Source organism: Bos indicus, chromosome 2 (assembly GCF_029378745.1).
Source record: "Bos indicus isolate NIAB-ARS_2022 breed Sahiwal x Tharparkar chromosome 2, NIAB-ARS_B.indTharparkar_mat_pri_1.0, whole genome shotgun sequence".
Lineage (NCBI taxonomy): Eukaryota > Metazoa > Chordata > Mammalia > Artiodactyla > Bovidae > Bos > Bos indicus.
Window position 1 is genome coordinate 41,622,636 of NC_091761.1, and position 1,153,433 is coordinate 42,776,068.

Sequence of the window (1,153,433 nt, forward strand, 5' to 3'; positions counted from 1 at the left end):
ACAGATTTCTGTGTATTAATTTTGTAATCTGCAACTTTACCAAATTCATTGAGGTCTAGTAGTTTGCTGGTAGCAACTTTAGGATTTTCTATGTATAGCACCATCTCATCTGCAAACAGTGACACTAAGGTATTTTCCAACTTGGATTCCTTACTTTTTTCTTCTCTGATTGGCAAGGCTAGGTCTTCCAAAACTATGTTGAACAGAAGATGTGAGAGTGGATATCCTTGTCTTGTTCTGATCTTAGAGGCAATGTTTTCAGCTTCTCACCATTGAGTACAATGTTAGCTGTAGTTTGTCATATATTACCTTCATTATGTTGAGGAATGTTTCCACTATGCCTACTTTATGGAAAGTTTTTTTGAAAGTCATAAATGGGTGCTGAATTTTGTTGAAAGTTTTTTCTGCATCTTGAGATTATCATACCGTTTTTATTCAATTTGTTGATTTGGTGTTTCACACTGATTGATCTGCAGATATTGAAAAATCCTTGTATCCCTGGGATAAATACCAATCGATTATGGTGTATGATCCTTTTTATGTATTGTTGGATTCAGATTACTAGTATTTTGTTGAGAATTTCTGTGTCTGTATTTGTCAGTGTTATTGGCCTAACAATAATGGAGTCCTTAAAGAATGAGTTCAGGAGTATTCCTTCCTCTACACTTTCTTGGAGGTGTTTCAGAAGGATAAATGTTATATCTTTTCAAAATATTTGATAGAATTTTCCTGTGAAGCCGTCTGGTCCTGGACTTTAATTTTTGGGAGTTTTTCTTTTTCTAAATAGAAGTTTCAATTTTAGTACTTGTGGTTGTTCTGTTCATATATCCTATTTCTTCCTGGTTAGGTTGAGGGAGCTTGTACGTTTCTAAGAATTTTTTCCTTTCTTCCAAGTTGTCCATTGTTGGTATACAGTTGGTTGTAGTAGTCTCTTATGATCCTTTGTAATTCTTTGGTGTCCTGTTGTAACTTTTCCTTTTTCTAATTTTACTCACTTGTGTTCTTGTCCCCTTTTTTTTATTTTTGAGTCTGACTAAAGGCTTATCAATTTTATCATCTTAGAGAATCAACTTTTACTTTCATTGATCTTTGCTACTGTTTTCTTTGTCTCTATTTCCTTTATTTTAGCACTGATCTTTATGATTCCTCTCCTTCTATAAACTTAGGATTTTGCTTGTTCTTCTTTCTCTGGTTGCTTTATGTGTAAGGTTAGGTTGTTTATTTGGAATTTTTCTTGTTTTCTGAGGTAAAATTGTATTGATCTAAATTTCCCTTTTAGAACTTTTTTTGCTGCATCACATATGTTTTGTATTATTGTGCTTTTGTTTTCATTTGCCTCTAGGTAGTTTTGATTTTGATTTTGTTCACGATTTCCTCCTTGTTTAATAGCATACGTTTAGCCTCCACCTGTTTGTGTGTGTGTGTGTTTTCTTTTAACAGTTTTTTTTTTTTTTCTTATTGATTTCTAACCACATAGTACTGTGTTCAGCAAAGATGCTTGATATGAGTTCAGTTTACTTAAATTTACTGAGGCTTGCTTCATGGCCCAAGATGTGGTCAATCCTTGAGAATATGTCATATGTACTGACAAGGTATATTTTGCTGCTTTTAGATGGAATACTCCATAAATATCTGTTAAGCCCATCTCATCTGCTGTATTATTTAAGACTTGTGTTTCCTTATTAATTTTCTTTCTGAATGATCTATTGATATAAGTGGGGTGTCACAGTCCTCTAATATTGTTGTGTTACTGTTGATTTCTTGCTTTATGGCTTTTAGTATTTGCCTTATATATTGAGGTGCTCCTGTGTTAGGTGTGTTGTTCATTGTTGCTGTTCAGTCACTAAGTTGTGTCTGTCTCTTTGTAACCCCATGGACTGCAGAACGATAGGCTTCCATGTCATTCACTATCTCCTGGAGTTTGCTCAAACTTATGTCCATTGAGTCATTAATGCCATCCAGCCATCTCATCCTCTGTCATCCCCTTCTCCTCCTGCCCTCAATCTTTCCCAGAATCACGGTCTTTTCCAACGAGTCATCTCTTTGCATCAGGTGGCCAGAGTATTGGAGCTTCAGCTTCCGCATCAGTCCTTCCAATGAATATTCAGACAGATTTTCTTTAATATTGACTAGTTTGATCTCCTTGCTGTTCCATGGACTCTCAAGGGTCTTTCCAGTACCACAGTTTGAAAGAATCAATTCTTTAGTGCTCAGCATTCTTTATGGTCCAACTGTCATATCCAAATATTACTGGAAAAACAATAGCTTTGGCTGTACAAACCTTTGTCGGTAAAATGATGTCTCTGCTTTTTAATACACTATCTAGGTTTGTCATAGCTTTTCTTCCAAGTAGCAAGCATCTTTTAATTTCAAGGCTGCAGTCACCGTCTGCACTGATTTTGGAACCCAAGAAAATAGTCTGTCACTATTTCCATTTTTTTCCCCATCTATTTGCCATGATGGGACATGATGCCATGATCTTTGTTTTTTGAACATTGAGTTGTAAGCCAGCTTTTCACTGTCCTCTTCCACTTTCATCAAGAGGCTCTTTAGTTCCTCTTTGTTTTCTACCTTTAGGCAGTATCATCTACATAGCTGAGGTTACTGATATTTCTCCCAGCAATCTTAATTCTAGCTTGTGATTCATCCAGCCTTGTATTTCACATGATGTACTCTGCATAGAAGCTAAATAAGCAAAGTAACAATATACAGCCTTGATGTACTCCTCTCCCAATTTTGAACCCATCCATTGTTTGTGTTCAGTTCTAAATATTGGTTTTTGACTGGCATACAAGTTTCTCAGGAGGAATGTAAGGTTGTCTGGTATTCCCATCTCTTCAAGAATTTTCCACAGTTTGTTGTAATCTGCACAGTAGTAATCTTCAAGGTTTTGTTGTGTGCTTAGTTGCTCAGTCATGTCTGACTCTTTGTGACTCCGTGGACTGCATAGCCTGCCAGATCCCTCTCTCCATGGGGATTCTCCAGGCAAGAATGCTGAAGTGGGCTGCCATGCTTTAGTCAAAGGCTTTAGAAGTAGAGATTTTTCTGGAATTCTCTTGCTTTCTCTGTCATCCAGTGGATGTTGGCAACTTGATCTCTGGTTCCTCTACCTTTTCTAAATCCAGCTTGTACAACTGGAAGTTGTTAGTTCACATACTGTTGAAGCCTAGCTTGAAGGATTTTGAGCTTTAACTTGCTAGCATGTGAAATGTCGCAATTGTGCAGTAGTTTGAACATTCTTTGGCATTGCCCTTCTTTCGGATTGGAATGAAAACTGACCTTTCCCAGTCTTGTGGCCACTGTTGAATTTTCCAAATTTGCTGGCATATTACTGCAGCACTTTAATAGCATTGTCTTTTAGGATTTGAAATAGCTGCAGCTGGAATTTCATCACCTCCACTAGCTTAGTTCCTAGTAATGCTTCCTAAGGCCCACTTGACTTCACCCTCCAAGATGTCTGGCTCTAGGTGAGTGATCACACCATCGTGGTTTTCCAGGTCATTGAGTCCTTTTTTGTATAGTGCTTCTGTGTATTCTTGTCACCTCTTCTTAATATCTTCTGTAGGGTCCTTGCAATTTCTGTCCTTTATTGTGCCCACCTTTGCATGAAATGTTTCCTTGGTGTCTCCAATTTTCTTGAAGTGACCTATAAAGTCATTCAAGAAATGACCTTTTTTCCATTCTATTGTTTTCCGGTATTTCTTTGTATTGTTCACTTAGCAAGGCTTTCTTAAGTCTCCTTGCTATTCTTTGAAACTCCACATTCAGTTGGATCTATCTTTCCCTTTTTGCTTTTTATATTTACAATTGTTACATCTTCTTGGATTTATCCTTTGATCATTATTTGGTGTCCTTCTTTGAGTATTACAGCATTATTTTAAAGTTTATTTTGTCTAATATGAGCATTGCTATTCCATATTTCTTTTGATTTTCCTTTCCATGGAATACCTTTTCCCAGCCTCTCATTTTCAGTCTGCATATGTCCGTAGATCGGAAGGTGATTTGTAGGCATCGTATGTATGGTCTGGTTTTTGTATCCATTCAGCTAGTCTGTGTCTTTTGGTTTAAGCATTTTATCTGTTTATGTTTAAGTAATTATTGATTTGTATGTTCTAACTATTGCCATTTTCTTAATTGCCTTGGATTTGTTTTTGTAGGCCCTTTTTTCTTCCCTTCCTCTTTTGGTTCTCATCTGTGACACTAATTTTAGTGTTATTTGGTTTCCTTTTTCATTGTTGTGTGTATAGACTTTTAGTTTGTGGTTACTATGAGGTTTTGATACAGCAGTCTGTGTATAAACATGATTATTTTCACTTGCTGGTCTTTTAATTTCAAATGCATTTTCAATATCCTGTATTTGTTCTCTCCTCACAAATTCTAGTTTTGATAAAATATCTGTATGTGGATAATTTTGTACCCCTACTGTATCTTAGCCTTTACTGCTTAGCTTTTCCATTCATAATTTTTTGTTTCTAGTTGTAGTCTTTTCTTTTCCTCTTAGAGAATTTGCTTTAGCTTGTTGCAAAGCTGATCTGGTGGTGCTGAATTCTCTTCGCTTTTGCTTGTCTGTAAAGCTTTCAATTTCTTTCTTAAATTTGAATGAGAGCCTTATTGGGTAGAGTATTCTTGGTTATTCTCTTTCATTACTTTAACTGTATCATGCCACTCCCTTCTGGTCTGCATAATTTCTGCTGAGAAATCAACTGATAAGCTTTAGGAGTTCCCTTGTATGTTTGTCACTTTTCCCTCATTGCCTTTATTCATGTTTTTGTCTTTAATTTTTGTCCATTTAATTACTGTGTGTCTTGTTGCATTCCTCCTTGGGTTTATCTGGCCTGGTACTCTGTGTGCTTTCCAAACTTGTGTCACTGTTTCCTTTTCCATGTTAGGCGAGTTTTCAGCTATTACCTCTTCAAATATTATCTAAGAGCTTTCCGCTTTTCCCTCTCCTTTTTGTTGTTGTTGTTCAATTGCTCAATTCTGTCAGACTCTTTGTGATCTCATGGACTGCAGTATGCCAGGCTTCCCTGTTTGTCACCTTCTCCCAGAGTTTTCTCAAACTCATGTCCTTTGAGTCGGTGATACCTTCCAACCATCTTGTCCTCTGTTGCCCCCTTCTCCTACCTTCAGTCTTTCCCAGCATCAGGGTCTTTTCTAATGAGTTGGCTCTTTGCATCAGGTGGCCAAACTTTGGAGCTTCAGTTTCAGTCCTCTCCTTTTGGGACCTCTGTACTGTGAATTTTGGTATGTTTCATGTTGTACCAGAGGTCTCTTAGATTGTCTTTGTTTACTTTATTATTTTTTCTTTCTTCTGTTCCATGAAAATGATTTCCAGTATTTTGTTATCCAGGTCACTTATCCATTCTTTCATTCCTTGAAATCAATATTCTGCTCTTGATTTCTTCTAATGTATTTTCCATTTCAGTTGTATTCCTCTGCCACCTTAGTTTCTTCAGCTTTCTGCGATTGTAGTTTCCTTTTAGCAGATTGCAGGATTGTAGCTCTTCTTGCTTTTACTGTCTGCTTTCTGGTGGTTGAGGATGTCTATGAGGTTTGTTCAGGCTTCTTGATGAGAGTGGCTGGTGCCTGCTCACTGATGTGTGGAGGTGGGTCTGTCCTCACTCTGCTAGGTAGGGCCACGGTAAGGGAGACCTTGAACCACTTGTCTGCTGATGGCTTGGGCTGTTGGTTGCTTGGCCCTAAGCATCCCAGTGGTGGAGCCTATAGACTATTGTGTGAGACTTGGTCTTAAGAAGGAAATAGTGGCCTCTTGGAGGCTCACACTAAGGAGTACTACCCAAGACTGCTGTTGCCAGTGTCTTTGTCCTCACAGTGAGCCACAGCTGCCTGTGCCCCCACAGGAGACCCTCCAATACTAGCAGATAGGTCTGGCCCAGTATCTTACGGAGTCGCTGCTTTTTAACCCCTGGGTCATGGTGCACACAAAACTTTTGTACCCTCCAAAATGGGAATTTCTGTTTCCCTTGGTCCATTGGAAGTCTTGTGATTAAATCCCACTGGTATTCAAAGCCAGTTTCTCTGGGGACTCCTCCTCTTCCTGTGGGCATCCCAGCTGGGAAGTCTAATGCGGAACTCGGAACCTTTACTCCTATGAGGTAACTTCTGTGTTATAATTGTTTTCCAGTTATTATTATAAGTATTACATATGCATATTAATATATTACAATATATGTAATTGTGGGTTGCCCACCTGGCAGGCTTGGATTTCATTTTATTTCCATTGCACCCCTCCTGTCATATTGTTTAGCTTCTTCTTTGTCTTTGGATGTAGGGTATGGATCCAGCGTTTTTACTAGGATCGAGCGTTTTTTGATCAGTTGTTGTTTAGCAGTTAGTTGCTGCTCTGGTTATTTTGCAGAGAAGAAGGTAAGCTCACATCCTTCTATTTTGCCATCTTAAGCTAATCTCTCCATAAAAAAAAAAGATTGTTTTAGTTCTATGAAAAATGCCATAATTTGAAAGTGATTGCAATGAATCTGTAGATTGCCTTGGGTCCTGTCATCATTTTGACTATATTAATTCTTCCAGTTCAAGAACATGGTATATATTTTTCCATCTCTTTGTGTCATCTTCAATTTCTTTTGTCAGCATCTTACAGGTTTTGGGCTACAGATGTTTTGTCCCCTTAGGTTTATTCCTAGGTGTTTTATTCTCTTTTGATGCAATATGCAATGGCATTTTTTATTTACTTTTTCTTTCTGATCTTTCATTGCTAGTGTATAGAAATACAAGAGATTTCTATGTACTAATTTCTTAGATTTATTTATTGATTATTGAAGGATAACTGCTTTACAGAATTTTGCTGTTTTCTGTCAAACCTCAATATGAATCATCCATAGGGATACATATATTGCCTCCCTTTTGAACCATCCTCCCATCTCCCCCCCACCATCCCACCCTTCTCGGTTGATACAGAGCCCCTGTTTGAGTTTCCTGAGCCATACAGCAAATTCCCGTTGGCTATCTATTTTATGTATGGTAGTGTAAGTTTCCATGTTACTCTTTCCATATATCTCACCCTGTCCTCCCCTCTCCCAATGTCTGTAAGTCTATTTTCTATGTCTGTTTCTCCATTGTTGCCCTGTAAATAAAATTCTTCAGTACCATTTTTCTAGATTCCGTATATATGCATTAGAATATGGTATTTATCTTTCTCTTTTTGAGTCACTTCACTCTGTATAACAGGTTGTATGTTCATCCACCTCATTAGAAATGACTCACATGCATTCCTTTTTATGGCTGAGTAATATTCCATTGTGTATATGTACCACAATTCTTTATCCATTCATCTGTTGATGGACATCTAGGTTGCTTCCATGTTCTAGCTATTGTAAATAGTGTTGCAATGAACAATGGGAAACATGTGTCTCTTTCAATTTTGACTTCCTCAGGGTATATGCCTAGGAGTGAGATTGCTGGGTCATATGTTGGTTTTATTCCTATATTTTGAAGGAATCGCCATACTGTCTTCCATAGTGACTGTATCAGTTTACATTCCTACCAACAGTGCAGGAGTGTTCCCTTTTCTCCACACCCTCTCCAATATTTAATGTTTGTAGACTTTTGATAATGGACATTCTGACAGGAGTGAGGTGATATCTCATTGTAGTTTTAATTTGCATTTCTCTAATAATGAGCTATGTTGAGCATCTTTTCATACGTTTGTTAGCCATCTGTATGTCTTCTTTGGAGAAATGTCTGTTTATGTCTTTTTCCTACTTTTTGATTGGGTTGTTTGTTTTTCTGGTATTGAGTTATATGAGCTGCTTCTATGTTTTGGAAATTAATCCTTTGTCAGTTGTTTCATTTGCTGCTATTTTCTCCCATTCTGAGGGTTATCTTTTCACCTTGCTTATACTTTCCTTTGCTATGCCAAAGCTTTTGAGTTTAATCAGGTCCCTCTTGTTTACTTTTGTTTTTATTTCCACTACTTTAAGAGGTGGGTCATAAAGGATCTTGATTTGATTTATGTCATCGAGTGTTCTGCCTATGTTTTACTCTAAGAGTTTTATAGTTCCTGGTCTTACATTTAGGTCTTTAATCAATTTTGAGTTTATCTTTGTGTACGGTGCTGGGAAGTGTTCTAATTTCATTCTTTTACATGTAGCTGTCCAGTTTTCCCAGAACCATTTATTGAAGAGTCTGTCTTTGCCCCATTGTATATTCTTGCCTCCTTTGTCAAAAATAAGGTACCCATAGGTGTATGGGTTTATTTCTGGGCTTTCGATCTTGTTCCATTGGTTTATATTTCTATTTTTGTGCCAGTACCATACTGTCTGATGACTGTAGCTTTGAAGTAAAATCTGAAGTCAGTAAGGTTGATTTCTCAGCTCTATTCTTCTTTCTCAAGACTGCTTTGGCTATTGGGGTCTTTTGTGTTTCCATATGAATTGTGAAATTTTTTGTTCTAGTTCTATGAAAAGTGCCATTGGTAATTTGATAGGGATTTCATTGAATCTGTAGATTGTGTTTGGTAGTATTGTCATTTTCACAGTCTTGATTCTCCAGGAACATGGAATATCTCTCCATCTGTTTATGTCATCTTTGATTTCTTTCATCACTGTCTTATAATTTTCTGTGCACAGTTCTTTTGTCTCCTTAGGTAAGTTTATTCCTAGATATTTAATTCTTTTTGTTGCAGTGGTGAATGGGATTGATTCCCTAATTTCTTTTTCTGATTTTTCATTGTTAGTATATAGAAATGCAAGTGATTTCTGTGTATTGATTTTGTATCTTACAACCTTGCTAAATTCACTGATTAGCTCTAGTAATTTTCTGATACTGTCTTTAGGGTTTTCTGTGTACACGATCATGTCATCTGCAATCAGTGAGAGCTTTACTTCTTTTCCGATCTGGATTTCTTTTATTTCTTTTTCTTCTCAGATTGCTGTAGCCAGGACTTCCAGAACTATGTGGAATAATAGTGGCGAAATTGGACACCTTTGTCTTGTTCCTGATCTTAGGAGGAATGCTTTCAGTGTTTCACCATTGAGAATAATGTTTGCTGTATGCTTATCATATATGGCCTTTACTAGGTTGGATAGGTCCCTTCTATGCCCATTTTTTGAAGAGTTTTCATCATAAATGGGTGCTGAATTTTGTCAAAGGCTTTTCCTGCATCTATTGAGATTATAATTTTTATCTTTCAGTTTGTTAATATGGTGTATCACATTGATTTGCATATATTGAAGAACCTTGCATTCCTAGAATAAACCCAACTTGATCATGGTGTATGATCTTTTTGATGTGTTGCAGAATTCTGTTTGCTAAAATTTTGTTGAGGGTTTTTGCATCTATGTTCATCAGTGATATTGGCCTGTAGTTTTCTTTTTTTGTGTTGTCTTTGTCTGGTTTTGGTATCAGGGTGATGATGGCCTTGTAGAATGAGTTTGGAAGTGTTCCTACCTCCGGAATTTTTTGAAAGAGTTTTAGAAGGGTAGTCATTAGTTTTTCTCTAAATGTTTGACAGAATTCTCCTGTGAAGCCATCTGGTCCTGGGATTTTGTTTTTTGGGAGATTTTTTGATCATAGCTTTAATTTCAGTGCTTGCAATTGGGTTGTTCATAATTTCTGTTTCTTCCTGGTTCAGTCTTAGAGGATTGAGCTTTTATAAGAATCTGTCTGTTTCTTCCAGGTTATCCATTTTATTGCAATATAGTTGTTCAATATAGTCTTTTATAATCCTTTGTATTTCTGCATTGTCTGTTGTAATCTCTCCTTTTTAATTTCTAATTTTGTTGATATGATTCTTCCCTCTTTTTCCTGATGAGTCTGGCTAAAGGTTGGTCAATTTTATCTTCTCAAAGAACCATCTTTTAGTTTTATGAATCTTTAGTATTGTTTCTTTCATTTCTTTTTCATATATTTCTGCTCAGATCTTTATGATTTCTTTCCTCCTCCTAATTTTGGAGTTTTTTGGTTCTTTTTCAAATTGTTTTATTTGTAAAGTTAGGTTGTCTATTTGATGCTTTTCTTGTTTCTTGAGGTAGGGTTGTATTGCTATAAACTTCCCTCTTAGAACTGCTTTTGCTGAATCCCATGGGTTTTGAGTTGTTATGTTTTGTCATTTATTTCTAGAAATTATTTGATTTCCCTTTTGATTTCTTCAGTAACCTGTTGGTTACTTATAAACATGTTGTTTAATCTCCATGTGTTTGTGTTTCTTACAGTTTTTTTCTTGTAATTGATATCTAGTCTCATGGCATTGTGGTTGGAGAAGATGCTTGATACGATTTTAATTCTCTTAAATTTACTGGGGTTTGATGTGTGACCCAAGATGTGGTCTATCCTAGAGAATGTTCCATGTGCACTTGAGAAGAAGGTGTATTCTTCTGCATTTGGATGGAATGTCCTAAAGATATCAATAAGATCCATCTCATCTAATGTATATTTAAGACTTGTGCTTCCTTATTACTTTTCTGTTTTGATGATCCGTCCACTGGTGTGAGTGGGGTGTTAAAGTCTCCTACTGTTATTGTGTTACTGTCAATTTCTCCTTTTATGACTGTTAGTGTTTGTCTTATGTATAGAGGTGCTTCTATGTTGGGTGCATCAGTTCAGTTCAATTCAGTCACTCAGTCGTGTCCGACTCTTTGCAGCCCCATGAATCGCAGCACACCAGGCCTCCCTGTCCATCACCAACTCCCAGAGTTCACTAAGCCTCACGTCCATTGAGTCGGTGATGCCATCGAGCTATCTCATCCTCTGTCGTCCCCTTCTCCTCCTGCCCCCAGTCCCTCCCAGCATCAGTCTTTTCCAGTGAGTCAACCCGTTGCATGAGGTGGCCAAAGTACTGGAGTTTCAGCTTTAGCATCATTCCTTCCAAAGAAATCCCAGGGCTGATGTCCTTCAGAATGGACTGGTTGGATCTCCGTGCAGTCCAAGGGACTCTCAAGAGTCTTCTCCAACACCACAGTTCAAAAGCATCAATTCTTCGGTGCTCAGCCTTCTTCACAGTCCAACTCTCGCATCCATACATGACCACAGGAAAAACCATAGCCTTGACGAGATGGACCTTTGTTGGCAAAGTAATGTCTCTGCTTTTGAATATGCTATCTAGGTTGGTCATAACTTTCCTTCCAAGGAGTAAGCGTCTTTTAATTTCATGGCTGCAGTCACCATCTGCAGTGATTTTGGAGCACCCCCAAAAAAGTCTGACACTGTTCCCACTGTTTCTCCATAGATGCTTACAATTGTTATGTCTTCCTCTTGGATTGTCTCCTTGATCATTGTTTAGTGTCCTTCCTTATTTCTTGTAATCTTCTTTATTTTAAGGCCTATTTTTTTCTCATATGAGGATGGCTACTCCAACTTTCTTTTCCTTCCCATTTGCATGGAATATATTTTTCCACCCTCTCACTTTCAGTCTATATGTGTCTTGAGGTTTGAGGTAGGTTTCTTGTAGACAGCATATTTATGGGTCTCGTTATTATATTCATTTAGCCAGTCTGTCTTTTGGTTGGAGCATTTAATCCATTTATATTTAAAGTTATTATTGATATGTATGTTCCTATTGCCATTTTCTTAATTGTTTGGGGTTGATTTTGTAGATTTTTTTCTTCTCTTGTATTTCTTGACTATATAAATCCCTTTAACATTTGTTGTAAAGCTTGTTTGTTGGTATTGAATTCTTTTAACTTTTGCTTGTCTGAAAAGCTTTTTATTCCTCCATCAATTTTGAATGACTTCCTTTCCAGGTACAGTAAACTTGTAGATTTTTCCCTTTCAGTACTTTAAATATATCCTGCATTTCCCTTCTGGCCTGCAGAGTTTCTGCTGAAAGAACAGCTGTTCAGTGTATGGGGTTACCCTTGTATATTACTTGTTGCTTCTCCCTTGCTGATTTAATATTCTTTCTTTGTGTTTAGTCTTTGTTAGTTTGATTAGTATATGTCTTGGTGTGTTTCTCCTTGGGTTTATCTTGTATGGAACTCTTGTGCCTCTTAGACTTGGTTGTGTATTTCTTTTTCCACGTTGGGGAAATTTTGAACTATAATCTCTTAAAAATTTTTCTCATGCTTTTTTTTTTCTCTTCTTTTACTGGGACCCCAATAATTTGAATGTTGGTGTGTTTGATATGGTCCCAGACGTCTTAGAGACTTTTCTCAGTTCTTTTCATTCTTTTTACTTTATTCTGCTCTTCAGAAATCATTTCCACCATTTTAACTTCCAGATCACTGATTCATTCCTCTGCTTCAGATATTCTGCTATTGATTCCTTCTGGAGTATTTTTAATTTCAGTAATTGTGTTGTTTGTCTCTGTATGTTCATTCTTTAATCTTTCTAGATCTTTGTTAATTGATTCTTGCATTTTCTTCATTTTGTCTTCAAGGATTTTGGTCATCTTTACTGTCATTACTCTGAATTCTTTTTCAGGTAGTTTGTCTATTTCCTCTTCATTTATTTGGACTTCTATGTTTCTAGTTTATTTCTTCATTTGCACAGTATTTCTCTGCCTTTTCATTATTATTTTTAAACTTACTGTGTTTGAAGTCTCCTTTTCCTAGGCTTCAAGGAAAGTTGAATTCTTTCCTTGAAAAAGGTTGAATTCTTTCTTCCTTTTGATTTCCACCCTCCTAAGGTTGGTCCAGTCCTTTGTGTGACCTTTGTATAGGGTGAGATTTGTGCTGAGTTTTTGTTTGTTTTTCCTCTGATGGGCAAGGCTGAGTGAGGTGGTAATCCTGTCTGCTGATGATTGAGTTTGTATTTTTGTTTTGTTTGTTTAGATGAGGCATTCTGCATAGAGTGCTACTGGAGGTTGGGTGATGCTGGGTTTTGTATTCAAGTGGTTTCCTTTGTGTGAGTTCTCACTATTTGATACTCCCTAGGGTTAGTTCTCTGATAGTCTAGGGTCTTGGAGTCAGTGCTCCCACTCCAAAGGCTCTGGGCTTGATCTTTGAGTCAGGTGTTATATTCAACTGAAGATGTGAAGTGTTGGGGTCTCCTGAGGACCACTGCCCTTGAACCTGGAGTAGAAGCTCCATCAGTCATCAGGACATTGATCCTCAGAACCTGTCTCCAGACACCTGACATGAGCAAGGCCACTGTCGTGAGGGCTGCGAGACGACGGGGCACTGAGACTCAAAGCAGCAAAGTGGCAACTTGAGTGTGGATCCCTTTGTCTCCCCACACCCCAGGGCAGACCAGCACCCACTGCAGGAACTCACTCTCCCAACTCAGTTCCAAACACCTAAAGGTGAAACCTGATCTCTTCTATGTATTAATTTGGTACCTGCAACTTTTACTGAATTTTTTGAGCTCTAGTAGTTTTCTGGTAGCATCATTAGAATTTTCTATGTATAGTATCGTGTCACCTATAAACAGTGACAGGTTTACTTCTTCTTCGATTTGTATTCCTTTTATTTTTTTCTTCTTCTCTGATTGCTATGGCTAGGACTTCCAAAACTATGTTGAATAACAATGACAAGAATGGACATCCTTTTCTTGTTTCTAGTCTTATAGTTAATGCTTTCAGATTATCACAGTTTGATAACAGAATGATGTTACAGAATGATACAGATGTTACAGAATGATGTTAGCTGTAGGTTTATCATGTGTGTGTGCTAAGTTGTTTCAGTTGTGTTTGACTCTGCGATGCTATGGACTGTAGCCTGCCAGGCTCCTCTGTCCTTGAGACTTTCCATGCAAGAATACTGGACTGGATATTCATGCCCCTTCCAGGGATCTTCCCAACCTAGAGATTGAACCTGCATCTCTTATGTCTGCTATGTTGGCAGACAGGTTCTTTATCTCTAGTGCCACCTTCATGGCCTTTATTTTGTTGGGGTAGATTCCCTTTGGGCTTCTCTGGTGTCTCAGTTGGTAAAGAATCTGCCCTTAATGCAAGGGATCAGGATTCAAGTGGTGGGTGCTTGATGGGACTGGAGGGTGGAGAGGAGGAGGCAATAAGGACATGAATATTACAGGCAATAAATAAGTAAATTTTACTTATTCTTTTTAAAGAATAAGTAAATTTTATATTTTTCTAAAAAAATTCATTGGAGTACAGTAGATTTATAATGTTGTGTTCGTTTCCAGTACACAGCAAAGTAAATCAGTTATTATATGTGTGTGTGTATATATATATGAGAAGGCAATGGCACCCCACTCCAGTACTCTTGCCTGGCAAATCCCATGGACGGAGGAGCTTGGTGGGCTGCAGTCCATGGGGTCTCTGAGGGTCAGACACAACTGATCGACTTCACTCTCACTTTTCACTTCCATGCATTGGAGAAGGAAATGGCAACCCACTCCAGTGTTCTTGCCTGGGGAATCCCAGGGACGGGGGAGCCTGGTGGGCTGCCGTCTATGGGGTTGCACAGAGTCGGACACGACTGAAGCGACTTAGCAGTAGTGGCAGCAGTGTGTGTATATATATATATATATATATATTTTTTTTTAACACTATTTTGTAGATTCTTTTCCTGTGTGTGTGTGTGCTTAATTGCTTCAGTCGTGTCTGTTTTTTTTTTTTTTTCGTGACCCTATGAATCATAGCCTCCCAGGCTATCTGCCCATGGGATTCTGCAGGCAAGAATACTGGAGTGGGTTGCCATTCCTCCTCCAGGGGATCTTCTGAACCCAGGGATCGAACTCATGTCTCTTACATCTCCTGCTTTACCACTAGTGCCACCTGGGGATCCCATATAGGACTTTTAAAGAGTATTGAGTAGCGTTCCCTTTGCTATACAGTAGATTCTTACTAATTATCTCTTTTATATATGGTAGTGTGTATATCTCAATCTTCCAATTTATCCCTACCCTCCCTAACCCTCTGGTAACCGTAAATTTGTTTTCTGCATCTGTAGCTCTGTTTCTGTTTTGTAGATAAGTTCATTTGTTCTCTCCCCCCATTTTTTAGAGTTCACATATAAGCACTATCATATGATATTTTTCCATCTGCCTTCACTTAGTATGATGATCTCTAGGTCCATCTGTTTTCCTGCAAATGGCATTATTCTATTCTTATTTATGGCTGAGTAATATTCACTGTGTGTGTGTGTGTATGTTTCTGTGTGTGTGCGTGCATGCATGTTCAGTCATGTCTGACTCTTTGCGACCCTGTGGAATGTAGCCCTCCAGGTTTCTCTCTCCAAGGAATTTTCCAGGCAAGAATACTTGAGTGGGTTGCCATTTCCTCCTTCAAGGGGGGATTTTGTGTATGTGTGTGTGTGTGTGTTGCCATTTCCTCCTCCAAAGGGTGTGTGTGTGCATGTGTGCTATATCTCTTTATCCATTCCTCTATTGATAGACATTTTTGTTGCTTCCGTGTCTTGGCTATTGTGAGTGGTGCTTCAGTGAACATTGGGGTGCATGTATCTTTTCAAAGTATGGTTTTCTACAGATACACACACGGGAGTGGGATTGCTAGATCGTATGGTAGTTGTGTTTTTAGTTTTTAAATGAACTTTCATATTGTTCTCTATAGTGGCTGTACCTGTTTACATTCCCACCAACACTTCAAGAGGGTTCCCTTTCCTTCACATCTTCTTCACATTTATTGTTTGCAGAGTTTTTGATTATGGCCATTCTGATTGATGTGAGGTGATAACCCACTGTAGTTTTAGTATTCATTTCTCTAATAATTAGTGATGAGCATCTTTTCATGTGCTTTTTGGCTATTTGCATATTTTCATTGGAGAAATGTCTGTTAGAATCTTCTGCCCATTTTTTGATTGGGTTGATTTTTTAAATTGAGTTGCATGAGCTGTTTGTGTATTTTGGTGATGAATATGTTGGTTGCTTTGTTTGCAACTGACAACATTTTCTCCCTTTCTGAGAGTTGTCTTTTAATTTTTCTTATGGTTTTCTTTTGATGCATAGTGTTTTTAAGTTTAATTAGGTCACAAATCTCTTGTATTCCTATACACTAACAATAAAAGATCAGAATGAGAAATCAAGGAAACAGTCTCATTTACCATCATATCAAAAATTATAAAACACCTTGGAATAAACCTTCCTAAGGAGGCAAAATACCTGTACTCAGAAAACTCTAAAATAGGAAAGAAATTAAAGATGATACAGATGGAGAGATATATCGTGTTCTTGGATTGGAAGAATCAATATAATCAAGATAACTGTACTACTCAATGCAGTCTACAGATTCAATGCAAGCTCTATCAGATTACCAATGGCATTTTTTTTTCACAGAATTAGAACAAAAATTTTACAATGTGTGTGGGAACACAAAAGACCACAGATAGCCAAAGCAATCTTGAAAAATAAAAATGGAGCTGGAGGAATCAGGCTCCTTGCCTTCAGGCTTGACTACAAAGCTACAGTCATCCAAACTGTATGGGACTGCCACAAAAACAGAAATATAGATGAATAGAACAGGGTAAAAGTCCAGAAATAATGACACTACTTTTGGTCATCTCATGTATGACAAAATATTCAAGAATATATGTTGGAGGAAAGATAGTTTGTTTAACAAGTGGTGCTGGGAAAACTACACAGCTACATGTAAAAGAATGAATTAGAGTACTCCCTTACACCATGCACAAAAATAAGCTCAAAAATGGTTTGGAGACCTAAATTTAAGGCTAGATATTATAAAACTCTTGGAGGAAAATAAAGGCAGAACACTCTGACATAAATTGCAGCAAGATTTTTTTAAGTCCTCCTCCTGGAGTAATGAAAATAAAAACAAAAATAAACAAACGGGACCTGATTAAACTTAAATGCATTTGCACAGTAAAGGAAACCATAAATAAATAAATTTTATAATACATTAACAGGTGATAAAGGCTATGGGATGAAGAAACTGAAGCAGGGTTATGGATTGGCATATCTTGACAAGAGATGAAAGGTAGGCTGTCGTGTTTAAAATGGTGCCTGGGAAATCCAATTGAGAATATAAGCTATGGCTCAGCTGATAAAAAATCTGCCTGCAGTGCGGGAGACCTGGGTTCAATCCCTGGTTGGGAGTCTCCCCTATAGAAAGGGAATGGCTACCCACTCCAGTATTCTGGCCTGGAGAATTCCTTTGACTGTATAGTCTATGGAGTCACGAAGAGTTGGACACAACTGAGTGACTTTCACTTCACTTCAAGGTGAGGGAGTTGGCATGTGGATATCTAGAAACAAGTATTCCAGGCAGAGATTTTAAATCAAGAGCACACCTAACTTGTTCAAAGAAATGGCAAGGAGAGTGATTAAGATGAACTGAACAAGGGGAAATGTTATATGAAAGGAGGTTAGGGATTTAACAGAGAGTAGATCATGCAGGGAGAAGGCAATGGCACCCCACTCCAGTACTCTTGCCTGGAAAATCTCATGGACAGAGGAGCCTGGTAGGCTGCAGTCCCTGGGGTCGCTAAAAGTCGGACATGACTGAGCGACTTCACTTTCACGCATCAGAGAAGGAAATGGCAACCCACTCCAGTATTCTTGCCTGGAGAATCCCAGGGACGGGGGAGCCTGGTGGGCTTCCATCTATGGGGTCACACAGAGTCGGACACGACTGAAGCGACTTAGCAGCAGCAGCAGATCATGCAGATCCTTTTAGGCTTCTACTCTGTACAAAATAAGAAGCCACTGGAGGGTTTTGAGCAGAGGACAGACATATCTAGGTTATATTTTATATCCTTATTATGGTTCCTTGAGAGAATAGATGTGGAAGAGGCAAGGTTGTAACCAATTAGAAGACTACTGCAATAATTCAGGTGATGACTTGTACCAGGGTGGTAGCAGTGGGGGTGTTAAGAAGTGATTGGACTCAGGAAATATTGTGAAGTTAGAATCAACATGATTTTCTAATAAAGAAAGGATTCGAGGACACCAAGATTTTTAGATATTGAGCAACTGGAAGAATAGAGTTGTCATCCATTGAGACGGGAAAATCTCTTTGGATTGAACAAATTTGTAGGATGAAGTTAGGAGATCAGACTTGGATATCCTAAGTTTGAGATATCTGTTAGTCATCCAGTTGGAGATGCTGAAGCAGGTTATCACCTGGGAAGAGACACTTCATTGTGAGTAGCATAAAAGTGAAGTGAAGTCATTCAGTCCTGTCTGACTCTTTGTGACCCCATGGAATATACAGTCCTTGGAATTCTCCAGGCCAAAAAACTGGAGTGGGTAGCCTTTCCCTTATCCAGGGGATCTTCCCAACCCAGGGATCAAACCCAGGTCTCCCCTATTGCAAGCGGATTCTTTACCAGCTGAGCCACAAGAGAAGCCCAAGCAGCATAAAGGAGGTATCCAAATTCATGTTTCTGCATGAGATCACCAAGGGAGTTAAGGTAAATAGAGATGACCAAGATTGCACCTTGAAGCATTCCAGGATTAAGATATGGGAGAAAGGAGCAAGTCTAGAAGGGACACTGAAATCAGTTGACCAGTGAGTAGGAGTAAAACCAAGAAATGAAGAAAATATATATTTAAAGGGAGAGATGGTGATGTGCTGAGTCAAATGTTTCCAGTTCTGCTAATGGAAACCAGAGTTTTCAAAAGCTCAGTGCGTGAGAAAAATGGATTCACCCACCATTCAGTTTGGTTCATATAGTTAGAGGGAAGAACTTTGAAGTGTTTTTACATATGTTGTATAACTCCATGTCATCCTTTGAAGGCCTCAAGTATACACAAAGAAATCAAGCTGAGAGCTCAGGAGCTAAAAAGCACAGGTGTCATTCATCTTTGTGAGGGCTATTTTCAGTTCTGACCTCAGTCATCTAGGCAGTGTTGGTACCTGCTGCTGCTGCTGCTAAGTCACTTCAGTTGTGTCCAACTCTGTGCAACCCCATAGACGGCAGCCCACCAGGCTCCCCTGTCCCTGGGATTCTCCAGGCAAGAACACTGGAGTGGGTTGCCATTTCCTTCTCCAGTGCATGAAAGTGAAAAGTGAAGTCACTCAGTCGCTCAGTCGTTCAGTCGTGTCCGACTCTTAGCAACCACATGAACTGCAGCCTACCAGGCTCCCCCGTCCCTGGGATTCTCCAGGCAAGAACACTGGAGTGGGTTGCCATTTCCTTCTCCAGTGTATAAAAGTGAAAAGTGAAAGTGAAGTCACTCAGCTGTGTCCGACTCTTAGCGACCCCAGGGACTGCAGCCCGCAGGCTCCTCCGTCCATGGGATTTTCCAGGCAAGAGTACTGGAATTGTATTGCCATTGCCTTCTCCGTTGATACCTGAGATTCTATTTATGTAAGTTATGACATGGTAGATGAGTATGGCTTGCTGCACTAAGTTCATGTGTCTTAGTGACAGAAAACTGTGAAACAGATTCTTGCATGTTTATCAAGGTTTTCACTGCTGTTGAGATTTGTCAGCAGAAATTCAGTCAACTATCTGCCAACTGCTGACTTTCTGAGAGTCGAAACTGAGATTGGTAATTAATATCCTCTGACATGTAGAAAAAAATCACCATTGTGTTAGAAAGCATGAAATATTAGAGATATGAATAGTGTCTGAGGAGTAGTTACTGAGGAGGAGGCAGGAGAGTGCCATTGTTGAGCTTGCAGTTTCATTCTGTTTCTGCCAGGTGCTAAAGAAAAGCAAAACATGGTGAGTTATACAACTACTGAAACCTAAGGTTAACATGGTTTGTACTTGAAAGACGAGGTTTTTCTCTTAGACAAGAGTAGCAGCAAGTAATGTAGCAGATAGAACATAGATATAACGTGGAATACCATCAGATTACAGAAAGCCAAGAAGGGCCTTTTTGGATTTAATATATAAAATCTAGGCTATATTTACACTTATTGACAGTTGTAGAAAAAGTACTGAACTTTGGAATTCATGGAAATACAGTATTTTAGGTGGGTTTTTTTTTTTTCAGAATAAAGTTATAAAAATAGATAATATTAGAGTCCTTCCTCTCTCCTTTCCTCGCTTCTTTCTTTTACCTTAGCAAATGGTACTTTGTTATTTCTCCCTTGATTCTGTGTATGGCTAGGAATATAGGGTTGGTCCTGGGAAATCACATTTCACTGTAGTGTGGGTAGCCTCAATCTTCCCCTATAAACTCTGACAGACTGTCTTTCAGGACTCCAGCACAGGAGTCAAGGAATTGGGTATGATGTATCAGTTCAGTTCAGTTGCTGAGTCATGTCCAATTCTTTGCGACCCCATGAACTGCAGCACTCCAGGCCTCCCTGTCCACCACCAACTCCCGGAACCTACCCGAATTCATGTCCATTGAGTTGGTGATGCCATCCAACCATCTATCCTCTGTTGTCCCCTTCTCCTACCCTCAATCTTTCCCAGCATCAGGGTCTTTTCAAATGAGTCAGTTCTTTGCCTCAGGTGGCCAAAGTATTGGAGTTTCAGCTTCAGCATCATTCCTTCCAATGAACAACCAGGACTGATCTCCTTTAGGATGGACTAGTTGGATCTCCTTGCAGTCCAAGGGACTCTTAAGAGTCTTCTCCAACACCACAGTTCAAAAGCATCAATTCTGTGCTCAGCTTTCTTTATAGTCCAACTCTCAAATCCATACATGACTACTGGAAAAACCATAGCCTTGACTAGATGGACCTCTGTTGGTAAAATAATGTCTCTACTTTTTAATATGCTGTCTAGATTGGTCATAACTTTCCTTCCAAGGAGTAAGTGTCTTTTAATTTCCTGGCTGTAATCACCATCTGCAGTGATTTTGGAGCAAAAAAAAAAAAAAAGTCAGCCACTGTTTCCACTGTTTCCCCATCTATTTGTCATGAAGTGATGGGACCAGATGCTATGATCTTCATTTTCTGAATGTTGAGCTTTAAGCCAACTTTTTCACTCTCCTCTTTCACTTTCATCAAGAGGCTCTTTAGTTCTTCTTCACTTTCTGCCATAAAGGTGGTGTCATCTGCATATCTGAGGTTATTGATATTTCTCTTGGCAGTCTTGATTCCAGCTTGTGCTTCCTCCAGCCCAGCATTTTTCATGATGTACACTGCATATAAGTTAAATAAGCAGGGTGACAATATACAGCCTTGATATACTCATTTTCCTATTTGGAACCAGTCTGTTGTTCCATGTCCAGTTCTGACTGTTTCTTCCTGACCTTCATACAGCTTTCTCAAGAGGCAGGTCATGTGGTCTGGTATTCCCGTCTCTTTCAGAATTTTCCACAGTTTATTGTGATCCACACAGTCAAAGGCTTTGGCATAGTCAGTAAAGCAGAAATAGATGTTTTTCTGGAACTCATACTGAAAAAATAATTTTCATAATAGCAAACATTTTAACTTTTCTGCTTCAAATCATTTTTATAAAACAGAAAGAGAACTAGTTTTAAATAAAATTATAAATTAAAAAATCATGCATATTTTACTGTTTCTATTTTATATATTTTTGGTATCAGAATTGTTTCAGGACCACAATATTTTCTTACTGCCAAGAGATATCCATATTAAGCATGTGCTATTTATTTAAATAATCTACAAAATGGAACATAAGCTTAAAATACTGAGATTATTTGTCTAGTTTAAATGCTAACAAAAGTTTTTTTAAAAAAGACAATATATAGCAAAGGAAAACTAAATTGGTATATTTTAATTCTACAAAAATATATGAACGTTGAAAGTTATAGAAAAGGAACAAGTATACCTTTTATTAATGGTTACAGTATTTGAAATGTGTATTTCTTTTGTGTATTATTGAAATTTACAATTCTTGATGCACAGCCTACTTTTATAAATGTTAAAGAACTGTGTGGTAACCATATATCTAAAACAGTTTTGAAATTATTTCTCCTTAGCTCTGGCTACACCTACTGAAAAAGCAAAAGCTCCAAAAAAATCATCAAGTCCTTTTTTCCCACTTGTGCTATTTTTAGCTGAAAGTACAACTGAAACAAAGCTTACATTCATTTTTACCCCAAATTAAAAGCATGAGGAACATCTCATTTTTTAACCATTATAGATATAGCCTTAGTCATCTAATTTCCCATCCTTTTTCATACTCATTAAAAACCTAATATTAAGTGATTCATTCTACCTAGCCAAAAACAAAAGCAAAATGGTAACTTTATATAATGATGAAATAAATATCGTGGAAGTTGTCTTTATCTTAAAAGATAGTTAACAGAGAAGCTGTCCTGCATAACTAGTATTTCAGAAGGATTTTTTATAAACAAATACAATTAAAATTGCCTTTAGAATTTATTGAATAATATAAAGGAAAAGTTGGACGCAAATTTAGACAAACTATTTAAAACACATTGCTGGTGTTCATTCAGTAGCTTAAATTCATACCTTATACCTAGTAGTAGCTTGAACATAGTGTGTGTCACACCAGATGTGTTTGTGTGCTTTACAGAATCAGTTCAGTTCAGTCAGTTCAGTCGCTCAGTCGTGTCCGACTCTTTGCAGTCCCATGAATCGTAGCACGCCAGGCCTCCCTGTCCATCACCAACTACCGGAGTTCACTCACGTCCATCGAGTCAGTGATGCCATCCAGCCATCTCATCCTCTGCCGTCCCCTTAGCAGCTGACTTTATCGATTCCATATTTTGACATATTGAGGCAAAATGGGAAAAAATGGTGGGGAGTGGCTGAATCCTGAAACATAGTTTTAACTGAATTTCTGCTGACCAACTGATTGGAAATTTATTCAAGATTTGTAGATATCAGCTATGCATAATGATAGATTGCGGATGATGATCCATCCATTAAGATCTTGAATTTCCTGAATTCCTCATATTTATTAAGTCAGTATGCTTTATATCTTAGGAATGCATACAAATTTTGCCTCCTTTGAGACTAGATTTAGCATTTGTAAATAAGTTGCAAATAAAATGGTTGTGATCAGATCATCATTTCACAAGTCATGAAAACAGTGTAGGGGATAGCCAAAATTTTTAGTTTTTTGGAACCAATCTGTACTATGTTCTTAGCCTCCCACCTAAAGATTAAAAAAAAAAAAGGTGAAAAAAGGTGTTGTTTTTTTGTTGTATTCTTTTCTCTCTTACTTTTCCCCTTTATTTAGTATTAGGTTATTTCTAAGCATCATGGCAAAATTGAAATTGTGGGTTGTGTTTACTACAGTCCATAGAGCTCCTACTGGGATGCTTACAAGTTTCTGGTGATTACACTGCAGTCTTTCAAGCTGTGTAACCTACAACTTACTCCAGTGGTCCCTCTAATAGATGAAAGCTGTAGGCCAGTCTTACTTTCTACTTCTTACAATTCTGTATAAGCTGTAGGCCAATCTTACTTTCACCTTGAATATAATTATAAGGAAAATAGAAGTGAGGGGGGAGGATTCTTTTTTGAGGTGTTATTGTCCAATAATACTAGAATGTTCTGTAATAATGCTGTTTCCTGTTAATCTCTTTATTTTTCCTGCAGGCCTATATGTGGCCTTTATTTATTTTTTGCAGTAGTATTTTATAGAACTAATCTTATTTATGTATGAAAGGTAGTATTTATATATCTAAAGAATAAGTGTACTTATCACAAAATGTTTAAGAAAGACATTTTTCTCATTATTGTGCCTTCTTTTTTTGAGTGCTTTTAAATTGAAGACAGTATTCTAGGTTATGTTAACAATGATGAGGCCTGCAACGCTGCTTATAGCTATATAATCTTCAGACAAACCACATTTCACATCTGTGTTTCAGGCTTATTATCTGTCAACGGTAAACTAAGAATAGGTAATCTATAGAGTCCTTTCAAAGTTTCTGTAACTGTGTTTTGTTCATAGACTTGCCCATAGAAAATAACTGCTCCTGTGAAACCATGAAAATACATATTTCTTAAGAGAATTATGAGAATTATGAGCGGTACTTATGAGAATTATGTCTTCCCTCTTCCCTCTATAAATAAAAGCCTATGCTTTCAAATGTCCATTGAACACAATTAAAAAATAAAAATTATTTTATCTTAATAGAGCAACTTATAGCAGTATGTTTATAAAATGTGATATTTCATTTACATAAGGCAGGGCATTTGTTCATAGAGAACAGAATATAGTCCATACATGAATATGAAGAATGTTAGGATGAAAATTATATTTAGATACAGTTATAGAAATCCTGTCTAAATATATTACTAGACTTTAATGCTTAAAATCATATGCAAAATATATGATACAGTAGCACTTAGCAACCTTAACACACATTCTTCAATTCATTAATTCAGTAAATGTTTAAAGAATATTTACTATGTACCAAGAACTCTACCCAGGATATCACAGTGAAGAGGGATATCATCCATGAAGGACCCTAAGGGCCACTGTAAGAAGTTTGGTTGAAGAAACATGAAGTCATAGTGGGGTTGTGAGCAGAGAAGTGAAACAATCAAATTTATGTTTAACAGAATGACTATGGCTGTCGTGGACTTCCCTGGTGGCTCAGCTGGTAAAGAATCCACCTGCAGTGCAGTTCAATCCCTGAGTTCTATCCCTGGGATCTCTGGGTTGTGAAGATCCCCTCAAGGAGGGAAGGACTACCCAGTCCAGTATTCTGGCCTGGAGAATTCCATGAACTGTATAGTCCATGGGGTCGGAAAGAGTCAGGCACGACTGAGCGACTTTCACTTCACTATGACTGTTGTATTGAAAAAAGACTATTGGGACAAGGACTGGGAAATTCAGGAACAAAATTATATGCATACTGCAATTTTGAAGGTTAGAGTTAGTGATACAGTGGATATGGTAGCAATTCATTGGTTATGTTTCAAGTACAAAATCAAGGAAATTTGCTGAATCAAAGTTGAGAGAGAAATAGAGGAGTCAAAAGTGACTCTAGGTTTTTAATCTGAATATCTGGAAGCCTGAAAAGTGAAGTGAAAATATTAGTTGTTTAGTCGTGACTGACTCTGTACGACTCCATGGACAGTAGCCTGCCAGGCTTCTCTGTCCACTGGAATCCTGGAGTTGACATTATCTTCAATGCACAAGACCTCAGATGAGGAAAATTAAAATAATTAAAATAAAATTATTAAAATAATTTTCTCAGATGAGGAAAATAATATATTAAAATATATATTAGTCTAGTTCCATAACCCCACTCCAGTGCTCTTGCTTGGAAAATCCCATGGATGGAGGAGTCTGGTAGGCTGCAGTCCAGGGGGTCGCTAGGAGTTGGGCACAACTGAGCGACTTCTTTCACTTTTCACTTTCATGCATTGGAGAAGGAAATGGCAACCCACTCCAGTATTCTTGCCTGGAGAATCCCAGGGACGGGGGAGCCTGGTGGGCTGCCGTCTCTGGGGTCGCACAGAGTCGGACACGACTGAAGCGACTTAGCAGCAGCAGCAGCAGCATAGACAAAGAGTATATTAGATTAATGCACTGTGAATCCACTCCTGATTTTTCTGTATTTAATACAATAAATATTTTTGAAAAGAAAATTTAATTAGTCATTGGTTTTTGGTGGTTTGTGATATTTTGTATTATTTTTTTGTTTGTTTGTTGGATACTCCAGTAGCATGTGCTGAAACCATCTGAGAATTCTCTGAAATTTCTTCTTTGGCATTCAAGCTCAGGCAGTTTTCGTATTTCCTGTATTTTTGCTAAGACCATAAGAACTTTCAAATACTTCAAATGCTTCTGAAGTATGTCAAATTCAGTTTCAGTGACATAGCTGTATTTTTGAAAACTTGTCATTGACTCTTTGATAGATAACATATGCTTTTTGATTGACAAATCCATAATAAGGGAAACAAATTGTATAAGAGTCCTTGAGTGTTTAAGCTTTTTAGGTTTAAGTAGGAATGCTGTGCAGGGACATTTTATCATATTTTAGTCAGGGCAAGAGGAAAACAAGAGAAGTTAAAATGGAAAATGTGATTGTTAAGTCAAATCTCAGTTGACTTGTGAGGTCACTATCATATCAATTTAATTCAGTGTTTAGCTAGCTCTTAGGAGTCCCAACTTCCTTAGAAGTTTGCTGTAAGCAGTCGATTCACTCACCAGAAAAAAATGCCCCAACATTAAAATTTTACTTATAATTTATAATTAAATAAATTTAAAGTTTGGTAGAACCAATACTGTAAAGCAATTGTCCTTCAATTAAAAATAAATAAATTTAAAAAATAAATGGAAAACTTAGCACAAATTTCATGGATTTTTCTTCCTTTTAGTATATTCTTCTTATGTATTTTGAACACAAAGGGTCTTAAAGATGGGAAAAAAATTTAGATATTCCCAGAAACTTCCAGATAAGAGGGTGTCTCTAAAAAGTAAACCTGAAGTGCTCTTGGTAAAATTCTTAGAATTTTAGCAGTTTAAAGTCAAAAGATTAGAAATGTTGGCTAAGAAAATCATACATGATTTTACTAGCCTTTAGAAACTGTACTCCTTGTCATTATAAAGCAGTGCTTGTTTGTGTGTTTGTGTGTTTGTGTGTGGGGCGGTGGGCGGGGGGAGTCAACCTGTAGTCAACCTGATCAAACTGATTAATATTTTCTATTAGAGCCTTTTAAGAAGTGATGAGAGTCAAAGACGTGACATCCTCTACTCTGGAGGTCACTTCTTCCATTTCCCCTACAAACCCCTACCCCAAATTTCTCTTAGCTGCTGAGTACATTTACAGTAGATAAAATACATATGTAGAGCAACTTTATAGGTGTTTCAAATTGTATCAAATGGTGTCACAGATTTTTCTACTTTTTCTTATCTTCTACTTATGTATTTTGAACACAAAGTGTTTTAAGATGGAAAAATAACATGTGAAGGTAGCTTAATTATGATTGTGTTCCTTGAGACATAATTTATGGCATTTCAATTAAAAGTTTAATTGGTATATATTGAGTTCATTCTCCCAGTGATTAAAACTTTAGATATTCTGGCACAGCAATGAAATTCTGATATTAATGCATTATTTTTTAATATAAAATAAATTGATTTTAGTAACTTAACCAAAATCCTAAATGCCTAAGAATCAAATATTAAGGCTAATATTCTACCCTTCACCTGCAATTCTGTGTAGCCTAGGTGACAAGTCACAGTGTCTGAAGAGAAGAAGAACTATACAGTTTATGAAATAGAGTGGTTAAAGATTGAGTTTCCCACATCAGTTCTGGGACCAAGCTGATTATTACACTTAGCCTGCCTTAGAAATGATTGCAACCCAACAGAGTATCTTTTCAAATGTTTCAGCTATTGCCTTTTAACTTCATTTTGCTCCCCTCAATGCCTAGCTGGTTTCTTCTGATTTCATGTAGTTTAAATTGAATTTTCATATTCTCCTTCTCTTTTTTGTTTAAATGTGATGTTGTAATAAGACCTTATGAGATGTCAATATCTAATTTTTTTTCCTGGTACAAAATTTAGAACTGATTTTTGTACAGTGAATTTTCATTGCTCAGAAATAATTCAGTGTATGTACTTGATGTTGACAGAAATTCAGCATGTTTTCGTGAAGGTCCAGTAGAAACAGAGTTTATAAAATTTCATAATGAATTTACCTTATAAGGCATTTACATTGTCTCTCTTGCCACATTATGACAAGAAAAGTAACCCCACCCCCAAACTAATTCTGTGACATCATGGCAATTTTTTTTAAAGCAAACACAATTTGTTTTTCACATTGTTCTGATGTTTAATAACAGTTTGCTGTTATTTATTCTTTTTATGTGCTTTTTAATCAGATACAAATTTTAGTAGGGAAGTAAGCAAACATTCCTAAAAATGAATTATAAACAACTGTTTTAGAATACTAAAAGGATTTTAAAACTTTCAATTCAACAAAGTTAATATTTTTCCCTAATTGAAATAATGGAAAAACATAAGTGTAGACACTTTGATGGCTTAGGGGAGATGGTCTTCAGGCCCCCAGAGTCATGTTCCTTAGCAGCCATTGTTGAGATCTGGTTCCACTACAGTCCTGCATGGTAGGCACCATTTTGTCTTCTTCAGAAGGTTCATCTAGACATTGATTACTGTTAACATGTCTCAAGGTGAGTCTCTGTAAAAGATAACCAATAATCAGTGCAACATGTTTTATGTTAAACTGCACTAGCTCATCAGATTAAATCTACTCTCTAAAATATCTTTTATGATCTTTTGGTATAAGCATTGTGCTGATGTTTGTAAAAGGAGCTGTGCACAGGTGGCTCTGAGTTAATTATTATACAACTTTCATTGTTACGATTTCATCATTGTCTAATACACCTTTATTTGCAGATGGTTAAAGAAATTGGCTGATATTTATCCTGCACTGCCAAGAATTCAGACTCGTTTGCAAAGAACCTATTTGTGAGTTCAGAGTCCAGTTGAAGAGTGCAAATATTAACAGTCTTTTACAGAATCTTAGTTTTCTTAGGCATGTGTTATTTAGTAACCATTTGGCAAACATGCAAAGAGATGTCACTGCTGGGACTCAAAACTTCAAGAAATGTTCCCATTTCAAAATACTGTATAAGCCATAGAGTGTCTGATTGTGAGACATTCATTATAGGTGAGTAATTATCATGGCAACAAAGATCTGTCTTACTTGATAGTGTGATCATCATATTTAGTTTGCCTTTTTAGGGATCTTAAATACCAACATCAAATAAAAATGTGATGGACATATATTTTAAAATATTATATCTATATATTTTCATAATAATATCTATTAATAAGCATCTTCTCAGTATCCAAATGCTAAAATGTAATTCCAATAATTTCATCATGTTAACCAGTCATTACATCTCTTTTGAGTTCATATTTACATTTTTACGTCATAGTTTTGAACTTTTAAGATAAACATTTTAAGTACACAAGGCTTTACATACATAATAATTTATGCACTAATTATATACAATATCATATACTGTTCTGCTCAGTTGGTCTAGAACCATACTATATGAAAAATTCCCCAGCCAGAAGAGGTATGTTGAATGTGGAAGGTGATTTGCAAATGTATCTTGAAAAAAACATGCCAAATACTTTTGTTGCAAATTACCGAAATTAAAGGCAGACAAACACTTTTTTTTGGGGGGGTGGACTCTTGATGGGCTTCCCAGTGGTGCTAGTGGTAAACTGGTAAAGTGTCAATGCAGGAGACATGAGAGCTGTGGGTTCAATCCCTGGGTCAGGAAGATCCCCTTTCTTTTCGTGAAGAGGGCATGGCAGCCCACTCCAGTATTCTTGCACCGAGAATCCCATGGACAGAGGAGCCTGGTAGGCTATAGTCCATAGGGTCACATAGTCAGACATGACTGAAGCAACTTAGTACGGGCTCTTGATATTATATTGAAAGTTGGAAGATAAAAAATGCAGGGGGCATGTGCACACACACACACACACACACACACAAAAGTGGGAGAGAAACACTGCCCAGACATTTACTGTTTGTTTTGGATTAGGACTACAAACACCCTGGACTGCACTGTCCTGAGAAGATAGAATGGAAAATAAGCTTGTGGTAAAGGATGCTATAGACAACAAGCAGGAAATTAAAAGAGCAAGGCTATTAGATGTGAAGAAGATTTGAAAACTTTGGCCTTTGTTGTTGCTCTTTTCAATACATGAAGGCCATTTATACTGAAAAACAGACAAAAGAAGAAATGGCCAAAGATAGGCAAGAAGATAGCTGATTTATGCTTATAATGCCAGAAATTATGTTGTTGGTTTATGAACCAATAGCCAGATTGAAAAAAGATACAAAACAAAAGCATTGTTTTTAGAAAATTCCAGTTAAAAATCAACAAAATACTTTTCATTTTTGTTACATACCTGAGGTCCTTTGTGTATGTATGTCCTTTTCCAAAAAAGCCACTTACCCTTGTATGCTTCTATTAGATCTTTTAAAAAACATGTATATGACTTTAAGGATTAGATTGAATATGTATTGTCAACTACACATATAATGATAATTTTTAAAACAGTATTCTTTAAAAAAAATTTTTGAAGGAATTCGTTAGTAGTCAAAAGCCACTGCTGTTAAGATAACAACCAACCAAGGAAAGTATTCTCCTTTTCGGTGTAGTGGGGTAGAAAGATCAGTCATTTTAGGGGTAGATAGCCATAAATGTGAATTTCTGCTCCCCAAGTTACTAGCTATGAAGATTTGGGCAAGCTACTAAATCATTCTGAAGACTTAGATTCCTTCAGATGCTTAGTTATACTTACTATATATATATATATGTAATTATACTTACTATATATATATATATAAAATTATACTTACTATATATATATATATATAAATGCTGTTTTCCCTACTGCTTAAAAAATCTGACCTTTAGTCAACTATCTGTGATCTCCTGCCAACCCGATAAGGGTAAAATTGTTAACTATAATATGTTTAAAGGCATAGTTATGGTAAACATGACCTTTGATTGATTTACTGCATCTTCATCTGATAAACTGCATTATAATACCTGACAGGAAGCCAAGCAGTGGGCTTTTCTAAGTGCAAAGTGTACTTTTGCATATTCCCTCGCGTTTTGGGCAGCTGTTAGAGAGATTGTCTCTTTTGAGGCATAGGCTATTCCACCAGGGTAGTTTTCCACAGCTGCTTGATGTCACTCCCATGCCCTTGCTCAGGACTATCACCTGTGGAGAAGCTTGCTCTCATAGGAGTATATAAACTGCTATAGAACAGTCTTATGGACTCTGTGGGAGAGGGAGAGGGTGGGAAGATTTGGGAGAGTGACATTGAAACATGTAGAATATCATGTAAGAAACGAGTCGCCAGTCCAGGGTCGATGCACGATACTGGATGCTTGGGGCTGGTGCACTGGGACGACCCAGAGGGATGGTGTGGGGAGGGAGGAGGGAGGAGGGTTCAGGATGGGGAACACATGTATGCCTGTGGCGGATTCATTTTGATATTTGGCAAAACTAATACAATTATGTAAAGTTTAAAAAAAAAAAAAAAAACTGCTATGGAACTTTTGCAGAGTCTGAGAACCAATGTGTGGTTTCTGCCCTTGCATTCTGTAAGTTGACTTGTGAGACTAAATAGTTAAATCTGAGAAGACCACTTGATGGGCATTATTGCACTTTCCATTGTTCCTTTGAAAACAAATGAAGATAATCAATGCAAATTGCCTTGTATAAAAGTTCTCTTTGTGCAAAAAGTCCAGACTTCTCCAGCTTTCCAATATATGTTTGGAATGCCCTTGTCTCAAGTGTAAGCCTAATCTAAACAACACCCCTTCTTTCTTCTCCTTTCCTCTCCATGCTTCATTTCCAATCTTGTCACAAATATTCCAAGCTCAATTGTGTCTTCTACTATCAACCTTTTATTATTAATCTGAACCAGACCAGTTCCCTGACTTCCTATATGTTCTCATAGGGAAGAATTGGACATTATGATAGGTTTTTTTTTTTACAGTACAGTAATCCCCTTAAAATCAAGAACCAGGACAGGTACATATTTGTACTCTTTACAAGAATGCCATACCAGTTTTTTGACTTAAACTGAATAATGGTTTATATTATTGCCTACTGTGAAGATATTCACAATCACACAAGTCAGAAATGGAAGTACAGTTCTTAAAAGCTTTTATTATTATATCACTTAAGTAACCACAGAAAGTGCTTAGAAATAATTTACTTCATAAAGGTTTTGAAAATTAGTCTTCAACAATGCATTTAAGTTTCCAGTTAAAATAGTAAACTTTAGAAAGGATATGTTATATTTTCACACAATGTATCTGAATACAGATTAACAAAATTTAATAATTGCAGCCTTCTAAAAACAATGTTTGGCTATGTTTTTTTATTGTTTTTTTTTCCCCCAGCTGTAATACAAAATCTCTTGTCATATAGACATGGGTATAGTTAGCCTAAAAAGAGCTTATATGCTACAATGTAATTCCATCACTTATGCTTATATATATTTGAAATATGGAAAAAACTGGAAAATACCTATTGATAATAAGCAAATACCACTTAATATATGCAGCCACCAAAGTAATGAGCACCTAAAGATGAAGAATAGCTCCATGGAGAAATACCACATAAAAATTTTTAAAACACATTTTAAAGAAGTAAGTTTAGATTCAATACAGAGCATAACACAAACACTAAAATTTTATAAAGTCTGCAATACAAACCTCCAAAATTATTTGAGAAAGTAATCAGTAGAATTCTTAAAAATATTTCTAAAAATTTCCATTCTTGTATAGTTTCTTAGAAGCCATTTTTGCAAAGGGCTATCATTACATATTTCCACAGCAGGCTGTTGGGAGCCATCAGCTACTTTGCTTACTGAGAGACAGGACTGGGTGATTATGTGAAGAAGAGTGTGGGTCTGTTTGACAAAGAAAATAATGAATAATGACAAAAATCAAGTACAAAGGCAGTAATAAATCAGTCATTCTCAGCAATATATAATTTCTACTGGGTAAACACGGAAAGCACACATCACACTAATTGCATTCATGGAACTTTGAGCTACATCCCTTCAGTAGGAGTAACTGAAGATAAGACTGAGAATATGGAGAAAAGCCTGAGATCAAATGGTGAAACATTTGAGAAAAAAGTTTATTTTGGATAGAAAATATTATATGCTTAGCGTTCATCCCAGCAATAAAATGCTCTTAGCATTAAGTGAATTATTTTTCTCTAGGTACTTCAGACAAAACGTTAACCAGAGGAAATTTGAAATCTGAAATAATCCCTTTGAGATAAGTTATTTTTCATTAAAAAAAAAATACATAAAACATTTAGTGCCTTCATTTGTTTGGAAAAACAAGTATTTTTTTCCTTAGTATTCTGTATAGAAGAGGTACCAATTGTTAATATTTTTTTCTAGTAATTTTAATCACTTTTATGTAATTGAGCTCATCTAGTTAAATAGGCCTGACTTTATATTCTGGGCATCATTTTTAAAATTAAATATTCTAAAAACCTAAAAAATAATTTCTACAAAGGATCTTGCCAAAAATCATTTAACTGTCCACTGGGGATATGCACTTTGGAGTTACTAGGAGGAATGCCGGGACAGACATCTCTGAACATCTCTCTCCACGTGTATCTCAGTTCTTGAAATCCCAAGATCAAAAGATATGAACATTTTAATATGTATTAGCAAAATAAAAATTCTATTAAACATCTATAATAATTATTTTGTAATAATAGCAGCAGCTTTATTGTGCACTATATGTCAGAATACTGTATTTGTATTGGTTTAACTGCATCTGCATCAGTACTGTGTTGCCACTATAAACATTTCTTGACATATGGCCAGGATAAAGAATGATATGGGTAAAAGAACACATATGAAATGACTTTATATAGTTATTTAATGGTTTTTCATATTTATTTAAAATAACTTCTTTTTCATTTTCATTGGTTAATTTTTATTTTGCCTATGCTCTTTATACAGGACTGTGGATATTTTTATATTGGGTGTACATATTTTCTTTTAAATACTCCTTTTAAGCGTACCAGCCCTTGTCATATTTATTACAAATGCCTCTGACAACTTTAGGAAACTGTCATATTAACTCAGTTTTGAAGGCAATATGACATACAGGCTGACAAGCAGCATACTGCCAAATATCATTTTGCATGGCATTATTTAAAATATTCACTAGAACAGGGAAATATGAACCCTAAGAATATTGTTTTTTGTTTATAATATAGTATTACTTATTCTTTACTGAAGCATGGAAAATTATTTCCTAAAATTTACAAAATTTCAGTCATACTATTTTAAGATACATAAGAAAAGTATTAATTCCTGTCTTTAAACATTGTTTTGCTATTTACTACAAGCTGTGTCATGGAGTATTTTCAACTTTACCCCTTTAAAGATTGTAAAGATACAATTAGAGCTGAAAGTCAACTGGACTCAGGCAAGGGAAACAATTTTGGTGACAAAATATGAATCATAAAATTAGGTAATACCTTTGTACCTTTGGATTAAAAAGCACCTAGTAAAAAATTTGATATTTTAATGCACAAATAGAAGTGACTGCATGGGTGATTGAAAACCAGCCATACAGGTGTCAGTTTAAAAGATGCCATACTAAAAGTTTGAAATGAAAATAATTATTGCTATATATAATGATAAAGTAAGAATAAACTTGGACTATTAGAGATATTTAATTTAATAGCAAAAGCAATAGGATTTCCCCTATTGATCAAGTACAGAATAAAGATTATTTAAATACTAATATAGTAAAGTTCTTATTCAGAATATTAAGTATGATCTCCCAATAAGGTGATCTGTGCACTTGTTAGAATAGAATATGAGTATTAAACAAGTCTGTAAGAGTATTTAACAAGCAAGAACTAAATACTAAACTACTGAAATTCCTATTCACTAATTGTTTCTAATAATACGTAAATCACAGCTATGGGTCAGTAGAACTATGGAAATATAATACATGGCTGATACACACAGCTTTCAAAAAGTAAATCAAGCCACTATTTTTATTAGGAATGCTACTCAGGGAATTGGCTGGGTTGGCAACTATAGATGACTTACCTTGAAATTATATTCCCATTTACCTGCTTTCTGATAAAGGTAAATAAAAGAGGAGTGTTAAAAATCTAAATATAAGCTTCTGTAATTTCAGTAATTATAATCCCACATATTTAACCTACTAAAGAAAATTCCTGATATTGTGACTCTGAGAAACATTTGATACAGATGGATATCAAATTCATAACAAATATTTTCTCAGTCAATTTGCTCAGTCACATGAGACACGAGACTTATTTTTAGCTTCATATTTTGTTTCCTTTTTTTCTTTGTTGCACAGTGTTTGTGGAACATAAGTGTTCTGTTCTAAAATTAGATTCTCACACTGTATGTAGCAGCCTGGATGTTCAAAAAGAAATGTTACTATGTGCACTTATTGCAGTAAAATGTAAATTTCAAATGGATTGGAACACAGTTGCAACAAAATAGGATAATATAAGAAAACCTGAATAAGAGAATGGATGGATGACAGACCTTTATAACTAATCTTTAAAATATTTCAAGGAGATGAAATTTAGTCTTTTTTCTTTTAACTTTGTGGCAGTGGGCTTTTGTTACACCAAAGTGTTCAAGTAATTTATTCAAGAGTTCTGGACCAGGTGGGGATCTTTCAGTTGTGCTGATGATGCTTTGGTTGCCCCCAAAATGAACACATCTGGCCAGGTATAAAGTGGTACTGAATTAATTTCATGGTTGTGCTGTTTAAGAAATATTTAATTAAGAAAGTGGGAAACTCTGTATTTCAAATCAAAGTTGGCCAAAGATATGTATTTATTACCAACATGTGCTTTAGTTTAACTCAAATAAAAGGTGAAACAATTAGATATTATATTATGAGTATGTATGGCTAAAATTTGTAAACAGTCAGACCACATTGACAAAATAGTCTTACGACTTACCATTTATCTAAACAGACCATATTTAACTGCAGTACATCTTTCTCATTATTTAGGAAATAAGGAATTCTGTGTGAATACAATTTGGTACCAAAATAATTGATAATATTTAACCATTTCTTTCATTTGTAGTACTGTACAGTTAGCTTATCAGATCCAGACATGCTGGGACCTGGGACCCCTTGCTGTAGTGCTTGCACCTGGACAGACATTTCCTTGAGCTACAGATTGCTTCTGCTCCTGCTAAGTCATGTCAGTCATGCCCAACTCTGTGCGACCCCATAGACGGCAGCCCACCAGGCTCCGCCATCCCTGGGATTCTCCAGGCAAGAACACTGGAGTGGGTTGCCATTTCCTTCTCCAATGCATGCAAAGGAAAAGTGAAAGTGAAGTCGCTCAGTCGTGTCTGACTCAGCGACCCCGTGGACTGAAGCCTACCAGGCTCCTCCGTCCATGGGATTTTCCAGAGCTACAGATTAAGGAACTAAAAATAGAACTGCATACAGGCACAGTTGGGGTAAATAATGAACAAAAAGATACAAAAAGACCAAAAAACAGGGAGCAAAAGCAGGGTACTACCAATGCCCCCTGCATAATACCACCAAAGGGATGGGCAAAACACCTAAGCCACCCCTCTAGCCTGACCCTTGGACACATCCCTATCTTCATCTCATACAAAGATCCTCCCACCAGAGAGCAAGAAAGGAAAACAGTTACTTGTTTTCACTCTCTTCTGTGACCTCCTGGGGGATAGGGGTGAGATTTTTCCTTACATGGGATAAGGGTAAGGGTGTGCTTTTGTTCCAGGCTGTTCAGAGGTGGCCGTTGCGTTTGTGGTCCATAATTTGCCCCAGCTATGAATGCGTGCAGTTGTTTCTAGTCCCTTACAGTTTCTTTGTAATTTGTAGCTGGAGGAGACATTTGTCTAGGTGCAATCATTATTACACCACTGCAGCAAAGGGTCTCGGGTCCCGGCCTGTGTCAAGAACATCAGTCAGGAAGCAGTGGAGTGTAGTGGAAAGATGGCTAAATTTAGTGCCAGAAACTTGTGCTGTACACATTTAGGTAAGGAATTTAAACCACATTAAGCTTTGTTTTATTGATGTGAAAAATACAAATAATAATAATATTATCTTTTACGACTATTGTAAGAATTGCATGAGACAATAGATAAAATTCAGTTCAGTTCGGTTCAGTCACTCAAACGTGTCTGACTCTTTGAGACCCCATGAATCGCAGCACAGGCCTCCCTGTCCATCACCAACTCCTGGAGTTCACTCAAACTCACGTCCATCAAGTCGGTGATGCAATCCAGCCATCTCATCCTCTGTCGTCCCCTTCTCCTCCTGCCCCCAATCCCTCCCAGCATCAGAGTCTTTTCCAGTGAGTCAACTCTTCGCATGAGGTGGCCAAAGTGCTGGAGTTTCAGCTTTAGCATCATTCCTTCAAAGAACACCCAGGGCTGATCTCCTTTAGCATGGACTGGTTGGATCTCCTTGCAGTCCAAGGGACTCTCAAGAGTCTTCTCCAACACCACAAGCATCAATTCTTCGGCGCTTAGCTTTCTTCACAGTCCAACTCTCGCATCCATACATGACCACTGGAAAAACCATAGCCTTGACTAGACGGACCTTTGTTGGCAAAGTAATGTCTCTGCTTTTGAATATGCTATCTAGATTGGTCATAACTTTTCTTCCAAGGAGTAAGCGTCTTTTGATTTCATGGCTGCAGTCACCATCTTCAGTGATTTTGGAGACCAGAAAAATAAAGTCTGACACTGTTTCCACTGTTTCCCCATCTATTTGCCATGAAGTGATGGGACAAGATGCCATGATCTTCATTTTCTGAATGTTGAGCTTTAAGCCAACTTTTTCACTTTCCTCTTTCACCTTCATCAAGAGGCTTTTGAGTTCCTCTTCACTTTCTGCCATAAGGGTGGTGTCATCTGCATATCTGAGGGTATTGATATTTCTCCCGGCAATCTTGATTCCAGCTTGGGCTTCTTCCAGCCCAGCATTTCTCATGATGTACTCTGCATAGAAGTTAAATAAGCAGGGTGACAATATACAGCCTTGACATACTCCTTTTCCTATTTAAAAACAATCTGTTGTTCCATGTCCAGTTCTAACTGTTGCTTCCTGCCCTGCATACAGGTTTCTCAAGAGGCAGGTCCAGTGGTCTAGTATTCCTATCTCTTTCAGAATTTTCCACAGTTTATTGTGATCCACACAGTGAAAGGCTTTGGCATAGTCAATAAAGCAGATGTTTTTCTGGAACTCTCATGCTTTTTTGATGATCCAGCGGATGTTGGCAATTTGATCTCTGGTTCCTTTGCCTTTTCTAAAACCAGCTTGAACATCTGGAATTCATGGTTCACATATTGCTCAAGCCTGGCTTGGAGAATTTTGAGCATTACTTTACTAGCATGTGAGATGAGTTCAATTGTGCAGTAGTTTGAGCATTTTTTGGCATTGCCTTTCTTTGGGATTGGAATGAAAACTGACCTTTTCCAGTCCTATGGCCACTGCTGAGTTTTCCAAATTTGCTGGCATATTGAGTGCAGCATTTTCACAGCATTATCTTTCAGGATTTGAAATAGCTCAATTGTATTTCCATCACCGCCACCAGCTTTGTTTGTAGTGATGCTTTTTAAGGCCCACTTGACTTCACATTCCAGGATGTCTGGCCCTAGGTGAGTGTGAGTGATCACACCATCGTGATTTTCTGGGTCATGAAGATCTTTTTTGTACAGTTCTTCTGTGTATTCTTGCCACCTCTTCTTAATATCTTCTGCTTCTGTTAGGTCCATACCATTTCTGTCCTTTATTGAGCCCATCTTTGTATGAAATGTTCCCTTGTTCTAGTCTTTCCCATTCTATTGTTTTCCTCTATTTCTTTGCATTGATAGCTGAGGAAGGCTTTCTTATCTCTCCTTGCTATTCTTTGGACCTCTGGTTTCAAATGGGTATATCTTTCCTTTTTTCCTTTGCTTTTTGCTTTTCTTCTTTTCACAGCTATTTGTAAGGCCTCCTCAGACAGCCATTTTGCTTTTTTTGCATTTCTTTTTCTTGGGGATGATCTTTATTCCTGTCTCCTGTACAATGTCACGAACCTCCGTCAATAGTTCATCAGGCACTCTATCAGATCTAGTCCCTTAAATCTATTTCTCACTTCCACTGTATAATCATAGGGGATTTGATTTATGTCATACCTGAATGGTCTAGTGGTTTTCCTCACTTTCTTCAATTTAAGTCTGAATTTGGCAATAAGGAGTTCATGATCTGAGCCACAGTCAACTCCCAGTCTTGTTTTTGCTGACTGTATAGAGCATCTCCATCTTTTGCTGCAAAGAATATAATCATTCTGATTTTGGTGTTGACCATCTGGTGATGTCCATGTGTAGAGTCTTCTCTTGTGTTGTTGGAAGAGGGTATTTGGTATGACCAGTGCATTCTCTTGGCAGAAGTCTATTAGCCTTTGCCCTGCTTCATTCCATACTCCAAGGCCAAATTTGCCTGTTACTCCAGGTGTTTCTTAACTTCCTACTTTTGCACTCCAGTCCCCTATAATGAAATGGATATCTCTTTGGGGTGTTAGTTCTAGAAGGTCTTGGGGGTCTTCATAGAACCATTCAACTTCAGCTTCTTCAGCATTACTGGTTGAGGCATAGGCTTGGATTACTGTGATATTGAATGGTTTGCCTTGGAAACAAAGAGAGATCATTCTGTCGTTCTTGAGATTGCATCCAAGTACTGCATTTTGGACTCTCTTGTTGACCATGTTGGCTATTCCATTTCTTCTAAGGGATTCCTGCCCACAGTAGTAGATATAATGGTCATCTGATTTAAATTCACCCATTCCAGTCCATTTTGGTTCCCTGATACCTAGAATGTCTATGTTCACTCTTGCCATCTCCTGTTTGACCACTTCCAATTTGCCTTGACTCATGGACCTGCCATTCCAGGTTCCTATGCAATATTGGTCTTTATAGCATCGGACCTTGCTTCTTTCACCAGTCCCATTCACAGCTGGGTGTTGTTTGTGCTTTGGCTCCATCCCTTCATTCTTTCTGGAGTTATTTCTCCACTGATTTCCAGTAGCATATTGGGCACTGACCGACCTGGGGTATTCATCTTTCAGTGTCCTATCTTTCTGCCTTTTCATACTGTTCATGGGGTTCTCTAGGCAATAATACTGAAGTGGTTTGCCATTCCCTTCTCCAGTGGACCACATTGTTTGTATAATTATTCTATTTTCATGTGTCTCCTCTACATTATGTTTTCTACATTTTTTAATTTGGCAAAAGAATTTGTATTATTTAAAATTTTACAGTTAGAGAAGTTGAACATCATAATTTTGAAAACTAACAGTAAATTAAGCTATGAATATAATTATTAAGATGAGTGAATTACATTTCACAATACTTATGGCATATTATAAGCTTTATCATGTGTCTTTCATATTACAGTGCTCTAAAAATACTACAGTAGAATAACTACTAGGTATTCAAAATAGTAAATTTCTAAGAAAACTATATCTTAGCTGAAGCTACCTAATTTTTTTTAACCTTTCCTTCAAAATCCCTAAATGCCTCAATAATCTTGCTACTGGCTGGTAAATATATAAACAAGTATGCTGCTGCTGCTGCTGCTAAGTTGCTTCAGTCGTGTCTGACTCTGTGCAACCCCATAGACGGCAGCCCACCAGGCCCTGCCGTCCCTGGGATTCTCCAGGCAAGAACACTGGAGTGGGTTGCCATTTCCTCCTCCAATGCATGAAAGTGGAAAGTGAAAGTGAAGTCGCTCAGTCATGTCTGACTCTTAGCGACCCATGGACTGCAGCCCACCAGGCTCCTCCGCCCATGGGATTTTCCAGGCAAGAGTACTGGAGTGGGGTGCCATTGCCTTCTCCGATAAACAAGTATACACAATTGTAAACAATAGTTATTTTAAATATGAAGGAATTTGAATTATGACTTTAGAAGCCTTGTTACTCAAAAATTACAGAAAGTTTAAAGATTTAATGTGGTATTGTGAAATTCTATACTCATTCATCTCACAAAAAAATATATATTCATTTCCCCCTTAATATATGCTAGAAGTTGGTTTTTTAGCACAAACCCCATAAAATCCTAGTTTCCTAGTAAAAACTAAGGAACAACAAAAGCTTTTATTTTAAAACTTGCAGCGTCTCTCCTTTATTTGTACTTTTAATCTGTATTTTTTCTTGTTGAAGAGGTTAGAGGCTCAGGGTCCAGAATTATCCACGTCCATTATTGGAGTACATACCATCAATCCCCACCCAATCTTGAAGGTTGGTGATGGATGGTAACAGTTGAAGAGAAAAACTTGGTGGTCAGACAGAGAAGATGAATAACATATTAGGAAGACAAAAGAATCCAAGTGGAACACACTGGTGAAATATAAGAAGGATTCAAGGTGTCTGTCTTTAATAATGTTCCAGAAGAAAAATATTTGATGTGTAAGGAGCTTGATAATTTTGTATAAATTTTAGAGCCTAATATCAAATCTACATAACTAGTTTCAAATCACATCAGAATTCATTGTTTTCCTGATATTCCACTTAAGAAACTACAACATCTTACAAATTAAATTGTCATTCAAAAAGTGTTTAAAAAGAAGACCTTGTTAAAATATCAACAATACCAACAATCTGTAGTTTGCTTTTTAAAATGTTACTCCTGCAGAGCAGTACAGGCTTGCATAGAACACTGCATTTGTGAAATTCATTCACCTCTCTTGTATTATTTATCTTGTAAGAATAAAATTTACTTATCTTTAAATAAGTCACCAACCATTTAATGATGTGGGAAATGTAGCAGAGGTAACCAGTTAATTTTGCTAAGCAAAGAGAACTGAAGGAAATGCAGCTGTTGCCATTCCAGCTTCCTTATGCAGAGGAAAATATTTCTTTTTTATTAGCTCCATCTGATGGTTGATCTGGTTTTTACACACTGCCTGGCTATAAATTCCCAACAGTAATTTTATTGTTTTCTGTCCCTCTCTTCTATTATGAAAATGTGCTATCTTGTAAATTGCTCCTTAGCTGAGAATGTACATAATTTATTGAATTCTGCAAATATTTACTAATATAAAGAATATTCATGCTAATCTTGTAGCTTTTTTCTTTTTCCTTTAAGTTGAGAAGCATAAATATCACAGATTACATTAGTGTAAAAGCTAACATTTGAAAATATTATTGATATTGTCCTGTATGCACATCTTCGTAGAGGACACGCAAACCTCTTAGAGGGGCATGGCCCATCCATTACCTAATTTATGTTGAGCATGTTTGTGGTGATAACAAATTTTAAGCACATAAAAATGGCTATTTTCCTCATTCATATTTTATACTAATGGCGTAGTTCTGTAAAAACCTGTTTGTGTGATATACCATCCTAATGTTTTCAGCTGTGAACATGAGTGCTTGAAAGTGCAGTTCTTTCAATGCCGAGAAAGTTAGCTTGAAGGATCACTATTTGAAATACATGACTGAGTCTAGCATTAAATAAGAAGTTAAGAAAATACTGTACCTCAGCATCATACTCCCATAACTGATTTCCTCTCATATGGTGGCATTTTAACATGATTACAGGTCCATTGAGTCTAGAAACATCTAAGCACAAGTCATCGGTTCGGATTTCTTTGTCAGCAGTATAAGAAAATACCTGCAAATATAAAAGGCAGCTAATAAAATAATACCTCTTTTAAAAAATGTTGCAGTATAGCAAGATTTATCTGTGGAAGCTTTCATATCATATAAACTTGTGTTTTCAAATGATCTCTGCTATGTGATCTTGAGAAAGCTAGTTCATCTCTCTGTGTTCTTTTCCTCAAATACAAAATAGGTACCATGTCATGTGTTTTTTAAGGTTTTTATGAACTCTCAGTTTAACAAACTGAATTATTGTTATTTTTGTAATTCTGACTTGTTTTATTTTTTCCCTTTTATTTTTGTAAAATTGAATAGTTGATTTACAATGTTGTGTTAGTTTCAGGTGTACAGCACAGTGGTGTGTGTATGTGTATTCTTTCCCATTATAGGTTATGACATATTGAGTATCTCTGTCTTGATTATCTTTTGTATATAGTAGTGTATATGTTAACCCAGACTCCTAATTTATCCCTCTTTCCCACCCCATCTCTTTCGTCTTTGTTAGCAGAAGTTTGTTTTCTATGTCTGTGAGTCTGTTTTTGTTTTGGTCATTTGTATCATGTTTTAGATTCCACGTTATAAGTGATGTATGTTAATTGTTTGTCTGGCTTCCTTTGTGGCTCAGCTGGTAAGAATCTGCCTGCAATGCAGGAGACCTGGATTCGATTCCTGTGTTGGGAAGATCCCCTGGAGGAAGGAAAGGCTACCCACTCCTGTATTCTGGCCTGGAGAATCCCATGGACTGTGTATAGTCCATGGGGTCACAAAGAGTCAGACACGACCGAGCGACTTTCATTTTTGTCTGACTTACTTCACTTAGTATGATGATCTCTGGGTCCATCCATGTTGCTGCAGATGACATTATTTCATTCTTTTTTATGACCGAGTAATATTCCTCTGTATATATTCATATACTGCATCCTCTTCATCCATTCCTCTGTCAGTGGACATTTAGGCTGCTTCCAAGTCTTGGCTGTTGTAAATAGTGCTGCAGTGAACATTGGGGTGCATGTATCTTTTCCAGTAGAGTTTTCATCTTTTCTGGGTATTGTCCAGGAGTGGGACTGCTGGATCATGTGATAGTTCTACTATTAGGTTTTAAAGGAGCCTCCATACTGTTCTCCATAGTGGTAGTATCCATTTACATTCCCATCAACAGTGTATAAGGGTTCCTTTTTCTTCACCCTCTGTCTAGCACACACTTTTCAAAAACTTTTCAAGTTTTTGATGATGGCCATTCTGATTAGTGTAAGGTGATATACCTCTGTAGTTTTGATTTGCATTTGTCTCATGATTATGCATCTTTTCATGTGCCCTTTCAGAGAAGGCAGTGACACCCCACTCTGGTACTCTTGCCTGGAAAATCCCATGGGTGGAGGAGCCTGGTAGGCTGCAGTCCCTGGGGTCGCTAAGAGTCAGACACGACTGAGCGACTTCTTTCACTTTTCACTTTCATGCATTGGAGAAGGAAATGGCAACCCACTCCAGTGTTCTTGCCTGGAGAATCCCAGGGATGGGGGAGCCTGGTGGGCTGCCGTCTATGGGGTGGCACAGAGGCAGACACGACTGAAGCGACTTAGCAGTAGCAGCATGTGCCCTTTGGCCATGTGAACGTCTTCTTTGGAGAAATATCTATTTAGATCTTCTACCCATTTTTTGATTAGACTGTTTCTTTTTTTGATATTGAGCTATAAGAACTATTTACATATTTTAGGAATTAATCTCTTGTTGGTCTCATCATATGCAAATATTTTCTCCCATCCTGTAGGTTGTCTTTTTGTTTTATGATTTCCTTTGATGTGCAAAAGTTTTTTAAGTTTAACTAGGTCCCATTTGTTTATGGATTCAAAAAGGTATTGCTGTGATTTATGTGCTCTGCCTACGTTTTCCTCTAAAGTTTTATAGTACCCAGTTTTACATTTTGGTGTTTAATCCATTTTGAGTTTAATTTTGTGTGTGGTGTTAGATAATGTTAACTATACCTTATTATTTGTTTGCATTTGTTTTCCTGCACTGTATTTGCCTTATAAAGCTTATACAACAGGCTCAATAAAGTTTGTAAACTACATGGAGCTCCATAAAGGGCAGTCCTTGTTCCCACTACCATATGACCAATTCCCGAAGTCTAGAGACAATGATGTTTTTTCATCAATTTCCTTTCCATAACGCAAGTACATCACATATATGTATGTGTTTAGTCACCAAGTCGTGTCCAACTCTACGTGACCCCATGGACTTCATGTCACATACATTTCCCTGTATATCACATACATTTTATTAAGTATTGTCAGTGGATTTCTGAAGGTTGTAGAATTAGCTCTAGAGATTTCTGTAAAGGCAGGGTCTGTGTTTATGTTTTTAATGTGGTTTTGGCTGGGCTTGACTATAATTCTTCTCAAAATATCTAAGAAATGTCAAGGCAGATGGTAGACTCATTGTTAACTAATTGAAAATGATATTATAATAATGTATATTATTCCTAGTGTTAACTATTATAACATTGATTATTAAAGTTTCATGAGGGTTATTAAGTACATAATTATAAAAGTTTTCTTCTGTTATGATAAGCATGCTTCAGTATTCTGTGGGTATTTATTTATTTATTTATTTTGCAAAGAGGGAGTATGAGGAGAAAGTTCATTTCAAGGTCTTTTCATTTCCCAAAGCAATGTGATGAAATCTAAGGAAGTCAACTCTACAGATCACTTATAAACTGAGTCCTAGTCTGTAAATTGACTAAGTTAGTCTTGAAATGGTTACCTCTACAGAACTGCTACTCAGGGCTTCTAGGAAAGTCGCAAGTACTGATAAGAGAAAGATGTAAAGTCAGTGATGGAATCCAAGTACCCTATTAAATAAGCCAACATCTTAAAAGGAAAATTTTCACAAAGGTTATACATTCTGTTTAACAATATAAAAACTTGGGCCATATATACAGTTCATTTACTTGAACAGTATAAGTTATATTATAGATTTTGTGTGTTAAATTCAGAAAAAAATTTCCTGTCTTTGAAATGTCATGTATATGTGTATACTTTTTAAAGTTTATCCTTTTCATGGGAAAATAAGCAACTAAAAGAACAAATGAAACACACATGGGAGAAGTATTTTCCCAAATATGATTAGTATTTTTACTATAGTTACAAACATATTAAATAAATGAGTCTGGTAGTAGACATTTCTAGAGGGTAATTTCTAGAGAAATATCTTTTGCCCACTATAGGATTATTTCAATGCAAAGGGTAATTTTCCACTTTGAAGCTGCTTTATTTTAGTTGTATACAGATGGTAATGTAAATGGAAACACCAAAGCATCCATATTCACCATGAATTTTACATAATGAGCATAATCACAGCCTGAGGAACAATTCTCCTTGGGTCTCTCATGATAGTTTGGAAATTTTATTGAAAGTTCTAGAGAGAAATCTGCAAAACTCTCTTTGTTCCTCAATTCTAATTTTGATTCATTTCGGTCAATTAATAGATATGTAATTTACATTGCAATTAAGAAATATATCTATAGAATACTATCTGACCCTGTATAATAAATTTATCTTTCTTTGGATTTGCAATTGAAAAAAAATAATTAACTGATGCATGTACAAGCCACTCCAATTGCTGGGAAACACTGCAAGTTAGAAACAGCAAGCAGTGATTCTCCCTTGAAGGTTTCTGAAAGAATATGCCCCTTCTGACACCTTGATTTCAGATTCCCAGCCTCGAACACTGTGAGTCAATGAATTTTTGTTGTTTAAGCCATCTAAGTTTGTGATGGTTTGCTATAGCAGTTTGAGGAAACTGATACACTTCCTAATTCCTAATGCTGGTGGAAGTCTTTAAAAGTAATGTGATTAGTTTTCCAAATTGTCATTGCAAATTCTGGGTATGAAAGTTAGACTTTAGGTTTCACATCTATTGTATCTTGATTTCTAGGCTTAAAATTGTAATATCCAGTTATACTTTCAAAAAGCATGAGCGTATTTTCATAATCATTTTTCTACTTAAATATTATCTTTGTAAAATGGTTCTTTACTGTGACTAGATGATTTTCTTGCCTTTATGTATACTTTATTGAGATTAGATTAATTTCTGTCTTTGAATTGATGCACTCAAATGAGTTTAGAAATAACTCCCAACGTATAAAAGATGATAGCAAAGTCCATTCTCAGTTCCTTTTAATCTTAATATTTTTCCAGAAAAGGTAAACCTTTTCATTATATCACACATGCAGTTTGTTTTGGATTGTTCTTTTTGGAAAGTATGATCAAAGGCATTTTATGATTCATCAAATATCTAAAATTATAACAACATGTAAACATTTTTTTAAGGATTGTGTAATAATTGCCTAAAATAGTCTACAGTAAATTAGTTTTAGTTCAAACAATGGAAAGAATGTCTATATATATATATATATTTTTTTAATTATATCTTGCCTAAAACCCTAATATTGTATAGCTACTTCCTACAAACAACTCATTTTTTTATCCCTTTGAAAGACTGTAAATAGTATAAGTAGCCTTTCACAAAACGTTGTGGAACAGTCCAAGTTGCAAACCAAGGACACTGTGTTCTGTGTTACTGGGACCTGGACCACTTCTTTGGCAAGAGATTTGGGGACTAAACGCCCTCTGCTGGCTTTATCTTGGCATAGGGTTTCTTTCCCTTAATCCTTAAAGAAACATTTGGCCAAAAAATATGTGTTTATCAAAAGGCTCACATGTGTATTTGATTCAGATTTATTAAATATATTGGTTGTTATTTTCCTAGATTTAGTTTTGAATTTATAAAATACTTTTCCAGATGAGTTCCTCAGGACAACATTTACTGTAAAAGTTCACAGTTTAAAGACACTCTGTCACAATATGGTAACTGCTTCACTTTCTATATGAAGAAACTGAGGTCCAATAAGGAGCTTCCCTGGTAGCTCAGCTGATAAAGAATCCATCTGCAATGCAGGAGATCATGGCTCGATTCCTGGGTCGAGAAGATCACCTGGAGAAAGCATAGGCTACCGATTCCTGTATTCTTGGACTTCCCTGGTGGCTCAGTCAGTAAAGAATCTGCCTGCAGTGCAGGAGACCTAAGTTTGATCCCTGGGTTTGGAAGATCCCCTGGAGGAGGGCATGGCAACCGACTCCAGTATTCTTGCCTGGAGAATCCCCATGGACAGAGGAGCCTGGCAGGCTACAGTTCATGGGGTCGCAAAGAGTTGAACACAACTGAGTGACTGAACACACACACACACACACACACGAAGTCAATAAAGTTACAGGGTTTGCACAATTTGCCAAAGCTTCTTAGTGACAGAGGTCTCTCTGGACCCCAGGCTTATTGCTGCTATTCTTTTACTTGACTATACTGCCCTTTACATACCAATTTTAGAGCTTTGGGGTCTCTGGGAATCTATTTAGGTATTTGAAATACAGACAATTCAAGGAATCTGTTAACAGCCATCCAGAAGGGCAAATTATAAGAAAGTAAACATAGTTTTTTCCCTGCCTCATTCTGTAAAAATGTAGCTCGGGAAATAACAAAAGGAAATTGTTTAGCAATAAAAATTCGACATTTAACAATGTGTGTGTGTTTTTTGATGTGATCAATTTTAAAGTCTTTATTGAATTTGCTGCATTATTGGTTCTGTTGTTTTATGTTTTTTTTTTTTTTTTGGCTGTGAGGCATGTGGGATCTTAGCTTGCCAACCAGGATCGAATCACATCCCCTGCAGTGTAAGGCAAAGCGCTGGACTACCTGGGAAGTCCCTAGCAGTGTGGTTTATTTTTTAACATGTTCTCTTTTACTTGATGTCACATCTTCCTGATCCTAGCATGGAGAATGCATGGGTGGAATTGAATTTATCAATGGAGATGCCAAGCAAAGAGGCTTTTGCTTTCAGATGAAAGATTTTTTCTGTCTTAATTTCAGACTCTATTTATAGCCTGTTAGCTCAGTGATTTGTGCAGAGGAGGTTAAGGAGATGTAGGTAGCTTCTAGCTGTGTACTCCTGTCTTACATGCCTACATGGTATCTATGGTCTTTTACAGTTTTAATGCTCTAAAAGACTGCTGTTAAAAACATGAGCTGGGTGTGTATCTCAAGTTCGGTATTACCAGTCTCTCCTCAATATCACTTCTGAAGGCTTAACTCTTTCCTCTTTGACTTCAATATAACTGTATATAACAATTTGGTAGTTGCTTATTTGTGCTCAGCAAGTCACCTCATTCTTGCATTCCTGACCTGGTATATGCTGATTGTATTATTAGACTATCCATTCCACTTTTCCAGGAAAAGACCACCCCCTTAAAATCTTAGTACATTCTTCACTTTCTTAATATAGCAGGACAGCATAACACCGTGGTCTTTAGAAAATGACAAAGACCTGAGTCTGACCTTCCTCCATATTCTTCAAGAAAATTAGACATACCAAGGGAATATTTCATGCAAAGATGGACACAATAAAGGACAGAGACAGTATGAACTGAACAGAGGCAGATGATACTAAGAAGAGGTGGCAAGGATGGACAGAAGAATTATACAAAAAATATCTTAATGACCCAGATAACTAAAATGGTGTGGTCACTCATGTAGAGCTAGACATCCAGGAGTGCAAAGTCAAGTGGGTTTAGAAAGCATTACTACAGACAAAGCTAGTGGAGGTGAGGGAATTCCAGCTGAGCTATTTCAGACCCTAAAAGATGGTGCTATTAAAGTGCTGCACTCAGTGTACCAGCAAATTTGCAAAACTCAGCAGTGGCCACAGGACTAGAAAAGGTCAGTTTTCATTCCAGTGCAAAGAAGGGCAATGCCAAAGAATGTTCAAACTACCGCACAGTTGTACTCATTTCACATGCCAGAAAAATAATGCTCAAAATCCTTCAAGCTACATATCAACAGTATGTGAACCAAAAACTTTCAGATTTATAAGATGGATTTAGATAAGGCAGAGGAACCAGAGATCAAATTGCCAGCATCCGTTGGGTCATAGAAAAAGCAAGAGAATTACAGAAAAATACCTACATCTGTTTCACTGACTACTCTATTGACTTTGAGTGGATCACAACAAACTGTGGAAAATTCTTAAAGAGATGGGAATACCAGACCACCTTAGCTGCCTCCTGAGAAACCTGTATGCTGGCCAAGAAGCAACAGTTAGAACCGGACATGGAACAACAGACTGGTTCCAAATTGAGAAAGGAGTACATCAAGGCTGTATATTGTCAACTGGCTTATTTAACTTACATGCAGTGTACATCATGCAAAATGCTGAGCTGGATGAATCACAAACTGGATTCCAGATTGCTGGGAGAAGTACCAATAACCTCAGATATGCAGATGACACCACCCTTATGGCAGAAAGTGAAGAGGAACTTTTCACATCAAGTGAAAGAGTCTCTTGATGAAGGTGAAAGAGGAGAGTGATAAATCTGGCTCAGAACTCAACATTCAAAAAACTTAGATCATGGCATCTGGTCCCATCACTTTATGGCAAATAGATGAGGAAAATATGGAAACAGTGACAGACTTTATTTTCTTGGGCTTCAAAATCACTGTGGATGGTGACTGCAGCCATGAAATTAAAAAAATGCTTACTCCTTGGAAGAAGAGCTATGACAAAACTAGATAGCATATTAAAAAGCAGAAACATTGTTGCTTTGCTGACAAAGGCCCATAGAGGCAAAGCCATGGTCTTTCCAGTAGTCACAAATGTGAGTTGGACCATTAAGAAACCTGAGCACTGAAGAATTGATGCTTTTGAATTGTGGTGTTGGAGAAGACTCTTGAGAATCCCTTGGACTGCAAGATCAAATCAGTCAGTCCTAGAGAAATCAACCCTGAATATTTATTGGAAGGACCAATGCTGAAGCTGAAGCTCCAACACTTTGGCCACCTGATGCGAAGAACTGACTCATCAGCAAAGACCCTGATGCTGGGAAAGATTGAAGGCAAGAGGAGAAGGGGACGACAGAGTACAAGATGGTTGGATGGCACCATCAACTAAATGGACATGATTTTGAGCAAACTCCAGGATATGGTGAACAGCAGGGAGGCTTGGTGTTCTGGAGACCATGGGGTAGCAAAGAATTGGACAGGACTGAGCAGCTGAACAACAACAACAAAGAATTACTGTGAAACTTTGACAAAATCTTAGCTTCCTTATCTGGAAAAAGGGATAAAAAAGGGATATTTCTTGGGCTTTTTCAAAGGTTGAGTGCAGTAATTCATCTAAACTCTAAATACAGTACTAAATCCAGGTGATATCTCAGTATTAGTTATTATCTGTGCAAAATCCAGGCATATTATTTACATTTGATTACATTTGTCTCATCTTTATTTTTTAAACCTTGCTTTCCCAATAGTAATACTAGAGATATATTTTGAATACCTGTGGAAACAATTCTAAGAGAAGAGTTGTGTCCAGTAATTACTTGCTGAGTAAATGAAAGCAGTTTGTCTTTAGAGTTCTCTAGTCCACTCTGTGGAAAACAGAGCAAGAGATTAAGGTAATATAATAAGCAGAATGCACTAATACAATAAGAAAATGTGACTGATGTTTCTGTTTTCTTTCCACTTCATAGTTTCCTGGTGTTAAAGTTTATGTATGTTTAATACTTTACTCTGCCTTGAAGGCTTTTAAAGGACATCTACAATCAGGATTCTATACTCAAATATTATCCAAATATATACTCATATTCTATTATTGTAATATTGAATATAAATTGCAAATTTAAGCCTAAGAGGAATCCTTCCAAAAGATACAATAGATAATACTTGAAGTGCAGAGACTGTGTTCTATGTGATTATGGTAGATTCTTGTCCCACGGTATACATGCCCTGTATAACACCCTTTATATATTTACCTTTATAACACTGACTTAAATGTCAGTGAGACTGTGTTTATGATAAGAAAGTCACTTCATAATTACATTAGACTTTGTCTTTGCAGTCTGACAAAGATGAGATCTCAGACCTCTAACTTCAAGGAACTGAAATCTGCCAGTTATCAGGAATCTTGGAAGAGGAACTGGAGCCTTCAGTAAGATCACTGCTCTGGCCAACATCTTTAGTTCAGTCCTATGAGACTCTCAGCAGAGAACCCAGCCATGCTGCACCTGAATTTCTGTCCTGTGGCACTGTGAGGTAATACTTTTGTGTTGTTGTAATCCACTTAATTTGTAGTAATTTGTTATGCAACAATAAAATATGAAGAGAGTGACCATCAAGGTAAAGGAGATGCATGAAAAAACTAAATTCCTATCACCATGAGGAACACTTTTCTCCTGTGCTATGTCTGTATTATTTATTCATTCAGTAATTAATCCATCTATTTATTCAACTAATACTTTTGAGAATGTTAAAGGTTTCAGGCTTTATCCGAATTATACAGGCCCTTCATGAAACTTTGAATTTGATACACAGACATACAAGTGAGAGCCAAGATTTCTTTAAGAGTTTCCTTCACTCTTCCTACCTACTTGAACTCTGTTCTTGGTTTTTTCATTGTATTTTCTGTAACAAATTAGCTGTGTGAATTCTTGGATGGGATTATCTTCAGTTATGGGCTGCTGCTGCTGCTAAGTCGCTTCAGTCGTGTCTGACTCTGTGCGACCCCATAGACATCTGGCAGCCCACCAGGCTCCCCTGTCCCTGGGATTCTCCAGGCAAGAACACTGGAGTGGGTTGCCATTTCCTTCTCCAGTGCATGAAAGTGAAAAGTGAAAGTGAAGTCGCTCAGTCGTGTCCGACTCTCAGCGACCCCATGGACTGCAGCCTACCAGGCTCCTCCATCCATGGGATTTTCCAGGCAAGAGTACTGGAGTGGCTTAATACATACTTTGCCTTTGTGAGGGCTTCCCTGATAGCTCAGATGGTGAAAGAATCCACCCGCAATGCAGGAGACCCCAGTTTGATTCCTGGGTTGGGAAGATCTGCTGGAGAAGGGATAGGCTACCCAGTCCAGTATTCTTGGGCTTCCCTTGTGGCTCAGCTGGTAAAGAATCTGCCTGCAATATGGGAGACCTGGGTTTGATCCATGGTTGGAAAGATCCTCTGGAGAAGGGAAAGGCTACCCACTCCAGTACTCTGGCCTAGAGAATTCCATGGACTGTTTAGTCCATGGGGTCACAAAGAGTCAGACACAACTGAGCAACTTTCACTTCACTTTGCCTTTATGACTGTATCACTAGTTGGAATGGTGAAGCATCAAGATAACTAGTCTTTAAGGTTCTTACTCATTTATGCCTGTGAATGTAAATAAACATAGCAGCAATAATGTCATTCACATGACACACACACATATGTATATATAGATTATATATTCATTTTAGTATTTGTTTTATTAGCCCCAAATTAATGATAAGGGATTTTGTGATATCATCTATGAATACATTTTTACTGATATTTAATATAATTTCAAGGCCTTTTCACATACATTGTGTTACTTAGATACTTGCTGTAACTCTGGTATGTGGCACATAATTAGAGAAAAATTATTAAGTATATTAAAATGTCTCAAAAGGCAAATTATAATATCCTTAAGATAGCACAAAGATAGTTTTATTGGGTATCTGCTATAACTGCTTCTTAAAACTACCTTTAGTTTAAATTAGACATAATTTAAAAAAAATTCACCTTCATATTATTACCAAAATATTTGCACTGAATCAAATAATACTGAATTTTTCTAGGTGATTTTAAGCTTAAAGAAATCCTACTTATGACAGTTCATCATTGCTACCAACTAAGATCAGTTTGGCTAAATTAAGATGTAGTTTGGCTTCCTCCAGAAGCTGATGTTGAACAAGGATTCAAGTGCAAGTAATTTACTACGTAGATGATCCCAAGAAATATGGGTTGGAATGCAGGGAAGGCATAGCAGCCAATAAAGGGTACATTACAAATTATTTACACTATAGGTAGCTGGAACTTAATCCTGTTGGGAAACTCTGGCAACCAGATAAAACAAGCCTCAGATTCAGTTCCCTGGAAGAGTGAAGAAGCTGAGATAATTATACCACCTGCCCTCCACTTTTGCCTGAGGTGTACTTCCAGGGAGTAGAGTTGATTAATTCCCCAGGTGTGACAAGGTGGGCAGAGCAGCCTCTGGCAGAGAAAACTATCAGGCAAGGGGACAGAATCTGGCCTTTTGCATGTCAGCCTAGAAGCAGGTGGAAGGAGAGAAAGCAGACATTTCAGGATAACCTGCCATGTATGTGGCAAGATAGCAGTCATATTAAATATTAGGATATTAAGTATGATATGGGCTTCTACCTGGCGCACTGGTAAAGAATCTTCCTTCCAGTGCGGAAGACGCAGACTCGATCACTGGACAGGAAGATCCTGTGGAGTAGGAAATGGCAACCCACTCCAGTATTTTTGCCTGGAAAATTCCATGAACAGAGGAGCCTGGTGGGCTACAGTCCATGGGATAGCAAAGAGTCTGACATGACTGAGCGACTAAGCATAAAGACACATAAATATGATACAGCACATATTATAAATTATATGTTTCTTTAATAACTTTTCAGGGTTAGTATTATAATTTTACTTTTTCAAATAAGGAATATGAGGTTTGAAAAGGTTAGGTAAATTCCAAGTCATTCATTTTGCAAGTGGGAGAATGTGTCTTTGAACTGTGGTCTGTCAGACCTCATATATCCCATGTTCTTTCCACATAGTTAATATTTTGCTTCTGGGATATTTTAAAAATTAAACTCCAATCTTTATTCAGCTTTCACAGGGTTTTCCTTAAAGTTCCCATATGATCCGATGCTCGCTTTTTCAGCACCCAATCCAGGATACCACATTACACGTTGCCATCATATCTCCTTAGCCAGCTCTGACGGCTGCTGAGACTTTAACGTATTTGATGACTGACAGTTATGAGGAGCACTAGTTAGCTATTTTGTGGAGTGCACCTCAGTTTGAGTTTGTCTAATGTTCACCTCATGATTTGAGTGGGGTTATAGGTTTTTTGGGGAAGATCACAAAAGTGAAATGCCATTCTCCTCAGATTTTATCAAGGGTTCTTGGTATTAACATGACTCACAGCATAGAACCTTGAATACTAACCCAAGATAGCATTTGGCAGGTTTCTCCACTGGAAAGTCAGTACCAAGCCCTTCTGTATTCTACTCTTTAAAAGCAAGTCATTAAGCACAATGCACACACAACTGGGGAGGAGAGATAAATCCCATATTCTAGAGCAGGGATTGTCTCCATAAACTATTTGGAACTCTTTATAGGAGACCTTAGAGATCAATATTAACATGTCTCTAAAAACCTCAGTCTAAAACCAGGGCCATGTCTTTAAATTAGATTTATATGTAATGCATTAAGATTCTTATAGTAAAAAATATATCCAGCTTATAGGCTCCTTGTTTCACTCACTGAATGAACAGAAGATCTCTGTAGTGGTAAATTGTAATATGATAATTTCCACCACTTAGAAATGGCACTTGGTGTCATCAGCATGTAAGATGTGAATTGAACATTGGTCCTTGTGACCTCCAGATACCACTTTAATCTTTCTTTGGTGTTACAACAGCCAGGCAATGCACCTCTGAATTGGCAGGCTGCTCTGTTTTTGGAGGAGGCAGAGGGAAGTGTCTTTCAAACAATTTCTGCATAGCTCAGCCAGATAATGGAGAAGGCAATGGCATCCCACTCCAGTACTCTTGCCTGGAAAATCCCATGGACCGAGGAGCCTGGTGGGCTGCAGTCCATGGGGTCGCTAAGAGTCGGACACGACTGCGAAACTTCACTTTCACTTTTCACTTTCATGCATTGGAGAAGGAAATGGCAACCCACTCCAGTGTTCTTGCCTGGAGAATCCTAAGGACAGGGGAGCCTGGTGGGCTGCCATCTATGGGGTCGCACAGAGTCGGACATGACTGAAGTGACTTAGCAGCAGCAGCAGCAGCAGCCAGATAAACACATTTTACTTCTTTTAAATAGTAATTAAAAAAAACAACTCAAAATATATTTAGAAAGTTAGCAACTAGAGAGAGAGTAGAAATACATCTGGTAGGTTTTCATTAGAAGACTAGGATTCTTTACTAGAAATTGGAGTAGACTCTAGGTTGTTTCCATGGTAACCTACCAAAGCCTTTTATCCTTTAATGAAAAGGTATCATTTCTCTGCATACCACATGTAGCTTCCTGCTCAGTATTGGATCAAGTCCTTTTACAACAGAATAAAATAAATGAACTGACAAAAAGTTCTACAGTGTGGCTCTGCTTGTGGTGAAATTATTCTTGGTACTAAATAACAAGAAAAAAAGCCCTTTTCATTTTGGCCACATTCACCATGCCATTTTTAATAACAAAAGTACATGTGCAAGTATTTCATGAGGTTGTATTAGAAATAGGTTACAAGCTATCCTTTGGCAACCTTTGCAGTCTGAAAGATTATTGCTCTTTTTGTCCCCTAGAGGCAAAATTTCCTTGCTTGACATTTACATTCTCTTAGGAGCTTAGCTCTACTACTTATAAAGCTGAATTTTCCACTCTGCCTTGTCCAGGCCTTCGACTCCATTAAGGCCAGTATCCTTGCTGTCCTTGCACACACTCCATTTTCTGTGCTCCCTGACAGCTTTGTGAAGCCTTTTAGACTCACCCCTGTCTTTATCAGATCTTTTTTTCTCTGAATGCCTTCTGTATAACAGTACAAATCTTCTTTGTTTCAAGAATCGTTTTTTGTATTCCCATTGGTATTGAGGGTTGGGATTCTGTGCCTATTTACTTATTTATATTTAATCTCATTCAAAAGTGGAAGTAGATTTAAACAATTTTACATACACATATATACACACACATATTAATATATAGAGAGAGATAAGAGACAACAGTCCACCTACATAAAAATATAAATATAATTTAAAAGGGGATGACAGAGGATGAGATGGCTGGATGGCATCACCGACTCGATGGACGTGAGTTTGAGTGAACTCTGGGAGTTGGTGATGGACAGGGAGGCCTGGCGTGCTGCGATTCATGGGGTCGCAAGGAGACATGACTGAGTGACTGAACTGAACTGAATGACTTACATAAATTCAAACAGCTAGTAAGTGTCAGAACTCAAATTTATCTCATTCCAGAGCTCATGTTCTTATCACAATCCAAATAAAGCTGAAATAGCTAAAATAACAAAAAAAAAATAAAAATAAAAATACAGATACCACATTTTTTCTAAAAAAGTTTAAAGTCCAGCTTCTGCTTTGAAAGTACAGGTGGCACTGCCAAACAGAGGACAATTATTACCTAGTTATATATTGAATAGCTATTGTTATGAAGCCTTGATGTAGTCACATTATTTTCCATTGATTCTCGAACATTTTCTTGTAAATCAGATTAAACAAAGAAACCAAATACAGTATAACTACATAGTATTTTAATTGGTGTAATTGTTACCTCTTTAACAGTTTATTTTTCTCTCTTTTATTAGACTGCATTCCTCAGATTTTACTACTATGAAAAAGCACAAATTTCAGATGCTTTTAACAATGAAAGTTCTTGCTCAAGTTCCATCTTGCATGCGTGCATGCTAAATTGCTTCAGTCATGTCTGACTCTGTGCGACCCTAGGGACTGTAGCCTGCCAGTCTCCTCTGTCCATGGAATTCTCCAGGCAAGAATACTGGAGTGGGTTGCCATGTTCTCCTCCTGGGGATATTCCCAACCCAAGGATTGAACCCAAGTCTCAAATCTCCTGCATTGGCAGGCAAGTTCTTTACCACTAGCACCACCTGGGAATCCTCATGAAGAGCTTAAATAATACTAATAACTAAACCAACTTGTACTGATTTTAGTGTAGGATGCAGTTCATCCTAGAAAAATAAAGAAAATTATTTCATGCAAAGGTATACTTCCATAGATGTAAAACCAATAGTTTCTAAAGATGAGATTAGATTGTTAACTAGGAGAAATACCTATTAAAAATTAGAAATATTTGTTCTTCATAATTTATACAGAAAAGTGATGACAATGCCATGATACCTCAGATGTAACTGCTTTTTATTTAAACAAAGAATATATATTGGGACCATTATATTATTTAGGCCAATAATTAGTGCCATTAAAATGTGGAAGATATTTTGTTGCTATCCTGTCACTATTGTTATATCTGCATTTCTAACAACAAGGCAAAATATATATGGGATATATAGTTAATCATGAACAAATGAAATATTTAAAACATTTTCTTTTCAGCCCTATAAGTTTATAAGCTTGCATTTGATTAGCCTCTTTGAGTTGTATGCAATAAAATCTTATATATGATGACTTCCTTTAAAAATTCATGAATATTCAGCAAAAAATGCCTTTAAATATTGGTGAGTATTAAGCAAAGAATGCCTTAAAAATCTTGGTGCTATTATACTTGATAATATATTACTGGATATTTTATTTGACTTGCACATTTGTCTACTTTTTTCCCTTTTCCTGAACTTTCTCTTCCTTGCATTGATTAGTCAGATATTTGAACATAAATTTCTCATCCAGTTTTATGTTATCTAAGCTTACTTGTGTTATCTTTTCTTTCCCCAAAAAACAAGTTTTCATATTTGAAAGAAAAAAAATAACCCTGGGAATACCCTTACCCATTACTTTGTTCAAATACTATAAGATTTTATTAACTAGGATATAATTGGGAAATACAGTAAGATAAAGAATGTCTTAGGTATAAGAAAGCAAATAATCTTGAGTATAGATTCTTCTGGTGAGTATGAAACTGGCCAACACTGTTAATTTAGAAACTACAGACATTATTTACCTTACTTAGAAACTAATAAAGTGGCCTTTTCTACTAGAGTAAGCCAAGATAAAATTATTTTAGCTATTACAGATTGCTTCAAGTGGTAATTTAAAATAATTACTTTTATCTTCAGTAAAATTTATGCATGTACACTCTTTGAGGGAGAAGAGGGGATCATTCAAAGAACCTTAATATTCTTCATATATAGTAGATTCGTGCATTTAATCCATTACATTTTTTAATAAACAAACTAAAATTTTGGCAGGAAAATGACTTGAACAAGAAAATTCAGGTTAGTGATTAAGACAAGGGTGCTAAATCAAGAATTAGGCATAAGACAGGATAAAAAAACACTTGAAGACAAAATAGAGAAAGGGGTGATGTTCAGAAGATTGGAAAAAAGTACAGAGGAGAAATGTTCTGCTGGAACTAAATTGTTTAACGCAGACAGACCTAGCAGAAAGTTAGCAGAAAGTCTGTAGTCTTGTGAAGTTAGCAGAAAGTCTGTAGTCCATCTCTAAGTAACAGGAGCTTCAGAAGAAATGCATAGTGGACTGAGGAAGCAGACTGATACTGCTAGTAGCAAAATATTTTTCTTTCAGTAGGTATTTCAACTAACAGTATACCCTTGTCAGTAAGAAAAGCCTATTGGTGATATGCAGTAAGAGAAGTATATAGGCGTGTGTGTGTGTGTGTGTATTTTTTTTGTATGTGTGCATTTTGTAAGATTATAGTAGTATTAAATTTTTTACTTTATGAAAATGTGTGATAGTTCACATTTTGAAGGACACTTTTCAAAATATTCTGTAAATGTCATTAATAAAATAGATACAAATTTATGTGAATTCTCCCAAAGATCTTAAAGCACTTTAATATTTAAATTTTATAGAAATTTAATTTTAAGCACCTTAAAGCATGAGCTGATATTGATACACTTGTCCTTCTGTGTGCACAGACATACTTTGACATCCATCGTCATTTGCTTATATGCCTTCCTAAAGATCGTTGTCTCCTCCAAGTTTAGTCCACTTTCTCTGCAGAATCAGGGTAGACAGTTTTATCGTCTCAACACCAGAAATAATTGAATCTTTTGGATGCTGATTTGTTTTTATATTATTGACCCAATGACTCATATAACCAGTGTTGTACTTACAGCTAGAAAGCTTGGAGCCAAAGTTGTTGCTTATTTAAAGGAATGAAAGATTTCAGGTATTAATTTTAAGCACATTACAGTAAGACAGTAAAAATGCTTTCTACATTGACTTGCATTGCCAATTTTTAGATAGCTTTTAAAAAAGTGTCATATGTGATAGATGTTATTATCTACCATTAAGTAGAAATACATAAAATTACACTGTACAACACTTAGAGGAAAAGCTTTATCTAAGAAATAGATAATATTAGTGCTCATTTTTTTGAAAATATTAAGAAAACAGTCTCACAATCTTTGAGTAACTCCTACTGGGGAAGAAAAGGATTGAACACAACAGATTTGACATTTATTTCTATGCCAGGAAACACTCTGGATAGGCAGAACTAGGTAAAATAAGATGATAAGTTTAAGTTCCTCTAAGTTTTAATTAACTCCAAGCTTACTAGATGTTTCTTTAATATTAATACAAAAATTAAATAAATTTTTTTTTTGGATTAAGAAAATGTTACTTTTTGATTGCTCAGTTCTTGAATTAAGATTTGGAAAAAAAAAAACAGTTTTAAGACTTATGCATAATTTATTAACTGTTAATGGAAAAGGATATAATTCAATATGTATTCACTTTTTTATATTTGAAAAACTTTATTAATATAGAGCTATTGACAATTTTATTTATTACTACAATTGCACTAAAATAGAACAGATACAAACTCAGGTTAAAATGGAATATCCAAAACCAAATTTTGTATATTTAAAATATTCCAAAAGTGTAATTTAGAGCCATTCTTTGTACCTACTACTTGATTTCTTGAAGCAGCAATATAGAGTAGTATATGTCTATAACTTTGAGGAAGGTTTCTTATCTTAAATCTCTTCTCTGAAGGAATGGATTGCTTAAGAACACTGAGCTTGAGAGTTCTTGAAGTTTTGTTTGTGAGGACCCACGTTATTTCCCCAGGTCAGTAGGGGCCCAATATGCTACTGGAGATCGGTGGAGAAACAACTCCAGAAAAAATGAAGAGATGGAGCCAAAGCAAAAACAATACCCAGTTGTGGATGTGACTGGTGATAGAAGCAAGATCCAATGCTGTAAAGAGCAATACTGCATAGGAACCTGGAATATTAGGTCCACAAATCAAGGCAAATTGGAAGTGGTCAAACAGGAGATGGCAAGAGTGAACGTTGACATTCTAGGAATCAGTGAACTAAAATAGACTGGAATGGGTGAATTTAACACAGATGACCATTATATCTACTACTGTGGGCAAGAATCCCTTAGAAGAAATGGAGCAGCCATCATAGTCAAAAAAGAGTAAGAAATGCAGTACTTGGATGCAATCTCAAAAACAACAGAATGATCTCTGTTCGTTTCCAAGGCAAATTCAATATCACAGTAATCCAAGCCTATGCCCCAACCAGTAACACTGAAGAAGCTGAAGTTGAATGATTCTATGAAGGCCTACAAGACCTTTTAGAACTAACAGCCAAAAAAGGTGTCATTTTTGTTATAGGAGACTGGAATGCAAAAGTAGGAATTCAAGAAACACCTGGAATAACAGGCAAATTTGGCCTTGGAGTATGGAATGAAGCAGGGCAAAGGCTAATAGAATTTTGCCAAGAGAATGTACTGGTCATAGCAAACACCCTCTTCCAAAACACAAGAGAAGACTACACATGGACATCACCAGATGGTCAACACCAAAATCAGATTGATAATATTCTTTGCAGCCAAAGATGGAGAAGCTCTATACGGTTAGCAAAAACAAGACTGGGAGCTGACTGTGGCTCAGACCATGAACTCCTTATTGCCAAATTCAGACCAAAATTGAAGAAAGTGGTGAAAACCACTAGACCATTCAGCTATGACCTAAATCAAATTCCTTATGATTATACAGTGGAAGTGACAAATAGATTTAAGGGACTAGATCTGATAGACAGAGTGCCTGATGAACTATGGATGGAGGTTCATGACATTGTACAGGAGACAGGGATCAAGATCATCCCCATGGAAAATAAGTGCAAAAAAGCAAAATGGTTGTCTGAGGAGGCCTTACAAATAGCTGTGAAAAGAAGAGAAGCAAAAAGCGAAGGAGAAAAGGAAAGATATTCCCATTTGAAGGCAGAGTTCTAAAGAATAGCAAGGAGAGATAAGAAAGCCTTCCTCAGTGATCTATGCAAAGAAACAGAGGAAAAGAACAGAATGGGAAAGACTAGAGGTCTCTTCAAGAAAATTAGAGATACCAAGGGAACATTTCATGCAAAGACGGGCTCGATAAAGGACAGAAATGGACCTAACAGCAGCAGAAGGTATTAAGAAGAGGTGGCAAGAACACACAGAAGAACTATACAAAAAAGATCTTCATGACCCAGATAATCACGATGGTGTGATTACTCACCTAGAGCCAGACATCCTGGAATGTGAAGTCAAGTGGGCCTTAGAAAGCATCACTGTTAACAAAGCTAGTGGAGGTGATGGAATTCCAGGTGAGCTCTTTTAAATCCTAAAGAATGATGCTGTCAAAGTGCTGCACTCAATATGACAGCAAATTTGGAAAACTCAGCAGTGGCCACAGGACTGGAAAAGGTCAGTTTTCATTCCAATCCCAAAGAAAGGCAATGCCAAAGAATGTTCAAACTACCACACAATTGCACTCATCTCACAGCATAGTAAAGTGATGCTCAAAATTCTCCAAGCCAGGCTTCAGCAATACATGAACTGTGAACTTCCAGATGTTCGAGCTGGTTTTAGAAAAGGCAGAGGAACCAGAGATCAAATTGCCAACATCCACTGGATCATCGAAAAAGCGAGAATTCCAGAAAAACATCTATTTCTGCTTTATTGACTATGCCAAAGCCTTTCACTGTGTGGATCACAATAAACTGGGGAAAATTCTGAAAGAGATGGGAATACCAGACCACCTGACCTGCCTCTTGAGAAACCTATATGCAGGTCAAGAAGCAACAGTTAGAACTGGACATGGAACAACAGACTGGTTCCAAATAGGAAAAGGAGTACGTCAAGGCTGTATATTGTCACCCTGCTTATTTAACTTATATGCAGAGTACATCTATAAGAAACGCTGGGCTGGAAGAAGCCCAAGCTGGAATCAAGATAGTTGGGAGAAATATCAATAACCTCAGATATGCAGATGACACCACCCTTAGGGCAGAAAGTGAAGAGGAACTCAAAAGCCTCTTGATGAAAGTGAAAGAGGAGAGTGAAAAAGTTGGCTTAAAGCTCAACATTCAGAAAACAAAGATCCTGGCATCTGGTCCCATCACTTCATGGCAAATAGATGGGGAAACAGTGGAAACAGTGTCAGACTTTATTTTTTTCAGCTCCAAAATCACTCCAGATGGTGACTGCAGGCATGAAATTAAAAGAAGCTTACTCCTTGGAAGGAAAGTTGTGACCAACCTAGATAGCATATGAAAAAGCAGAGATGTTATTTTATCAACAAAGGTCTGTCTGGTCAAGGCTGTGTTTTTTCCAGTGGTCATGTATGGATGTGAGAGTTGGACTGTGAAGAAAGGTGAGCACTGAAGAATGATGCTTTTGAACTGTGGTGTTGGAGAAGACTCTTGAGAGTCCCTTGGACTGCAAGGAGATCCAACCAGTCCATTCTGAAGGAGATCAGTCCTGGGTGTTCACTGGAAGGACTGATATTAAAGCTGAAACTCCAATACTTGGGCCACCTCATGCGAAGAGTTGACTCATTGGAAAAGATCCTAATGCTGCGAGATATTGGGGGCAGGAGGAGAAGGTGACAACAGAGGATGAGATGGTTGGATGGCACCACTGACTCAATGGACATGAGTTTGAGTCAACTCTGGGAGTTGGTGATGGACAGGGAGGCCTGGCGTGCTGCGATTCATGGGGTCACAAAGAATCGGACACGACTGAGCAACTGAACTGAACGTTATTTTCCTGTGGCTACTGAAACAAATTACCACAAACATGATGACTTAAAACAATGGTAATTTATTCCCTCACAATTCTGGAGGTCAGGCATTTGAAATCAATTTCACTACGTTGTGTTATGGTACCAGCAAGGCAGTGCTTTCTCTGGTGGCACTAGGGGAGCGTCTGTACTTTGCCTCTTGTAGTTTCTGGCAACAGCCTAGCTTTTCTTTGCTTGTAGCTATATCACTCCTATCTCTGCCTCTTTGGTCACATTTCCTTCCCTCCTCTGTGTGTCAGATTCCCCTCTGCTTCCTCTCATATGCATACATGTGGTTGCACTGAGTGCCAACCACATAATTGAGACAATCTCCCTATATCATGATGCTTAACTTAATCACATCTGCAGGGTCTTCTGCCATATAACATTCACAGGCCAAGGCTTAGGATGTGGATCCCTTTGGAAGTCATTTTTCAGCCTACTATAGCCTCAGATCTAGGCATTTTAATAAGAGCAGTTTCATTTGCCAGGAAGACTTTCCTTTATGTGGTTCTTCCAAGTTTTGAAGTTATTTCTATGTTAATAGCAGGTCTTTGAGTAACTTTTAAATTTTTGCATGAATTTGTTTACCCATTCATTCTTTCAGTTAGCACTTATTACTATAGAAGGATTAAGAAAAGGAAATCAACTAATACTTGCTTCAAGAAGAATTTACCATTTGCTTTTGAAGGTAAGAACAAACATACATAATTGAATGAAAATATAAGAGCGCAAAGTAAGAGAAACATTGAGATATGATATATGAATAATTAAAACGGAGAAAAAGTTTAAAATATTGTGAGTTCAGAGAAAGGAAATACCGGTGTGTATTGAAAATCAGAAAAAAATGAATTACTACATGGAGGATGGTGAAGTGGAACTAGATGAATGATATAAACTAGGAAATTATGTAAACTAGAATTTAGTTAGAAAAAATGGAGAAAGGTGATGTCAGGTGGGTAAAAGAAAAGGCAAAGATATGATTTTAAAAAATGGATAATGGTAACAGTTTTTAAAATGTTCTGGCTATACTCAATAGAGATGATAAAGTTAAGAGTCTATATGGGTGAGCAACAGGAGATAAAAATTTCAAAGGTAAGAAGGGATCAGACTATAGAGCTTTGACTGGTAAAGAATGTTAATTTTATCTTGTAATAACTGGTGATATTAAAGATTTTTGTTTTTCCATTTGGCAATGATATTTTTGAAGTAGTCTCACTTCATTAGTGAATGAGATCGAGTAAATATGAGAAAAATCTGGAGCTTTGCTAAAACTATTGTAATAAATCAAATATGAGGCAATAAAGGCCCAGATTTGGAAAGTAGAATTATTAATAAAAGAATAGGTAAGAAGGACAAGTAGAGAGCATTCATAAGGTTTAGTGCTTAGTTTGAGAAGAGCAGGATATGAAAAGAAAAAAGAAAATGTAAAAGACAGATGAATACAAAGACTGAAGAAAAAGGGCTTTGGAGGAAAGGTGAGTTAATCACAGACATACTGAGTTTGAGGTTACAGTTGGTCATTTAAGTAGAAATGTGCATCAATCAGTTTTAAGCAGTTGGTGTAAGCTTTTAGGAATTGGTATGACTTTGGAGCTTCCATAAAGGTAAGTCTAAGAAGATTAATTTCCTGGGAAAATAGAATGAAAAGACTCAAGAATAACCAGAGTAGCATAGAAATAATGGTCTCACTGACTTGTATATGTATCCCAAAGTTTTGTTTTTTTTTTTGATACCAGACTGATCCCATGACAGAAGGCCCTGCTGAGTCTTACTTGGAAGGAAACTAACTCTTGTATTGATGGACTTGATGAACAGTATAGATACTGCATGACCCACTGAAAAATGAGGTCAGTGTGAGATGTTTGTATATATTTTCTCCTACTACCATCATATACTAACCTCATCTAGAGTATCTGTACAGACTGGCACAACCACCTTTGTTGGCTGTTTGTCAATGAGTGAGTGAGCCAATTTGCCAGTCCATCCTCAGTATCTTTTAGTCCCCCGATAGGAGACTGAGCCTACCAGACACAAGACAAGTTCTCCCAGCCAAGCATTAATGAGATTGAAAGGCTCTTGGAATAATCCCTAGTTCTACAGAAATTATAATAACTCTGCCCTCTTCTGGCTCACATGTGTCCAACTCACTTTAACATTGAATGGCCATTGTGGGATTTTACTTTGTGAAATCCCTGGCGAGTTTTAATTCTAGTATTCAGGTTATTAAAAGGTGACCAAATTATTATAGAAATGGCTTATAAGTAATTATAAGATGTAAACTTTACTTATAGAAATCTAATATTTAAAATGAATACGTATCTCTTGAATGACTATATCTATTACAATCCATGAGTACATTAGAAAGCATTACTAAAATAATTAAGTTTCTCTAGGAGAGGGTCTGTAATAAGAGAATGATGTATTTGTTTACTATCAAAATTTGTAATGCACCTGTCATAATGTTGGATTCTTCTTAAGTATAAATAACAGAATTTTAGAGGAAGAGGAGACATTTGTATGAAAGTATGGATAATACCTAATGATCTCTTTATCTCGGCAGACAATATGGTTTTAATAAATGGCTAGCATAAGCTTCTCTAGACTTGCTACCTTGAAAAATGACTGAATCAAGTACTGCAATAAATTACACAGACTGTTTCCATGTGCTTTCTAGCTTTCTCCAAATGAGTGGCTCTAGGGAGAAAGAGAAACATTATATATGCATTTGCTAAAATGTGAGTGTTTTTCCATCACTTTATGTTCTTTGTCTTTAAAAGGAATAAGTACAGTGTTTACAAAGGCTGCTTTTCTCCCTATCTTTGATTAAAGATATATTTTCAAAATTTTTATATTGATATTTTAACAAAGTAAAATGGCTGTTTTATAAATATTATATTAATCTACTTTGACGCACTTATATAAGTTTATATAAATTTTACTTAAAATTGTCACTAAAAATTAGTGTCAATCTTTGAGTAAATATCTAGTATACTAGATACATATCCAGTGAGGCTAAGACCTATTTACTGTTGGCTCCTGTAAGATGATCTTAAATGTCATGTAAAAGCACCTCAGTAAAAAAGCATGGTATTTTGACATCAAAAAGAGAAAACATAAAGGCAAATATTGATTGGGATAAACTATATAAAAGTCTGTATATGAAAACGCAATGTAAACAAACTGTCAAGTCAGAAATATATATTTAATGTGTATAACAGAAGATAATAAAGTGTTTTTATAAGTCGTGAAACAAAGAGCCATCTCAAACTCCAATGAAAACATAAGCAAAAGCATGGTTATGAAATTCATAAAGTACTAATGCTAACTTTAAAAATGCTTACATGCATTGATTTTGTTAGATATACGATTTAAAATAAGATAAAATGTTTCTCCCAAACTATATTGGCAAATGTGAAAAACAAGAAAAATACAACACCCATTAGAGTTGGCCACTGTAATCACAGTGCTGGGAGAGTGTGGTTGGGAATCAGTGCAGATGCAGTGAATATAAAACTGGTGTGGAGTCGGCCAGATTTTGGTTCAAACTGGCTTTACCACCTCAATCACATTATTAATCTCAAGGTTTCCATTAAACTCGTGAGGAGTTTAAAAATTAGAATAACACTAGGTACTTCATAGATTATTGTAAAAATCAAAAAGAATAATGTATGTTAAGTATCTATCACAGTGCCTCTTCCTATTTTAGCTGTTTGTCCTATTAAATTTGTGAAATATTAAAGAGGGCAATTTGTCACTATATATTAAAAGCCTTATAATGATGTATAACTTTCGATCTAGCAAACTTAACTTCTAGACATTTCTAAAGAAATAAATATGGATGGAAGCTCACCAGGTTTTAGCTACAAGAGTACCAATGAGCCTGGACTGTAACAGTGAAAAGTTATAAATAACATTGTGTCTTAAACAGTAAAGGTTTGATTGAATCTAAATTATAGTTTATCCATTAAAATATGTCCTGAAGGAAATGGCAACCCACTCCAGTGTTCTTGCTTGGAGAATCCCAGGGATGGGGAGCCTGGTGGGCTGCCATCTATGGGGTCGCACAGAGTCGGACACGACTAAAGCGACTTAGCAGCAGCAGAAAAGAAGCTAAATTATTTGGCTTTTAAACAGTGAGTATGTCTTAAGCTTATGAGTGGAGCCATATTTGGCCAATAGGGCAATTAGAACAGTGCAGAGACATAAGAATACACAGTATGCAGGGAATAAAGACATACCAAACACGTCTAGAGTACAAGGACCTATTAGAACATCAAGGGACACTGCTGAAAAGCCATATGGGGATGAAATTATGAGGTGCTTTGAATGTCATAACTAGGGAATTTTTACTTTATTTTTGGACAGTGAAGAACTGCTGGAGTGTTTAATCTGATTTAATTCTAATGTAACATATATGGGATGTATTTATGGAATTCCCTATGATATATGGAAATAATGAGTTGTTTTTTGACCACACAGGTGAAAGAAGATGTAGGCCAGGACAAAGATAGAAATCCTGGTTTTAAAAGGACTTACAGGTAGGAGTCAAGGGGTATTATTTTCATAGAAATAGGGGCTTTGGGGACCGATGAAATTTCAGGAGTGTCTATGTCAGATTTTGATTTTGTATGATTGTATGAAGGGGAAGGGAGAAGGCAGTGGCACCCCACTCCAGTACTCTTGTTTGGAAAATCCCATCAACAGAGGAGCCTGGTAGGCTGCAGTCCATGGGGTCGCTAAGAGTTGGACACGACTGAGCAACTTCACTTTCACTTTTCACTTCCATGCATTGGAGAAGGAAATGGCAACCCACTCCAGTGTTCTTGCCTGGAGAATCCCAGGGACGGGGGATCCTGGTGGGCTGCTGTCTGTGGGGTCGCACAGAGTCGGACACGACTGAAGTGACTTAGCATAGCATAGCATGAAGGGGAAGAGAATGAGTACAGTTTGGAAAGTTTCAATTTTGAGATGCCTGTAAAGAATTCCAGTTATTAATTAGCAACAGATTCCAGAGTTCAGGAGAGAGTCTGAGGGTGAAGATATAAATCTGAGTCATCAGTAACATGAAACTACTTCTAGGAATCCACGTCATCTTTTCAAAAGCACAAAGAAGATAATTTCGTAATTTCTAGTAACATATTTTCTACCAGTAAATTGTAAGTTCTTTCTTTCACTTGTAAAATGTTATATTCAAGTTTTAATCATATTCTTATTTATTTTCACTCTTTTGAAGTAATGATCATTTTGATATGGTTTGCTAATGTAAAGAAAGCATTTCAAGAACAGAAAGGAATTAGTAGAGTATCAAATTTTGTTATTAGAGCTAGAAGACTTGGATTACTAAATTTTTAAAGAGAACACCTCAAGATGATCAACTGTTGATTTTAATAATAATTCTTCACTTGCTACCCTGTTTCACAGTATTCCTGATACAAAAACATCCATGCATTATTTCATCTATTTATTTGACTAATTTTTATTAGGTGCCTACAATATCCCAAGCACTGTGCCCAGTGCTAGGAATGATGAGAGAAAGAGTATGCTGGATACTTCCAAGAACTACTGAAAAGTAAGTTTCTTTGTGATATCTCCAAAATTTAACAAAAACCGAACTACCAAAACATCCATGCAAGGAGAAATGGTGAAAGGTATAACTGTCCTGAAATATAAAGTCCCTTGATTTAGAAAAGTAAATGAGCAAAAAAAAAAAAAAAAACAAACCTAAAAAAAGAAAAAAACAACATTTGTTTTGACTTTTATGTAAAAAGCAGGAGAAATAAATTTGAATATTTTTAGGGGTTGGGGCTACTTTTAAAAATTCAAAGCTAAATAACTATAAAAATAAATGCGGTTTCCATGGTAACACAAAAGAATAGCAGTAAAAACAGGGAGGTAGCTCTGAGAATAAAATCCTGAGATCTGTTCTTTTAAAAGTCAGTCAAAATTTTAAATCATGCTAGTATTAATACTGCTAGAAACAGTGAATTCCATAAAAAAGGATACCAGAATAGCATTTATCTGATGCTTTAATATTTTTCATAATACTTGTTAGAATAACAGGAGAGGCAGTTCTTTTTATTGACTTGAACAATACCATAAAGTGTCTTGTGCTTTTAACTTACCTCTGGCATTAGGCACTGAATAAATATTTTTACTTTTAGAAGTAAAGACTGAGATAATGGAGAACACAAATGGAAAAAATAAGGAGAATAATTAATAGCAGTGGAGCAAAATGTGCTGTCCAGTATATGCTATGCTAGTTATTTGTTTTATAAAGTTTACTAATCTTTAGAGAAATTGAGGGAAAATTTGTATGCATTTTATAGGTAAAACACTGAAGCTCCAAAACATTAAGTAATGTACAAGGTATGCAATTTATCAGATCAGAATAGTGTTATAAAATGATGTTCCTTTATTTCAGCAGTTCAATTTCTCCATTTTTATTTGTTTAATTATGATATACACACACACACACACACACGTATATACACACACAGGAAAATGTGGGATAAAAAGAAAAATTTCCTATTCCAGCTTATTCTCTCCTATTCCTCTCCTATTCCTCTCTCCAGTGGTAATTTATATTCCAAATAGATATCTATATATTTCTAATAAGTTGCATAGCATTTATATATGGCTATTACAGATACTGTTAATAGAGAAGAATGTTCACAGACATTTTCCACAAATGAGGTCATTCAAATTCAAAGTAAGTTGTACTCTGTTATTTTTCCCTCTTTTCAGTTTTTGATGACAATACATTTAGACCTCTCAGTCATTTTGGTGGCTAAGTAGTAATCTCTACTGTGGATACACTATGATTTATTTAAACATTCTCCTCTTGGTAAATATTTGTTTCCATTATTTGCGTTATGACAAAATGGGCTCCAGTAAGCATTTTCATATTTGTAGACAGGAATAACTTTATATAGATGAAAAATATTGGTTTTAAAGTTTATCTTGTAATTAACCAGATAATGTAGAGACATTAGAAAATGTGTAGGTATGGGTTTTTTTTTTACTTTTTAATTGTCCCCTTTATTTCTGAATCTCTGAGATTAGTATCTTTCTATAATTTTGGTTACTATGACAATAAGAACATTTTTGGCAGTGTCTATATAGTACTAGGGTATAAATCCATTATTCTGACCATGAATTCTTTCATCTATTTACTTGACTAGTATTTATTAAGTGCAGTAAGTGCCTACCATATCCTAAGTACCAGGTACTGGGGATGAAGAGTGGAGTAGATATCAGTTCAGTTCAGTTCAGTCGCTCAGTCATGTTCGACTCTTTGAGACCCCATGAATTGCAGCACGCCACACGTCCCTGTCCATCACCAACTCCCGGAGTTCACTCAAACTCATGTCCATCTAGTCGGTGATGCCATCCAGCCATCTCATCCTCTGTCGTCCCCTTCTCCTCCTGCCCCTAATCCCTCCCAGCATCAGAGTCTTTTCCAATGAGTCAACTCTTCACATGAGGTGGCCAAAGTATTGGAGTTTCAGCTTTAGCATCAGTACTTCCAAAGAATACCCAGGACTGATCTCCTTTAGAATGGACTGGCCCTGCCAATAGGAAGTCTACAGTAGAGTGGCATAGTTTACTTCTGGACGTATGAAAACATTTAAATATTTTTTAAAATATTTTAAGCATTTATGATCTAGTGTTTTGTGTCATTTAGACAAATTTAAGCATATGACTGGATATCCTTTTGAACAGTAACCATAGCAACAGTTAGAACTGGACAAGGAACAGCAGACTGGTTCCAATTAGGAAAAGGAGTATGTCAAGGCTGTATATTGTCACCCAGCTTATTCAACTTATATGCAGAGTACATCATGAGAAATGCTGGGCTGGAGGAAGCACAAGCTGGAATCAAGATTGCCGGGAGAAATATCAATAACCTCAGATATGCAGATGACACCACCCTTAGGGCAGAAGAAGAACTAAAGAGCCCCTTGATGAAAGTGAAAGAGGAGAGTGAAGAAGTTGGCTTAAAGCTCAACATTTAGAAAACTAAGATCATGGCATCTGGTCCCATCACTTCATGTCAAATAGATGAGGAAACAATGGAAACAGTGGCTGACTTTATTTTGGGGGCTCCAAAATCACTGCAGATGTTGATTGCAGCCATGAAATTAAAAGACGCTTACTCCTTGGAAGGAAAGTTATGACCAACCTAGACAGCATATTAAAAAGCAGAGACATTACTTTGTCAACAAAGGTCTGTCTAGTCAAGGCTATGGTTTTTCCAGTGGTCATGTATGATGTGAGAGTTGGGCCATAAAGAAAGCTGAGCGCTGAAGAATCGATGCTTTTGAACTGTGGTGTTGGAGAAGACTCTTGAGAGTCCCTTGGATTGCAAGGAGATCCAACTAGTCCATCCTAAAGGAGATGAGTCCTGGGTGTTCATTGGAAGGAAAGTGCTGAAGCTGAAACTCCAGTACTTTGGCCACTCATGCGAAGAGTCGACTCATTGGAAAAGACTCTGATGCTGGGAAAGATTGAAGGCACGAGGAGAAGGGGATGGCAGAGCATGAGATGGTTGGATGGCATCATCGACTCAGTGGACATGAGTTTGGGTAAACTCTGGGAGTTGGTGATGGACAGGGAGGGCTGGCATGCTGCAGTCATGGGGTTGCAAAGAGTTGGACGTGACTGAGCGACTGAAGCCATGAAATTAAAAGACCCTTATTCCTTGGAAGAAAAGTTATGACCAACCTAGATAGCATATTGAAAAGCAGAGACATTGCTTGGCCAACAGAGGTCCGTCTAGTCAAGGCTATGGTTTTTCCTGTGGTCATGTATGGATGCGAGAGTTGGACTGTGAAGAAAGCTGAGCACTGAAGAATTGATGGTTTTGAACTGTGGTGTTGGAGAAGATTCTTGAGAGTCCCTTGGACTGCAAGGAGATCCAACCAGTCTGTTCTAAAGGAGATCAGCCCTGGGTATTCTTTGGAAGGAATGATGCTAAAGCTGAAACTCCAGTACTTTGGCCACCTCATGCGAAGAGTTGACTCATTGGAAAAGACTCTGATGCTGGGAGGGATTGGGGGCAGGAGGAGAAGGGGACGACAGAGGATGAGATGGCTGGATGGCATCACTGACTCGATGGACGTGAGTCTGAGTGAACTCCGGGAGTTGGTGATGGACAGGGAGGCCTGGCGTGCTGCGATTCATGGGGTCTCAAAGAGTCAGACACGACTGAGTGATCTGATCTGATCTGATCTGATCTGATGGCATCTTAATGAATCCATGAGGTTAATTCACCTGACGGGTCTTACTCCCTCATTTTCATCTATATTTGAATCAGAGTGATCTCGTAAATAATGTTTTCTTTTAGAATTCTGCATGTCATCATGGTGCAAATGATGAGTAGCTTTTTTCATAAGCTGTTGAAACTCATTATGGGAGACACTTCTAAATGTCTACTCAATACCATGGTAAATAAACTACGAGGAAAAGCTATGTGTGAGTGTGAGATGATGTATTTAGTGTATTTGTGCCATTAGGTGTCAAAATCACACACTTGTGGCCAAAGAGTCATACACAGAGGTGTTTTGAGTCTCTAGAAAGGCATCTGCTTTGCTTAATAGAAGGACAGGTATGGCTGTTTCAACTCTTTTCTATTCCCACTTCTTCCTGCTTTGAATGTAGACATGATGTCTGGAGTTTTAGCAGACCTCTTGTGACCAGCTAATGCTAAGACTTAACTATAAGAATGGAAAGATAGAAAGTATCTGGTTTCTTGGTGGAATTATTGAGGACCTGAACAAATTAACAACTGACTGCTTGGCAGATTTCATACTATGTGAAAAAAGTATACCCTTGTGTATTTAGTCCCATGATAGCTTTTGCCACTTGGGGCTGAATTCATCGTGACTTTGGTAATAGAAACCTCTGACACTCACCGTGAATCAGTATAATAAGATGGACCCTTTTTGAATGCTCTGTTGTTGTTCTGACTATGTCATTGTTTCCATCATCTTTCATATAGTCATTTCCCCATGCTGTAATTTAGAAAGTTTGACTCGTATACTTTCTTGTTTAAATTTAAACTGTGAGGTACTAATTAGGATTTTAATAATTAAGTTGTCTTTAGTTGTAGGGAGAAGCATTATTTTAGTGTCTTCCATTGAATTGTACAAAAGTCTGATTTGAAGTATGGTGCCAGAACTCAACAGGGCCATTTCATTCTGGCTTTTTCTCTATGGACCCTTTTTTTCCTTTAAATCTTACATTATAGTTGAGTTACATGTTGTGTTAGTTTCAGGTATACATCAGTGATTTACTTATACATATATTTATTCTTTTTCAGATTCTTCTCCCATATAGGTTATTGTGGAATATTGCGTAGAGTACTCTGTGCTATACAGTATGTCTCTGTTGATTATTTGTTTTATGTATAGTAGTGTGTTTATGTTAGTCCCAAACTCCTAATTTATCCCTCTACCCCACATTTTCCCTTTGGTAACTAGAAGTTTGTTATGAGTCTGTTTCTGTATTATATATAAGGTCATTTGTATCATCTTTTATATTCCACATTAAGCAATAGTATATGATATTTGTCTTTCTCTGACTTTCTTCATCTATGATAATCTCTAGGTCCATCCACATTGCTGGAAATGACATTAGTTCATTCTCTTTTATGGCTTCATTGTATATGTGTACAAATTCTTCTTTATCCACTCCTCTATCGATGGACATTCTGGTTGCTTCCATGTTTGGGCTTCTGTAAATAGTGCTGCAGTGAACACGGGGTGCATGCATCGTTTGAATAAGATTTTCTCCAGATACATGCCCAAGAGTGGGATTGCTGGATCATGTAAGTGGGTACAGTCACTATGGTGAACAATATGGGGTTTTCTTAACTAAAATAGAACTATTTTTAGTTTTTAAAGAAACCCCCATATTGTTTGCCATAGTGGCTGTAGCCAATTACATTCCTACCAACAGTGTAGGAGGGTTCCCTTTTCTCCACACCTTCTCCAGCATTTAGTGATTATAGACTTTGATGATGGGTGTTCTGCCAGTTGCCCAGTATGAGGTTAAACCTCTTTGTAGTTCTGATTTGCATTTCTCTCTTAATTTGTGATGTTGATCATCTTCCAAAACTATGTTGAATAAGAGTGGACACCCTTGTCTTGTTCCTGATCTTAGGGGAAATGCTTTCAGTTTTTCACAGTTGAGAGTGATGGTAGCTCTGGGTTTGTCATATACAGCCTTTATTATGCTGAGGAAGCATCCCTCTATGATGACTTTGTGGGGAATTTTCATCATAAATTGGTGTTGATTTTTGTTAAAACCTCTTTCTGTGTCTATTGAGATGGTCATTTAGTTTTTATTCTTCAGTTTGTTGATGTGGTATATCATACTGTTTGATTGGCAGATATTGAAGAATGCTCGCACCTGCTCCTGGGTTTCCTAGCAGCAGTGGCAGCCAGAGCACTCCCAAGGGCAGCAGGGGAGTCACTGGTGACTGCTTGTGGGTGGCCTAGTGGCAATGGTCGCTTGTGCCCATCACGGGAGCTCTTATAGGTGGTGTCTTGTTACCTACGAGTGTGCACAGGGAAAGAAGCTCCTATGGCGGTCCCACCCCTCTCCTCCTGTATTTCCCAAACATTGGCATCTTGCCTCTCTTGCACCCCCAGGCTTCCTCCAAGTACGTCCTTGGTTGCCACTCTGGCAGGGTGTCTCTGCACAGCCATTCCTGTCTCTACCTGAGTCTGACCTCTGTAGCCCAAGCTTCAGCACCCAGCCCCTGTCCATACTGACAGACAAGCATCTCAGGCTGGGGAGTACAAGGCAGTCTTACTGATATGTCTGTGCAGGTTACTCTTCATCTTGCCTTACTCAGGCTGGTTGCTGCCCTCTCCTCCCTGGCTCCAAAGCTTCCTCTCCACCCCAGCTGATCTTCCTACTGTAGAAGGGACTTTCCTGGGTACAGAAGTTTTCCTCCTTCATAGCTTCCTCCCTGGGGTGCAGTTCCCATTTTGACTACTTTATTTTTCCTTTATTCTTTTGTCCTATCCAGTTATGGGAGGGGTTCTTGCCCTTTCAGAAGTCTGAGGTCTTTTGACAGTGTTCAGTAGATATTCTGTGTGAATTGTTACAGTTATAGATGTATTTCTGATGTATTTGTGGGAATAGGTGAGCAGACATCTTGATCCTGAAGATCTTTCTATGGATTCTTGAAACATTCAGCTATTACAAATAATCACCATCATGTTGTGCTGAACAGAATCATTTTTGCTTCCTCAGTTCACTCTAAAACACTAGATAAACAGCTCACTCATATGCTTCACCTTGACCCTTTTAGACAACTTGTCTACCAAGGAGCAGCTGTCTCTTAACTGTGCTTTGTTATAAGTTCCCATGAACTTCAAATTAAACCTCTGAAAGTGTCTGTGGCACCAAGACTCAAACCAATCAGCCTTTACTTTTTCTACCTTGCAGTGCTGCTTTTCATTGCTTACAGAAAACACAAGAATCCTTGTTATAGTCTGGTAAGTTTCTGATAATTAATTGGACCATCACAAAACAGGTGTCCTAAAATTTTAATTAAGTATAAATCTTGTTTAAATAATACATTTTTACCTGATCTGAAGGGCATCTTCAGATAACCAAAGCAAAGTTGTTAACAAACATGCTTATCTGTGTGCTTAAAATTTTATTAAACCACCAAAAGTCATAGAAAACATGATAGACAAGAAACATTTGAAGAAGAAATTCAGGGTAAGCACCATTAGGAACCATAATTGCTGAGTGATTATTTTATATGATTGAATTAACAATAAAATGCAGTCCTCATTTTCTCATACATGGTAATAGGAAGTAGGTCTGAAACATCTGGCTGCCCTCATTCACTCTAGGCTAATTAAAGATGTTGCCCTACTTATTAAATTCTTCAGTGTTTTCTTATAATACTTAGAATAATAACATAGTTATTATATGTTAAAGACATAAATTAAGTCTTTATTAGAATGCCTGTCAATTTACTAAGACATTGTTATTGGCAGTGAGCCATAATCTACCTGGATAGTTTACACAATATCTTCCCCCCCAAATATGAAGCTGATAAAAAACGGAGTTTACCTGATTTCCTCCCATACCATGACAGTTGAATATACCCACTTTTTCATTTTCCTTGCGGCCCATGTTGTCTAAACATTGATTTGTTTCAACATTTCTTATCTAAAGGAAACACAAAAATGTAAGTCAGAAAATCTTTGGTATTTTCAAATTCCTTGTTGATAGCAAAATAATATTTTTGTAAGGAAATTTCTCCAAGGAAAAGACAAAGCTTTAAATATTTATTTTTCTATGTCTATTCTGATATCTGTATAACAGTCTAAACTCCCATTCAAGTAAACTTGCATAGCACTGGCGTTGTCATTAGCATCCAGTCAAGAGGCACTCTTTGTTTATAGTGTAGTATCAGAGAAGAAGAAAACAACCACGTATTACAAATTAGGAGTTCTTCCCCAAATCTTCTGAAAATTAGGACAGTCTCGAAATTGCACCTAAATAATCATAGTGTATTTGTGAAGTCCTTAAGTCCTACAGTGCCCTATGCAAAGTAATAGAAACAAATTGGTCAGATATGCAAATTTATGTATTTTTCGTTGCTTCATTACTAGATGCTCCATTCTGAACATTTATAAAGATTAATTACACTGATAATTTTTTAACTAAAACATGCATCTTTTTGCATTCCTAATACCAAACAGTGGAAAGCAGTTGACCCTAAGAAAAACTATTACAAGGCTAAATGGTGATTTCACAGGAAAAAATTTTCAAAACCAAGATTAAATTGCCAACTGCAAACATCAGATTCATGGTTTATACTCAGACACTGCATTAATCCCATAATTAACATGTTAATATACATTTGTGCCAAATGTAATTTTATGAAAGCCATTTATTGAGTTTAAAGATGCCCAAATTACTAAGTCAAGCACAAGTGAACGTAAAAAAGAAGAAAACCTTTTCTAATAGATGAAATGTTTTAGATTTTTTTTCCTTTAGTCTCAACCCAAAGTAGTAATGTTTTACACTTGTCCACTCTGCTTCCAAAAAGTTCTTTTCTCTCTTGTTAGGACACATATTTTACTGTTTACTCACTCATTACTTGGATATATTTAGTTATCTATGCTTCAGGTGCCTGTTTCTCCCTCTTGGCAAATGAGTATGATTAGAAACTTCTGCAGAGGCTGGATTAGGTTTCTACAAATCAACTTTTTTGTATGGTACAGAACCCCATGGTCAGGTAATGGTTGCCTGAGTTGGGAAAAATGGTGTGATTTTCAGTAAAGCCCCAGTCAGCAATTGAAATTCACACTTGGTAAGGGGTTGGGCAGAGCTGGGCAGTGAGATCAAGCCCTGTCCCAGTGATTAGAGGGAGGCAAGGGTGGAAACAGAAATAAATAAGGGGACTGTTGAGTCATGCCAATTAGATATGGTTATTTGGCATAAAAGGACAACAGTGGATGTGGGGCGGTCAAGTTTAGGATGTTTTTAAGATAGAGCCAGTAGGACTTACAATTGAAGTGGAAATGAGCCAGGAGAGGAAAACAAAGGCATCAAGAAGCATTACAAGATTTTGGTTTGAGCAGATCAGTAGATGATGTTTCCATTTACTGCGAGCAATATTCTGAGTTCTTACATGTTGATAACTGTATCTGTGGCTTTTATACTTCAAAATCAATTTGCTGCATCTGAAATCCTTGACTAACAATGTATTTCCTTGAGTATATTTAAGATGTTACTCGGTTCACTTCTAGTATAAATAGTTGCTTTTGAAAAGGCTGAAGAAAATCTGTTTTCTTTCCCTTATTCTTACAAATATATTTTTGCCTGAATGCCAAAATAAGTCCAGTAGATTGCCCAGATAGGTGGTGGTCTGTTTCAATATGTAGTTCCAAATTTATTTTCAAGGAGTAAATATTGAATAATATTGAATTATAGATAATTGAATTATTAGTGTTCATTTTTTGTTACTTCGTTTTCTATCAGGAAAGTCTATTCTGTATTTTGTATCTTTTATATATCTCTTATATATGTCATTTTCTATTCGATAGAAAAAAAACTATCTTTAAAAAATTTCCTCCTTCCCTCACTTTAAAACTCTTACGGCATTTTCTTCAGAATCCTCTGCTTTTTCAAATTTATCCATTTCTGAAATGATTCATTCCTTAATTTCTAATTCTTTCCTCCAGTTCAGGCCCTCATTTCAGATATATTTTTTTAATTTATGTTTTTATTTTACTTATTTTATAATAAAATTTATCTGTTTTCCTGTCTTATGAGCCTAAGGTTTTGATTTAGTTTCATTTTTCATAGAGATATCACTTTACTCTTGATTATCTTTATTCTTATGGTAGTGATCCTTTTCCTTTCTTTTCAGAAAAAAATTCTCTTGATTTGTTAAGAGGAAGAATTTGATCAGGAAATAATTTTTCTCCCTCCGTCCCTCTCTCTTCCTTTCATTTTTTCTTTTCATTGCTTCCTGATGGGGGTAATGATTTGTCATCTTTAAACTATTCTGATGCCCAGACTATTCTTGTTTAATTGGATTAGGGGACACAGTGTCCATCGGGTTCTTTAAAATCTCCCCAGATGATTCTAATATGCAAAGTTTGGCAACCACCATTCTGTGTGGATCACAATAAACTGTGGAAAATTCTGAAAGAGATGGGAATACCAGACCACCTGACCGGCCTCTTGAGAAACCAATATGCAGGTCACAAAGCAACAGTTAGAACTGGACATGGAGCAATAGACTGGTTCCAAATAGGAAGAGGAGTACATCAAGGCTGTATATTGTCACCCTGCTTATTTAACTTATATGCAGAGTACATCATGAGAAACGCTGGGCTGGAAGAAGCCCAAGCTGGAATCAAGATTGCCAGGAGAAATATCAATAACCTCAGATACGCAGATGACACCACCCTTATGGCAGAAAGTGAAGAGGAACTGAAGAGCTTCTTGATGAAAGTGAAAGAGAAGAGTGAAAAAGTGGGCTTAAAGCTCAAATTCAGAAAATGAAGATCATGGCATCTGGTCCCATCACTTCATGGGAAATAGATGGGGAAACAGTGTCAGACTTTATTTTTTTGGGCTCCAAAATCACTGCAGATGGTGATTGCAGCCATGAAATTAAAAGAAGCTTACTCCTTGGAAGAAGAATTATGACCAACCTCGATAGCATATTGAAAAGCAGAGACATTACTTTACCAACAAAGGTCCGTCTAGTCAAGGCTATGATTTTTCCAGTGGTCATGTATGGATTTGAGAGTTGGACTGTGAAGAAAGCTGAGTGCCGAAGAATTGATGCTTTTGAACTGTGATGTTGGAGAAGACTCTTGAGAGTCTCTTGGACTGCAAGGATATCCAACCAGTCCATTCTAAAGGAGATCGGTCCTGGGTGTTCTTTGGAAGGAATGATGCTAAAGCTGAAACTCCAATACTTTGGCCACCTCATGCAAAGAGTTGACTCATGGGAAAAGACTCTGATGCTGGGAGGGATTGGGGGCAGGAGGAGAAGGGGATGACAGAGGATGAGATGGCTGGATGGCATCACCGACTTGATGGATGTGAGTTTGAGTGAACTCCGGGAGTTGGTGATGGACAGGGAGGCCTGGCATGCTGTGATTCACGAGGTTGCTAAGAGTCGGACATGACTGAGCGACTGAACTTAACTGAACTGAACTGATACTCGAGGAAGGTATGACATATTTTGATATTTGATGGTGACAGTACAGTTACTCTTCCTTTTTTGAGTAACTTCTTTTTCAGTGGTTTCCACCTGGACATAGACTCACCTGGAAAGCTTTTAGAATATACTTCTATTTTGCTTCTGCTTCACAGATTCTGATTCAAATGGTCTGGAGTAGGACCAGAATACGGTTAAAAGATCCCCCAGATAATTCAATATAATCAGGACTGAAACTCCTTGTATCAGGAGAACACAATGAAGTAGTTCCTAGCTGGAAGCCTGATTATTTTGTGAATCATTTTGAGAACTCTGGGTGCTGGTGGAAAGTAAAGGACATTTTCATAGCAAAGCTGATTTTGCCACTACCAAGTGAAATGTTTAAGAATAAATATTTCCAGCTGTACCTGACAGGACGTGTTTACACTGGAGACCATTTCTAACTTCACAAGGATAGATCTGTTCCTGTAAGTTTTTGGACAGTTGGAAAAAAATCCTTTGGTTTTTTTTGAGAATTCCTGGTTCTGTTTAGCTCTCCACATTTTTTTTTTCTTCCAATTTTTTATTGGTGTAGAGTTGATTTACAATGTTGTGGTTAAAGTATGCAGAAGAATAATACAGAATTTTTCAGATTATTTTCCCATATAAGATATTACAGAGAATTGACTGTGTAGGTCTTTGTTGATTATCTATTTTATATATAGCAGTGTATATGTTTGAGCAAACTCATAATTTATGCCCCCCACTTTTCCACTTTGGTAACCATAAGCTTGTTTTCAAAGCCTGAGATACTGTTGCTGTTTTGTAAGTTTGTTTATATAATTAGATTCTACATGTAAGTGATATCATACAATATTTATCTTTGAAAGTATGAAAATATTTTTCTTTTTATGGATGAGTAATATTCCACTGGGTGTATGTGTGTGTATATATATGTCACATCTTTTTATTCTGTGGGAGAACCTCTGCGATATAATCATTTTCCAGTTTGTGGGTCACCCACCAAATTGGTATGGGATTTGATTGTTTCATGAACGCACTCCTCCTCCTGCCTCGTTGTGGCTTTGTCTTTGGATGTAGAATCTGTTTTGGTACATTCCAGTCTTGTCAAGTATTGTTCAGCACTTAGTTGTGATTTTGGTGATTTGTGAGAGGAGGTCAGTTCAAGTCCCTGTACTCTGCCTTTTGTCTCCACCTTGCCCCGTAACCCGTCCCTCCTATTTCCCTCTCCTGCTTTTATCTGGACTTTGTTTCCGTTGTTGTTGTACCTGCCTGCTTAAGTAGGGCTTCATTCCTTGAATTTTCTCCTGAAAAAGAGCCTCAGCTATTGAGCTATAAAAGTTCACAGGTTGTAGAATTCTCAGATCCTTCAGACATTAAAAGAGGAGACTCCACTGACTTGCAAACTGGATTTTATGAAAACACTTTTCCCAGTTTCAACTACTAAGTTAGCATGAAACAATTTCTCATGAGTATCTATTAGTAACTGAGGTGTTAGTGTGGCCTCATTTCCATCAGACACCCCGTTTCTTCCCTTTTTTTCTACTGTAATGATTGTATTATCATATGGTCATGAAGTTTACAAGTCATATTTTAGGATTGGTGAGAATACCTTGTCTAATTTTATTGTTAAATTTGTCCATCAGTTTTTGTTTTTGCTAACTTGGATGCTTTTTCTGCTTCAATTGAGGAATTCAGAAAGATTGAAACTATGTCACTGCTGCTGCTATTTTTTCAGAATTACAGAATACATTCATTTTGGGGAGTGCATGGAAAGGAGTTTGTTCTATTCATGACATGTTCTAACCTTCCTGAAAATTGGTTTGACAGTTTCTAGACATGTAATATTAATTGTCCCTTAGAAGACGATATAGTATAGGAACTCAAGTCAAATCTGGTGAGGCTAACTGGACATAAGTTCTGGGAGACTGGAAACAGATAGGAGTCAGTGGCTTAGGAAAGCTGTCAGAATGAGACAGGGAAGACAACCACCACAATAAAATTGAAGTTGTATGTTCCAAGCAGTTATGTGTAATAACTAATTTAAAACCAACCTATTACCCTAATTTTATATATGAAAACATTAAGATACAAAGAGGCTAAGTAGTTTGCTCAAATAAGTAGTTGAAAGTTACAGTGACGTTGGAAATTGCCTAGTCTTGACATCTAGACAGGTAGGCAGTATTTTTCAGAAAGGGGGTGAAAAGAGCAAGGGAGGATTAAGTTCCAGTTGAATAAAGGCGAAGGTAAATGACAGGTCATCCAGACAATGGCAAAGACACATGGAACATGGAAGTGGTCTAGGATCAGACCTGAGAACCAGGTCAAAAAGTCTAGAAGCAAAGTGGTTTCCATGCTGAGTGCCAAACTGTTGGGTCCAGGTCATGAAAATTATTTCTGGCTATTGTCAAGATGACACTGGATACAAATATGATAGAGGATGAAGTATCAGGGAACAGGGCTCTCAATATCCACTTTAAAAAAATGAGAAGAGCATACCATCTGGATAGAGACAATGTCTGAGAGGTTTTTGCAATAGTCCTATGATATCTAGATTTTTTTTTTTTTAATGTATGAACACCTAGAAGGCAGCATGGTGTGCATCAGGGTATTCTCAAGTAAATGAATCTAACATTGGAAATCTAATATTTTCTTCAAACATAAAAATGGTTACTAGTGTCTTCTGACAGTCCTCAACGATCTAATCTTAATGTATAATAGAAGATACTGGCATACAGGAAAAAATATATATGTTCCCAAAGAATGCTATGTAAGCAACAAAATGAAATATCAGGAAAGATCCTGAGCTTGTCACTGGTATTATATTACCTGACAACACCAATTGCTTGATCATGCCATTCATTAATCCTAAGAAAAATCTAGGCAGGCAAACATGGAGGAACTTCATCTACAGAAACTCCTTACAGAATCCAACCTGAATCAACATAAGTAGAGCATATGGGTAGTTCTGCATTCTGGGAAAGTCTTGTGACTCATCCCTTATGTTATTTTATAGCTTTGAGTATGTGGTGTAGGACCAACAGAGTTTTAACTTTGTTGTCTATTTTGACATTTCTTTGTTTACACATAATCTTTTATTGCCTGAGGAACAATGACATAAACTTGGAAGTATTTTTCCCACTTGTGTCTTGATATTAGAAATCAGCAAGTTTTTTCCTAAAAGTTTGTACTCCTTGGCAGGATCATGGGTAATGTTACCACTTACTCGGTTTATTCATTAGCTTTTGCTCCCTCTGCTGGATTGTAACAGCAAGCAAAAGCGGGAACTCCAATTCTAAAAAAGAGGCATAAACTCTCACCCCCACCACCTTTGAATTTCAAAACTAATACGTAAAATGAATTCTAAAATTAGACTAAACTTAGCTTTTTTTTGTTTTTGGCTTTAGTTACTCCAATAATGCTTATCCTTCAACTGTATATTATGTTACTCATTATCATTGTTTTAAATATGTCAACCTCATTTGGTTTCTCTTTACTTTGTAAAGGAAATAACATTTGCAGTGAATTCAAGATTAATGTTAATATTTCCATATTATAATTGCTGTGGTGAATATGCATTTCTCTTTACCAAATTGTGAATAAATCAGAAGGATGGTTTTATATAGATTTGCAAAGTCTATATAATTAACAAATCCAAGCTGACTTCTCTTATGTAAACCTGGGTTTCCAATGACCTGACTGTGAGATTTAACAACACTGAGTATGTGATATCTTAACCTCCTTCAACAAAACAGTAAATACAGAATACTGGACAATTTCACATATTTTGGTGGATAACAAAATCAATCCTAGGAGAATTCATAAATGCTCTAACTGGAATATAGTTTGTTGTAGTTGCTTATGCCAATACATATTTAAATAATAAAATCAGAATTTGTTCTAATGTATTTATCAGTAGGGTAAAGCCAGAAGAAAAAAAAAAAAAACTTTCCAGTAGTAAACTCACTCATTTCGTCCATAGGTGGGATACCCAGGTCAACATTCTTTAGGGTTAACATGTGATGGAGACTAATATATTTTGCCTGTGTATTAGTTACACTGGGATAAAAATCAGTTACTGGGTCCCAAAGAGTTTTGCGAATATGATCATGGACAGAGAGAATGCCCCATTTGTGTATGTTTTAAAATATGAGGCTTTACTGGTTATCCTATTAAAAGATCAAGAAGATGGTGAATTTATAAATAGATCTGATTACCAGCAGACATGTAACACTCTGAGGGTTTTAGCCTCTGGATTTGGCAGTAACTGATTTTATCCTTAATCCCTGCAGCCTAGCAGCTTCAATAGATGTCTATTTTTAGTTACTGAAATTTGTTCTTTAACAGTGTTTAAGGAATACAGTGTCAATGTGTGCAAGGATCTTAACTAGTTGATAAGGTTAAAGAATACAAGAGAAAAAGGAAGTGCTAAGGAGTCAAGTAGGCAGTAAAAAATTCAGAGACTACTGTCAAAATGTCTTCCAAGTAGCATGCAAATGCAGATATTAAGCCCTTAGAGTTAAGTCAATTGGCTCCAGAATTCCTCTTCTCTTCCCTCTTGCCCTCTGTTTTCTTGTGTTCCACATTAACAAAACATTTTTTCCCCAAGATGCTGGCCTGTCCAAGGCCAAAAATTTAGGGCAAAGCATTACTACTTTAGAAAGCCAATTTTCAATCTTATAGTTGAATTAGCTTTTATATTTAGAAGATCAGGAGCTGACAAGCTAAATATACATAAGCTAGTGTTAGTTAAGAGAGAATTTCATGCTGCAGGAAGCTCCTCTTCCTTATTCCATTATGATCTGCTTACTAAGTCTAAAAGGCATATGCTTCATTAAGCTACTTAAAGGTTTTAGTTCAAAGCAATTCAGCTTTTAACTTCCCATTGGAAATTGCATGTAATTCATGAGCTGGGTGAAGTAATATTTCAATTATCTGCATAAAATTCAAATGTAAGAAATTACAACAGTTGTCTGATATCAATACTGAGGATTATTTTGGTGACAATATATAATGATAGAAACTGAATATCATGTTTACTTCTATCTTATAATATAATAAGGAAAGCTATAAAGAGAAACTGATGTGAAGATATTTATATTCACCAGTGCACTGCAATATTAAATATCTGGGCTTTGAAAAACATTGAAACTTACAAACCTTGTAAACTGTTAGATCCTAACAATTTCATTTGAAATTGAGTACATATGAATTACTTCAAAGAAATAACTTTGTGCCCTAGATAAGTAGCTTTGGACACCTGGTTCCACTTTGAGACTATCTGAGAGATAGTGCCTTCATACATAATGACAGTAAGAAAGAAAAAAATTTAAATGACTGTCATCCAATATAGTCCATTAATAGTTTATCTCAAACTCATATCAAAGTGTCTCTGACTACACATGACTATGCAAAATTGAATTGGAATGCAGTGCTTGGTGAATTTGTCCTTGTTTTCAAGGAAACTGTTGCAGGACTGCATCTCTTGAAGGGTGGTTTTAAAATGGAAAACTGTAGTACATTACTATCCCAGAAAGTTCAAAACGAGATATAGCTCATAGATTTTTAAATTTATTTAGTTTTTTAAATACCTCATAGGACAGTTTTAATTCAACTGAATTTCTTAGCTGTTTGATTATCTCTTGCCTTTTCCCTCACCCCCATTTCAGTAGAATGGCTCAAGAGTACAGGTCTTTCTTGTTGACTTTTCATCCTTAGCATATAGCACAGGTTACAGCTTAAGCTCTTAATTAATAAAAGTATTGTGAATGAATAACATATAGTGATATCCATTTTCTCCTTCTAGTTATAAGGAAAAGTGAACATTATTGTCAGACTAAAATATATTTGAATCCTGACTTCAGTATTTAACTAGCTCTATGACCATTAGGTCAATTGTGTGAATTTTCTGCATATAGGTTTCCATATTTAATTGGGGATAATAACAAAACCTGCCAAGAAATTTTGATTTTTTTAAAAAAGTACAATAAAAAAATTAAAAAGTACAATTTTTAAGCATCTAGCATAATGTTTGACATAGGAAGAAAACAATAGTAGCTCTAATAATTACAATAACTGTAACTAATGGTGCTGCTGCTACTCTGCTAGGTGGTATCAATGCTCTGTATCCTCAGTCATCACTGTAACCTGTGATTACCTTCCTTCTACTGCTAGGTACCAGAGACAGACCCAGTGCTACTTGAGTCCTAAAATGGGAGGTCAGGATTTAAACCCTCCTCTGCTTGATTCCAAAGTCTGGGGTTCTTTCAGTACACCACGTTGCCTCTCCCGGATATGTTTCAAAAACCCTAAAGGTATATTTCTGTCTTCAAAAGTTTTTCAAATTATTTCTATAAATTAAAATATAGCCATCTGATCCATTAAAGAAGATAGCTCCTTTAAAATCAGTAGGTTGTATAAAGGAATTTTCTCACACTTAATTTTCATTTTTTCAGAAAGTCAGTTAATTAGATTTCTCAATGTGTAGTGCAGGAGAGTATGCAACTGAATTTTTAAAATGGAAGTAGACATCTAGGTTCTATCTCAGAGTCCTGAGTCTCTCTCAGGAGTCACCCTGATGGCCTTAGATAATTTCCAAAAACTCTGCTTGACTCATATCTGTCTTGTTAACAGGTCTTGGTCATACCTTCTTTTAGAAAAAGTGATCAGCATTTACTTACTACCTGGGTCCATTGACTACCATGGGAGGAATACCCTACTACAAGAATAGGAAAACTCCCTCTTCTAAAGGTACGAATTCACAATTGGCCCAACAAAATTTTCCATAAAGGAAATGAGTGTTAGATACTTAATTGGAGATCTTTAGTAGAACTAGATTATAATAACTAGCATGCACATAGAGCTCTAGTTTAAAAAACACTCTATTTTATGTATTAAATATAAATAAATCGTGTGACTTAGTGCTAACATGGGAATACTGAATATTTAAAAACAATAGCAATGACACTCCCATCCCAATGAAAACAAATAATTAAAAAAAAAAAAAAAAAAGCCAGAGGTACAGGACTAAAGTTATACCTAGAAAGTGGTAATATTCAGTGTTATTACACATGAACCTTTGCACTACAGAATTCAGATTAGTGTTCAATAGATATAAACTGAAAATTCTATAGAGAGATATTTACCTGGCTGATGAGTGAGTGGAAATTTGACAGTGTATGGATAAGACACACACACAAAAAAACAGTCTTTAAAAACAATTCAGCTGGAAATGAATAGTATGTTTTTCTTTATTTTTTAGTGAATCACAAGGAATGTTTATAGTTATGGAGTGGATAAATTCATAGATTTCTTGGCAAATGAACCAAAAAATACTAGACTGAATTTTCAGATATTCTGCTGTTATGACCTATAAAAATAGCAGATTCAAATAATAATTTCCAAATGCATTGTATTATTGCTGTTAAAATGTTTTAAATATAAAATACTAAATCAGTTTTCTCAAATGTAATTCCTAGTAAGTGGGAAATTACCAATATGAAGCATATAATTCATAAAGGGATATCTCTTATTTTGATCAGTTAAAAATGTATTATGACCATATGCTTGTACAGTTATGATGAAGCCAACTTTTTAATCTCTAAATATATGGTACCCAAAGCAATCTACAGATTCAAGCAATTGCTATGAAATTACCAATGGTAATTTTTAACAGAGCAAATACTTTGGAAACACAAAAGCCCCTGAATAGCTGAAGCAATCTTGAGAAAGCAAAAATGGAGCTGGATGAATCAAACTTCCTGATTTCAGACTAGAGTAGAAAGCTACAGTCATCAAGACAGTACGGTATTGGTACAAAAACAGAAATATAGACCAATGGAACAAGATAGAAATCCCTGAGACAAACCCACACACCTGTGGTCCCCTAATCTACAACAAAGGAGGCAGGAATATACAATAGATAAAACGGAATAAGTGGTGCTGGGAAACCTGGACAGCTAAGTGTGAAAAACAACAACAACAACATGAAAGTAGAACACTCCCTAACAAGATACACAAAAATAAACTCCACTTCCTAGAGTAATGAAAATTAAAACAAAACACCAAATGGGGTCTAATTAAATTTAAAAGCTTTTGCACAGCAAAGGAAACCATAAACAAAATGAAAAGACAACCCAGAGCATGGGAGAAAATATTTACAAATGAAGTGACTGAAATCTCTAAAATATACAGTTTATGCAGCTCAATATCCAAAAACCAAACAACACAATCAAAAAATGGGCAGATCTAAATGTACGTTTCTCTAAAGAAGACATACAAATGGCCAAAAAGCACATGAAAAGATGCTCAACATCACTAATTATTGGAGAAATGCAAATCAAACGTATAATGAGACACATCTTATACTGGTCAGAATGGTCATCATAAAAAAATCTACAAGCAATAAATGCTGGAGAAAAGGGAATCCTCCTACACAGTTGGTGGGAATATAAATTGGTGCAGCCACTATGGACAACAGTATGGAGATTCCCTAAGAAAAACTACAAATAGAGCTTTCATATCATCCAGCAATCCTATGGAGAAGGCAATGGCACCCCACTCCAGTACTCTTGCCTGGAAAATCCCATGAAAGGAGGAGCCTGGAGGGCTGCAGTCCATGGGGTCGCTAAGAGTCGGACACAACTGAGCGACTTCACTTTCACTTTTCACTTTCATGCATTGGAGGAGGAAAGGGCAACCCACTCCAGTGTTCTTGCCTGGAGAATCCCAGGGATGGGGAGCCTGGTGGGCTGCCGTCTATGGGGTTGCACAGAGTCGGACACAACTGAAGTGACTTAGCAGCAGCAATCCTACTCCTGGGCATGTTATCTAGAGAAAACTCTTGATATAAAAAGATACATGCACCCCAGTGCTTAACGAAGCAATCCTTACAGTAGCCAGGACATGGAAGCAACTTAAATGTTCATCTACAGAGTAATGGATAAAGAAGATGTGGTACATATGTATAATGAAATATGACTCAGCCATAAAAGAGAATGAAATAATTCCATTTGCAGCAACATGAATGGACCTAGAAATTGTGTTGAGTGAAGCAAGAAAGAAAAATAGTGCTTTTATGTGGAATCCAAAAAATAAAGTACAAATGAACTTATTTACAAAACAGAAGTATATTTGATGTAAAAACAAACTTGTGGTTACCAGGGTGGTGGGAAGGGGAGTATAAATTGGCAGATTGTGATTGATATATACACAATATAAAATAGATAACTAAAAAGGACCTGCTGTATATAGCACAGGGAACTCTACTCAATGCTCTGTAGTAGCCTATATGGGAAAAGAATCTAAGAAATAGAGATATGTATATGTATAAATGAATCACTTTGTAGTACATCTGACACTAACATATTATAAATGAGCTATACTCCAATAAAAATTTAAAAACTCACAGAGGAGAAAATAAAAACAAAAATGCATTGTTTTCTGAATACAATAAAGTTAGGGCAGGTTTGTCCTCTGAGTTGTATATGGTTATTAGAAAAAGTAGATTTCTGGATGAGTGAGAGTGAAAACTTTCTTAGAAGTGAAAATATTTATTAAAAAAATAAAGATTATATTTTGAAAAGGTATGGAACAGATCAGGGGTTCTCCATGTGTGTACAAAGTCAGTATGATTTTGATAATAGTACTATGATAATATCTTTCACCCTTCTCATGAATGTATAGGGAATCTTCAATTGGTTACCTGGTGTGCTGTATTATAATTGAATAAATATCAAAGCAGATACAAGAATCCAGCTACCTCTTTTTGGCCAGTTCTTAATGCAATTTATAAAAAAATGTAGATAACCTAATCTTCATACTATTTTGCTTTATAAAGTTTACTTTTCCAAAAATATGTTACTTATATTAGTAAATTAATAAAGTTTCCAGTTTCTTTTCCCACAGTAAATATTAACACTTATAACCCACATAAAGAAAAACTCAAAATTTGCTGTAAACTTCAAAGACTTTAAATTCCATATGATTAAAAAGTTTTAGAGCTATTTATAAAGAAACAAGAAAATACTATTTATTCCACCTTAAACTGTGTTTTTATTTTTTATAAATCCCAGTGATATAGACCTTTATGGTCCTTGTAATTTACGAGAAGTCTTTTATAATAGGTCTGTTTAAAAACCCTTAAAGCATTGTATTCATAATATAAAAAATATTGATCTCCTTAGAAATTGCTCTTTTTGCAAAATATATTTAAAACTTAACCAAAATAAATAATTCATACCTCTCCAAGTGAGTAATAACGTCTTGGGATCTGGGAGTCCGGATAGATGTTTTCAAGGTACCAAGAAAAGGGCTTACACTTCAGATTTTCTCTTAGTGTTTTTCTGACTGACACATCTCCGTAATCCACTTTGACAACACCTGGAATTTTTCAGAGAAACATTGAAATCTGTTTATGCTATTTTCATTTTAGCACTGTTTCACTCTGCTTTGCTATCAGTTTTTTTCTCTATAATTAAAATTTCATCAAATTGAATTGCATGTGCAGCTGCTACTACACTGAATTCTTGCTAACATCCAATTAGTACATTAAATGGATATAAAAAGTTTTTCCATTGGTTATGACTTAAAATGTAAATATTTATCACCAAGTACATGTACTTCTTAAATTGAATAATTAATCAAGTCAGTATAAGTTGGTATTAATTTAGCATCTCATAATGAAAGCCTAATTGAGCTGTGTGATAATGTGGTTTCTTTTTAATGAAAGTTTCAGTGGCTTCACTATTTTTATTCCTCATATTTTTCCTTTAGTGTCATTAATTCACTACTTGTGCATTTCATGAGAAATATACATAAATATGACCCTCACAATGGATGACACATTTGTGTTCTAAGTTTTCCTTCTTGAATTTTTATTTATCTAGGTTTAGGACCTAACTTTTTATTTACTAATTTTTCCCTGTTTTATAAGTTAGTGTAAACCACTTCAAATCCTTGAGTAAGTTAGTAAATAAATAAGCATAAAGAAACCACAAGCAAATGAAATATACTCACATGTGTATTATTAAAATTGCTTAACTGTATTTAATAGCAGAATAGATGAATTTAAAATGAATTTTCCATTGAGGATCATAATAGAATGATTTTTAGTTGAGAAATAAAAATAACACCACTAATTTTAGTGACATGAATTGCTCATTACTAATATTAAAATAACATTTAATTGAAGTGGCTAAATAACTGTTATAAGATGACAATTAATTCTTAGATTTTGAAAAGATCTCTGTTTAACGTGTTTAAGAGCAGTAAGCAACCACACTTTGGCACAGGAAAAAAGTGGCCCAGTCTTGATATGCTATCCCAACCAAGCAGCAAAGTCTATTAGTCATGTGTAATAAAGGAACAATTGTTTAGACAGTCTAAATGTCTATAACTAATACCATTATTTAGGTTACTATTTTCAAATGAGGCCGCACTCTTGAGGCTTATCACCTGCCAGTCCTTCCCACTCCTCACCACCCGTTTGGTTTTTTTTTCAGAATTTTGTTTTTTCCCCAAATGCTTAAGCAGCCAAACCATTTCCTTCTACAATAAAATATTGATTTTTCTAGCTAGTGTTTGGATGAAAATAAAAAGATATTTGGGCTTTGTAGACAAATACTTCCTTTCAAAGTAATTGTATCCAGAACCTCCAATCTGGATGTAGCCTTCAAAAGAGATTCAATAACACTTAAAAAATAGATTACTAAAAGAATTTCTTTTTGTTTAGTGGTACACAAATAGGTGGCTTTGAAAATTTTTTAATTCTGTTGGACCCGGAAAAAAAGGCAATGCGGCTTCAAAGGATTTAATTCAGCAGTTCTGCATCTTAAATTTGACATTCCAAAAAGGTCCTCTTGATTTTCCACATGACCCATCTTCAAGATTCTCCAGTAACTAGCAATAGTGTCCACCCATTTTCTCAAGGCAAAAACATAGGAGTATTTCTTTTATCTCACACACATATTCAATTCATTAACAATCCACAATATGGGTCTTTCTACATACAGAGGGGTTACATCCTGAGAAACCCATCTTAAGTTAAAAAAAAATGCATTCAATAGAGCTAACCTACCAAACATTGCAGCTGAACCAAGCCTACATCAAATGTGCTCAGCACACTTGCATTAGCCTACAACTAGGAAAAATCATCTAATGTTAATCCAATTTTATAAAAATTGAATATCTCACATACTTTATTGAATAGTATACTGAAAGTGGAAAACAGGGTGACCGAATGTATAGAGAATGGTTTTAAGTGTATCTGTTGTTTTCACCCTCCTGATCACATGGCTGACTGGGTGCTGGGGCAGCCCATCTTCTAAAGAGAGTATTATGCTGTATGTTGCTAGCCTGGAAAAATATCAAATTCTAAAGTTTCACAAGTACAGTTTTTATTGAATACATATTGCTTTCACACCATAATAAAGTTGAAAACTTTAGTCAAATCATCATGAGTCAAGGCCTGTCTATAGATTCCGAGCTCCTGTATCATCCCCATTACCATCCTGGTCTCTCTCATCTCTTGCCTAAGACTAAGCATGCCATCACCTCCTAACTAGTCTCCCTGACATCTTGTATTTCTCCATTTATCCTTTATTTACTATTTCCTGCTCTCTAGACAGTATATTTGAAATATAAAATCATGTGTTCGCTTGCTGCAAAGCTTCCAACAATTTCCCATTGTTCTAGAAATAATTGACAATATCAATAATCATTGCCAGAGTTTCTTTATGAAATGACCCTTGGTTATCTCTCTGAATTAATCACCTGTATTCACTTCATTGTAGCAAAACTGGCTTCCCCACCCTTTCTTGCTTTCTTTCTCTTTCTCCAAATCTCTAATCAAAATTTATTTCCTCATGCTCACCCTGACTTTCCTCTCTAAAATGATCGCCCTTCCCATCATCTTGGTAATGCTCTATCCCTCCATTATTCTTCATTCTCCAGCATACTTGTTAGTACTTGATATCCTATACAGGTTAATTTCTCTTTGCCTCCCCAGGAAAAGCTTTAGACAAATAATTTAATCTCTTGATTCCTAAGGTATCTTGTGTGTGGTATATAATAATTCAGTTCAGTTCAGTTGCTCAGTCGTGTCTGACTCTTTGCGACCCCATGAATCGCAGCACACCATGCCTCCCTGTCCATCACCAACTCCCAGAGTTTACCCAAACTCATGTCCATCGAGTTGATGATGCCATCCAACCATCTCATCCTCTGTAGTCCCCTTCTCCTCCTGCCCCCAATCCCTCCCAGCATCAGAGTCTTTTCCAATGAGTCAACTCTTCTCATGATGTGGCCAAAGTATTGGAGTTTCAGCTTCAGCATCAGTCCTTCCAACGAACACCCAGGACTGATCTCTTTTAGGATGGACTGCTGAATACATATTGCATATTGTAATGGATACCTGCTGCTTTTGACTGCCTGGCATCCATTTTGCATATTGGTAACAGCGTTCAAGTTTTCCTCGGGCAACCGTCACACCTTCACTTTGTGTGACTTGCTGATCTCATACCCCTTCCTGTCTTTCCAGCTCCAACTAGCATCACAAAATAAAGGCATTTCACTAGTGAATCCTGTTAAAAATTCACATTCTGATTCAGGTGGTCTATACTGAGGCCTGAGAGTCTACATACTTACCAAGCTCCCAGGGGATGCTGCTGTTCCTCAGGTCAAATTCTGAGTAACCCCCAAGACAATCAAAGCAACCCATTTCTCATTGTTACTTACAACCTATCATAATGACTGGCTTAGGAATGGGCATGTGATAAAAGTATAAATAAATAAAAGCATACTCAGACAACTTTCTAGGACTGTTAGAAAGTAGAAATTCTCTTTCCTTTGGAATTGCTAGCTGTAAAGATGACTAAAGCCTGGAGCTTCTGAGGCTACCATATAGAGAATGCCTTCTAAGATAGTGAAGCAAACACAGGAATTAGATAAACAAATGGAAAGGGAAAGAGACAAAGATAGCATAAGCCAAGCCAACATTTAAATCAGCAGATATTTATCGTGTTCCAGCCTTTACACAAAGCATGTTTTCTAAGCACTTGGGATATGTCAATGAACAAAAAAATGTATCTTTCTCAAAGGGGAGGGAGAGGTAAGTAAACAGTAATACATTAGAAGGTGATACATGCTATGACAAAAATAGAGTGAGGGAAGAAGTTTGCAATAGAAGGAATCTTAATGCATTATGGTTTTTTTTCCAAAAGCAGCTTACAGGAGTTACAGGTTTTTAATGTAAATCTTTCAATGGAAGTTGAACAAATGCTAGAGAAGCTCTGACATTTAGAGTTTCATGATGAATTAGAATAAAAAAGTACTCTAACTCTAAATTTGCAGGATTGATTAATAGGTAAATTATAACATTTATGGGCAGTTACTTTATTTAATAACCTTTTATTCATGTTAAAATCTATTTCATGGTAGTATTAATCTAGATAATCTAGATATGTAGAAGAATTGTGTTTTAATTCTTTAAATAGAAGATCATCATAATCTCAAATAAATTTTTTCCAAGTAAATACCTAATAAGCCTAACAGTTTTGATTATCTATAATCAAGGTACCTGATGAGAGAATACCTGCTTTTAGACTAAAGCTCCTGAGTTTTGTGCATAAAAATACATATTGTAGCATAGCTTAAAGTGGTAAAAAGAGGAAATAATTTCCTTCAATAAGGGAATTTTTAAGTAAATCAATGGTATACCTAATTGACAAAATATGATTGCTGTATTGAAATGTCTATAAAATATGGGAAACGGAAATAAAATACAAATAATTTTTTACACTATCATTGTAAATGAGTAAATGTGTGGAACAAAAATAACTGAACTATAAAAGCAGTGTATTCCCTTTGCTACTAAAAGAAGAGAAAGAAAAAAAAAAAAACCTTTAAAAATCTATTTTATCCTTAAGTATAAAAATTAAAACTGTGAAACTAATCAGTTTTCCATATACAATTATATATTAACAATATGCTTGCATATTAAATGAATATAGTTTTAGCTAAACATTTTTTATATTTTCAAAATTCCTCTTAAAGAGAAAATTATCTTTGTTGTTTACTTTAAAAATTGTCATCAAGGGTTATTTGAATAAGAATCTGCATTTCTTCTCAAGTATAATAAAAAGATCATTTTTAGGCTAACCAGGGGTTACTGCATTCTAGAGTATCTAAGTACTATATGTGTAAGAAGTTTAACAGATTAGTTGGAATTTTTTTTAATTTAAAACTACTCTTATCCTGCCATTTTAATTTTTAGTCATTCTTAATATGCACAGAAATTACCCAGGCTCATAACTGCTCATTAGGAAGTCAATGGTTAGAACTATATTAAGTGGCTGATGACCCATGCCAGCTAATAATACACAGTGATTATCTGTTGAACTTATCATTTACTATTATCACTTCAGTTTTATTTTAATGGAATAAAAATGATATAATGAATTGTACAAAGATCATAGCTTCTGTTGAGAACAGTATCGCATAGAAGAAGTGAATATCAGAAAACTTCTCTATTTATATCAATCTGATCTTTATCATCAAAAATCTGGGCAGGTCAGAAGGTGACATAGATGGTGGAGTAAGAGGACCCTAAACTCACCTCCCAGAGACAAACCAAAATTACAACTATTTGCATAACAACTCCATGGGAAGGACCAGAAGACTAGCAAAAAATATTTATTCCAACTAAAGACATAAAGAAGGAACTAAATACTATGACTCACAGACTTAGAGGAAAAAAATTATAGTTAACTGAGTGGGGAAGAGGAATAGGTTGGGAGTTTGGGGTTAACATGTACACACAGTTATATTAATAATTAAAATGGATAAGCAACAAGGACCTACTGTATAGCACAGGGAACTCTCTACTCAATATCCTGTAATAACCTAGATAGGAAAATAATTTGAAAAAGAATAGATACAGCTGGAGAGGGTGTGGAAAAAAGGGAACCCTCTTACACTGTTGGTAGGAATGCAAACTAGTACAGCCACTATGGAGAACAGTGTGGAGATTCCTTAAAAAACTGGAAATAGAACTGCCTTATGATCCAGCAATCCCACTGCTGGGCATACACACTGAGGAAACCAGAATTGAAAGAGACACGTGTACCCCAATGTTCATCGCAGCACTGTTTATAATAGCCAGGACATGGAAGCAACCTAGATGTCCATCAGCAGATGAATGGATAAGAAAGCCGTGGTACATATACACAATGGAGTATTTACTCGGCCATTAAAAAGAATACATTTGAATCAGTTCTAATGAGGTGGATGAAACTGGAGCCTATTATACAGAGTGAAGTAAGCCAAAAGGAAAAACACCAATACAGTATACTAACGCATATATATGGAATTTAGAAAGATGGTAACAATAACCCTGTGTACGAGACAGCAAAAGAGACATTGATGTATAGAACAGTCTTATGGACTCTGTGGGAGAGGGAGAGGGTGGGAAGATTTGGGAGAATGGCATTGAAACATGTAAAATATCATGTATGAAATGAGATGCCAGTCCAGGTTCAATGCACGATACTGGATGCTTGGGGCTAGTGCACTGGGACGACCCAGAGGGATGGTATGGGGAGGGAGGAGGGAGGAGGGTTCAGGATGGGGAACACATGTATACCTGTGGTGGATTCATTTTGATATTTGGCAAAACTAATACAATTATGTAAAATTTAAAAATAAAAAAAAAAAATAGATACATGTATATGTATACCTCATCACTTTACTGTACACCGGAAGCACAATATTGTTAATCAGCTGTGCTCCAATATACAATAAAAATTTAAAAATAAGAAACCACAATAAGATTAGTAGGAATGGTGGAGACAGTATAGTTAGGACCCAAATTTTCAGGGTTGGTAACCCACAAGTGGGAGAGATATCACAATGATAGAAGTTTTCTGCAAGGAGTGAGGGGTCTGAGCCTCATGTTGAGCTACCTTGCCCAGGGATCTTGCACCAGGAACATGAGCCCCTAGAATGTCTGGCTTTGAAAACCAGCAGGGTTTATGTTCAGGAAGTGGGAGGTCTATAGGAAACAGACTTTTCTGTTAAAGGGTTTGTGCAATATCTCACACAATCTGAATCAGCATAGAAGCAGTAGTTTGAAAGGAGCCTGGGTCAGACCCATTTGCTAATCCTGGAGAGCTTTCTGGGGATGAAGGAGGACACAGCCACTGGAGGCAGCTATTTTGGAGAGCTCATTTTACTGCTGTATTACTATTGCTGGCAAGTGACATTTTGAAATCCTACCTCCACCCTTAAAGTGCCAGGGACTTACCTGCCCACTAGTGGACCAGCACCAGCCCTGATTTCCCATGGCATGCAGATATCTGAGCGGGGACTGGGCCATGCAAACCAGCAGGCCAGCACTAGTCCCAGGACCCCCCAGGCCCCACAGTCAGCCATGTTAGCACCTGGCCTGAACCATCACTGGGCTAGCTCCAAACCTGGCATCCTTGGGCATCAGCCAGTCACTTCAACACCTGGCACTGCCCACCAGCAGGCAGGAACCAGCCCTGCACCCCACTGGGCTCTGTAGCTTTCCACACCCCATCCACTAGTGGGCCAATAGCCACCACACCAAGCAAGGCCTGGCAGTTAACATGGCCAGGGACCAGCCCTGCCTAAGAGCAAGCAAACAGCCATTGGCTGTCAAAACAGAAGGAAACATGCTAGGGCATAAAGAGCACAAAGCTCTAGTGAACAGAGGAGTGTGTGCTCTGGGCCCCAGGGGAATTCACCTAAATGAGGCCACATTTCAAAGACTGTAAGACATAACCTCTTTAATACCTAGAAATAAACACAGAAAATTAAGTCAGATGAGGCAAGAGAGGAATATGGTCCAAATGAAGGAATGAGACAAAATCATAGAAAAGTGAAGATAAGTAACCTCCCTGACAGAGATGTCAAGGTAATAATCATAAAGATGTTCAACAAACTTGGGAAAATAATGATTGAATATAGTGCAAATTTTAATAAAGAGTTAGAAAATATAAAGATTCAAAATGAGCTGAGATTGCACTCACTGAAATAAAATATATACTTGAAGGAATCAAGGGTAGATCAGATGATACAGAGGATAATATCAGTGGACAGAGTAGTAGAAATCAATGAAGCTGAACAGAAAAAAGAAAATATGCTGATGGTTTGTGACACTTTTGTGAAAACAGCAAGCATACTAATATTTGCATACTAGGAGTCCTAAGAGGAGAAAAGGTAAGGGAACTTACCTGAAGAAATAATAGATGAAAACTTCCCAAACCTGGGAAACACACATCTAGTTGTAGTAAGCACAGAGTGTGCCAAACAAGATGAACTCAAAAAGGTCCACACCAAAACAATTTATAATTAAAATGGCAAAAAATAAAAGAGCAGACCTTAACAGCAAGAGAAAAACAGGTATTTACATTTTTAAAGGAAACTCCCATAAAGGCTATCAGCTGACTTTAGCAGAAACATTGCAGGGCAGAAGGGTCTGGCATGCTGTACCCAAAGTGATGAAAGGAAAACAACTATAATAAAGAATATTCTACTTAGAAAGGCTACCATTCAGACTTGAAGGAGAGAGAAAGAGTTTTACAGAGAAAAAAAAGCTAAAATAGTTCAGCACCATTATAGTGGCTTTGTAAGAAATGGTGAAGAGTCTTCTATAAGCAGAAAAGACCAGAACCAGAAACATAAAAATTACAAAAGGGAAAATCTCATTGGTGAAGGCAACCACAGAGTAAATCAACCACTTCTAAATGTAGTAAGGTAAGGTAAGGTAAGTCACTTCAGTCGTGTCCGACTCTGTGCGACCCCATAGACGGCAGCCCACCAGGCTCCCCCGTCCCTGGGATTCTCCAGGCAAGAACACTGGAATGGGTTGCCATTTCCTTCTCCAATGCATGAAAGTGAAAAGTGAAAGTGAAATCGCTCAGTCATGTCTGACTCTTCGCGACCCCATGGACTGCAGCCCACCAGGCTCCTCCGTCCATGGGATTTTCCAGGCAAGAGTATTGGAGTGGGGTGCCATTGCCTTCTCCGTCTAAATGTAGTAGGAAGGTTAAAGTAGTAAAGATAAATGTAGTAAAACACCTATGTATACAATAAGTAAGGGATATTTAAAACAAAAAAGTGTAAAATATGTTACTAACATTAAACAGGAAGGGGGAGTAAAAATATAGCACTGTTAAAATGCATTAAAACTTAAGAGATCATTAACTTAAAATATTTATATATATATATATATAGCCTATTGTATATGAACTTCATACTAGCCACAAACCAAAAACCTAGAATACATGCACACTCAAAACAAAGGAATTCAAACATTACACTAGACATAGTCATCAAATCACAAAAGAAGAAAGGAAGCAAAAAGAACTACAAAAACAACTACCAGAAATCAATGAACAAAATGTCAGTATGTACATACCTATCAGTAATTACTTTAAATGTTAAATGGACTAAATATTCCAATGAAAAGACTGTAGCAGAGGACTAAAAACAAAAACCAAAAAAGATCTATATATGCTGCCTATAAGAGACTAACTTCAAATTTAGAGACACGTAGTAAAAATCTTTTCCTTTATATTTTCTACCCTTCATATTATGCTTAGAGATACCAAGATATCCATAAGTCCAGGTGTATTTTATTTCATGCTTAAATATATTCACTTCATGTTTTTCTTTTAAAATTATACTATGCATGCGTGTATGCTAAGTCATGTCTAACTCTTTGTGACCCTTATGGACTGCAGCCTGTCAGGCTCCTCTATCTGTGGATTCTTCAGGCAAGAATACTGGAATGGGTTGCCATGCCCTCTTCCAGGGGATCTTCCCAACCCATGGATCGAACCCATGTATTCTGCAGCTCCTGCATTGCAGGGCAGATTCTCTACTGCTGAGCCACCAGGGAAGCCCAAACTCGACTATAGACACTCATACACATTTTCTCATTAAATCTCTGTCATACCCCTATCTATTATTGTTTTTGTTTGTTTGTTTAAGGATGAAAGAATTGGAGCTTTAAAAGATTAAATATGCTCAAGCTTGCTTAGAAAATATCAGGAGAGGATTAGAAGTCATTCACATCCATCTAATATCATAGTCCAAGCCCTTGCCCATTCTACTAGATTAAAAAAAAAAAAAAAGAAGAAGAAAACTGGAGAAATTTTGAAACCTGTATAGAGATATCTTTCCGTGGATGGTGGAACACAACATGGTAATTATCATTCCTTGAAGTGTAGATTCCACTTGGCAAACTTTTCCAGTCCTAACAGATCAACATGATCCAAGATGCAGGATGAACTTGAATTCATAGAAATAAATGATCCATAATGACATAATTGAGAGTTATTTTATTGACTTGACAATTAAATACAAGCCAGAAGGTTTCAGTGTGCAATTGAATGATCAACTAAAATATTTCCATAAAATGCTACCCAAATTTTATACTATCAGTCCCTCATTCTGCAGGATGCTGGATATAATTATTTCTTCAGCTTTGTGACACATATAATATTAGTATTATACCTTCTCTGAAGTAGTGAGTTTTTTTTTATATATATATAGTAAATGGGATCTTAAACAATTGCTTGAGGGGAGAAGCCATTGTATCAGTGTCAGTGCAGCTGACACTACTTAAACATGTACACACTTGTTTTTCTCATTGTAGCCAATTACAGATGTAGTAATTAATGTAAATTTTAAATCAATAAGCATTTAAATACATCCTGATTATTGTCTAAAAACTTTAATACTTCTGGTAAGATCAAGAAAGTACTAAGATGAAAATTTAGTGAATGATTTTAGGGACTTCAAGGAAAATCCCAGGAATAATAATGTTTTAAGAAACTCACATTATCAGTCATCTTCATGGTACTGAGAATGATAGTGGATGGCAAGCATTGGAAAGTGATTCTAAAGAGTCAGATTCCAAATGTGAGAAACTTGCTTGACCAATTTTGCTTATTTGAAACAAATTCTGTGTAGTACAAGAATGACATGATCAAAAAGCTATCTGAACAGTTTATGTCTGAAAGAATTCCTGTAATAGGGACAAAATAATTTTAAGTGAAAAGGAAGTGATACATTATAAAGTGGAGACTTTATCTTAGTGGCATGTAAGAAAATGATCTTTAAATGATGAGAGCTTAAATTAGATGAAGTATATTAAACATTTGGAGGAGAAAGGCCTGGCATGCTGCGATTCATGGGGTCGCAAAGAATCGGACATGACTGAGCGAATGATCTGATCCAGTATTCTTGCCTGGAGAATCCCATGGACAGAGGAGCCTGGAGGGCTACAGTGCATAGGGTTGCACAGAGTTGGACACGACTGAAGTGACGTAGCACATATTAAACATTTGTTAGCTTGTCATGTTTTAATAGAAACAATGAGTTAAAAGTCAAACAAGTATCTACTACAAGACTTCTCATAACCTTTACTGTGTTACAGTGCATTTTGGAAATCTGAAGTGATATTTCCCAAATTTAACTGTCCTTTCCCTCAGATTTTGTGATAAGAATACTCCGTGGAGAACATTTTGAGAAATATGACTATATTGTATTTACTATAAACAAAAATACTAGTCATTCACAGGACATAGATTGATCCTCTTAGAAAAAAACTTTCATGGAGGGAAATACTATATGCTTTTCAATTTTTTTCATTAGCAAGTTTCCATTGCAGTCAGTACAATACATATATTTGTTGATGGGTGTCTTTATGTTCAGTTCCTAGAGCAGTACCTAGTGCCAATAGTCAATCTTTAAATATCAAGTATACTGATCTCTGACATATGCTGTCTCTTCCCTCATGTTCATTCCCTATTATTCTCTCTCACTTTCTCCTGTGTAGGAAGTGCATCTTGGGAACTCTCCTACACTGCTGGTGGGAATGTAAATTGATACAGACATTATGGAGAACAGTACGGAGTTTCCTTAAACTAAAAATAGAAGCCCCGCATGACCCAGCAATCCCACTTCTGCGCATATTACCAGAGAAAACCATGATTTGAAAAGATACAGGCATCCTAATGTTCATTGAGCACTATTTACAATAGCCAGGACATGAAAGCAACCTAAATGTCCATTAACAGAGGAATGGACAAAGAAGATGTGGTACATATGTACAATGGAATATTACTCAGCCATAAAAAGAACAAAATATTGTCATTTGCAGTAACATGGATGGACCTAGAGGTTGTCATAGTGACCTAAGTCCAACAGCAAAAGACAAAGCTACAAATGAACTTATTTACAGAAAAGAAGTCGAGTCATGGATGTAGAAAACAAACTTACGGTTACCAGGGGGTAAGGGGTGGAGGGATAAATTGGGAGATTCAGACTGACATATACACACTACTATATATAAAACAGATAACTAATAGGAACCTGCTTTATAATACTAGAAACTCTGCTGCTAAGTCACTTCAGTCGTGTCCGACTCTGTACGACCCCACAGATGGCAGCCCACCAGGCTCCACCGTCCCTGGGACTCTCCAGGCAATAACACTAGAGTGGGTTGCCATTTCCCTCTCCAATGCATGAAAGTGGAAAGTGAAAGTGAAGTCGCTCAGTCAGGTCCGACCCTCAGCAACCCCATGGGCTGCAGCCTTCCAGGCTCCTCTGGTCATGGGATTTTCCAGGCAGGAGTACTGGAGTGGGGTGCCATTGACTTTTTAATGGCCTGTTGGGAAAATAACCAAAAAAAAAAAAAAACAAACCAGAGTGGATACATGTATATCTTTAACTGATTCACTTTGCTATACACCTGAAACTAACACAACATTGTAAATTAACTATACCCCAATAAAAATTTTAAAAAGAAGTACTTCTCTATTTAAGAAGTAAATAGTAAGTAGTACATCTCTATTTACTTTCATGACTTAAAATTACTGCTTTACAGAGGCTTCCCTGATGGCTCAGTGGTAAAGAATCTGCCTGACAATGCCGGAGACACAGGTTCCATCTCTGGTCCGGGAAGATCCCACATGCTGTGGAGCAGCTAAGCCCGTGCACCACAACTGTTGAGCCAATGCTCTAGATCACGAGAGGTATTTAAGAAATAGAAACTTAAAGCGGTCCATTTTCAAGGACAACTAGCCTAGAGTGATGGCCTGCTGATGTTACAACTCTTAAGATACTTGTGCCAGAAAATCCAGACAAAGGGAGAGTAATAAATCCAGGTGACTTCTCTGGAAGATTGTTAACCTCATAGTACTCAGCCAGTGAGGAACTGGGAGGGACTTGCATGCCGATAGGCTAAGAACCCCATTGCAACAACTCTGGTGTGCCTTCCCACCAGACACCCAATTTTGCAAAACTGTCATTAAAGCCTTGCTTCTTGATGCACCTCGTGTCTCCAAGTCCACTCCTTGAGTTTGGGCTGGTGAGCTTTATCTCCCACAGCTGCAACTCCTGAGCCTATGTACCACAACTCCTGAAGCCTGCATGCCCTAGAGCCTATGCTCTGCAGCAAGAGAAGCCTCCAAAGCCACTGCAATGAGAAGCCCATGCACCACTAGGAACAGTAGCCCCTGCTCACTGCAACTAGAAAAAAGCCTGTGAAGCACCAAAGACCTAGCACAGCCAAAAATAAATAAATAAAAGTTTTTAAAAATTACTACTTAACACTTACTAAAAGAATTGAGACAGAAAAAGAAATAATTGTATGTAATATTTGGCTCCAGAATGTTTCATTAACAAAGAATATCATTAACAATTTAAAATATTTAGGTGCATTTTCCTAGTCTGTATTTTTGTCAGCCTTGTCTGCAAAGCCAACTGGAAATGTAATTATGTTTTTGGATTGTGAGTTATTGGGGGAAAAACAGCAAAATTTTACTAACATGGCTCAGGAGGACTAGTGTGAATTGCTTAGTACATTTTACAAACTAAAGCAATACCTGAGATTACATTGTTAAGCACATTTCAAACAAATATTAAGTATTCATAGTCAATTCTTGATTATTTAGCCAAACAAAATGTAACCCTACTATGTATATATATTTGTATATATACGGCAGTCAGTCAGTTCAGTTGCTCAGTCATGTCCGACTCTTCACGACCCATGAATCACAGCATGCCAGGCCTCCCTGTCCATCACCAACTCCCGGAGTTCACTCAGACTCACGTCTATCGAGTCAGTGATGCCATCCAGCCATCTCATCCTCTGTCGTTCCCTTCTCCTCCTGCCCCCAATCCCTCCCAGCATCAGAGTCTTTTCCAATGAGTCAACTCTTCGCATGAGGTGGCCAAAGTACTGGATTTTCAGCTTTAGCATCATACCTTCCAAAGAAATCCCAGGGCTGATCTCCTTCAGAATCAACTGGTTGGATCTCCTTGCAGTCCAAGGGACTCTCAAGAGTCTTCTCCAACACCGCAGTTCAAAAGCATCAATTCTTCTGCGCTCAGCTTTCTTCACAGTCCAACTCTCACATCCATACTTGACCACAGGAAAAACCATAGCCTTGACTAGATGGACCTTTGTTGACAAAGTAATGTCTCTGCTTTTGAATATGCTATCTAGGTTGGTCATAACTTTCCTTCCAAGGAGTAAGCGTCTTTTAATTTCACGGCTGCAGTCACAATCTGCAGTGATTTTGGAGCCCAGAAAAATAAAGTCTGACACTGTTTCCACTGTTTCCCCATCTATTTCCCATGAAGTGATGGGACCAGATGCCATGATCTTCGTTTTCTGAACGTTGAGCTTTAAGGCAATTCTCTCTCTCTCCTCTTTCACTTTCATCAAGAGGCTTTTGAGTTCCTCTTCACTTTCTGCCATAAGGGTGGGTATATATTTGTATGTGTGTGTGTATATATATGTATATATATGTATATATATATATATATATGACTTCTATACCTTTTAAATATTTATTCAGCAAAGGAATATAATTCTGACTATATAGAAATATGATTAAAGGAGATTAAGAGCACAGTGGTTTACTTAGAGACTGATTCTCACTTCCTGGGTTTGAATTCTGTTCTGCAGTATACTAGATATGTGATATTGACCTATATATGTAACCTCTTAGGCCTAGTTTTTTCCTTTATTCCATGGGCATTATGCCCATCTTCCTCAGAGTGTTAATGTGATTATTAAATGAGCTAACATGTAAAACACTTAAACAGTTCATGATACATAGTGTTTCACAAGTGTTACCTATTATGTTTGCGGTTGTTTTACTGTGGATCTGACCTCAAGTGGTACATCACCCCCACATAGAAGACCAGGCTAGTTATTTTCTGAGCCTGTGCACTTCTATTGTATATTAGATGAATGGTGTGGGAAATCAACAACTTAACTATGACCCTCATGGTGGAGAGATCTGACAAAATGTGGTCCACTGGAAAAGGGAATGGCAAACCCCTTCAGTATTCTTGCCTTGAGAACCCCACGAACAGTATGAAAAGGCAAAATAATAGGATACTGAAAGACAAACTCCCCAGGTCAGTAGGTGCCTAATATGCTACTGGAGATCAGTGGAGAAATAACTCCAGAAAGAATGAAGGGATGGAGCCAAAGCAAAAAGAATACCAGCTGTGGATGTGACTGGTGATAGAAGCAAGGTCCGATGCTGTAAAGAGCAATATTGCATAAGAACCTGGAATGTCAGGTCCATGAATCAAGGCAAATTAGAACTGGTCAAACAAGAGATGGCAAGAGTGAATGTCGACATTCTAGGAATCAGCGAACTAAAATGGACTGGAGTGGGTGAATTTAACTCAGATGACCATTATATCTACTGCTGCGGGCAGGAATCTCTCAGAAGAAATGGAGGAGCCATCATGGTCAACAAGAGAGTCCGAAATGCAGTACTTGGATGCGATCTCAAAAATGACAGAATGATCTCTGTTCGTTTCCAAGGTGAACCATTCAATATCACAGTAATCCAAGTCAATGCCCCAACCAGTAATGCTGAAGAAGCTGAAGTTGAACGGTTCTATGAAGACCTACAAGACCTTTTAGAGCTAACACCCAAAAAAGATGTCCTTTTCCTTATAGGGGACTGGAATGCAAAAATAGGAAGTCAAGAAACACCTGGAGTAACAGGCAAATTTGGCCTTGGAATATGGAATGAAGCAGGGCAAAGACTAATAGTTTTGCCAAGAAAATGCACTGGTCATAACAAACACCCTCTTCCAACAACACAAGAGAAGACTCTATACATGGACATCACCAGATGGTCAACACCGAAATCACATTGATTATATTCTTTGCAGCCAAAGATGGAGAAGCTCTATACAGTCAGCAAAAACAAGGCCAGGAGCTGACTGTGGCTCAGACCATGAACTCCTTATTGCCAAATTCAGAATTAAATTGAAGAAAGTAGGGAAAACCACTAGACTATTCAGGTATGACCTAAATGAAATCCCTTATGATTATACAGTGAAAGTGAGAAATAGATTTAAGGGCCTAGATCTGATAGGTAGAGTACCTGATGAACTGTGGAATGAGGTTCGTGACGTTGTACAGGAGACAGGGATAAAGACCATCCCCATGGAAAAGAAATGTAAAAAAGCAAAATGGCTGTCTGAGGAGGCCTTACAAATAGCTGTGAAAGGAAGAGAAGCAAAAAGCAAAGGAGAAAAGGAAAGATATAAACATCTGAATGCAGAGTTCCAAAGAATAGCAAAAAGAGATAAGAAAGCCTTCTTCAACGATCAATGCAAAGAAATAGAGGAAAACAACAGAATGGGAAAGACTAGAGATCTCTTCAAGAAAATCAGGGATACCAAAGGAACATTTCATGCAAAGATGGGCTCGATAAAGGACAGAAATGGTATGGACCTAACAGAAGCATAAGATATTAAGAAGAGATGGCAAGAATACACAGAAGAACTGTACAAAAAAAGATCTTCACGACCCAGATAATCACGATGGTGTGATCACTCACCTAGAGCCAGACATCCTGGAACGTGAAGTCAAGTGGGCCTTAGAAAGCATCACTACGAACAAAGCTAGTGGAGGTGATGGCATTCCAATTGAGCTATTCCAAATCCTGAAAGATGATGCTGTGAAAGTGCTGCACTCAATATGCCAGCAAATTTGGAAAATTCAGCAGTGGCCACAGGACTGGAAAAGGTCAGTTTTCATTCCAATCCCAAAGAAAGGCAATGCCAAGGAATGCTCAAACTACCGCACAATTGCACTCATCTCACATGCTAGTAAAGTAATGCTCAAAATTCTCCAAGCCAGGCTTCAGCAATATGTGAACCGTGAACTTCCTGATGTTCAAGGTGGTTTTAGAAAAGGCAGAGGAACCAGAGATCAAGTTGCCAACATCCGCTGGATCATGGAAAAAGCAAGAGAGTTCCAGAAAAACATCTATTTCTGCTTTATTGACAATGCCAAAGCCTTTGACTGTGTGGATCACAATAAATTGTGAAAATTCTGAAAGACATGGGCATACCAGACCACCTGACCTGCCTCTTGAGAAACCTGTATGCAGGTCAGGAAGCAACAGTTAGAACTGGCCATGGAACAACAGACTGGTTCCAAATAGGAAAAGGAGTACGTCAAGGCTGTATATTGTCACCCTGTTTATTTAACTTATATGCAGAGCATATCATGATAAATGCTGGACTGGAAGAAGCCCAAGCTGGAATCAAGATTGCTGGGAGAAATATCAATAACCTCAGATATGCAGATGACACCACCCTTAGGGCAGAAAGTGAAGAGGAACTAAAAAGCCTCTTGATGAAAGTGAAAGAGGAGAGTGAAAAAGTTGGCTTAAAGCTCAACATTCAGAAAATGAAGATCATGGCATCTGGTCCCATCACTTCATGGCAAATAGATGGGGAAACAGTGGAAACAGTGTCAGACTTTATTTTTCTGGGCTCCAAAATCACTACAGATGGTGACTGCAGCCATGAAATTAAAAGACGCTTACTCCTTGGAAGGAAAGTTATGACCAACCTAGATAGCATATTCAAAAGCAGAGACATTACTTTGCCAACAAAGGTTCGTCTAGTCAAGGCTATGGTTTTTCCTGTGGTCAAGTATGGATGTGAGAGTTGGACTGTGAAGAAAGCTGAGCACCGAAGAATTGATGGTTTTGAACTGTGGTGTTGGAGAAGACTCTTGAGAGTCCCTTGGACTGCAAGGAGATCCAACCAGTCCATTCTGAAGGAGAATAGCCCTGGGATTTTTTTGGAAGGAATGATGCTAAAGCTGAAAATCCAGTACTTTGGCCACCTCATGCGAAGAGTTGACTCATTGGAAAAGACTCTGATGCTGGGAGGGATTGGGGACAGGAGGAGAAGGGGACGACAGAGGATGAGATGGCTGGATGGCATCACTGAGTTGATTGACGTGAGTCTGAGTGAACTCTGGGAGTTGGTGATGGACAGGGAGGCCTGGCGTGCTGGGATTCATGACATCGCAATGAGTCAAACACGACTGAGTGACTGATCTGATCTGATGCCCTCTCAGTGAGAAGCATAGCATACATCACTTCTAAGTCTTCTCAGAATAGTACTCCTGCAGGTATCATTTAAGACCTCTATCCAACATTTTTCTAACCCCAAATTACTAGGAAAATGAAGTTGAAGCTCCACACATCTCTGCACTTTACATTTTCCTCTCAGGTTTGTGCATTATGGTGATTTTGATACATGTCACACAAGAAAAACCACAAATTCCATAATTACGGTTTTTCACTTAAGAAGATACAGTAATAATAACAGTAGAAATTCAGATTAAAAGAAGAAAAATTGTTCTAAAAGAAGATGTCTATTTTTGTTTTGAAATTAAAATTATAAAAATATTCTCAACTTCCACTGTCAACAAATTTCCCTCTTCTGTTTTGAACTACTATAAATGAGTGAGCTGAAAAGGCTACAGGAGAATCATTAGTTACCTCTGGGACACTGTGCACTCTTACTGTGGAGCAACCCAAGACAAAAATTTCAATAAACATGAGTTTGACTTATGATTCGGGTGAAAGGTAGAGTAACATATTGCTCTTGGATTTCCTACGCAGTATTTATCTTCTTCTAGCACCAGCCGTGTCAAAGACTTGACAGTGAAAGCAAACCAAAGTTTATTGCATACATAGGATACAGTTCACAAACCAGACAACACTGCTTAATAGGAGAATTTCTCAGCAGTTACTGAGGAAGGGCAACATTCAGTAATGATGAAAACAGGCCGAGTGTGTCAGCTGTACTATTGTGATTTTAAAATATTCTTCTACATTATAGTCTAGTACTCTATAACACAGAGAATTCTAACATGCCTCTCTTTTTCAGAGTTTTGTATTTTTCTTAGGATGTCATCGATCTGAGTCTATACTACCATTTAATTCAACAAACCCTCTGGGACCATAATGGGACCAAATGGGCAGCTCCAGGAGAAGGAAGAATGCCAACATTTGGAAAGGAATAGCATGTGTTTAATGTAGTTATTTCCTGGTGAGGGTTTGATTTTTCTAGGGGAAAGAAAAGCATTTTGAATCATATCATAGCTATGGTATTCAAATATACAAACTGAAGAATATCAGGAGTGTTTCTTAAGTTATAAATAAACTTGCAAATGTTGATTTAAGTATCTCACATTATTTCTCCTGTCTTCTGCCTTTGATTGTTGCGAAAAGGTTAAAACATCAAAAATCATTGATCAAAAAATAAAAGTGGTAGTTCCTGAAAACTCTGGGGAGAAAAAAATGCAGCAAAAACTTACTGATTTACGATTGTATAAAACCACAAACCATGACTGAAAGTCGCTCAGTCGTGTCCAGCTCTTTGCAACCCCATGGTCTATACAATCCATGGAATTCTCCAGGCCAGAATCCTGGACTGGGTAGCCTTTTCCTTCTCCAGGGGATCTTCCCAACCCAGGGATCGAACCTAGGTCTCCCGCATTGCAGGCAGATTCTTTGCCAGCTGAGCCAGAAGGGAAGCCCATAAAACCACAAGTTTGCATCAAAATTATAACTGAGGTAGAACTGACCTTCCATTGACCTTTCCAGAAAGCTAACTGGACTCACATGAAGTAGCACAGCTGATAAATGAAAGAGCTCTCATTGGAACCTATGTCTCTTCCACTTCAGTGTTTTTTTTTTTTTTTTTTTCTTCATCCAGTGTGTTTTCATTGTTTCTCTCTCTATGTTATATACTGTGCTCTGTGATAGAAATAAAGTGTTGAACAAAAACTATATCACAGTTTCTTCCTTCATAACTTAGTCAGTAGTTAATCAGGTAACCTACACAAATGAAAATTACCAAATGTAAACTACAAATTGTTTCTCAGAGATGGTCAAGGTATAAAAACACAGAATAGGCAGCTGATCCACTGGCGTAAAGAAGAGAGGAGAGGTAAGGAGGCTTCTCCAAGGAAGAAAGCATTGAGCTAAAATGTTAATGAATTATGGATGAGATGAGACAGTGAATTGGGTTGGTGTTACACAAAATGCCATCTGGTTTTATTTTTTAGGAACACTTAGGGGGGGGAAATTGTTTTTCTTTGGCTACTACCAAGGGTGAGTCATTTCTTTATTTCATAATTATTTTCTGGGACAAACATCCTCTGAGATGGCCCTGACTGTCCATACTTCCTGTAATTCAGGCCACTGTGTGGTCCCTCTTCCTTGAGCATGGGAAGAATCTGTGACTTGCTTCTAACCAAGAGAATAGACAAAGGTGAAGGGATTTCACTAAGGTGACAGTGTTGCATTAAGACTGTAACTTAATATCTTGCTAGCATATTTCCCATTGTCTCTCTCCCTATTGGCTTTGGTAAATTAAGCTGCCTTGTAAGCTACAACATGCACTCTCTAGATGGAGAAGACCACATGGCATGAAACTGCTGGCAAAACCAGCAAGGAACTGCACCTCTCTCTCTGACCATCTGCCAGGAATTAAATTCTGACAATCGTGTGAACTTGGAGGCAGATCCTTCCCTGCTTGGGCCTTGAGATGAGACAGAACCCTGATTTGTTGACTGTAGCCATGAGTAGGGCACCCCATTAGGCCTTACCCAGACTGTTGACCCACAGGACATGTGAGATAATAAAATATGTATGGTTTTAAGCCACTAGGTTTGTGGTAATTTTTTACACATCAATAGATAACTAGTCTATTGCCCTTTTGAGTCGTTTCAGACTGTTTGAAGTATCTTCTTTTTGACATGGCATTAAGTCCTCTAACATTTTATAAAAATTTCCTAGAAGATTAAATATTTTGAAATTATTTAGATCATCATTTACTTCTTAATATATACTGTCAAAAAGTCTTTTAAAGTTGAAAATTTGGAAGTATCAATACATGATCCATTTAGGAAATATATAAAGGAAGATATTCTATCATTTTTCTGTAATGTCATACTGTAGTCTAAAAAGTATTAGGTTGAAAACTAGACCAAGAGAGATTTAAATTACTAATTTCAGTATTGAATGTGTTAATGATCCACCTGAGTATGAATTCCAGTCCATCACATACTAGCCATATGAACTTGAATAAACTACTTTACTTGTGTAAGGTTCAGTGGAAATAATAATTGTAACTTCACCAAATTATTGTGAAAAAAATGAGGTATTGTATGCAAAGTACACTGGCACAAAGTGAGAGTTCAGATATTTTAACTATTGTCAAAAAATTATAAATGCCTTTTGTTCATTTATATAAACTATGCAGTCAAGTATTTTATAATCTAATAACACATTACAGTCTCATTTCACTTTTTGAAATTTTAGATAAGAGTGAGAAATATTTTAAAATATAATTACATCTTTCTGCTGGCTCGAAAAAAATTTAGAGCAATTTTTAGTGATTTGAGTCATGGATTAAGATTTTTGCTACTTCAGATAACAGTCATTAGGACTGTTTTATTAATAGTTTCACAGGGCTCACCAGTCTTAATCCATTTAATCTTTTTTATGTAGTCCTCAATCTTGTATTTTTCCTTCTTACCTAGTGTTTTTACTGAGTTAAGAAGTACTCTGCAAGGCCGTATTACCAAATTCACAAATTTTTAAGAATATTAAAATTGTATGGTTATTAAATGGTATAATTATAGACTTCTGTTTGACAATAAACCAAGCTGTTTCCAACATTTACAGAATAAAGACACTACAGGACTTGAGTAATAGTAGGTAATTAAATACTATTTAGTAGTTATTAACACATCAGTATGCTTTTACATTTAATATCTATTTCAAGTTTCTTTCAGAAATATGAGAATCCAACAGTCTTCTAAGAAACTGAAAAGTGGGAGAATATTGGCAATGTTAATAGACCAAAGATGAATTACTTTAAAATTATTTGCACTAAAGCAATGTTTTAACTTCACTCATAGCTTCATAACTCATGTTTCTACCCTTAAAGATGGTTAATAGTAACATCAACAAAAAATTAAGAACATGTTCTCAAACCTTGTTAATAAAAATCCAATTTAAAGCTTTTTTAAAAAGGAGGAAAAGCTACATGGAATTTTAGATGGTGGGTTTATTTTATTAGGACATTCTGTTAGTCCTTAGCCAATACAACATATGTTTTATTATCATGCATAAATACAGATTTTTTTCAACTGTCCTACTGAGATGGGCAAATGACTGAAATTTAGGTGGTTTTCAAAAGAAAAATGTTACTGATTTAGTTTTGTTTTCTGCTTTAAAAGAGCTAGGTATCATCTATTAAATATACATTATATATTTCCAGCCACATATTACATGCTCTGTGAAATTACTGCTGCTATTATAGTCCCATAGCATAATAAATCTTCATAAAACTGGGCATTTATCATTCTTTTAAAAATCAAAATTTATCAAATTTTAAGTGCAGAGAGAAGATTCTTAATTATGTAAGACAATGTAAAGATATGAAAGAATGGTACATATCAATGGTTAATCAGAGAAAAATTCTGATTTTGTAATACAGAACTTTAAATAATACTTTTCTAATACAAGAAATCATTGCAACCAACCTGCCCCTTGCACTGTTTAACATAAAAAAGGAAATACAATTTTCATGCATGTGTAAACTATATTAGATTAGGAATCTACAAAAGAGAAGCTGAATGATAGTTTTGAAGTACTGAATATGTTAATGGTCCACCTGAGTATGAATTCCAGTCCTTCACATACTAGCCATATGAGCTTGAATAAACTACTTGTGTAAGTTTTAGTGCAAATAATAATTGTAATTAATTCATAGAATTATTGTGAAAAAATAAGATATTGTCTACAAAGTAGAGGTTTGAGTTAGTGTCAGGCTCTCTTATTAGAAGGAAGTTCATGAAGAAGCCATTCTCTGTAACATAAAATATTAGTTATATACACACTTCTGGATTATCTCAAGAGAATACATATCTCAGATCATTCATAATATAGCCCCAGAAGAGTACAGTATCATTTGGAACAAATAATTTTACTCTGAACATTGATCAGGTTAGCAGAGAAACCTGTTTTGATCTCTGTCAGCCTTTTGGATAACAAAGAATAGGATTCTCTTACAGAGAATTGGTACTCCCTGTCAGTTCCCTGGACGGGAAACTGGAGGTGAGATGGTCCTTGGATCTGAAATTTGAGTAGTCTACTTGGCTTCAAGGGTACTCCCAGATTATGGGGTTCATGTGCACCTGGTCACAAGGAGGTAGGTCAGCTAAAAAGGGATGTTGAAAGGCTGACGTGTCCTCAGAGACCCCTGAGCTTTGTTCCAGCAAGAGGCCACTGTGCCAGGATGCTCATATCACTACAGTTTCTCTGTGAGGCCTGTCTTGACTACCCTATCTAAAATAGCATGACCATTCCACCTAGTTCCCTTTCATTATCTACTGATACCTTTAGCTGCTATCATAATCACACATACTACTTATGTATCTCATTTATTGTTTGTCTTCAGGCTACAAGGTAAGCTCATAAAAATAAGATTTTTGTCTGTTTCATGTGCATCGACATCCCCAGGACCTAGAAGAAAGCCTGGTGTATATTAAATAATGAATGTTATGTGAATGCGTGAATGAACTATTACTTTTAAGTCAGATGAACTACTTCTATATGACTTTTTATTTTCTTTATAAGATTTCCTTTAAATAATTTAAGGTTAATGTACAGACTAAGGTTGTAAAGTGATTCTTCCTTTATTGTTAAATTTAGAGGGTCTGGACTTGATTTTTTAGTGGACTAACTGCAAAGAAATGACCTCTCAATCAAATGCCAAGAAATCTTCTACTTTAAAAAATAAAAAATTCCCAAAATCAATCAACATTTGAGTGACAGATATATGAAAAGGTTGGTCACAGAAAGATAATGAACAGAACCCAGAAAACTCAAAATGAGGAAAATACACAAAGGTAAAACAGATCCTTACTAAAGAGAAACTATTATCACATCATTTTATAATTTAATATCTGTTACATATACTTAAGCTAACATGTATGTAAACATAAACTGTTTACATCACCTGTTATTCCCAGCAAATCATTGCACTGTCATCAAAAGTCCTACTTTAGGAAATCTTGCAGGTACACTTAACAACTTCATATCTTGATTGGTTAGGTCCTCACATTCTAGTATAGTCCAGATTGTGGCGCTAAGAGTTTTCAAAATGAAGTCTATCACAACCCTAACAGAATTCTACTTTACCAAAATATATTCTTTTCTAGGTGTGAAATTATATTCACTAATTTAGACAGGAAGGAGTTAGTTAAAACCATAGAGAATCCATCTGGGAATTCTTAGACATTTGTTGTAGCTTAGGAGACACAACTTAAGATTTTTCTGCTTTATTTCTTCAATCTAGCCTCATGCAATCATAAAAAACCCACAGATCTGTCTTAGATATCTATGAGTTTGAAGTAAAAAAATTATCATGATTTTAAAATTTTATTTTACATGTAATGGCCATAGTTATATACAGATATTCACCTGCTGACTCTTGCTCACTTTCATTCATTGTAAAAGATCTTCAGTATGATTGTGACATAAGACCAGACACCCCAAAGTTATGCTGCACCCACATCTGCATTCTATTAATTTGTTTTAAATAAAAGCTTTAAACACTTACATTCTTTTTAAGAATCCAACTCTACTGAGGAAAAAAATGACCTCTTTGTACTGACTCAGTGAAAGACTACAGAAAAGAAGTAGTACATAAATTATCTTAAACTGTATATATATCCTCTAGTGTGCTTCAAAATAGGTCCCCAAAAGAACCCTGCCATTGTCTAACTGGGTAATGCAACGTATGAGCAAGATGATGTCATTAAGTAGCATTAACTGAACTCAGAGTGAAAGTGAAGTCAATCAGTCATGTCTGACTCTTTGCGACCCCGTGGACTGTAGCCTACCAAGCTCCTCTGTCCATGGGGTTCTTCAGGCAAGAATACTGGAGTGGGTTGCCATTTCCTTTTCAGAGTAGGGGCACTTTAATGAAGATGAGATTTGCTCATGAAAAGATGATTTTTAGAAATGAAAAAAAGTGAAGTGACCATCTGTATAAAAACACACCTCATTTTTTATAATCATCTTGACATTGCAGGAAAAGTTATTTTATAATGTATTTTCTCAGTAAATAAAACTTTGTTGAATATACTACTTCTCTATATCACTTTTTCCAAATGAAAAGCAAGGCAAGTTATATATTCCTTTTGATTGCTTTGTGGGACATAAAAGTGGGGTTTATGTTTTGTAAATCTGAATGTGTTCATTAACCAATCGATTCTTGAAATAAAATGCCATTTAAAAGAATTATGAAGCCTCTAAGTAGACATGTCAGGTTATGCATTACCAACAACAAAAGAAAATCTACTGTGAACTCTCAAACTATTACTCAAAGAATCCAGTAGATGGAAGCCTTTCCCTTTTAAAACTCAAACTGCTTCCAGAGCATGCAGTTTGGATTTGCCATTCCTGCTGAAAGAGTAGCTGGAAATAGCTGGGGAAAAAAACACTTGCTCTCCTGAGAGCATATCAGAAAGACTACAATTTACCTGTTTTGTAAGTGGTTTGAAAATTGCATTATCAAAGTCAAGTTGTTTTGACCCCTATGAGGTGAACGAGAAAGGAAAGAATAAATAAATTGTTGACCCCTGAAGCCAGGCTCTCGGTGGTTGCAATTTTGTCTGTCTTCCTGCATTACTGTCCACATTCTTGTTGCCCTTTCTCAGTGACACATTCCTTAGGCTAGTGGTTACATCTGTTTCCTTACATTAGAGTTCTTTGGAGCAATCTTCAGATAAGCAGAAAAAGACATTCTGAATTAGGCTTTGAGGAATGAGCAAAGGATTCTCCTGAAGGGTGAGGCTCACATGCATGGCTGCCTTCTTTATGGCCTCTTTCTTTCCCTTGTGTTTCAGATGGTAAAGAATCTGCCTGCTGTGCAGGAGATCTGGGTTCAATTCCTGGGTTGGGAAGATCCCATGAAGAGAATGGCTACCCACTCCAGTATTCCTGCCTGGAAAATCCCATGGACAGAGGAACCTGGTGGGCTACAGTTCCTGGGGTCACAAAGAATCGGACATGACTGAGTGACTAACACTTTCACTTTTCTGCCTGTTAAACGGTCACCTCTGCCTTCTTTCCAGATTCCTGAGCATTATCTCTGAGAACATCCATAGATTATCCTTACACTTGACTGTCCAGGGAATGAATGATTGTATTCTAAAGAACTGATCAGATTTAATCATTAAGTGAATTAAATCAAGATTAGTCTATTAGATTGGTTATTTAGTTCTCTGTCTCTTTGAAAGATGGGCTTCCCAGGTGACTTAGTGGTAAAAGAATCTGCCTGCCTCTACAGGAGCCACAGGAGATGGGGGTTTGATCCCTGGGTAGGTAAGTCCCCTGGAGGAGGAAATGGCAACCCACTCCAGTATTCTTGCCAATAATCCCATGGACAGGAGACCCTGGCAGGCTACAGTCCATGGGGTTTCAAAGACTCAGATGTGACTGAGCATGCACATCTGCTCTTTGAAAGAGAATAAAAGCTAGGGCAGTTTAAAAAATATGGGTTTAGGGCATTCCCATTTATAGTCTGAGTATTTTTTTACAGTTCAAATCTCAATATGGAATTTGGCATAAAAGAACACAATTTTCTTTAATTCTAAAAGATGCAATGGGATGGTGTTCTCATTTTTATAAATTGAAGCAATGAAACTGTGGCAATCTGTGTAAGGGCAGGGCAGCCAGGATATTGACATCAACAGCACCCTCTGTTCACTGAATTGCATTACAATTAAGTACTGGGTCCTCCACTTGTGTTTGTTAACTCAGTTTTGACATTTACAGTTAAGCTTTAATTTAGTGCCTTATCTTTGGTAATGGCTTCTAACAGCTTTAACTGCTCATCACTTTTCCTTGTACTAATAAGCAAGAGTCATCAGTTCATGTCTCACTGAAAACTGATTTAACCATCTCCTATATACATTTAAGGACAGAAAGGCAATAAATATACTGAATTAAGACTTGAAAAGCAACAACTATAACAACTTCCCTGTGTTAATAGTATGTAAGTGTTCTTTCTTTAGCAGGAAGACATCTGGGTAAACCATTTGGTTGTTGTTTGCCCAATACTGGGGCTTCACCATGTATCTAGATGGTTCATGACAATACAGTTAAATAATACTCCAGTTTGCAAAATGGAGGATTTCATCTAGCAGAGCCTAAATTTCTGTCCTGCACAAGTACTAAGGAAGAAGCAAAGAGGAAAAGTGGGGAGGAGGCCAGAAATGAAGATAATACTCTGATATAATTGGTGAACTGTCTCAGCCGACAAGTTGGGAGGAGCAACTCACAAAAAGTTTTGAGGAGCTGGAAATGGCAACCCACTCCAGTGTTCTTGCCTGGAGAATCCCAGGGATGGCAGAGCCTGGTGAGCTGCCGTCTCTGGGGTCGCACAGAGTCGGACATGACTGAAGTGACTTAGCAGCAGGAGCAGCAGCAGCAGCTTAAGTGGACACTGCTATAACCCCACTACTAAGAGACCAAAAATGGCACTCGGGTGTATGAAATCTGACTTAAACAAAACAACTGATACATAAATCACACAGGGCTCTGAATATCTTTGTTCTTACTCACATTCCATTTATAAATCCTTAAAAGTCATCAAAGCAATGCTCCTACCACACTTGTAAACCACTACTACAAGGCCAAAGTGAGATTTATACTGAAGATGGAAAAGCATTTGATGTTACCACTCTTGTGTTCAAAACTAATTTTGTGTCTTTGACTCAGCTATTTTGTAAGAAAAAGCAAGCTTTAAAAAATTAAATTGAAAAATTTAAACACAGGATGCTTGTTTATTTTAAAAGCAGGTATTTCTTGTCTTTTTGATGGCAGTCTTTCCGACAGGTGTGAGACATTATCTCATTGTGATTTTGATTTGTATTTCCCTGATGATTAGTTGAATCTTTTCATGTGCCTGTTGGCCATATCTGGTATGCTTCTCTGGGGAAATGTCTATCTAGGTTTTCTGCTCATATTTTGATAGGGTTATTTACTTTTTGATATTAAGCTGTATGAGCTACTTGTATGTTTTAGAAGTTAAGCTTTTGTTGGTCACACTATTTGTAAATATTTTCTCCCAGTCTGTAGACTGTATTTTTGTGTACCGTTTCCATTGCTGTGCAAAAACTTCTAAGTTTAATTAGGTCCTGTTTATTTATTTTTCCTTTTGCTGCCCCTCCTTGAGGATACAGACTATAAAATTATTGCTAAGACAGATGTCAAAAAGCATACTGCTTATGTTTTCTTCTAGGTGTTTTACGGTTTCTTACACTTAAGTCTTTAATCCATTTTGATTTTATGCATGTATACAGTATAAGAAAATGTTCTAGTTTCATTCTTTTACAGGTAGCTGTCCAGTTTCCGCAACACTAATCATTGAAGAGACTGTCTTTCCCCCAGTATGTATTATTGAATCCTTTGTCATAGACTAATCAACCACATATGTAGGGTTATTTCTGGACTCCCTGTTTTGTTCTATCGATCTAGGTGTCTGCTTTCATCCCTATATAACACTTTTTTGGTTACTGTAACTTGAACCGTAGTACACTGTTGCTGGGAATGTAAATTGTGCAGACACTATGGAAATCAGTATGAAGGACCCTCAAAAAATTAAAACTAGAACTATCACATGATCCAGGAATTCTACCTCTGGGTATTTATCTGAAGAAAATGAAAACACTTATACGAAAAAATATGGACCCCCGTGTTCACTGCAACATTATTTACAACAGCCATAATATGGAAGAAACCTAAGTGCCCACTGACAGATGAATATATAAAGAAGATGTGGTGTGTGTATACACACACACACACACACATATATATACAACAGAATACTACTCAGCCATAAAAAAGAATGAAATCTTGCCATTTGTGACAACATGGAAAGAACTGAAGGATATCATGCCTAGTGAAATAAGTCAGACATAGAAAGGAAAATACCATGTATTTTCACTTACATATGGAAAATAAAAAACAAAACAATATAATAAAACATAAAGAGACTCAGATACAGAGAACAAACTAATAGTTATCAGAGGAAAAAGAGGTGGGAAGAAGCACAAAATAAATGAAAAGGATTAAGAGGTACAGAATACCAGTTATAAATAAGCAATAGGATGTAATATACCATACAGGGGATACAGTCAATATTTTATAATAACTTTGTATGGTATGTTTTCTATAAAAATATCAAATCACTACATTGTATACCTGAAACTAACATAATATTGTAAGTCAACTGTACTTCAATAAATAAAATACAAAATAGGTATTGTTTTTATATAAGATTTTGAAGAAAAATAAATCTAATGAGGAAGCTCTGTTCTATCTCTTATTATCTTTGTGATCTTCAACAAGGAATATGACTTTTGGGACATTATTTTTTAGTAAATTGGGAGGAAGTAACTGGATTAAATGATTTTTATAATACCATTTAGGCTTTGAATTATACAGATGTAGATAGAATCAAAGAAAGGGGCAGAAATATTCTGGTGTTATTCAGATTCAAGTCTCAATTTAAATTGTGAGGACTTACATATAATACAACTTCAATTTTGTCATGTCATTCCTGGGTTTAGTTTGACTACTAAAATAGCTAATTCAATGATTTTTTCCCTTTTTAATTAGTATGTTTTCTCATGTATTATGCCAGATGTCTTAGTCTCAGCACTAGCATCTGGTAATAAATTATAATTGGTGAAGCTCTATCATAAACTGAGGAATTCTTTTTGCACAGTATTCATTTTTCATAATGTTTTCATGACGCTAATTGATTTTGGCATTAAAATACTTTTTAAAACTAAATGTTTTGACTTTTTAAAACTAAAATTCAATTTTAGTTTATCTTAGTTCCTAGAAATAGTATTCTTTAAAAAAGCTCTAAGATATTTTTAGACATATATTAATGTTTATATGAACGATAGACTCTTTTAACATTGAAAAGGAATAAAACGTGTGACTCTTTATAACGTTTTTATGATTTGATTCATAATATTTTTATGATTTGATTCCACTTATAAAAGTCATTACCTTTTTTTAACATGGAGACATGTATATTCATTGTGCCAAGTTTTAGTGGAATCTATGGAAAGAAAGGATATAAAGAAAATATACAGAAAAGAAAGAATGAAGTCATAATAATCAAGAATCCCACTACCCAAAGTGAACAAAATGAGAAATATTTTATCATATTTCTTTTTAGTATTTATCATCTATATGCTTTTCATCTAGCTGAAAATCTATGGTATTTTGCATTTTTGGTTTTATTTTATTTTGTTTCCAAGGAAATTTCCTAATAAAATACACTGTAAATATTTCAATGTCTGCATGATAATCTATCAAATATAACATCATTTAGATACTCAGATCCCTACTGTTGTCAGATCTTATCTTGAACATTATTACAAATGACACTGTGAAAAATACATTTGTGAATAGATATTTGCATAAATTTTGCAATAACCTCTTCTTAATAGGGCTTCAGAGGAGATGGTGAATTCTTCCATACCCTAAGATCTTGAGATGAAATTTCAAGATTATTAGTTTGAGCAAATTCTATTCTCCTCCCTAAACAAACCAAGTTATTGTGACAATAAAGCCTCACTCAATTTGATGACTCTTGGAAATTTTGAATCAAACCATCCAGTTTATATAAATCCAAGTAATTTTTTTATAAACTGAAAAAAGGCTTATTTGTTTTTTATAAAGCCATTAATCTTCAGAATCTTTACAAAGATGTCTGGACCAAAAAGTAGCCTATTGTATCTGCCAATTTTGATGAAAGCACCTCTTCTTTCCTAATTTATCAAATTTGATTTTAGCAAATGGATTTTCATTCTTGTTTTATGTGTTTGTCTGGGTGAAGTAGAAGCTCAAGCATATGCTCTTAAACTCTGAAAAACTTTGTACTGAATAAATTGTTCAGTCCTTTTTAACTAAGTATGGGATAGATGAATGTTTATGTTTTATACCCAGGCTCTTGATCATAAAGACCCCAAAAGATTAATGTTTCTATGGTAAATTAATATTTATCCAAAGAACTAATATGTATGAAAGCTATCTTTTAAAATTATTTTTTAAAAGATATTAAAATTTCAGACAGCTTTTAAAATTGCTTTTGAGAAAGCATTTTGTTTTTTAAATTAAGGACTTGTTTCATGCCTTTTCCCCACTCAGGATCAGACTAGAGCTACAAATCGGGTAAATGTATTCCTCCAGTGATAGGAATGAAAATATCTACTCCTGCTAAGAGAAGATAAGATACTTGAAATTATACAATTCCTGTCCCCTCTGGCCTCCTCAAGGACTTTGCTCTTGCTATTATTTATCTTTACCCTGAATCATCAATTTGTCCCTCTTTACTAGATCTTCTCATGAATACTTAAATATCCTCCAGTATTTCTGATTAAAAAAATAGTCAAAACTAAAATAATAACAAAAACAAATACTTTCTTGCCACACTGTCAACTTTCTGCTCTCTCACACACACAAAAGAACAACTCCAAAAACATTTTTTGATAAAGGTAATTCACAGTGCTGGCAGCATATTAGAATTATCTGGGAATTCTTTAAAAATACTCACAGCTCCTAAAAATACTTCCAAGGTCCTCCATCTCCCTCCCAGAGGCTCTTTTATGATTGATTTGAGATTAGTCTGGTCTGAGATCAGGTACTGGAAATTTCTGGAGTTCAACAGGTGATTCTAAGGTGACTCGGTTTGAAAAATGGGTCTAGATTCTGTTTGCAATCCCACACTTCCCATTCCATCTTCAGTCTTCTCAGAAGATTTCCTACAATAGCACTGCACTGAAAGTAAGCAAGGTTAGTTGCCCACTAGCCCACTACCAAATATAATAGTCACTATTTGCCCTCACTTTATCTTCTCAGCAGCATTCCAGGCAAGTGATTATTCTCTTTCTGCCAGCTAATCTTTTCTTAGAGTCTACAAACCACACTTTTCTGGCCTTGTTTCTATCTTAACAACAGCCCTAGATTCTCTTTGGTGCCTCCTCTTAGGCTTGCCTTCAATGCATTGCTATGTCCTGAGATTAAATTCTGAGACTCTGTTTTAATCTAAACTTTCTCATAAGTAATCTCATTGAGTGCAATGGATTTAAATGCTATACATATGCAGGTGACACTCCAAGTGTTAACATTAATCTTAATAATGCAAGAATTGAGTCCAACTGTCTATTTGACACTTACACTTGAATACCTAGGAGGGACCTCAACATATCCAAGACAAAACTCCAGATTCAGCCCTCCCGAACCTGAAACTGATCTTCGTCCAATCTCTCCTTCTTAGCAAATGGCACCTCCAACCACCCAGTAGATCATAACTAAATTAATATAGAAAACTTTACTTTTGTTTTTCCTACTGCTTCTCTCCATCCAGTTACCAAACCCTGTTGACTACCCCTGTGACATATATTAATTCAGATCACTTACACCCTCCTTCTTCTTACTGTGCCAGTTGAAGCTACCATCAGTTCTTTATGAAAGTAGCCTTCACACTGATTTTCTCGGTTATTCTCTTTCCTCTGTACTTTCAATATTCTACAGAGCCACCACAGTAATTTTTCAAAAATGTCAGTCAGACTTTAATATGCTTAACAAATCCTCCAATGAGTTCCCATCACTTAGGATAAAAGCAAACTTCTTAGAATAATCTAGAAGGCCCTACATGACCAAGTCCCTTTCTACCTCTCCACCTATGTTATATCAATCCCTCCCTCACTAATTATGCCTCACTAGCTGCTACAGGCTGATGACTCCCCCAATTCATAAGTTCACACTCTAACCTCAAATATGACTATCCTAAAGATGTCTGTGTTAGTCACTCAGTCATATCTGACTCATTGCGACCTCATGGACTGTAGCTTGCCAGGTTACTCTGTCCATGGGATTCTCCAGGCCAGAGTACTGGAGTGGGCTGCCATTCCCTTCTCCAGGGGATATTTCTGACCCAGGGATCAAACCTGGGTCTTTTGCATTGCAAGCAGATTCTTTACCGACTGAGGTACCAGGGAAGCCTGTTCTGAAGATACAGCCTTTAGAATATCATTAATGTTAGGCAGGTCATTAATGTGGAGTCCTAATCCAATAGGGATTATAATATTACAGATTTTATAAGAAGAGGAAGAGAGAGACAGAGGGGGAGAGCTCACCACGCACCCACAAAGAGGTTTAGAGCACACGGCAAGATGGCCGCTGCCACCAGCCGAGAGAAAAGGCCTCAGCATGGAAGCTATCTTGCTGACACCTTTATCTTAGAGCACTCAGCCTCTCGAACTGTGAGAAAATAAATTTCTGGTGTTTAAGCCACCCAGTCTATAGTTTTCTTTTATGGCAGACTGAGAAAACTAAGACAAATTCTATTATTTTTCCTCAGAAGTATCAAACTCATCCTTATCTAAGGGTTTTGCACTTTGTCTCCTGCCATAAACATTCTCTCCCAGATTGCTGTATGGTGGCACCTATTCATTAGTTAAACACCACTTTCACTGAGAAGTCTTCTTGAACCATTCAACCAAAAGCAGCTATCTCCTCTAATTGCTCTTAACATTATTTTCTCAACAGCACTTTGTCTTTGAAACTGTCCTATTTATTTTCTTACTTGTAAATTATTCATCTACTCCAGTAAATTTGAACTCTATGAAAGCTGAAACTGTGTCTAGCCTGTTCACTAAATGCATCACTGGCATTTAAAACAATGTCTAGTATATAGTAGTAGCTTAATAGATAATTGTTGGATGAGTAAATATCTGGAGCACAAACCAAAAATTAATAAAGCCAAAAGGCCTTATTAAAAAGGAGACAAATTCCATGATCTGGAAAATATTCAAGTGATCTGAAAGAGCTATCTGAGGTATTGATACAGTGTTGGCAAAGGTGTAATAATTACACAGAGGTCATTGACTTTCTTTCCTGAGAGCTGGCACTGACTGGATACAAATTTTGTATAGTCCTTATATACTTGCTTTTTAAATAGTTTTCACAAATTGCAGGCATATATGTATTACGAATTCCTTTCACTTAAGGAAACTGAAACTCTTATCAGTGAACCTTAACCTAAGTTACTAGTAAGGAAGCAGGATTTAGCGTGGTCTGTTTAATAAGTGTGTGCTCTCTGAACAGTGCCAGGTCACCTCTCTCAAAGTCCCTTTTCGATACAACTAGACACAATATTATCTGAAAGAAACTCAGTCTCAAGCATTTAGGGTTCCCCAAGGAAACATTGGCCTTGGATAAATTAAATAAACTCTCAAGAAGGTAAACTTGGCGGCCTTTTAAAGTCTTCACCAGATATTCTACAATTCTAGAACACAATCGAACATTCACCTGATCAATTGAGTACTGATTCCAAACAGCAAGATCTGCCCTTAAATGGAAGTGAAAGAAAATGGTAGCCCTGTAGCATCTTGTTGTCCTCATCTTTTACTAGCTTCCAGAAAGTTGTGGGGAATTTACTGGATGTTACACTGAAGTTACAATGAAAATAGGCAACATTTATTGAGCATTTCTTCTGTCCCAAGTCCTGTTCCTATAATTGCATAATGTGTTACCTCTATTTTAGAAATGAGAAAACTGAGGTTCAGAGAAATCAACTAACTGTGAACCATCCAACAACAAAGGAATGAGGGAAACAGGAGTCAAGATGACAAATCTGACTTCAGGGTTCTGGCTTCTGTAGCCTCCACTTTAGGCCAACTCAATCCATCTCCTTGACTCTGATTAGCAAAATACTGCAAAGTTAAAACTCAGTAAGTTTTTACTCCACAATGAAAACATGAAGTATTGTAATGTCAGGGAAATATCTGACTGAATGTCCTTCACAGAAGAATTTTTTTCACTCCACATGAGCAGGACCCATGATTCCTTAAGAAAAAGAGAGTCTGCACTGGTTAACCACTCACCCAGGGAGGGCTGTGCTAGTTTCTCAGTATTGGCAGGGATTTCTATGTTGTGACCAGCTTTTCTGAGCAAACTGGCTTTTTTTATCATCTAATCTCCTATGGAAACAAGCTCTTATTAAAAATATCAGACAAAAAATTCATGTAGGCTTCTTATCAAGAAGTAATAATATGCTGTGGTAGCAAATGTGTGAGATTTTTCATCAGAGCCAGAAATATTTTGTCACATGTGTTATACAACTTATTACCCATTGAATTTTCTTATAATCAAAGTGAATTCATAAGAGACAGACACAAATAGTTCATTCTAGGAGGAAAAAAAACCCAAACATCCACATTTCAAAATTCATTCTTTCCCCAAACTCAGTCTTCCCTATCTGTATTACTGGCCTTTTGACTACTACAAGCTACTATTTCTCATTTTTTTATTCAACCACATTTCAGAAAATATTATAAGAAACTCTATTATCATACATTTTCATGCTTTACTATTGAACTTTCTTTTTATCCCCCAGTATTTCCATTTCCCATGACAGATGTTTTCATCCTTAAATGCTTTTGTTCCATAAGTATTCTACTTTGAGAAATTTTTTATCCACACTTGTCATTTAAAAATGTTTCCGGATCATCTCTACCCTTTCTGCTCTTGCTTTATCAATAGAGAAAATGACAAGGTCCTAAAAACTCAGCCTTATTTTTTCATTAAAGTAGAAGTTATAGCCTCTAGATTGTTTTGCAGTCAGGACTGGCATTATTCATATTTGCAATAGAAATCAGAAAACTTTATTTTTCAAACTATGCAGGTTGGAAAAACAGTTAATTTCGTTGTTATTTTTTACTCTTAAAATTATAAATAATGGAATTGCATATCAGGTTAAAAAAAAACAATGCTGACCTTTGGGTTCAAAGAGTAAACCTTCACAATCTGCTGGTAACCAGCTAGTGTTATCAGGAAAGCTTACTAACTACTTGGTTGAGGACACAAGGAACCAGCTGTGTGTAACTAGTGGCTAATAGATTCAGGCTTTCTGTTGTATGACTCATTTCTGGACCTTTTGTCTACATTATCCATTCCTTTCCTTAACTTTCTTTTAACTTCTTAAGATTCTCTTTCTTTTTGTGTGTGTGTGTGTGTGCAGCTTGTGGGATATTAGTTCCTCAGCCAGATATTGAACCTCAGTCTTTAGCAGTGAGCAGAGTCCTAACTACTGGACCACCAGGGAATTTCTGCTATTTTTCTGTTTCTCTATTTCCAGGAACCACATTCAGATTCTGGGTGGAGAGGTCTGATATGGTTAATTTCCATTTCTTTGCATCTATGAAGGTTCTTAAAGTCTTGAACTCCTTTGTTGCCTGCCAGTAAGCAGAATGCTCTTGCTTAGATTTGCATCATTGGTGTTTTATCTCTTTATTCATTTAAATGTCCCTTGTTTCAAAACCAGGAACTTTCCAAACTATATAAAGCAAATTCTATTTCTACCCCACTGTGGAAATTTCAGTTAAAAAACAAAGTTCATTTCTTCATTTTAATTGCCTTCAAACACTTTATTTAATTGATTGATATGTTTCTCTTTGAATTGCAACATGTTGCCTTCCATTCTTTTAGGATTCTTTCTGTCTTTAATTTTCTTAATGTGTATTTTTAATGGTAACCTCTAAAACTAGAGGTTACACCACTAATAAATAACAACAACAGCAATCGTTTATTAAGATTTCACTATGTTCCAACCTTTGTGGTGAAATCACCTTACTGGTTCATTTAATCTTTTCAAATCTTTGTGATAAAATTTTCTTAATTTTATATATAAAAAAGCTGAATATGAAAAGGCAATATTTCCTTCTGAAAGTAATATAACTAATAACTGATTGGAGTCTGATTCTAAAGGTGGATGTTCCAACCTGTACTCTTCACTACTTTATTATGAGTCCTCCAAAAATATAGTCATAAATTCTATTTGCAGACCAAATCAACTTTGGATTCTATTATGTAATTTGGTTATGGATACCCAGGATTTAAGAAAGATACCACAGTACCTGTGGTACCTCGATAATTGAAGCTAAAAGATAGCGGCAATGAAATTCATTCTTCTCAGTTTCCAACAAGACATCAGGGAAAGAGTACTCCACACAATTTCTTTATTTACATCACCCATAATCCAAACTAATCAGTCCCCACATGCTTGCTTTCAATATTTGACCCAGTTTAGGGTTCCTGCACCTTTAGTGACATCTAGGAAGTGACTCACGTATGACTGTTTGACCTCAGTTTGGCCTTCCTTTTCTTGTGTAACTATTCTCTCCTCCTTTCCTCCCTGGTAACTTCCTTTCACACGTTGGTCACTGTTCACCGCAGTCTCTTTCCATCTGCCCTTGTTTGCTGTGTCCTATGTTTCCATCTCCCTATGTCCTTTACAAATCACCGTGATTTGCCCCTGATAATTTTCACTTGATTAACCCTGCTCAGAAGTCTTGATATTATATAACAAATTTTGAAAATTAGTATTGATTTGGAGCAGATTTGAATTTGCTTTAACAGCTTAATTCATTGTACTTGTCATCCTATTAGCCAAAAAGAAGAGATGTCAGTTGGTTTACCAAGTCTTCCTACAAGGTTCTGGTAGTCAGAATCATATTCCTGTTTTTAGTATATGAACCTAGTATGACTTTTGTCTGAAGCTATGCATGTATGACAGGCATGGGGTTCATGATTGAATTCTGTTATATATATATATATATAATTTGTATACATATTTATATAGAGAGAGACAGGCACACACACATATATACAAATTATTATGCAGTACTTTCTAAACTATGTATTTAGACAAAGACACAATTTTTGAAATCTTTTTTTTTTTGAAGAAGAAGGCAGGAGCCATACTTTCAAAAAATAAGTATCATTAGTTCATTCTTGGTAACTGGGACACTTTTTGATGGGTAGGGAAGAAAAAAAAAATAAAAGACTAACCTTGGCTGTGATATGCTGCAAAATTCTTCCTAATGGCTTTGGCATAAATTAATGTTAAATGATGTGTGTGCACACAATCAGGAAATATTTCATGTATTATTAATTAAGATTAATCACAGGAACACATCAACAGACTTTAGTTCTTATTGATGTTATTTCTTAAGTACTCTAGTAGAAAGGATAAAAGCATTTGATGACTGTCTGTAGCACTGACTTTACAGTAATGGACAGGGGTCTAGATCTCTTCACCAAGACTATACTAGATCAGTTTTCTCTAGAGAAAAATACTCATTCTTTCCATTGAAGACTTCCTTCAGAAGATTTGGGTACAAAAGGGGTTCCTTTTTATAGCGATAGTTCCCTCAGTGTAGTAAATAAGACTGTTTTGCCAGCCGATCAATCTAATTACACATATTGACTATCTAACAGGAAAGAACATGGGAGATGGAATCCTAGGTCTATGGCTATTCCTACCTGTTCTGAGTAAAACCAGTGAGAATGTCAAGTCTTGGTCCATTTACAGGATGATCTTGTCACAGTAGTCCACATCACTTTATGAAACTGATTTTTGTACCCTCAACCTTAACGTTATTAGGAAAACTTATCCTTTCAAGTTATTTGGTATGAGAGTCTTTATAGAGCACAAATGAGCCTGAAGGGACTTGGTGTGATACACATAGTGCTTTCTAACATAAGTTCAACATTTTTTGTTCTCTTTTCTAAATATTTTAAGCTTATACAGAGAACAATTTTTTTTTCTATTTTTAAATAATGTATAGTTGTGTTTTGGGGTTTGTTTAAATTGAAGGTTATAGAGGAACTGATTATATGAAAACTATTTGTTTATATCCAACAATTGATCGGATTATGTAAAGAACATGCCCATTCTTGTATTTCCAGAACCTAATATAATAACAAACTTGACAAAGGCATTTAGTGAATGGAGTAAATAGATAAATAGAGCTTCGATTAATTTACTGATTTTACCCACTCAAGAAGAAAAAAGCAGTAGACTAGGAAAATCACCCCAGCTGAATGGGATTCTATTTCTTATATGTAAAATAAGGGGCATTGAATTAAATAATCTAGGAGCTACAAAATTTCCACTTATATTTTTGCAGAAAATATAAAAATGAAAATGTACATAAAAAAGGTAAGATAATAATCCTTAATAGTCAGAAGAAAATGGATTAAAAGTTAATTTCTAAAACACATCATGAGAAAACATTTTAGGTGAGATCTGATTTCATTGGGCCCAAGGTAGTCTTTTCTAGGATATTACTTTGCTGTACTTTGTAATTGCTATCACACTATTCACATAGCCTTAGTGGAATTACTGGAAATGTTATGTTATCCCTTGAACCTTTAAGGCCACTCCTCCATAATCATCACATTTTGCTGATTTCCCACAGGAGAAGTGATATTGAAAAATATGTTAATGAATTATACAGTCAGGTTAAATGTCTTCTTGCTAACAAAGAGATTGTATTATTAATGCTCTCAGAACTGAGGTTAATTGAAAATTTATATTTTACTCAATGAGATAAAAAATTTAAATTACCTTTCTATAATTATGAGTTACAAATTATTTCTTTGTCTCTCAATGGAATATTGCTTGCTTACAAATAAGTATTCTGTTATCATTTGAATTCTGTAAAGATAGGAAACAGTTTCACACCTCTATTTGCTCAATGTACTTTTCATTGTACTCCATTCAATACATAACCTGTGTGATTTTTAGCTTATGCTATTTGCAGCTCAAGGATAGTGAATTTTAAACGCTTTTCACATCAAAAAATAATTATTGAAAGGTAAATGATTGAGAGTATTTCACTTTTTAGACCCCCAGTTAGTTTTCTCTGATGGTTATAAAGGGATTGAAACTTTTATAGCAACCCACTGAGCAGTGCTCAAATGTGAATCCTTTGTAGATGGGATAAAGCATCTGGGTGATATTTTCAGATGAATAAAGACATTGACTTAAAAACACAATTGCATAAACATGATGTGTAAGGCACAGGTCTGCAGAGTCAATTCAACACTTCTATTTAACTGTAGTCTTTATCTTTTATATTTATTCTATAAGAGTTTCACATAAAAACTCCCTACAGACAAAGAATTTGCCCAGCATTTAAATTTCAGGCTATGGACATAATCATTTCATTTCATCATGCTGCTCTTAGGGTTTTTTTTTTCATATTTCAGAGTGCAGCTTAATTTTCTTTCATTATTATAATGGGTCAGAGTGTGCAGAACAGTGATGGCAGTGAAATTGCATTTTTAAGAAAAGGTTGTACAATTAGCTGATGGATGGATAGAGAGAACTATGGCTGGCAGAATCCTCACTAGGTCCATCACAGAAATCCATAAAATAAATGATCATTTACCCCCCACAAAAGATAAAACAAATGCCATAGGCATAATTCAGAGTGCCGCTCCAAAAAAGCTGGAGGCAAGGCAACGTTTGAGAACATCTAAAGCATAACAGGAAGACAGGGATGAGGAAATAGTAATGATTCAAAATGGGCTGAACAGGTTGGACAAGCACACATCTGGCTTAGTAAGACTACTGGGTTTTTGACACAAAAGGATGACACAGCTAGAGAGTGTCAGAAAAAGAAAAACTGGATTCAGAAAACAGATCCATAATACTTGGCGAGAAAGCAAACAAATACAACAGAGAAACAAGCTTTGAATTCAGTTAAGCCTAAAAAATAGGGTTAAAGTGAAGTCAGACATCAAAATGAATACTGGACAATGACACTTTAAAAGCTGCATAATGGAATTTGGTACCCCATAAAACACACACAAATTTTGTGATTTACATATGTTACTGTGCTTCTACCACCCAACCCCACAGTACAAGGTGGTACAAGGAAGGACAATAAAGTTCTTATTTAGAGGTTGGAGATGGAATACAACAGGGGTGGAGGGAGGAGACCGTCAGGAAAATAGCACAAAACCCACAGCGGGCAGTGGAGTTAAATCCTGCTAGCTCAGTGATCTCCCAGCTCGATATTCCCAAACTGGGCCAAAACACAACTGTTGCCATCTAGCCAGCAATCTCCTATGGGGAAAAATCTGTTATAGGGAAACCTCAATTAATGCATTTAACATTTTTTAAGGACTTTAAAGGTTGACCAAAGCTAATTATTGAGACAATAAAGTCTCCTCAGTCTTGAAAGTGAATATGCGGACAGGAATGGAATCTCTTTTTGAATGCAAAAGCTAGTTGGCTGCTGGTGGAGGATGTCCGAGAGGTGATTCATGCATTGCTAAGTGCAGCAGTTTTTGCTCCAGCACAAATCATCCTGGAATTAGTGCCTAAACCAGTAACCGATTGCTTGGCTCACAACTGTGAGACAGTAAGTAATCTCTCTGGGTTTAGCTGGACTTTTCCCCTTCCTTTCTTTTCAGGTTCAAGTTCCCTCTTGTATTTGTGAGGAGCTGCTAGGTTGGTGGGGGCTGCTGGCTGCTGATGATTTTGACTGTGGAGGCAGGGGGATAATAAGGCATCTCTCCATGTATCTTTCAGAGAATCCAGTGGGCTAGAACTGGCTCCTCCTTGCATGGCAAGCCATCTCTTTTTCTGGAGGGAGAGAGGAAGTATTCAGTTCTCCTTAATTCTAAGTTCACAACTTACTCTATGTCACTTATGCCACAAAGGCAAAGTTATAAGACCAGTCTAGATTCAAGAGGTGGAAAATTAGATTGACTTTTGATGGGAAGGGAAGAATTTATGGTCATTTTTTTTTTCATCTCTCACAATGTATGTCAGAGTTCAAACTTCTAAGGACCACGCCAATCTTTTGTTTCTGTGAAAATCATGTGTCAGGTTTCTCTGTGGTCCCCCAGTTGTTTACCCATCCTCACTGCCTACTTTACTGCTTCTTTCCCGTTTCTGAAGTGATAGCCTAGTCAGTGTCAATTCCACGTGACTGGGCTTTTACCTTGAACCGCAAATAACTACATAGAATTTGGCAGTTAAGGAAATGTAACCATAAGAAATGGATCTAATTAGTTTTCCAAAAATAAATGGAGCCTTAGGGGGAGTACCAAAAGCTAAACTGTGAAGTCTTAGGAAAGTGAGAACTAAACTCAGGCCTGAGGTGTCACTACCCAAGGCTGAGGTGAGTAATGTTGATAGTCAGGTTTCAGGCTAAGAAATTAAGTGGATGTTGTTATTCTACTAATCAATACAGTATCATAATAATAATAAAGTGCATTTGTTAAGCAGTCACTCTGTGGCAGAAAGTAATCCAATCACTTTATATTCATTCTGAAGGCAATCTTGTAAGGAGGCACTTTAAAAAAAATTTTTTTTTAATTAGTCAATTTTTTTTATTTTATTTATTTTTTTGGCATTTTATTTTATTTTATTTTATTTATTTATTTTTTAAAATTTTATTTTATTTTTAAACTTTACATAATTGTATTAGTTTTGCCAAATATCAAAATGAATCCACCACAGGTATACATGTGTTCCCCATCCTGAACCCTCCTCCCTCCTCCCTCCCCATACCATCCCTCTGGGTCGTCCGAGTGCACTAGCCCCAAGCATCCAGCATCGTGCATCGAACCTGGACTGGCAACTCGTTTCATACATGATATTTTACATGTTTCAATGCCATTCTCCCAAATCTTCCCACCCTCCCCCTCTCCCTCTCCCACAGAGTCCATAAGTCTGTTCTATACATCAGTGTCTCTTTTGCTGTCTCGTACACCGGGTTATTGTTACAATCTTTCTAAATTCCATATATATGCGTTAGTATACTGTATTGGTGTTTTTCTTTCTGGCTTACTTCACTCTGTATAATAGGCTCCAGTTTCATCCACCTCATTAGAACTGATGCAAATGTATTCTTTTTAATGGCTGAGTAATACTCCATTGTGTATATGTACCAAGCTTTCTTATCCATTCATCTGCTGATGGACATCTAGGTTGCTTCCATGTCCTGGCTATTATAAACAGTGCTGTGATGAACATTGGGGTACACGTGTCTCTTTCCCTTCTGGTTTCCTCAGTGTGTATGCCCAGCAGGGGGATTGCTGGATCATAAGGCAGTTCTATTTCCAGTTTTTTAAGGAATCTCCACACTGTTCTCCATAGTGGCTGTACTAGTTTGCATTCCCACCAACAGTTTAAGAGGGTTCCCTTTTCTCCACACCCTCTCCAGCATTTATTATTTGTAGACTTTTGGATCACAGCCATTCTGACTGGTGTGAAATGGTACCTCATAGTGGTTTTGATTTGCATTTCTCTGATAATGAGTGATGTTGAGCATCTTTTCATGTGTTTGTTATAATTTCTTTACAATATTGTGGTGGTTTTTGCCATACATCTACATGAATCACCCTCAGGTGCACATATGTCTCCCCATACTGAACCCCCCTCCCACCTCCCTTCCCATTCCCTCCCCCTAGTTGTTCCAGAGGACCAGCTTTGAGTGCCCTGCTTCATGCATCAAACTTGCACTGGGTGACCTATTTTACATATGGTAATATACATGTTCCAATGCTATTCTCTCAAACCATCCCACCCTCCCCTCTCCCACATAGTCCAAAAGGCTTCTCTTTACATCTGTGTCTCTTTTGCTGCCTTGCATTTAGGATCATGGTTACCATTTTTCTAAATTCAACATGTAGGCACTTTTCAAATCCTATTTTATACAAGAGAAATTTGAGAATTAGAGTGCCTGATACTGTAGCAAAATAAAAACATTAACATAGCTGGTAAGCATCAGAGCTAGGATTTGAACCCAAGACAGTCTGACTTCAAGTATTCTGTTCTGAGCCAAATTTTCAAAATAAATATTAGAGACCATCTAATTACATTGCAACTGGACAACTCACAAGCTGGAATCAAGATTGCTGGGATAAATATCAATAACCTCAGATATGCAGATGACACCACCCTTATGGCAGAGCAAAGAGGAACTAAAGAGCTTATTGATGAAGGTGAAAGAGGAGAGTGAAAAAGCTGACTTAAAAGACAGCATTCAAAAACGAAGATCATGGCATCTGGACCCATCGCTTCATGGCAGATAGATGGGGAAACAATGGAAACAGTGTCAGACTTTATTTTTCTGGGCTCCAAAATCACTGCAGATGGTGACTGCAGCCATGAAATTAAAAGACGCTTGCTCCTTGAAAGAAAAGCTATGATGAATCTAGCCAAGTAAGCCTAGTGGCTTAGTGGTAAAGAATCCACATATAATGCAGGAGACAATGGTTTGATCCCAAGGAGAAAGAAATGGGTACCCACTTCAGTATTCTTGCCTGGGAAATCCCACGGACAGAGGAGTCTGGAGGGCTGCAGTCCATGGTGTCACAGACAGTTGGACTCAACTGAGTGAGTATGCAGTACCATGCTCCTTGGAAGAAAGGCTATGACAAAACTAGACAGTGAATTAAAAAGCAGAGATATTACTTTGCCAACAAAGGTCCATATAGTCAAAGCTATGGTTTTTCCAATAGTTGTGTACAGATGTGAGAATTGGACCATAAAAAAAGCTGAGCACTGAAGAATTTATGCTTTCAAACTGTGGTGCTAGAGAAAACTCTTGAGAGTCCCCTGGACAACAAGGAGATCAAGCCAGTCAATCCTAAAGGAAATCAACCCTGAATATTCATTGGAAGGACTGGTATGGAAGCTGAAGCTCCAATACTTTGGCCACCTGATACGAAGACCTGATCACTGGAAAAGACCCTGATGCTGGGAAAGATTGAAGGCAGGACGAGAAGAGGGCAACAGAGGATGAGATGGTTGGACAGCATCATCGCCTCAATGGACATGAGTTTGAGCAAACTCCAGGAGATAGGAAAGGACAGGGAAGCCTGGCAAGCTGCAGTCCGTGGGGTTGCAAAGAGTCAAACATGACTGAACAACTGAACAACAACAGTTACATTTCAAAGGGGTAAACAACTTAAGCAAAAATTACTTACTTGACCAGTGTCAGATATGGAAGTATAATCTAATTAAGCTTATACACACATCAACCTGGGAAGGAACATTTATACCATAAATATATGTAAACTGTATATAAATATATTAAGTCTATGGATCTACAAATATGCTTACTCTTTGTCATACCTGGAAGTGTTGATCATATTCTGCTCAATAAAATATTCCTCAAAATTAACTAATCAGAGATATATAAATAACTTTAAGTCTGAAAAATACACAGGGAAACAGGTTATCTATTCAGGAATCCTCTAGCCTTCTTTTCCCATGAATCATTCCACATTCTAATTACTTATATAACCCACCCTTCCAAATTTTGCATTATATACTTTTTGAATTCCCTAGCTTTTCACCAATCTCATCTTCACCCTGCTATACCAGTCCTCCAAAGTATGATTCATCTTTATGACCCAACTTAAATGCTGTGACCCTCCTTGGCTGGATTAGTATCACACCTTCTCTGAGTTCTTGGGAAATTGTATTCATACATCTTACAAAGAGTTTATATGGCCTAATCGTTATGACCCCACACTAAAGTGTGGGTTCCTTGAAAGCAGGAGCTCTGCTTATTGTTTCTTTAAATCCTGGATGTGCAGCACACTACATGTCTTTTTTAAGTATATATTTTGTACCAAGTAGTGTGTTTTATTGAGCATACAAACTATATACTTATTGAGTAGTCTCATTTATGAAAATGGACTTTGGCAGGAGACATCTTTCCACACATAGGTACACTGTCCCAAATCATTTTCAAATGGACATGGGCTCATAAGCACAGCTCATCTGATGAGCACATCAGAAAACCAAAAGCTCACAATCATTTTAGAATGTATTTCGCTTTTGTGTCAAAGCAGTTCACTATACTGGGCTATAAACCCTGTTACTGCATACCATTTAACACCTTCCTCCCCTGCATATCTTTTCCAAACCTCCAAATCAAATCCCTTATGATTATACAGTGGAAGTGAGAAATAGATTTAAGGGCCCGGATCTGATAGATAGAGTGCCTGATGAACTATGGAGTGAGGTTCATGACATTGTACAGGAGACAGGGATCAAGACCATCCCCATGGAAAAGAAATGCAAAAAAGCAAAATGGCTGTCTGGGGAGGCCTTACAAATAGCTGTGAAAAGAAGAGAAGCGAAAAGCAAAGGAGAAAAGGAAAGATATCAGCATCTGAATGTAGAGTTCCAAAGAATAGCAAGAAGAGATAAGAAAGCCTTCTTCAGCAATCAATGCAAATAAATAGGGAAAACAACAGAATGGGAAAGACTAGAGATCTCTTCAAGAAAATTAGAGATACCAAGGGAACATTTCATGCAAACATGGGCTCGATAAAGGACAGAAATGGTATGGACCTAACAAAAGCATAAGATATTAAGAAGAGATGGCAAGAATACACTGAAGAAGTGTACAAAAAAGATCTTCACGACTCAGATAACCACGATGGTGTGATCACTGACCTAGAGCCAGACATCCTGGAATGTGAAGTCAAGTGGGCCTTAGAAAGCATCACTATGAACAAAGCTAGTGGAGGTGATGGAATTCCAGGTGAGCTATTTCAAATCCTGAAAGATGATGCTGTGAAAGTGCTGCACTCAATATGCCAGCAAATTTGGAAAACTCAGCAGTGGCCACAGGACTGTAAAAGGTCAGTTTTCATTCCAATCCCAAAGAAAGGCAATGCCAAAGAATGCTCAAACTACCGCACAATTGCATTCATCTCACATGCTAGTAAAGTAATGCTCAAAATTCTCCAAGCCAGGCTTCAGCAATATGTGCAGCATGAACTTCCTGATGTTCAAGCTGGTTTTAGAAAAAGCAGAGGAACCAGAGATCAAATTGCCAACATCTGCTGGATCATGGAAAAAGCAAGAGAGTTCCAGAAAAACATCTATTTCTGCTTTATTGTCTATGCCAAAGCCTTTGACTGTGTGGATCTCAAAAACTGTGGAAAATTCTGAAAGAGATGGGAATACCAGACCACCTGACCTGCCTCTTGAGAAACCTGTATGCAGGTCAGGAAGTAACAGTTAGAACTGGACATGCAACAACAGACTGGTTCCAAATAGGAAAAGGAGTACGTCAAGGCTGTATATTGTCACCCTACTTATTTAACTTATATGCAGGGTACATAATGAGAAATGCTGGACTGGAAGAAGCCCAAGCTGGAATCAAGATTGCTGGGAGAAATACCAATAACCTCAAATATGCAGATGACACCACCCTTATGGCAGAAAGTGAAGAGGAACTCAAAAGCCTCTTGATTGAAAGAGGAGAGTGAAAAAGTTGGCTTACAGCTCAACATTCAGAAAACGAAGATCATGGCATCCGGTCCCATCACTTCATGGGAAATAGATGGGGAAACAGTGGAAACAGTGTCAGACTTTATTTTTTGGGGCTCCAAAATCACCTCAGATGGTTACTGCAGCCATGAAATTAAAAGATGCTTACTCCTTGGAAGGAAAGCTATGACCAACCTAGATAGCGTATTCAAAAGCAGAGACATTACTTTGCCAACAAAGGTTCGTCTAGTCAAGGCTTTGGTTTTTCCTGTGGTCATGTATGGATGTGAGAGTTGGACTGTGAAGAAGGCTGAGCACCGAAGAATTGATGCTTTTGAACTGTGGTGTTGGAGAAGACTCTTGAGAGTCCCTTGGACTGCAAGGAGATCCAACCAGTCCATTCTGAAGGAGACCAGCCCTGGGATTTCTTTGGAAGGAATGATGCTAAAACTGAAACTCCAGTACTTTGGCCACCTCATGCGAAGAGTTGACTCATGGGAAAAGACTCTGATGCTGGGAGGGATTGGGGGCAAGAGGCGAAGGGGACGACAGATGATGAGATAGCTGGATGGCATCACTGACTCTATGGACGTGAGTCTGAGTGAACTCCGGTAGTTGGTGATGGACAGGGAGGCCTGGCGTGCTGCAATTCATGGGTTCGCAAAGAGTCGAACACGACTGAGTGACTGAACTGAACTGAAGATTTATTTCGAAAAATACTTGGACAAAGAATAGTCTATTCCCTTAATATCAATAGCTAGACCTTTTTCATGTGATAGCAAAGAAGTCGCCTGAATAGGGAGCCAATGGACTGTACACGGATTATTATTTTCTTTACATTGTAAGCAATAGTAGTAAACAAGGATATAAACATTAATGGTGTTCCTTAACTAAAGCCATCCAGTCAGCACTTCTGCATTCAGAACAGTACAATGATTAAACTACTGTAACATATGTATATGTGAATATTTGCAAATACCCAATCTAGGAAGAAAACAGTTGATATAATACCATACAATATAATAAAATATGATCATCTTTCTTTTGTACAAGATTTATTGCCAAGCATTTTTTTTTTCCTGAGATCTGCTGAAATTCATTAACTACACTTTCAGAGACACAATATGGTCCTTTCATCAGATATGTATATCTCTGCTCATTAAATCACATGTTTCTTCTGCAATGCTGACTCTTAAGATCAAGGGCTACATTTTGAGTCAGTCCACCTTAACAGATTGCCTTAGACAGCATTCTATCACATTATGTTTAAGAAAATAGCCATCCTAATTTATAATCTATTTTACTGGGGAGCAGCAATCTAATTCACATTGATTTTGAGTAAACCTTTACATACCCACCTGCTCTATTTTAAGTTGGGCTTGTACAAATCAATTCATCTGTGCCATCAACATGCACTCAGTAATCAATGGGTAGGGAAAATCATTATTCACTGCTCAGTAATTGTGTTTACATTCAAATAAAATATAATAAAATGTGCAAGGCCAATTTGGAGAAAGAACAAGTGACCCATGAATCACAAGCAGATTGTCTTCCTTTAGTCTGTCAAATGAAGCAGAATAGCTGAAGAATTTTATCAGAAAAGTCAGGGGAAAGTCCTGTCTCACTTTCACCTAGTTTTAGTCCTCAAGTACTGAGGCAGTTGTCAACAGTTTCATGACAACATGATCTTTTAATCCTAGGAACCCTCCAGTTGGAAAATAGTAGTTCTAGCTACCATGGATCCAGGCAGCAATCCTCTTTGCTGCATTATGACCAGCTTCGGGGCTGATCTGGTCTCTGCCCACCTGCTCACTCTTGGCTCTCAACCCTCATTTGGAGTATATAGTTGGTTTCTCTAGTGTTTGAATCTCAATTGTCCCTAGTGGATTAGAGTTGGATCCATCCCACTAATGATCTTTGGTCAGGACCATCTTGAACAGGATACCTAGTTTAGTTCCACTCCATTTGAACTCTCATCTCCAGTATCACCAGCAACCTGCCTTAGTGCTGCTGTGAAGGGAGGGGAAGGGGAGTCAACCAACAGCGATAGGAGTGGAAATAAGTGAACTATGTTGTTGTTCTGATTCTCTGCACTTTAGTAAGGCAGTCCTACAAGCAGCAGAACAGATAAGCCCAGGTTTCTGCCTCACAGCATAACCGAACAGATGGGCTGAGATGAAATTGCCCATCAAAATTTGTTTTGTCCTATTTTGTTACAGTTATTCAGGCAAGGAATGCAGATTGAAATAAGGAATGGCTAAAAATAGGTTCTGTTTTTAGTGAATTTCATTGAGCTAAAAAAAAAAATTCATAGTACCATGAATGCAGCCCATGAATTTTTTTCATTGTAGCTTCTCATAGACTTAAAAATGCTGAAGACTGCACTTGGCAAGTATCTAAGTACTATAGTTAGATGTATAAAAATTGGAACAATGTAAAGAAAATGAGCAGGTCCTTTGTGAAAAGATCATACACATTTGTGAATCAAATCAGCAAATGAGGAACTATTTTGAAAAACGGTAAGATTCATTTTTTTTAATTCTAAAAAGAAATAAAAAGGAAATAAGTAACAAATAAAATCAAAACAGCACCAATTAAGGTTCTTACTCTTTTAGTTTTGTGTAACCTTTTCCCAATTTTTACAATAAGTTCTTATATTGCATGGAAATACCAAATTAAGTGATTTTGAACCTAGACATTTTTAATGTAAAATTTTACATAATAATGAAGATAGTCCTATGGATGCTTACAGAAACATCTTAGTATTGTAAGTGATCTCTCAGTTTGCTGATCTGTAACTGAGGCATTTTGTAAAAGAAACAATTCTCAGTGGTAGGAGAGGGAGGGATGATTTGAAAAGATAGCATTGAAATGTACATTACCATATGTAAAATAGATATCCAGTGGGAATTTGCTGTATGACACAGAGAACCCAAAGCCAGTGCTCTGCAACAACCTGGAGGGAGGGGTGGAGTGGGGAAGGAGGTGGAGGGGGGTTTGGGAATGAGGGGGCACATGTTTGCATATGGCTGATTCATGGTGATGTATGACAAAAACCATCACATTATCGTAAATATGCTCCAATTAAAATTAATTAATTAATTAAGGAGAGGGTGGGGTGTACGGAGAGAGAAACATGGAAACTCACATTACCATATGTAAAGTAGACAGCCAATGGGAATTTGCTGTATGCCTCAGGGAACTCAAACCAGGAATCTATAACAACCTGGGGTGAGGATGGGGAGGAGGGTGGGAGGGAGAGTCAAGAGGTAGGGGATATATGTATACCTATGGCTGATTGATGTTGGTGTTTGACAGAAATCAACAGAATTCTGTAAAGAATTATCCTTCAATTTAAAAAAAATTAAAATTAATTTAAAAAAGAAACAGGTCTGAGTTCATATAATGAAAAGTAGAAAAAACAACTTTTTTGAAATACCACAATTCACCTGTAATGAAAACAATGACAGATTTTTCTGAAATATTTTTCAAATAAATAAGAGGGAAGAAAAATAATATCAAAGATAACTGGATCACTCTTCTATGGTAACAAAACTTGCTGTTTGGAAAAGCAGCATTCTTGCTTTTAATATGTATATTTAGAGCACCATGTAACTTGTGTCAAGGCAAAGCAAATCAGAGGATGATTTTCAAAAGTCAGGTATTCCTTAAGCAATATGTAAAAATATTCACACTCTACAGAAATGTTTACAGTTTGCAAGGGCATAGTCTACTTAAAACTCAGATATACTAAAAATTTACTGATGTGACTAAGCTGGAACCTTACTACAGAGGGCCAAAGAAAAATGAGTAAATTTAAATAAAAAGAGAAGTTAAAATATAAAATATTTTTAACTTATCTTAGTCATTTAATTAGCAATCTCCTTTATAAGGCCCATTTGAACACAACAGAGGTGCACATTGTCATTCTTTGTCATTTATATGGCACACACCTAAAGACCAATGATGTCTACCTACCACAGCCATCACTCCACTTGAACGTCAAATATAAGTGACATTGTGGTGTTAAGAGAGTGTCCTGATCACCCCTACTGAACCGCTATTCCTTGACTGACACTCTCATGGCAGTTTTAATAAATGAAGCTTTGTTACATGTGAGAATATGGAAGACTGGAGTACTTGAGTAGCGTACCCAATGTTACAAAGAATATCTAAGTCAAGTCTTTCTCCAACTGTTTTCTGCCAAAGCACAGTGCCTCATCAATGCCTCCTGGAGTGACTCAAATCAGCTAACTAAAGAGTTTGCATTCTTTAAATATCAGAAGCACCCTATGATCTACACCAAACATGTAGCCAAATGAGAAACCAAGAATAGACTTGTGATCCCAAGGTAGACAGTGAACTCTAATGAGGTTATAAGAACTCAGATGGATTATTAAAGAGTACTACTTTTTTTTGTAGTACTCTTATCAGTACTATAAAAAATAGTAATAGTAATGCAACTTAAAAAATGCATTGCCAAAAAAAAAAGCACTCATTTTTCAAGAGTGCCATAAAGCATTTTTGACTCTCCTAGAAGGTTAAAAGCTAGAAAGGATCTTAAAGAGTCTCTTAGTTAATCTCTACTTTTAATGTGGAGATGCAACAACTGATCTGGCCTCAGAAAAAATATGTACTCAAAATCATATTACAAAAAAGAGATACAGAGGCAATTAGAAGGTAGATCTAATTTATCTAATTTCCAATATAATATTATGTTCAACATACTGCCTGAGTATCCACATCTTTATTTTCAATCAATCATCAGATTAATACAACCACGTACTGTCAAATATATGAATTTATATAGAGCACATAAGGCAACTATAAGCTCTTCTTAAATAGAGATACCTGCACCACTAGTGGAAAAAAGGATGACTTTTAGGTAGTATATGGATATCATTTTATATCCTGATAGTTAAGTATTTACTTAATATGTATCAACCTACATTTTCATAGTTTAAGGCTCAGTTAAATGGTGAGGATATTTAAAATCAATTTGTGTTAAAAGCAAATATATATTAGGATATGTCAAACATTCTTAAAGAGATGGGGAATACCACACCACCTTACCTGTCTCTTGAGAAAACTGTATGTGTGTCAAGAAGTACGTGTATACCTGTGGCGGATTCATTTTGATATTTGGCAAAACCAATACAATATTGTAAAGTTTAAAAATAAAATAAAATTAAAAAAAAAAAAGCTTAATGATTAAAATTAAAAAAAAAAACAAAAAACATCACATGGAACAGCTGACTGGTTCAAAATTGGGAAAGGAGTACAATGAGGCTATATGTTGTCACCCTGCTTATTTAACTGATATGCAGGGTATATCATGCGAAATGCCAGGCTGGATGAATCACAAGATGGAATCAAGACTGCCAGGAGAAATAGCAACAATCTCAGATATGCAGATGATACCACTCCAATGGCAGAAAGAGAAGAGGAACTAAAGAGCATCTTGATAAGGGTGAAAGAGGAGAATGAAAAAGCTGGCTTAAAACTTAACATTCAGAAAACTAAGATCATGGCATCCTTGAAGTCCCAACACTTCAAGGCAAATAGAGGGGGAGAAAGTAGAAACAGTGACAGATTTTATTTTCTTGGCCTCCAAAATCACTGCAGATGGTGACTGCAGCCATGAAATTAAAAGATGCTTGCTCCTTGAAAGAAAGCTATGGCAAACCTAGACAGCATATTAAAAAGCAAAGACATCACTTTACTAACAAAGCTAGTTAACTAGCTTTACTAGTCAAAGCTATGGTTTTTCCAGTGAAAGTGAAAGTGAAGTTGCTCAGTCGTGTCCAACTCTTTGCGACCCCATGGACACCAGGCTCCTCCGTCCATGGGATTTTCTAGGCAAGAGTACTGGAGTGGGTTGCCATTTCTTTCTCCAGGGATTCTTCCCGACACAGGGATTGAACCCACGTCTCCTGCATTGCAGACAGACGCTTTACCATCTGAGCCACCAGGGAACTCCATGGTTTTTCCAGTAGTAATGTACAAACGTGAGAACTGAACCATAAAGAAGACTGAGCACTAAAAAATTGATGGTTTCAAATTATTGTGCTGGAGAAGACTGAGAATTCCTTGGATTGCAAAGAGATCAAGCTAGTCAATCCTAAAGGAAATTGGCACAGAATATTTATTGGAAGGACTGATGCTGAAGCTCCAATAATTTGGCCCCCTGATGTGAAGAGCTGACTAATTGGAAAAGACCCAGATGATGGGAAAGATTGAAGGCAAAAAGAGAAGAGGGCGGTAGAGGATAAGATGGTTAGATAGCATCACTGGCTCAGTGGGCATAAATCTGAGCAAACTGTGGGAGAAAGTAAAGAACAGGGAAGCTAGGCATGCTGCAGCCCATAGGGTCGCAAAGAGTTGGACACGACTTCCTGAATGAACAGTAAGTGGTAAAAGTAATGACATAAAGACATAATTTGAGGGAATACTGATCTAAAATAGAATATATTGGGCATATATAATTGAGAAGAGTATTTAGCAGAAGTTGTACTGGTGATCAGTTTCCTAAATAAAATAATTTAGCATAAGTAACAAAATAACTTACTTAAATATGAAATGAGCTAGGATACTGCATGATATCTACCCTATATATTTTCTTCAAAATGGTTTATATCTCATATATTGCTTTTTCCTTGGGTCTAGATTTCTTACAACTAAAATCTAATCTGAACACACTGAAAACTGGCAATTCGCAGGCTCTTAAATGAAAACAGGATTTTAGGATCTGAGTTTAGAAAATCAGAATAATACGCCAGAGTCACACTTCTTCAAATTTTTTTTTTCAGGGAGTGTTAAGAAAAATCTACTTAATAGCAGTTAGATTTAAATTTACTCGCTTAACAGCAGAAAGCTAGTAGGAAAATCTGTATATAACTTTGTCAAAAATAAAGCAAACTGGTTTTAAACCAACACTCAGAGACTTCGCTCAAAAATAATAATAGAGTGGTGATCAAAGAGAAATCATTAGAAATTGTGTTTAGTAGAGATTTAGTGAACAATATCAGGCCTAAGTGAAGTCCAATAGAGATGCTTGGAACCATTTTATTTATTTATTTATTTTTTCATGGTTTACAGTTTTATGTGAACAAAGACAATTCTCTAGGGCCAACATTGTAAAAAATGTAGTTTCCTATAACAAGAATTTATATTCTCAACATTTTACAAATCAACAATCCTTGAAATTATTAAAAACAAACTTTTGAATATTATAGGAAAACTGTCTTATTTAAACTGTCTTATGTAAACTTAGGCAGAAATTCCTTAATTTCAAGGGGAATGTGGTGACAAACAAGAAATTCTGTTCAACTGGAGACTAAACAAACTGGCCAGCAGAAAGGCAGAATGCTGAGACTATAACCAGCAAAATTTTAAATCCTCTCCTTGATCTGCTGGTAGCAAAAAGAAAATGTGACCTCACAGCCCATTATCAAAAACAATTTAGCCTCAGAACATAGTGTCTAACATACTAGAACATTATGAAGTAGATAATTTTGCTTGAGGAAGGTACTCTTTTCATGCAGTCTCTCAAAATAAAGCTGTCCTGTGGATGCTGTGAAATTTTATCATTATATTTATAAATAAACTCTGGGATTATCAGAGTTTATTTATCATGAAGCATATCAGCAATTATGAAAATGAACAACTTATGTTTCACTGTTCTATAATAAACTTTTATGATATTGTACATATGTTTTATGTTTATGTTTCATATACATGATTTCAGAGATGATTTTTAAAGGCAGACTGCACTGTAATATGTAACATGTATTCTGAGCTTTCATCCATCAAAATCTGAAATATATTTTCTAAAGACAAATTTAAAACAGTGCCAACCAGAGTTGCAATTTATCTCACATGCCTTAAGGAAAACTACACTTGCCTCAAGAGACAATAACCACATTATCTAAAATAGTGAGAAATCAATCTGGAAATATCTGCAGTAGTGATGAAGGTTCAAGGAATTTGATGCTTTCATCAGTAGTACCTTGAACACATCCCAAATACCTGTTAGGTTCCTAGAAAGAATATGTCTCCTGCAAAACTTTGGGTTTTCCCATCAATTTCATTAAGAAGACATGGCATCTTCTTTTAGACTCAATAGTGAAAATAATCGATAAGGCCAATAAATTAGGTCCATGAACAACTGCTAGTTATCTTAGGAGTTGCAGTAGTACAGAGATGAATAAGAAATAGCCGAAATACATGAACATTTCAAGAACTGACATTATATTTACATAATCAGAAGTCTCTTGTATTCATTCCTATACCAAAAATCATGTTACTTTTCAAACTTGGAGAAGCTTTTCATGTTTTATTACTTTAAATTGTGTTTAAAAAATTGAACAGTATCTTATTAGAGGCTTTAAAAAAATCCCTACTTTCTAGGGAAATATTTGAAACATTACATTTTTCTAAGATGACTAATCCATTAATGCTGCTGCTGCTGCTAAGTCACTTCAGTCGTGTCCGACTCTGTGTGACCCCATAGACGGCAGCCCATCAGGCTCCCCCATCCCTGGGATTCTCCGGGCAAGAACACTGGAGTGGGTTGCCATTTCCTTCTCCAATGCTTAAAAGTGAAAACTGAAAGTTGCTCAGTTGTGTCCAACTCTTGCGACCCCTTGGACTGCAGCCTACCAGGCTCCTCCGTCCATGGGATTTTCCAGTCAAGAGTATTGGTGTGGGGTGCCATCGCCTTCTCTGAATCCATTCATGAGAAAACTCTAAATTTTTAGATATATGTGCATGGGTGCTAAGTTGCTTCAGTAGTGTCCAACTTATTGAGACCCCATGGACTGTAGCCCGACAGGCTCCTCAGTCCATGGGATTCTCCAGGCAAGAATACTGGAGTGGGCTGCCATTGCCCTCCTCCAGGGGATCTTCCCAACCCAGGGACAAAACTGAGTCTGTCTCCTGCATTGGCAGGAGGGTTCTTTACCATTAGTGCCACCTGGGAAGCCCTTTAGATATACAGACACTTAAAAACAAAAATCAAAAAGTATTCATATAAAGTGAATATTCTTTGTCAGTACCTGCTATACCTCCAAACAGTGTAAAAGGCTAATTATTATTTTTGTGCATGCTAAGTCACTTCAGTCATGTTCAACTCTTTGTGACCCCATGGACTATAGCCCATCAGACACTTGTGTCCATGGGATTCTCCAGGCAAGAATACTGGAGTGGGTTGCCATTTCCTTCTCCAAATTATTATTTTTAAATGGACTATTAAAATGACAGGACATACTCTACCCAACATAATCTTAAAAAAGAAGCAGTTTTGAAGATTTTTAACTACCTGATTTAAGGCTTGTAAAGCTATAGTAATCAAAGTAGTGTGGTATAAGCAAAATCAAAGACACACAGGTGTGTGAAACACTGAGGAGTCTAGAAATAGTCATGTATTTAAACAGCTGTTCAGTTTTCAACAAACGTGCCAAACCAACAAGGTGAAAACATAAATTTTCAAAAATGGTGCTTAAATAACTAACTGTACAGACAAAATGAAGCAAAATACTCAAATATTACCTTACACTACAGTTTAAAAAAATAAGATTGGTTACAAATTTAAATATAAAAGCTAGGCCCAAACAGTTTTTAGAAGCATTGGAAAATAACTTTGTGACATGGTTATAGGGAAAAAGTTTCTTACATATCACCAGATAACTTTGATAAATTAGGTTTTGCCAACATTTAAAAAACTCTGCTCATCAAAAGACACTTAAAAAATAGGTTAAAAAACCCAAACAGAAAATACTTCTGAAACATATCTGATTAAGGATTGATATACAAGATAAGGCCCACATATAAATCAGTAATATAAAAAGACAGCTCTATTAAAACTAGAAAATATCTAAACAGATATTTCAAATAAAGGCACTCAAATGGCCAATAAATACACAAGTACTCAACATCATTAGGTACCAGGCAATTAAAATTAAAATCACAAAGAGATACCACCATACATACCCCAGAATGGTTAAACAGAAATAACTTAAGTGTCATCAGCTACCTGATTGCTGCCTTGGCACTGCTTGTTCATAAATATTCATAGCATTTTGATTCATAATGGCAAAACAAAACAAAACAGAATGGGAAACTGCTCAGACATTCATTAAAAAGAGAATGGATAAACAAACTCTAGTAATGGCATTTGACTTAGCAATAGAAAGAGATCACTGAGACATGCAGTATCATAGATATGTCTAAAAAAATGCACAATAAAAGAGGCTTTCAGGGACTTCCCTGGCTGTCCAGTGATTAAGACTCTGTGCTTGCAATGCAGGGGTTATGAGTTCAATTTCTGATCGGGGAACTATGATCCCACATGCCTTATGGCATGGCCAAAATTTTTCTTAAAGAGGCTTTACTATATGATTTCATTTATATGACATTCTAGACCAGGTAAAACTAATCCATGGCACAAAAACATCAGAGTCGTGGCTGACTGGGAAGATGGACTAAAAAGTAAAGGGTCCAGGAGAATTTTCTGCGTGATGTTAATGTACTATAATATGAATAGAGTTTTGGTTTTTACAATTGTATATTTTCAAGACTCAGATATATGCACTTAAGATATTTATATTAACTGTATATAAATTTCACCTCAAAAAAACCTCTAGACAAATATTGACTTTAGTAGATGCTATTTAAGTATTTAGTGATTTTAAAGTAATTAAATATTTAATCTTAAATATTTAGTATCTACATAAAGTATTAAATTTAAGTATTTAGGGCAGTGTATTGATGTCTTCAGTTTACTTTTAAGTTGATTAAAAACAGTAGAGATTATTAAAGAAACCTAGGTAGATGGCTGGAGAAGGCAATGGCAACCCACTCCAGTACTCTTGCCTGGAAAATCCCATGAACGGAGGGGTCTGGTGGGCTGTAGTCCATGGGGTCGCTAGGAGTCAGACATGACTGAGCGACTTCACTTTATTTTTTCACTTTCACGCACTGGAGAAGGAAATGGCAACACACTCCAGGGTTCTTCCCTGGAGAATCCCAGGGATGGGGGAGCCTGGTGGGCTGCCGTCTAAGCGGTCGCACAGAGTCAGACATGACTGAAGTGACTTAGCAGCAGTAGCAGGTAGATGGCTATGTGATAAAGGAAGTAATCAGTAAAATGTTAATAGCAGATTATCACTGGTTGAATTTACCACTGTTCTCTGCAAAGCTCTGTCAACTTAGCTATGTGTTTGAAAATTTTCAAAAAATTTTGAGGAAAAAATATACTATTTTATCTACAATAGAATAGTAAACAGGTAAAAGCACTGCTAGGCCACTTAAAAATATACTGGATAACATATGACCACAAAACACAATTTATGGTGCTCTACTTCAATATGGTGACTGCAGCCATGAAATTAAAAGATGCTTACTCCTTGGATGGAAAGTTATGACCAACCTAGGTAGCATATTGAAAAGCAGAGGCATTACTTTGCTAACAAAGGTTCATCTAGTCAAGGCTATGGTTTTTCCAGTAGTCATGTATGGATGTGAGAGTTGGACTATGAAGAAAGCTGAGCGCCAAAGAATTGATGCTTTTGAACTGTGGTGTTGGAGAAGACTCTTGAGAGTCCCTTGGACTGCAAGGAGATCCAACCAGTCCATTCTAAAGGAGATCAGCCCTGGGTGTTCTTTGGAAGCAATGATGCTAAAACTGAAACTCCAGTACTTTGGCCACCTCATGCGAAGAGTTGACTCATTGGAAAAGACTCTGATGCTGGGAGGGATTGGGGGCAGGAAGAGAAGGGGACGACAGAGGATGAGATGGCTGGATGGTATCACCGACTTGATGGACGTGAGTTTGAGTGAACCCCGGGAGTTGGTGATGGACAGGGAGGCCTGGTGTGCTGCAATTCATGGGGTCGTAAAGAGTCGGACACGACTGAGTGACTGAACTGAACTAAACTTCAATATGGAGAATATACGGACAGTGATAATATTCATTAAATTTGGCTTGATAATAACATACTGAAAACTTCTCTTTTCCTCATTAAACATCACACTCACCAATAAGATTTTACTTCTTTTTCTTTCTTTCTTTTTTAAATTATAGAAATCATTTAAATTCTGTAATAACATCCTCAAGGGAAGGTAGGAGGCACTCAGTTTCATTTATAAACTAAAGCATGAACAGTATTTTTTTATTACTTGTCTATGCATCTTTCATCACAACTTCAGTGAAAGGGTGTTCATATGAAAACTACCTTTGCTTTTGATTTTAAATGCAAGCTTTGAATTTAATTAGAATATAATCATAATTATTGATTTAGGTCATACCTGGATGGTCTAGTGGTTTTCCCTACTTTCTTCAATTTAAGTCTGAATTTGACAATAAGGAGTTCATGGTCTGAGCCACAGTCAGCCCCCGGACTTGTTTCTGTTTTTGCTGACTGTATAGAGCTTCTCCATCTTTGGCTGCAAAGAATGTAATCAATATGATTTCAATGTTGACCATCTGGTGATATCCATTAGTAGAGCTGTCTCGTGTTGTTGGAAGAGGGTGTTTGCTATGACCAGTGCGTTCTCTTAGCAAAACTCTATTAGCCTTTGCCCTGCTTCATTCCATATTCCAAGGCCAAATTTGCCTGTTACTCCACGTGTTTCTTGACTTCCTACTTTTGCATTCCAGTCCCCTATAATGAAAGGGATATCTTTTGGGGGTGTTAGTTCTAAAAGGTCTTGTAGGTCTTCATAGAACTGTTCAACTTCAGCTTCTACAGCATTACTGGTTGGGGCATAGACTTGGATTACTGCGATATTGAATGGTTTGCCTTGGAAACAAACAGAGATCATTCTGTCATTTTTGAGATTGCATCCAAGTACTGCATTTTGGACTCTTTTGTTGACCATGATGGCAAGATAATCACGATGGTGTCATCACTCAACTAGAGCCAGACATCCTGGAATGTGAAGTCAAGTGAGCCTTAGAAAGCATCACTACGAATAAAGCTAGTGGAGGTGATGGAATTCCAGTTGAGCTATTTCAAATCCTGAAAGATAATGCTGTGAAAGTGCTGCACTCAATATGCCAGCAAGTTTGGAAAACTCAGCAGTGGCCACAGGACTGGAAAAGGTCAGTTTTCATTCCAATCCCAAAGAAAGGCAATGCCAAAGAATGCTCAAACTACGGCACAATTGCACTCATCTCACACGCTAGTAAAGTAATGCTCAAAATTCTCCAAGCCAGGCTTGAGCAATACGTGAACCATGAACTTCCAGATGTTCAAGCTGGTTTTAGAAAAGTCAGAGGAACCAGAGATCAAATTGCCAACATCTGTTGGATCATCAACAAAGCAAGAGAGTTCCAGAAAAACATCTATTTCTGCTGTATTGACTATGCCAAAGCCTTTGACTGTGTGGATCACAAGAAACTGTGGAAAATTCTGAAAGAGATGTGAATACCAGATCACCTGATCTGCCTCTTGAGAAACCTGTATACAGGTCAGGAAGCAACAGTTAGAATTGGACATGGAACAACAGACTGGTTCCAAATAGGAAAAGGAGTACGTCAAGGCTGTATATTGTCACCCTGCTTATTTAAGTTATATGCAGAGCACATCATGAGAAATGCTGGGCTGGAAGAAGCCCAAGCTAGAATCAAGATAGTTGGGAGAAATATCAATAACCTCAGATATGCAGATGACACCACCCTTATGGCAGAAAGTGAAGAGGAACTCAAAAGCCTCTTGATGAAAGTGAAAGGGGAGAGTGAAAAAGTTGGCTTAAAGCTCAACGTTCAGAAAACGAAGATCATGGCATCCGATCCCATCACTTCATGGGAATAGATGGGGAAACAGTGGAAACAGTGCCAGACTTTATTTTTCTGGGCTCCACAATCACTACAGATGGTGACTGCAGCCATGAAATTAAAAGACGCTTACTCCTTGGAAGGAAAGTTATGACCAACCTAGACAGCATACTCAAAAGCAGAGACATTACTTTGCCAACAAAGGTTCGTCTAGTCAAGGCTTTGGTTTTTCCAGTGGTCATGTATGGATATAAGAGTTGGACTGTGAAGAAAGCTGAGCACCAAAAATTGATGGTTTTGAACTGTGGCGTTGGAGAAGACTCTTGGGAGTCCCTTGGACTGCAAGGAGATCCAACCAGTCCATTCTAAAGGAGATCAGTCCTGGGTGTTCTTTGGAAGGTATGATGCTAAAACTGAAACTCCAGTACCTTGGCCACCTCATGAGAAGAGTTGACTCACTGGAAAAGACTCTGATGCTGGAAGGGATTGGGAGCATGAGGTGAAGAGGATGACAGAGGTTGAGATGGCTGGATGGCATCACCGACTCCATGGACATGAGTTTGAGTGAACTCTGGGAGTTGGTGATGGACAGGGAATCCTGGCATGCTCCAATTCATGGGGTCGCAAAGAGTCAGACATTACTGAGCGACTGAAGTGAACTAAACTGAATCATAATTATTTTTGCATTTAGAAAAAAAACCTATGAGACCCTCAAGAATATTGTTCAGTAGTGCTAAGAAGTACTTATAAAATAAATAAATAAAAACACAAATGCTTTTAAATAAAGTGCTTAAGGCACAGTGTTGAATTGATGTATGTTATCATCATACATACATGATGTATGTTTCTCTACCTTGAGAAAATTAATGTTTTGGTAACATGATTTAGCTAATATATATAAGAGGATATCTCAGAACAAATATATTTCAGAAATCATTTACTTTGAAGTTCTATTTTTAACCACAGAATAGATATGAAACTATTTTACATAATAAAAATTTAATGTACTTACAGTACTCATTAAGTTTACCTGATTAAGTTATTTTATGTAATCTGGAACCATTAAAAGATATAAGTCTAGTAAAGAACATCTAGACAACCTTCGAAGTATGACCAGGAATTTAGCTTCCTGAATTCTACAAGAGAAGTGATAAGCTGAAGAGGGTTTCATATTATGCCAATGGAAGACATTAACATGGTTCTGTCCCTTGGAATCTCATGTTTTGTGCCAAAGAAAATTAATGATGGCTTCTCTCATTTCAGTGTGGCAAATACCGTAAGAATGGAGTGTGACATTTACAGGTACCTATGCTGATGCACTTCCGCATCTAGAAAAAGAACTCACATTCTGCATGTTTAGGAAGGTATTAGACTGAAACATCCCCTTCACGGATCACAATCTTCTCATGGGAAAGGGACTTGCATAACTCAATGATGCTATGAGCCAGGCTGTGCAGAGCCACCCAAGATGGAAGGGTCATAGTGAAGAGTTCTGACAAAATGTGGTCTACTGGAGGAGGAAACGGCAACCCACTCCAGCATTCTTGCCTCAAGAATCCCATGAACAGTATGAAAAGGCAAAATGATATGACACCAGAAGATGAGCACTTCCCCTTACAGTTGGAAGGTGTCCAATATCCTACTGGGAAAGAGTAGAGGGCAATTACTAATAACTTGAGAAAGAATGAAGCAGTTGGACCAAAGCAGAAATGATGCTCAGTTGTGGATGTGTCTGGTGGGGAAAGTAAAGTCTCATGCTGTGAAGAACAATATTGCATAGGAATATGGAATATTAGGCCCACGAGTCAAGGTAAACAGGACATGGTCAATCAGGAGATGGCAAGAGTGAACACTGACATCTGAGGAATCAGTGAAATAAGATGGATGGGAATGGACAAATTTAATTCAGATGACCATTATATCTACTACTGTGAGCAAGAATCCCTTCAAAGAAATGGAGTAGCCCTCATAGTCAACAAGAGTTGAAAATGCAGTACTTGGGTGCAGTCTCAAAAATGACAGAATTACCTCAGTTTGTTTCTAAGGCAAACGATTCAACATCATAGTAATCCAAGTCTATGCCCCAATCACTGATGCCAAAGAAGCTGAAGCTGACTGGTTCAGTGAAGATCTATAACACCTTGTAGAACTAATGCCAAAAAAAAAAAAAAGCCTTTTTCATCATAGGAGATTGGAAAGTAAAAGTAGTTAAGTCATGAGATATCTGGAATAACAGGCAAGTTTGGCCAGGGAGTACAAAATGAAGCAGGGCAAAGGTGACCAGAATTTTGTCAAGAGAACACACTGGTTATAGCAAACACACTTTTCTGAAAACACAAAAGATGACTCTACATATAGACATCACCATATGGTCAATACAAAATTCAGATTGTTTATGTTCTTTGCAGCCAAAAATGGAGAAGCTGTATATGGTCAGTAAAAATAAGACCTGGAGCTGACTGTGGCTCAGATCATGAGTTCCTTACTGCAAAATTTAGGCTTGAATTGAAGACAGTAGGGAAAACCACTAGGCCATTCAGATATGACCTAATCAAATCCTATACAAAAAGGGAAAGTGGTTGTCTGAGGAGGCTTTACAAATGGCTGAGGAAAGAAGTGAAGTGAAACGCAAAGGAAAAAGGGAAAGGGAAAGATAAACCCAACTCAATTAAAGTTTCAGAGAATAGCCAGGAGAGATAAGAAGGCCTCGTTAAATGAACAATGCAAAGAAATAAAAGAAAACAATAAAAAGCTTAAGACTAGAGATCTCATCAAGAAAATTAGAGGTATCAAGGGAATATTTCATGAAAGGGTGGGCATAATAAAGGACAGAATCAGTAAGGATCTAATAGAAGAGATTAAGAAGAGGTGGCAGAGAACAAGACGGCAGAGGAGTAGATAGATGTTGAGAACATCTCTCTCCATGGATATATCAGGAATACATCTTCAGACACACAAGTGCATGCAGAACACCAGCTGAGAGCAGACAGGAGTACCTGACCAGTGGGAAAGAATATATAGAACCATGCAAAACTCAGTAGGACAAAGGAACTAGGGGGAAAAACAGGACTCTTAGTAGGACTGGACCTGCCCTCAGCCGGTGGGGGAACTGAGGCAGGGGTCTGATCCCTGTGGAGCACTTGTCTGAGTCAGAGGAGAAACATTTAAGGCTGAGAGTGAAATAGCTGATCTGTGGCAGCCTAAATGGAATGAGAATCAGACAGTCCTTGCCGCAGCCATACATACCTCAGACAGGGATGCAGGTCCCCTGGAAGGCACAGTGGCTGGGAGCTGGAGTTTAGGGATTGTGGAGCAATCCCAGGGCAAGAGCTGCTGTTGACTGTGGAGAGACGGATGGAGGGGATGTGAGGGAGGAGATTGTGGTGGGAAATGCCTGTGGAGGAAAGCTGGGCAGCCATGGAAACAAGGCGATACTGCTGAGTCATGCATAGCGGGTAGAGCCATCACCATAGCCTCTCTTTCCCCACACGCCAGCATCAGCAGCTGAACGACAGAGAGGCTGGCTCACTGAACTACAGAGTTGGGCCACACTCAGGGTGCCCCTTTAAGTACCTGATGCACAGATCTACAGAATAGGACACCAGCCAGGGGAGCCCCTCTATGTACCTGACACATGGAGCAGAGAAGGACCCTGGGCAAGGGAGCCCTCTAAGCACCTGAATGGGGATGGAACTACAGAGAAAGACTGGTCAAAGAAGCCTTCTGATCACCAGCTAAAAGAGGCTTGAAAAAAGACTCTGATAGGGCCATAACTCCTGCAGCAGAGAGGGTCTGTGTCCCTATACACTTGGCATTGCCAGGGTCCCTGCAAGCCAAGCAGCTGCGCCACCTTCATGTTCAACTCTCACTGGGGCAGAGCTGCCACAGGCAAAAAAAAAAAAAGTCTTGTGTCTATGTATGCAGGGTCACTTAAGTCGTGTCCAACTCTTTGCGACTCTGTAGACTGTGGCCTGTCAGGTTTCTCTGTCAGGGAGGGGGGTTCTCCAGGCAAGAATACTGGAGTGTATTGCCCAATACTGATTGCCATACCCTTCTGCTGCTGCTAAGTCACGTCAGTCGTGTCCAACTCTGTGTGACCCCATAGACGGCAGGCTCCCCCGTCCCTGGGATTCTCCAGGCAAGAACACTGGAGTGGGTTGCCATTTCCTTCTCCAATGCATGAAAGTGAAGAGAGAAAGTGAAGTCGCTCAGTCATGTCCGACTCAGCGACCCCATGGACTAAAGCCTACCAGGCTCCTCCATTCATGGGATTTTCCAGGCAAGAGTACTGGAGTGGGGTGCCATTGCCTTCTCCTTCTAGAGCACTATATTTCCTGCTGCCCTATCCGCCAGCCCCACTGAGTACCTGGTGCTGCCAGAACCTCTGTGACCCAATCAGCTATACTACCTCCACACCTGGCCCTCACAGGGCAAACCCAAGCCCTCTAGGGCAGCCTCAGGAGCAAACCCCAGTGGATGACCTATATACAGAGGTGGAAATAAAACCACAATTGAAACCCAGGGGCAGTGTGGCTAAGGAAGAAGAACCAAAACCTTCCCACCAGCTGTACAAGCTGCAGATTAAATCTACATGATCAACTAGGCAGACTCTGTGTTTATAGAATATATAAAAGGTCATTGAGAGCTCCCACAAAAGAAAACTCAATAGTTCTGATAGCTGTGGAATTGGAGGCAAGAACATACAGGAGTAGGACCAGATTAGAATCTGAGCTGCCCCCACACCAGGTCCAGAGATCAGACAAGTGTTGGAGGGCATCCTAGGGAGGTGAGGTGGACTGTGTCTCCCAGCAAGGGAAAGGACAGCAATGACTCAAGAAAAACATTTATTATTCTTATGTTTTGACTTGTTCTGTAGATACTTCTGGATTTTTTTTTCCTTTTATCCCCCCACCATTGTAGTTGTCAACTTTATTGGCACTATGAAATCTAATTAAGCTTTTGAGCTTTTTTTTCCCTCAGTCACATTTTTTATTGTTGTTATAAACCTCTGCCTCTACATTTGGCTTTTGCAGTTCTGTGGAGCTTTCCTTTTAATTATTTTTTCTCTTTTTATAATTTTTAATTTTTTAAATCTATTATTTTTTCTACATTTATTCCTTGGTTTGCTTTTCCTACTATTCTTTTCCACTTGCAATTAATCTTTAATGTATATAAATCTTCATCTACCTCTATTTAACTTTGCATATCTATTATTTCTTTCTTTCTTTTCTTCTCAACATATTTGTTAGTTTTATTTTCATTGTTTTATTCACCAATTGGCACCTTTGTTTTCCAGTTTGTGCTTTAGTTAGTTTTGTTTTGGTAGGTATAATTTTGGGGTTCCTTTGTTAGCTGGGTCAATTTATTGTTTTTTGTTGTTGTTGTTGGACTGTTTTGATTTTGTTTATGGGTGTATATGTATATGTGTATATTCAGTCACACTTTTTGTTGTTATTATAAACCTCTGCCTCTACATTGGGCTTTTACAGTCTATGGAGTTTTCTTTTTTTTCTTTCTTCTTTCGTTTCTTTTTTCTTCTTTTCTCTTTTTTATAATTTTAATTTTTTAAACCTATTATATTTTATCTACATTTATTCCTTTGTTTGCCTTTCCTACTGTTCTTTTGCCCTTGCAGTTAATCTTTAATGTATATAAATCTTCTTCATCTACCTCTGTTTAACTTTGCATGTCTATTCTTTCTCTCTTTTCTTTCTTTCCTTTCCTCTCAACATATTTCTTAGTTTTGTTTTCATTGCTTTATTTCTCATTTGGCACCTTGTTTTGTTTTTTAATTTAAATTTATTTATTTTAATTGGAGGCTAAGTACTTTACAATATTGTATTGGTTTTGCCATACATCAACATGAATCTGCCACGGGTGTACACGTGTTCCCCATCCTGAACCCCCCTCCCTCCTCCCTCCCCATACCATCCCTCTGGGTCATCCCAGGGCACCAGCCCCAAGCATCCTGTATCCTGCATCGAATCTGGACTGGTGATTAGTTTCTTATATGATATTATACATGTTTCAGTGCCATTCTCCCAAATCATCCCACCCTCTCCCTCTCCCACAGAGTCCAAAAGACTGTTCTATACATCTGTGTCTCTTTTGCTGTCTCGCATACAGGATTATCATTACCATCCTTCTAAATTCCATATATATGCATTAGTATACTGTATTGGTGTTTTTCTTTCTGGCTTACTTCACTCTGTATAATCGGCTCCAGTTTCATCCACCTCATTAGAACTGATTCAAATGTATTCTTTTTAATGGCTAAGTAATCCTCCATTGTGTGTATGTACCACAGCTTTCTTATCCATTCATCTGATGATGGATGTCTAGGTTGCTTCCATGTCTTGGCTATTATAAACAGTGATGCGATGAACTTTGGGGTACACGTGTCTCTTTCAATTCTGATTTCCTCGGTGTGTATTTTTGTTTTCCAGTTTGTGCTTTAGTTAGTTTTGTTCTTGACTGGTAAATATAATTTTTTATTTCCTTTGTTCACTGGGTCAGTCTACTGTACCTTATTTTTGTTGGATTGTTTTCAGTTTGCACGTGGGTATTGTGTATATTCCATTATTTTAATTATTACTTGCCTGATTTTGTTACTGCCATTTGTCTGGTGTTCATCTTTGGTTTCTCATTTTTGGATATTTGTTTTAATTTCCCTTAATGCCATAATAAACCATTGTAGAATCTTCGTTCCTGACTAGAGATCAAGCCCTGAGCCTTTGGAGTGTGAGCACTGACTCCAAGACCATAGACTACCAGAGAACTAACACTCAGTTCAGTTCAGTGAGAACTCACACAAAGGAAACCACTTGAATACAAGACCTGGCATCACCCAACCACCAGTAGCACCCTGTGCAGGATGCCTCATCTAAACAGAGGCAGGATGCCTCATCTAAACAGAGGCAGGATGCCTCATCTAAACAAACAAAACATAAATCATCAGCAGATAGGATTACCAACTCACTCAACATTGCCCATCAGAGGAAAAACAAACAAAAACTCACACAAATCTCACCCTATATGAAGCTTATACAAATGGATGGACAAACCTTAGGAGGGCAGAAACCAAAAGGAAGAAAGAATTAGACCTTGAAACCTGGGCAAAGATGACTTCAAACACAGTAAGTTAAAAAAAAAAAAATAATGCAATGGCAGGGAAATACTACATAAATGAAGGAAAGAATAGAAACACAGAAGTCCAAATAAATGAAGAGGAAAGAGACACACTATCTGAAAAATAATTCAGAATAATGATAGTGAAGATGATCAAAAACCTTGAAAACAAAATGGAGACAATGCAAGAATTAATTAACAAAGACCTAGAAGAATAAAAGAATAAACATACAGAGAAAAACAACACAATTACTGAAATTAAAAATACTCTTGAAGGAATCAATAGCAGAATATCTGAAGCAGAACGAATCAGTGAGTGCAACACAAAATGGTGAAACTAAGTTCTGAAGAGCAGAATAAAGTAAAAAAGAATGAAAAGAGCTGAGGATACTCTCAGAGACCTCTGGAACCATATCAAACGCACCAACATTTAAGTTATTGGGATTTCCCTGGTGGCTCAGAAGGTAAAGTATCTGTCTGCAGTGTAGGAGACCCAGGTTGGATCCCTGGGTTTGGAAGATCCCCTGGAGAAAGAAATGACAGCTCATTCCAGTATTCTTGCCTTGAAAATCCCATGGATGGAGGAGCCATGGTGTTGCAAAGAGTCGGACATGACTGTTTGACTTCACTTTCACTTTCAGAAGAAGAAGAGAAAAAGAAAGGGTATGAGAAAATATTTGAAGACATTATAGTTGAAAATTCCCCGAACATGGAAAAGGAAATAGTCAATCAAGTCCAAGAGGCACAAAGAGTCCCATACAAGAAAAACTCAAGGTGAAACAAGCCAAGACACACACTAATCAAACTAACAAAGACTAAATAAAAAGAAAGAATATGAAAAGCAGCAAGGGAGAAGCAACAAGGAAGTAACATACAAGGGAAACTCCATATGCTTAACAGCTGATCTTTCAGCAGGAACTCTGCAGGCGAGAAGGGAATGACAGGATATATTTAAAGTATGTAAAGAGACAAATCTACAACCAAGATTGCCGTACTCTGCAAGGATCTTATTCAAAATTGATGGAGAAATAAAAAGCTTTTCAGATAAGCAAAAGTTAAGAGGATTCAGTACCACCAAACCAGCTTTACAACAAATGTTAAAGGGACTTATATAGTCAAGAAATACAAGAGAAGAAAAAAAAATCTACAAAATCAACCCCAAACAATTAAGAAAATGGAAATAGGAACATATATATTGATAATTACTTTAAATGTTAATGTATTAAATGCTCCAACCAAAAGACAGAGACTGGCTGAATGGATACAAAAATAAAACCCATACATATGCTGTCTACAAGAAACCCACTTCAGACCTCAAGACACATATAGTCTGAAAGTGAGAGGATAGAAAAATATATTCCATGCAAATAGGAAGCAAAAGAAAGATGGAGTAGCAATCCTCATATCAGACAAAATAGACCTTAAAGAAGATTATAGGAGATAAGGAAGGACACTACATAATGATCAAGGAATCAATCCAAGAGGAAGAGATAACAGTTTTATCTATGCACTCAACATGGGAGCACCTCAATAATAGGACAAACACTAACAGATAAAAGGAGAAATTGACAGTAACAAAATAATAGTAGGAGACTTTAACATCCCACTCACACCAATGGATAGATCATCAAAACAGAAAATTAATAAGGAAACACAAGCCTTAAATGATACATTAGATGAGATGGATCTCATTGATATCTTCAGGACATTCCATCCAAATGCAGGAGAATATACCTTCTTCTCAACTGCACATGGAATATTCTCAAGGACAGACCACATCTTGGGTCAAATCAAATCAAACCTCAGTAAATTTAAGAAAATTGAAATTGTATTAAGCATCTTCTCTGAGCACAATGGTATGAGACTAGATATCAATTACAAGAAAAAAACTGTAAGAAACACAAACACATGGAGCTTAAACAACACATTTCTAAATAACCAACAGATTATTGAAGAAATCAAGAGGGAAATCAAAAGATTTCTAGACACAAATGTCAAAACACAACAACTCAAAACCTATGGGATGCAGCAAAAGCAGTTGTAAGAGGGAAGTTTATAGAAATACAATCTTACCTAAAGAAGCATGAGAAACATCGAATAGACTACCTAACTTCACACCTAAAACAACTGGAAAAACAAAAAAACCCCAAAATTAGAAGAAGGAAAGAAGTCCAAAAGGTCTGAGCAAAAATAAGTGAAAAAGAAATGAAAGAAACAATAGTAAAGATTAATGAAACTAAAGCTGTTTCTTTGAAAAGATAAACAAAATTGACAAACCTTTAGTGAGACTCATAAATAAAAAAGAGAAGAATCAAATTAACAAAACTAGAACTGAAAAAGGACAGGTTACAAAAGACAATGCAGAAATACAAATAATTATAAGATACTATTATGAACAACTATATGGCAATAAAATAGGTAATCTGGAAGAAATGGACAAATGAACTTGTCTTAGAAAAGTTTAATCTTCCAAAACTGAACCAGGAAGAAATAGAAATTATGACCATCCCAATTACAAGCACTGAAATTGAAGCTGTGATCAAAAATCTCCCAAAAAACAAAAGCCCAGGACCACATGGCTTCACAGAAGAATTCTATCAAACATTTAGAGGCGAGCTAATACCTATCCTTCTAAAACTCTTTCAAAAAACTGCAGAAGAAGTAATACTTTCAAACTCATTCTATGAGGCCACCATCACCCTGAAGATAACACACAAAAAGAAAACGATAGGCCATTATCACTGATGAACATAGATGCAAAAATCCTCAATAAAATTTTAGCAAACAGAATTCAGCAATATATCAAAAAGCTCACACACCATGATCAAGTTGGGTTTATTCTAGGAATGCAAGGATTCCTCAACATATGCAAATCAATCAATGTGATCAGATCAGATCACTCAGTCGTGTCCGACTCTTTGTGACCCCCATGAATCGCAGAACACCAGGCCTCCCTATCCATCACCAACTTCCAGAGTTCACTGAGACTCACATCCATCGAGTCAGTGATGCCATCCAGCCATCTCATCCTCTGTCATCCCCTTCTCCTCCTGCCCCCAATCCCTCCCAGCATCAGAGTCTTTTCCAATGAGTCAACTCTTCGCATGAGGTGGCCAAAGTACTGGAGTTTCAGCTTTAGCATCATTCCTTCCAAAGAAATCGCAGGGCTGATCTCCTTCAGAATGGACTGGTTGGATCTCCTTGCAGTCCAAGGGACTCTCAAGAGTCTTCTCCAACACCACAGTTCAAAAGCATCAATTCTTCAGTGCTCAGCCTTCTTCACAGTCCAACTATCACATCCAAACATGACCACAGGAAAAGCCATAGCCTTGACTAGCCGGACCTTTGTTGGCAAAGTAATGTCTCTGCTTTTGAATATGCTATCTAGGTTGGTCATAACTTTCCATCCAAGGAGTAAGCGTCTTTTAATTTCATGGCTGCAGTCACCATCTGTAGTGATTTTGGAGCCCAGAAAAATAAAGTCTGACACTGTTTCCACTGTTTCCCCATCTATTTCCCATGAAGTGGTTAACAAATTGAAAAATAAAAACCATATGATAATAATAGATGCAGAAAAGGCCCACTTATGATGAAAACCCTTCAAAAACTGGGCACAGAATAACCTATATCAACATAGTAAAGGCCGTATATGATAAGCTTACAGTAAACTTTACTTTTAATGGTGAAAAACTGAAAGCACTCCCCCTAAGATGAGGAACAAGAAAAAGGTGTCCTCTTTCACCACTGCTAATCAACATAATTTTGGAAGTCCCAGCTATAGCCATCAGAGAAGAAAAAGTAATAAAGGGAATCTGGATCAGAAAAGAAGAAGCAAAGCTCTCACTTTTTGCAGATTACATGATAGTGTACATAGAAAACCCTAAAGATAGTATCAGAAAATTACTAGAGCTAAGCAGTGAATTTAGCAAAGTTGCAGGATACAAAATCAATACACACAAATTACTTGCATTTCTATATACTAACAATGAAAAATCAGAAAGAGAAAAGAAGGAATCAATCCCATTCACCATTGCAACAAAAAGAATTAAATATCTTGGAATCAACTTACCTAAGGAGACAAAAGAACTGTACACAGAAAATTATAAGACACTAATGAAAGAAATCAAAGATGACATAAACAGATGGAGAGATATTCCACATTCCTGGATAGGAAGAATCAATATTGTGAAAATGACTATACCATTAAAAGCAATCTACAGATTCAGTGCAATCCTTATCAAATTACCAATGACATTTTTCACAGAATTAGAACAAAAAATTTCACAATTCATATGGAAACACAAAGGACCCTGAATAGCAAAAGCAGTCTTAAGAAAGAAGAATGGGGCTAGAGGAATCAACCTTCCTGACTTTAGATTATACTACAAAGCTACAGTCATCAAGACAGTATGGTACAGGCACAAAAACAGAAATATAGACCAATGAGATAAGATAAAAAGCCCAGGAAAAAGCCCATGCACCTATGGGTACATTATTTTTGACAAATAAGGCAAGAACATACAATAGGGCAAAGATAGCTTCTTTCAATAAATGGTGCCAGGGAAAATGGACAGCTACATTTAAAAGGATGAAATTAGAGCACTTCCCAACACCGTACACAAAGATAAACTCAAAATGGATTAAATACCTAAATATAAGACCAGAAACTATAAAACTCTTAGAGGAAAACATAGGCAGAACACTTGATAGCATAAATCAAAACAAGATCCTCTATGACCCACCTCCTAGAGTAATCCAAATAAAAACAAAAGTAAACAAGTAGGATCTGATTAAACTTAAAAGCCTTGGCACAGCAAAGGAAACTATAAGCAAGTGGAAAGGACAGCCCTCAGAATGGTAGACAATAATAACAAATGAACAACTGACAAAGGATTAATTTCCAAAACACAGAAGGAGCTCATACAACTCAATACAAGAAAAACAACAGACAAACAAAACAATCAAAAAGTAAAAAAAGACCTAAACAGACTTTTCTCCAAAGAAGACATACAGATGGCTAGCAAACACTGAAAAGATGCACAACATCACTCATTATTAGAGAAATGCAAATGAAAACTACCATGAGATGTCACCTCACAGTGGTCAGAATGGCCATCATCAAAATCTACAAACAATAAATGCTGGAGAGGGTGTGGAGAAAAGGGAACACTCTTGCAGTATTGCTGAGAATGTAAATTGATACAGCCACTACAGAAGATGGTATGCAGATTCCTTAAAAATAGGAATAAAACCACCATATGACGCAGCAATCCCTCTCCTAGACATACACCCTGAGAAAACCAAAATTGAAAAATATACACATACCCCATTGTGATCATTGCAAAGAAATAGAGGAAAGCAATAGAATGGGAAAAACTAGAGATTGCTTTAAGAAAATTAGAGATACCAAGGGAACATTTCATGTCAAGATGGGCTCAATAAAGGACAGAAATGGTATGGACCTAATAGAAGCATAATATATTAATTAAATGTGGCAAGAATATACAGAAGAATTATACAAAAAAGATCTTAGTGACCCAGATAACAACAATGGTGTGGCCATTCATCTAGAGCCAGACATCCTGGAATGTGAAGTCAAGTGGGCCTTAGGAAGCATCACTACGAACAAAGCTAATGGAGGTGATGGAACGCCAGTTGAGCTATTTCAAATCCTAAAAGATGATGCTGTGAAACTGCTGCACTCAATATGCCAGCAAATTTGAAAACTCAGCAGTGGCCACAGGACTGGAAAAGGTCAGTGTTCATTCTAAACCCAAAGAAACGCAATGCCAGAGTGTTCAAACTACCACACAATTACACTTATCTCACATACTAGTAAAGTAATGCTCAAAATTCTCCAAGCCAGGCTTCAGCAATATGTGAACTGTGAACTTCCAGATGTTCAAACTGGTTTTAGAAAAGGCAGAGGAAATCAAATTGCCAATGTCTGCTGGATCATCAAAAAAGCAAGAGAGTTCCAGAAAAACATCTACTTCTGCTTTATTGAAGATTCCATAGCCTTTGACTGTGTAGATCACAATAAACTGAGGAAAATTCTTCCAAGAGATGGGAATACTAGGCCACCTGACCTGCCTCTTGTGAAATCTGTATGCAGGTCAGGAAGCAACAGTTAGAACTGGACATGGAACAACAGACTGGTTCCAAATAGGAAAAGGAGTACGTCAAGGCTGTATATTGTCACCCTGCTTATTTAACTTCTATGCAGAGTACATCATGAGAAACGCTGGGCTGGATGAAGCACAAGCTGGAATCAAGATTGCTGGGAGAAATATCAATAACCTCAGATATGCAGATGACACCACCCTTATGGTAGAAAGTGAAGAAGAACTAAAGAGCCTCTTGATGAAAGTGAAAGAGGAGAGTAAAAAAGTTGGCTTAAAGCTCAACATTCAGAAAACAAAGATCATGGCATCCGGTCCCATCACTTCATGCAAATAGATGGGGAAACAGTGGAAACACTGGCTGACTTTATTTCTGGGGGCTCCAAAATCACCTCAGATGGTGATTGCTTTCATGAAATTAAAAGATGCTTATTGTTTGGAAGGAAAGTTACAACCAACCTAGGCAGCATATTAAAAAGCAGAAATATTACATTGCCAACAAAAGTCCATCTAGTCAAAACTATGATTTTTCCAGTAATCATGTATGGAGGTGAGAGTTGGACTATAAAGAAAGCTGAGTGCTGAAGAGTTGATTCTTTTAACTGTGGTGTTAGAGAAGACTCTTGAGAGTCCCTTGGACAGCAAGGATATCCAACCAGTCCATCCTAATGTAGATGAGTCCTGATTGTTCATTGGAAGGACTTATGTTGAAGCTGAAACTCCAGTACTTTGGCCACCTATGCGAAGAGCTGACTTATTTGAAAAGACTGTGATGCTGGGAAAGATTGGAGGTAGGAGGAGAAGGGGATGACAGAGGATGAGATAGTTGGATGGCATCACTGACTCAGTGGATATGAATTTGGCTGAACTCTGGGAGTTGGTGATGGACAGGGAGGCCTAGCATGCTGTGGTCCATGGAGTCGCAAAGAGTCGGACATGACTGAGCAACTGAATTGAACTGATCCCACTGTTCATTGCAAAACTATTTACAATTGCTAGAACATGGAAGCAACCTATATGTCCATCAACAGATGATTGGGTAAAGAAGTAGTGTACATATACACAATGGAATATTACTGAGCCATAAAAAGTGAATGAATCTAGAACCTATTGTATACAGTGAAGTGAGTCAGAAAGAGAAAGAGAAATATCATATTCTAACGCATATATATGGAATCTAGAAGAAATGTAATGAAGAACCTATTTACAGGACAGCACTGGAGAAACAGAAATAGAGAATGAACTTCTGGACATAGGGAGTGGGCAGGAGAGGTTGTGATGTATGGAAACAGTAACATGGAAACTTATATTACCATATGTAAAATAGATAGTCAACGGGAATTTGATGAATGGCTCAGGAAACTCAAACAGGGGCTCTGTATCAGCCTAGAGGGGTGGGATGGGGAGCGAGATGGGAGGGAGTTTCAAAAGGGAGGGGATATATGTATCCCTGTGGCTGATTCACGTTGAGGTTTTATAGAAAACAACAAAATTCTGCAAAGCAATTATCCTTCAATAAAAAAATTAAAAGATAAAAAAATAAGAAGAGGTGGCAAAAATACACAGAACTATACACAAAAGGTCTTATTGACCTGAATAATCACATTGGCATGGTCACTCACCTAGAGCCAGACATACAGGGATGTGAAGTCAAGTGGGCCTTAGGAAGCATTATTATGAACAAAGCTAGTGGAGTTGACAGAATTCTAGTGGAGCTACTTAAAATCCTAAAAGAGGCTGCTGCTAAAGTGCTGCCCTCATTACATCAGCAAATTTGGAAACCTCAGCAATGGCTACAGGATTGGAAAAGTCAGATTTCATTTCAATCCCAAAGAAGGGCAATGTTCAAATTACTGTACCATTGTGCTCATTTTACATGCTAGCAAGGTTATGCTCAACATCCTTCAGCTAGGCTTCAGCAGTATGTGAACCAAGAACTTCCAGATGTAAAAATTGGGTTGTGAAGACACACAGAAACCAGAGATCAAAATGCCAACATTTGTTGGATCATGGACAAAGCAGGGAGATCCATTAAAACATCTACTTCTGCTTCATTGACTATAAGAAAGTCTTTGACTGTGGATCACAACAAAGTGCAGAAAATTCTTCAAGTTATGGGAATACCAGACCCCCTTACCTGTCTTCTGAGAAAGCTGTATGTGAGTCAAGAAGCCACAATTAGAACTGGACATGGACAAATGACTGGCTCAAAATTAGGAAAGGAGTATGTCAAGTATTGTCACTCTGCTTATTTAACTTATATTAAGAGTTACTGTTGTTGTTCAGTTGCTCAGTTGTGTCTGACTCTTTGTGACCCCATCGACTGCAGCACAACAGGTATCACTGTCATTCACCATCTCCTGAAGTTGGCTCAAACTCATGTCCATTGAGTCAGTGATGTCATCCAACCATCTCATCCTCTGTTGTCCCCTTCTTCTCCTACCTTCAATCTTTCCCAGCATCAGGGTCTTTTCTAATGAATCAGTGCTGTGCATCAGGTGACCAAAGTATTAGAGCTTCAGCTTCAGCGTCAGTCCTCCCAATAAATATTTACAGTTGATTTCTTTTAGGATTGACAAATTGGATCTCCTTACTGACCAAGGGACTCTCAAGACTCTTCTCCAACACCACATTTTAAAAACATCAGTTATTCAGTGCTCAGCCTTCTTTATGGTCCAAGTCTCACATCCACACATGACAACTGCAAAAACCATAGCTTTGACTATATGGATCTCTGTCAGCAAAATATTGTCTCTGCTTTTTGTATACAGAGTAGATCACGTGAAATGCAGACTGGATAAATCACAAGCTGGAATTAAGTTTGCTGGGAGAAATATCAACAACCTCAGATATGCAAATGATACCACCTTAATGGCAGAAAGTGAAGAATATCTAAAGAGTCTCTTGACCCTTGCTGCTTGGAAGGAAAGCTATGACAAACCTAGACAGTGTATTAAAAAGTATAGACATTACTTTGCTGAGAAACATCTGTCTAGACAAAGCTATTGTTTTAGCAGTAGTCATGTATAGATATGAGATTTGGACCTTACAGAAGACTGATAGGTGAATAATTGATTCTTCCTAAATTGTGGTTCTGGAGAAGACTCTTGAGAGTCCCTTGGACTGCATGAAGATCAAACCAGTCAATCCTAAAGGAAATCAACCTTGAATATTAATTGTAAGGACTTATGCTAAAGCTCCAGAACTTTGACCATTTGATGTAAAGAGCAGATTCACTGGAAAAGACCCTGATGCTAGAAAAGATTTGATGGCAAAAGGATAAGGGGTTTGCAGAGGATGAGATGGTTAGATAGCATCACCAACTCAATGGACATGAATGTGAGCAAACTCCCGGAGATATTGAAGGACAGAGGAGCTTGGCATGCTCCAGTCCATGGGGTCGCAAAGAGTTGGACACGACTTAGCAACTGAGAAACAAGATTGAGTCATACGAAATTGTTTGTGTAGGTCAAAAATGTCCACATATCAGCAATTTCATATGGTTTTATGAAATATTGTTTTAAAAATGCAAGTCTCTATTTCTTCCTTTGACCCACTACACATCCTCAAGTGACTTACTGAAAGAATCAAATGACATGGTGAATCCAAAAGGACTCAGTACAGTATAAATGTATCTATAGGCAATATAGCCTCAGCTTGGAAGAGGCAAGACATGGGGCTCAGTATGGGTGCAAGCCTGGGGTACATTATTTTATTGGCAGGTGAGTAGGGACTAAAGATTAAAAGTTGTTTGTAAATTCAAATCAGTTCCCAGACATTAGGAATTATATGATTATTATTAGATTCCAACTATAATTTTAGTCTGGGAAGGATTATAGCAGAGATCCAAACAGATTATAGCAGAGATCCAATTGGTAACACAGAAACAAAGGGAATGTCCCAGGCATAGAAACACTATTATTCAAGCAGAGGAACCCAGGCATGACAGAGCTGAAGTAGAAAGGAGAGAACTGGTAAGGATCTAGGGTTAAGAAATTTGATAACAAGAAGGGCTTATTGAAGGCTAACTATATAGGAGGGACTTTGCTAATGTCATTTATATCCATTATTTAATTTGAATTGACAGTAAGCCTGATATCATATGTATTACAATATCTATTATACAGCTGGTAAAATTAAGCTCAGGAGTTTAAATTCTTGATGAAAGTTGCACAACTACTAAAAGGCTGAGTTGATGTTTGAAACTGGGTCTTTGTAATTCAAAACTCATGGTCTTTCCATAATACAAGAAATTTACCTGTTCACCAGAGATAAAGGCCAGCACTCACTCCTAAGTAGCTGTCATTGAAAGTTAGTATCTAGTTGCTAGAAAACCACAGCAACAGATAAGTAAAGATACCACCAGTAAGACTAACTGGGTGCCACCCAGGAATGATGTACCCAGTTAGATTCTGTACTGCACTTTTAAGTCCTCAAAGTGCCTGAGGAGGCTAAATAAATAGCTTATATCCTAACCTAGATAGCATATTGAAAAGCAGAGACATTACTTTGCCAACAAAGGTCCGTCTAGTCAAGGCTATGGTTTTTCCAGTGGTCATGTATGGAAGTGAGAGTTGGACTGAAGAAAGCTGAATGCCGAAGAATTGATGCTTTTGAACTGTGGTGTTGGAAAAGACTCTTGAGAGTCCCTTGGACTGCAAGGAGATACAACCAGTCCATTCTGAAGAAGATCAGCCCTGCGATTTCTTTGGAAGGAATGATGCTAAAGCTGAAACTCCAGTACTTTGGCCACCTCATGTGAAGAGTTGACTCATTGGAAAAGACTCTGATGCTGGGAGGGATTGGGGGCAGGAGGAGAAGGGGACGACAGAGGAAAAGATGGCCGGATGGCATCACTGACTCGATAGACATGAGTCTGAGTGAACTCTGGGAGTTGGTGATGGACAGGGAGGCCTGGCGTGCTGGGATTCACTGGGTCACAAAGAGTCGGACACAACTGAACGACTGAACTGAACTGATCCTAAATGTACAGACAGTGATAACAGGTGGCCATTCAGGCCCAAAATGCAACATAAAATGGATCCAGCATTAAGTTAACTTTGAGTTGTACACATGATTGCAGAGAACAGTGAGGCTGCATGAAAAGTAGAAGGAGGATTGTGTCAGTTGAAGAGACTGTAGAAGAGCAAATGGAGACATTGAGAAGGAGGGATACTGAAGATTACTACACTAGCGGCTGCAAGAAGGCAGGGGGCTAAGGAGGGGGGCTGAGGATTATTTCTTGTATTGGTGGCCATGTACAAGAACCTGGGAGTCAGACTGATTTGGGGGGCTTCCCTTGTGGCTCAGATGGTAAAGCGTCTGCCTACAATTCAATCTCAGGGTCGGGAAGTTCCCCTGGAGAAGGAAATGGCAACCCACTCCAGTATTCTTGCCTGGAAAATCCCATGGATGGAGGAGCCTTGTAGGCTACAGTCCATGGGGTCGCAAAAAGTCAGACACGACTGAGCGACTTCACTTCACTTCACTTGACTTCACTTCAGGCTTTGCACTACAAAGTCCTAAGTGGCAGATGGCTAGAAGTCTTCCACCTCTTTTGATACTCCAATTTCTCATTTGTAAAGTGAGAAAAATAAGAAGGTCTACCTCATGATTTATCAGCCTTAAATAAAATAACACATGGACAGTGCTTAGAACTATGTCCAACAGTGTTAACAAGCACTTAATAAATAGCAGCATTTGTTGATTAAAGGTGCCAGTTTACTTTTCAGTGTGCAAAGGTAAACACCTGCTTCATTTACCTGACAATCAGAGCCAAGTTTTAGGGAAACCAAAGTTAGCAATGAGTTAGATAGCTAGTGGCCCAAAAGAGGAGCAGGTTGGGTAAAGCTGCAGCTGGGCAGTTACAATGATACATCCACGGTTCACATTATTGGCTATTAGAGCACAGGGGGTGTCAACTGAGTTGAGATGGGCATAGCAAGTGATAGAGTGAGTCTCTGTTCCTGCAGCAGCCTCAGTTCACTCCTTTATCAAAACAGGTAGTGATATTTATTTCATAGCATAAGACTTAAAACCAAATAAAATTGTATAAATGTACTTAAAAATGTGATCTAGCTTTGTTTATTATTGCCAGACACCACAGAAAAAAGTATTAAATTATCCTCATGGAACTAGAATGTAGAAAAATTTCACATGAAATAGACTTCTTGAAAGAGGGTACACTTAGTTTGTTTCAAGGAAAAATAAACATGATAGTTTTTATGGTTTCTATGGTTGACTAATACATGTATTTTATTTTCCTTTTTATATGCTTATATAAAACTACTTGTTTTATTGATCAAAGTGTTTAGAATCTATATTTTCCTTGTGATAGAGATGCATGGATCAATACGATCTTATAAGAGATTTATTTGTATACTAAGGACTGAGTGATCTCATAAGGTAGAACTCTGGTCTTTATTGGATTTGGATTTTTTTTCCAACTCAGCTCTAAAGCTCATAATTGCCAACTTCTACAAGATGCAAAAAATATTACAATGCTAACTCATGTTTCCAAGTGAAATTTTTTCAGCTTTATTAAATCTGAGATCTTTCCAAAAAAATAATGTCATGTTTACATCATTTCCAAAAGATATCACATGATTTTGCCTTTAATGCTTAGACTGAATCAGGATGAAAACTGTGCTAAGGCATTCCTGCACTTAAAAGTCCTTCAGTGCCTCCCTATGTTCTTCATGATAGAAACCAGAGCTCTCCACGTGGCATACATGGATCTTCACAAAACTGTAAGCTTCCTTTCTCTTCAGCTTCAAATTTTGCATCCCCAACTGCAGTCTGAACCCCATTTCACATACACACATCTTAATCTTTAGTAATAGCAAAGTATTTACTATAAAGCAAGCTTCCCTGGTGGCTCAGACAGTAAAGATTCTACCTGCAATGTGGTAGACCCAGGTTCAATCCCCGGGTCAGGAAGATTCCCTGAAGATGGGAATGGCAACCCACTCCAGTATTCTTGCCTTGGAAATTCCATGGACAGAGGAGCCTCATGGGCTATAGTCCATGAGATCCCAAAGAGTCAGACATGACTGAGAGACTAACACTTTTTACTTTTATTTCAAGCTTTTACACACACACACACACACACACACACAGACACTTCCTCTTTCTTGAAACATGATGCAAGTGTGACATTCTCTGTGATGCTATTGCCTCAATCCCACATGCTCTGTGCTGCCTGCCACACAATGCTCCTTCTGGCCTGTTTGCCCATATGCCTCCTAATTAGAATATGAGCATATAAGAACTAGTGAGCTTTTTATTTCTACATTCCTGAAACCAGTATTTTCATTTGTCCATAGTAGGGAATTCATGAATATTGTTGAATGAACAAATGAATAAATAAATCTCATCTTTCAGTTCAGTTCAGTTCAGTCGCTCAGTCGTGTCTGACTCTTTGCGACCCCATGAATCGCAGCACGCCAGGCCTCCCTGTCCATCACCATCTCCCGGAGTTCACTCAGACTCACGTCCATTGAGTCGGTGATGCCATCCAGCCGTCTCATCCTCTGTCGTCCCCTTTTCCTCCTGCCCCCAATCCCTCCCAGCATCAGTCTTTTCCAGTGAGTCAACTCTTCACATGAGGTGGCCAAAGTACTGGAGTTTCAGCTTTAGCATCATTGCTTCCAAAGAACACCCAGGGCTGATCTCCTTTAGAATGGATTGGTTGGATCCCCTTGCAGTCCAAGGGACTCTCAAGAGTCTTCTCCTTACTGCTATTCTAACTTTGAATTAATTATCTATTTTTAATAGAGTTGTTTTTGTTCTTTTGTCATTGAATCTCCTATGCTTGAGGTTATTGAGTAGAGACTCAATAACCCTTGCTCTTAGTAACAACAAAGAGTATTGTCATTTCTTTCTGAAATGCACACAGTCTAATGAGCAGAGCTCTGATGCTTCAAGCAGACTCGAGTGGCATGATCCTCCTTCTACTTTTCATCCAGCCTCATTATGTTCTGCAATCATGTGGAAGACTTAAAGTTGACTTAACACTGGATCCATTTTATGTTGCCTTTGGGCCTGGATGGCCACCTATTGGGGTTTCCCAGGCAGCTCAGTGGTAAAGAATATGCCTGCTAATGCAGGATACTCAGGAGATGTACCTTCATTCTCTCAGTTGGGAACATCCCCCAAAGGAGGAAATGGCAACCCACTCCAGTATTATTGCCTAGATAGTCCCATGGACAGAGGAGTCTGATGGGCTATAGTCCATGGGGTTGAAGGAAGTTGGACATAACTTTATGACTGAGCATGCACGCATGCATGGCCACTTATTATTAGTGTCCACAGATTTAGGACATGAAATCTGTTTGCTAGATTGGACACCTCGAGCATTAGTTTCTGGGTATGTCCATCTCCTTCCCTCCTGGCTTCTTTTTCTGCACCTGTGTCATCCTAGGGTTTGGACTGATATCAGTTCTCAGGTCCTTACCAATCTGAATGATTTCACAGTAAATTGAGCCATGATCAGCTACACCCTAAAATGTGACTTGTAACAGTTTTAATGTTGGATCTAACACAGTGTTGTGAATAATTCTACTTTATGCAAAGACCATTTTGATTTCTTCCATCTTTTAAGGGAAATATTTACAGTTAAAAACTTTTTATCATGTTCATCTGTGTTTTGTCCAAGGAGGAGAAAAACCTAGAAGTGAGTCCCTTTTGTTAAAAGTGCTTTAAATTATTTTACATGGTACTTTACATGATCCTTGCAATATTTCTGTAAGCAAGAGAAGATGTTTTTATTTTGTCCACATTTTATAGATAGGAAATTACAACAGTATAAACCAGTGACATGTTCCCTCATTTATGTGTTTAATTTTGATGATAATTAAGTGGAGATACTTTGATTCCTGCTTTATGGCTCTTTCCTTGGATTATACAAATCATTTTATTGATAATTGTTCACATGAACATTCTTTGGGACATTCTTGGTATTTTCCAGAATGGCATTTAATAGAGCAAGTTTAATTTGTTATGATATTTTAAAATATTATGATACTTTTAAATAATTTGGTATCTAAAGTATTTTAGTGAATGCCCAACAGTGGTCAACTTTGAAATTGCAGTATTTATTTCTAGAAATTTAGTGGAAGATAGAGAAAAGCAGAATTATTAGAATGAATCCACTAGTCTTTTCATTTCCATGACCCCTTAAAAAGTTCTAGAAAGGCTCTGTTTGATTCCGACTATGCTCTTTCATTCTTAATGCTCACCTCTGAATAACGTGCAGACTCCCGAGAGCCAGATATTTAAGTACATTTCCAAGACCTTGCAGAATAAAGGTGTCAGGGATTGTTTTGTGAACGTTTTGCTACTGTCTAGTATAAAATAGTATTGGGACTTCCTCAAATAGATTCCCCTACAGAGACACACAGTTGGGGGGCAACTCATAGCACATCAGAGACAGGCCAGGACCAAACATGAAACAGATGCCACGGCTTTGTTATGAATATGACAGGCTTCAGGGTCAGCACCCCTGTGAGGAGGGAATGCATACTGGTTTTCAAAGGAGCTCCAGGACATGCTAGGAAACCTAACACTTGTGTGGGTGTTTTTCCCTTCTGACTGACAATTCCACTGGTAAAAAATGCTTTAAAAAAAAAAAAAAGCAAAGAAAGCACATTTTAACACTGTGAAACTATTAAGCACTACTTACACAATTAATCTGGCAGTGAATATATATATTCAGAGTGCCTAATCAAACAAATGTGCTAAAAAAATTATTTGGGCAACTGTTCATAAGAGTAGGTATTTCTACTCTCAAAGTTATTTAAAGTATGAGATAAGAATCAAGTACAGAATTGGTACAAAGCAAGAATGTTCAATGGTTAAGGGCCAGAAGTTAGGAACAAGACCATGATAATAAGCCTCTAATATTTCATAACTCTATAACCTTCAGTATCCATTTCCTAATTTTAAAAATAAACATATAATAGCACTCTATATTACTGTGGTGAATATCAAATAAGATAAAGCATGCCAAAGCTGGAGCAGAGTACCTGCTTCCAAGGAAGGTCAATAATTATTAGCTACTTCTTAATCATTATTATTAACATGCAGGTATTAGATAAAGAGAAAGTCCTGGCAAAGTAAGAGTTACCTTAGAAACAAATGCCAGCGTGGTGAAGATAATACTGACTTTGGGCCAACTGGATCTGGATTAGGGAACCAGGTCCACTGATTTCTGGCTCTATGATTTCACCACTATGCTTGGCCTCTCATAGCCTCAGTTGTTTCCTCTGTAAAAAATAATAATACCTACTTTTGAGAGCTGTGGTGAATATGAAATGAGGTCACACATGCCAAGCACATGGTACCTGGCTGGTCCCTTTTGCCTTCATTGAAAATCTATTGCTATAATCTTTGTCCTTCATTTCAGTTGGGCAGAACTGATAAGACTGGGTATTCTTCCGTGACTCCTGTCTGACAGTAACAGCTCTTAATTCTACTAGCTTTAATATTAGTGGCAAAAACAAAGTTAAGAACAAACAAAATATGTGGTGACTGATTTGGAGAGACTAGGATTTAATAATAAATGGTTAAACCACTGAAGGATGAATGATTTATAAAATTGAGAAGAACAAAAAAAAAATACAGAGAAGAATAATTACAGGTTTGAGTACATACAAATTTTAAAAATCAGGTGTTCAAAATATCTGTTACCAAAGTAAGAACAAAAAAGGCATTTTGAGTAAAAAAAAAAGAAAATTTACAACAAACATGATAGATCAAAGAGATCTTTTATATATTATGTGCTCATATGAATGATAATACACTAAGACCCTGATAAATAGGCAAAAGGAGAGATTACAAAAGAGGAAATATAACTATTTAAAACATAAAGCAAAATATTCAAAATTTTTATTAATCAAAGGATATAAACTAAAATATTGAGATAGGATTAATCACCTGTTATTTAAAATTTAATAATGACTACTGGTGATGTTATTTAAAATTTAATAATGACTACTGGTGATGATGCCTAATAAAACTTTCTAACACTGAATTTCCCCTTTCAAATTTTCTGAATGAGGTTATACTATTCTTAACTTTAACTTTTATAATAAGTAATTGGATAATAGATAAACAGATTTGGAAAAGTGGACAATTACCATGCCAAAATAAGACCATGGAATGCACAGCTGGGTGCTGTGTACAGTGATTACGTATCATTTTGAGAATATTTCTGAAAACTACATTGCACAGATATTTGATCAGAGTCTAAGAGAGAATCTATGCATTAAGAAGTAAATGCATGGTATTATATTTTAAAATACATTAAAAAATAACATGTGCTGTGAATATAAGATATAAGGGATCCAAAGAAGGGGGAAGTCTGTGAGAAAGTAGATTACTGACAAAGTAATTGTAATGTTTGAGATTTTCCTAGTATTCTGTTTATTTTTTGGAAAACACTACCATATATATTTCTCTCATTTAATCTCTTTACTGTTTCTCTCTCTCTCTCTCTCTCTCACACACACACAGTTTCAGTGATACAGACAAGGGTTTTGAGTATGAAAGAGGTTAAATAATTCCCTACCCCAAGCTCAGAAGTTGTAGGCCTACAGCTAGCTAGGGCTTCCACCTAAGTCTCCCAGCTGAAGGTCTTCTGCTTCACACTCTGTTGACTTGGATATAAAAAGTATTGATATATGAATTTCAGTGATAAAGAACAAAGTGTTACTACAGACTACCATAGAGATTTTGGAAAGAGGATGGTGATAAATCAAGGGAAAGTGAACATCTATAAATTAAGTTTTCTTAAGCTTTTGCTGTTTTGACAACATTAGAAGTGCTATGCTTGGAGCCCATAAAATATCCCCTCATGGTCCTAAAGTCCATCACTGATCCAAGTGAACCTTCCCAAACTTAAAACTTATCCTGCCTCTTCTATGCCTCCACTGGCCAACAAAATATATTTTTCTAGATTTCTGTTCTCTCCAGCTAATTGCATTAACTACTTCTTGTCTGTATTCAGTTCATTTTAGGTCAGTCGCTCAGTCGTGTCTGACTCTTTGCGACCCCATGAACCACAGCACGCCAGGCCACCCTGTCCATCTCCAACTGCCGAAGTCCATCCAAACCTATGTCCATTGTGTCGGTGATGCCATCCAACCATCTCATCCTCTGTCATCCCCTTCTTCTCCTGCCTTCAATCCTTTCCCAGCATTAGGGTCTTTTCAAATGAGTCAGCTCTTCGCATCAGGTGGCCAAAGTATTGGAGTTTCAGCTTCAACATCAGTCCCTCCAATGAACACTCAGGACTGATTTCCTTTAGGATGGACTGGTTGGATCTCCTTGCAGTCCAAGGGACTCTCAAGAGTCTTCTCCAACACCACAGTTCAAAAGCATCAATTCTTCAGCATTCAGCTTTCTTTATAGTCCAATCCCAAAGAAAGGCAATGCCAAAGAATGCTCAAACTACCGCACAATTGCACTCATCTCACACACTGGTAAAGCAATGCTCAAAATTCTCCAAGCCAGGCTTCAGCAATATGTGAAACGTGAACTTCCTGATGTTCAAGCTGGTTTTAGAAAAGGCACAGGAACCAGAGATCAAATTGCCAACATCCGCTGGATCATGGAAAAAGCAAGAGAGTTCCAGAAAAACATCTATTTCTGCTTTATTGACTATGCCAAAGCCTTTGACTGTGTGGATCACAATAAACTGTGGAAAATTCTGAAAGAGATGGGAATACCAGACCACCTGATCTGCCTCTTGAGAAATTTGTATGCAGGTCAGGAAGCAACAGTTAGAACTGGACATGGAACAACAGACTGGTTCCAAATAGGAAAAGGAGTTCGTCAAGGCTGTATATTGTCACCCTGTTTATTTAACTTATATGCAGAGTACATCATGAGAAATGCTGGACTGGAAGAAACACAAACTGGAATCAAGATTGCCAGGAAATATCAATAACCTCAGATATGCAGATGACACCACCCTTATGGCAGAAAGTGAAGAGGAACTCAAAAGCCTCTTGATGAAAGTGAAAGTGGAGAGTGAAAAAGTTGGCTTAAAGCTCAACATTCAGAAAACGAAGATCATGGCATCCGGTCCCATCACTTCATGGGAAATAGATGGGGAAACAGTGGAAACAGTGTCAGACTTTATTTTTCTGGGCTCCAAAATCACTACAGATGGTGACTGCAGCCGTGAAATTAAAAGACGCTTACTCCTTGGAAGGAAAGTTATGACCAACCTAGATAGCATATTCAAAAGCAGAGTCATTACTTTGCCAACAAAGGTTCGTCTAGTCAAGGCTATGGTTTTTCCTGTGGTCAAGTATGGATGTGAGAGTTGGGCTGTGAAGAAGGCTGAGCGCCAAAGAATTGATGCTTTTGAACGGTGTTGTTGGATAAGACTCTTGAGAGTCCCTTGGACTGCAAGGAGATCCAACCAGTCCATTCTGAAGGAGATCAGCCCTGCGATTTCTTTGGAAGGAATGATGCTAAAGCTGAAACTCCAGTACTTTGGCCACCTCATGTGAAGAGTTGACTCATTGGAAAAGACTCTGATGCTGGGAGGGATTGTGGGCAGGAGGAGAAGGAGACGACAGAGGATGAGATGGCTGGATGGCATCACTGACTCGATGGATGTGAGTCTGAGTGAACTCTGGGAGTTGGTGATGGACAGGGAGGCCTGGCGTACTGTGATTCATGGGGTTGCAAAGAGTTGGACACGACTCAGTGACTGATCTGATCTGATCTGACTTAAAGATTAATGGCAATGGGATAATGATAACATTCTAGAAACAAAAGTACTTGGATTTTCTGGTGTGGGGAGTAGTATTCCAAGACTCTATAATTTTTCTTTTTAGTTTTCCAAGCAGGGATCAAATTTGGGCCCCCTTTGGTGAAAGCATGACGCCTTAGACTGCCAAGAAATTCCCCAAGACTATACTATGGCAAAAAAGGAGTAAGAAAATCTGAGTTTGGTTGTCCCTCCACGATCTTTTAATTACAGAGCCACAGGCATAGTTAACTATCTTGAGTTGCATTCTTCGTGTGAAAAATGGAAATGATAATACTATAAGACATGGTTTTTGTGAAGATTAAATGGGATAATGGACTTGGATATAATCCATTCTAACAATCTTTCCCCATGATGTCAAGCTAATATCTTTGCCAGTTTTTCTTTTATGCTTTTGTGAAAGCATTGATGTCAGCTCAGGGTTGTTTTTTGCAGAAAAATTCAGATGTCCTTTAACACTGTCTGAATACTATTTGTTAGCTTGAAGATGAAAGGATGACAACAACAGCAACATAATGGCATGTTAAAAGTGTTTGTCAGGCCAGTCAACAAGCAAGAACCTCTTCTATTTGCAGCTGTGTAGTATGAGCTAATTTATTTTAAATTATATATATTAACACCATGTAATTACACAGTTCAGAAACAAAGTCTTTGTATCTTAAAAGCAGACAATTTTAGATGTGAGGTTAATGTCACTGCCTAGTAAAGAATTTGTAAAGATCATAGAGACAGGATGCATAAAACCTCTTCTTTAGAAACATATTCTATCACATAAAGGGTCATCAGGCTCTCAAAAGGAAGATGAAATAGTGGATATTTGGAGCAGTATTCATATTTCCAAGCCACCAAGGTGCCACTCAAAATGCTGAAATGTATTCTTCCTATAAACAGACAAGTGGCAGAATCACATGTCTTCTCAAAATGAAAAATGTTCTTCTCAGGGGTTCAATTAGGTGCAGTAACATCAGTAAGTACAGCCACCTTCCTGAGCTTCAATAGCTCATAAAATATTTTTTTTTAATATTTTCATAATCTACTATCTCATTTCAACCGGAGAAGGCAATGAAAACCTGTAGGAGGACTCCTGTCTCTTTCTAATTATACCAATAATAATAAGTGCATTTCTACTGAGCATGATGTTGTAGCCACAATTTAGAATAGCACATTCAAAATTACCTGGGACTTCAGGACACTATCATATTTAAGGTTCATTCAAGACAGAATGCCATTTCATAGATGCCACAAAAGGCATGCTGGAAAGGGTACAGCTATAGTTTGTTGATTGAATTCTTGTACATTTCAAGGGTTAGGGATGAATATCTAAATATACTTAAAAAAACCTGAAATGTCTCACATTTTAATGCATCAGGCCTATGAGATCACTAATTATTTGTTCCTTATTCATAATAAAGTTGCTTGCTTCTCAGTTCACTGGTTTGAAAATTTCTTGGAGTCAAGGAACATATCACTTACCTTTTTATCTTTAGATTCCAGGAAACTGACTAGTACAATATATTAAAACCCCTTTCTTAAAATGAATGAACTTTGTCATTGTTGTTCAGCCGCTCAGTCATGTCCAACTCTTTGTGACCACTTGGACTGAAGCACGTCAGGATTCCCTGTTCTTCTCTATCTCCCAGAGTTTGCTCAAACTCATGTTCATTGAGTCAATGATGCCATTCAACTGTCTTATCTTCTGTGGCCCCTTTCTCCTCCTGCCCTCAATCTTTCCCAGCATCAGGGTCTTTTCCAGTGAGTCAACTATGCATAAGGTGGCCAAAGTACTGGAGGTTCAGCTTCAGCAACAGTTCTTCCAATGAGTATTCAGGGTTGATTTCCTTTAGGATTAACTGGTTTGATCTCGTTGCTGCCCATGGGAATCTCAAGTCTTCTCCAACACCACAATTTGAAAGCATCAATTCTTTGGCTCTCAGCCTTCTTTATGGTCCAGCTCTCACATCCATACATGACTACATGGCTTTGACTAGACAGACATTTGTCAGCAAAGTGATGTCTCTGCTTTTTAATACGTTGTCTAGGAATGAACTTAAGAATGAGTAAATGTATGTATTTACTATATCACTCAAAACACATAGTTCTCAATCATCTTCTGAGTCAGGTAACAACTTGTTAATATCGACATGTTAAAAACATGTCTCTCACTTTTCTCCAAGTTTCTGAATATTCTCCAAATCTCTGGATTTCCTTTGCGAGGACCTGGACCTGCATACAGTATATCAGGTGCTGACACCCCATGTACTTAGCTCCACATGGCAGTGGAGCTTTCCCCGTGGCTCAGAGGTGAAGAATCTGCTTGCAGTGTAGGAGATACAGGAGACCTGGGTTTGATCCCTGGGTCAGGAAGAGCCCCTGGAGGAGGGCATGGCAACACACTCCAGTATTCTCATGTGGAGAATCTCATGTATAAAGAACCCTGGTGGGCTACAGTCCATGGGGTCTCAAAGAGTCAGACATGACTGAAGCAACTTAGCAGGCCACATGGCAGGGTTGTGGTAGGGCAAAAGAGATCCTAGCCTTAAAGCCCATATAAGCCTGGATTTGTATTCTGATAACTTATTCAACCTCTCCAATCCTCAACTTTCTTGTCTGTGAAATATATAGTAAATTCATGCTAAAGGAGATAATTTAAAGGAGTACTTGGCATATACCAGATGCTCAAGACATGACCATAAGGGCAGATAGCTTCTGAATTACATGTATATTCATCATAAAGAAAAAATATTTTAATGTCTTTAAAAACATTGAAGACATATTTTGCATATAATATATAAGTATATAATTTTAATTATATAATGAATTTTACTGAACATACATACTTACAAATGTATAGAATTGTATAAGTCAGGTCTTATTCTGTAAAGAGTCAAAAGCAAATATTTCAGATTTTGTGAGACATATAGTCTCTGTTGCAGCTATTCAGCTCTGCTCTTGAGGTATTAAAGCAGGCCTAAATAATGCATAAAAATGAGCATAGCTGTACTATGACAAAATGCTATTTATGGACACTGAAATATGAATTGTATAGAATTTTCATGTGTCATAAAATTTTATTTTGATTTTTCCCATTTAGAAATGTAAAAAACATTCTTCAGTTCAGCCACTCAGTCATGTCCGACTCTTTGCTTTCATTAAAAAAAGAAAAAAGACTGAGTGTGTCCCATGGCCATAGTTTGCCAATCTCTGGCATAAACCAAGCCATGTATACTGAAATTGGTGGGTGATAAAGGGAATTTTTAAGATTAATGTTTACTATACACTTTTTCTTCCTTATATGATGACTTAATAACTCAATCACCTTTTGAGACATGAATTAACTCTTTTATAGTTAGTGTCTTTGAATTGCCTTAGTACTCACCTCTTACTAGATATTATTTTCTCTACACCTACTCTTGGTGAACTCATCCAGGGTTCTAACCTGAAAATCATCTACAAGTTGATGGTGCCCTAATTTATATATACCTGAACTTTTCTTTCTAAAACCTATACTCATAGTTTGAAAACCCTACTTAACATCTCCAAAGAGAAATCTTAAGTTCATCTCAAACTTAACATGGCCAAGGCTAACCTCATCATCTTTCCCCTAAACTTGTTTCTCTCACAGTTGTATTATGCCAATTTTTGGCAAGCCTTCTATTTCTTCAGGCCAAAACCTGAGTCTATCCTTGATTCTTTAATTTTATTGTTTTATGGCACACATCCTTCCACCTGCAAATACTCTTGGTTATAACTTCAAAGTATATCTGGAATATAATCATTTCATGTCATCTCTACTGTTACTATTATCACCATTTCCAACTTGAATTATTGCAATAGGCTCCTAATTGGAGCCACTATATCCCCACCCCCACCCCCACCCCTCAGCCAGCTACAATCTATTCTCAATATAAGATTCAGAATGATCTGTTATAATCTAAGCTAGATTGTGTCACTCATGTATTCAAAATGTCCCAATGGATGTATTTCATTCAGGAAAATGCCAGAGTCCTTGCTGTGTCCTATATAATTTACCTACAATCCTCATGACCTCTGCTCCCCCTCCTCCAACCTGTCTGACTTCATCTTCCTCAGTTCCTGCTGCTGCTCACTGTGCTACAGCATGACAGCCACACATTTATCTGGAATACTGTATCTAATGTTTGGAAACAGGTTTCTGCTCAAATGCTAATTTATCAATGAGGCATTTCTTGATTAGTGATTGATTTCACACAACACACTGTATCTCCAATGCCAACACCTTCCTGCTTTCCTATTTATCTCCACGACATTCTCATCATTTGAAAAGTACTCCATCTTTTACCTACTTAAATCACCCTACTAGCATGTAACCTTCCTGACAGCACAAATCTTTATCTGCTTCTTTTACTGTAGTTCTCCCTAGTAGAGCAGAACAGTGCCTAGCATAGTAAGAATTCAAAATGTATTTGCTGAATAATTGAGCATTTTTTTCATGATGGGATTGTGGGCAATCTTGGTATCTTTTCTTTCTGCATACCTATATATCTTACTAAAAAGAAAAAAAGTAGGGTGGATTTTTAGATCAAGAGACACATGTATTGGGCTCTAGTCTTGAATATGTCACTTTACATCTGTGTGCATTTCAGTAAGTTCAAAAGTCTATAGCTTAAGGTTTTATTTGTATGACTAAAAGTTATCTGTTATAATTACAGATATATACTTATATATACACACATATGTATACATACATACACATATATACATTTATACAATAAAATTAAAAGATATTCTTTAACTGCCTAACATATTACTTTCATGATAAAATACAATTTCACCATCAACATCACAGTACATCAGGTGACACAGGGCACAGGTGTATGAAATAAATCAATATTTAAAAAAACAAACAACCCAATCAAAAATGGGTAGAAGACCTAAATAGACATCCTCCAAAGAAGATATACAAATGATTGGAAAGCACATAAAAAGATGCTCAACGTCAATAATTATTTTGCAAATCAAAACTACAATAAGATATCACCTCACGCTACTCAGAATGGCCACCATCAAAAAATCTAGAAACAATAAATGCTGAAGTGGGTGTGAAGAAAAGGGAACCCTTATGTACTGTTGGTGGGAATGTAAACTGGTACAGCCACTATAGAGAACAGGAAGAAAGTAGGGAAAACCACTAGACCATTCAGGTATGACCTAAATCAAATCCCTTATGATTATACAGTGGAAGTGAGAAATAGATTTAAGGGCCTAGATCTGATAGAGTGCCTGATGAACTATGGAATGAGGTTTGTGACATTGTACAGGAGACAGGGATCAAGACCATTCCCATAGAAAAGAAATGCAAAAAAGCAAAATGGCTGTCTGGGGAGGCCTTACAAATAGCTGTGAAAAGAAGAAAAGCGAAAAGCAAAGGAGAAAAGGAAAGATATAAGCATCTGAATGCAGAGTTCCAAAGAATAGCAAGAAGAGATAAGAAAGCCTTCTTCAGCGATCAATGCAAAGAAATAGAGGAAAACAATAGAATGGGAAAGATTAGGGATCTCTTCAAGAAAATCAGAGATACCAAAGGAACATTTCATGCAAAGATGAGCTCGATAAAGGACAGAAATGGTATGGACCTAACAGAAGCATAAGATATTAAGAAGAAATGGCAAGAATACACAGAAGAACTGGACAAAAAAGATCTTCACGACCCAGATAATCACGATGGTGTGATCACTGACCTAGGGCCAGACATCCTGGAACGTGAAGTCAAGTGGGCCTTAGAAAGCATCACTACGAACAAAGCTAGTGGACGTGATGGAATTCCAGTTGAGCTATTTCAAATCCTGAAAGATGATGCTGTGAAAGTGCTGCACTCAATATGCCAGCAAATTTGGAAAACTCAGCAGTGGCCACACGACTGGAAAAGGTCAGTTTCATTCCAATCCTAAAGAAAGGCAATGCCAAAGAATGCTCAAACTACTGCACAATTGCACTCATCTCACACACTAGTAAAGTAATGCTCAAAATTCTCCAAGCCAGGCTTCAGCAATATGTGAACCATGAACTTCCTGATGTTCAAGCTGGTTTTAGAAAAGGCAGAGGAACCAGAGATCAAATTGCCAACATCCGCTGGATCATGGAAAAAGCAAGAGAGTTCCAGAAAAACATCTATTTCTGCTTTATTGACTATGCCAAAGCCTTTGACTGTGTGGATCACAATAAACTGTGGAAAATTCTGAAAGAGATGGGAATACCAGACCACCTGATCTGCCTCTTGAGAAATTTGTATGCAGGTCAGGAAGCAACAGTTAGAACTGGACATGGAACAACAGACTGGTTCCAAATAGGAAAAGGAGTTCGTCAAGGCTGTGTATTGTCACCCTGTTTCTTTAACTTATACGCAGAGTACATCATGAGAAACGCTGGACTGGAAGAAACACAAGCTGGAATCAAGATTGCCAGGAGAAATATCAATAACCTCAGATATGCAGATGACACCCCCCTTATGGCAGAAAGTGAAGAGGAACTAAAAAGCCTCTTGATGAAAGTGAAAGTGGAGAGTGAAAAAGTTGGCTTAAAGCTCAACATTCAGAAAACGAAGATCATGGCATCTGGTCCCACCACCTCATGGGAAATAAATGGAGAAACAGTGGAAACAGTGTCAGACTTTATTTTTCTGGGCTCCAAAATCACTACAGATGGTGACTGCAGCCATGAAATTAAAAGACGCTTACTCCTTGGAAGGAAAGTTATGACCAACCTAGATAGCATATTCAAAAGCAGAGACATTACTTTGCCAACAAAGGTTCATCTAGTCAAGGCTATGGTTTTCCCTGTGGTCATGTATGGATGTGAGAGTTGGTCCGTGAAGAAGGCTGAGCACCGAAGAATTGATGCTTTTGAACTGTGGTGTTGGATAAGACTCTTGAGAGTCCCTTGGACTGCAAGGAGATCCAACCAGTCCATTCTGAAGGAGATCAGCCCTGGGATTTCTTTGGAAGGAATGATGCTAAAGCTGAAACTCCAGTACTTTGGCCACCTCATGCGAAGAGTTGACTCAATGGAAAAGACTGATGCTGGGAGGGATTGGGGGCAGGAGGAGAAGGGGACGACAGAGGATGAGATGGCTGGATGGCATCACTGACTCGATGGATGTGAGTCTGAGTGAACTCCGGGAGTTGGTGATGGACAGGGAGGCCTGGCGTGCTGGGATTCATGGGGTCGCAAAGAGTCGGACACGACTGATCGACTGATCTGATCTGATCTGATCTGATAGAGGTTTCTTAAAAAACTAAAAGTAGAGCTGCCTTATGATCCAGTAACCCCACTTCTGGACATACATTAAGAGAAAATGATAATTCAAAAAATACATGCACCGCATTGTTCACTGAAGTACTATTTACAATAACCGGGACATGGAAACAGTTTAAACGCCCATCAACAAAGGAATGGATGATGAAGATGTGGCATATATATACAATGGATATTACTTAGCCATTAAAAAAAGAACAAAATAACATTGTTGTAGCAACACAAATGGATTAGAGATTGTCATACTGAGTGAAGTTAGTCAGAGAAAGACAAGTATCCTATGATATTGATTATATATGGAATCTTAAAAAAAGTACAAGTGAACTTATCTACAAGACAGAAATAGAATTACAGATGTAGAAAACAAACTCATGACTGCCAAGGGTTAAGGGTGGGGATCGGGATAAATTGGAAGACTGAGATTGACATACATACACCATTATATATAAAGTAGAAAACTCATAAAGACTTGCTGTAGAGCACAGGGAACTCAACTCAATATTCTGTAATGGCCTATCTGGGAAAAGAGTCTAAAAAGAAGAGTGGCTATATATGTATATGTATAACCGATTCACTCTGCTGTTCACCTGAAACTAACATGACATTTTAAACCAACTATACTCCAATAAAATTAATAAAAAAGTAAATGAAATCATTAAGCAAACAGTTGAGAAAAGAAGAGAAGCAAAAGGCAAAGGAGAAAAAGAAAAATATACTCATCTAAATGCAGAGTTTCAAAGAAAAGCAAGGAGAAATAAGAAAGCCTTTCTAAGAGAACAATGCAAAGAAATAGAGGGAAATAATAGAATGGGGAAAACTAGAGATCTCTTCAAGAAAATTAGAGATACCAAGGGACCATTTCATGCAAAGATGGGCACAGTAAAGGACAGAAATGGTATGGACCTAACAGAAGCAGAAGATACTAAGAAGAAGTGGCAAGAATACACAGAAGAACTATCCACAAAAGGTCTTTATGACCCAGATAACCACGATGGTGATGGTGTGATCACTCACCTATAACCAGATATCTTGGAGTGCAAAATCAAGTGGTCCTCACTATGAACAAAGCTAGTGGAGGTGAAGGAATTCCAGCTGAGCTATTTCAAATCCTAAAAGATGATGGTATTAAAGTGCTGCACTCAATATGCCAGCAAATATGGAAAACTCAGCAGTGGCCACAGGACTGGAAAAGGTCTGTTTTCATTCCAATCCCAAAGAAAGGCAATGCCAAAGAATGTTCAAACTACCATACAATTTGCCCTCATTTTACATGTTAGCAAAGTAATGCTCAAAATTCTCCAAGCTAGGCTTCAACTGTATGTGAACTGAGAACTTCCATATATACAAGCTGGATTTAGAAAAGGCAGAGGAACCAGAGATCAACTTGCCAACATCCATTACAATATTAAAAAAAAAAAAAAAAGGCAAGAGAATTCCAGAAAAACATCTACGTTTGCTTTATTGACTATGTTAAAATTTTGACTGTGTGAATTACATAATTTGTGGAAAATTCTTAAAGAGATGGGAATAACAGACCACCTTACCTGCTCCTGAGAAAACTGTATGTAGGTCAAGAAGCAATGGTTAGAACCGGACATGGAACAACAGACTGGTTCCAAATGGGAAAGGAGTATGTCAAGGCTGTATATGATCATGGCTTCTGGTTCCATCACTTCATGGCAAATAGATGAGGAAACAATGGAAACAGTGACAGACTTCATTTTATTGAGCTCCAAAATCACTGCAGATGATGACTGCAGCCACACATTAAAAGACATTTGCTCCTTGGAAGAAAAGCCATGACTAACCTAGACAATATATTAAAAAGCAGAGACATTACTTTGCCAACAAAGGTCCATCTAGTCAAAGCTATGGTTTTTCCAGTAGTCATGTATGGATGTGAGAGTTGGACTATAAAGAAAGCCGAGTGCCCAAGAGTTGATGCTTTTAACTGTGGTGTTGGAGAAGACTGTTGAGAGTCCCTTGGACTGCAAGGAGATCCAACCAGTCCATCCTAAAGGAGATCAGTCCTGGGTGTTCATTGGAAGGACTGATGTTGAAGCTGAAATTCCAATACTTTGGCCACCTGATGCAAAGAACTGACTCATTTGAAAAGACCCTGATGCTGGGAAAGATTGAGGGCAGGAGAAGGGGATAACAGAGGATGAGATGGTTGGATGGCATCACAAACTCAATGGACATGAATTTAAGCAAGCTCAGGGAGAATGTGAAGGACAGGGAATCCTGGTGCACTGTAGTTCATGGGTTTGCAGAGAGTTGGACGTGACTGAGTGACTAAACAACAACAAAGAAAATGGTGTCCAGTGGCATTAAGTCAAATTCTTTTCATGTACTGCATTGAAGAATATATGTGTACTATTCAGATGGGGCAGGATGAGATGGGATGAAACGGTTCAAGGACATTAGGTTCAAGGACAATGGGTCAAGGACATTAGGAGGCCATGGTTCCTTCATTCCCCACCTTCTTCTTAGAAGGAACCATGGCCTCCTAATCAAGTTAGAAAGTTGGGGCAATAGAGATCTGCTATTAGCCAGGCAATGGGAATAACACAATTCTATGCTGGCTGGCTTGGATAGTGTCAACATGTTCTACTATTTTCAAAGTCACATATAACATTCAATTCTTTTACTGTCTATTATTTAAAAACAGAAATAGTATTACTCAGCCATTAAAAAGAATACATTTGAATCAGTTCTAATGAGGTAGATGAAACTGGAGCCTATTACACAGGGTGAAGTAAGACAGAAAGAAAAACACCAATACAGTATACTAACGCATATATATGGAATTTAGAAAGATGGTAACAATAACCCTGTATGAGAGACAGCAAAAGAGACACAGATGTATAGAACAGTCTTTTGGACTCTGTGGGAGAGGGTGAGGGTGGGATGATTTGGGAGAATGGCATTGAAACATGTATAATAACATATGTGAAATGAATCGCCAGTCCAGGCTGATGCATGATACAGGATGCTCAGGGCTGGTGCCCTGGGATGACCCAGAGGGGTGGTACGGGGAGGGAGGTGGGAGAGGGGGTTCAGGATGGGGAACACGTGTACAACCGTGGAGGATTCATGTTGATGTATGGCAAAACCAATACAATATTGTAAAGTAATTAGCCGCCAATTAAAATAAATAAATTTATATTAAAAATAAAATAAATTTAATTAATTTAAAAAAAGGAATAGGGCTGCTTTTAAAGTCAGTTCATATAATATCACCTAATTTACATGCAAAATATTCCTGTGGTAAACAAACATGAAATATGTTTATAAAACACATATTATAACTGAAAGTGTATTTTATCTAACAATAAACTTCTAGTAGATTAAACATAAAAATCCCTTCTAGTAATTGGGAAATAAGCCATCAATCCAAAAAACTGTTGTATACACAGAGAGAGAAGGCTTGGGTAAGAAAACTAATGATCAAAATAGAATTTTCACTACCAAATAGGGTTCAAATCATTCCTAGGGAAATAGAATTTAAATCAGTAATTGGCAAAACCTAATCATTTAATACCCAACATCATTAAAATGGATATCAATTTCTGCATGTGAATTGAATACAATTCAAAACTAAAACTCTCCCTAAAAGCGCAAAGCACATGTTAACCCTTATGTTCATTATTTCCAGTCAAATATGTCTGTATAACATCTATATTAGGAGGAAAATATCTATAGTTTCATTCCAAGTATAATGGAATACTAGCCTAAAATATATTTAGTAGTGTATGGAGTCACTGCAAAATAAGCTTGAAATTATCAACAATTCCTCCAAATTTTAATCAATAGATTATAAACAGCATTATCTCCATTAAAGAGTAAGCAAACCTGAAAAAAACTGTCATATACAGAGAATATAGAAGACAACAGTAGATGTACTAACTGCATGTTACTTACTCTTGGTTTTGAAACATCCTCTATTAGTATAATCTGTGAAAAAACTACTCCAGTACAATGTATTTGAAAATGAAGTTTAGAGTATAAGTTGAATGAAAGGAGAGCCTGCTTCTGGTTTTGCCCATGACTGAATGCTCAATATGTAAAATAACTGCTTAATACATGAATAAATATTTTTCACAACCATCTTATCTCTGGTCTTGTTCTTTTATTTCCCAATGCATTATGCATGACTGCTCATTCTTTAAAAGCACTGCATTTAATACTAATTTGTATTAACCATGCTTTCTTATTTTCTGTATTTGATACATTGACATCTGAGACTTTGCTGATCCTAGATGGACTGCCCTTTCCAGGTTTAGTCAATTTCTATAGATACACAACCTAGCAGGCTCAGGCAGTGTGTCTGTCCAATGCAAACCAACCAGTACAGAATCCACACCCCAACCGCCGCCTCTACAGGGCTCTCACACTCCAGGGTCACCATCGCTTGCTTCAGTCATTCCACAGCCAGGTACCAGACAACAAGGGGAAGTCCATATATATTGATTTTCTTGTCATGTTGTTTAGTCACTAAGTTGTGTCCAACTCTTTTGGGACCCCATAAACTGTAGCCTACCAGGCTTCTCTGTCCATGTGTTTCCCAGGCAAGGATACTGGAGTGGGTTGCTGTTTCCTTATTCAGGGCATCTTCCAACCCAGAGATTGAATCAGTATATTTCTGCATTACAGGTGGATTCTTAACCCTTCAGTCACCAGGGAAGCCCTTATAATATTAGAGCCTAATGAGAACATTCATTCAGTTCAGTTCAGTTCAGTTGCTCAGTCATGTCCGACTCTTTGCTACTGCTAAGTCACCTCAGTCGTGTCCGACTCTGTGCAACCCCATGAATCGCAGCACGCCAGGCCTCCTGTCCATCACCAACTGCTGGAGTTTACCCAAACTCATGTCCATTGAGTTTGTGATGCCATCCAACCATCTCATCCTCTGTTATCCCCTTCTCCTGCCCTCAATCTTTCCCAGCATCAGGGTCTTTTCAAATGAGTCAGTTCTTTGCATCAGGTGGCCAAAGTATTGGAATTTCAGCTTCAACATCAGTCCTTCCAATGAACACCCAGGACTGATCTCCTTTAGGATGGACTGGTTGGATCTCCTTACAGTCCAAGGGACTCTCAACAGTCTTCTCCAACACCACAGTTCAAAACCATCAACTCTTGGGCACTCGGCTTTCTTTCTAGTCCAGCTGTCACATCCATACATGACCACTGGAAAAACCATAGCCTTGATTAGATGGACCTTTGTTGGCAAAGTAATGTCTCTGCTTTTTAATATGCTGTCTAGGTTGGTCATAACTTTCCTTCCAAGGAGTAAGCATCTTTTAATTTCATGGTTGCAATCACCATCTGCAATGATTTTGGAGCCCAAAAAAATAAAGTCTGACACTGTTTCCCCATCTATTTGCCATCAAGTGACAGGACCGGATGCCATGATCTTAGTTTTCTGAATGTTGAGCTTTAAGCCAACTTTTTCACTCTCCTCTTTCACTTTCATCAAGAGGCTTTTGAGTTCCTCTTCAGTTTCTGCCATAAGGGTGGTGTCATCTGCATATCTGAGGTTATTGATATTTCTCCCAGCAATCTTGATTCAAGCTTGTGCTTCTTCCAGCCCAGTGTTTCTCATAATGTACTTTGCATATAAGTTAAATAAACAGGGTGACAGTATACAGCCTTGACGAACTCCTCTTCCTATTTGGAACTAGTCTGTTGTTCCATGTCCAGTTCTAACTGTTGCTTCCTGACCTGCATATAGGTTTCTCAAGAAGCAGGTCAGGTGGTCTGGTATTCCCATCTCTTTCAGAATATTCATTAGCCAATCCTAAACCAGCTCACCCTGCCTTCCTGTGGAAATCACAGGTGAGGGTCCTGTCCACGTTTTTCTCACTTCCTCTGCCTCTTGAGTAATTCTGACTGATTCTGTCATTTTTCCAAGTTGCTCCTTGTATGGCATGCCAGGTCTCCTGTTTCTAGGGATCTGTGAGTATAACAGACTTCTCTCATGAGTCGTTTCCATGTCCACATGTTTTATCATACCTGATTGAAATAAACACTGGTACCCTTAAAATAGAGTTTCTGTGGGACAATATTTTCATTGAAACTTTGGGCAAATGAAGCAAACTCCACATTTGGGGAAAAAATTGATTTCATATGAAAGCAATGAGAGATTTTTCACATATGAAATTGGCAAAAGTTTTTTAACTTATCATTCTGAGTATTGTTGTTGTTGAGTTGTTCAGTCGTGTCTGACTCTTTTGCGACCCCATGGACTGTAGCCCGCCAGTCTTCTCTGTCCATGAGATTTTCCAGGCAAGAATACTAGAGTGGGTTGCCATTTCCTCCTCCAGGGGATCTTCCGTACCCAGGGATCAAACCTGCGTTTGCTACATTGGCAAGCTGATTCTTTACCACTGAGCCACAAGGGAAGCTCCATTCTGAGGACAGTTTTGTGCAAATGTCCTAAGACCCAGGGATTGAACCCAGGTATCTAGCATTATAGGTGGATTCTTTACTATCTGAGCCATCAGCGAAGCCCAAAAGACATTTTGGAAGTACTTAAATCAATACTGCAACAATTAACTCAATTTGTGATAGGAAAAAAAAAAAACACCTAAAATGCCTAATGGAATAAAGTGATATAAATTTTATCTATTTAGATATATGTCCATATATGATATGTAATATCTTACATAGAAGCATTAATATAATACAATGTTCAAACAAAGATATTAAAAACTACAGTCCACATTTACGACAAAATGTGTATTTGGTTATTGTTACATCAAAGGCTGGAAGGCTAAACACTAAAACACTGAGTGAATATCACTATGTGGTGAGTTTATGGGTGTTTTAAAATGTCATCTTTTAGGTTTTTAATTTTAATATTAAAAATAGATAAACTATTTACCCACAATCTAGGCTCACCATGTTAGCTTCAGATATCTTTTTAAAAAATAAAACATTGCAAATACAGCTAAAAGCCCCCTTGTTCCTTTTCTTTCCTTCCTATAATTTACCTATAATGCCATTATCATCCATTTATATTAAAAAATGTCTGGTGTATATTACTTTGTAATTAAGAAAACCATATTGAATATACCTGGTGTGGCATTTTAATGAATTGATGTTCATCATACTGAATTGATGCTAATTTGCCTCATTACTTTATATTTTAAATGGTAGCATTTCCACTTAAACCTTAGCCCTAATGTGGAATGCTTAACATATGGGACGTGAAATTCCACCAGAGGCTACCAGGCATATCAAGGATTCTTTGATGGAAATGTGTACATAAGCCATTATAATGAAATATTTAACCATTTAAGATTTATGTTCATTTATTAATAATTAGAGATAGTATATTTGCAAAGTTACTGATTACAACTATTTTTGGTTACATAATGTTTAGAGCATGAAAGCAGAAAAGAACATTGATTTATTTATTTACCAAAATATAGTGGACATACAATATTATGTTAGTCTCAGGTGTACTATATAATGATTTGACATTTGCACATATTGTGAAATGAGCACAAGTCTAATAACCATATGTTCGCATACAAAGTTATTATAATATAGATCATATTCATAATGCTGTATATTATATCCCAGTGACTTATTTAGAATATAATTGGAATTTTAAATTCTTAATCCTCTTCATCCATTTCATCCACCTCTCCACCTGCTCCATTCTGGCAATCACTCTTTTGTTTTCTATATCAATGAGTCTGCTTTCACTTTGTTTTACTTTTTTAGATTCCACATGTAAATGAGATAATGTGGTATTCCAATTATCTCTAATTTATTTTAATTACCATAATATTCTCTGGATCTATCCAAAGAATATTATGGCAATGACAAGATTGTAACAAATGACAAGAGTTCATTTTCAACAGCTGACTAATATTCTATTGTTTATATACCACATTATCTGTATCCATTTATGTATTGATAAACTCTCCAGTTGTTTCAGTAACTTTGGAGAGAACCTTAGAAATTGTGATTATCCTCTTATTTGTGGGTCATCTACCTGGGGGTGTGAGTCTTAGCCATCTTATAACTCTGCCCCTCCTACCTTTTATCTTTAGATGTGGAAAATCTTCTCTTTTAGTCTCTAGATTGTTCTTATAAATTGTTGTCTATAAATAGTTGTAATTTGGGTGTGCCCTTGGGAGGAGGTGAGCTCAGGGTCTTCCTACTCTGCCATTGTGGTCATATTCCCATAAAAGAACTTTAATATCCTGAATTAATTAGAACTCTTGCACCAGGGATTTACACAGTAAGGTAGATCAAAAGTTTCTTGTAGTAGGAAATCCCACTGCAGAGAAATAATTAATTTCACCATAGCATTCCTTATTAATAAATATTGGGACATTAAAATTCTAAACTAGATGCCAAGTTATAATTAAAACCAAGGGCTTTTAATCAGAAAAAGAATCTGACCATTTTCAAACTAATGTTATAATTATATTTAAAAGATTGTGGTTTTATTAGTTTGCTTAGACAAAAGAAATTGTCCATGATTTCTGCATTCTAAATTGAATTCTAAAAGCACCATTTAAATATAATCATACTTCAAATCAAATGTTCTGGCTAAAGAATGACTTTGTAGTCCTTTAGTGCTTAACAGGAAAGGTTCTACAAATGAAACAACCTCAACTGAAGATCTGAAATTTAAATTGACCCCTGTGGTCTCACAAATGAGCTGGGAGCCAAGAATATCCTTGATTAGAGTGCAGGAGTTATCCATGTGCACACTGTCTAATTGCCTAGGTTGGCAAAGTTTTCTGGTATCCCTGATGGTCTTTGGAAGGTGAAGGCCACTTTCGAAAGAAAATCAAAAGTCTATGACTATTGACTATGCAAACTGTACCTCTAATTTAAAATAATCCTACCACTAACCATCCCAGTTGTGCCTCACAGTCTGTTCTTTTAATCCTAAACATAGCAGGAGCTCACTGAATCAGAATTCTAGGTGTGCTTTTTCACTTTGGTAGTTCTATATGCAGGTGGCACTCAATTCTTTCTCTGACCCACTATTCACGCTATTCTGCCCTTTGGTTTTATTGAGTGTTTGCCATTCATCCTGATAGACATTTGCTTCTTTATAACCATTGTTGTTGTTGTTCAGTGGCTAAGTTGTGTCCAACTCTTTGTGACCTCATGGACTACAGCATACCAGGCTTCCTTGCCTTATAGCCGTTATCTATACATTACTCATCTTAGAATTCCTAAGGTTTCCTATCAAAGTATCAAGTGGATACTTAATGAATAGATACAAAAAGACATAAATATAGACTTACAGCAGATGAGACAGATAAAGCTATCAGATCATGAGGAAATTTGAATATTTTACTAATTATCCCAAAATTTTAATTTCTAATAATTTATACTAAGGTTAGGTAAAGATTTAAATCTAAAAAATGTTGACTGCTATACAGTTTATAACTTATTTTAAATGACCAAGAGTCCTGGTAATTAGGGTTTGAGTGAATAATTTTGATTAAGCCATATAATTTAAAATAATACAGTCATGATGAAGTGTAAATATAATTTCTGAATGGGAAGATGTTCAAGATATGTAAATTACTTGATTTTGTTTCTTGTTTTCTGTCTGGATATTACAAGAATGTATACAAAAATTTTCACAGTGACTATCACTGGTATTAGATTTATAGTTATCATTGCCTTTAAACAATATATTTTTATTTCTACTTTTCTTGTACAGACATATTCTTTTTGTAACAGAAATATGAATTCTTAAAAATGATTAAATTAAATGGTTTGATGATTAAAGTGATTCTTTAGTTGCTCCAGTAATACATTAAAGAAAAGGTTTTATCTAAAATGCTTTATTCTTTGAATTAAGAAATACAATTGTATTATTGGGTTCAAAATAATAATGTTTAGCATTTGCTATTTGTTGAATAAAGTCATTGAAAGAAGCAAATAATTTTGCAAATCTTTAATTGTGCAGACAATTATTTCCTGTAACACTGCCTTATTTTCCTCTAATATTTCATATTATAATATTAATTTTGAATTCATTTAAAATAGCAATGAATTCTTTATATCTCTGATTTACAAAAGCAATGCAAAAAAATGTTTCAAAATATCAGTGTTGAACAATGACTAACTTATAAATGAATAGTTCTTGCTATTGCAAAGGCAATTAGCAGCTTATCCCTTCTCGACAAATTAAAATGATGAACATTTCTTCCTGTTAAAGGAAAAAGTGGTTCTCCAACTGAATCTAAAAATGGCAGCTGATGCTTTGTTTGAAACTAGGCTTTTGTTTTAACAAATGAAACTCATCTAGTGTATTTGCTTGGATACTAATCATGGAGGATAATATCATAAAGCCTTTATCTACAATTGTAGTAACTTACAAAGCTTCACAGACAGCTGAGTTCATTATGTTGGAGCTGCCAATCACATAGCCAGTCATTTATACAGCTTTTGAACTCTCTCATTGTCATGTTTCCTCATGGACATTTCTTTTTTCATCTCTTTCATAAGATGTTTAAACATTCCATTCTGTCTCCTTACAAATGACACTCTAGAAGATCCCCATCAGATTTTCTTTGCCAAGAAAACTAAGACATTTATTTATTCCAATACTGTTCAAGATATGATTCTTCAAGCTAATCTCAAATTAAATAATAAAATTCCCTATTGAGATTTTTTTTTCTGCCTGCACTTTGAAACACTATAGGATATCATAGCATCCAATACACTCTAAGTTCAATATGGATTCCTTTAACTTCTGCCAAGATAACTCATTGATGTCTAAGAAATCAATAATCAATATTTAAACTGAATCAGAACTAGAAGTATTCTAAGCACTTGAGAAATTAGAACTGTAAATATGACATAATAAAAAAAATGTTGAGTCACTGATGTGGATTGTCAGTCCTTGTCATCCAAACCCTATAGCCACTACCACAGAACTTTATCCTGGGGTCCCCATTCAAACCAAGGCAGTAACTATCCATCTGGTTATCTACTTCAGAAAACCTGCCACCATCTTTGACTTCTCTCTCTCTTAAAAATTTCAAGCATTCACTACATTTTGTTTCTTCTATTTCACAGTATTTTTGAACTTTCTGTACAACTCTCCATTCTCACTACTATACAAATTTAGGCTGTCAACATTTTACACTTGGTTTAGAATACATCCTTCAACCTTCAGTCTTATCCCACTCCAATTCCTTTGCCATATAACAGTCAAGAGTGATCTCTCAAAATAATTCATTTTCCACTTACGTGTTTCAATGACACCCTTGTCCCTCTGAAATAAATTTCATGCTGTTACTTAACTCTTTCAATCGTATTAAATTTCTCATTTTTAGTTCCTGGAAAGCATCATGCTCTCTTAATTCTCTGAAGTGATAAATTCTGATTCTTTTGTCAGGAGAAGTCCATTTTTCCCACTGTGTCCTGTCCCTGGCTAACTTCTGCATATCATTTATGCTTTGGCTTAGAAATGGCTTCACTCAGAAAGACTGCTCTGGCCTCCTAAAGCTATTTTTAGAAGACTTTCTAAACATTCTGTTGTGCATTTCTCCATCTCCCATCCTACTTTAAAAACTGCATCCTCACTCCTTATTTACTTGTCTTCATTCACCTTCATGTGGTAACACTAATAAGAATGGGGATTTTTAATTCGACGTTTCTTCAAGAAAAAAAAAAAAATGGACTCAAGATGTCAAAGCAAAAATTATTCATATATGTTTCATTACAACTCAAATTTGTTGCCAAATAAATAGAACTACCTAATTTTCTTCCAGCTTAGGGCTTGGAATTCCTTAGCTCTGTCCTAAGCGTCTAAAATAATATCATTCCAAAGGCATTATTCTTCTTTTATACTTTTCCAAAGTTTTTTTTTTTTTCTTTCCCCTCTCTCCTTTCAAAGGCTGGGGACTTTTCTGCTTTCTGTAGAAATAAAATCCATTTTTCTCATTGGCTTGTTTCCTGTTTGTTCTACAGCTGAATCCCTATAGTGCCAGAACAACAAGGATATTAAGCTTAATAACAGACTCCTAGGAGCTTTCTCTGTAATCGTCTTTGTTGGAGTGGCTCTTTCTTTCCTATGCCCCTTCCGTAAGTGCATCCATGTGAATAGAGAGCATAGCTTCAACAAGTGAAAAACCTTCTTTTCTCTGACTAATTTGAAGCAGCTACACAGTCTTCTCTTATTATCAAGGTTTTTGGAAAATAAAGTCATGTGATTCTTCTTTCCCAAACCTCTCCATTTTCTACCATGCATTCAAGCTCTCTTCTATCATTGCCTTTTTTAGAACATGCTTAATACTAAAGGGCCTGCAGGAAAAGATTAAAAATGTCCATTATTTTTCAAGAGTCAGTGTTTCTCGAGGCCTTCCTGATTCCCAGGTGCAGAGCTAGGTGGGATCTGGTCTTACAAAAAGAAAAAGACAGACCTTCTAAACAACTTCCCTGTTGGTGGAAAAGGCAGACTCATAAACAGATCATTTCAAACCACTGTGATGTCTCAAATCTAAGGTTTGAGCATTTCTACAGAAGCACTGGAAATTAAGTGACTAATTCTGCTTGGAAAGAATTAGGAAAAGGAGATATGAGATTCAGAAAAGCTTTCAAGAGGAGGAAGCACACACCTCTGTGTTTTCTGTTTTTTAAATTTTCCTACAACAAAATATGTCAATATCAGGAAACATATATGAATAAATAGATTTATATTCCATTCATTTTCTTTTACAGTCATATAAGAAAAGAAATGAATTTTCTTCATTTGACTTTAGGCTTGAATCTAATTTCATAAATTTGCTGGATCTCCATTAGAATCTTCCCAGTCATCTGGCTCTGGGAGGAGAGAAGCATAGGTTGCAGCTACTTCAAGCCTGAGCACAGGGAGCCCCCGCCCACTCTGCCACAGGAAGACCTATTCACCTTCTGGTGATACTTATATGACTGGGCGAGCAACCAGGAGAGGTAGGTGTGTTACTGTAAAGAGACTCCTCCACTTGTTTGTCTGAACTCTCAGCATCCAGAATATTGGGCCCAGCAAAGAATCTTACTTAAGAAAAGAGAGAGACAGATAGAGATATTTCCCTTGCAAACCATGAAACAGAGCTTTATAGGCCACTTACCATTTCCTTTAAAAATCTCCCTTGGTTAGATACTCAGAGTTTCTTTGTGAGGTAGCTAGGACAGAATGTATTATTCCCACTGTCGAGATGAGTTGCTGAGACCCATTAAGATTCAAGGATTTATTGTAACTAGACAAGTCTTGTAAAACCAAGCCTTGAATCATCTGGCTACAAAGTCAGAGTTTATGTTCCTTATTTCTAGGTTTGGCTGATGTAGGCTTCCCTGGTGGCTCAGACAGTAAAGAATTCTCCTGCAATGCGGGAGACCTGGGTTCCATCCCTAGGTTAGGAAGATCCCCTAGAGAAGGAAATGGCAACCCACTCCAATATTCTTGCCTGGAGAGTCCCCATGGACAGAGAAGAGCCTGGTAGGCTACAGTTCATAGGATTGCAAAGAGTTGGACACGACTGAGTAACTAAGCACAGCACACAGAAAACAGTATCTCTTTCTCTTACACAACATTCATATCCATATACATATACAACATTCATATTCTCACACAATGACAGCCTCAATTCTTCTGTCTTTAATACCAGCAAACCCTTCTATAGTTCATAATGTTTGAAACAACTTGCATACTGGACAATATTGGGTAATTAGACAAATTATAAATACATCATGTTCAAATATGTTTGAAAACATAAATACAACTGTTGTTCATTTGTTCATTTACCACTTGCTCATTCTCCTATGTATTCTTCTATAGGGGAGAATTTGCTCCAGATACTAGGCAGAGACACATGAATAAATCAAAGTCCATACCCTTGAGGAGCTGCCATTTGAATTAAAGATATAAATAAAAATATTATGTTTTTATAAATGCAATTTTAGGAATCCAGATAAAGTGCCATAGGTTAAGACTAAGCAAAAAGACAAGCAGTAAATAGGATCTTAAGGGCATTTTTCAGATGAATAAAGGATAAGGGCATTCTGGAATGAAACAAGAGGGTGTCTAAAGATACAGAGGTTAAGTGTGTGGATTGCTCACCAGGTGGGGAAAGCATGGTATTTTGAATGCTGATTCCAAGAGGTTGTAACATCAAATATTTTCCATAAGATAAAATAAATTATATAACCCACAACTGCATTGAAGCCTAAAACAGATAACATTAATGACAGCAGGTATCGTCTGTTTAAATTGTTCAAACTAGTCAAATGAATTTCTTTCTTAATGAAGATTGCCTTGGGCATTTGCCTCCAGAACTTTTGTCTCTTTCACCACTCTGAGACAGAAGCCCATATATTAAGATTTCCTGGTTGTTGATAAAGCCTGACATCTTTCAGAGTATATAAAACAGTACATATACGTTACTTTGTCAAAATTAGATTCAATTGTCACTTTTCTCTGAATAACTTCCTAGAAATGTATTTTCACTAAAATTCTAGAGGAATTTTTATTTGTATGAAAAGAGTATTTCTCAGTAGACACACAGGGAAATTTATAAGCAAGAAAATGTGGTTACTTAATAGATTTTTTAATGATAGTTTAAGAGACAATCTTATCAAACTGTTGCCACATACATTTCTCCCCAGTTTCAAAAGCTTGCATTATTTTTTTTCATGTATAGCCAATGCCTTGATTAAAGTTTTATTGTATATTACATTTTAATAAGGAAAAGAAATAGTGTTATAAAGAGAATATTTATGATGACCTTTAAGTTTTTCTTTAAGTTTTCATAATGCTTATAATGATGAAATACCAAGTGTCTAGGCATACGAATTACCCTAACTCAGCTCTTGTCATGTGATCTTTCGTCCTTGTCACACTTCTGGCTGAGACAAGGGAAAAAATAGTGAGAAAAAAGTATTTGTAGTGTAATCCCTTTAAATATACATTATTACAAAAGGACTGGGGTTTAAAAGTACTCAATAGGAACTAACTAATGGGAAGGACAAGATTATATTGTTTAAATTTAGGTCATATTTTATTTTGTTACTTGAACCCATACCTTTTCATGTGAATATACTGGCCAACACAACTGAATCTAATGTAAAATAGGAGTTAGAATAAGATGTGAATTTTTGATCCATGGTATGCTGTGGTTAGAGTAAAAACTGATGTCTTATTGAGATCCATTTTTATGGAGATTTTACAAAAAATCTCCATTTTAGAGAGATTTCTGGAACGAAGACATAAATACCCAAAACCGTTGATTCCTGGATGCAAGAGCAGCAGCATTATGAAGCTGGGAATCAGATTAGCTTCTCTCTCAATTGACCAGAGTTCAATGGCTTAGTAAAGATAAAAGAAGACAGAGGTATATATATTAGGGGAATGAGGTGATTACTGTCTCCCGCATTTCACCACAGTAGCTTTGTCCAACAAGTGATGATTTTATATTCATTCAATTGCCCTTGTTGCCCGCCAGGGAACAACTGTAGCCTGCCAGGCTCTTCTGTCCATGAGATTTCCCAGGCAAGAATACTGGAGTGGGTTGCCATTTCCTTCTCCAGGGCATCTGCCTGATCCAGGGATCAAACCCGGGTCTCTTTTATTGCAGACAGATTTTTTACTGACTGAGCTACCAGATAGGCATTGCTAATTTGATTGGGCTCAGCTATATACAAACATTCACTGAACATATATACTAATGGATAGGTTTCTTAGAGCCCAGAGCAGAGATAGGAGCTCTAGTCTCCGAGAAGTTCTTGTTTGCTTGTGGTCAGTGAACGCGTGCTGGTCAATCTCTCTATATTTAAAGTGTGTGTATGTGTTAATTTCCTGTAACTGGGTCCTAGTAAGACTGTGTTTGCTCTGGAATCTCAGTTTGAGTATGGATGCATATCATCTGTCTGGCTATGATGTAATATTGGTTTCCCATCTGGCTATTTTTTTCCCTCTCTGTACAATTTTACCACCTGGAACTCACTAGTTATGACATAAAGGGGGTGAATTAGGGTATGGGAACTTCACTATGTCTTATCTTTTCAAAAATGTAAAGAATTAGATACCCAGAGGAACTAAACTGGCAAAGCACAGAAGCACAGACACAAGCCTGCATGTACACATGGATAAACACCCTGACTACCATTATAAAAATTGATCATTAAAAATAAGAACTTATTTTTCTTATTTAAAAATAAGAACTTCAGTTAATTATCAACCTCACAAAGAAATTAAAATCACAAGGCCCAAACTGGGTGAAAATACTTTCAACATTTATTAAGCAACAAAAGAACAGTGTACAGAATACATAAGAATACCATAATATCAATAAGGGAATGGTAACATGAATAAATGAACAAAATTATGAACAAGCTTTTAAGAGAAGAAATATTGATGGCCAAGAAATAATTAAAGTTCAACCTCATTAACAAAATGACTGCATAGAAGATTGATATGTAAACATCAATTGCTATTAGTTCAGTTCAGTTGCTCAGTCTAGTCCGACTCTTTGTGACCCCTTGGACTGCAGCATGCCAGGCTTCCATGTCCAACTCCAACCCAGAACCTGCTCATTCCTCAAGTCGGTGATGCCATCCAACCATCTCATCCTCTGTCATCCCCTTCTCCTCCTGCCTTCAATCTTTCCCAGCATGAGGGTCTTTTCAAATGAGTCAGTTCTTTGCATCAGGTGGCCAAAGTATTGGAGTTTCAGCTTCAGCATCAGTCCTTCCAATGAATATTTGGGACTGATTTCCTTTAGGATGGACTGGTTGGATCTCCTTGCTGTCCAAGGGACTCTCAAGAATCTTATGCAACACCACAGTTCGAAAGCAACAATTCTTCGGTGCTCAGTTTTCTTTATGGTCCAACTCTCACACCCAGGATTTGTGTACAAAGATGTTTACTTTGATAGTATTCTTTCAACTTTACTTTATCACATGAATGCCCATTTTCATCATAAAAACACACAAAATCTTCTACACAATGTCCCTAAAATAAAGATGATATAAATTAACGTAGGGCTTCCCTGGTGGCTCAGTCAGTAAAGAATCTGACTGCAATGTGGGAGACCTGGGTTCTGTCCCTGGGTTGGGAAGATCCGCTGGAGGAGGACATGGCAACCCACTCCAGTATTCTTGCCTGGAGAATCCCTATGGACAAAGTAGCCTGGCAGGTTACAGTCCATGGGGTTGCAAAGAGTTGGACATGACTGAGCAACTAAGCACACACACATAAATTAATGAAAATATTATGTAAATGTAATAGAAAGAGGGGAAATGAGGTTAACAAGAAGCTAAAAAGTGAAAATTTCAAAATACGTGGGACTGGACTACTCTGGTAGCTTAGTGATAAAGAATCTGCCTGCCAATGCAGGAGACACAGGTTCGATCCCTGATCTGGGAAGATCTCACATGCCAGTATCGAGCAACTAAGCCTGTATGGCACAACTACTGAGCCTGTGTTCTAGAGCTCAGGAGCTGGAACTGCTGAACCCTGCGTGCCTAGAGGCTGTGCTCTGCAACAAGAGAAAGCCATGGCAATGGGCAATGAGAAGCCCATGCACCAGAGCTAGAGAGTAGCCCCTGCTTGCTGCAACCAGAGAAAAATCCTCACAGCAACGAAGACAAGACCTAGCACAGTCAAAAATAAATAAATAAAATTAAAAACTAAATGCACAGGACTATATCTGAAACAACAGTTGATAAAATTTGAAGGCAAAACCTAAAAAGAGAAATCAGAAGAGGTCATTCTGTCAGTGATATGATTACATTTACAGCACTCTCATGTTCTAATTTGATCCATAAATAGACCTTAAACATACAGAGAAGTGCATTGTTAGCAGCATATTCCTTAAATTATCTTCTATGAGACTTGGGTAGAAACTACAAATTATAGAGTTTAAATTGCAGTAATAATATTGCTGATTAAGGTCATTTATCTAAGTTCTGGAAATCTGGCGAGCAGGGACAGACTTTGCATTATTGAAATTAAAGAGTGCTCTCATCCGGTACTCTCATGGAAATAAAAGCGCACTTTATGTTCGCATAGAGTTTGGCCCAACCAAGGTCAGCCCGTAAAAGATTTCCTCAAAAAAGCATCTTAGTTACCAGCCCCCAGGACCAGTCCTGTATTCAACTGCAAATTCTCAGCACAGATTATAGCAGAGGCAATTTTGACCTAAACAAAAACCTACTCAAAGCAGGTGTTACCAGCTATCCTCCAAGACTAGAGGAAACTTTAGCAGTTATCCAGCAGAGAGAGTATCACATTTAAAGCAAGAAGCATTCCTGACAGGCAACCCAGAATGACTCAGTTGTATAATGTACTCTTGGCACTTGATTTAATCTACTACAGAGTTAGTTAATATTGATACTTTATGTTAGGGAATATTTTCAAAACAGATTTTTTCTTTTCTTTCCACAATTAATTTTGAGTGCTTTCTTCTGACAAGTGTTAGAAAGTAGAGTGTTTTGTATCTCAGAGCCAGTTCCTGTTTAAGATAATATATCTCTGTTCAATGACATCTTCTGTAGGTATACAAAAACATATCGATGCTGGCTTGGTAGAGGGCAGAGACTAGGATTTCAACTTCTGTCTCTTCAAAAAGGAAGTGAAAACCTTATATAAAAAGATATAGCTGCTTTATCAAATATTCATATTGATGCTGGCAGAAATTACTAGCTATACAAGGGGTAATTTTGTTACTGTAGATAGAGTTTCCAGATGTAGAAAATAAAAATACAGGTTGTCCAGTTAAATTTGCATTTCATATTATCAACAATTAATTACTTGGCATAAATATGATCCAAGAATCAAGTATTTCTCAGGACATTAAAATATTATTTGTTGTTGGACTGACATTCAAATTTAACATGGAGTCTTATGTTGGGGGATAGGGGACTGGAATCCCTTCATAAATGGACAAATCATATAAAAAGCTTAGTTATTTGGTCTTAGCTTTAAGAGGCTCAATGCTGCCAAATACTTGTGCATCTATTCGAGGGGCCAGGGGAGAACAAGAGAGCCAACCAGAGGAGATAAAAATGAGACCAAATGCTTCTCTCAAACTTTAACATGAACAAGAATCACTGAAGATCTTTCAAATATCTAATAAAGTGCTGTTTTGAATAACTGCATCTCACACTGGGGGCAGGAGCAAAGCTTTCTGTTCTGAGAAGGCCAGGAGTTCCGAGGTGGTAGTGGTAACCCTGCTCTCCTGAGAAGTTGGCATGGATCATTTTTCAGGTTCAGGGATGAGGATGTTCCTATTCAAACTGGCCAGGCTCTCTAGTGGGAAGTACCTTTGATTTCCTCACCCAACCATTTCTATGAGGCGCTAAGATACCCCAGGGTTTAGCCTTGTAGAGATGAGGTGGTGGAAATTCCAACCACAGTGGGCCAGTACCAGCAGGTTCAAGACCTCAGGGAGGAATGCTTCCTGAGTCTCCCATAAAGAGACAGAAAGGAAAGTGAGGAAACACTTTCACCAGGGTGAAACATCTCACAAATAATGCAGAGTCTCTTCATTGGAAATCACCTACTGCTTCTGGAGGCCATGTCCAGGGCATTGTGGCTGGGCTGAATAATCCCACCTACTATTCCCATTTGCCAGTCCCAGATGATCACACAACTGCTGAGGGCACCAGCCCCAGGAGCTCTCAGTTACAGCGAGTGGCCTCATCTCTATTTTGTGCACCAGAGCCATTGTGCCCTCTCCCACATTTTCTGATTCACAGTTAGGGAAGCCCACTGGTCCTCCCTACTTTCTCTGCAATTTACTTTTGTTCTTGTGGCCACCCTAGTTTAACCCCTTAAATGTGGAACTTGAAAAAGGATTGGTTCCTGCCCTTTATGAAAACCATGGGCCCCTCAGGCAAATCAGTCTGCCTTATCTCTACAGCCCAGAGCTACAAAAACAGATGCTGATGTAGCATTTGCCAAGTTATCTGCAAATGTGTCATTTAAATACAGCACAATATAAAAATAAAAATCTTTATGCATTGTGCTGCTCAATAACCTCCAGAGGACAAAGATCAGATTCAATGGATGAAAAAATTAGTAAAGTAAAATTGTGCCCTTTGCACATAATTTTAAAGTTAGTAAGATCAAGACATAATTGGGATTATATAAGATAAAATATCTCATATTAATAAGATGATAAAGAAGGAAATGTTAAAGAAAAGAATTTTCAAAAATACAAGAAAATGTTTTCTAAAAATGTTCAAGAGCATAAGCCAAAAGGCAGGAAGCAAACACAATAAATTTAGGTTACATCAAAATCAAGGATCTCTCATTGTAATGATGCAAAAGTAATTAAGATAAAGCATGAAAGAGGAATGGGATGGGTGGAAGTGGGTTGGATCAAGATTTTCTCCACATTAACTTGCTTTATATTATTTTCATTTTTGAACTATGTGAATTTATTACATATTCAAAATACAATAAACATTTAAAAATTGAAAAAAAATCTAGCTTAATGAAAAAAGCATGGACAAAGTTAATGGAAACCTGCAATGAGATACATGCTAGAATTATGAAAAACATCTGACAAAATTCTATGACTCACAGATTTTACTCCTAGGCATAAATCCCCTTCCCCATTCTTATATAAATTCATAAAACATGTATGTTGTTAGTACTTAGACATGTCTGTCACACAGTTAATATTATTTGACATTATTTGGTAAAGAAACTAAAATTAATGGTGGCAGGGAACTGGAACTACTTTGATTAACCATCATTTTGTTGTTCTTCTTTAGTCACTAAGTCATGTCTGACTCTGTGACCCCTTGGACTGCAGCCTGCCAGGCTCCTCTGTCCCTGGGATTTTCCAGGCAAAAATACTGGAGTAGGTTGCTATTTCCTTCTCCAGGGAATCTTCCTGACCCAGGGATTGAACCCATGTCTCCTGCATTGGCAGGTACATTCTTTACTGTGGAACCACCAGGGAAGATTCCAACCATCATTAAGAGGACAAATAGTTAAAATGCAGTGGATTTCCATGACTGAGTGCTTTGTAGCATATAGATGTGTGCTTAAAAACCTAGAGTGGGTGTTAAAATGATAATATTTGTGGTATAAAGAAAAGAAAAATAATGAAATATAATTAAATGCCATTTATACTAATTACAAATAAATTAACCACAAACAATACAGTTTTTGAGAAAATATTCATATAAAAACTCTCAAAAGTATAATTATAAAGAAAAATATATACATATTAAACAAAATGTAATGTTATCTATAATGAGGGCGAAAGAAAAAAAAAAGGAAGAAAAAAGAGGAAGAGGAGGGGGAAAGGGAGCGAGGAACAAGAACAAAGGAAGGGAGGAAAGAAAAGAAAGAAAAAAGAAAGCAAATCATAGCCATTGAATCAAAAAGTATGATTAACTGAATCCTCTTTATTCAAAGTTTAGGGGGAAAATCTGATAGATGAAAGATGGTCACAGATACTTGGCTATTCCTTTGTTTGAGATAGATACAAAGTCTAAACTCTTTCTCCTTGATTCTGTTTGCTTTAATGACTTCCTAAACTAACAGAATGTAGCTGAAGGGACATTCTGGGATTCTCAAGCCTCTCATCAGAATCCTTGCACCTCTGCCCAGGCCCCTTGAAACATTTACTCAAAGGGAAGTCAACTTCTTTGAAGGTTATCTGAGTACCTTTAGACCATTATACTGCAAAGGCCACTGATAAGCACTTCAGCTGAAGCTCTTAATATTTTGGCCACTTGATGTGAAGAGAGACTCATTGGAAAAGACCCTGATGCTGGAAAAGACTGAGGGAAGGATAAAAGGGGGGAAACAGAGGATGAGATGGTTGGATGGCATCATTGGCTCAATAGACACAAGTTTGAGCAAATTCTAGAAGATGGTTAAGGACAGGGTGCATGCAGTCCATGGGGTTTCAAAAATGTTGGGCATGATTGAGCGACTGAACAACAACAAGCACCTCAGTTGACCATCCAACTCAGACCAGCCTTTTAGCCATCATAGCAAGGTGCCAGATATGCAAGAAAAGCCATCGTGGACTCAGCAGACCAACCTGCGTTACGGTTGAATACTACTGAGTAACTTCAGTCAATGCCACATGGAGCAGAGGAGTCACCCTTTTGAGCTCTGCCTGAACTTCTGATCCACAGAATCATGAGATATAATAAAATATTGTTTTAAGCTATCAAGTTTTTGGGTAATTTGCAATGCAGTAACAGAAAGCAAGAATCAGCACAAACTGATAATAAAAACTGACTACCAGTTTTGGCTACCCAAGTAGTGCAGTGGTAAAGAATCTGCCTGCCAATGCAGGAGACACAGGAGATGTGAGTTCAATCCCTGGGTTGGGAAGACATCCTGGAGTAGAAAATGGCAACTCAGTATTCTTGGCTGGAAAATCCTATGGACAGAAGAGCCTGGTGGGCTACATTCCATGGAGTCGCAAAAGGTTGGACATGGCTAAGTACACATGCACACCACCAATTAAAGTCTAGGTCTCAAGAATAAAATTATGAAGGCTGAAAGACAAAGATAAACAAAATACTATTAAAAATTCTGAAACTGCTTCCTACCCTGAGTCAGAGCTCTTTCAGACTAAGGCTGCCACAATATCCAGTGACATGCCTACTTAATTTTTTCCTGGTCTGAGAGCAAAGTTCTGATCCTCTTTATTTTTGGCTCTTGCCCCCGATTCTTACCCTAAGTTAAAAGACCTGAGTCAGTGGAATGTATCCCTCCTTAGTGAGTGCTTCTGAATCATCCTGTTTATATCAACATAATCAGGGAGCAGAAAATGGTCTCATATTTCAAAAGAAGTAGGAAAGCTCGTTGTTTCAGAAGAATATAGAGAGATAGAATGGAACTTAGAGATGATCATTTTCAGCTACTAATTTAAATAAAAATATTCAATACCTGAGAAACTGTCACTTTCCCAACATTATTAAACAAATCTACATGTTTAAATATTAAATTCAAATTCAAGGTTTCTAATTTGCCTTTAAAGCCAGAGTCCTAGACCTGAGGTCCTAGAATCCTACATGCCCTTGAAATCCATAAGTAGGAATCAAAGCTTCCATGAATTCCAAACCCTTATGAACAAAGTTGTATATTTATGTATCCAACTGGGAAAAGTTTTATAGACTTCACAAATTCTCAAAGTAGTCTGTGATCTCTGCCCAGAAATGTATCTTATATAAAAGAAAGTGTCATTTTATTTTATAAATATTTTGTCACATGTATGTTATTTATCAACAATATTTTAAGTAATAACCTTTCATAAATAATAGAATACACACATATTTATATATAAAATCCTTGGCCAGTGCATCCTTTTATTATTTTCTTCAGATATTTATTATTTATAATTTGTTAAGTCCTTAGTATGCTTCAGATACAGTTCAATATCTATATATAATTTATCTCATTATTGCTCACAAAAATGGAATATGTGAGATAAATGACATGTCAAAATGAGATTCTGTGTGGTAAATATAATAAAATTCCCACTTTATAGATGCAGAAGCTGAGGGATAAAGAGATTATATGACTAGTAAAGTTATAAATTGTGTAATCTTACATAGCTACTTCTGGAATATGATTTACTTCTGTATACCTGTTTGCATTGTTTGATCAAAAATATTGAAATGTTTTCTCTATTAATGTTTTAATTTATAAAGAAATTGAAAGAATGAGAAGAAATAGAATTTAATGGTTATATTTAACTAAAAAAAATTAAAAGATGGTAGAACAAAAGAAGCTTGAAGCAAGTATGGGAAAATAGGTGTCACTTGGCAAGGATCATGGATTACAAGAAAGGAAGAAAGGCTGACAATGGAAAACATCACCTAAGTTCCACCAGTGGGAAACAGCTACTTTTGTTTCAAGTCTGTCTTATCCAGATTTGGTGCCCGTCATCATGATGTAGCCAGGCTGGCTCCTGAGTTACAACCCTAGGGTATCTTTTTTCTCTTCCGTTTCCACTCCTCCCTGGGCTAAAATCACCTATTTTAGACCCCAGCATTCCCTCTCATCTTACATTACCTGGCCAAATCTTAAGCAAAATACATTTATGACGCTAGTGGCTAATACCTTTTCCCTAAGATGGTTCTCTTCACTGTCTTTCCCATCTACATAATAAGGATTTTCCTAAGAGAGATCAATAAATACCAGAAGAAAATGGGAAACCAAAACATCAAGTGACTCTTACTGGAAAATATTCTACAGGTAAAAACCATCCTTTCAATGTTAATGCCCCGAGGAGTCTGATTTGAGATGAAGCTAGCAATCAAATTTAGAATCTTGGATGACACAGGATTGTGCAGAGAAATATCTGGGTTTTAGTACCAGAGTGAGATGGCATCTGGAAGTATAAGTAAAGAAAAAGCCTTCTTCAACCTCTCTGGTCTATGCCTAGGACAGTCTAGACTGGCTGCTGAAAGAAAAGAAAGCTGTGGAGATAGAGTGAAGAAGGTTTACCATTGGGAACACTAGTATTTTTACAAATAAAATATAGTTTTTATGGTATGACTTGTATTAGACCAAGCATTTTTAGTTTTTCCCACATACCCACCAACCTTCTCTATTGCTCTTTACTGACATCCATGATGAAAAAGACTTCTGTGAGCACATTATGGCATCTGACACAAATATTTATGGACAACGTCCCTATGGTACAAGCCGTTGAAAGCCCGCCAAGAAGCCCATCCCTCACTGATTTCCTTCTTGTTCACTGCTTTGTTAATAAAATACAGTGATTCTAAACATGAGAAAGTCAAAAGAAAGAAAACAGAGCCAAGTAGATGCTAGTGTAGAGCTTTCCATGAAGTGATTCTGAACCAGTCAGTTATCAATATGGCAACCACTTTCTCTTAGGCATTGACAATCCACATCAACTGTGACTACACCACATAAGGGCTTTCCTGGTGGCTTGGAGGTACAAAATATGCCTGCCAATGCAGGAGACACGGGTTCAATTCTTGGGTCAGGAAGATGCCCTGGAGAAGGAAATGGCAACCTATTCCAGGAATACTCCAGAATTCTTGCCTGGGAAATCCCATGAACAGAGGAGCCTGGTGAGCTAAGGTCCATGGGGTCGCAAAATAATTGGACATGACTTAGTGGCTAAATAACTACTACTACTGCTCCATAGTAATTCTACTTCTGAAATAAATTATGCAAAAAGCCTATTTGTTAAATGGGTATCCTGCCTTTTCAGAAATTGTTTCCCCTTTCCTTTCGAAAGCCCTCCCCATGTCTCCTTTTCATCCTGGTCGGTATCCATTGTTCAGCGTTCACTCCTTTCAACAAATTGATGCAAAGCTCTCTTCACTCATAACCACAATTCAGTTCAGTTCAGTCACTCAGTCATGTATGACTCTTTGTGACCCCATGGAGCACAGCATGCCAGGCTTTCCTGTCTAACACCAACTCCCAGGGTTTACTCAAAATCATGTCTATTGACTCAGTGATGCCATCCAATCATCTCATCTTCTGTCTTCCCCTTCTCCTCCTGCCTTTAATCTTTCCCAGCATCAGGGTCTTTCCAAATGAGTCAGTTCTTTGCATCAGGTGGTCAAAGTACTGGAGTTTCAGCTTCAGTCCTTCCAATGAATATTCAGGACTGATTTCCTTTAGGATGAACTGGTTGGATCTCCTTGCCATCGAAGGGACTCTCAAGAGTCTTCTCCAAAACCACAGTTCAAAAGCACCAATTCTGGAAAGTTTTTATCATAAATGGATATTGGATTTTGTCAAAGGCTTTCTTTGTATCTATTGAGATAATCATATGGTTTTTATTTTTCAATTTGTTAATATGGTGTATTACATTGATTGATTTGTGGATATTGAAGAATCCTTGCATCCTTGGGATAAAGCCCACTTGGTAATGGGGTATGATCTTTTTAATGTGTTGTTGGATTCTGATTGCTAGAATTTTGTTAAGGATTTTTGCATCTATGTTCATCAGTGATATTGGCCTGTAGCTTTCTTTTTTTGTGGCATCTTGTCAGGTTTTGGTATTAGGGTGATGGTGACCTCATAGAATGAGTTTGGAAGTTTACCTTCCTCTGCAATTTTCTGGAAGAGTTTGAGTAGGATAGGTGTTAGCTCTTCTCTAAATTTTTGGTAGAATTCAGCTGTGAAGCCATCTGGACCTGGGCTTTTGTTTGCTGGAAGATTTTTGATTACAGTTTCAATTTCCGTGTTTGTGATGGGTCTGTTAAGATTTTCTATTTCTTCCTTGTCCAGTTTTGGAAAGTTGTACTTTTCTAAGAATTTGTCCATTTCTTCCACGTTGTCCATTTTATTGGCATATAATTGCTGACAGTAGTCTCTTATGATCCTTTGTATTTCTGTGTTGTCTGTTGTGATCTCTCCATTTTCATTTCTAATTTTATTGATTTGATTTTTCTCCCTTTGTTTCTTGATGAGTCTGGCTAATGGTTTGTCAATTTTATTTATCCTTTCAAAGAACCAGCTTTTGGCTTTGTTGATTTTTACTATGGTCTCTTTTGTTTCTTTTGCATTTATTTCTGCCCTAATTTTTAAGATTTCTTTCCTTCTACTAACCCTGGGGTTCTTCATTTCTTCCTTTTCTAGTTGCTTTGGGTGTAGAGTTAGGTTATTTATTTGACTTTTTTCTTGTTTCTTGAGGTATGCCTGTATTGCTATGAACTTTCCCCTTAGCACTGCTTTTACTGTGTCCCACAGTTTTGGGGTTGTTGTGTTTTCATTTTCATTCATTTCTATGCAAATTTTGATTTCTTTTTTGATTTCTTCTTGATTTGTTGGTTATTCAGCAGCGTGTTGTTCAGCCTCCATATACTGGAATTTTTAATAGTTTTTCTCCTGTAATTGAGATCTAATCTACTGCATTGTGGTCAGAAAAGATGCTTGGAATGATTTCAATTTTTTTGAATTTACCAAGGCTAGATTTATGGCCCAGGATGTGATCTATCCTGGAGAAGGTTCCGTGTGCGCTTGAGAAAAAGGTGAAATTCATTGTTTTGGGATGAAATGTCCTATAGATATCAATTAGGTCTAACTGGTCTATTGTATCATTTAAAGTTTGTGTTTCCTTGTTAATTTTCTGTTTAGTTGATCTATCCATAGGTGTGAGTGGGGTATTAAAGTCTCCCACTATTATTGTGTTATTGTTAATTTCTCCATTCATACTTGTTAGCATTTGGAAGTTTACCTTCCTCTGCAATTTTCTGGAAGAGTTTGAGTAGCATAGGTGTTAGCTCTTCTCTAAATTTTTGGTAGAATTCAGCTGTGAAGCCGTCTGGACCTGGGCTTTTGTTTGCTGGAAGATTTCTGATTACAATTTCAATTTCCGTGCTTGTGATGGGTCTGTTAAGATTTTTTATTTCTTCCTTGTCCAGTTTTGGAAAGTTGTACTTTTCTAAGAATTTGTCCATTTCTTTCCTCCAGAAAGCAGGAATAGAAGGAACATACCTCAACATAATAAAAGCTATATATGACAAACCCACAGCAAACATTATCCTCAATGGTGAAAAATTGAAAGCATTTCCTCTAAAGTCAGGAACAAGACAAGGGTGCCCACTTTCACCATTACTATTCAACATAGTTTTGGAAGTTTTGGCCACAGCAATCAGAGCAGAAAAAGAAATAAAATGAATCCAAATTGGAAAAGAAGAAGTAAAACTCTCACAGTTTGCAGATGACATGATCCTCTACATAGAAAACCCTAAAGATTCCACCAGAAAATTACTAGAACTAATCAATGACTATAGTAAAGTTGCAGGATATAAAACCAACACACAGAAGTCCCTTGCATTCCTATACACTAATAATGAGAAAATAGAAAGAGAAATTAAGGAAACAATTCCATTCACCATTGCAATGAAAAGAATAAAATACTTAGGAATATATATACCTAAAGAAACTAAAGACCTATATATAGAAAACTATAAAACACTGGTGAAAGAAATCAAAGAGGACACTAATAGATGGAGAAATATACCATGTTCATGGATTGGAAGAATCAATATAGTGAAAATGAGTATACTACCCAAAGCAATTTATAGATTCAATGCAATCCCTATCAAGCTACCAACGGTATTCTTCACAGAGCTAGAACAAATAATTTCACAATTTGTATGGAAATACAAAAAACCTCGAATAGCCAAAGCAATCTTGAGAAAGAAGAATGGAACTGGAGGAATCAACCTGCCTGACTTCAGGCTCTACTACAAAGCCACAGTCATCAAGACAGTATGGAACTGGCACAAAGACAGAAATATAGATCAATGGAACAAAATAGAAAGCCCAGAGATAAATCCACACACATATGGACACCTTATCTTTGACAAAGGAGGCAAGAATATACAGTGGAGAAAAGACAATCTCTTTAACAAGTGGTGCTGGGAAAACTGGTCAACCACTTGTAAAAGAATGAAATTAGAACACTTTCTAACACCATACACAAAAATAAACTCAAAATGGATTAAAGTTCTAAATGTAAGACTAGAAACTAAAATTCCTAGAGGAGAACATAGGCAAACCACTCTCTGACATACATCACAGCAGGATCCTCTATGACCCACCTCCCAGAATATTGGAAATAAAAGCAAAAATAAACAAATGGGACCTAATTAAACTTAAAAGCTTCTGCACAACAAAGGAAACAATAAGCAAGGTGAAAAGACAGCCTTCAGAATGGGAGAAAATAATAGCAAATGAAGCAACTGACAAACAACTAATCTCAAAAATATACAAGCAACTCCTACAGCTCAATTCCAGAAAAATAAATGACCCAATAAAAAAATGGGCCAAAAAACTAAATAGACATTTCTCCAAAGAAGACATATAGATGGCTAACAAACACATGAAAAGATGCTCAACATCACTCATTATCAGAGAAATGCAAATCAAAGCTACTATGAGGTATCATTTCACGCCAGTCTGAATGGCTGCGATCCAAAAGTCTACAAGCAATAAATGCTGGAGAGGGTGTGGAGAAAAGGGAACCCTCTTACACTGTTGGTGGGAATGCAAACTAGTACAGCCACTATGGAGAACAGTGTGGAGATTCCTTAAAAAACTGGAAATAGAACTGCCTTATGATCCAGCAATCCCACTGCTGGGCATACACACTGAGGAAACCAGAAGGGAAAGAGACACGTGTACCCCAATGTTCATCGCAGCACTGTTTATAATAGCCAGGACATGGAAGCAACCTAGATGTCCATCAGCAGATGAATGGATAAGAAAGCTGTGGTGCATATACACAATGGAGTATTACTCAGCCATTAAAAAGAATACATTTGAATCAGTTCTAATGAGGTGGATGAAACTGGAGCCTATTATACAGAGTGAAGTAAGCCAGAAAGAAAAACACCAATACAGTATACTAACGCATATATATGGAATTTAGAAAGATGGTAACAATAACCCTGTATACAAGACAGCAAAAGAGACACTGATGTATAGAACAGTCTTTTGGACTCTGTGGGAGAGGGAGAGGGTGGGATGATTTGGGAGAATGGCATTGAAACATGTATAATATCATATATGAAAGGAGTCGCCAGTCCAGGTTCAATGCACGATACTGGATGCTTGGGGCTGGTGCACTGGGATGACCCAGAGGGATGGTATGGGGAGGGAGGAGGGAGGAGGGTTCAGGATGGGGAACACATGTATACCTGTGGTGGATTCATTTTGATAAATGGCAAAACCAATACAATATTGTAAAGTTAAAAAATAAAATTAAATTAAAAAAAAAAAGAAAAAAAAAAAAAAAAAAACAAAAGCACCAATTCTTTGGCACTCAGCTTTCGTTATAGTCCAACTCTCACATCCATGCATGACCACTGGAAAAACCATAGCTTTGACTAGACAGACCTTTCTTGGCAACATAATGTCTCTGCTTTTTAATATGCTATCTAGTTGGTCATAGCTTTCCTTCCAAGGAGCAAATATCTTTAAATTTCATGGCAGCAGCCACCATACCCAGTGATTCTAGAGCCCAAAAAAACAGTCTGTCATTATTTCCACTGTTTCCCCATCTATTTGCCATGAAGTGATGGGAACAGATGCCATGATATTAATTTTCTGATAGTTGAATTTTAAGACAACTTTTTCACTTTCCTTTTTCACCTTCATCAAGAGGCTCTTTAGTTTTCCTCACTTTCTGCCATAAATATGGTGTCATCTGCCTATCTGAGGTTATTGATATTCCTCCCAGCAATCTTGATTCCAGCTTGTGCTTCATCCAGCCTGGCATTTCACATGATGAATTCTGCATGTAAGTTAAATAAACAGGGTGACAATACACAGCCTTGACGTACTCCTTTTCCTATTTGGAACCAGTCTGTTGTTCCATGTCCAGTTCTAACTGTTGCTTTTTGACCTGCATTTCTCAGATTTCTCAGGAGGCAGATCAGGTGGTCTGGTATTCCCATCTCTTTAAGAATTTTCCACAATTTGTTGTGATCCACGCAGTCAAAGGCTTTGGCATAGTCAATAAAGCAGAAGTAAATGTTTTTGTGGAACTCTCGTGCTTTTTTGATGATCCAACAGTTGTTGGCAAATTTGGTCTCTGGTTCCTCTGCCTTTTCTAAAACAAGCTTGAACATCTGGAAGTTCACAGTTCACATACTGTTGAAGCCTGGCTTGGAGAATTTTGAGCATTACTTTACTAGTGTGTGAGATAAGAGCAATTGTGTGGTAGTTTGAGCATTTTTTGGCATTGCCTTTCTTTGGAATTTGAATGAAAACTGACTTTTTCCAGTCCTGTGGCCACTGCTGAGTTTTCTGAATTTGCTGGCCTATTGAGTGCAGCACTTTCACAGCATCATCTTTAAGGATTTGAAATAGCTCAACTGGAATTCCATCAGCACCACTAGCTTTGTTCATAGTGATGCTCACTAAGACCCACTTGACTTCACATTCCAGGATGTCTGGCTCTAGGTGAGTGACCACACCATTGTGGTTTTTAGGGTCATGAAGATCTTCTTTGTACAGTTCTTCTGTGTATTCTTGCCACTTATTCTTAGTATCTTCTGCTTCTGTTAGGTCCATTCCATTTCTGTCCTTTAATGAGTCCATCTTTGCATGAAATGTTCCCTTGGTATCTCTCATTTTCTTGAAGAGATCTCTAGTCTTTCCCATTCTGTTGTTTTCCTCTATTTCTTTGCATTGATCACTGAGGAAGCCTTTCTTATCTCTCCTTGCTATTCTTTAGAACTCTGCATTCAAATGGGTATATCTTTTCTTTTCTCCTTTGCCTTTCGCTTCTCTTCTTTTCACAGCTATTTGTAAGGCCTCCTCAGACAACCATTTTGCCTTTTTGCATTTCCTTTACTTGGGGATGGTCTTGATACCGCCTCCTGTACAATGTCAAGAACCTCTGTCCATAGTTCTTCATTCTTCAGGAACTCTATCAGATCTAATCCCTTGAATCTATTTGTGACTTCCACTGTATAATCATGAGGGATTTGCTTTAGGTCATACCTGAAAAGTCTAGTGGCTTCCTCTTTCTTAATTTACGTCTGAATTTGGCAATAATTGGCAATAATAATTGTCAGTAATAATAATGAATTGGCAATAATAATAATGATCTGAGCCACAGTCCCAGTCTTGTTTCTGCTGACTGTATAGAGTGTCTCTATCTTTGGCTGCAAAGAATATAATCAGTCTGACTTCAGTATCGACCATCTGGTGATGTCCATGTGTAGAGTCTTTTCTTGTGTTGTTGGAAGAGAGTGTTTGCTATGACCAGTATGTTCTCTTGACAAAACTCTACCAGACTTTGTCCTGCTTAATTCTGTACTCCCAGGCCAAATTTGCCTGTTGCTCCAGGTATTTCTTGACTTTCTACTTTTACATTTCACTCCCCTATAATGAAAAGGACATTTTTTTTTTGGAGTGTTAGTTCTAGAAGGTCTTGTAGGTCTTCATAGAACTGTTCAACAAGCTTCTTCAGCATTGCTGGTAGGAGCATATTCTTGGATACTGTGATATTGAATGGTTTGCCTTGAAAATGAAGCACACTGGATAAAAACAATTGCTAAAAGTAATACTCTAATTTTCTAGAGAATTTGTGTTGCTATGGTAAAGAAGATCTACTTTCAAGGGTATTGGATTGTAAATTATTAGGATGCTAAGGTAATCTGACATTAGAGTTGAATATTTGATAGGCAAGTATGTGGCTATGATTTTACTTTGTTGCTTTTGGTTTTATTTTTGCAAGGAACTATTCAAAGACCCCCAATTGAGCACATCTGGAAAGTTTAAACTACATGATAGATCATTATTGGATCTAGGAAAGACTGTGTTTCCTTTCTAATTCTCTAAAAATTATCCTTGACTTCTTACTTTCAACATGTGTAGACCTGTGGTGGATTCATTTTGATATATGGCAAAACCAATACAATATTGTAAAGTTAAAAAATAAAATAAAATAATAAAAAAAGAAAAAAAAAGATTATATTTAACTAGGCAACTCCAGAATTAAACTCATATTTTATGTAAAATAGCAAAAGATGATGATAACATAGGAATTAGGCAAAGATGACCCTACAGAACACTTAATCCAGGGGCCTTAGCCTGAGAGTATTAGAAATAAGAAATCTGCAATATGTAACCACGGGACAACCAATCTGTTTATGACATGACTATTGCTGACTGTCAGAGTGATTCCCTCAATTCAATTAAGAATTGGAATTGAGACATAAATGACTATAAAAATTTTAAGGTGTTCAGTTTTAAGTACTTTAAAGTTAAATAATGAAGTTAGGGAACTCTGAAGATGACAAGATGAAAGTAGCTATGATAAAACCCCTGTATGCACCTGAATCATGTTTGATTCACATTTAATGTTTTTACATCAAACAAAAACTCTTAGCCAACTCCTAACAGTAAAAACACACACATCTTACACAAGGGTTCTTGACCATTTGTACCAATTTAAAAACACTGAATTTTTTTACTTTGACTGTTGGAACAAGTCATAAGGATATAAATATTAATCATGATCCATCCAATCCAGCTGGGGTTGAATTTTCTAATTGGAAACTTCAGAATAATGAATGGGTTGCATACAAACACACACCCATTAGACAAAGGCTATATGACACTTAGTTGGAGCAGGGAGCAAAAACTAATGCCTGAATAATTTTGGTATCTAAACCCTAGAAGGTAGTGATTATTCTGCGAACAGATCTTCACTAGAACTTGCTACATTTATTCACTCTAGAAATACTTTGAACTTGCCCAGATTTGATAATAATAAAATTATTTAAGGGGTTAGTTATCTGAAATAGTTGTGAATTGCTAATCAAAGATTCTGAAATACAGTGATCCACCCTTACTGTTCAAATTCAATATTTTGGAAAGATTCAATAAACATTATTTATATCACCTGTTTATTAATTTTATGAACCATGAATACAATTCAAGACACTTGGCGAGAATTACTATATTGGGAACTGATATAATCATATTAATAGCTTTAAAATCAGAAATTTTATGGTTGATGCTTTTATTTATACCCCCATGGATAAAGATGATAATATTTTACATAATGAGAGTTATCTCATCTGGCATTTCTGCTCATGTTTATTGCCCAGAGAGATCACTGACAACTTAAGAAAAACCATGCATTTTACTCAACTCAAACCTAAATCATTCAACAAATATTAATGGGGCACCTAAAATGTATTAGGCTTGGGAGAGACTGTTTTTACACACACACACACACACACACACACACACACACACAAAACCATAAATGCCATAAAGACTAAGATAAACAGAATTTACATAAACAAATTCTTAAAAAAAATTTGTTAAATATCTTTTTGTATATCAATTGAATTATAGCATATGTAGTAGTTTGGGAGAAAACCCTTGCTATGTATACAACAGACAGAAGATCAATTACCAGAATACATATAAAAAGAACCATAGATATCCCCAAAAGTCAAATGAACAAGAGGTATGAAATCCAAATAACAAAAAATGGCAATAGACTTTCATTCCTTGTAAAAGTGTGGGAAGAGAAATTGCATACACATGAAAATATATATCCAAATGTAAATAAATGTAGGTATATATGTAGACACAGATAAATATACATGAAAAAAAGAAGGACTGAGGATCTGGAATGTTGATAGTATAGTATAAGTGCTCAAGCACTGTTGGTGAAAGCGATAATGGCTTCAGTCTTTTTGGATGGAAGTTTTTGAAAATATCTACCAAAATATGATTTGGGTCAAATCCATTGACCCAATAAATCTACTTCTATGAATATATCTAGTCAATAATAACAGAAATATCTAACACTAAATGATATCTAACACTAGTTGCCAGCCACTGTTCTAAGTGATTTATATATCTTTTTTCATTTAGTTTCAAAAATCTCTGAGGATGGCCATATTATTATAAATCCCATTTGACAGTTAGGAAAGTAAGTACAAAGAGCTTAAGTAAATACAGTGGGGTTACATGGAACCAAGATTTGAACTAACCCAAGCAGTCTGCTTCCAGGATTCTCTTTCTTAATGCTGCTACATTTTTCAGAATTAACCTCCCAAGTTCATCAAAATGTTATTTCAATAATGTTTTTGGAATTTTTTATAATAGCAAACAACTGGTAATGCTGTATATTGCTATGATTAGATAAGCTTTGATACGTCTATATATTATAATACAATTTAGCTACAGAGTCAAATGATACAATCTTTTGTGAATTAAACATAAAATACTGAAGAACATATTCAGTTAAAAAAAATGAAAATAGTACTCATTATATGTTCTTATTTACTTCTATATGTGTGTATATGTATGTATATTCATGCAAATGCATAGGAAGAGGATTTGAAGGAAGGCTGACAGGGGTGGTGATGAAAGCATTTTATTTGCATCTGATATATATACTACAATTTTTAAAAATATGAGCTCAATGAGCGCTACATAAAAATGGAACCAAACAAACACATTAAAAAAATAACAGATACAGTTCCTTTATAGCTTAGTGGAGGGAAAAAAAAGTACTTTAAAAATAGGTAAATGCTACAACTGGGGAAGTACATGGAACCATTGGAGCTCCTGGGGGGAAATCATATCAAACTTGATTCATGGATGATGATGGTATTTTAGGAGGAGGTGGCAGCATTCACTCATTCATTAAATACTGTTTTAGACATATGCAAAAACCTAAAAGTGTCAGGAAGCGTGTTGAGCTTTGGGTCTGAATATGGTTCTACATGGTTGGTATGTGGACTGCTAGGGTTGAAAGTATAGGGTGAAAAGTTAACTAAATCACATAGGGCCTTGTTGGCCATGTTCTAAACTTTTGACTTTGCGTTAAGGTGAGTGAGAGATCAAAGTTTATGAAGGTTCTCTAGTAGCACTGTAAGAGTGAGTGCAATGTGGGCAAGCTTTGAGGCAGGGAGAACCATCAGGACAATCAAGAAGTTATCAGGATGCAGGATTCGTGTGAAAATGAAGATAACTGATGAACTAGAGAAGGCAATGGCACCCCACTCCAGTACTCTTGCCTGGAAAATCCCATGAACAGAGGAGCCTGGTGGGCTGCAGTCCATGGGGTCGCTAAGAGTCGGACACGACTGAGCGATTTCACTTTCACTTTTCACTTCCATGCATTGGAGAAGGAAATGGCAACCCACTCCAGTGTTCTTGCCTGGAGAATCCCAGGGACGGGGGATCCTGGTGGGCTGCCATTTGTGGGGTTGCACAGAGTCGGACACGACTGAAGTGACTTAGCAGCTTAGCAGCAGAGAGAACTCAGTAAGTAGAATAGAAAGAACTTGAAGACTCATTTGACTTTGAAGTTTCTGAGTGAGGAATAGGAAACTAGGAAAATGTAAACAGTTTTTATAAGTATCCCCTTCAATTCTCATCTGTATGTTCCTCACGCACTAAGTACTTAATAATATTTTCCATTTAAACTAATTAACTGTGATGATCTAGGCAGTTCACTGTTTAAAGGCAAAGGCAATATTTTTTTCATGCTGTGTCCCTTTTCCTGGCACAGTGCAAATCAAGAACTTAATAATTCTCATCAGATGAAGACAGAAGCAAAGCAGGTTCATTATTATAAAAATACAAATAAATACATATGAAATACTAGTAACAAAACCAACAATAAAAACTGACCAGTGACTGACCACAGTGAGGAAAAGCAGTTGTCTGTCCACTACACCAACAATATTGAATACAAGTGTCATCATTTACTTCAACATTTAGCATTTCAAGGGATCACAGAGGCATATAAATTATGTGTTGTTACAATAAAGCATGTCAAAATGATTGAGAATTTCCTCCTCATAATATCATATTCACTCAGTGATATCATGTTTGATACTGATGAAAAAACACTTATTAAGTAACAAAAATTCAAAATTCATAGGTACATATGTGTTTTCAGACGTGCCATACTCTCTTCAGATGTATTCGTGTTAACTCAACCCAAAACTGATATACACGGATTATTAAAAAACCTGCATGCTGCACATTTTGCTGGAAACATCAAAACCTGTGCTTATGATATCAGCCAGAAACTACATTTTTATGACTTATGAAAGAAATTAGGCCCTACACTCAAAGGGCTGGTTATTAAATATTGTTATCTTTTAAACAAATCAGCATGCTGAAAACATTTGTATTTTCAGATACAAATTTCAATAGAAATTAACGTGGACCTTAAACATTAATAAAAGATCCAAAAATGCTATTAATAAAGATTACCTTTGCTGAGCTAATTTTCCTAAAGTATTTTTAAAAGGTTAGCACTAGAGAGTTAACTTTCAAAATAAGTTCAACAAACCTTCTTTAAATATGTGGTTTATGTTTACATGAGATACAGATGAAAATATGATAATAACGTCAAGGAAAATAAGTTGTTTTCCCAGTTACATATAAATACCTTTGTTTGGGAGTCTTTACCATTTTATTTTCAATTTGTGCTCAAAACAAGAGCACAGCGGCCTATTAAGAAAAGGAAGAAGAACAACTGGAGGTTATATAAGGACAGCTGCTTCTAATCATCATGTCAACTGATACACAGTTAGAAATCTACCTCTCCAAAGAAAGAAAATCAATATTTATAGAACAGCCAGCATGTCAAATATACAGTCAGTGCTGTGACTCCACTCTATTAAAGTTCTTAAGCTTTCTACCTGTGACCAATAGGAAAAAAAAAAAAAAATGTTGCCATTTATAATGGGATGTTCTGTGTAGAGTGGTTTCTGCTTACATCACATCACTTCAAAGGATTTGCTAGGACAATCAGATTGGCTCAAGCTGAAACAGCCCAATTACTAGTAAGAACCGCCTCAGGCTTTAAAAGCCTACAGGGCTTTAAAAATCGATGATGCTATAGTATTTGCATCCTTAAAAAGACAGCCGAAAAGCAAACTAAACAAATGCTGAAAATGCATGCCTCAGCACTATTTCAAAGTATTGCTTCTCTTCATTCATATATCCATTTAGGGGACATAATTAGACATTGCAACTCTATCAATATTGCCAAAGGGTAATGGGCATACGGAAGACAGGACATATAGTAAATATTTTGAAAAAAGCAAGTAAAAGTAATTCACACATGTATCTATTTATATGTCTCCTTTTAACGTTAAATTATTGGGGGTCATGAGAAAACATAAATCGACATGTGTAAAAGTAATCATTTTAAGTTTATGAGCTCTTAAGCTGCTTTATTAGAAAATGTTATTGTCCTCCTAAATTGTGCCTATTAGATGTTTATATTAGTCCTGGAAGATACAAACATATGACTGTATGTGCCAATAATTATGGTAGAATCATATAACATAAAGCACACAGGTAAGCCAATGGAACCTTTTCTGGTGGCAGAGTCAGAGGAATGAGAATGCAGGTATATGAAAAGTATGTTTCACCACTCTTTTGTCAGTGGATCTGCTATCAAGGGTTGGAATAGAGAGCTGGGACAAAGTGTTCCGATTTGCTGCGATTATTATGAAGGGATTCCTTGATACAGAGCAGACATCCATAGAGAATTCCATAGAAAAGAAGAAACAAAACAGACCCCCCTTTAAAATTTCAGTCATTCATTCAGAACTTATTGTTCTAATTATTCAACACATATTTTTCAAGGACTATAAAGTGACAGGAAGGTTTCTAAGCACTGTAACACTGGTCTCTGAACTACTTTGGCTATAGAGATAGGTAATAAATATAAAACAATATAGCACACAGTAAGAATTGATTGGCCATTGTATCAAAACTGCAAGAAATACACTTTTGGCAGAGAAAGAGTACCCATTTAGTTCAAGACAGAACTGAAGCATCCTTAAACCAATCAATAAAGTAGAAAGGTAGTATTTTATAGAGCATATTGGAAGGAAGCAAAATTGTCAACATTCAATCACAAAGACTCAGTACTTAAAGATCACATTTGAACAACTACATAAGTGGAGAATAAGATTTTATACTAGAAGCCCTGGTATAAAAAATGGGAGTCTCCTTATAAAATATTTTGGAAAAATGAACAGATACACAGAGGTAATTCTAGAAAGAACTGTAACATTTTCCTTAACCAGATTTTTATGGAGTTTCTGGAGAGTTAAAATTTACTATAAACTTTTTAGATTTTTCATAAACCTGTATTTGTGTGTGTGTGTGTGTTTATGTACACTATAGAAAAGGATGTAATTCTAAGTGTAAATGCACATGCATGTATCCCTCCGATCTACCCCCACACCAATTTCTCTTCATACAAACTTAAGTGAAAAACAGAAACCCCATGATTTTAGATGATAGCAAAGAAATTTATGATTTGAAGAGTCACAGAAACTGTCAGTAATGACAAAAATAGTTACCCACTCAAAGAAGGCTTTCCATCATACAAATGACAGATTCCTGACTTCCTCAATACAACCTATTTTATCTGTTTTTGCATGATCTGAAACCTGCCTAGGGCTAGAATTGTTTATAGGCATCCAACTCTAGTTTCCAGCTTACTTCCCATCTTCCTTTTCCACTGAGAAGCAATTTTTGTTTCAGATTTGTGATTTTCTCTCTTTGCCCATATGGAGCAGGCAGGTTCCACACTCAGCAATGCTGTCTCTGAGACATACAAAAGCATAAATGCCCCTAAGGAAATTCCCAGATATTTTTCAGCGTATAACTCAGAAGTCCTTTTATCGCTTTCCAAAGTACCTTTCTGGGCTTAAATGACCCAATTTTATAAGAATAAACCTTCCAAATGATATTTATTGTAATGAAAAAACTACATTTTCCAGAATATACAAACAGTCCCTGTTGAGCAGCAAGTCATTAGTTCCAGATAGCAGGCATTCTTTTTCACCTTTAAACTCTGAAGCTTGTCATTTCACTACATTATGAGAAATGGTTCTACCATTTATCTGCCTTTTTCATTCAATGTGAAATTATACAAAAGACTAACACCTGGCTTCACAAATAATATTCATGAGTAAATATAATACACATAGTTACAATTATTCGCAATTACTTATATTCCTGAATGTATACTGTATATAATCACACATAACACATTTCTTTCTTCCATTACTTCTTTTTTCATGTTTGAGCTTATGTATCTCTCAAGTAATGATTTGAATTCAAAAAGTATCATCAAAAGAAAATGAAAGGTTATATAAATGTCACTGCTTTGCTGCAAATTTGCATGCTCTCTCTTTGTGAGAGAGCTCAACTTTGTGAACATCTGGACTGGGTTTCTATTATTAACAAGACATACATCTATATGAGAAACAGTGTTCCTGGCAATAGCTTCTTGACACAGGGGAGGATTAAAAACGTGTGAAGAAAGTCCTTCTCCTAATCACACATTTACACATGCACTGCACCAATTTTTCTTTTCTACAGAGTAATACTGATCTTAACAAGAAAGCTCATACTGCTCATTCTCTTCTTCATCTATAAAAGAAGGATTTTCACAGTTTCATATCTACTTTCAGAACCTGAGCATGTCAATTAGAACCCACACTGACTTTTCTAAACTTGTGATGGATGATAATGTAGAAAAGAGGTTGTGGGCATAGGTTTTTGTTGCTGTTCTTGCAGGCTACATAATAATGGCATTGATGACATAAGTCCTATCATAAACTATCAAAAATAGAACACAACAAATTATTTTACCAATACAGCTGAATTCCTATTATATAATTTATGATTTGCTTTCTTTGTCTAGATTGGAGATCGTAAAGGCAACCCTGTCTTCCTCTTATTTGTATCTTGTCATAATGTTTCATTTTTTTACTTAAAAACAATGTGATATCTCAGTTTTTTTTTATGAAATATGGCTGTTGGAGATATTCTATAAAATTTTAAAGAATGAAATCACTCATAATAACATCATCCAGTAATGGAATTTTCTCACAATGATTTATTTTTTTCTCTTTTAACAGGTTTAAAATTTTTCTCTCTTAATATTTTATTTGTTTTCTTTTAAAATTTGTTTTCAATCAATTTTGAAAAATAAATATTATGCATTATAAAGAAAATTTATAATATATAGAAATTGATAAATAATGTTATAATATAATAATAATAAAAGAACTAATGAAATTACTCATAACCTCACCACCCAGTGATATCCTACATTTACTTCTATTTCCATATCTATCCTACTCTGTAACTAAAGTAGGATGCTATATTATTGTCATATATTATTGCTTTTTCACATATATAGATGAGTAATTTACTGTTTTAAATATTATTTAAAGTAGTTTTTATATCTGCATAATTTTCCATCTTGTTCCTGTGGGAAATCACTCACTCTCTCCCTACTCAGGTATTTAAGAAAATAATGCAGAAAAAAAATCTCTGTAACAACATTAAAAACATTTCTTACCAACCCAGTCAGCATTATGTGTGAAACATAGAAATAAAGACTTCTTTTAAAATTTTTTTCTTAAATTGAACTGATACATGTTAATTAAATTTGGATCTCCTGTATATTGCTTGTTTCATTTTTTTATTTTTTAGCATAATACTTGTACTCATAAAGAAACAAACGAGAAAAGAATGTTCAGGCATTTGCGACAAGAATAGTCTTTTTCATTTTAGGTCAAGATTCACCTCACAGGACAACTTTTCAAACACAATCTTCTACAATATTACAGTGATAAACAATACCTTATTTAAAGGAGTGGAATAACAGCAATAATGTAACATATAATCAGCATTCTTAAAACTTGGTTTTCCCATGCAGATGAAAAAAGATGTCAGAATGGCTTACCTGGGGATATGATATAGAAGAAATCTTTAAATTCATCCATCCAAACTTCTGCCAGTCTCCTGTTGTTCTTGTTGATGACATGACCAGTGCCACCAGGGAATGTGTAGGGAGTTGCCTTCCGAAAAACGTGACCAACGTGGGAACAAGTCACAATCTCCAATGAGCCTCCACACTGCCAAATCTAGAAGAGAGAGCAATTGCATAATAATCATTGTAGATAATGCAGTAATACTATCTGAGAAGCAACTGAGACTAACTCAGTTAAGGCCAAATCTTCAGATCTTATGTGGTTCAAACAAACATCACATGGACGTAAGATGCAGAACTAGTACACTTGGGTTTGGCAAAGGCTTCTAATCTGGAAGATTTGATATATTTAAATATTGTAGTATTGGAATTGGGGAAGTAAGATGGAATTATTTTTACATGCCTTTATTAGACTACCAAAGTTTTAGTTTGGTATTAGAGTTAACCTAATTTCTATTTAATACATATTTGTTACTCAAAATTTTCTAATAACTGAATTTGTACATGATGAATGCCATGCTCAGTAACTGAATTTGATTTGGAGAAAATCAATTTATTGTACCCAACCACCTGGATTTCTAAATAACTATTTATTTTCAGCTGTCCATATCCCCTGTATCTTAGGCCTTTGACTATGTTTTTGTTAAAACATGATAAGTATCCTTTATATCTGTTCAACATCTATGAAACCTTTAAAGCCCACTCCTAAGATCATTTCTTTTAGGAAGCTCTGTGGGGATACTTAGTATCATGTGACTTTTGTAATTTAAACACACTTGTATTAAGAATGTATTATAATGTATTTTAAACAACTGTTTACTTCACTGTTGCTTCATTAAAACTATAAACTCTTGAAAGACATATGCCCTATATTTCTTGGTATCCTAGATTTACTCTTCAGTTGGGGCTAGGTATTAAGTATACATAAAACCGTTCTTTCTTTGTTATTAAAGTGTCTAATGGTTTATGATGTTTATCTTTTTTGTAAATTGTACCTTTTATCATTAAAAAATTCATATTTAATTTAAAATTTAAAAACATTTATTCCTACAAAATTATATAGCCATAGGTTACAATAGTGTGTGTTCATTACATATGTTCATATAAATATATAGATATATATGCACATATACTCATTTATTCATCCCAATAAATAAAACTCATAATTATTGCTATTTTTAATTGGAAAGACTTGATTTTATGCTGTAAATAATATTATTCTTATTTTGAAAGAAAAAGTTTTCTCCTATAGATCTCTCAAGTAATATTCATCTTAGAAGAGGGCAGCGATTGTTCTTGGGTATCAGTAGGAGACATTTAATTTTTCTAGAAAAAATATGATAATTAAATTATACTCATCAATAGTTGTACATTACATGCACAATCTATTCTTTTTCATTTTTTAATTATTTAAGCAATGTCTTGCTAATAGAAAATATGTTCCAACCCAACACTGAAATGATGGACAATAAAAAAGAGGAATGGAGTTCACCATTCTCTTAGAAAGACAGGATAGTTCTTTCTTAAATAATCAAATTACTTAACTGATCAGAAATCTTCTCATCTTTCTAACAAAAAGTCCATATACTTTCTTTTAATTACACACACCTCTTTATATTCTTCCTTTCTACTCAAATGGAAAAAGTTGATTCCTCTCCCATCAAAGACAAATCAATACTTGTATGTCAGTCTAGGGCATATCCTTTAAGTCTATCTTAACTACTGGTTTAGTCCTCCCTTTGATTTTCTCCTGAAACATCAATTACTTTCCTCATTATTAGATTATGCCTATCTTTGTGTAGTATCTTCTAACACCTATCTTTCAAGCATATTTAAAAGAGATAAACAAACTAAAAATTATAAAACACAACAAAAATCCACCCCTTTATATTCCCATCCAATATTTTTTGTTTCCCTTCACTGTAATTAATATAAAAATTTTATAGATATATATTATATCCTTTCCTCGATTTTCATCCATTTTCCTACTCATTTGTGAAATGCTGTCTATCTCTATAGTTCCACAAAATTGCCATAATGACAATCACAATTTTTTCCTTTGATGAATACTTAGCAGACTCCTTTCTTGGATTCTCTTGCTTTCCATCCTACTACGTCACTATTTATACATTTTCACTCTGAATTTCTATTTAAATGTTGGTATTACTCTTTACTTGCTATCTCAGTGGTCTTACTTGTTATTACTTTATGTATGTTCTGAATACTCAAAACCCGAACAGTAACATCTCAGCCCAAACTTCTCTTGTGGGATCCAGACTTGTGTATCCAAACATCTACTTGTTACCTCCTCTTGCAAGACTCGGAGGCATCCAGTTAAATTTATCTGAAGTAGAATTGTTGATATATCTCCACTTGTCAACCAGGTCTTATTTTCTTTCAGTTTTTTTGTTTCTTTAAATCATCAATAAATGGAGCCACTATTCACCAGGTATTCAATTGAAAAACAAATAAAAAAAAAGACAACATAACTCCCCTTCTCTTCTCTCCCCACCCCCCAAAATATCCCTAGAAGTCATCACTGATTTCTTTTTTTCTTTCATCACTTATGTTTCATCCATTAACAAATCCTGGTGGTGTTATCTATAAAATAATTCTCAACATATTCATCTCTGTCACTACTGCCATCATGCTTGTCCTAATCATCAACAAGTCTTGTCAGTCAACTGTAATAGACTCTTGTCTTTCCACTTTCACTATTGCTGTTCCATAATTTGCTTTGTGCTGAGAAATCAGAGTGATCTTTAAAAATTTTAATCTTGTCATTTTATTCCCCTGCTTTAATCCTTCAATGGTTTCTCATTGCACTGTGAATTAAAGCTTTAAGCTGAACATTACTAGTATTTTTAATAACTGAAAGAGACCAGAAATACATAGAATCTGTTCTAAATGATGTCAGATTAGACAGGAATATTCTTCAGAGCATGATACAACAATTGGAGAAAAAATAACATTTTAAGTTTGTATACTCACTAAAATTCAGACTATGCAATAAACTCTGTTGCAAACAAACCAGTGATTTACAGCTGTCTTCAGGGTTCCCAATTTCTCTTTTTGCAAATATTGGATTAGCATTGTGGTTGTGTGAGGGCACTTATTTTTACTCTGCCACTTCTTGGTCTTACCCTGGTTCTGTAGGATTATGGTTTCTATGCCCTGAGCATGCACACAGAAAGGGAAAATATCCAGTCTGAAATCCTTTAAAAGTAGATTTCCAGTGTTCTCATTCGTAACATGAAAGAGCTGATCTTAGGTGGTCCTCTAACTTGCAATAAGACTTTGTGTGTCCATGTATAGGCATAATGCAGTAATGCTGAAGCTGAAACTCCAATCCTTTGGCCACCTGATGCGAAGAGCTGACTCACTGGAAAAGACCCTGATGCTGGGAAAGGTTGAAGGCGGGAGGAAAAGGGGAAGACAGAGAATGAGATGGTTGGATGGCATCATCGACTCAATGGTTTGAGTAACATGAGTTTGAATAAACTCCGGGAGAGGGAGGCCTGGCACGCTGCAGTCCACGGGGTCACAAAGAGTCAGACACGACTGAGCCACTGAACTGAACTAAATGCAGTAATGACTGTTGATTTACAAGACAGAAGGAAAACCTGTCCCTGCTGTGGATTCTCACAGATGGAGGCAGCTTTCTGTAGTATATTTAAGAGAGACAAGAGAAGTAGAAGTAACTGTTCCATACTCAGTGAATACTGGCCTGTTTTGCTTGTGGGTCATATACTACTGACTCCTGGAATAAAGTGTATACTTTTCCCATTGCCATCTGTGCTCAAACAATGTGTAAATAAATATTAATATTGCAATTCCTAAGTAAAGCATCTCCCCCATACTTGCATGGAAATAAAAAGATCAAGGTAGAAAAGCATAACATTATGCATTAGTTAAGCTGATATCTGACCATGATAATCCCTGGTTAGTTTACATAAAAACAAAATATTTAACTGACCAGACAGTTACCAAGTACTTAGTAGACATTTGGGGAATGTGAAATGATTAAAAAATAAATAGTTTCCAGAAAACTATATGATTAAATATTAAAATGGAGAAAATTCCAACTGAGTGGAGTCCTTAATGACTATGATAATTTCCCTTAGAGCATCTTCAATAAATATTTGGGAAGGATGGAAGAAAGAAAAGAAAGAAGAAAAAATAAAAAAAGAGTGTGACACGATCATTAAGAACTTGGGCTTAGAAATAAGCAAAAATAATTTTCTAGCAGCTCTCTTACTATCTAGTACACTTTTGAAAATTATTTATGTCTTCAAGACTTTAATGTTTCCATTAGAAAATAGGGATAATAATAACTACTTCCTAAGACTTCAATGAAATTGTGCTTATTAAGCACTATGCCTGACACTTCATATGGAAAGAAATAAAATGTCATTTGCATACTACTTAACTTTCATTGGAGAAGGCAATGGCACCCCACTCCAGTACTCTTGCCCGGAAAATCCCATGGATGGAGAAGCCTGGTGGGCTGCAGTCCATGGGATCGCTAAGAGTCGGACACGACTGGGCAACTTCACTTTGACTTTTCATTTTCATGCATTGGAGAAGGAAATGGCAACCCACTCCAGTGTTCTTGCCTGGAGAATCCCAGGGACGGGGGAGCCTGGTGGGCTGCCGTCTGTGGGGTCGCACAGAGTTGGACACAACTGAAGTGACTTAGCAGTAGCAGCAGTAACTTTCATTGTTTTTGCTATCAAGGAAAACCAAAATCTGTAGATTATTAGCTGATTCTTTCTTCTTAAAAAAATTAAACTTTCGTGAATTTTGCCTCTTTTTAGAACTGTACTATCAATGTTTAGGGGTTTAGGTGAGGAGTTTAAAAGAATAGCCAATTAGTTTCCAATTAGAATACTGAATTTTGTTCTCTGAAATTATTTACAACGTCTAAACAAACAATTTAAACTAAATAAAACATGATGTATCATCCACATGAATATGTGATGCATGAATTGTTTTGTACCACTGAACATATCTGATTGTTATTTCCTTGGCTTCCAAAAGATGAATATTTGTATATTACCTATCTCAAAGAAATTTTGACCATGTGTAAAACACAAACTGTCCATTTATGCACAGAGGATTGAAGCTAGCTGGTTACTTACCTTTGTTTCCAAATATTTTTATGAGATTCTGATGATGGAGAAGGTTATTAATCAAAACGTAAAATACCCATTGCTCATTTGATAATGTGCTTGATTTTCTTCCCCTAGATAGAAGACAATTAACTAACATACATTACTCTTTTCATGTTTTTTGGCACCTACATCAGTGACATTTTAATTAAGGTTCATAAACTTCATAAACTCCAATTTAGCAATCTCAGTTCTAGTGCTACTATTGTTTCTAATTTTACAGGCTGTTGTGCCAAATTCATGCAGCTGCTTGTTTTTATACAATCTTTATCCTCCCTACCCCTCAACCCACACACATACTATCACTGGTACAAAGTCATTGTTTAATATGGACTTAATAACAACCACCACAACATACATGAAGGACACACAGCACAATGGCTATGAGTGTGTAGGCTCTAGTTCCCAATATTGTATCTTAGCTCTGACATCCACTAGCTGGGTGAAGTCATCTTTTTGTGCTTTGATTTCAGGTAACAAGATGAGACTAGAAGAATCTACCCCAGAGGATGTTGTGAGGAGCAAGGGAAGCAGCACACATAACAATACTAAACTTTTATGTGAAAATGAATTTGAGTAAAGCAAACAGGGGAGATTTGTAAAGGGATTATTATAATCATCTAGAAAAGAGATGAGAATGACTTGGACCAGAGTGATGATGGCAAGAGAAACAGAGAAATTCAATAATCTGACATAATTTGGGGGATTAAAATTAAAAGATTAAAATTAAAAAAAAATTAATGTATGTGCTTTCCCTTATGTATCATTTCCTCTCTAATAAACTTATATCATATACATTTTCTTCCAGTAAACAGTACTTAACTATGCTATCTTGCATTGATCTCCATTTTCACTGAGTCATAACATTTACTACTTATATCATCCTACCTGCCTCATTTAGCTCTTCTGTATACTTTTCCATCTTGATAAATATTTGTGTATGTGTGCGTATGTATATTTAGGTGTATGTATATTGATATAAATACATTATATATATGTATACACACACACACACACATATATACACGGTGGCTCAGCTGGTAAAGATCTGCCCGCAATGCAGGAGAGGCCAGTTCGATTCCTGGGTTGGGATTGGGAAGATCTGCTAGAGAAAGGATAGGCTACTCACTCCAGTTTTCTTGGGCTTCCCTGGTGACTCAGCTGGTAAAGAATCCACCTGCAATGTGGGAGACCTAGGTTCGATCCCTGGCTTGGTAAGATCCCCTGGAGAAGGGAATGGCTACCCACACCAGTATTCTGGCCTGGAGAATTCCATGGAAGGTATTATAGTCCATGGGGTCGCAAAAGGTCAGATACAACTGAGAAACTTTCACTTTCATATATATATATATATATATATAGCTTTCCTTGTGGCTCAGATGGGAAAGAATCTGCCTGTAATACAGGAGACCTAGGTTCGATCTCTGGATTGGGAAGATCCCCTGGAGGAGGGCATGGCAACCCACTCCAGTATTCCTGCCTGTAGAATCCCCATGGACAGAGGAGCCTGGTGGGTTATAGCCCATGGGGTCACAAAGAGTTGAATATGACTGAGAGACTAAGCACGGCATATATATAAACACACACCCATATACATATATATAAATATATTATATATATATGTTAATCTTATCTCCCAACCATATAATTATCTCTTTGAGAAAAAAAAAATCACACATTTCATTTTATGAAACTGAACTTCAGCATCACATGAAAGCCCTTTATGAAATAGTGAAGTAAGCCAGAAAGAAAAACACCAATACAGTATACTAACGCATATATATGGAATTTAGAAAGATGGTAATGATAACCCTGTATGCGAGACAGCAAAAGAGACACAGATGTATAGAACAGTCTTTTGGACTCTGTGAGAGAGGGAGAGGGTGGGATGATTTGGGGGGGAATGTCATGGAAACATGTATAATATCATATAAGAAATGAATTGCCAGTCCAGGTTCAATACAGGATCCTTGAGGCTGGTGCACTGGGATGACCCGGAGGGAGGGTACGGGGAGGGAGGTGGGAGGGGCTTCAGAATGGGGAACATGTGTGTGCCAGTGGCGGATTCATGTTGATGTGTGGCAGAACCAATACAATATTGTAAAGTAATTAGCTTCCAATTAAAATAAATAAATTTAAATTAAAAAAAAAAGAAACTGAGTATCATCACATGTTTCACTTTATGTAAATGGTATAATTCACATGGTGAAAAAAAAATCACAACTTACATATACTGCTATATCAGTGTTTTGCAGAGCTTAAAATGCTTAAAATATTGGTTCTCAATATATATATTCACTGATAGCTCAGATGGGAAAGAATCGGCCTGCAATGCTGGAGACCTAGGTTCGATCCCTGGATTGGGGAGATCCTATGGAGAAGGGCATGGCAACCCACTCTAGTATTCCTGCCTGGAGAATCCCCATGGACAGAGGAGCCTGGCGGTGGGCTACAGTCCATGGGGTCACAAAGAGTCAGACACGACTGAGCGACTAAGCAAAATATATATATTTACATGTATATATACAAAATATATATATTAATCTTATCTCCCCAACCACATAATTATCTCTTTGAGAAAAAAATCACACATTTCACTTAATGAAACTGAACTTCAGCATCACATGAAAGTTATTTTATGAAATTGAGTATCATCATCACATACTTCACTTTATGTAAATGGTATAATTCACACAGTGAAAATAATCACAACTTATATACTGCTATATCGGTGTTTTACAAAGTTTAAAAATGCTTAAAATATTGGTTCTAGATATATTTTAACTGATCTATTAATATTGTATAGGGAAATCTGGAAAAGTACACAGTATACGCAAATGTGTGTCTATCATAAAGTGGATTTAGGAACACAAGTTCTTATTTTCTTACTTCTGGCAAAAGGACAACTGAAACAAGATACTATGACTCAGTTTTCACCTATTACTTATAGTCATTGTTTGTATCAAATAATCCCTGTCAGCACTTCAACTCTCTACTTTGTTTATACATATTCAAGTAGACTGATGACAAATCCTTTCATTTTTATAATTGAAGCAAAGTCTAAAAGAGCTTGCAGTGAGATCCTGAAGGCACTGTGACCCTTGATAAGTTGGCATAAACACAAGAGGTATGGAAGTCATTATTCAAAAGGGGCAGACAGAAGGGGCTCTGTAGGCATTTTCTATTTCATTCGTGACAAGAAACTTGTAAGCTCTTCTTCATAATCATTTTGATTTGGATAAATGTCTCATTTAATTGGTTGGTTTGTCTCTTAACCTAGTTTTTAATTCACAGTGTATGGTCTGGAAGAGGTTTCCAGAGCTCAAGTCACATCCTGATATTATCATCATATCTCAAGATGAAGACTCTTGCATATCAAGCTGCTGTGGCCTTTAAAGTACTCACTTGAATTGCCAGAAATCAGATTCAACATATCTAATGCATCTATCCAGTAATAGATAATTTAAATTTTAATAGAATCATTTTTATGAAAAAAGCATCAGATTTAGAACTGTAAGCCAGATTCTGAACTTGAAATAAACAATAACTGATTGTAGAATGTGAAACAAGTCAATCTGGATAGTCCTTGGAAAATTCACATGTAAAAGAAGAGGAAGAGAGGTTAATAATGACTAAGTTTTCCTTTGGAGTTCTAGGATTCAGACCAATCTCCTTCTATGAAGCAAATGACACTTTTAGAGACCAGATTTTTAGATGGGAATGATAAAACTCTCAACATTTTCCTCTTTAGGGTCAGCTTACTTTACCTTAGCTGTCTTAGGAGTATATAGTAAAGACACTTTTCTCTAGATAGCAGAAAGTCTGAGTTTATAAAACTTATTATGAGGCAATCGATGTGTTTTCTCCTCTCAAATTTGATAGTTCTATTTTAGAAATGTCACAGATGTTACAAAGACAAGGAAAACCACCAAATCACTTTCAATCTCCAGAGGTTTTCAAGAAATATCCAAATATTAGAGCAATTTGTTTGAAGATTTTATTTTCACCTTGGTATGAGATGTAGAAAATTTTAATCTGAATCTATACTATTTCATGGAGAAGGCAATAGCACCCCACTCCAGTACTCTTGCCTGGAAAATTCCATGGACGGAGGAGCCTGGTACGCTGCAGTCCATGGGGTCGCTAAGAGTCAGACACAACTGAGCGACTTCACTTTCACTTTTCACTTTCATAAATTGGAGAAGGAAATGGCAATCCACTCCAGTATTCTTGCCTGGAGAATCCCAGGGATGGGGGAGCCTGGTGGGCTGCCATCTATGGGGTTGCACAGAGTTGGACATGACTGAAGTGACTTAGCAGCAGCAGCAGCATACTATTTCATATTGGTTCTAAAACAATCTATTTATCAACTACTTTCCTTTATAAAATACTCTGTATCTTAAATTAGAACTGAACTTCCTGAAAGTCCCAAATTCAAAATGGACCTCTTATACCTACTCACTTCATACAGGACATAACACATTAATCCTGATTTCCTAAAGGGAAATCTCCCAAACTAGTTTATCTTTTTCCTTTGCCAAAGACTTAGCAAGTGACTCTTGGGGGCTAAGGGGCAGGGGATGAGCCACAAGGAAGGGAGAGAAGAAAAATAGAGCAGAAGCTTGAAAAGGTGTGCTTATCCTGGGTGTGACTAGAAGTGGAAGAACTGTTCTGAAAAGGAACTAGGCAGTCTATGTATGAACCACTGTGTATCACAAGTATAATGAGGTAGCTGTGGTCATAGATGGAGTCCTTTTAACCTTGTCTCCCATTCTTCACAAACACAAGCACCCATTCGCAGCAGTTAACATGAAGAGTGACATACCTTTAAAGCACACGTGCCAACATTTTATAACATAAATTCTACTATTACTTTTTGCCTCTCAACAACTTTCTTCACCTCAGAGCATTCTGACCTTCAGAATTACACATCATGGCCGCTGAAATTTCTGGCATGAGGAGAACTGTTACTTGTCATTATTCCACATCTTATTGGGATTGCTGATAATACAGAAATTCTCAATTCTCCTTTAGATCAACAGAGCAACACACTGTCTTGATTATGTTATAGCAAGTCTTCCAATTGATGCTCAAATGACTTGTGAATATAGCAGGCAAGAAATGAAGAATATCAAGCAGCCTACCAGATATTGAAAATCCTATGTAATATAAGGTGGTTTTGCTTAAGAAAATTAGTACCAAACTTTTCATATTTACAAAAAAAGTATTGCTTTTCTATTAGCATAGATGGTTGCAAGCAGATAATTCATGAAAAAAAAAGAGCACAAGAGATATGTGATACAGTGATACTTTTTCATCTATCAAATAATAATCTTAAAGTTTGATAATACTGGAGGTTTTCTAATATTTAGTGCTTTGAAGGAGACTACTAAGAAAAATCTAGAATTATTGGAATTTATGCTTTTCTCATGGTATAATTAATCCTACAAATAAATTTCAACTGTGAAAAACTGCATATAGATGAGATTTTTGAGAACTAGATGGATTCTAACTAAAGGTCTGTGATTATTAAATGAGGTTTGGGTCATATATTCTACATTTTACATTGCTGTCCTCCCATATCTGATGATCTGACTGCCTGTCAGTTATCGGTAACATCTGCTGCTAGCAGTCACAGAGCAGCTCATGACAGCTGTGTGATCCTGCCCTAGAATTCAAGCCAGAACAGTCACCTCTGAATATCAGTAGACCACCTGGGCATCCAGCTACAGTGTGTAACCACATCTCCTGCTCTTTCATTAATGCCAAAGATACAGAAAAAGAACTTGGATGCGGAAGGCAAAGAAAACCTGGTACCTCCAAAAAGAGTCATCCCTCAGTTACTGAATTTCTCCATCGTAAACCATCCACCTCCCCTGACTGCAGTTTAGTTTAAATGAACCTCCTATGTAACTTGCAAAGTGGTCAAGCCTTTTCAAATGGAAGGCCTGTGATCAGTATGAGGCAAGGGAATGACCTCTCAATTCTCAAGCAGTTTCCCTCGGGACTTGGCTGGCATCTACCGAGCAAATATTTACTAGCCATTGACTTTGTGTCAAGCACCATGCTGGACTCTGGGGCATGGAGAAAGAATAATAAAACATGGTTCTCCATCTTCAAGTAGTTCACAAGCCAGTCTAATTTTGTGAGTGTAAGAACCAGGCATATTAAGGTCCAGTCATCAGCTTGCATTTGACAGTTGAGAGCAGTCTCCCATGCCAACAAGAAAAGGACTGTCTTAAGAGGGACTCACTCTAACCATAATCCCTTCATGGACAGCATTTTCTTTTCCTGGTCTTCAATCATCTGGAGACATTCTGTTTAATATTAAGGACCTGAGACATTTTCAAACAAAATTATAAGTTCTACTTCAGATAAAGAAGCAGAATGTGTCCCTTTTCCTAGGGAACACCTATAAAACTCTAATGCCATGAATGGAAAACTATGATTCTCTTACATAAATCACCTTACATATATCTTCTTATATGTTGTAAAACTTTTAGTCAGATAAATGTGAAACATATAAAATATCCATATTGATATGAAGCACTCATTACAAATACTCACAAAACCCACTGTGATGGGAAGTCATACTCTACTTTGACAGTTTTTGATTTTTTAAAAATAAATTGGTAGTGGTCAACATAGGTTACATTACACTTTAGAAGATGAATTAAGAAGGAAACATGAAATAGCAACCCTTAGACTATTACTTGGCTTACTGGACTTACTGGCTTGTGGACTTACTTGGCTGGTGACTAATAAGTCACAAACCAGAAGAAGATGGCACATGGTTTATTTCTCCAGATCTGATGCTAAAAGCACAGTGAAGATAATTTCCTCATTAAAATTGCAACATGTCATTCTTGTGACATTTAAAGGTCGTTTCATAGAGAACATCAATGCTCATTCAGGTGCTTGCTGAAGAAGCTGTATTTAATCCAAAATTTTCTCCTCTTACCAAGCTTCCAATATCAACCCCATCCTCTCTGTAGATAATCTTCTGCTTTCTACTCTTCTTAAGCTCAAAGAAGCTGACCCAAATTTCTATTTATTTCTACCTTGAAATTTCTCATATAGGCTTAGTTGTTTCTTTCTATTTTAGGAGGGAGAGTCAACTCTCCAAAGCTAAATTCTGCCCTTAAGACTGCCCTTGAACTCAAATAGAGGAACACTAGACTGGGAGCAAAAGGTGTGGGTTTGATGCTCAGCCCTGACAACTTCTAGCTGCATGACTTAGTTTCTTTGCAACTCAAAACCTTTAATTATAGAAAAAGACAACAATACTCATTCACAGTGCTTTGGTAAGAACACAGTGAAACAATAAGCATAAAACTGTGTTGCAAACTAAAAAGTGGTACTTTTCCATATCTTTAGAATATTCTTCCAATATCTGTAGGCATTAATCTGATCAGTTGTTCCTTCCTCTTTCTTCTTCACTATATCCTAGATTTTTAAATCCTTTCTATCAGCTTGCATCTTACTTTATCTATGATAAAATAAGAATAGCAAATATAAACTAATTACTTTGATCATATTTACCCTTTAAGTTACTATGCATTTTCTTCCCTAATTACTGTGAATCTTCTTTAAAAAGTTTTTCTTTTCTCTATGTATCTTTACAATTCGATTTTCTTGACATCTTATATTCTAGTATTTTTCTTGATCCTATCATCTAAATTTGTACATGAAGCTTTTTATGAGCTTTCATAATTCTTTATCACTTCTCTGCAGCATTTGACACTGCTGACAATCACCATTACATTCTAAGTTCTTCTGATATATTTTTCTTCTTTCCTGACAGCTCTGATTTTGCATTCACTTTCTCTTTTTTTCCCCCACCCTTAAATGTATGTGCTACCTAAGGACATGCTTTGCTATTCTGCCCTCTGTATTCTCTTTCTTGGCAAATATCCATGCTCAAATACTTATTTAATTATAAGTTCTGTAAACCTAACTTTCAAATATGTCACCTTTCTTACACAATAATTTGCCCCCACTCTGCAGCACATTTTCAATTTCCTCAGATATACTTTTAACTTTCTATGACCTTAAAGAGTCAAGAGTTTCCATTCTGTTCCTCAAAACTGAAAGGAAAGCTTGTAGGTCCTGGAGCCTTCTCTTGCAAAGTCAGAGAAATGCTCAAGGAGCACTAGATTTTCATCAGGTCTAATTATCACTCATCATTCCAGTGTTAGAGTGGGACATTTTACCCTTAAACAGTTAATTTCTATATTCCTATCTAATTCAGAAATTACAAAAGTTAAGATAATTTCTCAAACCCAAATAAAAAAAAAATAGAATATAAAGTTGTTTTACCAATTAAGGTGCAGAATGTAAAATCATAAGTAAAACTATAAGGTCCTACAATCCAGCATAGGGAACTATATTCAATATCCTATAATAAACCATGATGGAAAAACATATAAAAAATGAATGTCTAATATGTATAACTGAGTCACTATGCTGTACAACAGAGATTGATATAACATTGGAAATCAACTATACTTCAATAAAAAATAAAATTAAAAAACAAATAAAATGTTGGTTGACCAAATGGAGAAAATATATAAGACCAAGACTGCATATTGCTGAACTATGAAAAAACAAAACGAGTAGAAAAGTGTAATCAAATTTTTGACAGTGGAGGAACTCATGTAGAAACATGTTTTAGTATCCAGGTACAACATGGTGGCAACAGAGAAATGCTACACTATAATATTTATTTCAATTTTTGCATATTTCTAGTATAAATCAGTGGCTAGTTTGATAATAAAATATTTTAAGAATTTGTAATCAATCAAGTTTGAATTCCTGCAGATATAATGAAATCTATTAAGATGAATATATTTTTACAGGTAATTTAAAAATCTATTAAAAATCTCCAACTACCTTTTCAATGGCACTTAAAACTCAATCTTACTGATAATTAATATTCAAATTCTGAACAGTTGTATCAATCTTCCCTCAATATTATTTCACATCCTCAAAAGAATCATTGCTGGTATCTAGAACCAGTTATTGCTGAAATCATTCAGCCTTATTTAAATAAATCTCCTAATTGGTTTCCTTTTTAAACTACATTTCTGGTTGACTAGAACAACAGTGAAATGATTGGTAGTCATGCACTTAAGACAGACATCACCAACAGTGACAGTATAATCATAGCTTAAGATGTTGCACATTTACTGCAGTAGTTACCATAGAGACTTAAATTTGGCTCTTTAATACAAAGTACATGAATTTCATTTTGAATGCATTCATTTTGGTTAGCAAGGTGCACCAGCTTTCCTAGTTGAATGCAGATATATAGGCACAACAATTTTGGAATTTTGTCCCAGAAATCTTTAAGGGATCAAACATAGGTATATTTAAAAAAAATAATATATTCAGTTCCTGGAGTTTTTAATGGGTACTTCATTACTTCATCATGTGAAGCCTAGTTTGGCAAATATATATATATATATATATATATATATTTTTTTTTTTAATGGTTTCAGTTCAGTTCAGTTCAGTCTCTCAATCATGTCTGACTCTTTGTGACCCCATGAATTGCAGCACGCCAGGCCTCCCTGTCCATCACCAACTCCCGGAGTTCACTCCAACTCACGTCCATTGAGTCGGTGATGCCATCCAGCCATCTCATCCTCTGTCGTTTCCTTTTCCTCCTGCCCCCAATCCCTCGTTTAGTGATATTTTATTAAAGTAATTCTCAAGAGGAAAAACAAAAGGTAGGGGAACCAGATATTCTAGCCTAAACTTAGGTGTGGTTCAAAGCACAAAGAAGGAATGAACACAGTAGCCAGGTTCTGAGATTTCACTGATTTCAGGTCCCTGCTCCTCTCCTGCCCTCCTGTCTACAAGACTTGAAATTTTAATTTATAAATTCTTCCCTGGTTATCTTAGATCATAGAAATTTTTCCTTTGAACTTAATGAGCTTTATATTTGTACCCTGAAATGATCCTAAACTATATTATACTCTCCAAGCCTTCAATAAATTTAGGGGTGATCTATCTACAGATACACCATGCACAGTGTCTAGTGCAGGTCTAGGTATATAATTATCTATATTGATTGATAGGTAAAATGAGAGTAGACTGATACATAAGCATATAAAGGTAATCTAAAGTATAATGCAAACATTATTGATGCATTAAAATTAAAAGCAAACACATGGGAGAAAGAACCTTCTGAGATCCATTACGATAATACATGTAAAAGAATTCTATAAGGCACTATTCAAATGTAAAGCCTCACCAAAAAATAAACTCCTAGAGGAGTTTTGTTCATTTGAGGACCTATTGTTCTGAGAGAATAAGCTGTTCCTAACTTTAAAATAGGAAAGCTTTCCTTTACCCAAAGCATTAGGATATTTATGCTCTTACAGACTTGGCATGAGAGATGTGATACTCTTGCATTATGTTCCACAGTGAATGTTCTCTTTGCAAATCCTTGCAAAGCTGGATCCTTCCTGTCAGTTTGGTCTCAGCTAAAATGTTTCCTTAGAATGGGCTTCCTTGACCACTCCAAAATAATGCAATGCTCCACCTCTCACTGGATTTTCTTCAAAGCACTCACCTTTATTTGAAATTAACAGACTACTTTTTTTTTTTTTTTCTGTTTATTCATTTATCATATATCTCCCTCTGGCACAAGTTCTATGAGACTATGGACTGATCTTCTACAGGTCTGTATGTCCAATTACTAAGAAATATTTATAAATTAAATTAAAAAATTCTCCGAAGTAAATTTACTTATAAACTTCACTTGAATTTAATGGCAGGTTTATTTCATTTCCTCAAACCCAGGATATATAATTTAAATGATCCTTAAAATTTCAAAACTCGAAATAGTTTTGGAAGTTATTTAACTCTCCCTGTCCATTAAGGGAAAAAAAAAATGGGACCTTAATTTATAAAATAAATAGTTCAAAGTCAATTCACTGAGCACATATTTAGATACAAAAAGGATGTTAAACATTTCATTATCAAAATATCTTAGGTGCACTTTAAATGTAAATCAGCAGCATAATTGACTTAATTATCAGTGCCATTTCATATGATTAAGTACACTTAATGGGAAGCTTTAGTAAAATATGGCCATGACAGGAAGTGTCAAACTCTTCCATGCAATAATTCTGAGCACATTAAACTCTTCAGAAAGTTCTTTTTATTGCCATAAATTCAAATAGTTAAATTGAGGTTCTTCATATTTAGAATCATAAGGATTCTTATAGTTAATGTGAATACACATTATAGTTAATGTGAATATGGTTAATATTTCTTCCCTACACATTAGCAGAGAAGAGTCCAAAAAACAGTCAGAATTAGTGTGTTTTACAAAAGAAACATTTCAGATATTTGTCCCTAATAAAGGTTGTTGGTTTCTTAATATGCTAAAATTCATTAAAAAGCTAAGTGAATCTGGTTTATTGCTATTGCCTCCTACAAGGAAATTCTGCATAGTATCTTTGAAAGATACCTGCATTTGTTAAAGAAAAACATTGTCCAAAATGTTTTTATCAAGTTTTAGAAATCATAGATTTTCTTTTCTGTATTTTTGCTTCCATTTAATGGTTTAATTCAAGAAAACAGTGCCAAAATTTAATCTTAAAATTTATCCCAGTGAGTATTTCTGAATAAATCCCATAAAGAATTATTCAACTCTGGTTTATATATTAATGGAAATAAAATGCAGATTTTACAGATTACTATTTTCATATAATCTTAACCCCATTTCCCCCATTTTATGCATTTCATACATATCCATCTTCAAACTTTCATAATTCCTGAATTTTCTTAATTATCTAACACCTTCTGGATGTCTGGTGAGTCTTCTGCACTGTAGGCAGATTCTTTACCATCTGAGCCACCTGATAAGCATACCTCTCAACGACTCATTTGCAATAGATATTATATTGTAAACTTTAAAAAATAAATATTTTTATTATTACACTATATATTAACTACAATTAACTTATATCTGGGTCTTCGTGAATATTTAACTATTTGCACTCAGACTCAAACACACATAAATTTATACAGGTAGATAGATGATTGATTGATAGATGGATAAAATAAAATAAACAGAGCAAACAGAATAAGTTGAATTTCAGATGCTTATATATGCAGGCTGACAAATATAGTGTACATTTACATTATCAGAGAAACACTTTCATGATAAGAATTCAGGTCACAAAAAAGCAGCAGTGAATGTCATCAGTTCAAGAAGGCACTAAACTGTGAGCTATACTATTACCTCCAAAAAATATTTTTTATAAAAAAATCACTTTTAGAAATAACTGCTGCTGCTGCTAAGTCGCTTCAGTCATGTCCGACTCTGTGCGACCCCAGATTCTCCAGGCAAGAACACTGGAGTGGGTTGCCATTTCCTTCTCCAATGCATGAAAGTGAAAAGTGAAAGTGAAGTTGCTCAGTCATGTCTGACTCTTCGCGACCCCATGGACTGCAGCCTACCAGGCTCCTCCATCCATGGGATTTTCCAGGCAAGAGTACTGGAATGGGGTGCCATTGAATAACTGACCATAAAAGGAAAAGTCAATCAAAGTCACTCAGTCGTGTCCGACTCTTTGCGACCCCATGGACTATACAGTTCATGGAATTCTCCAGACCAGGATACTGGAGTGGGTAGCCTTTCCTTTCTCCAGGGGATCTTCCCAATCCATGGATCAAACCAAAGTCTCCTGCATTGCAGGTAGGTTCTTTACCAGCTGAGCCACAAGGGAAGCCCTATAAAAAAGAACCAGAGATTAATATCAAGTTCTAGTGTACCTAAGTCCCCTACAATGATTTATATTTCTAAAACAAAGTACATCTCAGTGTAGCATATGTTTATGAGGTTAAACATTACATGGATGACTATCCAACATAATATCTATTCTCATATTTTGCTTTTGTGAACTAGAAAGTTCAAATGAAGAAGTATAGTTATCAAAATGACTAAACCTTAGGGTATTATAACGTTAAAAACAAAACAAGTTCTGCTAACATTTTCTAACATTATCCTAAAGTTTGGTTAATATCTAATTTTCCTGTTGTTCACTTGTGTTTTCTAAAGGAGCAAGGAAATCAAGTATGCATTATGGTTAACATTCAAAATAAAATTCTAAAACATTTGTTTTAGAAAATAGAGTTTTCTGTATATATCTAAATTAAATATTATATGATCGTTATTCTATAATTTCAATTAAACGAAGAATAGAGAGACTGAAGAGATATGTTTAAACAACTGTTTAAGTTAGAGTGGTGGCCCAAATCCCAGAAAATCTCATTGTAAGCACAGAAGTAAAAATTTTAAGCCATCTGCAGCATGTTTAAGGTTTATCCTGCACCTGGACTAAATAATTGCTAGTGGTTTATATTTTTTATGGAGGTATACATGAACAAAATCTTTTAGACTTTTAGGTCTGTTTATGACCTTTTAGACTTTAAAAGAGGCTAATAAGATACAAACTTTCAGTTATAAGTTCTAACATCTAATGTACAGTTTGGTGACTATAGTTAATAATTCTGTGTTACATACCTGAAATTTGTTAAAAGTAGATCTTAACTATGTGAGGTGAAGAATATGTTAATTATCTTGATTGTGGTAATCATTTCCCACATCACATATGTATAGCATCATGATGTAAAACTCAAATAGATACAATTTTTGCCAATATATCTGGAGTAGGGAAAGAGGCTAAGAAGTTTCTATGTTAATATTGTCAGTACTTTATAATATTTAAATAAAAGTATTCTACAAAACCATCTTCACCAAAACTGGGGATAACACATGAACTTAGATTAAGTTAATTTAGTTAAAAGATTTCTATTATAGTCTAGTTTCTATGACTAGCCAAATAAAACAAATACAGTCAAGTTTTACATACTGACAGACAATCCAATATGCTCAAATTTACATGAATTAAATTTAAATAAAGCAAACAGTTCTAACAGATATAACTCAACTAGACTTTTGTCAAAATTTATTTCTATTTAATAAATTATTATGATTGACATTTTCAGTTGTAAAAATTATAATTGCATGGATTTTTTTAGAAAATTCATTACTTTCAATAATTTCACAAACCTTAGTAATACAATCCCCCAAAAGTCTACAAACTTTTCACCTCATTTACCATGCTATTCTGTTCAATAAGAACCTCTGCCTTTCATTTTTCCATTATATATTATGTCAACTCAAATTTCTTTTCTACTTCATTGCTTGTGAAATTTTGATATAAATGGACTTCACATCATGAAACATGTTCTTCAGATAAATATATTGCTACTTTTATAGTGATCTAGAAGGACAGAAAATTGGGGCATTTGAAGTAAATCCCATCCTGTTAAACTACTGATTGTTGTCAAAAGAGCTTATTTTTTAAGGGTAGTGATAATAATAAAATGAAAATTTCCATAGTATGGTACAGTTCATAAAAAATTCAATAAGTATTGTCTTATTTAACCTACATAGTTGTCCTGAGAGGTAGATGGTTAGAATTATACTGAGGGTATTTAAAAAGAAACTAGGCTAAGATACAATGAGAATCTCAGCTAGACTGTAGAAGTCTATAGCTGACTGTATATCATCAGTTATATTTTTTCTTCATTTGTTTCTCTTTGGAAGATGTTTCTTTTTTTCTGTGTGTGTGTGTGTGTGTGTGTGCGCACACATGTGTGCATGTGCACACACGTATGCTTTAATACTTATCAACTTTACTGAAGTATAATTAACATACACTGGACTTGTCAACTACAAATTGGAACTTGCCATGGGTACCCGCTTGTCAATGCAGGAAACATAAGAGATGCAGGTTCAATCCCTAGGTCGGGAAGATCCCTTGGAGTAGGAAATGGCAACCCACTCCAGTATTCTTACTGGGAGAATCCCATTGACAGAGGAGCCTAGTGAGCTACAGTGCCATGTGGCTATAAGAGTTGGACATGACTGAAGCAACTTAGCACACATATGGGCACTTCCAGACCATACTTGTAACCTTCCCTTGTAGCTCAGTTGGTAAAGAATCTGTCTGCAATGCAGGAGACCTGGGTTCAATTCCTAGCTTGAGAAGATCCCCTGGAGAAGGAAATGGCAACCCACTCCACTATTCTTGCCTAGAAAAATCCCATGGACAGAGAAGCCTGGGAGGCTACAGTCCATGGGGTCATAAGAGTCAGACACGACATAGTGACTAAACCACAACCACCACATTTCAGGGCAGGGGGACACTCTTCTGAGTCCTTTTCTGCCTTCTGACTTTTTATGACTCAGTTGGTTCTACAATGCAGATTATCTCATATATTGTGTGGTTTTAGAAATACTGCCCTTGTGCTATTGGCTCATGCAAGGCAAGGACTTTTGGTGGTGATGCTTTTTGGATGGTACTGATGCTGCCATCAGGGATATTATTTAAAAATACATGACACCTTTGATGATAAAGTCATAGGTTAATTTTGTCATAAACTATTTTATATGGATATTCATTTCTGAGTTCCTCCTATCTAGAATTTCAACCACTAAGAATTTCCAACATCTGCTGCTTTATATTCCTCTTCCCTTCCTTAGTTTTTTTCTCTTAAACACTATCACTAACATAGTAACATATTTTATTTCTCTTATTCACTGTCTGTATCCTTCACTAAAATATAAGTTCCATAGGACACACAGTTTTGTCTATTTTGTTCACAACTCTATGCCCTGCACCTATTGAGCAGGAAATAAATATCAGTTAAAAATTAACATTTATATCTGAGGACTTATGTTATTTCAATGATTGTTGTGTAATGAAGTAGAAAACAGTATCTGAGACTAATTTTTCAAGAGCACTTGGATCTACTTGTACGTATTTTCACTGGACATGCATTACGCATAGGAGGCTACAGTCTATTAGAAAAAGATTAAAGAACTAGATAAGACCACATTCTCAGTATTCTGGAAGAAGATTGCATTTATATATTAACTTCTCTTTCTCCTGATAATACCACTATTTTGGGGGCTGTCATGTTATGGAGGGATGAATCTAATTAGGGGCAGTAGTGGTATAGAAATCAGCAGCACAGTCACTGGTCTCAGAATACTGGGGTTCAATTTTCAACTGTTCTGCTTACTAGTTCTATACATATTAGAAGTCACTATTATTTTATGCCAAGAACTTTTATCCAGAGACTTCAAGTGTTTTTTCAGTGCTTTGAAACTGTATTTAAACCTATGGTGTATAGGAGACTAGATGCTTCTTTCTTGGAAGGTCTATCATTTGGATCAGATGTTCAAAGTCTGTCAGTATTTACAATACTTTGGGCATCAAAGATCAAGTGATACTGTTATAAATAAATCCCCTAAAGTATATACCTTTGGATTGACTTAAATATCTATAAACCAGCCATAATAATAATATTTTGCAGGCATTTAATATTTCTCAGTTTTTCATCCTCAAGTCTACATAGACCAGAGCTACAAGACAACTCTATCTTTCAGTTCAGTTCAGTCGCTCAGTCATGTCGGACTCTTTGTGACCCCATGAACCACAGCACACCAGGACTCCCTGTCCATCACCAACTCCCAGAGTTTACCCAGACTCATGTCCATTGAGTCAGTGATGCCATCCAACCATCTCATCCTCTGTTGTCCTCTTCTCCTCCTGCCCTCAATCTTTCTCAGCAGCAGAGTCTTTTCAAATGAGTCAGCACTTCACATCAGGTGGTCAAAGTATTGGAGTTTCACCTTCAACATCAGTCCTTCCAATGAACATCCAAGACCGATCTCCTTTAGGATGGATTGGATGGATCTCCTTGCAATCCAAGGGACTCTCAAGAGTCTTCTCCAACACCACAGTTCAGAAGCATCAATTCTTCAGCACTCAGCTTTCTTTATAGTCCAATTCTCACATCCATACATGACTACCGGAAAAACCATAGCCTTGACTAGATGGACCTTTGTTGACAAAGTAATGTCTCTGCTTTTTAATAGGCTGTCTAGGCTGGTTATAACTTCCCTTCCAAGGAGTAAGCGTTGTTTAATTTCATGGCTGCAATCACCATCTGTAGTGATTTTAGAGCCCCCCAAAATAGAGTCAGCCAGTTTCCCCATCTATTTGCCATGAAGTGATGGGACCGGGTGCCATGATCTTAGTTTTCTGAATGTTGAGCTTTAAGCCAACTTTTTCACTCTCCTCTTTCAATTTCATCAAGATGCTCTTTGGTTCTTCTTCACTTTCTGCCATCTTTACTATTAAATCACTGTCTCACAGTTAAGGTTAAGTAATTTGCCTATATATGGCCTCCACAGGTGGTTCAATGGTAAAGAACCTGCCTGCAATGCAGGAGAAAGGAGTTTGATCCCTGGGTCAGGAAGATCCCCTGGAGAAGGAAATGACAACTCCAGTATTCCTGTCTGGGAAATCCCATGGACAGAGGAGTCTGGCGGACTCCAGTCCATGGGGTTGCAAAGATTTAGACATGACTAAGTGACTACACAATAAAAATTTTCCTATACTAACATGTCAGTGACAAGAAAACCTCATGTATAAAAAAAATACTATTGAATTTTACTGACAATAATGCCTATGTATTGCTTCTTTGAGAGTAAAAGTGTGTTAGGTTGCTTCAGTCGAGTCTGACTCTTTGCAGCCCCATGGACTATAGCCTGCCAGGTTCCTCTGTCTATGGAATTCTCCAGGTGAGAATACTGGAGTGGGTGTCCATGACCTTCTCCAGGGGATCTTCCTGACACAGGGACAGAACCTGAGTCTCATGCCTCCTGCACTGAGGTGGGCTCTTTACCACCACCGCCATCTGGAAAGGCCTATAAGAGTAAAAGCACCAGGCCCTATTCATTTTTGCAGCCTCAGTATCTGTAAAGTGCGGCAAATATACTACATGTTCCACATACGTTTGCTGTATAATAATTAAGCTGGATATTAGACACAGATCTTCTGATTATGAATCCCTAACATATTCTCATTTCATTAAGTCATATATCTTTTTATGAAATTAATCTAAAGGAGAGTGTCATCCCTTTGCTAATATATTGTTCTAATATTTTCTCTTATTCAACATCTTCCTCAGCCAGGGTACCAACTATTAAATAAACACATATCCATGTCACACAAAGAAAAGTAAAACACTAATCAAGAGACTAATAAAGAGAAAAATACACACTTTGTTTCTACTGATAATATATGGAAACTAAAGACAATCAATGTTTTAAACATTCAAAGACTATTTGCTTATGAGTACTTCATTTCTTACAAAGAAGATGCATCATATTATTCCACTATATTCTTTCCTAACTAAATTCTTCCCTAACACATCTTTCAGTCAGTTAGGTGAAGATCACCCGTCCAATCTGAGAGCTCTGTGATGAAGATAAGGGGAGTCTATTGACAGAGAATCAAGCTTAACAGGCGAGCAGAAAGAAGGTGAATAAGACTGTTAGAAAAGAAGGGGAAAAAAAGATGAGCAACAGGATCACTAGATATTACTAATGTTGCTACATTGTTTTTTTTTTTTTTCCTTATGAATTTCAACCACAGCATTCAAGGAATATTGGTTAATTAATGTATAAATACTCTTTTCATTAAGTCTAAGCATATGAGAAAACTGTTTTTAATCTTTTGAGTATACTTTCTTTCCTTCCTAACTCCCTTCCTTCCATCTTTGTTCTTCCTTTTTTAACTGTTAGCTTTTCTATTCTGTACTTTGAGAACCACACTGAGTAAAAAATTGGGGTCTCCAAATGTTCCAAACATTGTGCAAAGATGAATCACGTACTTGACAGGAAGAAGACATTCCTCAGTATGCTACTAAGCCTTGTGGGGCAAGTTCCACTGGACTATAAGTATATAAACAAATATAGAAAGAATAAAATTCCATTAACTAATGATCTCAGACACTGGACTGTAAGGATGATTTATAGGCAAAAGTTGTATAACAAAGACATCCTAGTGCTTCTAAAATAATCCATGTTATCCAAGATCCATTAAATTTCACATTATATAAACTCAAAGTAATTCTTATTCTCAGATTTTGACATTTGCTTACACAACATCAAATATATTTATATTTGTGAACAATAAAGCTTACTTTCTAAATGAGAAATTAAAAGGCATAACTCTTAAACTTCATAGATAAATATATCTAATCTGTAATAATTTTGTTGTACAAATAATGCAGCAAAACAATAGGGTTTCAAATAACATGTCAAATTATAGAAAGAAAAAACAACAGTATTACTAACAACTAATTTTTAAATGATATTGAATGTGGTTTGAAGAAAAAAACAGTATGTTATTCCTCATGATTTCTTAGTTAGAAGGAACATTTATGTGTTCATATTTAAAATTTTCAAATGCAACATTAAAATTATTAATATACTTTCTAGTATCAGATATATGATGGATTAATTCTTAATTTTTGTTTACTTGCAAGGCCATTTAAAAAGTGCATTTGCATTATTACAACTCATTCATCAAACAATAATGTCTATGATTGTGAAAACAGTCATGCTACTTGAATTATCCAGAATGCCTTTGAACACAGGTTATTCTTAAATGTATTTGAGAATAACCTCAAGCAGCACTTTTAAATATAGATATCATAACACTTTCAAGTTTCAGTTCAAAAACACCAAGGGTAATGCTTTATTTCAAAAATAAAACCCTTCTTTATTTAAAAAACTAAAAGCCCTAATACCTTTGAACTATGTACACAAGAATTATTTTGAAAATTTTAAAAATGCCTCTAATTTCCCATTTAATGGTAAATATTGCATGCAAAAAGACTCTAGCTTCTAAACAAGTATTACAATGACCAACTGATCAGTAATTTGTATCACTTCACAAAAAAGATCTGACAGTAAATTACTGAGTCTACACATGCATGCTACAGCATAGTATCTTCAGAGTCAAAAAATAAAGTAAAATGAAATTACCCTAAAAGACATTTCAAGATTCTCTCCACCCCAGATATCCATTCCTGCATCGTAAGTTCCTATCTCTTCAAAGTAGTTTCTGTCAATTGAAAATAGGCCACCAGCCATAGTTGGGGTCCTAGTTGAAAAAAAAAACAAAAACAAAAGAATATCTTTTGAAAACAATGTGTGGAGTTTAATGAGACTATAGCAAATATTTCTGAAACATTTTAAATAAAAAGCAGTATACTTAAAAATTTCAAACTGAAAACATAAAGCCAAATTATAAGAGGTTTTAAAATTAATAAATAGCATTTTATTTCACATTTTCTGTAAAACTAAACTTAGATTAGTCTATAGTTTTTCTTATGGGTGATCAAATAGATATAAGGAACACTGGCCATTTAAGACAGGGGCATATACATCCTGTGTGAAAGGTGTAGTGAAGAGAAATCTGTGTTCTTATCACTGTCCTTAAAGAGCTGAACTAGTCATGGAACTTCTACTTGTGATCCTGTCACCTAATTATAAATTATTTTAATATGAACTCTAGAAACCTATGGAAATGGTTTCTCTATGAAAAGATCTACAATCTATTTGAATAGGAAAAACTAAGTGCTGTGAAATATTTATAGGCAATAAGTATCTAATAATAGTTACATAAGTATCATAATAGCTTTACATCTAATTGTCTACAGCTAATTGTTTTACCTAATTACAATGATAAAATGAATCATATAACCCTATAGACAAACATAAATCCTGTATACTATTCACAGGTTTAGGACATTTGGCACAGATCCAAAACTTTTTACTAGGAATAAATGATTTTGGTTCTCACATTCAAACTTTCTCTGTAGAAACTAAGAAATCAGGTGCTAACTTTCACAAGGAATAATTATTGATCTTAAAAGATTAATTAAATCAGTAGTTAATATGTGACCTATACAAAGTCTTTCTGTAAAAGCAGTATACAGTGAAACTGAAAAAGAAAATTCTAGTTCACAAATGAATCTATCTATACAACCAATGATTATTTCTGAATAGAGATTTTCAAGCTTCATAGCACATTAGCAGCCCCTGACACACCCTGAAAAAACTACACTTCCATGTTTGGGTAATTCTCTCAGGTTTAGATTTAATTGGCCGGGAATGGGGCCAGATCTTTGATACTGTGTAAAGGTCCTAAGTGATTCTACTGTGCTGCTAAATTTACTAGATCGGAAACACTGATCTAGTAACTTAGATTTAGGATGTTCATTCAGGTACACTTGACCCTTGAACAACATGTGTTTGAACTGCTTGGGTCCATTTATATGCAAATATTTTAAATAGTAAATGCCACAGAACTACACAATCCAGTGTTGGGTGAGTCATCTGATGTGGAGGAACCTTGGATACCAAGGGCCTGGTATAAAGTATACTCAGATTAACCTCTGTGTTATTCAATGGTAGTTTGAGATTGTTAGAAAACTCAATGTTTTTTCTCAAAATTATGTCCTCTTCTGCCATAGGATGTGCTCGTGTCCTCTAACTGAACAGTGTATTTCATTGAAAACCGCAATATAATATTGTATTTGGACACCTACCATATCACAGAGTTCTCTATTTCTCCCAGTGCTATCACTGTTTTACACTCAGGCAATTAACTGTCCATCAGTTGGAGCAGCAGAGCCTCACTTGGTCTGAGCTGTTTTATTACTTCTAGTCTTGCTGGGTTCCTATCATGGACAGTATCATTGACCTACTGAGTTGTAATGAGAAACAGTAATAAAGCTAAGCAGATGCTAATTATGACGTAGCCATGACCCTCACATGACTGGGGTTTTGGAAGTCCATGGAAATAACTATGTAAGGTACCACACTGCTGAATACTCTATTTAATGAAATGAGGAACAGAAATTGCTACAATTATCCTATTATAATGTAACTAAGTGCTTAAGAATGTTAAATGATGCATTTTTAATGATCAGTTCAGAGTGCCCATTCACTTGTATATTTACTAGTAAAGAACAAATGCATTTAACTTAAATACGTGTATTGAGTTTCATCTTATAGTTGGTGATGATTCCTACAAATATGTGAGAAATATATAATAAATGGCAACAATAAATTACATGTTAACTGTAAGAATGACTCAAATAAGTTTCACTTTTACTTGAAAAGTAACAAAATCTTGCAAAAATTTGCAATTGCTCAAAAAAAAAAAAAAATCCTGTATTTTCTGAAGATGGATGCTACTAGGACTTTTTTTTTTTTTTGTATTTGAAATGGCAGTTAGCTCTCTCAAACAGTTCAGAGATATTATTCTGCCTTAAATAATATCTACAGCTGTAGCCAGTGCTATGTGGCATGTTCTGTTCTAAGTTAACTGCTCTGTAGTGTCACACATGAACTATTTACATACACCTGTGCAGACCTTAAGTGTTCAGGGTATTTAGAAAGTATAAAACCTTCATTATAGTTGAGTTAGCTAAGATGATCTTTTTAAGCATCTCTACAATGTCACACCAACCAATTCAATCAATTACATGGGGGGCGGGGGGAAGTAATCACCCAAATGGCTTGGTAATAAATCTTTATAGTTGCTAATGTTAATCATTCAAACAAAAGTCTTAAGTGTCCTTCAATTAATTTTGGCTCCCTATAATGCTCTCATTTTGGATTGCAAAATCATCTAAAAACACTTCAGATCTAAGATGCTGAACTTTGAAATCTGCTTCACTGAATAAAAGCTTCAATTTTTTAACCCTTCCTATTTAAATCCTTTGGAAGTCCTTTTGATGATGTTTCTTTAGCTACTCCATATTCTCACAGATGATCTCCCTTTAAAAATCATTTACTTCCCTCCTCCCACCCACTCTCCAAGACCCTACTATGTCAGTAAACACCTGGCTGAGCACACTAGGTTCTCTGTCCTTGCCTGACTACATTCTTTTTATCAATATTAATATTATACAGACAAAGGTCTGTATAGTCAAAGCTATGGTTTTTCCAGTAGTCATCTATGGATGTGAGAGTTGGACCATAAAGAAGGCTGAGCACCGAAGAATTGATGTTTTTGAATTGTGGTGCTGGTGAAGACTCTTGAGAGTCCCTTGGACTGCAAGGAGATCAAAGCAGTCAATCCTAAAGGAAAGCAGTCCTGAATATTCATTGGAAGGACTGATGCTGAAGCTGAAGCTATAATACTTTGGCCACCTGATGAGAAGAGCTGACTGATTGGAAAAAACTCTGATGCTGGGAAAGATAGAAGGCAGGAGGAGAAGGGGATGACAGAGGACGAGATGGTTGGATGGCATCACCGAATCAATGGACATGAGTTTAAGCAAACTCCGGGAGATGTTGAAGGACAGGGAAATCTGGCCTGCTGCAGTTCATGGGGTCAGAAAGAGTATTCAGGACCAAGCGCCTGAACAACAACAAGAAATATTAGTTCTTGGGTAAACTTACCATTCCTCATCCACTTCTGTTCCTAAAACCTTGAGAATCATTGAAATAGCAACAGGCTGAGGTCATCTGGTCATGATAAAAGTCCATGTTATTGACTCTCTGCTCAGGCCATGAACAGCTATCAATCCTTTTCTCTGTTTACTTGTTTACCTTGTCTCATCTTATATGAATCTTCCCCAAAAGTTTCAGACTCTTCTCAAAAAACTGAAGAGTAAATCAATGCATAAAACCTAAATTCTCTCAGTCCTGAAGTCTAACCTCTCTCAATTTCTATGTTAATATTGTGTGTTTCTCAGGGCCTCTTCCTTCTTCTTGTCTTGGTGGGGGGTGGGGGATGTCTCCTCTCCTCTAAATGTGGAATAGTATTCATTCTTTTGCCTCAGTCAGCTCTTTTCTGACTATAAGCACACTTTTTCTTTCTGTTTTAAAATCACACATTGATTGACTGAGCTTCAACAATATTGTGTATTTTACAAATGGAAGGCTTATGGCAACTCTGAGCCAAGTCTGTGCTTAGTTGCTTAGTTGTGTCTGACACTTTGTGACCCAATGAACTATAGCCCACCAGGCTCTTCTGTCAATGGGGATTCTCCAGGAAAGAATACTGGAGTGGGCTTCCATGCCCTCCTCCAGGGGATCTTCCCAACCAGGTCAATATATTACAGTGGGATTCTTTACTGATTGAGCCATAAGGAAAGCCCTTACTGGTGTCATTTTTCCAAGAGCATTTGCCTACACTATGTCTCTGTGTCAATTTTGGTAAATTCATAGTATTTCAAACTTTTAAATTATTATATTTGCTACGCTGATCTGTAATCAGTTATCTTTGACATTACTATTGTAGTTTGGGCACCATGAACCACGCCCTTATAAAACTGGCAACTTCATCAATCAATGAAGACCTACAAGACCTTCTAGAACTAACACGAAAAAAAGATGTCCTTTTCATCATAGAGGACTGAAATGCAAAAGTAAGAAGTCAAGAAACACCCAGAGTAACAGGCAAATTTGGCCTTGGAGTATGGAATGAAGCAGGGCAAAGTTTAACAGACTTTTGCCAAGAGAACACACTGGTCATACCAAACACCCTCTTCCAACAACACAAGAGACAACTCTACACATGGACATCACCAGATGGTCAACACTGAAATCAGATTGATTATAATCTTTGAAGCCGAAGATGGAGAAGCTCTATACAGTCAGCAAAAAACAAGACTGGCAGCTGACTGTGGCTCGGGTCATGAACTCCTTATTGCCAAATTTCAGACTTAAATTGAAGAAAGTAGGGAAAACCACTAGACCATTCAGGTATGACCTAAATCAAATCCCTTACAATTATACAGTGGAAGTGACAAATAGATTCAAGGGATTAGATCTGATAGACAGAGCGCCTGAAGAACTATGGACAGAGGTTCTGACATTGTACAGGAGGTAGTGATCAAAACCATCCCCAAGAAAAAGAAATGCAAAATGGCAAAAGGTTGTCTGAGGAGGCCTTACAAATAGCAGTGAAAAGAAGAGAAACGAAAGGCAAAGGAGAAAAGGAAAGATATACCCATCTGAATGCAGAGTTCCAAAGAATAGAAAGAAGAGATAAGAAAGACTTCCTCAGCGAACAATGCAAACAAATAGAGGAAAACAATAGAATGGAAAGACTTAGAGATCTCCTAAGAAAATTAGAGATCTCTTCAAAGCAACATTTCATGCAAAGATGGACACAATAAAGGACAGAAACGTTATGGACCTAACAGAAGCAGACGATATTAAGAAGAGGTGGCAAGAATACATAGAACTATACAAAAAAGATCTTAATGACCCAGATAACCATGATGGGGTGATCACTCACCTAGAGCCTGACATCCTGAAGTGTTACGTCAAGGCTTAGGAAGCACCACTATGAATAAATCTAGTAGAGATGATGGAATTCCAGCTGAGCTATTTCAAATCCTGAAAGATGATGTACTCAATACGCCAGCAAATTTGGAAAATTCAGCAGTGGCCACAGGAATGGAAAAAGTGTTTTCATTCCAATCTCAAAGAAAAGCAATGCCAAAGAATGTTCAAACTACCACACAATTGCACTCATTTCACACACTAGCAAGGTAATGCTCAAAATTCTCCAAGCTAGGCTTCAAAAGTTCATGAACCAAAAACTTCCAGTGAATTCAAGCCGGATTTAGAAAAGGCAGAGGAACCACAGATCAAATTGCCAACACCCTTTGTATCATAGAAAAAACAAAAGAATTCCAGAAAAACATCTACTTTTGAGTCATTAACTATACCAAAGCTTTTGACTGTGTGGATCAAAACAAACTGGAAAATTCTTAAAGAGATGGGAATACCAGAACACCTTACATGCCTCCTGAGAAACCTGTGTGCAGGTCAAGAAGCAACAGCTAGAACAGGACATGCAACAATGGACTGGTTCCAAATTGGGAAAGGAATACATCAAGGCTGTGCATTGCACCCTGCTTATTTAACTTCTATGCAGAGTACATCATGTGAAATGCTGGGCTGGATGAAGTACAAGCTGGAATCAACAAAGCCAGGGAAAACACCAATAACCTCAGATATGCAGATGACACCACCACAAGTACCACGTAGTCAAAGCTATGGTGTTTCCAGTATTCATGTAGACTATAGTCCACTATTCATGGATATAAAGAAGGCTGAGCACTGAAGAATTGATACTTTTGAACTGTGGTGTTGGAGAAAACTCTTGAAATTCCCTTGGACTGAAAGGAGATCAAATCAATCAATCCTAAAGGAATTCAACCCTGAATATTCATTGGAAGAACTGATACTGAAGCTCCAAATACTTTTGCCACCTGATGTGAAGAGCCAACTCATAAGAAAAGGCCTTAATGCTGGGAAAGATTGAAGGTAGTAGAAGGGGATGACAGAGGACGAGATGGATGGATAGCATCACCAACTCAATGGGCATGAGTTTGAGTAAACTCTGACAGATGGTGACGGACAGGGAAGCCTGGCATGCTGCAGTTGTGGGAGATGGTGAAGAACAGGGAAGACTGGCGTGCTGCAGTCCATGGGGTTGCAAGGAGTTGGACATGACTGAGCAACTAAACAAGAATCAATCAATGCTGTTAGTGTCCTGACTTCAATACCATCCAACTTTTCCCCTATTTCTCTTCTTCTCCTTGGGCCTCTCTGTTCCCTGAGACCAACTGGTATCCCTACAATGATTTCTAAGTGTTCAAGTGAAAGAAAAAGTCACACATATCTCACTTCAAATAAACAACTAGAAATGAGTCAGCTTAGTGAGGAAGGTGTGATAAAAGTCAAGACAGTCCTAAAGATAGGTCTCTTGTACCAAATAAATACGTTGTGAATGCAATGAAAAACTTCTTGAAGAAAATTAAAAGTGCTACTCCAGTAAACCATGAATAATAAGAAAGCAAGACAGTCTTATTGCTGATATGGAGAAGATTTGAGTGGTCTGCATAGAAAATCAAATCAGCTACATTTCCTAATCAAAACTTAATCTGGAGCAAGGCCCTAACTCTCTTCACTTTTATCAAGCCAGAAAGAAGAAAGTTTGGAAGCTAGAAGAGGTTGCTTTATAAAGTTTAAGGAAAGGAGCTGTCTCTATAACATAAAAATCAAAGGGAAGAGGCAAGTGCTGATGTAGAAGCTTCAAATTATGTGGAACTCTAGCTGAGATAATTAAGGAAGGTCACTATAGTAACAGCATATTTTCCATGTAGATTAAACAGCCTTATATTGGCTGAAAATGCCATCTTAGCATCTACAGCTAGAGAGGAGAAGTCAATGCTTGGGTTTCAAAGCTTCAGTGGATAGTCAGTCTTATCAGGGGCTAGTGAAACTGGTGACTTTAAGTTGAAGCCAATGCTACTTTATCATTCTGAAAACCCTAAAGTCCTTGAGAATTGTGCTGTATCTACTCTACCTGTTACCTCTAAAGGGAGCAACAAAGCCTGGATGACAGCACATCTGTTTACAACACGGTTTATTGAATATTTTAAGCTCATTATTGAGACCTACTGCTCAGAAAAAAAGATTTCTTTCAAAATATTATTGTTCATTGACAATTCATCTGGTCACTGTAGAGCGCTAATGGAGATGTACAACAACATTAATATTGTTCTCATGCTTGCTAACACAACATCCATTCTGCAGCCCATGGATCAAGCAGTACTTTTGATTTTCACGTCTTAATCCTTAAGAAATACACTTCATTAGGTTGTAGTTGTCATTGGTAGTGATTCCTCTGATGGATCTGGGAAAAATCAATCGAAAACTTTCTGGAAAAGATTCACCCATCTAGATGCCATTAAGAACATTCACACTTCATGGGAAGAGGTCATAATATCAATATTACTAGGAATTTGGAACAAGTTAATTGCAATCCTCAAGAACAACTTTGAGGGGTTCAAAACTTCAGTGCAGGATACAACTGCAGATGTGGTAGAAATATCAAGAGAACTAGAATTAGAGATGGAGCCTAAAGATGTGCCTGAACTGCTGCAAACTCATAAGAAAACTTTATGATGTGGAATTGCTTCTTATTAATGAGCAGAGAAAGTTTATGGAGATGGAATCTATTCCTGGTGAAGAGTCTGTGAAAACTGGGGAATGACAACAAAAGATTTAGAAACTATATAAACTTAGTTGATAAAGCAGTGACAGGATTTGAGAGGACTGACTCCAGTTTTGAAAGGATTTCTGTAAATAAAATGTTATCTAATAACATTACACGCTACAGAGAAATAGTTTGTGAAAGGAAGAGTCAATCGATGTGGTAAGCTTTACTGTCTTAAGAAATTTCTACAATCACACCAACTTTCTAGTAAGCCCACCCTGATTTGTCAGTAGGCATAAACAGCAATATCCAGGCAAGACCCTTCACCCCTGTAGGCTCAGATAATGGTTAGAATTTTTTAGCAAGTATTTTTTAGCTAAGGTATATACATTGCTTTAGATGCAGTGCTCTTGCATACTTAATAGACTACAGCATGATATAAACATAACTTTTAAGTGCACCAGGATACCAGAAAATGTCTTTCTCACTTTAACCCAATATTCACTTTATTGCAGCAGCCTGGAGCCAAACCCACAACCTCTAAGGTATACCTGCAACCTTTCAGCTACCTGTTCATTGACTATTGAAAGTGAGTTGCTCAGTCACGTCTGACACTTTGTGACCCCATGAACTGTAGCCCGCCAGCTTCTTCTATCCATGAGATTCTCTGTCCATAGGATTCTCTAAGCAAGAATATTGGAGTAGTTTGTCATTTCCTTCCCCAAGGGGTCTTCCCAACCCAGGGATCAAACTCAGGTCTTCTGCATTGCAGGCAGATTCTTCACTGGCTGAGCCATCAGGGAAGTCTCTGTTCATTGACTATTACATCTGTATGTCATGCCTTTGATTTTTAGATTGTCCCTTTGAGCTTACAAAACTGCTCAATTAAGTTCTGCCCTAAACTACATCTTCACTCCATTCTATTGCTCATTTAAACCAGGGACATTTATTTTCTGTATCTTTCACTGGTGACCTTATTGAAAGGATGCTTTTTACATACTCCCTCAACTCCTCTTGACCTTCTAACTAGAATCTGGATCTTTCTCCCATCCCTGCAATAACTTCTTTCTGGAAGAGACTATTGATTATGAACTTCAATAGCCTTTCCTCTGAAAGCATTTAACACAATCTATCAGCCTCCTTGCTTGAAATTCTTTTCACCTCTGACTCCCACTGCATTGTTCTAGAGAGTTTTCTCCTTCTACCAATTTGAATATTGTATGATACTTATTGATGCCCCTTCCTTTCCATTGCTGGATGTCAGATCTCAAAATGTAGTCTTCTCAAGGGTCTCTCAGAGGACCTTTTCTCTTTCTAAACTCTTTACTTGGTCTTATGCCTTTAGCGTCACCTCTATGAGGTTGACTCTTAATTTAGGTAGTCTCTTCTCTGCATTGGTTGTGCTCTTTCAATAACTAATTAGATGCTTTCTTTAAAAAACTCCTCCTGACTCTGCTCAGTGTATATAACAGAGAAAGTGCTACCATGTCTGCTTCTCTTTCAAAGACCTCTATTTCCTTCTAAAGTCCTAAGACTTTATTCATCAGATTTTATTTCATCAAACCACTATTCAGCACCTTTATCATTTTGCCTCATTCAGTCATTTCCCACATACTTCCTCCTTTTTAAGTATTTTTTGACACATCTCTTTTACCCAATTTTCATCCTTATTTCTAACTATTTGTTATGGAATGTTCTTGCTTCTGCAGTCTGCAACTTCCAAAATGTATTCTACAAACCATAGCCTGATTAATTTCTCTAAATAAAAATTCCTCTTAAAACATTAACCAGATGTTCGAAAATCTGTATTTAAAAAATTTCAGATTTTATATTATTTTGCCATCAGTGACCTAGAGCTACCCAATGAGCTCCTTCATTTAACTATCTTTATGTATTTAAAGTGCTTAGTGGGCTTCTCAGGTGGCGCTAGTAGTAAAGAACCTGCCTGCCAAAGCAAGAGGTACAGAAGACATGGGTTCAATTGATCCCTGGATCAGGAAGATCCCCTGGAGGAGGGCATGCATCCCATTCCAGTATCCTTGCCTGGAAAATCCCATGGACAAGGGAACCTGGGGGCATACAGTCCATGAGGTCACAAAGAGTCAGACATGACTGAAGCAATTAAGCATGTACACATGCAAAAAGTTTAGTTGTTTGCAGTAAATGCTTCACACTTTCAAACCTTAGTACATCTATTCATCCATTTGCCACTTAAATCTTCCTTTGTAAACTCCCCTTAAATGTTTAAACCTGCTCCAGGTTGATGTAATATTTATGTAGTCCATACAGGCTGGCTTTGGTACAAACCTCTTCCCTCCAATCTGGTTGTCATCTTTCCCTTCTTGCTTGTACTATAGCACTGTTTCTCTTGAGGCAACTGTCACTTCTTATTGAGTATTATATTTATTACTATAAACATCTTACCACTTTTATAAGTACAGTTAATATATTGGTTTAATAGTAATAGACATTTATTGAATAAGTGAAATAAAAAAGAAAGAATATGTATCCCCGTGTCCATATCGTCAAAGTTACCTGCAACTGTATTTCTGAAACTGTGAAAAAAAAAATTATTTGCTTACATCTGCTAAATTGATAATAAAGATGGCTTCATGAATTCCAGGATATTTAAAGACCTTATCATCTAGTAAGAATTTTGGGAATTGAGTTTGATAGTATTTTAAGAAATAAAGATATAAAGCTTTACAACAACACAGAGTAGTGAAGAACTTGAAAAGTAAGGATTTGACAAGGAAAAATACTGACAATTTTCATCAAAACTTCATAAGGCAAAAGAAATTGTGATAGAATACATTTTATTATTCAGTAATGCTAAAGTGGAATGATGCATTTTCACCAATAAGACGATATATCCTGTATTTTACACTGGGCTGGTATAAGCACCGTGTGTATGAAAAGAAGGTACACAGTAAAGAGACTCCAAGATGAAGCTAGTTAGTTTTAGGAGTATGGACTTTGTATCTGGACTGACTAGGTGTGAAGCTCAATTCCACAATGTGACCTTCAGCAAGTCCCTTTTCCGTTCTTTAATTTGATCATCTATAAGTTGGGGATATGCGTTAATGTATGTGATACTCTTAGAATAGTATCAGCACTAAGCAAGTACTGCACGCTTAAATTTTAGTTTTAGTGAAGAAGAGAAAAACATCTGTTTGTCAAGATGATAATCAGCTTTATCTTATTTTCAGACTCTAATCAATTTTTATTAGAAGTGTAATATTTTAGTGCTTTAAAATCCCTACAGATTTGATCAACCAAATATAACTGCAGTGTATTTGAATATTTTGTTCAGGGACCCCTAAGTAGTTGATGGTCCAGTTGAGAAAAAAATTCCTTCTATATATCAATCATCTATCTCTCCATCTAACCAGCTTCCAGTTATCCATATAACTCACACAACAAAATATTTGATATAGCTAATTTGAAAGTCTTTTCCTGATTTCAAGCTCCAAATTTATGTACCATGTTTTTCTGTGAATGTTAGTACTGCTCTTCAAAGCAATTTCTTTTAAAGTTATTGAAACATCACTTCTTCTCACTAATCCTTTGATATACTAGGATTCTATTTAATCTTACTTGGCAAATAACCAGGGTCTCTGGAGAAAAGTCTGAAGAAGATTTGTGAGACTATAGCTCAGCTTTCGGCTGTTATTTGCAGTGGTCAAATTCCACAGTATCTAGACAATCAGTTTTAGCTCTGCATTAATAATATTTCTCACATATTATAAACCATGATAAAGAGAAATGAAAAGCATAAACATTTTATTATTTATACAAATGTGAGGCAAATAGCTGAAATAGTTCCATAAGTTTGATTTTGTTCAAGTCATAAAAAAAAAATAATGACTTCAATTGGTTAACCACTGTGAATGTTTAGAAACTAAAGGAAATTTAGACACTGAGTTTCTCTCCTTCCTTCTGTATTCTGTCAACTATACTTAATATAAAAAAAGAAGAAAAGAAAGAAAGGAAGCAGAGGCATAAACTATTCTTTTACTAGAGTAAATAATGAATAATTGCATATTGAATGTAATTAAAGGTTTTTGGATAGAAAAAAGCAGGAAGTTTAGTGGAATATTGCACATCACAACACTGATTTGAACATATGTTTGAGTAAGAAGATGCAGCTTTTGGTACAGAAGAAACTGTTACTTTAAGAGTTATGCCAACTTAGGCTCTGAGCAGGAAGCTTGTTCAGATCCTGCAGAGTCTATGGAACACAAATAATTTCAAAGCTATATTTAAAGGATAAGAAAAAAATTAAAGTTCTGCCCAATAGGGACAAATGGCTTGTTTTTCTGCCAAAGAATCCATTTATCAAGAAGTACTAGAATCAAATACATTAACTTGTGCTTAAGGACCTATAGTCCCAAAGAAGGAACAGTTTTTTTTCTTTTTCCTAAATCCTTTTTCATAATCCTCAGCACTTGATAAAACTCTAAACTTCCAAAGAGGATATACAGTAAATGGTGCAAATTCCCTTATTTTTTTTCATTTAATGCTTTAGATGGGTCAAAATAAAAAATGGGGCCAGATGTTTAAAAATGTTTTTGTTAATTAATTATTCCATATATAAATATGATAGTTTATTTATCACCATGTAAACTTTCTGTACTAGTCTTGTTTCCATCTCATTTCAACAGATTGCTAGGAAACTCTTGCAAATTATCCCCTAAACCATTAGGAAGTAATATACTATAAAGGTGCTATTTTCTCCAAAGAATATAAAGATTCCACCTGGGGTAGAATATTTTTTTCTCAAAATCAACATATATTAGATTTCAATACAAGTAGGTATGAATGTTGAACTGTTGAACATTCTTAAGTTCAACTCTTTTGAAATCTACTCTATGCACAAACTTCACTTTCTCTGTGCTGTTTCTTTAGCATCTCTTATTTTAAAGAGGTGTCTCACAGGCATTATCTCTGCTTCTTTTATCCAATTTAAAAGTGCAATTTTCACTGGACTGAGGAAAATAAAGTCGATAGCTAAAAACTAAGAAATATATCACAAGTTACTAGTATATAATAACAAATATTGTCTCAGACTTTACAGAATAAGTGTATTTCACTTATTATACTTCCTAATAAATTGGAGTCAGTGATTATTTGGGGGGAGTGGGAAATCAAACTGGCAAAAGGTATCAGGATATTAAAACAAATTTCATATTGCTTGAATGCATAATTCTAAAGAGACTATATTATATGCAAAAACTGTAGATCACAGATGCAAATGGCAAAAAAATAAAGTGTAAAACTCTCAGGTTGACTTTGATTATTGAAAATTGAAAAAGAGCTTGGTAAATAATTTAGATATTACCAACCATTAAAATTTTTATCTGTGAAAATGTTTAATGGCATAGAAAGATACTTAGTTAATATACCAACTTTTAAAGTGTGGAGAAATGTATTTGGAAAGAAATGCGCTGGAAGTAAATATAACAAAATACTAAAGAACTGGCTCACTGGTGTTCTGTTTAAAAATACAGATATTTTTCACATTTATTTTTCAATCCATGTATCTTATATTATCAGAAATAAAGTTAAAATTACCTTTAAAATAGTCTCAAATTTCATGTAATGTTTTATAGCACTTCACCAGTTAAAAGCAAGGCAAGGAGGATAATTTTCCATTTCAGTGTTAAGAAGAATTGGTAAATTCTCAATAGGAGGAGCTTGAAATATAACTCAGAGCCTCCAAAGCCAACTTCAATGCCCCTTCTGTCATATCATATTAGAAGGACACAGGAAATAATATACATGAACACTATGAGTAATTAATAATAATTGTAACCCAAGTTGTTATTAATACTATTGTTTAATTTATTTGATTTTCTTTATAAATTCCTAATTTCAATTGAGAGAAAAATACATGTATGAGATTATACAAGTGTTAACAAAAATGGACAAAGTAAAATGTGTCAGAAATAAAAAACTGATCATGGCATTTATGCTTCATTCATTCAGTATTATGCTAGCATGGATTAGAAGACAATCTAGAACTCTTGTTTTGCTTGAGAAAAATATTGAACATGGTACTCAAAGTAAGAATGGAGTTTTACTAAGAATATTAATAATGACAAAATGTGAAAAAAGAAGTCCATTAAGTAAGACACAAAGGGGAAAGATAAATAGACTTGATAAATAACCCTGCAGACTTTTAATTAAGTAATCTATTTTAATCAGTGAGAAATTAAAGTAGAAACTAATATCTTTATAACTATTTATTTAGGGTTACTTGCAGGGCATACTTAAGAGATAAACACAATCAGTAAGATTTAAGAGTCAGGTTCTTTTTCAGAAGCACACACCTCTCTATCAGCTGACTTTGTTTAAATCCTGTACCTCCACTCTCTCCACTTGTGCTGGCCTTTTCCTTATCCAGTAGACTTATGGCTGATGCCAGACACTGAGCAGGGCTTGTGTGTTCGATGACTTTCAAACTCAGCCATTTTTCAGGCAGTAGCCTCTCAATCAAAGATTATAAATGATTTAAAAGATTGTGCTGCTCTTAGTTGCTCAGTCATGTCCGACTCTGCGACTCCATGGACTGTAGTCTTCCAGGCTCCTCTGTCCATGGGGATTCTCCAGGCTAAAATACTGGAGTGGTTGCCATGCCCTCCTCCAGGGGATCTTCCCAACCTAGGGATCGATCCCACATTGTAGGCGAATTCTTTACTGTCTGAGCCATCAAGGAAGCCCTTTAAAAGATGACAGCCATGCAAATAAAAATATGTGAAGCCAATTAGTTGCAATAAGCATACTTCTCTCACCTGTGATTGGGACACAGATCCAGAGAAACATTTCTCCAAGTGCAAGAATGAAAAATGACAGTTGATCCTCAGCCTCAGAATCAGGGAGACACACATTAAAAAAGGAACTGGGGGATTGGGCTAAAGTTTCATGCTATTTCTACATGGGCATCTTTTACTCAATTCCTCCTGATTATGCCAAGTAGGAATATTGGACCATTGTAGCAAAATCTTCTTATTTCTAAAGAATAGCTTGAAATTTAGATTTTTATTTTAAATATCTCATTTTAAAAACACTGGTAATTTTAATAAATGCCGAACATTATATAGGCCAAAGAAAACACATCTATAGAGCATATTTGACACACAAGCTCTGGTTAATGACCTCTGGTTTAATAATTTGATTACTATATTGTTGTACATATAGTTGAGATATTTCTGAAAAGTCATATAATCTGATGACTAAAATGTCAAGGACAGTTTACTGATTACAGAAAACTAAATAGAAAGAACAACGCTGGATTATGTATGCTATTATTCCACACTCATAACTTCACAAATGCCAAGCATTTCATCAACTCCATTTATTATCAAAAAGAAAATATCAAAGACCAGAGGTTGACAATAGAATAATAAATATAACCATCATAAACTTTACTTTAAATGCAGCATAACTAAGGTTAGGTTACAAGTTCAAGTTGTTTCTCTGTGTATGCAGATGTGTGATTGTATTTCTAAATGATGACTAACTAGCCAATTATAGTCCCTAGAAAGTTCTGTCATAACTGACATTTTAAATGAAGCATTCTGCTACGAAAACCAAAATTTCAACCTCATTTTAATCACTTTAGCTATGCAGAATTCTGTTAATCAAGTAGAAAAAAAAGTGTCTTTAACACTTACAATGATTTATCTGTTTGTATGAATGTGAGAAAAATGATCACACCTTCAAGTAATAGATTACAAGTACAGAGAAAGTTCACATTACAGCTATGCTGATGAAAATTACCTGCAGGCTGTTACAACACAGCCTGTGAATTAATTAACCTTTTGCCATAGAAATCTAGAAACTTCAGCAAAGACTGAGTTCTCTGTTTCTCTGGGTTTAGCTTCCTCAGCACTGAAGTACGTTCCCTTCGCAGTGAAAATACTGTGCAATTTACTGAGGCAAACAAATAAACATACTCAGATTCCATCATTGCTCCATGTTATTATAATAAAATCACATAAGTTGAGATTAAAACATAGCAATTTAGATGTTTCCTCTTTTCAGTTAAAGATGAGAAATAATGTTTGATTTTGCCATAGATCTTTAATTTTATGAATAAGACTGGCAGTTTCTTAGTATGAATAATGGCTACCTCTTAATTATGTATGTTCTGAATTTGGGAGAAAATAATTAAATAAAGCAGAACTTTTGCCAACATGTTAAAAAATAAGTACTCACATGCATTCTTCTAAACTTCATTTTCAAATAAATAAACACACTATCTCTATTGGAGTGTACTGGTCAAGTACTTTGATAATTTCCACTTGGGATCTGAAGCTGAGAAAGCATCTAACAATAAATAAAGCTATGATCTAGGGAAATAGTATTTCTAAATAAACAATGGTAATATGAGCCATTGTATTCCTTGAAGTTGTTAAAGCCAAGGATCAATAAGACATGGTGAATGTGAAGATGACAGCAAGCCTTAAGGACTACTAAATTATACTCTACATATTGACATAATAATTTCACATCCTTATGCAACTGTTTAGAAATACTTTTTTCTTTGATGTAATTAATATCTCAAGAGGGTTAACAGTCCCAATACTTAATTGTTCAATAAGAAGCAGTTAGAGTTCGTCTATTAACTTTTTTTTTTTTTTTGAGCTAGCTTCAATCAATTCATTATATAATTAGTCTTAACAATGGATAAGCCATTCTCTCAGTAGGTTAGGAGACATTGTTGTTTAGATAATGGGTTTTATATATACTGTTTTAAAACATTAGGGTATTTCTCTATTCTCTCTCTCTTTGGTCATCTGTATGTATGTGCTCAGTTGTGTCCGACTCTTTGCAACCCTCTGCTGTAGTCCTCCAGGATCCTCTACCATGGAATTTTCCAGACAAGAATACTGGAGTGGGTTGCCATTTCCTCCTCCAGAGAATGTTCCCCACCCAGGGATTGAACCCATGTCTCTTATATCTCCTGCACTGTAGGCAAATTCTTTACCACTGAACCACTGGAAAAGCCTATCTTTCCAATCAAATGATGATTTTCCAAATTCATCTTAAAGAGCTGAACTAGTAAACTTCCTCCCCAAGTATTGTTCAGAGAATCATTTTTTAGTTGCAGGTAAGAGGTATACAACAATATGTTAAAATAAGAAGGTGATAATGCTTGTCTAGAAAACTGAAGATGTATATGATAGGTATACATGTATACCTATAGATGTATATGTGTATATTCTCAGTTAAGGGCATACATATTTTAAGTGTAATTATTTCAAGTTAAGCAGATTCTTAAAATAATTTGGAAAAATGTCTCACAATTGTTAATATATTAAAATTCTCCAAATGAATCATTCATTGTATCTATAGGGAAAGTAGCTCTTTAAGGTTGGAAAATTTAAAACAGTTACCAAAACATTTTTTGGTTAGTTCAATTTTGAGCATACCCCAGTTATAAGCTACATTTAGGTAGGTATATATCTACACCTGAAGTATCAAAGCTAATACATGTTTGTCACATAGAAAATTAACAATACATATACTTTGAATATAAGAATACACAAAGTTTCAAAAAAGAATTGGTACTCTGCAAATACTTAAATTTGTCTGTGCTGACTTAAACTAGAATTAATATTTCCATTGATTCTAGGATGATCATGCTCATGATAATACATATATGTATTTGAATAAAAAGTAGATGTCTTTGAAAGCCTAAAGAATGAATACATAGGTATATAATATTCTTTAATTGTTATAGGAATACACATGCTATGCTTTGGAAGATATGCTCCACATACCTGACAGGTAAAGTTCTGTCTCCTTTCCTTCTATCCATTTCTCTCTGGGGAACAGGATACCAACGGAAATTCAGTTTCCAGTTAAAACCCCCATAAGTCATGTCTGACCCAGCCATGTATTCAAAGGTGTCATCACTAATCACATCAATGATGGGGCATACAACTGTCTTCCTGCAGAAAAATTAAAATCAGCTGATGTAAAAATTATAGTTTAAATGTTTCATTAGCTTTTTTAAACATCATATAGCTGATACATTGAAACTTAATTATTTTGTGACTTTAATTCGCCTTTATTGTCATGTTACCCTTTTTCTCCACGGAATTACTTCCTTTTACTACATCTGACTTCAGTCTACTTTTATTCTATCATGTATAATCTAATCAAATATACAAATTGATCCTCAAGCTAATTTCCAAATGCATTCTAAGTACTAACTCAGCAGGATGAACATGGCCTATTTTTCATTAAACCTCTCCCCACAGCATGACTAGTAGACTGCTTTGATATTATGCAGCATTTCAGCTATAGCCCACTGAAAAGCAACAGTGTGCAGGGAGTGAAGGATGAATAATAGCAAATTCAATCTGGTAGCTTGACTCTCAAAGGCGATAGTTTAAAGAGATGGCTCAGAGAAAATGTTCATGGAAAAACAAACAAATGAAAACCCACAAAGAGAAGCAACAATAAAAATCATGATCATCAGTATAAGTAAATATTTCCTATGAAAGATATTAGGTTCATGACAATTTCTGAGTGAATCATCTTAGACAGCAGTTTACACAAACAATCTACATGTTTTAAAATAGGAAAAGATAAGCAACTTTAGTCTCTGGAGTTTTATGACCCATTGTTTTCTTAAAGTAAGAGGAAGAGCCAGGAGATTTGGTATTCTTTTCTTTTTTAATTTATTTTATTGAAGTAAAGTTGCTTTACGGTGTTGCTAATTTATACTATATATATCACCTTGTATAGCAAAGTGATTAAGTTATACACACATAGATTTGACATTCTTGATGGTTAGCTTTTTAGGATAAGGAACTTTGCACCATGGGAGGTCACTAGGGGTTCTTTTAATCCATGTTGCACTTTCTCTAGTCTACCTCTATTGCAAGCCTGTATGGTTTATTATGGTGTCAACCATCTGTCATCTCCAAAGTACATGTTTAAACAACTGGGCCTTGTTTATAGCTAATTCCAAAAAGTAGAGCTTGTTTTTCACATAAGATAGAAAGTAAATACACAAATATGCTCTAGAATCACCCACAGATATGGATAACAAGGAAATGCTGCCCATTATTTATTCTGGTTTTGCAACACCTATACCGCCAACGCTCAATTTCTAATAGGTCTTATATGCCACACCATTGACCAATGTCTAGAGTCCTCTGAAATTAAAAGGTTTCAGACTTTCCTGGTGACTCAGGGTGAAGAATTCACCTGCCAATGCCACGGACATAGGTTTGATTCCAGGTCTGGGAGGATCCCAGATGCTGTGGGCCAACTAAGCCTGTGCACCACAGCTACTGAGTCAGCACTCTAGAGCCCTGGAGCCACAACTATTGAGCCCACACACTGTGACTACTGAACCCCCTTGCCTAGAGCCTGTGCTCCGCGACAAGAGAAACCACTGAAATGAGAGGCCTACACACAGCAACCAGAGAGTAGCCTCTGCTTGCCACAACTAGAGAAAGCCCACGCACAGCAGCAAAGATCCAGCACAGCTGTAAAAATAAGCAAATGAATCTTAAAAAAAAAAAAAAAAGAACTTAAAAGGTTTCACGTAGCCTTGGAAAAGCTTCTTGGTAACTCTGGTCCTTATAAAAACAATATCTTTCTTTCTTCATTAAATGTAATCATTTAAATTATAGGGAGATGACATTAGATCTAATAACCTTCAATAGAACTTTATTATCTAGTTATGGCAACTTTAGAACATATAAGCAAGATAAGACATTAGAGTTCATTATATGCCTATACAATCTAAATATGTTGTTAGATTAAAAAATAAATGATCTATTCATGACCATAGTGAAGCAATATTATAATCTCACTAAGTTGAATATGAAACACGTGTTTTAAAAAGCAGCATAATGTATGAAAAGCTGCCAGGAAATGCATTTAAGATGTTCCAAGTTCATTTTACTTTGCCAGCCTTACCCTCCTGTACAATACACAGAATGGAAAAATGTTATTACCCATATATTACACTCAGTAGACTAAAAGGTTCCCACTGCTTTCTTCAACTGCTATGGTTCATTTTACTGACAACCTCCATCCATCTTCCTGGCAAATACCAAATCATGCCGTTTATGTGATAGAGCTGCACTAGCTCACACAAAGCAGCCCCTGTCTTGGAGCCTTAATTAAAAACTTCAATTCTAAGTAGACCTTTCTACTGTAGGTGAAATGACTATGCAAGCAAGGTGCTATGCAATGTTTTGCTATTATTTCAGACAGCAATTGGCATAATTGTCTTCATTAGGAATGATACTCATTTATCATCAATAGTTATGAATAACTGCAAGAAATCCATTTATACTTCATAATATCACATGGGAAAAAATTGTAGGTATCTATGAGGGTTTCTAATTTCTATAAAGTATTCCTGAACTTTTCAGATTTCATGATATGTGTGTACAGAATGGCAATACTATTTAAATAAGCATTCTTACAGCTGCGCTTTTCTTTAAATCATGATTTCATTTTAGTGGGGTGCATGAGTGTATATGAGTTTTTAAAGATCTTTAAGGTGGCTTTGTACTCGACTTTGATTAAGAACAGTGACTAGGTAGAGAGAAGATTGTTCTGGAAGTGGGGAGAACTAAATTGTTGTCCTCATCATTTACAATTTCTAGGACAAGCTATTTAACTCATCTGTTCCTATCATCAGATACAGAGAAGAGTATCTTTATTATCTACCTCACAGAGTGGTTGTGAAGACAAAGCTGCTTTGAAAATATATTTTGTAAAATATACTACTATTTCTGATTGGACTGATTTCCTTCACCTATAAAATGAATATTCAGCATCTTTACTGTTTGAATTTCTTAATCAAATATTCAGGTGGGCATAAACAAACCAAGATCTTAATTAAATAAGGAGTAAGGGGACTTCTTTTTTAAAAGCTAGGAAATAAACATTCTGAAAATAGCAGCTTGGGAAGAAAAGTTTTGAGGGATAGCCATAACAGTCCTAACAAGTTCAGTCAAAATCCAGACAGACAGAGCATATGCATTCTTACCTGTCCTCCTTTATTCTTGCCAGCAAGGGCTCCAGCCATCCTAATGTGCATTCGCAGTGTGCATCCAGGAAAGTTATGACTTGTCCTTTTGAAGCAGCTGCTCCTCGAAGGCGGGCTCGTATTAACCCAGAGCGCTCTTCCATTCTAATAATTTTTACTGGCACTTCTAAATTTTTCACATAATTCTCTAATGTTAACTTGAGAAAATCTGTAATGTGCAATTAAGAATTTATAAGGTTTTGAAACTCTTTTAAGACAGAGAAGGGAAACTACTATCTAGATGGAAATTCAACACACAGAAGCGATGGTCAACTCCTATCAACATGCTTTGCATTAGGTTAAAAAAAAAAAAAAGATACAGAGATTTCATCACTATCAGTGTATAGTTCATTATGACTCTATCACTTGGCTGACAAGGATAAGCTACACTAGGAAGTTAATATACCAGACTGTAATTCATAAACTGGGCCACACTGGCAACTGCAGTCTTCTTAAATATGTTATTTTTCTTTTACCTACAATAAAAAAAGAGCCAAATACCCACTGTGTCATATAAATGTTCAGTCATATGATCAATTGAGTTGGGAAAAAAGAGAAATACTTTGGAAAGTCATTTTGGCTGATTTCTTAGGTTAGTAAGAACCAAATGGAATCATGAGGTAAACTGAAAGAATTAGTTACTTGTTTCTGGAGTGGCACTGACTAGATATACTAAAAAAAAATTGATAGGTAGTTTCAGGGTTAGTATAATTACAAGGAAAATATGGATCATTACCCTGTTATCTTTTTGAACACAATAAAGCCCTATAATTAAAAAATATATATACAAGAAAAATAATTGTACCTCTTTCACTGGCATCATCTACCAAGATGACCTCAGAGAGCAGATAGTGTGGGGACCGATTTATAACACTGTAAACAGTTCTGAGGAGAGTGCTCCAAGCTTCGTTATGAAATACAATGACTACACTTGTGTTTGGGAGTTCATCAGGGTAGACCCTTGTCTTGCATCTGGAAGAAAGGAAAGAAGAAGGACAAGCTATTAAGTTCATTTTTCCTTCTGATCATTGTAATAAAAATATCCATTTTGACACAAAATTAGACTCAAAAGTCCCTTATTACAACAACATTTTATGGTTATTTAAAATTATTTTCCTTTTTATATATGTTGTGGGTATTCACTTGGCACTTTGAAAATTAAATATGAATACTTACTAGTATTATTTGAACTGACTTTTTTTTTTTAATTTTACATTAACTCTAGGGAACAAAAGGGCATGATTTGGACACAAGTCTAAGAAAGCTAAAACAACATTATGAGACTATCAATAGAAGACCAGGTACTAAAGGAATTCATTTAGTAGATATAATTGTCTTTGTTTAGAAAAAAGAACTATTGTATAACTCAAAAATTCCTGAGAACATAAATAGACATATGTGCACAGGGCTTTGAAGCTTGTAAAACTGAGATTACTTTTCTTCTAAAATCTAGTCATGTACATTTTTCATTCTGTTGAAGAATGCCATAATTCATATCTACTTTGAGGGAAAGATGTTGGGGTCAAGATACATTTCAAAGATTCTCAAAACAAAACAAAATCAGAGCTGACAAAAGGGTATAGGCTTCCAGAACATCTCTTGAATGTACAGAGGAATCACCTGGGGATTGGGTAACATGCAGTTTCTGGTTTAGCAGATCTAGGGTGCAGCCTGAGAATATACAGGTTTTAAAATGTTTCCAGGTGATTCAGATGCTGTTGATCCCTGGAACACACGATTAAGTAAAAGGCTGCATCATAATTGTTATTAATTTTAGAACTTGATATTTTGGGGAAAAAAAAAACTTAATTTTGCTGATAAATTAAAAGAAGTCCAGATTTTGCTTTTCAAGCCATCAAACCTGTAAGGTACATTTTGATAAATAATATGCAGATATTTGGAGAAGGAAATGGCAACCCACTCCAGAGTTCCTGAATGGAGAATCCCGTGGACAGAGGAGCCTGGCGGTCTACACAGTCCATGGGGTCACAGAGAATTGCATACAACTTGGCGACTAAACCATCATCATGCAGATGTTCTCGGTGGTCACTGCAATTTTAATGTGCAAGTGGCTCTCAGCCATATCCACTTGTCAACTTTTAGACATTTTTGTCACATATTGTTAAATCATTGTGATTATAGAGTATTTTGCAAAAATGTCACTGGGTATCCAGACAGGAATAGAAGTTTATTCACCTTATGGTATTTTTCTTGGTAAAATATGCTGAAGAGCAAGAAAATTAAAATCTTTCCATAAAGTGAAATGAACCAGATACACCCTGCCACCAATAAATGACCTAATCCTTGACACAAAATTAGCATGGTTAAAATTAGTCCCCTTCACAGGTGAGTGAAAAAAATCCAATAAAGTGTGGGCATCAAAGGCATGTAATAAACTAAATATCAACTATATGCCTGCAGAGACTCAAATCATTTTTTACAGCAGTCTAAAATAACACCTCTTCAGTGAAGTTCTCTGTAATATAGCCAGGAAAGAATGTACATATGTCTAACCATTTTTTCAGTATATATTTATTTGAATAACATTCATTAAGCATCCACACTATATAAAACATTGTGTATATAAAAAAAGTTCAAATGTAAGGTAGAAGTGGTAGGTTGATTCATAGTCATCTTTTCCCATTCTGGTAGCAAGATTAAAGTGGTTTCTACTAATATATGTCTCATCATCATTTGACTTGGTCTTCCAGGCAGTTTATCATTAAAAAAACTTAGAAAGCTGTCTTGGTAAGTCAGAATGGTCCTCGCCGAGATTCTCCTCAAACCTCCGTTCTTCTGCCTCATCAAAACACCCCCTCACTTTCAGCATGCTGAACAAAATGAGTCATAAAGATGATTGTCATCTTCAATAAAGAAGCAAAACTGAAAAAGCAGGCTGAAATCAGTCCAACAGTCAGCAACTACTGGTTTAATCCAAGGATAATAGTCTATGGAGGCTACTTATTATCATTTGTATATAAAACATTGCTTTTAAATTAAACCTCTTGCATGTTATGCTAAATGCTAATAAAGAAAAGTGAACAAGATATTTAGTCAAATAAATAATTTATAATATAAAATAAAAGCAGATACTTAGATCCAACTTCTCAACTTATTTCCATCATGCCTTATTTTTGTGGTTAAAAAAATCTACTAACAAATGTTAATTTTATATTCATTATATGTGACATTATAATGAACTAATTTACTAATAATACAGCTATAATATTTTGCTTAGAGAAAATTTCCACTATGTCATTATTTAATGTAGCATAAAATAAAATGTGGTTAATATTTTATTAATTCATCCTCTTTCTCCTATATAAACAGTTATTTTGCAAAAGAAACTTTGTATAATAAAATAGTTTATAGGATAGTTCTTATTATACAAATGAATCATTTTCTATGTCTGTTGATCCAGTTACTGAAGCATACAAATATATATGAACAAGAGTTCTTTTTTTATTTTTATAATCTTTAACAGATTTATGATACATTGAACTAGAATTATTGCCTATAATTCTTAAAACCTCTTGTCACCTAGGGTAACATACATCATTATTTTGTGCACCACTAGGAAAGAAAAATGTTGTCAAACCATAATAAAATGCTTTGTTATCTTGAATAGGATCTATCCAATACCTAAAGCCTATAGAAAAAGCTCTCCAATTTATTTGGACATAGATTCCCATCAATATTTTAAGCTTGCTTATACACCAGTCACACTAGTTTCTTGTTGCTTTGAAATTTCTTTCATCTATTCTAAAGGGATTTCTCTAGTTTGGGGTTGTATTGCTTAACAAATGAGAGACATACATTTAGCATATATCTCGGTAACAAAATATTAATACAAAACAATTTCATCTTGTGAGTATCCTCCTTGGTACTATAAAACTGTGCTTGCAAACTTTTAGTGGCAAAGGAAATCTTGACAAAATTCAGATTCTGATTCTGTAGATCTGGTATGGGAATAAGGCTGTGAATTTCTAGTAAGACTCCTGGCAATGTGGACGCTGCTAGCCCTGAGTTGACATAATAAATAATTGATAATAAGGCTATCAGTCAGCTGTTGATAAGCAAGAGAAACTGTAGTCATTGCTCCAATGCTAAACATTGGCTTCATCTTATAAAATTCAATTTTTGCCACTATTTCCTTCCTTTCTTTTCATACTATAACATTTTGTTTCAACAAAGAATCATATTGCAATCTTTCTAAAGAAATATTGAATGACAAACTTCACACACAGAATATAAATAGTGCACATAACTTAGTTGAGGCTTGATTATACGAATAGCATTACCACATTCACACAGGCTTCGGGAACACTGCCTACATGACAACTGTAACTAACCATCAACTATGAAACTCATCTGGAGTGAGACACATGAAAGGTAGAAAGTGTATACTTAAAACAGGTAAATACAGTAATTTTTTCTTTAGCCATAGAAAAGTACTTAAAGTATTGTTCGATTTTTTTAGTTTTTTTAAAAATGCTTTTAGTATCAAAGCTGGAAGAGTTTTTAAGTCAGTGATTTTTTCATAAAAAAAATTAAAAACAAGGAAAATACAACAAGGAACCTATATAATGGGATTGGGGGAAGGTACTGAAAATAATTCTGTAGTTTTGACTTCTTTGAAAGTGAAAGTGAAGTCGCTCAGTCATGTCCAACTCTTTGCGACCCCATGGACTGTAGCCTACCAGGCTCGTCTGTCCATGGGATTTTCCAGGCAATAGTACTGGAGTGGATTGCCATTTCCTTCTCCAGGGGATCTTCCCGAACCAGGGATCGAACCCAGGTCTCCCACATTGTAGACAGATGCTTTACCATCCGAGCCACAGGGAAGTCCTATATAATGGGATTGGGGGGAGGTACTGAAAATAATTCTGTAGTTTTGACTTCTCTAATCATCTTTTAACTGTATGCTTTTTACCTTTCATGTGTCTTACTCAGGATGAGTTTCATAGTTGATGGTTAGTTACAGTTGTCATGTAGGCAATATTCCTTAAGCTCCTGATGCTGGGGAAGATTGAAGGCAGGAGGAGAAGAGGACGCCAGAGGGTGAGATGCTTGGATGGCATCACTGACTCATTGGACACAAATTTGAGCAAGCTACTGGAGGTGGTGAAGGACAGGGAAGTCTGATGTGCTGCAGTCCATGGGGTCGCAAAGAGTCAGACACAACTGAGTGAATAAACAACAGGAAGAATTTTACCACTTCAGCTTTTATCTCTCTCACATAATCATATTAAAATGTTGTGTTGCAGTCCATGTGGTCACAAATAGTAGGATGTGACTGGGCAACTGAATGATGTACTCTGAAATGTGTGGTAGACATTGCTTGATCTACACAGCAGAGTGGGCTTCCCAGGAAGTGCCAGTGGTAAAGAATCTGCCTGCCAATGCAGGAGCCACAGGAAGCACCGGTTCAGTTCCCAGGTAGGGAAGACACCCTGCAGGAGGAAATGGCAACCCACTTCAGTACTCTTGCCTGGAGAATTCCAAGGACAGAGGAACCTGGTGTGCTACAGTCCTTGGGATTGCAAAGAGTCAGACATGACTTAGCATGCATGCCTCACAACAGAGTAAAGCTCAGAATCTCCAAAAGGTGGAATTGGAAAGGACTTTCAAAGTTGGCTGGACTGAGAAGCCTGGCAGGCTACAGTCCATGGGGTCACAAACAGTCAGACATACCAGAGCAACTAACACTTTCACTTTCACTTTTCAAAGTTGACTAATCCAAATATTTATTTCACAGGATACAAATCTCAAGTCACAGAGCTACTTCAATACCCTGCATAATAAAGTAATAAATGATATGCTAATAAAGTAATTTATGATTTAATAATATTAGTAATGGTAATGATTTCTGCTCCATAATATATACTAGATCAAATGTCTTAAATGATATTGTAGGTGTCCGAAAATTTGAAAAAAATTTCTATGTACTTTAAAAAATAAGTTATATATTTATAAATATATATATTTATAAAAAGAGAAGTAGATTCCCTAGGATCATTTAATTAAAACTAAGTATAGAAAGTCAGCTATCACTGAAATTATTTATATATGGATCAAATACTCAGCTATCTGTCTTTTGAAGACATTATTTATCTTTTATGTAAACATCTAAATAGAATTGAAAAATTTTGACATAATTGTGAGAGCACAATGTATATGTAATTAACTTTGAGAGTAAATGTGTCAGACTGCAATAGCAATTTTAATCAATTTGAAAGATATCTGATACCCAATACTCAAATTGAGCTCTTGGAATCTGGTATTCCAATAAGATCATAAGCTTTATCCTAGCAGAATTTCATATTTGCATTATATTTTGACATTCTAAATCTATAATACTTGAAAGAAAATCAAAGTTTATTTCCTTTTAATTCTGTAATTATCTGTCACTCTAAATCTTGGCTGCACATCAGAATCATCCCATAAGAATGAAAAAAAAAAAAAAACTGGTATGTGGGTTTTATCCTCAGAGATTCTGATTTAGGTGTCTGGATGTGCCTATGGATAATAAGATTAAAAAGAAATCTCTCCTGGGCATTCAAATGTGCAGCCAAAACAGATCAGTTACCCAAATTTATTTAACAGAACCACTGATATGACACATATATATACATCAATATACAATTTTGCTTACATCAACATTTTAAAATAGGATATATAATGTTAGTATCTTTTTCTATGTTTATGAACTAAAATAAGTCATTATTTCCTTTCAGTATAAATACTGGAGTCAGAAAGTCTTCTCTACTTAATTTACAATCTCCTCTGTCATCTGGATATATACTAATGCTTATCCAGTTTTCTGTGCATCAGCTGCTGACTTATAAATGTAGGAGAAATAAATGCAACTGCTCTTCTTTGGAGAGAATATGGTGATAGAATCACATTTCCTCCCTGTGGAACATGGAAATACAGTGAGATAGTGTTCCTATTTACCATCTTTCCCCTTGGCTATGTCCACATTAGAGAAACACAGATTGTTACAATTTGATTTTATCCTTTTCAAAGCTATATTGATGTTTTCATATAAGCTACTGAACACAACACACCACATCAAAGAAAGAAAAATTGACTATAAGATGAGAATGTGAAATCACAAAGGATCCATAATTACACAGTGGTTTAGTTAGACACAATCCATTTAGGACTCCAAACAAAGGCTGTCAACATTGTAGTTTGCATGACTTGTTGAAATGCGGCTCAGTGAGTCAGTGGCTACTTTTAACTGGCTCAAACAAAGATTAATAACAGTAATTTAAAATGAAGACTTACAATATAAGTCCTCTCTATACTTCTTATTTTTAAGAGCTGTAGGAATTGTATTGAACCTTTCAGAATTATGGGTGGTTTCAATGTTTCCCAATTCCTTAACATTTATATTCACAGAAAGAAATTTCATCATTTTCTAATGCATCCAGGCAACAAAAGCCTGGGCAACAGGAAAGTGATTCTTTCATAACTGAAAGCTTGGAGCCTCAAGTAAAATGAAGCACTTAATTTTGCAAGGTATCCTATATGTTTCTTTGTATACACATTGTGTTAAACCTTCCAAAAGTTAAGTTCCTATAATCATAATTACTTGACTAATTAAAAAAAATTTTTTTTACAAAGTGTTAGTTACTCAAGTGTATCTGGCTCATTATCCTGTCGAATGTAGCCAGCTAGACTCCTCTGTCCATGGAATTCTCCAGGCAGAATATTGGAGTGGGTAGCCATTCCCTTCTCCAGGGGATCTTCCCAATCTAGGGATCAAACTCAGGTCTCCTGCATTGCAGGCAGATTCTTTACCATATGAACCACCAAGGAAGTTGATAAACACTTGCCACAAACACCTTTGTTTTAAATTCAGGTGGACTTGGGCTCCCCAGGTAGTGCTAGTGGTAAAGAACCTGCCTGCTGATGCAAGAGGCATAAGAGACACGGGTTTGACCCCAGGGTTCAGAAGGTCCCTTGAAGGAGGGCATGGCAAACCACTTCAGTGTTCTTGCCTGGAGAATGCCCTGGACAGAGGTGCCTGGAGGGCTACAGTTCATAGGGTGGCAAAGAATCGGACAGGACTGAAGTGACTTAGCACACAGCATGAACTGACCTTGTATTCATCCTTGGCCTATTTGCTGTCATATCCATTCCTTGATCTTTTTTTTTTTTAATTTTATTTTATTTTTAAACTTTACAATATTGTATTAGTTTTGCCAAATATCGAAATGAATCTGCCACAGGTATACCCACATTCCCCATCGTGAACCCTCCTCCCACCTCCCTCCCCTACCCTCCCTCTGGGTCGTCCCAGTGCACCATCCCCAAGCATCCAGTACCATGCATCGAACCTGGACTGGTGACTCGTTTCATACATGATATTATACATGTTTCAATGCTATTCTCCCAAATCTCCCCACCCTCTCCCTCTCCCACAGTTGATCTTGTTCTCTTTGATGTATTGGGGTGGGCATAACAGGAGGGTTACTGAGCAGGACTTTTTCCCAGGACTCTTCTGCTTGTCGGTTTCTGTATGAAACATGCCATGAGGACCCCGGGTAGGGTGTGCTATGCAGGAAAAAGGAGGAACAGGGAGCTTCTTTCTCTCTACTTCCCTAATGCCAGAGAAGACTACTCAGCCCCCTTCTGCAATCCTGCACTTCATGTATGACTCAATCATTTTCCTCATTATACACTTTCACAATAAATACAACTAATACAATAGACTAGGAGATTTTTTAACAAGAGGAGGTTAATCTTATTTGTCTCTCTCTTTGGAAGGTAGTATTCTGCAAGTCACAAAGTATATTTTATAAGATGTTGATGAATGAAAACTTGACAAGGCAGGCTATTGTATTAATCAGTAGATTGATGTCCCAATCATAATTCTATACTATTATAATCTGTACTAGAGGTGTAGAAATGCCAAGTTTTCTACATCTTTTTTATATTTTCAGTTGGTTTTGGTTTTTAAGCTTGTAGAGCCAGGACAAATAAATGAGTAAGGGTTAGGGAAGGGAAAGAATGTAAGAAAATTGGTCTACAAGTCATTCTATTATAACACATTCCTCTTGAACATAAGTGGCATCATTCTATTTTGATATATTTGAGAAGGCTCTGTATCTGGAAACTCTATGTTTACATCTTCATTTTGCCATTCAGGATCTGTGAGCAAACTCCTGAAGTTTCAGTTTTGTCATCAAATTGGAGTAAAACTGCTTGCTATATCTATATTCTGGGGTTTTTGAAGAAATGAATAAAATCATTAAGGAATTATATGAATGTAATTTTTATTATATTCTTATATTATAAAGCACTATATATGAGATGGGCTTCCCTGGTGCCTCAGATGGTAAAAAATCTGCCTGCAGTGCAGGAGACCCAGGTTTGATCCCTGGGTCAGGAAGATCCCTTGGAGAATGTAATGGCAACCCACTCCAGTATTCTTGCCTGGAGAATTCCAAGGACAGAGGAGCCTTGCAGGCTACAGTCCATGGAATCACAAAGAATTGGATATGACTGAGTGACTAACACACACATATATAAGATATTATAGGTAAGGTCTTATAATTACTTGGCTCAGCCTTACTGCTGATAGGATTCTGATCACAGCCATGTTAACTCGCCTTTTATTCTTAGTTTCTGTGCCAAGCATCTGTTTTATTCTTCATTTTCAATGCAGCTTCAATAGGTTTGGTGCCTAGACCATCCTGGCTTGAAAACTGCTTTACTTCTTTGTCCAGTGTAGCAGTGTGGAGTCAAGGTCCTGCCACTTTCCCTTTTAGTTCTTTAAAGTCATTTATTGTTGTAATCAGGAATTTCTATGGCTGGCTGTGGCTGTCTGCTATTAAATCTTCCTGCTCCCTTATCTTAATCTCTGCTTATTATTTTCTGCTAGAAGATCTCTAAAGGTGAATTTCTGCTGAGATCTCTGCTTGTTGCCTGCTCTTCAATACCCATTAGTTAAGTCTGTTAACTTGTGTTCTGTCCTATTACCAAAGCTGGAATAGCTCCCCACAACTTCCTTCACCCTATAGTGAATCTGATTATCAAAACTTGCATTCCTCATCTAGGGTTAGGCCATCTCCTCCTGTAGTCAAACCCTGATTTAAGAAAAAAAAAAGCATCATAAGAAAGAAGTACTAAGCATTAAACATTTATTGAACACTTAATTACATAGCAGACATTGTGCTACATGTTTTCTATGGATCATCTCATTTGACCTTGACAACGAACTGAAATCTGCAATGACACAGGTTAAATATCAGAACTAAGAGAAGGCTATGAACTTATAAATGGTTTCATGCTTCAAAAAAATTCCAGAAAATAAAACTATTCAAACAATTAATTGGTCAAAAAAATTCACTTATTAGGGAGACTAGGTTATTTGGTTGTCTTCTCAGAACAATATATAGAGAGACTGCTTGCTTATCAGTTGACCTCAAAACTTTCCCCTCAATATACCCACCAGTATTAAACTACTACATCACACACTGATGTCAACTACAAATTGGCACTTACCAAGAGCATTGCCAATGACTGAACAACAATGGCGTTTGCCATCTGCCTCTGTGGAGATTGAACCCCTTGCTGCTACAGCTACTGACCTTCAACAACCCCTGAGGGATCAGGGTGGAGTGAGGCACTCTGTGCTCCAGGGAATCTGATGGGACAGGTCTTTAGAGTGTTGGATGTTTTTAGGAACAGATTTTATGATCTCAATCCTTGCATCTCCTCATATCTAGAGAAGCACTAAATCGCTTCATGGTGACATCAGATCCTCATGACTAACAAAAAACCTTTTGCAAAATAAGTGCTTAATGGTATTGAACTCCCCCTTCACTAAAACTTTATATATTGACCTTCCCTTCTCGGAGCTATCTGAGATGCTGTCTCCCAGGCTTCCGTCATCATTTTGTCCCAAATAAAATTTAACTCTCAACTTGTGCATCTTTTTAGTTGCCACTAACCAGTCTCAATAAGATTCCTGCATTAAAAGACCTGTCTTAATCCACTTAAACCCAGACTCCCAATCTCTATAAATATCTATATTTGCTTCCCTTTCCTCAACTTCTAGAACTGTTTGTTAAGGTGGTGGATATTCTGGTGATCTTCTATGGACTCTTCATAATACTCTTATAAAAATAATTAAGAATTATATGTTATATAATCATATAATTATTCTTAAAATAATTATAACTACAATCCTTATAAGATTCCAAATTACTCCCATTTGATAATGACAATCTGAACATCAGTCAAGTAACTTGCTTTAAGTGACAGACATGGGTTTCAAACCCTGGAAATCTGATATTAAGTTACATAATTTAAGTTACATTAAGTTAGAGAAAAAAAATACCATATATTAATGCATATACATGGATCCTAGAAAAATGGTACTGATGAACATAGAGAACAGAATAATGGACACGGAGGAGGAAGAAGATGCCGGGAAGAAGACAGGGGAAGAATTGAGGAGTAGTGTTGTTATATGTACACACTACTGCTCTGGGTCTCTTGAGTTTGGATGCCTTTTTGTTCACCATCTCATAGGCAAGACTTCAGTCTCCATGACCTTCAGTGACTTCCAAAGGGCAGAACAGTTACTAGTCAAAGGAAGAGCAACTACAAAACCACCTGAGGCTAGATTAAGTGGATCAGAGAGGCTCATCACGATTAGAAGACCTAACCCCTAAAACCCTGCATAGAACCTCAGTTTGGAAAATTTCCAGAAGAAAAAAAGCATGAGAGAATGTTACTCCCTTGAACCTTATCACATATCCCTGCCTGACTATATAACCTCACCTTACTCACCTAGGAAGGGACACAGTTCTTGAGGCACGAGCATACTGTGCCTTCACCTAGCAAAGTAATAAAGCCACTCTTTCCTTCTCCTCCAAGACTCTATTTCCATATTTCTATTTGGCACAAATGCAAATAGAGCCAAGATTTTGGCAACACTGATGTTGGCTACATGTTAGCAAGGTAATAATGCTCAAAATCCTTCAAGTTAGGATTCACAGTACCTGAACTGAGAAATTCCGTATCTACAATCTAGATTTAGAAAAGTTAGAGGAACCAGAGATCAAATTGCTGTTGATCCACTGGATCATAGAAAAAGCAAGAGAAATACAGAAAAATATCTACTTCTGCTTCACTGACTACGCTAAAGCCTCTGATTGTGTAGATCACAACAAACTGGGGAAAATTCTTCAAGAGATGGGAATTCCAAACCACCTGACCTGCCTCCTGAGGAAAGTATATGCAGGTCAAGAAACAACAGTGAGAACAGGACACGGAACAACAGACTGCTTCCAAATTAGGAAAGGAGTACATCAAGGCTGTATATTGTCACCCTGCTTATTTAACTTCTATGCAGAGTACATCATGAGAAATGCTAGGCTGGATCAAGCACAAGCTGGAATCAAGATTGCCGGGAGATATATCAATAACCTCAGATATGCAGATGACACCACCCTTATGGCAGAAAGTAGAGAGGAACTAAAGAGCTTCTTGATGAAAGTGAAAGAGGAGAATGAAAAGGCTGGCTTAAAACTCAACATTCAAAAAACTAAGATCATAGCATCTGGTTCTATCACTTCATGGCAAATAGGTATAGAAACAATGGTAACAGTGACAGACTAATTTTGGGGCTCCAAAATCACTACATATGGTGACTGCAGCCATGAAATTAAAAGATGCTTGCTCCTTGGAAGAAAAGCTATGACAAAACTAGAGAGCATATTAAAAAACAGAGACATCCCTTTACCGACAATGGTCTGTATAGTCAAAGCTATGGTTTTTCCATTAGTCATGTATGGATGTGAGAGATGGACCATAAAGAAGGCTGAGTGCCGAAGACTTGATGCTTTTGAACTGTGGTGTTGGAGAAGACTCTTGAGGGTCCCTTGGACTGAAAGAAGATCAAACCAGTCAATTCTAAAGGAAATCAATCCTGAATATTCTTTGGAGGCACTGATGCTGAAGCTAAAGTTCCAATACTTTGGCCACCTGATGCAAAGAGCTGACTCATTTGAAAAGACACTGATGCTGGGAAAGGTTGAAGGCAGAAGGAGCAATGGCATCACTGACTCAATGGTTTTGAGTTTGAGCAAGCTCCAGGGGATGGTGAATGACAGGGAAGCCTGGCATGCTGCAGTTCACAGGGTTGTAAAGAGTTGTACATGACTGAGCAACTGAATGACAACAATTCTCAGCTAAAAACATGCACAACCTGAGAGCTGCAAGTTAAGTTTTATTGGGGCAAAAGGAGGACGGAAGCCTGGGAGACAGCACCCCAGATAGCTCTGAGAGGCTGCTCCATAGAGGTAGTGAAGGAAGGTCAATATGTAAGATATTGTGAAGGAGGAGTTCAGTGAAATCAAGCACTTATTTTACAAAAGGTTTTCTGCTCTTCATGAGGATCTGATGTCACCATGAAGGCAATTAATGCTTTTTTAGATGTGAGAAGATACAAGGATTGGGATCATGAAACCAGGTACTGAAAATACCTAACTATCTAAAGACCTGTTTCAATAGTTTTCTGGAACACTGAGTGCCTCACTTTCCATTCTAAATTCCCCTCAAGGAGTGTCAAAAACCAGCAACTGCAGCAGCATAGGTAGATGGCAAATGCCTTTGTTGTTGTTACTTTGTTTTTTCAGTCCTTAAGTTGTGTCTGACTCTTTGCAGCCCCACGGACTGCAACAAGAGAATTCAAAAAACTATCTATTCCTGCTTCATTGACTATGCTAAAGCCTTGACTCTGTGGATCACAAGAATGTGTGGAAAATTTTTAGAGAGATGGGAATACCAGACCACATTACCCATCTCCTGAGAAATCTGTATGTAGGACAAGAGGCAGCAGCTAGAACCAGAACAGACTGGTTCAAAACTGGGAAAGGAATACCTCAAGGCTGTATAAGGTCACCCTGCTTATTTAACATACATTCAGAGTGCATGTGTGCGTGCTAAATTGCTTCAGTCGTGTTCTATTCTTCATGACCCTACGGACCATGACCTGCCAAGCTTCTCTGTTCATGGGCTTCTTCAGGCAAGAATTCCAGAGCCATTTGTAGTGCCCTCTGCCAGGGGATATGGAGAGTTAAATACAAGATTGTAAAGAGATTATATTCCCCCAAAATCTGCTAATGTACCTCTTTCTTGATAAGATAAGGCCCTTTCTCATTTAGGGAAGAAACTGCCTTCAGTTAGGTAGAATTCTTAGATAAGGTACTTGTAGAAGCAGACAAGGAGCCTGAAGGTGTGCCTTCCAGGAAAACAGTAACTGCTTTGAATGAGACAAGGGGAAACTTTACTTTGCTCCAGAAAGGTGGGCACTTGAAGTGGGAAAGATTAAAGCTAAGAGGAAACAGGAACTGGGGAGAGGAAATGAGCAAGTAAAATGATGAGAGGCAAAAGTGACCTGTGGACTTTCCTCAGGATGTAATAACTGTAAGAGATTTTAAAGATGAGGCTCAGATGGTAATCTGCCTACAATGCGGGAGACCCAGGTTCAATCTCTGGGACAGGAAGATCTCCTAGAGAAGGAAATGGCAACCCACTCCATTATTCTTGCCTGGAAAATCCCATGGACGGAGAAATCTGGTAGGCTACAGTCCATAGGGTCGCAAAGAATTGGACACGACTGAGCGACTTCACTTTCACTTTTCACTTTATGTCTAAAGTAGGGTTTTCCTAGGGACTCAGGTGGTAAAGAATCCACCTGCAATGCAGGAGACCTGAGTTTGATCCTTGGGTCAGGAGGATCCCCTGGAGAAGAAAACAGCTTACCCACTCCAGTATTCTTGACTGGAAAATCCCATGGACAGAGGATCCTGGTGGGTTGCAGTCCATGGAGTTGCAAAGAATTATACTTGACTGAGCAACTAACACTATGTCTACATTTGACTACAGTGTTATAATGCATTATAACTTCACCCTCTATCATCCATTAAATCTGTCCTACTAATAAATGCACTGTGTTGGTGATTACATAAGTTTATCTCTCATTTAAGAAAGAAGACAGGTATAGTATCTGGATTGGATTTTGAGAAAGAAAAAGCAGTCACAAAAGAGTAAGTCCCCCAGGGAACTGAATCAATCTTGGAAAGACTGTTCTTTAGGGTTGAAGCTAACTTATCTTGACTTTAACAGATTGGGTACACTAAGTTGATATCTGATTTATATTAAAAAATAAAACTTATTTTAGATCTCTTTCTACCAAATAAGTGGCAACCATATACTCCTACCAGTGTTACTTGAATGTTAATAGTTGCTAAACAATCTCTTTTTTTCCAGTACATAAAAATAAGTATTGTACAATAAAGTTTTATATTCTTTCTATTGTGTAGAACTCTAATTTTGGAAATGAACTATAATTCAACTCTGTATCTAAAAGCAAAAGAATACCATTCAAGTAGGTCTTATGGCCTTTGTTGTTTTGAAACATGAATTTAGAAGCTTGTTCTCTTTCTGTGAGCTCTGAATATAATTCTTTCATGTTATTGAAAGTACTTAACAATGAGTTGTCTAAAATGTGTTTCTTGAATGCGGTAACTATAATTAAAGTGACTTTGCAACAAAATCACTCAGTTTTGTCTTTTATAAGCTTAAACTTTCACATTTGCTAGTAAAATAACACTGACTTTAATGTGCATGGAATTAGGAACAAGCTTTACCTCCACCCTCATTTACGGCCTCATTCAAGTCAACGGACCACTCTGAGCCTTGTGGTTTTCACTTCTCTGAGATAATAAAACTACCACACAGGTTGGCAGACAGGACTCTGATTTTGACATGATGATGATGATGTTGACATCATGAGTCATCAATCCCGATGAGTCCTCCTTCAGCATCTTTCTTATTCTTCGCTGCTACTATGTCTACATAGATGATCATCACCCTTTCTCTCAGTTATTGCATGGAACCAATACGGTGCATTTAGGGGACATTTTGACTCTTAAAGTGTATCCCTCTCATAGCAGACCAGAATGCAAATCTAAGCATTTATTTATTCAAATATTTTGATGGCTCTTAATTGTCTAATGTTAAATTCTATAAAAATTCTTCCTGGCTTAGTGTCACATATATTACCTTCTCTTCTCATGATGGCCTTTAACTCCTCAGCAATATCGAACATCTTAAAGTTCCTTCAGGAAACATAGCTCTCCCATGCCTTCATCTTTTTCAGTCTCTAGAATTCCTTGTACTTGGATTGCTGTCGTCCCTGAAGTGTTCACACACATTGTTCACCATGGGGCTCAAGTCACACTTCCTCAATGAAACCATATTTCCTCCCAGGACATCCAACTGCTCACTCACCTAAACTCCCAGAACATTTTATACATTTATCTCCCTTCCCTCCTCTATAACATTTTTTTCATATCAAGAATGGAGTCATTCTGAAGTGTGTGGAAAACTCTCTATGGTACTGTAGCTACTATTTTAAGAAAAGGTTTGAAATGTTCCCAGAAAAGATTCCTTTCTTCTCAGTATTCTTCTAAAGAGACTTTCTAGCTAAACAATTCTCTGAATCTAAAATATTCACTTGCTTATCAAATACACACACACAGACACATATTATAAAACATTCTTGAGGAAAGATAGAGTTATAGATAATAAAAGAAAGTTCAGTTGGTGAAGTGGGGCTCTATATGCAGAATGAATCATGATGGATAGTGTTTTCAGGCAAAACTCTGTGTCAAGAGGTGAAGTGCTGGCAAGGGGAGAAAGCATTGCCATGGGGCACCCAGCAACAGGCAGAAGACAGATACTAACAGAAAAGTGGTAATATTTATGGGACCTAGTATCAAGGAACAAGGATCAAATCTAGGGGATGAATTCAGATTTGGAAGAACTCAATATCTGAAAGCTTAGAGAAAGTAAAGAACTCACTCGTAAAAAAAAAAAAAAAAGTTTTCTGCTTTATTGCGCCAAACATATTAATACACAAGTACAGGAAATGTGCTCAGTTTATGGATTAGAGGATAATATACGAATTAGATCTTAGGATCAAAATGGTAATTGAAAGTGATACACAGGATCAGGCAAAATGTAAAACAGAGTTTTCAACTAGAATTAGGGCCACAACTAGTTCATGCTTTGTGTGGTTAGAAGAATGTGTGAGTCCTGGACAGTGGAATCGTGCCACCACAAACTTAAAAGCAAATTAGGCTTTTGTGCCCAGAAAGAGGCCCTCTTTCTTCCAGTGAGACACAGCCTTCACCAAGGTGGAAAACATGGTTAGAAGACCACACCACTCACTCCTTCAGGTGGGTGACTGTGCCGTGCGCACAGCGGACCACCCTACAGGCGTGCCCTAAGCCTTGAAACATTTCACATACCCAGATTTACAGAGATGATTAGTTCTATTTTCAGAAGCACAGTTGTATCTTTAGAACTGGGGATAGAATGAATAGTGGGGCAGAAAATCAAACAGGTAATTGTACTTTATTTGAATGGGGTCAATGTGGAGAGCCTATCTATATGAAGTAAAGTATGGGGGCTTTGTGAGAATTCATTTTTTTTCACTTTGGCTTAGACAGTGTCTTCATTTATTTTTAGCTTTCTTTACTATTAGGCACTTTATATCTATATATCCATCTATATTTACTTATAAAATACATGTTATAGTCAATAATACTCTAAGAAATTAAATAGCATAGATTTCTAACACTAAAGAAATGCTTCAGGGAATAATTATAAGTTGTTCCCTATCACAGAACTTAAACACCATGTTATATATTTTTACAAAAATATTTTAAATCCATGAATGAGAACAAAATTAAGATCAAAGTCTCACATGTGAAACAAGTGAAGAAATCAAACAGAAACCAAGCTTCATTATCTATTAAGATAAAATTTAAAAAAATATCAAATAGCAATGGCAAGGCTTAATCATTACCAAATTAAGTATCAATTAAAAGACTACACACATCATGAATTTCTTCTCTTTTATATTTCTCCCACCCATTTTAAAATGAGAAATACTTCCTTTTCTCTCTGTATTATTTCTCATTAAGTACATCCATTTCTATCGATGGCAACAATATGCACATCATTTTGGGAGAAGAGAGTTTTGTCTGATTTTTCCACATCTTTAGACTCAGGTCAACATTTGGGGGCAAGAGTACAACTGAAGAAATGCTTTGTAATTCATAGTGCATCATAACAGGAGGCTCATGATGCTGATTTATGTTACTACTAATATAATGTTGACCACTTGAATAGAGTGGAGTCTGCCAGGCTTCCCTAATGTACGGTGCTTTCCTATTGTAACAATAAGTACCTTGTGAGGAGACTACTTGAGATTTTGTAAAATGTTTTGTCTTTATCAAAATTTAACTCCTAATTATATCAGCCAAGCCTATAATATACATGCATAGTGGTCTCAGTAAATTTCTAGGCGTAACATAGCTGATTTAAAGGTAAATGCAGACACAATTTTATAACATATTGACAAATCTCTGTACTATAAAAGCTGTACCAATTTGCTTTCTCATCTCAGTGCTTGACAGTTTTGTTTTCCTGTAGTTTTGCAAACAGAATGTGCTACCAAACTTAAAAATTTTTACCAGTCTGATGGGTGGGTAAAAATATCTCAGTCACTTTAACATGCATTTCTCTAACTAGGAATGAAGTCAAACATTCTTCAATGTGTTTAGTATGTTTAAAAGTCAACTTTCTGTGTGTGTGTATGAATGAATATCTGTTCTAGTTTTTTGCCCATTTTTGCTTTGAAGGTGTTTTGTTTCTTTGCTTCTTTGTTTTCTTTTGTGTCCCTGGAATTTTCAGAAATTTTTAATTATAGAAATAATGATTCTTTTATCTATGATATACCTGCTGATATTTTCTATCAGTTTGATACTTGTATTTTTATTCTACTTATATTTTTCCATGTGAAAGGCTTTTTATTATATGTGTTCAAATGTATTGCTATATTCTTTCATGCATATGAATTATAATGAAAAATATATCATTTCTCTCTGCCAAGGTTATAGAGGAATTCAGGTTGTTTTTTTTTTTTTTTTAATTTAGATTGCTGATTGACATGGTACTTATGCTTTAGTATGGAGTGAGGAATGGATCCAATTATATATTTTTCCAAATGACTAAACAATTATTATTATTACGACCAGGACAGTGATTTTAAGATGTCACATTGTTATCTCAAACATCCATTTATTCTTGTTATTTATCTCTATGCATCCTATTTCATTTCCTTTTATGCATGACCCACTATTGCACTCTTTTATTTACAGAGCTTTATACTATGTTTCATTGAATAGTAAGCCTAGTTCTCTCTTACAGCTTTATTTTTGGCATTGTTATCCTGGTATGTTTATTCTCTGTGTGAGTCTCTCTATCCATCTTATGTTAATGAATTTCAAAGTATCAGTATACTTCCCATTAAATTTTGAAGTATAATTATTAACTAGAGTTTGATTTTTAATTGTTTTTCTTAGTTTTTTCTTTTAGTGAAAAATTTAAATACTATGAAGTATATATATTGCATGTGTTCTTCTGTATAACACATTATATTCTCTCTCAATCTCTCTCTTCACACACATGCTCACACAGTAAAAAAAAAAAAAAATTAAACTTCTTGTTTTATCTAAAATATCTGAAGAACAACCTTATTACCAAGCATCTTCTGAATTGCAAAGAATACCTAAAGTCAAAGCAATTTCCATATATCAGTTCCTCCCTTCTCATCATTAACATCTCATAAATGCCCAGAGTCTCAATTGTTATTGCTAAATGTAACATAAAATATCATGCTTCAGTGACTGCAAGCAATATCAAAATGTCACATATATCTATTCTAAATTTCAATATAATGTTAGTTGAGAGCAGCTATTACTATTAAAGAATGAGAATCCTGGATGATAAATACTTTACCTGTAATAAGATAATTTCCAAATGATTTATTAAAAATGAAGTAATCAATCCAAGCAAAGTAGATCACTATTCATCTACAATTACTTAGTGAAGAGAAATAGTGACTATAATTACTATCAAATAGGTTCAGTATCTGTCCAGTAGCCATTACATGTTGTTGATATCTATTTTATTAAGGTATCTAAAACATGGTACATGTTCATTACTTTCTTTATTAAAAGAATTCAGATCTGTAATATATTAAGAAAGGACTAAAAAACAAATTGAATATAAGTATAATGTGTTTTTCTTTTAAATCATATGCAAGATTTAATATCACCTAATTCAATACTTTATGGTGAAAACATTTATACTTTTATATGCTAAAGAAATTATAGATATTATCCTCAATAAACTAACAAGGAGCTAACGATTTTATATTTTAAAAAAGCATTTTTAAAAATAAGCATTTCTCCTCTGCCACACACAATCTCTGGATTAGACCCATAAATTTTTCATAATTTAGACTTCTTTATGATTTATGGCCACAGCCGAGATGAGCTACCACACGCCCGAGGTCAGGGGAGGCTGCTAAGAGGAGCTACCCCACGTCCAAAGAGTGGTGGCTGCACTGGAGGAGGGCTGAGAGGAGCTACTCCACGTTCAAGGTCAGGAGGGGCAGCCATGAGGAGATACCCCTCATCTAAGGTAAGGAGCAGGGGCTGTGCTTTGCTGGAGCAGCCGTGAAGAGATATCTCCTGCCCAAGGTAAGAAAAACCCAAATAAAACAGTAGGTGTTGCGAGAGGGCATCAGAAGGCAGACACACTGAAACCATAATCACAGAAAACTAGCAAATCTGATCACACAGACCACAGCCTTGTCTAACTCAATGAAACTAAGCCATGCCCTGTGGGGCCACCCAGGATGGGCAGGTCATGGTGGAGAGGTCTGACAGAATGTGGTCCACTGGAGAAGGGAATGGCAAACCGCTTCAGTATTCTTGCCTTGAGAACCCCATGAACAGTATACAAAGGCAAAATGATAGGATACTGAAAGAGGAACTCCCCAGGTCAGTAGGTGCCCAATATGCTACTGGAGATCAGTGGAGAAATAACTGCAGAAAGAATGAAGGGATGAAGCCAAAGCAAAAACAATACCCAGTTGTGGATGTGACGTGATAGAAGCAAGTTCCAACGCTATAAAGAGCAATATTGCACAGGAACCTGGAATGTCAGGTCCATGAATCAAGGCAAATTGGAAGTGGTCAAACAGGAGATGGCAAGAGTGATGTCAACATTCTAGAAATCAGCAAACTAAGATGGACTGGAATGGGTGAATTTAACTCAGATGACCATTATATCTACTACTGTGGGCAGGAATCCCTTAGAAGAAATGGAGTAGCCATCATGGTCAACAAAAGAGTCCAAAATGCACTACTTGGATGTAATCTCAAAAACAACAGAATGATCTCTGTTCATTTCCAAGGCAAACCATTCACTATCACACACCATTCACTATGCCCCAACCAGTAACGTTGAAGAAGCTGAAGTTGAATAGTTCTATAAAGACCTGCTACTGCTAAGTCACTTCAGTCATGTCCGACTCTGTGCGACCCCATAGACGGCAGCCCACCAGGCTCCCCCATCCCTGGGACTCTCCAGGCAAGAACACTGGAGTGGGTTGCCATTTCCTTCTCCAATGCATGAAAGTGAAAAGTGAAAGTGAAGTTGCTCAGTCGTGTCCGACCCTCAGCGACCCCATGGACTGCCCTTCCAGGCTCCTCCATCCATGGGATTTTCCAGGAAAGAGTACTGGAGTGGGGTGCCATTGCCTTCCCTGCTATAAAGACCTACAAGACCTTTTAGAACTAACACCCAAGAAAGATATCATTTTCATTATAGGGGACTGGAATGCAAAAGTAGGAAGTCAAGAAACACTTGGAGTAACAGGCAAATTTGGCCTTGGAGTACTGAATGAAGCAGGGCAAAGGTTAATCAAGATTTGCCAAGAGAACACACTGGTCATAGCAAACACCCTCTTCCAACAACACAAGAGAAGACTCTACACATGGACAACACCAGATGGCCAACACCAAAATCAGATTGATTATGTTCTTTGCAGCCAAATATGGAGAAACTCTATACAGTCAGCAAAACAAGATCAGGAGCTGACCATGGCTCAGATCATGAACTGCTTATTTCCAAATTCAGAATGAAATTGAAGAAAGTAGGGAAAACCACTAAACCATTCAGGTATGACCTAAATCAAATTCCTTATGATTATACAGTGGAAGTGAGAAATAGATTTAAGGGACTAAATCTGATAAAGTGCCTGATGAACTATGGACAGAGGTTTGTGACACTGTACAGGAGACAGGAATCAAGACCATCCCCATGGAAAAGAAATGCAAAAAAGCAAAATGGCTGTCTGGGGAGGTCTTACAAATAGCTGTGAAAAGAAGAGAAGTAAAAAGCAAAGAAAAGCAAAGATATAAGCATCTGAATGCAGAGTTCCAAAGACTAGGAAGGAAACATAAGAAAGCCTTCCTCAGCGATCAATGCAAACAAATAGAGGAAAACACAGAATGTGAAAGACTAGAGATCACTTCAAGAAAATTAGAGACACCAAAGGAACACTTCATGCAAAGATGGACTTGATAAAGGACAGAAATGGTATGGACCTAACAAAAGCAGAAGATATTAAGAAGAGGTGGTAAGAATACACAGAAGACTGTACAAAAAAGAGCTTCACAACCCAGATAATTATGATGGTGCGATCCCTCACCTAGAGCCAGACATCCTGGAATGTGAAGTCAAGTGGGCCTTAGAAAGCATCACTATGAACAAAGCTAGTAGAGGTGATGGAATTCCAGTTGAGCTATTCCAAATCCTGAAAGATGATGTTATGAAAATGCTGCACTCAATATGCCAGCAAATTTGGAAAACTCAGCAGCGGCCACAGGACTGTAAAAGGTAAGTTTTCATTCCAATCCCAAAGAAAGGCAATGCCAAAGAATGATCAAACTACCGCACAATTGCACTCATCTCACACGCTAGTAAAGTAATGCTGAAAATTCTCCAAGCCAGGCTTTAGCAATATGTGAACCGTGAACTTCCTGATGTTCAAGCTGGTTTTAGAAAAGGCAGAGGAACCAGAGATCGAATTGCCAACATCCGCTGGATCATCGAAAAAGCAAGAGAGTTCCAGAAAAACATCTATTTCTGCTTTATTGACTATGCCAAAGCCTTTGACTGTGTGGATCACAATCAACTGTGGAAAATTCTGAAAGGGATGGGAATACCAGACCACTTGATCTGCCTCTTGAGAAATTTGTATGCAGGTCAGGAAGCAACAGTCAGAACTGGACATGGAACAACAGACTGGTTCCAAATAGGAAAAGGAGTTCGTCAAGGCTGTATATTGTCACCCTGTTTATTTAACTTATATGCAGAGTACATCATGAGAAACGCTGGACTGGAAGAAACACAAACTGGAATCAAGATTGCTGGGAGAAATATCAATAACCTCAGATATGCAGATGACACCACCCTTATGGTATAAAGTGAAGAGGAACTCAAAAGCCTCCTGATGAAAATGAAAGAGGAGAGTGAAAAAGTTGGCTTAAAGCTCAACATTCAGAAAACGAAGATCATGGCATCCAGTCCCACCACTACATGGGAAATAGATGGGGAAACAGTGGAAACAGTGTCAGACTTTATTTTTGGGGGCTCCAAAATCACTACAGATGGTAACTGCAGCCATGAAATTAAAAGACACTTACTCCTTGGAAGGAAAGTTATGACCAACCTAGATAGCATATTCAAAAGCAGTGACATTACTTTGCCAACAAAGGTTTGTCTAGTCAAGGCTATGGTTTTTCCTGTGGTCATGTATGGATGTGAGAGTTGGACTGTGAAGAAGGCTGAGTGCCGAAGAATTGATGCTTTTGAACTGTGGTGTTGGAGAAGACTCTCGAGAGTCTCTTGGACTGCAAGGAGATCCAACCAGTCCATTCTGAAGGAGATCAGCCCTGGGATATCTTTGGAAGGACTGATGCTAAAGCTGAAACTCCAGTACTTTGGCCACCTCATGCGAAGAGTTGACTCATTGGAAAAGACTCTGATGCTGGGAGGGATTGGGGGCAGGAGGAGAAGGGGATGACAGAAGATGAGATGGCTGGATGGCATCACTGACTCAATGGAGGTGAGTCTGAGTGAACTCTGGGAGTTGGTGATGGACAGGGAGGCCTGGCGTGCTGCGATTCATGGGGTTGCAAAGAGTGGGACATGACTGAGCCACTTATCTGATCTGATCTGAACCTCAGATATGCAGATGACACCACCCTTAGGGCAGAAAGTGAAAAGGAACTAAAAGCCTCTTGATGAAAGTGAAAGAGGAGAGTGAAAAAGTTGGCTTAAAGCTCAACATTCAGAAAGCTAAGTCATAGTATCTGGTCCCATCACTTCATAGCAAATAGATGGGGAAACAGTGGCAGACTTTATATTTTAGGGCTCCAAAATCACTGCAGATGGTGACTGCAGCCATGAAATTAAAAGATGCTTACTGCTTGGAAAGAAAGTTATGACCAACCTAGACAGCATATTCAAAAGCAGAGACATTACTTTGCCAACAAAGGTCCATCTATTCAAGGCTATGGTTTTTCCATTGGTCATGTATGCATGTGAGAGTTGGACTGTGAAGAAAGCTGAGCACTAAAGAATTCATGCTTTTGAACTGTGGTGTTGGAGAAGACTCTTGAGAGTCCCTTGGACTACGAGGACATCCAACCAGTTCATTTTAAATGAGATCAGTCCTGGGTGTTCATTGGAAGGACTGATGCTGGAGGTGATGCTCCAATGTTTTGGCCACCTCATGCGAAGAGTTGACTCATTGGAAAAGACTCTGATGCTGGGAGGGATTAGGGGCAGGAGGAGAAGGGATGACAGAGGATGAGATGGCTGGATGTCATCACTGACTCGATGGACATGAGTTTGAGTGAACTCCGGGAGATGGTGATGGACAGGGAGGCCTGGCGTGCTGCGATTCATGGGTTCACAAAGAGTCAGACACGAGTGAGCAACTGAACTGAACTGAACTGATGATTCATTCAAGGGCTTTCTAGGTGACACAGTGGTAAAGAATCTGTTGACCAATGCTGGTGATACAGGAGATGCCAGTTCAATCCCTGGGTCAGGAATATGCCCTGGGTAAGGAAATGGCACCCCAACCAGTATTCTTGCCTGGAAAATCCCATGGACAGAGGAGCCTGGCAGGCTATAGTCCATAGGGTGGCAAAGAGCCGGTCACGAATGAAGTGTCGAGCACAGCACATGATCAGTAAACCAATGTGCTCCTTTGCTTTGTTCTTAAATGCTTTCTGAACAAAGTAGAGGTGGGGAAAAGGAAAAACTGTTTGCCTCTCTTTGGTTCACATCTGTAGCTCCTACCCTGCCAATTTTGCTCTCTTCATAAACCTACTCCATGCACTCACACTTGCTCAATCAGTCCCTACTTGAAGGGACAACATATGTGCACTGACTCTTTTTTTTTTTTCCCCTAATTTCTCTTCCTGAAGATAATCACATTGGGAGATTTAGCTTTTATTGCAACCCCTGTTTCATTTAGTTTCCAGATGGCTTAGACTCCTGGAACCAGAATTGGAATTTACTCCTTGGGACAGTTAACCCAATTTCCTTTCTGGAGAATTACATCCATGGAGACATTCAGCCCCATGATGTAGGGAGCCAAGGTGAAAGCTAGCAAAAGAGGAGGAGAAATGACTGATATCAAGACTGGGTCTTGCTAAGTAACCAAAACCCTTAAGAAATCATGCTTCTTGCTACATGAGCAGAGTTATTCATGAGTGTATATTTCCTGTTCCCTTGTTTTACATTGGAAAAGGCAATGGCACCCTACTCCAGTACTCTTGCCTGGAAAATCCCATGGATGAAGGAGCCTGGTGGGCTGCAGTCCATGGGGCCGCTGAGGGTCGGACACGACTGAGAGACTTCACTTTCACTTATATTTGCAATAGTATCCGCAGAACCACAGACAAGGAAGGTGCCTTATAGAGTATCTAATAACTTTAATGTTAGGGAGGGGAAACTGCATCACAGACAAATAAAACAGCCTGACAAAATCTATCAGATACTTGGTTGGTGGCTGTGCTGTGACCAGAATTTAGGTCTTTGAACTCCCTGAACAGTGACCTTGCTTCTTCAGTGTGTTTAGTAGCTACTGGGGGAAATCCCCCATGAAATGTCAGTACCAAGGGCTTTGCATGTTACACCTCCTTTGAAATATATAACAGATTAAAAACAGGTGAAAGTTCATTCAGTGGTTTACCAAAAATAATTCTAGGGATTACTATAATATACTTTTATTTCATTTTTGTATATTCTGTCCTTATCTGGTTTTCTTACTATTAAACTTTATCTCTCATAATATTGGCTGTTTAAGATATATGTTCTCATTTAAATGACATAGTAGTGATTAGGAAAAGCAGTGAAACTTTTCAAGATTTCCTCATTGATTTTTTTTTTATAATTCATTGAAAAATTTATTATAGAATCCTTTGGGAATTTAATTTTCATCTAGATTAAATACTTGAGTGCAATAAGATTTCCTATGTAGGACATATAGACTGAATACTCAGGGCTTTCTTCTCCATGGAGAGTGAGATCAACCTGTGAATTGTACAAAGGGAGCAGGCAGGGATAGAATAATCTTATATAGAGAATAAATGATGAGAAGATAAAAAGAGCAGGCAAGAATAACACAAATGTATATAGAAAACAAATGGTGAAGAGCAAGGATAAAAATGTTCCTGAAATGTTAGTAAAAAGGCACTTACATCTTGCATTTAAATTTTTTCCCACTATAACAAACAAGGCTTGAACTGAGACAACTATGGAGGAACTACAAGCTATTTCAGAGAAATGTTGGGGTGATTCCATTTCTTGGAGGACTACAGTACTGTAGCCTCTTTGAAAAACTGAAAGGCCACTTTGTGCTCCACTTCAAACTCATAAAAAGTAAAACACATGGCTTGCTATAGCAAGAGAAACAGGACATGTTTTTAGCCAGGACAAGAACAAAATTGTGTTAATATCAATCTCTGCATTTCAAAACAGAATGTCTCCATATCATAAGAAAGGCTTCAAGAGTAGAGTTAGTATCTAAAATCTAAAGTATCTAAGATCTTTCATTTATGGTTCAAGGATAAAATTTATCCCTGGGAACATATGGAACATTTGCTCATGGAGAAAACTGCTGAGTCAATAAGATTCTGGTACTTAATGAAGTGCATTGAGGCAGACATACCATAAAGCTAAAGATCAAGCATCAGAATCCACTACACAGCCTATTCAACACACTATCAAATTCTATAATTTCATTTTTTACTATTTTTCTCTTAAAGAAGACCTCAAAATAGTTTTTTTTTTCAATCCCCAAGTTTTTATTCAAACATATATCTGCTCTGGAAGCTGAGTATGAAGAATATGAGATGTTCTATCATCCCTCACTTATTGAAAATTAGTTTACTGCTTGCTGAGCACGATTTTGTCTTAGTGTATCAGGAATCTAGAGGTCATATGTGCCCACACACTGAAATTTAAGCACTAAATATTTCAGGAAAATACAAACTCTGCTAAAAACCATCACTTCTCAGGTAGAGAGTGGCATTCTTCCATGTCAGCATGGAATAGGGTATGACTATGGCACATTCTGGGCCAGAGACTATAAAGGAGAGTTAAAACTTTGTTAGTTTTAACTAGCTCTTTGGGAGTCCCAAAGAGCTCCCAAGGCCAAGGCCACCTCCAAACAGCTCAACTGGGAGCAGGATTGGGTTGGTGAGATGTGGCTTTATTGTAAGTAGAAGCTGAAGTGGTTTATTTATTAGAGTCTTTTGAAAAGATGAAACCAAACTTGGGGCATGCTGCTGCTGCTGCTGCTGCTAAGTTGCTTCAGTCGTGTCCGACTCTGTGCGAACCCATAGATAGCAGCCTTCCAGGCTCCTCCGTCCTTGGGATTCTCCAGGCAAAAATGCTGGAGTGGGTTGCCATTTCCTTTTCCAATGCATGAAAGTGAAAAGTGAAAGTGAAGTTGCTCAGTCATGTCTGACTCTTCGCGACCCCATGGACTGCAGCCTACCAGGCTCCTCTGACCATGGGAGTTTCCAGGCAAGAATACTGGAGTGGGTTGCCATTGCCTTGGTGCAAAACACACTATTAATGTGGATCTCCAACTGGTATTGCCTTAAAATATGCATAGCAAAATTTAAATATGAATTTAGATTAAAGTTTGGGAAGTGGTAATGTTGGAAAGATACAGACAGGTAAGGAGATTAGGAGGTATGCTTTGGAATCAGAATGCCTAGACTCAAACTTTGACCTAAAGACTTACTTGTTGATCCAATGGTTAAGAATCCATCTGCCAGTGCAGGGTACATGGGTTCGATCCCTGGTCTGGGGAGATTCTACATGCCCCAGACATAAGCCCTCACACCACAACTGCTAAGCCCACAATCTAGAGCCCACGTTCTGCTACAAGAGATGCCACGGCAATGAGAAGCCTACACACTGCAATGAAGAGTAGCCCTGCTCACTGCAATTAGAGAAAGCTCACACACAGCAATGAAGACCCAGCACAGCCATAAATAAATTCATTAAAAAAGAAAAACAACTGGACTCAAACCTTGACCGCATCATTTACTTGGGAGAGCAAATTGGTACAGTGACCATATCATCTTTCATCTTTTTTTCATTTTAAAAATGGAATTACAACATTCATCTCATAAAGATGTTGGCTCAAGTGAACTGAAATATCTAAAGCACTTGGCATAGTGACTGAATCATTGTGAGAACTCAGTAAATGTTTGCTATGATGATGATGATGATGATGATGATGATTAAAATAGGCTAGAAAGCAGATAAAAATTGAAGATATGCTTAATAGACACTTGGGTCTTAGAGATTAATTTTGATGTGTTACCACATCAAAATTAATGGAGGAGTTTGAGATTACTTCAGATTTTCAAGTATCACAAATGGACATAAGCAATACCCTAAGAGGTATGGAGGTATGAGTTTGAGATAATTTGATGTGTTACCACATCAAAATTAATGGAGGAGTTTGAGATGACTTCAGATTTTCAAGTATCACAAATGGACATAAGCAATACCCTAAGAGGTATGGAGGTATGGGAGAGGCAAAGGGAGAGATCATGTACCATTTTAGGTCATATGTTGACTTTGAAGGAAGCAAGGAAATATGAAAAGCAAAGAATTAAATATTTGACTTTGAAGCTCTGGAGTTAGTCAAATGTTGAGCCAGATAATGGGAAATTATCAACAGACTATGTATGAAAAAATGTGTCAAGAATGAATTCTAATGCTTATGATGTGAGAGACAAAATAAATCATGGAGGAACCTTGGAAAGAACTCAGAGAATTTAGATAAGATTCAAGAGGAAGAGATTTCATAGAAGGCATAGTCAGTAGCACATTGTAAGAGAAAGACTGAGAAGTCCCTGCTGGATGTCCCAACCCCCAGACCCTTTTTAACCCTCATAAGATGAATTTCAGGACAAGGCAATGGCACCCCACTCCAGTACTCTTGCCTGGAAAAATCCCATGGACGGAGGGGCCTGGAAGGCTGCAGTCCATGGGGTCGCTGAGAATCAGACATGACTGAGCGACTGCACTTTCCCTTTGCACTTTCATGCACTGGAGAAGGAAATGGCAACCCACTCCAGTGTTCTTGCCTGGAGAATCCCAGGGACGGGGGAGCCTGCTGGGCTGCCGTCTATGGGATCGCACAGAGTCGGACATGACTGAAGCGACTTAGCAGTAGCAGTAAGATAAATTTCAATACAGTATCCTGGGTGACAGAAAGATTACACTGGCTAGAGTAATAATCTGAAGGTAAGTAAGTAGGCACAGTCAATGAAGACTACTTTATCTACAATTTTTACTGTTGAGAAAAAGTGAGAACTAGTGCAACATATGGAAGATTGGGGTTAAGTGAAGACATATTTCTTCTGTGTGAGCTTACTTACCTGGTTGTTTATATGACAGACGTGAGGTCAGAGTGGTTGTAGGCTGAGGAAAGAGTCAGTAGGAAAGAGCTTCAAAGAATGAGGAAAGAAATGTGTTTACTTACATGTTTCTATCTATGGCTGATACAAGAATGTATAGTATTATCTCTTCACAGTTTCTGAGTAACTTGAGTAAATATAATTCTGCTGAATGCCAGTGTCCCAGGATGACTACTGAAACTCCATGGTCAGAGCATTCTCTTTCTGGGTTCACTGATCTATATATTAGACCTGCTATGGACTAGCTGCTTCACCAAATTTCTATTATTTTTATTTCCCAGAATCTAGTATTTGAACCAAATTCAGAAATAAATTGAAGAAGGTAGGAAAAACACTAAGCCATGCAAGTATGACCTAAATTAAATCTCTTATGATTATAGAGTGGAAGTGACAAACAGATTCTTGGGATAAGATCTGATATACAGAGTGCCTGAAGAACTATGGGCAAAGGTTTGTAACACTGTACAGGAGACAGTGATTAAAACAATCCAAAGAAAAAGAAACGCAACAAGGCAAAATGATTGTCTGAGAAGACCTTAAAAATAGCTGAAAAAAGAAGAGAAGCAAAAGGCAAAGTAAAAGGGAAAGATACACCCAACTGAATGCTGAGTTCAAAAGAATAGCAAGGAGAAATAGAAAAAGCTTTCTTAAATGAACAATGCAAAGAAATAGAGAAAAACAAAAGAAAGGGAAAGACAAGAGATCTCTTCAAGAAAATTAGAGATAACAAGGGAACACTTCATGCAAAGATGGGCACAATAAAGGACAGAAATGGTATGGACCTACAAGAAGCAGAAGACATTCAGAAGAGGTGGAAGCATACAAAGAACTGTACAAGAAAGGTCTTAATGATTTGGATAACCATGATGGTGTGATAACTCACCTAGAGTCAGACTTCTAGAGTGTGAAGTCAAGTGGGCCTTAGGAAACATTACTATGAACAAAGTTAGAGGAGGTGATGGATTTCCAGCTCAGCTACTTAAAATACTAAAAGATAATGCTGTTAGAGTGCTGCAATCAATATGCCAGCAAATTTGGAAAACTCAGCAGTGGCCACAGGACTGGAAAAGGTCAGTTTTCATTCCAACCCCAAAGAAGGGCAATGCCAAAGCATGTTCAAACTACAACACGGTTATGCTCATTTCACATGCTAGTAAGGTAAGAGTTCTCAAACTCCTTCAAGCTAGCCTTCAACAGTACGTGAACTGAGACATTTCAGATGTATAAGCTGCATTTAGAAAAGGCAGAGAAACCAGCAATCAAATTGAAAACATCAGTTGAATCATGGAAAAAGCAAGAGAATTCCAGAAAAACATCAACTTTGCTTCATTAACTATGCTAAAGTCTTTGACTGTGTAAATCAAAACAAACTGTGGAAAATTCTTAAAGAGATGGGAATACCAGACCATCTGACCTGCCTTGTGAGAAAACTGTATGCAGGTAAAGAAGCACCACTTAGAACCAGATAACTGGTTCAAAATTGAAAACGGAATATCTCAAGGCTGTATATTTTCACTCTGCTTATTTAACTTCTATTCAGACCACATAATGTGAAATGCCAGGCTGGATGAGCTCAGCTCAGTTTAGTCCCTCAGTTCAGTTCAGTTCAGTTCAGTCGTGTCCAAATCTTTGTGACCCCATGAATCGCAGCACGCCAGGCCTCCCTGTCCATCACCAACTCCCAGAGTTCACCCATCGAGTCGGTGATGCCATCCAGCTATCTCATCCTCTGTCGTCCCGTTCTCCTCCTGACCCCAATCCCTCCCAGCATCAGAGACTTTTCCAATGAGTCAACTCTTTGCATCAGGTGGCCAAAGTACTGGAGTTTCAGCTTTAGCATCATTCCTTCCAATGAACACCAGGACTGATCTCCTTCCGAATGGATGGTTGGATCTCCTTGCAGTCCAAGGGACTCTCAAGAGTCTTCTCCAACACCACAGTTCAAAAGCATCAATTCTTCGGTGCTCAGCTTTCTTCACAGTCCAACTCTCACATCCATACATGACCACTAGAAAAACCATAGCCTTGACTAGACGGACCTTTGCTGGCAAAGTAATGTCTCTGCTTTTCAATATGCTATCTAGGTTGGTCATAACTTTCCTTCCAAGGAGTAAGCGTCTTTTATTTTCATGGCTGCAATCACCACCTGCAGTGATTTTGGAGCCCAAAAAAATAAAGTCTGACACTGTTTCCCCATCTATTTGCCATCAAGTGATGGGACCAGATGCCATGATCTTCGTTTTCTGAATGTTGAGCTTTAAGCCAACTTTTTCACTCTCCACTTTCACTTTCATCAAGAGGCTTTTGAGTTCCTCTTCACTTTCTGCCATAAGGGTGGTGTCATCTGCATATCTGAGGTTATTGATATTTCTCCCAGCAATCTTGATTCCAGCTTGTGCTTCTTCCAGCCCATCATTTCTCATGATGTACTCTGCATAGAAGTTAAATAAGCAGGGTGACAATATACAGCTTTGACGTACTCCTTTTCCCATTTGGAACCAGTCTGTTGTTCCATGTCCAGTTCTAACTGTTGCTTCCTGATCTGCATATAGGTTGCTCAAGAGGCAGGTCAGGTGGTCTGGTATTCCCATCTCTTCCAGAATTTTCCATAGGTATGATTTGTTAAATTATTTACCAGTGGTGACTGAGCTCAATTTCTAGCCCCTCTAAATCCATGGAGGTCAGAGGATGGGGCTAAAAGTTGCAGCCTTCTCTCTCCTCCTTCTGGGTTCAATTTTTCTCTTTGATTCCTCTCTCTACATGTGGCTGCAGAATTAGCCACCAGAAACTTTTGACATATATACAGTACTCAGCTCAGCAATACTTCCAAAAGTCATTTCTAATACTGCCTCTACTTGCCTTCAGTATGTTAACTATATTTCCTAAATATGTCTTGAGTCTATATACTCTTATCATCACCATACCTTCTTAGTTCAAATCACCATAATTCACTTAACAGTACTAGAAAAATAGCCTCCTAAACACTTTCCCTGTGTCAGCTAAAAACTGGCACTTGCCAGGTGCATTTGCCATCTGCCTCTGTGGAGACTGAACCCTGTGCTGCTGCATCTGTTGATCTTCAACACACCCTGAAGGCAGATCAGGGAGGAGAGTGAGGTGCTCATGCTCCAGGGAAACTGGCAGAGCAGATCTTTAGATAGTTTGGTATTTTTCAGAAACTGATTTCATGCTCCCAATCCTTGTATCTCCTCCTATCTAGAAAAGCACTAAATCCCTTCATGGTGATATCAGCTCCTCATGACTAGCAGAAAACCTTCTGTAAATTAAGTGCTTGATTGCATAACTCTTCACAAAAATCTACATATTGACCTTCCCACTGCCTCTTTGGAGCAGTCTCTTAGTGCTATCTGAGGTACTATCTCCTGGGCTGCAGTCCTCAGTCAGTTCAGTCGCTCAGTTGTGTCCAACTCTTTGCGACCCCATAAATAGCAGCACGCCAGGCCTCCCTGTCCATCACCATCTCCCGGAATTCACTCAGACTCACGTCCATCGAGTCGGTGATGCCATCCAGCCATCTCATCCTCTGTCGTCCCCTTTTCCTCACTTTGCCTCAAATAAAACTTAACTCACAATTCTCATGTTGTGCATTGTTTTAGTCAACACCTGCCACCGTATTTGCCCAATTCCAACCCACTTTTCATAAACCATTCACCCAATGTTTTTTAAACAGAATAATGATCATATAATTCACCAACGTGAAACCATTAAATGGCCCTCATTACACATAATGAAATACAAATTTTTTAACATGGCCCTCAAGACCTTGTGTAATACAGATCAGGCCTATATCTCAAATCACACTGTCTGACATTCTCCCAATAATTTATATATATATATGCATATTAGCCTTCATTTACTTCCTTAAATGTGCCAAGATTGTTCCAGCTTCAAGTCAGGTTTTTCTCTTTAATGCAAATTTTATTCTCCATTTTTCACCTGGCCAGAAGCTAGTCATTCTACTATCCTCAGCTTAAATATATAAATTCCCCCAATGTTATAAATATATATTACCCCCAAAATATGCTTGTGAAATAAGTCCCTTCATATATTATCTTACCTCATAATACTCTGTCATTCTTTCATTTTCATTTATTATAAATAACTATATAATTACAGGTCCCTTTAGTGGCTTAATGATTTACAAGCTATCTTCTTCTAAATTATAGACCTCACTGGGACACAGTCTATTTTGGATCAATCATACTGTATTCCAAGTATCTGGCAAATTCCTGGGCACATATATTCTGTAAGCTTATAAATTAGTAAAATGTTACTAGTTAAAATGTACTTATCATCAAATGTTGTAAGCATTTTCCAGTAACTAAATATTTATAAAGTATGAGAAAAATACCAAAAACAGGAAAAAAAAAAACTATAAACACTATTGTTAAGATATACGGTCCATATATTCAAGGAATTCAATGATGTATAATTTTTATACAAACATGTCAGAAAGTTAAAATACAGAAAGACTGTATATCACTCTAATGTAAAAACTAGGATAGAAAGTTGACATAATATCCTTCAACAAGTTTAAATTTACTGATTTTGTCATGAGTGATATACAGAAATACATCTGGTATTGAAGAAACTTGCAATGATTACTCAGAAAATTTATAAATACTGTCCTGGGCATGCAGGACAATATTTGAAAGGTTGGATATTTTTTGTAACTTTTCCCTAGAAATAAACTTTCTAGCAGAGCTGGAGAGATTAGCATCAGCATTATATATTAATAAATGATGGGAGGAGATGAGTGCTAAATCAGTAAACAAAAATAAAAAAAGGTTATGGCTTACGAGGAAAAAATCATTAGCAGGAAAGAGTGGATGCTGAGTGCACTGCTGTAAAGTGAATCCTAATTTATAGATTTAGCCAGAAGTTATTAACCTAAGGTCCATCCTTCCGGTCCTATCCCCAGAAATTATATGAAAAAAATTGTATTTACTTGCAAACATACATTTTGCCTGGAAGAAAAGAATATGAGCTTTCATTAAATCCTCCTTTGAGGTTTGTGACCAAAAAATAGGTCAACAAAAACCATAACAGTAGAGCTCCCATGTATCCTGAGATTTAATTAAATTGCCTTTTATGAAGGATTTGGGTATTCTCATTTTATCTAGAAACCCCATTTATTACCATTTATTAATTTTTCCCTGAACTTTCATAAAAGTTTTCTTTTTTTTTTCCTTCAGAAAATCATAATTCTTCCTGTCTTTGTTTTAACACCTCAACTCCCCAAGATTCTGACACTTTGATCTGGGATTAGGACAGGTTAGAATGGACTTAACCAGCATTTTTAAAGTCATACAAAAAATATAAAGGGGATATATGGCTGTACTCATCAAATTCTTAAGTACTATCATTATGGGTACCCTTTGTACCACAACAAAGGCCAAGTTAAATGAAATAAAAATAATTTCTACTTTGTATTTCAATGCATAGAGCATATATGGCTCTTATTATAAACAGTATTTAGATGGGATATAAAAATATACATAGATTCAAAGGGATCATGAGACAAATTATGGTAAGTGATTATGAAGTGGACACGAGGGGATTTGACATAATAAAAATACATGATGTTCATCTAAAGTATGACTAGCACTCTTCTAGACATGAATATTCAATAAGCTACATATACATACATGCACACACATAAGTGACTAAGACAGAGTGAAGTGCTTCAAATATCAGACTCCAGGGTCAAACAGATCTAAGTTGAACCTTGTGTTTCTATGACTTCATGTCTCCAGGTAACATACTTAATCTTAGGCCCATATTATTGCAAATATTAAATATGAAAACATAATAAATGATCAGTAAAATTATCTACTATTATTAGATTTCACACACTCTTTTAAACATTGTTGTTGTTGCTAAGTCACTTCAGTCGTGTCCGACTCTGTGTGACCCCATAGACAGCAGCCCACCAGGCTCTCCCGTCCCTGGGATCCTCCAGGCAAGAACACTGGAGTGGGTTGCCGTTTCCTTCTCCAATGCATGAAAGCGAAAAGTGAAAGTGAAGTCTCTCAGTCGTGTCCGACTTAGCAACCCCATGGGCTGCAGCCTACCAGGCTCCTCCATCCATGGGATTTTCCAAGCAAGAGTACTTTACATTTATAATAATATATATTCAATACTGCTATCTTTATTTTTACGTAAAAGAAATATACAGATTGGGCTTCTCTGTTGGCTCAGTGGTAAAAAATCTGCCTGTCAATGGAGGAGACAAAAGTTTGATCCCTGGGATGGGAACATCCCCTGGAGGAGGAACTAGCAAACCATTTCAGTATTCTTGCCTGGGAAATCCCATGGACAGAGGATTCTAGCAGGCTATACAGTCCATGGCTTCTCAAGACTCAGATATGATTTAGCGATTAAACAACAGCAATAAATACACAGACTAATTTTTCAGACTAAGTTCTATTTTTCTTATAGTAGTAGTGTTACTCAGTTGTGTCTGACTCTTTTGACCCCATGGACTTCCTCTGTCCATGGGATTCTCCAGGCAAGAATACTGGAGTGGATTGCCATTCCTTTCTCCAGAGGATCTTCCTGACCCAGGGATTGAACCCTGGTCTCCTGCACTGCAAGCAGATTCTTTACCATCTGAGCAACAGGGAAGATACTAATACATACTCAAAAGCCCAGGAACTAGGTCCATCCTATAAGTCATGCTTATGGAATAATATCATGAGTGCCAGGTACAAAGAACTAGTTATTAATTAATATGGAATAATTCATTTTGGGCTTCCCAAGTGGCTCAAATGGTAAAGAATCTGCCTGCTGAGGCAGAAGATGAAGGATTCAATTCCTGGGTGGGGAATATTTTTTGGAGAAGGGCATAATAACCCACTCCAGTGTTCTTGCCTGGGAAATTCCATGGACAGAGGAGCCTGGCAGGCTGCAGTCCACGGGGTCACAAAGAGTTGGACAGGATCGAGCACATACAGCAGGCTTCCCAGATGATGCTAGTGGTAAAGAACCCACCTGCCAATGCAGGAGATACAAGAGATGTGGGTTCAATACCTAGGTCAGGAGGATCCCCTGGTAGACAGCACGGCAATCCACTCCAGTATTCTTGCCTGGAGAACTCCGTGGACACAGGAACCTGGCAGGCAACAGTCCACAGGGTTGCAAAGAGTAGGACATGACTGAGGTGACTTAGCATGCACACATGTATGAGCACACACAGCACTCATTTTTTGTTTTACAACTTTTTATGAAATTATCTTTTGGTTATTAATGCTGTTTTTAGAAACAACATAACATAGACTATGGCAGAAAGCAAAGAAGAACTAAAGAGCCTCTTGATGAAAAAGAAAGAGGAGAGAGAAAAAGTTGGCTTAAAGCTCAACATTCAGAAAACTAAGATCATGGTATCTGGTCCCATCACTTCACGGCAAATAGATGGGGAAACAATGGAAACAGTGAAAGACTTTATTTTGGGGGGCTGCAAAATCACTGCAGATGGCGGCTGCAGCCATGAAATTAAAAGACGCTTGCTCCTTGGCAGAAAAGTTATGACCAACCTAGGCAGCATATTAAAAGCAGAGACGTTACTTTGCCAACAAAGGTCTGTCTAGTCAAGGCTTTGGTTTTTCCAGTAGTCATGTATAGATGTGAGAGTTGGACTATAAAGAAAGCTGAGTGCTGAATAACTGATGCTTTTGAACTGTGATGTTGGAGAAGACTCTTGAGAGTCCCTTGGACTGCAAGGAGATCAAATAAGTCCATCCTAAAAGAAATCAGTCCGGAATATTCATTGGAAGGACTGATGCTGATGCTGAAACTCCAATACTTTGGTCACCTCATGTGAAGAACTGACTCATTTGAAAAGACCCTGATGCTGGGAAAGATTGAGGGCAGGAGGAGAAGGGGACAACAGAGGATGATATGGTTGGATGGCATCACCAACCCAATGGACATGGGTTTGAGTAAACTCTGGGAGTTGGTGATGGACAGGGAGGCCTGGCGTGCTGAGATCCATGGGGTCACAAAGAGTCAGACACAACTGAGCGACTGAACGGAACTGAACTAATAATATAGACTCTCTTTCATCTAATTGAAAATTTAGTAAAAATTGCCAACACCTTTATTGGTTGTTTTAAAAATTACCTTACTTACCTTATTTATTGTTTAAGTAGGATAGGGACTTCCCTGATAGCTCAGTTGGTAAAGAATCCACCTGCAATGCAGGAGACCTTGGTTTGATTCCTGAGTTGGGAAAATCCCCTGGAGAAGGGATAGGCTACCCACTCCAGTATTCTTGGGCTTCTTTTGTGGCTCAGCTGGTAAAAAATCTGCCCACAATGTGGGAGACCTGGGTTTGATTCCTGGGTTGGGAAGACCCCCTGGCGAAGGGAACAACTACCCTCTCCAGTATTCTGGCCTGGAGAATTCCATGGACTGTATAGTGTTGGACATGCAAAAAGGCAGACATGGCTGAGTGACTTTCACTTTCACTTTTCAAGCAGAAGAGAGTCAAATTAGTAGTACTGAACTGTAAGAAGTAAATCAGGATATTCCTATAGAGGGTACATTGAAAAGTCTCATTTCAGCACTACATATGTTCCTTTAGTCCTATCCAGCATCACCTAATACTTACTATGGTCTCTGAGGGAACTTATAATGACTATGTGAAAAATTACTCCTTAGGGGACAGTCAAATTGAATGATTGAGGTTCAGACAAGGATGCAGGCATGACTAGTTTCAGCTGAAGTTTTCTGGCCTCAATCTTTCCTTATACCATTCTGTCTTTCTTAATTCAATCAGTTCTCCTCCTGTCCTTTATTCCTGCGTTCCTCAATCAAGTTGATTACCTGATTTTATTCAGTCTATACACTTTACTGAGTGCCTAATGTGTGACAATGATGTGACAATAACAAACTACCACTGTTATTGATAATTATAATGATGACAATAAAAAGCTCAACATAACTAACGCAGTGAACATTGACTATCCACCAGGTACATACATTAACTCATTCAGTCCTCCTACAAAGTAATGTGTCATCCTTATTTTTCTTTTTCTGGGGGAGGGGTGCCATACCATGTGTCATGGGGAATCTTAGTTTGACGACCAGGGGTTGAATCCATGCCCCCTTCATGGTAGCACAGGGTCTTAATCACTGGACCACCAGGGAAGTCCCTTTGTTTTTCTGATGAGGAAACTTAGCCATAAAAAATAAGGCAAGATCTCAGCCCTAGAACACTCAAGTTGGGTGATTTATAATAAACAGATTCATAATAAAATTGGTTTGAAAATGATAAGTAAAGTAACACATTATTGAGGAGAGAACTACCAAAGAATTGAGCAATGGCAAACAGAGGCCCTGAGTATGGAGATGAGAAAGAGGAAGACGCAATTGACGCCACTAGAAAATATGCCAGGAAGTAGAGAGTGAGCTTCCCCTGTGGCTCAGTGGTAAAGCATTCACCTGCGTCGCAGGAGCCACAGGAGATGTGGGTTCCATCCCTAGGTCAGGAATATCCCCTGGAGGAAGGCATGGCAACCCACTCCAGTATTCTTGCCTGGAGAGTCCCATGGACAGAGGAGGCTGGAGGTTATGGTCCATGGGATCGCAGAGTTGGACGTGACTGAAGCGACTTAGCACAGCACAAAAAGTAGCCAGCAAGACACAAGGTTGGAGAAGCAGCCACAAATGCAACCACACGGAAGCCACGAGTGTCCTATCAAAGGGTTTAGACTTCGTCTCTGTACTTAATGAGCTCATTGTTAAAGATTAACAGGGGCTCTTACTTATAAAAGTGGTATTTTAAGATTATAAATATTTAATCACCTCTATTATACTGTGTGGAATTAGAAAATTTGATGGAGGAAGTATTGGAGGAAAGGATAGTGGTTAGATTTTTTTGTCATCCAAGTAGATACAAGAAAGTCCTAAGATAAGACATGGTATCAGAGGTGAGGAAGATGAACAAATTGATACATACAACCCAGTGACTGATTCTACCTGACGATGTAGTCTCTTTCCTCTTGACCTATGCTTACTCCTTAACACCAAAGCCCACCTCCTGTCACATGTCAAGATAAATGTGACCCTAATATTAGGATGTTTTATAGGTATATGTTTGTGCCTGAATAAGCAGACCTATTTAGAAATATAAATTTCATCCAGCTGAATAAAAAAAAAACATAAAAATGTTGCCTTTCTATAAACAAACAGTAAACATAAAAATCATAAATGTCTTAAACTGTGTAAGGCTGATCTTATACATAGAACATAATGCAAAGTCAAATATTTACAAATAAAGCTGAATGAAATTTAAATAAAAAAACTAAAGCTATATTTTTTCTGATACTAATGTGGAGCATAATCCAAAATTTTGGAAATAAATAATCTCTAGATTTTTCAGGAGGTGGAGGTAAAAATGAAACTGAATCACTTAATTATTATGACTTGGGAGAGTTAATGATAAATAGAGACACTCATCTGATTTAATTATTTAATACTGACAAAAGAAAATATGATGAAAGGAGGAACTCCCAGAAACAGAGGAGCATCATGGGGATAAACATTGTGTGAGTCAGAAATGACAGCTGTTAACAAATAATAGACATTTTGGAAAAAAGAACTACAGTTATAATAAAATACAAATCACACATGTAATTCTAAATTTTCTAGTTGCCAAATCAAAGAAAAAAACAGATGAACTGATTTTAATTATATACCTTATGCAACTCAATATGTCCAAATTATTAACATTTCAATGTGTAATTACAGTTCAATTACTGTTACCTTTGCAAAGGATATCAATTCAATACTGTGCAGTAAAAAGGTTACATAAATCCAGTATCAAATGATAGCATATGGGATAAATCTAAAGCAGAGCATCATGTGCTTGTAAAACTGATTGACATCATAAAAGGCAATCCAGCTTAGACTATTCTTAAGAAACCTAAAAGAGTTTTCTCATTTAATATTATTAAGTTAATAACCTAGAAGCAAATACTCTCAGTTTTGTTGTTTCATTTCTAGAACAAAGTAAAAGGTTTTCCAGTTTTGCAGTGTTTATTATGATATGTGACATCTGAACTAAGGAAATAGTTCTTCTGATTAATCCCTCTTATCAAACGGTGCTGTGTGCTGTGCTCAGTCGCTTCAGTTGTGTCCGACTCTTTGCAGCCTATAGACTGTAGCCCACCAGCCTCCTCTTTCCGTGGGATTCTCTCGGCTATACTCTGGAGTGGTTTGCCTTGCCCTCCTCCAGGGGATCTTCTCAACCCAGGAACTGAACCCGTATCTCCAGTGTCTCCCGCACTGTAGATGGGTTCTTTACCCACTGAGCCACCTGGGAGTACCATCAACTAACACAAAGTTTGATAAATAGTGTTAAGCCCTTAGCACAAAAAGAGCTTGGCACAAAGGGCTGTGTCAGGGCAAAATTCAGATGATTTTAAAAAGAATTCTGTCCACATGATGCTTTTGGGTTAGTGGGAAGCTATCTTCCTTCCAATCATCCATCCATCCATCAATCCATCCATCTATCCATCCCTCACTCAATTTCCACATTTGGAATATATGCTGATATATGTTACTTTCCAGAACTAGAACAGCACATAAAGAGTTAATTACCATATGGCACAATAAATGTTAAGATAGAGACTTGTACAATTACTAACTGCCCATGAAGAGGGGAGAACTGACATGAGGTGAACCTTCATAGAAATAATATACTCACATGGGCAAAATCATGGGTAGAAAAATACTATGGAATATCTGAGACTATACATAGTTTTATGAGATTGGATAGTAGAGTTCACAAGGAGGAAGTAGTTAAAAATGAAGGTAGAAATATATAAAATGCTTTTAGATCCTGATCAGGACTTTCGACTTTATCCTATGGATTTAGGATATTAGGATTTAGGATATTTCAGTATTAAATAGTTAAATCAGATGAGTGCTGCTGCTGCTAAGTTGCTTCAGTTGTGTCCGACTCTGTGTGACCCCTGGGGGGCAGCCCACCAGGCTCCCCCGTCCCTGGGATTCACTAGGCAAGAATACTGGAGTGGGTTGCTATTTCCTTCTCCAATGCATGAAAGTGAAAAGTCAAAGTTAAGTCGCTCAGTCGTGTCCAACTCTTAGCGACCCCATGGACTGCATGCAGCCTACCAGGCTCCTCCGTCCATAAGATTTTCCAGGCAAGAGTACTGGAGTGGGGTGCCATTGCCTTCTCTGATCCTATGGATTTGGGGAACTGTAAAAGTTTATCATCTTACTGGTTTAGAAATTTAACTTGGCAATTTCGTGTAAGATGAATTGCAGAGTAATCAAAATGGGCCTTTGACTATGTACGTGCATGTGTGCTAAGTTGCTTTAGTCATGTCTGACTCTTTGCAAGCCCATGGACTTTAGCCCGCTGGGCTCCTCTGTCCATGGGATTCTCCAGGCAAGAATACTGGAGTGGGTTGCCGTTCCCTTCTCCACTTTGACTATGTGGATCACAACCAATTGTGGAAAACTCTTAAAGATATGGGACTACCAGACCACCTTACCTGCCTCCTGAGAAACCTGTATGCATGCCAAGAAGCAACAGTTAGAACTGGACATGGAACAATAAATGGTTCAGAACTGGGAAATAAGTACATCAAGGCTATATATTGTCACCCTGCTTATTTAACTTACATGCAGAGTGCATAATGAGAAATGCCGAGCTACATTAAGCACAAGCTGGAATCAAGATTGCCAGGAGAAGCATCAGTAACATCAGATATGCAGATGATACCATGGCAGAAAGCAAAGAAGAACTAAAGAGCCTCGTGATGAGGATGAAAGAGGAGACTGAAAAAGCTTGCTTAAAACTCAACATTCAAAAAATGAAGATCATGGCAGGTGGTTCCACTACTCCATGGCAAATAGATGGGGAAACAATGGAAACAGTGACAGATTTTTTTCTTGGGCTCCAAAATCACTGTGGACAGTGACTGCTGCCATGAAATTAAGACGCTTGCTCCTTGGAAGACAAGCTATGACCAACCTAGATAGCATATTAAAAAGCAGAGACATTACTTTGCCAACAAGTTCTGTCTAGGCAAAGCTATGGCTTTTCCAGTAGTCATTTGTGAGAGTTGGACCATAAAGAAGGCTGAGTGCTGAAGAATTGATGCTTTTGAACTGTGTTGCTGGAGAAGACTCTTGAGAGTCCCTTGTAATGCAAGGAGATCAAACCAGTCAATCCTAAATGAAATTAATCCTGAATATTCATTGGAAGGACTGATACTGAAGCCCCAATACTTTAGCCACCAGATGTGAAAAACCAACTCATTGGAAAAGACCAAGATGCTGGGAAAGATTGAATGCAGGAGGAAAAGCGGGCAACAGAGGATAAGATGATTAGATGGCATCACTGACTCAGTGGACATTAGTTTGAGCAAACTCCAGGAGATGTTGAAGGACAGGGAAGCCAGATGTGCTGCAGTTCACGGGGTCCAAAGACTTGGCCGTGGCTGAGCAACTGAACAACAACAACAAAACTGGGGAAAGGAGAATTGTAGAATATTAATAACTGGATGCTTAAAAAAGAAAATATACCAAAGTCCTCTTATAATTCAGGAGATTATAGAATGGGGAAAAAAGTCTAGGATTAAAGTTATCATTCATTGAAATGTATTTATTCATGTATTCAAAAAATATTTATTATGTATTTACAACATATATGACACTTTTCCAGGGTGAGAGATATGGTAATAATGGGACAGACAAAGTCTTACATTTCCCTGGGAAAGAATTTTGATTAAATATACAATAAAATATAAGTTCCATGAATCAATTAGATGGGATAAAGTATTGAGACAGAATGTATTAGTTAGGCTGATTAGTGAAGCTATCTGACTGTGGCGGTTGCTCTGTGAACTTAGACTTGATTAACAAGGAGTCAGTCAGGAGTTAAGTACCTCAGAGGATAAAAGGTCAGTGGTCCAGAGGGTATGAACTTCAGTGTCCAAGAACAGTATTATGACCTGTATGCCTGATCTTAGTGAGCTTGTGGGAATGTGGTACATATGGTAAAAGAGGTGGGCAGAAGTCATACTGTTGATTACCTACTAGGTAATGATTTTTTGTTTCAATTAATGCAATTAGAATCTACTGGGAAATTGTTACTGAGTAGTGCCATTAGTATACATATTTTTTATGAAGTCCCTCTTGCTACTCTGTGGATAGAGGGATGGAGATAATGCATCAATGTCAATAGCAGTGATGTAAGTTGACTGCCTAGGAGTCAGAGACAAGAGGATTGACTCAGGATGAATTTCAGAGTCGGATGAATAAGGGTTTCAGAGAGCTGAAAATGAGGGTGGGCTAGTACTGAAAGGGAAATCTCCAGAACAACTCCTGGAGTTTTTCCCAAAGCACTGGGTTGAAGGTGTTGTCACTCACTCACATAGGGAAGACTGGAGGATAAAAAATGAAGTGGGTGCTCTAGGATTTAGGAATTAGGGTGAGCCTCAGTTTTCTAGTGTAAATGAGTTTGAAAGAAATTACGTGACTTGGAGGTAGTTCTGAAGCAAAAGAAAACTGATATTAAAAATATAGAAATGTGACATGAGACATATCACAGAAAAGACAGTTCAGTTACAACTGGGGATGCCAATCCTGATAGTTTGATAGCAAGGTGTTATCAAACTATAGGTGTTGCTATAGTTTGATAGCAAGCTCGATAAATTAAGAACTTCCTATGGCAGAATATTAATAAGGTATTAATCATCCAGATGTTAAGAGGAAAATAGAATTGGAAGTGAACAAGGAGGAATACAAAACATTCACATTTACTCCTCCATCAACTTCTGCCAGGGCTGCTCAAGGCAAAAATGGCTGACTGGTTCTGAGTACTCATGAAGAATTTCATTATAAAGGATCTCCTCACCCCTAACTGGGATGCAGTAAGTTTTTTAAGTTCTGAGATATTTTTGTTTGGGAGCTAATCACAGCCCCTGAAAACAAAAGCACAGACTAGAAAATGTAAGAAAGGAATATTTCACCCACTAGTATACAAAATCTAAATCAATGGTTTCCAGGCTGCCAACCTGAATATGAAATTTAGGTGATTCAAACACCTTGCTTAATTTTTCTTCCCCAGATCTACTACAGCAAAATATTCAATGTTAGGCTCAAGGTTCTGAATAAAAAAAAAAAAAAATTCTGTGGATAAACCTGATGCCTGGTGAGGCTGAAATCACTCACAGTGGTCAACTGGGATTATTAATATATATTCTGAAGTATTAAAGAATATGGTTTTAGCCTATTTGGAATATCAAGAGTCTAGACTCTAAACAGAAAGAAACTCTTTATTTATAATGTCATGGTGGGGAAAGATGGATACAAATATGAGATTAGTAAATATTTCAGTGACGGAGGCTTGGACCTTGTTATTGGGTATCAGAAAGCCAATAAAACTCCTAAATTCTCTCAGGTGAATAATCTATTACTTTATCATATGGTTTTAAGTTACTCTGGGTTTCCTAGACCCTGGTTAAAGAGAGATGATCCTGTTAGCCCTCATCCTAGTCTGTGAAGAGTTCACCTGTAGTATCTGTATTTAAAAATCGCTGCTTCCATTCACTATGTTAATCCAAAAACAGACTTGTACTTTCAAGGACATTCAGAGATGTCATGTTCCCTGGAAATAAAGATCTTTAATCAGGCAACATGCAATACTCACTATATACAGGTAAAATACATGCATGTTTCAAAGTCTAGTTCAAATATTACCTTACTAGGGTTTCTTTGACTACCCTAATTGAGCCTCTTCCACTGAAAGAGTCAAGTTTTCATTTTTTCCACTATAGATACTCCATTAAAACTTTATACATTTCTGCTTTTTTTTTCTGTCATGTAGTTATCAATCTGTCTTCCCTGCTAGACACAAAACAGCTTTTCTTGCAGCCAGATGTATAGTAGGTGTTTCATAAAAGCATTCTAGATTGAATTAAATCTCAGGGAAAGAAGTCAGCAGTATAAATGCTGGAAGGTTATTTTCCTCAATGCAGCTTAGTTGTGAAAATATGATTGTCAAGAGATAAACTGCAAACAGCAATAATAAAGTTAGATGAATCCTTCAGAGTCTTGGAGATGTTAAGGGCAAATCACGGACAGCACCAGTATCCATCTTTATGAGTTAATCCAACTGAACAACAACTCAGGTAAAGGGAAAACACTGCCAGACAAATCAATCTTTTTGCATATATCTGCTCAACTAGAAGCCAGTTCTGTAAGTGAAAAGCAAAGAATTCTCAAGTACACATGCTTATGGCAAAAAGCCATGTAGTATTGACTCTTACTGTTATCAGAACAGAAACAAAGATAAAAGAAATCTATAAAAGGAGCAGGTAATGAAGGATGCTTAAAAAAATGTGATCTAAAGAGCAACATTTTATGACTTATGGTTTTGATTATCTCTATGTTTGAGTGGAAAAATTATCTAAGCTCATTTGGGACAGTTATTTGAGGGGATCAATCCCATGTCACTCCAAATGAAGTCAGAGGCTGATGATATACATGTATGCTATCATCGGGAATGTCTTCTCATCATGATGGCTAATAGGTATGAGAGTTTTCAATGCCATGCTTCACAAAGCAGGTAACAGATGCATTGGTCTTAGAACTTCCTTCCTAAATTGAATTTCTGTCATGGAAGCAATATTAACAAAGCAGACAAAGCTTATATGACATGCCAGGGTTTCAAAGTGCACTAGAGAGAATTATTCTCCCACACTGCCATCAATATACATTTATGCAAGACTTTCTATTGTCTTTATTAATTACTGTTATTATAATTTCATCACTGAACAGTCAATCAGCTTAAATTATTAATACCTATGACAACTCCTCATAAGCTGACCATGTTTCCTTCAGTTAGGCAGCTGAACTTGATAATAGCTCTCAAGAACTAATACAACACATATTATTTACACATATACCACGCAATATGGCCTGGGTTTGATTCCTGGTCAGGGAACTATATGTCACATATCACTAAGAATTTGCAGGCTGCAACCAAATATCCTGCATGTTGCAACTATAATCCAGCATAGCGGGGAAAAAAAAAATTTTTTTTAAAGAAGTAAAGGAGGTAAGAAAAAATCTTTTTCATGCATAAGTTTAATAATATCTAGAGAAATGACTTCAGTATGCAAGGTCATATTAATTCGATGCTCACTGATAGCATACTGATTTCTAAAAGAAAAGTTTTAAGGATAATGATTTATAGAAATTTTAATGCCTAAATATTTAAGTTTTTTGGAGCTGATCCCTCTACCACCTTTGGCCAAAATTGTCTTGCTAGTAGGAAAAATTTTACATATATTGAAGATACGATTTCTGAGGAGTCTATGTGGAATACAGCAATTCTGCACTTCTCTAGGATTCTTGCTCTTCAATTACAAGATTAAGGACATAATGCATATCTGAATAATGTTTTATGCTTTCAGTCCAAGTCTTGATTATGACAAATCTTAGAAAATTCAAGACAGAGCTCAGATGAAAGATTTCTTACCTAGGGTCAAAATATCTTGTTTGGAATCCAAAAGAGACACATTCCAAAATGTGATTTAAAAAAAAAAAATTGCAGTCTCCAAATTCAAACAATATTACAATCTCGGTTTTATGTTCCTTATCAAATTTTATGGCAAAATTATAAGGCTGATTATTTTATTATTTTTACACTAATAAATAAATAAGCAAAACTTACTTCACTCAGACATACCTTGTTTAACTTCTACTGTTAAACAATTGTAAAACTATCTAACTACTTTGTCTTAAATTACATAAAACTTAAAAATCAAATTAAGTAAACCGTTGTGATATTAGAAAAAGTGTTAAGAAAAATGACTAAATCTGAAGCTTCCTGAAGTTTAACATACACATTCTGTGCCTGTGTTTGATTATGAAGGAAGCATGCTGCTGCTGCTGCTGCTAAGTCGCTTCAGTCGTGTCTGACTCTGTGTGACCCCAGAACCCACCAGGATCCCCCGTCCCTGGGATTCTCCAGGCAAGAGTACTGGAGTGGGGTGCCATTGCCTTCTCCATTCCTAAATGCTAGGTGGAATCTATTTCAAATATACTAAACCTAAAAACATTTTTTATAATGTATTTTATCCTACTTCTTAGAGTGAAAACACTCCCCCTTTTCCCTTATATTCCATACAATAATCCTATAATAGGTACATTGTTCCATTAATAAAAATATTAAAATTTAGATAAACACATATTTAAGAGAGTCATAAGTGGCAGAACAAAGTCACTGTTCTAAACTTAATAAAATGATTTTATTAATAAAATTAATATATGAAAATGGTTAAAGAAATTATAGAGGAACTTATAATTAAAAGTTGCAATTTCCTGATTAGACTTCCAACTCTATGTCAACCTCCTCAGATGTGTACACTTGGAGGCCCTTTCTATTGTTATCACTCCATAACTGTAAACAATAAACTATTATTTTTTAAAATGAATATATATGCTCAATTTTATTGGATTATTTAACATTAACTATTGAAATTCAGCTATAATAGGTTAATATTTGGTTCATTTATATCATGCTCCTCTTAACAATACAGTTTTAATTACTCTTAGTGGTACTTGTATATTTATAAATACCATATCTAAATTTCTATTTCTTGCTCTATCAACCAAAAAGGGTGTATGTTGATTTTTCAGTTTTTAAGATGAGCATATTAACTCCTCAACCCTTGAACTCTACCCCACTCTGTCTTCCCATTGCTGTCATTTTTACTGTTTATTTTGTTGAGGTTAATAACATTTTTATTCTTTTCTGTAATCCCAATGAGAAAGGCTCCATGACCAGAAGTATCCCTTAAACCTGTAAATCTCATTCCATAAAAGAGGAGGAAGTTAAAATCACTTTCAGGTACCTTCTCCATCCCAATTTCCTGTTCCAAGATGGTAGTCAAATGATTGTGAGAAAACACCTTGTTATACTTATAACACATTGAAAATCAAAAAAAAAACAAAACAAAAAAATAAAAAACTGGAGGATGTTGAGGGAATTTATCTTGAAGAAGATGTTAGAAATTTGGGGAAAAGACAGTTAGGAAAGATATCTTTAAATTGCTAAAAGGCTTTCATGTGTAAATAGAATTTCTATTGGGCAACAAGGGAATGGGATAGCAATGTAATAATTCATGTTTTGATGTAGAAAGCAGGAGAAAAACAGAAGTAATCAAAATTAGAACTCATGGGACTTAAACATAGCATGATGACCCCCTTGCAATTACATTGCCAAAGGTATTCAATATAAAGCTCGTGAAATGATAGTTTTAAGAGAATTTAATTATTTTAAATCAGAAGTCAAAAACCATCAAAAAACAATAACCTTATTTTTAGGAAGTCCACATTTAAAATGAGAATGTGACTATTCAAACATGGTTTTATTTGTAATTATCACAAAGCTGATATTAAAAGTAAAATTACCAAAAATGACCAGCAGCAGTTTCCTCTGAGTTTCATCACTGTTTTCATATACACACTGATCATTATGCTAATTTAATCAAAGCCCTTAAACTAAACAGGAATTGAGTTATATTATACATTTAGAGGAAAACAACAGAATGGGAAAGACTAGAGATCTCTTCAAAAAATTAGAGACACCAAGGGAACACTTCATGCAAAGATGGGCTTGATAAAGGACAGAAATGGTAGGGACCTAACAGAAGCAGAAGATATTAAGAAGAGGTGGCAAGAATACACAGAAGACCTGTATAAAAAAGATCTTCATGACCAAGATAATCACGATGGTGTGATCACTCACCTAGAGCCAGACATCCTGGAATGTGAAGTCAAGTGGGCCTTAGAAAGCATCACTATGAACAAAGCTAGTGGAGGTGATGGAATTCCAGTTGAGCTATTTCAAATCCTGAAAGATGATGCTGTGAAAGTGCTGTACTCAATATGCCAGCAAATTTGGAAAACTCAGCAGTGTCCACAGGACTGGAAAAGGTCGGTTTTCATTTCAATCCCAAAGAAAGGCAATGCCAAAGAATGCTCAAACTACCACACAATTGCACTCATCTCACACGCTAGTAAAGTAATGCTCAAAATTCTCCAAGCCAGGCTTCAGCAATATGTGAAACGTGAACTTCCAGATGTTCAAGCTGGTTTTAGAAAAGACAGAGGAACCAGAGGTCAAATTGCCAACATCTGCTGGATCATGGAAAAAGCAAGAGAATTCCAGAAAAACATCTATTTCTGCTGTATTGACTAGGCCAAAGCCTTTGACTGTGTGGATCACAATAAACTGTGGAAAATTCTGAAAGAGATGGGCATACCAGACCACCTGACTTGCCTCTTGAGAAACCTGTATGCAGGTCAGGAAGCAACAGTTTGAACTGGACATGGAACAACAGACTGGTTCCAAATAGGAAAAGGTATATGTCAAGGCCGTATATTGTCACCCAGCTTATTTAACTTCTATGCAGAGAACATCATGAGAAACGCTGGGCTGGAAGAAGCACAAGCTGGAATCAAGATTGCTGGGAGAAATATCAATAACCTCAGATATGCAGATGACACCACCCTTACGGCAGAAAGTGAAGAGGAACTAAAAAGCCTCTTGATGAAAGTGAAAGAAAAGAGTGAAAAAGTTGACTTAAAGCTCCTCTTTCAGAAAACTAAGATCATGGCATCCGGTCCCATCACTTCATGGGAAATAGATGGGTAATCAGTGGAGACAGTGTCAGACTTTATCTTTTGGGGCTCCAAAATCACTGCAGATGGTGACTGCAGCCATGAAATTAAAAGACGCTTACTCCTTGGAAAAAAAGTTATGACCAACCTAGATAGCATATTGAAAAGCAGAGACTTTACTTAGCCAACAAAGGTCCATTTAGTCAAGGCTATGGTTTTTCCAGTGGTCATGTATGGATGCGAGAGTTGGACTGTGAAGAAAGCTGAGCGCCAAAGAATTGATGCTTTTGAACTGTGGTGTTGGAGAAGACTCTTGAGAGTCCCTTGGACTGCAAGGAGATCCAACCAGTCCATTCTGAAGGAGATCAGCCCTGGGATATCTTTGGAAGGACTGATGCTAAAGCTGAAACTCCAGTACTTTGGCCACGTCATGCGAAGAGTTGACTCATTGGAAGAGACTCTGATGCTGGGATGGATTGGGGGCAGGAGGAAAAGGGGACGACAGCAGATGAGATGGCTGGATGGCATCACCGACTTGATGGATGTGAGTTTGAGTGAACTCCGGGAGATGGTGATGGACAGGGAGGCCTGGCGTGCTGGGATTCATGGGGTCACAGAGTTGGATATGACTGAGTGACTGAACTGAACTGACTCATACATTTCTGTCTTGATGTTACCTCTGACTCTATGATAGGATAAGAAATTCACTGCCCTTTGTCTTTTGTTAGACTAACACTAAAGGGAAAGGGAAGTCGCTCAGTTGTGTCCGACTCTTTGCGACCCCATGGACTGCAGCCTACCAGGCTCCTCCGTCATGGGATTTTCCAGGCAAGAGTACTGGAATGGGTTGCCATTTCCTTCTCCAGGGGATCTTCATGAGCCTAGAGACTGAACCCAGGTCTCCAGCATTGTAGGCATACGCTTTACCATCTGAGCCACCAACACTAGTAGATTGAAAAAATAAATAAATAAAAACAAAAGAACTACTGTAAAGACTATAATTCAAGAATGAACTCTTCTTAATTGAATTATTATTAGGACTTTTTATGTTGTAACCCAAATCCCAGACAACACACCTGTACGAATGAGCAGTTCAGAATTCTCTGACTTCCCATATGTTTGATCTGAAATCTTGCAGTGCCTTTAGAGATATTTTTTTTGTTTTCCATGAATATCATATTCTTTCTAAGAATGACTTTACTCTTTCTATAGCAAATAGCTGCAAAAGTCCCAGGTTTTAAAATCTTATATCCTAATATCCAAAAGAAAAGAATCCATATTTCCCCATAGCTGTCAGAGGAAAGAGTAAGCTTCGTACTTAGTGCACATGAAGTCGCTTCAGTCATGTTCAACACTGTGCAACCGCATGGACTGGAGCCTGCCAGGCTCCTCTGTCCATGGGATTCTCCAGGCAAGAATACTGGAGTGGGTTGCCATGCCCTCCTCCAAGGGATCTTAACCCAAGGATGGAATCCACATCTAATACACTGGCAAGTGGCTTCTTTACCACTAGCGCCACCTGGGTGGACACCAGCAGATATTTGTGACGTCCTATTGGTTCAAATTGACTCATTCACAGGCCCAGGTCTGATAAAATGAACGTGAGTAGGAGAACAGACTTTACAAATTCAGCTCCTAGACTGATTGGGTCAGTATTACCTAAAACACAGACCTGTGAATAGAAGTAGGACAGTCCTTCAGAGTGAAATAGGGGTTCTAGTACCATGAAGTGGATGGGCAGCAAGAAGAATGCTTGCCAGAAGCAAAATCATTTCCCTGTAAGAGCTCAGTTGTGCAGGGTTTGTTTGCACATATAATTATCCACTAGACTAAAAGTTGAAAAGAATAATTCATTTAAGTCCAATAGCTGTGGCTTTTTCAAAATTTGAAGAAGTTCATGTTTAATTATGGGTAAGCAGCAGCTATGTACTATATTCCCCATCTGTTGGAATGCCTTGAGCGCTAAACAAAGAAACATATATAAAACATGCTTTGTCAGACCAAAGTGCTGAAATCTGAGAAGTGTTAAGGGCAGAGAATATTAGAAAGATATGATCAAAGTTGAATTTAAGGTGAAGTATTTTATCTGAACAAATTGAAGTGAGAAGCAGCCTTAAAACTTTTGAGAATTATGGTGTCTTAGGAATTCTCTGTTTCACCTGGCTCAGTACATTTATTGATATAGATTATTTAATCATGTCTAGAGGAAAGAACCCTGAAGGGAAAATGGCTGTCTTTTTCCCACGGTAAGCTTTTGGAAGAAAATGGAACACAGTTCTCAGTAATATTTTAACTTGAAATGCTAAGCATGACAATCTCAGCTTAAGGAGGTTTCAGTTCAGTTCATTCGCTCAGTCGTGTCCAACTCTTTGCGACCCCATAAACCACAGCACGCCAGGCCTCCCTGTCCATCACCAACTTCCGGAGTCCAACCTAAACCCATGTCCATCGAGTCAATGATGCCATCCAACCATCTCATCCTCTGTCGTCCCCTTCTTTTCCTGCCCTCCATCTTTCCCAGCATCAGGGTCTTTTCAAATGAGTCATCTCTTCGCATCAGGTGGCCAAAGTATTGGAGATTCAGCTTCAGCATCAGTCCTTCCAATGAACACCCAGGACTGATCTCCATTAGGATGGACTAGTTGGATCTCCTTGCAGTCCAAAGGACTCTCAAGAGTCTTCTCCAACACCACAGTTCAAAAGCATCAATTCTTCAACACTCAGCTTTCTTTATAGTCCGACTCTGACACCCATACATGACCACTGGAAAAACCATAGCCTTGACTAGATGGATCTTTGTTGGCAAAGTAGTGTCTCTGCTTTTTAATATGCTGTCTAGGTTGGTCATAACTTTCCTTCCAAGGAGTAGATGTCTTTTAATTTCATGGCTGCAATCACCATCTGCAGTGATTTTGGAGCCCAGAAAATGTCAGCCACTATTTCCCCATCTATCTGCCATGAAGTGATGGGACCAGATGTCATGATCTTAGTTTTCTGAATGTTGAGCTTTAAACCAACTTTGTCACTCTCCTCTTTTACTTTCATCAAGAGGCTCTTTAGTTTTTCTTCACTTTCGCCATAAGGGTGGTGTCATCTGCATATCTGAGGTTATTGATATTTCTCCCAGCAGTCTTGATTCCAGCTTGTGCTTCTTCCAGCCCAGCATTTCTCATGATGTACTCTGCATAAAGTTAAATAAGCAGGGTGACAATATACAGCCTTGACGTACTCCCTTTCCTATTTGGAACCAGTCTGTTGTTCCATGTCCAGTTCTAACTGTTGCTTCCTTATTTTTTTTTTAAATTTTATTTTATTTTTAAACTTTACAATATTGTATTGGTTTTGCAAAATATCAAAATGAATCCACCACAGGTATAAATGTGTTCCCCATCCTGAACTCTCCTCCCTCTTCCCTCCCCATATCATCCCTCTGGGTTGTCCCAGTGCACCAGCCCCAAGCATCCAGGATGATTTGGGAGAATGGCATTGAAATACATAAAATATCATATATGGAACGAGTCGCCAGTCCAGGTTCGATGCACGATAACTGTTGCGTCCTGACCTGCATACAGGTTTCTCAAGAGGCAGGTCAGGTGGTCTGGTATGCCCATGTCTTTCAGAATTTTCCAAAGTTTATTGTGATCCACACAGTCAAAGGCTTGGTAGTATCTAAATCTAGGAGCTGAAGACATAAGTCAGAAGAGAGAAAGAAATTTTTAGGTAAGAATATTTTTATTTCTTGAAACAGTTGTTTATATAAAAGGATGTATTTATTTCAAAGGATCTTGCTGAAGAGGTGAAGTTGAGGGAGCAATAGCACACAGCAGTGGTTATAAATGTGTCTCTCGGGTTGACTCTTTAAGGTTAAAATGTTTAATATCCTGGCTGTATCACTTATAAATTGTGTGCCTTTGGGTAAGCTGCTTATCTCTTTGATCACAGGTCCCTTATAGGTAAAAGGGTGATATTAGCAGTTCCCAGTTCATTGCACTGTTGTGATAAAATCATACAAAGCCCACAGGACAATGTTTGACTCCCAATAGTGTTTGAGAGATATATCAATAACCTCACATATGCAGATGACACCACCCTTATGACACAAAGCAAAGAGAAACTAAAGAGTCTCTTGATGAGAATGAAAGAGGAGACTGAAGAAGCTGGCTTAAAATTCAACATTCAGAAAACGAATATCATGGCATCTGGTCCCATCACTTCATGGTAAATAGATGGGGAAACAGTGGAAACATGGACAGACTTTATTTTCTTGGGCTCCAAAATCACTGCAGATGGTGACTGCAGCCATGAAATTAAAAGATGCTTGCTCCTTGAAAGAAACGCTATGAAAGACATAGACAGCATATTAAAAACCAGAGACATTACTTAGCCAACAAAGGTCCATATTGTCAAAGCTACGGTTTTTCCAGTGGTCATGTATAGATGTGAGAGTTGGACCATAAAGAAGGCTGAGCTCCGGAAAATTCATGCTTTTGAACTGTGGTGTTGGAGAAGACTCTTTTTTTTTTTTTCTTCTTCTAATTTTATTTTATTTTTAAACTTTACATAATTGTATTAGTTTTGCCAAATATCAAAATGAATCCGCCACAGGTATACATGTGTTCCCCATCCTGAACCCTCCTCCCTCCTCCCTCCCCATACCATCCCTCTGGGTCGTCCCAGTGCACTAGCCCCAAGCATCCAGTATCGTGCATCGAACCTGGACTGGCAACTCGTTTCTTACATGATATTTTACATGTTTCAATGCCATTCTCCCAAATCTTCCCACCCTCTCCCTCTCCCACAGAGTCCATAAGACTGTTCTATACATCAGTGTCTCTTTTGCTGTCTCGTACACCGGGTTATTGTTACCATCTTTCTAAATTCCATATATATGCGTTAGTATACTGTATTTATGTTTTTCCTTCTGGCTTACTTCACTCTGTATAATAGGCTCCAGTTTCATCCATCTCATTAGAACGGATTCAAATGTATTCTTTTTAATGGCTGAGTAATACTCCATTGTGTATATGTACCACGGCTTTCTTATCCATTCATCTGCTGATGGACATCTAGGTTGCTTCCATGTCCTGGCTATTATAAACAGTGTTGCGATGAACACTGGGGTACACGTGTCTCTTTCCCTTCTGGTTTCCTCAGTGTGTATGCCCAGCAGTGGGATTGCTGGATCATAAGGCAGTTCTATTTCCAGTTTTTGAAGGAATCTCCACACTGTTCTGCATAGTGGCTGTACTAGTTTGCATTCCCACCAACAGTGTAAGAGGGTTCCCTTTTCTCCACACCCTCTCCAGCATTTATTATTTGTAGACTTTTGGATCGCAGCCATTCTGACTGGTGTGAAATGGTACCTCATAGTGGTTTTGATTTGCATTTCTCTGATAATGAATGATGTTGAGCATCTTTTCATGTGTTTGTTAGCCATCTGTATGTCTTCTTTGGAGAAATGTCTATTTAGTTCTTTGGCCCATTTTTTGATTGGGTCGTTTATTTTTCTGGAGTTGAGCTGTAGGAGTTGCTTGTATATTTTTGAGATTAGTTGTTTGTCGGATGCTTCATTTGCTATTATTTTCTCCCATTCTGAAGGCTGTCTTTTCACCTTGCTAATAGTTTCCTTTGATGTGCAGAAGCTTTTAAGGTTAATTAGGTCCCATTTGTTTATTTTTGCTTTTATTTCCAATATTCTGGGAGGTGGGTCATAGAGAATCCTGCTGTGATGTATGTCGGAGAGTGTTTTGCCTATGTTCTCCTCTAGGAGTTTTATAGTTTCTGGTCTTACGTTTAGATCTTTAATCCATTTTGAGTTTATTTTTGTGTATGGTGTTAGAAAGTGGTCTAGTTTCATTCTTTTACAAGTGGTTGACCAGATTTAGAGAAGAGCTAACACCTATCCTGCTCAAACTCTTCCAGAAAATTGCAGAGGAAGGTAAACTTCCAAACTCATTCTATGAGGCCACCATCACCCTAATACCAAAACCTGACAAAGATGCCACAAAAAAAGAGAACTACAGGCCAATATCACTGATGAACATAGATGCAAAAATCCTTAACAAAATTCTAGCAATCAGAATCCAACAACACATTAAAAAGATCATACACCATGATCAAGTGGGCTTTATCCCAGGGATGCAAGGATTCTTCAATATCCGCAAATCAATCAATGTAATACACCACATTAACAAATTGAAAAATAAAAACCATATGATTATCTCAATAGATGCAGAGAAAGCCTTTGACAAAATTCAACATCCATTTATGATAAAAACTCTCCAGAAAGCAGGAATAGAAGGAACATACCTCAACATAATAAAAGCTATATATGACAAACCCACAGCAAACATTATCCTCAATGGTGAAAAATTGAAAGCATTTCCTCTAAAGTCAGGAACAAGACAAGGGTGTCCACTTTCACCATTACTATTCAACATAGTTTTGGAAGTTTTGGCCACAGCAATCAGAGCAGAAAAAGAAATAAAAGGAATCCAAATTGGAAAATAAGAAGTAAAACTCTCACTATTTGCAGATGACATGATCCTCTACATAGAAAACCCTAAAGACTCCACTAGAAAATTACTAGAACTAATCAATGACTATAGTAAAGTTGCAGGATATAAAATCAACACACAGAAATCCCTTGCATTCCTATACACTAATAATGAGAAAACAGAAAGAGAAATTAAGGAAACAATTCCATTCACCATTGCAACGGAAAGAATAAAATACTTAGGAATATATCTACCTAAAGAAACTAAAGACCTATATATAGAAAACTATAAAACACTGGTGAAAGAAATCAAAGAGGACACTAATAGATGGAGAAATATACCATGTTCATGGATTGGAAGAATCAATATAGTGAAAATGAGTATACTACCCAAAGCAATTTATAGATTCAATGCAATCCCTATCAAGCTACCAACAGTATTCTTCACAGAGCTAGAACAAATAATTTCACAATTTGTATGGAAATACAAAAAACCTCGAATAGCCAAAGCGATCTTGAGAAAGAAAAATGGAACTGGAGGAATCAACCTACCTGACTTCAGGCTCTACTACAAAGCCACAGTTATCAAGACAGTATGGTACTGGCACAAAGACAGAAATATAGATCAATGGAACAAAATAGAAAGCCCAGAGATAAATCCACGCACATATGGACACCTTATCTTTGACAAAGGAGGCAAGAATATACAATGGATTAAAGACAATCTCTTTAACAAGTGGTGCTGGAGAAGACTCTTGAGTCCCTTGGACTGCAAGAAGATCAAACCAGTCAATACTCAAAGAAATCAATCCTGAATATTCATTAGAAGGACTGATGCTGAAGCTGAAGCTCCAATACTTTGGCCACCTGATGTGAAGAGCTGACTCATTAGAAAAGATCCTGATGCTGGGAAAGATTGAATGTAGGAGGAGAAAGGGACAACAGAGGACAAGATGATTGGATGGCATTACTGACTCAATGGTCATGAGTTTGAGGAAGCTCCAGGAGATGGTGAGGACAAGGAAGCCTGGCATGCTGCAGTCCATGGGGTTGCAAAGCATAAGACATGACTGAGCGGCTAAATAGCAACAACAAAAATAGTGCTTGACTGCCTTTAGTAAATCTTACGTAATAGTAATAATGGAGGTAACTTGAGACGTTTATCCTGAATAGAATGCAATTGTGATCTGGAAGGGACTATGGGACATCTTGGAGAAAACAAAGATAGTTTCAGATGCACCATCTGGTTCAAATAGACCCAATCAGTTTACCACCAATCCCCCAGGAAATAATGGTTTATTCCAAGGAGCTTAACAGAAATCTGGATTTCTCTGTCTACATTTTCTTTTATGGATAAACACTGACTGACCCCTTCTGTTCCTTTTTCCAATCCCACTGTTTTCATGGCACGTGTATGGCATAGATAACATTCATCTCACCCTCTCACATGAGCTCTCCACAACAGAACACAGCACGGTCACTGTTAGTACATGACTGGCTTATAACTATTCAAACCTGAACACTCATTAGAATGATAATGTTTCCATAAAGTAGTCAGTTACATAGTTCCATATCAGAAACACTTGTGGATTTTTAAATTATTTTATTTTATTTTTAAACTTTACAATATTGTATTAGTTTTGCCAAATATCGAAATGAATCCGCCACAGGTATACATGTGTTTCCCATCCTGAACCCTCCTCCCTCCTCCCTCCCCATACCATCCCTCTGGGTCGTCGCAGTGCACCAGCCCCAAGCATCCAGTATCGTGCATCGAACCTGGACTGGCAACTCGTTTCATACATGATATTATACATGTTTCAATGCCATTCTCCCAAATCTTCCAATCCTCTCCCTCTCCAACAGAGTCCATAAGACTGTTCTATACATCAGTGTCTCTATTGCTGTCTCGTACACAGGGTTATTGTTACCATCTTTCTAAATTCCATATATATGCATTAGTATACTGTATTGGTGTTTTTCTTTCTGGCTTACTTCACTCTGTATAATAGGCTCCAGTTTCATCCACCTCAGTAGAACTGATTCAAATGTATTCTTTTTACTGGCTGAATAATACTCCATTGTGTATATGTACCATAGCTTTCTTATCCATTCATCTGCTGATGGACATCTAGGTTGGATTTTTTAAAAGAAAACATGGAGGGGGGTTACTTCTCAAGATGTTAATTCAGTAAGTCTAGATTGAGGCTAAAATACTGTGAATTTTTTTTTTTAATTGAGTAGTTCTGATGTGCAATCTAAAGTCACTGCTCTGAGAACATATCACTATCCTACAATGATAGTCATGACCTACTGGCCATTTATTAAGTGCCAGGCACTATTCAGTGTAGTTTATGTGAATTAACACACCCTCAACTAATCTTATCCTCACAATTATCCTAAAAGGCCAGTTGCTATTATTATTCCATTTCATAATGAGGAGACTGAGGCAAAGAAAGGTTACTAGCAGCATGGTTAATAAGAAGTGGAGCTGAGACTGAAAATCATGAAGTCTGACTCCAGAGGCCACTTATTTCCTGGAAATATTAGAACGCAAAGCAAACTTCTGGCATTCACCCTCAAGGAATTAGTGGAGGTAAATTAGGTGAGGAAAATTATCATTAGTTATTATCTTTCTGTCAAAGGGGAATTTTATACAGCACTACAGTGGGGGCTTCTTGGCATAGAGCAACAGGTTTCTGTCAGACCTTATCAAGATCAGGATTGTGACTGATTAAGAAACAGATATCTGGAGGAAATCACGTCCCCTGAGGAAAGGTGTAGAAGGAAGAACACTTCCAACATTCAAGTGATATTTAGTCATGGCCATGGTTCCTCAGGAACTGTCTAGATCACAGTGGTCAGCCCCGAGGAAGGCCAGCAACTCTCCCAGGAAGATGGCTGCCCTAACTCTGGAGATAACAGTCGAACAACACAAACTTGGATGCCTCCCAGCCTGAGTCCATGAGTTCTACTTACTGATAAAGGGAAAACAACCAGTTAGAGATATCAGTACCATCTAAGTTGTTGGAGAGAAGATGGGGTGAATCATATATACACATACCTATGCTCATTTAATTCTGTGAGTAAGGATTATAGATTCTTTATAGGTATTTTCAAATAAAATTATCTGTCAACATTGTTCAGAAATAGAGATATGATTTATTATTGTGAGCTGAAGCAAAACACTTGCATGCTTATTTTTTTGTTGTTGTTCAGAAACACATACATGCACACAAAAATATTTTGTCAAAATGTTTTAGTACATGTGTGATATTTACTCTATTTTAATTAATGTTTGTCAATAGCTCTTCTATTCAAGAAATGGAACTTAGAGCCAATTTAAAGAACTTGACAAATTTCAACTTTTGCATTTCAACTCTTGTGAATGTGAGTTATTAATCAGAATTATTAATGCAACTTTTAAGTACTTTGTTTCTAAAATACTGAAATTAACCCTTGACAACAAAAATATTTTAACATTTTATTCAAGCTATACATAAGTCTAAAGTAAATCACAAAACAACAAACTTACAACTTAATAGAATTTACTTAAAAATTTCTAGGCTTCCAAGTACGGTCTTTAAAAACTTTAAAAAGTATTTGTGAAAATTTCATATATTTGACATAAACAAATGAAAACTGTTTATTAGAAAACCCTATGAAAAACAGCCTAATTTCTGGCTAAGAAAGATAACGAAAAAGCAAATTTTATAAAGAGAAATGTAAAATGCTGTGTCAAGTTCATTCACAATGACAAAAAGGTGAAACACATAATTTTAATTCATATTGCTGTCAAGTATAAACAGTTTAGGGCTTCCCTGGTGATTCAGAGTTAAAGAATCTGCTTGCAATGCAGGAGACATGGGTTCGAGACATGGTTTCAATCCCGGGTCAGGAAGATCCCCTAGGGAAGGAAATGGCAACCCACTCCAATATTCTTTCCTGGAAAATCCTGACAGAGAAGCCTGGTGGGCTACAGTCCATGAGATTGTAAGAGTCAGACATGGTTTAATAATTATACTATTCTATAAAGTTTATACACTACTTAACTGGTGATAAGCAGACTAAACATTTTAAAAATAAACTTATTCCATTGGTCACTTAACCCCTCCTGGGTGGCTCAGGAGTCGCAGGAGATGTGGGTTTGATCCCTTGGTTGGGAAGATACCCTGGAGGAGGGCATGGAAACCCATACCACTATTCTTGCTTGGAGAATCCCATGGACAGAACAGCCTGGTGGGCTACAGTCCATAGAGTCACACAGAGTTGGACACGACTGAAGCCACTTAGCATGCACACAAACCACTGGTCACTTAACCTCTGTGAGTACAAATGTAACTCAAATAAACCTAGCCAGCTTCATAGTCTACCTGGGTATCAAGTCACATTCTAAAACCATTAATTCAACATCTCATGAAATTGAAAAATGATTTAAATCTTTACCAGAGGCAATGGAATGAATAACCCAGAGGGATTGCATTCTACTTCACAAGGAAATTCTCTCTTCCTTCAACATCTCTGATCCATCTTGCTAAACCTCATCCAACAATGACACTTTTCTTGCTTCCCACTGTAGCCTTTCCATCTGTCTTTTATTCTGAAACAATAGTTTTCTAACCTTTAAACTCTAAATAAAGCTTCTTAATCCATACCTTGCTAAAGACAAGAAAAGCCAATGAGTCACGGAAATAAGTGCTCTGTGTATATGTGTATGTATGTGTGTGTGTGCCTATGAATGCTTGCTATTGTTTCCATGGCACGTGCAAGGAAACTTCCTTTACCAGTTTGATTCAGTCACTCAGTCACATCTGAATCTTTGCAACCCCATGAGCTGCAGCATGCCAGGCCTCCCTGTCCATCACCAACTCCTGTAGTCCACCCAACCCATATCCATTGAATCAGTGATGCCATCCAACCATCTCATCCTCTGCGTCCCCTTCTTTTCCTGCCCTCAATCTTTCCCAGCATCAGGGTCTTTTCAAGTGAGTCAGCTCTTCACATCAGGTGGCCAAAGTATTGGAGTTTCAGCTTCAACATCAGTCCTTACAATGAACACCCAACACTGATATCATTTAGAATGGACTGGTTGCATCTCCTTGCAGTCCAAGGGACTCTCAAGAGTATTCTCCAACACCACAGTTCAAAAGCATCAATTCTTCGGCACTCAGCTTTCCTTATAGTCCAACTCTCACATCCATACATGACCACTGGAAAAACGATAGCCTTGACTAGATGGCCCTTTGTTGACAAAGTAATGTCTCTGCTTTTTAATATGCTATCTAAGTTGGTCATAACCTTCCTTCCAAGGAGTGCCTTTTAATTTCATGGCTGCAATCACCATCTGCAGTGATTTTGGAGCCCACAAAAATAAAGTCTGACACTGTTTCCACATCTATTTCCCATGAAGTGATGGGACAAGATGCCATGATCATAGTTTTCTGAAAGAGGAGCTTTAAGCCAACTTTTTCACTCCCCTCTTTCACTTTCATCAAGAGGCTTTTTAGTTCCTCTTCACGTTCTGCCATAAGGATTGTGTCATCTGCATAGCTGATGTTATTGATATTTCTCCCGGCAATCTTGATTCAAGCTTGTGCTTCTTCCAGTCCAGTGTTTCTCATGATGTACTCTGCATATAAGTTAAATAAGTAGGGTGACAATATACAGCCTTGACATACTCCTTTTCCTATTTGGAACCAGTCTGTTGTTCCATGTCCAGTTCAAACTGTTGCTTCCTGACCTGCATACAGGTTTCTCAAGAGGCAGGTCAGGTGGTCTGGTATTCCCATCTCTTGAAGAATTTTCCACAGTTGATTGTGATCCACACAGTCAAAGGCTTTGGCATAGTCAATAAAGCAGAAATAGATGTTTTTCTGGAATTCTCTTGCTTTTTGATGATCCAGCGGATGTTGGCAATTCGATCTCTGGTTCCTCTGCCTTTTCTAAAACCAGTTTGAACATCTGGAAGTTCACAGTTCACATATTGCTGAAGCCTGGCTTGGAGAATTTTGAGCATCACTTTACTAGCGTGTGAGATGAGTGCAATTGTGTGGTAGTTTGAGCATTCTTTGGCATTGCCTTTCTTTGGGATTGGAATGAAAACTGATCTTTCCTAATCCTGTGGCCACTGCTGAGTTTTCCAAATTTGCTGGCATATTGAGTGCAGCACTTTCACAGCATCATCTTCCAGGATTTGGAATAGCTCAACTGGAATTCCATCATCTCCATTAACTTTGTTCATAGTCATGCTTCCTAAGGCCCACTTGACTTCATATTCCAGGATGTCTGGCTCTAGGTGAGAGATCACACCATTGTGATTTTCTGGGTTGTGAAGATCATTTTTGTATAGTTCTTCTGTGTATTCTTGCCACCTCTTCTTAATATCTTCTGCTTCTGTTAGGTCCCTACCATTTCTGTCCTTTAATGAGCCTATCTTCGTAGGAAATGTTCCCTTGGTATCTCTAATTTTCTTGAAGAGATCTCTTGTCTTTTGTATTCTTTTTTTTCCTCTATTTCTTTGCACTGATCATTGAGGAAGGCTTTCTTATCTCTCCTTGCTATTCTTTGGAACTCTGCATTCAAATGGGTATATATTTCCTTTTCTCCTTTGCTTTGTACTTCTCTTCATTTCAGAGCTATTTGTAAGGCCTCCTCAGACAGCCATTTTGCTTTTTTTGCATTTCTTTTTCTAGGGGATGGTCTTGATCCCTGTCTCCTGTGCAATGTCAGGAACCTCATTCCATAGTTCATCAGGCACTCTGTCTATCAGATCTAGTTCCTTAAATCTGTTTCTCACTTCCAGTGTATAATTTTAAGGGATTTGATTTAGGTCATACCTGAATGGTCTAATGGTTTTCCCTACTTTCTTCAATTTCAGTCTGAATTTGGCAATAAGGAGTTCATGATCTGAACCATAGTCAGCTCCCTGTCTTCTTTTTGCTGACTGTATAGAGCTTCTCCATCTTTGGCTGCCAAGAATATAATCAATCTATTTTCGGTGTTGGCCATCTGGTGATATCCAAGTGTAGAGTTTTCTCTTGTGTTGTTGGAAGAGGGTGTTTGCTATGACCAGTGCATTTTCTTGGCAAAACTCTATTAGTGTTTGCCCTGCTTCATTCTGTATTCTAAGACCAAATCTGCCTGTTACTTCAGGTGTTTCTTGATTTCCTACTTTTGCATTCCAGTCCCCTATAATGAAAAGGACATCTCTTTTGGGTGTTACTTTTAAAAGGTCTTGTAGGTCTTCACAGAACCATTTAACTTCAGCTTCTTCAGCATTACTTGGGGCACAGACTTAGATTACTGTGATATTGAATGGTTTGCCTTGGAAATGAATAGAGAGCATTCTGTCATTTTTGAGATTGCGTCCAAATACTGCATTTCAGACTCTTGTTGACCATGATGGCTACTCCATTTCTTCTAAGGGATTCCTGCCCACAGTAGTAGATATAATGGTCATCTGAGTAAAATTAACCCATTCCAGTCCATTTTAGTTCACTGATTCCTAAAATGTGGACGTTCACTCTTGCCATCCGCTGTTTGACCACTTCTAATTTGCCTTGATTCATGGACCTGACATTCCAGGTTCCTATGCAATATTGCTTTTTACAGCATCAGACCTTGCTTCTATCACCAGTCATATCCACAACTGGGTATTGTTTTTGCTTTTGCTCCATCCCTTCATTCTTTCTGCAGCTATTTCTCCACTGATCTCCAGCCTTACCTGGTGGCTTAGATGGTAAAGTGTCTACCTACAATGCGGGAGAGCCAGGTTCGATACCTGGGTCGAAAAGATCCCCAGGAGAAAGAAGTGGCAACCCACTCCAGTATTCTTGCCTGGAAAATCCCATGGATGGAGGAGATTGGTTGGCTACTGTCCTTGGGGTTGCAAAGAGTCGGACACAACTGAGTGACTTCACTATCGACTTCTCTATTGGGCACCTATTGACATGGCGAGTTCATCTTTCTGTGTCCTATCTTTTTGCCTTTTCATACTGTTCATGGGGTTCTCAAGGCAAGAATACTGAAGTGGTTTGCCATTCCCTTCTCCAGTGGACCACATTCTGTCAGACCTCTACACCATGACCCAGCAGTCTTGGGTGGCCCCACGCTGCGTGGCTTAGTTTCATCCATGGCACAGGAGCAGCAGCTATGTGGTGTAGCCATGGCCAAGAGGAGGTACCCCACATCCAAGGTAAGGAGTAGTGGCTCCGCTTTGATGGAGCAGTGAAAAGATACCCCATGTCCAAGGTAATAGAAATCGAAGTAAGATGGTAGGTGCTAAGAGAGGGCATCAGAGGGCAGACAGACTGAAACCACAATCACAGAAAACTAGCCAATCTGAGCACATGGACCACAGCCTTGTCCTACTCAATGAAACATCCTTTATAGCCTTATCATATTGAAAAAGCCCCAACTATAATTATCATTGTCAATCCTCTCAACCACTCCACATCTCCAGTTCTGCCACTTACTGCAGTGTTCCAATTACCCTTGAGTCCAGATTGCTTCAGAATTTTAAGGACGATGGACCTACACCACCCAATAACAGAATTATGAAGTTACTGAGTATTTGAAATATGGCTACTCCACATCGAGATGTGCAATAGGTATAAACTATAACCAGACTTGGTACATAAAAAAAATCTAAAATCTCTCATTAAATGTTGTTAGTGATTGCACTGAAATGTTCATATACTTGATATATTGGATAAATTGAAATATATACTATTGAAATTAGTTTCACTTGTTTCTTTTCACTTTTAAAAAGTGACTGCCTAGAAAAATAAAAGTGCATATACATCTCACATTTGTGGTTAAAGTTAGATTAGTACTAAACAGCTCTGTACACTATTACCATGTTTAGACTTCAGAGGCCTCAGTAGGGGGAAAAAAAATAGCACTTAGGGTGTTCGATTAAGTTAATGAGGAAAAAACAAATTGATAGTTTACTGAATAGCAGATGGTCAGAGATAAAGCTGAGCCAGACTCTGCCTCCTTCATAATTTTTAAACCTGTTAGAATTTTTATTAAAGGAATGTGTATATCTCATGAAAGCATTTTCTAGTCAATTTAAAAAATACAACAGTTTCCATCCATGCTATAATCAAATCTGGTTCTTTTTAACCCAACATTTTAATCACATAGTGCTTAGATTCTAATAAAAGCCCCATATCTATTTTCACCTTTTAACTGCCTGAAGAGGCATATTTTCTTCAGTACAGTATACAGAAAAGCTTAACTCTGATTTCAGCAACAATTGGTTGGGTCAACAGCTGTAATCACAGTAGACATCAAGTTTTTGAGCCTTGACTTGTCAGGCAAAGGGGATTGCTCTACATGAAGGAGGTAATTTCATGCTTGAATAGCCCTGCACTATTAAATCAGAAAATTGAGTTACAGTCCTCTCGCATCATGAAACCTGCTGCAAGCACGCTGCCTCTAAGGAACATTTGAGAGAATTTCACTGAGAACAAGACACTGAAAGGAAAAACACACAAGAAGAACAGCCAATATGGTTTCTTTTATGATTGGACACTTTGGCTTATTTGACTTTTATTTTTATAGTTTTGATAACCACTTGCATTTTTCAAGTTAAAAATAATGATAGAAAAATTTAAGCAGAACGGATGCAGTTATAAACATAGTATCTTTCTCTTTTTTTTCCCTCCAAGATGAGGAAATATATATATATTGTTTTGCTAATGTTGGTAAAAATATTAAAAATAAATGTATTTTTGCTAATGTTGGTAAAACAGCTTTACTTACCACCAAGCATTCTCCCTACACTCCACCTCAGTAAGAGTAGGTGATGTGGGTGATAAGATGTAAGTTTGCATCACTCTTATCATATGCATTTCAACTCAATATTTTTCTAAATCAACTAGTTCTTATCACACTTTTTAGTTTTATACATCTTATTTATGACTGAGAATGTTCCCATTTTCTCTATATATAGGTCCAGGAAAAATGTTAGGAAAAAAAAGAGGTCAGAAGATTTATGTATGGAAAAAAACATTGTAATTATCCCAGTTCAAAATATTTCCTTTACATCATCTGATTAAAAAAAAAAACTTTTATGATATAGGATTGCATGCTCAGTTGCTTCAGTCATGTCCGACTGCTTGCAACTCCATGGACCACAGTCCACTAGGCTCCCCAGTCCATGGGATTTTTCAGGGAAGCACACTGGAGTGGGGTGGCATGCCCTCCTCCAAGGGATCTTCCCAACCCAGGGATTGAACCTGCTTCTCTTATGTCTCCTGCACTGGCAGGTGAGATTCTTTACCGCTGAGCTACCTCCTGGGGAAGCCCTATGATATAGGATTATTAGATCTGTTTTTTATATCAGCAAACTGAGGCATACTACATGCAAATCATGTAAATAATTGCTTCAAGACAATTATAGTTAGTAAGTAGAGAAAGAGACTTAAAATAATTTTAATTTGGAACAACATTCAGAAAAATGAAAAGCCATATCTTGTGTGTGAGATAACACTTTGTACTTTTAAGAATGAAATTTTTTTTCCCTATGATGATTTTTTGTTTCCAACACAAAAGTAAACAAAAATAATAATACTTACATCTTACTCCATTTGTTATATGTAAGTACAAATGAAACATTTACCAACCTAATTTAGAAATAGCCTGCTGTTTATCAAATGTTCTTTGCTGTTAGGAGATTAATATGCTTATCCTTCCTGCTTTAACATTAATAAGTACTAATTAACTTACATGGAAAGCTTCAGCTGGGCTAATAATCACATTTTTTTTTTTTGGTTGCTTTTTGTTTTCCCCAGCTGGTAATCAGCCTAGTAGTGGATTTTATTTTTATTCAAATTGCTATATTTTATACTTTAATTTATAATAACTTTTAATAGACTGGGCTTCCCTGGTGGCTCAGATGGTAAAGAATCCACCTGCAATGTGGGAGATCTGGGTTACATCCTTGGGTTTGGAAGATCCCCTGGAGGAGGGCATGGCAACCTACTCCAGTATTCTTGCCTGGAGAATCCTCATGGACAGAGGAGCCTGGCAGTCCATGAGGTCACAAAGAGTCGGACACTATTGAGTGACTAGGTACATACAGACAAACTTAAAAAACCTTGTTACAATGAATCTCTGCAGTGCACACCTTTATTTTTTCTGCCTAGTACTTACTCAGTTCTCCAGGGACAATACTATCATTTAACTGGGGACTGTCATCATCCTATACTCCATTTATTTATGATATCTAGAGTATTCCTCAGACAAAAAGTGGTCCAATGAGTCCCTTCCCTGTTCATTTTTGGGCATCTGTCCAGAGGAGTCAAGTGACTTTAAGGTGGATTTTGGAAAGCCATATTTTCCACCATTTGGCGACCTTTCACAACAGTGTGAACATATGAAGTTAATGCAGAGAAAAGAGCAGAAATGAGAAACAGAGAAAGATGTCTGATTCTCAACTGTATCACTGCTCTTTCTTTGGCTTAATTATTCTGTAAAATAAAGACATTCTTCTCATTAACACGAATAGAGAACAACATTGTACATTATTTACCTCATTGTGCTGAAATAGTATGTTTCTGTTACTTAAAAGAAGTTAAAAAAATGAAATAGGAAAAGATTTTTACTACTTTTAATTGTAATATAAACAAAATTCCATATTGATATATTGAATTCATACTTCAAATTACTGGCACTTCTTTCCCCACTCTAAGGTTTTAATTTCTAACTGTCATCTCAGGCTGCTGTTCAAGTCTTCAACCAGTTTTGAACTCATATAACTAATCTCTAGAGACAACTGGAATTTTTAGTATGATTACTAAGCTATGCAACTAAGTTTTTGTATGATTATTGAGTTATGTACTATGGTAATTATAAAGGATACACTTATACATTTATGAATGCTCCACTGGGCTTACTAGCCTAAATCTGCATTTTCAAAAAGAGGGAGATATCCAAAATCACCAAGAAGTGAGCACTGACATACTACATGTTTGGTCTGGCTCAGGGCCCTCAAATTTGATTCCTTCAGAGAGTTACACATGTTTCAAGATTTTTTTTTTCTTCTATCTCATCCTTATTCATTTACTCATCTATTTAAGAAGTTTCTAAGAATGATTAAACAAAAAAGTTATTAAAATTATGTTTAAATAATTGAAACCAGGTATATGTTCAGTTCAGTCACTCAGTCATGTCTGACAATTTGAGACCCCATGGACTTCAGCAGGCCAGGCTTCCCTGTCCTTCACCAACTCCCAGAGCTTCCTCAAACTCATGTCCATTGTGTCAGTGTTGCCATCCAACCATCTCATCCTCTGCCATCCCCTTCTCCTCCTGACTTCAATCTTCCCCAGCATCAGGGTCTTTTCAAATGAGTCAGTTATTTGCATCAGGTGGCCAAAATATTGATGGTTCAGCTTCAGCATCAGTCCTTCCAATGAATATTCAGGACTGATTTCCCTTAGGATGCACTGGTTGGATCTCCTGGCAGTCCAAGGGACTCCCAAGAGTCTTCTCCAACACCACAGTTCAAAAGCATCAATTCTTCAGCACTCAGCTTTCTTTATATTCCAACTCTCACATCCATACATGACTACTGGAAAAACCATAGCATTGACTAGACACACATTTGTTGGCAGTAATGTCTCTGCTTTTTAATGTACTGTCTAGGTTGGCCATAGCTTTTCTTCCAAGAACCAAGTGTCTTTTAATTTCATGGCTGTAGTCACTATCTGCAGTGACTTTGGAGCCCAAGAAAATAAAGTCTCTCACTGTTTCCATTGCTTCCCCATCTATTTGACATGAAATGATGGGACTAGATGCCATGACCTTAGTTTTCTGAATGTTGAACTTTAAGCCAGCTTTTTAACTTTCCTCTTTCACTTTCATCAAGAGGCTCTTTAGTTCTTCGCTTTCTGCCATAAGGGTGGTGTCATCTTCATATCTGAAGTTATTGATATTTCTCCCGGCAATCTTGATTCCAGCTTGTGCTTCATCCAGCCTGGCATTTTGCATGATGTACTCTGCATATAAGGTAAATAAGCAGGGTGACCACATTCAGCCTTGATGTACTCCTTTACCAATTTGGAACCGGTCTGGTGTTCCATGTCCAGTTCTAACTGTTGCTTCTTGACCTGAATACAGATTTCCCAGGAGAAATATTTGACACAAAGCATCAAGAAAGGATCAGTTTCATTTCAATCCAAAAGAAGAATGTCCAAATACCATACATTTGCACTCATTTCACATGCTAGCAAAGTAATGCTCAAAATCCTTCAAGCAAGGGATCAACATTATGTGAATTGAAAACTTCAAGATGTATAAGTTGGCTTTAGAAAAGACAGAGGAACCAGAAATCAAATTGTCAGCATCTGTTACAATAGAAAAAGCAATATAATTCCAGAAAAACATCTGCTTCATTGACTACACTAAAGCCTTTGACTGTGTGGATCACAACAAACTGTGGAAAATTCTTATAGAGATGAGAATACCTGACCAACTTACATGTCTCCTGAGAAACCTATATGTAGGTCAAGAAGCAACAGTTAGAACAGGACATGGAACAATGGACTGGTTCAAAATTGGGAAAGGAGTACACCAAGGTTGTATTTGTCACCGTGCTTAATTAACATATGCAGATTACACCATGTGAAATGATGGGCTAGATGAATCACTAGTTGAAATGAACAATCTCTGATATGCAGATGATACCACTCTAACAGCAGAAAGTGAAAAGGAACTAAAGAGCCTCTTGATAAAGTTGAAAGAGGAGAGTGAAAAAGCTGGCTTAAAACTCCACAATCAAAAAAATTAGATCATGATATTTGGCTCCATCACTTCATGGCATATGCCTAGGGAATAAACGGAAACTGTGGCAGATTTTATTTTATTGAATTCCAAAATCACTGTGGATGTTGACTGCAGCCATGAAATTAAGACACTTGCTCCTTGGAAGGAAAGCTATGATAAACCTAGACAGCATATTAAAAAGTAGAGACATCACTTTGCTGACCAAGGTCCAAATAGTCAAAGCTATGGTATTTCCAGTAGTCATGTATGGCTGTGAGATTCGGACCATAAAGAAGGCTAAGTGCTGAAGAATTGATGCTTTTGAATTGTAGTGCTAGAGAAGACTCTTGAGAGTCCCTTGGATAGCAAGGAGGTCAAACCATTCAATCCTAAAGAAATCAACCCTGAATGAATATTGGAAGGACTGTTGCTGATGCTGAAGCTCAAATACTTTGGCCACTGGATGCAAAATGCCGAGTCATTGGAAAAGACTTTGACACTTGCAGGAGGAGAAGCAGGTGACAGAGGATGAGATGGTTGGATGGCATCACCAACTCAACTGATGTGAGTTTGAACAAACTCCAGGAGATAGTGAAGCCTGATGTGCTGCATTCCCATGAGGTTGCAAAGTTGGAACATGACTTAATGAGTAAAAAATAACAACAAATGTCTCGAGCAAGCAACACAGACCGGTAGTCCAGAATTTGCTCTTCTTCATAAAACATGACAGTTTTCTGTTACACAGTAAATTCACTAATTTAGATTGTTGTTTAAAATGTGAAGTGAAAGTGTTAGTCACCTAATCCTGTCTGACTCTTTGTGAGCCCCTGGACTGTAGCCCACCAGGCTCCTCTGACCACGGAATTCTCTAGGCAAGAATAGTGGTATGGGCTAACAATGAAAAAGCAGACAGAGAAATTAAGTAAACAATCCCATTCAACATTGCAATGAAAAGAATAAAATACTTAGGAATAAATTTACCTAAATAAACAAATGACATATATATATATATATATATAAAACTATAAAACACTGATGAAAGAAATCAAAGATGACACATATAGATGGAAAATATAACATGTTCATGGATTGGAAAAATCAATATAGTGAAAATTAGTATACTAACCAAAGCAATCTATAGACTCAATGTAATCCCAACCATCCTGACTTCAGAATATACTACAAAGCTACAGTCATCAAGACTGGCACAAAGACAGAAACATAGATCAATGGAACAAAATAGAAAGTCCAGAGATGAGTCCACACATATGGACACCTCATCTTTGACAAAAAGGCAAAATATATAATGGAGTAAAGATAATCTCTTTAACAAGTAGTGCTGGGAAAACTGGTTAACCATGTGTAAAAGAATGAAACTAGAATACTTACTAACACCATACACAAAAATAAACTCAAAATGGATTAAAGATCTGAATAAAAGACCAGAAACAATAAAACTCTTAGAGGGAAACATAGGCAGAATCTGACATAAATGATAGCAAGATCCTCTATGACCCACCTCCCAGAGTAATGGAAATAAAAACAAAAATTAAAAAATGGGACCTAATTAAACTTAAAAGCTTTTGCACAATGAAGAAAACTATAAGCAAGATGAAAAGGCAGCCTTCAGAATGGCAGAAAAAAATATCAAATGAAATGACTGACAAAGCATCTCCAAAATGTACAAACAGCTCATACAGCTCAATACCAGAAAAATGAACAACCCGATCAAAAAGTGGGCCAAAGAATTAAACAGACATTTCTACAAAGAAGACATACAGATGGCTAATAAACACATGAAATGATGCTCAACATTACTCATTATTAGAGAAATGCAAATCAAAATCACAGTGAGGTACCAACTCATGCAGATCAGAATGGCTGCCATGAAAATGTCTACAAACAATAAATGCTGGAGAGGGTGTGGAGAAAAGAGAACCCACTTACCCTTGGTGGGAATGCAAACTGGTACAGCAACTATGGAGAAGAGTGTGGAGATTCCCTAAAAAACTAGAAATAGAACTGCCACAAGACCCAGAAATACTATGGCTGGGCATAAACACCAAGGAAACTAGAATCAAAAGAGACACATGTACCCCAATGTTCACTGCAGCACTGTTTACAACAGCTGGGACATGGAAGGAACCTAGATGTTCATCAGCAGTCAAATGGATAAGGAAGTTGTGGAATGTATACACAATAGAATATTACTCAGCCATAAAGAGGAATGCATTTGAGTCAGTTCTAATGAGGTAGATGAAACAGGAGCCTATTATACAGAGTGAAGTAAGTCAGAAAGGGAAACACCAATACAATATATTAACACATTTATATGAAACTTAGAAAGACAGTAACGATGATCTTATATGCAAGGCAGCAAAAGAGACATAGATGTAAAGAACAGACTTTTGAACTATGTGTGAGAGGACAAGGGTGGGATGATTTGACAGACAATCATTGAAACATGAATATTACCATATGTAAAACAGATAATCAGTGCAATTTCAATGTATGAAGCAGGGCACACAAAGCTGGTGCTCTGGGACAACCCAGAAGGATGGGGTGGGGAGGGGTGAGGGAGGGGGGTTCAGGATGGGGGAACACATGTGAACCTGTGACTCATTCATGTCATTGTGTGGCAAAAAAACACCACAATATTGTAAAGTAAGTATCCTCAAATTAAAATAAATTAATTACTTAAAAAAAAAAAGAATACTGCTGTGAGTTTCCATTTCCTCCTCCAAGGGATCTTCCTGACCCAGGGCTCAAACCTGTGTCTCCTGCATTGCAGATTCTTTACCAAGTAAGCCCCCAGGGAAGTCCTGGTATTATAAAATGTATAAAGCTAGAAATATTGCAATACTACTTAGGTGCAATTTCATTTTCATAATAGACTAAGTGTCTTTTGGTCCTGTTATTTTATCATGCATCTTACATCTACTCAGGATAATACAGTGGTTAGTGAGGAAAGCACTTTCCTAAAAAATAGTTCATTATACATAAACTGTGAAGAGATCTTGGAACACTTTCTTGACATCTGTCTTCCTATATGGTTTAGGTTAAGTTAAAAGAAAAAAAGAGGGACCACAAATAATGAAATCCATTATTCTAAATTAGTTGTCCTGTGCATTCAGGATCAAAGTCATAGGTTTAAACTGCAAATCTTCTTAAAATGGAAAAACAATTTTACATTTTTAGCTCACCAATATCCATAGCTAATTTCAAGGAGAATCAATAAAGGTGGATGGATTGTTGCAGTGCCTCTCAAATAATTTTATAACAAAACTAAGATATTATTTGCCTTTATTTCAGAGCTGACATTTGCACTGATTGTGTAAAATCAACTACTGGCTCCTTCAGCACCAAACTGTACAAGAATCATTAAATTCTTCAATACACTTGCCAGTGAAAAGCACAAAAACACACCTCCCAGCAAACAAGCAACACCAACAGTGACAAATACCTTTTAAATATTCCATGTGATGAAATGGAAAGTATGCCTATGATGGTTAATTTCATGTATCAGTTTGACTGGGTGAAGGGATATCCAGATAGCTGGTATAATGCTATTTCTGGGTTTATAAGAATGCTTCCTGGAGTGATTAGCATTTTAATTGGTGAACTGAGTAAAGCAGATGGCCCTACCTAACATGGGTGAGCATCATCTAATCTCCTGAGGGCCTGAGTAGAACAACAACAACAAAAAACAGAAGAAGGAATAATTTGCTCTCTCTCTGTGCTAAGCGTGGTGGCTGCGACAGCGCACAAGTGCGGCCAAGAGGAGCTACCCCACATCCAAGGTAAGGAGCAGTGGCTGTGCTTTCCTGGAGCAGCAATGAAGAGATACCCCACGTCCAAGGTAAGAGAAATCCAAGTAAGATGGTAGGCAGCAACAGAGGGCAGACAGACTGAAACCGCAATCACAGACAACTAGCCAAAGTGATCACACGGACCACAGCTTTGTCTAACTCAATGAAACAAAGCTATGCTGTGTGGAGCCACCCAAGATGAATGGGCCATGGTGGAGAGGTCTGACAGAATGGTCCACTGGAGAAGGGAATGGCAAACCACTTCAGTATTCTTGCCTTTAGAACCCCATGAACAGTATGAAAAGGCAAAAAGATAGGACACTGAAAGATGAACTCCCCAGGTTGGTAGGTGCCCAATATGCTACTGGAGATCAGTAGAGAAATAACTACAAAAAGAATGAAGGGATGGAGCCAAAGTAAAAACAACACCCAGTTGTGGATAAGACTGGTGACAGAAGCAAGTTTCGATCCTGTAAAGAGCAATATTGCATAGGAACCTGGAATGTTAAGTCCATGAATCAAGGCAAATTGGAAGTGGTCAAACAAGAGATGGCAAGAGTGAACGTCGACATTCTAGGAATCAGGGAACTAAGATGGACTGGAATGGGTGAATTTAACTCAGATGACCATTATATCTACCACTGTGGGCAGGAATCCATTAGAAGAAATGGAGTAGCATCATGGTCAACAAAAGGGTTTGAAATGCAGTACTTGGATGCAATCTCAAAAACAAAAGAATGATCTCTGTTCATTTCTAAGGCAAACCATTCAATATCACAGTATTCCAAGTCTATGCCCCGACCAGTAACGCTGAAGAAGCTGAAGTTGAACAGTTCTATGAAGACCAATAAGACCTTCTAGAACTAACACACACAAAAAAGATGTCCTTTTCACTATAGGGAACTGGAATGCAAAAGTAGGAAGTCAAGAAACACCTGGAGTAACAGGCAAATTTGACCTTGGAGTATAGAATGAAGCAGGGCAAAGGCTAATAGAGTTCTGCCAAGAGAACACACTGGTCACAGCAAACACCTTCTTCCAACAACACAAGAGAAGACTCTACACATGGACATCCCCAGAGAGTCGACACTGAAATCAGATTGATTATGTTCTTTGCATCCAAAGATGGAGAAGCCCTATACAGTCAGCAAAAACAAGACCAAGAGATGACTGAGGCTCAGATCATGAATTCCTTATTGCCAAATTCAGACTGAAATTGAAGAAACTGGTGAAAATTACTAGACGATTCAGGTATGACCTAAATCAAATCCTTTATGACTATACAATGGAAGTGAGAAACAGATTTAAGGGACTAGATCTGATAGACAGAGTGCCTGATGAACTAGGGATGGAGGTTCATGACATTGTACAGGAGGCAGGAATGAAGATTATCCCCAAGAAAAAGAAAAGCAAAAAAGCAAAATGGCTGTCTGAGGAGGCCTTACAAATAGCTGTGAAAAGAAGGGAAGCAAAAAACAAAGGAAAAAAGGAAATATGTACCCATTTGAATTCAGAGTTCCAAAGAATAGCATGGAGAGATAAGAAAGCCTTCCTCAGTGATCAGTGCAAAGAAACAGATGAAAACAACAGAATGGGAAAGACTAGAGATCTCTTCAAGAAAATTAGAGATACCAAGGGAACATTTCATGCAAAGATAGGCTCAATAAAGGACAGAAATGGTATGGACCTAACAGAAGCAGAAGATATCAAAAAGAGGTGGCAAGAATACACAAAAGAACTATACAGAAAAGATCTTCATGACCCAGATAATCATGATGGGGCGATCATTCACCTAGAGCCAGACATCCTGGAATGTGAAGTCAAATGGGCCTTAGAAAGCATCACTACAAAGCTAATGGAGGTGACAGAATTCCAGTAGAGCTATTTCAAATCCTGAAAGATCATGCTGTGAAAGTGCTGCACTCAATATGCCAGCAAATTTGGAAAACTCAGCAGTGGCCACACGACTGGAAAAGGTCAGTTTTCATTTCAATCCCAAAGAAAGGCAATGCCAAAGAATGCTCAAACTACCACACAATTGCACTCATCTCACATGCTAGTATGGAGAAGGCAATGGCACCCCACTCCAGTACTCTTGCCTGGAAAATCTCATGGATGGAGGAGCCTGGAAGGCTGCAGTCCATGGGGTTGCTGAGGGCCGGACATGACTGAGCGACTTCACTTCCACTTTTCACTTTCATGCATTGGAGAAGGAAATGGCAACCCACTCCAGTGTTCTTGCCTGGAGAATCCCAGGGATGGGGAAGTCTAGTGTGCTGCCACCTATGGGGTTGCACAGAGTCAGACACGACTGAAGTGACTTAGCATAGCATGGGATAGCACATGCTAGTAAAGTAATGCTCAAAATTCTTCAAGCCAGGCTTCAGCAGTACATGGACTGTGAATTCCAGATATTCAAGCTGGTTTAGAAAAGGCAGAGGAACCAGAGATTAAATTGCCAACATCTGCTGGATCATGGAAAAAGCAAGAGAGTTCCAGAAAAACATCTATTTCTGCTTTATTGACTATGCCAAAGCCTTTGACTGTGTGGACCACAATAAACTGTGGAAAATTCTGAAAGAGATGGGAATTCCAGACCACCTGATCTGCCTCTTGAGAAACCTATATGCGGTTCAAGAAGCCACAGTTAGTACTGGCCATGGAACAACAGACTGGTTCCAAATAGGAAAAGGAGTACGTCAAGGCTGTATATTGTCACCCTGCTTATTTAACGTATATGCAGAGTACATCATGAGAAATGCTGGGCTGGAGGAAGCACAACCTGGAATCAAGATTGCCAGGAGAAATATCAATAACCTCAGATATGCAGATGACACCACCCTTATGGCAGAAAGTGAAGAACTAAAGAGCCTCTTGATGGAAGTGAAAGAGGAGAGTGAAAATGTTTGCTTAAAGCTCAACATTCAGAAAATGAAAATCATGGCATCTGGTCCCATTACTTCATGGCAAATAGATGGATAACAGTGGAAATAGTGGCTGACTTTATTTTTCTGGGCTCCAAAATCACTGCATATGTTGACTGCAGATGAAATTAAAAGACGCTTACTCCTTGGAAGGAAAGTTATGACCCCTAGACAGCATATTAAAAAGCAGAGACATTACTTTGTCAACAAAGGTCCATCTAGTCCAGGCTATGGTTTTTCCAGTGGTCATGTATGGATGTGAGAGTTGGACTATAAAGAAAGCTGAGTGCCAAAGAATTGATGCTTTTGAACTGTGGTGTTGGAGAAGACTCTTGAGAGTCCCTTGGACTGCAAGGAGATCCAACCAGTCCATCCTAAAGGAGATCAGTCCTGGGTGTTCATTGTAAGGACTGATGTTGAAGCTGAAACTTCAGTACTTTGGCCACCTGATGCGAAGAGCTGACTCATTTAAAAAGACCCTAATGCTGGGAAATATTGAGGGCAGGAGGAGACAGGGATGACAGAGGATGAGATGGTCAGATGGCATCACTGACTCAATGGATAGGGATTTGGGTGGACTCTGGGAGTTAGTGATGGACAGGGAGGTCTGGAGTGCTGCAATTCACGGGGTCGCAACGAGTCAGACATGACTGAGCGAATGAACTGAACTGAACTGAACTGTGCTAAGATATCCTGCCCTTGGGCAAGAGACTCTTGGGTCTTTTTGCGCTTTTGGACTCAGATAGGAATTTACACCATATGCCTCCATTACTCACTATCCATCCCCCCACCTCTCTGCCCAACACCCATTCTCAAATTTTAGTCAGAGTTAATTATGCCACCCACATTCCTATTCCTGGTTCTCTAGCTTGCGCACAGCAGACAGTGGGACTTCTCAGCTTCTATATTTGATTAGGTCAGTTCCTATAATAAATATTTCCCTCCCTCTCTCTCTCTCTGTACACACACACACACACACACACACACACACACACACACACACGCCTTCTCTGGGTCCCTTCTCTGGAGAACCAGGACTGAATGCCTAAAGGCCTCAAACCAGGACTATAATGCCTAAAGCACTCCTGCAACATCCCAACATTTAATGGTTGTCTAAAGAAAAGCAATTTTGAGATCATCTGAATTGCAAATTAACTAGCTGCTTGGTTCTTGGAATACTATTGTTATCTGAAGAAACAACTAAGAACCTACCATTTTGAGGTTTTGCATGATGTTTTCTTGAAAATTAACAAAAATGATTTTGTTTTTATTAAGGAAGACAATTGACAGTAGTAGATTTTTGTCTGTGATAAAAAGTCAAGAGATGGCAAAAATTACAATTTTAGAGAACTTAGATCCTTCACTTGGAACTTGAGAATTTCATAAAGAACTTAACAGCTATGTAAGTTATCTGATACGGCCAGCTGTGATATTAACCAATTAAATTTTTTTGCTATTGTAAAACTGTCTAACTGTATAATAGGCAAGGGGTTCAATTTGGAAAACAAACATAATTCAGTGAACAGATATTTCCCCAATAAACAATAAATAATGTTACCAGGTGTTGCATGAGTAACAGACTTAAATATAGCAGAGTATAGAAAGTTCACTGATACTGTTTCAGATGCTGTACTGCAAGTGATCTTTCAGAAACAATTTTTCTTAAAGTTTTGGTACAGTATCTTTGAGTTTGGGTAAAGTATCAAATTTCAAATAGCCATACTTTTTATCTTCAAGGACAATTAAAATATATCTTCCCTTCCAACTATACATCTCTGTGAGCTCTAATATTCGTCATATGCCTAAACCAAACTAACATTTCTAACAGACTGAATGCACAAGCAGATATAAGACTTCCACAGTTTTCTAAGACAGACATTAAAGAGATTAGTACTACTCAGTTTCTAAATTTGCAAAATAAAAAACTTTTCATAAAAATATTTGTTCAACAAATAATGGGGTTTATTGTTATTTTAAATGAATCAAATATATATTTAAAATTTTCTGCTTTATATTACAATAAATATTGTTTGTAATACTCTCTCTATATAAACAATTTGAGGATTCCATAACAATTTTTAAGATTAAAGTTTGGGATTCATTTATTCCTCACATTGATATTGGGAAAGAAGGATCCTTTAATGACTCTAGAATAGACCCAACATCATTGTAGACAAGAGCAACCCTTGACGCTCAGACTAGTTCTGATCATGGTATGTAGAGTAGGCTGAAAGATTTTAAACATCTACAAATTCTGCCACCATACTCATAAAACAATTGCAGTACTCTGTGCTTTTCCCATTTACGTAAATAGATATGCATGGAGGAAATAAAACACTGTCACAGAATGAGTTGGTAGTCAAATGACTGGCACAACTTTGGAAGTCAGACAGCTTGAGTTTCAAACGATTTCTCAATTTACTAGCTCTGTCAGTCTGGTCCACTTATTTAACCTCTACATAATATGTCTGCTTCTTTATAAGCAAAGAGTACCAACCTCAATAGCTCTAAGAAGATATAATAGACAATGCATATACAATATTAAGCATAACACCTCACAGTAAGAATCCTCTAAATTGTATTTGTTATGTTATCACTATTACTGCTACTCTTATTAGGTTTCCAGATTTAAAGGCTTTCTGGGAGAGGAGAGATACTAATATACATAAGAGTAAAAAAAGACATCTGAAAATGTTCTTAAAGAACACACTAATTAGTGGACTTTGAGATTCAAAATATTAGCTTAGATATTAAAGGGATGACCAAAATGGTGAAATACTGTTAATGTTAAGCATTTCCCTGTAAAGGCTTTTTAAAAGTGACAAAAGTCATTGACAATCTCCAAGAGATATGTAAATTTAACTTGCAGCAATCCTGGATCATAGGGAAATAAATGATTTATATTTTACTTATGAAATCCAGTAACTGTTAATAGTGACCTGAAAAAGTGTTTTGTAGCTAAAACTTTGAAGGCTATATCACATGTTGTAAAAGTTATCAAAATTACTGGCTTTAAAAAAGCAAAATGACACTGCTTCATTTTCAAGTTTTAATTATCTTTTTTGGGAAAAGCACATATTAAATTTAAATAAAGTAATAAAACCTAAAATTATTTCACTAAAGTACCTACCAGAAAGGAAAATGTTAATGTAAACAGAAGAAATGCTATAAATATTAGCATCAAACAAATGCTTTACTGGTAGTTAAGTCCAAAAATGTTTTTTCATCAAAGGAAAGATAATTTTTAAAGACTAAACTCTCATTTTGTTAATATGCTCCTGCTTTCTGATCTTAGTTCTAAAATCTATTCTGCTATTAAATCCTTTATTGTCAATATGGTCTATAAAAACATAAAATTTCTCAATATACAACAGTATAAGATTAAATAGTGTGTCTGTTGAATACTTGTTTTATTATTATCATACTTACAAAGATTTACAGTGGATATTGAAAGATAGCCAGGAAATTAAATGTACAGAGCAAATTTTAAAATATACTCATAAAATCTGCTTAAGTAATACATAGATAAATTGCCTAATCATATATACATATAGAGATAGTTATATAGGGATATTAGTTTAGAGAAAGAAGATTGGAATCATGAATAGCAAATGTTTATGCTTATTTTGGGTGGTAATGTTTAGATTTTTTAATATGTGGTTATAATTTTCTGGAAAAATGCCTTATTATAATTATAAGCAGAAATCAATTAAATCCATTTGCTTCAAAAAATACATAGTAATAGAAATGTGTACCTTTCATTAAGAAATTATAGCTGTAGATATTTAAAAGCAATATTTACACTGATTTTTTTAAGACAACTGGTTTGCTGAGCTGATGAAAAATAAAACCACACACAAATACACACACACACACACAAAACAAAGAAAGAAAATGAACCAGCAAAGCACGTTTTATACAGTAGTTAAAGTAATAGAAGATTAAAGAACAATAATGATATAGAGTTTTCTTTTTTTAATTTTTAATGCTCAGGAAAACAATTTCCATGTTGCTATGAGTGTCTATGTATCTGAGATAGCTTAAAATAGTCACTGAACAAAAAGCACAAAAACCTGAAATGACTGTGAGAAAGCTACAGATGTCACAAATTATTTTTCAGGCACTGATGCCTTCAGTGCCATCTGTATTATGTGTGTTTGGGTTGGTTTAAACAGCTTGATGACACCTTCATAAATTGAGTATTCATGCTGAGTATGTGAATTGCACTACAAACTAAGCAGCGTATTTCTGTAAATTTTGCTGTGAAATTTGTTTTCAAATCAAGCACATAATAAAATTCACTCTAAGTCAGCTATAGAGAAATGTGTGTCCAAAAACATCTGCCTCCCAAAGTATCTAATTGGATACGCAGTCAAGTAACAAATAGAATTATGTCTGAGTTAGCTGAAACACTCTTCAAAATTTTCATCATGAAAGAGCTGCAAACCCAACAACATTGACAGTTAAATGTTTTTCTTGAAAAGCTGCTTTGCCTGGATATGAAAGTATTGCTGAAGCCTCTTTAAGTTATAAATGTCAGATGAAAGGAACAACCCTTAAAAATTAACATTGAGTATGCCTTCATGGCTTATTTCAGGGAATAAAAAAAAAAAAAAAACAAGTGTGTTAGTAAAGTCATTTGACACTCAAACTTGCAATCCTGGAAAAATCACTCTGTTTCAAAGGATTATCTTCCACATTTTATATAATTTCTCCTTATCCTCTCTCACTTTGGAAAACCTTACACACACTTCTGGTTTTAAAATGACTATGAGAAAATCTACAAGAAGTTAAATCATATGTGCAATCTGCCACAAAATTTCCCTTTTTGTAAATTAATTGTAATGAAATCAGGCTAAAAAAATAATATTACGTATTTCACACACAGATTAATTCATCCATGTATTCATGTATCTGTTGGCTGAACAGTTAATAAATATTTACTGCTGCTGCTAACTCACTTTAGTTGTGTCCAACTCTGTGTGACTCCATAGATGGCAGCCCACCAGGCTCCCCCATCCCTGGGATTCTCCAGGCAAGAACACTGGAGTGGGTTGCCATTTCCTTCTCCAATGCATGAAAGTGAAAAGTGAAAGTGAAGTCGCTCAGTCGTGTCCGACTCTTAGCGACCCCATGCACTGCAGCCTACAAGGCTCCTATGCCCATGGGATTTTCCAAGCAAGAGTACTGGAGTGGGGTGCCATCGCCTTCTTCGAAATATTTACTACAGTTACATCTTTTTAATAGCACTTATTACGCTATTAAATCATAGTTCGTTATTATGTAATATAGCAACAGTTCATTATGATTTTTTTACATGTCTGTTTTCCCACACTGAGATTTGAACTGCAGTGTGGGAAAACAGACATGTAAAAAAATCATAATGAACTGTTGCTATATTACATAATAACGAACTATGATTTAATAGCGTAATAAGTGCTATTAAAAAGATGTAAGTGGTGAATTAGGGGGTAGAAGGAATTAGAAAAAGTTTCAGAGGGAGATGACTGTTGGGTGGTAAAGGATGAGTGAGTGGTTATCAGGCAGATTTGGTGAGAAAGGACATTCTAGAAAAGAGAACAACATAGTGAAAGGGTTATGTTAGCAAGAGGAAACCTGAGTTGTTTAAAAACTCCAAGTGTGTCCTGTATGTCTGGATCATAAGGCATCTTTGGCGCAGTGGCTGCAGATGAACTTAGAAAGGCTGTCTGAAGGAGTTTTAAATTATGCCAAGGCATTTCATCTAGGATGTCACTAGAAGATGTTAGGTAGGGAGCCATATGACCATATTTGCATTTAGAAGATAATTCTACCAGATTTGTGAAAGAAATTGGAGCTGGCTGAATGGGGAAGAGAGTTGACCACAAAGCTGACAACAGGGAGATAAATTAAGGAGCTACTGCAAACCCTCAGGCAGCAAATGATGAGGGCAGTGCAACTGGAAAAGTAGAGAGAAACTTGAGGACCATGTCATTGATAGAATTAAGGATATCTGAGCATCGCCTGTGGAGGTACAGGTCAGCAGTGGCCTGCCACAGGGGCAGGGGCACTGGGGGCAGCAGACCTGGGTAAGGTATAAGCCCTCTTGGAGGAGGTCACCATTAACCCCACCAGAGAGCCGCCAGAACTTACACAGGACTGGGAAATAGACTTTCGGAAGGCACAAACTGAACCAGGAGAAGGAGCAGTGACCCCATAAGAGATTGACCCAGATTTGCCTGTGAGTGTCCAGGAGTTTCCAGCAGAGGCGTGGGTCCGTGGTGGCCTGCTGCAGGGTTGGGGGCATTGAGTGTAGCAGTACAAGCATGGGATATTTTGAAGGAGGTCACCATTATCTTCATTACCTCCACCATAGTTTGGCCCCAGGGAAATGGAGGGAACACAGCTCCACCCATCAACAGAAAATTGGATTAAAATTTTACTGAACATGGAGCTGCCCATCAGAACAAGACCCAGTTTTCCCCTCAGTCTATCCCATCAGGAAGCGTCCATAAGCCTCTTATCCTTTGCCATCAGAGGGCAGACAGACTGAAAACCACAATCACAGAAAACAAACCAATCTAACCACATGGACCACAGCCTTGTCTAACTCAATGAAATTATAAGCCATGCTGTGTAGGGCCACCCAAGACAGACCGGTCATGGTAGAGAGTTCTGACAAAAGGTAGTCCACTGGAGAAGGGAATGGCAAACCATTTCAGTATTCTTGCCTTGAGAACCCCATGAACAGTATGAAAAGGGAAAAAGATAGGACACTGAAAGATGAACCCCCCCAGGTCGGTAGGTGCCCAATATGCTACTGGAGATCAGTGGAGAAGTAACTCCAGAAAGAATGAAGGGATGGAGCCAAAGCAAAAACAACACCCAGTTGTGGATGGGACTGGTGACAGAAGCAAGGTTCGATGCTGTAAAGACCAATACTGCATAGGAACCTGGAATGTTAGGTCCATGAATCAAGGCAAATTGGAAGTGGTCAAACAAGAGACAGCAAGAGTAAACATTGACATTTTAGGAATCAGCTAACTAAGATGGACTGGAATGGGGGAATTTAACTCAAAGGACGATTATATCTACTATTGTGGGCAAGAATCCCTTAGAAGAAATGGAATAGCCATCACAGTCAACAAAAGAGTCCGAAATGCAGTACTTGGATGCAATCTCGAAAATGACAGAAGGATCTCTGTTCTTATCCAAGGCAAACCATTCAATATCACGGTAATCCAAGTCTATGCCCCAACCAGTAATGCTGAAGAAGCTGAAGTTGAACGGTTCTATTAAGACATACAAGACCTTTGAGAACTAAAAAACAAGAGAGATGTCCTTTTCATTATAAGGGACTGGAATACAAAAGTAGGAAGTCAAGAAACACCTGAAGTAACAGGCAAATTTGGCCTTAGAGTACAGAATGAAGCAGGATGAAGGCTAACAGAGTTTTGCCAAGAGAACACACGAATCATACCAAAAACCTTCTTCCAACAACACAAGAGAAGACTCGACACATGGACATCACCAGAAGCCCAGCACTGAAAATAGACTGATTATATTCTTTGCAGCCAAAGATGGAGAAGCTCTATACTGTTAGCAAAAACAAGACCAGGCGATGACTGTGGCTCAGATCATGAACTCCTTATTGCCAAATTAAGACTGAAATTGAAGAAAGTAGGGAAAACCACTAGACCATTCAGGTATGACCTAAATCAAATCCCTTATGATTATACAGTGGAAGTGAGAAACAGATTTAAGGGACTAGATCTGATAGACAGAGTGCCTGATGAACTATGGAATGAGGTTCCTGACATTGCACAGGAGACAGGGATCAAGACCATCACCTAGAAAAAGAAATGCAAAAAAGGCAAAATGGTTGTCTGAGGAGGCCTTACAAATAGCTGTGAAATGAAGAGAAGTGAAAAGCAAAGGAGAAAAGGAAAGATATACCCATTTGAATGCAGAGTTCCAAAGAATAATAGCAAGAAGAGATAAGAAAGCCTTCCTAAGTGATCAGTGCAAAGAAATAGAGGAAAACAAAGGAATGGGAAAGACTAGATATCTGTTCAAGAAAATTAGAGATATCAAAGGAACATTTCATGCAAAGATGGGCTCAATAAAGGACAGAAATGGTTTGGACCTAACAGAAGCAGAAGATATTAAGAAGAGGTGGCAAGAATACACAGAAGACCTGTACGGAAAAAGATCTTCATGACCCAGATAATCACGATGGTGTGATCACTCACCTAGAGCCAGACATCCTGGAATGTGAAGTCAAGTGGGCCTTAGGAATGATCACCACGAACAAAGCTAGTGGAGGTGATTAAATTCCAGTTGAGCTATTTCAAATCCTTAAAGGTGATGCTGTGAAAGTGTTGCACTCAATATGCCAGTAAATTTGGAAAACTCATCAGTGGCCACAAGACTGGAAAAGGTCAGTTTTCATTCCAATCCCAAAGAAAGGCAATGCCAAAGAATGCTCAATTTACCACACAATTGCACTCATCTCACATGCTAGTAAAGTAATGCTTAAATTCTCCAAGCCAGGCTTCAACAATACATGAACTGTGAGCTTTCAGATGTTCAAGCTGGTTTTAGAAAAGGTAGAGGAAACAGATCAAATTGTCAACATCTGCTGGTTCATGGAAAAAGCAAGAGAGTTCCAGAAAAACATCTATTTCTGCTTTATTGACTATGCCAAAGCCTTTGACTGTGTGGATCACAATAAACTGTAGGAAATTTCCTGTACAAGAGATGGGAATACCAGACCACCTGACCTGTCTCTGAGAAATCTGTATGCAGGTCAGAAAGCAACAGTTAGGACTAGACATGGAACAACAGACTGTTTCCAAATAGGAAAAGGAGTACATCAAGTCTGTATATTGTCACCCTGCTTATTTAACTTATATGGAGAATACATCATGGGAAATCTGGCCTGGATGAAGCACAAGCTGATATCAATATTGCCAGGAAAAATATCAGTAACCTCAGATATGCAGATGACACCACCCTATGGCAGAAAGTGAAGAGGAACTAAAGAGCCTTTTGATGAAAGTGAAAGAGGAGAGTGAAAAAGTTGGCTTAAAGCTCAACATTCAGAACACTAAGATCATAGCATCCGGTCCCATCACTTATGGGAAATAGATGGGTAAATAGTGGCAGACTTTATTTTGGGGGGCTCCAAAATCACCGCAGATAGTGACTGTAGCCATGGAGTTTAAGACGTTTACTCCTTGGAAGAGAAGTTAAGACCAATATAGACAGCATATTAAAAGCAGAGACATTACTTTGCCAACAAAGGTCCATCTAGTCAAGGCTATGGTTTTTTCAGTAGTCATGTATGGATGTGTCAGTTGGACTATAAAGAAAGTCGGGTGCTGAAGAATTGATGCTTTTGAACTATGGTGTTGGAGAAGACGCTTGAGAGTCCCTTAGACTGCAAGGAGATCCAACCAGTCCATCCTAAAGGAAATCAGTCCTGAATATCCATTGTAAGGACTGATGTTGAAGCTGAAACTCCAATACTTTGACCGCCTGATGCTAAGAGGTGACTCATTTGAAAAGACCCTGATACTGGGAAAGACTGAAGGTGGGAGAACGGAACAACAGAGGATGCGTGGTTGGATGGCATCACCCACTCAATGACCATGAGTTTAAGTAAACTCTGGGAGTTGGTGATTGATAGCAAGGCCTGGCGTGCTGCAGTCCATGGGGTAGGAAAGATTCAGACACGACTGAGCAACTGAACGGACTGACTGATCTGACTATCAATATTCAGGGTGACTGATAGGGAAGACATTAAAAATTCTGAGTTATTTCTCACTTAGCAGTTCCCATGTTTTAGACATTATTTCCTCATTTTGTAGTCTACTTCCTATTTGAAAAAATCCTTGTCAACCCTGTCAAATCCAGAAATTGTCAGGGACATTTTGGTCAAGGCTGGTGATACTGAGCACTGGCTTTGTCTATTGGTAGGGAGGTAGACAGCTGCTACTACCACTTCCTTTTAGTGCTCCTAGGACCTCAAGGAATTCAGTTTCGTCTTTTAGCACCTAACTCATAGAGGTTAACCCAAGAGTAGTAAACAACCTTGAACAAGCAAGGCATTTTCCTGGTCCATCCAAGGAATGACCAACCATATCTAGCTGGAGGAGTAACAGATATGGTGGCAAGTCATTTAACTGAGATTTCTCAAGAGCACTGGGTGTCAATTACGGAATGACCTTAATGAACATTATACTCTTAAAGATTGCTTTTGAATTACATGAATGATTATGATATGAGGGCTGGGAATATACACAAATTCCTAAAATGGCAAGTTGGGCACTGAGGCAAACTGATGTCTCTGGACTCTTCAGAAGAGAATGGATATTACTGAGATACAGGGTATGATGATATCAACATAAAAATCTAGCCCAGCATTGCCAGATCATTTTTTGGTCTAGTGTCTACATATATATTTAGCAAACTTTACTTTTTAAATTAGATTTAAGCTTGCAGAAAAAAAAATGAGCAGAAGATAGAGTGTTCCCTCTACAGTCCCAACACTCTCCACACACTCACTCATGGTGTCTATCATTAACCCCTTGTATCAGTTCAGTTCAGTCACTCAGTCATGTCCGACTCTGCGACTCCATGGACTACACACGCCAGGCCTCCCTGTCCAACACGAATTTCCGGAGTTCACTCAAACTCATGTCCATTGAGTCTGTGATGCCATCCAACCATCTCATCCTCTGTCGTCCCCTTCTCCTCCTGCCTTCAATCTTTCCCAGCATCAGGGTATTTTCAAATGAGTCAGCTGTTCACATCAGATGGCCAAAGTATCAGTGTGGTACATTTGCTATAACTGCTGAACCAATTTATAGACATCATTATTAACAAATGTACAGTGAAATGTATCCACCATTACAGAATCATGTAGAAGAGTTTCATGGCCCTAAAGCCTGATGTTACATCTATTCATCCCTTCATCCCTATCCCCTAATCCCAGGCTACCACTGAATATTTACTGTCTCCATAGTTCTGCCTTTTCCAGAATGTCAAGTACTTGGAATAATATAATACATATCCTTTTCAGATTGCTGTCTTCAATTTAACATTATGCATTTAAGATTCTTCCATGTTCTTTTGTAGCTTGAGGGCTCATTCTTTTTATCACTGAATAATACTCTGTTGCCTGGATGTAACACAGAAAATTGGTTTTTTCAAAAGACGAAAATTCTATATAATTATAATGTGAAGATTTTTTTATTGGTTAAATACTGTTAACTAATTGCTGTTACTGTTGTTTGCCATTCTCTGCATCTATTAAAACACTGATTCCTTGGTCGTACTCCCCCAAATTATGACTCAATAGATCATAAGGAAGCTCACAAACGTACCTATCTGACACTCGTCCAGTCAGTGCACATGCTGCTGGTCCCTGGCCCACAATTTGACTAACATTGGTCTACATTATCCAAACCATAAACACAGCCTATGAAAAATTTTTAGATAACATTAACTCACTGACAGTATTTTCATGAAGGATTTTTCCTTAGCTTTAGTTGATATGTTAAATGAGACATAATGGACACTACTTTACAACATCCACTTTTTTTTAGGGGACTATGAATACAACAGTAACTGTAATAGAAGCACTACAGAATAAAGAAACATCACTAGAATCATTTCCCCTATTCCATTTTATACAAAACCATTCACACAATTTCCCTTCATGGCTCACAGCCTTGGTGTAGCAAAGGCTCTTGCCGAGAAGGCCAAGTGGTTTCAAAAGAGATTTTAAAAACAGCAGGAAAGAAAGGAAGTGAAAATCAAGGGAGAAAGGGAAAGATATACCCAACTGAATGCAGAGTTCCAGAGAACAGCAAGAGAGATGAGAAGGCCTTTTTAATGAAGAATGCAGAGAAATAGAGAAAAATAATAGAACTAGAAAAACTAGAAGACGCTTTGAGAAAACTGCAGATATTAAGGGAAAATTTCACACAAGGATGGTATGACAAAGGACAGAAACGGTAAGGATCTAATAGAAATAGAAGAGATTAAGAAGAGGTGGCAAGAATACACAGAAGAATTATATAAAAATGTCCTAATGACCAAGATAACTACAATGCTGCAGTAACTCACCTAGAGCCAGACATCCTAGAGTGTGAAGTCAAGTGGGACTTAGGAAGAATTACTAGGAACAAAGCTACCAGAGGTCATGGAATTCCAGGTAAGCTATTTCACATCCTGAAAGGTGATGATGTTAAAGTGCTGCACTCCATCTGTCAGCAAATTTGGAAACTTCAGCTGGAAAAGGTCAGTTTTCGTTTTAATCCCCCAAAATGGCAATGTTCACATGCTGGCATTTCACATGCTGGCAAAGTTATGCTCAAAATCCTTCAAGCTAGGCTTCATCAGTAAGTGAACCAAGAACTTCCAGATGCAGAAGCTGGTTTTAGAAAAGGTAGAGGAACTAGAGATCAACTTGGATCATGGAGAGAGCAAGGGAGTTTCAGAAAAACTTCTTCATTGACTACACTAAAGCCTTTTACTGTGTAGATCACAACAAACTTCTTTGTTTGGAAAATTCTTTGGAATTTTCTTAAAGAGATAATTTGGAAAATATCTCTTTGGAAAATTCTTAAAGAGGTAGGACTATCAGACCACCTTACCTGTCTCCCAAGAAACTGTATGCAGGTCAAGAAGCAACACTTAGAATTGGACATAGAACAATGGGCAGGTTCAAAATTGGGAAAGGAGTACATCAAGGCTGTATGTCACCCTGCTTATTTACCTTATATGGACAGTACATCATAAGAAACGCTGGGCTGGATGAACCACAAGGTGGAATCAAGATTGCCAGGAGAAATATCAATAACCTTAGATAATGCAGATGACATAATCCTTATGATAGAAAGCAAAGAGAAACTAAAGAGCCTCTTGATGAGGATATAAGGGGAGAGTGAAAGGCTGGCTTAAAACTCCACATTCAAAAAACTAAGACTGTGGCATCCAGTCCCATCACTTCATGGCAAATAGACGGGGAATAGGGGGAAACAGTGACAGACTTTATTTTCTTGGGCTCCAAAATCACTGCAGATGGTGACTGCAGGCATGAAATTAAAAGACAGTTGCTCTTTGGACGAAAAGCTATGACAAACACAGACAGCGTATTAAAAAGCAGAGACATCACTTTGCTGACAAAGGTCCATCTAGTCAAAGCTATGGTTTTTCCAGTAGTCATATACAGATGTGAGAGCTGGACCATAAAGAAGGTTGAGCGCCTAAGAACTGATGCTTTTGAAATGTGCTGGAGAAGACTATTGAGAGTCCCTTGGACTGCAAGGAGATCAAACCAGTCAATCCTAAAGGAAATCAACCCTGAATATTCATTGAAAGGACTGATGCTGAAGCTGAAGCTCCAGTACTTTGTCTACCTGATGTGAAGAACTGATTCATTGGAAAAGACCTTGATGCTGGAAAGATTGAAGACAGGAGGAAAAGGGGATGGCAGAAGATAAGATGGTTGGATAGCATCACCAATTCAATGGATATGAGTTACAGCAAAATCTAGGAGAGAGTGGAGGACAGGGAAGCCTAGTATGCTACAGTCCATGGGGCTAGAAAGAGTCAGACATGACTGAGTGACTGAACCACCTCTCAGAGGAATAACTTACACAAAGTTTCCTATTGTGGGTTTCTATTACTCCAAAAGGAGTCTATGGATATAAATCAGAGGTTCATAAACTTGGATATGCACATTTCCAAATGAGACCCAGCATTTACTAATCATAAATATAAGTAACAAACTATGAACATATTATAGTACCTGTGACTTTGACACTAATAGTACTCACAAATACTTTCATAAGCCTATCATAATTGCAGGTATCTGGGATTATCTATACTTAGCACTATTTTGAAATTGTGGTAGTTTTATTAAAAGTATCTTAAGACAGTAGTAATATGGCAGCACATATTATCCTATTACAAAATTTATTTTAAAATAGTTTGGTGAGTATTTTTCTATCTGACTTCTTTTTCCTCTTCATATTTTGTACATTCTGAGAAAGGACCCATGTGTTTAACCAGATATCCAAAGGAATCCTTGATACCTCAAGTTTAAGAAAGCCTAAGAACTTGGCAAAAATATTTTTCCTGTTCCAAGTTAGCCCAAAGGATCCACTGTCTTGAAATATTCCATCTAGAATAGTTCTCATTCCTGCTGTTTGATTACTTTTATATTTGGTGTGTACTTTAGACATATGACTATTCAGACAATAGACCCAGGTCTTTCTGAATGAACCTCCATATGTCAAGGTGTCATGCCCATATCAACAATGTGAGTCCCTTTATAGGGATTGATTTGACCAGAGTACTGATCAGGAGAATAACTAATATTAACAGGTTAGCTATTCCACACCCAGATATATTTACTGCATAAAACAAATTTCCTCAAAAAGTGAGAAGTTAAAAGTAAAAAGTTTCAAATTATTAAATTCCTAATGATGTCAGAGATTTTTTTGGTATGAATATGCAGAAGTTTGGCTCACGAGTTCTTTTCAAATACTGAATTTACAACTTCTCTAGTCAAACTAACAAAATGATAGGAAATATTAACACTATTTGCTTAGGAAAAAGGTAATCATTATTACAACCAAATTAAAATCAAATAATATCAGCTCAAGTTTTCATAAGAACTCATGATAAATATCTTTTTAATAAGGAGAGACTTTTTATTCAAGTGTATCGGAAGTAATATGACAAGAAGAATCTTATTTCCCCAAGACTAAAAACATTTCCTTATGATAATAGATATGCAGCCAGAAAAGTATGGTGATGATATATTATAGTCAATAATAAAAAATGAGAGATACAAAGAACAAAATAAAATCTCATTTTCACAATTGCTTAGAATTTCCCAAAAGTTTCAGCTTTATTCTCAATCTCAAATCTAAAACGTTTGTACTGGAAAAGTCACCTTACATAGAGGATAAAATATGTAAGTTATGCCATCAAGGAAATCTAATAAAAGCCAAACATTTTTTACTGGTTTTGGTTAAAAACATCCTTTGACTGGAAAGGATTATTTTAGACAAGTTTTCAAGTTTTATGTGTGCTACTCCATTAAATCCTTTCCAACATGCCCACAGAACTGTATGAAAGCTTAGACAATCCTAAGATTTATTTCTCTGAATTTCTTACTTAATAGTACTCCCTACATCCCATATTTCCCTTATTTCTCAGCCTTCTTCACACTACAGATTGGTATCTGCTTTCTGTGTGGCCCCACAGATGTGCTCTAGGCTTGGGCTGTGCATCCTAGCTCAGACATTGATTGTAACTGCCCCACTCCACATCCCCTTAACATGGACACTAGTATGTGATAAAAGTTTTGCAGATACTGATGTATCATCTAGCTACCCTTCAATCATTCAATCTATCAGTGAAGATACTGAGTCTGCACAGTTTCAAGGTATCTTAAATTCCCTTCCTGAATATGACAAGCTAAGAAAATCATACACTGTGAACTTGTACCAGTTAGGCCTATCTAATTTAAGTTCAAAGAAGATTTTCATTGGGAATGGTCATTTGCAACTGACCCAAACAATTCTTTTAAGTTATATAAAATACAGCTTTTAGGAATCCAGATTCATAGTTGATACTCAAACTGGAGGTTAAGTAAAGTAAAAACTCATTTGCTTAACATTGTATGTATATGTAGGCATTTGTGTATTTCACGGTGTATTAAACACAAATATAATGTCTACTAAAACAATGAAGTATCAGATGGAAAGTGAGGGCAACTAATTAATAAGAAACTTCTAGCAAAGTTATCATCACCCACAATTTACTATCATTTCCACAAATGGATTATATAATTAGTGATTCATAGCAGGCCAGAAGTAAACTGTCAAGTGGAATAATCTCAAAATAGCTGATAAAACAAGCTGTGAAGCTGAGAAACAGTTTAGCACTTACGTGTTCCTACTTCACTGGTGCTTGCCTTAATAAGACATAAGCTTCTATTTCAAAGTCAAGGACCTCAGAGTGTTCAAAATAGACAGACACTTTGGAGTCAAGAAAATAGCTTCATAGCCTGCCCATATCTTCCAGTTATACACTATATTATCTGTCAAGTCAATTAACCTCTTTGAATTTTGGTTCTCCCATCTGTGAAAGGGGATTGCTATCTGACTTGGGATCTGGTGTGCTGTTTTGAAATTCCTTTGAAATATAGCTTGTGGAACCATTTTATAGACTGAAAGCATGAAAATGACAAAGTAGATATTATACATTAGTATGTTTCAAGTTATAGAGAAATGGTAGGAGGCAAGTGGGATTGAGGACAAGTTCCTAGAATAGCAGGTATAGGATTAACTCTTCTCATCCTACTCTGTGATTGAGAATTTTTTAAGGAGTGGTTGGAGTTCCTCTGCATGGGAAGGAAAGTTTAGAAGACTCCTTCCAAGCCCTCTATATAGTTGTTCATTGTGCAAAGAATTTCTAACCTTAGTAGTCACTTATTTCAGCCAGGAAAAGGAAATTAACATAGCTGAGTGTCTAAGAAGGCCAACCAGATACTATATGATTTAAAGTATTATTTTTGATCAACAACTGAACAATTGAGAAAAGAGAGGCTAAGAAAGTTGAAGTAAAATACCCAAGGTGCAACTACTGCTTGTTCCATTTTGGAGTTGAAAAAATCCTCTGAATCCAAAGATTTTTCCAACAAAACTACACAAATTGTTCTGCAACTGTCATCTGTTAAATCAAATTTTTCTTCCTTTTAACCTTCTGTGCTGGATATTTTTATGTCGGAATTTATTACAAGGTCATTTTATTATTTAATCATTTAGGGGTAATATAGAATGACATCACAAGGAAAATGTAATAATCAGTTCAGTTCAGTCCCTCAGCTGTGTCTGACACTTTGCTACCCCATGGACTGCAGCATGCCAGGCTTCCCTGTACATCACCAACTCCTGGAGCTTGCTCAAACTTATGTCCATCAAGTCGATGGTGCCATCAAACCATCTCATCCTCTGTTGTCCCCTTCTCCTCCTGCCTTCAATCTTTCCCAGCATTAGGGTCTTTTCAAATGAGTCAGCTCTTCACATCAGGTGGCCAAAGTATTGGAGTTTCAGCTTCAACATCAGTCCTTCCAATGAATATTCAGGACTGATTTCCTTTAGGATGAACTGGTTGGATCTCCTTGCAGTCCAAGGGACTCTCAAGAGTCTTCTCCAACACCACAGTTCAAAAGTATCAAGTCTTCCGCGTTCAGCTTTATTTATGGTCCGACTCTGACATCCATACGTGAGTACTGGAAAAACCATAGTTTTGACTAGATGGTCCTTTGTCAACAAAGTAAGTCTCTGCTTTTTAATATGCTATCTAGATTTGTCATAGCTTTTCTTTCAAGGAGCAAGCATCTTTTAATTTCATGGCTGCAGTCACCATCTGCAGTGATTTTGGAGCCCAAGAAAATAAAGTCTGTCACTGTTTCCGTTGTTTCCTGACCTATTTGCCATGAACTGATAGGACTGGATGCCATGATATAGTTTTTTGAATGTTGAGTTTTAAGCCAGCTTTTTCACTCTCCTCTTTCACTTTCATCAAGAGGCTCTTCAGTTCCTCTTCACTTTCGTCTATAAGTGTGGTGTCATCTGCATATCTGAGGTTATTGATATTTCTCGCGGCAATCTTGATTCCAGTTTGTGCTTCATTCAACCCTGCATTTCTCATTATGTAATCTGCATATGAGTTACATAAGCAGGGTGACAATATACAGCCTTGACATATTACTTTCCCAGTGGAACCATTCTGTTGTTCCATGTCCATGTTACGTCCAAGCAACAGAAGTAACTGTTGCTTCTTGACCTGCATACAGATTTCTCAAGAGGCAGGTAAGGTGTTCTTGTATTCCCATCTCATTAAGAATTTTGCACAGTTTGTTGTGATCTACACAGTCAAAGGCTTTGGTGCAATCAATAAAGCAAAAAGTGAAGTGAAAGTGAAGTCGCTCAGTCATGTCCAATTCTTTACGATACCATGGACTGTAGCCTACCAGGCCTCTCCATCCGTGGGATTTTCCAGGCAAGAATACTGGATTGGGTTGCCATTTCCTTCTCCATGTTTTTATAAAATATAAAATGACATCACAAGGAAAATGTAATAATACCCAGATATTGTTCCAGTACTTTAGCATATCTATTTTTGCATATTTAGCTCATTCAAATCTCCTCACAATCTCAAAATATAGGCATTATTATTATTTTCATATTACAGATGAGAGAAAAAATCTGTGTCATTAGCCACTATGCTATGCTGCCTCTCTGGCAGGAGTGGTAGAGTTATAATAACTATGAGATTTATTGTCCATACTGGGCTGTTAATAATTATTCCAGGCAGTAGGTATAGACTTGAGTCAATCAAATATTTGGCCACCATTAACCAAGTGGATAGCTATCCAGAATATCGTATACATTCTCATTGATCATATTCTTGGGGACCTATCAGTTAAAAATACATCTTTTTCCTTCTGACTTACTTCCCTCTGTATGACACTCTCTATGTTAATCCACATCTCTATAAATGACCCAATTTTGTTCTTCTTTATGGCTGAGTAATATTCCATTGTGTACATACCACATCTTCTTTACCTATTCCTCTGTGATAGACATCTATGTTGCTTCCATGTCTTGGCTATATACACTATTCATAATATGTATAAAATAGGTAGCTAATTGAAACATACTGTATAGCACAGGGGACTCTACTTAATGAACTGTCGCAACTTGAATGGGAAGGAAGTCCAAAAGAGGGGGGGATATATGTACTTATGTGGCTGATTCATTTTCTGTACAGTAGAAAGTAACACAACACTGTAAAGCAACTATACTCCAATAAAAGTTAATTAAAAAAATAAGCAAATAAAACTACAGCTTTTCTGTGACTCAAGTCAGACAATACAAAAAACGGTTTTTGGAATCTGAATCTTGGATTGCCCAAGAGTTAGGTGACTTCATTCATTCTAGAAGTTTTGCTTCTGCTCCCCAGATCTCTAGATACACCTGGGTTCCTACACATTCAGACATTCACTTCTTCCTCTTCCCATGGAGTGTGTTACCTCATATACTATAAATATATTTACCATTTGTTTCAGTTATAAATGGCTTCTCATCCTTGAAACCAAAGAAAACTTGTTGGTACAAAGGTCAACCTGGAGAACTGATTCTATACCATGAAAGTTATGTATCAGCTACAATCAGCATCTCAAGTCCTTGTAAACCTTAAACAGATTTTGCAAACCTAGAAGAACACCTTTGGGACTCATGGCATCACCGACTCGATGGACGTGAGTTTGAGTGAACTCTGGGAGTTGGTGATAGACAGGGAGGCATGTGCTGCAATTCATGGGGTCGCAAAGAGTTGGACACGACTGAGCGACTGAACTGAACTGAACTAGGGTAGGTTGGTATTTTCATTGTCTTTTGGCTACTGTAACAAATCACACGAATATAGTGGCTTAAAACAGCACAAATGTATCCTTTTAGAGTTCTGGAAGCTGGAAATCTGAAATTAAGTTTTATTAGGCTGAAGTCAAGGTGTCAGCAGTGCTGGCTTCTTCTGCAGACACTGCGGAGAGAACCCACCTTCTTGCCTTTTCTAGCCTGGAAAGGCTCTTGCAGTCTTTGACTTGTAAACCTCCCTCCACTGTCAAACTTCATCCCTCTAGTCTCTGCTTCCATTATCGCATGGCCTTCTCTCTCATGCTGACTCTTCCTGCACCCTCTTACCCTGGGACCACACACATAATCCAAGATAATCTCCCCATCTCAATATATACTTAATTATATCCACAAAGTACCATCCACCATCTTGCTATACAAGATGATATTCACAGGTTCTGGGGATTTGGATGTAGACATACATACAGACAGACAGGGGAATATCACCATTCCGCCTACTAAAGGTGGTAACTTAATGAAACACTATGGACATAAAGATCATTGGAAAAAGCTATGTCCAAACAGAAACAAAATTGTTTTTTCTATAAATTCCAGATTATCCATTATATTTATAAAGATTTATCAGAAGTTAACACTTATCTTTCATAATTGTTTTGTTTTAAACTTCATTTAATGACTAGTTAAGAGTTTTAAATAAAATTTATTGGAAGGCCTGATATGGTGTGAGCAGATACAGAGTTGAGAATGAGATTTTTAAAGATACACACACACACGTGTGTGTGTGTGCTCAGTTGTCTCTGTCTCTTTATGACCCCATGGACTGCCAGACTTCTCTGTCCATGGAGTTTTCCAGGCAAGAATACTGGAGTGGGTTGCCATTTCCTATTCTAGGAGATTGAATGGAAGCTGCATCTCCTATGTTTCCTGCATTGGCAGGTGGATTCTTTACCACTGCCCCACCTGGGAAGCAATTTCTTATGAATTTGGTTAAGAACCAAATATGAGGTTGGTTGAATTTGGTTAAAAACCAGGTATGAGGATTCATCACTGAACATAATGGGTGCTATGATGTGCTCCCTAGATTCTTCAACCAGGGGAGGAAGCAAATAAACAAACATTTAAACCACTTGAGTGTGGCCAGAAAACACCTCAATTGCCAGGCTGGCTTTCAAGACAATGTTGAGGGAAGAGAGATAATTTTCTCAGTGGCGTGCCTTCTTCCTAAGGTACCTGTATCCAGTGGTGGGTCAATCCATGGGTCAGTGATCTGGCCCACTTGTGCCAATCTGGGACCATTTTAAACGTGCATTCTATCTTCAAACTCTCCCCCATAGGATTGCCTGAAGCTTCTATTCAGACATCACAGCTCAACTCAATGATGTGCTGGAGCTGGTTGGTACCAGCACATTAGAGCTGATCTGTGCATCACAGTCAGTGATGCCAAGTATGTACCTTAAAATCTGCCACAATAAGAGTATTTTCACTATGGGAAAGAACAAACAATATAAATCAGGACTTTTAAAATATCATTATTATTTCAGAGAACCATATATTAAACATTTATCAGCAAACTTCTGGGATTTTCCATCTGCACAATCCTGCTTATTTCTCTTCCTGCCCAAAGATACAAATCCCAAGAATACTCACTAATAAACCTGCTGTAAAAACAACCCATCTTCAATTCAGACTTTAAAAAATTACTTTCTCAAAAACTCTATAAGTAACCAATGAGAACCTACTGAATAATACTCAATGCTCTATGGTGGCCTGAATGGAAAAGAAATGCAAATGGCGAGGGGCAGATATATGTATACTTATAGCTGGTCCACTTTGCTGTACAGCAGAAACTAACATTGTAAAGCAACTGTACTCCAATAAAATGTAATTAAAAATAACACAATAGCACAAAAGAAATTCAGTTACTAACATAATGAGCCATCAACCTCAATACTTAAGAACTTTCTGGAAATAAGGATATGTAGTTTATAAAACTACAATATAACAATTAAAATTAATAAATTAGAATTGATCCATTCCTACCATTTAATCCTCAGACTAGTCAGATTTCACCAATTGTTCTAGTAATGCCTTTACAGCAAAAGGCTCAAGTTCAAATGCATGAGTTGCATGTGACTGTCATGTCTCATTAGGCTCTTCAAACTCTGCCAGTCCTCAGCTTCCATGACCTTGACATTTGCAAGTTTACCGACCAGTTTTTGTTGTTGATGTTGTTGCTGAATGTCCTTCAGTGCAGATATGTTTAATGTCTCTCATGATTAGATTCAAATTATGCATTTCTGGCAGGAATATCGAATAAGATGCTACACAGTATCAGGTAGGGCAGGATTTTGACTCATTGTATTGCTGACAGTGTTCACTTTTATCACTTAAAACAGTGTCCTCTATTTTAGCTTTGTAATTAACTATCTTTGTTCAGAAGACTATTAAAGCTGTTTAGATGTCCCATTGCTCACCAAAATGTTTCTCATTCATTTATTCATAGCAATATAGACTAATGGAATCTTATTTTTCATTAGTCTGTAATTCATCCACATCATTATTTATTTTGATGCTCAATTTGTCCCAAATTTGGTTTGTTGGAGCCCCTGTACCTTGGCTTCTATATCCTCCATCATTCATTATGCTCTCAGGTACAAGATGTTCTAAAGTCACTCATATGTCCACTGACCCAAGATAGCAATCAGGCATTTCTCTAAGGATCTGATTCCAGTAGATTTATTAAGAAATTCAAGATATAGGTGCAGGAGTGCTCACTGTTATTGGGATGTCATTGTTTCCAAGCCCTCTCAGTGGACAGAAGTATAGGAATATCTGTGTGTGTGGTATGTGTGTGTACACATACTCAAACATATATAATGCGTGGAAACACTATTTTAAAAATGTTTTAATCTGTTATTCTTTCTATAATAGAACCTAGAAGTCAATATTGATATTCCCAGCTCCATTTTAATTCCACAGGGTTCATTCTAAAATTTCCTTTCCATGTTTTATCTTCCTTTTTGACAGCAAGTATCCTGATTTGCTCAATCAATCCCACTGTATGAAACCAATCTTCCATCCCCTCTGCCATCTTCTCCCCACTACACATGATTTCTGAAACTCAGCATAGGGTGCCTCCCCAACCCTATGTGGCCAGCTTCCTGTCATTCTATCCTGCTCTGGCCTGCAGTTCTGGACTACCTTGCCACCCAGCAGCCCCCCATCACCTTCAGTTCAGTTCAGTCACTCAGTCGTGTCTGACTCTTTGCTACCCCGTGGACTGCAGCATACCAGGCCTCCTTGTCCATCACCAACTCCCAGAGTTTACTCGCACTCATGTCATTGAGCCGGTGATGCCATCCAACTATCTCATCCTCTGTTGTCCCCTTCTCCTCCTGCCTTCAATCTTTCCCAGCATCAGGGTCTTTTCAAATTAGTCAGTTCTTCACATCAGGTGGCCAAAGTATTAGAATTTCAGCTTCAGCATCAGTCCTACCAGTGAATATTCAGGATTGATTTCCATTATGATGGACTGATTGGATCTCCTTGCAGTCCAAGGGATACTCAAGAGTCTTCTCCACCACCACAGTTCAAAAGCATCAATTCTTCAGCACTCAGCCTTCTTTATAGTCCAACTCTCACAACCATACATGACTACTGGAAAAAACATAGCTTTGACTAGATGGACCTTTGTTGGCAAAGCAATGTCTCTGCTTTTAATATGCTGTCTAGGTTGGTCACAACTTTTCTTCCAAGGAGCAAGCATCTTTTAATTTCATGGCTGCAGTGATTTTGGAGCCCCCCAAAATAAAGTCTGTCACTGTTTCCCCTGTTTTCCCATCTATTTGCTATGAAGTGATGGGACCAGATGCCGTGATCTTAGTTTCTGAATGTTCAGGGGTTTTTTTCTTTTTTTAACCATTAGGTTATGGTGATTAGTACTTGCATTTCCATAAGCATTTGTAGGGGGCACATAATAAATATATGAGAATAAACATCTTTGGAAGAATGTGTCTGTGATATATCTGGATTAGCTAGGTGGTCAAGATTGCATGTGATTTTGTTATTGTGTGCTTTTCTCTTTGTGTGTGACAATATGTGTAACCATGTGAGAGAAGGTGTCTGTGCAGAATCTACTAGGAAGGAGGAGGTGCAAGCCCCTTCTCACAAGTGGCTGCCAGAGCCACTCTCAGGAAGCTGGGGTAGACCAGAAAGGAACTGAAGCCTGTGGTTGCGTATGCATTGAGCAGAGGTGAGGGAAATGACCCCACAATCCCAGAAAGGCCAGGACAAAACAGGCTGGTGGGTGAGGGGTGCCGTCTCACCCAGGCAGAGAGTGAGCCTGGGACAGGAGCACCAGGGTGCAGTGTCCCAGTGATTTTAAGGGCTGAGCTTGCCAAATGCTTGTCCTGGAAACCAGCCGAGTGCCTCTCTGCCTCCAAAAGGAAACCTCAGCCAGCCCTGTCGGGCCAGGCTGGGGCTGAAGTTCCACCCCTTCATCTACCAGCAAATCAGGAGTTCCCTTCCTCCTGTCCATCTGATGTGAGGTCCTAAAGCCCCAAGCTGGTGGTTGGGGGACGAGTATGTGGAACAAGTGATGAGCTCCTAAGGGCACAGTCTGGAGCAGATGACAGTGCCCCCTGTCCATTGGGGAAGAGCTGTGTGAGGCTGGCAGTCAGAGCAGACCTCAGGAGGGTGGCAGAGATGAAGTGGGGCCAGGATGTCCCCTAGGCCCAGTCCCAGGCCAGGGCTGGTGGTCCTAGGCCAGGGACTGGATTAGGGGTGGCCCTGAGGCTACAGGGAGGTACTCTGGCTCCACTAGGCATAGAACTCCTCTTGCTTGTTAGGCTTCTGGTATGTGATGCTTGCCTGATTGGGCTCCTCCAATGTGTAGGTGCCCTTGTTCTTCTTCTTCATGCCACAGATGAACAGTGTGACCAGGAAGGTGGCAAAGAGGGCACTTAAAACCCCACCCATGATCACAGCTACAAGCACCTTCTTCCACTCCAGGATGCTCTTCTGGGAAAGCTGAGCCCCTGAGCTGCCTGAGTCAACAACACTGTCCAGGAGGCCAGGGCCTGGGTGGGCACCCTTGGGCAGCATCCCAGGTAGAGGTGATAGCTTGGCTGTGGCCCACCCACAGCCACCACCTCATTGGCTGTGTCTGGCTGTGTGGTCTCTTCTTCTGACAGCTCAAAGTCCCCACTGGGTCCCCCGCTCGCTGGCATTTCTGGCTTATCCCGGATGGTGGTCGGGAAGGACTCTGGAGTTGGGGTCTGAGCCACCTCCATGGGTCCATGGGCAGTGGTCCCCAGGGGCAGGGTGCTCTTCTCAGAGATGTCAGGCTTCTGGGTGGCAGCTGGTCTAGGAAGGGCCCTTAGCCTGGAGGTAGCTGTGCTGACCAGCCTGGGAGCTGGGGGCCTCTGTGTCCAAGACAGCCACTATGGTGGGAGGTGAGGGCACTGCTGGGGTGGTGGCCTGTAGGCTGTGGCCACTGTGGTCAGTGGAAGAGGCAGAAGCCTACTTATGCCGGTGGTCCTTATGACAGTTTGTAGTGATCCACACAGTCAAAGGCTTTGGCATTGTCAATAAAGCAGAAGTAGATGTTTTTCTGGAACTCTCTTGCTTTCTCAATGATCCAACAGATGTTGGACATTTGATCTCTGGTTCCTCTGCCTTTTCTAAATCCAGCTTGAACATGTAGAAGTTCACAGTACACATACTATTGAAGCCTGGCTTGGAGAATTTTGTGCATTAGTTTGCTGGCATGTGAGATGAGTGCAATTGGTAGTTTGAGCATTCTTTGGCATTGCCTTTCTTTGGGATTTCTTTGGAAACCTGACCTTTTCTAGTCCTGTGGCCCCCTCAACTTACTGAGGATCCAACATCCTGCCCTAAGCCAGCTCCTGCATAGAAACCTACTCATCCCACTTGGACTCTCCTCATACACTGATATCCTGAAGATCTGACTTGGCTATGAAACCTTAAACAGGCTGGCCCCCATGTGAAGGACCCTTCCCTTCACTCAGACGTTATCCATTCTTGATAGCTCTCCTATGGGGATGATGTTTTCTTAGTGCTGTTCATATTCTGAGATGCTATTCCAGGCCACCTTCCCTGGGATTGCCATCTAGACTTACACAGCTCTTGATATCCTATACAAGTGCTCTTTGCTATGATGCCTTTCTTCTCACCCTGTTTGGGCTCTGATCCTCATGTGGTTGCTTGTCCTGTACCCTACAGGTTCTGATACCCAGTGCTGACTAGGACCCCCTTCTCATCTTGCATGGCTTCTGACTGACTGACTGACTGAAAACAGTTCTCCTCCTATGTTCAGCTGCACCTAATGGCTTTTGGACCAAATGTTCAAGAAGAGAAAGGAATGAACAGGAAAGGAGAAAGGGGGAAAAAAAAAAAAGCCTTTGCTTTACATTGAATGCTGTCATTTTGACCACTCCCAAAAATCTCATTCAAAAGTTGCCTCTTCTTTTGAAACTTTCAGACATTTAAACTAATTCTTTAAAGCTGCTTAATCATCAAAAGCTCCCTTAGTACTAGAATTCCTCTATCAGCCCTTGAAAAATACAGCCTTTAAAAATGTGTGCATTAAAGAAGCAGATCCACTGATCATGCTACATTTTCTAATATACAAGGTGTTTCTTGAGTATGATTCTGCTTTCCTCAACTAGAAGGTAAAATCCAATGGCAGGGAATATGTCTAACTCATTTGCAATCATAGGATCTGGCGCTGGTTCCTGGCATGTGGTCGGCTCTAATATGTATTTAGTGAACGAGTTAACTGAATTAGTTTGGTGTGTTCTGTCCCAAACAATGCACAGCCACTCCAGGTACTCAATGTCCAAAGGAAAACTGCCCCAGTGATCACATGGTTGCCGCAGTCTGGGTGTCAAATGGACAACAGCAGTGAGATGAAAAGTGGAACACTTGCTTTATTCAAAGACTGTGGTTGTGACACAGTATGGACCTTTTTCATCAACAGCCTTGGGAAACTCAGATAGCCACTAAAAGTGATGAACTAAGTCATCTGACGTTTTGTATACGGAGTATAATAAAACACGTGAGTGGGAAATATAAGTCACAATAATGATCACAATAATTGTCCAAAAGGGTGACTATAAATACAATATGGGCAGTGTGAAGTCTATTCACATGTTTAAGGTGGCACCAAACTAAAACTTTCATCATTATAATTTCATAAAGGGAAAAAGAATCATCTACCAGTAGTTTAGGTTGCCATTTTTAAGCATAGTGATATAGGTACCTTGTGTTACTTAACTTTCTTTCTCTAATAGTGTTCTTTATAAGACACAAATATTTCTTGCATATATAAAAATGAATATGCTTTACTAGGTAGACCCTATCTATGTCTATCACCCCTATTGTCAAGAATAAATATGAAAATATGGTAGATTGGTACCCCAGTCAGGTTCTCCCAAAAAGTATGTGCTACGGCCAGGCTACGGCTGTAACATACACATCTCACGTTTACCTCCTGTCTCCCAGCCTCCTGTTTTTGGGCTGCAGTTTTGTGACACAGTCTATTAAACACACAGTTGAAACAATTTACTTGTTAAAATCACTCACAGCTGAACTGACTCTCAGATGACTGAAACTGTTTATGAAAGGCACTAAATGTCTTTTCTTTTTAAAGTTAGTATGTTATTTTGGAATTGTACATGACAAAAATTTCTCTGTAAAATGAACATTTCCCCACATATCCAAATTGGTAATTCTTCTACCAATAAAATTTTATTTATTACTTAAATTCCAGGTATATGACAGCTTCTCATTCAAATTCAGCTTTTTTTGTTTATTGTTTCTGATTGAGTATTTATGTTAGGATGGAAAAACAATTTTTTCTAAAAAAAAATACTTGATTCTGATATGTTGTCAGTCTTATCTTTTCTTATCTGATCTTCTTGACTATAATGAGAGGGTATAACAAAAACACTAAAAAAGTGTTTTTCCAAGTGTTATTTGATCTTGCACAATTTTTTTATTTTCAAAGGGAGTAAACATTTAAAGGTCTTATTTCATCCTACACCTCCCAAATTCTTGGGATGGGGTTGTCCAATTTTTCCTTACTCCCCAGTGCTGCTCTCATCATTATTTATCCACCACCCTGCGGGTTTATTTGAAGTCCACACCATCTGTCTCAGACACCCACTTAATCATTCCTTTCTTCACTTGTCCCCCCTCCCACCACAATGCATATCAATTTTGGGTTCCTTAAAATCATACCACTGTAGGACTGACATTCATTTTCCTTTCTAGTCCAGAGTCCACTTAAATCATCTGGTCTTGAGATGCATTTGGCATGAACTTCTAGGTGCCTTAAATGCAGACATACCCATTCTAGCTGACTACTCATCAATAGCACAGAACACATTAATTGGTCCTCAAGTTTACATTCATTGAACAAGGTACACTGCAGCCTTGCATATGCATGCTTGTCCTTAGAATCTCAATCTTCTCACCATTGCCCCCTCACTTCTCTACACATATTTCCTTGTCCTCTGCCGTCTCAAGGAACACAAGTAATGAATATCAGGAAGGACACCATATGGTGTCAGAGATCCTTGTACAGATTCTGACTTTGCAATGTATACACTACTGGTAACAGATAAATGATAATAGGATAGGAAAAATAACTTCGGGAATTGCAGCAAGTCTCTAAAGCCAGCAAGTGATAGGTGATTCAAAAAAAAAAAAAAAAAAAGCTGCTGGAAAGATATCAGAGCTGATACTGTGACTCTAAATCTCTATCATCTACCTCCTGCCTCTATTAGAGGAAATTAGAAAGTTGAATAAGAGTCAATGAAGTAAGGGAATTCAAAGTCACTAGGTATGTGATGGGATTTCCTACTTCTCGGTTAAGGGAGAAAGATATTTTGCACTTATCAAGCCAAATTACAGGGATACCAAGAGATTTCTTTTCAGAGGTTGTGACTGCTTTTTAGAGATCAGTACCTCACTTTTATATAGATATTTATTGACTGTGAATCTGTAACCTGAAATAATGCATGCTGAGGTTTGACAGAAAACAGCAAAATTCTGTAAAGCAATTATCCTTCAATAAAAAATAAGTTAATTTAAAAATATGAAAGTTACTTGGGGAACTGTGACTTGATTTCCTTGATGATTAGAGATATATGAGGTAGGAAGTATCCCAGAAGAGTCTGTAAAGGACTGGGTGGAAAGAAGTATCAGTGGGTGAAGAAGTTCCTTCTTGTGGCAAGGAGCCTCAGTTTCCAAGTGGACAGAGTAAAAGGTAGCTGGGTTCAAGTCCTCTCGATTAGGTTCTACTCTGTGGGGCTGTCTGCTGAGGTAGGAAGCCCCAGAAGCAAGTCTTTGGGTGTTTTATTGTCTGAAGCAGAATCCTACACTGGGGAGGGAGACAGAAAGATGTCAGCTAGGAGTCCTTGGTCCATGCTGGCAACTGTTCAGTGACAAAGTTTCCAAAATGCCCCTCACTAAAAATGGAAATGTGGATGTCTACCACACTGGCAAATGTGATGACCACCTACTTTTACCCCAAAACCAGGTTACACCATTACTGCTTGGAAATGTGACCTTTGTACTAGTTGAAAATACCCAGAAGATGCAGATAAAGCAATCATCCAAAACTGGGAAGAGAAATCTGGCAGCAAGGTTAGAGGAAATTATGGAAGAAAGCCATTTCCAGTAGTTTAGTCCAAACAAATGTATCTTCTCCCCTGAGTTTCCGTAATTCTAAAATGGGAATAGTGCCACTTACTTACTTTTACAGCCTAATTGGAGAACTGGAAAGGAGGACTAAAAGCTGAGAGCTTATACGCACCGAGTATAGTCAAATGTACCCAATAGTTTCTCAATAAATTGAAGCTAAAAATAGAGGAGGACACTTCAAATTTAAATTTAACAATGTCAGCTCTCTCTTAGCTACCACTAAATTCCAGCTACTTCAGTTTTTTCTGATCTTTTTTATAGAGCACATTATAGTATTCTGAGCATGGAACTATTTCTAATTTTCATTTTTTTTTCTTATTCTGCTCTAGGTAACTGTTCTGCTGGAAGAAAAGATGACAAAAATACCAGCTTAGCTCACTGCAGATCCATACCTCTGTCATCATGTCAGTTTCCCTCTGAAAACCTGTAACAGCTCTCTTCATGATTACAAAATCAAGGTCAAGCTTTTCCCCCACCACATCCTCTATATACCACCAGAATACATATCATTTAATTTATTAAACAGTTTGTTAGCATGCTAGGAATAACCCAAGAGAGAAAAATGGATTGATAATTGAAGGGGTGAACAGTTGTTGGAACAATGCTCTTGAGTAAGTAAGGGGGGAGGGCATCTAGAGTGCAGTGGATGGGCTGACTGACATTAACTCACAATTTAAATTTATATTTTAAATTTATAAATTTAATTAATTTATTTATAAATACTTGCTCAACAAGTATTTATTGACTACCCACCATACAGCAAAATCTCTTCTCAGAACTGGGGATAAAGCTGTGAATAAAATATAAAAAGATCTCTGCACTCAATGAACTTATCCTCCAGTGTTTGAAGCAAATAATAAAGAAACATGCTCTATATTAAGTAGCCAGTAGTATATAAAAAAAATAAAGCAGAGAAAGACGATAGATGGTGTCATAGGTGTATAATTTTATATAATGTGGCCAGGGAAGATTCCAGAGAGAAAGTGACATTTGAGTAAAGACCTGAAGGTAAGGAAACAAACCATAAGCATATTCAGGGAACAAACATTTCAGACAGAGGGAATACAAAGTTCTAAAGCCCTGCAGTCGGAGTATTAGTCATGTGTTCCAGTGTTCACGGTACCTGCAACTGAGAAGGTACATAAATACTAACACAGGATGTGGGAGAAGTAATGGGAGCTTGATAGGACATTGAAAGGATTTTGTTTTTTTCACTGAAGGAGATGCAAGGCATTGAAGAGATTTAAACAAAGTAGCAGCAAAAAGTAGCTTAAATTTTAATAGGATCATTTTGAGCATTATATTTAATTAGAGACTATAGGGTAAACCAAAGGAAATGCAAAAAGCAAAACAAACAAAAAACACTTAGTAGATTATTACAATAATTCAGGTGAAAATATTGGTAACTTTGACTAAGATGGCAGTAATGTATATGATGAGAAGAGCTAATGCTTGGAAACTGCTGATGTGTCAGACATGGGTTGCAAGAAAGGGAGCTCAAACGAGACTCCAAGGTTTAACATCATTTCCTAAGATGATAGACTTCATGAAAGGAGGCGGCTTTTTGGCAATTATCAGGTGCTGAGTTTGGGACATGTTTGGTTTTAGATGAGTGTTACATATTCGACTGAAGATATCACTATTAGACGTTCAGTTCTGGATGTCAGAGGAGAAGTCTAGATTGGAGGGTGAGAGGATATTTAATATGAAGACACTAAGGAAACTGCCAGGGGAGTGAGTGAGAGAAAATAGGCCATCTCCAAGGACATGTCTTCAGGACATTCCTACGTGTAGAGTTTAGGGAGGAAAAAACAAGCACTAGTAAATAACATAGAGAAAGACTAACCACAGAGGTAAGAGAAAATTAGGACAGCATAATGTCTTAAAAGGGCTTCGCTGGTGGCTCAGATGGTAAAGAATCTGCCTGTAATGTGGGAGACCTGGGTTCGACTCTGGCAAGAACAGTAGTGCTGCTATTATGAAGAATAAAGTTAACTCAAGTGGGTTTAGGACAAAATGGAGATGGGGAGAGGTTTAAGACAGTGAGCATAGACAATTCTTTCAAGACATAGACAATCCCTTCAACAAGAAGGGAAGTGGACATATCTACAAGGAGAAGTGTTGTCTCAAGAAGTATTTTGTTTATATGTTTTGTTTTTAAGGAAGAATAAACAGTTTGTTCGCATGCTAGGAATAACCCAAGAGAGAAAAAAGGATTGATGACTGAAGGGGTGAACAGAGTTGTTGGAACAATGCACTTGAGTAAGTAAGAGGGGAGGGCACCTAGAGTGCAGTGGATGGGCTGACTGTCATTAACTCACAATAACAGGAGAGAAGACAGAGAACAGGCCTGCGAATGCAAGTAAGGGAGTGGATGCTATGGGGGCACTAGAGGAGACTTTCTTCTATTTCCTTCTGTTTTCTCAATTAAAAAGACAGTGATATCATAAGTTGATAGTGAGGATTGAAGAAGAGTTACTGAAGGTGTGAAAGAAGTGCTGAAATAATGAAATAATAAATCACAAAGTGGAAGAGAAAATAGACATGGGAAGTTTTATATAATTGAGGGACATCATTAGGGGCCTCCTTAAGTGTAGTCAGCATGATTATCTGTGTAATCCTTAGAGGATCTCACTATTGTATTAGATCATTTGCTTCAGCACATATTATAGTCATTCTATTTTGTCCATCTCCTCTTCCTCCCTTGGAGTTTTTCTGTTTTTCTTCATTATCTGTATGAAATTATCTGTACATATCTGTACATAATTATTCAAGGGCTAACCCATGGCTCATGTTTTCTGTGAAGCTTTTTGTCAGGTACCTATCATGTCTTTTCCGTGTGACATTCACGGATGTTCTCTGGTGATTGAGAACACATAATAGTAGTTCTACTGCCTCAATTCAGATGTCAGCTGCATGACCTTGGAGAAGTTCCTTCACCTCTTGGGTATGTTTCTAAATCCAGAAGACAAACACGATAAAACATACAATATATTTCATGGAACTTTTACTGAGAATTCTATGAGAGAATGCAGTTAAACTACTTAATATAATGTTTGCAAGGTAATAAAAATTAAACAAATATTGACTACTAACTACATTCACTATTATTACAGAATTTATTAATTCATGTATATTAATTAATTCGTGGATGAAAATATCTTTCCCTAACCAATATGTTAATAAGCTCATAAGGGTAGAGATGGAGAGCTATATTTGCTTATATAATTTCTCACAAAATAATGATCAGAAAGGAGGTTCTGGATAGGTGTTTATGAAGCTGAATTTTACTTACTAACTTATATTGCAAATTTTAACTTTATCTTACTTAGTACAATGATAAAATAATTACTTTATACTGGATTCTTCCATTTGAATTTCTTAGAATACAATCTTAGAAAGTAATCTCATTAAGCAGAATCAAATAACTTCCTATGACATTTTAGTGACAATGACTCTGTTTATACTTTTTTACTACCAAGAAAGAAAAAGACCAAAAAGGAAAAATGCCTTTCCTCAAGGGAAAAATAGAGCAAGAGGCATTAAATGCAATAAATAAAGGTATATGGGAAATGTATTTGTACACATATCTTTCCTTATCTTAAAATTATAATCATTACATATGTTCCATATAGTTCAACTTGAACTTGGAGTGTACATAAATCTATTTTTGAGACTGTTTTCAATATGTTTTAATACAACAAAGTTATATAGAAATTAGGATATTAAGCATTTAAATTCAAAGACCAAACACAAACTGTCTTATTTGTATGGCAACTGTCATGCAGAAAATGGATTTATTTCTATAGGAGACTTTTCAAGGTCATGAAAATATCAATTACAATTTATTATGTGGATTTTAGACCTGTTAACATCTCCATGTCAATGAAACTCTCTCACTTTCATGGTTAAATTATATTAACTATGAAATCAAATTCTTCCTCAGCAAAATCACATTGTAAGTTGGCATTAGAACAATTTAGCCTCCTTTCAAGGCACTAATATATGTACAGAAAATATCTGTCCATGGAAAAATAGGAATATTTTAAAATATAAGTCATTATTCATTTTGCATAGGATTTTTCTAGCAATAGCAGAACTAAACTACATACTTTCTTTTTTTTTTTTGTACTTCCTTAAGTTGAATCAATATGCAAGTGTTTCTTAAGAAACTATCTTTTCTTTTTAAATCACATTCTTTTCATGTAGTAAGAAAAAACTACACATTTTAATGAGAAATGCTAAGTCACTTCAGTCATGTCCGACTCCGTGCAACCCCACAGACAGTAGCCCACCAGGCTCCCCCATCCCTGGGATTCTCCAGGCAAGAACACTGGAGAGGGTTGCCATTTCCTTCTCCAATGCATGAAAGTGAAAAATGAAAGTGAAGTCGCTCAGTCGTGTCCGACTCTTAGCGATCCCATGGACTGCACACCTAAACAGGCTCCTCCGTCCATGGGATTCTCCAGGCAAGAGTACTGGAGTGGGGTGCCATCGCCCTCTATTGACTTGCAATTTTAGAAATATTAGAATCTAAAAATTTTCTTAATTTATATTTTACTCAATTTTGCTAACATTGTACAGATAAAATGTAGCAATGATTTCACAAAGAATATAATATAAATATAATATAAATATTATAAATATATTATGAATATAAATATATATAATATAAATATAAAGTGAGAATACTAATTGGACTTCTAATCTTAGTTACATATCTTTTCCTTTTAATTTAAGAATTAGTACAGATTTCAGATGCTGGCAGAAACTGCCTCTAAAGGTAAGTTTCTGCAACACCTGGTTTTATATAATATGTACGTGTTAATTTCACTACCTATATTAAAAGTGTTATGTATGCCTCCATATGTGTGAAAGAGTGTATGTGTGTATGGGATTATGTGTGTGTATGAAATCAGCTATACCATCCATCTCCTGGTCACTAAGATTTGAAACAATAGAGTCATCCTTGGCTTCTGTTTTCTTTTGCTTTATATTCAGTCAGTCACCAGTTTGGAAATATCACTTCAGAATATACCTGGGATCATCTCTACTTATAGTTTCTGTCCCTCCTCCTTATCTACTTCAGGTTTAAAATACATCCACACACATAGACTAAAACTTTAATTACATGTTCATGTCTCCTGAAGCTATCCTGAATTTGGTCTTCATCATTAATATTTCTAAGATAACTGCTATCATCAATGTCCTATCTCATCATATCTATGTGAATATAATAGCCAACAAGGAATTCTTTGCTAAATTCAAGCTTCTCCTATCTATAAAGTCTGCTATATAAAACTTCAGATATGCCTCTTCCTAAAGTATTGTTTTATTCATGGCATATTTCTTTTCCAACACCTCCAAATTGCCTACTATGACATGTCTAAAAAGCAGAGGTTATATTTTTAAGATTCTTTGTCATCTCCTCTAGGCCTATAATGCAGAATGGCTGGTTACAACTTCCATTCTAGTTTTACAAAGCCTAACAAAGCCTCGTACAGTTTCAGTCTAGACTATATCACCTTCTTCCATTTAATTATCCAAAATTTCTGCATTTAAAAAATTTCTTTCCTCATTTCCTTTTAAAATTTTAGTTTTTTCAAAACAAAAACTATCTCATTTTATTGATATGAGCTTTAATTTATAATGAAGTTTAAAATACACATTCTGCCCCAAATCATGGAAAATCCATATGTAGAAAATTATATAAATATATGTATGTGTGTATATATACACACACATAAGAAAACATCAACAGCCATGAAATAGGTAAGTATAAAAACCCTTTTAGTACTAAATTACATGAAAAATATGTAAATAAAAATACAATTACTATGCTAGATTTATAATATAATAATTAATTTCTCTGCTTTCTCAGTCAGAATTTATAAAACAAAAGGAAAAACTGTATTTGGCCAGATTAAATATATAAACTCTTAAGAGTAAAAATGACATAATATCCAGATATAAAGCTAAGCTTGCTTATAATCTTTATTTTTAATAAGTAGTTTCACATCTTTGTTCTTATCAGAACTGGCTTTATCCTCAATATGCTTTTCTTCCTTCCCAGAAAGTTATCTACTTTCTATCTAATGCAGTTCCACACACACCTACCCTGTACAGCCTGACTCCAAATACACCCTTTTACAAAGCTTTCCTTTACCTCACCTCCACACAATGGTTCTTTAAAACTCACAATTCCATGAATTGGGTTGGCTAAAAAGTTCATTTGGGTATTTTATGGAAAATCCAAATGAAATTTTTGGCCAACCCAATACTGCCCTTTTAGCACATTTTCTAGCATGTATGTATAACATTATCTAATGGAGAACTGTATCATTTCATTTTCACGGTCACACAATTAGATCTTTATAAGTGCAAATATATAAAATAATTTTATTAATTTGATGTATACAAAGATGAGGCTGTGAATGAAAGCTGAAAATTCTAACTGCAAATTCTGGGAAGAAAGCATCTATCTTTAAAAAAAATGTTCAAGAGTTGGAAGTCTTACACTTCTGGATTTCAAAACTTATTGCAAAGCTACTAATCAAAAAAATCTAGCACTGGCATAACAACGGACACATAGCCCAAGAGAATATAAAAAGAGGGCCCAGAAGTAACCCCTTACAGATAGAGTCAAATGGTTTTTGATAAGAGTGCCAAAACTACACAATGGGGACAGAACTCTTCAAGAACTCTCAGTAAAACTGTATATATACATGCTGAAAAAATGAAGTTGGACCCTTACCTTATATCACATACAAAAACTTAACTCAAGTAGATCAAAGACCTAATCATAGGATCTAAAATTCTTTGAACAAAGCATAGTGGAAAAGATTCATGACATTAGATTTGGCAATATTTTTTATATATGACCTCAAAGGTACAGACAAAATATAAAAATAAACTGGACTATTTAAAAATAACTTCTGTTTTTAATCAGATGATAAAATCAACAGAGTGAAGAACTATAGATGGGGAAAATATGAACAAATTATATATCTGATAAAGGGTTAATACCCAAAATATATAAAGAATTCATAGAACTCAAGGACAACAACAACAAAATCTCAATTAAAACATGGAGAAAGAACTTGAATAGACATGTCTCTAAAGAAGATACACAATGGGCCAAAGAACTAAATAGACATTTCTCCAAAGAAGACATACAGATGGCTAACAAACACATGAAAAGATGCTCAACATCACTCATTATCAGAGAAATGCAAATCAAAACCACAATGAGGTACCATTTCACGCCAGTCAGAATGGCTGCGATCCAAAAGTCTACAAGCAATAAATGCTGGAGAGGGCGTGGAGAAAAGGGAACCCTCTTACACTGTTGGTGGGAATGCAAACTAGTACAGCCACTATGGAGAACAGTGTGGAGATTCCTTAAAAAACTGGAAATAGAACTGCCTTATGATCCAGCAATCCCACTGCTGGGCATACACACTGAGGAAACCAGAAGGGAAAGAGACACGTGTACCCCAATGTTCATCGCAGCACTGTTTATAATAGCCAGGACATGGAAGCAACCTAGATGCCCATCAGCAGATGAATGGATAAGAAAGCTGTGGTACATACACACAATGGAGTATTACTCAGCCATTAAAAAGAATATATTTGAATCAGTTCTAATGAGATGGATGAAACTGGAGCCTATTATACAGAGTGAAGTAAGCCAGAAAGAAAAACACCAATACAGTATACTAACGCAGATATATGGAATTTAGAAAGATGGTAACAACTGTGTACAAGACAGCAAAAGCGACACTGATGTATAGATCAGTCTTATGGACTCTGTGGGAGAGGGAGAGGGTGGGAGATTTGGGAGAATGGTATTGAAACATGTATAATATCATGTATGAAACGAGTCGCCAGTCCAGGTTCGATGCACGATACTGGATGCTTGGGGCTGGTGCACTGGGATGACCCAGAGGGATGGTATGGGGAGGGAGGAGGGAGGAGGGTTCAGGACGGGGAACACAGGTATACCTGTGGTGGATTCATTTCGATATTTGGCAAAACTAATACAATATTATAAAGTTTAAAAATAAAATAAAATTAAAAAAAAAAGAAGATACACAAATGGCCAAAAACCACATAAGAAGTTAAACATTGCTAATCACACGAATCAAATCTACAACAAGATACCATTTCACACCTATTAGCATAGTTACTATATATATATACACACACACATATATATACATATATACATATATATATATATATTTAATGTTGGCAAATATGTGGAGAAAGTGGAACCCTTGTGCACTGGGATGTCACATGTTACAGTCCCAAGGTTCTGATCAAGATAATGGAGTAAGATGACATGAAGTTCATCTCCCACTTTGAATATATCAAAAATACATTTACATGTGGAACAGTTTTCACTGAAAACTAACTGAAGACTGCCAGATGAACTCCTGTACAATGAAGGTTTTAAGAAAGATGAAGGGAATAAAAGCAATCAGTTTGGGAACTGTGCCCCTGGGACAGGATTCAGAGGAAAACAGAGATTACAAGAGAGTGGGGACAGCCACCCTGAGGAGCGAGCAGTTCAAACCACATCCTGGACACCCCAGTCCTGGGGTCCAATGTGGAAGAGACAAGCCTCCTTGGCTGATTGGAGGACTTGGGACTAACAGAAGGACTGTGGGGATCCCAGACCCTACTCATAGGGAGTACACACATTGATTTACCCCTGAGGCAGGGAGGAGAGAGGTCTTCTCTAAAAGCTGTTGAGTTTCTTGAGACTTCCCCACAGCACACTTCAGCCCAAGCTGGACAAAAGTTTTGGCCCCACTCCACATCACAGAGCAGGACTGGATCTGGGGCAGCCATGAAGAGGGAGAAGATTTGACTGTGGGACACAGATGTGACTCGGTCCCAGGGCTTAGCATTAATGGGGAGGTGTACCATTGCTGTTGAAGATTACTCAAACAGTGCAATAAAAGCAGCCCAGATCTCTGATGGCAGCCACTAAACTGCAGATCGCCCCATGCACATTGAGAGTCCACAAGGCCCCACTCACCCTGCAGAACAGTTCTATAAAAGGGTGGCAGCAGTGGAGGCTGAAAGCAGGTGTAAAGGACAAGAGGAACTTGGGTCCAAGGCTGCATCTGAGCAGAGCCATGGTCACCTGTACAAGTAGTGAAGCAGAACTTTATCTGCAGCCAAACCAAGCTCAGTGTCTACATGAGTTCTACTTGTTTATGTACCCTTACTCTCTGAGGCAAGGAACCAGTACAGGGAAAGGGGAAAATACATACTTAAAGGAGACTCATCCCTCAGGGGTTCTGCTCTAGCAACTTGAGATCAGACCTCACCCTTTATAGAGTGGTGATGGCCACTGAGCAAAGAAGTCCCAGCTCACACCCAGTGCCAGCTCTAGCCCACCTATCTCCAGGCCCACATCAAATCCAGCTCTCATATCAGAGGCATTTGGCATATGCAGATTGCATAGGGATGCTCTCACACAAGAGCTCACCATCAAGATCACAATTACTAAATGTTTAACCTAAGTTTAAAGAGGCAGGGAAAGTTAAGCAAAATGAAAAGGTAAAGGAACTACTGTCAATTGAAAAAATAAGAGAAAACCTTTGAAAAAATAATTAAACATAAATAATTTACCAGATGAAAATTCAAAACATTGCTAATAAAAATGTTATAAGATTAGGAGGAAAATGATGCATACAGTGAGCACTTTTACAAGGAACTAGAAGGAATGAATAGCAGACTAAGTGATACAGAAGAGCACATAAGTGATATTGGAGTCAAAAATATAGAATTCACTTAATCAGAACAGCCAAAAGAAAAATAGATTTATAAAAATTGAAAACAACTTAAGACATCTCTAAGAAGTTGAAAACAATTTCAGATCAGATCAGTCGCTCAGTCGTGTCCGACTCTTTGCGACCCCATGAATCACAGCATGCCAGGCCTCCCTGTCCATCACCAACTCCCGGAGTTCACTGAGACTCGCATCCATCGAGTCAGTGATGCCATCCAGCCATCTCATTCTCTGTTGTCCCCTTCTCCTCCTGCCCCCAATCCCTCCCAGCATCAGTCTTTTCCAATGAGTCAACTCTTCGCATGAGGTGGCCAAAGAACTGGAGTTTCAGCTTTAGCATCATTCCTTCCAAAGAAATCCCAGGGCTGATCTCCTTCAGAATGGACTAGTTGGATCTCCTCGTGAAAACAATTTAGAAGATCTCAAATATTAAGTGTAGCAACATTCACATTACAAGGGTTCCAGAAGAGAGACAAAGAAATGGATCAAAAATGTACTTGAGGAAACTATGGCTGAAAATGTCAAACCTGAAGAAAAAAAGGGGAAAGAAAAAAGAAAAAAACATATCCAGATACAGAAAACACAGAGGGCTCCAAACAAGATGAACCCAAACACACACCAAGATACACCATAATTAAAATGGCAAAAGTTAGAGAGAGAATTTTAAAGGCAGCAAGAAAAAAGCAAAGGATTATATACATGGGAACCTCCCTAAGGCTGTTGCCTGATTTCTCTGCAAAATCTTTGCAGGACAGATGGCAGTAGCCTAATATACTCAAAATGCTGAAAGGGAAAAACCTGTGGCATAGAATATTCTACCAAGCAAGATTAAATGACTACCAGTTTGAAACAAGTAGATATAGTTATGAGTCAACAAATATGAACCCCATGGTAATCATAAATTGAAAATCTATAATAGACACACAGAAACTGAAAAGAAAGGAACACAAGCATGCTATCAAAGAAAATCAAACCACAAAAGAAGAATAAATGAACAGAAAAGTACATAAACAACTGGAAAAATTTATAAAATGGCAATAAGTACATACCTATCAATTAATATTTTGAATGCCAATGGGCTAAATTCTTCAATCAAAAGACATAGGGTAAAGGTAGTTGACTGGATAAAAGAAAATATGATCTTTTTATATGCTGCCTACAAAAGATTGACTTTGGAGCTAAAGACAGACTGAAAGTGAGAGGATGGAAAAATATCTGATGCAAATGGAAACAACAGGAAAGCAAGGGTGGCAATCCTCATTTTCAGACAAAATATTAGTAGACTTTAAAACAAAGACTATAAGAAAAGACAGAGAAGGGTATTTTATAATGATACAGGAATCAATACAAGAAGAGGCTATTACATTGGTTAATACATAATATTGGAGCACTAAATATATAAAGCAAATAGTGGGAATAAAAGGAAAAAATGAAAATACTAAAATAATAGTAGGGGACTTTAACACTCCATGTACATCAATGAACAGATCATTCAGACAGAAAATCAATAAGGCAACAATAGCTTTAAGTGACACAATAAAATTTTTGGATTTAATAGATATCCACAGAAATTACATTCAAAAACAGAATATACATTCTTTTTAAGTACATGTGGAACATTCTCCACAATATATCATATGTTAGCCACAAAACAAGTCCCAACAAATTTAAGAGAAAAGAAACTATATGAAGCATTTTTCTAATTACAATAATATGAAACTAAAAACCAATTACAAAAATAAAAATGGTCAAGAACAAACATGCAGGGATTAACAACATAATGAAGTCTATTTATGACAAATTCTACTAATACCATACTCAAAGAATAAAAGTTGAAAACTCTTAGACTTAATAAATGAATTCAGCAAAGTTTTATGATACAAGATTAATATATAGAATTTCTGTTGTTTTTCTGTGTATTTATAATAAACTATCATAGAGAGAAAGCAAAAAGATATATAAAATCACATTTAAAAATATATGTATACCTGTGGCGGATTCATTTCGATATTTGGCAAAACCAATACAATATTGTAAAGTTTAAAAATAAAATAAAATTAAAAAAAATACTTATGAATAAACTTAACCAAGGAGGTGAAAGACCTATATTCTGAAAACACATACAATTTTGAAATTGAATATAAAAATACAGAAAAATGGGAAGATGTCTTGTGCTACTTTTAAAAATGGCCATAGTACACAAAGTAATCTATAACAATCCTTATCAAAATATCCATGAAATTTTTCACAGAACTGGAACAAATAATCCTAAAAGTCATATGTAATTGTAAAAGATTCCAAACTGCTAAAACAATCTTGAGAAAAAAGAACAAAGCTGGAGATATCATACTCCGTGACTTCAGTCTATACAAAAGCTACAGGATTCAAAATGGCACAGTACTGGCATAAAAACAGACATATAGATCAATGGAACCAAAAAGAGATCCCAGAAATAGACTCCCACACATATGGGCAATTAATCTGACAAAGGAGTCCAGAATACATTGATACAATGAAGAAAAGTTTCTTCAATAAATAGTGCTGGGAAAACTAGACAGCTACATATAAAACAATGAGATCAGAACATTTACTCATACCATATACAAAAATAAGCTAAAAATAGATTAAAGACCTAAATATGAGACCTGAAACCATAAAACTCCTAGAAGATAATGCAGAACATCTTTCGAAATAAATCACACCATTTTCTCCTAAGCAAAGGAGACAAAACAAAAATAAACAAATGGGACCAAACTAAACGTCAAAACTTTTGCACAGCATAGAGAACTGTTAACAAAATGAACAGAAACCTACTGAATGGGAGAAAATACATGAAATGCTAATATCCAAAAGATAGAAACAGCTCATAGGACTCAAAATCAAGAAATAAACAACCCAATCAAAAATGGGCAGAAGACCTGAACAGATGGTTTTCCAAAGAAGACATACAGATGACTAACAGCACATGAAAAATATGTTCAACATCACTAACCATTAGTGAAATGCTAATTGAAACAAGAATAAGGTATTGTCTCACACCTGTCAGAGTGACCATCATCAAAAAATCTACAAATAACAAATGCTGAAGAGGATGCGGAGTAAAGGAAACCCTTTAACCTTTTTGGTGGAAATATAAATTTGTGCAGCTACTATGAAAAACAATATGGAGGTTCCTCAGAAAATGAAAAATAGAACTATCAAAATTCTACTCTTGGATATATAGCTTGAAAAAGGAAAAACATAAATTTGAAAAGATATATGTATCCCAATGTTCATAGCAGTACTATTCATGACAGACAGAATATAGGAAAAAATAATATATTCTATATATATGTATATAAATATACACATGAAATTCTTCCATTTACAGCAACATGAATGGACCTAGAGAATATTATGCTTAGTGAAAAATTCACAGAAACACAAATACTGTATGATATCACTTACAGTGAAAGTGAAAGTCGCTCAGTAGTGTCCGACTCTTTGCGACCCCATGGACTATATAGTCCATGGAATTCTCTAGGCCAGAATACTGGAATGGGTAGCCTTTCCCTTCTCCAGGGGATCTTCCCAACCCAGGGATCGAATCCAGGTCTCCCGCACTGCAGGTGGATTCCTTACCAGCTGAGCCACAAGGGAAGCCCTGCTAATAATAGAAATGAATGTATATAGAAAATAGAAATAGACTAGAAACCCAAACTAGTTGTTACTAGTGAGGAGAAGGGAGAGAGAAGTGGCCCATTAGAGGTATGAGATAGAGAGAACTACTGTGTATAAAACACATAAGCAGCAAGGCTATACTATATAGCATGGGGAATTATGGTCATTATCTTGTAATAATTTTCAATGGAACATAACCTATAAAAACACTGAATCACTATGCTGTGTAACAGAAACTAATATGATATTGTATACTATGTTTCAATAAAAAACAAATAAATAAAAATAATAAAACAACTACCAAACCCTGGGAGCAAACCAGGGATCTTTAGGTCTTTGGACTAAGGCTTTCACAACCAAGCTAGCTCAGCTACTTCTGGAGAACTTTTTCCACATACCTATAATGAGATATTTGCTTCACTGTAACAAAAAATTCAGTATATAGGTCCAAATGGAGGTAGGAGTTAAATAAATATTACAGAGGTGATGAGACAAGGTTGGCCTCTGTTTCTAAGCTAGAAGTGATCAATAATTTTACTTTCCTCACTTGTCTTTTGATTTTTAACTGCCTTGCAATTTGTTTTTCTCATTTAAAAATAAGTCATGGACTTTTTTCATGTCAACAAAATTTAATAAAAACAAGACAAAATAGTACAACTTCTATAGGAAACAGTGTGGTGCATCCTCAAAACACAGAATTGGAATATGAACCAGCATTTCTATTCAGAGTATATTCAAAAGAACTGAAAACAGTATTTGAAAGAGATATTTGCACAGCTGGCTATCCTCATAGTAGGATAATTCACAGTAGCCAAAAGGCAGAAGCAAACCAAGTGTCCTCGACAGATTATCGGATAAACAAAGGTGGTATATACATATAGTGGAATATTATTTACCTTAAAAAAAGTGAGGAATTTCTGACATATGCTGCTATATGGTGGAGAAGGCAATGGCACCCCACTCCAGTACTCTTGCCTGGAAACTCCCGTGGATGGAGGAGCCTGGTAGGCTGCAGTCCATGGGGTCGCTAAGAGTCGGACACGGACACGACTGAGCAACTTCACTTTCACTTTTCACTTTCATGCATTGGAGAAGGAAATGGCAACCCACTCCAGTGTTCTTGCCTGGAGAATCCCAGGGATGGGGGAGCCTGGTGGGCGGCCGTCTATGGGGTCGCACAGGGTTGGACACGATTGAAGTGACTTAGCAGTAGCAGCAGCAGCTGCTATATGGATGAACCTTGAGGACATTATGCTAAGTCAGTCAGTCAAAGGACAAATGATGTATGATTTCAACTATATATAAAGCGTACCCAAATTCAGAGAGACAAAGATTAGAATGGCAATTGTCAGTGTCCAGGGATAGTGGAGAATATGGAGCTGTTTAATGCGTACAGAGCTTCAATTCTGCATGACAAAAAGAGTTCTGGAGATTGGCCTCACAACAGTGTGAATATATTTGTAGGCTAGTGAAAAATTTTGGATCATTCCTCTTGGGTTAATAAACCAGGACTGCAAATTAAACTGACAAAAGAATAACTTGGGAAAAGGCATCTAAGTTTTATTTTGACGTTAATGTTTTAGTTTTTATGTATATGGAGGTCTTTTAGAAATAAAAGAAGACCACTGAAAAGAAGTGGTTAGATTCAAAGACTTAAGATGTCATTTTAACAAAGGGAAAAAAGACAAAGGAAAAAGTATTTGAGCTTGAAGGGATGATAAAAGGTGGGAAGACAAATATATGGGGGGAGCTAATGGAAGATGAGGGTTATTTAATAAGGTTGAGTTTAGGCAGAGTCATCTCAGTGCCATCTCCATCATGAGTGATAAAAGCTGGTGTTCCCTTTCTTGCTCAAGAGACAGGGCACCACAGGGTCAAAAGGGAAACCTGCCTTTCTTTGGGGCAGATGAGGGAGAGAAGAGAGCTTTTCCTGTGTCTCTTTTCCCTCAATAGCCTTTAGCTCAAAATAATCTTCATGCCAAAGTGGTATATTTAAATATGGCACATCTGACTGCCTTCATAATTAATACTATTGAACTATACATTTAAAAACAGTTAAGATGGTCAACTTTATGTTTTATATATTTTACTATAATTTTTAAAGATTCAGAGTGTGTTAGAAAATTAAATAAGGAAACTGTTAAGGGGTAGTTCAGGTGTAAATGGAATTATGCAGCATGCTTTTTGCCTACAGTAGTATACAAATGTGTCCCTGAAAACATACCTAGATATGTTTTACTCAATTTTCTTACTTGAAAGAAAAGTTATTTCTTACTGGAAAGGAAAGTAACAGTACTGGTTATCTCTAACTTCTTCTAATATACAAATATATGTATACATATTTACATGCATATACAAACACACAGACAGAGTACTTACACACTACTTCTAATTGGGGAAGTGAAATTAATTCTACACATGAACACATTACATAAATCAAAGTATTAGAGAAATTATTATTATTATCTTCACAGGCAAAAATTTTGCCAGCATATGAAAGCTGTAGCAATTCTCAAATTGAAAAGATATGGAACAGAGATCAGAAATCCAATTAATATTCTCATTTCTATGTCTACTTGTGCAATCAATGCTACATTTATTGTATTTTAATTCATGGGAAAGGCAATCGATATAAATGGACAGGTACACTTATGAGATTGACCACATTAAAAATATATATACTATGGTTTACTTCTGTGTGATAAAGTAAATAAAGTCTTTGTCCTTTGAGAGCATCTTATTCAAAATTTGTATGCTACAGCATCTTTGCACTAATAATGCAAGTGTGCTAGATTCTTTTTCTGTTTATCAGCTTGCAAGTACGCATGCATAAGAAGCAGCTATTCGGTCTGAGCTATAAATAGCTGAAATAAATTTCCTATTTTCTCATTTTTCCCCTGATGAAATATATTTAAATGCCAGCTGCATTATAACCTTCAAATAACTCAATATCAGAACTTAAAGTGCTATTAAATGTCTGAATACAAGTAAATGCTAAAGAACCTTAACATTTTGTTTTAATTGCCTACAGCTATTTTATAAATATTCACCCAATAATTACTGTTAATTTCTTATTCAAAAAGAGTGGCAGAGTAAAGAGAGAAGCCAGGAGCTTGAAAAGTTTCCTTGCTTAGTCAAAAAAAAAAAAAAGGTTAGGGTATGAAAGAATTCTACAGAATGATAATGAACATAAAAATTACACTAGGAACTCAGCACGATTTTATCCTTCATCATTTTTGATGTGTCCATACAATATTATAATTTATTGTTTATGTAAATATATTCTTTTTACTTCTTACAGTTAGTGATATTATATCCATTTTCTTGTTCTCAAGGCTAAGCCTATATTAGCTAAATGACAGGGATTGGTGGGTTAATTACTTGATTACTTGAGCCTATTGAAAAAGGTGAAAGACGACAGTGAAAAAGTTGGCTGGATTAAAATTCAACATTCAAGAAACGAAGATCATGGTATGTGGGCCCATTCAGTTCAGTTCAGTTGCTCAGTCGTGTCCGACTCTTTGCAACCCCATGAATTGAAGCACGCCAGGCCTCCATGTCCATCACCAACTCCTGGACTTCACTCAAACTGATGTCCATCGAGTTGGTGATGCCATCCAGCCATCTCATCCTCTGCTGTCCCCTTCTCCTCCTGCTCCCTCCCAGCATCAGGGTCTTTTCCAATGAGTCAACTCTTCACATGAGGTGGCCACAGTATTGCAGTTTCAGCTTTAGCATCAGTCCTTCTAATGAACACCCAGGATTGATCTCCTTTAGGATAGACTGGTTGAACCTCCTTGCACCAAGGGACTCTCAAGATTCTTCTCCAACACCACAGTGCAAAAGCATCAATTCTTCAGCACTCAACTTTCTTCACAGTCCAACTCTCACGTCCATACATGACCATTGGAAAAACCATAGCCTTGACTAGATGGAGCTTTGTTGGCAAAGTAATATCTCTGCTTTTGAATATGCTATCTAGGTTGGTCATAACATTCCTTCCAAGGAGTAAGTGTCTTAATTTCATGGCTGCAATCACCATCTGCAGTGACTTTGGAGCCCCCAAAAATAAAGTCTGATACTGTTTCCACGGTTTCCCCAACTATTTCCCATAAAGTGATGGGACCAGATGACATGATCTTAGTTTTCTGAATGTTGAGCTTTAAGCCAAATTTTTCACTCTCCTCTTTCACTTTCATCAAGGGGCTTTTTAGTTCCTCTTCACTTTCTGCCCTAAGGGTGGTGTCATCTGCATATCTGAGGTTATTGATATTTCTCCCAGCAATCTTGATTCCAGCTTGTGCTTCTTCCAGCCCAGCGTTTCTCATGATGTACTCTGCATATAAGTTAAATAAGCAGGATGACAATATACAGCCTTGACGTCCTCCTTTTCCTATTTGGAACCAGTCTGTTGTTCCATGTCTAGTTCTAACTGTTGCTTCCTGGCCTGCATATAGGTTTCTCAAGAAGCAGGTCAGGTGGTCTGGTATTCCCATCTCTTTCAGAATTTCCCACGGTTTTTTGTGATCCACACAGTCAAAGGCTTTGGCATAGTCAATAAAGCAGAGATAGATGTTTTTCTGGAACTCTCTTGCTTTTTCCATGATCCAGCGGATGTTGGCAATTTGATCTCTGGTTTTTCTGCCTTTTCTAAAAGCAGCTTGAACATTTGGAAGTTCACAGTTCATGTACTGCTGAAGCCTGGCTTGGAGAATTTTGAGCATCACTTTACTAGCATGTGAAATGAGGCAATTGTGTGGTAGTTTGAGCATTCTTTGGCATTGCCTTTCTTTGGGATTGGAATGAAAACTGACCTTTCCCAGTCCTGTGGCCACTGCTGAGTTTTCCAAATTTGCTGGCATATTGAGTGCAGCACTTTCACAGCATCATCTTGCAGGATTTGAAATAGCTCAACTAGAATTCCATCACCTCCATTACTACACGGCAAATAGATGGGGAAAAAAATGGAAACTGTGACAGACTTTATTTTCTTGGGCTCCAAAATCACTGACCATGGTCACTTCAGCTATGAAATTAAAAGACACTTGTTCCTTGGAAGAAAAGCTATGACATACCTAGACAGATATTAAAACGCAGAGACATCACTTTGCTGACAAAGGTCCATATAGTCAAAGATATAGTTTTTCCAGTAGTCATGCATTGATGTGAGAGTTGGACCATAAAGAAGGCTGAGGACTTAGCAATTGATGCTTTTTAACTGTGGTGCTGAAGAAGGACTCTTAAAGAGTTCCTTGGACAGCAAGGAGATGAAACCAGTCAATCCTAAAGGAAATCAAACCTGCATATTCATTGGAAGGACTGTTACTGAAGTTGAACCTCCAATACTTTGGCCACCTGATGCCAAGAGCCTGAGGCTGGAAAAGATTGAGGGCAGGAGGAGAAGGGGGCGACAGAAGTTGGGATAGTTGGATGGCATCATTGACTGAACAGACATGAGTTTGAGCAAACTCTGGAAATAGTGAAGGACTGTTAAGCCTGGCATGCTGCAGTCCATGGAGGTGCAAAGAGTCAGACGTGACTGAACGACAGAAAAACCACAACCTGAGTTCATCAGTGAATGGAAATTGAGGCTTAGAAAATTAATCGCTTAAACCCAAGATCCAATAAGAAGCCACAGAGTCAGATCTTAAACCTATGTTCTTTGGCTCCATACCTAGAGATTTTCCCCCTTATTACTTGAAAAATGTCCCCAAAGTTGGGTTTTTGTTCCTCCTATTTGTTTTACATATAATGGAATAGAGTCAGTACCTGATTAATCATGATCATATTGTGTTCTCTATTTCAGGAAAGCCTAGCGCTAGAGGATAGCATTGACTACTGATGACTTTTGCAAACCAGGTTGTGATTTTTGCTGCATTTCACGGAAATACAGTTTGAACACTTTTCAAACAATGATACAATTACACACACATGCACACAGGCACAGGCAAACATACATCTACACGTTTGCTTTTGTATCTTCATGGAGTTTTATACAACCATATGTCTGCTATATTTCTGGCATGGTCTGTTTCAAGATTCTAGAAAATATGTTACAGCTCTGTGTATTAGGAAAATGAAATTATAACATTTAGGTGCTTAAGGTCCACTTAAGTCACTCAAATACAAGTGTCTTAAAAAGGATTTCTCTTATTAATCTTTCTTTATTCCTTACCATTCTTCATTCTTTTATTTGTTCTAAGTTTCATGAAGCAGAGGCTTAGTTTGGTTTACTGCTATATCCTCAGCACACAGAACAGTATTTGGCATACATCAGTATATTAATTGCTAAAATAATGTGTTTAATATCACTTAATGGGTTTCCTTAGTTTGGTTATAAAGACTCTCTGTCCCTCTCCCTTTCTCTCTTAGTTAAATATTATTTTTAAACCTTTAGATAGAAAACCAAACAAAATGACACCTATTTGCTTGCTTTCTGAAGCAGAAATATGTAGGCCTCATTTCTTCAATTCAAACTATATCAATTTACAAAGTATTAGACCCATAACAGTTGAGAAACATGCTAACAAATCCCTAATGCTGATCCATCAACACAAGTTGCTAGTCATTTTTCACAAAGTTCTGAATATAATTTTATGACACTGTACTATTTTTTAATTTATGGAGGATGGGCAAAGAAGAGAAAGGGCTGGTTACAGCTGTCTGGAATTTTATTTATACTTATATCAATTCAAACATAAGAATCGCAGAACCTGAGAGCCTTAAAAAAAAAAAAGTAATAAATTTGGTTACTGCTTGTGGCTCAGTTAGTAAAGAACCACTTGCAATGTGGGAGACTTGGGTTCAATCCCTGGGTTGGGAAGATCCCCTGGAGAAGTGAAAGGCTACCCACTCCAGTATTCTGGCCTGGAGAATTCCATGGAGTTGCAAAGAGTCGGACACAACTGAGTGACTTTCACTATTATTGCTTCATTCAGCCTTGATTGTACTTAAAATATCAAATACCATAATCATTTGTGATTCTATTATTTATGGCCATAAATGAACATAATATATAAATGTATTATACAATTTAATAAGTTAAATATATTAAGTAAATAAACAAATTGATATAAAAATTTCAACATCTCCAAAGATGGACATTCTCAAACTTAATTCCAAATTGTCCTGATGTTTCATCACAATTGCCTTCAATAAAACACATTTTATATTTAGTTTCTTCTCTTTGGAAACATGAGATATTTAGATTTATTCCTCTTGTAAAAAAATTAATAAAAAGAAACCTCGATTAAGCAGAGTCAGACAGCAGAAGGGAGAGCTCTCACACCCTACACTGACAGCAGGGACCAACAGGAAGATGAAAGATTCCCATTCTGGAGAATGGATACATGTCTGTGTATGACTGAGTCTCTTTGTTATCCACCTGAAACTATCACAGCATTGTTAACCGGCTAAACTCCACAATAAAATTAAGTTTTGCTTTTTTTTTTTTTGACTCTCTTTCATGGCAACAACTCAGCCAATGAAAAGCCATGGACTTTTTGTCCTTGCCTTCCCAGCTTCCTTTTTCTCTATAAAAGTGTACCCCTTCCTTGCTGTGCAGGGACTTGCCTGTGGCTGGTCATGGTTGTAGACTGAATTGCAATTCTCTGTTAATCCTGAATAAACCCATCTGTTAGAGAAATAACTGCCAGTCTATTTCTTTCAGGTCAAAATTCTGGTGGTTCTTTCAGAAACCAGAGGAGACTCCCTATGGCTCCAGGGCTGGTGAACAAATAAGCGTGGTACCCACAATTAAGCCCATTGCCATTCACTGCATTTCTCGCCAACCCTGGAGTTTGAATGTATATCTTTTCCCTGGATTCGAGCTCACATCCTTTAGCGTCTGACGCCCTGCAAGCTTTCTCCAGGATCTATTTAAAGGTTTTGTCTTTCTGGTTAATGTTTTGTTCTGTATGTGACTACTCCTTTGACACTTTGGTCTGATTTTGAGATCAGACTATTTCAACTGAAGCTGGCTGAAAATGGCCTTTGGATCAGTTCTTTCAGGACGGGACTGCTTCAGATGAAACTTCTGGTTTTTCAACTTTTGGCCTATTCCTTTGGGGGCTGTCCTCTGAAGACTGGCTAAAAAACCAAAGCCTTCAGTCTAGCTCCGTCAGGACCAAGCTATCTTTTAAGGCCTGATTTGTAAGCTTTTTGAATTAAACCAATTGTGTTTCAAACTGTTTAAACTGTTTGAAAATTTTCTTTGCTCTAGAGGAAAATCCTCAGGAAATGGGATCCCAGTCACTTAACTATTAATATTTTGAGAGTGCTTTATCTACAGGGTCTCTGGTTGATTTTATGTTTAAAAACAAGGGTCCTTCCTCATGTACATTTCTAAATAAATAGACAGAGCTGACCAAAGGCAATTTAAATAGAATCTCAATGGCAAGGATGGGGAACTTTTGAAATCCCCAAACTTCATTTCCTTAAAATTGAACTGGTTTAAAAATTTCCAGAAGTGATGGAATACTTATTTTGATTGGTATTATGAGGCTTTCCAATGTTATAAGAAGCCTAAAATTGCCTTTCTGCAAAATATGATTTTAAGATTAAGACCAGTAAATGATTATGGAAAAGGCATGAGGCGTATGAAATGACGCTCAACATCAGTAATTATTAGAGAATATTAGACAAACGCAATTCAAAACTAAAATGAGATATCACCTCACACCAGTGAAAATGGTCACCGTAAAAAAATCTACAAACAATAAACACTGGAAAGGGTGTAGAGAAAATGGAACCCTCTAGCACTGTCAGTGGGAATGTAAATTGATACAGTCACTATGCAAAACAGTATGGAGCTTCCTTAGAATACTAAAGATAGATTTACTACATGATCCAGTAATCCCTCTACTGGGCAGGTGACCTGAAAAAAGATAAACAAAAACAAACACATGGACCTAATGTTCATTGCAGCACTATTTATAATAGCCAGGTCATGGAAGCAACCTAAATGTCCATCACAGATGAATGGATAAAGAAGATGTGGTACTTACAATGGAATATTACTTGGCCATAAAAAAGGAATGAAACTGGGTCATTTGTAGAGATGTGGATGGGCCTAGAGTCTTGTCATACAGAGTAACGTAAGTCAGAAAGAGAAAAATATCATATGTTAATACACACATGTGGAATCTATAAAACGGTACAAATGAACCTGTTTGCAAGGCAGAAATAGAGACACAGACATACAGAACAAATGGATGAACACTAATGGGGAAAAGGGACGCTGGGATGAATTGGGAGATTGGTATTGTCATACATATACTGACATATATACACTATGTATAAAACAGATAACTAATGAGAACCTGATGTAGAGCACAGGGAACTCTACTTAATGCTCTGTGGTGACCTAAATGGGAAGGAAATCCATAAAAGAGAGAACATATGTATACACAGGGTTGATTCATTTTGCTGTATAGCAGAAACTGACACAACATTGTAAAGCAACTATACACAATAAAAAAATAAATAAAATAATCCCAACTCAATTTAATCCAATTTAGGGGATGGACTGGAAGACACAGTTTTCAGGTCCTAAAGGAGAGTTGGATGAAGTCACCAACCCTTGGGCATCAGAACGGTCAGATTTAGTTTTCCTTTTTGCAAATAAAAAGGAAGGGAACACCTTTGGATTACTCACCCAAAACACAGACCCCAATCACCAACTTATAAAGTATTAAAGCTAGCAACAAGACCATGGACACTAGGATACTGCCTTGCCTTAATGCCGTACAGACTACTGTCCATTCGGTTAAGGCCACCAAGAAAATGTTTGTGTGATCCGTTTAAACATTTTTGTATCTGATACAGTAGAAGCTCTCCTGAATCCTCTCCTGAATGCATTCATCTTACCTTCTATGAAGCCCTTTTCTTAACTGCCCTTCACAGAACTCTTTTCTGTTATGATAACCTTAACCTGGCTATTCTTTTCCCCCTCCATCACCCACAAGGCTCCTCATGACTGCTTAACACTGGTGCACCACCTCTTGTCCCCTCATAATGATCTACAGTAAATTCCATTGGATAATGTTGACTTTTCAAGGTTCACCAATGGTTTTTATTTTAAAGATGACAATGGCAAATAGTGTGCTGAGTATGCTGTCATAATTTGTTTTGATGTTGCTGAGGCAGCATCTTTAATTTGTGGCTACTTCAGCTCAACAGGATGAACTACATGCTCTTAACATGAGCTTGAACCTAAGCCAAGGACAAAACTGCCAATACTTATACTAACAGTAGAAACTCTTTTGAAGTGGCTCACAACTTTGGAAGGTTGTGGAAGCAACATGGCCTCCTTATTTCCAGTGGAAATAAAATTTATAATGGATCTGATGGTCAGGAATTATTGCATGTAAACATCTTACCTGCCACTTTAGCGATTATTAACAGTTTGGTATATTCTAAACTTAAATTTCTTGAAGCTAAGAGGAATGATCTTGCTGATACTTCTGCAAGGAATGTTGTCCTTAAAAGGACCAACAGTAGCCAAGCATCTGTCATGGTTCAAAAGGTATTTCCAAATTATCCAAATTATAATTTAGTAAAACTGGTTAGAGAGTCCAGCAACTGGCCTCCGAAAAGCAAAAAATAAGTTTGGAAATGCACCAACTATTGGTTTGATAAAAAGAGAAAGCTCTAGTTTGGACCAATAAGAACCCAGTCCTACCTGAGACTCTAACATACCCACTCCTCACCACTGTACGTGCATTAAACCATTGGTCTACTGACCAAAAAAGTTTCATGAATCAATATGGTAGGGAAACATTAACAAGACCACAAGCAGTGCCTACCTCACTGTCCCACTTGTCCAAGTACAAGCCAGGGAAGTCTATTTCTACTACTCTCAGGTATTCAAATACCTACTGCTCTCTGGTATTTTGCAAATGGTCTATATGAGGTTTGGCAACTGGATTTCATACAATTTCCTCTAATAGATATAAATGTTCCAGTCACAGTCTATATGTTTCCACACTGGACTGAAATGTTCTCCTGTAGACTGGTTACTGTCTTTTCTGTGCCTAAAGTTAGGAAAGATGATTCCTTCCTAGTAGAACTCCTCTTGAACTTCATGGTATTTGAGTAATCTATTTTATTGGCTAGGTACTTTGACAAGTCTTTGCTGTTTGGCTGGTTTTATGACATTCACACTGGTGTGGATTGTTGCACCAATTTTCTGGTTAAGATGAGTAATCTAATTCCATCATTAAGACTCAACTGACAAAATTTGTAGAGGCCCTCCAAATATCTTGTCCAAAAGCACTGTGTTGGTTCTTCTATATCCCAAATTCACCACTTTTCATTTGCAAAAGGAAAACTAAATCCCGTTGAGCTGAAGTAGCCACAGATTAAAGATGCTGCCTCAGCACCATCAAAACAAATGATGGTAGCATACTCAGCACAGTATTTGCCATCGTCACCTTTTGAGATAGTGAAAGGATGCTCAATGCACTTGACTTCTGCTTCTTTAGAGTCACAACTGCTAAAAGCAGAGATACTCCAATATTTCAAAGGTCTATTTGTTTCTCTTAAAAATCATTATTAAAAAACTAAAAATAGAACTACACTATGACCCAGAAATCCAACTACTGGGCATACACCCTGAGAAAATCATAATTTAAAAAGACACATGAACCCCAGTGTTCATTGCAGCACCATTTATAATAGCCAGTACAAGGAAGCAACCTAAATGTCCATCAAAGGGGGAATGAATAAATAAGATGTGGTACATATACACAATGGGCTATAACTCAGCCATAAAAAGAACAACATTATACATCATTTATAGAGATGTGCATGAACCTAGAATCTGTCACACTGTGTGAAGTCAGGAAAACAAACATTGTACATTAATGCACATGTGTACAATCAAGAAAAACTACAGATGAACTTAATTTGCAGGGCAGCAATAGGGATGCCTTTTCATACTGTTCATGAGGTTCTCAAGGCAAGAATACTGAAGTGGTTTGCCATTCCGTTCTCCAATGGACCACGTTTTGTCACATTTTGATGCTTTTGAACTGTGGTGTTGGAGAAGACTCTTGAGAGTCCCTTGGACTGCAAGGAGATCAAACCAGTCAGTCCTAAAGGAAATCAGTCTTGAATGTTCATTGGAAGGACTGAGGCTGAAGCTGAAGCTCCAATACTTTGGCCACCTGATGCAAAGAGTCTGGCTTTCTGACTCACTGGAAAAGACCCTGATGCTGGGAAAGATTGAAGGCAGGAGGAGAAGGGGACAACAGAGGATGAAATGGTTGGATGGCATCACTGACTCGATGGACATGAGTTTGAGCAAGCTCCAGGAGTTGGTGATGGACAGGGAAGCTGGTGTGCTGCAGTCCATTGGGTCACAAAAAAGTCGGACACAACTGAGCAACTGAATTGAATAGAGATGCAGACATAGAGAATGGATGTGTGAATGTACGTGGGAAGATGAAGTGGGAGACCAGGATTGAAGTTAGGATTGACTCCTGACTTCCTCTTTCAGTCTATAAAAGTGTTCTTCTCTTGCTATGTGGGGACTTGCCTGTGGCTTGCCAGGGTAGCTGACACTGAATTGCAATTCTCTGTTGATCCTAAATAAACCCATCTTTGCTGGAGAAATATCTGGCAGTCTATTTGTTTCAGGCCAACACTGAATATATCTTCAAATATTTGTAGACAGATATTAAGGTCAAACACAACATTAAACTTTTTGGACAATTTTCTGAATTCAGTCAAGCTAGTTTAAAGATATATTCTAGTAAAATAGTCTGAGATATTTCAATGAATCCACTGTTTGGCAGTTCAAACCCTTTCTAAATAAATATCAACTCAATTTTTCACTAAAATAAAGATCTTTGTAAATTATAAATTGCATTTTTAATATCTTGGTATATCAATCATCACTGAAACTAGCTTAATGTGTCATATGTCTTGAGATATAACTGTTCAAAAACTGAACTGTAATACCAAAACTGGAAAATGGTTTTCTACATCAAATGAGTATTAACAGCTTTTTACATTTTTAAAAATGTTTGGATAGCTGACTCATAGTGTGTTTCTAAAAAGTAGTTATTCCCAGGCAGTCACAAAATTGAGTCATTCAAAATGACTTGCAAATGTCCCCAGTGAACTTCATATACACTTTATGATTTGCCTAGGAATTGTGGATAGTATTTATTTTTACTTTACTAATTGCATACACTGTGATGTCACAAAAATAAAACATAAAATGATTTACTTCACTACTATTATTTGCAAAATTTGAAAATTCAAGCAAAAATATCTATAGTAGGTATGGCATCTTTTACAGGTTTTATACTGAGCAATTTGAATCAAACAGTTGTTTTAAATGAAGAATTGTTCCACAGACTGTATATAAGTTTAAGATTTAATTCTTCTAGTACTTATTATGCTAAGTGAAAGTGAAAGTGAAGTCACTCAGTTGTGTCTGACTCTTAGCGACCCCATGAACTGCAGCCTACCAGGCTCTTCCATCCATGGGATTTTCCAGGCAAGAGTACTGGAGTGGGGTGCCTTTGCCTTCACTAAGTAATTCTTAAAAGAAGTAAAAACCACTGGCCACAAATATTTTAAATGGATGCTCAGTAATGATTTTTTAAGTGAGAGTTCTGTATTAAAATAGTTCTTACCATAATCATTCCAGATCTGATATGTAATTTACACTTATATATTATATTAAATCTTTAAATTGATTTAAAAAAATTTGAAATAGTGTGTACATGGTTTTACTGAATACATGGTTTTAAGTATCACATTTACCAATTTTATCAAAATAAAACAAGGTAATAAATGCAAAATTAAAACATGAACTCAGCATATAAAATACTCAAAATTATTTAAAAGTATATGCTCATTGTATATCTTTAAAAATTCAAATATATCTACACATATACAAATACATTACAAATATGGACAGAACTACCTGTAAAAATCCTCTGGAATGCACAAATGTTAAATTTGACATTTTAGCAATTTGCTAGGAATCCAAAACATCCATAATAAGTAGTTATTTGTGGTTTGCTGAGAGAGACATTTCAAAAGCATACAAGGGTATACAAAACCAGTTACTAATACTTGGCTATCAAATGAATCTTCTGAAAACCTAGGCTAGTGTATCAGTAAGACTTGAGTTACTTTATTTTGATCTTACTTGAAATAATTCAGAAAGGGAAAAAAAATTCATACTTAGTAAATATATTAATGTCACCATAGCCCTAATGTAACATAACTCATTAAATGTAGCAAAATATGCATTAATTATGATTTTATTTTATATAGACAAAGTCATTACATGCCTAAAGAACAACTTCTTTATAAAAAGAAGTGTGTTCTGGAGGATATTTGTAAACTTGGAGATTTTCTTTTCTAAGTGCCAATAGCTTACTTTGTTAGGACTATATATAAGGATGACAATACTGTCACTAAATATGATTTTTACTACATCCATTTAAAATATGTTCAACTACATAAAGCATGGCTTACAGTTAATCACATAAGTGTTGGAATCTTCAACATAATTTTTCATACAGTATTATTTCTAAATGAGTATATATCCTCCATGGCTGATAACTGAGCATTCTAATTATAAATAACATCATAAAGTGCTAAAGAATCCTCAATAAATCATTTTAAAGTGTCAATAATCACACAGGCAATAGGTTATTTTTATGCTGAAATAGCAAAACATATATTTTTTAAAAGCAAATGTAAGAGCTTTCTACATAGACAAGAAAACAATTTATCACAGATCACATTTGCTCTGTTTTTGGCAAGATAAAGCAAAACAAAATAAAAAGATATTTAATGAAGGCAAAAAAGTCCTGTTCGGTTGTATATTCTGCAATGCCATTGCAAGTAAGATATTTTGCTCTCCCAGAGAAGGACACAGTTCATATCTCTTACCATATGCACACACAGTTAATTCCTGCGGTGGCATAGGTATTCAGAACCATATAGCTCTAGATTCAAATAATCTGAGTTAACTGAACTTTCAAGATATTCTAAACTTTGGAGATTGCTAGTATATTAGATTATACAACAAATGTAAACTCACCCTTCTAATCTTACATCCGGCAGACTTCTGTTAAGGGCAATCAAATCACTGGCCATAAGGTTAAACTGATTGATTTTAAACAATTCTTTCATTTTCTCCTGGTCATCTTTAGGAATCAGCACAGCCTTTCCCATTTCTCCTGGCCCTTCTTGGTTTCTTGAAATAACAGCTGTAAGACACACACAGGTACATATATACATACAAACATACAGATAATGAACTGAATATACAAACTTGTGTTGGATCAGATTCTAAAGTGTATTATTTATAAACTGGCCTAATAATACAATTGTCAAGTCTCTATTGCTACTTACAAGCCATACTCTAAAGAAACAACTTATTTTAATTCATTAACTCAATGCTGCATGTTGTCCTTCAAATCTATCACATATTATATAATCTAACTAATCATTAAGATTTAATAAATAAGCAACACAAAATACCAAGACTTCATACTTCTCTTTCATGTTTTTTTAATACATTTATTAGAGAGGATGAAGTTGAACTCTGGGCATACTACGTTGTGCAAAATAATGAAAGAGAAATTTTGAATATATACCAAGATTAGTTTATTTTCACATTCACTTAAAATTTTTGTTATTTCAAATATCTATTGCCATTATATCTTTATGAAAGCAAGTAAGGTTGAGAATGTTTTATCCCCATCAGCCTTTTATTCCTTTGTCAAATCATTTTCAAATAAGTAGAAAGAACTTTCATAGCAGTGACATATAATTTTAAATGTCAAGTTGGATTTGGAGGCTACATGTTTCATAACTGGAATTTCACAGAAGTATTCTGGGCTGGAGTGTTTTTATTAAGACCTTAAGGATCTACACACAGGCTAATGTTCTTGCATTTCCTCCAAGTTATCACCACACTAATGTCCCTTCTAGGTATAAAATACATGACTCAGTGTGTGTATGTATAGGCCTGTGCATACATATATCTGTATGTATGTTAACATATAATAAGATGACGAGGTTCTAGTTAACCTAATCTACCCTTGATTTACTTTTCACAATGATATTAAACCAGGTACTGTGAAGAAATGTAGCTGTGGTTCTGACTCTTCCATCCTTTTGCTATATTATAGCAAATATATTATATATACATAATATATAACATTTTCTATATTATTTTATATTAGTGTAATTAAATTTTATATAAAATTAAAATATTTTAAAATGTTAATTTTATATAATAATTTAAATTTGCATTTTTATCTATAAAATATTATAATATTTTGCTATATTACAATATAATCTTACTGAGTTTAATTTCCATATATTTTAAAAGGCAAAGATTTGGTCCCAGATTACTTTAAAATATATTTTAAATTGAAATACCATGTGATCCAACAGTTCCACTCCTGGCTATTTATCCTGAAAAAACTAAAATACCAATTTGAAATGACTCATGCACCCCTATGTTCTAGCAGTGCTATTTATATGAGCCAAAGGACAGAAGCAACCCAAGTACTCATCTATACATGACTGGATTAAGAAGATGTGCATACATATATATAGCTAAACCATAAAAAGAATGAAATATTGCCTTTGCTAAATTACAGATACACCTAGAAAATACTATGCTTAATGAAATAAGACAGACAAAGATGAATACCATATGATATTAATCACATCTTGGATCTAAAAAATAATACAATTGTTCAGTTCAGTTGCTCAATCGTGTCCAACTCTTTGCAACCCCATGAATCGCAGCATGCCAGGCCTCCCTGTCCATCACCAACTCCCGGACTTCACCCAGACTCACGGCCATCGAATCAGTGATGCCATCCAGCCATCTTATCCTCTGTCGTCCCCTTCTCCTCCTGCCCCCAATCCCTCCCAGCATCAGAGTCTTTTCCAATGAGTCAACTCTTCGCATGAGGTGGCCAAAGTACTGGAGTTTCAGCTTTAGCATCATTCCCTCCAAAGAAATCCCAGGGCTGATCTCCTTCAGAATGGACTGGTTGGATGTCCTTGCAGTCCAAGGGACTCTCAAGAGTCTTCTCCAACACCACAGTTCAAAACCATCAATTCTTCGGTGCTCAGCTTTCTTCACAGTCCAACTCTCACATCCATACATGACCACTGGAAAAACCATAGCCTTGACTAGATGGACCTTTGTTGGCAAAGTAATGTCTCTGCTTTTCAATATGCTATCTAGGTTGGTCATAACTTGTACATGCAAAACAGAAACATATTCATAGACATAGAAAATAAATTTAGGGTTACTAAAAAGGTAACAGGGGAGGAGAGGAACAAGTTAGGATTATGGGATTAACAAACTACTATGCAGTTGACTCATTGGAAAAGACCCTGATGCTGGTAGGGATTGGGAGCAGGAGGAGAAGGGGATAACAGAGGATGAGATGGCTGGATGGCATCACCGGCTCGATGGACATGAATTTGAATAAACTCCGGGAGTTGGTGATGGACAGGGAGGCCTGGTGTGCTGCGATTCATGGGGTCGCAAAGAGTCAGACACGACTGAGAGACTGAACTGAACTGATGCATAAAACAGGTAAGCAACAATGACTACTGTAGAGTATAGGACATTATACCCAATGTTATAATAACCTAAGATGGAATATAATCTGCAAAAAAAAAAAAACCAAAAACTGAATCCCTATGCTGGACAGCTAAAATTAACACAATATTGTAAATCAATTATATTTTAATAAAAAAAAATTAAAGAATACAAAGTATGTGGAAATAATCCATAAATTATAGCATTTTATAAAATGTTATAAAATAATGAAATACAGTGAAAACTAGGGTAGAACACAACAAGGAGAATTTTTTCTGATTTGACCGTAGTTATAAAACATCAAGACTAATATTACTGGTGCTAATATACAATACATTTTCAAGTCAATTACTTTCTGTGAAAGGTTACTCTGACTTTGTAATGCCATGAGCCAAACTATAAAAGAGATTAGGCACTCTGGGGAACTTCAGGTATCGGTATCAGGAAGGTGATTAGCCTGTAAATCCTCTTATATGTAGAAAAATGGTAAGCCTGGGAAATTTTAAAGTGAAAAAGATATCTGTATGCAACTTCAAACTATTAAACAAATTACCTTATAGCTAACGAAGACTCCATTCACTTTAACAAGCAAAAGTAGATATGAAGACAGGAATTTTATGAAAAAGTATATCACGTTCAATTAAAATTGTAACTGCAATATGTTTCCTCGGGAGTTAGTAAGTTTATTGTCACTAAAATCATATGGAGTTGTTGGAGCTGGCTTTGGGTGAAGTTGTGTTGCTGATTAGACTGTGGACTTAGATAGGTCTCCAAGTACTTTTCATTTCTCTGATTTATTTTTTTAAGTTTTGATTGCATAGAAATTATTAGGAATTTCTATAGTTTCCTTAGGAATCTAATTCTGAAGCAAAGGATTTAATCAGGCTATATGATACCACCCATTGATAACAGATATTTTATGTATGTGTCTGTATCTGTATCTATAACTATATGTATCTATAAGAAGATAGATTCTCAATCTAGTTTGGTAGAGATAGATAAATAGATATTTTACATATTCTGGTCTATAACTTTAAATGTCAGAAAATATAGGGTCAATGTTTTTTTTCTGGAAAAAAGGATGTTTGATTTTTATTACATTAAAGAGTTTAAAGAATTTGAGATTTAAAAAATTATACTTTTTAGAAGTTAAGGAAGTAATTCATTTACCATTCATAGGTCTTTAAAATGTCCTCTATAAATTCCAACAAAAATATATTACATTGTAGAAAATAGCATCAATGCAATGCTACCAAGACTATGAAACAGATAGGATTGACTTCTAGTCTATGTAGAAAATCATGGAGCTCAACTACATCATTGTGGAGCATGAAGATCAAGTTACAGCACATAGAAGTACTTGTTTTTTGTAATATATTCAAAGCTGTAACCATGTCCTTGCTGAGTATTAGGAAAATTATAGTTTTGTCAGTGACAGAGTAAGTGTATAATCTTGCAGTGCTATCAATAAAAATAAAATCATCACAAACAGGATCCTTATTCCTATAACTAGTTTGCAAGCACATATTAACATTCTCCTTAATTACTCTCAGCTTCTTAGTGAAATGTAGATGACAACTTAATGTGTATCAGGTTAAGTGTCTCCTCCCCAAAGTTAAATATATTTTTCTATAATAGCCTCTAATGAATGCATATTTGACATTTTACAATTTTTTTTTAATGCATGAGCAGACTTATTGGTGTTTTTCACCTTGCTCAAGAAAAAAATGCTAAGTGATTATACTGTGGAAGAAGCCTTTTTCTTTTCCTGCTCTTACCTGGCAGAATACATCTTTCTAGAATAAACAGGTTTTTTTTTTCTTCAAATAATATAAACAAAAAATAGAAAAGACTGTGCAATTTAGTATGAGGTATCTCCAGTACCTTTAAATACCAACCTCAATTTTTTTTCTCACCTGTTTATTTTTCTCCTCTACATAGTTTAAAGAAAAAAAAAAAATATTCACCCACACACTCACCAAATACCATGCTCCTCCACAGTCAAAACGAAAAACAAAAAGAACTGTCACTGAAGTATTGGTGTTACTTTTCAAGTCTTGGTAGGCAAATATAATAGAGAAGGCAACTAAATCTACATTATATCTTGACTTCACTTAAATATGATTTGAAATAGCCCAATTCCAAACCTGGTTTGGACTGTATAAACAGATTAATATACTATGTTGTCATGTCCTAGCTATTGTAAATAGTGCTGCTATGAAAACTGGGGTACATGTGTCTTTTTCAATTATTATTTTCACAGAGTAAATGCCCAGTAGTGAGACTGGTGGGTGATATGGTAGTTTTTGTCCTAGTTTTTTAAGTAACCTCCATACTGTTCTCCATAGTAGCTGTTACCAATTTACATTCCCACCAACAGTGCAAGAGGGATGGGGTCGAGGCGGGAGGTTCAGGAAGGAAGGGACATATATGTACTTAAGGCTGATTCATCTTGTTGAATAGCAGAAGTCAACACAATATTGTAAAGCAATTATCCTCCAATTAAATTTTTTTAAGTACTATGCTAGAAGTTATATCCTTTCTAATTATAAGATTAAATCACTTAAATGATAACTTGACCCAAAATGACACTACAAAACTGGTTGAAATATAAAAGCAGAATCATTATATATGCACACATATATATAACATATTTTTCATTTTCTTTAACATAGTGCATACTGTATAGATTAAATTTGATTTATTTTATCATAGAATTTGCATTGATAAAAATGATAAACCCCAAAATATAAATCAACCAACTGATCAGTCTACCAAAAGGAACATATTAACTGCAATATTTGCTTATGTACATTGCATTATGAACACTTTTTCAGTTGAAGAAATTTCCAATTAACAACAAGCACTGTCTATTTGAAAAGAATAAAAAGAGATTCTTGTATTTAGGGGGAAAAGAAAAAACTTGAGTAAAAAAATTTAGGTCATTTTTAAACTTATTATGTTAAAGAACATAGTAATATATGATGCATACTGGTAAAAGCATGACATTGGACCAAAATCTAAATGTCATCCTGAATAGCATACTTTCCAACAAATTTTTTCAAATTGTATTTCCATCTGCAGATCTACTCAGTTGTTAATTTCTGTATACACTCCAGCTCTTCTCTAGTTTTTATCAGTTTGAAATAGTCAACTGAAATAAATGTAGTATCTTGACTTTTAATTTCTCTCATCTTTGAATATTCATACTTCATTGCTAATAAATCATTTCCTTAAGACAATACTTTTCATCTTGTCAATCATAAATGTGTTTGTAGCAGAGTCAGAAGATGAGGAATCACGCTAGCACTGGGGACACTGTCTCACTATCCAAACCATTTCACCTTCCATTCAGTGTTATCTGGCCCATGCTCTTTTGTCAAGCCACAGATACTGAGTTTATCAAGGATAATTCTTGTTAAAATAAAGGAACTCAGTGTATCTTTGCTTTGGCCCATTTCTCTTGTGTGTTAGTTGCTCAGTCATGTCCGACTTTTTGTGATCCCATGGATTGTAGCCGGCCAGGTTTCTATGCCCATGGAGTTCTCTAGGCAGGAATACTGGAATGGTTTTCAATTTCCTCCTCCAGGGGATCTTCCTGACCCAGGGATCAAACCCAATTCTGAATTGCAGGAGGATTCTTTACAGTCTGAACTACCAGGAAAGCCATAATAGACTTCAAATATCAATATAATAGTATCAATATTATAATACATAGCTTAATATATATATATTTTTTTTTATTTAATGTGGAAATAGTAATTCATTTATTACACCTTTGGAAAAATCCATGCATTTCTAAAAATCTGATTCATCTGCCAATATTTTTTTTTTTAATTTTTACCTTGGCCATATGTGGTGTTCTGGTTTTTTCCAATTAAATTTCAGTAACTAGATTTTTATGCAGTAAAAATGTTGCAAATAGCAAGCTTAAATGGGGTCAAGTCCAGCAGATATTAGCTACTATCCAACAGGATAGTGCCTCTTGTTAGATATTAATAAGATAGCATTTTCCACCAGCTAAGTGAGAGATCAGGCTTCCCTGGTGGCTCAGTGGTAAAAGAATCTGCCTGCTAATGCAGGAGACATGGATTCTATCCTGGGGTTAAGATTTACTGGAGAAGGAAATGGCAACTCACTCCAGTATTCTTGCCTGGGGAATACCACGGACAGAGAACTCTGGTGTATAAAATTATCCATGTGGTACTGAAAAATGTAAAATCTCTACTTCATATCTACTTTTGTATTAAAAATTAGTCCTCACTACCATTTAATATTTAGGTTGAGAATATTATATTTATGCATTATAAATAAATTTAGATACATTAACACAAGTTCAGAAATTCCTACTGATAGTGGTACACAATTAAAATGTGCAAAGAATATGGCCTGAAGAGTGTTTCATTAGATCACAAATTAGATCCTAAGCAGACTGTTAAGGAAACCATTTAAATAAAGCAGAGTATGCAACTAATCTATTTCAAATCCCAATTGTAACTTTTAATAAAAAGAGCAGTTTGTTTAACTATTACAAATGGTTCTAGATAGTAACTTAATACAAAGCATGGCTGCTTAAATATATGCAGCTATTAGTCTTATAATCATGCATCTGTCTTTCTTATCCATAATTCTTCTTCTATTAAATATTTGAATGTTGACATTCAAACAACTAAGATCATGGCATCCAGTCCCATCGCTTCATGGCAAATAGATGTGAAAAAAAGTGGAAGCACTGACAGATTTTATTTTCTTGGGCTCCAAAATCACTGAGGACAGTGATTGTAGCCACGAAATTAAAAGACGCTTGATCCTTTGAAGAAAATCTATGACAAACCTACACAGTGTGTATTAAAAAGCAGAGATACCACTTTGCTGACAAAGATATGTATAATCAAAGTTATGGTTTTTACGGTAGTCATGTACAGATGTGAGAACTGCACCATAAAGAAGGCTCAGTGGCAAAGAATTGATGGTTTTGAACTGTGGTGTTGGAGAAGACTCTTGAGAGTCCCTTGGACAGCAAGGAGATCCAACCAGTCAATCCTAAAGGAAATCAGTCCTGAATATTCATTGGAAGGATTGATGCTGAAGTCTCAATACTTTGACCACTTGATGTGAAGAACTGACTCAGTGGATAAGACCCTGATGCTGAGAAAGATTGAAGACAGGAGGAGAAGGGAGTGACAGAGGATAAGATGATTAGATAGCATTGCCAACTCAGTGGACATGATTTGAGCAAGCTCCAGGAGATAGTTAAAGACAGGAAATTCTGGGGTGCTGCAGTCCATGAGATTGAAAAGAATCAGATATAACTGAGCAACTACAAATAAAATATTTAAATAACTTTAGTGTTGTATAAATGGAATTTATATGCCAATGCTTATATGTACTATAGTAGATACCCATATCATTCATTTGTGTAATATCCTGTAAAAGACAATCAAACATAGCTTATAAACTATTTCTCTGAATTCTTGTATAAGAATACATTCTAAGGAAATAAAGATATGTACAAAGTTTTACTGGCATAGATGATTAAAGTAATATCTTGTGTTTTTACATGCTGGAGAAAATGTACAAATTCTCTCTCTCCATATAGATAGACTGTGTTAAATACTGTGTGTACTACATATAGACTATGCTAAATAATATATATATTTAAATACAAAATACACTGTTATAGTCACATTCAGAAAACAAAAGGTAATTAAAATTATGCTATAGAACACTTAATAATGTAAAAGATATTCATATTATACTTAAGAAAGGGGTCATGAAATAATGTTACAAAATAAGCCAATTTCTATATAAAAAAAACTATGTGACATATAAACATATGTCAAGGGAGACTAACAGTAGTTCATTAGAAGACCTTTTACATTTTTTCTTTAGTATCATCTTTATTTTTAAATCAGTTCAACTGTACTTAATAAGGTGATTGCAGCCATGCATTAACCAAAACTCTGGTTTCAGTGATGATTGATATAACATGGCTTTTACAGTGACAGATACTGAAATTGTTAGTAGATATTAGGGGCATGAAAAAGAAGGGATCAGTGTTGAGTGGAGTTTCTGAAGGGAGGAAAGCTACTTAATATACATAAGATGACAAGCAGGTAGAAGAGTATCAAAGAATGATGGTTGTTTTAGCAGAAAAACTCCTCATAGGAGCTTCACTACAATTTACAGTTAAGGAATTAAGGGAAACACTGAGCAGCTGAGCAGGAACAAAAAATAAAATTAAAAGGCTTCCCAAATGTCTCAGTGGCAAAAAATCTACCTACCAATTCAGGAGACACTGGGTTAGATTCCTGGGCCAGGAAGACCTCTGGAGAAGGAAATAGCAACCCACTCCAGTATTTTTGCCTGGAAAATTCCACGGACAGATGATACTGGCAGGCTACAGTTGCCAGTTACAGGGGGTTGCAAACAGTCAGACACAACAGAGCATACCCACATACACATAGGGACAAATAGCAAAATTCTTGGTTCCTTTTTAGGAAGAAGCAAATTTTTATATTAGTATCAATATTTTCCTCTTTCTTTTCACAGTCATCCTTAAAAAACACTCGACATGTCTATTCTTATGTACAGCTAAGAGGTTGTTAGGCATATGTTAGTCAAAAATGTTTCCTGGAAGCAATGGATCCAACTTTTAAAATGTTCACTAAAGTGATAAAATAATGTTGAAACATGAAACTATTTCCTCCTGCATTAAAAATGAGCTTCCTCATTCACAGTATTTAAATTGTCTTCAGCTTCCAATAGCTCTAGTAATAGCCTAACTTTCAGCTTTAAATAGGAAATTTCCCCATCCTCCCACCTCTCTCTACATGGCAAAAAAAATAAATAAATAAAAATCTTTGGAAACAAAAGCACCAATTTTGGCTTTAAACCCCCCTTTGTAAGGTGAAACTGCAGTGGACCAATGACCATTTTAAAGAAGCCCCCTGGGTTACCGAACATTACAATTATTCCTAAGATACACAATAATAAACTTTCAGCATGCGATATATCATCACATGTGTGATTCATTAAGTGCACAAAAATATACCCACTTTAGCCAAAAAATGAAAGAGCACTGCATTCATTGACTGTGCATCTAATTGAGGCAGTAAAGACATATCTTTAAAATAATTTCTGAATGTAACATTTTAATTATTATGAAGCTGTATAAGATGTCCAATAATGCTCAAAATTTATTAGCTACTATTAGTCACAGAAAATGTGAGGCAAATATTACTTGGTAGGTTCTTATGATTGCATATGTTAGAAGCAAAAAAAATCCTTCATAGAGGTCTGCAATTAAAAATTATAAAATACTGTGAGCAGAAAAATGGATTATCTCAAATACCCTAAAGTATTTTAAGTCATAAAATTACATCACCTGCTGGATTGTGGGGTTTTTTATTGCAATTTTGTTGAGTGTCTTTATTTGGCCCACGAGGCCTCCCTCTGTGCTTCCCAGGTGTGCTGGTGGTAAAGAACCCACTTGCCAATTCAGGAGATGCAAGAGACGCAGGTTTGATCTTTTGGTTGGGAACATCTCCTGGACTAGGAAATGGCAACCCACCCCAGTACTGTTGCCTAGAATTTTCCTGGAAAAGTCAATGCCTTGAAATTCTTACAAGGGAAGTTCCGTGACAGAGGAGCAGGGCGGGCTAAAGTCCATGGGGCTCAAAGAGTCAGACACAACTGAGCACATATATACATACCGGCCTTCCTCTACACCAACTCCAGCCTGATGTGCCAAGGGTGGCTGACCTCTCACATCATCCAAGTTCCCTTGTCCTTTGATTTCTGGTAGGGAAGGCACTGAAGGATATTATGGAATAGGAAATGGATAGACATTAGGGAATAGGAGATGGAGGGATATTAGGGATTAGGAGATGGATGAGTCGGGGGTATTTGTTTCCCTGGTTTCCTTTCTGTGGGATTGCTGATAGTTGGTTCTCTCATTTCTCAACAATAATTTACTTCATGGGGAGTGCCCTATGACCAGTTAATAAAGGAAAAATTGGTACAAGCCTAGATTAACTAAGAATCTACTGGTACTTGCTAAAAGCTGTTACCTCACATCTACTCAGGGTCAGTTCTGTGGGAGACCTGGGTTTGATCCCTGGGTTGGGAAGAATGGAAAGGATACCCACTCCAGTATTCTAGACTGGAGAATTCCATGGACTCTATAGCCCAGGGGGTCACAAAGAGAAGGCCATGACTGAGCGACCTTCACTTAAAGGAAAACCCCTATCAGGCAAAAAGTCAGAGAGGAAATTTGGCTGAATACTGTGTGACAGAGAGATGGTTTGAGTTAGGAATCTACATTCATTTATGAATTGTGGCTAACAAGTTGGACAATTTGTAGGGGACTAAAAACACCAAGACTGGAAAATCAATGGCAAAGAGGTTTGATGGAGGAGTATATGAGTGGTTCCCTTGAAATGTGCAAATGAGATGAAGATTCAGGTCCCATGGAATCCTCCAGAGAATCCTCCATGGCAGAGGAGCCTCTCAATAATCACATGGACAGAATTATCCTTCCTATAGCTGTCACTTTTTTTTTTTTTCCCCCCAGTTAATCCAGTGCTTGCTCAATGGGAGAGGTACTAACAGGTCATGATGACACTTATGAAGACTGCACACTGGTTTGATAACACGAACTTCTCAACACTGTTGATATGATATGACCACCCAACTTGCCAATAATATAAGCCATTTATATGGCACCATTGTTGACCAACTTGTATGCACGTATGCTAAGTCGCTTCAGTCGTGTCAGACTGTGCAACTCTATGGACTGTAGCCCGCCAGCCTCCTCTGTCCAAGGGACTCTCCAGGCAAGAATACTGGAGTGGGTTGCCATGTCCTCCTCCAGGGGATCTTCCCAACCCAGAGATCAAATCCATCTCTTAGGTCTCTTCCACTGGCAGGAGAATTCTTTACCACTAGCACCACCTGGGAAGACCCCACTTATATGAGGTAGATTCTATCAGATCGCTTTCATCACTGCAGGAAAAAAAAAATGTCTTCTCAAAGGGAGAAACAGATATCTGGGATCTGCCTTCTCCAGTCATGATATTGTCAGTGCCACCATTTGTAGACTTTCAAAATCTTTATTTTCCTTGGGTTTTGACATAATCTTACCATAGACTGGGGAAAATAATTTATGGGGGGAAAATAAAACATGACTATGGGTCCAGCAAAAAAAAAAAAAAAAAAAACAACTGACTGCTCCCAAGCTCTCAATGGACTTGATAGAATGGAATAATCTGCTAAAGACTATGACAGCAACATTGGTGAGACAAAATCTTGTGGATTAGGGATGGCATCCTTCAGGATGTCATGTGCCTTAAAGCACTATTCAATGCATGATGTCGTATCTCCTAAAACAGAATGCACAGGTCCAGGAACCAAAAGAGGATGTAAAAATGGCCTCTTTTAGCAAAGTCGCTGATGCAATATTTCTATCACTACAATCCAGCTTTTATGGGGAGAAGGATACTAGTTTCCACGGGGGGGAAAATGCTTCCACTAGAGAACATAATCAAGGCTCTGCAAAATTTGAAATTGAGTCTGCCCTCTTTATGAGCTCCTTAAGCTGTTGAACCTTCTCTGCAGAGAAAGGAAACACATCACGATTGAAGTGATTGATGTTATTCACCAATAGAAAATGAGATTGCCGCCACATAAGGGGTGGGTAAGAGAACAATTTCTGAACCTAGAGGTTACTCTGGAGTGTCTCATTTCTGTGATAGGCTGGGTAATAGAATAAAGGAGCAACACAATAAAGGTAGAGGCTTCCCATGTGGAGCTAATGGTAAAGAATCCGCCTGCTAATTCAGGAGACACAAGAGACGTGGGTTTGGTTCCTGGGTCAGGAAGATACCCTAGAATAGGAAACGGTGATGCCCTCCACTATTATTGCCTGGAAAATTTCATGGACAAAGGAGTCTGGCGGGCTACAGTCCATGGGGCTGCAAAGAGTCAGGACATGACTGAGCAACTGAGTACACAATAAAGGCAGATCAACAAGGCTTATCACACAGGATCATACCATCAGGTATAGAATACTGTACAGACTAGTTATTGACACAGCTTAGGATACATATAGAATAATTGTAGCTAAAAGGATATATAATTATCATCTAAGACTTCATGAGCAGCTCTATATCATAAGACTATAACAACTGTATTTTATGTTAATTCATTTCCCTACACTTTTTTTCTAGATTACCTTTTACAAGGAGCACTGAGGTTTACTAACATATTAGATTTTGTTTGGGAAAATGATAGAACATCAATTCATAAGAATATGGTAGTTGATGGTATTTACATATCCCTTATACTTGGGACATATATTTTTCATCTAAAAAAGCTCATATGCTGGGGGAAAAAAAAAAAAGAAATGGAATGCAGTAACTTTGCCATTTGTTCTTCCAGATTCACACTCAACTCTTAACCTTTCTCCAACTCTGCCCCAGGAGGGTGATTTGAATGGACTAGGTCTGTGGAATTCTCTGGCCTCAGATTGAATTTGGCCAATGAAAGTAAGCAATAAGAAGATGAACAGTTAGACAAAAATAAAATTAAGTCATTTACTCCTTCACTTCTCCCTTGTGTCACAGGTACAAATGACTCTGTACTCAAACTAAAGATGTACTTTTTAATCAGTTCATATAATCGCTTCCTCCCCTCCACTTAAAGTCCAAAGTGGTAGCGACTTAACCCCTGATAAGAGCCACCATATACAACCATCTTTTGTTGTGTTCTCCAAACTCTGTTGATTCTTTTGAAAACAACTCTTGTATTATACTCTCCTTGGTGGCTTGCTTGAAAGTGTCATCTGTTTCCTGCTGATTAAAGTTTAAAAAGGTATGTGGGAGATGTAGTGAATTCCCCACTTACATGACAAAGTTTATGGTTCAACCTATCATTTTCTCTGGATTGAATTTCACTTTAACTCTATAATATACTTTCTTAACAGTCTTCAACATTTTTTCAATCATGTTCTCCAATCAATTTAAAAAATGCATGAGTATATATTTGCAATAAATTATATTTTTTGTTGATGATTGACACAGATATTATAGTAAACCAAATTAAAACATTAGCGGTAACACAAAAAATAAAGAAAAATTCTAGTATTTTCTTCTCTCACTCCAATGAAGTAACATAGGGTATGTACAACACATTTTGGAAATTACTGTAGATGCAGTGGTGGTAACAGGCATTTCTTCTGGTCTCAAGACACTTTGATGTCAAAAAAGTTTGTCTGTTGTGATCACTGTATGGTTGTTATGCAAGTTCTACTTCATTTTTGGTACTCACATCTTGACACTAGGCATGGGGTTGACCTTCTTACTGATTAGCCTTAATAGTATAATATCAAGAAAAATATAAAATTACTGGATAGGGTTTCTTAGGGCAAATATATGGATTAAGTTCAAATGACAGACATGCTCTGCTGCCTTTGCTGAAAACCACAGTCACATTTATTGGAATAAGGTGTGTTAACATAGTGTATATATGTGTGCATTCTGATGTGGAATGGTAAGTGGGCTTGAGTAGGGGGAGGAGAAAAACCAAGAAAGGAAGATTAGAATGGTGGGGCACATACAGTCAAATCATGAAAGTAAAATTTCTTGTTTCATTTATTTAAAGTATTAATCAAAATGTATTCCTTGAAGTAGGAAATAGTGCCAATTTCTATGACACTAAAAACATCATGGGGATAAATTGAAGGCTTGTAAGGTTTGCATGTAAGAATGATCAGATGTTACCCTGAGAGGAAGCTCACATTTTTATCAGTAAATTCAGAAAAATGAAATTATGTCAGTTCTTTAATTTAGCTGTTAAGTAATGAACTCAAATTTCCTATTACCTAAATGGTTACTTGATTTTTAAAGCAGATCTTTTTTTTCAGAAGCTCCAGCAATAATTTCAGGCCATCAAAATAAACTGATGTAAATTTGCTGCAAGAGGCACCATGATGTGAAATGTAATATTTTGATAATTATTTTTATGGAGACAATTTCTGGTAGAAGAAAAAAGAAGTCCAATATTCTACCCAAACTAAAAGCTAACTGATCACACAGCTAATCACTACCTGTCTCATGCCTCCACTGCTTATGTTTTGGGCATTATAGCATTTTATTGGCCATCTGTATAAACCAGCTGCTGATCTTTGCATTTATTTGCAGATATTATAAATCTTATTGCTTAGCATTAATTTTCTAAGTTGTGAGTTTTTCATTGTCTCCAGGCATTTTCTGTTAGTTAATAATAATAAAAAACAATCAAAACACTAACAATATACTTTAATAAAGGGTGACTTATTTAATAGTCAATATAATTAAATTGAATATATTATTTCATATATTTAATAATGCAATATGGTTTAATAATGCAAATATGTTATCAACATTTCCCTGATAGATCAGTTGGTGAAGAATCTGCCTGCAATGCGGGAGACCCCAGTATGATTCCTGGCTCAGGAAGATCCGCTGGAGAAGGGATAGGCTACCTTCTCCAGTATTCCTGGGCTTCTCTTGTGGCTCAGCTGGTAAAGAATCTGTCTGCAATGTGGGAGACCTGCATTCAATTGCCGGGTTGGGAAGATCCCCTGGAGGAGGGCATGGCAACCCACTCCAGTATCATTGCCTGGAGAATTCCATGGACTGTATAGTCCTTGGGGTTGCAAAGAGCCAGACATGACTGAGCGACTTTCACTTCATTTCACATGAAAGTTTCAGAAATCTATCATACACTGCAAATATTTTCAAGTATCCACATATTACAGGAACTCACCATTCAAAATACACAAGGACTAAATCAACACTCATTTAATAAGCATTTACTGTATGTGCCAAAGATATACGGTAACTTTAAAATTAAAGGCTATTATAAAAATCAACCTAATGTTCAACCACCAGTAAGGTACATGTTTAAATGAACACTTTCTTTCTTAAAACTCATCAGATCTATATGAAATATTGCCAAATATACCCTGGCTTTTATTATCTAAACTTTTAGTTAAAGAAAATTTTGGTCACATCATAATGTCCAGGGCAAATTGTGGATGTTTAGTCCCCTGGATGAGCTACAGATTAAAAGAGTGAACCAATAAAAAAATGACAGTGATCTGAGCCTGAGAAACAATAATGACCCCCTTCCTTCTTATTTCTTTATAGTTTACTCTTAAAATCCTTAACATTCTACCTGACTGTATATAATATATAGTATATATATGTATGCATATACACACATATACGTATATATTTGTGCAAACATATGCATACCCAATGGAGAAATGGCAACCCACTCCAGTACTCTTGCCTGGAAAATCCCACGGACACTCCATGGGGCCGCTAAGAGTCAGCGTAACTGAGCGACTTCACTTTCACTTTTCACTTTCATGCACTGGAGAAGGAAATGGCAACCCACTCCAGTGTTCTTGCCTGGAGAGGCCCAGGGATGGAGGAGCCTGGTGGGCTGCCATTTATGGGGTAGCACAGAGTTGGACACGACTGAAGTGACTTAGCAGCATGCATACCCATAAACATATATACAGATTTGGGGGAATGGTCATTTTAAAAATATATTTACCGATAACACTTTTTTCTTTCATATTTAATTTCATTATCTCCTTTTCATGACTACCTATCAAAGAGTTTAATTTTCATTACATACACATTTCTAGTTTAATCCTCTACTATTTACAAATCTGAAGTTAGAATTTATTTATGGAGATTTTGCACTAAGACTTGAGTTTTGAGGTAACTATGAATCTTGAGTAATTTTTCCCATGAAATTATTTTAACCTGAAGGAAAAGAAGTTTACTCTGGCATTGCTGCCTTCAACATTTGTAATAGATCCAGTTTTCTACAGGAATAATAGCAGTCATTTTAGGAAAAAACTTTAAAATTTGTTTATTTTAAGTTAATGTCATCCAATAGGCAATTTCATTGTGATTTTTGGTTAATAGGTTTTTATTCCTTCTACTGGGAAGGGGCAATTATTTTCATATGTATCATTATATTGTTTTATTTTCAGTCATTTTATATTTATTCCTCTGCATGAATGAACTGATTTGAATTATTACCGTTCTTATTTTATAGTTCAAAGAAGTAAATTACCCTAGTGATTTTGAAATGAAGTGGGGTTTTTTGCTTCCTTTTTTTAAGTGAAGCTATGAGTTTTTTAATAAGTGGACTTTGAGATTGCTTATTGATCAAATTTTAGTTCATCTTCCATAGCAGCACAGCAAAAATCATTTCACTATCCTTTAGATATTGTTCCTTCCAGCTCTGTTTCTTCATTCTGGCCTCTGTTTTATTTTATTTTTTTTTTCCCCCTATATTGCACTAATTCAAACAGTCTCAAATGGGAGACCAATTGGGTGAAAAAAGTTAATCTGGATAGCTTATATGTATCATCTGTTTTGCTATATTGACTTGCATTCATTCCAGACACTTATATATATTATAAAATTAAGACTCACAATAGCTCAAGGTTAGAAATTTGAATGCACAAGAGTGTTTTCAACAGAGAATTCTTTAGAGCCAGAGTATTTTCTTTACCTCACTTATTCAAGTTTCAAAACAGAGTTTAGCTTGCAAATGTGTTGCAAGTTCACCTTTATGATCTTATTGATATTTTATGATACTATGATAAAAAGTGTCTCAAGAAAAAGAAAAATAGATTGATGAGAAAATAGAGCAGGTAGAGTAATGCAATAAAGTTCCTTCACATATTTAATATCACATCCAACAAAGCAGAATCATGTGATAGCAGCAACTTATCATTGCCTTACATTAACTGACAGAATTTATTCAGTCATTGAAGACTACTTAGGTAGGGTCCACAGCTTGAGATGGTGAAGATGGTACATTATCTTCCTTATAAGAAAGAATATAGCATCATTAGGTGAAAGCATTCTGATCTTATTAAAAGATATTTCCATGAATTTAAAGCAAGCTTAAGTAGAAGTGCAAGGCAGAGCTATACTTATTAACTAATTATTTAATTAATAGAGATTACTATTAACTAATCTCTATTTAACTAATAAAGATTACTATTTAATTATTTAGTTAAATAATTAATTATTAACTAAATTAATTATTAATTAATTATTAACTAAATTAATTATTAATTAATAATTAACTAAATGTTAACTAATTATTAGTTAAATAATTAACTAGATAATTAGTTAATAGTAATCTCTATTCATATTGATCATTTTAAACTATGCAGATTAGAAATAAAAAGGAAGCAGGGTATATGGAACCAAATTTTGTCAAGTTTAACTGTGCAAGGTTCAGGATATATTTCCCATAGAGTACACTGGGAACTTCATAGATCAATAAAAATTTTCTCCCTAGAGTTTTTTCCTTTCCCCCCATTTTTTCTCATGTAATGTGAATTACCATTAATTTCTCTTTGTCTTGTGAGATTCCCAAAGACTTATCAAGACATTTTGTAGTCTTCCTTTCTACCTACAAATTATAAGGTTCATACAGATTTCCTTTTTTAAATGTGGGATGGTATTTTATTAAACAATTTCTATTTTGTGTGTCTTGCATGTTGAGTTATAATTGTTCTGATACAGTTAAATGTTTAAATCTTTTAAGTGCAAAATATGACAAACCCATCTCCTCATATTCATTTCAATTTAATTCAACAAACATTTACTGACTTTAATATGCCAGGTTCTATTTGAGATGCCTGGCATATGTCAATGAAGAATAGAGAAAAAAAATTCTACCCTAGTGTTTCTTTAATCTTATATATTCCACAGTTATGCTTCTCCAACCAAGAGTTTTCATTTTTCTCTATTATATCTTTCTTACCAGTACCACTAGAACATTTTCTTCAGAAAGTTGTGTTACTGTTTAATATAAACAAGAACAAAACAGGCCTTGCAATGGTGAAGATGGTACATTTTCTTCCTTATAAGTAAGAATGTGGTATCACTAAGTGAAAGCATTCTGTGCTTTCACCTAACATAAGCTGTGTTCATGTGCTAGGCACTGTTCTTAGCATATTATATACATTAACTCACTTAATCTGCATAACAAGTTAATAAAATGTACACTAGTTATCACCATTCCAATTTCATGGAAGAAGTAATACAGAAAGCTTAAATAATGTCAAAGTTTGACCAGTTCATAAGTCCTGATCCAAACCAGGCAGCTTAACCTCAGAGACTGTGCTATTTATACATACACATACACACACACACACGCATAGCTAATTAGCCCAAAATCTTCCAGAAAAGTTTACATGACATTCTTTTTAATGTGGTTACTTTAATTATTTGTTTGAAACCAGAGCAATCCAAAATTTAATCAGAATCTCACATTTGGCTGAAATTACCTGTATGTTGGGCTTCCTTGGTGGCTCACATGGTAGTAAAGAATCTACCTGCAGTGTGGGAGTTCTGAGTTCAAGCCCTGGGTTGGGAAGATCCCCTGGAGGACAGCATGGCAACCCACTCCAGTATTCCTTGCCTAGAGAATCCCCATGGATAGAGGAGCACGGAGATCTACAGTCCATGGGGTCGCAAAGAGCTGGACATGACTGAGCGACTAAACACAGCACACATGCTGTATATTTAAAATCAATCTAAAGGCATCAAATTCTACTGAATAATTCTGAGAGCACAGTATTTCTCCCTTTCTTAATCAGTTTAATCTCATGGTCACTGATTTAAAATGTTCCTCTTTCATACTGAACTGATCATTCTTCATGTTAAATCAGAAAATTCATATCTGTAGAAAAATAAATTTTCTCTACAAGTGAGAGATATATTGTATTAACAGAATAGTGTATATATTTGACTACTTCCAAATGCCATGACTTTTCTGGCTTGTGACAAAGCACAGGCAGTTAATACGTCCAAATATTTCATCCTTACAAATGATTCTAATAATTATGTAATGACTTCTGCAGGAAACATAAAGTCCCTTTACACAGCGGCTTAATTTGCATATTGCTAATTGGGCACAGACCTATAACAAAATATAAAAAAGCAAACCTTATTGCATCAGAGTAGGTAAATCAGTTTAGTACATAATGACACATGTACCTGAATTTTATGCTCAATCTTTTGATCCAATCCCGTGAGCATATTCCTCCTGACTAGAAACCTGGAATGTTGTATCTCTTTTTTTAAAATCATATCCATATACTTATTATATACAAATATAGCTAGCTTCCCTATCACCTGTATAAAAGAGATTGCCCTCCTTTAGATGATAAATATCTCTTAAGATAATGAATTAGATTCTAATTATGCCGATACTTAGGTTAAAAGGGGGGAAAAAAGAAAATCCAGAAATGCCACTAGTTTTAAGGTTAATTCTTGCTCCCCCCCATAGTTAAGATATATTTTTCAAAACTAATCTTATTGAAATATTACTTAAATAAATAAAATACACTCATTGTGTGTACGGTTCATTGAATTATAACAAATGTATATACCTATTTAACCATTCTTCCAGTCAAAACACAGAATACCCATCATTCTCAAAGTTGCCATGTGCCCCTTCCAGTCACAGATGCTCAGACTTATATGTCTTCTGTCACTAGAGTTCAGATTTGTTTTTGTAGCATCTGTACAAATAAAATGATACAGTATGTAGCCTTTTTGTGTCTGACCCCTCTTCTCAGCAGATCTTTAAGATACATCTGTATTGTTGAGTGTATCAGTAGTCATCTCTCTCTAGTAAATACTTAGGAAGAAAACTGCTGGATTGTATGCTAAGAGTATTTTCAAATTGATAAGAAATTGCAAACCTTTCCTCAAATCATATCCCTACCAGCAGAGTATGAGAGTTCCAGTTGTCCCACATCTTCACCACTACTAGATGTTTTATCCTTTTTGATTTGGCCCTAAAAATGGGTATTATGTATCTCATTGTACTGTTTATTCTGCTGCTGTTGCTGCTGCCAAGTCGCTTCAGTTGTGTCCGACTCTGTGCTACCCCAGAGACAGCAGCCCACCAGACCCCACGGTCCCTGGGATTCTCCAGGCAAGAACACTGGAGTGGGTTGCCACTTCCTCCTCCAATGCGTGAAAGTGAAAAGTGAAAGTGAAGTTGCTCAGTCGGGTCCAACTCTTAGCGACCCCATGGACTGCAGCCTACCAGGCTCCTCCGTCCATGGGATTTTCCAGGCAAGAGTACTGGAGTGGGGTGCCATTGCCTTCTCCCACTGTTTATTCTAAGTAGTAGTAATAATAGTGTTAGTTGCACAGGTATATCCGATTCTTTGTGACTCCATGGACTATAGCCCACCAGTCTCCTCAGTCCATTGGATTCTCCAAGCAAGAATACTAGAGCGGATTGCCATTCCCTTCTCCAGAGGATCTTGCCAACCCAGGGATAGAACCCGGGTCTCCTGCAATGCAGATTCTTTACAATCTGAGATACAAGGAAGTTCTAAGGGGAAAATATATTTCATTTGAGAATTCAATATTGATTTATAAACTACAAATATTTAGTCAAATACTATGAATGTTATATTTGTTATTTTGAGTTCTATCTGGCAAAGAGCTGAGCTTACACTGAGGTTTTGTAGGGGCACCAAAAAGGAAACAATTACCTTCAGTCCCCTACACAGTTCAATAGAGGACATTATGGAAATACATTTTATATTCACATGACAAAAATTGCTTTCTATAAGTTGACATCATCCAAGCTGACCTATGCATCTCCATGTGTCACTTAATCATGGTCCCATTTTCAACTGATTTTTTTCTTGAAATCTCAAATGTTCCTATAGATACCACCTCTATCTCTCATGGTCTTCATTTATAAAAATAGATTTTTTGCTTGTAGAACACTATCAATATACTGATATTCATTTATTTCTTTTCTGACACATTTCCTTTATGTAGAAGCAACTTTCTGACATGTTATTTTACTTCCTTAGAAGAACTTTTTTCAAAATTTCTTACATTACAAGTCTGTAAGCAATCAATTTCCAATGTTTTTGAGAAAATGTTTATTTCACTTTCACTACTGGAAGATAATTCATTAGATACAGAAGTCTACTTTGTTTTTTCTACTTTTTTCCAACACTAATGATTTCACTGCACTCTAATGTGGTTCCTGATGAGCAGTTTGCTGCAAGTCTTAATCCTTTATTATGTATTTCCCCCTCTATTGCTGCCTTCAAAATTTTGTTTCTCTTTGGTTTTCTGCAATTTTAATATAAAACGCCTAGGTATGTATTTTTTGTTATTTATCCTGTTTGTGTTCTCTAAGTTTGTGGTATCTGTGGTTTATGGAAAAATATTTAAATATTTTAACTGTTTGTCTTCCTTTTCTTTGCCTTCTGTTATTCCAATTACACAAGTATTGCATTTTTTACTTGGTCTTACAGTCTTGGCCATCACAGTTTCTCTTTTTTTGTTTAAGATTATCCTAACTTTTTTCTTTTGCATTTCAGTTTGAGTAATTTTTAGTGTCCTATTTTCAAGGTTATTCTTTGTTTCTTTGGTTAAGTCTACTAGGAGCACATTAAATGCACTCTTCTTTTACTGTGTTTTTAATTTATAATATCTCCTTTTAAATTTTTGTCACAGTTTTTATATGCTGACATTATCGAAGAGATATTGCATGCTATCTACTTTTTTCCACTAAGGTGTATGATACAATATCATAAATATCTCAGTCTGATTCTAATGATGACACTGGTTCAGACTGTGTTTTATCTTGCCTTTTGACATGCTTTACAAATTTTTGCTGAAAGGCACACTTGTTGTTGTTCACTAGCTAAGTTGGGTCCGACTCTTTGAAACCCCAAGGACTGCAACACACCAGGTTTCCCTGTCTTTCCTTCACCATCTCCCAGAGTGTGTTCACTCTCATGTCCAAGTCAGTGATGTCATCCAACATCTCATCCTGTGTCGCCCCCTTCTCTGCCTGCCCTTAACCTTTTCAAGCATCAGGGTCTTTTCCAATGAGTCAGCTCTTCACATCAGATGGCCAAACTATTGGAGCTTCAGCATCAGTCCATCTAGTAAATATGAAGGACTGATTTCCTTTAGGATTGACTGGTTTGATCTTCTCACTGTCCAATGAGCCCTCAAGGATCTTCTTCAGCACTACAGTTCAAAAGCATCAATTCTTTGGCACTCAGTCTTCTTTATGGTCCAACTCTCACATCCATACATGACTACTGGAAAAACCATAGTTTTGACCATTCAGAACTTTGTCAGCAAAGTGATGTCTATGTCTATGTTTGTCATCAATTTTCTTCCAAGGAGCAAGTAGTCACCATCCACGGTGATGTTTTGGAGCCCAAGAAAATAAAATCTGTCACTGTTTCCACTTTTTCCCCTTCTATTTGCTATGAAGTGATGGGACTGCATGCCATGATTGTAGATTTTAGATTGCTGAGTTTTAAGCTGTCACCTACAGGCTCTTTAGTTTGTCTTTGTTTTCTGCCATTAAGGTGGTATCATCTGCATATCTGAGATTGTTGATATTTCTCTTGCAAACCTTGTAGAGGGTAATAAATACTGAACTAAATAGGGCTTTACTATGAGAAGTTATGATAATTTGGTCAAGAATTGGATTGTTTGATGCTTATTCCGTTTATCCTATTAAAGATTTTTAAATCAGATATATTAATATAATTTACATGTGATAAAGTTCATCCTTATTAAGATTAGTTTTGACAAATGTATGCAGATATTCCAGAAAAAAAAACATCTAATTCTGTTTCATTGACCACGCTAAATCCTTTGATTGTGTGGATCACAACAAACTGTGAAAAATTCTTAGAGATAGGAATACCAGACCACCTGACCTGCCTCCTGAGAAACCTGTATGCAGATCAAGAAGCAGCAGTTAGAACCGAACATGAAACAACAGACTGGTTCCTAATTGGGAAAGGAGTACATCAAGGCTGCATATTGTCATCTTGCTTATTTAAGTATATGCAGAATACAACATGCAAAATGCCAGGCTGGATGAAGCACAAGCTGGAATCAAGATTGCCAGGAGATATATCAATAACCTCAGATATATAGATGAAACCATCCTTATGGCAGAAAATGAAGAGGAACTAAAGAGCCTCTTGATGGTAGTGAAAGAGGAGAGTGAAAAAGCTGGCTTAAAACTCAACATACAAAAAATGAACATCATGGCATCTGGTCCCATCACTTCATGGCAAATAGATGGGGAAACAGTGGAAAGAGTGACAGACTTTATATTCTGGGGCTCCAAATCACTGCAGATGGTGACTTCAGCCATGAAATTAAAAGACATTAGCTCCTTGGAAGAAAAGCATTGACAAAGCTAGACAGCATATTCAAAAGCAGAGACATTACTTTGCTGACAAAGGTCCATATATCAAAGCTATCGTTTTTCCAGTAGTCACGTATGAATTTGAGAGTTGGACAATAAAGAAGGCTGAGTGCTAAATAATTGATGCTTTTAAACTGTGGTGTTGGAGAAGACTGTTGAAAGTATCTTGGACTGCAAGGAGATCAACCCAGTCAATCCTAAAGGAAATCAACCTTGAATATTCACTGGAAGGAATGATGCTGAATCTGAAGCTCCAAAGGTCTGACCACCTAATGCGAAGAACAAACTCATTGGAAAAGACCAAGATGCTGGGAAATATTAAAGGCAGGAGCAGAAGGGAACAACAGAAAATGACATGGTTGGATGGCACAACCAACTCAATGGACATGAGTTTGAGCAAGCTCTGTGAGATGGTGAAGGACAGGGAAGCCTGTTGTGCTGCAGGCCATGAGATTTCAAAGAATCAGCCAAGACTGAGCGAGTGAACAACCACAAAAACATACAGATATAATCACCACCAAAATCAAAATATAGACTACTCTGAAGTCTGGATTTCAATTAGTTTCATAAGTGCTCATTTGCAGAAAATCTGCTTCTCACTTCCAGCCCAACAACCACTATAATTGTCTTGTGTTCCTATATTTTTACTATTCTAGAATTTCATATAAAATAGAATTGCACACTATTCAGTTTTCTATTTTTGTGTGTCTGCCTTTATCTTACATGATGTTTTTGATATTTATCCATGTTTCTTTGTGTATTTATTTATTAAGTAGTATTTCTAAGTACATATCAAAATTTAATTCATTCACCAGTTAGTGGGCATTTGATCATTTTCAGTTGTTAGGTGTTAAAAATAAAGCAGATATAGACATCTGCATATGGGTATTTGTGTGGACACAACCTCCTGATAAAATATTAGAGAACCGGATTGGTAGAAAATATGGTAAGTATACGGTTAAATTTACAAGAAGTTCCAAAATGAGTCTTTTTTCCATCTTCACCAGCAAATAATGAAATATCTATTTGCCCTGCATTCTAGTCAGAACTTGGTATTTTTAGTCTTTTGACTTCTGCCACTTTAGTACATGTATGTTTTTATTTTGAATAAAACTTGAACCTCCCTAATGGTATTATGTTGAGCATCTGTTTATGTGCTTATCTGTTTATGTGCCATTAAATGATCTTCTCTTGTGAAGTGCTGGTCAAAATTTTTGCCATTTGTTTCACTTGGGTATTCTGTCATCTCATAAAATTATAGGGGCTCTTTACGTACTCTGGATAAAGCCCATTATTAGATACTGTTTTGCAAATATTTTCTGCCACTTTGTGATATTTTCTTCCTTAACAGTATCTTTTGAAAAACAGAATTCAAAATTTTTATCAAGTCCAATTTATCAATGTCTTTTTCCTTTATTGTTTGCTTATATGTGTTCTGCTAGAAATGTTTTAGCAACCTTAAGTCACTGGATTTTCTCCTACAAATTTTATAGTTATATCTATTAAATATAGCTCTATACTCTTCGCATCAGGTGGCCAAAGGATTGGAGTTTCAGCTTCAACATCAGTCCTTCCAGTGAACACTCAGAATTGATCTCCTTCAGAATGGACTGGTTGGATCTCCTTGCAGTCCGAGGGACTCTCAAGAGTCTTCTCCAACACCACAGTTCAAAAGCATCAATTCTTCGGCCCTCAGCTTTCTTCACAGTCCAACTCTCACATCCATACATGACCACTAGAAAAACCATAGCCTTGACTAGACAGACCTTTGTTGGCAAAGTAATGTCTCTGCTTTTCAATATGCTATCTAGGTTGGTCATAACTTTCCTTCCAAGGAGTAAGCATCTTTTAATTTCATGGCTGCAATCAACATCTGCAGTGATTTTGGAGCCCCCAAAAATAAAGTCTGACACTGTTTCCACATCTATTTCCCATGAAGTGATGGGACCAGATGCCATGACCTTCGTTTTCTGAATGTTGAGCTTTAAGCCAACTTTTTAACTCTCCTCTTTCACTTTCATCAAGAGGCTTTTTAGTTCCTCTTCACTTTCTGCCATAAGGGGGGGTGTCATCTGCATATCTGAGGTTATTGATATTTCTCCTAGCAATCTTGATTCCAGCTTGTGCTTCTTCCAGCCCAGCCATTTCTCATGATGTACTCTGCATATAAGTTAAATAAGCAGGGTGACAATACACAGCCTTGACATACTCCTTTTCCTATTTGGAACCAGTCTGTTGTTCCATGTCCAGTTCTAACTGTTGCTTCCTGACCTGCATACAGATTTCTCAAGAGGCAGGTCAGGTGGTCTGGTACTCCTATCTCTTTCAGAATTTCCCACAGTTTATTGTGATCCACACAGTCAAAGGCTTTGGCATAGTCAATAAAGCAGAAATAGATGTTTTTTTGGAACTCTCTTGCTTTTTCCATGATCCAGCGGATGTTGGCAATTTGATCTCTGGTTCCTCTGCCTTTTCTAAAACCAGCTTGAACATCTGCAAGTTCACGGTTCACGTATTGCTGAAGCCTGGCTTGGAGAATTTTGAGCATTACTTTACTAGCATGTGAGATGAGTGCAATTGTGCGGTAGTTTGAGCATTCTTTGGCATTGCCTTTCTTTGGGATTGGAAGGAAAACTGACCTTTTCCAGTCGTGTGGCTACTACTTAGTTTTCCAAATTTGCTGGCATATTGAGTGGAACACTTTCACAGCATCATCTTTCAGGATTTGAAATAGCTCCACTGGAATTCCATCACCTCCACTAGCTTTGTTCACATAAAAACCCATGTGTGAATGTTTACAGATTTATTTGTAGTCACCAAAGTTCATGAGCAACATTTTTGTAATTACATTACACTATTTATTTTTATAGTAGTAATTCATATTATTTTATCATTTTACTGATTCTAGTTATTTTGCCAAAGACAAATTCAGCTAGAGAAACAGACTTTAGTTTCCTCATCCTTTTGTGTATTTGTTTCTACCCATACATTTTTCATTTCTCATAGTACTTCTACTGCAATATAAACAGCTTGAACTTATTATGTGAAGTGCTAAATGATTCAATTCTGAACACTGCCTTGACCCAGAGTTTATCCCTTGGTAACAATGAAATAAACAACATAACCTCTGACCAAAGCACCATCACAAGCCTCGATTTGATTCAATCAAAATTTCACAGAAACTTAACAGAAATAAATATATATAACATTCTCTCAAACATCCTTTTCAAGTCTACTTCAATATATCTATTATTCCCACTGAGCCAAAATGAGATTGCTAACAATGCAAAATCATTTTACGAAGCTTAAGATATATTACTAAAGATAGCTTAACATGCATTATTTTACATATTATTTCCATGAAAAGTTGTCATCCTTTTTTTTGAAGGTAAGCAAAATATGGCACCCCCAAAGTTACCACTTTAGCGTATGAATTATTATTTTTTTTTAGCATATGAATTATTTTGAATTAAAGTTGTTTGAGAAACAGCCAGTGCAAGAAGGACACTCTGAACTTTCTCTCTTCCCCCAAAAGGAGAAAATAAATTTCCCACGTAAAAGATATCCTCCTGTAACAGAAAGAAGAGAGACATCCTTCTCACAAGAGATAGGGAATTTAGGGGGAAGGAGGCTACATAAATAAACCCCGCTACATCCTCACTAATTTATTACCCCACACCCAAACTACTTTGTCTTGTAAGTTCTTCACAAATGTATTGTTTCTTTGTTTAAAACATATAAAGGGTGCATACCTCAGTCACTTCTTTAAGTCTCATATTTTCTATGAGGCTTCCATACATACAAAATTAAATTTTTCTTGTTAATCTGTTTTATGCCAATATAATCATTAAATCAGCCAAAGAGCCATGAAGAAGGGAAAACATTTACACTCCTACATTCTCTATAAATAAATGAAATATATGGTGTCAGATATAAAAAAAAAAGATATTGAGAGGTTCCTATATACAGGCTGAGTGTATAATTAATATATATATATAAATATATATATATACACATACATATATATGCACATATACATAAACACACATATATATTTGGGAAGAGTTCTTGAATGCTCTATCAGCCCATTAATGTACATAATTGATTTCTGATGATTCCTTTAAACAATAAAAGTTCTCATTTTAATGTTTAAGGTATTATCAGGTTTCTCTGATGAATCAGATGGTAAAGAATCTGTCTGCAATGTGGGAAACATGAGTTAGATCCCTGGGTCAGGAAGATCCCCTGGAGAAGGAAATGGCAACTAACTCCAGTATTCTTGCCTGGAGATTCCCATGGACAGAGGAAGCTGTTGGGCTAGAATCCATGTGGTCACAAAGAGTTGGAAACAACTGAGCCACGAATACTTTCATTTCCACTATTGTTCTGCCTATGAAAACTAATGTATTTATTTCACCTTGTGTACCTCATAATTGTTAAATAAAACACAACAATGGTAATCCTAAAGGCTACAAATTTGACCTTGGAGTACAAAATGAAGCAGGTCAAAGACTAACAGAATTTTGCTAAGAGAATGCACTGGTCATAACAAACAACCTCTTCCAACAGCACAAGAGAAGATTCTACACAGGGGCGCCACTAGATGGTCAATGTGTAAATCAGATTGATTATATTCATTGTAGCCAAAATGGAGGAGCACTATACAGTCAGCAAAAACAAGACCAGGAGCTGACTGTGGCTCAGACCATGAACTCCTTATTGCCAAATTCAGACTTAAATTGAAGAAAGTAGGGAAAACCACTAGACCATTCAGGTATGACCTAAATCAAGCCCCTTACGATTATACAGTGGAAGTGACAAATAGATTCAAGGGATTAGATCTTATAGACAAGAGTGTCTGAAAACTATGAACGGACGTTCATGATATTGTACAGGGGGCAGTAATCAAGACCATCCCCAAGAAAAAGATATGCAAAAAGGCAAAATGGTGTCTAAAGAGGCCTTACAAATAGCTGAGAAAAGAAGAGACGCTAAAGGCAAAGGAGAAAAGGGAAGATATACTCATTTGAAGGCAGACTTCCAATGAAGTCTTCCAAGAGCAGCAGGGAGAGACAAGAAAGCCTTCCTCAGTGATTAGTGCAAAGAAATAGAGGAAAATAATAGAATGGGAAAGACTAGAGATCGCTTCAAGAAAAACAGAGATGTCAAGGGAACATTTCATGCAAAGATGGGCTCAATAAAGGACAGAAATGGTATGGACTTAACAGAAGCAGAAGATATTAAGAAGAGGTGGCAAGAATACACAGAAGAACTATAGAAAATATATTTTCATGACCCAGATAATGATGACTGTGTGATCACACACCTTCATCCTGGAAGGTGAAGTCAAGGGGGCCTTAGGAAGCATCACTACAAACAAAGCTAGTGGAGGTGATGGAATTCTAGTTGAGCCACTTCAAATCCAAAAAGATGGTGCTGTGAAAGTGTTGCACTCAATATGCCAGCAAATTTGGAAAACTCAGAAGTGGTAACAGGACTGGAAAAAGTAAGTTTTCATTCCAATTCCAAAGAAAGGTAATGCCAAAGAATACTCAAACTACCACACAATTGCACTCATTTCACATGCTAACAAAGTAATGCTCAAAATTCTCCAAGTCAAGCTTCAACAGTACATGATCCAATAACATTCAGATGTCCAAGCTGGATTTAGAAAAGACAGAGGAACAAGAGATCAAATTGCCAACATCTGTTGGATCATCAAAAAGGCGAGAGAGTTCCAAAAAAACAACTACTACTGCTTTATTGACTACATTAAAGACTTTGACTATGTGGATCACAACAAATTGTGGAAAATTCTTTAAAAAAATGGGAATACCATACCACCTGACCTGCCTCCTGAGAAATCTGCATGCAGGTCAAGAAGCAACAGTTAGAACTGGACATGGAACAACAGACTGGTTCCAAATAGGAAAAGGAGTATGTCAAGGCTGTATATTGTCACCCTGCTTATTTAACTTATATGCAGAGTACATCATGAGAAATGCTGGGCTGGAAGAAGCACAAGCTGGAATCAAGATTGCTAGGAGAAATATCAATAACCTCAGATATGCAGATGACACAACCCTTATGGCAGAAAGTAAAGAGGAACTAAAAAGCCTCTTGATGAAAGTGAAAGAGGAGAGTGAAAAAGTTGGCTTAAATCTCAACATTCAGAAAACGAAGGTCATGGCATCTGGTCCCATTACTTCATGGGAAATAGATGGGGAAACAGTGTAAACAATGTCAGACTTTATTTTTTGGGGCTCCAAAATCACTGCAGATGGTGACTGCAGCCATGAAATTAAAAGACACTTACTCCTTGGAAGGAAAGTTATGTCCAACCTAGAGAGCATATTCAAAAGCAAAGACATTACTTTGCCAACAAAGGTCCATCTAGTCAAGGCTATGGTTTTTCCTGTGGTCATGTATGGATGTGAGAGTTGGACTGTAAAAAAGGCTGAGCACTGAAGAATTGAACTGTGGTGTTGGAGAAGACTCTTGAGAGTCCCTTGGACTGCAAGGAGATCCAACCAGTCCATTCTGAAGGAGATCAGCCCTGGGATTTCTTTGGAAGGAATGATGCTAAAGCTGAAACTCCATACTTCGGCCACCTCATGCGAAGAGTTGACTCATTGGAAAAGACTCTGATGCTGGGAGGGATTGGGTCAGGAGGAGAAGGGGACGACAGAGGATGAGATGGCTGGATGGCATCAATGACTCGATGGACATGAGTCTGAGTGAACTCCGGGAGTTGGTGATGGACAGGGAGGCCTGGCGTGCTGCAATTCATGGGGTCACAAAGAATTGGACACGACTGAGCGACTGAACTGAACTGAGCAACTGAACTGAACTGACTGACTGAAACATTACCAAAGTAGACCAACATAATTATGCCCTTCAAGTAAATTCCAAGACTACAATGGTATCATCTTGTTCTTTAAGCAAATTTCTTTCCCTAGGTATTCTGTAAATGGCACCCAATTTTCCTCTGTGGTCAATTTTGAACCAATCTCTGCAAAGCTGCTTCATTTAATTAATTGCCAAATGCTATTCATTCTACTTGCAATCTTTCTCATTTATTTACCCCTTTATGGGCTTCCCTTGTGGGTCAGAAGATAAAGAGTCTGCCTACAATGCAGCAGACCCAGGTTTAATATCTGGATCAGGAAGATCCCCTGGAGAAGGAAATGGAAACCCACTCCAGTTCTCTTGCCTGGAAAATCCCATGGATGGTTGAGGAACCTGGCAGGCTACACTCCATGGGGTTGCAGAGTCGGACACAACTGAGTGACTTCACCTTCACTGTATGAGTATAGAGTTAATTCACTTTGCTTAATGATCTACTCAGCAAAGAATGGAGTGTTTCCTATTGGACATGTACATAGGTAAGAAAACTATGAAATTCATTAGCTGTAGATTTCCTGGTGCAAGTGGCTTCACTTTGCCACCTATTAGATTCATGATTTTTCATGCTTCCAATTTTCTGAATCACTTGTCCCTTTACTTATTCTTCATATCAAGTGGCGGTTAAGGCAATGGCAACCCACTCCAGTACTCTTGCCTGGAAAATCCACAGACAGAGGAGCCTGGTAGGCTGCAGTCCATGGGGTCGCAAAGAGTCGTGTATGACTGAGTGACTTCACTTTCACTTTTCACTTTCCTGCATTGGAGAAGGAAATGGCAACCCACTCCAGTGTTCTTGCCTGGAGAATGCCATGGATGGAGGAGTCTGGTGGGCTGCCATCTCTGGGGTCGCACAGTGTCGGACGCGACTGAAGCAACTTAGCAGCAGCAGCATATCAAGTGGGAGGCCTACTATATGAGTTTTGCACTGAAAGAGGAGAGTGAGGACTGAATGGGCTTCAGAGACTAGGTAAACTTCACTGGTTTTTACCTTGGTTTGTCATTATGGCTTCCTTTCCTCATCAATTACTCACGAGCACACCAGATAGTTTTCATAAATACACTCTAAAGCTGTTCTGAATAGCCATGTGTGGCTACTTTAATTTAAATTAATTGAAATAAAATAAAAATTCAGTCATTCAGTTGCAGCAATCACATATCAAGTACTCAAGATTCCATGGGGCTAGGAGGTGCTTAGTGGACAGTGAGAATGTTAAAATATATCTATTTTTGTCACTGCAGAGAGTTCTATGGGATAGTACTGTCTAGATTCTCTAGACTGTCCAATGAAACTTAAAATCCTGTCCAAGTTCTTCATAAATAAATATATATATATAATAAGATTTTCTTAAGCTTCTTACATTTTTTTTTCTAAGCAAAATCTACCTTTGAAGGACTTTTCACAACCTAACAGTTAATATAATAGGCATATTTAACAAATACTATATATTAGTCTACAGTATTTGATGAAGGGTCATAATGGTATAGTTACCATAGTTTCAAATTTCCAAATATTTCTGGAGATGCTCCAAAAAGTTGATTATTGTAATGAATACGGTGTATTATCTTCCATGGTAAGTTTATCAAGATAAATATAGAATCAAGCCTTTTCTTAATTCAGATTTATTTAGAACATTTTTTCTTTTAAGGATCTGTTGGTGAACAGAAATTTAACTTTTTTCCTTCCTATTGTCATAGCACATCACTCACATATTATAGGATTTCCTATATTTGCTGTCATCCCAGAGGTTTTGTGTTATTGTTTTTATTTATTCATCCACCTTGCTCACTAGTTTAAGAACTATGGGAGGACAGAGACTTTCCTAGTCTCTTTTTCCCAATTAAACCTAGTATAATGCTTTCAACAGAGTAAGCACTTAGTAAAATTTTAATGAAGTAATCTAATACTCATTTGATAGAATAAAAATGTGTAAATGTATGGCAAAATTTCCTGTTAAAATACTGACAATCATAAGAAACTCAGGATGTGACTTGCTATGTGTTTTAAGGCTTTAAAAAAGATTTGTTTTCTTGTTCATTTATTTAATTTAATGGCATAAAATAGGTACTCCCAAAGTACCCTGGGTCATATTGCAAAGGTCTGTTTGATTCTCTGATTCATTTAATAGAACCATTTAGCTCTCATGCTAAGTGATGTCTTGCAATTTAATCTTTATCATTAATAGAAGTCCTGTTTTAACAAGCCTGCAACTATTAACATTTTTTAAATATTTTTTTCAATTTTTTAGAATCCATGCAGGAGAAGAGGGTCACTATTTATTGGTCTCCCCACAGGCACTGCCCACAAGAACTTGATAACTATGCTACTAATTTTGGATTTATCCTAGAGGCAGTAAGAAGTTATTAACAGTATTTGAACTACATGATGTAAATGTATTTTATACCTTATCAGGGTTACTAAAAGGAATGGTAGTTTATGATATAAATGAGAAGCAAGAATATCATTTGAGAAAATATTGTAAGCAGTGATAATCATCTCTGCATATTCAAGTCTGAGTCACTGCATATATGAGAAGTGGAGGCTTGAGAAACATTTCAGTGTTGAGACATATTTGTTATTTTTAGATCAGTTTGAGATTACTATAGCCATTTCAATGTCACTGCCCACAGCCATTTGGAAAGATGGCATGTCTCTTATGAATTCATGATTCATAACAAAATTATTTGTCTCTTTTCTCCATTCTATGTTCTAAAGACAGAAGAAAAGTGGGTATATACCTGATGCCAAGAGTGGTATAAGGAATGGGGATGAAAAACACTATTTTGTGATTTTATTTTCTTTTAATACACAACATAAATTCTGTTGAAAAACTTTAAATTCTGTTTCAATTTGCTTGTCTAAAATTATGCATTTTAATAAAAATGTTAATAAAATGATATCTTAAGGATAAATATACTTTTTCCTTCAGTTCAGTTCAGTTCAGTCCCTCAGTCGTGTCCAACTCTTTGCAACCCCATGAATCACAGCACGCCAGGCCTCCCTGTCCATTACCAACTCCTGGAGTTCACTCAGACTCACGTCCATCGAGTCAGTGATGCCATCCAGCCATCTCATCCTCTGTCATCCCCTTCTCCTCCTGCCCCCAATCCCTCCCAGCATCAGAGTCTTTTCCCATGAGTCAACTCTTCGCATGAAGTGGCCAAAGTACTGGAGTTTCAGCTTTAGCATCATTCCTTCCAAAGAAATCCCAGGGCTGATCTCCTTCATAATGGACTGATTGGATCTCCTTGCAGTCCAAGGGACTAATTTTTCCTTACTATACATTAACTAATAGTATGGGCTTCCCTGGTATCTCAGATGGTAAAGAATCTGCCAGCAATGCAGGAGACCTGGTTTGATTCCTGGGTCAGGAAGATCCCCTGGAGAAGGGGAATGGCTACCCACTCCAGTATTCCTAGGCTTCCCTTGTGGCTCAGCTGGCAAAGAATCTGCCTGCAATGTGGGAGACCTGGGTTGGGAAGATCCGCAGGAGAAGGGAAAGGCTACCCACTTCAGTATTCTGGCCAGGAGATTTCCATGGATGGAGAGACTGGTAGCCTACAGTTCATGGGGTTCCAAAGAGTTGGTCATGACTGAATGACTAACACTTTCACTTTTTTTTTTTTCATACAGAATAAAATACCTGTTCTCATATCTGAGAGAAACTTCAAATCATTCCCATGTCTAGCACCTCACTACCAAGAAGATAAACACTATCATCCATGTTTTATAGATGTGGTATCTGGAGAGAATAAATTAATTATTGAATCTACATATTTTATGATTTGTAGGAGTTGATAGGCATACTTTGAAAAAGACAATGTTTGACTTTTAGGGATTCATGATTAATACTGAAACATTTCATAATTTACAAAATCAAAACTATTACATTCAATATTATAAATTTTAAAACCAGTACCCTTTAAAATATATTTATTTTTCTAAAATTTAAATAAAAATATGCAAATTCTAAATAATCTCATAAGTAATCCTTGCTATTCAATTCTAAGTTTAATAAATAGAACATTTTTTGATATGGCCCATGAAAAATAGAACTAAATAAATAGAAATACTTCCTATTCAGCTATTAAGAAAAGGCTATTATTTTCCTTCTCTCTTGTTATAGAGAGACCATATGCATTATGAATAAAGAAAGAAATTTGAAGACAGAATGAGTTGGAAGTGGAGTGCAAAAAATTAGTCTGTTTTTTCAATGATTTGAAAGTAAATATTACATTAAACCTTTAAAAATAGGGGTAATCATCCTTCATTTGTTCCATATAGCAATTTGGCATTCCAGTGAAGTTCTTATAGTTCTTTGCAGATTAATGTTTTAAATATATAAAATAAAATATAAGGGTATAATAAAACAATAGTAAAATATTAAAAAAGCAAACTTGTGATATAGCAAACATAAATTCTTCTCTGATAACTCATCATATATCATGACCAAGTAGCAAATCTACTGTCTTCAATAATTCTGAAGTAGCTGCTGCTGCTGCTAAGGTGCTTCAGTCATGTCCGACTCTGTGCAACCCCATAGATAGCAGCCTGCCCACCAGGCTCCGCCGTCCCTGGGATTCTCCAGGCAAGAACCCTGGAGTGGGTTGCCATTTCCTTCCCCAAGGCATGCATGCATGCTAAGTTGCTGCAGTTGTGTCCGACTCTTCACGGCCCCATGAACTGCAGCCTATCAGGCTTATCCGTCCATGGGATTTTCCAGGCAGGAGTACTGGAGTGGGGTGCCATTGCCTTCTCCTATTCTGAAGTAGAGATGAGACTAAATGATACCTAAAGATATCAGAACATCTGGATAAGAAGCAAAGAGCTGAAAGAACTGCAAAAATGTTCTAACCACTAAAACTGTTGCTATGACATTACATTAGCTATATATGAACAATACATGGTAGATTTATTAAGTATTAGACATGTGCAATAGGAATTCTCACTTCAAAAAACATTACTCACAGACAATTGTGCATCAGGTAGTGCTGATAGACATTCATCTTCCATAAATATTTCTTTTCTATTGACCAAAAGAATGTCCAGCTTTTAAAAAAAAAAACTGAAAATATGTGATTTACAATGTTGTGTCAGTTTCTGGTGATTTCAAAGTTATATATATATATATATATATATATATAAAACTGAGTCACACACACACATTACATACATATATATACACACACACATATATATATATGTTCTTTCTCATATTCTTCAAAAATGTTCAGCTTTTTAAAATGGACCAAGATTCAATGAAATTGGTATAGGTATTGGGAAATTAACTGATAGAAAGCATTGAATGGTGACAAAAAATAATAATATTCATTGTATTATTTTAAACATAAAATTATTTTATTCAACTTTCTCCTTAATACAACAAATAAATTAGTTTTATGGATATAGGTTATGTAAGACTGAAAGCTCTGAAAACAGAAATATTGAAGATGAAGGCAAGCAAGATAATTAACTGGCAGAGAAATAGTTAACAAGTAAACCAAAAGAATATGTTAAATGAGTAATATTTTCCTTCAAAAGTGACGCCCGTCTGACAATTAACTACTGTACGTAACTACTCAGTTCCAAGTTAAATACTGGAATGTATTTGGGGATAAAGAAAGAGAGAAAAAGGGAAAGACGGAGAAAAGGGAGGAGAGACAGAGAAAGAAAAATTGATTACAAGATTATATGTAAAAATTAAAATCAATTATCTTAATTTTTATTTGAAAAGATACATTTTTGCTTCAACAAAATATGTCTTCAGAGTTTAAGTGGCAATTTTAAGACAAGGATTGCTGCTGCTGCTAAGTCACTTCAGTCGTGTCCGACTCTGTGTGACCCCATAGACGGCAGCCACCAGGCTCCCCTATCCCTGGGATTCTCCAGGCAAGAACACTGGAGTGGGTTGCCATTTCCTTCTCCAGTGCACGAAAGTGAAAAGTGAAAGTGAAGTCACTCAGTCGTGTCCAACCCTCAGCGATTCCATGGACTGTAGCCTACCAGGCTCCTCTGTCCATCAGATTTTCCAGGCAGGAGTACTGGAGTGGGATGCCATTGCCTTCTCCGATTACTGCTGGCAAATAATTTGTATACTTTGTTATCCTATTGTGCCTTAAAATCAATGCCTTATTAATCATAGGCATCTAAGTCTTCCCTTGTAGCTCAGTTGGTAAAGAAGCCGCCTGCAATGCAGGAGACCCCATTTAGATTCCTGGGTTGGTAAGATCCCCCGGGGAAGGGATAGACTACCTACTCCAGTATTCTTGGCCTTCCCTGGTGGCTCAGCTGGTAAAGAATCCACCCACAATGCAGAAGACCTGGGTTCGACCCCTGGGTTGGGAAGATCCCTTGGAGAAGGGAAAGGCTACCCACTCCAGTATTCTGGCCTGGAGATTTCCACGGACTATACACTCCATGGAGTTACAAAGAGTCGGACACAACTGAATGACTTTCACTTTTCAGGGTAATAAAGGATGATCAGAATATACAATCCTGAAGGTGTACAGCATTACATCAAGGCTTTGAGCCCAGCCAACAAACTCACAGAAGGGAACCTCATTGCCTAAATATTTCTTTCCGTGACTAGACATTTTGCTCTTCTCATTGGGAAGCCACTACACTTTTCAACCCTGGAAACTGTGGCCTAGTTTTATAGGAACCTGTCCAGCTGGCTTTAAGTGGATGCTCAATAGCATTGAATTTTATACAGAAGAGACAAGCTTGAGAAAAACAATAATAATAACTTCTCTACCTCGGACATGAGCCCAGTTTTAAAGACACGTTACATTTATGAACCATGAGATAACTCTGTATGCCAGGCTCCTCTGTCCATGGGATTTTCCAGGCAATAGTACTGGAGTGGATTGCCATTTCCTTCTCCAGTGGATCTTCCCGACCCAGGGATGGAACCCAGGTCTCCCGCATTGTAGACAGATGCTTTACCGTCTGAGCAACCAGGGAAGTCCATATGCCACATCTTGGGAAAATTGAATGCCAAACTCTAAACAGTGACAGATTCTACATGTAGTGAATGTCTACAAAATCATCACATCAAGGGACCTTGCTTTTAAAACATGTCAACAGGCAGTTCTGCTTATTTCCTCATGTAGCTGTATAGATATACTATTTTTATTCAGTATAACAAACAGCTTCATGTAGTTTGGAGCAGAGGTCGATGAAGTATGTAGAACAAGATTTCCTGGGCTGGAGTTAATCTTTCTGATATACTAATAGTATATGGAAGTATATGAATATTGGGCAAGGATATTCATCCTATTACAAGAAATTTTCTCATTTGCAAAATGAGTCAAATAACTAACCTGTGAAATGTCTGGAATCTCCATGAGATTCAAGCAATGTGGAAACATTATTTAAATATTTCATAAATGGTTTTCTGTATTCATTTTTATTTAATTATTTTACCTTTACTGTGGCAACTCTTCCAACAAGTCTCCCCAGTTTCGATGTTCTTTTTGTAGCTAGTGCAAATGAGTAACTAATTCATCTTCCTCACTAAACACACAGCAACTGTGTACTATTCATTTTTGTACTGGCACAGCATAGTATATCAGAGATGCTAAACAAATACTGATGAATTGCATTAAACTAAAATTAATTTTTTTAATGCTTAAGGGTATTCTTCTTCAGATAGCATTAACTATATTTTCGGTCTCTCTTAATCTCCATAATCACTAATATTTTGGTTATAAATATCACTTTTAAAAGGCACCAAGAAAAAAAGAATTATCTACCTGTGAATAGTTTATAAAAATACAGTTTAAAAGAAATATTCAGCATTTACAAGCTATTTCACATCTCATTTTCTTTATTCATACTATTTTATTTCTTCTGCAATTTAGATTCTACTGAGATGTAAGTGGGATTATTTTCATTTAATGAGACATGAAATCTTTTGAGCCTTTAAGTATTTGAATTTATATTTAAAATTTTTCTGCTTAGTGCTATAAAAGTAGATGTGTTGAATATTCTATATTTTTTGAACAAGCAGTGGAACACAATCCAGATATTTGCTTGGGTACAGCACAGAAATTAATCATTTTTCTCTACAAGGAGTTCTTTAAACCTAAGACGTACCTTTAGCTGCCTACATCCTACAATGTTCCCTGTACTCTTATTTCATGCTTGTGATTTATCAAATACACACAATTTATTTTTCTCATTGAAAATCAAGTGCTAACCTAACCACATTCAGTTACCATTGTTAGCACTGATTATGGAATAAACGATGTTTCTGTACAACCATAAATTTCTTAGTCTTGATACTAAGTACATTCCTAGGTCCTCTTAAAGCAACTTCTGATTTAGCAAGAATAACTGTACATTTTAAGTACTCGACTATGCCAGTGCAGTTCCAACAGTGACAGTTTTCGGTTATTTTCAGTTAATTAAGTTAATTAGAGAAGATATTTTCAGCATTCCAGAAGATATAGCCTACATGGAGCCTGCATTTCAAATTGGGTTGTTGCTTTTAAACTCCAAAATATGCATATTATAGGAGACATTTTGCATATCTCATTTAGCTAGCAAAACACCTTCACGGAAAAGACAGGGCCTTCTAATGCATACAAAACGTCAAATGTTGCCTCAATTTTCTTCGTAATAATTTTAATTGTCTCTCATTTTAGAAACAAATTAGTTTTAAAGAGAGCAGTGTAGAGTAATCCCTACTAATATAAATGAAATCTATCAAAAATTACTGCAGTTAATTTGGCTGAGAGTTTATAATTTTTCACAGGAGGACTCACAGGCCTAAGCAGCTGGAACTTAGACAGTCAAAGCACCAACTTGAAACCATCAGAACAACCATACACAACTGAATTACAGCATTTTTTAGAGACATGAAGCATGAAATGCATCCACTGGCAGCAAGACCCTCTATACTTAGCTTGTGATAACAGCTTTGCCAGGCATGACTTCTGCCTATCTAAATTTTGATAATAAACTCTCAGAATACCATTAAATATTTGATTAGTTCAAAGCAGTTCTGTAATCTAACTGATTCATTTAGTTATTGACTATAGAAACTTCACTGGTCACTCGGTCTCATTAAGCCATTAATTAATATCTCAATAAATATGCATAATCACTTCAACAGAGTGAAAAATAAAACTTTTCAGTTTAGCATTATATGTCATTGTCTGACAGAAATGCTTGTAATTCTGAGGAAAGGATTTATGAATATTTTTCTATATAAATTAGATTATTTCAAATGGTTTAATATAATAATTCCCTATTACAAATGATGCTGAAAATACAGATTTTGATTAATAATCTTCAATTCTTCATTTAAAACTGTTGAAAGCAAGTCTAATGTTAACATATAATCAGAAAATATGATATATGCTATAAAAATGGTAAAAGGTAAGATCATCCCTTTTACTTAATTTTAATGTTTAACACAAACTGTATGTGTACATAGATATGACCATTTTCTTTAGCTTGTGAAGATTATTTTGAGTCTTGAGTTTTGGGCCATTATAACCAACTCTTCCCCAAGTTGACCGTCTTATATACATGTGATAAACATTCCCTTTTATCGTCATTCTAATCAGTGATAAGAGTAGAAGAATAAAAACTGAATACAAATAAAATTTACTTATACATCTATAAACGTATACAAAATTATATAAATATTAAAAATAAAATTATCACAGGTAAACAAGTTAAACCTATGTAAGCGTAGGTAAATAAACCTACATAAACATGTCATTCAGGATATATTGCATTGTCTCTATTCTAAAGTGAAGAACTTCTCAGCAAGAATATTGAGAGGCTTCATGAAATATTTTGAGCACTAGACTTCAAATATAACCTTAGCTATAAAAGAGGAAAAGGATTATTGCATATCATTACAATGTTATAGTGTATTTATGTAGTTAAATCATTTTAAGCAAGTTTTATGACAACAGTTGGTTCTTACTGAATTATCCCTTTCATCCCTGATAATAATATTGATAACTGTATATTTAATATTTAGTCTGGCTCATCAAATTAAGAACCCAAATCATTATGCAAAAGATTATAAGGAGAATATTTGTTGTTTTCTTCCTACAGCAAAGAGATCTTATCCTATAAGGTACATTACATTCTTTAATGTTGCATTTAAACTTTTTAAAACTTTAAATAGTGCTGATATAGATATTTCTTTTGGATAACTATAATATAAATGTTTATGCAAAATGAGGAAAGAAATAGAGGCATATAAGTGAGTAGAATAAATATAAAGCTTTCTAATTGAGAAAACTTATTCTTATAACAGTAAAGGGAATTTGAGTTTCATATCCAGAGCAACTTCCTGGCTATGAACAATAAATGCATTATGGAACAGCTTCCTGAGACTGTGGAATAAGCTCAACCACAGAGGTTATTTTTAAATAGACTGGGAAAAGTGCTGAAGGTACACTTTGTAGAATAGGAAATCTGGATTTTCAAAAAGGATAGAATGGTTAAATCGAGTTTGCTATTTTTAATGAGCTTGTATTTGGGGCTTGCATTGATGAAATAAATTTTAAACTGCAGACAAACAACATTCTTATCTCCCCACCCCCAGGTCTGTGCTGCAGCAGCTCTATTCCAGACAACAAGGGCTGAGAGGCCTGGTCATGTCATACCCAGGTATGGCAAGGAGAAAAAAACACCTGAGTGACCAAGAATACTGGGGTTCTGATCACATTTGCCTCACCACACACTCATAGGCCAAAAGATCTATGCTAAGATCAAAAGCTACCATCTCCATCATTATCTTTCTAGTGAAGGAGGAGTGTCATCTCTAAGAAAAGTAGACCTCTGTCCCTCCCTCAGCTTTGGAGCCCAGAGGCACAGAGATTCTGGCCAGGTCTGGCTTACACAGAAAGAGAGAGCTCAAAGTTCTTTCCAAAGGAAGCAATTTTGTTTGGGACAAGTACAAAGAAAATCAAGCCTAAAGGCATTCTCTAACAATGGGGTGTGTGGAAGTGAGAACTGGAGGGGGCTGGTATCCAGAAAAAGAAACTGACAAGAGCTCTCCTGGGCTCAGAACACACCTCGGAGACTAGTCTCTGACATTACCTCTGCGAAGAGTGTAATTGGACAGTCTCTGGAGCAATTTATACTCCCATGTATTTTAGAAAACAATAGAGCAATCAGTTGGCAATTGATGTTGAAGAGCATAAAGAGCATTGGTATTTCTGTGTAAAAATGCTTCCCCAAATTGTCCTGATATTTATTTTAAAACAAATATTGTTACTTCTACCCTCTACTTGTAAACTGAATACAGAAATAACTGTATATAGAGCATTTTTCTAGGAAATGTGTATCAATTTTTAACATATATAGAATATGGAAGATTAAAATCGGATTAACGGGCAAAATAAAATACGGTCTGAATCTAGTTCAGTTAAACTATAGAATAGTTTCTTCTTCATATCTACCAAAGATGAAACAAGAAAAAAGAATATATAGGTTATAACATAAAAGATGAAAGCCATGGTTACTTCTACAAAATTAGAGACTCCAGGCCATTGTAAAAAGTTATAGTATATGGGGCAAAATCTGTGACCGCTTCTGTAAATACATTTTCATCAAATGGTAAAACTTTTCACACTGTATTATAATTATATGTCTACAATTATTTACTTATAATCTACTTCATTCAAAAAGGATACAAGGCAATTTACAGAAAAACTTTGAATATGCTCTGAAACAAAAGCATTAACGGAAAGCGAAAATCAGTAGCATAAAGCCATGAATAATTCTTTAAAAATAAGTTTCAAATAATATATTCAAAATATCTTGACTGTGAAGTCAAGATACAGATTGAGCTCTGACTCTTTTTTGACAGAAAAGAGAAAAACATGAATAGCTTTAGTTACACAGTTTAGCCCCCCAAAATTATACTGCTGCTCTGAAGGTCAGTCTTTTCCAGCACTGAGGTCTGAAAGTAACATCTCCAAGTCCTTGTTCTGCGGATGTTGTATAATCATGACGGGAAAATGCTCCGTAAGTAAAGTGGCATCCTAAATTGAATTGATGAAGCTGAAAATATTATCAAATTTACAAAATTTTTCAGTTATTTTTTGGGGCACATGAATAAATATATTTGAAGATTACTAGTCAAATATAATCACATTTTAGAAGAATAAAGATTCAAGAAGTGGTGGCGACAAAATGACAGCAGGATCCAGGCAAGTAAACTTGCAATAGATTATGAGAGCAAATCAATTCAGTCTCATTAAAATAAAAAGAACTTGAAGAAACTCCAAGGTAGACTTATAAATGTCAAAGAAAAAAGAACCAGGTTTTAAAAAACAAAGTCTCTTTACAATCAGAATATAAGTGCTATGAATTCCACATACAATGTGCCTTCAGTTAATATGCAGTGTATTTTGACTTGCATGATTCAAAGAGTTTTTTTTTTTAATCATGCATCATAGTGTTTAAGACTCCACTAATTTGTACAATTTCTGAAAAATTAGCCAATTGAGCCAAAGGTATAGGTAATACTGTTAGAAGAGCATTTATGTGGATGAAGAGTTAAGGTTTCTATATAAATAACTAAATTCCTCATGAAAAACAAATGATGATGATAGAGTATATATGGTTAACTAATGCCACCTATTTCATCACAAACTAGATTTGTTATTTTCCATCTAGAAAGCTGTTTCAATTATGTTTAATAGTATACCTATAAATTACTTCCATCTTCTTTAAGAAATATTGTTACTTTCTTGAGGTTATAAATCTGTTGGGTTCCACTATATTATGTTGATAAAATTTAGAAATATACATGGGTACTGCAGATGGTGATTGCAGCCATGAAAGTAAAAGATGCTTACTCCTTGGAAGGAAAGTTATGACTAACCTAGATAGTATATTAAAAAGCAGAGATATTACTTTGCCAACAAAGGTCCGTTTAGTCAAGGCTATGGTTTTTCCTGTGGTCATGTATGGATGTGAGAGTTGGACTGTGAAGAAAGCTGAAGCCGAAGAATTGATGCTTTTGAACTGTGGTGTTGGAGAAGACTCTTGCGAGTCCCTTGGACTGCAAGGAGATCCAACCAGTACATCCTAAAGGAGACCAGTCCTGGGTGTTCATTGGAAGGAATGATGCTAAAGCTGAAACTCCAATACTTTGGCCACCTCATGCAAAGAGCTGACTCATTGGAAAAGACCCTGATGCTGATAGGGATTGAGGGCATGAGGAGAAGGGGACGACAGAGGATGAGATGGCTGGATGGCATCACCGACTTGATGCACATGAGTTTGGGTGAACTCCGGGAGTTGGTGATGGACAGGGAGGCCTGGCGTGCTGCGATTCATGGGATCGCAAAGAGTCGGACACGACTGAGCAACTGAATTGAACTGATACCTTTACCTTTAGGAAATAATTTCCAAGTTTAAGGTATCACCAAAACCAAATTCAAAGATAAATCCTCTGTGGACAGTTATATTTATTTGACAGAAAAATAAAATCAGTGTTTTGAATAAAAATTCATACAATCAAAAGTTTATGTAGTTGAGTGTGTAGAATACTGATTACATTTATAAATCCATAAGTACTCATATCTTTAGTTGAAATAAACTCATAACAGTAAATATAAAAAGATTTTTCTGTGCAAAGAAAAACATATTTCATGAAAAAAAGGGAAGAAGGGTCAGTTCCACACTACAGCTTGCTGAAAGTCTGTCTACTGAAAACAAGTAACAACCACAGTATAATAACTTTCAATGTAGACTAATCATGGCACTATAAAATTAAACTAACGAAATTACAAAGGACTTGATAAAATTTTCATGAATGAATCTTCATTGAATAAAATCAGAAGGTGGGAGATGCACCTTATTTATGCCTAAAGCTTGAAATATATTACATGTAATCCTCATAGAAACTCTGTTATATGATCAACGAGAAAGTGAGGTTCACAATTTAGGTAATTTGTCTGATGTTTACTTCAATTAAATGATGGAAGCAGAAATCAAACCCAAGACACTGGAACTGTCCAGGCTTTAGTGCCTCCTTTGCACTCAGTTAGGGCAGACTTTCATACTACCCTGTCTCTCATAAAGTCAGTGAATTCTGAATGAAGCCTCTAAGTGCATTTTCCCCAATTCGTTCATCTGGATCTAGTTATTTCTGCAACTAGCTTTTGTGAGGCTATGCTGCTCCTGAAAACAACAAAGGTTTACAGAAACAAAGAAAGTCATTCACATACTAGGCATTCAGCTTATATTTAAATCATGACTGTTCACTATCTTAACAATTAGTACCAATCCAGTTTTCAGTTGCCACTATTCCAAACCTAAGCAAGGGAATAAGGAATGTTATTTTTATTCAAACAAATTATCTAAATTGGTATCTTTCTTCCATTAGAGTGTCTTTATCTTCTGAGAATTAGTCCTGCCAAATATTTCTATTTCCTGAGCAAGTGGAGGGGTGGGTGAAGGGAGACTAACAGAGCTCAGCAGGAATATAAATACAAATCAATTGTGTGGAACTGGGTTCTCTGGCATTTTCATTATAGAAAATCTTCTGTAGGAACAGGCACAGGATCAATAATTAAGCATGACCTTGAAATTACTTGAAAGCAATTAAACTGCATTAGTGAGCAAAAGAAAAAAAAAAAAAAACAGTGACAGAGAATATAGGAATTACTTTTTAACCTCAAAATTTGATGTGAATGTTCAAAATTGATGCTTGTGGTAAATTACTCAAAGTATAAAAGATTTCTAAACAATTTTAAATACAAAGAGACTAATAATTGATCTATGTCAAGGAGTAAAAAAATTAACAGCATTCTTTTATGAAATGAATGAAGAAGGAATTCTTTGTAATACATGAAGTTATCTTCATACTGGCAGTATATGAAGTCTTCTCTGAACATTAAGAGCAAGGTTTGTTATTATTTTAGGTAAAATAAACACCTTAGTTATAGTTGGCATAAAAGATGAATTTGTTTTAATATATGGATTTTCAGCATTTATGATAGAGGCAATTGAAAGCATTAGTATTATCATAGATTTAAACATAATGTGACCTAAGAATATTCAAATGATTTAGGGATGCCATATTTAATTTCATGAAACAGTGAGATTACCTTAGAGTTACTACTGTAACTATTTTATGCATTGAACTTAGTTTTAAACAGTCTTTTTCCCACTCAAATATATCACCCAATCTTTTTTTAATAAAATCCAAGTATTATTTGTATAGTAGGAACTACATAAACCAAAAATTTTGTTAACCAGTTCAGCAACAAATTTCCCACAATAAATTCATAATTAGATTATATAATGAATTCCTAAGCACACAGATATAAGGAACTTAATAAAAATGATTTTGTATTATGCTTTAATCTATTATAATAAAAAGTGACATTTACAATTTCAGTATTACTTTCGAACCATTACTGATTGGGACTCTAAAAATAGCCACCAGCAGATAGCATTTAAATCTCTTCAATTAAAAAAACAGAAAGATATATATTTATAGTATTCCAGAGGCAGTCTATTTACATATAGAGTAATTCTCTCCAACCAAAAGGATCACATGGATCGTAGCCTTATGTAACTTAAAGAAGCCATGAGCCATGCCATGCAGGGCCACGCAAGATGGACAGATCATGGTGCAGAGTTCTGACAAAATGTGGTCCACTGGAGAAGAGAATGGCAAAACACTTCCGTATTCTTGCCTCGAGAACCCCATGAACAGAATGAAAAGGCAAAAAAAATATATATATATGACATAGGAACATGAGCCTCCTAGGTCAGTAGGTGTCTAATATGCTTTAGGGGTAGAGCAGAGAAATAGCTCCAGAAAGAAGAGGCTGAGCCAAAGCAGAAATGCTCACCTATGTATGTGTCTGGTGGTAAAAGTCAAGTCCCATGTTGTAAAGAACAATACTGCATAGAAACTTGGAAGGTTAGATCCATGAATCAAGATAGTTAGATGTAGTCAAGCAGGAGATGGCAAGAGTAAATATCAACATTTTTGGAATTAGTGAATTCCTGGCTGGAATTGGTGAACTTAATTCAGACGACCATTATATCTACTACTGTGCACAAGAATCCCTTAGAAGAAATGAAATAGCCCTCATAGTCAATGGAAATCCAAAATGCAGTTCAGTTCAGTTTAGTTGCTCAGTCATGTCTGACTCTTTGTGACCCCATGAATAGCAGCACGCCAGGCCTCCCTGTCCATCACCAACTCCCGGAGTTCACTCAGACTCACGTCCATCGAGTCAGTGATGCCATCCAGCCATCTCATCCTCTGTCATCCCCTTCTCCTCCTGCCCCCAATCCCTCCCAGCATCAGAGTCTTTTCCAATGAGTCAACTCTTCGCATGAGGTGGCCAAAGTACTGGAGTTTCAGCTTTAGCATCATTCCTTCAAAAGAAATCCCAGGGCTGATCTCCTTCAGAATGGATTGGTTGGATCTCCTTGTAGTCCAAGGGACTCTCAAGAGTCTTCTCCAACACCACAGTTCAAAAGCATCAATTCTTCAGTGCTCAGCTTACTTCACAGTCCAACTCTCACATCCATAACATGACCACTGGAAAACCATAGCCTTGACTAGATGGACCTTTGTTGGCAAAGTAATGTCTCTGCTTTTCAATATGCTATCTAGGTTGGTCATAACTTTCCTTCCAAGGAGTAAGTGTCTTTTAATTTCATGGCTGCAGTCACCATCTGCAGTGATTTTGGAGCCCCAAAAAATAAAGTCAGACACTGTTTCCACTGTTTCCCCATCTATTTCCCATGAAGTGATGGGACCAGATGCCATGATCTTCATCTTCTGAATGTTGAGCTTTAAGCCAACTTTTTCACTCTCCACTTTCACTTTCATCAAGAAGCTTTTTAGTTCTCTTCATTTTATGCCATAAGGGTGGTGTCATCTGCATATCTGAAGTTATTGATATTTCTCCCGGCAATCTTGATTTCAGCTTGTGCTTCTTCCAGTCCAGCATTTCTCATGATGTACTCTGCATATAAGTTAAATAAGCAGGGTGACACTATACAGCCTTGACATACTCCTTTTCCTATTTGGAACCAGTCTGTTGTTCCATGTCCAAATGCAGTACTTGGGTGCAATCTCAAAAACAACAAAATGATCTCAGTTTGTTTACAAGGTAAACCATTCAATATCACAGTAACATAATATGCCCCAACCACTCATGCCAAAGAAGTTTAAGTCAAACAGCTCCAGGAAGATCTACAAGACCTTCTAGAAACAACACCCAAAACAGATGTCCTTTTCATCATATGGGACTGGTATGCAAAAGTAGGAAGTCAAGAGATACATGTAATACTCTTTACAGATGGAGATGGAGAAGCTCTATATCGTATGCAAAAACAAGACTGGGAATTGACTGGCTCATATCATCAGCTCCTTATTGCAAAACTCAGGCCTAAATTGAGAAAAGTAGGGAAATCCACTAGGTCATTCAGGTATGACCTAAATCAAATCTCTAATGATTACAGAGTGGAGGTGATGAATAGATTCAGGGGATTAGATCTGGTAGTCAGAGCGCCTGAAGAACTATGGACGGAGGTTCATAACATTGTACTAGAAGTGGTGACCAAAACTATCCCCAAGAAAAAGAAATGCTAGAAAGCAAAGTGGTTGTCCGAAGAAGTCTTACAAATAGGTTAGAAAAGAAGAGAAGTGAAAGGCAAAGGAGAAAGGGAAAGATACACTCAACTGAATACAGAGTTCCAGAGAACAGCAAGGAGAGAAAAGAAAGCCTTCTTAAGTGATCAATGCAAAGAAATAGAAGGGAAAAAATAGAATGGGAAAGAATAGAGATCTCTTCAAGAAAATTACAGATACCAAGGGAACATTTCATGCAAAGATGGGCACAATAAAAGACAAAAATAGCAAGGACCTAATGGAAGCAGAAGACATTGGGAAGAAGTGGCAATAATATACAGAACTATAAAATAGAACATCTTAATGACCCAGATAACCATGATAGTGTTGTTGTCACTCATCTATAGCCAGATATCCCGGAATGTGAAATCAAGTGGGCCTTAGGAAGCATTACTAACGAACAAAGCTAGTGAAGGTGATAGAATTCTAGCTAAGCTATTTCAAATACTAAAAGATGATGCTGTTAAAGTGTTGCACTCAATATGCCAGCATATTTGGAAAACTCAATAGTGATCAAAGTATTGGAAAAGATTTGTTGTCAATCCAATCCCCACAAAAAAGGTAATGCTAAAAATGTTCAAACTACCGTACAGTTGTTAGCATTTCACATGTTAGGAGGATTATCCTCAAAATCCTTCAAGCTAGGCTTCAACAGTATGTGACTAAGAACTTTCTGATGTACAAGTTGGATTTAGAAAATGCAGAGTAATTGGAGTTCAAATTGCCAATATATGTTGAATCACAGAAAAAGCAAAGGAATTAAAAAAAAAAAAAAAAAAAAAACTACTCCTGCTTCACTGACTTTGCTAAAGCTTTTGACTGGGTGGATGACAACAAACTGGAAAATTCTTAAAGAAAGGGGAAAATCAGACCACCTTACCTGTCTCCTGAGAAACCTGCATGCAGGTCAAGAAGCAATAGTTAAAAGCAGACATGGACAAATGAACTGGTTCAAAACTGGGAAAGGAGTACATCAAGGCAGTATACTGTCATCCTGTTTATTTAATGTACACACAGAGTACATCATGGAAAATGCCAGGCTGGATGATTCACAAGCTTGAATCAAAATTTCTGGGAAAGAGGTCAATAACCTCAGATGTATGGATGACACCACCCTTATGGCAGAAAGCAAAGAGGAACTAAAAAGCCTCTTGATGAAGGTGAAAGAGGAGAGAGAAAAAGCTGGATTGAAACTCAACATACAAGAAACAAAGATCATGGCATCCAGTTCCATCACTTCATGGCAAATAGATGGGGAATAAAATGGAAAAAGTGACAGACTTTACACTCCTGGGCTCCAAAATCACTGTAAACGGTGACTACAGTCATGAAATTAAAAGATGCTTGCTCCTAGGAAGAAAAGCCATGACAAACGTAGACAGCATATTAAAATACAGAGACATCACTTTGCCAACAAAGGTCCATCTAGTCAAAGCTATGGTTTTTCCAGTAGTCATGTACAGATATGAAAGTAGGACCATAAAGAAGGCGGAGCACTGAAGAATTGATGCTTTTGAACTGTAGTACTTGATAAGACCCTTGAGAGTCCCTTGGACTGCAAGGGGATCAAACCAGTTAATCCTAAAAGAAATCAACCCTGAAAACTCATTAGAAGGACTGGTGCCAAAGCTCCAATACTTTGGCCTCCTGATGCGAAGAGCTGACTCATTTGAAAAGACCCTGATGCTGGGAAAGATTGAGGGCAGGAGGAGAAGGGGACGACAGAGGATGAGATAATTGGATGTCATCATCGACTCAGTAGACACACTGTTGTTGTTGTTCAGTTGCTCAGTCATATCTGACCCTTTGCGAGCCCATGGACTGCAGCACACCAGGCTTCCATGCTCTTCACCATCTCCTGGAGCTTGCTCAAACTCATGTCCATTGAGTCAGTGATGCCATCTAACCATCTCATCCTCTGTCATCCCCTTCTCTTCCTGGAGAGGAATGGACAATGAGGTTGAGAAAACTCCAGGAGATAGTGAAGGACAAGGAAATCTGGAATGTTGCTATTCATGGGGTCACAAAGAGTCAGACATAACTGAGTGGTTAAACAACAACAGATCAATATAAGGTGTATTCGACACACAAACTTCCCTGCTAATGCAGAAAGTGAGAGCATTAAAGATCTTTAGACACCACTGTGTTCAACAACCTTAAATAAGAAGTGAGGAAACAAAGATAAAGGGCATTAATATAATCAATAGTCAAATTAATCTTCAAAGTTCATGAAATAAATACAAATATTTTTAATGCCATATAGAAACTTCAACTGCTCTGTAACCTAAAGTAGAGGAAACTTCTAGCTTTGAAGACACAATACTTGAACAAATGTCACTCGTAAAACCATGATTGTGTTCTTTTCTTTACATTCATGGATATAAGAGACTCCTAGTGATTAACAGTCCTATACCCAGGGAATCTATTTGAACAGGGAATAGTAAACTGGTTTCTGGATTTTACTCAGGAACGAGGTACTAATTACCTATGTTATTTTAGAAGCAATCTGTCACATGCACAAAATATTTAAAGAATCTTTTTAGTTGTATAGACAGGAAATTGCTTGAATTACAGTCCAGAGACTAAGAGAACCCAAGACTCAAGCACACTGCTTTATTGTGGTTCAACCACAAGTGTCCATTTAAGTTTGAGGCTACTTAATATTGTTAAACACCAGACATATTATCCAAGCATGAATAAGATAAATCAATGGTCACTTGACAATGGTCTACCTTCAGAGCGAACTGCATTTGGTTTCTGATAGCATTCATATTCATGGGAAGTTGCTCAGTAGTAATAGAAAAATCATTGCAGTGTGGGCTTAAGGGGTATAATTTGGGGTAGAATAGCAGTAGCAAGTATTTCAGAGTGTGTTCATGTGTCTATGACCTCAGTTTTGGGTAGGAATGTGCTTGGTCCATCAGAGTGCATTTTTGTATGATTTTTCACTCACAGCAAGGACTAAAACAGACTTGCTGGTACTGCCACATAAAAGGAACTCAGGGGCAGTGATGTGGATTTCTGGTAAGATGACACAAGGACACTGCTTAATTAAAACTGACGCGAGTCAATAGAAGAAGGTGAGTCCTGAACAGAGGCAGCCATGGAACAGAGAGCAGACAAAGAAGCCTAAAATAATGCCTGTTTCTGTTTCAAAAAGAGGTCTGCATGCTCATATTGAGATGGTATAAAATATGAAAAGACTGTAGAAGGAAATTAAAAATGAAAAAGTCAAGAGAAAGATGCTGGGGTAGAGATCAATATCCAGAAGTGAAAGAGATTTAGATAGAGGAGGAGTCTGCAAGCTTTATAACTTCTTTGTGGAGTTTATATTAAAAATCAACTGGATTACAGGGGTTCCCCAGGTACATCCAGGCAGCAAGAGCATAAAACTCAATATGTATGAGAAATATTAGGGAATCCTATATGCACAGCAACATAAAATATACTACCAAATGCTTCAAAGTGATTACATAACATGGTGATATATTAGACACCATGAGAAGCATTAAAAAATAAACTTCAAACTTCAACATTTTTGATCTTCTTTCTCAGAGAATAAATATAATGTTCTGCTTAGAGATCATAATCTCTGACTTTACCCGAGGAACTGCAAAATTTCTAAAAATTAGTGTGATGACAGATATACTTTTGCTAACCAAGGGTCCCAACTCACAAAGAGCTGAAATCATCATACTTTGATAACACCATTAGAATACTCAAAGGATTATGGAGAAAGCAAATATAGAGGCGCCTCTAAAGTATGGAAAGGTGCTTTGAACTCTGGATATGCAGGAATTTGCCAATGTAATATGTCAGGAGATGCTAAAGAGGGTGCCAAGTTAGAAATCAAGTAAATACTCCTCCCCTTTCCACCTCCTTAAAAGAAAATCATGTTTTTAAAGAACCCTAAAAAATAAATCTTAAAATTTCCTTCTATTGATCGTTGGTTCTAGAATTTCATTATATTTACAGATTGACATCCTAACCCAGATGGAATTTTAACTTTTCCTTATTGCTATTTAACTCTCTGTTCTCTTAATTAAGTTCTAAAGCAAGCTTTCCAATACCTTGGTCATCAAGATCATCCCTAATTCTTTTTTTTCCCCCACTTAGCTTCATTCAGTTATGACTGGATGAGAGTTGCCTGTATTCTAATCCATTTGTTGTTGCTGTTTAGTAGCTCAGTTGTGTCTGCCTCTTTGAGACCCCATGAATTGTAGTCTGCCAGACTCCTCTGTCCATGGGATTTCCCAGGCAAGAATGCTGGTGTGGGTTGCCATTTCCATCTCCAGGGAACAACCCAGGGATTGAACCTGTGTCTCCTGTGTTGGCAGGCAGATTTTTGCCACTGAACCACCTAGAAATCCATTCTAGTTCATATCCAGTGAATTTTTATGGAATAAATGAATAATGCCAAGTAAAGTAGCCAAGATGTCTAGTTAAAGATTTCCAAAGTATAATTCTTCCTAGCACCCTTTGTTGAAATGATGCTTGCAGAGATCATCAATTCTATTAACTAAAGGTTGTTAAGAAAACAGAAGTATAGAAGGGTCCAAAGTATTTTGGGGACACATTATATTTAAATATTCTCATGTCCATAATACTGATTACCTAAAAAAAAACCATAAACAAAAGAGTATTATGTAATGTTCATTCAGCTCAATATTTCTTCTCAGTATTTTGTGTTGTTAAAGAGGGATCAAAGTTATTTAATTTTGCTTTCATTTTTTATATTTTATAATGATAGTTATTAATAAGTTGTAACATCTTACATTTGTAAATGACTTAAAAGGTTATTTTCTGTATTTCAAAGTATTCTTTTTTTAATTATCTAAGTTTAAAAAAAGAAAATTTCAATTAAGGAAAACTATTTGCATGTCTATCAATATTGTTTTTATCCTGATTCACCAATACTTATCAACATGCTGTAAGATTTTCCTCCTTTAAAATCTCTTTAATAACATCCCATAACATTCATAATTTTTATATAATTATAAATTAATCAATAAACATTCAGGTTATCACACATTTCTCTATATCCAAAAATCTCTTGATGACCAGCCTACATGTTGACTATCTTCAATATCCCTACATAAAACAGTAGAGCTCCCAACAAATTATTCCAAGATTTGAATACATTTATGTTTGTACTGCAATCACTGTAGTCATTGAGAAAGGAAATTATAATAACTAAGCACACTATGTGCCAGGCAATATTCTTAGTGTTTGTAAGCATTAACTCATGCAGTTCTCTCAATTCTGAAGAAGGCTAGCATTGTTTTCCCCATATCAGTGTACTCAAGATAACTGAGGCAGAGAAGTTAAGTACTTTTCCTTAGGTCACATAGTAATATATGCTGGGATTCAAACACAAAAGAGCTGGATCCAGAGTCTGCTCTTTAAACCGCTACATATTGCCTGGCTGCACGAATGCAAACACTTGTTAGTAATTTATTCTCGATCATTTATCTCACACATGCAATGTATTTGGTAGTTGGAAAAGACACAAAAAGGGAGGGGAAAAGATGGAGGAGCCGGACACTGTGCTCACCTCCCCTCATGAGCAAGTAAAAAATACATCTACATATAGAGCATGTAGATGCTCTGTCTCTGAAAACAGACTAGAGACCGGTAAATGGCTCTTCCACAACGAAGACTGTAAAGAAAAGTTCACACACAGTCAGGTAGGAAGGGAGCAAAGCAGTCAGTAAGAACTTGCCCTCCTGGGAGGAGTCACAGAAGAGGAGAAGGATATCACCAGCTTGCAGATCCTTCCTGGGGAGTGAGGGGTGTTAACCACATAGTGAAGACCCAAGTCCAAGGAAGACACCAGGAAGATGAGTTCCCTTAGCTGCTTTGGGAATCACTGGGACTTATAAGAGGGCTATAAGAAACCGAGGCTCAGCTTGTGACGAGCACAGACATGCTTGTTTACTCCTACAAACATCGTGGAGGAAGCAGTTGACACTGCCCAGGGTTCTGGCCCTCTGACTCCAGCATAGCTCCCACTAGGTTAAAAGTTGCTTTTCCCAGGACAGTGCACACTTGGGAGGGACGGGGCCAGCTTGGATTTAGCAGTGCTTTTTGAACAGGGTAAGGGTGGCGATTACAGTACTCAGGGAGGCAGTGGATCTGGAGCTGTCTAGAACTCTGGCTGGTATGCAGGGACTGACCCAGTGCATGACCTAGCCTGCGTCAGGAGTTCCTTCAAGCCCCTTCTGCTTCATCTCTGCTTCCCTCTGGGGTAAAGGTGCCATTGCTGGGAGAGGAAGAGTGCACACTTAGAGGAACAGTGGCGCCAGCTGAGATCCCACCTTCGTGGTTTCTGCTTCAGCGCTATGGGACACAACCACACCTCTGATAGGGTGGTGATGTCCACTGGATATAAAAGAAGCCTCAGCTAACACCTGACCCTGACTCTAGCCCCTTCATGTCCAGCCCCACATCCCACCAAGGTACTAACTGCCAGCACACCATTGGGGAAGACCCAACCAGTGCTCACTTCATATCTAACTCTCCCACCAAATCCACTGGACACACACAGACTGCATAGGGATGCTCCCATACCAGGACACCCCTTCCAGACCAGGATAGGTAACTTTTTCATAGAATTTCACAGAGACAGAGAAATTTAAACAAAATGAGAAGACAAGGAGATGTGTTTCAAGTGAAAAATAAGAAAAAACTGAAGAAAAAAAAAACTAATGAAACAGAGATAAATAATTAACCAGATAAAGGGTTCAAAGCATCAGTAATAAAACTGTTAACTGAGTATTTTAACAAGGAACTAGGTAATAAAAAAAAGATCCAATCAGAGCTGCTAAATACAATAAGTGGGATGAAAAACACACTGGAAGAAATGGAGAGCAGCTTAGGTGACACAGAAGGCAGAGGAGACCTGGAAGACAAAATGATGGAAGCCATTCAATCAGAACAGCAAAGAGGAAAACTAATTTTAAAATGAGAATAGCTTAAGGAACCACTGGAACAACAAACATACTGATTTTTGCATTGGGGTGCAGGGGGCAAGGCCCCAGAAGGAGAAGACAGACAGAATAGGATCAAAAGTATATTTGATAAAATTATGACTGAAACTTCCTAAAACCATGATTTGCTTTACCTTCCATTACTATTTCCAGATTTTTAATATTATAAATAATGGTGGTAAATATGTTTTTAAATTTATGAGTATGTGCAAAGGATAAATTCCTTGCTGTCAATGTCCAGAAATATTTATAAAAGCTTGCTCTACTAGTATTTCAGACTTTTTTTCCACAAAGGTGTGTCAATTTAAACTCTCAATGGCAGTATATGAGAATGATCATGTGACCACAGCCTCACCAACACTGAACGTTATATTTTTTAATCTTTGCCCACTTGGTAGATGAAAATAGTGTCTTCATTTTAACTTAAAGGAGTATTCATAAATAATGCACAAGTGATATAAAACATATTTGTTTGTTTACTATTTCTTCTAGGAGTAATCTGCTTACTTCAGGTACTAAGATCAGTTCTCTATGTGGGATTTATATTTTACTTTAAAATTTTCAAATCTCAAATGTTATATATGTCAACAGGAATCTTATAAATAAAAGTTATACCAGTACAATTAATGAGTCTGGTTAGCTTATAAAAGCTTGCAAAGCAAAACTCCTCTAAAGGTTTCTAGTACATGAATAAGCAATGTTAAAATTAATAAGCTTTTGCAGTTTGTATACTCAGCTACATTTATAAATCCCTTCACCAAGCACACAAAGTAATACGCACAGAATCTCAGGTCCTTTTCACTGTTACACTAATCAATTCTTAGCTTAAGTTTTATTATTCATTCTACTCTAGCTATTAAAACTTTAGAACTATTATTTGGCATCCTTTAGGGATATTTATTACTTCAGAGAGTAGTTAAAATGAGCTAAAATAGAACCAATTTTAGTGCCTATATTAGAAAAGATTAGTGCCTACAAAGATTAGTAAGTTTCACTCACAGTGTACATCAAAGAAGCAAAGCCAACCTAGACATTTACTATGCCTTGAATGCTATTACTTCATGTATTTCACAATCTCTGTTGTTTACAGGATTAGTGTTCCTTATCTAATGTGCCAAAGCCCTTAATTACTGCCAAATAGTATTACAATGTTTTATAAAAATTGTTTCCAGTATAACCACTCATCTTTTTTCCCTTGGGACAGCTTTAGGTTAAAACTGGTATATGCATACCATTCAGCTAAGCATTTATCAATAACGTGCCCAGGTTTGAACAATAAATTACAGATTGCCATATTTATAAAATACTATGAGGTGCTAGGTAATTTTTACTGGATGTAATTTATTGTGTACTATTGGACCCAGAGCATAGTCTCTAAAGTCAGAGTGCTTCAGCTTGCACCCTAGATCCATCATTCACTAAATCTCTGAGTAAGGACAAGTTACTTAAACATGCTGTTTTTCAATATTAGAATAATTAGAACTGTTTTTCTCATCCATAAAAATGTGGAAAATCATGGTATCTAATGTGACAGATCATATTTTTGTTCCCAAATATTTGCCACCCCTCCTTATGAAAAAGGTAATATTTTTCCTTCCCCATTGAAAGCTGTTTCCCCACTGGGCTTTCCTTGTGGCTCAGCTGAAGAATCCACCTGTAAACACGGGAGACCTGGGTTCAATCCCTGGATGGAAGATCCACTGGAGAAGGGAAAGGCTACCCACTCCAGTATTCTGGCTTAGAGAATTCCATGCACTGTATAGTCCATAGGGTTGCAAAGAGTCAGACACAACTGAGCAACTTTCAGTCAGTCAGTCAGTCATTGACAGTATGACTGTGATTGTGTTGCCCTCCTTATGAAAGGATTATACATCTCACTGCTGCTGCTGCTGCTAAGTCACATCAGTCGCGTCCCGCTCTGTGCGACCCCTTTTTTGAAGTCTACTGCTGCTGATTGTGTTATTTACAATAAAAATAAATTAGTTTTGCTAGGTTTGGAGAACAAAGATGGCCAACTGACACTACCTCCACACACATCTTCCAAACAAATCATAAAAATAACATTAATGGCAAGTAAATCCAAAACTAACCCAGGACTTCAACATCACTAAGAGACAAAACACAACAATCTTAAAAGAGAGAGAGAGAGAAAAGAAAATTCCAGCAGAGTTTTCACCAGTCACCTGATGCTATGCCTGTGGGTATGAAGAGTAAGATGGAAAAGGCATGAGACCCCCAAGAAAAAATGTGAAGGAAACAGAGGACATAGATGAAACAGACCAAATCATTCCCCAAAGCTAAACTGCAGCTGCTGCTAAGTTGTTTCAGTCGTGTCCGGCTCTGTGCAACCCCATAGACGACAGCCCACCAGGCTCCCCCTTGTCCCCGGGATTCTTCAGGCAAGAACACTGGAGTGGGTTGCCATTTCCTTCTCCAGTGCATGAAAGTGAAAAATGAAAGCGAAGTCGCTCAGTTGTGTCAGACTCTCAGCGACCCCATGGACTGCAGCCTACCAGGCTCCACCATCCATGGGATTTTCCAGGCAAGAGTACTGGAGTGGGGTGCCATTGCCTTCTCTGATACATCTCACTATGATAGCTTTAACTATTTGATTCATTTAGTCATATGTATGTGTGTGTATATATATATATCTCTGTGTGTGTATCTGTGTGTATATATGAAAAATTATATATAGAGAGAGATATCTCCAATACAAAGTGTAGCAGCTCTTAAATATTTTGCTTTTAGTACTCCTTTACTTTGAGAAATGATTAAAGACTCAAAGAGCATATTTTTGTGTCATAGCTATCAACACTGACTGTATAACAAATTAAGACTACCCATTTGAAAAATTATTTTTGAGTGTAAAAATAATAAATCTGGTAAACATGTTAACACATAATATTATAATGTAAAATCATTATATTTTCCAGAAACTATGAGTGATATGTCATGTATTAAAAAAAAATCTATAACGTCTATCTTTTAAAAAAGCCAGCTGAAGCCTCATATCGTCTCTGAAGGCAATTTGTTGCAATATATTGTTTTGGTTATATGTTTTTTGCTTCACATGTATATTCAGAAAATGCAAGTATTTTTATAGCTTTTCTGCAATAATTGTGGATACCCTGCTTGGATACTACATCAAAACTCAACAAGTAATAGTTTCTTTTTTTTTTTTTTTATTACTCAGCGTATCTGTTTATTAAAAGCATTTTTGCAACCACATTCTTTTTTTTTAAACTTTACATAATTGTATTAGTTTTGCCAAATATCAAAATGAATCCACCACAGGTATACATGTGTTCCCCATCCTGAACCCTCCTCCCTCCTCCCTCCCCATACCATCCCTCTGGGTTGTCCCAGTGCACTAGCCCCAAGCATCCAGTATCGTGCATCAAACCTGGACTGGAATCTCGTTTCATACATGATATTTTACATGTTTCAATGCCATTCTCCCAAATCTTCCCACCCTCTCCCTCTCCCACAGAGTCCATAAGACTGTTCTATACATCACTGTCTCTTTTGCTGTCTCGTACACAGGGTTATTGTTACCATCTTTCTAAATTCCATATATATGCGTTAGTATACTGTATTGGTGTTTTTCCTTCTGGCTTACTTCACTCTGTATAATAGGCTCCAGTTTCATCCACCTCATTAGAATTGATTCAAATGTATTCTTTTTAATGGCTGAGTAATACTCCATTGTGTATGTGTACCACGGCTTTCTTATCCATTCATCTGCTGATGGACATCTAGGTTGCTTCCATGTCCTGGCTATTATAAACAGTGCTGCGATGAACATTGGGGTACACGTGTCTCTTTCCCTTCTGGTTTCCTCAGTGTGTATGCCCAGCAGTGGGATTAAGAAATAAAAGGAATTCAAATTGGAAAAGAAGAAGTAAAACTCTCACTATTTGCAGATGACATGATCCCCTACACAGAAAACCCTAAAGACTCCACCAGAAAATTACTAGAGCTAATCAATGACTATAGTAAAGTTGCAGGATATAAAATCAACACACAGAAATCCCTTGCATTCCTATACACTAATAATGAGAAAATAGAAAGAGAAATGAAGGAAACAATTCCATTCACCATTGCAACGGAAAGAATAAAATACTTAGGAATATATCTACCTAAAGAAACTAAAGACCTATATATAGAAAACTATAAAACACTGGTGAAAGAAATCAAAGAGGACACTAATAGATGGAGAAATATACCATGTTCATGGATTGGAAGAATCAATATAGTGAAAATGAGTATACTACCCAAAGCAATTTATAGATTCAATGCAATCCCTATCAAGCTACCAACAGTATTCTTCATAGAGCTAGAACAAATAATTTCAAAATTTGTATGGAAATACAAAAAACCTCGAATAGCCAAAGCGATCTTGAGAAAGAAGAATGGAACTGGAGGAATCAACCTACCTGACTTCAGGCTCTACTACAAAGCCACAGTTATCAAGACAGTATGGTACTGGCACAAAGACAGAAATACAGATCAATGGAACAAAATAGAAAGCCCAGAGATAAATCCACGCACATATGGACACCTTATCTTTGACAAAGGAGGCAAGAATATACAATGGAGAAAAAACAATCTCTTTAACAAGTGGTGCTGGGAAATCTGGTCAACCACTTGTAAAAGAATGAAACTAGAACACTTTCTAACACCATACACAAAAATAAACTCAAAATGGATTAAAGATCTAAATGTAAGACCAGAAACTATAAAACTCCTAGAGGAGAACATAGGCAAAACACTCTCTGACATACATCACAGCAGGATCCTCTATGACCCACCTCCCAGAATATTGGAAATAAAAGCAAAAATAAACAAATGGGACCTAATTAACCTTAAAAGCTTCTGCACATCAAAGGAAACTATTAGCAAGGTGAAAAGACAGCCTTCAGAATGGGAGAAAATAATAGCAAATGAAGGAACCGACAAACAACTAATATCAAAAATATACAAGCAACTCCTACAGCTCAACTCCAGAAAAATAAATGACCCAATCAAAAAATGGGCCAAAGATCTAAATAGACATTTCTCCAAAGAAGACATACAGATGGCTAACAAACACATGAAAAGATGCTCAACATTACTCATTATCAGAGAAATGCAAATCAAAACCACTATGAGGTACCATTTCACACCAGTCAGAATGGCTGTGATCCAAAAGTCTATAAATAATAAATGCTGGAGAGGATGTGGAGAAAAGGGAACCCTCTTACACTGTTGGTGGGAATGCAAACTAGTACAGCCACTATGGAGAACAGTGTGGAGATTCCTTAAAAAACTGGAAGTAATAGTTTCTTAAAGATTACTTGCAATGAAGAAATTGAAGCCATAATAATGAATATTTCACACTAGAGTAGAATAAATTTATTGGTCTACTTTGAACTTTGAATTGTTTTTTATCTATGAATAATTTAATAACATTATGCACTGTAACATTATGCACGGGGAATATTGGTTTATTGATTTATTCATATCTTCCAAATGTGGGATATTTCATATACATATCACATTTGCTTATATCATCACTGATCTCCTCTGAAAAGCCTTTAAATATTAGAGAACTATCAAGTACACAGTGAAGAAATACAAGTTTTCCAAAATTCTAATTTTCACTTGAAATCTCAAATTTTATCACTGGCAATAAATACTGCTATTTGTATTCCCTGAGGTAAATGGTTCACTTTATCTTTCAAGGAAAATATCTTCCCATTACCTAACTTGGAATACTCATAGCTTCTCTGTCATCCTTCCGTTTAAAAATGATGCTATGAAAAGAATAGTTAATTCAGCTTACTATTCAAGCAACTGCACAGAGATTTTACTCTAGATAGCCACTATATAGACAGTATGAGTTATAAAAAAATGTTTTATGTTTACTTTCCATTTTATCATTAATTTATATAGACACTGAACTCATGCTTGTGAATGTATCACCACTTTTACTCACCATGTGTTATCTCCATAAAAACAAATTCAACAAAATGAAAAGAGCAAAGAATATCTTAATATTATTATTTAAAAAAAATGCTGACCTCATGGATCCTCTGAAAGGATCTCAGGGATCTCCAGAGGTCCACAGACCACAAGTTGAAAATCACCAACATAGAACATAGTCTAGTCCTAGAGTCATGCAAATTTTAACATATTCTTACTGTTTCAGGTTTGAATGGAATTTGTTACACTTTGCTTTAATCTTCTAAAATAAATTTCTCTTGTATTCATTTAACTCTTTGTTTTCCTAATGGCCAGTAAATAATTTTCCAATAAAAAATGTGTTAGCACATTGCAATCTCACCACATCAACTTTACATTCTGAAGCTGCACACCCACCTCCACCTGCTGTAAGGATTACAGGGGTAGACAGATGTGTAGCTCAGTCTTTTGTACTTATGAAAAGGCAACAATGCTCAACTGAGTCTGTTAAGGCATTACATAATCCCTTGGGTGAAACACTGTAGATGAGGAAACATTAAACATGGAAGTATAGAAGTGGGCTCTGATAAACTACTAACAGTTATGAACTATTAGGGCTAGATTGTAATTTTTGTCATCCTGAAAACACAGAAAAAGTTGCAACTAGCTTCAGTCTCTTTGAAAGTGAATAACAGACTGTAAGCTATATGCCAAATTTTTCCACCCTCAATATGAATAGCAGACGCTTGATGCTCATACAGAAGCCTGATGCTCATACAGAAGTCTCATGCTCAAACATGATGACTTCACACATATGTGGATGAAGTACAGTTGTTCCCCGTTATTTGCAGTAGTTATGTTCTACAGAGTTTCTGTGAATATTAAATTAATACCAAAGTATTCCTCTCAGAGGAAATAGAGTTGGGTTCCTGCAAGCCTGTGATCACAACATTTTTGACATTCAAAACACTATCTGGTCATATAGACTTGTTTGCTAAATTCCTTATAAATAAGGTAGACACATCTGCCTTGAAAATTCACTCTTCTATATAAGCCTTATCCTGTATAATATTCATCAGGTTTTTAAAAATTGTTCTCCAGCCTACTATCTGCAGAACCTGCCACACTTGGACCTTTAACAACATCTTTCTGTATCACCATTTGAAATGAGCAAACTCACCAGCAGTAGCCAAGAAGTGTTTAGCATTTTCCTGACACTGGGTAACATGATTGTAAGTTTTTTTGGCGATCAGCCTCACAATAATGTTCTTCAATATGCTTTCTATTGGCCATCACCTCATGAACACACAGGTATAGCACTCTCCAGTCTTTCCCATAGCTTCACCATGTACTACCCATTAGTTTACCACTTTGTAAAGTGGCTGAGACCATGCAGAAATCAGTGAATTTTCTCTTTTTCTGGATGGACTATATTGTTGATTCACTAACATTAAACTCAGAGCCAACGGTACTATAACTCATGGGAACAAAGCTTATTTAGCATATATGTTTTCTCCCTAAGGCATATCACACCTCTTTGCACATAGGAACACTGGCATTTCAGCACTATGTTTGAGGGCTATTTTCAACAGAAAACCCCCCATGGAGGGAGGGGAACAGCAAAAAATATGACTAGAAAGACTGCTAAAAGGATGAATTTTTAAAGCGTAAGAACTAAAAAAAGAAGGCAGGCCATTACCTTCTCAGCTAGGAATGTGTATATTGGGCAACTAAAATTTTTGCTGCTCTGAATATGTGCAAGAATAAATATAAAATTTCCATCAGTTCTAATTTTTGTGGTTACAAGTACATTTTAGCAAGTAGGCAAATTCACAAATATAAAATCCACAAATAATGAGAGCTGACTGTACTTATACAGCATGTAAAGTTCAAGGGTATTTGTAATTATGAAAATGATATAATTAAGAATAGAAAGATGAAACTGCAAGTATATTGTTTTTCCTTTAAGAAATGAGTGTTCACCTATAAATTTCTAATGTTTAGAGATATTTCACACTGTATTACAATTAACAATATTAAAATATCTTGTTACTTATGATGGAACATTAAAAACCAAGAAATTCCGGACAGTTTTAATGACAGGCTCTCATCCAAATGTATCAATGCCTGATATAAGTCCAATAAAAAAATAAATTGCAGTTATTAGCATCAGTGCAGTTTTTAGTGGGTTTCCCTAGTAGCTCAGATGGTGAAGAATCCGTCTACAAAGAGAGGAGACCCAGGTTCAGTCTTTGAGTTGGCAAGAACCCTTGGAGAAGGAAATGGCAACCCACTCCAGTATCCTTGCATGGAGAATCCCATGGACAGAGGAGCCTGATAAACTACAGTCCATGGGGTCACAAAGAGTTGGACACAACTGAGCAACTAACGCTTTCACACTTTCATTTTTCAGTTTTTAGTATAGAATAAAATATTGGTATAAAAGCTATGATGCTTGAATTAATAAAGAAAAATGGCAAATTGAATAAAAAAGTCATAAATCAGAAAATGTTTCTACTTTGAAAATTCATTTTTGGAAAATTAGCATTTACCTGACCATGATTAATTCCAGAAGTTTTAGAAAAGGCAATCAAATGTAGAAATACCATTTATAGAAAAACTTCATTTTATCCATTTTAAATCATCCATAGTATTTAAATATCCCTTAATAATATCTAAATGCCACAGCTTCTCTTATCTCACACTTGAATCTTGCTTTATCAAAATAAAGAGGAAAAATAACTTTTTGGGGGGAGACTTTTAAGTTTTTCTTTATTTCTAAGTCTTCTCTTTAAGTTCAGTTGCTCAGTCATGTCCAAATCTTTGTACCCCATGGACTGCAGCAAGCCAGGCTTTCCTGTCCATCACCAACTCCCAGAGATCCTCAAACTCATGTCCATCGAGTCAATGATGCCATCCAACCATCTCATCCTCTGTTGTCCTGTTCTCTTCCTGCCTTCAATCTTTCCCAGCATCAGTGTCTTTTGCAATGAGTTGGCTTTTCCTATCAGGTGGCCAAAGTACTGGAGTTTCAGCTTCAGCATCAGTCCTTTCAAAGAATATTCAGGGCTGATTTCCTTTAGGATGGACTGGTTTGATCTTCTCACTGTCCAAGGGACTCTCAAGAGTCTTCTCCAACACCACAGATCAAAAGGATCAATTCTTCAGCGCTCAGCTTTCTTTATAGACCAACTCTTACATCCAAACATGACTACTGGAAAAACCATCGCTTTGACTAAATGGACATTTGTCAGCAATGTAATGTCTCTGCTTTTTAATATGCTGTCTAAGTTTATCATAGCTCTTCTTCCAAGGACCAAGCATCTTTTAATTTCATGGCTGCAGTAATCATCTGCAGTGATTTTGGAGCCAAAGAAAATAGTCTGTCACTGTTTCCATTGTTTCCCCATCTATTTGCCATGAAGTGATGGAACCGAATGCCATAATCTTCATTGCTTGAATGTTGTTTTAAGCCAGCTTTTTCACTGTGCTCTTTCACATTCATCAAGAGCTTCTTTAGTTCCTCTTTGTTTTCTGCCATAAGGATGGTGTCATCTGCATATCTGAGGTTGTTGGTATTTCTCCTGGAAATCTTGATTCCAGCTTTTGCTTCTTCCAGCCCAGCATTTCACATGATGTACTCTGTATATAAGTTAAATAAGCAGAGTGACAATACACAACCTTGACATACTCCTTTCCCAATTCAGAACCAATTCAGCTGGAGAAAGGAATGGCAAACCACTTCAGTAGTCTTGCCTTGAGAGCACCATGAACAGTACGTAAAGTCCTCTCATACCTTTCATTAAAAGATACCAGTCCCAAGTTATTTCATCCATATTAATTTTCCTTATCTGGTTTCACGCTAATTTAGATTAAATCTTCTGCAGTCAAATGGAGAAGGCAATGGCACCTCACTCCAGTACTCTTGCCTGGAAAATCCCATGGACGGATGAGCCTGGTGGGCCGCCGTCTATGGGGTCACACAGAGTTGGACATGACTGAAGCAACGCAGCAGCAGCAGCAGTCAAATAATTTGTATGGAGTTATCAGTATGTGTAACTGTATGATAATATCATGTGAAGTCTCACAACTCTAAGAAATAATCTTATATGAAGAAGTTTCTCTTATTGAGTGACAGAAGCAATGCCAAAGACCATCTTCCATTTTTCCTTTGCTCTACTTCAACAGCAAGTAAGAACTCTGCTTAGTGATAGGTTCACTTAATGCAAAACTATAAATCCTTGGATGACAGTTCAGTTATGAATCACTTTAAGTTAAACTTGAGGTCATACATCAAACACCTGAAGGAACAGCCCTCATTTTTATTCCTCCAACCCTCAATAAGGAAGGTTCCAGGATCCTAAACCCTAGGTCAGTCAGATTGCTGATCCTAAGACTTCTAATAAAATTTAATGATGTTTATGTTGTGCTACTAATTTATCAACTATTTATTCAATATCGATATGTATCTTGAACTGTGTGAGTTACCTGGGATAGAATATGAATGATACTTATATTTCAGTCAATTGCTATTCTCATTAATTTTATGTAAGAAAGAACCACAATTTTCATTAAGAGATTATCCTTTCCCAAATGCATATGTGTTAGTCTATTTCTATACTCCAGGCTATCCTACTGGTTAACCTGTTGAACCCTGCAGTAATCCTTTACTCTATTAACTTCTCAAACTTTATGATGAGTTATGAAATCTCATAGCATGTATTATTCTTAAACATCATTCAAGCTATGCTTCAAACTTGAATTTCCACACCAACATTAAAGTTATCTAGTTAATACCCACCAAAATGAAAAACTAAACCTAGATATATAGTAATAAGTCTATGGATGAATTATATTCTCATTTAACTCTTCATTAAATATTGTTAAGACTTTCAATATAGAGGTCTCACACATCTATGAAGTTCACTCCTGGGTATTTTGTGCTTTTATTATTATAATGTCACTGATAGCATTCTTAAAATTTCATTTTTGCAATTATTTTTTACTAGTATATAAAAGTAGAAGGGAGTTTTATATGTTGACCTGTACCTATAATTGACCACTCCAGAGCTGTTTTACTATTTCTGTAGTTGTGTGCTTCCATTTGGAGTTATTTTCCTTCAAGTCAAAGAAATTTCCTTATCATTTCTTATAGTAAAAGTTACTATAGACACATTGTTTTGTTTAAAAAGAATTTATTTTGCATACATTTTTGAGGAATATTTCAGTTGAGTATATAACCCTTAACTTTTCCCCTTCTTTTAGAAGTTTAAAATATCATGTTTTCCCATTGTAAAATGAAAAAGTCAGCTTTCAGTCTTATTGCTGCTCTTAAAAGAAAAAATTTTAACTCTATTTTCAAGATTTTCTTTCAACTTTTGGTACCAAATATTTGGCTCTGCTATGCCATGGCAGTGTTTTCTTTCTATCTGAACCATTTAGGGATTGTTAAATTTCCAGTAGTCATGCATGGATGAGACAATTGGAATATAAAGAAGGCTGAGCACCAAAGAATTAATGCTTTTTTTTTTTTTTTCTCTAATTTTATTTTATTTTTAAACTTTACATAATTGTATTAGTTTTGCCAAATATCAAAATGAATCCGCCACAGGTATACATGTGTTCCCCATCCCGAACCCTCCTCCCTCCTCCCTCCCCATACCATCCCTCGAACTAGTGTGTTGGAGAAGACTCTTGGGAGACCTTGGACAGCAAGGAGATCAAATCAGTCAATCCTAAAGGAAATCAACCCTGAACATTCATTGGAAGGACTGATGCTGAAGCTCTAATACTTTGGCTACCTGATGTGAAGAGCTGACTCATTGGAAAAGATCCTGATGCTAGGAAAGATTGAGGGCAAGAGAAGGAGTGACAGAGGATGAGATGGTTTGATAGCACCACCAAATCAATGATATGAATTTGAGAAAATTCCAGGAGACAGTGAAGGACAGGTAAGTCTGATGTTCTGCAGTCCACGGGGTCACTCAAAGAGTCAGAAATGATTTAGCAACTGAACAACAACAAATTTCTTAAAGCTGTAGATTCAGAAGTATCCCGGGTATTATGTTCCAATATTGCTTTGTCCCATTGTGACTCTCTTTTCTATGAGATTTTAGCCATTTGTATTTTTTCCCTTTTTATGGCACAATAAATCTCTCCAACTGTATATTTCCTTTTTCTTCAGTTTTCCACTTTGGCTTCAGTTTGCATATTTTCCATTGGCCTGACTTGAGTTCAAAATTCTATCAAGATTGCACTTAATCCTCATTCAATAAATCTTTAATTTCATATATTGTATTTTTCAGTTCTAAAACATCTACTTTATATATATATATATATACACACACACACACACACACATACACACACACACACATACACACACAAACATCCTCTTCCAATGACACAGGAGATGACTCTACACATGGACATCACCAAATGGTTAATACTGAAATCAGATTGATTATATTCCCTATAGCCAAAGATGGAGAAGCTCTATACTGTCAGTGAAAACAAGACTGAGAGCTGACTATGGCTCAGATCATGAACTTCTCATTGCAAAATTCAGACTTAAATTGAAGAAAGTAGGGAAAACCACTAGACCATTCAGGTATGACCTAAATCAAATGCCTTATAATTATACAGTGGAAGTGACAAACATTTTCAAGGGACTGGATCTGGTAGTCAGAGTGCCTGAAGAACTATGGACAGAGCTTTGTAACATTGTATAGGAGATGGTGATCAAAACCATCCCCAAGAGAAAGAAAAGCAAAAGACAAAATGGTTGTCTGAGGAGGTCTTACAAACAGCTGAGAAAAGAAGAGAAGCAAAAGGCAAAGGAGAAAAGCAAAGTTATATCCATCTGGATGCAGAGTTCCAAGGAATAGCAAGCATAGATAAGCCTTCCTAAGTGAAAAATATAAAGACATGGAAAACAATAGAATGGTAAAGACTAGAGATCTCTTCAAGAAAATAAGAGATACCAAGGGAACATTTTATGCAAAGATGGGTACATTAAAGGACAGAAACATTATGGACCTAACAAAACAGAAGATATTAAGAAGAGGTGGCAAGAACGCACATGCACAGAAGAAATATACATAAAAGATCTTAATGACCCAGATAACCATGATGGTGTGATCACTCACCTAGAGCCAGACATCTTGGACGAAGAAGTCAAGTTGGCCTTAGGAAACATCACTACAAACAAAGCTAATGGAGGTGATGGAATTCCAGCTGAACTGTTTCAAATCCTAAAAGATTACGCTGTGAAAGTGCTGCACTCAATATGCCAGCAAATTTGGAAAACTCAGCAGTGGCTACAGGACTAGAAAAGGTCAGTTTTCATTTCAATTCCAAAGAAGGGCAATGCCAAAGAATGTTCAAAGTACCCTATAACTGCATTCATATCACACGCTAGCAAAGTAATGATCAAAATCTTCCTAGCGAGGCTTCCACAGTACGTGAACCAGTAACTTCCAGATGTTCAAGCTGGATTTAGAAAAGGCAGAGGAACTAGAGATCAAATTGCCAACATCCATTGGATTACAGAAAAAGCAAGTGAATTTCAGAAAGACTTTTGCTTCCTTGACTACACTAAAGCCTTTTACTGTGTGGATCACAACAAACTGGAAAATTCTTAAAGAGATATGAATACTAGACCACCTTACCTGCCTCCTGAGAAATCTGTATTCAGGTTAAGAAGCAACAGTTAGAACTGGACATGGAACAATGGACTGGGTCCAAATCAGGAAAGGAATGTGTCAAGGCTACACATTTTCACCCTGCTTATTTAACTTATATGCAGAGTACATCATGCGAAATGCTTGCCTGGATGAAGCACAAGCTAGAAAAAGATTGCTGGGTAAAATATCAAACCCTCAGATATGCAGATGACACCACCCTTATGGCAGATAGGGAAAAGGAATTAAAAAGCCTCTTGATGAAAGTGAAAGAGGAGATTGAAAAAGCTGGCTTAAAACTCAACATTCAAAAACTAAGAGCATGGCATCAGGTCCCATCACTTCATGGCAAATAGGTGTGGAAACAATGGGAACAGACAGACTTTATTTTCTTGTGCTCCAGAATCATTGCAGATGGTGACTACTGCCATGAAATTAAAAGACACTTGCTTCTTAGAAGAAAAGCTATGCCCAAGCTAGACAGTGGATTAAAATGCAGAGACAGTGCTTTACTGACAGAGGTCCATGTGGTTTTTTCCAGTAGTCATGTATGGATGTGAGAGTAGACATAGAAAAGGCTGAACATTGAGGAACTGAGGCTTTCAAATTGTGGTGTCGGAGAGGACTCTTGAGAGTCCCTTGAACTGCAAGGAAATCAAATCAGTCCTTCCTAAAGGAAATCAATCCTGAATATTCACTGGAAGGACTTATGCCAAAGCTAAAATACTTTGGCTACCTGATGAGAAGATCCAACTCATTGGAAAAGACCCTGATGCTGGGAAAGCACAAGGAGGATTGAAGGCACAAGGAGAAGGAGATGACAGAGGACAAGATGATTGGATGGTATCACCCACTCAATGGACATAAGTTTGAGCAAGCTCCAGGAGTTGGTGATGGACATGGAAGCCCGGTGTACTGCAGTCCATGGGGTCACAAAGAGTGGGACAAGCGTGAGCGACTGGACAACAACAAAAACAAAGTTTGAGAGAAAATTCCTGCAATAATTCCCTAAGTGGGTTGTATTTGTTCTGTTAAGCAGGTAGCTTAGAAGCTGAGTGGAAGCTGGGTTAGAACTTTACTTACACTTAGCCCACTCTATTTTCAATCATCTGAAAGATAAAATGTGTATTGCGGTTATTTCAGGCTCCTCTTTCTAGTGGGACTTTGTTTCCCAAGCACCATTATAACAAGGGAAGTCGTGCTGACTTTCCTAACCAAGAACCTACTCTTCTTTATGTTACCAGAACTCAGCACATGCTCATGAGGGAGGGACGAGGTAGAGTTGCCATTTGGCTATCCTCTACTTTTCAACATGTGACATAACAAAACAGGAACAACTCCTCTGATATTTCATTTTCTCCACTAGACTTACTCTGTCTAACCTAAACTCACCCTGTATCCAGCATGGGCAGGAGGAAGAGAGAGAGAGAGAAAGTGAATGAGAAGAAAAGCCAACAACAGTAGTTTCAAGACACCTGAGAAAAACTCTTTGAAACTTTAACCCAACTACTGTTTGCTTTCATAGCTTTCTGCTGACCTTTAAAAGGAGGAATCTGTAATATAACTGTCATTTTTCTCCCAACTTTTCTCAGTAACAACAATGGCATGCTATCATCAAATTCATTCTACCAAACGGGAAATTTATTTAAAAGTTATCTCATTTTTTTTCAAGGTGGGAACAATCTACCTAAATTGATATTCAGTTTTTGACAGTCATTAAAGTTAGATCGTACTGACTTCTAAATATTCTATGTTATAATAATGTTATTCAAAGTGGCTAATTACATTAAAATGTCTATCAAACTGGTAGAAAGACTAAATGCCCTGTCAATGTAGTCAAAACAGTAAATATGTCAACTGTTTTAGAAAAAAATAAGAGATAAATTAGAATACTTAACATTTTTTCAGGAACTTTGCAAATAAGTTCTAGATACTGAACATCTATCCTTAATGTTATTCATGATTAAGTATATCACAACTAAGCAGATTAGCTTTGTGTCACATATATTTAAATGTCATTAGAATAAAATTCTAAAGAAGGATGCCTTTGGTCACTTGTCAGTGCTGAAGGGAGATTTTTATACTGCTTTTTTATAGAATACATATATCTGCCCCCCAAAAAAAATCCCTTGCTTTTGAAACCAGAGAGTCCCTTGGACTGCAAGGAGATCCAACCAGTCCATTCTAAAGGAGATCAGTCCTGGGTGTTCTTTGGAAGGAATGATGCTAAAGCTGAAACTCCAGTACTTTGGCCACCTCGTGCGAAGAGTTGACTCATTGGAAAAGACTCTGATGCTGGGAGGGATTGGGGGCAGGAGGAGAAGAGGATGACAGAGGATGAGATGGCTGGATGGCATCACCGACTCAACGGACATGAGTTTGAGTAAACTCTGGGAGTTGGTGATGGACAGGGAGGCCTGGCGTGCTGCAGTTCACAGGGCCACAAAGAGTCAGACATGACTGAGTGACTGAACTGAACTGAACTGTCTCATTTCAAAATCAGCAATTTAATAGTAATACTTTACATGATTATTTAAAAAAAATAACCAAAAATTTTTGAAGTCTACTGCTGCTGATTGTGTTATTTACAATAAAAATAAATTAGAATTGCTAGATTTGGAGAACAAAGATGGCCAACTGACACTCTACCTCCACACACATCTTCCAAACAAATCATAAAAATAACAATGGCAAGTAAATCCAAAACTAACCCAGGACTTCAACATCACTAAGAGACAAAACACAACAATCTTAAAAAAGAGAGAGAGTGCAAAGAAAATTCCAGCAGAGTTTTCACCAGTCACCTGATGCTATGCCTGTGGGTATGAAAAGTAAGATGGAAAAGGCATGAGACCCCCAAGAAAAACTGTGAAGGAAACAGAGGACATAGATGAAACAGACCAAATCATTCCCTAAAACAAAACTGCAGCTGCTGCTGCTGCTAAGTTGCTTCAGTCGTGTCTGACTCTGTGCAACCCCATAGACGGCAGCCCACCAGGCTCCCCCTCGTCCCTAGGATTCTTCAGACAAGAGCAGTGGAGTGGGTTGCCATTTCCTTCTCCAATGCATGAGAATGAAAGGTGAAAGTGAAGTCACTCAGTTGTGTTGGACTCTTAGCGACCCCATGGACTGCAGCCTGCCAGGCTCCTCCATCCATGGGATTTTCCAGGCAAAAGAGTACTGGAGTGGGGTGCCACTGCCTTCTCCAAACTGCAGCATTGTATTTCAAAATAATAAATTCAAGTAAACTGTGGTTGAATATAGCATTAGCTATAGAGGACTTGGCAATAAGCTGGATTGTCAGTGGCAGCCTGAAGAAGTACTGCTTATTGAGGAGAAACAGAGAGGGGCTAGAATGAGGCATGAAGGAAAATGAGAAAATAACAGGGAAAATCATATTTATTGCAGGAAAAGATGTGACAAAACACCAACTCTTCCTCTCTCCCTCACCATCAACAACACTATTCTTTTAAAAACAGAGCAGAAAAGAGCAAAAAATTACAAACTCTACTTTTAAGTTAGGAATCCTATTCAAAGAATAATAGAAAAAACAGATAATATCAATATGAAATGGTTGTTAAAGTTTTAAATTGTGACTAAAACAATTCTACTGGTGAAAACTATGTCCTAAAAAACAAACATGAAGCTAAGAGAAATAACAAAAGCATTCCAAATTGAACCAAATATCCTAAAACATGTATTTGGGGTCATGGAAAAAAAACAAAACACCTTGAATTATATGTACAAAAACTAATACCAGAAATGGACAAACAAGAAGAAAAGGCAAGAGAACTGAATGAACTCACTAAAGAAACAGAAGAAAAAGAATAACATATCAGAAATAAGCACTGAAGGAAAAGATTTTGATAGGAAAAGAAGTTCAAATGAAAATTTAATAAAGGCCATTGTATACAAGAAGCAAAATCACCAGGAGAATAAAAATGATATTTAAAAATAAGTAAAAACAGTCAGAGAGCAAGTGTTTGAATTGGAAGATAATCAACAACAGTCCAAAGCACATACAATTACAGTCCATGGAAAGGAAAATCACAAGAATGAAAGGAAATTGACATTTCAATATTTACCATGATGATCAGAAAATAAGAATACCTGAACTCCACATACTGAAATAGCAAACAGTTTCAGTCGATTGGCACACTAAACTCTGGTACGTATCTATCAAAGCTATTAAAGTTTAAAGACAAAGTCCTCAGAACCTTTCAGCAAAGAAATGCAAATTCAATAGAATTAGATCCTTAACAGACTTCTCAAAAACAAACATAAAGCAAGTAGTATTTTCAAGAAAATTAAAGAAGTGTGACCAAATATATTTAGTCTAAACCTTAAACTATCAAGAATACTGAAAAACAAATTTAAATGTGCAAGGACTCAGGGAGTACTGTACACATGTATACTTCCTGAAGAGTCTACTTGGGCATGAGCTTCATCCAACCAAAAGAGAAATGAAAAAACTTGCACAGGGACTGATGGTGAGCATTCCATACATTTATGTTTAGAATTATGACTAAAACAAAGGTGGACTCACAGGTAGAAAAGTAACATTCGTGAAATTATAATTTGTGACAAAGTATTGAAGAGTCTGGCCAAATTCTGGTGTGTGATCTTTCAGGACCTCGTGGCAGAAGGCTGCCCACATCAGACTTGGTACATGTCAGTGCACAGCAGTCTTTGGGGAAGCTGTAAGTCAAGGACACAGGTCTTACTGGCTGTCCACATTCTTAGGATAGAATAACAAAATTTATTAGAGAAAGAGGAACAGAGCATATGGTAAAACAAAAGTAGTAAGATGCTTACAAAGAAGAAATTTAGTTAAAGGATATACAGATCTTCTTTGTAATACTCTTATTTTTGCAACTTTTCTGTAAGTTTGAAGACATTTTCTAAGAAAAATTCAAAAATATGTATAAACTAAGAAAGCAGTATTATTTGCAAAAGGTATTTATTGGGGAGCATGATGCGGATCATGATATTTGATATTTTTGTGGCTCTCAATATAAACCAATTCCTCCCTTACAAAACATAATTTCATGTTGAATAAATTTCTCTGTTCCTCCAAATCTAGTCTCTGGCTCTCCACAGTCACTATGTTTCTCTGGAGACTGACCTTTATGATTGTACAAATGGTCTCCCTTTTCTTTAAGTATTCTCTTGTGTTTAGCCAATGAGAATGCAAGGAGGATCATCATGTGTGAAATTTCAGGTCAAACTTGCTTTGTTCCAGGCTTTGTTCCTCTACTAAAGTCTACTGTCTGTGGCTCGAGTGGTAAAGAACTTGCCTGCCAATGCAGGAGCTGTAAGAGATGCAGATTCGATCCTTGGATTGGGAAGATCCGCTGGAGGTGGGCATAACAACCCACTCCAGTATTCTTGCCTGAGAAATTCTGTGGACAGAAGAGCTTGGCGGGCTACAGTCCATAGGGTCGCAAAGAGTCAGACATGGCTGAAGTGACTTAGCACACACGGATGCTAAGTCTACTATTTCTTTAAAGTGGTGTCCTTGAACAGATTAGGGGTTTCCCTGGTGGCTCACCAATAAAAAATCCAACTGCAATTCAAGAGACACAGGTTCAATCCCTGGGTCAGGAAGATCCTCTGGAGGTGGAAATGGCAACTTATTCCAATATTTTTGCCTGAAAAATCCCATGGACAGAGGAGACTGGTGGGCTACAGTCCCTGGGGTCGCAAAGAGTCAGACATGACTTACCATATATGCACACCTGAACGGATATGACTGTACTTAAAGCTACAACTCAATCTTCAGGAACCTGCAAAAATGTTCCTGTCCCTTGCTTCAGGTAGGTAACAGCAACCTTAGTCTTGTGAGCCTACTGCCCAAGCTTCACTATCCCAGCTGGTTTCCTCTAACCGTGCATCAGTTCAGTTCAGTCACTCAGTCGTGTCCGACTCTTTACGACCCCATGAATCGCACCACGTCAGGCCTCCCTGTCCATCACCAACTCCTGGACTTCACCCAGACTCACGGCCATCGAGTCAGTGATGCCATCCAGCCATCTCATCCTCTGTCGTCCCCTTCTCCTCCTGCCCACAATCCCTCCCAGCATCAGAGTCTTTTCCAATGAGTCAACTCTTTGCATGAGGTGGCCAAAGTACTGGAGTTTCAGCTTTAGCATCATTCCTTCCAAAGAAATCCCAGGGCTGATCTCCTTCAGGATGGACTGGTTGGATCTCCTTGCAGTCCAAGGGACTCTCAAGAGTCTTCTCCAACACCACAGTTCAAAAGCATCAATTCTTCGGCACTCAGCCTTCTTCACAGTCCAACTCTCACATCCATACATGACCACAGGAAAAACCATGGCCTTGACTAGACGAACCTTTGTTGGCAAAGTAATGTCTCTGCTTTTGAATATGCTCTCTAGGTTGGTCATAACTTTCCTTCCAAGGAGTAAGTGTCTTTTAATTTCATGGCTGCAGTCACTATCTGCAGTGATTTGGGAGCCCAAAAAATAACCTTGCATACACGTTTATAAACAGTCCCTTTTTTAAGCTTTCCCTAGTCATTCTTTTTTTTTGAGTGTGTTATATCTTTCTTTCAGGGATCCTGTCTGGTACATAATGCTCACATAAAACAAAAAACCTACAAAAAATGGAATATACTTATATACTGAAAATATTTTGAAAAATGTATATTACAAAAACAATTATTAACAGAAGCAGTGAAGTAGTATGGAACATTAATCATTTTAAAATATCTACATGGACTGTTTCACAGATGAAAAATGGATGAAACTAATTTATGTTAAGAAAGCATCGTTGTTCAGTTGCCAAGTCGTGTCCAGCTCTTTGCAACTCCACTGACTGCGGCACACCAGGCCTTCTGTCCCTTACCATCCGCAGAGTTTGCCCAAGTTCATGTTCATTGCATCAGTGATGCTGTCCAGCCAACTCATCCTCTGACATCCTCTTCTCCTTCTGCCCTCAATCTTGCCCAGCATCAGGGACTTTTCCAATGAGTCTTCTGTTTGCATCAGTTGACCGAAATACTGGAGCTATTGCTTCAGCATCAGTCCTTCCAGGGAATAGTCAGGGTTGATCTCCCTTAAGATTGACTGTTTTGCTCTCCTTGCTGTCCAAGGGACTTTCAGGAGTCTTCTCCAGTATAACAGTTAAAAGGCATCAAATCTTTAGCATTCTGCTTTTTTTTTTTTTACAGTCCAGCTCTCACAGGTCTCTCATATTGAAGGCAGATTCTTTACCATCTGAGCCACCAGGGAAGTCTGAGGGAATACCATAGCCTTGATTATACAGACGTTTGGCAGCAGAGTAATGTCTGCTTTTCAACACACTGTCTAGGTTTGTCATTGCTTTCCTGCCAAGGAGCAACTGTCTTCTGATTTCATGGCTGTGGTCACCATTCACAGTGATTTTAGAGCACAAGAAGAGGAAATCTGTCATACTTCCACATTTCCCCCCTCTATTTGCCATGCAGTAATGGGGCTGGATGCCATGATCTTAGTTTTTTTTAATATTTAGTCTTAAGGCAGCTCTTTTACTCTCGTCCTTCACTCTCATCAAGAGGCTCTTTAGTTATTCTTTGCTTTCTGCCATTAGAGTGGTATCATTTGCATATCTGAGGTTGTTGATATTTCTCCAACTTGTCTTGAATCCAGCTTGTAACTCATCCAGCTCGGCATTTTTCATGATGTGCTCAGCTTACAGGTTAAACAAACAGGGTGGTGCACACAACCCTGTCATACTCCTTTCTTGGTCTTGAACCAATCTGTTGTTCCATACAGAGTTCTAACTGTTGCTTCTTGACCTGCATACAGGTTTCTCAGGAGACAGGTAAGATGTTCTGGTATTCACATCTCTCCAAGAGCTTCCCACAGTTTGTCATGATCCACACAGTCAAAGGTTTTAGCATAGTCAATGAAACAGAGGTAGATGTTTTTTCCTTAAGTTCCCTTGCTGTCTCTATAGTCCAGCAAATGTTGGAAATTTGATCTCTAGTTCCTCTTCCTTCTCTATACCCAGCTTTGACATCTGCAAGTTCTTGGTTCCCATCATGTTGAAGTCTAGCATGCAAGATTTTAAGTATGACCTTACTAGCATGGGAGATGAGTACAATTGTCCGACAGTTAGCACATTCTTGGTATTACCCTTCTTGGGAACTGGGATGAGGACTGACCTTTCCACTCCTGTGGCCACTGCCGGATCTTCCAGATTTGCTGACATAATGAATGCAAAACCTTGATGGCATCCTCCTTTAGTGATCTGAATAGTTCTGCTGGAATTTCATCCCATCCACTAGCTTTATTAACAGCAGTGCTTCTTATGATCCACTTGACTTCTCACTCCAGAATATCTGGCTCTGGGTGACTAACCACACCATCATAGTAATCCAGTTCATTAAGAACTTTGTTATATAGTTCTTCCATGAATTCTTTCCATCCTGATCTCTTTAGTGTCTTCTAGTCTCTACCATTTTTATCCTCTATTGTGCCCGTCTTTGGGCGGAATGCTCCTTTGATGTTTCCAGTTGTCCTGAAGAGCTCTCTAGCCTCTCAACTTTTTTTGTTTTCTTCTTTTATTAAGCATTGTTCATTGAAGAAGGCCTTCTTGTCTCTTCCAGCTATTTTTGGAATTCTGCATTTAATTGGATGTACCTTTCCCTCTCTGCCTTGCTTTTCACTTCTCTGTATTCTTCCACTATTTGTAAAGGCCTCCTCAGATAAAGGTCTCCTCCTTCCTTTTGTTTTTCTTTGGGATGGTTTTATTTGCCATCTCCTAGATGGCTGGATGGCATCACTGACTCAATGGACATGAGTCTGAGTGAACTCCGGGAGTTGGTGATGGACAGGGAGACCTGGCGTGCTGCGATTCATGGGGTCGCAAAGAATCGGACACGACTGAGCAACTGATCTGATCTGACCTGATACAATATTATGACCTCTGTCCATAGTTCTTTAGGCCCACTGTTCACTAGATCTAGTCCCTTGAATCTATTGTTTACCTCCACTGAAAATTCATATGGGATTTAAGTCATACCTGGCTGGCCTATTGTTTTTCCCAATTTTCTTTAGTTTAAGCCTGAATTTTGCTATGAGAAGCTGATGATCTGAGCCAAAAGTCAGCTACAGTCAGTTTCAAGCAGTATGAAACATTAATCATTTTGAAATATCTACATGGGCAGTTTCACAGACAAAAAAAAATGAATGAAACTAATTTTACTGTGTGAAGATAGCATCATATGTCTTCTCGAAAGATTTCTCTAGGGTAGCATGATGTATCAGTGCATCTATAGTTAGGTAGGGATTAAATATTTATATATAGATGTCAGAAGCAATACCTTAAGACCAAAACAAAGCCTACGCTATTTCTGATCATATGTATTTTAAAGCATATCACTCAAACTTTATCACTCTCCTTTCAGCCATGGTTAATATACTAAAGATCATGCAAGGGAAAGAAAGGGTCAAAGTATCTAAAAGCAATTTAAATACAAAACATTGCTATTTTCCCTAATTTTTATCTTACCTCCATTTTCCTCAAATTATTTTGTTTATATTCTTTAACAAAATCTACCTGAATTCAACCACTGAATATTAATATCAGTGGATTAGGCAAAAGGGGACATTTTCTTTAATTTGGTTTATTTTAACTCCATCTTCTAGTTCAGTTCTGTTCAGTTGCTCAGTCATGTCCAACTCTTTGCGAGTCTCAAAATCTCGGAGTCATCCTAAAGTCTATCCCTGTCTCACACCTCAAACCCTATTTATCAGCAAAAAATTATTGCTTCTGACTTCAAATGTATCTGACTACTCGTCACCTCCTCCACTGCTCCATCTTCATCTGAACTACCTTCTCTCACCTAGATTACTATAATAGCCTTCCAAATGGCACTGTTGGTTCTGTCTGGTCACTCAATACCTCTTAACACACTAGCCAGAGCAATCCCTTTAAAAGTAAGGCAGACTATGTTACACTTCTCAAAACTCTGCAATATGTTTTACTTTGAGTGAAACCAAAGTCTACACTTGCTTAAAAGGCCCTATGTGACTTTTTTCCCCATTATCTCTCAAAACTCACTGCCTATCATTTTTCAACATGTTTTCTCTCCTCTAGCCAAACTGGTTTCCTTGCCACCCCACAAATGCAGCAGGCATGATGCCACTTTTACACTGCCTATGCTCACTGCCTGGAATTCTCAACTTTAAAAGACTGCAAAACAAACTTTATATATATTTTCTTAATTGTTACCATTTCAAGGAGTCTACCCAGACCTCTACTTAGCATTTGTAAGATGTCCCTCATCCAACCATTCCCTATCACCCACTCTTTTTTTCTTTGTGCCACAAGAATTACTGTCTTAAAACTTTACATATCATTTATGTATTCCATATATTATTTATGGCCTCCTATAAATCAAATGAAATGACTGAATTAAGCAAATATTTAATAAATATTTGGTGAATGAATTGATGCATTAGTACATGCAAAAGAAATATATTGAGTGTTTGTTTCCAAAACTGTTAGATACCTTAAAAGTATTTTTTTCTAATAAACACTTATTCTGTAGGTTATTGATATTGAATATCCACATGGTATTGAAATCATAATATACTAACATTTTACCATAAAAAAGATTTTCTAATTTGAGTAATTCTACTCAAATATTTCTATACATTTGCTTCAAACAAACAAGAATATATAGATTTATCTCATCATATTTGCTCACTAATCCCATCTTGGCTCCAAAGCTGAATTACATGGTTCTATTTCTCTTTATTCCAGCATGACATTTAATATATTTGATTGAGGTTATCTCTTAACATTTCTATATTCCACAGTCAATTATGAAGTTTTCCAGGGCTATGTCTATTGCATTCACCTGAGTCTCCCTAACACTTAAAGGCACTACTGTATAAATGTATAATAAATAAAAAGAAAAAGAAAAGAGTAAGAAAGTACACAGACCTCCCTGCACATTTTTGTGCAACCTGTCAATATATAATTGTTTTAAATTTGAGAAAAATAAGTTTACTTCTTGCCTTTTTCATAAAGTTTTCTTCAGTTGTAAGTAGTCAAAGACTTAGTATATAAAATCCTGAAAAAAAAGAATGAAAACTCAACCTAAGACTAAAATGAATTAATTTTTCTAATGCTTTAGCTTTACTACACATAGGTAATTAACTATTTTCAAAACATTACATAAATATGCTAACACTTTTATTATTTTGACACTCTATAATCCCTGCTACTGCTGCTAAGTCACTTCAGTCGTGTCCGACTCTGTGTGACCCCATAGACGGCAGCCCACCAGGCTCCCCCGTCCCTGGGATTCTCCAGGCAAGAACACTGGAGTGGGTTGCCATGTCCTTCCCCAGTGCATGAAAGTGAAAAGTGAAAGTGAAGTCACTCAGTCGTGTCCGACTCTTAGTGACCCCATGGACTGCAGCCTACCAGGCTCCTCCATCCATGGGATTTTCCAGGCAAGAGTACTTGGAGTGGGGTGCCATCGCCTTCTCCGATAATCCCTAGAGTACCATAAAAAAAAAAATACGAGTTTATAACAAATTCAGGGAACCTGGGTCATGGAGCTCTAAGCAAAGGCATGTTAAGAGCTTAACTAAAATTTGAGCAATTCTTATCATCGGTGTCAGCTGTGGGCTTGATTTCAAATTCCCATTTAATGATGGCTCTACCAACAATAACTTTAAGTACTGTAAGAAGAAAGGCTGAAAATTAATCTGAGCATAAATATCAAGAATTCAAGGTTTTCTAAGTACTATAAAAAGCACTTGATCTATGAATCTGAAGCTATCAAGACAGTTAAATTGATCAGCTAATGTATTAACTACATCCTAGGATAGGCTGATCAATATTTTGCCTTAGATTAAAAAATGTAAGGATGCTACTAAGATATTGCTGTGATGAATACAATAAACCTGAGTCTCTAGTAACACTTAAATCATTATAGGCAAATACAGTGTACCATCAACCTAGGATTTTTTTTTTTTTTTTTTTACTGGAGGGCATTTTTGGAGAACAAACTAAGGGTTGTATTGACTTTTAGCCAACATGTTTTTCAATTATTTTATCCAGAAAAATAGCTGTGTTTTTTTTTTTTTCTTTTCAACTAGAAAAAGATGCACAGTTATAAAAAAAATAGTGAGAAAATCAGTTTAACACATTTTTCTTACCTAAGCTTTTATCTTTATGGGGAATCAGTAATTCTATCATGAAGAAAAGTCTATCACAGAATTGTATAATAACTAAAAAGATAAAACCTATTCGTTTATTTAACAACCAAATTTATATTTCAGTTAATTTCCTTTGTCTGAGGGAATAGAGAATGCTTGATCCAGTAGAAAGATATATTATCCGTTAAATTTGGAGAATGACCATTAGATCATACCCTATTGCTTTTGTTCTGGTGAGGTTACAAGCCTCTAAAAGCCTATTTGAAAGGCAATATTCTTAAGGAGAATGAATCTGAAACTGTGGAAATTTAACAAGCATATGTTTATGAAGACAGACACTCTTGTATCTTTGTAGTTGCCTTTGTGCTGTCTTTGTAGTTAGCTCCTTTTCTTGTTTGTTTTTATATTTGGCATCTCTGCAGCGTATGAGATCTTAGTTCTCAGACTAGAGATTGAAGCCACGTCCCCTGCTTAGAAGCAGAGAGTCTTAACCACTGGACCACTGGGAAGGCCCTACCTTCTTATTTTTCAAAGCAAACCACCTCTACTCAGGCTGTCTTAATTCTACAGAACAGAATTCTTCCTCCTATCCAGAGCACTTTCTTCTGTAAAATTGCATGTAGGATACTTCCTCCAAATAGTCACTCCCCTTCTTATAGCCAAAACTCAGTGCAATCTTGAATTATGTGCTTATCCCCATTTTAATAATTAAACATTTGTTTTATCCCTGAAAATGTACAAGTTGCAGAGGAAGGAATATGTTTAAACTACTGTGAATGCTGTGGTCAGAAAATAAATACTAGATGACTAAGGGACTGATCACACTCACTCCCATAAAAAAGGCATTATATTTATTTCAGCTTGTATTTCCATGAACAACACTGGCTTAAACAAAAAAAGGAAACAAAGAGCTACAGGCTAGAAAATGTGGCTCAAGAAGGACTCCTGCTGTGGATAAACTTATCACAGATACTATCTTGCCTTCTTATATGGAGAACTACTACTTCAGAGAAATAGCTGTATTTACATAAGCAGCAAAAGAAAATGTTATATGGCAAAAATTCCTACTTATAAGAGAAACCATGTAATTAGATGAAGATTTATGTGGGATTTAGTGACCCAGAGTCTAGATCCTTGATCAAGCCTCCACTTAACTTTGCCTAAGCACAGTAATTTGGCATACATCTGCAAAGAGTTAGAATAGAAATTCTTTTGCTTTTAACAAAATTTGTTTCACATGACATTTTACCAATATAATTAGACACTGAATATGTCATACAGCCCACTGAAATATACAGGACACTTTAAGACCATTTTAAGATGATCCCATAATTTCTAATTATTTATTTTATTATGGATATAGTTTTCAGTTCATAAAGCTTCCTGTAAAGAAAATTATACCAAAAAATTCTTGTGAATTTGATCAGCCTGACTGGTTTTTCCTCTTACAAAGATGTTGCTCTCTTGGGTACCAACATACATTCCTCAAAGGATGTTATAAAAGGAAGAATGAGGCATTTATTCAAATGGTAAAGAATCTGCCTGCAATGCAGGAGATAAGGGTTTGATCCCTGGGTTAGGAAGATCCTCTGGAGAAGGGAATGGCAATCCACTCCAGTGTTCTTGCCTGGAGAATCCCATGGACAGAGAAGTCTGGTGGGCTATAGTCTGTGGGTCACAAAGAGTATGACATGAGTGACTAACACACACAAAGCATTTAGGTTCCTGTCTGCAAAGAAGGGAGTCAAAGAAAGGGGAAATCATTCTTGTGAATATTTGTACACAAACACAATTTAAGAAATTATGCATATGCCTGCACACAATTTATACCTTAAAATTTAAAATGAATATATGCATTTTTCCAATATAACATGGGTTTCTGAAGTGAAATACAAAATATTTCATGAATAAATCTCAAACACTAGATAAGTAATCAACTGGCAGTAACTTTGATAGTGGAGTTTATTTTATTACTCTTCATCTTATTTTTTTTTTCTCATATGGACAATAGTGGAGACATAGAATATCACCTCAGAGCATAAAAGTATATTACTTAAAATTCATGACATGCTTTTTCAGAAAGCATTCTGGAAAAAAAGTACGGAAAAAAGCACAGAAAATATTCACAGGGAAAGGGGGAGAACCAAACAGAAAACCAAGAAAAAAAATGTTGAATACCCAAAACAACATTGAGAAATAACTAAGCTGAATGTATCATGCTCCATAATTTCAAGCTATACTACAAATCTACCATAACCAAAACAGTATGGCACTGGAACAAAAGAGAGACACACAGAACAATGAAACAGAACTCAGAGCTCAGAAATAAACCCACATATATATGGACAATAAATTTACAACAAGGGTAAGAGAACATACAATGAAAAAAGGATAGTCTCTTCAATAAGCAGTGCTAGGAAAACTGAATAACCACATACTAAAGAATGAAACTGGACCACTATCCCATATTATACAAAAAAATTAACTCAAAATGGATTAAAGACTCCAGTGTAGTACCTGAAACCAAAAAATTCCTAGAAGAAAACACAGGCAGTAACTTTATTGATATTTGAATTACCAATGATTCTATGGATCTGAATGTAAAGGCAAGGGAAAACAAACACAAACAAAGGGGACTACGTGAAACCAGAAAGCTTCTGCAGAGAAGGATGAAAACGAAAAGGCAAATTACTGAATGGGGGAAGATATTTGGAAACCATATCAGATAAGGGGCTAAAAATGAAAATATATAAACATCTCATACAATTCAATGACAAAAACAATTAAGTCAAAAATGGTCAGAGGATTTGAATAAACATTTTTCCAAAGAAGACATACAGATGGCCAACACACGCGTGAAAAACTTTTCAACATTACTACTTATTAAGAAAATGAAAATAAAAACCACAATTAGATCTCCTCACACCTGTTAGAAAGGTTATTATAAAAAATAAACAAGCATTAGAGGATGTGGAGGAAAAAAAACCCTCATGCACAATTGGTGAGGGCTGTAAAATGATGCAGCCAATATTGAAAACACTATGGATAGTCTTCAAAAAAACTATGGAATAGATCTACCATCAGATCAGATCAGATCAGTCACTCAGTCTTGTCCGACTCTTTGCAACCCCATGAATCGCAGCACCAGGCCTCCCTGTCCATCACCAACTCCCAGAGTTCACTGAGACTCATGTCCATTGAGTCAGTGATGCCATCCAGCCATATGATCCAGCTATTCAAGTTTTCAGTATTTATCTAATGAACACAAAAACACTAATTTGAAAAGACATATGTAACTCTATATTCAGTATTTATTGCAACATTATTTACAATAAAGATTTGGAAGCAACCTAAGTGCCCATGGACCGATGAATGGATAAAGAATGTCTGAATATTTATATTACTTAGCCATCAAACAGAATGAAATTCTGTCACTTGCAACAACCTGATGGACCCTAAAGTATATAACAAGTCAAATAACTTCAGTTCAGTTCAGTCCCTCAGTCGTGTCCGACTCTTTGCTACCCCATGAATCGCAGCACGCCAGGCCTCCCTGTCCATCACCAACTCCCGGAGTTCACTCAGACTCACAACCATTGAGTCAGCGATGCCATCTAGACATCTCATCCTCTGTCGTCCCCTTCTCCTCCTGCCCCCAATCCCTCCCAGCATCAGAGTCTTTTCCAATGAGTCAACTCTTTGCATGAGGTGGCCAAAGTACTGGAGTTTCAACTTTAGCATCATTCCTTCCAAAGAAATCCCAGGGCTGATCTTCAGAATGGACTGGTTGGATATCCTTGCAGTCCAAGGGAATCTCAAGAGTCTTCTCCAACACCACAGTTCAAAAGCATCAATTCTTTGGCACTCAGCCTTCTTCACAGTCCAACTCTCACATCCATACTTGACCACTGGAAAAACCATAGCCTTGACTAGACAGACCTTTGTTGGCAAAGTAATGTCTCTGCTTTTCAATATGCTATCTAGGTTGGACATAACTTTCCTTCCAAGGAGTAAGCATCTTTTAATTTCATGGCTGCAGTCACCATCTGCAGTGATTTTGGAGCCCCAAAAAATAAAGTCTGACACTGTTTTCATTGTTTCCACATCTATTTCCCATGAAGTGATGGGACCGAATGCCATGATCTTTGTTTTCTGAATGTTGAGCTTTAAGCCAACTGCTTCACTCTCCTCTTTCACTTTCATCAAGAGGCTTTTGAGTTCCTCTTCACTTTCTGCCATAAGGGTGGTGTCATCTGTGTATCTGAGGTTATTGATATTTCTCCTGGCAATCTTGATTCCAGCTTGTGCTTCTTCCAGCCCAGCATTTCTTATGATGTACTCTGCATATAAGTTACATAAGCAGGGTGACAATATACAGCCTTGACGTACTCCTTTTCCTATTTGGAACCAGTCTATTGTTCCATGTCCGCTTCCTGACCTGCATACAGATTTCTCAAGAGGCAGGTCAGGTGGTCTGGTATTCCCATCTCTTTCAGAATTTCCCACAGTTTCTTGTGATCCACACAGTCAAAGGCTTTGGCATAGTCAATAAAGCAGAAATAGATGTTTTTCTGGAACTCTCTTGCCTTTTCCATGATCCAGCTGATGTCGGCAATTTGATCTCTGGTTCCTCTGCCTTTTCTAAAACCAGCTTGAACATCAGGAAATTCACGGTTCACATATTACTGAAGCCTGGCTTGGAGAATTTTGAGCATTACTTTACTAGCATGTGAGATGAGTGCAATTGTGCAGTAGTTTGTGCATTCTTTGGCATTGCCTTTCTTTGGGATTGGAATGAAAACTGACCTTTTCCAGTCCTGTGGCCACTGCTGAGTTTTCCAAATTTGCTGGCATATTGAGTGCAGCATTTTCACAGCATCATCTTTAAGGATTTGAAATAGCTCAACTGGAATTCCATCACCTTCACTAGCTTTGTAGAGAAAGACAAATACCATAGGATTTCACTCATATGTGTAATTAAAAAAAAAACAAAACCAAAAAACTCATAGATACAGAGAACAGATTTGTGGTTTCCAGAGGGGAAAGGGGTTGGAGGGTGTGAAAAATGGGTGACGGAGGTCAGATTTATGATGATGAATGGTAACTACATTTGTGCTTATCACTTTGCAGTGCATCGAGATGCCAAATTATACTATTATGCTGTATACCTGAAACTCATATAAATATGAATATAAATGTAATATATATAGACACTGAACCTGCACTATAAAAAGGAAATAATCATACATAGAAAATTTCCCATCAGTGTAATAGAAATTCAAATGACAAAATATTAAAAGTGAATATTAAAAATGTTCCATGCAAAAATGATGCACTATGTTCATGCCAAGAGAATAAGAGCAAAGAAAAATACTGTGATTATGAAAGAAAGTGATAAAAGGAGAAAGTGAAGTGTCAAGAACCTGGTGTTTCCCTGTAGGTACACTAATAGGAAAATCTATCCATTCTGTTAAATGTTATCATCACCTAAAACATAGAACACATATACTCTCAGATTTTATAAGAAAAGTCAGAAAAAGAAAACAAAAAAGAGCATTTACTTCAAAGTGACTCCCAATGTTGGTTTGATCCATTCTCAGCCCAGATTCAAACTACAAGTTTCTTCTCTTTAAATCCTATTTATTTAGAATCAAAACCACAAATTTTCTAAAGGACTAAACCAATACTCTAATATCTAAAAACATCTATTCCCTTGACACTCCAAGAGATGCTTGGAATAATAGGCAAGTTTGGCCTTGAAGTACAAAATGAAGTAGGGCAGAGGCTAACAGAGTTTTGCCAAGAGAATGCACTGGTCATAGCAAATACCCTCTTCCAACAACACAAGAGAAGACTCTATACATGGACATCACCAGATGGTCAATACTGAAATCAGATTGATTATATTCTTTGCAGCCAAAGATGGAAAAGCTCTATAGAGTCAGTGAAAGCAAGACCTGGAGCTGACTGTGGCTCAGATCATGAACATCTTATTGCAAAATTCAGACTTAAATTGAAGAAAGTAGGAAAAACCACTAGACCATTCAGGTATGACCTAAATCAAATGCCTTACAATTATACAGTGGAAAAGACAAATAGATTCAAGGGATTAGATTTGATAGATGCCTGAAGAACTACGGATGGAGTTTCATGACATTCTATAGGAGGTGGTGATCAAAACCATCTCAAAGAAAAAGAAAGGCAAAATGGTTGTCTGAGAAGGCCTTACAAATAGCTGTGAAAAGAAGAGAAGCAAAAGGCAAAGGAGAAAAGGAAAGATATACCCACCTGAATGCAGAATTCCAAAGACTAGTAAGGAGAAGTAAGAAAGCCTTCCTCAGTGATCAATGCAAAGCAGCAGAGGAAAATAATAGAATGGGAAAGACTTTAGAGATCTCTTCAAAAAAATTAGAGATACCAAAGGAACTTTTCATGCAAAGATGGGCACAATAAAGGACAGAAATGGTAGGGACCTAACAGAAGCAGAAGTTATTAAGAAGAAGTGATAAGAATACACAGAAGAACTATACAAAAAAGAGCTTTATGACCCAGATAAGCATGATGGTGTGATCACTCACCTAGAGCCAGACATCCTGGAGTGTGAAGTCATGGGCCTTAGGAAGCATTACTATAGAGACAGTGGAGGTGATGGAATTCCAGCTGAACTATTTCAAATCCTAAAAGACGATGTTATGAAAGTGCTGCACTCAATATGTCAGAAAATTTGGAAAGCACAGCAGTGGTCACAGGACTGGAAAGGGTCAGTTTTCATTCCAGTCCCAAAGAGGGCAATGCCAAAGAATGTTCAAACTACTGTACAATTGTGCTCATTTCACATGCTAGCAAGGCGATGCTCAAAGTCCTTCAAGCTAGGCTTCAATAGCATGTGACCCAAGAACTTGCAGATGTACAAGCTGGTTTTAGAAAAGGCAGAGGAATCAGACATCAAATTACCAACACTGTTGCACCACAGAAAAAGCAAAAGAATTTCAGGAAAACATCTACTTCTGCATCATTGATTAAAGCCTTTGATTGTGTGGATCACAACAAACTGGAAAATTCTTAAAGAGATGGGAATACCAGAGCACCTTATCTGCCTCCTGAGAAATCTGTATGCAGTTCAAGAAGCAACATTTAGAACTAACATGGAACAACGGACTGGTTCCAAATTGGGAAAGGAGTGCATTAAAGCTGCATATTGTCACTCTGCTTATTTAACTTATATGCAGAGTACATCATGCAAAATGCCCAGCTGAATGCAGCACAAGAGGAGCTACCCCGCATCCGAGGTCAGGGGCGGTGGCTGGGAGGAGCTACCCTATGCCCAAGGCCAGGGGTGGGGGCCAGAAGGACCAACCCCATGCCCGAGGCCAGGGGCAGCGGCTGGGAGGACCAACCTCAGGTCCAAGGAGCAGTGGCTGCATGGGCGCAGAAGGGCCTAGAGGAGCTATCCCACGTTGAAGGTCAGGAAGGGCGGCAGTGAGGAAATACCCTTCGTCCAGTGGCTACACTTTGCTGGAGCAGCCGTGAAGAGATACCCCACGCCCAGAGAAACCCAAGTAAGATGGTAGGTGTTGCAAGAGGGCATCAGAGGGCAGACACACTGAAACCATACTCACAGAAAACTAGTCAATCTAATCACACTAGGACCACAGCCTTGTCTAACTCAATGAAACGAAGCCATGCCCATGGGGCAACCCAACACGGGCGGGTCATAGTGGAAGATCTGATAGAATGTGGTCCACTGGAGAAGGGAATGGCAAACCACTTCAGTATTCTTGCCTTTAGAACCCCATGAATAGTATGAAAAGGCAAAAATGATAGAATACTGAAAGAGGAACTCCCCAGGTCAGTAGGGGCCCAATATGCTACTGGAGATCAGTGGAGAAATAACTGCAGAAAGAATGAAGGGATGAAGCCAAAGCAAAAACAATACCCAGCTGTGGATGTGACTGCTGATAGAAGCAAGGTCTGATGCTGTAAAGAGCAACATTGCATAGGAACCTGGAATGTCAGGTCCATGAATCAAGGCAAATAGGAAGTGGTCAAACAAGAGATGGCAAGAGTGAATGTAGACATTCAAATAATATTTGGCAAAACTAATACAATTATGTAAAGTTTAAAAATAAAATAAAATTAAAAAAAATAAAAAATAAAATAAAATGGACTGGAATGGGTGAATTTAATGCAGATGACCATTATATCTACTACTGCGGGCAGGAATCCCTCAGAAGAAATGGAATAACCATCATGGTCAACAAAAGGGTCCGAAATGCAGTACTTCGATGCAATCTCAAAAACGACAGAATGATTTCTGTTTGTTTCCAAGGCAAACCATTCAATATCACAGTAATCCAAGTCTATGCCCCAACCAGTAACGCTGAAGAAGCTGAAGTTGAACGGTTCTATGAAGACCTACAAGACCTTTTAGAACTAACACTCCAAAAAGATGTCCTTTTCATTGTAGGGGACTGGAATGCAAAAGTAGGAAGTCAAGAAACACCTGGAGTAACAGGCAAATTTGGCCTTGGAATATGGAATGAAGCAGGGCAAAGACTAATAGAGTTTTGCCAAGAAAATGCACTGGTCATAGCAAACACCCTCTTCCAACAACACAAGAGAAGACTCTACACATGGACATCACCAGATGGTCAACACCGAAATCAGATTGATTATATTCTTTGCAGCCAAAGATAGAGAAGCTCTATACAGTCAACAAAAACAAGACCAGGAGCTGACTGTGGCTCAGATCATGAACTCCTTATTGCCAAATTCAGACTTAAATTGAAGAAAGTAGGGAAAACCACTAGACCATTCAGGCATGACCTAAATCAAATCCCTTATGATTATACAGCAGAAGTGAGAAATAGATTTAAGGGCCTAGATCTGATAGATAGAAAGCCTGATGAACTATGGAATGAGGTTCGTGACATTGTACAGGAGACAGGGATCAAGATCATCCCCATGGAAAGAAATGCAAAAAAGCAAAATGGCTGTCTGGGGAGGCCTTACAAATAGCTGTGAAAAGAAGAGAAGTGAAAAGCAAAGGAAAAAAGGAAAGATATAAGCATCTGAATGCAGAGTTCCAAAGAATAGCAAGGGATAAGACAGCCTTCCTCAGTGATCAATGCAAAGAAATAGAGGAAAACAACAGAATGGGAAAGACTAGAGATCCCTTCAAGAAAATTAGAGATACCAAGGGGACATTTCATGCAAAGATGGGCTCGATAAAGGACAGAAATGGTATGGATCTAACAGAAGCAAAAGATATTAAGAAGAGGTGACAAGAATACACAGAAGAACTGTACAAAAAAGATCTTCATGACTCAGATAATCACGATGGTGTGATCACTCACCTAGAGCCTGACATCCTGGAATGTGAAGTCAAGTGGGCCTTAGAAAGCATCACTATGAACAAAGTTAGTGGAGGTGATAGAATTCCAGTTGAGCTATTTCAAATCCTGAAAGATGATGCTGTGAAAGTGCTGCACTCAATATGCCAGCAAATTTGGAAAACTCAGCAGTGGCCACAGGACTGGAAAAGGTCAGTTTTCATTCCAATCCCAAAGAAAGGCAGTGCCAAAGAATGCACAAACTACCGCACAATTGCACTCATCTCACACACTAGTAAAGTAATGCTCAAAATTCTCCAAGCCAGGCTTCAGCAATACGTGAACTGTGAACTTCCTGATGTTCAAGCTGGTTTTAGAAAAGGCAGAGGAACCAGAGATCAAATTGCCAACATCCGCTGGATCATGGAAAAGGCAAGAGAGTTCCAGAAAAACATCTATTTCTGCTTTATTGACTATGACAAAGCCTTTGACTGTGTGGATCACAATAAACTGTGGGAAATTCTGAAAGAGATGGGAATACCAGACCACCTGACCTGCCTCTTGAGAAACCTGTATGCAGGTCAGGAAGCAACAGTTAGAACTGGACATGGAACAACAGACTGGTTCCAAATAGGAAAAGGAGTTCGTCAAGGCTGTATGTTATCACCCTGCTTATGTAACTTCTATGCAGAGTACATCATGAGAAACGCTGGGCTGGAATAAACACAAGCTGGAATCAAGAGTGCTGGGAGAAATATCAATAACCTCAGATATGCAGATGACACCACCCTTATGGCAGAAAGTGAAGAGGAACTAAAAAGCCTCTTGATGAAAGTGAAAGAGGAGAGTGAAGCATTTGGCTTAAAGCTCAACATTCAGAAAACAAAGATCATGGCATCCGGTCCCATGACTTCATGGGAAATAGATGGGGAAACAGTGGAAACAGTGTCTGACTTTATTTTTTTGGGCTCCAAAATCACTGCAGATGGTGACTGCAGCCATGAAATTAAAAGATGCTTACTCCTTGGAAGGAAAGTTATGACCAACCTAGACAGCGTATTGAAAAGCAGAGACGTTACTTTGCCAACAAAGGTCTGTCTAGTCAAGGCTATGGTTTTCCAGTGGTCATGTATGGATGTGAGAGTTGGACTGTGAAGAAAGCTGAGCGCCGAAGAATTGATGCTTTTGAACTGTGGTGTTGGAGAAGACTCTTGAGATTCCCTTGGACTGCAAGGAGGTCTAACTAGTCCATTCTGAAGGAGATCAGCCCTGGGATTTCTTTGGAAGGATGATGCTGAAGCTGAAACTCCAGTACTTTGGCCACGTCATGCGAAGAGTTGACTCATGGGAAAAGACTCTGATGCTGGGAGGGATTGGGGGCAGGAGGAGAAGGGGACAACAGAGGATGAGATGGCTGGATGGCATCACTGAATCGTTGGCCGTGAGTCTGGGTGAACTCCGGGAGTTGGTGATGGACAGGGAGGCCTGGCATGCTGTGATTCATGGGGTCATGAAGAGTTGGACACGACTGAGTGATTGAACGAACTGAGAATCAAGACTACCCAGAGAAATATCAATAACCTCAGACAGGCAGATGACACAACCCTTAAGGCAGAAAGTGAAGAGCAACTAAAGAGCCTCTTCACAAAGGTGAAAGAAGAGAGTCAAAAAACTGGCTTAAAACTCAACATTCAAAAAACAAAGATCATGGTATCCAGTCCCATCATTTTATGGCAAATAGATTAGGAAACAATGGAAACAGTGACAGACTTTATTCTCTTGTGCTCCAAGATCACTGCTGATGGTGACTGCAGCTACGAAATTACAAGACACTTGCTCCTTGGAAGAAAAGCTATGAAAAATATACACAGCATATTAAAAAGCAGAGACAACACTTTGCCAACAAAGGTCTATATAGTTAAACCTATGGTTTTTCCAGTAGTCATGTACAGATATAAGAGTTGGACCATAAAGAAGACTGAGCATGAAAGAACTGATGCTTTTTAACTGTGGTGTTGGAGAAGACTCTTGAGTGTTTCTTGGTCTGCAAGGAGATAAAACCAGTCAATCCTAAAGGAAATAAGCCCTGAATATTCTTTAGAAGGACTGATGCTGAAGCTCCAGTACTTTGGCTACCTGATGCAAAGAGCTGCTTAATTGAAAAGACTTTGATGATGAGGAAGATTGAAGGCAGGAGGAGAAGGGGACAACAGAAGATGAGATGGTTGGATGGCATCACCTATTCAAAGGACATGAGTTTGAGCAAACTCTGGGAAATGGTGAAGGACAGGGAAGCCTGGTGTGCTGCAGTCCATGGAATAGTAAAGAGTCGGACATGACTGAGCAACTGAACCACCATAACTGTTTGACATAAGATCTAAGTACTCTAATAGAAAAAGAACTCGATGTTAGATATGCTAGCTGTCTCGGGCAGGGATGCAAGATAGTCCTGTATAAAGAAAACTTTTTTAATGAAAAAGAAGAAATCTTATTTAATAATTTGTCGACACTATTATTTACAAGCATTATTTCATAATGATTCTAAGAGGTAAGAGCATCTGTTATAATTATTTCAAGAAACTGTGGTACAAAAAAGTTAAGTAATCTGCCCAAGGTATTTAAGTCCTATAGGTTGGAGGAGGTAAGAAGAATGTAAAACTGATGTGGGAAAACTCATAAGGCTGAGTTTTACTCTTGAATCATCCTATGTTAAAGGGCTGACCTGGCAACTAATTAGCAATGTGACCACAGGTAACTATTCAGCCTTTCTGCTATGCCTCAATTTCCCTTTATTTTAAAAATTACTTTAAATTTTTCACAATAGCTAAATTATCTCGTTTTCAAACAAAATCAACTTGAATTAAGTAGCACCACTGAGTGAGTCATCCTATGAAGCAATATGATGATACAAGAGATCTTTTCTCTTAAAAAATATGCTTTCTTTTTTCTACTTCATGTTTATTCACATGTACTTGTCTCTGAGGATAGAACATTTCTCTTCTTGAATTCACAAATATAAAAAGGAAGCCATGCAAGACTTGACTCTGTCCATTCACTAAGGAACCCGCATAGCGAGAAAGTTTCATTTTGATCGGCCAAGGCCAGCATACCTCCTGCAAGCTCTTCCAGTCAGTATTCTTTGCCTACTCAATCTTTGCATCAAATAAAAACACCCACCACCACCAATAACTCTTAACCTCTTGGATATCTTAGCAGAGGTAGAAATATCCAAAATAAGGCCCAGAAATGGCATCAGTTAAGCCAACACTGGTCCCTGCCCTCTAATGATTTATTTAAACCAGAATTCACCTAGCATTGACTAATGTAATTTGGGTCCCAAGGTATGCAAAAGTGAATTTTCTCCCAATGATTAAGAAAGAATTTTGTATTTAACTGAAGCATAATTTACATTCAGCAAAACCTACCATTTTTTTATGTATAGTTCTATGAGTTACAGCCATGTAATCACCACCAAAACAGATATATAAAATAGTAGTTCCACCAGCCCCAAATTCACCCTTTTTGGTATATAGTTCTATCTGTTCTGGTAAACAAACACAGTTTGTTTCCAAACTGTGTTTCTTACCATCACAAGACATAAAACAGTTTCATTACCCCACAAGACTCTCTCGTGCCCTTGTGTAGAAAATTTCACTCTCTACTCCCTTCCACTGGCAATGAAAGATCTGTTTCCTGTCTCTATATTTTTTTTTCCCAGAATATCATATAAAAATAATCATAGAGTTTAGAGTCTTTTGATTCCGGTTTTCCCACTCAGCATAATGAATGTGAAAGCTTTTTGTTTCATTTATCAGTGGTGGTGGTTTAGTGACTACCTCATTTCTGACTCTAGCAACCCCATGGACTGTAACCAGCCAGGCTCTTCTGTCCATGGTAAGTCCCAGGCAAGAATACTAAAGTGGATTGACTTTTCCTTCCCCAAGGGATCTTCCTGACCAGTGGCTGAGAAGTATAGTACTATATGGATGTACTACAGTTAATTTATCCAGTCACTAGTTGAAGGACACTTGGGTGTTTGGCAAGTGATTGGGAACAGAGTTGCTCTATCTGCATACGGGCTTCCCAGTCAGCTCAGTTCAGTTCAGTCACTCAGCTGTGTCCAACTCTTTGCGACCCCATGGGCTGTAGCACACCAGGCTTCCCTGCCATCACCAATCTCCAGAGCTTGCTCAAACTCATATCCATCCAGTCAGTGATGTTATCCAACCATTCATTCTCTGTCATCCCCTTCTCCTCCTACCTTCTATATTTCCTAGCATCAGGGTCTTTGCCAATGAGTCAATTCTTCATATTAGGTGACCAAAGTATTGGAACTACAGTTTCAGCATCAGTGCTTCCAATGAGTGTTCAGGACCAATTTCCTTTAGGATTGAGTGGTTGGATCTCCTTACAGTCCAAGGGACTCTCGAGAGTCTTCTCCAACACCACATTCAAAAGCATCAATTATTTGGTGCTCAGCTTTCTTCACAGTCCAACTCTTACATTCATACATGACCACAGGAAAAACCATAGCCTTGACTAGATGGACCTTTGTTGGCAAAGTAATGTCTCTGCTTTTTAATATGCTATCTAGGTTGGTCATAGCTTTTCTTCCAAGGAGCAAGCATCTTTTAATTTCATGGCTGCAATCACCATCTGCAGTGATTTTGGAGCCCCTCCCCAAATAAAGTCTATCACTGTTTCCATTGTTTCCCCATCTACTTGCCATAAAGGGATGGGACCAAATGCCATGGGCTCAGTGGTAAAGAATCTGCCTGCCAGTGCAGAAGATGCAAGAGACATGGGTTCGATCCCCTGGGTTGGGAAGAGCCACTGGAGGAGGAAGTGGCAACCCACTCCAGTAATCTTGCCTGGAGAATCCCATGGACAGAGGAGTTTGGCAGGCTTACAGTACATGGGGTTGCAAAGAGTCAGACATGACTGAGCACACACACACAAAGAGACACACACACACACACACACACACACACCATACACACACATTTGCATACAGGCATTCAGGTAAAACTAAGATTTTACTTCCTTGGGTAAATTGCCTCTGCACCTTTTTTGAAAATCAATTGACCATATATATGTGAGTCTACATCTGACCTCTCTATTTAAACAAACTCATTCTGAAGGAGACTTAGAGGATAGATGCTAGTAATATATCTAGATATTGCCCACAAATAATGTCTTTTTAAAATAGCTGTATTCAAATACTTCATCCTAGGAGTACTATAGTCTCATTAGTCTTCTGCATTATACAATAAATACATAGCAAATAGATTTTTTTTTCCAGTTTTTACATACGGGAAATCAAAGGCACTAATGAATTGATATAAAACCCAGGTAATAAAAGTTTTCAAACAGAAGTTTAAAAGGGTTAAACTTTAAGAGAATTACTATTTTTAAATATGATGACAGAAGAAAATAGGAAAGTGAAGGAAAAGAATAATAGAATATGAAAAAAATGAACATTTATTGACCACCTATTATTACATATTATTATTAAATATACTTTAGGTGTTTTTGCATGTGATATTAGTTATTTTTAATCATTGATTCTGATACCAGTTTATACAATCAGTTTATAGAGAAGCCAATCACAGAAGTCAAGATTCTTCCTCCCAGTTCAATGTTCAATCCTGTCATGCATCTCAAGTCAAAAGTTATTCAGCTATTTCTAAGAGCCAAGTTCTATTGAATTCCTAATTAATCACATGATCTGTGGGAAGTTTTTAAGATATCTAGGGAAAAAGCAACAACTAAAAGATTAATCAGTTTTGTAGTGAAGTATGGAGAAGGAAGCCATGTGTCCATTCAATCAACAACCATTCACTGAGCATCAGCACATCGAAGGGTCTATGCTGGGTACCACTGAAGAAAAAGGAGTTAAGACATACTCTTATATCTTACACTCAAGTACTTCAGGGAGGAAAGAAAAGATATATCCAATAACTGTGATTTGAAAGGGAAAAGAAAAATAATAAAAGAAATGCAAGCAATATACTAAAGAAGTTTTAAGAACACAAAAATAATCTAGATAAGATCAGAGAAACCATAGGAACAGACTACACCTGAGCTGGTTGCTCTTAGAACAAGAAGCAGATATGATAACATGCCATGTTAAGGAGAAGAAGCACTTAAAATACATGGAGAAAGTGGTGTATATTCAGGGAACAGGGAAAATAAACTCACTGAGTTAAAACATAGAATATGTGGAGATAAGTGATGGAAGATAAGCTTGGAAAAGTAGACTGAGAACAAATAATGCAGTGCCTTGCTATGACTTCCCTTGGGCTTCTCTCATGGCTCAGCTTGTAAGGAATCTGCCTGCAATTCGATCCCTGGGTTGGGAAGATCCCCTGGAGAAGCGAACAGCTACCCACTCCAGAATTCTGGCCTGGAGAATTCCACGAACTGTATAGTCTATGGGCTCGCAAAGAGTTGGACACGACTATGCTCAAAATTCTCCAAGCCAGGCTTCAGCAATACATGAACTGTGAATTTCCAGATGTTCAAGCTGGTTTTAGAAAAGGCAGAGGAACCAGAGAGCAAATTGCCAACATCTGCTGGATCACTGAAAAAGCAAGAGAGTTCCAGAAAAACATCTGTTTCTGCTTTATTGACTATGCTAAAGCCTTTGACTGTGTGGTTCACAATAAACTGTGGAAAATTCTGAAAGAGATGGGAATATCAGACCACCTGACCTGCCTCTTGAGAAATCTGTATGCAGGTCAGGAAGCAACAGTTAGAACTGGACATGGAACAACAGACTGGTTCCAAATAGGAAAAGGAGTACGTCAAGGCCGTATATTGTCACCCTGCTTATTTAACTTCTATGCAGAGTACATCATGAGAAACTCTGGGCTGGAAGAAACACAAGCTGGAATCAAGAGTGCTGGGAGAAATATCAATAACCTCAGATATGCAGATGACACCACCCTTATGGCAGAAAGTGAAGAGGAACTCAAAAGCCTCTTGATGAAAGTGAAAGAGGAGAGTGAGAGAGTTGGCTTAAAACTCAGCATTCAGAAAACAAAAATCATGGCATCTGGTCCCATCACATCATGGCTAATAGATGGAGAAACAGTGTCAGACTTTATTTTTTGGGGCTCCAAAATCACTGCAGATGGTGACTGCAGCCATGAAATTAAAAGACGCTTACTCCTTGGAAGGAAAGTTATGTCCAACCTAGATAGCGTATTCAAAAGCGGAGACATTACTTTGCCAACAAAGGTCTGTCTAGTCAAGGCTATGGTTTTTCCAGTGGTCAAGTATGGATGAGAGAGTTGGACTGTGAAGAAAGCTGAGTGCTGAAGAATTGATGCTTTTGAACTGTGGTGTTGGAGAAGACTCTTGAGAGTCCCTTGGACTGCAAGGAGATCCAACCAGTCCATTCTGAAGGAAATCAACCGTGGGATTTCTTTGGAAGGAATGATGCTAAAGCTGAAACTCCAGTACTTTGACCGCCTCATGCGAAGAGTTGACTCATTGGAAAAGACTCTGATGCTGGGAGGGATTAGGGGCAGGAGGAGAAGGGGACAACAGAGGATGAGATGGCTGGATGGCATCACCGACTCGATAGACGTGTGTCTGAGTGAACTTTGGGAACTGGTGATGGACAGGGAGGCCTGGCGTGCTGCGATTCATGGGGTCGCAAAGAGTCAGACACGACTGAGCAACTGAACTGAACTGAACTGAACTGAGCAACTTTCACTTCACTTTCACACCATAAAGCAGGATAGATTTCAGGAATTTGTTTAGGATACAGGAATTACAGGGAGGAGTGATGTTCCAGTGCAGCTTTGGTGTCATTCAATGCCTTACTCCTGGTACCTAGACACTCTCCTCAGATTTCGGGATGGGGCCTTTAAGTTTGGTCACTTATAGGACAGAGAACAAGTTATTTAGGGCAGTAATGATTGCAACTTAGCAACTTACACTCACTTCACTTTCTATGACATTAATTCTTGCTATGACAAATATTTCCTGAGTACCTATGAAAAGACAAGTGTGACAGCAAGTACTGACAATATTAGCCCCAAATAAGACACACAAAGTGACTGCCCTCATGGAGGTAGAGTACAGAGGCTTAGGAATTGGACTTTACTCAAAAAGCAATGGTTGTTTTTGAAGATTTTCAAGCAGTCAGGCTAGTTTGGGGAGGTGGGATGGTAGAGGAATATAACGAGGAATACAAGTAAAAAAAAAAAATCAAACTATTTTGTCTTGCATCCTTTGATTTGGCTAAAAAGTGTGAACAATGAGAAACATATAATGTTTTGTAAATGAAATTCATTTCTAAATAGACTTTTGAAGTTTAGTATTTGGATGTGACAGTATACTGAATCAAATGTTTTGCTAAATAGGAGAAGCACATGGTTTACACGTAGATCATAAAGTTCATTTGGTGGAGTAGAATTTAAACTATATTTATCTAAAAAAGGAGAGTATCCTGTATCTGTACATCTTACTGATATCCATTCATCTAAAAATACTTCTCCTAGAAGGCAATGGCACCCCACTCCAGTACTCTTGCCTGGAAAATCCCATGGATGGAGGAGCCTGGTAGGCTGTAGTCCATGGGGTCTCTAAGAGTCGGACACGACTGAGCGACTTCCCTTTCAGTTTTCACTTTCCACTTTCATGCATTGGAGACGGAAATGGCAACCCACTCCAGTGTTCTTGCCTGGAGAATCCCAGGGACGGGGGAGCCTGGTGGGCTTACACAGAGTTGGACACGACTGAAGCGACTTAGCAGCAGCAGCAGCAGTGAATATGTACTATTTAAAGAAACCAAATTAGATTCTTTTAACTAAATTCAAACCCCAGCTAATAAGTAATTGTTAAGAGCTTCAACTTCAAGAAGGAATGAGATGTTTTTCCCCCACCTGCTTTTTTCAGTAATTGAAATATAAACAGGAGTGAAATTTAACAAGTTGCACTACACAGAACAGAACATTCTGCACATTTGATGTCTCCTTGGCAATATCTTCTGATTTCCACTCAGACAATGTCCGATTCATGAGACGATAGGACAGATATTGTTACTAACAGTTAGACCTACTGCTGGCTCTTATCTGAGCACCTCCCCTCAGTCTGACACAATGCTCCCAAAGTTTCCGACAGACGTTCTGTTCTGGAGGTTATAATGTCCTCTGTCCTCACAGTGGGGGTCAAATATTGTGTCTGTGCTACCAGACAGACAGAAAATATTCAGCTTTGGTTACTGAAACAAATGACATGTGATTTCATTTAAACTTTAAGACATATTCAGAGATTTTCCAGTATACTACAATATAAGGGCACAGTATTTCTGAAATGATGATTGATTGATTTTGAAGATGATGAGTATGTAGGACAATGCAATGACAAAAATATTAAGCATTAAAACATTTCACTATAGTAGATCCCATGAAGTAAAACACCTCACTTTTCTGTCTACTATATGTGGAATATAAAGTATATATATCTATATATCATATAAGACTCTTGAGAGTCCCTTGGACTGCAAGGAGATCCAACCAGTCCATCCTAAAGGAGATCAGTCCTGAACACATTATATCATATATATATATCAGAAATGTGTATATATACACAGTATATCATATATACATATCAGAAATGTGTATATATACACATTATATCATATATCATATCAGATGACATAATGTGTTCAGTTTAGTTCAGTTGCTCAGTCATGTCCGACCCCATTGACAACAGCACGCCAGGCCTCCCTGTCCATCACCAACTCCCAGAGTTTACCCAAACCTGTGTCCATCGAGTCAGTGATGCCATCCAACCATCTCATCCTCTGTTGTCCCCTTCTCCTCCTGCTCTCAATCTTTCCCAGCATCAGGGTCTTTTCAAATGAGTCAGTTCTTCGCATCAGGTGGCCAAAGTATTGGAGTTTCAGCTTTAACATCAGTCCTTCCAATGAACACTCAGGACTGATCTCCTTTAGGATGGACTGGTTGGATATGGAGAAGGCAATGGCACCCCACTCCAGTACTCTTGCCTGGAAAATCCCATGGATGGAGGAGCCTGGTAGGCTGCAGTCCATGGGGTCACTAAGAGTCGGACACGACTGAGCGACTTCACTTTCACTTTTCACCTTCATGCATTGGAGAAGGAAATGGCAACCCACTCCAGTGTTCTTGCCAGGAGAATCCCAGGGACGGGGGAGCCTGGTGGGCTGCCGTCTATAGGGTTGCACAGAGTTGGACACGACTGAAGTGACTTAGCAGCAGCATATATATATATACACATATATATATAATTTTTTTTACACGTATATTTCCTAATGCTCTTAAACCTTGAAAAGAAAGCAGTAATCTACTGCTGCTGCTTTGAGCATGCCATCATATCTGATATTTAACTGTTAAAATGCATATTTTATATTTCAATATTATTTCCCTTGTAAACTGGCTGCTGTGTCTTTCAGCAAAGGAGAGATCCTAAAGGCTTTGTAAAGTGAAATTAAAAGGGAGATGCGGAATAGTACTTCATCATTCTCCAAGTTTGTGGCTCTCTTTATTGGTCTTTCAAAGGCTCTACCAAGAGGAATTACACATTACAATAAGGAATTCGAGTTTATTTTCTCAGCAACAAGTGTGAGAGAAGTTTATCCAGCAAACCCTGTGATGGAACAAAAGAGCACTGGCTACTGTGTCAGAGTAATCAACTTCTGCCTCTTACTGCTTACACCTGCTAAGCCTTGTTCCATCCACAGGCTCAAGTTTTTCCACCACAAATAATTACATCTGCATCACTGCACTACTATGAAAAATTTTTTTTAATTTTGCCATGTATGGCAAAATTATACAAACTGTTATTACATTTAAAATCTTTAATTTTTCCATTATTGATTGCAACATTGACTTTGTAAGACAAAAGGAAGAAAAGAGAAAAGACATAGGATTGAAAAACTTTGCATCTAATTTTTTGGTGGCACAATTAGAATAACACACTGAGGAAAAAACCAGTAATAAACATTTAAGATAACCGAGGAATGAAGATATGTTTAGACTGAGCTATAGTCTTATTTTGGAAAGACTTCCTGAAGTTGATCCAAAAGAAAAGATACCCAAGAAAATGAAAATGAAGAAGTAAATATAAAATTCTGATAATGATAAAAACTATAGGATACTTGTATTTATAATATATAATATGTGGAATATACTATTCTATGGAACAGTATATCAGTAATGATACATCCCATCTTGCAAGGAGCAAAGGAGTAAGGAATGGTAATTGACAGGTGTTAATCATTTGATTGATCCCAAATAAATGTCAGATAAGATTTGATACATTTATTATACAGACAGATTTATACAAATGCACTGAACTTAAAAAAAAAAAAGCTTTCCATTGTTTTATGGGTTCTACTGTTTAAAACACAAGAACATCACACTAATACTGTAATGTGGTAGGGTGGTAATTATTCATATCCATATAACCACCATGTATTTTATGTCTCTAACACAATAATACATCTATACTTTTTAAAATTCCCCACATACTTCATCTTTCTACACTTTTGACCATGAAACATGGTAGCACACTTTGATAAATATTTAAATTTCTCTCTCCTACACTCAATGCTACTTTAGTCAAAGTGTTCTACAGTACATGAGAAACATCAGACAGTAGTTACTTCCATTATTGATAATATTTGAGCTTACTCTGATAATAAGTAGGTATAATTTGCTTTATCTGAATAGAGGTCTTCATGACAATGTATGTGATCAATTTTTAAGTCCATTATACTTTTCCATTACTATACATTATTTTAGAAAAAAGACATAACAAGATATTTTAACCTTATGCCACAATAAAAGAAATTGTGTTACATTTCAGCTAGCATAGTTTAATTGTATTTTAAAAGAAAAATTATCTTACAAAATCCTAACACTTTAGAATAAACCAAGCATCATATTAGCTTACTTAAACAACAGGCAATAGGTATAATATTTTCCAAATCAAGTTTTTTTTTCTTAGTCAAATATTTCCCAGTGATTCTCAACAGGAGACAATTTTGTCCCAAGAACATCTGACCGTGTCAAGGCAATGTTTTTAGTTGTCAGAACTAGGGACCATTGACTGATGGAATCTAATAGAGCCCATGAATGCTACTAAACAATCTGCATGCACAGGATAGCCCTCACAGTAAAGAATTATCCAGGTTTAAATGTCAACAGAACCAAGGATAAGAAACTCTGCCTGAAATTAATATCATAATAAGGTTCTAATAAGAACAAAATTAATACAAGATGATTTTTCAGACCAGCAAGCAATAAGATTCAGGAAAATAATAGCTCAGATGTAGGGCGTATTAGCCATGAACCAGGTGCTGTTTTATTAATTCACTTATCTGTGCTGACCACAGTCCTATGCGTTAAGCATCACTATTTATCAACTTTATTCTACAGATGACAAAATGAGACTTTAACGTAATTTTATTGCTGAGTGTTACCTATCTTCCAAGAGGTTGAGATAAGATTTCAACCATAGCCTGTTAACTCTAAATCATATACTCTTGACTACATCACTATACAATTGACTCTTGAACAACTTTGGCTTGAAATGCACAGGTCCACTTACACATGGATTTTGTTTTTCCTAAATATATACTAGAAACTACAGTCTGAAGTTGTTGAATCTGAAGTTGCAGAATTGTGGATATAGAGGACCCACTGTAAAGTTGAACTCAGATTTTTTACTTCACAGAGGGTTAGTGCCTCTGTTCCTCATTGTTCAAGGGTCAACCCTACTGTCTTTGTGTTGAGAACATGCTTTCTGATATAGGTTTTTTAAAATGTATCACATTTAATAAAATCTATAGAAACCTCTGATGTATTATTCTGTATTAGAAAACCTCATGTTTGAAGATCGATAAAAGTTTAAGACACTGCAGATGTCAGTAAATCATTATTTATTCATTTATCGAAATTCTCATTTCAGCTTTAGTAAACGTATTCAAAATGTCAAGAAGAATGAAAAATGCAATTAAGTGAAACACATCACACTAACAAGAAAATGAGAACAGAAACTACTTAGCTCTGGAATAATATTACAAGTGTAAAAGCAAGTTAAAATAAGAGAAAGGCTCATCAAATCATCAGGAGGTCTCACATTTTCAGTATAGCAGAGAGAATTACAGCTACCAAAAATCCTCTCAGGAATAATACAAACTTACTAATTGGAAAGTATGGTGTATTCATTTTCTAGGAGTGCCAGAACAAAATACTTGGTGGATTAAACAACACGTTTATTTCTCACAGTTCTAGAGGCTAGAAGTCCAAGTTAAGGTGTTGGCAGGTTTGTTTTCTCCTAAGGCTTCTTGCCTTAATTTGCAGATGGCAGTCTTCTTGCTGTGCCTTCCCATGGCCTTTCCTTTGTGTTCACAACCTTTGTTTCACTTTCTCTTCTTAAAAGGACACCAATCAGATTGGATTAGGGCCCCAAACTAACAGCCTCATTTTTACCTATTTAAAGACCTTATTCCAAATAAGGTACATTCTAAGGTACTGGAGGTTAGGACCTCAACACTAGATTTTACTGGTACATAATTATGCTAAATATATGCCAAGAACAATTACTAAAAAGACATGGGGCCTGCCTAGAATTCTCATGGAGGACTAAACAAACAGTTTGTCAGATATTAGGGAAAATCTATAGAAGACTTATAAAAATAGATGGCACTGTGTCAGTTCAAGGTGCTAGAACCTAAAGGGGATGGCCAAGATTCAACTTTTCCCAGACCCATATTGAAATCTGCTTGTGTATATACATGGTAGTCATGGTCTCATCAGTAGCCCTGTAACATTTTCTCTACATTTACTACACAGAAGAATAAATAAATGAAAGGTTGCAATAGCCAAAATGCATTGATAGTCAAAGTGTACTGGATCTTAGTATAGGTGAGGAAGAGTTAAGTGCAATCTGGAGTCCCTCTGCTTTTAGTTAGGTTTCTTTTTTGCTTGTTTCTTCCTGCATTTTTTCCCCCTGTAAACCCACAGGAACATCAGAAGTGCTGCCTTGAGTCTAAGGCAGTGTTTCTCACTAGAATTTAAAGCCTGTTTCTCTGTGCCTGCCAAGAAAGCAAGATCATGACTGCAGGACATGTTTTTCTCCCTCGTACTTGAAGCAACACAACTTGCCTCCAGAGCTGTCTGTCTACTCAGCAGGACAGTAAAAACAAAGAAGAAAATATGAGAGTCAAGCAGGATAGAAGATAAAGACCAAATGGAGAGATGACTGAAGCAAGCATCACAGAGGAGTGTTCTCTGAGAAAAAGGGCTAATTGGAACAAGATAAGAAGCATGATAACTAAAGAATATTTGTTAAGAATAAGCAAATCAGTAATACAATTATCAATCTACTGTCATTCTAATGTAATTTGCCATTTCATTCCTGTTCTTAGTCTCCTATATCACATCTAAAATGGTCTTCTGCCATCTCGTCTAACCGCAGGAACCCAAACTCACATGGGTTTGACTGTAATAAATTCTCCCCGTTCAACCTCAACTTGATTACTTATGCTTAAACAGCACTTTCACCATGTGATTTCATTCCCCTTTTCTAAGTCTCTTCAATTAAAAAGGACATAAACTCTTAATTACTGTTACTTTTCTCCACAATTTGGCCTCACCCTGCGGATTCGTGATCCACCCTTATTATTCATTACTTCAGCACACACCGAGTTAAGTAATGCCAGTCTCATTATTCCAAGATCCTGTCACTAGTCAGCCTAAAATATCTTCCCTTTCCCCTTGCACTGACCATAGACACATTATCTTCTGATTTAGTTTTTTTCTTCTCTTTTTTTTTGGGAGGGGGTGGGGGCACTGCATCATGTAGGATCTTACCTCCTTGCTGCTGCTGCTGCTGCTAAGTCACTTCAGTCGTGTCCGACTCTGTGCGACCCCACAGACGGCAGCCCACCAGGCTCTGCCATCCCTGGGATTCTCCAGACTAGAACACTGGAGTGGGTTGCCATTTCCTTCTCCAATGCATGAAAGTGAAAAGTGAAAGTGAAGTTGCTCAGTCGTGTCCGACTCTTCACGACCCCATGGACTGCAGCCCACCAGGCTCCTCCACCCATGGGATTTTCCAGGCAAGAGTACTAGAGTGGGTTGCCATTGTCTTCTCCTTGACCTGGGATCAAACCCACATCTCCTGCAGTGGAAGCACAGAATCTTAACCACTAGGCCCTTAGGGAAGTGCCAACACCTCATCTGCTGAAACCTAGCTAGTAGCCAGTCCATAGTCCATTTCCAACTTATGCTTCCGAGAGGATAACATCAGAGCTGAAGCTAACAATCCATATACCTTCTGAATATCTTACCTTGTATCTCTCAAAATTATCTCAGATTAAACATAACATTTAATTCATTTTTGCCTCCAAAAATAATTGTTCCTGCCCCCAGAGTTTCTTTTATATACTCAGCCAAGAGAGACCTAAGAATCAACCTTCACTGTCCCTCCCCTCTACTCTCCCCTGCATCCAGTCATTCATTAAACCTGACTGAAATATCTCTTTAAAATTCTTTCATATCTAGTACTGTCTCTCTGTGTTCTTTATCACATTATTCACCATCTCTCACCTAGCCCAGGGTGTTAGTTTCCTAACCCTCTTCAGTGTCACTTCATCCTATTTTAATTCACCAAACTATAGCTCTGTAGCATGGGAACCAAAGCCCATCTCGATCTAGACTCTGGAGTAGTGGTCAGCTTCCACCACTATGACATCCCCAAGCCAGCAATATCTTCCTGGCCCATGACTAATGGTGAATGTCTCTAAGTTTTCGTACAGGGAGGGCCACAATCTAAAATGCCTTTCTTTCATTATCTTTCACATAAATTCTTAAACATGTTTCAAGCAGTTTAAAGCTTGAAGAAGTCTTCCCTGACTTCATGGGCAGACCTGGTCATGTCATCTCCAAAATTCTATTTTGTACAAACTCTGTTTTGACATTGGTAATCTTTTCATATATTCCTTGTACATTATTCTAGCAAGTGGCTAGTGGGCAAGGTTGGGAGTAATGCAGTTTTTTCATGTATATATTCCCGGAATATATCAGGAAATTATTCCACAGAAGATATCAAACAGATGCCTGATAACTATTAGTCACCTAATAAATTTATGGTGGTGGTGGTTTAGTCACCAAATTGTGTCTGCTTCTTGTGATCCCATGGTCTGTAGCCCATCAGGATCCTCTGTCCATGGGATTTTCTAGGCAAGAATACTGTAGTGGTTTTCTTGCCTTCTCCAGGGGATCTTCCCTGACCCAGGGATCGAACCCAGGTCTCCTGCACTGCAGGCAGATTATTTACCAATTGAGCTACCAGGGAAGGCTAAAAGAGGCTGAGAAGGTAAGCAAAGCCACAGAGAAAATCTAAAACAGAAATAAACACTTCTCACCTCAGGATGTTCAGCTGCGCTAAGAACGGAGACTCACTATTACCATCAGGATTCAAAACTATACACCTGATTCATAGAGAAAGGTCAATTACAAATTCTAATTATCTGCTCTGAAAATTCCTTCATCAACAAATGTGCTAGTCTTTAGACAATTGTTTAATTACTACTATTATCAAATATTAAATGTAATAGACTCTTATGTGGGAAGTAACCTCTTGAAATATTAAATAAGAAGATAAAGCAATAAAATAAAACAAAGCCTATACACAGCCAGCACCATTTTCTTGATATCAGAGGAGTTCTCTTAAGTGAATTTTCTAGAAAACTGAAATTTATTAACAAAGCTTTGAAAACATTTACTCTTAAATTTGATGCTTTTGAACTGTGGTCCTGAAGAAGACTCTTGAGAGTCCCTTGGACAGCAAGGAGATCAAACCAGTAAGGAAATAAACCCTGAATAGTCATTGGAAGGACGGATGCTAAAGCTGAAGCTACAATATCTTGGCCACTTGATGCAAAGAGCTGACTTGTTGGAAAAGATCTTGATGCTAGTAAAGACTGAGGGCAAGAGGAGAAGTGGATGACAGAGGATGATACAGTTGGACGGTACCACTGACTCAATGGACATGAGTTTGAGCAAACTCAGGGAGACAGTGAAGGACAGGGAAGCCTGGAGTGCTTCATGGTGTTGCAAAGTGTTGGACATGACTTAGCGACTAAACAATTCATAAAAATCTTCTAAAAAGATATCAATTTCTTAATTCAATTCCTAAAACACAGTACACAGAGTAAAATTTATTCCTGATTAACATCATCACTGTGACAGACCAGTGCTATCCCGATCTACAACACTGTGATTCCCTCAGAAGTTAATAATTATAGGACTGTACGTCTCCATGTAATGACACTGCCTTTTAAAGTTTCACATACTTAATAGAGCTTCTTCAATAGCCTTGAAATAAGATGACACTTAAGTTGTCAGTGTGCCTAACTCTAATGGCCGATCTTGCAATCTTGTAATCTGTGGGCTAAAAAAAAAATAAAATTACATAAACAACTCTACTGGGGTTGAAAAATGTGTTTTATTCCAGTAAGTAGTTCCTGAATAAAACTCACAGGCTTAGTGTACATGATTACAATTATTCTGAGCCTCAGAGCTCTGCTGTTTCAAATGGATGAAATCACTATCACTTAAAAAATGTTTAATTACTGACTGTAACATACGTACTCTGGAGTTCCAAAATAATACTAATTGAATAGTTTGACAGTATCCTCAGGGAAAGTTACTCAACTCAATTCTCTCTGACTATAAAAAAATTACCTACGTGAGAAATAACAGATGGAAAGAAAAAGCAAAAATGTGAGAAAGGCAAGTTCAAATGAAACAGCAGAATCCATACTGCATGGTTTTAGAAGTCAAGACTTGACACCTTTAGAAATATTTATTCATATTGTTTTTTAATGTAAAATTACAATGGTTATCAGAGTAGTAATAACAGAAATTTGTACAACAGTGTATATCACATATAATTTAAGAATCAGAAGACTCAGATTCCTTTGAGGTCCAGTGGTTAGGACCTCATTCTTTCACTTCCAAGGGCACAGCACAGCCAAAAAATAAATAAATAATTTTTAAAAAAATCAAAAGACTTGTACTTAAATTGACATTGAATTTTCATATGAAGTGATAGATTTTTTAAGAAGTCCTACAACATAGTTTCATTGATATTTCTGATCAAGTAATTTCCTATAAACTGTCTTGGACACTGGTTCAGGAAAAGATGAAATAAAATGTATATTCTTCATATAATTAATATGTAACATAGGTAATACATTGTATAGTTTACAAAATTACAGGTCTATGGAAATTAGCATTGTGTCATGTCTAAAGAAAAAAATCCAAGTGAGGACATTATGACTTTTGCTAACATCCTCTGATCACTGAAGCTCATTAGCTTTCATAGATCACTTCTATGACAATAATAAATGATAAGAAAAAGAAAATAAAGTTTATTGGTTTTCTAAGTTTTACTCAAGCAAAACTCAAATCATATAAGATGTATTTCTCCTTGAATTTTCTCAGTATATTTCTACCCAGTACATGGGTATTTTAGGGTCTGTAGAAATCTAGTAATTTCTAAGATCTGCTACCAAACACAGTTTATAAAACAAAGTTGTTAAGAATAAGCAACAAATACTATTGCAATGATTGGATACACCAAAAGCCCAATTCCCAAGCAAAATTGTGTGAACACTTTGCAAAGGTCAGTATAAAACTGTCACCTTTGAATCCATAGTCATTTTCACAAGCTCCAATCTCTAAAAAGAATGTACTCAACAAAAGTTTAATGAAAGACAGGCTTTACCTAAGTTAAAATTCACAGAGTTTCAAATAAACATCAACTTCAGTTAACATTTTTTCTGGGGATGGGGGTAGAGACAAGTGACATCCAACAATTTGGGGGATGGCCTTAAACATGTTTAGAAAAATTAAGAGGGAAAAAAATTGCCTCACATACTGACTCCAAATTCTGGTCAACTCAAGCCCCACTCCCACCATCATGAGCCGCCTATTTTGGGAACATGGCTGTCAACCTTCTACCATCCTTCCTTTTTTTTTGCAACTTCTCCAGTTTCAGTATCAACCTATACACACTCCTACATCTCCTTTTCCTCTTTCCCACATCACAGCTCTCAACACTCACTTTTATTCCCCTACATTACTGCTTGAACTATTATAAGAGGAAACCATACTGATTGGAAGAATTTTTTTTTAAAAATCCACAAACTACTTGTATGCTGCTGCTGCTAAGTCACTTCAGTCGTGTCCGACTCTGTGCGACCCCCTAGACGGCCACCCATCAGGCTCCCCCATCCCTGGGATTCTCCAGGCAAGAACACTGGAGTGGGTTGCCATTTCCTTCTCCAATGCATGAAAGGGAAAAGTGAAAGTGAAGTCGCTCAGTCGTGTCTGACTCTTAGTGACCCCATGGACTGCAGCCTACCAGGCTCCTCCATCCATGGGATTTTCCAGGCAAGAGTACTGGAGTGGGGTGCCATTGCCTTCTCCAAAACTACTTGTATAGGTGAAAGTAATCCTGATTTTTTACTCAAAAACCTAAAGCATTACTTAATTTCTAAGCCTTAAGAAAAGGGTAAGACTTGGTATCTTATGATTTATGTTAAAAAGTATAGGAGTATACTACTCTAACAATATTTTAAACAAAAACTATGAGTTACTACATGTGACATGATGTCTTACGAAATATCCCATGGAAATCCTAGAAGAAAATATCTTACCTTTTAGTTCAGTTCAGTCGCTTAGTCATGTCTGACTTTTGCGACCCTGTGGACTTCAGCACACCAGGCTTCCCTGTCCATCTCCAACCCCTGGGGCCTACTCAAGCTCATGTCCAGTATGTCAGTGATGCCATCCAACCATCTCATCCTCTGTTGTCCCCTTCTCCTCCCACCTTCAATCTTTCCCAGTATTAGGGTCTTTTCCAATGAGTTGGTTCTTCACATCAGGTGGCCAGAGTATTGGAGTTTCAGCTGCAGCATCAGCCCTTCCAATGAATATTCCTTTAGGATTCATTAACAGGTTGGATCTCCTTGCAGCACAAGCAACTCTCAAGAGTCTTCTCCAATACCACAGTTCAAAAGTATCAATTCTTTGGCACTCAGCTTTCTTTATAGTCCAGCTCGCACATCCATACATAACCACTGGAAAAAACATTGCCTTGACTAGATGGATCTTTGTTGGCAAAGTAATGTCTCTGCTTTTTAATATGCTGTCTAGGTTGGTCAAAGCTTTTCATCCAAGGAGCAAGGGTCTTTTAATTTCATAGCTGAAGCCACCATCTGCAGTGATTTTGGAGCCCCCCAAAATAAAGTCTCCCACTGTTTCCATTGTTTCCCCATCTATTTGCCATGAAGTGATAGGACCAGATGCCATGATCTTAGTTACATGAGATATAAAATTAGTAGCAAACCAATACCCACTACATCAGTGAATAACTAGCTTGTAACAAATTCAAAACAAAAGCAATATTTTGTTGTTTTAAAAGCCTTATGATGAAACCTGTGTTTTAGAAAAAATTATGCTCAATAATTTTGAAAATAAAAATTTAGGGTGTTAAGTAAGAAGCAATTCCATGAAAAAAGAAAGGTGTTTATCTCAAAACAGGAAAATTATTTTGAAGGCAATATTTTTAAGGGACATCAATTTATATTACACATAAAGATAACTCATAGTTGTAATTAATACATAAATGATAATATTATGCTTTAGAAAGCCTTTTAAGCAACTTTTTCTAGAATTTTACTAATGCTGAATTATTTTCTCTTGGTAATTCATAGTGCAAAATCTACTTCATTACAATATTTTGGCAAGATAGGTTTTTATTAAGGTTTTGGTTTTTATACTCCTGAACTTAGTTTTTTCGTTAAATATTCATTTTTCATAATAGAAATTAAAAGAAAATGTCAAAAATAGATACTTCAAGGATTTTCAATATAAACATTACTTTGAAAACAAGATAAGGGAATCAGGAATCCTCAGAATGTTGGGCCAAATTACAACTTAGGTTGTTTTCTTTTTTTATATATAACCATGTGCATATAATACTTTTTAAAAGAAAAATAAAATTAACTTTTTTGTCTATTTCATAAAAAAAAAATCAATCTATGTGTAAACTTTACATATCCTGCTAATTCTTATTTTTATGAATTGGATCTTGTGCCTTTGTTATTAACATTTTCCCCATTCTCCCCACTTATTCATTAATATACATTTTCTTCCAAATTGAATCCAAATCTAATCCCCTGCAAAGCTTTAAATACTTAACTACCAGATCTCACTCATCTCCTCCCTTTTAAATTATGCATTAGCCTTGTGTTTGTTAAGATACTTTTCACTTATTTAAGTTTTAACTCTTGGTGGATTTTTTGAAAGTAGAACTAGGTGTTTTATCTCTTCTATGAAAAGTAGGGTTTCCCTGGTGGCTCAGATGGTAAAGAATCTGCCTGCAATGTGAGAGACATGGGTGTGATCCCTTGGGTTTGGAAGATCCCTGAAAGAGGGCACGGCAACCTACTCCAGTATTCTTGCCTGGAGAAACCTCATGGACAGAGGAACCCGGCAGGTTACAGTCCATGGGGCTGTGAGAGTCGGACATGACTGACTAAGCACATAGCACACATTCCAAGTAGATATCAATATATATTTGGACTTATTTATAAATTCATAATGTTGTCCACTGGAGAAGGGAATGGCAAACCACTTCAGTATTCTTGCCTTGAGAACCCCATGAACAGTATTAAAAGGCAAAAATACAGGACACTGAAAGATGAACTCCCAGGTCGGTAGGTGCTCAATATGCTACTGGAGATCAGTGGAGAAATAACTACAGAAAGAATGAAGGGATTGAGCCAAAGCAAAAACAATACCCAGTTGTGGATGGGACTGGTGATGGAAGCAAGGTCTGATGCTGTAAAGAGCAATATCGCATAGGAACCTGGGATGTTAGATCCATGAATCAAGGCATTGAAAGTGGTCAAACAGGAGACGGCAAGAGTGAACATCGACATTCTAGGAATCAGCGAACTAAAATGGACTGGAATGGGTGAATTTTACTCAGATGACCATTATATCTACCACTGTGGGCAGGGATCCCTTACAAGAAATGGAGTAGCCATCACAGTCAATGAAAGAGTCCAAAATGCAGTACTTGGATGCAATCTCAAAAACGAAGGAATGATCTCTGTTCATTTCCAAGGCAAACCATTCAATATCATGGAAATCCAAGTCTATGACCCAACCAGTAACTCTGAAGAAGCTGAAGTTGAAAGATTCTATGAAGACCTACAAGACCTTTTAGAACAAACACCCCCCCCCCCCCCGCCAAAAAAAAATATCCTTTTCATTATAGGGGACTGGAATGCAAAGTGGGAACTCAAGAAATACCTGGAGTAATAGGCAAATTTGGCCTTGGAGTACAGAATGAAGCAGGACAAAGGCTAATAGAGTTTTCCCAAGGGAACGCACTGGTCCTAGCAAACACCCTCTTCCAACAGCACAAGAGAAGACTCTACACATGGACATCACCATATGGTCAACATCAAATACAGACAGATCATTTTCTTTTTGCAGCCGAAGATGGAGAAGCTCTGTACAGTCAGCAAAAACAAGACCAGGAGCTGACTGTGGCTCAGATCATGAACTCCTTATGGCCAAATTTAGACTGAAATTGAAGAAAGTAGGGAAAACCACTAGACCATTCAGGTATGACCTAAATGAAATCCCTTATGATTATACAGTGGAAGTGAGAAATAGATTTAAGGGACTAGATCTGATAGACTGCCTGATGAACTATGGATGGAGGTTTGTGACATTGTAAATGAGACAGGGATCAAGATCATCCCCAAGAAAAAGAAATGCAAAGAAGTAAAATGGATGTCTGAGGAGGCCTTAGAAATAGCTGTGAAAAGAAGAGAAGAGAAAAGGAAAGATATACCATTGAATGCAGAATTCCAAAGAATAGCAAGGAGAGATAAGAAAGCCTTCCTCAGTGATCAATGCACAGAAATAGAGGAAAACAACAGAATGGGAAAAACTAGAGATCTCTTCAAGAAAATTAGAGACACCAAGGGAACATTTCATGCAAAGATGGGCTCAATAAAGGACAGAAATGGTATGAACCTAACAGAAGCAGAAGATATTAAGAATAGGTGGCAAGAATACATAGAAGAACTATACAAAAAAGATCTTCACAGCCCAGATAATCATGATGGTGTGATCACTCACCTAGAGCCAGACATCCTGGAATGTGAAGTCAAGTGGGCTTTAGGAAGTATCACTACGAACAAAGTTAGTGGAGGTGATGGAATTCCAGTTGAGCTATTTCAAATCCTGAAAGATGATGCTGTGAAAGTGCTGCACTCAATATGTCATCAAATTTGGAAAACTCAGCAGTGGCCACATGACTAGAAAAGGTCAGTTTTCATTCCAATCCCAAACAAAAGCAATGCCAAAGAATGCTCAAACTACCACACAATTGCACTCATCTCACACAATAGTAAAGTAATGCTCAAAATTCTCCAAGCCAGGCTTCAGCAATATATGAACTGTGAACTTCCAGATGTTCAAGCTGATTTTAGAAAAGGCAGAGGAACCAGAGATCAAATTGCCACCATTCACTGGATCATTGAAAAAGCAAGAGAGTTCCAGGAAAACATCTATTTCTGCTGTATTGACTATGCCAATGCCTTTGACTGTGTGGATCACAAGAAACTGTGGGAAATTCTGAAAGAGATGGGAATACCAGACTACCTGACCCGCCTCTTGAGAAACCTATATGCAGGTCAGGAAGCAACAGTTAGAACTGGACATGGAACAACAGACTGGTTCCAAATAGGAAAAGGAGTATTGTCAAGATTGCAATTGTCACCCTGCTTATTTAACTTCTATGCAGAGTACATCATGAGAAACGCTGGGCTGGAAGAAGCACAAGCTGGAATCAGGATTGCCAGGAGAAATATCAATAACCTCAGATATGCAGATGACACCACCCTTATGGCAGAAAGTGAAGAAGAACTAAAAAGCCTCTTAATGAAGGTGAAAGAGGAGAGTGAAAAAGTTGGCTTAAAGCTCAATGTTCAGAAAACTAAGATCATGGCATTCGGTCCCATCACTTCATGGGAAATAGATGGGGAAACAGTGGAAACAGTGTCCAACTTTATTTTTCTGGGCTCCAAAATCACTGCAGATGGTGATTGCAACCATGAAATTAAAAGATGCTTACTCCTTGGAAGGAAAGTTATGACCAACCTAGACAGCATATTAAAAAGCAGAGACATTACTTTGTCCACAAAGGTCTGTCTAGTCAAGGCTATGTTTTTTCCAGTGGTCATGTATGGATGTGAGAGTTAGACTATAAAGAAAGTTGAGCATGGAAGAATGGATGCTTTTTTTTTTGAATTGATGCTTTTGAACTGTGGTGTTGGAGAAGACTCTTGAGAGTCCGTTGACTATAAGGATATCCAACCAGCCCATTCTAAACGAGATCAGTCCTCTGTGTTCATTGGAAGGATTGATGTTGAAGATGAAACTCCAATACTTCGGCCACCTGATGTGAAGTGCTGACTCATTTGAAAAGACCCTGATGTTGGGAATGATTGAGGGCAGGAGGAGAAGGGGACGAAAGGGGATGAGATAGTTAGATGGCATCACCAACTCAATGGACATGAGTCTGGGTAAATTCCGAGGGTTGGTGATGTACAGGGAGGCCTGGTGTGCTGCGATTCATGGGGTTGCTAAGAGTCAGACACTATTGACCAACTGAAGTGATATTGATAAATTCATTTTCAATTTTCTATTCTTTTTTATTATAGACATATTTTACAGTTCACTTTACTTCAGTTGGACAGATAGCTTTTTAAAGATTTATCCATTTCAAAACAAGTGACTAGCAAAAAAATGCTGACAACTGTTTCATAGATTTCTTATTTCTATGTGCAATGGGTATACTTGTAACAATTTTAAAATGCTTACAATAAAGTAGAAGAGATTTTTGAAAATGTTGATTTTCAAAGTAATCCTCTTACAGCTCAGAATGAGGCCTCTATGTATTGCTCTTTGTGTGTTTTCCTTTTCTTATGTTCTTTCCGCCATATACGTTTTGCTTTTTGATATTAACTATTAATATGGAACTAAATGCTTTACACATTCTGGGTTCAGCATCTTAGTCACACCACTCCTACTGTACCATGTACTGTGAAGCATTCATCCATAACTCTTCCACTTTCTTAAAACACCTCACTTGTCACCACCACAGTGCCTTTGCATATGAAAGCCTTACCACCCTTGCATGGTGGTACAAACAAATCATTCAAGTTTTAGCCCAAATGAAACTTTCTCAAAAGGCTCTGATCTCTCAGGTTAGGTATTTTGTTATACGGTTGTATGCCACTCTGGACTATTTTCCAGGCAATAATACCGGAGTGGGTTGCCATTTCCTTCTCCAAGAGACCTTCTGGACCCAGGGTTCAAACCCACATTCTGCACTGCAGATGGTCTCCTGCACTGCAGGCAGATTCTTTATTGACTGATCTACCGGGGTAACCCTGAGACATAGCCAACGCATAATAAATTTTCATCAAATGAATAAAGTTGCCTTATGTGTCTTCATCTATTTGCAAATATACTTGAAATAAATGAGGCCCAGCAGAGCTCAAGCTGAGAAAAAGGCAGGCAGACTCAGTAGTTTTGTAGAGCAAAGCCAGTACCCCTGTTCATCCAGAAATTTGGAGTGCAGGTCAGTTTGAGTTAAGACAACAAAGTGCTTTGCTGGTTTTAGAGCTCTGGTTTTAGAGCTGCTTCTCTTACTGTATCCAGGCAGAATATTGTATCTGTATCTCTTACTGTATCCATATCCTTACTCATTGCTAAATACAGTTTATAATGTGTCTGTTGAGGGAATGTTAACAGATCACATGGGAAGTTGCAAAGCCCGTTCAACAGCCCTACATACAGTGACTTGAACAGAGAGAACGGCAGGTAGCTCGACTCATCTGCAGAATAAAATTGATAGCCTTACCTGATCAGGGAATTCAGTATACACTCAGGCCTGACTCAGGTTCCCAAACAATGAGCTGTACAGGTCCTAAGTCCTGGCCTGCTGCCCTGCCAGAGCAGAGAAGTTACTCACAATCCCATCTACTACTGAATATAGCATCTAGTCCTGACCATCTAGTCAGTCGAACTAGAGAATCCAGGCAACCACAGAACATATCCTGCAGTCTCACTTGGTAGGGAACCAGGACAGTAGTCCTATCTAACATTCTTAGTCAAGGCTACACCTTCCATCTCTAGCTGCAGAATTCAAAAGGTTCCCTTGTCCCAAAATAGACCATACTAGCAAAGCTCACCTATCCTTAGGCAGACAAACCCGGAAACCTAAATTGAGCTGATGTGGTGAAGAACGGTCTCTCCTAAAGCAAACTGGTCAAGTTTGGAAAAGGAGCCCCATTACTCAAATGGGCAGATATCAAGATAAGAAATCAAGGATCATGAAAAGTCATATAAATATGACATGAACAGAAACTAAGAAAGCTCCAAAAATGGCCCTAAAGAAATGGGTATCTATGAACTATTAGGCAAAGGAGGTTTAGTGAATTACAAGAATAGACAACTAAACAAAATTAGGAAAACAATGCATGAGTTCAACAGTCAAATATGAAACAAAAACAAAGACCTTATAGTTGAAAAATACAATAACTGAACTGAAGAATTCAATAGAGTATCAAAAAAGTAGATTTAATCAGAAGAAAGAATTAGTGACCTAGAATATATGACATTAGAAACTACCCAGTCAGAGGAGCAAAAAGAATCAAAAAGAATGATGAAATCCTATGGAAATTATGAAACACAATGAAAAAAATCACATTATGGAATGTCTAGAAGGAGAAGAGAAAGAGACAGGGACAGAAAGTATATTTAAAGCAATATGGCAAAAAATTATCAATCCTGAGGAGAAAAATGGACACTCAGATCCATAAATACTTCATGTAGGCAGAACCTAAATAGAGCTACACCAAGATCCATTATAATTATCAAGTGTCTAAGAAAAAAATTAAGAGCATCAGGAGAAAAGAGAAACGCTACATACAAGGGAAACTCCATAAGATTGGTGGCAGATTTTTCAACAGAAACTCTTCAGACCAGAAAATGGGATGACAATATTCAAAATATTGAAACAAAATAAATGTCAACCAAAAATTCTATATTCAGTGCAGCTGTCATTCAGAAACAATGGAGGGATAAAGACATTCCCAAACAATCAAAAACTGAGGGAGTTCATTAACACCAGACTTACCTTACAGGAAATGCCAAAGTGATGCTAAAAGCAATGGATAAGTCAAAACTCTAGTTTAAAAGGTTTCTAAGTAGTAAAAGTGACCACAATTCCAATAATTTGTTATTAGCTACATAATATAAAAAATGTAACAGCAATACCTAAAATGTGAAGGGAAGCAGAAGGAAAAGTGTAACATTGTAATGAAGTTAATTTGTTATCAATTTAAAATCTTCATTTGTTTAAGATATTTATGTAAGCTTAATGGTAACCGTGGAAAAAATCCTGTACTGATTATATAAAGAACATGATAAGGAGTCAAAACATACTGATACCAAAAGATATCAAAACACACAAAAAAAGAGCTGGATAAGAAACAAGGAATAGCAGATGTACAAAACAACCAGGAACATTTGACAGAAGGGCAACGGTAAGTCTTCATCTATTAAGAATTGCTTTAATTTTTAATGAATGAAAATATTCAAGCAAAATACACAGAATGGCTTAAATTGTTGAAAAAACAAGATCCAGCAACATGCTGCCTATAAGAGATTCAGGTGCGTGATTCAGACTGAGACTGAAGTTATGGGAAAAGACATTTCAAACAAATGATAAACCAAAAAAAAAAAAAAAAAATAGCTATCCTTATATCAGACAAAATATACTTTAAATTATAACTGGTAAAAAGAGACAAAGAAAGTCACCATACAATTATCAATGTGAAACATTACATTAATAGAATGAAAGAAAAGAATCAAGTGATCATCTCAATAGATGCAGAAAAAGATTGACAAAACAATCTCCAATCATGATAAAAACTCTCAACAAAGTAGGCCTGAAGGAACATATCTCAACATAATAAAGGCCCAAGCTAACATCATACTTCGTGGTTAAAGGTTGAAAGCTTTTCTTCTAAGATCAGGAATAAGACAACAGTGCCACCTCTCACCAGTCCTATTCAACAAAGTACTGGATGTCCTAGCTAGAACAATCAGGTCAGGCAAGGAAAGTAAAAGTAATCAGAACCAGAAAGGAAGAAGTAAAATTGTCTCTTTGCAAGTGACATGATTTTATATATAGAAAATTTTAAAGACTAAACCAAAAAGCTGCCAGATCTGATCAATAAATTCTATAAGGTTGCAGATAAAAAATTAACTTGCAAAAATCAGTAGTATTTCTATACACTTAACAATAGTTATCTGAAATCATTTACAATAGCATCAAAAGCAACAAAATACTTAGGAATAAATTTAAGGACAAAAGATCTCTATGCTAAAAACTACATATTGATGAAGGAAAATAAAGACACATAGAAACGAAAAAGTATTCCATGTTCATGGATTGGAAGAATATTTTTAAAATGTAAATATTAATGAAAGTCATCTATTGATTCAGTGAAATCTCTATCACGATTCCAATGGCATTTTTTTTTTTTTACAGAGTAGGAAAAACACTCTTAAAATTTATATAGAATCACAGAAAAGCCAAAGAAACCCTGAAAAACAAGAACAAAGCAGGAAGAACTCTCCTGATTTCACGCTATACTATAGAAGAGTAGCCATAAAACATAGTGGTACCGGCGTTAAAATAGTCAGATAAACCCACACAACAGAACTGAAGGCCTGGAGATAAACCCAAGCATATACAGTTCATTAATATTTCACTAGCAAGTCAAGAGTACTCAATGGAGCAAGTCCCCTCAATAAGTGATGGCAGAAGAATTGCATGTCCACATTTAAAGAATGAAATTGAACTTACGTATTTTGCATCACTCACAAAAATTAACTTGCAATGGATTAAAGACTTAAGTGTAAGATCCAAAACAATGAACATAGATAAAATGAATCGTAGAAGAAAATACAAAAATAATCTTCTTGATATGGGCCTTGGTAATGATTTTTTGGATATGACATGTAAAACATAAGCAACAAAATAGAAAATGAACAAGTGGGACTACATGCAACTAAAAAGCTTCTGCACAGCAAAAGAACCCATTAGCAAAGTGAAAGACAGCCTATGGAATAGAAAAATATTTGCAAACTATGTATCTGATAAGGGGCTAATACCCACAATATATAAAGAACTCAAACAACTTGATAGCAAAAAATAACCCAACTTAAAAAAGTGCAAAGGACATGAATAGACATTTCTCTAAAAAGATATGCAAAAAGTCAACAGGTACATGAAAAGATGCTCAACATCACGAGTCATTAGGGAAATGCAAATTAAAACCACAATGAAATATCAACTCAAATCTGTTAAAAAAAAAAAAGCCATCATCAAAAAGACAAGAGATAAAAACACTGGTATGGATGTGGAAAAAAGGGAATCGTTGTGCACTGCTGATGGGCTTGTAAATTGGTAGAGTCACTATGCAACACAGTATGAAAGTTCCCCCAAAAATTAAAAATAGAACCACCACATAATTAAACAATTACATTTCTGGGATTATATCCAAAGGAAAGAAAAATGCTAACTGGAAAAAATATCTGCACTCCCACAGTCATAGCAGCATTATTTACAATAAGTGAGATACCGAAACAACCTAGGTTTCCATCAATGTATAAATGGATAAAGAAGTTGTTGTATAAATATTCATGGGAATATTATGCCATTAAAAATAAGAAAATACTACCATTTGTGACAAACATGAGTGGACCTTGAAGACATTATGCTAAGTGAAATAAGTCAAATAAAGACTAATACTGTATGATTTCACTTAAAATAAAAACCAAACTCAGAGAAAAAGGAATTAGGCTTGTGGTTACCAGAAGGGAAGGATGAGGGAGGGAACAATACAGGAAAGATGTCAAAAGATACAAATTTGCAATTATAAGATAAATAAGTACTAGAATATAAAGTACAACCTGATAACTGTAGCAAACACTGGTGTATGACACATAGAAAAGTTATGAGAGTAAATACTAAGTTTTCTCATCATTATAAGAAGAGTTTTCCATTTTTCTTTTTATTGTACCTATTAATAGATGAGAATATTGGAAATAAAAGCAAAAATAAACAAATGGGACCTAATTAACCTTAAAAGCTTCTGCACATCAAAGGAAACTATTAGCAAAGTGAAAAGACAGCCTTCAGAATGGGAGAAAATAATAGCAAATGAAGCAACTGACAGACAACTAATCTCAAAAATATACAAGCAACTCCTACAGCTCAACTCCAGAAAAATAAATGACCCAATCAAAAAATGGGCCAAAGAACTAAATAGACATTTCTCCAAAGAAGACATACAGATGGCTAACAAACACATGAAAAGATGCTCAACATCACTCATTATCAGAGAAATGCAAATCAAAACCACTATGAGGTACCATTTCACACCAGTCAGAATGGCTGCAATCCAAAAGTCTACAAATAATAAATGCTGGAGAGGGTGTGGAGAAAAGGGAACCCTCTTACACTGTTGGTGGGAATGCAAACTAGTACAGCCATTATGGAGAACAGTGTGGAGATTCCTTAAAAAACTGGAAATAGAACTGCCTTATGATCCAGCAATCCCACTGCTGGGCATACACACTGAGGAAACCAGAAGGGAAAGAGACACGTGTACCCCAATGTTCATTGCAGCACTGTTTATAATAGCCAGGACATGGAAGCAACCTAGATGTCCATCAGCAGATGAATGGATAAGAAAGCAGTGGTACATATACACAATGGAGTATTACTCAGCCACTAAAAAGAATACATTTGAATCAGTTCTAATGAGGTGGATGAAACTGGAGCCTATTATACAGAGTGAAGTAAGCCAGAAGGAAAAACATAAATACAGTATACTAACGCATATATATAGAATTTAGAAAGATGGTAACAATAACCCGGTGTACGAGACAGCAAAAGAGACACTGATGTATAGAACAGTCTTACAGACTCTGTGGGAGAGGGAGAGGGTGGGAAGATTTGGGAGAATGGCATTGAAACATGTAAAATATCATGTAAGAAACGAGTTGCCAGTCCAGGTTCGATGCACGATACTGGATGCTTGGGGCTAGTGCACTGGGACGACCCAGAGGGATGGTATGGGGAGGGAGGAGGGAGGAGGGTTCAGGATGGGGAACACATGTATACCTGTGGCGGATTCATTTTGATATTTGGCAAAACTAATACAATTATGTAAAGTTTAAAAATAAAATTAGAAAAAAAAAAAAAAAGAAGGAAGAAAAGAGGAAATGAAGAAAGACAGATGGGCTCCACTATTCAGTATACAGTAATCTTCCATATAAAATAAAATTTGTGCTTATAGTCCTTTTAACTATGACTAAATAAAAAATTTAGCCTTTAGCTTGGTTAGACGTGCTCTATGTTTTACACAATGGGAATAAAATTATATTCTTTTGACTGTCTCTGAACAAAGCCAAAACATAATAAGGTCTTTATTAAATTAAATTTCACATTACAATACGTCCTTTGTATACCATCACAGTTGAAAGCCAATTATTTTTAGTAGGAAACAAACAGAATCCCTTGACTATTGCATGTTATTTGGTCACTGAATTTACTGAGAAAAAATAAGGTATGGAATATATATTTTATATGATTTTTATATTTTAATATGATTTCACTCATTTGCAATAAATGTATAAATAAGTTTTCTCAAAAAAAAATAGATGAGAAGATGGATGTCAGCTGAACCTATTATGGTAAGCATTTCACAATGTATGTTAATCAAACCATTATGCTGTACAGCTCAAACTTATGCACTGATGTAGTCAATTATTCTTCACTAAAACTGGGAGAGGGGAAGTGAATAAAATGGCATCTGTTGTCACAGGATTGACATTTCATTTGGGAGAAACAAAATAGACTGTTTGGAAAGAAGATTTAGAGAGTGTTGTTCACTTTAAAGATGATCATGATACTGTTGGGGATAAACATTAGACAGGGTGGGTAAGTCAGGTATCTCCTCTTTGAAGATGTGCCATTTAAGCTGTCACCAAACAATAAGACTCAAATAATAATGTTGTAACATGTAAATGTTAGTTGTGCAGTCATATACGACTCTTTGTGACTCCATGGACTGTAGCCTGCCAGGCTCCTCTGTCCATGGGATTCTCCAGGCAAGAAGACTGGAGTGGGTTGCCATGTTCTTCTCCAGGGGATCTTCCCAACAAAGGGATCTAACACGAGTCTCCTGAATTGAAGGCAAATTCTTTACCATCTGAGCCACTAGAGAAGCCCTGTAACATGTAACCCTGTAGTAAAAGAGTCTGCTAGTTTGTCTACCCCACTGAGTGTAAGATCATTCTTTGAAAGTAGGGATTAAATCCACAGTACTTAGAATCATGGGAAGCATATAATAGTGCTCAGTATGTATTTCTAAAGTGATTGAGGAAAAAAAAAACAACTATGTGATTAATGGTGCAAATGTGATCATTTTCAACTTAAGTGCAAGGTAAGAGATCCAGAGAAGTTAAATCATAATGGATATTCTGAGCAGAACCCAAGTTCTACTTGAGTTCCTTCTCCAGTCTTTCACCCATCAAAATCTTGATCTTGCTCCTTCTTTTAAGAGCTATGATATATAGCCAACAAGTCTTCTATATCAAGTCACATAGTTATTTTGCTTATTATAGATGAAGATAGTTATTATATAGAAAGAGTATCACTTGCATTGTAATTTGTTTAAATCAATTACAAAACATTCCAGGTTTAAATGTTAGGTTTAAATCTATTCAGTGCATTTACCAAACACCTACTTGATACAATGCCATGGAAAGAAATATTTTATTGTCATGAGGTTTACAAACTAGTCTGAAAGACAAATATGAGAAAAACTAGTCTAGGAGACAAATATGAGAAAAACTAACTATAAACAACAATCTAAGGAATGAAGTTTGATGAACACAGGAGAAGCAGCATTCAAAAGTTCAAAGGGCTGTTCAAGTACAGAACAAAATAACACACACAAGCTTTAGCCTGAAAAGGCTTATTGAAGCTTATAATGCAAGGGAAAAGAACCAATATACTGTTTAATTGAGTAAGCTAGGTGTTTCCTGTCAAATTGATAAAGTTGTTTCACCTATTCTGATTTTTTTTCTCTGTCTTTATTTGTAAAATTCAGGAAAAAAAAGTAAAATCAATAGCTGATCTGTGGCTGTACACAAAATTATGGTGATTATAGCAACCGACTCCAGTATTCTTGCCTGGAGAATTCCATGGACAGAGGAGCCTGGCGGGCTACAGTCCATGGGGTCGCAAGAGTCGGATACGACTGAGCAACTAAACCACCACCACCAATAGTAAGTCTTAGACATAGCCTTGCAATCAGGAAAAAAATCCAACCTTAGTTCAGTTCTATCTTTGATCAGTATATCACATTGTTTAGAAACAAAGGAAAAAAGCAATAAAATCTATATCCGAATTAGGTATGTTATAAAGCCTCATCTCCAACATCATGATGATTTGGGGAAGATGTTAGAAGCTTCCTATATCAGCAGTAACAGTATACAAAGCGTATTTTATACTGTAACAGAAGGGCTTCCCTCTGGACCCTGTATATAAATTCTTATGTCTGTTTAAAAATATATGTTCTCTTAACAGGATAAGCCAGGCTGCAGGAATTCTGAACTTCTCATTTGTGAATAGGTTTTATGGCTATCTTGATGATATATATAAATCAATCATCAATTTACATACTTTTTTATATACTTCAATTTATATATTGGTGTACTTCTTTTCTCATAAAGTTAATATTGTGTTTACATTGGTTTTGACCCATTCTGTCATAATATCAACCCAGAAAGAAAACCATAGCATTTTCTAAGATAAAAATAATACTTAATAGGCAATGAAAAATTTGTATTATCTGAATCCAGAGACTCCCTCTTAAATATATGTATATATACACACATATATATATGAATATAAATATATCCATTACATATATGCAAACATAACTATATATAGATATACACATGTATATAGATATATATGTGTATATATATAAAAGAAGCAAAGCAAAGGTTTAATGCCTAAAAGTCACAGTGTACTTATTGGGAAAAACAAGCAAAGTATCTCAGACTAAAAAATATCCAGAGAGTTCCCCATTTAAGTTAGCTGGAGTAATTTCTATGACACAATACAGCCATGGAAGAAGCCACATTTCATAAGACCATTCACAAACCCTAAAATCTATAGATTTTTATCAAAGAACAAAATAACCACTGAATTTACAATACCAACTCATCTGAAATGTATGGTTAGTTTATAATTGTGTCCTACACATAATAGAAGACAAAGTAAATCAATATAATCCCATGCCTTAGCAGCAGTCCTCAACTTTTTATATTAGGTTTACTACTTTTTCTACTGATGTAGTTTCATAGCAGACTTTCTACAAAAACAGATGTTCTCTTTAAAATTACTACAAGGCATAATAAAGGATATGAATGTCTGATGAATAATAGGCTTAAGCCATAAAGCAGAAAAAGAAAATATTGATATGTTGACTTAACATAAAATATTTCATGTTTGCCAACTTTTTTTCCTTTTTCTGGCTAATGAAATCACATTTTCTCTAGTTCTGTAATGCCTAGCACATACCTTAAGTACAATATAGTTCCACTTAAACATTTTGATGTGTAAAAAAACAAAAAGGATATTCTCCCTGACTAAGCAATATCAAAGCGATTTTACAATAAATTGTGAATAATGCCCATTCCCCATGTGCCACACATCAAAGGTGCTATCTCATTGATTTTCACAATTCCTAGAGGTAAGCACTGCTATCTTATTTTGCAGATGAGGACAGTGAAACACAGAATTTAAAAATCTGCCCGAGGTTGTGCAGCTGACTTTCAGTAAAGCAAAGATTTAAACCAAGACAATATGATTTCAGAGCTAACCTTTATCCATTAATAATTTATACTACCTCCCAATAAACACATTTTTAAATCACAATGTATTCCACTCAATGCACCAAAATGTCAATGCCCAAGAGGTATTAGAAAAATGTCTTATACATGAATGCATTTTGTTTGGACTTTAAAAAATTATAAAATGACCTTGATGTGGCATTTATGTTTTACTGAAGCATATCCTGGAATTCTAGATTCCTCTCATCAAAAATACAAATGTGTGTGTGCATTTCTTCTGTATTAGTGATTCATTTGAAAGACAGGAACTAGGTGTGGCTCTGTATCTACTAGCAAGTGTCCGAAAAACATAGTAGGCATTTGAATAAAGGATTACTTAATGAAAACATGTGAATGAGTTAATAGTAAATATGTTATTCAGTAAAATGATCTCAAAAACATACACTGTATACAAAAAGGCTAGAAACAATTACATTCAAAATCTGCACTGTGTTTATTAAGAATTTCCTTCACATACTCCACTGAATTTGCAAAACACCATATGGAATAAAATACTGTCTGCACTTGATACATAAGGAAGTTTCGTAAGAAGTCCAGTCAAGGCAGTATACTTAGGAAGCAATAGAATCACCACTTAAATCCATGTTTTCTGACTTTTAATGAGGGTAATTCTATACACTCCACAAAAAGAACACACCCCTTCTTGAAGATTGATATAGTACATCAAATCACTTTAAGTCTCAATAAAAATAACCTCAGCACACTTTTATGATTTTTAAAATCATAAAAGGTTAATAAAATGGTTACTTAATTTACACATGAATCTTTGCTTATTAGGTACTTATATAAACGTACTTATATAAACTACGTTTTCTAGAGCAGTGGTTTTCAAACTTTATTGCGTATAAGGCACATCTGGGGAGCTGATTTTTTTTTAAATCCTAATATCCCATTTACACACCATAAATTTTAAATTAGAATCTCCGGGGCTGTAACCAAGACATCAATATTTCTTTAGAAATCCACAAGTGTTTTCAACAAGCAGCCAATTTTGTGGACTATCCTTCTGAATTTTTGTAGACTCTTGCAGTGTTTTCTTTCTTCCCTTATTGAATTAGAGGGCAGACTCAGGTTGTAAAGTTTAAAGCAACAACACATGATGATGTAAAGGAAAATGAAAAAGTTAGTTAAAAGAAAGTATATGAAAATAAGTACATACATATATACATACATGCACACTCACAGACATACCTACACACACATACATACACCCAGGCCATGAAGGGTAGAATATATCTTAATACTGTATATTATCTTGCCATTACTTGTATGCATCAAATGAGTCAATAGATAAGTCAAGGCTGATTTCCACTTTAGGAATGGAGTCTAAGATGTTTCACCTTGTGGGGAAACAATTATTCTCTCAGAAGCTTTTGTTTTGTCATCATTCTATAAATTTTGCATAAGTTAAACAGCATTTACCATGATGGTACCTGCAATGCAGAATTTGCGGTCACATTCTAGGCAATTAGTATATATCAAGGGATCAATTCTGCTATTTTCAGTATTGATAAATTTAAACAAAGGAACTATAATGTTAACTATTCTCACTTTAAGATTGAAGATCTCTAGAGAAGTCACTGCTGCTGTAACAGTTTTTAAGATGAACACTGCTGCTGCTGCTAAGTCACTTCAGTCGTGTCCGACTCTGTGCGACCCCACAGACAGCAGCCCACCAGGCTTCCCCGTCCCTGGGATTCTCCAGGCAAGAACACTGGAGTGGGTTGCCATTTCCTTCTCCAATGCATGAAAGTGAAAAGTGAAAGTGAAGTCGCTCAGTCGTGTCCGACTCTTCACAACCCCATGGACTGCAACCTACCAGGCTCCTCCATCCATGGGATTTTCCAGGCAAGAGTACTGGAGTAGGGTGCCATTGCCTTCTCCAAAGATGAACACTAAGATGTGGCAAAGTGCATCAATAAATGGGAAAAATTTGTCTTAATAATTCTTCTAATATATATGTGTATGTGTGCGCGCATAGATTTTAAGGAGAAATAACCATTCAACTCTTATTAAGGGCAAATTAGAAATATCAGAAAAAAGAAAAATGAAATCAGTACATAATAGAAAGCCAAGTTTTTAAGTCTATCAACAGCAAAAATTATTGGGCATGGAAGGTCTTTGTCTCAAAGCAAATTTTTCACTCCTCATTCCAACTTTTTAATATTCAATTAACATTTGTAACACAATAATGCTAAAATCCTAAAACATGTTCTAGGTATGTGCGTGTTTTATAGATAGATAGATTCTAGATTTTCCTAAAGCATGCTTTAGAAAAATGGTTTTGTTATATTTAGTTATGATGTGTTCTCATTATAGATTACCCACTCCAGTGTTCTTGCCTGAAGAATCCTAGGGACGGGAAAGCCTGGTGGGCTACCGTCTGTGGGATCTCAAAGAGTCGGACATGACTGAAGCGACTTAGCAGCAGCAACAGCATTATAGATTAATTTATTCAACAATTTTTTTGACAAATAAACATCAGATATCTACTATATTCCAATCACTGGTGCAGGTATTAATAAATAATAGTGATCAAAATATCTGCCTTCATGGATCAAAATACTGTTTAAAAAAATCAATTAGTAGTTTAAACCATTCCCCTTTGAAATAGTTTTCCTACTTTAAGATTTGTTTGATCACAACATGCTAGACAACTGCTAATGTTCTTACTATATACAGTTCAGTGATAGAGAAACAAGTCGCATGACATTAACCAGTGTAGGTGAAATAACCTAGTTCTGGGGCAATTTAAAGTTGTAGACTATACTAAATACTGGTGTTTGACTTTCAACTCTTTTGTCTTCTGGATTATTTCTGATGAGAAGTCAGCTGTGTATAATATGCATTTTTTCCTGGATGTCTTCAATACTTTCTATTTGTCTTAATTTATCTTTTGATTGTAATTTGTTCTTTACGCTTCTTCAATCCATGCTTTGGTGTTTCCCATTGATTTTTCTCATTAAATTCTCAATGTTTTCCTTACTAATTTTAAAAAATACTTGCCATCATTTCTTCAAATTTTATTTGGTTGCATTCTGTCTTTTCCATATTGGATTATAATTACACATATGTAAAATTACTTCTGGTATTTCAATTACACTAGTTGATACTGTAACATAACTCTTGTTTTTTTTTCTGATTTTTCTATGTTTTAAACTTGTCTTGGTTTTTCATTGTGAGTAATTTCTGTGGACCTACATTCAAGTACAGTAATTCTTTGCTCAGCTGTACCATGCATATTGAAGAGCCCATTAAAGGCATTCGTCAACTCCATTACCGTGGTTTTCATCGGTAACACTTCTGTTTGATTCTTTCTTATGGTTTCCAGCTCTGCTAAAATTACCTATGTGATATGCATAGTATCCACCTTTTACATTAGGGTCTATAAAATATTAATAATAGTTATTTAAAATGTGTCTGATAGTTCTATTATCTGGGTCATATGTCTAGTCGGTTGAATTTTCTTGGCAGTCTGTCCGTTTTACTGTGCCATTTTGTAGGCCTCATAAATTTTGCTTAAAGCTGGACACTAGAGACTGAGCAAATGGTTCTTATGCTTTTAAATGAGAGTGACTATCCTTCTGTTAGTGCCAGGGTTTGAATCAATTTACTCAGGATTTGAGCTAGGTTTGAGATTTGCTATTACCAAAGTTATTGTCTGTATTTCAGGAATCATATTCTTCTTGTATTATCTTATGTTTAGGGTAGGGACTAGTTGGATTGAGGGATTTTTCTCAAGCTTCTCTACCCTCAACTTTAGTCTTTCCTTTGCTCTGTGCTTCTGAAAAGGCTCTCTGCATGTTATTCTACTCACCTAGTAGTGCTCCACTGTTATTTTATTTGAAGCTTGTTAGCCTGGCTGGTGGCAGACCAGGATGATGGATATTCATTCTCTTTTGTTTTGATTGACTCTCAGTCTTAACTAGATTCTGTAGCTCTGGGTCCTTTTAGCACGTCAATCTTCGTCCAGCTACAGATCTGAGATGAGGAGATATTCGCATTGCCTTTTAAATGAAAGAGGGGGTGTTTTCTGCTGTCTTTCCCTTGCTTCAGTGGGTTTTCAGATAGGACCCTAAGAGTCACAGTTCATCCTTCCCCTAGCAGTTTAAAACTTTTCAGGAGGAATGGAAAAATCCAGATGGCATCTCCTGCCTTTCCCAGAGTGGCTCCAGTACTCTATACTAAGTCTGTGCTAGAAGAGCTGCTTTCTGAAGACTCTAGCCAATCTTTATTTTTCTCCATGAGCATCCCATGAGATCCATATAGAAAAGTACACAAGTGAACAAAAATGCCTGTTTTATATCCGCAGCCTCTAGACACTAAATTCTCTTTCTAACCTGCACTGCCTTTATTAATAAAGTTTAAATTCATTTTTAAATTTATTATTGAGATATATTTGACATAACTGCAAATGTAAGGTGTATAGCATTAATGTGAGGCATTTATATTTGCAATTTAATTGCTATTACAGCAATAATTAGCACCTCTATCACAAATAATGACTGTCTCTTCTTAGTGCTTAGAATCATTAAGTTTAGGCTCTTAGAATGTCTGATGATTACACTACAACTGTCTCTATTCACTAGACTGAGCACTAGATCTCCAGGACTTACTTTCTACATGATGCAAATTCATACACTTAAACATCTCTCCCTTTCCTCTAAGCCTGCAGCCTCTGGTAAGCACCATTGTACTCTCTTATTTTGAGTTAAATTCCACATACAAGTGGTATCTTACATTACTGATGGCTGATGGGATCTGCCCCAGCCAAAAAAGTGATCCTGCCCTGTGTTAAAAGTTGAGTTAGTTGGTTGCCCTATCACCTCAGCTCCCTGATGTGTTTAAGAAAAATTTTGAATTTGCAGATGCTCCAGTTTTTTGTTACTGCTGTTTTAAAGGTGACAGTAATGCCCCTTCCAGAGCGTTACATCCCAAGCAGAAACTATAGGTTTCTTATTTACTTATTAACCCATACACTGTATTATATGTCTTTATAAAGGCATAATCATCATGTCCCTTAAAATGCATCAGAATTAAAAGCAATGACTAAAGTATAAGAAAATTCTCATAAAGACATGTCAGGTTAAAGTATAAATGAATTTTATGTACTCTGGGCAAAGCTCTAATTACCTGAAAGAAGTGGTAAATACAATCACAGAACAGTTAACCTATTATTTATTAGAATGCATGGAATATCATTAAGATGTTAGAAGATTGGAAATGGGCAATGTTACATTTCTTAAAGCCATCTGTTTATGTAGAAAGAAGTAAATCAAAGCATAATACCCCAGTTGATAGGGATCTTAATGTAAAGTTTCATGCTTGAAAATATACTGGTTTTTTACAGTATACTGGTAAAATATACTGGTTTTTTACTGTATAATACTGTATAATACATACAGTTGCTGCTGTTGCTAAGTTGTTTCAGTTGTGTCCAACTCTGTGCGACCCCATAGACGGCAGGCTCCCCCGTCCCTGGGATTCTCCAGGCAAGAACACTGGAGTGGGTTGCCATTTCCTTCTCCAATGCATGAAAGTGAAAAGTGAAAGTGAAGTCGCTCAGTCATGTCGGACCCTCAGCAACCCCATGGACTGCAGCCTACCTGGCTCCTCTGTCCATGGATTTTCCAGGCAAGAGTACTGCAGTGGGGTGCCACTGCCTTCTCCATTTGTATATTTATGAAAATATACTGTATACTAAACAAAAAATCAGTTTGCAAGCTATTAATAAAATTACAGGCTACTGAATTAAAAAAATCATCATGCCCTTGGGAAGAATAAATTAAACTAATCAAATTTATTTCCCCAGCAAACTAGCACAGACAATATAATAAGTTGCAGTATATTGTGACTTTATATAGCTTCTGATTTTCCCTCAGCATTCTTAAAAATCCAGAAAATAATATATAGGACAAAGTCAGTATTCCTTTCAGTTCATACCACTGTTAGCACCCCAGATGCCCTCACAGGCTAGAGGTTCAGCGTTACCTAAAAGTTTGTCATACTTGGGACACAATGCTCTAGAGATATGGTTATTAACATGTGATGACCAAGGCTCATGTTTGATGGCAAAAACCAAAATTTTATAGGCAAAGATTACAAAAAAAGAAGATTCATGTCATTTACATAAAATTTTGATATATCATACCTAATAACATGAGATGCAATTTTGCAAAAACTACTGTTTAATTTCTTATTTTTTTAATTCAAAATAATGTTCAATTTAAGTTTATGGAAATGCTGTTGTCAAACTGTTCTGTGGAATATCTGGGACAGATTCCCATTTCCTACATATATATTCCCTCATTATATTTCTAATATTATACAGAATTTCTTTTATAAATCTTTTCCTAAAATTTTTTCTTAATACTAAAAACGTTAAGCTGTCAACATTCTCAATATATTTCCTTCTGAAAACAGCAATTCTTTTTTAAAATATTTACTTCTTTCTGGAAAGTTCATGCTGAACAGTTCTCAGCTCATGAGTTATAGATCTCATGTATCATTTGAATGACTACAAATAGAGAACCATCATGGTTTAGTATCTGCAGGGGGACTTATCTGTGATAGATTTTCTTCACTTAGATATAAGTCTGTCTACTTAATAATCAGCCTCTACTAATCCCATGCAAATTTTAATCAAGGATCTTTTTTTAAAGATCTAACATTACATTTGTTATATACTGATTATGGAAGAGTAGACATCAACAACATTCTACAAAGTGGGCAAGTTTAATGCTGTGCTGATAACATTGTTCATTACAGACAATGTAACAAAATCATAGAAAGCAAGATTCATGAATCTTTGAGTTCTTGATCCATTTCCTTTCTTATTCTGAATGCCCAATCTGGGCAGACTCATCTATTCTCATGCTGCTGCTGCTGCTGCGTCGTTTCAGTCATGTCCGACTCTGTGCGACCCCATAGATGGCAGCCCACCAGGCTCCCCCATCCCTGGGATTCTCCAGGCAAGAACATTGGAGTGGGTTGCCATTTCCTTCTCCAATGCATGAAAGTGAAAAAATAAAGTGAAGTCACTCAGTCGTGTACGACTCCTAGTGACCCCATAGACTGCAGCCCACCAGGCCCCTCCATCCATGGGATTTTCCAGGCAAGAGTACTGGAGTGGGTTGCCATTGCCTTCTCTGATCTATTCTCATAAGGCAAACTCAACTATCTCTCCACTTACAAAAAGTTAAATTTCAGGTTTATTTCTAGCATCTAAGCACTACATTGTGTCACACCCAAATTAATATGCTAAAGCCGTAAGCCCCAAGATGACAGTATCTGGAGATAGGATCTTTAGGAGATAAATTATGGTAAAATGAGGTAATAAAGGCTGGGCTCTAATCAGAGAGGACTGTGGCCTTAGATGAAGAGGGAGTGAAAGAGTTTGCCTTCTCTCTCTCCACCATGTGAGGACAGAAAGGGACCATTGCAGGCCAGGAGGAGAGCTGTCACCAGAACCTGACCATGATGGCATCATGATCTTGGACTTTCAGCCCCTAGAACTATGAGAAATACATTTCTATTGTTTAAACCACAAACCTATGGTATGTTTCATAGTCAGCCTGAACTGACTAGCGCAGTAGCTGAGTACTGATGATCTCTACTTAGATGTCCAATAGGAAATTCAAGACAAATATATCTAAATTAATACTCATAATCTTTTGCTAACCTGCCCCTTCTCTTGTATTCTATGTAACAAATAATCATAGCAAGCCAGAAGACAGAATAATCTGGGATTCTCCTCACTCTTCACTTTTTGACAGCCCACCAGTCATCAAATACCATAAACTATCTTTTCAATATATCTATAACTTAATCTCTCTCCATTCCTAATATAGTGATATTGGATCTCATTTTCTACATAGATTATTTCAGTAGATTTCTCACTTCCAGTAGCTTCCTCACATCAAGTTTTACACCTGAGCAATCCATCTTCTGCTGCCATATAATCAATTGAAAATGCAAATCTCCCAAGCTACCCCTCCTCCTTGAAACTATCAGTTTTATCCATTTCTTATATAATGGGAAGTAAGTCTCCCTTCACCATGATCTGTGCCCTGCTTGCTTTTCTAATTTAACTCTTGCTGCTTCACATGTACCCTTTTCTCTAGATATTTATTCATATGTCAATATTCAGTCCAAAATCCAATTTCCCACTAACAAGCACTTAACCTCTTTTCCCTCAAAGAACTGACTGATCTAAATTTGATGAATATATTGCTCTTTTACATTAAGGCTCTAATTTCCTTAAGGTAAGGAAACATATCTTATGAGCTAATTGTATCAAAGATATTTGATATATGGTGGACACTTAATATAGATTTGCTGAATAAGAAAAAAAATCAAAGAACCAAAGAAACTACAATTAATATTTTTTAATTAAAAAACAGAATGATCATAAACAGGAAATGGTTCATTAAATGGTGTTACAGTAAATAAAAACCACCCCCAAATATCATTTTGTTAAATAAAAATAGCAAACCAAAACTATGCTTGCTGTTGATTATGATTCAGTGTGTATATGTGTGCGTGCTCAAGTACATGCTGGCATATACAGATTACAATGAAATATATCAAACATTACCAGAAGCTACTTCCAGATGTTGGGGTTACAAGCAATTTTCTTATTAAAAATGTATTTTAAAATATGAAAATAAATTTATTTCTACAGCAAAGTAAAATATTAAACAAGATTAAAATATTTAAAAGTCTATTTGCTTTTTAAAATATGAGACTGGTAAATCTTTATGTCTTAGTCAAGGTTCTTCAAAGATTTACCAGTCTCATATTTTAAAAAGCAAATAGACTTAAATATTTTTAAAAAATTTTTTAAAAGACAAAATCTTAATCTTTACATCTTTTTCTTAAATTTAAATTTATTTATTTTAATTGGAGGCTAATTACTTTAAAATATTATATTGGTTTTGCCATACATCAACATGAATCCGCCATGGGTGTACACGTGTTCCCCATCCTAAACCCCCCTCCCACCTCCCTCCTCGTACCATCCCTCTGGGTCATCCCAGGGCACCAGCCCCGAGCATCCTGTATCCTGCATCGAACCTGGACTGGCAATTCATTTCACATATGATATTATACATGTTTCAATGCCATTCTCCCAAATCATCCCACCCTCTCCCTCTCCCACAGAGTCCAAAAGACTGTTCTACACATCTGTGTCTCTTTCACTGTCTCACATACAGGGTTATCATTACCATCTTTTTAAATTCCATATATATGCATTAGTATACTGTATTGGTGTTTTTCTTTCTGGCTTACTTCACTCTGTATAATAGGCTCCAGTTTCATCCACCTCATTAGAACTGATTCAAATGTATTCTTTTTAATGGCTGAGTAATACTCCATTGTGTATATGTACCACAGCTTTCTTATCCATTCATCTGCTGATGGGCATCTAGGTTGCTTCCATGTCCTGACTATTATAAACAGTGCTGTGATGAACATTGGGATACACATGTCTCTTTCAATTCTGGTTTCCTCAGTGTGTATGCCCAGCAGTGGGATTGCTGGGTCATAAGGCACAAAATCTTTGATTTATGTCTTAGTCAAAGTTCTTGAGGTCTAAACAGTAACCTGTAGCCTATTTTGTAGCCTAAATGGTAAAGAATCTGCCTGCAATGCCAGAGACCAGGGTTTGATTCCTGGTCGGGAAGATCCTCTGGAGAAAGGAACAGCAATCCACTCCAGTATTCTTGCCTGGAGAATCCCATGGACAGAGAAGCCTGTGGGGTCACAAAGAGTTGGACATGACTGAGACACTAACACACACACACAAGGTTCTTAGTGTTGTAAGAATGAAGCAAAATAAATGAACAGACAATATAGGTGCAACACAGGGAAGGCAAGAGCAAAAGTTCAGCCAAGATCCTGGAAACTAGAGTCGGGGGGGGGGGGTGGGGGGAAGATGTTTGCAACCTGGACATTTATTTTTCTGAGGATATTTAATCTCTTAATCATGCTATTCTCCATATATCTGTTTTGGGTTTTTTTCGTTTGTTTGTTTGGTTTTGTCCTGGAATTTCCCCCTCTCCTCACTCCCTCTATGGGTTGAATTTCTCTGCTTTTTTATACACATAGGCCAAGCAAAGCTGAACCTTTGCATTATGAGTTTATATTACTTTAGTTTGAGTGACTATAGAGATTAACATCAGAGAATTGCAATTCTAAATTTCTGAAAGAAATCTGACTGGCCCAGCTTGTAATGTGTGGCAAATCAGCTATGGCTAGGTTGCTGGGGAAGGGCTAACACATTTTACAAATCCATTTTTTTCCCCTTATAGTTGTGAGCAGGTTTATAGGAGAGAATAAATTCTAAACAATAAATGCAAAACAAATGAAAATGTAAAAAAAACTTTCACTCATATATTTCCCAGGATTATGAATTTATAACTGGAACTGTACCAGAGATCTCCAAAAGGACAGTGCTCAGGTTGTTATCACCTTTGGATACTTATATATAAAAATAGAAAAAGATAACTTACAGAATGGGAGGAAATTTTTGCCAACAATGTGATAAATAGAGTGCAAGTTCCAAAACATAAAAAACAGCTCAAACATCTCAATAACAAGAAAAAAACAACCCAATCAAAAAACAGGCAGAAGACCTAAGTAGATATTTCTCTGAAGAAAAATCCAGATCTTCAACAGGCATGTGAAAAGATGCTCAGCATCACGAACTATTAGAGGAATGCAAGTCAAAACTCAATGAGGCACTACTTCACAGCAGTCAGGATGACAATCCTCAAAAATTATACAAATAAGAGGCTTCCCTGGCAGTCCAGGAAGGAGGAAGTCCAGTGAAGAGGAACCAAAGAGCCTCTTGATGAACATGAAAGAGGAGAGTAAAACAAAACAGCTGGCTTAAAACTCAACATTCAAAAAACGAACATCATGGCATCTGGTCCTATCAGTTCAGTTCAGCTCAGTTGCTCAGTCGTGTCCGACTCTTTGTGACCCCATGAATCGCAGCACGCCAGGCCTCCCTGTCCATCACCAACTCCCAGAGTTCACCCAGACTCACGGCCATCGAGTCGGTGATGCCATCCAGCCATCTCATCCTCTGTCGTCCCCTTCTCCTTCTACCCCCAATCCCTCCCAGCATCAGAGTCTTTTCCAATGAGTCAACTCTTCGCATGAGGTGGCCAAAGTACTGGAGTTTCAGCTTTAGCATCCTTCCTTCCAAAGAAATCCCAGGGCTGATCTCCTTCAGAATGGACTGGTTGGATCTCCTTGCAGTCCAAGGGACTCTCAAGAGTCTTCTCCAACACCACACTTCAAAAGCATCAATTCTTCAGCGCTCAGCCTTCTTCACAGTCCAACTCTCACATCCATACATGACCACAGGAAAAACCATAGCCTTGACTAGACGAACCTTTGTTGGCAGTGTAATGTCTCTGCTTTTCAATACGCTGTCTAGGTTGGTCATAACTTTCCTTCCAAGGAGTAAGCGTCTTTTAATTTCATGGCTGCAGTCACCATCTGCAGTGATTTTGGAGCCCAAAAAGATAAAGTCTGACACCATTTCCACTGTTTCCCCATCTATTTCCCATGAAGTGATGGGACCAGATGCCATGATCTTCGTTTTCTGAATGTTGAGCTTTAAGCCAACTTTTTCACTGTCCACTTTCATCAAGAGGCTTTTGAGTTCCTCTTCACTTTCTGCCATAAGGGTGGTGTCATCTGCATATCTGAGGTTATTGATATTTCTCCCAGCAATCTTGATTCCAGCTTGTGTTTCTTGCAGTCCAGCATTTCTCATGATGTACTCTGCATATAGGTTAAATAAGCAGGGTGACAATATACAGCCTTGACGTCCTCCTTTTCCTATTTGGGACCAGTCTGTTGTTCCATGTCCAGTTCTAACTGTTGCTTCCTGACCTGCATACAAATTTCCCAAGAAGCAGATCAGGTGGTCTGGTATGCCCATCTCTTTCAGAATTTTCCAGTTTATTTTGATCCACACAGTCAAAGGCTTTGGCATAATCAATAAAGCAGAAATAGATGTTTTTCTGAAACTCTCTTGCTTTTCCCATGATCCAGCAGATGTTGGCAATTTGATCTATGGTTCCTCTGCCTTTTCTAAAACCAGCTTGAACATCTGGATTTCACAGTTCACATATTGCTGAAGCCTGGCTTGGAGAATTTTGAGCATTACTTTACTAGCGTGTGAGATGAGTGCAATTGTGTGGTAGTTTGAGCATTCTTTGGCATTGCCTTTCTTTGGGATTGGAATGAAAACTGACCTTTTCCAGTCCTGTGGCCACTGCTGAGTTTTCCAAATTTGCTGGCATATTGAGTGCAGCACTTTCACAGCATCATCTTTCAGGATTTGAAATAGCTCAACTGGAATTCCATCACCTCCACTAGCTTATCACTTCATGGCAAATAGATGGGGAGAAAATGGCAGCAGTGACAGCCTCTATTATTCTCGGGCTACAAATCACTACAGATGGTGACTGCTGCCATGAAATTAGAAGACACTTGAAGAGGGTGAGGAGAAAAGGGAACTCTCCTACATTATTCATAGGAATATAACAGCAACCACTATGGAGAACAGTATGGAAGTTCCTTTAAAAACTAAAAATAGAGTTACCATATGACCCAGCAATCCATCTCCTGGGCACATGTCCAGAAAAGATGAAAACTCCATATACATGCACCCCAATGTTCACAGAAGCACTATTTACAATGGCCAAGACATGGAAGTAACTGAAGCATACATCAACAGATGAATTAAAAGATTTGTTGTCAGTTGTGGATGTGTCTGGTGATGAAAGCAAAATCTCATGTTGCAAAGAACAGTATTGCATAGGAACCTGGACTATTAGGTCCATCAGTCAAGGTAAATTGGAATTGGTCAAGCAGGAGATGGTAAGAATAAACATCAGTTCAGTCACTCAGTCGTCTCCGACTCTTTGAGACCCCACGGACTACAGCACACCAGGCCTCCCTGTCCATCACCAACTCCCAAAGCTTGCTCAAACTCATGTCCATTGAGTCGGTGATGCCATCCAACCATCTCATCCTCTGTCATCCCCTTCTCCTCTTGCCCTTGATTGTTCCCAGCATCAGGGTCTTTTCCTGTGAGTCAGTTCTTCACATCAGGTGGCCAAAATATTGGAACTTCAGCTTCAACATAAGTCCTTCCAATGAATATTCAGGACTGATTTCCTTTAGGATGGACTGGTTGGATCTCCTTTCTGTCCAAGGAACTCTCAAGAGTACATCAACATCTTAGAAATCAGTGAAGTAAAATGGATGGAATGGCAAATTAATTCAGATGACCATTATATCTATTACTGTGGGCAAGAATCCCATACAAGTAATGGAGTAGCCCTCATAATCAACAAGAGTCTGAAATGTAGTACTTGAGTGCAACATCAAAAATGACAGAATGATCTTGGTTTGTTTCCAAGGCAAGCCGTTCAACATCAGAGTAATCCAAGTCTATGCCCCTGCCACCTATGCCAAAGAAGCTAAAGTTGATCAGTTCTATGAATACCTAGAAGACCTCCTAGAACGAATACCAAAAAAAAAAAAAAAAAAAAGATGTTCTATTCATCACTGGGGATTGGAATGCAAAAGTAGGAAGTCGAGATACCTGGAGTAACAGGCAAGTTTGGCCTTGGAGAATAAAATGACGCAGGACAAAGGCTAACTGAATTCTGCCAAAAGAATGCATTAGTCATAGCAAATACCCTTTTTTCAACAACACAAGAGATGACTTTACACATGGACATCACCAAATGGCCAATACCAAAATCAAACTGATTACATTCTTTTTAGCCAAAGATGGAGAAGCTGTCTACAGTCAGCAAACACAAGACCTGGAGCTTATTGTGGCTCAGATCAGCAGCTTCTCATAGCAAAATTCAGGCTTAAACTAAACAAAGTACAGGAAACCACTAGGCAAGGCAGGCACAACTTAGAGCCCCTATGAATATGCAGTGGAGGTAACAAATAGATTCAAGGGATTAGAACTTGTAAACAGTGCGCCTAAAGAACTATGGACAGAGGTCAATAATATTGTATGGAAGGCAGTGAACAAAACCATCCCAAAGAAAAGGAAAAGCAAGAAGACAAAGTGGTTATCTGATGAGGCCTTACAAATAGCTAAAGAAAGAAGTAAAAAGCAAGTGAGAAAGCAAAAGATATGTCCAACTAAACACAGATTTCCAAATAACAGCACAGAAAGACAGGAAGGCCTTCTTCAATAAACAGTATATAAAACTAAGGGGAAACAAAAGAAAGGGAAAGACTAGAGATCTCTTCAGGAAAACTGGAGATATCAAGGGAACATTCTGCCAAAAGATGGGCACAATAAAGGACATAAACAGTAGAGATCTAGTAGATGCTGAAGAGATCAAGATGGAAAGATTACAAGGAAGAACTGTACAAAAAGATCCAAATGAACCGGATTACTATGATGGTGGGGTCAACCTCTCAGAGCCAGACATTCTGGAGAGTGAAGTCAAGTGCCTTAGGAAACATTGCTATTAATAAAGCCAGTGGATGCGATGGAATTTCAGCAAAACTATTCAAAACCCTAAAGGATGGTGCCATCAAGGTGTTGTATTCAATAAGTCAGAAAATCTGGAACCCAGCAGTGGCCATAGGACTGGAAAAGGTCAATCCTCATCCCAATTCCCAAAAAGGGTAGTACCAAAGAATGTGATAACCATCAGACACTTGCATAAATCTGCCAGGATAGTATGGTCATGCTTAAAATCTTGCACACTAGGCTTCAGCATTATGTGAACCAAGAACTTCCAGATGTCCAAGCTGGGTTTAGAAAAGGAAGAGGAGCCAGAGATCAAATTGCCAACATTTGCTGGATCAAAGGGAAAGCTATGGAATTCCTGAAAAAAATCTACCTCTGTTTCATCAAGTGTGCCAAAACCTTTGACTGTGTATAAACTGTAGAAAGCTCTTAAAGAGCTGGGGATACCAGACCATCTTATCTGTCTCCTGAGAAACCTGTATGCGGGTCAAAAAGCAACAGTTAGAACATGTATGGAACAACTGATTGGTTCAAGATTGAGAAAGGAGTATGACAGGGCTGTCTGCTGTCACCCCGTTTGTTTAATCTATACACTGAGTACATCAAGAGAAATGCCGAGTTGGATGAGTTACAAGCTGGAATCAAGATAGCTGGTAGAAACATTGACAACCCCAGATATGCAGATTTTACTACTCTAGTGACAGAAAGCAAAGAGGAACTGAAAAGCCACTTGATGAGGCTGAAGCAAGACAATGAAAGAGCTGGCTTGAAACTAAATATTAAAAAACTAAGATCATGACATCCGGCCCCATTACTTCATGGCAAATAGAAGGGGAAAAGGTGGAAGTAGTGACAGATTTCCTCTTCTTGGCCTCTAAAATTACTGTGGATAGTGACTGCAGCCATGAAATCAGAAGACATTTGCTTTATGGCAGAAAGCTATGACAAACCTAGGCAGTAGGTTGAAAAGCAGACACATTACTCTGCCAACAAAGGTGACAACAAAAGTCAAGGCTCTGGTCTTCCCAGTGGTCACGTATGGTTACAGCTGGACTGTAATGACGGCGTAGCGCTGAAGAATTTATGCCTTTGAACTCTGGTGCTGGAGAAGACTCCCGAGAGCCCCTCAGACAGCAAGAAGATCAAAGCAGTCAATCTTAAGAGAAATCAACCCTGAATACTCATTGGAAGGACTGATGCTGAAGCTGAAACTCCAGTATTTTTGTCAAGAGATGCGAACAATTGACTCACTGGAAAAGTGTCTGATGCTGGGAAAGATTGAGGCCAGAAAGAGAAGAGGACAACAGAGGATGAGATGGCTGGATGGCATCACCAATGCAAGGGACATGAACTTGGGCAAACTTCAGGAGATATGAAGGACAGAGAGGCCTGACATGTTGCAGTCCATGGGGTTGCAAAGAGTTGGATATGACTGGGCCATTGAATAACAACAATACATGTATACATATGTAAGTTTCTGGCACAATGAGAATCTGCCCAATACATATTTACATGTATACACAAACACACAAACACATACACACACACGCAACAGATTAGTATTTGACCATAAATGAAAAAAAAATAATGACATTTGCAGCAATATAGATAGACTTAGAGATTATCACACTAAGTGAATTAAGTCAGAAAAGGAAAAATGTCATATCACTTGTGTGTGAAAACTAAAAAAAATGTTACAAATGAACTTATTCACAATGGACTCCTTAGACAGAAAATAAACTAATGTTACCAGAGGGAAAGGATGGGCAAATAATATATTGGGAAATGGGACTTACAGACACACACTACTATATAATATAGATAAACAACAAGGTCCTACTATATAGCACAGGGAACTACATTTAATATCTTGTAATAACCCTCAGTGGAAAAGCATATATGTGTGTGTATATATATATATGTATATATAATCACTTTGCAGTACACCAGAAACTAACAATGTAAATCAATTATACTTCACTTTAAAAAATGCAGAAACAATAGAACAAATATTGCAAACGTAAAGTGGTTTATCAGTATACATTATTTGGTCTTCCACTTGACTACACAGTTATCTAATTCTCTAAAATCTTCCAATTTCATTATATTAATAACAAATTAGAGAGATACATAGTAAAAACCACCAGGCATGACATCAGAACCTGAGTCTAATTTCAGTTTTCCCATTTAAAATATATGTGGCAATTATAAAACCCAATAATTTCTCTAACCAGCAGTTTCCTCAATTGCAAGAGGGAAAGAATGAAATATGGCATGATTATATCTTTGTATTGCTATTAAAACTAAAGTGGGATAAAGGTACACTGATAAAAAAAAAAAAAAAAAAAACTTCAGGGCCATAAATGTGAGCCATACACAATGCCAAGTGTCAACAAATAGCCTCATTTTCACTTGTAGGTACTAAAAATACAAGTTAGCATATGAAGGCAGTATGTAACCTAAGTAAAGCTCATTTCGGCACTTCAGAAGGCAGTTATAATCCTCCATATGAAGAATCGAAGTCCACATTGTACATGTCAATTCGCAGTGGCAAGATACAAACAGAGTAAGATTCAAAAATATTAAAAATGGTTATTTAGAGAAAAAAGTTAATCCTATTATTTCAGAAAAGTGCTGGTTTTGCTCCTGCTTGGCAGGAAATTCTAAATACTTTTGTCATATATATCATGTTGAGTTTTGTGCATCTGGGGAGTAAAATACTACTCATTATATCCTTGCCAAATTACTTTTAAACTATGTAGATTTCTGAATGCTACTATCACAAATAACACCTTGGTATTTATAAATAACAAAGCTTTGAATAAGAATTAGAGTAGTATGTTTGTTATTTCCTCAGATAGTGTTCTTCAGTTTACACAGTATCATCATAGCAATAAATGATTTATTTAAGAAGAGAATAGCTTTTGATGGTTTTTTAAAAAGCACAGTAAGATTCCAAACTAGTACTTCCACATTTCTCATTTCTACTTATAAAGGTAAGTTAAAAGTACACATGGATATAATTTCAGCTTACAGTCAATACACGTTTAATAACTATTATGTGCATGCTTAACCGTGTCTGACTCTCTGCAACACCATGGATTGTAGCCTACCAGGCTCCTCTGTCCATGGGATTCTCCCGGCAAGAATACTGGAGGGGGTTGCCATGCCCTCCCCTCCAGTGGGTCTTCCCCACCCAGGGATCGAACCCAGATCTCCCACATTGCAGGTGGATTCTTTACCATCTGAGCCACCAGGGAAGCAACAATAATAATTATAACATTCATATAACTTACAATTTTAAAAGTGCACTCACAACATTTTATTAAACAGAATCAACAATTCCCACTTTATGAATAAAAAAGGAGGCCTCTGAATCCCTAGTAGTGCTTTTTATGGGATACCACGCTGCCTATGTATACACCGTTCTTTGTTCTTCCCAAGACCATGGGTTCCCCATCAGTCTTCTATTATGTGTGTGATAATCCTGCCAGATATGAGTACATTATACAATTCCTTCAAGTCTCTGTCTGTACTTTCCTACACTCTCAGAAAATTCTTAGTAACTACATTTTCTTCATCCTTTAAACTCTAGCACGTTAAGAAAAACCTCCCCTTCACTTACGACTTTTTCCTTTCAATAATGATCATTTACATCACACCCTTTAGCATTCATGACTTCCCTGGTGGCTCAAATGATAAAGTGTCTGCCTACAATATGGGAGACCAGGGTTCAATCCCTGGGTCAGGAAGTTCTCCTGCAGAAGGAAATGGCAACCCACTCCAGCATTCTTGCCTGGAAAATCCCATGGACAGAGGAGCCTGGTAGGCTACAGTCCATCGGGTCGTCAAGAGTTGGACACGACTGAGCAACTTCACTTTCATTTCCTTTCTTTAGCATTCAGTTATTGATTTATCATCTCATTTAAAAGTAGAAATTATTACTGTTACTCAATTTTCTCATTGTCTCATATAAGTCATTCAAATTATCTGGTTGTCTTGATTGTTGATTTAAGGATCTGGCAGAATGATAATCTGCCCAATCTCTTCTGAGGAGGCTAACACTAAAAACTTAAATTTCAAAAACTAAATCTGTAAATATTGTCTCTCTGTTTATGAATGAATAATCCAATATTACGTTATTGTATACCCAATACTATAATACTATATACAACTGAATTTCTGTTTCATTCACTTTGTCCCAGCTTCCAATCTTGGCAACTAAGAACAATTATTCATGGAAAATTGAGAGCGAGCCATCTACAATTATTTAGAATGTAGTAAGCTAATTTATAGTTATAATATTCAAATTTCTACTTCAAAGGCATATGTTTCTCAAGGGCTTCATGTCTGTCTGTCAGGTATTTCTCTAGAGTGCGACCATATAATTTTGAACTCTGGTTACTATAGCCCTCTCGATTTCCTTTTTCTTTTCTCTATAAAAGGATTCTCCCTCCCTTATACTGAGGGGACTTGCTCATGACTTCTTAGTTGCAGACTCTGAACTACAATTCTCTGCTTATCCCAAATAAACTCATCTATGCTGGAGAAATACCTGACAGTAAATTTTCTATTTACTTGAGGCCAACAATGTATACTAAGCCAAAGAATAATCTAATTTGCTACATCTGCCAATGGTAACTGCCAAAACAAATAGATACCGATTAGTTTCATTTTGGTTGGCACTTCGGGCTGTATCTAAAATTTTCACATTTTTCACATCAGAATTTACATAGTAACAGGTACTTGCTTTTTGTTATGTGAGTTGTTGGGGAGACTACAAAGATCTAAAAGTTTAAATAAACAACATTGGATTTATTTCTCAGGGAGTAGAGTACAAAAGCATGACACTAACTAGCTAAACCTGGAGGAAAAAAGCCTGATTGTAATGAGTAAAATTCAGAATATCTGAGTAAAATCCTCCCTGTAGACATTATCTTTTTAAAATTTAAGCTTTTATTCATTTCCTTTAAGCCTCAGAGTGACTAGTGTAGTGAGCAACATGTTTCCAAGTAGAAATGTTTAAAAAATTAGTTTTTAAAATCCAGAATAAGGAAAGCTGTTCACTGAGAGTTGTGCTTTCTTTTAGAGGAATATTGAGAAACCACTGAGATATTGTTAAAAGGGGAGATAGTAATGTCAACAGCCACAGTTTACAGATACCTAGTACTTTTATAAATAGCTGAATCCCATTTATTAACTGCAAACCCCTACTTCAGCAAAGGAATTTCTTAAAAAATTAATCAGTGATGACATGCCTTGGGTCTTATCTAGTATCAGGAAGTAAGTAATCTTATTATTTTTTTCCCTCATTCTCCACTCATAACTTGAAAATAAAATGCTTAAATCTACTAAGTTAGATTTCTTTTGATGGCATAATTTATATTTTAAGTTAGTACAGCAAATCTTAAAGTACTGTAAAAATTGAAGCACTCAAACCCTGGTGTTAGAAAAGCAGTACCTATTATCTTCCTTTTTAAATTTTCTGTGCTGACATACATGAACACTTGTTTCCTGGTATAAATAAAGATTGGATAAACATTTTTCTGTACATAGTATGTGCATGTTGTTTTTCTATTTCATACATGTGCCAATAGAGGGAAATTACATATTTTTTAATAGGTATATTTAGTCAGGTAGATAACAGGTAACTGTTAGATAAAAAGTTTCAGAAAAAAACAACTAGAAAATTGACCCCAAATAGGGATAAATTTTCAGCACAAGTAATAATATACTAAGGTCGGATAGAAAAATAATATGGCATTTCTTTTGCAAGATAATGAGTAAACCTAATTTCCCTAAAGGGGGATAAAATGAGTAGACTTCATTCTCTCTTGAGAGAAAGATTCTGGATTATACTCTACCAAATATAAAATTCTAATAAAGAATAATGAAGTAAATTATAAGCTGAGGTTGGACATCAGGAGACCAAAATTTGATGAAACTGATTTGAATCTGGAAGCACTGAAGAAGTGCATATGGAGGAAGAGGTAACATGAAGGTTCTTTCTTTTCACTGAACACAGAATGAATTCCCCACCATCATTAAGTCTAGGTGAGGCTATAGTTAGTAATGGATTTCCTCAGGACTGCATATGGAAGTAATTTTTGGCTCTAATGTGAGTATCAGATATCAGGGTGCAAGAAACTGAAGAGTAAACAAGCCTGAAACAAAAAAAAGTATAAAAGAGCATAAAGAAAATGCTAGGGTTTTCTTTGCTTTTTCCCATCCATCCAGCACTTTCTAATCCTACACCTAATATAGGCACTATAGCATCAAATGTTAAGAATTTGGCAAATTTTTTTTCATAGAGCTTTTCCTAGGTAAACAAAATCCTTTTCAAAGAAACAAAGTACAAATCTCTTCAGGCAGAGTCCATTCAAAAAACCTCAATTCAGGATATAACATTAACACAATTGGGGAATACAACGTTTAGAAATGAAAAGCTCTAATATAAATTACTTAAACAAAACCTTTCATCTTACCTTTGAAGATTCTCACAGTCTCCAGCGGCTCAGTGGTCCAGGGAAAAGTAGAACTATGCCAACTGCTCAGGGCCTCAAAAGGCTGAAATTAAGTTTGCTAGTCAGGCCATGTTCCTTTCTGGAATTTAAGATCCTTCTCTAAGCTCACACGATGGTAGACAAAACTGAGTGTTTTGCAGTTATAAGAATAAAGTCCCCGCTTTCTTGCCTGTGGTTCTTAATTTCTAGAGGCCAAGGAGCCCTCAAAACATGGCTGCTTTGAACTTCAAGGCCTGTAGAAGAATGTCTCTGACTAGGAAGGGCCTAAAGTTTCCACGTGATTAACTCAAAATCAGCTGCAAATTCTCTTCACCTTTTTCTAATTAATCACAGGTAAATCTAATCACCGGGTGATAGCTCATATTCGGAGTTCCTCTAACCCTCAAGACAAGGGGGTTGATCCAAGGATGTGCACCATTCAGGCTACCTTAGAATTTTGCCGAGTCATGGAGCCTTCTTAAAACTCTGCCTAGCACACCCCCTATATTCAATGTGGGCCCTTCAATGCTTCAAGTGGAAACTTTGGGTATTTATCACCGCTCCTCCTTGGGATGCTTGGTACATACCATAGCCCTGGAAGATCAGAAGCTCTGCTTTTGTTTTCTAGTCTAGTAACTATCACTTACAAATTAGCAATTACCTGGAAAATAACTCTGAATGCTGGACTCCCATCTCAGCTTCCCTTCTTTGCAGGATTCTGGGCCCCTTGAGTGCTCCCTGTTTGGCTTGATTTTCAAACGCATGTTAACTAAATGTATTTATTAAAGTAGCATCCATGTTTTCTGCTCCTTCTTGTTAATGCTGACAACCTGCAACAAGACGGCTCACCATCACTGGAACCCAAAATTGATTATTCAAGTATCTTGTAAGATTTTATTTGCAAATGGAATTTATAAGATGAAGCACACCAATAATAAGCTAGCAAGTGGTAAAGTTTGACATAAAGCTAACCTCTTTTTTATCAGTAACATCTGTGATAAATTAATTAGAAAATAATTTTTAAAATCATCTCTTAATGTTAAACATTTACTTAAATGTAAATTTTATTGATAATACTTCACACCACCAAGGACATTAACCAAAATTTTCAATGTATGCATCAAAAATAATTTTTAAAAATATTTTAAAAATAATCAATAACTTGCATGTTATTATTTTTCTTTGATAAGTGATCAAAGAAGCAGCTTTCATTTTGATGCTTAAACTAATCCAGTGAGCTTTGGGAATTAAGACTCTCACAGGATTATTTTAATGTAAAATTTTTATGAAACAAAATAGACATTCAGCATAATTACCACCAAATTTGAACACTTTAAGTTCTGCTAATTATTATCATTCAAACATGTGGAAGATGCTTCTGTGTGCCTAATTAATAAATGTAATTTATTTTCCTCAAAGTTTTATACATTTGGTTGATATCTCTGCTTGGTTAACATTATCCACATCAGTGCTACTCAAAGCGGTCTATGAACAGGCAACATCAGCAATCCCTTTGAGCTTAAGAAACTTAACCCTACACCTACTGAATTAGAATCTCTGGGGGTTAGAGCTAAATTATCTGTGTCTTACCCGTCTCTCCATGTGATACTGAGGCATGCTAAAGTTTGAGACGCATATATCTAGCTCATCTTGATAGATGGAATTTTTAACAACCACAAAACAAAGAGATCAAAGCACGTGTGTGGAATTTCCCCCTTAGGTGTGTGCCCATCTTTGTATTAGTCTATAAGCTGTCCCATCAAGAAGGAAGAGGATAATAAATCCACCCCAGGCTTGGATAAACCTCTGGGACACAAGGCAAAGGGCCCCAGACTGAATGTAGATTCAGATGTTATTTCTCACTTTCACATGATGGTTTGGGGCTGTAAATTCTGTCATAGTGCAAACAAGTGAACAATAATTCAGAGATAGCACTTCAGCCCTGGAGATTATGTAGTGAGGAGTTTAAAGTAGATTTTTAAAAAAAATATAACAGTGGGCACCAGGTTCTAACACACCAAGACTCTCAGAGAATAAAAGCATAACCCTGAACATAAAATTTGCAACCAATAAAAAAAAAATAAGTAATCAAGATTCCAAACTATGATATAGTAGTATCTTTCTTAAAATTCCTCTAAAAGGTAAGAAAATTACTGCTTGTATATCAATATCAACATGAATTAGCCATTTCATCAAACAACAATTTAAATCATTTTATCTAAAACCATGATATAAATTTAAGATTTATATTTTTAATGACCTAAAATGACAAAATTCAAAAATACATAGTATTCACCAAAATTAAAACAGTAAAGTTCAAAAATGAAATATGCACAGATTATGATCATCTTCCCTCATAGTGACTAAATTCTAAAGCTACATATTATGTAAATTCTGTATTTAAAATTACTAAATTTGCCATTCCATTTTTTTCTAACTTGAAATATAATTCTTAACTCCTGCATTTAAAATTACTAAATTTGTCATTCCATTCTCCTCTAACCTGAAATATAACTCTTCAGTGATTAAATGTTTTCCTGAAACTACAAGCAATAAAATAATACAGAAAACCCAGAGCCACTATCCACCTGGTATATTTATTTGCTAATTAGCATTTGTAAAGATTTATTATCTTCACAATCAAGAATATACATTTGAAAGATTATTATGCTAGAAGTATGCTCCACATCAATGAAACAGTTGTAATACCTGCTCACCTTATACCATCTATGAGCTAATTGAGCAAAAGCAGATCAATTTTTGTTGCATGGGTACCACTAAAGATAACTACTAATCTACAGACCCACTGAGACAGTAGCAGCAAATAAAAACACTTTGGAAAGATCAATTTACACTATATCATAAGAAAAGTTGACCCATTACATATTAACACTGAGAAAAGCTGACCCATATTTATTTTAAGGGCCATGTTCTGTCAGAAACTAATCTCATTTTCAAAGTACTATATTTAACTCCATTATATCAAGTTATGTCCATAGTGAATTGTTTAGAATTTCAGGAAAACTGAATAAAGTATCTGGAGACTCTATAGTAAACTAGCAGCAATTACAAATAAAACTAGTAACAATTAGCAATAATAATTTTCCTGTGGAAAAACAAATCAAAGGTAGATAACAAGACTTTGTGTTCAACATGATTAAAATAAAATTAAAATGTTAGTTATGGAATGACTGAAAATATGTCTAAGTTGATTGTAAGTCAGTTTAAAGGAACAGTAATGGCTTATTAATTTATTGAAAAACCCTCATTGATTCCAACATTAGTATGCAGTTGTTTATTTACATAGCTGACACAGAAGTAAGTTTGGAAGAGTAAAGTAAAATGAAATGTATTTTAGTTAAAATGAGGTGAAAGTTCTTTAAAGTTTTTTTTTAACCACATAAGCAATTCATGAGTTGATTTGTATATTTTACATAAGTTATCAATGTATGTGTCTTAAAATTGTAAAATATATAAATGAACTTTAAAAAATGAAAAGATTCAAACAGATAAGCAAGTGTTTATAACTAATCTATTTCAAAGTTGATATATAATTTTTGTATGCACAATAATTCAAAAGCATCATCCTAACCTAAGAGGTATCCTTGACAATACTCTTTATCTTAGATATATATGGGTTCATTCCATAAGACCTCAACATTTTTAAATGATTTGATATTTTATAATACTAGTAAATGTTTTTTTGAAAAAACATGAGTTAAATAATAAGAAATTATATTCTTTTATTCTAAGTAATTAAAATATGATAATGGATACACAATGGGCTTACACACATTTTTTGAAAATCAAAAGCACAAAAATCATTACCACAAAATGTTTGCATTTTTGCAGCATTTCTTCTAAAGTGCTAATAAAATATAACCATATTAATTATATTGGCTTCTACTGTGAATATTGGAATAAACTCATTTGTTTTTTTTCTAGTATAGCTATTATCAAATTCAGTATATTAAATATATCAATATTTTAATCTGTTCTATTTAGTGAATTTATAGCCATTTAAAAATTTTGTCCATCTATTTAGCATGAACTAGATATTTAATTTATTGCAAAAATCTATAGTTGCTAAATATAGCAAATTAAAATATTTAATTGTTTCAACACTCTGGTGTTTGAATTGTCTAAACTTCTTGGTGAGTGTCTAAAACTTGACTTTTTGCCCTTGGTAAGACTATAGAATATATTAGTCCTAAGATAGCACCTTCTGGTTTTCTCAAAATTACTCTGTAAAGAGAAGCTTGGACTGACATTTCCTAATCAAGTAAATACTTGCCCAGACTATATATCATGTCTGATTTCACAGTATATTTTTTTTATAAAGTAGAAATTTGTAAGGCTTTAAAGTTTTAATGAAATGAGAAAATTGAGAAGTAGGAAAATATATAAAATGTGCAAGAAACACAATCATGAAAATTAGTTTACTTCTATGGGCCACAAGGAGAAAAATTAACTTGCCTAATAGGGATGAGTGATGAAGCAGCAGTTACAGCACATTGGTTTGCTCTTAGTGCTGCCAGGAGTTTTCTGTGTTTTTATTCCATCTTTATTTTCTAAAATGTTTAGAAAACAATTATGAGTACTATTATGTTTTCCCAAACTCAAATGATAATCCAGGACAACATATTACGAATGCATTTTGATTTTTAGGAGAGTTACGAGAAACAGATACACTTATTCCAGAATTACCCTTATTACTAGGAAACCTGTTCTGTGACCCTAGGAACCCAAAACCAAGTTGTACAGTCAAGTCATTCAGTGTTCAGGTTGAATCCAACTTTGCCCATGCATGTATTTTTCAATGAATTATATATGAAATGAATAATTTAGTATTAAATTACTGGGTCCTACTCTATTTTAATTCCATTTGTTTTTACAGACTGAGGTGGGTTGTAATATGCATTCTGAGTAGCTTTAAATATTACTGACATTCACTGTTATTTTCATCAAAGCATGGTTTGTGCTGGAACTTTTCCTTTAGAAATCAGTCAAATGAACAAGTACATGTTATCTTAGCACACTAAATGCAAGCATACATATTAGATATTAAAATTAATTATCAGTATTAATCATTACTTCATTTTTGAGTTCTTTTACCTCATGATACTCAAATATTTAAATAAACAAAAGGGTTGATACTTCCTGTCATCATTTATTTATTTATTTATTTATTTTAAAAATGTCATCATTTAGAAGAACTCATGGATTGAAAGCACAGCATAAAAATTTAGCAATGATGATTAATTCACTCATCAAATTTTAGGAAAAAATAATCAGACATTATCATTTCTCCAAAAGATTTCGTTTTCCAAAGGAGAGTAACAATTATCAAATTAATGTTTCAATAGTGTAATTTCACTCTCACATTATTTCAAACATTATTGATGCCATCAGTCTTCCACAGTATTTACTTTTACCTTTAGCATTGTCTAATCTTTTTCCTAGTGAATTAGAAGAGTTTGATAATCTTCAACATACTGATCCACAACAACAGCCCAACAACATCAGTAATGCTATTAACCCCTTTTAAAGACGTAGAAATAGAAGTTTAAAAAATAAATAATCCCTCAAGATTAACTTGGCCAGGAGTGGCAGAAATAAGAATCAAACGAAAGGTCAAAACTATTTCCTTGCCACTATATCATAATGTCTCTGTTTAACGCATTATATGGTAATTCTATGTTTATAGATCTATATTCACCACTGGCTTCAACAGCATGAACTACACCAGATCCGTTCTTTTCTTATAGCTTAACCCAACAGTTCTTGAATTATAGCTTATTCTCTGAAGAGTGAAAAGCAGCCTCTGAGGGAGAAATGCTCTTTACACCAGAGGTCCCCAACCTTTTTGGCACAGGGATGAGTTTTGGGGATGACAATTTTTCCATGTCCTGGGGCGCAGGAGATGGTTTTGGGATGACTTGAACACATTACATTTACTGTGACCTTTATTTCTATTACTATTATCACAGTTGCACCTCAGATCATCAAGCATTAGATCCTTGAGGTTGGGGACCTCGGCTTTACACTCCCCTGCCCATAGATTCCTCCCTGACTTGGACCTTGGGACAAAGTTCACCTTTTGTCTTCTGAATATTGCCCACGTGCTCCAGCGGGTCTCAGGTCTCATAACGTATCTGATTTGGATTGATCCTCTGTACTCTTGGTCTCTCTCTACTAACCTATTCAGGCTCACCCTCAGTCCTCTCCACTCCCAGCCTTTCCATTCAGCCTGGAATCAGCTCCTTCTCACAATCTTTGTCACCACAATCCAGACCCAGCTGATGGCTTATTGGAATGAGTTGCACACCATTCCCAACATTATGGAAGAATGCTTCTGTCCTTCTCCGAGTTAGGCTTCAATTTCTATGAAATGTATGTGATGATTTGTTCTGGTTGACTATCCTGGAGAAAGTTTTGCTGAGTAAAACTCTGACGGTGGTTTTATACAAATCTGTCCTGCCTCTCTTTTCTCCATTTTCTAAAGGTCAGTTGAACATATGTCTCAAAGTTACCACAAAGGAGTTTAATCAGAACCCAGGGCACCCATCTCAAATGGAAAGCAATTGGCTAGTTTCAGTTAGTTTTCCCCTTCCTAAAAATTATTTAAGCTTTAGGCTAATAGCCGATTTTATGTTTCTGTCTGTTCATCAAATATTGAGACAATAGCTATCGCCATTTGTACACCAATTTTCTAAAATGTTAGTCTGAACCACCTCAAAGTTTCAGAAGAAAGCTCTAAGTTCTGCTTTGTAAGCTGTATGGCTAGAAAAGTACACATCAGATTATTCATTTAAACTGCTTTTTAGCACAGCTCTGGGACATTTTTCATTCCATATTCTCAAGCCCACTCTATTGTTATTACTTTCCAAAGTAACAGAGCACCACTCTATGTAATGAATGTCATACTAGACTCTGAAACATATTTTTAAAATATGACTAACTGAACCTAATTCCCTTGTAACAAAGATCTCTAAAATTTATCATCCTCCAGTGACTCATTTTCATTTCTACATTAAATGTGGAAAAACTTTGTTATCAGAAACCGAAAGTACATATTAGTTACTCATTTATTTATTCTGAGTATGCCATATAACACAGAGATTTAGGATTCTAACACTGGAGAGAGAGAGAATGTTGGTCACTCATTCATGTCCAACTCTATGTGACCCCATGGATTGTAGCCCGCCAAGCTCTTCTGTCTGTGGAATTCTCCAGGCAAGAATACTGGAGTGGATTCTCATTCCCTTTTCCAGGGGACCTTCCTGACCCAGGGATCAAACCCAGGTCTCCTGCATTGCAGGCAGATTATTTACCATCTGAGCCACAACAGCACATTGGCAATCCATATAATTAAGTGTGGAAAGTCTAAGTACAAATTATGATATGAAGAACAATTGTTAAATAGATCTTCTCTCCTGTTCTTGTGATAGCTTGCCACATTTTTATATCTTTTTCCTGTTAATCTTTTCTTAAATGATAGCTGACTCCTTGAGAATGCCAGCTCTACTACTAATTGTATGATCTGTACAAGTTTAACTTCTGTGTGACTTAATTTTTTTATATATCTAAAAAATAGGGAAGAAGTGAAGCACCAACCTATAGCTAGAGAAAATAATGCTCATGCTATATAGAACTGTCCATTAGAAGCCTTAAATAATGCCACTTATTTTGCTAACAATAGTATACTTCCTCTAGATCAAGAAAGATTAAACTCTCATGTGTTGCTCCATTTCAATGAGCATTTTTTGATACACTGTTGATCTTTTTTGTTTAATTTTCTTTCTACAGATATCATGCTTCTCATAATGGAACTAATTCCATTGTCTTCTGACAAGTTTATTTACCTCTAGACTTTTCCTAAGGCATATAAGAGCAGGAAAAAGGATGTGCATCATTTCACTGCTACAGTATTTTATAGTATTAACAGATATGTAAAATGATCAAAAAAGAGTTCTCTGTGATATTCACTCTCTCCCAGAAACTGTCCTGGACTTTCCACATTCGTACACATTTCCTCACACAATCTACCTTGCAAAGATCTTCTAAAACTTTACAGCTATCCAAAATTTACCCATCAGTTTGCTTCAAAGAGAAGAGTGTCCTCACCACTTTATATCCATGCTTCCTTGCACACCACACCACAGGAGAAAAATTAATGAGTTGACTTCTATCATCATAATTGGGCCACATATATTTAATAACTGATGGCTCAGAGGAAGGCATATAAATAATCAGCAAAGACTAAGCACTCTCCACTTTATGCTTCTTAACTTCTAGCCCTAAAGGATGTGGCCTTTTCAAGCAATAGAGAAGTATGATTTGAAACTTAGGTTTATACTTAGAGCTTAAAATACACACTGCAGACCTATCATTGTACTCTGAGTATAGAATATTGAGGCCATAAATAAGATTATAGAGTTTTCAACAGAACCAAACCTATCTTCATAAAGCATTGCTTTGCCTTGGTTTGAATTATTATGCATTAATTCCTAACAAAATTTCTGGGAAACTGATTTAGAGAAGATTCAAGAATTTCAGATACACTGGTAAAGCTATTTTACCAATAACATCAAATAATTACTCCATAACTGTACCTCTATCTATCATTGCAAGCATATACCATGGCCAGAATTAATCAAATTTAATGTAAATTATCCCATCTTCCATGGTTCAGTTTAAATCCAACACGATAACTTTCTCAGGGAGAGAGGATCATTCTATTATCACTATCATTTCTAGCATTTACTCTTTTATAGATTCAATATGTTTCCTGGTTTTTGCATAAACCACATTACCCACTTCAACTAGTCACCTGGATTCAGTAAAAAAATAAAAAAAGGTAATAAATAAGTAATTCAATGATTTAAAAGTATGTGTGTGTGTGTGTGTGTGTGTGTGTGTGTGTGTGTGTGTACATACATATAGCTTTCACTACATATTAAGGCTTTAGGTCCTCAGCCTGAATTCGTCCTCTCAAATTTTACAACTTTTCTCAGGGGTAAGGGTAGACACATACTACTCAGAGCACCACCAATGTCCACGCTGCTCACAACCATGTGATGTCAGTGACTCAGTCATCACTGCTAATGCTTCTTCCCAACATTGCCCATGTATTTAATTCCTGCTTCATAATGCTCCTTCTTATAATGTTTTTAAGGAGCTTGCTGCTGCTGCTGCTGCTAAGTTGCTTCAGTCGTGTCTGACTCTTTGTGACCCCATAGACAGCAGCCCACCAGGCTCCTCTGTCCCTGGGATTCTCCAGGCAAGAATACTGGAGTGGGTCGCCATTTCCTTCTCCAATGCATGCATGCATGCTAAATCGCTTCAGTCGTGTCCAACTCTGTGCGACCCCATGGACAGCAGCCCACCAGGCTTCTCTGTCCACAGGATTCTCTAGGCAAGACTATTGGAGTGTGTTGCCATGTCCTTCTCCTTTAAAGAGCTTAGTCATACTTTATGGATTGCCAAAGAGCCGTTAGTATTACAAAACTTTTATTTGACAAAATCTTTTCCATTTAATTCTATTGCAGAAGGGTGATAGAGTTGGTCAGAAAAACAAGTGAATGATTCCATAACTATCTTTTCTGAAAAAAAAATCTCCATTGGCTTAAAGTCATTATCCCCAAACTCAAGGTGAGTTCCATTCCAACTGGTATGCCCAGGAAATTAAGGGATAAATCCTATTTCTATGATTTTCTATGCAGCCAAGTCTTGGAGCTTATCTTTCAGCAGCTGTTTTTTTTTTTTTAAATTAATTTATTTATTTTAATTGGAGGCTAATTACTTTACAGCCTTGTAGTGGTTTTTGCCATACATTGACATGAATCAGCCATGGGTGTACATGTGTCCCTCATCCTGAACCGCCCTCCCGCCTCCCTCCCCATCCCATCCCTCAGGGTAATCCCAGTGCACCAGCCCTGAGTGCCCTGTCTCATGAATCGAACCTGGACTGGTGATTTATTTCACATATGGCAATATACATGTTTCAATGCTATTCTCTCAAATCATCTCACCCTCGCCTTCTCTCACAGAATCCAAAAGTCTGTTCTTTATCTCTGTGTCTCTTTTGCTGTCTCTCATATAGGGTCATCATTACCATCTTTCTAAATTCCATATATATGTGTTAATATACTGCATTGGTGTTTTCTTTCTAACTTACTTCACTCTGTATAATAGGCTCCAGTTTCATACACCTCATTAGAACTGATTCAAATGAATTGCTTTTAGTAGCTGAGTAATCTTCTATTGTGTATATGTACCACAGCTTTCTTATCCATTCATCTGCCAATGAACATATAGGTTGCTTCCATGTCCTAGTTATTGTAAATGGTGCTGTGATGAACATTGGGGTACACATGTCTCTTTAAATTCTGGTTTTCGGTGTGTATGCCCAGCAATGGGGTTGCTGTTCTATTGTATGGCAGCTCTATTTCCAGTTTTGTAAGGAATCTCCACACTGTTCTCCATAGTGACTGTACTAGTTTGCATTCCCATCAACAGTGTAAGAGGGTTCTGTTTTCTCCGCACCCTCTCCAGCATTTATTGTTTGTACACTTTGATAGCAGCCATTCTGACCAACACGAGATGGTATCTCAGTGTGGTTTTCATTGCATGTCTCTGATAATGAGTGATGTTGAGCATCTTTTCATGCATTTGTTAGCCATCTGTAAGTCTTTGGAGAAATGTCTGTTTAGTTCTTTGGCCCATTTTTTGATTGGGTCATTTATTTTTCTGGTATTGAGCTCATGAGCCACTTATATATTTTGAGATTAATTCTTTGTCAGTTGCATTTTTGCTATTATTTTCTCCCATTCTGAAGGCTGTCTTTTCACCTTCAGCACCTGGTTTTGTAGCGTGATTTCTTCAAAGAAATTTTACACTTATATAATCCCTATGTCTTGCCCTGGCATGAGCTAAAATGCCCAAATTCCTCACAATAAGCACAAGAATAGGCTCTATCCTGGGACTATTTAAACATATATGTATATTGGATCTCTCCAATTAAAATATAAGATCTTTAAATACAAAGACTGTCTAATAATATTTATCCCCTTTCATGTCTGGATAGGTCATTTCATTCTTGTGAAGTATTTGTTTCCTAAGTAGCAGCAGCAAAGTATCCTTACTGAATCCCAGACTAATTTTTCTACCACTTACCTAACAACTCCACTTGGATGGATTATGAAACTTTCAAATCCAATAGCCAACACCAAACCGGGCTTTCACAACACCCTCACTCCTTGTACTCTCAATCAATTTTTCTTCCCACAAATAAAACTGTCCAATTTATATTCCAATGACTTCAGCATTTATATATTGTTTATGCCAGAGATGTGAACCTCATCCTCATTCTTCCCACTCATTCATCTTTCAGATCCAATATATTATCAACACACATTTGTATATAAATGAATCTCAATTTCACCGATTTCTCTCCATCTCCATTTCCTCCTCCGAAGTTCAAACCATCTTTTCTTCCCTTGGATTGCTGTAATGGTCTAGTTATTGGTCCTCATGTTTCTACTCTTGCTTCCCTCCATGAGTGTGTGCTCAGTTGCTCAGACGTGTCTGACTCTGTTACCCTTTGCACTGTAGCCCTCCAGGCTCCTCTGTCCATGGAATTCTCCAGGCCAAAATACTGGAGTGGGTAGCCTTTCCCTTCTCCAGGGGATATTCCCAACCTAGGAATTGAACCGGGTCTCCTGCATTGCAGGCAGATTCTTTACCAACTGAGCCACCAGGGAACCCCTTTAATGATATACAATTTTATTATTTAAATTACATAAATTCCAACTTTTAATTTCCATGAGTTGTATCTGTCTTTTTTTAAGCCAAATGATGTTTTTACCTTCTTCTGTATTTTTTTTCTTTAATCAGTTTACTGACATATACTTTATAAACAAATATATTCATCAGTTTTAAGGGTGCACCATTATGGGTTTCAACAAGCATATACAGTTATACAGAATACTGGAATGGACCGCCATTCTCTTCTCCAGGGGATCTTCCCAACCCAGATATCCAACCCAGGTCTCACAGATTGCAGGTAGATTATTTACCATCTGGGCCACCAGGGAAGCCCAATCCTTACATTTACATGGTTGATGTTTGTTTTATGATCAAATATATTATTGTAATCTGCTGCTCCTGCTGCTAAGTCGCTTCAGTCGTGTCCGACTCTGCGTGACCCCATAGACGGCAGCCCACCAGGCTCCTCTGTCCATGGGATTCTCCAGGCAAGATTACTGGAGTGGGCTGCCATTTCCTCCTCCAATGCATGAAAGTGAAAAGTCAAAGTGAAGTCGCTCAGTCGTGTCCAACTCCTAGCGACCCCATGGACTGCAGCCTACCAGGCTCCTCCGTCCATGGGATTTTCCAGGCAAGAGTACTGGAGTGGGGTGCCATTGCCTTCTCCTATTGTAATCTAGTACTCATGAATTATCACTAATTAAAACTGGCCACCTGATGTGAAGAACCAGCTCATTGGAAAAGACCCTGATGTTGGGAAAGACTGAGGCAAAAGGAGCAGGGGTCAGCAGAGTATAAGATAACTAGACAGCATCACTGACTCAATGGATATGAATTTGAGCAAACTCCAGGAGACAGTGAAGGAGAGGGAAGGCTGGTGTGCTACAGTCCATGGGGTCACAGAAAGTTGGAAACTAATAAGAGACTGAACACAATTAAAGCTAAAATATATAATTTGGAACAGTAACAATATTCTTTTGTTTTAATATGATATATACATATCTTATTAAATATGTATAAACAAATAGAGAAAATTAGACAGTTTATAGATAAAATAGATCTATATCTGCTTAAACATAAAACTGCTTTTTATGTTTCTGAAAAATTAACTCTAGAAAATGTATCTTATTTTTTACCTAAATTATTTCCAGATAGAAATAGATCTCCTGTCAATAAATTAAGTAAATTTAGTTTTGTTTTTCCTCTGATTTAAAAGCTGAAAGTCAAAAAGAAAATATCATAATCTCTAAGTGACACTCTTCCAGAATAAACCACCCTCCATACCAATGCTTGTGGCATTTGATATTTGGAAGCCAACTATTTACTATAAAAAGCAAATGTAAGTTAATGATTTGGAAAAGAGGCAAAGTCACAGATACTTTGTTGTTTTTTCATTGCCAGAATCAAAGAGTAGGAGAAAGCTAGCTCCCAGGTGCACCTGCTCAGTGTATCAATACATCATCATTGGAAATGCTACCCAGCAACTTCATATTACTTGCTGATAATGCTTAATAAGCTGGCTGAGGGCCAATTTCACAACTAACACAGTAGCTGCTGCTGCTGCTAAGTCGCTTCAGTCGTGTCCGACTCTGTGCGACCCCATAGATGGCAGCCCACCAGGCTCCCCCCTCCCTGGGATTCTCCAGGCAAGAACACTGGAGTGGGTTGCCATTTCCTTCTCCAATGCATGAAAGTGAAAAGTGAAAGTGAAGTCGCTCAGTCCTGTCCAACTCTTCGCGACTCCATGGACTGAAGCCTACCAGGCTCAGGCAAGAGTACTGGAGTGGGGTGCCATTGCCTAGAGAAGTGGTCTAATCTGTGCTGAGATCACATAACAACTTACACCAAAGAAATTACATAAAACCAAAGATTTCCAATAAATACAGCATTGCAAACTATCGCCAAATTTGGCCTCTTGAATAGCTTTTTAATAAGTAAAGAAACAGTATCCCATTGGAAGTACTGATGCTAAAGCTGAAGCTCCAACACTGTGGCCACCTGATGTGAAGAGAGGACTCATTGGAAAAGGCCCTGATGCTGGGAAATATTGAAGGCAGGAGAAGAGGGCAACAGATGATGAGATGGTAGGATGGCAACACTGACTTGATGGACTTGAGTTTGAGCAAACTCCAGGAGATAGAGAAGCACTGCATGCTGCTGCAGTCCATGGGGTCACAGAGTCGGACATGACTGAGCAACTGAAATGAATGAGAGGACTTAGAAATGAAGAAAAACTGTTAAAAGTCTCCAAAAGAAAAAGTTGTTTTTCCTCATCATTTTGATAAAGAGAAATGCATTGGACAAACAGGCCTGGAATGCTTCCTGAGACATCTGGTGAGGACATGCTTTCAAGTATTATCAAGGAGCTACTAGGGGAAATTTTTCATATTCTACAATTTTTCATAATAGGTAAGAAGGAAGGCCATTGACATGTGAAGTTGATATAGTCCAACAAAACTACCTAAATGAAAATGACACAAGTTAAAATTAATTTTTTCCAGAATTTTCTTATTATTTTATATATTTCCCTTCATTATTATATAACTATTATGCTTGATATTATGTTTTATACTGAAAATACAAGTAAAGTGAAAACCAACTTCTCCAGGAGTTCCCAGTCCAAAGGAGAGGAATTCATAAAAAATCCACATTTAGTATAAAAAGTGATATAAAAAAGAATACCAAGTGAAAACGAATGGAATTCTTCACAAAACTCAAGCACCAGTTAGTCAGTGAGTCAGTTCAGTTGCTCAGTCGTGCCCTACTCTTTGTGACCCCATGAACTGCAGCATGCCAGGCTTTCCTGTCCATCACCAACTCTCGGAGCTTACTCAAACTCATGTCCGTTGGGTCAGTGATGCCATCCATCCATCTCATTCTCTGTTGTCCCCTTCTCCCACCTTCAATCTTTCCCTGCATCAGGGTCTGTTCCAATGAGTCAGTTCTTTACATCAGGTGGCCAAAGTATTGGAGTTTCAGCCTCAGCATCAGTCCTTCCAATGAATATTCAGGACTGATTTGCTTTAGGATTGACGGGTTGAATCTCCTTGCAGTCCAAGGGACTCTCAAGAAGCTTCTCCAACACCACAGTTCAAAAACATCAATTCTTCAGCAGTCGGCTTTCTTTATAGAAACTGAGCCTCCAAACATGACTCACACATCCAAACATGACTACTGGAAAAACCGAAGCTTTGACTAGATAGACCTCTGTTGGCAAAGTAATGAGAGATCCAGAAAAATATCTACTTTTGCTTAATTGACTATGCCAAAGCCTTTGACTGTGTGGATCACAACAAAATGGAAAATTCTTCAAGAGATGGGAAGACCACCTGACCTGCTTCCTGAGAAATCTATATGCAGATCAAGAAGCAACAATTAGAACTAGAAGTCGCTCAGTCATGTCCAACTTATAGTGACCCCATGAACTACAGCCTACCAGGCTACTCCATCCATGGGATTTTCCAGGCAAGAGTACTGGAGTGGGTCGCCAGTGCCTTCTCTGCAAATACACAGATGACACCACCCTTATGGCAGAAAACGAAGAACTAAAGAGCCTCTTGATGAAAGTGAAAGAGGAGAGTGAAAAGTTGGCTTAAAGCTCAACATTCAGAAAACTAAGATCATGGGATATGGTCCCATCACTTCATGGCAAATAGATGGGGAAACAATGGAAACAGTTGGAGACTTTATTTTGGGGGGCTCCAAAATCACTGCAGAGGGTGACTGCAGCCATGAAATTAAAAGACACTTGCTTCTTGGAAAAAAAGCTATGAGCAACCTAGACAGCATATTAAAAAGCAGAGACATTACTTTGCCACCAAGCACCAGCAGGGAAGGTATATTGTATGTATGTGAGGAGAGTAGTCTGTGCAAAATGCTGTCAAGAAATTAACTTTTGAACTTCAACAGAAATTAACTTTTCAAAGAAATTAACATTTGAACTTTGGAAAGAAGAGTTAACTAGGAAGCAAGGGGCCTTTTCTTAGAAAGTGATGTTCTTAGCTCTCAACTAGAAATAACTAGAAACATATTTAGTTATCTAAGAATTGCTATTTAGTAAGTCATGAATCTGTGCTAAGTTGCTTCAGTCATGTCCGACTCTGTATGACCCCATAGACGGCAGCCCACCAGGCTCCCCCGTCCCTGGGATTCTCCAGGCAAGAACACAGGAGTGGGTTACCATTTCCTTCTCCAAGTAGTATTAGTCATGAATACTAAATATTGGTAAAAATAACATGGAGAATACCCCTGGAAAGTTTCCTATTTACTGTTCAGAGCTATACATATGTAATTGCATTTATTATGAAGCATATATATATATATATTTTTTTTTTTTTTCATTTTACAAATGAAAGACCCCAGGCTTCCCTGGTGGTCTAGTCGTTAAAAATCTGCCTTGCAATGCAAGGAACACCAGTTTGATCCCTGTCCAGGAAGATCTCAATTCTGCTGATCAATGAAGCCCTCAAGCCACAACTACTAAGCCCTCATGCCTAGAGCCTGTGCTCTGCAACAAGAGAAGCCACCACAATGAGAAGCCTGAAAAGGGCAACACAGAGCAGCCCCTGCTCACCACAACTAGAGAAAGCCTGCAAGCAGCAATGAAGACCCACCACAGTCAAAAAACACAATAAATAAATCTTAAAAAAAAAAAAAAGAAATATCCTAAGGTCAAACATCAGAGATAGCGTTTGATGCCACATAGTTGTTTGAAAAAAATATGCATATTTTATTCCTGAAGTCCTTATTGAGTTGGAAAATACAATAATACAAATAATAAACTGGGTAGAATCAAGAAGAGTTTCAATATTACAGAAGACAACAGTGAAACTGATAGTGATTCAAATTGTCCAAAATGAAACAAATAGAGAAAAAGAAAACACCTTAAGAAGAAAACAGAAGCAGCAGTGATATGTTAGACAATAAACTGTAGTTAACAAAACCAGGTCAGTGATTTCCAGGGGGCAGGGTGAGGGGAAAGACAGTGTTGGTGACTGTCTGTATATGTTTGTTGAAACTCACCATGCTGCACCCTTAAAGCTGATGAATATATCTGCTTATAAAGTATACTTTAGTAAGCTGATTAAAGAAAAAAAAAACAACAGAAGAAGTTAACTCACCATTTGACTTAAAAAAAGACTGTGACACAACTCATGGAAATTAAAAGTTGAAATTTATGTAATTTACATACTGAGTTCTATATTATTAAAGGTGGGCTTCCTGGTGGTTCAGACAGTAAAGAATCCACCTGCAATGCAACAGACCTGAGTTTGATACCTCAGTTGGGAAGATCCCCTGGAGAAGGTAATGGCTACCCACACCAGTATTCTGGCCTGGAGAATTCCATGGACAGAGGAGCCTGGCAGGCTATAGTCCATGAGATCGCAAAGAGCTGGATATGACTGAGTGACTTTCACTACACTTCACTTCATTATTAATTTAATAGTAATATTAACTAATATTACTACAACATGACTAGTATTAATGTTAATATTTATAATATTACTAGCAATATTTAGGTTATATTAAAGGTAATTGTTGCTTAAATTTCTCTTTAAGTATATATCTAGGTGAATGTAACCTCTAGGTGCAGCCAGTATATCAAAGGCTTCTGGAACTAGTATATTACCTTTTATTATACAAGCCTCCAAATACACATTCAAGTATCTGGGATGAAACACACTGATTGTGTTCTATATCAGAACTATTGCTGGTGATCTAAGTATTCAATTACACAAATAATATAAGGTTTCCATAAATCTGGCCTTGATTTTTTAAAATTTCAAATTCCACAAAAATCCTAAGGCATAAGGACACAAATAAAGCAGTATGTTATTAGAAATCACCTCTGACCACATTATAGTTTACAATTTAGGCATATCATTAAACTTTTAAATGTAGTTCCTATAAATAAAAAATTAGCATTCAATGAATTTCCTTTAAGAAGCATTTTACTATAAAAACTAAAACTAAAATTAAAGATAACAGATATAATCAAATATGATAGAGCTTTTCTTAAGCTAAACTGCAATATTGCAATTCTGTGACATGATTAAAGAGTTACCTATTTCTCAGTTCAGTCACTCAGTTGTGTCCGACTCTTTACGACCCCATGAATCACAGCACACCAGGCCTCCCTGTCCATCACAAACTCCTGGAGTTCACTCAAACTAATGTCCATTGAGTCCCTATTTCTAGTCTCATGTTATCTTTCCTTTCCTTTCAGCTCAGTTCAGTTCAGTTCAGTAGCTCAGTCGTGTCTGACTCTTTGAGACCCCGTGGACTGCAGAATGCCAGGCCTCCCTGTCCATCACCAACTCCCGGAGTTTACTCAAACTCATGTCCATTGAGTTGGTGATGCCATCCAACCATCTCATCCTCTGTTGTTCCATTCTCCTCCCTCCTTCAATTCGCCAGCATCAGCATCTTTTCAAATGAGTCAGTTATTCTCATCAGATGGCTAAAGTATTGGAGTTTCAGCTTCAGCATCAGTCCTTCCAATGAATATTCAGGATTGATTTCTTTTAGGATGGACTGGATGGATCTCCTTGCAGTCCGAAGCACTCTCAAGAGTCTTCTCCAATACCACACTTCAAAAGCATCAATTCTTTGGTGCTCAGCTTTCTTTTCTTAAGCTCTTAGTCCAACTCTCACATCCATACATGACTACTGGAAAAACCATAGCTTTGACTAGATGGACCTTTGTTGGCAAAGTGATGTCTCTACTTTTTAATATGCTGTCTAGGTTGGTCATAACTTTCCTTCCAAGGAGTAAGCGTTTTTAATTTCATGACAGCAGTCACCATCTGCAGTGATTTTGGAGACCAAAAAAATAAAGTCAGTCACTGTTTCCACTGTTTCCCCATCTATTTGCCATAAAGTGGTGGGACCTGATGCCATGATGTTAGTTTTATGAATATTAAGCTTTAAGCCAACTTTTTAACTCTCCTCTTTGACTTTCATCAAGAGACTCTTCAGTTCTTCTTCGTTATCTGCATATCTGAGGTTATTGATATTTCTCCCAGCAATCTTGATTCCAGCTTGTGTTTCATCCAGTCCAGAATTTCTCATGATGTACTCTGCATATAAGTTAAATAATCAGGGTGACAATATGCAGCCTTGACGTACTCCTTTCCTGATTTGGAACCAGTCTGTTATTCCATGTCCAATTCCAAACGTTGCTTCTTGACCTGCATGCAGTTTTCTCAGGAGGCAGGTCGGGTGGTCTGGTATTCCCAACTGCTTGAGAATTTTCCACAGTATGTTCTGATCCACACACTCAAAGTCTTTGGCATAGTCAATAAAGCAGAAGTAGATGTTTTTCTGGAACTCTCTGGCTTTTTCGATGGTCCAACAGATGCTGGCAATTTGATCTCTGGTTCCTCTGCCTTTTGTAAATCCAGCTTGAACATCTAAAAGTTCACAGTTCACATACTATTGAAGCCTGGCTTGTAGAATTTTGAGCATTACTTTACTAGCATGTGAGATGAGTGCAATTGTGTGGTAGTTTGAGCATTCTTTGGCAATGCCTTTCTTTGGGATTGGAATGAAAACTGACCTTTTCCAGTCCTGTGGCCACTGCTGAGTTTTTCAAATTTGCTGGCATATTGAATGTAGCACTTTCAAAGCATCATCTTTTAGGATTTGAAATAGCTCAACTGGAATTCCATGACTTCCACTGTCTTTGTTTATAGTGATGCTTCCTAAGGCCCACTTGACTTCATATTCCAGAATGTCTGGCTCTAGGTGAGTGATCACACCATCGTGATTATCTGGGTCATGAAGATCTTTTTTATAGTTCTTCTGTGTATTCTTGCCACCTCTTCTTAATATCTTCTGCTTCTGTTAGGTCCATACCATTTCTGTCCTTATGAATATCCTTTCCTTTAGGAGGTAACAATATTTTCTCTAAAGGAAACAAGGTACGTGACACCACCTTTCTTTAAATGGCCAGTATATCAGGCTACAAATGTGTTTATTTCCTTGAGACCATCCATAATGGCACATGTTAAATGGGCATTAAAAGTTAAAACAGACTGTCAAGGACATCAAGGGTTGCAATGAAATAACTCTCAATCAAAACCTTTCTTATTATTTCCTTATGTAAATGATACTTCATTTTATTTTGTCGTATTTGGAAATCAGTTTGGGACAATATTTAAAGCCTAAATCTTTCATTACTGTCAACTTAAACCATCCGATGGACACTTCAGTAAATTATCACAGACCAACTTTATCATATAATCTAACACAACACAAAACTTAAATGAAGAAAAGAGGGTGAAGGGAACTAAATTACATTATGTAATTAATTTAGGACAGCCAGCAGCAGCAGACAGGCCAGGAATCCTCTACTTCTGAGCATCCTCCAACATTGATCAGCCCCAAAAACTCCACCAGGGCCCCTGCCGAAGCCCCAGGCAGCACGTGGATCAACACCCAGTGACTGATGCAGGTTTACACACCCAAGTGGGACAACCAGGGCACCAGGAATGACCTCTGGCTACATGCAGCAGCTGAAAGGCATGAAGGACATGTCCCTGATAGGCAGGGTCTGACAAAACATGGTCCACTGGAGAAGGGAATGGCAAAGCACATCAGTATTTTTGCCTTGAGGACCCCACGAACAGTGAGAAAATGCAAAAAGATATGGCACTGAAAGATGATCCCCCAAGTCAGTAGGTGTTCAGTATGCTACTGGGGAAGAACAGAGAAGAAGCTCCAGAAAGAATGAAGAGGCTGAGCCAAAGCAGTAATGACGCCCTGTTGTGGATATGTCTGGGAGTGAAAGTAAAGTCCGATACTGTAAAGAACAATCCTGCATAAGAACCTGCCATGTTAGATGCATGAATCAAGGTAAATTGGACATGGTCAAACAGGAGATGGCAAGAATGACCTCAACATTTTAGGAATCAGTGAACTAAAATGGATAGGAATGGGCAAATTTAATTCAAATGACCATTATATTGACTACAGTAGGCAAGAATCCCTTAGAAGGAACAGAATAGCCCTGATCATCAACAGAAGAGTCCAAAATGCAGTATTTGGGTGCAGTCTCAAAAATGACAGAATGATCTTGGTTCATTTCCAAGGCAAACCATTCAATATCACAGTAATCAAAGTATATGCCCAACCACTAATGCTAAGAAGCTGAAGTTGAAAGATTCTATGTAGACCTGAAGACCTTCTAGAAATAACATCAAAAAAGATGTCCTTTTCATCATAGGGGACTGGAATGCAAAAGTAGGAAGTCAGGAGACACCAGGAATAACAGGCAAGTTTGACTTTGGAGTACAAAATGAAAGAGGGCAAAGGCTAACAGAGTTTTGCCAAGAGAATGCACTGGTCATATCATAGCAAACACCCTCTTCCAACAACACAAGGGACAACTCTACACATGAACATCACCAGATGGTCAATAGCAAAATCAGACTAATTATATTCTTTGCAGCCAAATATAGAAAAGCTCTATACAGTCAGCAAACACAAGGCCTGGATCTGACTGTAGCTCAGATCATTAGCTCCCTATTGCAAAACTGAGGTTCAAATTGAAGAAAGTAGGGAAAACCACTAGGCCATTCAGGTATGACCTAAATCAAATCCCTTATGACTAAACAGTGGAGGTGATGAATAGATGCAAGGGATTAGATGTAGACAGAATGCCTGAAGAACTATGGATGAAGGTTGGTAACACTGTGCAGTAAGTGGTGACCAAAACCATCCCCAAGGAAAAAGAAATGGGTGAAGGCATTGTGGTTGTCTGAGGAGGGCTTACAAATAGCTGTGAAAAGAAAAGAAGCAAAAGGCAAACAAGAAAGGGAAAGACTTACCCAAGTGAATGCAGAGTTCCAGAAAATAGCAAGGAGAGATAAGAAGCCTTTTAAGTTAACAACGCAAAGAAATAGAGAAAACAAATAGAATGGGAAAGACTAGAGATCTCTTCAAGAAATTTAGAGATAACAAGGGAACATTTCATGCAAAGATGGGCCCAATCACAATAAAGGACAGAAATGGCAAGGACCTAACAGAAGCAGAAGAGATTAAGAAGAGGAGACAAGAATACATAGAAGAACTGTAGAAAAAAGGTCTTAAGACCTGGATAACCATGATAGTGTGATCACTCACCTAGAGCCAGACATTCTGGAATGTGAAGTCAAGTGGGTCTTAGGAAGTATTTTCTACAAACAAAGCTAGTGGAGTTGATGGAATTCCAGTTGAAGTATTTCAAATCCGAAAGGACTATGCTGTTAAAGTGCTGCACTCAATATGCAACCAAAACTGGAACACTCAGCAGTGGACACAGGACTGGAAGAGATCAGCTTTTATTCCAATCCCAAAGAAAGACAATGCCAAAGAATGTTCAAGTCACCATACAATTGCACTTATTTCACATGCTAATAAGATTATGCTCAAAATCCTTCAAGCTAGGAATAAGCAGTATGTGGAACTGAGAATTTCCAGTTGGACAAGCTACATTTAGAAAAGGCAGAGGAACAAGATAAAATTGCCAGTGTCCACTGGATCATCGAAAAAGCAAAAGAGTTCATGAAAAACATCTACTTCTGCTTTATTGACTATGCCAAAGCCTTTGACTGTGTGAATCACAACAAACTGTGGAAAATTCTTAAAGAGATGAGAATACCTGACCAACTTACCTGCCTTCTGAGAAACCTGTATGCAGGTCAAGAAGCAACAGTTAGTAGTGGGCATGTAAAAACATACTGGTTCAAAATTGGGAAAGGAGAGTGTCAAAACTGTATTTTGTCACCCTGCTTATTTAACTTATATGCAGAGTACATAATGCAAAATGCCAGGCTGGATGAAGCAAAAGCCAGAATCAAAATTGCCAGGAGAAATATCAACCACCTCAGATATGCAGATGATACTACTTTAATGGCAGAAAGCAAAGAAGAACTAAAGAGCCTCTTGATAAAGGTGAAAGAGGAGAGTGAAAAAGCTGGCTTATCCCAACATTCAAAAAACTAAGACCATGGCATCTGATCCCATCACTTCATGCAAATAGATGGGAAAAAGTGGAAACAGTGAGAGATATTTTCTTGGGCTCCAAAATCACTGTGGACAGTGACTACAGCCATGAAATTAAAAGACATTTGCTCCTTGGAAGAAAAGCTGTGACAAACCTAGACAGCATATTAAAAAACAAAGACATCACTTTACCCACAAAAGTCTGTCTAGTCAAAGCTATGGTTTTTCCAGTGGTCATGTATGGATGTGAGAGGTGGAGTATAAAGAAAGCTGAGCGCTAGAAAACTGATGCTTTTGAACTATGGTGCTGGAGAAGACTTTTGAAAGTCCCTTGGACAGCTGGAAATCAAATGAGTCAATCCTAGAGAAAATCAACCCTGAATTCTCATTGGAAGGCCTGATGTTGAAGCTGAAGCTCCAATACTTTGGCCACCTGATGCAAAGAGCCAATTCATTGGAAAAGGTCCTGATGCTGGGAAAGATTTAGGGCAAGAGGAGAAGGAGGCAACAGAGGATAAGATGGTTGGATTACATCATTGACTCAAATGAATTTTCTGAGTTTGCTCAGAGAGAAAGTGAAGGACAGAGAAGCCTGGTGTACTGTAGTTCATGGAGTTGCAGACAGTCAGACTCGACACGGAGACTGAAAAATAACAACAACAAAATTTATAATCTAAGTTGTAGTTTCTCATATTTACAAAGTTTGTAAATAAATATCTACAGTAGCCTGATTAACATATCTTATTTTTTAGGTATAAATAAGATATATATTTGATAGGAAATCCTTTTTTCACTTAAAATTATATAATTTGGAGATAGTATTTCAAAGCTCAGAATTGGTAAAGATTAAAGTAACGTGTATTTGCTTTAAAAACAGTAAAAATGCAGAAAACTGTAGTAAATTTCACTAAATCAAACTTGATACCAAATTTCATTCTGCACATAACTGAGAAAATTAGACAGTTTATAGATTAAAATAGACATATCAAAAAATTAACTCTAGAAAATGTATCTTATTATTGCCTAAATCATTTCTACATAGAAATAACTCTCTTTTTAATAAATTAAGTAAATTTAATCTTGTTTCCTTTCTTTCTAAGTGCTAACAAAAATTCTCAGCATCTTAAATATACCTAGTACCTTAAATACACTCAACACCCTAATACAGAAAAAACTAAAACTGTTTATTTTTTCCTCTAGGCAGATTAAAAACTACTTTTATCTGTTTTGGGGCTTTTGTTGTAGCTATTGTTGTCTGTGTGGTGTTTGTTTTATTCTTTTGTATAAAGTTACACTAGTTCAGTCACTCAGTCATGTCCGACTCTTTGCAACCCCATTGATTGCAGCACGCCAAGCATCCCTGTTCATCACCAACTCCCAGAGCCTACTCAAAATCATGTCCATGGCGTCGGTGATGACATCCAACCATCTCATCCTCTGTTGTCCCCTTCTCCTCTGGCCTTCAATCTTTCCCAGCATCGGGGTCTTTTTCAATGAGTCAGTTCAAATCAGGTGGCCAAAGTATTGGAGTTTCAGCCTCAGCATCAGTCCTTCCAATGAATATTCAGGACTGATCTCCTTTAGGATGGACTGGTTGGATCTCCTTGCAGTCCAAGGGACTCTCAGGAGTCTTCTCCAATACCACAGTTCAAAGCACCAATTCTTCAGTGCCTAGCTTTCTTTATAGTTCAACTTTCACATCTACACGTGACTACTGGAAAAACCCTACAAACTGTCCTGAAAAATGAAACATAAGGTTTGGTTAAGATAATTCAACATATCTCTGAAAGTCAAGTTAGAAGTTATAGCTTTATCATGCAACTTGTTAAAGGAAATAGAGAGTGAATCTTAGAGTCAGTCCTATATTACCTGCTAAAGATAGTTAAGCTTTTCACCTATAAAATGAGTTAGCTATCTACACTGACAGATGCTATGAAGAAACTAATCTGTCCGTCACCCTTTTTTCTTAGAAACACTGACTTTAACATGGACACTTGGTAATAGATGATGGTTGTAACTCACAACAGAATTTGCAGTTATCAGCAATCTATTTACAGACTTGTAAAGGGAAACAGCACAGAATTTGTATCACAGTCGAAAATGTTTTGCATATATTTATAACCTCCCCATTTTGAAATTCATTTAATCCATCCACTGAAAACAGATCAATATTTAAATAAATTTCACAGTATTTACTTACTAAAATGAGCCACATACATTTCATCCATGCAAATGGATCATAAAGTTTAATTCCACAACATAATTTCTCTCTGAGCCTGTCACTTCGATTTCTAACATTTCAGTGACCTAAAATGATCAGTTGTTGAAACTCTGTTTGTTCTTGCAGGTTGTAGTGAAATATGAGAGAAAAAGAAATGCTAATTTCTGCCAGCATAGATTTGTTAGAGTTGAGTGTCAGTTTGAAAGGACATCAGAAAGCTGACATTACACCATTACAGTTCCTATAGTAAAGGGGCATTCTTTGCATGTTAAGTGTCCTTTGTAGCCAGAAAATGGGCATGACTACCCACTAACCCTGCAAATGACATTACAGTAATAGACATGATAAAATGTATATTAAATTAATAATAAGAGTATAGAAAAAATAACTGTACAAAACAAGATATATCTCAGGCCATTCCATCTCATTAAGAGGAACACTGGATTGGACCACCAGTCTATAAACCATGCAACTAGAAAAAAATCTGCCAGATGAAAGGAGATAGTCTGGTTCACCCAATTGTTGATCTCAGGTGATAAGGTAAAACTCACAATATGAAACTGAAAATTGATGCAACTCTCACCTTATTGTTTCTGGAAATAATCTTTTATAAATATCAGAAATATGAAAAGAAGTTTGAATGAGGCTAAAAGAACAGTCTTTCCAATCTAATATTTAGTCTCCAAAAAAATAATTTGGGAGATAAGTATGAGTAGTTGTCCTTCAAGACTTCATCCTCATGTGTTAGGATTGTGAACTGGGAGTCCTCACTCATCTTTAATAACATATCAGAGCATTTCCAATCCGGAATGTAAGTATTTTTTTAAGTTAAAAAATGAGTCCTTTTAAAAGTATAGTATTATTTGAAATTGCAACTCACATTTTAAATAAGAGCAAAACTCACTGCCTTGAAAAGGAGCTCAAGGGTCTAGTTTTCTATGCCTAGATACCACCTTAGTACACAAGATGCTCTGAGGCTCCTGCATAGTACATTATGGTTCTGAGGGGGAAAAGAAAAAAACTTGCAAACCATTACATGCATCTGAATCCTTTGGAAACCTACTCCTATTTCCTACTCACATTTCAAGAAAAGTAAAATGATAGGCTTCCTACATTTATATGATGAGTATAGAGGTATTTCTTTTATTTGCCTTAAAATGATAATTTTCAAATTTTAAAGTTGCCTCTTAGTTCTTTAAGCCTCAGAAACATATATCCAACTGCCTGCTCAACACTTCCGATGAATCCTTCAAGGGCATCTCAAGTGCAACAAATCCAAGACTAAACTCACTTTCTTAGCAAAGATCACAATCACTCAGGTACTAGCTCAGGAAGGAAACCTGGTTATCATTCTCATCACTCTCCCTCTTGCTCATCCTCATTTCTAATTATCTCAAAGCTAGGCACATTTCTATTCTTAAATCCTTCTCTCTCAAGTCTATCTATTTCTCTCACTCTCCATCTCTAGTGCCACTAAAATGATTCAAACTACCATTATGTCTCCTTCAGTACTTCCCAATAGGTCTTCCTTCCCAGCCATTTCTCAAGCTCTTTAATCTATCTTTTTACATAGCAGTTAATTATGACCTTAGGTCTTCCCTGTTTAAAATCCTTCAGAGGTGTCCTACTGCTTTTAAAATTAAAAGCAAACATCTTAATATAACCTAGAATGACTTGGTCACACTACGAGCTTCCTTGGGTTCTGTCCTCCAGCAATATTAGCTAGCATCTTCACAGTCTTGTAAATCTGTCAGTTCCTCCTTGCCGCTGGGCCTTTATACAGATAAGACCTGGTCATTTATTTAAATGCTGTCATATCACTTTGGATTAGAAGCATTCATCACGACTACAAATCAACATACAGTTCTGTTTTTAAAGTTTATGTTCCACATTGACTGGACTATCTGGCTTACACTTATATCCCAGCACGTGGCATTATTGTCTTGCACAGAGTAGAGCTTCATGAGTCTCTATCAGTTGAATTAGTAAGTGATAATCTGAGATCTGGAAAAGAGTACAACTGATCTTTAATTTTATTTTTATAGACTTTTGATAAGAGTTAAAGTTTTAAATCCTCTTAGGCTCTTTTAAAAAAAAAGCCTCATTTTAGAGTCTGAAATTGCTCTTTTCTATGTCCACTATCTTATATATTCAATGAAGTTGAAGAATCTCTAGAATCATACAGTGTGTCCAACTCTTTGAGACCCCATGGACTATACAGTTCATGGAATTATCCAGGCCAGAATACTGGCATGGGTAGCCTTTCCCTTCTCCAGGGGATCTTCCCAACCCAGAGACTGAACCCAGGTCTACCGCATTGCAAGCAGATTCTTTACCAGCTGAGCTAAAAGGGAAGCCCAGAATCATACATACAGATGTTTTATTTGTGCGTATGATTGTAGGTACAAAGATTCTACTACAGAATGATTGTGATTTGCATTTGTATTATCAAAGCTATTGCTGATTAAGGAACTTGACTCTTTAATATAATTTTAAGCATCCAAGCATATCAACAGTATTGAAATTAATAAGAATTACAGAAAGGGAGATGGTAGCAGAGAAATATGTATTCAGGCCACTAAGATTTGGCAGAGACCATAATCTTGGATCCCTAGCTCCATTCAATAACAGTGAATCTATTTTTAATTCATTCCTGGATATTTAGTTGTAAGTGCCTCTAGTTCACTTACAGATATTGATCTGTTCAAAAGCAAAGAAGCCTTTATTACTACATTAATTTTTCATCCTCTGCCCCTCAGCAACCTGGCAATTATTTAAATGTGTGGCTAGCTGAATTACTGATAAGGTTCATGAAATCATCCATATTTAAAGTTCAAAACCATTGATTTTGAGTAATTTTATTAAAGGTGAATATAAATTAATTTTAAGAGTTTTCCCTAGATAGCTACACTAAAGTAACCTGGATTTAAAATAATAAAATACTACCACTACTACTAAAATAACAATAGTTATTTCAAAATGTTCTAAGGACTATGCAAATTTTTTGCAGATATTACATAAATTAATCTTGATAATAACTCTATGAAGTACCTTATGAAGTAGTATATTACTGTACTGTTATTAAGTCTATATAATAGATGAGGAAGCTAAGACTCATAAAACTAATACACTTGCCAAAAATCACACAGAGGAAAAATTCACACCCAGGGTACCTCATTGCAAGTAGAGATAATCATCTAAGCATAACTATAGAGTCTCAGCCATAATGAAAATACAGGGAGCTTCTTCAGCGTTGCTTTCCTCCATTACCATCTTAGTCAAGGAGGGAAAAGATGAAAAGTTTCCCACTCAGAACCAGCAATGTCAGTGATTAATCAACAGCTTATGGAGTTTATTGGTAATGCTCTGTCTTCTTACCTCAGAGAAATTTATTTTGCACTAAATTCAGTAGTCCATTTGCAATGCTCTGGGAAGCATAGATATTACTGACAGAACACTTTTAGGAAATCTATGAAACCCCTTTTGCTAGGGAATGATTTAGGCATGAATATCATCCTCAAGAAAGAAATCTCTATACAAATAATAGGAGTTAAAGGCTTAAAAAATATAATATTTTTAAAAAATTATAATAATTCCTAAGTTAGAGATATTACATTGCTCTAGAGGATTCAGGAAAGACTTCAATAGGTACAGGTGTGAATGTGATCTTGAACAACACTTACAATTTTAAAAATTGGACTTTACTTCTAAAATTTTAACATTCATATAAGTACCATATCACTTTCAATCAGGCATTGAAGACTGCAAATTCATCTATTTCCATGTCATTTATTTTTACCAAAACTATCTAATATGCAAATATCAAATGCTCTGCCACAATTAATTAATTAACAGTATGAAATTAAATATATTTACTAAGTTATTGTAAATAGCCCAGCATAGAAGACTGACAGAAAAACTTGTTTCTGAAATAAAAGCTAAAATGAATTCTTATTTTCCAAAGCAAGCTATTACCTCAAACATTTATTTCTGGTTCCAAATCTTTATTCACTCACCGCATATGATACAAACACAGTCTGTTCTTTAAAGGAGAATTATTTTACTTTTGTAATTAAGGTAATACAAATATTGCTCTAATAAATTAATACCTGATTAGTTTGGAAGAATATTAAGTTGAGATGTAAGTGACATCAAGGTTTACAAGGCTTGAAACAAATTGATTTTGGAGGAACCCTTTATAAAGAATATAAAATTGAAAATGGTTCCTGGTCATATGGACCCTAAAGCTTATGCTTAAATAGCTTCATGGTCAGTAAGATGCGTAGAACTGACTCATTGGAAAAGACCCTGAGGCTGGGAAAGATTGAAGGCTGGAGGAGAAGAGGATGACCGAGGATGAGAGACACAATAGTATGTGAATAGGTAAGACAAACCTGGAACTCATAAGATAAGAGCCATAAATTTAAAAGGGTGAGAAACATAGAATAATTCAGAACTGGCTAGGGAAGGTGTATCAGGATCTGATATTTAAATTGAATTATTCAATAATGAGAAAGAGGCAGACAAGCTAGGAGGGATTCTTTTTCAGTTTTATCCACAGGAGGAAGAGAAAGTGATCAATAAATATTTGTTGAAATGTTAAATGAACACATCTGTGGGAAAGCATTTTCAGTAAAGTAGAAAATACAAAGACCCTGAGATGAGTGTAACTTGCAGTTTGGGGAGATGGAAAAAAAGGCCTCTGTCCAGAGAAAGGTAAATTATGGAGAGAATAGTAGGATAGTAGGAGATGAGGTTGAAGAGAGGCAGAACCTAGATCAGTTTAATGAGCTGTTCTCAGGTCAGACTGCACATGAAGTCATTTGAGGAACTGTACAAAGCACCAGTGTCTATGCCCCACTAGAAGCCTCAGCAGCAGAGGGTGGGAGAAGTGGTATACAAAAAGCGTTTGTTTTCAAGCCCTCCAGATTAAGAACCGATGATCCACATACTTGAAGGCACAATAAGAGTTTTGGTTTTAGTCTATCACCAAGAAATGCCATGATGGAGTTATTAGAGGGAAATCAATAATAACATGAAGATGTATATAGTCTTGAATTAAGATTCAGAATAAATACTTTGCCCAGATTCACCATGTGTTTTTCATTCTACCTAATTTGTATATTTATACTCAAACACAGAAAAAATAAAGATGGTCATATGCCAAGCAGAGAATGTTATAAAATATTTTCTACTCTTTCTAATAGTGATGCCCATATTAACATATTAGTCAAGAATTCTGAAAGTTTCTCACCACATAAGAAAAAAATCACTTTTTCTTCATCTAGACTATTTTATGTTACAAAGTCCCCAGAAGATTAAACTGTCAAAACCAACTTCTTTTCCTGACACATAACTCCAATTTCCTTGGACCTTCTGGCAAAACAAGTAATAGGAAGCTTGAATCAGTTTTATCTCCAAAATCTGAATTCTTCTGGTAGCTCCATGATTTCTGAAGAGTAAGACGGGAAAAATACCTCAGTACTTCCACAACTGATTTCAATCCTTTCTCTTCATTGTCACCTCTTCTCAATTCTTAAAATTCCTTACCAACATTTTTTCAAAGCTGAAATACCTCTGAAATAAGGTTTCTTATGTTTAATTTAAGCTATGTATTCATTTATTCTATTCCTTGACTATCCTCCCCATTAGCATGTAAGCTCCATAATATTTTTAGTCTAATTTTTTACTGATTTATCCCAACATTTGGAGAAGTGCCTAGCACATAGTTGGAACTTTACTAAATGAATACTTATGGAAGAATGGAATGAAAGTAGGTGTAGTCATTATTCCTGTTTTTCAGATGAAGAAACTAAGGCTCAAAATGGTAAATGAAGTGTACAAGGACATATCTTTAGGTAATAATAAGTTTAGGACTAAAATGCTTATTTTTTCACCCTAAAGTCTGTGTGTGCTAAACACTACACACTAATTTTCAGTATAGCATTTGAAGCTGAGACTAGATGTTTGTGCTGTGATCAGACTGTAGACAGCCTCTAGTGCCAGAGCAAGGAGTTATGACTTTGAGCTGCCATTAGTTGGAAGTTATTGAAGGACACTGAGCAGGCAAGTAACAGCATCAAAGTAGTGTTTCAAAAAGATTTATCTGCTATCATTGTAGAGAACAGATAGGAAGGAGAAGAATATCAAGGCAGCAAGATAGTTCAAAGAAAAAAGTACAGCGTCCAGATAATTTCAGGAACTAGTCAAAATAAAGTCTATACATCACTGGTAACAGCAAATTATTCTTCACCTTCGAAATGCAGACCAGTTATAAATGCTCATTCAACAAATATTTATTGAGGGCACACAATAGTCATCAACATGGTCTATCAAACATTTTATGTCAAGTAAGAAGACAAGATCATCTATACATGGGCATGCCCATTTCATTCCACTTGGTGGGCATGTGAATAGCACAGGTAAACTGAAAGATCTTCAAAGAACCACAGTAAAAATAAAAGTGAAAGCAGAAAAGGGTATCCAGACTAGATCAAAGCTTATTCATTATCAAATATTGATTCCGTACTTGACTTATGAAAAACACATTGGTGGATTATTAACTGAGTCACAAATGCATCTTAACTTTGAATACAAAGTGCCCTTAGTAAGAACAACAATAACAAAAACAAAATGCACATAAAGAGTCTGAAAACAAAGAGACTATAATGAAAGACACTTAGATAAAGTACCATGTGAATTAAGAGGACCAAAGGATTTCCTTATATTTGGGACTGTAGAAATCTTCTGTGAATTGCTAGTAACTGAGGATAAAATATACTACACCAAAGTGCATCCAGAATAACGGATTAATGGATTTTGTGTTTGATTCTTGGTAAACAAAATTAAATTTTAATGGTACTAGGTACAGCAGGTATAACAATAGTGATGCATTTCTGGAAGGAACATTATAAAACCCAAGAGGCCGACAGCAAGGTTTAAAATTCTACAGGCCCTTTCATGGTCACTCTAATTTTTAAACATGGCTCTAGGTTAAAATCATCAGGTTCTCAGTAGGTTTATATTGGCCTCTACTATTCTTTTAAGTTTGATAATTAATATAATCTCCCTGGATATTCATTTCTTGTTTGCGAAAAAAAGCCTATTGACCAGTAACCCTATCTCACATGCTTTTTGTCATATGGGTATCAATTCTAAAATGTTATATTGATATAAATTCTATCAACAAGGTCATTGTGTGGACTACAGTGAGTAATCCATACTAGAAAGTTTTACTCTGTGTAGCTAAAAGGTTGCATGCACATATCATGACATAGCTTCCAACTCATTTCCAACTCTCTCTGTCATGAGAAATGAGAACTTCAAACTATGAAATAAAACAATCACTCCAGTAGCCTGCTTATATAAGCTGGTAAATGTGTATATAGTCTTAATTTTTCTTAACTCTTTTCTAACAGAGGTGACTTTCTGAAATATGTATTCCCACAGTACCCTAAAATATTTCTAATCTTGATATTAAAGTTAGAAAGATGGAGAAGTGCATTTGAGATAGAACCTTGAATTACTGATAGAGACTTCTTAATATCACCAACAGAATCCCGACTGAGCTACTATGTGATTTGGGACAAGTCATGCTTCACTCTTTCCATGCTTTCATGACTAGGGGACATTTTAAGAATGGTTCTTAGTGGTTGTATTCATTTCCTAGCATTGCCATAACAAATTACCACACACTTGGTGGCTTGAAACCAACAGAGATGTATTCTCTTACAGTTCTAGAAGATAGAAGTTCAAAATCAAGTTGTCAGCAGGGCCACAATCCTTTCGAAAGTTCTAGAGTCCTTCTTTGCCTCTTCCAGCTTCTGGAATGCATGCCTTGTCTTTGGCAGCATAAGTCCAGTCTCTGCCTCCATTTTCACTTGGTTTTCTCCTTCCTCTGTTTCTCTATCTACTCTTTCTTTTTGAAGGACATCATTCATGGCCTTTAGGGTCCACCCTAAGGCAATATGATCTCATCTTAAATAATTATATCTACAAAGATCTTATTTCTAAAAAAGGTGACATTCTAAGGTTCCCGGAGAACCGGAATTTTTTTCAGACATTATTCAGCCTATTAAAGTGGTCGTGAAATATTCTACCGATTCATATAAAATTAGCATATATATATATCAATGTGCAAATTTTTATTAATATTATAAAGTTATATGAAAAGAAAAAATAATCTTGCTTCCAGCTGAGTGAGTGACAGCCAGTGATGTGGCTTAAGCAGAGGAAAGCCATGATCTGACATAAGTTTTAAAGAATCACTCTGGCTGAACTATTGAGAACAGATTATAGGTGAGCAAGGGTAGAAACAGGGAGGTCAATGAATTGGTAAGAAATGCTGGAATTCTGAATATATTTAAAGGAAGAAAAATGGTATCTGCTAGTATAAAATGGAAGAGAAGGAGAAAATTTAAGAATGACTAAGATTTTTGGTTTAAGCAACTGCAATGCCAGAGCTGCTAAAACTGAGGCAGAGAAGACTGCAAGTTGAGAAGTCTTTGGTGGAAGATTTGAAGTTCAGTTTTGAAAACAGTGTCTGAGCTGTCTAAGAATCTAAAAGAACATATACAGTAAGCCTCGATTGCACATGTCCAAAATTTAAGATATAAGTGTAAGATGGATACATAAAATTTGCAAGTTTTAAAACTATGAGATGGCATATAAAGCAATGAAATCAGATCAGATGAGATCACTAAGATAGTGAGCATAGATAAAAATGGGCTTGCTAGGTAGCAATAGTGGTAGAGAACTTGGCTGCCAATGCAGGAGACATAAGAGATTTGGGTTCGATCCCTGGGTCGGGAAGATCCCCTGGAGTAGGAAATGGCAACCCATTCCAGTATTCTTGCCTGGAGAATCCCATGGACAGAGGAGCCTGGTGGGTTACAGTCAATAGGGTCACAAAGAGTTGGACAGGACTGAAGTGACTCAGTGTGCACATATGCATAGATAAAGAACAGATAAATCCAATCCCATTTCCTGAGCTTCCTCAATATTAAAAGGTGACATGAAGAAAGGAAACCTGAAGAGATGATTGAGAAGGAGTAGTCAATGAGGTAGAAATTCAGGACAGTGTGTTACCCTCTAAGACAAGTCACTAATGTATTGCAGGGTGATACGAATGATTAAGGCATTTCAGATGTTATTCATAGTCAGTAATATAAAAGCTGAGAATTGGCTATTGGATTTACTATAAGGGAGGATGTAAGCAGTCTTCATAAAAAGTCTTTTTGGTAAAGTCATAGTGGAAGGAAACTGATTGGAGTAGTTTAATTGAAAACTGAGTTCAGAAAACTCTATCAGGATGATTTCCTCTTAACTTCTTCATAGAGATTTCTGAAGACTGAATGATATAGTACATGGTAGAGTGGAGGCTTAGCATACATTAGACAATTAGTAGTAGCTCTAATGATGATAAAGATGTCGTTAACAATACACACAAACCTTGTAATTCTATAGGAGTGTCAATCTCCTCAACAACCATTTCTCACATCCAGGAATCTATCTTTTGAGATCCAGTCTATCTCCTGTGTAATAAACAATAAGCAGAATGAGACATACCAGAAATAGGTACATTAATAATGAAATAAATTATAACTTATCAGTTACTCTAAAGAAAAAGAGAAAACTACAATAGAGACATACTGCTGCTGCTGCTGCTAAGTCACTTCAGTCATGTCCGACTCTGTGCGACCCCATAGACGGCAGCCCACCAGGCTCCCCCATCCCTGGGATTCTCCAGGCAAGAACACTGGAGTGGGTTGCCATTTCCTTCTCTAGTGCATAAAAGTGAAAAGTGAAAGTGAAGTTGCTCTGTCATGTCTGACTCTTCGAGACCCCATGGACTGCAGCCCACCAGGCTCCTCCGTCCATGGGATTTTCCAGGCAAGAGTACTGGAGTGGGGTGCCATACAGTGGCAAATAATAAAGACAGTTATGAAGATTTTTTTATACTCCTTTATCCTCATTTTAAAAGTTAGAGGGAAAAAATTATGATGTATTACATAGAATAATGTACAGCCAGTAAAACTGTCTTAAGGAATATTTGATGCAAGAAAATATCCAAAGTATAAATTCAAAGACTAAGCATAATATAAAAATGAAATAAAATAGGATCCCTATTAGAGATATAAAGAAATAAACCAAAACTTTAATTATAATAACTTATATATGGTTGCCTTCTAGGTTCTTTTATACCCTTTCTTATATTTTTCTACACTGAAAGAATATTTTTTAAATAAAGACTGTGTGTTACCATAACTTGAAAGAAAGAATTAATCTTCCAAAGAAGGAAGCATGTATTATATTTAAGAGATTTTTAATAATAACTGTATTTTTAAAGTGTTTTTATTTAAAGGAATAAGATTTTGAGAACCATTAACTTCAGGTATATCGGGGGGAGGCTGTATTAATTTCTTTTTGTAGAGTTTTGTTGTGATACCTATTTTTCTACTACATCTACTTAACCCTCAAAAGGCGGAGAAAGTGAGATTCTGTTTAGATCAGATGTCTAGTTAAGGTCAGAGTCATGATAAAGTCCAGATCTTCCAAATATAGCACTGGTGTTCTTGCCACTATACTATTTTATATCCAATATTCCCACTTCCCACTCATTATACCAACTCATAGAAGCAGGGTGACAGATCTATAAGAAAACTCATTTGAAAGTACTTCCAATAAGCAAGAAAGAAAAAAGATAAAGAATAATGGTTCTAGTAATGCCAAATATAGTTTTAAGATGAATATTCTGGCACATTCCACATCCTGATTCTATTTAGAAATATGGCAAGATTCAATGATAACAGTACTTTACATTCATTTATCATGAAAAAAATCATGAAATTTAGATACAGAAGAGTAGGTCTACTCCAAGCCTCTCGTTTTATAGAATAAGGCAGAGGAGACACACTAAAAAAATACAAGGATACATACTAAAAGTAGCAAAGCCAAGATTAGAACTATAATGTACTCATTTTCCAGACTAGAGCAGTTTGCAACTTGTCAAGTTATTTGTCAGTTAATATAGTTAAATAATTAAAATAACTCAAATACTATTGAAAATCATAACATTTTTAATCATATGGAAAGGAACCAAAAGAATCAAATAAATAGACCATATGAAGACCCTGGTAGATATAAAGATTTTCTATATGTTAATTTTAACACTGGGCTTCCCTGGTGTATCAGTGGTGAAGAATTTGCCTGACAATGCAAGAGACATCAGAGATGTGGGTTCAATCCCTGGGTCAGGAAGTTCCCCTGGAGAAGGAAATGGCAACAGCTTCCAGTATTCTTGCCTCGAAAGTTCCCATGGACAGAGGAACCTGGCTTGCTACAGTCCATGGAGGTACAAACAGTTGGACAGACACAACTGAGGAACAAAAACAGCAATTTTTTTAAAATTTAAATTTATTTATTTTAATTGGAGGCTAATTACTTTACAATAGTGTATTGGTTTTGCCATACATCAACATGAATCCGCCACAGGTGTACACGTGTTCCCCATCCTGAACACCCCACCCTTCTCCCTCCCCGTACCATCCCTCTGGGTCATCCCAGTATACCAGCCCCAAGCATCCTGTATCCTGCATCAAACCTAGACTGGCGATTTCAATATTATAAATCAGCAATGACAGGAAAGATGTGTCACAAGTAATTACTGAAAATATACATCTTCATTATTACAAAAAATAAGCTACATATAGATCAAATAATTTAATGTGAAAAAAATTAACAACAGAAAACCTCAAAGAATTTGTGAAGACATGTACCTCTCAGTTCAGTCCTGAAGGTTTTTCCCCTAAATTACAGCCAAAAGTTTCATATTTATCTTCCTGTTCCTACAGAGTTTACTGGTACCAATAAATGTGATATACTTAGAATTTTACCAACACCCAAATTCTGTAATTGCTTAATATATTATACAATGTTTAATACATCACATCCTTTAAGCCATCATCCATTTATCTTTATATTCAAAACTCTGAACATGAAGCCAGTATGTATTTATGCTCCGTATTTAATAGTAAAATTTTAATGTAAGAATAATAAAACATAAAAATGCTTTAAAATATGTGATTAGAAAGTACTCTAATTATCAAATGTGTTTTAAATGAAATTATAAATGACATGGTAAGATAAGTATCCTCATATATCAGTGATGAAATATAAGGACTAACGAGCTTTCCAGAAAGTCATTAGAAACGTCTATCAAGAGCCTTTTAAAAATATGCACACCTTTAAAAACTAAATTCCATAACCAAGAATCTAGCCTAAGCATATAATCAGCAACATGTTTAAAAATAACTTCCTAAAAATGTTCATAACATTATTATGTGGTAAAAAAAAACTTAGCAGTAATATACATGAAAACTAATGAAAAGTAGCTAATTATGGAAATTATGATAAATACACATAATAAAATATTACTCAGGCTTTAAAACTATGTTTTGAAAGAATATCTCATGCAGGAAAAAGTGCTCATTATGTACTGGTCATAACAGTTTAAATAGTAAATTTTATTTAAGTATATGGAAATTTCTGGGTGGCATCTCAAGTTATTTTTCTTCTTTATTTTTATTTGTATTTTATATGTTACTACAATAGGTATTTATTATTATCAGAAAAAAAGTTTTTCATGTTAATGCTCTAAATTAGATTTTCATTTGCCTTTTAAGTCAAAATATCTAAAGAAGATTTGCTTAGTAACATTTGGATACTTTTCAAGCTACATAACAAATTTTATACCAATTAAATATAATGTGCAATGAATTTTAGAAAGTAAACTCAAATATTTATAACTAAATCATACATGTAAGCAATAGAAAAACTTACAGATTCATACTAAGAAATATTATATTAAAGCATTGCTCTTATTTCTAAAACCCTCTCCTTTTTTACCATCAAGGAACAAATGTTTCTGGAATGGTGGGATTTTTATTTTGGAAAATGTAACCTTGACTCTCTTCACCTCATACACAGAAATCAACTCAACTCTTATAAACTGCAACCATAAATCTTCTAGAGAAAATATAGAGTGGCCTTGGCATAGGCAGAGATTTCTTAAGTAGGATACCAAAAGAACAATAGAAGAAGAAAAGATACACTGGACTTCATCAAAATAAAAAATCTCTGTTCTTTGAAGGATACCATTTAAAACTGTAAAGCAAATACATTCCAATGAAATTAAAAATAAATAACTAGATAATGCTGTATTAACTAAACAAATATAAAGCCATATCAATCTTGGAGGGGGGAATTAACACTTAATTTCTTTCCAGGACACATGTGTGTGTTCCATTGCAGCCAATTATTTGCAACCCCTAGACTGTAGTCCATCAGGCTCCTCTGTCCATGGGACTTTCCAGGCAAGAATATTGGAGAGGGCTGCCATTTCCTCCTTTAGGGGATCTTCTCGATCCAGGGATCAAACCCATGTCTCCTGCATATCCTGCACTAGCAGGCAGGTTGTTTACCACTGAGCCACCTGGGAAGCCCATGCATATGTATGTGTAAATATCTTTGATAAGCAATTAGCCACATCTATTAAACAACATGGCACATTAAAAAACTGAAAATAGGAAGTGCTAAAAATAAAAGTAGCAACTGGAACTATAATACATTGTTAGTGCAAGCAAAAAATGGTACAGTTACTTATGAAGATGGTTTAGTAGTCTCTTGTTAAAAATATACCTACCATCCAACCCAGCATTTTAATTCTGTGGTATTTCCCAGAATAGAATTTAAAACTTATGTTTATACAAAAAAATAAATAAATAGATAAAAGGCAAGCCATAAACAACCCAATTACAAAATAGCCAAAAGAATATGACTAATACTTTATAAAAGAAGGATGGCCAAAAAAAAAAAAACTATGAAAAAATACTCACTATCATTGGTTACTATGACATGCAAATTAAAACCATCATCAGAAACATTACAAACTTATGAAAACAGCTAAAATTACACTGACTAGGAAGTGTGGGCCAGGATGTGAGTAACTAAATCTCTCCTGTGTTACTGATGGGAATACCAAATAGTCTAGCAACTTGGGAAAACAGATTGGCAGGATCTTACAAAATTAAAACACACTTAGCAATGACTGAGCACTACCACTTCTTGATGTTTGCCCAAGAGTTGTAAAAACATATGTCCACATATGTAAACAAATACTTATGTACAAATGTAGCAATGTTATTCACAACCACCCTGGAAAGAATGCAAATATCCATCAACAGGTGAAAAGATAAACTGTAGTAAATACATACAACAGAGTACTGCTCAGCAATAAAACTTCTGATACAGTCAAGAGCATGGATTAATCTCAATACCCATATGCTGAGCAAAAGTAACCAGACACACAAGAACGCATAGTCATCCATCACATTTTCTGCAATAGGCAAAACCAACAGTCACAAAAAATCAATCAGTAGTTGTCTGGGGCTAGATTAGAGGGATTGGACTGCCTGGGGGTATACGGGATATTTTAGAGGGGATCATCCTTGTGACGTTGAACCCTGAGATTCATTTGTCAAACTAATCAAACTGCACAGTTAAAAGGGAGCATTAATGTTACAACTCAACAAAATTTATTGAGAAATGACATTCATTAAATTATCTAACTAATATCCTCAGTCATTCCCAAAGATATATTTATATAGAGCCTAACTTACTGACTAACCATGGGTCCTCTTCTACAACTCCATCACTTTATTCTTGGTAATTTTCTTTTTTTATTGGATTATTTCACTTTTAAAACTGTTCAGCATGACTTTCTTTTATTAATTTTCCATCATTTTCATCTTCCTTATCTTCTTTCATAGACAAATAAAATCTACCACACACGTGCATCTTTTTCAATATTCTTCAGTCTAACTTCATAAATGTTCCTTTGGGTCCTCCTTGTATTGGTTCATATCCTAATGATCTGTCTGCTCCGTAAGAGCTCAATTAAATGACAGCATTACTACGTGTCAACAGGCAGTGTCCTAACATGCCCTGCATTGCAGAGACAGTGTGTAACAGTGCAATGGAAGACAGATTCCGAAGGGAAAAAGAGTCCTTTGGTTATGTATTTGCCAATTTGAATTGTAAATAAAATTTTCAGATCAATCGTTCAGTCATGTCCAACTCTACAACCCCATGGACTGCAGCAGCCCAAACTTCTCTGTCCATCACCAACTCCCGGAGTTTACTCAAACTCTGTCCATTGAGTCAGTGATGCCATCCAACCATCTCATCCTCTGTTGGGCTTTTCTCTTCCCACCTTAAATCTTTCCCAGCATCAGGGTCTTTTCAAATGAGTCAGCTCTTCACATCAGATGGCCAAAATATTGGAGTTGCAGCTTCAGCATCAGTCCTCCAATGAATATTCAGGACTCATTTCCTTTAGGTTGGATCTCCTTGCAGTCCAAGGGACTCTCAAAAGTCTTCCCCAACACCACTGTTCAAAAGCATCAATTCTTTGGTGCTCAGCTTTCTGTAAAGTCCAAATCTCACATCCATACATGACTACTGAAAAAACCATAGCTTTGATTAGATGGACCTTTGTTGGCAAAGTAATGTCTCTGCTTTTTAATGTGCTGTCTAGGTTGGTTATAACTTTCCTTCCAAGGAGTAAGCATCTTTTAGTTTCATGGCTGCAGTCACCATCTGCAGTGATTTTTGGCCCAAGAAAATAAAGTCTGACACTGTTTCCATTGTTTCCCCACCTATTTGCCATGAAGTGATGGGATGAGATGCCATGATGTTAGTTTTCTGAATGTTGAGTTTTAAGCAAACTTTTCATTCTCCTCTTTCACTTTCATCAAGAGACTCTTTAGTTCTTCTTTGCTTTCTGCCAAAAGTGTGGTATTATATGCATATCTTAAATTTCTCCTGGCAATCTTGATTCTAGTTTGTGCTTCATCCAGCCCAGCATTTCTCATGATGTACTGTGCATATAAGTTAAATAAGCAGGGTGACAATATACAGCCTTGACGTACTCATTTCCCAATTTGGAAGCAGTCTGTTATTCCATGTTCAGTTCTAACCATTGCTTCTTGACCTACATACAGATTTCACAGGAGGTAGGTCAGGTGGTCTGGTATTCCCATCATTTGAAGAATTTTCCACAGTTTGTGGTGATCCACACAGTCAAACAATATTTCATACAAAGATGGGCTCAGTAAAGGACAGAAATGGTAAGGACCTAACAGAAAAAGAAGATATTAAGAAGAGGTGGCAAGAATACACAGAAGAACAATACAAAAAAGATCTTCATGACCAATATAATCATGATGGTGTGATCACTCACCTAGAGCCAGACATCCTGGAATGTGAAGTCAAGTGGGCCTTAGGAAGCATCACTATGAACAAAGCTAGTGGAGGTGATGGAATTCTAGTTGAGCTATTTCAAATCCTGAAAGATGATGCTGTGAAAGTGCGGCACTCAATATGCCAGCAAATTTGGAAAACTCAGCAGTGGGACAAAACTGGAAAAAGTCAGTTTTCATTCAAATCCCAAAGAAAAGCAATGCCAAAGAATGCTCAAACTACCACACAGTTGCACTCATCTCACACGCTAGTAAAGTAATGCCCAAAATTCTCCAAGCCAGGCTTCAGCAATACATGAACCGTGAAATCCAGATGTTCAAGCTGGTTTTAGAAAAGGCAGAGGAACCAGAGATCAAATTCCCAACATCTGCTGGATCATGGAAAAAGCAAGAGAGTTTCAGAAAAACATCTATTTCTGCTTTATTGACTATGCCAAAGCCTTTGACTGTGTGGATCAAAATAAACTGTGGAAAATTCTGAGAGATGGGAACACCAGACCACCTGACCTGCCTCTTGAGAAACCTATATGCAGGTCAGGAAGCAACAATTAGAACTGGACATGGAACAACAGACTGGTTCCAAATAGGAAAAGGAGTACATCAAGGCTGTATATTGTCACCCTGCTTATTTAACTTCTATGCAGAGTACATTATGAGAAACACTGGGCTGGAAGAAGCACAAGCTGGAATCAAGATTGCTGGGAGAAATATCAATAACCTCAGATAGGCAGATGACACCACCGTTATGGCAGAAAGTGAAAAGGAACTAAAAAGCCTCTTGATGAAAGTGAAAGTGGAGAGTGAAAAAGTTGGCTTAAAGCTCAACATTCAGAAAACGAAGATCATGGCATCTGGTCCCATCACTTCATGGGAACTAGATGGGGAAACAGTGGAAACAATGTCAGACTTTATTTTGGGGGGCTCCAAAATAACTGCAGATGGTGACTGCAGCCATGAAATTAAAAAACGCGTACTGCTTGGAAGGAAAGTTATGACCAACCTAGATAGCATATTAAAAAGCAGAGACCTTATTTTGTCAACAAAGGTCCATGTAGTAAAGGTTATGGTTTTTCCAGTAGTCATGTATGGATGTGAGAGTTGGACTATAAAGAAAGCTGAGTGCAGAATTGATCTTTTGAAGTGTAGTGTTCGAGAAGACTCTTGAGAGTCCCTTGGACTGCAAGGAGATCCAACCAGTCCATTCTAAAGGAGATCAGTCCTGGGTGTTCATTGGAAGGACTGATGTTGAAGCTGAAACTCCAATATTTTGGCCACCTGATGCGAAGAACTGACTCATGTGAAAAGACCCTGATGTTGGGAAAGTTTGAAGGCAGGAGAAGGGGACGATGGAGGATGAGATGGTTGGATGGCATCACCGACTCAATGGACATGGGTTTGTCTAAAGTCCGGGAGTTGGTGTTGAACAGGGAGGCCTGGCATGCTGTGGTTCATGGGGTCGCAAAAAGTCAGACACGACTGAGCGACTGAACTGAACTGAACACAGTCAACAGCTTTGGCATAGTCAATAAAGCAGACGTAGATGTTTTTCTGGAACTCTCTTGCTTTTTTGATGATCTAACAGATGTTGTCAATCTGATCTCTGGTTCCTCTGCCTTTTGTAAAGCCAGCTTAAGCATTTAAAAGTTCACGGTTCATGTACTGTTGAAGCCTGACTTGGAGAATTTTGAGCATTACTTTGCTAGTGTGTGAGATCAAATTTTATGAGAAAATGAAAGATAAAAGACAAAGTTTGGACTCTAGGTGGAAAGAGTAACAATAAAAATATGTTTGCCATGATAATACAGTTGTTTCAAGATTCTTAATCATCTACCTATACTGGATAGTCTATTATGAAAACAGAATCTGCCACACTGATCATGCCTTAATTGTTTTATTCATTCAACAATTATTAATTGAGCATATACGATGTGCAGCTGTCTCTGCCTCAACACAGCCCTTTAGTGCCCATGATTTCCAATGGGTAGAGATAAAAATGTGTCCATTTCCATTTTATTGATGGACTATTTGGTAATAAGCTTTGTCCTTCATTCTCTATTCAATCAACTCTAATCTTTATGAAATTGAAAATTAGAGCTTGCCCTCAAAAGATAAGTATTGTCTTAATGATGTATTTCTCTTTATTTTGTATATTTCATCTCCTCCTGATAGCACAGTATTTATATGCTGACATTTCATTCTAAAATAAGAGTGATTCTTACCTTCCTATCTCCAGCTCTGACACAAATCAAGCCTTCAAATTGTGTGTTGAGTGAATTGGCTCATCTTATTTCATACTAATAAGTAAAGATATGAGTATTTACTTCTTCAAACTGTTTTTAAACTTGACTTTACAAAACAGAAAACTTTATTGTTTTTACCAATTAATTTTCAGAATAAAGAATTTAAATGACTTAATATTCAATTGGTTTTAATTGCCATCTAATTTAAATGGTTTTAATTAATGAATAAAATTTTGGTGGCCAAAAACATCTTAGTGTTATCTTGCACATGTACTAAACAACACTGCATTCTCCTTCTGAACTCCATCTCATGCTAAACACATCTTTCCTTCTCCAGAAACCTTCAACAATTTCCCATTTCCTAGAGAAGAGAATTAAAATTCATTTCCCCAGCACTTAAAGTCCTTTAAAATCTCTCTTTATCTTAACTTTCAACCTAAAATCTGTAAATCCTCTTTATGTCTGATTCTTCCTCAATCAACCAACTCACTGATTTCTTATATCCTCATTTTAAGGAAGCCAATAGCCTTCTCCTGATAATTTATTTTCCGGATACCTACTCCCTCCCAATTTACACATGTCCACATAATTAATATACTTTGGGGCCTCTCACAGCAATTTACTTGGTATCTCTCTTATAGCAGTTACCATTTCCTATTTTGTAATGTAGTTATTTATGTACATGCCATGTCTCCGGTAGACTGTGTGATTCTTCAAGACAGATGTTCTATTTAATTAAGCTTTGTATATTTCATAGTTCCTACACCAGTACTTTTAACAAATAAATGGATGAAAGATTATCTCAATCATTCTTGTTAAAATTTTGAGAAAAAATAGTGCTTCACTACTGTTCACAACTTTTAATCATTCTTTGTAAGATTTAAGAGGCTTGGCTCCAAAGGAAACTGCTAAGGAAAATTGCAACCTAAATTAATCAGTATACTGTAACAACTCAACAAATACAAAATTGCTAAAGTCTGAAAGCCTACCTTTCAGACAGGTAAGTTTGCCAGACTACTATTCTCCTAAGTTATAATTAAATAAGACATATTATTACCCAAGGTCAGTGGCCACCTCCTTCTCTTTCCTCCAGAAATATTCCAATATTTGTAATTACTTTATAAATAGTATGTAAATGATATGATTATTTTGCCTTAAAGAGGTCTAGGCACTTGAGTCAGGGACACAGCATAACATTGTGGTTTAAAGTCTGAGCTCAAAAGTCTGACAAAGCAGGCTGAGAGCCCTTTCTTCCTACTTGTCAGTTTTGTGACCTTGGGGAAATTAATTAACTCTTTCATATCTCAGGCTCTTATATATAAATGAGAGTAACAATCATATTTACACTCAGTGCACCTGTGAGAACTAAATGAACCAGTATATGCAAAGTAGCTGCCACAGTAAACCTCACAATTGTTCATTATTACAATGTATTTTTCTTCCTGACACTGATGTGTCTGTCTGGATTACAGAAGGGATCAGAATGAATTGTGAACAAAACCATGGAAGGCAAAAGTGAACATCAAAGGTCAAAATTTTATAAAGTCTATTAATTTTTGAATACTATTTATAAACTCGATTGAAAATTACCTGGGACATATATATGTCCTATTCCAAGTTGACTGAGCCTGTATGTCCTACCTTTTGTATGACTATAAATATTGTCACCTGAAAGTCCCAGTAGTCATCAAAATTTATTCAGGACAATTCCAATACATTGTAATCACTTACGCTCTTCTACCCTCCCCCATTAAAGGTGAAGCCATGTTTTTAAAAAAACAAGAAAAAAGTGATGTGAGTTTTAACACTTTAATTTACTACTTTTCAGTTTCCTCTCACACCTACACAGAGAATTCTCCCTTAAAGCACTAAAGATTAATCAAACAAGGTCAACAAGCATTTTCTATTTAGTAAATGAGTACAAGGCAAGATGTTAGTGTTATGAAGAGATCACTTAGAAAGAAACAAAAGAGGGAATTCCCTGGTGGTCCAGTGATTAGAATTAGGTGCTTTCATTGCCAGGGCTGGGGTTCCATTCCTGGTCAAACAACTAAGATCCTGCAAGGCTACCTGTATCCCCAGATTTATGAGAAGAGACCAGGGAGTCTCCCAGGTAGAGCTAAAGGGAAACATGGAGGGACGGAATTAAGATTGCAGTCAACAATTCCATTAATTTTCTTGATTCTCCCCAATTCAGAGCAGCATCAAGGAGGTCTTGGGGGACACAAGGGCATGAAAGTAACTTTGCAAAACCTTAAAATGCCAGATATGGCAATATTGCTTCATAAATGATCTGAAACAAGAAGGGTACCTAGGAAATATTTTCCTGACCGTGATTTATATATATATATGTACTAGCCAGGGAGATTTGGTCAAGTCTAGGATGCCTCTGAGAGCGAAGACAAAACCCTCAAGTCAAATTTTCAGACTCTGTGCTCCATATTGGTATCTGAGTGAAAGCATGGCACTTGAATTCCAATGAAAACTGGCATTAAGTGATAACAAAGTCCTTTACTGAACTTACACTACAATAACCAAATTCTGTTCTATTGGTTGTTAAAATTCCGTCACTTCCTCTTGACCACACTGTGAAACAATAGAAGATACAGGCATTGGTCTCTGCCACCAATTCCTGGCTCAGAGTTACTCTAACCCTTATAATTTCCTAAGTTATACACTAGAAGCATCTGATGTTTGGTCTTGGATCCTGGTTCCTGATATGAAGCCCCTAGATCCCTTGGAATTTCCTGGGTAATAGGAGCATCTTTTTTTCAAATGAGATGATTCAGTTTGGGCTCCTGGATAGCTCTGAGATGGGGCTTGTCATCAGAAAGGCCAAGGCATGATTAGACACTTGAAACATTCAGTTCCAGCTCCCATTTTCCAGGAAGGAGGGACAGGCTGGAGACTGAGCTGATACTGAACATATCTATATGATGGAACTTCCATAAAAATCTGAGAAGTATGGGGTTCAGAGAGTTTCTACAATGTTCAACACATCTTCATGACAGGAAGGTCACATATCCCAATTCCAAGGACACAGAAGCTCCTGCACTTGGTGCCTTTCTGGACCTCAACCTGCAAAAGTCTTCATCTGGCTTTATTATAACTTTTATAAGCTGGTGAATGTAAATAAGTGTTTCCATAAGTTCTGGGAGGCATTCTAGCAAATTATCAAACTCAGTGGATGTGCCAATTTATAGCTGGTTGGTCAGAAGTACTAAGGATGAGATGGGATCTTAAATTGGTGTCTGAAGTGGTGGCAGCTTTGTGGGACTGAGTCCTTAACTTGTGGGGTCTGATGCTCAGTCCAGGTAGACAGTGTCAGACTTGTAGAACACCAAGTTGGTGTTGCAGAGAATTGTTTGGGGAAAAGTCAACACGTCTGGTGTTAGAAATATTGTGCACATGAGTAGAAGAAAAACATGGAAGTGATTTCCTCATACACTCACTCTGCCTCATAAAAGAAGAAAAATGTCGCCACATTTTTTTGTGTGATAATTAAACTAAAACGTATACATAATTTAGAATAATCATAGTTTAGACTTATTTTTATTATTGTTGGCTAATATACTTATCTTTGTTTATATACCAGCAACAAGTCTTTCTTAAATATTCTTTCATCTCCCTTTTTTTGAAGGTAAGTTTTATTTCATTTCCTAAGTATGTGTAATATGTTCAATATTCAGGATCAGGTAAAGAATGGGAGGTTCCTTCCTTCCTTGAATATCATAATTTTATATCCCTTTGTCCTCTGTGATGAGAAGGCTCTCCTGGGGTTGCCAAGCAGCTCTCTCCCCATGTCACTTCCACATCATCACTTCTTCTAGCAGACAATACATTTTCCACGGACTGAACAAAATAGTTCCTTTTCCATACTTTTATTGAGAAAAAATGGCTAGAAACATAATCTTTCATTTGGAAATGAGCATGTAAACCAGGGCTTCCCCGGTGGCTCAGATGGTAAAGAATCTGCCTGCAAAGCAGGAGACCCGGGTTCAGTCTCTGGGTCGGGAAGATCCTCTGGAGAAGGAAATGGCAACCCACTCCAGTATTCTTGCCTGGAGAAACCCATGGACAGAGGAGCCTGGCAGGCTCCACGGGGTCACAAAGAGTCAGATACAACTGAAGAACATGTTTTCATGAATGAAAACCATGATTCATATTCATTTCATTTTACACCTGGTGACTGAGGCCCAGAGAGACAAATTAACTTGCCTAAGGACATGGGCTCTTAGTGAAGGAGCTAGAGGACAGAGATGATGCAGACTGGTCACGTAACCTCAAATTTTCCCAAAGCATTTGTAGGTGCACTGCAGCAACATTGGTCTTTTAAATATCTACTCTCTCAAATAGCTATTCTAACTCCTCCAACTCTGGAGCAGCATCACTTAGTATTCCACACCAGTTAGGAGTCAGAAATATCCTTCAGTGCATTTTAGCTCTAGGTGGCCCCAGAGTGGCATAAAAGAGTTATACTTCCCTAACAAGAACTTATGTCACCCAAAGGTACTCCTTTAGAAAATAGCAAAAGGATTCATGGCTCTGTATCTAATATTAGAACAAGTCTTTGTGCTCCCAGGAAGTCCCTCAAAATAATAAATTTTATAGCATCACTCAATAATTGATATATAAAATGACAGTGCTGACTCAGAAGCAAAGATTCAATTCTATTCCATATACTCCATTTAATAAGGAAGAAAAAGAATGTAATCCACCTTAGGAAAAAAAATGATGGTTTTAAGTCTGGTATTTAAGAGTTTATTAATGTAGTCAACTTCCTACTGAACAATTCCATTCAGTTGCCTGACACATGTCTCAACCTCAACACATACAAAACAGACTCAGTAGCTACCTCAACTCCTCCTACATCTCACCTATCAAGAAACTGGATCAAATAATGTCCTGCAAGAAACTTGAAACGTGTCCTTGACATTTCCATCTCCTCCACCCCCCAGAGTCTGTCAAGCACCCAGGTCTCTTAATCCTGTATCTCAAATACCTCTTTATTTCACCCACTTCTGTCACATCTCACTGGCACTACTATGCTCTAAGCAGGCCTTACTTCCCACACAGAACTCACGAAAGGCCACCACCACCACCTACCCTACCTCCCTGTACAGTTGTCTATTCCCCGGTCTAGTCCACACATGAACTTTCCACAACACAGAGCTAATCATGTCTGCTGTATTCTAAACTCATTCAGTGGCTTCCCCTTTTTTTCAAATCCATTCAGTGGTTCTTATTCACTCACTTTAGTTGTCTATATTACAGACACATCAAACCCTCATCCAAAACACACCTAGGACCCTAGGAATGCCCCATAGTCAGTCAAAATACTCCCACCCCATGCACCTGTTGCCCCGACACATGTCAATCAATGTCTGACAATCTTATGATCACAGTTAGCTTTACTTGCTTTATATGAAGTCTTGATGCATCTCTATACAGTTCTAAAGTATGCATTTGAAAAACTAAGTTGATTTTAACTTATCAAACTGTACCATGCTGTATATCATCTCTGAAAGATATAACTTCTATACTTAATTTACTATTGTATTATCATGATTAATTCATATTGGTGCAAATTGCTATAGTTCATTCATTTTGACTAAAATATATTATTCTCTTATATTCCATACATCTATTCATTCATCAGATTTTGCATTAATTGGCCTATGGATTATTTTCAACTTTTATTTTTATGAACAGTAGCACTGTAAAATATTTGCTTATGTGGAAAGATTTTTATAAGTATATGACTATGGATTCTGGTTCATTCATGAATTTTTAGATATCGGCAGCAATGTCAAACCATTATCTGAAGTTACTATTAAAAGATGTGAAGATACATCACCTCTAACAATTGGTATTAGCAGCCTTTTTAATTTTTGCCAATTGAATGTATATATCATTGTAGTCTTGATCTGCATTTCCCTCTCACAATCAATGTTCAGTATTTTATCATAACTTTCTTTTTTGTTATATGTGTTTCTTTTTTTCCTAGAAATGTGTATTTATGTTTATTTCCTGCCCATTTTTTTCCTGTTGGACTATGTGGGTTTTCCTTACTATTAATAGGAGTTATTTATATATATTTGACACTAATCTTTCAGCTACATGTTCTTTGAACATCTTCTACAGTTTTTAATCTCTTTTTACTTTCTTTAAGGTATATGCAAGTGAACCAACTTCCTGAATTTTAATATAGTCAAATTTATCAATAGTATCTTTTATGGTCAATGATGTTGTATAGTATTTCAGAATTGTCCCTTAATTCAGAGTCCTAAAAATGGCTATTTTATTTTCTGCTAAAAGTAAAGTTTTCTTGTGACACTAATACTTCCAAAGTGTATCTTGGTTTATGACATGAGTGAAGCATCCAGTTTCATCTATTTTCCATGCATATTACCACGATTTTCACTGTATTTATTTATTTTTTATGGTATTTTTTTAAATTTTATTTTATTTTTAAACTTTACATAATTGTATTAGTTTTGCTAAATATCAAAATGAATCCGCCACAGGTATACATGTGTTCCCCATCCTGAACCCTCCTCCCTCCTCCCTCCCCATACCATCCCTCTGGGTCATCCCAGTGCACCAGCCCCAAGCATCCAGTATCGTGTATTGAACCTGGACTGGCAACTCGTTTCTTACATGATATTTTACATGTTTCAATGTCATTCTCTCAAATCTTCCCACCCTCTCCCTCTCCCACAGAGTCCATAAGACTGTTCTATACATCAGTGTCTCTACTGAAGAGCTCTTCTCTCCCCTACTGATTTGCAGTGCTTCCTCTGTCATATATTGAATGTTCCAAACATGTGAGTGTACTTCTAGGGTCTCTATTCTGTTCCTCTGGGGACTTGGGCCACCCTTTGTGCAAATATTACAGTCCTGATTACTCAAATTTTGTAAGATCTCTGTATTTTTTCCCTTCAGAAGTATCTTGGGTATTCCATTATCTTTATAATTCCATAAAAATTAGTGTTTTCTTCTTTAACTATTTACTTTCTACTTTTATCTTTTAGACCTCAGTTTAAGAGCCACAGTCTTTTAAGAAGTTTTAGCTAGTACCCGAGATCCATTTCTAATACCTTAGATGCTCTACTCAGAGCATTGTTCTTCCTCATCCTAATACTCTCTGTGCTTTGTAATCATTTCTAAATTACATTTTTACTGAAAGAGAGAGAGAAAGAAATTTTTAGTATTAACTCTGAGCTGGAGAAGACTCTTGAGGGTCCATGGAGGGCAAGGAAATCAAGGCAGTCGATCCTAAAGGAAATCAACCCTGAACACTCACTGGAAGGACCGATGCTGAAGTTCTAATACTTTGGCCACCTGATGCAAAGAGCCAACTTGTTGGAAAAGACCCTGATGCTGGGAAAGACTGAAGGCAAAGAAGATGAGGGCAGCAAAGGAGGAGATGGTTAGATAGCATCACTGACTCAATGGACATAAATTTGAGCAAACTCTGGGGGATAGAGGAGGACCGAGGAGTCTGGCATGCTACAGTCCATGAGGTCACAAAGAGTCAGACATGACTTAGTGACGGAACTACAGCAACAACAAATAAGCTGCATGATAACAGAGACCTTGTTTCCCTTGGATCTCCAGGTCTTAGCTCATAGTCCATAATTTTTCTTGAAGAGTTACTTCCTTTTGGGGGGCTATACCCAGAATAACCGCCCCGTGCTGTGGACCTGACTCAGCCTGGACAGCAGAGTCTGGTGGAGTCTCATTCAGACCTTTAATGACTTTCACAATGTTTAGCAGACACTGATAAAGGGTCAGCAATGAGCTACCACTCCACTGAGAGGCTTAGCACATCATCATGTTTAATTCTCAAGGCAGCTCTGTGAAATAAAATTTATTGACTTTACGGTTCTCATCTTAAATGGAACACCAAGATCTTGTTAAGGAATTTGCTAAAAGTCACACAGCTATTAATAATTCACAGGGGAGGACTTGAGGACCAGATTAGTCAATAAAGCTGGGTTTTTAACCATGGGGTGATCTATCTTGTTATGCCCCCTGTGAAGTCTGAGGTGCTGATATTCGGGATTGCTTCTTGTTTTTTGCCCATTACCAGACTATGTTCTTCTTTTTTATAACTAAGATATAATTGACACACAACTTTGTGTAAGTTTAAGATATACAACATGTTAACTTGAGAAGCACTTAAGTAATTAATGATTTGGTAAATGAATGAACGTATCTCAAAAATTAATTCAGAGTGTTTGCTAATATTGGGTATTTACAAGTGGTTTAAAATTTAGAACTAGAAGACATCTTAGAAACTACCTAGTCCAAAGCTTTATTTTAATAATGCGACAAAAACGTCCAGAAATATCGACATTTTTGATCAAAAAATCCTGTTTTTAACGTATCTAGAACCTGAGAATTCCAGCCACGTGCACTTTGTACAATATCATCTACATGTAAATAAAATATTTTAAATACACAGTATGAGTTCCTAAATAAAGTAATATTCTGAAATAATGAGTAACAATAGAAGATGAAATTAAAACTATAAAGCCTAATTTTCACATTTTCAAGACAAATATTAATGTATAACATTAAAGAAGTATTAAAAGTAAAGAGAATATAGTTTAATTTTACATTTTAAGTACAAGGAAAAATTACTATTTTTGCCTTGCATCATCAAATTTTACGTTTTGAGATTTGAAACTGAACATTAAGAACTTAAATCAGCAAAACTGCTCTTTAGGTACTTCCAGAAAAGGCTGTCATAATTTTGCTGAATCAGATCATAAAATTTTTTGTGACCAATCTAGATGTCTCCATTCAACAAATGACCAAGTGATCATACTAAACTGACGTGATCCATCAAATCACATTTCCACTTTCAGCCAAGCAGCAGCTCAACCAATTCTAACGAAGAAGCAGAGAAGGCTGATTTATTCTGTGATTTTAACCAAAGATCAGCAAATCAATCCCCATGCTCATTTATCAAAAACTGATGGACTCATAAAGTTTTCCTCTTTGAATAATTCTAATAAAAGAGCATAAAAAATGTATATAAACTAAATGGGTCTAGGCTCAGTCACTTTCATATTACTTTCTCTCAATTTTTTGTGCTAGTCAGAAACTCTACTGAAAGAATTAGACTCATTTTGAAAAGAAGATCATCATAATTTCTCCAGCTGGACCAGAGTATAATTACAAAGTAAACTAAAGATGTCCAACAAAATCACACAACAAAAAATTAATTTTTAGAAATGCTTTTCTGAATTTTCCTACTCATACAATGAGATAGTATCAATGAAATTCTCTTTCTTAGAATATTTTGATTAATAAATAACCTCAAAAATATCTATATATTAGAAGCAGAATACATTCATTAAATGAATGGAAACCTCAAGTCAGTAAATTAGATTCACTTTTCCAAAAGGTACAAATGTATCAACTGGGCTTCAAAGTTTACCTTTTGTCATGCTTATAAAGAAAACTTTTGCTAAGTAAGGAATTAATATAAACTAGATTTTAAGAAAAAAGTATTAAAAAATGTTAAGAAAAAAATTCAAGGAGAATAAAATTATCTACTTCTGCTTCATTGACTACACTAAAGGCTTTGACTATGTGCATAACAAACTGTGGAAAATTAAGGAGGTGGGAAAACCAGACCACCTTATCTGTCTCCTGAGAAGCCTATATGCAGGTCAGGAGGGAGGAGGGTTCGGGATGGGGAGCGCATGTATACCTGTGGCGGATTCATTTTGATATTTGGCAAAACTAATACAATTATGTAAAGTTTAAAAATAAAATAAAATTGGAAGAAAAAAAAAAAAAAAAAAACTGGACATGCAACAATGGAGTGGTTCAAAACTGGGAAAGGAGTACATCAAGGCTGTATATTTTTACCCTGACAATTTAACCTAAATACAGAGTACATCATGTGAAGGGGTTTCCCAGGTGGCTCAGTGGTAAAAAAACCCACCTGCCAATGCAGGAGTTGTGGGTCCAATCACCAGTGTGGGAAGATCCCCTGGAGAAGGAAACAGCAACCCATTCCAGTCTTCTTGCAACTTTTTTTCTTATAGTACTCTTACTTCCCTGATGGTTCAGATGGTAAAGAACCTGCCCGCAATGCAGGAGGTCTGGACTTGATCCCTGGATTGGGAAGATCCTCTGAAGAAGGGAAAGGCAATCCACTCCATTATTCTTGCCTGGAGAATCCCATGGATAAAGGAGCCTGGCAGGCTATAGTCCATGGGATCGCAAAGTGCTGGACACGACTAAATGACTAACAATTTCATTTTCACAATTTTCACATCATGTAATATGCCAGCACAGATGACTCACAAGCTAGAATCAAGATGGAAGAATATCTACAATCTCAGATATGCAGATGACACCATCTTAATGGCAGAAAGTGAAGAGGAACTAAAAAGCCTCTTAATGAAGGTGAAATAGAGTGACAAAGCTGGCTTAAAACTCAATATTCAAAAAATGAAGATCATGGCAACCAGTCCTATTACTTCATGGCTAAAAGATGGGAAAAAATTGGAAACAGTGGCAGATTTTATTTTTGTGGGCTCCAAAATCACTGTAGACGGTGACTACAGCCAGGAAATGAAAAGATGCTTGCTCCTTGGAAGAAATTCTATGACAAACCTAGACAGTGTATTAAAAAGCAGAGACATCACTTTGCCAATAAAGGTCTGTAGAGCCAAAGCTATGGTTTTTCTAGTAGTCATATATGGGTGTAAGAGTTGAACCATAAAGAAGGCTGAGTATCCAAGAATTGATGCTTTTGAACTGTGGTACTGGAGGAAATTCTTAAGAGTCCCTTGGACAGCAAGGAGATCAAAGGTGTCAGTCCTAAAGAAAATCAACCCTGAATATTCATTGGAAGAACTGATGTTGAAGCTGAGGCTCCAAAACTTTGGCCACATGATAGGAAGAGCCAACTCATTGGAAAAGAGCCTGATGTTGCAAAAGACTTAGGGCAAGAGGAGAAAAGGGCAGCAGAGGATGAGATGGTTGGATGGCTTCACTTACTCAATGAACATGAGTTTGAGCAAACTCAGGGAGATAGTGAAGGACAGGGAAGCTTGGTATGCTGCAGTTCATGGGGTTGTAAAGAGTCAAACACGACTTAGCAACTGAATAAAACAATAACTAAAACTAATTTCAAGCATGCTCAAGTACTTTAGAAGCACTCATTCACTAGGAATGTTTCAGAAATAAATTAATGACATTTAAGCCAAAAGAAAACATAGAAAAATTACATGAAATAACTTTAGGAAATGAATCACTATATTTAATAAATCACCATTTATATAAATTATTATGTTTCTTCAGCATTCATGCTTATCTAGTCACTGACACTGGTTCCTTAAGAGGGAATATTGAGTGAAAATGAGTTTGTAATACACTTAAAATTATCTTTTGCCTTTAAGATAGGGTGGCAAGCTGATAGCCTACAAGTTAAATCTAGCCACCAACATGTTTTGCTTTTTAAAAAGTGTCCTTCTTTTATTGCTTTTGGAAGTTTTGAGGGCTGTAATGTAGTCTCATTTTGCTACTTTCCTCACCATCTCACTTCAGTAGTTTTCCTTTTTTACATTATGTTCTCGATCTCTAAAGGCTTATGCTTCTGAAAGCCTAAATTTAAAATTCTGTCCAATTTACATGCTCAGTACAGTCACAAAATGTTGGAATTATTAGAATTGGAAGTACTTTAGAGGTGAGGTAATTCCTCATTTCTTCCAACAAAACACTTGAGGCCAAGAAAAGTAAAGTAGCTTTCCCATGGTAGCTTTCCCATGGCTAAATGTACCTCAACAGTTCTGCCAAATAAGTCAATAAACTGAACTCTTATTTTGAAATGTCATGTTTTATCATGAGTCACCACCATTCTTATCTGCATAAAAGAAATGTCTGCTTCATAAGGACTTACCCCTGAGTGCAGGTAGCAGGGACCTCTCCTTCTTGTCATCACATTTGTTACATTCACTGAAGTACAGGAGTAAGAAGACATCAACGAGAACCCACATCAGTGAAGTGGCTAGAACCACCTTGCAGTAAACAAACCTCCTCATATCTTCCCTTGATTTCTAGTTAACACAGAGATCAAAGACAGACACGGCTGTGACAAATCCAAGCCACAGAGGTGAACTCCCGGATAAAAGCAGGATGCATCCCACTGTATTTGGGGGAAAAAAAGGAAGAAGAAAAAATAATTGTCTCACAGTTTATTTTGCATAAATGTGATATAACATGAAACATATGACCATTTAATGCTTTCATACATATCAGCATTTGGCCTTCAAGTTCAGAATTAAAAGTCCAAATAAATGAGAGTTGTAAGCAAGCCAAGGGGCTTAAATTGAAACAATTAATCCTAGATCTGCCACTTTTGCTGGGCCCCTGGGAACCACTTGCTTTCTTCATGTTGTATTGCCTTTGGCTTAAAGTTCTATCACCATATTCTGTAAAGCACTAGGTTATAAAAAGTGCAGTTCTGAATTTACCATGAATCAGCACTTCTAAGGAGCCAGTGTTGCTGAACTAGAGTCATCCTGAGTTATTATATATTGCAATGGCTAAGAGCTGGTCTTTACACAGATAGGCCTGGACTTATTCACTTCCTACATAGGGGAGACTTTGTAAACCTCAGTTTTCTCATCTATAAAATGAAACTAACAGTGCCAAAAATAAAGATTTGCTATGAGGACCAAAAATTATAATGCTTGTAAACCTTATTGCAGAATACAGTCATTAATATTAAGACATTTTAAAAAATATTTGACAAAAAGGCAATTAATTGAAATAAGTCATCAGTTATTTATCCTTAAAAACCCATCTGAACTGCATAGAAAATAACCACTACAGATATGCATTTGAGAAAGGTTAGCACACATTCATAAAATTATCAGTGAATAATACATTAAATGTAAAGTGATTTAAAAGAAAATAACCAGAGCAAGAATTCTAAAGGCATAACAAAGACATGTGTGCAATTATTAAGAGATACTTAAAATAAATGTGGAATTAATAACATATACTTGTTTTATTTATACTATATAGAACAATAATAACTACCTTCTTATTTCTATCTATAGAATAATTATATCAACACAAAATAGTCTCATATCATTGGCCACATTAAAATAATAGAAACTGAAATATAAATTTATTTATGTGAATAAGATAAGTAACAATTTTGACAGATATTTGAGGAGAACAGCTATTAAATACAAAGATACTTGGACCATCTCAGAAATGCTTGTCTCAAAATAAAAACATCAAAGTACAATTTGCTGAGGCAGAAGTTGTTTAAATTAACGGCAGCTGACCTTGCTTCATAAAGCAACACAAATGCTATTGTCCATCACAATCTGATCAGAGTAGGAACAATTCAAAGCTTACATAAGGTTACAATTTAAAAATTATTATAACAGAGCCTACTTTCAACATCTACATAAAATTTACATTTATTCAACAAATATTTTTAAAAAATAGAACATATACAAACCTAAGGAATGCATAATATTTGACACTGGTTGTTTTTCTTGAAAAAAAGCATGCTAATTATTTTGTTTCATTTTAACTTCATTTTTCTGTAAAAATTACAAGTAAACATTGGAACTCAGCCTTGAAACCTGACAACAAGGGAAGGATTCCCACATATATATTTCCTGTTACTTTATGTGTATGTCACTGAATATGAGATTTGAAACAATTCAACCTATTTAATTTTCTGTCTTTCTTTGGACATAAGATGGAGCAGGTTCCTTTAGTTTATTGTAGGAAAAGAGCCCTGTGTAAAAGTATATATTACACTGATGGTAGCTAAATGCCCATTCCCAGATTTAGAAGGAAAACCTTAAAATAAAACATCCCATAATACAAAAATCTATACGTTATATAAGATCTATGTATTATAGGATCTTTTATCATAAAGATCTATAATAAAAGACATAAAAAGAACCATGACTAGCTGTCATAAAATGGAATTATGAATTTAAGTAAGCATTTTGCCTCTCTGTGCTTCATTTTCTTTACTTATATTTCCTTCCCCATCTACCTCACAAAATTGTGATACTTAAGCAAGATAATGTATGAGAACATTTTTTAAAAAGAAATATAAAGAATATTATAATACAAAATCTGAAATCACTTAATATTAAACATTAAAATGTCTAAGATAAGTCATTTCCTAATAAGAGCCTAATAGTTGAGGTTATTGAGAATTTAACTTAAACTTTAACTATAATAGAAAGTGAAAATCACATCTTATTACCACTTCAAGCATTATTCAAATTATTGTAATTTCATACCCTGCTAGATCTATATATCAAGATATTAACACTGAGAAAACTCTAACTTTACTATATTATGTGATAAAACTAAGTTGCTCTTTAAATATTTTAATTTATGAAACAATCTTTCCTTATATATATCAAGTTTTTAATTCTATTTACTGTGAAAATACCTCTACCTTGAAAACATACTAAATTTTATCATTTGTTATCTGCTAGTACTTGTAAAATAGTAATCACATACACTGTTTCAATACTCTTCTTAAGAACAAAACAGATTGAGCAGAAGGATGGCACAATATACAAAGTAACACTAACCAGTTCAGTTCAGTTCAGTCCAGTCGCTCAGAGGTGTCCGACTCTGCAACCCCATGAATCGCAGCACACCAGGCCTCCCTGTCCATCACCAACTCCCGGAGTTCACTCAGACTCACGTCCATCGAGTCAGTGATGCCATCCAGCCATCTCATCCTCTGTCATCCCCTTCTCCTCCTGCCCCTAATCCCTCCCAGCATCAGAGTCTTTTCCAATGAGTCAACTCTTCGCATGAGGTGGCCAAAGTACTGGAGTTTCAGCTTTAGCATCATTCCTTCCAAAGACATCCCAGGGCTGATCTCCTTCAGAATGGACTGGTTGGATCTCCTTGCAGTCCAAGGGACTCTCAAGAGCCTTCTCCAACCCCACAGTTCAAAAGCATCAATTCTTTGGTGCTCAGCTTTCTTTACAGTCCAACTCTCACATCCATACATGACCACTGGAAAAACCATACCCTTGACTAGACAGACCTTTGTTAGCAAAGTAATGTCTCTGCTTTTCAATACGCTGTCTAGGTTGGTCATAACTTTTCTTCCAAGGACGAAGAGTCTTTTAATTTCATGGCTGCAGTCACCATCTGCAGTGATTTTGGAGCCCAAAAAAATAAAGTCTGACACTGTTTCCACTGTTTCCCCATCTAGTTCCCATGAAGTGATGGGACCAGATGCCATGATCTTCGTTTTCTGAATGTTGAGTTTTAAGCCAATTTTTTCACTGTTTTTCACTTTCATCAAGAGGCTTTTTAGTTCCACTTCACTTTCTGCCATAAGGGTGGTGTCATCTGCATATCTGAGGTTATTCATATTTCTCCCGGCAACCTTGATTCCAGCTTGTGCTAACACTAACCAACATAAGCACAATTGGTGTTCCAAGTTTATCTAAGAGAATCAGCATCTGTATTACAGTTCTATTCCAGTAAGACCCTATTTATTTACAAACACTACTCTGTTTCTCAAGCCAAATCCAAGTTCTGGCTTGCCAAATCAATGTGGAACATGGCTAACATTGCATCAACTACAGGCTCTCTATTCTTTTCTAATTGTTTCAAAGTTTGAACACAGTATTCCCCTCTTTAAAATATTTCTCTAGATAGGAAAAAAATCAGGAGTTAGAGAGCTATCAAGTATCATCTTGCTAATCATATTGTTTTTCCTTGTTTTTCTTCTTGTCCACTAAATAATGGTATTAGCCATAGACTTTGAGATATTACAGAATTTTTGTTTGAAAACATGCACCAATTTTACTATTCTATAAAAAAGGATTTCAAATAAAAAAAAATAAGATCTAAGTAATGCTTAGAAGTTTGGTAAGTATGTTTTTAAAATAAGAAAGACTTTTTTTTTTTTTTAATTATAAGGTTATCACTTACCTGGGTTGGGGGGGGTGTCTACTTTAGTTGCTGTTAGATACATTTTTATCTCTAGTCAAATGTTTTCTTTTGTAGAAAACTACATAATTGCTGCAAATATATTCAATCTATTTTATGAGGCTCCCAAAGGATGAATGAAGCTCATGGAAAACTTTTGGCAGTGCTTCCAGAACATTCTGGCTACCAACACACTTTAAATGTTTTAAGTAGTTAGGCAGGAACTTCTGGGAGCTGATGACTGGACAATTATGCATTTTGATTTAATGACTAAAAATTATAGTGAGTAAGCTTTGAAAAAGTTACCCCGAATTAATTACAGTTCTTATTGACAGAAAGACTGGTCTTCACATAAATGAAAATCTAAAATTCAGGTGGACTAGGGGAATCTACCCATAGCCTAAATCAAACAGTGCACTGTAAAAAAATACTGTAAACCATAAAAACCATGCCACAAGGAAAGATACAGTAAGAGACAAAGGAACAGCCAATGATAATGTTAAATGAATGCCTTATGTGGAAAGATAGTGGAAAAAAATGAGAAAAATGCCCTCACTTGCCTTTAAGGAAACTTCACATATTCATAACATAAACTTTGACTATTAGTAGGAAACCAAGCATAAGACCTGCCGAGTTATGATGCCATAATCTGAATCTGAGTTCCACACTCACTTACTGTATAACTTAATTCAAGATACCTAAATGTTCTATGCCTTTTTATATTTACAAAATATGAACGGTAGTTGTTTACTCAGTCATATCTTACTTTTCATAGACCCCCATGGACTGCATTCCAGACTCTTCTGTCCATGAGATTTCCCAGGCAAGAGTGCTGGAGGGGGTTGCCGTTTCCTTCTACAGGGATCTTCCCAACCTAGGGATCAAACCCACATTTCTTGCAATGCAGGCAGATTCTTTACCACTGAGCCACTGGGGAAGCCCCAAAATATAGCTGAGAAATGTATTATGGTCATCTGAATAACCAAATGTATATTTCTTATAGCTACCTCATAAGGCTCTGAGTATCTAATTAGTTACTACATACAAAGTTCTTATAATGGTACCTGACACATAGGAGGAGTTCAATATATAGTAGTAATAGCAATTGTTAATAGTAATAACAGTACTTGAGGCACAGTAGTGCCTCTTGAGAAACGTGTATGCAGGCCAGGAAGCAACAGTTAGAACTGTACATGGAATAACAGACTGGTTCCAAATAGGAAAAGGAGTACATCAAGGCCGTACATTGTTACCCTGCTTATTTAACTTATATGCAGAGTACATCATGAGAAACACTGGGCTGGAAGAAGCACAAGCTGGAATCAAGATTGATGGGAGAAATATCAGTAACCTCAGATATGCAGATGACACCACTCATGGCAGAAAGTGAAAAAGAACTAAAGAGCCTCTTGATGAAAGGGAAAGTGGAGAGTGATAAAGTTGACTTAAAGCTCAACATTCAGAAAATGAAGATCATGGCATCTGGTCCCATCACTTCATGGGAACTAGATGGGGAAACAGTGGAAACAGTGTCAGACTTTATTTTGGGGGCCTCCAAAATCACTGCAGATGGTGATTGCAGCCATGAAATTAAAAGACGTTTACTCCTTGGAAGGAAAGTTATGACCAACCTAGATATCATATTGAAAAGCAGAGACATTACTTTGCTAACAAAGATCCATCTAGTCAAGGCTATGGTTTTTCCAGTGGTCATGTATGGATGTGAGAGTTGGACTGTAAAGAAAGCTGAGCACCAAAGAATTGATGCTTTTGAACTGTGGGGTTGGAGAAGACTTTTGAGAGTCCCTTGGACTGCAAGGAGATCCAACCAGTCCATCCTAAAGGAGATCAGTCCTGGGTGTTCACTGAAAGGACTGATGTTGAAGCTGAAACTCTAATCCTTCAGCCACCTGATGCGAAGAGCTGACTCATTTGAAAAGACCCTGATGCTGGGAAATATTGAGGGCAGGAGGAGACGGGGACCATGGAGGATGAGATGGTTGGATGGCATCACGGACTCAATGGACATGAGTTTGGGTGAACTCTGGGAGTTGGTGATGGACAGGGAGGCCTGGCGTGCTGTGGTTCATGGGGTTGCGATGAGTCGGACATGACTGAGTGACTGAAGTGAACTGAACAGTAATAGTTACTGTCATCATGAATAGCATTGAAAGAACAAGAAAAAATGAATGAGAATTCTCTTCCCTAATCCTTAGAGAAGCAGTGCACATTCAGTATGTGTGTGTTCAGGAGGTCAGGAGTCAGGATGAGAAGCACAGATATGTTCAGTATTTACAAATATATTAATATTTATATTATATTGAAATATATTTAAGAACTGAGTGCCGAAAAATTGATGCTTTTGAACTGTGGTGTTGGAGAATACTCTTGAGAGTCCTTTGGACTGCAAAGAGATCCAACTAGTCCATTCTGAAGATCAGCCCTGGGATTTCTTTGTAAGGAATGATACTAAACCTGAAACTCCAGTACTTTGGCTACCTCATGCGAAGAGTTGACTCATTGGAAAAGACTCTGATGCTGGGAGGGATTAGGGGCAGGAGGAGAAGGGGATGACAGAGGATGAGATGGCTGGATGGCATCACTGACTCGATGGACGTGAGTCTGAGTGAACTCCGGGAGTTGGTGATGGACAGGGAGGCCTGCCGTGCTGCGATTCATGGGGTCGCAAAGGGTCGGACGTGACTGAGCGACTGAACTGAACTGAAATATATTTTATATTTACTTATTAGACATATATTTAACAGATGTAGTTGCTGATGGAATATGAGTTACACAGGATTTTACAGTTGTTAAAACTCATTGAACTGTACAGTTAGGATCTGTGCATCTCTCTATGTAAATTATATTTCATTTTTTAAAGGTGAAACCAAAATGTTTATGTCCCTATTGCATGATTCATTGATTTACTCAAAATTTTATCAACTAAAGAAATTATAGTCCAACTGCATCAGATACTACCTTCTGATCTCATTTCGTACCATTGTTCTCCATACCAGTCACTTGGGTCTCCTGGCTTTTCCTCACACATACCAATGACTATCTTGCCCCAGGGCTGTGCATATGCTGTGTTCTCTGCCCACTGATACAGTCATGGCTTCCTGCTCTAACTTCCTTCAAATCTTACTTTCTAGTCAAATCCGGAGAGCTTTCCTATCAACCTATAAATAGCACACAATTTAATCACTCTGTATTTCCTTAGCTCACTTTATTTTACTCTTGGTACCTATTAATACTCTCCTAACATATTTTTTAAATGTACTTTTGAAAATGTTTGTTTATCATTTGTCTCTTTTTCTTAAATAATTAACTCCTTGAAAACCAGATTGCACATTTTACATATGCCCTCTCTCACCTCAAAAATATATTTAAATTTTAAAACTCCAGCATTGTTGTTATGTGTGGAATTGTGTGCCTCCCTCCTCAAGAAGATTCATATGTGAAGTCTTAACCCCCAGTATTTTAGAATGTGACTATATTGGAGGATAGATCCTTTCAAAAGGTAATTAAGTTAAAATAAGGTCATACAAAGGAGCCCTCATCCAATATGACTGGTATCCATATGAGAAGACGTTATTAGGACACAAACACAGAAAAAGGCCACGTGAAGACAGAGAAGGCAATCATCTGCACACCACAGAAAGAGGCTTCATAATGAAACTAACTCTACTGACACACTGATTTGGACTTCTGAAATCTGTTGGAAAATAAATTTCTGTTGTTTAAGTCACCCAGTCTGTCATACTTTGTTATGGCAGCCTTAGCATACCAATATACTGGTTAAATTTAACTTTCCCCTACACCACTCCTACATGCAAACAGATGAACATGACTAGAAAGAAACCCCAAAAATATGCTGCCTGTTCTCATTTTAAATCTATGAACTCATACTGGACTTGCAGTGCCTCAGAGCCATCCTACAAAAGCTCTAGTCAAATCAATTTCCATTCCTCAGATAACTTTGCACCTTGATTGCCTTTAGACTGTCATCTCCACACTGTTTTCTCTCAGCTCATCACTACATGTGTACATTTAGCAGGAAGATATAAACAATCAGAAGAGGATTTTGCTTAATGCCATGTTGAGTGTATTAACTTGCTAGTTCCTATGACTGCCACGCCTAAATCTGCAAGTCTGAGTGTGATGATGTATGAACTATCTTTTAAGGAGTATAACATCCTCTGATCCCACACATTCATGGGCTTTACTGATACACTTGTCTCTTCTGCCTCAGTTTTTCCTCCTTGAATAAGTCATTTCTATCAGTACAAAGATGCTATGTGAATAATCATCTTAAACTAATTTGACTCCACATCTCTTTTCATCTATGCTTCCAGTTCTCTGCTCATCTTGAATGCAAAACTCCTGGAAAGAACTATGTATAATCATTGCCTATACATCCCATATCCTTGTCCTTCCATTCTATTTTAAACCCAACAGTCTTTAGCTCCCACCATTATCTGAGACAGTCATGGCCATCCAATGGTCAGTTCTCAGTCATTATCTTACATAAGCCCTAAGCAGGTTTTGACATAACTTAGCCAAAATACTTTGTACTATTTTCTGACAGCTCTTTTTTTCACACCCCTATTTGACCTTGCAGCAAATTCTGTTGGCTCCATCTACACTCCAGTATTCTTACCTGAAGAATTCCATAGACAGGGGTTGCAAAGAGTTGGACACATGACTGAGCCACTAACACTTTCACTTTCTACCTATAGATTTAACCTACACAATCACCAACTTGATATACTGCTTTAACTTAAAAAAAAAAAAAAAAAACTGCTTTATTGGGATAGAATTCACATACTATTCAGTCCAATCCACACATTTAAAATGTACAGTGCAATGGCTTGTAGTATAGTCACAGAGTTGTGCATCCATTGCCACAATCAACTTTAGAACACTTCCATTTCCTCGAGAGAAAACAACTCCTTTTTACTGTAACCCTCCAATCCTCCCATTGCCCCTAGGTCTAGGTTACCACTAACTGAGTATCTATCTCTATAGGTTTGCCTATTATGAACACTCCACATAAATAAAGTCATACAATATGCTGTCCTCTGTTACTGTCTTCTTCAGTTAGTATAATGTTTTCAAGATTTTATCCATGCTATGGTACATCCCAGTATTTCACTTCTTTGTCTTGACAAATAATATCCATTGCATGAATATATCAGGTTTTATTTATCAGTTGATCCACATTTGGGTTAATTCCACTTTTTGGCTACCATGAATAATTTGGTGATGAACATTCATGTACAAGTTTTGATATATGGACAAATACATATGGACATATGTGTTTATGGACATATGTGTTTCTTGAGTATATATGTAAGAGTGGGATCAATTTTCTTAAATACATTCCCATAAAACCTATTCTCCACACAGAAGGAAATTTGGTCATGTTAAAATTAAATTTTAATCAGATCTTTTCTAAGTTCTGATCATTATTGACCAATGGCTTTTTATTACATATATCAATAAAATAAATTCCAACTCCCTAACTTTGCCTATAAAACAACCAAATATGGACCTTGACTGCCTTTCAGATTTCATCTTCTAACTCTTTCCTTTACTTAATGCACTCCAGAATCTTCATGCCTGAAGTACTCTCTAGAACACTGTTCTCCTAAGTAATCAAACAATCTCTCACCCTTTCTCTATTCAGATCACTGCTCAAGTATCCCCAGGGAGTTCTTTTCTGGACCAACTTATCTAAGATAATGCCCTTACACCATCTATGCAATATACTTATGTGGTTGATTCAGAATATGTATCACTAGGACTTGTTTATTTATTTACTGCCTGATTCTCACCATGGAATTGCATCTATTATTCTCTGTGATATCCTTAAGATACCAAAAACATTTTTTGGCACAAAATCGGTGCTCGATCAACATCTGTTGAATGAATCAATGCAAGAAGGACTGAGAAGTAAAAGGTCTGGTAAAAACGCAGAGAAAATTATACAAACCCTGGTAATAATAATAATGAAAACTGAAAACACTGTATTAAACATTCATTTGTTCGAGCTGTGGGTGAATGGTCCTCTAAACTGAAAATAATTGTTCACTACATAAAGCTGTTCTCTTGTTCCATGCCCTCTGATACTTCTGGTCTCCTCTACCCAAACCTCAACTGCTTTAAGACAAAAACATAATTAAGGGTGAAGCTGAAGTAGCCTGTTAACAGAGCAGACTGAAGTTCGTATATATCCTACAGCTCTGTGTGAGTACAGCTCTGTTTGGTACAGGCACTCAAGTCATCATACTACCCAGTCTTAGGTTACACTGTTGCTGTTCTAGTCCAATAAACTACCTCCAATATGTGATCCATGGAACTAACCTGAGTCATGTTTTCTGATTTCCAGACCACCTACAGTCTGACAATTGTGTGTCTTTTGTCACAAAGGCCATTCAACAATGGAATGACAATCAAGGTATTAGATTTTCCATGGTTGGATATAGTTTCCTTGGAGATGGTTGGAGAGCATCACAGATTCAATGGACATGAACTTGGGCAAACTCCAGGAGATAGTGAAGGACAGGGAGGCCAGGTGTACTGCGGTCTATGGGTCACAAAGAGTCAGACATAACTCAGAGACTGAACAATAACAATTAGATTTCCCATACTTTCTACTGTTCAAAGTTTTTGTTGAATATTGGAATGATCTCTTTAAAAACTGAAAAAGATATATGACCAAACTTCTAATCACCTCCTGGTACACCCATCTAAGCAAGAGAATTGGTTTATTGAATTTGGCCTTCCCAAAAGAAAGTTCATCTTCTCTTGGCTACCTGCTGACTAATGATCAGGATAAAATTGGTAGGGAATTTTATAAAATTAATTTTGAAAACACAGATTCCACCCTGTCCATTCCTGAACATGGTGGACTTTTCTTTCCCCAACAACAATCTCGAGCCAGCCCAGATGGCATGCCTCTAGCTGACAGTGAAGCCAAAAGGAGGCCTAGAGTATTAAAAGTTAATTCTGACCCCACCACCTGGACTCTTCTATTGAATTGACATGGTCCTAGACCATGAGGATAAGAAGTGCTTGGTTGCGTACATTGTTAACCAAATCCCACTACAATATTCCACGTGGGTCAACCTAGAAGATATTTGTAATGTTTTGTAAAAATGCCCTTGTCCCACTCATATTTAACTCTCCTCTATGAAAGATCTGGGTCTGAGTAAAAGATGATTGAAAAAAGAGGTGATGTTATATTTATTAGACTGGGACACACAAACGTCATGGCTATGGAGGGAACTTGGCAACCTTGATATCTGAGGAGGAAGCAAATCGTGTCTGAAGAGGTGTAAGGAAGGAGTGGGAGACTAATTCATGTTGTCCTCTTGGTCACCCCGACATTAGAGCCTGGCAGGATAATCACATGGCCTACCTCAGTGAAGCAGCTTCTGCAGCTGGCAATCTGACCTACTGTTTCTTTCCCACCTTATCCATGTGCTATAAAACAGAAAAGTTATATAGACCAGTCCTTAACTACTCTGCTGTGCCTGATTTTCAATGGAAGTTTCCAAAAAGGGATCCCTTCTCTACTTCTCTGAGAAGCTTTGGGTTATGCTCCATATGGCAATCCAGGCTAGAAATCTTCAGTGATATGGCACATGCTTAGCCACATCAGTGTAGTGGTGATCCAAATCAAGTTTAACCAAAAACATTGAACTGGAGTGAACCATGCCCCTTTAGACTTTGTTTGTAGCTGGAGCAGGATGGCCCATGGACTATCTTGCAATTGGTACTGAGGTACTTGATTGTCTTTTGCAATGAAAACCAAGGATCAGCACATCAGGCTAAATTCCCTGGCACTAGTCACATGGATAATAAGGTGGCCTAGACTACATCTGGCCTGTATAAAAATAAGACATACTGAAATCCTCTGAGACTTATTTACAATGATTGAGTCCATGATCTGGGAGACCTGATTAAAGGCAATACTGCAGGTTCACCTAATCCTGCTGCTTTATGCCCTATTTATAATAACCTCAAGTAAATATGGTATGAGAAAAATTGAAGAAAATTATCCTCAGCCTCTGTCAGATTAATCAAGTCATTGAATGGAATGGCATACTCATGTGAAATTTCACCAGAAGCCAAAATGACGGGAGGCCCAGGGTAGCTATCACTGGAAGACCTTCCTCCTTAGGATGGCTCGCACTCGCCTAGATTCAGGTCCCCGTCACTCTTCACCCAGGCCATTTCTCAGGGCTGTGTTTACGGTGAGCAATGTAAAGAATGAGATGAGATTTTTCTCTAGGACCAAGAGCAGCCTTTTACTGCTTTATATAAAATGGTGGATTCGCTATGGTTTTTGTTCTTTTCCTGAAATTCAACCTCATCATATTGTCAGTATGCAGTGGGGCAGTCCATATTACCTCCAGGGGATCTGGTAGGTAAGGGGAGCTGGTACAAACATGTTGAAACTTAAGAACCTGCCGTGCCATGACTAAAAATGCCCTTTTCTCTGACATAGGAGTCTATTCTGCCAACCTCTGTGAACCAGTAACAAGCTAATTTATTAGCAGATTCTTTACCATCTGAGCCACCAGGGAAGCACAGTTTTTCATTAAGTACAATCAAATTGAGGCCCTTCATAGACCTGAAATCATTGCACAAAGAAAAAATCAAGTCCGTATGTGTGCATTTTCATACATACGGAAATTTTTCTAAAAGGATACACTGGCTAAATTTTATAATCTCTGAGGAGTAGAACTGATTTATAGTCTTCTGTAGTACTGAATTTTTAATAACAGCATGTATTACTTCCAGAATAAAACTATCACTTTAATTATAAAAAAGTAATGTACACCCTTCATTTATCCTACAGATAAAATTGATTATCGATACAGATGCCAACACCTATGCTAGGTACTAAAGATAAAACAGATAAAAAGATACAATCTCTTCCTTCTTATTTAGGATCCAGGAGGGGAGACAGACAAGAGCATCAGAGTAGGGATAAGAAAAGATGTAAGTGAAATATTTGGAGTGATTCCAAGATGTGGAACTCTTTTCAACATATAATTATAATCTGTAACTATTAATGTTAAGAGAATACAGCAATAGAATAATTGTGCATAGAGGTTGAAAGAAAGATGAAGCTTTACAGAGAATGTGTATAAGATAGACGTTATTTTTCAAGGCAGTTTGTTACATATTGGTCTTCTAAGTCACTCTTGGGTATATGAATAACCATTCTATGATGATATTGTGAATATTAAAGTCTGAAATATATGTTAATGAGACTCTACAAGCAATGTGTGTTAAGTCACTCAGGCACTCAGTCATGTCTGACTCTTTTGCGACCCCATGGACTGTAGCCCACCAGGCTCCTCTGTCCACAAGATTTCCCAGGCAAGAATACTGGAGTGGGTTGCCTTTTCCTCCTACAGGGGACATTCTCCATCCAGGGACTGAACCTGAGTCTGCTGCACTGGCAGATGGATTCTTTACCACTAGTGCCACCTTGTCACTGTTCAGTTGATTAGTCGTGTCCAACTCTGCAACCCCATGGACTGCAGCACACCAGGCTTCCCTGTCCTTCACCATCTCCTGGACTTTGCTCAAATTCATGTCCATTGAGTTGGTGTTTCAACCAACCATCTCGTCCTCTGTCATCCCCTTCTTTTCCTGCCTTCCGTCTTTCCCAGCATTAGAGTTTTTCCAATGAGTCAGCTCTTTGCATCAGGTGACCGAAGTATTGGAGCTTCAGCTTCAGCGTCAGTCCTTCCAATGAATATTCAGGATTGATTCACTTTAGGATTGACTGGTTTGATCTCCTTGAAATTAAGTCCTCCAGAAAAATCTCACAAAAAGCAATATATGACCCTCAAAAAGTAATGAAATTAAGTTTTTTTTATTTTATTTTATTTTTAAACTTTACAATATTGTATTAGTTTTGCCAAATATCGAAATGAATCCACCACAGGTATACCTGTGTTCCCCATCCTGAACCCTCCTCCCTCCTCCCTCCCCATACCCTCCCTCTGGGTCGTCCCAGTGCACCACCAGCCCCAAGCATCCAGTATCGTGCATGGAACCTGGACTGGCGACTCGTTTCATACATGATATTATACATGTTTCAATACCATTCTCCCAAATCTCCCACCCTCTCCCTCTCCCACAGAGTCCATAAGACTGATCTATACATCAGTGTCGCTTTTGCTGTCTTGTACACAGTTGTTACCATCTTTCTAAATTCCATATATATGCATTAGTATACTGTATTAAGTTTTAAAAACTATATTCATCCACCTAAAAAATGCTCATCTTTTCTTTGTTTTAGGTATTTAATACCTGCTCAGTATTCATTCTGGGCATCTCAGGTTGCTCAGTAGGTAAAGAATCTATCTGTAGTACAGTAGACACATGAGATGCAGGTTCGATCCCTGGGTCAGACAGACCCCTTGGAGGAGGGCATGGCAACCCACTCCAATATTCTTGCCAGGAGAATCCCACGGACAGTGGAGCCTGGTGAGCTACAGTCCATAAGGTCGCAAAGAGGCAGTCACACTGAAGCGACTGAGCACTCACAGTATTCATTTTATAACATGATATACCAGTGAATTAAGCTTGTTCATTAATAGTTGATGAGACAGGAAAACAGGAATCCAAAATGTTCATCTGGATGTAAAACCCAGAGATTTAAGAGAGCAGTAGGGGATTTAGACAGTTCCCAGTTGACATTTACCAGCAAGCTAGCCATCTTCTGCCATAAATAACATGATTACAAAGAAAATAAATAATGCCACTGAGACAGTAAACCATTAGAAAATCTTAACCTCAGCTTCCTACTTCTTAGCTGGTCTTAAGGATTCTGATTTATTCACGACAAAAGATTAAGGAATGAATTACAAGTGTTCCTCCTTTGAAATATGCATGGTAGTATGGCTATTTCTTGTCTAGACATTCTTCCAAATGTTTATTTGTAGAAAATAAAGAAGAATAATATCATATTAGCTTATAAAAGTACATCAGAGTCAGTCTGCTCCAGCAGGCAATTAGTGGGAGATGGAAAGAAAGTGAAGTATAATGAAGCAAAACCCCAGAACTCTAGGGCACAAAAGGACTCCAACAGCACACAGGAGAGGGTACAGAAGGACTTGGTTACAGAAAGTTCCAAAAGTAAAACCAACTAAAGCTGCTTTCTAAAATTCTATCCTAAAATTACACAAATATAAATAAAATTTTATTTGTCATCTCCGTTTAGTAAAAGTTTTACCATAGTTAATACATGAGAGAAAGACATACCTTTCTTAAGATTTTAAAAATATTAACAAGTGAAATATTCAACTTCTTCCACTCAAAAAAAAAAAAAAAACACTTTATTAAAACTACAGTATCCCTACATAATAGTTTGATTTGCAGCTTCAGTTTTGGGGTGTTTCTTTTTTTTTTTTTTTCCTGCACCCTTCCTGGTGAAGTTTTTAATCATATATTAAGTGCCTCAAAAGGTAGACAATCAGAAGGAAGAAGTAAAGAATTAAAAATCAGAATACTGAATAACTAGCCCCCAATTAATTTAAAGTGAAATTATTAAATCCCTAAAGCATCAAAATTCATCTTCTTATTAGCAAAGTAACCTTGTTATCTGAAATTGTTAAAAACTGTAACTTGTTAATCAATATAAAACAATCTAATATAATGAACTATATAATCTGATAATAGAAAACATGGAAATATTGTAAAGTTATTTGCCAAAAACACATGAGAAAGAGAAAAACATGCCTCTTTACAAGATTCTAAAGTTGAGCAGAGATTACCATTATATCTAAGAAGCACATATTAAGGCAAGTGGAAAACAAGGCTACATTTTCCCTATTATCTGGGGAAAATATGAAAATTCCTTTAATTAGGGATTGTACCACTTAAAGAACTATAAATTAAAATTAAATACTGTTTTTGATAAAACTATTTTAAAAATGGGATAAAATGGGTCCTTACAGGTAGAAATGTAAATCGGCAAAATTTTTTTTAGAAAGAAATGTGATTTATTAAAAATGACCTTTGACCTGCTTTCTTAAAAAATCCTGTACTTTGAACTAGTGATTTCTCCACTGCAAAACTCCTTTGTTAAAAAACCCCATACTAAAGAAAACGTTTGTGCACAATTATGGCAGCATAATTTATAAATAGGGTATACAGGAATGCATAGTTATGATAAAATACAACAAATAGACCCAAAGGATTGTCAAAAGTTATTCACAAAATGGAATAAAGAAGAAAAGGAGGGCAGAACCTTTCATTAAAAATAAAGCTTGACTTAAGGATTCTGTTTCAGAATTTTTCTCTTCAGCTAGTCTACAGTATTACAGAATTATGTGCAAGATAAAAGTTCACCCTACATGCCATATTCTATTAAAACTCCACATTCCTTTTTTAAAAGTGGCTAACTTTTCAAACCTGGGGTCTCACCCAAGATTCAGGAACTATTTTTGCTTGTTTCTTTGTATTTGTAGACCTTCTTCCAAATAAATACACTCAAAATCATCAGGACCAATATTTAAAAGCAATTCAATGGTAAAGAATCCGCCTGCAGTGCAGGAGATGCAGGAGACCTGGGTTCAATCCCTGGGTCTGAAAGATCCCTGGAGAAGGACAGGACCACCCACTCCAGTATTCTTGCCTGGAAAATCCCATGGACAGAGGAGCCTGGTGGACTACAGTCCATGGGGTCACAAAGAGTCAGACAGACTGAAGTGACTGAGCACGCACTCATGCACACAAAGTGGGGAAGACTATTCACTTCTAATCACTCTCATTGTCGCAGCCTGTATTTCATCAAATCCAACTATATTTTTACAAAAGAGACGACACAAATGGATTTTCTATTTCACTTATGTAAAGAAATTGTAATATTTTGAAGACATACCTACTCAGATCCTAAAATGCTCTTCCCTTATACATGATTTAGATTAAAATGGCATGCTAATTGAAGTACCTGAGAAGTGCAGTGATTACTGCTATAGAAAAGCAGTTTCGTATCAATATTAAAAGTATATTTTAATTTTTAAAAAATCATTATTAAGATAATAATCTAACCAAAAATGGTTAGATTGAAAATCAAATTACCATGAGCAAGAAAACCTCCTTGTTAAAAGCAAGCACCCCAGCATATTTCTTTTTTCAGAGACCACAAGAAAAATAACAGATGTAGTATACAACTAATATAATCTATACTACAGTTTTTAAATGTCCAATCCAAAAATACTATCATAAGTTACCCTAATTATCATTTTAAGGCAATAATTATATAACAGTATGTCTCTGGGACACCAAAATAATATATATTCACGTATCACATTGTTCCTGTTGTTGGCAATTAAATCAACTTCTGGAAACAATTTTTCTTTCCATGTTATTCACCAGATATTAGCAATGGGAATATGGTAGGGGACTGGGGAGTAGAAAGGGGCAGGAGAAAAGTGATTATCACCCTATTCAAATTAACCTCAATGGTTAGATTCCTTTCTATAAATGGTATTTTTATAGTTTATATCATAGCAGCGAGAAACAATGTTGTAAATAGACAGTTTTTCTTATTATAGCTTATTTTTAAGTTTCAAATTCTGAAAGCAAACTACTCATAAATTTTTTGCAAAGGCTTTATAGTTTCATAGCTCAAACAGCAAAAATATAAAGCATCAAGATCAATAACATCTGTTAGTCCAAGGAAAAGCTCCACTGTTTATGTAGCTGAATAGCTATAATATTTTCTTTTGATTTTGATAAGCAGAATAAATAATTCCAACAAGTGATTGACATCTGAACAAATCAGTAGGTGTCCTCTGCTCCAAAATCTCTTATCTGTTAATTTCTGTGGAATGAAACAGTGTTCAACCTGAGAAAGAAAATATTGGTATGATTCTTCTCTTGCAAAAAACCATAATCAGTATGAAAATTCTCAGATTTCCTACATCTATTCAGCACCACCCCAGCAGAACAGCAATCAATGCTTTATTTTTCTTTTTGCTTTACATTTCTAGCAGATAGGTATAAAGGCAGCAATCTGAATCAATGAAACCCATTAACTAAAGCATGGAATTTTTTTTCTTTATGTCAATTTTAATTCCTGGTTATTCACACTCTCTCACTTTATTAAATTATATCTCTTTGATCAGATTTAATCATAGTACTCTTAATCATATTTCTTATATTCCTTTTTCATTCATCTCATTTTCTCCCCATAGTCTCCTCCTTTTCTAATTAGAAAAGTCATCTAACCAGGATTTTTCATTTCAATTTACAATTGGCTTTGTAGGATATATTTGTCAGTCATTTTTTCCACATGTCAATTATTTTTCCCATTTTTTTCCAGCTTTCCTGTAGTTTCTTCCTCTTCTATGCAGAAAACACCATCACTCTCTCTTGACCATCCCAAAATTTCTCCATAATCTCTACTTGCCATTTTACAGAAGTTCCATTTCTTACTCAGCATCTGAATACATATTCTAAGTTCTTTCTTTATTTCAATCAAAACCAAAATTACAATTGATGATACGTAAGAAAGACAGTACTTGTAATCATGTGCCACTACTAAGACACTGAAGATGCCAAATAACAGCAAAAATATCAGAACAATGAACATTTGTGTGAAAGAGCCAGAAATATATAAGCTGTTGCTTTTTCTTAAAATTAAGCATTAGTAGCATGGTTGGGGTATTAGATAGACTTTAATTCAAGTCCCATCTCTGCCATACTTTAATTTGGAGATACTAAGGTCCATCTAGTTAAGGTTATGGTTTTTCCAGTGGTCATGTATGGATGTGAGAGTTGGACTGTGAAGAAAGCTGAGCGCCAAAGAATTGATGCTTTTGAACTGTGGTATTGGAGAAGACTCTTGAGAGTCCCTTGGACTGCAAGGAGATCCAACCAGTTCATTCTGAAGGAGATCAGCCCTGGGATTTCTTTGGAAGGAATGATGCTAAAGCTGAAACTCCAGTACTTTGGCCACCTCATGTGAAGAGTTGGCTCATTGGAAAAGACTCTGATGCTGGAAGGGATTGGGGGCAGGAGGAGAAGGGGATGACAGCAGATGAGATGGCTGGATGGCATCACTGACTCGATGGCCGTGAGTCTGGGTGAACTCCGGGAGTCAGTGATGGACAGGGAGGCCTGGCGTGCTGCAACTCATGGGGTCGCAAAGAGTTGGACACGACTGAGCGACTGAACTGACTGACTGACTGGAAAGGTTAATTTGCCAGTTAAGCCCGGTTGCTCTCAGGTTTACAAAATAACAATAAGAGCTCTCCCTACTTGAAAAGTCATGGTAAAGAGTATGCCCATAAAATGAGAATCAGAGGAATTGGCACATACAACTAACCAGTACATTTTAGCCATTGCTACTATCATGATCAGTATTACAATGAGCAAAATTGTTCATACAACTCAGAAAGAGAAAAGTGTTTAAGATTCATTCAAATATAAGCTATTTACTTCATTTATCTGGCAAATTTAAGTACCTAAAGGCTTTCAACCCTCTGCTAGATGCTTGGGGCATTTTACCTCCCAGAGCTTTTAATATAATATTGGTTGGCCAAAACATTGCTTGGGTTTTTCTGTATCCACAAAAATGTTGGATATTTCCAGATAAAATCAAAGACCTGTTAAGAGCAGATCTACTGATAAGAGTATCAATTTTATTATTTTTATTTTGTTCTTTATGCATTCTATCTTTTTATATATCTTAAATAAGTCTTTTATAGAAAAATTAGGAGCATTCATAAATTTGTCAGTAGACTTTGATGATTTTGAGGCACCTATTAGACATAAAGAGCTTCCCAAGTGTCACTAGTGGTAAAGAACCCACCTACCAATACAGGTTAGATTAAGAGACACAGGTTCGATCCCTGGGTTGGGAAGACCCCCTGGAGGAGGGCACGGCAGCCCACTTCAGTATGGTTGCCTGGAGAATCCTATGGACAGCAGAGCCTGGCAGGCACCCGTCCATAGGGTTGCAAAGAGTCGGACACAATTAAGTGACTTGGCATGCATACACTCATGGGACATAAACTGGGACTCCCAGAGGCAGGTGAATATAGAAGTTGAATTTTAGGAGAGGTAAAAGATGAGGGGGTTTGCAAACCAATGTTAATTAAAGCCATGGAAATTTCCACAAAGAATCCTATAGAGTCCAATTTAAAGAAAGATAAGCCCACAAGTTCAATTGGGCAAGGGCTATCAAGAGAAGAGAAAATAATGAGAGTATAGTGTTATAATTCCAATAAAAATAATACTGAAAAATAGAGAGCATGATTAATGGTACAAAATCATGCTAAGAGATCAAAGAATTGTAGACTATACATAGTTCCAGGACTAATTTCAGTGACCTAAGAAAGAACAGTTTCAGACAAGCTGAGAAAGCAAGGCTCAGTGTGTTGAGGTGTGAATGGAGGACTCAGGTTTAAAACAAAGAATATAGACAATTCTTAGAAACATTTAACTCTGAGTAGAGATAAGAGGTAATGTGCAGCTAAAGGTGGACTTGGAATGAAGGGAGGATTTGTGAATAGATACTCTTTTGCTTTTAAGCAGAAAAATATTTTGACATCTTTAATGCCAATGAAGGAAATTTGGAGGCAGGGAGAAAACTGAAGATACAGAAGAGGAAGAAAATATTCATTTGAGTCAGGACTCTTAGGACACATACAGGTATAAGGTCAGGAGCATGTGTGATGGCACTGTCTAATGGAGGAAGACGCACTGGGAGGGAAAAATGAAAGAATTTATGGACAGAGGTAAATTAGCAGGAACCTTGTAATCCACAGATGCTATTTTCTCTGCATGTCATCTTTTAAGAAGGAAGGAAGGAGAGTAATGTGGGGTTAGAGCACAGGACAGCAGCAAAGGTTTTATACCGAATTATGGAGGATGGAAGATATACATAGAAAAATACATAAAAGTTGTATCTCAAAGTAGAGGCCTCAGCTAAAGTTGTCATCTCAGATTCTCACCCTGTGTGCCTGGTGTATATCATTTCTGATGTCCCCCTAGAGGGACTGAGGCATGTCTCCCTCCCTATCCATGAAAGGGGTTTACTCTAGGTGGAAGGTATTTTATTTTATTGTTGCTGTTGCTCAATTGTTAAGTTGTGTCCATTTCTTTGCGACCCCATGGACTGCAGCTTCCAGGCTTCCCTGTCCTTCTCCATCACCAAATCTCCTGGAGTTTGCTCAAATTCATGTCCACTGAGTTGGTGATGCTATCTAACCATCTCATTTTCTGCCACCCTCATCTTATTTTGCCTTCAATCTTTCCCAGCATCAGAGTCTTTTCCAATGAGTCTGCTCTTCACATCATGGGGCCAAAGTATTGGAGCTTTAGCACCAGTCTTTCCAATGAATATTCAGGGTTGATTTCCTTTAGAACTGACTGGTTTGATCTCCTTTACTTTTCATTTTTTAGCAAAAGTATATTAATTTAAAAACCAGATTAAGTATGACTGAAGCAAACAGAATACTGCATATGATGCAAATCTCAGTGAACTCTTAGTTAACATGGTTTGAATGTGCTGAAAATGACTATTAACATTCTTCCCTCCTAAAAAATTAATAATGATATATCTTGCCAAACCTTTGCACTCATACCGGCAGACACAGCAGAGGAGGAAAGCTCAGTAAAGGAAGAAGAAACCCAAAGGATTTTGCTCTAAGCTAGTTGCATGTTACTAGAGAGAAAAGGAAAAAAAAAAAAAAAAACAACAACTGTTCATGGTCATGACTAACATGGATCAATGGTCAAGTTACTCCTTTTTTATTCCTCTCTCTATCATCCTCTCTCCCTCTTTTTCAGCTGGACCCTACTGTTTCCAAGATACCTTCCAGTTTGACTCTCTGCTGCTCAATTGGGTGTCTCTCATACTAGCTGAGGTTGCCAGGCAACATGACTGATGGAACACTCACCAGGCTGCGTGGTGGCTCTATTTTTTGGTTAGCAGGTGGGAGATTTGGGTAGAATATCATGAGGTTTCCACATTGCAATTCTGTTTCCAGTGAGTATATAGTTGATTGCCTTCAATATTATTAATATACTTCATTGCACTATTCATCATTGTTCAGAGGTTTTTCTTTTTTGAAACAATTATCAATATTTCCCAAATTTTTCAAGAGATTGGATTGCCCTTCAGAAAACTTCCTACCTTTTCAGATGCTCATTATCATAAAGCCAAAATTTTAAAGAATATGATAAACCAAAAGGTTATTGATGGGGAGAAGATATAAAGGGGAACTTGTTGGGGATTGGAAATGCTCTGTATCTTGATCCGGGTAGTAAAAACACAGTGCATAGCTATGTAAAAATCCATCAATCTGTATACTTATATTAGGGCACAATTTAACATAAACGTGGCATGCTTCTAGTTTTAAAAGGTGCTGACAAGGTAAATAAACATATAGAAATAGGGGCTATATAACCTTGATGTATGTTTGAAAGCCAAAATGATCTCTAGCTTGTCATTAAAGAACATAACATCTTCTTAAAGACCAGGCATTGTAGTTACATTTAATTAGTTTAACAATAGAGATGATTTTGTCATATGGCAACCATGCTTTTACTAATAACTTGCTTTTTATAGAGAAGAAGGCTTAACTGTCAATTCAGCTGAGCACATTGAGGAGAGCAGACAGCCCTAATAGCCACGCATTGCAGATGATTTGCTATTTGTTCCAGCCTTACCGGATTGCAAGCAGAATGCTTTGGATGCAGAGAAAGATCACATCTGGAAATTCACCTCAAGGACAGACTTCATATACAGAGTCATGAAGTATACACTGTTCTGGCCTCTGTGGGCTACACTAGACCCAGCACTTCCTACAACATAACATGGACAGAAAAATTGACTGGGAAATCTAACACAAACTTTAAAGCAATGGTCTTTAGTAGCTTTATTTTTACTGCATTTTATTTATAAAATATATTTTATTTTATTGTACTTTATCTGATGTACTTTATCTGATGTACTTTATTGTACTTTATTTGATGTACTTTATTGTACTTTATTTTATTTTACTTATTTACTTTATTTTATTGTATTTTATTTTACTGTATTTTATTTATAAAACCATACAATCTCCATGCCAAAGAATGAGGTTACTTTCTATACTTTATCTGCTGGACCTTCTAAAGAGCTTAGCATTAAACTTGTACAGTTTTTAAAAGTACTTTTATATTTTCTTATTTCATTTGCTGCTCATCATGGCTTTAAAATATATTGTCCAATCTAAGGCTCAGAGAGTTTAAGTGACTTGCCCCAAATGACACACTCGTCTAAGCCAGAAATCTTCCCAACCAGAATGTGAAGCCAGTTTTCTAACACACAACACCATGTGGTTTAATGAATCCTATTGTTTCATTTCAGGACTTGGCAAAGCCTCTACACAAAGGCAGTTCCTATAAAAATTCAACTTTGTTTAAAATAAATAAACATTTATCACATATTTGCTAGACTTTGGGATATTTCTTTTGACAAGAAGAACTATTTGTCTAGGGCAAATAAAACTGCATAGAATTGTGGTGGTTTAAGACACAATAGGTGGCTAAGGTTGGACCACCTATTTATCAGCTGACAACACTGAGATCCAGTAGGTTCTGATGACTTTCCCAAGTTTCATAACTTCCAGTGGTAAAATTCAAACTGGAACTCCTTTTATCTGTTTCTTGCTTTGATATTATATAAAGTGTTATCCTAAGCCTAAATTTTGAGCAATATTTCAGTATAGTTCAAAGGATAAAATTGATCTATTTAAGGATAGAAATTGAGACTGTCCATCCCCTCTAAGAGAAAAAGCTTTACACAGGAGAAATAACACAAACTGCCTTTCTACCCTCTCGATCAGTACTAGGCATGAATAGACCCTTCCCTCCCTTAAATAACTGAATTTATATTAATATAGGTGGGTGAAATAAAACATCATTTATTAATCTTCTCCTATGTAATAGACCCTTTGCATATATCTTTCACAAAAAATATTTCAAGAAGTCACTATTAATATCATGTCCTTTTACTGCTGAGAAAGTAGGACCAGTTAGGATAAGGACCTTGCTCAAGGTCACGTAGCTAGTAATTTGCACAGCTGAGATCAAACCCCAGCTCTGTTTCATGATAGATCCTGTGTATTTTAACCCACACCATCCTGCCTTAGAAATCTGATTACTTAAATGTAGTCCCCATCCTCTAATTGTGACTGAGACTGCTAAGAGCCTATTGTTGCTCAGTCTCTCAGCTGTGTCCAACTCTTTGTGACCCCATGGACTGCAGTGCTCCAGGCTTCCTTGTCCTTCACCATCTCCTGGAGCTTGCTCAAACTCATGTCCATTAAGTCAGTGATGCTATCCAACTATCTCATCCTCTGTTGTCCCCTTCTCCTGCCTTCAGTCTTTCCCATTAGGGTCTTTTCTATTGAGTCAGCTAAGAACCTACCCAATACTAACCTTCCCCTTCCCTACTAGAGAGACATTCCGAGGATTTATGTGTGCAACAGAAACACTATGCATAACAGCTTCGTTTGCAACAAACAAACAAATGGTACTCAGGAAGAAAATATTGGGTAGTTTCTGAAGAACATTTTTGAGGGGGGTTAAACCAGCTAGTTTATGCAGGTCAAGAAGTAACAGAACTGGACATGGAACAAATGACTGGACAAAATTTGGAAAGAAGTATGTCAAGGCTGTATATTGTCACCCTGCTTATTTAACTTATATGCAGAGTACATCATGCAAAATGTCAGGCTAGATGAAGCACAAGCTGGAATCAAGATTGCCAGGAAAAATATCAACAGCCTCAGATATGCAGATGATACCACTCTAATGGTAGAAAGCGAAGAAAATTAAAGCAACTCTTGAGGACAGTAAAAAAGCTGGATTGAAACTCAACATTCAAAAAACTAAGATCATGGCACGTGGTCCCATCACTTCATGGCAAATAGATGGGGAAAAAGCAGAAACAGTGACAGATTTTATAGTCTTGGGCTCCAAAATTACTGCAGATGGTGACTGCAGCCATGAAATTAAAAGACACTTGCTCTTTGGAAGGAAAGCTATAGCAAACCTAGACAACATATTAAAAACCAGAGACATTACTTTGCTGACAAAGGTCTGTAGAGTCAAAGCTATGTTTTTTCCAGTAGTCATGTATGGATGTGAGAGCTGGACCATAAAGAAGGCTGAGCACTGAATCAATGCTTTCAAATTGTGGTGTTGGAGAAGACTTGAGAGTCCCTTGGACTGCAAGGAGGTCAAACCAGTCAATCCTAAAGGAAATCAACCCTGAATATTCACTGGAAGGACTGTTGCTGAAGCTGAAGCTCCAATCCTTTGGCCACCTGATGCAAAGAGCCAACTCATTTAAAAAGACCCTAATGCTGAGAAAACCTGAAGGCAAAAGGAGAAGAGGGCAACAGAGAATAAGATGGATAGATAGCATCACCAACTCAATGGACATGAATTTGAGCAAACTCCAGGAGATAGTGGAAGACAGGGAAGCTTGGTATGCTGCAGTCCATGGGGTCACAAAGAGTCAAACATAACTTAGCGACTGAACAGCAACAACAAACCTGCTGGTAGCATGACCTCTGCCATTGCATTTTGTTTGTTCGCTATTGCTGCACAGAACACAAATAAGATGGCTGGGCTCCAGGCATCAGCTTAGCTGTTGGAAAATCCTTGAGGATGAAGTCATACTGCTAAAGTGTTGGAACAGAACTAAAGAAACAATTCCCTGATGATCAAAGTACAATTCCAGCCCCATATGCCAGTTACCAGACTTCTTCATGCAGAAGAAAACTTGAACTCTACCTTGTTGAAAGCAATGAAATTATGTTATATAAAATCCATTGAGCCTCAGTTGCTCACAAAAATGTTAGAGCAACAATTAATTTTGTTTGTAAAGACTACTAAAAATAATACTGACTCAAGTGTTCTAGCTCTGACAAGTACAGACTAGGTAATGCATGAAGAGAGAGAGAAAAAAAAATCAACTGATCTTTCTTTGGGAAACTTAAAAAGCTGGGACAAATATATGTGTGTGTGTGTGTGTGTGTGTATTTTTTAAAATTTGCAGTTTTGCTACCACTTAGGTCAAAGGCCAGAAGAGAATATCACACTTATCCTAACAATGAGAAAAGGTCAGATAAGCTATAAAATAATAACTTTTCCTGAGCTTATCAGAGACCTGGGGTCACAAGGCAAAGAAATTAACTAAATCTCAAATGGTAACAGCCATTCTGAGGAGAGATAGGACATAGGGACCATTTCACTTCTGACAGTTCATGAGAGGGACATGTGCTCATTTTGGAAGTGGGTAAGAAGAAAACAGCTAAAATGGTAACAAATTCTTCTGTCAGCCAGAAGGGGCTGACAGAACAGTACAGACACCCAGGGATCCCCCAGACACAAAGGGATATACACTCATTCAGAAGCTCTTTTTTCTTTTTAAGGCATTTCCTGGCAGCTCATCAGAAAGATTAAGGTGAGGGCAGGAAGCCAGAGAGAGCACGTTGGTATCACAAAGGCACAAAACCAGTTCTGCTTCCCCACTCTGTTGTCTAACACAACACCTTTTAAGACAGAAAACCCTCGTACTCCTGAGGGCCCTGGAAAAGATGCACAGTATCTGGGAGAGAGGTAGGAGCAAAAGTCCTAGGGGCCACGGGGAGGGATGGTCACTCTCTCGGGCCCAGAATCTCACACTGACACAAAGCAGAGATCTGCTCCCACTAGGGAAAAAGCAGGACACGTGTCCCCACCAAAGAACTCCAGAGTCAAGTAAGAGTTTGAACATCATGAGAGGAATGGGGAGGGATACTGAAAAAGCTACATGGCTAAGGCCCAGATGCACAGAACACTGTAACCTTAACACTGGAATAAAGTATCCTTGAACCTTCCCATCCCTACCAGGAGTATGGCACCAAGTAACAAGCCAGCAGTCTACCCCTGGGGGAGGGACAAGATGGGACAAGAGGCTTCCTACCTAAACAGTGTATTAAAAATCAGAAACATCACTTTGCCGACAAAGGGCTGTATAGTCAAAGCTATGGTTTTTCCGGTAGTCATGTATGACTGTGAGAGCTGGACAATGATGCTTTTTTGAACTGTGGTTTTGGAGAAAGACTCTTGAGAGTCCCTTGGACTGCAAGGAGATCAAACCAGTGAATCTTAAAGAAAGTCAATCCTGAATATTCACTGGAAGGACTGATGCTAAAGCTGAGGCTTTGACCATGTGATGAGAATAGCCGACTTGTTGGAAAAGACCCTGATGCTAGGAAAGATAGAAAGCAGGAGAAGTGGACGACAGAGGACAAGATGGTTGGATGGCATCACCGACTCAATGGACACGAGTTTGAGCAAGCTTTTCAGTTCAGTCAGTTCAGTTCAGTCACTCAGTCATGTCCGACTCTTTGCGACTCCATGAATTGCAGCACGCCAGGCCTCCCTGTCCATCACCAACTCCCGGAGTTCACTCAGACTCACGTCCATCGAGTCAATGATGCCATCCAGCCATCTCATTCTCTGTCGTCCCCTTCTCCTCCTGCCCCCAATCCCTCCCAGCATCAGAGTCTTTTCCAATGAGTCAACTCTTCACATGAGGTGGCCAAAATACTGGAGTTTCAGCTTTAGCATCATTCCTTCCAAAGAAATCCCAGGGCTGATCTCCTTCAGAATGGACTGGTTGGATCTCCTTGCAGTCCAAGGAACTCTCAAGAGTCTTCTCCAATACCACAGTTCAAAAGCATCAATTCTTCGGCGCTCAGCTGCGTTCAGCTTTCTTCACAGTCCAACTCTCACAGCCATACATGACCACTGGAAAAACCATAGCCTTAACTAGACGAACCTTTGTTGGCAAAGAATGTGTCTGCTTTTCAATATGCTGTCTAGGTTGGTCATAACTTTCCTTCCAAGGAGTAAGTGCCTTTTAATTTCATGGCTGCAGTCACCATCTGCAGTGATTCTGGAGCCTCAAAAAATAAAGTCTGACACTGTTTCCCCATCTATTTGCCATGAAATGATGGGACCAGATGCCATGATCTTTGTTTTCTGAATGTTGAGCTTTAAGCCAACTTTTTCACTCTCCACTTTCACTTTCATCAAGAGGCTTAAGCTTTGGGAGATGGTAAAGGACAGGGAAGCCTGGCGTGCTGCAGTCCATGGGGTTGCAAAGAGTCGGACATTACTGAGTGATTGGATGAAAACAACTGCTTTGCAAGGGTTAGGAGGGCAGAGAACAAATGCTGAGAAAAATTTTCTGGCCCTCTAGGCCCACACGAAGCACAAGGAAACAACAGTACTACTGCTGGAATTGGAAGTCTTAAAAAAAATCCTTCATTGTAAGCAGTTAGATGAACAAACAAAACAAGAAAAATCATTTGATAATCTCAGCAGATACAGAGGAAGCATCTGATGAAATGAAAAACTCAGTTGTTGCTTATAATCCCAGCAAATTCAGAATTAAAATAAATTTTTTAACCTGCTGTATGATATTTACAAAAGACACTATAATAAGGATCATTCTTAATAGTAAAATGGTGAAAGTTTTCCCTTTGATTTGAGAATAACAACAATTTTTTCTTTCCATTCTCATTCAGCATTGTTCTAAACATTCTATTCAATTCAATAAGATGTGAAAAAAGTATAAAACTTGACAACTATTAAATACTGTTATCTTTGACCACGGTGTAATTCTTTATGTAGAAAATCCAAAAGAATCTGTTAAAAAAATATTGGAATTAATAACTGAGTTTACTATTTGTTGTATGCAAGGTCAGTACAAAAATTACATTTCTTTATATAAAAAGCAGAAAGAAAATTAAGTTTTAAAAAATATGTAATACATAATAATATTAAGCTGTATAAAACTTCTAGGAACAAATTAACCACAATGAGTAAGACTTCTATGCAGAAAGCCAGAAAATATGATCAAGGAAAACCAAAAAGATCTAAATAAATAAAGGATGTACTCTATATCGGAGAGGGCAATGGCACCCCACTCCAGTATTCTTGCCTGGAAACTCCCATGGACAGAGGAGCCTGGTAGGCTGCAGTCCATGGGGTCGCGAAGAGTCAGACACGACTGAGTGACTTCACTATCACTTTTCCCTTTCATGCATTGGAGAAGGAAATGGCAACCCACTCCAGTGTTCTTGCCTGGAGAATCCCAGCGACAGGGGAGCCTGGTGGGCTGCCGTCTGTGGGGTCGCACAGAGTCGGACATGATTGAAGCGACTTAGCAGCAACTTAGCAGCAGTACTTTATATATATATTCATAGATTAAAGGAGTCAAGTCATATTGTAATCATGCTGAATCTTCAGGAATTCATTTAATAATAGACTGAATACAATCCCAACCAAAACCCTAACTTTTTGGTCATATTTTACATAATAATTCTAAAATTCATATGAAATATGGCAAAGTCAAGATTCCTTGAATAAAAATATGATGGGATGATATTTTTAATTGATATGTAAAATTGTGTTTCGTGTGTACAATACTGTATTTTGACTTCTGTACACACTGTACACACAAGTGTGCTCACCACCTAAAAAGTCTAGTCCCACAAGCGACCACACTCCTGAGCCCCTTTACACATGTCCCCTTCCCCTAAGGCCTCCCTTCCCCTCTGGTAGCCACTACTCCATTCTCTATATCTATGTGTTTGGTTTTGATTTGGTTTGTTCATGTATTCATTTTTCTTATATTCCACATATATTTCAACAACATCAATGAACCTTTAGGGTTTTAGGCCAAGTAAATCAGCCAGGGAATGTGTTTTATAGATAACAGGAATAATTAAAAAGTAGCCATAGTTAAAATGCTGTCATAAGTAGTAGGATGAGACTAATAGAGCAATTAAAAAGAATAATTTCCCTAAAACACAGATATGTGGATATTTAATCTATGATATTGGCAATGAAGAGTAGTAGGCAAAGGAGAGAATTTTCAGTATGATTCTGTAACAACTAGATATCTGTTTGGAAGGAAAACAGGATTTCACTTCTACCTTAAACCATTCATGAAAATCAACTGAACTGGAAAAATATAAATGTAAAGAGGTAAAAATATAATCAATATTAAAATTTAAAACTTTTCCTCATCAAAAACTCCATTAAGAAATTGAAAAAGCAAGTCACAGAGAAGGAAAAGTTATTTAATTTATACAGTGTTCTTAATTCAAATATAACTAATTTCTGCATAATAACTATTTTTTAAAAAATGAAACCAGTAGAAAAATAAGCAAAAGCATCTGGACAGACAATTTATAGGCAATTATAACCATATGGCAATTAAATCATATAACATGACTGCCTTTTTCAAGAAGGAAATATAAACTATACTTTCATCAGAATGGCTAAAATTAAAAGGACTGATTAAATCAAGTATTGGTAAGGATGAAACAGAATTCTCATATACTACTGACTGGAGTATAGCTAGTATAACTACTTGGGAAAACTAGCAATATCTACTAAAATTAAAAATTAGGGGAGGGAGGTGGGAGGGGGGTTCAGGATGGGGAACACGTGTACACGCCCGTGGCGGATTCATGTTGATGTATGGCAAAACCAATACAATATTGTAAAGTAATTAGCCTCCAATTAAAATAAATAAATTTAAATTTTAAAAAATTTGCATAAAATATAATAGCAATTTCACTGGAGAATATATATCCAATATAAATGCATGTAAATATGCAGCAATAAACATTTAAAAGAATGTTTGCAGCAGCATTATTCATAATTTCCCAAACCTAGAAACAGCTCAAATGTGCATCAACAGCACATTCTGAATATTTTTATATTCTGAATATTTTTATACAATGGAATACCATGTAGCAATGAGAACTGATGAACCACAAAAGATATTAATAAAACTTAGAAATACATGTTCAGGAAAGGAAACCAAACACAAAGGACTACATATTGTATGTAGGTACATAAATCATGCTAAATTAAAATTCTATATTTAGGGACCATAATGAAAGGTTGGCTTCACTGGCTCAGTGGTAAAGAATCCACCTGCCAATGAAAGAAACAGATTTGATGCCTGGGTTGGGAAGATCACTTGGAGAAGGAAATGGCAACTCCCTCCAGTAGTCTTGCCTGGAGAATCCCATAGACAAAGGAGTCTGGGAGGTTATAATCCGTGGAGTTGCAAAAGAGGTGGACGTGACTTAGTGACTGAACAACAATAACAACAATGAAAGGTTAAAACTATCATGCAAAGCAAGGAAATAATTACTGCAAAAATTACAAAACTGTTATTTGTCAGGCAATTGATGGAAAACAGGTTAATGTTCAGGAGCAGAAAAAGCAGTTTCTGGAATGCAGAAAATGTCTTATCTCTTGATCTGTATGATGGAAGCATGGGTCTTTGCTTATAAAAGCTATTGTTTTCTATGCTTAATATATAAAAATTCACAGCAAAAAAATTTTAAAGTAGCAATAATTCTGTAATTAAAGTTTATAAATTGAAAATATACAATTGAGCCTTTGATCAACATAGGTTTGAACTATATATAAATTACATAGACTTTTTAAAATAAATATAGTACTTGTATTTTCATTTCATAGATTTTTAAATTAACTAAGTATGGAAAACAGTTTGTATTCCATCAGAAATCATAGTACATAAAATTAAAAGAACCAGTATTTGAGTCCTGATTGTTAATACAAACTGTTTGAAGTTCCTGCCTTTGGTTGAATCATTTATCAAGTCCTTTATTTTTAAGGCAGATTTGCAACTCCATGGGAATGGACACATCTAACTTCCCTTTCATGATGTTCAAGGGTCAACTGTATATGAGATAAAGTTCAATGAATATAACTAATGTCTACTGAGAATTTACTTTGGTAGGAGCCACTGTAAGTACCTTATCTTAGTTAATCTTTACATATTCCAAAGGCATTAGTGTCACATTTCAGGGGTGCAAAGACTGAGGCAGAGAGAGCTTATGTAGTTTACACAAGTCACACAGTTCAAGGCCTCATTTTAAGATCTGAACCTGTGCACTAGTATGGTTCTGGAGTCCATAGGCTCTTAAGTAGTGCATTATGCCACTTCTCCAATATAGAAAAAGAGAGATACTCCCTATGCTGGGTGTTAGTTTTTTCTCTTGTCAAAATTATTGTTTAGCATGATTGGTAAACTAAGTCTGAAATACTGATCTGATGGGCTCAAGATACTAAATCTTTAATTCAGCACTTCATCCTTGTTTCATTTCAAGCTCTGTTAAGGAAGGAAGACAAATCACATTAAGATGACATATTTACTATTCTAATTTATAATTGAACAATATCATAAATTACACTGTTCTTGTTGCCCAGCATAGAAGTGAAAATGTACATAAGATTCATCACTCTCCATAGGGAAATTTCTTCCCCAAAGGTCAGAATATTTTTCTCCCTACCAAAGACTTAACTAAACAAAAGGTAAACTCTTAAAAAAAAAAAATCTGTTTCTTTGACTGTTGGTAATGTCACTTTCCAATTCAATCTGGAAATCTCGGTTATTTTTTAGAGAAATGATGTACAGTGGTTAACTGCAGATCCTCTGATGTTTAACTCGGTAGGCTTAAGTGCCAGCCTTGCTATTTTCTAATTATCTGACCTGGGACAATTTACTTAAGATTCTGCCTTGGTTTCTATTGTGCAAATGGGGAAGACATTAGTGTCTCTCATTCACGGTTGTTTGAAGTTTAAGTTAAATAATAAATACAAGTCATTCAAAACAGAGCCTGCCTACGTACATGCTCAGTTGCTGTAGTCATGGCTGATTTTTTTCAACTCTATGGACTATAGCTCACTAGGCTCCTCTGTCCATGGGGTTTCCCAGGCAAGAATATTGGATTGGGTTGCCATTTCCTTCTCCAGGGGATGGTCCCGACTCAAGGATTAAACCATGTCTCCCGCATTTTACCACTGAGTCATTGGGGAAGCCCAAAATAGAGACTGCTGCTGCTGCTGCTGCTAAGTCGCTTCAGTCGTGTCCGACCCCATAGATGGCAGCCCACCAGGCTTCCCCACAGCAAACGCTATACAAGTGTTAACTACTATTATTACTCCCTGACCCTATGTCCTTTAAAACCTCACCCACATCTATTCTTTTCTCTCCATTCCCACTGCAACAACCTTGGTATCACCCTCATCTCGTTCTTCTTATAGTGCTACATATTTCTGCAAATTGTTCTTCCGACTACAACTGGAATCCATTGTGAAGAGAACACCAGATTAATATTCAAGTAAGAAACTTTTATTCACATGATTGGCCTTACGAAATATTCTCTTTGTTTTGTCAATTGTCTACTAATTAGACTCAACTTTCTAATTCCAATGATCAGTATCTCCTACCAATGTGCTTCAGCCTCTTTTTCTAGTGTTATCTGTTTTCAGTTCAAGACAAAAAAATTATTCTGTTGCCAAACTAGTTAATTAGCCATTCAATGAATGTGAAGCATGCCTTTTCACAGCCAATCCTGGATATACTACTGCCTTGACTTCTCTGTTAGTATTGTCCACCTGCATAAATATCTATAACAATCTCCAGGGTGAAATCTTGAACCAGTGCAGTTTAGAATTGTATCTCCTTTCTTAAATCTCCTTAATGTTTATATAACCTTTCTGATTATTCCTTAAATTATTTGAAATGACTTTATTAATTTGACTAATTTAGACTACTTTGATGATATCATATCTTAATACCACATCCTTTGCTTTCTTTATGCCTGGGTATATCTTATTTCCTCAAATTACAAACAGAATTTTCTTGAAAGTCATTTTTTGTCTCCTCCTGAAGCCATGAAATTAAAAGACGCTTGCTCCTTGGAAGAAAAGCTATGACCAACCTAGATAGCATATTAAAAAGCAGAGACATTACTTTGCCAACAAAGGTCTGTCTACTCAAAGCTATGGTTTTTCCATTAGTCATGTATGGATGTGAGAGTTGGACCATAAAGAAAACTGAGCACTAAAGAATTGATGCTTTTGAACTGTCGAGTTGGAGAAGACTCTTGAGAGTCCCTTGGACTGCAAGGAGATCAAACCACTCAATCTAAAAGGAAATCAGTCCTGAATATTCTTTGGAAGGACTGATACTAAAACTCCAATACTTTGGCCACCTGATGTGAAGAACTGACTCATTTGAAAAGACTCTGATGATGGGAAAGATTGAAGGCAGGAGGAGAAGGGGACGACTAAAGGATGAGATTGTTGGATGGCATCATCAACTTGATGGGCATGAGTTTAAGCAAGCTCCAGGAGTTGGTGATGGACAGGGAAGCCTGCCTGCTGCAGTCCATGGGGTCACAAAGAGTCAGATACGACTGAATGACTAAACTGATACTCAACAAGCACCTACTCTTGTAACCAACACAGTGCCTTTCATATTATAGTAGCATGTGACAAGTATTTATTGAATTAAATTAAATAAAAATACTAAATTTGAACACTAGCTTTGTCTTTCAGAGACCAATTCTGGAAAACAAAAGTAGACATATTCTCTAAATCCTTTGCTCAAAACCAAGATGAGTATGAGAACAACCAAAGACCTGACTCAATCATTTTTAGAGTACAAATATTTTGTATACTAAGAAGCTTGAGAATATCCCTCAGGTAAAATACTGCTAATGGTTCATTTCAAGAGGTGATGTGTAAAGGCACTGGGATTGGTAGATGACTAAAATGGCAAAAGATGAAGATCACTAATGAGTGAAAGGGAATCAGTGTGGCTGGTGTGCTGTAAAGGATGTGCCTGAGCTCAGACACACCTGAAAATGATGAATAGCGAGGAAGATTAAGTCAAGATGGACTCTCCAATTTGAACCTCTCTGTATTGTATGAAGTGGCTGAAGAACTGCAAGAAAAGGGTGTGGCCAGTAACTTCAAATTCTAAGAAGTAAAATTAACAGAAGCATAAAATAGGTCTATAGCCTTAGGGAAGAAACTTTTTTCCCCCCCAGGATTTCTTTACTCAAACAGCATTTTTTCAAGGCAGCTTTGGGTTGCTGAGTGGTCCTACCAACATTTAGTATAAGGCAATTGTTATTTGTTTGGTTGAAATTCAATCATAAACTACTTATTTACTAAAGAATTAATATCTATGATCTGAGGTTGAAGAGTAAGGTTTTTATGCAAATAAAGAAAGACCAGTCACTGAATTTTAGTGCTTAATATTGGATTAAGAGGATAAAGAAAAAATGCTATAGCATTAAATCAACCTCTTAAAAAAAAAAAACAGAAGATTCAAATAGACATTTTTTCAAAGAAGACATAGAGATGGTAAAGAAACACATGAATGGATGCTCAACATCACTAATCATCAGGAAAATACTAGTCAAAACAACAATGAGGTATCATCTCAAACATATTAGAATGGCTACTATCAAAAAGACAAGAAATAATAAATGCTGGCAAGAATTTGGAAAAAAGGAAACCCATGTGCACTGTTGGTGAAAATGTAGATTTGAACAGCCACTGTGGAAAATAGCATGGAAGATTATCAAAAAATTACAAATAGTAATACCACACGCTCCAGCAATTCCATTTCAGGGTATTTATCAATAAAACTGCTAACTTAAAAAGATATATGCAGGCCCACAATCACTGCAGCTTTATTTACAATGGTCAAGATATGAAAACAACACAAGTATCCACTAATGAGTGAATGGATAGAGAAGATGTGGTGTATATGTGATGCTTATGTGTATATGTATATATACATGCCATATATGTGGCATACTATTTGGCCATGAAAAAGAATGAAATATATGCAATAGCATGAACAGACCTTGAGGGTATTATGCTAAGTGAATTAAGTCAGGCAGAGAAAGATAAATACCATAACATCTCATTTACATGTGTGATTTAAAAACAAACAACCCAAGTTCATAGATACTGAGAACAGATTGGTGATTGCCAGAAGAGAAGATGAGGGGTGGGAGAAACAGGTGATAAGGATCAAAAGTATAAACATCCAGCTCTAAAATAAAAAAGTCATGGGAATGTGATGTACAGCATGGTTACTGTAATTAACAAAATTATAGCATATTTGAAACTTGCTAAGAGAATAAATCTTAAAAGTCCTTATCACAGGAAAAAAAATTTATAAGGATATATAGTGATAGAAGTTAACTAAACTTACTGTGGTGATCATTTTGCAATATATACAAATATTTGAATCATATTGTACACCTGAAACAGATACAATGTTTATGCCAATTATGCTTCAATAAAACAAACTAGATCAGGGCTACCCTGGTGGATCAGTAGTAAAGAAGCCACCTGTCAATGCAAGAGACATGCATTCAATATCTGGTCTGGGAAGATCCTACATGTCACAGGGCCACAACTACTGACCCTGTGCTCTAGAGCCTGGGAGCTACAACCACTGAGCCTGTGGGTCACAACTACTGAAGTCTATGCGTCTTAGAGTCCCCACTCTGCAGCAAGAGAAGCCACTGCAGAGAGAAGCCTGTGCACTGCAACTAAAGAGTAGCCCTTGCTACCGCAACCAGAGAAAAGCCCTTGCTTTTTGTTGACCCAACACAGCCAATATGAATAAATAAATAAATTTATATTACAAAATTAGATCAACCTCAAGCTTTGCTCCCATGAAAGATAGATTAAACTTTCTGTGCTGCATTTCCCTTGTATGAAGAATAGAGGTAATAACATACCTACCTCATTATATCATTGCTTAGATTAACTGAGATATTGAATGTAAGGTACAAGGGTTAGAATTGACACTTAATATGGATTTTTTTTCTTGCCCATAGCTCTTCAATTTCCATGAATTTTTAAAAAAAAACATTGGATGAAAATTTTCCCAATTATTTGACAATTGTTTTAACAATTTTCTTTATCTGTATCTATAAGTTTGCCTGGGCTCCTTCAAAACAAGCATTTAAGATTCAATAAACACAAAACTCCCCACCTCTCATATTCAAAGAGCGCACAAACATGCTTTGGGCCTAGATTTGCAACCATCACAGAATAGGCCATACATTCTGTTTGACTAAATAGTTTGCTTCTTCACTAAAAGTTCAAAGGAGGAAAAGTAGCTACTAAAAGCATCTTGATTTGTGTATGAAGAAGGCTAAAGTTTAGTTTCCTTCTGAGCACGTCAACTGACAGTATTCACTGAGAAACTTTGTTGTGTATTTTATATGACATAATCATGAAGTTAAGACACTTATTAACATACATACTTGAAATATCCAAATGAATCAGTCCCAATATAATAACCATGTACATTTATTGATCATTAACTAGGCAATAAGAACTGTGCTATAGTTTACATGTATAAACTCAACATAAATTAGGTAGTTCCTAATTTTTACCAGAGATCAAATTACCAACATCTGCTGGATCATCAAAAAAGCAAGAGAGTTCCAGAAAAACATCTATTTCTGCTTTATTGACTATGCCAAAGCCTTTGACTATGTGGATAACAATAAACTGTGGAAAATTCTAAAAGAGATGGGCATACCAGACCACCTGACCTGCCTCTCGAGAAACCTGAATGCAGGTCAGGAAGCAACAGTTAGAACTGGACATGGAACAACAGACTGGTTCCAAATAGGAAACGGAGTACGTCAAGGCTGTATATTGTCACCCTGCTTATTTAACTTATATGCAAAGCATATCATGTATATCATGAGAAACACTGGGCTGGAGGAAGCACAAGCTGGAATCAAGATTGCCGGGAGAAATATCAATAACCTCAGATATGCAGATGACACCACTTTTATGGCAGAAAGTGAAGAGGAACTAAAAAGCCTCTTGATGAAAGTGAAAGAGGAGTGTGAAAAAGTTGGCTTAAAGCTCAACATTCAGAAAACTAAGATTATGGCATCTGATCCCATCACTTCATGGGAAATAGATGGGGAAACAGTGGAAATAGATGGGGAAACAGTGGAAACAGTGTCAGACTTTATTTTGGGGGGCTCCAAAATCACTGCAGATGGTGACTGCACTAATGAAATTAACAGACGCTTACTCCTTGGAAGGAAAGTTATGACCAACCTAGATAGCATATTCAAAAGCAGAGACATTACTTTGCCAACAAAGGTCTGTCTAGTCAAGGCTATGGTTTTTCCAGTGGTCATGTATGGATGTGAGAGTTGGACTGTGAAGAAAGCTGAGTGCCAAAGAATTGATGCTTTTGAACTGTGGTGTTGGAGAAGACTCTTGAGAGTCCCTTGGACTGCAAGGAGATCCAACCAGTCTATCCTAAAGGAGATCAGCCCTGGGTGTTCATTGGAAGGACTGATGCTAAAGCTGAAACTCCAATACTTTGGCCACTTCATGCGAAGAGTTGACTCATTGGAAAAGACCCTGATGCTGGGAGAGATTGAGGGGACAAGGAGAAGGGGACGACAGAGGATGAGACGGCTGGATGCCATCACTGACTCGATGCACATGAGTCTGAGTGAACTCCAGGAGCTGGTGATGGACAGAGAGGCCTGGCGTGCTGTGATTCATGGGGTCACAGAGTCGGACACGACTGAGTGACTGAACTAAACTGAACTGAACTGAATTTTTACCCATTTTAGAGATACATTAAGTAATTTATTCAAAGTTACACAGCTGAAACACTGAATAAATGATAAACCCAGAATTTAAATCCAGGTGGTCTGAATCCAGAGTCAAAATTCTTAAAACACTACACTATGCCACCTTCTTGAAAAAAGTAGTTATACTGCAAAACAACTTACATATATCAATGTGGCCATTATTGTCTCTCCATTTTTCGGAAATTTTATTTTGAATCATACACCAGATTATCCCAGTTCATCAAACAAGGAATTTGAGCTCACAGAGGCTAGGACTCTATGATCTTATGCTTCTTTTCAACTCTAAAATAATAATATAAGAGCACGTGTGTTTTCTTCTCAGTATATGAAATAGGACTTTCAGAGAGCTTCAGAAGTCTAATTCTGAACACTTTTCATCAAAGAATTATTTAGATGATTTATAAACTTCCTTTCAGAATCAAGTTTTTTCACTTATTTCCTACTAGTTAAAGCAATCTAAGTCAGGAATTGGAAGCATTACTTGAAATGGAAGTAATGACATGATAGATAATACAGAAAAAAAAAATCTGTAACACTTCTGTGATATTGCTTACACAAAACAAAAATCCAAAGAAATAATTACAAAATATTTGTATTCTTAAATATTCAGACTCTTAACTAAAATTAATTTTACTTTTTCTAAGTTATTGGTGAAGGTAATATTTTTTGAAAAGCCTGTGTTTTCATCAAAGCCAATGACTTCACTTTGAATAGATACTGGGCAGGTATTAAAACATCTTGGATCTCAATTTTCTCATTTATAAAATGGGAATAAGAATAGTGATCTTTAATTGGGGAAGAATTAAGACAAAATACATAAACTGCCTGATACATAGCCAATCTTAATCCTTAGAAAATCCAAATATTTAATTCAATACTCCTCTTTAAAATTTCCATAGCAACACTGGCTAATAACACTATTTTTTTTCTACATGCTTCTCAAGCTATGATTAAAAGGGAAAAGAATCACTTAAATAATAAGTGATAAAAATTATGTACCAGTTATGTACATAGAATAAAAGTAAAATCAATCATCAGAAATCATGAAATTATGCAACTTAATTGAGACTAGCAAATAGCTCAAATTTTTCTCCTTTACATACAGTTTTCCTCAGTATTCACAAATATCAAGAACTGTAAATAGAAATGTATTCTTTTATGACTGTGTGCCAAATTTATTCAGCATGACTGCAATTGAGTGGAAAAATAAAAATACATATTACTTACTGTATGTGGCACTTGGCAATTTCAGAATGATTTGCAAACATTCATCCTCAGAATACTCCTACAAAATGCATCTGTGAAAAGAAAGAAATACAGAAGAGTAAGCAATTTGCCAAGGTCACAGAAACTCTAATCCAGACCAACACTCATTCAGACATCACATATTTTAACATACTGAAATAAGGTTTTGCAAAATATAGATTATACATCTAGCATATTATAGTAGGCTTAAAAACAGAAATGTTCCCAACTATATGCAAATCTTCCTACACATCAGTCAAGGAGGACATTCTTGAGATGAGTCTGCATGTGGACTTTCAAAATCTGTGTAAGAAACACAGGCCCCCAGAATGAGCCAGAATAACGTAAGAGCAATTCAAAAATATGAGGTATTTGTAAGTGAATTTAGTTGGAGTTTTTAGGTGGTTGTTACATAATTCAAGTTTTGAAAATGTACTTCTGTCTAATACATGAAAATCCCTGAATCAGAGGAGAATTCTGCTTGATTTATTCAGAGAATTACACTGATTCACTTTGTAAATGTGCTTCAATTCTAATTGAAAACTAGGTACTGAGAAAAGCACAGACATGCCACTTGCACACCTCACAAAAATAAACAAACATTTATTTCTTTTTTTTTTTTCAGAAAGCCAATTATAAGGAGAAAGTTATTTAATCAGATTTCATTAATTAACGTGTTTGTTTAAAGGAAAGATGTATGGGAAAGGACAGTAATTTCGAAGTACAAAATATTTCAAAACTTAAGTGAATTTTATGCTTCTGGGTATGCTGTTTTGTTTTATAAAAGAACTGTTCAAATGAAATAAAACAAAACACAACTTAATGATAATTAAAGTAACCCTTCAAAGTACAATGTGTTGTTTCCGACAGTTCAAACACATTATAGACCCATACAAATAAAAATTAAGTAGCAAACATCTTTAGAGAGACATTCGTTCTTAGCAGCTAGTAGAATTTCTGCCCAGAGATTTGGTGCTTTGTAGGATGAAGCAGAAACACTGGCTTAACAAATCAACAGTTCAACAAGCAGAACAGGCATTATGAGTAGAACACCTAATTAATCGATCTTCTAGTGTGTGAAAGACAAGAGGATGGCACTGGCCTCTGCCTTGCACAGGAACGAATGATTGTACTAATGCTCAACAGGGAGCTTCTCAAATAAGATGAAACTAGAGATAGTTCAAAAGATGCTTTTGAACTGTGGTGTTGGAGAAGACTCTTGAGAGTCCCTTGGACTGCAAGGAGATCCAACCAGTCTATTCTGAAGGAGATCAGCTCTGGGATTTCTTTGGAAGGAATGATGCTGGGGCTGAAACTCCAGTACTTTGGCCACCTCATGCGAAGAGTTGACTCATTGGAAAAGACTCTGATGCTGGGAGGGATTGGGGGCAGGAGGAGAAAGGGACGACAGAGGATGAGATGGCTGGATGGCATCACCGACTCGATGGACGTGAGTCTGAGTGAACTCTGGGAGTTGGTGATGGACAGGGAGGCCTGGCATGCTGCGATTCATGGGGTTGCAAAGGGTCGGACACCACTGAGCAACTGGACTGAACTGAACTGAACTGAACTGAGAGATAGTTACTGAGTTCATAGGTAAATGTCAAAAGTAAATCAAGAAATTTTATGAAACCCTATATTTTTATAAATTTCATTTTTCTAAGTTTAAAACTCAGAGTTTAAATAGAATAGACTGATACAAACTCACATTCACATATTGTTTCAATAGAATTACGAAGTTATAACAACTGGCAGATTTGTGTATTCCTTCATGCTGTAGCATAGTCATCCTCCTAGGCAAGAGAATTCAAACTAACCTTAATCCCATGACTTGCCCAATTTGACACAGCTAAGAAGCAGTGATCCTGGGCGTAGAGCCAGCCACTTTCAACCTCAATTTCTTCTCACTACAACACCTACTAGTCCCTACACCTCATGCAGAGCAGAAGCTGCAAACTGGAGCATAACAACCAAAACTGGTGTACGGTAATTTTTTAAAAAATTCTACACCATGATTTTAAAATATTAAAAAATGTTCAAAAGCAAGAAATTTCTCATAAGAGTCCTAATTTCTATCTTTTTTTTGGAAGAGCAAATATATCTTAAGTCTGGGTTCACAGCTTCCAGAAAGCAGAAAAATGATTGCTGCTCTCGCATGAGACATGCCTCCTGCACTCATCTAATTCCTAATTTGCAAACTCTGTCCTACTCTGTAATTTTCAAACATCAGAATGTTTTGCTCCTGATCCAAACCCCCCTTACCTACCAACCATGATCAGACCTCTTTGCAGTGAAACTGAAAGAATGATATTAAATATGTTCCAAGAGCATATTTCATTAGTTTAAGTGACTGCTTCTAACTACATTTCACAATATTATCATAATCAGATGTTATTGATTAGATACCTCATTTCTACATACATATACATTTTTAAAAGTCAGGGGGTTGAATTTCCAGGTATTTAAATACATAGCTGATAAATCTTAAATCTAAAGGAGAAATTTTTAAAATACAATTGGCTGGTACATAATCGTAAGTTTCAATCATCTCAAATCATAATTTTTTTGTTTACAGTGGACACATTTTTCAGAGAGACAACTCCTGGGTTGAGAGGTGTGCTATTCAATAAAATAATTATAAGAATAAAGAAAAAAGCCTTCAATTTAAATAATCTAGGTTAAGAGAACGATGACCGTTAAAGGTAAGGCAATGCAGCCACAAAGTCTGGTTACATCATGGCATATGGCAAATAACTTAAAATACCAATATGTTTTGTGGAATGCTTAAAAAATATGAGCCTGGAATTTGAGGTAGTTGTGGTAATAATAGCCACCTAAATCTGAAACTTTCCACACATACTGTAAAATATACAGCCAACAAAAACAAGTAAAAACACACAAATTCTAGGCCTTCAGCATAACTAGAAGTTGGAGGACAATAAAAATGTCAGATTACCAGTAAACAGAAAATTAAACACCAATTTCTAACAGAAGTATCTTTCAAGCTGTACGACAGTGATCTAAAGGGTCTAGAAACTGAGGGAGAGAAGCAAAGAAAACAAAGATCCTAAGAGTGACATAAAATTCACCAGCTGAAAGTCCACTGAAACTCTGATAGTGTTGAAAAACTATCCTGACAGATTAGAACACAAAGATAGGGAGAATATTTAAAAAGATATAGAATTCAAGGTGATGCCTTCTTTTGTTTGTTTTTTCCTCAGGGAGGAGTAAGGCATTTTGAAATGGTGGGGCTGGGACTTTTCTGGCAGTCCAGTCACTAATACACCATGCTTCCATTGTAGGGGGCATGCATTTGATCACTGGTAAGGGAACTAAAATCCCACATGCCATGTGCAGAGCAGCCAAAAAAATAGGAAAAAAATAAATGATACGGCTATTTCAAAAGGACCCTGGCCTCAGCTTAAAGAAATTCTCACAAATCAAATCTGGGAAGTTGGAAAACCAGAATAAATAATTATCATAAAGAATTAAACTTCATTACAGAATATAAATTATAAATAAAATACATGAATAAAGTATATAAGGAAGAATTGGAAAATTCTTTCCTTGCACAGAATACACCTTAGAGTTAGAAAATCAACATTAAACACATATTATTAATATTATTATAATTAACTGATTAAGTCAGGAAAATATCTCTGGATTAGCACTTGTAGGTGAAAGGGTGTTGACAAACAGGATATTTCCATAGTCTTAAAGTATCTTCCCCCAAATCACTTATTAATTACAATCAAGAAAACAGTAACCTTCAATGGAGAAACAAGACCACCTTAAATAAATAATCAAGGAAAAATCATCAAAATGGAACAAACCCGCAAAACAAGCCTCCAAGTATGATGCACTTGAGAAGGACACAACGTGATTTCTGTGGTATGTCTGCCAAAAATGTGCAAACTGAATCAATCATTAGGAAATATCAGGCCAATGCAAACTGACGAAAGTCCAAAAATATCTGACCTGAACTCATCAAAGTCATTAAAAACTGAAGTTCAAAAAAGACATAACAACCAAATACACGTGTGATCCTAGAGGTTCTGTGAGTTATTAATACATGATAGCATTTTGCTAAAATGATATTCTTAATGGTTAAAATTGTACTATAGTTATATAGGAAAATGTACTTATTCTTAGGAAATACACACTAAAGTACTTCAAGTAAAGAAGCATGCAAAGCAGGCACTCTGGGACAACCCAGAGAGACAGGGTGGAGAGGGAGGTGGGTGGGGATCAGGATACAGAGGACACATGTATACCTGGATCTGATTCATGTTGCTTTATGGCAAAACCATCACAACAGTGTAAAGTAATTATCCTCCAATTAAATTAATTTTAAAAATAAATGAATAAAAATAAAAAAGAAGCATGATGTCTATAACTTATTCCCAAAAGATTCAGGGCAATATTATCTATATGTACACATACATATGCATATATAATTATGCAGTTATAGAATGCCTATACAGGGGTGTGTGTGTGTGTGTGTGTGTATATATATATATATATATATATATATATATATATATATATAAATATATGGAGAGAGAAAGAACAGGCAGAAATAATAATGCACAGGGGTAAAATGTAAATACAAATCTGGACAGAGAGTAATCAGGATTCTTAAGTATAATAATTACAAATTCTCTGTATGTTTGAAGCTATACCAAAATTGTAAATTAGGGAAAATAGGTAGAAATAAATAAATGTCTTGCTTTCATTGAGATATTTTGGAATCACAGAAAAATAGCCAAAGAGATAATCGGTGAAGTGTTTCAAATCAAGAAAAACATTAAGAAGTTAAAAAACAAATCAGCATCATTGTTCAATGTTCTTGGACAACTAAAATAACAAAACTCCATATATATATGAGATGAGATGGTTGGATGGTATCACTGATGCGATGGACATGTGTTTGAGCAAGCTCAGGGAGTTGGTGATGGACAGGGAAGCCTGGCGTGCAGTCCATGGGGTTGCAAAGAGTCAGACATGACTAAGCACCTGAACTGAAGTGAACTGATATATACAGTATATAAATACAGTCTTCTCTATTTTATATATGTGTATGTATAATTTATACATTAATATGCATATATTTAAATCAAAGATATTATATTTTAATAACATATTTATATAAGCATATTAAATCCATAAAATAAAGGAGAATGAAAGTAAATATGGAATCTAGCTTTGGACTTTTAAATAAGCCATACAATAATACTATAGTCCATGAATACAGCAATGTAAAGTTAAATAATGAAGTGACATTCACAAATAAAATTTATCAGCAATTAAAAAAGAAAAGATTATCAAACAGTCCTTAAAGGTCATCAGTGGTTTTTTTCTTTATATAGCTATTTTTCCTTAATCAGAATTATCAACTTCCATTTTTCAAATTCCAAAAAAAAATGAAACATAAATAAAAATCTCCCTTAATTCTTAAAACAACATATTTAATTTCAAACAATATATTTACTATTTTTATTTCCAAACCATTATTTAAAGAATTGTACAATATAAATTCTTTCATAATTAGGTTATTTTTTCCTTCATTTCTTCAATATTATGTTTATCGTTACAATGCAAAATAATTTTACTGATTGGCATCCCATACATGCCATCATTTAAAGATCTATAACTTGTTATCAAATATCAGCTACCAAAAAATAAAAACCACTGTAAAGTTCCTTCTGAGTATATCTTCTGCCACAGCAAGATTGTTTCCTCAGGATAAAATATCCAGAAGCAAACTCCTGGATCAAATAGCATGAGGTTTTTAAAATTTGCTAAACTGTATCTTATTAACACAGATGTACACAATTTCCGTATTTGAGCAACCCCACAACCAGTTTATATTTTTACAGTCACTGCATCCATTTGCAGCCATGACATAGTGTTTGCTGCCTGATTTGGCCCTTAGGTCTTCATATTGTCATGTTCTGAATTGAGTTTTATGCATTCTTGTTGTTACAAATGTTGAGTTTACCTTTTAAAATATGTTCAAAGAGGTTATCCAAAAATATGACACTGAACTAAAACTGTTTAAATGGAAAAGCATGGAAACAAAGCAACTTTAGTAAAAGAGATTTTTTTTTTTTGAGAAATTAACACTTCCTATTTTCTTGCAGAGTCAAATGTTTTACAGGACCTAAAGAAGATAGATGAAAATGTGTTACAGTCTTGTAACTGAAAACAGACCAGAGGATTGATTACTACGTGACAAGTGATGCAAGCAAAGACAGGAAATGCTACAGACCGCTCTGGATAATCCAAGCCCTCTACCAAGTCTTATTTTTAATTTATAGCAACAGTGTGTCAGTATGCCTAGATATTACCATTTACATTTTTACTATATTAGACATTAGCATGTTAAGTGCGACTTTAATTGGAGGTTTTCGTCAAACTTCAAGATACTTCAGCCACTTTTCTTCCTATCTATACTTTGTATTCTTTCAAATTCATAGATTTAGCTTTAAATTTAACTTTCCTAGTCCATAGACTTCATATCTTGTATTATTAAGTTCTGGAGATTAATACAAATAATATTCATTATAAACATCCAATCAACCCCTTCGAGAGTTTCAACTGGTCTGCCCTGGCAGGTCACTGATTCAATGACACAAAACAAACCATGCCTTCCTTTATTCAAGACTGCATTTTCTTAACTGGCTGATGAGAACATCATACAAGATAAAAATTAAACCTTGCTGAAGTGAAGATATATGAATTCTTTTGTTTCCCTTCATATTTAAGTCCTGTCATGATGTCAGAGAATAAAATTAGATGAACTCAGTGATTTAATACTTTCAAAGCAATGTTGGTTGTTACCCACATTTGTTCTCCTCTTTGAGGTGTATGAAAAATCAAATGTCTCTTTGATTTATTCCCCTATTTTCCTAGATATCAAAGCAAGCTGATTGATCTATAACTTCTAAAGTCTTCTCTAATGTGTTCTCTCTGTCTCCCCATTTTCATTGGCCCTTAAGAGCCCTAAGCCAATGCCTTGTACACTTTCTATTGTAAATATGGCTTGTTTCTCTGTCATGGGTTTAATGATTATTTGACCAGGATAAATTATTAATAGCAGATATTAGGGTTCATATGTCAAGCAAAAATTAAAATGAAGAAAAATTCAAAGGAATTCAGAGGAGAGGAATAGAAAGAATTAACATTCAGGAAATTAAAAATATTTAAAATGGCTCAAATAGAAAAATCTATATTTCATAAAAGGAAATATCTAGTAGTTTAGTTTTATTTAATTGTATGAAGGATTATTTTTAGAGTTAGCTTCCAAGTAACAAATTTGTTTTAACAGTAGCAGAAGAGATTATATTATACACCAGAGATGAATTTCCAGAAACTAAGATTAAGTAATCTAGTTATCTCATACTAGTTATTTCTTTTTTTTTTAAGTGAAGATTCTTTTGAGCCTAAATTTAGAACTGAGATCTTTCAAATCATGAGATTCAATTAGAAATGTGGTGTAAATATGTGATGAATTTCAGGTAGAAGATGTGAGTTAGCTTTCTATTGTTTTATGGTCAATTTTGGTGCTTTCTTCATGTTTTACACCATTGTTTAAATGTACCACATTTGTATTTACCTCTTCTGACAAGAAAAACTGATTGAAAGTGCATCTTTATGGCTAACAAACACATGAAAAGATGCTCAACATCACTCATTATCAGAGAAATGCAAATCAAAACCACTATGAGGTACCATTTCACGCCAGTCAGAATGGCTGCGATCCAAAAGTCTACAAGCAATAAATGCTGGAGAGGGTGTGGAGAAAAGGGAACTCTCTTACACTGTTGGTGGGAATGCAAACTAGTACAGCCACTATGGAGAACAGTGTGGAGATTCCTTAAAAAACTGGAAATAGAACTGCCTTATGATCCAGCAATCCCACTGCTGGGCATACACACTGAAGAATCCAGAAGGGAAAGAGACACATGTACCCCAATGTTCATCGCAGCACTGTTTATAATAGCCAGGACATGGAAGCAACCTAGATGCCCATCAGCAGATGAATGGATAAGAAAGCAGTGGTACATATACACAATGGAGTATTACTCGGCCATTAAAAAGAATACATTTGAATCAGTTCTAATGAGATGGATGAAACTGGAACCTATTATACAGAGTGAAGTAAGCCAGAAAGAAAAACACCAATACAGTATACTAATGCATATATATGGAATTTAGAAAGATGGTAACAATAACCCTGTGTACAAGACAGCAGAAGAGACACTGATGTATAGATCAGTCTTATGGACTCTGTGGGAGAGGGAGAGGGTGGGGCGATTTGGGAGAATGGCATTGAAACATGTAAAATATCATGTATGAAACGAGTTGCCAGTCCAGGTTCGATGCACGATACTGGATGCTTGGGGCTGGTGCACTGGGACGACCCAGAGGGAGGGTATGGGGAGGGAGGAGGGAGGAAGGAGGAGGGTTCAGGATGGGGAACACAGGTATACCTGTGGTGGATTCATTTTGATATTTGGCAAAACTGATACAATATTGTAAAGTTTAAAAATAAAATAAAATTAAAATTAAAAAAAAAAAGAAAGTGCATCTTTAACTTTACTATATCTTCCAAACATAGGGTGTGGCAGGTTGGATCTTCCAAAGATGACCATCCTGCATGGACTTCTGCAACGTGACCTTGACATTTACCCATCAAAAGATGAAGTTATTTCTTTCCCTCCTGGAATCTGAGCAGAGGCTAGGACTTCTTTGACCAAGAGGCTAGGTTGGAAGCAACAGGGTACCAGTCCAGGAGTAACTCTTAACTGGCCTAGCCTCTTCTGTCTTCTGCCTCCTGGCACGCTCAGTTGCCATGGAAAAATTTCAGGTCACTCTGTTGGAGAGGCCAGCCATGCTGTGGAGCACAAGGCATAGGACATGCGAGTAAAGGATACTCACATGTGGACATCCCATTCATTCAGCTTTTAGTGACTCCAGTCCCGGACACCACTTGATGGCAGCTACAGGAGAGCTCCCAAGTGAGGATCTCCCAGCTGAGCCCCCTTAACCCACAGAACTATGAGAGATTACGATGGCTTTATTTAAGCCACTAAATTTATGGATAATTTCTTGCATGGCAATAAAATAACCAAAAAATATGATTATCTTGGAATTCAAAATCTAGAAGTATAATGTAATATCTAGCACCTTTTATCTATGTAAAATCTAAAATTATATATATATAAATCACATTGACCAGAATGTGAATTGTTTATATGGTAATCTACTTTTCTGTCTCTATCTCTACATGTGTCTATGCAAGTTATCTTATATCCAGTTAAAATGATTTTCAACTGTTTTCTGACTGGTTGTGCACTAACACAGGAGTTAATTACATATATGAAACATGTGTATATATGTATATGTATTTATATGCACATACACACACACAGTGTGGTTTAGGGCCACTCAACCTGTAAAACTGAACATACAGCATAAATCTGAATGCTGTTCCTATGTGAAGAACTGACAGTGTGGAAAACAGTTTAAATTTGCTGTCTGTGCTCCCCCAAAGGAGAAGGAAGACCAGTAAGACCAATGAGAAAAATCACAAGAAATCAAATTTAAGCTCAGAATAAGGAAAATGACTTACTGCAAAGAATGACAAAACAGAATGGGCTTCCCAAAAAAGGGCCAAATGAAGAGTGAAAGAAGAAGTTGAAGGTTCATTCTCCAGAAATGCTGAAAGGGACTTCAAGTTCTACTGGTTGCTGGAATGAAAAGTTTTTTAAATACCCTTTTAAACCCACACTTTTGATAAATTTGCAGTGATTAACTTTGGACTATATTATATATATATATATATATATATATATATATATATATATATATATTTGGACTAGCTAATATTTTATATCCTTATCATATTCTAGAAACAGAGACATGAGAAGTGTCACAAAAATTCATTCAATAGAGTATCATTAAATTCACAGCCCTTTCTCCTACTGAATCAATATTTAACAATTTTTCAAGACATTTATTGAATAACTAGCTATATTATGGACTTTGGTAGGCCTCCAGGGAACAATGAGGAATGTGATGCCTCCACTGTGAAAAAGATTATAATTTAAAGTGGGAGACAGAGGAGGATACAACTAAGATAACATGGTGTAAGTCAGCAACAACAATAGAAACAGAGTACTATGGAAACTGGAAAAAGGAATATAAAGCTTCTGCCTTGAAAATTTGGGAAAATCTTTTAAAAAGAGGTAGAATTTAAGCTGATCTTTGAAATGAAAAGATAAGTATTTCAAGGCTACAAAACAGTACAAGCAAAGAAATAGTCATAGATATCTATACCATGCCTAGGTAACAAATTAATACAGTGAATTCTTAAAATAGATCAGGAGAGGGTAATAAATGAGAAGTGAGCTCACTGGGGTAGATTTCTATAAAGGGTCTTGAATGACATGCTGAAAATTTTGAAATTTAACCAGTAGGGCTTTCAAAGGTTTTTATACCCAGGAGTTACATGCCCAGAACTATTTTTAGTGAGATCCCTCTACCAACAATGTGGAGTAGGTAATGGACTATACAATGTGGAGTAAATTTATTTTAAAGAAACATGTCAGCTTTGGGTTTAGATTAGGCATAGCCTAGACTGAGGGAGGGTGGGCTGACAGGATCACCCCTCAAGATCCCTTTCCATCTTAAACTCTGTGACTTATGCCTCTTGCAAAGGGAACACATTGCAGATAATTTTTTTTTTTTTTTTAAATGACAGATGTGGAAGAACTCTTGGGCCACTCTGGTGAATATCACAAAGACGTTGCCATTTCAAATACCCAATGAGCTTGATAAGAAGTACAGGAAATCCACAATCTCTGATGAGCTGACAATGGAATGTGAGAAGGAAAAAAATCACAAGGAAGAGATTAATAGAGCACAGCAGAAAGGCATTTTCAACTATCCTTCTGGGAGAGCCAGATAAAAATTTGACTGACCTAAATCCTTTTTGGCCTGCATCATTTTCCAAAGTAGCGTCTCTGGCTTTGGAAGGCCTAGGGGATCTATCTGTACATGTGCAATCTAATTAATGTGTGTAGGAAAGACATAATTGTGTAGGACATTTTGCTACGTACAGCATAAAAAAAAACCATGTTGGACTGCCTTCGTGGATTTTATAATCTTTTAAAGACAGATGGATGTAGATATACATCTACAATTTGGGAAGATAAAAGAAAGGATTTATTAACTGCAGAAACCGACAAAAATGTAGGTACTTATATTAAATGCTTCATGAGTATCAATAATGAGCGGGACAACTCCTTGATCAGTTCCATTTCAAGGGGAAATGGAGCCGAATGTCAGAGGATAAATTTCAGTGACATGATCTCACACCTGAAACTGGCTGGGAGGAAAACGGAAATTTTTACCCTGTTCAGACTGGACATCACTGTAAGCCAAGGTCACACAAGAAGTCTAAGGTACAACAAGCCACAGGACTGCAGCTGCTTGAAGGGAGGAAGAGGTCAACCACAACACTGCACCAGTCTAGAGAACAAGTTCCTTTTCTTTCCTTCCTTCCCTTGTGCTGCTGTTGGTGTTGGTTCTGGGCCACATGGTCCTGACTAGAGAGATCTATATGTGCATGGACCTATATGTGGATCTACCTTTCAAAAAGGTAGGCATTCATGAAATTTCTAATGACTTGAAGGTGTGAACCTGTACTGAGAGAGTAACACGTGAAGAAGTTTCAATTTTATCCCTGAGACTGACGCACGCTGTGTGAAATCTGAATTCTTAAGTCCTCTGAACGGCTTGCTTGATGGCAATCAGCCAAGTATATCATCAGATAAGAGCTTTAGACACTGAAGAAACCCACTGTCCTTGAAGCCCCTGCACAGTGGTAAAGGCACACATCTTCCTGTAAAATACAGCCACAGATAACACAGTGTGGGTGAATTTGCTGAAAGACACAGAGAATAAAAAGTAAAAACTCTACAGGATAACATGTAGAAATGTGCTTCTTATTCATAAATTTGTAATATTGTTCATACAGAAAGATGACATTTATATTTTTCATGGCATAAGAGGCCCTTTTTTTTGACAGAATGGCTTAGCCTTATGAAAATATGTAGCTCTAGTTTGCAGATGTTGTTCATTTTGAATGAGGTATAATCCCCAGAAGCAGAAATGAGAAAAATCCTCTCTTTAACAGCATGAGACTTCAGTAAGGAAGAGACATGACAGAAAGAAAGCAGTAGGGCAGACAAAAAGAAAAATGGCTCTCACCACATGGACCCCCAGGGTTTCACAAGAACCCACTGCTAAAAACTCATTTGTAGGTATGTGTCTGTTAATGAGACTTTGGAAGCACTTGATCTTGTATTTATTTATTTTGGGGTTTTTTTTGTCTTATTTTTTATTTTATACTAAAATATAGCTAATTAACAGTATTATGATAGTTTCAGGTTCACAACAAAGCAATGCAACCATACATATACATGTATCAATTCTCCCCCAAACTCCCCTTCCATCCAGGTTGCTACATAACATTGAGCAGACTTTCCTGTGTTATACAGTAGGTCCCTGTTGGTTTTCCATTTTAAATACACCAACGTGTACATGTCGCTGACCTTGCATTTACATACTGCCCTAAACCAAGTAGATCCCCAAACCACTAGCCCTATTTATTAACTGATTATATATATTGACTACTTAAGTAGGAATCACTTCACACACCAAGGAAGTATGCTTCTGTATTAAAATATGGTAATATTTTGCTGGCCCACAACTTTATACATCAAGTTATTGTGAGATGTAGTCCTTTGGCAAATTAAAAGTACATGGCTATTTAGAAGGGCTTCCCTGGTAGTTCAGCTGGTAAAGAATCTGCCTGCAATGCAGGAGACACTGGTTCAATTGCTTAGTTGGGAAGATCCGGTATAGAAGAGATAGGCTACTTGCTCCAGTATCCTTGGGCTTCCCTGCTGGCTCAACTGGTAGAGAATTTGTTTTCAATGCAGGAGACCTGGGTTCAATCCCTGAGTTGGGAAGATCCCCTGGAGAGGGAATGGCTACCCACTCAAGTATTCTGGCCTGGAGAATTCCATGGACTATATAGTCCATGGGCTTGCAAAGAGTTGGACACGACTTAGGGACTTTCATCTTCACTTAAATAAAACACAGATGTGTAAAATGACTAAAATCACATAATATTTTTTTCTTTGGCAAGCATCAAATACTTATACTATTAAAATAGAGGACAAAAAATAAATCAGCTAAAAATGACTAAATGATGGAGTTTTAGGGGTATTACTGTGAAGAGGAGCGAGAACAGTGAAAGGGAAGAGTTGATGGTGTTGGTGTCAGGCCATGTTGATAAACTTACTTGGCTCTGCAAAGGGAGCTCTATCTATGGGTATCAGCAAAAAGATAGGAATTCATAAAATTTCTAAATTGAAGGTTGGCTAAAAACTCAAAACCATTAAATTAAGATTGAAAAGAAAGTTATACTGAAGATAAGATTTTAGATAGGGACATCAAAAAAAGCTGAACCAAAACTTAATATGGTCCAACAAATGGTCAAAATGACTCGAAAGTTAATAAAACAACTCAAAGTCAAGAATAAATCTGCATTATCATAAAAGAAGTAATCTGAGCAATACCCAAGAGATTGTGAAGATTCACACTTTTATTGTAAAGTTAAAAAATAAAATAAAATTAAAAAAAAAAGAATGTTATATATATAAAAAAAAAATACCCTGAAGAAAACTGGACAGCAACATGTAAATCATGTGTAAATCAATTTAAATCATGTAAATCAATGAAGTTAGAGCACTCCCTCACACAATATGCAAAAATAAACTCGAAATGGCTTGAAGACTTAAATATAATATGTGATAACATACACATCCTAGATAGAACATAGGCAAGCTATTCTCCGACATAAATCACAACAATATTTTCTTAGATCATTCTACCAAGGCAAAAGAAATAAAAACAAAAATAAACAAATGGAACCTAATCAAACTTATAACCTTTTGTATAGCAAAGGAAATCATAAACAAAGTGAAAAGACAACCTATGGGATTGGAGAAAATATTTGCAAATGGTGCTACTGATGATAGCTTAATTTACAAAATAAATAAACTATTCATATAGCTCAATAGCAAACAAAAAAACCATTCAAAAAATGGGCAGGAGATTAAATTAGTCATTTCTCCAAAGAAAACATACAGATGGCCAAGAGGCACATGAAAAGATGTTCAACATCACTAGGTGTTAGAGAAATGCAAATCAAAACTACAGTGAGGTACCACTTCACACTTGTCAGGATGGCCATCATCAAAGAGTCTACAAATGATAAATGCTGGAGAAGGTGTAGAGAAAAGGGAATCCCCCAATACTGTTGATGGGAATGTTAACTGGTGCAGTCACTGTGGAAAACAGTATGGAGTTTCCTTAAAAAAACAAAAACAGAGTTACCATATGATCCAGCATTCCCACTCTAGGGTATATATCCAGAAAATATGAAAACTTTAATTGGAAAAGATATAGATAGCCCAGTGTGCATAGCAGCACTGTTTACAAAATAGCCAAGACATGCAAGCAACCTAAATGTCCATTAGGAAAGGAATAAATAAAGATAACATGGTAGATATACACATTGGAATATTACTCAGGCATAAAAAAGGAATGGAATATTGCCATTTGCAGCAGCATAGATGGATCCAGAGATTATCATACTAAGTAAAGTCAGTCTTACAGAGAAAAACAAGTATTATATGATATCACTTATATTTATGTGGAATATAAAAAAGTGATACAAATGAACTTATTTACAAAACAAACAGAACCTCAGACATAGAAAGCAAACTTATCATTACCAGAGGGGAAGGGTGTGAGTGAAAGTTGCTCAGTCGTGTCCGACTCTTTGCAACCCCATGGACGATACAGTCTATAGAATTCTCCAGGCTAGAATACTGGAAGGGGTAGCCTTTCTCTTCTCCAGGGGAACTTCCCAACCCAGGGATCAAACCCAGGTCTCCCACACTGCAGGAGGATCCTTTATCAGCTGAGCCACCAGAGAAGCCCAGGGAAGAGTGGAGAGGGATGAATTAGGAGTTTGGGATTAACAGATATACACTACTATATAACAAATACACACTACTGCATAGTAAGCAATGACTTACTGTATAGCACAAGAAATTATATTCAATATCGTATAATAACCTCCAATGGAAAAGAACCTGAAAAATAATATGTATGTGTAGACATATATATGGAAGTATAGCTAAACCACTTTGCTGTAACACTTGAAACTAACACAATGCTATAAATCAACCATGGTAGTACTCCAGTGCTTAGTCATGAGTAGGACATGCTTGCCCAGTCATGTCTTACTCTGTGTGACCCACAGGACTGTAGCCCACCAGGCTCCTCTGACCATGAGGATTCTCCATGCAACAATACTGGAGTGGGCTGCTGTACATATCTGTATGTCTGCACTCCTCCAGGGGATCTTCCAGACCCAGGGATTGAACCTCCGTCTCTTACATCTACCTGTGTTGGCAATCAGGTTCTTTACCACTAGCGCCACCTGGGAAGCCAGGAAATCAACCATCAGTTCAGTCCCTCAGCCATGTCCGACTCTTTGTGACCCCATGGACTGTAGCAAGCCAAGCTTCTCTGTCCATCACCAACTCCTGGAGCCTACTCAAACTCATGTCCATTGCATCAGTGATGCCATCCATCTCATCCTCTGTTGGCCCCTTCTCCTCCCACCTTCGATCTTTCCCAGCATCAGGTCTTTTCTAATGAGTCAGTTTTTTGCATCAGGTAACCAAAGTATTGGAGTTTCAGCTTCAGCATCAGTCCTTCCAATGAATATTCAGGACTGATTTCCTTTAGGATTGACAGGTTGGATCTCCTTGCAGTCCAAGGGATGGACTCTCAAGAGTCTTCTCCCATTAAAAAATAGATAAATACCTAAGAAACACATAAAAATAAAAACTCAGCTTTCAGTAGAAACCCTTTGGGGAACACGTGCATGCATACACACATGTATACACATATTTGGTGGGCATCAATCCTGTCCTCTGAAAGGAAACAGTGTATCTTTGATTTAGTATTAGTCAGTGGGGAGGGAGGTGGGAGGAGGGTTCAAGAGGGAGGGGACATATGTATACTTAATACCAATTCATGTTGATATATGGCAAAAACAATCACAATATTGTAAAGTAATCATACTCTAATTAAAAAAAGAACTACAAAAAATGTACTGCAAAATCAATCATATTTTTAAATATTTCTGTATCTTGTTTTTATATTTATAACTACAGTGAATATTTTCTGTGAGTACTAACTCCCAAATCATTGTTAAATAAAGTGAAAACTATTCACAAAGTGAATTTACGAGGTTAGTTATCAATGGATTATCATACTATATGAGTGGTGTAATATTTTGGCAAATAGATGCAACAATACAACAAAATCAATTGTCTGTCTGTGACTTAATGCAACCTTGGTTGAAAAGAGTTAACCTCATGCGTGATTCCCAGACACAGCAGGAATTATTACTTGATTTTAATTATTTCTCACAGAGAAATTCCTTACAAGGTTGTTGAAATTTCGGCTAAACTTTTCTTTTTAATTACTTGTAAAATATATTCAAACACAAAACTTAAGGATGGAAGGCAACAGGAAGACTAAGCAAATGTAAACTAATGATCCCACATTATTTTACGCAGCTCTAGAAAATTGTTTGGATCACAATAAGAAAAGTAGTAAAAGCTCATTTAAGTAATTTCATTATTTTTAGTATGAAAATGATTTTCAAACACAAATAAAACACATTTGCTATTTAGTAACCACTCCATCACTCTTGCCTGGAAAATCCCATGGACGGAGGAGACTGGAAGGTTGCAGTCCATGGAGTCGCTAAGAGTTGGACACGACTGAGCGACTTCACTTTCACTTTTCACTTTCACGCATTGGAGAAGGAAACAACTACCCACTCCAGTGTTCTTGCCTGGAGAATCCCAGGGACAGGGGAGCCTGGTGGGCTGCCGTCTACGGGGTTGCACAGAGTCGGACACGACTGAAGTGACTTAGCAGCAGCAGCAGCAACCTATATAACCATTTCTTATATAATAAACTCTTACTAAACATAAGTTTTTCCTTCATTGTTTTTTAAAAATAAATATTCTATCTTACTGAACATATTTTTGGAGTTGAGGAAGTTACAGGTTACATTAAATAATTAGTCCTGGTACATTTCAATAGACCACAAATGATTCAGAAATAAATCAGAAACAGCATGATGCATCATTAGATTACCACCAGCAGTTTATTAATTTATGTATAATTATCATGTGTACAAATTATTGTGAAGGAATTGACAAACTCAGTGTTGAAAACAACATATTATTCTCATATGATAAGACAAGAGAATTGGAACTCAAATATTTCTAAATGAGAAATCAGTTACAATTTGTTATCTCAAATTATGTGTCTTTCTACATAAAAAAATGAAGACTCTTCGATTAAGCACTTAGAAAAAATCATTAAAATAAGACATCACATACTTAAAATGAAGTCTGTGTCACTAAAGAACAAAAATATAACAATAACGTTTCATCTTTTTCACTCAAAGGACTAAGGCTAGAATAGTAATATGTTTTAAAATGGTTACTATTTTTCATGTTCACACAGAGAAAAAGCACTCATCTTTCAATTACTCTAAGAATCAGCCAAGACAAAATAATACAGTCAAAGCTGATCAAAAAACTAAGGGGAAAATGGAAGATGACTGCTCAACTTAGCCAAGAACACCTCACAAAAATCAGCAGTGAAGCTAAAATTTTCCAAATAAAGTTAAAAGGAATAGAAGCTTATCACCCTTTTTCTAAGCTAGATACACTTTCTGCAAAGCAGCATTTCAGGGTTTAGTACTGGATACAATTTGTACAATATTATGATCAATTCATCATGATATGATATTTCTTTTCCTACCTTCATTTACCTTCAATTCTCTCTTAAATAAGATTTCTAAATATTTCACTAAAACAGTTTTACTGGGTTTCTATTTTGCTTGGCTTCAATCCTATCTTTAACTGCTATTTATTTATTGCCTCCTGGGATCTGATTTTACAGTTACTCTGCACAATAACTCTTGCAGGTCTGAGAATTTTATCTTGGAAATCGGTTAAGCAGATCAGATTTCTAGGCACCTGACATACTACATGCCAGTGGAGGACCCTAGAAGGGGAGATACACTAATAGCAGCTAGCATTTGTTAAGCACTTCCTAAGTGCCAGGGACAGTAATCAGTACATTACATGCATAATCACCTCAACCCATGAAAGCAGTTATAATTATTAGGAAGATGAAAATAAACATCTGGTTCTTAGAATTGTGAGAATTGAAAGTGCCAATATTACATAAAGCCCCTAAAAGAAATCCTTATAACCAATTACAAACCTGGGTTGTATTAGTGTTAGCCACGATCGCTGTCACTTGCAGTTTAAAGAGAAATACTTAAATCCCACAGAAGCTGTCTAACTGTGCTTTGTTAACCTGCTTAAGCAACTGAATAGTTCAAAATTTCTGAACTACATGTATGCAGGCACCACAGTCTTAAACTTGTAGTTTCAACACAAACACGTTCCACTGCCTCTTGCAAACTCGAATATCGGCATTTTTTTTTACTTAAGAATTAAGGTATGATTCATAAGCTGAAGGTTATAATTAATTGCCAAGGGTTCGGTTCAGTTTAGTTGCTCAGTCGTGTCTGACTCTTTGTGATCCCGTGAACTGCAGCATGCCAGGCTTCCCTGCTCATCACCAACTCCTGAAGCTTGCTCAAACTCATTGTCAAGAACTCCACCTTTAAAAGGAAATTTAATAGACCTTTGATTCATCGAACCAGGTGAGATAAAGGGACAAAGCATCCTCTTCACTTCCCCCAGTCACTGTCCAAAAGCCAGATCACTCAGAAAACAGTGAAAAGAGGTGACCCAAGGGGTTATAATTACAACCTGTCAACAGAAACCAGACCCCTACAGCTTTAAAGAATGCCTCACTGTTGACCTGTTTTTTCTCACTTCAGAATCTCCTAGCCTTCCATATCATAAAAATACTAGATTGTAACATATTAATTAATATGTAATTTGTGTTCTCAGTTTTCACTACTTTTTACGTTATACAAGGCCCAAACTGCCAAGTGGGGGCATATGGAGAGACCAGAACCTTCATTACTCCTTATTTCTCTTCTCTCTCTGTCTGCCTCTGGTCTCTGTCTCTCTTTCTGCCAATGTCTTTATTTCTATCTATCCATAGAAAGTTATTACAATTTTCTTTTAGTTTGTTGAATAAATGTTCACAGTTAAAAGATGCTAAAGCACACACACACAGAAATCTTCTAACAATCAGCAGGTTAGACATTTCTTATGGGACACATCTGTGTTCTCACATTCATTAGGAATAGCTAGCATCTTTAAAGCAACTATTTCTGATTAGCTACAAAATTAAAGTGTTAGCCCAAATAAGAAGAAGCAATGAGAACTTCCAGAGCAGCTGCCGATCTAAGACGGCAATATTCTCACATCTGTGTAATGTTGAAACAGCCATCCTTCATCTCTCAATTCCTCTGTGAATCTGCAGACACATCAGGTAATCAGAGTAACTGGTACAATTTAATAACACAGAGGACTATAAAATTTACAGTCTCTATCTGGAAACCACTACAAAATGTTGTTTAAAATTATTGTTGAGTGCTAGCTATTAAATGTTTAGGAAAACAGAGGTGGAATGGAAATAGGATTTTCTGGAGAATCATTTGGTAATGCTTTGCATGTTTACATCACAAAAAATGTTTGTTTTTAATTATAAGAAAATAAGACCTAGAAAACATATAGTTCTTTCATTTTCAAAGAAAATGATAGGCCTACATTTGGAAAATAAATAAACACTAGAATACAGTCATACCATGCTTTTTGTTTTTGTATTACCAGTTGCATCATTTCAAGGATGAGAAAACTGAGATCCAAAGAATTTAAAATGACATGCTACAGAATTTATTAAGGGTTTTACCATGACCATAATCCAATTCTCTCCTCTTAGTCCCATAATTTTTATAATACTGTAAGGGATGACTGATACTGTGTTTAATAATAAAATTTCCAAGTATTTATATTTCTTATAGCTTGGAGTCCCCTCCGTTAACTCCAAACTATTCCTCTCCCCAGAGGGAATCACCTTTAATTATGTATTAGTTCTAAAACAAAATGGTTAAATTCAAATGTCTTTACAGATCAAGGTGATTTAACAGAGAGTGATTGGTATCTGTGAAAATCTGGAGAGTAGAGACACACCAAAAGCAACTACATTTAAAAAAAAAATTAAAGCATATTTTGACCAAACAAACGGACCCAAAATATTTCAGACATTATCTAAATTATCTCACATACCACACTCCACGTTTCTCTATATTTTTATTAATATTATTATTCCTTCTCTTAGATTTTTTTTTTAATTTTAAGGAATGTAAAATTAACTTGCAGCAACTGTAGGTACCATCTCTTGACCCCTATTTTGTAATACGCTAATCTTCCAATTTCTGTCCTTTCCTTCTGTTTTCTCCAAGCATCATACCTACTTCCCAACCTCTTCCATCTGTATGTTTACTGTGGCAATGCCATTGCTAATATTTGCATTCTGTCTATAATTATGATTCTCTTCCACTTTTTAGCTAAAGATTGATACTGAAAATTGAAAATCAGTAAAAAAAAAAAAAAGTTAAAAAAACACTTATATTTAAGTAATATAAAAATATTATTCATTTCAGTGCCAACTAGAGTTCTATGGTTACTTTCCTTTCTCGTATATATTTTGGTTCTTCTTGGATGGAGTTTACACTTCTTTTTTCATTTTTACACTATTTTTCTTTGTCTTCTCAAATATTTCTTGGACTTTAAAGGTTGCATAATATCCCCCTTTATCCTAGAGCCTCCCACCAGACAAAGCTTTCTACTTCTTTTATATTAACTCTATATCAGATTAAAGTAATATGAATCATTTGCCTTATAGGATTACTTCATAGCTTTTATGCTATATCTTTCTCTTTCTCTTAACTATACTTTGATGGGGGTCAACCTCAAGTAATTTTATAAGAAAGATTATATTTGAGGAAAGCATATTTAATCATTAGATGCCCGAAAATGTATTAATTCTACCCTTGCACTTGATTGATATTTTGAATGGATATTGGACATGGAATTTTGAGTTGCAAATCATCTTCCTTAATAAACTTGAGAATGATTCTATTAATTTTTAAAATAGTTCTAACTATATATTTTGTTTTCTTATAATCAGAACTCCAATTAGCAGGAAGTCATGCTTCAGGGAGATTTATAGTGATTCTTTTTACCTTTTTGTTCTTTTCCTTTGCATTGCTCAGGTTTTTTGTGTATTTGAATTAAAAATGTTCCCTTAAACTATTGATCTGAAAATCTTTAATTTCCAATAGTTTTTCTTGTTCATTTATTGTGTCTCTTCCCTATCATCTTCTTGTTTTATGAATGTAATATATTCTAGAAACGCTTCAAAAATTTTACTTTTTGGTCTCCTTTATGATTTTTTAATTATCTGGTCCATGCAAGGTCATTTCATTGGTCACTGGTTTTCAGCTTTCTTAGTTTCATTTGTGTTGCAGTTTTTTACTAATATTTTTTCATAAAATACTTCTTAAATGTCTGGTGATACTTGGTTGATGCTTTCTATTTAACAATAAAGGAACAGAAATGGCTGAACCTTCTGTACTTAAGTGGGTCTTGCTGTTTAGAAGACTTTGCTTTTGGGTAAGCAAGGATTTGATTATTAGGCTTGAAGATCCCAAGTGTCAAAATAAAAGGGAATTTATTCCACAGTTGTAAGATGCTTTATCCTGAGTTGCCCCTCTTGTCTCTTAGCAGCTCATATAATTCCATTAGTCTATGTAAAGCGGGATAGTTAGGAGAGAAAGTGAAAAAAAAAAAAAAAAAAAAAACTTGCTACAAGGATATTTGCATAGGAAGTAGAATTAGTGAAGAAAAGGCCAGCTATCCCATCAGACAGTAATGCATTTGCCTTTGATGCAGAAGACCTGAGTTTAATCCCTGGGTCGGGAAGATCCAGTGGAGAAGGGAATGGCTACCTACTCTAGTATTCTTGCCTGAAGAATTCCATGGACAGAGGCACCTGATGGGCTACAGTTCATGGGGTCACAAACAGCTGGACACAACTGAACCACTAATACTAGTATTTCCCAGGTGGCACTAGTGGTAAAGAACCTGCCTGCCAATGCAGGAGACATAAGAGACACAGGTTCAATCCCTGAGTTGGGAAGATCCCCTGAAGGAGGGCATGGCAACCCGCTCCAGTATTCTTGCCTGGAGAATCCCATGGACAGAGGGGCCTGGCAGGCTGCAGTCCATGGGGTTGCACAGAGTCGGACACAACTGATGTGACTTAGCACGCATGCCCGCATTCCAGCTGATTACTTTGTTTCAGCCCTAGTCTCTCACTTAAGCCTTTTGGGGCTTACTCAGAACAAAGCAGCACCCTCTTCCCCACATCTTCAGCAGTTTTCCTCTGCCTGGCTTTACTTCATACACTTTGTAACAGTTTGATATCTTTTTAACTCCTTAATTTAATGCTTAAGTTAATGAGTTTTCAGGAGAAAGTTTAGATAAAGATATGTCTCCATCCTCCCTAGAGAAGTTGCCCCTAAAACACCTAAAATGAAGAAAAACCCAAGAACAAACGTAATTCTTGTTATGCTTGTAAGAAGCCTAAAAATGACACTGTTGCATATCACCATACTCCTGATGACAGCAATGCTGTTCAGAATCATTCAAGTGAGGCTCTCCACAAAAATTAATGCAAACTGCACACCTCCACACATTTTAGGGTATGCAGGGTAAAAGTGGGACTCCTGATTTCATGTTCTGAGGGGTCATTTTTGTGGGCAACTGATTAACATTCTCAAACAAAAAGTGTATTGAAATTCAAAATTATTTAATGAAATAGTGGCAAATATCTTACATTCGTTGAAGTTATTTTCCCTCACAAAAGGAATGGAAATGATGCATACATGTTATTCTACTAGAATTAGAATTTTATACAGATAATAAGAATTTGTGCATTGTAGAAGCAAAATGGGCCTATTGTTGTCTGCAACAGCAAATGAAGTGTCTCATAACCAGCAATTCAATGTGTTAATTCAGCTGCACCATCCAATTACCTACAATTCATCTCAACATAGGACACAACAATAAAACTCTTAAAAAATCTGTGACAAAATGCTTGCTCTAGGTTTACCTAATAGGAAAAACATTATCCCGAAGTCAGAGAATAGAAGCCATGGAATATAAATTATAAAAGTTGTTCATCATAACCTATCGATTAATATCACAATGAATTTCTGACATGAAGTCAATAGTATAGAGTCAATAATAAAACATATATTGGAAATCTTATAAGGAAAATCGGACCAAGGAATGTGAGAACTGGATGGCAACTGAAATTGGCATCCCCTCAAGTATCATAGCATTCCCTTGGAGCCAGGGCTGCATACTGCCAACTGACCACAGGGCCCAGGCACACCATTCTAAAAGTAGACAAAGGTAATGAGATGCAAATTTAGCATCCCAAGCCTCCTGCTAAATGACCCAGATGCAAGAGCTAGAGCGTCTGTCTCTTACCTACTCAGGGACTAGATGATGAAATGAACAGAAGCTTTTTTATTTACATTTTTATAGAATCAAAAAAGGAAAAAAAAAAAAAAGCTAATAGATAAGTCCAGCCCTGCTCTATGAGGATGTATTAAGCCCCAGAAGAAGGACAATTTAAAGTCAAGAGCATCATGAAGAAGGAAGAGAGGAGCCAGGAAAAAATACAGAAGAAAAAGCATATTGAGAAATTATGAAACAGTATTTATTTCAGAAGGAAAGACAGAGCTCCCCTGAAAATCTACAGGATATGAGTGAAATCTGAACCATGATTAGGCACAGGCTGGTTTCTAATATTTTTCAGGACAAGTGATGTATAGTCCCATTTGAGACTGAATTATCAGGAGAATCAAAGAAATATGAGCTTTGAGGATTCAGAAAAAGAGGTGGAATTTACCATGAGAGAAAGAGAGAAGACTGTAGAAGTGAGTTTTAAAATTCAATCAGTAATCTCATACCTCTCACTTCACTTACAGAATCTGAAAACAGAATTGTTTTTAAGTGTAGATTTTTACGTTTTAAAATACCAGGCAGGTAGAATGACTCATTACTGGGGTATCTAATTTAAACAATTTATAACAATCTAATCAAATACCCATTTAAAATAATATTTTTAAAACTGAAGAAAGCTCATTAAATACTACATAAGTTCTTTAAACAAGAATAGATAATAGAAAGTTGCTAAAAATCAACCAAATATCAGAAGGAGCACCTCCTCAAAGATAAATACATCAATTCTCTATAAATTAACAGTGATTACAAATGAGTATAGATACTCTATATTATATAAAGCTTTCACAAAACTTATTTAAGAAAAATATCAAGATTTTTCAGCAGGATTTCCCCAATCCTTTTTAAAATATTAATATTTCCTAGTGTAATCTAAATAATTTATGAACAGTAATTGCAGGACAATAAGGTATTTTTTATTTTAACTAAGGTAGATCTTAGTTATAGATTGAAATCTCTATATAGAAATCCCTCTTACAGGTTTTTTCCTTTTGTCTACATCTCTGTGTTAACTTCTTGCTCTTTTCATTTTTTTTTTTTTTTTTTTTTTTTTGCTAGGGATGGTGGGGAGAGGGTGGGTGGGTCTGCACCGAAGAAAAGTCAAGAATAAATCTACTTGAAGAAAGCTACTGTTTTTCCACATTTATTATCTTTCATAATTAAATTTCTTTATTAATCTGGTGCTATGACTTCTAAAGGGTAAACATGTTTTGTTTTTGACTTTGTTCATCAGATTTTCTTCCTTTACTTTTAAAGGCAAAAATTCTTCAAATAGGAAACAAAACACAGAAATCTGGGTTCCATTTTCATTTCTATTGCTTCAAGCTTTGTGACTTAAAGCAGACCATTAACTGTTTCATCAAAATAGCATAGTCCATGCTCCACCATTCAGCAACTTCCCCTGGGCAACTCACTTAACCTTTCTGTGTCTCAATTTCCTTGTCTATAAATGGAGATACTAATAAAACCTACTTTCAGGGGTTGTTATGATTAAATGAATTAATTAATATCTGTTAAGTATTCTGAATAATGTCCAGGACATAGTAACTTCTATATTTGTTTAATTGACTAAAAATTATTAAATCTGAAACGTGTTCTAGAAGTAGTTCAGTTGCTTGAAACCTTGTACATCAAACTTATCTAGAAAAATATTTATAAAGATAGATCCCTATGTATCTATCCCAGGCAAATGAGAATATGTATCAGTGGAATCTGACAACCTATATTAAAACAAACAAACAAAACCTCTTGAGATAATTTCAGTTTCCAAACTGGTTTGCTGGCAATGACATTAAACAACGTCTCAAGTCAATTTAATTATATCCCACACAGTCCACCAGTGTCCACTTCCCCTTCCATGGCCACAACAGTCACTGTCCAAAGCAACTTGGGGTTTAATAGCATCAGTCAGTTTTACAAAAGCAGTTAGAAGTTTAGCTTTGGAATTTTCTTTCTTACCTAAAGCAAAACTGCTTTGTCCTCATCAAGGAAAATAAACATGCAAAAAAAAGGGATCAAATTGAGCCCTAAAGACTGGGACATACTGGTTAAAGAGGATAGAATAAGTTCTTGAGACATGCTCCTTTTGTTTTCGCCCAGTATTCATTCTTTATCCAAGGACACAGATTGGCACTGTCTTAGTAATAATGATTTGTGGTTAACTACCACAAAAGATCAAATTGCCTCCAATTCTCTAATTTTTTCAAAAAAAAATTGAAGCAGTAAACTGAGGCTTAGGGTAACTGTTACCATCCTTCCTAGATACAAATCGTATTGCCCAGACTTGCAACTAGAAAGAGAAAGGAATAACTATAAGGACAAAGTCACAGATATCACACCCACGCTGGCCTGTGTTGCATGGGTGCTTGGGACCCACTGGGTAGCAGTATATTTGAGTGGCTCAGACTAAGGAGGGTTCCAATCGCAGGCTACAGAATGTGGTGAAATAAATTACCAGACTGTGATGAATTTTCTTCAGTCTTTGTTAAATTAGAAAAATAAATGCAATGTAGAAAGTACAGGAAGCTAAATTTATTCTACTTTAAGGACTATATTTTGTGATTTAGTTCTGCCATCTTATTGTTGTTACAATGTCCATTCTTTGATAAAATGACTGTGATATAAATAGACTTAAAAATTATTCTCATTGTGCAAAAAGAAAATGTCCACATGGAAGTTGACACTCATTTAAAAAAAAAATTTATTAGTGAAAATGTCATTTTGAGAACTCTTAGAGCACTGGCTTCAGAGATAGATATAACTGATGTGATCCCTGCCCCTAATATTAATACAGATCAGCTGTGTGATATTGCATATGTGCTTCCTCATTTATCAGTGGGGATAGTAATACTACATATAATTCATAGTATTTTGAGGATAAACTATAGTACGAGCTGTTAGATATTTACTTACTCACAATACAAGTCAAAGTATGTATCCAATAAATTTTAGTTATTTTATCACTTTGTAACTCTTCATCATTTTAACTCCCTCATCAATAAATCAAAATGGCTACAACCTTTACATATATTTGTTTCCAAGTATTTGTTCCCAATTTTGTTTTCATTAGCCTAATGGTGGTACTGCACAGGGGTCTTGATAGTCATATAAATCCCATCCTCTCTATCTGAAACTAATTATATAATAAAAATCTCAAAAGGAAATTAAATTGTTATGCTTCTGGTCTACAAGAAGATAATCCTCCTCCTATGTCAAAATTCATTTATAACAACAAAAAAAATGGCACTGAGCTTATAATAGCAAAGCAATTAATATTAGGCAAGAGACTAAGTTGACATTTGCTACAGTCTCTGAGGTATAATTTAGATGATTTTGAATGTGCAAGCTCTGTCTGAAACTCTCCTGTTTACAGTGGCTACTCAGCGCATGTATTGTTCACCAGAGTACCAACAACAGTTTAATCACACTCTTCTTATAATGTTCTACAAGATCTTAAACAAGATTTAAGTGACAATTCAATGTAGTTTAATGTACTAAATAGAATCCCAATTAATTCTACATCATGGTAGAAACCCTGGAATATCTTGGAGAGTTCCCATCTATCTTAATAGTAAGTACTTCTCGAAGAAAAAACAAAGACGGGTGAATATTTATCTGGACAGTGTTTTACATCTTCTCACCTAAAAGCGGATCACAAATATGTTCCTGCGATGATGGTAACAGTCACCACTTCCCCTACATCCCTCTCAAGCCATGTTGGGAGGGTTAACCATTAAGATGGAACAATGTTTAACAACCAATATTTTGCATCTTGTTTCAGGTCAATTGTGGAGGATAATAATAACAAACATTAAAAGAGAACCTGATAGTTTATGAGATTTATAATTATTTGGATATTTGGGTCCTCAGAGGAAAGTTAGATGCCAGCAATCTCTTAATAACCTGTAGCAATAATTTTTAAAAATTAAGAATTTCAGCTTAAATAGGCCCTAAATATATTAAAGATAAATAAAATTGGAAAACTAATAGCTAAAAATGAATTTTAGCTACTGTATCTAAAAGGGACATTAGAACACATATTAATCACATAAATGTCTTTAGCCATTTGTAATAATTTCTTGATAACTATCTCAGACCAATTAAACATATTATTGTAAATATACTACCTTGAGAACATACACATAGGTCTAAATCTTAATCAAAAAGAAATAAATATCAAATAAATAAAATCGATTTTATTATACTTTGTTCCCAAAGATAATTGCTTATAATGCCCCAAACGATGACCAACTACTAGTAAATTCATGTGTATTTTCATTTTCACAAATTTCTGTGAATTTTCTAAGTACTAAATTTCACAATGGGAAGCTGGACTCTTCAAAAATATGTATGTCTGTAACTGAATGGCAGAAAAATTTAACCAAACAATGTGCTTTAATATATAAATTGTAAATATTAGTCTAAAATGTTAAAATGACTTAAAATGTTAAAATGGTTTATCAAAGCAGACAGTATAGGATCTTTAAATGTGATTTATGTATTCAGATATATGCTTAGTGTGTCTATAGTGCAGCATAGGAAATATTATGAAATATCATCAAGTAGACTGTCAGACTCAGTATATATATATACAGTATGCTATGCTAAGTCGCTTCAGTCGTGTCCAACTCTGTGTGACCCCACAGACAGCAGTCCACCAAGCTCTCCCATCCCTGGGATTCTCCAGGCAAGAACACTAGAGTGGGTTGCCATTTCCTTCTCCAATGCATGAAAGTGAAAAGTGAAAGTGAAGTCACTCAGTTGTGCCTGACTCTTAGCGACCCCATGGACTGCAGCCTACCAGGCTCCTCCATCCATGGGATTTTCCAGGCAAGAGTACTGGAGTGGGGTGCCATTGCCTTCTCCGATATATATATATATATATATATATATATATATATATAAAATTTAAAAATAGCAAAGGCATAGTGAAGGTGGAAATTCTGATATTGGTTGAGATACATTCTGATCTCTAATGATAAGAATATTGAGACACATTTAACTTTTTAACAATGTACATTACTTTCAGGTTAAAGTTATATGAGTGGAATACAATGTTTCTATTTTTTCAACTTGAGTTTAAGAAGTGGTAGTTGTAGCACTTCTCTGATATATATATATATATAGAGAGAGAGAGAGAGAGAGAAAGAGAGAAGGCAGTGGCACCCTACTCCAGTACTCTTGCCTGGAAAATCCCATGGATGGAGGAGCCTGGTAGGCTGCAGTCCATGGGGTCTCTAAGAGTCAGGCACAACTGAGCGACTTCACTTTCACTTTTCACTTTCGTGCATTGGAGAAGGAAATGGCAGCCCACTCCAGTGCTCTTGCCTGGAGAATCCCAGGGACCGGGGAGCCTGGTGAGCTGCCGTCTTTGAGGTCGCACAGAGTCGGACAGGACTGAAGCGACTTAGCAGCAGCAGCATATACATATATATGTATATATATATGTCTTGATTTGATGTTCCACATATGTTTACTCTGATGACAGGAAGGATTAAAAAAACAAAGTCCAGTTAAAATTCTTGGATAATTAGGCATATGGTCACTCAGACTCCAAAGTAGTGATCCTGCTAGATTTCATTAGATTTAAGAGGGCTACATGTTTTTCCTACTGATATCAACACAAGCCCCAAGAGGCAATGTATTAAAAGTCACAATCAAGAATTTGTTGCTTATTGCAGGAGCTGCATCTTGAAAATAGGATGCTTAATAAAGCAAATTAAAGGACAAAACTATAGGATCTGCTCATTTTCATAAAGCACAAAAACACTTATCAGAGACATGTAGCATTGTTATTTATTTCACATGGCAGGACTTTATTCATACTTTACTCTCAATCATCTTCTATAATTTTCTTTTTATTCAGAAATATCAATATCTTCTTCATTTTCCTAACCAGAAAGAATAAAAGTATCCATTTATTCCTTGTTCGCACCCTCTTCCTAAAATGCCAAAATTTTTAAAAAGTTACAAAATCTCTATTAGATGGAAATGTTCTTGTACAACTACCACTTCTTAGAATCAAGTTGGCAAAATGGAAACACTGTATTTCACTCTGACATAACTTAAACCTGAAAGTAATGTACATCTTTAAAAAGTTAAATATGTCTCAATATTCTTAAGAGATCAGAATGTATCTCAACCAATATTAGAATTTCCATCTTCACTATGTCTTTGCTATTTTTAAATATGAAAAACTGGATAGAGTAGGAGCTGATTTATAAGTAATGTTTTAAAAGCAAAATTGCCTTGAACACGCTCCAGAACAATATTCATGGTAAATCCTCAACTATTTTAAGAGGTGACTGTCATGGCATCATGAAAACAATACAGCAGCACAGGGATTCCTACTAGAAACTTGTATCAGGAGGCATTACATTTCCAGGTACTTTGCAAATTCTCATACACATGTAGTATCACACTCTCACATACATTTCAAGCAATAAAGGAACCTATAAATTATTTAGTGATTGAGTTTGCAGATTAATTTATGGGCCCCAAATATTTTAAGCTGATACATCTGTTCTTTACATTAAAAAAAGAGAACTTTTCACGTGTGAAAACCACCGGAAAGTATTCACTCACAAATGTCATGCTCTAGTTTACTTTTAGGTAAGAAGGCTGAGAGATGCCACCATCAGAGCCTCTAAACTCATTTCCTCAATTCTGCACTGACTATTAAAGAACATCAGCCAAGTTAAAGACTTGCAGAGAAGGTCAAATTCAAGCAGCGAATGGGTTAAGGACACAGAGGACTCATGTTTCACCTTCTGCTAGTCCTCAATTCCCATTCATAAAAGACTAAGTGAAACAAACAAACAAGAGGTAGAATTCAACTTCTTGTATGTAGACATTCACATAGCTAGGTGACTTCAAAGCCTATGATTAGCTCCATGCTAATCAATCAACCAGTAAGTTTCTGGGAAGCATTTACTAGTTTTCCTACACTGTGCTAGGGTCTGAATATCTGAGACAGCACCTGGCCCCACTCTGGACACTGGGATCCAGAATTAATCTATACCAGAAGCACTTTGTTTCCTTTGGAAAACCTTTCTTTTCTTCTTCCCAAAACTGCTTAGTGCCTCTACTTAAGCAATCAGCTTAAGCCCTAGAATGGGATGAGCATCACAGAAATGGTGAATGAAAAGCATTTATTTAAACAAGGAGGAGAAGCCAGGGAAAATTCTCAGTGGAGTTGAATGTGGGCAGGGGCATAAGGAAGAGATGTGAAATCCTGGTTTGCACTGAACGATGCAGAAAAATGGCATGTTTTCTTATGTTGAAAGCCTGCTTTAGGCTATGAAAATTCTCCAAATCTATCCACCTCTTAAGGACTCAAATGATGTTTCAATATTGAGGTTCTAATTCTGCAGGAGAGGAGTTTGTTGAGATCAGGGCAAAGGAAAGATTACTACTGCAACAAAAAAGTCAAGATGAAGAAAAGGAAAGGATGGGTGAAGGTAAGGAGAACGACCTGAGAAGGGGAGAGATCAAAAGTAAGTCACCAATAGGTTCACCTTACTTTTCAATATTCTCAAACCAGCAGGTTTCTCTAACACTAGAGGGCAGGAACGCAAACACACACACATACACACACACACACACTGAGGCGGGGGGAGCAACCTTGAGCAAAAGCAGTCTTCATATAAAGCTGAAGATCCGGGGCCCCAAGGATACTCGAAATTTCAAGGGGCTGGGGCAGTCAGTGTCTTTAACCCTGCAAATAAAATCCCTATGATGCATTTCAGGGAAGAGTGACGGCTGTCTGTCCCAAAGAAACCGCTCACGGATTGAGTGTTACGACAGTTGAAGGCAGGCAGTCCCCAGTGCTCCTCAGACAGCAACACCTTTGCCTCAGGAAAGCTTCCACCCTTTCCAGGTTAGATGTCCCTGGATCCCGAAGCTTCTGTATTCATCTGCCCACTGTCTCCTCCCGTGGCTGCCTGTAAAGAGTGGAGATGTAGACTCTCCACCTGGAAATTCAACTGATTCTAGGCAAAGAACGGAGTAAGAGGAGGGGCACCCGCAGCTAACGCTGTCCAAACAGCAGCCTTCGTGAGCCCGGGTTCTCAGCAGCGCAGAGCCCTCGGACCCGGGGCGGGGAGGCGGCCCTTGCGACTCTCATTCAGTCCCCTCACGACAGCCCAGACAAGAGCACTCCGCTTCCATCCCCAAGTCTCCTCCGGCTCTGAGAAAGGAGGTCTCTGTACCTGGAGGTGCCCAGGAGGGCCGGGGTGTTCTCCCCTGGACAAGGAGTCTCGGAATATGGGAGCTGGTGGTGTTCGGGGGGACGAGGCAGGAGAGATGAGAGGAGAGAGGCAGAGAGAGGGAAAAAAAACATAAAAAAATAAGGTAAGACGGAGAGAAAGCGGAAAAGATAAAGTAACGGAGACGCGGGAACATCCCAAGAAAAACAGGGGGAAAGAGAATGAGAGAGAGAGACAAACCCGGAGCGGATGCGGTAAGCCAGATCAAGAATTAGAGAAAGAAACTGACTCAGACACGGACAAGTAGAGACTAAGACGCAAAGGAAGGCAGAAATATAGAGGAAGGCAACCGTCGAGGACGACACCCGAGACCCAGCGCGTCCCCGGTGTTGAAAGCCCGGTGTAGAAGCGTCAGAGCACCGCAGCGCCACACCGCCCGCAGCTGGTGGGAGAAAGTTGCTGGGGCTGGAAGGCCATGTCCCCCCGGGGCTGAGCGCCAGTGAAGCGCAGAGGGTGGCCGGCGCCCCCCAGCTTGGCCGGGGAGCAGAGAGAGCAGGGTAGGGGGCGGGCAGCGGTAGAAAGTTCCGCGCCTGGCGGTCTTTCCTCCGCACTTGCAGCGGCGAGCAAGCGCGCTTCGAGAGCCCGAGAGGCCGGTGTACCGGGTTCGCCGGCGCCCCTTTCCTGGGACTGGTTCGGAGCTCTCGGCTCCGTGCGCTGCCACCCGCTGCGGGACTTCGAGGCGCCCACCCAGGCACTCGGGCCACCCAAAGAGGACTGTTCCCAGACAATCAGAGGGGAAGCAAGAGAGAGTGAGAGAGACGGAGACCTGCTGTCGTGGCCAGGGATCCCGCGAAGAGGGAACGGCGGTCCACGCACGGAATTCAGCCTCCGACCCAACCCGGCAGGTGCCGGCCGGCTGCGACGAGTGTGGGGCACACCGATCCCGTGCTCACCTGGAACCCGCGCCGGCCCGCGAGCGCCGCGCGCAGTCCCACTTCCCGCCCGCGCCTCTCTGCTCACACTTCCCCGGGAGAAGAGCGAGCCGGCTCCGGCCTCGGCCAGCCCTGGAGAGGCGCCCTCATAGCGCAGCGGCGGGCTGGAGGGCTCCTCGAGAGCGGGCGCCAAGGCCAAGGAGCCGCAAGAGACCGAGCGAGGGCTCCTAACACATTGTCACCTCGGCAGAGCCGCCGCCACCGCCTGGTCACTTCGCCCCCGGCCCCCGCCCCCCTCCCACCCCGGCCCGCTGCCTCTCAGCCCCTCCTCCTTGCGCGGGCCCTCCTCCTCCTCCCGTAGCCCCAGCCTGGAGGCCTCTCACTGGGCTAGTATAATTTACGTAACCAGCACCCCGAACCCTCCTCCCTCCCGGCTCCCGCTCCTCCCCGGGCTGGGGTGGTGCGCACAGAGCGCGCTCCAGCTGCTCCTGGAGCTGCCGCTCCTGCGATGTGCACAAGTCCCGCGATACTTGGCAGTCACGGCCCCCAAGAGCAACCGAGGGGTCGGGTCCTTTCCCCCCAGAGCGCCCCGCGATCCCTGGCCGGCCTGGGGTCCCACTGTGCGAAAACAGGCTGTGTACACTGTGTTAGCCCAGAGCACCGGATAACCTTCTAGAGGGGTGCTGGGGTGCAGACTGTCCTCGGGAAAGCTCCGGCAACCCCACCCCAGCTGTCGGCTCTCCATTGGAGATAAGCTGCAGGGAACTTGAGGTTTAGGCTCCCTGAATTAGAAAGGACAGACAAGAGTTTGGCCTCTTGTCCATAACAGTTCGTTTACCCTGGCAGGATCCTAGTGTTCTGGCTAGAGACAGCTGCTGCCACCGAAATCATTGTAAGAGACCTGGAAATGCAAAAGGCTTCCTTGTGCTCTTAAATTTTTCAGGGAGCGGTAAAGAAAAAAGCAAGGCTCTGAATTCCTTTCTTAGTCAAGAAGATAGGGTCTCTAACAGCAAAAACACATACACTGAAGCACCTGAATGTCTGCATTTCAGTGTAAAGCTAATGTGTAGTGTCGTAGAAAGTCCATGAGACTGAGTGAATTAAATTATCTGTAAGGGTTTTAGAATAGTGCATGGAAAGAGGCACGAACTTAAGACTCAGATATTATTAGCATCTGAAGACTTGGGACCTAACCCCCTCTGCCATGTGGGAGGGACTCTTCTGGGAAATTGGGATTGCTGAGTTCAGGTTTATGTTTTGCCATTTATTCACTGTTGACCCCTGGTTAGTTAGGGTTTTTAATACCGTTTCAGTTTTCTTAATTTTAAGAGGGATAATGTAGGCCATCTCATGTTATCTTAGCTCCCTCTTCTTAGCTTATATGGGAAAACTAGAGGAGGATATAAGAGTTACTCCAAAAATATTGAGTCATGTTGCATAAATGTCTATTATTAATTATAATCTAGGGTATCAGTGACATTCTTGATTATATCCACGAAAGGCAATTTTTAGAGGCATTATCTTTATATCTTTTCATGAATCAATGATTACCTAAATTGGTATGATAATAACTATATTTAATTTTCCCTCCTACACTGTCCACCCTGGGCAGCACTTCCAACCTCATCAATTAGTGTTTCTGTCCTGTGTGAGGACACAGGGTGCCACTCTTAACACCAAGGACACTGGTCTTTTTCTCTATTGCTTGCTTTTGTCAGTTCTGTTATCACGTCATTCACATATCCATGGCATATTGAGAAAAGTTATGGACCACCAGGTAAAAGGTTAAGCTTCTAAGGCTGACACAGCCACTTATTTGTCATATGTGCTTGCAAAACACATAAGCCCCAGTTCTTACATTCTTCATCTCTAAAAAAGGTAGCAACACCATTTTGCAACCTTTGTAGTAATATTTAACCAGGACGAGAATCATAAAACTAGTAGGTAAAAGTTATACATGTATTCAGTTATGTATGTACTCTCAAAATATCTCCCTGAGAATTATGTTTTGATATTTATCACATCATCCTCAAACTTAGCAGTTTAAAACAATAAACATCTATAAACTCTCAAGGTTATATGAGTTGTCAGGGTGGTTTCTGCTCTGGCAGGCTCAATTTGGACTGGCTGGTCAATAATGGCCTCGCTCACTTGTCTGCTGGTTGGCAAGCTAATTGGAGGCAGGACTCAGCTGGGATGGATCATCTTTGTTTAAGATGTTTGTCTGTCTTTGTTTGTCTGTCATCCTTCAACAGGCTAGTCCTGTATCCTTGAGTACCGGTGGTTGCTGGATTCTGAAAAGCAACAATGGAGTGTAGACTCCAATGTAGAGTACTTTCCAAAGTTCTGCTAAAACACAGAACGAAGCTACATGGCCATGCCCAGATTCAAAGGATGAAATAACATACTCCATGTCCTTGATGGGAGACACTGCAAAACCGTATTGCAAAGAAGAATGCACGCTCGAGGGGGAAGAAGCACATAAGGCCATTTTTGTAATTTTCAGATTCTTCTTAATGACAAGGGAATTTTAAAAGTCCTTATAGTGAATAAATCTGATAGTTATCATCTTAACCAAGTGATCAAGATTAACATCACCAATAATGGGATCAGGTGACATCATGTGCTTCATGCTGTGATGAACTAAGAAGTACACAATAGAACTTATTATTAATAGTATTCCAGACCAAAAAATAAAAGCATAATCAAGTATAATCAAAAGGAAGCAAAAGACAAACCTACACTGAGAGAAACCACAAAATACGTGTACTTTTCAAATATATCACTGTGATGAAAGTCAAAAAAAAAAAGACTTAAGAACTGGTCCAGACTAAAGGATATTAAAGAGACACAATGACTAAATGCAACATATACTACAATGTTAAGTGAAAACACAACTGGAAAAAAACACATAACTATAAGGACATTGGGACAATAGGCAAAATATGAATAAACTCTAAAATATCTCATCTCTAGGTTTTTATCTATGTTTAATTACAACTGATTTTATATCAACATTAAACATCTTGGTTTTGATAATTTTGCTGTGATTGCTATCATGAACTATTCTGGAGTAAAAAGGGCGTAGTGGCTGCAATTTGTTCAGAATGATTCAGAAACACCTACAGAAAAAAAATTATTTTAACAGTTAAATTTGGTGAAAGAATATAAGGAAATTCTACTTTTTAGTTTTTATGGTTAGTCTGTTTTTACTCTTTCGTTCCATTTTCCACAGCAGCTGCACCATTTCACATTCCCAACAATACACAAGGATTTTGATTTCTCCACATTCTTGCCAACATTTGCTGTTTTCTTTTCCTTTTCCTTCCTCCTTCCCTTCTCTTTTTCTTCCTTTCTTTTTCTTTTCTTTCAAATGGAAGGAAAAACAAAAAGGTTAGATACAACAATTAATGTGAATGAGTATTAAATATAGTAAAAATTATACTGTACTTTTTTCAAATAATAAACTAGAAGCATAATTAATCCGGAATTATTGCAAGTATTTATTTAGATAAATGGGATGACCAACACTGCACAATTAATTAGTTATAAGGCATAAAGTGACTAGATGGAGAATATAATAAAAGACATGAATATGAGTTTATCAGGTATAATTGCCCATCCTATAGTTACAAAAAAAGACATATATATATATATATATATGTATGTATATATAAAATTGGGCTTCCCAGGTGGCACTAGCAAAGAATCTGTCTGCCAGTGCAGAAGACACAAGAGACTCAGGTTCAATCCCTGAGTCAGGAAGATCCTCTGGAGTAGAAAGTGACAACCCACTCCACTATCCTTGCCTGGAAAATTCCATGGACTGAGGAGCCTGACAGGCAACAGTCCATAGGGCTGCAAAGAGTCAGGACTGAGTGACTGAACAGACAAATGTATTAAATTAAATTAAATTAATTTAATAAATTGACAGGTTTGGACAAATTATTAGCAGTGAAGAAGAGGGGGAAATGTGTTATATAACTTAGAGAGTTAAGATTGGATGAGTAGGAGAAAGGTGATGCCCAATAGTTTCTCTGTTAAGAGAAACAGAAAGTAAGAATTTTATTTTTTAAAGTGAAAATCTAATAATACATCTTTTTAGTTATAATACTTCAGTGGCTTCTTATTGTTTTTAGTAAATAGTCTAAAATTCCTAACATGACCTACAAGACATTTATAATCTGGTCCCTAGTTATCTCCTTATTACCTACAATGAGCTAAACACTGGGGTAGGCACTGAAGATAAAGAATAAAGACAGCCCCATTGAACTTAGAGTCTAATCCTCCACCCAGTGAATATGTGTAGAATACTTACATCGTGCAACGTGATTTACAACAGTGAGCAAAAAGACAATGACTGCTTTCACGAATGCCACATTTTGTTGTGCTATATTCTAAACAAATAAGTATGTAATTCTGTCAGGAGGTAACAAATTCTAAGAAGAAAACTGAAACAAGCTAAGAGCTGAGCTTTCAAACTAGTTTGCCACAAATCATTTATACATGTCACATAATATATTGATCACCTTACCCATCAGGAATGACCAAGTACAGTGGCCTCAGATTGCCAGAGTCCATAGCTAGGCAGCCTCTGATCATAAGAGACTTGTTCAGGCCTCTATGGAGAATGGCCTAAGCAAGTGTTATGTGAGTGTGTGTCCAATTCTTCCTGTGGCATACATAAACAGGTATCTACTTCTGGACATCTGCTATAACATTCAGTTGCAGACAACTGACAAGGGCTCATGGAATAGTTTGAAGATTTTTTTTTTTTTTCAGGAGCAAAAGAATATCATATGATGAAGGAACATCACATTCACCATTGTAGATCGGATGCAAGGAGGTTGGCAGGAACTTCTAGTGAGCATATTTCCAATTAATGATCTAAAGTTCCAGTTAATGACCCAAAGTTTCAGCATAAATATCAGATAATCCTATTCTGTATGCTGCTAATTTGCTATTTTTGTGGTAGCTATGTCAGCTGCAGATTGGCTATTCTAATAATACTTGGGCATTCTTCAAATTCCAGCCTTTATAATTTTTATTTTTTCTGATAAATATTTTGAATATATTTGAAATCCATTTATATACATAAAAATTTAAAATCACAACTTTAATGAAAGAAAAGTAGTGCTGATGCTTTTAAAATAGCAATTTAACTGATATAAATGTTTAGTCATAAAAGTAAATGTTTAAAATATTTTCACCTACTTATGCAAACAAGTTTTCTCACCTTTGGTGTTGACCAACTATTATATCATCATTGAAAATGTCATGATCAGGAAATTTTATACCTATTTCAAGTATAGAATCAATTAATATAAAGGTGAGTTCATGGAAGCAATATCTCATTAAAATATTTTTGAAGATTTTATTGGAAAGAAACAATTTTGTAGGTCTTATCTTTTTTTTCACATATTATTTTTATATAATAATTTAATAATGTGAATAAAATTCAATCAACTTTTGGCCAAGCTCCATATTAATACACTAATATTTGCTCTATTTATCTCATGATCCATAAAGCCCTGTGGCCTTCTTAGCACCTGACAGTTGCAAACTTACAGTTTTCCATATTTGTGTGATTAATGCCTGTTTTCTCCAATATAATATGGGATACACCAGCTCACAGTTTAAGTTTATAAGGTGGCAGTGGGGGTGGAGGGAGTTATTGTAACTTCACTCCAAGTGAGGTGCCTGTTGTACAGAAAACTTTTTCTGTTAATGAATAAATCAATCCAACCACCTCTTAATCAACAGCTATGCCTTTTCTATAAACTTTTATCTTTTTTATCTTCCCTTTCCTCACTACTTTTTCCCTCCTTGTTTTGAATTCTTGATTGGGCAGTAACCATTCGTGCCAAAAAATTAGGGAAAAAATTAGAAGAAACTTTTAGCCCACGAAAATCTTTCAGCACCATGGAGAGCGGCAAATGAGTCTCTCACAATCAACTTTGTGGTCACTCTAGTCTGACTATGCTACTATTTAACATAAATTGACAAGAATACATAAATAGATAGTAAGTAGGACATGTGGCAAAGACTAACTAAGCCACTATTAAGAATTCCTAAAAAGAGATAAATAAATAGATAAAAAGCAGAACAATGTGGAAAAGCACTGGCATTCACTTAAGGGAATATGGGTTTGCTATCATTTAACCTCTCTCTTTCTCTGTTAAATCCAAAGGCAAATATAAAGTAAAATGTTAAGTACGATCAAAGAGCTTGAAACGATTACATATCCACAACCTCAAGAGTTTTTCACCTCCATATACCATATGGACATAACACTTCTTAAAAGATAAATTACTGAAAAGCAGGAATTGTATCACTGCTTCCCAGGATTGAGTACAGTGCCTGGCACATAACAAGCATTAGCACATATTCATTAAATACATGTACTAAGTTACATTATCTTGTCAATAATATTTCACTTGCTAATTAAAGGTCAGGAAAAATACATTATATTGACAAAATTATTTTCACATCTAAGAATCTAATAGTCACTTTAAAATTTGAATATGAACACTTATTATTAAAAAAAACTATATAGCAGGTAAACTTTGTTGATTTTCATATTTTAAAGTTATATTTTAAAACATCACCCTCTTGCAATGAAGACTTTTCGAGTGTACTTTAATTAGTTATTTGATGCTTTACTCATAAGTCCAGTATGAGTAACATTAATATAACATTAATGTAACAACCACAGAATCTTTCAGCCAACAAGAAGCTACCATAGCTCTTTATTTCATCAATGCACAGATTTAAAAACTATTGTCTTACAGAATTAAAGTCAGATATAAGGGACAAGGAAAAGTATTGAAGCCACTATTTTTAAATGTTTTAATAAGCGATTCCCAGAATCACATTAGGTTTTCTTTCTTGGCCTCATTTTCTTTGGCTATCCTATTCAAAGAAAACTATTTATGTTCCTACACAATGTGCAAAAAAACTTATGTATATTGGACAATAAAATAGTCAAGTTCATAATTCTTTAAGGTATAACAGGGAAGAGGAAGTAGAAAGTATCAAGTAAAGTGTCACAAATTTTTGTCTTGAATTCTATCTAAATAGCTTGTTAGAAACTGGATAAAAAGGAGAGAATCTGTTTCACTTTAAATCCATCTGTGTTGCCAAATTTATCTGAAGAAGCAGCTGTTTCAACATTAAATAACAGAAGAATGACTACCATTTAGTAGAGAAAGGTGACTACAATTAATAGTGAGGAACTTATGAAGCTTAAATAAAAACATACTTCACTTTATTTTTAAAGAGTAGTGGTCCATGTTACACTTCATATTAAATATAAATGTAAAATGAGAACATGTATTATGATTTTTCATTAATAAGCCTGAAATACATAGTTAGTTAGTTAGTTCAGTCGCTCAGTCATGTCTGACTCTTTGCGACCCCATGAATCACAGCACGCCAGGCCTCCCTGTCCATCACCATCTCCTGGAGTTCACTCAGACTCACATACATCGAGTCAGTGATGCCATCCAGCCATCTCATCCTCTGTAGTCCTCTTCTCCTCCTGCCCCTAATCCCTTCCAGCATCAGAGTCTTTTCCAATGAGTCAACTCTTCGCATGAGTTGGACTCATCCTTGGACTGTGTGGATCACAATAAACTGTGGAAAATTCTGAATGAGATGGGAATACCAGACCACCTGATCTGCCTCTTGAGAAACCTATATGCAGGTCAGGAAGCAACAGTTAGAACTGGACATGGAACAACAGACTGGTTCCAAATAGGACAAGGAATATGTCAAGGCTGTATATTGTCACCCTGATTATTTAACTTATATGCAGAGTACATCATGAGAAACGCTGGGCTGGAAGAAGCACAAGCTGGAATCAAGATTGCCGGGAGAAATATCAATAACCTCAGATATGCAGATGACACCACCCTTATGGCAGAAAGTGAAGAGGAACTAAAAAGGCTCTTGATGAAAGTGAAAGAAGAGAGTGAAAAAGTTGGCTTAAAGCTCAACATTCAGAAAATGAAAATCATGGCATCTGGTCCCATCACTTCATGGGAAATAGATGGGGAAACAGTGGAAACTGTCAGACTTTATTTTTGGGGGCTCCAAAATCACTGCAGATGGTGATTGCAGCCATGAAATTAAAAGACGCTTACTCCTTGGAAGGAAAATTATGACCAACCTAGATATCATATTGAAAAGCAGAGACATTACTTTGCCAACAAAGGTCTGTCTAGTCAAGGCTATGGTTTTTCCAGTGGTCATGTATGGATGTCAGAGTTGGACTGTGAAGAAAGCTGAGTACCGAATAATTCATGCTTTTGAACTGTGGTGTTGGAGAAGACTCTTGCGAGTCCCCCGGACTGCAAGGGGATCCAACCACCCATTCTAAAGGGGATCAGCCGTGGGTGTTCTTTGGAAGGAATGATGCTAAAGCTGAAACTCCAGTACTTTGGCCGCCTCATGTGAAGAGTTGACTCATTGGAAAAGACTCTGATGCTGGGAGGGATTGGGGGCAGGAGGAAAAGGGGACGACAGAGGATGAGATGGTTAGATGGCATCACCGAGTCGATGGATGTGAGTCTGAGTGAACTCTGGGAGTTGGTGATGGACAGGGAGGCCTGGCATGCTGCGATTCATGGGGTCGCAAAGAGCCGGACACGACTGAGCGACTGAACTGAAGTGAACCTAGAATCAGAATAAACATTCATACTGTGAATAACTGATAAGAATTAATTAATACCCCATCATTTGCATAAGTGCTCATGTGCAAGCATCACACACACAACCATATTTCAACACACATATGCATACAGATTCCCACTTTTAAATGTAAGCTCCATGGACTTTGTCTTCATTGTCATAGAAATGTCCCAGTGGACAGAATTGAGTGCCTGCCACTTAATAAGGGCCAAATAGCATGTATCACATATAGGGGACTTCCCAGGTGGCTCAATGGTAAAGAATTCATCTGTCAATGCAGGAGATATGGGTTCTATCCCTGGGTCTGGAAGATCCCCTGGAGAAGGAAATGGCCTTCCACTCTAATATGCTTGCCTGGGATATCCCATGGACAGAGGAGCCTGGTGGGCTACATGGTGTCACAAAAGAGTCAGACACGACCTAGCAACTAAACAACAATACAACAATAGTAAGAGGTTAACAAGAGTAACTAACAATAGAACAGAAAATGGGCTCAGTTAGGCTAATTTACTAATGATTATACAACTAATAAATGGTGAAACTGGGATTAAAACCTAGGTGTGTAGAAATTCAAGGTCTACAGTTTTCTTCACATTTTGAAAATTTTAAGTCTATGGAAGTGTTGAGAGTAGAATGTAGTGAATCATTCACCAACTCAACCAGATTTACCAATTGTTAAATTTTTGCGACATTTGTTTTCTGTCCTCTCACTCTCTCACTATATATATCCCCCAAATATTTCTTTCAGCATGTATTACAAAGAAAAAGAACATTCTTCTGCTTAAGCACATGCCATCTTTGCACTTGGGCTTCCCAAGTGGCTCATTAGTAAAGAATCTGCTTGCCAATGCAGGAGATGTAGGAGACATGGGTTCAGTCTCTGGGTCAGGAAGATCCCCTGAAGTAGGAAATGGCAACTCACTCCAGTATTCTTGCTTAGAAAATGCTATGGACAGAGAAACCTGGTGGGCTACAGTCCATGGGATCATAAAAGAGCCAGACACAACTAAGCAACTAAACAACAGCAAAGCTCTTCTCTGAAGATCATCTTGCCTACAACCAGCTGATGAATTCTTCACAACTTTGCACATAAAAGAAGATATAATCCAACCAATTTAGGACTAATAAGCAGGTATATAAATAAATATACAGTATGTCCAAGGGCATTACCTTCTGTGGGAAAAGGTCCTCTCTGTTTTTTCTTATTTCTCTTTCTCAACCTATTCCTCCCCCTGCCTACAGGTATACACAGCCTCTTCATTCTAAACCAAACAAAAGGAAGCCCCCCCCCAAAAAAGAAAACATCCTTCGCTTCTGCTGACCTCTCTCCAGTTTTCTTTTTCTTCTAAAGGCCAAAATTCAGGACAGAGATACCTCTTCTTGCCCATCAACCCCTCTCTTCTGAACCCCTTGCACCTGCATTCTGTTGCATCCTTAAGACTGCAGCGAGGGGTGCCCCAAAACCTGGTCTAGCCCAAGCTTGGGCTTCTCCCAAGCACTCCATCCCACTGACCACCTCCTCCTACTTGAAACTCATTCCCTCTGGTCTTTGAGAGGCCACAGTGTGCCCTCTGCCCTCCTGTGGCTCACCCCCTGTCTCTGTTAACCCTCAAATGCAGATGTTTTAAAAGAACCTGCTCCCCTCTCTCTACCTCTCTCACAGGGTGGTTTATCCCTGTACAAGGATTAAGGTCATATTTGTATACAGATGTATAAAACAAGCTGAGCACCAAAGAATTGATGCTTTTGAACTGTGGTGTTGGAGAAGACTCTTGAAAGTCCCTTGGACTTCAAGGAGATCCAACCAGTCCATCCTAAAGGAAGTCAGTCCTGAATACTCATTGGAAGGACTGATGCTGAAGCTGAAACTTCAATACTTTGGCCACCTGATGCAAAGAACTGACTCATTGGAAAAGACCCTGATGCTGGGAAAGATTGAGGGCAGGAGGAGAGGGGGACAACAGAGGATGAGATGGTTGGATGGCATTGCCAATGTGATGAACATGAGTTTGAATAAACTCTGGGATTTGGTGATGGACAGGGAGGCCTGGCGGAGAAGGCAATGGCAACCCACTCCAGTACTCTTGCCTGGAAAATCCCATGGATGGAGGAGCCTGGTAGGCTGCAGTCCATGAGGTCGAGAAGAGTCAGACACAACTGAGCGACTTCACTTTCACTTTTCACTTTCATGCATTGGAGAAGGAAATGGCAACCCACTCCAGTGTTCTTGCCTAGAGAATCCCAGGGACGGCGGAGCCTGGTGGGCTGCCGTCTATGGGGTCGCACAGAGGCAGACAGGACTGAAGTGACTTAGCAGCAGCAGCAGCAGGGAGGCCTGAAGTGCTGCAGTCCATGGGGTCACAGAGAGTCGGACACAACTGAGCAACTGAACTGAACTGAAATAAGCAGGTAACTCTATCTCATATTCCTAGTTTGGCCTGAAGTTTGCATAGTTAAAACACATTTCCTCCTTGGAAGAAAAGTTATGACCAACCTAGACAGCATGTTAAAAAACAGAGACATTACTTTGCCAACAAAGGTCCATCTAGTCAAAGGTATGTTCTTTCCAGTATTCATGTATGGATGTGAGAGTTGGACTATAAGGAAAGCTGAGCACTGAAGAATTGATGCTTTTGAATTTAGGTCTGGAGAAGACTCTTGAGAGTCCCTTGGACTGCAAGGAGATCCAACCACTCAATCATAAAGGAGACCAGTCCTGAATATTCATTGGAAGGACCTATGCTAAAGCTGAAGCTCCAATAATTTGGTACCTGATGTGAAAAACTGACTCATTAGAAAAGACCCTGATGCTGGGAAAGATTAAAGGCAGGAGAAGGGGAAAACAGAGGATGAGATGGTTAGATGGCATCATCAACTCGATGGACATGAGTTTGAGCATGTTTGAGCAAGCTCCAGGAGATGGTGATGGACAGGGAGACCTGGCGTGCTGCAGTCCATGGGTTCACAAAGAGTCAGACATGACTAAGCTACTGAACTGAACTGAACTTGCATAGTTAACTGTAGCAAGTACAAAGATGTCCAAAACTGGCTAGTGTGAAAGTGTAGGAAGCTTTTAAGAAGAAACAAGAACAGAGACAGGATCTGTTTTCCAGGACCCAAGGTACTTTGATAATAATAACTCCAACATTTTGCAAATTCAGAAATTTTCTTTGCAAAGAATTATGAAAGATAACTTTCATTTTAGCACAATAGTTTACCTTTTGACAGCCCAGTTTCCAAAGTTTCAGAAAAAAGTATAAAATCACTGAACAAATTCATGTATTTGAATGCAATTTATTTACCCATTGTTGAGAAGTGGATGATCTAGGGCTTCTTTTCCCTTCTTTTTTAATCCTCCTTTAAACTATTGAGTTTTTTGCTATCAGTGCCAATGGAAAGAGGAGCTGATTTTATACATACTAATTATGAACTTCCCTGTGAGAAACTATGTGCTACAGAGCTATTTGAACTGGATTCTAAGCCAATTATTCTATAAATACTGAATAATATTGCAGTATTTACCATGAAGTTTTGCAAAGTCTTCCATTATAAAGTTCTGAAATGATGACTTTTAGATGTAAAAATACTCACTTTTAAATAGAAATTTGGATGATATGTCAATAACATTAGAAAGTATTCCCCAATTTGCATTTTATAATAAATATCTAAGGTTCAGAGCCAATCTATGTTGTTGCTTTTTTTTTTTTTTCAATATTAGTATTTGGATAGTGTTTTAGTCATCTATTTACTTTGTCAATTTTTAACCTCTCATATTTTGAGATAAATAGCACAGAAAAATACTGCCAAAAATAGCTCCCTAGGGCTAAAAGGATACTAGTCAGTTTCTTGTTTCTACTAGTAAGGGATACATTTCTCTAATAATGTCTCATATTTCAAGATTCAATACAGGGGACATCCCTTGTGGCCCAGTAGTTAAGAATCCACCTGACAATGTAGGGGACATGGGTTCAATTCCTGGTCCAGCAAATAAAATTCCCACATGTCACCAGACAACTAAGCCCATGTGCAGCCACTACTGAAGCCTGTGTGCCCTATAATATGCTCTGCAATGAGAGGCCACCACAATGAGAAACCACTACAGCTAGAGAAAAGCCTGCACACGGCAACAAAGACCCAGCGCAGCCAAAGCAAAAAGAAAATTTTAAAAAAGATTAAGTACAGGATCTGAAAACCAATACCCAATAGTATGCAATAAATAAGGAGAAACATCAAGCCAGAATCTGATCGGAGAATCACATGTTTATATAGCAAAGACCTAGCTACAAACAGCAGTCATGAGATTTAGTAGCAGTATTCCATTGATGCAATGATTCCAGTAAAACATCTGTAGATATGGGTTTTTGTGTATGTGTCTTCATGTATTAAAACAAAAAAATTATTTCAATATTAGAAAATTAGGATATTTTTCACTAAAAACTTTGATATGTGGCTTATCTTAAAAATTAGAAGATCTAGGAAAATTGAACCTACTTTGCTAAATACAAAATGGAGCTACTTCATTAGACCAAGAAGCTATTATTTCCCATGTGGATATTATAACTGTCTTCTTTTTTCATTTTTGCCTTCCTTGAACCTATTAAGAAAGCAGCTGAACTGATCCCATTAAACCCACGTTGGGATACATCAATATTCTGTTCAAAACTCTGCACACTCTCACCTCTCAAAATTCTCATGGTGGCCCACCTCTCTGATACTTTCTCACTCTACTCCAGTCATACTGGCCTCCTTGATATTTCTCAAATAATTCAGGCATGATTGTGCATTTCCCCCTTGGCCTATAATGCCCTTTTGTAACTTAAGTTTTGACTTAAATGTCATCTTCTCTGTGAAAACCAACCACATAATTGAATATTAAGTCACTGACACCCCATTTTCCCTTCCCAGTTGACTTCCCCTCACAGCTATCACCACATACAAATATTACTTACTTATTTATTTTGTGCCCATCTTATAATAGAAACAACTTTAGATAAAGAATCTTTGCAGGTTGGCCAGAAAGTTCATTTGGATTTTTCCATGAGATGTTACAGAAAAACTTTGAACAAACTTTTCAGCCAACCCAATGCATATTACTTTTGCTATATCTCATTCTCGAAGAATCATATCTGGCACATAGCCCTATTTCTTTGAATGAATTAAGTGATGGGGTATGATTATTTTCACCACTTTGCTAATGACAGAACTAGAAGCTAGAATTATATAATTCGTCCAAGATCACAAATCTAAAAGACAAAAAGGCTATATTCAAACCTTGTTAGTGCGATATAAGGGCTCAATATCGTAGTAATCAGGTTACAAATATATCAAGAAGAGGTATGTGATTTTCAAGGAAAATAGAAGGAGACATTTATCTGTGGAGGTGCAGAATATTCCTATGTGAATAAATACTCAGACTCTATTTTCATTCTTTTATATTACTTGTCTGACCTTTAAAAATAGAAGGCCATGACCCTTGACCTAAGTGGTAAAAAAGGATAAATCAATGATTGTATCAGTGCTTTGGCCCCTTTGTTTCCCTCAGCTGTCTACCTAGCTCTCCTGTTCCACCTCCTCTTAACTGGGATTCAGTTCAATTCAGTTCAGTTCAGTTGCTCAGTTGTGTCCAACTCTTTGCGACCCCATGAATTGCAGCACGCCAGGCCTCCCTGTCCATCACTGACTCCCGGAGTTCACCCAAACTCTTGGGATTAATCTATACTAAAGATATTTGTTTTAAATTATAAAGACTTCCATTTTTTCTCATTTGAAATATGAATTTTCTTTTGAAGTAGAACATAAAGTTCACAACTCACATGTGCATAACTGGATTTCACAAAGGGAACACATCCTGGACCAAGATTATGGTATTAAATATATAACAACCAGTCCCTTCACCTCAAAATAAAACAAAGCAAAAATCAAAAACACATTGAAAAAATATAACTTCTATAATGTGACTACTTCCAACAAGGCCTGTTTGAAGCTACCAACTTGATGCCAACCAGCTTGCAAAATTCAAAAATTTAACAATCAGTTCCTGCAAGTGGATGCAAGCCAATTGCAACATATCACTAAAACCCAAGAAACCCTATCATGTTTCTCCCTCAAATCACTATTTTCCTTTCCCAAAGATGATCTGACTTCTAACATCTATATTTTAACCTTAATAAAAAGTAATCATATACACTGTTTCACATATGGTTTCTTTCTCTCATTTTTGTGTTTATGAAATGTATCCTTCTGTTGCAAGTAGATCATTAATTAACAAAGCAGTATAGTATTCTATATGATGCTATGATTTATACTCTTCCTTAAATATTCGTAAATTTTCTATCTTTCCTTTCAGTTCTTTGCAGTTTGCTTTATATATTTTGAAACTCTGAAAATCTTATTGACTAGGTAATCTACTTCATGTAGTATTACTATAGCCACTGAAGCCTGAATGTTTGCATGTACATATTTAAAGTGTCTTTCTTGTAGACAGTGTATATTTGAGTCTTTTTGAAAAACAATTTATCCAGTCTGGTATTTTTTGCCATTTAATTTTTGTGTTTAGACCATTTACATTTAATGTGACTATTAATATGGTTGGATTTAAATCTATCATGTCGCACTTCGTTTTCTATTTATTCTGTGTATTTATTACTTGCTTCCTTTTTCTTCTATTCTTATTCTTTTTAGACTGAGTAATTCTATAACTCCATTATAGCCCTTTTTTCATTATTAGCTGTTACTCTGTTATTTTTGACAAATAATTTAAGATTAACAACATGCATCTTTAATTTACCATAGTATGCTTTCAGGTAATAATATATTCAGGTTGCATATAGAGTAAACCTTACAAGAGTATACTTTATTTCTCCTCGTCTAGCCCTTGTGCTATTGTTATATGTCTTATTTCCTTATAGGTTGTAAATTTTATCACACATTGTTATTACTTTTGCTTTAAATAGTTTATTATCTTTAAAAAGATATTAAAATCAAGAAAAAAGGTCTTTTATATTTACTTACCATATTTACATATTTTATGCTCTTCGCTCATTTGTATAGATACCGATTTTTATATGACATCACTTTTCTTCTGCCTAAAGAGCTTTCATTAAAATTTGCTATACTGGCAGTCTGCTGGCAACTAATTCTGTCAGCTTTTTTGTCTCTACAAGCCCTATTTTAGCTACATTTTAAAAAGATATTTTCCCTTATATATGATAAGGATAAAGAATTCAAGATTGCTTGTGGGCTTTTTTGCTTTTTTTTTTTTCTCCCCAGCATTTCAGTGACATTCACTCCCTTAGGCTTGAGTTGTTTCCAATAAGAATTACATTGTCATTTTTATTTTTGTCGCTCTAAATGTAGTATGTTTTTTTTTTTTTTTCTCTTGGACTTCTGAGATTTTATTATTTATTTTAAGCAAATGGATTATGATAAGCTAGAATGTAGTTTTCTTCTTTTTTCTTATGGAGATTCTTGGAACTATGAGTTTGTAGTTTCCATCCAATGTGGTAAACTGTCAGTATTTCTTAACATTTTCTCTATCACCTCCCTCCACTCTCATCTGGGATCTCTACTCACATTAAGGATACTCAAAGATGTCTCACAGATACTAAAGCTTCTTCAAGTTTTTTAAGTCTTTCATCTCCTGTATCATTATTTTTAGTTTCTGTTATTATTCTAAATTTTTTCTACAATGTCTTATCTGCAGTTAATGTTATTCTGTGCATTTCTCATCTCAGAAATTTTATTTTTCACCTCTAGATGTTTGATTTGGTTAATTTTTTGTATATTTGCATTTCCCAATCATGCCCAATCTTTCCCTATCATCTAAATAAGTGGAATATAGTTATAAAAATTGTTTTAATGTCCATGTCTATTATTTATCATAAATTTCTCCTTTGTGTCTATTTCTACTGATGGATTTTTCACATTACGATTTATATTTTCTAGCTTCTATCTTGGCAATTTTTCCTTGGTTGACAGACACTGAATGCTGGATATTTTTGAATTTCTATACATTTCCTTGGAGGGCTTCCTAGGAGAGCATGGCAACTGCCTCCAGTATTCTTGCCTGGAGAATCCCACGAGCAGAGGACCCTACGGTCCATAGGGTTGCAGAGAGTTGGACACAACTGAAGCGACTTAGCATGCATGCACATTTACTTTGACTTTGTTCTATCACAGCTAATTTTTCTGGTGATAGTTTGAAGCTAAATGTTGAGTTTTGTTAGGCTGGACTAGAAGAGCTTTTATGCTAGGTTTTTTCCCCATTATAGAGATGAAATCATTCTGATGACTTGATCCTGTGTCCTACTAAAAGGAACAGAATCTATTCCCAGACCTGTGTGAACTTCAAGGACTTCTCTCTGCTTTTGCAGTCCCAGGTAGTGTCTATGCATATGTGCTATTGGTATCAGCTGAATATTTAAAGAGCCCAGCACATATTTCTATGGTTCTCTATGTAGCTCTCCACATTTTTGCCTTGCAAACACTACCACCCTGGCCTTCCTATCTCCCTGGACTCTTAGTTCTGCCCCCTCAATTCAAGGAGACCACTGAGATCTACCTTGGTTTCCCCTCCCTACATTTTCAAGGTCACAGCTCAATTCAGTCACTCAGTCATGTCTGACTCTTTGTGACCCCATGGACTGCAGCTTGCCAGACTTCCGTGTCCATCACCAACTTCTGGAGCTTGCTCAGACTCATGTCCATCAAGTCAGTGATGCCATCCAACCATCATCCTCTGTCATCTCCTTCTCCTCCTGCCTTCAGTCTGTCTCAGCATCAGGGTCTTTTCAAATGAGTCAGCTCTTCGCATCAGGTGGCCAAAGTATTGGAGTTTCAGCTTCAACATCAGTCCTTCCAATGAACACCCGGGACTGATCTCCTTTAGGATGGGCTGGTTGGATCTCCTTGCAGTCCAAGGGACTCTCAAGAGTCTTCTCCAACACCACAGTTTAAAAGCATCAATTCTTCAGCACTCAGCTTTGTTATGGTCCAGCTCTCACAACCATATATGACTACTGGAAAAACCATAGCTTTGGTTGTCAAGGTCACAATCTAAGGTAATTATAGAACTCACCCTGTTGTTTCCTGCTTTCTCAGTGATCAGTATCTTCCATTGCTCAATCATCATTGTCTGAAAACTGTTTTTTCATACATTTTGCTGGAAGCAGAATTCTAACCCTTTTATTTTTATTCCCCTTTCTGCCTCATTTTACTGCTAAGCAAGAATGCAATACTGGATTCAGTTCATTATTGACTTAAGAGGCTAAAGAGTAGACATTATTGTCTTATTCCTATCCTCTAAGGGAAAGCTCCAGATAGTTTACTATTTAGTATGACTTTTGTTGCAGAATTTTGTGATGTTCTTCTTTCAGTTTAAGGTACTTTTTTCTACTCCTGGTTTTATCTTGAATGTTTTAACTTTTCAAGTGCTTTTGCTGCTTCTATTGCAGCAATAGAATGCTGCAATAGCAATGACAATATAATTTTTACTTTCTTATTCTGTTAGTGTGGTGAATTACATTGACTATTGAATATTAAAACAATCTTATACTCCTGGAATATATCCAACTTGATCTTGATATAGTTATTTTTCCCATATTTCATTGGTTTTGATTGCTGATATTGTATTTAAATAATTTTATAGCAAAATAAATAAGAGAGAATAACTTGTAATTTTCCTTTCCTCTAATGTCCTTGTCAGGTTTTGAGATCAAGATTTTGCTGGCTTTGGAAAACAAATTTTTTCTATTCTCTAAAAGAGTTTTGAGAATAGTACAGTATCTTTCTTACATATATTGTCAAATTCACCAATAAACCCATCTGAGCCAGTAATTTCTTTAGGAAGGTTTTAAAACGTAGATCTGATTACTTTACTTCAGATTGTTTCATATTGTTTCCATTTGGGGTTTCTTTACATTTAGGCGGTGCTGTGCTTAGTCGCTCAGTCATGTTTGACTCTATGACCCCATGGACTGTACCCCTCTAGGCTCCTCTGTCCATGGAGATTCTCCAAGCAAGAATACTGGAGTGGGTAACTATACCCTCCTCCAAGGGATATTCCCAACTCAGGGGTCGAACAGAAGTCTCCCACATTGCAGGTGGATTCTTTACCATCTGAGCTACCAGGGAAGCCCAAGAATACTGGAATGGGTAGCCTATCCCTTCTCCAGGAGAACTTCCCAACCCAGGAATCTAACCAGGGTCTCCTGAATTGCAGATGAATTCTTTACCAGCTGAGCTACAAGAATTTTTATATTTCTCTAAATTTTTATTTGTATGGTACAGTTTTTTTTTCATTATTTTCTTATGTTTTTATTACCTATAATATCTAAAATGATATTCACCTCTTCTAAAATTCCTGATACTAGCAATTTTTATTTCTTCAAATTTCTTGATATTTCCAGATTTTAATTTCACTAGCATTTTCTAAGAAGCCATATTTGGCCTAGTTGGTTTTTTCTATTTCATATTTCCTTTCTAGTCATTAATTTGTATTTTTATATTTACTATTTTTGTCTGTCTACAGCATTTACATCTAATTTACTTATACTTTTCTGACTTCTTGAGATGGAATCTTAGAGATTAACTTTCAGTCTCAGTGTAACTGGTGGATACCATCAATGTCTCGCACAAATCCTCTCGTATTCATTTTACCGGTGCTATATAACCATCTTCTACTTTTCATCTTCTTTGTTGCTGACAGTGTATAGCTATAATCTTTCTCAGAGAATTCAGGATACTGAAACTACATCATCCATGAAGATTCATAAGAGCAGAGCAGCTTAAATCCCTCCTCTATGGTACATATATTCTCTCAAATACCTTTGAATCTCCCAGTTTCTGGCTTGCAGTTGAGACCATCCTAAAGGATTCCCTTTGGAATACATAAGCTACCTTGATTTTTGGAGAGGTTGAAGTGCCTAGAAGTCTACATCTTCCTGGAATAGACCATCATCCAGTTGGAGACTGAGCTAGTTTTAAGATTTTTTCAGTCCTTTGTGAAAGCTGTTGTGTTTCCAGGTCACCCTTGTGGTCAGGTTGTGACACTTTCAGGTTCCCAAACGTACTCTCCAGGCCTCTTCTCTTTGATAGTCTCTGTTCTGCAATATTTGTCTCATCAAGTTATCAGACGTCTGAAAATCTGTGGAGTTTCTCACCTACCAGGTGCCTTTTTCTCTAAAACCTCTTGGTCTCTCAGCTCTGTATGATATGAATTAGCAAAGAATTTTTGTTTTTTAAATGGGATTAAATGTCAGGCTTATTTCAATTTATTTCCCTTTCTCCACCTTCTGGCTATCTTGCTAGTTCTCTGATGTGGGTCAGATTTTTGTTTTTGTTTTCTCATCTTTTTTTTTTTTTTTAATTTTATTTTATTTTTAAACTTTACAATATTGTATTAGTTTTGCCAAATATCAAAATGAATCCGCCACAGGTATACATGTGTTCCCCATCCTGAACCCCGCTCCCTCCTCCCTCCCCATACCATCCCTCTGGGTCGTCCCAGTGCACCAGCCCTAAGCATCCAGTATCGTGCATCGAACCTGGACTGGTAACTCGTTTCATACATGATATTATACATGTTTCAATGCCATTCTCCCAAATCTTCCCACCCTCTCCCTCTCCAACAGAGTCCATAAGACTCATCTTTTCTAGCTGTTCTCAGTGGCAAAGATGTCCCTCAACAAGCTCTTTTACTATTATTGGAAATGTAATCTCTTTAAACTTCTACCCTCCACCTCCATACCCACTGTACTTTCTTTTGTATAGGAAAACACATCCCCTAAGATTTTTGTACTTGCCTCATTTGTTTTCCCTTAGATCAACAAGCTTAAATCTTAAAGCTGAACTACATCAACAATGAAAATTAAAAAATGTAAACACCACCTTTTGTGTACTTTGTTTTTAGTGTTGACTGAACTCTTTAGATCTCAAAAATACATTGTTATAGACACAGACTGCTTACTAAACAAGGACCTCATTATAATTCTGTACTTAACAGATGTTCTGCTTTGAACTTTACATCTAACCATAACACAGATGCTCATGAGATTTTCTCAAACCATAGACATGTCTTTTATAGTAAAAATTATTAGAGAAAGTTGGGGAAAAGTATAAATACTATGCTGAATATTTCAGGAAGTGTTTCAGCTCTGGGATGAAATGGATATATACTCAAATCCTGGCTGATTACTTATTACCTATGTGTCCAAGGATTTAATGTCTTTATTCCTCAGTTTCCTTTTCTGTTAAATCAGTGTTTGTGCAGGCTAAGTTGCTTCAGTCATATTCGACTCTGTGACGCTATGGGCTATCTCCCACCAGGCTCCTCTGTCCATGGGGTTCTCCAGGCAAAAATACTGGAGTGGGTCTCCATGCCCCACCACCCCTACCCCAGAGGATCTGTTGGAAGCCGCGTTAGGCATTACTGACAAAATGGAGGCACAGCCCCAACCCCCTCTCCTCATCTCGCAGGCACGGTCCCAGGATGAAGGAGTTAGGCCTTGTGATTCTGATTTGTTCTTTCCTTTCTTCAGTTGAGTTGGCTGGAAAGAATGTTAAGGTGCTTGAGGGAAGCATGAGAAAGCACAAAGCCTTCTGCAGTTGTGCGAGTAAATAATCTGTAAAGTAACCATTGACATTTGTTCAAGGATTTTTACAAAGAATATCCCAGATTGAGCACCTAGGCCGCAGCTTGAGGTCATGGGAAGGATTGTTATCTGAGACCTGTTTGTGAGGGAAATAATTGTGGCAAAAGAAGATTGCTGAGTTTAGGGTTTAGGAATAGTTAAGAATAGATAGAAGCCTTTTTAGGAGATAGTGATCTTAAGATACTAGGGGCAAACAGGATTTAGAAAGATAAGAAATAAACTGAAGAATGTAGCATGAGTTACAATGTAATCACAAGTTAAGTACAGTAAATCTGGGTGGGGGAAACTAAAAACATCAAACCTCTGACCTAATGCTTTTGTCAAAGTATAGAAGAGAAGCTTGAAATAAACATGTAGTTCTGTACTATGAGTCAGAGACTACATCATCGTCCACCAACAGGGCTCACCCCTTCAGGCTGATTCCCTGGCTGCTGGAGCTGGACTCCAGCAAGGATCCTCTTGACCCAGGGACTGAACCCATGTCTCTTATGTCTCCTGCATTGGCAGGCAGGTTCTTTACCATTAGCACCACCTGGGAATCCCAAATCAGCCTTTAATACATATGTAAAATAAGGATTTTATAAGTTTAAATGAAACAATAGGTATAATATGTATAATAAAATTTGCATGACTCAAACTGCTCAACAAATATTAGTCACTTATTCATATTCTTTGGAAATAATTTTTCATGCTAAGTAAAAGTATCTAGGAATAAATTACAATTATGCTGGAATTCTGGGTTTTAAAATGATAAGGGAATAGATTATTTTAAGGTAAACCTAAACAAATATTTAAAGGTGGTAAAAGTTTCTATAAAAGAGAGATGATTTAAGGTTCAAAAGAATTCCTTTATAGGAAGGAAAAATATTAAATAGCTAAATTTCTTATTGGAAAGCCTTTGTGCTTAAGGGTTAGGTTAATTGCCAAGAGTAAGTAACAGGGTTATAAAGGCATATAATAATTAGAAGTAGTTGAAAGCAACTACTAACCTTTAAGTTGTAATGAGAATTTTAAAATATATTTTTTAAATAAATTTTTAGTATAAAGCCTTGCAAATTAAAACAACTGATTCTGAAGTTATATTCAGAGAATCATGATAGTTTAGAAAAGTAAGGGATGGTATTTAAAAGATAAGAATTATCAGACATAGAAAGGTTAAGTAAGTTTTGAAGGTTACACACATACAAAGGCCGAAGTATAAAAGATTAGAATCTGTGTTGAATACTTTTGATCTACTTCTTCAGTTGCACCCTCCATCCTTCCGTGTCTTGCACTGTGGTCTGAAAGGCTTCTAGTTGACTTTACCCAAAGGGCAACATTATCAGGAGCTAGAGGAGGGCAGGAAAGTTAGGTCAAGGAATATAATCTTTGCATCAGCTCCCTTCATGGTCACTCTGTGCTCACATTGTTTCCTTAAGGTTATATTTTATGCCTGGATGTCTTCACCACATAGCTGTTAACAGCTGTTGTTATAAGCCTTAGGGTGCCACACTATACCTGTGGTTTACCTCTGTTCTTCCTTTTACTAAGCTTTTTTATATTTTTTTAATTATCCAGTTGCAAGCTTCATCTATTTTCTGTTTACACACAACTGAAAGCTTAGAGTTTTGTGGTTCTCTACTCAACAATTTTTGCTCTCAATATGATCAGATAACAATCTTGCTGAAAATTACTACACAGATTATATAGAATGATCTACTTCTCAAGTATGTTCATAAATTCAATCACTCTTGTATAATGTCACCTATTCCTAATTTTGTTTCTTAACATGTAGTTTTAATTGTGAAACTAAATTTCTGTAAACAGATATTTTAGGATAATAATTGCATAATGCGAAACATTTTGAAAACCCAGAGTAAAATAATGTGTTCAAAATGATTCAACAAAATACTATTGCCAATAGATTTATATCATTTTTTACTTTATTTGTATATTTTTTTTTTTTTTTCTTGCTCGCCAGGCTCCTCCATCCATGCAATTCACCAGGCAAGAATACTGGAGTGGGTAGCCAGTCCCTTCTCCAGGGGATTATTTTTGTTTATAATTAAAGTGCTTCAATACAGTGGGGCAAATTTACACAGAAAAAAATGCAAGTAAATGAACAATAGCTATATGTGCCAACCACATTAATTGTCAGTAGAGAAAAATAAGCATAGTCATACCAAGAGTACCTTCCCCTCATGGGTGAATTTAACTCAGATGACTATTATATCTACTACTGTGGGCAAGAATCCCTTAGAAGAAATAGAGTAGCCACTTTTTGAAAAAAAAAAAAAAAATCTTACTTTATGTTATTTTCATTCTAAAGAGATCCTCAAGTGGCAAATTTAGACTCTTTTAGAGCCATATTTTCATGACTGTTTCAGTATATTTACTAACTTTAAAATTGTGTTTTATCTACTCCTTACTCCTTGTCTTGAAGTCATGAGTCTTTTAGTTCATAAACATTAGAAGACTCCATAGTGATCTTGAAGAGAAAGTACATCTAATATATGTCCATATTTTCCAGTTTCTAATTTTATCATTAATTTCAAAAATATTAAAAATGTACATTTCAATATAGTTCAGGAAAAGTTCATCATAGAATAAAGCTACAAGTTATGAGTAATTTGTTAGATACATGGATTTAAAGTTCAAAAATATTGCAAGATGATTTCATAATTAAAAACTTATAACAGTTTTTTCTTCTCTTAGTTCACTTCAGTCACTCAGTATGCCTGATTCTTTGCGAACCGATGGACTGCAGCACACCAGGCTTCCTTGTCCATCACCAACTCCTGGAGCTTGCTTAAACTCATGTCCATCAAGTCAGTGATGGCATCCAACCATCTTATCCTCTGTTGTCCCCCTCTCCTCTTGCCTTCAACCTTTCCCAATATCAGGCTATTTTCCAATTAGTCAGTTCTTCACATCAGGTGGCCAAAGTACTGGAGTTTCAGCTTCAGCACCAGTCCTTTCAATGAATATTCAGGACTTATTTCATTTAGCATGGACTGGTTGGATCTCCTTGCAGTCCAAGGGACTCTCAAGAGTCTTCTCCAACACCACAATTCAAAAGCATCAATTCTTCAGCACTCAGCATTCTTTATAGTCCAACTCTCACATCCATACATGACTACTGGAAAAACCATAGCTTTGGCTAGAGAGACATTTGTAAGTCAACTGGCTGAGTAGAAGGATTTGTGCTCATCTTCTCCTGCAAGAATTCCAAAATTACAACTCACTGCTGAAAAACCATTGACAGGAGAATGTTGATCCCACCAAAAAAAGATACCTCACATCCATGAGCAAAGGAGAAGCTCCAGCAAGATGGTAGGAGGGGCTAAATCACATTTAGAATCAAACCCCATACATGCTAGAGATGTTCAGAGGGCTCAAACAAACCTGTGCACACCACAACCCAGAGACCCCCACAGAGACCGAGCCAAAATTGTGCCTGAGTGCCTACTGTGGAGCTATGGGTCAGCAGTGGCCTGCCACAGGGGCAGGGGCTCTGGGTGCAGCAGACCTATGCTATGCTAAGTCACTTCAGTCATGTCCGACTCTATGCGACCCCATAGACGGCAGCCCACCAGGCTCCCCCATCCCTGGGATTCTCCAAGCAAGAACACTGGAGTGGGTTGCCATTTCCTTCTCCTATGCATGAAAGTGAAAACTGAAAGTGAAGTCCGTCAGTCGTGTCTGACTCTTAGCGACCCCATGGACTGCAGCCTACCAGGCTCCTCCATCCATGGGATTTTCCAAGCAAGAGTACTGGAGTGGGGTGCCATTGCCTTCTCCAGAATAAACCCTCTTGGAGGAGGTCACCATTATCCCCACCATAGAGCTGCCAGAACTTACACAGGACTGGGGAAACAGACTCTTGGAGGGCACACACAAAAAAACTTGTGTGCACCAGGACCCAGGAGAAAGGAGCAGTGACCCCACAAGAGACTGACCCAGACTTGCCCCTGAGCGTCCAGGGGTCTCTGGTGGAGGTGTGGGTCAGCAGTAGCCTGCTACAGGGTCGGGGGAACTGAGTGCAGCAGTGCATGCATGGGACCTTTTGAAGGACATTGCCATTATCTTCATTACCTCCAAACATAGTTTGGCCTCAGGTCAAACAACAGAGAGGGAACACAGCCTTCCCCACCAACAGAAAATTGGATTAAAGATTTACTGAGCATGGCCCCACATATCAGAACAAGACTCAGTTTCCCCCTCAGTCAGTCTCTCCCATCAGGAAGCTTCCACAAGCCTCTTATCCTTATACATCAGAGGGTAGACAAAATGAAAAGACCAATCACAGAAAACTAACCAAACTGATCATATGGACCACAGTCTTGTCTAACTCAATGAAACTATGAGCCATGCTATGTAGGGCCACCCAAGATGGACGAGTCATGGTGGAGAGTTTTGACAAAATGTGGTCCACTGGAGAAGGGAATGGAAAACACTTCAGTATTCCTGCCTTGAGAACCCCATGAACCATATGAAAAAGCAGAAAGATAAGACACTGAAAGATGAACTCCCCAGGTTGGTAGGTGGCCAATATGCTTCTGGAGATCAGTGGAGAAATAACTCCAGAAACAATGAAGAGATAGAGCCAAAGTAAAAACAACCCATCCAATTGTAGATGTTACTGGTGATGCAAGTAAAGTCTGATGCTATAAAGAGCAATATTGCATAGGAACCTGGAATGTTAGGTCCATGAATCAAGGCAACTTGGAAGTGGTCAAACAGGAGATGGCAAGAGTGAACATTGACATTTTAGGAATTAGTGAACTAAAATGGACTGGAATGGGTGAATTTAACTCAGATGACTATTATATCTACTACTGTGGGCAAGAATCCCTTAGAAGAAATGGAGTAGCCATCATGGTCAATAAAAGAGTCAGAAATTCAGTACTTGGATGCAGTCTCAAAAATGATAGAATAATCTCTGTTCGTTTCCAAGGCAAATCATTCAATATCACAGTAATCCAAGTCTATGCCCTGACTAGTAATGCTGAAGAAGCTGAAGTTGAATGGTTCTATGAAGACCTACAATACCTTCTAGAACTAACACCCCAAAAGATGTCCTTTTCATTTTAGGGAACTGGAACACAAAAATAGGAAGTCAAGAGTAACCTGGAGTAACAGGCAAATTTGGCCTTGGAATATAAAATGAAGCAGGTCAAAGGCTAAGAGTGTTTGCTAAGAGAAGGCACTGGTCATAGCAAACACCCTCTTCCAACAACACAAGAGAAGACTCTACACATGGACATCACCAGATGATCAATATCGAAATCAGATTGATTATATTCTTTGCAGTCAAAGATGGAGAAGCTCTATACAGTCAGCACAAACAAGACTGGGAGCTAACTGTGGCTCATATCATGAACTCCTTATTACCAAATTCAGACTTAAATTGAAGAAATTAAGGAAAAACACTACACCATTCAGGTATGACCTAAATCAAATCTCTTATACAGTGGGAGTGACAAATAGATTCAAGCAATTAGATCTGATAGACAGAGTGCTTGAAGAACTATGGATGGAAGTTGTGATCAAGACCATCCCCAAGAAAAAAAAATGCAAACATGCAAAATGGTTGTCTGAGGAGGCTTTACAAATAGCTGAGAAAAGGAGAGAAACTAAAGGCAAAGGAGAAAAGGAAAGATATTGTAGGGTACAGAGTTAGAGAAGGCAAGGTTCAGAATAAGAACGAGACCAGCACTTTACAGGAACAGATCACCTTTAATGAGGTGAGAAGGGGCAGTAGTCAGATTAGTGAGCTGCTGCCCTTACCCAAGAAAAGAGTTAGTATATATAGGTATGTATGTGGAAAGCTACTGTCTTAAGGGGGCCTGTTCTTCTTCAAGGTTGTCTTGCTCAGTTCAGTTCATTTCAGTCGCTCAGTCATGTCCGACTCTTTGCAACCCCATGAATCTCAGCACGCCAGGCCTCCCTGTCCATCGCCAACTCCTGGAGTTCACTCAAACTCACTTCCATCGAGTCAGTGATGCCGTCTAGCCATCTCATCCTCTGTCGTCCCCTTCTCCTCCTGCCCCCAATCCCTCCCAGCATCAGAGTCTTTTCCAATGAGTCAACTCTTCACATGAGGTGGCCAAAAACTGGAGTTTTAGCTTTAGCATCAGTCCTTCCAAAGAACACCCAGGACTGATCTCCTTTAGAATGGACTGGTTGGATCTCCTTGCAGTCCAAGGGATTCTCAAGAGTCTTCTCCAACGCCACAGTTCAAAAACATCAATTCTTTGGCACTCAGCTTTCTTCACAGTCCAACTCTCACATCCATACATGACTATTGGAAAAACCATAGTTGGACAAGATGGACCTTTGTTGGCAAAGTAATGTCTCTGCTTTTCAATATGCTATCTAGGTTGGTCATAACTTTCCTTGCAAGGAGTAAGCGTCTTTTAATTTCATGGCTGCAATCACCATCTGCAGTGATTTTGGAGCCCCCAAAAATAAAGTCTGACACTGTTTCCACTGTTTCCCCATCTATTTCCCATGAAGTGATGGGACCAGAGGCCATGATCTTTGTTTTCTGAATGTTGAGCTTTAAGCCAACTTTTTCACTCTCCTCTTTCACTTTCATCAAGAGGCTTTTTAGTTCCTCTTTACTTTCTGCCATAAGGGTGGTGTCATCTGCATATCTGAGGTTATTGATATTTCTCCTGGCAATCTGGATTCCAACTTGTGCTTCTTCCAGCCCAGCGTTTCTCATGATGTACTCTGCATAGAAGTTCAATAAGCAGGGTGACAATATACAGCCAAGGTTGTTAGGAGTAGTTATCTCTTAGATGGCTGGGGCAAGGAATTTTGGAGATCCCCTAAAGGCTGGACCAGCTGTGAGCTCTCAACCTAATGTCCATTTTTTAATTTTTTTCTTCTTGGGGTGAGAGAGTTCTTTGTTTTGCATAGAATGGTGGGGAGGACCTGGAGGGGGGTTTTAACTCCAGGATATTTTGAGCCCTGTAACTTTCCTTCAGATATACCCGTTCTTATCTTAGATAGTGAAATCGCTCAGTCATGTCCTACTCTTTGGGACCCCATGGACAGTAGCCAACAAATCTCCTCTGTCCATGGGATTTTCCAGGCAAGAATACTGGAGTGGGTTGACATTTCCTTCTCCAGGGGATCTTCCTGACTCAGGGATCGAATCTGGGCCTCCCACATTGTAGGCAGATGCTTTACTGTCTGAGCCACCAGGGAAGGCCTTATCTTAGAACATCAATAAATTCTTCTTATGTTATCTCAGCTTCATTGCATTCAGATTTTGAAGCCATAGCTAAAACTGCATGTTTTCTCCAGATATTTTTTGATAATTTTCCAACTGGAAGTGAAAGTCTAAAATTAAAGTCTTTAAGATTACATTATCTTAAACAAGGACTGGTATAAAAGATCAATCTATATTGCTTTATTCTGGTTCCCACATTAAAGCAAATTCAATGCTCTTGCTAAATTCACTATTCCAAAAAGTGGCATGACTAAAATGGATTAAGGGTAGACTAATCCCATATTCAACCTTAGAGTAGCCAAATTGCCTCAAGTCATTGGGGCTTCCCTTGTAGTTCAGTCATTAAAGAATCTGCCTGCAGTGTAGGAGACCAGGGTTTGAACCCTGGGTTGGGAAGGTCCCCTGGAGAAGGGAATGGCAATGCGCTCCAGTATCCTTGCCTGGAAAATCTCATGGACAGTGGAGCCTGGTGGGCTGCAGTCCGTGGGGTCGCAAAGAGTTGGGTACCACTGAGCGACTAATACTTGACACTATAGTTAATGTGGAACAAGTAGCCTCATTACCCACCAAAATCTGATTTAATCTGTTAGTTTTGAAACTGAGCAGGACCCTGTGGTATTCCTGGGCAGGGGAGTCTGGAAGTGCTCCCTACTTCTTTCTTTAAAAAAAAAATATATTTTTAATTGTTGGATAATTGCTTTACAATATTGTGTTGGTTCTTCCCTGTGTCCCCTGTTTCTTGTAGGGAGTAGTCTCCAGTTCCCTCCAGGGACAACTTCCTTGAGTTCCAAAAGGCAGATTCCAACAGTTGCTAATCAGAAAAAGGAGGGAATACAGGGACAAGGGAGGAGCAGCCGGAAACAATAGGGCAATTGGGCAGGGTCCTGGTTCCATTTCAAGGAATACATAAAACAATGGACTGTAGCCCTCCAGGCTCCTCAGTGCATGGGCTTCTCCAGGCAAGAATACTGGAGTGGGTTGCCATTTCCTTCTCCAGGGGATCTTTCTGATCCAGGAATGGAACCCAGGTCTCCCACATTGCAGGCAGATTTTTTACCATCTGAGCCACCAGGGAAGCCTTTTTATAGAACAACCTGCCCCCACCACATCCACCCCATGAAAGATGTAACATTCTTCACTCCAGAGAAGACCAATTGAAGCCAGATTAAAGGGACCAGAGAAGCTCATCAAGAGATCACCTGAGGCCAGATTAAAGGGTGCAAGCCCTGGGCACACCCTAATCTCATTAGCAGGACTGCCCTTGAACTACAGCTATACAACCCCTTACCAAGTCCTCCTAGGTGGGGACACACAGTTTTCAAGGGCAAAAGTTCACTTGGTCCCCCTTTTTCTGGCAAAACAACAAAGTTATTTTTTTCTACTTCATCAAACACTCTGTAACTTAGATTTGGTTTGGCACCAGTGCACAGTGGCTGAGTTTTTCGCACTAACGTCCATAAATTTAAAATCTGTTCTTGAAATGTATATTTAATATATTTTAATATGACATGAAATAATAGTGCTAAAATGATGATATATGTGATCGCTGAATATTCTCTTTTCTATCATGAAGTCTAGACTTATTGGATAATAAAGAATTTATATTCTTTGAAATCAAGATTCTAATTAATGAATTTCAATTTAAAGTAAATATAATATCTTTAAAATGAAAAAAAAATTGAAGATTTCAGTTTGCCAGAAATTATAATATTTAAAATATATTCTTTTATTGGGTAACCAAAATCTCTTTCATTATTTTTTTTCCCAGAACTTGTTTCTTTCTATGGATTATTTTCTAATTATTAAAAATTTCACTTGCACCAAAGATTGCATCAGAGTCTGAATGACAGGTAATGACATTAATAATCTTAAATGATTATACAGTGTAAGTTTCATATTTCTGATAGAGTGCCTGAAGAACTATGGACAGAAGTTCATAACATTGTACAGGAGGCAGTGATCAAAAACATCCACAAGAAAAAGAAATGGAAAAGGCAAAATGGTTGTCTGAGGAGGCCTTAAAAATAGCTGAGAAAAGAAGAGAAGCAAAAGGCAAAGGAGAAAAGGAAAGATATGCCCATTTGAATGTAGTGTTCCAAAGAACAGCAAGGAGAGATATGAAAGCCTTCCTCACTGATCAATGCAAAGAAATAGAGGAAAACAATAGAATGGAAAAGACTAGAGATTGCTTCAAGAAAATCAGAGATACCAAGGGAACATTTCATGCAAAGATGGGCACAATAAAGGAAAGAAACAGTATGGACCTAAAGAAGCATAAGATATTAAAAAGAGGTGGCAAGAATACACAGAAGAACTATACAATAATATCTTCATGACCCAGGTAACCACAGTGGTGTGATCACTCACCTAGAGCCAGACATCCTGGAATGAGAAGTCAAGTGGGCCTTAGGAAGCATCACCACAAACAAAGCTAGTGGAGGTGATGGAATTCCAGCTGAGTTATTTCAAATCCTAAAAGATGATACTGTGAAAGTGCTGGACTCAAGATCCCAGAAAATTCAGAAAAGTCAGCAGTAGCCACAGAACTGGAAAAGGTCAGTTTTCATTCCCGTCTCAAAGAAGGGCAATGCCAAAGAATGTTCAAACAACTGCACAATTGCACTCATCTCACATGCTAGCAAAGTAATGCTTACAATTCTCCAAGCCAGGCTTCAACAGTACATGAACCATGAACTTCCAGATGTTCAAGTCAGATTGAGAAAAGGCAGAGGAACCAGAGATCGAATTGCCAACATCTGTTGGATCAAAGAAAAAGCAAGATCATTCCAGAAAAACATCTACTTCTGTTTTATTGACTACATCAAAGCCTTTGTATAGATCACAACAAACTGGAAAATTCTTAAAGAGATGGGAATACCAGATTACCTTACCTGCCTCCTGAGAAATCTGTATTCAGGTCAAGAAACAAGAGTTAGAATTGGACATGGAGCAACTGACTGGTTCCAAATTGGGAAAGGAGTACATCAAGGATGTATAATGTCACCCTGCTTATTTAACTAATATTGAAGGAGGAAACAGACAGAGCTGGACTCCATCTTAGGCCAGGCTGCGAACATTAGGCTATGCATGGTCACCCTCCCAATGGACTCTGAACTTTGTGCCTGGTGTCTATAGAAGCAGCATACCAATGGGAAACCAGACTCCCTGGATAAAAGAGCCTCAGGACTTGTACTTGGACTCTCCGTTGCCTAAAAGAATATGTTAATTATCTCTGTAACAGAACAAAGTTGTAAATTCCATTATGATTTTCCGGATATGACCACAGTCCTATTGATAAATGTCCACTGTTTATCTAGTCTTGTGACACATGTATCATGGATTAACTTTGATCGTATCTCTCTTTTACCTTGTCTAGACTAGTTTCAAGGAATTTGGGGAGGTGAGTTTGAGCTAGTACACTTAGGGTATATAAGGTTTTCACAAAAACTGGTCGAGGTCCTTGGCTAAGCGGAGACTCTGCCTTGGGCCCACCGGTGTAACAAACTGCACTTCACTATCTGCATTGTCCTTCTCAGTGAGTTTGTTTCCCAGAACGCGTGGCTACAACAATATGCAGAGTACATTATGTGAAATGCTGGGCTGGATGAAGCACAAGCTGGAATCAAGATTGCTGGGAGAAATATCAATAACCTCAGATACGCAGATGACACCACCCTTATGGCAGAAAGTGAAGAGGAACTAAAGAGTATCTTGATAAAAGTGAAAGAGGAGAGTGAAAAGCTGTCTTAAAACTCAACCTTCAAAAAACTAAGATCATGGCATCCAGTCCCATCATTCCATGGCAAATAAATGGGGAAACAATGGAAACAGTGACAAACTTCATTTTCTTGGGCTTTATAATCATTGCAGATGGTAACTGCAGCCATGAAATTAAAAGACACTTGCTCCTTGGGAGAAAAGCTGTGACCGACCTAGACCACATATTAAAAAGCAGAGACATTACCTGCTAACAAAGGTCTGTCTAGTCAAAGCTATGGTTTTCCAGTAGTCATGTATGGATGTGAGAGTTGGACTATAAAGAAATCTGAGTGCTGAAGAATTGATGCTTTTAAACTGTGGTTTTGGAGAATACTCTTGAGAGTCCCTTGGATTGCTGAGAGTCCCTTGGATTGCAAAGAGATCAATCCAGTCAATCTTAAATGAAATCAGTCCTGAATATTCATTGGAAGGACTCATGCTGAAGCTCAAACTCCAGTACTTTGGCCACCTGATGCGAAGAACTGACTCACTGGAAAAGACCCTGATGCTGGGAAAGATAAAAGGCGGGAGGAGAAGGGGACAAGGGAGGATGAGATGATTGGATGCCATCACAGTCTCAATGGACATGAGTTTAAGCAAGCTCTGGGAGTTGGTAATGGACAAGGAAGCCTGGCATGTTGCAGTCCATGGGGTCACAAAGAGCTGGACGTGACTTAGTGACCTGAACTGAAGTGAATCTTAAATGAACTGACAGCAGTGTACATCATTGGGTGGTAAGCAATTCTTATGTTTAGGAGTTACACATATATTATATTTTGCCTATCTACTGTCTTTGGATCCTATGAATATTAACCACCATGATCCTATATTCATGGATTTTACAGCAACTAGAGATACTCAACGGAGAAGGCAATGGCAACCCACTCCAGTACTCTTGCCTAGAAAATGGACGGAGGAAATGAAAATGCTCCTCCTGCCATGGACGGAGGAGCCTGGTAGGCTGCAGTCCATGGGGTTGCTAAGAGTCAAACATGACTAAGCAACTTCACTTTCACTTTTCACTTTTATGCATTGGAGGAGGAAATGGCAACCCACTCCAGTGTTCTTGCCTGGAGAATCCTAGGGATGGCGGGGCCTGGTGGGCTGCCATCTATGGGGTCGTACAGAGTTGGACACGACTGAAGCAACTTAGCAGCAGCAGCAGCAGAGATACTCAATAATGTTATATGCTTGGTTAAGATAGTTTAAGTTACAAAGAAATCAACTGAATTTAGCCCAGGGTAAGAAGACTTTACGTAAACTTACCTATGGTAAAGGTCCAGAACTAAAATGAAAAAGCATCACAAAAAGAAGTAACTCCAGTGACTCGACTCTCTTTCTTTTTCTCTCATACAGCAAATGATCTCCTTTTGAGTTTCTATTTTTCTTTGCATTTCTTCTCTGATCTTCTCTCAGTTGACTTACTGCCAATTGACTTACTCTGCTTACTCATACTTTATGGTAGCTCAAATATTTAACTTGAAGATTTGTTTATTCAATGTATTCAATTTGAAAAGCAAATATTTACTAGGCACTGCCTGTATTCTAGGTACAGATGATTTCATTTTGCTCTGGCCTCAACTCTGTCTCATTTTCTGTCAGTTTCTTTCTTCATATTATGAGTCTTATAGAAGCCTATTATCTCTCTTTATGTTTGCAAATTTAAATTCTCCAAAAAGAAAATTACTGTTTGCTATAGAAGTTGTAAATTATAACTCGAGGTTTATTTTAAACCATCTTGATCTGTTTTGTTTTAAACTCAAATATTGTTGATCCCATCAAAGGGTTTAAAACAGTTGAATTAAATCCCAACATGTAAAAATTGAAAACTTCTATCAATAATCATAATAATTTCTACTATCCTTTGGGTGAGTGGGGTTGAAGGGGAAGACATTCCAGCAACACTAGACATTTTTTTTTTTCACTGTAAGAATGACTTGGGGCTGATTAGCTATAGCCCCCTAGATAGAGGTTCCCAGCTCTCCCAGTTGTGACCCATGCTAAGCTGAAATTCTTTTGTCTTTTACCTTTGCCTTTACGCACTGACCTGTTTTAGAGGAGAGCTTCTAAGCAGCAGGAAGTGAACTGCTGATTACCCTGGCTTCCTTCTGTCTTTTACATTATCTGCCTGGCCTCTGGGAGCTTTCCAGTTTGCATCTCCTGGTTTATCTCATCTTGGCACACAAGGTACATCATAACACCATTCTGTGACTGAGCTTCTGTAAAATAAACCATACTCTCCTGATCCTGAAAGTGAGGGTAACTTTAGAACAGGTAATGTATCTACCTTATTAACAGAAGGCTGGCTCAGATGGTAAAGAATTTGACTGCAATGCAGGAGACCTCGGTTCAGTCCTTGGGTCAGGAAGATCCCCTGGAGAAGGGAACAGCAACACACTCCACTATTCTTGCCTGGAGAATTCCATAAACAGAGGAGCCTGGTGGGCTACAGACTGTGGGATCACAAAGAGTTGAACACAACTAAGTGACTAACACATACACAGACAAAGGTGATAGAATTTCCCTTGCAAGAGGGTAAGGATAGGCAGATCAGTATATTAACATTATAATGAAAACAAATTTGATCACATTCAACTTTTGACTGTGTGGATCACAATAAACTGTAGAAAATTCTGAAAGAGATGGGAATACCAGACCACCTGATCTGCCTCTTAAGAAACCTATATGCAGGTCAGGAGGCAACAGTTAGAACTGGACATGGAACAACAGACTGGTTCAAAATAGAAAAAGGAGTACGTCAAGGCGTATATTGTCACCTTGCTTATTGAACTTATATGCAGAGTACATCATGAGAGACGCTGGGCTGGAAGAAGCACAAGCTGAAATCAAGATTGCTGGGAGAAATATCAATAACCTCAGATATGCAGATGACACCACCCTTATGGCAGAAAGTGAAGAGGAACTCAAAAGTCTCTTGATGAAAGTGAAAGGGGAGAGTGAAAATGTTGACTTAAAGCTCAACATTCAGAAAATGAAAATCATGGCATCTGGTCCCATCACTTCATGGGAAATAGATGGGGAAACAGTGGAAACAGTGTCAAACTTAATTTTTTTGGGCTCCAAAATCACTGCAGATAGTGACTGCAGCCATGAAATTAAAAGACGCTTACTCCTTGGAAGAAAAGTTATGACCAACCTAGGTAACATATTCAAAAGCAGAGACATTACTTTGCCAACAAAGGTTTACTATCAGACACTTCCACAGAGAAAGCTTGTCTATCCCAATTCTAATGACAGACATACTAAATAAATGCATTACAAATATTAATATGTTATATAAATATATCACAAATTGGCCATTCTAATTAAAGTTCTCCTCTCTCATCTAAATTCTGGCTCAGTTTAATCACCTCATTTTGACTTTGGTTGAAATGAAGAACAACACTATCACCAATGTAATTTATTCACATTGAAATCTGTTAGCAAACAACCAACTCTGCCATTCTGTAAGTAAGACCCCCAAATTTTATATTATGTTAATCACACTCATCTGGATAAGCATTTGGGTCAAAATAAAGATCTTTCACATCTCTATACATACTTCTCTGAACAACTTAACACCCCATAATAATACCATTTATTTTTAAACTTGTTTTGATCACAGCAAAATTGACCAATCAAGAATCTCATACTGAAAAAATGAAATTTTATTTTATGCCTTCACAGATCACATCCATCTATAATAAGATTTGTATCTACCTATAAATAGAATTTCTTTTGGAAACAATTGCCAGTTTTAGCAATGCCTCCTGTGACATTTCCTGTCTTTCATGTAGTCTCCACTATGCCTTCCCCATTTTTCCTGGTGGATATGTATTAGGATATAGACCTTCACCTAGACAGTCAGGTTGCTCAAGGGTTGACAAAAGTTTCAATTTGAAAAGTTTCAATTTGAAAGTTTCAATTTCAAATGAAAGTTTCAGATAGTTTCAATTTATGCTTGCATAAGCTTTTAATATATACTGTTAGAAACATAATTATCCTTTCAATATATAGTTCTTTTCTTTCTTTAACTTCAGAAGAAGAAAACACTTAATATGAAAATGGAAATAAAATTTTCCTTTATCTCAGCAATAATCAGCTAGAAAGTATATTGAAAAGCTACTCCCTGCACACAAATAACAAGGTATAAAATATCTCACCAACTCAATCGACATGAGTTTGGGTGAACTCATGGTTCATGGGGTCGCAAAGAGTCAGACATGACTAAGCGACTGAGCTGAATTGAAAATATATCATAATTAACTCTGAATGTGTAATATAGAACATATAGATATAACTATGACATTCTGTTGAAAGACTTCAATTCAGCTCAGTTCAGTCACTCAGTCGTGTCCGACTCTTTGTGACCCCATGAATCGAAGCACGCCAGGACTCCCTGTCCATCACCATCTCCCGGAGTTCACGCAAACTAACGTCCATTGAGTCGGTGATGCCATCCAGCCATCTCATCCTCTGTTGTCCCCTTCTCCTCCTGCCCCAATCCCTCCCAGCATCAGAGTCTTTTCCAATGAGTCAACTCTTCTTAAAAGAAGTCAATAAATGTGGATGTGATGGTTAATTTTATGTATCAACTTCACTAGGCACTGTGTTGCCCGGATAGTTGCTGCTGCTGCTGCTAAATCACTTCAGACGTGTCCAACTCTGTGCAACCCCATAGATGGCAGCCCACCAGGCTCCCCCGTCCCTGGGATTCTCCAGGCAAGAATACTGGAGTGGGTTGCCATTTCCTTCTCCAATGCATGAAAGTGAAAAGTGAAAGTGAAGTCACTCAGTCATGTCCGACTCTTAGTGACCCCATGAACTGCAGCCTACCAGGCTCCTCCATCCATGGAATTTTCCAGGCAAGAGTACTGGAGTGGGGTGTCATGGCCCTCTCCGGCCCAGATAGTTGGTCAAACCTTATTCTGGGTGTTTTCCTGAGGGTGTTTTTGCATCAGTGCATGAGTGCGTCCTTAGTCACTTCAGCTGTGTCCGACTCTGTGACCTCATAGACTGTAGCCTGTCAGACTCCTCTTTCCATGGAATTTTCCAGGCAAGAATCCTGGAGTGGGTTGCCATGCCCTCCTCCAGGGATTTTCCTGATCCAGGGATTTAATCTGCATCTCTTGCATTGCAGGCAGATTCTTTACCATTGAGCCACTGAGGAAGCCCTTTTGCTTGCAAGTAACAAAGTAAAGCAAATTGACCCTCGGTGTGGGTGTGGCTCCTCTTATCAGTGAAGATATGAACAGAAAAGTTGACTGACTTGAACTGAACACTGGCTCTTCCTAAGTCTCAAGCTTGCCAGACTGCACACAGGAACTAAACCAGTGTGAGTTTAGCAACCCTTCTGGGTCTTCAGCTTGCTGACTCACCCTGAAGATCTTGGCACTTGCCCATCTCATCACTGTATATAACCATGTAAGTATATATCCTGTTGGTGCTGTTTCTCTAGAAAACCCTGACTAATACAGGGAGAAATACATTTTTCCAGTTATTAGAGTCCAGTGAGGAAAATAACCCAATTAAAAGAGAAAGGTATAAAGCTCTTAACCAGATGACTTAAGTAAAAAGAGAACTCTGTAATTCACAAAGATAGCAATTTCAAAAGCAGTTACCACTCCTAGGGATGAGGAAACAAAGGGAAAAAGTTGGATTCATTAATACTTTGAAGTGTGTAGAGGTCTCATAGAACTGAAAGAACTTTGAGAAGGGAACACAGGCAATTGGTTCTGGAATCTCTGAGAGGACATGATTAGGCTGATTGTATGAAGGCTGGAAAATCTGTAAAATGAATACAGTTGCTTTTATAGAAAGAAATTGCTACTACCAAAGTGGAGAAGTATTCCTAGGGAGATGCTCACAGGAATAGAAATTTACCCGAGTCCACAGGAAGTAGATAAGAAGGAGCTAGTTCCTTGATCTGCTTCTGCCTATGGAGTCCCTCCAGGAACCTGACACAAAGAGGAAGTGTGGCTTGTGGAGCCTGAGCTCCAGCATCACAAGGCAGGGTGTAGCACAGCATTGTAAATTCACAACAGATGTCCACTTTCACCAAGTACATTTATAGATAAGTGGTTCAGGCAGTGGAATGACGGTGACTTAAAATATTTTAAAGTTTAATAGTAATTTTTTAAAAACTGGCAAAGATAATCAACAAACATAATAAAAATGATTTTATATTATGAAAATGAAAATTCATGATAAGCACTAGTCCAAATAACATTCCAAAATATAAATAGTGAAATTAATTAAATAAAATAAACTTGAGAAATCGATTATTATTTCTTCAAATTTGTAATGATTAATCAATATATGGCATTAAAAAGAAATCTTAGATATCATTTATGTATCCTACTTGAAACCAAATTTATTATCAGTTGGATTAAAATTTCAAGTATCAATATATAAAATGAGGACACTAAAAAAATAGAAGAAAATAATGTTTACTGTTTACTTGTTCAGAGTATGGAAATAAAACACAGGCATACAAAGAAAGGAAAACATGGAAGGAAGAGTTCCACTGACTATACATAATATGTAACTTTTGTAAACAATGTCATTGTATGCAAAAATGAAAGAGTGATAGTACATAGGGACAATTTTGTGAATTTGTAGAAAAAAAGAGATACAGTTCTTATCAAGCAAATTTTTACAAATAAATGATAGTTACAAAAATTTCTCCTTAGGAAAGTGGGCAAACTATCTGAATATGTAATGAGAAAGAAGAAATAAAAATGGCAAAAATATAAAAAAAGTTAATACTCTTTAGTAATTTGAGAAATGCAGATAAAATAAAAACTTTATATGTATATATGTATACATGCTGCTGCTGCTGCTGCTGCTAAGTCGCTTCAGTCGTGTCCGACTCTGTGCGACCCCAAAGACGGCAGCCCACCATGCTCCCCCCTCCCTGGGACTCTCCAGGAAAGAACACTGGAGTGGGTTGCCATTTCCTTCTCCAATGCAGGAAAGTGAAAAGTGAAAGTGAAGTCACTCAGTCGTGTCCGACCCTCAGCAACCCCATGGACTGCAGCCTACCAGGCTTCTCCGTCTATGAGATTTTCCAGGCAAGAGTACTGGAGTGGGGTGCCATTGTATATACACACACAAATATATATTTGATATTACATATATGTATATATATCTCTCAAATTGGCCAAGGCAATCCTTAATGCTGGCAAATAATAAGGACAGGTATAAAATTGGCACAGCAGGTATTAAATTGGCACAGCCTACTTAGAATACATGATAACAATATATGCCATGCAACCTTAAATAACTTTCTCATTTCTAGGTATGTAACCAAAGAAAATGATCAGAGGTGTAGTCAAAGGCTTAGTAAGTGTGTACTACATTATTATAATACAATATTGTAAATAAACTCAATGTCTAACTATAAGCAAATTGTCTTAAAACCATATGATGAAATGAGTTGTAGTGATTGAAAATCATGTTCTAAAAATAAACATTTGATAAACTCAGAAATCTTTCAAGATATGCAAAGTAAAAATTAAAAACAAAATAGTGTTTTGGTTATGACATTAATAGATATTGTACAAAAATGAATACTTATTTTTTCATTATGGTAACATGATTTGTGATCATTTTACTTCTTAAAATATGTTTTAAAAGTTGCCATTTATAAAATCTTACTGCTGAAGTATAATTGTTTTTTTTCATATAAGAAGGAAATATTTACTCAGAGCTTGGACATCATTCTCAGATCCAATAGATTTCCTCATTATCCCCCAAACTATAACTGGAGTGCCTTGAGACTTCTATAATAGTAAAATAAAATAATTCAGACTTCTCTAAATATCAAATTCCAGTTCTTTTAAGTTCAATAATGTATAAGCATTTTTTGTAGCACTTGTCAAATGTTAATCATAAAATTCTACTTTTTTCTGTTATGTAACAGGAGAAATGCCATTCATATGTTTATTACTTCCAACTTAATTTTCTGAATTCTCAGACCTCCAGATTTACACATTTAACTGTTACCTAACACGTAACCTTAGAAGTCAGAATTCACCAAATGAGTATATGTAAAGAAATAAATTTTTATTCCCTCTGCCCTGTTCTATATCATCAGCACCCCTGCATCAGCAGCTTTCTTTTCCACATGTTCTCAAGAACACATCTAATTATTCAGGCCAAATTTTCACATTTTTCTCTATCTTCAATTCTCCTGTTAATATACCCAGTTGTAATCCAAACCTATGCTCCTATCTGAGTTCAAGCCCTCAGCATTTCTCAATACTGCTCGCCCTCTCAACTACACATTTGTTATAAAACAGCTACAGGAGCTATTTAAAAATATCAATTAGATGATGTCATTCTCTGACTTAAACATCTCCAAAAGTTTCTGTTTTAATTTAGGTTTCCCCAGAATCACACCATGGTGTGGACTGAGGTATAAAGAGTTTATTTGACAGCTGATCCCAAGGAACATCAGTCAGATGGGACATAACACAGAGAAAGGGAAGAAGTCATAAACAATGTGTTATCAAGCAAACTGCCACTATGAGCAAGTGAATCCCATAGGGAATTCTAGAAGTCAGCATATAGCATGTGCCTCAAGGAATCCCGCTTAGATGAACAAAGAAGTCAGTTCCTCTTAGACATTTGCTGAGGTTGTTCCTACAAGGGATGGCAGGTGGGGACCACAGGCATTAATTCCTCAGCATTTCTGGCCTGGCACTCATTCATGTGTAACAGCCTCCAGTGGACCAAGAGGCAGAGACAGTGCACTCAAGCCCAAAGTAAAAGACACTGGAAACTGGAAGGCAGGTCTGAGGGCCTAGGAAAGTTAAGGCCCATCAAGGATAGAACCCTGAGAGCTAAATGACAATGCACCTTTTGTACCACTCTGATTCATGCACAACTGACTTAATCTCAAGAAAGTGAATTGTTATATTCTTTATATACATATGGGAGAAGGCAATGGCACCCTACTCCAGTAGTCTTGCCTGGCAAATCCCATGGATGGAGGAACCTGGTAGGCTGCAGTCCATGGGGTCAAGAAGAGTCGGACACGACTGAGCAACTTTACTTTCACTTTTCCTTTCATGCACTGGAGAAGGAAATGGCAACCCACTCCGGTGTTCTTGCCTGGAGAATCCTAGGGATGGGGGAGCCTGGTGGGCTGCCGTCTATGGGGTTGCACAGAGTCGGACACGACTGAAGTGACTTAGCAGTAGCAGTTATATACATACAGAATACAATGGAGTTCCCTGGTGGCTCAGATGGTACAATATAAGTCCATTCCTGAAATTGATCTCAAGGTGGAGATAAATATTTATCATTTTCCTTGGGGGCACAGTTTTGAGAGCATTAGCCCACTGTGGCCCCCTTTGCCTGGCAAAGCAATACAGCTATTCTTTTCCTCTTCAACACTCCCCAAATATTTATCATCTATCTCTATCAATATTTCTACATTCCATTTAACTTTGGTCAGTATTTCTGTTGAATTAAGTTAGAATGCTTCAACCTCAGCACTATTAACATTTTGGGACAAATGATTCTTTGTTATGGGAGATGCCTTGGAGGATGTTAGGTACCATCCCTGACTTCAACTCACAGAAACCAGTAGTACAGTTCAGTTCAATCGCTCAGTCATGTCCGACTCTTTGTGACCCCATGAACTGCAGCACACCAGGCCTCCCTGTCCATCACCAACTCCCAGAGTCCACACAAACCCATGTCCATTGAGTTGGTGATGCCATCCAACCATCCCATCCTCTGTCATCCCCTTCTCCTGCCCTCAATCTTTCCCAGTATCAGGGTCTTTTCCACTGAGTCAGCTTTTCGCATGAGGTGGCCAAAGCATTAGAGTTTCTGCTTCAACATCAGTCCTTCCAATGAACACCCAGGACTGATCTCCTTTAGGATGGACTGGTTGGATCTCCTTGCAGTCCAAGGGACTCTCAAGAGTCTTCTCCAACACCACAGTTCAAAAGCATCAATTCTTCTGTGCTCAGCTTTCTTTATAGTCCAACTCTCACATCCATACATGACCACTGGAAAAACCATAGCCTTCTTCCCCCAAATTGTGATTATAAACGTCTCTAGATATTGCCGAATGCACCCCAGTGGGGGAAATTTACCCCTTCTCCAAGCTGAAAATCACTAGGTGAATAGCCTATTGGATCATCATTACCTTGAACTCTTGGGGTCTGAACATCTCATTAGTATACGCTTGTCAGGTTAAATCTGACAGGCTAGAGCTGTTGCTTTTGATTAACTGCCTAATCATGGCTTTTGATTAATTGCCTAATCATGGCTATTACTGGGGGTGAAAAAGACCCAAACCAGGAAGAGCCCTATGGGACTTCCTGAGTTCCAAGCATAATCATGTCTGTCTCCATTACATAGCATCACTATTTCTTCATGAAAATAAGGCTCATTTCTTCAAGTCAGTAAAACAATTTCATTTTTTACCTGTACTTACTGGTGTGAGGATCAATAAATGACCAGGTGGCCATCATAGCCTTAGGTTTAGGGGAACCTTACCTGAATCTCCTGGTGGAAGGCCCCATCACATCATGGCTGGAACCAGGATCTCTAGTCCAAATGAGCCTAAAGTTGTGGAGAGGAAAAGTACAAAGTGACAATGAGATAGTCCACCCTGACTTCCACCTCTCTGTTCCCAGACCTAATTATTCTACCTGGTGGGACATAACATCATATAATAGTTGATAATTCAAAATATATACTGCAGCTTGAAAGAAAATGCTCTAATTCCATAAGCCTGGCCTTCTAGGTGTACAGTTCAGAGGCCACCTGTATTAGTTTTCTATAGCTGAGTAACAAATTACCACAAACTTAGTGAGTGAAGACCACTCCCATTTATTAACTCACTTCCTATAGGTCAGAAGTTCAGCACAGCTTGACTAAATTCAGGGTATCACAAGGCTGAAATCAGAGTTGGTTTGGTTAGTTCTCATCTGGAGGCTCAGGGACAAAAAAAAAAATCTACTCCTAAGCTCATTCAGGTTGTTGGCAAAATTCAGTTCCTTGTGGTTTTAGGACTAAAGTCCCCTGTGAAGTCCTTGCTAGATATCATTAGGGTGATCATTCAGCTCATCAAAGGTGATTGAATTCTTTTGCCAAGTGTCCCCTTCCATCTCCAAATCAGCAACAGTACACCACATCATGCCATTGCTTTGAATCTCTTAATTTCCCCTTCTGTCACCAGCCAGAGTAAATTGTTTGCGTTTAAGGGCTCATGCGATAGATCGATCCAGATGGTCACCCTATCTTAAGATCAACTGATTTGGAATATTAATTTCAAAAGTAAATCCCTCTACTGAAAAACTAGATTAGTGTTTGAATAACAGGGCAAAGATATGTATATACCAGGGGATCAAACTCTTGGGGACATATCTTAAAATTGTGACTATCAAACAGCTCCAAATTTCTATCAATCTTTAGCTTCACCATGATATGGTATAAGGCAGAAACAATGGGGTCCAAGGTCATATGCCCATCATCATACTTCCTTCAAAAAGAGTGGATTCCTTGGTCCAAAGCTGTGTTACGCTGGATCCTATCTGATAAACACTCAGAACCCTTTAATAGCAATGCTAGCTCAGGCACTGTTGGCATGAAAGATAAACCCATATTCATAATCTGTATCTAAATAATGATGAACTGATGCCCCTCCAAAGATGGAAGAGGTAGGTCTGATGTGATCAATGTTTTCCAAGTTACTTATTAATCTCCTGGATTAATGGGGATCTCAGAGTTTTTTCCAAGGCTAGTTTGACATTCAGTAATGACAGTAGCTAGTTCAGTTGGGGACCTACACATATTTTCCGTCCTTGCTCCCAGGGCCTCTCCATTTTGGGCCTGTTGTGCAAGCAATGAAGTGGGTGAGGGTAGCATTTGGTGAAGCTCTGTGGGATGATCATTCTATCCACTGATTTTAAGTATGGTGGATGTTCCTGGTAATTGTTAGTGTGGGATAAAAAGATCCACACATTGTGTGTTCATTCCTGTAGATCTATCCATATACTCCTTTCTCAGAACTTACTGCATTGTAGCTTTAAGACTTGTTCCTCCCAGGTCCCTGACCAAACAACCAAACTATTTGCCACTGATGAAGAATCTGTATATATTCTTAATTTCAACATTTTCTCTCTCCCCTCTAAATTGATGCCTATGAGACCTGCTCGAAGTTCTGACAATTGAAAGGATTTCCCCCTCATTGCTGTCTTTCATGAGCATTGCTAGGTAGAGCTGTAATGTATTAGTAACCAATTTTAAGCATTTGACATGCTAACAAGCCAATCCATCTTCTTTTAAAACAGCTTTATTGAAATATAAAGCATGCACCATACAATTGCCCCACCCATTTAAATTATACAATGTAATGGCTTTTCATATTTTCACAAAATTGTGCATTCATCACACAACTCATTTTAGCACATTTTAATGACCCTCCCTCCTAACCATCATCCTCCAAACCTTCTATACCCAGTAATGGGCAATCACTAATTTGCTTCCTGTCTCTGTGAATTTGCTTAATCTGGACATTTTGTATAAGTGGAATCATATAGTATGTGGTCCTTTGTAACTGACTTCTTTCACTTAACACAATATTTTTAAGAGTTATTGATGTTGTATCATGTATTAGTACTTTATATGGTTGAATAATATCCATTTATGAATATATCACATGTTTTTCTTTATCAGTTGATACCATTTTGATTGTTTCCACTTTTTGGCTTCTATAAATAATATTGCTATGAACATTGATGTATACAAATTTTTGTGTGGCTTGATAAACCTTTGAACCTGGTCAGGTTTTTCCTTCTCTATCAGACAGAAACTTAATAAATACCTTATTAAATCCTAAGTGTAATTATACTCAGAGTTACTGGTGCAAGGAATGTCATTGGGTTCTGAGCTGTCTGTTCAGGAATGATCCCAAATGCAGACCTTTTCTTGTATGGTAGATTGTTGCTGTTCCTGCCAGACCTTATAACTTGATGAGTGAAAATAACTAATTTATGATGAAAACTCTGGTTGCATAGACTTTTGATATGCTACGGTCAGGCACTTTCTCCACCAGGGTCCAATACCATGGCAGGAGATGATTTTTGAACAGTGTAGGCTTCTCTTCTGCATACTGTCCAATCTTGCTTCAGAACCTAAAGATTTTGTTTTGAAATCTCTTCCTGGGTGTTCCCCAAGATTCGATACGTTACTATTATTTACCACAGATGCTTAAAGAACTCTGGAATTTGCCATAACTTATGCATCAAGTGGCAAAACTGCTTGTACCACAATCTGAATTTGTCACAGAATTGCTTCTTGTTGCAGATCCTGCTCAAAAAGGCAGTCTTTTGAGTAGCCTGATAAATAGATCAAAGAATACCTCTAAGTGTAGCACCAGCCATTTTGCTATAACTTCCATTGTATTCAAAACTAAAAGCTGAGCAACATGTTCATGGCATGCAAATCACTTCATGACCTATCCTTCCTCACTTCCCCAACCTCAGCTCCTACCACTCTCCCTTTCCTTAATTTGACCCACCTTCTAGCCTTCCCATATTCTGTGCCTCTGACCTGAATGACTGCACATCTCCTCAGACTATCTCCTCAGGAGTCAGGTCTCTGTTCAAATGCCACCACCACAGATTCAGAAAGCCCTTGTTCCACTGCCCTGTAGGTTTTCTTCCTTCCTTTCACCTCTCCTTGCTCTGCATTGCTTTCTGATTCCTTTTAATTTCTTTATAGAACTGGTATCTAAAATTATAATACACATTTTTTCTGGTCAATTCATGTACATTTATTTTAATAGAGTTTTACTAAAACAACTTGGAAGAAATAACACTGCCCTGCTTTCCATGCTTCCAGGAACCTCTTGAGTTTTCTAAAAAGTCTTCCAAAATATACCTGGATGATTTGAATACATGTAATTCATGGAGAGTCAAATTCTCAAGGCCTGTGGGTTTGGTTGCCAGCTTCTTAATGTCTTAGATTTAAGTGAGTGGTTTACAACATCTCCTCATCTATTTACATCATTTGATGGCCTCCAAAATCCTGGCAATCCAGTGGCATACTGCACCTTTTTATCTAGTTTTTCCCCATAAGAATGTAAGTTCCACAGAATCATGGAACATGCCTGCCCGGGTCACTGGTATATGCCTTCCATCTAGCACAGGTGCTGAATGAGACAATGAAGGAAATAGAGGTATGATCATGGGTAGTCATTTTATACAAAGAAGAAACTGACATTTTAACTGAATAAATAAGTGTATCTTAGCGGGTATGATTAAAAACTTGGGTGGGTATCAGAATAAAGAATCCCAGGTGTGAAGACTTTTCTTAATACAAAAGAATAAACCATCAGCACATTTTAATGGAACACAATAATAGGAGCTGAGACCTATAACCAAATCTTACCTCAGGGTTTTATGACAAGTAACTATTTGAGAACACTTTCCTAAATGCTCCATTATGTTTAGCAAAAACTTATTAAGAATGGAACCATTCTTATTTTAAGACATGCAGAGTTAATGACCTTATTTAACAACCAGATCTGTACTGTCTCCATTATGAAGTAGCGTATAGCTATTACCTAACAGTGTTCAAGATTTGTATATTTGGAGAGTAATGAGTCTGAAGGAGTAAATCTTAGCAGTATTTAAAATTATGAGTTTCTCACTTATAAGTTTTATTAGAAAATCTATATACTTTTAATTTTTTTTTGTTCTCTATCTGAACAGAGTGAGGTGAAAGTAAATTTTCAATAGTTCTTCAAATGTCCCTAGACACTTTACTTAAGTTTATACACAACAAAATTGATATATTATCTCTAGGATGAGGGAGAGATAACTGAACAGAAATTGTGAACAAAGCCTAAGAATTTTTGTTTGTTCACAGGCTTAAACAAAGACAGGAATGTCAATAGACTTATGGTGTCCAGAACGAGGGCATTGATGATACCATCTATTTTGCACTGCCCAGCCCGTTCAAATGAACTGTACACCCATTATGAGATATATCAGCTAAATGAAGTCCACAGGTAAGAGAATGGTCATGCTAATGAAGACTGGCATTAATAGCAGAGGAGAGGGATGTTTAGCAAAGAGCAAGCAAAAGTTTAGATGGGAGCATGCTAACAGTGTTTAATTCTTAAACAAAGCTTATATATAGCACTGAGAACAATTAGCAATATTTACAGAGAGTTGAACTGTAGTCACTCTGTGCAGAATCCTTCTGACAACACTGTTCAATTCTTCCCTACTTCCTCTCAGTGAGGTGGGATTTTCAACCTCAGGCAGTTAAAAGAATGAGCAAAACTGTACTTCAGAAAAATACAAATGTTTACCAAGTTCATTTGGGCCAGGTGATATTATAACGGCAGACACACATCATTATAAATTTGTCCAAACTCAATGAATGTACAACACCAAGAGTGAACCCTAATGTAAACTATGGCTTTGGGGTTCAAACATAGTGATATGTCAGGGTAGCTTCATCAGCTGTAACAAATGTGTCACTCTGGTGGTGCTGCTGTTAATGGGGAAGGGTATGCATGGGTGGCAGCAAGAAAAATCACTGTACCTTCCACTCAATTTTGAGATGAACCTAAAACTGCTCTAAAAAATAAAGTTTAATAATACATTATTAAAAATTCATTGGGGCCAGAATTAAAAATCAAGATTAGAATTCATTCATAATCTCATAAGGCCTGAGTCTTAAGGTCATTGCAACTGGGTAGGAAAAGATTGTAATGAAAACAATCCGGAACATTGATTGGCAGATTGTAAGGGAGAAGAGGTGGTCCTGGCTGACTTTATTACATTCTGGATGCAGCAGAGCATTTCCAAAGGTGGCTGCAATGATGTTCTGTCTTGCCACATTTGGCGATGAAATTTGTGGCTCCTCTCATCCAGAAATGGAGTCTGTTTCTATTATCCCCCTCCCACCCCTTGATTTAGATGGCTAGTGACTTGTTTCAATAAACAGAATGTAGAGGAGTGATGACGTGCCTGTTCTGGATCTGGATGAAGGTGCCTGGTGGCTCTGTCTTCTCTTCTGGAAGGTGGCTGCCATGCTACAGGGAGCTACAGATTAGTCTGCTGGAGTGAGAGCCATGTAGACACTCCTAAAGGATGAGACACTGCAAAGAAAGAGAGATAATGTGGGGGAGCACCAAATTGCCTCTGTGGGGCTTCAGGCACAGCCAGGCTGCCCATCAATGCAGCTGAGTGAATGACCGCTATGACAATATTCACTTAGAGCAACAGCTCTAATCTGTAGAGTTTTCAAAATGAGATTTGTAGTTTTATAGGAAGAGAAAGAAATTTCTCTCTCTCTCTTTTTTTACCTCCGTCTGTCTCTCTGTCTCTTTCTTTTTTTCTGATGATGTGTAAGAATATAGCCAGTCAGAACATAGTAAAAACATAGCCAGAAGTCAGCTGTCTACAAGCCAAGAAGAGAGCTCTCACCCAGGAACCATATTGACTCACTGGTACCTTGATCTTGGATTTCTCATTCTCCAGAACAGTGAGAAATAGATTTCTGCTGTTTAAGACACCCAGACTTTGGTAGTTTGTTACAGCAGCCTGAGTTGACTGAGGCAGGGGAAATGGTCTGGGTAATCTGCTTCTTTCTAATTCCAGCATTTACTCAGAGTTGCTTAGGTATAAGTCTTAGGAGAACTGAGGATACTTATCTAACTCTCTTGATAGCCAATACATATTTAAAATATATTGTAAGTAGCAATGCAACTATGTTACATCATAATAAGTTTATCAACATATAAATGCTTCAGTTTTACCAGATCCTGAAAAACAGTGTTACATAAGTTCACACCTCTCTACCTCCACTTTGTAATATTCTTCCACTGGTTTGTAACAGAGAACTATATGCTAGATTCTGAATCCCTGTAAAAAAAAATAGATAAGAATTCCAAACTCATATATAAAATAAAGTAAGTAAAGAATTATATTGTGATGATGAACCCAATAAGAAATCAGATCTCTGTAAAACGTTGATAAGAAATGGTATGTCTAGATAAAAAGAGAAAAGGTAAGATGAAAGGGGAAAACCATTTTGAATTCTTTTTAATGTGTTTTAATCTATCAGCAGTATCAGTGAATAACAAAATAACAATATGTATGTAAAATGGTTCAGATAAATTTGTAAGGATGAAGAAAACCTGTAGGATTTTTTAAAGTCACATTCCTGTAAGATGTCACCGTTTACATAAGATAAGAAGGGGAACAACTTCTGTGCATAGAGAATACAGTACAAACAGTAGAGAAATTACCAGTGCGCCCCAGATAAGATCAGATTAGGAAAACCACTGGGTATCCTCTACCTCTGCCTCAGATAAGCAGAGGAGTAAGGGTCAATATTAAAGAGAAAGGAATATAAATTAGGACTGGGGAGGAAAATAATCTATAAGAGATGGCCACTGCTAAATAAACCTTTTCTTTCCTCTATTATGTTGTGGGTACAAAGTAAAACAGGGTGTAAAGAACACTAAAATGCCCATTAGTTTTGTGATTATAAAGGAATTGTGGAGATATATTTTTCATAACAAGTGAAATTTTCCTATTCTATCCTTCTAACTGATATTTTAGGTCCTCTCTTCCTCTTTTGTAAGACTTGTCTCTTTATCATAGCTTCACAAAGAACTGAGGAGTTTCATAACAAACACTCGGGAGAGATGGAAACGATGGATGCTTCTATAATTTTACCTCTTCTACATCATCTAAGTGCCCAGGTGGATTTGTAGCCAATATACAGTATTCAGAGTGGCTTTATTCATAATAATCCCACACTGGAGACAAGCCAGATGCCTATCAAAAGGAGAATGGAAATATACATTGAGGTATTTTCATACAATGGGTTAGGACATAACAATAAAATAATCTGCTGTATGAGCTGAATAGAGCTATTTAGGTGTAGCAAGCAAGCAAACAAACAATACCTGCCAAACACAGGCACAAAAAACAAAACCAAACCAGGAATGAATCTCACAGATAGGTGAAGTGGGGGGAAAAGCTAGATGCACAAAAATGTCTATAGTCTATGCATGACTTCACTTACAGAAAGTTCGAGAACAGGCAAAATTAATTGATGATGATAGAACTCAGAATAGTGGTTACCTCTTGGGGGCAGTGGTGTAGACAAGATAGGCACAAAGGAATCTTATGGAGTGCTGGAAATATTTTATATCTTGATCTGAGTGGTGGTTAAAAGGATGTAAACATGCAAATAATTCTTAAACTGCATAATTGAGTAATATACTTTATACACTTTACCCTGTATATTGTATCTCAATTTAGAAAGAGACAGAGGATTGAAAAAAGGTAGAAGTTCTGTGGCAAATGTGTTAATTTCGGAGAACCCTGGTGTGAGCACTTCAAAAGAAAGACTGTTGTCCCCCAGAGCAGCTGAGCCCGAGAAACAAAAAAGGCTTGTGTAACTGACAATTGGAAGAACTATTCTGCATATATTAAGACATCACAGACAGAGAAAACAAATAGTGGCTTCAATTATGAGCTCTAAATAAAGAGCCACAAGGGTGGAAGCTTCAAATTGTAGGCTTTGGCTTGCAATTTATCTACTTCTCATGTGGGCAACTCTTCCTCACAACTTCCAACAATAGTAGAAGATTTATTTGTTCAACAATGGTAAGTAATTCTTCTAAGAAATTCAGAAGGACAGCTAATAAAAAAATACATATATAAAAAGTAATTACCAGGGAAAAGCAGAATACAAATAAGACATGGATAAAAGCAATGAAGATAAAGGCAATAAAGACAGATAATTGCGATGATTACACTTTAAATTTGATTCAGCTTCTCAGCAGCCAGTGAACAGAGGTAAAGCTAATCAGTTTTTTAATTCTCATTGTCAGGAAAGACAAATATCAGTCTCCTAAAGGAAATAAAAGTTTGCTTGGAATTGAATTTATGTTTAAACCCATGCTAAGTGATATCCTCTGAATTCAACAATAGGGTAAAGTAGATCACTGAAAAATTAAAATACATGGATTTTGATCCAGAACTCATCATTCTCTTCTCCAGTTGGGTAATTCTAACCTTTATGGACATCAGTTTTCCTTTCTTTAAAATAATAATGACAATCATCTTAGAAGATAACATAAATACCCTTGCTATGTGCTGGGTACTAAATTAATTCAATCCTCACTAATGCTACCATGTTCGTATCAACAGTTTACTCATTTTACTGATGATAAAATTAGAGTGCAGAGAGGTTAAATGATTGGCCTCAAATCACACATGTAGTAAAACAAAAATTACTATTTTTTTTAGTGTACCTCACCAACATGGATGCATGCTCAGTCACATGTCGTGTCCACTCTTTGCAACCCTATGGACTGTTGCCCACCAGGCTCCTCTGTCCATGGGATCTCCGGGCAAGAATACCAGAGTGGGTTGTCATGCCCTCCTCCAGGAGATCTTCTCAACCCAAGTGTTGAACCCACGACTCCTGCATTGCAGGCAGATTCTTTACTACTGAGCCACCAGGGAAGCCCCAACCTCACCAAGAGATTGTGCAAATCACATATGATGTTTGGTTAATCTTTCTGAAAATGCAATTTGAAAACTTTAAATGGAAAAGTAACTACTTTGTAGCTATTTATAAACAAGGCATTTTACTGGACAAACTGGAGTCCATAAAGATGTGAACAGTATTCTGTGTTGTGTTAACAAAAGGTAATGACTCTGAAGCTGATGGCCATGACAGGCCCTCATAAGACGTCTTCCCTTCACCCATCTTTTCCTATACCTTTCCAAGGATCTTGCTGATCTTTCCCCAAAACTCATTTATCCTCTCCTTATTCTTTAATTCTCTTCCCTAGCCCTCTTTTATTCCATTTGGTATTAAGTGAAATAATGGATGCTATTGTAAAATAACAAAGATGCAAGTAAGAAGAGAAAGTCAATGGAACTTAGTAAACACATTTGTAACACTTCTGATGAGAGTAAACCACAATAATATAATAATTTTAATTAGATAAAAGTTCATAAGATGTAATGTAGATTGTCAGTAATAACTTAATCTGATTAAAGGGAATAAAGAGAAAGTGAAGACAGTGACCATATACAACACTTTCCAAAATTTTTATTTCTTTGGTGTAATTGATGGGGATCTTCATGTCAAAAGGAAGAATTGTTCAACTAAGTAATACTATAGTATAGTTGTAATGTTAAGGGAAATAATTAATTAGAAAGGGGGAAATTGCTGATGCAAAGGAAACAGGGGTTAGTTGACAGATAAAGATCCTTGAATAAACAAAAGGAGATGGGATTCAGCAGGTAAATGGGTGGGTTGACTTTTAATTAACCATTCCTGAAATCACATATCTCTGATTTTCTTTAATGAAATGTCAAAACCCCTATCTTAACATTTTAGTGCTTTGCTGCTTGCTGTTAAAGCATCCTAACAGGTTCAATGAGCATTGGGTGCATGTGAATGTAGTCTGAAAGATTTGATGATAAAAAGCCAAAGGAATTGTCTCCTAGTGGCTTCTGTGTTATCAGCAAAGCAAGAATTGATGTTACTGATTGTCCACGAGGAAAATGAGAGGGTTTAAGATGTTTGAGAGGAGGGAAATAAGAAAGAATCATCTTGATGAGTAGACAAGTAAATTTACTGGGGAATTATAGGATTGCTTAGCACTTTTGAGTGTGCCCTGAAGATTAGTGACTATGAATTTAAAGTGTGAAAAAGTCAGCGTGGTTCTGTTTTCTCTCCAGGCATGTTCAAATATTCAGGTGCATGCACAGAGTAAGCAGAATTATGAGCTTAATCAGGTTTGGCATTTGGCCAGGCAAATTCTAAAAGCACTAGAGAAAAGCAAAGGAGTAGAGGGCTTCTACAAGGGAGTGATTAATCATGGAAGCTAGCATGGTTAAAGAGAAAATTGAGAGGAAGATAAGGCAGATGACAGTGAAGAATAGTTTGGGTCAAGGGATAGGATGTTTCAGTGGAGGCAAAATAATTATTGGAGAGAAGAAGCTAAAGTGAATTGGAAAGAGATCATAGAAGTGGCCAGAGGAGGGTGCTTATATATAACATTTTTGAGAGGCTAAATACTGAACATATCAATAAAATGGAGGGTAAAGTCATGGGAAAATGACAAGCAAAAAGTTGAAAAGGGAATGGACTAGGGACTAAGATTTTTACTAACCAAGAAAAGAACCTTGAAAAGTTTTAAAATGGAGAACTAATAGGAGATCTAGTCTGAAATCAGGCACTCTGAAGGGCTGTCTTTAAAAAAAAAATGCAAGCAGAAAGGAGAAATCTGCTGAAAATGGTAATGAGAATTAAGTAGAAACCACACCACCTCCAAGCCCTATAGGAATGGGAAGTGACAGAAAAACCAGGCACAAACCGAGAATGCTGTGGGGAAAGTTAGCTAAATTCTATGACTTTAGTTTTTTAGAATAGATGTCGCTGATGTTGACTGTCTAGAGTAGTTTGAGGATAAAATGAGATAAAGTATAAAGCACAAGAAGGCTGGCAGTATTATAGGGCAAGAAAAAAAACATAGTCATATCCCTGTAACTCACATTTTAAAGTGCCAACCACAGGATTCAATATAGCTCTTTTGGCTGTTTGTATTGATTTTTCCTTTGTTCCATGTACTCTTAAGTAGACATTGAAGAGCCAGTGACAAGAAAATTCACCTTTGTGGTGTAGCCTTAAAAACCTCAAGCTGAGAATTCATTTGAAAATTATTCCAGGTTAATAGTTTAGCCAGATATCTTTCCAAGCATAGGCACATTTTCTTTAGGAAAAGACTCACCTTTAAACTAAGGTTCAAACTGCATTTTCATAAATAAAGATACAAAAATTTTGGACACATGGGAGAAAAAAAATGACAAAATCTACAAGAAGATCTCATGGTCAAATGGAAATACTAGACATATAATGTCAAGGCCTCAAGACTGGATATTGAAATTTTCAGACACAGAGTTTAAAAGAACTATATATAAGTATACGTAAAGAAATCAAATAAAATCTTGCAGATAGCACAGAACAAGAAACTTTGAGAACAGCCAAGTTTACCTATGAAATGACCCATGAGAAACAATGGGACATCTGACATATAGAGAATTTCAAAGTTATTGACATATTTCTTAAACTTGGGGAGAGAACACAAGTCTTTGTTGTACCTTTCATATTTTTATGTTTTTAAATACACTGCTACTGCTGCTGCTAAGTTGCTTCAGTCATGTCTGACTCTGTGTGACCCCCTAGACAGCAGCCTGCCAGGCTCCTCCGTCCCTGGGATTCTCCAGGCAAGAATACTGGAGTGGGTTGTCATTTCCTTCTCCAATGCATGCATGCATAAGTCGTTTCAGTCCTGTCCGACTCTGTGTGACCCCATGGACAGCAGCCCACCAGGATCCTCCATCCACGGAATTCTCTAGGCAAGTATACTGGAATGGGTTGCCAGTTCCTTCTCCCTTGTAAATACACAGTATTTGATAAAATAATTAAAGTAAATAATTATAGGATCATACTAAGAAACACCATATAGTCATCGAAAAGCTGCCAAATTAGTAATATTTCAATTCCATCATTTATTGCTTATTTTTAGTTGAAATATTATTAAAAGAGATACTCTTCGTCTATTATTTAGTTACTCAGTGGTACAAGATATATACTTTCTCCTTGTTTAACTGTTTAAAAAATATTTTATCAATAAATTTAAGTTAAACTTATTATCCTTATTGAAGTATAAATTAGCCTGTCTTTAGTCAGTGGGAGCTTCTTCAAATTGATGTAATCCTAGTGTTATACACTAACTTAGTAATTTCTGGTGCTTCATTACCAGCCACTGTAATAAAGTGTTCTAGGTTTAGCTGGGACATATGCTCCAGACTCCACTCAGATATTTGTCCAAGCACCTCTAGTACTTTGACGGTAAGTGGTATTTCAAGACTACAACCTACATGCTAGGTGGTAAAGCTTCTCATTACTTCTGAGTTGGTCATTGTTTCTAGGCTTTTCGGTGGTAAAGTCATAATTCACTTATATTTATATGTATGTATGTGTATATATATATACACATAGACATACTATAAATATGTATGTACATATTACATTATATATATATATCTTGCATGTAAATATTACATATATACATATAATGTGTATCAGAATAAATACTCTTAATTTCATACTTCCACTTCAAATTTAGTACTATAAGATTTTAAAATTAATTATTTGTACTGCTGCTGTTAAGTCGCTTCAGTCGTGTCCGACTCTGTGTGACCCCATAGACGGCAGCCCACCAGGCTCCCCTGTCCCTGGGATCCTCCAGGCAAGAACACTGGAGTGGGTTGGCATTTCCTTCTCCAATTCATGAAAGCGAAAAGTGAAAGTGAAGTTGCAAAGTCGTGCCAGACTCTTAGTGATCCCATGGACTGGAGCCTACCAGGCTCCTCCATCCATGGGATTTTCCAGGCAAGAGTACTGGAGTGGGGTGCCATTGCCACTAATCCAAATATATTTTCTTCCTCAGCATGGATTAGAATTCTGATTTAAAGAACATAGGGAATTATAGAAATAAAAAATTATTATAGAAATAAAAAAAAAACAATTAGACTATTTTCCCCCACACGTTACATATACTAAAGTTTTATAATAGCACTATTAAAATCATTTCCACTGATAAATCTCAAAAAAATATTTTTGCATATATTATTCACATACTCTCTGCTCATTTTTAGTATAACTAGACAGTCTGAATATATCATAGGCTCTCCCTTTTAAGTCTCACTTAAAATTAATTCTACAAATAGCTATGTGTACTGTTCATTATGAGTTCTTATGTCAATGCAGTCATTTTGGTTTTCTATTAGATGATTGTCCTCTAATAGATTTCTCTAAAAAGGGAAAAATTTCCAAGTTTAAATGTGTCAACAGCAGTAAGTCTGTTGCCTTATGTGAAAAAGTAAGTGTGCTAGCTGTAAAATTAGTGCTCGTGTTTTTCATTTGTTGAGTATCTTACTATACAGCTCAGTCTTCTCTTGATATAAATCACTGGAATGGAAAAGTTTAATGACAATATACTTTTTTTTTCTTTTCAGTATACTTGCTATATTTTAGTATTTATTTTATACCCTTGCTTTTTTGGGGGGCCATTTCTATTATCCATATATTTGCTTCTCTGTACTTATTTATAGCTGTCATTTCCTAATTTAATCTTCTCATCCCTTTCCATTCTTTTTTGATTTTTCTCCTTTTAATATTTTACTTTTTAATTCACATACATTATTCATTATATTTCAATGCTATATTATACATATTACATAATTATATATATATACTTATATTCCAAATTTATGTTCATCTGTTCTTGTGTTTTAATCTAGTTTCTAAATAATAATTTCTTTTGTATGCTATTTTTTCTTAAATCCTGTCACTCATTTTGCAAGTTTTTCTAATTCTTATTAAAGTTATTTCTTTTATTTTATAATATTTTTTATTTCTTTCCACTCATTAAAAGATAAAATGTGAAACTTTTCATATTCATATATCTTTCTGGTTCACTTTATTCTCTGTAGATGTCATTCTGATCCATTCTTTTATATTATGAAAAATGTGTGGGTTTTGACATTATACTTTTCTGTCATTCATTTTAACATGAAATAATTACATTTTCTTCTAATTATTTCTATATCATCTACCCAGAACTTCATCAGACTAGAGGGAAAATATCAAACGTTTTCTTTAAAAAATTAAGAAAGAAATATACTCTTCCTTTTTCATTCTAACTAGTCACTAGTTTTTTTTGAAAACCAAGGAAGGAGAACAGGAGAATCATCAGATTGAGGGTTTTTCACATAAGTCTTGTCACTAGTGACACATACCTCTTGTTGGCAGAATCTTATATCTGCTCCTTTATTGTTTCTATATTAACATGAATTTGTATTCTCCTACATGTTCCAAGACGTTCTATTTTTGGCATGTCATTGGTTTAAGAACGTCTACAGAGACTTTTGAGAGAAGGCAATGGCACCCCACTCTAGTACTCTTGCCTGGAAAATCCCATGGATGGAGGAGCCTGGTAGGCTGCAGTCCATGGGGTCAGAAAGAGTCAGACACGACTAAACAGCTTCACTTTCACTTTTCACTTTCATGCATTGGAGAAGGAAATGGCAACCCACTCCAGTGTTCTTGCCTGGAGGATCCCAGGGGCGGGGAGTCTGGTGGGCTGCAGTCTATGGGGTTGCACAGTGTTGGACAGAACTGAAGTGACTTAGCAGCAGCAAAGAGACTTTTGGGGCATCCCTCGTAGCTCGGTTGGTGAGGAACCTGCCTTCAATGCAGGAGACCTGGGTTCAATTCCTAGGTTGGGAAGACCCTTGGAGAAGGGAATGGCAACCCACTCCAGTATTCTTACCTGGAGAATCCCATGGACAAAGGAGCCTGGCAGGCTACAGTCCACGGGTCGCAAGAGTCAGACATGACTTAGCAACTACACCACCACCACCACCAAAGCAAACGCATTCACTCTAGCTGCTTGTGTATAAGGGGGATGAAAGGTAGAGTAGTGATTAATTATTTAAATCAGTTCAAGCTGCCTTGTGAGTGTGTGCTCAGTTATGTTTGACTCTTTAGGATCCATGGACTGAAGCTCACCAGGTTCCTTTATCCATTGGATTTCCCAGGCAAGAACACTGGAATGGGGTACCATTTCTTCCTCCAGTAGATCTTCCTGACCAAGGGATGGAACCCATGTCTCCTGCATCTCCTACTTTGGCAGGTGGATTCTTGACCAGTGAGCCACCTGGGAAGCAAATTATTATTACCATAGATTAAGTAGCTTCAATAGGGACTTATTTATTATAGTTCTGGAGCCTGGGAAATCCAAAAGATCAATATGACAATAAAGTAGGTTTAATTCTGAGGCCTCATTTTTTCTGGCTTGTAGGTGGTTACCCATTTGCTATGTGCTCAAAAGACCTCTTTGTGTGTTTGGTGATACAGAAATCTCTCTTTCCTCCTTTTCTTATAAGACCACCAATTTTATCGATTATGGCTCTATTCTTATGACTTCATTTAACTATGATTGTCTCCATAATGCCCTATATCCAAATACTGTCATGTTGGGAGTTAGGGCTTCAACATATGAAATAATGGGAACACAGTTCAGTCCATAGCATTAGCACAATGAAATAAACTCATTCCTTAAGTATGACATATTAAATTAATACCTGGTATTAATATTTATCTGTTAATCTAATTAATATAGACATGTCCTTAGAATCATTGTGTTAAGTATACTTCTGTTGTACCTAGGTTTACTAGACATAAAATAAGACCTTATTCTGTTACTAATTTGTCAACAGAAAAAGTAACTTAATGTGAAAAAAATTTTTAAGGAAAGTAGGATGTGTTTTCAGTAAAAGAAGACATTTCTCATTTCAGTATGAGAAATGAAAAAGTACTGAAGTGAGTAAACTATGCATGATCAGGATTTACTAAGATTGGATTGCATTTAGTTGGGTAATGGTTTTGTTGGGAATGACATGGGCTTCCCAGGTGGTTCAGTGGTAAAGAATCCACCTGCCAATCCAGGAGATGCAAAAGATGCAGGTTCATTTGCTGGGTTGGGAAGATCCTCTGGAGAAGTGAATGGCAACCCATTCCAGTATTCTTGCCTGGAAAACCCCATGGACAGACAAGCCTGGCAGATTAGAGTCCATGTGGTCACAAAGAGTCAGACAAGACTGAGCAACTGAGCAACAACAAATATGAAAATGAAAATATCCATCTATATTTGGGCAAGGGAATGATGAGTTTAAGATGAAAAGTATAAGACACTGTTCAGTCTAATAGGCTAAAATTGCTCCTGAGGAAGACTAAGTTTATAGAGTTAGCCTGTAATTGTAGACATTGAATTAGGGGAATATAGGATGTCATCAAAATAAGAGTCAGCTGTACTGAGTACAGAATCTAATTTGTGTTATGGTTTTGAGCACTGAAATTCAGAGAAGTGAAGATCACACACCTACTCCCTTTGCTGCCATTATAAACTTCACAGTTTTTCTGAGGGTTTTTCTTAGAAGTATTTTGAGTCTTTGGTTTCTGTAATGCTGAAACTAAATGAAACAGGCCTGCAAAGGAATATTAATTTGTGAAAATTGAACAGAAATGAAAGAACATTGAAGCTATTTTTTCCTCTGAAGGATGAATACTCTAAGTTACAAAAATAACTCAGGATGTATTATTCTCAGTTATGGGTGTATGGATGTATCTCTCCAATTTCATGAAATTGGAATCCATATCTACTGAAGTTTTAAGAATTGTAAACCTAAAAGGTGGTTTTAAGGATTAGATGGATTCATAACATAGTAATTTTATTATAGCTTCTGATTACTTTTGGATTTCCTTAATAAATTCCATGGTACTATAGTACAATTACTCCATTAATACATATTAATGTTTTGAAAAAGCCTTCAAGACAGAGAAATAATAATATTCATTATTTCTAAGAACAGTTAAAGGTATGCAACATTTTTTTCAATCATGGAAGTTGCTACCAAAATATTATCCACATAGTAAATGGCATGCCACAGCAGATTTCTCATATATACCAATGCAAAGGCTGACTAGTAGCCAATTAACTGGCTGGGCATGAGAATTCCATTCAATAAGGATAATAAAATGATATACTCTTGGGAATTTTAATGAGACTCAGAGGACTGGTAGTAGTTGTTAGAAGGGAAAAGACATAGGAGACAAAACAAAAAAAAAAAACAAAAACAAAACTGAAGTCTCAATAGAAGTCATAACATTATATACATAAGCAGCAACAATAAAAATAATGTTGCTTTTCAGTGGCTAAGTTCTGTTCAACTCTTTGTGACCCCATGGACTGCAGCACACCAGGATCCTCTGTTCTTCGCTATCTCCTGGAATTTGCTCAAACTCATGTCCATTGAATCAATGATACTATCCAACTCTCATCCTCTGATTCCCTCTTCTCCTCCTGCCTTCAATCTTTCCTAGCATCAGTGTCTGTTCCAATGAGTCAGCTCTTTGTCAGGTAGCAAACAAAAAATATATGTGTATGTAAAATGTTACATCCCAAAGAAAGGCAATGCCAAAGAATGCTCAAACTACTGCACAGTTGCACCCATCTCACACGTTTGTAAAGTAATGCTCAAAATTCTCCAAGCTAGGCTTCAACAGGGCATGAACTCTTAACTTCCACTTGTTCAAGCTAGATTTAGAAAAGAGAGAGGAACCAGAGATCAAATTGCCAACATCCGTTGGATCATCAAAAAAGCAAGAGTGTTCCAGAAAAACATCTACTTCTGCTTTATTGACTATGCCAAAGCCTTTGACTGTGTGGACCACAACAAACTCTGGAAAATTCTTAAAGATATGGAAATACCAGAACACTTGACCTGCCTCTTGAGAAATCTGTATGCAGGTCAGGAAGCAACAGTTACAACTGGACATGGAACAACAGACTGGTTCCAAATTGGGAAAGGAGTATGTCAAGGCTGTATATTGTCACTCTGCTTATTTAACTTATATGCAGAGTACATCATGAGAAACACTGGGCTGGAGGAAGGACAAGCTGGAATCAAGATTGCCAGGAGAAATATTAATAACCTCAGACATGCAGCTAACACCACCCTTAGGGCAAAAAGTGAAGAAGAACTAAATAGCCTCTTGATGAAAGTGAAACAGAGTGGAAAAGTTGGATTAAAGCTCAACATTGAGAAAACAAAGATCATGGCATCCCGCATGATCCCATCTGATCCTATCACTTCATGGGAAATAGATGGGGAAACAGTAAAAACAGTGATAGACTTTATTTTGGGGGGCTCAAAAATCACTGTTGATGGTCACTGCAGCCATGCTATTAAGAGACACTTGCTCCTTAGAAGAAAAGTTATGACCAACCTAGACAGCATATTAAGAAGCAGAGACATGTCTTTGCCAACAAAGGTCCATCTAGTCAAGGCTATGGTTTTCCCAGTAGTCATGTATGAATGTGAGAGTTGAAGTATAAAGAAAGCTGAGCGCCGAAGAATTGATGCTTTGAACTGTGGTGTTGGAGGAGACTCTTGAGAGACACTTGGACTGCTAGGAGATCCAACCAGTCCATCCTAAAGGAAATCAGTCCTGAATATTCATTGGAAGGACTGATGTTGAAGCTGAAACTCCAATACTTTGGCCACCTGATGTGAAGAACTGACTCATGTGAAAAGACCCTGATGCTGGGAAAGATTGAAGGTGGGAGGAGAAAGGGCCAACAGAGGATGAGATGGCTGGATGGCATCACCAACTGATGGACATGAGTTTGAGTAATTCCGGGAGTTGGTGACAGGGAAGCCTGACCTGCTGCAGTCCGTGGAGTGGCAGAGTCGGACATGACTGAGCAACTGAACTGAACTGAAAATTTGATTTACAATCCAAATTGGCAAATATGTAACCAAAGGACTCTCTTTTCCTTCCACATCTATCTTGCATTGCACTGTTACACACAGTCTCTGCAATGCAGGGCATGTTAGGACACTGCCTGTTGACACATAGTAGTGCTTTCATTGAAGACAGCTCTTATGGAGCAGACAGATCATGTAGGATATGAACTCTGATGCTGGGAAAGATTGAAGGCAGGAGGAGAAGGGGACAACAAAGGATGAGATGGCTGAATGGCATCACCAACTCAATGGCCATGAGTTTGAGCAAGCTCTGGGAGTTGGCAATGGACAGGGAAGCTTGGCATGCTGCAATCCATGGGGTTGCAAAGAGTCAGGCACAACTGAGCTACTAAACTGAACTGAAAATGTTACATATTTATAAAAGAAAGAACACATGAGAGCAAGAGTGAGGAGAGTACTAAAGGGAAGAGAAATTAGTTGACAGTGATAGAGAATAGCTGTCCTTATCAGTCTGAGTAGGCAAGATCATTCTACTATAACAAACAATCCAAATTTTCAATGTCTAACAAAAAATTTGCCTATTTCTCCTTCACATTATGTACAACATAAGTAATACTCTAGCTGTAGCTTTGTTCCATTTCTTCATTCTAGAACTCAGGTACACTCTCATGGCCAAGAAAACAGAGCGAGAGAGCATTTATATCCTCTAAAGAGAGAGTTTGGAAATAGTGTTTGTCATCTTTTGCTCACATTTCATTGGCCAAACTAAATCATATAATCAAGGCTGATATAGGGATATGTGGCAGGAAAATACAAGTTTTCTTTCTTTTTTTTTTTCCCTCATAGGAATAGACTGTAAGTAATTTGGAACAATAATATAACTGATAATTGAGGACAGTTACCTTTTATGGCAGTGCAATAGAATAGGAAACAATGGATATCTACTTGACAATTCTTGATTCTGGAGGAGGTTTGACTTAGTGGTCATTGAGACTCCTGGGTATCTGTCTAGTTCCTTTGCATCACTCCATTTTATTAGCACATACAAATGCTTTCAGGGTTTGAGTATGGAGAAGATAATAAAATTTCTAACAAATCTAGGTGCCTTTCTGGTCAGGGAGGCTGGGGGAGGTAAACAGAGTCTGGAGCCAACTAAATAAGGTATTAAGAAGCCCCAAGTAGTTCTGGTTTATGCAGCTGCCCTTTTCATCCTTTCAGGAAACGGAGCAAGACTAATGCTTTAAATTTAACAAGAACAGCATTCAACTTGACAAAATATATATGACTTTTAGCAGAAAATATCCATGGTATTTTACTTTATTTATAAATGTATTTGGCTCTTCTTATTGGGTTCATTATCCTTGTTTTTCTCCGTTATCCTCATTTCTCACCTTATTAAGTCACCCAGTAGATGAGGTGGACTTATGAGTTGGCATTTTGCCTTCTAGAAAACTAAAACCTGTCAGGAACAGTTAAAAAAATATAGAATTGGTGTTTATATGGTGTGAAAATAATCTACAAGTACTTCTCAGATGTACATACATGCTTATTCACAAACATTTATAATATCCACTTCAAAACCTCAGCAGTAATACACTCAATGCTATACATATAGAAATGTGGAAAAATAAGTTTAACTATTTTTAAGTAAAATATAGTAAAATCTAAATAACTATTAATTTAATGATACCATGGACAGACACCAAACACTAGTTTTTCTTGAGTCCCACTTGAAGATAAATACAACTGTTATAACAACTTAGGTAGAAGAATCTTTCCCTACACAACAATACTATGGTGAACTTTTCCCCTTAAAACTGGTTCTTCAAGGAGTCTTTTTTTTTTAATTTAATTTATTCTCTATTTAAATTTAATTATTCTCTATCCACTAAGAAACAGGAGCTAACTGATTACAAATATACTTCTATGAAATCTAACAAGACATGTTTATGTTTCTTAGCTAAAGTCCTAGTTTAGTTCTGAAGACTTTGTAATCCAATTTACTACTACTGCATCATCATCAGTAAACATGGCAACTATCTTAGGAGATAAGTGCACACAAAACACAGGATTAAACAGTGACACATGCACACTCTCAGAAATAACTCAAAAATCTATTTCACCTATATGTTCTGCTTTATCTCTAATCATTCTACTCTAATTTTGTTATACAGATCATTATAAGACAGCAAAATTTGTTCAAAATTTATTTTTTAAATTATTTTTCCTCAACCAGGGATTGAACCTGTGTCCCTTACAGTGAAAGCATGGACCCCCCAGGTCCACTTAACCACTGGAACCCCAGTTCAGGTCAGTTCAGTTCAGTCGCTCAGTCGTGTCCGACTCTTTGCGACCCCATGAATCGCAGCGCGCCAGGCCTCCCTGTCTATCACCAACTACCGGAGTTCACTCAAACTCACGTCCATCGAGTTGGTGATGCCATCCAGCCATCTCATCCTCTGTCGTCCCCTTTTCCTCCTGCCCCCAATCCCTTCCAGCATCAGAGTCTTATCCAGTAAGTCAACTCTTCGCATGAGGTGGCCAAAGTACTGGAGTTTCAGCCTTAGCATCATTCCTTCCAAAGAAATTCCAGGGCTGATCTCCTTCAGAATGGACTGGTTGGATCTCCTTGCAGTCCAAGGGACTCTCAAGAGTCTTCTCCAACACCACAGTTCAAAAGCATCAATTCTTCGGCACTCAGCTTTTTTCACAGTCCAACTCTCACATCCATACATTACCACTGGAAAAAGCATAGCCTTGACTAGAAAGACCTTTGTTGGCAAAGTAATGTCTCTGCTTTTCAATATGCTCTCTAGGTTGGTCATAACTTTCCTTCCAAGGAGTAAGCGTCTTTTAATTTCATGGCTGCAGTCACCATCTGCAGTGATTTTGGAGCCCCCCAAAATAAAATCTGACACTGTTTCCACTGTTTCTCCATCTATTTCTCATGAAGTGATGGGACCAGATGGCATGATCTTTGTTTTCTGAATGTTGAGTTTTAAGCCAACTTTTTCACTCTCCTCTTTTACCTTCATCAAGAGGCTTTTTAGTTCCTCTTCACTTTCTGCCATAAGGGTGGACCCCAGGGAAGTCCCCAAAATTTAATTGAAAAAAAAATTGTTTAAGTAATTTTTACCAACTCAGCTATCAGAGAAACCCTTCTATGCATTCAGTGAAAATTAAAAAGCAATAGGAGAAAAGGCACAGGAAATTCTGAATTGTAATATTAAAAGAAGCTTTTGGCTAGCATAGAGGAAGTTATGTGTTCATTTAAATCAAGTAGGGACAATACAGAGTACGGTTTCTAAAATTTCATTGTGCACTTAAATACCTGGGGGATATTATTATTATTATTATTTTTAGAATACATGTCCTGGTTGAATAGGTCTGGGAAGGGCCTGAGATTCTTCATTTCTAACAAGATACCATATAATTCCAACGTTGTGGTTCACCAGTAGCCAGGTCCTAGATGATGCTAGAACTTATGTCAGAATTACTCCAGAATTCTGATACTCAACACCACCTACTTCCACCAGCTTGAGGCCAAATATGTGTGTTTCTAATCTATTTACAAGAATACTTCAATAAACCTAGGCCAACAATAGCAATGGGATACGGGTCTCAGTAAGGTCAAACAGCAGTCCTTTGCATTACTTGTCTTTGTTGTAATTTTATCTTTACTTTATTTCAAAGATTCTTGACTGAAGGTATAACTGAATCCCATAGGAGTCCTACCTGTGACTGCAAGGGGAAGATTTTAATGCTTTTATAAAGCACTTACTAGTGACCACTCCAGTACTCTTGCCTGGAAAATCCCATGGACGGAGGAGCCTGGTAGGCTGCAGACCATGGGGTCGCGAAGAGTCGGACACGACTGAGCGACTTCACTTTCACTTTTCCCTTTCATGCACTGGAGAAGGAAATGGCAACCCACTCCAGTGTTCTTGCCTGGAGAATCCCAGGGACAGGGGAGCCTGGTGGGCCACCGTCTATGGGGTTGCACAGAGTCGGACATGACTGAAGCGATTTAGCAGCAGCATCAGCAGCAGTGACCAAAAAGAATGCAACTGGTGGGCTCTTCAGGGAAACATAGTAAGCCTCTCATTTCTACACCTGCTGACTGGAGGTGAAATAGGAAGCAGACTCACGGGAAATGTCTTACAGGGATCCTGTGAGCTTTAACATGCCAGCCAACGTGATTAATTCTTAGGAGAGTTCATCGTCTGAAAACTGTGTAGAGTGGATGCTATTTTGTCAGTTCAGAGAGTGTTTCAAAAAGGACCTTTGGTCAGATGATAACCTAACACTTTTTAAAAGGCCAAGAGCATCACCCAAGTCATTTTTTAAAACCACTTATGGAAACACAGCTTAACTCTTTCCAAGAGTGATTTATAGCCTAATGGCAATGCTTTTCGACATTTTTCTCTCTCAGACTGGGTACCAGATGCTTTTACTGTTTTAAAAAAATTTTTAAAGCCTTCTGTCCGCAACACACTTAACAGACTTGCCATTAGACTCTCTGCTATTCACCTTTTTTTCGTGTCTGCTGACGAGGTAAGCTTTAATTGTGGACAGTGTGCTGGCTTTCATGTTAATGCTCATCAAATGCATTATTAACTATTCCATTTGATATCACAAGATCATACAAAACTAAAGCTTATAACATCTCTTTCCATTTGTCAAAAAATGTGACTAAAATGAAATAATGGTAAAAATAAAAAATAAACCTTTTAATTCATTGCATAAAACAGGTAAGGCAAGATAAATTTACTCCCTTTAGTGATTTACATTTATTTGCTGAAAATATAAAATATATTTTTTGTTTACAATGAAAGGGCCGAGTAATCAAATAGGCATGAGAGGAAGGCCAGACAATAATTTTCTTAAAAAAATCATGGCACCAAAGAAAATACTGAGAGACAACAAGGTCACGTTCACCTTCATGAGATACTATAATAAATTCTATAAGTAGATACATCATTACATTGGAAACACAACATTTTGACCAAAAAAAGTTTTTTATAGCAATGTTTCCTATGTTTACTTGGAAACACACATTCAATTTCAAACATTTTATAGAGCCAAAGATATTTTCTTTAAATTTCAGTGTACTAAATTCATGATATAACTCTGGTATGCTTAACTGATCATCGTTGTTGTAAAAGATCATTTGCCATGGCAATTGATAAGCCAGAGCTTCAAATTAGTTACTCCATATGAGCAACTTGAGTGTCACTAGATTGCTTGTAGAATATAAACACTGGAGTTTGTTAAATTATGATAAATTGTCTTATTAAATAATGCATAGTGCAGACCACAGTACAGGTAATTGTGTGTGTTTTGTTTTTTGTTTTTTTTAGATTCACATTATATTAGGGAGAAAATGTTTTCTACTCTACCCTCCCTTCTCTCCTCTGTTCCACAACAGCTAGTCTCATATGTTCCCAATCTGCTACATCTCAAAATCTGCCTGACCATGAGTCATTGGTTGAATGGACAACACTGATGCTGTGCATTGCAATGAGTCCTTTCTTGTGTGAAACACATCATCTACATAAACTCATCTGCACAGAAGTGCTCTCATTACTAAAGTTGCATGTGTGCAAGAAAGGAGTCGAGGTGAGTTTTGTACTCTCTGATCAATGGTGTGTAAGAAAGGCCTCTCTTTTTTCTTGCACTCAGTCAAGAGTGGAGGAAAGCAATCATGCTTAGGAGAGAGCACTTCAACCTCCATGCTCTATACTGGGTATAAAAGCTCCACCAGTAGTGTATTTTAAGGAAATAATTGTGAATTGACTGCCTGTGGCATCCTTTTCATCTTTGACATAGCAGGTGAATCTAAGAAGCTTATGACACTGAGAGTAACCTTAAACCAACTGTAATAAAGCAAACAAACCTGGTAACAAAAGCATGAAACAATCTTGCCCATTAGTGAATATCCACAACTGGCTCTTTTTGAGGAATCAATTAAAACCTTAAACTGGATGGAATCCAAGAAGAAATTATGTGTATTTTTTATGAAGTCATAAAGGAAGTTACCAAAGATTTGTTTTTATGAATGGGACAAAAAGATGCCTAACTAGATTTGTTTTTCTGAATATATTTCTTGTTTTGGATTCAGGAGTTCATCAGGTAGGTCCCATGATCACTGGCAGGTGTGCAGCAGGTCCCAAGTCAGGTCATTCAGGTCACTGTTTTCTCCACTGAGAATAATCCCTTCAGCTTTGATGGTAGTAAACAGGGAGTACATTTCCTACTACCTTTGTAGGTAAGGTTTCTGCAAAATTAGCCCCTGGGCTATAATTTCCTCCAGGTGGATTCAATTTTTGGCTATTTTCCCAACCAAACTAAAGAGTTTAAATAATGCAGGAGCATTATTTTGTCCATAAATTATAGTACTATAAGAGATTGTCAATCAAGCACTAGGTATTAGCAATGCAATTATTTAAAAGAGAAATGAATACAAACTAACACAGGGAGGAAAGTTTCCAACACACAATTCAGGCCACTCAGCAGTGCCCTCAGATAAAAGCCATACTTGCTGGGTTTCTTTAGTCTTTTCTTACCTTCCTTTTCATGTCACTTGTATTTTGAAACTATGGTAAGAACAAAATGGAAGAAACTATGCTGAAGCATTGTTTTGCTGATAAGTGAAAGGACTCCTTACCAGAAATAGAAATAACAAATCTTGTTACTATGTTTGTCATTGCCTAAATTCATCTTATTTATGCTTTGAAAAATTTCTGATATATTGTTTTAATGTAAAATTTTCCTAATATACTTAAAAGATTATATAATTACAAACTAAACTAATATGTATTGGTTTAAAAAAAATTAAGCATGGTTATCTTTAGCTGCAGGTTGCTATATTAAATTACTTTTTATGGTGCTAGAGATCTTTCTGAATAACTGAATAAACTAATTCTAAAAGATAAAAAATTTTAAAGGAGAGACATTTTAAAAAACTTCCATTGAAATTCTCTAAATTAAAAATAAGTTTGTAAGACACTAAATTACAACTAATATTTTAATTTTAAGATCTTTTTAAAGATTCTTTTGAATTTTAGATGAGATTTAATTTGAAAGCTTATTATAATAACTTAGATCATAAGACAGTGAAATGAAAGTCCTTTTTGATGAGTAATTTTAAATTTCAAGATTGAAGCTACCGATCTTTGTTTCCTGTCTTTAAGTTTGAAATGGAACTCAACAGTTTGATACTGACTGCTAAAACAGACATTTTGAAGTAAAAAGGACATTTCTTTCACCTTTTGAAAATTCAAAGTAATCTGCTAAAAGGTACTGCAATATGTATAGCATTAACAGAATCAACTTCCTTATAAGAGAAAATCCATGTATCCTGTGGGAAATTACATCCTGTAACTACTAAATTTCTAGAGTATTCATTCATCTGTTTAACTAGTGTTTCTATTTTGCTTGTATTTTAGCTTTTTTTGGAGATGCATGAAATACTGTTGGGATAAAATATAAGGAAATGCTCTTTTTTGATTTTACTTCTGGCTTAGATTATTCATCCTTAAATCCAAAGATGTGACATTTCCTTCAATATATAACATGTCAAACAGGAAGGCAAAGAATAAAGAAAACTAACACCATTGTCCAATGTTTGAAGAGTATTTTCAAAATATTCTTTCACAGTTTTTATACAGTCTTACAGCTTTGACTCCAGAAGTGAGAAAGCAGAGAGAAACGCAGTAGGAAGTAGTATAGCTTGTCATTCGAGGAAATATAATTGAGAAACATTCTACAGTTAAAGGGTTAATAAGCTAAGTTATCTATTGTAGAACATTGTGTTCATTTTCTGAAGAATGTCTTGGGTTTTGATTGTAGAGAGAAAATGCAAGGACAATTCTATCTTGAAGAGGAATATTAAAAATGCACAGAAAAACTGTATAAAACACGTGTAAAAATCTATAAAATAATACCTCAGAACACCAAAGTCAAATAAAAAAATTGGAGAAATCTACCATGTTTCTGCCAGGAAGCATGAATATTGTTAATATGCCAGTTCTTCCCAAATTGATTATACAACTTTTCTGGAGAACTATCTGACAAATAAATTTCTTATAAACATTTTTGTCCTCTTCTAGTTATTTATTTTAAAGACAGAGTGTTGGATAAGAAAGTTGTGGTACATATACACAATGGAGTATTACTCAGCCATTAAAAAGAATACGTTTGAGTCAGTTCTAATGAGGTGGATGAAACTGGAACCTATTATACAGAGTGAAGTAAGCCAGAAAGAAAAACACCAATACAGTATACTAATGCATATATATGGAATTTAGAAAGATGGTAACAATAACCCTGTGTACGAGACAGCAAGAGAGACACTGATGTATAGAACAGTCTTATGGATTCTGTGGGAGACGGAGAGGGTGGGAAGATTTGGGAGAATGGCATTGAAACATGTATAATATCATGTATGAAACGAGTTGCCAGTCCAGGTTCAATGCACGATACTGGATGCTTGGGGCTGGTGCACTGGGACGACCCAGAGGGATGGTATGGGGAGGGAGGAGGGAGGAAGGTTCAGGATGGGGAACACACATATACCTGTGGCGGATTCATTTTGATATTTGGCAAAACTAATACAATATTGTAAAATTTAAAAATAAAATAAAATTTAAAAAAATCAGTTAAGAGATGACAAGACAAAAAAATAAAATAAAATAAAGACAAAGTGTGATACAAATAAACATTTCTATGACACAGGAAGATTACTTTCATGACCAATAGTCAGTTTAGTTCAGTTCAGTGACTCAGTTGTACCTGACTCTTTGAGACCCTACGGACTGCAACACACCAGGCTTCCCTGTCCATCACCAACTCCCGGAGCTTGCTCAAACTCATGTCCATCGAGTCTGTGATGCCATCCAACCATCTCATCCTCTGTTGTCCCCTTCTCTTCCTGTCTTCAATCTTTCCAAGCGTCAGGGTCTTTTCCAATGAGTCAGTTCTTCACATCAGGTGGTCAAAGTATTAGAGTTTCAGCTTCAGCATCAGTCCTTCCAATGAATATTTAGGACAGATTTCCTTTAGGACAGACTGTTTGATCTCCTTGCAGACCGACCAATAGTAGCAGACTCAATATATAAACTCGGGCATGCAAAGATTTAACATGTAGCCTTCAAAGACCATGCTCAGAAAACATTTATCAAAATATTTATAAAAGAGGGAGGAGCCAAGATGGCGGAGGAGTAGGACGGGGAGAACACTTTCTCCCCCACAAATTCATCAAAAGAGCATTTAAACGTCGAGTAAATTCCACAAAACAACTTCTGGATGCCGGCAGAGGACATCAGGCACCCAGAAAAGCAACCCAACTCTTCGAAAGGAGGTAGGAAAAAATATTAAAAACAAAAAAAAAGAGACAAAAGAGGGAGGGACGGAGTTCCGTCCCAGGAAAGGAATCTTAAAAAGAGAGAAGTTTCCAAACACCAGGAAACCTTCTCACTGCCGAATCTGTGCCGAGCTTTGGAAGCACAGAGGGCAACATAACAGGGAGAAAAAATAAATAAACAATTAAAACTTGCAGATTGCGAGCCGTACGGTAACTCCCCCAGCGGAGAAGCAGCGCAGACGCCTGCATCCGCCATTAGCAAGCCGGGGCTGAGCAGGGAGGCGCGGCGTGGGCTGCATCACTGAGAGTAAGAATCTGGCCTGAATACCCTGAGCGCTATCTGAGCGAAATAATTTGGGCTAGCAAACCAGACTGTGGGATATTTACCACGCGAAAAGCCAGCCCTAACCTAAGACCGCCAGGCCCGCGCACGGAACAAAGGACTGAACAGAGATAGCCGGCTGCAGATCTTCCCCCTCCGGTGACAGGCAGCCAGAGCCGGAAGGGGGCAATCGCAGCCCCAGAGAGACATTATCTATAAAACTGTAAGCAGGCTTCTTTGCTAACTAAAACTTCTTGGGGGTCTGGACGGTCAACATCTGCCTGAGAAGGTGCGCCGGTTTTAACACCCAGATAACCGAGTGGCGGGGAGGCGATAAGTCGCAGCATTGGCGCTCGCCAAACACCTCATCACCTGAGCTGCTCGGACCTGGGAAGAGCACAAAACGCAGGCCCAACTGAGTCTGCGCCTCTGAGGACTACCCGAGTGCCTGAACCTGAGCGGCTTGGACCTGGGAGGTGCATGCAGCCCAGGGCCAGCCTCGGATTGTTCCCGGCGGAACAACCTAGAGTCCTAGCAGTGTGGACAGGGAGGCTACACGCGCCGTGAGCAGGGGCAGACCCAGGGTGGCTGAGGCACTGCGAGCCCACGCCAGTGTCATTTGTTTGCAGCATCGCTCCCTCCCTCCCTCCCCACAGCGCGACTGAACAAGTAAGCCTAAAAAAAAAAAAAAAAAAGAAAAAAAAGTGTCCTCCACCGTGCCCTTTGTGTCAGGGCGGAAACCAGATACTGAAGAGACTAGCAAACAGAAGAAGATATAACAGAGGGAAACGCCTTGGAAGCTACAGGCAATAGATCAAAACCCTGTGGTTACTACGGACTACATAGGAAGGGGCCTATAGATCTTGAGAAATATAAATCTGACCAAGGAACTAGCCAAAAATGAACTGAACCCACAACACCCACAAAAAAAACCAAAAAAGTCCTAGATATATTTTTATTATTTTTACAATCATTCTTTCCTTTTTTTTTTTTTTAATTAAAAAAAATTTTTTTTAAGTCCTCTATTGTTCCTTTAAATTTCACTTTTATAACCTATTACTTTGCAAAAAAAAAAAAAAAAGACCCCATTTTTTTCTTCTTCAGCAAACTTCATATATATATATTTTATAATTTTTTGACCTTGTTTTTTGTTTGTTTTTGTTTTCTTCTTTTCTTTAACATTGTATTTTTGAAATTCCAAACTCTACTCTAGATTTTTAATTTTCGCTTTTTGGTATATGTTATCAATTTTGTACCTATAGTTTTTTTTTTTTTTTTTTTTTTATAATTTCTGACTTTTTTTTTTTTCCTTCTCTGTTTCTTTCTCTTCTTCTTTTATATAACATTGTATATCTGAAATTCCAAACTTTACTCTAGATTTTTAATTTATGCTTTTTGGTATTTGATATCAATTTTGTACCTGTATTTTCTTTATAATTTTTGTGACATTGTTCGTATTTGTTTGTTTGTTTTCTCTCTTTATTTTTCTTCTTCTTCTTCTTCTTTTTTTTTTTTTTTTAACATTGTATTTTTGAAATTCCAAACTCTACTCTAGATTTTTAATTTTTGCTTTCTGGTATTAGTTATCAATTTTGTACCTGTACTTTCTTTATAATTTTCGCAACCTTGTTTGTTTTTGTTTGTTCGTTTTTTCTCTCTTTCTTTTCCTTCTTCTTTTCTTTAACATCGTATTTTTGAAATTCCAAACTCTACTCTAGATTTTTAATTTTTGCTTTCTGGTATTAGTTATCAATTTTGTACCTGTACTTTCTTTATAATTTTCGCGACCTTGTTTGTTTTTGTTTGTTCGTTTTTTCTCTCTTTTCCTTCTTCTTTTCTTTAACATCATATTTTTGAAATTCCAAACTCTACTCTAGATTTTTAATTTTTGCTTTTATGTATTTGTTACCAATTTTGTACCTTTAAGGACCCAATCTTCAGGACCCATTTTTCACTAGGGAGTGAGATTACTGGCTTGACTGCTCTCTCTCCCTTTGGACTCTCCTTTTTCTCCACCAGGTCGCCTGTGTCTCCTCCCTAACCCCTCTCTATTCTACCCAACTCTGTGAAATTCTGTGTGTTCCAGACGGTGGAGAACACTTAGGGAACTGATTACTGGCTGGATCTGTCTCCCTCCTTTTCATTCCCCCCTTTTATCCTTCTGGCCACCTCTGTTAACTTCCTCCTTCTTCTCTTCTCTGTATAACCCCGTGAACATCTCTGAGTGGTCCAGTTGTGGAGTGCACATAAGGAAGTGACTACTGGCTAGCCCACTCTCTCCACTATTGATTCACCTCATCTCATTTGGGTCACCTCTAACTCCCTCCTCCCTCTTCTCTTCTCCATGTAACCCTGTGAACCTCTCTGAGTGACCCTCACTGTAGAGAAACTTTTCATCTTTAATGTAGATGTTTTACCAATGGTGCTGTATAGAAGGAGAAGTTTTGAAACTACTGTAAAAATAAGACCGATAACCGGAAGCAGGAGACTTAAGTCCAAACCCTGACTCCAGGGAACTCCTGACTCCAAGGAACATTAATTGACGGGAGCTCATCAAATGCATCCATACCGACACTGAAACCAAGCACCACACAAGGGCCAATAAATTCCAGGGCAAGACATACCAAACAAATTCTCTAGCAACAAAGGAACACAGCCCTGAGCTTCAAGATACAGGCTGCCCAAAGTCACCCCAAAACTATAGACATCTCATAAATCATTACTGGACATTTCATTGCACTCCAGAGAGAAGAAATACAGCTCCACCCACCAGAACACCGACACAAGCTTCCCTAACCAGGAAACCTTGACAAGCCACCTGTACAAACCCGCACACAGTGAGGAAACGCCACAATAAAGAGAACTCCACAAACTGCCAGAATACAGAAAGGACACCCCAAACTCAGCAATTTAAACAAGATGAAGAGACAGAGGAATACTCAGCAGATAAAAGAACAGGATAAATGCCCACCAAACCAAACAAAAGAGGAAGAGATAGGGAATCTACCTGATAAAGAATTCCGAATAATGATAGTGAAATTGATCCAAAATCTTGAAACTAAAATGGAATCACAGATAAATAGCCTGGAGACAAGGATTGAGAAGATGCAAGAAAGGTTTAACAAGGACCTAGAAGAAATAAAAAAGAGTCAATATATAATGAATAATGCAATAAGTGAAATTAAAAACACTCTGGAGGCAACAAATAGTAGAATAACAGAGGCAGAAGACAGGATTAGTGAATTAGAAGATAGATGGTAGAAATAAATGAATCAGAGAGGATAAAAGAAAAACGAATTAAAAGAAATGAGGACAATCTCAGAGACCTCCAGGACAATATTAAACGCTACAACATTCGAATCATAGGGGTTCCAGAAGAAGAAGACAAAAAGAAAGACCATGAGAAAATACTTGAGGAGATAATAGTGGAAAACTTCCCTAAAATGGGGAAGGAAATAATCACCCAAGTACAAGAAACCCAGAGAGTCCCAAACAGGATAAACCCAAGGCGAAACACCCCAAGACACATATTAATCAAATTAACAAAGATCAAACACAAAGAACAAATATTAAAAGCAGCAAGGGAAAAACAACAACTAACACACAAGGGAATTCCCATACGGATAACAGCTGATCTTTCAATAGAAACTCTTCAAGCCAGGAGGGAATGGCAAGACATACTTAAAATGATGAAAGAAAATAACCTACAGCCCAGATTATTGTACCCAGCAAGGATCTCATTCAAGTATGAAGGAGAAATCAAAAGCTTTTCAGACAAGCAAAAGCTGAGAGAATTCTGCACCACCAAACCAGCTCTCCAACAAATACTAAAGGATATTCTCTAGACAGGAAACACAAAAACGGTGTATAAACTCGAACCCAAAACAATAAAGTAAATGGCAACGGGATCATACTTATCAGTAATTACCTTAAACGTAAATGGGTTGAATGCCCCAACCAAAAGACAAAGACTGGCTGAATAGATACAAAAACAAGACCCCTACATATGTTGTCTACAAGAGACCCACCTCAAAACAGGGGACACATTCAGACTGAAAGTGAAGGGCTGGAAAAAGATTTTCCATGCAAATAGGGACCAAAAGAAAGCAGGAGTAGCAATACTTATATCAGATAAAATAGACTTTAAAACAAAGGCTGTGAAAAGAGACAAAGAAGGTCACTACATAATGATCAAAGGATCAATCCAGGAAGAAGATATAACAATTATAAATATATATGCACCCAACACGGGAGCACCACAGTACGTAAGACAAATGCTAACAAGTATGAAAGGAGAAATTAATAATAACACAATAATAGTGGGAGACTTTAATACCCCACTTACACCTATGGATAGATCAACTAAACAGAAAATTAACAAGGAAACACAAACCTTAAACGATACAATAGACCAGTTAGACCTAATTGATATCTATAGGACATTTCATCCCAAAACAATGAATTTCACCTTTTTCTCAAGCGCACATGGAACCTTCTCCAGGATAGATCACATCCTGGGCCATAAAGATAGCCTTGGTAAATTCAAAAAAATAGAAATCATTCCAAGCATTTTTTCTGACCACAATGCAGTAAGATTAGATCTCAATTACAGGAGAAAAACTATTAAAAATTCCAACATATGGAGGCTGAACAACACACTGCTGAATAACCAACAAATCACAGAGGAAATCAAAAAAGAAATCAAAATTTGCATAGAAACGAATGAAAATGAAAACACAACAACCCAAAACCTGTGGGACACGGTAAAAGCAGTCCTAAGGGGAAAGTTCATAGCAATACAGGCACACCTCAAGAAACAAGAAAAAAGTCAAATAAATAACCTAACTCTACACCTAAAGCAACTAGAAAAGGAAGAAATGAAGAACCCCAGGGTTAGTAGAAGGAAAGAAATCTTAAAAATTAGAGCAGAAATAAATGCAAAAGAAACAAAAGAGACCATAGCAAAAATCAACAAAGCCAAAAGCTGGTTCTTTGAAAGGATAAATAAAATTGACAAACCATTAGCCAGACTCATCAAGAAACAAAGGGAGAAAAATCAAATCAACAAAATTAGAAACGAAAATGGAGAGATCACAACAGACAACACAGAAATACAAAGGATCATAAGAGACTACTATCAACAATTATATGCCAATAAAATGGACAACGTGGAAGAAATGGACAAATTCTTAGAAAAGTACAACTTTCCAAAATTGGACCAGGAAGAAATAGAAAATCTTAACAGACCCATCACAAGCATGGAAATTGAAACTGTAATCAAAAATCTTCCAGCAAACAAAAGCCCTGGTCCAGACGGCTTCACAGCTGAATTCTACCAAAAATTTAGAGAAGAGCTCACACCTATCCTGCTCAAACTCTTCCAGAAAATTGCAGAGGAAGGTAAACTTCCAAACTCATTCTATGAGGCCACCATCACCCTAATACCAAAACCTGACAAAGATGCCACAAAAAAAGAAAACTACAGGCCAATATCACTGATGAACATAGATGCAAAAATCCTTAACAAAATTCTAGCAATCAGAATCCAGCAACACATTAAAAAGATCATTCACCATGATCAAGTGGGCTTTATCCCAGGGATGCAAGGATTCTTCAATATCCGCAAATCAATCAATGTAATACACCACATTAACAAATTGAAAAATAAAAACCATATGATTATCTCAATAGATGCAGAGAAAGCCTTTGACAAAATTCAACATCCATTTATGATAAAAACTCTCCAGAAAGCAGGAATAGAAGGAACATACCTCAACATAATAAAAGCTATATATGACAAACCCACAGCAAACATTATCCTCAATGGTGAAAAATTGAAAGCATTTCCTCTAAAGTCAGGAACAAGACAAGGGTGCCCACTTTCACCATTACTATTCAACATAGTTTTGGAAGTTTTGGCCGCAGCAATCAGAGCAGAAAAAGAAATAAAAGGAATCCAAATTGGAAAAGAAGAAGTAAAACTCTCACTATTTGCAGATGACATGATCCTCTACATAGAAAACCCTAAAGATTCCACCAGAAAATTACTAGAAATAATCAATGACTATAGTAAAGTTGCAGGATATAAAATCAACACACAGAAATCCCTTGCATTCCTATACACTAATAATGAGAAAACAGAAAGAGAAATTAAGGAAACAATTCCATTCACCATTGCAACAGAAAGAATAAAATACTTAGGAATATATCTACCTAAAGAAACTAAAGACCTATATATAGAAAACTATAAAACACTGGTGAAAGAAATCAAAGAGGACACTAATAGATGGAGAAATATACCATGTTCATGGATTGGAAGAATCAATATAGTGAAAATGAGTATACTACCCAAAGCAATTTATAGATTCAACGCAATCCCTATCAAGCTACCAATAGTATTCTTCACAGAGCTAGAACAAATAATTTCACAATTTGTATGGAAATACAAAAAACCTCGAATAGCCAAAGCGATCTTGAGAAAGAAGAATGGAACTGGAGGAATCAACCTACCTGACTTCAGGCTCTACTACAAAGCCACAGTTATCAAGACAGTATGGTACTGGCACAAAGACAGAAATATTGATTAATGGAATAAAATAGAAAGCCCAGAGATAAATCCACGCACATATGGACACCTTATCTTTGACAAAGGAGGCAAGAATATACAATGGATTAAAGACAATCTCTTTAACAAGTGGTGCTGGGAAATCTGGTCAACCACTTGTAAAAGAATGAAACTGGACCACTTTCTAACACCATACACAAAAATAAACTCAAAATGGATTAAAGATCTAAACGTAAGACCAGAAACTATAAAACTCCTAGAGGAGAACATAGGCAAAACACTCTCCGACATACATCACAGCAGGATCCTCTATGACCCACCTCCCAGAATATTGGAAATAAAAGCAAAAATAAACAAATGGGACCTAATTAACCTTAAAAGCTTCTGCACATCAAAGGAAACTATTAGCAAGGTGAAAAGACAGCCTTCAGAATGGGAGAAAATAATAGCAAATGAAGCAACCGACAAACAACTAATCTCAAAAATATACAAGCAACTCCTACAGCTCAACTCCAGAAAAATAAACGACCCAATCAAAAAATGGGCCAAAGAACTAAATAGACATTTCTCCAAAGAAGACATACAGATGGCTAACAAACACATGAAAAGATGCTCAACATCACTCATTATCAGAGAAATGCAAATCAAAACCACTATGAGGTACCATTTCACACCAGTCAGAATGGCTGCAATCCAAAAGTCTACAAATTATAAATGCTGGAGAGGGTGTGGAGAAAAGGGAACCCTCTTACACTGTTGGTGGGAATGCAACCTAGTACAGCCACTATGGAGAACAGTGTGGAGATTCCTTAAAAAACTGGAAATAGAACTGCCTTCTGATCCAGCAATCCCACTGCTAGGCATACACACTGAGGAAACCAGAAGGGAAAGAGACACGTGTACCCCAATGTTCATCGCAGCACTGTTTATAATAGCCAGGACATGGAAGCAACCTAGATGTCCATCAGCAGATGAATGGATAAGAAAGCAGTGGTACATATACACAATGGAGTATTACTCAGCCATTAAAAAGAATACATTTGAATCAGTTCTAATGAGGTGGATGAAACTGGAGCCTATTATACAGAGTGAAGTAAGCCAGAAGGAAAAACATAAATACAGTATACTAACGCATGTATATGGAATTTAGAAAGATGGTAACAATAACTCTGTATACGAGACAGCAAAAGAGACACTGATGTATAGAACAGTCTTATGGACTCTGTGGGAGAGGGAGAGGGTGGGAAGATTTGGGAGAATGGCATTGAAACATGTAAAATATCATGTAGGAAACGAGTTGCCAGTCCAGGTTCGATGCACGATGCTGGATGCTTGGGGCTGGTGCACTGGACGGCCCAGAGGGATGGTATGGGGAGGGAGGAGGGAGGAGGGTTCGGGATGGGGAACACATGTATACCTGTGGCGGATTCATTATGATATTTGACAAAACTAATACAATTATGTAAAGTTTAAAAATAAAATAAAATTAGAAAAAAATAAAATTAAATAAAATTAAAAAATTTAAAAAAAAAATTTTATAAAAAATACAATGTTTCAGTATGAATTTTGCATGAGAAAAGTAGGTTGTACTCCACTATAAAGGATAATCACAACATAAATATTATAAACACTCAATAAAATAATTATATGTAGACATATATAGAAAAAGGCTGAAAAGATATTTGCCAACATTTTATGGTGGTTCCCAACAGATAGTAGAATTTGAACAATTCCTTTTTTATAAAAAAAAAAAATCATTATTTCCCATGGCTCCCAAATACTTTTTATGTTGGATGAGTTTACAGATTATAAAATATTTCAAACACAGAAATGTTCAGAAAATGATACAAATGGCACACACTCAAATTTAGCATATATTACTTTTTTGAGGTATGGAATTAGAAATGGTGGTGGTTTAGGTGGTTTAGTCACTAAGTCATGTCCAACTCTTGCAATCCCATGGACTGTAGCCCACCAGGCTCCACTGTCCATGGGATTTTCTAGGCAAGAATACTGGAGTGGATTACCATTTCCTTCTCCAGGGGATTTTCCTGAACCAGGAATCGAACCTGGGTCTCCTGCATTGCAGGCAGATTCTTTACTGATTGAGCTATGAGGGAAGCCCATGGAATTAGAAATAGTAAACTATATATAGGCTTCCCTGGTGGCTCAGATGGTAAAGAATCCACCTACAATGCAGGAGATGCAGGTTTAATTCCTGGATCAGGAAGATCCTCTGGAGAAGGGAATGGCACTCTACTCCAGTATTCTTGTTTGGGAAGTCACATGAACAGAGGAGCCTGGTGGGATATAGTCCATAGGGTTGCAAAGAGTCAGACACGACTGAGCAAGTAAGCACGCATGCACAAACTGTACGTAAGAGGAGGTAATAAGGAGATATAATGAGACAGAGCAGAGAGATGACATACACATAGCAGATATGGGACTTGGCTTTGGCCAATTGGTAGGAGGGGTAGAAATTCTGGTTGAGGTTAAAATGCACCCTCAAAGTAATAAGGAGGAACCTTCAAAGACTACTAATGAAAGAAGGGAAGTGGAGAAGATTCTGGTATATATACCCAACTACAGAAAGAAACAGAAATCTATTTTCAGCTTTTTCTGTAGCTTCAAATTTGGTCATCTCCCTTTGGTTTCAAGACACATTTGTAGCTATCTCACTTGTAGGATTTTTCCTTTCTTGGCTTTTCTTCCTTGGTCATTAAAGTGATTTTCCTGTATCATTAAAGAGAGGAAGATCCTCTCTTCCATTTTTATGCTATTTTCCAAAGTTTTATTATTTCCACATTGATATTATCAGCTATATATTTTCTATATCAAATATGTAATGTATTCTCAAGGTAGAGATGTTTCTACCATTGTGAAGGGACCTCGCTCTTAAAGTCCAGTCTCAAATATCCATGATGCCTTTGGGTGAAATCACTTCCATCTTTATACCACACCTAATACATCCATCGTTTTCACCACACACTAGATTCCCTTTCCTGACGTTCCTATTTCCAATACATCTGTAACAATTTCTCAAGTCTCAGTCTGAGGGGGGACCTTCTTCCAAATTCAGTCTTCTGACTTTTGACAGGCCACAAAAGATCTACTGACAAGCACACACACACATGGTTGTTGGATGGTGTTGTTAGTTTCTTTGGTACAACAGCCTTGGTAGTTTAAACAAAAGCTTTTACTTTTTCACAGTTCTAGAGGCTGAAAGTCTGAGGACCAGGCGTTGGCAGAGTTGGTTCCTGCCCAGGTCTGTGAGGAGGCTCTGTATCAGCCCTTGGTCTTCTACCGTTGTCTTCACTTCCTTTTCCCTCTGTACCTGTATTCAAATTTCCTTTTTTTATAAGGACTTGGTTCACACTGTATTAGGCCCATGCTAATGACCTCACTTAATTACCTCCGAAAAGACTCTGCTTCGAAATGCAGTCACATTTGAGGTTCTTGGAGTTAGCTCTTCAACATATGAGTTTGGGGAGGGGACACAATTCAGGACTCAAGTTCTCACTAGCTGTTGACTGCAGATATCAGATTCTTGTCTTGAGGGCCTGTCTATGGGCAGCTTGCAACTAGGTAGCTAGCTTCCCTCATAGAGAGCAAGATAAAAATTGAGACAGTAAGTAAAACATAAGCCAGAGTCTTCTTGCAGCCAAAACTTGGGGTGTGACACCCTGTCACTTTCACCATATTTTATTCATAAGAAGTGGTGTCTAATCCCAATTGTTTTTAATTCTCTGTAGAATTTGTAGTAACTGTCACCCCATGTCTCAGCTTTGACTCCTGTTGACTAATTCTGGGACAACGGAGAATGTCAGATCTGATACCCTGTTCCATTTAGATTTAGGCTTTTTGGCTTTTTTTAAAATTTGAAGGCGGTTTTTCTAGCAAAAAAAAAAAAAAAAGTGCCCCATTTTTAGTATTCTTTCTGAGATCTGTGAAAATCAAGAATATCTAGCTTCATATGTTGGCTAAATGAAAGGCTCCTTTTCAAATGGCAGTTTTCCTAGCCACCAAGAGGAATGCATGCTCTGGGTGGTACCTGCCTATTTATTCTTGCCTGGCACGCACACCAAAGCTTCATCATCCAGTGCATGTTGTACATCTCAACTAGAAAGAAAACGAATCAATTCTCTACAGGTGTGTTCATTCTAATTCTGTGACACCGAGAAGTCTGTAAGTGTATTTTCTTGTAACAGTACAAGATGGCAGGGTGAGGATGAGGAAAATGAGGCCACAGAAAGTCATGCCACACTCCTGAACCTGCCGAATGGCAGAACTAATGTGACAACTTTATAGTTTCTGACACTGTGATTGCTTTCAATCCAATAGGCTGCCCTCCAAAGTAGAAAAAATGTAATATTAAGGCTATGGGATGATTCTAGTGTTTTATGCAACAAGGCTTCAATTTGTAGAAAGCAAAAGCAAGTGAACAAAAATCCTCAGTCCCTTTGCACATGATGGTTCCTCTCTCAGAAATGCTCATACCACTGCTGCTTCACTGAGCTAACACCTAATTATCTCTCAGAGCTTACCTTTGTACTTTGGGAACATTCGTCTGAGTGTTTCATGTTGTCACCAACAAGTAAGTTTGTCACTATTGCTTCTGTTTAGTCACTCAGCCATGTACAACTCGTTGTGACCCCATGGACCATAGCCCGCCTGGCTTCTTTGTCTGGGATTTCCCATGCAAGAATACTGGCGTGGGTTGCCATTTCCTTCTCCAGGGATTCTTCCCAACCCAGGGATCAAACCCATGTCTCCTACATTGGCAGGTGGATTCTTTACCACTGAGCCACCAAGGGGAGTCTGGGTTTTATCATACCATATTGTAATCTCACACTTAATTATCCATCTTTCCAAATAAACTGTGAACTAGGAGGCAGAAATCACGTCTCTGTTAGTGATCACTGTATCCTGGGCACTAGTTCACTGGTTGGCACACAACAGGATCTCAAACTTTTGCAACAAATGCATAGGCAGTATTTTCATTGCTCTCAAATTTGGGTGAAAAGTGGTCAATATTTTGGGCATATCATTAAAAAAGGAAATATCCCCTGAATGAGCACTGATTGCATGTCCTATAGCCCTCCCACACAGAGTTATTTCTCTAATTTCTCTAACTAATAAGGTATTATCTAATGGTTGGTGTTAAGCTTTGGCTCTGTAAGCATCAAGAAGATATTATATGTAGAGAGAACAAGAGATTCTTTTATATGAGTTGGTTACTAAAAACAAAGAACTAAATCCCAAGAACCAGAAATATGATTAAAATTGGGAACACAGAACCAAAAGTTTGAAGTTGGGTAAGATTTGTAGCAATAAGAGGTTAGGTATAAGCAAGGACTGCCCAGTGTGATTACAATTTTCAGCACTGATGGATCAGCAGTAGCCCACACTGATAGTTTAAATGACTTTGGTTGTTTGAGAAATAGGTTAAAGTGAGGTTTAAGAGGAATTAGATTAAGGTCAGATGTGCAGCAAGATAGCTTCACAGGTATAAATGTTAAAAGTCTGTCCAAAAGAAGATTATGCTAGTAAAGAAGGCATGATTTAAGATATGAGCTATATGGAAACATTATATAATGGATTACTGGTATGGAAGAGAAAAAATGTTAGCTACTTTATAGGACTATTATGGTATTCAGATTGTGATAGAAGGACAGTTCAGCAAAGCTATCATTGACTTTGATGGTGTCTTGCTGAATCATGCATGGTGTCAGAAGAATAGAAAATTTTCTTGAAAAATGAATACATTACATTCACCACACATGTTACACTAGATGGAAATGAAGCTGAACGTTGAACAAAATGTAAACAGTTCTTGATTTATTCAACAACTACAGGGGCTGACAAAAAGAGAAAAGCTGAAAATCTTGTTATGCTACATATGGATATTATATTTACATCTAAGAAAAATCAAAACCAGTTTCGCTATTGTAATCCAGATGTTTTATGAAAACTGCAGTCTCTAGTAAAATCATCACTCATGAGAAATTACACCTCCTTTTACTGTGAGTCTGGAGATATACAGATCAGCTTTGCCTTCTATATTATCTTCTGATATAAAAATGGAACACAGTGATGCATTGGGGACTAACATTGAAAGCCGTGCTCATAAGAATATACTGAAATAATAAAGGTACTATTAAAAAATCTTTCTTCTATATCATGGGAGATGAAGTTAAAGGATACTTTATTTGAGTTGCATTTTATATTCCATTTTACTGAAGTTTTAGAATCCAATTACTAATAACATGGCATGTGCACTTTAAGAATTGAATTGCAACAGTGAATGTTTAAAAAGAGACACCTGAGAATCTGAATTGGTGTCATTGCAGCAACTGTAGCAAAACTATAACATCAGTATTGTGTTAGTGCCATTGGTTCAGTTTTTAATAGAAAGATAACACACTTCTAACACTTTAACAGTTAATTAGCAACTCTTCACAGACTCAGGTTAAATTTTCAATGAACAGCATAAATGCATTTGCATTCTTTCTCTCTATGCATAGAATTATTTACAGAGAAAGCAAGAGGAAAATGTCTTTGCCTTATATACGTGCCCCTTTCTGAAGTTAATTCATTTAGTGAGTACTTCCTACGTACTGGGCAATGAGTTAACACATAAACATTAGCTGGCCTTTGTAAAACCCTAATAATATGTCATTCCAAAACTTAGCTGATAAAGTCAAGTTCCAAGATTAATTAATAGGTCGAAGACCACACAGCTAGTAAATTTTAGAGCTGAGATTTGAGTCTAGCTCTGTATTGAATACTTGGTTTCCTATTACTTTTCTATGTTCTTGCTTTGCTCTATGGATTAACTTCTAGCTTTCAAAGAGAAGTTCGGAAAGATATGAAGGAAAATTAATTAAAAGTTGAGAAATAGACTTTGTAATAAAGATTGACCCCTTCATGGGTCACAGCCTTGTCATGGCAAAAGGGCTTGCATAACTCAGTGAAGCTATGGGCTGAGCCATGCCATGCAGGGCCACCCAAAATGGACAGGTCATACTGGAGAGTTCTGACAAAACATGGTCTGCTGGAGGAAGAAACGGCAACCCACTCCAGTATTCTTGCTATAAGAACCCCATAAACAATATGTAAAGGCAAAAAGACATGACACTAGAAAATGAGCCCCCAGGTGTGGAGGTATCTGATATGTTACTGGAGAAGAGAGGAGGGCATTACTATAGACCCAGAAAGAATGAAGTGGCTGGGCCAAAGCAGGAATGACTTTCAGTTGTGGATAGGTCAGGTAGTAAAAGTAAAAGCTGATCTTGTAAAGAATAATATTACAGAGGAACCTGGAATGTTAAGTCCATGATTTAAAGTAAATTGGATGTGGTCAAGCAGGATATGGCAAGAATGAACATCAGCATCTTAGTAATCAGTGAACTAAAATCAATGGAAAGGGGTAAATTTAATTCAGATGACCATTATATCTACTACTGTGGGCAAGAATCCCTTAGAAGAAATGGTGTAGCCTTCATAGTAAATTAAAGAGTTCAAAATGCAGTACTTAGGTACAACCTCAAAACAAAACAAAACCGAATGATCTGTTTATTTCCTAGGCAAATCATTCAACATCACAGTAATCCAAGTCTATGTCCCAACTACTGATGTCAAAGAAGCTGAAGTTGACTAGTTCTATGAAGATCTACAACACCTTCTATAACTAACACCAAAAAGGTGTCCTTTTTATCATAGGGGATTGGAATGCAAAAGCAGGAAGTCAAGAGATATCCAGAATAACCGGCAAGTTTGGCCTTGGAGTACAAAATGAAGCAGGGAAAGGCTAATAGAGTTTTGTCAAGAGAATGCACTAGTCATGGCAAATACCGTCTTCCAACAACACAAGAGATGACTCCACAGCTGGATATCACCGGATGGTCAACGCTAAAATCAGATTGATTTTGTTGGAGAAGCTTTATCCAGGCAGCCAAAATAAGACCTGGAGCTGACTGTGGCTCAGATTATGAGCTCCTTACTGCAAAATTCAGGCATAAATTGAAGTAGGGAAAACCATTAGGCCATTCAGGTATGATCTAAATCAAATCCCTTATGCTCATACAGTGGAGGTGAAGAACAGATTTGATGGATTATATCTGGTGGAAGTCTGCCTGAAGGACTATGGACTGAGGTTTGTAACATTGCACTGGAGGTGGTGACCAAAATGATCTCAAATGAAAAGAAATGCAAGAAGGCAAAGTGGTTGTCAAAGACAAATACCTGAGGAAAGAAGAGAAGTCAAAGACAAGGGAGAAAGGGAGAGATATACTCAATTGAATGCAGAGTTTGAGAGAATGGCAAGGAGAGATAAGAAGGCCTTCTTAAAAGAACAATACAAAGAAAGAGAGGAAAACCATAGAATGGGAAAGACTAGATATTTCTTCAAGAAAACTGGATATACCAAGTGAACACATCATGCAAGGATAGGCACAATAAAGGACAGAATCAGTAAGAACCTAACAGAAGCAGAAGACATTAAGAGGCGGCAAGAATTCACAGAAGAACTATAGAAAAAAATGTCTTAATGACCAGATAACCATGATGATGTGGTCAATAACCTAGAGCTGGACATCCTAGTGTGTTAAGTCAAGCAGGCCTTGGGAAGCATTACTACAAACACAGATAGTGCAGGTGACAGAATCCTGGCTGAGCTCTTTAACATCCTAAAAGTTGATGCTCTAAAGTGCTGCACTCGATATGCCAGCAAATTTGGAAAACAGCAATGGCCACAGGACTGGAAAAGGGCAATTTTCATTTCAGTCCCAAAAAAGGGCAATGTCAAAGAATGTTCAAATTACCATACAATTGCACTTTTTCCACATGCTAGCAAGATTATGCTCAAAATCCTTCAAGTTAGACTTCAGCAATACATGAACTGAGAACTTCCAGCTGTACAAGCTGGGTTTTGAAAAGGCAGAGGAACCAGAGATTAAACTGACACTATTTGTTGGATCGTGTAAAAAGCAAGAGAATTCTAGAAAAAGTCTACATCTGCTTCATTGACTATGCTAAAGACTTTGTGTGGATTAAAAAAAACAAAAAAACAAAAAAACAACACAGTGGAAAATACTTAAAGAGATGGGAATACCAGCCCACCTTACCTGTCTCCTGAGAAATCTATATGTGGGTCAAGAAGCAACAGTTAGAACTGGACATGAAACAACTGTTTGGTTCCAAATAGGGAAAAGAGTATGACAAGGCTGTATATTGTCACCCTAATATTAAGCTTTTATGCAGAATACATAATGCAAAATGACAGGCTGGATGAAGCACAAGCTGGAAGCAAGATGGTTGGGAGAAATATCAACAACTTCATATATGCAGATGATACCAATCTAATGGCAGAAAGTAAAGAGGAACTAAAGAGCCTCTTGATGAGAGTGAAAAAGCTGACTTAAAACTCAACATTTAAAAAACTAAGATCATGACATCCACTTCCATCATTGCATGGAAAATAGAAGATAAAAAGTGGAAACAGTGACGGATTTTATTTTCTTGGGCTTAGAAATCACTGCAGTTGGTGACTGCTGCCTTGAAATTAAAAGACATTCTCCTAGGAAGGAAAGTTATGACAAACACAGACAGTGTATTAAGCAGAGACATCACTTTGCAAGGAGATCCAACCAGTCCATTCTGAAGGAGATCAGCCCTGGGATTTCTTTGGAAGGAATGATGCTAAAGCTGAAACTCCAGTACTTTGGCCACCTCATGCGAAGAGTTGACTCATTGGAAAAGACTCTGATGCTGGGAGGGATTGGGGTCAGGAGGAGAAGGGGACAACAGAGGATGAGATGGCTGGATGGCATCACTGACTCGATGGACGTGAGTCTGAGTGAATTCCGGGAGTTGGTGATGGACAGGGAGGCCTGGCGTGCTGCGATTCATGGGGTGGCAAAGGGTCGGACACGACTGAGCAACTGATCTGATCTGATCACTTTGCTGACAAGTCTGTATTTTCATAGCTATGGTTTTTCCAGTAGTCATGTAGGGATATGATAATTGATCTAAAGAAGGCTGACCAGTGAAGAACTGATGCTTTTGAACTGTGGTATTGGAGGAGGTCCTTGCGAGTTCCTTGAACTGCAAAGAAATCAAACCAGTTAATCCTACAGGAAATCAACCCTGAATATTCATTTGGAAAAACTGATGTTAAAGCTGAAGCTCCAACGCTGTGGCCATCTGATGCAAAGAGTGACTCTTTGGAAAATATACTGATGCTGGAAAGATTGAAGGCAAAAGGAGAAGTGAGGAGGAAGAGGGTGAGATGGTTAGATAGCATCACCAACTCAATGGACGTGAATTTGAGCAAACTCTTGGAGACAGTGAAAGACAGAGGAGCCTGTTGCCCTGCAGTCCATGGGGACACAAAGAGTTGGACATGACTTAGTGACTAAACAACAACAACAACAGAGATTGAGAAGTGCTAAAATTATTTAGCAAAGTGAAAATTATTTTAATATAATAATTTTGTGCTGTTTCTTCTACTAGTAGTTTTCAAATACTTGGAAATAGAGTTTGATAGGCTAAATAAAAGCCCACTTTTGGAACAATTCTACTGTTTCCAATATCCTGTTCTCTTTTCATTATGGAGGGAAAATTGCACTTCCATGCCTTTTAGACTTAGGTAAGCCATGTGACTGTGTTAGCCAGTGAAATGTGAAGTGGATAGAAATGGGTCAGTTTTGTCTATGGATACACGGAATTATTTTGGCTCAATTCTCCAGTCCATTCTTTTGCCATTACTGTCAAGGGAACTTATTTGACATGTTTTATTGTATTAAGCCAGTGAGATTTTTACATTTTATTACCTTAGCAAAACCTTACCCCATCCTGACCTATACAAACCCTGTTAACCCTAAACTGACTGCCATTCTTATATGCCCCTATTTCAGGGAAAATAGGAATTCTTTCTAAAGAATATCTTTTTAACACGTAAATCATATCTAATATTCTACCATAAAAGACAAAATGTTCTATTAACCATTTTTGTCTTTAAAGTACAAATACTTTTGTAAGGATGTTATAAAAAATGATCAATTACTGACAATTTAGTGTAATCAAATACTTGTAGCTAACAGTAATTTCATGTAAATACTAGGCAGGCATGTGGTATAAGTGTCTGAGCAACTCCAGGTCTGAATGAGGGCAGGAAGAATCTAAAAAATGGTTAATATTTAAAGAATCTAAAAGAATGATAAAAAGAAGAGTGTTGAAAACCCTAAAGTTAATTTCAGTGCAGGGCCCCAAATGAGATTGTACTAAAGATTCTATTGTTTAAAACCTTATACTTTAAAGTAGATAAGAGATGTGAGGTAGAAACTGGTTATCTTTCCATTTAAAAAATAACATGTATGTGGTTTTGTTTAGTACAGAAAAGCATAAAATGAATATGAACATGTATTAATGTCCCAGCCCAGAAAACACCTTTTGTTAGGAAAAGGAGACAAATACACATGTCCCAATATTTAAACAGTTAATCAAAAGTCTACAAACAATAAATGCTGGAGAAGGTGTGGATAAAAGGGTGAGGGTGGGATGATTTGAGAGAATATTATTGAAACATGTATATTACCATGGAGAATTCCATGGACAGAGGAGCCTGGTGAGCTACAGTCCATGGGGTCGCAAAGAGTCTGACACGACTGAGCAACATACACACACACAGAAATCAATTCTTATATATCTTTTTGAGAAATTATTGTCATTTAACATTCTAACTCTGTGTCTATCTTCCTTTAAGTTTATATTACACAATCCTAGATATACATATAGATATATTCTTTTTTTTTGTAAATATAAAAAGAAAATATTTATTGATATGGAAAACCACTCTCAGTATAATACTAAATGAAAATAGCAGACTACAACAGTAAATATTTATTCTAGTATTCTACATGAATAGTAGAAAGATTCTACATGTAGTTTTGGAAAGCTAGATATATTCTTGATAGTCGAGGTGGTACTAGTGGTAAAGTACCTGTTTGCCAGTGTAGGAGATGTGAGAGAATCGGGTTCAACCCCTGGGTCAGGAAGATCCCCTGGAGGAGGGCATCGCAACTGAAGTATTTAGCATACATATTATTTGTACTTGAAAGGTATGATATCATATAAATATAATACCTCAATTATTATTCTCTTAATAATAACTCTGAAAAGTTTCCATATCAGCACTTATCTCACCTTTAGAAAGTCACCAAGCATATTATTCAACCAGTGCTCTACCAGAGGATATTGGAGTTTTTAGTTTTGCAATATAAAACAATATTATAATATACCCTTTTTCATATACCTTGTCATTAATTTGAAAATGTGTCTTTCAGGTTAAATTCTTACACCTGGAGTTGCTGAATTTAAGATTTTCTGCATTTTTCATTATTTGGATAGCTATTGCCAAAAAACATTGCATCCATTTACTCTTCTACCAAAGCATGTGTGTATAGCTATTTCTCCATCCCTTACTTAACCTGAACTAGGTTTTGCCAATTTTTTTTCAGTTTTATTGAGACAGATATGTTGATAAATAAAATTTTAAATTACTTTACCTATATAATTTCACCAATTAAAATTTTGCAAATCCGGTATGTGAAATTTTATATCTTTCACTGATTTTTTTCCTTAAATTATGAATAAGATTGTTTTCATTTAAAATCTTATTGACAATTTGCTCATAATTTCTTATCATTTATTTAAAGTAATTAATGTAAGTGGAGAAGGTTTATTTAGCTTATTAAAAAATAAATAAATGGTCTTGTATCTAAACTCATTTTGCTCTATGTTATATTTTTACATTTATCTTGATTTATGAGAAGACAGGAGGGAGAAGAGAGAAGTGCAGAAACTGAATGAGCAGGAAGTAAGATAAAGATTATGCATAGAAAATGCAAGAGAAATAAAAACAACTAAGGAAGAGAAGAAAGCAGTAATAAGGAGGAAATAGAAAACCATGACTATTACACTTTATTGCTGCAGTTTTACACAGCTAAATAGAGTTGGAAAGAAGAATAGGAGATTTAGTACAAGAGGAGAGCATTTCTGACTCCTTTATCTATTGTGAACTCAAATGCTTGCCAAATTAAAAAAAAAGCTATCATATTTTCTTTGGTTAGACTAGGACTAGCTGTGAATCTAATATAATAACTCCATGCTTCTGAAAATTATATAAAGTTTTTTTCTTTTATCTTCTCATATTAAGCTTATTCTTAGAATAGTCTCTCTGTTTTGGCTTTAAATACAATATGTAATAATGGTTACATATTACACACATGCCAAGAAATTTTGCTTGCCACTCTATAAACAAATGATGATGTAGTTTTAGTTCACTAACTCAGAGAAGAAAATATAACTTTATTTTCTGATAACACTTCTTAATTTTTAGTATGAGTTCTCACTTCAACTTTCACTGAATTGAGGATTCTTAATCAAACCATTTTAAAATTGCCTCACTTGACCATTTACTCATCTTTAAATCCTAGGGTTTTAGGTGAAGAGGTGAGCTAGGTAGCACAAAATTTGGGTCGGCATACCTGGTTTATCTTTGTATCTTCACTGCTGACCAATGAAACTCACAAAGTACAAGCTGGGTGGTCCCTAGTTTGGATCTTAAGCCATCTTGGAGTCTAATCTTTTTCTATCCTATACTTCTGTTCTTCACAAGTATAACAGAAGAGGGCAGGAATTACTGCACTATTAACTTGCCACCTTTAAAGGAACGAGAATAGACCTACTGGTCCTGGGCAATGCCAGGGTATAGAGGAATTCTGAGAGGCTGCCTCAGGCCCCTTTTGTTTGGAAATACCATGTGGTAATTTCTGGGCTCACACCTTAGTACACAAGCTTAGAACATAAGTTGAATCATTAAATTTAGCATTTTAGCTCTTTTTTCCATCTGTGTGTGTGTGTGTGTGTGTGTGTGTGTACTTGGTCGCTCAGTCGTATCCGACTCTTTGCAAACCCACGGACTGTAGCCCACCAAGCTCCTCTGTCCAGGGGGATTCTCCAGGCAAGAATACTGGAGTGGGTTGTAAGTAAGGTTCTCCATCCTTACTAGCCCTCAATCTATTTCCCCTTATAATCAAGAATACTACCTAGTATAAACTAAGAATAAGAAGTAGAGTTCATGCCAGGGGAACTTTGCTAGTGTTCTTTATGGCACCTGAAATCTATTGCTTATAGCTTGGATATTTCTATTTGTCTGTACCATAGACTGTCAAATTCAAAACCCAAGAATGATCTCTGTTCTTGTTTCTTCTTTCTTTTATAGCATGATCCCTTCCCTGAAACCTGGTGCAGAAGCACTTACTTGATTGCATGTGAAAATAGTCATGAATAAAAATAAAATATAAGAGGAAATACACGGGAGTATTAATTACAATACTGTCCCATTTAACACCATCAGTAACATTATGGGCCATTTCCCAATGAAGAAGTAGTATGAAAAAATATTCTAAGGATTTCAAAGTTTTAAATTTTTTAAATTACTATCGCCATTAGAGGTTTTGCAACCATGCCCTTAACCAAGTAACTAGTTGCTTAACTAGTATCTTGATCTCATCTTTTATTACTTTTAAACTTATTTGAGGATTGTATTAGATTGCTCTAGAAAAACTACTACTCTTTAAAATGTACATGATCTAAGTCCTCTCCACTCCCCTCCGTATGCCACCACCTCTCACGAGAACAGGTAACACTCAGAAACACTGAAAAGTGTTTGGTGCCCTGAAACAAAGATAATAGGGACAATTTTTTAAAGTGTTTATAATACCTTACATGGTTTATTTCAATTTGAAACAATCTTGATTGTCAACAAACCTTATAAAGAAGCTACTTTCATAGGTACTTGTTATAAACATCTTTTCCCACTAAATTTGCAGTTACTGCAAAATGCCAATCAGCTTCATAAAGTAAATTTAGTCTACCAGACTGAGCCTTAAAAGAAGACAGGAAATGATGAAACCACTTTTCACCATGGGTACTCCATTTTCACTGAAAAAAAAAACAAAACAAAACTTGATTAAGACATGTTGACAGGCTAAAAGCAGCGTTGGCCAGGGCAGAGGAGAAAGTTAGTGCCTTAGTAATCAAAGCAGAGAACTTCTAAAATAAGTAGTCTAGGAAATGTTTCATCTAGGGAAGGCACAAAGCCCGGCTGCACTAAGGTTAAAGCAATTACTGAAATGTCAGGGCTGCACAGCAAAGGGAAGCTACAAAGATGCTTATGGAGGGTGACAGGCTTTTTTTTTTTTTTTTTTTTTGGCATTCTCTTTACAACTGTTTTCAGTAAATGTGTAATGTGTGAGTTAGAGGTAGTTAGTCCAGGAATCTTTGGGATAGACAGCATCAGGAATAAAAGGCAGTAGCAATTGAAAGAAGTTTCTTTTAGATGTTAATGCTTTGCTGGAATTGACATTTTGGAGTCTCAAAAAGTTATTTAATAGCTTCAGTGAAGCACTGAGTATGTTTTGTCCTTGGAGAAAACTAACAGACTGCTTGTAGTTTTCACTCGCTAAGTTTTGTCTGACTCCTTTGTGACCCCATGGACCGTAGCCTGCCAGGCTCCTCTGTCCATGGGGTTCTTGTCCGGGCAAGAATACTGGAGGGGGTTGCCATTTCTTTCTCAAGGGATCTTCCTAACCCAGGAATTGAATCTGCCTCTCCTGCATTAGCAGATGGATTCTTTACCACTGAGCCACCAGAGAAGCCCAACAGATTGTTATGGGGAGGATAAAATGGGCCATGGGGGGACCCAAAGTCTTGGTGCTCTTTTAGCTTTACAGAATGTATTTCAAGAGAATTTTTATAGCTTTTAAAAGGATAGATCATCTTAGAATAAGTGCATACAACCAGTTGTGAGAAGTAAAACACAAACAGCTTCCCCTTCTTCCACCTTGATTTTTAACAATGTTTAGATACGAACTTTTAAAAGTATTCTGTCCTTAACTACTTTCTCAGATTAAAGCATACTTGAAAGGAAATGGTAGATTTTATACATCTTTTTCTTTTGCTTGGTTTCCACAATAATAATCATACCTATGTAGAAGTTCTGTATTAAATACAAAGTGCTTGAATGGGCAGAATAGATTTTCCTTATGTTAATGCTAGTATCTATAATAAGATTTTTCTTCTCCTGTTTCCTATGCAATCATGTGCATTTTCAGTTAGGAAGTCGTCACTTCATTTGAAAGGTGATTTCATAATTTATATTATGAATATATTTTCTAATGAATAATCCTAGATTTTACTAAAGGTACAAGCAAAGAATAGATTAAAAAAGGAAAGAAGAAAAACCTCAAAGAAATAGTAGAGATGTATATTTAGTATGGACAATTTCTGGCAATTGGACAGGACTTATCATTCAGTATAATTCAGCACACTTCATGGTGTTTGAGGAAAAATAATGATTCTTGGTCTTAGATAAATGTACCATTTTGGAATATTTTTAAAACAGGATGAAATTAAATATAAGTAGTATGATACAAACAGAGTACATGATGAAGAAAAAAGATGTTATTGTTCTTAACCTTTCTTGGAAATAATATATTTTGGTCCAGAATAGGTTCACATCTGGGAGAAGAATGAAGAAAGTTTACAAGGAAGAGATGAGGTATTATTAGTAAGTGAATAGTTCGTATGACAATATGAGTGCTTTGCATCTAATAACTGTGAATCTTTCCTTTAATAGAAATTTGAAAAGTCAGTAGACTATGTCAACAACTGAATGAGGCAGCGCGGGTTACTGTGTACCCTCCCTATTGATTTTGATAATACTTTTAAAAACTAGGTTTCAAATTTGCCATAGTAAATCAATCAATATTTATTCAGTAATATTATGTTCTGTATCAATATTTGACTTTGTTTCTATCAATGTATTGCATCCAAATTGATGTCCTAATAAGTTTTAAGAAATGAAAGCGTTGTGGCCTATTTTTGAAACTCTGCATCATGTTAGTTTAGTAATGCATAAGGTGTCCTAAACAGAAGAGAAACTTTCCTGCACTTATTTATTTTTAAAAATAACATTATATATTATTTGATTCGGTAAACCAATATTCCTTTTTGTAAAAATTCTTTGGATTAATTAATTATATCTCTGTAAAAATTACACACAATTTAGATGCTTTCTACTTCCAGAAAAAATGCTTGCACATTTGCAGAATTTGATCAGAAGTAATTATGATAATTTATTTTATTTCTTCAGTAAGTTTTAACATGGGTAAGTTCTCACAAAAGGAATTTTCCTGTCAAAGAGATTATGGAAAAGTATAAATCTGGATTTTATACCTTCATAAATCTTTGCTGAATCAAATAAACTCTATATTCACCTAAAAAGCATTTAGAACTTCTGTTATGTTAGATATAACTAAATTTATAACTTACCTTCTATTTTTTTTGATAATTATAGTAGCATCGTTTATTAAATATGTTTTTATTATGAAATTAATTTATACATATTAGAGAAAATTTGGATAAAAGAAAAAATAGAAAGAGAGGGAAAAAGAAACATCACTTATAAGCCCAGTATTCAGTGCTGCCCACTAAACAAATTTGTCATATTTCAGAATTTTTTTTCATTTTTTCAAGATAACATTCATCATGATTTATTCATACCTATTTATGATATATTAGATAGGTTATGATTAGTTTCACTATTATTTAAAATTATTTATATATATATAATTTAAATGCTGTAAGTATATGTTAGTATATATACTTTAACATAATAGTCAATACTATGTATTTCAATTACTTTTCCAGGAATGTTGCTTAAAAATAATATATATCCCAGTGGCAATATATAATTAATTAAAATTAATAATCTATTATTTATCATCAATTATATTAACTAATATCAATAGGCATAAATAAGGGAATAATTACACATACATTTGGTGTTCCTGGCTCTGGGTATTCTAAATTACTTCTAGATTTAAGTATGCATTAATATTAGTACTTGTTAGTAGAGTTAGAGTTGGGTCTATAAAACAATTAACATTAGGGTCAAATTAAAAATTAAGGTTGTATATGGTTTGGTAGGGCTTCCCTGGTGGCTCAGATTGTAAAGAATCTGCCTGCAATGTGGGAAACCTGGGTTCTATCTCTGGATTGAGAAGATCTCCTGGAGGAGGGCACGGTAACTCACTCCAGTATTCTTGCCTGGAGAATCCCCACGGACAGAGGAGCCTGACGGACTACTATCCATGGGATCACAATGAGTCAGACATGACTGAGTGACTAAGCACAGCACAGCACAGCATAGTTTGGTATTAAAATTGCTTTTAGATTATTTTAGATTTAGGTTTTATGGCCCAGAATTGTTACCCAAAAGTGTGTGGATGTGAGTTTATATTAAGTTTTGGAATAAGGTAAGGGTTAAGATTAGTGGAAAGAAACACACCATAAATAATAGTTGTCAAACAGAGTAAAGTGTGCCTTGAAGTCTTCTCCAAACACTCTACATTTCTTAAGCAGCCTATTAAGTTGCAATACTCTCCACAAGTTTGATTAGATATTCTAACTAAACTTTGAAAGTAGCAACACTGTCTTGAAAAAGATTAAATGAAAATATTGTCTTATATTTAATTTACTTGATTTTTCAATTATCTGAGAATTTTAAATATTGAGGCAGCCACTTGCATTTCATGACCTTATAGATGCTGTAAGTGCCATTCTTCTCTTGAAATGCAAAGTAAAGAATAAGTAAGAAGAAAAGAAGAAAAAGAAGAGAAATCAGAGAGATTTCTTCATGAAAGTTGAAATTACTTGCATAAGGGAAATTTATATTCTATACCACAGGGCTTTAATATTAAATATTTTTTAAAACTCATTGAGGTATTATTTTTGTTGTTCAGTCCCTAAGTCATGTCTGACTATTATTTGGGACCCCATGGACTGCAACAAGCCAGGCTTCCCTGTCCTTCACTATCTTCCAGAGCTTACCCAAACTCATGTTCATTGAGTCAATGATGCCAACAAACCATCTCATCCTCTGTCACCCCCTTCTCCTGTCGCCCTCAATCTTTCTCAACACCAGGGTCTTTTCCAACGAGTCAGCTTTTCACATCAGATGACCAAAGGATTGGAGCTTCAATATTAGTCCTTCCAATGAATATTCAGGGTTGGTTTCCTTTAGGATTGACTGGTTTGATCTCCTTGCTGTTCAAGGGACTCTCGAGAGTCTTCTCTAGCACAGCAGTTCAAAAGCATCAATTCTTTGGCACTCAGCCTTCTTTATGGTCCAACTCTCACATCTGTACATGACTACTGGAAAAACCATAGCTTTGACTATATGGACCTTTGTTAAAAATTGTTATTTTTAATAATATTTGTATATAATTTTATATGTAACAGTTGTTATATATAATTATTTATATAATTTTATTCTGATTCCTAGACTTTAAAATCCATCTTTTGTACTCTGGTTTTGCAGAACATCTATGGTTATCTTCTTTTCTCAGTCTTTCTTACCCCCTAATATTCAATTAACATGGTCAATGCTTAATATATTCTTCTTGTTGAGTAAAGAATTCAATATGTATAGCCAGCTAATGTTTCTTACACTTTATAGTGTCAATATAGAACCATTGCTTAGTTTCAGTGTTACTGTTGTATTTTATTTTCCTATCTTTATTTCAAGCTCTTTTATAAAGGGAAATTATGACTTTGCACCTATATCATAACTTTCTCCAGAAATAGGGTTTGTCAGTTTTCCCTAGAGCATAGTTAGCAATTTAGGTTTGATGAATATTCAAATTTTATTTCTTTATTTAACTGGACTACATTTATTGTGGTTGGTTATTTTAAAATATCTTACAATAAGTGCCCAAATCGTCATCTTCCACTTAGCCACTTCTCCAGAGGATAGAGTAATGGGTACTTCCTGTGGCCTTAAGTGATTATTCCTGATTAATGTTTGTATCATATTGATTTTGCAAGAAGTTGCTTCCTGTTATTCTCTACCACATTTCCAACAGAGAATGATCTTTAAGCAGGTTGTTGGAAAAGTATGCTCCTACAAAAACCTTTAATTTAACAAGCAAAAAAATTAAGTTAAAAGATTATACAATAAAATTGCAGAAGTTTGATAAATATACATTTTATATTTCTTAAGTTCTTAAAGTTAATTGAGAACTAAATAGCATTTAATAGTACAAAGCATTCATTATCCTTGGAGGGCAATCGTATAAATAAGATCACATACATAAATCATTTACTGAGATCAATTGAATGTTTTTTATAGAAAAGGCGATTATCAAAATAAATATTTTGCCTTGTTTTGACCAAAAAGGGAAAAATAATTTGGTGACAAAGAAAGCATATTTATAAGCCATGTCAATAAATATGCTAATTTAAGTCTTTATATGCTATGCTTTGCTTTGTTAAATGAATCAATTTCAAGGTGACACGTTTTGTGGCAATAATTGTTTCATAAAGTTAAATGCATTTCAATTTACTTTGGTCTCCTTGAAGTAAAACTTAACAAGACCAGTAACTGACATTTTATCAGCTTAATTTATTTAAACTTGAGCTTGTTTTTAAATCACATTGTAAGATTTTCCTTAAAAAAAAAAAAAAAACAGAAAACACTACAAAAGAAAGAAACAAAACATGCTTCAAATACCTTCCTTTTATTTCAGTAATGTTGGGCATGTATTTTCCTAACTAAGAAGAACATTTTATCTGTATTTCAACGTCCTTTTCTGTTTTCCAGCCAAATAATTTTAGAACTCACCATTGACTAAGTCTTCTATTCTAGATCAGTGTTTTTACAACGTTTAGTCAAAGTTGTCAGACCTATGTTTCATTTCTTCAGGGACCACAGGTAGGCCTTTCTCAGCAAAAATTCAAAATATGTGCCCAGTGCCCTACACTTTATTTCTATTGTCCTTTTATATTTTTCAGGCACTTTTTTTTTTTCCAGTCATCCAGCTCCTTGTAACTTTTATCCATTAAACACTTGTATAAAATCAAACTTGTCTGTATTATATCATTGGATATCAAAATCAGCCATTTTCCATTTTAATTTGAATAATATAGCTCAATGAGTTTACAAATAGAAACAGAAATGCAGGAAGACAAAGTGGTTGTTTGAGGAGACCTCACAAATAGTTGAGAAAAGAAGGGAAGCAAAAGGCAAAGGAGAAAAGGAAAGATATATGCATCTGAATGCAGAGTTCCAAAGAATAGCAAAGAGAGATAAGAAAGCCTTCTTTGGTGAACAATGCAAAGAAATAGAGGAAACCAATAGAATACGAAAGGCTAGAGGTTTCTTTAAGGAAATCTGATAATGTGATGAGAATTGCTAAGCGTTTTAGGAAATATGTGCTTGCCTGCCCAGATGAAGACTGGCCTTTGGTGTGACTAGTGGTGTTAAGTTTGCTTGCCCCATGATCATTTTCCATTCCGTATTATTATACAGAATCCACTTTAAAAATGGAACATTTTCATTATGTTTAAGGAGAGAATCGCATACAGAAATATGGTTAAGAAGGCTTTTTTCACTTAACTTATGTGGAACTCAAATATCAAAGTGATTAACATAACCAAGCTGGTGAAAATAACTTTCAACACTTTATTTGGATATTCTGAGTATGTCAGCTCTCTCCCACATGGTATAATGTTGATTGTTCTCAATTAGTCTCGAGTTGATTGCCATCAACTTCAACTGGTCTACCCCACCATCTCATCATCCGGTGAGAAATCTTCAGCGCAAAGCTTTGTAAACCACTTATGATACATTCAGTCATGCACCTTCTTCATACACAGCACAAATCTTTTTATTTCAGCTGTGTTTTTCCCTTTAATGAAGCAATAAAGCATAATATACTGAAAACATTGCTTTTCCTCCTTTCATCTTCAATATTAAAATGGCTATACAAAAATTCAAAAACTTTATTTTTTTTAATGGATGCTGATATCACAGCTGTCAATATAATCTGACAAAATTATTTCAAATGAATTTATACAACTAAGCACTACTAGAGCAATCTTATCGAAAAAACTGAATGAACATTTTGGCCAACCCAGTATTATTCTGATTTTTACAAATGAGGAAACTGTAGAGTTTAAGTAATACAGTGGTTAAATGTGACTTCTACTCTGTGCTCTTAATCAATGTGGGAAATTTTCTTAGATCTTCACATGCTAAATAATATCGTTTCATAATACAGAAACATGAGATGGTTGGATGGCATCACTGACCCAATGGACATGAGTTTGAGCAAGCTCCGAGAGCTGGTGATGGACAGGGGAGCCTGGCGTGCTGCAATACATGGGGTTGCAAAGAGTTAGACACGACTGAGTAACTGAACTGAACCGAGTAATACAGAAACAAAACTGTTTGAATATAAAAGAGAAATTGAAATAGAAATGCCATGTAAGACTTTGATACTTTTTTAAAGTCTTAAATAGAGTTGATAGTAGATAAGCAAGGAAGAATAAAATCTGAAAATCCTAAGGAATAAATAAAACCTCATAGATATTTATCAATTTTATACAATGAAAACAGAAAATGTGTTTTATTTTCAAACTCTAATGAGGAATGTCCAAAACACTGAAAATATGTTAGACCACCTAAAATGAAAAGACCCAATACATTCCGATGAATACATAGAAAGCCTGAAAAACAACACAATTGAACATAGTTATTAAGAGTAGAAAAATAAAAATTGGAACTCCCCCTAACAAGCCATTAAAAATGTAAAAATACTTTTGTAAAGATTTCTTGGGTCTCAACTTTCCTAATGTTTTAAAATTCTTCTCTTTCTGTCACCCTGTCTCCCTTCCTTCCTGTATGACTTCCTTCCTGCCTCCCTGAATAAATTAATCCACAGCTTTAAGAGTACATGCCTGGAAGGAAGACCTAGCTCTGTGTGGGATGTTAGAGCCTGACTAGGATGAAGAGGATGGCAGAAATTACAATATCCCAGCAAGGGATATTGAATACTGAGTGGGTTGAAGGAGGACTTTCCCACTGGGAGGGCAATGAGTGCCTGGTATGTGCTTAGTCATGTCTGACTTTCTCCAACCCTGTGGACTGTAGCCGGCCAGGCTCCTCTGTCCATGGGATTTTTCAGGCAAGAAAACTGGAGTGGATTGCCATTTCCTCCTCCAGGGTATCCTCCCAACCCAAGGATTGAACCTACGTCTCCTGTGTCTCCTGCATTGTACGCAGATTCTTTACCCACTGAACCACTGGGAAAGCTTAGTGGGTAAAGAATCAGCCTACAGTATTGAGGGGGCAATAATGAAACTATAACAGAAGCCCAGGATAGGATGTCAGAGGTTATGGGAGTAAAGAGGAATCCACATAGAGAGGGACACAGTAATGACAGCAGGCCCAGAGCTAGGCTACATGTGATGACAGGGGCATCTACATGGCAGCACATGGCATCAATGACAGCAGTAATGGGCCCAGACTTACATTCAGAGAGATGTAAAACAATGTAACAGATTTGTCACTGTCAGATAAACCAGGAAAATATGTGAGTAGCTGGAAAGATGAAGTGTAAAATGAATCCTATGGAGGTGGGTTACAGTTGGATATATAAGTATCAAACTAAAGTTCTAAAGAGATGTGTGTGTGTGTGTGTGTATCTGTGTGACAGAGACAGAGAGAGGCATAAGAATGTTGGTGTTTTCTTTTGAATATATAAACCTATACACATAGTCCCAAATTTTGTCTACTGACAGGACATACAAGCAGCAATATCCTAATAGCAATAAACACATCTAGTTCCTAGATCTTGGTTTTCAAACACAATTCAACATTAAGAGGAACCAAGGTTCTTAGGAGAGAAATATTTGATTCCAGGGTTGGAGAAGGGAAGCGAACAGGGTGAACTTGTAACAGACTGGTAGGGCATGTCAAAAGGACACAGGAGCTCTGTTAAAGTGGCTCCTGTTGACCAAATCTGAGATAATTTGGACATCAAAAGAAATAATCATAGCAATAGATTAAAAGCCAATGAGTAGAATGAGAATCCATGAGTTCATCCTGATTGAAATGAATGGATAAATAAATGAATGAGAAGACAAAGCTTTTGCTTGTGATGGATACCAAACAACAAGTACAAGAGAAATAATAGTAAAAATGGAAACTCATCTTTGGTAACCAAGAAACAAAAAGTAATGGATACTTTTACTAGCAGGTGAAAGTCTGATAATGAATGGAATGTGTAGATAATCTCAAAGTACTTCCCCATAAAATGCTTATTAATTTCAAATATAAAAACACTACAATGGAGTAACTTGGCAATCATCAACTGAAGTTAAGTGATCAAAGATAATATCACCAGCAATGGGACAAATCAAATCCATGCATTACCTGCTAAAAAAGCAGCACAGTGATCAGAGCATCACTTCTGTTTTATCTCTGCCAAAAATGCTTGGTCTGAATCTAATCATACAGAAACATCAGAAAATTCAGGTTGAGGGACATTCTGCAAAATTATTACCCTGTGATCTAAACTTGTTCCAAATGGGGCCCTGAGAGATTCTTCGAGACTGAAGGAGACTAAAAAGACATGACAACAAAACAGAGCACTTGAACCTGGATTGGATCAAAGTTATTACTAAAGGCAAATTCAATGCCTGTCATCATTGAGATGGCCTACAGGTATTATCACAATATGAAAAAATATATATTTAGATTTTCTTTCCAGAAACATCAATTTTACCTATTTTTAAATTGCAGTTTCTTAAAAAGGCAGCTTATTTTGTGTGTCACTCAGAAAATTCTATGTATCTGGCAACTTGACAACTTAATGCTTTTGATACATGGGAGCTTGGGGGGAAAGTCTATTCTCTTGGTAGAACAACAATGTAAAACCATTTAAAATAATAATAATAATGAGCCCTTGAGATCAAATTCAAAGTGCTTTTATTTAAAAAATTCCATTAAGCAAGAATTGGTCTCAGAAATAAAAGCAGGTAGGGCATGCCTATGGATCTTAATTAAATTCTCTGAAAATAAAAATTCAGAAATGCATTTCTGAATATGACACAGAACACACTGTAAAGAATCCTTGCAGCTGTGACACTTGTCTTTTGTCCTCAGGTAATATCAAAAAGTGGTTCTGTCACCTCTGGATAGCCAAGGAGCTTCAGAGACTGATGGAGATTCTTGGTTCAAGGTTACATCCCCAGATACTCAGGGAGGTGCACATGAAAAGCAAAATACAGGTCTTGATTGTGGATCCTTACTAAACTATCCTCCAAAATTCAAAAGCTACTGTTCAAAATTCAATTCAGTTGCAGAGGAGGGTAAACTTCCAAACTCATTCTATGAGGCCACCATCACCTTAATACCAAAACCTGACAAAGATGCCACAAAAAAAGAAAACTACAGGCCAATATCACTGATGAACATAGATGCAAAAATCCTTAACAAAATTCTAGCAATCAGAATGCAACAACACATTAAAAAGATCATACACCATGACCAAGTGGGCTTTATCCCAGGGATGCAAAGGTTCTTCAGTATCCGCAAATCAATCAATGTAATACACCACATTAACAAATTGTGTATGTAAAATTTTAAACAAAGAAACAAAATGTCCCAGAAATATTTAACTCTGACTTAGGCCAAAGTATATTAGTTTCATCTGAGTATAGTTTCTGACCTCAAAAGCAGCACAGAATACAACTGTATCTAGAGCTATAGCCTAGAGAGAAATGAATGTTATGTAGATGTAAGCCCCATGGTTGCTACTAAAAAAGTAGTAGCCCTAGTCACTGGTTAGCCTCCATCCCTTCTGTAACCAACAAACAACCCAATCAACAAATGGGCAGAAGACCTAAATAGACATTTCTCTAATAACGACATACAAATGACCAATAGATACATGAAAAGAGGCTCAACATGGCTAATTAAGAGAAATGCAAATTAAAACTACCATGAGATGTCACCTCACACCAGCCAGAATGGCTGTCATCAAAAAATCCACAACAATAAATTCTGGAAATGGTGTGGAGAGAAGGGAACCCTCCTACACTGTTGGTGGGAATGCAAACTAGTAAAGTCCTCTGGAAAGCAGTATGGAGGTCCCCTAAAAAACTAAAAATAGAGCCACCATACAACCCGGCAATTCCACTCCTGAGCATATATCCAGAGAAAAACATGGTCTGAGAGGATAGCTGCACCTCAATGTTCATTGCAGCACTGGACAGAGGTTTGAATAAAGAAGATTTGGTACATATACACAATGAAGTATTACTCAGCCATTAAAAAATAATAAAATAATACCATTTGCAGCAACATGGAAGGACCTAGAGATTGTCATACTGAGTGAAGTAAGTCAGACAGAGAAGGAGAAATATCATATGCCATCCCTTATATGTGGAATCTAAAAAGAAATGATACAGATGATTCAAAATGGAAAGAGACTCACAGACTTAGAGAAAGGACTTATGGTTACCGGAGGGAAATATGGGGGAAAGGGACAGTTAGGGAGTTTGGGATGGGCATGTACACACTGGTGTATTTAAAACAATTAGCTTACTGCATAGCACATGGAACTCTGCTCGATGTTATTTAGCAGCCTGAACAGGAGGAGAGTTTGGGAGAGAATGGATATATGTATATGCATGGCTGAGTCCCTTCTGTGTTCACCTGAAACTTACAATATTTTTAATTTCTATACCCCAATATAAAATACAAATGTTTACATTAAAAAATAAAATAGAAAAAGCAACTCGTCAGTCTCTAGGATGTTAATAGATGTGCCTGAAATTGACTATGCACATCTATTAACAGCCTGCAGTTTAAGCAAGCTGCTCTTGTGGGCAAACCTATCCCTGACCCCTTGCTTATGTCCCTTTAGATTGCACTTCGATTTTATTTTTCTACAGTAAATTCAGGAGACAAGACTTGCAAAGTTGTGTTTTGATAAGTCAGTAAGTCAAACAATTCATGATTGTCTTTTTGTTCTCAGTAGAAGCTATAATTTTTCTAGTGGAGGGTATCACAAGGAACTCACACATGAGAGAAAAGGGACAACAATTGTTTATGTGAAGGTATGTTAATTACAACACATTATGAAACTGAAAATTTAAAACCTCTTTCTGGTAAATGTTTTATGGAGCTATGGAAAAAGCCTCTACATACAGAACAAAAAACAAGCACATTTTTGGGGTGCACATGGAGGCAAAGAGAGGCCAGTAAACTTAATTGAGGTACTTAAAACACGGTTTCCGGCTTACATAGTTTAAGGCAGTCACCAGCCTTTGTGACTGAAACAGCATCCTTCAAAGCAATCAAATAGACATCCAACAGGATCCTGTGGTATGCCAGAGTGTCTGAGACAATTAAACAACCTACGACCTTCCTGAAAAGGAAGAAAGTATAGACGTTGAAGAAATGAAAAGAAATGGCCCTACGATGAATTCAGCAATCTAAGAGAACACTGTTACAGAAGGGAAGGGATTTATATGTTTTAAATGGACAGTCTGCTGGAAAATCCACTGAAGGCCCTGAGTTCATACTCTTGTGTTACTCACAATGATTTAGCGTACATTAAGCTTTATTCCACCAGTTTACCTGCTATGAAATGAACACTTTACCACTACATGCCTGCAGTGGCTTCTACTTTAGACCCCCATGATATTGCCAATAACCATTTGCTCAGTAGCAGCTGCAAATGCCTTACACAGAGAGGAAACTACTTGGGAGATTTAATAATATTCATTCTAAAAGTCTTCACTGAAAAGAGCTGAATTCCAAGTTTGCTGAAATAAGCCCTTTTATACAGGAAAGAAACATGGCAGCATGAAGGTGCAAATATGTATGCATATGAGTACCGAATATGAAAGGGGATAATTAGGAAAAAGAGGAGCTGCACCTAACAGATCACTGTGCCTTAAAGAAAACCATTCTACAAGTAGTTATTAAAATGTTTTTATCTGTAAGGAACTTTATCAGGAACTGAATATGAATAAACAAACACAGGTCCTGCCTTCTTGAAGTTTACAGAGCAACATGAAAGGCAGGTTAACTTCACTAGCTCAATTTCTTGCATAGTCTGTTCTACGTCAATGAACGCAAGATGGATGAAGAGGATAGATTATCTGCAATGTGATAATGGTTATGGGACTTCCAGAGTACATCGTGAGAAACTCTGGGCTGGAAGAAGCACAAGTTGGAATCAAGATTGCCAGGAGAAATATCAATAACCTCAGATATGCAGATGACACCACCCTTATGGCAGAAAGTGAAGAGGAACTAAAAAGCCTCTTGATGAAAGTGAAAGTGGAGAGTGAAAAAGCTGGCTTAAAGCTCAACATTCAGAAAACGAAGATCATGGCATCTGGTCCCATCACTTCATGGGAAATAGATGGGGAAACAGTGGAAACAGTGTCAGACTTTATTTTTCTGGGCTCCAAAATCACTACAGATGATGACTGCAGCCATGAAATTAAAAGACGCTTACTCCTTGGAAGGAAAGTTATGACCAACCTAGATAGCATATTGAAAAGCAGAGACATTACTTTGCCAAAAAAGGTTCGTCTAGTCAAGGCTACGGTTTTTCCAGTGGTCATGTATGGATGTGAGAGTTGGACTGTGAAGAAGGCTGAGCACCGAAGAATTGAAGCTTTTGAACTGTGGTGTTGGAGAAGACTCTTGAGAGTCCCTTGGACTGCAAGGAGATCCAACCAGTCCATTCTGAAGGAGATCAGCCCTGGGTGTTCTTTGGAAGGAATGATGCTAAAGCTGAAACTCCAGTACTTTGGCCACCTCATGCGAAGAGTTGACTCATTGGAAAAGACTCTGATGCTGGGAGGGATTGGGGGCAGGAGGAAAAGGGGACGGCAGAGGATGAGATGGCTGGATGGCACAACTGACTCGATGGACGTGAGTCTGGGTGAACTCCAGGAGTTGGTGATGGACAGGGAGGCCTGGCGTGCTGCGATTCATTGGGTCACAAAGAGTTGGACACGACTGAGCGACTGAACTGAACTGAACTGATAGCTCAGATGATAAAGAATCTGCCTGCAGTGCAGGAGACCTAGGTTCGATCCCTGGGTCAGGAAGATCCCCTGGAGAAGGAAATGACAATCCATTCTAGTATTCTTTCTTGCCTGGAGAATCCCATGGACAGAGGAGCCTGATGGGCTACAGTCCATGGGATCACAAAGAGTCGGACATGACTAAGTGACCAACACAACAGCAATACAACAATGGTTATATTTTGTTTGGTAGGAATGCTTTCACCCATAGTAACTCATTACTTAAACAAGGATTCAATTTCCCTTGCATTACAAGAGATACGAAAGTAAGTAGCAATTAACATCTCCTTTAACCTCAAATAACATTGAGGTTCATCTCCTCAATGATTCAAGATCCCAACATCTTTCCATTCTTCTACTTTGCCATTTCTAAATGTTGACTTTTTATCCTTAGGCTTGTTGCCTCATGGTTACAACATGGCTATTACAACTCTAAGTAACACAACACCTCAGAATAAAAAGGGTAGGAAAATGGCCACAACTGAGAAAGAACTTTTCTATCAATATGGTTTCACTAAGAAGAAAAATATCCCAGAATTTCCAGCTGACAGTTTTTCTTTTATATTTTATTGGCTAGATTAGGTCAAAAACCTATCCCCAGTATGGCGACTAAATCCACCTTTCCTGAAATTCAGTCCTCCACACATATAACTAAAGAAATAATCAGGGTTTGTTTATTGCAGAAGGAGGGATTACTTGGATAAGCAACCATAGATTTTGTATGTTTAATACCCATTTGCAGACTTTAAGTGGTATGTGTTTCTCTTATACAAATATGTCCCCATTCATTTACTCATAGAAAAATATACAGTTTTAATTATTCTATCCATATAGAAAATAAATTTGTACCCTCTTACATGGACCTTGATTCAGCTACTGTACTTATTTTCAAGTCTGAAAGGTGCTAGGGTGGATTTCATGGTTATAATACAACACAAAAACTGGTCTATCCAAAAATTAAACACACACCTTCTGCCTCATTAACCTTTATGATAACCAACTGTGACAACATTCCCAAACTCAGTTATAATGTGCAATTCTCTATTCATTTTCTTTCAGTAGAATTAATGTACACATTCATATGCTCACATGAGCTAGGCAAAGGATTCAAAACTATCAAACATGAAATCAGAAGATGATGGAACAAAAGGATGTTCTTGGCTCTGTTTATAATGTTGTCTCAAAAACTTAGGGATGTATCCTTGAACCCCACTTAACAATTTAGCATATATAAATTTATCTAAATTCCTACACCATCCAGTGATATTTTTAGTCCAGAAAAACCTTTACAAAGATAAATTTTCAACTACATTGTGATATCACCTCACACCAGTCAGAATGGCCATCATCAAAAAGTCTACAAACAATAAATGCTGGAGGGGGTACGGAGAAAACGAAATGCTCTTACACTGTTGGTGGGAATGTAAATTGATACAGCCACTATGGAAGATGATATGGAGATTCCTTTAAAAACTAGGAATAAAACCACCATATGGCCCAGAAATCCCACTCCTAGGCATATAACCTGAGGAAACCAAAATTGAAAAAACACATGTATCCCATTGTTCATTGCAGCACTATTTACAATAGGTAGAACACGGAAGCAACCTATATGTCCATCAACAGATAAATGAATAAAGAAGTTGTGGTACATATGCACAATGGAATATTACTCAGCCAAAAAAGGAACACCTTTGAGTCAGTTCTAATGAGGTGGATAAACCTAGAGCCTTATACAGAGTGAAGTAAATCAGAAAGAGAAAGATAAATATCATATACTAATGCATGTATACAAAATGTAGAAAAATGATACTGAAGAATTTGTGTGTAGGGCAGCAATGGAGAAACAGACATAGAGGACAGACTTATGGACATGGGGAGAGTGAGAAGAGGGTGAGATGTATGGAAAGAGTAACATGCATGGAAACTTACATTACCATATGTAAAATAGACAGCCAACAGGAATTTGTTGTGTGTCTCAGGAAACTCAAACAGGGGCTCTGTATCAGCCTAGAGCAGTGGGATGGGGAAGGAGATGGGAGGGAGGTTCAAAAAGGAGGGGATATATATATATACACACATACATACATATACACACACATGCCTATGGCTGATTCACATTGAGATTTTATAGAAAACAACAAAACTCTGTAAAGCAATTATCCTTCCATTAAAAAATAATTTTTTTTTAAAAAAGATAAATTTTCCTGAGCTGTTATGAAGCAACTCATTGTGTTGCGTCTATAGAGTAACAGATAATTCAAGGACTTGATATATTTCTTATTTCTAAAATGAGAAAAAAAGGTATTCTGTTCATTTCAAAGAGCAGTTCATGACTCTATCACTATTTATTAGCACTGGGAATGTCAGTGGTGGCAGATAAATATCTCAGTAAAGCACATTGCTTACAACAAAACCAAACAATGCCAAATAGTTATGTGCATTTAGTCTCTTCACCAATCAAGAAATCAAATCTCCAGTTTATTTAGAGGGTATCTTTCTCACAGTGGTTTAGAATAGCTCCACACTGCAGACAAAATGATGCCAAATTTGAAACTGACAAGTGTATATCATTTCCTAATCTCAGTCCTTAGCTTGAAATCTTAGTGTCACAGTAACAATTAAAAATTATTTTAAAAATAGATTTAACCAATAAAAATAGACTTGGCTTCCTCCACGGTGAATTTTGAATCCATATTTATGTCACTCTCTATTTATACAGCACAGTTCAGCAATGCCATGCGTCACTGTCAGTCATGTGTGGGCCTGGCAAATGGGTAAGGTAATGAAACCACTGAAATCACATGTTTTTCTGATATTAAACTCAGTCCCCAATCTGATTCTACCATGTTTAGACATGAATAGGGCAATCTGGATGACATGGAATGAATTTCTTATTAAATAAGAAATAATTCCAATATTTTCATACTTAATAAAACAGCATCCATATACCTTCCCAGCTTCATATAAATATTCTGAATTTATATATTTAAAATCATATAGCTGGACAAGATTTCAGGTTTGACCTAGTTTTGTAGTTGAGGAGGACTGTTTATGACTTCCTTGCAATTTGGGAGCAAATCTAAAACTAAAACCCAATTCTTGTACCTAGGTCAGTTGGTTTTTGTTGTTGTTTTAACTCAAAATTCAATTCACCGGGGCTAATTACTTGAGAGATCTTATATGCATTGGAAACATGGTTCAAAGTTAACCAAATTCTTATACTGAAAATTATAAACGAGAAAAATTAAAGAAAACAAGTAATGAAAATGTATCACGTTCATAGATTGGAAGTCTTCAATTAACTGCTCTTTGGATTCAATACATAAAAGTAAAACCTTGAAAGAATGTTTTGTAGAATTTTTAAATCTGATTCTAAAACCTTCACAGAAGAGTAGAAGTCAAGAAAAAAAAGAACAGTCAAGGGAAATTTGAAGAACAAACCTGGGTTATTTCTCTACCAAAGAACAAAAATTTTTATAAAATATGATGGTTAAGATAGTGTCTTATTGGCATAGATAATTGACCAGAAAAAGAAAATACAATCTATAATTTTTAAAATTACATATAACATATATATATGTATATGATACATGTATCAACACTATGTATTTAATGGTGGCTTAGTTACTAAGTCGTGTCTGACTTTTGTAACCCCATGGACTGTAGCCTACCAGGCTCCTCTGTCCATGGGATTTTCCAAGCAAGAATACTGGAGTGGGTTGCCATTTCCTTCTTCAGGGGATCTTTCCAACCCAGGAATCGAATCCAGGTCTCCTGCATTGCAGGCAGATTCTTCACTGACTGAGCTTTGAGGGAAGCCCTATGTATTTAACACATGATATTAATATATACATCTGATTTGTGAATAAGATATACTGCAGTACACTGGAGGAAGGTTAATCTTAATGCATGGTGTTGGGTTAACACTAATTCATTGGAAAAAAAGTTAATCCACTCCCCACCCTTATATAAAAGTTGACTCCAGAGGGCTGCAGATCTAAATATAAAGGGTAACAACATAAAGCTTTAAGTTACAAACATAACTTCATAGTGAAACAGAGAAATATTTCTGGAACAGGACCCAACAAACAGTAACTATACAATTACAAATGATAAATTATATTAAAATTAAGAACTTATGTTCTTACAGGTAATATTGAGAGTGAAAAGTCAATTCATAAAAGGAAAAAGATATTCATAATAATACATACATCTGACAAAATATTCATATCTGAAATACCTTAATTTTTACAAATTAGTAAGAAATGGTGAGAATATCCAGTTAAGAAAGTGGCAAAAAGTTTTTATAGATACTCACTACAAGAAAATATCCAAATGACCCTACTGTATGCTTACTGCACAGAAATAGTGCTCAACTTACATTAGTCATTGTAAAATACAATGTGAAACAAGAAAATACAAGTTGAAACTAAAATGAGATACTATTACATACCTAGTGAATAGACTAGTGAAAATGAAAAATACAGAAAATACTCACTGTCAAGCTGTTGAGAAACTCAGACTCATAAACTGCTGGTACAAGTGGAAACTGGTGAAGCTGTTTTATAAGACTTTGTGACAGTATTTTTAAAATTGAATATGAATACACTATTACCAGCAACTCCATTCCACTCAGTCATAACAGAAATGAATATCAAATGTTCATAGTAGCTCTATCTGCAATAGTCAAAGGAAGTAAAAAAAAAAAAAAAAAAACTACCAGGTATCTAACAACAGAATGGATAAATCATGGCCTATTCACAAAAAAGTGAACTAATATACAAAAATTAGATTGAATAATGTAAAACTATGCACAAAACAATGGTAAATATCATAAACCTATTTTTTAGCAAAAGAATCCAGAAACAATAAACTTGCAATTCTATTGTGCAAAGCTTCTATAGAGAAAAAAACTATGTCTTCTGTTAGAAATCAGAGTACTGTTTACCCATGACCAAGTTAATATTGGCAATGGAGCAGGATTTAAGAAAGTGCAAAATAAATAAATGAGTTCAAAATAACCTTAGGTGTGATTTTTTTAATCACAGTTTTCTGTGAAAAGTAAGCTTTAGAATCTATCCAATAACTGAAATTCATATGATAATAGTAATGTTACACAGAGCTCAATATTATGGTTGCTGCTGCTGCTGCTGCTGCTAAGTCTCTTCAGTCGTGTCCGACTCTGTGCAACCCTATAGACGGCAGCCCAACAGGCTCCTCTGTCCCCAGGATTCTCCAGGCAAGAACACTGGAGTGAGTTGCCATTTCCTTCTCCAATGCATAAAAGTGAAAAGTGAAAGTGAAGTCGCTCAGTCGTGTCCGACTTTTAGCGACCCCATGGACTATAGCCCATCAGGCTCCTCCGTCCATGGGATTTTCCAGGCAAGAGTACTGGAGTGGGTTGCCATTGCCTTCTTTGCAATATTATGGTTAAGAAGCTTTAATTGTATGATTTCAGGTCAGCAGCAGGGACCCCATGAGTTGCTACTATTTTTTGAACAAGAAACAAGCTATTTAACGAATCTCCATATTGTTCTACATAGTGGCTGTACTGGTTTGCCTGCCCACCGACAATGTAAGAGGGTTCCTTTTTCTCTGCACCCTCTCCAGCATTTACTGTTTGTAGACTTTTTGATGGCAGCCATTCTGACTGGCGTGAGTAGTACCTCATTGTGGTTTTGATTTGCATTTCTCTGATAATGAGTGATGTTGAGCATCTTTTCATGTGTTTGTTAGCCATCTGTATGCCTTCTTTGGAGAAATATCTGTTTCGTTCTTTGGCCCATTTTTTTTTGATTGGGTTGTTTATTTTTCTGGAATTGAGCTGCAAGAACTGTTTGTATATCTTTGAGATTAATTCTTTGTCAGTTGCTTCATTTGCTAGTATTTTCTCCCATTCTTAAGGCTGTCTTTTCACCTTGCTTATGGTTTCCTTCGTTGTGCTAAAGTTTTTAAGTTTAATAAGGTCCCATTTGTTTATTTTTGCTTTTATTTCTATTACTCTGGGAAGTGGGTCATAGAAGATCTTGCTGTGATTTGTGTCAGAGAATGTTTTGCCCATGTTTTCCTCTAGGAGTTTTATAGTTTCTGGTCTTACGTTTAGCTCTTTAATCCATTTTGAGTTTATTTTTGTGCACGGTGTTAGAAAGTGTTCTAGTTTCATTCTTTTACATGTGGTTGACCAGTTTTCCCAGCACCACTTGTTAAAGAGATTGCCCGTCACCAGATGAATGGATAAAAAAGTTGTGGTACATATACACAATGGAATATTACTCAGCCATTAAAAAGAATGCATTTGAATCAGTTCTAATCAGGTGGATGAAACTGGAGTCTATTATACAGAGTGAAGTAATTCAGAAAGAAAAACACCAATACAGTATACTAATGCGTATATATGGAATTTAGAAAGATGGTAATGATGACCCTATACATGAGACAGCAAAAGAGACACAGGTGTAAAGAAGTCTTTTAGACTCTGTGGGAGAAGGCGAGGGTGGGATGATTTGAGAGGGTAGCATTGAAATGTGTTTATTATCATATGTGAAGCAGATTGCCAGTCCAGGTTCGATGAATGAGACAGGGTGCTCGGGGCTGGTGCTCTGGGATGACCCAGAGGGATGGGATGGGGAACACTTGTGTGCCTATGGCTGATTCATGTTGATATATGGCAAAAACCACTACAATATTGTAAAATAATTAGCCTCCAATTAAAATAAATAAATTCAGAGAAGGCAATGGCACCCCACTCCAGTACTCTTGCCTGGAAAATCCCATGGACAGAGGAGCCTGGTGGGCTTCAGTCCATGGGGTCTCTAAGAGTCGGACATGACTGAACAACTTCACTTTCACTTTTCACTTTCATGCATTGGACAAGGAAATGGCAGCTCACTCCAGTGTTCTTGTCTGGAGAATCCCAGGGATGGGGGAGCCTGGGCTGCCATCTATGGGGTCTCACAGAATCGGACATGACTGAAGCGACTTAGCAGCAGCACAGCAAAGTAAATAAATAAATTTTAAAAAAAGAAACAAGCTATTTAATGTGCATTTATTTCTTTAACGCAAAAAAAGGTGGGGGAAGCATGTGAGCTAAATGCTGTGCTTTGGTTGTATGTAACTTTAAACTAAATTTCTGATGTGGAAAAGAGAAGAGGCAGAAACTTGGGCCTTCATTGTATGAATGAGTTTTATTTGGCCTATTAACACCTAGCTTGGAGTATCCCTTATCAAATTTACTTTTCACAGGAATTTTATGCAATATGACTCTCTAAGCCATATTTCATTCATACAAATTATGATTGCATCAAAGGTTGTCTAAAGTATTGATTCTAATGGAAAAAAAATTGCCATTTTTAAAACCTACACAAGTTATGTCTGTGAGAGTAACTAAACATAACATTGACTTGTCATTCCAATCAGTCACGTTAATTGAACCTTCACAAATGGCTCAGGTTATGATTTAGAATAACTAACATATGATGACCATGTACGTGAAGATAAATACCACACTTGGATAGTTTCTCCATGTATGTTTGTAGTATGTGTGTTTGAGAGTTTCTATAAAAGCTATTTTAAATAGACATGAAATATGTTAATATTTTCCTTAGAAAACATTTTTAGATTTATTATGTTTGGATTAAAATCCTCCTCAACAGAATAACAAACTCCATATCAATACAAAAGAGATTGTTAAAGAAAAAATAGAGGCTCTGAGCATTTCCTATTAACACAGTACCCTAAAAAATTATTGCTAATTAAGATTACCACATTCGCACACAAAAGATAGTACAAAGAATGTTTTATAATATACTCCAAACAAAAGGGAAAAAAGGACCTTTTAAATATTAAGCATTAAGTTAACACTCTGTAGAGTGGAAATTCAAAAAAATACCCCTTTTTCATGTGATTAAGCTGTGTAGCACATTAGGAATGCCAATTAAAGTTCCAAATTACATTTTTTTGAACCAACTGCCAGTGGCATCCATCTTCCTCAAAAGTAACATCTGTGAGGCTGGCAGCATGGGACCAGATTTTTGGACACTATGAGGTAGAATATCATAAGCTTTATGTTTTACCCTCCCCCAAAAAAGTCTCCTTGAACTTTCTTGGCCTACCTTTAACCATGCATTTTTGAAAATTTTCCATGACTTTATATTATCTTGGATTTTAAAGGCAGAGAAACTGCATCTTAGTCATATTATTTTCAAAGGGGTTTTGGACAAATACAGAAGCAAATACCTCCACATCATCAATTACACATTAAAGAGGTACCTTTCAGTCAATGTCAATTAAGCCCTCAAAAAAAGGACTTTTGCAAGCTAGCCGCTTAAATGCAGAATCTAATGAGTTGGAGGGGATGGAAGATAAATCCAATCTCTTTTCGTGTGACAGGAATTCAAACATTTGATAACATCTGCAATGGTTAATTTTATGTGTCAACCTGACTGGATTAAGGGATGTCCAAAGAGCTAGTAAAACATTATTTCTGGGAGTGTCTCTGAGAATGCTTCTGGAAAAGATTAGATGTTAGCATTTGAATCAGTAGGCTGAATAAAGTCCCCTTTTACCCATGTGTACAAGCATCATCTAATCTCTTGAGGGTCCAAATGGAACAAAGAAGGGATAATTCTCTCTCTCCTTGAGCTGGAACATCCCCACCTGCCCTCTGATATCAGAGTCCCCAGTGCTCAGTCTGCTGGTCCCTGGGACTTAGACAAAGATCCATCTCTGTGCCCCCTTCCCAACCTCACTACCCTGTTCTCAAGCCTTACTCAACTGAACTATACCACTTTCCTGAATTTCCAGTTTGCAGACAGCAGACTGTGGGACCTCTCAGCCTCCATAACCTTGTGAACCAATTCCTCCAATAAATCTCTCTCTGTCACACACACACACACATATGTGTCTGTATATATATTATTGGTTCTATTTATCTGGAGAACCTTGAATAACATAACACAAAAACATAATTTCTATCTCAACATATTATCCTGGTCTTCCCTTTTCCAAGCTAAACAGTCTCAGTTTTTTTTTAAACCACTACTGATCAGATGGTTGCAATCACCCTAATAGTATCCGCACCAAATGTAAAGACAGAAAACTAAGGCTCACGCTCCCTGCCATCTTTATCAGACATTCAGTAGAATAAAAACAGAGAAGGGGTCCCAGTGGGAGTTAACCTGGTCTAATTACAATCAATAGACAATACTTCCCTGGAACTCAAGGGAAATTTCCATTGGCATTTCTTCTTTCATAAAGATGGAATGCTAGAACTTAATGAGACATTGAGTATAAAGACATATGGTTTAGATACAGAATTTAAATGTCCTGCTCAATAGCAGCACATTATGTGTATATAGTGCCTTTTGCTTTTCAAAATACATTCTAATCCTGATCCTCACAGTTCTGCAAGGTCAGCAGAATAGATGTTATTATCCTTGACAACATATAGATGAGAAAGCTAGGGGGCACAGGGCAGCTTCCCTCATAACTCAGTCAGTAAAGAATCCACCTACAATTTAGGAGACCTGGGTTCAATTCCTGGGTCAGGAAGATCCCCTGGAGAAGGAAATGGCAACCCACATCAGTATGGGAAATCCCATGGACAGAGGAGCCTGGCAGGCTACAGTCCATGAGGTTGCAAGAGTGGCTAATTTGCCACTAAATTAGCCACTAAACCACTACACAGGGTTCATAGAGGTAGACACTAGAAGTTCTCACAGCTGGTGAGGAATGAAAACAAATCCTCCACCCGGGATCCCTTCTCATACTCATCCTGACCACATTTCATTGCCTTTTCATCTCATGGACATAAATGAATGTGCAGAGGGTCTATGGAATGTGCTTTGGAGGAAAGCTAGAAGACTCATAGTTGCAGATAGCAACTCCATTACCTTTGTGAGCCTCAAACTCCAGAACAGTGACTCATTCTTAGGGAGTTTAACAGATTTCCAACTTCTTAGGAATAACGTGTTAAATCAGATAAAACAAAAATTTTATCCTTATACCAGAACACCTTTTAGCAGAAAGACAGTTAATGGGAGACACTGCTGTTCAGTCGTTCAGTCAGTTCCATTCTTTGTGACACCATGGACTGCAGCAAGCCAGGCTTCCATGTCATTCACTCTCTCCTGGAGTTTGCTCAAACTCATATCCATTGAGTCAGTGATGCCATTCAACCATCTTATCTTCTATCTCCCCCTTCTCCTCCTGAGTTGAATCTTGCCCAGCATCAGGGTCTTTTCCAATGAGTTGGCTCTTCATACCAGGTAGCCATAGTATTGGAGCTTCAGCTTCAGCATCAGTCCTTCCAAAGAATATTCAGGGTTGATTTCCTTTAGGGTTGAATGACTTTGATCTCTTTGCTGTCCAAGGGACTCTGACCAGCACCACAGTTGGAAGGCATCAGTTCTTCAGTGCTCAGCATTCTTTATGGTCCAACTCTCACATCCACACATGACTGCTGGAAAAACCATAACTTTGACTAGATAGACCTTTGTCAGCAATATAATGCTCTGCTTTTTAATATGCTGTCTAGGTTTGTCATAGCTTTTCTTCCAAGGAGCAAGCATCTTTTAATTTCATGGCTGCAGTCACTGTCTTCAGTGATTTTGGAACCCAAGAAAATAAAGTCTGTCACTGTTTCCATTGTTTCCCCATCTATTTGCCATGAAGTGATGGGACAAGATGCAATGATCTTTGATTTTGAATGCTGAGTTTTAAGGCAGCATTTTCACTCTTCTCTTTCACCTTCAAAAATAGGCTCTTCAGTTCCCCTTCACTTTCTACCATCTGCATATCTAAGGTTACTGATATTTCTCCCAGATATCTTGATTACAGTTTGTGCTTCATCCAGCCTGGCATTTCATATGATGTATAATGCATATAAGTTAAATATTCAGTGTCACAATATATATCCTTAATGTAATCCTTTCACAATTTGAACCAATCCCTTGTTCCATGTCTGGTTCAAAGTGTTGCTTCTTGACCTGTATACAGGTTTCTCAGGAGGGAGTTATGGTTGTCTGATATTCCCATCTTTTTAAGAATTTTCCATAGCTGTGATCCACACAGTTAAAGGCTTTAGCATAGTCAATGAAGCAGAGGTAGATGTTTTTCTGGAATTCTCCTCTGTGTATTGGTTTTTATATGATCCAACAGATGTTGGCAAGTTGATCTTTGGCTCTCTGCCTTTTCTAAATCCAGCTTGTACATCTGAAAGTTCTCATTTTACATACTGTTGAAGCTTAGCTTGGAGAATTTTGAGCATCACTTTGCTAGCACATGAAATGAGTGCATCTGTGTGGTAATTTGAACATTCTTTGGCATTGCCTTTCTTTGAGATTGGAGTGAAAACTGACCTCCTCCAGTCCTTTGGCACTGCCAAGTTTTCCTAATTTTCTGGCATACTGAGTACAGCACTTTAATTGCATCATAGTTTAGGATTTGAAATAGCTTAGCTGGAATTTCCACACCTCCCCTAAATTTGTTCATAGTGATGCTTCCTAAGGCCCACTTGACTTCATATTCCAGGATGTCTGACTCTAGGTGAGTGATCAGACCATCATAGCTATCTGGGTTATTAAGATCTTTTTTGTAAAGTTCCTCTGTGTATTCTTGCCATCTCTTCTTAATATCTTCTCCTTCTGTTAGGTCCATACGGTTTCCGTCCCTTATTGTGCTCATATTTGCATGAAATGTTTCTTTGGTATCTCTAATTTTCTTGAAGAGATCTCTAGTCTTTCCCATTATATTATTATTTGCATTGTTCACTTGGGAAGGCTGTCTTATATCTCCTTGCTGTTCTTTGGAACTCTGCATTCAGATGGGTATATCTTTCCTTTTATTCTTTGCCTTTAGCTTCTCTTCTTTTCTCAGCTATTTGTAAAGCCCCCTCAGACAACCATTTTGCCTTTTTGCATTTCTTTTTTTGGGGATAGTTTTGATCACTGCCTCTTATACAATGTTACCAACCTCCATTCATAGTTTTTCAGGCACTCTGTCTATCAGGTCTAATCCCTTGAAACTATTTGTCACTTCCACTGTATAATCATAAGGGATTTGATCTAGGTCATACCTGAATGGTCTGGTGGTTTTCCCTACTTTCTTCAATTTCAGTCTGAATTTGGCAATAAGGAGTTCATGATCTGAGCCACAGTCAGCTCCTGGTCTTCTTTTTACTGACTGTATAGACCTTCTCCATCTTTGACTTCAAGGAATGTAATCAATCTGATTTGGTACTGACCATCTGGTGACATCCATGTGTAGAGTTGTCTTTTGTGTTGTTGAAAGAGCATGTTTGGTATGACTAGTGCCTTCTCTTGGCAAAACTCTGCTAGCCTTTGCCTTGGTTCATTTTGTACTCCAAGGCCAAATCTGCCTGTTATTCCAGGTATCTCTGACTTTCTACTTTTGTATTCCAGTTCCCCTGTGATGAAAAAGACAACTTTTTTTGGTTCAGTTCTAGAAGGTTTTGTAGGTCTTCATAAAACTGTTCAAATTCAGCTTCTTCAGCCTTAGTGTTTGGGGCACAGAATTGGATTATTGTGATTTTGAATAGCTTGCCTTTGAAACAAACCAAGATCATTCTGCCATTTTTTGAGATTGCACCCAAGTATTGCAATTCAGATTCTTTTGTTGACTATGAGGGCTACTACATTTCTTGTAAGGGATTCTTGCCCATAGTAGTAGATATAATAGTCATTTGAATTAAATTCATCCATACCTGTCCATTTTAGTTCACTGATTAATAAAATGTCAATGTTTACTCTTGCCATCTGTTTGATCACTTCCAATTTACCTTGATTCATGGACCTAACATTCTGGTTTCCCATGCAATATTGTTCTTTACAGCATTGGAATTTACTTTCACAACAAGACACATCCACAACTGGGCACCATTTTTGCTTTGGCTCCATCTCTTCATTCTTTCTTGAGCTATTTCTCCACTCTTCTCCGGTAGCATATTGCAACACTTACCGACCTGGGGAGTTCATCTTTCAGTGTCATTTTTTTCCTTTTCATACTGTTCATGGGGTTCTCAAGGCAAGGATACTGAAGATAGGCAGAGATGGTGGTGTAGAAGGATGTGTGCTCATCTTCTCCTGCAGAACACCAAAACTGCAACTAGCTGCTGAACAACCATTGACAGGAGAATGTTCAGTTCAGTTCAGTCACTCAGTCGTGTCCAACTCTTTGTGACCCCATGAATCACAGCACACCAGGCTTCCCTGTCCATCACCAACTCCTGGAGTTCACTCAAACTCACATCCATTGAGTCGGTGATGCCATCCAGTGCCGGGGACCAGCCCCGGCTGATCCAGGGTATTCGAAGGAGAGACGGCGTAGGCGAGGATCAGGATATAATAGCTTCAATTAGATATTAATTAAAGATATAAAGAGTAATAGAATAAGGATAGCTCAGTAGGAAAATTCAGTGGAGAAAAGAGGCTGAGTAGCTTGGTTTACGCGGGGGACCAATAAAACTTCAAGACAAGAAGCTTGCACCACTTACGTAGGCCGCAGGCGTCCTTCCGTTCTCCCGAAGGAGAGGAGACACTGAGGCCTCCCCGGTCGGATCTTAGAAGCCCAGGCATAATTAGTAAGCATGGTGGGTTCCGCGCTCCAGATGGAGACTCAACCAGAGTGAGAGAGAGAGCGACATGGGGAGACCAGTATTTCGAGAAACTGATCCCAATTCTTTATTTTCCAGAGTCTGTTTTTATACACTGAGATGTTATACAAAAGTCACGTGGGGACAGCAGTCCTGACTTTTATTAAAGTCAGGTGCTTCACACAAATGTATACAGAGGTCTTAGGGATGTTACATCATCTTCTGGCCAGGGGGGCCTGCTGACAATTTACGACCCTCTCCTTGTGACAGCGGTCAGTCAGTCAGGACACTTATTTCTCCAGGGCTGATTAGTCTCAAAACAGACGCCACCCAAGTAAAGTTACATTCCTACAGGGTGAGGGTGTAGTGGGTTTTAGCTAAGGAAAGAATTTACTTAGCCTAAGGTCTAACGTGATTAATATCAAAGGTTAATACTTATTTCTTCTATATATTCATTAATGTGTGTAAGGGCAGGGGATGTGGAGACTTAGCAACAAACATTGGCTCAACAAATGAAAAACCCTTCACCAATACAATTTCTAATCAGCCCGTTATACTTATACTAATAGTTTTCTAACTTCTCTAAAGAACCCGTTTTTAGAGGGTTTAAAGCATCTTGTTCCTCTCACGGTTGGGAGGCTGTGAGCAATCACATGTGGCTGGACGAGCCTGTCAGGCAGGCTAGAGAACCTTCAGAGGAGTTTGTAGGTTAAAACACTCTTATCACGCCCAAGAATTATTATTAACTGGAGCTCTAGGTTAACTCCTTCTCCGAAAGAGGTGGTGGGGGACAGCCCCCCGTAAAGTCAGAGATGTAGGTGAGAGCACAAAGTAGACGCTTATGGGGGTAGACGCTCGAGGATTTCCAGGGGGACTCCTGAGGCTCGATCCCGCCTTTGCGTATGTCGAGCCTCCTTCCTCATGACCTTTGCCATGGGCGGAGTACCTCACTCTGGCCCCCAACATCTCTCCCTTTTTTATTTCTTAAAACAGCCAGATGCAGCTCAGTCGCGAGCCTCCGAATGCTCTGCCGGAGAATCCTGACAATACAAGGAAGAATGATTATGAGAAGTAGAATTAGAGACTAGGGATATTAGACAGAATATTTTTTCCAGAAATAAAGTTAGAGAAGGTGTTAAAAAAGTCATTAGCTGCTCCAGCGGCGGTAAAATCCAGTTGAGAGTGTTCCAAGGTCTGTATTTGATTATGAAGTTTCCCTAAGTCCAGGCCAATATCAGAACTGTTACAAACACCTGAGATATGATTTTTAATCTTTTCCCATTCATAATCTGTCTCGTTTACCTTCAAAGATGTCACGCATATCCACCTGTAATCAGCGTGGCACGTCAAAGCCATCTTCACCTTTAAAGCCTGTAACTCAATCCCAATATGCATAATTGCCTCTTCTAAGGCGTCTACTCTCATCTCTAATTTCCTATCTATAGCTTCCTGAGTTGCTAGAGTTAAAGAAACATTTTTAGACATGGTATCAACATATTGCGCAGTATGCACTTGTTGAGTCAATGATATTGCTGCTGCAGTAACAGAACTAATTGCTGCTATTAAAGCTGATATTCCTAAAATAAGTAAGCCCACAAACCGTCGTGATCGCATTAAATCCTGTAGTTGTTGTAACACGGCAAGACCGTAATTGTCATACCAGTGGGAGGTCACTGTCACGGGTATCATGAGGTAGGGTGGGCGTCGCAACACCACAAAAGAGCAAACGTTATATTGAGGGGTCAAACAGGATGAAAGCATACATTGTTCACAAGTTACCACGTTAGGTCCACCTGAATAATTCATGCGTACATTAAGTTTGTTGGAGTCATTAGTAAAAAGGAAAACATAAGGCGAGGGTGGACAAGCTAAAACAGAATAAGTAGAATTATTTTCTGGTTGGAGTTCACGCTGCAGCTGCCCTGTCAGTCTCGCCAGGATCTCGATGTTTATCTTGTCTCCCCTGCCGGCGGGCTCCTCTTTTGTGAGCGAAGCAATGGGGGAACTGGATGTCTGGGGGTCTGCAACATGGAGAATCAACCTGTCCCGGATCTAAATTGGAGAATTTGCATCCTGTGGAAAAATACAAGCACATCCTCGACCACTAGTTAATAATGGGTCAGGACCCTTCCATTGTCCTGAGAGAAGGTCCTTCTATTTGACTAACGGTTTTGCATTTAATTGCTCCAAGCACCAATGACGAAGCATTGCAGTAGTTCCAGCCTAAACGGCATTTAAAATATTTATTACAAAAAGAGCAAGTAGCAAGATTTGATGGGGAGAGCTATACCTAAACTCCCCTTCTTTTAATTTTTGAATTTGAAGCTTTAATGTTTGATGTGCTCTTTCCACAATGGCTTGTCCCCGGGGATTATAAGGGATGCCTGTATTGTGTTTAATTTGAAACTGTAAACAAAATTCCTGAAAAGACTTAGAAATGTAAGCAGGAGCATTGTCAGTTTTCAGAGCTTTTGGTAGGCCCAAATATGAAAAACAAGTAAAGAGATGTTGTATAACATCTTTAACTGCCTCTCCGGTACGAGACGTTGCAATAAGGACATGAGAAAAGATATCCATAGTTACATGAACAAAGAAAAGTTTTCCAAATGAAGAGATATGAGTTACATCCATTTGCCAGAGTATGTTAGGTTTGAGACCGCGAGGGTTAACTCCCGTAGGTAGACTATTATAAACAGTGGGGCAATAGAAGCAAGAACGCACAATCTCCCTAGCAGTTTCTCTGGGAATTTGGAATTGATATCTTAAAGCAGTAGCATATTGATGATGAAGTGAGTGAGAGGCTCTGGCCTCCTCAATCACAGTAGCCACTGTATTTCTGGTTAAGTCAGCCAAATCATTAAAGGCATTTAAAGCGCCAGGCAATCCGGAATGAGCCCGAATGTGTCCAATGAAAAATATTTTATTTCTTTTCCAAATTTGTTGCTGTAATTTAGTTAACAAATGAAATATGGTAGTTTTATTTTTAGACAAAAACCACAGTTTCAATGTGTGGAAACAACCTGACAATATACTGAGAATCAGAATAAAGGTTAAATTCTTCATCTGCAAACATAGCAAAAGCCTCTATGACTGCTGTTATTTCAGCTCTTTGAGCTGAAGTTTCCCGTGTTTCTAAAACCTTTTGGTGATTTTTAGTGACTACGGAGGCTTTACCGTTTGCTGACCCATCAGTAAAAACTATTTGAGCATTTGGAATAGGAGATTGTTTACATCTGACAGGGAAAATAACTGGATGTCTGGATATAAAATTTAGCAAAACATGCGAAGGTAAATGATGCAGAATTTGACCACAATAATTTCCTATGGCAATCTGCCAGTCCTCATCAAACATTAGAAGAGCATCAAGTTGTTCCTTATTATATGGAATTACAATTTCTGATGGCTCTTTACCAAATAATTTAATGCTCTGCTTTTTTCCTTTAATATCAAAGTAGCTATCAATCCCGGATAAGAAGCCGCTACCTTTTTAGCTTGGGCGGGGAGATGGACCCATTCTAGGGGGCCGTTTTGCCATAAAACCAATTTTTTGTCTGGCTACCCCAATTACACCTATGGGGGTTTTATGGTAAAAGAATTGTCAAGCAGTTGTCAATTTAATTTTTAAAATTTTTAAAATTTACATTTTAACAGCATAAATTTAGGGATATGTTAATTTAGGTCTAATGTTTAGTTTGGGTCTCTGTATAAATTTAAACAATAAATGTATAACCTCCTTATCTCATTTTGGTAAACAAATATATCTAAATGCAAAATGTATTTATATATGTATTTATACATTTCAACAAGTATAAACTTATTGACATAATATACTTGAATTAATCTTTATAATTAATGTTAATTAATATATATTACAGCAATACAACACGTACACAGCTAATACCAGCCAACACAAACCAATGTACTGCAATAATACATGTCACACACATATAATTATACAGTATATAGAACATATATCATCACAGCACATCAATCCATACCAATTAATATCAGCCACACACATTATACTACTGCAATATATATTTGATTATACAGTATATGTATAATATGCATATATACTATACATATTAATTATATACAAATTAATTAAGTATAGATCTATAAATAGAATTAGGTATACCTCTATTATATTTTATTTATACCCATACCTAATTAGGCGAACTGCAATTAGGCAAATATATTTATATTATGTATTTATAATAATATATATAGTATTATTAATTGTACCGCCTGTTGATCACTAAGAAATTGAGAAAACCCTTCTCTGAGTATCTCCTATTTGAGATAGCACGTCCCTCCCCCATAGGGTAAAGGGGAGCGTAGGAACTACGTACGTAGGGTTGGAAAGTTCCACAGGTATCCTCAAACTGCCAATCTAACATTTTTGAACTTTTAACTACTGTGGGGGCTTGAGGGCAAATGAAACAAAATTTGACCCCTGAAATCTATCAGGGCAACTTGCCAATCATCACTATTTTGTAAAAGACTTGTAGTTGATCCTTATTGAATGGAATTACTATATTTGCTACTTCTTTTCTAAAAAGTTCCACACTTCTTTTTTCCTCCTTTTATAATTAATTGTGCCACCAAGCTGGGATAAGATAAAACTATTTTTCTTGGGGTCACTGGTAGATGGAACCAATGGGCCTTTTTGTCACAAGCACCCGGTAGGTGTATGTTTTGTGGCAAGAATAATTTAATCTCATCTTTTGGTAATATTAATCTTAATTAACTGATCATTTAAAGTCTCATCTTCTTTGACAAGAGCCTGTTTCATTAGTCAACTTTTTCTTAGAACTGGAATTAGGATCAATTTTTAAGCAATCAAACAAAGGCTTTAAATCTGTAGTAGTCAGTTTTAAATGTGGGCATATCCAATTAATGTCCCCTAATACTTTTTGGAAATCATTTAAAGTTAGTAAACAATCTCTCCGCAGCTTCAAAGGGGCATTATCAGTTTTTAAAACTTTTGGCACACCTAAATATGAGAAGCAAGTAAAGAGGTGTTGCACAACATGTTTATAAGCTTCTCCAGTTAGTTTTGTAAACCAAATCTGGTCTATAGCTTTTTAGATGACAAGTAACCATCTAATCTTTGCTTGAATACTTCCAACAACAGGAAACTCACTACTCTTCAAGGTTTTAAACTCTCCCTCACCCTTTTTTTTTTTTTTTTTTCTACAGCATTCTCACCCCGCATATCACTTTCTCTAATCCCACCAACTCATTTTTAGTAGTATGTGTGGGCCAGGAACTGGGCCAGTCTTTTCCAGCAATGTTAAGAGACGTCTGTTCTTGTGTCTAATAGCCCTGACATTTTATTTTCTTGAATTAAAAGATCTTTTAAAGGCCTTGGAGCTGTAATTTTCTGCACCCAAAAAGCTAGATCACTAAATCTAAATGCTCTGTGGCTCTTAGCTTGAGAAGTCAAGGTTTTTCTTATCTGATAATAAGGTAAAAAGCAAAAGCTGTGTTACTCTTTGACCTTTATTAATTTGCACAGTTTTAGTAGGCGGTGAGAACAAAACTTTAATTTCTCAATATAATCAGAATCTACTACACCATGCACCACCGAAATTTTCTTTTTCTTTTTATTTATTTATTTATTCTTTTTCTTTCTTTCTTTCTTTCTTTTTTTTTTTTTAAGAAAGCGAGCTACGCCCTAGCACAAGTCCTACAATGCCCTCAGGTAGGGGGCTGGCCACTCCCGTTGGAATTGGAGTAACCTCGTCAAGGGTTAATATTGTTGCTAAATCCCTTTACCTTCTGCTTTTTTCTTAGCCTGGATGAGACCCCCCTGAGGGGGTTTTCTCCAAGGAGCACGCTCTGCATATTGTGCATGCAGTCTGTTTTAAAAGCTCCACTGTTTAAAAAACTTTTTATCTTTTTCAGGCTTAGGCAACACTTTGAGAGGCTTTGGGGGCAAAGTGGGGAACTCTTGGGCCCTGGAAGACGCAAACGGAGGCGGCGGCTATCGCCCCAAATCAGAAAGTGGTGGATAAGTTTTTTTAAAAGTTTGCGCAGAGCGGGAGGTAGCTCGCCAGGGCGTCTGGCCACAGTGTCCTGTAAGTTCTCTCCTCTCTCCTCTGCTGATTTTTTGTTCCTTCTTCTCTTTAAATCTTTCTCAAGTTTTCTTTCCCTCACTCTCTTTTTTCCTTCCTTTTCTCTTTTCTTTTACTTTCTATCATTTCCTTTTTGTTTCCCTCTTTCATTCTCCCTTCTTCCTTCTTACTACCTTCTCTTTCTTTAGTTTCGTTTCTTTTCCTTTACCCTCTTTCTCTCTAACTTTTTCTTTCCTCCTCCCTCTCTTTCTCTCTGTATCTCTTTTTCTAACTTCCTTTTTTCCTTTTTCTATCTTGCTGCATTCCCTGATTCCTTCCTCCTCCGTTCCTCTCTCCTTTTCACTCTTTAGTTCTTTTTCTATCTTTAGATCTTTCTCTATTTTCTTTCCTTTTTTCTTTTTCACTTTTTTCTTTTTTCTTTTTCTCTCTTTTTTTGCTTGGGTGAAGCCCCCCTGAGGGGGTTTTTCTGCAAGGAGTAGGCTCTGTATATTGTGTATTTTTTAAAAGCTCCTTTCTTTAAAAATAAAACTTTTTAATCTTTTTCAACCTTAGGCAATGCTCTGGGAGGCTTTGGATGTAAACTGGGGAATTCCTAGGCCCTGAGAGGTGCAAGCGGAGGTGGGGTAGTCGCCTTAAATCAGAAATTGTTGGACAAATTTTTAAAGGTTTGTGCAGAGGGAGAGGGGGCTCGCCAGGGCGCCCGGCCGCAGCGTCCTGTAAGCCCTCTCACTCCTCGGGAGGTAGAGCACAGTGTCCCTCCTCTTCCTCGTCAATGGCAGAAAATATGATCTGTGCAGAAGGTGGAGACCCACTACCATCCACCGCTATAGCCTCTCCCATAGGTCATCCCACAGCCTCATGATGAGGGTCCAGAACATTTTTAATCATATTTATAGGATAAGTGTTCAGTTGTTTTTTTCACCTTCACCCAAGTATCTAAATTAACAGTAGCTTTAACAGTTTCAAGATTACTTGTATAAAGAGTTGCCATTCTTAGTTTCAGTGTTATCCATGTCAGAAAGTTAAACATAATAGAAGATAAAGCTTTTAGCTTTCAAAAGATCAGGCTTTTCTTTGGCCTTTTAACTTCAGAAACCATTTTTTCTCTCTAACTCGAACTCTTTAACACTTTCAACACTTCCCACTCCTCTCGCCCTGTCTATCCTACAGGGGGGTCCGCGGCACCCTCGAGTGGGGTCCTAGCCGTCCCGAACATTGGAAGAACAATAGGGCTGATGGCCCAGATTGTTCCGGGGGGAGGAACAGTAGGCTGATGGCTCAAACTGTTCCGAGGGAGGAGCAGTAGGGCTGGTGACCCAAACTGCTCCGTGGGGGAACAAGAGGGCTGCTGACCCAGTTGTTCCGAGAACGGGGAGCAATAGGGCTGATGGCTCTGATTGCTTTGGGGAGCTTACCTTCGAAAGTCCCTGTCTCGGGCGCCACCTGCCGGGGACCAGCCCCGGCTGATCCAGGGTATTCGAAGGAGAGACGGCGTAGGCGAGGATCAGGATATAATAGCTTCAATTAGATATTAATTAAAGATATAAAGAGTAATAGAATAAGGATAGCTCAGTAGGAAAATTCAATGGAGAAAAGAGGCTGAGTAGCTTGGTTTACGCGGGGGACCAATAAAACTTCAAGACAAGAAGCTTGCACCACTTACGTAGGCCGCAGGCGTCCTTCCGTTCTCCCGAAGGAGAGGAGACACTGAGGCCTCCCCGGTCGGATCTTAGAAGCCCAGGCATAATTAGTAAGCATGGTGGGTTCCGCGCTCCAGATGGAGACTCAACCAGAGTGAGAGAGAGAGCGACATGGGGAGACCAGTATTTCGAGAAACTGATCCCAATTCTTTATTTTCCAGAGTCTGTTTTTATACACTGAGATGTTATACAAAAGTCACGTGGGGACAGCAGTCCTGACTTTTATTAAAGTCAGGTGCTTCACACAAATGTATACAGAGGTCTTAGGGATGTTACATCATCTTCTGGCCAGGGGGGCCTGCTGACAATTTACGACCCTCTCCTTGTGACAGCGGTCAGTCAGTCAGGACACTTATTTCTCCAGGGCTGATTAGTCTCAAAACAGACGCCACCCAAGTAAAGTTACATTCCTACAGGGTGAGGGTGTAGTGGGTTTTAGCTAAGGAAAGAATTTACTTAGCCTAAGGTCTAACGTGATTAATATCAAAGGTTAATACTTATTTCTTCTATATATTCATTAATGTGTGTAAGGGCAGGGGATGTGGAGACTTAGCAACAAACATTGGCTCAACAAATGAAAAACCCTTCACCAATACAATTTCTAATCAGCCCGTTATACTTATACTAATAGTTTTCTAACTTCTCTAAAGAACCCGTTTTTAGAGGGTTTAAAGCATCTTGTTCCTCTCACGGTTGGGAGGCTGTGAGCAATCACATGTGGCTGGACGAGCCTGTCAGGCAGGCTAGAGAACCTTCAGAGGAGTTTGTAGGTTAAAACACTCTTATCACGCCCAAGAATTATTATTAACTGGAGCTCTAGGTTAACTCCTTCTCCGAAAGAGGTGGTGGGGGACAGCCCCCCGTAAAGTCAGAGATGTAGGTGAGAGCACAAAGTAGACGCTTATGGGGGTAGACGCTCGAGGATTTCCAGGGGGACTCCTGAGGCTCGATCCCGCCTTTGCGTATGTCGAGCCTCCTTCCTCATGACCTTTGCCATGGGCGGAGTACCTCACTCTGGCCCCCAACAATCCAGCCATCTCATCCTCTGTAGTCCTCTTCTCTTCCTGCCCCCAATCCCTCCTAGCATCAGAGTCTTTTCCAATGAGTCAACTCTTTGCATGAGGTGGCCAAAGTACTGGAGTTTCAGCTTTAGCATCAGTCCTTCCAAAGAACACCCAGGGCTGATCTCCTTTAGAATGGACTGGTTGGATCTCCTCGCAGTCCAAGGGACTCTCAAGAGTCTTCTCCAACACCAAAGCTCAAAGGCATCAATTCTTTGGCACTCAGCTTTCTTCACAGTCCAACTCTCACATCCATACATGACCACTGGAAAAACCGTAGCCTTGACTAGACAGACCTTTGTTGGCAAAGTAATGTCTCTGCTTTTGAATATGTTACCTAGGTTGGTCATAACTTTTCTTCCAAGGAGTAAGCGTCTTTTAATTTCATGGCTGCAGTCACTATCTGCAGTGATTTTGGAGCCCAAAAAAATTAAGTTTGACACTGTTTCCACTGTTTCCCCATCTATTTCCCATGAAGTGATGGGACCAGATGCCATGATCTTCGTTTTCTGAATGTTGAGCCTTTAAGCCAACTTTTTCACTCTCCGCTTTCACTTTCATCAAGAGGCTTTTTAGTTCCTCTTCACTTTCCGCCATAAGGGTGGTGTCATCTGCATATCTGAGGTTATTGATATTTCTCCTGGCAATCTTGATTCCAACTTGTGCTTCTTCCAGCCCAGCGTTTCTCATGATGTACTCTGCATATAAGTTAAATAAGCAGGGTGATAATATACAGCCTTGACATACTCCTTTTCCTATTTGGAACCAGTCTGTTGTTCCATGTCCAGTTCTAACTGTTGCTTCATGACCTTTATATAGGTTTCTCAAGAGGCAGGTCAGGTGGTCTGGTATTCCCATCTCTTTCAGAATTTTCCACAGTTTATTGTGATCTACACAGTCAAAGGCTTTGGCATAGTCAATAAAGCAGAAATAGATGTTTTTCTGAACTCTCTTGCTTTTTCCATGATCCAGCAGATGTTGGCAATTTGATCTCTGGTTCCTCTGCCTTTTCTAAAACCACCTTGAACATCAGGAAGTTTACGGTTCACATATTACTGAAGCTTGGCTTGGAGAATTTTGAGCATTACTTTACTAGCGTGTGAGATGAGTGCAATTGTGCGGTAGTTTGAGCATTCTTTGGCATTGCCTTTCTTTGGGATTGGAATGAAAACTGACCTTTTCCAGTCCTGTGGCCACTGCTGAGTTTCCAAATTTGCTGGCATATTGAGTGCAGGACTTTCACAGCATCATCTTTCAAGATTTGAAATAACTCAACTGGAATTCCTTCACCTCCACTAGCTTTGTTCATAGTGATGCTTTCTATGGCCCACTTGATTTCACATTCCAGAATGTCTGGCTCTAGATCAGTGATCACACCATCGTGGTTATCTTGGTCATGAAAATCTTTTTTGCACAGTTCTTCTGTGTATTCTTGCCACCTCTTCTAATATCTACTGCTTCTGTTAGGTCCATACCATTTCTGTTCTTTATCGAACCCCTCTTTGCATGAAATATTCCCTTGGTATCTCTAATTTTCTTGAAGAGATCTCTAGTCTTTCCCATTCTGTTGTTTTCCTCTATTTCTTTGCATTGATCGCTGAGGAAAGCTTTCTTATCTCTTCTTGCTATTCTTTGGAACTCTGCATTCAGATGGTATATCTTTCTTTTCTCCTTTGCTTTTTGCTTCTCTTCTTTTCACAGCTATTTGTAAGGCCTCCCCAGACAGCCATTTTGCTTTTTTGCATTTCTTTTCCATGGGGATAGTCTTGATCCCTGTCTCCTGTACAATGTCACAAACCTCATTCCATAGTTCATCAGACACTCTTATCTATCAGATCTAGGCCCTTAAATCTATTTCTCACTTCTACTGTATAATCACAAGGGATTTGATTTAGGTCATACCTGAATGGTCTAGTGGTTTTCCCTACTTTCTTCAATTTAAGTCTGAATTTGATAATAAGGAGTTCATGATATGAGCCACAGTCAGCTCCCAGTCTTGTTTTTGCTAACTGTATAGAGCTTCTCCATCTTTGGCTGCAAAGAATATAATCAGTCTGATTTCAGTGTTGATCATCTGATGATGTCCGTATGTAGAGTCTTCTCTTGTGTTGTTGGAAGAGGGTGTTTGCTATGACCAGTGTGTTCTCTTGGGAAGACTCTATTAGCCTTTGCCCTGCTTCATTCCATATTCCAAGGCCAAATTTGCCTGTTATCCCAGGTGTTTCTTGACTTCCTACTTTTGCATTCCAGTTCCCTATAATGAAAAGGACATCTTTTTTGGGTGTTAGTTCTAAAAGGTCTTGTAGGTCTTCATAGAACCGTTCAACCTCAGCTTCTTCAGAGTTACTGGTTGGGGCATTATTGGATTACTGTGATATTGAATGGTTTGCCTTGGAAATGAACAGAGATCATACTGTCATTTTTGAGATTGCATCCAAGTACTGCATTTTGGACTCTTTTGTTGACCATGATGGCTACTCCGTTTCTTCTAAGGGATTCTTGCCCACAGTAGTAGATATAATGGTCATCTGAGTTAAATTCACCCATTCCAGTCCATTTTAGTTAGCTGATTCCTAGAATGTCGATGTTCACTCTTGCCATCACCTGTTTGACCACTTCCAATTTGCCTTGATTCATGGACCTAACATTCCAGGTTTGTATGCAATATTGCTCTTTACAGCATCGGAACTTGCTTCTATCACCAGTCACATCCACAACCGGGTATTGTTTTTGTTTTGGCTCCATCCCTTCATTCTTTCTGGAGTTATTTCTCTGATTTCCAGTAGCATATTGGGCACCTACTGACCTGGGGAGTTCCTGTTTCAGTATCCTATCATTGGAGAAGGGAATGGCAAATTACTTCAGTATTCTTGCCTTGAGAACCCCATGAACAGTATGAACAGTATGAAAAAGGAGAATGTTGGATGCTGCCAAAAAAAGATACCCCAAGTCCAAGGGCTAATGAGAAGCTGCAACAAGATTGTATTAGGGTCACAATCTCTTTTAAAATCAAACCTCATACCTGCCAGAGACTCTCGAAGGGTGCAAACAAAACCTTGGGTGCAACAGGACTGAGGAAAAGGAGTAGTGACCCCCACAAAGACTGAGCCAGATCTGCCTGTGAACATTTGAATGTCTCCTGAGGAGGCACGGGTCAGCAGTGGCCTGTTGCGAGGAGAGGGCCTCTGGCAGCGGAAGTCCTAGGAGGTGTGGCATGTGGTATAAGTCCTCTTGGAAGAGGTTGCCACTAGCTGCACTATAGAGCTGCTGAGCAGGTAACCCACAAACTGGAGATCAATTATACCAAAGAAGTTCTCACACTGTTGCGAAAGTTCTAGGGCCCACAATAGATGGCCCAACCTGGGGATCAGGCAAAGGGACTGAGAACCCCCAGGGAATTTGACTTTGAAGGCCATGGGGATTTGATTACAGAACTTCCACAGGATTGCGAGACACTGAAGGACAATGAAAACAAATGTTTTTATCTTACTTTGTGTCCTGGTCCTAGCTTTTGATCAGTCTCAGTTCTGATTTTTATTTTGTTCAGCATTTGACTGTTTTGCTTTTGCAATCATTTTCATCTCTTCACCTCTCATATGATCTCTTAGCTTATTTTGTAAGCATTTATGTTAGATTTGAAATGTGACAGTAATAATAATTGCATTTATTTTCAAATGTATTTTTTGAAAATCACATAATTTTTCAGTAAGTTAAAAAAAAAAACTGAGTCTTATTGATGTAGTTAAGGGAAAAGTTGAGGTGAGCAGTATTCTCATAATTTCAAATGATTCCAGAGAAACACCAAAAGAAGACTGTATAGACCTTCTGTGGCCTTGAGTAAAAAAATTACTAATTTTTAGGTATTTTTTCTCTTACCTCTTCTAGGTTTGAGAATTTTGTAAGTAAATCTAACTGTAAATAATTGATAACCCAGTGATAAATGTTGAGAAAGTTTTGACTTGATGATTAAATGTGACTTCTGGCTTCTTGCTATACAATTTGTTCAATTCTTATTCAGAGTAAGCCAGTTAAGAGACTGGCATTAGATTAGCTTAACAGTCATTACAAAAGCCTCCATCTTTAAATATTCAAATGTTATTGAAATATTAAACATTTGAGCTCCTTCCTCATTTTTTTTTTTTTTTTTTTTTGCTATGAAATTTTCCACTAGAGCACAAAGGTTTAAAATTTACATGTAAAAATTTAAGAATTAACTGTAAAGATTAAATGCAGGCACTATTGTTATATAATGATAATGTTGTCATGATTCTTTAAGTTATTATTTCTTGTGTTCTTTCTCTGCATAACATCATGTTCAAGTGTCCACCAAAAAAAAAAAAAACAACAACAAAAAACAAACAAACAAAAAAACAAATAATTTATGAGGCAAACCTAAAATGGGTAAATCCTACCTAAAATGCATAAATTGATGTTGTAGAATAATTTAGAAGTTATCTCATTTGTAGATGCTTAAATCTCTACTAAAAATGCCACGGTAATAGCAGAAAGTCTGCTTCACTTGTTTTCTGAAAGAATGCTGAAGTGAAATGGAATTCCTACAGAATGGAAGCAGAACTTACTAACATGCACTTGTATTTCCTGTAAGTGGAAACGTTGCTAGCAATTAGAAACAACAAACAGCCAAGAGCAGGGGGAGAAAAAGGCAAAGAAGAATGTTTATTATTTTGAGAGGTTCATCAGGGAATGCTTTTATGTCAGGGGAATAAACACTGCCACCCAGAAAAGGAAGCTTCATGGCTTCCAAGGTTCCCTGGTATTATTGAGCAAAGTTATTAAAACACTTTTTAGTCCTTAATCTTCACTCTTACACATAAAGTGACAAGGGTGTGGTTCAGAGAATGGTAGATGAGATGGCAAATCAATGTTTTGGAGTCAGTGGTTAGGAATCATCTTGAAAAGAACAGAGTCTCTTTATGAAGAACATGAAAATACTACCCTCTACTATATGTTTTGAGTAGGAGGCATTCCTGTTTGGTTGGTTTAGGAACAGAAAAGCTTGACGCTGTTTATTTTACAGATCTCTTTCCAATAGAGCTGGGGTAATTTTACTACTCACAGTCCTGTTTATTAGACATAGCAGTTCTTTTGTAGTGTTGGTACAGCATTCAAAATTTATAAATCATTAGTGAGCCATTAAAAGGTCTCTGGTTGTCACTGTAATGTTCCCTAGATTCAGTCATTATGCAACCTAGGTCTTCAATGGAGGCTGATGCACAATAATGCAATACTTTACTTAAAATTTTTAATATGAACTGTATTCAATACAGAATATTTCCTGCACAGAGAGGTTTAATAAAAACCATTATTTCTGAACTTCAGAATTAAATGTCATGATTGGCTACCTTGGCTGACTGGAAATTACCATTCCCCATTGAGAAACTCTAAAGGATCTGAGATATCCAGGATGACCAAAGCTCCTCCCTATAGTTAAGTTCCATCTCATTTTCTCTCTGGTCTCCACTCACTTCTTTACCTAATGGTGGTATGTACTGCCACAGATGAGAAAGTATCCAGCCCAAGTGATACTCAACAGAGCAAGGGTTTTCTTTGCACCTTCCCTATCACTTCTTAATTCTCAAAACTCTGTTACCAGTGAAACACTTATTGCTGCCTTTTCTATGTTACTAGAATAAAAAGAATAATCAGTATCTCAAAGTCCTTTGCCCAGGAAACCATCTCCTGACCCCTTTCCTTATATGTGTGTAAAACGGGAAAACACCAGTGTGAAACTGGCCGCTTTCAGCTCTGAGAGCCAAGCCATGAATCAGATAAAACAAAGAGAAAGAAAAGGTGTAGTTAAAAGGTAAAGAACAAAACAAAAAGACTGAATTTTGAGCTGAGGGTGTAAACATAGGGTAAGAAAAGAGCAATAGATGGGTTAAAGATTGAAAGTCCAGGACATAGTTGGGAAGTAGAGGGAGGAAATACTCCGACCGCAGTCTGCTGCCTTACATCAGTCATTTGTGTTTTGAAAAGTTGACAAGTAAAACATGCCAAAGCCTGGAGATGGAATTATAGACTTAATTTATGTATGTTTTCAAAGTACATTGTGTTTAAAATAATACAAGGGGCCAAAACCTGCTGGGAGAACTGCAAGATTGCAAAGTCATTAGCATCTACCCTTTAAAGCTGTTAAAAAGGCAGTGCACCAGTCACAGTTGAGAGAGCTGCCAATACACTGTAGAAGGACCATAGCCAGCAGAAACCCACGGGAGCTAAGGAGTCTGAAGGGCTGCAGAGCAATCAGCTACTGCCTCTGAGCCTCTATGCTTCCAAAGACTGACTGTTCTAGACTTTATTCCTGGATTCAATCACTACTAGAGCCACTGGTGACAATTAACACTTAGTGGGCACATGAAAATACCCTTGATTACAATTAGCCCTTATATATCAGTTAAAATAATAAACTGCACACATCCCAGTGAAGTTTACAACTGACGTATTTTGAGTGAAACCAGTGTGAAATCTTGAGCCCTCCTATTCCTTGAAAGCTGGTCCTTCAATAAAAGTGTTGCCCCCTAGAGCCACGGCAGAATAGAATGACAGAAGTTAGATGATGACAGAGAAAATGAACTACTTCAGACATGTATTTTATATTCATGGATAAACTAAAGAAATAAGGAATGTGAAACTTCCCATTGGCACTTGAAATTTTAATTAGCTCTCAATTAACAGCTTATGGCAATATTCTGTACTACCGGCTTTTAAGAAAAGGCATAATGAGGGAGACAAGGGCTGAGTTTAAAGTAGCATTTCCAGTTTTTTTTTTTTTCCTTGACAATTAATATGTAGACTAAATAGTAAAATGAAATAGACAAGCCTTAGAACTCAAAGTGCAGAGGCCCATGATTTTAGCCTTTGCCATTTTCACTTTGCCTTGCTTCATCTAGACTGGAGGGGGCTCTTGGAAAGATTGCATAGACACATTAAGCATTTTTTATGCACTACTTGATCATTGCCTATTTTCTACTTCCTTATATAACATGGTGAATTGTTTAAGCTTAACAGTTCCAATGTTTTTTTTTTTTTTTTAAAAAAAGGTCTATGGCTATGATATATTTGTTACTTTTAGAATAGTGGGAAACATAGCTTCAGAGCCCAGGGCTGTACATTAGAATGTGACCTCTTGAATACTGCAAAATAGTGGGAAAATGTTATAAGTTTATGGTGAAATAGTTGGTTTAGTAAAAGCAGGACTTCATTCATTATTTTAAAAATGATAGCTGTATACATGCCTATACAGTGTTATATTTGATTACATAATCAAAACTTACTGTAAAAACTCAGTGATAAAGAACACACCTCCATATTTTTCTTTTGCATGTGAAGGCTCTCCCAGGTGAAAAAGTCATGGGGATTTTGAAAGGATATCTTCTGTTTCAGTGGAAGTATCAACATAAGTAAAAAAGCAACCTATGTGTCTAAATCTCTGGAGGAGGGTCCCAGGTTAGCAAGAACTCATCATGATGTAGGGTAGATTTAAGGGATTTGTTTAGGATATAGGAATTACAGGGGGGATTGATGTTCCAATACAACAGTGGTGTCATTCAATGCCTTATTCCTAGCCCCTAGAAACTTTCCTCAGATTTGGGGATGGGGTCTTAAAGTTTGGTCACTTGGAGGAGAGAGAACAAGTTATTTAGGGCAGTATCGATTGCTGGAGAAGAGGTAGCTCTCTTCAAAGATGACATTAGTCAGGAAATGGAAGAGGCAGTAAATGAGACTATTTTGGCAAGAAGGGAAGTTGGAGGTCTAAGCTGTGGTAGAATAAATCACAGAGCCATGAGAGACAGACAGTGACTGGTAGAAAAGAACTGACTTCAGCCAAATAACAGTGTGAGAGACACTGAGATACCAACAGGGACGAAACCCAGGAATCAGGGTATTTGTAGCTCTGGTGATGTTCCTGCGGAGAAAGCAATGGCACCCCACTCCAGTACTTTTGCCTGGAAAATCCCAAGGACGGAGGAGCCTGGTAGGCTGCAGTCCATGGGGTCACTAAGAGTCAGACACGACTGAGCGACTTCACTTTCACTTTTCACTTTCATGCACTGGAGAAGGAAATGGCAACCCACTCCAGTGTTTTTGCCTGGAGAATCCTAGGGGCGGGGGAGCCTGGTGGGCTGCCATCTAAGTGGTCACACAGAGTCAGACACGACTGAAGCGACTTAGCAGCAGCAGCAGCAGTGATGTTCCTGAGTGGATGGTGGGGCATCAGTAGCCCAGACATGGCTGATCAAGTTTTGTGCTCTCAGGCCCATCTGTCCAAAGGTTCTAAATCAGAGTAGCATCTATTTCATATAAAGTTGAATGGTAAGACATATTTTTATCTTTTATCTGAAAAAAATATTTGATTGTAGTACTTATTCTGGTCTCAGAAATGCTGCTATTTTACCAACTAATCTTTAACTTATGTATCTCTACAATTTGAATTCTCTATCCATCATAAATCTCAGTTCATGCCATTAACAAAATACCTGGATGGACTCATCTCTGTGTCAGCCTTGGTAGGAACTTCTGCACATTTGGAAAACAAGTTTCCACAGTACAGATTGTTTATTGTGCTGGCCTCCACACATCCTTTTACAAGAAGGCTGAAGTGAATCTATTTGTTTAAATTCCCCTGTGGGGCAGCATGGGACAGCCTTTTCAAAATGGTGGGCCAACATGGCTCTGCCTGGACTGACTCTCAAAAGTTAGCTCCAATGATTAGATACAAACTATCTGTCACTGATGATCGTTTTCAAAAGTGATGGTAGAGGAGATGGCCATGCGTGAAAGCAGTCTTTGTGACACTTAAAAAAGATCATTTCCATATAGTGTACCTCAAAGTTGCCTGTGAATACACGCAGAAACAATCAGGTGTTGGGGTGGCAGGCCTCTGTTCCCCCCTCACCTCTCTGAATGCAAGAGGAACAAGTTTTAACACAAATCACCAGGCAAAAAGCCCGAGGCTTTTCCATGCTAGCACCACGTTCTATCCATTCTTTTCAACCCAATAACTTATTCTCTAATTATAATAAATAAATGAGTGCAGTTACAACTTCAAGGATATAATGAGATTCCTTTTTTTGTAGATGAAACACTTACTGTTACAGTGATTTGTGAGCTTTGATAAGAACTGAGGGGTAGACTGGATAGAGACTGAAGTTATATTAGTTAAGGGCTGAGAAAGGAAACATAAAGAAATGGATTTATTAAATCACAATGAGGCTATTTTTCTTTGAAGGACTAAGAAAGTGGTAGCTTCTTTCAAAAGGCAAGCCAAGATTTCTAAGAATGTCATGTGCAATAATGTAATTATCATATTGAAATAATATAAATATTGTACTTCCAAACTTGTTAATAAAAATTGGAGGTATAAGCATTACTAATTATTTCTCTGGATATTTTATGATATTTTCTATTAATAGATACTTTATCCATGAAGTTTCTAAAGAAGGGGGGAAAATAACAATTTTAAGTATAACAGTCTATCACCTCAAAAATAATCACAAACCAGCAGACAGTTTTCTGCTTTATTTCTACTGGTATCAAAAGAAGTGACATTTGGAGAAGTCATGCATTTTACTCAAAAATTCCGAACGAGTACTGTGTTTATGGTTTTCCTCCTTCCCAGTATACAGGAGGCATATTCCTGCCTAACTCCTTAAAGTTCAGTTCAGTTCAGTCGCTCAGTCGTGTCCGACTCTTCACAACCCCATGAATCCCAGCACGCCAGGCCTCCCTGTCCATCACCAACTCCCGGAGTTCACTCAAACTCACGTCCATTGAGTCAGTGATGCCATCCAACCATCTTATCCTCTGTCATCCCCTTCTCCTCCTGCCCCTAATCCCTCCCAGTATCAGAGTCTTTTCCAATGAGTCAACTCTTCGCATGAGGTGGCCAAAGTACTGGAGTTTCAGCTTTAGCATCATTCCTTCCAAAGAAATCCCAGGGCTGATCTCCTTCAGAATGGACTGGTTGGATGTCCTTGCAGTCCAAGGGACTCTCAAGAGTCTTCTCCAATACCACAGTTCAAAAGCATCAATTCTTTGGCGCTCAGCCTTCTTCACAGTCCAACTCTCACATCCATATGTGACCACAGGAAAAACCACAGCCTTGACTAGACAAACCTTTGTTGGCAAAGTAATGTCTCTGCTTTTGAATATGCTATCTAGGTTGGTCATAACTTTTCTTCCAAGGAGTAAGCGTCTTTTAATTTCACGGCTGCAGTCACCATCTGCAGTGATTTTGGAGCCCCAAAAAAATAAAGTCTGACACTGTTTCCCCATCTATTTCCCATGAAGAGATGGGACCAGATGCCATGATCTTCGTTTTCTGAATGTTGAGCTTTAAGCCAACTTTTCCACTCTCCACTTTCACTTTCATCAAGAGGCTTTTAAAGTTAGGTATGGACATTTGCCCTGGCACATAAAATTAACAGCCAGTTCACAATTTTCCATGTCCCTTTACCCTGGCACAGCAAACACTGATAATCCAAAGGGTAGAACCTTGTGAACTTGCATTTCTGAGTAAGAACAAGGAGAAGAGACCACAGCTGCCCCATGAGAGATATGTAGCATGAGCAACTTCAGTTGCTTTGCAGACACTATAAATTTGGGTTTATTTGTAACTACTAACTGAAGTCTCCCACTCAGTATAATTATTTAACTTCGCACCTGGGCATTTATATGAAAACAGAACTTTAAGGTCAAACAGGAGTTCAAATCTGATTCTGCCCTTTTACCTGGGTATTATTGCTATGATTCTCAACTTTTCTGAACTTGCGTTTCATCATCTATGAAATATGTATAATGATAGCTACATCCCAAGGTGGCCGCATCAATTACAATGGAGACATATAAAGAACTGAACACAGTTGCTAGTGAGTTTTATTAAGCTACACAATATATGGCAGCTTTTATTATAATTACCTTCTAGAGCAAACTGTAGCTTAAGCTATTTCAGGTTACTTATGATGACATCAAGTTCTAACTTGAGGCCAGGTTTTTAGTTAATGTTTCCACTAATGTAACCCCATGCACACTATGAATGTTATAAAGCTACAGATTTAGGCCAAATTATAATAGCAATTTTTATGAATCCATTTCAGCATCCTGAGCTTAGTAATTTTGATAAATGGTTCCTTCAAAAACTTGGCTTTGGTAGTGACTGCAAATGGTTGAGAGAGCTGTGTTTAGAGCTGAGTAATTGTACAACAAAGTTCCCATGGAAAAGCTCAGAAAAAAAGGACCTTAAAATATTGCTTTAAGGGCAGGTCTTTTCACTCATAGTACAAATGTTTCTTGTTTATTTTTGATTGACATCAAGTCCAATTTCCAAGACATTTATTATTAAAAGAAACAGATTAAGAATACAAATAGAGTGGAAAACAGTGACTAGCATACGATGGTGCTGCTTTTGGAAATTTTACTCTTGGAGACCACTTGATTCTTAAAAGTAATCAAATTCACAATGGCAATAAGAAAGGAAGTGAATGAACTTGTTATCATAACAGATATATTCATTTATCATTAAGGTCACTTAAATAGTTTCCAGTGTCTATGATAATCATCTTATTGACAAATTGATAGCAGCGTGCAAGAAGTGCATGCAGAGTAAATGGACCAAGATTGTTGGATGGTTAGATGCTTAATATTGTGCAGTAGAGAAAAAGCATAAAGCAAAAATAGTTCCTCCAGGAGCTATAATCTAATTGAGAAATCAAAATATATATTCCTTCCCCTTTTAAGGTTAATGTCTGCAGTTCAGATGATAAAGAGGATGATTTACACAAATTGTTCTTAAAGTGTGGTTCAGGAATTCCTAGGGGTCACTGAGATCTTTTAAAGGATCCACAAGGTTAAAAATATTTTCATAATAACATCAAGATATTTTCCTTTTTCTCTTTCTTTCCGAGTATACATGGAATTTCTAGAGGCTATATGATACATGATAATACCATCTTTGATAGCAAATGGAATGTACATGTTTGTTGTATTTCTGTGGTTTAAAAAATTCTGTTTTAATTTCTGATTGATAAATATGAATAGACAAAACTGTATAAACAAAACCTCTTTGAGTCCTCAAAAAATTTAGGTGAGGTAAGTAAAGCTATCCTGAGAACCATTGATTTACATTAAATCTAACAGTCCTTCCATTTTTAAAGGTTATTAGCAGATATTCTTTCAAGTCATGAAATTGGAAGGCCGAATGATTTGATAGATTTTGAGTTGCTTGTACATAAGATGAAACTAATTGGTACACACGTAATCAAATGCTTAATTGTCACTGTACTGTATAACAGGTAAGAATAGATAATAATTCTATTTTATACTCAGTCTCACACACACACACACACATGCTCCACAAGAGTAAGATTATCTGGCAGAAGAAAGCAGCTTTTAGACCCTTGAGAAGACTGTGGGACTCATACCTTGCTGTTACCCATGCGTTTTCTCTTTTCTACAGAGAGCAAACATGACACCAGCTGCTGCAGGAGGCCCTCTGTCCTCTAGTCTACACCTCTCTTTTAATGGAAATTACTTTATTTTTTTTTCCATTTCAAAATAAAGATTGTCCAAGGAGTACCTTATTCAGGATACAGAATTGAAAATGTACAAGTAAACCAGATTTCCCTCTATGAGGGGGAAAAAGCGGGGTGTAAAGAACTCTTTCATCATATTGAATTTACTCCAATCTACTCCTATCTTTCTCCCTGTATCTGCAGATTCCTTTCTCTCCATTATATCAAAGAATGTCTGGCATTTTAATGTCATTTAATGTAGGCTATGGTATCAGTGGTAATAGTTTCATCTCTTTGTTTAACGTGATGCATCCATCAAAGATTAGACTTTTCTTCATAAACTCACCTGGAAGTGCTGTTGTGGCTCTCATCAATACACCTTAAGGGTTAGTTAGGACAGATAGTATTATAATCTATATTTTACGGGGAGGAAACAGAGACTGAGGAAAGTCAAGTGACTCTCCCAAGACTAGTCAGTGGAGAAATCAAAATTCAAAACCAACTTTAGACTCCCAATTCAGTGCTCTCCTCAAAAGCCTACTATTTGTCAGTATTTGTGTTAGGTACATGGTACAAAAACACATTTCTGCAGTAAATCAACATCTTCTGCTAACTCTGCACATATGGCAAAACATTTAGTACATCTAACATACTTGGATACTCTAAAGAACGCAGAGGCATGCAATGTCCAGTGGCTGACATGATCATTCCAAAATTAACTCAATCAGTATAAATGAGATTATTGAATTTCCTCACAATTCTAGCTTTACTTTAGTGTTTATTATAGGACTAGTGAATGGATCCAAGGGCTAATTTGGTGGCAGTCACCTGGATCTGCTTATTATATTTAAAAATAAATATTGGAAAGAATAAATGCTCTGTTCTCATGCTGCAATAAACCCCTGTGTTGGTAATCTGATGAAAATATTTGGGTTTCTTTCTATTAACCTAGCTGTAAGAAATTCAGGCTACATTTGCTATCTGTTTGGAAATAAATCATAAAGTTCAAGTGGCATTTATATCCCAGAAAGAAGGTAGCTACTGTTGAGAAGCAGAAAAATGAAAATATTATTCATTCCAAAGCAGTTCTCCAAAGAATTTTTCACATGTGCACTCAAACATAAACCACTTTACCTATTTCATTATAATTGCAATAAACTCCAAAGCTTTGGGAAGAGAGGTTTTACTCTGCTGTATTGAAAACTGAGGTGCATTTGTACACTGAGAGGAAAATACATTATGTTTTCAATGAGAAAATTACACTCATGTCACTCACTGTGTCCTGAGAATTAGAATAAAATCAGTGGTAGTTTTTGAAAGTATTAAGGAAAAGTTAATATAATGCTCAAAACATACAGTTGTGCTGTAGTGTCAGTCAAGTGGATAGCTTATTTCCTTAAATATAATTTTTTTAAGTAAAAAAAAAAATAACCCACTTAATGCATCTATAAATGCTTTAGCATTTAATCAGAAAGTTTTGTAATTAAACTAAAAAATTGACCTCTATGAGTTAAGCTGTTGAATGTTATTCCTGCTTAAATGCTTTGGTGATGAAAGAAAAGAAAGCTTGGGGTGTTATATTGCCTTATATATAAAAGTCAGCTATCTTCTCTAATTCTTATTATATTAATATCTCTGCAAAGTAAGTTTTTATCCAGAACAAAGTACACTGGTGTCTTTAAGATTTAATATATTGAAAAATGTAATAAAACATTTGTGAAATTAAAAAATGAAAAATTCCATTCTATGTCAAGGAATATGTTTAAGTAACTAGAGACAGAAATTTTCATCTGGAGCGGCTTTAAAAGTGATTGAGTCTAATACCTTATTTCACTTTGGAAAAGCTGTGCCACAGCGATTCGTGTGACTTGAGTGCTCCTCCATGGTAGTATCACTCATGCTATTTCCATTATTTGACAGTTGCTAACTAAGCAGAGTGTATACTGGTGTCTGTGAGCTATTTTTCTGATAGCCGCTATAAAAGGAAGTGTAAGACAAAATTAACTTGACTTTACTTTCATCTTAGATTGATGAAGATAAACGTAAGTAAGGCCCAGACAAGATGGACAAAGAGGAAACAGATTTTAAATACCATCTAACCACCCTACATTCAGGCAAATAAAAATTCTACTAGATATGTTCATGAACAAGCTAAGTACTACAAAAAGCAACTCTTCAAAAGCAATAAGAAAGGCAGGCAAGCAGAATAACAGCAAAAAGGAAGAAGGAAGAAAGGAAAGATAAAAGAGTATGTTCTGGAAACAGACCTTCAGGAAATAGAAGAAAAATTCATGCCAATTCCATTCCTTTAGGAATGGAAAAGAACGTAAAGAATATGAAGCAAGAATAAAAGAATAAAGAAAATTTAAGACAAAAATGACACCATTAAGAAATAATAAATGAGATACAGTAGGAGCACAGGCAGTCACCTAGAAGAAGAAACTAAGGTGACTTCTTTAATGAAGAGGAAAAAGAATCATGGTAAGATATTTGGAAATCACAAAACTGTATGGAAAACTGTTATCGTGTTTTTAACTCACACCATTTCTTTGAAATCGCCATTATCAAGATGTTCAAATTGAGCTGAAAGTCAATTCTCAAGCCTCCTGTTACTTCACTAGCAGCATCATTTTACTTATCCATTCATTCTCCCCATCAAATCATCTCCCTCACTTGGTTTCCAGGATACTCTACTTGCCTTGCTCTTCTTTTTCACCAGCCTCTGCTTCTTAGTATCTTTGCTGGTACAGCCTCATCTAAAATGGATCTTAGTCCTGCACATACGTATTAACTGTCTTACTTGGAATTTTAATTTCAAACTTTACGCATCTAAAACCAAGCTCCTAATATCCCCCCAACTTGCTTCCTCTGAAGACTATACCATCCAATTGAATGGGTACTCTATTCCTGCTTTTGTTCAGGCCTAAAACTTGAAGTTACCCTTAATTCATTCCTTTCTCTCATATACCACATCCAGTCTATCAATTAAATCCTGTTGACTACATAACTCAAAATATATACAGAAGCACACTACTTCTTACTGCTGCTAACACCCTGGTATAAGCCATTATCTTTCACTGGGATTATGCCAGTAAACTCCAAACAACTTGTCTCCTTCCAGAGTGACATATGCAAATCAATTTTAAAATAGAAGTCAGATTATGCCATTCCTAGTTTAAAACTTTCCAGTACATTTGCAAGTTATTCAGATTCAAAGTCTAAATCTTCATTAAGATCTTGAATTACTTTGTGATCTGACACACCATTACCCCTGACTTTATCTCCTGTTACTCTAACCACACTGGCATCCTCACTGCTTCTTGAATACACTCATTATTTTCCTGTCTAAAGTTCCTAATAATTTACTTTACTTTATCTGGAATATTTTTCTCCTCACATATTCACATGTCATGTTCATAAACATCTAGTTCTCCATTCTTTTCTGAGCATACTGAAGCTTACACCTCATTGGGCTCCTATTGTCTGAGGGGCAAAGGGTAGCATGTAACTATTTATAGGCAATTAAATGTAAGTGAAAGTAATGCCATTTCTCAGTCAAGCCCTATATGACATTCTTATCTTTCTTTTCTCTTGCTGTGGTAAATACAGAATAATGTGTTGATTTGAAGAAGGCACGAGATTCCAAAATGTATAATCAAAAAAAAGAAACATAGACAGAAAATCAAGTAAAGCAGACCCACATTTGGCTTTATAAGCAGAAAGAATTTAATGTAGGGCATCGTGCTTAGTTGCTCAGTTGTGTCTGACTCTTTGCGACCTCATGGACTGGAGCCCACCAAGCCCCTCTGTCCATGGAAGCAAGAATAATGCAGTGGGTTGCTATTTCCCTCTGTCCATGGAGGCAAGAATACCGGAGTAGGTTGCTATTTCCGCCTCCAGGGAATCTTCCCAACCCAGGGATCGAATCAAGGTCTCCGGCATTCCCTGCAGATTCTTTACCATCTGAGCCACCAGGGAAGGCCCAATGTAGGGGACTAGGTTTTTACAAAACCAATGTTAAGTGCTAGAGGAGAAACAGACAGAAGAGACCACTGCTGCCTTTGCAATTTACCACCATCACTGTGATGCCTAGAAGAAAGAAATCGCTGTTCTTATGCTAGTTAGAATCGTGGGAGCTACCCCTGCAATCAGATACCCTTGAAACAGAGCAGGTTACCTTCAAGGAAACACATAAAGTCTTCTACAAATCCTCACAGTTGCAAGAGCCCATAAATCTATGCTATTACTTTCAGAAAATGGCTTCTGACCCCTGTTCCCCTGTCAGTTCTTATGAGAGTACATCTCCTTGGCAAAGTATGGCAGAATTCAGATCCTTAGAGACAAGAAAGTCTGAGAAATGTAGGTCCTACATTTTTAGCCCATTAGAAAGAAGGAAGATCTATAAAGACCTATATGCAGGTCAGGAAGCAACAGTTAGAACTGGACATGGAACAACAGACTGGTTCCAAATAGGAAAAGGAGTACGTCAAGGCTGTATATTGTCGCCCTGCTTATTTAACTTCTATGCAGAGTACATCATGAGAAAAGCTGGGCTGGAGGAAGCACAAACTGGAATCAAGATTGCTGGGGGAAATATCAATAACCTCAGATATGCAGATGACACCACCCTTGTGGCAGAAAGTGAAGAGGAACTAAAAAGCCTCTTGATGAAAGTGAAAGCGGAGAGTGAAAAAGTGGGCTTAAAGCTCAACATTCAGAAAATGAAGATCATGGCATCTGGTCCCATCACTTCATGGGAAATAGATGGGGAAACAGTGGAAATAGTGCCAGACTTTATTTTTGGGGGCTCCAAAATCACTGCAGACGATGACTGCAGCCATGAAATTAAAAGATGCTTACTCCTTAGAAGGAAAGTTATGACCAACCTAGATAGCATATTCAAAAGCAGAGACATCACTTTGCCAACAAAGGTCCATCTAGTCAAGGCTATGGTTTTTTCAGTGGTCATGTATGGATGTGAGAGTTGGACTGTGAAGAAGGCTGAGCACCGAAGAATTGATGCTTTTGAACTGTGGTGTTGGAGAAGACCCTTGAGAGTCCCTTGGACTGCAAGGAGATCCAACCAGTCCATTCTAAAGGAGATCATCCCTGGGTGTTCTTTGGAAGGACTGATGCTAAAGCTGAAACTCCAGTACTTTGGCCACCTGATGCGAAGAGTTGACTCATTGGAAAAGACTCTGATGCTGGGAGGGATTGGGGGCAGGAGGAAAAAAGGACAACAGAGGATGAGATGGCTGGATGGCATCACCAACTCGATGGATGTGAGTTTGAGTGAACTCCGGGAGATGGTGATGTACAGGGAGGCCTGGCGTGCTGCAATTCATGGGGTCACAGAGAGTCGGACACGACTGCGTGACTGAACTGAACTGAACTGATCTTATCAATACTTTCCTAAAGTTAAACACTGTTCTGACTTCTAACTTCATTGAACAGTTATGTCTGTTCTTAAAAGTTTGCAAATGAAATCATACAGTATATAGCATTTTGTATCTGGCTTCTTTTATTCATTATATCTGTGTGATTGACATATATTACTATATGTAGCACTAGTTTTTAAATTTCTTTCAACAGATCTTAGGCAATTCTTCTGAGGTCATATATGGAGTTTAAGAACAGACAAAGCAAAACACATAGGTACATGGGATCCTAGACTTACCCACACTTGCAACTTCTTTGTACCTTGAGGAGCTGCTTAGCACAATTTAAGATGTATTTGATCTCAGGCTGCTATACCTGCCAATTTTATGGAATAATGAGAAGGACAATACCCACTGATGATGAGCTTCTTAGAATGAGGGCTCAGCAGTAAAGCTTTATCCTTTTCACAAAAATAGAATAGTTATTTGAAGAAGGCATGACTTTCCCCATACCAAATCCAAAGGGTCTGTGTTATAATTCTACTATTGGGGCTTGAAAGATATTTTAGTAGGCATTTCTAACTACCATAACAATTTCAAGTACCATTGGATATGCTGAGTCAGAAAATTCTAGTGTAGAACCAGATTCAGAGCATTTTCTTGCTCTTGCATCCTCTCAAAGCTGAATTAAATATTAAGCAAACTGTGGAGCACATTCAGACATCCTTCAAATCACCTTTAATATTAAAAAGTGTCCACCAAACTTTCAGTGTTGAGAAAGGGTGCAGGGTGCAACATTGTTTTCCCTTGGAGGTGATATTGCAACATAAACCTTGCCATTGGAGCTCTAGAAATTTCCCAAGGAAGCAATGCAAGAGTCTTCATGAGGCATAATCATCTCTACCCTCTTACACACAGGAAACTTGATCATTTTCAAACAGTAAAATGTCAATATAGTAGACCACACATATGTCCCCAGTAGATGTGGAATGGCAAGTTGATTAAGCTTGCTGAATACTAGATTAAAACAAAGAGCCAGAGGTAAGACAACAAATATATGTTCCCAGTACATGTAGGATGGCAGTTTGCTCACGGTCACTGGGTACTAGATTAATACAAAGAGTCAAAGGTGATACAACGAGGGTGTGCTGCTGCCTGCCAGATGAAGGCAAATTGCTTCTGGTGGTCTCTGCTAATCAATACAGAGAAAATAGCTTTTGCCAGATCAATAGCTGCAGACCAGGAACCAGAGCCCGAGTTGATTTAGTCCACCTAAAGAAACAATATCTGAAATAGTAGCAAGACTTGATCTAGTTTATTATGATAATAAACTGTCACTCTCCAAGAACCTATTTTTCTTCTGTACTGGCCAAAAAGAATCATCATATATACTGTTTTTAAGTCTTTGAAGATGACACCAATCTATGATATTTCTAGAGATACACTATTTTTTTCATTTAAAAAATTATACATAAGTATACATCTTGATAAATTTTAAAGAACAAACACACCATATAACCAGCTGCCAGATTGTCAGATAACAGAATAGTACTAGCATCTCAGAAACCTCATTTGTGCTCCTTTTCAGTCACTACCAACCCCAAAGGTAACCACCATCCTCACTCTAACAAAATAGGTTAGTTCTACCTGTTTATGTCATTTATATAAAAGGAATAATATATAATGTACTCTATTGTATCTTGCTTCTTTCACCCTATATTTTACTTGGGAGATTTACTCACACTTTTATGTGGAGTTGTAGTTCTTTAATTTTTATTGTTGTGTAATATTACATTCGGAGAAGGCAATGGCATCCCACTCCAGGACTCTTGCCTGGAAAATCCCATGGGCAGAGGAGCCTGGTGGGCTGCAGTCTATGGGGTCACTGAGGGTCAGACATGACTGAGCAACTTCCCTTTCACTTTTCACTTTCATGTATTGGAGAAGGAAATGGCAACCCACTCCAGTGTTCTTGCCTGGAGAATCCAAGGGATGGGGGAGCCTGGTGGGCTGCCATTTATGAGGTCACACAGAGTCAGACATGACTGAAGTGACCTAGCAGTAGCAGTATTACATTATGAAAATATATTATGTGTTATTTTACAATCTACTATTAGTGGGCATTTGGATCATTCCTAATTTTGGCAAATTCAAATAGCACTTCTATGAACATTCTAAGACATATCTTTTGGAGAATATCAGTATACTGTTGAGTATATAACTAGGAACACAATTTCTGGCTCATGGAACATGTATATGCTCAGATTTACTAAATATTGCCAAACATTTTTTTTTTCCCCAAAGTGGTTGTGCTAATTTTCATGACCACTAGCAGCATATAAGATTTCTAGCTGTTCCATGTCCTCACCAACACTTATTCTCTATCATTGCTACCATGTTCATTTTCAGCCCTTTTGTTGTGTGTGTTTCAATAGAAATTTCACTAAAATCTCATTTAAAAAATTTAAGATAGAGAAAAATTATTTACTAATATTGAGAATCTACTATCCTGTTAAAGTTAGATAACATGGTGGTCCCTCAAGTTATTCATATTCTAGGAACATTTTATTCCATCACAAGTTTCCAGACAAGATCAGCAAACCTTTTCCTATAAAGAACCAGATGGTAAATATTTGAGGCTTTGAAGGTCATGCAGTCGCTTGCAACTATTGAACTCTGTATCACAGCAGGATAACAGCCATAGATAATATGTGAATGAATGGATGAGGCTATGTTCCAAAGAATTTTGCTTACAAGAACAGGTGGTAGGCCATGATTTGCTGACCTTCTACTCTCAGGAAGAAACATCCTGAAAATAATCTGAATTTTACTGCAATTAAAAGCAACAAAACAACTGTGTGATTACTTTGGCATATTTTTAACATTTGGGAGTAATAACTATATCAATGAAATATTTCATGCAAGAATGGGCAAGATAAAGGACAGAATGCTAAGGACCTAAGAGAAGCAGAAGAGATTAAGAAGAGGTGTCAAAAATGCAAAGGAGAACTATATAAAAAAAGGTTTTAGTGACCCAAATAACCACAATGATGTGGTCACTCACCTAGACCTGGACATTCTGGAGTAGGAAGTCAACTATGCCTTAGGAACCATTACTACAAACAAAGTTGGTGGAGGTAATAGAATTTCAACAGAGCTATTTCAAATCCTAAAAGATAATGCTGTTAAAAAGTGCTACACTGAAGATGTAAGCAAATTGGGAAAACTCAGCAGTGGCCACAGGACTGGAAAAAGTCCATTTTCATTCCAATCCCACACAAGGGAAATGACAAAGAATGTTCAGATTATCATACCATTGGGCTCATTCCACTTACTAGCAAGGTTATGTTCAAAATCTTTCAAGTTAGGCTTCAGCAGTACATGAACTGAAAACTTAGAGATGTACAAGCTGGGTTTCAAAGAGGAGGAGAATCCAGAAATCAAATTGCCAATATTCACTGAATCATGGAGAAAGCAAGGGAATTCCAGGAAAACTACTTCTGCTTCATTGACTATGCTAAAGCCATTGACTGTTTGAATCACAACAAACAGGAGAAAATTATTAAAGAAATGGGAATAGCAAGCCACCTGACCCGCCTCCTGAGAAGCCTGTATGCAGGTCAAGAAGGAACAGTTAGAATTAGACTGGTTCAAAATTGGGAAAGGAGTATATCAAGGCTTGTATATTGTCATCTTGTTTATTTAACTTCTATTTAGAGTACCTCATGGAAAATGCTGGATGAATCACAAGCTAGAGTCAAGATTGCTGGGAGTAATATCAACAACCTCAGATATGCAGATAATACCACACTAATGTCAGAAAGTGAAGAGGAACTAAAGAGACTCTTGATGAGGGTAAAAGAGAAGAGTGAAAAAGCTTACTTAAAACTCAACATTCAAAAAACTAAGATCATAGCATTTGGTCCCATCACATCATGGCAAATAGAAAGGGAAAAAGTCGACAGAATGACAGATTTTAACATTTTCATGGGCTCCAAAATTACTGTGGATAGTGACTGCAGCCATGAAATTAAAAGGCACTTGCTCCTTGGAAGGAAAGCTATGACAAAGTTAGAGAGCATATTAAAAAGCAAAGACCTTTGTCACTTTGTGGACAAAGGTCTGTATAGACAAAGCTATGGTTTTTCCAATAGTCATTTGTGGATGTAGGCGCTGGACCACAAAGAAGACTGAGCATCAATGGATTGATGCTATCTAATTTTGGTACTGGAGAAGAGTTTTGCAAGTCTATTGGACTGCATGAAGATCAAAGCAATCAACCTTAAAGAAAATCAACCCTGAATATTCATTGAAAGAATTATTGCTGAAGCTCCAACTCTGGCCACCTGATGCAGAGCCAACTCATTGGAAAAGATCCAGATGCTGGGAAAGACTGAAGGCAAAATGGGAAAGGAATGCAGAGGATGAGATGGTTAGATAGCATTACTAACTCAATGGACATTATTTGAGCAAACTCTGGGAGATAGTGAAGGACAGGGAAGTCTGGCATGCTGCAGTCCGTGGGGTCATAGTCAGACACGACTTGGACACTAACAACAACAAATCAGTATTTACCTTAGTGTCTCCTATGATTTTTTGTAAACATGAGATCTTGAAAAGCAGCTGTTAATTTTCATAAACCAGAATGTGAAAGGATATGTAAAAAATATACCCCAAATTGTCTTTTTTTGATAAGTTTCCTACTTCCCATTTTTTGTAATTTTTAAAGATAATCTGTGCTTTGGGGATATTTTCTAAGATATTTATATTTGGAAGATCAGAGAGATTCTTCTATATATACTATGATTATATTGATTTTTATAGGGTTGGTATTCTTACTTGGCTCCAAGTTACTGCACTACAGAATTATTAAAGCTACATCAGGATTTAGTAAATTACTATGAATTATTATGCAGATGAAAACAGTATACTCATGAGTGAGTGCCAAGCTCCATAATAAGAAAAAAAAAAATTAACGTAGAATTCTGAAGAAGAGGTGAATATTTCTTCCTCTCACACTATCAACAATGAAATCAATCAAGAACAAGCAAATAATTTGAGAGAATTATTGAGGCCATAATAAATGTATGTCATAATGATGCTTCACACCATTTGTCACTATTCCTCATGGTTGAATGCCTAATGGAGATTTCTGATACCCAAGTCAAATAATTTCGTATGTAATTTGAGTTGATTCTCCAGCAGAAAAAAAAAAAAAAAGAGGTTAATTATCTCTTTTGTAGCATTTAGTTCGGATAAAATGGCCCACTTTCCCTTATGAAGCAAGGAGCAGTTCATGAATAATGATAGTCAGAAGAGGAATAAAACAGACACAATACCCCGGACAACTCTTATGGAAATAGACCAGGAACAATGAACAGTGTGAAAACAACATGAAAAGAACATACATATAAATTCACGATAATAATTATCATAATAAATTTCATTCCATTGCTCCCAATATCTCACTTATTTTTCTGTGTTATCTATATCAAATTTTAATTTTCCACTGGCTATCTGTAAAATGTAAAACTTTATAAATACTTTGACTATTTTACTACCCTGTGATATATACGTATTCTTATCATAAAGAGGAAATATTGATATTTCAGTAAGAGTTGATGATTTCACCAAAAACTCCTACCAGGTGATTTTTAAAATTCTGATTTCCGGCTTCTGAAAGACAATGCTAGTTGAATGTGAGGGGTAATATTTTCTTATAATATACTTTTATCCATTTATTTGCTTCTTTCTAACATCACTGATTTGAAGTGAAAAAACAAAAGCTCCTAGGAGATGTCAAAACATTTACCATTGAGGATATAGAGATCCTAGAAAAAGCAATTATTCTCAAAAGATTAAAAAAGATGAAAACTGGCAAAAGATATTTTTTCCATTTAGTTCAAGGCCTATGTCAGCAGATTGTACCTGAAGGCACTGGCAGCCTCCTTGGAGCAGTGATACAATTTCACAGGCATCAAAAGAACACTTCTCTCACTGGGTTTGTTAATATATTTATCTACGCTTTCCTCCCAAAAAAAGTGTCATAGCAGATAAATAACAATGGAGAATCATAATGGATTAGGATTATAACAGACATTAGACATTATATAGTACAATTCATTAATCCCCTTAAAAGCACTAAGTGTTGAGATGAAGATAACCTTGAACTTTATCAAGAGAAATTTCTTGAAGTTAAACTTTCCAATTATGTACATACAAACTAGACATTTTTATGAAAAGTTTTTAAAGCTAAAATTGGTTTTCTAGTTTTCACTCACCTGAAAATAATTATTGACCACTTAATATGTGTCAAGCATTATGCCTAGCACTTCACTTGTATTTTTCATTTTAATGCTTCTAACCACTTTCCTGGTGGCTCAACTGGTAAAGAATCCACCTGCAATGCAGGAGACACAGGTTTGATCCCTGGGTCGAGAAGATCCCCTGGAGAAGGAACGGCAACCCATTTCAGTATTCTTGTGTGGGGAATCCCATGGACAGAGGAGCCGAGCAGGCTACGGTTCATGGGATCACAGCTTAGCAACTAAACCATCAAACCACCAATCACTTAATGAAGATGTAGGAGCTAAAGGTTGGATATTTAAATGAATTGCTCAAATTTTATACAAATTTGGAAGCTACAGCCAAGATCTGAATCCAAATTTGCTTGCTATCAGAACTTCAGCGTTATTTAGTATGCTACATGTCTCTCTGATCTATACCAAGACCCTTTAAATATTTGAAATCAGTTAATGGAGCCTTTGTGATGTTCCCTCAAGCAAAGTATACTCAGCTTTGTTTTTCTTTTTTCTCTAATAATTTACCTGTCTTTCACAAAATTCTTCTTTCCATTTGTGCACGATCTTTAAGTGTAGGCACTATAACTGAATAATAATAATATAGATGTGTTCTAACTGATCCGGCATAGGGAAAGTCATGCTCTCCCTCCTGGTCACTTCATTTCTAATTAAGTTGGACAGGAATCTTGTTACTTTAGAACACTGCACCGTGCTGTTCAAAAATGACAACATATTCTGTTGTGTGTGTGCATGTGTATATTTCAGAACCAAGAGTAAGATTTAAACTTTTTCCCAATTACATTTTATATGATTATACACATAAATGATTTCAACCTGCTAAATATCTCAAGACAAAACTTAATATGCATAACAATAGTACATTACCTGCCATCTGCAGATTTTGTAAGAAAGTCATTTGGGGTCTCAATTACTGATGAAAATGTTGAATATACATTTCTAAGGAACTATCTTGTTAATTTGTTTTACATGTGCTTATGGGAGGGTAGGTTTTCTCATTGCCTTTGGAAGATAGAAAAGTGCACATAGTTTGCACGAATAGTAGTATATGTATGTGGGTAATTCAAGCAAGCAGTTGGAAACCTAAGCTGGAGTTCAAGAGGGAAGACATTTGTAAGATACTGACTTAGCTAGAAATCAGCATAAGGGAGATGGCTGAATTACAAAATAGTCAAGGAGGTGAGTATAAAATAACAGGTAAATGTTACTTGGATATTACAGAAATCTAGGTGATCATATGTAACAAGAGAAGTTTAAAGAAGAGAAAACAGAGACTAAAAGAAGGGAATAGTATACTTTCCACTTTTAAGCAAATGTCACAAATATGGCAAAAAGCAAAACAGGGATAAAGAAGAGTTTATGGAGCATCTATAGACAAGTCTCCAAAAATACACTCTGATGATCTCAATATAATTATCTAAAGAGAAACAGCATGGGATACATACCAGTGTCTAAACTATAACACTGAACATTTGAGATGATGCTTAGATGCTAGGCAAGAATGTCTAAAACCCTTATTCCACAGAAAGTGGTCCACGCCATCCAACTCTGGTGCATAGGAGAAATAGCTTAAAGATAGAATCAAGGATTATCTCCTGAAACTGAGGTTTCCATGCTAGTAACTTACTTGTGCATATGTGTATAAGCACTCTATGCCCTGTGGCATTCTAAGGCTAGACCATTTTGTCTTATGAAGGAAAATCTGACATAATGCCTTTGGTATACATCACTTAAATGTGAACTTTTGGAAGATATTCAGATCTCATCACATAGCCACCAGGTTTCACCGGATATCACAATGTGATTGATAAAAAGAGCATTTTTAGTAGAATGTTGACAATAGAGAACAAGTTGCAAAGTGTCAAAGGGAGGGTGATAGAGGAGCAGAATGAGGAAACAGAGACAGTGAATGAAGATTATTCTGAGGAGGACGCTGAAGGGGAATTGAGAATGGTGGCAGTACATGAAGAGGAAAATTTGGTTGTCTCTTTCTCTTTTTTTCTAATGATGAGGAGTGAGGGGATGAGCTTATCTATAGATTGAAGTGATGTCCTTAGTACTGAAGAGCAAAGTATTGAAGAGAGGAAGTAATAGATAGAATAGTATTCCAGAGAAGATTACAATAATGACAAAAAACTGCAGAGATCTCTAAGACTCATAACACCATGGCATAATCCAAGGTCACATTCAGTTCTTCTCAGCACAGAATCCTGTATCTACTTAGTTATAGGAGATAACCTACAGGTTATCTCTTAAAGGCATCACTATCAGGAAAAATTTCCCAATTTATATCAAGTGTAATCCCTGCAGGATGGAGGATTTGTTCTCATTTCCTGCTATACAAAATGACTCTATCTATGATAGACAGGATGGAGCCTGTCTTCCAACTTTCAGTCAGTTAAGTTCAGTCTCTCAGTCGTGTCTGACTTTTTGAGACCCCATGAATTGCAGCACGCCAAGCCTCCCTGTCCATCACCAACTCCCAGAGTTTACTCAAACTCATGTCCATTGAGTTGGTGATGCCATCCAGCCATCTCATCCTCTGCCGTCCCCTTCTCCTCCTGCCCCCAATCCCTCCCAGCATCAGAGTCTTTTCCAATGAGTCAACTTTTCGCATGAAGTGGCCAAAGTACTGGAGTTTCAGCTTTAGCATCAGTCCTTCCAATGAACACCCAGGACTGATCTCCTTTAGGATGGCCTGGTTGGAGCTCCTTGCAGTCCAAGGGACTCTCAAGGGTCTTCTCCAACACCATAGTTCAAAAGCATCAATTTTTTGGCACTCAGCTTTCTTCACAGTCCAACTCTCACATCCATACATGACCACTGGAAAAACCATAGCCTTGACTAGACAGAACTTTGTTGGCAAAGTAATGTCTCTGCTTTTGAATATGCTCTCTAGGTTGGTCATAACTTTCCTTCCAAGGAGTAAGCGTCTTTTAATTTCATGGCTGCAGTCACCATCTGCAGTGATTTTGGAGCCCCCAAAAATAAAATCTGACACTGTTTCCACTGTTTCCCCATCTATTTCCCATGAAGTGATGGGACCAGATGCCATGATCTTAGTTTTCTGAACATTGAGTTTTAAACTAACTTTTAAACTCTCCTTTTTCACTTTCATTAAGAGGTTTTTTTAGTTCCTCGGATTTACTGCAGTCAATGTCCCCAGGAAATTTGGTGATATTACATCACCAAATTTGTAGGAGGACTTATCTTTACAACCTTATCTTCACAGGGTCAGAGATTGGCTTTTGGTTAAAGGCCTGGGAGGTTAAAAAAAGATGCTAGGAAAAAAAAAATCTAGCTTCACTAAAGGCCATTTCTAGCAAACTAATGCTAATTGTATTTGGGTTTTATGTTGTTTTAATGGTGTGGACTCATAGTGAAAAGAGCAATGTGATAAGATATCCATACACAGTTGCCCTCCCACAGGATGGACAAATGTTATAATCTTTGTAACCTTTTTATTTATTTTGTATTTTGTATAGCTGATTAACAAACAATGCTGTGATAGTTTCAGATAAACATCAGGGGACCCAGCCATACATACACATGTATCCATTCTCCCCCAAACTTCTCTCCCATCTGAGCCAACACACAATATTGAACAGAGTCTTAAATGAAAGAAAGTGGCTGGCCTAGGAATACAGAATATGGGTCACATGGGCAGAGAGGTTAAAAAAAAAAAATCCCATAAAGGCAATTAGAATTTTCATGGTCACTCTTACTAAATTTGTAAACAGCAGTCTGAAGATGCTGTGCTGTTCTTAGTCGCTCAGTCATTTCTGCCTCTTTGAGATGTCATGGACTGTAGCCTGCCAGGCTCCTCTGTCTATGGGGATTCTCCAGGAAAGAATACTGGAGTGATTTGCCGTGCCCTCCTCCAGGGGATCTTCCCGACTGAGGAATCAAACTGGGGTCTCCTGCATTACAGACAGATTCTTTACCAGCTGAGCTACTAGGGAATCCCCAAAAAAGATTTTATTCATTTTTAAATCAGAGATGATCAAGTTTAAGACATTCAATGGGCATTCTATTATTCTTTGAAATTGTGTATGCATTACATGGAGAGAGGAATCCATAATTTCTGTATTCTTACCACTTACACATTTACACATTGAGTGTATTTCCACTGTTATTCAAATTCTCATTTTATATATATATATATACACACACACACACATGCACACACACACATTTCCTGCTGTTTATTGTATTCCATTTTAAAAAATTCTAATAATTTTTTCTCCAGGTAGGGGGTAAATCCTTTTATTAATTTCCTTTGGGTTAGTAGAAATAAGCACATTTATTTTCTCTCCCTACAGGACAAGAGATAAAACAGCTGCTATCTTTTTATAACTCTGTTTCTCATTTATCACATGCCATGACACAACATTTACCCACTTCATAACGTACTTCACTTATTTTGTTTTTAAACTTTTCTTTTTCCATATCTTTTCCTATATTTACTCATTTATTCAATCATTTGTTCAATAAAAATTATCTATTTAGTGCTTTCTTAAAGATGAAACATGGTCTCTATGCATAGCCTTTGGGGATGGTGGTAGGAGGACAAGAGATAAATATATGAAACAATAAAATCCTGGTGAGATGATAAATTCTACAAGAGAAAAACTATCATAAAGCTAAGAATAATGAAGGATTTCATTAGAGTGGAATTGTTTTGCAGGCAAGGGTATGTCTTGAGAAAGTTTAAGCAAAATTCTTTAAAGAAACTGAATTTAGACTGAGATTGAAGAACTGAGTGTGGGGATACAAGTGGGAAAGAATACATGAGAAGCAGTCATATCATATCCAAAATTCAAAGGATTTGTAGAACGAAACTTATAATGATTTAAAGAATTAAAATGATCTGCTGAAGTCTGGACTACTAGTAAAACAATAACACTATTAACAGCTTTAGCAAAAGGCTGAAGTACAGGTCAAGATGGCAGAGTAGGAAGATCCTGAGCTCACCCTCTCCTGCTGCTGCTGCTGCTAAGTCGCTTCAGTTGTGTCTGACTCTGTGTGACCCCATAGACTGCAGCCCACCAGGCTCTGCCATCCTTGGGAGTCTCTAGGCAAGAACACTGGAGTGGGTTGCCATTTCCTTCTCCAATGCCTGAAAGTGAAAAGTGAAAGTGAAGTCGCTCAGTTGTGTCTGACTCTTAGCAACCCCATGGACTGCAGCCTACCAGGCTCCTCTGTCCATAGGATTTTCCAGACAAGAGTACTGGAATGGGGTGCTATTGTCTTCTCCAACACCCCCTCCTACAGATACACAAAACTACAACTACACATAAAACACCTGTGTCCTGAGAATGACCTGAAGACTAGCAGGACAGATTTCCTATAGCTGAGGACATAAAGAAAGGTCAAAGCAATATGGATAGGAGTGGCAGGGATAGGGTCTAGGCACTTCTAGTGCAGTGACCACAAGTGGGAGAAATATCACAGACTGCAGAGATCCCCTTCAGGAGCAAGGGGTCCAGATGCTTGGCAAGCTCCATATCCTGCACCAGGAAGATGATCTTCCATAATATCTAGCTTTGAAAACCAATGGAGAGAATGCCAAGGAAAGCCAGAGGGCTGTGGGAAATCAAGACTCTACTCTTATAAGGCTTGTGAACAAAACTCACGTAACTCCAAGTCCCAGCATAAAGGCAACAGCTTGAAAAGTACTTGGGCCACTTGAGAAGACTTGTTGAAGAGTTTAAGGGTATTTTCTGGAAGGGCAGGGAACTCATAGAATTTGCTCTGAGAATAGGCTGAGACCAGTGCCATTTAAAATTTTTTTTAAATCTCCTTTCACCTAGATGACCCAAGTACTGGTGGGAGCCATTTCTTTCACTCTTCATCATCCTAGTTAATACCATGCACCCACCCCTTCTCAGCACTCCCCTGAGGACTTGCCCTTCCAAATTGGCTACCACCCTGTCCTACCCAGAAGGCAACCCTACAAAGTCACAGCCAGCTGGAAAAAGAGCCAACCCTGCATTACAGAATGCACTTGTACCATTTGGATCCAGGCCTCATAGATGAGTTGTATGATGGCCCTGGTGGCTCAGTGGTAAAGAATCTGCCTGCCAATTCAGGAGATGCAGTTTCAGTCTCTTGGTGGGGAAGATCCCTTAGAGAAGGAAATGGCAATCAACTCCAGTATTCTTGCCTGGGAAATCCCACGGACAGAGGAGCCCTGCAGGCTGCAGTTTATGGGGTCACAAAAGAGTCGGACACAACTTAACAACTAAACAACAGCAACTCATAGACAGGAGGGGTAGGGATCATGTACCTAATATATAAAAACAAATATAGAGAATTATGCAAAATGAGGAGACAAGGGATCATCTTCCAATGGAAAGAATAAGATAAAACCTCAGGTAAAGAGTGAAATAAAATGGAGATAAATGATTTACCAGATAAAGAGTTCAAAGTAATGGTCATAAAGATGCTCACTCAATTCAGGAGAAGAATGGATGTACTCAGTGAGAACTTCAATAAAGTTTCAGAAAAAAAAAAAAAAACTGGAATAACACAATAACTGATATAAAAATGCACTACAGTGAATCAATAGGAGATTAGAGAATGTAGAAGAATCATCAGTGATCTGGAAGACATGGTAGTGGAAATTACCTAATTAGAATATTAAAAAGTATTTTTTATAAAAAAAAGGGATGCTGTATGGGACCTTGGGAAAACATCAAGTGTGCTAACATTCACATTATAGATATCTCAGAAGGAGAAGAGAGAGAAAACTAAAGAAAACCTACCCAAAGAAATAACAGCTGAATAATTCCTTAACCCAGCCAAGCAAACACCCAAGTCCAGAGAATGCAGAGAATCCCAAACAAGATGAACCCAAAAAGATGCACATCAAGGCATATTACAATTAAAACATCAAAAATTAGAGATAAAGGGAGAACCTTAAAAGCAGCAAGAGAAAAATAGCTTGTTATGTATAAGGGAACCCCCATAAGACTATTGATGCTTTCGAACTGTGGTACTGGAGAAGACTCTTGAGAGTCCCTTGGACTGCAAGCAGATCAAACTAGTCAATCCTAAAGGACATCAATCCTGAATATTCATTGGTAGGACTGAAGCTGAAGCTGAAGCTGAAGCTCCAATACTTTGGCCAGCTGATTCGAAGAGCCAACACTTTGGAAAAGACTCTGATGCTGAGAAAGATTGAAGGCAGGAGGAGAAGGGGATAACAAGGACAAGATGGTTGGATGGCATCACTGACTTAATGGACATGAGTTTGAGCGAAGTCTGGGAGAAGGTCAAGGACATCTTTTTGTCCTTGTGACACAAGGAGTCACAAAGAGTTGGACACAACCAAGTGACTGAACAATAGACTATCAGTCAGTTTTCCCACAGAAATATCACAGACCAGAAGAAATAGCTGAACTCTCAGGTTGTTTGAAACATTATTCACAATAGCTGTGATATGGATGCAACTTAAGTTTCCACTAGTAGAAGAATTGACAAGGAAGATGTGAAGCACATACACATACACACAATGATGTATTACTCAACTATTAAAAAGAGTGAAATCATGACATTTGTGACAACACAGACAGACATCGAAGGCATTATGTTGAGTAAAATAAGTCAAAAGAAGACAAATACCATATGATTTCATTTATACATGAAATCTTAAAAAACAGAACAAACAAGCAAACAAAATAGAACAGAAACTGACTGACAAATACAGGTAACAAACTGACGGTTGCCAGAGGAGTTGGGAGTGGGGAGTGAGAGGTCAGGCAAAATAGGTGAAGGAGATGAAGAGGTACAAGTGAAAGTGTTAGTCATCCAGGCGTGTCTGACTCTTTGAGACCCCAGGGACTGTAGTCCACCAGGCTCCTCTGTCCATGGAATTCTCCAGGCAAGAATACTGGAGTGGGTTGCCATACTCTTCTCCAGGGGATCTTCCCAACCCGGGGATCAAACCCAGATATCCCACATTGCAGGCATATTGTTTACCATCTGAGCCACCAGGGATAAAGTTCCAGTTAAAAAATAGATAAGTTACAGAGAGGTAGCATACTACAACATAGGGAATACAGTCAATAATTCTGCAATAACTTTGCATGTGACAGAAGGTTACTAAACTTATTGTCATCATCAATTTGTAATGTACATAAATGTCAAATCACTAGGATGTACACCTGAAACTAATATAATATGAAACCTATACTTCATTCTTTAAAAAGGCAGAGGGAAAACTCATGAAAAGGAAGATCTTGAATTTAGTTTTGGGTCATACTACGTTTAAGTTGTGGAAAGGATAACCAGGTGAAGATAGTCTCAAAAAAGGACAGGAATTATCCAATTCCAAAATTCAGATTTATCAAAACTGAAGATATAAAAATGAATGACATGGATTATGCATAAAATGCACATATTTCTGTGATGAATTTAGCTTATCTTCTCATTTTAGAGATTAAGAAATTGGGTAAAGATATTTGCCATGATGTATTTAGAGGGTCAGTGATGCAGACAGGAGAAAAATATATGTTTTGAGCCTTCTTCATCAAACTGTTGTTATATGATTCTTAAGTTTGAACAGTCAGGGTTGGATCAGAGAAGCAGAATCACTATGGGTATTACAGATTGTAAGATTTATTGTAGAAATTAATCTCTATGCAGTCATATGAGCTACTTAGGCAATCTAGTGTAATGCTGTTGCCCATACAGCTGGTGTTTTCCCGTCATCAGCAGGGCTGGAGGTTGGGAAGGAAATGTAATGTGCATAGAGGGAAACAAGGAAAAGCTAGAATTCCTGAGTAAAACAAATAGGAACCCCCAAAGACAAACTGGTATCCACGTCTCTCTTGCACAACCTCCAATTAGAGTGATGCAGATGGTACACATGATAAGCTGGCTCTCTTTCCTCCATAACTGGTCATGTACTTGGCTCAGAATTCAGAGAAGCTGATCCAACAGGAGGAGCTGCAACAGAACCTAGGAAGCTGATGACACAAACACTGCCCCCACACAAGCTAGGTGAACCAGCAGACCTGGCAAAGTGCATGAGTTTCAGTGATACATATTTGGCTCTAACCTGACCTACTGAGCATAAAGAGTTGGCAGCTGCTTAACTTTCACTTCCCAAGCCCTGAGTTAATTTCTCTTGTGGCCTACTAGGAAACAAACAGGACGGGAATTCTGAAAAATGTAGTTTCAAGTTAGCTGCTGTTGCTGCTGCTGCTAAGTCGCTTCAGTCGTGTCCAACTCTGTGCGATCCCATAGACGGCAGCCCACCAGGCTCCCCCATCCCTGGGATTCTCCAGGCAAGAACACTGGAGTGGGTTGCCATTTCCTTCTCCAATGCAGGAAAGTGAAAAGTGAAAGTGAAGTTGCTCAGTCATGTCCAACTCTTAGCGACCCCATAGACTGCGGCCCAGCAGGGTCCTCCATCCATGGGAGTTTCCAGGCAAGAGTACTGGAGTGGGGTGCCATTGCCTTCTGCGTCAAGTTAGCTAAGTTAACAGAACACAAAGCCACCACAGTCTATCCTTGACAATTCAGCACTATATGAGCTTAAGTAATTCTTTTAATCATGTCTAAGATTTCCAAATAAACACAAGAGCCAAAGTATGCTTTCACTCAGTAAGATGCAAGTATGCCATATACAACCAAAAACATCTGACCCTTCCCCTAAGAAAAAGATTATCAGGTCCATTTATCCATCTTTGGACAATGCTTATTCTTTTTCTAGGTGAATCATTCTTCTCTTTTGATATCTGTAATTTAAATGAAGATATTTGATGCTGCCAATTGTTAATACAGTCTATGTTAAATAGGAGGATGTGGTAGAGAAAGAGTGTAGACTCATATTACACATATATTATTATAAAAGTGAAGAAATATTCATAACTATTGCAGATCCTGGTTTTTACAACTTATCATGTGGTTGATCTGATATTTATCATTTGCTTTTTCTGTTACCCATTCTAAGTTCTCTTTTCTTTCAGTAAGCACTTTAGCTGATCACAGTTTCTTGTCAGGTAAGGTGACCCAAAATCTAATTTCTTAAATGTCTGGGACATTAACAGTGCTGCCTGTTGGGGCTGTAGCTTTTTTGTTGTTGTTGACTGATAGAGTACCTGAAGAACTATGGACGGAGGTTTATAACATTGTACAGGAGGTGGTGACCAAATCCATCACCAAGAAAAGAAATGCAACAAGGCAAAATGGCTGTCTGAGGAGGCCTTACAAACAGCTGAGAAAAGAAGAGAAGCAAAAGGCAAAGGAGAAAAGATATACCCATCTGAATCCAGAGTTCCAAAGAGAGGCAAAGATAGATAAGAGAGCCTTCTTAATTGAACAATGCAAAGAATTAGAGGAAAACAATAGAATGGGAAAGACTAGAGATCTCTTCAAGAAAAGAGATACCAAGGGAACATTTTACACAAAATGGCACAATAAAGAATAAAACCAGTATGGACTTAACAGAAGCAGAAGAGATTAAGAAGAGGTGGCAAGAATGCACAGAACTGTGCAAAAAAGTTCTTAATGACCAGGATTACCACAATGATGTGATCACTCACCTAGAGCCAGATACCCTGGAGTGTGAAGTCAACTGGGTCTTACGAACCATTACTATGAAAAAAGCTCGTGGAGGTAATGGAATTCTAGCTGAGCTATTTCAAATCTTGAAAGATGATGCTGTGAAAGTGCTGCACTCAATATGCCAGCAAATTTGGAAACCCAGCAGTGGTCACAGGTCTGGGAAAAAAGTCAGTTTTCATTCCAATCCCAAAGAAGGGCAATGCCAAAGAATGTTCAAACTACTGCACAATTGTTCTCATTTCACACATGCTAGCAAGGTAATGCTCAACATCCTTCAAACCGGCCCTCAAGAATACATGAACTGAGAACTTCTAGATGTATAAGATGGATTTATAAAAAGCAGAGGAACCAGAGATCAAATTGCCAATATCCACTGGATCATAGAAAAAGCAAGATAATTCTAGAAAAAACATTTACTTCTGCTTCATTGACTATGTTATAGTCTTTGACTGTGGATCACAACAAACTGTGGAAAATTCTTAAAGAGATGGGAATACCAGACCATCTTACCTGCCTCCTGAGAAATTTATATGCAGGACAAGAAGCAATAGTTAGAACTGGACATGGAACAGCTGGCTAATTCAAAATTGAGAGAGTAGTACATCAAGACGGTGTATTGTCACCCTGCTCATTTAATTTCTAGGCAGAATACATTATTCTAAATGTTGGGCTGGATGAAGCTTAAGCTGGAATCAAGCTTTCTGGGAAAAATATCAATAACTTCAGATATGCAGATGACACCATCCTAATGGCAGAAAGCGAAGAGGAACTAAGAAGCCTCTTGACGAAAGAGGAGAGTGAATAAGCTGGCTTAAAACTCAACATTCAAAAAATGAAAATGATGGTATCCAGTCCCATCACTTCATGGCAAATAGTTGTGGAGAAAGTGGAAATGGTTACAGACTTTATTTTCTTGGGCTCCAAAATCACTGAAGATAATGATTGCAGCCATGAGATTAAAAGATACTTGCTTCTTGGAATAAAGGCTCTGACAAACCTAGATAGCATATTAAAAAGCAGACACATCATTTTGCCGACAAAGATCCACACAGTCAAAGCTATGGTTTTTCCAATAGTCATGTACAGATGTGAGAGTTGGACCATACACAAGGTTGAGAGTGGAAGAATTAATGCTTTTGAACTGTGGTGCTGGGGAAGACTCTTGAGAGTCCCTTGGACAGCAAGGAGATCAAACTGGTCAGTCCTAAAGGAAATCAGTCCTGAATATTCATTGGAAGGACTGATGCTGAAGTGGATGCTCCAATACTTGATGTGAAGAGCCGACTCATTGGAAAAGACTCTGACGCTGGGAAATACTGAGGGCTGGAGGAGATGGGGGGCAACAGAGGATGAGATGGTTGCATAGCACCACTGAATCAATGTACATGAGTTTGAACAAACTCCAGGAGATGGTGAAGGACAGGGAAGCCTGGAGTGCTGCAGTCTACAGGGTCACAAAGAGTCAGACACAACTGAGTGACCAAACCACAACAACAACCAAGGGCAGAGACTTCAGAGGATATTTATTCTAAACATTCTCCTCCCTAATTCCAGTATGTGAGGCAACCTGGTTTTTCCTTAAATGTCAGGATAAGTCAACCCATCCAACATCCCTCTTCCTTGCCTATTGATAGACTGGTATGAGAAGCTCAAACTGGCCAGGTAGTCAATGCTTGTGTGAGTCTGAATCCAATTTTAGATATCAAAATCTTATTGTAGTTACTATTGCTGCCTATAAAAGTGCACAGCCTTGTAGTATAAAATAATAACTATTTATTTTATTTTGCTCACCATAAGTTGGAAAGGGCCCACTTGGGAAATTCTCATTAGGTTGTAGTCAGCTGTTGGCACAGGTGTCAGTGTGCTGCCTGGAGCAATGATTATAAAGAATGGCTTACTTACACGACTGGAAGTTGACACTGGAATTCAGATGGGCTAACTCCAGTGCCTATCCACCCTCTGCTCAGCAGTCTTAGGTGATCATATTTTTTTACATGGTGGCTAGCATCCACCAGAGTGAATATCCTAATAAAACTAGGAAGAAGCTACATGGTCTTTTTCAGCTTGGCTTCAGAAGTTAAATATCATTAATTCCACTTTACTCTACTGGTCAAAGCAGACACAGGATTGACTTGTTTCAAGAAAAGGGTGTGTTGACCCTAACTTATTTTTTATTTATTTATTTTAATTGGAGGCTAATTACTTTACAATATTGTATTGGTTTTGCCACACATCAACATGAATCCGCCACGGGTTACATGTGTTCCCCATCCTGACCCTAACTTCTTATGGAAGAATGTTGAAGAACCTGGGATCATATTTAAAAAAAACTATGATAATGGATTTTGATTCCTTTCACATTCTATAGACTCCTGTTCATTTAGACTACTCACAATTTTCCAATAACTGTGTGTTTTTTTTCAAGTATGAGCAGTAGTACTTATTGTGCTTTGTCTTCCAATAACATCTTAAGCCTGTGTTTTTTCCTACCAAGATTTTTCTATTTTTAGATTTTGCTTTAATTCTAATTCATTCCTTTATTTTTTCATTCATTCAACAAATATTAAGGTGCTTCAGATTTCAAAAAGCATATTCAAATGCCTTTTCCTAAGGTGAATTTTTCCCTTTCTTGAGTCATCAAACTATTCATTAACCTTAAATTGTCCTATCTACTGTCTTAAATTATAGCAAGTCTGAGTCATGTTATTTTTCTTGTACTTGTTATATATTTTTTAATGCAGTGAATATATCTTGTATTTATACCCCTAAATTTATGACATTTTACTGAACAGAAGTTATTAGTGGCATAGACAGCTAGATGATTGGATGGCTGTCTGGCCAGACAGGTGGACAAACAGGTAGCTGATAGCTGGATGAACTAATAGAGGAATATAATGACTTCATTTTAACTTATCACAGTAAATATTAAGATCATCCTTTAATGCCTTAATTATGCAGAAATGGATTAAGTTCAAAAGTGGCTTTACTTTTTCTACTGTAGCATAAAGCCTCACTTATATAGAATATCTTTACCAACAGTATAGAAGTTACATGCTGCAATGACCCCCTTCCTGACACTCACGTCTCTTTCAGGTGTAAGAGTACAGGGAGCCTGGTACAGGGAGCCTGGGCTATAAAATGAAATGAGAATTCTGAGAAAGTTCAAAGTCTTGAAGAATTCTATAAGTCAAGCTGAGCTAGTTGACTGCAATACTGAAATAATTTTTTCTTCCAAAATTTTATTGGGTAAATTAACATACTGAATGCATATTTTGTGCCTGGTACTATGATAAATGCTCTTAGAATCTATGCATACCTATTTTTGGATGGGTATATAATGCATATTTAGTTTTTGTGAATGTTGTTTATCTCAGAATCTGTTAACTGTGTCTGTCAAATTTAGATAACATTGTAATAATACTTCTCTTGGAATTAATTGTGAATATCAGCTGGAATGAAGCATCTCAGGTTAAAAAAAAAACACGCTTTATTCTGCAAAACTAAACTTTAAACTTAAATGTAAACATATGAAAAATTTTGAAAGGATATGTTCTATTAGTTCAAGTCAGTTTTATTAACAACAAATATCTGTAAATTCCAACTAAATGACCAGCTTCTCAAAAGCTATAGTTGTTTCACTGTATCTTACTGCGTATCATTTCAGATCCTTTACCATCCCTATGTGACCACTGAAGGCATTCTATAAATACTTAGAACTAAGTTTGTATGAATGAATTCACACATAAATGAATGCAAAAATGAATATCGGCATGTTTCTTTATGTAGGTAAGCTTGCTCTGAGAAATCTTTGTGTTGTTACTTTCCTTAGCAATTCCTTCTTTAAAGATGAGATAAAATTTGTGGTATGAATGATTAGTGATTCCAAAGGAATCAAATTTAAATTAATAAAGACATTTTATTCATCACTACACTTGTGTGTGATCGACCATATTGTCTGGTTTAGAATTCTTTGAAGGAGCCCTGTCAAGGCCTCTGTTGCTCTGCTTGCTCCTTGGAGAGCTCCGTACACATGGTGTTATTTAATTCCTCGTGACAATGCTTATGACATGTGGTCAGAAGATAAGTTAGGTGACCTTGGACGCATATGCTGTTTAATTCCCAGCTATACTTCTGAGACATGACTTAAAATACCAACCTGGGACTTCAGAAAGAAGTGAGAACTTGAGTGATTTTGTCCAGCCTTAAAAAGACTTGGTGCTGTTTTAAACTATCACACCTAATTTAATGCAATTAAGCATGACTGGCACTTCTTTTCAGGAAGGAATTAGAAGCAAGCTGGCAATGAGAAAGAGTAACTTCCCTGCCCCAGACAGCTCTCCCAGGGTGAAGTTAAGCTCATTAGCAGGGCAGGATGTCAACAGTAAGGGTGGAACACTCTACTCTCAGCTGCTGCCATTTAGGTTATTATCATAAGCACAATGCTGTCCTTCAGTATAGAGCTACAGAAGATTGTTCTTTGCAGGGGGGGAGTTCTTTAATTGAATGATATTTGTTGCAGTCATATTTCAAACTGACCCTCAAAATGTCAATCATCTACTTTCAGGTAATGAAATCGATCTACTGTATTTCTGTGCAGTACATGGAATAGCTTAAAGCTCAGTAAACATTTTCTTTTCACTTTTTTCTGACATGGCCAAAATGAAATAGTGATTTATTGTCAATACACTGCAAGGAAGCTTATAAACTTAAAGTATAGTCTTTCCACATCAGCCCTTTCTTACCCACTTAAAGGAAATCTTGAAATGCCTAGCTTTACAACATTTTAGTTATTATATTTACCATACTCTTCTGCTGATTTTACTGGGCACATTTCATATGCTTCTGGATACACTTTTTTTTATATTATCTTTATACTTTGAAAGGTAAAACTTAATAGTTATAGATACTTCTCAAATCAGGTATATCTATTGAAATGTCAAATATTTTGACAAAATTACTGCTAGATATTCAGTCTCACAGAGAAAGCAATCCCAGAGTTTATTGTTGCTTTGAAGAGTTCCCACCCTGCTGTTTTCCTTCCGTCTTCCTTCCACAAGTCTCCCTGTGCAGATCTGTGCGTATCACTGAAAGGAGAGCTGGGGACACCTCGAAATGGTTGCTATGGGAATGGGTGGCATGCAAGTTCCTACTTAACAATCTGGCTCTGGGAAATAGTATTGAGGTTTGAAACAAAATGGTTGAAATCTAGCTGTGCACAGAAAAATGAAGGTAAATATAAAAACTTTGTCTTTTGGATCTGTATACTTAATAAATATAAATTCTGGTTTGCAAATATTTTGTAAACATTTGCCTCATTTATTGTAAGCAGTAAACCCTTATTTTTCTGACAATTGATATAAAACAAATGATTTATATAAATATCTTATAACTAGGCACTTTGATTACAGAAGATGATTATTATTTGAACAAAGTGAACAAATCATTTGTGGCAGTGGGCTTTCATTAGAGAAAACAGTAAAATCAGTAGACAAATAGCTGCTGAGGAAGTCGAGCGACAGGATGCGCCCTCCTATGGTAACTATGCTTTGTTAATAAGTCAACAGAGCAATGTTATAGTCTTGACTTCCTGATTGTCAGAAAGACATAAGTAGTCATTGTTCAGACCAGTGTGCCACTGTCACAGGCTGGGTTCCCTGGGGAGCAGAGATACAGATTAGTGAGATTAACATGCAGCAATCTATTGAAGAATACTCACAGTATAGGTATGTGGGAGGGAATGAAGGAAGCCAAATTAGGCAGAAGGAATAGTTGAACTTTGTTGCAATTACAGCAAAGACCCAGTCAGTCATATTGGGAGATCTAGAGCTGGGATTGCCCTTTAAACTTATTCCGGTTTGGGGCAAGAAGACTAGACATTTATATCTCTGCATCAACCAGTCATTAGATGTGAAATGCACTCTTGATAGGGGAATGACCTGTCAAAACTGAATAACTTTGGGGTCATAGTCCAATAATTTTGGGGTTATTCAACTCTCTTCATCCAGAGAGGAACTCACCTGAGAGAAGTTAGCCACCAGCATTCCCAGTTGCTGGGAAATGAATGCCATAGTCCTAGAGGGGAGACCTGTGCAATGAATCATGACATTCACTACTGCAACAAGTGACAGTGTGCACACCATTGGTACACAATCCTTGGGAGGATCTATCATAAAAACATAGAGGCAGTAACATGTAAAGAACTATATTAGAGATATTTATATATCTTTTTATAATGCTTTTATAATAAAAATTTTATGAAGAAAATCTTAATGTGCTTAAATAGGTGGATAGTCAAATGCATTACAGTGCATTCACACCATGAATAATTATAAAGCTAGTGAAGATAAATTAGTATATAATATATTCTACTCTAAAAGGATCTCCACAATATGTTACATAGTAGGAAGAAAGTTGTGGAAATGTTTGGTTTAAATTTATTTGCATTATCTGTTTTGTACGAAGTAAGCACACTTTAAATTATGCATTATAAAAGTGGCTATATATGCTTCCACATTCATGGAAAATAACATGGAAGGATTCATAAGTAAGTGTTAGTCGTGCAGTCGTGTCTGACTCTTTGCAATCCCATGGACTGTATATAGTCAGCCAGGCTCCTCTGTCCATGGAATTTTTCAGGCAAGAACACTGGAATGGCCATTCCCTTCTCCAGTGGATCTTTCAGACTTAGGGATTGAATCTGGGTCTCCTGCATTGCAGGCGGATTCTTTACTGTCTGAACCACCAGGGAAACCCAGAAAGATTCATATCAGAGAGTAAATATCAATTATTTACTGGTTGTTAAGACACTATTAATTGTTTCTTTGTATTGGTTTTCTTGTTATATCAACATGCTTTAATTGAAAAAAAAAAAAAGATGGAAATGGAAAAAAAAGATTCATTAACCTTGGGGATCCTATGTGTCTCATCAGGTATGTAAGTAATGTTTTAAAAGTTGACTGTAAATATTAAAAGTCATTTTCCCCTGGTTGTTTATACCCTTCTTCAGGTTCCAGTGTTTTGATCACCTGAACATTCTTTTCATAGAACATGTAAATAGTCAGATAGTATCATAAAAAGATAACTATATGCCACAATATTAGGGGAGATGAGCCTCTCAAAAGTCAAGTTATTCTTCCCTAAATCTAATATAACTTTATTATTTTACATATGAAGAAAATAAGGCCCAGGTAGGTTAAATGAATTGTTCAAGGTCACAAGTTTGTTAGTTAGCAAGGTTAAAGTGAGCAAGTAGGTTAAATGACTTGCTCAGGGTCACAAGTTTGTTAGCAAGGTTAGATCCCAGGTAACTCTTCCTCCTGTTACATGGACATTTGTACTCATCTGTATTCCCATGAATACCTTTTTAGTTTCCCACTTAAACCTATCCCCTTTACCTGTTGTAAAGGATTATGTTACTACCATGTATATCCAAATATTTATTCCCTTCTCTTGTAATATAAGCTCATGTTTTGCTGTTTGACCTGCAGCACCTGCCTCCCTAGAGAAGAAGATAGTGAGCCTGTGGTCATGCCTGGCCATGTGACTTGCTTTGACCAACAGAAGTGAATGTGTTTATACCACATCTGGGCAGAAACTTTAAGGGCAATTTCAAAATTAGGCTCCACCTCTTGTTCTCTGTTCTCTGTTTTGAGACTAACATGTCCCAAATAGGTTGCTCCTTCAACTTGACCAAGTGATAAAAAGGCACCAAGAGCAGATCCATACAACAGAACAGCAGCAACTGACAGACAATGTGGTTGAGAAATGGTTTGGTAAACCACAGACATTTTGGGGTTTGTTATCACAGAAAAATTAATACACTCTATAGCTGTTGCTCCCACCAACATTTTCTATCTCAATAAATGAATGCCATCTACTCAGCCCACTTAAGCCAAGGGGACTTTTAAATATGCAAATTATATCATATTGGTTCCTTGCCTAAAACCCATCAATGGCTGCCCGTTACACTTCAGAGGACTTCCAAAGTCTTTCTGCTCATCAACAAGACCGCATGTGATTTACCTTTATTTCCTACCAGTCTCCTTCTTGTTGACCCTGGTTCTTGTCCCACTTGTCTTCTTTCTGTTCATAGAATACGTGAAGCTTGTGTCCTATGCCTGGTTTCCTGATAACAGATCTGGTTAACCCCTTATTACTAGAATTCTGCCCAAATACCTTCTCCACAAAGAGAGTTTGTATGACCAAGCTAAATAATGTTGCTTTCAGTTCTTGCTACTTTCTAGCACATTATCTTATTTTCATATACTAAAATGTTTAGAGACACAGATAACTTTTGTTATCTCCTTTAAAGAACTTGCCATAGTGTCTTTTGCATAGTTATTTGAGTATTGGTCTTGCCCCTTAACTAGACCCAAGAGATATTGGATTAGATCCGGGTTTTGAGGAAGTAGGCAGAATTTAGATAGGCCAAAAAGATGAGAACAAAGGTGCACAGAAGGCAAATCATTTCACTCACTGTTATGTTCTGTACAGCACCTGCTATGAGGTCTCACTCAAAGCTCACATTCAATATATATTAGTTGAATTGAACTGAAATCTAAACTCAGAAAAAAATAAAAGAGAGCAATAAATATACTTTCTTAGGTTTCTGCAAAAAGATGTTTGATTGTTGTAGATATAGAATCTGGCAACTGCTATAGGGCCTGACAAATATCTGTATTAATAATTCTTCTATAAATGGTATAGTAATTCATGCTAGAACTGATGGTTGCATTTCCCATCACTGCTGAGTTTCAATGAGATAGGAAAGTATTCCTCAAATCTTGTTGAAATATTTGCATGGGATGGACTTTTTTAATACTGCTGCTTTATTTTAGATTACATTCTGGTTTGTAGGAATAAATAGTGTATATTAATGCATTAAATTATAATGGTTATGCTAGTGAGTACAGTTTCTAAATATGATATTGAAATTTCAGATACACATACATTAGAAGGCACAAACATGTGGGCTAATAGATGGGCCAAAAGATGTGCTTATTTTGCCTTGCATGATATTTAAAACTTATTTCAGCAAATATTCATTGAAAAAATGTATCATAAAAGTATGGATTTCTGGATTGTTTTGAAAAATAAACATCTTGTAACACTGAATATGTACTCCATGAAATTAAAAGACGCTTACTCCTTGGAAGGAAAGTTATGACCAACCTAGATAGCATATTCAAAAGCAGAGACATTACTTTGCCAACAAAGGTTCGTCTAGTCAAGGCTATGGTTTTTCCTGTGGTCATGTATGGATGTGAGAGTTGGACTGTGAAGAAGGCTGAGCGCCAAAGAATTGATGCTTTTGAACTGTGGTGTTGGAGAAGACTCTTGAGAGTCCCTTGGACTGCAAGAAGATCCAACCAGTCCATTCTGAAGGAGATCAGCCCTGGGATTTCTTTGGAAGTAATGATGCTAAAGCTGAAACTCCAGTACTTTAGCCACCTCATGTGAAGAGTTGACTCATTGGAAAAGACTCTGATGCTTGGAGGGATTGGGGGCAAGAGGAGAAGGGGACGACAGACGACAGCCATGAGATGGCTGGATGGCATCACTGACTCTATGGACGTGAGTCTGAGTGAACTCTGGGAGTTGGTGATGGACAGGGAGGCCTGGCGTGCTGCGATTCATGGGGTCGCAAAGAGTTGGACACGACTGAGCGACTGATCTGATCTGATCTGATGTTAGAATAGTCTGCCCTATAAGGTACTCTTTTCCATCTTAGGTAAGACATGTAATTTCCAAATTACTTGCTAAACTCTTATCTATCTTGTCTTTGAGTCTAGGATTTCAACAATATGTATACAATTTATGCTGCTATTTAATAATAAAATATATTAAATTTATGACTTTTAAAGATGTCAATAAAATAAAAACACTTATTGGAGGTCTATGGGGCAATTACTGTGTTGTAGAGTATTCAAAGGAGAAGGCAATGGCACCCCACTCCAGTGCTCTTACCTGGCAAATCCCATGGATGGAGGAGCCTGGTGGGCTGCAGTCCATGGGGTTGCTAGGAGTCGGACACAACAGAGCGACTTTCACTTTCACTTCTCACTTTCACGCACTGGAAAAGGAAATGGCAACCCACTCCAGTGTTCTTGCCTGGAGAATCCCAGGGACGGGGGAGCCTGGTGGGCTGCCGTCTTTGGGGTCGCACAGAGTCGGACACGACTGAAGCGACTTAGCAGCAGCAGCAGCAGCAGGTCAAATGATAGAATGAAAAAATGATATAAAATAACAGTAGATGTAGCTAGAGGAGTTTTATAAGATAAAATTCTGGAGGGTTCTTGAATAAGACTAGTGCTGTATTTTTGGACAATAAGTTGCAGGTGATCCTATGTTTGAAAGGTCTAGAATACAGCTGCCTGCAAGCACATTCTTTAAAAATTAACTTCAAGTCTGTGCTGCAGAAGGTAGACTTGGGTATATTAATAGATCAGCCTGGATCTTCTACATCAGTTGAAGGATGTTGGCAGCATAATGGAATCAATATCCAAAGTCAGCCAGAGGGTGTATCTAAGGCTCTAAAGGACATGCATGAAAGGGATAAGAAGAGCCCAGGCTTGTTACACTATCATGAAATCTGCCAAATTGGTCTCAAACATATGCCTAATTGGTTTAAGCTATAAGAGCCTAACTAGAGATTAAAAAATATGTTAAACTGTGAAAAACTTGATTCACAGAGCTATTTAGTTCTAAAATGCATAATGAATAGATTTCTGGAGGTAGAATGCTCTCCATGGAGGTAATGTGGCTTGTAATTAAGAGCTCAGTCTTAATACCCAAAGAGACACTGCTTCCCAATTGTACTCTCTCATCTTCTAGGACTGTGCATCACATAGGAGTGACTGGCTTCTCAGCTTTGTGTATCACATAGGTTCTCTGTGCTTCAGGTTTCTCAACTATAATATGAAGGTTAAAATTATTATCTACCTCATAAGATTATTGTGAGATCAAATGAGAGTAATACACATAAAGTGCTTAGTACTCTGCCTGTCACATAGCAAAGGTTATAATTTCTACTATTGCAACAGTTCCCTACCACTCCAATCTTAATTCTCTTCTCTCTTCTGTTCATTCTAGACACTGTCATAAGGTACACTTCTGATCTTAAATCTTTTTTCAAAAAAATTAATAACTCCCCCAATGTCTAGTAATAACTTCATCCTTTCCTTACCCTAGAGTTCCTGAGACCTGCCTTTGGTGTACATTTTTCTAGAACATCCTCATTGAACCTAACTTGACACATCTTAAATTTTTCTCAATAGGCTCTGTGTTGGCTATTCAAAGCCAATAACTTCATGGAGATTCATCTAAAGGATCACTACTACCTGAACCCCACTACAAAATTCATTCACCCCTTACCCATTTTTTCTCAATTTTTTTTAATCTCATCATCTGGTCACTGAGCCCAGGAGCTGCACATCCTGGTCCACCTGTATCCCAGGGTTCTAATCTCACTTAAACTTCATCCCAAGGTCCAACTGTTGCCCACTTCCTCAATAAATTTCAATCCATTCCAAAAAAATTCTCCATCATATGAATAACCTCAGATATGCAGATAACACCACCCTAATGGCAGAAAGTGAAGAGGAAGTAAAGAACCTCTTGATGAAGATGAAAGAGGAGAGTGAAAAAGCTGGCTTAAAATTCAACATTCAAAAAATGATTATTATGGCATCCAGTCACTTAATGGCAAATAGATGGGGAAACAATGGAAACAGTACAGAATTTATTTTCTAGTGCTCCAAAATCACTGTGGAAGGTGACTGCAGCCATGAAATTAAAAGACACTTGCTCCTTGGAAGAAGATCTATGATCAACCTAGACAGCATATTCAAAAGAAGAGGCATCATTTTGCCAACACATGTCTGTCTAGTCAAAGCTATGGTTTTTCCAGTAGTCATGTACAGATGTGAGAGTTGAACCGTAAAGAAGGCTGAGCACCAAAGAACTGATGCTTTCCAACTGTGATGTTGGAGAAAACTTGAGAATCCCTTGGACAGCAAGAAGATCAAATCAATCAATCCTAAAGGAAATCAGTCCTGAATATTCACTGGAAGGACTGATGCTGAAGCTGAAACTTCAATACTTTGGCCACCTAATGTGAAGAAGTGACTCACTGGAAAAGACCCTGATGCTGGGAATGACCAAGGGCAGGAGGAGAAGGGGACAACAGAGGATGAGATGGTTGGATGGCATTATCAACTCAATAAACACGAGTTTGAGCAAACTCTGGGAGATAGCAAAGGAAAGGGAAGCCTGGCGTGCTGCAGTCCATAAGATTGCAAAGAATCAGACACGACTGAGTGACTGAACAACAACAATCATGATGGAATTTTCTCCCTGACATTTCATTCCCCTATATAGAAGCCTTAAAATTACCTAGCTAGTATTTATAACAAAAATAATCTAAATTTATTTTTATGGCGTCATTTGTCTTGAGGTTTGATGGTTAAAGGAAGTTTATCATTGTTCCAAAAGCAGTGTCCCCTTTTTCCTCTTGCCTACGATTCAGCAAACACTGAGGGTCTATAAAGCTCCAGCTTTATTGTGGGTTGTGCTAGAAACAGAGGAAAGTTTCTCTTCTCACAGCACACAGTTCTCTGTTCTGAGGCAGCTCAGTTAAGTTCAATATTTTTCAAACGTAATTTTAATTACTGCCAAGGTAGAATACTTTCTTACGTTATAACCACATACACACATGCACACACATAATGGAAAAAACAAAGGTGGTCAAACGTGCAAAAAAGCAATCACAACACACTGTGACAGTCACTGTGGTCAACCTGTATAACACACTGTCTAGTTGTCTTATTCATCTTATTTTCTATATCATCTGGCAGAGCATCTCTGTAAATTAGCTGCTAAATAAATACATGTAGAATTAATAAACCTGTTGGTAGAATTTAAAAATTAGCTCTTTACTACTAAGACATTTAAATTGAATTCATAATCTAATTAAAATATTCAATTGCTAAAACTTACTATTTATATTTTGTTCAATATAGTAAGCAAGTTCTTCCAATGACAAAGATTAAATGGAATACTGATAGAAAATGTTTATATATGAAATCATTGCACCTATTAAAGGATTTACTTTAAAATATCTCAAATTATATTACATACTCCTTGGATATAATTTTGCTCAAATTTGTGGCATCTACCTTAATCTCACCTCTTGAATTTCAGTCACCCTTCCCCATCCATCAATCAGACTTAATACTATAAGAAAATGAATACTTATCAAATATTCTATTAATAAGAGTGAAATTTTTTCTTATATAAAATAGGATTTAAAAGCTCTCAGCTTCTAAATATCTCAGCTTCTATAATGATTTTTTAATTTCCTCTTGGACATAAATACACAAATAGTCTATTCCCAGATCTTCAAAGCACTAATAATTCTAAATAACTTTACATGCCCTGTTCTTCCTTCACTTGGGCCATATTTCCTGATATTTAGGGTGGCAGTTTCCAAATCAATAGCTATCTATAATTATTATGAATATGAATTCATAATTTGGATCTACTTATTGGTAGTCATAAAAATCTCCTTTTTATGACCATTTCAACATTATTTAATGGCCAAAAACTGTAAATCTCTTAAATCAAAGGGTCAAAATTTGCTGTTAGAGGAAACCAAAATTTAAAAACATAACTTTTACAGGAAAAAATATACCTGTGGGATCATAAAGTCTACTGAATACTTTCAGTAGTGAGGAAATTATCTGCTTTCTGCAACTGTTACATTCTCTCTCCTAACACATACAAAAATGTTTAATATGTCAAGTGTTTTGGGGTAGATGAATTATATGTATGAAGATGTTAACTTTACAGTCTAAATCTGTGTTATTTCTCAAAGGAACACAGAGCAATGTTTGCCAATAGAATAATCTAGGAATTTGGTGAGAAAGGATGTAGAAGACAATTATTTCAATAATGCCACTCCTCAAACTGAAAGTTTATCACAGTTGGTAATAACATGGATTTTCAAATTATGATATCCTCAGTTATGTACATTTATTCATTCAATAAACATTTAATAAGCACTTACTAAAAAAAAAAAAAATAAGCACTTACTGAGTCCTGCTGCTGCTGTTAAGTCACATCAGTCGTGTCTGACCCTGTGCGACCCCATAGACAGCAGCCCAACAGGCTCCTCCGTCCCTGGGATTCTCCAGGCAAGAACACTGGAGTGGGTTGCCATCTCCTTCTCCAATGCATGAAAGTGAAAAGTGAAAGTGAAGTCACTCAGTCGTGTCTGACTCTTAGCGACCCCATGGATTGTAGCCTACCAGGCTCCTCCATCCATGGGATTCTCCAGGCAAGAGCACTGGAGTGGGGTGCCATTGCCTTCTCCGTACTGAGTCCTAATGTAATCTAAATAGCAGGCTAAGGTTATTGAGAACTAGAGTAAAATATCTCTAGCAGCAGAAATTTATATGTAATATGGTGGTGGCAAAAATCCAGGTATCACATGAATCTACTAAAGTTTTACTAGCTGCAGTAAAAAGATAATTTTAGGTAGCATACAGTTGAATTTTTTTTCTCATTGTAAATATCTCAAAACACTTTGTTAATGCAAGGAAAAAAAAAGGTCAAAATCATGGTGCTGATAATCATTTCTCCATTTAAATAAATTTATGTTACAAATGGATTTAATTTAATAAAGTATATTTTATATATACTTGTATCTATCTATCAAAAAATTGTGAAGAATTTTATACTAATGACTCAAGTTTGGGAAATCTTGACTGGCAAGTATCAAATATTGCTCTCAACCCTTGGATTTTCTAAGCCAAGGACTGAACTTCCAGAGACTTAAATCCAATAGGGAAAAAAAAAATGTATTACAGTGCAAATAATTACTATGTTCACTAATGTCATTGCTCAGTTGTTAAGTCATCTCCAACTCTTGTGACCCCGTGGACTGTAGCCCACTAGGCTCCTCTGTCCAAGGGATTCTCCAGGCAAGAATACTGGAGTGGGTAGCCATTTCCTTCTCCAGGGAATCTTCCCAACACAGGGATTGAATCTGGTCTCCTGCATTGCTGGTGGATTCTTTACCACTGAGCCATCTGGGAAGCCCAGATGGGGCTTCACTACCCCTTGTTTTTTTGTGTTCAAGTGAGGTGTTTGCTTTTCTCAACTCCAGCTAGCTGGATAAAATTTTTTCAGGGGAAAAAGGGAGACTGAAAAAAATACAACCTTCCCAAAGAATACCTAGTTTACTTACTCTTGTGAAAGAGAACTATACTCAAACTAAACTTTGACTTGGAAAAGTAGAGCTGGATTACTCCATTATCAAATATTTGGGCATTTGGGGAGTGAGTATGACCTGAACCCAAGGAGCTAAACTACTAAGCAGTGAGAACTTAGATATGAGCCAAGGAGGCAGTAAGAGTAACAGAACTAGCTACAGTAAAGCAAATTTTTCTACCCAACTCAATGTCCAAAGGGATTGTCACATATCAGTAAGTACATTAATGAGCCATGATGATGTTAGACATCAAGACAGTATATAAACTTTGCCCAATATATGCTATTTAAGAGATAAGAAAGCAAATATAAGAATTTTCAAGCTCATTAATCATACCAACTAAAATTGCAGAACTAAGCAATCTCATTACAACATAAGAACAAAATAAAAGTTACTTCTTCACATTGACTTAAAAAATCTTCAATATGAGACATGATGTAATCCATTTCAAATAACGTGGGCTTGCTCTTTTTCACAAATTCCAGTTAAATTACTTACCTTCATCCCAAAAATTTGCAATGCATTTATTCATGTTAAATTTTATTTTGTGGGATTTAGCTTACAGTGATGATTGCCAAGATTCCTTTGAACCAGATTTGTCATTCAACATAGTTTGTGTCATATGACATTTTTTGGTGTATTATTTTCATAAGAAATGTCTGCTATATGTTAATGCAAATAGCTTAATAGTTGAACAGTTAAATAAATTCTCCACCATGTAGAAAAGTGAATGTTACAATAATTCTCATGTGCTTGTTATCTGTAAGTCAATTCCAACAAATTTCAACTTTTGCCAATGTAATTTTATTTATTCCCCTTCTCTCCACCAATTTATATCTTTGCACCTAAATAACTTGGTGTATAATATGGCAATAAAGCTGGAAAAAATAACTCAGTGTACATTTATAATAAGCAAGACTTTTTTTTTAACTTTACAATATTGTATTGGTTTTGCCATATATCAACATGAGTCTGCCACAGGTATACATGTGTTCCCCATCCTGAACCCTCCTCCCTCCTCCCTCCCCGTACCATCCCTCTGGGTCGTCCCAGTGCACCAGCCCCAAGCATCCAGTATCGTGCATCGAACCTGGACTGGTGACTCATTTCATATATGATATTATACATGTTTCAATGCCATTCTTGACATTATCATATTTCTGAAATTCACAATATTTTGTTAATACCATCTAATACTTATTCCATGATAAAATGTCTATATAGTTGATTTGTTCAAGTCAGATCCAAACAAGATTTGCACAATTGCCTCTGGATTATATGTTTTAAAAGGCTTTTAAATTTATAACAATTCTTTCCATTTTTTCATATCAATTACTTATTGAAAAAAAACTGTCTTATAATATTTTTCACCTTCTTGCTTTAGTATTTGGCTGTTATCTGTATGGCTTCTCTATCCCCCATATTTCCTATAAGCACAATTAGAGACTTAATCAGATACAGGATTAATTATTGGTGGAGCTACTCCATAGGAGGTGCCATGTGTGTCTTAATGCATTTTGCCAGGAAGAATATATTTGTCCATCTGGGTAAGATTGAGTGGCTGGTTCAGTTGTTTCATCAATTAGCTTCTCTATCAATGTTTCTCCTAATGTTTGAGCATTCCTTGGTGAGCATTTCCTAAATCCACTATTTTATTGTGTTGCTAAATGATAATTTTTTTCCAATTTGACCATTCCTCCTTAAGAAATTACCTGAAAATATCTTTTTTTTTTTTTTTTCTCAAATGTTTGGTTACTCTGAGATATATCTGTACAAGAGAGGCAGAAAAAGTGCTAGGTTGTTTCATTTATTTTCAAAATAATGAGTAGGTGCAACCAACTCTCAATATGATGTGTTTTTAAAATATTATTATGAAAAAATATATAAGTAGGTATGTTGATACTTTGTGGTCTTTTGGGCGGGGTGGCATTCTCAAATAGTCTCCTCTTTGGTCCTTGGAAAACACTTGAAGTTGATCTTTCTCTAATTTTTCAACTTTATTTTAATGTCACACAACATGCTATTATATTCATAAATATCTTAGTATCTCTTAAAAATAAGGACTCTTTTTCAAACATAAGCACAATATTTAGAACCAAATAATTTCACAATAATTCCTCACATCTTATGACAGAAATGAGAAAAGTTTATAAAGGTTCAGCCACTTTATCTCATTGTGGGATTCTCTAAAGGGCAATTTTGTCTTCACAGGCTCCCTTTGGGTTAATGGAGAGTTTGTTGAACATGAATCAATTCATTTTTTCCTCTGTCCAGTCAGGCTTCTCCTTCCTTTCACATGTATTGATCCTTAATAAACATATTTCACCCCAATTGCTATTTCAGCATCTGCTTTCAGGGAACCAAACTATGGCACAAATACTCCATGAATTTGACCCTCAAACTGCTTGACTATCTGATCCAATTGCAAGAATAATCTCTCAAAATTATGGTCTACCTACTATATGCATTGTTGTTGATGTACTGCTAGTCTATAAATTCATATTAAATTCATATAAATGTATGTAAAGCTTAGACTACCTTATTTTTATTACCAATAGCTACACCCACAATTTTTTTAAAGAGAAAAATAATGTGAACATTTTTATCCTTTCTGTGAATTTTCTACTGCCTCATCATGAATTCCTTGAAAACATAGTATTAATCAGAATACAGGTTTTTCCTATTTTAGAATATCAGAATTTCAGCTTCAGGTGGTAAAGAAACTTGACGGAATTTCAAAATGCATATTGGACTAATTACATTTAGAAGACCTGGTATCATTTTGAATTTCATGTTTAAAGTAACGACAAGAGTACAAAGGAATGCGTATCAGTCACAGTCACTGGGTTTTTGCCTATAAATTTATGTGTCTTTTTCATAAATTATCAAGTTCAACTTCATTGTAAAATACTTTCGCAAATTTTACAGTGGGTTTAGTTATTTGAATGTATAGGTTTATTACAAAGTGCATTTGCTTAGAGTCTCAAGATATCACCAAAATGAAAAGCTTAGCATGTCAAGCGTTGTACAAGACCTATGTGACACACACAGCAAAAATGTCATTTATTATAGACTAAACTGAAAGAGATAGAAAAAATTTTTGAAATGATGACTCTTGCTGCCTCTGTCTTTGGTTATAATAGTCACTTTTTTTCACAACTTGCAACCCCATCATCTAGATAATACTGGAAAGCTTATGGGTCATTTGCTCAGGAAGACACCAACTCATCCTGAAACGTTATGCAAAAGTTATATTGGTGTTGGTAACCAGAAGTGAATATACAAATAAAGGATATACTGATATTATATCTTCTCCCTTGATAAAAGTATAAGACCACCACCTAATATATTTTCAGTAATGGATACTATCAACCTAGTGGCATTTGTCTATTCTGCTCATCAGAGAAGCCTACTTTCCTCACATACCATTTCTCAACCCTTGCTAAAATCTGTTACAAGGAAAAAGAATGCAGTATTAGGAACAGTCTATTTCACCAGTACCACAGTCGGCTCCAATGCTCACTCCAATGGTGAAGATTATCCTTCCCACCTAATAGATGCTTTCCATTTCAAGAGAATTGCCGATTTAAGAACAATTAAAAAAAAAAAATTTAAGAGTTGTGTGCAGGTGGAGTCAAGATAACCTTTACCATGGAAAGAGAATGCCATCTAGGATATTGGGGGAATGCCAGGTCAAGTATTGTCTATTCTGCCCTGAGCATTGAAGGGTGTTTTCATTCAGTTACACTAGCCCTGTTTCAAGGGTCAAAAGTTACTACACATAATCAAGCATTATCCCTGGTTTCTTTCTTCCAATTTGTCCTTACATTAATTAAACCTTTATTCTTAAACTGGAAACAGACACTTTCCTATAAATTTGATCCTCTCCTCCAGTTCCTAGCAATTCTCCAGACTCCTCTTTTACACCCCAGCATTTCTTCTCTCTCTTTATTCGCATGAACACTTTGTTATCTCACTTAAGTCAGATTAATACTTTCACTCTGGATATCAGTCAAGCCAGTCTCAATAGTACAAATTTGACCATGGGGAATATGAATGCACACCACACCCAAGATTTAATCTTATAATACTTAAAACTGAGTGGGATAAGCACTTTGTTCAAAAGAGTTTAAACATGGTTCCTCAGTTAAGAAACCTTGTGACCTTAATATTCATCCAGAGTTCTACCTTATCTCATTTTGTAGATTTTTTTCTTTTAGTTGCTGAACATTTTTATTATTAGAGTAAATAATACTTTCATTGGAAATGCAAGTGCTTCCAAAATCTTTAGATTATAATCTTCTAGTGAATAATATTTTTCAGTGGCCATTAAAATTTTCTTAAAATGTGCATGATTTTAAGCTGTGACAAAGTAGTCTATTTTTATTCAATCAATCAGCCAACAACTATTTGAAAGTTGACTGTGTGCAGTGAGGGAGAGGAAGAACGAATATGGAATCAGGATTCCTGGGACAAATTTTATCTTCATTATAATATCTGAAACAGCTTCAGTCTACTCTATATTTGCAATATTAACTACTAAATAGAAACAAGATAGTATTTTTCCTTCATACCTCACAAGGCAGGGGTCAAGTGAGATCACACCTATGTGAACCCACCTTGTGAAGTGTAAAGCACTGTCCACAAATTCAAGATTTTAGTAGCACATTGTGTGAAACACTAGATGGTGTTCATTGCCTAGATACTTAGTGCAACAACAGGTCTCTCTGCTGCTCTATAACCTTTTTTCACTACTTAATTTGTTGGGTGGGAAATGAAAAAATGCACAGGAGAAAGAAATGTAAAATTAAGAGCCCATGAAAGTCTTGCTAGGAACATTTGGAAATAACTTTGCTATTGTGAAATAAGCTTTCCTCCCACTGCCTATTAAAATACATTTCCTTATCTATTGATAGTTGTCCCTGAAGTTTTCTGGAAGAACTTTTTTCAAATAAGCGTTCAGTAATACAAGGCTATCTTAATTTACAAAACCCATAAATTTTGATGAATGAAAATAGCTCTGTACGTACATATGATGATAGATTTAATGAGTCAATGAAAAGTAGTGTACTTGCATAATCTAAAATTTTTTCCTACCCAAAAGAGGCATCATATTCTGCTTTAAACCATTTTGTTTCAGAGTTTTTGCAGAACTGGAAAAAATTGCAGTGCTATTAAAGAAAAGGCTTTTTTAAAATCAGTGAAAAATATTAATGTTATACTAGGGAAAAAACTTTCGACTGTGGTCCAAAATATTATTCCTACAATACTATTTAGGCTATTGGAAAAGAAAGAAATTCTGTTTGGGAAAGGCTTATTACATTTAAAATATCATTAAATTTTAATGTGCAAAATTAAGTATATAATTCAAGCTTTGAGCAAAGCCACATCTAGCCTCTTGCTCAGCAGAGAGCATTATACCATGAAGCACAATTTTTCTTCATATTTTTATAGGATATAATCTGAAGTAACCTTGCCTCTAACTCTTCAGAGTTAATTTTTATGAATGTTTTTAATTAAGGAAAATGTTTCACAAGAGTAAGGATCTGGGCACTTACCACATGCAGATAGAGTTTTTTCTCTGACGTGAATTTTAAAAGAAGCACACTGACAAACACTTCACAGTAGTGTTGAAATAGTAAAAATGGGAATGTGAGCACAGCAAAGGGACATATAGAATATCATGCCAACAGATTTTGCCCCATGGATACATTTGTTCATGAAGCAAAGTGGACAGAAAGAGTATTAAAAGCCCAAGAAGTGAATCTTCATAGTGACAGATTGGTGCTGTCATTGGCTGAATGTAGAATTTTCATACACTTTGCCTGATCTTGAAAATATAGTTAAATACAATATTGGAATCTAACGTCAGAAAACTCTACAGGACCAGAAAGACTGAAAATACAATCAGCGAGTCAAGTGGTAGGCTCAGGTTTGCCAAGATTGGAAAAAGGGAAGTCAGATAGTTTTACACCTCACTTCTAGAGTGGAAAGTGAAAGTGAAAGTGAAACTCAGTCATCTCTGACTCTGCAACCCCATGAACTATACAGTCCATGGAATTCTCTAGGCCAGAATCCTGAAGTGGGTAGCCTTTCCGTTCTCCAGGGGATCTTCCCAACCCAGGGATCAAACCCATGTCTCCACACTGCAGGCAAATTCTTTACCAACTGAGCTATCAAGGAAGCCCTGGACTAATAGACTCATATATAACGGCCCTGGAGCCTAGGTAACAGTCATAGAGAGGGTTAAGAGAGGAAGATGGACACCAAAATTCTGGAAATCCTACTAGTACAGCTCAGATTTCCAGTTTTCTCTCCACTTACCTCAGTCTGAGAGATAACTGAACTGGTCTTAAAATTAACCAGGCTTTAAGCTTCAGAGAAGAGGAAAAGATTTTAATAAAATCAAATTAAACAGTGAAAGGGCCAAAAAAAAAAAAAAAAAAAAAATGCATTCTCATGGTTCAGGAGGGAAAAGTTAAAGAACCATTATTTAGAATATGTTTATTTCCTGTATTTTACATATATTAGATAGGATGCTCTCTGCTTTAACGTAGTATTTGTATTAATTATGTAGGAAAAATGAAATATACCTTATATATATATTTTTATATCCAGTAGCTTATTGAAGTTTTTCATTGGTTTTAATAATTTTTGTTGCTACCTTAGCTTTCTAAGTTAAACAATTAACAATTGTTTCTAGTTAAACCATCATATAATCTACAAATACTGAGTGTCTCTCCCTCATTTCCAACGCTCATAGTTTTCATTTCTTTTAAGGACTTACCTTACTAAGATCTCCTCCAAAACAGTGAGCAGAAATGTTGACAATAGACGTTCCTGCCTTCTTCCCAATATTGAAGAGAACAATACAGAAAACTATTAAGAATAATTGTTCTAGGTTTTTGTTAGATATTTTTATGAAGTTTAAACTATTTTCTTCTACTGTCAATTAGCCAAAATATTTTATAGTGAGTGACCACTGAATTTTATCAAACTTTTTTTGCATTTACTGAGATGACATGCTAATACAATAAATTCAGTGTAATATCAAACTACCATTTCAGTGTTAGGATAAACCAAAATTAATTCTGATGTATTTATCTTTTGAAATACCCTAGACACAGTTTGCTAATATTTCTAAGTGTTTTAATTATATTTCTGAGTGAAATTAGACTAAAATTTCCATCCTCTTTTATTTTTCTAGCCATTATTAGGGAATGTTAATATCTTAGAGTAATTTCAAGAACTTTACTCTTCTATAATGTAGAAATTTTGTATAAGATCAGAGTTACTTGTTCTTTGAAAATTTGATAGAATATGGGTCTGGTAGTTTCTTTGAGCTAAGATTTTAAATACAAATTCATTTTATCTAATTTTTATAAAATTATATACACATTCTTTTTCACCAAGAGTCACTCCTGCTAAATTATAGCTTTAAAGAATGTTTCCAGTTATTCTGTTTTAGTATCATTGATATATAGCTAAAAGCAGAGACATTACTTTGCCAACAAAGGTTCGTCTAGTCAAGGCTATGGTTTTTCCTGTGGTCATGTATGGATGTGAGAGTTGGACTGTGAAGAAAGCTGAGTGCCGAAGAATTGATGCTTTTGAACTGTGGTGTTGGAGAAGACTCTTGAGAGTCCCTTGGACTGCAAGGAGATCCAACCAGTCCATTCTGAAGGAGATCAGCCCTGGGATTTCTTTGGAAGGAATGATGCTAAAGCTGAAACTCCAGTACTTTGGCCACCTCATGCGAAGAGTTGACTCATTGGAAAAGACTCTGATGCTGGGAGGGATTGGGGGCAGGGGGAGAAGGGGACGACAGAGGATGAGATGGCTGGATGGCATCACTGACTCGATGGACGTGAGTCTCAGTGAACTCCGGGAGTTGGTGATGGACAGGGAGGCCTGGCGTGCTGTGATTCATGGGGTCGCAAAGAGTCGGACACGACTGAGGACTGATCTGATCTGATTGACTCTTTAATTGCTGATATATTTATAGATATGGTCCCTTTAAAAATCATAATGAATTTTTTATTTATGCTTCTTCCATCTTTTCCAAATCAATCCTACTTGAGTTTTGTCTATTGTACCAGTCTTTACAGAGATTTTTTTTTTTTTTGTAGATCTACTTGATCTTTTCTTTATTTTCTATTTTACTATTTCTGCTGTTAAATTTTACATATCTTTACTTCTAATTTCTTTGGGCTTACGTCATTACATTTTTCTAACTTCATTTTAATTTTAGGACTGCTTTACTCTGCAAGTTACAATGGGTAGTATTTAAATTACTAGTAAATTCTAATACTTTAAAAAATTTATATTACATTTCTTGGTCTATTATTTAGATGTGTTTCTTAACAAATATATATGGTTTTATATATGTTTTATCTAGTTCTAATACAAATGCTTCTGATTGGAGAACAGGTGTGATTATATCTATATTTGAATTTTGTTGAAACTCTCTTTATTACCTAGTTTATGAGAAACTTTTGTAAAGGCTTCAGTTATATAATAAAATCATATATGTTTTAATTTTAGCTTTAATTAAGGCAAAATTGTTACTGTGTTACTCAATAATTATTGAATGCTTGTTATTTCAATAATTGACAGAAAGTTGGGAAAATCTCTTCCTATATGGTATTTTTGTGTTTTCTTCCCTGTAGTCTTGTGAAGTTCTGCTGTATATGCTTTTGAAGATACGCTATTTGGTACATACAATTTCAGAATTGCTGTATCTTTCTAGAGAATTAAAAACTTTCATCATTTTGTAGTGAATTGAGTTTTGTTTTATAGGAATGACTTTGTCAGCATTTAATCTGATTAAAACTGGTACTTGCTATTTGGATAGTATTTTCCTGCAGTATCTATTTTCACTCTTTTATTTAAATGTTTCCACATTCTTGTATAGTCAATGTCTCTTATAAACAACATATAGAATCAGAGTAAAATGAGTTTTATCACAATTAACATGTGGTCATGCTCAGTCTTGCCTGACTTTTTGCAACCCCGTGGACTCCAGGTTCCTCTGTCCATAGGATTTCCCAGGCAAATTACAGAGAAGGTTGCCATTTCTTTCTCCAAGGGATCTTCCTGACCCAGGGATCAAAACTGTGTCTCCTGTGGCTCCTATACTGCAGGCAAATTCTTTACTTACTGAGCCATCAGGGAATATACACATAAAAACACAAAATAAGGCCACCTCAATTTAATAAGAATAAATTTGAAAAACATTAAAGATTTATTAAAAATTATTAAAAGCCCAGGAATTAGTCAGCTAGAATAGCTAAGAAATTTTGAGAAAATAATAATAATTGAGGGTTTGAAAACACAGACTTTAAAGTGTAGTATGAAGACAAAATAATTTAAATACCTTAATACTCCCACCAGAATAAACAACCTAGCCAATTTAAGAAAACAAAAACTCTATCCCAAAACCCTAAATATCTATATGATTGAAGAAAATATTAGTTCTCCAGAAATGTTATTAAGTAGAATAACTGTGATATAAATTTTATAAAAAGAATAATATAAATGATAGCTGGAAAATATAACAGGAATAACTGTTTAATGAATTAAAAAGAAATATACAATTTTATTTGTACTTTTTCTCAGTCGATATTCCCAAATAGATTTTAGATTTGTGAAGAGTATCTAAGTAACCATTAAGAAAATGATGTAACTAGAAGATGACATGTATAAAAAGGAAACTGTATAAATTATCAGAGTTGCTCTGAGAGCTATTGTTTTCAGTTACTTAGTGTGTCCAACTCTTTGCGACCCCAAGGGCTGCAGCATACCAGGTTTCCCTGTCCTTCACCATCTCTCTCAGAGCTAAACCCATAAGCGTAATCTTTTAACATACAATAGCCCCTATCACAAGTAAATACAGAGCAAGTATTGACATTACATTCAACTAACAAAAATTGTAACTCTTCTTTCCTATTTGGGGCAATTACAAATAGGGTGGAGAGAATGAGTGAGAATTAGGAAGAGATGAAATAGACAAAGTTATCAGGATAGTGATATTTTTTAATAGATCATAAAAATATCAATAACGATCCATGGAAAGTTGTATGCTGTTTTATTTTCTGTGTGTCAGTTTGGATAAATTTGAATAAATTTTATTCATTTAACAAATATCTATAAGGAACTTACCAGTTGTGAGACACTATCAGACACAAGATATGGTATAAATAAGAGTTTCAGCTCTTATGACATTTATATTAGGGTAGACTCTTACTTTTCCAAACTGTACAATAACTCAGAGCATTAAGATTTAAAGTAGATAATATTTGAAGTGCTTATTAAGTTTGTAAGGAATGATTACTCAAATACAAGGTTAGATACAAGAAAAGATTATTTGAGAGAGAATATCTGAAGCGCTGCCATCTCACACACTTCACTTTTCTTCTTGTACTAGATATACACAAAGGTATACAGTTCAGACTACACCAAAGAGAGTTCCTACAGTCTTTTGTCTCCTGTCATGACAAGAAAGAGCTGGAAAGAAATAATGCTATTTTGTTCTCTCTACATATTGTAATCTTTCAAGATTAATATGAACACTGCCACTTCTTTTTTTCCTTAAGTATTTATTTATTTGGCTGTACAGGTCTTAGTTGTGGCATGTGGGATCTAACCCTGATCAGGGATTGAACCGGGCCCCCTGCATTGGGAACTTGGAGTCTTAGCCACTGGACCACCAGGGAAGTCCAGAAAGTTCTGAAGCTAACATCATTCTCCACAACTTGGCAATAAATGTCTTCCATTGAAACAAAGACCATCTTGCATCTGACAACTTCTCATATTCCCACAATACCTTTAATTACTGTTTCCTCATTGAATTATACTCAATTTTTATATCCCCAAATGGTCAATATATATATTAGCTCAGTTGAATAACTTCTTCTTCTTTTTTTTTTTTTTTTAGTTGAATAATTTCTGAAGAACACTTTCTTAAAATCAGGGTGGAGCACTAATCTTTCTTGGCTATTTCCCATCCCACCTTTTATCCCTGCCTGTACTTTGGAGTGGTCCGTGAGCTAAAGATATAGTAACCCTACTGTGGCCACCTGGTCTCCATTGGAAGGAGCCAAGAAGGAATATTGATGCCCTTTGAGCTTTGCTATAGACTGCCTTTCTCCAGCTTCCTCATCTTCCAGAGCTAGAGACAAGAGGGAGCCACAGAGCTTTTGATGCACCATTTAAGATCAATTCTCTCAATCTCCATGTCACCATTACTAGATGAAGTCAGGCCCCTGGAACACAGTATAATTTGAAACTGCCTCAGCTGCCCTCCTATCAGTTCTCAAGCCTCTCCATCAGTGCCTGCCTTGAGATCATGAGGACAATCCCATTTTGCCCCTTATCCCTGAATGTATCCTCATCACCAGAAGCTAAGAATTCCCAGGTCATCCCTCATCCTCAAAACTAATCCTCAGATTGCCTTGTATTGCCATCAACTCTTCTGCCTCCATCCTCTAAACCCATCCACCTCCTGAAACACTTTCACAACTGGATCCTCTTAACTGGTGGCCAGTTATCAGCAGAATCTCCTACATCCTCCAACCCTTCTGAAGGTTTCCTTCCATTTCTTATTTAACCAAAATCAGTTTAAGAAGAGAAAATATACCCTCACCTTTCCTGTCTCCAGTGTTTCAGGTGGAATGGATTCTTCCTCATTGCCACTTGCAGAGCATTCTTCTTCAACTCTATACCATCTTAGCTTTGAATCTCCTGGCAGAGCTGTCATGGTCACCTTCTCTCACTTCTTGATAATTTAAGTCCCTTGTATATTGCTGTCACTCTTTCCAACAACACCCCTGTTTTATTCTTGGTGATTTCAATGTTCATGCATGTGGTAATTTAAATTCTTGGCCATCCAGATCCCTGACTTTTTCTCTTCCAAAAATTTAGTTGTTCACCCTGGATCAGACATTCACAATCCTATTCTTACAAATCTTGGCGTTATCTACATTACTATATTCCTTCCAAAATGATAATTTATTGCATTTTGATTCATCTACCTGTCACTTCATTGCCTTCAAGCTAACTCAGTTTTGTTGTTCAATTCCAGTAAGTGTTTAATTAGACCCAGATACAGACCTATTGATCCTAAGCTCCTTTTCATTGGCCCTAGTCACCCTCATGTCCTTCCTTTTCACTCATTAAAAACCATGTACCATAATTACAATCACCCACTTTTATTTATTGCTGCCTTCAGCATTCCTCTCTTTACAATAGTCCCTGACATAAATACAATTCTGATTAAATCTAATTCTCTATGCACTCTTTATCTGCTGCTGCTGCTGCTAAGTCACTTTAGTTGTGTCTGACTCTGTGCGACCTCATAGACGGCAGCCCACCAGGCTCCCCCGTCCCTGGGATTCTCCAGGCAAGAACACTGGAGTGGGTTGCCATTTCCTTCTCCAATGCATGAAAGTGAAAAGTGAAAGTGAAGTCATTCAGTCGTGTCTGACTCTTAGCGGCCCCATGGACTGCAGCCTACCAGGCTTCTCCATCCATGGGATTTTCCAGGCAAGAGTACTGGAGTGGGGTGCCCTCGCCTTCTCTGACTCTTTATCTAGACATATGCAATTAAATATGACTGGAGAAAAGCAGATAAATGTATTCTCTAGTTTACATTCATTTCATGACCAAAATTTCAAGTTACTCTTAATGTTGCTCAACAATCCTGCCTCACTATAGTAGTACATTTAATCTCTCATTCTCTTTAAGGAAAAATGCATATTTTGCATTTTCTTCAAATCACTAGTATCTTTAGCCAAACTTTACCTTAGGGAATTACATTTATTCCTACTCCACTGAGAAGGCAGAGACAATAGAAGAGAAGATCTACAGATCCCATCAGTATACCTAACCACCTCTCGATCACTGTAGTCACATAAATGAGGTTTAAGGTTAAAATTATGGTTACAAACTGTCCTCTTACCTTTGTTCTTAGTATGGAGGAACTGCTCATTTCCCTACTCATAACCAACTCCCAACCTGTGACTAGATTTCATCTTCTCTCACCTATGCAAAGATCTACTCTTTCAGAAATTCTTTCTGGTCCTTACTTCATTAGTTGTTCATTCTTTAGCGATTATTCCCATTGACCAAAAATATAATCTAAGCTCTTTTCTGGGTACCACTTCATTTCTCTGTTCCCCCTTTCATCAAACTTTCTCAAGCATTTATACTGGGTTGGTCAAAAATGTTTGTTTGGGTTTTAATGTTTCAAATTCCTCTATCCTTATTCTCTTTCAAACTTCAAGAAAATGTATGCTCTTACTGATTCACACACAAAAAAATACACATATTTTCAAGGTAAACAATGAACTTAATAGTGTTAAATTCAATGATCAGTCTTCATCCTATATACTTAACAGCAACATTGGACTTAATAAATTATCTTCACCAAAATATTTTCTCCCCTTCTGTGCCACACTCTTGGTTTTCATCCTACCTCAGTGGGGTCTTTTCTGTCTGCACTTATCAGTCTATATACCTCTTCTCTTTCGACATTCAAACCTTTTATATTAATAAAATCATGTAGTTTTATTTTTTAGTTTTATGTTTGACAAGCTATTTTTAAGCTGATGGCTTTCAAAGTTATATTTCCAGCCTATATCTCCCTCTTCACTCAAAACGTATGTACAAATATTTTTTCAATATCCTTCCTTGGATGGCTAGTAGGTATCATAATCTAAACATTTCAAAAAATCAAATTTCTGATTTTCCACCAGCCACAATCTGATCCTCATACCACTATCCCAAACACAAAAAATTGAAATGTCATATTTTTATTTAACTACATGAAAAATTTTGAGGTTTATTTTTTATTTCATTGTTTTTCTCCTACTTCACAATCTATATCAAACCCACATCTCCCGTATTGCAGGCAGACTCTTTACCATCTGGAGCCACCAGGGAAGGCCTAACTTTAAAATATAGCAATAACGTAACCATTTTTAACCATTGCCAATGCTACTGTTAATGTCCAGGTAATCAGTTTGTTCAGCCTGGTTATTACAGTAAACTCATGTGTCTCCATGCTTCCTTTCCCCTCTCATGTTGCCAATGCCCATTCTCAATGGAACACGCAAAATGACTGTATTACAAATAAGTCAGATGATCTTACTTATCTACTTAAATTCCTCCAATGATTTCCCAACACAGGAATCAAGCCAATGTCTTTACAGTGATCTACAAGGACTCAGATGAGCTGCCCATCAGTACCCCTCACATCTCCTCTTCTATTCTGATCCAAATTCACTCTATTCCAATCACCTCCAATGTCTCTAAGCCTTTAAATTCCTTCTTTCTGGAATGACCCTGTCAACCTATCTAAAAGACTTGTTCTTTTAGCTTCTACATAAAATGGCGACCTTCTTTCATATCCCATAATACTCCCCAGTTTTCTTAATTTACTTTAGTTTCCTTTATAACACTCACTAATATCCGATTATTTATTTGCATGTTTATTATATGTTTTATCACTTCAATTTTTATTAAAACTATAGCTTCCTGATAAGAAGTCCATGGAATTCTCCAGGCCAGAATACTGGAATGGGTAGCCCTTCTCCAGGGGGTCTTCCCAACCCAGGGATCAAACCCAGGTCTCCTACATTGCAGATAGATTCTTTACCAGCTGAGCCACCAGGGAAGCCCAGATACTGGAGTGGGTAAGACTATCCCTTCTCCAGCAGATCTTCCCGACCCAGGAATCAAACCAGGGTCTCCTGCATTGCAGGAGGATTCTTTACTAATAGCTCTGAGGGAAGCCCTTATTATATGTTTTATCACTTCAACTTTTATTAAAATTATAGCTTCCTGATAAGAAGTCATAGCTCTGTCCATTATACATGACACTTAGTAGGCACTCTATAAAAGTTTATTGAATGTGTGAATGAATGAATGAATAGGTACAGCATGTGCTCAAATGTTATTGCATGATGCAATCAATCCTGTCCTCTTACAAGCATCTATAACAAATTCTGTATCATGTATGTATCATGTCAGCATTTAATTATAAGGTTATTTTTTATCAATAGTTACTACTAAGAACTTCTCATGCATGGAGACCATATTTTAGATTTATATTTGCCACAGTACTTTAATTACTGCTCAATTACTGATAGAAGCTCATAAAATCTTGTATATAGGTTAAAATACTCATTGATGGCATGGATCTAAAAGCACCAAGAAAACGCAACAAATTGTTGTTTATTTTGTGATATTTATGTGATATTTGTTTCCCTCTCTTCTTCCTGCTATTTTTTAAAGCAAAGTCAATTAAGAAGTAATCTCATTAAGAAATATTGAATTCTCAATTCTACTGTGTTCTATCCTATCATCCAGAGAGGAGCTTACCAGTGATGAAATGTGGAAGAAGAACAACTGAAGCAAAAAGAGAAAACAGGCAGAAGAAGGGAAATCAGAATTGGAATTCCTACTGCGTGTGCAGATCTTTTGGACTTACTCTGAGGTACTGCTGGTTAACTAAACATCATGCAATAGATTCCAGTATCTTGAGCTTCCTTCCAGTTGGAATATTCATTCAACTGGGATGAGGCCATGTGGACTTCAAAATGAATTAACACACCATATAGATATCTGTATACATAAGATTTAAGCATTTTAGAAATTCAGTAATTTGGCATATGACCACAGAAATAATATGGCAAGCTTGAATAACCACAGTGTTGTAATACAATCAAGTAAAAAGGATTCTAAGAGTATATTTTCTTTACCTCAATGTAAAAGGAAGTTTCACTCCTTTTCTTGCCTATTCTTGAATTTAATTCACCCGTTGTCCATAGATGTTATCTTACATGTGACCCAGTAGTTCATCACTGTAATTTATACCATCTCCTTGACAGAAACATAAACCACCTCTCCACAGGAGCATTTTACTTAAAGACACATACATATCAAGTCACCTTTCAACCTTCTCTTCTCCAGGCTAAATGATCTCAACTGCTCCATCTTTCCTTCACAGATTTTACTTTCTTTCATAATAATTTCCTTAAATTCTGTTTTTTCTTTCTTAAATTTCTAGATAGTTAGGAACACATAACTGGACATATCATTTCAGAGGGTCTAAATCATGCACAATGAGAAGTAGTAAGAGCCCTGACCTAAGGGATGAAAGGCCTGGATTGTAGTACAATTTCAATTACTCATTAGAGTTGCCTTGGGCAAAGCACTTACCTCCCTGAGTCTTAACTTTTACAAGTTTTAAAAACCAGAGAAACATCCCATTTTATCTAATGGAGACTTTGGAGTAGGAAAATGCTTCTTGAAATATAAAACATTTTGTAACTATATATTGTTGTATTTCCTGCTAAACGTAGACTAAAGGGAAATTGTGCCAATTAAATAAAAGCCACAGGAGGCTTTTTTACACACTAATATCTGAATACTAATTTTCTGTTTTGGGGAGAGTTGCAAATTATCATATAAAATCTGAGTCTTTGAACTTATTTACTAAGACATATTTAATTTTTTAAAATGTGTATTATGCTCTTCATTTCTTCATTAAAGACAGTAATAGGGAGGAGAGAACAATATAAAAAGATAACTAGTTAACTGCTTGTCTTTGTTTAAACTGTTTTCCCATTCAAGATGTGACTATATTTCAATTGTGTGGAATTAAACATAAATGGGTATGTATTCAGCAGGGTGCAGGGGAATTAGAAAGAAAAAAAATCTCCTTATGTAATGGGTATTTTGTGGATGATTTTCTTCCCAGCATGCTAAAAATGTAATCACCAAATGTGATATAGAAATGCACAGAGTCTGGAGTTTCCTCTTTACAATCCTCCCATCACACACACACCCCTCTCGTGTTTACACACTTAGTTTCTGTTTAATATGTTATTCAAATGAAGTATTCCTCGTTTCTTTTTCTCCCTGTCTCAAGGCATTTGATATTTAAAAAACTCATTTTCTAAAACACGCATGATATAAATACTAGAAACAAATTAGACACCCTCCATCCCCCCACCCACCCCCACAAATAATCTGAGTCCTTTGAGTCCACTGAAGTTCATTGACCTACAAGATATGGAAACTGTAGAAGCACATAATTCACAGATCTCTAGTTAGTAGCATAAAATTAGTAGAGCCTTGGGCAGAGCAGGCAACGAACAAACGAACAGAACTGTTAGAGGAAGCACACTGACTGAAACCACCCACCCTGGCCAGGCACCATAGTAACCATTTGCATGCGTTGTTTTACAACAAGAGGTCCTGGTAAGGAACAGGGAACTAATAAGCCATCACCAACTGGAAGAGTTCAGGAAAGGTCAAAAGGAGACACCACATGTCTGACTACCTCCCAGAATCTTTCTCTCTGGCATCTCTCTTGGCTGAACAAGGCATACACCACCAGGAAAGACTCTGAGTCAGAATGATTGGCTAAAGACAACCCAGAAACTAATCCCATCACCATAAAACCCAAGACTGTAGCAGAGCTGTTCTCCTGGGTTCCCTTACCCTACTGCTCTTCACCCAGGTACCCTTTCCCAATAAAATCTCTTGCTTTGTCAGCACATGTGTCTCCTTGGACAAGTCACTTCTGAGTGTTAGACAAGAGCCCAGTTTCAGGCCCTGGAAGGGGTCCCCCTTCCTGCAACAGAACCACCAGACCTTTCCATGGCAAAGATTATGAATGACTCCTAAGAGAGTGAGAGGTACATCTTTATCTCTTCAAACTTCATCCTTAGCCTAAATATTTTAGAATAAATTTTTAAACATCTCCATTTCCAACTTCTTGCCCTAGCTTAGTCATCCAAAATAATAGTTTTGTTGGCTTTTGAAGGCTGAAAAAGTAAAATGAAAATAAAAATTTTTTTGCAATGCTATGGGTAGAAGGTTATAGGAAAAAAAAAAAAAAAATCTGTATAAAGTTCTTTGGTTAAAATACCAGGAACTCACTTCAAGCTACTCAAAGCAAAAGAAAAATATTGTGAAGAATATTGTGCTCAATGACCACCACTTGAAGAGTGTTGAAAGTTCTCAGAAAAAATGATTTTCAGCTGGGTAGACACCCAGACCTGGGTGTCTCAAAGGACTAGACAAAGGAAAATAATAAAGCATATGTTTTGTTTCAAGAGTCTCACCTCCATTCCCTTTCTCAGAAATTACTTTTTCTTCTCTTTCAATATCCGCTCTCCTCCAAAGTAACTGTGAGTCTCATGCTTCCTAGAAAATCTGCTTTTCAAAAATCACTCTATTTTAGCACCTAATGTCTCTCAGCTTCAATGTTCACACTTCCAAATAGGAGCTAAAGATGCCTGCCTCCCAGAGGTAAGATAACACCAAGACAAGACAATGTATGTGAGAAATTTATCACAGTGCTTAGTGTATAATCTATGCTCAGTAAAGAACTTTATTTTTGCTTTCTAATCCTTAAATCATATTCACAAGTTAGTGACATAATGTGGGATTTTTCTCAAGGATATATGGATGAAGAAGAGAGTCTTATCGAGATTTTATGTATTTACCTCTTGGAGTGGGTACCATAAAGAACACTAATAAAAATGTACCAACAGTATATTTATTATCAGAGAACAGTTAGAGTTGAATGGACAGCTACAACGTTCTATTGCTTTGAACACTCATGCTACTTCCAACAAAAATGCCCTTCTGGATATATAATTGTAGGTAACATACAAGGTAAAAATTCTAGTGTGGTTAATTATTTATACTTAGTTACTTAACTGTGCTCAACATGTGTTTCTCCCAGGGAAAATCATAAAATTTACAATTAAAATATGACTTTTACTTAATTTCCCCAGTGGTTCTGGACTACTAAGCCCCTATATAACTTCTGTTTGTTTTTCTGACAATTTGTCAATATACCACACAAAGTGAAATGATGGAAAATCATGATCTTTATGTCAACAGCACTCAAAAGATAGCTAATTAGATTTTCAAATCTTTAGGCTCTATAGAATTTAAAAGTCAGACACTGGGAATTATTAAAAGAAAAGAGACTGACAGTTCTGTCTACAGACTTTATTGATTACAACAAGATATTTATAAGCCCACACAGTAGGGAAAAAAGTACTCTAAATATTTTGCTATGGAGACTTCAGGGGCTTTTATATAGGATGCCAAGGAAATGTTAAAGCCTTTCATAAATCTCCAGTAACAGAATTCAAAAAATTGGTGTATTCTACAAATAAGCAATGAGCACTATACTTACAAACAGATTACCCACTGGATCCATTACTTAATCACTCTTCAAAAACAATGCAAAGAGGACCAATTTCTTAAGAAACCGCAGTAGGTTACTCAGCACCAAGTGATGAATGTTACTGGTAGCGCTGAGGGCGGTGTGATATTGTAATAGGCAAACAAAAAGAAGACATTTTTTGGAAGCTATGGTTTTAGAGTGTCTAAAAATAAAAGAAAGTCCAAATATATTTCTAGTCTCTCTGTAATTGGAACAGTCTTAAAAACTTCAAGGGAAAAAGACTAATATTTACTCGTTTATTATCATCTGCGATGATGAAAGGAAATAAATTGAATGAGAAAAAAAAGACCACTTGGTGAGACAATGCCTTTTTTCCTCTAGCTTAAACACATTTATTTCTTCCAAAAATATTTTATGTTCTCAGCTGTGCAATTTACAAATATGAATTGAACTGTACACAATTTCAACCTTGTGGGGGATGACAAAGCTTATATTTCCTATTTTATATATGTTGGAAATTAAAACTATACTTAGCAATTTCCTTGAATTTCAGTTGGATGGCTTGATGAGAAGCAAAAGGCATGACCACTCTTTCAAATCAACACAGCTATTTTGTACCCTGCTGATTTTCTTACAATTCTAGAATAGACAGAAAGGGAGAGTGTTATTAATAATAGAATCAAAAACCTCATAAGAAGTTTCATTAAGCAAGAAACTATCACCCGAGAAGAACTCAAGCAGATCTCCATTAGAAATATAGGAATAATGAAGAGAGGTATTTTTAGATTTGTTTCTGTGATGATATAATGTTTGAAAACATCCTTTGTTCTTCACCTCCAATTCTAGTCCTTTTTAAACAATTTCTCCATTTTGGCTGCATCTGCTTGTTCAGAAAGTAAGTCTCTCTGCTGTTAAAAGCCCACCTCAAAAAGACCACCAAGTGCAAAGCACATATTTGATAAAGGACTTGCATCCAAAATATAAAAAGAACTTTTAAAACTCAACAGTAAGAAAACAAGGATCCGCCTGCAATCCAGGAGACCCTGGTTTGATTCCTGGGTTGGGAAGATCCAATGGAGAAGGGATAGACTACCCTCTCCAGTATTCTTGGGCTTCCCTGTTGGCTCAGCTGGTAAAGAATCTGCCTGGAATGTGGAAGACCTGGTTTTAATCCCTGGGTTGGAAAGATTCCTCTGGAGAAGGGAAAGGCTACACATTCCAGTATTCTGGGCTGGAGAATTCCATGGACTGTATAGTCCCACGGGGTCTCAAAGAGTCAGACATGACTGAGCGACTTTCACTTTTCAAGAAAACAAACGACCCAATTAAAAAGTGAACAAAATTTCTAAACAGATACCTCACCAAAATGATGTACTGAGGGCAAATAAGAATATGAAAAGATACTTAGTATCATATGGTATTAGGGAATTGTGAATTAAAACAACAATAAACTACTTCATATTTTCTGGAATGACTAAATTCCAGCAAACACAACACCAAATGTTGGTGAGGGTATGGAACAACAAAATTTCTTACTCATTGCTACAGGGACCGCAAAACAGAATGCAAAATGCTACAGCCACCTTGGAAAACATTTTGACAGGTTTCACAAAGCTAAACACAGTCTTACCATATGATTCGGCAGTCATACACCTTGGTGTATATCCAACTAGTTTGAAAACCTATATTCACACAAAAATCTACATGAGAATATTTACAACAGTCACTTTATTCATGATTGCCAAAACATGAACCAACCAGAATGTCTTTTGGTAGATAAATGGATAAAAGGGGGTACATTCAGAAAATTGAATGCTATTCGGTGATAAAAAGAAATGAGTTACCAAGTCATGAGAAGGCTGATAACCCTACTTGCATATTGCTAAGTGAAATAAGCCATTCTGAAAAGGCTACATGCCATATAATTCCAATTGTGTGAACTTTTGAAAAGGGAAAACTACAGAAACTAAAAAATATCAGTGGTTTCCAGGGCACATGGTAGCGGTGGGGGATGAATAGGTAGAACACAGGGACTTTTAGGGCAGTGAACCTATTCTGTAGGATAATGTAATTGTGACCACATGACCTTATGAAGTTGGCAAAATCTATCAAACCGTGCAACAAAAGTTAACCCTCACGTAACTATGGACTTTAGTTAACAATGTCAATATTGGTTCATCATTTGTAGCACACATATCACACCAATGCAAGATGCTAGCAATGGAGGGAACCTAAGACAGATGAGGAAGAGTATATAGAAATTCTTTGTATTTTCTGCTTCATTTTCCTGTAAACCTAAAAGTACTCTAAAAATACAGTCTAATAATTAAAAAATAAAGAAAAGGCCACCAGGAAAAGATTTGTAGTAAAAAAAAAAAAAAAGAAAAAGGAAAAAAAACTTTAGAATTCACTTTTTATAGCAAGAAAACATAAACCAGAGAAACTTTAGGGTCTTGGGAATAGCTTGTTATAAGACTGAGCTTGTTAATTTTAAAGAGGAACAAGAGAAGCCATGGTCAGTTTGGGCTTGAATGCTGTCAGAGGTAGGAACAACAAGCATATGAATAATTTTTACTCCAAAAGCTGGAAGATTAAAGCTAGTCTATAGGTATCATTGGCAAAGAAGCAGTAGTCACTTATGTTAGTTAAAAGAGGGGATGTTCAAGTCATTTTTGTGGTCATGGAAAAGTTTTGTTTCTGTCTTCCAAAACATTGCTATAGAGTGGACTTGCCAAGAATGGCCTATATTTTCTGATCATTCATTTTAATTGGGATTATCATGGCTTACACATTACTGAGCCTGTTTTTACTTGCTCATTATAAGAACATGACAACAATTAAATAAATCACACTGAGTCTTCCTTGATAAGCTAAAATACCTGAGGTGCTTTCCTGATTAGCCATCTGATATTATCTAAGTAGCTTACAAACTTTAAATGGCTATTTCAAAGAATGTCTGACTTATACTTTACAACCAGATTTCAATCATAGTTATTATTCAGAATACTTTGAGATGCAAGGAACATAAAATATGAATGGACTGACAAACAATAGGGAGAAATTATTAGTCATAGCAAGATACATGCTTATGATTCTTCTAGGTTTGGTGAATTCTGAGGTTTAATGACACTATTAAGGACCCAGGTTTTCTTCATTTTCTCCATTCTACAATCCTCAATGTGTTGGCTTTTATCAATAGGCTTGTCTCCTCATGGTCTCAAGATGGCTACAAGTACCCTAAAGCATTATATCCCCACACAATAATAAAAGAAAGACTGCACTTTGTCCCATCTTAAGCCTGAGAGTAACTTTTCAGCATTTTCCTCTTTATGCATCTTCTTGTATTTGCAACATTGTTTCATCACCTGAAATAAAAATATGCATGTCATTGCATAGGTTCCCTATGTCTGGGACTAAGTCCAGCAAATATTCTTTGAATTTAGACCAAAAGTCAGCAAACATTTTCTGTATAGGGGAAGAAAGCAATCATATTAGGTTCTGCAGGTCATATACTGTCTCTATTGCATATTTTTGTGTTTTGTTTTTCTTTACAACTCCTTAAAAATGTAAAAAATACTCATAGCTTTAAGGCTGAGCAAAAACTGGCTTTCAAAAATAATGATGATAAACTATACTATGTTTTATGTTTTTATCATGAACATAATTCAATTCAACAAATAATCATTGAGCATTTTCTATGTGCCAGGCATGGAGACTGCAATTATGCATAAGTGAGCCAGGTTCTTATTCTGACAAGAAGTACTACACTGAGAAAGTAATTATATAATTACGGGAAATCACTGAGTACAGTGAATCTTTAGATTTCAGAGCTTCCTTATAGAAGAGAAGTAGCACCCAGAAATCTTGTTTTAAAGCTCATATTCAGAAGAATGTTCCTTATTTAGCTCTTCTTTTCAAATAGCATGCATTCCTTGATTATCTTCATGTCGAAGCCTGTGTGAATAATTATGTGTTTCTATTATGATAACACTTTTTCTTTCTGTTGGGTTCTTTTTCTTTTGACTATTCACCTTCAGTGTGCTCCATGAGTAAGTTTACATTTCTTCTTTGAGCAAGTTGGGACAATCTTTGTATATGCATTCAGGAACCAATTCCTTATGTGGCATTATAGAGCTTGTGATCTTGGTGGAATAGTTAGGGTGGCATCTCCATGGTCCACATCTCCCATGAGGGTGCATATATCATACCCTTGAAAGATTGTAGTTTCACTTTAGAACAAGTTTCCAATTCAGAAAGTTGAAAGAGTACATATATGTAAGTTAGTTTATGAATAAAAGAGATGAATGAGTGAAATGGCTCAATCATGTCCGACTCTTAGTGACCCCATGGACTGTAGCCTACCATGCTCCTCCATTCATGGGATTTTCCAGACAAGAGTACTGCAGTGGGTTGCAATTTCCTTCTCCAGAGGATCTTCCCAACCCAGGGATCGAACCTTAGTCTCCTGCATTGCAGGCAGACGCTTTACCTTCTGAGCCACCAGGGAGGTCCTAAAGAGATGTGACACCTTAATCAGTTTTGGACAAGAAGCAACCCCAGGATTTCAGGGGTGCTTTGCATGATCATTTTTTCCACCTGTGTGACATGTATGCTGAAGGCAGACTATGCCTGTGTTGGGACTGGTCAGCTATTCACCATCATTTCATTCTGGAATACAGACTGAAGCAAAAGCCCTTATCTGGGATGTTTTGATTTTATGGCAGAGGACAAAAGAGAAGACCAAGATGAATCGAGAAATCATATTTAGAGATTCTCCATTATGCTCTTTAGATGTAGCCAAGGATGATGATGATATAATAAAGATAAAAGTTGGAGGATCAAAGGTTTACTAATATCTTGAATAGTCACAGGGTCTTTGTTCCAGGCTTTTTCTTTTATTTTGACAATACAAGGTTTTCAAAAACGGTCTTTCTAAAAAAATAAAAAATAAAAAATAAAATTATATTTTATTACAGTCAGCTCCATAACCACTCCTCTACAATTTCTTTTCAACATAGTTCTTTCTCCTAACTTAATTTCCATGCTTTGAGACTATCAGATTTTGGTGGAATTATGTCCTTTTTAGCAGAGCAATTTTCAGAGTCCACCAGAAAGACCACCTTAATCTACTCAAAAATCATAACATGGTGCATAACAAGGACATGATTGGTATTTAGACTGTAGTTCAAGAGATTTCCTAACTTTTATGTTTTACTGATGGGCATTAAAGAACCATTCCATTTTACAATTCTGCAAGTTCCAGAAATGCTGGGATCTGTATCTCCTTTCATCCCTACCTTCAAACATCAATTCTTTTCCAACCTCAGCTTTCTTGCAGTGCTTTCTCAAATGCACCTAATAACAACCAATTCATGCTAGTAATGTACTGTTTTGAAACCTTTTTCCCCAAAGCCATAGCCCTTCACGGTATATCAGCTGCCTTCCAAACAATCTCAAACAAAAATGTTACAGAACATTTTGGCACTGTATAACAATTTTCCAGTTTCCAATAATAGTTTCTCTTCCTCCAGCATCCAGAAAAAAAGCTTTATCACATACATTAGGCATTTTTGTTACAGCAGCCCACAAGGTTTAGCAGCTATTTGCTCAACTGAACACTTCTGCTGCTGTAACAGATAACCCCCATAGCTCAATGGATTGCCTTATAAGCATTTTGTTTTTCTCACGTTACATGCAAACTATGGTTGGGCTATGGCTGCTGTGTCAGTGTTTAATTCTGGTTGATTCTGCTGTGGGCCCTCTCATTTCTGGACTCACTGTGGAGATATCTTCCCTGCCTGGGACATGCTTTTACGGCAGCAGGCCAAAGAAAGAGGTTAAAATGAACCGTGAAAGTTTTTTCAAAACCTATGTCATATGTGTTTATATCCATCACCGTAAGAGGACAGGGAAGTATGTCCCACCAGAGGGAGGCACCTGGTCACAGGGCAATAGGTGGTGGAGAGGTAAAGAGAGGGAGTGAATACACCTTTTTAAAAATTTTTTTGATGTGGACTATATTGAATTTGTTACAATATTGCTTCTGTTGTATGTTTTGGTTTCTTGTCTGTGGGGCATGTGGTATTTTATCTCCCCAACCAGGGATCAAACCTGCAGCCCTTGCTTTAGAAGGTGAAGTCTTAACCACTGGACTGCCAGGGAAATCCCTGCATTTTAATACTGTTGTTGCTGTTTAGTCACTACTTCGTGTCCACCTCTGTGCGACTACATGGACTGTAGCCTGCCAGGCTCCGCTGTCCATGAGATTACTCCAGCAAGAATACTGGACTGGGTTGCCATTTCCTCCTTCAAGGGCTCTTCCTGACGTGGGATGGCACCCACATCTCCTGCTTGGCCGGCGGATTCTTTACCATTGAGCCACCTGGGAAGCCCCATACAACGTAATATAGTTTCAGAAAAATGCTGTGTAGCAGGAAGCTCCTTGTAAGAAGTACATTTCATGAATGAGTTACTCCCTGGATCATAAGAAAAGCTCTCAAATAGGATAGAAAGAATCACAATAAGCCTTTCCGTTTTTCATTTACCTTTGTAATCTTTAGGAATAAAGTGCTCAAATAATCAAGATAGCATCTAAAGTAAGTTAAATAGTTCATTTTCTTCTTCTGCTATCCACATCATCTCCTTCACCTGAGTTTTCTACACTATCTTCATTAGAGGAGATAAAGGCATTTTCATGATTGAAACAGAAAGCTGAAGACCTGTAGTTGTCTTTCTTAAATGACATCCACATAACATATGCAGAAGGTGTTATAATTAGGCCCATTTGTGTATGAACTCTGTGGAGTGTACTATCCCTAAAGAAATTTCTACAATTGCTCATCTATCAAACAAGTACCTGCCTCATTAGATCCTAAATAAGAATATTAGTAAAGATGTAAAAAAACAAGAAGGAAATTCATTTTTAAGGGTATATAAAAATTGTCTCTGATCTTTAAATCATCCCTTACATATACCTCTCCCTAGAAATTCAAATATTTCTTATTTACATGAAATCTCCAAGTTAAACAACATTTTTAATAAACCAAAGCATATTATTCTTTATCATTCAGGTGACGTGTTTCTATAACAGTTATATTTAATCCTATTCTCTCTATATAAGTTTTTCCACTTTTATTTTAATTTAAAGGCCTAAAAAGGTGTTTGCCATCATTTGGAAGGGACTGGCTTAGGTTCAGATATTGTTAGAAGAAAGGCAGTTTCTACTTTGGTAGCAGAACAAACTACTTTCCATTTGTCCTTGGAAAGTACATGTACAGAGAGAGCCATTTAGAAAGATTTCAAAAGATTTGATGCCAAGTGCCATAGTAAAGCAAACTCTACTGAAACTATAATTTTATACTTCAAAAAGTTAATAAGCCTTTAATAAAATACATTTCCTGTTGAGATAAGTAGAGCTAAGTATTTTCATTCTACAGATGAGGGATAGCAAGGTGAGGAAGAGTATAAAGTAATTTGCCCAATGTCAAAGAAGTCCGAAGTAGATCTTGGAATAAAGCCCTAATAGATTATAGAGAAAAAGAGAATAATAGAAATTATAAACCACTCACTCATATTATAGTGTTTCTATTGCAGAGATAAATAGCCTCTGTCACAAGAACCTATTTCAGTGGGGAATACAAATTTAAGTAGCTGAGCATCAAAATTAATAGAGAACAGTCACAGTACCCACATCATTTCAATGCACATATTAAACATAGAAACTAGAAAATTTACATTATCATAGAACTCACGATTTCCCTAAGCTTTTCTATTTGCAACAGAAACGGCCACATCATTCATTTATTTACCAAGAAGTCATTCCGAGGGCGAAGTACATCTGTTAATTTCACATATAAGGTTAAGAAAATTATTATTATTTATCTGCCACATAATGCAACTTTATCATTGAAGGTAAAGATAAAAGCAAAATATAGTTTAGCAATAAGCTCATTGTAGAAACTTATGAAGAATCAGACTGCTGAACATTATCTATTAAAGATATAACTTTTATTAATAAGAACTTTTACATTTTGTGTACAATTCTGGGAATGCATAATAAATATGAATATGGTCACCAGAAGGCTGATAAAGGACATTGTGCTTGGATTTTCCTGAGATATTTGGATCTTTCTAGGAAAATTTATGGGATGTCCATTTTCATATCTATTATGTATGTCTGTGGCACCAACAATCACAGTGCCTTGGCCCTCTGGCTAGACCATAAATTAAATACACAAATCATCTTTGCCTCACCTCAACCTTGAGAGGACATGCTCACTCAATTTCTAAAGAAATGCCATAAAATGTGCTTTCATGACTATTTTAATGCTTCATGATTCAAGCAACTACCTTAGCAGGTCTCAGGAATATCTTAAAATATGACCTTACTCTTACCTCTTAGTTACAAATTAATATAACTCACTTACCTGCCAAAATCATTTAAAATCCTTGTAAATAAGACTTTTGATCTCTGAAATTTGTCACATTTTTTTTCTAATATCACAATAAAATCTTAGTGTGTGTGTGTGTGTGTCTTAAAAAGTAGTAATATTTATTTATAATTAATATGCTAGAACTTACATATCCGTGTTATTCTTAAAAGCTGTCACCTTAAACACTTTAAGTGAATTCTGATGATGTTACCTTTTTCAAAACACTAGCCATATCAGGGTAAATACTCATTAGTTTTGGGTTTCCCTTTTTACTCATGTGTGTGTTTAGTTGCTCAGTCATATCTGACTCTGTAACTTCATGGACTGTAGCTGCCAGGCTCCTCTTCCATGGGATTTCCCAGGCAAGAATATTGAAGTGGCTTGCCATTTCCTTCTCCAGGGAATCTTCCTGACCCAGGGATTGAACCTGCATCTCCTGGGTCTTCTGCACTGCAGGCAAACTTTTTACCACTGAGCCATCAGGGAAGAATCCTTTATAGTCATACTTTACTTTAAAAAAATGGTATGTCCAATCTATCACTCACATTTTACCAGACTAACTTCTAATTAAAATTAAGCTGTTTCCAAAAATTAAGGTTTCACTCTGTATTACTATCCAAGACCAATGCAGTCAAGGACTGATAGCATTTCCAAAACAGAAATTCAAAAACATTTTGAGAAAATAACAATATAATTAGCATAAAATTAAATTAGAAACAAAGATTCCAAAAGTCCTTGTGCCTATACTCAAGTTGAAGGTAGAACCCTGACCTCTGACTTAAGGCATCAACTCCAATCTTCTAGAGGATGCTAAATCACTTTCCCCACTACTCTGGAGAAAGCCACATTCTTCTACTAGTTTCTTCACAAATGATAATTATAATAATAGTAGTAATAATTAATAATAATTTATATTTATAATGGGCTAAGTACTTCCTGGAGAAGGCAATGGCACCCCACTCCAGTACTCTTGCCTGGAAAATCCCATGGACGGAAGAGCCTGATGGGCTGCAGTCCATGGGGTCGCTAAGAGTCGGATACAACTGAGCGACTTGACTTTCACTTTTCACTTTCATGCGTTAGAGAAGGAAATGGCAACCCACTCCAGTATTCTTGCCTGGAGAATCCCAGGGATGGGGGAGCCTGGTGGGCTGCCGTCTATGGGATCGCACAGAGCTGGACACGACTGAAGTGACTTAGTAGTAGTAGTAAGTACTTCCTAAATGAAATATTTCCTGTAATCTTCATAATAATTCAATTTAACTCTCACAACAATCCTATAAAGTAAGGATTGTTTGAATTCCATTTTACGCATAATGTCTTCAAAGCTGACATAGGACTTCACTCTAATGCTATTATTGATTTGGCACTGGTCATCTGTAGAGGTCCTAGACAGTGAGTATTTGCAAATCACTGTAAAAGAATAATTACCCCTTCATTCATTCTTTATCCCCATTTACGAATCACTCATATAATGGTTCCTGGAATTTCTTCAGTAATAACCATTTTTAAATTTGTCAAATTCTTGGTTATGCTTTTCTTATGTCAGGATTTCTTATTTTTTTTTTCTAAAAGATGAACATTTTAAAGTTCTAAGAAGTTAATAGTATATATACTTTCCTGAACTAATTTGGTTATGAAATCTTTCTTCCTAGAAAATGTCTTAGGTTTATTATTAAAAGGAAAATGCCTTCTCATCTCACATAAGAGATAATAACCCTAATAAGGCTGAATTATTGAGTGCCACTCTGTTATGCAGTGTTACACCCAATAGAAAGATAAATCCAAACTTAATATTCAGAAAGTAATGCATGGCTTTACTAAATCTCTAAAATTGATAGCAGAGGGGTAATTATATTAAATTTACATACAACAAAGTTGATTTAAAACTTCCATACACTGTTGGTGTACTCTGTCAAATTCCCATGCTATCTGTTAAAAAAATCTATTTGCTTTCTTGCCTTCAAAATGCTCTAGAAAAATCTCAAATCTGTGCTAATTCTATTTCCTTCTTCTTCAATTTCTCCTTCTTCTTAACTTCCAAATTAATTTTTTTGCATGAGTATCTTCCTTTCTGTATCAGGATGCTTTCAGCTGCAAGTAAATAAATATAATTTTAGACAAGAATCACTTAAATAATGAGGAATTTACCTTTATACATAAAAAGAGTAGAGGCAAGATGAGGGCACAGTGGTTATTTAACAGCTCATCAATGTGAGGCTTTCAGTTTGGTTGGTCTGCAATTTTTTTTTTTTTTTTATGGCAATAAGATGGTTGCAACAACTCCAAATATTACCTTCTTATATCAAAACATCTAAAGGTAGAACTAGGACTCAGCCCCTTATTTATGACCCTTTTTAAGAATAAAGTACATTTTCTCAGAAATATCCACTAATATTCTAATGTCTCATTAGTTAGGATTTTGACATGTACTCATGAATAAATTAACCACAGGAAGGAGGAATGGAGGACTTCCCAGGTGGTTCAGTGGTAAATAATTCACCTGCCAATGCAGGAGACACAGGAAATGTGGGTTTGATCCCTAGGTTGGGAAGATCCCCTGGAGGAGGAAATGGCAACACATTCCTGTATTCTTGCCTGGAAAATCCCATGGACAGAGGAGCTACAGTCCATGGAGTCACAAAAGAACTGGACATGACTTAGCAACGAAACGACAACAAGAGGAATGGAATAACTATGATTAGCTGGTCAAGTCACGAGGTTGGCGAAGAGCCCATGTAGTACCTGACAAAATGTTGATTTGTTCAGAAAGAAGAAGAAACATACTCAAGTAAGAAACCATTAGCAGCTATTACCTTCCCTGTCTACCTAGCTTCTCTCTCATTCTTGAAATACCTCACTATTCACCACTCCTACCTGGGGTCCTACAAAAGATCCTACAAGCAAATGAAAACCTTTATAAGGAGACAAGGAGAGATAAAGTTAAAAAAATTATACACTAATTTTTCTAGGCCATATATGTATATATAGCATGGATAATATTAATGCATAAATTTTATCCTATTATTTCCATAGCCTGCCATTTTTCTTTTAACAGTAGGTTGCTCATCTTTCCATGAAATGAAGTCTCACAAGGTCATTCTTACTGACTGTCAATTTTGTGACTACAAAAATTATTAAACCATTTGTATATTTTCTTGCATGTACTTTGCCTATTTTTCTTCAGGTTTCCTATTAACAAAAGACCTCTAATGTGTTAAGGATATTAACATTTTTTCATACATATTGTAACTATTTTCTCAGTTGAATTTCAATTTTGTTCTGTATTTTTTCACATAAGAAGGATTGCAGTTTTCATGGAGTTAAATCCATCAAGTTTTCCTCATAGAGTCAATCTTCCATGTAACTCTTAAAATGCACTTTCTATGCTAGGATTACATATGGTTTCTTGGTCTATTTTTTTTTACCCAAAATATACTTTAAAAGCATTGACCCTGGAGCCAGTTTGCCTAGGCTCAAATCCCAGTCAGCTAAATATTACATGTGTCATTTAGAACAGTTAAATTCATTTTGACTTAATATCAAGTTACTTATAACTCACAATACTTGACTATTCTTCTAGTACTTTTATCACATATTTTACAGGTAAAATTTCAATTCATTTGGATTTAATTTGGTACAGAATACAACTTAGGAGGATAACTCTTTATTTTCAAATGGTCAGTCAATTGTCCCCAAACCACTTAAGACAAATAATAATTCTTTTCCTGCTGATTTAAAATGTGATCTTTATCATAAATGCATTCCTTATCTGAATTATGTGTTTCTGGCCTTTCTATTTGTCTCATTTCCTTGTATTTCCTATAGTTTTTCATTTATTTTCAAACTATGCATTTTTGTCCAAGAAAATTGATTGAGGCCCAATGTGGATGGTAATTTCTTACAAAGTTTCTTTTCCTCATTTTGTCATTGAAAAAAGTTAATCTTGGCACTGACATTTTCTAATATTAACAATACAATTCACATTATTGTTGACATTTTCCTAGTATGTCTTTATTCTCACTATAATGTTTTACTTTATACGTGTCTGAAACATTTTATTTAGCTACATTTATTATATGAAGCTTACAGTTGGGCTTTGATTTTTTACCCCATCTGTTTATTTATACATATTAAAATACTTTCTTTAATGTCAAGTTTTCTGTTTCTAATCTTTTGTTTTCTTTCCTTTAATAAATGAAGGGTTTTTTGTTTTGTTTTGTTTCCTGTGTCTGTTTGCATTTGTTTAGACAATATGATATTTTAGATACTTTCTCATCTGGTTTTAATTCTACTAGCTATGCTATGTTACATGCTAAGTCACTTCAGTCGTGTCCGACTCTGTGCGACCCCATAGACGGCAGCCCCAGGCTGCCCCGTCCCTGGGATTCTCCAGGCAAGAACACTGGAGTGGGTTGCCATTTCCTTCTCCAATGCATGAAAGTGAAAAGTGAAAGTGAAGTCGATCAGTCATGTCCGACCCTCAGCGACCCCATGGACTGCAGCCCTCCAGGCTCCTCCATCCATGGTATTTTCCAGGCAAGAGTACTGGAGTGGGGTGCATTGCTTTCTCCGACTAGCTATAGTACTAGCTTTATATAATAGATTTAAAATCTTAATTTTTCATTAACATTGACAGTATTTATTAACTAATCCTCACTATGAATGATAAGATTACGAGCACCTTCCATGGGACTTTCACCTCACTCCCATCAGTCAACAATAGACATCAGATAAAAAAAATTTGGTTATACTCCTACAGTGTAGCACAGGAAAGCTTTGGAAGAAGAGGTAATATATCTGGTTATGAGTAAAATCATCACTCCATTTACCCTAACACTCTTTTCTCAGTAAAGGAAAGTAATCCAAGACCCAGAACTTAGCATGGCTTAAAAAATATTTTGTTGTTCTTGTAAACCTCTGGGATTCTCAGATACACGTATCTACATATGAATAATACATATATATTTTTAAGTCACTCAGTCATGTCTGATTCTTTGCAACCCCATAGACTGTACAGTCCATGGATTTCTCCATGTCAGAATACTGGAGTGGGTTGACATTTCCTTCTCCAGAAGATCTTCCCCACCCAGGGATCGAACCCAGGTCTCCCACATTGCAGGCAGATTATTTACCAGCTGAGCCACAAAGAAGATATATGTACCTCTGGGATTTTCAAATTCATGCATCTATATATGAATAATACATTAATATGAATATGTATTCTCATATATATATAGATATATACACACATATATACATATATATACATGTACACACATGCATATATACACACACGGATATGAATAAGGTAGCACTAAAATAATTATCTTCAAACCCTTTACACAAATGCTGCTAAATCAGAAGAACTATCATCATGATGGGTACTCAGGTATCATTTTAGAATTTCAGAAGCAGCTAAACCAAACACTGAGTGTGAATATGTTTAAAAAAAAAAATTATTTCCCTTTTAATTTTCGACCTGTTTTGAAATCGCCATATAATCTTATTTTTTCTCAATCTATTTTCAGTACATTTTGGGATGTAGGAGATAAAAGTTGTGGGACTTAAAAATTAACACTTGTCACTTTTATTTTTATTAATCCTTCAGAGAAATGAAACACCTTTATATACGTTATAGAAGCAGACACAAGCTTAAATACAGTTTGTAAGAAGATATTTAAAATGTGATTCATCTGCTATTAATCTCTTAACCTCTTCTGCAGCATATTGTCACTGAACAAGGAACAATCTAGAAGGCTTTAAGAATCTGACTATCTGCCATAAACATTTCAGATTAAAGACCCTGGTGCTTGTTCGAAACAGTCCTTGTTCCTCCCAGTAGCTGCATTTCCACTTTAAGAACAGAAAGAGAGTTGATGGTAGGCTGCTACTGCTACTGCTACTGCTAAGTCACTTCAGTCGTGTCTGACTCTGTGTGACCCCATAGACGGCAGCCCACCAGGCTCCCCCATCCCTGGGATTCTCCAGGCAAGAACACTGGAGTGGGTTGCCATTTCCTTCTCCAATGCATGAAAGGGAAAAGTGAAAGTGAAGTCGCTCAGACCTGTCCGACCCTCAGCGACCCCATGGACTGCAATTTACCAGGTTCCTCCGTCCATGGGATTTTCCAGGCAAGAGTACTGGAGTGGGGTGCCATTGGTAGGCTGCTAAGGGAAAACATTTTTTAAAAAGAAAACTATGTATTGGATACAAACAAAATAAAACTTTAGTGCGTCTAGTTAAATATGTGTGGCTTTTTCTTTAAATAACAGCTATATTATAAAGCACATCTAGCTATTTACTCTAGTTAAACTCCTTGTTGTTGGTCAGTCACAAAGTTGTGTCCAACTGTTTGCAACCCCATGGACTGCAGCACACCAGGGCCCTCTGTCCTCCACTATCTCATGGAGTTTGCTCCAATTCATGTCTATTGAGTTGATGATGCTATCTAACCATCTCATCCTCTGCTATCCTCTTCTCCTTTTGCCTTCCATCTTTCCCAGCATCAGAGTCTTTTCCAGTAAGTCAGCTCTTTGCATCAGGTGGCCAAAGGATTGGAGCTTCAGCTTCAGCAACAATCCTGCCAATGAATATTCAGGATTGATTCCCTTTAGGGTAACTGGTTTGATCTCCTTGAAGTCCAAATGACTCTCAAGAGTCTTCCGCATTAACAAAATTTGAAAGCATCAATTCTTCGAGGCTCAGCCTTCTTTATAGTCCAACTCTCACATCCATACCTGACAACCGGAAAAGCCATAGCTTTGACTAGATGGACCTTTGTTGGCAAAGCAATGTCTCTGCTTTTTAATACACTTTCTAGTCTTGTCATAGCTTTCCTTCCAAGGAGAAACTGTCTTTTAATTTCATGGCTGTAGTCATTGTCTGCAATGATTGTGGAGCCAAGAAAATAAAATCTGTTACTTCTTAGCACCTTAAACAAGAACTCATATATGTATGAACTGAAAAAAAACATCTTTTTAGCCTGATCAAAATGAGATAATGACTTCAAATTCTACGTATTTCCCTTTCCAATAAGTGTTCATAACGCTTTTTCTGGAATCCCCTCATGGGGCATTTGTTTCATATGTTTGGTTCCCAACACCATAATACAGTTTTCTTTTAAATTATGATGGAAATATCCATGAAGATTTCCCCCCATATTGGGGTATGTCTAAGAGCTATAGAGATCATAACTACAAAAGTTACAAATAATCATTTGATAGTTTTATTAATATCAAACATCACTACCTTTTCCTGCCAAAAATACGTGATAGCTGAGCTCATTAAATTAAAAGAAATGGAACAGAGTTTTATTCATTTCAAAGAAAATATATACTTATATTCAACTTAGGCTTTGTCCACAATGTTGTACTTTCTAGGAATTTTTTTTTTAATTTTAGATAATACTATAATACTTCAGTTGAAATGAAAAATAACAATAGTTTTCTTAATCTTCTTTTGGCGGTGCTGTTGTGATTATAAGAATTACTTTATTGAATATTTTCTGGCTTTAGTCATACTTGAACCTTTGCTGTGTATTATTCAAGGCAAAAATTTCTTAAACCACAGAATAATTCATTCAATATGATTTTATCTGATGATTTTCTGTATTTAGAAAACAAGGCTATACATATCATGAAGGCAGTCTGCTTTACTGTCTATCTGATGTTATCTTTTAGTCATCATCATTTATGCAGTGCCTAGAATAATTCTTTGTGTATACAAGACACCAATAAGTATCAATGATGAAGGAATTGAGCCACTTAAGGACTTGCCTAACTTGTAGTGTCACTCAGCAAGTGAGTCATGATGACTACAATTTGTTAATTCTGAGACTTTAATGACAAAGAAGCCATGGAACATAGGGTCCTAGTGGATAAAAGTCTGACAAACAACTTCAGTAACTGCACATACAGAGATTGTGCTAAGCATTATGGGAGAATGCTGAGAGATGCCTCACACACTAGGCCAGAGGAATTGGATACACACACTGAAATGTGAATCATGTGTGTGTTAGATTGCTTCAGTCCAACTCTGCTACGCAATGGACTGTAGCCCACCAGGCTCCGCTGTCCATGGGATTCTCCAGGCAAAAATACTGGAGTGGGTTGCCATGCTCTCCTCCAAGAGATATTCTTGACCCAGGGATCAAAACAGCATCTCTTACATCTCCTGCATTGGCAGGCAGGTTCTTCACCACTAGAACCACACATAGGTATTATTCAGGTGAAATGAGAAAGACAACAGAAGTGGTTGATGCAGGGCATTGAGACAGAACCCACTAGTATATGAAAAATACTTGTAGAAAGATCACACAGAATGTTTCAGATCAGATCAATCGCTCAGTCGTGTCCGAATCTTTGCAACCCCATGAGTCGCAGCACGCCAGGCCTCCCTGTCCATCACCAACTCCCGGAGTTCACTCAGACTCACGTCCATCAAGTCAGTGATGCCATCCAGCCATCTCATCCTCTGTCATCCCCTTGTCCTCTTGCCCCCAATCCCTCCCAGCATCAGAGTCTTTTCCAATGAGTCAACTCTTCGCATGAGGTGGCCAAAGTACTGCAGTTTCAGCTTTAGCATCATTCTTTCCAAAGAAATCCCAGGGCTGATCTCCTTCAGAATGGACTAGTTGGATCTCCTTGCAGTCCAAGGGACTCTCAAGAGTCTTCTCCAACACCACAGTTCAAAAGCATCAATTCTTTGGTGCTCAGCTTTCTTCACAGTCCAACTCTCACATCCATACATGACCACAGGAAAAACCATAGCCTTGACTAGACGAACCTTTGTTGGCAAAGTAATGTCTCTGCTTTTGAATATGCTATCTAGATGGGTCATAACTTTCCTTCCAAGGAGTAAGTGTCTTTTAATTTCATGGCTGCAGTCACCATCTGCAGTGATTTTGGAGCCCAGAAAAATAAAGTCTGACACTGTTTCCACTGTTTCCCCATCTATTTCCCATGAAGTGATGGGACCGGATGCCATGATCTTCGTTTTCTGAATGTTGAGCTTTAAGCCAACTTTTTCACTCTCCACTTTCACTTTCATCAAGAGGGTTTTGAGTTCTTCTTCACTTTCTGCCATAAGGGTGGTGTCATCTGCATATCTGAGGTTATTGATATTTCTTCTGGCAATATTGATTCCAGCTTGTGTTTCTTCCAGTCCAGCGTTTCTCATGATGTACTCTGCATATAAGTTAAATAAGCAGGGCGACAATATACAGCCTTGACATACTCCTTTTCCTATTTGGAACCAGTCTGTTGTTCCATGTCCAGTTCTAACTGTTGCTTCCTGACCTGCATACAAATTTCTCAAGAGGCAGATCAGGTGGTCTGGTATTCCCATCTCTTTTAGAATTTTTCACAGTTTATTGTGATCCACACAGTCAAAGGCTTTGGCATAGTCAATAAAGCAGAAATAGATGTTTTTCTCGAAGTCTCTTGCTTTTTCCATGATCCAGCGGATGTTGGCAATTTGATCTCTGGTTCCTCTGCCTTTTCTAAAACCAGCTTGAACATCTGGAAGTTCACGGTTCACATATTGCTGAAGACTGGCTTGGAGAATTTTGAGCATTACTTGATTAGCGTGTGAGATGAGTGCAATTGTGCGGTAGTTGAGCATTCTTTGGCACTGCCTTTCTTTTGGATTGGAATGAAAACTGACAAAGTAGCTCAATAAGTCTGGAGAACAGACTGTGAAGAGGAGAGAAATTAAAAGGGAGACTACACAGGTGACCTGGAGCCAGATCTCCAACTTGAGGAAGAGAGGACTCAAGTCTGGACCACATGACTAGTCAGTCACACCAATTTGAAGATTGTTTAGGTTAGGGTTCACAATGGGAAATCCATTAGGCACATTCAGTTTGGCTTGAAAATTCAAAGTCATATCTTCTTGGTCTCCAAAATATCATCTTATAGTAGGGCTTATTGACTGATGCAGCAGACTTCTCTTAAAAGCCTGTTTCCAATAACCAGAAATAGCCTATAGAAACAATATCTTCAATAGATTCCCAAGGCTTTGACTATATGCATAGTATATATAATTTACATATATATATATAAAACACATATATACATATTTGATACATATATAAATATATATTATGTGTAGTACATATTATATAATTTATGTCATGTGTAATATATATTCTTTCTGGTGAGTGACATCAGAGGTTAGACAACCTCCCTAGAGTAAATTCAAGGGTGCCTCCTTTCCTTCACTCCTTCATCATTGGGTAGTATTTATTGATGTCTTCTACATACAATAAGCATGTCCTACTTTGGATCTAATGGGTACTGATGGCTCTTGCATGAAACTCCTTCACTATTATTGCCCTCAACAGAGGGATGTAACAGTATAAATATGAGAAACTGAATATTGCCTGATTTAGAACTGGCCTCTGGTTGCCTTCTTCCCCTCCTCTTTTTCCTCTTCCTCATCCTCATTATTGTTCTAATGATGAGGGCCTTGACAACATCTCACAGACCCTCTACTGTCAGAATTCATCAAGTACATGATCTATAAGGATGCTGCATGAAATCTCAGCATGAATGCAAATTTGGCTCCCTCTTCTCCTCTGAGCTTCTTTCAAAGGGGTTTTGGTTTAACTCAGAACAGCTTAAGTATTCTGAATTGTCTAAACACAGAAATATATTTACTTACCATATCCTCAAAACTCTGACCAAACGTCTCTTGGAGACAGTTTTCCTTAAATGTGTGGATAGAGCAATTTATTTTTATACAGCAGTGGAAGAAAGGCCAAGAACTGATAACTGATTTTTTTTTTTTTTAACTCTGGTAAAAGTAAAGTCTGACACATGCTCACTCGCATTGCTAAAATGAAGACAAGAAATGACAAGTGGCTCCAGAGGAACTGGTTTTAGACTATTTGAATCTGAACCAGTCAAGGGAAAAAAATCTACTAAAAAACTTTCACCAAATATGTCATAGTCTCTCAAAGAGGATCCTTACATATAAGAAGCTAAAAGTTTTTCTTTTTTTTTTTTTATTGCTAATAATTCACTGCTGCATGCCGAAGCAATTCTTAACAATAGAGAAAACAAGACAATTTTAGGAGCAGGTCTGATGGTCTTGGATAATTGAAAAGTCTCTGTCCATAAAGCCAGATGAGCTTGCTTAGTAGGAGAGTTTAATTTTGGTCTGGAGTCAATCAAGAAGTGATTACCAGTTCTGTGTAAAGAGCCTATCTATTACTTGCTACCTGATAGCAAAAAGAAAAGGATTTAGACTGAGCAGAATAGACAGCTGCCAAAAAGCTATTTGGAATTTCAGGAATGGAGGAAAATGGACTGAGCATATAGAGTTTTTCTTTCCTGTGGTTTAAAGCTGTGGTCCCCAACCATTTTGGCACCAGCAGTTTTGTGTAAGAAAATTTTTCCAAGGATGGGTGGGAGGTGGGGTTGGTTTCTGGATGATTCAAGCGCATGACATTTATTGTGCACTTTACTTCTCTTATTATTACATCAACTCCAGCTCAGATCAGCAGGCATTGAATACCAGAGGTCGGGGATACCTGCTTTAAAGCACCCAGATTGGACAGAGGAAGCCAAAATACTGTAGAAGTAGAATTGCACTGGGCAAACAGGTGGTTAGAAGATCTGTCTTTTGGTCCTGGCTAATTATATGATCTCAAGAATGTCATTTAACTTACCTCAGCCTTGTATTCCTCAACCATAAAAATGAAAAAATATTGAATTAGATAGTCTCTAAGCTCTAGTCTATGAGCCTCAGGAAAACAAGGACAAGTTTCCTTCTTTAGCTTCTGTAACTAGCAAGGGGCCCAGCAACAACAGGCATCCAATAAATACTTCTTATGTGAATAGAAAAACTATTTGTTACATTTCTCCTACGAGAAAAGCATCATGCTTATTCATATATATTCTAAAGATTAAGATAGTTATTAAAATAAATTGAGAGGATACACTGAACTAGGGCTTCCCTGATAGCTCAGTTGGTAAAGAATCCACCTGATGTAAGAGACCCCAGTTCGACTCCTGGGTTGGGAAGATCTACTGGAGAAGGGATAGTCCACCCACTCCAGTATTCTTGGGCTTCCCTTGTGGCTCAACAAACAATCCATATGTAATGTGGGAGACCTTGGTTTGATTACTAGGTTGGGAAGATCCCCTGGAGACGGGAACAGCCACTCACTCCAGTATCCTGGCCTGGGGAATTCCATGGACAGAGCTAGGGGCTACAGTCTATGGGGGCATAAAGAGTTGGACAACTGAGATTTACATAACTGAAGTAGCCACACATAAGTTGAGATATTAAGTTTAATTGAAATAGCACTTTGACATAGACTCTAACTAGTAAGTGTGATGAATAGTTTTCCAGAAGCTTTGTCTGGATATAATTTAAGAAGACATCTTACTCAGGAAGTGAAATTTGTTTCAGCTGAAACTTTAACATTAAAAATGGTCAAAAGCAAAATAAACAAAAGATAAGACCAAATCATCTGTTGCACTGAAGTCTAATAGTATTTTTTTCTCTGTAGGTCCCATCCAGATATGGGGGTGGGGAGTAGTAAAAATGATATTTTCATAAAAGATTCACATGCCTATAATAGACATGCTATTTATTTTTCACAAATTTTCAGTTTATACTAATTCCCCTTTCAAAGAGATGGAGTATGTTGCTAAGTCATTTGTGACACTTAGTATAACCAAAGGCTATGGATATATAGTGATGGCCCCAAGACAGTCAGAATGTAAGTTAGCAAGAGGAGACAATTGCAGAAGGAAAGAGGAAAATCTCAGCAAATGCTACATCTTCTTCTTAGCCAATGATATTGGCTTCTGGCCCCAATTGACTTCTGGCTACCCTTACATTACAAATAACTCATTTGATGTTTGAGAGTGAAGGTGATTCAACCATTTTACCAATGAAATGATATTAAAGACAAATATAAAAGTCATTTGTGTTGATAAGAAAATTCTCCTAACAAAGATACAACAGATAATGATGAATACACAGAAGACTCAAGGACTTCCTTTGAATGTTCTTCTATCCAGCATTTTAAATGTGGGACTACAAGTTGAAACAAGACCCTCAACCACCTGCTGATTTTATTGAGACCTCAGCGTGAAGCTCCTTTACTGTTTCTACATCAAGTATAGTCTCACCTCAAGCTTTTTAAATTTAAAATATTAAAATAGCCTAAAGGAAAATTTGGGTAGTCAAGATACAACACAATGCAACAGAGAACATTCTTTTCTCTTGGCTAACAGGAAAAGTTGAGAGGTAATTACTTTCATAGCAAAGTCTATGGTAGCAAAAATTGAAAATAAATGAAATCTTGAAAATTTTTAGTCTGTAGACAATACTGTGATCACATCTACACAAAAATAAAAAGATGAGGGTTATTATTATCGTAAGACACATCACTATTTTCTAAAAACTGATTACACACACAAACATACGGTGACATCTGGATACCCATTCCAAAATGAATCAAAGTTAGAATTCATCTTGATGCATATATATGTCAGGTTTGATTCATAAATTCATCAGGATTCCAGCTATTTTCTTCATTTCTGTGCCGTTTAGTTCAGTTCAGTCACTCAGTTGTGTCTGACTCTTTGCGAACCCATGAATCGCAGCACGCCAGGCCTCCCTGTCCATCACCAACTCCTGAAGTTTACTCAAACTCACGTCCATCGAGTCGCTGATGCCATCCAACACTCTCATCCTCTGTCGTCCCCTTTTCCTCCTGCCCCCAATCCCTCCCAGCATCAGGGTCTTTTCGAATGAGTCAACTCTTCGCATGAGGTGGCCAAAGTATTGGAGTTTCAGCTTTAGCATCAGTCCTTCCAATGAACACCCAGGAGTGATCTCCTTTAGGATGGACTGGTTGGATCTCCTTGCAGTCCAAGGGACTCTCAAGAGTCTTCTCCAACACCACAGTTCAAAAGCATCAATTCTTTGGCACTCAGCTTTCTTCACAGTCCAACTCTCACATCCATACATGACTACTGGAAAGCCATAGCCTGGAGTAGACGACCTTTGTTGGCAAAGTAATGTCTCTGCTTTTTAATATGCTGTCTAGGTTGGTCATAACTTTCCTTCCAAGGAGTAAGCATCTTTTAATTTCATGGCTGCAGTCACCATCTGAAGTGATTTTGGAGTCCCCAAAATCACTGTTTCCATTGTTTCCCCATCTATTTGCTGTGAAGTGATGGGACCAGATGCCATGATCTTAGTTTTCTGAGTGTTGAGCTTTAAGCCAACTTTTTCACTCTCCACTTTCACCTTCATCAAGAGGCTTTTTAGTTCCTCTTCACTTTCTGCCATAAGGGTGGTGTCATCTGCATATCTGAGGTTATTGATATTTCTCCCAGCAATCTTGATTCCAGCTTGTGCTTTATCCAGCCCAGCATTATTAGTGTCATCTTTTAATCAAGGACCTAAACAATGGGTTCACATGTTAACATTTAAAAAATAGGTCTATATTTAATATGTCTTGATTGTCTTAGCTATGCAGTTATTATATCTTGGGTAGTTTAATAACATATTTATGATTCATCTCAAATATAAGGGTTGTGTTATAGTCTTCTAGCCTTCTCCCTTATTTCACATATTTACAGTGTCATTGACCACTTACAGTAAAGACCATGATTCCTAGCTATGCTTATTGTCAGGTGTAATCTTATAATTAAGTTCTGATCAATAGAACATGAGAAGTACCGTATGCATTTTCAAGGAAATGTCTTCTAGGGAGGGAATATATCCTTCTCTTCCTTTCCATAAAGACATTCTGATTGGAGAAAAATAAGCTATTTTTTTTTTTTATGGATGTGAGAGTTGGACTGTGAAGAAGGCTGAGCGCCGAAGAATTGATGCTTTTGAACTGTGGTGTTGGAGAAGACTCTTGAGAGTCCCTTGGACTGCAAGGAGATCCAACCAGTGCATTCTGAAGGAGATCAGCCCTGGGAGTTCTTTGGAAGGAATGACGCTAAAGCTGAAACTTCAGTACTTTGGCCACCTCAAGCGAAGAGTTGACTCATTGGTAAAAACTCTGATGCTGGGGCAGGAGGAGAAGAGGACGACAGAGGATGAGATGGCTGGATGGCATCACTGACTCGATGGACATGAGTCTGAGTGAATTCCGGGAGTTGGTGATGGACAGGGTGGCCTCGCGTGCTGCGATTCATGGGGTCGCAGAGAGTCGGACACGACTGAGTGACTGAACTGAACTGAACTGATGATCTCCAAAACTTATCAAATCAGGTTGCCCATTATCGCTTCCTCTCATGCCCTAGTTCTCTGAGGTTTTGCTCACTCCTGTCAGCCACAATTGTTTACTTTGATACCTTATACACAGAAAGAACATCCTTACCTCAGTGATTTTGCCTTTGCTGTTTCTTTTCCTCAAAACTTCTTGCCCCATATATTCGCATGGTTAACTCCCTTACCCTGTTCATGTCTTTCTCCAGTGTCACCTTCTGGTAGGGTGTTAACTATTTGAAAATTAGCCGTTCACCCATGATATAATCTAAATCCCCCTTTCTTGCAAGCCCATTTCACCAACTACCACTGATAAGATGTAATTGGTTTATTTTCTGTTTTCTCAAACTACAAATAAGTACCAGGAAAGCAGGATATTCAGGGGGTGAAGATTTTACTCATCTTTAGTGCCTATAGTAGTACTTATAACATAGAAGATGCATAAAATTATTAAAAACATGTTTTATATCTTAGCTTAAAAAGCATAAAACATGACCTGTGTGAACTCCTCATATCTACCCTTCTGTTTGCTATGTCAGATCCGTAACTAAAGGAGACTTACTAATTTATAATTTGCCTCAGTTTGCTCTTTGCCTTTTCTTAATTTTGTTTTATATATGTGCTAATAATATATCAGTTGGATATGGATCCATATCAGACTAAATATTTGCTCTTTGGACAATTTACCAATGTGTGCATTTTAGTGGGTGTTTTGCAACTCCATGGACAGTTGCCTGCCAGACTCCTCTGTCCATGAAATTTTTCAGGCAAGAGTACTGGACTGGATTGCCATTTCCTACTCCAGCAGATCTTTCTGACTCAGGGATCAAACTTGTGTCTCTGGCATCTCCTGCTTGGGCAGGTAGGTTCTTTACCACCGTGCTACCTAGGAATCCCTATGCATTTTAATTGACCTATTACACAGGGCTGAATGAATCAAGTGATTCAGCATGGTTAAGTCCCTTGATTACATAGAAATAATGCAGCATTCTACAGCTCTTCCTTGCCTAGATATTTAAGACTGTTTGACATATATTCTCTTTCAATCTACATTCTGTCTTCTATTATTTGGTGGAGACTTTTTTGCAATTTTCTTTAGAGTAAGGAGCATCTTGTGTGTGCCCATGTGATACTAAAAAGTAATATAAGGCCTAAGTATACCTAACAGTTGTTTCTGTGCATTGAAATCATTTTCTGGCATTACAGCAGATGTAAGGGTCTATTGTACAATATGCTTTCATTTCATTTATAACCAAACTGAACAGGAGTGACAATGTGGAAATGAATAGAGTTTACTCCTGTTCAGCTTGAGAAATTGCATCTGACATGAAGTGAAAGGAAATATGTGGGAGTGTTGAAACCAAAAGAAAAGTTAAAGAAAAGAAAAACAGTGAAATTTTGTCAAAGGAAAAAATGCCATTTTTTTGCTCTCTCCTCAAGCAAAAAGCATATATATCAAGTTTCTTAGCAATTAAAACTGTCAGCATCTTTTGCAACCTATTTTTATTATAGTTTATTTAAGTATAATATATATTTTTTGTATGGTATAGTCTCAAATCACTGAAGACAATATGTTGCCATAATCACTAATATAAACTGTTTCAGAAATATGTAATATTGAAATTATGGCATAAACACTCTTCACTGGGCAAAGCACTTAAAATAGTTCTTGATTTAGAGAGAAATTTCTAACTGCACTATAAATTGGCAAAATAAAAAAGCCTAAGAAAGAAGTAACTTTGAAGACACTGAGTACATCTAAATATGGTGTGGTAAAGATTTATTGTCCTATTTAACATTCAACATCTTTTTCTATTCTCTAATTAGCAATGTCTTGTATTTCTTTCCCAAAGCCATTATTTCTCCTTTCACAATCTGTTTATGATTGGCTAGTTTTGACTCCTTTTCTGATTGTTACCGACTGAATGTTGGTGTGCTCTCTAAATCTGTATGTTGACACCCAAACCACCAGTGTGATATTATTTGGGAGTAGAACATTAGGGAGCTAATTAGTTTAGATGATGTCATGAGGGTGGAGTTCCCCCAGTGGTATTAGCATCCTTATAAGAAGAGGAAGGGAGAGAACCATCCCTCTCTCTGTTCCATGTGATGACAGAGAGATAAGGTAGCCATCTGCAAGCCAAGATCCTGACCATGCTAGCACCCAGATCTTGAACCTTAAGCCTCACAAACTGTGAGGAATACATTTCTGTAGTTTAAGCCATCCAGTCGATGATGTTCAGATGCATTAAGCCTGGTCAATTTGTCTATATGTTTCATGTTTCTGGCTATAATGATCGAATCATGGAGGATTATCTGGAATAATTCAAACAATTAAGTTAGATCTGGATACTTTTAGAATTCCCTCCTTCTCAGCTGGAATTCCTCTCTGAACCATATCACAGATAATTATTTCAATATCTACTTTTTCAGTTCTCTCCCAAATAGTACCTCACTATTACCATCTAAGAGGCTGCATAAGAAAATTAATTATTTATGTGTGATACATCCATTGTCTTGAAACAATGAATTTGTTAAGGCAGCAGAACTTAAAGCTCTCATATTTAAATTCTAATTGAGAAAGTCTCCCTTATTAGGGAGTATAAGATTGAAAGAATGTAAAGATGGAGCTATCAGCTCCCATGGACTCTATTAATTCTCGGATTGCAGTGTAAATGATACCTCCTCTTAGAAGCCTATGAAGACCTACAAGACCTTTTAGAACTAACACCCAAAAAAGATGTCCTTTTCATTACAGGGTACTGGAATGCAAAAGTAGGAAGTCAAGAAACACCTGGAGTAACAGGCAAATTTGGCCTTGGAATACGGAATGAAGCAGGGCAAAGACTAATCGAGTTTTGCCAAGAAAATGCACTGGTCATAATAAACACCCTCTTCCAACAACACAAGAGAAGACTCTATACATGGACATCACCAGATGGTCAACACCGAAATCAGACTGATTATATTCTTTGCAGCCAAAGATGGAGAAGCTCTATACAGTCAGCAAAAGCAAGACTAGGAGCTGACTGTGGCTCAGACCATGAACTTCTTATTGCCAAATTCAGACGTAAATTGAAGAAAGTAGGGAAAACCACTAGACCATTCAGGTATGACCTAAATCAAATCCCTTATGATTGTACAGTGGAAGTGAGAAATAGATGTAAGGGCCTAGATCTGATAGATAGAGTGCCTGACGAACTATGGACGGAGGTTCATGACATTGTACAGGAGACAGGGATCAAGATCACTCCCATGGAAAAGAAATGCAAAAAAGCAAAATGGCTGTATGGGGAGGCCTTACAAATAGCTGTGAAAAGAAGAGAAGCAAAAAGCGAAGGAGAAAAGGAAAGATATAAACATCTGAATGCAGAGTTCCAAAGAATAGCAAGAAGAGATAAGAAAGCCTTCTTCAGCGATTAATGCAAAGAAGTAGAGGAAAACAACAGAATGGGAAAGACTAGAGATCTCTTAAAGAAAATCAGAGATACCAAGGGAACATTTCATGCAAAGATGGGCTCGATAAAGGACAGAAATGGTATGGACCTAACAGAAGCAGAAGATATTAAGAAGAGATGGCAAGAATACACAGAAGAACTGTACAAAAAAGATCTTCATGACCAAGATAATCACAATGGTGTGATCACTGACCTAGAGCCAGACATCCTGGAATGTGAAATCAAGTGGGTCTTAGAAAGCATCACTACGAACAAAGCTAGTGGAGGTGATGGAATTCCAGTTGAGCTCTTTCAAATCCTGAAAAATGATGCTGTGAAAGTGCTGCACTCAATATGCCAGCAAATTTGGAAAACTCAGCAGTGGCCACAGGACTGGAAAATGTCCATTTTCATTTCAATCCCAAAGAAAGGCAATGCCAAAGAATGCTCAAACTACTGCACAATTGCACTCATCTCACACGCTAGTCAAGTAATGCTCAAAATATTCCAAGCCAGGCTTCAGCAATATGTGAACCGTGAACTTCCTGATGTTCAAGCTGGTTTTAGAGAAGGCAGAGGAACCAGAGATCAAATTGCCAACATCCACTGGATCATGAAAAAAGCAAGAGAGTTCCAGAAAAACATCTATTTCTGCTTTATTGACTATGCCAAAGCCTTTGACTCTGTGGATCACAATAAACTGTGGAAAATTCTGAAAGAGATGGGAATACCAGACCACCTGATCTGCCTCTTGAGAAATTTGTATGCAGGTCAGGAAGCAACAGTTAGAACTGGACATGGAACAACAGACTGGTTCCAAATAGGAAAAGGAGTTCATCAAGGCTGTATATTGTCACCCTGCTTATTTAACTTATATGCAGAGTACATCATGAGAAATGCTGGGCTGGAAGAAGCACAAGCTGGAATCAAGATTGCTGGGAGAAATATCAATAACCTCAGATATGCAGATGACACCACCCTTATGGCAGAAAGTGAAGAAGAACTAAAAAGCCTCCTGATGAAAGTGAAAGAGGAGAGTGAAAAAGTTGGCTTAAAGCTCAACATTCAGAAAACGAAGATCATGGCATCTGGTCCCATCACTTCATGGGAAATACATGGGGAAACAGTAGAAACAGTGTCAGACTTTATTTTTCTGGGCTCCAAAATCACTGCAGATGGTGACTGCAGCCATGAAATTAAAAGACGCTTACTCCTTGGAAGGAAAGTTATGACCAACCTAGATAACATATTCAAAAGCAGAGACATTACTTTGCCAACAAAGGTTCATCTAGTCAAGGCTATGGTTTTTCCTGTGGTCACGTATGGATGTGAGAGTTGGACTGTGAAGAAGGCTGAGCACCAAAGAATTGATGCTTTTGAACTGTGGTGTTGGAGAAGACTCTTGAGAGTCCCTTGGACTGCAAGGAGATCCAACTAGTCCATTCTGAAGGAGATCAGCCCTGGGATTTCTTTGGAAGGAATGATGCTAAAGCTGAAACTCCAGTACTTTGGTCACCTCATGTGAAGAGTTGACTCATTGGTAAAGACTCTGATGCTTGGAGGGATTGGGGGCAAGAGGAGAAGAGGACGACAGAGGATGAGATGGCTGGATGGCATCACTGACTCGATGGTCGTGAGTCTGGGTGAACTCTAGGAGTTGGTGATGGACAGGGAGGCCTGGCATGCTGCGATTCATGGGGTCGCAAAGGGTCCGACACGACTGAGCGACTGATCTGTTTTTAGAAGCCTTCCTTGACCTCTATCTTAATCCATTTGTACTGCTATCACAAAAATATCATAACCGGGGTACCTTATAAACAACAGACATTTACTTCTCACAGTTCTGTAAGCTGGGAAGTCTAAATTCATGAGACTGACAGATTCAGTGTCTGGTGAGAGCTTGTTTCGTCATTGACTCTTGACTTCTCTCTGTGTCCTCACATGGCAGAAGGGCAGGGATCTCTCTGGAACCTCATTTATAAGGGCACTAATCCCGTTTATGAGGGATCCAATGTTATGACCTAAAAAGTTCCTAAAGTCTTCACTTGAAATTATCTTCATGTTAGAGATTAGGTTTCAACATATGAATTTTGAGGAAACACAAACACTCAGACCTCAGCAACCTCCATAAATGAAATCTCTCTACTATGGATATTCAAACACATTCCTTTGCCAGGTAGAACAGCTATAATTTTAAAATTATGTTTCTGATTATTTAAAAATGTCTGACTTGTCAATTAAACTTAAAGAAACATGAAAGCAGAAACCATGTTTGGTTTGTTTATTGTTTTATCTTCAGCACCACGTCTGGCCTGTAGCATGTGTCAAATAATTGTGAGATACATGAAATGAATTATCTTAAAAAACAAAATACTCTTTCTATAGTCAATAAATGTATTCTGCACTTAAAAATTTTTACCTATTAAAGTCACAAACTACAATATAATAAAGAAAAAGCTTAAAGTACCATGTATATTCAAGCTTCTTAGTAATAAAATAAAAATTTAAAAACATACTGGAAAAAAAAAAGAAGAAAAAAAAAAAGATGATTGAATTTAACTCAGAAAAAAAAAAAAGAAAATGGATGTTTATTTTTCTGTTATTTTTTATTTCAAGGAGATATAGTTACTTGAATTTAAAAGACAGTTATTTATAGATCCTGCTATCAAAGATAGCAATTCTGAAGGCATAAATAATTTTTACGTGCTAAGTCACTTCATTCATGTCCAACTCTTTGTGATCCTATGGACTGTAGCCCACCAGTTTCTTCTATCCATTGAATTTCCCAATTTTGAGACATACGAATAATTTAAACCCTATTCTTATAAATATGTTTAAGATGGTAGAAAGTGGTTGCTGAAATTTCTGTAATAGAATACTTCTTAAAATAAGTTTCTGATTTATTTTAAACAGGGTAAGTATATTTCTTCCGGCCAAAACTTTAAATGGTTTTTGGAAACTGAATTTCTGAATTACTGTATTACCTGAGTTTTCCTTATTACTCAGTTATAATCAATTCTAATAGACTAATTTAAAAACACTCTGCTCAGGTATTTGAATGGTTCAAAATTCAATAGCATATAATAGAATAATTATTTACATGTATAAATAAAATCCCTTAGAAATCACTATATGCCAGACAAGACAAGTGTGTATTTACTCCTGAGACAGTCATCAATGTAGAATATTAAACAAGCCAAGTGAAAATTGAATGCAACTAATGGTTTAGGAACTATAAATAATATCTTGAGTAAGCTGAAAAATGGCTGACTGATTCTGCATTGCATGGTAAGCATGCAATGAAACTGGAAATACTTTGGCAAATATTCAGAAACCTTTGAGCACTTTCCCAAATATTCTAGAGGTTCCCACCAAATAAACATACTGATTCTAAAAGGTGCATAGAATAAACTTCCCTCACCTCACAGAAACTGGAGGCTCTGCTTTGCCTTATAAGTGACAGCTGAAGAGAAGACTCAATGTTCTTCCAGTACTTAGTTTTATAAACAATAAATTCTAAATATTTTCTTTTATGAAGAGATGTGTGAAGGCCAAAGCAGTGAGTAAATAAATAAACGGAACCAAAATTATTCTATATCCTGTTATTGCAGAAGAGATAGGAAGGGAACCAAATGATCTCTGAGAACAAAACCTAGGCTATTTGCATGCCACCATCTTTGTTAAATGAATGAAGTGAAGGTGATCCAACGTTTTTCTTATATCCCAACCTTTTACTTTTATCTAAAGAATATTCAGAATCTTACTTCTAATTATAATAGATTCAGTCTTTATAGATACTACAAAAGAAAACAGTAAAACACACAGAGATACACAGAGACACACGCAGAAGATGAAAGTCTTAGGTTCTAATACTTATTTTTGAAAAGTATTAGCTTTTAGTTTCCTTTTGGGGCACTTATTTCATGCAAATTTGTAAAGAGGATACAGAATTACTAATAACAAAAGGACTAACAGTAAAATAAAGGCTTCCCTGGTGACTCAGTCAGTAAAGAATCCACCTACAATGCAGGGGACGCAAGTTCAATCCCTGGGTCAGGAAGATCCCCTGGAGAAAGAAATGGCAACCCACTCCAGTAGTCTTGCCTGGGAAATCCCATGGACAGAGGAGCCTGGTGGATTACATTCCATGAAGTCGTAAAAGAATCAGAAATGATTTAGTGACTAAACCGCCATTACCACAAAGAGAATATGAATTAAGACAAAGTACAAATAAACAGCTCAGTATTTGCCAGTAAAAGAACCGTGGAAGAAAAATAAATAGAAGAGATAAGAAAAACGTCAAAGATACTCACTGTGAACACACTGGAGTAGCAGCATGCCTGAAATTTTAGACACTTAATCAATATTTAGGTATAACCTAAATCAAATCCCTTATGATTATACAGTGAAAGTGACATACAAATTCAAGGGATTAGATCTGATAGATAGAGTGTCTAAATAAAAGCAAAAATAAACAAATGGGATCTAATTAAACTTAAAAGCTTCTGCACAACAAAGGAAACTATAAGCAAGGTGAAAAGACAGCCTTCAGAATGGGAGAAAGTAATAGCAAATGAAGCAACGGACAAACAACTAATCTCAAAAATATACAAGCAACTCCTACAGCTCAACTCCAGAAAAATAAATGACCCAATCAAAAAATGGGCCAAAGAACTAAATAGACATTTCTCCAAAGAAGACATACAGATGGCTAACAAACACATGAAAAGATACTCAACATCACTCATTATAAGAGAAATGCAAATCAAAACCACTATGAGGTACCATTTCACGCCAGTCACAATGGCTGCGATCCAAAAGTCTACAAGCAATAAATGCTGGAGAGGGTGTGGAGAAAAGGGAACTCTCTTACACAGTTGATGGAAATGCAAACTAGTACAGCCACTATGGAGAACAGTGTGGAGATTCCTTAAAAAACTGGAAATAGAACTGCCTTATGATCCAGCAATCCCACTGCTGGGCATACACACTGAGGAAACCAGAAGGGAAAGAGACATGTGTACCCCAATGTTCATCGCAGCACTGTTTATAATAGCCAGGACATGGAAGCAACCTAGATGTCCATCAGCAGATGAATGGATAAGAAAGCTGTGATACATATACACAATGGAGTATTACTCAGCCATTAAAAAGAATACATTTGAATCAGTTCTAATGAGATGGATGAAACTGGAACCTATTTTACAGAGTGAAGTAAGCCAGAAAGAAAAACACCAATACAGTATACTAACGCAGATATATGGAATTTAGAAAGATGGTAACAATAACCCTGTGTACGAGACAGCAAAAGAGACACTGATGTATAGATCAGTCTTATGGACTCTGTGGGAGAGGGAGAGGGTGGGGAGATTTAGGAGAATGGCATAGAAACATGTATAATATCATGTATGAAACGAGTTGCCAGTCCAGGTTCGTTGCACGATACTGGATGCTTGGGGCTGGTGCACTGGGACGACCCAGAGGGATGGTATGGGGAGGGAGGAGGGAGGAGGGTTCAGGATGGGGAACACAGGTATACCTGTGGCAGATTCATTTCGATATTTGGCAAAACTAATACAATTTGTAAAGTTTAAAAATAAAATTAAAGTGGAAAAAAAAAGAACTATGGACGGAGCTTTGTGACATTATACAGGAGGCAGTGATCAAGACCGTCCCCAAGAAAAAGAAATGCAAAAAGGCAAACTGGTTGTCTGAGGAGGCCTTAACAAATAGCTATGAAAATAAGAGAAGGGAAAGGCAAAGGAGAAAAGGAAAGATATACCTGTTTGAATGCAGAGTTCTAAGAATAGCAAAGAGAGATAGAAAGGCCTTCTCCAGGGATCAATGAAAAGAAATAGAGGAAAACATTAGAATGGGAAAGACTAGAGATCTCTTCAAAAAAATTAATTATGGCAAGGGAATATTTCATGCAAAGATGGGTACAATAAAGGACAGAAATGGTATGGACTTAACAGAAGCAGAAGATATTAAGAAGAGGTAGCAACATACACAGAATAACTATATAAGAAAGACCTTCATGGCCCAGATAACCACAATGGTGTGATCACTTACCTTGAATGAAAAGTCAAGTGGGTCTTATGAAGCATCACTATGAACAATGCTAGTAGAGGTGATGGAATTCCAGTTGAGCTATTTTAAATCCTAAAAGATGATGCTGTGAAAGTGTTGCACTCAATATGCCAGTAAATTTGGAAAACTCAGCAGTGGCCACACAACTGGAAAGGTAAGATCTCATTCCAATCCTAAAGAAAGTCAATGCCAAAGAATGTCCAAACTACCACACAATTGCATTCATCTCACATGCTAGCAAAGTAATGCTCAAAATCCTACAAGTCAGGCTTCAACAGTATGTGAACCATGAACTTCCAGATGTTTAAACTGGATTTATAAAAGGCAGAGGAACCAGAGATCAAATTGACAGCATCTGTTCGATCAGGGAAAAAGGAAGAGAGTTGCACAAAATCATCTACTCCTGCTTTATTGACTGCACCAAAGCCTTTGACTGTGTGGATCACAATAAACTGGAAAATTCTTAAAGAGATGGGAATACCAGACCACCAGACCTGCCTCCTGTGAAATCTGTATGCAGGTCAAGAAGCTACAGTTAGAACTGGACATGGAACAACAGAATGTTTCCAAATCAAGAAAGGAGTACATCAAGGCTGTATATTGTCAGCCTGCTTATTTAACTTATATGCAGAGTACATCATGAGAAATGTTGGGCTGGATGAACCCCAAGCTGGAATCAGGATTGATGGAAGAAACATCAATAACCTCAGATATGCAGATGACACCATACTTATGGCAGAAAGCAAAAAAGAGCCCCTTGATGAAAGTGAAAGAGGAGAGTTAAAAAGTTGGCTTAAAGCTCAATATTCAGAAAACTAAGATCATGGAATCCAGTCACATCAGTTCAGTTCAGTTCAGTTATTCAGTTGTGTCCGACTCTTTGTGACCCCATGGACCATAGTACACCAGGCTTCCCTGTCCATCACCAACTCCTGAAGCTTACTCAAACTCATGTCCATTGAGTCTGTGATACCATCTAACCATTTCATCCCCTTCTCCTCCTGCTTTAATCTTTCCCAGCTTCAGGGTCTTTTCAAATGAGTCAGTACTTCACATCAGGTGGCCAAAGTATTGGAGCTTCAGCTTCAGCATCAGTCCTTCCAATGAATATTCAGGACTGATTTCCTTTAGGATGGACTGGTTGGATTTCCTTGATGTCCAATGGACTCTCAAGAGCCTTCTCCAACGCCACGGTTCAAAAGCATCAATTCTTCGGCACTCAACTTCCTTCATAGTCCAACTCTCACATCCATACAAGACTAATGGAAAAACCATAGCTCTGACTATGCAAATTTTTGTTGGCAAAGTAATGTTTCTGCTCTTTAATATGCTGTTTATGTTTGTTGTAGCTTTTCTTCCAAAGAGCAAGTGTCTTTTAATTTCATGGCTGCCATCACCATCTGCAGTGATTTTGGAGCCCAAGAAAATAAAGTCTGTTGCTGTTTCCATTGTTTCCCCATCTATTCGCCATGAAGTGATGGGACCTGATGCCATGATCATAGTTTTCTGAATGTTGAGTTTTAAGCCAGCTTTTTCACTCTCCTCTTTCACTTTCATCAAGAGGCTATTTATTTTTTCTTCGCTTTCTGCTATAAGTATGATGTCATCTGCATATCTGAGGTTACTGATGTTTCTTCCAGCAATCTTGATTCCAGCTTGGGCTACATCCAGCCCAGCATTTCACATGATGTGCTCTGAATATAAGTTAAATAAGCAGGGTGACAAAATATAGCCTTGACCTACTCCTTTCCCTATTTGGAACCAGTCTGTTGTTCCATGTCCAGTTCTAACTGTTGATTTTTGACCTGTATACAGATTTCACAGGAGGCAGGTCAAGTGGTCTGGTATTCCCATCTCTTTGAGAATTTTCCAGTTTGTTTTGATCCTCACAGTCAAAGGCTTTGGCGTAGTCAATGAAACAGAAGTAGATGATTTTCTGGAACTCTCTTGCTTTTTCCATGATCCAGTGGATGTCGGCAATTTGATCTCTGGTTCCTCTGCCTTTTCTAAATCCAGCTTGAACATCTGGAAGTTCACCATTCATATACTGTTGAAGCCTGACTTGGAGAATTTTGAGCATTACTTTGCTAGCATGTGAGATGAGTGCAATTGCGTGGTAGTTTGGGCATTCTTTGGTATTGCCTTTCTTTGGGATTGGAATTAAAACTGACCTTTTCCAGTCTGTGGCTACTGCTGAGTGGCAAATAGATGGTGAAACAATGGAAAGAGTGAGAGACTTTATTTACTTTTGGGGGCTCCTAAATCACTGCAGATGGTGACTGCTGCCATGAAATTAAAAGACATTTACTTTTTGCAAGAAAAGCTATGACCAACCTAGATAGCATGTTAAAAAGCTGAGACACTACTTCGCCAACAAAGGTTCATGTAGTCAAAGTTATGGTTTTTGCAATAGTCATGTATGGATGTGAGAGTTGGAGTATAAAAGAAAGCTGAGCGCCAAAGATTTGATGCTTTTGAACTGTGGCATTGGAGAAGACTCTTGAGAGTCCCTTGGACAGCAAGGAGATCCAACCAGTCAAGCCTAAATGAAATCAGTCCTGAATATTTTTTGGAAGGACTGATGTTGAAGCTGAAACTCCAATACTTTGGCCACCTGATGCAAAGAACTGACTCATTGGAAAAGACCCTGAAACTGGGAAGGATTGAAGACAGGAGGAGAAGGGGTTGACAGAGGATGAGATGGTTGGATGGCATCACCGACTTGATGGACATGAGTCTGAGTAAGCTCCGGATGTTGGTGACAGATAGGGAAGCTTGTTGTGCTGCAGTCAATGGGGTCACAAAGAGTCAGACACAACTGACTGACTGAACTGAACTGAATTAATATTTATTCACTAATAAATGACTCTGAGTCAAAAAGAGAATTATTAAAAAGTTAGGTGCCAGTCTAGAGAAGAGTCCTTTGTCAATAGGTTTGATAACCTAATGAATATTTATTAGGCAACTCAATGTCCCATACGCTGCCCAAATACTGAAAATACAAACAAGACATTAAGAAAGGTCATAAATATGACATAAAATATGAGGAAGACAAAGACATGTAACAATGACTTGTAACACAAGAACGCTTGAACACTAAAATAGAGGATGCAGAAGGATTCCTAAGTGGGAAGGATCTGGATTAGATCAGTGAAGTCAGGAGCTGAGATGTCATTTGAAATTAGGCCTTGAATGATTGTAGGAATGTTTCATTTGGACAATATTTAATAATTCAGAAAAAAAGTAACCAAAATAACTCCTTTATATGCAACCAAATATATACCTAAACAGAAGAGACTGGAGAATATTCTACTGCTGGAATTGCTATTACTACTACAATATTCATTTTACTGTTGTCTGTGCATGTTGATAACACTGAAAGAGGAGAATGAAAAAGCTGGCTTAAAACTCAACATTCAAAAAACAAAGATCATGGCATCCAGTCCCATCACTTCATGGCAAATAGATGGGGAAACAATGGAAACAGTGACAGACTTTATTTTCTTGGGCTCCAAAATCACTGCAGATGGTGATGGCAGCCATGAAATTAAAAGACACTTGCTCTTTGGAAGAAAAGCTACAACAAACATAAACAGCATATTAAAAAGCAGAAACATTACTTTGCCAACCAAAATTTATATAGTCAGAGCTATGGTTTTTCCAGTAATCATGTATGGATGTGAGAGTTGGACCATAAATAAAATAAAGCTGAGTGCCAAAGAATGGATGCTTTTGAACTGTGGTGTTGAAGACTCTTGAGAGTCCCTTGGATTGCAAGGAGATCAAGCCAGTCATTCCTAAAGGAATCAATCCTGAATATTCACTGGAAGGACTGATGGTGAAGCTAAAGTTTCAATACTTTGGCCGCCTAATGTGAAGAGCTGACATTGGAAAAGACCGTGATGCTGGGAAAGATTGAAGGCAGGAGGAGAAGGGGGTGACAGAGGATTAGATGGTTAGATGGAATCAATGAATCAAAATCAATGGACTCAGCCATTAAAAAGAATACATTTGAATCAGTTCTAATGAGGTGGATGAAACTGGAGCCTATTATACAGAGTGAAGTAAGCCAGAAAGAAAAACACCAATACAGTATACTAACGCATGTATATGGAATTTAGAAAGATGGTAACAATAATCCTGTATACGAGACAGCAAAAGAGACACTGATGTATAGAACAGTCTTTTGGACTCTGTGGGAGAGGGAGAGGGTGGGATGATTTGGGAGAATGGCATTGAACTATGTATAATATCATATATGAAACGAGTCGCCAGTCCAGGTTCGATGCATGATACTGGATGCTTGGGGCTGGTGCACTGGGACGACCCAGAGGGATGGTATGGGGAGGGAGGAGGGAGGAGGGTTCAGGATGGGGAACACATGTATACCTGTGGCAGATTCATTTTGATATATGGCAAAACCAATACAATATTGTAAAGTTAAATAAAATTAAATTTAAAAAAAATCAATGGACATGAGTTTGAGCAAGCTCCAAGAGATGGTGATGGGCAGGGAAGCCTGGCATGCTGCAGTCCATGGGGTCACAAAGAGTTGGACATGACTGAGTGACTGAACAATAACCGTGCATTTTCAGTTGCTAAGTCATGTCCAACTCTTTGCGATCGATGGACTGTAGCCGCCAAACTCCTCTGTTCATGGGATTTCTCAGGAAAGAATACTGGCGTGGGTTGACATTTTCTTCTCCAGGGGATCTTCTCCTGTACTTGCTTCCTCCTATTGGCTCACCATATCTACACGTGCACATGGAGCAACTCCTTCTGAAAGAAGTCTAGAAACTGGCTGAAAGATTCATAAGCACCAGATCAACAAGAAAACACCCACATCAAAACAGTTGGAGAGGCTGAGACACACTCTTGCCATAAACCCTATCCCCAGCACAGCAACATGCAGTCAGGAGGGAACTTCCAACTCTAACTTCTTCTTGAAGAGAGAAAGTGTTTGCAAACCCAACTACATGCCAATAAAAAATAAAAACAATACAAATACAAAAAGATTATACACAATGGAATACTACTCAGAAATAAAAAAGAATAAATTTTTGCCATTTGTAACAACATAAACAGACCTAGAGGGTTATGCTTAGTGAACTAAGTCATACAGAGAAAGCCAAATACCATGTGTTTTCACTTATATGTGGAATCAAAAATTAAAATGAATGAATATTACTAAATACAAACAGACTCATAGATACAGAGAACAAACATGCTTACAACAGGAAAGGGGTGGAGGAAGGGGCTAGATAGGGGAAGGGGATTAAGAGGTGCACATTACTAGGTCTAAAATAAGATACAATGATAATAATATGCAGCACTGGGAATATAACAATATTTTATAACTTTATATGAAGTATAGTTTATAAAAATATCATTTCACTATGCTATACACCTGAAACTAATATACTATTGTAATTAACTCTACTTGAATTTAAAAAGACACACAAATTAATGGAACAGAATGCAGAGTCCAAAATAAGTCCACAGATATATGGTCAATGACTTTTCAACAAAGTAGTCAAGATACACAACTTGGAAAAAATAATCTCTTCAATAAATGGTGTTGGGAAAACTGGACAGTCAACATGCCAAAGAATGATATTGGGTTCTAATCTCATACCATACACAAAATCAACTTACAATGGATTAAAGACTTAAGTATAAGAACTGAAACTGTAGAACTACAAAAAGTAAACTTAGGTAAATTTTGTGTTGTCAGTCCTAGCAATGACTTTTTTTAAATTAGACACAAAAGTGGAGACAGCAAAAGCAAAAATAAACATGCAGAGTGATGGCAAACTAAAACACTTCTATTCAACAAAGGAAACCATCAACAAAATGCAAAGGCAACATACGAAATGGGAGAAATATCTGCAAATTTTACATCTGACAATGATTCATATACAAGAAACTCAGACAACTCAATACCAAAAAAAAAAAATCTTATTTAAAACATAGGCAGAGGATTTGAATAAATATTTTTCCAAGTAAGACATACAAATGGCCAACAAGTATATGGAAAGAGCTCAGCATCACTAATTATTCTGGAATGCAAATCAAAACCATAATGAGATATTACCTTGTACTCACAAGAGTAGCTATTATCAAAAAGATAGATAACAAGTGCTGGTTAGGATATGGAGGATTGGAAACCCTGTGCACCATTGTTGGAGATGTAAAATAACACAGCCTGTATGAAAAACAGTATGGAGGCTACATAAAATATTTAAAATAGGAATACCACCTGATCTAGCAATCTCACTTCTGGATATATAGCCAAAGGAAGCAAAACTACTAAGCCAGAAGGAAAAACACCAATACAGTATACTAACGCATATATATGGAATTTAGAAAGATGGTAACGATAACCCTGTATACAAGACAGCAAAAGAGACACTGATGTATAGAACAGGCTTATGGACTCTGTGGGAGAGGGAGAGGGTGGGAAGATTTGGGAGAATGGCACTGAAACATGTGAAATGTCATGTATGAAACGAGATGCCAGTCCAGGTTCAATGCACGATGCTGGATGCTTGGGGCTGGTGCACTGGGACGACCCAGAGGGATGGTATGGGGAGGGAGGAGGGAGGAGGGTTCAGGATGGGAAACACATGAGAAATAAAGGAATAAAAAATTTAAAAAAAAAAAAAGGAGAAAAAAAAATAGTTTGCATCTGCAAAAAAAAAAAAAAAAAGGAAGCAAAACTACTTTCTCAAAGAGATTTCAGTTCCCACATGTTCACTGCAGTATTATTTACAATAGTCACAACATGGAAACCACTATCTACTGATGCATGAATAGATTAAAATGTCACACACACACACACACACACACACACACACACAATGGAATACTCCTCAGCCATAAAAAGGAAAGAATTCTTCCATTTGCAACCTGGATGGACATTTATAGTTTTATGCTAGATGAAATGTAAGAGATAAACAAATATTATATGATCTCACTCAGTTCAGTTCAGTTCAGTCATTTAGTCGTGTCAACTCTCTGGGACCCCATGGACTGCAGCGTGCCAGGCTTCCCTATGGAATATTAAAAACTAAATTCATAAAAAATGAACAAATCGATGGCTACCAGAGGCTGGAGAATCCCAGGGACGGGGGAGCCTGGTGGGCTGCCGTCTATGGGGTCGCATAGAGTCTGACACGACTGAAGCGACGTAGCAGCAGCAGCAGCAGCAGCAGAGGCAGGGAGTAGGTGGGGGAAATGGGTGAAGGTACTCAAGAAGTACAAAATCCAGTTATAAGACAATTCAGTTGTAGGGTGTAACATATAGCATGTTGACTATAGTTAACAATAGTATATTGTATATTTGAATTTTTCTAAGTTTAGATCTTAAAAGTTCTAATTACCAAAAAAAACGCCTCCACGGTGACAGATATTAAACTTATAATCATTTAGCCATATATATGTATGTATGTATAATTATTACATTATAAAACTTAAACAAATATGTCAATTATATCTCAATAAAACCAGAAAAAAATAATTTTCATTTTCTTCTTTTCTGTATTGTCTTTTGAAATTTATGTTCCCTTCTGCCTCCTCTCACTCTTCCTGCATCAATTGTCCACTTAAGTTTAGATTTTTCTAGCAGAAAGTTGATTGTCCATATTGCATTATCTTGGTTCTCTTACCTAATATATAAGCAGATGTTTTGGAGTCCCTCAGCTAGAGTTGAGTTTCCAGGTGGGCCTATGGATTATTCCCTCAGTTCTCCAATGAGAACTGGAAACAAGATGGTGTGGCTTATCTCTAGCAGCACTGTTTTTGGTCAAATAAATTTATGTGTTGTTAGCATTTTCAAGTTGGCTAGTTCAGAAATTTCTCTGCAACCATGAAATTTTCTACAAAATGAAATAACTTACAGAGGACTCAGGTCTTCTGTAAGATGCCTTACTTGGCAGAAAACTTAGGATCTACTTAAATGGTTCATTTTACCTCCCATTTTGTGTTTCATGTGACTATGACACTTTGTTTCCCTGAAGAGAAGAGAAAAGACCAAAAATCAAATTTGCCATTGCCCTGCTTCCCACTCAGTACAAACCAACTTGCCTAAGAGACCCTGGAAGTCAGTAGAACCTTAAGGTTAAAGTTGTTACTTGAGACTCGCTAGGATTTGTTAGACAGATAAATAGCACAGCCAAGAGTGTCTGTGTCTGAGCTAAGTTAAAATATATGGGAGTTTTCCTTGAGTGCTCGAGATAGCATGCTTTCCCTATCTCAAGAAATGACAAAGATGGAAGTGGGTTATAATTCACTAGATTTAAGTCAACAAATTATGAAAAATCCTGTAAAGAATAAACAGGAAAACATCTGTGCCATCCTACTTCTTGTCTCAAATTATACTCCATCATCTTGCATTATGCCTTACAGATCACTTGTTTATTTTATAAATTAAAAATTATTCAAAATAACATTGTAATCAGAATGGTAGCATATTCCCTCGCCAAGTTGTTCCTCAGAAGACATATGACTTTTTATATTTGATTAACCTCACTTCTATTAATGGTTTAACAATATGTTTCATAATCATCTTCATTTAAAACAGAAGTCATAAGACTTGGAAGCCTATATTGGCAAATAAGAATTTGAAATCCTGCACTAGGGGAAAAAGAAAAAAAACAAATAACTAGCACAGCCAAGAAAATTTTTGTTAATTATCTGATTTAGTTGACATGTTACCAATGAAAACTGTATTATGTAATGCTCGTAGCATTTACATCTGTGTTATGGTTTCTCGTATAACTCTAGTTTTTAACTGAAGGATAATTGCTTTACAGAATTTTGTTGTTTTCTGTCAAACATCAGCATGAATCAGCCAAAGTATACATATATCCCCTCCCTCTTGAACCTCCCTCCCCATCCCATCCCTCTAGGTTGTTACAGAGCCCCTGTTTGAGTTCCCTGGGTCATACAGCAAATTCCCATTGTCTATCTATTTTACATATGGTAATGTAAGTTTCCATGTTACTCTCGCCATATATTTCTCTCTCTCCTCTCCATCCCCCCATGTCCATAAGTCTATTCTCTGTGTCTGTTTCTCCATTGCTGCCCTGCAAATAAATTCATCAGTACCAGCTTTCTAGATTTCACATATATATATATATGTGTGTGTGTGTGTGTGTGTGTGTGTGTGTTCAGTTCAATTCAGTTCAGTTGCTCAGTCGTGTCCAACTTTTTGAGACCCCAAGAATCACAGTACACCAGGCCTCCCTGTCCATCACCAACTCCCGGAGTTCACTCAAACTCATGTCCATCAAGTCAGTGATGCCATCCAGCCATCTCATCCTCTGTCATCCCCTTCTCCTCCTGCCCCCAATCCCTCCCAGCATCAGGGTCTTTTCCAATGAGTCAACTTTTTGCAGGAGGTGGCCAAGTATTGGAGTTTCAGCTTTAGCATCAGTCCTTCCCATGAACACCCAGGACTGATATCCTTTAGGATGGACTTGTTGGATCTCCTCACAGTCCAAGGGACTCTCAAGAGTCTTCTCCAACACCACAGTTCAAAAGCATCAATTCTTTGGCACTCAGCCTTCTTCACAGTCCAACTCTCACATCCATACATGACCACAGGAAAAACCATAGCCTTGACTAGATGGACCTTTGTTGACAAAGTAATGTCTCTGCTTTTCAATATGCTATCTAGGTTGGTCATAACTTTCCTTCCAAGGAGTAAGCGTCTTTTAATTTCATGGCTGCAGTCACCATCTGCAGTGATTTTGGAGCCCAGAAAAATAAAGTCTGACACTGTTTCCACTGTTTCCCCATCTATTTTCCATGAAGTGATGGCACCAGATGCCATGATCTTCATTTTCTGAATGTTGAGCTTTAAGCCAACTTTTTCACTCTCCTCTTTCACTTTCATCAAGAGGCTTTTTAGTTCCTCTTCACTTTCTGCCATAAGGGTGGTGTCATCTGCATATCTGAGGTTATTGATATTTCCCCCAGCAATCTTGATTCCAGTTTGTGCTTCCTCCAGCCCAGCTTTTCTCATGATGTACTGTGCATAGAAGTTAAATAAGCAGAGTGACAATATACAGCCTTGACGTACTCCTTTTCCTGTTTGGAACCAGTCTGTTGTTCCATGTCCAGTTCTAACTGTTGCTTCCTGACCTGCATATAGGTTTCTCAAGAGGCAGGTCAGGTGGTCTGGTATTCCCATCTCTTTCAGAATTTTCCACAGTTTATTGTGGTCCACACAGTCAAAGGCTTTGGCATAGTCAAGAAAGCAGAAATAGATGTTTTTCTGGAAGTCTTTTGCTTTTTCCATGATCCAGCGGATGTTGGCAATTTGATCTCTAGTTCCTCTGCCTTTTCTAAATCCAGCTTGAACATCTGGAAGTTCATGGTTTATGTATTGCTGAAGCCTGGCTTGGAGAATTTTGAGCATTACTTTACTAGCATGTGAGATGAGTGCAATTGTGCGGTAGTTTGAGCATGCTTTGGCATTGCCTTTCTTTGGGATTGGAATGAAAACTGACCTTTTCCAGTCTTGGGGCTACTGCTGCATTTTCCAAATTTGCTGTCATATCGAGTGCAGCACTTTCACAGCATCATCTTTCAGGATTTGAAATAGCTCAACTGGAATTCCATCAACTCCACTAGCTTTGTTCGTAGTGATGCTTTCTAAGGCCCACTTGACTTCACATTCCAGGATGTCTGGCTCTAGGTGAGTGATCACACCATCGTGATTATCTGGGTCATGAAGCTCTTTTTTGTACAGTTCTTCTGTGTAGTCTTGCCTTAGTATACAATATTTATCTTTCTCCTTATGACTTACTTCACTCTGTATAATAGGCTCTAGGTTCATTCACCTCATTGGAATTGACTCAAATGCATTCCTTTTTATGTCTGAGTAATATTCCATCACATATATGTACCACAGCTTCTTTATCCATTCATCTGTCAATGGACATCTAGGTTCTTCCATGTTATAGCTATTGTACATAGTGCTGCAATGCACATCAGTGTACATGTGTCTTTTTCAATTTCGGTTTCCTCAGGGTGTACGCCTAGGATTGGGATTGCTGGGTCAGATGGTGGCTTTATTCCTAGTTTTTAAAGGAATCTCCATACTGTCTTCCATAGTGGCTGTAACAATTTACATTCACACCAACAGAGCAAGATGGTTCTGTTTTCTCCACACTCTCTCCATCATTGATTGATTGTAGACCTTTTGATGATGGCTGTTCTGACTGGTATGAGATGAAATCTCATTGAAGTTTTGATTTTCATTTCTCTAATAATAATGAACAATGTTGAGCATCCTTCCATGTATTTGTTATCCATCTTTATGTATTCTTTGGAGAAATGTCTGTTTAGGTCTTTTTCCCACTTTTTGATTGGGTTGTTTGTCTTTCTGGTATTGAGTTGTATGAGCTGCTTGTATATTTTGGAATTTAATCCTTTGTCAGTTGTTTTCTTTGCTATTATTTGCTCCAATTCTTAGGGTTGTCTTTTCACTTTGTTTATAATTTCCTTTGCTGTGCAAAAGCTTTTAAGTTTAATTAGGTTCCACTTGTTTATTTTTGTTTTTACTTCTATTATTCTAGAACTGGGTCATAGAGAATCTTGCTTTGATTTATGTAATCAAGTGTTTGACCTATGTTTTCCTCTAAGAGCTCTATAGTTCCTGGTCTTACATTTAGGTCTTTAATCCATTTTAATTGTGGGTAACTGCTAATAATCCCAGGAGTGATGTCCATGTGTTTCACACACCTGGCCAATGTTAGCAATTGTGTGTTTATAAAATATCACTTACTGACCACGACAATAGACCATACCACATTCATCATGCTCTGCTGACTTGTAGTCCCTGTGTGTGTGTGTGTGTGTGTGTGTGTACACATGTGTGTGTCAGTTGCTCAATCGTGTCTGACTCTTTGCGACCCTTGGACTGTAGCCTACCAGGCTCCCCTGTTCATGAGATTCTCCAGGCAAGAATACTGGAATGGGTTGCCATTCCCTTCTCCAGGGGATCTTCTCCACCCAGGGATCGAACCAGTCTTTTGCATTTTCGGTCAATTCTTTACCATCTGAGCCACCAGGGAAGCCTGGATTTCTGCAATGCTGCAAACAAAAACGTTCTCATCTCTTAAGATGAAATAACAGTCAAATTTAGTCCTCATCCTGTGTCTTCTGGTTAGGTTTAAACAGCTATAGCTTTGTGCCTTCAGAATCATAAGGTCTTTATTTCTACTCTGACAGGTCTATAGTCAATCTTGTTGAGAATCAGTCTTCCTCATGCACTTCATTCTCCCTTTGTAAATTTTCAGCTGGAGAAGAGGTTTGACTTAACAAGTGATGCATCATTTTCTACTCTGAGTAATTTGACTTCCTCATGGTCTAATGCTATCAAATCTCCTTGTCTGCTATTACAATCACTCTATGCCAAATGTGTTTTCTTAGTGTTGATATTACATCTTATGAATTTCAATTTTAGGTTATATACTGGAATAAGGCTCAAGATTAAAGTTACTTTTGTATATACTATTTTCCTTGAGATAAAATTAAACTATAACAATCTAGCATGAAAGTAAAAATGTTTTATCGACTCAGTTATAGACCTAAACTTGAGGCTTAACCTCAAGAACTGACATAAAAATCACTTATTACATATATTGGTGTTGTGATAAATGTGCAAAGAGAACTATTTTAAAGCCAGATTTCCTTAGGAATTTAGAGTTTAAAACATTTTTAATAGACTCTAAAGACATATGAATACTTAGAAAATAATATACATAGGTATAAAATTGTATGTAAATTTATGCACAGAAATACATTTTGGTTACAATTTTGTTGAATAAAGAATCTTTTATATGTACTTATGTGTGAACATATGTATGATTAGAAAGATATATAGAGATGGATTTTCACTATCTTTAAAGTATAGAATAAATTTCAATCAATATGCCTTTACTTAATATATTTAAGTAAAATTTTTCAGACATTGCTACACAACATCTTAGATTTATCTTTAAGACATTTTGACTTTTCAAAAAATATTTTGTTCATTACAAGGATGCAGTATTTTATGAAAGAAATGTTGTGTTTGAAATAGTGGCCTGAATCTACCAGTCCAATTTTGTCCAAGACTATGATTAAAACAGAGCTTCTCTGATGATTAAAACAAGAACATCTTTTGTAAATATATGTATGTATGTATATAAAGAGAGAGAGGGAGTTTGTAATATTCAAGGAAAACTGAGGAAACGAATACAAAAAAAGAAATTGTTTTAAGGGCTTAATATGGATATTTATATATTTTTTAATTTTTTTCTGCTTCAGATAAAGGAAGTAATTATTCTGTGAGTTAGAAAAGCAAATTAACTAAAATTAATTAATTGACTGGCAGATCAGTAATAAGGAAACAGACTGTCTAAGAAAGAAAGGATGTTTGGCTTCTAAAGGCTAAACAATCCAGCAACTCGTTGATACCATGGCCTTAAAATTTTAAGCCACATTACAAGACTATTTTTTGGTTGCAATATAAAACTTGGGATAAGTCAAAGAAAATTTTAAGTATCAGTGGGAAAGGTAATGGCATGTGCCTTGAACATGTCTTTCTTTTAAACATTTCTCTAGAAATGAGATGAGAAAATATACCAGTACAATACAGTGGGGAAAAGACGGTGTCTTTAATAAATAGCTCAGAGGCAATTAATATTCATATGAGGTGTGTGAAAATATCTTGACCCGCTACCTCTTACCATTTATGAAAAATAAATACAAAGTGGTTTTCCTGTGTAAATGTAGAAAGCAAGTCAATGAAACATTTAGAGAAAAACAGGGAACATCTGTTGAACCTTACAGTAAACAAAGGTATCTTATATAGGATATAAACACACCAACAATGACCAAAAATAGATCAATTTAACTGTTAAAATTACTTCTGCTTATCAAAAAACACCTCTAAGTATGAAAAGGCAACCTCAGAGAGTGTCAGAAGACATTTATACCATGTATATTCAACAAAGATGCATATACAATTTTGCAAAAAAACCTCAAAATTATAAAAAGCAACTAAACAAAAATGCAAAAGAAACCTAAAACAGACAAACTTAAAAAGGAGTAGATTCAACTATTTAATAAACATATAAAAAGCTGCTCAGTTCACCAGTTATCAAAAAAATAAAAGTTAAAACCTCAAACATTAGTAAACAGGTTCCAGAATGGCCAAAATGATAAAAACAGAAAATAAGTATTGACAAGGATATAGAAAAACTCACACTCTCAAGCAATGCTTATCTGGAAGCTTCCTCTAAAACTGAACAAGATCATAATATATGACCAAAAATTCCACTCCACTTAACAGAAATACATTTACAGGTTTTCCAAAAAACATACACTGAAATGCTCATAGCAGCACTTTTCACAATAGCCCTAAGTCAGAAATTATTCAAATGTTCACCCAAATAAATGAATGAATGGCATATTTGTCAAATGAAATACTACACAACAATGTGAATAAATGAACTATAAGCTTCTTTCAATATTATGGATGAAATTCAAATGGTACTGAGAAAAATTTAGACTTGAAGAATATATTTATTAGTAAGAAATAGACAATATTAGATTAATAGGGCTAGCTTTTTATTGTGAGACATATCTTGTTAATAAAAGCCTTGATAAAATATTTAAATGTTAATATGCAAAATAGCATATTCAAAGAAACAAATAATGATACTTTGGCCTCCTGACACAATCTATGCTTAGGATTTGAAGCATATCAAAAGTTAAACCTTCCCTTCATGAGACTAAATCCAAAGTTTGAATTTCAGGCCCAATTTACCATTTGAAAATTTCCTTCAGTGTAGTTAGAAATGACAGAAACCACCTGGCTAGAACTAGAGACAACAATTCAGCAAAAGACTTAAGGAGGCTGAAGCACTTCTCTGTCCTGCCCATACCAAATGCGAATTAAGCTCTGTGACCTACGTGCTTGGCTTGCCACAGATCCTGGAATCAAATGTAGGGAAATCTTTAGAGTCAAAATGTAGGGAGATCTTTAAAGAGTCCTATCCAGGAGTTCAGCAGTTTGATAATACCAGTCCTGTAGTTCTTGATATTTCACTAGGCCAGCACTATTTGTTTTTTACAGCTTGTTCTTCTTTTATTAACATACAACCTGTCTTTATAAGCAGCTCTTGCCTTCTCCTTGTGAAACAATTCTCCCCTGGTAACCCAGTTCCCTCTCGTTGGCTGTGCTTGGTGTGATCTGTCCAGGAGCGTCCTACTTGATGTGCTGCCTCCCGTCTTGGCATTTTCTGAGCAGATGATCCACTCTCCTTTCCATTCTCCAGAGGCCCACAGTCTGTGTGGTTCTGACTGGATTTGCTTAGTGCTGATAGCCAGTGTGTCCCTGGATAATGAACTACTACTGCCTATTCCCAACCTTGACTGAAACTCTGATTTGCCTGCAAGCCAGGACATTCACCTGTTCCTCCTCACCAGACCTCTGTGTCCCTGCATGGACTTCTACCAATGCTAGTTTCCAACTTTTTCAACTGTCTCACCTCACGTGAGAAGGTATCCTAAGACACCCAAAAGTCTGATAAGCATTATACATTGACCTTCTAGAAACCCTCATACTGCTGACTTTTGAGAGGAATGACAAGCCCTTGGATCCTTCTCAACTCTGGGTCACAACCATCTAAACCAGACCTTTCTGAAAACTCCAGCAAGAAGGTGACAGAAATGAAGAACACAGTACATTTATTTTTGACTCAGCCACACTGAGGATGCAACAGGACAAGAAACACCCTGGAATTCTCCATCGTTGACAATATTTTCCAAATCCTGACCCACCTGGGCTTGCATCAAGGCATTGAGATGGAAATAAAAGATAGGAAAAGCTGAGAAAAGCAAAAGAAAATGTGAGAAACAAAAAGAGGAGTATGAGATAAAAGGAAGAACATGTCAGAGCAGTTTTTCACTGCTGCTTCTCATTCAGCTGTTATTTTGAAGTCACCTTTGTAGAAGATATTACTGCTATAACCACTTTCTCCACTATTTTCTTATTCTGGCTTTGCCCTGATTAATCAGTCACTGTGTATCCATTTATCTTTGCTTTAAAAAAAATATGAAAAGCCAGGTTTTGGCTATCCTCGGTTCAGTTCAGTTCAGTCGCTCAGCTGTGTCCGGCTCTTTGAGACCCCATGAATCGCAGCATGCCAGGCCTTCTTGTCCATCACCAACTCCGGGAGTTCACTCAGATTCATGTCCATTGAGTTGGTGATGCCATCCAGCAAACTCATCCTCTGTCGTCCCCTTCTCCTCCTGCCCCCAATCCCTCCCAGCATCAGAATCTTTTCCAATGAGTCAACTCTTCACATGAGGTGGCTAAAGTATTGGAGTTTCAGCTTTAGCATCAGTCCTTCCAAACACCCAGGACCGATCTCCTTTACAATGGACTGGCTGGATCTCCTTGCAGCCCAAGAGACTCTCAAGAATCTTCTCCAACACCACAGTTCAAAAGCATCAATTCTTTGGCACTCAGCTTTCTTCACAGTCCAACTCTCACATTCATACATGACCACTGGAAAAACCATAGCCTTGACTAGACGGATCTTTGTTGGCAAAGTAATGTCTCTGCTTTTGAATATGCTATCTAGATTGGTCATAACTTTCCTTCCAAGGAGTAACCACTGTCCTAGACATTGACTTATTCTCAAAACTTACCATGTGACTTTGGAACTTATCACTAAACCATGTTGGTTTCCTTATTTTAAAATGGTTTACTTGAATTAGATCAGGAGTTCTCTATACTTAGGGGAGTAAAATTTCATTTATTTACTAAAGTCATAAGGTTCAGGAGAATAATTAGGGTATGTCCATGACTTAGTCAGAAGGAAATGAGGGACAAACAATTGACTGCTAGAACCATGGTGAAGACTCTGGATTCCAGAGTTGGGTAGATATTTTAAATCTTACTTTCCCATTTACTCATCATGTGATATCAGACACAGATTCAAGCAGCCTCAGTTTCCTCACCTATGAAATGCAGATAATATTAGGGTTGACTCTGGAGAAGGCGATGGCACCCCACTCCAGTACTCTTGCCTTGAAAATCCTATGGACAGAGGAGCCTGGTAGGTTGCAGTCCATGGGGTCGTGAAGAGTCGGAGACGACTGAGCGACTTCACTTTCACTTTTCACTTTCATGCATTGGAGAAGGAAATGGCAACCCACTCCAGTGTTCTTGCCTGGAGAATCCCAGGGATGGGGGAGCCTGGTGGGCTGCCGTCTATGGGGTCACACAGAGTCGGACACGACTGAAGTGACGTAGCAGCAGTAGCAGCCATTAGGATATTACTCAGAACATAAAAGGCCCACAATAAATATTTACCACCACACATATTTACTTTTGGATCTTCTGGTCTAACTAGAAAAGTCCCAGAATAATGGAAAGAACAGTGACACAAAAGTAAATCAAGACAGTTTCAGATCCTACTTTGGCTTCTTGTTACTGTGGTACCTTGGATAAGTGACTTAACCTGACATTTTCTTTTCTAGGAAATGTGATTTTATTTATATTTTAATAGAAATGTCTAAGGTATCTTCCAGTTCTAGATACTACACTTACCTTACCTGTTATTTTGGGAAAAGTCTTTAAATACTTGTGGGGCTCAGTAGTGGCTGAATCTTACTTACCATAGGTAGTTCAGCACCAAGACTTATCATAAGAGCTCCAGGAGCCTATGTTATCATAAACATATTTTACAAATAAAGAATTCTGTTTAAAAATGTTATTTACCATGCTATTTTAAAGTTTATAATTATCATTCATTTCTTTCTGTCAAAATTATGAAATAATTTTGTTTAAAATAGCAAAAGAAGTATTTTATTATTAAATGTGTACTGAATAAACTTTGAAACCATAAAATAAAAAAGTATAAAAAGGCAGATAAAACTATACTAAAAGCATCAGTACAATAAAGTTGCATGTATTTCACTATACATTTATTACCTTCCTATCTTTATTTTGAGTTTGTACTTTCTTCTCATTTATTTTTGCATGAAATAATTAATAAACCATGCAGAACAGAAATTTTCATTATGTATGTATGTATGTGTAGGTACATACTTGGGTGTGCACAAGATATATTAGAGATATATTATCTTTTACAGAGATAAGGAAAGATATTCCTGACTGAATGTAGAGTTCCAGAGAAGAGCAAGGAGAGATAAGAAAGCCTTCCTAAGTGAACAATGCAAAGAAATAGAGGAAAACAATAGAATGGGAAAGGCCAAAGATCTCTTCAAGAAAATTGGAGATACCAAGGGAACATTTCATGTAAAGATGGACACAATAAAGGACAAAAATGGCAAGGACCAAATAGAAACAGAAGAGATTAGGAAGAGGTAGCAAGAACACACAGAAGAACTATACAAAAAAGGTCTTAATGACTGGAATAACTTCAATAGTGTGGTCACTCACCTAGAGCCAGACATCCTGGAGTGTGAAGTCAAGTGGGCCTCTGGAAGCATCCCTACAAACAAAGCTAGTGGAGGTGATGGAATTTGAGCTAAGCTAGTTCAAATCCTAAAAAATGATGTTTTGTTGCACTCAATATGCCAGCAAATTTAGAAAACTCAGCAGTGGCCACAGGACAGGAAAAGATCCGTTTTCACTCCAATCCCAAAGAAGGGCAATGCCAAAGAGTGTTCAAACTACTGCACAATTGTGCTTATTTCACATGCTAGCAAGATTATGCTCAACATTCTTCAAGCTAGGCTTCAATAGTACATGAACTGAGAACTTCCAGATGTATAAGCAGAATTTAGAAAAGGCAGAGGAAAATGAGATCAACTTGTCAACATCCATTGGATCATAGAAAAAGCAAGGGAATTCTAGAAAAATATCTATTTCTGTTCCATTGACTATGCTAAAGCCTTTGACTGTGTGGATCACAACAAACTGGAAAATCCTTAAAGAGATGAGAATACCAGACCATCTTACTTGTTTCCTGAGAAGCCTATATGCAGAATTAGAAGCAACAGTTAGAACCAGACAAGACTGGCTCAAAATTGGGAAAGGAGTATGTCAAGGCTATATATTGTAATCCTGCTTATTTAATTTATATGCAGAGTACATCATGTGAAATGCTGGGCTGGATGGCTCACAAACTGGAATCAAGATTGTTGTGAGAAACATCAACAACCTCAGATATGCAGATGATATCACTTTAATGACAGAAAAGGAAGAGGGACCAAAGTGACTTTTGATGAGGGTAAAAGAGGAAAGTGAAAAAGCTGGCTTAAAATTCATCATTCAGAAAACAAAGATCATAGCATCTGGTCCCATCACTTCATGGCAAATAGATGGGAGAAAAGTCAACACAATGACAGATTCTATTTTCTTGGGCTCCAAAATCACCATGGATGGTGACTGCAGCCACAAAATTAAAAGACTCTTGCTCCTTGGAAGAAAAACTATGAAAAATCTAGACAGCATATTAAAAAGAACACACATCACTTTGCCAACAAAGGCCCATATGGTCCACATGGTCAAATCTATGTTTTGTTTTGGTTTTTTTTTCAGTACTCATATATGGATGTGACAGTTGGGCCTTAAGGCTGAGCATCAAAGAACTGGTGCCTTCCAACTGTGGTGTTGGAGAAGACTCTTGAGAGTCCCTTGGACAGCAAAGAGATCAAAGCAGTCAATCCTTAAGGAAATCAACTCTGAAAATTCATTGAAAGAACTGAAGCTGAAGCTCCAATACTTTGGCCACCTGATATGAAGAACCAACTCACTGGAAAAGACCCTGATGGTAGGAAAGATTGAGGGCAAGAGAAGAGGGTGACAGAGAATGAGATGATTGGATGGCATCACTGACTCAAAGGACACGAGTTTGAGCAAACTCTGGGAGATCGTGAAGGACATGAAAGCCTGACATGCTATAATTCATGGGGTCACAAAGAGTCAGACACAACTTAGTGACTAAACAACAACAATAGAGATATAAATAGGTGCTCTTATCTACATATACACACACACACACAAACACACAATTTTTAGGCTCTGCTGCTGCTGCTGCTAAGTCGCTTCAATCATGTCCGACTCTGTGCGACCCCATAGAAGGCAGCCCACCAGGCTCCCCCGTCCCTGAGATTCTCCAGGCAAGAACACTGGAGTGGGTTGCCATTTCCTTCTTCAATGCATGAAAGTGAAAAGTGAAAGTGAGGTCGCTCAGTCGTAGGCTCTAAGACTTCCCCAAAAAAATAATCTGTAAGGAAAGAGATATTGCACAAAATCACTAAGAAAATACATCTACTTCGTATTAATTTTAATTCTGAAAGTTCACTATCACTTTCTACTATATTTGGAGAATAGCCATTGGATTTCAGAGGTTCCAGCACTTACTGAGATCACATAGTCAAAGCACTCATATCAATGTATATTTTCTTTATTCTCTCACTCTTCCTTCTTCCCCTCCCTTCACTTTTTCTCTTTGTAATGCTGTATATATTTGTTTTCTACTGATGGACAGGAAGCAACCAAAACCTTAGTATTTTAAAACAACACACATCTTTTATCTCACCACTTCCATAGGTCAGAATTCAAGGCACAACAACTTTGGGAAGGTCCTCTGCTCAGCCTTCCACAGGTCCTCATCTGAGAGCTCAACTAGGTAAGAATGTGCATGTAGCCATTAGCTCTTAGAAGAATGCATTTCACTGTGCCTGTTGGGAGACACCCTCACGCCCAGTGGTTCCCACAGCTCCTAGCTATGTGGCCTTCTCCATAGACAGTTCACAATTTATCTGTTTATTTCTTCAAATCCAGCAGAAGAATCTCTGGGTCCACTCTGCTAACACAGCATCTTACACAACATAAACAAAACCATAGGAGGAACATTTCCATACCTGGCAATATAATATAATCTAATGAAGGGAACAACCTTTGGCACAAGGATTTGATTCACTGGGAACCAACTTAGGGTGTGTCTGCTACACTGTATGATAGTAATTTGCTAAGAACTCTTTTCCAAAGATCACTAGCAACCTACATTGCTGACCTTCAGCCATAAAACAGAGTCCACTGAGATTTTTATTTAAATCATAAGCAATGTTTTTAACTTCAAAAAAGAAACTAATGCTAATATGTTGACCCCACTTGAACTTTATCTCCACAGGGTCATTTAAATATTTACATCTACTGTTTTCACGAGTTTGATTGACAAGCACTTTATAAAATATTGATGCTGTCAAAAACCAGCATGGATCTCATGAGAATATCACTTTTTTGCTTAAAAATTATACCAAAAAGTAATTCTCTGTAATGACAATGAAGATATACTTCTACTTTTCCATTTCTTTTAAAAGCCAAGATGAATGTTATTTTAGTACAGCATTAATATTTGCAGAAATTTGTGAAAGTGGAGAGGATAAAGAATTGAGAGTGCAGAGTGTAAAAATGACATTTATTAGTATATTTTTCAAATTTCCCCAATCTTTCCATAAAACAAATAACCAGAATAGGGAAAAGAAAAAAAAATCCATAAACATCTGAAAAGAATCTAGTGACAAAATATTCCTATTCCTTGTATTCAACTTCTGAGAATACAAGTTGGTGGTGTCAAACCATCACTGGTAACATGATCTGTGCGGGACGAAGATATTTAATAGTATAGAGAAAGGGACTCCAGTGGTAGTAAGAGCTGAGAAACAATAAGTTACCCCTCAAAAAAAAATTACATGCAAAAAGAAAGAACTCTTTTTCTGGAATCTTTAGCCATCCAAAATTAGGGATACTCCTGAAAGTTGGATAAAGATATACTGGCTCCAATTTGAGACTAGTTCCAAAAAAAGGAAAATATCAGGAGGCACTAGTTAAGTTTGCCTATGAAGGAGTTTGGAATTATTGAACAAAACTCTCTTATGGAAGAACAGAGATCTAAAGGGGTAAAAAACAAACAAACAAAAATTCTGTGAATAGATAGAAAACTGACTGAGGAAAAAAATCTTAGGAATAAAGGAGTAAGAATTTTCAGATTCTGAGTAGCAGATGGGAGAAGAACCCCAGGAAGGAGTTCTTAAAGCTGTGGATATGGTCACACAAGGAAGATCTATTTTTAATGCTGTATGATGGAAGAGGGCTATCAAGAAATAAAGTTACCCTGATCCACACATCATCACAGGAACATCCCTCTGAAGAACAGAAAACCCTTGTCAATAAATATGAATAACCAAAATATTCTTATTATGTATGTTTGAATCAAAATTTGAAAATTTAACATAACACATGTAAGTATAGCTAAGAAAAACATAATTCATTAAATTCATAATTAAAAAGAAATTTCCTAAATATAATAAAATCTCTATTATTCCAATTCAGAAGTTAACAATTAATGGGAATACTCTAGCAGTATTACCAATGAAGTCTGCAAGAATACAGGTTATGCTGCAATACCGAGCATCTTCAGTTGTGTTTCACGTTAAACTGGAGACATTATTTAACCCAGCTGGGATGTGTATGTTTATCTCATAGGAATTTGGAGGACTACATGCAGAAGTTATCATATTACAACTAAAACCCCAAAAGAGTCAATTAAAATCTATTACAAACCATAAGAGAGTTTATAAAGTGTCAAGATATAAAATTAACATTCCCAAACTATAGCAATAACCACTGTCAACACATAATTTAAAGGAAGGCTCTATTTACATTAAAATGATGATGATGATGATGTATTTAAGCAGAAACTTTCAAAAGTGCATTAAAAGACATGAAGAAAAACTAAATGCTCATCAAAGAAATTAAAGATATATGGCCAAATGGAAACGTATACCATATTTGTAAATACGAAATTTCAACTTTATAAAGGTGTCAATTATAGTTTTGTAAATACAATCAAAGCCCCATCAAATACCATGATATTGTTCTTTGGAAAAAAGGCAAGTTGATTATAAAGCTCGTAAAAAGAATAAATGACCATAGTCAGCAAAGAAAATCATGAAAAAGTACTCAGTGAGAGAATTTTATACCTGATACTAAAACCTCACATGCACTCAAAAAAAAAAAAAAAAATCCCTTAATGTATTTACATTGTCTAGCTCTGTCCACTGGAGAAGGCAATGGCACCCCACTCCAGTACTCTTGCCTGGAAAATCCCATGGACGGAGGAGCCTGGTAGGCTGCAGTCCATGGGGTCGCTAAGAGTCGGACACAACTGAGCGACTTCACTTTCACTTTTCTCTTTCATGCACTGGAGAAGGAAATGGCAACCCACTCCAGTATTCTTGCCTGGAGAATCCCAGGGACGACGGAGCCTCGTGGGCTGCCGTCTATGGGGTCGCACAGAGTCGGACACAACTGAAGCGACTTAGCATAGCATAGCATAGCTCTGTCCACTGAGAAAGCCTGAAAGCAATATCAACTCACGAGCAAAGGATACCTTCAGGGCCCAGACTGTAGTCTCTAAATATTGTTTCTCACTAAAAGGAAAGAGTGTTCTTAGGAGAAATGGCTGATGACTGGTCTCAGGTGGGAAATACAGAAAATGATCCCAGGGCACCAGATCTAAAGGTTACAAGAGCAAACCTGGAGGCATTGCACTGATCTAAGTCACCTGAGATTGAACATCAGACATGTAAAAACTGCAGTGTATTGAAACACTTGATAGAGTAAAACCTCTGAGTCAGAAATAATATGTTAACTGATTAAATATAATAAAACTTGCTATAATACAACTTATTGATATTAGCTTGAAAATTGACCTTTAAAGAGAAAAATTAAAAAATATACTAGCCAAATAAAATTAGTTCTTTAGAGAAGAGCTATAGTTAATAAATGCATATAAATGATAAAGTTAGAAAAATCACCATTTTGCAAACTAATTAAATAATGGATATGAGTAATAATCGAGGATTTTAATTACTAGGAAAAAAGTTGGTGTGAATGTTTTATCAGAGGAATCAGGCTTTTACTACTTAACTGTAAAAATCACTAAAAGTGAAGCTTCCTAAGGTGATGACTTAAAAAGTACAGAGCACAACCTACATCATGTCATAACTGAATCTGAATTCAGTTATTTCCCCATATATTACTACAATTTTATAAGAAATACAGGGGATGCCAGGACAAGGTAAATGATATCTCAAGGAAACAATCAGCCCAAGTCAGGGTGTAGGACATTCTACAAGATAAAAGACTCAATTTCTCCAACTAAACTGTGGCATGGAGGAAAAAAAGGTTCTTAGAGCAGAAAATACTTAAGAGACATAAAAAATCAAAAGCAATATGGTATCTTGCTTGGATCCATATTCGAACCAACTGTAAAAAAGACATTTTAAAGACAATTAGGAAAACTTCAACAAAAATTTGGTAGTAAATAGCATTAGGAAATTATTGTTAACTTTGTTAGCTGTAATAATGCTGGTTATATTACAAAAATAAGTGCCTTTTTCTCACTAGAGATGGATACTCATATATTAAAGGGTGAATTAATATAATGTTTGGGATTTGCCCTAATATAGACCTGAAAACACAGTAATCCTTGTTTTCAGAGTTGCTAATATTAATTTTTATCACCATCAAAATATATGAAATTCCTATATGCCACAATATCTGCCAGCTTCCCAGGCAGACTATAATATCTTATTGCTATAATTGGCCAGTGTTCCTGATGTTCCAGTTATCTATATTTATGAAATTTCCACTGTGTTCAAAACATTGTATATGTTTGTGTTTAAAACACTGCATTTGTCTATTGGAAAAGAAATGAAAGTGAAATTGATGACCAGTTGACCTATAAGAGTTTACAATTTTTCAGTGGGGCTAGAACACAATATTTTGAGAAATATATGACTAAAATATATTTCACAGAAGGTATCCATATACAGGAATTCTGTAGAATTATTTCCCATTTGGAGGAGACCATTGCCTGAAGGCAGTTGATTTCTCCTACACCTGTTTTAGGATTATTCTTTAAAAACAATAGAAGTGGGTGAGGACTTAACAAATGTCAACCTACAATAGAATTTGGGAAGGGAAAACAGTAAAGCTCAATTTGCTACTTAAGGTACAAACCATTGTTGGAAAGCACAGTAAGGAGGGCAGCAGTGGATGATTACAATGCTATCTCTAAGATGTGTGGGCTGCAATAGCTGGAGGAGCTATTGCAAATAACAGAACAACTCTTCCTTTGCCACTGCTGGCTCTGTTCTCAGAGAGCCCCAGTTAGGTCTAACTGCAAACTCTACCCACAGAGGATAGATGCAATTGCCTTAGGCTCAAGCAGAGCAGTGGAAAATAACAGAATCCCCTAACACATCCCCAAACAGTAAGTGCCTGAGGAGCTCGCCAGCTTATTAGGTGTTCCTACAGTTTTTCTAGGTTGAAAGTCTTTCTAAGTACTGGTTGCACTGAGCGGTTACACTTTATTTAAACATCTGTTCACTCAAAATACTTATGATGCATGTAATCTCTGAGCAAAAGCAAAATTCTGCTCTCTGGAGCTTCCAGCTAAGTGAGAGAGACATGCTTTCACCAAATTATCACACTAATGAGCACATAGTCACAAACTGTTATAAGGAAAGACATTTCTTCATGAGAATGGATCAAGGGAATCCTTTTCTAGCTGGACGGTTTCAAGAAAGGTTTTCCTAGGGAATGACACTTAACAGAGGCTTGAAAGAAAAGTGTGCTCTGGGCAGGGTTAGCATAGCAGAAACTTTTCAGGCAGAAGGGACTGATGGAGTCAAGTTGCTGCCACCAGGAGGCCAGATGGGCTAGGGTGCAAAGAACTAAGAGAATGATGCAGTTTGAGAACGAGGTAAGCTGCCTCTACAGAACACTGTAGCCACCTTAAGGAGTTCGAATTCTAAGAGCAATGGAAAGTCATCTCATGATATTAAGCAGTGGGGTAATAAGATCAGGTTTATATTTTAAAAAGATTAGTTTCAGTGTGGAGAATGAATTGTAGAAAAACTTGAAGATGAAAAGGTTGTAAATGGATGTTGCCAATGTCCAAGCAAGAGATTATAGAAAATGAAGCAAAGTTGGTGGCAGTGGGGGTGAAGAGAAGGCTGAAAAGACATGTTAAGAAAGTGTAACTGACAGGTCTTGGTAAGAGATTAGATTGGGGAAGGTGAAAGAAGCGAAGGGAAGTAAGGCAGAGGGAGTCATCAGGGAGCCCCTAGATTTCTTTTTTCTTTTCCATTATGGTTTATCACAGGATACTGAATATATTTCCTGTGCTATAAAATAGGAATCTGTTGTTTATCCATTCTATATATAATAGTTTGCATCTACTAAACTCAAACTCCCAATGTATTCCTCCCCCACCCCTTTCCACCCTTGGCAACCACAAGTCTGTTCTCTCTGCCTATGAGTCAGTTTCTGTCTTGTAGACAAGTTCATTTGTATCATTTTTTTTAGAGTCCACATATAAGTGATGTCCTATGGTATTTATTTTTCTCTGTCTGATTTACTTGACTTAATATGATACTCTCTAGGTCCATGCATGTTGCTGCAAATGGCATCATTTCATTCTTTTTTATGGCCAACATTCCACTGTATATATGTACCACATCTTCTTTATCCATTTGTCTCTCAATGGACATTTAGGTTTTTTTCCACATCTTGGTTATTGTAAATAGTGCTGCTATGAACATAGAGGTACGCATATATTTTTAGATTATAGGTTTGTCTGGATATACACCCAGGAGTTGAATTTCGGGGTCATATGGCAACTCTGTTTTTATTTTTTTGAGAAACTGCCACATCCTCACCAACATTTGTTATTCGCAGACTTTTTAATGATGTCTTGTTTGTGCAACTTAATAAATGGGAGACAATTTGTGGAACATGTGGAGAAAACTATATTTGCAAATAGGTCTGAGATATGTTAAATACAGGATACCTTCTTTGAAATGTCAAACAGGCAAGTGGATATTAAAATATTAAAAACGGTGTAGAAATCTGAGAGTCATTAGCCAGATGGTAAATAAGGCCAGAGGCATAAATGAGATGTACTAAGGGGAGGGAGTAGAGAACAGGGCCCTCAGTGAGCTGAATCAAGCCAACAGGGAGGATTCCTTTTTTAAAAATTGTTCAATTTTTACCAGCCAAATGTTTTAAATTTTTCTGAATTTAAAAGTATCAATATTTAGATATTGCATGAATTTTCCAATTCAACAATTTTCCCTCACTTCAGCCATTTTAACACATTTGCAATATCTGCTGATTTTGAAGGCATTTGAGTTTTCACAATATGGCTTGATAAAGAAGAGGATGTAGGATAGTCTTCAGGAATTTCATTTATATAGGACATTTGAGTAGAGACATATGAAGCCTGCAAAGGAGAATGAGAAAATGGCTGAAGTAGGAAAGGTTAGCCAAGAAATCTTTTTTTAGAAGTATTAATATCTTCATGAAAAAATTTATAAAATTATACTATGAAAATGATATTTTTACTCAAAGATGTATATGATAGTATCTGAATTATCATTTATGTATTATAAATATATATGATTTTTTTCTGATGTAACAAAGAATACAAAATATATAGGCTAATGGAGAAGCAGATGTTTAAATGATGTATATAGTTTTTTAATTTAAACTGCATCTTACTGTCATTTTCTCTAATTAGAATAATCTAAACTTTAAATATAATAGAAATTGTTTCATTAGGATATCATATATAATTCTTCATTCCTTCATGGTCTAATTATGAAAAAGTAGAAAGTCATTATAGAATTTCAAGCATCACCATCTATGAAAAGATACAAGATGAAAAATATTGAAAATGTGTGGAAGCACTTGTCTGAAAAAAGTTATTTTACTGCAATTACAGAAAGAGTTATTAGAATGACAAAGAATCATCATCCATCTGCAAACTTTATAATAATTTACAGTGGCATTTGTCCTTTCACAACAAATTTATTTTCCTTAGCTTTAGGCAAAGGCATTATGCTATGTTTAACGCAATGAATTAATGAGTATTCAAATTAGTTATATGCTAATAATAATCTTCTTATATAATAGTCACCATTCTCCATTATTTTTAATAGTGGTTGAATTATAAATCAGAAGAAAATTAAGTATGTTAAAAATTATCATTCAGAAGCACTGTAACAAAGCAGTTAAGAGCAGGCACAATAAAGGTCCAGACCTGCCTGGGTTCCAGTGTCCAGTCATTTTCCAACTACTTAAATATTAATATTTAGGTGTCAGGTTTCTCATATGTAAAATGAGATAATAATGGTAACTACCTCTTGGGGTTGTCAAAGAATCAAATTAATCACTATAAATGCTCAGAATAACATCTAGGTATAATAAACACCTGTTATCTTTTATGATTACTTCTCTTGTTATTTAAAGGCAAAGCTTCTGTTTCCCATTAATAAATTTATAAGCAAGATGATACCAAAATATACCTGAGCGATGCTATTGATTGAATGTTTATGACCTCTGAAAACTCACTTGTTGAAAATCTAATTTCTGATTGATGGTTCTCTGAGGTGGGATCTTTGGGAGGTGATTGGGTCATGAGGATCAAGTTCATAAACCGCATTAGGGTCTTTACAAAAGGACTGGAGATAACTCCTCTCCTCTTTCACCAAATGAGGACACAGCAAAAATGCAGCAGAAAGCAGGTCCTCATCTGGCACTAAATCTCCCTGAGCCTTATCTTGGAGGACTTCCCAGCTTCCAGACTGTGAGAAATTCATTTCTGTTGCTTATAAGCTGCCTAATCTGTGATATTTTGTTATAGTAACTCCAAAAGATCAAGACAGGAGAACAATGCCATTCATTCCACTCATGTAAGCTACAGAAACACTCTAAAATGACATTTTGTGAAAGGCACAACAGATTTTAATAACATTTTTCACTTAGTCAACCAAATATTGTTGGATATCTGCTATGTGCTAGGCAATACGCTATGCCTAGGGATACTGATCAGTCTCTACTTGCCCCAGCACAGTTCATATTCTGATGAGACAGACATTAAATAAACCTCCCCTCTACCTGCCTCATGCCCCCCACAGAGTCTCTTTCTCTCAGATGCACACACAAACAATAATTTCACATTTTGAAAGAAAATTATTAAAGGAAAACATAGGGCATCATGTAAGTATACTAGGAGGACATGATTCCTGTTAGGCATTAACACAGAAAGAAAATATCACTTCAATTCTGAATAAGTTAGGCAAAAATACAGTCCATAGTTTACAGAGTGTGTGTGTGTGTGAAGACAAACAAGTGTACGTGTACTTGTACACAGCACCCAAGGCCTCTGGTTTTGGTAAAAGCCCTTTTTATTAGACATGTATGGATGTGAGAGTTGGACTGTGAAGAAGGCTGAGTGTCGAAGAATTGATGCTTTTGAACTGTGGTGCTGGAGAAGACTCTTGAGAGTCCCTTGGACTGCAAGGAGATCCAACCAGTCCGTTCTGAAGGAGATCAGCCCTGGGATTTCTTTGGAAGGAATGATACTAAAGCTGAAACTCTAGTACTTTGGCCACCTCATGCGAAGAGTTGACTCATTGGAAAAGACTCTGATGCTGAGAGGGATTGGGGGCAGGAGGAGAAGGGGATGACAGGGGATGAGATGGCTGGATGGCATCACTGACTCGATGGACGTGAGTCTGAGTGAACTCCGGGAGTTGGTGATGGACAGGGAGGCCTGGAGTGCTGCGATTCATGGGGTTGTAAAGAGTCGGACACCACTGAGGAACTGATCTGATCTGAATGATATTTGGTTTAACCCAGTGCTTGATTTATAATGTAAGGACTAGTTTAAGTTCTACAAGCATTTCTTTCAAATATATTTTGGAAAAACTCAGAAAAATTACAAAAAACACACCGAGTTGAGGAGCGAAAGAACATTCATAAATGGATTCTGTCATGATTGGCTCTCTCATTTGTGTAGCACAAAGTACCACATTAGAGGCAGCAGACCAAGTTTTGTTTCCTCTTAATTTGAGGGTATCAGAAAACTTTGATATTCAAGCTTGTTCTCAGAAGACCCAGCAGCTCGCCCTCATTATTCCCTGTACCTCTGTATATGCCAAACTTCTAAAGAAACCCGCAATGCTCAGGACATCCCTCATTGCCAGGACTACCATCTACTCCCCAACTTGGGAAACTTCAGTAGATTAGGTCCATTCTTGACAAAGCCTCCTGTACCTGCAGCATCCTTGGAAAACCCTTACCTGCTTGCCTTGTCTGAAACCTAACTCTCCCCTAAAGTCATTGCTTCACCTGAGCCCTCTCAAATCAAGCTTCTTCCTTTCACACCCCAGGAAGTGGGTAGTTGTCATCCCAATTTCCTTGTATCCATTTTCAAACCTTTGCACTTTCTCTTCCCTAAAATCCATGGTTTTAATTTTATCCTTTCAAACTCTACCATTAAGGTGACCTGTCCTTATTCCTTGACAAGCTCCACAATCACTTTCATACCTTCCAAAAATATATTTGTGCTTTCCTGGTGGCTAAGCAATAAAGAACCTGACTGCCAATGCAGGAGACACAGTTTGATTCCTGGGTTTGGGGAGATCCCCAGGAAGAGAAAATGGCATCCCACTCCAGTACTCTTGCTGGAGAATCCATGGACCGAGGAGCCTGGTGGGCTACAGTCCATAGGGTCGCAAAGAGTCAGACATGACTGAGCATGCACACACATGCAAGAATATTCTCATATTTCTTGATGTTATTTTAATATCCTGCAAACCACCTAGTCATAAATTGACTTGTGCCCTTCCAATGGACTTTACATCCAGCTTCACACACTTGATGCAATCTAAATTTTGTTATTACCAGTAAACATAACCTCTATGTCTTAGTTTCCATCATCTTACTCACTGACCACTATATCCTTGTTTTTCTAGTCAGTCATTTTAAAACACCTAATTCAACAACTATTTAACCACAGTTTCTCTACTCCCTAGAAAACAATTTTATACGATTCCTTCTCTCAACTTCCCAAACCTCCTTCCCATAATCCTCATCCTCACTGGTGACACAGTTCCCGATTTCATGGAGGAAAATGAGGGAAATCAATTAACAAACCTTCACAAAGTCCCATTAGCACCACTGCTCACCAGTATGCATCTGTGTTTATAAACCTTGAGTACCTTCTTGACATTACAGGGGAACTGGTAGTGCTCACTATTTCTGTATCAGAATTATTCCCCTGTGTGTTCAGTCCTAGCTCTGCCCCTTCCCCCCAGCTCAACTACACCACTCTTGGAATTGTTCTTTATCCCTTCTGCATCTTCAATTTGTTCCTGTCTACCTGGTCATTCCATGACATATAAACGTGTTGAAATATCTCTCATTGCAAAAAAAAAAAAAAAAAAATGGTTTCTGACCCACATTTTCCTTACCTGTTGCCTTCTTTTTCTTCTATCCTTTATAGTAAATTTCCCCCCGAGAATTCTGTTATACTGTTAATGCCTTCTGCTTACATTCTTTCTTGAACCCATTTAAACAGATGTTTATGTCCCACCACTCCACTGAAACCTTTTTCAGAGTCTCCAAATAACACCCATGTTGTTAAATCCAGTGGTAAATTTTTTGATCATTACATCTGACCTAGCAAGAAACACTTTTTCCAGCTTTTTTGAGATATAATTGACACACTGCATTTTGTAAATTCTCAGTGTACCACATGAGGATTTGATTTACGTATATATTGCAAACTGATTACAACAGCAAAATTAATTACCATATCCATTAACTCATAACCTCACATAGTTACTCCTTTTGTGTGCTGAGAACTTTTAAGCCCTCTTGTTGTTTAGTTGTCAAGTCAAGTCCAACTCTTTGCAACCCCATGGATTGTAGGCCACCAGGCTCCTCTGTCCATGGGATTTCCCAGGCAAGAATATCAGAGTGGATTGCCATTTACTTCTCCAGGATTTCTTCCTGAACCGGGGATCCAACCCGAGTCTCTTGCTTAGCAGGCAGATTCTTCACCACTCTGCCATCCGCAACTCAAATAAACAATACAGTATTTTTAACTGCTGTATAGATACCATGTTATAGAGTAGACCCCCAGAATTTATTCACCTTATAACTGGAAGTTTGTACCCTTTAACAACCTTCACCCATTTCCCTTACCACCCTCTCCTCACCTCTGGCACTCACCAATCTTTTTTTTTTTTTTAGTTCATTTTTTAAGAATTCATCTCTAGGAGATCATGCATTATGTCTTTTTCTGATTTATTTCACTTAGCATTGTTCTCTCAAAGTTTATCCATGTTGTTGCAAATGGCAAGATTTCCTTTTTTTATGGCAGTATTATATTCCATTATGGAGAAGGAAATGGCAAACCATTCCAGTATCTTTGCCTGGAAAATCCCATGGGCTGAGGAGCCTGGTGGGCTGAGGAGTCCATGCGGTCACAAAGAGTCAGGCATAACTGAGCAATTAACAGAGACAGACTATATTCCATTATATATATATGCCACACTTTCTTTATCTATTCATTCATAGACACTTAAGTTGTTTCCATATCTTGGCTATGGTAAATAATGGTAAATAATTCTGCAATAAACATGGGGGTGCAGAAATCTCTTCAAGGTAGGAATTTTATTTCTTTTGGATATATACCTAGATTGCTGGATCATATAGTAGTTCTATTTTTAATTTTTTGAAGACCCTCATAGTTTTTCATAGAGGCTGTACCAGTTTACATTCCCACTAATAGCCTCTAAGAATTCCTATTTCTCTCATATCCCCCATCACTTGTCTCTTACCTTTTTGACAACAGCCATCCTACTGTACATGAAGTGATATCTCCTTGTGGTTTTGATTTGTATTTCCCCAAGGATTCAGTTCAGTTCAGTCGCTCAGTCGTGTCCGACTCTGAGATGCCATGAATTGCAGCACGCCAGGCCTCCCTGTCCATCACCAACTCCCAGAGTTCACTCAGACTCATGTCCATCAAGTCAGTGATGCCATCCAGCCATCTCATCCTCTGTCGTCCCCTTTTCCTCCTGCCCCCAATCCCTCCCAGCATCAGGGTCTTTTCCAATGAGTCAACTCTTCGCATGAGGTGGCCAAAGTACTGGAGTTTCAGCTTTAGCATCATTCCTTCCAAAGAAATCCCAGGGCTGATCTCCTTCAGAATGGACTGGTTGGATCTCCTTGCAGTCCAAGGGACTCTCAAGAGTCTTCTCCAACACCACAGTTCAAAAGCATCAATTCTTAAATACATTGTCATGTAACTGTTGGCCATTTGTAATATGTGTTCCATTTCTCTGCCCATTTTTTAATCAGGATATTTGCTTTTTTCTATTGAGTTTATGTGTTCCTCATATATTTTGAATAGTAACCCCTTATCAGATACATGATTTGCAGATATTTCTCCCATTCAGAAGGGTGCCTATTCATTTTGTTGATTGTTTATTTTGCTTTGCAGAAGCCCTTAGCTTGATGCAGTCCTATATGTTTATTTTGGTGTTTGTTTTTGTCTATTTTTGTATTTGTCATACTCCAAAAGCACTAGGTCACTAGACTAATTTCAAGGGGATTTCCCCTATGATTTCTTCTAGAAGTTTTATAGTTTCAGGTTTTACATTTATGCCTTTCATCCATTTTGAGTTATTTTTGTGAGTGGTGTAATACAGGGAGCCAGTTTAATTCTTTTGCATGTAAATACCCAGTTTTCCCAGCACCGTTTAATGAAGAGATCATCTTTTCCTCATTGAGAGTACTTGGCTCTCTTGTCAAATATTAGTTAACAATTTGTGCATGGGTTTATTTCTGGGCTCTCAATTCTGTTCTATTATCCTGTGTGTCTGTTTTAATGCAAGTACAATGCTGTTTTGATTCTTATAGTTTTGTAATCAGGAAATAAAGTCTCCAGTTTTGTTCTTCTTTCATACAGATTTTAGTACTGTTTTATTTACATAGAAAATGACTTTGGAATTTGACCTACAAGTAACATTTGACAAAGCTGACCATTTCTCTTTGAAACACCATTTTGTTTGATTCTCAGGATCTTCCTCTGACCTAGATATTTTACTACTAACATGGACTCTCTTTTTGAGGCTCCATTGCTAATTCTTCCTCATCTCCATAAACCATTATGTAGTGCTTCACCCCAGGCTCCAGCCTCGTATTCTCTTTTCTATCTGCACTAACTTGATTCAGTCAATCATCCTTTAATTATCATCTATATGCTAATGACTCCAAAACTGACATCTGCGGCATACAGTTATGCCCTGATCTGCAGATTTGTATATCCAACTACTTACTCAACTTTGTACTGTGACATAGCATGGAAGTCACAAATTTAATGTGTCCCAAACCGAATTTCCAATATCCCTCTCATAAACTTGCTAATCTCAGTAAAGGAAACTGCATTTTTCACTTGTTCAGCACGCCAAAGTTTAAGTTATTTTTGTTTGCTTTCTTTTCTCTTATCTGACATTTGTCAGTGAATGCTGTCAGCACAAACTTTAGCATCCATTACATCCACTGGATCATTGAAAAAGCAAGAGACTTCCAGAAAAACATCTATTTCTGCTTTATTGACTATGCCAAAGCCTTTGACTGTGTAAATTCTGAAAGAGATGGGAATACCAGACCCCCTGACCTGCCTCTTGAGAAACCTGTATGCAGGTCAGGAAGCAACAGTTAGAACTGGACATGGAACAACAGACTGGTTCCAAATAGGAAAAGGAGTACAAGTCTGTTTATTGCCACCCTGCTTATTTAACTTATATGCAGAGTACATCATGAGAAACACTGGGCTGGAGGAAGCACAAGCTGGAATCAAGATTGCCAGGAGAAATATCAATAACCTCAGATATGCAGATGACACCACCCTTATGGCAGAAAGTGAAGAGGAACTAAAAAGCCTCTTGAGGAAAGTGAAAGAGTGAAAAAGTTGGTTTAAAGCTCAACATTCAGAAAACTAACATCATGGCATCTGGTCCCATCACTTCATGGCAAATAGATGGGGAAAGAGTGGCTGACTTTAATTTTGGGGGCTTCAAAATCACAGCATATGGCGATTGCAGACATGAAATTAAAAGACACTTACTCCTTGGAAGGAAAGTTATTAAAAAGCATATTAAAAGCATATTAAAAAGCAAGACATTACTCTATCAACAAAGGTCTGTCTAGTCAAGGCTATGGTTTTTTCAATGTCATGTATGGATGTGAGAGTTGGACTATAAAGAAAGCTGAATGCCAAAGAATTGATGCTTTTGAACTGTGGTGCTGGAAAAGATTCTTGAGAGTCCCTTGGACTGCAAGTAGATCCAACCAGTCCATCCTAAAGGAGATCACTCCTGGGTGTTCATTGGAAAGACTGATGTTGAAGCTGAAACTCCAATACTTTGGCCACCTGATGCAAAGAGCTGACTCATTGGAAAAGACCCTAATGCTGGGAAAGATTGAGGGCGGGAGGAGAAGGGGATGACAGATGGTTGGATGGCATCACTGACTCGATGGACATGGGTTTGGGTGGACTCCAGGAGTTGGTGATGGACAGGGAGGCTTGGCGTGCTGCGGTTCATGGGGTCACAAAGAGTCAGACATGACTGAGCGACTGAACTGAACTGATAACTTTACACCTTGCACCACCACCATTGCTACTCCCCTGATACAAACCATAATCACCTCTTGCCCATGTGAAATAGTTCACCCTGTCTCCTCTCAGCTTCTTTGCCTCCTTCTTACAGTCTATTCACAGCACTAAAGCCATTGTGTTGTTTTATGTTACCAGTCATGTTTCATTACTCTTTTGCCCGAATGCCCTACTGATTCATGGGATAAACATGAAGATGTACTATCAGGATCCCATTTAATGAGCAAAGTGTGGCCCAAATGTAGATAGTGTGGTCAGTGGGCAGCTTCAAGTTGTCACTCCCTCAGGATCTGCTTCAACTTCACCTGCATTCAATGACTAAGCAAAGCAGGGTCACTTTGGCCTGAAGTGGGACAACTCTGATGGACTGTATTTGCTCCAGAGACTCCAACTAGGTTGGTCAAGGTTTTTGTGAGCCTGCATCATAATTTTTTTTCTTCATTTAAAACTATAATACCATACCAACAGTCCTCTCTAGACCTCAGTTTTATTTTTCTCCATAATATTTATTATCTGGCATATCTTCTAATATACAGATTTAATATGTAATCCCCTTCCACTCACAACTAGAGTATATTCCTCAGAAAAGCAGTAACTTTTTATTCATTGCTGTATCCCCTGTGTCTAGAAAATTTAGAAAATTGCCAAACTTGGTAGTCAATCAATAAATATTTTTCAGATTAATTATATAACTTATATAATTACATATGAATCATTATTTCATATATTTGTCATTGAAGATAAGGAATTATATACATTGCATGAAGTTGAACATTACCAATGATAGATGTATTTGCAGACTAGGTTGGATGTAGATAAGGTTCATTATAGTACCAAGCACTCACAAAATACCTGCTTTTAGCAATGGCAACAGTGATGGGCATTATAGTAGTACCTACTGAATGCTCCAAGAACCAGGGAATACTGCTCTGCAGACCTTAATGGCTAAGTCAAAAGTTGAGACCAATAAGTTACCGAGACTGCTTTTATACATTGTCAACCTGCAAATATTAGTATGTATGGAAATAACTGCCTAAATAAACTTATAAATCACTTTGTTACTAGCTAGTTGGCATCTTATAGAGCCAGGCTCTCAAATGAAATTCTAGTAAACAGGGAGCAGAAAAGGAATGACCTTCAGGTCTTTCAGTCAAGATCCTTCTCTCTGGCCTTAGGCCAGGTGCCCATTTGGACCTATCCCATGAAATCTCTTAAAAACACTGTGCTCTTTTAGAGGTCAGGCCTTTATGCAATCAGAAGAAGATGGAGCTAGAAACCTCTTACAAAACCAAGGTTGGAGAGAAAAAGGAGGATATAGAGAAGATATAAAGAAAAGTCTGATCAGATGCTACCAGATATTTTAGTCTGTCTTATTTTTCAGTATGGTCAACAGCAAACTCCTATTAAGAAATGATAGTCATCCTATCAAACAGGAATTTGCTTTGTTACTAATGACCCAGAACTGAGCGTTTTCAAACAGCAACCATAGCAACCATTTATTTGCTCAAGCCATGGACAGGCAGTTTGAACTGGGTTTTGCATGGAAAGTCTGTCTCTGCCGATCCCATTTTGGTAAGACAGCTGGGATGGTTGGGAAAACTAAAACTCTTCTCCTATCACTCTTTCTCATGCTTTGTCACATGCCAGTAGTCATCCAAGAAAACAAGAGTGGAAGCATAGTTTCTCCTGAGGCCCTGGCTTGGAACTCTCACATATCAGTCTCTGCCACATTCTATTAGACAGGGCATGCCAAGCCAAGAGACCTTTCCAGCATCAAGAAGTGGGGAAACAGACCTCACACTGCTTGAGTTGAGGAATCACAATGTATTTATTTGTGTTTTCAACCTACCATTAACCTATATAATGAAACTGGGTCCTTTAAATCAGAATTAGAGAATATGAGTAAAGTCCAAGTATTTTATTTGTGGGTCTCCAGTTGTTGAGGCATTTGGCATTTGATATTCTTTTACTTTGGGCGTTTTTTATTGATATATAATTCACATTTCATAAAATTCACCATTTAAGGTGTGAAATTCAGTGATTATTAGTATATTCACAGAGTTCCATAACCATCATCATGATCTAATTCCAGATTTTTATCACCTCAAAAGAGAAACTCATGCCTATTAGCAGTCATTCTACATTCTCCCCTCTCACAGCCCCTCCCAACCATTAATCTTTTTTCTGTCTCTATGCATTTGCCTTTTTCAGATTTTATATAAATTAAATCACATAATACATGGCCTTTTGTGTCTAGATTACCACAGTGTTTTCAGAGTTCATCCATATTGTAAGGGTATACAGTATTTAATTCCTTTATTTGGCTGAATAATATTCTATTGTATGAATATACCAGGTTTTGTTTATCCCTTCACCAGTTGATGGACATTTGAGTTGCTTCCACTCTGGGACTAATATGATTATGCTGTTATGGACATTTGTCTGCAGATTTTTGTATGAACGCATGTTTCAATTCTCTGGGGTATACATGGGAATTGGGATTGTCAGGTCTTGATATACATTTATAGTCAGTATTTTTTACTATATGGATGCTTGACTGAGACATACTGATGTGTTTTATACATTCTTATAGATACTGAGATGAGAATAAAATTCCATTCCTATGTCTTATAGATATTGAGGTGATAATAAAATTTCAGTTTTATATTTGTTTCTAGTAGGGCAAGCCAAATGGAAAAGCTTGAAAGCCCTTATCCCAGCAAGTTCAAATTCACTACTGTGCTCCAAGCTCAGGACAATCCTCCAGAGGCAGAAGCCGGAGGACAGTGACATCTGTTCCCGTGACCGGGAATCCTCTACATACTCCACCACCCACATGGACACGCTTATTACAATAAACGAGGCGTCTCTCTTACTGTCCTTTGGTGTTATGAATACCTCACAACTGAGGCCACTGACATCCCCTGTTGTTTGGAGGCACGCACTGTGCTTCACATCAACCCATAATGCCAGGTCTTAGTATTCCTCTTATCATTGTCAAATCAAGGTGCTCTATAATGTTGCTACCTAAGAATGATCCACAGAGCAGTAACCACAGCACATGCATTATCCCTGAGCTTCTTAGAAATGCCAGGCTCTCTAGATCTACTTTATAGGAACCTGCATTAGAACAATATCCCCATGAAATTTCATGTGTATTAAAGTTTGAGAAGCAATGCCATATAGCAATCTTAATTCACTGACCTCCTACAGAACAAAGCTAGAGGCCTAGCTTCCTGATCAAAGTCTTTTGTGAATTTGTTGTTCAATCGCTCAGTCGTGTCTGATCCTTTGCGACCCCATAAACTGAAGCATGCCAGGCTTCTCTGTCCTTCACTATCTCTCAGAGTTTGCTCAAACTCATGTCCATTGTGTCGATGATACCATCCAGTCATCTCATATTCTGTCGCCTCCTTCTCTTCCTGCCCTCAATCTTTCCCGGCATCAGGGAGATTACAGACATTAAATAATATACATATATAATGACTGGGTATCAACTGTGCTTCAGGCACTAGCCATATGCTTTCCAGGCCTTTTGTTATTCCATCCTATTGCAGTCAACTACTTTTGCCCTGTCCTGCAGATATCTGAAGCAAGGCTCAGAGTCTTCAAGCTCCTTACCAGAAACCACAGCTTTTAAGAGAAAAAGCCAGGAATCAAACTTCAGCTCATTTTGTCCTAGAGCCCACGTTCTTTGCCATTACTCTACCTTTCCTAGTAATTTATGCAAAGAGTAGTCCCAGAGTCTGATTCATAAAAAAGGAAGAAAAAGAAATAAGTTCTATTCTGTACAATTTCTAAACTTCCTTAACTAGTTACATATGCTTTTACCTATTCATGAGAACTAAAGCTCCATGAGGGTAGGATTTTTATCCTTGTCACTGCCAGTCTTTAGAATAGAACCTAACATGTATTAAGCCCTTGCCAGACTTCCTGAATAAGGAAACTAATTTGTGTACCAAAACTTTAGCTTATTAAAATGAGCAAAACTTAATCTTTACTTATCTCTTCCAACTGCTCAGCCTTTGACTTTACCTGTGGTGTGAATGTGGATGGCTGGTTTGTTATGGCACCGAGGCATTTCTCCTCAATGGAAATAGAAGTAATACGGTGTCAAACATCGGCAGTGGTGCCTCACCATGCCATCTTATCACAGGGCGTTTTGACACATTGCAACCTTCAAGGAGCTATACTGTGGCTAAAAATGTATCTTGTCAGTTGTTCTTTCCTTAGGAAACATCGATGTGTAAACATCAGCCTAGGACTGGCACGTGGGTGTATTTTGCAAGAACTAAAAATGTGCAGCGTGCCAGTGGTACAGTATGCTTCGGGAGAAGTTAAGATGTATTACCCAGGGGGACAATAGGGCAGGGAGTCTTGTAACCAAACATTCTATTTCATCCATCTTACACATGATTATTCTACAGTGGGATCACTTGTTACTCACTGCCATTTCATTAGGCAACCAAATTACATGCAAAGCTAGCTTTATAAATAGAACCCTGAGTAGGTGGGCCATAGCCCAAGGAAAACCAGAGAATAAATTCATTTATATAATCTCATCTTTTAGAGCAGAAATTGTCTTTTCCTTTTATATGTATGGGAACTGTCAGAATTAGAAAGAGGTAGGAAATGGTACAATTACTCAAAACCACTTAGGAAAACACAGAAGATCTTCAGTATTTCTTTAATATAATAAAAAGAGATAAATCTATATCAGACATACTGAAAATTTCATTGTGGTTATTGAGGCAGTATACACTGATTTATTGACAAAGCTATTTTGCATCTAACACTAATATCAAATTGATCTGCACATACGTCTTATTGGCATTAATGAGACTATCTCAACTGGCTATGGATGGTAAATGGCTAAATAGGTAATGAAATGAAGGTGAGCATATAATCTTGTTTGACACCTGTTAAGAAGGGCACACCTGCACAGCCAAAGTGTAGCTATTCTAATTAATCTCTTCATGAAATTTTACAAACTTGCCTTCAAAACTCCAAAAGCAAAATTTTCTTATATTTCAGTAGGGAAACTCACCACATGAGTGGGGCCAAGTGAAAATTTAAAATGAGGAGTTTACTATTCAAAAAAGCAGAGGTCAAGGTAGGGGAGAGAATTCCAGTAAAGGCATTAAAATGTAAGTCTTTTTTCTTATCCTTCAGTCCCTCTTCCAATTTGTCATGATGTTGTACTTTCTACTTAATTTCATTCTAAGTAAACAATATTAACATTTTTTCATCTTTGTGTGAAAGATTTTTACTTTTATATTATTTTTTGTTGAAGTATATTTGACTTATAGTGCTGTGCTAATTTCTGCTGTACAGCAAAGTGACTCAGTTATATGCGTGTGTGTGTTAAATTGCTTCAGTAGTGTCTGAGTCTGAGACTGTATGGACTGTAGCCCACCAGGCTTCTCTGTCTATGGGATTCTCCAGGCAAGAATATTGGAGTGGATTGACATGCCCTTCCCCAGGGGATCTTCCTGACCCAGGGATGGAACCCACATCTCTTATATCTCCTGCATTGGCAGGTGGGTTCTTTACCACTAGCGCCACCTGGGAAGCCCATACACATATATACATTTTAAAATATTTTTTCTGTTATGATTTATCCCAGGAGATGATATAGTTCCCTGTGCTATTGTTTATCCATTCCAAATGTAATAGTTTGATGAAATGCCAGTTTTAAATGCCATTAACAGAGCACTTAAATCATATTAGGAATACTGAAATTAATTTTGTGGCTTATCCCTTGAGAGTGTCTGGAACTGACTAGAAGAGACAAACTCAAGACAGAGTCAGGAAAATAGTGTTCCCCAAGGTCAATGTGAACACTCATAAGACAAGCGCAGACCTCACCGCTGCCAGAGCCTCAGTTCACACCCCAGGGCTAACATATTAGAACCTGACCACAACCGGTGTCTGCTTCCTGCCAGCAACCAGACTGAAAGGCTCCTCCTTGGCCGGGCGGGCAAGTTGAACCAGGCGCATACTCTCCCCCAGATATGCCTCTACCACTCCAACCCATCACAGCCAAGCCCATCACAACATCAGTCTTGAGTACCTGAGTCCTGGATCAGGTGGTGAGAGGTGGCTGCGATGCTGCCACACCAGGGTGGGGATGGCTGCTCCCATGATGCAAGGTCATTACCCCAACCCTTGCCACACCCACACGCACACTCAGGCCCTCTCTCCGGCAGCAGTGGCTCGGTGGGGGTAAAGAGGAGGAGGCTGGGTGAGCTGGGTTCCAGAGGGTGGAGAAGTAGTAACCTAGCACTCATCCCTGGGGGCCTATGCACTGCACTGGTCCACAGCATGACACAGCTCTGCTTACTAACACATCCTCTCCATAGAGGCAGCTGCATAGGGACTGCTGTTTGTCTTCCAGTGGCCATTTTCCTCTTCTCCTACAGGAACAGAACCCTGGACTTTCAGCTGGACAGAATGACACCTGGGATGTAGCAGGCATTTTTCAGTCAGCCTTGCAACTAATTACACAGTGCGACTAAGTCACGGCTAATGATGTGTGAATGGAATCAGTGTGTGTGTCTATCCTTCGTCTTTTCTTCTTCTGTGTGGAACACGGATCAGATATCTGCATCTGCAGATGTCATTCTGAACCTCAAGAGCAAGGGCCATACTTCAGGGATGACTGAGCAGGAAGCTCAAAGGAATGGAGTTTCTTAGGATTTCATGTCACAGAGTCACCTCACCAGTAGACTGCCTACCTCATTTTAAGGAAACAGAGAAACAGATGTCCAACTTAAACACTTAATCCTTTCTTTTCTGGATCTCTTTTTCACAGCCAAACTGTATTCCTAAGCACAGCATAAAAAGTACAGCCTAATATTTATGCTGTGTGCTCACCACTGACCCTTGTTGGGAAGATGAACATCCATTATCTTCCTTCAGTATCCCTGCCTCAACAACGTTTGCCTTTAAACTATTTGAAAAGGATATTCTTCAGTGTTTGCCCTTTGTCATCGCTTTATCTTGGGCTTCCCTGGTGGCTCAGTGGTGAAGAATCCACCTGCAATGCAGGAGACGCAGATTTGGTGCCTGGCTCCGGAAGATCCCCTGGAGGAGGAAATGGAAACCCCCTCCAGTATTCTTGCCTGGAAAAATCCATGGAAAGAGGAGCCTGGTGGCCTATATAGTCCATAGTGTAGCAAAGAGTTGGACACGACTTAGCAACTAAACAACAAGAACAACATAGCTTTATCTTCCCTTACAGAACTCAACAGGATTGTAATTGCTCTTACTAAGATTCGATTCCTTTCCAGAAATGAGGCAGCAATAGCTGACATCTAAATGTAACTCTATATCCCAGGCTCCCCTATTATTGAGAAATTGAATTCTCAGCTACACACCACTTCGTTTTTGTAATCCAGTAGAATTTGTTCAGGAAATTTTTCCAAGTCAATTACAAGTAAATAAAAAATATCTCACTTGAATCATAGGTTGCTATCTAACTTGGACAATAATTTTTGTTAATTTCCCTCATTCTAGTTATTTCTTCAGTGAACCTGGGAAATAAATTAAAGTGATGCTCCACCCTGGATGTTAGAAAGAAGCAGTCCTTCCACACATATTCAAGCATCCCAGTGATTAAGATGTTAACTTCCTGATTTAAGTGAAACCAATAGAGTTTATGCAATGTTACTATAACGTCCGATCTGTTAAGAATGGTTGTAAATGTTATAAGTGCCCACAGACTTATGAATTGTTAGCAAGAGGAAGAGATCTAAAAGCAATGGAAGAGAGAGAGGGCCACAAACAAATTATTTCTCCCTGGATATTGGGGATTTAGGAAACTCTAATATTAATCAGCAGCATTTTTATTAACTCAAGCATGAACCCCAAATTCAAGGTCTATTTCTTAAATCATACTGTGCTAAAACTAACTGGTTTAGATTTAAGACAGATTTAGATTTATCTTTCTGTTTTTTTTTTTTTTTTTTTTTTCATTTTTTTCTATTGTGCTTATGATCAATCACCAGGCAGAGGCTTATAAAACTCTGAATATTTATGTGGAACACAGGAAAGAGCCCTGCTGTGAGCTATTAGCTCAGCGGATGACGTGTGCTCCCATTTGGAAGCTGAGGGGATGGGAAAGACACTGTTGCAACCCTTTATAAGAAGCACATAAAAAGCACCTGTTTGCCTGCTTCATTAAACTTCCCCTAATGAACGCCTCCAGGGAGCAGAAGGGGGAAACTTCTTTCCCTTCTGCTATAAATAGAGAAAGGTATTTAAAACTTCTCATTTAAATGTGAGTACTGTTATCTGTAACAATTTGCAAGAATGCAATACTCTTTAGGAATATAAATGAGCCAGTACTTGCATGTATTCATGATGATGACAGACAGCAAGGAAGATGGTTCCTTGTATGGTACTGAAAATTGTGTTCTCCGAGATCAAAGTCACAGATGTTTGAAGCTTTCTCTGCCAAACTCCTGCCCAACAACTGCAACAACAACAACAAAAAAAACTCCCCTCGGCTACTACCTTTTCTAAGAAACTTTCTTAAGCATCTCACCTCCCTAACATACATTTTAAGAATGCAGAATATGTGCTTTTTATTAAAGTACTTATTACCCTGTAATATTATCATTGATTTACTTCTTGCCACTCTCAGGCAAGGACAATTTCTCATTTTACACTGAGTCTCCAGCCCTTCACCCTCTGAATGTTTCTGCCACGGAACTCGCACTCATTAATAAAGTGTGGATTGGTGCAATAAACGGTAATCATTGTCTTTCTTCAGCCTCTGTGAGACTGTGCTGAGCCTCTGACCACACCATCTCAGTCTCCTTTGTAGTCAGTCTCCTTTCCTTCTGTTCAATGCTTAACTAAATTCTTAGGTGTGGGCACTGCTGAGCATCCACCTTCCCCTCCCTACCCTTTTCATTCAATAATTATTCTTGGGGGCCTCATCTACAGACTTGTTTTAAAGCAGCAGTTTCCAAATTGTAAACTGCAAGGCCATCAGTGGAATGTTGGAAGAAAATATCAGAATTTCTATCTATGGTATTTTTCAACCTCAGTCTTTTACAATTTCTATATGAAATGCACATTACACACAAAATTTATAGGTATTTAAATCATTATAAATGTATATAAAGTTGGATGCAAGCTCAGGATTGTATTGGATATGTATTTTTATTGGTGAGGTGAAAAATATGCAAAATAAAAAATATATTGGCTGCCTCTCCAAACAATGGGTACAAATCATAACCTTTCTCATCAAATCTATTCCTTTTAGTCTCTTCCCCAACTTGGCAGATGACACTGGTACTCAACAGCCACTCAAGATGAAGGATGCACTCCTCCTCCACATTCACCCACTTACCAAAGAATCTATCCTACAGAGGTGAATGCTTTTGTCCTGTGAACAGATCTGCCAGCTGCCCATTCTGACAGTCTTATTATACCTTGCAGTTGGAACAGTGTTTAACAGGGTCCAGAGTGCTCTTTGGAAAACCCAGCCATGAACGATCTAAAACTATTTCACTGATTCCCCCCAAATCAAGTTTAGTGTTCATCTTCATGTCCTTTCAGCCCCTGCAGCCTCCTGTCTTCCTCCCATGTACCCAGAGAGAAATAGATGTGCTTCCTTGAATACAGGAGACAGCACACGCCTCTGGGCATTCACACACACAGGTTTCTCTTACTGGATTGGCTCTTCCCCTACTGTGCCCACTAAAACCCACCCTCCTTCAAAATGCAGCTCATTATGCACCTCCGATGTTATACCAATTATCTCTCAAAGCTGGAAAAAAAGTTTGTGTAGTGATTCCCCGGTCAGATGCAGTTAGTTTTCAACTAAATGAACATAGCACTGGAGGCAAAATACTGTCAGAGCCTTAATTACACTGTTTCATAAGTATGTATTTATTCATAGGTGATTATATTATCTTTTATTTCTTTACTTTACATTTTTTATAATTGTCTTATTTTCACAATTTTATAATTAATTATCTTTGGACTGAAACCTTTATCTCACTGTTAAAATGTCTTATGTTAAAATGTCTGTCTTCCCACCAAAATGTAAATACTTTAACAGTAGAAATTATCACTTGTTTCATAATGAAGTGTTCTATATGATTAGATGCTCAGTGTATAATTGAATAAACAAATGACAAACTAAAGTGGGAAGGATTATCATCATGAAAAACAAAAATAAGAAGCAAATATGTGGTTTAACTTAAAAACTGATATACTTTATGCCCTTGGACTATATAAACTTAGGCAGAGAACTTAAGTTTTATGTTGTACCTTTTCTATTAGAAACATGATCTAATAGTATTTAGCATCCGCTTTGCATAGTGTTCCTGCATAAATTAATTAGACTTTTTAAAAATGCTTGAAGTTCTATCAGAAGAAGCACTATACACTGAGATACCTATCTATACCAAATAATCTTTATAAATATCCTCTATATGGTGGTTTTCATTAATAGATATACTTTCTAAATGTATATGCCTTCCTTTAAGAGAAAATAAGCACATTTAAGAGTATAAAACAGGATTATAATTGAATTGTTGTGCATCAAAAGGAAATTTTTGAAGCTATAATGGATGACATAAAAATTCACTGATAAAAATATGCAGTTTAGCAGCAGTTTCCATTCAATTATCTCAATGAGCTCATATTTATCAATAAAATAACCTATTTGTGATTTACTAACATCTCATGGTGTCTTCTGTCCATATACTTTTGTCAATGGCCAGGGAATTACTCTGATAATACATTCTAATGATTCCGATCAAGCTAATAATGTGCCACTAAAAGGGTTCTTAAACTGGTTTTGGAAACTATCAAAATAGAAGAGAAAATGTCTTTAAAATGAGTTTTTAATAAGAAAAGTGAAAAGCAGTAGGGTAGCAGTATCCAGAAATGGGAAGAGCCACTATGCCAGCCCTTCAGTATTTACTTTAATTTCTCAAGCATCAAGATGAAACCCATCCCTGGAACAACTAATGAGTTCTCCTCTTAGAGAAGAAAAAAAAAAAAAGAAGCATTACTGAGGATAGACTGAGTTCAGATTCCTTTTGATTGCATTTTTGTATAAATCCTTAGATCCTCAATGAAGCTAACAATTCCTAAGCTTTTGAGAACCCAAATTAAGCTTGAAAAAAAGATCTTAACTCTTAAGTCACCAGAAAATTTTGGGGAATTATGAACTTCAAATGACTCTCCTGAGGTCACTAAATTTAGCCACTAATCTTCCTAAGAAATCAGCAACTCAACCTGCCTGAATTGCTTCAGTTCAGCTCAGTCATGAAGTTGTGTCCGACTCTTTGAGACCCCATGGACTGCAGCACGCCAGACTTCCCTATCACCAACTCCCAGAGTTTACTCAAACTCATGTCCATCGAGCCAGTGATGCCATCCAACCATCTCATCCTCTGTCGTCCCCTTCTCCTCCTGCCTTCAATCTTTCCCATCATCAGGATCTTTTCAAATGAGTCATTTTTTTGCATTAACTGGACACCTTTCACAAAGGTGGAGCTTCAGCTTCAGCATCAGTACTTCCAATGAATATTCAGGACTCCTTTCCTTTAGGATGGACTGGTTGGATCTCCTTGCAGCCCAAGGAACTCTCAAGAGTCTTCTCTAACACCACAGTTCTAAAGCATCAATTCTTCGGTGCTCAGCTTTGTTTATAGTCCAACTCTCACATCCTTACATGACTACTGGAAAAACCATAGCCTTGACTAGATGGACCTTTGTTGACAAAATAATGTCTCTGCTTTTTAATATGCTGTCTAGGTTGGTCATAGCTTTTCTTCCAAGTAGCAAACGCCTTTTAATTTCATGGCTGCAGTCACCATCTGCAATGATTTTGGAATCCCCCCAAAATAAAGTCTCTCACTGTTTCCATTGCTTCACCATCTTTTGCCATGAAGTGATGGGACTGGATACCATGATGTTAGTTTTCTGAATGTTGAGTTTTAAACCAACTTTTTCTTTCTCCTCTTTCACTTTCATCAAGAGGCTCTTTAGTTCCTCTTCACTTTCTGCCATAAGGGTGGTGTCATCTGCATATCTGAGGTTATTGGTATTTCTCCTGGAAATCTTGATTCCAGCTTATGTTTCTTCCAGCCCAGCGTTTCTCATGATGTACTCTGCATATAAGTTAAATAAGCAGGGTGACAATATACAGCCTTGATGTACTCCTTTTCTGATTTGGAACCAGTCTGTTGTTCCATGTCCAGTTCTAGCTGTTGCTTCTTAACCGGCATATAGGTTTCTCAGGAGGCAGGTCAGGTGGTCTGATAGTCCCATCTCTTTAAGAATTTTCTAGTTTGTTGTGTTCCACACAGTCTTAGTGTGCATCTTATTTATGATCTCTGGAGACAGAGATGCTATAATTATCCAGTCCTTAGTTGTCTTCCTGCCTGAAACCTAAGTCACTATACCTATAAAAATAATTAATCTAAATAATAGCTCAAATACATTGTTACATATAATTTTTAAATGGGTTTTCTTTTTTCTAGAAATACAAGTAGGTGTCCAGCTCATATTTACATCATCCAATGTTTACTTACTTAATTTGGCATCTGCAGCCATCCCAACATGGAAAAAGGTTAAAGATGGACATCTGCCAGCATTAATAGCCATGAAAGCAGTAATTCTCTAAAAAGCAAAGATCTTCAGGCATGTTATGTGATGCTGGGAGGCTAAGCATCATTTATGATAGATCCCGAACACTCTAGGTATTCTAGATTTATCCAAGAAATAATACAAAAGTGCTCAACGAAACTCAGAGCAGTCAAATGTAATATATCCTGCCAGTGCCTTGTCATTTCATTTTCTAACTCCCACAACTTTAGCTTCTGACAGTAGCATTCTATTTGTGATATAACATGGGGGGAAATTGTGTTTTAGAATTTTTGTTACAGAAATATTTTCCATTCAAGCCTATTGCTGTATAATTTATAACAAGAATGAGCTGGCACTGGAACAGCTTGATTTTTCAAGTAATTGAAAAATAAATTTTATGAGAATAAATTCTACATACCTAGATAAGGTACATGGAACAACCCAAGGGGCAACAAACTCACCAAACAGTAATGAGACATTTCTTCTGACCAGCAGGTGGCGCTGGAATCCACCAATGTTAGTCATTGGAAATTTATGAACTACTTTTGCTGTCTTGTTTACTTACCTCTTTACCTCTAATTTTCTATTTGAAATTTTCCTCTTTTTATCGTGGTTCATTTCATGCTGTACCCAGTTTTTTTCCCTAATAAGCAAAGGACTCAAAGGAAACTGTAAAACCTCCGGAACTGATCGATTAACTGCTAAAAATATCAACTCTCAATATTTTATAATAAACATATTATCAGTCCTGTGGATTATTAAGCAAAGCCATTTAAACCTTAGAAAATATCAATTTTACAGTTTATAAAAAGAGCCCTATTTAGATGTTAAAATGCACTAACTGGCAGCACTTTAATGTAACGTTAGGTTAAATGGGTAGCAAACAATCACAGGAGCCTTGGACGCAATAGACTCACTTATTAACTCCTAAGTATATGTCGAAGGGACACTTATAGACATAAGTAATTTAACATGTATGTGTGTGTGTGCCAGTCACTCAGTCGTGTCCGACTCTGGGACCCCATGGACTCTAGCCCTCCAGGCTCCTCTGTCCATGGGATTCTCCAGGCAAGAATACTGGAGTGGGATGCCAGTTCCTTCTCCGTTAACATGTATAGAATGACAAAATTAATAAAATTAAGGAACAAAATAAGTCATTTAGTGCAAGGCTCTAAATAATCTGGTTAACATATGAGTATTATACACACTTATGTGTCTAAGGCAGAAATCACTAACCAATTATAGTACTGAATTGTTCTGAGCTAAATCAAACCTTTTTTGTTTTTTTTCAATACAGCTCTTTCTTCAGACGAAATCAATTTGTCATCTCTAGAAATGATATGAAAAACAAGCCCCAGAGTGCTATCACCAAAATGGCAGTGTAAGAAACCTTCATCTCCTGACAAATATCAATAATGAAACAGCTAGCCAAGAACAAAAACAGCTCTGGGAGAGCTCTGGAGTCCAGGTAAGAGACTTTAGCAACATGTGGAAGAAAAAGCCAGAGAATAACCACACAGGTAGAGAAGAAAATCAGCTTAATTTTGCCTGCATCATCTAATCTGGCACTGCTCAATGCAATCAGCGAACTTCCCACCTAGGAAGTGCTCCTTTCACCAGAAAAAGAAGAGCAAAAAGAGTCAGGAGCTTCCATAGCCTTTTAGGGCACTGCCCAAAACATCCTGCTTCCACCTGAACTGGCAAAGCTAAGACATAAAGAGACAAACATGAACAAGGAAGAGAAGCAGGGGCTACCAGTAGCAGCCACACAGCAGAAACAATCATGGTCCACAGTGACCTGCTCTACAGATAAACCCAGCAGCTTTCAACACTGAAAAAACCAATGACCAGCAGCCTGCATGGACCCCCTGCAGATTGCACTAGCTTTGACCCACAGGTATTCACATTAACTAAGAACAGCCACCTGAGTCCCTCCCCACCCCCACCACTACCTCTGGAGCCCAGGAGCTGAACTGACAGCTAGTCCAGACTTCTGTGGCTATGTGATTGCAAGATGCCAGCCTAGACCTTTCCGGCTGCCGCCATCACCGTGTGTGTACCTGGAGCTAGTCCTTGAATGAACTTGTATGCGTCAGTCCTGACACCCATCACTGGCCTCCACTGCATGCAATTGCCCAAGGAGAGACCGGGCAGCCGTGGGAGATCACACCAACAGCCAGAACCAGTGCAGCTGCTTGTGGGCCCAGATCAGTCTCTGTCTTCTGTCATTGGCTTGCATCACTGTGTTCACCTGCAAGTAACCCTCCAGTTATGTATCTTCGCACCTTCAGCCTGAATCCAATCACCAGCCTCCAATACTATGCATCCTCAATGAATCCTAGAAGCCGCATGCCTGCAAGCCCACAGCCAGGGCCTCTGCAGGTGCTAGTGAGTCCACAGTTGGCCCTGGCCCATGCTATCTGCCCTGGCATCCACCACTACATGTGTGTCTGTCCTTCACATACACAAATACCTGCCACAGGACCCCGCAGCTCAGTAGGTGCACACCATTGTCTCTAGCCTCAGAAGAATAGAATAGAACATGTATTTGAAGAAATAATGGCTGCTGCTGCTAAGTCGCTTCAGTCATGTCTGACTCTGTGCAACCCCATAGATGGCAGCCCACCAGGCTCCCCTGTCCCTGGGATTCTCCAGGCAAGAACACTGGAGTGGGTTGCCAAATAATGGCTGACGGCTTACCAAACCTAAAAAAAGACTTGGACATCCAAGTACACAAAGTCAACAGGTTATCCCAAAATTTCAATTCAAAATGGCCTTCTCTGAGACATTATTATAAAACAGTCTAAAATCAAAAACAAAGAGATAATTTTAAATGCAGCAAGAGAAAAAAAAATTTTTTTTTTAATACAAGAGAGCCCTCATAAAGCAATCAGCAGATTTCTCAGCAGAGAACTTGGCAGGCCAGGAGAGAGTAGGATGATATATTCAAGGCGCTAAAAGAAACTGCCAACCAAGCATACTTTACCCAGGAAAGTTGTCCTTCAGAAATGAAAGTGAGATAAAGACATTTCCAAACAAACAAAAGCTGAAGGGGTTTATCACCACTAGAACTGACTTATAAGAAATCCTAAAAGAAGTTCTTCAAGCAAAAACGAAAGGATGCTAACTTGAAAACATGAAAATATACAACACACTGGTAAAGGTAAGAATAGAGTCAGATTCAGAAGTCTAACACTGTAATATGGTGGTGTGTTAACCACTTAAATCTATAGGTTAAAGGACAAAGGTATTAAAATAGCTATAGCTACAATAATTTGTGACTACAAAAAAGAAAAGATATAAATTGTGATATCAAAAACATAAAAGGAGGGAGTATAAGGATAGATTTTTATATTACACTGAAGTTAAACTGTTAGTGTAAAATAGACTCTCCTATCTCTAAGATGTTTTATGTAAGTCCATTAGAACCACAAATCAAAGACAAACAGTATTTTTTAAAAAGATTGAAAGAAGGGAATCAAAGTGTACCATGATGAAAATAGATAAATTCACAAAGGAATGGCGCAGAGGAAGAAACTATAAAAAGAAAACTATAAAAGAGCTAGAAAACAATATAAAAGATTGCTTAAGTCCCTCATGCCCTTAAGTCACTCAGTAGTGCCCAACTCTGTGACCCCATGGACTCTAGCCCACCAGGCTCCTCTGTCCACAGATTTTTAAGGCAAGAATACTGGAGTGGGTTGCCATTTCCTACTCTAGGATCTTCTTGACCCAGGGATTGAACTCACATCTCCTGCATCTCCTGCACTGGCAGGCAGATTCTTTACCACTGTGCCACCAGGAAGCCCCATGTAAGTCACTAACTATCAATAATTACTGAAAATGTAAATGGATTGAATTCTTCAATCAAAAGGCATAGATAGTTGACAAGTGGGTTAAAAAACATGCCCCAACTATATGTACCCTTTTATTGTTGTTGTTCAGTTACTAAGTCATGTCTGATTCTTGGCAATCAAATGGACTGTATGTAGCACATTTTAATAATGTTAGTTCTTCCAGTTCATGAATATGGAATAACCTTTCCATTTAAATGTGTCTTCTTTAATTTCTTTCATCAAAGTCTGATAATTTTCAGTGTGTAGATCTTTAACCTCCTTGATTAAAGTTAGTCCTAAGTATTTTTCATTATTTTTGATGCTACTATGAATGGAATTATTTTATTTTTCAGATGTTTCATTGTTAGTGTATAGAAACATAATTGACTTCTGTATGTTTGCAACTTCACTGAATTTATTAGTTCTAACAGCTATTGTGGAGTTTTTAGGATTTTCTTGATGCAAGATCATATCATTTGCAAACCAAAGCAGTTTTAAGTCTTTCTTTCCAATTTGAATGCCTTTTATTTCTTTTTCTTCCTAACTGCCTTGACTTGCACTGCCGTGACTATGTTGCATAGAAGAAGTGATAGTACTCTTATTTGTCTCTCTTATCATAGAGGGTAAGCTTTCAGCCTTTCACCATTAGTTATGATCTTAGCTGAGGGTCTGTCATATATCAGGGGCTTCCCTGATAGCTCAGTTGGTAAAGAATATGCCTGCAATGCAGGGAATCTGGGTTTGATCCCTGTTTTGGGAAGATCCCCTGGGGAAGGGAACGGCTACCCATTCCAGTTTTCTGGGCTGGAGAATTCCGTGGACTGTGAAGTCCATGGATTCACAAAGAGTTGGACACTCTGAGCTACTTTCAATCTGTCATATAAGGCATTTACTATATGTAGGTACAGCTATTGGATAAAATGTTCTGTATGTGTCTATTAGGTTTATTGGTCTAAAATATAGTTCAATTCTAATATTTTCTTGTTGGTTTTCTGACTGGATGATCTGTCCACTGATGAAAGTAGGAGACTGAAGTTCATTACTTTTATTATATTGTGTATTTCTCCCCTCAGAGATGTTAGCATTTGCTTAATATATTCAGGTGCTCCAGTGTTGGATGCATATATATTTTCATTATTATATCTGCTTAATGAATAGACCACTTTATCATTATATATTGACTTGGTCTCTTGTTTCTGTTTTTGGCTTAAAGTCTATTTTGTCTGATATAAGTATAGTTATCCCAGCTCTCTTTTGGTTTCTACTTGCATGGAATATCTTTTTCCATCACTTCACTTGAAGTACACATGTGTCCTTAAAAGCTGAAGTTAGTCTCTTGTAGGCTTCAGGAGAAATATCAACAACTACACATGATACAACTCTAATGGCAAAGAGTGAAGATGAACTAACGAGTCTCTTGATGACAGTGAAATAAGAGTGAAAAATCTGATTTGAAACTCAACACTAAAATACTAAGATCATGGCATGTAGTCCCATCACTTTGAGGCAAACAGAAGGAAAGAGTGGAAACAATGACAGATTTTATTTTCTTGGGCTTCAAGATCACTGCAGACAGTGAGTGACTGCAGCCTTGAAATTAAAAGATACTTACTCCTTGGAAGAAAAGCTATGGCAAACCTAGACAGCATATTAAAAAGCAGAGACACCACGTTGCCAATAAAGGTCCATATAGTCAAAGCTATGTTTTTCCAGTGGTCATGTATGGATAGAAGAGCTGGATGATAAAGAAGGCTGAGCACCAAAGAATTGATGCTCTCAAATTGTGGTGCTGGAGAAGACTTTTGAGAGCCCCTTGGATTGCAAGGAGATCTAGCCAGTTAATCCTAAAGGAAATCAACCCTCAATATTCATTGGAAGGACTGATACTGAAACTGAAGCTTCAGTAATTAGGGCACCTGATGTGAAGAGCCAACTCACTGGAAACAACCCTGATGCCAGGAAAGATTGAAGGCAAAAGGAGAAGGGGCAGCAGGGAATGAGATGGTTAGATAGCATCACTGACTCAGTGGACATGAATCTGAGCAAACTCCGGAAGATAGTAGAGGACAGTGAAGCCTGGTGTGTTGCAGTTTGTGGAGTCACGAGGAGTAAGACACAACTTAGTGACTGAACAACAATCCCTATAAAAATTCCAAAGGCATTTTTCACAGAAAAATATATTCTAGATACCTTAATGAACAAAACAAAAGGGGTCCTTTCCGTCAAGGAGCACAGAGTGCAGACACTAAGTAAGTAAACAGACAGTGTAAGTCTCATAAGAACTACAAGGAAAGAACTATGATAAAAAAAAAAAAAAAATAGGGAAATATTTATATTGGTTAGTCAAAGAACATGTCTAAATTGTGGAAGAACAGAAATGAAAAATGAGAACCAATCTTATCAAGAGTACAAAGTATGTGTGTTGGGAAGGTATCTGGAAACAGAGAAAATCCATTCAACAACAACAAAAAACATATGACTGCAGAATTATGTTTTCTCATGACTGTACTCATTTTCTTCAGAAATTATTTAAAAATGGTGTATCCTTTTCAGTATATCATATCAAATATTTCAGATTATCTATACGTTTCATTACTAGTGATGTGTACCTTGATCACATCATTAAGTTGCTGTGTGCGGGCTGACTTCTATGCACATTTACTACTTTCCCTCTGTACTTGATAGTTATCTTGATGGAGATACTTGGAGATGATACAAATCCCATTTGATCTTTGCCCACTAATTTCAACATCCATTGGCAGATCTTGTCTGCAGTATCTATTACTGTGGTACTTGCCTAATGGTTATTTTCTATTTTTCTTTTTTCCTACATTCACTAATTGAAATTCTATTCCGAGGAAATGCTCTTAACTCCCATTTACTCAATCATCTATATTAATAAGGATTCATGGAAATTTATTTTAGGGGTTAAAATTCAATACTGTCATTAGCTTTTTGTTGATCAAACTGTTCCATCTTTGGCCACTAGACCGCCCAGTTTTGCCTCCTTATGTTGTTTTGACAAATCTCTATCTTTTTGAGCATTTCCTTGTTATCTGGATCCACAAAGGTTTCAAGGCTTATATTTTTACTGTTCTAGACCTGAAACCAACCACTTTGCTTAGAATCTCTGGTTCCTTTTATTAGACAATAAAAGTAATATGTAATTCAGAGTGCATATTAGATTCACCCGTGGGCCTTTGAAACCACGGAAGGTCTATTGAATCTAAATTTCTGAAGATGCAGCCTGCTGCTGCTGCTGCTGCTGCTGCTATGTCGATTCAGTCATGTCTGACTCTGTGCGACCCCACAGACGGCAGCCCACCAGGATCCCCCGTCCCTGGGATTCTCCAGGCAAGAACATTGGAGTGGGTTGCCATTTCCTTCTCCAATGCATGAAAGTGAAAAGTGAAAGTCAAGTCACTCAGTTGTGTCCGACTCTTAGAGACCCCATGGACTGCAGCCCACCAGGCTCCTCCGTCCATGGGATTTTCCAGGCAAGAGTACTGGAGTGGGGTGCCATTGCCTTCTCCGGAAGATGCAGCCTAGATACCTGAATTTTTAAAAAGCTACATAGGTAAGCATGTGCATTTTCCTGGTTGACAGTCATGATCCTGAATGGCATGGGAAATGTCTGCAATTTTTATAACATGATAAAAATGAAGGTGAAAATCTTTATAGACATCTGTCTACTACCACTAGCCCACTGCTAGACAATCCTCTAAAACAAACCAGTTATCTCATTTCCCAGACTCTCCCAGTCTCTTATCCAGATCAGCTATCACCTTCCTTTTACCTAGAATTAAAACCTTGGCAGAGAAGACTAGTTGTAGAGAAAAATGCCAAGAATCTAGGAGAATAATTACTAAATTTTTAAAAAATAAAGAATTAAGAAAATAGTAGAAGATACAATTAAACCTTATAAGAAGACAAGTTGTTTATTTGTGGGAAGAAAATAAAAGATCCCCACCTAAATACTATGCACAAGAGAACTGGAAGAGTCAAGGGAATCCACTAGTATTTTTGTGGGCCCTGAATTTGACCCTTTAATGTTCTTCTCTGGATATGAATAAAGAATGGAATTCATGTCTAAATATTTAGATTATTTAACAACTTCTCAAACATAAAAAGGACTTAATGAATAGCAATTCTATCATATTTTTCTAATATGTTCTCACTTCCCAAAATGGCTATTTCACATTTCTCCTATCTCAAATATCATATGTACACCCATATCCATCTGAGGCTCCCTCTTTATATTCCATTGAGAAAACAGAAGCAACTAGACAGGAAATCCCTCCTCTGCCCACCACCTAACTTGCAATCTACCCAAAGCTATATTCACACTTCTCTTTTCACCTTATTACTATGAGTAAAGCATCTCTTGGAGAAGACTCTTGAGAGTCCCTTGGACTGCAAGAAGATTCAACCAGTCCATTCTGAAGGAGATCAGCCCTGGGTGTTCTTTGGAAGGAATGATGCTAAAGCTGAAACTCCAGTACTTTGGCCACCTCATGCGAAGAGTTGACTCATTGGAAAAGACTCTGATGCTGGGAGGGATTGGGGGCAGGATGAGAAGGGGACAAGAGGATGAGATGGCTAGATGGCATCACTGACTCGATGGACGTGAGTCTGAGTGAACTCTGGGAGATGGTGATGGACAGGGAGGCCTGGCGTGCTGCGATTCATGGGGTCGCAAAGAGTCGGACACGACTGAGCGACTGAACTGAACTGAACTGAACTGAAAGCATCCCTATTTCTATGAAAGGCTAACACTCATCCTTTTCCATCTCCCAACTACTGCAAATTCTCTATCTCCTGATTGATAAGGTCTCTACCTTCAGACCCTTCACCCCCTAATTCATTCAACCAAATTAATTATCCAGTAAAGTAATTCACTCTCATTCTAGAGATAGTTCCTGAGGATTTATTATATTTTAAGTACTGAGAAGTCATGGTCCAGAAAAGCATAATAGCTATATTAAACAGGTCAAGTATAAATTTTGAAGACATATATGTAAACAGATACTTAAGACACCAAGCTCTAAATATGATAATAATGGGACATTTCTAGTCAGAAGCATTATCAAGGAATGAGAATATTGCCCTTCCTACCCTAATTCAAGTCATATCATTTATTTGGACTAGAATGCAATGGATTCATGATTAGTCTTTTTCTCCTAGGCATCCCAACACCACAGTTCTTTCTGTATGTAGTAACCAGAGTGATTCCTCAGAAATAAACTTAGTCATGCAATCGCCATGGGCCCTTTGTAGATGCAGGCAGAGATCCTTAATGTGCCTACCAGGGTTCACAGTGGCTTGGCACTTGAACATCTATTTAATCTCTTTCCACTCTTCCAGCATACATTCTCACCAAAAAATTAGCTCTTTTAATTTCTCAGACACTTATTTTTCCTCTTACCATTGAACCCTTGAACATAAATTAATATTCTTTTTGTCTCTGGATCATCTGGATCCCTTTTGTCCAGCTAACTCCTAATTGATATTTAGGTTACTTGGAGCAGCAAAGGTTCCTTAACTCATTGTAGTTATACTACACTGGGCACCAGCACTAAGTGATCCCATAGAATCACATATTGATCGTAGCACACATCACATGGTATTACAACTTTATATTCATTACTTTATATTGATGAAAAGCCACCCTTTTTTCACCAAATGAGATTCTAAGAAACATCTTTCTGACCATTGTTGTCTTATATGTTAGTTTTTGGTACCTATTGCTAACTAAATGGATGATCAGGGTTGTTCATTTTATGCTGGCTGTGAACGGTTGGGTAAATATTTTCTAAGAATTATGTGGATAAAGGAGGAAGACTTCCAGAGATAAGGGGCTAGCAAGTATAAAGCATCAAAGCCTGAAACAGCAACTCATGTTCAAGGAACTGCAAAGGATTCCCTGCTAATGGAGCAGAGGGGGCTGGGCCAGAGAAGTGGGGGCATTCAGCTGTAAAGAAGATAGACCAGGAAAAAAAAGATCTACTGAGCAGCTTACACTTTAGAGTGAATCTTATGGGAAGTCATGAAGGGTTTAAACCCCTCTGATTTTGCTTATGAAGAAAAGATAGTGTACAAACTGGGGCTACAATCCCTTTCCCAAAATCCAACCTGGAAATGGACCAGAAAGATTGAAAGCTCAGTGTATCTTAGGGTGATACCTGGCATTTAACCATAACATTTAGAAACCCCTAGGTCTTGGGGTGGGGTGATAAAAGATCTGTACTTTTAAGAGAAGGCCAAAAGACATGAGACTAGGAAGATGTGGGTCAAGGAGTGGATAGCCATGGAAAAGCATTGTACGTGTATAATTGACCCCTGAACAACACATTTGACCTGGGCAGGTCCACATATACGTGCGTCTTGTTCCATAGTAGACGCTACAGTACTTCATGATCCATGGTGGGTGGGATCTGCTGATGCAGAGGAACAGAGGATTTGGAAGAACTGCAGATACAATGGATTTTTCACTGAGGGGAGGGTCAGCTAACTCCAAAACTGATGAAGGGTCAACCGAACATTTCTTTTCCAACATTGCCCTAGACTGATTATTGACCAGGATTACTGGGTAGGAAATTAACATTCTGAGCATAGCATCTGCTAGAGGCAGCAGAATCATAATCTTCTAACAGGATGAACGAAGAAGTCAACAGCACAAAGAAGCATCTGACCATCCTGGACCCTGACTTTTTACAAATCATGGAAAACTACACAGATGTGATTGTCCCTGGATAACACAGCAAGGACTGGAGCAGAAGTTCCCTGGGAGTGAGTGGAGGTGAGGAATTGGGAGAAGAGATGGGATGGTTTGAAATGAGATTCTAACTCTAGAAATGCTCATCCATTATAAGGCCCTCATCCCCAAAACCTGCAACTCTTCTGGAGGAAAAGAGTCCAAGCCCAGGCTTTTACTTTCTTCCCCTGAAGTTACCTTTATTAGCAAGAAGTAGCTGAAAAGATGTCCAGTCATTACAAAAGTCTGAAACAGAGGTGGCAGAACTATGGAACAGAGAAAAGTAAACATATAGGAAAACCATTTGTTTTCAGAGAGCTGGGAAAGATATGGGCAGGATAAAGAAGGAACATGAAGCAAGAAAACAAACAATTGGTGATGGTGAGCTTGGGAAATACAGTCACTGAAGTAAGGAAATCAATGGATGTGTTTAAAAAGATTTAGTAACTTAATAGACCTAAAGATGATTTCCTAAGATGGAAGATTAGGACAAGGAACTCTTGAAAATGAAATGAGCAAAAGATAGAGGGAGGAAGTATGGCAATAAAATGGATGAGGATTAAGTGAAAAATGTCAACATTAAAAGAATTCCAGAGTAAGAATAAACAGAATTATTTGAAGATAATGAAAAAAAAAAATTCCCTAGAAGTAGAGAAAAATAAAAAAAAACTTAGATTGAAAATAATGCAGTGTTATAAATATCCTCTAGAAAACAGAACTTAAAGCAACACTCACAGGCTGAAGAGTTTTTGGAAACTGCAATTCAAGGGTGGCAAAAATGAATGAAAAAGGGAAGTGAAGAAAGAGGGAAAGCAGATACAAGGTGGTGTTTTTCCAAGTTCGCCACAGCTTTGCAAATATAAATCACAGCTTGGTGCTCAGTTATATATATTGTACTCCAGACAAGTGAGCATCTCAGAGAACAGGATTTATCTGCCAACTCCTCCGGCTTTCTGACTTCATTGCCTCACAAGGCATAAACTTCCCTGAACTTCTGACTTGTGTTATGTACCCCTCCTACCCTCCAACCAGGCTGCCTACACTTCTGTACTTACTCTGAGATTATAGGTAGTGGGAAAACTCATAGCCTCCCTGAGTCCCATCAGGTCAACCCTGATCAAGAAAGCCACAGCAGTGGGCATAATCAAGGCTGTATGGAAGTTCTGGACTTTGTTCAGGAAGGTTGAGACAGCCATCAGGCTTAGTGGAGTCCAGGATGTTCCTTAGGTAAGTAGCCAAAAACTGAACAGGAGGGGCCAAGCAATTGTGGGAAGATCCATAAACTGGATCCAGTAGAAATGGATAGAAGACATACTCTCTGCCGCATTAACACCAACAAATAAAATAGTACATTTATTTTTAAAACAGCCAAAAATGCATTCTTTGGTATTTACCCAAAGAAGCTGAAAATTTATATATACATAAAAGCCTCCACATGGATGTATATAGCAATTTTATCTATAATAATTGCCAGAACTTGTGAGCAATCAAGATGTTCTTCAGTAGGTGAGTGAATAAGTAAACTGTGGTCCTTCCAGACAATGAAAAATTACTCAATGCCAAAAAGAAATGAGTTTTCAAGCCATGAAAAGAAATGGAGGATAGTTATATGCATCTTACTAAGTGAAAGCCAATCTAAAATGGCTACTATTGTATGATTCCAACTATATGTATAACACTAAGAGTGAGCCCTAACATAAACTATGGACTTAGGATGCTGCTGCTGCTAAGTCGCTTCAGCCGTGTCCGACTCTGTGCAACCCTAGACGGCAGCCCACCAGGATCCCCCGTCCCTAGGAGTCTCCAGGCAAGAACACTGGAGTGGGTTGCCATTTCCTTCTCCAATGCATAAAAGTGAAAAGTGAAAGTGAAGTCACTCAGTCGTGTTTGACTCTTCGTGACCCCGTGGACTGCAGCCTACCAGGCTCCTCCGACCATGGGATTTTCCAGGCAAGAGTACTGGAGTGGGGTGCCATGGACTTAGGGTGACTCAGGTTCAATCCCTGGGTCAGAAAGATCCCCTGGAGAAGGAAATGGCAACCCACTCCAGTACTCCTGATGATTTGGGAGAATGGCATTGAAACATGTATAATATCATATAAGAAACGAATCGCCAGTCCAGGTTCAATACAGGATAGAGGATGCTTGGGGCTGGTGCACTGGGATGACCCAGAGGGATGGTATGGGGAGGGAGGTGGGAGGGGGGTTCAGGATGGGGAACACGTGTACACCTGTGGTGGATTCATGTTGATGTATGGCAAAACCAATACAATATTGTAAAGTAATTAGCCTCCAATTAAAATAAATAAATTTAAATTAAAAAATAAATAAATAAAATTCAAACATAAACACACACACACACACACACACACACACACACACACACACACAAACAAAATCTAAAAGCTTTTAGAGATAAAGCTCACTTAAGAAGGAAAAAAGTGAAAATTTCTCAGTTATGTCCGACTCTTTGTGACCCCATGGACGATACAGCCATGGAATTCTCCAGGCCAGAATACTGGAGTGGGTAAGCGTTTCCCTTCTCCAGGAGATCTTCCAAACCCAGGGATCAAACCCAGGTCTACCACATTGCAGGTGGATTCTTTGCCAGCTAAGCCACAAGGGAAGCCCAAGAATACTGGAGTGGGTAGCCTATCCCTTCTCCAGCGGATCTTCCCGACCCAGGAATCAAACCAGGGTCTCCTGCATTGCAGGTGGATTCTTTACCAACTGAACTATCAGGGAAGCCCTTAAGAAGGAAAGTGACACTAAATTTATCATTAACAAAACTAGATTAAAGAGGCTAATGACGTATTCTTTTCATAGCTTGAAAGGAAGAGGACTTTGAATTCACATCTTAGAGTTAACATTTCACTCATAAGTAAAACAAAGATATTCTCTGGTATATTAGGTTTTGGGCAATTTACAAAGTAACTCCTTTCTGAGAAACAAAAACACATATAGAGGTTGTTCTCTAGCACAAAGAAAGGGTTGTCCGGGAGGAAGAAACAGATTTGGAAAGTAAAAAGCGAGAGTCGCTCAGTTGTGTCCGACTCTTTGCGACCCTATGGACTGTAGCCTGCTAGGCTCCTCTGTCCATGGAATTCTCCAGGCAAAAATACTGCAGTGGGTTGCCATTTCCTTCTCCATTGGAAAGTACAGGAGTAACTGAATTAATAAAAGTTTTATTTTCTAGATGAGTGATGGTCAAAGGAAAAATAAACACATCCAAAACTCAGGTACCCAACTGACAAAAGAAGTGTGCAGTTAATGAAAGAGGAAACATTGGGTGGTGATATATTTATGGTCTTGATGGTGGTGAGGGTTTCACAGGTGTATACTTATTCCCAAACTCATTGAATTATATACACTAAATATGTACAGCTTTTTAATGTGTTGGTTATGCCTCAATAAAGTGTTTTTTTTTAAAGGGTAGAAATTTTCTGAGGGAAGTGAAAATTTGTTCAGATTACTTTCTTATTCACTAGACATAGATATTGATAAGCTTTAGAGATTAATAAGGAAAACAAGCGAAAATTTTGATCTGAGTAACTTAGACCAAAAATTTAGTAAGAAGCAAAGGAATCTGATTTGTTCAAAGAAAGAAAGTATGGGAAATAAAATCCGCTCAATAGGATGGAAAAACTAAGTTTTAGGAAAGCATGAATTTCAATAAATATAAATCTTTCAAGTAACTAAATGAGATTAGAAACTCTCAAATTAGGAGGAAAGGACCAGCAGTGCACTGTCTTTAGCAAATATATTAAACCCAAAAGAATACAGAGACTGAAAATAGAAAAGGGGGAATAGTATATTTGTTCAATTGTTTATCAGTATGCATTCAGTGGCTATTTAAAAAATTCAATACTATGTCCGAAGTTCAAGCTTCCAATAGATCGCCTACTTCTTTGGGATTTCTTTCCTCGGAAGATTTTAGATTTTTTTTTTAATTAACAAATAACATATGTTGAGATTTATTAATTAATATTGCAGAGCCTGATGCTACAGATGTCTAATATATATCATATGGAGACCAAATGTTCAAACAACACTGGAGTAAACTCAGCTGGGCAGAAAACTATTTCACTTCTCCTTTGCCCGGCATCTGTTTTTCTCTCCCCAAAGGCAAATTAAGAATGAGTAATAATAATAATAGCAATAATAATCTCTTTTGCTCCTCAAAGGCAAATTAAAAATGAGTAATCATCACGTTTGTTTATCGACCACATGCTCTTAACATGAGCCAGGTGTTACCCTAAGTCTGCTAATGTGTATTAACTCATTTACTCTGCACAGTAACCCTGTGAGACAGATACTGTTATTCTCCCAGTTTTATAGATGAAGGAGTCAAGGCACTAAGGCATTAATATCACAAAGCTAATAAGTAAAGCAGCTGTGACTGGAATATAAACAATTAGTCTCCAGAGCTCATGCACATCCCGGCTGTCAATGAATTCACAAAGGTTGCTCTTATTCTCATCTGTAGCCCTCTCAAATGGCGACTGTTTATCCTTCCACCGACTTAGCTCATTATGCCTCAAAGAGGTGTAGGTATTCTTCACACCCCTCATTGTTGCTTCCAAACAACTGACACTCCTTCCCAAAAAACCCACTTTTAAGTTCAAAACATCAGTCTTTACCATAAGCTACTTTGCTTTGTGGCAATCAACCCCATACTCGGTCCTCCTCCTTTCCTTGAACACTGAGCACCTGGATCACGCCATTCTTACAACTACTACCCTGGCGATGGGTTTTAGCATTCTCAGTGTCTGCACAGATAACCCTCCAATTCCCTGGCCTCTCAGTTCAGCTAGCCCTGATTCCTCCAACCACCCAGTTCCCACAATACCTCAGCCCCTCTCACCCTAGCTCATGCAGTAGGTCGTGCATATATTAACCATAACTGTACCTCCTCCATTATCTCCTATTCAAGCAACCTGCTCTCTGACCACAGCCTCTTAGCTTTCCAACACACTAATTTTAGTACCCAGAGTCCAATTACTCTTCATCTTCACTGGGACCTGATTTATTTGACTGACCACCTATTCTTGCTCCTACATTTCCTTCCTGTTTTAGCTTCTCTCTTACCAATGTTAGATTAAATGCTTCATCATTATCAACACTTCGTATTCACCCAGGAAACTCGGGCTCTCACCTTGTTTTGTTGTTATGTGTTTGGCAAGCCCTCAACCCTGGTAAAAATCAATTTACTTCATTTATAAATTCACTTACTTCATGTTCTCTGCACCTGTACTGGTATAGACGACAGTGACTAGTGAAAAATATACAACCACACGAGCTACCATAAACTTAATACATAGCCATTAATATCATCTAGTCCTGGTCCATTCTCACTCCCTGTCTCCTAGAGTTATATTATTCTTTTGCCTCAGACATCTGACACATTCCACTCTCTGGCTTTCTATTAATATTTCATTAACACAAAACAAAAATAATCTGAAGAGAAGTTCCATTGTTTCTTGAAAGCCCCCTGAATCTGTACTCATACATTCTGTCTTCTCTCCTAGGACCTATGGATGACCTGCTTCGGCGCCAAGCTACAGTCACTCCCTTTATTTTTGTACCAGATCCCAGTGCCTCTTCCATATGCAAAGACATTCTTTTTGAAATTTCTCCTTTGTTCTGTCTCAGTAGTTTCTTCCTTTCTGTGGGATCATTCCCACGAACATACAAACATACTTTAATATCTCCTATCAAAAGAGAGAGAAAGCAAGGAAGGGGAAAGGGAGAGAGATTTTTCATTCTTACCTCTCCAACAAGTCCGTGTGTCCAGCAGTGACCTCCTCGTTGCTATATAACTTACACCAGCCAAGGCTCTGTTCTGGGCAGTGTCTGACTAGTAACTACTCTCTTTCTTGAAACATTTTCTTCGGCTAAAACCTGTAATGCAGCTCTCTCTCCCATTTGCTACTTCACTGACCACATTATCTTTGTTTCCTTTGCTAATACACTCTACCTTCTTTCGCTTCTAAACCAGTGCCTCTCAATTCTCAATGCACATAAGAATCACCTGGTAAGTTTTTAAAATACGCTGATGCCCAGGCTTCATCTCGACTAATTAAATCAGAATCTCAAAGGGCAAGGTAACTGGCTTAGGCAATTTTGTTAAAGGTTTCCCAGGTGATTGCAATGTGTAGCCAGGCTGAGAACTACAGCTGTAAATACTGGTGTGCCCCAGGGCTCCATCTCAGACCTTGACTGTTTTCCATCTATACTTCCCTAGGTGATCTCATCCAACCTCCTGACTTCAAATACCATCAGTGCCTGGTGGCTTCTAAATTTATATCTGCAGCTCAAACCTTTCCTCTGAAACTTGGAATTCTGTATATGACTCCCTGTTGCCATCTACATGTGGATGTAAAATATTTTTCCCAAAGTGACGTGTCCTGCACTCATCCCTGTCTAAGTAACTAGCAATTCCATCTGTCCAGTTACATGGACTCACACAGAGGTAAATGTTATCTTGGAGTCATCATTTATGCCTCTCTCTCTTCTATCTCCAAATTGTCAGCCAATTCTGTTTCAGAATAAATCTAGATGTGGTTACTTTTCTCACCACTCTCCATGTTAAACTCTGTTAGCCCTTATCTTCTTTTACTGCACTGTTGTCTTAATTTATAGCTGGTCTTCTTGATTCTACCCTTGCACAAAGACAACAGTTAGGTCTTTTTATAATGTTATTTAGATCATGTCCTGCCATCCCTTAGGAAGACTAATGGCATCAATCACCTAAACTCCTTTATAATGTGCGTCCCTGCTTCTACTCCAAACTCATCTCCTTACACTCTTTTATACTTTCCACTCCAAGCACATTAAATATTGTAATATTCCTAAAGCATGGCAGTACACCCCTACTTTCGTCCTTGGTCGTCCACCTCCCTTGGAACCTCCTTCTCTCAAATATCTCCCCAACTTACTCGAATGCTATTTTATCACCAAGGTTTTCCCTTGTTGTTGCTTAATCGCTCAGTCATGTCTCATTGCAACCACACAGACTGTAGCCCACGGGGCTCCTCTGTCCATGGGATTATCCAGGCAAGACTATTGGAGTGGGTTGCCATTTCTTTCTCCAGAGGATCTTTCTGACCCAGGGATCAAACTAACTTCTGCTGTGTCTCCTGCCTTGAAGCCAGATCCTTTAACCAGTGAGCCATGACAAAGAATCCCTTCAAACTACACTTCCAATTATCCATCTTTGTATTGTATGTGTGTTTCACTCTTTCCAAATAAAATACAAGCTCCTCAAGGGCAGGATATTTTATCTAAGGCCCGAATGATTCTTGGCATATCGTAGACACTCAGTGATCACTCTTTGAACAAATGAGTCCAGCTGGCAAGCTAAGGATTCTAGCCATAATCTATATGGTGCTATTGTAGGTCATGGAACACCAGAAGACCACACATGACTTTTGGAAACAATATACCTCAGAAATCTTTGCCCTTGCCCCTTTCATTAGGATTATTCCCTTGATTTGGGTGGGGAAACTGGGACAAGACTAAAAAAAAATATTACTGTGGCTTAAAATAAATCACTGTGAGATTTGTATTCTCTGAGTCACGCTTGAGCTGGAACATTTTCTGCTTGCATTTAAGTCCTCTCTTTTTCTTTAAATTCTTTAAAACCCTAAAGAATCATAGCTTCTAAGAGATAAGTCTTGATACTGATACCAAAACAGTCATCATATAAGTAAAATCAAATAACATAGTACAAGATAAAAATGAAATTATATTGGATAGCAAAAAATCTCACTAAAACCCAAATTCAGTCCTCTATCTGCACTAAAAATCTTAAATTACAAGAACTCCAGCTCCCCTATCCTCTGCAATTAATGAAATGAAGTTGGACTTCTTCCTGAAAAACTTTATAATCCTCTGAGCCAAAAAAGAAAAGGCCTTTTGCCAGAGTCAATTCTGTGCGTCTCTTAGGGGCCAAAGCTTTGCATAACCCCGAGAGAGGAAGGAACTAGTTGTAATTAGTAACCATTAGAGTCAGCTTCTCCCTTGGCTACACTAAGATCTCACACACACACACACAGAGTTAAATGTTGAATACTGAAATTTGACACCTCCTATTTAACTGGTGGCAACTAAATGACCATCTACAACTATACTTTTAATGAATTCTGTCTACTCAACTTATTTGCTAAACTTTAAACATTTTATCCAGGCTTTTTATTTACTGCCTGTACATTAAAATCTTCTAATTACACAGAAAGTTTCAAGCTCTTGATTATTAACAGAACTTATCATTACCTTTACAACTTTAGGACAAAATCTTTAAAGGTTAAAAAATTAAAAGTTCTATCTTTTTGGGAGTCAGGTGGATATGTGAATCTAGCATATTATCTCATACACACACTAGGTGTCACTGTACGACCTGAAATATTAGCTGTAATTTGATTTTTTTTTTTTCCACTGTTACAGGCAATATTAGCACAGGTACGAAATAATCTCAAGATGTTTTTCCCAAACAGCAGACATTGTCGCTGGTATTTTGTTCAGCTGCATCCATAAAAATAGTTTTTCAACTTCCTCAGCAATTTTATACATTAAACTACAAAACATTATAGTTTTTCTTTTCATCATTAGCTCCCTCCTTCCCAAATTCTAACATTGAATGGAAATGTTTGGATTTGATGACTAAACATGGTCCCAGTTGTACAAAATGTTGGGAGTGGAAGAGAGTTAAAGAAATTAAAAATTAGCTAACTTAACATATAGATATTGAGTGCCTTCTGTATGTCAAAGGCAGCAAGAGATTGAAACATGGAGTTATACACAAAACCTGTGGGAGCATAGAAGAAGAGGCTCAGAAGGGATTTAAACCATGGACATCAGGCACCAAAGAAATATAGCTCATCTTTGTTAAAAAACTCATCTATTTTTTTTTTGTAAATTAATTTATTTATTTTAATTGGAGGCTAATTACTTTACAATATTGTAGTGGTTTTTGCCATATATTGAAACGAATCAGCCATGGGTGTACATGTGTTCCCCATCCTGAACCCCCCTCCCACCTCTCTCCCCATCTCATCCCTCAAGGTTATCCCAGTGCACCAGCTTTGAGTGCCCTGTCTCATGCATCGAACCTGGACTGGCGATCTATTTCATATATGATAATGTACATGTTTCAGTGCTATCCTCTCACATCATCCCACCCTCACCTTCTCCCACAGAGTCTAAAAGTCTGTTGTTTACATCTGTGTCTCTTTTGTTGTCTCGCATATAGGGTTATCGTTACCATTTTTCTAAACTCCATATATATATATGTGTTAATACACTGTATTGGTGTTTTTCTTTCTGACTTACTTCACTCTGTATAATAGGCTCCAGTTTCATCCACCTCATTAGAACTGATTCAAATGTATTCTTTTTAATGGCTGAGTAATACTCCATTGTGTATATGTACCACAGCTTTCTTATCCATTCGTCTGCTGATGGATATCTAGGTTGCTTCCATGTCCTAGCTATTGTAAACAGTGCTGCGATGAACATTGGGGTACATGTGTCTCTTTCAATTCTGGTTTCCTTGGTGTGTGTGCCCAGCAGTGGGATTGCTGGGTCATAAGTCAGTTCTATTTCCAGTTTTGTAAGGAGTCTCCACACTGTTCTCCATAGTGGCTGTACTAGTTTGCATTCCCACCAACAGTGTAAGAGGGTTCCCTTTTCTTTATATCCTCTCCAGCATTTATTGTTTGTAGACTTTTTGATAGCAACCATTCTGACTCACGTTATATGGTACCTCATTGTGGTTTTGATTTGCATGTCTTTGATAATGAATGATGTTGAGCATCTTTTCATGTGTTTGTTAGCCATCTGTATGTCTTCTTTGGAGAAATGTCTGTTTAGTTCTTTGACCCATTTTTTGATTGGGCCGTTTATTTTTCTGGTATTGAGCTGCATGAACTCTTTGTATATTTTTGAGATTAATTCTTTGTCAGTTGCTTCGTTTGCTATTATTTTCTCCCATTCTGAAGGCTGTATTCTCACCTTGCTTATAGTTTCCTTCATTGTGCAAAAGCTTTTAAGTTTAATTAGGTCCCATTTGTTTATTTTTGCTTTTATTTCCATTACTCTGGGAGGTGGCTCATATAGGATCCTGCTGTGATTTATGTCAGAGAGTGTTTTGCCTATGTTTTCCTCTAGAAGTTTTATAGTTTCTGGTCTTACATTTAGATGTTTAATCCATTTTGAGTTTATTTTTTGTATGGTGTTAGAAAGTGTTCTAGTTTCATTCTTTTATAAGTGGTTGACCAGTTTTCCCAGCACCGCTTGTTAAAGGGATTGTCTTTCTCCATTGTCTATTTTTGCCTCCTTTGTCAAAGGTAAGGTATCCATAGGTGCGTGGATTTATCTCTGGGCTTTCTATTTTGCTCCATTTATCTATGTTTCTGTCTTTGTGCCAATACCATACTGTCTTGATGACTGTAGCTTTGTAGTATAGCCTGAAGTCAGGCAGGTTGATTCCTCCAGTTTCATTCTTCTTTTTCAAGATTGCTTTGGCTATTTGAGGTTTTTTCTATTTCCATATAAATTGTAAAATTATATGTTCTAGTTCTGTGAAAAATAACATTGGTAGCTTGATAGGGATTGCATTGAATCTATAGATTGCCACTCTATTGATTCTTCTGATCCATGAACATGGTATATTTTTCCATCTATTCGTGTCCTCTTTGATTTCTTTCATCAGTGTTTTATAGTTTTCTATATATAGGTCTTTTGTTTCTTTAGGTAGATTTATTCCTAAGTATTTTATTCTTTTTTGTTGCAATGGTGAATGGAATTGTTTCCTTAAGTTCTCTTTCTGTTTTCTCATTGTTACTGTATAGGAATGAAAGGGATTTCCATGTGTTAATTTTATATCCTGCAACTTTACTATATTCATTGATTAGTTCTAGTAATTTTCTGGTGCTGTTTAGGGTTTTCTATGTAGAGGATAATGTCATCTGCCAACAGTGAGAGTTTTACTTCTTCTTTTCCAATCTGGATACCTTTTATTCCTTTTTCTTCTTTGATTGCTGTGGCTAAAACTTCCAAAACTATGTTGAATAGTAGTGGTGAGAGTGGGCACCCTTGTCTTGTTCCTGACTTTAGGGGAAATGCTTTCAATTTTTCACCATTGAGGATAATGTTTGCTGTGGGTTTATCATATATGGCTTTTATTATGTTGAGATATGTTCCTTCTATGTTTGAGGTGGTTTATAACTTGTCCTTCCTTCAGTTCAGTTCAGTTCAGCCTCTCAGTCGTGTCTGACTCTTTGCGACCCCATGAATTGCAGCATGCCAGGCCTCCCTGTCCATCACCAACTCCCGGAGTTCACTCAGACTCACGTCCATCAAGTCAGTGATGCCATCCAGCTATCTCATCCTCTGTCGTCCTCTTCTCCTCCTGCTCCCAATTCCTCCCAGCATCAGAGTCTTTTCCAATGAGTCAACTCTTCGCATGAGGTAGCCAAAGTACTGGAGTTTCAGCTTTAGCATCATTCCTTCCAAAGAAATCCCAGGACTGATCTCCTTTAGAATGGATGGGTTGGATCTCCTTGCAGTCCAAGGGACTCTCAAGAGTCTTCTCCAACACCACAGTTCAAAAGCATCAATTCTTCGGCACTCAGCCTTCTTCATAGTCCAACTCTCACATCCATACATGACTACTGGAAAAACCATAGCCTTGACTAGATGGACCTTTGTTGGCAAAGTAATGTCTCTGCTTTTCAATATGTTATCTAGGTTGGTCATAACTTTCCTTCCAAGGAGTAAGCTCTTTTAATTTCAAGGCTGCAATCACCATCTGCAGTGATTTTGGAGCCCAAAAAAATAAAGTCTGACACTGTTTCCACTGTTTCCTCATCTATGTCCTTCCTTAGCTAATAGCAGAATTTATAAAGCACAGTTAGTGCTCTGTGAGATGTTAATAGGTGTTCAGCAGAAAAGAATCACATAGTTGAATAAGACTGATAAATTTTTGAGTATTTAAAAAGTTGCTTTTGTTGAAGCATAGTTTTAGAATTTCTCAGTTTTTAACGTGTGATTTTGGGCTGTAAATCTCTAAAAGGAGAGTGCAATGCTTCTTATGTCTTATTTAACAAATGATACCCTCTTAAGGAACACCAGTCTTGCACTGAACAGAGTTCTATTGAAAAGCAGTAGAAGAAATGGCAGTGGATGCTTGGAATGTGAAGGTTTAATATTTACAGCTTTTAATATTTTATAGATTTATGAAAAAACATCATCTTAATTTTTAATATCAGAAATTAACAGATCTGAAAAGACTATATTAGAAATCTATGGTATGTTTAATTTTGATTTTTTTCCTTTTTGTAAGTAGTTTTGATGTAAAAACAAATGCATGTTTTATGCAGTACGATTCAAAATCCACATAAATTATTTAGCTGAAAGAAACAAAAAGAAACAGAAGACATTTCATGTGCACTGTACTCTTTAAGCTATATGCACAGATTTCCCAGAGGTAAGTATTGATTCTCTTTTGCCATTAGGGCTCCTTGAAAAGAAAAGTTTCTAAAAGAATTGTCTTAGGAGAAACCGTGGCTTACCTGGACTTGCTGAGCTAAAGAGATTGGGGAAGTGTTATGAAAAATAGATTGTAACAATCTGTTAATGAGGCTTGGGGAGAGTCAAACCCTAAAATCCTGTCTGAACATTGGTAAACCATCAGTGCTGGGTGTTTCCATTTGCCTCATTCATTTCTACTCCCCTCCCTTCACCACCTTGCTTTCTGCTGCTGAAGACAGATCTGTATGGACAACATCAACAGGGCTGCCACAACCTCCGGTTTCCTGTCAGCTATTAGTCAATGGGAGCCTTGTCTGGCAAGAGACAAAAGGAAGAAGAAGAGTGAGGTCAGGATATTTATTTTCCGGCTCCTTCTGTGCAAGGTTGCTTCAGGCAAACTTCACGCAGTGGAAAGTTATTCTTCCTATCAAGTCAGCCTTCAGTGAGTTTGGACACACGTATAAACACAGAAAACCGCCATCATAAACAAAATCAAGACAAAAAAATCCTGATGCCCCCTTTGCTTTCCATCACTCCTTCCTGGCCGCAGGAAATCAGTGTTCTGTTTTTTGATACTATGAATTCGTTTGCATTCTCCAGAATGTTAAATAAACAACACCAAACATTGTGCATTCTTTTGTAAATATACTGTTTTTTTCACTTAGTATTTTGAGATTTGTCCAATTTGCTGTTTGCATCAATAGGTTTCTTTGGGCTATTTGTTTTGTTTTTCTGAGACATTCTGCTGTATATATAGAAAAGAATTATTCACCCATTTTATATCTTGATGGAAAGTAGGGTTGTTTCCAGGTTTGGGCTACCATGACTTAAGCTACTATTATTACCCTTGGATCGGAGAAGGCAATGGCACCCCACTCCAGTACTCTTGTCTGGAAAATCCCATGGATGGAGGAGCCTGGTAGGCTGCAGCCCATGGGGTCACACAGAGTCGGACACGACTGAAGTGACTTAGCAGCAGCATTACCCTTGGATAAGTCTTTTCACGGACAAATATTGTATTCTCTTGGGTAAATTCCAAGGAATTGACTGGATTAATCCTATGGTAGGTGAGTGTCTAACATTTTATAGATTTATAAAGTAACTGTACCATTGTACAGTCCTTCTTATGATATACGAGCATTCATATCTTCACCAATATTTAGCGTTTTCACCTTTTAAATTTAAACCATAACAATAAAGGAAGAAGAAAAGCCAAATAATCAAGAAAATGAAGTAAAGTTGTGTCTATTTTTTCACCTGGTTGATTAGATTGTATAGTTGCATCTTATTATGGTTTTAATTTGCATTTTCCCAGCTGAGATATTGAGAATCTTCCATTGTACTGTCACTGATACATTTTCTTGAGAAGTGTCTATTTAAATCTTCTGTCCATCTATATTAGGTTTCCAGTCTCACTGTTGACTTGTAAGAGTACTGTATATATTTGCTGCTGCTGCTGCTAAGTCGCTTCAGTCGTGTCCGACTCCGTGCGACCCCATAGACAGCAGCCCACAAGGCTCCCATCCCTGGGATTCTCCAGGCAAGAACACTGGAGTGGGTTGCCATTTCCTTCTCCAATGCATGAAAGTGAAAAGTGAAAGTGAAGTCGCTCAGTCGTGTCCAACTCTTTGTGACCCCATGGACTGCAGCTTACCAGGCTCCTCTGCCCATGGGATTTTCCAGGCAAGAGTACTGGAGTGGGGTGCCATCGCCTTCTCCGGTATATATTCTGGGTATGCATATTTTCTCCCACTATGTTGCTTACCTCTGTTTTGCTAAAGTTAACTTTCAGAGAGTTAAAATGCCAGTGAAATCTTGAACAGAAATTAATAAGAGCACATGCTCCTCTTGTTCCCAATAAAAGAGAAAATATTCAGAATGGTATTTGTGAGTTTTTTGTAAATACTTTGTATTAGATTGAGAAAGTATATTCTTATTCCTAGTTTCTGAGAGTTTTTATTAGAAATTGGTAACTGAACACTATGATATCAAATACTTTATACATATCTCTCAAAAATATGTTGTTTTGTCTTATTCTATTAGCATGGTGAACTACACTGATTAATGTTTTTAATATATCAAAACCAAGCTTACATTCCTGTAAGTAAACTCTACTTGACCCAATATATTTTCCTGTTCATATATTGTTAGCTTTGAATTATTAATATTTTATTAAGGATTTTTGAATCTATGTTCATAAGGAGTATTAGTCTGTAATGTTTTTATTTTTGTAATGTCTTGTCAGCTTTTGGTATTAGGATCATGCTGGCCTTATAAAAAGAGTTGGGAAGTGTTCTTTCTTTACTTCTGTATTTTCTGAAAGATTTTCTTTAGGACTGTTTTTTCCTCCCCTCTTTAAATTGTGACAAAATTCCACAGTGAAATTGCCTGAAATAAGAAGGTCTTTTGATTTTAAAAATTCACTTTAATAATTACAGGCCTAGGAGGATTTTCTATTTCATATTATGTCAATTTTAATAAGTTGTATTTGTCAATGAGTTTGTCCATTTCATTTAAATTGTAAATTTTTTGGAATAAAGTTGTTGACAACATTTTCTCATTTTCCACTTATTATTTTTAGGATACTTCATTTCTAATATTATGATTTTATTTCTGTCTCACTAAAACAATGATCATTTTTGCTTGAAGTTTATCAGTTTTGTTTATATCCTCAAAGAACCAGGTTTCTGTGTTAATTTTCCCTACTGTTCACTTGCTTTTCTATTTCATTGATTTCTTTTCTTAGCTTTATTACTTTCTGCCTTCTAGTTATTTGGGGATTATTTTGCTCTTATTTTTCTAGCTTCTTCTGGTAGAACTTCAGGTTATTCATTTTGGGCCCTTCTTATCTAACAACATTTAAAGTTATGTGTCTCCCTAAATGCTGCTTTTGCTATATCTCACATATTTTGATATATTGCTTTCTTGTTATCATTAAGTTTGAAATTTTTACCTTCTTTGTATTTTTCCTTTTATTCATGGGTTGTTTAAAAGTGGGTTGCTGAATTCTCCAAATACTTGGGGTTTTCACACATGTTTCATTATTACTAAATTCTAATTTGTTTTACCATCAGAAACTATGGTCTATAATATTTTAATATATTTAAATTTAGTGAGATTAGTTTAAGGCCTAACATATGGTCTAGGTTGGTGAATGTATCACATATACTAAAGAAAAGTCTGCTGCTAAGTCACTTCAGTCCTGTCCGACTCAGTGCGACCCCATAGACGGCAGCCCACCAGGCTCCCCCGTCCCTGGGATTCTCCAGGCAAGAACACTGGAGTGGGTTGCTATCTCCTTCTCCAGTGCATGAAAGTGAAAGGTGAAAGTGAAGTCTCTCAGTCATGTCCGACCCTCAGCAACCCCAAGGACTGCAGCCTTCCAGGCTCCTCCGTCCATTGGATTTTCCAGGCAGGAGTACTGGAGTGGGGTGCCATTGCCTTCTCCTAAAGAAAAGTCTATTCTATAGTTATTAAGGGAAGGGAAGGGAACTGAAGTGAAAGTGTTAGTCGCTCAGTCATGTCCAACTCTATAAGTCCATGGACTGTAACCCTCCAGGCTTCTCTGTTCATGGAATTCTCCAGGCAAGAATGCTGGTATGGGTTGCCATGCCCTGCTCCAGGGAATCTTCCCAACTCAGGGATCAAATGTGGGTCTAGCTCATTGCAGGAAGACTCTTTACCCTCTGAGCCACTATAAACATCAGTTTGGTCAAAATAGTTCCAGCTTATTTTTTTGAGTTCTCTTAGCTGAGCACCAAAGAATTGATGCTTTTGAACTACGGTACTGGAGAAGACTCTTGCGAGTCCCTTGGACTGAAAGGAGATCCAACCAGTTCATCCTAAAGGAGACCAGTCCTGGGTGTTCATTGGAAGGACTGATGCTGAGGCTGAAACTCCAATACTTTGGCCACCTCGTGCAAAGAGTTGACTCATTGGAAAAGACCCTGATGCTGGGAGGGATTGGGGCAGGAGGAGAAGGGGACAACAGAGGATGAGATGGTTGGATGGCATCACCGACTCGATGGACATGAGTTTGAGTAAACTCTGGAAGTTGGTGATGGACAGGGAGGCCTGGCGTGCTGCGATTCATGGGGTTGCAAAGAGTCAGACATGACTGAGCGACTGAACTGAACTGAACTGAGCTCTATAACTATCTCCATTTTTACATGAACATTGTTTCCATTTTCTTTTGCTGCTCCTGTTCTGCTCAATTTGTTTTCTATTCCCTATTGGATAGGGCTTTGACATGGATGGGAGATTTGGCTGATTCATCTGAGAGGTCATGATCTCTGACTCTCCTGTTAGCTCCTTAAATGTTTTCTGTGGACCACTTGTACTCACTCATTATTGGATTTTGTAAGCCAACCAATTAAAGCACTAGCTTCACTCAGCTTCACTGATCTTTTGGATGAGTACCTGTGAGTTAATTTGGTGTTCTCATGTCCTTCAGATATTCTGTTGCTTTTCTCAATTTCTTCCTACACAGATGCTGATAATATATAGCATCTTACAGCTGTCAGCGATTTGCCTTATATTTTAGAGTTAATGGAGATATTTTTGTCACCTCGTTTTGTTGTAAATACAGCTCTAGGGTTTGATTTTCATACATTAAGTTGTTCTGTGTCTTTTAATTGAGGGGTTTGCAAAGATACATAAACTATACTAACATCAGCATCATCCTCCCAGAATCCTCTGAACATTTTACTTATATTTCTCCCTTTATGTGTAATTTATCATTTTAGTTACTTTTTATAATTTATTTTTAAATCAGAATAGGAATTTTATGTTTCCCCAAACAATCAGTTTCCCTGGGTCCATATATAATAAAATACATTTTTTTATGTGAAATTCTTAATTAATATAGAAATAAACATAGTATGCTTTGGATCTGTTTCCGAGTTTCTTTATATGCTCTTCTGGCCTTTTTTTCATTACTACTGTACTGGTTCAGTTCTTACAGGGAAAGTCTATGCTCATTAGTATAACTATCAGAATGATTTCAAATATTTTCATAAGTATTAAAGTAAGTCCCTTTGGGATTTGACTGAAATAACCCTGTACCTTATACAAGAATTTAGATAGAATTAAGGTCTTTAACCCTATTAACTACCTCATCTAGGAATGTGGTACATTATTTGTTTATGCAAATATTCTTTTAAGTTTTCCAGTAAAGTTTTAAAGTTCTTCTTTGTAAAGTTTAACATTTAAGTTTATTTTATGCATGGTATGTTTCGTTGCTGTCATGAAATGATTCATTTCCCATGTATTATAATCAGTTATCACTGGGTTAAAGGAAAATTATTGCACATTGATCATTTGACATTTTTCATGTAACCCCCTAACAAGAAAAATCATATTCATATATTATATAACAAATTAATATATAATATATTAATATGTTTTATAGTATTAATTCACTTATTTCTAATATAATAATTTGTTGGAGAATAGAATTATACTATACAGTTGAATTAACAGATATTTTCTTTATAATTTTGTATTTATTCTTAAGTAAGGTTAGTACGTGGTTTACTTTTGGTATATTATTCTTCCAAGCTTAGAGTATCATGGTGAAGCCATAGTTATAAAATCTATAAGGAGACTTTACAGTTTATAGAGCATGAGAGCATTTGCTTCTTGGAAGCCTGATTTAATTCATGAGTAAGATGGTTGAGGGCCAGTATCTTTCTTTTCTTGCCATCTTCCAAGTATTCCTCAAATTTGTTGCTGTTGCTTTTAAATTTTTATTGAAATTCAGTTGATTTATGATGTATAGTTTCATGTATATAGGAAAATGATTCAGTTACATATATTTTTTCAGATTCTTTTCCATTAAAGGTTATTACAAGAGATGTGTCTATACAGTAGGTGTCTATACAGCAGGTCCTTGTTGCTTATCTATTTCATACATAGTGGTGTGCATATTTTAATTCCAAAATCCTAATGTATCCCCTCTTTCCCTTTTGGTAACCATTAGCTTCATTTTTTAGATTTCACATAAAATCAATATCATTTGATATTTGTCTTTGTCTGACTTACTTCACTCAGTATGACAATCTCTAGGTCCATTCACATTGCTGCAAATGGCATTATTTCATTCGTTTTTTATGGCTGAGTAACATTTCATTGTGTAAATCTACCACATCATTTTTGCCCATTCATCTGTTGGTGGACACTTGGTTTGCTTCCATGTCTTAGCTATTATAAATAGTGCTGCCATGAACATTGGGGTGCATGTATCTTTTGGATCTATAGTTTTTCCTGGATATAGGCCAGGAGTAGAATCACTGGATCACACTTTGTTTGTTACTGGTCTCCATAGTGGTTGCACCAATTTACATTCCCACCAGCACTGTAGGAAGAACCTATTTCTCCACACCTTCTCCAGCATCTATTATTTATAGCCTTTTTGATGATGGCCATTCTGACTGACGTGAAGTTGTATTCATCGTAGTTTTGATTTGCATTCTTTAATAATAAGCAATGTTGAGCATATTTTCATATACCTGTTGGCCATCTGGATGTCTTGTTGAGGATATTTTCATATACCTGTTGGCCATCTGGATGTCTTCTTTGATAAGCATCTGTTTCAATTTTCTGTCACTTTTTGATTGGGCTGTTTGTTTTTTTTTTTTAAATATTGAGATGTATGAGTTGTTTGTATATTTTGGAAATCAATCCCTTAACAGTCATATCATTTATAAATATTTTATCCCATTCTGTAGGTTGTCTTTTTTTTTATGGCTCCCTTTTCTGTGCAAAGGCTTTTAACTTTAATTACATCCTAGTCTTTGATTTTTGGTTTTTGTTCTACCACTCTAGGAGATGGATCGAAAAAGATACTGCTGCAATTTATGTTAAAGAGTGTCATACCTATATTTTCCTCTAGTTTTATAGTATCTGCTCTTACATTTAGGTCTTTCATCCATTTCGAGTTTATTTTTGAATATGGTGTTAGAGCATATTCTAATCTAATCTTTTTTTTAATGGAGCTGTCTAGTTTTCCCAGCATCACTTATTGAAGAGACTGCCTTTTCTCCATTGTATACCCTTGCCTCTGTAATACAGATTAATTAATTGATCATGGATGTGTGGATTTATTTCTGGGCTTTCTATACTGTCCCATTGATATACTGTCTGTTTTTGTGTCAGTACCACACTGTTCAGATGACTATAGCTTTGTAGCATAGTCTGAAGTCAGGAAATCTGATTCCTCCAGCTCCATTCTTCTTTCTCAAGATTCTTTGGCTATTTGAGGTCTTCTGTGTTTCCATACAAATTTTTAAATTTTAGTTTTAGTTCTGTCAAATATGCCATCAGTTATTTGATAGGAATTGCATTGTGACTATAGATTGCCTTAGGTATTATGGCCATTTTAAGATTAATGATGTTCCAATCCAAGAATATGGCATTTCTTCCCAACTGTTTGTATCATCTTCAATTTCCTTCATCAGCATCTTATAGTTTTCAGAGTATAGACCTTTGGCCTCCTAAGGTAGGTTTATTCCTAAAGTATTTTATTCTTTTTGATGTGATGGTAAAAGGGATTGTTTATTTAGTTTGTCTTTCTGCTCTTCCATTGTTAGTGTATAAAAATGATCATATATCTTTTCTGAATGCAGAATTTTGATTACCTTTCAAGTATAGTACCTGAGTTTAAACCTGCGAGGTTTCTTTTTAATTCTTGGGCCAATTTTGATAATTTACATTTGTATAACAAATCAACAACCCTTTAAATTGTATTTGCATAGAGCTGTAGACAATATTCTTATGAATTTGAAAATTACCTCTAGATCATAATTTTTTATGACCAAAGCAACAAATAATGACAAACTTAATGGTTTAAAACAATATAAATTTGTTATCATGTGGCCTCGGCATCCAAAATGGGTTTCACAGGCCTAAGATCAAGGTGTTGGCAGGCTTGTTTTACTTTCTAGAAGCTGAAGGGGAGAGTCCATTCCCTTGTCCTTTTCAGCTTCTAAAGGCTCATAGCCCTCTTTCTCCATCTTCAAAACCAGCAATAGTGATAAAAGTTCTCATTTCATATTACTCTGACCTATTCTGCCTCTCTCTTCCCCATTTAAGGACCATTGTGATTGCATTAATCCTACCCAGATAATCCAGGATAATCCCTCTATTTTATGGTCAACTGGCTAGCAACCTTACTTGCATCTGCAACCATCCCCTTTGCCATCTAAGGTAACATGTTCAAAGGTTCTAGGGATGCGGACACAGATTAATTTAGAGAGGCATTACAATTTCCACACTGTGATTGTAAAATTATTCTTTTAAATTAACTTTTAGAATAATTACATTGAATGTAGTCAAAAAATGTGCTGAGGATTTGTTTGTATGTAGTTTCAATGTAGTCAAATGCTATTTGTTCACTTTCTGTTACTTTTATTATTAGAAATCCCTTTACAGTAAGTCCCTTACAGACAAACCTTCAAGTTGTGAACTTCCGGAAATATGAACGTGCATTCCATCACTGTTAGGGAAGAGTGAAAATGCAGCTTGCCCTCTCTTTCCTCTTGCTGATGATCCTCAGCTCTACAATCTCGCATCTCCTCTTCCTCCTCCAGTCAGTAACTCTTGCCTATTCATTTGATGTCAGCCCCTGTATGCCAGCTCTTGTACTGTACTACTATAATTTTCAAGTACTGCACTACAACATTAAAATTGGTTTATTTTTGTTTGTTTTTTATGTATTATTTGTGTGAAAAGTATTGTAAACCTATTATAATACAGTACCATATAGCTGATTGTGTTAAGTTGGGTACCAAGGCTAATTTTGCTGGACTTAACAAACAAACTGGACTTATGAATATGCCCTCAGAACAGAACTCATTTGAATGTAGGAGATTTAAGTATGTATTTGAGTCTAGATATTATGATTCATTTATGGAATGGGTTTTATTTTGATATATGACATAGGATAGGGATCTAATTGGGTTTAATTTAATCCAGACAAATTACAGCACCATTTATTCTATAACTCACCTTCTCTCTGATTAATTTGTAATAATTCGATTTTCTAACTTAAATTGTTAAGCACACCAGAAGACATGTGGTCTATTCTGAATGAGAATATCCTTACACTGTACACAAAAATCAACTCAAAATGTATTAAAGACTTCAACAAAGACCTGAAACTGTTAAATTCCTAGAGGAAAACTTAAGTATTAAGCTCCTTAACATTAGTCTGGATAATGATTTTTCTTGTATTTGATACCAAAAGCAAAGGCAACAAAATAAAAAATAAGTGGAACTACATCAAACTAAAAAGTTTCTGCACAATAAAGAAAGAAAGAAAATAAAGAAAATGAAGTCGCTCAGTCGTGTCCGACTCTTTGCAACCCCATGGACACCAGGCTCCTCCATCCATGGGATTTTCTAGGCAAGAGTACTAGAGTGGGTTGCCATTTCCTTCTCCAGGGAATCTTCCTGACCCAGGGATCGAACCCAGGTCTCCTGCGTTGTAGACAGATGCTTTACTGTCTGAGCCACCTGCAACAAAATGAAAGAGCAATTTGTGGAATGGCAGAAAATGTTTGAAAATCATATATCTGATTAGGTTTTTATGTTCAAATATACAAGGAACTCATATAACTCAATGGGCTTCCCAGGTGGTACTAGTAGTAAAGAACCTGTCTGCCAATGCAGGAGACCTAAGGGATGTGGGTTCGAACACTGGGTCGGGACGATCCCCTGGAGGCATCCTGGCAACCCACTGCAATATTCTTGCTTGGAGAATCCCATGGACCGATAAGCCTGGCAGGCTACAGTCCATAGGGTTACAAAGACTAGGACATGATTGAAGTGACAGCACAACACATAAAACTCAATAGCAAATAAATAAATAATCTTTTAGAAAATGGGCAAAGGACCTGAATAGACACTTGTCAAAAAACATATGAATGGATGACAGATATGTGAAAAGATGCTCAACATCACTAACCATCAGGGAAATGCAAATCAGAATCATAGTGAGATAGCACCTCACACCTGTTATGATGATTATTATCAGAAAGCTAAAAGAGAACAAGTATTGACAAGAACATAAAGGGAACCCTTGTGCACTGTTAGTGGGAATATAAATTGGCATAGCTACTACGGAAAACACTATGAAAGCTTCTCAAAAAAAGAAAGTTCCTCAAAAAAAGTGGGATTCAGCAATCCCACTTCTGGGTATATATACAAAGGAAAGGAAATAAAATCACTGTCTTGAAGAGATATCTGCATTTTCATGTTCATTGCAGCATTATTCACTACAGCCAAGATACGGAAACAACCTAAGTGCCCATCCATGGATAAATAAGTAAATTGTTAAATATACACAAATATATACATACATACATTGGAATATTATTAGTCCTAAGAAAAGAAGCAAATCCTGCCATCTGCAGCAAAATGAATGACCCTGGAGGATATTATGTTAACAAAAATAAGCCAGGTAGAAAAACATAAATACTACATGATCTCACTTATAATACAATCTTAAGGTAAAAAATCACAGTGACACAGATTAGAATAGTGGTTATTATGGGCTGGTGGGATAGGAAAAATGGGGAAAAATCCATCCAGGGTACAAACAAAAGTTATAAGATGCTGTTGCTGCTGCTAAGTTGCTTCAGTCCTGTCCGACTCTGTGCGACCCCGTATACAGCAGCCCACCAGGCTCCTCTGTCCACAGGAGTCTCTAGGCAAGAATACTAGAGTGGGTTGCCAGATCCTTCTCAGTTATGAAATACATATTATTAAATTCTAGAGATCCAATGTATAGCATGATGACTATTCAGTTCAGTTCAGTTCACTGGCTCATCGTGTCCGACTATTTGCGACCCCATGAAGTGCAGCACACCAGGCCTCTCTGTCCATCACCAACTCCCAGAGTTCACTCAAACTCATGTGCATCGAGTTGGTGATGCCATCCAGCCACCTCATCCTCTGTCATCCCCTTCTCCTCCTGCCCCCGATCCCTCCCAGCATCAGGGTCTTTCCAATGAGTCAACTCTTCAAATGAGGTGGCCAAAGTATTGGAGTTTCAGCTTTAGTATCAGTCCTTCCAATGAACACCCAGGACTGACCTCCTTTAGAATGGACAGGTTGGATCTCCTTGCAGTCCAAGGGACTCTCAAGAGTCTTCTCCAACACCACAGTTCAAAAGCATCAATTCTTAGGCACTCAGCTTTCTTCATAGTCCAACTCTCACATACATACATGACCACTGGAAAAACCATAGCCTTGACTAGATGGACAGTTTTTGGCAAAGTAATGTCTCTGCTTTTTAATAAGCTATCTAGGTTGGTCATCGGAGAAGGCAATGGCACCCCACTCCAGTACTCTTGCCTGGAAAATCCCATGGATGGAGGAGCCTGGAAGGCTGCAGTCCATGGGGTCACTGAGGGTCGGATACAACTAAGCGTCTTCACTTTCACTTTTCACTTTCATGCATTGGAGAAGGAAATGGCAACCCACTCCAGTGTTCTTGCCTGGAGAATCCCAGGGATGGGGGAGCCTGGTGGGCTGCTGTCTATGGGGTCACACAGAGTCGTACATGACTGAAGTGACTTAGCAGCAGCAGCAGCAGGTTGGTCATAACTTTCCTTCCAAGGAGTAAGAGTCTTTTAATTACACGGCTGCAGTCACCATCTGCAGTGATTTTGGAGCTGAAGAAAATAAAGTCTTACACTGTTTCCACTGTTTGCCCATCTATTTCACATGAAGTGATGGGGCCAGATGCCATGATCTTAGTTTTTTGAATGTTGACCTTTAAGCCAACTTTTTCACTCTCCACTTTCACTTTCATCAAGAGGCTTTTTAGTTCCTCTTCACGTTCTGCCATAAGGGTAATGTCATCTGCATATCTGAGGTTATTGATACTTCTCCCGGCAATCTTGATTCCAGCTTGTGCTTCTTCCAGCCCAGCATTTCTCATGATGTACTCTGCATATAAGTTAAATAAACAGGGTGACAATATACAGCCTTGATGTACTCCTTTTCCTATTTGGAACCAGTCTGTTGTTCCATGTCCAGTTCTAACTGTTGCTTCCTGTCCTGCATACAGGTTTCCCAAGAGGCAGGTCAGGTAGTCTGGTATTTCCATCTCTTTCAGAATTTTCCACAGTTTATTGTGATCCACACAGTCAAAGGCATTGGCATAGTCAATAAAGCAGAAATAGATGTTTTTCTGGAACTCTCTTGCTTTTTCCATGATCCAGCGGATGTTGGCAATTTGATCTCTGGTTCCTCTGCCTTTTCTAAAAGCAGCTTGAACATCTGGAAGTTCATGGTTCACATATTTCTTAAGTCTGGCTTGAAGAATTTTGAGCATTATTTTACTAGCATGTTAGATGAGTGCAATTTTGTGGTAGTTTGAGCATTTTTTGGCATTGCCTTTCTTAGGGATTGGAATGAAAACTGACCTTTTCCAGTCCTGTGGCCACTGCTAAGTTTTCCAAATTTGCTGGCATATTGAGTGCAGGACTTTTGCAGCATCATCTTTCAGGATTTGAAATAGCTCAACTGGAATTCCATCACCTCCACTAGCTTTGTTTGTAGTGACATTTTCTGAGGCTCACTTGACTTCACATTCCAGGATGTCTGGCTTTAGGTGAGTGATCACACCATCGTGATTATCTGGGTCATGAAGATCTTTTTTGTACAGTTCTTCTGTGTATTCTTGCCACCTCTTCTTAATATCTTCTGCTTCTGTTAGGTCCATACCATTTCTGTCTTTTATTGAGCCCATCTTCACATGAAATGTTCCCTTGGTATCTCTAATTTTCATGAAGAGATCTCTAGTCTTTCCTATTCTGTTGTTTTCCTCTATTTCTTTGCATGATCTCTGAGGAAGGCTTTCTTATCATTCCTTGCTATTCTTTGAAACTCTGCATTCAGATGCTTATATCTTTCCTTATTTTCCTTTGCTTTTCACTTCTCTTCTTTTCACAGCTATTTGTAAGGCCTCCCCAGACAGCCATTTTGCATTTCTTTTCCATGGGGATGATCTTGATCCCTCTCTCCTGTACAGTGTCACAAACTTCCATTGATAGTTCATCAGGCACTGTGTCTATCAGATCTAGTCCCTTAAATCTATTTCTCACATCCACTGTATAATCATAAGGGATTTTATTTAGGTCATTCCTGAATGGTCTAGTGGTTTTCCCCACTTTCTTCAATTTAAGTCTGAATTTGGCAATAAGGAGTTCATGATCTGAGCCAAAGTCAGCTCCCGGTCTTGTTTTTGCTGACTGTATAGAGCTTCTGCATCTCTGGCTGCAAAGAATATAATCAATCTGATTTTGGTGTTGACCATCTGGTGATGTCTATGTGTAGTCTTCTCTTGTGTTGTTGGAAGAGAGTGTTTGCTATGACCAGTCCATTCTCTTGGCAAAACTCTATTTGCCTTTGCCCTGCTTCATTCTGTACTCCAAGGCCAAATTTGCCTTTTACTCCAGGTGCTTCTTGACTTCCTACTTTTGCATTCCAGTCCCCTATAATGTAAATGACATCTTTTTTGGGTGTTAGTTCTAAAAGGTCTTGTAGGTCTTCATAGAACTGTTCAATTTCAGCTTATTCAGCATTACTGGTCGGGGCATACGCTTGGATTACTGTGATACTGAATGGTTCGCCTTGGAAACGAACAGAGATCATTCTGTCGTTTTTGAGATTGCATCCAAGTACTGCATTTTGGACTCTTTTGTTGACCATGATGGCTACTCCATTTCTTCTAAGGGATTCCTGCCCACAGTAGTAGATATAATGGTCATCTGAGTTAAATTCACCCATTCCAGTCCATTTTAGTTCGCTGATTCTCAGAATGTCAACATTCACTCTTGCCATCTCTTGTTTGACCACTTCCAATTTGCCTTGATTCACGGACCTGACATTCCAGGTTCCTATGCAATATTGCTCTTTACAGCATCGAACCTTGCTTCTATCACCAGTCACATCCACAGCTGGGTATTGTTTTTGCTTTGGTTCCATCCCTTCATTCTTTCTGGAGTTATTTCTCCACTGATCTCCAGTAGCATATTAGGCACCTACTGACCTGGGGAGTTCCTCTTTCAGTATCCTATCATTTTGCCTTTTCATACTGTTCATGGGGTTCTCAAGGCAAGAATACTGAAGTGGTTTGCCATTCCCTTCTCCAGTGGACCACATTCTGTCAGACCTCTCCACCATGACCCCGTCCGTCTTGGGTGGCTCCACACTGTATGGCTTAGTTTCAATGAGTTAGACAAGGTTGTGGTCCATGTGATCAGATTGGCTAGTTTTCTATGATTTTGGTTTCAGTGTGTCTGCTCTCTGATGCCCTCTTGCAACATCTACCATCTTAGTTGGGTTTCTCTTACCTTGGGCGTGGGATATCTCTTCATGGCTGCTCCAGCAAAGCACAGCCACTGCTCCTTACTTTGGACGAGGGATATCTCCTCACGGCTGCCCATCCTGACCTTGAACATGGAGTAGCTCCTCTCAGCCCTCCTGCACCCACGCAGCTGCTGCTCCTTGGACGCGGGGTTGCTCCTCTTGGCTGCCGCCCCTGACCTTGGGCACGGGGTAGCTCGTCTTGGCCGCCGCCAGCTAATAATAATAATAATATATTGAACACTTGAAATTTACTAAAAGAGTAGATCACAAATATTCTCACAACCCTCCCCCAAAACACAGTAATGATATGAGGAGTTGGACCTATTGATTAGCTTGTGATAATCAGTACACAATGTATACATATATCCAAACATCATGTCAGTTGTATATTTTAAAAATAATACCATTTTTATTTGTCATTTATACTTCAACAAAGCTGGGGGAAAATACATTTGGAGGCAATTTCACTTGTATGTGGTAATTACTATTGACAGTCTACCCTGAAACAATAAAATATAAGCTAAGATTAAGAAAAAGCAAGCATACCCCACCAATTTTTCTCTAAATGCCTAAGTGCTATCCAAAAAAAAAAAAAAAAAAATCCTTGAACATAATAATATGGGGCAAGAAGAGATATTTAACATTTACTGCTACTGCTAAGTCGCTTCAGTCGTGTCTGACTCTGTGCGACCCCATAGACGGCAGCCTACCAGGTTCCCCCATCCCTGGGATTCTCCAGGCAAGAACACTGAAGTGGGTTTCCATTTCCCTCTCCAATGCATGAAAGTGGAAAGTGAAAGTGAATTCGCTGAGTCCTGTCTGACTCTTAGCGACCCCATGGAGTGTAGTCCACCAGGCTCCTCCATCCGTGTGATTTTCCAGGCAAGAGTACTGGAGTGGGGTGCCATTGCCTTCTCCGATTTAACATTTAGGGATTAACAATTTTGAAAGAGGGATGGGATGAGGCTCTGTTATTTTTTTTTCCTCTTGGGATTCTCAATTGTCTAAGTCTTCCAATATTGAAAATAGCTTTGGATATATCATCCAGAATTTGGATGAAGTTCAGTAATGCTACTCCATAGGCTCCATAGAGGTTAAACACAATGTAGGCTCTCCAGTAAAGGCTTTGCAGAATGCAATCAGACTACTAGATGGATTCATGAACCACCAAAGGCATCATTAGCTGAGAAGGACAAGGAACTGGTTGATAACTATCAAAGTGAAAGTGGGTCATACAGCAGCCTGCAAAAAAAAAAAAAAAAAAGAAGAAGAGATATTTGGAAAGCATCACAAATGCTCCACTTGAAGCAGAGTATTACGGCTCTGGGTTGCTGAGAGACACGTAGTGCCTAAAAGAACACCCCAGCAGGAAGGACTCAGAGTTACTGCGCACTGCGAATGTGCGTGACATGCTGAATGCAGACAGACTGCTAGAGCAGCAGTCACGACAGAGGAAGAACTGATGTTTAAAGGGTGTAAATGCCTTCTCTGGCCATTTCAGTCAGGTTCACTGTAGAGACAAATCCTCTTTCACAAAAACGTCCAGCACCATGGAAGAAACTAAAACCAAAAGTGCATGTTTATTTTCTGGATGCTGTCTTCTGTGAGTTACATAATGCAGTTCTGGAAATGAAGAGCCACCTCTGTCACTGGGCTACAAGGCATCTCTGGTGGGGTTTATTTAATATCACAGACTATATACTCTTCATGGAGGCTCATTTACCTTAATCATCCTTAGCACTGCCTGGAAAGATTCTTTATAAATTATGACTTTTTGTCTCTGCTACTTAAAACCCTTCAGTGTACCCCTCTGGCTTACAAGTGGAAATCCAAATTCCATAATACATCATGAAAGCCCTCCATGGTCTGGCTTCTCTGCACTCTTTAATCATTCTACATCTTGTAGTTGTCAGCACCCCAAAAATACAGAATTGTCTGCAGATACACAACAGTATAATACACCTCCTCACACCTTGATGGGTTGAGCACTCTTCACCTGGCTAACCCCTCTGATACTGATCCTTCTCCACCACTCTTCCAATGTCCAGTAAGAATTAGATGTTCTTCCTATCTCTCCTACAGATCAGGTCAGATCAGATCAGTCTCTCAGTCATGTTTGACTCTTTGCGACCCCATGAATCGCAGTACGCCAGGCCTCCCTGTCCATCACCAACTCCCGGAGTTCACTCAGACTCCCGTCCATCGAGTCAGTGATGCCATCCAACCATCTCATCCTCTGTCGTCCCCTTCTCCTCCTGCCCCCAATCCCTCCCAGCATCAGAGTCTTTTCCAATGAGTCAACTTTTCCCATCAGGTGGCCAAAGTACTGGAGTTTCAGCTTTAGCATCATTCCTTCCAAAGAAATCCCAGGGCTGATCTCCTTCAGAATGACTGGTTGGATCTCCTTGCAGTCCAAGGGACTCTCAAGAGTCTTCTCCAGCACCACAGTTCAAAAGCATCAGTTCTTCGGCGCTCAGCCTTCTTCACAGTCCAACTCTCACATCCATACATAACCACAGGAAAAATCATAGCCTTGACTAGATGAACCTTTGTTGGCAAAGTTATGTCTCTGCTTTTGAATATGCTATCTAGGTTGGTCATAACTTTCCTTCCAAGGAGTAAGCGTCTTTTAATTTCATGGCTGCAGTCACCATCTGTAGTGATTTTGGAGCCCAGAAAAATAAAGTCTGACACTGTTTCCACTGTTTCCCCATCTATTTCCAATGAAGTGGTGGGACCGGATGCCATGATCTTCGTTTTCTGAATGTTGAGCTTTAAGCCAAATTTTACTCTCCTCTTTCAGTTTCATTAAGAGGCTCTAGTTCTTCTTCACTTTCTGCCATAAGGGTGGTGTCATCTACATATCTGAGGTTATTGATACTTCTCCCGGCAATCTTGATTCCAGCTTGTGCTTCTTCCAGTCCGGCGTTTCTCATGATGTACTTTGCATATAAGTTAAATAAACAGGGTGACAATATACAGCCTTGACATGCTCCTTTTCCTATTTCGAACCAGTCTGTTGTTCCATGTCCAGTTCTAACTGTTGCTTCCTGACCTGCATACAAATTTCTCAAGAGGCAGATCAAGTGGTCTGGTATTCCCATCTCTTTCAGAATTTTCCACAGTTTATTGTGATCCACACAGTCAAAGGCATTGGCATAGTCAAGAAAGCAGAAATAGATGTTTTTCTGGAACTCTCTTGCTTTTTCGATGATCCAGTAGATGTTGGCAATTTGATCTCTGGTTCCTCTGCCTTTTCTAAAAGCAGCTTGAACATCTGGAAGTTCACGGTTCACGTATTTCTGAAGTCTGGCTTGGAGAATTTTGAGCATTACTTTACTAGCGTGTGAGATGAGTGCAATTGTGCGGTAGTTTGAGCATTCTTTGGCATTGCCTTTCTTTGCGATTGGAATGAAAACTGACCTTTTCCAGTCCTGTGGCCACTGCTGAGTTTTCCAAATTTGCTGGCATATTGAGTGTAGCACTTTCACAGCATCATCTTTCAGGATTTGGAATAGCTCAACTGGAATTCCATCACCTCCACTAGCTTTGTTCGTAGTGATGCTTTCTAAGGCCCACTTGACTTCACATTCCAGGATAACTATGGTCTAAAGTATTTGTCTCTGTTGGTCAGCAAATTTGGAAAACTCAGCAGTGGCCACAGGACTGGAAAAGGTCAGCTTTGATTCAAATCCCTAAGAAAGACAATGCCAAAGAATGCTCAAACTACCGCACAATTGCACTCATCTCACACGCTAGCAAAGTAATGCTCAAAATTCTCCAAGCCAGGCTTCAACAATACATGAACCGTGAACCTCCAGATGTTCAAGCTGCTTTTAGAAAAGGCAGAGGAACCAGAGATCAAATTGCCAACATCCGTTGGATCATGGAAAAAGCTAGAGAGTTCCAGAAAAAACATCTATTTCTGCTTTCTTGACTATGCCAAAGCCTTTGACTGTGTGGATCACAATAAACTGTGGAAAATTCTGAAAGAGATGGGAATACCAGACCACCTGACCTGCCTCTTGAGAAACCCGTATGCAGGTCAGGAAGCAACAGTTAGAACTGGACATGGAACAACAGACTGGTTCCAAATAGGAAAAGGAGTATGTCAAGGCTGCATATTGTCACCCTGCTTATTTAACTTATATTCAGAGTACATCATGAGAAACACTGGGCTGGAAGAAGCACAAGCTGGAATCAAGATTGCCGGGAGAAGTATCAATAACCTCAGATATGTAGATGACACCACCCTTATGGCAGAAAGTGAAGAAGAACTAGAGCCTCTTAATGAAACTGAAAGAGGAGAGTAAAATTTGGCTTAAAGCTCAACATTCAGAAAACTAAAATCATGGCATCCGGTCCCATCACTTCATGGAAATAGATGGAGAAACAGTGAAAAAGGTGTCAGACTTTATTTTTCTGGGCTCCAAAATCACTGCAGATGGTGACTACAGCCATGAAAATTAAGAGATGTTTACTCCTTGGAAGGAAAGTTATGACCAACCTAGACAGCATGTTAAAAAGCAAAGACATTACTTGGCTGACAAAGGTCCATCTAGTCAAAGCTATGGTTTTTCCAGTAGTCATTTATGGATGAGAGAGTTGGACTATAAAGAAAGCTGAGTGCCAAAGAATTGATGCTTTTGAACTGTAGTGTTGGAAAAGACTCTTGAGAGTCCCTTGGACTGCAAGGAGATCCAACCAGTCCATCCTAAAGGAAATCAGTCTTGAATGTTCATTGGAAGGACTGATGTTGAAGCTGAAACTCCAATATTTTGGCCACCTGATGCAAAGAACTGACTCACTGGAAAAGACCCTCATGCTGGGAAAGATTAAAGGCAGGAGGAGAAAGGGACAACAGAGCGTGAGATGGTTGGATGGCATCACTGACTAATGGACATGAGTTTGAGTAAACTCTGGGAGTTGGTGATGGACCGGAAGGCCTGGCATGCTGCAGTCCATGGGGTCACAAAGAGTCAGACACGACTGAGAGACTGAACAGAACTGAACTGGTCCTCCTTCCCAATTACTGGAGGTTCAGAGACTGCATCTCTTAGTTCTTGTCTGAGTCCTTTCAGGATGTTATAACAACAGTATCATGGACTCTGTGACTTAAAACAGCAAACATATTTCTCATGGTTCTGGAGGCTGGGGAGTCCAAGATCAAATTAGTGACAGGTTTAGTGTCTGATAAAAGCCCTCTGCCTGGGTCAGAGATGGGTGTATTCTCCACACAACCTCACATGGTGGAAAGGAGTCTTTTTTCCACAGAAAAATGCACTTATTTTTAATTCTGTACAATCAAACAAAATGGAAAACAAAGAGGGATTATATTCAGCTACAAGTAATGGATAGCACCCATACTTTTACTGATATAAGCAAGAGCCTTTTCTGACATAGAAGGAGTGGGTCAAAGTAGCCACTCCACAGGGAACCAGAAAAACAACTCAGCGACTAAACAACAGTCTTTTTTTTTTTTTTTTTTAATAAGGGCAGTAACCTCATAGTTGGACTGTGAAGAAGGCTGAGTGCTGAAGAATTGATGCTTTTGAACTGTGGTGTTGGAGAAGACTCTTGAGAGTCCCCTGGACTGCAAGGAGATCCAACCAGTCCATTCTAAAGGAGATAAGTCCTGGGTGTTCATTGGAAGGACTCATGCTAAAGCTGAAACTCCAATACTTTGGCTACCTCATGCAAAGAATTGACTCATTGGAAAAGTGATGCTGGGAGGGATTGGGGGCAGGAGGAGAAGGGGACGACAGAGGATGAGATGGCTGGATGGCATCACCGACTCGATGGACGTGAGTTTGAGTAAACTCCGGGAGGTGGTGATGAACAGGGAGGCCTGGCATGCTGCGATTCATGGGGTCGCAAAGAGTCGGACACGACTGAGCGACTGAAGTGAACTGAACTGAACCTCATTCATGAGGACGCATCCCTCATGACCTAATCACCTCCCAAAGGTCCTACCTCCTAAAACCATCATAAGATGGATTTCAACATATGAATTCTAGGGGGACATATTCAGTCCATAGTAGCTGCTGCTGCTGCTAAGTCACTTCAGTCATGTCTGACTCTTAGCGACCCCATGGACTGCAGCCCACCAGGCTTCTCTGTTACCCCTAAATAGTCCATGCTGCTAAGTCACTTCAGTCGTGTTTGACTCTGTGCGACCCCATAGACGGCAGCCCACCAGGCTCCCCTGTCCCTGGGATTCTCCAGGCAAGAACATGGAGTGGGTTTCCATTTCCTTCTCCAATGCATGAAAGTGAAAAATAAAAGTGAAGTCGCTCAGTCGTGTCCAACCCTCAGCAACCCCATGGACTGCAGCCTTCCAGGCTCCTCCGTCCATGGGATTTTCCAGGCAAGAGTACTGGAGTGGGGTGCCATCACAAATAGTCCATAACAATATACTAATTATTTGTCATAAAAATCTTGGGAGGGTAAAGAAAAATGGATTCCAGATAAGGAAATTGAGCAGTGATATTGGTAAGTGACTTGCTCAGTGACATCTATCACACTGACTTTTAAAAATGTCTTTAAAGATATGTGTTTTTCCACTGCAGAATCACAGATGTGTGTTCAGTAAGGTTGGACGACTCCTCTTGCCACTATTATCAGTGTGTGAATACTAAAACCACCACTCCTGCTTGTTATCTGAAAATAGGTGACTTTCATTGTCTCCTTCCACTGTGTGTACACATTTGCAGAAGACATAAATCTTCTAAGTTCAAATACAAAAGTCTAAATTTAACATGCTATGGGAAAGATTTTGTTTTCCTTCGCTTCCAGTCTGATTTCTCCTTCATATTTTTATATGTTCAAGGAAAACAGTACACACTTGTCCTATGGAAATGAAAGATATAATCCTGCCTCATATTAATTGAGTTGAAGCTGAGAAATTGGACAGATTGCATCTTTCATGCCTCTTTGCAGCCACCTGCTTCTCCCTGTTTGGAGTCTGGTACAGGCCCTATTTCTCTAATGTGGGAAGGGGATGCACCAATGACACTCAAGGCTCTGAGCAGCTTTTTCACTTTAAAGTCTAAAATCATGCAGGTTTTAAACATTGGGCAGACTCTCAGGATGAAATAATCATAAAAAAATCTGTGGAGGCAAAAACTGCCTATTCTGCAAATCTAAAAATAGGATGCTGCAGGCTACAATGTATCATTCCGAGAACTTCTCCGCATGTTCAGTGGTCAGGGATTTTTAATCAAGCTTGGGCATGAGTTATTGCATGCTTTTCTTGGCCCTTTATTTCAACAGCAGTAAAAAGGTATTAACTGATGAGAACATTGTGGCTGCTACTTACCTTATTACTCCATGTGCCAGTGCCCTGAAAGAACACTCTGACTCAAAGAGGTCACCTGTGGAGCACAAGGACAATCTTCACTCCTCCCAGAGAAAAAAATCAATCGTCACCAGATGACCTCAGGTCAGAGGTCCAGAGAGTGTATTTAAACACAAGAGGAAGGGAAAGACACTTATTGTTTCCCTCACTTGCTGACTGTTTTTCCTTGGAATTAACTTTAACAAAGTAGATGCAAAAATCAAAAGATAAATCAGACAAATGCAGTCTCTATACTTTAGAAGTGTAAGTTTGTAATTTTCATTAAAAATGAAAGTTTACACATTTTATTGTAAAGCAATTAATACCTGAAATCCCTTAAATTCTAAACTTTAAAATTTTGTTTATTTACCTTTTATGGCCCATTTAGGGTAAGAGCAAACTGATACCAAAACAACTTCCAGATAGATCATTCTGTTAAATATAAGCAATATAAATACAAAAAAAAAAAAAAAAAAAACACCTGTTTTAAAAATAAAAATGAGTAAGTAAGTGTTAATTGCTCAGTTGTGTCCGACTCTTCCCGGCCCTATGGACTATAGCCTACAAGGCTCCTCTCTGTCCATGGAATTCTCCAGGCAAGAATACGGAAGTGTATTCAGTATTCCGTTCTCCAGGAGATCTTCCCAACCCAGGGATCAAACCTGGGTCTCCTGCATTGCAGGCAGATTCTTTACTGTCTGAGCCACCAGGGAAGCCCACAAAATAAAGATAATAATACATAAATAATAAATTATGAGTGAGGGTAAACTTTTAAAGTTTAGAAACAATAAAAAACATCCCCCATCAGCCCATAACTACCAGAACACATAACACATACTAGCTTTGACGATGGTAGCAATTCACCAGACAATTTTTTTGCATGGGTTCAGGCGCCTATCTCAGTCTGTTTTCGGTGAATTCTGGGAAACACACTTCTATTTCATAGACAACTAATTCATTCTTTAAAAAAAAAAAAGAAGAATAGTATAACATATATAAAGAACTGCATATATTTGATATGTACAATTTGATGAGTTTGGACATATGCAAAGACCCATAACACCATTATCACAGTTAGGGTAATAGACATATCTAACACTTCTCAGAGTTTTTATGTATCCCTTAGTTTTGTGTTTTGTTTGTTTTGTAGTGAGGACCCTTAACATGAGTCTACTCTCAATGAATTTTGAAGTGCATATTACCTTATTGCTGACAATAGGCTATAGCTGTAGAGTAGATATGTATGACTTACTCATTTGGCATAACTAAAACTTCATACTCATTGACTAACTCCTCAGTGTCTGGCAACTACTGTTTTCTCTGCTTCTATGAGTTTTATTATTGTAGACACCCCATGTAAATGGAATCATAAAGTATTGCTCTTTCTGTGACAGGCTTATTTCCCTTTGTTGAGGTGAGCTTTATGTATTACTAGGGTTAGCTTAACTTTGTACATCATTTTATTTTCATCTCCATGCTAAAGTTTTATGGCTAACCAAGAGAACAAGAGCATAGATGTGTTTGCTAGTATGAATGGACCATCTGCCTCCACAATTCACTGCTCACCATTCTTCTCCTAGATTACCCAAGCAATTTACAAGATGGATGTGAAAGGTCTCCTGGGGTGTCTTATTGCTAAATGTCTTCTGGTGGATGGCTGTGGATAATCTATATAATCTAAGATTCAGAATAGCTTTCTTGTACCTAGTGAGGAAGCAAACTCAAAGTGCTGGCTATGCATGGGCTGACGTTGTATATAAAACGCAGATATGTCTACTAGAGAAACTGTTAATTTTATGGTAGCAATGCTAGACTGTTCTTAAGATGAAAACCCACACATGACTTTGCAACACTTTCACATCCTGGCTTGTTGTCTTAGCAGATGTTAGAGCATTCTGCAAGGCCATTAAAGGTGAGCCAGGTCAAAGTGTATGTCCCCAGTGAGCCAGCTGAAAAAAGTTTCTGTGGTAGAGACTTGTCTGAACTTGTGTCCCAAAGATGGGTCTTACATGGAAAAACTTGAATATGTGCTTTCCCTTTTAACAGAAAATGAAAATGAAAGAAATGGCAATGAAAGAAATCACAAATGGAAATGTCAATGTATTTACATATATAAGAAAGTTCCACGTAACCAAAAAGTATATAGCCTAATTTAAAAGGAAAGGGAACTGAAAAAAAAATTATAAATTCATCATGCTTAAGGTTAATATATTTGATAGACTTGTTGTGTACATGTGTGCTCATTCATTCAGTCATGTCTGACTCTGTGACCCCATGGACTGTAGCCCACCAGGCTCCTCTGTTCATGGAATTTTCCAGGCAAGAATACTGGAGTGGGTAGTCATTTCCTTCTCCATGGGATCTTCCTGACCCAGGAATTAAACCCAGGTCTCCCGCATTGGCAGGTGGCTGCTGTACCACTGAGCTACCTGGGAAATCCTATAGGTTTGTTACAACTCAATAAATCAATATGAATAATAAAATATCAAATGAGAAATAGACAAAGGATCTGAATCTTAATATAAAGATTACAAAGTAGGATATACAGTTCTAAAATACATATGTAAAAACATTGGCTGCTGCAATTGATAATACACAACTTCAATAAGGTACCGTTTTTGTTTTTTTTTTTTCCCTATCAAACATGCAGTAATAATTTTTAAAATCATATGTGGTGTTTAAGAATAGCATTTCCTAAGGGATCCATCCCAGGCCCATCAAAGCAGAATCCCAATGGATGAACCCAGAAAGCAAGTCAGGGAAATTCTAATTCAATTGGCTTGCAATAGTACCAGGAAATCAGTCATTTCCTAGCCCAGACTAGGCGATCTTAAGACAGGACAAGTTTGAGAACTCTGCTCTGACCAGTGGTTGTCAGTCATAGCTCATGTATTGAATTACCTGGGAAATTTTAAGAAATACAGACACTTAGGCCCTACACTCAGAAATTTTGATTTAATCCTTGTGGGTTAGATTTGGATATCAAACACTTTAAAAGCTCTTTAGGTGTTTCTTACAGTAGTTGAAGTTGAGAATACCTACTCTAGAGGGCATGACAAAAATCTAAAATTTGTATGTTTTTCAAATGGTAGTGAAGATTGGTGATACCTTTTTTTAAACAATTTGGCTATGTGCTGCTTTTTCTTAAGAAATACTGTTATCACTGAAATTTATCCTGTCAAATATTAGTGAGCAAAAATATTCTGTAATTGATTCAATAACAATATATGAAAGGATAATAACTGCAGAGTAATGGTTTATAAACATTAATGAGCAAAAATATTCTTTGTAATTGATTCAATAACAATATATGAGAGGAACATAAGTGAAGAGTAATGATTTATAAACAATAGTATCTTCAACAATGAAGTACTACACACTCATTAATAATGTGCATATAATAATTTTTAATGTTATGAGAAAATACAGGGTTAAGGAAAAAAGCAAGATATAAATTGTATTTACAGTACATCAAGACTAAGTTAAAAAAGCATAGCAAAAAGACAGGAAGAAAAATACTCTAAATTTCTGAGGGCACTAATCTTTGAACCATGGGGAGATGAATCGTGAGGTCTTGGGGTTATTTTCCAACTTCTATGAATTGCAGAAATTTGTATAGTATCTATGCTAGATCTAATTAAAATAACATAAAATTTACCATTTTAGCAATTTTCAAGTGTACAACTGAGTGCCATTACGTACATTCATATGTTGTGCAAGCATCACTATCATTTATCTACAGAACTTCTTCATCCTCTCCAAATGAAACTTCATTCTTCTCAGTTAAGCAATTTTTTACCATTACCTCCTCACCCTAGCCTCTGATAACCACTATCCTACTTCTGTCTCTATGAATTTAACTATCTTGATATAAATGGAATCATACAGTATTTGTCCTTTTGTGTCTGGCTTATTTCACTTAGCACAATGCCTTCAAGAATTATCCATGTTATGGCATGTATCAAATTGTATTGCTTCTTAAGGCTGCATAATAGTCCATTTTATGTATATACCACATCTTTATCCTCTCATTTGCTATTGGACATTTGAATTGTTTATACTTTTTGGCTACCGTGAATAATGCTGCTATGAATATGTACAAATTTCTATTTCAGCACTTGCTTTCAACTTTTGGGGGAATATACCTAAAAATCAAATTTCTGGACCATATGGCAATTCTATGTTTAATTTTTTGAGGAACCACCATACTCTTTTCCACAGAGGCTATACCATTTTACACTCCCATCAGCAGCTCACAAGGGTTCTAATTTCTCCACATCCTTTCAATTTTTTCCTTAACAAGGTTAATTGCTTCATATGGCAATTTTTCTAAAATATATCACTCGCTTTCTAGCTTTCTTGAAAAAAAAATATACTGAACAAAATTTAGCCTTTTTTTAAATGAACTATACAATTGATGCCTCCTCAGGAGCTACTGCAATATATTTTTATCTAGTAACTATTTTGTTTGATAACTATTTTATTTAATAATTATTCTCAGCTATTTCCATGGATTAGATCAATCCTTTCCATCTCCTGTGAAATATCATCTCCATTTCACAGAAAAGTAAATAAGGTATGAAGAAGTAAAAAAGACACGTGTACCCCAATGTTCGTCGCAGCACTGTTTATAATAGCCAGGACATGGAAGCAACCTAGATGTCCATCAGCAGATGAATGGATAAGAAAGCTATGGTACATATACACAATGGAGTATTACTCAGCCATTAAAAAGAATACATTTGAATCAGTTCTAATGAGGTGGATGCAACTGCAGCCTATTATACAGAGTGAAGTAAGCCAGAAAGAAAAACACCAGTACAGTATACTAACACATATATATGGAATTTAGAAAGATGGTAACCATAACCCTGTATACGAGACAGCAAGAGACACTGATGTATAGAACAGTCTTTTGGACTCTGTGGGAGAGGGAGAGGGTGGGATGATTTGGGAGAATGGCATTGAAACATGTAGAATATCATATATGAAACTAGTTGCCAGTCCAGGTTCGATGCATGATAATGGATGCTTGGGGCTGGTGCACTGGGACGACCCAGAGGGATGATATGGGGAGAGAGGAGGGAGGAGGGTTCAGGATGGGGAACACATGTCTACCTGTGGCGGATTCATTTTGATATATGGCAAAACCAATACAATATTGTAAAGTTAAAGAATAAAATTAAATTAAATTAAAAAAAAAAAGAAGTAAAGGAATTTTTCAAGATCACACAGCTAGTAATTGAGGACAGCAGGATTCAAAGTCCATGTCTTTACACATTTTGCTAGACTCCTAACCATCTAAGAATGTTTGTCTCTGTATTTAATGTCCCCAAATCAATACTGTACACTCTTCGAAAGTTTGTGCATGTTGTTTAATGTTTTATTCTGTTTTTCCTTCTGCTTATTACTGTTATTCCTTATAGTTGTAAAAGCAACTACATTCAGCCATTTTCTCCTCTGCAACCCACATGTTGATACTGATATCTGTAATCAAGAAAAAAGAGATAGAAGAGAGAGCTAAAACTGTATGAGACGTCAAAATGCACAGATTTGAGAGAATTTGAGGGATCAACCTCAGGAGAAAAAGGAATGAGTTTAGGTATTTGTCTTTCATGATAACTATTCTGGTAGATTGATGGTCTGTTTGGCTTATTTCTGGCTTTCCTCTTGTGTTCCAGGTGCTTTATGAATGAATATGAGTGCCTGCTCTTACTCCTACTTAAATTGTGTGCTGCTGCTGCTGCTGCTAAGTCACTTCAGTCGTGTCTGACTCTGTGTGACCCCATAGACGGTAGCCCACCAGGCTCCTCCATCCATAGGATTTTCCAGCCAAGAGTACTGGAGTGGGGTGCCACTGCCTTTTCCCTTAAATTGTGTAATCTGGTATAAATTATTTTTTTGAAGTTTGCCCCAAAGTAATAAATATTCTTTGCTATGCTGCTAAGTCACTTCAGTCATGTCTGACTCTGTGCGACCCCATGGACTGCAGCCTACTAGGCTCCTCCATCCATGGGATTTTCCGGGCAGCAGTACTGGAGTGGGGTGCCATTGATATTCTCTTTTTAAAAATCTCTACTTACTATTTTCATGATATACACAGAGAGAGGCTCAAGGAAAAGATTTTTAATATTGTAACTGTCTTGTCCTACATCAAAACTATTCAAACTATAGATCTAATGACCACTGATGCTATAGATAAAGTTTCAGGAAAGAATAGATACATGTTTCTTTCCTTGTGTAATATGTATATTGTGAAATAATGAGCATTTAACTTTTTGAAATCAAATATCCTGTCCAATAAAGTAAGAGAAGTCACTGGTTAAATAAATATAACAGTGAGTCGTATGTATCAAAATCCTTTTATTTGAAGTGAATTACCAGTACCAACACATTACCCCATTTCACATCAATATCTGCTTTTCCAGAAATCAAAGTTTCTCTATATAAACATTTCTTAAAGAATTTCTTCACATCTTTAAGATTTTTCTAGGAAATAGGTGAAAAACAAGAGTAAAGCTGAAAGAACATTTTTCACTCAAAATACCAAAGGGAAAGATAAACAATTTCTATAGAAAACTTCTAGCTATTCATAATCCCTTTAAGTCCAGTAGTAAGTGTGTGATAAATGTTAGTTTTGTACTACTTGGTTTATAGCTAATCTCCTTGTAAATACTTTGACCAATTTTATCCAACAAAATCAGACTGGTGGCAGTGCCAGGTGGGATATAAAGGAAACAAAACTACATTCCCAGAGTTCTGAACTAGCTGATGGGAATAGCAATTATTTTATCCACAAGTTTGTGGCTATAAGTAATTAAAACTGAAAGAAAATAATGTCAGAGTGTTCCATTATTTCTTTTAAAAATGTACTCCTTAAATCTACAAGTTTAAACCTTTGAAAAGTGAAATAAGTGTTAGTCACTCAGTAATGTCCAACTCTTTGCAACCCCATGGAGTACAGTCCACCAGGCTTCTCTGTCCATGGAATTCTCCAGGCAAGAATACTGGAGTGGGTAGGCATTCCCTGTTCCAGGGGATACTCCCTGACCCAGGGAGCAAATCCAGGTCTGCATTTTGCAGACAGATTCTTTACCATCTGAACCATTAGGGAAACCCTCAAATCTAGAAGTTTAATGATACAAAACCTCTACTGGATGGCAAAATTTGATTATTTTTTATAATAACTTGACTAAAGTAGTAATATTGTTCAATCAACAAATATACTCAAATTCTGAAATTATTCAATTAACACTTTTAGGAACTTTTTGTAACCAGACCTTACAAATGTATCATCTCTTTGTTTTTGTTACATAAAGAGATGGCTACGGTCTATAATCAGTTGTACCCAGCTTCTACTAAACACACAATCCTGTGCAAGTTAATATCCTTCTGTGTGTGTGTGTATGTGTGTGTGTGTGTGTGTGTGTGTGTATGAAGTTGCTTCAGTTGTGTCTGACTCTTTGTGACCCACTGGACAGTAGCCTGCCAGGCTCCTCTGTCCATGGGATTCTCCAGGCAAGAATACTGGAGTGAGTTGCCATGCCCTCCTCCAGGGGATCTTCCTGACCCAGGGATCAAATCCACATGTCGATGGCTCCTGCATTGGCTGGCGGGTTCTTTACCCCTAGTGCTACCTGGGAAGTCCCAATATCCCTGTAAATGACCTCTATTCTCCACCTTTTGCTTTTCTAAATTCTAACTACTTGCCTCCATCATTCATTGTAGTATTTGCTTTATATTATCTTAAATTCTTCTATAATTTTTCACATATGCATTACGTTTTACTGTTAAGTATCACCCATATTAACTAAGACAGACTGAATGTATAGTGAGATTTAAATAATTTTTTCCAATCAATAAATAATAAATTTCTCCAAAGAAGAAATTATTGGGACTGGAGCATTCTTCAGGGCAATTATAACCATGGGAAATTAGAGCAATAAACCATATGAATTATGGATGAGGCCCAGAAGGCTAGGTCTTCGGCTGTGAAACATCCCTCCAAAATAAAATTAGCTACTTAGAAGCATCTCAGCTTATTGAAGCTGGTATACAATCAACATCCCAAAGTTGAAAACTCGTCACTAAAATACAGTTCACTCTATTTTATTGTGGTCACAAAGTAGCACAAAACATTTAAGGAAAGCTTTGAATATGGAGTAAATAATGTTTGGGGAGACAAAAATCAGAGGGTTGAACAAGCAAATATAATGGAATTGAGAACAGAGCTGAAAATGGCAGGACAGCTACTTTGTTTGAATAGAAATTTAATAAATGTATATGAAAAGTTTGAACTGGGCTTCAAGTTACTGGTTTCCAGCTGTTACCGTTGAAAGAAAGAAAAAAGGAAGGGAGAGAGGAAGGAGAAGTGAAGAGGCAGAAAAAGAGTAGAAATGATTAAAAAAAAAAAAACCTGAAGTATTCTTCTAGAGCTCAAGAAACAATCTGACAAGTTTGTAACATTTCACTGAAACCAGAAGCAGAATCATACTGGACTGAAGTCTCTATCAGGCCCTTAAAACATCTGTAGCTTCGTTTAAACTGACTAGGGTGAAATACATCAGCTTACGGAAAATGGGGAGATCTTCCAGGAGTTGGCCAGTGTTCTAGGTGATGGGTGCTGATGAGCAATTCCCTTAAACAGCTGATTTACTGCCAGCAGAGAAAAACACTGGAAGCGCATCCAAAAACTCATTAGCAATTGAGATTACAAGGGTAGCCATTCTGTCCACCTTCTCCTCCCTTACCAAGGAGGTGACCCTGTTCTTGGCAACCATAAAGGCCACAGAAGAGCCCTTCCTTCCCTAAACCCTTTTCTTTTGCCCAAGAGTCTCTATAAAATCTGCCTTACTCTGTTTTCCAATCGTTTTCTCTCTCACTCGTTTTCTTTCTTTCTCTCCTTCCTTCCCTCCCGGCTTGTCGCAGGCGAGACAAAGTCAGGCACAGGCGGCGGGCCCATGTATTCGCTGACACCATCTGCCACCTGCGATTCATCGCCACTTTCCACCTCCCGGAGGTGAGAGGGGCGGGAGGCCAAGGACACGCAGAGCTTGTGTGTCCCACTTTTTAGGAAACTTTCAGTTGGTCGCAACCCTTCCCCCACCCGAAACTCTTCAATCATCCATCAAGCCAGAAAAGCCAGAAAAGCGATCTCTGCCTATCCTTGGAGTTGGAAAAGAGGCGAAGCAAGTAAAAACAAGAGGTTCGCCCCATTCCTTTCCCCCACCGCCCAGCAGCGGCGGGCTCAGAGCAGCGGTGCGGCCAGAAGGGGCCGCTCTGCGCTCATAGCAGCGGCCCTACAGCCGCCGTCCGCACCTCCCACGGCCGGGCTGGCCCAGCCCCGCCAAGTTCCAACAGCCCCTAGTCGAGCGAGCGCCGGGAACGAGCACCGCCCGGGCAGAAGCACACGGCGCAGACCAGCCAGACTGAGGCGCGCGGCGGGAAGGCTCCGGCGAAACTCTCACCAGCCGGGGACTTTGGAAACAAGCGAGCGAGCGGTCCCCGCGCGCGCAAGTCCACAAGTGAGCGCTTAGCTCACCTGTTTCTGCCGCGCCACCGCCTTCCCACCCCTCGGACCCTCGCCTCCCGGGTTGCCGGCCCGCTCCCGCAATGAATCCGGCACTGGGCAACCAGACCGACGTGGCCGGCCTGTTCCTGGCCAACAGCAGCGAGGCGCTGGAGCGCGCCATGCGCTGCTGCACCCAGGCGTCCGTGGTGACCGACGACGGCTTCGCGGAGGGCGGCCCGGACGAGCGCAGCCTGTATATCATGCGCGTGGTTCAGATCGCCGTCATGTGCGTGCTCTCGCTCACCGTGGTCTTCGGCATCTTCTTCCTGGGCTGCAACCTTCTCATCAAGTCCGAGGGCATGATCAATTTCCTGGTGAAGGACCGGAGACCGTCTAAGGAGGTGGAGGCGGTGGTCGTGGGGCCCTACTGACCGGCCCCCGGCCCCCGCGGCAGCCGCCCTTCGCCTCCCCACTTCACCAGCCCGGCCGCGCCCCCTCACCATGCGAGACTGGGCGAAGCAAACCTGTCGGAGTCAGTTTTTTTCTCTCGACTTCTGCCTTTCGGGATGAAGCGAACCCGTTTATCGCTCGCCCTCTGAAAGTCCCCAGGCCTGGCAGTAGAAGAGAGTCCTGACTCTGGACTCAGAAGCAAGTGGCAAGAGAAGGCGATTAGGGCGCAGAACTTTGGAAGCTGCCGCTAGCGCAGAATGCGGGCACACCGACCCAGGCCAAGGCCCCTTTCCACCCGCAGGTGACCAAGCTCGGGGGGGCAGGTGGAGAGGGCGAGCAGGCGGAGACCAACGGCACCTATTGCCTGGTGACCGGAAAAGTGACCCGCATATATTCCACTTAACCGAACTAACGGGGACACGCAAACCGTGTCCGGGTTCGCGCCCATTCCCTCCCGCTCCTTGCACCCCTGGCAGGACAGGCGATAAATACCTTTGATTGATTGTAACGTGCCGTTTTAAGGGATTTTGTGTTTGTTTGCTTGAATACAAGTATTTGATAAGTCTTTTTCCGCCCTAGTGGCCTGTTTCCCTGCCTGGGGGTTAGAGTTTTGTGTTAGGGGAAGGGGCGGGGGGAAGGGGAGCCTGCGAATGTGAATGGGGTGTTGTTTCTTTTATTGCATTTCCAACTGGGTCTTTGGGAGGGGGGGGAGAGGGAAGGGGGCGGGACTGGCACTCCAGCTGGCCCCGAGGCAAAGATCCGGGATAGAACTCCTAGCTCGTGACTGCACGGTTGACACCACAAAAGTGCTCTTGACATTGGTGACACCGTTTTGACTTTTTTTCTCCTTATTTAAAATTTCCTTAATAAATGCAACGTTTAAGTGTTTTTTTCCTGGCCTCCTGGTGATCATTCTACGCTCCGGGCAGAAGGGAACGGGCGACGCTGAGGGGTCAGGTTACCAGTCCGAGGTGGAATTCGCTTTGGCGAGCTGCGATTCAACTCGTGGATCCTACGCAGGCACGAGGCGGGGAGCGAGACAGAGAGGCCCAGGGACGAGTGCCCTGGCCAAACCTCTGGGCCTGGATCCGTCCTGGAGGCAGCATCCTTTGTTTTCGCTTTCAGTTAGTATTTTATATTTCATTTAGGCTCAGCGCTCCAAGCCAGGCGAGAAACGGGAGGCCCCCGCGGGAAGATTACACTTCCGTGCAGGGCTTGGGTGGGAACACAGGGTTACACCGCTAATGAAAGGAAGAGACGGCTTGGCTAGGCTTCAGGGAGGGCATCTTCTCCTGACCAACGTCAGCAAGCAGGCGTCAGGATCCTGATCAAAAAAAAAAAAAAAGACCAGGAAATGTAGTTCCTAAAGTACAGAGTGACAGAGTGACGCTGATTCTCCCCGGCGTACACCATTGTTACTAAAAACAAGACGTGTATTGTCTTTGTCATATTACATTTTATATCTGAAGGGCGAAAGTAAAAGATAAACGCGACCTGGGTAATCAGTCCCAGGTCCAGCCAAAAGGTTCAGAGGAGTTAACCGACGTTCTGAATGTCAGAGATGTGTGTAACCCAAACTTGGAAGTTGGCCGGAGAGGAGCTATAGATGGTCTTTGGGCTCAGAAATTGAAGGGGATTTGAAAAGAAAACCCTGGAAAACTGTGAATGTGAAAATAACCCAAAGGATACAATAGCTTCGAGCTGAAACTTGACAACAGTTTTTGAGCAGTTTGTTTTTACACCTGGGGTAGGAGCCTAAATATTTTCGAGAATATAAAGAATCCTCTACTATGGTATAGCAATTAAAGGCTTCACTGTAGCAGATACAAGGTACACTAAAATTAAAAAAAAAAGAAAAGAAAGAAATGTCCTATTTAATTGAGAAGAGGCACAACTGGTATAAACAGTGTTAAGTGTCTGAATGGTTGGGATCAAATGTTTGTGTCCCTTAACATCCTGTCCACTCAGGTATCTGTTTCACTCCCAAAGTAAATCTTTGTCTATGTCGGGATATGACATAGAATTTTTTTTTTTTGAATGCTAATAGATATTAGGCTTGAAAAAAAAAGGATTTTGAAGTTTTGCCTATTGTTCCTGTATATACAGCAGGTAAGCATTTGCTTGTTTTCTTCTGTCTGGGCAGGGGAGCAAGGGCAGCATATAATCAAGAGTGAGTCATGGAGGGCACTTTACTTTGTTAATGAGTAAGATAGGAAATGGAGACTTTCTGTTCTGTAGCTAGTTTCTGTGGCACCAAGTTAATCTGCTGTCTCCATGTTTCAAAGAAAGCAGAACAACCAGTTCACTCAGGGACAAACCAGACATTTAAAATTAAACTCAGTGTGGAAACTGATTTGGGATCAAAAACCAACCTACCAAGATTCCTATCAAGAGTGTGTAGGAATCTTCCACTGTACTCTGCTGTGTACAAGTTATTTGCTTATAGTGAGTTTCAGGCACAGAAAGGTCTCAACCTGCAGGTCAATTTGCATTTGTATTGAAGAGCTCTTTCTATTTAAAGTCAAATTCCTGAAAATTGTGGGGGGGCGGGGGGAGGAAGCTGCCACGCCCCCTACTATTCTCTCCTCTACTAATGCTCTTAAATCTCTGCTATCACTATGATCCTTCTCCATACTTTTTCCTCTTAATACTTCTTCACAGCACTTTCCTCTTCCTTGCATCTCAAAGGCAAAATTTATCATTTTTCCTTAACTATCCATATTTATTCTCTTAACCACCAGAAACTGTGATAGTCGACAAATCAGAACCTGCAAAATTTAGCCCTTAAATAGAAAAGTTATGTGAACAGAGTTCTGTAATCCATGATCTATGCATTATAGGTAAATGCACATGATCTGAAAATATCATAGCCCTGGGGACCATTTCCTGCCAACAGCTCCTCTCTACAGCCTTTAGATCCATTTGTTACTTAGATGCCAAGTAATTCTGGTTTTTATAGATGAGGCAATGTGTGCAAGAAGCTTTTTACACTCCCTATTCCCCGATGGCCACACGGCAACCACTTTCTCAGGCCCCACACCACTCCCTGTCTTACTCTGCCTTTGATTGTCTTTTATCTTGATCCTAACAAATGCATTAAATGAAACTTTTAAATCCTGCCTAGAGTTTATGGGGCATTGATCCTTTCTTACAGGTGTGCTGCAAGGAAAGTAAGTTTAAAAGTCACTCTCTGAGTTTCATAGAAGAAAACAATGTCGGACTTAAGAGACTGGGAATTGGGAGGGATAGATGCACACAGGCAGATTTTATCATCCCACACACTTAGGTCCACCATGTGGTCAGTAATTAGTGGGAAGTCCTGAGAGAGAGGCAGAAAGATGGCTTCCTGTAAAAACTCGCTGGCTCTGGCAGATGGTCCATGGGGAGGCATCTGATGCTTTCTGAAACCCTTCTGGAAACACAGCAGAAAGAGGAAGAGGATTTTGTGAGACACAGCAAGTGGAATTAACAGGGTTGTAACCCCTCTCAGGCTGTGCAGACAGCTGCAGATGCCCCCGAGCCTAATTGGGTGGCCACTACTTAAGTAGCTTGCTGCTGCTGTTGCTGTCGCTTCAGTCGTGTCCGACTCTGTGACCCCATAGATGGAAGCCCACCAAGCTCCCCCGTCCCTGGGATTCTCCAGGCAAGAACACTGGAGTGGGTTGCCATTTCCTTCTCCAATGCATGAAAGTGGAAAGTGAAAGAGAAGTCGCTCAGTTGTGTCTGACTCTTAGCGACCCCATGGACTGCAGCCCACCAGGCTCCTCTGTCCGTGGGATTTTCCAGGCAAGAGTACTGGAGTGGGGTGCTATTGCCTTCTCCGACCTAAGTAGCTTAGCCAATTGTTAATAAATGTTATTTTTCTTAAGATTGTTGTTATGACTCTTCCCACTTTCTCTGAAAATGTATAAGGACTTGAGTGTTGAACCACTTTAGGCCTGCTTGAGGGAAGTCTAAGCATAACATCACATTATTGTGTTAAGTCTGAGACATGGTGGCTGGTGATGGATGATCCCTGCGCCTGTTTTCTGATTTTCAAGCCACCCTGGCTTCTCAAGGGATCCTCAGTCAGTCCTGTTATGTCTTCTTACACTAATTCTGAGTGAGGGAGGAAAAGGCACACTGGACGATGATGTAAGAAATTTTGCTTTTGGTCTCTAAGTAACTGAGAGCCATCAGCCCTAAAATGAGGAAAATGTGTTCTAAAAGGACATTCTTATTCTATGATTCTATTGAATTAATTTGTTTACTATTCCCATGTCTCTTAATGTGTTTCTCAGCTCACTTCAATAGGTATCTTAGAAATCTATTTTGTCTTTCCAATCTTGTTCTTTTAGGTAGGAGACACCCTCCCCCTAAAGTCCAGTGCTCCTCAACACGGGATGTTATTTACAACAGCCAAAGCAAAATATCAGACACCTAGCCAGGCCTAGGTAGAGAGCAGTTTCTATGCTGACAGGTTACACATAATCTAACTAGTGCCTTAAATATCCCAGATCTCTGTGTTCTCACTGGAGGAAGCAATGAAAGGAAAGTCCAGTGAATTGGGGAGCATGTGATTAGCAAGTGGTTCCTTTAACTCTGTATACACTTAGACTAATGTGCATTTTTGTTTGCAGAAACTTTCGGGTGTTCAAAGACTAATTAACAGCCACTTTTTCTCCTCAAAGCATTTTTCCCTTTGAGCTTCTGCAAGAGCACACAACAGCTGTTCGGCATGCAGTTTAAAGCCTTCCTTAGCCCTGACTTATTAGACTTGTCACTTTGGGGGTTGCAGTGCCAGGAAAGGATTCCAGGGTTCAGTTTGTTCTGTAAGACTCAAACCTCTTTTGAAAGCCCACTGAAGCAGTAAGTCTACAGTAATACCCCAAACAGGAATCCGTAAATCTCTCACCCACCTGCCACATCCCATTTCGATATGTGCACGATAGCTCAATAGGATGTTTTCAAGTCCACTCAAACAGTAGTAGTTGTTTCCTAATGTCTGAACTTAAAGGCTCAATGGTTAACTGCTTCCTTGGCCAACATCACTCTGTCCTTCTTTCCAGATATTTTTGTATTGTTTAAATGCTTAAACTGTTTGAGTCCAGGATTAATTGTATAGCATTAGCTTAGATTTTGAAAATTCATGAAAAAGTCAAAGTATGTAATATTATCAGCAAGTCATGTAACATATCTGGTGATCACAACAGAATAGTCTAAAATTATTACTTGTATTTGAGAAATTCAGAATATATCAGAGGAGAGTTTCTATAAGGACTATTACTGTAGGGGTAAGTAAATGCATTTAAAAATACACCTCAGATTGCAGACAAGTGGCTTACTTCCAACTCAAATAACAACACATAGTAAATGAGAGTAAATAAGTTACATTTTCATTTATTTGACTATATATATTTTGAAGGGGTTATGGGTAAATAGTTTCCTTTTCTAAATACATGTAAGTGCTCAGTTGCTGAAATATTTCTGAGTGGGTAGATGCAGGCACAGAGTGATCAATATATAGAAGGTCAAACCATCTGTGATTATGTTGGAACGAAACTCTGCCCTGCCCCCATTTTAAAACTGATTTCCATCACATAGTAATATTTTCTGAGCTTATAATTCAAACAATAGATAGCATTTGTCAAGCACCCAAGTGTATGTGGTACGTTACAACTTCTTACTAAAAAAATGAACTGTTTTCTGCTTATTTGACTCATGAAGTACAGGCAAAAATAAATACACATAAAGGAAGGCATATAATCTGCCCAAAGAGTCAAACAATAAAGAAACCGTTTCTGTTTACTATTTCTGAGGTCATAGTGATATAAATATACATACCTAATTATGCTATAGCCTGTGCCCTGATATGATTAATTACAGGGAGACAGAGTTACAGTTTTTCTTACCCTACTGTCACAAATTCCTCTCTCATTATGTACTTCTTCCCTCCCCCACATCTAAAGATATACTGCCTTGAAAGTCATTGATTTTTATCAGCCCAAGACTCCAGATGTCTGATTGCTTTGGAAAAGAATCCCTCTGGGATCCAGAATGTCTCTTTGGCTTTATTTTCCTATAAATTGAGCAGGATCAAGTAGTTCATATTCTAAATAGTATTGATTAGGCAGGCATGCATGCGCACACTCACATACTCTGTGTTTCTTGTATTGTATACCAATGAAAACACATCCATTTCACTACAGACTAAATTGAAATATCACATATTCTCCACTTCTTTGTTTAACACTATTTATAAACCAATGCACAGAAAAAGTTGCAAAGAAATACATCCAAAATGTCCAGTAAATAAAGATTTATAGGAGGTGCCTGGAGTCTTACAATACATCTATATCTTGAGACGTATGGTTCAATCTTCATCTAAGAAATGGAAAGAAAAAGAGGCTAAATCCTCAAGAGACAGAAAAGTCAAAGATTATATATTGTGAAGGCTTGAAAATCTTTAAAAGCTAAGCTAAGAGAAATGAGACGAGACCCTAAATTTGAAGAAGATCAATGAAAACGAAAAGAACCTGTCAAGTCTCTAGAAATTGACAAGAAGAGTGTGAATTCTCAAAACAGTGATTAGAAAATTTTACATTTAGAGGACTTAATAAAAGGATCAAAGACTATTGAGCTCAGCAATGCAACAAGAATGTGGAAGACTGCTAATTCCTTCTCCATTTCTCTCTGCTAAGTCTTGGACTAATTGCAAGCATCCTGTTAGCCAGCTCAATTTTCTTATACCCAGAGGTCAAAGAGGCCTTGCCAGATCTTCTTATCTTCATCATCAATAAATATGTATTATTTAGTATCCATTATGGCTTGACTTTGCACTAGGTACTAACTTAGATCTTGAAAGTTGAGTACAAAGTATCATGGGATTTAAAGGGGCCTTCTCATATGTTTCCATCCTGTCTTCTGCTTGATTTGTGCTCATATATCCTTGGAGACCCAGCTGTATGAACCACACACACTTGTGACTTTTCCTCTTACAGATAAAGTACCCTCCATTCTTCTCTATATTGATTCGGAGGATGTGACCTACTCAATTTGACTTTTCCCTTTCTGTAGGCAGCACACACAGGGTTCACTGTACATTATATACTCAAGCTCGAGATGAGCATGAATGTGGAAGAACTGAAGAAAACACTCCAAATGAATTTCTGGAGTCTACTTGTATTTTTCTACAAATTCAGGTCAGGAATGAGTGTTTTATTTCCTGCCCCTACCAGGAATGTTCAATGAGTGATAAACAAAAGGATCAAGTGTGAATTTCCCTCCCCAACTTCCATAGGTGAACTTTCTAAGAAAATGTTTTCTCCTTGTTTTAAGCAACTTAAATATCCTCTAAATTCATGAAATGTTCAAGCGAGAATGAGCTGGATTAATCAAGACTCTTTGGGTGACAACAAACATGAATGCAATTCAAACTAATTAAAAACAAACAAACTAAATTTACTGACCTGTGTGACCCCCACATCCAAGGATACAGGTTGCTTGAGCTGTCTGAAAAGCTGATATATGATATTATCAGATTCTTCCACTCTCTCCATCTTTCAGTAAAGCTGTTTCCAAACATGTCAGGAAAAAGAAAAATAGTGATTCTCTTAGGCTCACACTCACATCTTACCAGCTTAACAACCACAGCAGAAAGAAATTGTCTTTTCCTGGGTAAACTCTGGTCTGTTTGGGTCATGTATCCATCCCGGAACAAAATTCTATGACTGAGGCGGGTGCCAGAAAAAGGGTGGCTCAGTGAATATCACCTGTGTGCTAATAGGGGAAAAGCAAGGGGAAGTAGAGTCAGTTCAGCTTCCACATGGAGTCAAACCCCAAGGCCAGGAGTCCTTACAAGAGAAAGCGACTCTGTTATTAGAAGAAGCAGTAGGGATGCTGCTGGACCGCCTAAAACGATTGCCATTTTGTTTAAGGAAACCAAAGACTGGAGAAGGTAAGTCTTTTCCCCAGGGTTCTACAGTTAGCTAGTTGTGAAGTCAGTAATGGGATCTGTATCTCCTGACTCTTACATTCTCTTTAGAATTATTTACTCTGTTAATTCTATCAACTATTTTTCAGCAAGGCTCAGAAGCCTTTTATAATTTCTTTCAAAAGTCTCTGTGTCTGTATAGCACATGGAACTCAGCTCAATGTTGTGTGGCAGCCTGGATGGGAGGAGAGTTTGGGTGAGAATGGACACATGTACGTGTATGGCTGAGTCCCTTCGCTGTTCACCTGAAACTATCACAACATTGTTAATCAGCTATGCCCCCATATAAAATAAAAAGTTTTTTTTTTTTTTAAGAGTCTCTGTGTCTGAACTGATGTAATTCCAAGAGCCTGGACAACAGCCTGGATTTTGGGGCCAGGCATTGCCACCACCTTGTACCTGGTGATATGAATTTCTACCAATCGTTTGACATCCTGTTTATAAGAATAAAATCATCTGTCCTCCCTGGACCTGGCAAGGCATAAAAACATCTTCAAGCTGAGATGGTAAATTTTATGTTAAAAAAGCTTTAGTATAATAAAGTGCTAGACAAAATTAAGAAGAGTCATTTGCTATAGGATAGCTCTTCTGGACTCCATGACTCTCCATGGGATAAACAAAATATTTAGCATTTCCCACATTGATCTTGGCTTCCCTTGTGGCTCAGCTGGTAAAGAATCTGCCTGTAATGTGGGAGACCTGGGTTCGATCCCTGGGTTGGGAAGATCCCCTGGAGAAGGGTACAGCTACCCACTCCAGTGTTCTGGCCTGGAGAATTACAGGGACTGTATAGCCCATGGGGTTGCAAAGAGTTGGACACAACTGAGCAAGTTTCACTTTCACTTTCACATTGATCTAACAAACTCACTTTCCTGGAACTTCTCTTGTGAACCATCTTCCTTGGAATTGGGGACACCCTATAGGAACATGTGATGTTTTTATCACCATTCTTTGAATCCATCCTTATTCTATACCTAAACTATCCCTCATCTAAATCCATCCTAATCCAGAGAGTTGGCTTAACTTTTTTGTCTGTATAGACATTGAACCATCAGTATTCATTTGGTGGTGGGGGGGAGTAGGGTGGGAGTGGGATGGGGGTAGGGGTAGGGTGGCAGGGGCCGTGGTTTGAGCTGCTTTGCCTGATCCATACTTCTAACTTGGAGAAATTACCTTGCTAACTGTAACTAGCTGCTTTGCAAGTATCTTCCCCCCACCACGAGACTTGTAGAAGTGGGCCTTTTCATTCTTATTCACTTGCGGAAAGAGGAGATGATGGTGTGGCTCAGAAAGGAAATCTATCAACCATACAGACTGGTGTTTAGGAGTGTTTTCTCATATGGCTCATCACAACAGGTAAGCTCATCTTATCTTCAGACTTCCAACTGTGAAAGCCTGAATCTGAACACAGGGAAACACAATGTTCACAGTAGAGGGTCTCTGCATTTGCAACATACATAATGGCCTCAAAGGCACATTTGCTCAAATATAAGAGCACTCCTTGTTTTTGGCAATGTATCCCCTTTTCCTTGGCATGATGGCCTTCCTACCTTTTGACTTTGTTTCAGGAAATGGTAACTTTAAAAATATAAGCAAATTTCAATAATTAATAATATAAGTCGCTATGCTACAAATATGATTCAGTTTGAGGTTAAACTTTGATTGATTGCTATGTATACAATAGCTTGATTACCCAGTTTTTGCTCAGTGGTAGTTTTTCTAAACCATTTTTTATTTCGAATTTCCTAAGTTGGTTTTTGGTATCTAGTCTTTTTGTACCAATTTAGCACAATACATTACACGTGTGTGTGTGTGCGCTCAGGCACTCAGTCGCGTCCAACTCTGAGACCCAGGGACTGTAGCCCTGCAGGCTCCTCTGTCCATGGGATTTTTCAGGCAAGAGTATTGCAGTGGGTTGCCATTTCCTCCTCCAGAGGATCACAGTGATTCACAAAATCTTGTTCTTACTAGGACATAGGAAATAATATACTATCCTGGTTTATTTGAAGAAAGATCTGGATCTAGGTCTATTTGAATTTCTCTTAAAAAATTAAACATCTAAGTTTGTATATTTTGTCAATAACTAATAAATGTTTCTTTAAATGATATATAGTTAATATATAATATTATGCTTACTTCATTTGTATTACATAGTGATTTGACATTTGCATACACTATGAAATGGTCACTTGATGAGTCTAGTAACCATCTGTCCCCAAAGTCATTACCATATAATTAACCATATTCCTTTTGATGCATGTTACATCCCAATTGCTTATCTATTTTATAACTGGAGGTTTGAACCTCTGAATCCCTTTCACCTATTTTGCCCAACCAATATTCCACTCTGGTAACATCCCACTATTCTCAATATTCATGAGTCTGTTTTCATTTTGATTGGTTTTTTATATTCCACATGGAAGTGTGATTATATGGTATTTGTCTTTCTCTGGCTTATTTCATTTAGCATAATACTCTAGATCTGTCATGTTGTCACAAATGCAAGATTCTATTTCTTATGGTTCAATAATATTCCATAGTGTGTGTGGAATATTCCATTCCAAAGTGTGTATGTATATGTATGTATGTGTGTGTATGTGTTTGTGTGTGTATGTATATATCACATCTTCTTATCGATTTGTCTACCAGTGGACACCTAGGTTGCTTCCATATCTTGGCTGTTGTAAATAATGCCGCAGTGAACATTGGAGTGCATGTATCTTTTCAAACTAGTGTTTTTATTTCTTCTTATAAAGACCTAGAGTGAAATTTCTGGATTATGTGGGTAGTTCTTTTTTAATTTTCTGAAGAACCACCATACTTTTTTCCATAGTGGCTGCACCAATTTACAATCCCACCAACAGTGCACAAGGGCTTTCTTTTGACCACATTTTGTCAATATTTGTTATTTGTTCTCTTTTTATGATAGCAGTTCTGACAGGTGTGAGGTGGTATTTCTTTGCGGGTTTGTATATTTCTGATGATTGCTGATGTTGAGTATCTTTTCATGTGACTATTAACCATATATTTGTCTTCTCTGGGAAAATGTCTTAAGGAAACTATCAACAAAATGAAAAGACAGCTTACTGAATGGGAGAATTTATTTGAAAATGATATCTTAAAGGGGGTTAATATACAAAATACACACACAAAAAACATGCAACTCAATGTGAAAAAAAAAACAAAAAATTCAATTAAAAAATGGGCAGAGGACTTGAACAGAAATTTTTCTATTTTAAAGAAGGATTTGTTGAAATATTCCTTTAGCTTTTGGACAAACATCTACTTAAAAATTGCAGTAAATCCATATTCACCTTTTGTATGAGATTGAATAAAATTTTATTGAATTCTTTGCATTTGTTAAATGTATTCTAATTTCCCAGTATCATATTTCCATTCTACAAAGTAAACAAAGACTTCACTGGCTATTAAGATAAAGAAAAGCTATTCAAAGAATGAACCTTTGCTATTGGTACTGAATTTCAATTCACATTTAATGTTCTACATATTGAAAGAAAGAAAATGCTAACAGTGTTCCATGATTCAGTGATTTTTGAGATAAAAATATTTTCAATTTACGATTCTATGGATTCCTAAAGAGTGCTTTAGACTTTGGATGATTGCTTTGAGAAAGGTTTTATGACCACCAAGGGCATTTTCTTCTTAGAGTGTGGGTTACCTGGCATGTAACAGTCACTTAAGAAAGGGTGAGTGAAGTCACAAGATTTTATTGGGTTGGCCAAAACATTCTTTTGGGTTTTTCTATAAGATCTTACAGAAAACCCTGATTCAACTTTTTGGCCAACCCAAAGTAGTTTCATGTTTTAATGAAATTACATACCAGAATATTAGGTCATTCTATATAAGCTCATCTGATTTTCTTCTATCCTATGTTTTCATTTAAGAAAAGTTATTCTATGGGAGTCTTACTTTCACACTGATTCCAAAACAGTTAAAGAAAATGAAAGTTGTTTAGTCATGTCTGACCCATGGACTATATAGTCCAAGGAATTCTCCAGGCCAGAATACTAGAGTGGGTAGCCTGTCTCTTCTCCAGGGGATCTTCCCAACCCAGGGATTGAACCCAGGTCTCCTGCATTGCAGGCAGATTCTTTACCAGCTGAGCCACAAGGGAAGCCCAAGAATACTGGAGTGGGTAGCCTATCCCTTCTCCAGTAGATCATCCCAACCCAGGAATTGACCCAGGGTTTCTTGCATTGCAGGCGGATTCTTTACCAACTGAGCTATCAGAGAACACAATACAATATATCCCTATTTTCTATATTCTCTTACTGTGGTTTTCCATTGGACTGTATTATTAGCATGGCTTCAAATTCTGCTCATGGAAACTAGGAAGGCATCACATAAATTCTTGATTACTGTCATCATCATCCATTCATATGAGTGATTGATAATAACCTCTAGTATTAATCATAGTTGCTACTTTGCACATGTTACTTCAAATTCTTTGCAAATCTAGAAGGTACTGTTACCCTACTCCCATAAGTGAGAAATGGGGAGACTGAGGATTAATAACTTTCCTGAGGTCACATAGTTAAAATGATCTTGTGCTATGATGTGAACCCAGATCTGAAACTGTCACAAGCCAAGAGCATTTTCAATATGTCATCCTGCTAATTCTTCTGGTAATGAATTGACAGTAAGGAAAATTTCAACTTTCTCACACACGTGGTGATTTGTCATTAACAACTCACCCCTACAGCTTTGAGTAATGATTTCGCATAGAGGAAATGCAAAGCAGTTTATCATTTTGGTAGATTTAGAGTTTGCTAGTAGCAGATGACTCTAGGAGGCAATTCAAAATGAGTCTCAGCTCATCCAATTAGGTAGACTTCTGACTTGGAAATGCATAGAGACTTAATTTGTTTTCTCTTTGAATTCTGTAATTATAAAGGCCTCTAGGATTCACTTATTTCATGTTGCTCCAGTAATTTTTTACTCAAGCTCTGGTGACAATATAGTTTTGACTGAAATACTTTATTCTAAAATGTTGGGATTTATATATATGATGTCAACAAATTTACTTTAAGGTTAAAAGACTGTTTTTAGACTAGGCTGGCTTACAAAATGATAGTAATATAATTTATTGAGCACTTACTAAGTATTTGTCTCCATGCTAAGCACTCTTCTTGTGTTGGATCACAGTCTTCACAATCATTTCATGAAGCAGTTTGTCTTCAACTATGAGGAAACTGAGGAGTATAAGGAGAATATATTGATTGGCTAAATCTAGATACCAAAAGATTCTGAGAAACTTCAGTAATAGTCTGATTTTTAGATCAGATCAGATCAGATCAGTCGCTCAGTCATGTCTGACTCTTTGCGACCCCATGAATCCCAGCACGCCAGGCCTCCCTGTCCCTCACCAACTCCTGGAGTTCACTCAGACTCACGTCCATCGAGTCAGTGATGCCATCCAGCCATCATCCTCTGTTGTCCCCTTCTCCTACTGCCCCCAATCCCTACCAGCATCAGAGTCTTTTCTAATGAATCAACTCTTTGCATGAGGTGGCCAAAGTACTGGAGTTTCAGCTTTAGCATCATTCCTTCCAAAGAAATCCCAGGGCTGATCGCCTTCAGAACGGACTGGTTGGATCTCCTTGCAGTCCAAGGGACTCTCAAGAGTCTTCTCCAACACCACAGTTCAAAAGCATCAATTCTTCGGTGCTCAGCCTTCTTCACAGTCCAACTCTCACATCCATACATGACCACAGGAAAAACCATAGCCTTGGCTAGACGGACCTTTGTTGGCAAAGTAATGTCTCTGCTTTTGAATATGCTATCTAGGTTGGTCATAACTTTCCTTCCAAGGAGTAAGCATCTTTTAATTTCATGGCAAAGATGAGCTCGATAAAGGACAGAAATGGTATGGACCTAACAGAAGCAGAAGATATTAAGAAAACATGGCAAGAATACACAGAAGAACTGTAAAAAAAAGATCTTCATGACCCAGATAATCATGATGGTATGATCACTGACCTAGAGCCAGACATCCTGGAATGTGAAGTCAAGTGGGCCTTAGAAAGCATCACTACGAACAAAGATAGTGGAGGTGATGGAATTCCAGTTGAGCTATTCCAAATCCTGAAAGATGATGCTGTGAAAGTGCTGCACTCAATATGCCAGCAAATTTGGAAAACTCAGCAGTGGCCACAGGACTGGAAAAGGTCAGTTTTCATTCCAATCCCAAAGAAAGGCAATGCCAAAGAATGCTCAAACTACCACACAATTGCACTCATCTCACACGCTAGTAAAGTAATGCTCAAAATTCTCCAATCCAGGCTTCAGCAATATGTGAACCGTGAACTTCCTGATGTTCAAGCTGGTTTTAGAAAAGGCAGAGGAACCAGAGATCAAATTGCCAACATCTGCTGGATCATCGAAAAAGCAAGAGAGTTCCAGAAAAACATCTATTTCTGCTTTATTGACTACTCCAAAGCCTTTGACTGTGTGGATCACAATAAACTGTGGAAAATTCTGAAAGAGATGGGAATGCCAGACTACCTGATCTGCCTCTTGAGAAATTTGTATGCAGGTCAGGAAGCAACAGTTAGAACTGGACATGGAACAACAGACTGGTTCCAAATAGGAAAAGGAGTACGTCAAGGCTGTATAATGTCACCCTGTTTATTTAACTTATATGCAAAGTACATCATGAGAAACACTGGACTGGAAGAAACACAAGCTGGAATCAAGATTGCCGGGAGAAATATCAATAACCTCAGATATGCAGATGACACCACCCTTATGGCAGAAAGTGAAGAGGAACTCAAAAGCCTCTTGATGAAAGTGAAAGTGGAGAGTGAAAAAGCTGGCTTAAAGCTCAACATTCAGAAAACGAAGATCATGGCATCCGGTCCCACCACTTCATGGGAAATAGATGGGGAAACAGTGGAAACAGTGTCAGACTTTATTTTTCTGGGCTCCAAAATCACTACAGATAGTGACTGCAGCCATGAAATTAAAAGACGCTTACTCCTTGGAAGGAAAGTTATGACCAACCTCGTCTGATTTTAGCAAGATACAATTTAATCTAGAAAAACACAAGGTCCCGTGCTTGGGCCTAAAACAACTGTGCAAGTATAGAATGAGGAAAACGTGATTTACCATCAGAACATAAATATAGAAAATGTATTAATAGAGTTTTGTTCAAGAAGAACTTCTAGACAATGAAATATTGACATTGCCAAATTAAAAAAAGAATAGTGTGAACTTAGTCTGCATTAATGGAAGCAAGGGGAGGCAAGAGGCCAACTTTCCTGTTTCTAGATTTTTCCTGCTTTAGAGTGATTGTGGTCTTAATGCCATTTTTTTTTTAAGTTATAAATGGATTCAGTGTATTTAAAAGAAAACCATTATGCTGGTAATGGTTCTGAAATCATGTTAGATTTGAAAAATGGTCAAAAGAGACAACAGTGTTTTCCACTGAAGAAAAATAAATAAATAAAGCTTCAGGGATAACAAGATAGCTGGGCTTCAACATTTGAGAAACTGCCACAGACATTACTTTTGTTTAGTATAAATTCAAGTAGTAATACTGGCAACAGTGAAGAGGAGAGGAAGCTACAGACGAAGAGAATTCAACTCTTAACAAGCAAGATTTCTCTAATAGCTGGAGCTGCACAATTATGAAGTGAACTGCCTTTGGAAGAATAAATGTCTTGTTTCTGTATGTCTGGATACTCCAGAATGAGTTCCTTGGACTAGAACCATGTGACACCTTCCAACCTTATGATTTCATTATTCTCAACTGTTCTTGGGGGACAGGGGCACCTGGAAGGTGACTCTGCTGACTGATTTGAACAAGCAGCAGCCTTAGGAACTTTGGAGAAAGCCTGCCAGTGTTACAGGATTTTATCAGAAGTAGCCAGACCTAAGGTACAAATAAAAAGGCTGAATCCTCCTTTCTCACTCACATGACTGCGTTTTCTCCTAACTCCCCCGTTGTGCTAAAACCGTCTTTCATTATGTCTTGGCCACACACACACACACACACACATATATATAAATAAGTTTCTGGTCTCAGCTCTAAAAGGATCACTCCTAATTGGTTCATCTAGAAGTTACACTCAAAATGGCTTTGATACCATTTTGCTGAGGCTGGTGCTGACATACCTCTCAGCTTTCTTCAAGTTCAAAGGCTAGTTCTTACATTAAGCTCCCTGCCTCTAAAGATAAACTAAGCTGGCTTGGGGACACCTATTTATCCAAAACAAAGGGACACCTGAGGTACAGAGTCTCATGAATTTAACAGGATTTTATTTCCTTACTATATGGGTGAAAGGTGTTAATGGATAAATCATTCTTTCTAATTCAGCACAAGATGTGGTCTCTGCCACTCTAAATAATCAGATATAAGAAACCCTTTATTGTTTCTAGGGAAGAAAATTTAATATTTTTATGTCTCAAGGCTTGAGAACACACACAGAATCAAACCTGTAATTATAACACTGTGTTTAGAACACAGTTACTCCTCTGAAGGATGTGTATGTGGTTTTTGCCAGTGTGCTATCAAATTCCAAAACACCTTTCCACAATACTATAGTTTGTCATGCCTCCTAAAATTTTTTTAAAAGACACTTCTCCAACAAGAGTAATGTTTTAGGATAGAGCTCTTTCCGGATCACAGAGACATTCTTAGTTGACACAGACACAGTAGAGACATGAAGACCACCTTTCTGAATACAGATTGATTCTGTTCATCGCATTAGAAAGAGAGGAAGTAATAAGTTTCACTGAGCAGGAGACTACTCATTCATCCTGAATCAAAATCAATCGTGTTGAAATTGTGTCACTGTGCTGCTTGTCTGATTCCTGGCATAAAAGCCTTAGTTATGAGTTTTCCAGTATGCAAATATCTAGTTTTGGCAAAATTTATAATAGTCTCCATATGTCATCTACTTTTTATCATTTATTTCAATGAAGAAAATGTTATACATTTAACGTTGGTTAAATGTCTTCTTAACGACGTTATGTTTTACATTTTATGGTAAAGTGAGAGAGATCATTGAATCCTAAAACCTGAATTGTCTGCTTCTAGGTGACATTGCGCTTCAACATACCTTGTTATCGAAAATGTCCTGACCTAATTTTACAGCCTCCTGTGCACTCTCAGTCCTGTATTCCAAAGTCACTGTAATTGGCATTACCATCTTAGGATCTTGCTTAAATGCCCCTTGCTGTGATATAATTTCATGTCCTGTCCTCGGAGTGGGCTTTATTTTGAAATTCTGCCAAGAACACCATCATTCTGACTGCTAGAGTTTTATTAAACATAGCCTTAAAGAATGTCTTTCAAAGGATATATCTCACCCAGTTTCCATTTATAAACCACAAAGTTGCATATACTTTGAAATGACAATAAATCATCTTCAAACCAAGACTTAAAAATATGGGATGATTTGATGTTAAGCTCTGCTGGGGTGAGAAATGCTTCCTAGAAGGAATCTTGTGGTTTATCCATGTCCTAGATCTCTCAGGCACCTGGAAGCTCAGTGTTTGGGTGGGAGAGGATATCAAATATCTGGCTAATAGAAACATTTTAATAAGTGATGCTCTTGACTTTCTCAGCCCAGAGGCCCTCCACCAAACACTTATTTCTGCTCAGTTTCTGGACCAATTAGAGAACATTATAGTAGCTTCCAGGGAACTAGGTGATGGGACCTTGTAATATCTGGTGTGCTCAAAGTAATGCCTGGACAATCTTTAGTCCAGAGAAGCACAGCTCTTTCCCAGAAGACCACTTGTTTGTCTGGTCTATGTAGCTGGTTTCTTCCCAGTGTCCTGGCTTCTGCTGCAGAATTTCACTGGCCCTGACATTCAGCCAGAATTTTTCTCTCTCAGGAAACTGGAACTTTGGATGTAATCCTAGCTGTTGCTGTGACAATCTAGCATTGTGATGCTCTTTACATAGAGCATAATGTCCCTTTGAAACTGTGTCTATTATGTCTCCACAGTGTCAGCACATGCTCTGGGGTACTTATGACTGTCAGGATCAACTCAAGTTAACCATATTTCTATGGACACGGGGACTTGGACACCTGCTGAATGCTCCATCTGGCGCCAACATTTCAGTTGAGTTAGCTTCCCAGCTTTGCTCACTCGTTCCCTATTCCTTTCCCCTTCCCCTGATCTGCTGTGAAGACCCTGGTGTGCTTTTCATCCTGGGGTCCACATGCTATGGCATGCTGACTGATATAAATCAAAAGAAAAATGAGAGGTATAAGGCTGAGAGCTACATCTCCTCATATCAACTGTACATTTACACTGTTTTCTCTACCTCCATATTCAGTGAGATCCAAGGCAAGTGACAAGTGTTCAGAGAAAAGCAATGTGCTCACAGAGGCCAAAAAGATAATTTAAGATGCTATTTTGATACTGAATTTGATGAGCATTAAATATGGCCACTCCTTTAATACACACCTGAATTTTGTGTAATGATAAAAGCTCTTAAAAATATTACTAAGATACCATTACTTTGTTCTTCATTATGTAATGGTCCCACTGTACTGCAGGGCAAGGTTAAATTACTTTTTGAATTATTTATCATTCTGTACTCACTGGTTCACTCATTTTTTCCATTAACTGGGTTAAGTCAAGAGTTGATTTTATGGGGAAGAAATTCCTAGAAGGAAGCGGAGTGAGGCTATGAATTATATCTTTAGAGGAACTTCTTTCCTCCAGATATTTAAGAGTAAAAAATAATCTGTGTAGAAAAAATTTCATTAACTCTTATGTGAGAAGAATGAATCATAAGATTTCTGCAAAATGTTTCTAGGAACCTATGGAAAGATACATCTACAGTTTACATGTCAGCCATTAGGAATTAGAGATTCATGCAGTAATATTCTGACTTAGCCTATTCATGTGCCAGGACCATAAGGGATGCTCCATCACTTTCATATTTATAGAGAAATATGCCAAATTCCATTTTTTTCATGGCAAGACGAGTCTTTTGAATGGTGACAAATCTGAAATCCCTTTGGGAGTGGAGGCTCGGTAGTGTGGCTCGGTGAGTCTTATTTGGATTACATTTCCTTTGTCTTTAGGGAATCGGGAAGGTGAGTGTAGAATGACTTTTATTCCTGACACCAGTTGCATAGATTTATTTCAGTGATTGATTAAAAGATCACATGGTTTTGCTAAGCACTGCAGTGCTGCATCAATCTTTAAGAGAGCTGAAACTGCCATTAATTCTGCCCTGCTGTCTTAGAAAATTCTGAAAGACTGTATTCTGTCATTAACAGACATAAACAGAGTTAAAAGTGGCCTCAATTGCTGTGAAAATTGTGGCTATGAAAAGAAGCAGGTCAAACAAAAGCATTTCACAGTATTCTTTTTTTTTAAAGCTTCATATATTTTATTTGGCTAATTAATTTAAACTTAAATGCAGAAAATACAAATGATTACTGCAGCTAATAATTAAAGGGATGCTTATTTTGGAAACATATAACCTTCAAGTCATTTGAGATTTATTTTACCCTGCTGTTTTACTTGGATGGCGGTGGGAGAATGTCAATTATTGTTTTCTTTATTATTTTTAATTACAGGAGAAGTGTGTACTGCTGAAAAAATTTCAACATGAAACAAGTTTATAAAGTAAAAAGTGAAAATCTCCATTGGCTCCCTAAAATATTTTGGTGGGGCAGGGGGAATACTACTACAGTGAGAGATTGGCATTTGAAGAAAGAGATTCACGGTGATGGCAGATACAGGTCTCACTCTACAAACTCCATGGTATGAAAATGGTAATGTTCTTTTTCTACAACCACTTAGAGTAGGAGCTTCTGTACTACTGAATAATTTCTTCCCCTCAATCACACCCCACCTTTTTCCTCAGAATTGGGCCCACAGTTGTGAGCTTACAAAACCCAGAAGCCCACCAGGCTCCCCCGTCCCTGGGATTCTCCAGGCAAGAACACTGGAGTGAGTTGCCATTTCCTTCTCCAATGCATGAAAGTGAAAGGGAAGTCGCTCAGTTGTGTCCTACTCCCAGCGACCCCGTGGACTACAGCCTATCAGGTTCCTCTGTCCATGGGATTTTCCAGGCAAGAGTACCGGAGTGGGGTGCCATTGCCTTCTCCGCTATTGAGATGATTCTTGTCTAATATGGTGGTGGGTGGTGGATTCATATAGGTCCCTCCCTGCAGAGCCTCTAAAGGTCAGGCGGATCCTAGTTTTAAGTTCCTGCTCTCCTTGGACTGGTAAGAAGCCCTGTTATCTTCTCTCAGGAGTACGGGAACTTCCCCCACTCTTGCACCATCCTGGGTATCCTGACACTGTGAAATTGACTCAGATCTATGTGCCCAGACACTCCACACAGCCACTTCTCTGGAAAGGGTTTGCAGACTGTCATTGCCCCACCCTGGTCTTAATCTGACTTTGCTTGAGGATGGCTGAAGAAGGGGATTCTGAGTTTCTGTCTCATAAACCTAATTCGATCAAGATCTTACTGTTTACCTTCTAACTCTCCTCTTTCCTCTTTGATGAAAGAAGTCAGCTGAGTAGTACCTTCTGACTTCACCATGTCTTTTCCAAATCTCTTCTCCATGCCCTGAGTTATGAAATATTTCCATTTCTTCCTGAATATTAAACTTGTAAAATTCAAAATTCAGTACTTTCCCTTCTCTCTGCTGGGTCATTTCTTCTGTGAGGCAGGAAGGGAAAGAGACCAGCTGATTAGAGGAAGTGTTAAGACATATAAGACATATAAGAAAATATGATAAATACAGTATACTAACGCATATATATGGAATTTAGAAAGATGGTAACAATAACCCTGTGTACGAGACAGCAAAAGAGACACTGATGTATAGAACAGTCTTATGGACTCTGTGGGAGAGGGAGAGGGTGGGAAGATTTGGGAGAATGACATTGAAACGTGTAAAATATCATGTAAGAAACGAGTCGCCAGTCCAGGTTCGATGCACGATACTGGATGCTTGGGGCTAGTGCACTGGGACGACCCAGAGGGATGGTATGGGGAGGGAGGAGGGAGGAGGGTTCAGGATGGGGAACACATGTATACCTGTGGTGGATTCATTTTGATATTTGGCAAAACTAATACAATTATGTAAAGTTTAAAAATAAAATAAAAAAAAAAACCTTAAAAAAAAAGAAAATATGATGAGATTTAAATAAAAGTATTAATATGCATTATTAATTAATATTATTACATATTTCAAAATATTTTGAAAAATATATGTACCACACTCTGCCATAGAAAGAGTAGTATTTTTGTTTCTTTTATTTATCACTAAAAAATGAAATCATTGAAAGTGTATAGATAGAAGTCTGCATGCAAATTACTCTATTTCCCTGAAACAGCATATTAATATTATGGACATCTTCAAGTGTAATTCACACAAATCAGACCTAAATTTAAAAGCAACTGTCTAAAATGATGCATCTGTGACTGAAAACAAGTGAGTATACAGTTGTATTCTTGCACCAGTTATTCAGAGTCCATGTCTACTCTGATTAATCGTTGTATTTATTAACACTCGTGTTACACTGTTGTTTATTTCGATTACTGTTTACTCTTCTATCACCCATGGAAGTACCTTAACTAACCATAGAGATAGGCTGTTTCTGTGTGCTTAGTTGCTCAGTCATGTCGACTCTGTGGCCCCATGGACTGTAGCCTGCCAGGCTCCTCTGTCCATGGAATTTCCCAGGCAAGAATTCTGGAAGGAGTTGCCATTTCCTTCTCCAAAGGATCTTCCCAACTCAGGGATGGAACCAGCATCTCTTACTTATTCTGCGGTGGCAGGTGGATTCTTTACCACTAGGACCACCTGGGTTTTTGCTATTAAACGATACTGCTGGGAACATGCATCTTCATAGTATTTCTCCACTATAAACATAGTGTTTCTCTGTTGTTGTTGTTTAGTTGTTAAGCCCTGTCCAACTATTTGCTACCCTATGGACTGAGAAGCCAGGCTCTCCCAACCTTCACTATTTCCCGGAGTTTGCTCAAACTCATGTGCGTTGAGTCGATAATACTATCTAACCATCTCACCCTCTGTTCCTCCCTTCTCCTTTTCTCTTCAATCTTTCTCAGCATCAGAGTCTTTACCAGTGAGTCAGCTCTTTGCATCAGGTGGCCTAAATACTGGAGCTTCAGCATCAGTCCTTCCAATGAATATTCAGGGTTGATTTCCTTTGGGATTGATTAGTTTGATCTCTTTGCAATCCAGGGGACTCTCAACAGTCTTGTCCAGCACCACAATTCAAAAACATCAATTCTGTGGCAATCAGCCTTCCTGATGGTCCAGCTCTCACATCCATACATGACTATTGGAAAAACCACAGCTCTGACTACATGGGCCATTTTCGGTAAAGTGATGTCTCTGCTTTTTAATATACTGCCTAGGTTTGTCATAGCTTTCCTTCCAAGGAGTAAGCGTCTTTTAATTTCATGGCTGCAGTTACAGTCCATAGTAGTTTTGGAGCAAAGAAAAATAAAATCTGTCACTGCTTCCACTCTTTCCCCTTCTGTTTGCCATGACGTGATGGGACTGAATCCCGTGATCTTAGTGTTCTGAATGTTGAGTTTTAAGCCAACTTTTTCACTCTCCTCTTTCACTTTCATCAAGAGGCTCTTTAGTTCCTTTTCACTTTCTGCCATAAAAGTAATATAATCTGTATTTCTGAGGTTTTTGTATTTTTCCTGACAATCTTAATTCCAGCTTGTGATTCATCCAGCCTGGCATGTCACATGATGTACTCTGCATTTAAGTTGAATAAACAGGGTGACAATATACAGCCTTGTACTCCTTTCCCAGCTTGGAACCAGTCTGTTGTTCTATGTTCAGTTCTAACTGTTGCTTCTTGATCTGCATACAGGTTTCTCAGGAGGCAGGTAAAGTGATCGGGTATTCCCACCTCTTTAAGAATTTTCCATGGTTTGTTGTGATCCACACAGTCAAAAGCTTTAGCATAGTCAATGAAGTAAAAGTAGATGTTCTTCTGGTATTCCCTTGCTTTCTTTATGATCCAACAGATTTTTACAATTTGATTTCTGGTTCCTCTCCCTTCTCTAAAACCAGCTTGTAATCTGAGAAGTTCTCGGTTCACATACTGCTGAAGTCTGACTTGAAGGATTTTGGCATAATTTTGCTAGCGTGTCAAATGAGCATAATTGTAGATAGTTTGAGAATCCTTTGGCATTGCCTTTCTTTGGGATTGGAATGAAAACTGTTCTTTTCCAGTCCTGTGGCCACTGCTGAGTTTTCCAAATTTGCTGGAGCATTGAGTGCAGCACCTTCAAAGCATCATCTTTTAGGATTTGAAATAGCTCAACTGGAATTCCATCACCTCCACTAGCTTTGTTTGTAGTGATGCTTCCTAAGGCCAACTTGACTTTGCATTCCAGGATGTCTGGCTCTAGGTGAATGATCACACCATCGTGATTATATGGGTTGTAAAGATCTTTTTTGCAAAGTTCTCCTGTGTATTCTTGCCACCTCTTCTTAATATCTTCTGCTTCTGTTAGGTTCTTACTATTTCTGTCCTTTATCATGCCCATCCTTGCATGAAATATTCCCTGATATCTCCAATTTCTTGAGGTAATCTCTAACCTTTCCTATTCCATTGTATTTCTCTACTATACATGAAAGTGGAATAATTGGACTGAGGTGTATGCACATTTAAAATCATCCAACTTTTTAATCAGTTACTCACCCACCAAAAGAATGGGTATACTCCATTGTCCACACCCTTGATAGCACTAAATATTATAATTTTTAAAATGTACACCAATTTTTAGGTAAAGAATATTAGCTATTATTTTAGTTTTTATTACTCATATTTCAAGTATGACAGGGCCTGTGTTTTCTGGGCACTTGTACACTTTTTCTGGAATTTACCTCTATATTCTGTTTGGCTTTTGTTATTGACTTATAGATGCTCTCTGTTAGTGATATGAGATTTTTGGAATCCTATATATATGGGAATATTGTCTCTGTGTCTATCAATTATATGTTTTCCTCATATAAAACTTAGGTCATATCTATTTATCTTTTCCTATTTAACTGTTATATTTCCTGTGTTAAAATTCTTTCATTTTAAAATTATAATATTTGGTTCTTGAATTAGATTTTTAATTTTTACAGATGATTTAACTTGATGTAAAATAAATGCTAACATGTTTTCCACCAATTATCCCAATAGCTTTTCAAATCTTATACTATTTTCACAACTGAACTGAATAATTAGCATATTCTTCCAAGTTAATGTATTTGTCTAAGAAAAATACTAAACTGCTTAAGTTATTGTAACTATTTCTTATACTCTGATTATGTGCTGGGGCAAGTCAGAATTCATTGCATACGTGTGTGCTAAGTCGCTTCAGTCGTGTCTGACTCCTTGCAACCCTATGGACAATAGCCTGTCAGGCTCCTCTGTTCAAGGGATTCCCAGGCAAGGATACTGGAGTGGGTTGCCATTTCCTACTCCAGGGAATCTTCCCTACCCAGGGATGGAATCCACATCTCTTATGTCTCCTGCATTGGCAGGGGGTTTCTTTACTAAAAGTGCCACCCAAGTCAAAATTCATCACTTTTTCCAAATATACTTGGCAATTCTGGAGTACAGTTGACCCTTGAACAACAAAGATTTAAACTTCACAGGTCCTCTTTTTATATGTGAATTTTTTTTCAATGAATACAGTACCTGAGTTTTTATTCTACATATTTTAAATTATTAAATGTAGGGAAAAGTTTTTCTTTGATTAGGGATCAAAATATGTGGAATCAAAAGAACAAAGTTTTGAGTCCTAATTCAACTGCTTCAGCTTCTTCCCCTTAGGTTTTTTGGTTCCTTTGTCTCTAAGTCAGATAAAACATTAGATGGATTTTTGACTATGTCCAGGTGGGTGCCTCAAACTCAAAACATTTTCAAGGGTCAACTGCATTTCCTCTTAGATTTGAACTGTAGAATTAATTTTTCAGGTTAAAGTCATAGAATAAATTTTTGGAATGAGAGAAGCATAAATAACATAATTAACTGCCCCTTGAAGACTGGGATATATCAGCATACAAGTGGTGGTGTCAGGTGCCTTTGGAGATGGAGGGAGAGCTATGTTTTGTTTTCTTCTATATCCTCTATGGTTATAGAGGTTATATGGTTTGAATCTTCTCACTCTTCCAAGTTGAATTTATCCTTTATGTTTTTTAAAAAATTCGGTCCCTTTAGTTCATAGTTTTAAAAAATTAGTAAAAGATTGCATATGCTTTCCTTTCATTATTAGTTAATTCTATTTTTATGATTATCTTAATTTTGCTTCTAACATCATTTACATTTGCCCTCTTCTTCATTGCTAAGACAAGAAGTTTGTCAATTTCACTGGCGGCTCAAAGCAGCAGCTCTTGTCCTCTGTATAATTTTATCATTGTTTAGTCATTAAGTTGTGTCGACTCTTTGTGACCCCATAGACTGTAGCCCTCCAGGCTCCTCTGTCCATGGGATTCTCCAGGAAACAATAACAGAGTGGGTTGCCATTTCCTTCTCCAGGGGATCTTCCTGACCCAGCTATTGAACCCACGTCTCCTGCATTTGCAGGTGGATTCTTTACTACTGAGCCACCAGGGAAGCCTGTAATTTCTGATTAACTCACATCTGATTTTGTTCTTATCGTCATTCTTATAGTTTCCTTTTAGCTTAAAAAAATAGTTTCTCTAATTGAACACTTAGTATTTTCAGGCTTTTTATTTTTGTAGCAAACATATTTATTATACTAAAATGGAGATTTATATTTAATAAAATATACAAAGTGAAAGAGAAACGGCCAACTAGGAGAAAATGTTTTCAGTCTCCACAACAACAAAAAATGAGAGTCCATAGTAACTAATGATCTCATGAGAATATGAATAATTATATGACTTAAAAGGGCTTCCCTGATGACTCAGATGGTAAAGAATCTGCCTACAATGCAGGAGACCTGGGTTCAGTCCCTGGGTTGGGAAGATCCCCTGGAGGAGGGCACGGCAACCCACTCCAGTATTTTCACTTGGAGAATCCCCATGGACAGAGGAGCCTGGCAGGCAATAGTCCATGGGGTTGCAAACAGTCAGACACAGCTGAGCAATGAAGCAAAGCACATGATTTAAAATGATGAATGTATATGAAGTAACCTGAAGAACCAAATGCACGAGAAAATCAGTTCAACATAATAAACAGGGAAAATGCAAATTAAGACAAGGAAATAGCTGTGTACCTATCAAATTGGCAAAAATAAAAATGTATTAAAAACACTGACTTAAGAATTTGATGAAATGGGAACTGAACATTATAGTATAAATATTTCAACTATTTTAGGGAACAATTTCACAATATCTAGCAAAGTGGAAGAAGGTGTACCCACCATCTGTAACTACAGGATGTAACTCACTTTTTAAGTTTAATGTATACCTAATTAATGCCAATTCTTAGGTATAAATCTACTTTTAGGTATAGTGAAATTATCTCACAAATAAACAAAGAAATCAGTACAATGATCATTTTCTCTGTTGTCTCTAATCAAAAAATTTAAAAACTACCTATAAGACTAAGAGTAGAAAAATGGATTAAATAAACTAAATGGTATATTGAAAAACAGATAAGATGAGTGAATATGATCTCTATATTCATTTATCAATGTGTGTTGATCCTAAAGACATGTTAAGCATAAAAACAAGTGGTGCTGGGAAATCTGGTCAACCACTTGTAAAAGAATGAAACTAGAACACTTTCTAACACCATATACAAAAATAAACTCAAAATGGATTAAAGATCTCAACGTAAGACCAGAAACTATAAAACTCCTAGAGGAGAACATAGGCAAAACACTCTCTGACATACATCACAGCAGGATGCTCTATGACCCACCTCCCAGAATATTGGAAATAAAAGCAAAAATAAACAAATGGGACCTAATTAAACTTAAAAGCTTCTGCACATCAAAGGAAACTATTAGCAAGGTGAAAAGACAGCCTTCAGAATGGGAGAAAATAATAGCAAATGAAGCAACCGACAAACAACTAATCTCAAAAATATACAAGCAACTCCTCCAGCTCAACTCCAGAAAAATAAATGACCCAATCAAAAAATGGGCCAAAGATCTAAATAGACATTTCTCCAAAGAAGACATACAGATGGCTAACAAACACATGAAAAGATGCTCAACATCACTCATTATCAGAGAAATGCAAATCAAAACCACTATGAGGTACCATTTCACACCAGTCAGAATGGCTGCGATCCAAAAGTCTACAAATAATAAATGCTGGAGAGGATGTGGAGAAAAGGGAACCCTTTTACACTGTTGGTGGGAATGCAAACTAATACAGCCACTATGGGGAACAGTGTGGAGATTCCTTAAAAAACTGGAAATAGAACTGCCTTATGATCCAGCAATCCCACTGCTGGGCATACACACTGAGGAAACCAGAAGGGAAAGAGACACGTGTACCCCAATGTTCATCACAGCACTGTTTATAATAGCCAGGACATGGAAGCAACCTAGATGTCCATCAGCAGATGAATGGATAAGAAAGCAGTGGTACATATACACAATGGAGTATTACTCAGCCATTAAAAAGAATACATTTGAATCAGTTCTAATGAGGTGGATGAAACTGGAGCCTATTCTACAGAGTGAAGTAAGCCAGAAGGAAAAACACCAATACAGTATACTAACGCATATATATGGAATTTAGAAAGATGGTAACGATAACCCTGTATACGAGACAGCAAAAGAGACACTGATGTATAGAACAGTCTTATGGACTCTGTGGGAAAGGGAGAAGGTGGGAAGATTTGGGAGAATGGCATTGAAACATGTGAAATGTCATGTATGAAACGAGATGCCAGTCCAGGTTCAATGCACGATGCTGGATGCTTGTGGCTGGTGCACTGGGACGACCCAGGGGGATGGTGTGGGGAGGCGGGGGGAGGGGGGGTTCAGGATGGGGAGCACATGTGTGCCTGTGGTGGATTCATTTTGATGTTTGGCAAAACTAGTGCAATTATGTATGGTAAAAAAAAAAAAAAAAAAACAAGTTGAATTTTTTTACCTACCATATACGTAATTAAAAGCAAAATTATACTATTTTTTTATCCTGTAAATAAATATTAAGAGTATAATAAATAAGTTTTTTTAGTACATCAAATTTGTGATAGACAGTGATGGATCTTGGAGGAAACTGGGGAAACAATCAACCTTATATGAAGTTGTTTATTTATAATAAAAATATCTAAAATGTCATAAAGTGTCAACATTAGTCCACCTGTGTATTTTATCTTATGCATTTAAATATATATATATATATATATTTTTTTTTTTTTAGTCTCCTTGTGCTACAATAAATTTTCTTCTAAATACCACATTTTTGTATTCAGTATAATTTGCTTATATAGTCCACTCATTCAGTTTTGTGATTTCATCTTTAAGATTTAAAAAATTAATCTGTGCTTTTTCCAAGTAATTAGATAACTTTTCACTATACTATTCAGTTATTTATACTATACAACACAGCTTTAATAGTATCTAGGTTTAGCAATTTATGGGAATTTTCTTTGACCCTTGCATATGAAAAACTTCCTTAAGTGCCATGAAGGCATTAGCAAATGATGTGAGGTCTCTACTTACTGGGTTCAATGTCATATGTAAGTATGTGTGTGTTCACATGTGTATGTATATGTGTTCATATCTGTGTGTGTGCATGACCATTTCTAGGGTAAGTTAAAGCTTTCTAGAATAATTGTTATTTCAGTTTATCCTTATATTTCTGTCAGTTTGTCCTACATTTACGATCTTATATTCAGTGCATATGAATTTATATGCAAGAGGTACTTAATAGATTGGCTCTTAATCAATATAAACGATTTTCATTTAAAAAATAAATTTCCCCTTAAGTTTCATTCTGTATAGCTTTCATATTTCTATTCTTTGTTTGTTGACAATTGTCTGTTATTTGGTTTTCATTTTTCTCTTCTCATTACATCTTTGTATGTTGCAATACTTTTTTTTAAACTTCCAAAGTCAGGTATACACTGAATTTCAAAAAGAGAGTGATGTTAATTTTTTTTTTTTTTGAGCTGTTTTTTTCATTGATTCTTTTTTTTTTAATTTTATTTTATTTAAATTTACAATATTGTATTGGTTTTGCTATATATCAAAATGAATCTGCCACAGGTATACATGTGTTCCCCATCCTGAACCCTCCTCTCTCCTCCCTCCCCATACCATCCCTCTGGGTCGTCCCAGTGCACCAGCCACAAGCATCCAGTATCGTGCATTGAACCTGGACTGGCGACTCATTTCATATATGATATTATACATGTTTCAATGCCACCCTCCCAAATCATCCCACCCTCTCCCTCTCCCACAGAGTCCAAAAGACTGTTCTATACATCAGTGTCTCTTTTGCTATCTCGTATACAGGGTTATTGTTATCATCTTTCTAAACTCCATATATATGCGTTAGTATACTGTACTGGTGTTTTTCTTTCTGGCTTACTTCACTCTGTAAAATAGGCTCCAGTTTCATCCACCTCATTAGAACTGATTCAAATGTATTCTTTTTAATGGCTGAGTAATACTCCATTGTGTATATGTACCACAGCTTTCTCATCCATTCATCTGCTGATGGGCATCTAGGTTGCTTCCATGTCCTGGCTATTATAAACAGTGCTGTGATGAACATTGGGGTACACGTGTCTCTTTCCCTTCTGGTTTCCTCAGTGTGTATGCCCAGCAGGGGGATTGCTGGATCATAAGGCAGTTCTATTTCCAGTTTTTTAAGGAATCTCCACACTGTTCCCCATAGTGGCTGTACTAGTTTGCATTCCCACCAACAGTGTAAGAGGATTCCCTTTTCTCTCACACTCCCTCCCTCCATTTCCTAATGAGTTTTATGAAACCTCACATCTATTATTATTTATTTAATACCAAATCTAAATTAGTAGTGTTTGTGGGAAAAGATGTAATATAATCTGGAGGGATGCAGTGGAGCAGGTAATCAACAAATGTGTATAGGATGACCCTTTGTTTTAAGGGGGCATATCACCTAGAGAAACAGAAAAAACAAGTAAATGCCAATAGTATGTGATATTAAAAGAAGATAATGCTTATTGGAACAGTCAAAACAAACATCATGGACCTTTTTAAATTAGTAAATGGAAATAAGGCCAATTTGATTTTTTATAGAGGAATAGCATAAACAAAAATTTGCATTCAGCAGACACTGACTGAAGCCACTTTTTCCAAGAATTGAGATAGGTCTTGGGAATTCACTAGTGTACAACAATGGCTCCATAAAATGAAGCTTAGAGTCTATCAGGAGATTATATCATCTGAGTAGTTATAAAATTAAGTTCTGTACCAAGAAGCTGGAGAAGGAAATGGCAACCCTCTCCAGCATTCTTGCCTGGAGAATTCCATGGACAGAGGAGCCTGGTAGGCTCCAGGCCATGGGGTTGCAAAGAGTCAGATATGACTGAACAACTGTCACTCACTCACTCACCCAAGAAGCAAAGTGCTGGATCATCGGTAGGGAGGAAAATCTAGTTAGGAAAGCTGGGAAAGGCTTTCCCAAAGTACAAATATTAAACTGAGGTCAAAAGAAAGAGTGGTGGGAGGGAATTTATGAAGCAGAGGAATATTGTAGTCTCAGACTCCAAGGCAGGTGGCATCTGGCAGTTTCTACCTCTCCTGAAGCTTGAATGAAGAGAAAGGAATTGGATGCCTTGGGAAGCAATACACACTAGAGCCAATAAGATAGGCATTTTAGGTCAGGTTAAAGATTTTGATCTTTAGGTCAGCAAACCACTGAAATATTTAAATAGAATAAGGATTTGAGGGTAGAATAAGGATGATTGACTTGATCAATATTTGCATAATAGAATCCCTGTAACTGGATGGATGGATCTCCCAGGCTCTTCCTCTATGGAGAATGGGTTTGAGACATAGAGAGAAGTCTTAGGGGAAGGGGCTGCTGCAAATGTGCCACTGAGAGCTCACAGTAGTTTTGTCTAGCATGCTAGCATTGAAATGGAAAGAATAATTTGTTCAGTTCAATTCAGTTGCTCAGTCATGTCGAACTCTTTGTAACCCCATGGATTGCAGCACGCCAGGCTTCCTTGTCCATCACCAACTCCCAGAGTTTACTCAAACTCATGTCTGTTGAGTCAGTGATCCCATGAAACCATCTCATTCTTTATCGTCCCCTTCTCCTCCCACCTTCAATCTTTTCCACCATCAGGGTCTTATCAAATGAGTCAGTTCTTCGCATCAGGTGGCCAACATATTGGAGTTTCAGCTTCAGCATCAGTCCCTCCAGTGAATATTCAGGACTGATTTCCTTTAGGATGGACTGGTTGGATCTCCATGCTGTTCAAGGGACTCTCAAGAGTCTTTTCCAACACTACAGTTCAAAAGCATCAGTTCTTCGGCGCTCAGTTTTCTTTATAGTCCAACTCTCACATCCATACATGACTACTGGAAAAACCATAGCTTTGACTAGATGGACCTTTGTTGGCAAAGTAATGTCTATGCTTTTTAATATGCTGCCCATGTTGCTCATAACTTTTCATCAAAGGAGCAAGCATCTTTTAATTTCATGGCTGCAGTCAACATCTGCAGTAATTTCAGAGCCCCCAAAAATAAAGTCTGACACTGTTTCCATTGTTTCCCCATCTATTTTCCATGAAGTGATGGGACCGGATGCCATGATCCTAGTTTTCTGAATATTGAGTTATAAGTCAACTTTTTTACTCTCCTTTTTCATTTTCATCAAGAGGCTCTTTAGTTCTTCACTTTCTGCCATAAGTGTGATGTCATCTGCATATCTGAGGTTATTGATATTTCTCCTGGCAAACTTTATTCCAGCTTGTGTTTCATCCAGTCCAGTATTTCTCATGATGCACTCTGCATATAAGTTAAATAAGCAGGGTGACAATACACAGCCTTGATGTATTCCTTTCCCAATTTGGAACCAGTCTGTTGTTCCATGTCCAGTTCTAACTTACTTCTTGATCCACATACAGATTTCCCAGGAAGCAGGTCAGGTGGTCTGGTATTCCCATATCTTTAAGAATTTTTGACAGTTTGTTGTGATCTACACAGTCAAAGGCTTTGGCATAGTCAATAAAGCAGAAGTAGATGTTTTTCTTGAGCTCTTTTGCTTTTTCAATGATCCAATGGATGTTGACAATTTGATCTCTTATTCCTCTGCCTTTTCTAAATCCAGTTTGAACATCTGGAATTTCATGGTTAACGTACTGTTGAAGCCTAGCTTGAAGAATTTTGGGCATTACTTTGCTAGCATGTGAGGTGAGTGCAATTGTCTAGTAGTTTGAACACTGTTTGGCATTGCCTTTCTTTGGGATTGGAATGAAAACTGTTCTTTTCCAGTCCTGTGGCCACTGCTGAGTTTTCCAAATTTGCTGGAGCATTGAGTGCAGCACCTTCAAAGCATCATCTTTTAGGATTTGAAATAGCTCAACTGGAATTCCATCACCTCCACTAGCTTTGTTCGTAGTGATGCTTCCTAAGGCCAACTTGACTTTGCATTCCAGGATGTCTGGCTCTAGGTGAGTGATCACACCATTGTGATGGTGTTAGGTCGTGATGGTTCTGTTAGGTCCATACAATTTCTGTCCTTTATTGTGCCCATCTTTGCATGAAAGTTCCCTTGTCATCTCTAATATTCTTGAAGAGTCTTTCCCATTCTATTGTTTTCCTCTATTTCTTTGTATTGATCACTGAAGAAGGCTTTCTTGTCTCTCCTTGCTATTCTTTGGAACTCTACCTTCAAATGGGTATATCTTTCCTTTTCTCTTTTGCCTTTCATTTCTCTTCTTTTCACAGCTATTTGTAAGGCCTCCTCAGACAACCATTTTGCCTTTTTGTATTTCTTTTTCTTGGGGGTGGTCTTAATCACTGCCTCCTCTACAATGTCTTGAACCTTCATCCATAGTTCTTCAGGCACTCTGTCTATCAGATCTAATCCCTTGAATCTTTTTGTCATTTTCACTGTATAATCATAAGGGATTTGATTTAGGTCATACCTGAATGGTCTAGTGGTTTTTCCTACTTTCTTCAATTTAAGTCTGAATTTGGCAATAAGGAGTTCATGAACAATTTGTAGAGGGACAATTAGGAGGGTTTTAAAATGGAATTGGATGTGGAATGAGAAAAGATGGATGAGTCAAGGAAGAACTCCAGGGTTTCTGTTCTCTTCAACAGGATGGGGAGGGTAGGAGCATGAAGAGATCATGAGGTTTATTGAGGACATGATCATGGTTATTGAGAATATAGTGAAGATGTGGGTGATGACCATGATACAGTGTGCCAGCAGCTGAAAACACCTAATGGAGGTTGGTCAAATTAAAAATGAAAATTTAATGGGTTGGAAGGAGGTATAAAAAAGCAACTGAAATAACATGTACAACCACATTGTGTATGAGCACTTAGTTGGTGACTTTTTTGACACAATTACTTCTCAGAGTCATGGTTTTATCATATTAACAGTATAAAATTCTACACTTTCACAGGGTCTTTGTGAGAATTAAATAGAATAATGTGGGTGAAGCATCTAGTTCAATAGTGCTTAATAACTTCTTTTTAAGAGTACAGGGAGAGAGAAATGAGGTCCCATTTTCAATTTGAACTCCAACCTTATACATTGTTTATCACAGTCTCTATTTCAGATGTTTGGAAAAAGAAAGGAGATTAGATGATTTGTCTCCAGTCAAAAGACTTTTATTTGTTAAGTCTGTTCTCTGCGTGCTAGACCAGCAGGCAAGCAGGCATTTTCTGAGCACATGCTGCAGTAACATAAATTTTGAGACTGAGATTGAAAAATTATTGACCCTTTTTAATGAAACTTTCCCAAATTGTCTCCACACAAAACACAGGTGTCATTTTGATGATATACCCAAATATAAGGCACTCAGGAGGCATGAAAATTTTCAGGCTGTGGCAAATTGGTTTATGCTGAAGAAACAGCCAGTTGCCTGGTTATCCTCTGTCAAAATACCCAAGAAAGGAAGCACTAATCCAAAATAAGGCAATTAAGGCTTGAACCTACTGACTCTAAAGAAACGATTCTGAGTTCTTGCTTTGTATAAAAAGTCAGCTTCTGCTTTTGGCTCTCTAGTTCACATTGTTTCTACCACTTCCTGTTTGATATGTTACATCTGATTCTTCATGTTCACTTGTACTGTCTGCCTAGGACTCTGCATTTATCCACCTGTGTCACCGAAACTTTTCTTTTCCTAATAACTGGTTTAAATTCTGACTCTGGTGCTTATTATCTGACCTTAGGCAAGTTTATTTAACCTCTCTAAACTGTGTCTTTTTCATCTGTACCATGGGCTTCCCTGATGGCTCAGACGGTAAAGAATCTGCTTGCAGTGCAGGAGACCAGGAAGATCCCCTGGAGAAGGGAATGGCAACCCACTCCAGTATTCTTGTCTGGAGAACTGCATGGACAGAAGAGCCTGGTGGGTTACAGTCCATGGGGTCACAGAGAGTCAGACACAACTGAGCAACTAATATAAGGACACTAATAATTTAAAAGTTGTCATGTGAATTAAAAACAACTAAAGAACAGTACATGACAACAGATTAGTGCTCATGGCTGTGTACTGAGGAAGTAAGTGATGTTTTTCTTAGCTGTTCTGAAAGCACGAACAAATGGATGTTTCTGAGGTCAACTTGTTCTCAGGAGACCACTCCAATTAACACCATTCACATTCTGGAGCTTCTCTGAACCATGGTTTACCAATACTCATCTATACCTTATCAACACATCTAGATTTCAGCACTTGCAACTCACGCTTTCTGTTTTTTCTTCCAGAGGATGAGTCAAATCTGGGCTCCTTGAAAGCCCAGACAGGGCCCATTTTAGTGACTCTAGAAAAAGGGGTCAGCACTTTGATTCAATTTCAGTGTTTCTGTGAAGACGTTGATACTTACCAGCTACCCTCCTAACGCATTCACCTCTTGTAATATGTTTTACTCCTATAGTTAGGTTCCTTGAGACTGAATTTTGTTCCTTCTTTTCCAATCCTTATAAATTATCATCATATGAATGAGTTCATTGGAAGTTTTAAAATTATTCTTTATGGAAGAAATTTAATTTTAAATTTAAATTTAAAAATTTAAACCACCTAAAACAAAGAAAAGAAAAGGAAAATCTTCCTACCTTACCCAATCCTTTATTCCTTTCTTCAACATAACCACTTTGTCAGTTTTAAGTTATGTTCTTACAAAAAGAAAAAAATCAAGTTTGCTCAAAATCACTGCAGATGGTGACTGCAGCCATGAAATTAAAAGATCCTTACTCCTTGGAAGAAAAGTTATGACCAACATAGATAGCATATTGAAAAGCAGAGACATTACTTTGCCAACAAAGGTCTGTCTAGTCAAGGCTATGGTTTTTCCAGTGGTCATGTATGGATGTGAGAGTTGGACTGTGAAGAAAGCTGAGTGCCGAAGAATTGTTGCTTTTGAACTGTGGTGTTGGAGAAGGCTCTTGAGAGTCCCTTGGACTGCAAGGAGATCCAACCAGTCCATTCTGAAGGAGATCAGCCCTGGGTGTTCTTTGGAAGGAATGATGCTAACGCTGAAACTCCAGTACTTTGGCCACCTGATGGGAAGAGTTGACTCATTGGAAAAGACTCTGATGCTGGGAGGGATTGGGGGCAGGAGGAGAAGGGGACGACAGAGGATGAGATGGCTGGATGGCATTACTGACTCAATGGGCGTGAGTTTGAATGAACTCCGGGAGTTGGTGATGGACAGGGAGGCCTGGCGTGCTGTGAGTAGCAAAGAGTCGGACATGACTGAGCAACTGAACTGAACTGAACTGATGCGTGCATTTTTTTTTATTACAGATGGAATTATACCATACTTTAAAACTTTAAATATATACATATCAGTATTTTAATGGCTGCACTGTATTCTATTGAATGAGAATATGTATAGATGATTTGTGTAACAAATCCTCTGTTGTTGGACTTTAAAATTATATTACTGTGTGTGTGTATGTATATTCATGCATATTGGTATATTTTTCATTCAAGACATGCTGGAGACATGAACTTAGTTGCTGAGAGTAGAGATGGCAAGATAGTATATGAAGTGGCAATTTCCAGATTCCTTTCTTGGATACATAATTATATGGGATGACACTCACAGAACTAAGGAATGCCAGCATAGAAAGGTTTTTCATAGGTGGATATCATGGCTTCAATTTTTTACAGGTTAAGTTTCAGTTAGTCTATGGGGCATCCAAGTTGAGCTTTCCAGTAAGTAATTAGATATAGTTGCCTGAAATTCAAGAAACAGGTCGTGGCTGCCAAGTTTCTTCTGCAGCAGACTGTAAAAATGGACAGTGATAGAAATTAGTAGCCTGATGTAGGAATTCAAGTGGGACTCCAGATGAGTCTGAAAGAAAGAAAGTGATTCTATTATGACTTGAATAGTAATGCCTGTAAGACAAAAAAAGACTACTTTCAACTTGAAAAGATATACTGCTATATTGTAAGCATGCATTTCATTTATTAAGGCTAAATTCATATCATTTGATAGTTATATTCTTTTATATTTAAATTATGGAAAGAGTATAATTAAATTCTTCAATTTGGTCACAAGCCCACATGTTAATTTCAGGAAAATTAGCATATTCTTATGCCATATGTTTTGTTGTTTGGTCCACTGTGCCAGTTGGAGGGAAACTCTGAGCAGGCAGAAAGAATCAAGTACTGAAACTGTAAACCCAAAGTGTTAAAATTCTCATAGAACCATGTCAATCAGAGACAGGACCAGTATCTACTGTAGAAGATTTATGAGAGATGCTTTTTAAGAGGTTGTCCCTTACAAGCTTTCCAACTCTAACTCTAATTCTGACTGATATGAAGGAGAATCCAAGTATTTGTTTAGTCAGGAATCTAGGGCTTATTCCAAACCAGCCCTGAAGGCAAAGGACTCCTCCACTTACTCCTGGGAATCCCCCAGCAGGCTTCATGAGCCTGTCAATCAAGAATGAACGTCCTGTGTCTGTACCTACCCCGTCACCTGGGGCCACAATTCTCTAATTGCCAAGAGAAGAGAAAGCAGCAGTCATTTTGACACTACTGGGGACATTTCTTCCCATTTCTTGCACAGCAAATTCACAGTGTAGAAAGTGAAATTTTTTCCCAAGCTCAGTTTTAGCTCAGAAGAAAACATACAGTATACTTCAATTACTGTAAAATACTGGTTGTGCGGTGGAGTACATCAGAACACATGATCTGGATCTGATAGTTAATTCTCACTTTCTCTTTTTATACTGCATAACTCTCGGGCAGATTTCTCTTACAAAAAAAGGGACAGAGGCAATTAACATAATTAGTTGTTTCCAGGCCAGCATCATGAACCTGGGGGAGACCAGTAAGTATTATTTGATAATGGTAATGGTGATGAAGATACTGAGAAATTGGTACCTGCTTCCCAAGCTTGAGAAGAAAAGGGTTCTGTAAATTTAAAATTCTGGTAGTTTAGCCAAGTGAGTCTTTATGACAATGATTGGAGTCACACATGGGTTGGAAGAGATTTTTGAGGGCAAGCTAATGACATTCCCAATACTAGTTGAGAAAACTATCCTATTTGCTTAGTTGAAAATTTGGATGAACAAAAGGGCATAGAATTTGTTATAAATACAGATAATTATAGATTAAAATATGTTTTTGAGGTTATAACTTAGATTATTGTCATAATTTCAATTAAAATATTGGTATATTAACATTTATATAATTAAACAATACTTTTTTTAGTTGAATGAAGCAAAACATTACAGCAATTGAGAAGAAAGCATATCACATCTCCTGGGGGCATTAATAAATATTGAAATATTATAATGAATTGTGTACAATAAACACTTTGTATTCATGGTCAAGATCTATAGAAAATCCTTCCTGTGGGAGCTGGACAGTTAAGTCTTAATTAAAATCTTGTATCTCATTTTCTTGCAGTCCTCACTTGAAATATGCTAAAGAAAATCAAGGCCCTAAGGAAAGAAATCAAAGTGAAAAACATATTCAGACAAATTTCCAGTGGAGCCGCATCAAAGTTTCTCCTAGTCAATTGTAACTGTTTACTATTACCTAAGAGAGACATTTCAGTGGCCTGTGTGCTGCTATATTACAAAGTTATCTTCACTGTAATAGAAGATGCTTTGGATGACTGAGCAGATATATGTTCATCAGAATATAATACGCATCTATAGACAAATTCCATCCAGAGAATTTTCTAGGCACAATGTAAAGTGTGGACAAAAAAATAAATAAATAAATAAGTAAACTATCTATGTGACTCAGAACTCATCTCCTAGTACAACAGCTAAAGGACCACTGCTTAGAGCAGCAATCACAATGACAAAATCAATGTCTGAGTATGTCTGAGTTCATGATTTCTCTGCGTCTCTTAGCAGTAAATTTTATCATGGATCATGTTGGTTCTATCATTTTTTAATTCAGACTGACAGATTTATAACAAAAAATAAGTAAGCAAGAAGGAGAAACAGCATGAAAAAATAAAAAGTGAACACCATAATTTATGATATGCTAGAGGAAGCTTTTAAGCTGCTGTTTTGCTCTTTTAATGCATATGATTTATGAGAAATAGAGACTTAAGCAGAAAATGAGAAACAGATTTCACATTACCAACTCATCCAGTCAAAGTGGATTGTGAGGAACTTCCAACAATTATTGCCTGAGAGATGCATTACCTAGAAGCCTCATTCTAACCCCTGAAAAAATAATCTTGTTAAGTAAAATGCCCTTGTATTAGTCGAACTCTATCCAAGAAAGTGGAAGCCACCCTAGGTCTTTAATCCAGAAATATTTATACAGAAAATTGCTTCACAGATAATAGAATTGTTGAGGAGCAAACAGAAGCAAGTAAGGCAACCTCAGGAAGACATTACTACCTCAAGAGCAGGAGGAACCATGGCAGGCAGTGTAACCCACCTGGGAACCAGAGTCAGAATGGAAATGTCTTGGTTGTAACTGTCGCCTCAAAGTGAAGGGCTTCCTGGAGGGGAACTGGAGTTATGGAGAGGCAGCAACTCATAGAGACACCACAGGAGCAGAAGGAATGGGGGCAGAAACAGCTAGGCTTTTCTCCTCCTTCTGCCCTCTAATATTTGGCCATTGCCTTCCTGTATAAGTAGGCTTGGGCTGACAACAAAATACCATAGACTGGGTGGCTTAAAAAACAAACTTATTTTCTCACAGTTCTGAAGGCTAGAAGTACAAGATCAAGATTTCTGTGTGAGATTGCTTTTCCTGGCTTATTAGACTGCTTTCTTGCTGTGTCCTCGTGTGGCCTTTCCTCAGGCATAGGCAAGGAGACAGAAAGAGAAGCGTTCTGTATGCTGTCTGACTATAAGGACACTAATTCTATCAGACCAGGGCCCCACCCTTATGACCTCACAATCTCAGTTACTTTCTTAGACACTCCATCTTCACATACAGCTGTTGGTGTTTAGTCACTAAATCATGTCCAACTCTTTTGTGACCCCACAGACTGTTGCCCGCCATGGACAGTAGTCCAAATGGGATTTCTCAGGCAAGAATACTGGAGTCGGTTGCCATTTCCTTCTCCCGGGCATCTTCCCAACCCAGGGATTGAACCTACGTCTCCTTCATTTGCAGGCGTATTCTTTACCACTGAGCCACCAGGGAAGCCCATGGTTAACTTATTAGAGGTCAGGGCTTCAGAATATGAATTTGGGGGAGACAATCCATAATGCTGCTTCTGCTGAAATGTCAAAGGGCAAAGGACCCCAGGAAATGTTGTGAGATACAGAAATAGGGGAGAGGCAGAATAGACCTGAGGATGTTAACCTGTAAAATTGCCATCAGAATTATTTTAATCTTATTTTTAATGGAACCTGGAGAAAAACAAATAATAGCATTGAATAGATGTAATATAATTTGGTGAAATATGTGTTCCTTAATTACTATAAATGGAAGATCAGTATATACTCATAAATTTGACAGTTGTAATCAAAATCTTGGCTATAGAAAATGGCCAATTTATCACTAAAAATAATTTCCCCTAAACTTGAAACTTAATGATTACGGAAGCATTGTAGAAATTTTGTTTCTAGACAACAAAGATGATTTGCCTGTCTGATGAAAAAGATAAACTATTACAGGAATAAAATAAAAATAAGATTCTACTCTAAAAAGCTAGAAAACACATAAGAATAAATTTCAAGATTTCTTTATTAATCTCCCCACTCCACCCACTCATATGGTTGGAGATGCTGTTGACAAATATAGAAAAGCAGTATTTCTCACTTCAGTTCAGTCACTCAGTTGTGTCCAGCTCTTTGTGACCCCATGGACTGCAGCATGCCCAGCCTCCCTGTTCATCACCAGCTTCTGGAGTTTACTCAAAATCATGTCCATTGAGTTGGTGATGCCATCCAACCATCTTATCCTCTGTCATTCCCTTCTCCTCCCGCCTTCAATCTTTCCCAGCATCAGGGTCTTTTCAAATGAGTCAGCTCTTTGCATCAGGTGGCCAAAGTATTGGAGTCTCAGTTTCAGCATCAGTCCTTTCAATGAATATTCAGGACTGATTTCCTTTAGGATGGACTGTTGGATCTCCTTGCAGTCCAAGGGACTCAAGAGTCTTCTCCAACACCACAGTTCAAAAGCATCAGTTCTTCTGTGCTCAGCTTTCTTTATAGTACAACTTTCACATCCATACATGACTACTGGAAAAACCATAGCTTTGACTAGATGGACCTTTTTTGGCAAAGTAATGTGTATGCTTTTTAATATGCTGTCTAGGTTGGTCATAACTTTCCTCCCAAGGAGTAAGCGTCTTTTAATTTCATGGCTGCAGTCACCATCTGCAGTGATTTTTGAAGTCCCCAAAAGTATTTATTTCTCACTTAAATAGAATCAAAAAGCAAGAAAATCCATTATAATTGTTTGTACAAGGGTCTTTTATCCAAATCAGTACCCTAAATCTGATGTCACAGAAAATCCAAATCCAAATGCATAAACCTAATTTCCAGTTATTACACTGACTTTCATAAAAAGTCTGAAAAAGCTTTACACATAAAAGTGTTCATTAAGTCATTATTCATAATATTGCAAACTAGAAATAGTCTAACATTTTTGACAGTAAGACAATGTTGAAAGATGCCATGATACAGAGAAATAATGGATGGTTACATAATTGATAAAAACTGTAATTATGAGGGGAATTTATAGCATACTGCTGCACAAGTACTACTAGAGCAATGTTATATGAAAAAACGGGGTGGAATACAGCAAGTGTTAATATTAAGATTATAATGTTACAAATGTTAATTGTGGTTTTCTTTGAGTTTGGGGATTATGGATTCTTTCCCCCCCTTTCTGCTTTTCTCTGTGGTATATATTTTTCACATTGATCATTTAATACTCTCAGCAGGAAAGAAGGTGACAAAAATTGATCATTGCCAGTACCCCACACCTTTCATCTTCTTTGGTATCTCTCCAGTCTCCTTAACTTGACACAGTAGTTTTGAAAGTCAGAGCTATGAGTGCTTAGCAACACATGTGGCCAGCTGCTCACTGCTTATCAGTGCTATTCCAGCATCTTCAAATAAATTCATGTATTTAGAATCTAGCATCATATTAATGCAATAGGAAATTCAAAGAAGTATGCCATGTCTGTGATTTAAACTTACAATTTGATTAGGGACAAAAGTCATATACTTGGAATAAAAATTAGGGAGTAAAACAACATTTAATCTGACACACTTTGGGCCATGTATTGGAGATATTATTGACAGCAGAAGTTATTCTGAAAAAGTTATTTTTTTTCATTAATTTAGAGGAGTGTTTCAAATTATTTAAAAATCATAAATATAAAAATCTGATAAGACTATATTCCTGCTTTTTTCAAATATTAAAACTCTTCTCCTTTAGAGCAAAAAGTTGTTAAAGGGCATAGAGTTTTTCCATTTAACCTGTCTAATTTACAAAAGAAAAGCTCTGTTTTCCTAAATTTTGACTGAATTCTAAGGTATTGCTAAGCATTTTTACAAAGAATATGTTTCACTCTATGATAAACAAATTTATTATTTAAATATGAAGATTTTGCTTACAAACTATGTGGAAAAGTTAATATTTATTTCAAAATAATTAAAACATTTATATAGAAAGTGGAAAAAAAAGAAAGTTTAGATTATTCTACAAGAATAATTATACAATGGTAAGAGTTGCCAAACCTAATTTGGTGTGGAAAATTAATTATCAAATGTATTGTACATAACTGTCCACTAAATTATACTAGACTTTAAATCAAATGGAAGCAGAAACACCTTAAATCTCCCCATTGTCACTTCATGTAAACTATGCAAGAATGTAGTAGATGAGAACTTTGTAAGATCACAATTTATTATTTTTCAAAAGAGGGTAGCAAGGTTGAACTGTGTTTCAAATTCTCTTAACTCAATGAGACTTTTTTTTTTTGCTATTTCCTTTCCTTTTAGAATAAACAGAGAATCTTTTAACTCATTCCCTAAAAAAAATTTCCCTATTCTCTTACAGTTAACACCTGACTCCCCAGCTTGCCTTACAAGATAATATACAGAGGATAGTTTCTAAATGCTTGTGTGTCTGTATGTGTGTGTATGTATGTGTTGTGTGTATGTTTAGACTCAAGAAAAAAAAATTAAAGTTACTGCTGAAAAATAGGCAGACCATTTAATCAAGTGAGATTTTATGAAACTGATAAACACATTCTGTTTGCTGTGCATTTAATATTTTTCCGAAGAGAAAATTAATCTGGGTAAGACCATTCTTTATCTTATTTTTAATCATTGCATATTATGATACACCTTTGGATAAAATGAAACTTTAGAATGCACTGACTGCAATGCCTTATTCACAATCCCTCTCCCCACTCATAAGACAAGGCAAAATGCTGCTAAGAGTTTCTGTGAGAAAATGTTGGTCCAGAGAATAAAAGTGACAGAAGCCCAGGTAGATGACAAGCAGTGTGGGGGAGGGGAGACCTCCAGCAAGCAATGGTTGAAACTGGAAACCCAGGGCGCATTAATCTCAGCTACCCATCAACTTGTAGGGTCATTGACCTTGAATAAATGAATTTATTTCCTGGTCAAATACTTTCTGAATAGGTGCTCACAGTTTAATCAATTTTCAGCCCTCACTCAGGTCCAGATGAATCTGTGTGGCTCAAAAGTTAATTAAACCCCTTCTTCCAAAACAGATTCATTCCAAACCATTTGATGCTAGCTTACGACCATTTCTCAAAAATGCTTCTGAAAAAACAACCACTGGTGATAACAGAAGCTGAGAATTCTGGGGAGCCCTTGTGGAGTTGCCCATATGGGTTGCAGAATGCTGCTCTGTGGCTTTTAGACAGGAGTGCTAACAAATGTCACTGACACAGAAGTGTACTATTGACCTTGGTCAGAATCCACTCCAGCAGTCTCAAGAGCAAGGTTGTTGATTTTATGGAAATTGAAAAATCACGAATAAGTTCCTCTGTGATTTTTTTCTTTCATTTCCAGTTACCTTAATATTTCCCAAACCAGAAGACTAAAAAAGAAACAAAAGAAATACTTAATTATTTAAAGATGTTATACAAGAAGAAAAAGCAGTTTGAAGTCTGAGTGTTCCTGGAGGTTTAAAATGTTCTTGCATATTTTTAAAGCTTCCTAGCGGCTATTCCAGCTGCAGTGCTTGAGGGGGAAATAAATGAAGTATGCAAGTGCTGTTCAATATAATGTGATTGTCTTTTGGCTGATTTTCCAACTGTCTTCAGCAATTGTTGAGAAAGCAATAGTTTTATGCCCATATAACTGGTTAGTTTTCCATAGCCCTTGCATGTAGAATATACTAGATGTTTAAAAGAAGTGGGTGACTCTTAAAATACCTCATTTAAAAAAGAACTAAAAAGTGACTCTTTCCCATGACTTTGGCAGAAGCAGAAAGCTTGAGAGCAACCTGCTTTAGTCCCATGGCTACTTGCCTATTCAGCAGAGCTCTACCTGAAACAAAGATCTGAGGGGCTAGAAGCCTCAAGATAGAAGGGAAGACGACTCACACATACTGAGTCTTCTTTAATGGGATCAAACATACCTCAAGAAACAAGGGACAAAACAACGACCATCTCCTTTACCTTTCTGTGCAGTTGTGATTTGAGTCAGTGCCCTTATCTGAATAACCATCAGTTACAGGCTCAGTTTGAGGACTGCCACTTATTACTTGAAAGATTTTGACATACAACATCCCTCATGTTTGTCTGTGACATGTTAAATCTCAAACGCAAATAACAGGGAACTCAACAGAGAAGATCTGGAATAATGTCTAAGACAAGAAAGGGTGAAAGGAGGTTATTAATTTAAACTAGGAAATCCTAGGTTTGCCTAGTTTAAGTTAATAACATCAGTTTAAAACTGTCCTAGTAAAACAGAATGCTCCGAAGTATATTAAGACTTTTAAATATTGTTCCTCTTCATAATTCTAAATGGTTTTTTTGTATAAAAATATGAGTAACTGGTAAGAATTTAGATTCAAATAAGTGTATTTTATTTGTGAAATAGTAAGTGGTGAATAAATCAGTCAGGGATTTCATATCAAGATAATATAACTACCTTCAGATGAATTCTTTATACCCAGGATCTAAGCAGTTTATTGACATAGTATAATAATGAAGCCAAGGTCACATATGATCAGTGGAAACTTAAAGACTCAAGTGGTCTATGACTCCCTGGAAATATAAACTAGATATAGTATCTATCTACGTATCTAGATATCTACCTACCAAACTACCTGCCTTTCATCTATTTATTAGAGGGGAAAGGACCCTAGTTTTCATGAGAAGCTCAAGGGAATACAATTACCTCAACATCTTGTGAATCACAGAGTTGGTTATTAATGCTATTTATTTCAATGTCTAATGATGTTACAACAGCAGACAGTATCATAAACACTATCACTAAAAGACTATTTCCTTAAAGCAATAGCTATAAGTGTTTAGCAAGCTTTCACTATAATATTTGAACATCACTTTCCCCTACAGAGAAATTCAGATTAAAACTGACTACTCATTTTGAAAACCATGCCTTCAGTTATTTCTTATAAGTCATGTGCTCTGGGATTTAAAGTATACAATTTTTTTCTCAAACTTCAATAATCTATAATGCTGGCTCTCTATAGAATTATATATTGGATGGGTCCAATCCAAAATTTGTCACCCAAGGATGAGACAAGGCTTCTCATACTGTGAAAATGTAATGACTCACACAATTCCAGTGACTCTAATTCCCGCTTGCAGTATAATGCATGCATGCAAAGAAACTCCTATAAAATTCCTTGTAAACAGAATACATTCCCGTACCTATTACTATCTCACTCTCTTCCTGAGAACATAATTTACATTTGCTGTGATGATTTTAGTGATTGCTATCTTTTTATATTGAAATATGGGTAAAACCTTTTGAAAAAATACATAACTATGAAGGCAAAGTGAGGTAATACACGTCAAAGCATTTGGATGAAGAAGGCAAGTGTATTTTATAAATGCAAGATATATTAGCAATAATATGAGATAGAGAAATTTTAAACTTCAGTTTATTAAATATTTTATGATGTTAAAAGATTGCTGAGTTTCAGAAAGAAATAGGTAGCACATTAAATGAAGTTGTTCCATGAAATAGAGGGCATAAAAAATTCTAATTTTCTTTAGTTAAGTACCAGTAGCAAGTAAATAAAGAAAACTAATTTTTTTTTCCATATTTGAAGACTGAGATTAATCTTGCTCTAGGATTTTAACTCCATGCTGCAGCCTCTGTTTTGATAAGGTAGGTGATATTGTAGAATGGTATTGCCAAGATGATATAACTACCATTTACTAAATTAGGATAAAATTCACCATGTTCTCTTTTAAAGTTACATTTCTGATTATATAACATATTTATATGTGCATATCATTTTTGTCAAATTAACTCGGAGCCTATATTAAATAAAAGTTCTATAAAGTTAATTATATTTGTCTTTGTAAAAGATCAATCACATTAAAAGCTTTCCAATTCTCTAGGGGTCCACAGTAAGTCACTGGACTTATGTTTGTTATGTCTGTTATGAAAGTGTGGAAGTGAAAGTGTTAATTGTGCAATTGTTTGAGACTCTTTGTGACCCCATGAACTGTAGCCTGCCAGGCTCCTCTGTCCATAAGATTCTTCAGGCAAGAATACTGGAGTGGATTGCATTTCCTACTCCAGATGATCTTCCTGACCCAGGGATTGAACCTGGGTCTCCAGCATTGCAGGCAGATTCTTTACCATCTGAGCCACCAGGAAAGTAACATACCAACAAACAAGCTGGGAGAATCAGGACATTCAAAAGAAATAGACATCTCTGACCTCCTAAAATGAACTTTATGCCAACAAAATTTTGTTTGCATATGTTTGATGTTTTCACACACAAAAAATAGAGTAATGAATTAAACATTTTTAAGGCTTAAGTCCTTGCAATATTAAAAAAAAACTTATCCACTTACTCTTTTAAATGGTGATGAGTGGACTCCAGGAAGTATTTGATGACCACTGTGTGTTTGTGGGTTTTTTTAACATTATTATTCTATTGACCATATGAGATAATGTATCTGGGCACTGTTTTGCAGCAGGAAAAGGGTTACTAAAATCTAAAAAAGAAGGTACCTAAACCACAGTTGGAGAAGGCAATGGCACCCCACTGCAGTACTCTTGCCTGGAAAATCCCATGGATGGAGAAGCCTGGTAGGCTGCAGTCTATGGGGTCACTACAAGTCGGACATGACTGAAGCCACTTAGCAGCAGCAGCAGGATCGATATCATTGAAAAGTGATAGTCTCTTAGTAGTGTCTGACTCTTTGTGATCCCATGGACTGTAGCCTTCCAGGGTCCTCTGTCCATGGAATTTTCCACACAAGAATACTGGAGTGGGTTGCGGTTCTCTTCTCCAGGGGATCCTCCCAACCCAGGGATTGAACCCAGGTCTCCTGCATTGCAGGCAGATTTTTTACCATATGAGCCACCAGGGAAGCAAAATGAAATCTTTGACTTAGCCTGATAAGTCACTTGGCAGCAGCAAGCTGTGAGTCTTAGTTTATGGCTGAGATTAAAGGCCTGGAAGTGCTGGGAATTGAACCCTCAACCTTGTGCACACTAACCACGCACTCTACCAAGATGTCTTTGGTAGGCCATTATTCTGCCTCCAACATTTTCCTTGCTAATTGTTTTACATCTGTCTAACCTAAACATAGAACTGGACATGGAACAACAGACTGGTTCCAAATAGGAAAAGGAGTACGTCAAGGCTGTATATTGTCACCCTGCTTATTTAACTTATATGCAAAGTACATCATGAGAAACGCTGGGCTGGAAGAAGCACAAGCTGGAATCAAGATTGCCGGGAGAAATATCAATAACCTCAGATATGCAGATGACACCGCCCTTATGGCAGAAAGTGAAGAGGAACTCAAAAGCCTCTTGATGAAGATGAAAGAGGAGAGTGAAAAGTTGGCTTAAAAGTCAACATTCAGAAAACGAAGATCATGGCATATGGTCCCATCACTTCATGGCAAATAGATAGGGAAACAGTGTCAGACTTTATTTTTCTCGGCTCCAAAATCACTGCAGATGGTGACTGCAGCCATGAAATTAAAAGACTCTTACTCCTTGGAAGGAAAGTTATAACCAACCTAGATAGCATATTGAAAAGCAGAGACATTACTTTGCCAACAAAGGTCTGTCTAGTCAAGTCTACGGTTTTTCCTGTGGTCATGTATGGATGTGAGAATTGGACTGTGAAGAAAGCTGAGCGCCGAAGAATTGATGCTTTTGAAGTGTGGTGTTGGAGAAGACTCTTGAGAGTCCCTTGGACTGCAAGGAGATCCAACCAGTCCATTCTGATGGAGATCAGCCCTGGGATTTCTTTGGAAGGAATAATGCTAAAGCTGAAACTCCAGTACTTTGGCCACTTCATGCGAAGAGTTGACTCATTGGAAAAGACTCTGATGCTGGGAGGGATTGGGGGCAGGAGGAGAAGGTGATGACAGAGGATGAGATGGTTGGATGGCATCACCGACTTGATGGACATGAATGAATTTGAGTGAACTCCGGGAGTTGGTGATGGACAGGGAAGTCTGGCGTGCTGCGATTCATGGGGTCACAAAGAGTCGGACACGACTGATCGACTGAACTGAACTGAACTGAACTTAAATATTGGCATGCTCCAAGGGCTCAATCCTCACATCTTTTTTCTGTTGTGTCTATTCTTATTTCTTAGGTTAAGTGATATAGTAGCTCATGTACTTCATATACCATATGGTTTATACATTTAGTAGCTCATATATAGTTCATAATCATATGGTTGACAAATTCCAAATATAGGCTGATGGTGTTCAAATGTACATCATCAGTCTGAACTTCTCTATTGGATTCCAAGTGCATATTTGACAATTTTCACTTCTATTTCCAAAGGGCATCTCAAACTCAATATACCTACCTCACATGGAATTTCTCATTTATCTTGTACCCAAAAGCATATTCTCTGAAAGTGTTCATCACATTATTAACTTAAAAATTAATTTGCTTATTTAGGACAAAATCTGTAGTTCTTCTTTTGATGTCTGCCTTTTTCTACAACTTATAGCCAATATTCCAGAAAATCTTGTTAGTTCTACCTTCAAGACACATTCTGAAACAAAAAATGACATGTCTTCACCTCTACTAGTAGCTAGTCCAAGGCACCAGGACCTGTTGCAGGATTGCTGTAATAGTCTCTATATCCATCTCCCTTTTTCTCTCCTTTCTCCCTCAATTTACTCTTAAGTCAGCAATGAGATTGAAATCATACATCTAATCATTTCACCTCTAGTAACTTCTCCTCACTCAGAGAAAAAATGTCAAGAAAGCTTATGGAGGCCTGCAAGGCCCTATATCATCTGCTACCCTCTCCCACAGCCTGTCTTTGGTTACCTCTGTGACTCCTCTTCTGTTCCTTTCTCCTTGGCTCTCTCTGTTTCTGCCCCACCAAACCTCTCTCCATTTCTTAAAAACCTTAGGTGCACTCTTCCTGTGGGGATTCTGTACTTCCCTATTCTCCTGACATGCTCCCTCCCAGACACATCCTGGCATGCTCCTTCCCTTCCCTTAGGGTCTCTGTTTAATGGTCTTCTCAATGAGGCCTTCTCTGACCATTCAATGGGAAACTCCGATCTCCCCATCTGCCGAGTACTTCCTAGCCTTCTCCCCAGTTTATTCATCTCCATAGAACTCATTCTAATGCTCTTCATTTGCATGGGTTCCTTCCAAGGCCTGGTATCTGGTTTCGTATTCTTTCTCTTAAAGGCGGCTTCCAAATTACATAAACTTCAGGTGTTGCAAAACTTGGATCTGCCTTACTTGTTTATTGTCTGTCTCCCTCTAAGTGTGAGCTCCATAAAGCCAGGGATTTTTGTTATTTTGGATTCTGCTGCATCCATAGCACATAGAAGAGTATCTGGCATACAGTATATGATAGATATTTCTTGAACCAGCTATTAAAATCAGTAGGAATCACAAAGAAATTTGTGGATATAACCAACAGATACAACTCTATATTTTTAAAAAAGTGTCAAAGCAGAATGAAATAGCTGTCAGCAGTATAGGAAAATATTTGCCAGGACTTTGATAGATAAAAGATAAAAGTTAAGATATAAAAAAAACCATACACATAATAAAAACAAATTTAAAAAAAGCAAACAAAAAACAAGCAGAATACTACTACTACTACTAATAAACTCATGCTATATACAAGGCAAAATCTAAGTATGGGAAAATATGTAAGCAATTATTTGCCAGCTTTAATGAAATGATGCCTTTATGACCTTGAAATAAAGATTCATGTAATTTTGATAGAAACCAAGTAATAATTAAATTATTTTGCTCAGTACTTATTCTTCATCAATATTCTTCTGTTGGCTATATTCCAGGATGTCTGCAGCAGACCAAGATACTGTGGACTGCTCTCACAAAACAGAAGCAGTCACATTACTGTGATCTTTGCATTTTTTCAAAGAGTACACAAGTACATTTTCTATTCTTAATACAATAATAATTTTAGGAGTAATTTTAATGTTGAATAAGAAAATGATTGGTTATGAATCACAAGCCACAAAACCAGGGAGCTGCTTTTGTACTGCTGTCTTTAGTTATAAGCAACATTAATATATGTTTTCTAATAGAGGCCCTAAATTCCAGTAGAATTGTTGCTAGCCTTGTTTATTTATAGCAAATGTTCTTTTAACAATTACCTAGAATGATTAAACATTTTTAAATGGGCTGCATGTATCACTATTGCAGAACTTTTTTCTTTTCTTTTTGCTTTGTAAACATTTAGTTAATTCTTTCCTGATTATAAAAATAATTTCTATTACTTCATTGTAAAGAAAATTACAGTGTATAGATACATATATGATGAGGAAAGTTTTTCCTACTCTCACCCACATAAACAGTTTCTATTTTTGTAAATTTAGTTTACAATAAATTTTAAACTATATTTCAACAAAGCTAGGATCTGACTCTAAATATTATTTTGCTTCTCAATTTCGTATTGTGAACATTTTCTCATATCATATGTTGTTCAAAATTTTAAAACTCATTGTTTTAACTTTATAGATGCATTGTAATTTATTAATATGATAAAACTGATCATGTACCACTATTTTTATGCAAACCAAAATAGAACTGATTAAGGTTTAACATAATAGTCTGTAAGTAATTAGAATCAAAGTTTCATTTAAATGAAACCAGAGCTAAGGACCATTTTCATGAAATTGTTTTGCGTTTAATACAAAGAGTCAGGTTGCATAAAGTACATCAGCCCACTGGTCTCTTTGGTAATTCCAATTCAGACTTGAACAACTACTTATCAAAGGTTGTGAATCAGTCAGCCTCCCCAACAGTGAGATACTGTAACTCAACTAATTGGCATCCTTTTAATGATGGAATCACACAATTTTGGCAGTGGCTTTGGATGGTTAGTCTGAATGGGCAAGATTATGTGTGAATTTTCTAACACTTGGAAGATAATAAAAAGCCAATATCCTTTCCAATGTCTTCTGTTTTTTAAAGTTGTTTTTTTTTTTTTTAATTAGTAAGTCGCTTATATCAACCAGTCCATTCTAAAGGAGATCAGCCCTGGGTGTTCTTTGGAAGGAATGATGCTAAAGCTGAAACGCCAGTATTTTGGCTACCTCATGCGAAGAGTTGACTTATTGGAAAAGACTCTGATGCTGGGAGGGATTGGGGGCAGGAGGAAAAGGGGATGACAGAGGATGAGATGGCTGGATGGCATCAGCGACTTGATGGACGTGAGTTTGAGTGAACTCCAGGAATTGGTGATGGACAGGGAGTTGAGATTCATGGGGTCGCAAAGAGTCGGACACGACTGAGCGACTGAACTGAACTGAATTTTATAGAAAGGTAAAATTTACATATTAAGAAACCAAAACCATAAATAGTATTATGTCAGTACTTTCCAGAAAAGTCTGGAGTGCCTACTACTTGGGGCAGTAAAGCAATTATAATTGGCCATGTCTTTAAAACACTCTCCTTCTTCCCAAGGAAAACACCGCCCTCTCCTTACCAGGGCTCTGGAAACTGGTTGGCCTAAAATATTTTAAAACATACAGTTTGATTTGTAAAGATCAACAGTTGGTCTGAGGAAAATGCCATACATTTTAATCTTTCAAAGTTTATAAACTTTAAACGTTGAAGGTGGGAATTTATTTTTAGAGTTAAGAAGGACCCCCAGGGTAGAGTAGGGAAAAAGAAAGTATTTTTTAAGCTGGAAAAGCTAGTGAATAAATAGATTGCTAAATTTGAATCTTTTGCTTCATAATCTTTTTTAATATAAATTTATTTATTTTAATTGGAGGTTAATTACTTTACAATATTGTATTGGTTTTGCCATACATCAGCATGAATCCACCACAGGTATACACGTGTTCCTCATCCTGAAACCCCCTCCCTCCTCCCTCCCTGTACCATCCCTCTGGGTCATCCCAGTGCACCAGCCCCAAGCAACCAGCATCATGCATCAAACTTGGACTGGTGATTCTTTTCATATATGATATTATACATGTTTCAGTGCCATTCTCCCAAATCATCCCACCCTCTCCCTCTCCCACAGAGTCCAAAAGACTGTTCTATACATCTGTGTCTCTTTTGCTGTCTTGCATACAGGGTTATCATTACCATCTTTCTAAATTCCATATATATATATATGTGTTAGTATACTGTATTGGTGTTTTTCTTTCTGGCTTACTTCACTCTGTATAATCGGCTCCAGTTTCATCTACCTCATTAGAACTGATTCAAATGTATTCTTTTTAATGGCTGAATAATACTCTATTGTGTCTATGTACCACAGCTTTCTTATCCATTCATCTGCTGATGGACAACTGGGTTGCTTCCATGTCCTGGCTATTATAAACAGTGCTGCGATGAACATTGGGGTACACGTGTCTCTTTCAATTCTGGTTTCCTCGGTGTGTATGCCCAGCAGTGGGATTGCTGGGTCATAATGTAGTTCTATTTCCAGTTTTTTAAGGAATCTCCACACTGTTCTCCATAGTGGCTGTACTAGTTTGCATTCCCACCAACAGTGTAAGAGGGTTCCCTTTTCTCCACACCCTCTCCAGCATTTATTGCTTGTAGTCTTTTGGATAGCAGCCATTCTGACTGGTGTGAAATGGTACCTCATTGTGGTTTTGATTTGCATTTCTCTGATAATGAGTGATGTTGAGCATCTTTTCATGTGTTTGTTAGCCATTTGTATGTCTTCTTTGGAGAAATGTCTATGTAGTTCTTTGGCCCATTTTTTGATTGGGTCATTTATTTTTCTGGAATTGAGCTATAGGAGTTGCTTGTATATTTTTGAGATTAGTTGTTTGTCAGTTGTTTCATTTGCTATTATTTTCTCCCATTCTGAAGGATGTCTTTTCACCTTGCTTATAGTTTCCTTTGTTTTGCATAATCTTTTAAGTTTAATTAGGTCCCATTTGTTTATTTTTGCTTTTATTTCCAATATTCTGGGAGGTGGGTCATAGAGGATCCTGCTGTGATTTATGTTGGAGAGTGTTTTGCCTATGTTCTCCTCTAGGAGTTTTATAGTTTCTGGTCTTATGTTTAGATCTTTAATCTATTTTGAGTTTATTTTTGTATATGATGCTTCATAATCTTAAAATCTCATTCCAGTATTGTTGCATGTCTAATTCCATTTGTTTATATACAAATCCAACTGAGGGTCATTAGAGTGATAAGGTGTTTTTTTCTGAATTACTTAGATGTATTTCACTTGGTGATTCTTGTCATGACGTCACCTTTTATTTTTGTGGCAGATGTAAAGATCATTTAAAGAAAATCTTTCTACCCTGTTAGCATTCTTACGGAGAAGGCAATGGCACCCCACTCCAGTACTTTTGCCTGGAAAATCCCATGGACAGAGAAGCCTGGTAGGCTGCAGTCCATGGGGTTGCTAGAGTCGGACACGACTTCACTTTCACTTTCACTTTTCACTTTCGTGCATTGGAGAAGGAAATGGCAACCCACTCCAGTGTTTTTGCCTGGAGAATCCCAGGGACAGGGAAGCCTGGTGGGCTGCCATCTATGGGGTTGCACAGAGTCAGACATGACTGAAGCGACTTAGCAGCAGCAGCAGCAGCAGCATTCTTAACTTAGATGCCTATTATTTTTATTTTATTTATTATTTTATTTATTATATATATTTATTTATATTATATATTAATATATAATATATATATTATATTTATTTATTATATATATATTTATTTATATATTATTATTATATTTATTAGGGCTTGGTTCAAGATGGCACAGTAGAAGGACATGTGCTCATCACCTCCTCCAAGAGCTCCAAAAGTGGAATTAACATTTGAACAACCATAGACAGGAGGACACTGGAACCCAACAAAAATAGATACCCCATGTCCAAAAACAAAGAAGAAGCCACAGCGAGACAGTAAGAGGGGAAGCAATCATGAAAAAATAAAATCCCATACCCACCAAGTGGGTGACCCACAGACTGGAGAACAATAATACCAAAGTCCTTGCACTGTTGTGAAGGTTCTGAACCCCAAGTCAGGCTTCCCAGCCTGAGGATCCAACAAAAGGACAGGGAATCCCCAGGGAATCCGGCCTTGAGGGCCAGGGGGATTTGATTATAGGACTTCCAGAGGACTGGGGGAAACAGACTCAGACTTCAGTCTTGGAGGGCACACACACAGTTTTACAGGAACAAGACCCAGAGGGCAGCGACCCCACAGGAGACGGAACCAAAACTACCTGCTAGTGTTGGAGGCGTGGGTCAGCGGGGGCTCCCCACAGAGAAAGCGGCACTGGAAGGAGTTTGCCATAAACCCTACAATAGAGCTATTAGGGATTAGATCTGATAGACAGAGTGCCTGAAGAACTATGGATGGAGGTTCGAGACATTGTACAGGAGGCAGTGATCAAGACCATCCCCAAGAAAAAGAAATGTAAAAAGACAAACTGGGTTGTCTGAGGAGGCCTTCCAATAGCTGAAAAAAGAAAAGACGTGAAAGTCAAAGGACAAAAGGAAAGATATACCTATCTGAATGAAGATTTCCAAAGAATAGAAAGGAGAGACAAGAAAGCCTTCCTAATTGATCAATGCAAAGAAATAGAGGAAAACAATAGAATGGGAAAGACTAGAGATCTCTTCAAGAAAATTGGAGATACCAAGGCAACATTTCATGCAAAGATGGGCACAATAAAGGACAGAAACAGTATGGACCTAACAGAAGCAGAAGATATTAATAAGAAGTGGCAACAATTCACAGAAGAACTATTAAAAAAAGATAAAAATGACCTAGATAACCATGACATCCTGGAGTGTGTCAAGTGGGCCTTAGGAAGTATCTCTATGAACAAAGCTAGTGGAGGTGATGGAATTTCAGCAGAACTATTTCAAATCATAAAAGATGATCCTGTTAAAGTGCTACACTTAATATGCCATAATATTTGGAAAACTCATCAGTGGCCACAGTACTGGAAAAGGTCAGTTTTCATTCCAATCCCAAAAAAAGGCAATGCTGAAGAATGTTCAAACTATCGCACAATTGCACTCATCTCACACACTAGCAAAGTAATGCTCAAAATTCTTCAAACTAAGAACTTTCAGATGTGCAAATTGGATTTAGAAAAGGCAGAGGAACCAGAGATCAAATTGCCAACATCCACTGGATCATAGAAAAAAGGAAGAAAGTTCCAAAAAACATCTACTTCTGCTTTATTGACTATGTCAAAGCCTTTGACTGTGTGGATCACAACAAACTGTGGAAAATTCTTCAAGAGATGGGAATACATCAGATCGCCTGACCTACTTCCTGAGAAATCTGTATGTATGTCAAGAAGCAATAGTTAGAACTGGTCATGGACTAATGGACTGATTCCAAATAAGGAAAGGAATACATCAAGGCTGTATATTGTCACCCTGCTTATTTAACTTATATGCAGAGTTCATCATGCGAAATGCTGGGCTGGATGAAGCACAAGCTTGAGTCAAGATTGCATGGAGAAATATCAACAACCTCAGATATGCAGATGATACCACATTTATGGCAGAAAGCGAAGAGGAAGAAGAGCCTCTTGATGAAATGAAAGAGGAGAGTGAAAAAGCTGGCTTAAAATTCAGCATTTAGAAAACTAAGATCATGGCATCTGGTCCCATCACTTCATGGCAAATAGACAAGGAGAAAAAGGAAACTCTGACAAACTTTATTTTCTTGGGTTCCAAAATCACTGCAGATTGTGACTGAAGCAATGAAATTAAAAGTCACTTGTTCCTTGAGAGAAAAGCTATGACCAACCTGGACAGCATACTAAAAAGCAGAGACATTACTTTGCCAACAAAGATCCATCTAGTCAAAGCTATGGATTTTCCAATAGTCATGTATGGATGTGAGAATTGGACCCTAAAGAAGACTGAGTTCTGAAGAACAGATGTTTTTGAACTGTGGTGTTGGAGAAGACTCTTGAGAGTACCTTGGACTTCAAGGAGATCCAACCAGTAAATCCTAAATGAAATCAACCCTGAATATTCATTGGAAGGACTGATGCTGGAGCTGAAACTCCAGTACTTTGGCCACCTGATGCAAATAACTGAGTCATTGGAAAATATCCTGATGCTGGGAAAGGTTGAGGACAGGAGGAGAAGTGGACAACAGTGGATGAGATGGTTGGATGACATCACTGACTCAATGGATATGAGTTTGAGCAAGCTCTGGGAGTTGGTGATGAATAGGGAAGCCTGGTGTGCTGGAGTCCATGAGGTTGCAAGGAGTCAGAAACGACGGAAGGACTGAACTGAAGCTGTAAGTCTAGTAAGCCCTCTATATCTGTAGGTCCTCTTGCATATAACTGGATCTGTCCAATTCAAATCTGCATTTTTCAAGGGTTAACTGAAATCATTTTTTTTAGAAACCTTTTCTGAATTATCCTACTTTATGAGATTCTGACTGTTACATATCCTTTAAAAAAATTACCCTTCTCCTGGGAGATAGCCCCATCTGCACACTCATATTAGTACATGAACTCACTCAGTGCCACAGTCTGTTGGGTACACACACAAGACCACGATGAGCAAATAACATATATACAATGGAATATTACTTAGCCATAAAAAGGAAAGAAATTGTGTAATTTGCAGAAATGTGGATGGATCCAGAGAGTGCCATTCAGAGTAAAGTAAGATAGAAAGAGAAAAAGATATTATATTTCAGCAGATACATGTAAAACCAAAAAAAAAAGTGGCATAGTTGTTCTTATTCGCAAAGCAGAAACAGGGACACATGCATAGAGAATAAACGTATGGATACCAAGAGGGAAAGAGGGCTAGCAGGATGAATTGGGAGATGGGGATTGATATATATACACTATTATGTATAAAATATATAACCAATGGGAACCTACTCTATAGTTCCCTATGTAGTACAGGGAACTCTACTCAGTGCTCTGTGGTGATCTTCCTTTTTTGGGAAGGAAATTCAAAAAAAGGGGGATATATGCAAACAGATCGCTAATTCACTTTACTGTACAACAGAAACTAACACAACATTGTAAAGCAACTATATTCCAATAAAAATGAACTTTAAAAAGATGAGCAAAGAAGAATTTCATCCAAGAAAGTTGGAAATGAAATTAATAAATTGCAAGTAAAACTGTTACTCTTGCACAGAAGAAACATCAACCCCGAGTTTTTGGTGGGTACAATTAGATGTCAGATCCTAGGGAATGAGAACAAAGGCAACTGTAGACGACAAGTGCTGGATCTTTTGTTTTCAGGAAAGGTGAGCTCATTCTCACCCTTGGCTTCTGGGAGACTGGCCAAGGCGCTCTCACAATTCCCTCCCTTTGACTTCATCTAGTTAAGATTGGGCTTCTGCTTCTTGGAACAAAAGATCCTGCATTCAGCCAGCACTGTGCTTAATGCTTTCATATTAAATTCTCATTTGCAGCTCTTGATTTAAAAAATGCCCTGCAAGTAAGATATAAGTATTTTCTTTCATAAGATAAAAATTGAGGTTCAAAGAAGTTAAGTAACACATTTGAGATCACACGGCTAGTAAGTGACAGAGCTAAGAATTGTACCCAAAATTACAAACTCAAGGTACATTAAATAAGTTATTTACAACAAAATTGTATTGGTTTTAGAGGCACAAAAGAATATATTTGCATTATGTTTAACCAGAAGTTGAGTTAACTCACTGACATGCAAATCTATCGTGTCAATCTCTCCTCTGCTTAAAATGTTTCAATAGCTGTTATTAAAAGACTGACATGATCCAGCCCATTGCCTTTCCAGCTTCATCTCATGCATCTGCATCCCACTGAACTCTATATTCCAGCCAACCTGAAAATGTTCTAGTTCTTTAAAAGCACCAAAAACTTTCTCATTGTCACACCCTCAGGCTTACATTTCTTTCTTTCCTGGATAACTTTTTCTAATCTCATATTGGATTCATTTCATCAAGAAATGAGTTGCCCTTCCCACCCCTCACCAAGACTGGGTCAGGTACCCCACTGTGTGCTCTTGGAGCATCATGAGATTTCAGGTCAGATCTCTCATTCACTGAAATATATCCCAGGCTCCTGTGGGAAAGGCCACACATCCCTGTTGTATATCCCCTGTACTGAACCCAGGCCTTGGCAGGGACAAGTATTCAACTAATGTTTATTGAATGAATGAATGAATTTACTGTATTAATCCCATTAATCCCTGAATGTATTACCCTTCCACTTAAATATATATGCATTTAAATATTTTTAATCAAATTCTAGAATTTAAAATATCTTAGTGCTAAAACTATGTAATCAATACAAGATTTTTAGCATGTCTTTTTCTCCATCTCTTAACCATGTTTTATTCAAACTATCTGGAATTTTAATTGAGATTACAATTGTCCCTCAGCATCCAAAGGAGATTGGTTTCAAGACTTGCCACAGAGGTTCAAGTCTCATAGTCAGTCCTCTGAATCCACAGATGCAGATCCCAAGGAAATGGAGGGCTGTTTATTGGGAAAAAATCCACCTTTAAGTGGACATGTGCAGTTCAGTCCTGTGTTATTCAAGGGTCAATTGTATTATTAATGGTTTTATGCTGTGTTGGCACATTTTTGGAAATACTTTCTTAACAAAAGTACCATCCCACAAAATAGTATTTAATCTAGGTGTTGAACTTGATAAGTTTTATAGGTTATATCATCACTGCTTTCTGTCTTCTATACCTTTTTTCCTTTTTTCTGTAATGAGTTTTTTGATCAATTGGTTGACATCATCATACAAAATGAACTTTTCTAACATGCTCTTCCTGTTTGTATAAAGGTCTCTGCTGTACCCTCACTTGTGAATACTATTTATGTGAATAGCAAATTCTAGGTTTGAAAGCATCCATTCAGAACTTTGAAGACTTTGCCCTGTGTTGTCTCCTAGCATCCCAAGTTGTGTAGGAGACTAAAACCACTCTGATACTCATTCTTGTAAGTAATCTATTACCTCTCTATAGATATTTTTAGGAATTTGTTTTTCTTTCCCCTTGAAGTTCACAACTTTTACTAAATTGTGTCCAGGTTTGGAACATTTTACTTTATGCATGCTTGACACACTGCACGAGCTCACGTCTGAAGGGATGTGTGTGTGTGTGTGTGTGTGTGTTTTCAGTTAAGAAATTTTTTGTTTTATTATATATTTCCTTCTTTTTTTGTTCTTAATCATTTCTCATGCTCTTTTTAATTCTATACTCTGGGGAATTTCCTTAACTTTTTCTTTCTCATCTCTGGTAATCTTTAGCTCTGTCCATTACATTGTTTTGCATTTCTTCTGTTTTATTTCAGTAATTGTGTTTATTTATTTTAGCAATTAATATGTGTTTTATTATTTTGTATTCTTTCTTAGTAGTTTCTGGTGACTTGTTCTTCATGGTAGTTAGTTCTTGTGTTTATGAATAAAATATCCTCTTAAATTTCTTCTAACTGACTAATTTTTGAGAATTATCTTTTATTTTTGAGTATCCTTGCTTTTGTTGTGGCTATATGACTTGTTTATTATGTTTTATTCTCTTCTAGAATATTAGTTTTTTCTAAATATTTTAAAATCTGTAGTTGTTGATTAGTATTTCTGCCTCAATTAGTAACTGACTGGTTTAACTCAGTAGCATGCGTTTCCTCACCATTTGTCTATAACATTTTCACAAAAAGCCTACCCCCAGCTTGAGAGGGCCAATGGTAGGCTCTGGACTGTGTGGGTAAATACAGTGGGCATATTGTCACCCTGTTTATTTAACTTCTATGCAGAGTACATTATGAGAAATGCTGTACTGGATGAAGCACAAGCTGGAATCAAGATTGCTGGGAGAAATATCAATAACCTCAGATATGCAGATGACACCACCCTTATGGCAGAAAGTGAAGAGGAACTAAAGAGCCTCTTGATGAAAATGAAAGAGGAGAGTGAAAAAGTTGGCTTAAAGCTCAATATTCAGAAAACTAAGATCATGGCATCCAGTCCCATCACTTCATGGCAAATAGATGCGGAAACAATGGGAACTGTGACAGACTTTATTTTCTTGGACTCCAAAGTCACTGCAGATGGTGACTGCAGCCATGAAATTAAAAGACGATTGTTCCTTGGAAGAAAAGCTATGACCAACTTAGACAGCATATTAAAAAGCAGAGACATTATTTTGCCGACAAAGGTCCTTCTAGTCAAAGCTATGGATTTTCCAGTAGTCATGTATGGATGTGAGAGTTGGACCATAAAGAAGGTTGAGTGTTGAAGAACTGATGCTTTTGAACTGTGATGTTGGTGAAGACTCTTAAGAGCCCCTTGGATAGCAAGGAGATCAAACCAGTCAATCCTAAAGGAAATCAACCCTGAATATTCATTGGAAGGACTGATTCTGAAGCTGAAGCTCCAATATTTGGGCCACCTGATGTGACTGACACATTGGAAAAGACCCTGATGCTGGGAAAGGTTGAGGGCAGGAGGAGAAGTGGACGACAGAGGCTGAGATGACTGGATTGCATCACCGACTTGATGGGCATGAGTTTGAGCAAGCTCCGGGAATTGGTGATGGACAGGGAAGCCTGGTATGGTGAGGTCCTTGGGGTCACAAAAAGTCAGACATGACTGAGTGACTGAACTGAACTGAACTGAACTGATAGCACAGTTAGATGGACTCTCTTTACAATACATGGTAGAAACAAGCGAGTGAACCGGGAACCTTTTGACTGTCAAATAAGGAAAAGTTAACTGAAGTTGGAGGGTTAAAGGCCTAACCACTCTATTTTTTTCCTTCTTTCCTGCCTTCCTTCCTTCCCTTCATCATTCCTTTCTTCCTGCCTTCCTCATTTCTTCATGGTTTTTGCATATTTTATCTTGTTCTATTGTTCTACCTCCTTTTATTATTGTATTGTTCTAGCTTGGTCATATGCTCATCATTTTTCTTTCTAGATGTATCTCATCTTATTAGCTCTTTTGTACAGGTATCATTCAGTGCCTGCCACACCATCCCTCTTGATAATAACAACCAGATATCAGTTCCCTGGACTGGAATTCCTTCTGAAATGAGCCACATTCTCTTCCTAACAAAACAGTGCATAGTCTAGCCCTCCACCTCTGTAACATGGTCAACTGTCCTGGTGATGCTTTTCCTGGCAGGCCTGTGGGTACTCTTATCATCCACTGGAGACACAGGAGAAGCCAGGGGAAATTTAGGGTCTCCTCCCCACTCCTGTTCAGACACAGGGCTGCTTTGTTGCACAATTCTGAAGGGTAACATTGACAGCTTTTTCTTAGCCATGCCACACAGGTTTCAGGAGCTTAAGAATCTTACTTGGTCCCCAGCAGTGAAAGCACTGAATCCTAAACTACTGGCCAACCAGGGAATTCCCATATCCATATTATTATTATTATTTTCAGTTCAGTTATTATTTTACTATACATAAGGCCTTTGGAAAACATGACACAAACTCTACTTCTCTTTCTATGCTTTTGGTTTGGGGGTACCTCTACAGAGCCCTCTTTACAAAATTTCAGATGAAAGCAACACGAAATCACCTCCTTCTTCTTGAAACTTTCTGTTACTAGCAAGATTTTAATGCTGAGTCTAGAGACACAAAAACTTTAGAGTTAGGCAGAATCAAAGTGGATAGCACTTAAAAATAGAAGTGGATATCACTCAGATACCTATAGGGACTGCCTAACAGGACTACCTCTTGTAGTCCTACCAGTGAAGAGTATACATGAAAAGAATCCAGAGGACTAAGCAAGATAAAAATTATTTGAATCTAATAAAGTGGCAGAAAGATAGGAGCTGCAGCCTTAACTCAGATATGATAGCCAATTAATGCATGATTGGAGTAGCACAGGTGGGGACTATGCACTAACTATGAGGATACTGGCCTAGTTTACATGAAACTCCAATGTGTAACCCATTGTCATTAGAAAACTCACCTGTGATAAACATCCTGTCTGTCCCCTCAAAATTCTCTCATTAAAATGTAGCTTCCACCAGCTAATTTAACCCCAGATTTATCTGAGAAGGTAACTCCAAATGTTTAGGATAGTTTAATTATTTGTATGGTGAATGCCTTACCCTTGAGGAGCTTTCAAATTAAATATAGCAGTTGTCAGGCTTTAGTGTGCAGACTTTAGAATTAAAACACAAATTGTTGGACCTCATGACTCAGTTTCAGATTCAGGAAGGCTGGAGTTGTTGTTTAGTCACTAAGTCAAGTCCAACTCTTTTGCAACCCCTGGACTGTAGCCCACCAGGCTCCTCTGCCCGTGGGATTTTCCAGGCAAGAATACTGGAGTGGGTTGCCATTTCTTTCTCCAGGGGTTCTTCCTGACCTAGGGATTGAACCCTGGTCTCTTTCATTGCAGGCGGATTCTTTAAGTCTCAGCCACCTGGGAAACCCAGGTCTAGAGTGCTACTGCTGCTGCTGCTAAGTCGCTCCAGCCGTGTCCGACTCTGTGCAACCCCATAGATGGCAGCCCACCAGGCTCCCCTGTCCCTGGGATTCTCAAGGCAAGACCCCCGGAGTGGGTTGCCATTTCCTTCTCCAATGCATGAAAGTGAAAAGTGAAAGTGAAGTCGCTCAGTCGTGTCCGACTCTTAGCGACCCCATGGACTGTAGCTTACCAGGCTCCTCCGTCCATGGGATTTTCCAGGCAGAAGTACTGGAGTGGGGTGCCATTGCTTTCTCTGAGGTCTAGAGTAGAGGCTGAGAATTTGGATTTCTAACAAGCTCCTGGGCTTCCCAGGGGGTTCAGGGGTAAAGAATTCACATGATAGGCAGGAGATATGGGTTTGATTCATGAGTCAGAAAGATCCCCTGGAGAAGGAAAGGGCAAACCACTCCAATATTCTTGCCTGGAAAATCCCATGAACAGAGCAGTCTGGTGGGCTATAGTCCATGGATATTGCAAAAGAGTTGGACACAACTCAGAGACTAAACAACAACAAGTTTCTACACGATGCTGATGCTTCTTTTACTGGGACTGCATTTGAGAACTAAAACTAGAAATAGTCATAAAAATTACAACAATATTTTGTGCTAGATTTGGGAGTAGCCACTGTACACTTATTGTTTTAATTGTTTTAATCTTTAAGAGAATTTAGAATATTAGAAAACCTAAAACCACCCTATGCTTCCAATTGAAGTACATAATTGAGTTAGTGATTTAAGTTTTAGGTTGTAAGTGAAATAGTGTTTGGCCAAGCATAAAAGCAGTGTCGGAATATTTAAGAGATTTTTTATTTGTTATAAGTACTAAGCTATATATATGTTTCATTCATTAGATTTGCAAGATATGCTTTGGTATTTAGGAAGGATTGCTTGTTACACAAAGCACTTAAAAAGAAATTTGAATATATTAAATTTGTAAACTTAAAGTACTTAAGAGAATTTAATTAGGTTGTAAAATCTCCCTTAAAAGTGATGTTAAATTTTGTTACAGTAATAAGCATATGAATTAATATAATTATAAGATTTTTAATTTGGACTTCAAAGTATAAGGAAGAGCTAGAATTTAATCTGAAATATCAATGACACAAGTAATAATTGAAAAAAAAGAAGTCGTCTCTGGATAATTTTGTTTGTGCACACAAAAGCCGCCAACAAAAATGTTAAAAATACATTGAAACCCCCCAAACTGCATGGGGAATTATTTCATGCTCCCCTTTATTCCAACACTATTTATGAGATTGGGGAAGGAGCTATGTTAGAATGCCTGCTCATAGCTGCTTCTAACATTTTTGTTTTAGCACTTCCCCCGTCTCTAGTTCAGAGAGGGAATACTAGTTCTGCTATTTTAGGTTACCTGTCAGTCTTAGCTTCCTTGCACTTGATCCCAGGGCATCATAAGGTCTGAGGTGTAATAAAGTTGAAAGTTGAAATGTCAAAGGAAGGCCTATGCAGGGTAGTTAATATTACATACCTCCATCCTGTGCTGCAATCATAATTAGTATTCCTCAGGTTCCATCAGCTTAATACCAATAAGATCATATTTATATTAGTCCTTCAAAATCCCGTGTTTTCCCCATCCTCTGCCTGATTGCCAAAATTCCAATATTTTCTTAACATTTCCACTTTCAGCTATTTCTGAGAATTCGTAGTCATCAATCATTCCAAATTACACTCAGTGCTCCGTGGGAGAAGAGAAATGTAGGTATCCTTTAAAGCTGAGCTCCAGTATCCTCAGTGACAATTACATGGGAACCTGATCAACAGCAGCTAACTGCTGAGAACAGCTCTGCAGTCCCTTTCAAAGTGAGGAAGAATGCTTCCTTCTCCTGTGCTGTGGTCAGACAAGGAGGGTCCTTTAGCCAAGGTACATAGTCCTGTATACCAGCAACAGCACAGGCACTCACACAGGTGCACGTGTGCACACCCACCCTGCCCTTGGGCCCCACTCCGTGAAGTCAGACTGACTGAAGTGGATCCTGGTCTCAGCTTTCTGTGGAGTTGTGAAGCATGAGTCCCTTCCCATCCTTAAGCTCTGTCTCTCAACCTTCGCACAGGCGCCGACCTCTTACTCCTACGTAGAAATCCCATTGTCCTTCTTGCAATCTGTATACCCACCCAGCAGATGAATTTTTATATTAATATATAAAATTTAGGAGACTGAGGTCAGAGATCCAATCCTTTTGTGCGTGCAAGGAAACTTATCAGTCTCATGTGTAACTTATTGGATATAAAAGGCTTTTGAGGGGAAGGACACCACAAACTCTGTCCACTTATAGTATGCAATCACCAAATGCAAATGCTTGTAGGAAATGGGACACCTGCCTTATCCGGAGCCAACAAACAGAGGCTGTGCCCTGGAAGCCTGAAAGTGAAAGTCACTCAGTTGTGTCTGACTCTTTGCAACACCATGGACTCTACAGTCCATGGAATTCTTCAGGCAAGAATACTGGAATGGGCAGCCTTTCCCTTCTCTGAAGGATTTTCCCAACCCAGGGATCGAACCCAAAGCCTATCTCACAGCTAAAATGAGCATTTCACACACATGTGAATATTTGTGTAAAACTTTTCATTTCACTGTTTCATGGGAAAATTAAATTTCATCTTAAAAACTATAGACTAGAAATGTTTGTTACTTTAGCATTTAACCAGTTTTGTTTCCTTAATTTATTTTCAAATACATGTTCATGTATTTATTAAGTAGTAAGTTATTTTTTCATGGTCACTAATACCAAATACACAGAAATTGTAGAAATTGATCCTGAAGTGGTGTTCATTGCATAATTGTAAAAAAAAAAAATGTATCATTCTTCCCTAGGTCCTAAACTTATTATCAGAAAGAGATGATAAGAACTAATAGTTTATTATTGTTTTACATGGTAATAGCAGTAAAACGAGAAACACTACTCCCAGAGTCTCCTTTTTCTAATGGCAAGAACATATAACAATAGAATTCACAGTTAGGTGTATCAATTTAAGAGCTTTTACCTGTAAGGATCAGAAAATACAACTTACTTAAAAAATAAGGATACTGATTGTCACATAACAAAAAGTCCAGAGGCAGGGCGGCCTTCTGGATTAGCTGATTGATGGCTCATTTTGTTGTTAAGATCTCTGGTTCATTTTCTTTTTCTGCTCTAACAAATACACACTGGTTTCATCCTATGGCTAATTACCCTCACTTTTGTGAGATGGCTGTCAGCAGCAACTGGGGCAACATGTCTCTTTGTTCAGGATAAAACAGTAGAAAAAATATTCTCTCAAAAACATTGAAACTAACAACCTTCCTATCAGTCAAGTTGGACCAATTTGAATCTCCAGCCAGTTTTTGCACTGGGTTTTGCACCAATAGGCCTATATCAGCATTTATTACAACTTCCATAAAGGCAGGAGATGCTTGCAATGTTCAGAAAAAACAGATTTCTGAGACCCACCCGCACCCCAACTGAGACTATTGTTGCTTAGTTGCTAAGTCATGTCTGACTCTTGTGATCCCGTGGACTATAGCCCACCAGCCTCCTCTATCTATGGGATTTCCCAGGTTAAGAATACTGGAACTGCCAATTCCTTATCCAGGGGATCTTTCCGACTCAGGGATTGAACCCGTATCTCCTGTATTGGCAGGTGGATTCTTTACCACTGAGCCACCAGGGAGGCCCAGGTAAGACCTACAGAGTGGAATTTAAATGGAAGAATCTGGTAATCAGTATATGTAATAAAGATCTCATGTGAGTCTTATCATCAGGGAAATGTGTCATCATGCAGATGGATTAGAATCCATGACTAGAATTAGACAGAGTCAGCTCTCTGAGTCATATAGGGGACATATAGATTCTGTAATAGACTGGAGTTCTTTTAGGATGGAGGAAAACAGAATAGATGCTGGAGATCAATCACAAGTAACAAACAGATGAGCAGATTTCATCTTCATAGTGCTGTAGTCAGTTTCTCGCCCTTGGAGATGCCTTTCCCGCTCTGCTTCCACAGGCCCTCCTTCCCACACCACTGCAGGGTATGGAATTAGATATACCTAATTCCAATTCTGGGTGCCAGGCTGGGACCATCTATTGAAAATATTACAGCCATGGGTTTTCACTGGGTGAGGTTGTTTTTTTTTTTTTTTTTTTCTGGGCTTCTCTACACCCTAAAAATATCAGCACAGAAGTTCTGACCTATTTGGCTTGTACAGAAGGACAGTTCTCCTAGTAACATACAACCCTGTAATGGAGAGGTTTTTACAGATTTGTATTGATTCTTCCCATGCTCTGCATTAACTCATAGAGTCCTGCACCTTGTTGTTAATAAAATATTGATAAAATATATAAAGTCTCCCGAGTTTGAACATATATCTCATGTAAAATGCATTGATTTGAAGATTCATCCAGGAGACGCAGGAAAAATAAAGATCCCACAATAGAAATGAACAGCATCCTCTTACTCTCTGACACTAACAATTTTAAGGGCATTTTTATTAGAGCAGATGCTGATTACAGAGCCACTGGTTGGATGTTTTATATATAACCAACTATAACCTTAGAGAAGAAACAATTATTAAGCCTGTGGTTACTTTCTAAATATGACTCAGAGGGTAAAAGCATATGACAAAACTAACCTCAAGTTACTCTCCTGTTATCCATGCCATAATAGTTTCTCATTATTTCGCATCATTATTCTTTGCCATATTCACACTCAACATATATCATGAGCATGTATGTACGTGCTAAATCGCTTCAGTCAAGCCCAATTCTTTGCGACCCTATGGACTGTAGCCCACCAGGCTCCTCTGTCCACAGCATTCTCCAGGCAAGAATACTGAAGTGGGTTGCCATGCTCTCCTCCAGGGGAGCTTCCTGACCCAGGGACAGAATCTGTGTCGCCTGCAACTCCTGCACAGCAGGTGGATTCTTTACCACTGAGCCACAGGGGAAGCCCCAACATATACACCACAGCGAGAAACAAATTTTTCTTGCTTTTTTAGCTCTGAGGAGCTTTTTTCACCTGGGCAGCTAGACAACACAAAGGGTTGGCAAAGGTCAACAAGAAACAGGGAATCCAATGTTCCTAATAAACCAAAGTTCTCTTCACATTTTCCTTAAAAGGGGAAGAGATCATTCAGCCTCTCTATGAAACTTGCCAATTGATTCCTAGGAATGGCTGCATGCTTAGTGTTGTACATAGGAGCATCTGTTTTATTATTCTTTGCTGTGTGGTTCTTGTACAGTTCATTGTTTGGTCACATTATTCATCCTTGTGCAAATTTAATTTTCTGGCTGAGGCTCCATTTCATTCACATGGAAATATTTTCTTATGTATGCTGATTATGTTTTACACATTACATTGAACAGAAAACATATTGTAATATATGTTTACGGATTTTGAAAAATGAGATAGTGTGTAACTGAGGAAGTTTTCCTTAATTAAAACCATGTTTTTTTTGCACCATACCAGACCAGCCACAGTGGATTTTTGTGAAATGAAGTAGGTATTTTCCACATGCCCCAACTTATGTATCTTCATTTCTTTACTAATAGGTAATCTACAAGATAGAATGTTTGTATTTAAAGATTTCCCAGAATGAAAACTATTTAAGAAGGCATTTTTGTCTGGTTGGTTCACTGCATATCTCCTTGTGAAAATGAAAATCTCTCATTTGTGTCTGACTCTTTGCAACCCCATGAACTATACAGTCCATGGAATTCTCCAGGCCAGAATACTGGAGTGGGTAGCCTTTCCATTCTCCAGGGAATCTTCCCAACCTAAGGATCAATCCTAGGTCTCTCACACAGCAGGTGAATTCGTTACCAGCTGAGCCACCAGGAAAGCCCAAGAATACTGGAGTGGGTAACCTATTCCTTCTCCAGCAGATCTTCCTGACTCAGGAATTGAACTGGGATCTCCTGCATTGTAGGTGGATTCTTTACCAGCTGAGCTACTAGGGAAGCCGTCTAGAAGGGCACCCAGCCCAAAATAAGTGCTCCACACATATAAAACTAAGTCAATCAATTCCATCTCCTGTCCGCCTCTACTGTCACTGCTTAGAGCAGTAATAATCTATTCCACGTGTCAGCAAACCACAACCAGCGATCCAAATCCAGCCTGCTGCCTGGTTTTGTAAATAGAGTTGTGTTGAAACAGAGCCACACCCATCTGTTCACATAAGATTTATGGCTGCTTTCACACTACAACAGCAGACTTGAATCACTCTGGCAGAGATCCTGTCTGCACCACAAAACCTGAAAAATTTACTATCTGGCTTTTTATAGAAAATGTTTGACAACCCCTAGCTAGTTGCAGTAGTCTATAATAGCCATCTTCTACCCACTCCATCCCTTCCTGCACATACGCTCCCATCCCAGGCCCCTCTTTACGAGTCCCAAAGAAATCATTCTTATATACAAATATGATCTTGTCAATTTCCTGACTTCTTCCCTGAGATAGTCATCAACTGACTCCCTTCTTCTATGAATATGTGACATTTTCTCAATCTTCATGGAAAAACAAAAAAGAAAACCTTTCACAATGAAACTCTAAGCCTACTCTCGCACATGCCATAAACGTACATCTCCACCCATCTTGTAATTATACAATTTTTCTAAATAGAAAGACTTGAGCTGGTACTGCTAACACAATGAAGTGATTTAAAAAAGGAAAAGGCTGCAAGAGAGTTTCTGAAAATAAGAAACAAGAAACAGTGGGAAGGGTATCCAAAAGGAATATCCTTCAATATCCATGGAGGTCTCTGCATCAAGGTCTTATGCATTCATGTGGTGAAAGGGCTCATAATTGTTCAATTAGCAATGTCATCTGATCTGTTACCCCAACTTCCCCTATCTATTCTGTATAACTGTGACCCTGTGTCTCTAAGATGACCAAAATAATTATTCCCTTGTGTCCATGTCTTGTATAATTTCCAGACCTTGAGTGTGGATGGAACTTGTGAACATAATGGGATAATAGTTTCTTGACTAAATTATGCTATATGGCAAATAATGATGGGATAGTCTTTTGTGATTACCTTTAACTCCTTAATCCTTCATAACAGACTGCAGAGGGATGCAAGTATGAAAGGGTTCTTGGCAAGGACCTGGGAATGGCTTCTAAGATTTGACAACATGAACCCCAATAGTGCAACTTCAGGCAAATTTATTCTGCCAACAAACTGAAGGAGCTTGGCCGTCTGTCTTTCCCTAGAGCCTCCACGTAAGGACGTAGATGGCCAGCATGTTCAATTTAGCCTTGTGAGAGCCTCAACCAAACACAGCTAAAACATGTCAGAATCCTGACCCTGGGAGGATCAGGACAATGGCAACCAGAGTTGAGGGGTGGGTGCCATCATGGCCAGGCTTAAACCCAGTGTCACTGAGGTGGGAGAAGAGGTTGACCCCTCTACACCATGCTCACCAGCCTTTCCCAGGAAGATCATCAGCCCTACTGTAACCTCTGCTTCTTCTGTCATGAGCCTGTGACTTTGAGAAGCAGATTTGTGCCACTGTATTGCCAGGTGGGACAGCCCCTAGCATGGCCTGGAATACCACAGCTCCCTGTAAGATCAGAAAGTTATGTTGTCCTAAGCCTCTAAGTCTGTGGTAATTGGTTATACAGCAATAGAAAACTAAGATACCCTGTGACTGGAAACAAAAAAAGGATTATTTAAATTTTTCCTTAGGGTTACAAAGGCATTGATTTGAAATGATAATACATATATTTTGATCACTGTTATTGTAATATTTCTACACAGTCCCAGGTTGTCAAGTATCAGAAGCTTGTGATTAGGATATACTAAGAGAGAAGTCCATGATCAGGCTCTGCAGGTGCAGAGTAGTCAGATAGTTTTATAAGTCTGGGAAGGGAGGATAAATTATCATTTGCATAGCCTGGATTGGTTGGTTCCATACTCCTGAGGAGACATTTTCTTCAAAGTCAACTGGACTAGTGGTCCAGATATCTGCATGAACTCAACTTAAATTCTTGAAGTCCCAAAGTTAAAAAGAGAATTGTGTGAAATAGTAAAATCTAGAAGGAGAAGAAAGTTCTGACCCTGAAGTGTAAATTTAGAGATTTTTTGTATCTCATGAAAATATAGGTGGTGTCATGGTAACAAACAGTCTCCAAATCATAGAGGCTTGCAAAAATGAAAGTTTAATTCGTGTACAAGCTCTAAGTTCATCATGGTTTGCTCTAATGGTGCCATTTCTCTGCTTTCACATTTTCTGAGGCAGGAAAATGTGAATATGGCAAATCGTGCATGGAATCTTAAACCTTATGCTTGAAACAGACACGCATTATTTCTTTTCACATTTCATTGTCTAAAAACAGTCTTGTTGGCCTGTATTAGTCAGGGTTCTTCACAGAATAGAACCAGTAGAATGTGTGTGTGTCTTTATTTTAAAAACTTGGCTCACATGATGCTGGAGGCTTGCAAGATCACAATCAGTAAAGCAGGCTGCTAGGCTGGAGACCCAGGTAAGAGCTATTATTGCAACTTGAGCCCCAAAGGGCATGCATGCTCAGTTGTTTTGACTTTTTATGACCCCAATGACTGTAGCCTGCCAGGCTCCTCTGTCTGTGGAATTTTCCTGACAGAATACTGGAGTGGATTGCCATTTCCTACTCCAGGAGATCTTCCCAACCCAGGGATCAAACCCACGTCTTTTACATCTCCTGCGTTGGCAAGCAGATTCATTACCTCTGAGTACCTGGAAATTGGGTTGAGAAGATCCCTTGGAAAAGGAAATGGCAACTCACTCTAGCATTCTTGCATGGAAAATCCCATGGATGGAGGAGTCTGGCAGGCCCCAATCCGTGGGGTCTCAAAGAGTCAGACATGACTGGGCAACTAACACACACACCATATTATGGAGGGTTATCTACCCTGTTCATTATCTGCTAATTTAAATGTTAATCTCATCTGAAACATGTTTTCACAGAAACAACTAGAAAAATAGTGTCTGGCCAAATATTTGGCTACTGTGGCCAACAAATTGACACATAAAATTATTCCTTGTGTGTTCATACCTAAATTCTGCTGCTAAGTTGCTTCAGTCATGTCCAACTCTGTGCGACCCCATAGATGGTAGCCCACCAGGCTTCCCCATCCCTGGGATTCTCCAGGCAAGAACACTGGAGTGGGTTGCCATTTCCTTCTACAATGCATGAAAGTGAAAAGTGAAAGTGAAGTCGCTCAGTTGTGTCTGACTCTAGCGACCCCATGGACTGCAGCCTATCAAGCTCCTCCGTCCATGGGATTTTCTAGGCAAAAGTACTGGAGTGGGGTGCCATTGCCTTCTCTGACCTAAATTCTAAGGAAGTGCAATACTACCATAGGTTTGGTTGGCAGAGAGCTGAAAACATTGGTGAACACCATGAAAACAAACTGCAACCAGCCAAAGAAATTAGAGAGATCTGTTTGCCATTTATCTATTTCCCCAAGAAGTACAAAATATTAACAACTATTGAGCTGCTTGTTGAGATGACAAAGTAAATTAAGATTTAATGTCTAATGAGAAGCTGGAAAAGGTTTCTGGCTTACAGTTATATAGCAAACGACAAGGACAGCTGTGGCTCTGAACTTTATGATTAAGTGGAACAAGGTTTGAAGATCTCAAGAAGATAATTGAATTGGGGAGAGTAAGGGTACGCGAATTGGGATTCACATGATTATGGAATACTAACACTCAGAGATTCAAAGGATCTGCCAACCTAAATAGCTCTAGTCTAATTGGTAAAACCCTGTCAACAAATTCAGTGACTGCCAACATCTTTCCCTAAGAAACTATGTAAGATCCTCAACTAAGGAGGTTAATCTGCTTTGCGATGCAAACAAATGACCTCTTACTAGCAAAGTTTTTTTTTAATAGTTTGATTTCTTTTTTATAGTGAAAATTTTGAAGATAATAAATTAAAGCACTTCAAAAATCTTATGGTTCTTAAAATGCTTAAAGAAAAATGTGTATAATGCTTACAAATTAGGTTATTTGTGGAATTTACAAAAGTACTGTAATGTTTATTCCATGTTAAAATATAAAATATGGTACATAGTTAATATAATTTATATATTATACATATACATTAAATATATTGCTTATCTAATTAAATAAATATTTATTAAATATTATTCATATGTGTATATAATATATATATATATATTCCAAAGGGTAAAGTTAGGTTCAGAATCATTTAGTTGGAAGACATAGGGGTTAGAAATTATTACTTCCCATTGAAAAGTTGTTTTAAGGTAAATATCTATATTATTACCAATACAGATGTACTAAAACCAATAAAAAAATATCCTCAGCAAAGTGGTAAAGAACCCACCTGCCAATGCAGGAGACATAAAAGATGTGGGTTCTATCCCTGGGTTGGGTCCATCCCTTGGAGGAGAACATAGCAACCCATTCTAGCTTTCTTGCCTGGAAAAGCCCATAGACAGAGGAGCCTGGTGGGCTATTGTCTTAGGGTTGTGACTTAGCACACTCAGGCAACAAAATATGCAAGTGAAAAGGCACAAAAGCAAATCTTAGCTCTGAAAAAAAAATCTTGCAAATTTCTTATTGGTGGGTTCATACTCTACCATAAATTCAAAGAATTCATTCTTTTCATGGAGGAGATCAGGGGGGTGGTAAAAATAACTTGATTTCAAGACCCGTATGACAAATCTTGTTTCAAGTCTAAAACGATAAATTAGAGATATATTCTTCCTATTCTTAATAAAAGACATGCCCACAATATTGCCAGTACAAATGTCCTACAGTCTCTCTTATTTCAGGATATACCCTAAAATCCCTTCCCCAGCTTCTAGTCTTAAGTATAAGTGAACCCTAAATGATACACTTGTTACCAAAATAATAGTATGTCAGCTAAGCTATAACGTAGTTCTACTTTGAGTGTATCCACCTCTATGATGTGGAATGAACTACCATCATTTTGCTCCTGGACTCCTACAGTTACCTCTTAACTTCTATAACTGCTGCCACCTCTGTCTCACTGAAGCCAATTCTCAAGAGAGCAGTCAGAGTGATAATGTCAAAACATAAGGCAGACCATGTCACTCCTGTGTTAACACCTTCCCAAAGACCTTATTTCCCTCAGAATAAAAGGTCACGTTGTTGCAACCACATATAAGACCTTTCATGATCTCACACTGTAAAACTTCAGTAATCATTCCTCCTGGAATGCTCTTCCCCAGTTACAGGAATGGCAAATTCCTTCACCAACTTGAGTTCTTTGCATCTTCTCAATAAAGCCAACTCTGATTACCCTATTTAAAATTTCCCCTAATTATGACATTTTGATTTTTCCTTACCATGTTCCATTTTTTCTTTTCTCTATGTGTTGGTATGAAACAAGTAGACTGCCAGATACATTTCTAGCAAAGCGGGTTTTTTTCTTAAGATCAGCAGAGAATTGCAATTCTGGGTATGCAACCATGAAGAGCCATATACAAATTCCCTCATGGCAAGTGACAGAGAAGGATTTTATAGAGGGGAAAGGAAGCTGGAAGGACTACAGTAAACAAAGGGTCAATGACCATTCATTGACTGAGTTGTTACCAGGAAAGCAGAGGAGTCTTTTTTTTCCCTCTTGGGTTCTACTATTGGTGCAGTGTGTGAATTTCCCCTTCTGGTCTTGCAACTCTATTTAATTGAGGCTTCTAGGGATTTTTTTTTTTTTTTTTTTTACATTTTCCCCTTTTGATCAAAATCTTTCTCTGAAGTCATCACTGATCAAGAGTCAGTTTTTATAGCTTCATCTACTTTTTTCTGTCAATGTCAGGAATGACATTTTCTGGGTATATTATCTTACTTTGGAGAAAAAGTGCACAGATTAGAACACTACAGAGTCAGACATGACTTGGCAACTGAACAACAAGGTCACATTCATATAATGATAAGAAGGAGAGAGGACTCTCAAGAACTTTTATCTAAAATGCATATGTTATCAAGACCACATGTGAGATCATTTAAAGCATTATGTCATCATCAAACATTTGGCAAAATCTTCCAACAGGCATGGTTTGTATTACCTTGAAAAAGCTATCTCATTAGATGTTCTCTGCTTCAGTTCTGGGATATCTCCACTTTCAGGTCACCAGATGATGTCTAGTTCAAGTCAGGGTTTGATATTTTCTTTAGGTGTTTTATTTGAATACAAGAGTCTCTTCCTTGGAGTTCGTGGCAGAATTCGTTAGTAGTACCTAATAGGGGATTCTCCAGCAAAGTTGAAAGAGTTCATTCAGAAGCATCTTTTCTAATAGACAAAATCTCCAGGTTGCAAAGTGTGATGCTTAGGGTCTTGATCTCCTGGGAGTGCAATCAAGATTGCTATACAAAGTCATGGTTATTTTTTAAATAAAAAGCAAGGAAAGCTTTGCAATACTGTAGTATTTTTTTTATCAGTTGTGGGTAAAAAAAGAAGGAGCTAAGTACATTGGATTGCCTGTTACTACATCAAAGAGTAAGAGCTTTTGAGTTTCAAAAAAGGATAAATCTGATTTAGAAAAACCAACAACAATGCTTTTGGCCAAGATGATAGGAGAGCTTGCCAACTGAGTCTTAATGTTGATAGAATATTCATCTAAACCAGAAGATTGAGAGTAGTAAGCAGAGTGTAATTGTTGTAAAATAGATCAAACAGCATAGTTGTGGAAGCATCTCACCATTAGAATGGGATCACTATTGAGTTCAAGAGTTCTTCCAAGTAAGGATAATCTTTTCCATTTTCCAAAAGGACTTTAGCCACAGCAGCAGTAACTGCTCTACAAGGGAAGGTTTCAGTCAAGTGTTGAAAACATACAAACCATGACTAAAACATATGTATATCCATTAGATGGAAGAAGTTGGTGAAATTCATTTGCTTGAACTGCCCATTAGACAGTTTAAAATGTCTAAGAGCAGGTGGAGCAGAGTTTTCTAGGCTATGCTTTGGATGAGTGGGAAAGTGAAGTAGGCACTTTTTGTGCCTTGTTAATATTTCCCCTTCAATATTGATTCATGACAGCTATCATTTTGTCAGTAAACAAATGGTTTAATGCACATACAGTGATGAAGAGGGAATATTTTAGAGTCTCATTTGGTCCAAAGCAAATCTTTCTCTCTATCAAACCAACAATTGCTGAATTTATAGTTTGGATTTTCTTTTTCTGAGGCCAATTCTTTTTCTCTAAAGAGAGAAAAAACCCAGGAATTGGGTGTTTTTCTCTAAAGAGAAAAAATCCTTTTTCTCTTTAGCCAGTTTTTCTAAATTATTGTTTGGGGAAATGTCCCTTTGGACATGACAGAGTCCCTTTGGCTGTGCTTGGTCCCTTTAAGGACAGCATTCATTGAAGGAATATCATCAAAGTGATTTCTCTTAGGTTCTAGAGAGTCAAGTTTAGAATGTATTGGCTTAATAATAGCTAAGGCAGGGGGTAAATTTTTGTATTCAATATTCCTGAACATATAAGCCACTTCTAATTTTATTTCTTTTGGAAGTAAGGAAGCCACATTGCTTCCATAACCTTCCAAAACTATGACCTACTCCAAAAGTATATCTACTATTAGGATAAATTTTGTCAGTTTTGTCCTTGGCTTAAGTACCAGCCTATATAAAAGCCTATTTGGCCAAAGTAATCATAGGTAAAGGTGCTGCCTCAATAGCCTCAATAGGAGTTATAATAGCATATCCAGCACATATTTGCCATTGTTACCTTTTAAATAAGAACCATCAGTGAACCATGAGAAGTTAAGGGTACCCAGTGGATTTCCTTTAGATCATTATAAGCAGTTAGGAGGTGGTCTGCTCAGACTATCCTACAAAGCTACAGTCATCAAGACAGTATGGTACTGACACAAAAACAGAAATATGACCAATGGAACAAGATAGAAAGCCCAGAGATAAATCCACCCACATATGGGCAACTTAACTTTAACAAAGGGGGCAAGAATGTACAATGGGGAAAAGACAGCCTTTTCAATAAATGGCACTTGGAAAACTGGATAGCTAGGTGTAAAAGAATGAAATTAGAACATTTCCTAACACCATACACAAAGATAAACTGAAAATGGATTAAAGACCTAAATATAAGACCAGAAACTATGAAACTCTTAAAGGAAAACATAGGCAGAAAACTCTATAACATAAATCACAGCAAGATCTCCTATGACCCACCTCCTAGAATAATGGAAATAAAAACAAAAAATAAACAATTAGGACCTAATTAAATTTAAAAGATTTTGCACAGAAAAGGAAACTATAAACAAAGTGAAAAGACAACCCTTGGAATGGGAGAAAATAACAGCAAATGAAACAGCTGACAAAAGATTAATTTCCAAAATATACAAGCAGTTCATGTAACTCAGTATCAGAAAAACAAACAACCCAATCAAAAAGTGGGCAGAAGACCTAAACAGACATTTCTCCAAAGAAGACATACGGATGGCTAATAAACATGTAAAAAGATGCTTAATATTGCTCATCATCAGAGAAATGCAAATCAAACTTACAATGAGATATCACCTCACCCTGGTCAAAATGGCCATCATCAAAATATCTAAAAACAATAAATACTGGAAAGGGTGTGGAGAAAAGGGAGCCTTCTTGCTGGTGTGAATGTAAACTGATACAGCCACTATGGAAGACAGTATGGAGAGTACTTAAAAAATTAGGAATAACATTACCATATGACCCAACCTTCCCCCTACTAGGCATATACCCTGGGAAAACTATAATTGAAAAAGACACATATACCCCAGTGTTCACTGCAGCGCTGTTTACACTAGTGAGGACATGGAAACAACCTAGATGTCCATCAACCGACGAATGGATAAAGAAGCTGTGGTGGTCCATACAATGAGGTACATACATACAATGGAATATTACTCAGCCATAGAAAGGAACACATTTGAGTCAGTGCTAATGAGGTGGATGAGCCTAGAGCATATTATATGGAGTGAAGTAAGCCAAAAAGAGAAAAATAAATGTTGTATGTTAATGCATATATATGAATCTAGAAAAATGGTACTGTTGAACCTATTTGCAGGGCAGCAATGGAGATAGAAGGGGGCGGAGAGGGTGGAATGAATGGCAAATTAGCATAGAAACATATACACTACCATATGTAAAATAGATAGCCAATGGAAATTTGCTGCATGATTCAGGGAACTCAAACCAGGGCTCTGTGACAACCTAGAGGGGTGGGATAGGGTGGGAAGTGGGAAAGAGGTTCAAGATAGAGGGGACATGTTTATACCAATGGCTTATTCACAGTGGTGTGTGTCAGAAACCAACATAATTACTGTAATTATCCTACAATTAAAAATAAATAAAGAATGTGCTGTGAAATCAATTACAATAAAGAATTTCCTTATGCTGGCAATGGATGTTCATAACATATAAGGCCTAGTAAAAATAGGGTGTTGAGGAATAACAATGTTGTTTTTTGTTTAGAGGTCATGGAGAAACCTCTATGGAGTCTTAAAAAGTTGGCACAAAGGATAATGAAATTTGTAATCTTCTGTTATGGGCTTTATGCCTTGAAAGACTTCTTTCCTACAGGGTATTGATTAATTCTGGAAAGAAGTTTTGAAGGGTCTATTTGAATTTTGATGGGCGGTGTGCTGTGAATTTTGCCAACTTCAGTTGGAGATTTTGCCCATAGGAAGGTGGTAGCTGATTCAGTAGGGACAAATGATCTGTGTTTCCAGAATCTGCTCTAGTACTGTTAGAGAAGGAATAAATAAAAGACATCAGAGGTCATGTAATTCACCTGATGGGTTGCTTTGATGACTACTGTCAATTTCTAGAATTATTTCTCCCTTCTGGGAGAAAGAAATTCCAGCATAATACTAAGAAGTAGCAGCCTAATGAATGGAAAGGGGAGGAGGAGCTAAGGAAAAAAGAGTGGGCACCTTTTAAAGAGACTAAATAAAAGGAAATTATAAGTTCAGAGACAAACTTCTTGAGGTTGATAAGAGATTTCCTAGTATTTGAAATATTTTAGTACTCTGTGGAAGAGCTGCTTTACAGTGTTGTGATTGAGCACTTAGGATGTAACTCCAATGTTAATTAGACTGGCGGAGATTCACCTCAGAACTGAAGAAAAGCTTCACTAAGTCAATTAAGAGGGAGGACTGGAAAAAATCCTGTAGTTCCTTAAAGTCCTTTCAAAGAGAATTAGGAAGACATAGGAAAGGCACCCAGAGTACTTTGCAACAATCTCTTTTCCAGTGTTCTGGGTCTTTGCAAGAGGGTTTTGATTTTGTTTGAAGTGAAAGTCACTCAGTCGTGTCTGACTCTTTGCAACCCCATGGACTATACAGTCCATGTAATTCTCCAGGCCAGAATCCTGGAGTGGGTAGCCTTTCCCTTCTCCAGGGGATCTTCCCAACCCAGGAATTGAACTCAGGCCTCCCACATTGCAGGCAGATTCTTTACCAGCAGAGCCTTCATTTGTTAGAGGTGAAGATGAAGAACTTTGATGGTCTTCTTTGGAGGTGACTCATCTAGAGGAAAAAAGGCTTCCCTGGTGGCTCAGATGGTAAAGAATCTGCCTGCAATGCAGAAGACCCTGGTTGGATTCCTGGGTTGGGAAGATCCCCTGGAGGAGGGCATGGCTACCTATCCCAGTAATCTTGCCTGGAGAATCCTGATGGACAGAGGAGCCTGTTTGGGCTGTAGTCCATGGGGTCACAAAGAGTTGGACATGATTGAGAGACTAACACACACACGCACACACATCTGGAGGAACAGAGAGCTGCTTTGCCAGGTTAACTAAATCTGGAGTGGACATTGTTTCCCATTCCATCCTGGTCCTTTTTACTAGAAGGGAAAGGTCCCAGGTCAGTCCATTAATAAATATAGAATTAAAGGCTATCAGTTGGAATCAACATCTGAAGGAAGACCAGAATTTTCTTTAGAAACAATCTGAAATCAATGATAAAAATAATGAACAGTTTCAACAAATTTCTGTGTGCAAACTTGTATTTTGTTCTAATCAACAGACTACTGAAAAGCTCCAAGAATTGCTCAATAAAGTCACCTATCAACTACTGATGCCTGATAATATAATAAGTTAGCAAGATAGTCTCTCAGTTATAATTCTAGAGACTTTTCAGGATTTTTCCAATTGGTGGTTTTCATACAATGCTGTGCCTGGCCTTTGCTGACAAGCATATAGACTAGCTGATATAAGTCAGACAAACCAGGTGATAGGTTTGATTGACTATATTAAATTTATCAGCAAATCTGTGGAGATCTTCAGTTACTTTGGGAAAATATTTGTGACTCAAAGTTAAGCTTTAGTCCTGCGAGTTTAAGAAATTAAGGGTTTAGCCTCTGGATCCTCAGAAGGCTTAAAGGGAGAGGTTCTGACAATTCAGAAGAAAAGGGAGAGGAAAGAGTTCAGAGGAAATGGAAAATCTGTTGAGGTAATTAGTATGGGGGAATTGAGGGTGTAGAGGAGGAGTAGGTGACGTAGGAAGGAAAGAGGAAGATAACTCCAGAGGCAAAGTGAAGTCGCTCAGTTGTGTCCAACTCTTTGCAACCCCAAAGACTGTAGCCCACCAGGCTCCTCCATCCATGGGATTTTCCAAGCAAGAATACTGGAATGGGTTGCCATTTCCTTCTCCAGAGGCAAAGCCCGAGATAAAGAAGTCAAGAGAAATCGGAGGCTTTGGGGACCCTTTTATCTTTTTTAAATTGTTAATTTGCCTCAATTTATCTTAAAAATGTATTTTGCACACAGGCAATTTTTGACTCCCAATAACTTTGGAAAGCCTCAAAATACCCACTGAAGTAAGTAAGTAAGCTTACTTACTTACCCACTGAATTACACACTCATTGAAGTAAGTAAGTAAGCTTACCCATTAAGTAAGCTTAACCATTCCATACAGTTCTGGAAAATTTTAAATGATGTAGTCCATCATTTCCTTGGTCTTAAGGAAATTATGTTTGAGGATTTCAAAAGTTCCCAGTAGTGGCCATTGGTATTTTAAATTACCTTTAGTCAGGTTGGTCCATTTAATTAGAAATGCACACAAGGAAGAACTACAGTTTTTAGACATAAAATTGGCTAAAGTCTCTATGGTGGAGATGCCCTCAAAATATTTAGATAACTTGAATCTCATTCCTCAGATTTTTTTTTCTCCTGGAGTAAAGGATCACTTTCAAATAGCTTAAACAGCTTACAAAATGAATGGCTTAATTCAAATAGCTTGTAAGCTAATCCTAGCCATCCTTATAAGACAGATTGGTCCCAGTGGGGCAGGCCAAAGATTTTTTTCAATCATACTCCAGAGGACAGTCTTTCCAAGGAGTGTGACAAAGGCTGAATAACCAGCACAGATTCAAAGAAGCCACCCCTTCCTGATGGATCTGGGTCAAAGGCATTTTCAGCCGCTAGCTTGGGTCCAAACAGTCTGATCTTGAGAAATACCAAGCAAGTACTTGAATATAGAACAAAACCTGAACCAGAAAGATAAAACATTTAAATAGATTCCCCAAAAAAGTCTGGAGAGCTTCAAATGCAAAGGTGGCATGAGCTCTGATCCAGGAGAAAGAGGTACCTTCAAACTCTAGAGTTGGTGAGAAAGATAGAGTGACAGTCAAGATCAGCTGAGAATTGCAATTTAAGGTCTGCAACCATGATGAGTCACCTGCAAGTCCCCCAACAGCAAGAGAGAGAGAAAGTTTTTATAGAGAGGAAAACAAGTTGAGAGTAATCAAAGAGTCTATGACTTTCGTTACCTTAGTTATTCCCAAGAAAAAAGAGTTGTTTTTCTTCTTCTTGGCTCTGCTATCATCACACTGTACGAGAGCTCTTCTTTCTGATCTCTCAATTCTATAGTTTTCATTTCAATCCCAAAGAAAGGCAATACCAAAGAATGTTCAAACTACTGCACAACTGCACTCACCTCACACGCTAGCAAAGTAATGCTCAAAATTCACAAAGCGAGGCTTCAACAGTACATGAACTGTGAACTTTTAGATGTTCAAGCTGGATTTAGAAAAGGCAGAGGAACCAGAGATCAAATTGCCAACATCCATTGGACCATTGAAAAGCAAGAAAGCAAGAGAGTTCCAGAAAAACATCTACTTCTGCTTTATTGACTATGCCAAAGCCTTTGACTGTGTAGATCACAACAAGCTGTGGAAAACTCCTCAAGAGAAGGAAATACCAGACCACCTTACCGGCCTCCTGAGAAACCTGTTTGCAGGTCAAGAATCAACAGTTAGAACTGGACATGGAACAACAGATTGGTTCAAAATCAGAAAAGGAGTACATCAAGACTATATATGGTCACCCTGCTTATTTAACTTATATACAAAGTCCATCATGTGAAATGCTGGGCTGGATGAAGCATAAGCTAGAATTAAGATTGCTAGGAGAAATATCAATAACCTCAGATATGCAGATGACACCACCCTTTTGGCAGAAAGTGAAGAAGAACTAAAGAACCACTTGATGAAGGTGAAAGAGGAGAGTTAAAAAGCCAGCTTAAAATTCAGCATTGAAAAAACAAAGATCATGGCATCCAGTCCTGTCACCTCATGCAAATATATGGGGAAACAATGGAAACAGTGACAGACTTTATTTTTTGGGGATCCAAAATCACTGCAGATGGTGACTGCAGCATGAAATTAAGATGCTTGCTCCTTGGAAGGAAAGCTATGACCAACCTAGAAAGCATATTTAAAAGCAGAGACATTACTTAGCCAACAAAGATCCATCTAGTCAAAGCTATGGTTTTTCCAGTAGTCATGTATGGATGCCAGAGTTGGACTATATAGAAAGCTGAGAGCCAAAGAATTGATGCTTTTGAAGTGCGGTGTTGGAGAAGACTTTTGAGAGTCCCTTGGACTGCAAGAAGACAAAATCAGTCAATCCTAAAGGAAATCAGTCCTGCTTCTTCATTGGAAGGACTGCCTCTGAAGCTGAAACTCCACTACTTTGGTGACTTTATGTGAAGAACTGACTCATTTGAAAAGACCCTGATACTGAGAAAGATTGAAGGCAGGAGGAGAAGGGGAAGACGGAGGATGAGATGGTTCGATGGTATCACCTACTTGATGGACCTGAGTTTGAGCAAGATCCAGGAGTTGGTGATGGATAGGAAAGCCTGTCATGCTGCAGTCCATGGGGTCACAGAGAGTTGGACATGACTGAGCAACTGAACTGAACTGAGATTTCTGTGTATTAATTTTTTTTACATATAATACTAATCACCATTCAGTATGTTTTATAATTTTCTTCTTTATTATGTTTCATAGTTTTCTTTTTTATTATGCTTTATAATTTTCTTCTTTATTAAGTTTATCATCTTCCATCTACCTTTAGTCTGTGGAATTCTCCAGGCCAGAATACTGGAGAGGGTAGCCTTTCTCTTCTCCTGGGGGGATCTTCCTAACCTAGGGATCAAACCCAGGTCTCCCACATGGCAAATGGATTCTTTACCAGCTACCCACAAGGGAAGCCCAATTTTCTTCTTTGTTATGTTTATCATCTTCCCTCTACCTTCAGCTTTCTGCTAGAATGTAAGCACAATGAAGGCAGTTTGTACTCTAAATTATTATAGCAGCCAAGAATAGTACCTGATATAGAACAGACACTCGAAAATATGCTTTGGATGAAAAATGTGACTGCAGTAACTGGTGAATGGGCAGAGCTTCATGAAGTTATGGTAGGGAGAAATATTAATGTAACATTAATATTAATATATGAAATATAATACTAATATTAATCACTGCTTTCTGATCTGTACTGTAGTGGAACGAGTGCCTATACATGAAATGTAAAAAGTCTTCTATGACTGATATTATTATGAGGTAGAGTATATTTGTTTGGATCTTTATCATCTCTAAAGTGGTTTATACACACTGTTATTCTAACTTGTGAGATAAGTAAAAATTATTATTTCATTTAATGGATTAGAAGCTGCATCTCAGAAACTGAGCTTTTTTTTTAAGAAAGTCACCTAAGATAAACAAACCCCAGTATTTTGCTCCCAGTCTGGAGGCCTCTCCAACAGACTCTCTCCCAAGAGGTATCATGGAAAATCCTATTTATGTCAGTTGGTTCATAATTATTTTACCACCTTCAAGGCAATTTTTGTAGAACTCTTTCACATCTGTATTTTAAAATCTACAAATGAAACTTCAGGGCCTTCTTTCATCTTTTAAGACTTCCTGATGCTATTTTTTTTAGTTCATTCTATTGACATCACAATAGAAAATGTGTGTAATGGTGGTTTAACATGATTGGTAAATAATGTGATTGGCTCTAGACCCTATGACTCTTTGGAGCTGAACCCCTAGTTTGGAGTTGATGTGAGTGTAGGCTTAGGGGCTGCCAAGGTGAGTCTTTCCCCTTATAACTTTTTGGTTCAGACAATTTATTCCCCAGCTATATCTCCTTGCTGGTACCTGTGCTCAGTTCAGTTCAGTTCAGTTCAGTCGCTCAGTCATGTCCGACTCTTTGCGACCCCATGAATTGCAGCACGCCAGGCCTCCCTGTCCATCACCAGCTCCCGGAGTTCACTCAAACTCATGTCCATCGAGTCGGTGATGCCATCCAGCCATCTCATCCTCTGTCATCCCCTTCACCTCCTGCCCCCAATCCCTCCCAGCATCAGAGTCTTTTCCAGTGAGTCAACTCTTCGCATGAGGTGGCCAAAGTACTGGAGTTTCAGCTTTAGCATCAATCCTTCTAATGAACACCCAGGACTGATTTCCTTTAAAATGGACTGGTTGGATTTCCTTGCAGTCCAAGGGACTCTCAAGAGTCTTCTCCAACACCACAGTTCAAAAGCATCAGTTCTTCAGTGCTAAGCTTTCTTCACAGTCCAACTCTCACATCCATACATGACCACTGGGAAAACCATAGCCTTGATTAGACAGACTTTTGTTGGTACCTGCGCTACATGTATGTAAATCTCCACCTGGGTAAAGAAAGACAGGTCTTCCCAGGTGGCTCAGTGGTAAAGAATCTGCCTGTTAATGCAGGAGACATGAGTTCAATCCGTGGGTTGGGAAGATATCCTGGAGAAGGGAATGGTAACCACTCCAGTATTATTGCCTGGGAAATCCCATGGACAGAGGAGCCTGGTGGGCTATAGTCCACGGGGGTCGAAAAAGAGTCAAACAGGACATAGCAACTAAACAACAACAGAAGAAAGATAAACTGGAACAAACTATCACTAACGAAGAGTATTTGCAAAGGACTGTAGCTGTCAAGCTGGCTATGCTGCAAATAAACACTGTACATATTCATAACAGAAAAGGCATAGTCTGGATCAGTGTTATATGAATACTCTTAGGCAGGTATTAGCAAACTAACCACTCCATACATGTAGGCAGTGAGTAGAGCAGCACCCCCTCAGAGCATATGATGAACTCTATTGATATGAGGTCATGTTACTAAGGGTCTAATTCTATTGAAGACCTCATGCACCTTCTTATGGTCAAGATTTTTCATTGTGGTCCCTGAGGAAATACCCAGAAGCACTATGTGAGGGGCTACTTTTATTCTCTCCAAGTAGACCTCGGTTGTTCAAAAGAAAAACCCCCAAGGAATAGTAGTGGAAAGGTGTCAGGATATCAAAGCAGAGAAACCTGTATTATGAAACTCAGTCCTCTGGCATTTCTAGGCTTGTGTTATTTCAAGAAATATACCCTAGACTGGGAGATAGGAGGCCAGAATTTTACTCCTGGCTTTGCAACAAGACCACTGAATGGCCTTAGCAAGTCAGCAAATCTTAGAATTTCTGTTCCTTAATTAGTAATGATGAGAGTGTTGGACTGAAAGATTGCAAGACCCCTTCAAAATTCAAAATCTAATTACTATATGCTCTGGCTAATGAATTAATAGTTAATCCTTCCTTGATAGATGCCTAAAAGTTCTAATGAAGATTCCCTCTGTATCAAGAATGTGCCATATGCCTGAAATTCTGCCCATGAGCCAAATGCATGACATCAAGCTAAATACTTTGCTGTCAGTCCTCACCTCAAGCCAGTGAGGCCAGCACACCTGTGCTATATTGCTGAGGAAGTTCAGGCCCAGGAGGAATCTGCATAAGGGATGTCTGACTCTGGGGCAGGTGTCTGTCCTTATTCCCTCCACACCACAAGAAAGTGAAATTGTTAGTCACTCAGTCATGTCCAAATCTTTGTGACCCCATGGTCTATCCATGGAATTTTCCAGGCAAGAATAATGGAGTGGGTTGCAATTCTCTTCTCCAGGGGATCTTCCCAACTCAGGGATCAAACCCAGGTCTCCTGCATTGCAGGCAGATTCTTTACAATCTGAGCTACAGAGGGAAGCCCCATACCACAGAGCCTCTCATAAACAACCAGCTTTTGAGACCTCTAGAGCTTTGAAGAACCACATGCAAAAATATTACTGTTATTTATTTAGATGAATGACTCAATCATAGAATGTGGAGTTAAGGTACTCTTGTGTGCGTGCTAAATCACTTCAGTCATGTCCAGTTTTTGCGATCCTATGGACTTAGTCTGCTGGCTGCTCTGTTCATGTCACTTTTCAGCCCTAATTTTACAGATGTGGAAAATGGCATCAAGGGAAGAAGTTTAAAAAACTAAGAAGTAACAAAGCAAAGAATATGACCCATATTTCCTTTCCTTCCTTTCTCTCTCCTTCCCTCTTTTCTTCCTTCTATCTCCCTTCTTTTCATTCATTCCATAGTTCCCAAAGTAATTGTATGATATTACATGTAGATTAGAAAGAATTTTTATGTGCTATAAATATTCCTTTCCTCCAAGAGGCTACCTGAGGACTCTTTGAATTCTACTATAGCATACCCTCGTTTTCTTTACTAATTTAGATACTACAATCAAGTCCTCAATATTCAAACCAGAAGAATATGAAGCATTTTTACCTTAGCTAATTTTCATTACACCATCTCACATTCAAAAATTCACCTCTTTGTACACATGGATAATGGGAATAATTGAAATCTATAGCTTTGAAGGTATAAAAACTAGTTTTAGCTACTATTTAAAAGTCATGCTAAGTGATTTTTATTTATCACTTCAGTCTCTCAGTCGTGTCCAACTCTTTGCGACCCCATGGAATGCAATATTCCAGGCCTCCCTGTCCATCACCAACTCCCGGAGTTTACTCAAACTCATGTCCATTGAGCTGGTGATGAGATCCAACCATCTCATCCTCTGTCGTCCCCTTCTCCTCCCACCTTCGATCTTTCCCAGCATCAGGGTCTTTTCCAATGAGTCAGTTCTTCACATCAGGTGGCCAAGGTATTAGAGTTTCAGCTTCAGCATCATTCCTTCCAATGAATATTCAGGACTGATTTCCTTTAGGATGGACTGTTGGATCTCCTTGCTGTCCAAGAAACTCTCAAGAGTCTTCTTCAGCACCACAGTTCAAAAGCATCAGTTCTTGGGCACTCAGCTTTCTTTATAGTCCAACTCTCACATCCATACATAGCTACTGGAAAAACCATAGCTTTGACTAGAAGGACCTTTTTTGGCAAAGTAATGTGTCTGCTTTTTAATATGCTGTCTAGGTTTGTCATAACTTTTCTTCCAAGGAATAAGCGTCTTTTATTTTCATGGCTGCGGTCACCATCTGCAGTGATTTTGGAGCCCCCCAAAATAAAATCTGTCACTGTTTCCAGTTTCCCTATCTATTTGCCATGAAAATGATGGGATCAGAAACCATGATCTGAGTTTTCTGAATGTTGAGTTTTAAGCCAACTTTTTCATTCTCCTCTTTCACTTTCATCAAGAGGCTCTTTAGTTCTTCTTCACTTTCTGCCATAAAGGTGGTGTCATCTGCATATCTAAGGTTACTGATATTTCTCCCGGCAATCTTGATTCCAGCTTTTGCTTCATCCAGTCCAACATTTCTCATGATGAACTCTGCATATAAGTTAAATAAGCAGGGTGACAATACACAGCCTTGACATACTCCTTTTCTGATTTGGAACCAATCTGTTGTTTCATGTCCAGTTATAACTGTTGCTTCTTGATCTTTACACAGATTTAATAATAAGTAAAAATAAACATTTTTTTCCTGCATCTTAAACAGCTACGAACATCTCAGAGACAGCAAATAAATCCAATAGGTTGCTAATAATGCATAAATTTCCCATAATGTTTGATGTCCACTCTTCTAAAGAGAAGGGAAATTCACTAATAGCTTAAACACTGAAAATGAAACTCTTTTACAATAAATAGTCAATGAAATCCAAACAAAGCAGCAAACAGAAAAGCAATAACTAGAAGTTCAACTTCTAGGACACTGAGTGCGATATGGGGGCAGATTTTAAATGAAAGTACCTGATGGTAGCAAATTTTAAAAAGCACACCGGATGCAAAGATTCTTCAATATCTGCAAATCAATCAATGTAATACACCACATTAACAAATTGAAAAATAAAAACCATATGATTATCTCAATAGATGCAGAGAAAGCCTTTGACAAAATTCAACATCCATTTATGATAAAAACTCTCCAGAAAACAGGAATAGAAGGAACATACCTCAACATAATAAAAGCTATATATGACAAACCCACACCAAACATTATCCTCAATGGTGAAAAATTGAGAGCATTTCCTCTAAAGTCAGGAACAAGACAAGGGTGCCCACTTTCACCATTACTGTTCAACATAGTTTTGGAAGTTTTGGCCACAGCAATCAGAGCAGAAAAAGAAATAAAAGGAATCCAAATTGGAAAAGAAGAAGTAAAACTCTCACTGTTTGCAGATGACATGATCCTCTACATAGAAAACCCTAAAGACTCCACCAGAAAATTACTAGAACTAATCAATGACTATAGTAAAGTTGCAGGATATAAAATCAACACACAGAAATCCCTTGCATTCCTATACACTAATAATGAGAAAACAGAAAGAGAAATTAAGGAAACAATTCCATTCACCATTGCAATGGAAAGAATAAAATACTTAGGAATATATCTACCTAAAGAAACTAAAGACCTATATATAGAAAACTATAAAACACTAGTGAAAGAAATCAAAGAGGACACTAATAGATGGAGAAATATACCATGTTCATGGATTGGAAGAATCAATATAGTGAAAATAAGTATACTACCCAAAGCAATTTATAGATTCAGTGCAATCCCTATCAAGCTACCAACGGTATTCTTCACAGAGCTAGAACAAATAATTTCACAATTTGTATGGAAATACAAAAAACCTCGAATAGCCAAAGGGATCCTGAGAAAGAAGAATGGAACTGGAGGAATCAACCTGCCTGACTTCAGGCTCTACTACAAAGCCACAGTTATCAATACAGTATGGTACTGGCACAAAGACAGAAATATAGATCAATGGAACAAAATAGAAAGCCCAGAGATAAATCCACACACATATGGACACCTTGTCTTTGACAAAGCAGGCAAGAATATACAATGGATTAAAGATAATCTCTTTAACAAGTGGTGCTAGGAAAACTGGTCAACCACTTGTAAAAGAATGAAACTAGAACACTTTATAACACCATACACAAAAATAAACTCAAAATGGATTAAAGATCTAAACGTAAGACCAGAAACTATAAAACTCCTAGAGGAGAACATAGGCAAAACACTCTCTGACATACATCACAGCAGGATCCTCTATGACCCACCTCCCAGAATATTGGAAATAAAAGCAAAAATAAACAAATGGGACCTAATTAACCTTAAAAGCTTCTGCACATCAAAGGAAACTATTAGCAAGGTGAAAAGACAGCCTTCAGAATGGGAGAAAATAATAGCAAAAGAAGCAACTGACAAACAACTAATCTCAAAAATATACAAGCAACTCCTACAGCTCAACTCCAGAAAAATAAATGACCCAATCAAAAAATGGGCCAAAGAACTAAATACACATTTCTCCAAAGAAGACATACAGATGGCTAACAAACACATGAAAAGATGCTCAACATCACTCATTATCAGAGAAATGCAAATCAAAACCACTATGAGGTACCATTTCACACCAGTCAGAATGGCTGCGATCCAAAAGTCTACAAATAATAAATGCTGGAGAGGGTGTGGAGAAAAGGGAACCCTCTTATACTGTTGGTGGGAATGCAAACTAGTACAGCCACTATGGAGAACAGTGTGGAGATTCCTTAAAAAACTGGAAATAGAACTGCCTTATGATCCAGCAATCCCACTGCTGGGCATACACACTGAGGAAACCAGAAGGGAAAGAGACACATGTACCCCAATGTTCATCGCAGCACTGTTTATAATAGCCAGGACATGGAAGCAACCTAGATGTCCATCAGCAGATGAATGGATAAGAAAGTTGTGGTACATATACATGATGGAGTATTACTCAGCCATTAAAAAGAATACATTTGAATCAGTTCTAATGAGGTGGATGAAACTGGAGCCTATTATACAGAGTGAAGTAAGCCAGAAGGAAAAACACCAATACAGTATACTAACGCATATATATGGAATTTAGAAAGATGGTAACAATAACCCTGTGTACGAGACAGCAAAAGAGACACTGATGTATAGAACAGTCTTGTGGACTCTGAGGGAGAGGGAGAGGGTGGGAAGATTTGGGAGAATAGCATTGAAACATGTAAAATATCATGTATGAAACGAGATGCCAGTCCAGGTTCGATGCACGATACTGGATGCTTGGGGCTAGTGCACTGGGACGACCCAGAGGGATGGTATGGGGAGAGAGGAGGGAGGAGGGTTCAGAATGGGGAACACATGCATACCTGTGGTGGATTCATTTTGATATTTGGCAAAACTAATATAATTATGTAAAGTTTAAAAATAAAATAAAATTTAAAAAAAAGCACACCTGTACAATCTAGTTACACATATGTGTGTTTATGTGCATTATATGTGCTGCAAAATCCTATTCTTATTTTTTAAACATATCATCATTTAAATCTGCTCAGAAACCAAAATAAGTAACTGGAGATTTTTATAGTCACATTTCATTCTGCCTTCTCATTGTCTCAGAAGGAAAATGGCTTCCTTTCAGGGACTATCATTCATCCCTTCTCTTTCAAATGCATGTCTGTACTTTTTGGTCTCTGGAATAAAGTGCCAGAGCCAAATACTAAGGGGTAATGATAAATACAATAATTTTTCTTTTTCATTCTCCAAATCAGAATTTCTGAGACTGGATTGTCAACAATAAGATGTTCTGGAGAGAGAAGGACAGAAATTTATTTTTTTTAAAGTTTGCTCTGCATTATAAACCTGAGATCTTTCCTGATGTTATTATTTTTATTTTTACCTAACACATTCCAGGCCCAGGTGGAGAGTGTGGCCTGGAGCACATTCAGGGGATAAGCAAATACACAAGTGTTAGGAGGCCTGAATCTAAATATACATCTCTGGAGACCTGGCCACTATTACATGTAGAGATAAAGTGTTGCGTCCAACGAGAAGATCAATTATACTAAATACATGTGGAGGGCCATGTGGACCTAGGCCCTGGGCCTTGTTAGCACTGATGAATCTAACAGTTTCTAAGCTGCGAGTGGAAGCTTGAGCACATGGGCTAAGGAATACTCTTTCCTACTTCCCCTTTGGTTGCTTTCATTGCCTGGAATATTCTCCCCTTTTTCTTCCTTCAAAGATATCAAGTCCCACATCCTCACCAGCCAACTTTGTTTAGTCCATTTCCACTCATACTTCATTTCTAGAATTCACAGAGTCCAGAGAAGTACATTAGCACTTTACCAACTTACATTTTTCTTTTATTTCTCTCTGTTGCTCTGGCTTTTCCTTTTTTATCTTAATTTTTTAACTAGAGGATAATTACTTTACAATGTTGTGTTGGTTTCTGCTGTACAACAACATGAATCACTCATAACTATGTATATATCCCCTCCCTCTTGGGCCTCCCTCACCCCACCCAACTCCTCAAGGTCATTACAGAGTGCCAGGTTGGGCTCCCTGGATTACATATAAGCTTACACTAGCTATATATTTTACACATGGTAGTCTATGAATGTCAGTGCTACTTTCTCAATTCATCTCACCCTCTCTCTCTCTCTTTTTTTTTTTCTTAAAGCTCATTTTGCTTCTCTGGGTAGGTGACTCTAGTAAAGATCATACTTTAACTAGACTCTGAGCAACACTCAGCACATAATAAATTCTCAACAATTAATTATAACTTGCTATCTGATAGATTTTTTAAGAAAGATCACAATGATGGAGTAAAACTTAAGTATGCTTCAAACTTTATATTCTGAGGTATGAATGATTATAGATGGCTTTCTAAGTCTCACATCATAAAACTTCTTCAACACTTTATACCACCACTGGGGATAAAGCTTTGCCTCCAGATGCCTCTGAGCACTCCTGAGAAACAAAATAGCAAGACAGAAAAGAAAAATTGAAGTTAGAAATAGGGTTGAACAGAAAGGAAGAGAGTCAAGTCCCACAAACTACTAGGCATTATTTAATTTCATTCTAACAAAAAATCTTCCCTGGTGGCTCAGACAGTAAAGCGTCTGCCTACAATGCAGGAGACCTGGGTTCAATCCCTGGGTTGGGAAGATCTCCTGAAGAAGGAAATGGCAACCCACTCCAGTATGCTTGCCTGGAAAAATCCCATGGATGGAGGAACTTGGTAGGCTACAGACCATGGGATTGCAAAGAGTCAGACATGACTGAGCAACTTCATTTTCACTTAACAAAAAATCTTACAACGTATATATTTCTTATCTCTACTTCACAGGTAGAGTCTCAGAGAGTTTTTAATCAAACGTTTGATCCCTGCATCTGGAAGATGCCTTGGAGCGGGGCATGGCAACTCACTCCAGTATTCTTGCCTGGAGAATCCCATGGACAGAGGAGCCTGGTGGGCTACAGTCCAGAGGGTCACAAAGAGTCAGACATGACCAAAGTGACATAGCACACAAAGCAGGACTGGGGTACACATCCAGGGTTGACCGGCTCCTTAGTTCAGAGCTCCAGGAGGTTAATCCTCCCTAGCTGGTGGGCAAGAGGGAAAGAGAAAAGAGAGAGCAAAAATACTTAGCTGTATTGGGAGAGAGTGTGTTACATACTCGAGTTATAAGGCACTCCGAGCTCTGATCATCCTTGTTCACTCTTGGAACAGAAGATGGAAAGGTTACCCTTGTTGGAGAAAGAAAAAATAAATCTACTAGAGAACTCGGGGGAGGAAAATGCTGCCTCTTTCAGTAGATTGGAGAAATGTTCATTTCAAAGCTATTAAATAAAATATCAATGCTTTTCAGGTCCCCTAAAAATTTTTCATTCCATTTAATGCAGTTTTCTGCTCAACTATAAAGAGAGAGACTTACAAATGAATCACCCAATTAAAATCGCTCTTAGTTCAAGCCAACTGCTTTCAGATTAATTTTCTTCTGCTTATTTAAGATAAGGGTTCACTGCTTTGCTGTCACATCAGTTCAGCACAGAATTTCTCTTCATGCTTAGAAGTTATCAGATCTCCTAAAAATCTACCATATGTTGACCACTGAGTACTGAATTTAGAGCTCTGCACACACAAAAAAAATAATAAAAATTCCCCTTTAAGGGGTCAGATGGTATTTTGAGTTTGACACTGATTCCTTAGAAAGCAAAAATTCCCAGAAACAAGAAATTTTATCATGGTATGAAAGCCACTACTTGTTTTTATATGAAAAAATACAAGTTACTACTGTCTTTATTTTTCCCCACCAAGAATAGATTTTAAATAGATTAATTTGCCACTGAAGTGTGTGTGTGTTTGTGTGTGTATGTCTGTGTGTGTGTATAGAAAAGTGGTCAACATAAACACTGGCGATCCATTTTATGCTTCTAGTTTGATGTATTCTTACTTTTCTCAAGTTTTTCAGTCTGTGGTCCTGTCTTACTCATTTTTTGTGTGTGTCCCTCACAATACCTGGGACATTGCCATGCTTAAATTTACACTTGTTAGGTAGTTAGAATAGGAAACAGGAGTCCAGAATGGTGGTGGCTAACAGACAAGGAAAGGAAAAGCCCGTGAAAATAGAACAAAGGAAGGTCCGAGGACCGGAGTGAGGACCTCATGTAGAACAAAGAGCACTCCTGGCTAGCCCAATTTACTTAGGGCAGGCCCAGAGGGAGAAAAAAAAACATATAAAAAGAGAAGCCAAAGTTCTGGGGCTCTCTCTTTTCTCGTCTTTTGGGTCGGCATGCCCTCTCACCTAAAGGATGTATTTTCCTTTTATTTTCTAAATAAAACTGAGCTGTAACACTGATCTGTCTGAGAGCTATAACACTGTCTGGTCTGAGAGCTGTGACTTGCCGAGGGCTTTCACGTCCATCGCTTCAAATTTTTGTTGTGATGAGACAGAACTGAGCAGATTACATGCCCCTGACACACTAATAACTAGTTTCTGGATTGATTTTAGAATAAAGAGTTTTTTGGGTTTTTTTTTTTAAACAAAAGGTAGTAAGTCAGATAACTGGACAAGGTACACAGATGTGTTTTATTTGGTTGAGATATTATTCTTTAGATTTTTGCAAGAGTGTCTTTTAAAAACCAAGAGATGTTTACATAAAGGTTCAAATTTTTGTCTTGCTTTTAAAAACTGGAAGATCTGGCAAGATAGGACATCAATATGGCAACAATGAACTGCAGTGAGTGGTAAATGTCTGTTTTAAATAGGATGTTCTCTTTAATTCACTGCCTCCATACTCCCTACTTGTCTTCTAACCAGCCTGATTCACTCATTTATGTTACCTGTCTGATTAAGAATCCCTGCTTTCAAGAATAACTCTACTGCTTTCAATATTTCTCCAAAATGGGCCTGTAAGGATGAAGCTTTGCAGAGAAATAGGATGTCTTAAAATTTCATTTGGTCACAGTAATTAATCATTTACCTCTTCTAGACAGAATCAGTTCTACAACTAACAAAGATCTTGTAAATAGGGAATTACCACAGGAAATCAACATTATTTTGGGGTGGGGAGGAGGAAAAAAAGAAAAGAACTCATACATTTGAAATATTTTTATCCACAAAAATGTTCCTGGTTTTTACAAATGAAGGAATAGGCAAGGGGTGTTTGTTATTTAAATTTTCCCATAATGAACTTCTCTTCAAATTTCTACTGGTGAGAATTCAAAACTTCTGCCCCCAGTTCCATATCTTATCCTATTGGTATTTTTTTTTTTAATATTCACCCATTTCCACTCCCTTTATTCATCATACTACTTCAAATACCAAAGCTCATCAAAATATATTCTGTATCTTTTCAATGAGGCTGAATATTCTTTTCTGTCTTATGAAGCATTACAATTCATTTGTTTTATCTGCCACTTGCTGCTGCTGCTGCTAAGTCACTTCAGTTGTATCTGACTCTGTGCAACCCCATAGATGGCAGCCCAACAGGCTCCCCCGTCCCTGGGATTTTCCAGGCAAGAACACTGGAGTGGGTTGCCATTTCCTTCTCCAATGTATGAAAGTGAAAAGTCAAAGTGAAATTGCTCAGTCGTGCCCGACTCTTAGCGACCCCATGGACTGCAGCCTACCAGGTTCCTCTGTCCATGGGATTTTCCAGGCAAGAGTACTGGAGTGGGGTGCCATTGCCTTCTCCAATCTGCCACTTATCAGTGGTTCAAATTAGCTCTGAACATGGTATTTTGGTAATGCCTTCTTCCCATTGATACTGTAGTGCATCTTAATTGTAAGCTGGAGACTTCACTGAAAAATCAATCAGGGAGCAAATTTATTCTTAGGTATATGTGTTATCATGATACTTTGTATGAATTAATTAAAACAGACCAATTAAGTAACTTTAAGATGGCAATGCAGAAAGCCAAAGAGAAACTTGGAAACACACCATATTTTTCCTCCTTCAACCCCAGAATAAACTGCTTTCCTACCAATATACTGTTAAGTTGTTTTCAGGTCACAATTTAACTCGTGGCATAAAACAACCCCCAATCTAATTCAAGCTTATGCTTCTAGATAATTATCTGTGACTAAATATTTTAAATACTCTCAAAACCAATGAAATTAAAATGTTCATTTAGGAAATGAATTCAACTAAACATTAAGTATGGATATTTCAAAATGGAAATATTTTATATGATTCTATATAACCTTCTTAGGGGTATGTGTGTGTGAGAGAGATCATTACATATTACATAAGTTCAGCAGATAAGTCCTCTGAATTGTGAACTCCATGCTGTGTGGACACTGAGAAACTGGTTTCCTAGGCAGTGGTCACTAAGTACTTGGAAGACAGTGGGATTTCCTTCTACCTTATTGTACTACATACTATACATTTTTTCCTAGAGACCTTATTAAATCAAATTTGTTTCAAAGTAAGGAGCAGTGTCTCATTTATGAATTTTCTACTGAAAGAAATGGATATTTGAACAAGTTTATTAAATATATTAAAATATAGCTATAGAAGTCAATTTCAAAATTAGTTCCATTACTTTCATGGATCACAGCCTTGTCGTGGTGAAGGGGCATGAGTAACTCAATGAAGCTATGAGCCATGCTGTGCAGGGACACCCAAGATGGATGGGTCATAGTGAAGAGTTCTGACAAAATGTGGTTCACTGGAGTAGGAAATCATAACCCACTTCAGTATTCTTGCCATGAGAACCCCATGAACAGTATAAAAAGGAAAATAAATATGAAAATGAGGCCCCCCGACCCAGGTCAGAAAGTGTCCAATATGCTAATTGGGAAAAGGAAAGGGCAATTAAGAACAGCTCCAGATAGAATGAAGCAGCTGGGCCAAAGCAGAAATGACATTCAGTTGTGAATGTGTCTGGTGGTGAAAGTAAAGTCTGTTCCAGGAAAGAATAATATTGCATGTTAGGAATAAGTTAAGAATAAGTTAAAGATAATATTGCATGTTATGGAATGTTAGGTTCATGAATCAAGGCAAATTGAATGTGGTCAAACAGGAGATGGCAAGAGTGAACATCCACATCTTAGGAATCAGTGAACTAACTGGATGGAAATAGCAGACTCAAATGATCATACCTATTGCTGTGGGCAAGAATCCCTTTAAAGAAATGGAGTAGACCTCATAGTCAACAAGAGTCTGAAATGCAGTATTTTGGTGCAGCCTCAAAAATGACAGAATGATCTTGGTTCATTTGCAAAACAAACCATTCAGTATCACACTAATCAAAGTTTATGCCCCAATCACTAATTCTAAAGAAGCTGAAATTGAATGGTTCTATGAAGACCTACAACACCTTCTACAATTAACGCCAAAAAAAATGTCCTTTTAATCATAGGGGATTATAATGCAAAAATAGGAAGTCAGGAGATACCTGGAATAATAGGCAAGTTTGGGCAAAGGCTAACAAAATTTTTTGAAGAGAACATGCGGATCATAGCAAATACCCTTTTCAAACAGATTACTCTACACATGGACATCACAAAATGGTCAAAAACAAAATCGGATTGACTATGTTGTTTGCAGCCAAAAATGGAGGAGCTCTATACAGTCAGCAAAAAAAAAGACCTGGAGCTGACTGTGGCTCAAATCATGAGCTCCTTATTGCAAAATTAAGGCTTAAATTGAAGGAAGTAGAAAAAACCACTGGGCCATTCAGGTATGACTTAAATCAAATCCGTTACACATATACAGTGGAGGTGACAAATAGATTCAAAGGATTAGATCTGGTAAACAGAGTGCTTGTAGAACTATGGATGAAGGTTCATAACATTGTACAGAAAGCCATGACCAAAACCACCCCACAGAAAAAGAAATGCAACAGGGCAAAGTGGTGGTCTGAGGAAGCTTTACAAGTAACTAAGGAAAGAAGAGAAGCAAAAGGCCATAGAGAAAGGGAAATATATACTGAACTGAATGTAAAGTTCCAAAGAATAGCAATGAGAGATAAGAAAGCCTTCTTAAGGGAACAATGCAAAGAAAGAGAGGAAAAGAATAGAATGGGAAATACTAGAGATCTTGTCAAGAAAATTGGAGATATCAAGGAAATATTTCATGTGAGGATGGGCACGATAAAGGATAGAAACATAAGGACCTAACAAAAGCAGAAGAGATTGAAGAAGAGGTAGCAAGAATACACAGAAGAGATATACAAAAAAAGGTCTTAATGACCCTGATAACCACAATGGACATCTTGGAGTATGAACTCAAGTGGGCATTAGTAAGCATTACTATGAACAAAGTTAGAGAAGGTGAGCTATTTCAAATCCTAAAATATGATGCTGTTAAAGTGCTGTACTCAATATATCAGTAAATTTGGAAAACTTAGCAGTGGCTACAGGACTGGAAAAGGTCAGTTTTCATTCCAATCCCAAAGAAGGACAATGCCAAAGAATGTTCAAACTACTGCATAATTGTGCTCATTTCTCATGCTAGCAAGGTTATGCTAAAAATTGTTCAAGCTAGGTTTCAGCAGCACATGAACCAAGAACTTCCAGATGTACAAGCTGGATTTAGAAAAGGCAGAGGAACCAGAGAACAAATTGCCAGCATTTGTTGGATCATGGAGAAAGCAAGAGAGTTCCATAAAAACATCTACCTCTGCTTCAGTGACTACACTAATGCCTTTGACTATGTGGATCACAGCAAACTGGAAAATTTTTAAAGAGATAGAAATTCCAGACCAAAGAGATAGAAATTCCAGACCACCTTACCTATCTCTGGAGAAACCTGTATACAGGTCAACAGTTAGAACCAGACATGGAACAATGGATTGGTTCAAAATTGGGAAAAGGAGTACAACAATGCTATATATTGTCACCCTGCTTATTTAGCATCTATGCAGAGTACATCATGCAAAATGTTGAGCTGGATGGATCACAAGCTGGAATCAAGATTGCCAGGAGAAATATCAATAACCTCAGATATGCATATGATACCACTCTAATGGCAGAAAGTGAAGAGGAATTAAAGAGCCTCCTTGATGATGGTGGAAGAGGAGAATAAAAAAGTTGGCTTAAAATTCAGCATTCAAAGAACTAAGATCATGGCATCTGGTAGTATCACTTTATGTCAAACAAAAGGGGAAAAAGTAAAAGCAGTGATAATTTTATTTCTTGTCCTCCAAAATCTCTATGGACTGTGGTTGCAGCCATGAAATCAAAAGATACTTGCTCTTTGGAAGGAAAGTTTTGACAAGCCTCGGCAGCATATTAAAAAAGCAGAGACATCACTTTGTCAACAAGGTCCGTATATTCAAATACATGGTTTTTCCAGTAGTCATGTACGGATGTGAGAGTTGGACCATAAAGAAGGCTGAGTACCGAAAAACTGATGCTTTCAAATTGTGGTGCTGGAGAAGACTCTTAAGAGTCCCTTGGACAGCCAGGAGATCAAACTAGTCAATCCTAAAGAAATCAATCCTGAATATTCATTGGAAGGACTGAAGCTGAAGCTCTAATACTTCGGCTATCTGATGTGAAAGCTGACTCATTGGAAAAGACCCTGATGCTGGGAAAGATTGAAGGCAAAAGGAGAAAGGGCAACAGAGGATGAGATGGCTAGATAGCATCACTGACTCAATGGACATGAATTCGATCAAACTCTGGGAGATAATGGAGGACAGTGGAGCCTGGCATGCTGCAGTCCATGGGGTCATGAGTTGGACAAGACTGAGCAGCTGAACAACAACAGCATAATTACCATATGTGTATTATGACAACTTTTGTGTTTTCAACAAGAATTTTGATAATTTCAAGTAGAAAATTCACCCTTATTCACCTTGAGATCTTAACTATTGCTCTTTATTAATAATCCATTTCACTTCCAATTTTTAACTTACTGCCTATCGGTTAATTTTTCATTCTGCCACACAATATTATGCACAATTTTATCATATAGTCAGTAAAATTAAAGTTTCATTTAACATACATAGAAGTTTACTTATTGTCTATTATTTCAGATTTGTCCTTGATTTATGCATTTATTATTCAGACCTCAATGTTGCACTTCAGTTATACACCAGTAAAAAATAAAAAGTTGAAAAATACTGAAGTAAGAATATTTATTCTGTTGCTAAGTAAAAATGGTTTGGTCCTGAAGTAGGTGTTTAAGTAGGTAAAGTAGGGTAGGACCAGGGAGAAAATTCATTCTATCAATAGACCATCACTAGCAGATTGAGTTCTTTATTAGACAGGCTGAGAATCATTTCAATTTGTTAGAAGAAGCATAGTCTTGGCTATTGGCATAGATACTTGCTGCATTACATTGAGTTTTTACTTTTGTGTCATTGGGTTTATTGCATTATTTTCCTGCAGACCACAATTCCACTGGGGTAAAGTGATTATAAAGTCCTTTTTTATTTTTTACTTTACAATATTGTATTGGTTTTGCCATACATTGACATGAATCCACCATGGGTGTACATGTGTTCCCCATCCTGAAACCCCCTCCCACCTCCCGCCCCATCCTACCCTTCTGGGTCATCCCAGTGCACCAGCCCTGAGCACCCTGTATCATGCATCAGACTTGGACTGGCGATTCATTTCACATGTGGTAATTTACGTGTTTCAATGCCATTCTCCCATATCATCCCACCCTTTCCCTCTCCAATAGAGTCCAAAAGACTGTTTTTACATCTGTGTCTCTTTTGCTGTCTTGCATACAGGTTTATCGTTACCATCTTTCTAAATTCCATATATATGTGTTAGTATACTGTATTGGTGTTTTTCTTTCTGGCTTATTTCACTCTGTATAATAGACTCCAGTTCCATCCACCTCATTAAAACTGATTTAAATGTATTCTTTTTAATGTCTGAGTAATATTCCATTGTGTATATGTACCACAGCTTCCTTATCCATTCATCTGCTGATGGACATCTAGGTTGTTTCCATGTCCTGGCTATTATAAACAGTGCTGCGATGAACATTGGGGTACACATGTCTCTTTCAATTCTGGTTTCCTCAGTGTGTATGCCCAGCAGTGGGATTGCTGGATCATATGGAAGTTCTGGTTTCCTCAATGTGTATGCCCAGCAGTGGGATTGCTGGGTCATATGGCATATGGAATGGGTGAATTTAACTCAGATCACCATTATATCTACTACTGCGGGCAGGAATCCCTTAGAAGAAATGGAGTAGCCATCATAGTTAACAAAACAGTCCGAAATGCAGTACTTGGATGCAAACTCAAAAATGACAGAATGATCTCTGTTCGTTTCCAAGGCAAACCATTCAATATCATAGTAATCCAAGTTTATGCCCCAACCAGTAAAGCTGAAGAAACTGAAGTTGAATGGTTCTATGAAGACCTACAAGACCTTTTAGAACTAACACCCAAAAAAGATGTCCTTTTCATTATAGGAGACTGGTATGCAAAAGTAGGAAGTCAAGAAACACCTGGAGTAACAGGGAAATTTGGCCTTGGAATACAGAATGAAGCAGAGCAAAGGCTAATGGAGTTTTGCCAAGAGAACACACTGGTCATAGCAAACACCCTCTTCCAAGAACACAAGAAAAGATGCTACACATGGAAATCACCAGATGGTCAACACCGAAATCAGAATGATTATATTCTGTGCAGCCAAAGATGGAGAAGTTCTATACAGTAATCAAAAACAAGACCGGGAGCTGACTGTGGCTCAGATCATGAACTCCTTATTGCCAAATTCAGACTGAAATTGAAGAAAGTAGGGAAAACCACTAGACCATTCAGATATGACCTAAATCAAATCCCTTATAATTATACAGTGGAAGTGAGAAATATATTTAAGAGACTAGATCTGATAGAGTGCTTGATGAACTCTCAACAGAAGTTTGTGACATTGTACAGGAGACAGGGATCAAGACCATCCCCATGGAAAAGAAATGCAAAAAAGCAAAATGGCTGTCTGAGGAGGCCTTACAAATAGCTGCGAAAAGAAGAGAAGTGAAAAGCAAAGGAGAAAAGGAAAGATATAAGCATCTGAATACAGAGTTCCAAAGAATAGCAAGGAGAGATAAGAAAGCCTTCCTCAGTGATCAATGCAAAGAAATAGAGGAAAACAACAGAATGGGAAAGACTAGAGATCTCTTCAAGAAAATTAGAGATACCAAGGGAACATTTCATGCAAAGATGGGCTCAATAAAAGACAGAAATGGTATGGACCTAACAGAAGCAGAAGATATTAAAAAGAGGTGGCAAGAATACACAGAAGAACTGTACAAAAAAGATCTTCATGACCAAGATAATCACGATGGTGTGATCACTCACCTAGAGCCACATTCCATATCCTGGAATGTGAAGTTAAGTGGGCCTTAGAAAGCATCACTATGAACAAAGCTAGTGGAGGTGATTGAATTCCAGTTGAGCTATTTCAAATCCTGAAGAATGATGCTGTGAAAGTGCTGCACTCAATATGCCAGCAAATTTCGAAAACTCAGCAGTGGCCACAGGACTGGAAAAGGTCAGTTTTCATTCCAATCCCAAAGAAAGGTAATGCCAAAGAATGTTCAAACTACCACAAAATTGCACTCATCTCACACGCTAGTAAAGTAATGCTCAAAATTCTCCAAGCCAGGCTTCAGCAATATGTGAACCGTGAACTTCCTGATGTTCAAGCTGGTTTTAGAAAAGGCAGAGAAACCAGAGATCAAATTGCCAACATCCGCAGGATCATCGAAAGAGCAAGAGAGTTCCAGAAAAACATCTATTTCTGCTTTCTTGACTATGCCAAAGCCTTTGACTGTGTGGATCACAATAAACTGTGGAAAATTCTTCAAGACATGGGAATACCAGACCACCTGACCTGCCTCTTGAGAAACCTATATGCAGGTCAGGAAGCAACAGTTAGAACTGGACATGGAACAATAGACTGGTTCCAAATAGGAAAAGGAGTACGTCAAGGCTGTATATTGTCACCCTGCTTATTTAACTTCTATGCAGAGTATATCATGAGAAACGCTGGGCTGGAAGAAACACAAGCTGGAATCAAGATTGCCGGGAGAAATATCAATAACTTCAGATATGCAGATGACACCACCCTTATGGCAGAAAGTGAAGAGGAACTAAAAAGCCTCTTGATGAAAGTGAAAGAAGAGAGTGAAAAAGTTCTCTCATTCAGCTCAACATTCAGAAAACTAAGCTCAACATTCAGAAAACTAAGATCATGGCATCTGGTCCCATCACTTCATGGGAAATAGATGGGGAAACAGTTAAAACAGTGTCAGATTTTATTTTGTGGGCTCCAAAATCACTGCAGATGGTAATTGCAGCCATGAAATTAAAAGATGTTTACTCCTTGGAAGGAAAGTTATGACCAACCTAGATAGCATATTCAAAAGTAGAGACATTACTTTGCCAACAAAGGTCCGTCTAGTCAAGGCGATGGTTTTTCCAATAGTCATGTATGGATGTGAGAGTTGGACTGTGAAGAAAGCTGAGCACCGAAGAATTGATGCTTTTGAACTGTGGTGTTGGAGACGACTCTTGAGAGTCCCTTGGACTGCAAGGAGATCCAACCAGTCCATTCTGAATAAGATCAGCCCTGGGATTTCTTTGGAGGGAATTATGCTAAAGCTGAAACTCCAGTACTTTGGCCACCTCATATGAAGAGTTGACTCATTGGAAAGACTCTGGTGCTGGGAGGGATTGAGAGTAGGAGGAGGATGGGATGACAGAGGATGAGATGCTGGATATCATCACCGACTAGATGGACATGAGTTTGAGAAAACTCCAGGAGTTGGTAATTGACAGGGAGGGCTGGTGAGCTGGATTTCATGGGGTCGCATAGAGTCAGACACAACTGAGCAACTGAACTGAACTGATGGCAGTTCTATTTCCAGTTTTTTAAGGAATTTCCATACTTTTCTCCATAGTAGAAAGTCCTTTTTGAACCAGTTGTTTCTGTCAAGAAAGAATTCTCACAGATAACAGTGTAAATACAAGATGATTGGCTGGATCAATATTCAATATTCGTTTCCAGTGGGTGCTTGTAAAATTTAGATGGTGGTTCAATAAAATGTTAATTCCTAAAATTATCATTTGCCTAGACATTTTTAAGGCTTATGGAGCTCCTTTATGTCCTAGTTAATCAATTTCTTCCCATAATTCTCTAAACACCTCACTTCTACTTTCAGATCATATGTTCTATCTCACCCCATTGCATCATAACTCATTGCAAGCTTCCTCCCCAGGTACCAGTGCTCTGAAACTTGCTTACTCAACTTCAAATCACTTTTTAAAAAAATTTGACATGGATTCTCTGCAAAATCCTTTTTGGGTTCTGTGACCCTACTGTGCCCTGGCTTTCCAGCTCCATCTCTGACCAGTCTTCACAGTCTCTCACTAGGTCCTTTTCCTCAGTTGGCACACTTAAATGTAGCAATTCAAGATTTTGCTACATATCTTCTCTTGGCCCACAGTGGTTGCACTGTCCCCCACTGACTCAAATTCTATATGTATATGGATGAATTTCAGCCTTACATCTAGTGTTATTCAAATCCCAGGTTTAGATTTTAAGTTTTATATTGTATACAGAGAAACCTGAATTCCACAGACAAGATATCCATCATGATACTCATTTTCTCTACCACCTTCTTTCTTGGTTTCTCTTTCTGATAAATGTCATCATTTTCAAAAATTTCTGCAGTAATTATTAATGACATTTACCAATATTTCTGTTTCTTTACTTTTCTCGGCATACAAGAGGATGACACTTCTACAGTCTTTTAAAGTTAGGCATGATCATGTGACATAGTAAGAGAAAACCCTTTGTTGCTCTGAGCCATTGAAATTTGGGGAGTGTTATTAAAATGTAACTAGTCCACTGACTGCTATAGAACTTCTCACATATGAAATCTCATGTCACTGCATTAATCAGGAATAAATATAGGTGTATATACACAAAAAACTAAAATGCGAATGACAGAATGATACTATTACCTTTGTTTCTGTGACAGGTGAAAAGTGTCCACAAGCAAGCGTCCTTGAGCTATCCAGCAATCAGCAGTGGCTTGGGCTCCTGCTTTCTGGCTGTTCCTCAGCAGGGGCATCCTCTGTAGCATATAGCTTCCACATCAGGACACGTGATGGTTGGTGGTGCTGTAACAATCGCATCCACGTCTCAGCACTTGGAAAAAGGAAATGGGAGAAGGAAACATTTCTCTTTTAATGAGTATTTCTATAAATTGCATTTATGCCTCAGGTTCGAGTTTAATCCCACAGCCACATTCAGCTATGAAATCCCTAAAATATAATCTTTTAGCTGAATGGCCATGTGCTCAGCTAAAATTCTGGGCAATGTTATTAAATACAAAGGAGAGAATTAATACTGAAAGGTAATCACGAGTCTCAGCCACAGTTATGCTTGACTTTAACATTTACCTCATTCTTCACATCATACAATTTCTTTCTAAAGGCCCCTCAATTCTGATTTATGTTACTCACCCAAATGATATTCTGGAAATGGTTTTCACTTGGACTATTACAATCATTTGATGATTGCTTTTCCTCCATCTTCTTCCTACTTTCCTTTGAAATTTGAAATTTCTCAATGAATAATACTTCAGGCAACTTTAAGAGTTCTTATTCTGTATAATCACTATTTTATTAATCCTTAACTCTGTCATTATACATTCTTCAATGATCTCCCCATTAACAATAAAATGGAGTTTAAATTTTTTAACATGAGACTCAGCATCCTTCATTGTAAATGTGGTTGTAATATACATTTATATAATCATTTCCCACCATGTGATGTACATTCACATATATTCCTCCTTTATAGCATCGCTCTTTCTACTTCCTGGGGTAAACAGAGTCCTCTCTCACCATTGCTTATCACTGTTGCCCTCATCTTTCAATCACCAATTGAAAAATCACTTCCTTTGAGAACACTTTTCATACACCCTCAGAGTATTAACACTGTTCTTTCTTCCTTCTTCTACCAGAATTTTATTTATATTTCTTTTCAGTACTTAGACTTATATTTTGTATGTATTTATCTCCTCCATCAAATCATAAGATCTTTGATTGTAAGGAATATCTTTCTTAATTTTGTACCTTTAAGTTCCATACACATAGTAGACATTCAGGAAATGATTTTCAATGAGTATTTTTGTGAAACTCTGTGCTACAGAGACAATATTGTATTCATGTAATAAATATTGGACTTTCCAGGTGGCGTAAGTGATAAAGAACCTGCTTACCAGTTCAGGAGATGGAAGTTTAATCCCTGGGTAGGGGAAGATCCCCTGGAGGAAGACATGGAACCCACTCCTGTGTTCTTCCCTGGAGAATCCCATGAACAGAGGAAGCTGGCCGGCTACGGTCCATAGGGTCGCAAGGAGTCAGACATGACTGAAGCGACTTAGCACGCATGCACACGATAAAGATTAAGACATGAATATACATGATGTCTCTTTTAGCTCTTATGTGGAAACCTCAGCTCTAAATCATGTGCCCAACTTCTTTCTACACCTGTCATCATTTATCTTAAATATCTTTCATGCCCTAATTGAGAGTCCTAATCAGAGTAAATGAAACAATATTGTCTTCTTAACTGCTTTATTTAGAATACAAAGAAGCCTGATTGCTTCCTAATCAGCTAGATTAACACCTAATAAAAAGTATTTCCCTAAAGGAGCCTTGTAAGTACAGATTTTTAATTCCTCATCTCTACATTAAATCAACCAACAGCTTCTTCCTAGAAAACCTAGGCTCATTTAGATGGTCTCCTACCCTTTTCAAAATAAGCATAGTAGTAGTGCTGTCAAGAAATAAAAATACTATTTATGTCATAGATTTGGTTGCTTATTGTAGACAGATATATACTATACTTGTATTAATCTAAAAGCAAAATTGTGAAGTCTCTCTCTCAATCATGCCTGACTCTGCGACCTCATGGGCTGTGGCCTGCTAGGCTCTTCTGTCCATGGGATTTTCCAGGCAGGAATACTAGAATAGATTGCTATTTCCTTCTCCAGAGGATCTTCCCAACCCAGGGATCGAACTTGGGTCTCCTGCATTGCAGGCAGACTCTTTACTATTGATGAGTCCAAATCCATGGACTAGTGACTCATTCGAAATAAATTCTGCTAATTTTTACTTTAAAAGGATCTTACAAATATCATATTTTAATTCATATATATGGAATCTAGAAAAATAGTACTGATGAATGTACTTGCAGGGCAGGAATATAGACATACAGAATGGACATGTGGACACAGTGGGGAAAGGAGATGGTGGGACAAATTAAGACAGTAGCATTGATGTATATACAGTACTGTGTGTAAAATAGATAGCTAGTGGGAAGCTGCTGTATAGCACAGGGAGCTTAACTGGGCTCTCCGTGATGACCTAGAGGAGTGGGATAAGGGGAGCAAGAAGAAGGGGATATATGAATACATATAGCTGAAACACGTTGTACAGCAGCAACTAACACAACATTGTAAAGCAATTATATTCCAATTAAAAACTAAATTTAAAAGTATAAAATAAACTTCTAGATTTTTTTTTAAGTGGGTGCATGATTGCATGTAAGGATAGAGGGGCTCTTTTAGTATCTCCTTTCTTTGGGCTACTACTAGGAATTATCACCACTCCAGGCTCTGAGGGTGAGTCCTACATAGCCACAATTCATGTAGAGACGTCAAGAGTGCTGTAACTCTTCTGAGACCCTGAGAGAATATGGCCAAACAAGCCAAGAAAGGATTGCCAAAAGAGTTCCGGAAAAATGGAATGGAAGCTTGATTAATCTGTACCTGTAGTCTGCCAATACTGTGGACTTTTCAACATGGGCACTGGCAAATTCTATTGTTTAAGCCAGTCTGATTTGGCTTCCAAATTAATGAATTACCTGAATCAGAGGCCCAGGGTCACAGAAACCTGTTCATCTCTGTAATTTCAATTACATATTTTTCAAGCACTATAAAGGGGAAATCATATGCTTTTAAAACATAAGTTAAGTGATACTTCTTAAAAAAGTAAATTCACGAGTGGCAAAAAACATAGCTTAAATCTTTGTATCTGGAAACATTTAAAAGTGGACACTGTTGACAAATTTGTGTACACTCCAGCAGAGAGGCAGTGGTCGGAAATAAAGTATCTTGAATTTAAGTGGCCTACAAAAACTACTCTTTTTGACTACTTGGCTGACTACTACTGATTCAGCTTTCTCAGTCCAAAGAATCTAAGAAAATTATGCTCACAAAAGATGCATTTTCTTTTCACAACTATTGTTTTCATATTGATATCACAAACTGTTTTCCAGAAACAATAAAGTATGAGTTTATTTCCCACTAATAATTTGTTAAAGGCTGAAGAATTAGCATTTACTAGAAAATAAAACTACAGCAAGTTATTTTATTTACCTTTCTGGAAACATTGCTTCTGTATAATACACTAAGAGTAATGCTTCAACAATTACCTTATAAATGAAAGATCAGCATACTGAAGCATAACATCTAATAACCATGTCACAGAATAAGAAGCATTTTATTTACATACTTTATCCTTGGATTGAATTATTCTGAGATTTCTAAATCTAAAGATTCTAATGATATAAACTTTGTCACCAAAGAAAATGGCAAAGATAATAAAAGAAGTGATTCAAACATTTCCAAGTTCTATTAATAAATTATAATCTTTGATGAAAGAATATTAAATTTAAATACTGAGTTACTTTGAAAATATTTAAGAAAAATAAATCACTATAGTTAATAGTATTGCATTATTTCAAATATAGCATTCTTGAAAGTCCCTGAGAGTAGATTTTAAGTATTATTACCACACACACACACACATAGAAGTTAAGTATGTGAGGTGATGGATGTGCTAATTGTCTTGACTTTGAAAATCATTTCAAAATGTGTGTGTATGTATGTCAATCATTATGTTGCACATTTCAAATATATATATATGTAGTTAAAAATAAAGTTAGAGAAAAGAATCCATATTCATCTTCTTTATCTGGTTCTTGATCTCTGTCATTAATTTATTTGCTTTGTGTGCACGTGAATATATGTTGTAATCATCAGTCACTATTTCTTTGCTAGGGCTACCATAACAAAATAACACAGATGCTGCTGCTGCTGCTAAGTCGCGTCAGTCATGCCCGACTCTGTGCGAACCCATAGATGGCAGCCCACCAGGCTTCCCCATCCCTTGGATTCTCCAGGCAAGAACACTAGAGTGGTTGCCATTTCCTTCTCCAATGCATGAAAGTGAAAAATGAAAGTGAAATCGCTCAGTCATGTCCGACTCTTAGCGACCCCATGGACTGTAGCCCACCAGGCTCCTCTGTCCATGGGATTTCCTCGGCAAGAGTAGTGGAGTGGGGTGCCATTGCCTTCTCCCAAATAACACAGATGGAAGGGCACAAATAACAGAAATTTACTTTCTCCCACATACAGGAGGTTGGAGTTCAAGCTCAATGTGCCAGCAGGGTTGGATTCTACTGAGGCCTCCCTCCTTGGCTTCCAGATGGCTGCCCTTTCATTGCCTCACCACATAGCTGGCCCTCTGTTCATAAGCATTCCTGATGACTCTTCCTCTTGTTACAAGAAACCTAGATATGCTCAATTAGATCTACCCTAACAGCCTCATTTTAACTTAATCACATTTCAAAAGGTCTTCATATATCCTTATATTCTGAGGTACTGGGGATGAGGACTTCAACATATGAATTTGGTGGGGGGTGTAATTCAGCCACGATAGCCACTTTTCTTTCTTTTTAGTCACAGAATGTTTGGATATAAAATTACATTTTCATACTTCTTATTCTCAATTAGTTGTTACAACAGAGTAGGGAGTAGCAGTACTCTTGCCTGGACCAACTCATGGATAGAGGAGCCTGGCAGGCTACAGTCCATGGGGTCGCAAAGAGTAGGACGTGACTGAGCGTGCACATGCAACACATAGATGTATTTAGTAAATGAATACGTAAATGTTCCACAGGCTCCTCAAATGCAACCTCACCAAAATCACACTCGTCCCCTTCGTCTCACAATCCTTTCCTCTCCAATCACTGCTCCAGTGAGCGTCATTAAACTCTCTTTCCTCTCCTCTCCCTGCCAGTCAGTCATCAACTCTTGGAGATTTTATCTCAATATGACTTTGACTCACACATTCCTCTTTATTCCTATCATAAAATTTACCTCTAATTGTATTGCAACACACTTGTACCAGCCATCTTAAGCCAAAAACAACCAACCATTCTCTACATTGGCAGTGTCTTCCTAGTTCCATTTATGTTAAAAATCCTTCAGTTTCTTGTTCTCAGCATAAATCCTGGCCTCCATGCTTATAAGGTCCTAAATGAACTCATCTCTTCTTATCCTCCTCATGTTCACATCTCTTTACTTCATAGCGCATTGCTCCATGAAACTGAACAGTGCCCTCAAGTCAATGATATGCTTTGTCTCTTCTGTTATTGTATGGTCCTTCCTTAATCTATAAACATCCTCATATATTCCTCTCACCTTTACTCACAGCTATGAAAATCCCACTTGAACCTGAGGACTCAGCTAAGCAGGGCTACCTCCTGCTGGAAACCTTTGTACAACACACAAAAGCTGAGTACTTCTTCTATATTTCTATTATCCAAGACTGGTTAAAGAAAAACACAGAAAATATATAACTATTATGTCCATGAAGATAACTCAGTAAAATGGCTGGGTTCAAAACCAAAATAGTCACACCAAGAATCACTAGGCTTTATATGCACAAACAAAAACCTACAACAAGTTATAATGAAAGAAGACAATGTTTACAATAACAACTTTGATAAAACAGCTAGAGTGACAAGAATTGTAAACAATCTTTGCAAAGAAAACTCTGAAACCAGTGAAAATACAAATGAAGACTTGAACAAATAGAAAGAATAGTGGTATCCACACTCATGACTAATTGGACCCTTAAAGATTTATTTATCCCTAAATTAATCTATAAATTTTATACTTGTTTAATAGAAATACCAGAAATGTATTTTTTATTTAATAAGCAGATTTTAAATGTCAAACATAAAATAAACAAGAATAGTCATAAAAATTGTAGGAAAAAATGAGTCATCTCATTTTTAGTATTACAATAAAACACCAAAAATTTATCATAGATTAAAACATAAAATTTGAAGCCATGAAAGCAAACCATGGGATACTTTATTTAGACAATATTTGTATGAAAATGACCTTTGAAGTATGACAAAATCCAGAAACCTGTCAACAAAACATTGATAAACCAAGACATTCTATATGTAAAATCCACCGTAGTCAATGTCCCAGCAAGAAAAAGATGATGCACCCAACTGAATGATTTGAGAAGTGTTGAATGAGAGCACTATTTGCAAAGCTAAGTGTAGAATATCAGGAAAGCACGTGAGTTAGAGCACTATCTTAGAACTGGTACTAGCAGGGCACATTATCTCCTTTAAGGCTGAAGAAAAGAAGGAATAATAGTTTTGAAGTTAGAGAAATCCATGTTACAGCGCTTCCTGGTAGAACCTGATCCTGCAGGAAAGCAAACAACCCTCAGGGGTGGAAGGAGGCAACCAAGGTGAAAAATAACCTGTTTTCAATCTCCTCTGTCTTTAATCTCTTGTTTAAGTACCACTGATTGGTAAAACTTAACTGATATCCATCAGTCAGGCCATAATGTTCATTTTCTTAAGGCATAGAAACTAAAAGATACAGTAAGAAAAATTAAGAGTTTAATAGCTGGGTTTGTTAGATGGGACGCAGCACAGATAATTAGGAACTAGACCCTCAGTTCAGTTCAGTTCAGTCCCTCAGTCGTGTCCGACTCGTTGCGACCCCATGAATCGCAGCACGCCAGGCCTCCCTGTCCATCACCAACTCCCGGAGTTCACTCAGACTCATGTCCATCGAGTCAGTGATGCCATTCAGCCACCTCATCCTCTGTCATCCCCTTCTCTTCCTGCCCCCAATCCCTCTCAGCATTAGAGTCTTTTCCAATGAGTTAACTCTTCTCATGAGGTGGCCAAAGTACTGGAGTTTCAGCTTTAGCATCATTCCTTCCAAAGAACACCCAGGGCTGATCTCCTTCAGAATGGACTGGTTGGATCTCCTTGCAGTCCAAGGGACTCTCAAGAGTCTTCTCCAACACCACAGTTCAAAAGCATCAATTCTTCGGTGCTCAGCTTTCTTCATAGTCCAACTCTCACATCCATACATGACCACTGGAAAAACCATAGCCTTGACTAGACGGACTTTTGTTGGCAAAGTAATGTCTCTGCTTTTGAATATGCTATCTAGGTTGGTCATAACTTTCCTTCCAAGGAGTAAACTAGACCCTAAGTCAGTGTAAAATACCAGATTAAATCATGGAGAGAAAATGGGAATGAAAATCATAAAAGAGTAAGAGGTGTAGTATATATTGTTAAATGTTCTAAAAGAAAAATAGGCAAGAAGGTATGTAACAGAAGCAATATTTGAACATATGCTTGAACAATATTTGAACAAATTTTCAAAAATTGATGAAAGTTTTAACAAGTGGTATTAGGGAAATGATATTCTCATGCAAAAGAATGACAGTGAACTCTAACTTTGCATCATAGGCAAAAATTAACTCAAAATGGATCAGAGACCTAACTGAAAGAGCCCAAACTATAAAATCCTTATAAGCAAACACAGGGGAAAAGCATTACAAACATAGGGGAAAAAACATTAGATTTGATAATGATTTCCTGGCTATAACATGAAAATCATTAGCAACAAAAAGAAAAATAGATAAATTGGACTACATCGAGTTTTAAACCTTTTATATATCAAAAGACACTATCAAGGGAATGCAAAGCTAACTCAAAAAATGAGAGTAAAGACTTGAAAATCATATATGTGATAAGGGGTTATTATCCAGAATAAAGTACTACAACTCAACAAAAGCAAAAACAAAAAAATACCTCATGACTCAATTTAAAAATGGGCAAAAGACTTGAACAGATGTTTCTCCAAAGAAGATCTACAAATAGTTACAAAACACATGAAAACTGCCCCACATTGCTAATCGTTAGGAATATGCCATTAATAAACCACAATGAAATAACATTTCATAGTTAGGATGGCTATTATAAAAAACAAGGAAAATAACAAGTGTTAGGTAAGATGTGGAGATATTGGGACCCCTGGGCACTGCTAGTGGGAATATAAAATGGTGCACCTGCTTTGGAAAATAGTATGGTAGTTTTTAAAAAAATTAAAAATAGAATCACCATATGATCTAGCAATTCCACTTCCAAAACAATTGAAAGCAAAATTTCAAACAGACATTTCTATACTCACATTCATAGCAACATTATTCACAATAACTAAAGGGAGAAAGTAACCCAAGCAGCCACTGACAGACAAATGAAAAAACAAAATATGGTATACATTAATACAGACAACCTAATATTATTCAGACTTAAAAAGGAAGGAAATTCTGACATAATCTATGCCACAAATATATTAACCTTGAAGACATTATCCTAAGTGGAATAAGTCAGTCACAAGGGGGCTAGTACTGTAGGATTTCACTTATACAAAATACATATAATCACATTCATAGAGACAGAAAATTGAATTATGACTGCCAGGGGCAGGGGATAGGGGGAAATGAAGAATTAGTATTTAATAGATATAAAGTTTCCATTGGGAAGATGAAGAGTTCTGGAGATGGATGATAGGAATGCTTGCATGAAAATGTGAATGTATTTAATGCCACTAAACTGTACACTTAAAAGTGGTTATAAGGGCAAATATTCAATGTTATGAAAAATAGTTTTTTAAAGAAGTAAATTCCCACAAATTGGTCCATAGAGTCAATGCAATCCCAATCAAAGTGATGCTCAAGTCAGAAGCAGTCAAAAAACTGAGGTCAGATGGGCAGATGAGGCTGAGTGCACCTAAGGGAGTACAGAAATTAAACCTCATACTTTGAGGAAAAAAAAAAAACTCAGTTTTTCAATTTCCACTTGAGAGAGTGTATAATATATAGTAGAAGCTTTATACGTCTTATTATTTTTTTATAATACCAACTGCCTTACAGGATCTTAGTTCTCAGACCAGGAACTGAACCTGGGCTCATCGCAATGAAAATACCAAGTCTTAACCACTGCACTACCAGGGAATTCCCTCTTTTTATGATTAAAAAGTTTTGTGGTTAGTATATTGATATTTTTATTTTCTTATTGAAAGGGACCTCATGTTTGTCTGTATTGTTGACCCAACTTTCTTTCTTGTTCCAATTATTTGTATCTCCCAGGAAGTAGACTATCTACAAATGATAATATATACACATATACATACACTCACACAACTTAATAAAAAATGGGCAAAAGCTGACAGTTCACAAGAGAAAAACAAATAATAATAATAAAAAAATCACATCAACCTGATATAAAATTAAATGGCTTGAGTTAAAATGCTAATTTATCTCTGCTGTCTTATGCAATTCTATTAAAATGACATCATGCAGATATAAACAGAAAAGAAATTAAGAGTCTATCAATGAGATATATATAAATAATTGCAAGATAGAAAATGGACAAAGCTATGGTTATTAACTTGAATAAAGAGAGTTTAAGTCTGAATACTAGTATCAGTTCAGTTCAGTAGCTCAGTCATGTCCAACTCTTTGCGACCCCATGAATCGCAGCACGCCAGACTTCCCTGTCCATTACCAATTCCCAGAGTTTACTGAAACTCATGTCCATCGAGTCAGTGATGCCATCCAGCAATCTCATCCTCTGTTGTCCCCTTCTCCTCCTGCCCCCAATCCCTCCCAGCATCAGAGTCTTTTCCGATCAGTCAACTAGTCACATGAGGTGGCCAAAGTATTGGAGTTTCAGCTTTAGCATCATTCCTTCCAAAGAAATCCCAGGGCTGATCTCCTTCAAAATGGACTGGTTGGATCTCCTTGCAGTCCAAGGGACTCTCAAGAGTCTTCTTCAACACCACAGTTCAAAACCATCAATTCTTAGGCACTCAGCTTTCTTCACAGTCCAACTCTCACATCCATACATGACTACTGGAAAAACCATAGCCTTGACTAGACAGACCTTTGTTGGCAAAGTAATGTCTCTGCTTTTGAATATACTATCTAGGTTGGTCATAACTTTCCTTCCAAGGAGTAAGCGTCTTTTAATTTCATGGCTGCAGTCACCATCTGCAGTGATTTTGGAGCCCCAAAAAATAAAGTCTGACACTGTTTCCACTGTTTCCCCATCTATTTCCCATGAAGTGATGGGACAGATGCCATGATCTTAGTTTTCTGAATGTTGAGCTTTAAGCCAACTTGTTCACTCTCCTCTTTCACTTTCATCAAGAGGCTTTTTAGTTCCTCTTCACTTTCTGCCATAAGAGTGGTGTCATCTGCATATCTGAGGTTATTGATATTTCTCCAGGCAATCTTGATTCCAGCTTGTGCTTCTTCCAGTCCAGCGTTTCTCATGATGTATTCTGCATAGAAGTTAAATAAGCAGGGTGACAATATACAGCCTTGACATACTCCTTTTCCTATTTGGAACCAGTCTGTTGTTCCATGTCCATTTCTAACTGTTGCTTCCTGACCTGCATATAGGTTTCTCAAGAGGCAGGTCAGGTGGTCTGGTATTCCCATGTCTTGAAGAATTTTCCACAGTTTATTGTGATCCACACAGTCAAAGGCTTTGGCATAGTCATAGAGATGCCTATACAGAACACAATTCACCAAGTAAAACCATTACAAGGCTCAGGGTAGAAGCACCACTTATTTCTGAAGGATATGAAAGATGGGATAAAAGCACAGGGACAAATGAAAAGCATAAAATGGAGATACAACCACGTTCTTCTCTGTTCCCTACAACCATGTGTATTTTCCTCTCTATGAGCAAACCAGAAGATTGTCCTAGAAAAATTAAAGTATAGAAACAAAAAGTTCAGAGAAAATAGTCAGTTGAAAATGGCAGTGAGGCAATGGAATAAAAATAAGAGGTTAAATAAAATTTTACCCATTAAAAAGTAACATTCCCCACCCCAACCAATCTTATTTTCCAGCAGAATAGAATTTTGACAGCCCAGCATGGCATTTTTCAGCAAATACTAAATCAGGAACAGATTTTTTTTTTTACAAGAGAAATTGAACATCCCAGAGAAAAATCCAACAAATACCAGCATTTAGGTCCCCAACAAAATGCAGAGCCACTGCGCTAACATCCAGAGGTGAAGCCACTAATGGATAAACCTCACCCAAACACACAGAGGTTTCAGAGACTCTTTTAGAGCTTAGCCCTCACATTTTAAAATTTATCTGAAAATCATCAGATGTTTGGAGAAAGGATAAATTCCAGAATCAGCTTATCAATACCTATGAAAAGTCTGCTGGGATTTTGACTGGGATTTAGTTGGATTCAGCAATCAAATTAGGGAGAATTGACATCTTAACAATAATGAGTCTTCTAATCCATGGGCATGAATATTTTTCCATTTATATGTTTTTAATTATTATAATTACTATATTTTGCTAATACTTCATAGTTTTCACCTTATAGATACAATATTTCTCCTTTTGAGTTATATCCACCTGTTAAATTGGTTGGTACTACCAGACATAATACAGTTTTTATAGTTGCGTATCATAACTATTTACTTAAAGTATAGAAACACCGTTGATTTTTGTGTGTTCACTTTGCATCCTGCAACCTAGATAAGCTCCATTAGTAAACTGGATAGCTCATTTATTAAATCTGAGAGTTTTTTGTAGATTCTTTGATATTTGTCAATCATGTTACTGAAAATAGTTTTATTTCTTCTTTTCTAATCTCTATGTTTTTAATTTCTTTTTTTTCCAGCTTATTGCATTGGCTAGATATATAGGAAAACACTAAATTGTTGTAGTGAAAAACGACAATGTGATGGTCTCTGAATTTCTGGATCTGTGATTTAGTGTCTGTCATTAATTTTTAAAATTTTTGCTTGTTACTTCTTTAAATACTTCTGCACATTTTCTTTCTTCTGGGATTCTGGAATCCCAATTATACTTGTTTTAGAATATTTAATATCATCCCACAGCTTTTGAAATTTCTGGTTCTTTTTCTTTCTGTCTCTCATTTTTTCTCTTTGTGTTTCAGGCTGGATCATTTCTATTGCTCTATCTTCAAGTTCACTGATCCTTTCCCTGTGCCAAATTTACCAATGAATCTTTTATTCTTCTATTACTGTTTATCATTTCTTGCATTTCAATTTGCTTTTATTTTGTAATTTTGTTTTCACACTGAAATTATCCATTTAACCTTGCATATTTTTCATTAGCATTTTAAATATATTAATCATAGGTATGTAAATTTCTTTGTTGGCAAGTTCCAACACCTCTGTCACATATGAGTTTGACCTAATTATTGCCTTGTTCTTTCTGTGTTTTTTTACCTTCTTATATGTCTCATAATTTTTGGTTGAAATTTGAATGTCCAGCCAGGTGAGTGAGTGCTCATATCTCCCCTTTCTCTACAGGTACTATCTCTCTTTATATCTTGGCCTAGTTGTTTGCCATGAATTCAATGAATTTTTTTTTAAGTTGTAATATTAAAGTTAATCTGGATCTTTTTCCTTGAAGTGGTGAGATTATTACTTCTTCCTGCTTTCTATATCCTGGGACAGAACTGGACATTTTATTTGACTCTCTTCAATTATATATTGATATCATTTCAATTTAATAAATTTTTAAAAACCTTAAGGTACTAGTTTTCATGAAGTATAAAACAATTATTTCATACTCATAACACTGACAAAAGTTTTAAAAGTATTGCTTAGGATGTGAAGCAGCAGGATTTTTTTTCACTGCAAATGAGAGTATGGTATGGAAAATCACTCTGGAGGGCAGTTGGCAGTATTTATTAAAATTGCAAACTGTAAACCTTTTGATCCAGCAATCTAACTTAAGATAAATATACTAGACTATTACTTATATGTGTGCACAGAACACATGTACCACAATAGCATTTTATAAAATGGAAATCATTAATAATGTCCTTCAGTAAGAAACTAAAAAAAAAAGAAACTAGAGAGATCAAGTGTGTTTTGCATACAACAGAATACTATACATATCAAAATGAATGAACTAATCTACATGCACTAAAACAGATAATTCTCAAAAATAAAGTTCAGTTAAATTAGCAGATTACAAAGGAAAGTATGTATAGTATACTATTAATATAAAATGGGAAAATGTCTAAACAATTCCTTTTATCATTTACAGTTTACAACTGTGTTTTTTACGATTTATTTGGCTGCACCATGTCTTAGTTGTGGCATGTGGGATCTAGTTCCCCGACCAGGGATTGAACCTGGGTCCCCTCCATTGGGAGCTCAGAGTCTTAGCCACTGGACCACCAGGGAAGTCCCCTACAACTGTGTTTTAAAATAATAAAGGCATGTTTGAGTGCGAGTCACAGTAGCCACAAAATAATCTCTGGTGGGAAAATAGGAAGAAAGAGAGAAATACAAGAGAGGTGATTTAGATGCATCTGTGTGTTTTTTTATATAAATGGATATTGTCTTAGTCCATTTGGTTTGCTATTACAAAACACCACAACCATATAGCTTATAAGCAAGAGAAACTTATATCTTACAGTTGGGGAGGCTGGAAGTCCAAAGTCACACCTCCAACAGGGTTGTGTACTGGCAGAGACAAACTTCCTGGTCCAGAGCCACTACCTTTTCACTGCATCCTTACATGTTAGAAAGGGAAAGGGACTCTATAGAGTCTCCTTCTTAAGAACATTAATCCCATTCATTAGGGTTCTACCCTCTCATGACTTAAAGGTCCCATCTTCTAAAGCCATCATCTTTGGGGTTTAGGACATCAACATATGAATTTGGGGGCAACACAAACATTCACGTCATAGCAGATACCAGGTAACATCTGGTAAATATGGGTTATGAACATGTGGACATCAGCTATACTTTTTCTGCACTTTTGAAATATTTCATAATTAAACTTTTCTAAAGAAATTCAATTTATATTGCTCCCATGTGAATTATTCCAGTCTAATAAGAGATAATTTATTTCTAATTGCTTGGACCTACCATAGATAAGAGCTGCTCATATCAACTGGTTTTCAAACAGTTTATGACTTAAAAGAGAAAAATTTTTAATCTCACTAGTATACAAAAATCATCATTAATGCATGTACCTCTCACCAGGTGCTTCCCTGATAGCTCAGTTGGTAAGAATCTGCTTGCAATGCAGAAGACCCCGGTTGGATTCCTGGGTTGGAAAGATCCCCTGGAGAAGGGATAGGCTACCCACTTCAGTATTCTCGGGCTTCCCTTGTGGCTCAGCTGGTAAAGAATTTGCCTGCAATGCGGGAGACCTGGGTTCAATCCCTAGGTTGGGAAGACCCCCTGGAGAAGGGAATAGCTACCCACTCTAGTAGCTCAGATGGTAAAGAATCCGCCTGCAATGCAGGAGACCCGGGTTTGATCCCTGGGTCAGGAAGATCCCCTGGAGAAGGAAATTGCAACCCACTCCAGTACTCTTGCCTGGAGAATTCTATGGACAGAGGATCCTGGTGGGCTACAGTCCATGGGATAGCAAAGAGTCGGACATGACTGTGTGACTTTCACTTTCACTTTCACCAGTATTCTAGCCTGGAGAATTCCATGGACTGCATAGTCCATGGAGTCGCAAAGAGTTGTACATGAATGAGCGACTTTCACTTCACTTCTCGCCAGGTACAGATTAACTAGGAGGTGACGACAGTCCTTGGATGTTATGAAGTTCACTGCCATGTGTTCTCTGTGAATGGCTGAAATGGTTCTCTACGTGGTGGGGTAACGGTTCTGGTTCCACATTACTTTCTACTAGTGGTGCCCTTAGGCATTTTAACTGCTGTGGTTTTATTACACTCTGGTCAATTCAGAGAGATTTAGAGTGATAAAGACATCTCTATCAGATTTATATTTAAATTATCTTCTTTTTCAAACACCTCATCATGGTGCATGTACCTAACACTAGGCTTAGACAGCAGTACATTTCAGGGTAAGATAAAAATGTAAAGATGAACCAGGGCCCAAAATTATTTTTGAAGGCCTCTTGCATAGCATTTTTCAGTAGCCTGCAGAACAACAAGCAGCTGTACACATTCCTGGTGCATCTGTAAACCTTATTTCTTGTTTTGTTGAAACCCTTAAACATCTCTGGCTTTATGTGCATACACAGATATTCAATTCAGTCTTAAATAAGCTGTAAGTCTAAATGCGTCTTGGTAGGATATGTATTGAGTTCATATTACAGGAATTTAACATGACAGTATAAAAATGACACAAATTTAGTGTCGTAGCTAAGACTTAACTCTCATTAAAATCAGTACAAATAATAGTAAGATAATTAGAACCAATTTATGCTACTTTCAAATGCATCAATTTGACAAATATGTTTACAAATATACAAAGTATTTTGATACTATTATCACAAGTAAGGGCTAATGTAACAGACTCAAAGCAAGTGAATATAGAGAATTAGGCTTGGAGTGGCTTGAGCTAGTTCAGGTTTCTCCTTCCATTTTCAAATTTCAATATTTATAGAAGTGATATCGTATTAGTTCTTAGGCAAGCAAACTTTATAAATATCTCAAAGAAAACAAAAATGATCAGAACAGCTTATGTCCCCAAATTGCTTCTGCTCTTCTTATTTTGCAATCTCTTATTTCATTATTTAGTACACAGGCAAGATGAATTTCTCATAAATGTTTCATTCTTACTAATATGGGAAAATTAAAAAATTTAATTATAATCCTTTAATAGCATAGGACATTAGCATTTTAATCTGTATAGATTGGTAATGCAATGTAATAAAGAATTATCAAGTTGAAATAAACACCTTCAGTAATCAGGTTTCACACAAATTGCTTGCTGAGGTATATAGTGCTTAAATCAGAATGATTTTTTCCGTTAAATGTATTTTCAATTGTGAATCAAGATGATGTATTTGTAAGATGGAAAGTACTCAATTAAACTATCACCTATTGTATGCATTACATTCCAGCACAGCAGGAATATGCCTACAAAGAAAAATGAGATAAATATCCATTATCTAGAATCATAAAATTAATTGGAAAATTACCAGATCTCTGTTTCCACTCTATTTTCTATAGACCTAGCTTTTCTGTCCTCCATCTTTCCAACCTGCAGAGTGATAAAGCACTCCCAAAACATGCTTGCAAGCAATCTATTTATATCTAGGAAATTGATTCAAACTTTAATTTTTAAAGTATTTTATGATAGGAAAACTACACTGAACTTTAAACATTATAAGGTTGGGCATATCATTGGGCAGTGTCTCACTTCAGCAACTCAGGGTAATAAATCAGAAATTAATCAATTATCGGTGAACAGTTCTATGTTGATTTCCTGTTATGTATCTCTCACTGAGGGAAACAGGAAGATAAAGAAAAGTTGTCAGACAGCCTCTCTGCTCTAAATACAACATTGCCACAAAAGTGAACTTTCTATTCCATTCAAAGACTTTCCAGAAAGACAAAATCACCTGAACAAGTGGAGAGAACATCTTTGACATGCAACAAAGTATGTTTTAATTATTTCTCTCAGCAACACAGTGTGCATCTATGCAACTTTATTATTACTGTTGACTTGATAAGTAGACTACCAGATATTTCTCCAGCAAAGACAAGTTATTCAGGCCCAGCAGAGAATTGCAGAGTCTGCAACCACAGTATGTGCTAAGTCGCTTCAGTCATGACTGACTGTTTGATACCCATGGACTGCAGTCCACCAGGCTCTTCTGTCCATGGGATTCTCCAGGCAAGAATACTGGAGTGGGCTGTCATGCCTTCCTCCAGGGGATCTTCTGGACCCAGGGATCAAACCCAAGTCTCTTATGTGTCCTGCATTGGCAAGAGGGTTCTTTACCACTAGCACCACCTGAGGAAGCCGGCAACCATAGTGAGCCATGTACAAGTCCTGTGGGAAGGGAAGGAGAATGTTTTTATGGAGAGGAAAAGCAGTTGGGAGGACTACAGCAAACAGAGTCCCTGGCTTTTTATTGGCTGAACTGTTGCCAGGAAAGAAGCTAAGTCTTTCCTCTTCCTTCACAGTAATCCAAGTCTATGCCCCAACCAGTAACGCTGAAGAAGCTGAAGTTGAACAGTTCTATGAAGACCTACAAGACCTTTTAGAACTAACACCCAAAAAAGATGTCCTTTTCATTATAGGGGACTGGAATGCAAAAGTAGGAAGTCAAGTAACACCTGGAGTAACAGGCAAATTTGGCCTTGGAATACAGAATGAAGCAGGGCAAAGACTGATAGAGTATTGCTAAGAAAATGCACTGGTCATACCAAACACCCTCTTTCAACAACACAAGGGAAGACTCTACACATGGACATCACCAGATGGTCAACACCAAAATCAGATTGATTATATTCTTTGCAGCCAAAGATGGAGAAGCTCTATACAGTCAGCAAAAACAAGACCGGGAGCTGACTGTGGCTCAGACCATGAACTCCTTATTGCCAAATTCAGACTGAAATTGAAGAAAGTAGGGAAAACCACTAGACCATTCAGGTATGACCTAAATCAAATCCCTTATGATCACACAGTGGAAGTGAGAAATAGATTTAAGGGACTAGATCTGATAGATAGAGTGCCTGATGAACTATGGAATTAGGTTCGTGAAATTGTACAGGAGACAGGGATCAAGACCATCCCCATAGAAAAGAAATGCAAAAAAGCAAAATGGCTGTCTGGGGAGGCCTTACAAATAGCTGTGAAAAGAAGAGAAGCAAAAAGCAAAGGAGAAAAGGAAAGATATAAGCATCTGAATGCAGAGTTCCAAAGAATAGCAAGAAGAGATAAGAAAGCCTTCTTCAGCGATCAATGCAAAGAAATAGAGGAAAACAACAAAATGGGAAAGACTAGGGATTTCTTCAAGAAAATCAGAGATACCAAAGGAACATTTCATGCAAAGATGAGCTCTATAAAGGACAGAAATGGTATGGACCTAACAGAAGCAGAAGATATTAAGAAGAGATGGCAAGAATACACAGAAGAACTGTACAAAAAAGATCTTCACGACCCAGATAATCACAATGGTGTGATCACTGACCTAGAGCCAGACATCCTGGAATGTGAAGTCAAGTGGGCCTTAGAAAGCATCACTACGAACAAAGCTAGTGGAGGTGATGGAATTCCAGTTGAGCTATTCCAAATCTTGAAAGATGATGCTGTGAAAGTGCTGCACTCAATATGCCAGCAAATTTGGAAAACTCAGCAGTGGCCACAGGACTGGAAAAGGTCAGTTTTCATTCCAATCCCAAAGAAAGGCAATGCCAAAGAATGCTCAAACTACCGCACAATTGCACTCATCTCACACGCTAGTAAAGTAATGCTCAAAATTCTCCAAGCCAGGCTTCAGCAATATGTGAACCGTGAACTTCCAGATGTTCAAGCTGGTTTTAGAAAAGGCAGAGGAACCAGAGATCAAATTGCCAACATCCGTTGGATCATGGGAAAAACAAGAGAGTTCCAGAAAAACATCTATTTCTGCTTTATTGACTATGCCAAAGCCTTTGACTGTGTGGATCACATAAACTGTGGAAAATTCTTCAAGAAATGGGAATACCAGAACACCTGATCTGCCTCTTGCGAAATTTCTATGCAGGTCAGGAAGCAACAGTTAGAATTGGACATGGAACAACAGACTGGTTCCAAATAGGAAAAGGAGTTCGTCAAGGCTGTATATTGTCACCCTGCTTATTTAACTTCTATGCAGAGTACATCATGAGAAACGCTGGACTGGAAGAAACACAAGCTGGAATCAAGATTGCCTGGAGAAATATCAATAACCTCAGATATGCAGATGACACCACCCTTATGGCATAAAATGAAGAGGAACTCAAAAGCCTCTTGATGAAAGTGAAAGTGGAGAGTGAAAAAGTTGGCTTAAAGCTCAACATTCAGAAAATAAAGATCATGGCATCCGGTCCCACCACTTCATGGGAAATAGATGGGGAAACAGTGGAAACAGTGTCAGACTTTATTTTTCTGGGCTCCAAAATCACTGCAGATGGTGACTGCAGCCATGAAATTAAAAGACGCTTACTCCTTGGAAGGAAAGTTATGACCAACCTAGATAGTATATTCAAAAGCAGAGACATTACTTTGCCAACAAAGGTTCGTCTAGTTAAGGCCATGGTTTTTCCCGTGGTCATGTATGGATGTGAGAGTTGGACTGTGAAGAAGGCTGAGTGCCGAAGAGTTGATGCTTTTGAACTGTGGTGTTGGAGAAGACTCTTGAGAGTCCCTTGGACTGCAAGGAGATCCAACCAGTCCATTCTGAAGGAGATCAGCCCTGGGATTTCTTTGGAAGGAATGATGCTAAAGCTGAAACTCCAGTACTTTGGCCACCTGATGGGAAGAGTTGACTCATTGGAAAAGACTCTGATGCTGGGAGGGATTGGGGGCAGGAGGAGAAGGGGACGACAGAGGATGAGATGGCTGAATGGCATCACCGACTCGATGGACGTGAGTCTGAGTAAACTCTGGGAGTTGGTGATGGACAGGGAGGCCTGGTGTGCTGTAATTTGTGGGGTCACAAAGAGTCAGACACATCTGAGCAACTGAACTGAACTGAACTGATGTAATCTATGAGGAATAGAGAAATATGAGCTGATTATTATTTACAAATATATATTTTTTCATAACATTTTCTCTTCATAAAATTTGTACCTTTTATATACTTATCATACTTGATTACCTTTGCTCAAAATTCCTCTGATTTTGTATTTTTAAGGGGAAAATTTCTTCTGCAGTATTACTTCTGTCCAAATTAAATGACAAGCCTAACTAAATTATTAACTAAATTATCATCCTGTGGTCACTGCTGAGTTTTCCAAATTTGCTGCCATATTGAATGTAACACTTTAACAGCATAATCCTTTAAGGTTTTAAATAGTTCATCTGAAATTCCATCACCTCCACTAGCTTTGTTCATAATAATGCTTCCTAAGGCCCACTTGACTTCACACTCAAGGATGTCTGGCTCTAGGTGACTGACCACACCATCATGGATATCCTGGTCATTAAGATCTTTTTAATATAGTTCTGTGTATTATTGCCAACTCTTCTTAATCTCTTCTGCTTCTGTTAGATCATTACTGTTTCTGTCCCTTATTCTGCCCATCTATGCATGAAATGTTCTCTTGGTACCTCCAATTTTCTTGAAGAGATCTCTAGTCTCTCCCATTCTATTGTTTTCTTCTATTTCTTTGCATTTTTCACTAAAGAAGGCTTCCTTATCTCTCCTTGCTCTTCTTTGAAACCCTGCATTCATTTAGGTATAACTTTCCCTTTCTCCTTTGCCTTTTGCTTCACTTTAGGATCCTCAGGAGAAATAGTCAAATTCTCTTTCAATTATAAGATGTTAAAAAAGCTCTGATCTTTTTAATGTGTTTGTTCCCCTTAAAAATTAATCACATGGAACTTTAGGATGTTCATTATCCAGTTTATAATCAATTTGTTTTAGGTAAATCAGCTCATGAATGAGAGAAAAAAACACACATATGCAACTTAGTTCAAGCAACTCTAATCAAGTCATGTATGCCAGCTATTAACTTTAAATATGTTTAGTACTTTTACTTTTCTCTCATTCTAACTTGTAGACACGTGAACATTAGATGATCCTTATCTAGTTTTTCTAGAGAATTTTTCTTGAAAAAGGTAAAGCTCATCAAAATTTACAAATCATTTTAAAATTTTATTTTTCTGTTAACACTGAGAAGATTGCAAAATTTGACCAATACTTTTTACCCTGACCAATAGTACTTTGTTTTTCCTTCACATTCAGTTCAGCTCAGTTCAGTTGCTCAGTCCTGTCTGACTCTTTGCAACCCCGTGGACTGCAGCACATCACGCCTCCCTGTCTATCACCAGTTCCCAAAGCTTGCTCAAACTCCTGTCCATCGAATTGGTGGTGCCATCCAACCATCTCATCCTCTGTCATCCCCTTCTCCTCCAACATTCAATCTTTCCCAGCATCAGGGTCTTTTCCAATGAGTCAGTTCTTCACATCAGGTGGCCAAAGTATTGGAGTTTCAGCTTCAGTATCAGTCTTTCCAACGACTATTCAGGACTGATTTCCTTTAGGATTGACTGGTTGGATCTCCTTGTTGCCCAAGGGACTCTCAGGAGTCTTTTCCAACACCACAGTTCAAAAGCATCAATTCATCAGAGCTCAGCTTTCTTTATAGTCCAACTCCCACCTTCCTACACGACTATTGGAAAAACCATAGCTTTGACTAGATGGACCTTTGTTGGCAAATTAATGTCTCTGCTTTTTAATATGCTGTCTATGTTGGTGTAGCTTTTCTTCCATGGAGCAAAAATCTTTTAATTTCATGGCTGCAGTCACCATCTGCTGTGATTTTGGAGTCCCCAAAATAAAGTCTGTCACTGTTTCCATTGTTTCCCCATCTATTTGCTATAAAGTGTTGAGACCAGATGTCGTGATCTTAGTTTTCTGAATGTTGAGTTTTAAGCCAACTTTTTCACTCTCCTCTTTCACCTTCATCAAGAGGCTCTTCACTTCTTTTTTGCTTTCTGTGATAGGGTGGTTTCATCTGCATATCTGAGGTTATTGATATTTCTCCCAGCAATCTTGATTCCAGCTTGTGCTTCATCCAGCCCATCATTTCACATGATGTGCTCTGCATATAAGTTAAATAAGCAGGGTGACAATATACAGCTTTGGCATACTCCTTTCCTAATTTGGAACCAGTCCGTTGTTCCATGTACGGTTCTAACTGTTGTTCTTGACCTGCATACAGATTTTCCTTTGTATTAGACAACCTGAATAAGAAAATATTTTTCTTTCTACTTCAGAGTGTAAATCGGAACTTAGAAAGGGAACTGCACGAATAGGCCATTTATTCTAACTGAAATACAACATTATCACTATCAACTCTATTATGTATTCAAATTAAGGCTGCACTCCTTAGGAGTTAGCTTACAAGATGATGGGAAAGGAAAACCCTGAGCTCACCTCCTCTCATGGGCTCACCAAAACCATAACTATTTACAGAAAAAGTATTGATGGAAAAAATCAAAATCTACCATAAAAGATCTTCCACAAATGAAGATATAAAGAAGGAACCACAACAAGATGGAGAGAAGGGAAGAAATCTCAGTATGTTAAGACCTACATCATCAGGTGGATAAACCCCAATCAGAATAAATACAATTACAGAGGTTCTCTCCAAACAGTAAAAGGTTTGAGCCCTACATCAGGAGCCCTGCACCCAAAAGATGAACACTCAGAACATTTGATTATGAAGGTTAGCAGGGCTTATTTCTGGGAGATACTGAGGACTGTACAAAATAGGGACACCACTGTTAAGGAGAGCACACAAAAGGCTCTCACACCCAAGGCAGAAGTAGTCATTTAAAAGGAGCCTAGATCAGATCTACTTGTTGATCTTGGAAAGTCTCCCAGGCTGACACGAAGAAACTGGAGCTCACCCTGGGAACACAGCTGCCCCTGGACATGGTTCCACTCACCAGAGGGTATAGGACCTGGCCCCATACACCAGGCCTGGGACCCCCAGCATCCTTCAGACAGAGACACTGGGACCCAGTTCCATCTACCAGTGGCCAGGCAACAGCTCCAGAATTCCTGGGCCCCAATCCTGCCCAGCAGAAAGGCTGCTCTAGCCTTTGGACCAGCCTCATCTACCAATGAGTGGACAGGAGCCCCAGGACAATCACATACCCACAGCCTGCAGAACCCTACCCACCAGTAGGCTAGCACCAGTACTTGGATTATTTGATACTATCCCCCACCAACAGGGCAACATCAGCTCTGAGATACATTGGACACCTCATCCAACCACCCCAAATCTAGCCCCACTCAATCACTGGGCCAACCCAAGTATTGGGACACCCAGGACACCACAGCCATCTGTGTGGGAAACCAGTCACACACACCAGTGATCTGATACAAACTCTGGGATGCCCAGGTCCTGAGCCAGACCTGGTTCTGCCCCACAGTGGGCCAGAAATATCCCCAGGACCTTTCTTCACCACCAGTTCATTGGCCCCAGCCTGAAGATCTTCAGGATCCTGGCTCCACCCACCAGTGAGCCAGCAATAGCTCAGGCCCCACTAGGGTTTCCACAGCCAGGCACCTTGTGATACTGCCCTACAAAACAGTGGACAACAACCTCCATATAAGACAGGGCCTAGCAACCAAATGACTAGGAGTCAGACAAGTCCACCAGATTGCCCACCACAACAGAAGGACACATGCAGCCCACATAGGGGAAAATCCCTAGAAACCACAGCTTTGGTGACACCATTTATATTCAACATAATACTGGAAGTCGTAACCACAACAATCACCTAAGAATTAAGAGGAATCCAAATTGGAAAGGAAGAAGTAAAACTGTCACTGTTTGCAGGTGACAAGATAGAAAATTTTTGACGCATAGAAAATTCTAAAGATGTCACCATGAAACTAGAAGAGTTCATTAGTGAATTCAGTAAAGTTTCAGTATACAAAATTAATGTACAGAAATCTATACATTAAAAACAAATTATCAGAGAGTGAAATTATAGAAATAATCCCAATTATAATCACATCCAAAGTATGCTTAGAAATAAATCTAAGGAAGTAAAAAAGTCTGTACATGAAAAGCTGTAAGACATTGATAAGAGAAACTGTAGACACACATAGTTAAATAGACAGACATACTGTGTTCATGGATTGGAAGAATCAATATTGTTAAAATTGCCATAGAACCCAAGGTAATCTATCTACAGATTCAATGTACGCTCTATCAAAATACCTATGGAATTTTTCACAGATCCAAAACAAATTATTTTGAAATTTGTATGGAAACACAAAACCCCACAAATCACCTGAAACAGCCTTGAAAAAGAGAAACAGCACTCTCTAGCTCCCTGGAATCAGATGATCCTACAAAGCTACAGTAAACAAAACAACGTGGTACTGGCACAAATACAGACACGTAGATCAATGGAATCGAATAGAGAGCCCAGAAATAAAGCCACTCACTTATGGTAGATTCATCAGCAACAAAGGAGGCAAGAATATGCAATGGAGAAAAGGCTGTCCCTTCAGTAAGTGCTGCTGGGGAAACTGGACAGCTACAGGTAAAGGAATGAAATTGGAACATTTTTCACACCACATGGAAAAATAAACTCAAAACAGGTTAAAGATCTAATTGTAACACCATAAAAGTCCTAGAAGAAAACATAGGCAAAACATCCTTTGATAAAAATCATAGCAATATTCTTTGGGATCTGTTTCCCAAGGCAAAGGAAACAAAAGCAAAAATAAACAAACAGGATCTAATTAAACTTAAATCTTTTGCACAGCAAAGAAAGCAATTGACAAAACAAAAAGACAACCTACAGAATGACAGAAACTATCTGCAAATGATATGAGCAATAATGGAGCTAATATCCAAAAAGAATGTATATTACAACTCAGTATCAAGAAAAAGACCTCATTTAAAAAATGGGCAGAAGACCTGAATAAACATTTTTCCAAAGAAGACATACTGATGATTGAAAGCCAACAGGCACTAATTATTGGTGGTAGTGGTTTGGTTGCTGTCGTGTCTGACTCTTCTTTGACCCCGTGAACTGTGGCCCACCAGGCTCCTCTGTCCATAGGATTTCCCAGGCAAGAATACTAGAGTGGTTTACCATTTCCTTCTCCAGGGGATCTTCCCAACTCAGGCATTAAACCCATGTTACCTACTTGGCAGGTGGATTCTTTACCTGGGCTACTTGGGGAGCCCCATGAGAAATGCAAATCAAAATCACAAAGAGATAATACCTCACACCTGTCACAATGGCTATCATCAAAAAGAACACACATAGCAAATCTCAGTGTGGATGTGGAGAGAAGGGAACCCTTGAACACTGTTGGTGGGAGTGTAACTTGGTGCAGCCACTGTGGAAAACAATATGGAGGGTCCTCAGAAAACTAAAAATAGAACTACTATATTATCCAGTAATTCCACTTCTAGCCATATATCCAAATAAAATGAAAGCACTAATTCAAAAAGCTCCATGTACCCCAATGTCCATAGCAGCATTATTTACAATATACGATTATATTGTATATGTATTATATTTTAATATGTATATGTGTATGTGTGTGTGTATGTACAGTGAAACACTATTTATTCATAAAGAGGAATGAAATTTTGCCATTTGCAATGATATGAATGGTCCTGGAGGTCCATTATGCTTAGTGGAATAAGTCAGAAAGAGAAAGACAAATTCTATCTACTAGAACTTACTTGTAGAATCTAAAAAATAAAGCAAATTAATGAATATTACAAAAAAGAAACAGACTCAGAGAGATAAGAAACATTTATAGAGAGTAAATTAGTGGTGATCAGTGGGGAGAAGGAACTGGAGAGGGAAAAAATAGAGATAGGGGATTAAGAGGTAAAATTACTATGTATAAAATAAATAGGATACAAAAGTATATTCTACAACACAGGGATATAGCCAGTATTTTTATAATAACTATAAATGGAGGGTAATCTGTAAAAATTTTGATTACTATGTTGTACTAATATACTATAAATCAACTGTACCTCAGTTTTTGAAAGAGACAAATATTTCTCTGGGGTAAAAGACAGCTGTACCCTCTAAGTTACATATGCTTCCTCCCTTCTACTAGCTTAGTGATTATTGAGACAATATAGATTAAAACCGTATTATGTTTAAATGAACAACTGATTATCCTGCAATACATGTAGGCTACAAAAATTATTTCGTAAACTGTTACTGAAAAGACATGTGAGGTTGGCAGTTCTGGTCTAAGCAAAGAAAGCTTCCAAAGGAAAGTAAGTGTTTTCTTTATATAGCCCTTAAATTTGCTTATTATTTTATTTTAAAATACACTTTTCTGACGAAGAAAAAATGCATGGTTATAACATGAAGGTTAGACAGCACAGAAGTGGGTAAAGGTTAGAATCCAATTGCATATAATTCAGCCACTCCCAGACTCCATGTGGTAAAAACCAGAGAAGGGAGAAGGTCCATGCCTAGGGAAGCGTCTGTACACTATTCAAGATGGGGAAGAGAAAGTCAGTACAAGTTGTGTGGAAGGGAGGTGCAGGTATGTGAAGTGAATTTTCACTGTGAAATAATCAGTGCTTTGAGACTTTTGAGAAGACCATTAAGTTTCAGTTAAACCTTGTGTCCAAATCACCTATTATTTGGAAAGATACACAATGAGTTTTAAAATTCTTTGTTTAACTGAACTCTATGATCACTCCCCTCCAATGCTGAAGGGAGATGACCTGTGTGGAATTCAAGCCAGAGAAGTTGGCAAAAAGAAGCGTATTCTGCATCCACAGCATATTTCTGTGATTTGGCTTATATATTGTGAGGAGCATGGGGACAGGTAAATCTCCCTCAGCTAGTAGATGGATTACGGCAAATTTAGGAGTGATTCTACGTTGTCAGTACATAAGAGCAATGAGCTCTGAGCACTGTTCAGAAATGCACCTTGACTCTTCACATCATACCTGGGACTCTGCCGCACTCTTTAAGAATCGTCACTTGAGGACTTTCCTTCCTCTGGCTACTCTTCCTCTCACGTGTAGACAGGATAAATGGCAGCACTTCCAAGCACTGTTTTGAATGCTTTCTTTGTTGAAACCATAGAGATGCAAATTTTTGTAGTCTGTGAATCCTTTTGAAATATGTAGAAATATTGTCTTAATAATACTGGGGACTATCAAATAGAGAAATCATAAAGTTGAGTCATTGCAGCAACAAAGCTTGTATGCCCATCGCATAATCCAATGCATCCTTTACACTCCCTGATGAGTCAGAGGCATTAGTATTCATTAAAAAAAAAAATGCATGGTTCATGGAGCTTGTCTTTCTTATGAACTCTCCTCTCTGAAACCAATATTCTGAAGATGCTGTAACAGAGTGCCAGCTGATAAATGCATGACCCATCAAGCTCCATATTTCTTTCTGACAGTCCATTAGGTGCAATCTAAGGCCTAGGAGTTGGAGATGTACTTAATTATAATTATTTCGTTGTTGGGAAGTGTGGCCTGAGTATTTATAGCTTTAAGATGTTTTGTCACTCTCTGGAAAGAAACTGTGTTGATAGTAGTGATACACAATAGACACTTCGAGGAGGATGTCAAGATACAGAAGATCCTTGATCTCAGGCTAACGGCTAAGTCACTTCAGTCGTGTCCAACTCTGTGCGACCCCATAGACAGCAGCCCACCAGGCTCCCCCGTCCCTGGGATTCTCCAGGCAAGAACACTGGAGTGGCTTGCCATTTCCTTCTCCAATGCATGAAAGTGAAAAGTGAAAGTGAAGTTGCTCAGTCGTGTCCGACTCTAGCGACCCCATGGACTGCAGCCTACCAGGCTCTTCCGCCCATGGGATTTTCCAGGCAAGAGTACTGGAGTGGGCTGCCATTGCCTTCTCAGGAGGCCAGCTCAAATCCCTTCTGATGGAGAAGATTGCTGTGTGCTCAGAACAGGGTCACAATTAAATCCCAATGCTTTTAACTGCAGTAATTCATTTAAAATTAAGGGTGCTTTAATGTCTATGATATTAAAATAAGCCTACACAAATGAATTTTAATATGTTTCTTAAAAACCCCAAAATACACAACAGACTGTATCCATTGCTTTCTCAAGTCAGGCACCACAGGAGAAATGGGCTACCCTATGCTTTTGGAAAGTATGTTTTATTTTCTATCCATAATTTTCTACATCATGCTTTAGTTACAAACATTTATTCCACAGAATTAATTTGTCACATTGTTAAAAACAAACTTTTCAAGAAAAACAAAGCCTATCATTTTCAAAAGAGAAAAACGGGGAGCCTAATGAATACAAATTCATTTCTGAGCACAATTGCTCACAAAATGAAGGAAATTTCACAAAGTATGCCCTAGAATTCATCGTTTTAAGTCGCCCAGGTTGGTTTACATATTAATCCACTTCCCCAGCATCTCCCTTTGTGACCTGCCAGGCTTCTGTTATGCACAATGGCATAGAGACAGTCTGCTGAAAGGTCTATTCTTTCAAAATGTCACTCCTCACTATGGAATATATTTTATTAAGGGTAATGGGAAACGTATGGGTCTGGTAGTGAATTTGCTTTTCTTTCCTGAGATGAAATTTGAACACAGACTTAAAAGGGAAGTTTGTCATTAAATTCTAACAGCAGCGTGGGCTGGGGCTGGGTGTCAGCCTCATCTCCAAACAGAGGACTCCAGCCTAACTTCTTAAGGAGTTTGTCCATCACATCCAAGGATGGCTACTGTCTGAGGCTGAGAAGCACATGGCCAACATGAAGCATTGCTTGCGAAAAGAGAGAATTAACAGGTTAAGGAGGAAAATGTTCAGGTCACTATAATAGCAAAACTGTTTTTAAGCAATGGAAGTGATGCATGAACACGACTCATGTTGTATGCTTTTAAAGAGATATGCAGGTCAAATCATTTGATTGAAAGCATGATAACAATCAAGAGTCAGAGCCTTCAATGACATAATTGCCTAAAAGGTGAGGGTTATTCCTTCCCAACATCAGACTTCTATGACAATTCCTCTTATCTTAGTAAAAGCCTTTAATGGGTGGTTTTTGTGAACTCCTGTTGCCTCTATGGAATGACATGACTTCCAGGACATGAAGGTTTGGAATCCTACATAACTGGGCTAGATTCCTAACTTAGTACTAACCGTGCTAGCTTCATGAGAGGGTAAGATTATCAAGTTTTACGAACTTGAGTCTTCTTTTTATGAATGCTTCCTCTGGCCGCAAGGGTTAGAAGAGGCTCCCATGTTCGGGTTTTAATGTTTTGCAGTGGTTGTCTTGAAGTTCTTCATAAATTTATTCTGAATTTGTGATTTGTTAAGCCAAGTCGGGGGGGACAATAGCACCCTGCCTCTCTCGATGTTCTGCCTTCCTGGGACGGGCTCTCAGCTACCTGCTGCCTCTCTCCTGGGACCCAAGCCACCAGACTTACCCTCTCATCTCTGCCACGAGGATGCTGTATTGTGCCCCTGGCAGGGCCTGGGCAGGGGAGGGTGAGGATAGGCATGCAAGCTCAGGGCAGCAAGTTACAAGGAGGGGCTCCAGGCACCTGTTAAAGAGTTTATATGTATCACATGAGTATCCTCATACCCAAGCAAGGACACATTCAACAGAGAATAAAAAACAGTGACAACTTGAGACAGAGACTATAAAAGAACAGGAAAAGATTTTTCCCTACTTTTTGAAAAAGGGGCCTACATTTTCATTTTTCACTTGGCCCAGAAATTATATGGCTAGCCATCACTATCAGAATGATCATATGCAAAGCATGTAATATTTATAAACCTGTAATGACAACATCACCTATAATACAGAGATGTAATAGGATTGAATATATTTTATTTTTATATAAAAGGCTTGACATAGAAACTGGTGCACTGTTAGGGGATTAATAACATTAGGTATTAGTTTCAAAAGTTACAAAACAAACAAAAACTTGCTTTGAGTTCACATAATTTTTTGGACAATATAGTAAGTACAAGACAAACTTGTAATTCAGGATAGCTCAGAAAATACAGAGTCTATGTTAAAAATGTTTTGGCACACAATTTCTTAAAGTTCAAACATATCAAATAAAAATGGATTTTTTTTCAGGCTTGCTGAATAGCTTGGAATTGAAAGAACAATACCTCTTTCATTTAAAAAAAGAAATCAATTTATAAATTAGAAATATTAGGAAAAGAAACCTATTAAGAAACAATTACTAGAACATGACTCTACTGTGGCTGGGACCACATGGAAAGAACATATGATACAAAGCCTGAGAATTAGGGTTTCTCGCCTCAAAGGATGGCCAGTGCAGCCCTCAATGACAACGAGCACCTCATTTTCCACTTTTAGAGTACTCTCAAGGAAAATGTTCCATCCTAATCTCTAAAAACAATTTGCATAGAGGAAACAGACAGTAAAGAGTTAAGAAAATGAATAAGAATAATTTGCTAATTTCCTATCTTTGAAAGCAAAGTGTCCACTTTGTATAAATTTAGGGGCAAACTATTAATGTGTTACATGTGAGTATACCCCCTACGAAATTCCAGAAGTCACTTTGTACCCTATTTTATCCTGAGAGTCATTTCTTTTCAAGAAAAAAGCAAACAAACAATTGAAACACATTAAACGCCTCAGAGACATTCAGTATGAACCAGACCCTTAGGCAGGGCATCATCCAGCAATAGAATCATGGCAACTTTCTGGTTCATGGAGCCCTGGGCCCTCCTTGCCTCTTGGCCAATGATCCTTTAAGGACACTCTATAGGCAACTACAGTGACCAAACCCATGAGAAGGAAAGCTATGACTGCTTTTTAGATTTATGGTTACTATTGCTAGACTATAATAGCCAGAAGATGAAATCACCTGTTAAATAATGCCCACTTTCTTCATAAAACTCATAAAAAAAGATTGTTGTTCACCTACAATGTGATAAAAGCAAGAAAAATATAACAGAAAAGGCATGCCATAAAACACATATGAAAAACAGAAGCATGACTCTAATATTCAGAAATCATTTTCCCCAAGGTAAAATTAATATCCTGTTAGAATTTAATGTCTCCCAGTTCAGTGTTTTCAAACATTCTATTTTTAATCTCTGTTATACTTTTTTGTTCTGCCTACTAACTTATAAACATATGTCTTTTCTTGAGATTTTTAAACTCTTGAAAGACAAATATCATTTCTAACTGATCATTGTATCTCCCATATCTGCTTGTAGTTTGATATTTGATACATGAACAGTGTAGATTAATGCTCAAATACTTGAACTGATATTCCCTAAGCAAAAACCTTTCATTATTAACAATATTAAAAATAGACCCCATATTGTTATTTATTATAATTAGAGTTTTCTTACAGTTTAATTTTATTCAAACTTTAATATCCATTAGCCCATTTTCCTGAATTCAATTTACTTTTTAGAAGAGACAGCATGGTATAGAACATTGAGTCTCAAAGTGTGGTCCTCAGATGAGCAAGCATGAGC

At 37.3% G+C, this 1,153,433-nt stretch overlaps 2 protein-coding genes, 2 long non-coding RNA genes and 1 pseudogene across 8 annotated transcripts; 3 read left to right on the top strand and 2 right to left on the bottom strand.

Annotated features, from left to right (window-relative positions):
• Positions 1-27,440: 27,440 nt before the first annotated feature.
• On the bottom strand, positions 27,441-683,057 carry GALNT13 (polypeptide N-acetylgalactosaminyltransferase 13). Of its 5 annotated transcripts, none has more exons than XM_070767821.1 (14): positions 682,968-683,057; positions 650,022-650,092; positions 610,154-610,399; positions 407,948-408,116; positions 273,370-273,536; positions 272,526-272,733; positions 269,284-269,454; positions 251,503-251,620; positions 226,372-226,552; positions 89,690-89,829; positions 75,831-75,929; positions 41,767-41,901; positions 31,940-32,136; positions 27,725-27,855 (listed from the first exon to the last, which is right to left on the bottom strand). In XM_070767821.1, the coding sequence occupies exons 3-13, from the start codon at positions 610,293-610,295 to the stop codon at positions 31,948-31,950; spliced, it is 1,719 nt and encodes a 572-aa protein (XP_070623922.1). In that variant the 5' UTR covers positions 610,296-610,399; positions 650,022-650,092; positions 682,968-683,057; the 3' UTR covers positions 27,725-27,855; positions 31,940-31,947. The 5 variants fall into 5 exon arrangements, with proteins under 5 accessions (XP_019840743.1, XP_070623922.1, XP_070623917.1 ...); XM_070767816.1 differs by lacking the exon at positions 682,968-683,057 and adding an exon at positions 682,841-682,964; XM_019985184.2 differs by lacking the exons at positions 31,940-32,136; positions 682,968-683,057 and adding an exon at positions 682,841-682,964 and having other exon boundaries at positions 27,441-27,855.
• Positions 50,827-68,383, top strand: LOC139186287 (uncharacterized). Its single transcript, XR_011569885.1, has 5 exons — positions 50,827-51,023; positions 63,337-63,420; positions 64,469-64,579; positions 67,212-67,270; positions 68,216-68,383. It is a non-coding gene; the product is annotated as an uncharacterized lncRNA (long non-coding RNA).
• Positions 374,502-375,232, bottom strand: LOC109576558 (syndecan-3 pseudogene; annotated as a pseudogene).
• A 333,881-nt stretch (positions 683,058-1,016,938) lies between the features above and the next one.
• On the top strand, positions 1,016,939-1,018,800 carry RPRM (reprimo, TP53 dependent G2 arrest mediator homolog). Its single transcript, XM_019972611.2, has one exon. The coding sequence runs from the start codon at positions 1,017,564-1,017,566 to the stop codon at positions 1,017,891-1,017,893; it is 330 nt and encodes a 109-aa protein (XP_019828170.2). The 5' UTR covers positions 1,016,939-1,017,563; the 3' UTR covers positions 1,017,894-1,018,800.
• Positions 1,018,801-1,035,832: 17,032 nt separating this feature from the next.
• LOC139186289 (uncharacterized) lies at positions 1,035,833-1,056,220 on the top strand. The gene is made up of 3 exons (XR_011569886.1): positions 1,035,833-1,035,978; positions 1,037,455-1,037,641; positions 1,055,906-1,056,220. It is a non-coding gene; the product is annotated as an uncharacterized lncRNA (long non-coding RNA).
• Positions 1,056,221-1,153,433: the final 97,213 nt, after the last annotated feature.

Bases quoted from the DNA above. Each gene is read 5' to 3' on its own strand.
- GALNT13 (XM_070767821.1), bottom strand. From the start codon at position 610,295: ATGAGGAGGTTTGTTTACTGCAAGGTGGTTCTAGCCACTTCACTGATG. The intron at 408,117-610,153 runs GTAAGTCCTTAT...TGTGTCTTACAG, and splicing joins CCTGCTACCTGCACTCAGGG to CTGTTATTTCAAGAAACCAA. The intron at 269,455-272,525 runs GTAAGAATGCAT...ATTTTTCTGCAG, and splicing joins GCAAGAATAAAGGAGGACAG to GAAGACAGTTGTATGCCCCA.
- RPRM (XM_019972611.2), top strand. From the start codon at position 1,017,564: ATGAATCCGGCACTGGGCAACCAGACCGACGTGGCCGGCCTGTTCCTG.